Genomic DNA, 1,121,489 nt, shown 5'->3' on the forward strand with positions numbered 1-1,121,489 from the left:
CTTTGAGGAACAGAGAGTCAGTGGATGTTGTTTATTTGGATTTTCATAAAGGCCTTTGACAAAGTGCAAGATGAGGCTGCATCACAAGATAAGAGCCCATGGTATCACAGGAAAGACAGAAGATTGGCTGACTGGCATGAGGCAAAGAGTAATAACCAAGGTTCAAACCCTGGGCCTCTGTCAGGACTATTCTGTAAACAGGGAGACAATTCAAAAATCAGAAGTGCATGGGGACTTGGGAGTTCTCATGCAAATTAACTTGAAGGTTGAGTCAGTGGTAAGGGAGGCAAATGCAATGATAGAATTCTTTTCAAGAGGACTAGAATACAAGAGCAAGGATGTGAATCTGAGGCTTTATAAGACATTGATCAGACCACACTTGGAGTGTTTTGAGTAGTTTTCAACCCCTTAACTAAGAAAAGATATGCTGGATTTCCAATCATTCTGATGACCAGCAGGGTGAGCAGCCTCAATGTCTACCACCAAGTACTCTTACATCTATCATAATAAAGTGCTTTGAGAGGACGGTTATTAGTAAAATTAACTCCTGCCTGAGCAAGGACCTGAATATGCTGTTATTCACTTAGCACCACAACAGGTCTACAGCATGTGCAACTTCACTGGCCTTCCACTCTGCTTGAAACACCCAGGCAATCACAAGGCACGTGTCAGGCTACTGCTTATCAACTACAGCTCGGTGTTCAGCAGCTTCATTCCCTCAGTAGTAACAACCAAATTTCAAATACTTGGTCTCTGTGTCAGCTAATGTAGAGGAGGTGTGACCCAAAAGCAGGGCAGCAGAGACAGTTCGGCAGTGAACAATTCTTTAATAATAGACAGAGTCACGAGGGGCCACTAAACAAGAGAAAGCAGAAACTGAACACAACAGTCATCAGGTAAACTTTAGGCAGGGAGAGTGAGAGCTGGAAGCAACTGGCTCAGTCAAGCTGGTTTGCTGAGCGAACAAGAACTGTGGATGAGAACTGGGGTTAAATAGGCTGCAGGTGATGAGTCTGGGACAAGCAGTGGGGGTGAATCCTATTAGTTGGGTGGAGACTGGGAGCTGCCTGCAAGTGCAGGCCTGACACCCTGTACCTCCTTCTGCATTCTTGACTTATTCATTGGGAGATCACAATCAGTGCAGATAGGTAATAACATCACCTCCTTGTGGACTAACAACACAGGCACACCTCTCTTCACCCCTTTAACCCCCTGCTATACTCTCTTCACACTTACGACCTTATGGGGAAGCATGGCTCTAACGCCAATCAATTTGCTAATGATACCACTGCTGTTGATAGAATCTTAGATGGCGAGGAGGATGCATACTGGAGCCAGGTAGATTGACTGGATAAGTAGTTTCACATCAGCAACCATACACTGAACATCAGCAAGACCGAAGAATTGATTGTGGACTTCAGGAAGAGGAAGCTGGGAGAATGCCTACTGTTTCCCATTGAGGGAAAGTAGGAACTTGAAGTTGCTCATGAGCGTCAACATCCCAGAATTTATCTTCAGCCCAACGCATTGATGCAATGACAAAGAAGGCAGGCTAGCAGCTCTACTTCATTAGGAGTTTGAAGAGATTTGGCGAGTCACCAAAGACTACTGCAAATTTCTACCAATTCGAACGGGGAGCATTCCGACTGGTTGCAGTTGTCCTCCAATGCACAGGATTGCAAGAGACTACAGAGGATTACAGACTGAGCCAGCTCCATCACAAGCATGCCCCTTCCTACCATTGAGGATATCTTCAAGATGTAGCGACTGAAGAAGGTGGCATTTATCATTAAAGATCTCAACTCAGATGTCCTCTTCTCATTACTGCCATCAGGGAGAAGGTTCAAAAACCTTCTAAAATGCTTCCAGCACATTGATATCCTTGATTAAAGATTCAAAGCACATTTATTATCAAAGAATGTATAAATTATTCATCTTGAGATTTGTCTGCTTTCAGGCAGCCCAAATAACCCTATTTTTTTTTTTAAAAAAAGAAAGGCCAAAAACCACAGCACAGAAAAGAGAGCGAGAGAGAAAAAAAATCATGCAAACAATAGAAGCAAGTCAACAGCATTCCGAACTGGACTGAGTTCCCAGATTTGCTCCCGGAGCAGCTGGAGTAGGCCCAAGCCTCGGTCCCGGTTCATTACACCAGTGGGGGAGAAAATGCACAGCAGCCGGATCAGTTCACAGCCTCTGTGCGGCAGAGAAGGAATGAACATTTGTGGGAGAGCAGGTGAAATCAGCCTTATCTCCGTTCGGGCTCTCAGGCTTCCAGTCTACCTGAGCCGACGTTTAAATTGTCCAAGCAGTGGATAATGCCTCGCTCTAGGACCCAGACCCCAGTGCCATAGCATGCTTGGGGCGCCCATCTTGAAACCATTCTCAATCTCATCAAATGGGCTCGGTGCTTGGAGCGATCCATCCATGCCCCCGGGTTAGGTAGATGGGCATCAAAACTATTCCACATTGACTCCTCTGCCTCCAGCAGTGATACTGACCCCAGCTTGAACATGTTGCGCCTCACAACGCCCCAGCATGGCTCATCCCCTGAACCAGCCTTGCCTCCGCCTGCCTCTTCACTGTCTGCAGCAACAGTTCACCACAATCTGCTTCAGAAATGACATTACAAGTAATTTTTTAGTCAAAGTTCCTGCCTTCTGACCTACCAGTAACCTGTCATACATCTTCAGTAGTGCCATTTTAAACTGCAAGTTTAAGATGACTGGTACTATTCCAGATGAAATTTCTTCAGCACATTATATACTTACTTACCTAAGCCTCGTGACCCATGGTGAGGCATCAACAGTAGTTTGCCAGAGTCCTCTATCCTGGGCCAGTCTTTTACATTGTCTCCAGTTGTGACCCGTCATCTTGGTGTATCTGTCCTTTCACAGGGATGAGCTCTTCCGCTGGCATTTCTGTAGCACTGGGTTTTTAACGGGATAGGTCTGCTAGCCCCATGCCCAACCCTTCTCCTTTTGCAGGCGGTCCATGGTGGAGTTATCACTCTGTAGCTGAAGCAACTCTCCCTGTGTATGTCATCAATTCTTCAAGCTATAAACAATAAGTTAATATTCCTAGCATTAGATCCTGCCTTTTGTAAATCATGTACTGTACCAACATCCAGAACTTTGTGTCTCAGAGCTCTCATCAATTAGATGACTTTTCTTTTAAAAATTGGCAACTTCACATTTTCCCAAAATTTGGCAAACAAAAAAAATGTTTGTCAAATTTTTGCCCTCTTAAACTGTATACATTGCTTTGTAGCAGCATGTCCTTTACAGAGTAAGTCGTCAGTTGCCATACCCTTGGTGCCATCATCCAGGTCATTGACCGGATGGTGAACTTTTGTAAAAGTTAATAATTGTCTCAGGTTATAGTGCAAATAAAGACACGACATTTCCCCCTTCAAACTGGAGGCAAATGAGAAATAAAATTTAAAAACAAGTCTTTATGCAGCAGCTTGTCATGAACTGGTCTATCTGAAATGAAAAACCTACGCAATAAATCAAGTAGCACTTGTCTCAGGGATTCCGGATTTTTCGATATACATTTTATTAATGACTGCGTTATAGTATTTTACTTTTAATGAGAACAGTCACTTTTCTCGGACTATCATATATATATGCGTTTATATTTTAAATTTCTAAACAATTCACTGTACAAGTACATCATTCTTGCTATTACCCCGAAGTGAGTGGGAGTTTGTGATGACGGATTGTTCCCATGCTGATGAGCTGGTATCTGGAGCATTTGCCGATCGGGATAAAGATTAGTACTGAGAAGCAAATTTCTCATACGTCACACTGATAAAGTAGCAATTCCAACCCAAAGGCTGTCCTCTAGTTGTGGAAACTGCGCGCTGACTTCAGAAGTGCTCCGCACGACGAACGGCGATGCAGGAGCGGGCAACCTCTTTCTTCTTGTTTTGCTTTTTCAGATTCGGCGTGGCGATCGACTCTGTATCGGTAAGAAGAGAAAACAATTCCCAATGTTGTTTGCGGGCGCAAAAGAGAGATATTATTGATTGTAAACCTAGAATGCAGCTACATCGCTTCATGCAACATTTTACTCGATTACAATGTTATTGATTTTTTTTCGATGATTTCTAAAAATCAGGCAAACAAAGGATAAAATCTTAAACTAATCGCTATCAACTCTTGCACCATACGGTAGGTGTGTTTGTAAAACGTGCCCTAGAGGTTCTCAATCAGTTGTCCTGTGGCAATTTCTCACCGGACGGCAGCGCTGAACTGCGTGGTTGACGGTGAAATTCTTAGAAACAGACGCTGTCAATTCGTACTGCCTCCTCCGATACTGGACTAGTTAATTAAGTGATTGAGACTAATAATCTGGAAAATACATTTTCAAGACCCATTGTTGTGGGTTATAATAACTCCTTGGTTATTATATATTAAAAGATCCAGCCGTTTTACTTAACCGCAGCTGTTTTACTCACGTCCATTATTAATATTCTTTGCTGGACTGGCTTCTAACTGCATTTCAGGGGATACCTTATCTGAAGCACAACAACATCCCAGTGAAGCTGCATGGTAAAAGTAATTCTGTAAAGAAAGACTTTTCAAGGCTGTGCAACATCAGATGATAACAGCTTTAAGGACAGGTTCAACATTTTCGTTTTTGAAGACACGATGCCTAGAAGAAATAACTGGTCCTGTCACAGGACTGGACTCAAGTGCAGAGGAGGAACAGTGGACTCTCTCCGTCACAGCAATCACCGCCAACGACTCGACCCCAAGGGCAGAGGGCGACAAATTCCCCATGAAGAGCTGGAAACAAGAAGTTAGATTGTAGCAGACATCCCACCCTGCAAAATCTCATTTCAGGGAGGTAGCACCACCACCCCCGACCCCCCGCAACCCCATATCCACCGCCCCCGTCGACCTCCAAGGGTGTATGTATGTGTGCGTAGGCCTCCGTTAGTCTTGATAGACCATGGATTTGCACCTTCGAAAGTTTGCAGGGCGCAAACTTGGGCAAGTGTTTTTTTTTAATGGGAGACCGGCAGTTGCCCAAGCTGCAAGTCTCCCCTCTCCACGCCACCGATGTTGTCCAAGGGAAGGGCATTAGGACCCATACAGTCTTTACAAAATTTTCCCAAAAATGTGAGATTTGGAACAAAATTCACTCACAGAATTACTATTAAAAAAATAAAATGAATATATAGAAAATTAATATTTTTCAACTCGTATTTCTTGATACTTGCAAATGAGGTGGCTTTGTGTTATGGAAAATCATGATATATTTCAAAAACTCAATTCTCCCTCTTCCCCCAATAACATGTATTAGTTGAAAGCAGTACGACTACTTCCAGACAAAGTCAGTTCTCCAAAAGGAATGCCATAAGAAGCATATACACTTAGCTTTATCTTATATCATAAGGAGGCCATTCAGGTCCATTGTTGCTCCCGGGAATATAAACCCCTGAATCTCCCTCCCCGTCTTTATCCTGAACTTCTGCAGTTTATCCTCTCTCATACTTTCCCTTCTAATCCCCTTGCATTTCTTTTGTTATGAACCTTTCTGAAGGATTTTTTTACAGTTGGCATTCAATTTAGCAACACATTTCTGGGATGTGGGAGAAATATGGAGCAGCTGGAGGAAGCCTGGAAAGAAGATGAAGTGAGAAGCAGCACCATGCAGCAGTTGCTGGATAGGCAACAGGTGACTCCAGAGGAGCCGGTGTTATCCTCTTGAAACAGACTACCTTCCATGTGCAAGTGTAATTGGGACCGCTAAACCATGTGCTGCAAATGTGCAAAAACACTACATTGAAATCTGAAATATAAACAGAGAATGCTGAACAAACTCTGCAGGCAAGGCATCATCTGTGAAAAGATCAGCAAAGTTATTGTTTCATGTTGAAAACACTTCATCAGACCTTGCTTAGAGATGATCTCTAAAGGCTGTTAACCCACAGCACCAATAGAGTTGTGCAATTCATTATATTTGAATAGAAAGGACTCACACGTATTACAATGCAGTAGAACAAATGAGATTGATAAAGCAACATGATGAAAAGATTATGAAGATTGATTTACAGTAAACAATCACCTCAGCCTGTGATTGATATTTGAATATCCAGAAGTTTGTTAAGGAACAGGGAAAATAGATCTGCAAAAAGTGTCAGAAGGCAGGCAAATGTCAACAATACGAGTGTTGAAGATCTACTACTATTTTAAATTAAAGAGATATTGAAGCCTGATATTGTGTCAGGGAACAGCCATACCCCAGATCATGTTGAAGAAGGCATCCAGTATGAGAGGCCAGAAAGACCACTGCAAAGAGCTTGCTTCACAGAAACAAAGACGCACCAGCAATCTCACAAAATTGGAACAGCAGAAATCAACTTTAGTTAAAGGAGAACTACAGCGATCTAGAGGGTGCACAAATAAAGGAGGGACGCAACATCTCCGACAAATGTAGAAGTGATTTGTTTAAGGAAGAGTCTACTAATAGAGAAAGGCAGAAACAAGAATGTTGTGAATTGCTGACTATTTCCAGTATCTTAAGAGAAAGAGATACTGAGAAAATATTCATATCAAATATCTCTTATTCTCTTTTAAGAGCTACTGTTCATTTTTTTCTATACTTACTATTTTGTGAAGTAAAATTTAAACCTAAATGCATGAATCATTTATTTTTCTTTGCGAAGGGACCTGAATTCAAAAGTAGTGAGGTTATCATTCAGTTTTGTTGGTCACTGGAGTACTCTGTACAGGAGTGGTCTTTTTATTTAACATATTAATGCATTTGAAGTATTTCAGAGGAGATTCACTGAACTATTACTGGAATCGGCAGGTAGCCTTGATATTGGGTTGGTTAGGCTTATATCTACTGGAATTTAGAATAGTGAAAAGGGAAATTGTCACATTCCGTGGGGTCTTGACAGGTTGCATATGGAGATGATATTTCCTCTTGTACCAGTCTAGAACCAGAATCACTTTTTAAAAATAAAGCATCACATATTTAAGATAGATGAGACAATAAGACTTTATAAAGATCTTTCTCTCATAATTATGAAAGCAGAATCTTTGTGTAATTTTCAAAGCTCATGAATATAAATCCTTAATGTGAAGAGTAGGGTAGAATGCAGAGTTGTGGACATACCCAATTCAGCCAAGATTTTTGTTTAAATAATGGAGATGATTTAAGAGTTAAGTAGCTTATTCCTGCTCCAACACCACAAATTGATGTGTTATGCATTAACAATAATACTATCTAAAATAGAGATTTCTTTTTTGCCAACAGGTGACATGTCAACAAGTCCGAGGTAAGTGTATATTTTTGTTATTGATAAGGAAAGTTGTAAATGCGCTCTGAGTAAAACTCAGCAATCGCAGATTTAAGCCTTAAAATTCATTTTTACACATAGAAGGACCAATCTTTAAAACTCACCATACTAAGGGATAGTCTTGTCTTTTAGCTGCACATTCCACTCATTGATATGTAACTCCTTACAGAATGAAGTGACAGCTGTTCTTAAACAATTGCATCATTCTGCACAAACAATTCTGGTTTTAATCTGCTCCCCTCCTTCCCTTCATTTTCTGTATTGTATATACTGGGCCACATTTTCTTCTTTTTATTCCTCCTGTTGCACCAAGAAAAAACACTGAAAAAACAAAGATTTTGCTTCCTGAATACTTTTGGGTGTATCTTATGGAGCTTGGGCTGTCGATGATGAAAGTCATGATGAAATTTCCCTATCACGCACCGTTGTTTTGGAATCGCCTACGTTTGTTATTTCAATTCATAATTCAAGTCAGCTAAAATGTTGCCCACAGTGTAAATTGAGAAGCTTTCTATCTTGTCCAGGCGTGCCTGGGCATGCTTCGCATTGCCAGCATCACCCACAGCAATGGTGTCTTTTCATTGATTCTTCAGTGTTAGGCCTGAAAACTGTGTTGCTATACTGAACACCAATGTCCACCCTTCAATACCAATCAGCTTTGCAGTACACTTGAAAGAAAACCACTGAAATTTGGAAGTCTTGTTGATATACATAAAGTACAGCAACTACAACTGGAACATCCGTGGTGATCTGAAAGTAGTAACGCTGCTACTAGGATTGCAGCTTGGTTACACTGAGTACTGTTGTTTCATTTGCGAATGGGACAGCTGTGCTAACGAATTGCATTACATTAATAGGGAATGGCCACTCTGTAAGCAGTTAGTTCCAGGGCAGAAAGTGTGGCACATAAGCCTCATAGACCCAACAAAGATACTTTTGCTACCTCTTCATATAAACCTGAGGCTTATTAAAAATTTTGTTGAAGAAAAAATCAAGGAAGGTGAAGGATTTTGATATTTCAGATACAGTAACTGTTGCTAAGATTTAGGAAGGCATTTTTGTTGGTCCACAAATCAATGATAGGTGATTCAAGGTTTTTGACACTTGTGTCATCTGTACCGACTTTAATAATAGTTACCGAAACCCTTGTACAGTTTTTCACTTGTTTTTATGTTCTCAAGAACTCCAGGATCAAATTTCAGATATAGACATAAATTTTTCCTTACATTAAAAAGAATACATCAAATAACATCTTCTGTTCAAAATTAATTGTAGTTCTAGACTCTACTTTCAATGATCAATCTTGTAAATCCATTTATTTTTAATGTTATTGTGAGCCATATATTTAGTTACGTATGATTATATGTGAAAAATCTGAAATGGAATTCTTTGTGTTTAGCTTCTGTACCTCCAAATGAGTGGTACCATCGCCATAACAGCACCCCTTCAGATATTTATGATCTCAAGGCTCAGCTATACATATCTGAAGAAACCCAACTTCCAGCACTTAATATCACCTGGATTCTTAATGCAGATGGTGAGATTTTGTCTTGAAGCATGCTTCATCTTATATAAAATGTATATCACATTTGTACTTGTAGGCTTTTAAGAATTAATTAAATTTCCTACGGCATTCAACTTACTAAGTAGGAAAACATGGCCTCTATTACTAGCCATGACATTGTATTGCTGTTTCTCTTCCCACTCCTATCTTTTATTTTTGTTTCTTTTTTTTTCCCTATTCTGCTTTTATTGCAGACTTCTTTGTCCACTTCAGTCAAAATTACAGAGAAAATAACAAAACCTATATTCTTAATTACCCAAATATAAAAGTTAAGAGGCAATGATATAATGTCCAAGGCTTTGCCAAAGCAATGGGTAGCTAAATCAGGAAGACTCATTCCCTTAAAGGGTTGGTGATTTCTAGTTTTTGATTAATGTACTGCAATTGATTATAACATCCTTGAGTAGTGAAGGAAAAATCAGCAAGGGTCCCAGTATTGATTTCTATTTAAAAAAAAAAGTTAGCTATGCTGCTTCTAGGGAGTCTGAGTCATTCACCTTCCTCCAGTGAATGATGACTTTCTATTGACTAATATTGTCCTCGCTGCTGATATCTTCAGCTCTCTCTGACCTCAATGATCTGTGTGCCAATATTTCCACAGTGATGTCGGCTCTTTATGGGCAACATTAGAAATAAAAACACGGATAAAAGTAAATAAACACATCACTATGTAACATTTAGTTTTAAAGTGAATTCAAATTTTTAGCACGATTAAAAAAATAACACCAGATAATCCAGAAAATTTGCACTGCTAAAGTCCTAATCATGCTGGATTAAGATAGTTTTGTTTATATACTCCATACATAATGGAATTAAAACTGTATGCAATACTCAATTATGTCTTACCATTGCCCTAAAGGGTATTTAGCAAAACTTTCCCTTTATCCTTCTTGTAAATTATTTGCTGCATCTATGTGCTGCCTTTGTATTTCTTTTACAGGAACTCTTGAGAACTTGCATTCAAAGATTCAAAGTGTGTTTGTTATCAAAGAATGTATAAATTATACAACCTTGAGATTTGTTTGCCTACAGGCAGCCGCAAGGTGAGGAACCCGAAAGAACCCAATTAAAAGAAGTAAGACCAACTCCCAGTGCCCATAGAGAAAGAGAAAAACAAAACAAATCATGCGAACAATAGAAATGTGCAACAGCAATAGCATTCTGAACCAAAGTGAGTCCTTAGATCCAAATCCCTGGAGCAGCCTGGAGTAGGCCCCAAAAAGGCTCGGTATTCAGTTTATCACATTAGCGGGGCAAATGACCACAAATTTCACAGGCATGAAGCACGGCAACTGGGGGCGATCTCACAGCCTTAATGTTATGGAGAGAGGAGCCCCCAGACTATCTGGACTGGTGTTTAAATTGTCTGAACCTCGCACCTGCCATGACGAATCGTTAAGGGCCTAGATTTCACTGCCTGGAGAAACAGTTCTCAACCTCTCCAAATTGTCTCAGCACAATCCAACCTCTCCTGACTCTTGATGCTTCTGCCTTTCCAGTCTGTCTGGACTGGTATTAATCTCACACTATTTAAATGATAGTCAACTTTTCCATTGCTGCCAAATGGATAATTTCACATTTTTCATTTACTATCTTCATTTTTCATCTACTGCACTTTGACTACTTAACCTGTTTATATACTGACTTATTTAGACTTGTTTGTTCACCACACTAACTTCCTTTTCCATGTATCATCAGGAAATTTGGTTGTAATACACTCATCCTCTCCATCTGGGATGTTAATAAAGGCTCTAAATAGATAAGGCCTTCACCATGATCTCTGATGCACTCCCTTTAGTTACATCTTGCCCAAAGGGAAAGTGACCAATTTATCCCGATTCCCTATTTTCTGGTAATTCTATCTTATCTATTATATCTTCTATCATAAATAAAAACCTTGTAGAGAGGACACATGAGCCTCTCAGACCAAACCAAGAACTGCCATCTGCCAAAGACTGATCTTCCCTAATATAGATAACTGGCTATAATACATAGCACAATTTTAATATTTTATTTATCAAAAACTTTGTGTAACAGTTAAATACACAATGTTAATTACGTAAAAAGATGAACTATTGTGCCTTTCTTCTATTCGTTCTTTGTTTTACTAACACCAGGACAAATATGCAAATTACATCAAAAAAAGGAAGTAGATAATATACTTTATAGTCAAATAACATGTTGGAAAATTTCTGTTCATTCATTGTTTACATTCATACAGTATGGAAAACATTGGTGATTATTCTTGACTCCTTTTTGTATTGCAACATTAAGGATATATAGTTGTTATGTTTCTCAATGATTTTAAACACTTTTTTCCCCTAGGAAGCATTCAAGCACTTAAAGCAACAAGGATATGTGTTGCAAGTACAACAACGATCTGTTACCGGTGTAATTACAATGCAACTTTCAAAAGTCCTTGGAATCCCCAAAAGCAACGGGTTAGTTCTACACATTTTCTTATGCGTTTATTAGCAGGATAAAAAAATCATCTTGTACTTAAACAGGAGCTAATTAATTATAGGTTTTTATTACAGTAATTCTATTGCTTCTAATCTAATTATGTAAATATGCAACATTAATCACAAGAAAACTGCACAACCTAAAAATTCTATTCCTGCAATGATTAAGATATCATTTAAGGACCATAAAATGAAGAACAAAACTTCAAAACAGTTTTTCCATATTTTCTTATGGCTACAATCCGTCAAGTCTACGGGGGAACTTGAAGCAATCTTATTAGTTCTTTTCCCCCTTTTGTTTCCCTGCAACCTATTCTTTCATAGACATAGATATAGAATAGTACAGCACATTACAGGCCCTTTGGCCCACAGTGTTATGCCTACCCTCAAACCCTGCCTCCCATATAACCCCCCACCTTAAATTCCTTCATATACCTGTCTAGTAGTCTCTTAAAATTCACTAGTGTATCTGCTTCCATCACTGACTCAGGCAGTGCATTCCATGCACCAACCACTCTCTGAGTTAAAAACCTTCCTCTAGTATCCCCCTTGAACTTCGCACCCCTTACCTTAAAGCCATGACCTCTTGTACTGAGCAGTGATGCCCTGGGGAAGAGGCGCTGGCTATCCACTCTACCTATTCCTCTTAATATCTTGTACACATCTATCATGTCTCCTCTCATTCTCCTTCTCTCCAAAGAGTAAAGCCCTAGCTCCCTTAATCTCTGATCAAAATCCATACTCTCTAAACCAGGCAGCATCCTGGTAAATCTCCTCTGTACCCTTTCCAATGCTTCCACATCCTTCCTATAGTGAGGCCACCAGAACTGGACACAGTACTCCAAGTGTGGCCTAACCAGAGTTTTATAGAGCTGCATCATTACATCATGACTCTTAAACTCTATCCCTTGACTTATGAAAGCTAACACCCCATAAGCTTTCTTAAATACCCTATCTACCTGTGAAGCATGCTATTCTTGCGTGCTATTGATGTCTCCCTGATTATTTTATCATCCAGTGGCACCAGGGCTGATTTACAGAGGCCAATTAACCTACTAAGCAGGACGACATTGAGATTTGGGAGAAAACCAGAGCACGTCTTGGGAGTGCAGCCGCAGGGAGTATTTGTAAAATACTCACAAAAGGCAGTGATGGTCAGAATTGACTGGAATTGATGGTGCTTTGTGACAGCATCTGCAGAGCCTATGAGACTCCATCTGTTTTGGTGGGACAAGTGTTGTGGGTTGTCCATCAGTTTTCAAAATGCCAATGCTTGCTTGGTACCTGATTAAACAAGCCCCTGATCACCAGCACCGGGGTGATGGTGTTGGTTGTGGTGGTGAGGGGAGGTTAATGCTGTTTTACATGATTACTGTCCGACATGTAATCTTATATTCCTTGCTGTGAATTAAGTGCAAGTATTTGATGCAGCAATAACTGAGAACTATGTGTGTTAAGGCCATTTATTGCTGGGATGTACTTGCGGAATGTGGTAAGAATTTGTAATCCTCTTCTGCAATACTCAGTTAATGATGGTTAATTGGCAATTTCAAATCTGAAATGGATAGGTTTTTTTTCACTCCGAGATTTTAGAATCGAGTCAGACCTGACCTCTTCTCTGCGGATCATTCTAGTGTTAAGGAACTAAATGGGTAATCCTGACCCATTTGTTTCTAGGGACATGTCTGAGAAGTCATATCTTTGTTACTTTTCTAGTGGCATTTTCATTATATGGACTATCCCGTTAATCCAGCAACATCCTACACGGTGAGAGCTTTCAATATCCCAACATCAAACATTAATGAATACGCACCTGAGAAATCTGCAAGCGTTATAACGCCAGGTAAATATATTTATTCTACACCTCATGCGTAAGGTACTTTGCTTATGTTGTGGTGTCCTGCTATCTACCCTATCTAAGCCCATTATAATTTTGTATTCCTGTATCATGTTCCACTATCACCTCTGCACTTTCCATGCTCAGCTCAGCTTCCTCTTTTCCAAGGAAAGTACACCCAGCGCAATCAGTCTCTCCTCCCAGGAAATGCTCCAGGTGACGTCCGACGAATTTCTGTTGCACTTTCTCAAGTGCGATCCTATAATGAGGCGGTCGCAACTACCTCTTCCCATCCTGTCACTTGTAAAAATTCCGTCTCCTTCCTTCAGTTGCTCCGTCTCCACCGTGCCTTCTTTCCAGATGAGGCTTTTCATTCCCGAACAACTGAGGTGTCCTCCTTCTTCAAAGAAAGGGGCCTTCCTTCCTCCACCATCAGTGCTGCCTTCACCCGCATTTCTTTCATCTCGCGCATATCTGCCCTCACCCCGTTCTTCTGCCACTGCACCAGGGATAGGGTTCCTTTTGTTTTCACCTACCAAACTAGCCTCCGTGCCCAGCACATAGTTTTCCGTAACTTCTGCCATCTCCAATGGGATCCCGCCACTGAGCACATCTTTCCCAACCCTCACCCCCATATCCCGCAGGAGTTGCTCCCCTCATGACTCCCTTGTCCACTCATCCCTCCCAACTGACCTAGTGTAGATAATGGGCTGCCTTCATACAATCCTTTTACGAGTTCATCCTCCAAATCTTCATTTTCATTGTAACATTCAAGATGAATGTTGACACCCTTCAAATTGTTGAAGTAGTGAAATCATGCCGTTTTCACTCCTGGCTGTTTCTCTAAGCCTGAATGTTTGAAACTGCAGTGAGCAAAACAGTTCAGAATTGTGAATTGTCTTGTTACTTATTTCTCGGCAACTATTATAGAGAGAGAAATCACTGCTTTTTGAACAAAAACACATGCAACTGACGCTATTTAAAAACTGTTTGCTGTAAGCATGGTGTAGCGTCAAACAGCCACACAAATTCACGTAACTGACACTAGTTAGAATTTGTTCGGCAACAGTCTCTTGCCCCAATTAAGTGGCATAGTGTCCTAAATAAACTTTTGTTCTTTCAGGGTTGGCCCAAATATGCAGCTGCCCCAATTAACCAGAATCCACTGTATCCCATATGCCTTCTTCACTGTCTTAGTTACCAATGCTGCCAGCTTGGGTTAGTAAGTTGTCAGCCTGCTGTGTTGGTGCTAGAAGCATGGTGACACTTGTGGGCTGCCGCCAGCACATCCCAGACTGTGTTGGTCATTAATGCCAATTGCACATTTCACTCTATGTTTCAATGTACATGTGAGCGATAAAGCTAAACTTTACTCTCAAAATATTTTAAGAAGTATTTGGAAGAGCACTTGATATAGCCTGGCATAGAAGGCTAGAGGTTGAGTCCAGGAAAATGGGATTGATATTGATAAGTATTTGATGGTCAGCATAGGTATGGTAAGGTAGAAGGGCTTGCTTCAGTCACGTATCTATGTACATGAAATCCATTTATCAATGTGACTCCATAACTCTAATGAATAATTGCGCATATTAAAAATGGTTGTATGAAAATTTTCGGAATTAAAAGAAATGTTTACATTCTATATCTGAACTTGACAATTACTTTTTCTGTTAGGTTGTGATCATGTGACAATGATGAGTCATATAAAATGCAAAGGTAAGCAACTTTTGAAAAAGTTGATAAAAATTATATTAATTACATATTCTTGAGACAAAACATTACAATGTTCAATATATTGTACATAAATATATGCTCAGCAGTAGGTCCAACAAGTAGTTAAGATGGCAAATGGCATGCTGGCCTTCAATGACTTTAATCTGCAATTAAAAATAGAGAAGCACTCTTGTGGTTGTACAGGATGTTTGAGAGGCCGCACTTGGAATACAGCGCACATTTTGGACTCCCTATTTAAAAGGAAAGATATAGAAAGCTTATGAGTCAATCCTCATCACTGGGATGACAGGATTGTCCTGTCAGAGAGGCTAGACAATTTGGGTCTGTATTCCTCAGAATTTAGTCAGTTCCATCATGGGTACCATCAATTTGCTGCTGATATTAAATCTGATTCTGTCCTGAATTTAGAAGAATGGTGAACTTGTTCGGACATATGTGTAATGTCTTCAGGAGACTTGACAGGTTAAATGTTAAGATATTTTCACTGGTGGGAGAGACAAGAATGAAAGGAAATACTTACAAAATAAGGTGATGGTCAGATAGAAATGAGGTGCATAGAAACGTCTTTCTTTAGAGAGCAAGGAATGTCTGGAATTCTCTGCCCTAAAAGGTAGTGGAGGCCAGATCATTTTATATACCGGTAGTTATGGGGAACCGACAGAAGAAGAGTTGAGACAGCAGACCGGATCAGTCATGATCACATTGATGGGGGGTGGGGTGTGGCATGCTTGACAGACCTGGAGTAACCTACTCCTGGTCCTGTTTTCTTGTGTTCTTGTTATACTTTTATTGATTATACCTGAGAATGCCTTGGAACAATGGAAATGAAAGAATGATACCATATTTGTATTGGTTTTCATGATGATTTGTTCATCAATAGATAAGCAGAAATTTACTCTCCATGTAATTACAGTAGTTGATTTCAGCTCATGAAAACATAGTGAAATCACATGACCAGTTATGATCCACAGAAGATTTTGAATTATGACGCTAACCGCAGCATGGAAAAGGGAAAGATGGTCTATTATCTTCATGCTCTAGCTGGCTGGAGATGTAGTGGCATCAGCACTGGACTTCGAGGCGAGTGCTCCCGAGTTCAAATCCAGCTGGCTACTTTCACGCTTTCCATTGGTGCTGGGCTGAGCGTCGAGCCAGCAATTTGGCCTGAAAAATAAAAACAAATGGCTAGGGAAATAGCACAAATGCCGCCCGATGCGCCACAAGGCTTGAAAAGGAACAATGATATTCATGCTTTCTCCATGCAGGAGCAATCGAGCTCACCCCACTCATACACCCCCTTTCCCATTGCAGAGCAGACTAATTCTGCTCCTATGTCTTAATACCTTGCATTCAAAGAACAATCAACATGTTTTAAGTTCACCTGGTGGCTGGTCAAATCAGGTGATTACAGAGTAACAATCGTTTTGATCTTTCTGTTTTGAAATAGCATTCTTCTGAATATTTAGTCAGAATGTCTAGATGGAATAAGTTTGCACAGTATTACTTTGTTTATCCCTTTTGTTTTCATAGCTGCCCACTGGAAGCCCAACATAACTGCGTGTCTGGTCAATAATGGTGTGGTGATCAGTTTTACCACCAGTGCCAATGCATATGACTATGATGTTAAGCTGTCCATGTGCAATAAATCTTCTTCACCAAGCCTTAATCGAACCATTATCCCTCAGGTATGAAAACTAACCTGTATTAGTAAAACCTATTCACCAAATAATTACCAAAAGAATTTATGCTGATTCCTCCCATGTGAGCTCTAATCTTTGCTTCCTCACATCTTTTGCTTTTACTTTTTTTTATGGCATTCAGTTCCTTTAATTTAAAATGACATTCCCTTTTACTAACAAGCTGTGAGAATTTCAAATCCAACTTGCTTCACATTCTCATTCGTTTAGACTGCTTCCAATGGCAAAATCAAGTTTTGTACAAATTTTCTACCATTTCGAAGAGGGGCTATGTCGCAGTCTATTCAAAACCATCACTTTGATCATCATTTGCTGCCTTTGTTCGAGTGTAATTTCAATAGCACCCTGTGCAGCAATGAACTTCTACATCCATAAGTAAATAATCAATTTGATTATACACATGATCCACATGAAAATAATCAAATAACGGTCATGAATACTGGCTGGCAAGAAACATTAACACTGTTTACGAGGGATAGCTTACACTTCTTGGAAATCTGAAACAAGTATGGGTTACGCAGCATCTGTGGAGACGTTAATGTTTCAGGCAGATGATCTTCCAATGTTGTCATGACAGATACGTCTGAACAGGTTAATTAGCGAGGCTAATTAATTAATTCAGGCTCAGTCTGGCATCAAAGAGTTCCTGGCTGGCCCTGTCAGCATGGTGTTCCTGAGCCAGTTTTGGTGTTGTCCATCGAAGCCCACTTTAGGGTACGTTCTTTGCTTCTGCTGCTTTCACTGTTATTTCCCAGTGTCATTCAACATGGAGATGCACTGATTCATCAGCTAAATTAAGACAATTGGTAATAATCAGGAAGAAGTTTCTTCACCCACTTTTCATCCAATGCCATGAGAACGCATGAACTTGGGAGGCAATTTTGAGGGGTGTCACAGGTGTTCCTCCACCATTGGTGCATTTGTTGGGCTAGTGGTTCAAGTTGTGCTTAGGGATTGTGAGAGTTGCATAATTTTTTCTCTGGATGGCTATTTCAACATGTTCTTTTCCCAGGGTTGTGTGGACTGGAGCAGTTTTGTCTTGTCTAAATGTGGTGCCTTGGTCAAGACCAAGATCAGCCTTCTCCTTTTCCCTGTTTGCATGTATCAGTTGTGATGCAACTGAATGGCTTCCTAGGCCAGTTAGGCCCTCTGGCATCCTGTGCAGATTTTCTCTGCCCAATGAAGCAGTAGACGCTACCTCAGTAAATATATTTAGGACAAGGTTGGATAGATTTTTGCGTAGCAGTGGAATTAAGGGTTATGGGGAAGAGACAGGTGGGTGGAGATGAGTCCATGGCCAGATCAGCCATGATCTCATTGAATGGCAGAGCAGGCTTGATGGGTCAGATGGCCTGCTCCTGCTCCTATTTCTTATGTTCTTTGCATGGCCAGTCTTTCCAAAGCAGGCAAAAATATTTGGCCACAGAGTAAAACAGGATGAGTGTGAAGGCTGTTAATGATTGGATTTTTAAGCTTACAGTTGTTATTGTTTCAGACATTGACTCTGCATCTTGTCTCCACGTGGCTCTGGTAATAGAGGGTCCTGTCCTGGTAGACCTAGGTGAGGTGGGTGCTGTTCCAGTGGATGTTTAGATTTTTACTTGCAACAGGCTTGTACAGGCAGAAGAAGTTGACCCATTATTAGATTTGGTTTAAGTTAACTGGGAGCACCATCAGTTTGATTAGAGCAGCTCAGTGATGGCCTCTGCTCGTGCAACAATTATCCAGTCTTCAGCAACGATAAACCCAAATGCGATTGAATGGATCATTTGGTTATTTCTGTCAGCGTTGCCAATGAACTTCCTTGGAGAAGGCCATCAGTCAGTTCTCTGACTTGGATTTTCCAATTTCGATGTCCTCTGTAACGAGTCTGTACATCCTCCTCGTGAAACGTGTGGGTTTTCTCCAGGACTCCGGTTTCCTCCCACAGTCCAAAGATGTACCATTTAGTATGTTAACTGTTTATTGTAAATTGTCCTGTGATTAGGCTAGGGTTAAGTAGGGGGTTGCTGGCTGGAGCAGCTTGAAGTGCCAGAAGGGCCTATTCCACATCATTTCTCAAGATAAAATAAAACTTTGATCCCCTCCCTAATGTTGTCAGCCTAAAATGTTGACTTGATTTTATTGATGCTGCTGATAGGATGAGAATTTCATTTCAGATTACCACCATCCAAAAGGGGTGAGGCTTCTCTTAAATTCATATGTACTGGTCTTGTCCTAGTTTACAGAAATTTTGGAAAGATGTTTTTATAACTTTATCATGTATTCTGAATCACCACTTAGAACCTAACCCTTTAATTGCTCTGTTTGGTTTTTTGGGTGAGACAGATATATGTTTGAGTTCGACTAAGTGTCGAATATTATCTTTTGCTTCTCTCCTGGCTAGACGTCTAATCCTCCTTAGATGGAGAGATGTTGCCCCGCCCACACATGCTCAATGGCTTAATGATATTATGTCCTGTTTAGACCTTGAAAAAATTAATTATTCAATTCTTAATTCGGATATAAAGTTTCATAAGGTCTGGGGACCTTTTATTGAGTACTTTCATAACTTTCCTCTTAAGGTTTTTTTTCAGTCCCTTACTTTCAGCTCTTCTTTTTTTTTGGTAGTAGGCATTATTATCTTCTGTTTTCAAGTGTATTTACAGTTTTGGGGGTTTGAATGTCCTGGTTTATATTCTCTATATTGTGTTGTGGTTGGTCTGGAATTTTTTGTTGTTGTGGAGCTTGGGGAGGATACTAACTTTACATGACTTCAATTTGGGTGCTTTCTCAAGTATCTTTTTTTTGTGTTATATGATTATTGAATGTTTATTTTGCACTATATTAATTTTTTATTTTGGTTTGGTTTTTTTAAATTTGTAGTGTTGTAGAAAATGCATTAAAAATCAATAAAAAAATCTTTCCTTCCATTCAGAAAAATGGCTCAAGAATTTCTATTACATTTGTGAGGAATGATGTATTGGATCTTGCGGAAAATATCTGTGTAAAAGTAAGTAAAATTCATTAGACTATAAAACCATAAGAATAGATGCAGAATTAGGCCATTCAATCACGGCTGATTTATTATTCCTCTCAACCCTATTCTCCATCCTGCTCCCTGTAACCTTTTATGCCTTTTTTAATTAAGAACTTGTAAACCTCTGCTTTAAATATACTTGGCTTCCATAGCTGTCTGTGGCAGTCGGTTCCACAGATTCGCCACCTTCTGGCTAAATAAAAGTGTCCTAATCTATTTTAAAAGGGCATCCCTCTACTCTGAGGCTGTGCCTTGTGGTCCGATTCCCCCCCACTCTAGGAAACATCCTCTCCATTTTATCTAAGCCTGTCAATATTTGATAGATTTCATTGAGATCTCCTAAACTCCAGCAAGTATAGGGCTGGAGCCATCAAACACTCCTCATTTGTTAACCCCTTCATTCTCAAAATTATTCTTGTGAACTTCCCCTGGAGCCTCTCAAATGTCAGCACATCTTTTCTTAGATAAGGGATTCAAACCTGCTCATAATAATCCAAGTGCGGACCAACCAATGCCTTATAAAGCCTCAGCATTACATCCTTACTTTTATATTCTCGTCCTCTCAAAATGAATGCTAACATTTCATTTGCCTTCTCTACCACCAATTCAACCTAAAAGTTAACCTTTAAGGAATCCTGTACAAGGACTCCCAAGTTCATTTACACCTATGATTTCTGAATTTTCTCCCCTTTAGAAAATAGTCTATGCCTTTATTTGTGTTGGTGCGTGGCCAAGTGGTTAAGGCGTTCGTTTAGTTATCTTAAGGTCGCAAGTTCGAGCCTTGGCTGAGGCTTGCGTGTGTGTCCTTGAGCAAGGCACTTAACCACACATTGCTCTGCGACGACACCAGTGCCAAGCTGTATGGGTCCTAATGCCCTTCCCTTGGACAGCATCGGTGACATGGAGAGGGGAGACTTGCAGCTTGGGCGACTGCTGGTCTTACATTAAAAAAAAACCTTGCCCAGGCTTGCAACCTGGAAACCTTCCAAGGTTCCAAGGTGCAAATCCATGGTCTATCGAGGCTAACCTTTTTCTCCCCCATGCCTTTATTTCCTCTACCAAAGTGTATGACCACATCACTTTGCCCATTCTCCCAATCTAAATCGTTCTGCAGACTATTTGCTTCCGCAACACTACCTACCGCTCCACCTTTCTTCACATTACTTTCATACTTGGCCACAAAGCCATCAGTTCTGTCATCCAAAACTCATCGATATATAACATGAAAAATAGTAGTTACAACATACACCTCTGAGGAACATCACCAGCCACTGGCAGCCAACCAGAAAAAGCACCCTTTATTCCCACTCTTTTCCTCCTGCCAGTCAGTCAATCATCTGTCCATGCCTTCCTGCATTACCATGAGCTCTTATTAAGCAGACTCTTGTGCGGTACCTTGTCAAAGGCCTTCTGAAAACCCAAGTAAACAGCACCCACTGACTTTACTTTGTCTATCTTGCCTGTTATTTCCTCAAAGAATTCCAACAGATTTGCCAGGCGAAGTTTCCTCTTAAGGAAACCATGCTGACTTTGGCCTATTTTATCATCTGCCCCCAAATACCTTGAAACCTCACACTTAACAATGGTCTTGAACATCTTCCCAACCACTGAAATCAGGCTAGTTTGTCCATAATTTCCTTTCTTTTGCCTCCCTCCCTTCTTAAAGCATGGAGTGACATTTGCAAGTTTCTTGTCATTTGTATGTTTTATTTTTGAACATTTCAATTTTGAAAGTTTCTAATATATTTGCATTTTGAAATTTATTTACGGCATTGCTGAATGTGTAAATAAGATACTTATTGCTGTTAATTTTAGATAAAACCATACTTCAAAGAATGTTACTATTCTTGTAAGAAACATGAAGTGGTGCTTCAACACTGCAAAACAAATGGTAAGCTTTTCCCATTATTTTTGTTATTCAGAATCACTCCACTGTGAACAGCTGTATTTAGTTCAACAGCCACATCTGCACCACTTTTGTACTGTATTAACAAACCTGTCGAAAAGCAAAGTTATGGTCAACTAAGAGAAAACTCTGGTCACTGCATATTCTAGGGAGGTTGCAGAAAAGATTTACCAGAATAGTTTTGAAAATGGGGGAATTTAGTTACCAAATTAGAATAAGATATTCTTCATCAAGCAAAAAATGTGATACAGCCTTCTGTTAGTTCACCCTAATAAATGTTCTGCCTTTGGAATTTCAAAATCAATAAATAGATTTGCTTTTCTTCATAGTTTTGTTAAGAAAAATAAATAATTATTGATGTCCTCTACACATATCTTCAATTCCTGTTTAGTGATTTTACTGTAACCTGGAATCAATTCCAACCATTCAGTATTCCCACCTACACATCATATTACATTTCCATCTCAACCCCTTGATGCTCCTGTGTAACCTGCCCTTTGACAAAAATCTATAAAGTCATTAAAACTTCACTTGAATGAATGTTCACAACCTCTGAGCAACTGTCCCACATTTATATTATTTTTGAGTGTCAATACATTCCCCAAACTTATGCTTGAAAGGGCCAGCTCTAAATACAGGTGTCCCCCCCCCCCCCACCTTTACAAAGGTAGAGCGTGCCTACGAAACCTTTCTTAAATGGCGTAAAGCGAAGAACCATTAAATTATGTGGGAAAAATTTTCTTAAAAGCTTAAGTCCTCTTTGTAATGCAAAAGCAGGTTACTAATGTAGGTCTTTTGTAAAAGTGAAGTGGTGTAAAGCAAACATTCGTCAGGCGGGGGACACCTGAATTTAATAGTGCCTTCTTGTTTTGATCACCCCTTTAGAGAACAAAGTTACTTTGTATTTTATCTATTAATTCTTTCAATATCTATATTAGATCAGGCCGCAATCTTTCAAAATAATGGGAATGCAAGCAGAATTTGTACCAGCTGTTGTAATAATTTAAAGCTTTAAGTCCTATCATTATTCTGGTTAATCTACATGCACCTCCATGACTACTGTAATATAAAAACCATAAGATACAGGAGCAGCATTAGGTCATTTGCTTCATAGAGTCTGCTCCGTCATTTCATCATGGCTGATCCATTTTCCCTCTCAGCCTCAATCTCCTGCCTTCTCCCCCAATCCGTTCATGCCCTAACTAATCAAGAATCTATCAACTTCTTAAAAGTACCCAACGACTTCGCCTTCACTGCCGCCTGTGGCAATGAATTCAGAATCAGGTTTATTATCACCGGCATGTGACGAGAAATTTATTAACTTAGCAATTTATTAATTTATTAACGCAGTTCAATGCATTACATAATCTAGCAGAGAGAAAAAGAAGTATAATACATAAACAAGATAATCAATTATGTATATTGAATAGATTAAAAATGTGCAAAAACAGAAATACTGTATATTTAAAAAAAGTGATGTAGTGTCCAAAGATTCAATGTCCATTTAGGAATCGGATGGCAGAGGGGAATTCCACATATTCACAACTCTCTAATAAAATTCTTTCTCATCTCTGTTCTAAAAGGACACCCCTGTATTCTGAGGCTGTGTCCTCTGGTCTTAAGACTCCCCCACCATAGGAAACAGCTTGTACACATCCACTCTACCAAGGCCTTTAAACATTTGATAGGTTACAATGAGATCCCCCGCTCATTCTTCTGAATTCCAGTGAGTAGAGGTGCAGAACCATCAAATGCTCTTCATATGACAAGCCTTTAAATCCTGGAATCATTTTGTGAACCTCCTTTGAACCCTCTCCAATGTCAGCACATCCTTTCTTAGATAAGGGGATCAAAACTGCTCACAATACTCCCTGAGTATTAGGGAATGCATAAACTCGAAGCACGTGGGCAAAATATGTATACATAGGTATTTTGTAATTATGAGCTCAATTATTAATCCCTTTTTTCGGGGAGATTGTTTGCTTGCAACATTTAAGCAGAGTAACTTAGGTACAAGTCTATAGCCAGTCTAGAGTAATCTCACTGAGACAATGATACTCCCTTTCATAAGAAATTAAATGGGTACTGAGGAAGATTATAATCAAGTGTTGTTACCTCCTATTCTTGAAAACTGCTCATTTAATGTGTTAGAAAACATACATTTGACATGATTTCATAGAGTTAATCAGACCTTATATACACAACTCCACCCAGGACAGTACATGCCCCACTAACAGTGATACAAAGAAAAAACATCTGACATGCATTTATATGTAAACCTACACTCACGCATTCTGCAGAATGCATAGAACAGCACAATGCCTGTCAATCATGATGCCAATTTAAACTGAACATCTGCCTGCACGCTGTCTATATTCCTGCCTGTTCATATCTCTGTCTGAATGGTTCTTAAACATTACAATCATGTTTCCACTGTTACGAAGCCTGTAACTGGGTCACTTACCAGCAAAGATAGAGAGGTCCATTGAAGTCTGATGATACGATTTTTAACAGTATTTATTAGTAAAAACACACAAAAATAATATCAATGCAAACATACAGATAATATACGTCGTCATTACTAAATCTAAAAGTGCGGGTATAATAATAATCAATAAGAAATAAGCTCTATCGTTGTCTAGGGGATAATGAATTGTCCAATGGAAATGTACAGTTCACTGCAGTTCCTTCCACAAGCTGCTGTCTTTTGGTTGTCGCTGTGTTGCACTTTGTTGGAGAGAGAGAGAAATAGGAATAGAATGGGAACAGTTACCCTGCGGGTTTTCCAACCTTTATGAGTTCGATCCGTCAGGAGTCTCGTTGTCGTGGGCTTTCACTTGTGGCCTCTCCTTTAGCTAAAGCCGTTCTTCCGTGGTGAGCCCGCCAATCCCAGGCAAGGGAAGGACGCACACAAGCCCCCACCGGCTGTCGCTATTAAACGCTACCACGGGATTTCTAGCGTTTCTCCTGGTGCGTCTAAAGGGGTTGTTCCCCAGACCCTCTTTTATCCTTACTCACGGGGTCTCAGATGTCAGTCAGGTTGGGATGATGCAATCCCTCAACCAGCCCACTCTTGTCGTCCCCTGAGGGGCTTCAATGAATAGTACAGTACTCAATACACAATTCCGTCTCCAAGAGACAATGGCCGTTATCAGTGGCTTTGTTTCGCTGAGGCCAGGACACATTCCAAACCTTGTGGATTCTGCGTGTCTCTCTCTCATTTCCTGGGTCCCAGACCCAAATTAATAGCGATTTTGCAATTCTCAAAAAGGAGGGGGCGACTTTGTACCCTTCGGCCCCTCAGAGTTGCTGTACATTCGTCACACCACTATTTTTGCCTCACAGTGCATTCCAGGTTGAGTGAAAAACAATTCAAGCTTGTGCAACCTCTCCCTCTAGCTCAATTCAGCAACAATCTGATAAACAGCTTCTGCACATTCTCCAAAGCCTTGACATCTTTACTCTAATGTCCTGCTCTGAACTGCAAATATTCTAAATGTGCCCTAATTATTTTATACAGCTGCAATGCGACTTCCTGACTTATATACTCAACTAATGCCAAACACCTTTAGCACTCTATCTACTTGCGCTGCCTCTTCAAGGGAGCTGTGAACTTACCCTTATGATCCTTCTGTATTTAAAGCTCCTATGGATCCTGCCATTTACAGTATGCTTTCCTCTTACATTTGACCCACCAAAATTTCAAGACCTCACACTTGTATGGATTAAATTCCATCTGCCATTTCTCTGCCCATATTTCTAACTGGTCTATATCCTGCTGCAGTCTGACAACATTCCTCATTAACCACAATGCCACAATTTGTGTGTCATCTGTTAATTAACTCACCTATATTTTTGTCCAAATCATTCATACACATCTCAAACAAAAGAGATCCCAGAAACAAAATACTTGAGTGCAGCTATAATGACCAGTTTCACAAGCAGCAGGCACTTACAAATAGAAATCTTACTTATCAAAGGTAACACACACAAAATGCTGGAGGAGCTCAGCAGGCCAGGCAGCATCCATGGAAAAGAGAACATTTGACTTTTTGGGCCAAGACCCTTCAGCAGGAAGGTCCAATCAGGAATTATAAAATTTTAATTAAAAAATGATTCCATCTTTTTTTTGTAAAATGATAAATTCTTGGATTCCCTTCTGAAGTATGCATGTCATTTTAATGGTTTTATTTCCAGAAAACATAATAGCAAGCCTACTTAATGGAGCAGTAAGCCTTGAAGAGAAATCTAACAATGGTAAGAGCAACACAATTAATGATCTAAACTTTTCTGACAAGAATTAGAAATTGTATTCTCTGACACTTAAAAGCCCAATAAAAGCCTGAAGAGATTGTTGTTCTGGTCGGGTGAACTCATGACTAGGACTTACTCAGATCTGCTTCTGGTCTGCCAGTGTCCTTCTGCTTCTGTGAATGAAGTTGGAACAGTGGAGAAGCAGCCCTGAAAATTTTGCAAACTCAGCCACAATTTATGATATTGATGTGGGGGAGAGGTGATGAACAAAGAATTATTTTACATTAGACTACTAATTGAAAACTGACACTTTTGCTGACTGTTCACAGCGAATACAAGCCCAGAACCTGGATCAATTTGTGTACATTTCTCAGTTATCAATGGCACATAAGTTAATTTTAACCATTGTGCATGCAACCATGCTAACCCGTAAGTCACCAAACAGGGCTAAATTTTGGCTTTCCTGACATAAATTGAACCTTTAAGTTCCATTTGTACAGAGGTTGTTCCACAACAATTACAACCAGGTCTTTGTTCTGCTAATTTAATGCTTGTCTCCCAATTTAAGGTCTCCCAACACCAAGAGACCTGATGGTGGGCTTCAATTGCACTACAGGTTGTTCATAACATTTTCCAAGTCCAGAGTCTTGCTAAACTGGCAATAAGTTATTTGGGTCCTGAGAAAACTACTTAATGGGTGTGTCAGTTGAGATACTACTTGACTAAGTGTAGCATTAAGACCCTTGAGAAATTTTATTTCAACGGACATCAAACAATCCAATCGTTCAAGTTGTCAACCTGAAATTATTAACCTGCTCAGTTGAGGAAAAACACCAGAGACACGAAATTACCTCTGAAACGGTTTTTATTCAGAGGAGTTTGCAGCCCCACGCACTTCGGGTAGCCAACTCCCAATTTATCGGTTTACAAAGGTCATATTTATACCCAAAAGCAGAGTACTACATTCTCAAATATGGTTACCGATTCAAATTCATCAATTGATTGGCTTTTGCATAGCTAAGCATGCAAAGTACTCGGAATAAGCATAGACGCAAGCGTAATAATTGGAATGGGTATGGACGCAAGCAAAACACTCGAAACAGGTATGTAGCTCAAAATACTTTGCCGAACACATTGTCTTGTGGTCGCAAGGTTCCTCTTTGTGGTTGCCACATGCTGTCTGGCATCTTATTTTAGCTACCTCCTCCACTTTACCAATTACATATTCTCTCCCTGGTCCTGTCTACATATTTTGCTACACTTACCCCTCGCCCACCCCTTCTACACATACCCGTTACCCTCTTCACATTCTCAAAGTCATATCTCAGTACAACGTACCCTGTTTTAAATCAGCTACTTTCCTCAACCCTTTGGACAATAGTTCAACATTATTGGTGGATGGAAAGCATTGCTAAAAAGGTGACATAAAATGTTCTGTATCTTCCATCACAGTACCCAGGCCCACAAAAGTAAACTCATTGAACTACATGGTTTTTGACCAAGACTAACCATTCCTAGTCTGCTGCTCAGAGCTAACTGAACATTGGGAGTGACTGGCTGTGAATCCCTATAGCACCCTAGTGATTTAGTGTCCTTATGAGGTAGGGCATTGATGACCTGAACCTTGCCGTACGCCCTACTATACTCTGACAAAGGCTCTGTGACCTGAAACTGTAACACTTTCTCCTTCTGCCTTTACAGCCTTACCTGCTGAGCATTTCCAGCATTTTCTGTTTATAATTCGGACTTTTCCTGTCAGATGTTTTGATTTTCATTTCCTGCATAGTTGGACTTCTGAGGATGATGATCAGTTCCCTCCAAAACACGCACAAACCTCCAAATGTAAAGGTCAACACACTGCTCCACCATTGTTCCAGATCCAGAGTTGGAGCAGTGAACTGATCACAGATCACGAGTTAGATCTCTGGTGTGTTCACTCTTCCTCTTTGAGAGGATATCTGTGCAACCAGAGCAGCGCTATACCTACAATGAAAAGGGCTGTGAGTTGGTGGGGGTGGGGGAGTGGGGTTAGGGCTGTTGTCAATGTATCTGCAAAAGAGAGCTCCATTCCTCATCTTCTGTAGGACTGAATTCTACTCAGAAATCAGTCAAATGAATAAATGATAAGGAAATGCTTTTGCCTACCAAATATAGCTGAGCCCAGCTTCTCGGCAGAAGAGAAGAAAATGCCATTCGCCATTTGATTTTCTAGTATCTGGTGACTTGTACTCAGATGAAAGTCATAGTTAACTGGGTGCCCATGGTGAATGAGCACCCAACTGACAGGTAGACAGGGCTGATGTTTCGTAACTGCCTGAAACTGTTATCAAGTTTCCAGATGTGATTGCATAAGCTAACGTACCAGCCCACGATTTAGGTACAATCACAAACGAGATGAAAACTTTGATTAAGCTCAATTGAGCTCACACTTTTTAAGCACTAGATGAAGTTTTAACTTTCCTCTTTGATGGTTGAGTACTTCAGTATGTGATATATTTAATGTCTGGGCTATTAGGGAAGGATAATTCCAGTTTTAGAAATGAGAACAGGCTACTCTTCAGTGGCTCAGTCAACACCAAGGCTAAAACAGAATGGGGGAAAAATAATAGATAATATGTAGGTCAAATATTCAGGCATGTACCCAAAAAATATTTTGTTCTATATTACTATCGTGTTTTGCTCTTCTTATCTTGCTCTGTCTTATCATATCATTAAACCAGTATCTGAAGATCTCACACACAGCCTGCTGATTCTCAGCAAGCTGTCAGGATTGCAATCTCTTGTATTTGCTTCACTTTATTAGTCATTCTGCACCTGAGGTGCAGTAAGAAACAGTAGAAGAATTTCTTACTCCCAAAACAAATATTTTCCTTTCATGTTGAAACAGGGCCTTGGGAAACAAAGTACAGTATTAAATTAACCAAAAGGGAATTCTACAAATGCTGGAAATCCAGAGTAACACACGTGAAATGCTGGAGGAACTCAGCAGGTCAGGCAGCATCTATGGAAATGAATAAACAAATCAATGTTTTTGGCCGAGACCCTTCTTCAGGACTGAAGGGGAAGGGTCTTCCCTTGCATTGATCTACACTGCATTGGCGAGACCTGACACAAGTTGGGGGTCCACTTTGTTGAGCACATCCACTCTGTTCACCAAAAGTGGAATTTCCCAGTGGGCACCCATTTTAATTCCTATCACCATTCCCATTCCAACATGTTGGTCTATGACCTCCTCTTTTGCTACGATGAAGCCATACTCTGGGTGGAGGGGCTAACCCCTCATATTCATATGGCACGAACATTGATTTCTCCTGCTGGTAATTTTTTTCCTCCTCATTTCCACTTCTTCTATTCCACACTCTGGCCTCTTACCTCTTTGCATCACCTCCCCCCAGTGCCCCTCCTTCTTCCCTTTCTTGCATGGTCCACCCTCCTCTCAAGATTCCTTCTTCTCCAGCCCTTTACCTTTTCCACAACCTGGCTTCACCTATCATGTTTTAAGATAATTCTCCTTCCCTCCCCCCCAACATTTTTTCCCAGTGTCTTCTCCCTTCCTTTCCAGTCCTGAAGAAAGATCTCAGCCCAAAACGATGACTGTTTATTCATTTCCATAGGTGGTGCCTAAACAGCTGAGTTCCTTCAGCATTTTGTGTGTGTTAAAGTATTTAGCAAATTTAGCCAAAGATCAATGCAAATATTTTATTTGCTTTTGGGAATACTCATCCCCTCTCTGAGAGACTGGGATATGTCTAACAATAATGTATACGTTTCAATTCCTATTACTGAAATAATTAATGTAAATGAATCCAAAAAAAGCAATATAATTTGCTACGTTTGGAGTGCAATATAGATGATTTAGTTTGGAACTCGTAGAATCTGACTTGATGCCAGATCACTTCACCTCTTTGCAGTTATTAATTGTTCCCAGAAGTTCTGCTCGCCATCATTTGTGCTGTCTCCCAGTTTACAACGATAGGGCTAACTTCAGAAAATCGCTTATGACATTTGCCTGAATTGGAGAATTGGTCAGGTTAGAGTTGTGACTGTTCTGCATTAAGTGCTACCATTTTTATAGCAGAAGTAGTCTCACAAAATTACCTGAAGAATTACTAGTGAAAGTAAACTAAAATAAATTATTTGTCAAGGTGCAAAGGCTTTCTGCGATGTAATGGAATTTGTAATTTTTCTTTACATACAGCCACAAGATATTTTATTTACATCACTGGAATATGTGTGGTCCTCATTATGTTGGGAGTTGGAGTGTTTCTAATTAAAAAGCTTGGTAAGTTATTTACATTATTTTAAATAGATCCAGTTTACGTTTTATAACATTTTATTTGTGTTAAGTAAAATAGTACATATTCAGATTTAAGACTGAATTTGAAATGAAACAAACTGAATAAGAGATGAAATGATGATAAGAAGGTATTACTGCCCATGGGGCATCATGCTACAGAAGCTGTCTGCCTACTGTCCTTACTATCAGGTTTAGTGTAAATTGGTCCTGATAATTAGGTTTTCATTTTGCCTCAGCTACATTTTACTTCATAAGGCATTGCCCAGTTTCTACCATCACTTCTATGACCAAAATTATGAATCTGAATACCTGGAAGCTCCTTTCTTAACTCTATTGCATTAATGTAAGGGTTGCTTGCTTCCTGGCTGATAGATAAGTACCAGACAGCAACTTTTTCTAAGACCCAGAAAGATTAACATCAAACCACATGAGTGTAGAGCAAAAAGAAGAGTTTGAACTATTCAGAAGCAGCATTTGTTCAGAGAGCTGCATCTAGCTTGCCCACATTAGTGATATAATTTTTAGATGATGTGTACTGAGCCCAAGTAGATTTGCTGACAAGCTATTGAGGTCAGTTAAGTATGTAGTTAGGGGCAACATGGTTGTTCAATAAAGTATTCTTTTAAAGATATAACCATATAACAAATACAGCACTGAAACAGGCCATCTCGGCCCTTCTAGTCTGTGCCGAATGCTTACTCTCACAAAGATCTTGAATAAAATAATTTGGGATGAAACTGTCTAAATCCATAATAAATTTGAAAGCTGCAGGGAAGTTCAATGTTCATTGTGATCTGAATTTGCATTTCTTTAACCAGTTTAAATTTAACTCTCATTTACAGGCAAAACCAATGAGAAATTCTTATTCACCAGCGTTACAGAGCCATTACAACCAGTTAAAGTCCTAATCATTTATGCAGCGGATAATGAAAAGTTTCAAAATGTTATCTTGGCTTTTGCTGATTTCCTGCACAGTTTCAATGGAATCAAGGTAATCATCGATATTTGGCAAAGAAGGAGCATTGCTGAAATGGGCCCTGCTCAGTGGCTTGCTGCTCAGAAGGAAAAAGCTGATAAAATCATTATTGTCATCTCAAAAAGTGCTAAAATGAAATGGGATGCCATTTGTTGTGAAACAACCACAGATCAAAGATTGAGCTATTCAGAGGACATGTATTCTATTGCCTTAAATATATTTTGTAGTGATCTGCAAAGTAACTCTAATCTACATAAGTACTGCATTGTCTATTTTGATGCAATATGCTCTGCCAAAGATATACCTGGTATATACAGTCCATGTGAGAAATACTGCCTTGGAAAGGACATAAATAAGCTTTTCAAAAATCTGCACAATTCTTCACATAAAGTACAAAGTAAATCTTCTTCTCTGAGGCCTTATTTCAATTACAACATTTTATTTAATCACAAGATGAAAGATGTGATTTTGAAATTAATAGACTGGCAGAAAGTCCAACCTACTTCAAATCTATTTGTGAATCCCGTGGAGGGTTTGAAATTGCAATGTGCAGAAAATCTTCAGATTGATATTGAAAACACCTGCCCTTAGTTATAAAGTGGATTATATACATACCAAAAAATCCTGGCTCTTTGCTTAAGTCACACTGTACCTCAGTATTTACTCTATTAAAACATCCACCAAATCTCTTCAATTCTGTTCTAAAGAAGACAATAGTGAAAGCTCAATCCCAGAACCATTTCAGTAAATATCCTTTTGATAAAACTCCAAGGTTGTGGCATCCATTTTATGCCCAGAAATGAATGTACCAAGCAAGACCAAACTATTCTTTTTTGAAGATTTACTGTAACTATTGTATTATATCTTTATACTGTTTCACTTGTTAATAAAGCCAAGGTTCCCCAATTCGCTTTTCTTTATAAAATGGGGTTCTCAACTTGAAGTGCTGAATTTAAAAGTTGTAGTTGTACACTGCTTTAAGCTAATTTTTCAGTTGTATAATTTAGTTTATATAAATAATATATAATACAGATGTTTATATATTGTAACCCCATTTCTACTACGAGTTTTGAGTTTTCTTTAAATGTTAACTTTCTCTTAAATTTTGAAGTAGACAGATCATGAATTTCTGAAAATTTTGCCAGGTGTTTTCTGTGTATTAGAGTGCCAATTTGGTGTAAATCTAGCTAACTTCAGTAAAGTAACACCATGGTTTTAAATGAGATTGTTGTGTACCTAGAATTACAAGTATCTCTTAACCACAAATCTTAATAAGTATTCACAAGAAAAAAATGATGTCCTTTCCTTGTTTTATACAGAGCTGCAAAACTCAAGACAGCTATTACTGTATATAAAAACTATTAGTATCCTATCATCCTTTCTCTTTCCATCTCTCTCTTTTAAAACACATTTGTTTTTTAAATTTTCTTTTCTAAAAGTCAGAAGTCTAATGAAAAGGAAGAAATAAGCAACATTATTACTAATAAAGAAATAGTGCTGGGGAAATTAATGGCATAGAATGCTGATAAATCCCTGGGATTTGAAAATCTGCATTCTTCAGTACCTAAAAGAGCAGCCTTAAAAATAATAGGTGTATTGATTCAAATCTTCCTAAATTTCATAGATTGTGGAGAATTTGCAACCCTGCAGATTGGAGAAGGGCAAATATTTGCCCACTACTTAAAAAAGGAAAGGAGAAAAATCAAATTTCACACTGAACAGCTTATTAATATGTTAGAACTTTTATGAACTTAGGCCATTTGAGCTTTGCCGTCCCAATCACAGGACAGTTTACAATGACTAATTAACCTACCGATTGGTACGTCTTTGGACTGTGGGAGGAAACCCACGTGGTCATTGGGGGGGGGCAGAGGGAGGGAGAGAGGGGGAGGGAGGGGGAGAGGGAGAGAGGGAGAGAGGGAGAGAGGGGGAGAGGGAGAGAGGGGGAGAGGGAGAGAGGGGGAGAGGGAGAGAGGGGGAGGGGGGGAAGAGAGAGAGAGAGAGGGAGAGAGGGAGAGAAGGAATATTGTACCGAGAGTTACTAGAACATAAAACAGTATGGCACAGGTACAGGCCATTCAGCCCACAGTGTTGTGCTGAACCAGCTAAAAAGCAAATCAAAAACACCCAAACACTAATCCCTCCTAGCTGCACCATGTCCATATCCCTCCATCTCCCTTACATCCATGTGCCTATCCAAATGTTTTAAAAGCCTCTAAAATATTTGCCTCTACCACTATACCCAGCAGCACATTCCAAGCGTCCAAGACTCTGAGTAAAAACTTATCCCTCATATCCCCCTTGGACCTATCCCCTCTCACCTTCAATGCATGCTCTCTGGTATCAGACACTTCTACCCTGGGAAAAAGAGACTCTCCGTCCACTCTTATCCTGTGCTTCTCATAATCTTATAACCCTTGGCCTCTGGCACTGCAGAGAAAACAACCCAAGTTTATCCAAACTCTCTTGATAGCACATGCCCTCTAAACCAGGCAGTATCATGGTAAAGCTCTTCTGCATCCTCTCCAACGTCTCAACATCCTTCCTATATTAGGACAACCAGAACTGAACACAATACTCCAGATATGGCCAAACCAGGGTTTTATAAAGTTGCAAGATAACCTCCTGACTTTTGAACTCAGTGCCTCAACTAATAAAAGCAAGCAACCTTTAAGTCTTCTTAACCATCTTATCGACCTGCATGGCCACTTTCAAGGAGCTAGGAACCTAGATCCCAAGATCCCTCTGCTCAGCAACACTGTTTAAGACTGTGCCCTTAACTGTCTCCTTGCATTTGCCCTACTGAGGCGCAACACCTCATGTTTATCTGGGTTAAACTCCATCTGCCATTTCTCTGCCTGTATCTGCAACTGATCTATATTGTACTGTATTCTTTGCCAGTCTCCCATGCTTTCCACAACTCCATTGATCTTGGTATCATTCACAAATTTTCTAACCCACCCATCTACATTTTCATTCAGGTCACTTATATACATCACAAACAGCAGAGGTCCCAGCAAAGATCCCTGCGGAACTCCAGTAACTACAGACCTCCAGCTTTAATAAGTTTCTTCAACTGCTACCCTGTCTTCTATGCGCAAGCCAGTTCTGAATCCAAACAACCAGCTCACTGTGGATCCCATGCATCTTAACATTCTGGATGAGCCTCCCATGAGGGACTTTGACAAACGCCTTACTGAACTCCATGTAGACAACATCCACTGCCCTACTCTCATTAATCCCTCTTGTCACCTTGTCAAAAAGCTCCATTAAGTTGGTAAGGCACGACGTGCCATGCATAAGGTCATGCTGGCTCTCCCTAATGCTTATATAGATAGATAGATAGATACTTTATTCATCCCCATGGGGAAATTCAACTTTTTTTTCCAATGTCCCATACACTTGTTGTAGCAAAACTAATTACATACAATACTTAACTCAGTAAAAAAAATATGATATGCATCTAAATTACCGTCTCAAAAAGCATTAATAATAGCTTTTAAAAAGTTCTTAAGTCCTGGCGGTAGAATTGTAAAGCCTAATGGCATTGGGGAGTATTGACCTCTTCATCCTGTCTGAGGAGCATTGCATCGATAGTAACCTGTCACTGAAACTGCTTCTCTGTCTCTGGATGGTGCTATGTAGAGGATGTTCAGAGTTATCCATAATTGACCGTAGCCTACTCAGCGCCCTTCGCTCAGCTACCGATGTTAAACTCTCCAGTACTTTGCCCACGACAGAGCCCGCCTTCCTTACCAGCTTATTAAGACGAGAGGCGTCCCTCTTCTTAATGCTTCCTCCCCAACACGCCACCACAAAGAAGAGGGCGCTCTCCACAACTGACCTATAGAACATCTTCAGCATCTCACTACAGACATTGAATGACGCCAACCTTCTTAGGAAGTACATTCGACTCTGTGCCTTCCTGCACAAGGCATCTGTGTTGGCAGTCCAGTCAAGCTTCTCGTCTAACTGTACTCCCAGATACTTGTAGGTCTTAACCTGCTCCACACCTTCTCCATTAATGATCACTGGCTCCATATGGGGCCTAGATCTCCTAAAGTCCACCACCATCTCCTTGATATATACTATCCATAAGAATTTTCTCCAGCAATTTCCACATAAATGACATGAGACTCTCTGGTCTATAGTTCCCAGGATTTTCCCTTGTTCTCTTCTTAAATAGAGGTGCAACATTAATCAGTCTGTGGTTAGAGAGGACACAAAGATACCGGTTAAGGGCCCAACAATCTCGTCTCTTGCCTCCTTCAATAACCTGGGGTAAATCTCATCAGGCCTTGGGGACTTATCCATCTTAATACTCATTAGGAACTCCAACACTTCCTCCTCTTTGACCTCCAAATGCGCCAACGTATTTATACACTCAGCACTGATCTCCAGGTCCTCCATATCCTTTTCCTTGGTAAATACTGAGACAAAGTACTCATTAAGTACCTCACTCACATTCTTTGTATCTAAGCAAATGTTCCCTCCTTTACCCTTGAGAGGTCTGACCCTCTCCATAGTTATCTTTTTACTCTTGATGTATGTACAGAATGCCTCAGGATTCACCTTAATCCAACTTGCCAAGGACTTTTCATGGCCCCTCCTGGCTTTCCTAGTTACCTTCTTTATTTCTTTTCTGGCTTCTTTATACTCCTCGTGTGCTTCGTTTGATGTTGACTTCCAAAGCTTTACATACTATTCCTGACTAAATTCATCACCTCTCTGGACAGCCAAAGTTCTTTTTTTTCTTTCCATCCCTGTCCTTCTTCTAACAGGAACATACCTTTCCTGTACTCTGTGCAATTGATGTTTAAACACCCTCCACATGTCTGATGTGGACTTGCTGGAGTAAAAAAAAACTGTTCCCAATTAATGCTTCTTAGTTCCTGCCTAATGCCCTGGTAATTTGCCCTGCTTCAATTTAAAACTCTCCTGCAAGGATGATATTTATTCTTAGCTATAGCTATCCTGAAGGATAAGGAGCTGTGGTCGCTGTTCCCTAAATGTTCACCCACTGAAAGGTCAGTCACCTGGCCAGGCTTATTACTCAACACCAGGTCCAATATGGCCCCTTCTCTCATTGGATTATCTATTTATTGATTTAAGAAACTTTCCTGGAAACACTTTAACAAATCCAGACCATCTAAACCCCTTACACCTAAGAAGCTCCCAGTTTATATCAGGTAAGTTGAAATCCCCCATTACATCAACACTGTTATTTTTACACATTTCCTTAACCTGATTACTTATTCCAGAGATTGTTAGGGGGTCTGCAGTACAATCCCATCAGTGACATTGCACCCTTACTATTCTTGAGTTCCACTCAAATGGACTCAAGTGTCTGACCCCTCTATTATGTCTCCTCTGAGTGCACCTGTGATATTGTCCCTGGTTAGTAGTGCAACTTCCCCCTCTCTTTTACCTCCTCCTCTATCTTTTCTAAAACTTTGTAACCTGCTGCATTAATCACCCATTCCTGCCCCTCTCTCAACCACGTTTCAGTAATGGCTACAACAGCGTAGTTCCATGTACTGATCCAAGTTCATCACCCTTATCCATAATACTCCTAGCATTAAAATATACGCACTTCCAAAATTTCTGACCCATCGTACCTGTTATTTCGATTTTGCCTTTCAGTACTTTCCTTGGCATCTAGTCCAATCCTTCCCTTACTGACCTGAGGCTCTGGTTTCCCTGCAGAACTAGTTTAAACTCTCCCAAGTAGTATCAGCAAACCCACTGGCTAGGATATTGGTTCCCCTCCAGTTCAGGTGCAAACTGTCCCTCTTGTACAGGTCACCCCCTTCCCCAGAAAAGACTCCAATGATCCAAGAACTTGAAATCCTGCCCCTGCACCATCTCCTGCTGTTGCTGAGGAGAATAGCCACAGGGGAACCCTGTACTGACCTCTTAATACCCTTACCTCTCCTGGTGGTCACCCATCTAGTGTCCGATGCCTGTACTCTGGGTGTAACCACCTCTTTAAACGTCTAGTCTATAATATCTTCCGCCTCCCGAATGATCCTGAGCACAAACGTTTGCACATCCAACTCCAGCTCCAACTTCTTGATGTGGATGGTCAGGCGCTGAAGTTGGGTGCACTCCCGCAGATGTAGTCATCAGGGAAACCGTCAGGTGTCCTGAGTTCCCACATCTGACAGGAGCATTCCATCCTGACTCTGCTATACAGAATAAGAAAAAGGCTTGCCTCTTCTTAACTGTGGCTTTGCTGGTTCTTGCCAAAGCCTGTTAAGCCAAGCCTTCCCATTCTATCACTGGCACACTCCAACAATGGCCACTCAACCATGGCTGTTCTGCTTGTGCCTACCCTTCTTTTATTTTGCAGTTGAAGCTAGGCCTCTAGTGCTGACACTTTCCGTGCCTGCACAGCCCAAAAGGACTGGCCTTGCCCGAATCAGCTCCTTTTATGCTCAGCCCAAAAGGACTGGCCTTGCCCGAATCAGCTCCTTTTATGCTCTCTCTCCGGACTTCCATAGGCCTCCGACAGCAACACACACTTCTCTCGCCTGAGCCGCCAAACATCCTCTACTAAGACAGGGGATCAGCCAAGATCCTATTAAAAGGTGGAACAGTCTCAAAGAGTCATATAACCAACTTCCATTCCTATTTTCTGAATTTCTAAAAAGTTATTCCTTGCTGAATTACCTTAAATCGTTTTTAAAATTCTACTATCCCTCAATGGGCTGTCATTATTAGCTAAGTATACCAGGACTCAGTCTCTCATTGTAAATAGTCAGTAAAATTTGAACTATTTGGCACAGTGATTGTATTATTTCTCATCTACATAGAGATTACTCAGACAAACTCACAAATAAATGATCAAACTATATTGATGACAAAGGGGAAGGGTGTTTGGGTTGAGTTGCTCTCTGAACTTTGCAATTTTCTTGCAAACATCACCATACGAAGAGACGTCATCAGTCGCTGTTAACTGTGGTGAGTCCTCCAAATGCCCAGGGTGCAAAATTACCAGATCTTAGTCAGTAATTTACTAACCTCACCCAAGAATGTTTTATATTTTCAATAAATTCTTAAATAATAAATGTATCCTTTCCTGTTCTGGGATGTCAGTTCCATTCTTGGAACATTACCTAAAAAAAAAGCCTTAAGGACATTTCTTAAAAAGGTGATCAAGTTGTGAAACCATGGGAATGACGTAAAACTAAAATCAAGTCTAAATATCTTACACACAGCACATTTATTTCTATTAACTATTTGATTTCATGTATTTGAATTAATTTGTAGATAACAAAAGAACACAAAAAATTGGAAAAAGAGTAAGCCACATGGCCCCGAAATCCTGCCACCTCAACTTCATTTCCTGCTTGAGCTCCAACTTACTGAAATGAAATCCTTAATTCAATCTTAAATATAGCCAATGAGTGAATATTCACAACCTTCTGGGTGGACAATTCAAAAGAGACACAACTGTCTTTTCTCAGAAATTTCTCATCAAAATGGCTGACGTTCAGCCAGACAAAGGCCCCTGGATCTAGACTCAACCAACACGAGAAAACAGCTTGTCAATCCACTTCAGATCACTTTTCATTCTTCTGAACTCAACTGAGAACAGGTTCATTCTACTTAATCTGCTCTTCACAGCACATTCCAAGAGTCAATCTACTGAGTGTAGACTACACCATTTCCAAAGGAAATTTAACTTCATTTCAGTAAAAAGACATAAGATATGGTCAAACAACACACACAAAATGCTGGTGGAACACAGCAGGCCAGGAAGCATCTATAAAGAGAAGCACTGTCGACGTTTTGGGCCGAGACCCTTCGTCAGGACTAACTGAAAGGAAAGATAGTAAGAGATTTGAAAGTAGTGGGGGGAGGGGGAAATGCAAAATGATAGGAGAAGACCGGAGGGGGTGGGATGAAGCTAAGAGCTGGAAAGGTGATCAGCGAAAGTGATACAGAGCTGGAGAAGGGAAAGGATCATGGGATGGGAGGCCTTGGGAGAAAGAGACGGGGAGGGGGGGAAGCAACAGAGGGAGATGGAGAACAGGCAGAGTGATGGGCAGAGAGAGAGAGAAAAAAACAAACAACTAAATATGTCAGGGATGGGGTAAGAAGGGGAGGAGGGGCATTTACGGAAGTTAGAGAAGTCAATGTTCATGCTATCAGGTTGGAGGCTACCCAGCCGGTATATAAGGTGTTGTTCCTCCAACCTGAGATTGGATTCATTTTGACAGTAGAGGAGGCCATGGATAGACATACCAGAATGGGAATAGGACGTGGAATTAAAATGTGTGGCCACTGGGAGATCCTGCGTTCTCTGGCGGACCGAGCGTAGGTGTTCAGGGTTCTGCATACAAATGCATCTGTTATTTTTAAAACATTTTTACATATTTTTCTACTGAAATCGATACAAGCGTGTAAGGCGGAGTCGCACAAAGGTGACTACACAGACGGCTTTTCTGCCCTTTGAATCCAGCTCTCTGCAAGAGCAATGTAACTTCTGCACTTTCCCTAAGGCCGCGACTATTTTCTATTAAGTTATGATCTAACTTCCTTTGGTCCATTTCCCTTGAAAGCCATTTTTGAATCTGCTTTCACCACCTTATCAGGTAATGCTAAATACGCACATCACAAAAATAATTCTCATGTTACGAAGGGTGATTGATAAGTTCGTGGCCTAAGATAGAAGGAGTCAATTGGAAGTTTGAAGTTAATAACTCATCTCCTTCTACATTAGGCAGCAAACTTATTAATCACCACTATGAGTTATTAACTTCAAACTTTCTGCATAATCACTCAGAGTTGAACTGCATGTACATGTAACGAAAGCTGTATAACTCATCTCCTTCTACCTTAGGCCACAAACTTATCAATCACCCCTGCCACGGACACTTTCTGGAGGTCCAAGATCCGTATGCTCCACGACCGCTGGACGAAGTGTGTAAATGTAGGAGGGGACTATGTTGAAAAATAAATGTGCTAGGTTTTCTAAAATTGACTCCTTCCACCTTAGGCCACAAACTTATCAATCACCTCTCGTACCTTTGGTTATTTTGCTCATAACCTTAAATCAGTGTCCTCTGCTATTGGCCCTTTGTTGATGGCTTCCATTAATTCTTTTTACTATTTATAAGAGTGTTCCCACAGGCTGAATTGACTAGCCTGTAAAACTTTGTTTTATCCTTGCTCTCTTTTTTTCAAATAAAGATACAACAAACTAACAATGGGTTATTTAAATTATGGAGGATGCTTTATTTTACTATCATGTTAACTAAATCTGTTAGTCAAATCTTGGAACCCTTATACAAATAGTCTTGCATCAAGCCATATATGCAAACTTCAACAACAGTTGCTATTGTGTTCAATTTGCTTTCTGTTTACATTTATTTAGCATATTACAGCTTTCCGGATTTATTCAGAAGTTCAATTATTCTGTTACAATTACTCTATATGAAATCAATAATTTCAAACTGACCAAAAAGTGTCTCTCTCCTGGAATTCACGGGTGAATTTTTAAAAATAGGCTATACTAGCTCCCTCTAGTGGTACAGAAGGTGAAATGATGACAGAAGAGCAAATTTTAGAAACCTTTACAACTCTGTAAGAAGTAAAAACAGCAAAATTATAGAAAGGCCAATTCAGACACATGTTAACTTCCCTGCAGAAGGCACAAAAGACATACCAGAAAATGAAGAATCAAGGGTCAAATGAGGATAAGGCAGCTGAAATAATTAATATTGCAAAGACTAAACACTGGAGAAGTTAAAAGAAATATAAGCTTGTGGCGACCCACTTTCTGCGCAGGCAAACCGGCTCAGATAGCCAGCGTGCGGGGAGAGACTTTGGTAATGCACCTCTGATGTCAGTTCTGCCCAGAGAGAGTGGGCGCTAGGGACTAAATGCCAGCACTGCGAAGTTTGAATAAACTAGTCTCGAAACGACTTACTGACTGCGTGTCATTATTTCAGCGCTGTGTGTAGTACATCACCACATTGGTAACCCCGACGGTCCAAACGGGATTTGGACCAAAGATGACCGACTCTTCATCTGTTCACGCAGTTTCGCTAAAACTGCCGACTTTCTGGACACTGCGACCACGCGTGTGGTTTAGCCAAGCAGAAGCCCAGTTCCAGTTTCGGCAGATATCCTCTGATTCCACGCGTTACTACCACGTGGTGAGCGCCCTTGACCAGGAGACGGCCGCCCAGGTTGCGGATTTCATACAGTCGCTCCCAGAAGGCGGCAAATATGAAGCATTCAAAGCGCTGCTCATTGGGACCTTTGGCCTCTCACGGCGTGAGCGGGGTGCCCGCCTGCTTCACCCGGACGGTTTGGGAGACAGACTGCCGTCAGCATTGATGAACGAGATGCTGTCCCTGGCTGACGGACACAAGCCCTGCCTCATGTTTGAGCATGTGTTCCTAGAGCAACTGCCCGAGGACATACATTTGCTGCTGACCGACGCAGATTTCAACGACCCCCGGAAGGTGGCGGCCCAGGCAGACGTGCTGTGGAAAGCCAAGAGGGAGCGTGGCGTCCGTCGGTCAGATTACCAGGCCACGCGCCCAACAGCAGACCAGACCAGGCCCGGCAGGGGGGTACACACAACACAGAGGCAGGAGTGAGGAGGACAGTGAACAGTGGTGTTTCTACCACCAGCGGTGGGGCACAGAAGCCTGCTGTTGTCGCCCACCCTGCAAGGGCCAGGGCCAGCTGCCGCTAATGACTATAGCCGCTGGCCACCAGGACAGCCTCTTGTACGTCTGGGACAGTCGGGACGCCGCTTCTTGGTCGACACCGGAGTGGAAATCAGCGTCTTGCCCCCGACGGGGTACGACACCCGTAACAGAAAGCCAGGACCCATCCTGAGGGCCGCAAACGGCAGCACGATACGGACCTACGGCACCTGCAGTTCGGCGCCAGCCAGTTCACGTGGGGCTTCACACTGGCCGCGGTGGCCCAACCACTCCTGGGGGCGGACTTCTTGTGAGCTCACAGCCTGCTGGTCGACTTGCCAGGGAAAAGACTGGTACATGCCGAGACTTTCCAGACGTTCTCCCTGGGTGAAGCCAAGTTGCCGGCCCCACACCTGGACTCCATCACACTGCTGGACAACGAAGTCACCAGAATCCTGGCAGACTTTCCATCGATTCTGGCACCACAGCTATGCCCAGACACGGGGTACAGCACCACATCCTGACCCAGGGACCACCCCTCCATGAAAGCAGCCGGGGATTGGAGACCATGTGGCGACTACCACAGACTGAACGAGGCTACAACTCCAGACCGCTACCCCGTGCCGCACATACAGGACTTTGCAGCAAACCTGCACGGGGCAAGAATCTTTTCCAAAGTAGACCTCGTCCGGGGGTACCATCAAATCCCGGTGCACCCTGAAGACATCCCCAAAACTGCTCTCATCACCCCGTTTGGCCTGTTTGAGTTCCTCCGAATGCTGTTCGGCCTGAAGAATGCCGCACAGACGTTCCAGCGGCTAATGGATGCGGTGGGACGTGACCTGGACTTTGTGTTCATCTATTTGGACGACATCCTTATAGCCAGCAGTAGTTGTCAGGAGCATCTGTCCCACCTCCGCCAGCTCTACTCCCGCCTGCGTGATTTCGGCTTCACGATCAACCCGGCCAAATGCCAGTTTGGTCTTGATACCATCGACTTCCTGGGCCACAGGATTACCAAAGACGGGGCAACACCTCTGCCCGCCAAGGTAAACGCGATCCGCCACTTTGCCCGGCCCAACACGGTCAAAGGCCTGCAGGAGTTCGTTGGTATGGTGAACTTCTACCACCGTTCCTCCCCTCAGCAGCCCGTATCATGCGCCCTTTGTACACCCTGATGTCGGCTAAAGGCAAGGACATTACTTGGGACGAGGAGGCTGCGGCCGCTTTTGTTAAAGCCAAGGAAGCCTTGGCAGATGCCGCGATGCTGGTGCACCCCAGAACTGACGTTCTGACCGCCCTCACAGTGGATGCGTCCGACACAGCAGTCGGTGGGGTGCTGGAGCAGCTCATCGGGGGGCGCTGGCAACCCCTGGCATTCTTCAGCAAGCACCTACGACCACCTGAACTCAAGTACAGTGCTTTCGACCGGGAGCTGTTGGCACTGTATCTGGCAATCTGGTATTCATCGCGTTCACGGACCACAAACTGTTGACCTTCGCATTCACGAAGGTGTCTGATCCCTGGTCGGCTCGCCAGCAGCGACATCTGTCCTACATCTCCGAGTACACAACGGACATCCGGCATGTCTTGGGAAAGGACAACATCGTGGTGGACGCACTCTCCAGACCAGATATCCTGGCCCTGTCTCTGGGGGTGGACTATGCGGCACTGGCGGAGGCGCAGCAGGCATATGACAAGATGCCGAACTACAGGACCGCAGTCTCGGGTTTGCAGCTGCAAGACTTTCTTGTAGGCCCAGGTGAGAGGACTTACCGATTGCGTGTCGTTATTTCAGCGCTGTGTGTAGCACATCGCTACAAGATGGTAATTCTCCAGAACCAGATAAGACTCCACAATGGGCTTCTACAAGAGGTGGCTTCAGAGAGGGAAGATGTACCTATGGTGATCTTCAAAAATCCCTTGGATTATGAAGCAGTCTAAACAGGTTGGAAGACTGAAACACCATTGTTTTAAAAGAAAGTAGGAAGATTGAAAATGACACATCAATTGGCTTGACATCTGCTTGTCAGCATTTTGCTGAAATTCCTCATTTAGTTTTAGGACAGGTAAATTTTGATGACACATTTAATGAAGAGTTTATTTTCAGAATGTAATTAAGAGTTGATATGATGGGACACACTGATGTATGCCTTGATTTTCAAAAGAATTGCTAGCTTGACACTCAACCCAGCACAGACATAAATGTGCAAGGAGCCAGCTGGATTCGACTCAGGACCACTCGCCTTTAAGTCCTGTGGAAGGCAGGCTGTCGCTAATAGGGTGCCACACAAATTAATACTGTCTTCAATTATTTATACAGTATATCAAAATCCTGGAGATAAAGAATGTAATGTATCCACATGTACCAGTGATAACACAGAAATTTGGGGAACTGAGCTGTAAAGAAGCTGAAACGTTAAGCAAGTGATCCAGAAGGCAACTTACAGAGAGTAATGTGAAAAAATGTGAGTGTATATATGCTTCAGGAAGAATCGTAATATATTTGTTTTTAAATGAGGAAAATTAGTTAAAATTATTGAACAAACTGTGTCACTGAACGCAAAAAAAGTTTTTTTGTTTGGCTGCAACCAGCTTAGATACAAGCACAAGATCATGTCTAAACTTGAGCAGCAGGTGGATGGATATTCAGTCTATGGACAAAATTGGCCAGGGTTAAGAGGGTAGAACAATACTGCATTAATTTACATTGAATGTGATCTACTAGATACTTACTCATTCCTGCAACTAAATGTAATCAAAACACTTGTTCTGTAACCAACACAAATCTTTCAATGAGCTCTTTCATTGAGATATAATTACATTAAACAAAACTGAGTAATGCAAGACTTCTGTTCAAGCAACTCACGTCTCTCAGCAAAGACACAAGTGGATCAGACGTGAAACTGTAAACAAGGCACAATTGTTATACTTTTATTCACAGGAAGGAGTTCTCTCGCTTACCAGAGCCAAAATAAATGGCTAAATGAAACAGGAAACAGTGATCAACATTTCTACACAGTAACAGTAGAATCTGTAAATTGTTTACCATAATTCTTACACATCGTAAAATGTAAGTTATTTGAGGTAGTAACATTTTATTTTTCATAAAGACAAAATCTTTGTACATTCACTACTCATTATTAACATAATCTGGGATTTGGAATACCTCTGGTATATGTCCATGCTTTCTGAAAGTTAACCATCGGTAATCATTTTAATGAATCTGTAAGGTTCATTGTAAGTAGGATAGTTCACCATACAAATGGTGCTCTCTCTCGTAGCATACGCACTCCAAACCGCTGCCACTCTCGCTGGTGTATCCAGAGCTCTTGGGTTGTATCTAGACAAGCCAGAACAGCCCCACCTTTCCATGCTATTAGGCGTGGATCCATGTCCTATTACAAAGTGAAGCAAGATGTCACCATTGATTAATTCCAGTAGATTAATTAAATATTATTAAAAAGCACAACACTTTGCTTCTTTTCTCAATTGTCAAGAAACACAGAACAGTTCAGCACAGCAACAGATCATTCACAGCATGATATTTGCGCTGACCATGATACCACCTCAAACCAATTCCATCTACTTACACATGGCCTATCTCCCTTCATCATCTGCCTGTTCACACGTCTGTACGAATGCTTCTTGTATGCTATTATCGTATCTGCTTTCGCCACTGTACCCGGCAGCATGTTCTGGACAGCTACTGTTCTCTATACAAAATGTTTCTCACAATTCTCCTTTAAATTTACCCTCTCACCTGAAATCTATACACTTTTCACGCCAGGAAAGGATTGGATTTAAGACATGAAAAGGTTAAGTATAAAGGAGATTTCTGAGGAAAAATTCTATACACTTCTAGAGACTAGGAGTCATTGTTACAAAATAAGGGGTTACTGTGGCACGCATTAACGACAAGATGAGGCAACCGTTTTTCTCTTTCAGAGGCCTGTGAGTTTTAGAATTTTGTTCCTCCACAGGGGAATGGAAACAATATATTTGAATATAAGTAAATCATAGACTGATATATTCTTGATAAGCAAGTGGATAAAGGTTCATTGGTAATTTGTTTATTTTGTCACATGTACAGAGGTACAGTGAAAAAAATTGTTTTGTATGCACATTTCCATAAAAATAATTTCAGAACATCAGTACAAAGGAAAAGCAACAACAGAATGCAGTATGTACCGTTACAGTTATAGAGAAAAATGACACCATTTTGGTGTCAACATGGTTAGTGTGGTAATATAGTGGTGGGTGGTGTTTGTCACTCTCATTTTCAGCTTCCACCATTGGCTAGCAGTCTTGCGAAAAGGAGAGCTGAATGTGTAAGTCTCTCCCTGCCAGATCATAGCCTCTCCAACAGCAAGCTTCATGTAGTGCCTCCTCGCTGATGACACACTGAAACTGAACTCCCTTCAGACAGGCCGAACTACAGAGGACGGAGAGGAGGTCTGGCCCCTGCACATGTAGCACGCAGGCCCACCAGTGTGTGGACACGTCCTGGAGCTCATGAACCAGAAACCCAGCTATGGGTAAATAGCCCTACTGCCTTCTGAGCAGCCTTGGGAGAGATGAAGGCTACGGGAGTAAATTCAGACAGTGAATCCAGAGTGGAGCCCCTAAGGCAGCCGGATGTCGTTGACCATCCTTCCAACAGCTCCTGTAGCCAAGCTGGTACCATATATATTGCTTCATAAACTTTCCTTTGGACTACATTGGTGAGGCCCAGAGGGGGGGGATCTTGATGACTGGGCATCTCAGGATCTCTGTACCTTCTGCCCAGGCTTATGATGATGATCATCACCCATTGTCCTTCGAGACACATGGAGGTTAAAATCAGATCAGACATCGTCTTGTTTAATGCTGGAGAAAGTTTAAGGGACTGAATGGCCTACACTAGTTCCTTTGGTGTCCAAAAATAAAATAAAAATTTTTTTTGAATGAAAATGATACCTAAAGTGACCTTTTAACATAATTACAATAAAAAGACCCCAAAAAATGGCACCCTTGGGGCTTTGCTGATGCCAGACAAGCAGACTTTCCAAATGAGTGGATGTTACTATATTACTCTAGAACATATTTCATATTCTTTAACACAGTAATGTAATAAATGCTCTAGTGAAACTAGCCAATTTAAAAGCAGCAGGAAACAGAGCCCTGATAAATTAAAAGGGAGAGCAGGAAAAAGAAGCTGGTGAAAGTTCACCTGACTCAAACTTAAAAACACCTCAGAAATGAGTTTGCACTGTGACCCTGGCTCACAATCCAGCCCATGGCTCCTGGACTCACACTCACAGTAAGATATAGCTAACCTCACGATTATATAGATCCAAAGGTGGCAGTGTGCGGATTGTAAGATGCTGAACCTTTGGATTTCTGAACAATCAGATATCGGATTATTTTTGTTTGGTAATTCTTCAGTCCACAGGAAAGGATTATATTTTTCTCACCTTAGGTCTCGTGATGACTTCAACATTCTCTACAATTCTTCGAAATGATGGTGGCATCTTATTCAAAATTCTGTGCTGCAAAAACTCCTGAGCCCCGTGAAACATTAGACCACCGCCGACCACCAAAATAGAACTGTACATTTTCTTTTTTGTTTCATCAGAACCTGAAAAGTGTACATATTTTCTTGTTTCACACTCTATTAGATGAATTATTAAAATAATCTCAGACCTGAAATATACAAAATGCTGGAGGAACTCAGTAGGTCTAAAGAATTCCATTTTGCCTGACTTTAAAAATTAATTGATCAAAAGCTATATGACAAATTTAATCCAGAATTTAGATCACTGTGTTGCTCAAGAGGAATTTCAATTCTGTTATTAAACATTCATGAGAATAACAGCACTCCATGTATCTACCAGGCTTCTGCTCAATGTTACAGTCTGGTTTAAGACAAATGCAATATATCACTACTACTCACCAAGTGTCCCTTTAAATCTAAGGCCTCACTTTTAAACAAGTTAACAAATCTTTTATGAATTACTTAAATTATTGCCTCAAAGGGTGGCGCTTTTTCCCAGTGATCTGGCGCTGGCTCTTTTAGGGAAAATTCTACCATACACTCTCACAAAATTAAGTATATAATTTTAACTTAAGTGTCCTTTTTATATACGGAGCACCCAGAACTGTAGTTACTATTCATGCTTTATTTCTATATTCTGTGGTCCTCCTCATAAGACTTAAAATGTTATTTATCCTTTACTTCAACAATCTTCAATCTTCTGCAAAGGAAATATCTGTCAAATCCATTTATAAATTAACCTCTATTACTTATTTTTAGGAAATGATACAACATTTCATGATTATTCTTACCGCAGCAATCAATGCTATGTAATATGGATTTATCAAGTCCCAATGCCTTTCCTTCAAATTGTGACATGCTAGTTTTCCTTGCCATTAGAGCCGACGGCAGATCCTCTGAATCATTTGCTGCCAATAAGCAATCGTGTTGAGAAGTTCCAAGTTCCAGTTCATGAGGATGACTTTTTTCTGCACTGTCAGAATTTGGTGCACCTGGTTCTGCTTCAAACCCAGCATACTTGGCCAGTGCTTTCCTCTCAGCTATAGCTTTAGCAGCCTAGACAATCCCAAAAAGAACAAGTTAACTGGCAATAACTATAAAACATGCAATTATTTCAAATAAATTACAAGCACAGGATCATGATAGCCAGACGAATATATTCTTCCGTCAGCTCATTTACATTAACAATTAGCTTCTGTTCTATTTTGCTGGATTGAGACACTGTGAATAGATATTCTTGTTATCTGTTGCTAAGTCCATAATCCTCACCTGTTCCTGTTTGCTCTGGGTTACTACTAAATAATGTTCATCATGCGGATCTTCTGAATCACCTTGAGATCTGTGTTGCAAGGCAGTTATCTTCTGTCCCACGATTCCAAACGTCGCAGGATAAAACAAGGCCATTGGTGCCTACCATGTACATGTATACAAACAGTAAATTTATCGAGATTCACTGCTCAAAATATTTCACCTTATTTAGTTCTGAATATACATAGAAAACTTACAGGCCGACAACAACAAATGACAATAAAATTGCATGGGATAGGAAATCATCCTCAGTTGTATTTAAATGTAGTATGTACTTGGTTTCAAAATTTGGTTCCATTGACTTCAATGGATTCTAACACCAGAAGGGAACTTCAAATTATGACACATCTAATGCATGGACTTAGAAATTTTACACTGTTATGTACTTATTCAGGCCAAAATAAAACAATTTCAAAGCATTTCCATTTTAAATTAAGAAATAGATAATTGAGGAAATAATAGTCGCTCAGTAAAAAATACTTGCAGTCAAAACACACTAATGGTTGGAAAACAAGGTATGCCTTACATTCTTTTTTACAAAAAGACTAGATTTCTTCAGCATTTATAAATGCTCAAGCTACTAAAATTCTGGTTACCTGTAGCTTTTCATCTCCTAATTTCAGCTGGTATAATAAAGCTGGAGAATCTGGATGACGGACCTTGAATTCATGATCTTGAATTCCAGAGATATCCTGTTCAGTGAAATAGAGTAGAACAAAGGAAAATGCTGCTCCTTCATCAGTAATATTTAGATCTTTGAACCCATGAACACTACCTCACTACTTTTTTTAAATTTAACTATTTAATATGCATATATATGCTCGCTGGAATTCAGTTTTTTTATATTTATCATGTATTGCATTGTACTGCTAGCCGCAAAGTTAAAAAAAAATCACGACATATGCCAGTGATATTGAATCTGATTTTGATTAGGCAGCAGCACAGCAGTAACACTGCTGCCTTCCAGCTCCAGTCTATCGAATTATGACCTCTGGTGCTGACACTGTGGAGTTTTCAGATTCTCTATGTGACTAGACTTCCTCTGGTTTTGTCCCACTCACCCATTCCCCAAGATGTGCTGATAATTTAACTGGCTATTAATGTATTATTCCTACTGTAGCTAAGTGGTACAGAAAGTATCAAAGGTCAGTGGATAAACATATGAGAAAAAAAAAGGGAAAATAAGATCAGCAAAAGGGAACTAATGGGGTTGCACTGCTGGGAACTGACATGAATACAAGGGGCTGAATGGCTTCCTCATGTATTGTAATAAGTTTCCTGACAGGATCATATTATTTAAAAGCCTATCTTAAAACAACGATCTTGGACACTGGGTGTGGTGAAACTGAAAGTGTATCAGAAAACTTGTAACTTAACTAGGGTACTTGACAAAGGCAAATTTTTAAATATACTTATAAAGTTAAATATTAGCATTTTAAGTATTTTTCCATGTATAGCTCAAACCAATATCCTTAAAAATTCAGGATATTAGAACAAAATTTTCTATGACAAATCTGTGAACCTTGTTTTTTCCAGCAGCTATTTTTAGAACAGTCTTCCACTCAAGGGGATAATTTCCTAAATTTCTGTGCAAGAGACATTGGATGATATGGAATAAGTAAATAATGAGCAAACTGAGTGGGTCAGAACCTAGTTAAAGCCTTTCTGATACTTTTTTCCTCCACTTTAATTAGTGGTGGAAACATATAGAGCTCCTGAACCTTTCATTGACTCATTCCGCAAACCTGATTTTCCAATGTGCTCATATCCTATACAAGCTTAAGAAAAATCTTCACACACCCAGCACTCTAATCCTAGAAAACTTACAATACAGGAGGCCATTTGGCAAATTAAAAAAAGAGCTATTCAGTCCAATCGCATCTTTTATTTAGAGGGGAGAAAGTGGGCACCTCAAAACAAAACATAATTGAGCAGTAGAGAAGAGATAGATAGTTGTATATTTTCCTCATGGCAGATAGTACAGGTCTAAGATAAGGAGTAAGTAAGGTGTACAAGGTTTGCAGAGCATACAAGGAAGAAGAGATTAGTTGGAGATGGGATGCACATTTTGAAAGAGTAGTGGAAGCAGACTTATTAAGTGTTATAATACTAAATAAGTATCTGGATGAGAACCTGAACTGCTAAGGCTTAGAAAATTGCTGATCAATGGGATTAGTTACTTGGGAGTCGGAATGGATACGGTGGTTTGAAGAGCCTGTTTCCATACTGTGTATAAAGTCCAACGATCTGCATTTCCTTCATACCCCTCAACATTCTCCTGGTTATATTTTATTCCTTCTCCTTGTTGCATTTCCCCAAATCTAAAATTTCAAAATTTTATTGATTCTTTTGGAAGAAGACAGCGAGGCTTTGAGAGGAAGTGCGGCGGCGGCCATTTTCAAATTGCTTCTCAGATCGGAGTTCTGAGAGGCGGGACTGCGCAGGCGCGTGAAGGAGGCCTGGGAAGGAGGGAAGATATAAAAAGAATGCAGCCTTAAGCAGCGGGCAGCTTTGTTTGCGGGCAGCGGAGTGAGCTGGGAGCAGAGTGTAGGGCTTGGGCTCAGAGGGCTTAGGCGGAAGAGGGCACAGTAGGCTTATCTTTTATTTCTCCTTGTTATTTTCAGTTATTTGGGAAGTATGAGTGTGAGGGCAGCTTGTTGTTCTCAGTGTCGGATGTGGGAGATCCTGGAATCTCCGAGCATCCCGGACGTCCACATCTGCGCCAGGTGCGCCGAACTGCAGCTCCTGAGGGACCGAGTTAGGGAACTGGAGCTGCAGCTCGATGACCTTCGCCTGGTCAGGGAGAGTGAGGAGGTGATAGAGAGGAGTTACAGGCAGGTGGTCACTCCGGGGCCACGGGAGGCAGATAGGTGGGTCATGGACAGGAAGGGGAAGAGACAGGTACTAGAGAGTACCCCAGTGGCTGTACCCCTTGACAATAAGTACTCATGTTTGAGTACTGTTGGGGGGGACAGCCTACCTGGAGGAAGTGACAGTGGCCGGGCCTCCGGCACAGAGGACGGCCCTATAGCTCAGAAGGGTAGGGATAGAAGAAAGAGGACCATAGTAATAGGGGACGCGATAGTCAGGGGTTCAGACAGGCGGTTCTGTGGAGGTGATCGGGAGTCCCGGATGGTAGTTTGCCTCCCTGGTGCCAGGGTCCGGGACGTTTCTGATCGCGTCCAAGATATCCTGAAGTGGGAGGGTGAGGAGCCAGAGGTCGTGGTACATGTAGGTACCAATGACATAGGTAGGAAAGGGGAAGAGGTCCTGAAACAAGAGTATAGGGAGTTAGGAAGGCAGTTAAGAAGAAGGACCGCAAAGGTAGTAATCTCGGGATTACTGCCTGTGCCACGCGACAGTGAGAGTAGGAATGGAATTAGGTGGAGGATGAATGCGTGGCTGAGGGATTGGAGCAGGGGGCAGGGATTCAAGTTTCTGGATCATTGGGACTTCTTCTGGGGCAGGCGTGACCTGTTCAGGAAGGACGGGTTACACTTGAATCCTGGGGGGACCAATATCCTAGCGGGGAGGTTTGCTAGGGCTACAGGGCAGACTTTAAACTAGTAAGATTGGGGGGCGGGAATCAATTTGAGGAAACTATGGGAGAGGAGGTTAGTTCACCAGTAGAGCAAGTAAGTAGACAGTGTGTGAGGGAGGAAAGACAGGTGATGGAGAAGGGATGCGCTCAGCCCGAAGATGTAGGGGAGAAGAAAGAAAAGGATAATAAATTTGAATGCATTGTTAGGGATGAAAAGAGAGGAGGAGGTGGAGAGTATCTTAAATGTATCTATTTTAACGCTAGGAGCATTGTAAGAAAGGTGGATGAGCTTAAAGCGTGGATTGATACCTGGAATTATGATGTTGTAGCTATTAGTGAAACATGGTTGCAGGAAGGGTGTGATTGGCAACTAAATATTCCTGGATTTATTTGCTTCAGGTGTGATAGAGTAGGAGGGGCCAGAGGCGGAGGTGTTGCATTGCTTGTCCGAGAAAATCTTATGGCGGTGCTTTGGAAGGATAGATTAGAGAGCTCCTCTAGGGAGACTATTTGGGTGGAATTGAGGAATGGGAAAGGTGTAGTAACACTGATAGGAGTGTATTAATGGCCACCTAATGGGGAGCGTGAGTTGGAAGAGCAAATGTGTAAGGAGATAGCAGATATATGTAGTAAACACAAGGTGGCGATTGTGGGAGATTTTAATTTTCCACACATAGATTGGGAAGTTCATTCTGTAAAAGGGCTGGATGGTTTAGAGTTTGTGAAATGTGTGCAGGATAGTTATTTGCAACAATACATAGAAGTACCGACTAGAGATGGGGCAGTGTTGGATCTCCTGTTAGGGAATGCGATAGGTCAGCTGACAGCTGTATGTGTTGGGGAGCACTTCGGGTCCAGTGATCACAATAGCATTAGCTTCAATATAATTATGGAGAAGGACAGGACTGGACCTAGAGTTGAGATTTTTGATTGGAGAAAGGCTAACTTTGAGAAGATGCGAAGGGATTTAGAGAGAGTGGATTGGGTCAAGTTGTTTTATAGGAAGGATGTAATAGAGAAATGGAGGTCATTTAAGGGTGAAATTATGAGGGTACAGAATCTTTATGTTCCTGTTAGGTTGAAAGGAAAGGTTAAAGGTTTGAAAGCGCCATGGTTTTCAAGGGATATTAGAAACTTGGTTCGGAAAAAGAGGGATGTCTACAATAGATATAGGCAGCATGGAGTAAAGGAATTGCTCGAGGAATATAAAGAATGTAAAAGGAATCTTAAGAAAGAGATTAGAAAAGCTAAAAGAAGATACGAGTTTGGTTTGGCAAATAAGGTGGAAGTAAATCCGAAAGGTTTCTACAGTTATATTAAAAGCAAGAGGATAGTGAGGGATAAAATTGGTCCCTTAGGGAATCAGGGTGGTCAGCTATGTGTGGAGCCGAGGGAGATGGGAGAGATTTTGAACGATTTCTTCTCTTCGGTATTCACTAAGGAGAAGGATATTGAATTGTGTAAGGTGTGGGAAACAAGTAAGGAAGTTATGGAACCTATGACAATTAAAGAGGTGGAAGTACTGGCGCTTTTAAGAAATTTAAAAGTGGATAAATCTCCGGGTCCTGACAGGATATTCCCCAGGACCTTGAGGGAAGTTTGTGTAGAGATAGCAGGAGCTCTGACGGAGATCTTTCAGATGTCATTAGAAACGGGGATTGTGCCGGAGGATTGGCGTATTGCTCATGTGGTTCCATTGTTTAAAAAGGGTTCTAGAAGTAAGCCTAGCAATTATAGACCTGTCAGTTTGAAAAAAAAAACAAAAAAAAAACAGCAAGGCCTTTGACAAAGTTCCACATGGAAGGTTAGTTAAGAAGGTTCAGTCGTTAGGTATTAATGCTGGAGTAATAAAATGGATTCAACAGTGGCTAGATGGGAGATGCCAGAGAGTAGTGGTGGATAATTGTTTATCGGGATGGAGGCCGGTGACTAGCGGGGTGCCTCAGGGATCTGTTTTGGGCCCAATGTTGTTTGTAATATACATAAATGATCTGGATGATGAGGTGGTAAATTGAATTAGTAAGTATGCTGATGATACTAAGGTAGGAGGTGTTGTGGATAATGAGGTGGGTTTTCAAAGCTTGCAGGGAGATTTATGCTGGTTAGAAGAATGGGCTGAACGTTGGCAGATGGAGTTTAATGCTGAGAAGTGTGAGGTTCTACATTTTGGCAGGAATAATCCAAATAGAACATACAGGGTAAATGGTAGGGCATTGAGGAATGCAGTGGAACAGAGAGATCTAGGAATAACAGTGCATAGTTCCCTGAAGGTGGAGTCTCATGCAGATAGGGTGGTGAAGAAGGCTTTTGGAACACTGGCCTTTATAAATCAGAGCACTGAGTACAGAAGTTGGGATGTAATGTTAAAATTGTACAAGGCATTGGTAAGGCCAAATTTGGAATATTGTGTACAGTTCTGGTCACCGAATTATAGGAAAGATATCAATAAATTAGAGAGAGTGCAGAGACAATTTACTAGGATGTTACCTGGGTTTCAGCACTTAAGTTACAGAGAAAGGTTGAATAAGTTAGGTCTCTATTCATTGGAGTGTAGAAGGTTGAGGGGGGATTTGATCCAGGTATTTAAAATTTTGAGAGGGATAGATAGAGTTGACGTGAATAGGCTGTTTCCATTGAGAGTAGGGGAGATTCAAACGAGAGGACATGATTTGAGAGTTAGAGGGCAAAAGTTTAAGGGAAACACGAGGGGGTATTTCTTTACTCAGAGAGTGATAGCTGTGTGGAATGAGCTTCCTGTAGAAGTAGTAGAGGCCAGTTCAGTTGTGTCATTTAAGGTAAAATTGGATAGGTATATGGACAGGAAAGGAGTGGAGGGTTATGGGCTGAGTGCGGGTAGGTGGGACTAGGTGAGATTAAGAGTTCGGCACGGACTAGGAGGGCCGAGATGGCCTGTTTCCGTGCTGTGATTGTTATATGGTCGTATATAAATTCCACTTCCTATGTTTTGACCAATTGATCTGACCTTCCCTGTCTTGCCCTCCATGAGGACTCAGGACTTGCTTGGATGACAGTAGTGAAAACCAAGAGGACGCTACTAGCATGATGAAAGAGAGGGAGAGGGAAGGATATGGATATGGGTGATGCAGAGAAAGAAATTTGACTTCCTATTACTACAGTATTCTGAAATGCCTGCCCATGGCCTCCTTTATTGCCGTGATAAAGTTGGAGAGCAATGCATCATATTCACTCTCATCACCCCTTCTCTTCTGCTCATCTGTCCATCATCATCCTCTAGTTCCCCTCCTCATTCTCTTTCTGCATGGTCTACTGCCTTCTTCTTTAGCCCTGCGCCTCTTCCACCTACACTACACAACCTGCACCCCCCTCTCATCCACCTTTGCCTTCAACTGGTCTCACGTATCATCTGCTAGCTTGTTCTCTTTCTCCTTTCTCCAAATCAGCACAATAAAGAAATGATTGCACCTTTCACAATCCATGGAATTGCAATGAGAAAATTAAAAGCTGGCTAATTTCAAAAAATAAAACTGATCTTACTACTATTCTCAAAATATAAAAAATATCAACTTTGAGCCTTTTCCCAATTTGTAATATATATTCTTTAAACTTTCAAGAATTATTTTCATCAAAGTTATAAAACCTTAAATTAAAATTTTCCACCTGTTCTCCCAGAGTTTCTTTTCTATTAAAATGAAAGCAAGTTTTACCTGGTCAAGATGGCAAAACGTCTCTTTAAGCTGCTGAAGAAGAACAGCGTCTATTCGATTGAAAACTTGACATTCTCGGTATGGAAAACCGGATCGCTGCATAAGCCAGAAGAAACATCTGGTCACATCAGATCCTCCATATGTTAAACGGAGTCTGTTGGCCACAGAAAAATCTGCCTAGTCAACATGTACGTTAGCTTTTATCCACATTTGCTGTAATATGGCATTAAATTTAAGAATCTAAGCATAACTACTAAAATCTCTTACTCAAAATATCAACACATCCTCCAAAACAAATTTCATCCCTGTCATTCAAGCTAACATTATCAGCTGCATCTTCAGTTATATTAGTAATGTGCTCTGGAATTCCCTTCCTAAAATATTCCACATCCTTCTCTATAAGCTTCTTGTCCTCTGCCATCTGATTTCTAAATGGACATTGAATCCATGAACACTACCTCACTACTTCTTTATTTCAGTTCTTTTTGCACTCCTTACTTTAACTTAACTATTATACATATACATATATACACATTTTTTAACTGTAATTCAGCTTTTTTATCCCTCTCTTTATTTATTGTGTATTTCACTGTATTGCTACTGTAAAGTTAATAAATTTCACGATATATGCTGGTGATATTAAACATGATTCTGATCCTCTTTAAAATCCAACTCCATAACCAGAATTTTGTTTTTTCTTTTGTCTCCATGCTTTATACCTGCGTGTCCAAGGGTTTTCTATATATTCGTCAGACATATGGATATAAAGCACCCTGGAGGATATGCTGAAGCTGTCATTTAATGCAAACTATATAAACTCACCTAATGAAAATAAGTTGATGGACTGCCTTGAACATATCTCTACAGACCAATCAAGTAAATGCATAAGACCATTGTGTGCTTTCACATTGGTCTTGTTCACTTTTGCCTATTATCTAGATTATCACTCTTCAAGGCCCAACACTACAATGGTCTTTCAGGTTTTCTTTTAGGATTTTATTTTGCAAAATGGGACCCTTTATATTGTATCCATTGATAAAATTGACTCCTAAAATTCTTCATGCAAGGTTCAGCTGTGCTTTTGCAAGAGGTTTCAGGAGCACAAGTCATGATCAAAAACTGTAATACCATTTAACTGTATCGAGTAATTGTAAAAGTGGCACACATGAGGTGGTATATACTGTGGATTAAAGGGGGTTGGATTGAGTTGAACCCCAAATTAGGGATACCTAATAGATGTGGGCTACAGAAATTTCCTTTCTATAGTTAATTCTTAATTCAAACTTTCATGTTGAAATGTTTATGAGTGTCTTATTCTTCAGTTTTGCAGATAGAATCTCAGCTTAAAATGAAACTCAAGAATTGGCACATCCTGACCTGGTATTTCGATGTGAAACTCCATCTTCTACACAACACACACTGGTCTTCTGTTCCCCTACATCCACCACACAGGCACTACTTAACCCGCTTCCAAAAGTAGCACAGATAGATTCCTGATGGACAATAACACCTGAAAATATTATAAAAAGCAGAGAATAACATGAATTGTATTAAAATCAAAAAATTATTTCATAAAAGAATTCTGCTGATTTACATTTACTGAACATCAATTATCTCACTTAAAATTAAACAGGGATTGACCTTTCAAATGAAAGAGTTAATTTTAAAATGAAGAACACCAATATACAATAAAACAGAAAAAAAACACCAACAGAAATGAAAGAGAAAAAGCATGAATGTTAACCTTTTCTTTCCTTCAAAAAGAATATAGTTTGTTAAATATTACAATACAGATACTCATTAAACTTAAATAGCTAAATTAACTGGAATAATGTGTCACATGTCCTACCTGAGAATCCTATATTGTTCAGAAGTAGGTTGACCATTTCTTTAACATGCTGTCTGTTGTAGATATCTGGGATTAGTAGGATACATCTGTAATACTTGTACAATCAGTACAAAAGAATTAAATATTAAGGTTCAATAAAGAAGGAAAAAAAAGTTTGTCCAAATGTTTCTATTATGTTTAAGAACTGTTGAATGAATCAGCACATTGACCATCGCACAATTGTAGGTGAGTTCTTATATTAGGTACTGTCTATGGCAATTTAAAGTTAGAAATCATAAGACAATACACAGACTCTAAATTCATGGATGATGATACATTTAGATTGACAGTTCAGTAGGTAAACTGCAATGCAAACACAAATGTTGTTTTCTCTTTTGCCTTCTCACTTAGCTTTCAAGTTATATATACTGATGTTAAAGCTCTGTCCAATCTGGATTAATGACTGTTATCGAATCTTTGATCAGCGCAGAGTAAATGTAATGTACTTTAGACATATTTAATTTTCTTGCATAGCTGTGTTGAGAATTACAAATAATCAACTACATCTTTTTCCAAGAGTAGACATGTCAAGTACTACAGAACAGTACATAAGGTATGGGGGGAGGGGGTAGTTTAAAGGAGATTAGCAGGACAAGTTTTTGTTGCAAACAGTGATTGCTACCTGGAATAGGCTGCTGGGGAGAGTAGCGGACACAGCACAATACTGACATTTAAGAGGCTGTTAGGTCAACACATAAATTTACAGGGAATGGAGGGATTTGGATCATGTACAGGCAGAAGAAAGTTAGTTTAATATGGCATTGCATTCACCACAGACATCGTGGGCCAAATGGCTTGTTCCTATGCTGTACTGTTCTATGTTCTAACAGTTAAGGTAATCAAATATGGTATCTATGACTTTCATAAAAACAAGTATGAGGGCAAATATCTCATGCAATTTGACATATACGTTATATATATATTTGTATAATATATGAAGCTTGATAAATTTTGTGTAATTTCTCCTACTTTTTTTAACCCCTCGAACACAAGCAAAACCCACATTGAGGGAAGGATGCTTGTTCCTAGTGTTATGATACCAGCCCCCTCCTTTGTGAGAATTGCAAGAGCCCTAGTGAAAGGGGGGTCAATGACCCGAGAGAGAGCAAGAGAGAGAGAGAGACATGCCGAATGGACACAGGAAATGGAAAGACAGCGACGTGCTGGATACCGCATTCCACTGGGACAAAAGCTGGCGACTGTGGCATTGTTCTCAGGAGACACCTGGGAACTGCAGACGTGCCAACTCGCAGGGACATTGTAAAGCCCTCGGGCAAAGTGGGCTAGTTGAGAGAGAGATTGCATCACCTGCAACCTGATTGACACCTGAGATCCCGTGAGGCAGTATAAAGAAGGGTCTGAAAGAGGACGACCCTCAGACGCACCAAGGAGACACCGAGAAGCACGATACCGCTTCCCGTGGGAACGGGAAGCCATTTTGAAGGAAGCCACGTGCGTTAAATTCCGAATGTGGAGTTTGTGGCTAGAACCAACGGAAAACCGCTTTTATTTAACACCAGGGAAGCCAAATCCTCTGAGGCTGAGGATTTGATTCATAAAGACAACGGCAAGTGTTCTCTTTTCCTAACTATCTCTCTCTCTCTCTCCAACACGTGAAACCAAAAGGGAAAAGCCTGCAGACTTCAGAGTGACTCTTTAAATTTCCAATTGGACTCAGTATTATACCCTAGACAACGAAAGAGCTTATTTCTGAGTGATTATTAATGTACCTGCGTTTTAGATTGAGTATTGACGCATGTTATCTGAATGTTTGTATTAACCTTAATTTTTGTGCCCCTTTATTAATAAAACTTTTGAAAATAGTACCATTGGACTTCAACTGACATATCTATCTTTGCTGGTAAGTGAAACCAGTTACTGGTTTCATAACACTAGAAACAGCCTACCGGTATTTTACAATTTACCGTAACACAAAGTTGTGTTATCTGCGCATGTATAAAGACAAGTGGGTAGAAAAGAAATACATTTTGTGTTGATTTCTTTCAATTCCATGCCAGTGAATTTTATTCGTTATCTCTAATTTTTGTATGCTGACTCATCAATTTCGCAGGGGCAAATTCTGCAAGGGCAAATTTCTGTAATGTGAACACCAGTAATAAAGGAGTCATCTGCACAGGAATGGGTTTATTGATTTATCTGTAATTGCATACCCCAAATTACATTAAATATTAATCTTGAAACCCCAGCTAGAATGTTAGCATTCACTGAGTAACATTAAATGAGTTGAAACAAAATATCAACCATTCAGTGGCGCCTGGAAAATTCATATTTGGAATATTATATGATAGTTAAGATACATCATAAAGGACATTTAACACTGAGGGATAGTCAGCAAAAATATCAATTATGCATTCATGACCTCTTAAAACAAAGCAAAAGAAAATTTGGAATGGGATGGAGAATTACTAAAGACAAACATGCACTTTCAGAATGTTTTGAAATGCTTAATATTTTAGAAGTAATTTTGGAGCGCAGCCATTAAAGTTTTGTATGTAATGGCATTCACACAGCAAGGTCTTGCTATAGAGTAGCCTTAACAGATGAAGTAATTTTTAAAGTTCTATGCATTATCTTCCTGCACATTCAAATTAACATGCTCTAACTTGCATTGGTACTGAAATTGGATAAAGGTGCTGATTTCCAGTTCCTGTAGATGGAGTCCTGAGTACTTCCCTAACCTTCAGCCATTGGTTCAACATCAGAGCTACCCATTCTAAAAAGGAACAAGTGACCGAAGGTAAAATGCCAAGATCCTTATTCTGAATCTTGTGAATTAAATGGAAGGTTTCCTGTAAGAGATGTTTTTGCCTTTTTTACATGTCTTACTAAACACTGGAATAGCAGGGTGAATGATTAAAAATAATGTCTTAATAAAATGGCAGCAAATTAACCATTTTATTGTGGAGGCATATACTTACTCCAATAGGTATGATCATATGCTAAAGAAAGGTGAAATGGGCACAATCAAATACAGGCAACTCCTGCATTAATACAGGTTTGCAATCCTAGAAAATGGTCCTTGTTTCTCATAAAGCAAAACTGTGTCAACTGCACATTGGTCAAGGCAGGCTAGTTGGAAAAGAAAATTAATGTCATCTATTTACATTATAATCACTAAATTCTGTGAGAGCATATTTTATTCTGTATCTTAAATTTTGGGTAGTGATTTGCGAATTCTGCAGGAGGAGACTTTCTATTACCCAAATGATCATAAACAGGTAACACATACAAATTGCTGGAGGAACACAGCAGGCTAGGTAGCATCTATGGAAAAGAGTAAATAGAAGCTGCCTGGCCTGCTGAGTTCCTCCAGCAATTTTTGTGTGTTGCCTAGATTTCCAGCGCCTTCAAATTTTATCGTAATTATAAACAGGTGGTCAACTATACTAATAAACTGGCTTTGCTGCCACTTTTCATTATGCAAAAACTCTGGTTTTTTGTAAATTGCTATTAGGTTCAAAATGATAGAACCGAAGACAAAAAGAACTCAATAAATATAGATCAGTGTAGGTTAAAAGGAAGATGTGAAACAAATTTAAAGGAGGAATAGGCAAAGTTCAGTTTTTCGCAGTTTATCTTATAAATTGTCAATTTTACTGCTGAAAGTTATGCTAATCTCTGCCCCAAGATCACAACTAGTACGTTCTTGAACTTACTGTGCATCTAATGACTGAAAGTTGTATAATAATTAACAGAATAGTTTAATACAAAAAGTATGGAATAAGTTTTGTAATGATTAAAGTCCTACTGATATTCCACTGAAGTTTTTTTATTTGAGATTACAAATCTCTGGTGAAGGTTTGTCAGGAATTAGTTGAACAACAATAACAGTCAAAAGGGAAAGTGTGATGGAAGTGAATAGTCTACTTTTTAAAAATCAAAGTCAGAAATAAGTTTTGTAATATGCTCATTGTCGATCATGTGGTCAATAAATGAAATGTTTTACGATGGAATACATACTAGCCCTTGAACTTTATTATTCGAATCACAGAAGTTAAGTAACTCACCTTTAAATCTTTACGAGGAATTTCTAGAAATTTCTGAATAGCGTATGTCCATATAGTTTCCAGATCAGCCAGTACTGCAGTGAGAGAACCTCCAGGTCCTGCATGAAGGTTAAACTGACCTCTGCGAATTGGCCAATGTATATTGTAGTAGTCTGTTGGATTTACATACAATGCCTGTGAGAAGAAAATTGAACATCAATATTTTCCATCATGTTTAACCTTTTACTATGAAATAAATCTGCTACCATATTAACTGAACATCTAAGTGCATCAAATTTAAGTAAAATTGACAGAGAACCACTGATTCTGTGCAGTCATTCCTGTCCAAAGAGAAAAATAAAAAGAATAAGAATGAAACAGAGGTTATCATGATGGATTAAAAACAGCAAATTAGTTACTAGTATGTAATTTGGAATGGTCTTCTCACCTTTGAGAAACTGTTATTGGTATTGCCCAATGATTATTTATCTACCCTTGTGAAGCAAAGCTATAATCAAAATTAAAAATAGTAATTACCAGTTTCACCATTTACAAAAATATAAGAATTAATGGCAAGATTAGCACAGGTTTACGAAGTTTGTAGATCTGGTGTTATAGCTGCTAGGAAATGACTAACTTAAGTTCAAGTTTATATTCAACTGAATACATGTATACTGCCAAATGAAACAGTCCAAGGTGGACCACACAGTATATACTGTATAACTTACCAAAAACACAAAGCTAATATTACCACAACCCAGTAATGAAAATATAAGTATGAATACTTCAGTTAATAAACATCAACAAAATAGCATTTGTGACGGTAATTGCCCAAATATTTTACAATACACATGGCAGGTTAGAAAATGAATAGATAATCTGCAGCAGTGGTATTGCTTGATGCTGTTAAATAGCCCCTGGTATTACAGAAAAGATACTGGCATAGACAGATTGGCTGACTGGCAGGAGACAGAGCAGGAATAAATTGGGACTTTTCTGGTTGGCTGCTGGTGACTACTAGAGCTCCACAGGGGTTGAAGTTGGGACCATTTTTAAAATGTTATACAGGTTTCCACCGCTATCGGAAGGTAGAGCGTTCCTATGAAACCGTTTGTAAGCTGAAATGCCGTAAAGCGAAGAAGCAACTACCATTAATTTATATGGGAAAAATTCCTGAGCGCTCCCAGGCCCAAAAAATAACCTACCAAATCATACCAAGTAACACATAAAACCTAAAATAACACGAACATATAGTAAAGCAGGAATGATATGATAAATATACAGCCTATATAAAGTAGAAATATTGTACGTATGGTGTAGTTTCACTTATCAGGATGGGGAAGACAGCGAGCTGAAATCGACTTGGAGAAAAAAAAAATCGGCACACACACGCATTCACACATACATGCATTCACACATACACGCGTGCGCACATACACGCATTCACACATACACGCATTCACACATACATGCATTCACACACACACGCATTCACACATACACGCATTCACACATACACGCATTCACACATACATGCATTCACACATACACGCGTGCGCACAACTGCCCACACAAGGCTTCACGGTCATGGTAGTCTTTCTTGGGTACACGCATGTATAAAGTGGGTGTCTTTTTCTTGTAAAAGTGAAAATCCTTTTTGGTTAGCGAAAACAGGTACTAATGTAGGTGTTTCATAACAGCGAGCTGTCGTAAAGCGAACGTTTCAAAAACGGGGGCCACCTGTATGTCAATGATTTGGATGATGGAATTGATGGCTTTGTAATCAAGTTTGTAGACGATACAATCTGCGGAAGGATTTAGACATATTAGGAGAATGGGTAAAGAAATCTCAGATGGAATATAGTGTGGGAAAGTGCATGGTCATGTACTTCGGTAGAAGAAATAAAAGCATTTACTATTTTCTAAACAGGGAGAAAATTCATAAGTCAGAGATGCAATGAAACTTGGGCGTGCTTGTGTAGAATTCCTTAAAGGCTAAATTGTGATTGAGTTGGTGGTAAGTAAGACAAGTGCAATGTTAGTATTCATTTTGAGAGATTGAGAATATAACAGCAAGGATGTAATACTGAGGCTCTATAAAACACGGGTCATACCGTGCTTGGAGTATCATGAACAGTTATGGACACCTTATCTAAGAAATGATGTGCTGGCATTGAAAGTTAACATATGAGGAGTGTTTGATGGTTCAGGGCCTGTACTCGTTGCAGTTTAGAAGAATGAGGGGGAATCTCATGGAAACCTGTTGAATATTGAAAAGCCTAAATAAAGTGGATATGGAGAGGTTGCTTCTGAGAGTGGGGGAGTCTAGAGCCAGAGCTAGAACCTCAGAATGTAGCTGAGGAGAAATTTTCAGCCAGACGACGGTGAATTTGTGGAAGTTATTGCTACCAGAGAGCTATGTAAGACAAGACATTGGGTATATTTAAAGCTGAGGTTGATAGGTTCATGATTAGTAAGGGGGTCAAATGTTACAGGGAGAAGGAAAGAGGATGGGGTTGAGAGGGATAATAAATCAGCTATGATGGAATGGCGGGGCAGAATGGTCTAATTCTGCTCCTATGTCTTATGCTTGACGGATAAATGCAGACCAGAGCACCAGGCTTGTGCTCTCCTCTAAAGGTTTACATATCAACAAAAAATTTATTTACCAAATAAGGGAAAGTATTACCTCTTCTCCTACAAGAAATTCAGGCTGATGTGATGTGTTTGTCCATTTGACCCCAGAATTAGCATCCAAGACAGCTGGTCTCATCTGTTTGTTATATGCCCTGACCTGAAAAAAGAACATTAAATGATAAGTATGTGTTACCTACTGTTCAGAAAGTTCTCCATTTTATCTGTACTAAAGACATATTGGCTCTCCAATGTGCTGTACTTTCCTGAAACCTTTTTAAAAAATCAAACAAATGCCCAATTCCCCAATTCTGTGCACACTACTTAAAAATCCACACACTACAGAAAATGTCAAAACTATCAAAAAAAAGTTCATTTGATATGCCAGCCATTCTTTATCATTCCAAAGTAATACCATTAAGGAATCTAGGTATTAATGTCATTTCTTAACAACACATGGCTCTCTTTCCTCAAGATCAAAAATGATTATGAAAGCATAATCTGGTGCAGAAGTGTAAAGCTGTACCTGATCTGGTGGAGCTGGTATCCGTCTTGCACCATTTGACATCTTTTTCGACCATATCGCCTGATCCACCATTTTAAGGCCATTCAGTCTTTGCTCATTACTCTCAGGTTTCTTAAAAAAAAAAAATTTTTTTATTTTGATCAGTATTTCATGGTTATTGTGAATGTCTAATTTTTAGATTATCTTTGCATGTTAAGTATAAATTAAAACAACTAATTTTTTAATTGAAAATTGGTGTTCTCATGTAAGGATTGGCATTATGCTAAATCTGGAGTCTTTATCATTCATATTTAATCCTTCAACTCCAAAAAATAAGGAATTACCAAAAATAATAATACAACTGGGCAGAGTCAACTAAAGGCCTCACACAGGTTGATCAATAAGGTTAGAGCACAATAATTAGGGGAAATATACTGTAATTAATTGTCTATTGGTTAACAGAAGATAAAGAACAAAAATAAAATGATCATCTTGGGTCAGCAAGCTTGAGCAATGGGGAAAACAAAGGGATGATTATCTCAATTTTTTGACTGATCAGACCAAAAATAACATTTGCAAGTTAATAAGGAGCTTTGACCAGCGGCCAATCCGGATATCAGAAGTTTGAAGAGAAAGGGACTTCATTCAGGTCCACTGCCCAAGGATAAAAGTCAGCTGCGGATCGTGGCGGCGTAAGAGAGCTTTGACCAGCGGCTAATCCAGATGTCAGAAGTTTAGAGAGAGAGACTTCAATCAGGTCCACTGCCCGAGGATAAAAAGCAGCAGCGGGTCGTGGCAGAGAAAAAGAGCTTTGACCAGCGACCAATCGTCATTTGGGATTCATTAGCAAGTGCAAATTAAAGGAAGGTAGGGGTAAGCTATTGTCGCAGCTGCTGTCATCTGAGTGGACACAGCCAGAGTGGTGTTCTTGAGACTTTTGCCCTTTGATGCTTTAGTGAATAGAGGCACTAAGCAAAGGACAGCTCAAGTTGTCCTTCTCTTCTTTACATCTGCTCAGCTAGGGCAGTAGAGGCAGGATAGTGAAATGCTCCTCTTGCGGGATGTGGGAAGGCAGCGAGACTGCCAGTGTCCTCGATGACTATAACAGTGAGAAGTGCATCTGGCTGCAGCTTCTAACAAATTGCATTAAGGTGTTGGAGCTGGAACTGGATGAACTCCAGATCATTCAGGAGGCTGAGGGGGTGATAGATGGGATATATAGAGAGGTAGTTGCACCCAAGGTACTGGACACAGGAAACTGGGTGACAGTCAGGAAGGGGAAAGGGGTGAAGGAGCCTGTGCTGAGTAGCCCTGTGACCATTCCCTGCAACATCAGGTATATCACTTTGGATAATTTTGGGGGTGCGGGGGTGTGTGGAATGACCTAACAGAGGAAAGTCACAGTGGTCGGGTCTCTGGCACTGAGCCTCCCTCTGTGACTCAGAAGGGAAAGGGGGAGAAAAGGCATGCTGTGGTGATTCGGGATTCGTTAGTTAAGGGAATGGACAGGAGGGTCTGTGGGTGAGAACGAGACTCCCAGATGGTATATTGCCTCCTGGGTGTCAGGGTCTCCATAACTTAGATCAAGTCCTCAGCAGTCCCAAGTGGGAGGGTGAACTGTCATGTAGGCTGAACTGTCAATGATATGGGTAGGCTGAGTGACGAGGTTCTGCATAGGGAGGTGAGGGAGTTAGGTGCTAAGTTAAAGGGCAGGAACTCCAGGGTTGTGATCTCAGGAATGCCACCCATGCCAGAACTAGGAAGATCATACAGTTTAATATGTGGCTAAGGAGTTGGTGTAGGAGGGACGACATATTATTTTTGGTTCATTGGGCGCTCTTGCAGGGAAGGTGGGACCTGTACAGAAGGGACGGTTTGTACCTGAACTGGAGGGGGAGTAATATCCTAGCGGTAAGGTTTGTTAATGGAGTTTAAACTAGAGTTTCAGGCAGATGGGAACCAGAATGCCAGAACAGTCAGTGGAGAGGTTCTGAAGGCAGACATTGGTAAGATCTCACAGTTAGGAATCAAAATGTTGAGCAGGGTGCGACTAGTGCCTCGAGCTGCCCGTATTTCAATGAAAGAAGTATCATAGGAAAGATGGATAATAGTGCTGAAGATGAGGTAGCTGATTTACAAACAGAGACAATGTGTAGTGAGGCGAGGCTGTTGATAGGGCAAAATTGCATCAACAGGATGAATTGCAATGTAAAAGGTACACTAGATTAACCCTTGCCTCAGTGGTATGTCCTTTTTCAAGAATCGTATACTGTGATCTCATCAATTATGTGTCCTACATAATTGTAGTAAGACACCTTTATTCTTATACTCAAATTCTCATACAGTAGGGCTAACAAACCATTTGGCTTTCTAATTACCTGCGGAAGGACATCCAGCTCTTTGGAATATCATAATTTTCCAACTCTTACCATGTAAAAGTACTCAGTATTTGGATGACCTTATACTTTTCCACATTTTACTCCATCTGCACATCATTGTCCACTCAGTTTGTTGACATTCTCTTTGAGATCCTTTACATGCACACCATAATTCTTATTCCCTCAATGTTTTGTGATATAAGGCTATAAGATATAGAGCAGAATTAGACCATTGGGCCCACAGACTCTGCTCATCATGGCTGATCCAATTTTCCTCTCAGCCCCAATCTTCTGCCTTCTCCCCATAACCCTTCATGCCCTGATCAATCAAGAATCCATCAACCTCTGCCTTAAATATACATCAAGACGTGGCCTCTACAGCTGCCTGTGGCAACAAATTCCACTGATTCACCACTCTTTGGCTAAATAAATTCCTCCTCATCTCCATTCTAAAAGGACACCCCTCTATTCTGAGGTTGTGTCTTCTGTCTTAGAGTCTCTCACCATAAGAAATATCACCTCCACATCCATTTTATCAAGGCCTTTTACCATTCAATAGGTTTCAATGAGACCGCCCCTCATTCTTCTGAATTCTAGTGCATACAGGCCCAGAGCCATCAAACGCTCTTCATGTGACAAGCAATTCAATCCTGGTATATTTTTTGTGAACCTCGTTTGAACTTTCTCCAGTTTCAGCACATTCTTTCTAAGATAATGAGTCCAAACCTGTCCACAATACTCCAAGTGAGGCCTCACCAGTGCTTTATAAAGTCTCAACATTACATCCTTGCTTTTATATTCTCATCCTCGTGAAATGAATATTGACATTGCATTTGCCTTCCTCACTACACCCTAAGCCTGCAAATTAACCTTTAGAAAATCCTGCGCAAGGACTCCTAAGTCCCTTTGCACCTCAGTTTTTTGTATTTTCTCTCCATTTAGAAAATAGTCAACCCCCTTCTTCTACCAAAGTGCATGACCATACACTTCCCAACACTGTACTCCATCTGCCTTCTTGTTGACAGAGGTGATTTTAATGGACCAGGTGAGGTCTTGCGTGATGTGAACTCGCAGGAACTTGGTACACTTAATTCTCTATGGAAGAACCATGTGTTCGCAGAGGGGGATGCTTTGTCTGTACCTTTCTGAAGTCCACTGTTGTTATGAGTGATGAACAGACCCGATGGACAATGGGGTGCAGAGTTAACCATTCCCACCCCCCTCCTGAGAACTACGAACTATTGCTGTTGTTATGCTGCTCATGAGAGAGAGATAAAGCCCAGGCAAGAACATTTGCTACAGATAAGAGGGGGAGAGAGACTGTTGATTTACTGTATTATGACTCTTCCTGGATTATTTACCTTCCACTACAAGGATTTTACTTGGCTCATTAACATTCCTCAGGAGATAGCAGGAGTGGCCTGATTTGATGGACACAGTCATTCAGAGTTGATGGATAGCTGAGACCCCATGAGTGGGGATAAAAAGACAGGTCTGGAGAGACACCCTTCAGACACACCAGTGGACACTGACTGAGTGTTGGGAACCCACAGAAAGGTGGGGGCTTCGAAGACCGAACCAGGAGATCGGTCAGTAAAGCTCACAGTGTTACAGCAGGGCCGGTGGGGACTTGTGTGTGTGTCCACTCATGCCAGAGTGACGAGTTCACCACAGAAGAACGGTCTAGCTGAAGACCAAAGGGGTCATAACTGAATGACCACAACGATATGACAGATTAAAAAAGCCACAAAAAGGTTTGCCTGCCACCACTGTTACTGGTACATCTCGCTCGCTCGCTCTCTCTCTCTCTCCAACGATTTCAATACAACCATAACTATATCAGCATTAATGAACTGAACTCTATACTTTCCTATGACAATTCCTTTACCCCTAGACATCGATAGAGCTTGTTTATTATTGATTATTATTATTCCTACACTTTTAGGTTTATTACTGCTAACTTGTTTTATATGTATATTGGCATTTTTGATATTGTATTGTGTAGTTTACTAATAAACACCTTTAGTTTGGTACCACCAGACTCCAACGGATTCTTCTTACTCTGCTAGTCAGACACCCAGTTACGGGGTACGTAACACCACAATGATTTCCTCCTTCTTCTCCATGTTCAGGCTTAGGTAGTTCTTCTCACACCAATCCACCAGTCTTTTCTATATTCCATCGTCATCGTTCTTGAAGAGGACAACTGCTTTTGTGTCATCCGCAAACTTGATGACACAGTTTGAGCTTTGTCATGCGACACAGTCATGTGTCAGTAGTGTGAACAGCAACAGGATAAGCACACAGCCTTGGGCAGCACCAGTGCTCAATTCTGCCTCTCTTCCTTCTTGAAGAGTGGAGTGACATTTGCAATTTTCTAGTCTTCCAGAACCATTCCAGAATCTAGTGATTCATGAAAGATCATTAATAATGCCTCCGCAATCTCTTTAGCCAACTCTTTCAGAACCCTGTAGCGTGCACCATCTAGTCCAGTTGACTTATCTACCTTCAGACCTTTCAGTTTTCCAAGAACCTTCTCTTTAGTTATGGTAACTTCACACACTTCATGCCCCGACACCTGGAACTGCCAGTGTCTTCCATAGTGAAGACTGATGCAAAATACTTATTCAGTTCATCTGCTCTTTTGTTGTCCCCCATTACTACCTCTCCAGCATCGTTTCTCAGTAGTCCGAAATCCAAACTCACTTCTCTTTTACACTTCATGTATCTGAAGATACTTTTGGTATCCTCTTTAATATTATTGGCTAGCTTCCTTTCGTATTCCATCTTTACCTTCTGAATGACTTTTTTAGTTTCCTTCTCTTGGTTTTTAAAAGCTTTCTAATCCTCTAACTTCCCACTAATTTTTGCTCTATTATATGCCCGCTCTTTGACTTTTATATTGGCTTTAACTACTCTTGTTAGTGTCGTGGTTTCTCGTGCCCCACAAATGACCAGGAGACGCAGAAGATTCTTCAAGAAGGGTTAAACTTTAATTTGCAAATCAAAGCTGAGACAGTCATTGAACTAGTCGCTGATTGCCCACTGATCCTTTGGACATAGCATTTTTTATAGCAATCTCCTGGTCCAGTTGCATTAGCATATCTATAGTCTATAGTTGCGTATCACACGTACATCCTGCCACTATTGTTTCTACCCATTGACTTAATCATGTTCTAATCTACATCTCTTAGCTACCTCTCATTAACACACCATTGTCTTCTACATTCTTAGGATTTCATTCTCCTACTAAATTGGGTACATGCATAGCAAATAGCAAGTTTCAAAACTGACTACATAGTTTTGGTTACACAGCAAAATGTATACTTTTATACTCCAATATTAGCCACGGTTGTGTCATCTTTCCTTTAGAGTACTTCTTGCTCTTTGGAATATATATATCCTGGGCCTTCCGAATTGCTTCCAGAAATTCCAGCCATTGCTGATCTGCTGTCATCCCTGCCAATGCTCTGTTCCAATCAATTCTGATTCATTGCACAGCATCCAATCCAGAATAGCTGATCCTCTAGAGGGCTCAACCACGAGCTGCTCTAACAAGCCATCTTGTAGGCTCTCTAGAAGATCCCACTCCTGTAATCCAGCACCAACCTCACTTTCCAAATCTACCTGCATATTGAAGTCCCCATGACTATTGTAATAATGCCCTTTTGGCATGCATTTTCTATCTCCCATTGTTATTTGAAGGCTACATCCTTACTGCTCTTTGGGGGGTCTGTATACAACTCCCATCAGGGTATTTTTACACTTGCAGTTCCTTAGCTCTATCCTCAATGATTCAAGACCTTTCGACCCTATGTCACCTCTTTCCTAATGATTTGATTTCACTTTTTACCAACAGAGCAACGCCACCCCCACCCTCTGCCTTCCTGCCTATCCTTTCGATACAATGTGCATCCTTGAACATTAAGCTCCAAGCTATAATCTTTCAGTCATGATTCAGTGATGCCTACAACATACCTGCCAATCTGCGAATGTGCCAGAAGTTCATCTACCTTATTCCATATACTGCGCACATTCAAATACAACACCTTCAGTCCTGTATTCATCCTTTTTGATGCATTAGACTGGATCCCCCTTATGGTAGGTGACATGGTGGGCATGTGAATAGGACAGTCTCCTATTCTCTCGAATTTAGAAATACTGAGAGGTGATCTCACTGACAAAAGTAAAATTCTTCGTGGCCTGAAAATAGTAGATAGGTAGATAATACAGTCTCAAAACAAAACGATTGAAATAAGGAGAAATTTCTTCACTTGGAAGGTGTTAAATCTTTGGAATTCACTACTGCAGTGGCTGTAAAAGGTAACTTACCAACTGCAAGCAAATAGCTATCAATAAATTCCTTGATATTCATGGAATTGAGGGTTATGAGAATAGTGCAGGATGATAGTGTTGACGGAGAATTCAGCCACAATAATGTTGAACTGCAGAACAAGTTTGAGGAACCAAGTGATTTACTTTTTCCCCTATTTCTTATCCACTATCCTTTAATTTTTATCTGCGTTTCTAAACATGTTTCTCATTCAATATTTAGCTTATCCTTCTTTAAACTTCTTCCGTAACCAAACAATTTTGTTTGATACGCTTTTGTGAAGTGCCTTGGTATATCTCGCTTTGTTGAAGACACTGTATAAATGCAGTAGTTATTCTTATTCTTAAGCCTTACCCTAAATACTACAATCCAAATAGCAAAAATGACCGAATCCCCATCATTATAAAAGGATAAAACAAAAAAGCTTACATTGAGACCATCCCTTTGAAGCCACGGGTCCTCGTATCGAGGCTGTCCTTGTTGTTTATGTCTTCGGGCAATGATGTGAGGTACACCAATAGGGAGCGTATCAGCAGCTCGGCCAATCCTCAGAGTGGATGATCCAGGGTGAATAACCACAATGAAGTTGCTCTGGATTGGCTTCAAAGCATAAAATTTCAGTTTACAATCCATAATAAGATAATGTACAAGAAAATTCATAAATGAAAAATAAACATAGGGGGGTCAACTTTCCAGTCCCCTAAACTTAGCAGGATAATTATTTTAAACATTTATTAATCCAAAGATAAAGTGTTTTACCACAGAATTTTTGCTCCCATTTTGCAAATTTATTTTCTGCTTCTACTTTCCTGACTCGGATAAGTCAAACAGAAAGAGATTAAACATATCTCCATTAAGAAGGATTTCAGCCCGAAACATTGACTGTTTACTATTTTCCATTGATTCTGCCTGACCTGCTGAGTTCCTCGAGCATTCTGTGTGTGTTGCTTTGGATTTTTCAGCATCTGCAGACTGTTGTGTGTTTGTATCATCATTAATTATCTTTCTTTAACTCACTTTTCAGGACAATACTCATCTCATATTACTTGGGAATTTTCTTCTTGACCAACAGACCACAAACAGTAAGGAGAGCCAGTATTAGGGTAGGGTCTTTTAGTTCCTAGGGATGAACATTATCAGTAGCCTGCCCTGATCCAACTGCATAGATACCACAGCCAAGGAAGCTCATCAACATGTCAGGAGGCTAAAGAAATTTTGCATGTCCTCATTGACCTTTACTAATTGTTATTGATTCACCACAGAAGGCATCCTACCTGGATGCATTACAGATTGGTATGGGAACTGGTCTCCCTGTGACTGCAACAAACTTCAGAGTTATTTTTGAACTGCATTTACATCACACAAACCAGCTTTCCATCTATAAGACTCTGTATATACCTCAGTACAGCAGCCAGCATAATTAAAGACCCCACCTACCCCCAGAGAGTTTCTCTTCTCCTCTTTATTGTTAGGCAGAAGATAAAAAAGCCTGAAAGCATGGACCACTAGCCTCAAAGACAGCTTCTGTTAAAAGACTATTGAACAGTTCTCAAGTAAGATAAATGAACAGTCGACCTCACAATCTACCTTGTTATAATTTTGCACCTTGTAGTTTACCTGCATTGCACTTTCTCTTAACTGTTGCATTTTATTCTACATTCTGTTGTTGTTTTGCCTCGTACTACCTCAATGGTCTGTGTAATTAATTGATCTGTGTGATCAGTATGCAAGACAAGCTTCTCACTATACCTTGGTACATGTGACAATAATAAACCAATTCTTATTTTATTTCCGGGATGCAGGTGTCTTTGCCAAGATTGGAAATTAATGACCATTCCTAACTTCTTTTCAACCACCGCAGTTCTTGTGCTCTCACACTGCTGTTTCTTGTAATAACAAAGACTTTTGTCTAACTATTAAAAGCAGTAATGCATTTTCAAGTTAGGATAAGTATGCTACTGAGAAGGAATCTATAATTGGAGCCATGCCCAGACGCTTGCTTCTCCTTGGGTCTCGGCCTGAACCATCGACACTTTATTCCTTTCCATGAATATTGCCTGACATGCTGAGTTCCTCCTGCTTTTTGTAGGTGTTACTCTGGACTTCCAGCATTTGCAGAATCTCTTGTGTTTGTGAGATGACTGTACTAGTGGGTTTTGGAGATGCTGTTAAATTAGCCTGAATATTTACAGATTCAGCATGATATGATGGCGCATGATACTAGTGGTACATAAAATAAATGCTCAGAGCTTCAATCAAGTGCAAAATTTCCTCTTAGGTAATGTGGAACTTGCTGAGTGCTGTTAGAGCTACACACAATTAAGTGCAGAAGGGCATTCTCACACATCAGGACAAGAGTCTACAGTCTAAGCAACAGTCTACAAGTTGAGTTCTGGCCAGTGGTGACCCTTGGGATGCTGCTGTGGAAGACTTGGTGATGGCAATGCAGCAAGACTCATCCATCTTTATACTCCACCCTCCATGTAAAGAGCATCATCCCATCTGTATTTTTCATTCTTTGCTCTACCGATACACAAGCATAGTCTATTTCATACAGGGATGTCATCTCACTTTACCTAAATAAATCTTCTTTTCTTTTTACCAGGATGGATATCATCAAACTTTCCCACTCTACGTGTCCCTTTTTACTGCTCAGTTAACCCATTTATATCCTTTTTAAGACTGTATGCCCTTCATATATCCTACTTCACTGTCTTTACCTTATTAGCACTGCTGAATATACTGCACTTGATTCCTTTTAAGTTCATATAGTCAGAGTACAGAAACTGGCTGTTCAGCCCATCTCGTCTGTGCTGACCTGTATTTCTGAATAGTTCCATCTACCAGTACCTAGACCAAAGCCCTCCATACCCTTCTCATCCAGATACTTATCCAAACTTCTCTTAAATGTTGTAATTGAACCTGCATCAACCATCTCCACTGGCAGATCATTCCATGTTCTCACCACCCTCTGAGTGAGGAAGTTCCCCCTTAGGTTCTTCATAAATATTTCACCTGCCTCAATGACTATCATTCAGTAGCACTTATATCAACAGTGATGAAGTGATCTAAGAGGTTGGTAATGAAATATATCAACTCCTGCCTGAGAAGCAACTTGGATCTACTCCAATTTGCCTACTGGCACAACAGGTCCACAGCAGATGCCATCTCATTGGCTCTTCACTCAACCCTGGAACATCTGGACAGCAAAGGTGCATACATCAGGATGCTCTTTATCAATTACAGCTTGGCATTCAATATTATCAATAAGCTTTAAGACTTTGGCTTCAACACTTCCTTGTGCAATTGGATTTTCAATTTCTTCACTTGTAGACCCCAGTCAGTTTGGATTGACAACAACACCTCCTCCACAATCTCAGTTGGCGTAGGTGCACCACAAGGCTGTGTGCTTAGTCCTCTGCTCTACTTGCTTTCCATTTATGAATGAGTGGCTAAGCACAGCTCCACTGCCATATTCAAGTTTGCTGATGACACCACTATTCTTGGCCGAATCAAAGATGGTGACAAAGCAGCATATTGGAAGGAGTTTGAAAATCTGGCTCAGTGGTGCCATAACAACAACCTCACTCAAGATCTGCAAGACCAAGAACTTCAGGAGGAGGAAACCAGAGGTCCATGAGTCAGTCCTCATCAGGGGATCAGAGGTGAAGAGGATCAGCAAATTTAAATACCTCGGTGTTATAATTTCAAAGGACTTATCTTGGCCCAGCACGCAAGTGTAATTATGAAGAAAGCATGGTAGTGTCTCTACTTCCTTAGGAGTTTGCGAAGATTCAGCACGACACCTAAAACTTCGACAAGTTTCTATAGATTTGTAGTGCTGTGTATATTAACTGGCTGCATCACAGCCTGGTATGGAAACACCAATGCCCTTCAATGGAAAATCCTACACAAAGTGTTGGATTTGGCCTAGTCTATCTTGGTAAAGACCTCCCCACCATTGAGCACATCTACATGGAATGTTGGTGCAGGAAAGCAACTTCCATCATCAGGGAACCTCACCATTCAGGTTATGTTCTCTTCTTGCTGCTGTACAGGAGCCTCACGACTCACACCACCAGGATCAGGAAAAGTTATTACCCCTCAAGTATTGGGCTCCTGAACCAAAGGGGATAACTTGCTCCATCACTGAAATGTTCCCACAACCTATGGACTCACTTTCAAGGCCTCTTCATCTTATGTTCTGGATATTTATTGCTAATATATTTATTATTATTATTTCTTCCTTTTTGTATTTGCCATTTATTGTCTATTGCACACTGGTTGTACGCCCAGTTGGTGAGATCTTTCATTATTATGGTTATTGGATTTATTGAGTATGCCCACAAGAAAACGAATCTCAGGTTAGTATATGGTGACATGTGTACTTTGAACCTTTCAACCTAAACCTGTGACTCTAGTTGTAGTCTCACTCAACCACAGAGAAAAGGTGAAATACAACATTAGAGTATATAAACCCATCATTGGTTTGTATACCACTATAAGATCTTCCCCCATTTCCTGTGCTCCAGGAAATAAAGTCTTAATCCATTCAAACTTTCCTGATGACTCAGGTCCTCAAATCCTAGCAACATCCTCGTAAATCTTCTCCACACTCTTTCAAAATTTGCTTTTATTTCTGTGAACCAGAATTGCCAGTAAGAGAAGCAGAATAAAAGATTGAAAATGGCTGAAGCCCCAGCAATAATCCGAGCCACCCAAGTAAGTCACACTTAATGAAACTGATAATGAATATTTTATTCGTACTTTTTGCCGTGTATTTGTTAATTTAATCTTACATCCATGCAAATTATTATCAGTAATCAATTTATATGTGGCATCTTATTAAACACCCTTTGGAAATCCAAAACTGCTGTTTGCCACTTATCAGTTTACATCAGTTGCTGCAGAAAAGCCTGAACTTATTATTTGAAGAGCACCAACTGGGAAAAATTATCCAGTGTTATACAGATATTCCTCTTTCTCAGCTTGTAATTATGTGGATCTCAGCTGAAAATGTGTGAAATTAGGATACTGCTCGAAGAACCTACTTCAGCAGTGTTCCAAGGCTGAGATTAACCTCCAATAATCACAGTCATCTTCCTTATGATGGACAGTGCTGCTTCTGAATATTCTGTCTCAATCATGTGCAAATTCTTCTAAAGTTTCTTTTAATAAGTGCTCAGAAGTAGCACGGTCTGTTTGCAATTGTGCTACTCACTCTGAAGTTGGCAATCAAACCCACAGAAGGCAAGCATCTGATATTGGCACAGAGAAGATCACCAATTAAAGAACTCAAACTGGCTCTTCATAATTTGTTACCATAACCCAATCAAAGCTCTTGCCAATGTTATCTTGAAGAGAGCAAAGAATTACTAATGACAGGGCTGAAAACTAATAGGTATGAAGTCACTTTAGAAGCGAGGGAAAAAAAGGAGACTAAGGCTGGAGAGGGTAGCGGGGGAAGGGAGAGGATAAGATGCAGTGAGTCAGGTTGGTTAAGGGGACTAGAAGGCTCAGGTTCTGAGTGTCTTGGGGTCAGTTAGAGACAAGAGTGAGGATGGGTAAGGCTCAGAGTGACTGGGGACCAGGTTTGCCCGACTTGCACTCACCTCGAGTACGGACTCTGGGATGGCGGCGGGGACGATCGGCCGCTTCACCCCGCGTTGCTCCTTTTCCTTTTCCTTCTCTTTCTCTTTGCCGTTGTCCGGTTCCACTTGCGTCATCTTTTCCTTCACGACCAGGTCTCTCCGAAAACGTCGGGACCGTGTTTTTCGGTGAGTGCGCCTTCCCCGCCGAGCGTTTCCTGTCTCCGTGTGTCCTACAGCCTCTGTGTCCGTGTAGCTTCCTGTCAGCGTGTGTCTCAGGCAGAGCTTCTGCAGGTTGTTCTCCGCCCGTACGTATTTTGTGCTGCTAATTCCCCTCATAGCGTATGCTGCTGCTTGTCAGTGTGTGCGTGTACCTTAGCAGAAGATCACCAAGGCAGCATTGCCTCAATGGATCAAACTACCTGCTTTAACTTCAGTTGTATGAAATTACATTTAATAAGCTGAAGGGATAAAAAGTAAAATATCAATAGGATTTGCCAGTTACCTGTGAGACAAGGCAGAGAAAACTGTTGCTTGCTCTGTGTGTGCATGTGTAAAATTCTGGGCAAACTGCGAAAAGCGTCTCTGGCTGCAGAAAATTCTCTTGGGGGAGCGTGAGCAGCCAGAGGTCGTGGTACATGTCGGTACAAACGACATATGTAGAACAAGGATGAAGCCTTGCATAATGAGTATAGGGATATAGGTTGGACGTTACCATACAGGACTTTGACGGCAGTGATCGTCCGGATTATTCCCGGTGCCACGCGCCAGCAAGGTCAGAAATAGAATATACCAGATAAATGGCTGAGGAGCTGATGCAGGGGCAGGGAATCAAGTGCTTGGGTCATTGGGATCTCTTCTTGGGTAGGTGACCTATACAAGAGATACGGATTGTATTTGAAACAGAGAGGTACCAATGTCTTTCTTTTTGTTGGTGTCACACTGGATAGATTAAACTATATAAGCAGAGCAGTAGGAATAAAGCAGGAGTCAGTGAGAGCAAGACTAGTAATCAGGACAGCTAGGGACACAGTCAAAGCAGGGAAAGAGATACTTAAACTGCATTTATTTCAATGCTTGAGGTTTAACAGGTAAGGCAGACAAACTCTGTGTGTGCATTGGCACTGAGGACTGGGAATGTTATAGCCATAACACAAACACGGCTGAGAGAAAGGCTACACTGGCAGCTCAGAATTCCAGGACACTGGTGCTACAGGCATGACAGAGGTACAGGTTAGCAAGGAGAAGGTGTGGTCTTTTTTTGATAAGGAAGGATGTAACAGCAGTCAGAGGTGACATCCTCAGGGGATTGTCCAGTAAGGCCACATGGATAGGATTTAGAAACAAGAGGGGAGGGTCACTGTAGTCAGAGGCAACTTGGGGAGCGGGTAGTGGGAGATGTTAATTTCCCGAGGTGTGAAGGGTCTGGATGGGGTGGAATTTGTGAAATGTCTCCAGCAAAGTTTCCTGAGTCAGTATATAGAGGGTGAGGGTGCAATAATTGATATTGATTTAGGGAATGAGGCAGGGCAAATAAATGAAATGACAGTCAGGGATCTCTTTGGTTCTAGTGACCATAATTCTATTAGTTTTAAGATAGTGATGGAAAAAGATAGGACAGGTCCTTGGGTCTCCTGATGACTAAATCGTTTAGGAATACTCTTAAAAGGGAAATTTGAGGGCAAAGAGAGTGTATGAGATGATTTAGTGGGTAAGGTTAGGTAAAATCCCAAGAGGTTCTATAGTTATGTAAAAGGATGGCTAGATAGAGTAGATACCCTTTGAGATAAACAGGGCTATCTATGACTTGGGCTACAGGAGATGGGTGGTATTTTTAATGAATATTTCTCCTCTGTTTACTGAGGAGAAAGTCATGGTTGCTCAATAGACAAATGGAGAGGTTTTATAGAACATTCATATTACCAGGGAGGAGATATCTGCAGCCTTGCAGTGTGTTGAGGTGGCCAAATTCACGACACCTAACTAAGTGCGTCCTCAGAAATTGTGGAAAGTGAGAGGAAATTGTGGAGATATTTGCTTCAGCTTTCGCCACTAGTGACGTTCCTGAAGACCGGATGGTGGCTAAGGATATTCCATTGCTTAAAAAGGGTAGTAAAGTGGGGAACTATAGGCCAGTCACCCTGACATCAGTAGTGGGCAAGTTACTGGAGGGAACCCTGAGAGACAGGATCTATCAGCATTTAGACAGATAGAGTCTGATTAGGAGTTCACATGGCTTTGTATGTAGGAAGTCACACTTAAATAACCTTTTAGGGTATTATGAAGAAGTAACCAAAAAGGCAGATGAGAGTAGGACAATGGATGTTTGGACCTTAGCAAGGCTTTTGACAAAGTCCCACATGGTAAGGTGGTTCAGAAGGTCAAATCCCATGGAATCTAGGGCAAGCTAGTTAGATGGATTAAAAATTGACTTGGAGGTAGGAGTGTGATGAGTTGAAGGTTGTTTCTCAGAACAAAGTCAGCTGGAAGAAGGTTCTGTGGTCTGATGAAACCAAAATTGAGCTTTTTGGCCATCAGACTAAATGCTTGGTTTGGCATAAGTCAAATGCTGCACATCGTCCAAAACACCCCATCCCTACTGTGAAGCATGGCAGTGGCTGCATCATGCTGTGGGGATGCTTCACTGCAGCTGGCCTTAGCAGGCTTGTTAAGGTAGAGGATAAAATGAATGCAGCAAAATACAGGGAAATCCTAGAGGAAAACCTGATGCAGTCTGCAAGAGAACTGAGACTTGGGAGAAGATATGTTTTCCAGCAAGCCAATGCTACACAAGAATGGCTTAAAAACAACAAAGTTAATATCCTGAAGTGGCCAAGTCAGGGTCCAGATCTCAATCCAATTGAGAATTTGTTGCTGGACTTGAAAAGTGCTATTCATTCACAATCCCCATGCAATCTGACACAGCTTGAGCAGTTTTGTAAAGAAGAATGGGGAAAAATTGCAGTGTTCAGATGTGCAAAGCTGGTAGAGACTATCCACGCAGACTCAAGGCTGTAATTGCTGCCAAAGGTGCATCTGCTGAATACTGACCTGAAGGGGGTGAGTAATTATGCAATCAATTGTGTGTAATAATTGTAATAAACTTTTTTATTGATCTTTTATGCATTTTCTACAACACTACAAAAAAAAACCCCAAGAACGAAATAGGAAATTAATACAGTGCAAGATAAACATACAATGGTAATATAATACAGAATATAATAATTGAAAAAGCACCCAAATTGAACTCGTGTAAAGTTAGTATCCACCCTCACCCCCGCAAGAAAAAAAAACTCCAGACCATCCAGAGCAAAATGTAGGAAATATAAATCAGAACATTCAAACCCCCAAAACTGTAAATACAATTAAAAACAGAAGATACTAATGCCTACTACCAAAAAAAAGCTGAAAGCAAGGGACTGAAAAAGAAACTTAGTCAAAAGGAAAGTTATGAAAATACTCAGTAAAAGGTCCCCAGACCTTATGAAACTTTATGTCCGAATTAAGAATTGAGTAATGAATTTTTTCAAGATCTAAACAGGACATAATATCGTTAAGCCATTGAGCGTGCGTGGGTGAGGCAACATCTCTCCATCTAAGAAGAATTAGACGTCTAGCCAGGAGAGAAGCAAAAGATAATATTCGACGTTTAGTCAAACTCAAACGTATATCTGTCTCAGCCAAGAAACCAAAAAGAGCAATTAAAGGGTTAGGTTCTAAGTGGCGATTCAGAATACAGGATAAAGTTAAGAAAACATCCCTCCAAAATTTCTCTAGACTAGGACAGGTCCAGTACATATGAATGAGAGAAGCCTCACCACTTTTGCATTTATCACAAAGAGGACTAATGTTAAGATAAAATCGAGATAATTTAGATTTGGACATATGAGCCCTATGAACAATCTTAAACTGTAAAAGACAGTGGCGAGCACAAAGAGAAGTTGAGTTAACCGACTTGAGAATCGAGTCCCAAACCTCATCAGATAAAGGGATATTTAAGTCATGCTTCCAAGCCATTTTGATTTTATCCAAAGGATACTAATTTATCACGAATAAAATATATTAAGCCTTTACACAATGGATTAATAGAAAGAAACAAGTCCATAGCATATTTCTTGGGCATCTCAGGGAAGTTGGGTAATAAAGGATTAATGAAGTGTCTAATTTGGAGATATCTAAAGAAATGGGCATTAGGTAGATTAAACTTAGCAGAAAACTGTTGAAAAGATGCGAAGCGATTATCAATGAAAAGATCTTCAAAATACCTAATGTCCTTTCTATATCAATCATAAAATGTTGAATCATGCATAGAAGGTAGAAAAAGATGATTATGTAAAATAGGACTAGAAAGGGAAAAACCATAGAAACCATAAAATTTCCTAAACTCGCCCCATATTCGCAGAGTATGTCTAACAAGAGGATTAACAATTAGTCTAGGCAAACTACTAGGGAGTGCAGATCCAAGAAGTGCAGAGATAGATAGATCCTTAGTGGAATTCAGCTCCATTGCTACCCATTTAGGGCGGTCAGACTGGCTATGGAAAAAAGACCAGAAGATAAGACAACGAATGTTAGCTGCCCAGTGGTATAGATGAAAATTAGGTAAGGCCATGCCGCCCTCTTTTTTAGATTTTTGAAGGTAAGTTTTGTTAATTCTGGAATGCTTACCCTTCCACAGATAGGACAAAATAACAGAGTCTAAGGAATCAAAGAAGGTTTTAGAAATAAAAATTGGAATAGATTGAAATAAATATAAGAATTTAGGGAGAACATACATTTTAGTAACATTAACACGACCTACCAAGGACATAGATAAAGGTGACCATTGTGACAAACTCTGTTTTGTAGAGTACAAAAGATTGGCAAAATTTTCACGAAAAAGATTCTTAAAATTCCTTGTAATACCAAGATAGGTAAATTGATTATCAACTACTTTAAAGGGGAGGTCGCGAAATACTAATGCTTGTGCTTCTTTATTAATTGGAAAAAGTTTACTGTTATGTAAATTAAGTTTATAGCCAGAGAACTGGCTAAATTGATCAAGAAGTGAAAACATTGGAGGTAAGGATGTGGACGGATTTGAAAGAAAAAGTAATAGATCATCAGCATAAAGAGAAACTTTATGCTCAACACCCCCCCTCCAGATCCCCGTCAATTCAGGACAACTTCGAAATGCAATCGCCAGAGGCTCTACAGCCAAATCAAAAAGAAAGGGACATAAGGGGCATCCTTGATGGGTGCCACGTTTAAGGTTAAACAACTGGGATTGTTGAGAATTAGTCAAAACAGAGGCGGTAGGACATAGATATAGTAATTTGATCCAAGAGATAAAACTTTGACCGAGGTCAAATTTTTCTAAAACCGCAAAGAGGTAGTTCCACTCTATATGATCAAACACTTTCTCCGCATCGAGAGAAATAACGCATTCAGGAGTCCCAGTTGAAGGTGAGTATAAAATATTAAATAAATGCCGTATGTTAAAAAAGGGAAGACAATTTTTAATAAAACCAGTTTGATCAACAGAAATGATAGAGGGTAAAAGTTTCTGATCTATGAGCCAAAACTTTGGCCAAAATTTTAACATCAACATTAAGCAAAGAAATCTGCCTGTAAGAGGAGCACTCTGTTGGATCTTTGCCCTTTTTGAGTAAAAGGATAATACATGCCTCATTAAATGAGGGTGGCAATTTACCATAATTAAACAAATCAGATAGTACTGAGAGTAACTGAGGTAAAAGAAGTGAAGAGAATGATTTATAAAATTCTATGGGGAACCCATCAGGACCAGGAGATTTGCCTGATGACAGTGCAGAGATTGCAAAAGATACTTCTTCTAATGATATAGGCTCATTAAGTTTTGCTTTAGAATCAGATGAAATCGAAGGGATATTCAAGCTATTTAAAAAAAGGTCAACAGAAATATTCTCATTCAGGGATTCAGAGGAATAAAGCCGAGAATAAAAATTCTTAAATAAGTCATTAATTTCTGAGTGATTTGATGTAATATCCCCGTTCTCCTTCCAGATCTTTGTAATATGTTGTTTAACTTTAGAACGTCTCAACTGATTAACTAGAAACTTGCCAGATTTGTCACCATGAATATAAAAGCGACTCTTACTTTCAAGAAGTTGACGTTCAATTGGTTGAGTAGAGAGAAGGTCAAATTTAGTTTGGAGTTCTACACACTTCTTATATAATTCGGGGTTTTTAGTCTGAGCATATAATTGATCTAATTCTTTAATCTGATTAATCAGGTCTAATCACTCTGAACGGGACTTTCTATTAAGATTCGCTGTATATGAAATTGTTTGACCCCTCAAATATGCTTTCATAGCATCCCAGACAATCTGGGATGAAATTTCAGATGATGTATTAGTGTTTAGGAAAAAAGTTATCTGGTCCTTAATAAATTTTACAAAATCATCATCTGATAATAAAGTTGGGTTAAAGCGCCAATGTTTATTCCTTTGACGGAGACCTGGAAAATTTAGAGACAAAGTGACTGGGGCATGATCAGAGATCAGTATACTCTGATAGTCACAAGAATGAACAAATGAAATAAGTTGATTATCAATTAAGAAATAGTCAATTCTAGTAAAGGTATGATGAACATGTGAAAAAAAGGAATAATCTCTCTCAGTAGGATGAAGGAAACGCCATATATCAGAGATACCATAGTTAGAAAGAAAAGAGAGAATAGCTAAAGCAGATTTAGTAGGTAATCTAGTAACAGGGGACGATCGATCCAATGTTGGGTCTAACCAGCAGTTAAAGTCACCACCCAATATAAGAGAATATAGGTTCAGATCTGGTAATGAGGAAAAAAAGCGTTCAAAAAAATTAACATTGTCAGAATTGGGAGCATACAGGTTAGCTAGTACTACCTTAGTATTATATAATTTGCCAGAAACAATAATAAAACAGCCATTTGTGTCAGATATCTTACTATGGAGTTCAAAAAGAACATTTGAGTTGATAAGAATGGAAACTCCCCCCCCAGCTTTGGCCGGGAAGGATGAATGAAAATGTTGACCCACCCACTTTGACATAAGCCGAGAATTATCGAAACTACGAATATGAGTTTCTTGGAGGAAAGCAATGTCAGCTTTAAGTTGCTTAATATGGGAGAAGACCTTTCTTCTTTTAACAGGATGATTCAATTCCTTTAATTCCAGCTCACAAATTTCAATGGTCTAACCACTATCAATTGTTAAAACGTAAAAGGCAGTAGGCATATATAAGATCAGACATTGCAATAACAGTTTGGAAGCAAAAGTATAAACATAAATCAATAAAATCAGGACATAAACATGTCCTTGATAACAAGGAAAAACAAAAAAAGCAATGGATAGTGTTAGTACTGGAGAATCCACCCCACCCTCACAACCCAAAACTAGATGGCTACCCAGAAAAGTAGCTAGCTCGACAAAAAATAGGACACCCCAAAAACCAACTTCCAGTTCCATAACATTAACATAAGCTCCATGTAAATAATATAGCAGATACTAACTAATTTATGCACTACAAATCAAAATTACAAATGGGAACAACTTCATCAGAAATAATATAAAACTTAATATAAAATAATAATCAAGAACTAATCTACCCGCGAGAAACTATGAAAAATTGAGGGGAAAAAAGGGGGAAATTCTATATTTAAAGAGAGTACATATCAGCCGTTTTAAAAAAAGGCAGGTTTTGTATAGTAAATTGACAGGGAGACCTTCAATAAAAAACTCTAAGCCTCCCAAATAAATTAAGACCAGTTGTAGTTCTCTATAGTTAGTTATTCAAAAGTAAACTAAATTACACAAATGAAATCTAAGTCCACAGGAAAACATTAATTTAAATCATCTATTTAAGAAAATCACACCAAGTCCAAGGAGAGACCAACTAAAACCCTATAATTGTAATAAACTTATACCAATTTGTAGAAATTTGCTTTCACTTTAACGTGGAAGAGTCCTTTCTGTTGATCAGTTCCAAAAAAGCCAAATGAAATCCACTGTGATTCAATATTGTAAAACAATAAAACATGAAAACTTCCGGGCAGGGGGTGAATACTTCTTATAGGCACTGTATATGGATGATAGAGTGTGTGAAAGCTTATTTCATTGTAATAGTAAGGTGGGAGGGCTCCAAAATGGGACGCTTAATAAATCTAGTGGAAATGAGAGCACAATGACAAGTGGGGAACTGACAAAGTGTGGTACACTGGGCAGAAAATGTAAACAAAGCATGCAGCACAAAGCAAATCCAGTTGGTTTAAAGTCAGCTTAATGGTTTTTATTTGAATACAAGCAGATTTGCAGTAAGATAGCTGACAGTATGATCTAAAAGCTTTTGCAGAGACTTGGTTGCAGTCACAAGAAAAGGATACTCAATATTCCAGGCTATACAGTGTTCTAAAATAACAGACTAAAGGAAAAGGTGACACAATATTGTTGTTAATTAAGGAAGGTATCAAAACTAAATTGAATTATGACATTGCATACAAGCGAAAATTTGCTGATGCTGGAAATCCAAGCAACCTACTAAAAGGTCTTGGCCTGAAATATCAACTATACTTTTTTCCATAGATGCTGTCTGGCCTGTTGAATTCCTCCAGTATTTTGTGTGTGTTGAGTTGTGATATAGAGGCAGTGGATAATAATGTAAAATTGGTTTGGGTTGAACCCATGAATAGCAGAGGAAAGAACAATCAGCTGGGAATACTCTGAGCCCTCAAAATGTAACCTCTTGATAGAGCATAAATGGGGGGAAAAAGAATTGCAATTGTCATGGGAAATTTTATTATTTGGATGAACCATACTGGCAAGAGCATCATGGAAGAAGATTTTGTATACAGTGTCAGGGATTCCTTCTTGAACAGTGTGTTATGAAATCTTCCCAGGAATAAGCTACTTTATATTTGATCGTGTGCAGTGAATAAGGATTAGTAAGAGATCTAATAGATTAACCACTGCTAGGAAGTAATGACCACAACAGTAATAATAGTTAAATGCAACCTGAGGGAGGACACCAAGAACCAAAACTTTAATTTTTAATTTAGATAAGGGAAATTAGAATGGTATGAAGGTGGATTTGTCTAAGGTGGACTGGGAAAATAATGACAAGTCAGTCAATGAACAGTTGATATTCAAATAGCTTGTTCAAACAATACCAGAACTAGTGTGGTAGTATAGTGGTTGGCACAACACTTTACAGTACCAGTGACCCGGGTTCAATTCCCGCTGCTGCTTGTAAGGAATTTGTATGTTCTCCCCTTGACTGCGTGGGTTTCCTCTCATAGTCCAAAGATGTACTGGTTGGTAAGTTAATTGGTCATTGTAAATTGTCCCTTGTAAGGCTCGGGTTAAATTGGGGGTCGCTGGGTGGTGTGGCTCAAGGGTCGGAACAGCCTATTCTGGGCTAATTTAAAGTATGCGGTCCTTTTCTGGTTGGGCGTTGGTGACTGGTGGTGTGCTGCTGGGGTTTGTGTTGGGAGCACTTCTTTTCACGCTGTATGCCAATGATTTTGATGAAGGAAATTGATGACTTTATGGCCAAGTTTGCAGACGATACGACGCTAAGAGGAGAGGCAGGCAGTTCTGAGAAAGCAGTGCGTCTGCAGGATTTAGACAGATTGGGGGAATGGGCAAAGAAGTGGCAGATGGAATATAATGTAGCGAAGTGCATGGTCATGCGCTTTGACATAAGGAATAAAGGCCCATACTATTTTCTAAATGGAGAAATTCAAAACTCAGAGGTGCAGCGAGACTTGGGAGTCCTCATGCAGGATTCCCTAAAGGCTAACTTGCAGGTTGATGTGGTGGTAAGGAAGGCAAATGCAATGTTAGCATTTATTTTGAGAGGACTAGAATACAAAAGCAGGGATAATACTGAACCTTTATAAGGCATTGGTCAGACTGAACTAAGAGTATTGTGTGCAGTTTTGGGCCCATTATCTAAAAAAGTATGTGCTGGCATTGGAGAGAGTCCAGAGGAGGTTCATGAGCATGATCCCAGGAATGAAAGGGTTAATGTATGAGGAATATTTGATGGCTCTGGGCATGTACTTGGAGTTTAGAACATTGCTGGGGGGTGGGAAGGAAAATCTCATTTAAACCTATCAAATATTTAAGGGTCCGGATAGAGTATACGTGGAGAGGATTTTTCCTATAGTGGATGAGACTAGGACCAGAGGACACAGCCTCAGAATTGAGAGATATCCATTTAGAACAGATGACAAAAAATTATTTAGCCATAGGGTGGTGAATCTGTAGAATTCTTTGCCACAGATGCTGTTCAGGTCAAGTCATTGGGCCGAATGGCCTACTCCTGCACCCACTGTCTATACTTAAGACTTGAGGTTGATCGGTTTTTGAATAATCAGGGCATCAGAGATTACAGGGACAAGGCAGGAAAATGGGATTGAGAGGCATAATACATCAACCATGATGGAATGGCCTAATTCTGCTCCCAGGTCTTATGGACATGTTGTGATGAGGACACTGACTGAGCAATAGGTTACAGAAATAACTGGCAAATGCTGTTTAATGTGGGAATTGGGAGGTCAAGGACTTTGGTAATAGAAATCAAAAAGCAGGTCATTATTGAAAAGGCAGAGTGCAAAAGTGTAATGTTCAGAAATATATCTGTTCTAGTGTACATGAATCTAAATTTTTGCAAGTAGGCCTAATCAGTATATAAGTTAAATAGCAGAGTTGGGCTTTAAGTTGTACAAGACGTAGATGAAGCCACTCCTGGAATATTGTACAGTTATTTTGAGAAAGGATATAGTAATACTGGAAGAAATCTGAAGGAGATTCATTAGGCTAATTCCTGGGATATTCAGTCCAGAGACATTGGACAGTTTAGGTCTGTATTCTTTGAGATTTGAGGCGCCATCTTATTCAAAGATGAGAGAATTTCATTGGGGAGCTGTTGAGATGTTTCCATTAGTGGGGGAGCGGCAAACAAGGAGCTGGTCATTTAAAATTGAGGTAGATAGAAATTTCTTTCCTCAGGATAGTGAATCTTCGGAATTATCGGCTAGAGGATGGTGGAAGCAGTTCATTAAACATATTTTACACAGATAAATAACATTAGGGAACTGTCACAATAGGGGAGTTGAAGGTAGCATAGAAAAGCCATTAATATAATGACTAACAGGGCAGGCTTGAGGTACCTGGTGGCCTATTCCTGTTCATAATTTCTTCTGTTCTTATGGGACAAACGGCTTGCATTACTGCCTGTGAAATACCAACAGACATGTGTATGGTGCCAGTGCATTATAAGAATTGGTGGTCCTAGAAGTGATGTATAGTAAGTGCATGTGTGTTTCAATTGTATCTCCTATATACACGTACGTACACGCGTGCGCACTCACACACACACGTATAGTCTGGTGTTTATTTTTTGTTAAACTACATCAATTGTTAGGTAGTTCTACTTTACTTATGGGAATTTCCTCTGCCTTTTCTTTAGGGAGGCTATTGAGCATAACAGTAAGGTTTCACAAGTGTAGCTAATAAAAATATTAATGTATTATTAACTTTTAGCACACTATTGTAGGCCAACACTTTAAATACTTTATTAATGGAAAGACGAAGAACAGCAGTTCAGTTCAATATAAGATAATTCAAATAGAAGTCTGAAAATACGTGAAAAGAAATCCTTTTTCTGAGATACCATGCAGTTGCATTTCCATTGTACCAGAACCTTTGAATTCAGGTGTTCCTGGTAAAACATCATTATCCGCTGCGTTTTAACAGAGGGCAAAACTTCTGCATGGACAAGTGCATTCACCCCTTCATATTAGTAAAACTTGACCATTCCAGTTTTTTCCAATCTTCTCACATCACGATGAATGCATGAGCTGGTGCCTGCTTTGGAAAGCAGGCATTTACCTGTAAAGAGGTTTTACAAAAATGTCACTTTTTACCCCTAAATTCTTTCAAAGACCTATTCCATTGTATAATTATTGAACACCAAGATTCTCATACTGCTACTGAACAGTGGTTTAGGCCTTGAATTTCCACAGTTCAGTCACATTAATAAGCAGAACAAAGTGTAAAGATAAATCTTAAATACAACTATTTAACTGACTATACTACAAACCAACACCTACAAGTTGATGGTTGAGTACAAGTTAATAAGCAAATGAGCACCTCTTAAAAGATTGCAAAATAAATACCATAAGCACTCACATGGAATAAGGACAATGACCATTTGTGATACTGGCTCTGATGATTTAATTATCTTTTTGCTTGTGTGTAACAAAACATTGATTTACAGTCTGCTTAAGCCTGCCATAATGCATGACTATCAAATATTGCACAAGACAGAAAACAGAGTAAAGAAGAGCAAGTTAAAAACAAAGTTTGTAATCTTAATACTTTTAATTTGTTTGTTATATGTGAGTGATACTGGTAGAGCTAAAATCTGTCCATCCCTAAATGCCATTGTGGTGCTGGCAGTAAAGCAGCCAATATCTGCAATATCTTCAATATCTGCAGTAATTCAACAATTCTCCTGTGCTAGTAAGTTCCAGATAATGACCCATATTGTTGAAGGGATATTTACAAATCATGACAAAATGTTTCCTTAAAACTTGTTTCCTTAAACCCACCCAGGAGGACAAAGATAACTGATTCAGAAGTTGCTAATGAAGTAATCATTATTTTCAGTAATGGTACACCTTGCAGCCATGGAATAACCCAATACCAACAAATTCTTGTTTGCAAACACCACTTGCGTACCTTCCTCATCCTCCAGACATTGGAGGTGGTGCTGGACCTCCTCCATGATTTATTCGACCCATTCTTCTCCGTGGAGCTCCAGGTGGCCTTTAAAAAAATTAATTGTTTTACAAAATGAAGATAGAAATAATAGGATACAGTATCAATACATAATCTGAAATCATACTGCACAACTTCTAACAACCTAAAATATTAAAATTTATTTATGTCAGTGTATTTAAGGTTCCTTTTACTTAAACACAAATGTTTATTCCAACTTCCATCCTCAACTTTAATCTATTTCAAGCAGTATACTGACAGAAGAAAGTAAATTATGAGTGACATTTACTGCATCATTTTAATACTTGCTTGAAAGCTTTCGGACAGGAAGAAATGTTATTAAGGGTTCCTGAAACCAGTATTTAACAAATGCAAATTTTGTACTGGAAATAAAGGAGAGAACTATTTGGTCCCTCATTTTGCTTCACCATTTAACAAGATTATATCTGATCTTTACTTTTCTATACTAACCACATTTCCATAATATCCACAATTATCTTAAATAGATTCAGTATCTCAGTCTTTTCAAACCTCTTGAAGAAATCTTTCATCTCAGTTTGGAATAACACACCTCCTTAGTTTGAGTTTATGATCTCTGACTCAGGATACCCGTAAAATTATTTTTCTATCTATCTGCAAGCCCCATGAGAATTTTGAATGTTTCAATACAAACAACTCTTGTTCTTAACGAAAGAACATGAAGGCCCAGTGTGTTTCATTCCCCCCTCTCAGGAAGACCCAGCCACCACCTCCTTCCTATCTCCAGAGAGTAACTGCTGAACTTTCAGTGCACTGCTTTATTGCAGTTATAGCCAGCCTTCAGGATCAGACATCACTAATATATCAAATATTAAGGATATCAGACACAGCATTCTAGATGCAGGTAGATCAAAATTCTATTATCATGGTAAGCATTTTTTGTACTGGTACAGTTGGCCCTCCTTATCCACAGGGGATTGGTACCAAAACACTGCGGATGCTCAAGTCCCTTATATAAGTGGCATAGCATTTGCATATAACCTATGCACATCCTCCCATACACTTTAAATCATCTCTAGATTACTTATAATACCTAATACAATGTAAATGCTATGTAAATAGTAGTTATACTGTATTGTTTAGGGAATAATGACAAGAAAAAAGTCTGTACACAAGATGCGAAGCGAACAATACTCAAACAAGTGCTGGATAGAGAACTTCCGAGTTTTCCCAATCCGCGGTTGGTTGAATCCATGCATGCGGAACCTGTAGATACGGAGGGCCAACTGTAGTGAAGTCCAAAGCAGATGCAACAATTCCTGTACAAGGATATGCAGGTTCCTCTGAACCCTTAAAAAAAACCTTTCCTATCAAAGTGGACAATTTTATGTCTTCCTGCAATGTATTCTGCCTGCCACACCCATGCTCACTTACTTTAGATACCTCAAAGCTCTTCCTTACAACCTGTACTGCCAATCTAGTTTTGTATCATTGCCCACCCTGGATATATTGAACAGCCAGGGCACTGGAGCTCACTTTCCCAGCACCCGAATGGAAATATTGCAGTTAGTTTTCCTGTTCTCCAAAATAAAATCCATCAATCCACTGATTGCTCTCAATACCATTGCTCTGATAACTTCTGAGTTTCTTTTGCCTTGCAATAAAAAGCTTCGCTGATATATCAGAGGCCACACAGAGCCATGGAATAAACTCCTTATCAACTTCCATTTTCAGTAAAGTACATGTAAGGACAGATTTAAGAGATCGATGAAATTTAAAAAAATGAACATTCTCTATTTTAACTTAGAATTACCCTCTTCCATCGTCTGGTCTACGCCAGGACGTCTGACTTCCAGATGTTTTGTAGACAGTTCCAGATGGATTGAACAATGTTCGAAAGCTAAATGTAATACAAAAATATTTTTCAGCAGAGATTTTGCATTTTTAAGAAAGAAAAAGTAGTACACATCAACACACACAAAATACTGGAGGAATTCAGCAGGCCAGGCAGCATCTACAGAAAAAAGTACAGTCGACGATTTGGGCCGAAGCCCTTTGGCAGGACTGGAGAAAAAGAGCTGAGGAGTAGATTTAAAACATGGAGGGAGGGGGGGGAGAGAGAAACACTAGGTGATTGGTGAAACCTGGAGAGGGAGGTATGATATAAAGAGTGGCAAGTTGGTGAAAGAGCAAGGCCATGGAAAAAAGAAAGAGGGGGGAGGAGCACCAGAGGGAGGTAAGGGAGACAATCAACTTCTCAGCTCTTTACTTCATCCCTCCCTCTCCAGGTTTCACCTCTCTCCCCCTGCCTCCACCTTTTAAATCTACTCCTCAGCTTTTTTTCTCCAGTTCTGCCAAAGGGTTTCAGCCTGAAATGTCAACTGCACTTTTTTCCATAGATGCTGCCTGGCTTGCTGAGCTCCTCCAGCATTTTATGTGTTACTCGGATTTCCAGCATCTGCAGATTTTCCCTTCTTAGTAGTACACATTGATACTTACAAAAATGCAATAAATTCCACTATTCCCCAGAAAAACTGAGTAATTGATGATAAGCTCCATGGTGCTTGACTCCTGTTATCCACAACTTGTCCTGTAAAAGAATGCAATACAGTGTTTATACACTGCTGTCAGTATACGATAATGCAATGAAGAAACATTCCAGTGAACATTTACACACACAAAATGCTGGTAAACACCGCAGGCCAGGCAGCATCTATAGGGAGAAGCGCTGTCGACGTTTCGGGCCGAGACCCTTTGTCAGGACTAACCGAAAGGAAAGATAGTAAGAGATTTGAAAGTAGTGGGGGGAAGGGGAAATGCGAAATGATAGAAGACCGGAGGGGGTGGGATGAAGCTAAGAGCTGGAAAGGTGATCGGCAAAAGTGATACAGAGTTGGAGAAGGGAAAGGATCATGGGACGGGAGGCCTCGGGAGAAAGAAAGGGGGAGGGGGGGAAGCAACAGAGGGAGATGGAGAACAGGCAGAGTGATGGGCAGAGAGAGAAAAAAAAACAAACAACTAAATATGTCAGGGATGGGGTAAGAAGGGGAGGAGGGGCATTTACGGAAGTTAGAGAAGTCAATGTTCATGTCATCAGGTTGGAGGCTACACAGCTGGTATATAAGGTGTTGTTCCTCCAACCTGAGTTTGGATTCATTTTGACAGTAGAGGAGGCCATGGATAGACATATCAGAATGGGAATGGGATGTGGAATTAAAATGTGTGGCCACTGGGAGGTCCTGCTTTCTCTGGCGGACCGAGCGTGGGTGTTCAGGGTTCTGCATACAAATACATCTGTTATTTTTAAAACATTTTAACATATTTTTCTACTGAAATCGATACAAGCATGTAAGGCGGAGTCGCACAAAGGTGACTACACAGACGGCTTTTCTGCCCTTTGAATCCAGCTCTCTGCAATTAAAATGGCTTTCAAGGGAAATGGACCAAAGGAAGTTAGATCATAACTTAATAGAAGATAGTCATGGCCTTAGGAAAAGTGCAGAAGTTACATTGGTGGGGAGAAAGGAAAGTCTGACATAGCAGTATTTCAGTGGAGTAAAGGAAATTACAGAGGTATGAGAGAGGAGTTGGCCAAAGTAACTTGGAAGGAGATGCTGGCAGGGATGACAGCAGAGCAGCAATAGTGTGAGTTTCTGGGGAAATGAGAAAGTGCAGGATAGAAGTATTTCAAAAACAAAGAAATACTCAAATGGCAAAATAGTACAATCATGGCTGACAAGAGAATTAAAAGCTAGTGTAAAAGCAAAAGAGAGGACTACAACAAAGCAAAAATTAGTGGGAAGATAGAGGACTGGGAAGCTTTTAAAAAAACTTCAGAGAGCAACTAAAAGAATCATTAAGAGGGAAAAGATGAAATATGAAAGCAAGCTAGCAAACAATGTCAAAGTGGACGTAAAAGCTTTATCAAGTATGAAACAAATACGTGAGATGAGAGTTGATATAGGACCACTAGAAAATGAGGCCGGAGAAGTAATAACTGAGGACAAGGAGATGGCAGATGAACTAAATAAGAATTTTGCAACAGTCTTCACGGTGTCCCAGGTATGAAGGGTGTGAGGGAAGAGAAGTGAGTGCAGTTACTATTACAAGGGAGAAGATGCTCAAAAAGCTGAAAGACCTAAGGGTACACAAGTCACCCAAAGCGGAGGAACTGCACCCCAGGCTTCTGAAAGATATAGCGGTAGAGATTGTCGAGGCATTAGTAACAATCTTTCAAAAATCATTGGACTCTGGCATAGTGCCAGAGGACTGGAAAATTGCAAGTCACTCCACTCTAAAAATGAGGAAAGCAGCAGAAAGGAAATGACAGACCAGTTAGCCTGACCTCAGTGGTTGGGAAGATGTTGGAGTCAATCGTTAAGGATGAGGTTATGGAGTACTTGGTGACACAAGACAAGATAGTACAAAGTCAGCATGATTTCCTTAAGGGAAAATCTCACCTGATGAACCTGTTGGAATTCTGAGGAGATTACAAGTAGGATAAATAAAGGGAATGCAATGAATGTTGTATATTTGGACTTTCAGAAGGCCTTTGACAAAGTGCCACATATGAGGCTACTTACCAAGAGCCCGTGGTATTATAGGAAACTTACTAACATGGTTGGAGCATTAGCTGATTGGTAGGAAGCAGCGAGTGGGAATAAAAGGATCCTTTTCTAGTTGGCTGCCAGTGACTAGTGGTGTTCTGCAGGGGTCGGTGTTGGGACTGCTTCTACAAAGTTTTAATGTGCTAAATTGCTATTTTTAAATCATAATAAAATACTTAAGGATTATACATTATTTGGTATAGTTAACTTACCCATTTCTTTAATAAGAATTGGTTTATTTTAGAACAATCACAGATATGAAAATAAAATTTTCATCATTAATATAGAAAATGACCCCAAATAACATTAATTTGGCTGTCAGTGGCAGAAATTTAACTATGTCGCTGCAGGTTCTGTTGTGATCAAGCACCAGTGAGCCAGCAGCTGCAGGTATTTAAAGTACCATTTTAAAAAATGGGGTTCTCGCCTATAACTTGAACTTTGTACCTAGATCCCATTAGACTCTACAGTCATCTTCCTGGCATCAATATTCTTGTTTCAACCTGCCCATCAGGCAGTGATTCTTTAGTGTCCTGATTAGAACCGAGGCCTTTGCTAACTGACTATGCATCTGTCAAGCACTGAACACACTCAGTTTTGATTGTTTTTTTCTTCTTTAGGATCAAATGTTGAACTGAGCTTTGTAATGTTTGGTCCAATTAATAGATCCCTTGATCAACTTGTAACTTGTAATCGAATTGGTTTGTTATTGTTACATCAACCGGAGATGTAGTGAAAAAACTTGTGTTGTATACTGTTCATACAGAGTAATTCATTACATAGTGCATCGAGGCAGTGCACGGTGAAATAATAACAAAATGCCGAATAAAGTGCAGTTAAGTATTTTTGGTCAACTTACCCTAGTAATTGACATTACGCTGTATAGTTTTATCTTAAATTCTTACTATTTAGGCATTACCTAAATGTTGTTGTACATTTTAAATTAGCCCCCATTACCCCGCCTACCACATAAAAGATTTTAGCTCGAATCCCAGTGGATGTTGCAGGAGTGCGCAGGGACGAGGGAAGAGGCTGTACCGTGACTATGACTACTGACAGCGCCTGGTTGTGTTTTGCTTCAAGCAGGAAACATCCACACGGTGTCTCTGAGGCAAAAACTGAGCAACCGACTGACATCCACAACACTCCATTAACCCCCGACCATTACCGCGAGCCGGTATCCGAAACACACACACACACACAACCCCATCCCCATCTATCCCTCCACCACTCCAAAGATATTTCCTTCTCACCGTTGGACACGTACACCATTTTCCGTCCTTCTGTCGTCGCATCCGGTTTCTCTTCGTTTCCTTCCGCTCACGAAGAGGGCGATAGAGCGCTTTCACCGTAGCCATGTTTGAAAATACTACTTCCGGTGTAACTCCGTCTCTGCTGCAGTGAAGATCAAGGCGTGGATTAAAGCAAGATTCTTGTCAACTGTCACAAACCAGTCCTTTTCCCGATTAACTCAGAAATCGTGGGGTAAAAACCAACATTTTCTCTTGTGTTAAAAGTAAAATATTCCAAATGTTGAAAAATTGACAGATAGTAATTGCTGGAAAATCACAGAGGGTCAGGTGCCGACTGTGGACAGGCTTTCAGAGTTAACGTTTCAATTCGGTTATCTGTCATCAGGAAAATTAACTCAGTTTGTCCTGCACAAATACTGTCTTATCTACTGAGCACATACGGCATTTTTCATTTATCTTTCGGTTAGATATGTCTTAAGTATCTGTAATCAGCAGCCAGTATAATCAACCTACTCCTCCCGAAGCTCTCACGTGATATCTCAACATTTATCCTGTCATTGCTGCTTCGGACCTTCTTCCCTCTTTCATCGCGCAGTAGATACAAAACCTGGAAGCATGTAACATCATGCTAAAGGAGAGCTTCCACCTTACTGTTAAGACTTAATTATTTCTCTAGTGTGATAGGATGAACTCTTGACCTCGTGATCTAACTCGTTATGATCTTGCCTCAGTGCACGGGACAATAATTTGATCTATATGAACTGTATGAGGACAAGCTTTTCACTTCATCACGGTATATCTGATGATAATAATAAACCAATTCCAGTTTCCAATTCTGTATCCTTCCACATTGGCGCTTATTTGAATCTAGTTACAAAGCATCGTTCAGCACTGAAATTATCATATTGACCAACCAGTCAATTTTTTTCACACAATGCCTCTGCCATCCTGGGATTATGATGGATTTTCAATCTATGTTCTGGTCCAATCCACCATCAACCTTGACTTTGACAGTGCCCCAAAATCAAGTTCCACTATGATTATAATTGGCATCAAGACATCCATATTCATGAAATTAATGTTTTCCAAAAAGTCAAAAGGAAAGTCTGAGGAAAGATTTTTGTCTTATTCCAGATCCTTTATATGAAATTATTCCCTCTGCTCTAGTTTCTCCAGTCAGAGGAAATAGCCTTATAGTATTTACTCTGACAATTTCTCTTAGTCCCACCCAGCCTGTTCCACATTTAATTAGATTATGGCCAATTTGATTGTAACTTTAACTCCTCATTCCACTCTACTTGAGTACTTTACATTCCCTTGTGAACAGTCTATTTAGCTCTGATTCAAAATATTCAAATACCCTTTGATGGAGAGAGCTCCAAAGAACACAAGAAAGTAGAAGCAGGAGTGAGTTACGCGGCTCTTCAAGTTAGCCTCACCATTAACTATGATCATGGTGAATCCATTATGGTCTCAACTCCAGTTACTCCTATTACACAATAAAGTTCAAAGTAAGTTTATTATCCAAGTACATGTATGTCACCACATGCAACCCTGAGATTAATTTTCTTGCGGGCATGCTCAATAAATCCAATATCCATAATAGAATCAATGAAAAAGTGGACGATTAGTGTGCAAAAGACAATAAACTGTGCAAATACAAACAGAAAGATTTAAAAATAAATAAATAAATATTGAGAACATAAGATGAAGAGTCCTTGAAAGTGAGTTCATAGGTTGTGGGAACAATTCAGTGATAGAGCAAGTGAAGTTGGATCAGAGATCAGGAGCCTGATGATGGAGGCGTAATAACAGTTCCTGAACTTGGTCGCGTGAGCCCTGAGGCTCCTGTATCTTTTCCTGATGGCAGCAATGAGAAGAAAGCATGACCAGGGTGGCGGGATCCCTGATGGTGCATGCTTCTCTCCTGTGACAATGCTCCATGTAGATGTGTTTAATAGTGGGAAGCAATTTACTTCTGATGCACTGGACACATCCAGTACATTTTGCAGGATTTTCTGTTCAGGGACATTGGTGTTTCCATACTGGGCCTGTCAATATAGTATCCATGACTCATTTATAGAAGTTAGTTATACTATAGATGTAATGCTGAATTTTCTCAAACTTCTAAGGATGTAGATGTGCTGTAGTGCTTTCTTCATAATTGCCCTTACATGAGGCGAGGGGCAGATACCATGTAAGTTCAAGAATCAAGTCCTCTGAAATGGTAACACCGAGGAATTTAAAGTTGTTGACCCTCTCCACCTCTGATCCCACAATGAGGACTGGCTCATGGACCTCTAGTTTCCTCTTCCTGAAGTCAGTAATCAGCTCCTTGGTCTTCCTGACATTGAGTCCAATTTGTTGTGGTGACACCACTCACTGAATTTCCAATCTCAACCCTATATACTGATTCATCACCATCTTTGATTCGGCCTAATTTGAAGTCATAACAAACTTAAATATGGAATTGGAGCTGTGCTTAGCAACACAGTCATAAGTGTAACGTGAGTAGAGTAGGGGACTAAGCACGAGCCTTGTAGTGCACCTGTGCTCCAGATGTTCCAGGGTTGAGTGAAGAGCTGATGAAATGGCACCCACTGTGGATTTGTTGTGTCAGTAGACAAATTGGAGAGGATCTACATTTCTTCTCAGGCAATACATCTATATAGTCAATTTTTAAATATCTTTTTCTATCTTCAGGTTAAATATCTATAACGATCTAGAACTCTACTGTACTTGGTGCTCAGAGAATTCCAGAGGTTGGCTACCATCTAAGAAATGTCTTTGCATCTCAATTGTAAAGGACTGGTACTTTATTTTGTAACTTTGTACTCTTGTTTGTGACTCTCAACACAAGTGACATCTCAACACCTGCTATTCCACACGGTAGGCTTATTCAGAAAGTCAGAAGACATGGGATCCAGGGAAGTTTGGCCAGGTGGATTCAGAATTGGCTTGCCTGCCGAAAGCAGAGGATCGTGGTGGAGGGAGTACATTTGGATTGGAGGGTTGTGACTAATGGTGTCCCACAAGGATTGGTTCTGGGACTTCTATTTTTCGTGATTTTTATTAACGACCTGGATGTAGGGGTAGAAGGGTGGGTTGGCAAGTTTGTAGACAACACAAAGGTTGGTGGTGTTGTGGATAGTGTTGAGGATTGTCGAAGATTGCAGAGAGACATTGATATGATGTAGAAGTGGGCTGAGAAGTGGCAGATGGAGTTCAACCTGGTGAAGTGTGAGGTGGTACACTTTGGAAGGACAAACTCCAAGGCAGAGTACAAAGTAAATGGCAGGATACTTGGTAGTGTGGAGGAGCAGAGGGATCTGGGAGTACATGTCCCTGCCTCACAGGTATATAGGATAGTTAAGAAAGCTTATGGAGTGTTAGCTTTCGTAAGTCAAGGGATAGAGTTTAAGAGTTGCGAGGTAATGATGCAGCTCTATAAAACTCTGGTTAGGCCACACTTGGAGTACTGTGTCTAATTCTGGTCACCTCACTATAGGAAGGATGTGGAAGCATTGGAAAGGGTACAGAGGAGATTTACCAGGATGCTGCCTGGTTTAGAGAGCATGCATTATGATCAGAGATTAAGGGAGCTAGGGCTTTACTCTCTGGAGAGAAGGAAGATGAGAGGAGACATGATAGAGGTATACAAGATATTAAGAGGAGTAGATAGAGTGGACAGCCAGTGCCTCTTTCCCAGGGCACCACTGCTCAATACAAGAGGACATGGCTTTAAGGTAAGGGGTGCGAAGTTGAAGGGGGATATTAGAGGAAGGTTTTTTACTCAGAGAGTGGTTGGTGCGTGGAATGCACTGCCTGAGTCTGTGGTGGAGGCAGATACAATAGTGAAATTTAAGAGACTACTAGACAGGTAAATGGAGGAATTTAAGGTGAGGGGTTATATGGGAGGCAGGGTTTAAGGGTCGGCACAACATTATAGGCCAAAGGGCCTGTACTGTGCTGTATTATTCTATGTTCTATGTTCTATGTCATGCTGACTTAGGATCATATACATTTAAATAAGGGCATCCCTCATTCTTCTAAACTCTGAGAAATACATATCCAACCTGCCTAGCCTCTCTTCATGGACCTTCCTCTCTTCCAGCAATTAGTTTGTTGAATTCTTTTTGAATGCCTTCAATACTATGATATCCTTCTTTAAGGTAAGGGGTCCAAAACTGTACACAGAACCCAGGAATACTACCTCACTACTTTTTTTTTTGCATTACTTATTTAATCAAACTATTTTATATATAATTATGTATTGCATTGTACTCCTGTTGCAATAACAACAGATTTCATGACATATGCTGGTGATATTAAACCTGTTTCTGACCCTGATTCGTTATTTTGGTGCAGCCTCACTAACACCCTGTACAATCATAACAAAGGCTTTCTATCCTTCAACGCCACTGCAGTAAAGGTCAAAATGTCTTTTGCCTCCCTAACTACTTGTTAGACTTGCCTTTAAGTATTTTGTTAATAATGCACAAGAACATTTAGATACAAAGACCATCACATTTTTGGTGATCTTTCCATTTAGATAGCAATCTGCCTTTTGATTCCTCTTACCAAAGTGCGTGACTTCATACTTCCCACATTGAACTCAAATTGCCATATTTTCACACGGTCACTCAATCTGTATCCCACTACAGAATCTCAATGTCCTCACACAACACATCCTTCCACCTAATTTCATATCTTCAGCAAATTTGGAAACCTTATATTTGTTCCTTCCTCCCGATCTTTAATGTAAATCATAAACAATTGAGGGCCAAGAACCAATCCTTTGGATACACCACTACTTATCTCCTTCCTGCCTTATTTCATCTCCACTTTCTATGCTTTAGTCAGTTTTCAGTCAATTTAATCATCTCCAATACGTTGGGCTCTTAATTTATACAACATCCTCTAATATGGCACCTTGTCAATTGTTTTTTTGAAAATCTAAATGTACTACACCTACAGTTCCCACTCCTCCCCCATCAATATCCTTAAAGGGCTTGCACGAATTTGTCAAACATGATTTTCCTTCCATAAAACTATGTTGACAAGGTTTGATTATATTTAGTTTTATCTACCTTTGGCCCAATGTGTTCCCCTAATATTTTATCCCTTGTGATTGGGATTATTTTTTGCAAGTTTCTCTTTTTTCCATGTTCTATTTAGATTGATTCTAGAGTACTGTAGTTAAAGGGTTGGCACAGCATTATGCGCTAAAGGGCGTGTGCTATGCTGTGCTGTAAGGTTCTATGTTCTTCCTGTCATTGGAAATGAGCCCATCTATTATTTGCAGGGTCATTTACAGGTACCTTTGCCGAGAAGACTGATACAAAAAAAAAGATTCAACATATCTGCCATTTCTTTGTTTCCTTCACCAGCTTCATTCTCTAGGGGTCGCAGATCTACCTTTGCCACCTCTTGTCACTAATATATCCACAGAAATTCTTTCTGTTTGTTTTGTTACATACAAGTTTTCTCTGAGATGAATATTCTCCCTTCATTTGAGCTTTTCAGTCTTTCACTGCTAAATCCTTAAAAACTTCCCAGTCCTCTGATCGAGCCCTGGCACTTGCCACTTTCTATATTCCTATTTTTTGATTTAACACCATCCTTGACCCCCATTGTTAACCACTGATCTGTCATTTTTTTCATGGAATCCCTCTTTCTCTTTAGGATAAATTCCTGCTGGGTGTTAAGGACTAAATTATTGAATGTCTGCCACTGTTCATCTGTGAACCGGACTCTTAGCTTATTTTTCCAGTCCGCCTTGGACAACTCCACCTTCATACCATTGTGTTGTTCCTTTTTGCACCTTGTGGTGCATCGGGCAGCATTTTTGCCCTTTCTGTAACATTTGACTGTGTTTACGAGGTCGAGTTGCTAGCTGAATGCTCAACTCAGCACAGATGGAAAGTGTGCAAGGTGCCGGCTTGATTTGAACTCAGGACTATTTGCTCCTATACAACCAGCCAGCTTCATACCATTGTAATTGCCCCTATTTAAGTTGACATTTGGTTTTGGTGCTATGCTGTTCAGTCTGAGATGGCATCTGGAATAAGACCATAAGATAGAACAGCAGAATTAGGCCATTCAGCCCATCAAGGCTGTTCCACTTTCTATCATGACTGATTTATTATCCCTCTCAACCCTGTTCTCCTGCCTTCTTCACATAAACTTTGATACCCTGACTAATCAAGAACCTATCAATGTCCACTTTAAATACAGTATACTCAAAGATAATGAATTCCACAGATTCATCACCCTCTGGCGAAAGAAGTTCTTCCTCATCTCTGTTCTAAATGGATTTTCCTCTATTCTGTGGCTGTTCCCTCTGGTCCACTACTCACCCACCATAGGAAACATCCACTCTATCTGTGCCTTTCAATATTCAATAGGTTTCAATGAGATACCCTCTCATTCTCCAATGACAACAAGCCCAGAACCATCAAACGCTCCTCATACATTAACCCTTTCATTCTTGAAAACATTGCCATGAGCCCCCTCTGGATGCTCCCCAATGCCAGCACAATTTTTCTTGGATAAAGGCCTAAAACAACTCACAATGCTCTAAATGTGGTCTGATCAATGCCTTGTAGAGCTTCAGCATTATATTCTAGTTCTTTCTAAATAAAGGCTGACATTGCATTTGCTTTCCTTACCACTGATTCAACCTGCAAGTTAACCTTTAGTGAATCCTGCTCGAGGACTCCCAAGTCCCCTTGCACCTCTGATTTTTGAATTTTCTCCCTGTTTAGAAAATAGACTGCACCTTTATTCCTTTTATCAAAGTGCGTTTCATACACTTCCCTATATTATATTGCATATGGCACTTCTTTGCCCATTCTCCTAATCTGTGTCAGTCCTTCTGCACACTCATTCTTCTACAACACTACCTGCTCCTCCACCTATCATTGTAACATCTGCAAACTTGGCCACAAAGCCATCAATTCCATCATACAAATCATTGACATATATCAGGAAGAGGAGCGGCCTCAATACCGACCCCTGCGGAACACCACTAGTGGCAGCCAACTAGTAGGTCTCTTTGTCTCCTACCAATGATGCTAGTATCTTTCGTGTAATACTATGGACTCTTGTTAAGCAGCATCATGTGCAGCACATTGTGAAAGGCCTTCTGAAAATCCGAGTAGACAACATCCAATGACTCTCCTTTATCTATCCTGTCTGTTATTTCCTCAAAGAATTCCAAAGGATTTGTGAGGAAAATTTTCTCCTTAAAGAAACCATGTTTACTTTGGCTTACTTTATCATATATCTCTAAATACCCCAAAACCACATCTTTAATGATAGACTCCAACATCTCCCCAACCACTGAAGTTAGACTAACTGGCCTGTAATTTCCTTTCTTCTGCCTCCGTCCCTTCTTAAAGAGTGGTGTGGCAATGGTTGAGAACTTCAGGTTCCTAGGAGTAGGCATTACTAATAGCTTGTCCTGGTCTAACCATGTAGATGCCATGGCCAAAAAAAGCACACCAGTCCCTCTACTTCCTTCAAAAATCTGGCATGACTCAGTAAAACTTCAACTTTTATAGATGCACCATGTAAAGCATGCTGTCAGGATGTATCACAGTTTGGTATAATAACTGCTGTGTCTGACACTGCAAGAAACTGCAGAGAATAGGGGGCAAAGACCAGCACATGAGGAAAACCAACCCCAATCCCTTGGTCTCTGTCTGCATTTCTTGTTGCCTCATTAAAACAGCCAACATAATCAAAGACCCACCCACCCTGAGCATTCTCACTTCTCCCTCCTTCTATAGGGCAGAAGGTTTAAAAAACCCTGAAAGCACTTAACACCAGCTTCGAGGACAGCTTCTATTGCACTGTTATAAGACTATTGAAAGGACCTTTTGGATGATAAAATAGACTCGTGACCACGAGCAATCTACCTTATTGTGACCTTGCATCTTATTGTCTCCCAGCACTGCACTTTCACTGCGACTGTAACACTATATGCTGCATTCTGTTATTGTTTTTCCCTTTTTATTTTTAAAGTAGTGGTTCCTTAAGGTTGGCATAACCAGGGGTTGTAGTGGAGATAAGCTCCCACTAGCTATTAAATGTTCCCAATGGTGTGCTTCTCAAATAGCATCTGATAACACAGCTCCTGGCCTTCATGTGTGGCTTAGCTACTAAGCCTGGCAGAACCGTTTCTATGGATAGAAGAAGTGGCAAAGGTGGATTACTGGCACCTTAAAGCCAGTCGTTTCAGGCAGATGGAGCCCATCAGTCATGGTTGGCAGTTCATCTAGCTTCAGCTTCCTCGGAAGGAGAACTCTGATCTCAAACCCCCGCTGCCTTGTGGCTATACCCACTCATGGGGAAGGTTTTGGGAGTAACCCCTGAGGAAAAATCCAGAGCTGGAGTGCCCAAGGCAATCCTAAGTTGACTTCAACACTGACTGGCATTTCCTGTGATACTGCTGGGGCCAAACTGTATCAGTCTCTGCTGTTCCTTTGGATTTATGGAGAGGGGAAGCCTGCTGCATAGGCTTGCTCTCTATAACTACTGCCCCATCTTGTGTACTTGTTTGCGTATCACATAGATAGCTAGGACGCAATATCCATGGTCAGTTGTGGCCATTGAAGGGCCTCAAATGACACTGAATTCTAGATTCTCCAGCAAAAGGAAACTTCTTTTCCTCTACCCTATCATAAACTCCCAGGATCTAATTTATTGAGTATAGGAGTTGGGATGTAATGTTAAAATTGTACAAGGCATTGGTAAGGCCAAATTTGGAGTATTGTGTACAGTTCTGGTCACCGAATTATAGGAAAGATGTCAACAAAATAGAGAGAGTACAGAGGAGATTTACTAGAATGATACCTGGGTTTCAGCACCTAAGTTACAGAGAAAGGTTGAAAAAGTTAGGTCTTTATTCTTTGGAGCGTAGAAGGTTGAGGGGGGACTTGATAGAGGTATTTAAAATTATGAGAGGGATAGATAGAGTTGACATTGATAGGCTTTTTCCATTGAGAGTAGGGGAGATTCAAACTGGAGGACATGAGTTGAGAGTTCGGGGGCAAAAGTTTAGGGATAACATGGGGAGGAATTTCTTTACTCAGAGTGTGGTAACTGTGTGGAATGAGCTTCCAGTAGAAGTGGTAGAGTCAGGTTTGATATTGTCATTTAAAGTAAAATTGGATAGGTATATGGACAGGAAAGGAATGGAGGGTTATGGGCTGAGAGCAGATCGGTGGGACTAGGTGAGAGTAAGCATTCGGCAAAGATTAGAAGGGCCGAGATGGCCTGTTTCCGTGCTGTAATTGTTATATGGTCATATGGTTAATATATTTCATTGAATTCTCCTGTTGCTCTTCTGAACCAGCACCCACACTTCTTGAGCTGAGTGTTAATACAACAACAATAGAAGAACAAAGATTGTAGTAGGAATGTTATTGGTCTCCTGTAAATCATATTGTGGTGTCGTCATGATCTGGGGTTGTATTATTATTCAGACTTGTCCTACATGGTGTATAACATCTCTAACGAAAGGCGACAGATGGTGTTAGGTGCATTCAGGAGACCCAGAGCTGAAGGGTCAGAAAACACTAGCAGACCAGCAGGAGGAGATGTTCAGGAGGTTGACGAAAACTCCAAGGAGGCTGTTTCTGCACAACATCACGAGCTTTGCTACCCTGCTGGGCAAAGGAGCCAGTGTCAGGCAGGCAATTTTTGTGAAACGCAGTCTCTATCATTACAAAAGAAAAGGCTCTCTCCTTGCTGTACTCATTACCACCACCAACACATTGCATCAGTACACAGATGAGAAGCTGCAGATTATGTGTAATATCCCCTTACATGTCACGATGCCAGGCCACCTGCACTGCTTAAAACACTGGTATTAATTCATCCCACCTCTCTTTGCTGAAACTTTAAAGGGTCCTGTACCTTATCTGTATACCACTGCAGTAGACACACAGTAAATCAATCACTTAAGCAAACCGGCTTGGATGGTGTTTAAACACATCATTCCAGGGGCCTCCTTTCATTTCATTTTTTTAGCTTATATTCTGATTAGGGTTTTTTTTTGGGAGAACCTCAAAGTGACATTGAGTACATACAGTGTCTTGAGGATTTACAGTAGATCTGATAACATTTTGTTTTGGAGTTTATCACCCCAGAACAGGTCTGATGCCAAAATAGTCAGCAACAACTCTGTATTCTACATCAAAACTGTCTGCTTCCGTACTTATCTCCTGAAATTGATTTGCAGGTCAATATGATTTAACTGAACATCATAGGATTTAAAAGCGTACTTAGAAATAAAAATGAACTATTAAATCAAAATACAGTAACAAATACAAAGAACACTTCTGTTTATTCAATAATTGCAGAGTTTTCATTAGCCATTGCAGCCATTCAATAGAAACGGTTGTAACTGTGGTGATGACAATTAGAGATAGAATGAAGAGAAACGGTAGCATAAATATTTCTCATTGATGGTTAAGACAAACTAAAGAAATTACAAACTTCATTGCTGCTTTCTTAATTAATAATCAGTTAATTGACATGACATTTGACTGCTGAGAATAAAAAGACATGGATTTTGATGAATCAGATGTTATCATTTACTTATATGACATGGGATGTCCTGTTTTATGGAAGCAGTACAGTGCAAAGACATAGAATTACAATAGTAAATAAATAGTCCAAAACAGTTCAGAAATCCGATGGCGGAGGGAAAGAAGCTGTTCCTCAGTTGCTTAGAGGGAGTTTTCAGGCTCCTGCACCTCCTCTCTGATGGTAGTACAAGTTGACCACCCCTTATCCAAAAACCCAGAATCTGAAAACCTCTGAAGTATTGTATTTTTTAGTGCTCTTGTAATCAGTTGTTTTTGTGCCTTTAATAAGCTATTTGTTGAATTAATGCAAGACTAAAATCATAGTTTTTTTCTGACACACTATTTGTATTTTTGAAAAATTTGTCTATTTTCACAATATGTGTTGTCTCCACCTACTGGTGGAAACACGGTATATCAGTTACATAACAGCTTGTCAATTTTTCATTTCTCATTGGCTAAGTATTAGCACACGACTCGTGTACTCTGACTATGTGTCTTAATTGGTCATTCCTTATCTCAGGAATGTGGTCTCAACTGAAGTATAAAGGTGGCAGGTTTTGCAAAAGCACCGTCTTTTTTCTTTGCCTCTGTCTTTGCCTCTTTAGTTTCATATGCTCTGTATCTCTGCCTTGGTTTAAACTTTAAAATAAATGGATGTGAAGAAACAAGTTTCCACTCATTCTTGGACTTCTAAAAGAGCCTGGGGATCAAGAACAATCACCAGATCCTACAGTGCTAATATGATGTCACAAACAGAAAATTCTGCAAAGCACTGGGAAGGTTCCTAGCCAATGCACAGGTCTCTGCGAAGTGACCTCACATACTGTATGTAATGAACAGAAGTTAATGAAAGACCGAAAAGCACAAGTGAAAAATTAAGATCTGGATCGTGTATTGAAAAAGTGGATTTTTCAGTTTCAGAGTGAACATAGGCTGCTTATCGTATGCTGATCATGAAACCAGAAAAGATCTAAATCAACCTACCAAATCTTACCAAATAACACATAAAAGCTAAAATAACACTAACATATAGTAAAAGCAGGAATGATATGGTAAGTACACGGCCTATATAAAGTAGAAATAATGTATGTACAGTGTAGTTCCACTTAGCAGAAACAGGAAGACAGCGAGCACAGTGGAAGGTTCACGCATTTTTCTATCATACAGTTCTTTGTAAGCACTCAAAACATCCTTCAAACCTGCCCTAAACCTACGTGCCCTTTCAAAATTAAAGTCATACTTTTCTGCAATCATTGCAACACTGTCAATCATAGAAAAAATCTCACACAGTTCAAAGCTATGGCGGCTTGATGCTGAGATGCTAGGTGTTTGTTTTGCTTAGAGTAAAGCAAACGCTGAATGCTATTTTCGCTTTTCGCCACTCTTGCTGCTTGGGATGCACGCTGCCTCTATAACGACTCGCTGCGAGACAAACGCTAAACGCTATTTTTGGTTTTCATCTTTTTTCATAAAAACGAAAATCCTCTTCGGGCTTCTTTCGGTTAGCGAAAACAGGTACTAATGTAGGTCTTCCGTAAAAGCGAAGTGGCGTAAAGCGAACTTTCACAAAGTGGGGGATACCTGTAGTACCTTACATAAAACCTAAAAAAAGCAAAATACAAATGCTGTAAAGTACTGTAACTTTTTAATCAAAACATGGCATCGTAGGTGGAGACTGAAAGACTGTCATTTTTTGACTTTGTTCAACAGTTGATTCAGAAACGTATTCTCCCGATGCTGCTGTGCTGCTTCTGTCACCCTACACACATTATCTTTTCACTATATTAATGGTATATAATAATTTTTACTGTTAAGTACATGTGATACAGAGACTGCCTACCGATGGCACATGAGTTCAGAGTTGGAGATGATGGTGATCCCAAGCTATCCTAATATATATTTCAAAATCCACAAAAATCTGAAACCTAAAACACTTCCGGCACCAAAAATTGTGGATAAGGAGCACTCAACCTGTAATGAGAAGAAGGCATGATCCTGATGTTGAGGGTGTTTTGTGATGGATTCATGTCTTGAGCCACTGCCTCTTGAAGATGTCTTTGACGTTAGTGGAGTTACCTGAGTCTGTAACTCTCTGCAGCCATTTGTGATTCTGTACATTTGAGGGTTCATGTCAGGCTGTGATGCAACCTGTCAGAATGCTCTCCATTGTACATCTATAGACATTTTAAGAATCTTTGATGACATACTGGATCTCCGCAAATTTCTAATGAAGTAAGGCCATTTGCCTTTTTGCATCATTCTGTTGGACCCAGGATAGATCCTCCAAGAGGCTGATGCCCAGAAGTTTGAAGGGCTGCCCACCCTTTCCGCCACTGAATCCTCAATGAAGACTTGTATGTGTTCTCCCAACTTCCCTTCCTGGTCCACAGTCAATTTCTTGTGTTGCTGATGTTGAATGCAAGTTTGCCGTTCTGACCCTATTCAGCCACCCAATCTATCAACAAGACAGCTTAGCCACAGAATCATGCATGCAGAGCAAGTAGAGCAGTGGGCTAAGCGCACATGCTTGAAGAGCCCCCCGTGTTGATTGTCAGTGAGGAGAAAATGTTTGTACCCATTCACATTGACTGTGGTCTCTTAATAAGAAAGCCAAAGATCCAGCTGCAGAGGGAGGTAGAGGCCCAGGATTTTTTAAGCGTTGGTGATTATACTGAGGGAAAGATGGTGTTCAAGGCTGAACTGTAATTAATAAACAGCTCAGCCTGACATATATGTTTACAGTTGTCCAGGTGCTCCAAATCATTTTGGAGAGCCAGGGAAGTTGTGTCTGCTGTAGACTTGGTGTGGTGATAGGCAAATTGCAGTGGGTCCTAATCCTTGCTCAAGCAGAAGTTAATTCTACTCACTCTAATCTCTTTAATCTCTTAAAGGACTGCTTTGCAGTAGATGGGAGTGTAACAATGTGATAGTTATTGAGACAGCTCTTCCTGCTCTTGGTCACTAGTCTGATTGCTTCACTTTTGAAGCAGATGTGAACCTCACACTGCACCGCTGAGAGGTTGAAGACATCCTTGAGTACTCCAGCTTATTGGTTGGCACAGGTTTTCTGTACTTGGCTAGGTACAAGTCAGGGCCTGATGCCTTGCAAGGGAATTCACCCTCTTGAAGGATATTCTGATATTTGCCTCTGAGAGAAAGATCACAAGGTCACCAGATGTTCTGGGGATTCACACAGGTGTATCTCCCTTTTAACATGTGCAAATGTTTCAGTAAGCCATTTATTAAAACTTAAGTGTAACTTCGTTTCTGAAAACATCAAATCAGAAGTTTAAAAAAATCAAATGTTCACAAAAAACTCTAGGCCCAAGTATTACCTGTGTATTTAGTTTACTCCAGACGTGAGAAAAATGCATTTATTATTAATCACTAAATTTAAAAATTTGTTTTATTAAAATTACAAAAAGCCATTTGATTTTACAGTTGTACAGTGCCTTTATCAAGCACATCTTTCCCTCCCCACTTCTTTCTGCTTTCCGCAGGGATCGCTCCCTACGCAACTCCCTTGTCCATTCATCCCCCCCCCCCATCCCTTCCCACCGATCTCCCTCCTGGCACTTATCCTTGTAAGCGGAACAAGTGCTACACCTGCCCTTACACTTCCTCCCTCACCACCATTCAGGGCCCCAGACAGTCCTTCCAGGTGAGGCGACACTTCACCTGTGAGTCGGCTGGTGTGGTATACTGCGTCCGGTGCTCCCGGTGTGGTCTTTTATATATTGGTGAGACCCGACGCAGACTGGGAGACCGTTTTGCTGAACACCTACGCTCGGTCCACCAGAGAAAGCAGGATCTCCCAGTGGCCACACATTTTAATTCCACGTCCCATTCCCATTCTGATATGTCTATCCATGGCCTCCTCTACTGTCAAAATGAATCCAAACTCAGGTTGGAGGAACAACACCTTATATACCGGCTGGGTAGCCTCCAACCTGATGGCATGAACATTGACTTCTCTAACTTCCGTTAATGCCCTTCCTCCCCTTCTTACCCCATCCCTGACATATTTAGTTGTTTGCCTGTTCTCCATCTCCCTCTGGTGCTTCCCCCCCCCCCCCCCACTTTCTTTCTCCCGAGGCCTCTCCTCCCATGAACCTTTCCCTTCTCCAGCTCTGTATCACTTCCGCCAATCATCTTTCCAGCTCTTAGCTTCATCCCACCCACTCCGGTCTTCTCCTATCATTTTGCATTCCCCCCTCCCCCCACTACTTTCAAATCTCTTTTTTTTGTAATTTATTTTTTTATTGAAATTCATCATCAAACATACATTTCCATAAGATGTATTTCGGACATTGTACATATATATCATATAATCATATATATCACAAATCTCTCCACAAAGTATTTATCTGAGGTATACACTTATAGAAAAGAGTGGAAAGAAAAAACAAGCAAAAGGAAAGAACTATGTACAAGTAGGGAGTGATCTTTTTTTTTTACAACAGATTCATTGATTTGTGAGAATAAAATCAGGCCTATGAGGCATTATGTAGTTAAACCATTTTTCCCAGTATGAATCAAATTGTTCCAGCTTATGGTTAACAGATGCTGTTATCTTCTCCATTTTGTAAATGTCCATTGTAATTTCCATCCATGTATTTAAAGTTGGGCTCTCCTGTGATAACCATTTCCTAGTAAGAGTCTTTTTACCAGCCACCAACAGTATATTCATTAAATATTTATCTTTTTTCAACCATCCTTGAGGTATATATCCAAAATATATGGTCTTACTCTATAAGGGTATTTCACACTTAAAGATGTCTTGTAGGGCATTGTGTATCCCCATCCTTACTATCTTTCCTTTCAGTTAGTTTTGATGAAGGGCCTCGGCCCAACAGTGCTTCTCCTTATAAATGCTGTGTTCCACCAGCATTTTGTGTGTGTTGCCTTTATCTGCTGCTGAGTTTGTGCCATAGCCACTCAAGAGTTTTGCAATTTTTTCTGTAATTGCTTTTAAAACTATGTATGAGTTGTTTTGATATGGAGATAATGCATTCTATATTCCTGATGATTAATTTAACTAAACTAATTTGGTTAAAATAGATTAGTTTCTTCAATACATTGTAGAATTTTTGGAGAACAGAATTATCTGATGAACGCTGGTTAGAATATTATTGCTGTATACCACCAGGTGGCAATGTTCATTTTCAAACTGTGAGATTAAACTGTGAGTATTAATTTGTTGAGGAAGCCTCAGCAATTCAAATGTCTCATATGGCAATATATTAATCAGTATTCTGAAATTAATAGTGAAAATCATTTGTGCATTCGAGTGAAAAACTATATTAATCAGTATTGCTTATAATTTATTTTATGTCCAGATCATTTAGGAAGTACAATGTACAAAAGCCTTTATCCAGCATGTTAACTGCAGATATGCAAAACGTTGCTAATTTTTTAAAAACTTCTTTCTTAACTTCTATATTCAATAATATCTGCTACCCACATTTTAGTAATGGTGTGTTGAGCTGCTGTTCTGCTAGTAAGTAGCACATTCACTTATGCTTGAAAATTTTCTGTAGGAGTCTATCCACTATTGGAGAACCGTTCAAAATAAAATTTATGTAAAATGGAGTAATTGGAGCTGTCAGATAGTCAGTGCTGGCTACAGATTGAAGGGTATTAGATTGCTTGGCTATGTACTTCACAAATCTATTTCAGTTTTGAATAGCTGATAGCCAAGTTATCACAGGCAGCATTGTCTCATAAGACTGCAATACATAATCTCTGCATTCCCCTTCTGAGCGTCACATCAGTGGAACTTGCAAGTGAATACTAGATTGACCAGGACAGTCCCAGGTAATTTGCATTTATATAGAACCATAAATGTGCATCATGTACATCAAAGGCAGGAGTACAATTAAACACATAAGCAGATTTTAGGATAGAACTTTAGTCAAAGATTTAGATTTTAAAGAGGAGTTTGAAGTCAAGTGAGAAGTAGATTGAGAGAGAAGCTTGGGGTAAATTACAGAACTCGGCCTAAGGAAAGCCACGGTAGTGTAGTGGTTAGCATGATGCTGCTATAGCTTGGGCCACTGAGGTTCAATGCCGACGTCATCTGTGAGGAATCTGTTCGCCCTCCCCATGGAATCCATGGGTTTTCTCCGGGTCCTCCGTCTTCCTCCCACCAAAGACATATCGGTCAGTAGATTAAATACCATTGTAAACTGGGCATTGCTGGGTGGTGCAGCTCAAAGGGTCGGAAGGGCCTATACCACACTGTATCTTTAAATAAATCAATAAAGAACTGAAGGTATTGTTGCCGATATTGGCATAATTAAAACAGAATTGGAGGGCCACAATTATCTCAAACCATTGTAGATTTTGAGGTTACAGGACAAAAAAGAGGGATTTGAAGAGAAAGGTATGAATTTTAAAGTTTCAACATTGCTAGACCAAGACCAATGCCTGTAAATGCAAAGAAATAAACAGGTGAATGGAACATAATGTAAATTAGAATATAATTTTGAATGGATCGTGAAAGATGGGAAGACAGCCACAAAGATAATGAATGGGTAAAAGCAAAAAAATGCCATGGAAGATGGTTCCAACAGCAGATTGGCTGAACTGAAGGTTGTTCAGGGGTGAATGGCCCTGCTGACAGTACTTTCATGTAATCCAAAAATAATCAGAATAAAATACAACATCAAGGGCCTCAATAGGCCGGTTGAGTCACAAACAGTTGGCAAGGAAACTGATGAAGTACCTAGGGAAAATATTAGATTGGAAGTTACTCCCTTTTAAGAGAAAGCTGGCATCCTTAATTATGTAATACATATCCAAGTGTAAGATTTGCTGATGTGTTTTTACTTTGTTGTCAAAGCAAATTCTCTGAGAACTAACACTGTTAAAGTAATACAAGCCACTTACAGTGATTAAGACTTCTAGTATTTACTCATTTATAGACTATAATTGTTTTTGTCTGTACAATAGTTTTTAATAGAAGTCCATAACATGGTGAAATGGAATTCAGTTATACAACAATTGCTGGTGGCTTTAGGATATAAATAAGGTTGTTTCTTTACTGCTCCAGCAAGCATTTTTCTTTGTGATCCAATAACTCAGAAAGACAGATTATAGAGGGCACTGAACTATAAAAAAGGAAAATTGGCAAGCCTATACTTTGAAAGGCGCCAAATTTGTCTTGGTGAAAATTTTCCTTCAAATGAAAGTAAATGAAGTGGATAGTCTGTCTGTAAGCATAACTATTCTTCAGAAAATAAGTAGGAGTATGGGATGAACTCCTAGTATCAATGATGAAAGTTAGTCATTTGATTTTTCGTCTGAATTCGAAGATAGGACTGGAAGTGTGTTGATGTAACAGATGTGTCTTGTGTCCTCAAGGCAAATAAGCTTCCATGATATAACATCAATGGAGAATCGTGACTTCCAAGCTGTTATGTCTATTGAAGTGTGTCAGTTTTGTTTTGTTGATAATACTTCAAGAGAAGGTATTTGCAGTTTTGTCTTTAGGGAGGCCATAAGTAATTGTGGCAAATATAGTTTTAGAAGTAGGCTAATTGTTCCATTGTTACTTTGTTCGTATGTAGCTGAGTTGTTTGCCATGTCTCTGCATATATGAGTCATGTAAGGATCATTAGTACTTTCCATTACGATATCATGCTATGTCACTTTTGAAGCTTATAGTACAATTAACGAATGCTGGCTGGTACACTGAGAAAAGCATAGTTGCGCATTTTTGTAGAAGAACTGGATCATTAAAATGCATATATTTGAAAAAAAAAGAAAGAGAATTGCATTTAGAAAAGAGAATATCATTAAAAACTGACAAGTGCCTGGGAACCTGATTACTTCCACTTTGGGATTATAAAGGAAACAGATGGGAAACTGCAGAGGCATAATTTTTAAAGCTCCCTTGATTCAGGAATTGTCACTTTAGGGTTGAAAATTACAAATATAAGTCCACTACTGAAGAAAAGTGAGGGAGAGAAACCAGCGGGTTAGTAATCTGCTGCTTTAATATCTATTTTGGGGAAGTTATAAGAATCTATAATTAAGGAAAGAATGAGTACTTAGTGAAATACGGCTGATTAGGATCGTAGAAATCATGCCTCACAAGAAGCTAAACATGTTCTTAATGCCCAATGTAAAAGAAGTGAAAGGAATGTAAGGTAGCATCATGTTTGCAATTGGGAATGCAGGCAGAGGGAGATTAAAGGTAATCATAAACGAACAAGACAAAGATTGATATCCTCTATATATCATGACTTCAGTAGTGTGGATGGAGGTGCAGAGTGCTACATGTGAGTATTCTATGATGCACTGCACTTTGGAGATTCTCTGCAGGTTCCAGACATCAATACAGTTGTTTTGGATGTCCCTGAGGAAGGTGACTTTGTTTTTGGAAAGGATAATTGGTTGGGTTCATTGGTAGCTGATCTATAATATCCTATATCATGCCTGACTATGAAGTCAATTCCTTTTCAAGCTATCAACAGCTGATTTATGGGTTATATGGACTGCAGATTGGCTGATATGTAAGAGCTGAGTCATGGTGCTTCTAGTTCTTTGATGCATAGGTAGGGTTTGGCTTATCTTGGAAACCTCTTGTCACCTTGAGATCTAGTGCAGCTTCTCTGACAAAGTGTAGTCTTACACATACTCAGTGCAGGGAGTTTTTCATTACTCTGATGGGAGACTAAGTAGGCACCATTCTTCCACATCCTTCTCATTCAACAAAGCTACTAATTTGTTCCCTTCTTACTCCACCCTCTAACAATGACATTTAAAAGTATAGGCAACAATAAGTCTTGCAAAATCCCTCATGGAAATCATCTTCACACTCCAAGAACCCCAAACTTTGGACAGGGCTGTAGGTGGATAGGATGACAAAACTCAGATAGAACATCACCTTCCTAGAGCTATGAGCAATGATTTATTTTCTGACATTTTTTGCTGTGAGAGGAACGCATATGAACTGCTTGTTATATCTTGTATGTTCAAGGTATACTTTGGACAACAACAGAACAGGAGAGATAGGCATTTTCTGGTGCTCCTTTTTGGCATTTGCAAGGCACAAAAGTATCGCATGTAAAGATTGATCTTATTCATCATATGATTGAGGCTTTTGTTCATTTGAAATTAATGAAAAGAATAAATGTTGTTCTTTTTCAGAATGATACTTCCTGAGGAGATTGGGGCGAGTGAGGCCTCCCCCCACCCCCACCACCAATTTGACCACAAGTCCCTACAAAGGATTGCGAGGACTGTTGAAAGGATTATCGGAGTATCTCTTTTACCTATTGGAGATATTTATCAGGTGCACTGCATATACAGGGCCCTTAGCATTGTCAGTGATCCCTCCCATCCATCCAACAATCTCTTTGATCCCTTGCCATCAGGCCGGAGGTATTATAGCATTAGGACAAGAGCTGTTGGGATGCGAAAAAGGCTACTGAATGCCCTTATGGTAGCGTTATACTGTTTACTTTTTAACTTGTGTTGTAAAGGCACCATATTATTTGTTAATTTATTTGTGGTAATATACGTGTGAGTTCTATATACTGTGTTGTACACTTTGGTCCGGAGGAACATTGTATTCATGAGTATGTATGCATCTGTATGGTTGAATGACAATAAACTGAACTTGAACTTGATTTGACAAGATACAGTTTTGTTGATGCTGTGAACTAGTTGTTTACTGGCATGGCAGTATGTGTAAAAACTGTGCCTCACAGGCTGCATTGATAACAGTTTGTCTGGAGAGATATGAATTAATGGTTAGGACATTGGTAGAAGGGATTTCTTTATTTCTTTTATATGTGCCTGGAGTCAGAGTAGGTAGGGGAGATCCTAGATGAATACTGTGCTTCACAAGGGACCTTGACGTTTGTTAGAACAGTGTAGAACAGGCTGATATGCTAGAACATGTTGATGTTAAAAAAAGAGGATGTGCTGGAACTTTTAAAAAACATTTGGTAGATCAGTCCCCAGGGCTGGATGGTATATACCCCAGGTTACATCAGTAAGTGAGGGAAGGGAATGCTGTGCCTTTGGCTATGATCCTTACAGAGTGAGTAGAGGGTGAATGGAATGCCCTGCCAGGGGTGGTGATAGAGACAGATTCGTTAGGGACATTAAAGAAACTCATTGGTGGGCATATGGTTGACAGATAAAAATGGAGGGTTATGTAGGAGGGAAGAAATAAATAAATTGAATTTGGAGTAGATTAGAAGGTTGAAGTAGAATAAAAGGTTGGGGCATAGCCTCAAGATTCGGGGGAGTAGATTTAGGATGGAGATGAGGAGGAACTGCTTTTCTCAGAGAGTGGTGCATCCGTGGAATTCTCTGCCCATGAAGCAGAGGAGGCAAGGTTGAATATATATATATATAAGACAAGGTTGGATAGATTTTTGCATAGTATGGGGGATTAAGGGTTATGGGGAAAAAGCAAGTAGGCGGAGATGAGTCCATGACCAAATCAGCCATGAACTTATTGAATGGCGGAGCAGGCTCAGCAGGCCAGATGGCCGACTCCTGCTCCTATTTCTTATGTTCTTACAACATTATGAACTGAAGGACCTGTACTATACAAATTGATAGGGCAGTTAAAAATGGCGTATGGAGTGTTGACCTTCATTAGTTGGGGGATTGAGTTCAAGGGCCGAGAGGTAATGTTACAGCTCTATAAATCTGGTTAGACCACACTTAGAGTATTGTGCTTAGTTTTGGTCACATCATTATAAGAAGGATGTGAAGTCTTAGATAGGGTGCAGAGCAGATTTACCAGGATGTTGTCTGAATTAGAGAGCATTTTTATGAGGATAAGTTGAGCAAGCTAGGGCTTTTCCCTTTGGTGTGAAGGTGATCAAGGCAGAACTTGAAAGAAATGTACAAGGTAATAAGAAGTGACTAATTTGAGGGGGCATAGTTTTAAGGTGATTGGAAGAGAGTATAGGGCAAGGGTTCATAATCTTTGTTATGCCGCGTACCAATACTATTGAGCGAGGGCTCTGTGGATCCCAGGTTGGGAACCTCTGGTTTAAGGGGATGTTGGAGGTAAGTTTTTTTTACAGAATGATGGGTTCACGGAATGGCCTGGCAGAGGCAGAAACGTTAGGGGCATTTAAAAAACTCTTCAATCGGCACATGGATGATATAAAAGTGGAAGGCTGTGTAGGAGAGAAGGGTTGGATTAATCCTAGACTAGGTTTAAAGGCCAGCACAACATTTTGGGCCAAAGGGCCTGTAGTGTGCTGTATTGTTCTATGTTCTATATTTTAGAGTATTTGTCTACTGTTATTTTGAATAAAATATATCTTCTGTGAGAGTTTTGTTCACAACAACATTTATCTTAGCTGAATTAATGCCATAATTATTTACCAATACTAAGTTTATAGAAGACAGCCTAGAAATTCTAAACTTTTGCTACCAAGTTATAGAAAGAACCAAAATTAAAAGGAACAGCACGGGAAAAAGTGCAACCCGGAAAAGCAAGCACAGAAACATCATTTGCTTCTCGGTATGTCTGCTGCTTAATGATATTTGCTGTATCTGGAGTTGGTTGCTTATAAATAAAGGAGGGCATTGCAAGTCATTTTCTGGTGATAGAGTTCAAACTGTGCTGTACATTGGAACAGGATGGTGTGGCACTGAGATTTCCCAGGCAGTTCGGGGCAGATGCTGCTAATGTGCCATCACAGGAGTGGGTGACAGGATAGCATTTTGTTTGTGTTACAAGACTAATAATCCAAAGACCTGTAATTTAGAGAATGTGAAGTACAAAGCCCGCCATGATATTCAGGGAATTTGAATTTGAATAAAAAGCTGGTACCAGTAAAACGACCGTAAGACTGTTAGATTGTTCAAAGGAACCAGCTGTTTCTTCAGAAAGCTACTCTTCTTACTAGTTCTGACCTACATGTGACTTCAGTGCCTTTATCAATGAGATTGACTTTCACAGGTTCTTGAGGCAGCTGAGTAAGACATTCAATTGTAAATATGAATGAGCAATGAGTGAACCTTGCCAGTGACATCCACAACTTGAGAGAATTTTGAAAGGCTTATTACAGTCATGGAAATATTTATGTGCTCAGCATTTAGATCAGGGACTCCAGTCTAATAATCATCAAATCCCTTTATGTAAGGAACATTGAGAAATCGTAAATTATATCCAGTAGCTGGAATTCGGTTCCTCAAATGAGTGTCATTTAGAAGTGCAAGACATTATATACCATGGGTAGTTTGAGACCAGGCCGAAAACCAGGAGAAGAAAGGTTGCATAGTTGTGCTGGCACCTAGTGATGTAATTTTAATTGCATTAAAATTTATAGAAGAAGCTTATTCTTGTTTTAGTCTGTGGCTCTCCCTGTTGTCAAAACCACAGACAGAAAATCAAGCAAGGTGCAAGATGGGCAGAAATCAAGCAGAACTGATTTCTGCCCTATTTCACAGTCTATTACACCCATCTGCCCTTGAGATTGGTTCAATCATGTAAAGGTATCAGACTGAGACAGCTGTCATGCTGGTCTTAGCAGTTTCAGTGCTGCCCAGTAACCTGTCTCCACAGAGATGCATTGCCATGGTGAGGAAACATCTAGTATAATGGAATTGCAGAAGCTAGTACAGATGATGTAGGTGGCTCTCAGGGAGGCATTGTATCTGTAGTAACCAAATTACCCTTTCAAAAATATTAAAGAGTATAGACCCAGGTAGCTATTGCAAAAATGCTGGTCATTGTAAGCTAATGCACAAACTCACCACAAGACTGTACTAAATTGCTTTGATTCTTAGAGCAAGAAATGGACTGCCAGCTGTCACCTGACTGATATCTTCCATTCACTGCACATTTAGGATGAAGAGCAGTAGCAATGTGGGCCTATAAATTGCCTGAAGGTGCTTTTCAAGTTTGTCGTAAAGCACTTTGCAATTAATAAATAGAATGTAGTGAACCAATAGTGATGAAGCTTCTTCCTTGATGATTTGGCAATAATTTGTGAATTCACCCACTCAACTTGATGGTAAATTAATCAATGACTGGCAAATTAATAATAATTTAAATTTGTCTAAATGTAACTCCATTTGTTAAGGTAGGTTGGACACCATTTGATAAGAAAGTTTCTCTTCTCTCCTTCTCAGTTTTGAAGAAGGATCTTCTGCTTGAAACATTAACAGATGATCCAGACCTTCTGAGTACTGTCAGTATTTCTGGTCTTATTTTATATGCCCAAAATTGGTTGATGAGCTGGGTGCCATTGAAGATAGTGCTTCAGAATTGAGAAAATAATTTCCAAATTATGCCAACAAAGAACATTCCCCTTGAGAAAGGCAAAACCATTGTGAATGATTTAATTGGTACTGCGTCTCTGCAGGTATGTTAATGTACTAAGAATATAATGTGGGTTATTTGACATAAACTGGGATACAATTATAGTGTTACGAGCTCTTTTGTGTTGCTGGTTACTAAGGCACTTAACAACATCAACTAACAGTTCAACTGGGTAACATAAGTTGTATTACATGGTATACACAATTGTTAAATGAGCATGTGTCTTCTTTAAACTGAATTCTCTTCAAACAAAAACTTATGAGAAACAGTTACTATATGTATTAAATTATCCATTAATTATTTAAATACATATCTACAATCGATAACTAGAAGTTAGCTAACAAAAATGCATTCATATTCTAGTCCTTTAAATTACAGACTATAATGAAAATAAATTAAATATAACATTTCAGAAGTGTCTGTTCCAGATAATGATAACCTAAATGAATCATCTCTCCTGTAGAATTCAAATATAATTATCAAATGTACTCTACTAAACTTGTTACTTCAACTATACAGTATATAATTATAATATGTGATGTTACTTATATATTTCTAAATATCAGATTAATCCTAAACTCGAATAGGCCAATAAGCTACTACAACAATATTATTTGCAATATACTTTCAATTGCTGTTTTCAAACTTGAATCCTTAAAGCTTCTCATCTTTATGTTTCTGCATGTCCTCTGTCTCTAGCCATTGTGTTTCCTGTGGACACTGGGCTTCTTCTCTTTTCTGCTGACCCTTTTAATGTTATAAGGTTGACATGTCTGACTTAACGCTTTCCTTTCTAAGCCCCTCAGTTTTAACCACACTGTGTTAACTCACATCAGTAATTGCAGACTTAAGGAACGTAATTCATGGGTTCTTCTGTAGTCTTGAATCTTCTCCATGCTTCAACAGAAGCCTTGCTCAAGACAGAAGTCTAACACCATACTCTTTTCCAAGAATTAAGTCTTATTTATTGTAGTGGAATCATCTGACTTGAATGAAGTGGCCTTGCTACAACGTCGCAAGCCTAACGTCCCAATTTCTGTTTTACCAGATTCAGGCAATGGTACAGCCATCATTCTAACACTGCAGAAATAAGGAGGGAAGCAGATATATAATAACCGATTTATGGATGATACAAGAAGAGGTAGGAAGACAAGTTGCATGGCGAGCACAAGTAATTAAAGGAGAACTATTGATAGTTCAGGTGAGTGGGCAAAATGTTGGCAAATTAAATATGGAACATGAGCAGAAAATTATGAATAATTTTGGCTGTTCTATTTGAGGAAAGACATTATTTCACTGCAGTTGGTACAGAAAAGATTTATGAGCATGATTCCAGATATGAAGAAACAAGCTGGATGAACTCAGCAGGTCCGGCAGCATCCGTTGAAATGAGCAGTCAACATTTCGGGCCGAGACCTTTCGTCAGGACTGCAGAAGGAGGGGTCAGGGGTCCTATAAAGAAGGTGGGGGGAGGGTGGAAGGTGCCAGGTGAAAAACCAATCAGAGGAAAGATCAAGGGGTGGGGGAGGGGAAGCAGGGAGGGGATAGGCAGGAGAGGTGAAGAAGGAATGTAAGGGTATGGGTAGTAGAAGGCAGAATCATGAGAAAGGTGATAGGCAGCTAGAAGAGGAGGCAGAGTGAAAGTGTGATGGGGGAAGGGAGAGGGAGGGAGTTACCGGAAGTTGGAGAATTCGATGTTCATACCAAGGGTTAAGTTCACACTTAATAACTTCTCTTTTGGCTCTTCCCACTTTCTTCAGACCAAGGGTGTAGCTATGGGCACTCGCATGGGCCCCAGCTATGCCTGCCTCTTCGTGGGTTATGTGGAACAGTCTATGGTCCAAATCTATACTGGTACTGCTCCCCAACTTTTCCTTTGCTACATTGACGACTACATCGGTGCTGCTTCCTGCACCCATGCTGAGGCTGTCAATTTCATCAACTTTGCCTCTAACTTTCACCCAGCCTTCAAATTCACTTGGTCCATCTCGGACACTTCTCTCCCCTTTCTCGATCTCTCAGTCTCCATCTCTGGGGATAGACTGTCCACTGACATCTTCTATAAACCCACTGACTCCCATAACTACCTTGATTATACCTCTTCCCACCCTGCCAAATGTAAGAATGCTATTCCCTATTCCCAGTTCCTCCTTCTCCACCGCATCTGCTCCCAGGATGAGGCTTTCTGTTCCAGGACATCTCAAATGTCCTCTTCCTTTAAGAATCATGGTTTCCCTTCTGCCGTCATCAATGATGCCCTCACCCGCATCTCCTCCATTTCCCGCACTTCGGCCCTCATCCCATCCTCCCGTCACCACAACAGGGACCGTGTTTCCCTTGTCCTCACCTACCACCCCACCGGCCTCCGGATCCAGCATATTGTCCTCCACAACTTCCGCCACCTTCAACAGGACCCCACCACTAAGCACAGCTTTCCCTCTCTACCCCTCTGTGCTTTTTGCAGGGATCATTCCCTCCACGACTGCCTGGTCCACACGTCCCTCCCCATAGATCTCCCACCTGGTACTTATCCCTGCAAGTGTGTTACACCTGTCCCTACACCTCCTCTCTTACCACCATTCAGGGCCCCAAACAGTCCTTCCAGGTGAGGCAACACTTCACTTGTGAGTCTGTTGGGGTAATCTATTGCAAGCGGTGCTCCCAGTGCAGCCTACTATACATAGGCGAGACCCGACGCAGATTGGAGGACCGCTTCATCGAGCACCTCCGCTCTGTCTGCCACAACAGACAGGATCTCCTAGTTGCCACCCACTTCAACTCTCCTTCGCATTCCCATTCAGATATGTCCATACATGGCCTCCTCTACTGCCATGATGAGGCCAAACTCAGGTTGGAGGAGCAACACCTCATATACCGTCTGGGTAGTCTCCAGCCCCTTGGTATGAACATCAAATTCTCCAACTTTCGGTAATTCCCCCACTCTCTCCTCCCCCATCACACTTTCACTCTGCCTCCTCTTCTAGCTGCCTATCACTTCTCTCATGATTCTGCCTTCTTCTACTACCCATAGTGCTTTCCCCTTACATTCCTTCTTCACCTCTCTGGCCTATCCCCTTCCTGATTCCCCTCCCCCACCCCTTGATCTTTCCTCTGATTGGTTTTTCACCTGCAACTTCCCCTCTGCACCTTCTTTATAGGGCCCCTGCCCCCTCCTTCTTCAGTCCTGACAAAGGGTCTCAGCCCGAAACGTTGACTGCTCATTTCAACAGATGCTGCCCGACCTACTGAGTTCATCCAGCTTGTTTGTACATGTTGATTTGACCACAACATCTGAAGTGTACTTTGTATTTCCAGATATGAAGGACTTCTACTATTAGGAAACGTTTAACAAGTTGACAGTTTGCTCAGTCTTGGGGTCTAGAGATGCTGAGAGGATCTTTCCTACAGTGGATAAATTTAGGACTAGAGGCACTTCCTTTGAATAGAAGGATGTCTTTTTAGAACAGGGATGAAGAGATGAGGAGGAATTTCTTTAGCCAGAGGATGGTAAATCTGTGGAATTCATTGCCACAGGTGACCATGGAGACCAAGTCATTGGGTGTACCTAAGGTGGAGTTTGATAGGTTTGTGATTAGTCAGGGTGTCAAAGATTGTGGAGAGAAGGCAAGAAAATGAGGTAGAAATGGAAAATAAATCAGATGTGATCGAATGGAAAAGACTCAATGGGCCAGTGGGCCCAGTCCTGCTCCTATGTCTTATGGTCTTAAATTTCTTCCTTACAACTTTCTGTTACAGAGATGCATGGGGGCAAAGTCCTCAGGTCCATTAAAGGCTGAGATAGATAGATTTCTGTGCTGTATGATGTGTCCAGGGAGGGGTATCAACCCTGGTGAAAGGACTTGTTGTGTCCATTCCGAGGTAGCTCACTCACTGTTGATCACCACCAGGCACTCAGCTCTCTATGTGGCTCAAAGTAACTGTTTGCATGCGAAAGCAGCCACAACCTGGTGCACCGCATCGACAAGTGGGCTAAACCAAGTGAGGGTAGCCCACAGGTCTTTTGCCCCTGTGTGATAGGGACATGCCTGTCCAAGTATATGAAGTCAGCTCTGATGGACTGGGGGTGGGGATAAGATCAACAATGAGATCCAACGGTCACAAAAGCAGTTTTGCAACACTTCATGGAGAGAAAAGGGCATGACAGGGCACAGAAGAAGCCATGGTCATCCACCGTAACCAAGGTCGACCCCAGTTGTGATGACTACTCACACCACTAGATTTGGACTTCCATGGTCAAGAGTAGAATGCCCCCAGTGCAATAGCTTTTTCACTTTATAAGCTCTCTTGCCAGGTTTCATGTGTCAGCATTGGCTAAACAGACAACCAATCAATCAATCAATCAATCAATCAATCAGATAGATTTCTAATCAGTAAGGAAATCCAGGTAATGGAGAAAGTTCAGGAAGGCAGATATGTGGAATATTTATGATTGTTTAATGTTATTACCGGTACCTAAGTGTAAAGGAGAGTGAAACAATTGTTACTCCGGATCTGATGCAGCACAAAAAACTCAAGAAGATATAAAACAGAGTAAAAAAATACAATTAAAATACATAAGATCGTTTATATACATAAATTGATTGTATGCCCATAAAGTGATGCTAGTCATTGGGGAGTCTGTATGTTAGATGACTGTCAGGAAATGATGGTGAGGTGGGTTAGTGGGTGAAGGTGTTGATCAGCCTTATGAAAGTAACTGTTTTCCAGTCTTGTGTCTTGGTGTGGATGCTACATAGACTCCTTGCTGATGTGAATGGGACAAATGGTCCATGAGCAGGGTGGGTGGGACCCTACATGACATTGCTGGCCTTTGTCTGTACAGATATCCTTGATGGTAGGTAGGCTGAGCTGGTGGTGCTTTGGGCAGTTTTGACCGCATGTTGTAGAGCCTACCTTTCTGCTACAGTGCAGTTTCCATACCATGTGGTGTGTTAGGATGCTCTCTAATGTCCATCTGTAGAAGGATGTGAGTATTGATGTGCATGGTCCAACTATCATGGTTTGATCACCCATGATGTTATTGAATAGTGAAGCAAACCCAAGGAAAGGAATGGCCTACTCCTGTTCATACTTAGGACTGCAGCCCAGCTGGAAAGAGACCCACACTGCAGGAGAATGTCATTTTTAAAGGTTTTGGCATGGGAGTTGCTTGCAATAATTCTGACTGGAGATCCAGGAGCACCAAAGCGAGTCAGTGTTCTGTGACATAGCACCAAGCAGGGTCCCAGTGTTTGCCGATCGCTTGATTGGTTCAAGCTGAAAATACATCATTGCATTTCCAATTCAGGATCAGTTCATTATCCCTCTCCTATCTAATGTGAGATGTGCTGGTTTGTGGCAGCTGTATAGTGCCACAAAGTAAAATTACTATAAATTACAAAATAAATTAATAGTACAAAGAAATTTCAGCACAGCATTAAATGTGACAGAAAACAGTTCAGCTACCATTTTGTCACATCACTCTATATTGAATCCCATTGGACTGAACTGAAATGGGGTGACGAGATCCAATATTTGAGCAATAATTAATCCTGAATGTTTCCACTAAATGTCAATTCCTATGGCTTATGAAGCAGAATGGTTGCCTTATGATATGCAGAGAGCAGATTGTACCCCCACAGATTTATATTTTCTGCAATTTCTGGTTGAAATAAATAATTATATTATATCCCAGCACTAAAGTTTTTAAATCTGCAAGCAGCCTTTGCTTCTGAACATCTTCATGAAAGATTACGCTAATACTTTGATGATTCAAGTTGACTGAATACAGGAGTCAAGATTCAAGATTGTTTAATGTAATTTCCAGCATCAGCATTTAAAGGAGAATGAAATAATTGTTACTCCAGATCCAATGTAGCACAAAAGAAGGACACAATAAGATAATGAGCACAATAAGTTTTACTCTTTTATTGTGTTTTTAAACACAATAAATATAAGTAATAAATCAGCTTATATGCATAGACTGATTGTATGTACATAAAGTGACACTAGGCACAGGAGTGTTTGTACATAAAGTACATACTGTGGGTGAAGGTGAGCTATTCTATGAATAAGCACACAAATCTCGATGACCTTATAACAATATAGTTCTGTTTAGAGCAAGAGATCAAGTCAAGTCAAGTCACTTTTTATTGTCATTTTGACCATAACTGCTGGCACAGTACACAGTAAAAATGAGACAATGTTTTTCAGGACCATGGTGTTACATGACACAGTACAAAAACTAGACGGAACTACGTAAAAAACAACACAGAAAAAAACTATACTAGACTACAGACCTACCCAGGACTCCATAAAGTGCACAAAACATTGCAGGCATTACAATAAATAATAAACAAGACAATAGCCACAGTAGAGGGCAGTAAGTTGGTGTCAGTCCCGGCTCTGGGTATTGAGGAGTCTGATGGCTTGGGGGAAGAAACTGTTACATAGTCTGGTCGTGTGAGCCCAGATGCTTCGGTGCCTTTTCCCAGATGGCAGGAGGGAGAAAAGTTTGTATGAGGGGTGTGTGAGATGCTGGAGAGGTCAAACACACAAAGTTGCATCAGCCAAGACGAGCTCTATTTTTATGATAAAAAGATGTTCATGGCTCAGGTGATAATAAATGCTTCCTTTTTAACCATTATGCATAATTGGAACTTAGAACATATAATATAGAACAATACAGCACATTATCGCCCACAATGTTGTATCAAACCAATAAATTAGTAATCAAATGGCCAATTAAACAAATCCCTTATGCCTGCACATGTCCATATCCTTCCATTTTCCTCACATTCATGAGCCTACCTAAGTGTCTCTTAAAGTCCCTAATGTTTTTGCCTGTACTCACCTCAGGCAGCGCATTGCAGGCACCCGCCAAGCTCTGAGTGAAAAAGCTTGACTCTAACATCCCTTTTTAAAAAAAATTTTAAATTAGTTTTTCAAAACATTTTACAAAATTAAAAACCCCAAATCCCAATGAGGAGCATTAATACAGTGCAAGATTAAGCATACAATAACAATATGCTACAAAGCAAGAGAATTCAACAAAAAAGCACCTAAATTAAAGACAAGTGAGCTTAGTGTCCTCCCCAAGCCCCACAACACAAGAAAAAAACAACAACTCCAGACCAACCACAACACAATATAAAGGGTATAAGTCAGGACAGTCAAACTCCCAGACTGTGAATACACTTAGCAACAGAGGACAATAATGCCTACTACCAGAAAAAAAAGGGAGCTGAAAGCAAGGGACTGAAAAGAAGAGAGAGAAAAAAAAGAAAAAAAACCCTAGTCAAGAGGAAGGTTATGAAAGTACTCGATAAAAGGTCCCCAGACCTTATGGAACTTTAGATCCGAATTAAGAACTGAATAATGAATTTTTTCGAGGTCCAAGCAGGCCATAATGTCGTTAAGCCATTGCGCATGAGTGGGCGGGGCAACATCTCTCCATCTAAGGAGGATCAAGCGTCTCGCCAGGAGAGAGGCAAAGGATAGTATTCGGCATTTGGTCGGACCCAGACATAAATCTGTCTCGCCCCAAAAACCGAACAGAGCAATTAAGGGGTTAGGTTCTAGGTGCTAATTCAGAATACCCGATAATGTAGTGAAGACATCTTTCCAGAATTTCTCCAAGCTAGGACAGAACCAGTACATATGGATGAGAGAGGCCACGCCCCTCTTGCATTTATCACAGAGCGGACTAATGCCAGGGTAGAATCGAGATAGTTTAGATTTAGACATATGGGCTCTATGAACAATCTTAAACTGTAAAAGGCAATGGCGAGCACAAAGGGAGGTTGAGTTAACCGATTTGAGAACTGAGTCCCAGCTCTCCTCGGATAAGGAGATATTTAAATCCTGCTCCCAGGCCATTTTAATTTTATCCACAGGGGCCCGTCGTAAGGCTGCTAGTTTATCTCGGATAATTGATATTAAACCTTTACCTAGTGGATTAATGGAAAGAAATAGGTCCATAGCATTTTTCGCAGGCATTTCAGGAAAATTAGGAATTAAAGGAGCAGTAAAGTGTCGGATTTGGAGATATCTGAAAAAGTGAGCGTTAGGCAGGTTGAACTTAACAGAGAGCTGCTGAAAAGAAGCGAAGCGATTATCAATGAAGAGATCTTCAAAATGTCTAATGCCCTTCCTGTACCAAACATGGAATGCTGAATCGTACGTAGTAGGTAAAAAAAGGTGATTATGTGCGACAGAGCTAGAAACGGAAAACCCCTGGAAACCGTAGCATTTCCTGAACTGAGCCCATATACGCAAAGTGTGTCTAACCAGAGGATTAGCTATTGATCTGGGCAGACTGCTAGGGAGTGCAGAGCCAAGAAGTGCAGATATAGATAATTCTTTAGTGGAGCTCAACTCCATTGCCACCCAGTTAGGGCACTCGGGTTGACCGTGGAAGACAGACCAGAAGGCAGCACAACGTATATTAGCTGCCCAGTAATATAAGCGAAAGTTAGGTAAAGCCATGCCACCCTCCTTTTTTAGATTTTTGGAGGTGGATTTTATTAATTCTAGAGCGCTTATTCTGCCACAGATATGACAAAATAATAGAGTCTAAGGAATCAAAAAAAGATTTAGGAATAAAAATTGGGATAGATTGAAATAAGTATAAAAATTTGGGGAGAACATACATTTTAACAACATTAATACGACCTACCAAGGACATAGATAGAGGTGACCATTGTACCAGACTCTGTTTTATAGCATATGAAAGATTGACAAAGTTTTCACGAAAGAGATCTTTAAACTTCCTGTAATTCCAAGATAAGTAAATTGATTATGGACTACTTTAAAAGGGAGATCACGAAATATTAGTTCTTGTGCTTCTTTATTAATTGGGAAAAGTTCACTCTTATGTAAGTTGAGTTTATAGCCAGAGATCTGGCTAAACTGGTCAAGAAGTGAAAACATTAGAGGTAAGGATGTAGACGGATTTGAGAGAAAGAGTAATAAGTCATCAGCATAGAGAGAAACTTTATGAACATCCCCTTTAAAATTACCCCCTCTCACCTCAAATGCGTGGTCTCTGGTATTAGATATTTCAACCCTGGAAAAAAGATACTGTTTGTCTACTCTACCTATACCTCTCATAATCTTATAAACCTCTATCAGATCTCCACTCAGCCTCTGCCACTCCAGAGAAAACAACATAAGGTTTGTTCACCCTCTCATTGTAGCACATGTCCACTAACCTGTCCACTAATGTCCACTAACTATGTCTACTAATCATCCTGGTAAACCTCTTCTGCAGCCTCTCTAAAGCCCTGACATCCAGCTGGTACATGGCTAGTATGCTGAGAATGGGCCCAGAGTTAGTGGCATGTACCTTGTGTAGTTGCCAATCTCCCTGATAACTACATCTGCAGGAAGTGCACCGGGCTGCAGCCCCTTAGAGACTGTGTTAAGGAACTGCAGTTGCAGTTGGACCACCTTCGGCTCATACAGGAGATCGAGGAAGTGATATTGGCTGGAGCTACAGGGAGGTAGTCACCTGAAATTCCAGGAGGCGACTCTGTTTGGCAAAGGAAAGTGAATAGGCGGCCAGTACAGAGTACCCCTGTAGCTGTTCCCCTCAATAATAAATACAGTATACTACTTTGGATACTATTGGGGGTGGGTGGGTGGTGACCTACTGGGGGAACACTCACTGACCTGATCTCTGGCACTGATTTTGTCTGTGTGGCTCAGAAGGGAAGTGGGGAGAAGAGGAGTGCAGTGGTGATATGGGATCCCATAACCAGAGGAGCAGACAGCAGATCTGTGGGCGTGGAAGAGACAACCAGATGGTATATTGCCTCCCAGGTGCCAAGGTCAGGGATGTCTTAGACTGGGTCCACAGCACTCTAAATGGGGAGGGTGAACAGCTAGAAGTCATGGTATATATTGGTACCAAAGGCATAGTGTAGGTAGCAGAAGGGAGTCGGTCCTGAAAAGAGAATATAAGCAGTTAAGTAGAAAGCTGAAAAGCAGGGCCACCAGGGCAATTATCTCTGGATTGCTGACTGTGCCATGAACCAGTGAGGATAAGAACATTATGATTTAGCAGATGAGTATGTGGCTGAAGGGTGCAGGGGGCAGGGTTTCAGATTTCTGGATCATTGGGATCTCTTCTAGGGAAAGTATGACCTCTTTAAAAATAAAACAACAGGTTGCACTTGAACCTGAGGGAGACCAATATCCTTGCGGGCAGGTTTGCTAGAGTTGTTGGGGAGAGCTTAATCTAATTTGGCGAGGGATGGGAACCAGAGTGTTGGGGCTGAGGATGGGCAGTTGGTGTACAACTAGATGCAGTGTGTAGTGAGATTGTGAGGAAGGACAGGCAGATGATTGGGCAAAATTGCAGTCAGTGTGATGAGTTTAAGTGTGATGGGCCAAAATTGAAAAAGACTGATGAATATAGGACCAAAGGTCTTAAATTTGAATGTGCGCAGTATATGGTTTAAGGTAGATGATTTTGTAGCACAGTTAGAGTTTGGCAGGTATGTTGATGTGGTCATCACTGAGATGTGGCTGAAAGAAGATCATAGTTGGCAGATTAACATCCAAGGATAGGCATTGTAATGATAGGATAGGTAGGTAGAAGGGTTTGGGTGGCTCTGTTGGTAAAATAAGATGACATAGAATTGGAAGATGGAGAATCCTTGTGGGTAGAGTTAAGAAACTGCAAGGGTGAAAAGAACCTGATAGGAAATATTTACAGGCCTCTGAACAGTAGCTAGGATGTTAGCTACAAGTTACAATGGGAGATAAAAGGTATGTAAAAAGGGCCATGGGGGATTTCAATATGCAGGTAGATTGTTGCTGGGTGCCAAGAGAGGGAATTTGAAGAATGTCCACGAGATGGCTTTTTAGAGCAGCTTGTAGCTGAGCCCACTTGGGGAAAGGCAATTCTGGATTTGATTGGAGAGCTTAGGAGTGAGTGATCATAATATGATGGAATTCACCCTGCAGTTCGACAAAGAGAAGACAAAGTAAGGGTTATCAGTATTACAGTGGAGTAAAAGGAATTGTAGAGGCTTGAGAGAAGTGCTGGCCAAAGTTGACTGGAAAAGGGTACACTAGCAGGAATGACAGCAGAACCGGAATGTGTGGAGATTCTGGGAGCAATTTAGAAAGCACAGGAAAGATGCATCCCAAAGATGAAGGAGGATGAAGCAACCTTGGCTGACAAGGGTAGTCAAAAAGAGTATAAAAACAGAAGAGAGTGCACACAGTACAGCAAAAATTTGTGGGAAATTAGAGGAATAGGAAGCTTTTAAAAACCAACAGAAAGCAATTAAAAAGCCATAAAGAGAGAAAGGATGAAATATGAAAGTAAGCTAGCCAATAATATAAAAGAGGATAAAAAAGTTTTTTTTTCATAAAGAGTAAAAGAGAGATGAGAGTAGATATCGGACCACCGGAGAGGTAGTAATAGGGGACAAAGAAGAGGTGTATGAACTTACTAAGTATTTTCCATCACTTTACACGCTGGCAGAGTACCAGACATGCCAAGTCATTGCCCATTGCCCTCTGACTTCTATATTCAAGCCAGTTCTGAATCCAAACAGCCAAATCACCATGGATCCCATGCATCTTAATCTTCTGGATGAGCCTCCCACAAGAGACCTTGTCAAACACCTTACTAAAATCCATGTAGAAAACATCCACAGCTCTCCCTTCAACAATCACCCTTGTTACCTCATCAAAGATCTCAATCAATTTAGTGAGACACAACTTGCCCCACACATAACCATGCTGGCTCTCCCTAACTAGGCCATGGATTTCCAAATGCTTATAAATCCTATCCCTAATAATGCTTTTCAAGAACTTCCCTACCACTGACATGAGACTCACCGGTCTATAGTTTCCAGGATTATCCCTAGTTCCCTTCTTGCACAATGGAACAACATTACCTGCTCGCCAGTCCTCCGGAACCTTGTCTGTGGCAAGAGAGGACCCAAAGATATTGGTCAAGGCCCCAGCAATCTCTTCACTTGGCTTTCTTAATAATCTGAGGTGTCTGCCTTCAGGTCCTCGTGGCACAATCCACATAATGCTTTTTAAGAGATCCAACTCTACCTCCTTCTTTACTTCGAAATATTAATACTCTTGGCACTGATCTCCCTATCCTCCATGTCCTTCACCTTGGTAAATGCTGATGTGAAATACTCATAAAGGACCTCACCCAGATTCTTCACATCCAAGTAAACTGGAGAGTTATTATGGTTGAAAATGAAGGCTGCACTTGGTTTCAATGTTTCTCATTCCATCTAATGGTGCGCCTCATCATTTATGGGCATCAGACAATTGTCATGTGTTGTATCATTAGCTAGCTAATAGCTGAATTGATTTATTGAATAGGTTATATATTGGTTCTCTTATTATTTCTCTGTGAAAAAAGAGTAAATAGGAAGGCAGTATTTTAATTTAGCTGCCAACTTGTCTAAATTGCTACAAGCTTTTCCAGATTTCTCTTCTATAATCGAAAGAATTGAATTGAGACTAAGAACATCATCACAGATGTGTTAACATCATAGTCAGGATCCATTTGTGAATGATTGCAAAACTTGGAGATTGAACAGACATCACTGAGCTTTTAAAATGCATAATATGAGAACAGATTGTCAGTAAAAGCAATTGATTCTCTGCCAATTAATTCCAATAAAAATAAACCACATGAATATTTGGTTGGAAAAGCTGTTTTATTGCTTTTTCTTTTCTCCAGATGAAAGTATTATTATTTTTTCTCCATTATGCGTACTCTTCCAACAGAGCCGCAGATATTTTGTGTTGGAAATTTCAATTTTATTGAAAAACTGTAACAACAATCATAGAGAACTTCAATGTAATAACAATCACAAGTGTCTCGCAATTTATTAGAATTGTTGTTGTTCCTTTCCACACCTTGTGGCACATCGGGCGGAAACCTTGCCGTTTCTTTAGCATTTGTTGGTCTTTTGGGAGACCGAGATGCTAGCTCAATGTTCAACCCTGCATGGATGGAAAGCGTGCAAGGAGCTGCTGGATTTGAACCCAAGACCACTCACCTCGAAGTCTGGTGCAGATGCCATTACACCACCGGCTGGCATAATTTAGTAGAATGGTGCAATAAAAGAAAGGTATTACTAGGAATTTGCAGGTTAGGTAGCATCTGTGGAAAGAGAAAAACAGCCTGACAGGTTTCAGATTGATGATCTTTCACAAGACCTGGGAAAAATTATGAATTAAACATATTTCAAGTGGCAAAGACCAGCTGAAGTAGGCACAGGATTGTCAGTGATAGGGTGGAGATTTAGAGAAGGAATGACACATAGGTAGAGCTGGGGCTTCTGAGAGATGGTGGTGAAGGTTTGCTAATCAAAGCTGAATTTTGTGCAGGAGAAATAAAGAGGAGATGAATGACCACAAGAGAGATTGGGGGAATCAAGATTATAGAGCCATAGAACACTATAGCACAGAAACAAGCCCTTCAGCCCATTTAGTCCATGCTGTACTACTAATCTACCTAGTCCTATCAACCAGCACCCGGATCATAGCCCTCCTGATCCCTCCCCTCCATGTATCTATCCAAATTTCCCATGTTGAAATCAAACCCACAGCCACCACTTTAACTGGCAGCTCACTCCACATTTTCACCACCCTTTGAGTGAAGAAGTTCCCCCTCGTGTTCTTAAACATTTCAACTTCCACCCTTAACCCATGACCACTAGTTCTAGTCTCACCCAACCTCAGTGGAAAAAAAGCCTGCTTGCCTTTACCCTGTTTATACTTAATAATTTTGTATACCTCTGTCAAATCTACCGTCATTCTCCTACACTCCAGGGAATAAAGTCCTAACCTGCTCAACCTTTCTCTATAACTTGGGTCCCTATATCCTGGCAACATCCTTGTAAATTTTCTCTGCATTCTTTCAATCTTATTGATATCCTTCCTGTTAGTAGGTGACTAGAACTGCACACAATATTCCAAATTAGGCCTCATCAACGTCTTCTACAATTTCAACATAACATCCTAACTCCTGTACTCAGTACTTTGATTCAGGAAGGCCAATGTGCCAAAAGCTCTCAACTTATAGTGCCACTCTCAAGGAATTATGAATCTGTCTTCCCAGATCCCTCGGTTTTACCGCATTCCTTGGTGCTGTACCCCTCCCCTTGTAGCTCCTACACTTCGGTCCTCCCAAAGTGCAACATCTCACACTTGTCTGCATTAAATTCCTTCTGTCATTTTTCAGCCCAGTTTTCCAGAGGGTCCAGATCCCGCTGGATGCTTTGATAGTCTTCCTCACTGTTCATTACACTCCCTAATGCATCCAGATTGTTGATATAAATTCCAGAACTGAGTGATACAAACTACTAGACTTGACAGAAATATCAAATTAAAAATGCTGGAAAAATGAAGCAGATCAAGCAGCACATGTGGAGAGAGAAATACAGATTAACATGACAGGTTGGTTGTCTTTTATTCAAAAATGCCCATCTCTGCCACAGTGTACAAGCTGATTATATGAAACTTTTGAATTCAAAAGGCAGATATTCCCAACCTGGGGTCCATGGACCTGTTGCTTAATGATAGTGGTCAATGGCATAAAAAGGGTTGGAAACCCCTGTTCTAACATACCTAATCAGAAGATGAGATATTATTCCATTGGACTTCATTGGCACAACTTAAGACTGAGAGTTCAGAATGGGAGGGGAATGGAAAATAACAGGTTGAGGGGCTGTCCTTATTCAAGAATCTGATTGGGAATTCATCATGAAGATGATCAAGGGATCCTTTCAAACACTGGAAGGCTCTGATGTTGCTTGGCATCTAGTTTCTTTGGGAAGGTTTTAAGGAATGGGTGTTGGCACATGTATGGAGAAATGCAAGCAGGGCTGGAGTAGTGTGATGATGAGGTGTTGGGTGGCTGGATATAGGGTGTTCATGTGCTTGCCCCTTGTGCCCACTATCTGATACTGTGATGCCTTGTTGGGGTGTCTACCAGTTCCTAAGTTGTCATTTATCTTTTGATATTCCAGTTAAGTCTCACTATTTGTTATAGCAGTTATTACTGAGAATGACAGTCTTGGCAGGAGATTACACCTGTAAGTTTATGTTTCCAGTGCGACCCTTTGAAAATGCACAAGGGCAATATACATAACTTCAGACCAAAGGGACTTCAACCAGAAACGTTAAGCCAGTTCTCTTCCCACAGATGCAGCCTGACCTGCTGAACATTTCCAGCATTTTTTTTGTTTTTAATTTGCAGCTAGGATGCTCATTTAAAATAATTTAAGATTGAAGTATCAAAATTTACAGCTAGCCATTTTTTGGGTAAAAAGATTGTAAAAGAAAAGTTTACATTCTATATAGAATCTCAGAAATGAGGTCAGAATGCATAAAAAGATGCCATTTTCAATATTTATTTGGAAAATGTCCTATTTTCCATCAGTCCTTGTGTAACTTTTGTTTGGGTGATTTTACAGAACCAGATATGGTTGCATGTATGTAGTTTGAAACATTACCTGACAAGGTATTAACATATTGAAGTAAACTTCCTGCTACTTTTATGACAATTCTTGAAACTGAAGTTAAAACTGATGAAGAAATATGCATGTGGCACAACACGATAGAGACATTTGCAAATTGAGCTCTCCTTGATATTCTTGACATTTCTAACACTACTGTTGCTCTGGTAGCACCAAGAACAATGATGAGAAATATTCAACACTTGTTTCTGAGATTCTTTGAGCTCTACCAGATCCTGCAGGCTATGTTGTAGTCTTTGCTGTATCAGGCACTTCTAATAATCAGAATCAGAGTCAGGTATTTATTATCACGAACATATGTAGTAAATTTTGTTGTTTTATAGCAACAGTGCAGTGCAAGGCATAAAAATTGCTGTCATAATAAACAAATAAACAAACAAACAAATAAATAAATAAACATAAATAAAGAGATGGCATGTGAAAGAGGAATAGAAAAGTAGTGTTCATGGATTTATGGACCATTCAGAAATGTGGTAGGGGAGGGAAGAAGCTGTTCCTAAAACATTGAGTGTGGTTCTTTAGGTTCCTGTACCTTCTCTCCGATGATAGTAACAAGAAAAGGGCATGTGATGGATGGCGAGAATCTTTAGTGATGGATGCCAGCTTTTCGAGGCACCGCTTTTTGAAGATTTCTGTGATGGTGGGGAAGGTTGTGACCGTGATGCCGCTGGTTGATTCTACAACCCTCTGCATCTTTCTTTAACCCTGCATATTGGAGCCTCTGAACCAGGCTGTGATGCATCCAATCAGAATGCTCTCCACCATACATCAGTAGAAATTTGCTGGGTCAATCCAGTCATATATTTATTTGTTCTTTTTCCCCACTTTCAATAGGTGCTCATCACATCTACTTCTTCCATGATGGACTGTATCCATGACTCTGAAAAATTGAACTTTTAGGCAGTTTTCTTTTTCTCCATCCTAGTCCTGTAAAAGATTAGATTGCTCTTTCGAGTTGCTAATAGGTGCTGACCTTATTATTAACCTTGCCATTCTGTTGAATAGTTTGCTGTTTAGGTGATATAGCACAATTTTATTGCTTCTCTGGACATCAGTGAATTGCTCAGTTATTGTGTGCTTGTTAACGTTCAAAAATATTAGTATTTGGTATTCAATTGACCCTTAATGATTTCCAGGCAATATTTAGAGAATTGCACAATGACACATTCTTATGTGCTAATGGGAAAATAATTTGTGAAGAATCCTCTCAGAGATAGTTTTCAGTATTTCTGGATTTAAAAAAAGCATCAAAACTAACATAGGGAACCTTTGTCTTAGACACTTCCCAATAACCTAATTCCATTTGTAACCTTTATGTTTATGGATTCTGTTGTTCATGACTTTTCATTTTGCCCTTGTCAGTTGTACTTTCAATGCAGTTGGTAAATCTCAGCCTGTAGTTCATGACATACGTTTAAATTGCTTCCAGGTAAATGTTGAACAGCAGATTGCAATACGTTCAATAATAGCTTCAGCAGCATAATGTAGAGAACAGACAGAGAACCTGCTAAATACAATTTGTGCTCAGATACCAAATACAAAAAGAACCAATCATGATTATCAGAGGTCAGGGGTCCAGTTTGTGTTCTGTGAAATCCTAATATGCCAATGTTATTGCTGTGGAATTTTCACAAGACTACGTTCTGCTTTTGCTTGCTTGTTACTGGCCCATTCAATGCACTCATACGTTAAGCAGAATGCCAAATGGGAAGCCTCTGTAAAGTAGGTGGTTTTGATCTGACAGAGATTCTGCATTGCTCAGGGTCTCTCAGCGATGTTTGATCCCTAATAAGACCTTTTGTCCATGTTACAATGAGGGTCAAAGCTCTCAGGTACTCACAACCAAGAACAATTAAAATCAGCAATCTGCTAGAGGAACACAGCAGTTGAGACACATCTGTAGGGGGAAAGGAATGATGATAATATATTGGGTTGAAACTCTGCATCAAGACTGATGATGGTATGAGGATGAAGGGGGGAGTGGTGAGACAGGGGCTAGTAGGTATTTGGCGGACTGAAGACAGATGAAGGATGAACACAACATTAATTTTTTTTAAATTATCAAAAAATTAAAATTCCTAAGTCACTAAAAAGAGAGTGAAAAGAGAAACTGTAGAATTTAGAAAGATGAAGGAGAAAGAGAGAAATCTAACTTGAAGAAAGTGGAGAGAGATGTCAGATCTATCAGTAAAACTTTGTATTGCAGACTTTGGAAAGAGAATTGGAGTTAGACTTTGCATCATAATGGACGTATTTCATTGTAAAAGCCTGTCACTCAGTCTTAGTAAGCAGATGGTGATGAAAATGTTTAGTTTAGATTTTGGCATCTAAAACACCAAGCTGCTTGGCATATTGCAACCTCTTCTCTATAGATTTTTTGATCATGCTGATTTTGAATCATTTCGAGATTACTAAAGACTTGGCTAGTTAGGAAATAGAGTGTGTGTTCCATATTTGACAGACACGAACACATCCTGCATGGATTTCTGAGGAGCTGATCGAGGCACTTAAGCAGTGTGATTGACTGCCAGTCACTGCAGCCAAAAATGAAATTCCACTCATCACATATTATGAAAGACTGCTTTCATGTTTAAAGTATAACTTATTCTAGGCACAAATCATATAGGGTAAATTTTGAGAAAAGTATGCCTGCACCATCTGATTTGTAATCATTAAGGTCATTGTGGTCTTGTATCTTTTGCTTCTGTTTTTTTTCTGGCAGAAGCTGCTAACATTGGTAATGTCTCCCATTTGTCAGCACATTACTGAAAAGGGCAACTGACAATGATTCCTTAGGTAGATAGTGGCAGGCAGCACAGGCACAAGGCTCTTCAGACAAGGAAGGTTTGTTGTCAACATTCACACAGCTTTAAAGGTCCCATGTAACGGTCCAGACATTTACTAGAACTGAAAGGGGTTTTCATTAATTGGTGCATGACCTAAGAAAACTCTCCTGGTAAATGCAAGACCCAACCTGGAAGTTCACATTTTACATTAGTTAATTTTGCCATCATTTTTGCTTCTACCAGTCTGGGCCAACAAGCAACTGCTGGTGGCAAGGCTTATTCTATGTACATCTGACTCTTGACTCTGTATAGGGCTTCAAGAGCAGAGTGCTCTTACAAGTACTGTTACGTACCCCGTAACTGGGTCACTTACCAGCAAAGATAGAGAGGTCCGTTGAAGTCTGATGGTACTATTTTTAACAGTATTTATTGATAAAAATACACAAAATAATATCAAGGCAAACTTACAGATAATATACGTCGTCAATACTAAATCTAAAAGCGCGGGTCTAATAGTAATCAATAAGAAATAGCTCTATCGTTGTCCAGGAGATAATGGATTGTCCGATGGAAATATAAAAGTCACTTAGTTCATTCAAGCTGCAGCTTTTGGGTTGGAGAGGAAGACGGGTTAAAACTTGCCCATTCCTTTTATGATGTCAATCCTTCGAGAGTCGTTGGGAGTTGATTTCCCCGTTGTTAGCTAAAAACCGTCCTGCCGTGGTACAGGGCCCACTGATTCCGGGGCAAACGGAAAAGGATGCACGTGGCCTTCCACTGGTTTTTGCTATTACGGGATCGTTAGCGTTTCTTCTGGTGCATCTGAGGGGCTGTTCCCACAGACCCTTTTTTATCCTGACTCACAGGGTCTCAGGTGTCAATCAGGTTGGGATGATGCAATCCCTCCACCAACCTCCCCCTCGGTTCATTGCCTGGGGCTTCGATGCATAGTACAGGATGCAATACACAAGTCCGTCTCCAAGAGACAATAGCCGGTATGAATGGGTCCGCCTTTCGGAGGCCAGGATACATTCCAACCCTTTTGTGGATTCTGCATGTCTTTCTCTCATTTCCTGTGTCCCCTGAACTGACTTAATAGTGATCTTGCGATTCTCACAAAGGAGGGGGCTACCCCGCACCCTTCGGCCCCTCAGAGCTGTGGCACATTCGTAACAGTACATACAAAAAAAAAATAAAGTGGATGTTATTGGAATGCTGAATCAATGACTTATAAATGTGGAGTGGTCTGGGACCACAGTGAAGTAAGCTCTTGAAAGGGTAGTTCACCTGGTTAAGGCTTGCCTTGTTCTTTACAACCTGGCAGTTTAATAGACATGATCATTTCTTCTGGCTGCACTGCTTCAACAGGAAGAGCAGATAGAAGGTAACAATCAAAGCCCTTCACCTTTCCACCTCGACCTTCCCCTCTCTGAGGTGGAATGTTCTGTCCTCAGCACGGGCCTTACCTTTGCCCGGTCTTAAGTGAGTTTTGTGGCCACCACAACACCAAGTTCTTCATCTGTCGCTATCATCTCTGAGCCCACTTCTTTGGCAAGAATCTCCTAACCCGCGCCGATGACTCTTTCTCCCATCTCCAACCCTCCCTCTCTTATTGGTCATCTACTCTGGTTCGCGGTCTGCTCTGGATCTTTAATTGCTGACAATACAGCAACTGGCTTGACTTAAGCATTCTCCACTCCTCCTTGAACCTTACCCCCCTGAATGCATGTGCTCTTCTCTCTCTGTAGCAATCCCAACATTACCATGAAACTTGAAGACAAAAGGGTTGCTGTTTTAGAGTGGTGGACTGACCTCTACCTAGCTGAAGCCAAGCAGCAACTCTCAGACACCTTCTCTTACTTACCACTTGAAAAGCATCCCACTCTGGACTGTCAGGCTACTGTCTCCTGCACCATCACTAACCTCATCAACTCTGGAGATCTTTCATCCATTGTCGTCATAGTTCCCTCATCCCACACTGCCCATGTCTACCTCCAACCCAAGATCTGTGATAGATATTCACTCCTTTTTTGCCTAACCTTGCTTTCTAAACATAGCACCTTGTAAGATGAAGCAGTTGTAAGTAAACTTCCAATAATAGTTTGTTTAACTTCTGGTTGTAAATGAAAGTCAGGCATCAGTTCTTAAAATGTGAATGAAACACTCTCTCTATGGAACAGCTTTGTGAATAAGCTCTGTATTTTGAAGATGTTCTGACTGTAAAGATTCACTGCTACTTTATTATTGCTCAGAAGTAGAGTATAAGACAATGGGTTGTTTCAAACAGACAAGCTGACTCTTAAGTTGCTTAGTTCAAGGATGCTTGTAGAACAAATGGATAATAGCACTTAGCATATCAATCATTGATACAGTATTTTTGCAAGGTTTATGTACACAGAAATTAGATTTACAGCATTAATGGGAGGATGCTTAGATCTACATCTCCAAAAGATGCTTTTAAACCAAGCAACACACACAAAATGCTGGAGGAACTCATCAGGCCAGACAGCATCTATGGAAGAGAGTACAATCGATGTTTCGGGCAGAGACCCACTGCCTGGTCTGCTGAGTTCCTCCAGCATTTTGTGTGTGTTGCTTGGATTTCCAGCATCTACAGATTTTCTCTTGTTTATGCTTTTAAACCATTTGCATTAAAAGGATATCTGAGGAAGTATTACATTGCCTGTGAAGTCACTCATGAGGCTGAAAGGGGTATAAATGTAGAGAGCAGTTCAGGCTTATTAGGAATGGGGTAAGGAACATCAAGAAACATGGAAGAATTTGAATCCATTTCTCCAGCTTTGGTTTTTGTGACAACGACTTGTTTTTTTCTGCATCTGTGTTAAGTCTTTTTAGTTCATAGGAAATGTACCTGTGCTTTGGAAAACCTTTGTCCTTTTTGCTTTATGCTTTCTCCCTTGTGTTTAAGAAATGCTTAATGCTTTAGGTTTTGAAAATGGTTTGTGTTATAGAAATGGTTTGCAATTTGGAAATGTTTCATAATGTTTCAAGATTTAAGATAATGACTCAATGATTCAAGATAAGATAGAAGTCCTCCTTGAGTTTTAAGTGTGTTTTAAGAAAGCTGTTTGGATTTAAACATGCATTACTGGAAATAAATGAACTGAGTTTTAAGTTACTTTGTTAGCTGGAAGTACCTACCAGGTACAAGAGGACCCACCACTTGAATAGTGGGTATTAGCAGCTGAACTCGCCATGGAGAATAAACAGGGCAGTAAACTAGTCTTTGAAGATTGGGTAGTTACAGGATAATCTCTCTTCAGGGAGAGTACTCATGGCTATTTATATCTGATGGTGTTAAAAGTCTTCATTAAGTTTAGGACTTTGTGGTCAGAAAACCCAATACCATCACACACCCACAAACCTGACTGTCCGGATAGGCCCATTGTCTCTGCCTACTCTTGCCCCACTGAACTTGTGTTCACGTACCCCAACTCCATTCTAACACCCTTGGTTCAACCACCTACATCTGTGACACTACACATGCCCTCGATCTCCTCAGTAACTTTCAATTCCTTGACCCTGACCACCTCATTTTTACCGTGCACATCCAGTCCCTACACACTGCTATTTCCCATCAAGAAGGCCTTAAAACTCTCAGCTTCTTTCTGGCCAACCAGTACCCTCCACCCCCACCACCCTCCTCTGTCTGGCAGAACTGGTCCTTACCTTCAACAAATTCTGCTTGGCTCCTCCAACTTTCTCCATACTCAAGGGTAGCCATGTGCACCCATATGAACCCCAACTTTGACCGTCTTTTCATTGTCTATGTGGAACAGTCCATGTTCCAAGCTTTCTTTGGTAATTCTCCTTAACTCTTTCTGCAATACATTGACAACAGTATTCATTGGTGATGCTTCATGCTAAGCCCGTCAATTTAATCAACTTCTCCTCCACCTTTCACCCTGCCCTTAAATTCACTTGGTTCATTTCTGACACTTCTCTCCCCTTTCTCAATCTCTCTGTCTCCATCCTTTGAAATAAACTCTCTACCAACATTTTTTATGAATCTACCAATTCCCATGGCTATCTTGACTCTACCTCTTCCCACCCTATCTCCTGTAAAAATGCTGTTCCCATTTCTCAGTTTCTTCATCTCTGCTGCATCTGTTCCCAGGATGAGGCTTTCCATTCCAGGACATCAGTGGTGTCCTCCTTCTTAAAAGAACAGGGTTTCCCTTCCTCCACTAGTGATGCTGCCCTCACCTGCATCTCTTCCATTTTCTGGACATCTACACTCACCCTATCTTCTCTCTGCTTTAACAGGAATACAGCTCCTCTTTTCCTCACCTACCATACCATGAGCCTCTGCATCCAACACATCATTCTCCGCAGTTTCTGGCATCTTTAATGGGCTCCTATCACCAAACACACTTTTAACTCCCCCCAACTCTCTGTTTTCTGCAGAGATCACTCCTTTCATGATTCCCTTGTCTATTCATCTATCTGCACTAATCTCCCTCCTGGCACATATCCCTGCAAGGGACAGAAGTGCTACACCTGTCCATTCACCTCCTCCTTCACTTCTATTCAGGGCCTTCGTCTTTCCAAGTGAGGCAACACTTCACCTGCAAATCTGTTGGGGTTATCTGTATCCAGTGCTCCCTATGCAGCCTTCTCTGCATTGGTGAGACCTGATGTAAATTGGTGTACCCTTTGTCGAGCACCTTTACTCCATCTGCAAAAAGTGGAATTTCTCGGTGGCTATCCACTTTAATTTCTAAGCCCATTCTCATTCCAACTTGTCTGCCCGTGGTTTCCTCTTCTTCCATAATGAGGCCACTCTCAGGGTGGAGGAGCAACACCTCATATTCTGTCCAGGTAGCCTCCAACCTGAAGGAATGAAGATCGATTTCTCCCTCTAGTAATTTTCCCCCCCTCCCTTCCCTCTTTTTCCATTCTCCACTCTGGCCTCTTCCTTCTTCTGCTTACCTGTCCATCACCTTCCCCTAGTACACCTCCTTCCATTTCTCCTATGATTCACTCTCCTCTCCTATTAGGTTCCTTCTTCTCCAGCCATTTACCTTTCCCACCCACCTGGCTTCACCTATAACTTTCTAGCCCATCCTTTCCCTCTCCCACCTCTTTCCCCATCCTTTCCAGTCCTGAGGAAAGGTCTTGGCGTGAAATGTCAACATTTTATTCATATCCATCGATGCTGCCTCACATGCTGAGTTTCTTTAGCATTTTGTGTGTGTTGCTCTGGATTTCCAGCATTTGCAGGATCCTTTTCTGACTATCATGTCAAGGACGCAAATAATCACATTTCAGTTTTTATGCCTTGAACAACATCAATAAATTTTATATTGCCTGAATGAAACAAGACTGGGAAATTATTCAGGTCTGTGTTGATAAATGGCAAGCAATCACCATCTCCAACAAAATATTATCTAACACTTCATATTGACACCCAATGGCATTTTTATAGCTGAATCTTCCACTACTGACTTCCTGAGTGTTATCATTGAACAGAAACTTGCTTAGTGATATCTTCGCAAACCACGAGGTCACTAACTAGACATTAGCTGGCATTAGCTAGAACAATTCAGTCATAAAGGTAGACCATGTGGATATGCAATACAATAACAAAGAGTATATAGAACAGTACAGTAAAGTACGGGCTCTTCAGCCCATGGTATTGTGATGACCTACATAAACCAACTCTATCATCTGTATAGCCCTTCCCTCCTGCACAGCCCATATCCCTCCATTTTTATTTCATCTGTGTGCCTATCTAACAGTCTCTTAAGTGCCCTAATTTATCAGCCTCTACCATCATCCTCGGCAGTGCCGCCTTGGCATTTATCACTCTATGTAAAAAATTACATACCTCTAACATCTCTCATAAACTTTCCTCCGTTCACCTTAAAAAGCCGTCCTCTGTTATTAGCCATTGCTGCCCTGGGATAAAGATGCTGGCTGTCCATTCTATCTATGAAAAGATAAATAAGGGGTTGAAACTGTCTGAATCCTAGGGCCTCAGTAATGAAGTGGAGACACAAATTTTGCGTACCCCCAGTGGTTCACACAACTTACTAATTATCCATCATAATTTGATAAAACTTGCAGTAAATTTCTTCCCTTTGATATACTGAACAACAGTCCTCAGAATATACTTGAAGTTCTGAATATCTGCTAATGTCAATAAATGACAGGCCCACAATCCCTTATCCGAAATCCTTGGGGCCATTTGCACTTCGGAATTCAGAATTTTCGGATTTCAGAATCCCTCCTTGTTGGTTCCAGGACCTCCCGCGGATACAAAAAAACATGTATGCTCAAGTCCCTTATTTAACCTGTCTCAGTGTGGTGGACTTCAGGACCCGACGGAGCTCCAGACCTACGTACATCCTCCCATACACTTTAATTCATCTCTGGATTACTTATATAATACCTAATACAATGTAAATGCTATGTAAATAGTTGTTATACTATTGTTTAGGGAATAATGACAAGAAAAATAATTTATTTCAAATAAAAACTTTCAATAAAACATAAAAATATACAGCTTCAAACGAACCAAATCAAGCACATGGTAAATGACTTATTGGAATAAATGTAGAACGTCACTGTCAGTATAAAACTTCAGTAACTTGTCTTTCTGCTTCTTTAAATCATATACAGTGGTAGTTCTGACACCATATTCTTCAGTGAGATGCCGCACAGACACACCACGATCAACCTTCTGCAATAACTCCACTTTCTGCATTATTGATAACGATAGATGCTTCCTTCTCTTTTTCTCATTGTTACCCATAGGGGTATCTGTAGCTCTTCTTGACATTTTCAAAGTGAAATTAAACACAAAGTCAACAGTGAACACAAAATATCAGCGAACAGCAAATGCACGTGTAACCAGTACGAGCGCTGAGCCAAACTGACGTCTGGCGGCCTCTGCTAGTGCTGTCATGTCACACCTGAGTGATGTCAGCTGTTGGCGAAAGAAACTTTGGTTTTCGGAGCTTTTTTGGATTTCAGAATTTCGGATAAGGGATTGTGGACCTGTACTACCACTTTGCTAAAAGAATTGGCTGGAAGTATTGGAATTTATTAGTCACTGACTTCTTGGGCTTGTTCCATTTGGTTGTTGACATTATCATGTGGATTTGGATGTGGATTTTATTACTCTTCCTGGATTTGCATATCATGGGGCTCCTGCTTGCTCTTCCCCAGCAAGACCAACAAACCTCAGCACTCCAATTCCTATTCTGTACTGAAAGCAGGATTCATATTTATATTCATTTTCACTTCATTTTTATTGTCTGAAGATAATGTGGAAGATAGCAATAGTAATTTAAAGTGACTGACTGTAGTTTCTCCCTTTCATAACAGATTTTAATTTAAAAAACTGCACAGAAAACAGAAATTCTATATCCTGACGGTGTTATCAGATGATCTTAATGCATTTGCAGGATACTTCACAATTTGCTATTTCAATACAGAGAATAATCTGTTATTTTCAGGGTAGAGAACTGTGCTATAGATGATTTTCAAACAAATATGTTAAGCATTGGTTTGTTAAAATACGCTCAAATGAATTTCAAGGCAAAGATCCCTTGTCACATTTGATGTGTATGATTTAATAAAATACATCAGTGGATAAAAATAAACTCTGATCTTTCTCAGGGAAGGAAATATTTTATGATATTTACAGTTTAGGTCTGTAAAGATAGCTATAATTGATCTTTGTTCTGACTCAGTTCTTCAGCCCAAAGTATCAGCTGCTCCAGTTCCAGCATGACCCATGCAGTGTTTGCCCTCCCTTTTGAAAATGCCAGAAGGTTTACAACAGCCTGGAATAAATTAAAATATGAATATTCTGCTCTCCATAAGTCAGAGCTTACGACTATACTGTAAATGTATTCTGCACTCTTTAGATCCAGTCAGCATTTTCCTTTACTTGCAAACAATTTTGAGTAAAATGGATCAATCATGGTGGTAGAGGGGAAAAAAAGCACAAATGAAAAGCTCTTCTTTCTTGCTGGGCAAAGCTGTAATTTCTCAACTGCACTATAATTATTTCTAGTTAATTATCTCTGTAGTGCACTTTACTGCTCTTAACAATGAGCCTCTGGATTCCTGTTTAGGGAAAAATGAAAGTAAATTCTTTTGAAGTTGCAGTGAGATGTTGACAAACCCAAACACATGCTCTCATAGATTATAAAGGCAGTAATCGGTGTATTGAGCACCAATTACTTTACAGCAGGTTAAAGGACTCTGGCAAAGCTATAAATACCTCATAGCAGCAAAAATCTGTAGTTAAAATATTTACTTGTGAAGCTGTACAAAAAAAGAGAGCGGTTGAATATTAGGTAGAAACCAACAGCAAGTTAACTGCAACTTCTTATCCCCGTCGTTTGTAGTTGCAAAACTGGGATAAGAAGATAAGGCAGAATTTATATTAAAAAAATTGCATAATTTCGAAGAATTATCTTATGGAAGTATAGTATTTTATATAAGTGCTTAGAAGTGCTATACACTATTGCAAAGAATTGTGAGTCTTAGATAAGTAATAGAATCAGAAAGTGATAGAATCAAAGTTGTTTACTTCTCAGAAGGAGGGAACTAAGTTTACCATGCCCATGTCGGTCAAAAAGGAGCTATTTACACTAATTCCACTTTCTACATTTTGTTACTTAGCCCTGTAGGCTACAGCACATCAGCAGCTCATCCAGTATTTTTACCCTGTGATGAGGCTTTCTTCCTCTCTCATTCTTTTCACTCCTGACAGTCTGTGGATGAAATTTTTTCTCAATTCTTCTGTAATCCCTTTACTAGTTATCTTTCAATCAATCTCCCTAGTTAGCGACATCATGATCCTCCTGCTACATTTAGCATGGGCTGCCTTTAACAACTCTTCAATTACCATTTTAAGAGGGCAGGACCTAGAGAAAAATATTGTATCTGAGATGCCTTCTGCAATTAATTATAACATGAACATTGAGGCTGATCATGGCCTTAACAGCCACTGGTGGTACAAGGCAGATGGTTGTCTGTCCCTCCAGGTCTTTATAGAGCAGATGGCATGATTCTGTCATAACCTCCTACTGAGCAACATCAGGCTCTGATCCTTTGCCATACCCAAATAGTTGAGAGAACTGAATACACCAAACTGCCTGAAATGTGTCTCCTGTGCCCTCGTCATTCCAGACAGTCCTGCTCCTCTTCCGCTGCAATCTGTCTGAAGTAATCCCACATGTATGCCCTTGTGCAAATTAAGTGATGATTCTGAGAAATGTGAAGCAATCATTTAGGGAGGTCAGACTAGGGAATAAATAAGCATAATGGAATTCAAAATAAAATCTGCAGATGCTGGACAGCTGAAATAAAAGCTGAAAATGCTGGAAATACTCAGCAGGCCCGGCAGCATCTAAGGGAAAAGAAACAGGATTAGCATTTCTCCACAAGACTCTTTATCAGAGTAAATGGTAGGATACTTGTGAAGCACAAAATAACAGAAAGGTCTGGATGTGTGTTCATACTTTATAGCTTGTAAGACAGGGAGAAGAGATGAATAGGAAGACTAATGGGTGAGACATTGAATTGAAGAGCAATATGGATGTGCTGGAACTGTATAAATCATGTATTACAAATAGTGGAGGGTTGTTAATGTTTTGACTTTATTGAAGAAAGGCAGTGGGGATAACTGGGAAACTACAGGCTGGTGAGCCTACAACAGTGGTGGGAATGTTATTGGAAGAGAATCTGAGAGATAAGATTTATGTGCATTTGAACAAGTGAGGACTGATCAGGGTTAGTCAACCTGCCTTTCTATGTGAGAAATCATACCTTAATGAATTTAAGTTTTTGAAGAGGTGACCAAAAAAATTGATGTGGGCACGTTGTCTACATAGACTTTAACAAGGCCTTTGACAAAATTCCATATGGTAGCTGATCCGGAAGGCTCAAACGCATGAGATGTAGGCTGAGCTGGCTAAATGAATACTAAATTGGCTTGGTGGTGGGAGGCAGAGGTTTGTTTCTCAGATAGGAGCCCTACAACCAATGGTGCTCTGTGGGGTTTCAGTTCAATTTGAATTCAATTGGAATTGTCATTTTAATTGTCTTTTAACCATGTAGGAATACTCATGAGTACAGCCAAATGAGTCAGCATTACTACGGGGTCAAGGTGCAAAGACACATTCCCCACACAAGATAACAATCACGTAGTAAGAGTCCTTAGGCCCAACTCTCGCCCCACCCCACTGTGACACCACAGCTTGATGCATACAAATCAACAAACCCATATAGAATATCAGTAAAAATAAAATGATATAGAATATGCATATATATGCTCCTCTTAGGGGAGGAGCTTGGGAGAATTAACTGCGGCTCCTTTGCTTGCGTCTTTGGAAACTGTTTTATTTCCATCTTTAATATCCTTATTTTTCCCTTTCAGGGTCCTTTTGAAGACCCTGACCTGGAGTTACACGCTGACCACGGTTCTTTGCAGGAATGGGACCTGGTCTCAGGGTTTCACAAATGGCCATTGTCTGGCACGCAAAGGGCTTGGCCTAAGAGTTTCACTTGCCTTTGGAAGACTGAGATTTTGTGTCTCTGGAGACGGTGGGTGGGGGGGGGGGGGGGGAGGTGGTATTGGAGGTCAGTGCCTCTGCAGGAGATTGGTGTGTCATTGGAGACGGAAGATCTCTGGCTGTGTGCCCAAAAACCTGAGATCTTTGGGCACAGAGCTTGGAAAAAAGCGATGCAATTGACTTTTAACTTCATAAACCGGCGAGTTGTTTGTTATGTCTCCCCTCTCATTGTAAAACGGTGACATCTCTTTCTCCCTTATTAGGGAGAGGGAGAGCCTGTGGTATGTCGAATACCGGGTGAACAGATAGTCTTTGGGGTACAGCAGGTCTGTGTCTTTGCTGTTACTTTGCTCACAGTTGAGTGCTTGGTGGCGGGTGCTGATGCTGTTTTTTGCTGGTGGGGAGAGGAGGGATCGTTGCTTGCTGCCACTTACGCATGGGAGGGAGGCGAGCTGGGGAAGGGGACTTTAGGGTTCTAATATTTAACTGTCATTCTTTCTTTGGGGGCATTCCTCTGTTTCATGGATGTTTGCGAAGAAAAAGCATTTCAGGATGTATATTGTATACATTTCTCTGACAGTAAATGTACCTTTGAAACCGTTGTATATACAGCATACAGTCCAAAGCCCCCAGCCCACTGATATCATCTATCGACTGGCCCGATGCCCACTAGGTGACACTGTTGTTTGTCATAAACAGTGGATTCTGGGTAAATGGGTCAATACATTACAGCCACTTAAGTGGCTGTCCCAATTTCCAGAACTTTTATGGAAATAGTTAAAGAAGTATAAAAAAGATAAGCTACTGTTTAATTGAGTAAAAATGTATTTAAGTGATATACAGAATAAATTAGAATACTAGCAATACCATTATAGCACTATAAAATTGTGTATTAGTTCCTAATAGTAAAGGAGGAATTCATCCATATTTTTTGATTGACTGTAACTAAACAAGGGGTACCTGGGGTAGCACCTCTGGTCAAGGGGGGAGTTGTGTATAATCTGGGGCAGCATGCTTACCTTTGGTCCCCAGCAGACACTCGACTCTTGCCTATGGCTCTAAGAAGCTGTTTGTGTGCGTCTGTGGCCACAGATAGGTTAAACCAGGTGAGAGTAGCTGGCAGGCCTCATACCCTGGTGAAATAGAGACATACCTGTCTTAGTGAGCTCCAGCGAGATCCAACAGGCCAGCAATTCGGTTCTGCAATGAAGAGGGAAAGGTATGATGAGGCACAGATGAAGTCACAGTCATCCACTGCAACCAAGGAAGACCTCAGTGTGATGGTTACTTGTATCACTGGACCTGGACTTTTGAGATCGAGAGAGTGGAATTGTCCCAGTGCAGCAGCTGTTCAACTTTAAAAACTCTCCCACACAGGTTTATTGTCATTGTTGAATTCAATGGACAACCATCAGAGGAGCAAAATCAGTGCAGGTGATGGACTGTCTTCAATGATTGATTCCTCTGGATCTTTATTTTCATTGTAACATTCAAGTTGATTGTCAATACATTCAAATTCTTCATAGTCCCTAACCTATTGAAGTAGCAAAATCATTTCATTTTCACTTCCGGTTGTTACTGGCATCTCCAAGCCTGAATGCTTGAAAGTGCAGTGAACAAAATGGTTCTGAATTGTCTTCATGCTTATTTCTTGCCAACTGTCAGTGACAAAAATCACTGCTTTTTAAACACAAGCCCACAGAACTGATGCTATTTAAGAAGTGTTTGACCACAGTGTAATATCTAACAGTCACACAATAGTTAGAAACTTCGGCAATAATCTTTCACAATTAAGTGACGTAGTGTCCTAAATAAATGAAGTGTATCCCAAATATTTCCTCAATTAGCTTTTGTTCTTTAAGAGCTGTCCCAAATTAGCGGCTGCCCCGATTAACTGATGGCCCAATCAGCAGGAATCTGCTGTATATTAAAGGTTTGGATGAGAATGTAGATGATAATTAGTAATTTTGCAGATGGCACTAAAATTAATAATGGTGAAGAAAGTTACAAGATGTAGATCAACTGGAACTACGGCAAGGAAATGACCGGTGGAATTTAACTTGGACATAGGCAGTCATGCATTTTGGGAAGTTAAATCAGGACAGGGCATATACAGTGAATGAAAGTGACTTGAGGAGTGTTGTTGAACAGAGAGACCCAGGGATACAAATACACATTTCCCTGGAGTGGCAATACATTGTGTTGAAGAAGGCAGTAAGGTATGCTTACATTCATCAGCTGAGGCATTGAGTATACAAGTTGGAATATCATGTTACATTTGTTCAAACGATGGTTAGGCTACAGTACGAGTATTGTGTGTAGTTCTGGTCTCCATACTACAGGATAGATGTAATTAAGCTTGAGAGGATGCAGAAAAAAATCACAAGGATGTTGCCTGGACTGGAAGGCTGGTGATAAAAGGGAACATTAAATAAGCTGAGTATGTTTTTCTTGGAGCAAAGGAGGCTAAGAGATGACATGATAGAGCTACATAAAACTACATGAGATATAGATAGAATAGATAGACAGAATCATCATCATTATGTGCTGTGTCGTATGATGTGGGCGATCATTGTCTTGGCCACAAATGTTCATGGCAAAGTCCTCCACAGAAGTGGTTGGCCATTGCCTTCTTCTGGGCAGCAGGCTGAGGGTAGCAGACACCAACAGAATCAACAAACTCCGAGGCCAGTGATATTGTGGGGGTGGAACTGGACTCTCTGACGGTGGTGTCTGAAAAGGGGATGCTGTCCAAGTTGCATGCCATCTTGGACAATGTCTCCCATCCACTCCATAATATACTGGTTAGGCACAGGAGTACATTCAGCCAGAGACTCATTCCACCGAGATGCAACACTGTCATAGGAAGTCATTCCTACCTGTGGCCATCAAACTTTACAACTCCTCCCTCAGAGTGTCAGACATCCTGAGCCAATAGGCTGGTCCTGGACTTATTCCCACTTGGAATAATTTACTTATTATTATTTAATTACTTATGGTTTTATATTGCTATATTTCTACACTATTCTTGGTTGGTGCGACTGTAACGAAACCCAATTTCCCTCGGGATCAATAAAGTATGTCTGTCTGTCTGTCTGTCTGTCTTTACAAGATGGGTGACCCCAGTCGTTATCAATACTCTTCAGATATTGTCTGCCTGGCATCAGTGGTTGGATAACCAGGACTTGTGATCTGCATCAGCTGCTCAGATGACCATCCACCACCTGCTCTCATGGGTTCACGTGACCCAGATCCGGGGGGGGGGGCAGTGAGGGCGATAAGCAGATGTTAAACCTGTTCCAAGAGTGGCCTGAAGGCTAATGGAGGGAAGGAGCACTTTATACCTCCTTTGGTAGAGACGTATCTCCACCCCACCACCAGGGATGTGTGATACAAGAGGGCGTAGGTCTAAGGAGAGGAGAGGTTTAAACAGATCAGTTTAGGGGTGATCTGCAAGGTAATTTTTTCGCACCAAGTAGTTAGTGTCTGGATTGAGCTACCAGAGGAAGGCGGTGGACGCATGAACAGTAACAATATATAAGAAGCAGCTGTTCAGTATTTGAAAGAGTGAAGCAAGTGTGATTAGTTTATTATTGTTTATATGGATGCAATGGGCTAAAGGACCTGTTTCTAAGCTGTACAATGCTATGATTCTATAGTTCTTGTCACCATATTACCAGGAGGATTGGTTCACAAATCGGAGGCTGTGGAGAAGATTTACAAGGATGTTGGCAAGATGTGGAGAACTTGAATTATGAGAAGGGCTTGGTTAAGTTTGTTTTCTGTGGGAAAGAGGAGACCAAAGGGAAATTTAATTGGTTTGTCCAAAACTGTGGATAAAAATAGTGAGCAGTCAGACAAGTGAAACAAGGTCACATTGGCAAACTTCTTCAGTGAACAAAGCAATTAGAGACTATTGATTTTTTTGGACATGCTTGCAATCGAAGAACCATCATTTGCTACATATTATTTTTGCTACATCTAGCATATACTTTGTTTTAACAATTATTTTCTGTATGATTACAGAATTATTAAAAGCATGGTTAGAAGGTATGATAACTCTCAGTTCACTTGATCAAAATATGCCAGTAAAAGATGTATCTAGTATATTGGGACAGGTCATGGAGATGGCTAGCTAGAATTCCATAGAAAACAGAAGGCAAAAGAGAAGACAGATGCTAGAATCGAGAGGCAAATGCAGTGGCAGAGTCTCTACCTGAAGTATTGGCATACACCTGTTGCTGCAACATATGCTGTTTGACCCACTGAGTTCTTCCAGAATTCTCTATTTCATAAAGAACTACTGGGTGGCTACAGTACATATCTACAGTACATGTCGCAGCTCTGGAATACGGGATATGTTGGAGGTCAAGTGAAGTGCATCAAACCTCTTGATGCTCCTCTAGATTTAACACTGTGTCCAGGGATAGTTCTGTATAAACCATAGTTGGCACATCTAATGCATTCTCTCATTAGAACTGAACCATCAACTTCCATTAAAGAGATAAATGAAAATAAATGTAAACACAAGAGACTCTGTAGATGCTGGAAACCAAGAGTAATATAAACAAAATGCTGGAGGAATTCAGTGAGTCAAGCGATGAAAATAAATGTTTTTTTAAAAAAAAATCAATAAATATCAATGTTTTAAAGAAAAACTTTAAACTGATTGAAGTAAACATTTTTTAAGTTTTCATTGGCATTTAAAAAAAATTTGCATGTTTTTTAACTATGCCTTAGCATCTCAGATCATCAAAGATATTTAGAACCAGTGGAAAATGACTTCCTGTGATACCAGCAGTGAAATAGGGATGATCCATGCTAGGAGATCAGATCTGCTCAGACTGTCCTCCTACTTGTAGTGAGACAGGCAGGAGACTGGAGCCATACATTGCAACCATGAGGATCCTGAGAGACCAATGTGAGATTTGGACTAAGCCCTCTGCAGGGCACAAACTTTGCTCGAGAATCAGAAGATAAATTGGTTTATTATTGTCATGTGTGCTGAGGTACAGTAAAAAAAAACTTGTCTTGCATACTGTTAATACAAATCAATACATTACAACAGAGTATTGACAATAACAGAGAGCAGAATGAAGTGTGACAGCTACAGAGAAAGTGCAGTGCAGGTAGATGATCAGGTGCAAGGTCACAACGAGCTGGATTTTGGAGTGAAGAGTCCATCTAAGGAACCATTCAATAGTCTTATCTGGGGTGGATGGAGTCTTTGATTATGCTAGCTGCTTTTCCGAGCCATTAAGTGTACACAGGTTTCTGTGATGTATCCACAACTCTGCAGTTTCTTGTGGTCACTTGCAGAGTAGTTGCCATACCAAGCTGTGATGCATTCAGATAGTATGCTTTCAGTAGTACACCAATAAAAATTGGTGATGATCAAAGAGGAAACATCAAATTTCCCTAGCTTACTGAGGAAGTAGAGATGAGATGCAGAAAATACTGAATGGATCAACCAGCATCTTTGGGGGAAAACACAAGGTTAACTGTTCAGGAGATGAAATTTCATCAGAGATTAACAACCTTAAACAATAACACTTTTCTCTTTCTAGCCTGGACTGAAAAGTATTTCCAATGATTTTATAATGTTAGTTTTACAGAATATATTGCTTTTGAATGCTTTTGAAAATGCATTGTTCTACTTGTTTGGGCACTACAAAAATGGAAATCAATACACTATAGTGTTAATTTTTATTAAAAAGCTGTAATGTATCCTGGAACCCTAAACTTTATGGTTGCATTTCTTCCTCTGGAACAGATCAGTAACCTTTTTATAAAATATATATTTTCAATTGGTTGTTAACAACCGAATGTTTGGAAATGGTTCTTTTATTTCTTGGACAATGACTTACTATTATAGTTAGATAGCTTAATTTTAATAACAACGCCAGTCTTTGTGAGGAATGACTGATGGGTCAGACTGCCTGAAGTACAGTCTTTATCTTGACAATCTAAAAATGGGAGTAGTTTCTCTCCGAGCCATCATGATGGCTATTCAGTGATTTTCTTCAGCAAATGCAATATCCACAGCTGGATGAATGAACTTTCTGACATTTACACCAGCTGAATAGCTCATTAGCTCTGAAGTGTTAAAAGATTATAATTGCTTGTGCATTGTGATTGACTGCTTTTCTTTTGTTACTGCTAATGAAATTGCTTACTAAAGAATCATAGTATTTGAAGCGTGCATTCTTGTGATCCCGTTAATGCCTCATTTATTTTGTCAAATAGCATCTCCTTTTCTCATTTAAAAAAAAAGGAATGCCTGTCCTGTAGAATATTTTAGGATCTAATCTTATAAACCTGAGTTTTAAATTAAATAAAATAAGCACAATTAAACAATAGAAATTCCGATCAATGAAGTTTGTAATAATTTGATTTTAATGCATTTGATTCTTTTTTTTTGTATGTTGCATCTTTTTTTTTGAAACTTGAAATAGTGTAGTTGGGGTGGTAATTTAAAAACACAATGCATGTGAAGGTAAACTCATAAAACACAAACAAGAGAAAATCTGCAGATACTGGAAATAAGAGCAACACACACAAAACGCTGGAGAAACTCAGCAGGCCAGGCAGCACCTATGGAAAAGAGTACAGTCGACGTTTCGGGACTGGAGAAAAAAAGCTGAGGAGTAGGTTTGAAAGGTGGGGGGGGGGGGGGAGCAGAGAGATAAATGCCAGGCGATAGGTGAAACTTGGAGGCAGAGGGATGAAGCAAAGAGCTGGGAGGTTGACTGGTGAAAGAGACAGAACGCCACTGGGAGACTGCTTCACCGAACATCTACGTTCCATCCTCCAGAACGAGCAGGATCTCCCTGTGGCCACCCATTTTAATTTCACTTCCCATTCCCATTCCAATATGTCCATCCATGACCTCCTCCACTGTCGGGATAAGGCCTCACTTAGGTTGGAGGAACAACATCTTATATTCCTTTTGGATAGTCTCCAACCTGATGGCATGAACATCGATTTCTCAAACTTCCAGTAATGTCTCCCCCCCCACCCCCCCGCCCTACCACCTTCACCATTTCACCATTTCCCATCTCCTTCTCCCTCTCTCATGTTATTTCCTTGCTTGCCCATCGCCTTCCTCTGGTGCTGCTACCCCCCCCCCCCCTTTTTCTTTCTTACATGGCCTTCTGTCTCGTTCACCAATCAACTTCCGAGCTCTTTGCTTCATCTCTCTCCCCTCCAAGTTTTACCTATCACCTGGTGTTTATCTCTCCTCCCCCCACCTTTCAAACCTACTCCTCAGCTTTTTTTCTCCAGTCATGCTGAAGGGTTTTAGCCCGAAACGTTGACTGTACTTTTTTCCATAGATACTGCCTGACCTGCTGAGTTCCTCCAGCATTTTGTGAGTGTAGTTCATCAATCACAATTTCCACTCGTAAAAATTTTGTTTTGTCCTGGTGTATCCTGTGTTAAAGATATAAACAGACAGAAAAGAAAGTTTTCATTCATCCAAAAGCAATTTTCTCCACTATCAGTAGTCTTCCTGGGAAAGGCAAACTAATAGTAAAGTGAAAGGAATTCTCAGACACAGTTAAAAAATTATTCATGTTTGTTATGCAGCTTTGTATCATGTGCTATGTAATTTTAATGGGGAATCTGACCAGGAAACTAAATTTAAAGGGGCATGTACATTTAAAGCATGAGTCTGCATATGGGTACAAATAATATTTTTGTCTTAATTAATCATCAAAATTAATTTTTGATATTGATCTGTTTTTTTTTAGTATTTTTGAAAATACTACGGCACAGTAGCGTAGTGGTTAGAACACGCTTTACAGTGCAGTACAGACAACCTGGGTTCAATTCCCACCTGTGAGGAGTTTGTACGTTCTCCCCGTGACTGCATAGGTTTCCCCGGGTGCTCTGCTTTTCTCTCACAGTTCAAAGACCTACCAGTTGGTAGGTTAATTTGTCATTGTAAATTGCCCTGTGATTAAACTGGGATCAAATCAGGGGATTGCTGGGCAGTACAGCTTGAAGAGGCGGAGGGGCCTATTCCACACTGTATCACAATAAAAAATTAAAACTTGCAAGACTTGCTCATTGGTTTAGGGTCATCCATCCACCCAGCATCCTCTTTGACTTTCTAACATCAGGCAGGAGACTCTGATGCATAAAAACAAGAACGGTCAGGATAGGAAACAGTTTCTCACCTCAGGCCATTAGGGTTCTGAATTCCCTGCCACATTGCATCCAAAGTCACTGGTTAATCTGTTCCGTACCTTACAATATTTAATAATAATGCACTGCCAATGCAGTATGTTATGTGTGTTATGTGCATTAGTGTGCTTTACACCCTGGTTCGGAGAAACACCATCTAATTTCTATATATATATTATGGTTATATATGTTATATGCATGTATATAGTTAAGTGACAATAAACATGGCTTGACTTGAATATATAGCTAGATATTGCTGGATAATATTAAGAGAAGATATCCAATTCAGTTGTTCAGATTTTGGTTTTGGTGTTTCTGGGTCAGGACAGGAAAGATATGTTCGTTTCTGGATGGTATACTGCATTGGCTGTGCAGATTCTGCATAGAAGCTGGTTGAGGATTGATCAAGTTCACCTATGACTTTTTGCATGTGTAAATATGTGGACAAAGAACCAAAATTCTGTCATTGCTAATAGAACCATATTCAAGCATAACATAGAATATTTATGAGAGAGAAGGAGGATACTTGGATGAAAAGGATATTGCATAAGCTCCCATTTCTAGCAGCATTTTGTCATTGTTGATAAATTGATCTCTGAGTACTTACACTTTTTTGTCAATCTCATATTATTTATTAGTGCATAAGGAGTATAATTTGGCCCTGTCACCAAATGTTTTGAAGCTTGAACTAAGAATTGTAATTTTTATACCAAAATTGATGAGTTGGATACATATATTGATCCGATAGAAACTTCGTGCTCTTCTGAGTCCCATTATTTGCTTACTTAAGTACGCATCATAATACATACTTCATGTGTCAATAACCAATTAAATCTACATTTTAAAGGCCAATAATACTTGAGAACTAGTCAGAGAACTGGTAAGATAACTGTCCAATAGTAAGTTTTGCTCTAGAATCTTTCTTTTATATTTATATCTTGCCATGGGTTGTTTAGTCACCTTTGTTCCCAGGCTTGGACAGAATAAATGAATGAATGAATAAATAAACAAATCAATCAATCAATCAATAAAAAATACATACACACGCACGCACGCACGCACGCACGCACACACGCACGCACACACACACGCACACACACACGCACGCACACACGCACACACACACACACACACACACACACACACACACACACACACACACACACACACACACACACACACACACACACACACACACACACTACAACTACTATAAAGACATCCACGGCATAGTAAATTTTAAATTGTCCCATTCAAGCCTGAGGATTTAATTGCTGTGGAGGATCTCTTACCCTTGTGGCATAACATCTTTCCTGACGAGGGGTCACTCTGCATGGCAGATGAGACTTGTGGCATGACGCAATCTCAGGTTTTGGGACTTCATCCGTGGTGTTCGTAGGGGTTGACTCTGGGACTGCAGGAAGTGGTTCTGACAGCTTTGGACTCCTTTTTTCCCCAACAATTGGATTTGTTCTCCTCAACTGAGAATGTGTCTTCTCCAGATAACATCAGAAGAAACATCGAACCTCCTTGTTTGACGAGCCCTGAAATTTGTCTCAGCTGTTTGTCCTGCACACTCCTGAGAGTGGGTTTAAGGAGATCCAAGCGTGAGTGTGAGGGACAACCAGGAAAAGCATAGCTGGTGAGTTGTAGGTTGTGGAGTGTGTTGCAAGGAGGAAATCGGCAAGTTTCTGATTCAGTGTTAGTTTATTGTATTCTGAGAACATTGCTCGCAGTGCTTTCTGTAAACTCTGGACAAATCTTTCAGCCAAGCCGTCTGTAGTTGGGTGATATGGTAGAGATGTAATATGACTTATTCCATTCATTTTCAGAAATGACTGAAAGTGTTCCACAACAAGCTGTGGTCCATTGTCACTGACTAAGTATTCTGGAACACCAATCTTAAGAAGAGGCTATTTGCCACATCACCAGTGTGTGAGGCTGTAGTGGAGGCTATTGGGAACACATTTGGTCACTTTTGCAGCTGAATCCATTACTACCAAGAAATTTGTGCCCATAAATGGTCCGACAAAATCCACAGGAATCCTCTGCCAGGGAAATGCAGGCCATTTCCAGGGATGGAGAGGTGCTGCTCTTGGCATCTTCTGGATGTGTTGGCATCTCAAACAGTGCATGGAAAGCTGCTCGATCTGCTGATCCATCCCAGGCCACCAGACAAAGGCAAAGTCAATGTTTTCATTTTGGCCATGCTTAGATGGCCAACATGTAGCTCCTTCAACATTTAGCTCCAAGCTTGGATTGTACAACAATTCTCAATTCCCAATTAAGGCAAACTCCGTCAAGGGCAAGTTCATCCTGACGCGGGGAGAAATGGCGGAAATGGAATTTCTGCTACACATTTCAGCCATTTTGGGTGGGCACGTAGACTTGAGACAGTGTGGCTTCTGGTTTCCCTTTGGATCAACTTTGCCATAATAGGAAGACTTATGATTTGCATTAGGGAGAATATTCAAGAGGAGCGTCCCCTTTTGTAAATTTTTCAGGTATTTCCTCTTTCAAGGGGTAAATGGGACAATACATCAGCATTTCCATGATTAAATATCCTCTTGAATTTGATGCTCCAAGAAAATGAGCCTATCTCTGCACTTGTGCTGCTGCTGTTAGTGGAACACTCTTCCGTGGATTGAAGATGGACATTAGCAGTTGATGAACAGTAATGAGGGCAAACACTTACCCATACAGGTACTGGTTCAAACATTTGACCACAAACCAGACTCAAGGCCTCTTTGGCAATCTGCATGTAATTTTTCTCTGCAGTGTTAATGGAACATGATGCACATGTTATGGGACATTCATTTCCAGCACTCTTGTGACATGACTGGACCTATGCTAGAAGGCAAGGCATCATAGGCTAGCTTCACAGGACAATGTGGATCATAATGTGCGAGTACAGTGTCTGATGTCACCATTTCTTTTGCCTTTAGGAAAGCCACCTCACACCGCTCTGTCCATTGCTATTTCTTCCCAATCTTGAGTTCAAGGGATGGAGACAAGTAGCTAGGCTTAGCAGGAACCTGTAATAGTAATTGACATCCTAAAAAGGACCGCAACTGTGACATGTCCTTGGACCTTGGGGCATCCACCACTGTGTGAATTTTCTCAGCACACTTTGGTAATCCTTGTGTGCCATTAGGTTGACCACAGTAGGCGAGGCTTTGTTAAAAGAATTTACACTTGTTCCATTGTGCTCTGAGCTCACAATCTTCTCATCTTTTTAACACTATCATGAGATTTTGGAGATGTTCCGTGTCATCCTTCAGCAACGTTGATATCATCCAGGCCTTGCAGCACCTGTTCCGTAGCTTTCTACAAGAATGCAGGTGCAGAGGCTATTCGTAAAATAAGCCTATTATAGTGATAAAGCCCTTTGTGAGCACTTATGGTGAGAAACACTTTGGACTCTTCTTTTATCTCCATCTGTAGGTAGGCCTCTGCTAAGTTCACTTTGCTGAAGTGTTTTCCTCCTGAAAGGTTTGCAAACATATCCTCTATTCTGGGCAAAAGTATTGATCTGCTTTCAGTACTGGGTTGATGGTGACCTTGAAATCACCATATATCCTTACAGACTAAATCGTCTTGGCTACACGAACCACTAACATTGCTCATGAGTTCCACTTAACCTTGGAAAGAATTCATTCAGTCTCTATGTGATGTAGCTCACTGGCTACTTTATCACAGATAGTATAAGGAATTGGATGGGCTTTGTAAAGCTTGGGTGTGGCATTTTCATTTAACACTATTTTAATCTTGATATGTTTGGGTTTCCAATGCCATCCTTGAACATTTCTGTGGCATCATCCTATATCTTCCTTAATTTCACTTTCAGTGGACTTTATTGAAGGGGATGTGGCAGGTAAGTAGTGGATGAATCTCCAGTCAAGTTGTTTTGGCCAATTATGGCCCCACAATGCTGGCCCTCCTGTTTTGACTGCATACAAGTCCAATGTGGCTTATTGGGTGTTGTATTTCATTGTTACGAATGTCGTTTCTATAGTAATTAACTTCTTCCAATAAAAGTTCTTAATTGAGTATTTGCAGACAAGTTCATTATCTTTGAAATGATGTTCAAACTCATTTTGTGGAATGACTGAAGCCGTCGAACCAGTATCCAATTCCATTTAATTAATTTGCCATTCACTTCTGGTGTGAGCTATATCGCTTGTGTCTTGTTAGTTTTCACATTGTAAATTTCAAGTCCACTCATTCCTGTGTCACTGTCATCATTGTCACATTTTTCATCAAAAGCATGCAGATCAGTGCTCTTTTTGAAACTGCAACTTGACTTTTTGTCTTATTCTCTTCTCTGTGCGGTCCATTTATTTTTGTCTGCCCAACATGCTCTTTGCATGTGTCCTACTTTGTGGCATTTTCTGCAAGCTTTGCCTTGAAACCTACATTGGTCTGGAGTGTGTGAGCCCTTGCCACAGCAGTAATATAGGTTCTGTTTAGATGTTGCAATTTTATTCAAATTCACTTTCATTCCTGACTGCAACTCAATTGCGTCCCTGACTGCTGTTTTGCACTGATGCAATGATTTCAACTGTTCTTCTAAGTGTGAGTTAAGCTTCAGTTAAGATCTGCATTTGAATGCTTTCTTGTAAGGTTCAACAATCTCTCAGTCCATCGTTACGTCCAATACTGAACTGACAATGCTGGGACAATCTCAACTGAGCCACGTAAGCTGAAATGGACTCTCCTTCCTTTTGATTCCACTTGAGAAACCTAAAACGTTCTGCAATCAACAAAGGTTTTGGTTCTAAATGTTCCTGAATTATGTTCATGATATCAGCAAAGCTTATTCTGGCTGGTTTGGTTGGAGCAGTTAAACTTCAAAGCAAACTGTATGCTTTTACTCCTATTGCATTCAGTAACACTGGCACTTTCTTTTCATTGGCTATTTCCTTTGCTTCAAAATACTGCTCAATTCATTCAGTATGGATCATCCAGTTATCTGTTATGCAATCAGACACATCTATATTTCCAATCTAGCCAGCTACTTTGTTTATTTATTTATTTATTTATTATTATTATTATTATTATTATTATTATTATTATTATTATCACAAGGTAATGTTTATTAAACCATGAATTTCATCCATTTTCTACCATTTTTCTAAACTCGACTGTTGCTCTCCCCTTTCAAAGAAACATGTGTTGTGCATTTTTAAAATCTCTGATATCTCTCCCCCTTGTGAAGAAATACATGCTGCACTTTTTTTTCAACTCAAACATCTCTCTCCCCTTCTAAAGAGAAAAAGATGTGCTGCACTTCGACAAGTAGGTAGTCGTCTTGACTTCATTTTAAAACTTCCTCATCACCACCGTTATATTTTGTAACTTTATAAATTAATCAAAAGAAAAACATGGGAGCTGGGATGTGTGTGCTTAGTTTTGTTTTCTTTAATGAGGCACTCATCTATGACATCATGGTGTAATGACATATGCCATTCATGAACTTCTTACAGTTCATTTAAACTGTAATGAATTATATAAACAAAGAATGCTTATCAAACAGTATATTTACAATATTATTGAAATATTCTGAAGTATTAAGTACACTACAATGACTCTTGCTTTACTGAATTTCCACACTCAGTAAAGGCTGTACAAAACTCTCAAAAGTTTTTTGCAGCTTGAGATTGTACAGTGCCAGCACACCATTTTAACCATAAGACCACAAGACATGGAGCAGAATTAGGCAATTCATCCCATCACGTCTGCTCTTCATTTTGGCTGACTTATCATTTTTCTCAACACCATTCTGCTGCCTTCTCCCTGTAATCTTTGCTGCCCTGACTAATCAAGAACCAATCAACCTCCACTTTAAATATACCCAATGATTTGGTCTCTACAGCCACCTGTGGCAAGGAATTCCACATATTCACCACCCTCAGGCTAAAGAAGTTCCTCCTCATCTCTGTTTTAAACAGAAGTCCTTATATTCTGAGGCTGTGCCCTCTGTTCCTGGATTTCCCAACTATAGGAAACAACCTCTCCATGTCCACTGTATCTGGGCCTTTCAATACTCAATAATATTCAATGAGATCCTCCTCATTCTTCTATATTAGGCAAGTTCAGACCTTGAGCATCATACACCTTTAACCCTTTCATTTCCAGGATCATTCTCATAAACCTCCTCTGCCAGCACACCCTTGCCTTGCTGCAACTACCACAATTTGTCATAACCCACTTCCTTCCACTGTATTTTCTTCTGTCAGGTCATTTTCTAGATTATTTTTAAATTGAAATTGTTTTTACGCGAGCAGTTTACTGACCTGACCAAGACATCTCTGCTCCCTTTGGATGCAAGTACCTCTTGGATACCAACCCAGTAGTTAGCGACTGAATTGCAGGTTCTTTGGTGGGAACAGCTGGTCCTCATTACATTTCTCACCACAGTAATCAGCCATGATCTAATGGGCTAACAGCTCCAAAAAGCTAGTTATTCTCTGCTTTGTGTTAGGCTCCACTGTCTGTGAATCCACAAGTTTGCTGGAGGCTGTAGAAGACAGCCTGTCCTGGGGTTAGAGTACTGTGTGTGTGCACGATAGGAAGGGAGGAACAGGGCTTGCTTTGCTGTCATTGCTTGTTATGTTCTGTTTTGTTGAGTTCTGTGTTGTCTCTGCATGCACTATAGTGTTCCTCTGTTGTCCATTGTGGACATTTAATGCCGGAATGTGTGGTGCACTTGCAGGCTGCCTCCTGCACACCCTCAGGTGTGTTGGTTGTTAATGCAAATGCAAATGATATGTTTCACTGAATGCTTCGATGAAGATGTGATTTAATAAAACTAAATCTGAATCATCTTATGGGAGGCACTATCGCAATAGCTGAAAGTCTTGTGCACAATTGTGCTGAGGTCAAAGCCTTCATATCTATGGAGTGGAAGGGTTTTATTTATTAAACCCTTCTGGGAAACCTGCAGTGGTTTGATTGCAACATATTTCTGTCAATGCCAGGAGCCTAATCACCCACTCATTCTGGTGTCTCTAATCACAGATAAAGTTGATATTATTGGCTGCCCTGGCAAATCACCTGGTCTATCCAGTATTGATGACTGCAAGGTCATGCAAATAATTTCAGTTGAACCAAGGAAGGAGTCCATGGCTAATTTTCACAGGAGCTGATGAAGTGTAGACATCAGGTCCACTGTATTGCAGGCTCTCATTCTGACAGGCTGCATCTGTGTCTGGTAGGGAGGGGCTACTGCACAGGACCAAAAGAAGCTGCAGAAGGTTGTAAATCTAGTCAGCTCTATCTTGGGCACTAGCCTACAAAGTACCCAGGACATCTTTAGGGAGTGGTGTCTCAGAAAAGCAGCGTCCATTATTAAGGACCTCCAGCATGCAGGGCATGCCCTTTTCTCACTGTTACCATCAGGTAGGAGGTACAGAAGCCTGAAGGCACACACTCAGTGACTCAGGAACAGCTTCTTCCCCTCTGCCATCCGATTCCTAAATGGACATTGAAGCTTTGGACACAACCGCACTTTTTTAATATACAGTATTTCTGTTTTTGCATATTTTTTACAACCTATTTAATATACGCAATTCAATTGATTTAGTTGTTCATTTATTATTATTTTTTAAAATTTATTTTTCTCTGCTAGATTATGCATTGCATTGAACTGCTGCTGCTAAGTTAACAAATTTCACACCATATGCCGGTGATAATAAACCTGATTCTGATTCTGATCCTGTACCCAGCTGGAGGCCAATTAACTCAATAGGTCCATATAGCTCTCTTAGTGTAGTCTAGTCTCTCCCATTTTCTCATTCCATTTCCATGCCCTGCAAGTTAATTTGCTTTGAAATTTCCTTTAGAAAATTATGATTGGATTTACTTCCATTATTTAGTCAGCAGCAATTTTCCTGGTCATCAGCACTCTCTGCAAATGAAATGTTCTTCCTCACGTTCCTTGGAATCTTTGCCTAAACCCTTAAATCTGTGCTCCCTTATCTTTGAGCTAATGGGTGTGATAACATAAGGTCAATGAAGTTCTCCTGAACACATCTCAGAAATTCCTCCTCCCCACCATCCACTCCACCCCAACTTTCTGTCAGGAAGTGTAGAGGAGGCTCACCCAAAAGCGGAGCATGGAGATGACTTAGCAGTAAATTATATTTTTCTAATAAACTGCAAAATAAAAAGCCACGAGGGGCCACAAAACAAGACAGCATATACGTAACGTGACAAGGCAACAAGGTAACTGAAGGCTAGGAGCAACTGTTTAAGGCTGCCTGGTTCAATGGGTGAACAAAGGACTGTGGATGAGAGGTGGGTTTAAATAGGCTGCAGGTGATGAGTTGGAAACAAGTGGCAGGTGACTCCTACTATCTAGGTGAAGGCTGGGAGTGTCTGTTGACAGGTCTCACCCCTCATACGGCCAGCACCGATGCCCCAGGATGATCCAGCTGGGGAACTTCTCGATGTGTGGTGAACCCAAGGTGAAATTGAATGGTACCCGAGACCTCTCCTCTGGCCAAACCCTGCCCAGTCAATCAGGTACTGCACACCCTGCTCATGATGACATGATTCCACCAGCTGGCAAACCATGCACACTGCACCACCTTCTACCATCCTTGGTTCCAAGGGTGATCAGTTGGAAGCGAGTGGCAGGTGACTCCTGTTAGCTGGGTGGTGACTGGAAGGTGCCTATCCTTGCAGACCTGACACTTTTCCTCTTCCATAACTTTACCCTAATCAATATTTAGGTAATTAAAGTCACCAATGTCAACACTTTGCACTTTTCTGTAATTTTTTGGTGATTGGCTCCTCCACTGGCATCTCGCTATTTACTGCAAACTTCCAGTAGGGTGATTGTACTCCATTTCCTTCTTAACCCCTATCAAATAGAATCTGACCTAAAGGACAAACTCTTTTCCAGAAACCACTATATCTTCCCTATTCAGTTCCATTTTTTAAAATCTCTTCTTTCCTTTTTGCATAATCTGTTTAATGATAACTGAGCACCCAGTCCTCACCATTTTTAAGGCATATTTCTATTGACTCCCTATCTTGTTCTGTTTATGTCAATCAAGCATCATGCTTTCTCATCACTTTTCTTTGTTATACGTACGTCAATACTAAATCTTTGTTGTATTTCTCACACACCTTCTTAGCCTGCTCCTAACAAGGTGCTGTTTCTTCCTCTAGTGATATCTGACATTCACACTCTCTTATGCATCTTTTTCCTCTTTTATACATTTATTTGCTGGTGCCTGCTCATCTTGTGTAAGACTCAGAGACTCTGAAGACAGTAAGGAAGTTTATATCTGTTGGTACACCCTGTGAGGTGGAGATGGCCTCCAGTAACCTGCATCTCCCTGCTGAACACTTAATACCAGTGCTTTCTCCATTCCTTCCTAGCTGAGCTTCAAGATGCCTGGGAAACTATTGACTCATAGCTACACTTACAAACCTATGGTAAAATCGCTGTAACTATGTGATCAACATATTGAAATTGGCATTACGACTCTCTTGAGGGCTGCTCTTAGACAGCCTGAAATCAGAATGCAGAAGTGAGTGGGCTGATTGAGGCCTCCTGCTCTGTTAACACTTTCTGCACATTTAACCAATCCCTGCCAAGCTACTTACATGAGTTAAAATTCAGCCTGTTGTGTCAGAAGAAGGGAGAAACATGCCAGACTGAATATATCCCCACATTATTTGCCAGATTGTGATCACATGTCTATTTTACCAAGGAACTTCCTCTATGTCAACAGATTAATTATTTATCCATAGGCTTGAGTCATTGATTTACTTAAGCTGTAATTTCTTTCATTCACAAGGCTTTTCATTCTTGCTAGAAGATCAGTGCAATAGTTTAAGTCAATAGCTCTGTAAATACAAGTAAGGAATGGGACCTGAACAAATTATGTTCTCCTGATACAGTTCTTTTCATGCAAAACTTCAACTGTGTTGAAGATGTACTTGATTTGTATTCCTAACTGAACCACATTAGTCCTTGTCAGCAGATATTTTATCTGTATGGATCAATATACTTAATAAGTTGCTCAATTATAATGCTGGGATGGCACAGTAGTGTGAGTGGTTAACCTAATGTTATTACCAGCACCAGCGAACCAGGATCATTTCCCACCACCGTCTGTAAGGAGTTTGTACATTCTGTCTGGGTGCTCCCACATTCAAAAGACTTATGAGTTAGTAGGTTAATTGGTCATATGGATGTAGTTAGACAATAGACAATAGGTACAGGAGTAGGCCATTTGGCCCTTCTAGCCAGCACCGCCATTCACTGTGATCATGGCTGATCATACACAATCAGTACCCCGTTCCTGCCCTCTCCCTATATCCCTTGACCCCACTATCTATAAGAGCTCTATCTAACTCTCTCTTGAATGCATCCAGAAACTTGGCCTCCACTGCTTTCTGGGGCAGAGCATTCCACATATCCACCACTCTCTGGGTGAAAAAGTTTTTCCGCATCTCTGTTCTAAATGGCCTACACCTTATTCTTAAACTGTGGCCTCTGGTTCTGGACTCCCCCAACATCGGGAACATGCTTCCTGCCTCCAGCGTGTCCAATCCCTTAATAATTTTATATGTTTCAATCAGATCCCCTCTCATCCTTCTAAATTCCAGTGTATACAAGCCCAGTCGCTCCAATCTTTCAACATATGACAGTCCTGCCATTCCGGGAATTAACCTTGTGAACCTACGCTGCACTCCCTCAATAGCAAGAATGTCCTTCCTCAAATTTGGAGACCAAAACTGCACACAATACTCCAGGTGTGGTGGCTTGGGCTCCTGGAAGTGCCAGATACTGTGCCATATCTTTAAATGAAATAAAGGTATACTCTCTGGTCATCACTGAAACACATACCATGGCTAAAATGTCATATCTCTAAATGAAATAAAGGTATACTCTCTGGTCATCACTGTAACACATACCATGGCTAAAATGCCATATCTCTAAATGAAATAAAGGTATACTCTCTGGTCATCACTGAAACACATACCATGGCTAAAATGTCAAACACTAGCATTCTAAATGTACTGAACAGTTTACATTGGAAGCAATGAATGTTGGAAACAGTTAAATCTTAATCGAAGTCAACTAATGTTGATATACTGTATTTTGTAATATTCCCTAAGGCTAAAGCTGTGAGTTCAATGCAGAAAGCCAACTTTGTGAGCTTCACAAACCAATTTTAGGGGAGGCTGTGGAGCTAGAGGTAGGAATGAAGGATATTGAACGTAAATACAAATAAAATATGCTGATGTGGTGTAGTGTAGTATTGGACAAAGCCAGAATTTTTTTAAAAAGCTCAATTTTATGGAAAATCGCAAAATGGGAGGGCAATAAGATGAACACAAACTGGGACAGACGATAACTACACAAAAAAAATTCAGCAATAGAAGAGTTGAAAAAAAAATCAAGTTATCAGAGTTACAGAGGTGAAAGTATATGTTAACCAGGGTGTGGAATTACGAGCTCACTGATTGTGATGGTGATTCTGAAAGTAGTGATTGAATAGTGTAAGTTTGAGAGGAAACTGCAACATATTTAAGATTTATATGTTGCACAAAGGGAGAAATAGGAGTAATGGAGACAAGTAGTTAAAGTTCATAGTAACTTTATTATCAAAGTACATACATGTCTCCAAATACAGCTCTGAGTTTCATTTTCTTGTGCGCAATCGCAGTAGATAGCCGGCAAGTAGTGTAGTAGAATGAGCACTGGACTTTGAGGCGAATAGTCCTGAGTTCGAATCAGGCCGCCTCCTTGTGTGCTTTCCATCCGTGCTGGGTTGAGTGTCGAGCTAGTAACTCGGCCGCATAAAAAACAGTCAAGTGCTACGGAAACAGCAAAAATGCCACCTGATGCACCACAGAGTGCAAAAAGGAACAACAAATCGCAGTAGATACAAGAAACATAGTAGAATAACAATACGATATAATCAATGAAGTGGAATGTTGTTAATGCATGTTATTATTGAATGGAGCTACCACACGGCCTTGAACAGTGTTCCCAAAGGGTAGCATTTAAATGAGGAAAAAGAGTTTAGGTAATGAATGCAAAGTTGCATTGGCTCATAGTTTTGCCATTACTAGTGATGGAATGAAAATGTAACACAGTATGAAGATGAAAGGAATGCATTCAGAAGATTATTGCATGTGAATTGAGATCAGAGTGTTAATAGCGAGACAAAGCCTTGGAGGTCAAAGTTCAAATTATCAATGTTTGAAGAATTGGTGTAGATAAGCGATAAGTTGATGTGATCTTCAGATGGAATAAACTGCATTTTCTGTTTTAAATTTGGATTTCCAGCATCTGCAGCTTTTGCTTTTCGTTTCCTCAGTTTGTATCAAATGGTGAAGGTGGGTTAATCAAAGATATCACATGAGACAAGCTGAAACACTGAAGGAATCTCACAGGCAAGGCAAGAAGGGGTGACGTAGGAAATGCAATAAATATTTTGGGATAAGTAGCAGAGGACACTATGCCATTGCTACGGAGATGAACCCGTGAGGGAGTGCTGAGAGAGAAGCAGAGAACTGAAAAACACAAAGTCAAGGAGATCTCCATACACATTTATTAACGGGAATGGTCTCAGCAATGCTTATAATGATGTAGTGATCAGTCAATAATGAAGTGAGGAAGGGGCTAGCTGATGCAGACATGCAGGAGAACTTTAGAAAAGGAAAGAAGATTTGAATAAACTGTGTTTTGGGAGTGGAATGCTTAAAATGTAATAACAGTAGTTTTGATTGAGGGAATAGTCCACAACCAGTGTTTTATTAAGGAGTACAGGCTCTTGTGATCCACACATCACACAGGCAAAGATAAACAGTACAAATCACAAGAACTTGCATTTCCTTGCAAGCTGCTTTGTAACAAGGTAATTTAAAATCACGTCTAATGATGCCTTGCTTTTAGTTCAAATCCATTTCAGGCTCACCATCCAAAGGGGATTTGTTTACTCAAATGTGGCAATGCCTTGTCCAAAGGATTAACAAAAAAGGGCAAATCCTGGTCAGATCCAATCTGACCGACTGATGTGCCGCCTTCATGCCATATCATGTAGAATTACTAATACTAATTCTAATTTGGACTTGCTTTCTCCACGGATGCTGCTTGACGCAGATTTTCCGCCTCTATTTGAGATTTACAGAATCTGCAGATTTTCTTTGCTTTTCAAACTGTAGCTGCTTGAGTCGATTGCCGGGGTAACTTTGGCTTTTAAGAGGCCACTTTGCATGGTATATGTATAGATAGACCCCGTGTAACGGGAACGAGCATAAGTGATAGGTGTCCCAGGTGAAGCGGTATTACGTTATGCCTAAGCTTGTGATCTTACACAAACTTCACCAAGGGGATTCCTCCACATGAAGAAATTAATTATTCATTCACAAGGCTGAGTCACTTACTCTGCATTGATTTACTTATGTTGCATTTCCTTTCATTCATAGGCCTTTTAAGTCTTTTTAAACATGCCAGTGCGGTAATTCTGGACTGTAAGATTTAATGGAATTTGTTGCAGACCAGATGGATACAGTCAGTTCACTTTAAAACTTTTTGATTTTTGATCTTGGATTGTATCGACAATATGACTCCTGTTTATTTTTAGGTGATAATTTGCCTGCGAGCGTTATTTCTGAGAGTTGCTCGATTCAGTTTGAAGTCAACTCCACCCCATAAGCTGAATAGGAGAAGCTGTCGACAGCGGCGCTCTAAATGAATTGGGACGTCTCCTGTGGGTGTTCACCATCTCAAGTGTAAGGTCCGCGAGTCACTTTGAGCTGAACCCCCCCCCCCGCCCCCTCCCCCCCAATCAGGCTACAGCAAAGTGCTCCTCAGTCAGCCGGCGATCAGTCCTGGAGGAAGCATTGTGTCACAGTTTTCACTCAGTGCTCTTACCGGCTTTCATCAGCACTTTTCGTTAATGCCTGCTCCGGTGAACCAGCGCTGCGTGACTAGATGTGGGATGAATGCTCGAGGTTACCGGGAAGATAAAGGGAGCCTGCAGGCAGCTTTACATCTATACAGTGAGCATTAATTGTGAGCAGATAGCTTACTCTGTTGAAATCAATAGATTCTTGTGGCCTGTAGCAGAGGGCATACTGGACCGGCAGTAGGTTACCGAAAGATGATATTATACAGGGGACTGCATACTGCAGAGTTGTTAAGAAGTAAATACAATATCCTGCAGTAAAGGTAGAAACGGTCTCCCTACCAAGGATATAATAGCAGCGGCAATATTTTGAACTCACTGCTCTTTTCAGTTGCTTCCCCGGTTTTTTTTTGGTCTTAACTGGGATGTCCCACAGATGAAGATGAGCCCGCTATCCATTTGGGTCTGAGAAACTCCATTATTAATCAGATGAACTCCAATTCGGCAAGTCGTTCTGATCTGGGAAAGTACAATAATGAAGCGAGATATGCATATTTTACAGGCTTTCTGTAGCTTCTCTGTAATCGTGTGGGCATTTTTCAGCATTACACGGGCGCACGCGAAAGATTCACAACAGATCCCCCTTAATGTGTAAGTCTTGAATTCTCTTCCTTTGCATGCATGCCTGTCAGCTTTTGTGACGAAAGTTAAAGAACTGCCTAGAGGATCATATGTAAAGTTGGTTAATACTAGTGTTTTGCAATGCTGCAAAATCTCTATGCATCATGAAACATAACATTATGTTCTGCGAAAAATTATAGTTTAGAGGGCTTGTTATGTTGAAAATGCACAGTAATATTCACACCTCAAACATCATCGACGTGAAAACGATATACTTTGCTTAGCAAACGACAAAAATAATCGAATATTGTTTGATAAGAAAAGAGAATTACTTTCTGTGGGTTTCAACCGGAAGTTAAATTGGTTTTGCTCTTTCTCCATTGTAATATATGTTACCGTATTTTAATGTTATTTCAGGGTAAAACTCTGGGCTTCCGCCTTTGGAGGTGAAATCAAGTCTATTTCAGCTAAATATTCGGGTTCGCAATTCCTGCAGAAGGTAACAGCATTTTTTTTTTCAGTTTAAATTTTAGAACCTTTGTTTTTGAACTTAATTGACACAAGACAACTGACATGCATTTTAAGTAGCTGGTCCCTTGGAAAAGCCATGGTATTTGTCATTCCGTTTTAACGGATGTGATTATAATTGAACACGTTTGGCACTGCTTTACATTGCAGAAGCAAAGATTTATGTCATTCTATCATGACTGATGCTTATTTAAATAACCATTTTGGCTTAGTTAGCAGACTACAAGATTAACTTTAGTGGTTTGGCTTGCGGCTATTTAACTTCGCACGACTTCTTGAATACACAGAGTGAAAATAGAGTACTGTACAGTTGTGTGTGATTTCTGCACCGCACACCCTTACTTCATTCCGTTGTCATTTCGGTCCAATGTGGGATGTATTACACCATTATAGATAAGGGAAATGAGTATCTTATCTGTCTGTTCAGGTGCATTGCTGGATAATATTCTGGTGCATTGCTGCAAGACTCTGAAAGATGCTGCTCAGTTCATTAAATTACTATTGTCATGACGAATACGATTTGAACCTGTATCAAAAGAGTAACTTGAACAAAATGAGTATAAGGCCATAATGATTGTAAACGGAAAACACATGATATGCTGCTCTTCAGCCTGTTGTTTAAAGGGAATGGGTCACTTTGAAAAAGAAAACTGTTAATGCCGCAATATGATTTTTAGAGATAAAGTATTAAGCCAATGCAAAATCTAACAAATAGATGTAGTAATGTTGCATTGTGGGTGTTTTCACAAGCGAGAAGATTCCAAACACACGCATTAAGACACAAGTGGCATAAGATCGTGTTTCTCATAAGTGAAAGAACATTTTAATGCAGTGTGATTTTGTCTCAAGTAATTGTATTATGAGATTCTATGCTTTTCTATTTAATACTTAGGCATCGTTACAACTCTTGTGATGAAAGGATTAAGAAATACCGCTGCTGTTCTTTATTTGAATTTCACTATTGCTAGTTTACTAACGATTGGTACAAAATATACTCCTAAAGTCTCTATATAGTTAAGCATCTAAAATGAGTTCGGGTTTTCTCCACGGTTTCATCCTGACATTATCATTAGTCCCTTAATAGTTTTTGTTGTTCTGTGTCATATTCAGGATCTGGAATTGTGCAACTAGAAAGATACATTACTGCTCTCTTACTGTGATAGCTCAGCAGGAAGATATTTTGCACAATTTGAAATGTAAGTGAAACCTTATCAAATAATGTGAAGATAAAAAGAACCAATTAATATTTCACTCCACTGCAACCCCCTACCCTTGAACCCCCCATTGAGCACAAAATCAGGGCTGGCATCCTGTGTAGTGCTGAGGAGATATTGCACTGTCAGAAGAAATGTCCTTTGGATGAAACAATAAACCAAGGCTTCTTTTCCTCTGACGTATTTAAAAGGTTCAATAATACCTGTAAATATTTACCCCTGGCTCAGTGAAGCCATAACAAGTTTTCTGTAGCCATTACCATCAGCGCATCTTGCTCTACATGAATTTGCCATTTTCATTTTTGTACTAGAACAATGATGACTATTGGAAAAAGCAATGGCTGGAAAGCGATTTGAGGTGTTCAGAAAGGGATGTGAGAGGAGGAATAAGATAGAAGTTAATTTATCTGGAGCATGTTATATTTAGAATTAATTTGCCATGTCTTATGATGTAATATTCCAACATTGTCCATTTTTATTAATTTTTCGAGGAAATACATAATACTAAGATCTTTATCAGAAGCATTTAAATCAACAAAATATTTAACCAGGTGATGTTGATATTAACCACAAAAAAGTGAAACGTGTTTTTAAACGCAACCTTGTAATTAGTATTAGTGTAAAGCAAAGATAATTCTTAGAGTATTACCATTATTTGTAAAAGGTTCCATTTATGCTTCACCTGATTCCTTTTGCTGTTATGTTTTCTTTGCTCTGCACTGAGAAATGAATGTTTTACGTGGTATCATCATTAATTTGCCAATGCGGTCTTGAGTATTTCCAGTAATATAGTAGGCAATACAGTCGTTATTGATGCAGATTCAATCATTTTAACAAATGTTTTCCTGATTTGCAAACAGTGCCATTAATGTGATGAATCTGAGAAATTTATCAAATTAGAGATCTATTTTTTGTATTAGACATTTTCTCTATGTTTTTATATACATAAAAATTGCTACCTAACAAACAAAGCTGGTTTACTATATTCTTACAGTTGTCACGTAGATTTCACAGTATAATAGTGATCATCAGCCTGCCACCTTAGGCCTATGCTCACATGGTGAGAGGTTTAACAGGACCGTCTCTGCTAACTATTATGACTGTGTTAGTATTTAAATAAAATTTAGTCTGTACTTTCTTAAACCTTCCATTTAAAGAGAATTTGCATCTTGGATAAAAATGCTTCATAATGAATCTGTGGTATTTTTTATAGTTTTGAAAGTTAGATCTGCCATTTGTGCAAAAAAACCCATAATGGAATTATTGAATTTTTGAGTTGAGCACAGGATGAATTCGGCAAAATCCACGGACACTTATTTCCTATTCAAAAACAGCTAGCTGTTCTTCCTTCATTGTTTAAAGTTCTTCATTCATCTTCTGCTTCAAGTATTCGTCAGCTTTAAAATCTTCTCATTAACAGCACTGTTTCAAGTCCACATGGCTGTGGTTGAAAAAGATAATCTTAAAAAAACTTTGAAAAGGAGAAACTATTGTCATCATAGTTTGATATCGAACAAAAGCTATAAGTATATTTGAATTGTAAAGTACAATTAATATTTTAGTTAAACATTTGAGTTGTATGTAGAAATGTGCATACTACACTCACAGGTGAATAATATCATTATTAAAATATTATAAAAAGAAACAAACACAATTTACTGGTCACCATATCAAAGGCATCATTTATAATTTCCTTATTCTTACACATCAGTAGAATTTATGGAAATTTGGAAATGATTTTGTTCTTAGTAGCAAAGGAATGGCTATCACTATTCACTTTATTAAAAACTACCAAAGGAATCATCATGGATTTATCAGTAGAAGTTTCTACTAATTGGGGGAATGGTAGGTGGGAGTGTCTCGTTTCCAGCACAGTGCCCTCTACAGGAGATCAAAGCATTCCCATTAAAACGCATTAAACTAAAAACTGTAAGAGGAAATATAAATCAGAATTAAATGACAAAGAAAACAATATATTGTGATTCATGGACATGATTCAAGAAAAGAGGTAAAAGAGTTTGACAGAAATAAAATCCTTTCAGGGAATAAAACTCCACATTTGCAAAATTTATTTTTTCAGATCAGTAGTTATTATTGCTTTTACAGTGTTAAAACTGTTAAATGAACCAGACCCAGTTATTTTAGCCACTTTTAATTTGGCACTGGTGAGCAAGTGTCCTAAGAGGGTCTAATATTGATTTCAGTGTCAGACCTTTTGGAATTGTGTAAGCTTCTGATGAAAGAAACCTCTGTCAGCAGCTTTGGGATGTTTGTGTAAAACTGCGTATGTTTTACATGCAAATAATTATGAACACTGTTACCCTCATAACTGTCATCACAGCAGAAACCATAATGTGTGCATTTCTATCCGAGGTACTATTAAAATTAAGATATTGTCTAAGAAAATAACAAGCTGTAATGAATATCTTGACTCTACCATTGCCTTATAATTTAGTTTTATTTAATAATTATCCTATGGAGTCTTAGATTGGGAAAGTCTTGTTTGGAGATACCAGTTTTTGATAACTGACATTGATTATCTCTACTCAGAGTCTATTAATATATTTTGACAAGAAGAGTGTTTATATTTCCCAGAACTGTATCTATTCTGTAGATATGGATTCTATTTCAGCAGTTCAGTGAGAAATACATCACATTTAAGCGATTGTTCTATCTAGATTAATAATAAAATGATCTAGTTAGGTTAGCATTTATAACTAGAAAAATAAAAACTGATGAGAGGATGATTCTCAAATCCTTAATGTGATTTCGGAATCCCTGTGATGTTAGACAAATTTATTCCATCATTGTATGGATGAATAGTGTAATACTGTAATAAATTATACTGTTTCTTAAAATAAATCATTAATAAAACCATCCTATTGATAAATTAATTTAAAAATATTTTATAAAGAGAATGCTCCCTTCACAACCACTGAGTACAAAATAAGGGATGGAAAAAGATGCTGCTAAAAGTTCTCCAACTTCCCACTAGAAATGGCAGATTTTTAAAAATCTGTTAACTGTACATAAATTTATCAGGAAAGGAAAACTCATTATTTTTCAACACTTTCTTCCATTTTCACTCATGATATAGTTTAAAGGGATGATATTTTCTTATGTCACAATTTATGTATGCAGTCTTTTCTCCAAACAATTGTTTTGTAACAAAGAAGAAGTGAGGGAGAGTGAGTCTATATGTTGGTTACCGTACACCTAATTTCTAAAAGGTAGTAGGTGCTTTATGTTAAATGCTACACTTAGCTATAGATAATGCTGTGTGAATATTTCCCTTTTGAGTAAATGATTTAGATGGAGAAATCTAAGTGCATTCCAGCATATTCTGAGAATAATCAAATAGATGAAAGCTGAGGATGCACAACAGTGTCTACATTACCATGCAGATGAATTTAAGCAAGAAAATATAAATCCTTTGTCTCTGTTTTTGCTTCCTTTATAAATGTCAGTACCTAAATTATTAAGTTATTTTTAAAGGTTAATTCTTTATTTTTTTTTGTCTCAAGTATGAAGTAATGCTTTTACCAGAAAAAAATTGACATTTCCTTCCATAGAATATATTTGTTCCTTGCTCTAAAAGAGGGTAAGAGTAAAAAAAAGAAGCTGTGCAGAACAAAAATAATTAGGCAACATGGCATTTCAAAATTATTTATAGGAAGGTGTGCTTTTAGAAGATTCTAATATTATCCTGCTATTGCTTTGCACTGTGAATGGAAATTTCTACAACATGATCAAACATAAAAATAAATCTGGTGGTAGGTATTCCTTTGTGTTCCAGGTGCAATGAAGTGGTAAGTGAATTAGGAAAGAATGTGTTTACAATTTTATTATGACTAATGTACAGTGGAATTTCTCTGCATGGGTTCTTTAAATAATTTCTGTGTCGCTATGCAACAGAAGAAGTTCCCTCCCCAGAAGTAAGTCTGCGTGATAAGCTTTCCTTCCAGTCACCAATATGATTCATCACCAGGCTCAGGAGAGATGGGACTGACCCCTAGCCTCTCAGAGAGGGAGAGGGGAAGAGATTTAGGGTGGGGTCCTAAAACAAGAAGGGACAGTCCAATCACTGATCTGGATATATTGTATGTCTGTGTGTGAGATGATTCAAAGGCGGGGGGGGGGGGGGCGGTTAAGGATAAAGGAACATTTTGGTGGTGGGGAGCGGAAGGAATGGAGTTTGGGTTTAGATATGAAGCAACTTTTAATGCTTGGAAACACTCTCATTGTCTCTGAAAATGGCTTCACCTTGTTTTAACCTCCAGTCTTCCAAGCTGTACAAATCTTATCAAAGTAAGCACAATCAGATGCTTCTGGCCTCATTAATGTAATTAAAATACCATCTCACTCCTGGGAGTCTTGCCTAAACAGTGAAGCTTCTTTTGAGATATGCTTGGAACGTTTACCAATTTAACCTAAGCCCCGAACTCATTCAGTTATCTATCTTCAAAGTTGTTCTATATGCTGGATTGAAAGATGTGATATATTTCCTCAATACCAACCTATAGGGTCAGAATAAGGTATCTGACTGTCACCTACCTTTTGTCTATTCTCATGGTGCTTTGATTTCCTGGCTTGAACAATCAAATATTTTTTTTTCAGTCAAGGCACTTCTTACATAAATAGTATTAATATCTAACAGCTGAGGTCAAATGGTTAATAATAAATCAGGAAGTTTTTCTGTCTCACTGAAAAATAGCAACTGTTACACAGTCATTATTTCACATGACAATGTCAAAAGTTTTAAATAAATATTAAGGATATAGAAAGGCATGTGATGGACAATACTCATAATTCACTTCATAATTTAAACAAAAATATTACTTAACTCTTCAATCACAAATTCTCCTTTGTGATATAGTAGTACACTGTGTAATGGCTGATTCCTTTAATGTATGAACTTTTAAAATTTTTATTTTAGAAGGATCAAAATGGATTACATTAATTTAAAAGTACACACAAGTAAATTTTGCTGAAAAATTGTCTTTTGATATTCCCACTGATAGTTAAGGGATCAACCGCTTGGGTGACCTTGTGATGAACTGATTTATTTTTACATAGCTTCATGGCATTGCAGAAAGTAGATGTGTGTACAGTAAATACACTTGCACTTTTCGAGAGAATATTTTCCAGGACATAGCAAGGAAGATGGTAGGAGAACAACTTGATTGTGCAAATAATATTGTTTGAGCCATAGCGGGAAAGAAAATACTTTGCAAGTATAAATTCTGTGAGTCAAATCACTTTGACTCCATCTCTATTGCTTATATGTCATGGCAAGAGTTACACAAAACAGGGTGTTATAACATATGTGTTGAATTTGACTGATTAGTGCACAGATTTTTAAATGATGTGCACATAATATCCATTTTAAACATATCAGATTGGGTGAGTGAACATCTCTGTTGGCAGTGACAGAGAAATTGGTTGGGACACTAGAGTCATAGAGAAGTACAGCACAGAAACAGACCCTTTGGCCCATCTAGTCTATGCCAAAACCATTTAGACTGCCTATTCCTATTGACCTGCACTGTGACCATAGCCCTCCATACCCCTATTAGCCATGTACCTATCCAAAATTCTCTTAAACGTTGGAATCGAGCTTGCATGCACCACTTCTGGTGGCAGCACACTCCACACTCTTGCGACCCTCTGAATGAAGGTTCTGGGTAAGGTTCAGTCACCTTAACTCAACTGAAGTTTAACCAGTGTCAGCTATGTTATAGGGTGCATAGTGCACACTTTGTCCACTCCTTTCAGTATTTAAAACATTATGGGGCAAGTCAGGATATCTATAATCACAAAAAAAAGTGTGCACATGATATACTCTGAGAAGGGGGCAGAAACTAAAGGATCTTCATGTTCACTACAATATCTTGTGTACACATCTCCTGTATTCGCCGGTGATTGGCATTATGTCAGGTAATTACTTTCACAGATCACATCCTTCTTTAACAGAAATCACTATAAATCCATGTGCAATGATCACTGGCCCTTGGAATCACTCTCAGCATGTGGGTCTATTGGACTAGTTCATTACATGGAGGGTGTGCCGGTGTATAATAATGCACTATGTTTCCTCCCCCCCCCCACACACACACACATGCACACACATACACACACAACTTCAACACTTAATCTCACCTCCCCAACAACCTTTTATGCTGCTCTTTTGTGGTTGCCATGGAGAGCATACTTTGGGTCTGACTCCCCTGCAAGTGGTTAGTGCAGCAATATAATGGCATCTGTGGACTCTGCAGACAGCTGCTGTTGGGAACTGCACAGGTAAAAATTTGGTACATAATTCAGTGAGAGTCACCCCAATGACTTTTTTGACCAGGTTTTCTTTCTTTTCTTTTTACTGATGTTCTGTTTTTATGTGGGTCATCGGCATTGCACAAATCCATAGGGCATGAAAAATTACTAGGCTTCATTCAGTATGGAGAAAGAATTGGAAGACTCTGAAAGAGAAGCTTGTGTAGTTTTGGAATTGTTAAGATTTGTTGAGTATGCACTGTGATATGCCACATTAGCATGTCCATAAACACCAATTATCCATATTTAATTTAGTGAATGTAATTATAATACATAACAAATTGAAGCATCAAATTTTAGAGCTTTTGATTGTAGTTCAGATAGTTGAGGAAATGTCTTCCAGCAGTATCATGCATGGAGAACAGTAGAAGCAGGTCATTTATGCTGATATCAGCACATGTTCAGTGTCATCACTTTGTCTGTACAAGTGAAAGTTGATGCTGCCTCTGAAACCAATGGGCTCACAGCAGCTTCAGCAACATGCCCCAGATTTAATCACTCCTGTGACCCCTGCAGCACCACATCTGGCAAAACATTTAGCCTTAGGTCCCGGATTATAGAGTTCACGGCACACAACAGATAACGAGATCAGTCAACTCATCAGATGTATACACAGAAGAGTTTGAAAAAATTCAATAATACAAAATCACTTTTAATAACTCTTGTCATGTGCTGCTTTTGATATGTGACAAACGATGGCAGTGAACGTCAGATAGTTAACTCTCCCTGCAGTCCTTTGTGAGCTTGAAACTTGTCACTCCCTCAACCTCAGCTGCAGATTACCAGCAGTTGGCGATAACAGCCAGTGCAATCCATGTCTACCTCCACTCCTTGTGCTCTTAATCCACCTTGACAACTCTCGCTGCTCCAGAAAAGCAAAGTTCAAAGTAAATGTATTATCAAAGTATGTATACTGTATGTCACCATATACTACCTTGAGATTTATTACAGTAGAACAAAGAAATTCAATAGGGTCTATGAAACTACACAAAAGACTGAGAAACAACAAATGTGCAAAAGAAGACAAACTGTATGTTTACAATAAATAAATAATACTGCATCGAGTCCTTGAAAGTGAGCCCAGAGGTTGTGGAATCGTTTCATATTTCAGGTTATTCATGGTTTAACATCCTGATGGCTGAAGGGTAAGACACTTCCTGAGTCTGGTGGTGAGGGACCTAAGGCTCCTGTACCTCCTTCCTGATGGTAGCAGCAAAAAGTCTGGATGGTGAGGGTCGTTGATGATGGATGTCTCTTTCTTCTGGTACCATTCTTTGTAGATGTTCTCAATGGCTTGTTTGTAATGGACTGAGCTGTATCCATTCACATTTTGGAGGTTTTTCTGTTCTTGGGCATCAGTGTTTCCATACCAGGCCATTAGACAACCAGTTAGGATACTCTACTGTGCATTTATAGAAGATAGTCAAAGTTTTGGATGACATGCCGAACCTCCACAAACTTCTAAGAAAGTAAAGGCACTACCAATCTTTCTTTGTAATGGTACTTACAGTATGTTGGTCCAAGGACATATCTTCTAATATGATGACACCAAGAAATTTAAGGTTACTGGCCCTCTTCACCTGTGATCCCCTAATGAGGACTGGCTCATCCATCTCTAGTTTCTTCCTCCTATAATCAATAATCAGCTCTGTGATGTTGCTGACATTAAAGGAGAAGTTGTTATGGAACAATTCAACCAGCTTTTTAATCTCCCTCCTATATGCTGACTAATAAGTCTATATCTCACAACAGAACAGTACTTTGCAACCTTTACCAAAGATGTACATGGTTTGTTCTGGAAACCAATGCATGATAAAATTGCAGGTGACATTGTTAGTCAGTGATCAAATATTTAAAAGTTACATGAACAATCCTTTCCTCATTGATGTTTGAACATTAAATGCTTGTACTTAGTGTACTTATATAAATGGTATCAATATCTTGTTCTGGTGCAACAAAATTATGGATTTTTAAAAAAAGTTTTTTTGGCTTTAGCCTTCAATTTATTTTATACAAAATTTCCTTCATACTTAGTGGTGAACAAAATACAGAAAAGGTGTTACACCTGACATAAACTGTTGATGCAGTTGTGTAATTGTCCACTTGGAGGTGCAGAAGAGCCATTTAAACTGACCAATTCCTTCTCAACAGATGCATTTCACTTCTGCGCTGCCCTTTGCGAGGTGGTTCTAAAAAGAGATAGAAATATCTTTATTTCCTTCATTCCTTCATTACCATTTTATGATAAGTAAAAGTTAAGCAGCATAATTAATAAAAGCACAGGATAAAGCAGCCTGATTGATTGGGACCATCTACTACCCTAAAACATTCATTCTCTACATCACTGGTGCGCAGTGGCCTCAGTGTATACCATCGACAAAATGGATTACAGTCTTTTTCCTAGGCTGCTCTGACAGTGTCCCACAAATGTGTGATCCCCACAACCTGGAAGGACAAAGACAATAAATGCTAGGGAACCCTACCACTTGCATTCATCTCTCCAAACTGCAGATTATCCTGATGTGGAAGCATTTCACTTGTCATTCATTATCCCTGGGTCTAAATTCTCAAACTCCCTATCAAACAGAACCATAAGACCACAGTGAATGTGGCTCAGCATAACTTACTCAAAGGTATTTGGTGATAAGGAGTAAATGTTGGCCATGTCAGCAACACTCTGTCCTGAAAAGCTAATAAACTAATAGATGTACAACGAGGTCATATTACATTTAAATTTAGTTCAGGTATATAAAGTAATTCTCTTAATGTTGAGTGTTTGTTTCTATACTTGATTTCAATTATATATCCTGAGAAAACTGAAGGAATAATGAAAGAAATGAGTTCAACGCATATATAAAGTTGTAGTTTTTCCAATGAACTTATTAATGATGTGGTTTCCACCACGTTGGTTCCATATTTTTACTTTTTTATTTCTGTTCTTTTTCAAGCGTTGTTACCTCTGAGAAATTAGCAGAGGGATGGAATGTATAGCCTTTTGTTTTTGAGAGTTTTATTCAATAGATTTTCAGATAATGTAAGTTATAAACTAGGGAAACTTCAATAAGTATTTACAGTTGAAGGCATTTCAAGGTAGAAGCAATTTGACTGGAGGCAGAATATAAATATATATTTTTTCAGCTAGATATTTTAAAGCTACAGCTCCAAGCCTGCATATTAAAGGTGAAATTAAAAGCAAGTGCTGCAGATGTAAAACAAAGTGTAAAGTTTGGAGAAATACAGTTTGCATTTCAGCATCTTATGGAGGAAAGGCAGCTCACCATTTTCAATTGATCATGAAGAGTTATCCCTCCTCTGAGCCCAGACTCTCAGCTCTAAATTTTGTCCTTTGGATAATCTTCACAAATCTGATTGGGGTGTTCTGAGGGGGTGGTGAGGAAAATTGAGAAAACAGTGCAGTGGACATGGTTTACAAGAGAGATTGCAGGTGCTAGAAATCTGGAGCAACACGTACAAGATGCTGAAGGATGGAGTTTGGTAAGGCTTTACCAAACTTGGCAGGCTTGTCTAGAAGGTTAAAGCACAAGAGATCCAATGTGTGTTGGCAAACTGTATCCAAAATTTGCTGAATGATAGGAGGGAGAGGATAGATGCATTTCTGATCAGATATCTGTAATAAGAGCAGTGTACGTGTAAGTTATTTGAATGAGAATTGAGGGACTACGATTATTCAATTCACAGACAAAATTGGTGGAGACACAGAGAAGGAAGAAGGTTGTGTAAGAATACAGTAGGACATAGATCAGCTGGCAAGTTGAGTGGAGAGGTAGTAGATGGAATTTTATTCAGATAACTGAGAGGTCAAATTCTATTTGGTATTTAGAGTAAATGGCTGGGATCTCAGGAGCTTTGATGTACAGTGGGACCTTGGGGTGTGAGTTCATAGCTCCCTGAAAGTGGTGACATAGATGAATAGGTTGGCAATAAAGGCATTTGGTATGTTTGGCTTTATGGGCTGAGGCATTGAATATAAAAGATGGGATGGCACGTTGTAGATGTAGAAAACATTGGTTAGACTGTCGTTGAGTATTATGAACAGTAATGGCCACCACACGTGAGGAAGAATGTGGTAGCAGTAGAGAACAGAAGAGATTCACCAGGATGTTTTCTGGAATTGAGAGCTATAGCTATAAGGAGAGATAGGATAGACTGGGTTTATTCACACTAAGTAGGGGACTGAGGAGTGATATTATAGAGTTTCTAAAATTATAAGGGGCATTAATAGATAGGTAGCCAGAATCTTTTTCCTGGGACGGAGTCGAGAAGAAGGGGGCAGAGGTTTAAGGTGAGTGGGGAGAAATTTGAAATTTGGGGAGAATATGTTTTCACAGAGAGGATGAAATATCTGAAACAAATTGCCAAAGACGCAAATATAATTACAACATTTAAAAGGCGTTCAGACAGATATTTGGATTGGAAAAGTGCAAAGGAATATGGTACTAATGTAGGCAAATAGTATAAATAGGCATCACGGTTGGCATGGACGAGATCGGCTAAAAGACATACTGTGCATTTCTATGCTTGTCTTCCATAAGGTGGTTTCATCTGTGCCCCTAGTTTACTACACACATTTAAATCAAGATCAGAAATAATTAAATACACTTATACTGAGAGCTATGAACACAGATTATCAAAAATGTAACATTCCACCTATGATGTTCAGAACACACATTGGGGTTATGTAAGCCTCACGGTTATGAACAAGAGAAAATCTGCAGATGCTTGAAATCCGAGCAACACACACAAAATGCCGGAGGAACTCAGCAGGCCAGGCAGCATCGATGGGAAAAAAAATACAGTCGAAGTTTTGGGCCAAGATCCTGGCTGGCCTGCTGAGTTCCTCCAGCATTTTGTGTGTGTTGCTCAGGTTATGAGATTGCTTGGGAAACCTATGCCAGTAAAGCTTGTCGTGCTGTAATGAAATATAGGTAGAACCGTCATTACTATAGCATGGCAATTTTGCACATAGCTGGTTTGGGAATAAGCAAGTCAAGTAAGAAATGTGTTTTACTTTACTGAAAAACCAATTCTGATTGTCCAATAAGTAATGTATTTTCTAATGACCAATTATATTGTGATACATTAGTAGTTCAAATACAGTGGCAGCATTGACAAGTGGAAAATGCCAGTCTTGCAGCATGCCGTGCTTATTGAGCACAAGGCTATTGATTAATTTAAGAGGTTCAAGGTGAATCAGGTTCAGTGAAGTACATTTTTGTACACCAGCATTGATGGAGTGATGTATGGCTTCAGAGAAATAGTTTACAATCACAAAACTGGGACTCCTATTCTTGCTTGAAAAAGGTCTCCTAAAACAAACAAAAAAAAATGAGATCAGAAATGGTTCTGCTGCTCAAAAGATGCGTGAAGGCAGTTTCAGGTTTCTGCAGAGTCCTCTACACCATTATTTTATTGCACATACTGTAAGAACAGGGTGCTTTGGGGATATGGATGGATAAATGAATTTTGTGCAGGCGTTATCTGTACTTGCACAGCAAGTCACTACAAATTTCAGGTGACCCCAAGTCGTGAACCAAGTCATGACCTCTCAAGTCATGAACACATAAAAAATTAGCAAACTGTAATTTGCCCTTGATAGATGCATGCATTCTTTGAGAACTGACTGTTTATGCCATATTATGTACACTTTTGGTTTCCTTTGTTTAAAAAAAACATATTATAGCTTTGGAGACAGTCCCAAAGAGATTCATTAGACAAATTCCTGATATGAGAGGTCAGTCATAACTAAAGAAAGTTAGATCTGTATTTTTTGGAGTTTAGAGGAATGAGGGGTGTTTGTTATTAAGATTCTAAAGGGGCATGGCAGAGTAGATCTTGAGATGTTTCCAATACTGGAGGACTTTTGAGTGAGAGGACATAGCTATGAGTTAAGATGGCAGTTATTAAAAACTGAAGTGTGTAGAATTTCTTCTCACAGAAACTGCTGAATCAATGGAATACTCATCCCCGGAGCTTTTGTAGGTTAGATCATTGGAGGTATTTAAAGAAGAATGAGTAAGCTTTGAATGGTGGGTCAGGCTTGAGTGGGCAGCTGGCCGAATCCTCCTCCTTTTCTCTGGAGTTCTTCTGTTTTGGAGGGTTACTAGTGTCTACCAATAGTGATGTTAAAAATTCTCTCAGCAATCAATCAAATTTTGAGACTACAAATCAGGAAGCAGAAGTGTTTTTCTGTTAAATAAATAAGCATTTAAGAGCAAAAGTACACAAGTTAGAAGGCAAAATATCATAAGCAAACTTTTAAAAAACATAAATTATTGTATTTTATTTTTAAATCTATTATATTTTGCAATGTTTGAATGAAGGAATTACAATCCACACATAAAAGATAGTTTTTGGGTCCAGAGATTTTGCTGAGTATTAATTATGGCCCAGTTTGCTGTTGAAAATTTACCAAAATCACATATGACAGTTTTATGGAATAATAGTAATGAAAGTTGATAGCTTTGTTATGATTATACAGTGCCTATAAAATGTATTCACCCCCTCCCACCCCTTAGAAGTTTTCGTGTTTGATTGCTTTACAGCATTGAATCACAGTAGATTTAACTTGCCTTTTTTTTTGACACTTATCAACAGAAAAAGACTCTTTTGTGTCAAAGTGAAAATTGATCTCTACAAGGTGATCTAAATTAATTACAAATATAAAACAAAATAATTGATTGCTTAATATTCACCCCCTTTAAGTCAATATGTAGTAGATGCACTTTTGGCAGTAATTATAGCCTCATGTCTGTGTGGATAGGTCTCTATCAGCTTTTCACATCTGAAGGTGGCAATTTTTCCCCATTCTTCTTTACAAAACTGCTCAAGGTCTGTCAGATTGCATGGGGATTGTGACTGAATAGCCCTTTTCAAGTACAGCCACAAATTCTTAATTTGATTGCAGTCTGGACTCTGACTTGGCTATTCCAGGGCATTAACTTTGTTGTTTTTAAGCCATTCCTGTGTGGTGTTGGCTCTATGGTTTGGGTCATTGTCTTGCTGGAAGACAAGTCTTCTCCCATGTTGCAGTTCTCTTGCAGACTGCATCATGTTTTCCTCCAGGATTTCCCTGTATTTTACTGCATTCATTTTACCCTTTATCTTCACAAGCTTTCCAAGGCTTGCTGCAGTGAAGTATTCCCACAGATGATGCAGCCACCACCATGCTTCATGGTAGGGTTGGTGTGTTTTGACGATGTGCAATGTTTGGCTTATGCCAAATATAGCGTTTAGTCTGTTAGTCATAAAGCTCAAATTTGGTTTCATCAGACCATAGAACATTATTCCAGCTGACTTCAGAGTCTTCCACATGCCTTCTGGCAAACTCTAGCTGAGATTTCATGTGAGATTTTTTTTCAACAGTAGCTTTCTCTTTACTCTCCCTTAAAGCTGCAACTGGTGAAACACCCGGTCAACAGTTGTTGTATGCGCTGTCTCTCCCATTCAGCCACTGAAGCTTGTAACTTCTCTAGAGTTGTCATAGTCTCTTGGTAGCCTCCCTTGCTAGTCCCCTTCTTACACAGTCACTCAGTTTTTGAGGACAGCCTGCTCTAGGCAGATTTACAGCTGTGCCATTTTCTTTCCATTTTTTGATGATTGACTTAACTGTCCTCCAAGGGCGATTCAGTGACTTGGAAATTTTCTTGTATCCATCTCCCAACTTGTGGTTTTCAATAACCTTTCCGTGGAGTTGCTTCAAGTGTTCTTTTGTCTTCATGGTGTAGTTTTTGCCAGGACACTGACTCATCAGCAGTTAGACATTCCACATCCAAGTTTATTTTTACTACAATCAATTGAAATACATTGACTGCATACAGGTGATCTCCATTTAACTAATTATGTGGCTTCTAAAACCAATTGGCTGCATCAGTGATTATTTGCTGTGTCATATTAAAGGAGGTGAATGCTTATGCAATCAATTATCTTGTGTTTAATATTTGTAATTAATTTAGATCACCTTGTGGAGATCTGTTTTCACTTTTGACACAGAAGTCTTTGTTGATCAGTGTAAAAAAAAGCCAAATTAAATCGACTGTGATTCAGTGTTGTAAAACAATAAAACATGAAAACTTCCAAGAGTGGGGGGGGGGGGGAGGGTGTGTGTGAATACTTTTTATAGGCACTGTAACTGCAAAATCCAGGCAAGGGAATTAGTGTAGATTAAATTATGAATAGTGTTGCATCAAATCATGTAATAACAGTAGAATTAGGATGTAAGTGGGTCGTTGGGCATATTGTCCCCTTAACCATCTACACTGTTGGTTATTTATTCTCAATTTTATTTATTATGATTTTTCTATAAGTAGTAATAGTATTTAATTTCTTATAACGGATAATTTCTTGAACAGATGTGAGTAGTTATTGTTTAAAAAAATTCTAGTTTCTACCTTTATGCTTTAAAATAATCATGAGCTGCAATTAATGTCTCAAATCCTTTCATAATTTTGGAATATTCCTAATAGATTTTCACTTACCCTAATCCAAACGTTACTATATGTTTTAAGTTTCTCCACATAGTTCTAGGTTTCTGTTGAGGAAATCTCTTCTTTGACAAAAAAAAAGATAAATACCTGGTACAGTATCTGAAATAAAAGTAGATAATCTCTAGTGCAATTCAACCTGCCTGTGGCTTCCATTCTTCATCTTCCTTCTCTTCTTCCAAGCATGACACGCAAGGGTTTTTTTTATTAGTATCCCAAGCCCCACTCCCTAGAATGCTGACTGCCCTCCCCACCATTTGGCCAGACACACATCCACTCCATTCCCACCTCTAAAATACCCGAGTCAGTGGTAGAAGCATGAAATAAGACAATTTGGAAAAAAGCAAATATGAGCTAAAGTGCCAGCAGAAAAGAAAAGATGCAAAGAAGAAAATGGCTTTAGAATTGTTCAATTTACTTACTATCCATTAAAGGAACAAATTCTCACAACTGATCTTTAGAAACCCAGCATCTATTATTCAATTGTGCAAATATTACTGAACATTTTACATACATATTAGCAAATGACATTCAAGGCTTCTTTTTAATATTTCATTAACTCTTCCAGCTCATTTAGCCTGAGATCTCCTGATTTTCCCTTCCCTGGACATTATAATAATGCAGGGGTTCTCAATTGGGGTCCATGGACTCTTTGGTTAATGGTAACGATCCATGGTTTAAAAAAGGCTGGGAACCCCTGTACTAATGGGTAAACTGAAGGATAATTAAGTCCCCTATTTTTACACTTGAGTGCCACAATTTATATGGAGCAATCATAATTGTATAATCTTGTATTGCATATCTGAACTCATTTGTAATTAGAATATCAGATACATTTAAGATTAATAAATGATTACTTTTCTCTAAAACCTTTTAAAATGTACTGATTGAACTTTAATCTAAACTCTATTGAAAATATTTATAGCTTTAATGGTTTTGATGAGACATTAAATTGAAAGACTAGTCAATGATTATCAACAAGACTCCATGAGTAAATAACTTAACCATAATATGTTTATATGTTTAATAGTAGACAATCTAGTCCTTCCGTCAGTATATATAACAAGTTTTAAGTTGGATGCTGCCCAAGTGACTTGACATAAGTAACTAGCTGATAATTCGCTTTTTATGTCACATGTACATTAAAACATCAAAAGATACAGTGAAATATATTGGTATGTGTCAATGACCAAGACAGTTTGAGCATTGTGCTTTGGGCAGCCCACCAGTGTCATCATGCTTCCGGGAGCTACGTAGCAAATATGGCAAGTCAAATGAATTTGTTTTCTTATAGAATGAATAAATTAAATATACTATATATGTGAAAATCATTTCTGGGGACCAAGGTGCAAAACACATGACATATATGACATACAACTCATAAAATAATATTAACACAACAATATTAACAGATAAAAAAGTACTCTGTAGATATGCAATTTGACGTATGTGACATATCGTTAAAATACTACCATACACTGCTTCTGGTGCTGTCATAAGTAATGTGTACTGGGTGTAGCAGGGTTTTCAAGGGAAGAAGCACTTACCCAGTCTAACAGTCCTTGTTTTGATATTGCGATCCCTCCTCTCTTACAGTAGGAGGTCAAAGAGATTGTGGGATGGGTGGGAGGGGTCCTTGACAATGCTGGATGGGTTGGGGGCAGTGGACACACCAATGATTCTCTCAGCAGTCCTCACAATCCACTGCAGGGTCTTGCAGTCCGAAGTCTCACAATTTCTGTACCAGACAGTGGTACAGTTGGTTAGGACATTCTTGATGGTGCTCCAGTAGAATGGTTAGAATGGAGGAGGGGAATCTCATTCACCTCAATCTCCTCAGGAAGTGGTGGCGCTGTTGTGCTTTCTTGACTGAAGAGGTGGTGTTGAGGGAGATCATCCGTGAGATGCACTCGTAGAAACTTGGTGGTCCTCGCTCTCTCCATGCAGGAGTCGTTGATGTACAGTAGGGAGTGTTTAGCCTGCACCTTCCTGAAGTCGAGAATCATCTTTCATCTAGTCCACGTTGAGACTCATATTATTGTGTTTGCACCAATCCACAAGCCGTTCCATCACCTCTCTGTATGTCGACTCATTGATGCCGATGAGCCCAACTAGTGTTGCATCATCAGTGATCTTAATGATGTGGTTAGAGCTGGATTTAGCAATGCTCAGTATGATGGAGCTAGAGATGTTGCTGCAAATACCAACTGTCTGAAGTTTCACTGTCAAAAAGTCCAAGATCCAGTTACAAAGGGAGGTGTTGAGACCCAACAAGTACAGCTTACCCATCAGCTTCTGAGGAATGATCTTATTGAATGCCAAACTGAAGTTGATGAGCAACTTTCTGACATTGGAGACACCATTCTCCAGGTGGGACAGGACTGATTAGAGGGCAGAGTTTATTGAATCATGAGTGGACCAATTCGAGCACTTCTAAAATAAGAATTTATATTTTTTTCACAAGTATTTGTACAGTTTCCTATAAAGTAATATAAACATCAAAGTACGTAGAAGTTTTGAAGTGTCTGTACCAATGACATACTTGTAAATGGTAGGTGCAATTTGACAATTGTTGACAATAATAAAAGGAAAATCTCAATGATTCCATCCAGCTTTCTGATAATGTATGCCTGTAATGTGGAATTTGGAAGATTTCATCCATCTCAGATTCTGAAAAATGTTGAAATACCCCTCAAGCATGGCGATCTTGGGATTGTCACCCGTGCCATGTGGTAGTGAGGCCAGAACTAGGAAGATTATACTGTTTAATACGTGGCTAAGGAGTTGGTGTAGGAGGAAGGGCATAAGACTTTTGGATCACTGGGCTCTCTTCCAGGGAAGGTGGGACCTGTACAGGAGGGACAGCTTGCACCTGAATTGATGGAGGACTGATATCCTAGTGGGAAGGTTTGTTAATGCTGCATGGCGGGGTTTAAACTAGAGTTTCAGGGGAATGGGAGCCAGAGTGTAGATGTCAGTAAGACCTCAGACAAAGTTAGGAATCAAAATGTTCAGGATGATGTAACTAGTGTCCTGAGCTGCCTATATTTCAACGCAAGAAGAATCGTAGGAAAAGCAGATAACAGTGCTGAAGATGAGGTGGCTGGTTTACAAACAGAGGCAATGTGTAGTGAGGAGAGGCTGTTGATAGGGCAAAATTGCAGCTAGTAGGATGAGCTCCAACTTAAAAGGAAGACAAAATTGAAAAGGGCGAATACAGTGAAGGTGTTATACTTGAATGTATGCAGTATACAGAATAAGGTAGATCAACGTAGCACAGTTGTAGATTGGCATGTATGATATTGTAGGCATCACTTAATCGTGGCTGAAAGGTTATAGTTTGGAGCTTAATGTCCAAGGATACACATTGTATCGAAAGAACAGGCAGGAAGGCAGAGGTGGTGGTGTAGATCTGTTGGTAAAAAATTAAATCAAATCATTAGCAACCAGTGACATAGGGTCAAAAGGTGTTAAATCATTGTGGATAGTGCTAAGGAACTGCAAGGGTAAAATGACCCTGATGGGAGTTGTATACAGACCCCAAACAATAGTAACGATGTGTCTACAAATTACAAATTATAACATGTCAAAAGGGCAATGTTACAATAGTCATTGGGTATTTCAATGTGCAGGTAGATTGGGTAAAACAGGTTGGTGCTGGATTCCAAGGGTGGGATTGCGAGAGTGCCTATGAGATGGCTTTTTAGAACAGCTCCCGGTTGAGCTTGCTAGTGGATCAGCTATTCTGACTTGGGTCTTGTGGAATGACCCAGAATTGATTAGAGAACTTAAGATAAAAGAAACGTTAGGGGCAAGTGGTCGTAATATGATTGAATTTGCCCTGAAATTTGAGAAGGAGAAGCTAAAGTCAGATGTATCAGTATTACAGTGGAGTAAAGGGAATAACAGTGGCATGAGAGAGCAGTTGACCAGAATTAATTGGCAAAGAACACTGGCAGGGAAAACAGCAGAGCAGCAGTGACTTGAATCTCTGGAAGCAATTTGGAAGGCACAGGATATATACATCCTAAAGAGGAAGAATTATCTAAAAGCAAGATGACAGAACTGTGGCTAACAAGAAAAGTCAAAACAAGCATAAAAGCCAAAGAGAGGGCATATAATAGAGCAAAAATTAGTGGGAAGTTAGAGAATTAGAAAGCTTTTAAAAGCCAACAGAAAGTCATTAACAGGGTAAAGATGGAATATGGAAGTAAGCTAGCCAATAATATTAAAGAGGATACAAAAAAGTTTCTTAAGATAAATAAAGTGTAAAAGAGAGGCAAGAGTGGATATCAAGCCACTGGATAACACTGCTGGAGAGGTAGGTAAGGGGAACAAGGAAATGGCGGAAGAGCTGAATAAGTATTTTGCACCTGTCTTCATGGTGGAAGACACCAGTAGTATGGTGGAAGTTCCAGGTGTCAGGGGTCATGAAGTGTGTGAAGTTGCCATTACTAGGGAGAAAGTTTTGGGAAACTTAAAGGTCTGATGTTAGATAAGCCACCTGGACCAGATGTTGTACATCACAGAGTTCTGAAAGAGGTGGCTGAAGAGATTGTGGAAACATTAGTAATGATCTTTCAAGAATCACTAGTTTCTGGAATGGTTCTTGAAGAACCAAATGTCACTCCATTCTTCAAGAAGGGAGAGAGGCAGAAGAAAGGAAACTATAGGCCAGAGAGTCTGTCCTCAGTGGTTGGGAAGATGTTGGAGCCAATTATAGAGGATATGGTTTCTGAGTACTCAGAGGCACATGATAAATAGGCCATAGTCGGCATGGTTTCCTCAAGGGAATATTTTGCCTGACAAATCTGTTGGGATTCCTTGAAGAATTAATAAGCAGGGTAGATAAAGAGGAATTGGTTGATGTTGTGTGCTTGGATTTTCAGAAGGCCTTTGACAAGGTGCTGCACATGAGGCTGCTCATGAGCCCACAAGCTTTGAGCCTGTGGTATTACAGGAAAGATTCTAGCATAGATAAAGCAGTGGCTGATTGTCAGGAGGCAAAGAAAAGGAAAAAAAGGGAGCCTTTTCTGGCTGGCTGCCGGTGACTAGTGGTGTTCCACAGGGATCTGTGTTGGGACTGATTCTTTTTACATTATATGTCAATGACTTGGATGATGGAATTGATGGCTTTTTTTGCAAAGTTTGCAGATGATATGAAGATAGGTGGAGGGGCAGGTAGTTTTGAAGTAGTAAAGAGGGCCTTGGATATATTGGGAGAATGGGCAAAGAAATTACAGTTCAAATACAGTGTTGGGAAGTGCATGGTCATGCACTTTGGTAGAAGAAAAGAAAGGGTTGACTACTTTCTAAATGGAGAGAAAATCTAAAAAACTGAGGCACAAAGGGTCTTGGCACTGGTGAGGCCTCACTTGGAGTATTGTGAGCAGGGGTGTGCTGAAACTGGATTGGATTCAGAGGAGGTTCATGAAAATGTTTCTAGGATTGAATGGCTTGTCATATGAAGAGCATTTGATGGCTCTGGGCCTATATTCACTAGAAATCAGAAGAATGAGAGGTGACCTCATTGAAACCTATCAAATGATGAAAGGCCTTGATAGAGTAAAGAGGCTGTGGTGGGGGAATCTAAGACCAGTGGACTCAACCTCAGAATAGAGGGGTGTCCTTTTAGAATGGCGATGAGGAGGAATTTCTTTAGCTAGAGAGTGGTAAATCTGCAGAATTCCTTTCCACAAGCAGCTGTGGAGGCTGTTTTTATGTATATTTAAGGCAGAGGTTGATAAATTCTTGATTGGTTAGGGCATGAAGGGATATGGGGAGAAGGCAGTAGATTGGGCTGAGATGAAAATTGGATCAGCGATGATGAAATGGTGGAGCAGACTCAATGGGCCAAATGGCCTAATTCTGCTCCTAAATCTTATGGTCTAAATACAGTAGTTTCTCAATATACATTTCTGATCGCCTTTGTAGCTCTAGTGTCATTATTCTTGAAGCTATTGTTTTGTAATTGTGATCAATATTTGCAATAATTTTAGGTTGCAATCACCTGTACTTTAACTTCACACTAACTTAGTTATAATTGTCATAATCATATCATCATATGGAACCAAAATTGACGTATTCTGTATGCAAGCAATGTAGTATATTGCCTCTACTAATTAAATGGTGAAGATCACTTTTTTAAGAAACATTGATTACGAGATGTTCTTGTTTTTATGATAGGATGTTAAAACATTGTCTCCGAAGTTCTTCAAGATAATAATCTCAGTCATTTTTAGCTGCTCTAACAGCAACCTTTACCTCATCATAAAGTCAGAAATGAGACTAGTAGCTGATGATTATAGTGTTCAGTTCCATTTGCAGCTCCTTAACTTATGAATGTCCTGAATGTCATTGGGGCCTGGCTCAATAAAAAGCATGTTAAAGGTTGAATTTCATAGAGTGAGTGAGTCATGCTGTAATGCATCAAAGTTTCCTACAAGCAACACCAAAGAAGGTCAAAGCTATCCAGGGTTACGTGGCCCATATGACTGTTACTCCATCGATATTGACCCCCTTTGTTAGTGAGGTGTTGAGGGCCAGCTGGTGGTGTAGTGGCATCAGCACTGGACTTCAAGGCAGATGGTCCTGAGTTCAAACCCAGTTGGGTCCCAACCTGGGCAGCTGCAGTATCTGGCTGGAAGAAAGGTCTGGCAATCTACTTCTGTGTCATGGACCCAATGGTCCATGAGGTCACAAAGAGTCAGACTTGACTTAACAACAAATGGCACTGCATCAGCACCATTATGCAATTAAATGCTGATTTACTTTCTTGTTAATAACAGGTAATATCTCGTTTCTTCAAATTCCTACGGGATACAAGTTGTCTGAAATTATATCTGTATCAAGCAAATTTGTATCAAATTTATATTTGTATCAAGCAAATTTGTTTCAAGCAGTCTATCATGAACTAAAAAAAATTCTGAAGAAGCAACACTTTTGAAAAAATTTGTTGTCTAGTGTAATGGGTTAAACAATAGGAACAATTTGTTGAGAGATTCAGAGCATGTCGAGTCAGAGTTAGAATCAGAGAGAGACAGAGAGAAGAGGTTGTGTGGAGGTCCATGTTCCGTAAATCAGCTCCTTTAGAGGATGATAAGTATTATTTTGATTTCTCTAGTACTTACGGCTATAGAGACTTTATTTTGCTTTTGTATTGCATTTGTGCTAATTCTAATAAAATGTTTTCCTGTGGCCTTGAACACGTCGTCTCCTTTGTGAATACATATGTGAATACCCTGAGCTGAACCAGGAAAGAACACAAAACGAATTTTAAAATAATTTTTGTTTACATCTACTGGCCCCTGTCTCACCCATCCCTCTTGATTCCAGGTCCTGACATAAAACATCAGCAATTCCTTTCCCACCGCAAAAAGCTTGGCTTGGTACCTCAGCTTGCCCCATCATGAGCCGTCATCATTTTTTAAATTCTCCGAACCTGTTTATTCAAAGTATTAAATTTCTTCTCAGAAAACACTGCAAGGAACCATTGCCAGTAGAATTTTGTGTGTTTTATTATCTAGCAATCATTAATTTCTTTCACTTGCTCACTTAATTTATACAATACTGAGATTCCGCTTCTGTCCTTCAGGACTTTGAATTTTTAGAGGTGTGATTGACAGTTTAATTATATGCTTTTCATTCTCATTTTTTGGACTTATCTATATTAATAATCTCTACTTGAATTATTACTTGTTGCCAGCATCACAGGTGAATTTTAGATCAACTGTCACCCCATTTATTGTCTTCCAATGTTGATGCTGGTTCCTTAGCCGCAACTTGAGTTTAGCAATGGGGAATGCTCTTGGCAAAAGGCGATACTGAGCTTTTAGTTGGAATATGTGTTCATGCAGATGAGGCGTAAAAGGCAGGTTTAATTTAAGCTCTACCCATGCAAGATTTCTCAAAGATAAAGTGTTTATTTCCAGGCTTTGTCTGGGGAGAAATTGCTTTGCTACCTCTGCTTCATGAACTAGCTTGTCAAAAATGATGCCATCTTGTTAAGCTTAATTTCCAAGCACTACTTATCATAGAGACAACCTTGTCCATAACTACAATATCCAAATTTTGACAAGATGATGATAGCTCCCAAATCAATCTAGCTTCACTGCAATATTACAGATAATCAGTGACAGTTATGTTGCCATGGTAGAGGAAGCATATTCAGTGAAATGAAACAAGAGCATAACAGTATGCTGCTATTTTATCAGACATCTCTGGAACAGATTCTTATTAATGCATCTTCTGTAATAAGGTAGATGTGTCGAACTACAAAAACCATACAATGCACGTAAAAGAAAGGTGCTGAAAGCAGTCACTGTAGCCTTTTTTGCTGGTTAAGTTTCAGTTCTGAGTGGATAAAACTGTTAAAGAGAGACTTCAACGTAGCAAAGTGGGAATTTGTTATAGGAGAGTCAGAATATTTTCAGTACAGTGAGGCAAAAATGCTATGGTGGAGCAAAGGAATTTGCGCAAATCCCCAAAAACTAATGCATGAGTACAAAATGCAATCAAGAGTTCTGCTATGTTCAATCATAGCATTGCTTTTCAACTATTATTCCAGAGAGGATCACAGTACCTGAGATGGGACTTCAGTGAAGGAGAAAGGGAAGTGTCAGTTAAGGAATCTTTAAGATCTCATGGCCTAATTTGAGGTTCAAGATTATTGCCTAAAGATAGTCCACCTAGCCTAGCCTTGGACAAAATTCTCTCCTGCACTACACCAAGAAGGCTGTCTAAATTGGTGAACATCTCCAGCACTTAGGCTTTTTATTTCAGATTCCTAACGTTTGTAATGTACCTCGTTTTTTTTAAGCCTACAGGCTAATCCTTGGATCCTTTGGGTTTAGTTTAATGCATCTGGGTGCTTCTCAGAATTAGTGTAAAAAGTAGATTTTAATTTACTTTTCCTAACTAGGAAGACCTAGCTCCTTAAATACAGGATTTGAATAATAAGTATGCTTTTTGCTTTGTTTTCTTGGAATATATAGAAGCCTTAACTAGTGCACTTATTGGATCCTGACAAATCCAAATATATTTGAGTTAAAACAGAGATGCTAATGAGACTTTTCAGATTTCATGTAGTTTGCTTTTTAAGTTTAATTACCCTATCAATATATTAAACTTTTAATATTCATATATGGAATATTGTTGAACTAGTGCCCATCTCCAAATACCCCTGAGAAGGTAGTGAAGAACTCTGAAGTGCCTGTGGTGAAGGTACTGTCACAGAGTTGGCATGCAGGGAGTTTCTGTTTTAGACTCGGTGACGATGAAGGAGTTGCTTCATATTTCCAAGATAATACAATGTGTAATTTGGGGGGGAGGATGTGACAGCCTTTTTATGTACTTTCTTGTTCTTGTCCTTAGAAGTGGTAGAAGTTGCTGTTTTGAATGTGCTCTCAATAGTGCCTTAGTGAGTCGTTGCAATGGATATTGTACATCAGAATCAGGTTTAATAGCACTGGCAAATGTTGTGAAATTTGTTGACTTTGCAGCAGCAGTACAATGCAATAATAATAGAGAAAAAAGCTGTCAATTACAGTAAGTATATATATTAAATAGTTAAATTAAATAAGCAGTGCAAAATATAGAAATAAAAAAAAGTGAGGCAGTGTTCAAGGGCTCAATGTCCATTCAGAAATTCGATGGCAGAGTGGAAGAAGCTGTTCCTGAATCGTTGAGTGTGTGCCTTTACACTTCTGTACCTCCTTCCTGATGGTGGCAATGAGAACAAGGCATGACTTGGGAGATCGGGCTCCTCGATGATGGACATCACCTTTTAGAGGCATAGCTCCTTGAAGGTATCCTGGCTACTATTGAGGCTCATGCTCATGATGTAGCTGATTAGGTTTACAATTCTCTGCAGCTTATTTTGATCCTGTGCAGTGGCCCCACCCCCACCCCACCACACGGTGATGCAGACAGTTAGAATAATGTTCATGGTATATCTTTAGAAATTTGTGAGTGGTGTTTTGGAGACTACTAAATCTTCTCAAACTCCTAATGAACTGTACCTGTTGTCATGCCTTCTTTGTAGCTGCATTGATAAGTTGGGTCTAGGCTAGATCCTCAGAGATATTCATACCCGGGAACTTGAAATTACTCACTCTTTTCACTTCTGATCCCTCTAAGAAGACTGGCATGCATTCCTTCATCTTATTTTTTCTGAAGTCCACAGTCAGTTCTTTGGTCTTACTGACGTTGAGTGCAAGCTTATTGCTAGGACACCACTCAACTAGCTGATATGTCTCACTCCTGTTCGCCCTCTCGTCACCATCTGAAATTCTGCCAACAGTAGTTGTACCATCAGCAAGTTCATTGATGGTGTTTGCTACACATTCATGGGTGCAGAGAGAGTGTGGAGCAGTGGGCTAAGCACACATCCCTGAGGTGTGCCAGTGTTGATTGTCAGCGAGGTGAAGACGTTATTTCCAATCCTTACAGATTGTGGTCTTCCGGTTAGGATGTTGGGGATCCAGTTGCAGAAGGAGGTACAGAGCTATGTTCCCTCTAAGCTGTGTGCATGTGTGTGCGCACACACGTTTTTCAACCAGCGCAGAAAGGAAATAAATGTGCGCACTAAAGGTTAGTTACCTAAAATAATGTAGTAAATAGTAATTATACTTATTGAAAATAATCTTTTAGGTAAATGTTTCTGTTAACTAGTTAGTCAGGTTTTCAAATACCACAATGCACGTCACTTCACCTTTCCTGTTCTGGTTTGTACAGCTGCATCACGGTAGCAGCCATCTTTGGCGGACAGTGTTCATAACTAAGTGACTTAAATATGTATGTTATTTTGTTGTTATTCTGTGCAGTTTTATGTCAAATATTTTGTAAACCTACATAAACTCTGCCATGTGTGCATTCAGTGCGCACATACTTTTGTCACAGGAAAAACAATTTCACAACGTAAGATTTTTGCGCACACTGACCACTAAAAATTAGAGGGAACATTGGTACGGAAGCCCAGGTTCTGGAGCTTTTTGATCAGAATTGTAGGAATGATGATGTTAAATGCTGAGCTGTAGTCAATAAACAGCATCGTGACATAGGTATTTGTATTGTTCAGGTGATCCAGTGGTATACCATGTAGCCACAGTACACCATTGGGGAACTGACTAAGTGTTTAGCACGGTGGATGTGTTTTAATCAAGCAGACTATTAATTCTGTTGACTTTCTTAGACGTTGCTGAATCTGCAATCATTCAGGCAAACAGAGGAATTCTAGCTTTTGACCCATTCCTATAGTCAAATGTGGCTTGCCGACTTAATATTCTCAATGTGATCTCAGGTTTTCTCTCACATCTCAAAGACTTGCGAGTTGGTAGGTTAATTACAAATGTAAGTTTTCCATACTGCAGGTGGTGATGGGAGTATCTGGGAGTGAGGGGTGGGAAGGGGAATTGATTGGCATGAGAATAAGTTGGGGAATGGGATTGATGGGAGTCTTTGGGGATATGTAAGGAAAAGTAGGATTAGTGTAAATGAATGCTTGGTGGTTGGCTGGGATAAGTGGGTCAAAGGGTTTGCTTCAATGCTGTATGACACTATGGCTTTTAATACATTCCTGATAAATCAGAGTTGATACCTGGCATGATGTTACATTTAGCTGCCTGGTGGTGTAGTGACATCTGCACTGGACTACAAAGCGAGTGGTCCTGGGTTCGAATCCATCCAGCTCCTTGAACTTTTTCCATTTGTGGTGGGTTGAGGTTGAGCTAGCAACTCGGTCTCATAAAAAAACAGCCAAAAGTTGCAAAAAAATGGAAAGGTTGCCGCCCGATGTGTCACGAAGCGTGGAAAGGAACAATAATGATGGTACATTTAGACCCACTTAGCACCATTAGCAAATGAAGATTGAGGGCATCTACAGAGTGAGAAGCATTCTAAAGAGAATAATCAAGAATTCAAGGCAGACATGTTCAAGGGTAAGAGCAACGAGTGTGCATTAGCCATAACTTCCAATTTTGCCATGAAACTTGCAGCTGTAATGGATAGATAGTACAAAGGTTCAAAGGTAGATGGAAGCAGCAAGGGTCAAATACCATAGGACATTCCTTCATGTTAATGCACTTACCACCTCCCTCACCCCTGTTTGGCATGTATGTCCTTAAAGAGACAGCTCAATTACTGGTGGTGCTTCTGGGCCAGACTTAGTGATGACCGTTGAAATCCCCCACCCAGTACACATTCTGTTCCCCTTTCTGCTCCGCTGAAATGAAAGAGTGGATGTAAATGAGTAGAGATCACAATGAACAGCCAGGGTCCAAATGGAAGTGCCAAATATTCATGTATTCCTTTTCTCTGTATGCAAATAGAAGTTTCCAGCCATCTAACCACCAGTCATGCACATTTGTCACAGAGTGTTTAACAACATGTAATGATGGAAGCTCTTTTTAATTTTTAATGTGATTTAAACTGATGTCATAAAATTTCATTCAAGGGCGCAGAATATTGGAAAAGGAGCAGATCAGTTGATCTTTCAAACCTCTTCTACCAGATGAAAATATAATGGAGGCTTTAGTGAGATAAATTTACAGTGTAAAAAACACATTAGGACATCAGGAAATGACTTTTCTGTCATACCACAACACATTGTAAGCAAATTGCTTTGCAAGCCTGATTATCTCACAATAGCAGTTCAAAACAGTCAGTCAAACATTTTTTTTACAAAAGCAAAATACTGTGAACATTGGAAACTTGAAATAAAAAGTGAAGGTGCTGGAATATCTCAGCAGTCTGGATGGTCTGTATGAAGAGAGATAAATGGAAATATTTTGGATTACCAACTTATTAATGAACACACAAATTGTAAGATGTAGTGGAAGAGAGAGAGGTGGTAGACTTTGTGATTCAGTAATAATAATAACTTATTTAAAGAGCACTTTTCATATAAACGATGTAGTTCAAAGTGCTTTCAATGGGATTTAGTGGAAATCAGAAAGATTTGATAATGAAAACAGTTGATAGTGCCAAATGAAAAATGGTAATGAATGAATTGCTGAAGATAAAAAGGTTGGTCTGCAAGAGATTTTCAGAAGCAGAATAATTATCTGAAATTACCAGGAAAAAATATGAATACTGTTGCAAATTATGTAAGTAATCTTTAGTGTGCATTTTACATGAAATTGGTTCCTGTCTCTTCAATTGCAGTCAGGTTTAGCAACAGAGATCTACCACACATCTGTGAAGCAATATTTCCAAACCATCACACCAATAAATTCTCTAGAATGTAGAAATTTCTGAGGAGATTTGATACAGGTATTCAAAATTATGAGGGGTAAAGATCTGGAAAATGCAAGCAGACTTTTTCCACTGAGGTTGGCTGAGACAACAGCTAGAGGTCATGGGTTAAGGGTGAAAGGTGAAATGTTTAAGGGGAAAATGAGGGGAAACCTTCACTCGGAGGATGGTGAAAAGTATGGAATGAGTTGCAAGTGCAAGTGGTCAATGGAGGGTTGATTTCAACATTTAAGAGAAATTTGGATAGGTACCTAGATGGGAGGGGTGTGGAGGGTTATGGTAAGGGACTTGGCAGTTTAAATGGTTCAGCACAGACTAGATAGGATGAAGGGCCTATGTAACTGCAGTATGACTCTATGTCTCTAAATAATCTATGTCTCTTCTATAAATGCTTGCATACATTTTACACTGCTACTGCACTCAGTTTAGCTATATAGCTCCTGATGAAGGGTTTCGGCCTGAAATGTTGTCACTACCTCCTCCCATAGATGCTGTCCGGCCTGCTGAGTTCTGCCAGCATTTTGTGTTTTTATTTATTTCCAGCATCTGCAGATTCACTCGTGTTAGCTTTTATATGCTGTTTTGTTATATTCATTAAACTGCATAAGGAAGCTAATGGCCCCAATAAAGATAAAAGACTTAAAACTAAAAATACAAAATATACTATTTTTAGCAGAAGGTTTCCTAATCTTTCTTCTTTATTAGTGGTGATGGGTACAAAATCACCTTGATGCTTTGCTTTGCAACTGACATTTACAATACTTAGGCTGTGCTTATTGTGTGAAAGGGTTAGAATGTATGCACATTAATCTTGCTGTCAGTAAAGACATGCCAGGCCTATATTTATTATGTGAGGCAGGACATTATGAATAAATTGAATTTACTGCTAAAAATTGTTAGCCGCCTATTTATAAAGTTGCAATTAATCATATTGGTTGAGTTTTATTAAACTGAAGTCATGGAACAGTAACACTACAGAAACAAATTTTTTTGCAAGCAAGGTATAGAAAATTCCACATTTGAAATCCTACACCTACCAAGAATGAACCTGTAACTTTTCCAAAATCTGCTCCTTAAAAATTTTTGTTTGATTTGTTTTTCATTACTGACTGAGCTTTCTATTTTCCAACAGTGGAATTGTTGATATTTAGGATCTGGTGTTTGCTGTAGATGAAAGGTTTGGTGATTAGTGTAACCCTTGTAGGTGTTAAGATAGTTTATAAGCAGCAAGTAAGGTACGTGCTGTGGGAAATTAAGGTTGTAATTGTTGTGAGGTACAGAATGGGTCAGATCCTGCTAGATTTTCCATGATTTGCATTTGCCCCATACTAGTCCTATGACTGTACCCTTTGCTTTATGCAGCTGCTAATGACCTTAAAGGTCTTGCTCTGCACAGAGTGGAGTGGATGATGTCACATTTAGATCTTAGCCTGTCCCTTGTCCACCAACCATCTGATGGCTTTTTGAAACGATGCTGTGAGGAAGCCTTTTTAACTGTTCCTAAATAATTCAGAAACACTCAGTACAATCCATGTGAACCAACAGGCTTATAGTATTTTCTTGAAGTAAGACCTGACAGGGGAGAGGGCTTCAAGGGGTGAGGCTATGGGGAGGGGGCATAGTTGTAGGGGGAAGGGAGGCAGGAATTCAGAGCTATTCAATTGACAGATATCTCACACTCCTGATAAAGGGCCAAGGTCCAGAATGTCAATTGTCCATTCCTTTCCATAGGTGCTGCCTGACCTGCTGAGCTCCCTCAGCATTTCTCACATTTCATATACTTTTACCTGACACTGCATGCAGACTGTGCTTGTATCTTACATGTGAAAATGCCATACAATGCAAGCAGGACATAATCAAGACTTCTTAACATGTATCAGTCAGCTACAAAATTAATTATTGGTGAATTAAGCTTTTTCAAGAAAGCAATCCTGTGATCATAACTTACCAGTTTGAGGGAAGGACGCACAGAAAACAGTAGAAGTAATAACATGCACCTGTTGTTTTCTTCATTAACACTAGATTTTTTGTGGCTTGGTATTTCATATGAAAAACATATTGTGCAACAATAAATATACATTTTTATTGATTTTTTTGCAGCAGTTCTGAGATTGGATTAGTATGGATGGAAGGGAAACATAAAAATTAATTATTGTAAGTCATTGCTGTGATGATATAGTACATTAGAACAAATACACCTGGAAATTAATCTCTACAATATTACAACGGAGAAGCTTAATTTCCAGTGATATCACACTGTTGTCAGGTTGGGTGATAACCCAGTTATCGGATTCCTTCCTTATATATCCAGATGTAGCCAGAGGATCGCCAGCAAGTGCTTGCTTATCTTGCAGCTCCACCATTATTTCTAATGTTCTCTGAAGATCTTTGACAACCTCTCCATCTCCCTCATTTCCTAATAAAATGCTATTGAACAGCAGCATCATGCCAAGACACCACATCAAAGTCAAAGTCAAAATTTCTTGTCATATGCACAAGTAAATGTAGGCACAGGTGCAATAAAAATACCTGCTTGCAGCAGCATCTCAGAGACATAGGATTACTTAGGCAGCATTCACAAGGAAAAAACCATACTGTAAATTAAACAATTTTTGCAGGAAAACACAATTAAACGGAAAGGTCCATTTTAAAGCAACGTGGTCAGTGTGGCTGTGGTATTACTGAATTGTAGTGATTAGGGATTTTCTTGATAGTTGGCTCAAGAACCAGATTGAAGGGAAGTAGTTGTTCTTGAACATGGTGGTGTGGGACTTCAGGATATTGTACATCCTTTCTGATGCTGGCAGCAAAAAGATAGCACGGCCCGGATGTTTTCCACGTACATATTAATCCCAGCTATTTTCATCGCTCCAACACCTCACTTGACCTCTAAATTTTCAGACTGCTCATCCAAGATCAATGCTGGATTCTAATAAGTTGATTTTATTTACTCCAAAAGTGACAGCTGTGCATCCAGTTGTTAGCGTCACAAGGTCCAGAACTCTCATGCTAAACCCCTCCCTATTGCTTCTTCTCTTATCTCCTTTCATTTGAAGCTTAGAACTCCTAATATCTCCTGCTGCGGCTCATTGTTAAATCTTGCTTTAGAATGCAGCTGTGAAGTGGCTGTGCAGATGAAAGGCTAATGGAAGCAGAGAGATAATGCTGGTGGTCGGATTATGACTGCAGACTCTTATAGATTCTGCTGAGCAGATAATAAAGAAGAATTTTCTCTTCCCATTGGAAAGATTCTGCAAGACTCAGAAGCCAGAGGGAGGCATTCCATGTGGAGTGAGAATTCTGAAGCTGGGAGAGATGGCTCCCTGTTTAGAGGGGAGACTCCTGGCCTATGAAGTGACTGCAGAGATAAAGGAGACATAAGATGCTGGTAGCTTCCAACCTGATGGCATGAACATCGATTTCTCAAACTTCCTTCTCTTCACCATTCCCCATTCTTGTTTCCCTCTCTAACCTTCACTTTTTACCTGCCCATCACCTCCTTCTGGTGCTCCTCCCCTTTCTTTCTCTTCCATGCTCTCTGTCCCCTCCTATCAGATTCCCCCTTCTCTAGCCCTTTATCTCCTTCACCAGTCAACCTTCTCCACTTCAGCCCTCCCCCTCTTCCGGCCTCACCCATCACCTGCTACCTTGTACTTCTTCTCTCCCCCCTCCACCCACCCTCTTACTCTGTCTTCTCCCGTTCCTTCCAGTCCTGATGAAGGGTCTCAGGCCCAAAACGTCGACTGCTTACTCTTTTCCGTTGATGCTGCATGGCCTGCTGAACTCCTCCAGCATTTTGTGTGTGGTGCTTTGGATTTCCTGCATCTGCGGAGATACTTGTTATTATAATTCATTGAGCTGAGATCCTTGCGAGGTGAAAAAAAGGGTCCTTCAGTGATGACAGATTATTTGCTGTCGGGTAAATAAAAAGAAATAATAAAATAAATTAGTGAAATTAGGAGAAGGACTATGAGAAAGAAAGTGAAGGGGAAGAAGAGATCTATAAAGGCATTAGCATCCAAGGCTTGCAGAAGCTGGTTCTCATTGTGGGTGGCACGGTGGTGCAGATATAGGGATATATATAGCTTCACAGCTCCAGTCACCCAGGATCAATCCTGATCTCGGCTGCTATTTGTCTGGCGTTTGCACACTCTCCCTGTGGCCACGTGGATTTCCTTTGGGTGCTTCAGTTGCTCCTTCATTTCAAAGCCAGAGGTCAATAGGTTAATTGGCCACCGTAAGTTGCCTGCAGTTTGGAGGGGGTCAGAATTGGGAATATGTGGGAATAACTGAAACTTGTGCAACTGGATATTTGATGATCAGCTGGACTATGTTCACTGTAGCATCTGTTTCAATTCATAGTGACTTAAGGTACAAAGCAATGAGAAAGGGATGAGGAAAGGGATTAACCAATACAGTTGTGTGATAGAATGGGGCAGTGTTACTGAAGGAAGAGTTTGGGAGCATGCACATGCTACTCTTACCATTGACCATGGGATTTTTGGAAATTGGAAGAAAATTCTAAAAGTTTTTGAACATGACCATAAGACCATGAGATACAGGAGCATAATTAGGCCATTTGGCCCATTGAGTCCGCTCCACCATTTCATCATGGTTGATCTATTTTCCTTCTCAGCCCCAATTTCCTGCCTTCTCCCCCCCCCCCCCCCCATATCTATTCATGCCATGACTAATGTAGAATCTGTCAACCTCTGCCAATGTTTTGGCCTCCACAGCTGCCTGTGGCAACGGATTCCACAGAGTAGCGTGCTGAATGTTTTGGAGATATCTAAAAATCTGTGCAGATCTGGTTGTTGATTTGAAACTAATTCTGTTTATCTCGAGATTCTCTCTGAATTGCTGAGCTATTCCAGCATCTTCTGTTTTTTTTACAAAAGAGCATGGCTGATAAAGGCTTGATATCAATTCACTTCTGACCGGAACGTAGACTAGAAGGCTATCACCATATTTAAAAAGCAAATAAATCTCAAAAATAAACTGCAAGGTTTATTACAATTCTTATTTTTCACAGATTTAATTACAAAAGTGATGAAAAGATTTTCTCTTGATCGTATCAGGAAGACTGTCTCCTACCAAAGAAAATAAATTAAAAAAGAAACATGATGAGAATATGATGTAGCAGTTACTTAGAAACAAACTAGAACTGCTCACAGACTGAGTATGTATGCCATGCTTCTAAAATAGAAGATGTTTGATCCTCTATGACGAAACCAGTAAAGTCAAACAAACTTATAGTGATAATAAACCAACAAAACTAAAACTAGCATTGTAACGAAATAAAAGTAATTAGCAGTACTAAGTGGTAGCGATATAACAGTCTAATTAGCGATTGAATCGTGTAATAATGATTTTAGTGGTCAATAGAAATATATCACCCCTGGCTCTAACTAAACCAAACTGAATCTAAAGACAAAGTGTGAATATGTAACTAGAGTCATTTGCTTCTACTATGCCCAACCCAAGTCACAAATTATCCATAATAAACACATCAAAACAAAATACAGTACAGACAAACAGAAATGGCTCCTACATAAGAAAGATTGCGGCTGCTGGAAATCTGGACTCTATCTTGATGAAGGGTTTTGGCCCAAAACATTTTCTTCCATAGATACTGCGTGACCTGATGAATTTCTCCAGCATTTTGTGTGTGGCTCATGATGAGAATAAGGATTCTTACTTCTTAATAGTTTATTTTAATGGTACAGGAATTACATGAAGTATATCAGATATATTGATGCCTACATATTGGTGTGAGGCAGTTTTTGATAAGGCAGAAAAAATTGCTGGAAAGCAGGTAGTAAGAGTTCTTGAACGTGAGGAAATCTCCCATTGCCTGACTGCCCAGGCCTGAGAGAATTTCGTTTGAAGCTTCATTTGTCCTCTAAGTTGACTTGGTTATGGAGCTGCTGGATTTCCCATCTACAGATCAAGAAGTGTCCATCAACATTCATTGGTAAATCATCAGCTCAGTGTAAATGAAGCCTAGTATATGAAGTGTTTCTGGTCTACAGCAATTGCCATGGGCAGCTACTGCGATTACTCTGTTCATCTTCTGCTAGCACAGACCAATACTGAAAGGCATCACTTAGCCATCCCTATCCTGGCACTTTTGTGCCAGAATTGATGAAGGCACTGCGAGATAATTGTGTTTTAAATGGAAGATTATGAAAATATATAATTTAACAAATGCTTTCACAATTTACTGAGACTGTTAACTATATGTGCTGTAGTTTCAACAGTGGAATTTAATCATTTATTTTTAAATATTGTTGCTGGAAGAAAAGCATATTCACTTAGTTTCAGGATTTTTAAATATTTAAGTTCCAAGATAATTACTTAATTGAATATTTTGTGCTTAATTACATTTTAAAGACTTTGGAAATATTCACAGGCCATCGTAACAAAGTCACTTTCTTATCCCAACTAAATACAACATTAAGTACTTACAACACACACAAAATGCTGGAGGAACTCAGCAGGCCAGGCAGCCTCTATGGAAATGTCAACTGTACTTCTTTCCATAGAGGCTGCCTGGCGTGCTGAGTTCTTCCGGCATTTTGTGTGTGCTACTCAGATTTCTAGTATCTGCAGAATTTCTCTTTTTACAAGTACTTACATTTTAGATACTAAAATATTTTCCAACAGCAGAGTAACAACAAGCCTCATAGAGCGATTCCTGGCCAAAATTTATTAGGGTCACATATATCTTGTGTCACTTGACAAGTGGATTGTGAAAGTCATCAAATCAACAGCAATTAAATTGGGTATTTAATTGTTCCAATTTGCACATATTTGATGGAATCACTGTTATGTTAGCTTTAGACACAGAAAAGATATAGAGATTCAGAGATGATGAAGAATGCATTTCAATTGCACTGCCATCATTCATTTGAGTTGTTGATGGTGCTTTATTCACTTTATACCTATGTCTGCGTGGCTAAGTGCAGCTCCAATGCAGTATTTAAGTTTGCTGATGTCACCTCCGTAGTTGGCTGAGTCAAAAGTGGTGATGAATTGGCATAAAGGAGGGAGATTGAAGATCTGCTTGAATGGTGCCCAAACAGCAACCCCATGATCAACGTCCGCTGAACTAAAGAGCTGATTATTGACTACATAAGAAAGAAATTGGAGGTTCATTAGCCAGTTCTCATCAGGGGACTGGAGGTGAAGACTTTTTGATGTTGAAAACAGTGGGGGAGTTGGGACAATCTGATTGCCACCTATTTCAGATACCAAGATATTTTGTCCTGAGAACAATAAGGCATATTTTTGACCAGATGATACTGGGTAAGTCATAATCAATCATCAAACAATTTGCCAGCAATATGATGCATACTCTTACTTTACAAAAATAGAACTTTTCAAGCATATGTTTTTATTTTCCAGAACAACATAAATCACCATTCAATGGAAGATAGTGGTTTTACTTGCCTGGTATTTGTTCGTGTGAAGCAAAAGGCTATGGTTTTAAGTTCCTGTGGAAAAATTGAGGCAATAATTTTAACAGACACTTCATGTTGGGGTAGCACACTTTACTCAGAGGTGCTAGGAGGGAGATTGGGATTGATTTTAAACCCCAGAGTGATTTGGGTGGAGGTTCTCAAGTTAAAAATTTGAAACAGGAAACTAGTATGTAATAGATAGCATAGAGGAGTTGCAGCTCCAGACCTCTGATGCTATGTCGGGGGTGGGGGGGGGGTGGTGAATATAGTGGTTCCTCTCTGATGCTCTGCTTCCTCCTATTTAGTTTACTCTTAAATTGGGTGGGTATGTGTGAGAGAGTTGGTTGCAGGCAAATCAGTGGGGAATACAATGGAAATGTTCTGAGAGTCAAAATTGACTTGGTAGGCCAATTGGCCTCCTTCTATGTGATACAGAAATATGGGAAATGAGGGTCACTTCTGTTTTAATGGAGGTGGGAGAAACGATAAGGAAGAAAGGGCTTGGAAGGCAATTTAGTCATTTAATGAGGCTTCATGGCATCACTTTGACCATTATTGATCTAGCCTTAAGAAGCCCTGCTGGTGATCGGAGGCAAGAGGTACTGAGTTCTTCAGGTCGCGTGTCGGGAGGAGCAGGATTATTTCTTCCAGAACAATCACCTACCTGTTAATGTACCCTTCTCCCCAACACCATCTGCCCTTTGATCTCCTTGCCCATGGTCTCTAAAAGCTGGGTTGATCTATTCTCAATACAGCGGTGGCCTTGTGCTGTGGGGTTTCATGCCCAGTTGACAAGGCTGCCTGTTGTTGGGAAACCTGCAGAAGCAGAAACTGTGGAACCGGAGGGTAAATACTCTGAAGCGGAGATTCAAAAAGGAATCAAATACAGATTACACAGGGTTCAGGATTACACAGAGCAATTCAACGTCAAGGAGCAGGACCAAATGTAGATTCGATTTTCTCAAGGTAAGTGGGCCCAGCTCTACTTGTATTCAGGGCAACAGGGTTTTGTGTCAAACAAGATTAAGCCATTTTTGTAGATAAAAAGGACCTTTCTTGGTTTTGGATATTAATCACCTATTTTTTGGGATACTGCTGTGTTGCAGGCATGGTTATGAATTCTTGCCGGACATATTGGAGACTAGCAGCCATAGTGCAAAAGTAATTGTTAGCTGTCTAATAGACCACACTGACCAAATTAGCAGTTGGTCTATATCTTCTATTGGAGTGTTAATCATTTCCACATGAATTTTGACTGTGAATGTATGGGCAATCCATGGTTACTTCATGAAAGCTAAAGGACTTTCATTTAGAGTACAGAAAGCAAACTGAAAACAATATTCTAGTTATGAAACAATACCTGGAAACTCTAACATGCACAATGAAGCTTATAACATAACACAATATAGTAAAACCCAATATACTGGATTTCCTTATTTTGTTTTCAAAGCTTGCAGTAATACAGGTGATTACATAATACTACTTAAACCATCCACAGTTCTTAGCAAGTAGGTTGGTGTATACAACTAATCTGTATTCAGTCGTAAAGTACTAATCTGTATTCAAGCGCAGTGGCTCAGGAGGCAGTTGTTACTGGCTCACTTCTCTGTCAATCCAGCCTAAATCCTGACCCCTAGTGCTGTCACGTTCTCCCTGTGAACGTGTTTCTTCCTTTGGGTACTCTGGTTTCCTTCAATACCCCGAAGGCATGTGAGTAGGTTGATTAAATGGTAACTGTAAACAATGTAGAATTAAGGATATTAGGGAGAGGTTACTAGGGAGAATAGGTTATAGGGGAATAGATGGGGACTGCATTGGTGGGATTGCTCTGAATGGCAACCTAGACTTGAGTTCAATGGCTTCCTTCTAAGTTGTATGGACCATATGAGGAAAGAAGGAAAAAACCTGAAAGAAAATATAGTTTGGTTTGGAGATGGGCCAGATGACCATTACTACTGTTTGGGGGTCTGTATACAACTCCATTCAGGGTCTTTTTACCCTTAGCTCTATCAGCAGTGATTCAACACCTTCTGACCCAATGCCCCATCTTTCTAATGATTTAATTTCATTTTTTACCCACAGAGCTATGCCACCCCGTCTTCCTGCCAGTCCTTTCGATACAATGTGTATCCTTGGACATTAAGCTCCCAGCCTTAATCTTCTTAGAGCTGTGATTCAGTGATGCCTAGACCATCATACTTGCCGATCTATAACTGTGCTACAAGTTTATCTACCTTATTCTGTATATTTGATGGATTGAAATATAACACCTTCAGTCCTGTATTCACTCTGTTCGATTTTGTCTGCCTTTTACATTGCAACTCATCTTGTTGACTGCAATTTTGACCTGTCATCAGTTCTCCTTGCTAGGAGACTCACTACACGTTTCCCCTGTTGTAAGCCAACTACCTCATCTTCACTCCGCTTCCCATCCCCCTGCCAAATTAGTTTAAGCGCACCCGATCTACTCTTGCCAACCTGCCCGCAAGGATATTGGACCCCCTCGGGTTCAGGTGTAACCTACCCTTTTGTACAGGTCATACCTTTCCCAGAAGAGATCCCAATGATCAATAAATCTGAACCCCTGCCCCCTGCACCAGTTCCTTAGCCTCACATTCACCTACCAAATTATCCTATTCTACCCTCACTGGCACGTGGCACAGGCAGCAATCCATAAGTTACTACCTGTTTCTTAACTTTCTACCTAGCTCCCTAAAATCCTTCTTTAGGACCTCTTCACTTTGTCTACCTATGTTTTTGGTGCCAATATACCAGGAATTCTTGCTGCTCACCCTCGCCCTTGAGAATGCCATGGACACGATCTGAGACATCCCTGATGCTGGCACCAGGGAGGCAACACACCATTCAGGTGTCTCTATTGTGCCCACAGAACCTCATCTCTGTTCCTCTGACTAAGGAATCCCCTATCAATACTCTGCTCATCGTCAGTTCACCTCTCTGCTCTTCTGAGCCACAGTGCCTGAGACCTGGTCACTGTGGCTCCCTTCACCCCCCAGGGAACCTGTGTGCAGGAGACTGGCCAAGGATGGACAAGCAGACTGCTGTATGTGCATGAGGAACATTGTGGTTGAAGGGTAAGTTTGTGCTCAGATGATGGATTTTTGCTTGTCACTATTCGCTGTCAAAGGGTGGGGTTATAAAGTCGGTCAGGAAAGATCAGAACAGATGACCAATTCACTTTCAGGGATAGGGTGACTGAGTGAGTAATCCATACTTGGAATTGATTTTTTTTTCATAAAGGAAGCCACATGCCTCCATTTTCACATGATCTTCATTTTAACCAATTACCCAGATGTTTGGCACATTAGAGAAGTGAGGAAAAAAAAGGCTGTATCTATGTATGATTACTTATGGCGATATTGGTGGGAGGGGAAGTGAAAAGATGTTTACTGCAGGACCAACAATTAACTTCTTTACAGTGTTACTGATCAGCTAACTCGAAGTTGCTTTTCAGCATCTCTCAAGCTTTCTCTGTCTCCTTCCTTTCCTCAACCAGTTGGCTTCTCAGTTGTGGGCCTTGTTGATGTCGTCTGCTCTTTGACATTATATAAAACTATTCTTAAGCTTTGCCGCAAACAATTGCATAATGGTACAAGTTAATTGAAAATAATTGAAATATTAAAAAAAAGGAAGTGCTAGAAGTTCTCAACAACTCAATCAGTATTTCACAGAAGGTTCGAGGATTTTCAGGTTCCGAGTCATGCTGTTGCTTTGAGTTTGATCTGTTTCTTTATACTCGAAAGTGGCCTGAGGAGAAAATATCTAATTATAGTGCATTAACATTCACTTGCAAACTACAAACATTTTAATTTAATGTATCCCCACAAAAATAACTCTACAATGTTATAAAACAAACCCTTTGCACTAATTTTAAATTGTAATTAGAACTTATAAACATTAGTGGGTTAAGTTGTCAAATGAGTAAGATGCATGCTGAATGTACATGCTGTAGAAGTAATGAACAAAGAAGTATTATATATTCTTTTCAAGTATTCAAAGGTTTCATGATATCTCCTGCTGACTAGCCTCTTAAATCAATATCCCCATCACAGCTAAATTTCCTATATTGCTCTGCTCTGTTGGATATTGGCACATCTGTCAATGCTTTAGGTTAACAGTCATAAAAGCAACAACTGTTTGCATTTATAAAATACCTTCAACCTGGAGAAAAGGCTCAAAGGCATAAATAGAAACACCCTTGGAGGTTCTAGTAATATAGAAGATGAAGCAAGGAGCAGAGGGATCTGGACCATGTGCAGGCAGCTGGATTAGTTTACCCTGGCATTGTAGACCAGATATTTTTGGCTGTTCAGTGCTGTACTGTTCTATGTTCAAAGCTCTGCTAACTTTTAAAATGAATGTTGCATCACTATCATCATCGGGATTTTGAATCCATAGCAACTGAGTAGAGAGTGATTGCTTCATGACAGTATTAAGAGCTAGTGTCTTTAACATTGCAATATTTTGAAACTGTAGCTGTTTTCAGAGAATGATTTTTAAGACTGTCCATGAACTTGGGGCTGGGCTCAGGATGGGTCTGAGGTACCCAGTATTTCAGCTAGGGATATCTTTAGTTTTCTGCAAGTTCTTTTAGGTACTGTGTATTGGTCTGTGTAAGTTGTAAGATGCTGGAAATACACAGTCTTGAATATTTGAAAAGAGGATAGTCAAAATCTGTTTCAGATAGACGAGAAAGTCTGCAGATGCAGGAAATCCAAAGCAACACGCACAAAGTGCTGGAGGAACTCAGCAGGTCAGGCAAAGAGTAAACAGTCGACATTTCGGGCCAAGACCCTTCTTCAGTTTTGTTTCAGATAGACGTTTATTTAAAAAGAAAATGCATGCACAGTGATACTTCAGAATACATTCCCAGCAACAAATCCAAATTACGTTAACTCTAGAAGAGGTCATTATGTATTGTGATTTATGGAATGTGTTCCCATTGGCAGAGGAAATGGGAACAATATAGCCAGCTACTTAGCATACTTGGAAGACAAACCAAATTTTCTCTTGGGCCAGTAGTTCAATAAGAGATCACATTTCTGTGGGTATCACTAAGCAGTGCATTTATTTGGCAAATGCTGAAATACACACCATTCCAGACAGCTTCTCTGGAGGGAGCAAGAGCATTAACATTTCAGTGCCATAATTAACAAGCAAAAATTACTTCTGTTTCTCTTTCCACACCTTCTGAATATTTCCAGCAAATTGGCACAGTGGTCTCTCACAAACAATGTGCTAATGGCCAGATGAACTCTCTTATTCAGTTTAGGGTTGGAAGTAAGAGAATAAGGCAGAAGAAAATGAGATTTTTGTCATCTTCAGATGATCAAGATTGACAAGGGGACTTTTCACATTTTGGTTACAGGCTGATTATTTGTCGAGTTCACTGAACATAATCTCCAAGTCACTCAAAGAGGCTTTCACTGATTTCTTCAGTGGGGTGAGTTGCGCCAAATCAGGTAACCCTTAAGTCCCCTAGAAGGTCTTTGCTCCCTTCTGTGCTGCTCTTTGTCAATTCTGTGGAAGAACATCAGACGCTCGTTACAGAAATCAGAGAACAGTACATAAGCTGGTGAGGGATTCTGTGGATTACTCTAGAAATTCTTTGGAGTACACAGTGCACAGTTGGCCAAAAAAAAAACATGGAGGCCTTTAGTAATTATGTCATTACAAATCTCAACAACCGATGTGATTAGCAGTATTTAAAAAAAAATTATTAATGCATTTGTTAGGATCTGGTCATTGCCGGCAAAGTCACAGCATCTATTGGCCTTGAACTGAGTGGCTTCTTAGGGCATTTCAAAGGTCATTTAACATTCCATGACATTAGTGGATCATATACAAGCCCGACCAAGTTAAGAGCTGCAGAAAAAGATTTTTTTCCTGAGCAACATTAATGAACCAGATTAGCTTTTACAACAATCCAGTAGTTTTTTGGTCACCATTAGCAACAATTAGATTTTTAAATTTTTTTTTAAATTGTTCTGAATTTTAATTCCACAGGTATGGTAGGATTTGACCTTGAGACCTCCAAATTACTAGTCTAGTAACGTGATCTGAGTTCACAGAATACAGAGGGTTACTGTACAAGGGTAAAAAGGTCTAGGGGTAATATCAGCATGGATAAGGGAAATGATAACCATCAGAGTTGGAATAATGTCAAAGTCAATATCAAGGTTAAGTTCATTGACATATGCACATGTATATGTATGCACAGATTCTATGAAAAGCCTTCAGTAGCATCACAGGTACATAGCATCATATAAGCAGCATTCACAAGAAAAACATGAATACATAAATTATACACTTTTTTACAAAACAACATAATTAGATCAATAAAAAGCAAAGTCCATTTTAGTGCAAAGTGGTCAAAGTTATTATTCTGTTGCTCTACTGTAATGATTAGGGTGTTGCTGGTTAGTTCAAGAACTGAATGGTTGAATGGAATTAGTTGTTCTTGAACCTGGTGGTGTGGGATGCCAGGCTTCTGTACCTCCTCCCTGATGTTAGCAGTGAGAAGGAGGCAAATCCAGGGTGATGGGAATCCTTAGTGATGGATGCTGCCTTTTTGAGGCATCACTCCTTGAAGATGTCCTGGATACTATGGAGGTTAGTGCTCTTAAGTTTACAACTCTCTGCAGCTCACTTTGATCCTGTGCAGTAGCAGCCCCATATCAGAAGGTGATGCAGCCAGTTAGAACGATCTCCACAGTACATCTGTAGAAATTTTTTTAAAAAAAAGTTTTTTAATACATTTTCTACATAACTACAGATAAAAAAAAACCCAGATCAAAATGAAGGACATTGAGACAGTGCAAAAATAAGCAAATAATAACAATCTGATACAGAGAAAGATAATTGAAAAAGCACCCAAATTGAAGACAAGTAAAATTAGTGCCCTCCCCAAGCCCCACAACACAAAACAAAAAAAGGAAACTCCAGACCACCCACAACACAATATAGAAAATATAAATCAGGACAATCAAACCCCCAAACTGTGAATACACTTAGCAACAGAAGATATTAATGCCTGCTACCAAAAGAAAAAGGAGCTGAAAGCAAGGGACTGAAAAAAAAAAACCTTAGTTAGGAGGAAGGTTATGAAAGTACTCAATAAAAGGTCCCCAGACCTTATGTAACTTTAAGTCCGAATTAAGAATTGAGTAATGAATTTTTTCAAGGTCCAAGCAGGCCATAATATCATTAAGCCATTTAGCATGCGTGGGCGGGGCAACATCTCTCCATCTAAGAAGGATTACCGGTAAATGTCTAGCCAGGAGAGAGGCAAATGATAATATTCGACACTTAGACGAACTCAGACGTAAATCTGTCTCACCCCAGAACCCGAACAGAGCAATTAAAGGGTTTGGTTCTAGGTGGTGATTCAGAATATACGATAACGTTATAAAGACATCTTTCCAAAATTTCTCCAAGCTAGGACAAAACCAGTACATATGATTGAGAGAGGCCTCGCCCCTTTTGCATTTATCACAAAGCGGACTGATGTTAGGGTAAAATCGAGATAGTTTAGATTTAGACATATGGGCTCTATGAACAATCTTATACTGTAAGAGGCAATGGCGAGCACAAAGAGAGGTTGTATTAACCGATTTGAGAATCGAGTCCCAAGTCTCATCAGATAAGGAGGTATTTAAATCCTGCTCCCATGCTGTTTTAATTTTATCCACAGGGGCACGTCATAAGGCTGCTAATTTATCTTGAATACTTGATATTAAACCTTTACCTAGCGGATTAATGGAAAGGAAAAAGTCCATAACATTTTTCTCAGGCATTTCAGGGAAGTTAGGAATTAAAGGAACAATAAGGTGTCTAATTTGGAGATATCTAAAAAAATGAGCATTGGGCAGATTGAACTTAGCAGAGAGCTGTTGGAAAGAAGCGAAGCAATTATCAATAAAAAGATCTTCAAAATGTCTAATGCCCTTCCTATACCAATCATGGAATGCTGAGTCATACGTAGTGGGTAGAAAAAGGTGATTATGTACGACAGGACTGGAAACGGAAAAACCATGGAAACCATAGAATTTCCTAAACTGAGCCCAAATACGCAAAGTGTGTCTAACAAGAGGATTAACTATTAATCTGGACAAACTACTAGGGAGTACAGAGCCAAGAAGTGCAGAGTTAGATAGTTCTTTAGTGGAGCTCAACTCCATTGCCACCCAATTAGGGCACTCGGGTTGGCCATGGAAAAAAGACCAAAAGGTAGCACAACGTATATTGACTGCCCAGTAATATAAACGAAAGTTAGGTAAAGCCATGCCACCCTCTTTTTTAGGTTTTTGGAGATAGACTTTATTAATTCTAGAGTGCTTATTCTTCCACAGATATGACAAAATAATAGAGTCTAAGGAATCAAAAAAAGATTTAGGAATAAAAATTGGGATTGATTGAAATAAGTATAAAAGTTTAGGGAGAACATACATTTTAACAACATTAATACGACCTACCAACGACATAGATAGAGGTGACCATTGTACCAGACTCTGTTTTATAGTATATGCAAGGTTGGCAAAATTTTCACGAAAGAGATCTTTAAACTTCCTTGTGACTGTAATCCCAAGACAGGTAAATTGATTATGGACTACTTTAAAAGGGAGATCACGAAATGTTAATTCTTGTGCTTCTTTATTAATTGGAAAAAGTTCGCTCTTATGGAAATTAAGTTTATAGCCAGAGAACTGGCTAAACTGGTCAAGAAGTGAAAACATTGGAGGTAAGGATGTAGACGGATTTGAAAGAAAAAGTAATAAGTCATCAGCATAAAGAGAAACTTTATGCTCAACACCCCCTCTCCAGATCCCGGTCAATTCAGGACAATTTCGAAATGCTATCGCCAAAGGATCCATAGCCAGATCAAAGAGAAAGGGACTTAAAGGGCATCCCTGACGGGTGCCACGTTTGAGGTTAAATAACTGGGATTTCTGAAAATTAGTTAAAACAGAACATCTGTAGAAATTTGTGGGTGTTTTAGGTGACATACCAAAACACTTCAAATTCCTAATGAAAAACAGCTGCGTCGTGCCTTCTTTGAAGCTGCATTGATATGTTGGGCAAACACGAGGAAATCTGCAGATGCTGGAAATTCAAGCAACACACACAAATGCTGGTGGAATGCAGCAGGCCAGGCAGCATCTATAGGAAGAAGTGTAGCTGACATTTTGGGCAGAGACCCTTCGTCAGGACTAACTGAAAGAAGAGATCGTAAGATCTGTTGATATGTTGGGTCCAGGTTAGATCCTGAGAGATGTTGACACCCAAGAACTTGAATCAGGGCATTATCACTCTATTTATTATTTATATAGAATGAATCTACACAATATTGAAACATAGAGGGATCTAGAGGTCAGAGGGCATGAAGCAAAGAGTTAGCATGGCAGTAGGGCAGATAATTAGCAAAGGCTAATGTAAAGTTGACTTGAAAGGACCTGTGTCCTACTGGTGGCGTCTTTTTACATGATGATTTTGGGTTCTGTTTTTATCATTGAGACTCAGCTGCAATTTTAACATATGCTTGCAGAATGAGAAGCTGTAGTAGTTTGCTACTAGGACAACCCAGCACTTAAAACAGCTGGAGCTATAGCAACCTCAAAAAGTTGAACCTAAAATAACCATTCCCCTTTGGAACGGTGTGAATTTGATTGATGGAATTTAAATGAGGAAAAATATCCATAATCTTAGTTCTGCAGTTTCTAATTCTTTTACTCCTTTATAAGTGGTCCTAAGTTATATTCTAAACAAAGATTAATTATGCCATATTTCAAACTATCAATTTAAAAATATTCTATTCACAATTACAGGTGTCCTTATCTATATTTATAATGAAAGAAAATGTAATGGAAGCTTGATAGGAGTAAAAATGCATCATGGTAATTTTAGTCTTGCCTTCATGGGGCTTCTTCCTGGAAACACCCCACAAATATTTAATTGAATATCCGTGATGCCTCCACTACAGAAGTAGACTCTAAATACTTGTGCAAAATTTCTGTAGATGTATGGTGGAGAGCATTCTGTCTGGTTACCTCACAGCCTGGTATGGAGCTTCCAATGCACAGGATTGCAAGAAGCTATAGAGCAGGGGTTCCCAACCTTTTTTTATGATCTGGAGCCTTACCATTAACTGAGGGATCTTTGGACCGAGGTTGGGAACCTCTTCTGTAGAGTAATGTAGACTTGGCCAGCTCCAGCAGAGGAACAGTTCTCGCCAGACAGCCTCAAGAGGTAGTGCCTCAAAAAGGCTGTATTCGTCACCCTAACTCTCACTGTTCTGGACATACCCTGTTCTTGTTACCATCAACAGGAAACAGGTGAAGACCCATTCCACTTAGGAACAGCTTATTCCCCTCCTCCACCAGATATCTGAACAGTCCAAGAATCTATGTGTTTTTTCCTTTTCTTTGTACTGTTTATTTACATTTGTAAGTTATAGTCACTTCATGTATTTGCACTGTATTGCTACCACAAAATACTAATTTTCACATCATGCAAGTCAGTGATAATAAACTTGATCTGATTCCTTAATTTGCATTAATTTGTAATTAATAGAGCTGCTGCCTTTGACTTGGATCATCTGTGTGGTCCTCCATGTAAATGGAAAACTGTGAAGTCAGAAGAGAAAAAGAAATTGGTTTCCAGTGAGAAGTGGGGGTGATGGAAGGTGAATAGGAAAGAGGAGAAAGAAGCAGTGACATAAAGAGAATTGAGGCAGGAGGGGAGGCAAGACAGACAAAAAAGAAATGGCATTCTCCAATTCACCAAGTGTAACACCACTGTCAAAAGGCTTTAATATTGTTTCCTGTATTACAAGTATCAAAGTTCAGTTATCATTCTACAAAGTATTAAGGAAAAACAATTTTTTTTTGGTGAAATCATTTGCTCTTAGTTTGGAATTTGCTCGATACTTGAAATTTCTGGTTGCAATCAGCAAAATTCCCTTGTTAACAGCAATTAACCCATGTGTGTGCTGAATTTATTTAGATTAGTTGTTTTCTCACACCTGTGATTTTAAAAAGACAAGTGCGGTTAATAGCTAAGTATTGATAGGGGTGCATTCATGGTGCTGTGGTTCTATGAGTATCTGTCATACTATATTATCACTTTCTTTTGATAATCATTTCTAAAAATAAGTATAAATGCAAGAAGTACAGCTGGCATGAACAAAATACATAACAAAGTGTAAAAATCCATGCCAAGCTGTTGCTGCTCTAAAGTTGTGTCCGTTTCCCACCAGATATATCAGTATTTTTACAAGTGAAACATAGAACACCTACAGCACAATATAGGCCCTTCGGCCCACAAAGTTGTGCCGAACATGTCCCTACCTTAGAAATTACTAGGCTTACCCATAGCCCTCTATTTTTCTAAGCTCCATGTACCTATCCAAAAGTCCCTTAAAAGACCCTATTGTATCCACCTCCACCACCGTTGCCAGCAGCCCGTTCCATGCACTTACCACTCTCTCCGTAAAAAGCTTACCCCTGACATCTCTGTACCTACTCCCCAGCACATTGAACCTATGTCCTCTTGTGGCAACCATTTCAGCCCTGGGAAAAAGCCTCTGACTACCACTGAAGTTAGACCAGTGGTAATATACATCATATGTACAAAATTTTAATTCAGGAAATTTCATTTTTACTTTATTTTAATGATCTAGACAAAGCATCACATTACTCCTAAGTGTTTGACCCGTATTTTTCTTCCACACTGATTATATATCAATGACAGAATTAAAAAGTGGGGCCTACTAGTATGGACAAATCGTTCCATAAATCACCATGTGTCTTGAAGTTCAAAATCCAACTAAGTTATCTAAAATGATGAAGATTTTGATCTCTGATGGAGGAATCTGTCAGCACAATATCAAAACATGAATGTCAAAATTTGAGCTAGACTGTTCTTAAGGTTTATTCGCGTGGCATTCAAGATGAGATATAGTATGCAATCTCTGCAGTGGAAATTAAGTAAATAACTTGGTTATGACAAACTGATGTCAGGCATTTGCGGGGTAGGATGCTGGGAAAGTGTTGTGTGGACTAGATTCTTCGTCCTTTCTATCTCCCAGGTCTCAATAACGTGGTGGTGTTCATATTAATTGAGTGGTAAAGAACAGTGAAGCATTGGCTCTGAGCAGAGGTTTAAATGGATGGAATTCTCTGGCTTAGAGGGAGGGAATTTTTACTCATAAACAGATTTTATGAGGATCTAGGGAGAAGAATCAGGTTTATTAGTACTGACATAAGTCTTGAAATTTATGAGCTGTGAAGAAGAATCCAGGCAACTGTGTTTTTCCCAGTCACGTAGAGGGTAGTTTTCCACTGACCTTAGATGTCTTCTTCTTTCGGCAATTTCCGGTCAAGATGGCAGCAAGCTGCAATGTCGAAATCATGTCTCAGACTTCATTGTTTTTTAGGTTTGTAGGGATGGTTTTGGGGACAGTTCGGGGAGTTACTGATTAGGTTAAGGTTTAGGGATGAGGGAGGAATTAGAGGTCAGCCTGGAATCTAAGTTGGAGCACTTTGCAGTCGAAGACCAGTGATCCCCTTGGGCAGGTGTTGGGTTGGCAAGCACTGCGGATGAAGACCGGTGTTTCCCAGAGTTTATGACCACTGGAGACTGGATGTTTGGAGGCCGCCTGTCCTGAATTTGAAGGTGTGTGTGGTGGGGGGAGGGAGTAAATCAGTTTGCTTTGCTGTTGTTTTGTTTAGTTGTGGCAGTTGTGTTGTTGTTGTTGTTGTTTGTTGTTGTTGTTTGTTCTGTTGGAACACTTTGGGCATGCTTTGTTGGCACCAGAATGTGTGGCAGCACTTGGCGCGCTGCCCCCAGCAATCCTCAGGTTGTATGGTTGTTAGCGTAAAAGCCGCATTTCACTGCAAATTACTCTGAGTCTGAATACTAGCATAGGCTACCGGAGTCTTGGGGAGAAAGCTAGAGTAGTTTCACTGCTCCTGCCAGTTAAAGTATGGGTCTTTATGACTGATTTCAAAAGCCCTCTTCCTGCTTTATCCCACCTGCCTGCAGAATCCTTCTGATTAAAAAAAGGCAAAATTTGGGAAGAGCAATGTAATTAATCTCCCTTTACTTGTACTTAGTACACTTCAGTCAATGACCACGTTAAGCCTAAATGGAGTTGAGATGGTCACATTGTAGAGTGCCTCCATTCAGATGGCAATTGTGATTTGAGCTTCTGGTTGTCAGATGGAGATGCAGCACAGTAAAGCATCCTCTGGTCCAACAGGTCTGCATTGACCATCAAGCACCTATATTTACACTAATCCTACTTAAACCATTTTATAATCCTGCCATCTTCACTCAATTCCCCTCAGATTCTACTATTCAGCTACATTCATAGGGACAATTTAACCTCCAACTCACAAACTTTTCAGCACGTGGGTGGAAACTGGCCCACCGATAGAAAACTCACGGTCACAGGGATTCATGCAAACTGCACACAGACTAAACTGGAAGTCATGATTACGTTCTGGTCATGAGAGCTACGAGGCAACAACTCTACAGCTGCACTACTTACTGCTTCTTTAATGCACTTTCCCTTCTCCATTTGACCTCTGCCTCCTGAAGCAGCTCGGTGCAAGCTCGAGAAACTACCTTGTCTTCTAAATGGGCATTTTTCTGAACTGAAAGGTTATGATGACTTAGCATTTCTGATTTCAGTTTCCTGCATTATAATCATTCTTTGTTTACCCTATCTCCAAACTGTCCTTTTGCTCCTGTTCTATACCCCACCCTCTATTAGCAAAGCTCTCCCCTTTGTCACTCGGTCTCTTCACTCTCACCTTGTCACAGATCTCCTCCTTTGTTTACGTCTGACAATTCCCAATGCTGATGGAAGGTCATTGAAGTTTAGGATAAACTTGAAGCTGCAGGATAAACTTCAAGCAAATGTGGCTGGGATACAAAAAGGGTGACAAAGTTACAAAGAAAGTTATAGTTGTGGTCATTTCCAAAGGTCAGGAGTCAAATCCAATTCTGGAGAAAAACACAGAACTATTTGTGACAGTAAATCATTTCTGTGGAATCTCTCTTTGGAGGATGTGTCTATGTTCAGCGCTTTGGTGCAGGGTGGTGAGAGGGGCTTGGCTGCAGTGAGTCAGCTGTCCTGGGAGCAAGTGGCCAGACAATGAGCCAGGGGAAGGCGGCAGTTCACAAGCAGCTGGAGAGGGAGATAGAGGTCTGATATCTTGAACCTGCCAAGGGGGAGCATATATCTCTAAGGTGGCACTTTCGCTCACTGCTGGAGGAGGCCTCATGAAGTGGAAATTCTTCAATATCGCACTTCATTTAGGCTTTGGCTCCCTGAACCATTTCTATCCCCATAGACACTACTCAACTTGCTGAGTATTTCCAGCACTTTCTGTTTTAAAATATCAGACTCTAAAAGTGAGTAGTTGTGTTAAACTTAAGCCTCTTTTTTAAAAATGAAAACTGCTTCGGATCAGCTGGAATTTTTGGTGCCTGAACCAGTGCTTATTCAGTAGGCCTGGGAAAGGTAAATTGTTCACTTACTCTGGTATAAGAAAAGACACACTGTATTCAAAATGAAGATGTTTAAAAATTAAGTGATTTTCTCCAGCTTCCATATCCAGAGTTGCTTAAGTAGAGCTCTTAGCCTCTTTACTTTGGTATTGCACAAATCTGACAGATCCACCAGCAAGCCTGTCCAAGGCATTATTTCACCTTGTGTCGCTCTGAGCAATGCGACGTGATTATCTGCTGCCTGTCTCCTCAAGTCATACACAAACGTCATGCACTTTCCATTTTATGAATCTGAGAGGTTATTGGTGTCCCGTAAAAGATCTTCTGTTGTTATTTGTTGTGGTCACATGCAGTGTTGGGTAGCATGAGTATTCTTGAAAATGATTGGCCCATTTAAAATGCCAAGGATGCATCACAATGGTTTATTTCCAATTGGCTGATAATCTGGTTTAAGATGGCATGGATGAAGCACAGCGACAGCTTGCTGGTAGCAACCAAAACAAAAAAAAAATCACTGTATGTATCACAGTCCTTCTCGGATGCGATTACCGCAATCAAAAGCCTGTAATGTCACATTTGGAACTGAGCTGTTGAACAGGCTGTATGGCCTGGCATTTTTGCAGTGTGGATTGAAGTCTCGAAGGTTGCGGCATGGTGTGTACGGCCGAATCAAGGCTGCGAGGCCCAGGAACGAGAGCGAGGAATGAGCTGATGTTTGGCCACTGCTGGAGTGGATTTGGAAGCGATTTGATGCGGCAGAACTGAGGTGAGACGAGCAGAGGTGATGCAGAGACGAGATTTGATCAATTTAAGCACTGGGCTGAATCAAGGCAGTGAGACCTGGGCCCGAGAGTAAGCTATGACTCTAGGTTTGGACAACTTAAGCACTAGACCAGATTGAAAAGGTCAGGGTGTGGGACTGGAGACAACGGACTGGCTGGTTCAGCACGCTGCTTTGCGGAGTTTACTCATCTTTGCGCTGAACTGAAGCTGCGGCCTGCAACAATTGGGCTCCTGAATCAGCTACAGTGAAGACTGGCTTTGTGGCTGTGGACTCAGTTCTCAATGTTATTTGCTTACTTTTATTGCACGATTTGTTATTTTTTTCTGCTCATTGAGTGTTTGACAGTCTTTTTTTAATGGATTCTATTGGGTTTTTGTTTCTTGGCTGCCTGTAAGGAGACAAATTTCAAGGCTGTATAGAATACATACTTAGATAATAAATAACATGCGAGATTCTGCAAATGCTGGAAATATTGAGCACGCACACAATATGCTGGAGGAACATCTACAGAGGCGAATAAACAGTTGATGCTTTGGTCTGAAACCCTTCCTCACTTAGGGTCTCATTAACTTGGTAAGCATTAATTCTTTAATAATGGTCGGAAATGCTTTGTTGGTCTCTTCCTTGGATTTTGATGCAAGTAAATAACTATTGTTAGATTTCACTCAAATTTATATTATAAACACTTGATATCCATTCAGATTGTTAAGTGCTTGTTTGAAAAATTTGTCTTTTCAGTGAACAGTGGCTTCCTGATGCTAACCAAACAAGACTTCAGTACTTGACCCTTGTCCAGCCTGAATTCAGTGAATAAGAACATTTATCAGTGGGGAATCTCAACTGGCCCAGACAACTGACAGCTTAAAATTCATTCCCTGCACATGATAGCATTCCTTTACATTATATTTCTAATGTGAATATTTTGCCAGGCAGTTGGCTGTGTGGGCAAGAGGTTGCAAAGCATTTATTGAAATCTTTATATATTAGAAGTATATGATAATGTGATTTGAGGTAACAGACAAACTCATTTGCAACCACTTTGAATTTTCTGCTCATTAGGGAAAGGTGTTGGACAAATGGGGGTAGGGTGGGTGGTATTGCAGATTGTCTGGAAAATAACAGGTATATTTTCCTTTGTTGGCATTATCTTCAGTCTGAAAATTAAGGTGCGTATGAGAAGAGCAATGTATTCTTCTTTAGTTTGCTTTCCATATTTTCATCCCAGGACGTGGGTTAAGAATGTAGTCTGGTTATTACTTTCAAGTTGTAAAGTAATGAGATGAAAACATTCTCGTGGACGTCTTGCTGTTAGAGCGATTTGCAATTTTCCTGTATCATCAATTGAACACCAGCACTGGAGCTGGCTTCCACTGTGAGCATCCATGTAAATAAAATAAATGAGAAAAGCTGATGGGTGAAGATATCATTTCTGTTTCAAATTTTAGAATGATGTTTTCCCATTTTAATACATGGATATGTATGGCAAAGCACCTGTGCGACATATTAAGCATGAAACATTAATATTCAGATTATGGGGATTTTTAAATTGCAGAATAGAAATCTCTGCTTCCTGTGGTTTTCTCCATTTCAGGTTGTGGAAAATGCAATCTGAAATTGCGCTTATTTAAAAAAAAATATCCTGAAGTACCATCTTAAATAGCTTCATTAAGTTAAAATGCTGGATGGGATCATGCAGACCTGTAGCAAGTGGTTGCATGAGGACCACTGATTGTTTGTCAATCGTCATTCGCTCCTCAGGATGTCTTCATTTTTTATGCATGCACAGCCAGAGATGTCCTGAAGGTAAGATGCTGGTGCTTGATACTCTCAGCTCTTTCACTGGAATCACCACTGAGGCCAGCTATGGAACAGTGATGGGCTGAAGACAAGGCCTGTATGTTTTATACTTAGGCTTCAGCTGTATTCCAGGGAAGGAAAAGGCAGCCCTTTTCACATAAAAGGGGACATCAACCCTTTCGGGAAAACATAGTAGGTGCTTGACTTGAGTTACTTTATTTTTATGTTTTCATTATTTATTACTGTTTTATTATTTTTATAGTTAAATGTTTTACTTTTAATAATTTTAAATTTTGTTAAAGATATTTGAATATTTTCTGAATGTCTCTAAGAGAGACAACTAAAAACTGAAGTAACTTACTCTGAAATAGTTTTGGCAGCGAGCAAGCTGTCCAAGGGCCTCGGGTTCCTCCACCTGAAGACTACTTGCTGCTTGAAGTCCCTCTGTTTCTTCCAGCATCCCAATGGTGTAGAGGGATCATCTTGTCTGGCCAGGTGTCACTTAATGTCAGCAGGACCAAGCAACTGATCGTAGACTTTACGAGAGGGAAACCAGAGGTCCATGTGCCAGTCATCATCGGAGGATTAAAGGTGGAGAACATTAGTGATGTTAAATTCCTGGGTGTTACTATTTCCAAGGACCTGTCATGGACCCAGCATGTAAATGCAATTGCAAAGAAAGCATCTACTTCCTTAGGAGTTGGTAGAGATTTGGCATTAGATCAAAAACTTTGACAAACTTCTGTAGATGTGTAGTGGAGAATGTAATGACTGGCTGCATCACGGCCTGGTATGGAACCACCAATGCCTTTGAATAGAAAATCCTACAAAAGGTAGTGGATTTGGCCTGGTACACCATGGTTAAAATCCTCCCAACGATTGTGCACATCTATATTAAACGCTGTCCGAGGAAAGCAGCATCCATCATCAGAGATCCTCACCACCCAGGCCATGCTCTTTACTTGCTGCTGCCATCAGGTAGAAGATACACAAGCCTCAGGACTTGCACCACCAGGTTCAAGAAAAGTTACTACCCTACACTCACCAGGCTATAACCATATAACAATCACAGCACGGAAACAGGCCATTCCGGCCCTCCTAGTCCGTGCCGAACTCTTAATCTCACCTAGTCCCACCTACCCGCACTCAGCCCATAACCCTCCACTCCTTTCCTGTCCATATACCTATCAAACAAACAGGCTCTTGAACAAAAAGGGATATATCCACTTACTTACCCATCCATTGAGATGTTCCCACAACCAATGATCTGACCTTAAGAACTCTTAACCTTGCTATTTCATTTCCTTGTTATTTATTTATACTTGCATTTGTACAGTTTGTTGTCTTCTGCACTGTAGGTGATCCTCTTACAGTGACTATTCAATAGACTTCCTGAGTATCACCGCAGCAAAATGAATCTCAGGGTTGTATTGGTGACATAGATGTACTCTGATAATAAAATTTACTTTACTATGATCAGAAATAGTGATCACAGACCAGCAGGGGCTAAGGGAGGTAGGACTGGGCTGAGGCCAAGTCCAGGATGGTCTAGCCCATGTGATTGACATGTCAGTTTCACAACAATGTTCACAAAGTAAGTATGCTGGATTTTGTTCAGAATGTGGATTCATTAGTCCTGTGTTTGGACAACACCACAGATGCTGATTATTAAGTTAGAAGTCCTTCACAAACAAAAGAGATTTTGCAGGTGCTGGAGATACAGAGCAACACACACAAAATGCTGGAGGAATTCAGCGGGTCAGGCTGCATCAGTAGAAATGAGTAAACAGTCGATGTTTTGGGCTGAGACCCTTCTTCAGGTTTGGAAAGGAAGGTGGAGGATGCAAGAATGAAAAGATGGGGATGGGGAAGGGAGGTGAAGGAGGATTAGCTAGAAGGTGCTAGGTGAAGCCAGGTGAGTGGGAAAAGTAAAGGGCTGGAGAAGAAGGAAACTGGTAGGAGAGGAGAGTGAACCATGGGAGAAAGGGAAGGAGGAGGGCCAGCAGGGAACGGTGATAGGCATGTGAAGAGAAGAGTTAAGAGACCAGAATGGGGGATAGAAAAAGAGGGAAGGGGTAGGGCAAATAATTTTTACTGGAAGAACATATCAACATTCATGCTATCAGGTTGGTGGCTGCCTAGATGGAATATGCTCCTGCTCCCTGAGAGTGGCCTTGTAGTGGCAAAAGAGGAAGCCAAGAACCAACATGTCAGAACAAGAATGGGTATAGGAATTAAAATGGTTAGCTACTGTGAAATTCTGCATTTGGTGGATGGAGCGGAGGAACTCGACAAAGCACTCCTCCAGTTTACGTCTACCCTCATATTCTGTCTCGATAGCTTCCACCCTGATGGCCTGAACATTGACTTCTCCTTCTGGTAAGTATTTTCCCCACCCTCTTCCCTCTTATTCTATTCCCTACTCTAGCCTCTTACCAGTTCTCCTCACCTGCCTATCACCTCCCCCTGGTGTCCCTCCTTCTTCCCTATCTCCCACGGTCCACTCTACTCTCCTATGTTTCCTTTTTCTCCAGCCCTTAATCTTTCCTACCCACCTGGCCTCACATATCACCTTCCAGCTATCCTCCTTCTCTTTTCCCCCACCTTTTCATTCTGGCGTCTTCTCCCTTTCTCTCCAGCCCTAAAGAAGAGTCCTGAAAGGTCAACTGTTTATATAATTTCCACAGTTCGGTGCTTGACCTGCCTGAGCTCCTCCAGAGTTTTGTACGTGTTATGAATTTTGCAGATTAAAATTGTGAACAATGAAAGATGATAGGTAATGTATAAAAGCAAACCTCAAGGTTGTAAATTTATACATTCTTTGATAATAAATGTATTTTGAATCTTGAAAACTAAAGTACTTTGTTATTAGCCATCATATAACATTCTGAGACTGCGTTAATGTTAAATACTAGCTTTACAGACTAATCGAGTTTGGCAGTTTTCCTGCTATTTTCCTGGTGTTAACTTCCTCATCACCTCCTCTTGATGGTAATACTGTATTTGGAAAGCATTAATCTACTTGCATTAGCAGTAGAGCATATACAGCCTCTGGTGATTCAGTTAGTTAACACATCAAATTTAACTGCGAATGTCATTATCTGGGGCTGGGAATCCTGTGGCCATTTCTCTCCTCCACAGGGGACTTAGATTAATAGAATGAAGCTCCTCAGCAAAAGACAAGTTGTCGGCATGTTCTATACTTCTAGAAAGTAGTTTGCATTGAAATCTGTTTATTGGCACTAGTCCTTCCATGAAAAAAACAATTTTGAAGATTAACACAATTCACATAGAAAATATCAGTATTTATAGCCACAAATGATTTGGCATCTGATATAAGAAATAAAGCATCTTTGAGGCAGTAAGGAGCTGTATTCTCTGATTGATATGCACTGAATGATTAGCTAACCTGCTTTGCAGTGATAAGAAAATGCTGCATTCTGCTGGTGGCAGAGTTTCCTATTGCTGCTCTTTGGTGGATTTACCGTAATTGCATAGGTGCAATGCATCTGGGGACAGATCAGATCAGATCAGATCAGTAGGGAGAGTCATATGCTTTCAGAAGATTTCTTCTAATCTGTCCATTGTTGCTCACTAGTGCACAGTGATCTTCTTGGACTCTCCATTTATACTATCTCACCTTGTGATTTACTGTTCTGTTAAGTCAATGCACCTTTGACATGGTTTCTTGCATTAGGTCCTTGCATGTGTAATTTGGACTATTGAAATATTTTTTACATTGATGTAACTGTACTATCCACTACTTCAAATAATAGCTTGTATGCTTGTGCGAGGGGAAAATTGGCTAAAGTAGACTGTGAAATTGCATTACAAATTGCAAATACTAAGAAATATTTCACTAAAAAATAATGGTTTGATGATCATTTCATGGCACAAGTAAGTTTATGGATACCAAAATAGTTTAAAAGTCTTACAGCCAGCAGAGTAGTAAGTCTATATTTTTGGAAATAATGATTGATAAAGAAGGAGAAGGTAACGTAAGAGGAAATAGAAAAATATTTAAAAAATAGTACAAGATCCTACAACTTTGTAAAAAGAGGGGGAAATATAATCGTGATCTGCTCAGACAAATGGGATGAGATACTACTATGGGAAATAAAGAAATGGCTGAGGTATTAAACTAACATTTTGTATTTGTATTTCCTCTGGATATGAGCCATAAATTTAACAGAAACAGAGAAGTTGAGTGTGCAGTAATAGTATGAAACTAAAGTGCCCAGTGATGATAAGAATCATGAAGTAGATCAAGACAACTAAGGGAAAAAAAAACCTGAAGAAATTAAAGGGACAAAAAGCTGGCCAAACCCCTGCACTTGATAACCTATATTGTAAAAGGCGAACAAAATCAAAAAGTGTGAATGCAGGACTGAAGGTGTTATATTCAGATGTGTGCAGAATATGGAATAAGGTAGATGAACTTGTAGTGCTGTTGCAGATATGCAAGAATGATGATGGAGGCGTCACTGAATCATGGGTGGAAGATGATAACTGCTGGGAGCTTAATGTTGAAGGATACACATTGTATTGAAAGGACCAGCAGGAAGGCAGAGGGTTTGGTGTTGCTCTGTTGGTGTAACGTTCTCGCTCGGGTGTGAAGTAACGCCGAGGTAAACGTCGAGATAAACCAGAATCAATGCAAACGAGACCGCAGTAAGATTAACCATTTACTGTTCACTCTTCACATTAACGCATGGTGAAAACTGTTGAAAAACAATACAAGATTGGTACAGTGTTTGTTCCCTTCTAAATATCACATTTACATTGTGAATACTTGCAAAGGTAAAACTACAATAACTACATTACATTAAAGTGCAGCATACAGTCAGAATCTAGCTGCTCCATTGGCTGCTTTAGATACACTTCAATACAAACTATCCCGACTCTTTAACTGACGAAAAGGTAAACCTTACCGACCGTCGTTACTTTTAACAGAATCGGCGTTAACATTTTAACTCCAAATACCGATTATCTAATGACTTACAGCGTTGCTTTCACTGTGTCTTTGGTGCATAGAGAGACCCTAGTCAGCGTTATGGTCGCACATGTGAGTGACCCCCGCCCTTGCGTGAATCTCAAACCGGTAATTCCCCACAAGACGCGGCGAACCCGGATGTGACGTCATCGCAGCCGCGATGTATTACAGACAAATCAATTGATTTAAACAATCCTAACTTTAACTAAAAAATGCTAACAAATTACTACGCGAAAATATTATAAACTAAATAACTGCCATAAAGGCAGCACACTCCCCGCTTGGCCTTCGTAAGGTCACAATGAACATAATACGAACTTCAGTCTCTAAATCAGTCGTTAGGTAGAAGTAGAATGACTTCTGTAACAGGCCTTTGGTAAATTTTCCCATCGCCTTGGTCAGTAGTTTTCAACTCGACTTCCCTGACATGTCCATCCCTACTAGGGAATGTGGCAGTGATTCTGGCCATTGGCCAGCAGTTGCCGGCGATTTGCTTGTCCTTGAGCAGGACTAAATCTCCAACTTGAAGGTCCCTTCTCCATTGCTTTGTGTACAGGTCCTTATCGGAGAAGTCCCCTGGTGGAGGGGCAGCTCCTGCCTTCTGCGTAAGGAGCATTGATGGCGACAGTATGAAGGGGTTTTCCGGGTCAGAAGACACGGGTAGGAGTGGTCGTGCATTCATAATGGCTGTGACCTCTGCCATTGGTGTGCCCAGTACCTCGTGGGTCGATCGGATGCTTTGCTGCATCTCAGGTCTCCTTTTCGTGGTTTTTTGCAAGGGCGTGAACCGCTTGACTGCCTGCTCTTTGTTGTTTGGCAAGCACTGGCGTGGTTCTCTGAAAGGTAGTGGGGCGACCCCACTATTTGCTTTGTCTCTGAAGACCTTGGTGTCCTCCGTTTTTAAGATGGTGGCATCTTGAGCCGATGGAGCGAGTTTATTATCATGCTCCTTTTGAGCAAAGACAGACTGACCGAGCGTCTCGTCAGTTACTTTGCGCTTGTTAAAGCCTTGTGGTGCTTCCTGGACGCACATGGAACTTGTGCGGGGTTGAAGAATCGTATGGCGGCTACTCTCTAGCACATTGGTCTTGAGTGTGTTAGCCGTTGATTTGTGTTCGTTGCCAGGGCACACCTCTCCTATCACCACCCAGCCCAGATCCAGGCGTTGGGCAAAGGGGGCGTCGTGTGGTCCATTGACCTGCTGCCTAACCTTGTGTACCCGGAGAACATCCCTCCCTAATAGCAGGAGTATTTCTGCTTCTGGATCCAGCTCTGGGATGTATTTGGCGATGTGGTGGAGATGTGGTTGGTGTAGCACCGCACTTGGTGTCGGGATCTCAGTGCGGTTATTCAAGATTTTCTCGCACTCTACGAGTGGGGGGAGACAGATGAGGACTTTACCATCCAGGGACTCGATCTGGAAGCCTTCGGCCCTCCTTCCGTAAGTTTTCATGTTGCCTGAGCAAGTTCTAAGGTAGTATGGGAACTGCTCACTCTCAATGTTGAACAAGTTAAAGAACTTTGGACTGACTAGCGAGCGGTTGCTCTGATCGTCCAGAATTACGTAGGCTTTGATGGCCTTGTCTTTGGCTCCCTTAGGGTACACCTTAGTGAGACAGATCTTTGAACAAGAACGGCTTGCCTGAGCTTGACCGCAAACTTCCGTACAGCTCGAGCTGACAACAGTTGTCCTGGAGTGAGCTTCTCCCTCCCCGCCGTCCTGTTGTGGGGGTGAAGGAGCGTTGTCGGTTTGCGGTGACGGGCCAGGATGCATGGCCCAGTCGTGATTAGTGCTATCACATTCCAGGCACTTCACGGCGATCGTACACTCTCTCGCACAGTGAGAGGTCGAGGAACAGCATCTAAAGCATATTCCTTTCTCCTCGAGGAGGGCCTTCTTCTCTTCGAGGGGTTTTTCCCTAAACGTTCTGCATCTTTTGAGGGGGTGGGGTTTGTTATGCAATGGACAATTCTTGCTAGGGTCGTTGTTAGTTGTAAGGACTTCAGTCTTAAGCGCTGAGACTGGTTTAGTAATGTTGGAATTATTCGAAGTGGATTTATCTGGCTTGGTGTAAATTGTACTGCTTCCTGGACCTATGAGGCTAGGATCGTTTCGCTTCTTCGCCTCCTTGCACACGAACCTGGTGAAATACTCGAAGGGAGGGAATTGACCTTCGTGTTCTTCCTTGTAATCTGAGGCAACGGACAACCACCTGTCCTGCAGCCCAAATGGAAGTTTGTCCACGAGTTGTCTAATCCCGGTTGGAGTGTCTAGGTATACTAGACCAGCTGAGTGGCCATCTTCTTTGGCGCCTTGAATCTCCAAGAGTAAATCTCCAAATTCTCTTAGCTTGGTGTGGTCCTTGGCTGACACCTTAGGAAAATTTCCCAAACGTTGGCATAGCGCCGCCTCAATAATTTCGGGGGCTCCGTAGCCCTCCTGAAGTCTCTCCCATGCTTTCTTCAATGCTAGCTCGGGTTTGTTGATGTACACTGAACGCATGCGTCTCACCTGTTCGCATGATTCTTTTCCCAGCCATTTTGCCATAAGATCCAACTCCTGGGTTGCTCTGAGCTGGAATCCGTCGATAGCGTTGGTGAAAGTGGAGTACCATGCACGGTAATTTTCGGGTTTATCGTCAAACCGGTATAGTCCTGAAGTGACGAGATCCCGTCGTGCGAAATACCGTGCTGCGGATTCATCTGCAGGTGGCGTGCGGGCTGAGGGAACATGTCCACAGGTACATGACTGAGGGCGTACATCTGTTATGGGATTTGCTGGTCTGGACTCAGTCTTTGCCTCTCTTCTCCCCAAATCCGGTAAGTTCGGTGTCGAGAAGTACTTGTCATGAGCCCTTGCATTCCTGGGTTCATCGCGGAGTTGCGAGGGTAAATTATCTTCCTCGGATGGACGTGATGCCGTCGGGCCTCTCCAAGACTCCTCGTGAAGTGGGACGTTATCGAATAAGTAAGGAGAGGAAGAAAGAGTCTTCCATTCCATTTGAGATTGGACATAGTCCCTTGTACGTTCCAATCCGATCTTTTCTGAGGTAGATTTTCCGTCCTTCGGATCATGCATTTCTTCGGCGTCTTCTATTAACTCTGCTTCCACCTCGGCAGCTGCTGCTTCTCGTTCTAGCTTCAGCGCTTCTAACCGTGCCTCTACCCTTTTCCTTTCCAATTCGTTTTCGGCTTCTCTGGCAGCCGCTTCGGCTTCTCTGGCGGCCTTTTCCTTCTGGTTTTCGGCTTCTCTGGCAGCCGCTTCGGCTTCTCTGGCAGCCTTTTCCTTCTGGTTTTCGGCTTCTCTGGCAGCCGCTTTCATCTTTACTTCTAATTCTTCTTTGGCAAAGCGCGCTCGCACCTTGGCGGCTTCTGCTTTCGCTCTTGCTTGGGTGGCCTTACTTGATGCCCTACTGCCCCTGTCGCAGGATGACGATGACTTTGACAACGACTTGATGCTGGATCGGGTTGACATGGCTGCACTTTAAACACCTGATAATGCCGCTTTTTCACTGTAACGTTCTCGCTCGGGTGTGAAGTAACGCCGAGGTAAACGTCGAGATAAACCAGAATCAATGCAAACGAGACCGCAGTAAGATTAACCATTTACTGTTCACTCTTCACATTAACGCATGGTGAAAACTGTTGAAAAACAATACAAGATTGGTACAGTGTTTGTTCCCTTCTAAATATCACATTTACATTGTGAATACTTGCAAAGGTAAAACTACAATAACTACATTACATTAAAGTGCAGCATACAGTCAGAATCTAGCTGCTCCACTGGCTGCTTTAGATACACTTCAATACAAACTATCCCGACTCTTTAACTGACGAAAAGGTAAACCTTACCGACCGTCGTTACTTTTAACAGAATCGGCGTTAACATTTTAACTCCAAATACCGATTATCTAATGACTTACAGCGTTGCTTTCACTGTGTCTTTGGTGCATAGAGAGACCCTAGTCAGCGTTATGGTCGCACATGTGAGTGACCCCCGCCCTTGCGTGAATCTCAAACCGGTAATTCCCCACAAGACGCGGCGAACCCGGATGTGACGTCATCGCAGCCGCGATGTATTACAGACAAATCAATTGATTTAAACAATCCTAACTTTAACTAAAAAATGCTAACAAATTACTACGCGAAAATATTATAAACTAAATAACTGCCATAAAGGCAGCACAGTTGGTAAAAAATTAAATAAAATCACTAAAAGAGGTGACATAGGGTTGGAAGGTGTTGAATCACTGTGGATAGAGTTAAGGAACTGCAAGGGTAAAAAGATCCTGATGGGAGATGTATTCAGACCCCCCCCCCCCCCAAACATTAGTAAGGATGTGGCCTACAAGTTACAACAAGAGATAGAAAATGCATGCAATGTTACAATAGTCATGGGGAACTTCAATATGCAGGTAAATTAGGAAAATCAATTGGTGCTGGATTCAGGAGGGGGAATTTCTAGAGTGTCAATGAGATGGCTTTTTAGAACAGCTCACGGTTGAGCCCACTAGGGGACTAGTTATTCTGGATTGGGTGTTGTGCAATGAATTAGAATTGATTAGAGACTTTAAGGTAAAAGAAACCATTGGGGCAAGTGATCACAATATGATCAAATTCACCCTGAAATTTGAGAAGGAGAAGCTAAAATTAGATGTATCAGCATTGCAGTGGTGTAAAGTGAATTTCAGAGGCATGAGTGAGGAGTTGGCCAGAATTGATCGGAAAAGAACACTAGCAGGGATGACAGCAGAGCAGCGATGGCTGGAATTTCTGGAAGCATTTCAGAAAGCACTGGATATATATATCCCAAAGAGGAAGAAGGATCCTAAAGGATAGATGACACAACTGTGGTTAACAAGAGAAGTCAAAGCCAACATAAAAGCCTTAGAGAGGGCAAACAGTAGAGCAAAAATTAGTGGGAAGTTAAAGGATTGGAAAGCTTTTAAAAACCAACAGGAGGGAACAAGAAAGACATTAAGAAAGTAAAGATGGAATATGAAAGTAAGCTAGCCAATAATATTAAAGAGGATATCAGAAGTTTCTTCAGATAAATAAAGTGTAAAGGGGAGGTGAGAATGGATATCGGACTGTTGGAAAATGATACTCCAGAGTTAGTAATGGGGGACAAGGAAATGGTGGATGAACTGAGTAATTATTTTGCTTCAGTCTTCATGGTACAAGACGCTAGCAGGGTCAGGGTCATGAAGTGTGTGAAGTTACCATAACTAGAGAGAAGGTTCTTGGGAAACTGAAAGGTCTGGAGGTTGATAAGACACCTGGACCGGATGGTGTACACCCCAGGGTTCTGAAAAAGATGGCTGAAGAGATTAGTAATTAAATTAGTAATTAAAGAATCACTAGATTCTGGAATGGTTCCGGAATACTGGAAAATTGCAAATGTCACTCCATTCTTCAAGAAGGGAGAGAGGCAGAAGAAAGGAAACTATAGGCAAGTTAGTCTGACCTTAGTGCTTGGGAAGATACTGGAATCGATTAAGGATTAGGTCTCGGTACTTGGAAGCACATTGTAAAATAGGCCGTAGTCAGCATGGTTTCTTCAAGTGAAAATCTTGCCTGACAAATTTGTTAGAATTCTTTGAAGAAATAACAAGCAGGATAGACAAAGGAGAATCAGTTGATGATGTGTACTTGGATTTTCAGAAGGTCTTGGATAAGGTGTCACAAATGAGGCTGCTTAACAAGCTACAAGCCCATGGCATTACAGGAAAGATTCTAGCATGGCTAAAGCCCAGTATCTGATTGGCAGGAGGCAAAGAGTAGAAATGAAGGGAACTTTTTCTGGGAGGCTGCTGGTGACTAGTGGTGTTCCACAGGGGACTGTGTTGGGACCAATTCTCCTTACTGATTTGGATGATGAAATTGATGGCTTTGTTGCAAAGTTTGCAGACAATATGAAGATAGATGTAGGGTCAGGTAGTTTTGAGGAAGTAGAGAGGCTGCAGAAGGATGTAGAAAGATTAGGAGAATGGGCAAAAAAAATGGCAGATGAAGTTCAGTGTTGGGAAGTGCATGGTCATGCGCTTTGGTAGAAGAATTGAAGGGGTTGACTATTTTCTAAATAGAGAGAAAATACAAAATACTGAGGAGCAAATAGACTTGGGGGTCCTTGTGCAGGATACCCTTAAGGTTAATTTTCTGGTTGAGTCTGTGGTGAGGAAGGCAAATGTGATGTTAGCATTCATTTCAAGAGGACTAGAATAAGTTCAAATAGAATAAAGAAGTTCAAAGTAAGTTTATTATCAATGTACATATGTCACCACATGCAACCCGGAGACTCATTTTTTTGCAGGCATACTAAATAAACCAAATAATCATAATAGAATCAATGAAAGACCGTACCAACAGGGTAGAGAACCAAAAGAATGCACTCACACAATTGAAGACAAGCAAACACCTGAAATTACAATGGATATGTTAAAAGCAGTTATAAAAAATACGCACAACTGCAAAAGTACTGGTTGTGATAATATTCATAATTATTGGTATAAAAAGTTTACTTGCCTTCATCTGTACCTATTAATGCACATCAATAATTTTCTAAAAATCCTGAAAATGTGCCCAAATTTTTGACAGAAGGTAAAACATATCTCTTAACTAAAGGAGAAATCATAAGTGACCAATTAAGATATCATTCTGTTACTTGTTTACAAACTATATGTAAAATTGTAATGTCACACATCTCTCACTAATCACCACTCAATTGGATAACCTCAATACACTTACTGAAGAGCAGAAAGGGTGCCATAAAGGTATGAAAGAATGGAAGGAAAAATTGATAATAGATTCTGTAATTCTTTTTTTTTGTAATTTTTTTTATTGAAGTTCATCAAACAAACATTTCCATAAGATATATTTCAGACATTGTACATATATATCACAAAATCTCCACAAAGTATTTATCTGAGGTATACACTTACAGAAAAGAGTGGAAAGAAAACACAAGCAAAAGGAAAGAACTATGTACAAGTAGGGAGTTATCTTTTTTTTACAACAGATTCATTGATTTGTGAGAATAAAATCAGGCTTATGAGGCATTATGTAGTTAAACCATTTTTCCCAGTATGAATCAAATTGTTCCAGCTTATGATTAACAGATGCTGTTATCTTCTCCATTTTGTAAATGTCCATTGTAATCTCCATCCATGTATTTAAAGTTAGGCTCTCCTGTGATAACCATTTCCTAGTAAGAGTCTCTTTTCAACCATTCTTGAGGTATATATCCAAAATATATGGTCTTACTCTCCAAGGGTATTTCACATTTAAAGATGTCTTGTAGGGCATTGTGTATCCCCCTCCAATAGTTTTTGATAATAGGGAAGTCCCAAAAAATATGATAATGATTTGCATTTTGATTTCCACAATTTCTCCAGCAAACAGGGAGGTTACTATCATAATGGGATTTCTGAGAGGGTGTAATAAAATATCTTATCAAGTTTTTCCATCCAAACTATCTCCATTTCTGTGAATTGGTACACTTCCATTGATATCTCCATATTGTTGTCCACTCTTCCTCAGATATAATTATCCCTCCTTCCTTCTCCCATTTTGTTTTAATGTATGAAGTCGAATGTGTTTTAAGATTTGACAACCCCTTAGACATGCTTGAAATGATTCTACTACCATTATCTGAATTATGTGCTGTTCTAAAGAGCTCTATCAAGCATGTATTTGCCTTGGTTACATTTTTAAGCATCTTATTAACATATTGTCACATCTGTAAATACGATAAAAATCTTGTTTTTCTAATAAGTGTTTCTCTTTAAGCATTTCAAAACTGAACAGTGTTCCTTCTTTCATTATGTTGCAAAGAACTGTTGTTCCTTTAGCTGTCCAGTCCTTAAATCTAGCATCCAATTTATCTGGTGTAAAATCAGAGTCATATGCACACCATTTAAGAATTGCAATATCTCTCTCTAGATTATATTCTTTTATAGTAGTTTTCCATATTTTAAGAGTCAATTTCACCCATGGGTTATCAATAGTATTTATGTACCTTTGCAGGTTGTTAGCAGCCAAAATTGTTTGTATGGGGATGGGAAGTACCCGCTCCTCAATGTTTTTCCATTGAGCGTCATATGATGGGTTGCACCAACATATCACAGCTCTCAACTGTGCTGCAAAATAATAATCTCTAAGAGAAGGCAAGCCCCATTCTCCCTTTTCCTTTGCTAATTGCAAAGTTTTGAGACGAACTCTAGGCCTTTTACCCTGCCAAATATACCTTGATAGCATCTTGTTCCATTCATTGAATTGATTTTGATTAATCTCTTATTGGTAAAGTCTGAAAGAGATATAACAGTCTGGGCAGTATATTCATTTTAATAGACTCAATCCTTGAACTGAGACTGAAAAAAGGAATCAGGCTCCATCTTGCCACATCTTCCTTAATTTTTTTATATAAAGGCTGATAATTACATTCTGATAATTTTTCCAAATCTTTTGGCATAATGATGCCCAAATATTTGAAAGATTCTGTGTGCCATGCCCAGGGATATCGACTTTCAATTGCTCATGGTGGGCTGTAGTAATATGAAAGTAATTGGGTTTTATCTATGTTGATCTTGTATCCTGATAATTGATCATATTGTTCAAAGGATTGCATCAATTTAGGTAAAGAGTATGTTGGTTGCCCTAGATAGATCAAAATGTCAATGGCATAACAAGCCAATTTATGCTCTGTCCCTTTAATAGTAATTCCCCTGATATCTTCATTTTGTCTAATGTATTGAGCTAATGGTTCCAGATATAACGTGAAGAGTAGCGGTGACCATGCACAACCCTGTCTCGTGCCCCTTTCTAGGGTAAGACTATATGATAAATATCCATTGATTTTAATTCTAGCAGTAGGATTGTCATATAGTGTCTGTATAGTTTTAATAATTGTATCTTGGAAACCAAATCTATGTAAAACTCTGTAAAGAAAATTCCAATTAACCGAATCAAATGCTTTTTCAGCGTCCACGCTTATCACTATTGCTTCGATTTTTTTTATATGATCCATAATGTGAAGTGTCCTTCGTATATTGTCTTGAGTCTGGCATTGTCGTATAAAACCTGTCTGATCATTATGTATCAGTATGGGTAGAAACTCCTCTAATCGTTTGGCCATGATGGAGGTAAATAACCTATAATCTACATTAAGAACGGATATTGGTCTAAATGACCTGCATTCCATTTTATCCTTGCCTTCTTTCGGTATAGCTGAAATTATCGCTTCCTTCCAACTGGGTGGCATTTGTGCCTTTTTTAGAGCCCAGTTCAGTGTGGGGAGTAAAACAGGAATTAACTCATTTTTAAATTCTTTGTACCACTCTGCCGTATACCCATCTGATCCTGGTGACTTGCTTAATTTAAGCCTACTAATTGCAGCTTTTAATTCAACTTCAGTTATGTCAGCTGTCATCCTTCTATTTTGTTCTTCGCTTTAAGTGGGTAACTCTAGAGAATTCAAGAAGGTGTCAATTTGGGTTATGCTTCCCCCTGGAACTTTGGAATATAGCATTTTGTAAAACACTTTAAAAGCTTCTTGAATTTCACTTAGCTTATTTTTTATCATTTTCATTCTTGGGTCCCTAATTCTATGAATTGTATTTTCTGCTATCTTTTTTTCAGTTTCCACGCCAGTATTTTCATAGATTTCGATCCACTTTCATAATGTCTCTGTTTCAGAAACATTAAGTTTTTCCTGATTTCTTGCGTAGCCAAATTATTTATTTCATTCCTAATTCTTTTAATTTCCCCTAGTGTATCCTGTGCCAAATTCAATTTGTGTTTTTTCTCTAGTTCCTTCAGCCTATTTTGTAATTCCTCTAATGTTTTATTCCTTATTTTTTTCTTATATGAAGATATCGCTATAATTTTCCCTCTTAAGACTGCCTTCAGAGTATCCCATAAAATGGGAGGTGAAACCTCTCTATTATCATTAAATTCTAAGTAGAGACCAATTTCTTTTTTAATTTGTTCCTTAAAGTACGGATCATTGAATAGACTTGAATTTAGTTTCCAAATAGCATTCTTTGGTTGTAGGTCAAAATCAACAGATAAATATATAGGTGCATGGTCACTTACATCTATTGTTCCAATTCCACAGGTGTTTATTTTGTTTTTGTCTTTTCCAAATGTTATGAAATAGTCTATTCTTGTATATACAGACTGTGGAGCAGAATAATGAGTGTAATCCCTTCTGTCAGGGAAAAGGTCCCTCCATATATCAATTAAACCAACATCCTCAAAAAGTGTATTAACTTTCTTATGTAAAGATTTTGTTTCATAGGTTTTTCTATTGGAAGAGTCTAAGTTTGGTTGTAATTGTAAATTTAAGTCTCCCCCACATATCAGGAGACCTTCTGTTTCCGTTACCCTAATATCAGTAATTTTCTGAAAGAAACCAATATCACTTCCCGGGGGTGCGTATATATTCAATAGAGTAACTGAATTGCCATCTATATTCCCCCCTTACCAGAATATATCAGCCTTCTTTATTTCCCATTTCTAATATTTTTTCAAAATTTAGCTTACTTCAGATAAGAATAGCAACTCCTCTCCTATGTCCTGATATATATGAGGAGAAAAACAGATTAGTGAAGCCCATTCTCTTTAGTTTTTTATGCTCATTATCACTTAAATGAGTTTCCTGTAAATATACTACATGGGCTTGTTCTTCTTTCATTTTGGATAAAATTCTCCTACGTTTGATTGGATTTAATAGCCCATTTACATTAAAAGAAATGAATTTTACCTTGTCCTTAGCCATCTGTATTTATCTGTCAATGTATCATTGAAATTAGAATAAAACTTAATCGATCTACTTCCTGAACAAATAAGAACCAAGAAACTCAAATAATAACAAAAATGGCAACAAATGTGTGATTCCAAGGCTGAGGTCTCTAGTAAATGACCCTGCGTTGAGCTAGAGGAAATGTCTAGCTGTGGGGGATAACCCCTCCTACTTGTGAATTGAGGGCCCCCATTGCAGTATTCATAAAAGTCAGTGAACAAATCCATTACACAGAAAAGATTTCCCTGTGTACTCCTCCTATATATAAATACACACACACACACACACACACACACACACACACACACACACACATATATATATATATACACATACATACACACATACATATATATATACACACACAATACACGCATACACATATATGCACACACATATATATATACTCATTTTGGTGGGGAAAAAGGAGTAAGTGAGTGAATAAAGAATAACCACTAAGTAATATAAAATCCACATTATAATAAGTATTTCTCGAGATAGGTATATCACCGTGTACTTTTGCTTCTGTTTAGCTTCTCAACATTTTTAAAGTTAGCCAAACCTTATGGCTCTTCTGAAGGGGGTGAGGACTGTCTTTGGGAAACTCCCAGTCTCTTCCTGATATGTTTCTCTCGGCCTCCTCCTGTCTCCTGCCTTCTCGTATCTTGCACTATTTCCCAAGCCAAGCGGGACAATTCCTCAGCCAGGCTTTCATTTGTTTTGGTCAGGCTGACGGGCAACCCTCTGGCCTTCATGTCTGTAGTCGCCTCTTCCACTGTCTGGTACAACCACGTCTTGTTGTCATAAAACACTCGAAGTTTAGCAGGGTACGGAGTTTGAAATCGAATCTTATTTTGCTTTAATACCTGCTTTACTTCGGAGTATTCTTTGCATTTCTGGAGGACCGCGGGGGGGGGGGGATATTGTGGTCGAAATATATTAATTTATCCTCTAAAAACACTCTCTTCTTACCCCAGGCCCTTCGTAGAATCTCCGACTTGGTGCTGTACCGAAGGAATTTAATTATTATTGAGCGTGGCTTTCTATCCTGGGTAGGTTTTGGGACTAACGCGCAGTGGGCTCTTTCGACTTCCAGCTTCATAGCCGGGGAAAGCTCCAACGCGTCCCGCAGTAACTTTCCGACAAACTCTGTCATTGACGAGCCCTCCGCTCCTTCGGGAATGTTGTAGATTCTGATATTTTTCCGCCATGATATTCCCTCCAGGTCAAGCAGTTTACCTTCTTGGTGATGTATTATTTTTATTGTCTTGCTCAGTATCCGTTCCGCGTTTTGAACGCAATCTTCCACCTTCTCAATGCGAGTCTCTGCCACCGCTATTTTTTGATTAACGCTGGCGAGCTCTGCCTTAATATCACAGAGCTGCTGCTTCATATCTTTCTGGACCTCCATTATCTCTTTCAGGATTTTGAAGATATTCGCCGCTTCGTCTGAACGAGGGCCAGCAGCCGCCTCGCTAGCACGCGGTCGGGTAGGAGCACCGCTCACTGCACTCCTCTCGGACGCAGGCTCCACAGTGTCGCTTTTTTTATTTCCATTTCTTCTCCCCAGTCTTGCTCCTCTTTTCAGTTCAAATATTTTTTGAAAAATATTATATTTGATGGGTTAATGGGGCTTAATACGCATTTTTCTGGAGGAGCTAGTGACTTAAGCTGCCATTCTCGACGATGATGTCACCGGAAAAAAACAGATTCTGTAATTCTAAATCAAGTCTGGTGAAAAGCATAAATCTTTCATTTTGTTATATTGATTAGCAAAAAGCTTTTGATTCTGTCCCACACTCATGGTAAGTAGAAATTCTAAATATATATAAAGTACACCCAATACTTGAGGAATTCCTACAATATCTGATGAAGCATTAATGTACTATAATCATCCTTTCTATTAACAACCAAGAAAAAACAACCACCATGATCAAAGTAAATTGAGACTTTTTCCAGGGTAACTCTCTAAGCCCATTGTGTTTTTGTCTAGCGTTAAACTTGCTCTCTAATTTACTGATTGGACAAAATTAGGGTATCAAATCAGAAACAACCAAATGAATTATACCTTAACACACTTTCTGTACATAGACAATTTGAAATTATGTGCTCCTTCATCAGTAAAACCAAAGCAATTTATTCAAATTGTAGAGCTATTTTCTCAAGATATAAACATGAACTTTGGACTAGATAAGTGCAAAACATTAAACACTATGCAAGGTGCAATAGAGCTAGTAGAAGATAAAGTAGAGCAGCAAGATACAATACAGCCGATGGATAAATATGAAACATTTTAGTATCTGTGATCTCAAGCAAAGAAAATAGATCATAATGTGATAAAGGTAAATTCTGTTGAAAGTTTTACTTCAAAGATTAAGAGAATCTGCCAAACTCAGCTCAGTAGTAAAAAATATAACAAAGGCAATAAACACTTTCACTATACCCATATTAACATTCTTTTGGCATTGTATCTTGGTCCAAACAGATCTGGAAAATTTACAAAGAAAAATAAGAATTGATATGACAAATTTTAGAAAACACTGTGTACACTCAAAAACACTTAGATTAACACTACCAAGGACAGAAGGAGGAAGATGAATAACAGACATAAAAAATTTACACAGCAGTCAGATAAAACATCCAAGGATATATTTCCATCGACAAAAACAGGATTCAGCACTCCTTGCAAGCATATGCAGTTCTGATAAAAAGTACACACCACTGAACTTAAATGGAAGCACAACCCAGAAAAATGAAGAAATTATCACTACAGAAGAAAAGGTTAACCAACGGAAGAACATGGCATCCTCCATCGAAGACATCTCCACAATCTGAGCAAGCTAGATGTTGACAAGGAAGCGCCCAATGCCTGCCTCAGAGTTGGAGACCTCTCCCCAGAAAAAGAGGGGTTCCTTGTGTCAGTGCAGGACCAGATGGTTGACACAATAATGATCAAAAATACATAATAAAAGACCAACAAATTCAGGCTGATAAATTCAAAAAATAGCAAGAGAAACCAGAGACAATTCAACACATTACAGGATCCTGCAGCAGTTTAACTCAACCTGTTTACTTACACTGGTACAATCAAGTGGCAAACATCATTCAGCAAAATTTTGCTTTAAAATACAGACTCGTAAAATATACCATACCTTACTATAAATACAAGCCTGATCTGGTTTTAGAGTCAGAGTCCCACAAATTATATTACGACTGATCCCTTGTTACAGATAGGATGATCCATAATAACCGGCCGGATGCAGTATTACAGATTAAACCAGCAGGAATAACTTATTTAATAGATATAGCCATTCCAAGCACACACAATATACAGAAAAACACCCAGAAATTTGCTGAATCAAAAGAGGAAATTGAAAGTCTATGGAGCATGAACTGGGTATACACCGTCTCGATTGAAATATCTACAACTGGTATCATTCCAAAGTCACTACACAATAGCATTAAACAATTAGGCCTATATATTTATGTAATTCTCCAGAAAGCCACAACATTAAACACCAGTAGAACAGTCTGAAAGTCCCTAAGATTTGAGAAATGAGTGTGCTTGGCTATACCTGTGCCTCAGAGTTTGTCACTGAGCTGAGAAAAATAGTAAATAAATAAATAAGCAATAAATATTGAGAGCACGAGATGAAGAGTCATTGAAAGTGGTTTCTGCAAGTTGTGGGGCGAGTGAAGTTATCGCCGATTGTTGAGGGGTAATAACTGTTTCTGAACTTGGTGGTGTGAGTCCTGAGTCTCCTATACTGTCTTCCTGATGGCAACAGCAAGAAGAAAGCATGACCTGGACAATGCAGGATCTCTGATGGTGGATGCTGCTTTCCTGTGACAATCTTTCATCTAGATGTGTTCAATGGTGGGGAGGTCTTTACCCATGTTGGACTGCACTGTATCTACTACTTTCTGTTGGATTTTCCATTCAAGGGCATTGGTGTTTCCATACCTGGCTGTGATGCAGCTAGTGAATATTGTTACGAATGTGCCACAACTCTGAGGGGCCAAAGGGTACAAAGTTGCCTCCTCCTTTTCGAGAATCGCAAGATCGCTATTAATTCAGGTCAGGGGACCCAGGAAATGAGAGAGAATCCACAAGGTTTTGGAATGTGTCCTGGCCTCAGCGAGACAAAGCCACTGATAACGGGCATTGTCTCTTGGAGACGGAATTGTGTATTGAGTACTGTACTATTCATTGAAGCCCTCGGGACGACCAGAGTGGGCTGGTTGAGGGATTGCATCATCCCAACCTGATTGACATCTGAGACCCCGTGAGTGAGGATAAAAGAGGGTCTGGGGAACAACCCCTTTAGACGCACCAGGAGAAACGCTAGAAAGCCCGTGACAGCATTTAATAGCGACAGCCGGTGGGGGGCTCATGTGCGTCCTTTCCCTTTGCCTGGGATTGGCGGCCTCACCACGGAAGAACGGCTTTAGCTAAAGGAGAGGCCACAAGTGAACGGCCACCCCAACGGGACTCCCGAAGGATCGAAATCATAAAAGGAAAAGCCGGCAAGTTTCTCAAAAATCTCTCTCTCTCCACCAAAAGGCTGCAGCCTGAATGAACTGAGTGACTTTTATATTTCCATCGGACAATACATTATCCCCTAGACAACGATAGAGCTTATTTCTTATTGATTATTATTATACCCACACTTTTAGATTTAGTATTGACGACGTATGTTATCTGTATGTTTGCATTGATATTATTTTTGTGTATTTTTACTAATAAATACTGTTAAAAATAGTACCATCGGACTTCAACGGACCTCTCTATCTTTGCTGGTAAGTGACCCAGTTACGGGGTTCGTAACAATATACTTTCCACCACACATCTACAGAAGTTGGTAAAAGTTATTGATGTCATGCGGAATCTTCATAAGCTCCTAAGGAAGCAGAGGCACCACCGTGCTTTCTTTGTAATTGCACTTGCATGCTGGGCCCAGGACAGGTCCTCTGAAATGATAACACCGAGGAATTTAAGGTTGCTGGCCCTCTCCACCTCCGATTCCCCGATGAGGACTGGCTCATGGTCCTCTGGTTTCCTTCTCCTGAAGTCAATAATCAGTTCGTTGATGATTGACATTGAGTAAGTGGTTGTTGTTGTGGCACTACTCAGCCAGATTTTCAATCTCCCTCCTATCTGTAGATTCATCACCACCTTTGATTCAGCCTATGAAAATGGTATCATCAGCAAACTTAAATAAGGCATTGCAAGTGTGCTTAACCAGACATAGTCATAAGAATAAAGTGAGTAGACTGGGGGCTAAGCAAATGTGCCGATGGAGGTTGTGGAGGAAATTTTACAGAAGGGATTGGCAAGTAGAAGACTGACACCAATACTGAGCTATTTCACAACACTGCTAATTTCTGAGAGTCTTAGAAAAATCATCCCTCTAATTTGCTACCTAAATCTATCTAAATTTAATTTGACAAGACTCATTTCAGTGCTGTTACAACACAGAAATCTACCCAATAATGTAGAAAACTACTTATAAAAACAGAACAAACCTAATCTAGCTATTAATGGCCCAATCAAAGTGATTGTAAACTATTATTGATGTTGCTATCAAGTGGCACTTGCTCATCAATAATGTTCTAAACAATGCTCAACCTTCATTTTGCCAGGGCTAGTCTATTCTAGGCCTTCATCACAACCTTGGTCCAAATCTGCATCAAGGAAGAGTGATTCCTTTGATAACAAGGCAGTATTTGAATGGGTGTGACATAAAGGCATATGGTAAAACTGAAATCAGATCTCACCCAAAGGAAGATGATCATGTTGGATGGAATCATCATTCCTATCCTAGGACATCATTACAGGACTGACTTATAATGGATGATAATCAATTAAGAAGCAGCAAGACTAGAAGTTGGAATAAGTGCAAACATGAGGAAATCTGCAGATGCTGGAAATTCAAACAACACACACAAAATGCTGGTGGAACACAGCAGGCCAGGCAGCATCTATAGGAAGAAGCGCTGTCGATGTTTCGGGCCGAGAGCCTTCGTCAGGACTAAGTTGGAATAAGTATTCATCAGTCAACAATATTTAGTTCCATTCACAACTCCTCCATAAATAAAGCAGCCCATCTGTACAGTAAAGCCTGGCAGCTTTCAGGGAAGGGCTTATAGTGGACAATAAATATTACACAATACAAATCGCAGACAATGACCACCTCTAGAAGAGAGATCTAGCCACCTAGTCTAAATTTTCAACAGTGGTTCAATGTCAGCAATATCCTGGGGTCACCACTGATCAGAAATGCAACTGGGAAAGCCATGTAAATACGATAGCTACAAGGCCATATCAGAGGCTGAGAATTGTCTAGCAAGTGACCTACCTCTTGAAACTTCCAAGGTCCTTCTGCCATCCTTAAGGAACTGATCATAAATTTATTGCAGCATTCTTTACTTGAGTGGATGAATACAGTGTCAATAGCTCCCAAGAAACTTGGTACCATCCAGTAGTCCACTTGGTTGGTACCTGAATCAATTGCCTACTACAAAGTGTGCTGAATGCTCAGGATACTCCAGGATACTCAGCCAGCAACTTTCCAACCTGCAATCTCTGTCATTTAGAAGGACAACAGCAGCAGGCACATAAATTCCAGATTGCACACCATTCTAACTTGGAAATACATCACAGATATTTCATCATTGCTGGGTCTAAATCTTGGAAAATCTCACGCAATAGCACGAAGGAGGGTACCTTCATCAGAAGGACTGCAGTGAATGCAGCTTACGTCCACTTCCTCAATTAGGGATGGCAATAAATGCTGATCATACCAGTGATCCTCATGAGGAACTTAAAATACGAACTCCATATCTACAGTAGTATTGCAGCATCCTGGGAAATTCACGCATTACATGGTGGGACTGCGTGATACAAGTTTATCTCCATCACAACCAATCCTTGGGATTTGAGGGAGACCAATGGGACTCTGAAACAAGACAAGTACATAGCAGAAAGTGGGAGTAGATAATAAGAGGATGCATTGGATAGAAAGGGATGGATGGGAGTAAAACTTTGATTTGTGGTAAAAATATTAGTGAAGCTGCAAAGGCCAGGGAAGGAAGATGAAAGAAAGGGAAGTCAAATACTGAAGAGTTCTCAGTATTGGCAAATAAATGGCCAGCTATATGACTGCATTTTATAAACACTTGGGCCAAATAGCAGTGGTGTATGAACATGATTGCTGTAGAAAGACATTCAGGTTGTGGATTGTTCGCTGAAAGAGTTCAAATTCCATATATTTGAAATGTTTGAAAGATTGAGGAATTGACTGTTAGGGGGAACGATACAGAAGGTTTGAGGTTGGCATAGATCCATCATGATCATACTGAATAATTGTATCCAGAGAGCTGTGCCTATCACATGACAACACTGCCCTCACCTGGTCGGAGGGCACACCACATGCCAGTCAACATTTCACCCCTCCCAACTAATCAATGCACACTTAACCATTGGCCACCTTTATTGGATTAACCCGTCTAGCACCAAGCCGTTGGCCCCCCGGTGAATCACCTGGACTGGACCCTCCAGCCCCCTGAGCTATAAAGGGTGCTACATGTGCTTGGCTCGCTCTCTTTTTGCCATCCTCGAGAGACCACCCTGCTTCACTCCAGCCTGAAGACTGCAATACAGCGCTGGAGACACGTGGTGAGCTGTGCATTGAATAGAGTTGTGGGAGCGTTTATTGTTGCCCCTGTAGCAGAAAGCCGTGCCTGCCCGTAGTCAAGGGGTGGCGGGTATCGTAGTTACTTTTCCCTTGCTTGTATTGTACCTGTACTCTGTCCCCACACAGTTTTCCTATGTATTGTACTGCCGACCCGACTTTTCCCACGCTCGTCTATTCTAAGCGCGTTTGTGCGAATATTGTAGCCGCTTGTGTTGTTCCCAAGCTCTTCTCCCCTTGTAAGTAAACTCCTTATTATTAAAACTGTGTGTCCAGAGCCCTTGCCTTTGAGACCCAAAGAAACTGTCTCATTTCCATCACAACAATGATGAAGCGGGTTGAAGGATCCTGGCCTTTGAGCACTCCTGCTCCTATTATCTTGCGCTCTTATGTAGTCTAGTGACAAAGCTACAAGAGGGCAACATGAATTCAAGGACCTACAGCATCCAGGTCATGCTCTCTTCTCTCTGCTGCCATCAAGAAGGAGTTACAGGAGCCTTAGGTCCTACGCTACAGGTTCAGAAACAGTTATTACTCTTCAACCATCGGGATCGCGAGCCAGTGTGAATAGCTTCACTCACATCAACACTGAACTTCCACAAGCTATGGATTCACTTTCAACAACTTTACAACTCAGGTTGTCAATATTATCTATCTATTTATTTATGTGATTGAACAGTTTGTCTTCTTATGTGTATCAGTTGTTCGTCCATCTTTGTGCATAGTTTTTCATTGAATCTATTCTGCTTCTTTGAATCTACTGTGAATGCCCACAAGGAAATAATTCTCAGTGTATTATATGGTGACATATATTTACTTGATAATAAATTTTCTTTGAACTTGAATTGTTACAGCTCTCAGATGAGATCAAACTACTTAATTTCAGTTAATTAATATTCAAACGGTGTTATCTCACAGCACCATCTACAGGGACAACTGCTAGAATATATGATTGTAGTTGGATCAGTAGATATAGATGAAAATAAAAAGTAAAAAAGTGAAGACATAATAGAATGGTTTTTCATCTTTCCACTTATTATGAAACATTTGCCCAGATGGAACAGAAGGAAGAAATACTCTCAGGAGGTTTCCATGCCACTCAGAAAACTTGCTGATTCCAGTTTATTCAGCTGAAGAAGGAAAACAGGGTGCGCTTGTGACTACATGTTTCCTTGCCCGATACGCTTTCTGATATCTTGCAAAGTGTGGGTTTGGTTTGTACCTTTTTACTGGGCGCCTCTGGAAATGCTGCTTGTTAGCCCCGCGCTAACAGTCACTGGACTCTGTGGTGAGAGACCCACCTTTCTCAGACTTCGGACATCTAGGGTGTATACGACCATGGTCCCGCCAAATCCATGAGGTTGGAATGTCTTGCCCACCCAAACCCTGGTTTGTGTGGATGCTTTGTGATTTACTGACCCCCTGCCATTGCCCACCGGCAAGAAATAACAGATCATACACAGCATACAATTATAAAGAAAGTATGTTTATGAATGTTAACTTAACCAAAGAGTTATTAAAGAGTTATGTGCCAAACCAAATTAATTAGTAACCAAATGGCTAACTAATCTTTTCTGCCTACGCAATGTCCACATCCTTCCATTTTCCTCACATTCATGTGCCTATCTAAACATCTCTTAAAAATCTCTAATGCATCTGCCTCTGTTACCATTCCAGGCTACACATTCCAGGCACCCACCACTTCCCTTGTAAAAACCTCAAATCACCTTTGAAATTATCTTCTCTCACTATAAATGCATGCCCTCCTGTTTTCGAGATTTCAACCCTGGGGAAAAGATACTGTGTCTACTCTCATAACCTTGTACATATCTGTCAGGTTTCCCCTTAGCCTCTGCCATTCTAGTTCATTATTTTTAATATATTGCATAATTTTACCACCCCAGAAAACCTTTACGTGAAGATTAGTGAAAAATATGTTTTTTTTTTCATCAGTGAAGAGAGATTTGCTCAGCAAGTTGGGCACCTTCTGTGGAGAGAAGCAGAGTCAATATTCCAGGTCAACGATTTTTCCTCAGAACATTTAATACTTAATATCTTGAACATAGCTCTAACGTATTGCAGTATAAATTGCTGTTTGGTTTTGAATTTAGTTGTGTTTTTCTCTGAGAAGATCTAGGAAAATTCAAATAGCACAGATCTAAATAACCATATAACCATATAACAATCACAGCACAGAAACAGGCCATTCCGGCCCTCCTAGTCCGTGCCGAACTCTTAATCTCACCTAGTCCCACCTACCCGCACTCAGCCCATAACCCTCCACTCCTTTCCTGTCCATATACCTATCCAATTTTACCTTAAATGACACAACTGAACTGGCCTCTACTACTTCTACAGGAAGCTCATTCCACACAGCTATCACTCTCTGAGTAAAGAAATACCCATAATATAAGACCCATTCTAATTTGCAACTTAACAACATTCTAAAATGAAAACAATACGGTGGTATTTTTAAGTGTCGACCCTGGGGCAGCATGGTAGTGTAGCGGTCAGTGTAGCACTTTACAGTGCTAGCAATCACCAGTTCCCACCATTGCCTGCAAGGAGTTTGTACGTTCTCCCCTTATACCTATAGGTTTCCACCAGATACCCCTGTTTCCTTCCACATTCCAAAAACGTATGGTTCAAAGTACAAAGTAAATTTATTATCGAAGTACATATATGTATGTCACCATTTTCTGCCCTGAGACTCATTTTCTTGAGGGCATTCACAGTAAATAGAAAGAAACACAATAGAATCAATGAAAAATCACACACTACAGAAATGAGCAAACAACCAACGTGCAAAAGACTGCAAACTGGCTAATACCAAATAAAATAATAATAATAAACAAATAAACGATAAATATAGAGAACATGAGTTGTAGTGTCCTTAAAAATGAATCCATAGGTTATAGAATCAGTTCAGTGTTGGGGCGAGTGATGTTGAGTGAAGTTATTGAGTTGTCCAATGTCATCAAGGACAGTGAGTGTCCTTGATGGATGCTGCTTTCTTACAACAACGCTCCTTGTAAGTGTGCTCAATGGTGGATGGCTTTGCCTTTGATGGCCTGCGCTGTATCCACTACTTTATGTAGTTTTTCCATTGAAGGGCATTGGTCTTTCCGTACCAGGCCGTGATGCAATAAGTCATTATACTCTGCACCGTGCACCTATAGTTGGTCAAAATTTTAGATGGCATGCTGAATCTCCACCAATTTCTAAGAAAGTAGAGGCCATGCTGTGCTTTCTTAGTAATGGCACTTGTGTGCAGGTCTCAGGACAGATTTTCTGATATGATAATGCAAGGAATTTGAAGTTACTGACGCTCTCCACCTCTGATCCCCTAACAAAGATTGGCTCATGGATCTCTGGTTTCTTCCTCCTATTGTTGAGTGAGAGGTTGTTGTTGTGGTGCCATTCAATTAGATTTTCAATCTTTTTTCACCATGCCGACTAATAGCTCTACATCTCACCACAATATGTCATGCAGTTACATGCTGGACCCAAGGTAGATCCTCTGAAATGCTAACACCAAGGAGTTTGAAGTTGCTGACCCTTTCTACCTCTGATCCCCCAATGAGGACTGGCTCATGGACCTATGGTTTGCTAATCTTGCAGCCAATAATCAGCTGTTTGGTCTTGCTCACAAAGGCTGTTGTGGCACCATTCAACCAGATTCTTAATTTCTCTCCTGTATGTTGACTGGTCACCACCTTGGTTTTGGCCCACATCAGTGATGTCTTCAGCAAACTTAAACATGGCATAGGGTTGGGTATGGTTAGGGTTAGTGAGTTGTAGGCACTGGAAGCATGGTGACATTTTTGGGCTGCCCAGTACGTTCCTCACTGATTTGATTTGACACATATGACATATTTCATTGTATGTTTCAATATTTTGATGTACATGTGACAAATAAGGCTGATCTTTTATATTTATTCTGCTATTTAAATTTGAATCACTATATATTTCCCTAAGAACTACTTTTAAGCAAAAATTAAGTTCAAATATTTGGTTTTGTTCGGACGAAGCTCAGTACACAGGTATTGACCTCAAATACAACACATTCTAATAATTAATGGACATAAGGATCACTTGTATTTAAATAATTAATTTTGTAAGGCTCTGTAAGATAATCAAACATTATGTAGCACTAAAATCTATGGACACCACTTCACATTTTAATATATTTCGATTTCTTTTCAGCTTTGTCCATGACTTGATTGTTGAAGGTGTTTACTATCTAAATGATATTAGTGTTAATAATCAGCCAGCCAAAGAGCATCTTTTATTATAGAAATCAATGCATATTGGTGTCAGAATGGGGATTGATTCTATTGCAGCTGAGGTGTTCTCCAATCTACATAAAACAGCAAATTGCTCTCTCAAAAGAACACAGTCTTACATGGCAGAACAATTAATTTCACGCTTGTCATCTCCTTTTCAATAGTACGTTGATTTGAATCTGGTATTTGCAGCACATTAACATATTCAGTGGACAATCGTGATACTTTGAGTGCTGACATTACTATAATTATTTCTATTATAAAACACTCCATCAAAGTGATTAATTACACTATTGACTAACAATGGATGGATGTTCTGGATTAATATCTATTCACAGAATCCACTGATAGATCTAAGGAGCTATTCTTTCTTCTTCTACCAGTGTAGAATTGACAATTCCATCAACAACTGTAGGCCTACAACTTAGGATTTCACTCAATAATTGCTCTTGATTCCAAATTTCCACCCCATTTGATCAGAAGCACAGTAGATTTACTAAAGGTTGAATGGCTTTGGTAACATTTGCACAATGATATCTCGTCTTTTTAAAAAAGTCTCCTCAGTCTGCATTTTTAAAAAATTAATCATTGGGAAAAGACCCCTTCGCTCTCAGTTCTGAAGAAGGGTCTCGGCCCGAAATGTCGACATTTCAGCAAGACCTGCTGAGATCCTCCAGCAATTTTGTGCATGTTACCTAGAGATTTGTTTTTTAACTAAAGCTTGAAGAGTGATGAGTAGGCAGATAATTGTTGTGAAACAAAGCAAAGCGTTAAATTGGGACATCTGGAAAAGGTAATGTGTCATTGGCTAAAGCAGTTAAAATATCCATCTGATCTGAATACCGTTTCTAACAAATACACATTAATCATTACACAGATTCAAGTACATCTGCACTGTGCATTTATTTTGCAGTGGGTATTTTTACTAAATACATCCATTCAAGGTAATTATGGCATCTAATTATATTTCTTAAGAACACCGAATATTCTAGATTAAGCGCTATTCACATACAAGTAGCTGACAGATCGGATATGGGCATCTAACAGGCCTGATATAGTTTAAAACCAGATTTTAAAATATCCTGCTTGTTCAATTTTGCTTTTTATTATAAAAACATTTGCAAATCAGCACCATTTTTGACATGCATTTAAAAATGTCTAAGCAAATGCCATCAGCAGAACATTCATCAATTACTGTAATCTAAATTGAAGAAAATTGTGTGTTGTCCTGTCATAGATTTTCTCCCATGTCAATGGAGGCTAACTTGCATGCAAAATAACTTCATACAGAACAAAAGAATTTCCAACTTATTTTTTACACAGAAGCAAATATTCACAAGTATATATTAGGAAGTGGAAGCAGTATTTTAAAATGCATCATGGATGTTTTGATAAAGCTCACTCCTTGGTTTTTCGATTTGTTAGCAGTCATGGATTGAATACTCTGGAATATATTAAAAATACTACGCAATTTCCATTTCAATTGTTCAAGACAAATTTGTTTAGAAGTCCGTTGTGTGAATGTGCCTTAAAAATCCAATGCAGTGAAGAACTGGAGCAAGTTCCTGACCTTGATCCATTTCATTCCTTGAAAAAGAAAGCAATTCAATGGAGTTAATATCCCAGATATTCTAATGAATAATAATAAAAAAGGTCACATTCTGACTTGCAAAAACCCACAATGAAATATTTGTAAGATCTAATACAAATAGTGTTGTTATATAATGTTACAGGATACGCAGTTTCACACTGCTAATGTATCATACAATCTTTTGCTTTACATGTGGCTGCTGAGCCTTTTTGAAAGGTGGACCAAAGGCACAATCTGATGAACATCATAAATAGAAACAAAAAACGCAAAGACACTAACGCCGGTATTTACCTGGAATGTTGTCATCACCACTTGTAGCCCTTTTTCAAGTTCAAAGGCACACTAACCCCTTTTGAAATGAACAGAGAAAGTACTATCTAATTAACCCTGTGAATGAACAAAAATGCCTTTCATGTAATAACATGAGAGGCAACAAATTCACAATTTGTGATTAAATGCTAAAGGAAATGTAATTGTCAGGAGAATAGAAAATGGCTGCTTATCTATTGGTCTATTACTTCTGCCTAAGAGTTCAAATCCAAACCAAGTTAGTGAGTCAGAGAAAGAGTTGCATTTATTGTGGTACCTCATATAACTGCAGGATATGTCAGACACTGAATTAAATACAAGTGAAGTGTAGCCAGATCTGCATACAAGGCTGCAAAGAACAATGCAATAATCTCTTCTAGTGATACTCACTGGGGGATAAATATTGTAAAGGCAGCAAAAAAACTTCTTTGCTCTTCATAAAATGGCGACATGGATTTATTTATCTCCACTTGGGAAGCAGACATCGCTTCATTTCATATTTTAAAGGTGGCCATTTTGACAGTGCAACAGATCCTCAGCCTGGATTTCCTCCTCAAGTTTCTGAAACCGATCTTTGAGCTTATTAACACAGAAGTAAATGTCCTATTAACTGAGCATTAGAAACACAGAAAAACATAGAAAACCTACAACACAATACAGGCCCTTTGGCCCACAAAGTTGTGCCGAACATGTCCTTACCTTAGAAATTACCTGGGGTTACCCATAGCCCTCTATTTTTCTGAGCTCCATGTACCTGTCCAGGCATCCCTTAAAAGACCCTATCGTATCTGGCTCCACCACCTCCGCCGGCAGCTCATTCCATGCACTCACCACTCTCTGCGTCAAAAACTTACCCCTGACATCTCCTCTGTACCTACTTCCAAGCACCTTAAAACTGTGCCCTCTAGTGCTAGCCATTTCAGCCCTGGGGAAAAGCCTCTGACTATCCACACGATTAATGCCTCTCATCATCTTGTACACCTCTATCAGGTCACCTCTCATCCTCCGTTGCACCAAGGAGAAAAGTCCGAGTTCACTCAACCTGTTCTTATAAGGCATGCTCCCCAATCCAGGAAACATCCTTGAATATCTCCTCTGCAACCTTTTTATGGTTTCTACATCCTTCCTGTACTGAGGTGAACAGAACTGAGCACAGTACTCCAAGTGGGGTCTGACCGGGGTCCTATTTAGCTGCAACATAACATCTCTGGCTCCTAAACTCAATTCCATGATTGATGAAGACCAGTACACAGTATGCTTCCTTAACCACAAAGTCAACCTGCGCAGCAGCTTTGAGTGTCCTATGGACTCGGACCCCAAGATCCCTCTGATCCTCCACACTGCCAAGAGTCTTACCATTAATACTATATTCTGTCATCATACTTGACCTACCAAAATGAACCACCTCACACTTATCTGGGTTGAACTCCATCTGCCACTTCTCAGCCCAGTTTTGCATCCTATCAATGTCCCGCTGTAACCTCTGACAGCCCTCCACACTATCCACAATACCAGCAACCTTTGTGTCATCAGCAAATTTACTAACCCATCCCTCCACTTCCTCATCAAGGTCATTTATAAAAATCATGAAGAGTAGGGGTCCCAGAACAGATCCCTGAGGTACACCACTGGTCACCAACCTCCAAGTAGAATATGACCCATCTACAACCATTCTTTAAGACGTACAAAAAAGCTGGATGAACTCAGCAGGTCAGGCAGCATCCGTTGAAAGAAGCAGTCAACTTTTCGGGTCGAGACCCTTCATCAGGACTCGAGTTCATTCAGCTTTTTTGTACGTCTTGATTTGACCACATCATCTGCAGTGTACTTTGTGTTTACAGCCACCCTTTGCCTTCTGTGGGCAAGCCAGTTCTGGATCCACAAAGCAATTTCCCTTTGGATCCCATGCCTCTGTACCTTCTCAATAAGCCTTGCATGGGGTACCTTATCAAATGCCTTGCTAAAATCCATATACTCTACCTTCATCAATGTGTTTAGTCACATCCTCAAAAAATTAAATCAGGCTTGTAAGGCACGACCTGCCTTTCACAAAGCCATGCTAACCATTCCTAATCATATTATACCTCTCCAAATGTTTGTAAATCCTGCCTCTCAGGATCTTCTCCATCAACTTACCAACCACTGAAGTAAGACTCACTGGTCTATAATTTCCTGGGCTATTTCTACTCCCTTTTTTGAATAATGAAACAACATCTGCAACCCTCCAATCCTCTGGAATCTCTCCCATCCCCATTGATGATGCAAAGACCATTGCCAGAGGCTCAGCAATCTCCTCTCGCCTCCCACAGTAGTCTGTGGTTCATCTCATCTGGTCCTGGTGACTTATCCAACTTGATGCTTTCCAAACCCTCCAGCACGTTCTCTTTCTTAATATCTGCATGCTCAAGCTTTTAAGTCTGCTGCAGGTCATCACTACAATCACCAAGATCCTTTTCCGTAGTGAATACTGCAGCAAAGTACTCATTAAGTACCTCTGCTATCTCCTCGGGTTCCATACACATTTTTCAACTGTTACATTTGAATGGTCCTATTCTCTCATATCTTATCCTCTTGCTCTTCACATTCTTGTAGAATGCCTTGTGGTTTTCCTTAATCCTGTCCACCATGGCCTTCTCATGGCCCCTTCTGGCTCTCCTAATTTCTTTCTTAAGCTCCTTCCTGCTAGCCTTATAATCTTCTAGACCTCTATCATTACCTAGTTTTTGAACCTTTCGTGAGCTCTTCTTTTCTTGATTAGATTTACAACAGCCTTTGTACACCATGGTTTCTGTACCCTACCATCCTTTCCCTGTCTCATTGGAATGTACCTATGCAGAACTCCACGCAAGTACCCCTGAACATTTGCCACATTTCTTCCGTGCATTTCCCTGAGAACATCTGTTCCCAATTTATGCTTCCAAGTTCCTGCCTGATAGAACGGAATACAGTAATAATTTCCCTTCTGCTGGCTGAAAGGATCTCATGCAAACCTACTGGTACTGGATTGCAGAGCATGCCTTATGGGAATAGGTTGAGTGAAAGCTTGGCCTTTTCTCCTTGGAGCGACAGAGGATGAGAGGTGACCTTTTAGAGGTGTATAAGATGATGAGAGGCATTGATTGGGTGGATAGTCAGAGGCTTTTTCCCAGGGCTGAAATGGCTAACACGTTTTAACGTGTTTGGAAGTAGGTACAGAGGAGATGTCAGGGGTAAGTTTTTTATGCAGAGAGTGGTGAGTGCATGGAATGGGCTGCTGGCCATGGTGGTGGAGGTGGATACAATAGTGTCTTTTAAGAGGGTCCTTGAGCTTAGAAAAATAGAGGGCTATGGGTAATCAGAGGTAATTGCCGAAGTAAGTACATGTTAGTCACAACAATGTGGGCCGAAGGGTCTGTATTGTGCTGTAGGTTTTCTATGTTTCTAAAATGTTACTGGCAAATGATAAACAGCACTGAACAGAATTTAGTGATAAAATGAAGCATATGGGGAGGTTACCCAGTAATAAGAATAATGTATACAAAGCTTTCATGCAACTATGCAGCCCAGCCAGTACATACTGTATATTGGATTAAATTGCATCACAGTCTGAGCTTGTTGAGAGTCTGTTCAATGGTAACTGCTTAGTTGTTGGTGCTGAAGAATTTGGTGATGTAAAGCAGGGTAGGTGGTTCGATTCTTCCTTATTGGAGGGATAAATGCCTAGAATATTGTTGAGCAACTGTTCTCACCATTAATCATCTCCAGGCCTGAATGGTGTTTGCATCTGCTGAATGTAGGACTTGCTTCATTTGCTGACAAGTTGTGAATGGAAAACTGAACATTGTGCAATCATACACATCTCCACTTGTGTGCTTACAATGATGAAAGCTGCTGAAGATGGTTGGGCCCGGCACATCGTCTAAGGAACTCTTGCAGTGAGATCTGAATTCTGGGATGAATGACCTTTGATGGCCACAGTGATTTTCCTTTGTCATATGATGCTAAAACTTACAAAATAATTGAGATCATAGGCTTCCTGTTACAGCAGAATAAGAATTTGTGTTGAAGATGTAATTTTTCAAAAATTGTTAACTTTTGTTGATACACCCAAACAAGTTAAACCCAGTTCCACACAGGTAGTATGTTAACCACTGCTTCAATGAAAATCTGCTTATTTTCAAAACTGGATTCTTAATACTTCTCTGGAGAGTTTTAAGTTACAATAACATTACAATTAGAATAAATGTAGTAAAGATCCTTATAGAAATCTCAGTGTACAAAACAAGACTAAAATATTAGGGAATACACATTTCACAAATGATGTGACTAAGATGTATTTGTATATTGTCTTTGATGAGATTATTAGAACCTTAGAGGTCACAGCTTGTCTGAAGTGCTTGAATTTATGGAAATGTAATAGCATGTTTTTAATCACAGCAATATAGTAAGAGTATGTACAGCTCGGAGAACTTTCCCGAGCACTTCTGTGTAACAGAAATTAAAGAGAAGTGCTACAAACACGAGAGAATCTTCAGATGCTGGAAATCCAAAGCAACACACACACACAATGCTGGAGGAACTCAGCAGGCCTGGCAGCATTCATGGAAAAGAGTAAACAGTCGATGTTTTGGGCTGAGACTTTTCATCAGACTCTCTATCATAGATTCTGCCTGGCCTGCTGGGTTCCTCTAGCATTTTGTGTGTGTTGCTTAAAGAGAAGTGTGTTCTGGAAGGTTCTTTTGCTTTGTGCAAAAGACTGGAAGAACTGTTGATGCTTTTATTTCAAGCAAATGTCGAATTGATATAAATATATTACAATTGTGTTTTACTATTATGAACTTCTCAGAAAAAGCCAAAGGAGGTACATGTAAAGAGAAAGACCTGTTATTAAGTGAAATTAAGCAGCGGGATAATAAGCAATACTTTATTTTTCCAGTTTTAAAAAAAGATTGTTTATAGGAAATCAATTGTTTAACTCTATCACCAGTTTTAATAATATGTATTTAGTTTAAAAACTCAACTGGATTTCTTTTAAAGTTTAAGGATTCCCTTTCAATAAAGAATTTTACATTAATGGTAGATTTGCAGGGATTGAATTTGTAAGCATTGTGCTCATTTTCAGGTGTAAAATAGTTGCAAAGCACACAGAAAAGCAATTTAACAGTGTAATGGTTTGTGCCTAATCCTTACAAATGGAGTGAAAATCTCTAAATTCATGAGTCTCCTTTTTGTGATGTATCCTCAGCAACTGATCATAATTAATGTTCAGTCCTTTGGAGACTCTTGCATAAAACCTGTAACTGATGAGGGAGGCACTCACTAGAACCCTCACATTCTGGATCTTTTGATAGTCTCTGTGACCTTCAGCTGTAGGTTATGTAGCTGTTTTGGAGTAGGAGCAGCAATCCCTCAGTGCCATAGCAACCCCCTCCACCTCCCACCTTTGGTGTTCCCTTATTGTGTGTTTATTGAATCACTGAAGGGCAGGCGTAAACGCCATCACATCTTTCAGAGTGAAACCAGGTGACATAGGTGACAGCAGGGCTTCACTCCCAGATCAGCTCATCGTCTCTTAGGCTACGTCCATACTATGCCGGATAAATCCGTAACCAAAGCTTTTTTTCTTTGCTTTTACCCTCCGTCCACACTAAAACAGCGTTTTCGTCCCCCAAAACCGGAGCTTTTCAGAAACGCTTTCCAGGGTGAGTATTTTTGAAAATGCTGCTCGGGGAGATCAGTGTGGACGGGGTAACTGGAGACTTCTGAAAACGCTATCAGACAGCAGTGCGCTATTTCGTTGTTTTCTTGAATGCAACCTAACAATTTCAAAACAGACGGCAATGAGACTGAAACCAGAAGAGTTAGAAATGTACTCACCAAATACTTTGACCCACAACTTACTGAATAAATAAGTATACTGTACTCACTTTGCCCTGTTTTCTGTCCTTGCTTGTATGAAGGTGGTTTACCTATTTATGCAAGTACTTCTCTGACAATAGATGTGTAACAGCCTAATGTAACATTGTATGGAAATACAAGATAACACTGATGCAGACATGTTTTACACATTTAACAAGGTGCTTTATTAATGCAACAGAGTTAATCAGTTTTTCAATGTTCATCATCAGCTGGGTCATACTGTCTGTGAACTCCCTGTCGGTTGCCTCTATACGCTCCAGTATTTGTTTTTTAAAAACTTTTAAATCTTCCTGCGCGAGAGCCAACAGCTGCTTGTCGTTTAAGTTTTTCTAGTCTGTAACTGAACAAACACGCACCGTCTTTCACAGCGAGATTCAACACCAAACATGCCACTTGTTTTCGGTAGATTTGTCCTGCGCATGCGCAGTAGGAGGAGATTCAATGAGATCACTGTTTCAATGTGGACGGAGATATTTTAAAAAATGCATAGTGTGGATGCCTATCGTTTTCAAAATTATCCGGTCTAGTGTGGATGTAGCCAATGTCCACACTAGACCGGATAATTCTGAGAACGCTGGTCTTGCGTAAAAACGATTGGCGTCCACACCAGGCGGTTTTGAAAATACCTCCGTCCACAGTAAAACGGGTATTTGGGCGAATCTCCTCCTACTGGGCATGCGCAGGATACATCTGCAGAAAGCAAGCAACATGTTTGGTGTCGAATCTCGCCGTGAAAGTGCGCGTTTGTGCAGTTACAGACTAGAAAACCTTAAAAGGAAATTGCCAAACGATGGACAGCTGTTGGCTCTCGCGCAGGAGGACTTAAAACTAAAAAAACAAATACTGGAGCGTATGGAGGCAACCGACAGGGAGTTCACAGACAGTATGACCCGGCTGATGACGAACATTGAAAAACTGACTAACTCTGTTGCAGAAGGGTTTGCAATGATGAGGAATATGATGGCTCCCCCCAGTACTTTTCACTGCCACAATACCAGTCTCACAGCCACTACAATAGCTACACATACGGACACACAGACCCCCGGGTGGCCCCACCAACATCTTCCCCACTCCCACAGAGAGGTCACCCTGGAAACATTTCCTACAGCCATAGTCTCTTCACCGATGAAAGGGACGACAGCTACAAATAAATGCAATGAGGCTTGTTACTGGGCAAAAGTGAAATTGGCTGTTACCTCATTTGTTTGCCTTTTGCCATGTCTTTCTGTATTATTCTGCTGTATTTAACATGCAATAAAACGAGTTACTGGGCAAAAGTTATTTTATTTTTACCTGAGTAAAAATGAAACTTAACAATTTTCCTTTTTTGGCCTTAGCATTTTCACGTCTATGCAAAACATAAGATACTACTTAAAAATGACATTTTGGAAGTAGTGACAATTGCATCTATTGAATGTTTGCACAAGCAATACATTAATAAAGCACCTTGTTAAATGTATAAAACATGTCTGCATCAGTGTTATCTTGTATTTCCATACAATGTTACATTAGTAAACACAAAGTACACTGCAGATGCTGTGGTCAAATCAACACGTACAAAAAAGCTGGATGAACTCAGCAGGTCGGACAGCATCCGTTGAAAGAAGCAGTCAACGTTTCGGGTCGAGACCCTTCATCATAAAAGTCACAACCCGAAATGTTGACTGCTTCTTTCAACGGATGCTGCCCGACCTGCTGAGTTCATCCAATGTTACATTAGGCTGTTACACATCTATTGTCAGAAGTACTTGCATAAATCGGTAAACCACCTTCATACAAGCAAAGACAGAAAACAGGGCAAAGTGAGTACAGTATACTTATTTATTCATTAAGTTATGGGTCAAGGTATTTGGTGAGTACATTTCTAACTCTTCTGGCTTCAATCTCATTGCCGTCTGTTCTGAAATTGTTAGGTTCTGTGGGGGGTTCAAATTCTCTGTCATACTGCAAAGCTGCAGTAACATTCTGCTCAGGGACAGTTTCCTGAAGCCGTCCGCCATTGTTGTTGTGATGTTGGAGGTTGCCTTCAAGAAAACAATGAAATGCTATGCTGCCGCTGTGGTAACTTCTACTTTACAAAAAGACCACTCGACAACTTGATGGCCGAAAGAGCATCTTTATCTGGGACGGCAAATGATATTTACAATACAGAGGCTTCCAGGTACCTCGTGCGGCATGGGTGGAGGAACTATATACAATGCATACTGGGAGTAAAAAGATGAAGTAAAGACCCCACCAACCCCGAATCCCGCCTGTTGCTACCAACAGCTTCCCGATTAGTATTAACTTACTTTTAATAATACTCACATTACAATAGCTGCTACCATCTGTTCCGGCATGTCATGACAGCATTGTTAAAAAGCTTCCGTTACCCCGTACACACTAAACTGCTCAATCGGTGTTTTCAAATTTACACACTCTGGAGAGTGTTTTAGAAAAGCTCCGTTTTCGGGGAAGGAAAACGCTGTTTCATTGTGGATGGAGGGTCAAAACAAAGAGAAAAGGCTTCGGTTACGGATTTATCCGGTCTAGTGTGGACGTGGTGTTATGCTCTCTTTGACTGTCAAAACATGGAGGCACCTTCACAAACTCCCACGGGCCCTGATGACCCTGTGATTTCAGTCCCAGAGGCAGATGTGAGAGCGTTCCTCAGGATGGTGAACCCATGGAAAGCACGCAGCCTAGAAGGGGTACCTGGCTGAGTACTCAAGGCCGATAAACTCTTTTCAGGCTTTCATCCCGTTTATAACCGACGTTTCAACGACAAGCTCTGCTATCTTCATCAGGGATGATGACAGAGCATGTCTAGGCCAGTGATATTTATACCCTGGTCATCTGTCCCTCCTGATGGGTTAGTCCTCATCCAATTACATTTCTGCTGTCCCAGCTTGTTTACAATTCAATTCCTTACTTAGAGCAAGACATTCGTCTTTGTTAAAATTCTTTTCCTGTAGTTTTATTTCAATGGCTTCCTTCATCAGGCAGTCCCAAAAGCCATTGGCGTGGCATAGTAGTTTTATGTGTTACGTACCCCGTAACTGGGTCACTTACCAGCAAAGATAGAGAGGTCCGTTGAAGTCTGATGGTACTATTTTAAAAAATCTTTATTTATAAAGGGGCACAAAAATAAGGTTAATACAAACATTCAGATAATATACGTCGTCAATACTCAATCTAAAGCGCGGGTATAGTAATAATCATCAATAAGAAATGGCTCTATCGTTTGTCTAGGGTATAATATATTGTCCGATGGAAATATAAAAGTCTCTCAGTTCATGCAGGCTTTAGCCTTTGGGGACCGCTGGGTTTTCACTTGTTGGAGAGAGAGAGATTTGCGAGAAGAGAAACTTGCCCGGGTCTTTTGATGAGGCCGATCCGATGTGTCGGGGGAGTTGGTTCCCCGTTGTTAGTTCAAGAAAATCGTCTCTGTGGTATCAGCCACCGGCTCCCAGGCGAGGGAACCGAACGCACGTGGCTTTCTTCAAATGGCTTCCCGCTATTACGGGATCACTAGCGTTTCTTCTGGTGCGTCTAAAGGGGTTGTTCCCCAGACCTTCTTTTATCCTTACTCACGGGGTCTCAGATGTCAATCAGGTTGGGATGATGCAATCTCTCCCCGTCACGCAGCCCACGTTGCCCTGAGGGCTTGCACGTAGCCCAGCCCCCAATCCACAAAGGTGTCTCCAAGAGACAATGGCCGTTATCCGTGGCTTTGTCTTGCTGAGGGGCCAGGACACATTCCAAAACCTTGAGGATTCTCTCTCATTTCCTGGGTCCAAGACCCGAATTAATAGCGATCTTGCGATTCTCAAGAAGGAGGGGGCTGCGATCATAACATATACTATCAAAGTCAATCCCACAGCTATTGTGAATGCAGTGTTATGCTACTGCCAACTTCTGCAAGTAACCCAAAAGGATTCATTTCCTGTGCTCCTTGATGCGGGTTTCCACATCTGACCAATATACGCTGCTCCGTACTCACAGGGAATCCTGTAAGCACTAGCCATCCTGAGTCCCAGGTCATCTTTGACCTGCATAAGCTGTAATTTGAGCTTCCTTATGGGTTTGTGGATGGTGTTAGTCTCGTCTTTCTTCGGGATCCTGGTGGTCTTTCCATAAACTGGAAATATAGGGAAGACGGGGTAGTGACAGGTTCTTCCTTGTTGTTAGGTTTCCTGGTTTTTCCATTGACCCTTTTAAAGGTCCAATTGGTTTCCTTCACCTTGTAAGCTCAAGGTGAAACCACACAGTGAGGCTCAAATCACAGTTTATGTGAATCAAAGATGACCAGGGACTCTGGATGGCCAGTGTTTACAGGATTCCCTGTGAACGCAGAGCAGTGTATATCGGCCAGATGGGACGAATGATGGAAACCCGCATCAAGGAGCACAGGAGGTAAATCCATTTGAGTTACCTGGAGAAGTCAGCCGTAGCAGAACATTTCATTCACAATGGCCATAGGATTGATTTTGATGGCACAAAACTACTGTGCTGCACCAATGGCTTCTGGGATCACCTGGTGAAGGAAGCCATTGAAATAAAACTTGAGGAAAAGAATTTTAACAAAGACAAAGGTCTCGCTCGAAGTAAGAACTGGAATTTGATTGTAAACAAGGTGGGACCTGATTGGATGAGTACTGACAACAGGAGTATAAATACCACCAGCCTGGACAAGCCCAGGCATCATTACTGATGAAAATGGCAGAGCTTCTCATCGAAACATCTGTTAAAAGCCCGAGAAGAGTTTATTCATCATATATGTTGGGAAAGCACTAGATCCTTTTCCTTTTTACTAAAAACCAATATTTTTATCATCCTGCTTTGGCATTCTGAGCTACCTAACTGCTTCAAGCAGGCTTCAATTATATTCATGCCCAAGAAGAACATGGTTACCAGCTTCAATGACTATCGTCTAGTAGCACTTACAAAGTTCAAAGTATATTTGATATCAAGGTTGTGTACCTTCTACAACCTTGCAATTTGTCTCACTACAGGCAGCCAAAAGACAAAGAAACCCATTAAAAAGAAAGAGGACAGTCAAACACCCAATGTGCAGAGAGGAAAAAACAAATTGTGCTAACATTAAAAGTAAGTAGATAGCATTCAGAACCGAAGTTCACAAAAGTGAGTCCACAGACGCAAAGCCAGGCATCACCGCAGCTGACTCAGGAGCGCATTGGTTGCAGGCCGCAGTCTCGGTTGAGTGCAGAGACGAGTAAACCTCACGGAATAGCAAGCGGAACACCAGCCTACCCCTCTCCTCCAGCCCTGACACCCTGACCTTTTCAATTTGGCTTGGCGCTTAACTCGTACAACCTCGGGTCTGCCTTGCTCTCAGACCCAGGCCCTGCTGCTTCAACGCGCTCACAGGTTTGGGTGCTGCCACCTCGATTCAGCCTGTAGCTGACCTTTCCGATTCGGCCCGATGCTTAAGTTGATCAAACCTCAGGTATTCCCTTGTTCTTGGGCCCGGGCTCCACCTTGACTCTGCCTTGCCTCCTCTCACCTCGCCTTGGTTCTGCCTCATCGAACTGCCTCCAAATCCACTCCAGCAATGGCCAGACATTGGCTCATTCCGTGCTCTCCGGCCTGGACCACGCCGCCTCGATTTGGCCTGTACACACCACGCCTCAACTGCCTCAGCCTTTGAGACTCAGTTAACGCCGCAAAAATGCCAGGTCATGCAGGCAGTTCAAAAGGGAGGTTACAGGCCGAAGTTCGCAGTGATCATTTACCAGAAGAAGTGTGATTAATAAAGTACTTAGTTGTTTTCTTTTGTTTTGCTTGCCACAGGAAAGCAGTCGCTGAGCTGCACTAGGACCATCTTAAACAGAAACAGCATAGTACATCCACTGTGATGATGTGCTTTGAGAGGCTGGTGATGAAATATATCAACTCCTACCTGGGAAGCGACTTGGATGCTGTTCATTGACTATAACTCGGCACTCAGTATTATCATCCCCTCAGAACTCATGAATAAGCTCCAAGATTGAGCCTCAATACCTCTTTGTGCAGCTAGATCCCCTATTTTCTCACTTGCAGACCCCAATCAATTTTGGATTGGCAACAACATCTCCTCCACACTCCCCATCAGCACAGGTGCACCACAAGGCTGTGGGCTGAGCCTCCTGCTCTACTCGCTTTATACTTATGACTGTGAGGCCAAGCGCAGCTCCAATGCCATACATAAGTTTGCAGACGACATCACCATCATTGGACGAATCAAAAGTGGGGATGAATCAGCGCATAGGAGGAAGATCGGGATAGTGCACTGTGACAGCACAGTCTGTAAGATCGGGGTTCGATTCCCACCACTTCTTGTGAGGTGTTTGTATGTGCTCCGCATGAACGCTTGTGTTTCCTCTGGGTTTTCCAGATTCCTTCCACATTAGTTAGTGCAATGCTATTAAGAGCTTAGGATATTCCGGAGTTCAGAGTTCAATTCCGGCACCGTTGTACATTCTGCCCATGACTACGTAGGGTTCCTCTGGGTGCTCCGGTTTCCACCCACTGTCAAAGACCTACTGATTGGTAGGCTAATTGGACATTGTAAATTGTCCTGTGGTTAGGCTAGGGTTCAATAGGTAGGTTGCTGGGTGTGGCTTATCGGGTCAGTAGGGCCTGTTCCATGCTGTATCTCTAAAAATAATCAATTTGAAATCAAATAAATAAAAATAAAATGAAAATCTGGTTGAGTGATGCCACAACAACAACCTCTTACTCAACGTCAGCAAGACCAAGGAGTTGATTATTGACTTCATGAGGAAGAAACTGGAGCTCCTCGGGGGAACCAGGGGTGGAGAGGGTCAGCAATTTCAAATCACTTGGTGTTATCATTACAAAATCAAAAAGTCAAGTTAAAGTCAAAGTACATTTATTACCTGAATATGTATAGAGAATACAACTCTGAAGTCCGTCCTCCCGCAGGCAGCCATGAAATGACTCACCACAGAACATCAAACACCCAACGTGCAAAAAAGAACAAATCGTGCAAACAGCGAAAGTGTACAAAAAGAGGATCCAGCACACGTACAATTATGAAGAAAACGTAGCAGCAAACTTTCTCTGAAGTTTGTGGCGATTCAGCATGTCATCTAAAACTTCGACAACTTCTATAGATGTGTGGTGGAGAGTACGGTATATTGACTGGCTGCATCATGGCCTGGTGATGGAAATATCAGTGCCTTTGTATGGAAAAACCTGTCAGAAGTAGTGGCATGGCCCAGTCCTTCACTGGCAAAGTTATCCCTATCTTGAACACATCGGCTCAGAGTGCTGTCACAGGAAAGCAGCATCAATCATCAAGGCCATGTTCTCTTCTCACTGCTGCCATCAGGAAGAAAGTACAGGAGCCTCAGGACCCACACCCTCGTTTTCTGGAACAGTTATTAACCCTCATCCATTAGGTTCTTGAACCAGACGCATAACTTCTCTCAATTTCACTTGCCCCATCACTGAAGTGCTACCATAGCTGATGGACTCGTTTTCGAGGACTCTTCATCTCATGTTCTCAATACTTACTATTTACAAATACAAAAACTTTATTGTCACCAAACAATTGATACTAGAGCATATAATCATCAAAGTGATATTTGTTTTTGTGCTTCGTGCTCCCTGAAGTACAAATCAAAGTAAATATAATAAAAACTTGAATTATAAATCATAATTAGAAAATAGAAAAGGGAAAGGACAGTGGTGCAAGTCAGGTCCAGATATTTGGAAGGTACGGCCCAGATCCGGGTCAGGAACTGTTCAGCAGCCTTATCGCAGTTGGAAAGAAGCTGTTCCCAAATCTGGCCGTACGTATCTTCATGCTCCTGAACCTTCTCCCAGAGAAGGTTATTTATTTATTACTATTGTTTTTCTCTTTCTGTTTGTATTTGCTCTGTTTGTTGTTGTGTTGCACGTTGGTCCTGCTTGTTGGATGCTGTCTTTCATTGATTCTATTGTGTTTCTTGTATTTACTGTGATTGCCCTCAAGAAAATGAATCTCAGGGTTGGATCTGGTGACATACATATACCTTATTAGTCAAAAGAATAATTTTAGTTGTTATGTTTCACATTTGTAATGCAATCACATTTTTGTTATTTTTGCAATTAATATGGCAGTTCTGTAAATTACAATGGAACAAGTGGACTAATCCTGTTGTTTGCAAATGTTCTACTTCGTTGTAATCTATTACTTGTTTGCTGATTACAGCTTAGGTACGCCATTATTGGTGATCTAACTACCCTTGAGGTTAGAGGGAAAAAGTCAAGATAAGACTCCCCTCCTAACCAGCATGCATTTAATACTGTAAAAAAGTGTGTTGGTATGGTTGTAGTAGCCCCTATTGATAAATATCAATAACTTGATTTTGAACCTGTTGCTACCCAGAATGAAAATCTACCATAATATATCTTGAGAGCTACTAGTAATTACACGTGTCTTTTATTCTTTTATTTGTTTAGGATTAACTTTGCTCGTTGAATAATAGATGCCTTCTCTTAAGACCATAGGTTTCAATGTTCCCTCATACATGGCATTCAGTAACCCCTGCTGTGGGGGTACTTGTTCATGAAGCTGCAGTCAGAATGCAATTCTACTTCTTTCTGAGGTTTCTTGTTCTTAAATAGACCACCGGAACCACCACTCGCACTGGCTATTTGCCACAAGCTATGCTGTTTTATAACTGAGTTGTTTCATCTATCCTAAATTTAGTAAGGTCCATCTTAATGTCATTCTTTTGTTCATATTGAGAAACGTACTCAGAGCTATAGTAGATTAACATATAGAGGTTAGCACAACGATTTACGGTACCAGTGGCCCGAGTTCAATTCCTGCTACTGCCTGTACAAAGTTTTATGTTCTCCCTTTGGCTGCGTGGGTTTCTTTCCAGAGTCCTAAACTGTACCATTTGGTAGGTTATTTGGTCATTGTAAATTGTCCTGTGATTAGGCTAGGATTAAATTGGGGGATTGCTGGGGGGCGGTGTGGTGTGGCTCGAAGGGCTGGTAGGGCCTGTTCTGCCCTGTATCACAAAAAATAAATTAATTCATTCAGTAATCATCACTACATTGTCTTAAACTCTTTTTGAATCATTATGAGATTTCTTTAGGATTGCCTGGAGAATCAAAAAATCGAGTGTGCGGTAAATGAGGATGGACATCCAGCAAAATGCCATTATGTCACCTTGTTTGCTGTTTTTTGTTGTTGAGTCATTAAGTCAAGTCCAACTCTTCATGACCTCATGGACCATAGGGTTTTCATGGCAAGATATGGAAGTAGATTGCCAGGCCTTTCTTCCGCGCAGACACCGCTCCTGCCCAGGTTGCGGCCCGGCTGGGTTTCAACTCAGGACCATCTGCCTTGAAGTCCAGTGCTGAGGCCACTACACCACCAGCTGGCTAAGTTCTAATACAGTGGTAGATAATAGAGAGTATTCATCTTTTAACTTTATGGTCTGGAACCACTAATGTTCAGTAATCAAATATCAAGTAAGTTTGGATTTTATAGTAAAATATTATTAGTAATAATGTATATGTCTTTTAAGTGTGTAAAGGATTGATCAATTGAGATAATCTGCTCTGGATATACTTGAATCTTTTTCACCTCTCCTGTCATCCCAAGCGATTCAATATGTCCCAAAATAAAATGCAAAGTGAAGCGCAGGTGACTGGAGCACAGCCATATCTGAATAACTTTGAGAGTTCAGACCTTGAGCAGTGTCTGACATCATTTTAATATGAAATGACTCTTCTTTATGGATAGGTGTCTCAAACAGGAAAGGTAACTTGGCCAAGTTGCAGAAGGACACGTTCATTCGCTCCTCTTTTTTGGCTTATTGCAATTTTCTGCCTACATTAGCAAGGATAAAAGTTACCAGTTTCTAAAGGAGTTGAGCATAATTTCTAAGATTTACTTGAGACTATTTTTATATGTAACCAAGTGACATGGGAGGCATCTCAAATCACAAAGTAGTGCATGGCTCATTTCGGTGTCTCTCACCACAATATTTTCTGTCTATAGAGTTTGAAAATCCAGAGGCAGGTGTACCAAGGAGACTAAAGAGAGACTGTCTTTCATCTTTTCTGCTTAAATCTGACATTTAGTATAAAGCAAACTGAGCTGATACAGTGATCTGTTTAACTGTATAAAATTGATCCTGATATTCTGGAAGTGTTTTTCGATGTGATTTTGTAAATGCTCGTCCTGCTTTGATCACAAACATTAATCTTACATAAAGTTTCTAAGAATATGTCCAGTAATCCATAATTATCCATTGGAAATTGGGCCTTGTTTAAAACATCTTGTAATGTACATTGTTAAAGTGGACATCAGCCAGTTAGAACAGTGAGGAGAGTCTGAAAGGAGACGGTTATTTCTTAAGCGATTTGATCGGGGCACGACTGCACAAGCGCGTGGATGTCAACCAGTTAGAACAGCGAGAAGAGTTTAAAAGGAGACAGCTTTATAGAGTGGGCACTGGAGGAGTGTGCGACGGAATAGAGGGAGACAGAGTAGGAAGGCTTTGGCTCAACAGCTTAGGCATTAAGGAGTCGAGGCCAGGTAGGTTGCCTGTGTAAAATACAGACAGGAAGAACGTGTGTGAGGCCGGTGTTCTGTGCTTGGAGTCAGGTGTGGGAAGTCTGGGAAACTCCCAGCCTCCAGGTCGGCCATGTCTGCACCAGGTGCATTGAGCTGCAGCTCCCTAGGGACTGTGTTAGGGAACTGGAGATGCAGCTCAATAACCTTCATCTGGTCAGGGAGAATGAGGAGGTGATAGAGAGGAGCTATAGGCAATCAGGAGAGGGAAGGGCAAGAGTCAGATACTAGAGAGTACCCCTGTGGCTGTCCCCCTTAACAGTAAGTACTCCTGTTTGAGTACTGTTGGGGCGACAGCCTACCTGTGGGAAGCGATAGTGGCCATACCTCTGGCACAGAGTCCGGCCCTGTGGCTCAGAAGGGTAGGGAAAGGAAGAGGAAGGCAGTAGTGATAGGGGACTCTATAGTTAGGGGGTTGACAGGCAAATCTGTGGATGCAGGAAGGAAACACGGGTGGTAGTTTGCCTCCCAGGTGCCAGGGTCTGGGATGTTTCTGATCGTCTCCACAATACCCTGAAGTGGAAAAGAGAACAGCCAGAGGTCGTGGTACAAATTGGTACCAACGACATAGGTAGGAAAAGGGAAGAGGTCCTGAAAACAGACTACAGGGAGTTAGGAAGGAAGTTGAGAAGCAGGACCTCAAAGGTAGTCATCTCAGGATTACTGCCTGTGCCACGTGACGGTGAGTATAGGAATAGAATGAGATGGAGGATGAACGCGTGGCTGAGAGATTGGAGCAGGGGGCAGGGATTCAGATTTCTGGATCATTGGGACCTCTTTTGGGGAAGGTGTGACTGTACAAAAAGGACGGGTTGCACTTGAATACCGGGGGACCAATACCCTGGCGGGGAGGTTTGCTAAGGCTATTGAGGGAGTTTAAACTAGAATTGCTGGGGGGTGGGAAGCAAAATGAAGAGATGGAGAAAGAGGTGGTTGGCTCACAAATAGAGAAAGCTCAGAGATAGTATGAGAGGGAGGATAGGCAGGTGATAAAGAAGGGATGCACTCAGACTGATGGTTTGAGATGTGTCCATTTTAATGCAAGGAGTATTATGAACAAAACGGATAAGCTTAGAGTGTGAATCAGTACTTGGAGCTATGATGTTGTGGCCATTACAGAGACTTGGATGGCTCAGGGACAGGAATGGTTACTTTGAATGCCAGGCTTTAGGTGTTGCAGAAAGGACAGGGAGGGGGCAAAAGAGGTGGGGGCATGGCACTGTTGATCAGAGATAGTGTCAGATAGTGTCACGGCTGCAGAAAAGGAGGTAGACATGGAGGGATTGCCTACGGAGTCTTTGTGGGTAGAAGTTAGGAACAGGAAGGGGTCAATAATTCTACTGGGTGATTTTTATAGACCACCCAATAGTAACAGGGACATAGAGGAGTGAATAGGGAGACAGATTCTGGAAAGGTGTAATAATAACAGGGTTGTTGTGCTGGGAGATTTTAATTTCCCAGATATTGATTGGCATCTCCCTAAAGGGTTGGAGTTTGTTTGCTGTGTTCAGGAAGGTTTCTTGACACACCTACAAGAGGAGAGGCTGTACTTGATCTGGTATTGGGAAATGAATCTGGTCAGGTGACAGATCTCTCAGTGGAAGAGCATTTTGGAGATAGTGATCATAATTCTATCTCCTTTATCATAGCATTGGAGAGGGATAGGAACAGACACGTTAGGAAAGTGTTTAATTGGAGTAAGGGGAAATATGAGGCTATCAGGCAGGAACTTGGAAGCATAAATTGGAAACAGATGTTCTCAGGGAAACGTAAGGAAGAAATGTGGCAAATGTTCAAGGGATATTTGCGTGGCGTTCTGCATAGGTACGTTCCAATGAGACAGGGAAAGGATGGTAAAGTACAGGAACCATGGTGTACAAAGGCTGTGGTAAATCTAGTCAGGAAGAAAAGAAGACCTTACAAAAGGTTCAAAAAACAAGGTAATGATAGAGATCCAGAAGATTATAAGGCTAGCCGGAAGGAGCTTAGGAATGAAATTAGGAGAGCCAGAAGGGGCCATGAGAAGGCCTTGGTGGACAGGATTAAGGAAAACCCCAAGGCGTTCTCCAAGTGTGTGAAGAGCAAGAGGATAAGACGTGAGAAAATAGGACCAATCAAGTGTGACAGTGGAAAAGTGTGTATGGAACTGGCAGAGATAGTAGAGGTACTTAATGAATGCTTTGCTTCAGTATTCATTATAGAAGAGGACCTTGGCGATTGTAGGGACGACTTACAGCGGACTGGAAAGCTTGAGCATGTAGATATTAAGGAAGAGGATGTTCTGGAGCTTTTGGAAAGCATCAAGTTGGATAGGTCACTGGGACCGGATGAGATGTACCCCAGGCTACTGTGGGAGTGAGGGAGGAAATTGCTGAGTCCCTGGCAAGGATCTTTGCATCATCAATAGGGATGGGAGAGGTTCTGGAGGATTGGAAGGTTGGATATGTTGTTCCCTTATTCAAGAAAGGGAATAAAGATAGCCCAGGAAATTATAGAACAGTGAGTTTTACTTCAGTGGTTGGTAAGTTGATGGAGAAGGTACTGAGAGGCAGGATTTATGAACATTTGGAGAGGCATAATATGATTAGGAATAGTCAGAATGGCTTAGTGAAAGGCAGGTCATGCCTTACGAGCCTGATTGAATTTTTTGAGGATGTGACTAAATACATTGATGAAGGTAAAGCAGTAGATATAGTATACATGGATTTCAGCAAGGCATTTGATAAGGTAGCCCATGCAGGGCTTATTGAGAAAGTAAGGAGGCATGGGAACATTGCTTTGTGGATCCAGAACAAGAGTGGTTGAAGATGGGTCATATTTTGCATAGAAGTTGGTCACCAGTGGTGTGCCTCAGGGATCTGTTCTGTGACCCCCTACTCTTCGTGATTTTTATAAATGACCTGGATGAGGAAGTGAAAGGTTGGGTTAATAAATTTGCTGATGACACAAAGGTTGGGGGTGCTGTGGATAGTATGGAGGGCTGATAGAGGTTACAGCGGAACATTGATAGGATGCAAAACTGGGCTGAGAAGTGGCAGATGGAGTTCAACCCAGATAAGTGTGAGGTGGTTCATTTTGGTAGGTCAAATATGATGGCAGAATATATTATTAATGGTAAGACTCTTGGCAGTGTGGAGGATCAGAGGGATCTTGGGGTCTGAGTCCATAGGACACTCAAAGCTGCTGCGCAGGATGACACTGTTGTTAAGAAGGCATATGGTGCATTGGCCTTCATCAATCGTGGCATTGAGTTTAGGAGCTGAGGGGTAATGTTGCAGCTATATAGGATGCTGGTTAGACCCCACCTGGAGTACTGTGCTTTTTCTGTTCACCTCACTATAGGAAGGATGTTGAAACCATAGAAGAGGTGCGGAGGAGATTTACAAGGAAGTTGGCTGGATTGGGGAGCATGTCTTATGAGAATAGGTTGAGTGAACTCGGCCTTTTCTCCTTGGAATGATGGAGAACGAGAGGTGACCTGATAGAGGTGTACAGGATGATGAGAGGCATTGATTGTGTGGATAGTCAGAGGCTTTCTCCCAGGGCTGAAATGGTTAGCACAAGAGGGCACAGTTTTAAGGTGCTTGGAAGTAGGTACAGAGGAGATGTCAGGGGTAAGTTTTTTACCCAGAGTGGTGAGTGTGTGGAATGGGCAGCTGGTGGTGGTGGACGCAGATACAATAGGGTCTTTTAAGAGACTCCTGGATAGGTACATGGAGCTTAGAAAAATAGAGGGCTATGAGTAACCCTAAGTAATTTCTAAGGTAAGGACATGTTTGGCACAGCTTTGTGGGCTGAAGGGCCTGTATTGTGCTGGAGGTTTTTCTATGTTTCTATGAGTTAAGTAACATTTTAATACCTGTTATGAAATTCTCTGCAGAAAAGTATATGTAAAATGGGAAGAAAGATTTGTATATATATACCCCATTTGCTTTCTAAAGACATGCAAAATGTCATTTATAAATTTTGTTGGTTGGGCAACAGTATGCACATTTACATTTGGATTCTCCCACTTTGTGTATGAGTCAATGTTGAGTTAAGTAAATAAACCCAGAACTTAAAATCAATGAATTTGATCACAAATGATGGACTTCTTTCTAAATTCCTTGCTGGATTTGATTTTTAAAACCAAGCTGAATGTAATTAGCTCTTTTAATTTTTGATTTTAGAAAATAAATGGCTCCATGATGAAATGGCAGAGCAGACTTGATGAGCCAAATGGCCTAATTCTGCTCCTGTATCTTATGGTCTTATCAACAAGTTCAGGCATATCAGTCCGTTTAATGTTGTCCTCACAAACGTCAAGGAACTTTTGAATATTGAATATTGAAGCAAAGTATTCATTAAGGACTTCCCCTACCTCCTCCGACTCTAGGCATATTTCAGTCCTACCCTCACTCTAGTCGTCCTCTGGTTCTTTATTTGCATGTAGAACACATTGGGGTTTTCTTTAGACCAACTCACCAAGGTCTTCTCATGTCCCCATCTAGCACTCCTAAGTCCATTCTTAAGCATCTTCCTGGTTAACTTGTAACTCTCAAGAGCCCTGTCTGATCCTTGCTTTCTAAACCATAAGACCATAAAACATAGGAGCAGAATTAGGCCATCTGGCCCATTGATTCTACTCGGCCATTCAACCACGGCTGATCCTTTTTTTTCTCCTCCTCAACCCCAGTTCCTGATCTTCTCCCCGTAATCTTTGATGCCATGTCCAATCAAGAACCTATCAATCTCTGCCTTATATACACCCAATGACCTGGCCTCCACAGCTGCATGTGGCAACAAATTCCTCAAATTCACTACCCTTTGGCTAAAGAAATTTCTTTGCATCTCTGTTTTGAAAGGCCGCTCCTCTATCCTGAGGCTGTGCCCTCTTGTCCTAGACTCTCCCACTGTGGGAAACATCCTTTCCACCTTTACTCTGTCTTTGCCTTTCACCTTTCGACAGGTTTCAATGAGATGCCCCCTCATCCTTCTGAATTCCAGCAAGTACAGACCTAGAACCATCAAATGTTCCTTGTACGATAACCCTTTCATTCCTGGAATCATCCTTGTGAACCTCCTCTGGACCCTCTCCAAGTTGAGGGGTCCAAAACTGTTCACAATACTCAAGGTTGTGCCTCACCAGTGCTTTATAAAGCTTCAGCATCATATCCTTGCTCTTGTATTCTAGACCTCTTGAAATGAATGCTAACATGGCATTTGCCTTCTTCACCACCGACTCAACCTGCAAGTTAACCTTCAGGGTGTTCTGCACAAGAACTCCCAGGTCCCTCTGCATCTCAGCTTCCTGGATTTTCTCCCCATTTAGAAAATAGTCTGCACATTTATTTCCACCACCAAAGTGCATGACCATGTATTTTCCAATATTGTATTTCATTTGCCACTTTCTTGCCCATTCTCCTAATCTAAGTCCTTCTGCATCCTACCTGTTTCCTCAACACTACCTGCCTCTCCACCAATCTTCGTATCATCTGCAAACTTGGCAACAAAGCCATCTATTCCATCATCTAAATCATTTATATATAGCATAGAAAGAAATGGTCCCAACACTGACCCCTGCAGAAAACCACTATTGACTGGCAACCAACCAGAAAGGGATCCTTTTATTTCCAATCACTGCCTCCTACCAATCAGCCAATGCTCCAACCATGTTAGTAAATTTCCTGTAATACCATGGGCTCTTAACTTGGTAAGCAGCCTCATGTGTGGCACCTTGTCAAAGGCCTTCTGAAAGTCCAAATATACAACATCCACTACAATTCCTTTATCTATCCTACTTGTAATCTCCTCAAAGAATTTCAACAGGTTCGTCAGGCAGGATTTTCCCTGAAGGAAACCATGCGGACTTTATACTATCTTGTCCTGTGTCCCCAAGTACTCTTTCACCTCATCCTTAACAATTGACTCTAACACCTTCCCAAACACTGAGGTCAGGCTAACAGGTCTATAATTTCCTTTCTGTTGCCTTCCTCCTTTCTTAAAGAGTGGAGCAACATTTGCAATTTTCCAGTCCTCTGGCACCATGCCAGAGTCCAATGATTTCTGAAAGATCATTTCTAATGTCACCACAATCTCTAACACTACCTCTTTCAGAACCATAGGATGCAGTTCATCTGGTCCGGGTGACTTATGTACCTTTAGGCCTTTCAGCTTTTTGAGCACCTTCTCTCTTGTAATAGTAACTGCACCCACATCTCTTCCTTCACACACTACAACATCAGGCATACTGCTAGTGTCTTCCACAGTGAAGGCTGATGCAAAATACTCATTTAGATCATCAGCCATCCTTGTCCCCCGTTATTATTTCTCCTGCCTCATTTTCTAGTGGTCCTATATCCACTCTCTTTTCTCTTTCATTTTTAACATACTTGAAAAAACTTTTACTATCCACTTTGATATTATTTGCTAGCTTGCTTTTATATTTCATTTTTTACCTCTAATGATTTCTTTAATTGCTCTCTGTAGGTTTTTAAAAACTTCCCAATTGTCTATCTTCCCACTAATTTTTGCTTTGTTGTATGCCCTTTTACAATGGCGTTGACTTCCCTTGTCAGCCATGCTTGTACTATTTTACCATTTGAGTATTTCTTCATTTTTGGAATACTTGTGTCCTGAACCTTCCTCATTTTTATAATACCATGTACTTCCTTATTTTTCCCAGAAATGCACACCATTGCTGCTCTGCTGACATCCCTGCCAGCAGCTCCTTCCAATTTACAGTGGCCAACTCCTCTCTCATACCACTGTAATTTCCCTTACACCACTGAAATACTACTGCATCAGACTTTACTTTCTCCCTATCAAATTTCAAATTGAACTCAATCATATTGTGATCACTGGTTCCTCAAGGTCCTTTTACCTTAAGCTCTCTTATTGCTTCCAGTTCATTACATAACACCCAATCCAGTATATCTGATCCCCTAGTAGACTCAATGACAAACTGCTCTAAAAAGTTATCTCTTAGGCACTCAACAAACTCACTCTTTTGAGATCCATTACCAACCTGATTTTCCCAGTCGAGCTGCATGTTAAAATCTCCCATGACTACCATAACATTGCCCTTTTGTCTCTTCTTTTCTTTTTCCTATCGTAACCTGTGGTCCACCTCCCAGCCATTGTTGGGAGGCCTGTATATAACTGCCATCAATGTCCTTTTACCCTTGCGGTTTCTTAACTCAACCCACAAGGATTCAACATCTTCTGATCCTAAGTTACATCTTTCTACTGATTTGATGCCATTCTTTACCAGTAGAGCCACAGCACACCCTCTGCCTACTTTTCTATCCCTCCAACATAATGTGTAAGCTTGGATATTCAGCTCCCAACTACAACCATCCTTCAGCCACGATTCAGTGATGGCCACATCATACCTGGCAATCTGTAATATTGTAACAAGATCATCCACCTTATTCTTATGTACCTTAAACCTTAAATATGCTCTTTCTTTCTCTTGACTAGATGTTCCATAACTCTCGTCAACAATGGTTCCTTTCCCTGCGTCAATGGGACAAACCTATCCAGGACTCCATGCAAGTGCTTCCTAAACAACCTTCACATTTCCATTGTGCATTTCTCTCAGTGAATCCATTCGCAATTTATTCTCCCAAGTTCCTGTCTAATAGGGTCATGATTTCCCTCCTCCAGTTCACTTCTCCAGTGCTATGGTGAAGGTCAAGGAGTTGTGGTCACTGTCTCAGAAATGCTCACCGTCTGTGTGATCTGCCACCTGACCAGGTTCACTGCCAAGCACCAGATCCAGTATGGCCTTTCCTCTAGTCATCCAGTCTACATATTATGTCAGTAATCCTTCCTGTATGTGCCTTGCAAATTCTATCCCATCTAAACCTTTTGCATTAAGGAGGTACCAATCAATATTAGAGAAGTTGGAGTCACCCGTAAGAACAACCTTGTTATTTTTTTAACCTTTCCAAAATATGCCTTCTGATCTTCTCCTCAGTGTCTCTGTTGCTATTGGGGAGGGAGAGGGTTCTACATAAGATTGCCAATGGAGTGATTGCTCCCTTCCTGTTTCTTACTTCTATCCGTGCTAACTTAATAGATGATCCCTCCTGGACATTCTCCTTTTCTGCTGCTGTGATACTATCCCTGATTAGCAATGTCACTCCCCCACCTCTTTTACCTGCCTTCCTATCCCTTTTGAAACATCTAAACCCTGGAACATCCTGCAGCCAATCCTGATATTGTGACAGCCAATTCTCTGTAACGGCCATAGTGTACATATGAGCCAAACATACAGGCTACTGATGTAAACACGAGGAAATCTGCAGATGCTGGAAATTCAAACAACAACACACACAAAATGCTGGTAGAACACAGCAGGCCAGGCAGCATCTATAGGGAGAGGCGCTGTCGACGTTTCGGGCCGAGACCCTTCGTCAGGACTAACCGAAAGGAAAGATAGTAAGAGATTTGAAAGTGGGGGGGGGGGAGGGGGAAATGCGAAATGATAGGAGAAGACCGGAGGGGATGGGATGAAGCTAAAAGCTGGAAAGGTGATTTGCGAAAGTGATACAGAGCTGGAGAAAGGAAAGGATCATGGGACGGGAGGCCTCGGGAGAAAGAAAGGGGGGGGAAGCACCAGAGGGAGATGGAGAACAGGCAAACAACTAAATATGTCAGGGATGGGGTAAGAAGGGGAGGAGGGGCATTAACGGAAGTTAGAGAAGTCAATGTTCATGCCATCAGGTTGGAGGCTACCCAGCCGGTATATAAGGTGTTGTTCCTCCAACCTGAGTTTGGATTCATTTTGACAGTAGAGGAGGCCATGGATAGTCATATCAGAATGGGAATGGGATGTGGAATTAAAATGTGTGGCCACTGGGAGATCCTGCTTTCTCTGGTGGACCGAGCGTAGGTGTTCAGCGAAACGGTCTCCCAGTCTGCGTCGGGTCTCACCAATATATAAAAGGCCACACCGGGAGCACCGGACGCAGTATACCACACCAGCCGACTCACAGGTGAAGTGTCGCCTCACCTGGAAGGACTGTCTGGGGCCCTGAATGGTGGTGAAGGAGGAAGTGTTAGGGCAGGTGTAGCATTTGTTCCGTTTACAAGGATAAGTGCCAGGAGGGAGATCAGTGGGAAGGGATGGTGGGGACGACTGGACAAGGGAGTCACGTAGGGAGCGATCCCTGCGAAAAGCAGAAAGGGGGGGGAGGGAAAAATGTGCTTGGTAGTGGGATCCCGTTGGAGGTGAGGGAAGTTACGGAGAATTATACGTTGAACCTGGAGGCTGGTGGGGTGGTAGGTAAGGACAAGGGGAACCCTATCCCGAGATAGGCAGGCGCTTCTCTCCCATTTCCCGCACATCTGCCCTCACCCCATCCACCCGCCACCCCAGTCGGGATAGGGTTCCCCTTGTCCTTATCTACTAATGCACTGGATATATTCACATAGTTAGCAAACCTCCCATTTTAAATCAATGGATTTGAATCTATATACTTGATGCATGGTCCTACAACATTGAAGTATCATAAAGTCCCAGTTTTTTCAGGGATTATCCTGATATACTGGTGGTCAGCATTAAATTGCAAAAACCCAGAGAATGCACAATGATCTTCCAAAGTTACAGCGACCAGTTCAAAAGAACCAAAAAGGAGATTCTTGCAGACAGAAATCTATAACAATAAGACCATCTAGTAAGAATATTAGTTTCTGAATGCTAAATTCTGAAAGAGTATCAATTCAATATTTTATAGCCATTTCAAGAACATAATTCAGTCATTAACTCAGTTCTTAAATAAAGTCAATTAAACAGTTTTAAGAGGTGTTGTGCTTAAGTAGATTAAAATTAGATTAATATGTTTGTCAGTAAATAATGTTAATTTTCAATAAATGTATTTTGTGGAGAAGTAAGCTATCTGGAGAAAGTAATCCATCCATTGGCAACATTAAACATAACAAACGGACTAAGAATGTTATAGGGGAAAAACAATAAATCTGAAGTTTGGATAAGCTTCAGGAACTACTGAAGAGAAGTAACAAAATGTAGACAGAATTCAAGAATGAATTAGCAAGAAATATGTATTAAAAAAAGAAAAAAATATCAAGAATAAATGAGACTCTTAAGATTACAGCTGATTGGAGGTGTGGGTCTGTAGGTGGCCATGAGCACAATTGATTGGTTCACAGGTTAGCACATTGATGACATTGCTCCAAGTCTGGTAGGCAGTGGTGACTGTGCAGCACAGAGGTTGGGAATGGGGATGGTTTATGGGCTCTGCGTAGAGGATGGGAGAGGATTAGTAGGTCAGTGGTGATGGTGGGGAGCTTTGATCTTCCCTTTGTTTAACTAGAGAAAATTGTGACATCCAAGTCCAGATTTCAAGAAGATGGTGGGGTAGTCAAGAGGTGTTATAGTGGCAGACCTGGGTATTTATGCTGTTCATGTAGAAGGTACATCTTATCCTTAGATTATAAAGAACAACAAATGATCTGAAAATAGTTTGTCAGTACACAGTTAAAAGTAGTAATATCGACTTGCAAGGTCTTGCATTGTTTAGCCTTGGATGTCATCTACCTGTCATCTTTACCTCTCACACCTCTATCCACCAATCACCTCTAGCCCCTGTCTCACTCATCTCTTGCTTCTGTCTCACTACTCCTCCTCCTCTTCCTCATTCTGGCAATGTCCTTTCTTTGTGCTGTTGCATGGTTTTGGAACCCAAAACATCAATAATTCCTCCTCCCCCCCACCAAATAGATGCCGCTGGACCTGCTGAGTTCCTCCAGCTTGTTGCTGCAGATTCCAGCACCTGTAGTCTCTTGTGTCTTCCTCTTACATCATCGATCCTAGTTTTGTGGACATAAAAAATGATACAATAATCGTTCATTTTTTTACCAACTCACCAAAAGCAGTTGAGCAGCTGAATAAAATGTATTCTGGAAAGTAGAAGGTTAGGCATAGTGAATGGAAATTTTCATTAAGCCTACTGTATTTGTCTGAACCATCTAGTGTTTTCCTAATATTGTCTTACAACACTTATATTGAGAATTGTAGAGCAATTTTGTTCCAGTATTTGCACTTAGCAATGACCATGAAAATTATACTGCAGCTAAATATAATTCCCACATTGTGATTGATCAGTTGAGGTCAACCTCGCATTGATGGATTGCTTACGCACCATTCCTAATTCTATGCGCAGTACGTTACCATTAGAATATATATGTTAGAGACAGCAATAATATCTTTTTACTTTTTGGGTGTGCAAAAGTTGAATAAACAGCACCATTTATTGTAATTTTTCTTAAAGCTGTTGGTTGAATGTCAAAATCATTTCGATGCCCATCATAGTTTTAAAGTTTCCAGAACTTATCTGCTGCGTACACTCACTGGCCACTTTATTAGGTACACCTGCTTGTTAATGCACATTATCTAATCAACCAATCACGTGGCAGCAATGCATAAAAGTACTTTGACTGTGTGTGATTGTTGGTGCCAGATGGGATGGTTTCAGTATCTCAGAAACTGTTGATCTCCTGGGATTTTCACACACAACAGTTCCAAGAGTTTACAGATAATGGTCAGAAAAACAAAAAAAACATGCAGTGAATAACAATTCTGTGGGCAAAAATGTCTTATAAATGAGAGAGGTCAGAGGAGAGTGGGCAAATTGGTTCAAGCTGACAGGACGGTAACAGTAACTCAAATAGTCACACATTACAACAGTGGTGTGCAAAAGAGCATCTCTGAACACACATGTCGAACCTTGAAGTGGATGGGCTACAGCAGCAGAAGACCACGAACATATACTTAATGCCCACTTTATTAGGTACAAGAGGTATCTAATAAAGTGGCTACTAAGTGTATAAGTAGTTATTTCATCCCACTGCCATTTGGATGCTCTGATTTGAGAATTGGGGTGTGGATTAACTTGACCAAGCCTCGAAAATACAGCATTGTTCATTGAAATGACCCATTCCGTCTGAATGGCAATTGGAACTCGATTTTGGTCATCATCTCAGATTCAAAGATGGACAACTTCCCTTTAGTATAGAATTAAACATGCCTCATTGCATAGTACGCGAACAAACACAATAATGTGGTTGAGTTGGGGAGAAGTGAAATAAATCCTGAGATCTGAGAGAAAAGAATCTCTGGAGATAGGCAGACCAGAAAATACTGCTAAGTGATTCTGGGTCATTAACTAATGTTTAAGGAGATGGGTTTTGCAGAAGTTGGGAGTTCTTGGAAGTGATTCTGCAGTATGGAACTGTTGATAAAGAGTTTTTAGAGATTAGGAATGGGGAATAGGTTGCAGTGAAAGAAGTGTAGGGATCTGCAAGTTTCCAGATTTTAGGATCTTGGTGTTAAAGGGGTTTGGAAGCATCCATCACAAGATGGATAGAGCAAACTTAACCCTCCGTTGTCTTTCTATGAAGCCAAGTTTTCCACTTGGCCCTGTACTTTTTCTTGCCCTTATTAGAGAGGCTAGGTGTTATTTCGAGGCAAATTACTGATGATTGTTCAGCTATTTATTAAGTAGTAAGGTCTTTTCCATTAAAGTAGATTGTGAGGTATTTGGAGGCAAAACATGGACGATGTAAGAAATATATTGGTAAGCCTGACATAGGCAATGTGCACATCTTTTGCAAATCTGAAAACATTAATACAGAACTATGTGTAAATAAGAGAGGAAGTACTATATTAAAAATTGTGTCAATTCTGTTTAACTTTGAAGAGATGCATGATTAGTGGAAGATTGGCAGAACTCCTGTTTATGTGAATAGGTGAGATTTCCTCTGCACTTTCACCGAGTAATGAGAACTTGTTGAAAATACCCTAATAAACTTCTGTTCTACTGTAATGTCACCTTTACACATTCTTATTCCCTTGTTATTTTGTTGAGAACTATAACAAGTGCATTCTTTCAGCGATGTTTTGAACTATTACAGTAGTTTGCTTTCTCCCAATTGAACAGAATACCACAAAGAGATGTTTGGTTGCCATGGTTACAGGTTGGCTTTTTAAGTAAAGATGTATTACTTTTGCATTATGCCACCTATAAAGAACAAGCAAGGTTTTTCTTCTTGGTACTGTACCATAAATGCACAATAGTAACTACTAGATGCAAATTGCTGTGGTTATATTTGGCATTTGTTATTCTGAGGAAGAGTATGCTGCTGTTTAACATTTCTTTATCAACTGCTGGTTGCCTCTACGTAAATGAATCCAGCTGCATTGGTATTGATAAGGATTCATATCCTTCGTGCAGGATGTTGTAATGTATTGTTATTGGATGCATACTGTGCATAGCCTGATTAATCTCTTTATAAAGCACTGGAATCAAATGTCAAAAAAAATACCTAACCTAAGATTTTGTGATAAGGTTTTTTTAAATGAGCTGCTGTTTTAGAATGTAACAGAAAAAGGGATAGAGAAACAAGTTTTAGAACATAATGGGAGAAGACTACTTGGTTCCTCCTGTCCACTCTACTGTTCAATAAAATAATCTCTGATCTTTTACCCTGGTGCCACGTAAATCCCTTAATTCCCTTAATCTCTCAAGATGTTTCTCTTGTTCTTGAATATACTCTGTGATTGAGCTTCCACAGCATTGGGTAGAGAATTCTAAAGTGTCTGTAAGTTTTGCTGGACAAAATTTCTTTCCTGCTTAGCCCTGAGTGACCAGCTCCTTACTTTGTGACTGTGATTCTGGTTCTGGACCTCATAGCCAGGGGAAGCATCAGCCCTCTATCAACCCTGTCAGGTCCCAAGGGGATTTTACATGTTTCAAAAAGGCCATTAGTGGTTCAGTCTGTTTGATCTCTCCGCAAACAACAAAGCTGGCGGATCTCCACTGCATTCCCTCTTTTGTAAACAAAATATTATAGATATGATCTCACTAACGACTTGAGCAAGATGCCTGTACTCATGCAGTAAGGGCAAATCTATGCTTTGCCTTCCTAGCTTGTTGCCTTACCTGTTTGTTAACTTTCTGTAATTCAAGAACAAGATTATCCAGGTTTCTCTGAACATCAATATCTTTTATTATCTTGCCATTAAAGAAAATACTCTGCCTTTGTTTATTCTTCTACTCAAGTGGATGACCTTGTATTTTCCACAACATATACTGTACTATCTTTCTTATCCTTGATTATTCCCTTGCATTGTCTCCTCCCTGCAACTTGCACTGCTACCCAGCCTATTATCTTCAGGAATCTTCAATATGTCGCACTTGATTTCCTCCTCCAAATGATTAATGTTGCTCTTGAGCAGCAGTGTCCCCTATATTGATGATCCCTGCATCTGACCAGAATCATAGACTTCCAAACCCATTTATTTTTAAAGCAACACCTGGAGGAACTCAGCAGGTCACCAAATGAAAGGAGTACACAAGTGGACATTTTGGGCCAAGACCCTTCGTCACAACTGGAATAGAAAGGGGAAGAAGCCAGAATAAGGATATGGGATGAGGGGAAGGAGTACAAGCTAGAAGCTGATTGGTGAAGCCAGGTGGGTTGGGAGGAATGAAATTAGAAGCTGGGAGGTGATAGGTGGAAAAGGTAAAGGGCTGAAAAAGGAGGAATCTAAAGGAGAGGAGAGTGTAGTATAGGCTTCCGTTAGTCTTGATAGACCATGGATTTGCGCCTGGGAAAGTTTCCAGTGCTCAAACCTGGGGAAGGTTTTTTTTATAGAAGACCGGCAGTTGCCCAAGCTGCAAGTCTCCCCTCTCCACGCCACTGATGTTGTCCAAGAGAAGGGCATTAGGACCCATACAGCTTGGCACCACCCATACAGGGGACAAAGATGGTTTAAAAGGGGCTGGGGAGAGTATGGGGGGGAACTAAAATGGGATGACCAGAGGATCTGAATGGGGAGGAGGAGGTAAAGAAGGAAAAATGAAAAAAGGTGAGGGACATTATCTGAAATTGAAAGCTCAGTAATCGTGCCATTGGGTTGTAGACTACCCAAGTGGAATATAAAGTGTTGTCAAATTTGATCTCCTTTACAGAGGTCCACACCAATTCTGTCTCATCTTATTATTAACATGCTTTGCCACTGCTTTCTTTATAATAGATTCTGCATTTCCTTACCACTAGTATCAGGAATGTGGAGTGACATTCACAGGATTTCTGCAAATATATGATGCTATTTAATTAAGGTAGCCAATTATATCTATTTGGCATTCTCAGTTCACAAATATGCATCAAGTTCATTCGATCCGATTTTAATGGAGGAGTTAATTCTCGCATGTTTCCATTTCAGTTGCAATCTTCACTGTTGCTTCTATCTCCCGAAGCAGTTGCAGTCAGGAAGACGGCAATTGATGACCTTATTTTAACTTAGAATGTGATGGTACAGATGTAGCCAGATAAGGTTAACATTTTATCTTCAAACTGCCACTGTGCTAGCTGTGGTTTAGATTTGGCTGTTTATTAGGAGGCCAGAGTCTGCAAATTCACTCATACTTGGCAACTTGATAATGAGGTGATACTTTATTCTCTGAACTAGTGAACTGGAACTGCACAAACAGATGTGAACCCACGGCGTAATTCTGTGAGCAGCAAACATTAGAAAACTTTTATTTCATACAGCAGATAAAAATTCTCCGTAATAAATTAGTTTCCATTAAGAATTGGTTATCGTCTAGTTCTAATCATAATTAGGAACTTATGATGACAAATTACTGCTGTTCACAGAATTAATACGGCTGTTTATCCACCAAGATAGGAAAGGCTGTTGCGTAACAGTGAGTTGTATGTTTATTCACGTTGTGTATGTATAGCTGTGATGAGCTACAGGCATTCAATTGACCCTGGGAAGTCCTCTTTGTAAACATATGGGCAGATGCTGGAATTAGAACTATCCAATTAATTGATCGATACTGCTAGAATCCTACCCTTGAGCTAGTTACACCCTCCATTATAATGGCTGGGTAAGTTCTATTCCACTGACATCTCCCTGCCCATTCTTGATCTCTGAAGACTGGCATCTTTTGTAAAACTCCTGATTCCAATGGCTATCTTGACTATATACCTCTTCCCAGCCTGTCTCCTGTAAAAATAATAAAACCTTTTCTCATTTCCTTCATCTCCACCTGATCTATTCCCGGGATGTGGCTTTCCTTTCCAGGATATCAGAGATATCTCCTTCTTCGAAGAACGGGGTTTCCCTTCCTCATCATTGATGCTGTCTTCATCTGCATCTCCTCCATTTCCGAAACATCCGCACTCACCCTTTCTTCCTGCCACCTTAACAGTGATAGAGTCCTCTTGTCCTTACCTACTTTCCCATGAGTCTCCACATGCAGAGATCATTCCCTCCATGTTTCTCTTGTCCATTCATCCCTCTTCACTAATCTCCCTCCTGGCACTAATCCCTGCAAGTGGCCAAAGTGCTACACTTGTCCACTCACCTCTTCCCTCACCTCCACTTAGGGCCCCAAACAGTCCTTCTAGGTGGGGTAACACTTCACCTGCAAACCTGCTGGGGTTATTATGTCCAGTGCTCCTGATGTGGCCTCCTCTACATTGGTGAGATTCGTTGTAAATTGGAGGTCTGCATCGTCGAGTACCTATGCTCCATCCACCAAAAGCGGAACTTCCCGGTTGCCAAACATTTTAATTCTAATACCCATTCCTTCTGACATGTCAGGCCATGGCCTCCTCTTGTGCCATGATGAGGCCTCCCTCAGGGTGGAAGAGCAACATCTTATATTCCATTTGAGTACCCTCCAACCTGATGGCATGAATATTGATTTCTCCTTCCGGTTAAAAAAAATGTCCCTCTCTCTTCCCTCTTCTTCTATTCCGCACTCTGGCCTTTTACTTCTTTACACCTGCCTATCACCTCTCCCAGCTCCCCTCCTCCTTCCCTTTCTCCTCAGGTTCACTCTCCTCCCCTATCAAATTCCTTCCTGTCCAGCCCTTTTTCTTCTACCCATTGGGCTTCATCTATCCTTCTAGCTATCCTCCTTCCTGTCCCCCAAGGTTTTTATTCTGCATCTTCCCCTTTCCATTCCAGTCCTGAAGATGGGTCTTTGCCTAAAACGGCGACTTTCATACCTTTCTTTCTCTTTTATTTCCCATAATTCTCCACCTTCCCCCTAGTCCATTTCCCTCCAGCCTATCACTTCCTAGCTCTCTACTTTATCCCTCCCCCCACTTCTTATCCCCCCTCGACCATCCCATGTTACTTCACTCCTGATGAAGGGTTTCGGCCCGAAACGTTGTCACTACCTCCTCCCATAGATGCTGTCTGGCCTGCTGAGTTCTGCCAGCATTTTGTGTTTTTATTGACTGTTCCATAGATACAGCCTGACCTACTGAGTTCCTGCAGCATTTTGTTAGACACATCCATCAGACTACGCAGTCTGGAAGGAGTGCCACTTAACGCTGTTAGAGTTCAAATTAGCCTTGTAGCATCAAGTCAAATGTGGGCAGGGAAATCTCCTGCAGGTAACTACAACCGCTTCTCTCACCTGGTGAATCTGTTCTCCTTGATGTTGTATATCAGTTCGAAAAAGTATTGAGAATGCAGAATGTGCACTCAGTGAGGGACTTCAGTGCCCATTCCCAAGATTGACTAGTGGCAGAGTCACTAGCAGAGCTCTGAAAGTCTTGCCTGCAAAACCAGCTTTGGCGCAGGTGATGGGAGAACCAGCACAAAGAAAAAAATCTCCTTGACCTCACTGTCAGAGATTCATCTGACTCGGGCACATCTGTCCGCAATAGCACAGGTAAGAGTTATAACTGAATATTACGCTTGTCTTCATAGTGAAAGCATCCTTATTAAGTCCTTAATAACTTAATAATATGTTATATTGATTAAATATACAATGAAATGGTATACAATTATTATTCAGAAATACTTAGCAAATCAAGCAGCATTTATGGAAGGTGAGACTGTTAACATCTAGAGAAGAGTCCTGGACCTGAAGTATAAGATGATAGGATCATAAGATATAGGAGCAGAATTAGGCCATTTGGCCCATCCATTCTGCTCTGCCATTTCATCATGGCTGATCCATTTTCCCTCTCAGCCCCAGTCTCCTGCCATATCCCTTCGTGCCCTGACTAATCAAGAATCTACCAACCGCTGTCTTAAGTATACCTGAAGACTTGGGCTCCACACCCACCTGTGACAACAAATTCCACTGATTCATGACTCTGACATAAGAAATTCCTCCTCATCTCCATTCTAAAAGGATGCCCCTCTATTCTGAGGCTGTGTTCTCTGGTCTTAGACTCTCCCACCATAGGAAACATCTTCTCCACATCCAACATTCATCATTTGATAGGTTTCAATGAGGTCACCCCTCTTTCTTCTGCATTACAGTGAGTAGAAGCACAGAGCTATCAAACACACCTCATATGGCAAGCCTTTCAATCCCAGAATCATTTTAAAGCCTTCTTTGAACTCTCTCCAATGTCAGCAAATTGTTTCTTGGATAAGGGGCCCCAAACTGCTCACAATACACCAAGTGAGGCCTCATGTGTGCTTTATAAAGCCTCAACATTACATATTAACTTTTTCTCCTTCCACAGATGCTGACTGGCTTGCAGAGTATTTCCAACATATTAATTTTTTTTCTGATTTCCAGCATCTTCAGTGTTTTAGTCTTCTATATTTATTTCTCCATCTCTTGTGCGCACCACCATGATTTAGTGTCAGTGGTACAGGCGCCTGGATCCTGTGTAAACTCAGTCAGTTGAACTTTGCTTGAGCTGACCTGCTCTCTAAACTCAGTAGCCGGGATCCCAGCTCAGCAGACTGAAATTTTACGGCTACAGAAGGCTGAATGATTGAACTTTCTTCACCTAAGATGCTTTCAGTGAGGGAGAGCCCCTGCTGTGTATCTTGAAGCATCCTGCTTGGAATGCATTGATAATCTTTGGCTCACCGCTGCCAAAGGCTTTGAGCCATTTTTAAATGTCTTTAAAATTCAGAGATATTTAAGAAATATGCAAATATATTTAACTAGTCATAGAGTTATAGAACATTACAACAGAGAAATGGGCCTTTCTGCCCATCTAGTCCATGCCAAACTATTATTCTGCCTAACCCATTGACCTCCACAACAATTAAAATAATATTTTAAATTAATTTAATAAAATAGTAAGAAATAATCGAAAACATCAAAATCAAGTCAGACAATTCAAACACTGTCTGCACTTGTTCTAAGGGAAGCTAGCCCCATTCAAATAATCAAGCCCCTGTTTTTCGGCTAGTTCTTTGCTGGTGTAAAGCTGAGCTTGAGATTCAGTCTAGTAGTGGAGCAGGAGCTTGGTTAGCCCTGTAGCTGATCTCCAAATCAAGTTAGATTTCCATGATTGCTGAAAATGCATGGGATATGAGGCAAACTGAGTTGGCTAAATATCTAATGCAATTGAGACCTTTTAAAACAAATCTCTTGGCTACCACAATTAAAATGTATATGCGACATGTAGTGACAAAATACTTTACAGAGTTTTGATATCAAAACAGTATTCTGATGAAAACAGTTATCAAATTGAAACATTATGAAGGACCCTGGTTCAAAATGTCAATTCAGTTTAGCCAATTGTACACCAGTGGAATCCTACAGATCACATTTTTTAAACAGTCTCTGTTAAGGAGGGGTCAAAGTGAGCTCAGTAAATCTAAATTTGGTTAAGCTTTAATTAGTGTTTTTCTTCAACAATGTATTATTTGGCTGTTCATGTCACAGCAGAGTCCTTTGGGGCAGTTTTCTGCTTTTCAAACTTCCATGGAAATTCATGTCCATTTTCCTTTCTTTTCCCAAGAATCACATAAAACTGTAGGAAACGTTAATAAAAACAGAATTTACTGGAAATGCTTAACAGGTTGGACAGTAGCTGTGGAGGGAGGAACAGAGTTAACTTTTCAACACACACAAAATACTGGAGGAACTCAGCAAGCCAGGCAGCATCTATGCAGGAAAATAAACAGTTGATGTTTTGGCCCAGGATCCTTCATAATGTTTCAATTTGATAACTGTTTTCATTAGAATACTGTTTTGATATCAAAACTCTGCAAAGTATTTTGTCAACATTACATGGCGCTAATATGTTTTAATCGTCGTAACTCAGAGATCTGTTTTAAAACATTTTGATTGCATGAGATTTTTAGTTCAGCAATATGTTGTTTGCTGGTGTTAGTCCTTTCCTGCCTTCCTTCATTCATACTTCACTTCACTCTTTCAAAACGTTTCTCTATTTTCTTCTCCCTTTTCACAATCTGTATTCCTTGTCCCCTCCCTCATGCATTGATTTAGATGCGTTGGTTCATTTGTGTAAACTACTCTGTGGCAATGAATTTTACATTCTCACCATTCTTCTAAGTTTTTATCCAAGTAATTAGTGACTAGTTATTTATTTATTGAATTGCTGCATGGAGTAGGCCCTTCCAGAATGCTGAGCCATGCTGCCCAGTAATACCCCGATTTAATCCTGGCCTAGTCACGGGGCGATTTAAAATGACCAATTACCGGTAACCTACCAACTGGTACGTCTTTGGACTGTGGCAGGAAAGCAGAGCACCAGGAGGAAACCCATGGATCATAGGGAGAGCGTACAGGCAGTGGTGCGAATTGAATCCAGGTCACCTGTACTTGTAAAGTGCTGTGCTAACTACTATGCTACTGTGGCACACCTTATATTAACCATCTTGGTTTTGGGCAACCCAACACTGCCCCATTCATGGAATTGTCCTCTCTGTACAGACTTTATCATAATTATAATATACTGTCAGATTACTCCCATTTAAAAATATACCTTTTGTAGAAAAGTAACCTTTTTATAGTAATATTTTAAAAGATGTTAAGGTTTAAAACTGATCATAAGAGTGTCTGTTCAACTTACAAACGAGAAAATCTGTAGATGCTGGAAATCCAAGCAACACACACAAAACGCTGGAGGGACTGAGCAGGCCAGGTGGCATCTATGGAACAGAGTACAGTCAACATTTTGGGCTGGAGGGTCTCGGCCTGAAATGTCAACTGTACGCTTTTCCATAGATGCTGCCTGTCCTATTGAGTTCCTCCAGCATTTAGTGTGTGTGGATACGAGTGTATGTGGTGTTCAAGGAGGGGTAGCGCCTCTGGTGAGGGTGCTTGTCTTGTCCATTCTTGGGCAGCTCACTACTTGGACACTTAGCTCTTGCCTGGAGCTGTTGGCATGTGACAGCGGTACACCGCTTCGACGGGCAGGCAAAACCAGCCAGAGGACCTCATATCCCGGTGAGGAAGGAAGGGATATGCCTGTCCTAGCAGGTGAAGTCATCTCCGGCGGACTGGGCAATGAGATCAACAGTGAGGTCTAATGGCCAGGAAGGTAGTTCTGCAACGCTTTGTGGAGAGCGAAGGGCACTGCAAGGCACAGAAGTCACGGTCAGCCACTGCAACCAAAGACGACACCCCTACTTGTACCACTAGACCTCGACTTCCACGTTAAAAACTCTCCTGCGCAGATTTCACTGTCATCGTCAGATATGACGGACAACCGCCACAAGTGTACTGGGAGAGTTTATGCGCAAATTACCACCTGCTCAATACTATTACACATACACAATTACATACTAGTTTTAGCAAGATAATAACTTTTGATTTACTAAATCAACAGAAAGTTCTGTACAAAACAAATCATCCCAGATGAGTCACTACTTTGTGTTTTGGTTCAAGGCTGCCGTTGTTCAGTCGTTAAGTCAAGTCCGACTCTTTGTGACCTCATGGACCATTGGGTTTCATGGCAAGATATGGAAGTAGATTGCCAGGCCTTTCTTCCGCGCAGACACCGCTCCTGCCCAGGTTGGGGCCCGGCTGGGTTTCAACTCAGGACCATCTGCCTTGAAGTCCAGTGCTGAGGCCACTACACCACCAGCCGTACTCAGACCCAAAGGCAGGAATGTCATTAGCAGATTCACTGTGAAAAACAGGAATATCAGAGAAGTTTGTGATAACAAAGTAGCAAGTTACGTTCACTTTAATAGCCAATGCAAAGACAAAGTACTGGGATGAAATGAGCCAAACAAATGAATCCGAGGCAGGCCTGCTCATTTATTTAATTAGATCATAGCTGATTTGACTGTAACCTCCTATTCATGTGTCCTATGGTTATCTTTCATTCTTTTGTTTATCACAAATCCTTCTAACTCTACTTTCAAAATATTAGAAGGCTCTGTTTCCTCTGGCCTTTGAGAAAGAGAGTGACAAAGATTCATGACCCTGTAAGAGAAAAATAAAGGCACATGTCTCAAGTGGTCAAGCCCTTATTTTAAGCAGTGATCCAGTTCTCCCACAAGACGAAATATCATCTCCACATCCACATGACACAATCCCTCAGGACTTTTACTCGATTAATCAGATTTCCTCTGACTGTTTTAAACACCAGTGAATACAAATCAAGTCTGTCCAGTCTCTTTGTATGAGACAATCTGCCTTTTCCAGCTATTTGTCTAGCGAATCTTTGAACTGTTTCCAATGCATTACGTCCTTCCTTCAGTAAAGAGACTACGACTAAGCACAGTGCTCTGGATTTGGTCTCAGCAGTGCCCTGTAGAACTGAAGCATAACATAGTATTCAATTCCCTTAACAATAAGCAATACGCATTCTGTTAGCTATTCTAATTACTTCTTTTTATTGTGCAGTAGGACCCCCTCTCATTTAGATACTCTATAATACCTTGCCATTTTAAAATACATTTTTTCCTGTCAAAGTTAATAATTCCATATTTTTTTCACACATTGCTTCATTGGGGGGGTTTTTATTTTTATAGAGATACAGCGTGGAATAGGCTTACAGCCATGCCGCCAGGCAATCCCTGATTTAATCCTGGTAGGTCTTCGGATTGTCAGAGGGAACCAGATCACCTGGAGGAAGCCTACATGATCATGGGGAGAACATACAAGCTCCTTGCAGGCAGTGACGGGAATTGAACCCTGGTCGCCTGTACTGTAAAGTGTTGTGCTAACCACCAAGCTACTGTACTGCCCTGATCTTTGCCTACTCTCATAGACTATCTAGGTTCTTTGAAAGTTCCGAATATGTGTCCCTACCTGTCTTTATTGCATCCCCCAATAGAGAATAAATGGTACAAAGATACAGATTAAATTTTATATTACCCTTTTTATAATTTTATAATACCCTTCTATTTTAATATTTTAATGACTGGCAAATATGAACAGGAATAAAGGAGAAACATAAAGCTGCAGTATGAAAGGTGAGTTATAATCCTGTGGGTTAAGCCAACTGAATTCCAATATCAACATTATAGCATTTTGTCAACCTTACTGGTTTTGAGAAATAGATAGAATTTTTAATTATAAATCTGAACGATCCTCTAGGACAAATGCTAAGTGATTCTCGCTGTTCTAGAATAATCTATTATTCAATGAATTTATTTCAGGGAAACTGTTATTCAGCCAGTTATGGCAGGGTTTGTACTTCAACTAAGGACTTGTAAAAGCTCTAAAATTAGTAACTTTTATTAAAACATGCAGATACATCAGATAGGCCACAGACTGCACCCAATGCCAATTAGTTATGAAATAGGGATTGTGTTATATTCATTATATTATTGCTCTTGATGGTATCAATTTCTCCCATCTTAAAAACTTGCTTAAATACGTAAACAATGTGAAGTATACTAGGAAGTCTGGCAAGTTGGATATTATACTTAAACAAGATAGTGGCTTTGCAAAAAACTGGTGTGAAATATAAGCTAATTTGTAATGTTTTAATTGTTTTTTCTTTATTATTTTAATTGCAGAAGTGGCACTTGTCTGATAAATCATAAAATGCTTCCAGTGAATTCTGAAATATTTCGGCAAAGATATATATCATCCTCTTAGAAACACCGTGTCACTTTTAATTGAAATAACTGGATGGAGGCACACAGCGGCCTTTGCCTACATTGCACACCCATTGTTACACTAATCCTGCCTAAGTCCATTTTCCCACCATGACACCCGTATACTCTTCCAATTTACTACTAATGAAGTGTAAACATTAGAGTTGTAGGAATAATTCTTCAAATGAGCCATTTAAGAGGTTTTCTGCATGATTCATGTCTAAATTAGAATTACACATTTTAAACCATTTTACTTAAATGTGATTGTTGGATTGTCAAATGTTTTAAGCTGTAATTTGAGCCTGTGCAATTTGTAGACGTACCTATCTATAAAGTAAATCTGTAATTTATTAAAATCCTTCTACCATAATTGGAACCTGTTTTATTCTTGGCAAGGATCAATATAATACCTGCAGAAATGACAGCACACTGTTTTTCCCATCGTCAAACTTCACATCACAGTGTATTTTTAAAATAGTGATGCAAAATCAAGCTCCATTATGCAGATCATATCCAGATTAAAAATAATAAAGAGATGAAATAATTTATCAGGTAATAATTAGAATTCATGCTCTTTGAACATGCCTGTCAGTTTTGAAAACTGATTTCCAACCATTAAAAATAACATAGGAATTGTGGGTTCCTACCTATAATAGTTGGCCAATATTTTCCAGGTTTTGAAACATTTCTGAAGCATGATGAAGTTGGACAATAATTGTGTTCACTGATATTGTTGTGTTGTTCTAGTATTCCAAAAAAATTGATCTGAATGAAATTCTTGCAGTGTTTTTAGAGTTCTATTTATTTATAAAACAAAAACAATTTGGCAATTTTAATAGCATCTCACTTCTTATTTAATCTCCATCTTTACATTAACTTTTAGTAATTAACTGGTATATGATAAAACAGAAAATCCAGGAAAAGTTCAGCAGGTCAGGCAACATCTGTGGAGAGAGAACTGGTTCACTCTACAGGTCTAGAACCCTTCATCAGATCTGAGATAGCGAGAGAAACAATTTGTATGTTGTTTCTATTACAATTCGTCTATATGTAATATTTTAGAGTATTGTCAAATACTTTCTCATATTCAGTATTGAAGATGAATCCCAGAAGCAAACCCCTGTGCTCTGCAAATTACTAAATAACTTTGTATATTTAATATATGCCAGGAAGGATTTCCTAGAGATAGAACTTACCGGTAATTCTTTCCTTTTGCATGCCGGAATGAAATTTCCTGTGTTCTTTATTTCTCTTGAAATAACTGGGAACATTTGCCCCTGTCAGGGCGGATGAGAATATTCTGGCTCAAAGTATAATTGCTTCTTAAGGTACGATGAATCAAATTTGTGTTTACTTCTCATCCGTTTTGTATGGTTGCTTTGATATAATGAATTAGCTTGCACTTCAGACAGTGGAAGAGCACATTCCTTCAGACCCTGCTGCAAGTCTAAATAATAATCAGGTGTGAAAGCCTTCATGATAATGTAAATTATTTTGTTGCTGATATTTGTGACAGTTGTCTGGGTTGGGCTAGGAAGGGAAAGGTTCACTTTTCCTGAACTTTCATAATTCAAATTGGCTTAGAAGTTTGAGTTCAAAGCATTTAGCTGCAATTTTAATTCTGTTCAAATACACTGTGGAGCCAATTTGTTTGATAGAAATTGTCTTTAATTGACTCAGAGATGACAGTATAAATGCTGTTATGCTTTGCAATTTATTTTGCCTTCATATTTTCAGATAAAAATTTTTATTGGTTAGGCTGCTGTTATACCATAAAGCCTGGTCCTAGTATAATTTATGATATATTTAGGAAGTGTCAGCAATGATTGATTTGCTGTCTAACTTAGGGTAATCAGACTTGTCTTAACCAACATTTGGTAAAGCCCACTGACATTCATTTTTATTTATAAACTTACAAATAATATTGGCAAGAACGGTTAATGTGCTCGAGTGGTGTATTCTGTTCATAAAAACTGTAACCTGTTTAGAGGTTCTGTTTGTAATAATTTGTTATAGATGTATGATGGATGATGCTAATTTATTTCTGACATTTTTAAAATATGATCCTTTACCTTATTCATTTTTCTATGCTCTTCATGGTTTTAATTGGCTCCAAAAAAACTCTCTTTAATGCTTAGTTGATTTGAGGATAATAACACCAGGTTCATCAGCCTTTCCATCAATCCTTCAGCCCTGGAATCATTTTGGTAAATAGCTTCACTTTCTAATGTGTGGTATTTAGGATGTCAAATTTTTAATATTCCTAACAATTTCCTGACAACAGATGTCAGGCCAACTGGTCTATAATTCCTTCCTTTCATTTTCCCTATGTATATCATACAATTGGGAGACACAACTCAGAAGGAAAATTGAATTGTTGAAACAGGAAAATCTGAAACACTTAATTATCTTCCAGGTTCAGTACAGCCAATTCCACGCTACAGTCTGATACTCATCTTTGCATTAAAATTGAATCTACATTGTTTACTTGGGAGAACTCAGAGACTTTTATGTAATATAACTTGCCTACCAAACGTCAGTACATATATAAAGAGAATTTGCATTCCCTGGATATAACACTTTGATTTTTCTCCACCAAACAGGTTTACTGCAGTTGGTAAGGTTGCTCATGCAAGAAATATTATTCAAAAGGCCTACTTCAATTACACATCTTGAATCGACTAGAGACTTGCCATCTGTATCTAAAGATTATTAGGTATTTTGGTTCGTTCAGATCTATATTATTTTCCCAATCCAAATTATATCAAAAGTGACACAAACCAACCATCCAGAGGATGCAGTACACCACTGAGTGAACTAACCAACCCCTTCTTCCTAAATTCATTCAACACATAGGAAGAAACCTGTGAGCCAGCATCATTTATTAATGCTGTGGATAACCGAAATTGGAAATAAAAGTACAAAGTGGAGTTCCAGCTGCTACTAGCAGGATGGACTACAGTCAATCTTTCAGGTTAATTAATTTACATCAGAAATTGGAAAAGCTTAGAGATGTAATAGAAACAGATTGTAAACAATCAGGGGAGGTGGGAAAGAAGGCTGCGGAATAAAAGAGAGAACAAATAGGGCAACACTATAAAAAGGCAAGGAGTTTGTAATAAGAATGCGTCAAGAGAAGGGGTAGATCTTGGGAAGATGAAAAAATCATAATGCAATCATAATACAATCATACAATCTTTTGCATTCATATGTTGACTTCCTGTGCCATCCTTGGTGGTCCCCCGTTTCCATGATATATTTTCTATTGCTTGCATCAATTTATTCTACTCTTTATTACCTTCTCTCTATTATTTTAAAACCTTCTCTTCTTGACTAACATTTTGATTGCTCCTTCCAATATCTCCAATTTGAGTTGGGACTCATTGATTTCTTATTTGACTGTGATGGCAGATGCATTAACTCTTCTCGGGCTTCTAGCTGGGTCCAGGTATGATTTTTTAGCCAACATTTTGGTGACAAACTCCATAACTTCATCAGGGATGATGCCTAGGCACGTCTAGTCCAGTGGAACATAGGTATTCTCAATTCCCGTCGTTCGTCCCTCCTGATTGATTAGTCCTCAACCAATCAGGTTTCCACTGTCCCACCTTGCTTAAAGTCATATTCTGGTTCTTCCTTAGAGTGAGATCTTTGTCTTTGTTGAAATTCTTATTCTCTATTCTTATTTCAATGGCTTCCTTCACTGGGTGGTCCCAAAAGCCATTGTGATTGCAAATGTTTAGAATTTGATAAATACTGTTTTTATATATAAAAAAGCTTGTTTGCAATGGTCAAACAAATATTCTACCTCTGAAACCACTTTTGACAAAATAAGATCTTGAACTGTTTTGCATTATTGATCTTATCTTACACACTTAGACCTCCATTTCATGCTCTGCTAATGCACCCAGATGACTACAAATGATCGATTCTGGGATGAGAGTATTGGAGAAAGATTAAAGCCAAAAATCCTGGAAACACTCAGCAGTTAGGCACTGTCTTTGGAAGGTGTAGCAGAGTTCAACAGCACCTGGAATGAGGAAAGAAAAGTTGTTTTAAATGAAAGGGCGAGCTGTTGAGAGATGGATGGGATGAAAAGAATATCTGTTGTAGGATAAGGTCAGGAATGCCATGGTTGTTTCCTTTTGATGAAGCCTTCTTGTCAATAGGTTGATGAAGGCAGCTAAAGAGTGAGAGAGAAACTGTTCAGGAGATCGGGTAGTTTCAGTCGAGTATAGAGAGAAAAACTGAGTTAATGTTACAGATGGGTAACTGACAGAAGAATTGATATAAACAGCAAAGATGAGTTACCTGAAATTGGTGAACTTGATATTGAGTAGAGAAAGACTGCAACATACCCTGATGGTGGATGAAGTTCTGCTACTCAGACTTACGTTGGACTTCATTGGAACAGTGCAGAAGGCCATATTCGGAGAGTCAGAATGGGAGTGGGAAAGAGACTGTAAGAAACAGGAGCAGAATTAAGGCATTTGGCTGATTGACTGCAATGAGAAGAAAGTACATTACTACAAGACTTGGAAAGGAGCAGAGTATAAATCATTTGTCCTGTGATGCCTTGCCATTTTAAACTCATATGGCACTTTACAGACCTCAGCAAAGTCACAAATACAATCTTTTGTTACCTTGACTGTGGTAAACATCAGGAGACTCTGTCCATCCCATGGCACTTTACAGTCCTCTTCACAGTCACAAATATAATCCTTTGTCACCTTGGCTGCGGTAAGCCATTTCCCATGATCTGTAGGTTCCAGCAGAATCTGCCACTCTGTCCAGCTCAGTTGTCCCTCTGTTGTCCAGCTGAGCGGAACTGCTCTTCTTTGGTCTCCTTCACATTTACTTAATGCAGACAGAGCTCAATGTATTCTCTTACTACTCTTATGCTGCTGGATGGTCCCAGGGTTTAACCCAGGGCTACTTACCATATTTCATGTAGGTTCCAGATCTTAGTAACATCATCTCAAGACACATTGCATTCTACATATATGCTGATGATACTCTCATCTATCTCATCACATTTTTCTGGACCAATGGATTGTCTCCTTCTTTATCTGATCTCCAATACTCAATGAACAAAAAGCTCCTGCAACTAATTATGGGGAAGATGGGCCGAGACAGTGCAGACATTTAAAGAATATCTGTTACACTAGCATTGCTGGATGTGCTGTTGTTGGTACAGGTACATATTGTAAGTGTGGTGAAACAATCCTAGACTGGGGAAAATGGGGTAGAAAAATCAGAAGCAACTTTTGACACCCTCTCTAAGTACAACAAATTTGTTCTTCTGTAAGTTTGGATTGAGAGTGAAAGAGGAATGTCTTGTTTTTTTTCAGCCAGAGGAAGACCATGAAAAACAGGAAAGAGTACAGCTTATATTTATGAAATGCTCACAGATTAATGATCTATGAAAAGTTTCATTCCTGAGATAGAGTGTTGCATTCTGTTGTTTTCTTTATTACGAGAATTGATGAGAGGTTTGTCAGATTTTACGGAAAACTTTAAAAAATAATTCATAACACTTGCCTGGTGTCTCAGAGCTGGGTGTGGCTGCACTCACACCACCCCCTGCCCCTGGCACTCCTTCTCTGCCACCTGTCCCACCCCTCTCCCACAATGCTCCACCCCTTGCCATTCCCAGCATCCTTTGCTCCCACCAAATTTATAAACTCTCTCTCTCTTTCTGCTCCACATGGACAAATACAGTACAGCATAAAAGTCTTGGATGCCCTCGTTATATATATGTGCCTGAGACTTTTGCACTGTACTGGTTCTACCCAGATTATATTTCACACCAGCCAAGTGCTGCAAGTATTCTTACAAGATGGCGACAGGGCATCCTTGACCAGCTGTTCATCCTTGTGGAATTTAGAGATGGTTTGTGGGGTATCTGCATGTCAGTGGTGACTGCAGGTGATGAACTGCAATTGTCAAGTTGTCAGCTGCACATTTTTTGATGAAATGCTCCCAATGATCTACTGAGTCTCTCCTTGTGACAATACCTGTAGGTAGCATTGTTATTGGATAACTTTAGAAGGAGTTAAGAAGATAGAATAGAAGAAATTCTTTGGATTTTTACCTTGCCATTTTCACACCCAGACAAAGTACAATGGGCAAATCTCTCATTTAAGAGATAAATATCTTGAAAAGTAAAGCCTATTCCACGACTAATTTTTAAATTACATTTATAACCATGAATATTTTTAACATGCAAGCCAACACCTGCAACACTTTTAAACAATGTTAGGGGGTCATCAGTTCCCTTTTTCAAACGTTAATCCTTGTAAGATTTCCTCCATCTTTGTAGTATGAATAAGGCTGGTTGGTCTGATTTGTTTTTTTTCTCTCTCTCTTTCACCATAGTTCTGTTCTCTGTATAACCAACTCCTGACCAACCTGCCTTTCATTTGTACTGTTTTTTCTTAACATCAATTTGTTTGGATTTGCCAAAATCATTCAAACTTGAACTCCCCCTGGCTTACTTTTGGCAGGTTATTACTAGATGCTCAGTTATCGTGAAAAAATTGTGACTCGAAAGCATGAAAAGCATTAAATGTGCTGACAGTGAAGTAGTGGTTTTCCTTTCTGAGTGTTTGTGTGAAATGATCTGGTAAAGTGGATGCTGTTGAAGCAATGCTTTACTGCATCCCTGTCAAAAAATGACAAATGCTCTTGTCTTTGAGCCTAAATCCCTTCCAAGCAGAAGTATTTCCCACTGAAAAACAATGACTCTCCAGCTGTGCTTCTAATGTACCAAAGAAAAACTTGATTAAGGATTATTGACTTCCCATTTGTAGAAGCTGTTGTTCATTTATCTTTTGTTAAAAAATAGTTATTAATGTATTAATATACCAACATATGAATTTAACTGTGCCACTAAAAAAGTTTTGCACTGATATTTACACAAATGTAGCCTACTATGCCCTAAGCAGAAGTGAAGCTGACCACTGCAGCAAATTCCAGAGATTATGTGTTCTGGTATTTGGGACATATTAGATATGTAATGCACTGATTTAGTCTGGAAAAGGGGACACTAATTATTGTTTTGCTGATGTGTACAGCCAGGCTCGGAGTAATGATATTGTTTCACCGTCAACAGTAAAACTGATTAATAAACTAGGAAAGTGGACTTAGAGTGGATGTTGGTCTCTAGCCCATTCCCAGAAAAAGGAGTCGGAAAAGCTGAGGAAGGATAGAGATAAGTCAATACGAGTCCATGGTATTACAAGAGAGATATTAGCATGGATAGAAGATTGGCTGACTGACAGGAAGCAGAAAGTGTGAACAAAAGAGGCCTTTTCTGGTTGGGTGCCAATGATGAATGATATTCTGAAGGTTTCGGTATTGGAACCACTTCTTTTCAGCTTATATGTCAATGATATGGATGATGGAATTGATGGCTTTGTGGCCAAGTTTGCACATGATACAAAGATAGGTGGAAGAGAAGGAAGAGTTGAGGAAGCAAGGAGTCTGCAGAAGGGCTTAGACAGATTGGGAGAGTGGGCAAAGAAATGGCAGATGGAATATAGTGTAGGGAACTGTATGTCTTGCACATTGGTAGAAGGAGTAAAAGTGTAGACTATTTTCTAAATGGGGAGAATTCAAAAAAATCAGAAAACTTGGGAATCCTAAAGGTTATCCTGCAGGTTGAGTCAGTAGTAAGGAAGGCAAATACAATGTTAGCATTCATTTTGAGAAGACAAGACTATAAGAGCAAGGATGTAATGCTGAAGCTTTTTAAGGCATTGGTCAGACTGCTCTTGGAATATTGTGAGCAGTTTTGAGCCCCTTATCTAAGAAAAGATGTTCTGGCATTGGAGAAGGTCCAGAAGAGATTCATGAGAATGATCCCAGGAATTAAACAGTTAACATATAAGGAGCGTTTGATGGTTCTGTGTCTGTACCTCTGGAATTTAGAAGAATGGAGGGGGGGGGGGGAATCTTGTTGAAACCTACTAAACCTACTAGAGGCCTAGATAGAGTGGATGTGGAGAGGATGTTTCTGATAGTGGGGGAGTCTAGGACCAGACGGCACAGGCCTCAGAATAGAGGGACGTCCATTTAGAACAGAGGTAAGGAGGAATTTCTTTAGCTAGCGGGTATAAATCTGTGGAATGGTCAAGACAGATGGAAAAAATGAAGAAGTACACTCAAAATGTTACATGCATTGATATTATGTACTGTATGAATGGAAATTAACAGATTGCTGGACTGAGTAACAAGGTAGTGAAGTCAACAGGAGTATAAAGTCCTCGTTCCGAAGCAGCGCATACTTTGGTCATGCTGTGCCTGCTGCACTACATTCAATTCTGGTCACTGAGGTACAAGATAAAGTACTTGTTCTGGGAGGAATGTACAAAAGGGATGCCAAGTCGGTAATCTGCTGTCAGCAGACTATTTTTCTAGTCCTATGAGAATGTATGTGTAGTTAATCTCTTCAGTCTACCGTGGACATGAATAATATTGTATTTGTATCTAATAAATCTATAGAGAATTAGGTCACAGAGCATGGAAGTAGGATTGATTGGTATGTCTACTTGGGGTAGATTGTTCTTGCCATCTCTTCCAGATGCTATTCCACCTACTTTACCGTGGCTGATATTTTCCTGGTGTCAGTCGTACAGATAATGTTGTCACAGGTCCTCTACTGCCGACGTGACTTGAAGTTCTTGTACATGATCTACAAACTTCATTGTTCAATTGAATCCAATAATGTTCACACAATACCTACTAACCTCAGTTTACAATGCCCTGTAAGGAATCTTGTATAGCCAGTGGTCCCATCACATTTGTGCAAATCCGATCTTACATGAGCACCGGCCCCTTCATCAGCTGACACCACAAAGCTGCTGGGTGTCACTCAGGGCATGGGGCTTACCTAGGCAGACCGTAATGCAGGGCTGTTCACACACTTAGGAGATTTGTTCCTCTCTCCCTATCTCCAACCACCCACCCCTTGCCTGCAGATAATCCTTTCAGGTAGTTAATCTGCGGTTGCCAGGGGAACTCCAGTTGACTTCTCAGTGGCCATTGTGGAAGGCATAAGACAGCTCTTTGTGGAGCTGCTGATGGAAACAGCATTAGTCCTGTTTTAGTGCAATATTCCTATTCAAAATGCACTGGAAATGGGTGAAATCTAATTTCTAAGCATAGATATTGGGACCTTAAGTTAAATGTCAAGTGTGAAGTATAAGAAAATGGTTTTGAAAGTATTATACAATGGAAGAAAACTGATAAAAGCCTTTCTGGGTGGAGTAATGGAAGCAGAAGTGCTGGAGTTATTGAAACAATTATATGCTTTGATTTGTATGTTTGTGTGGATGAATAAGTATGAGGATTATATAACTTCTCTAGGCTGTACTTTGTGAAATCTGGGCTGAGGACAGCCAAGTTGAACTGAGCATGCTAAAATAGCAGCTGAACAATTAAGCTTTATATTGGAGTTCAAAGTCTGTTGTGGAGAGAGAAAAGAAATATTGGCAAGATTTCTAATTGTTAGAGTAAATAGCTGCTAAAAAGAAATTAGATGTCTAATTATTTGTTTTATGCCTTTGCATTCTACTGTTTATGGTACCGTAATAATGCATGAAGAGGGCTTATCTCTTTGGAACAAAGGAGGATGAGAGCTAACTTGATAGAGGTGTATGAGATAGAGGGGACTTGATATAGGCATAGGTAGAGTGGACAGCCAGCGCCTTTTTCCCATAGAGCCAATGAGAGGGTTTAATTTTAAGAAGATTGGGCGGAAATATAGGGGTGATGTCAGAGGTTGGGTTTTGTATGGGCATAGAACACACTGCTAATGGTGGTGGCAAAGGCAGATAAATCAGGGCTATTTAAGAGACTCCTATATAGGTAGTTTGATGAAAAAAATAGAGGGCTAGGTATGAGGGAAGGGGTAGATTAATCTTGAAGTGAGATAAAGGGTCAGCACTGCAGTGTGGGCCAAAGAGGTTGTACTGTGCTATGTTCAATGAAGAGATGTACAGAAAGGACAGGGCAAGGGATTACAATTAAAGGAACAAGCAACATATCTTTGAGCTGTAATTTCTAAAACAGTATGAAGAACTAAAGTGACCTATCAAAGATGGGGGATATTGAAGCAAATTAACAGACTTTAAGCAATTCATATCAAAAAAGTTAAAGCATTTTCTTCGTTTATGCCATCCCGTGGTAGAGACTGCACATCAGCAGGTGGGATATGTTGCAGTGCCGGGACTTGCCACACAGCAGAGTAAAATGGGGTAAACTGGTTACGACAGGACCGAAGGCAATTCAGTTATGCTAGGTCAAGATTGGGGGATTGGGGGATTGGGGTTAGACACATGTACATAAAGCCTGGTCGGTGAACATAACAGTGGAATTCCCGAACAGTGGAAAAGCTTAGTCTCGGAATAGAGGAGGACAGTGGCATGAAGTTGAAGCACAACTAGAAACAAGAAGGAATCCTGAAGCAATTGTGTGATGGAGGGGGAGACTCTTGTAAACCAAAAATAGAAAGTCAAAAATTAAACAGTATCAAAGCCATTCTCTAGGAGAAAATTGAAAAGAATAAATACTGTAGTTTTTTTTTAGTGGCAAGCTTATAAACAGCATTTTTAACATCAGAAAAAATTACTATAATTTATAGGCAATAATTGTTTAATAAAATAATAGCAACCATCAAACTTTAGAGACATTACCAATATCAAAATGATACTTTACAGAGTATCATTATAAATAGAATGTATTCATTTTTAGTTCAGATAAATCTATCATGTGTTAAATTATGCTGCAATTTAATGCTTTGGTCAATTAAAGGAATCATTAAACAAATGATGCTCACTGCTCAGGCTGTGTGCAGTGCTACTACTAATCTCTTTTATTAGTATATAAGGATTGGGTGAATATGTATTGTAATATCCTTGACAATTTTTGAAGCAGGACACCGAAAGCTGTTATTGTAACTTCCTGCAATGACTCAAGTGCTGCAGGTTCTGCATACTTTGGGAAGCAATGTCCCTGACTCTTGATTAAGGAATTTGAGGGGATGGAGGAGAGAATGAGACTTTCATACAATTCTGAGATTTCTGGGAAATGGTGTTTGCCCAGTGCTGCAGTAATGCTGGCTGAGAGAAACCACTTAAAAGAGGTTCGACATGGTCTTCCACCCGTGCAACTGTTCTTTTCTAAAGTAGGCCTTGCTAATGGATGAACCTAAGCCTGGAATGCCTTTATCTACTTACCTGACACAGAAGTTTAAAAAATGGTGCTTTTGTTCCTGAATAGAAAGGACCAGAGCACTCAGTGTGACCTGTCCACCACAGGAGTAGAGGAGACAGGAAAGCATGCTGTAAATCCCCAAGGTTACTTGAATTAATACTAGTATGAATTGCTCATTTATAATTACAACTGGTACTTTTTTTCATTTGCTAATTAGGCAAAAGTGGACTAGAATGGAATTCCTTTTTAGAAAAGAATCCACACTTTAAAATGTTGGATGGAATAACAGAAGCTAACTTGTTCATTGAAAATAGTCTACAACACTTCCAAAGTCTAGCAAATGTGTATTTTTGAACCATACTGCCTCAGATAGACATTATCGGCCACCTTCACCATGCTGGTTATTTACTATTATGCTTTTATTTTATTTATTATTATTATTTTTTCTCTCTCTGCTAGATTATGTATTGCATTGAACTGCTGCTGCTAAGTTAACAAATTTCACGTCGCATGTCGGTGATAATAAACCTGATTCTGATGCTGGTTGCTTTGATTGTCTGAATGAGGAGGAGTTACCAATATCATTTTCACAGACCACTCAAAATGGATTCCTCAAATTGCTCTTCCAACTTTGAAAGCCACCAGCCAGGAATTTGCAAGTGCCACTGGGTGATTACAATGCGATTACCCAAACAATATTGTGTTTCCAATTTCTTTGATGAACAGTGTAGTTTTCTCATTAGGATAACCACATACAGATCTGATAAGAATTGGATTTTTAATACAAGAAACACATACACAAAGCTTTAAATAATTACTGAGGAAATAAACAAATATTTTGCATCCATCTTCAAAGTAGAAGATTCAATAAACATAATGAAATTGGTGATGAAACAAGAGTCTGAAGGGGGTGAAGAACATGAAGTAATTGATATCATCAAAGAGAAAGTGTTGGAGCTAAAAGCTGACAAACCTAGCCAGATGGACTATAATCCTGGTTTCTAAAGGAGGTGGCGCTGATAGTGATCTTCCTAAATTCTTAGAATTTGAAATACATCTTGTGAATTGAAAGTAATTAATCCAATTAAAATATTTAAGAAAGGAGGGTGAGAGAACAATGGAAGGTATAGAAGAAGGAATTAGTCTTGCAATTTTCAGGGAAATGTGAAACATTTATTATGGTCAAGGTAATTAATTAGCACAATGTCAAACACATTTTGGGGCAATTTTCTTATTGCACCGAAAGTGGAAAATTTACTCTTGCTCTGCTCAAGGCATTTATGCACAATGTTACCAATTGCATTGTCTAACTAACTTCCAGCTATTTTTGTGTTATTACTTGCAAGATTGTCTTTTCATTTGCACTGTCACTTCATTCTTGTTATTTTCTTATTGCTTATGATTCATTTCTCACTGCTGCATCTATAGGACACATGCTGTGGAGTTCCACAGGGGTCCGTGTTGGGATACGTCAGTGATTAGGATTAAGGAACTGATGGCCGTGTGGCCATGTTTGCAGACACTATTAAGATAGGTTGAGGAACAGGTGGTGTGGTGGAGGCAGGGAGACTGCAGGAGGACTTGGACAGGTTGGAAGAATGGGCAAAGTGGTGACAGATGGAATACAGCATTGGGAAGGTGTAGACTATATTCTAAATGGGCAGAGAATTCAGAAGTTACAAGGAGGCTTGGAAGTCCTATTTCAGGATTCCTTTAAAGTGAATCTGTAGATCGGTTTGGTAGTAAAGAAGGAAAATGCAATGTTAGCATTGACTTTGAGAGGATTAGAACATAAAAGCAAGAATGTACCACTGAGGCTTTATAAGGTCCTTGTCAAACTGCATTTGGGACGTTATGAGCAATTCTGGACTCAGAGTCTAAGGAATGATGTACTGTCACCAGAGGTCCAGAGTAGGTTCACAAGTAAGATTCCAGGAATTAAAAGGTTAGCCTATGAGAGAGATCTCACTGAAACCTACTGGATACTGAAAGGACTGGATAGAGTGGTGATGAGGAGTCTAAGATCTCAGGGCACAGCCTCAGAATAAGTGGACAACCCTTTAAAACTGAGATGAGGAAGACTTTTTCAGCCAGAGGGTGGTGTATCTGTGGAATTCATTGCCACAGAGGGCTGTGGAGGCCAAATCATTGGGTGTATTTAAAGGAGAGATTGATAGGTTCTTGATTGATAAGGGAGTTAAGGGAAGGAGGTGGGAAAAAATATCAGCCATGACTCAATGGTGGAGCAGACTCAGTGGGCTGAATGGCATAATTCTGCTCCTATATCTTATTATCTTATGGTATTTTACAACCTGCAATTATATGTTCCTGGGAATCTCGCATACCTTGTTTAATTTTTGAAAATATCTGAAAAAAAATCAGCTATATCAGGTGTTAATTTGCTTAAAAATTGGGCCAATTTGTTATCCTTTTTTTCCCTCAGATATGATTGTGTTTCCTCAAGAAGTTAATTTAATTTTGCGTTAGAAATGATTTAGAATTTGAGATCAGTATGATCTAAAATATGATGGGATGTTGCACAATTTAGCACACATAATTCACTCCATTCAGCTAAAGAAACATGTTAGTGGATATACTTGATGAGATTTGATGGCACAGTTCATATTTATCACATTTTTATGCTACAGAATTCACATTAAAGAAAGAAGCAGATTTCATCGCCAATGATTTTTTTTTAGGGTGGTCCTTATTGATTTCAGGTTTAGTTTTAAAACTTAGGTGATGATATGGTGCTACTACTAGCTAATTAGAATGACATTATGTGTATTAATTGTCTTTCTTTTTTGTCCCACAGAAATATAAAGAGCATGAAAAGACTGTCACTGTTAAGGAAATAGATGGACTCCAGCTTGTCAAGAAACTGGCAAAGGATATGGAACAAATGTTTCATAATAAAGCTGAAGCCGTACGAGTAAGTACACCTATAAAACTGCTGGAACAATTCTTTTTGACAATGTGCATCGCAATCGAAGACTGTCTGCCTTTCATTTTGCATCGCATAAACTGCTAAACCTTCAAATGTAATAAAAAATAATGACAAAACTATTTCCTAGGCGCAAATGCATGCAAAAATGCTTCGCTATAGCATAGTCTCTCGCTGTGATTAGTGAAAATTGAATCTGCATCTTACTGATAAGGAAGTAATCCATCTGTACAAGCGTTACTCGTAAGCTGCAAGGAAACACAAGAGGTACTAATTCTGTAAGACAGTTATTGCACACACTGATCTAAACCATTATTTTTATTGCATTTAAGTTACCACAGCTGGTAACAAAGCAGTAAAGCCTCACATTCTCCGCTGAGGTAAATGAGTGAAAATCGAAGTGCAAAAATCCTGCAACTGTTTAATCTTCACTTTGCTCTAGTGTAGCTCTTTGTTGCACATGCTTGCAGTTGGATTTGATTACTGAGTAATTAAAATTAGAGATGGGCAATCTTTGGTGAAAACTCCTTGTAAGAGGTAAAAGAACTACTCTCATTTCTGCGACACCTTCCAGAGCTAACAGCTGTTGCAAAATGCTTTTCAGCAAATGAGTTCCTTAGAAGTAAAGTAATTTTGAGCCATTGTTAGGAAATATGAAGAACGATGACTTATATTTTCAACTTATAGCTGTACATCTGTTCCAGAGTTCACATTTGTGCAAAATCTGCATTGATACACACTTCAGCTTTTATTTGTATGACTAACTTAATTTGTTATTTTATTTGTATGACTAACTGTGACTGAAAAATGCTTTTAGATTTTGTGTTTTATATTCTGTGTTTTCACTCATTTTTTTGTTTGCACAACTCTTTTTGCGTGTGGGGGAGGAGGGCTTGATGTTTTTCTTCCAACAGGTTGGTTCCGTGATTCTTTGTTTCGTGGCTGTCTGTGGGGAAATCTAATTTCAGGGCTGTATGCTGCATGCATACAGATAATAATAATAATGCAGATAATAATAAATCCACTTTGAAACTGTTATTTGTAATCATACTTTTAAAATAAAGTGAATTAAAATGTATTGGGTTATGAATTCATCTAATTGTCCAGAATCTCCGTCTGTCAAAGACTCAGGCCTTCCAGACCAATGGATTTGACAAGAATTAGAACAAAAGCATATGACAACTTCACTGTCAATGGCCCATCCATTCATAGTGTTCTGTCTTAACTCTAATTTGAAAAATGTATTTTTGAGACACTTATTTGAAAAGAGTGGTTCAGGTGGTTTCCTGTTGATGTCCTCATTCCTTCTCTCTTATGAGTACTTTATTCCATATAATTCTTTATTCTTAGGCAGTAGAGACAAACATCTTTCCTGTGTTGGTAACTTATTTCTTTTGTATTAGCCCAGCAAGCTACAGTGCTACCAGCAGAACATATAAGATTAACCAGCATCTTTGTTATATCCTGGAGATTAGAGCCCTGCCTGTAGATATAAGAATAGAACACATTACTGATAAGTCACTAAATATTGATTTCGATTATACATTTGTATTAATATTTAGGGCCGTAGTAGTGTTGCCAGCTCAAGGTTGCTGATGTATCATTCATAGTCTGGCGATGTGTAGTTAGAGGAAAGAGCTAAGCTGTATTTAATGTAGCAACTCAGAATAGTGCTGAACCCGAACATCTTGTTCCTCAGCGCTATAAATTAATTTGGCATCTTGAAATGCAAATTGAACTGAAAACTTTTAAACAAATTAAGCAAATAACCGCACTTTGTTGAGATAAGATTGCATCGCCTGTAGTAATCAACAGTAAGCATTGTAAATAATTCCAGGTGTTCACCATAAAGTCAGAAATTAAAAAAAAATATGAGATGCATATCAAATCAGTGTTTTATTGTCAGTTCGTTTGCAAAAGGATAATTATAATTTAGAACGGTCTTCAAACCTCATCTAGACAATGTCTCAACTAAGCTTTAAATTTTTCAGAGGATTTTCACACTGCTCTCTTAATTCACATCAGCTCTGTAGTTGAAGGGATAAATGTAATACAGTTTAAAGAGGACAAAAGCAGTGGTTAACATTGCCAAGGCATTACCTTAATGCACTATCTCTGATTGAAATAAATTCTAGCATTTGAAAGTAATTTTTAAGCAATTTTTAAAACTTTTTTTTATCAAAGTCAGTAAATTTGATGAAGGCCCGTTGAACTAAAACACTGACTCTTGAGTCATTGAGTTGTACAACAGAGAAACAGCCCAAATTGTCCACGTTGACAAATATTTCTAGTTACACTAATCCTATTTTCTTGCTTTTAGCCCATGTGACTCTATTTCTTTCCTATCCATGTGCCTGTGAAATGCTTTTTAAATGCTGTGATTGTGACTGCCTCCGCTATGTGCAGAAAAAACTGCACTTCAGATATCTTTTCAATCTATCTCCTCTCACCTTAAATCCATGTCCTTTAATATCAGACAACTCTACTTCTGGAAAATGACTATTTACTCTGTCTGTACTCTTACCAATTTTATAAACCTTTATAATACCATTCCTTGGTGTTCCAGTGAAAACAATCACAACCTATCCAGTTTCTGCTTGTAACTGAAGCCCTCTATTTCAGACAACATCCTGCCAAATCTCTTCTATACTTGTTTCCTTCTAATCAGTCCCTGCCTTGCCAAGTGCCATCATCCCCCTTCCTAATAAACTTTGTTCAAGCAGTTTCCCTCTGATGCACCATCAATAACTCTTGGAGACATGAGTCGAGACAGGCTTTTATTAGCTGGAAGAAAGCACCGTCAGCAGCAAGAGACCATCACACAACATCCTGGAGACTGAGGGAGGAGCAGTGCCTCCAATCGTCTTTATACAGGGGTCTGTGGGAGGAGCCACAGGAGCAGTCAGTAGGGGGGGGGGGGGCGAGTCCAGACAGGTATATGTAGTTCACCACACCCTCCTAGTAATGAAAGACTCACCAGCCAGTAGTTTCCTGGTTTATCCTTTCCACTTTTGGGAACAATGTTAGCTACCTTTCACATTCCTGGTGCCTCATTTGTGGCTAAAGGTGATGCAAAAATCCATGAAAATGGAGGATGTTATGCTCAAGTTGAGATAGTGGCTTGGAAAGGAACGAGGGAGACTGTGTTCCCCCACTTCTACTTATCCCTCTCCTATTAGATGGTGGAGATAATGTTCTTGACACGTTCTGTCAAACAAGTTTTGGCGGAGACAGAGGACTGCTGCCATGGTGTGCAGGTGGCTGTTCGCTGTACGTCATTTGATGGAGAAATGGCTAAACCATTTAGGACATTTCACTCGAATGAAAGCGTAACAGTACAAAACCGAAGGCAGCAATGTGCCATCTAAAATTTGATAAAATTATTAATGAGAAAATCATAATGAAAATTGCTGATCTTGAATGGCCTTCTGATGAATTACTAATGAGAGAAAGGGAAAAGCATATCAATCAAATTACTCAGTGTTTCCATATGGCTTAATTGATCACTTTAAACGTCTCAGTGTATCTCGCACGTCTGGAGTTCAACCAGGTATATTTTCCCAGTGTCCTGGGAAAGTTACAAAGATGAAACCTCAGCACACCCAGATTATTACCTATATTTTGAAGTAGAAATTTAAATATTTGTACTCATGCCAATACAGAATTCAATTTTCACTTCAAGGCTGCTATAGAGTGCAAGCAATGACTTCACTTGAGTTGGGATAAAGAACAAGGTCTCTAAGGCAAATGGAGCAGTAGGTTCTTACAACTTCACGGACTTATACGAGACCCCACAGTCTTTGTCTGAGACCAGTTTTGAAATATATTTCTCTTCCACTATCAAAAGCTTAACATCTAATCTGAATCCAGAAAAACTGCAGAGGATGTGCTATTTCATTTTTTTAATTTAGACTCCAAACCTACTTGGGTTGCTTCTGAATTTGAGGAAATGAAAACTTCAAAGGAAGGGTGTTTGCCTTGTTTCCTTTGTGAAAGTGATTCTCTTCAGACAGGGCAGCTACAGAATCATTCCACATTAGACTGAGATCTGACATTCTGAATAAACTTGTGTCCATTCTTCCGTAATTTGAAGTTTACACATCACACCTTCAGTTGTTTAAATGAGAAGCTGCAAGTCAGACCATTGAAAGACAGACAAAGGAAAATAAGTAAAGAGAGACAGGGACATTAAAAACTCAGTGGTAGAAATAAAGCAATGAAGATTGATTTATATATTTATTGAGATACAGCGTGGAATGGGCCTTTCTGGCCCTTTGAGCCATGCTGCGCAACAATCCCCGATTTAACTCTCACCTTTTTTAAGTAAAGGCATTTTTTGAGGTAAAATTGCATCACCCATATTCATCTTTCATAAGCATTGTAATTAATTACATCTGTTCACCATAAAATCAGAAAACTTGAGTGGGATTTGGAATATATAAGATGCAATTTACTGTCAGTTTCCTGAAAGGTAATTATAACTTAGAATGATAGTAAAATCTCATCTAGACCACATCTCAATAAAGCTTAAAAATTTCAGGTAATTTTTTCACAGGTATCGCTTAAATTTACATTGGTTCCATAGATTACCCTTGATAACCCTACAGGGCAGCTTGTTAAAAATTGTCAAGTTGTCTACTTGGTGATTTCTGGTTTGTGAGCTGAAGGGCATGGTAATCTGCTGTAGATTTCTATGGTTTAAGCAGGTAGATGTGGAAGTCCCAGTGTTGCTGCCAATTTAATGGAGAACGCTTGTGGTTTTGTTGTCATTATTATTGCAAAATCTGGTTCATCTTACTTTTATACCATTTTATCTTCTTCTGAGAAAGAAAATTAGGTGACTACTCTTAATGGGATACCTATTCAGACCACTTCCATTCCCTATTTGACCGTCTGTTTGGTACTGATAACCAGCAGTTACCAATCTCAACACATTGGTTGCACAATGCCTGCTGAGAAACTCACAGCGTTAAGCAGGTAGAACCCGTGAACATTTAGCACACTGCAGAGTTATCATTTTAAATATTGCCATTTCATATCAGTGATTGCCAAGCAGGGGTGTGTGACTCCCTCAGTTGAGGGGAGATGGGAAAGGGTAGCAAAAATTGAAAGGAGTTTGACCTTTTAATAATAAAGGCAATTAGGAAGTTCCTATTACGGTTAATAAAAATACAGCTGCACTCAGTATGCTGGCTGCCATGACTGCAGGGCTGACATCAGTCTGAAGCATCCCTGGGGAATTCTCAGCTCCTTAAAAGGAGCGTCCCAAGGCACCTGGGAAGCAGGTGGAGGGTATGGAATTGGTGTGTATTTTATTGAATGTGAAAATGCAGATCTTTCAAGGAAAAATAGAGAAGCACTAATCTGTACTTTCTCATTTTATCGCGTTGAATGTGAATAATCATTCTTTTCTTCCTTATGATTTTTTTCTCATTATTTCCCTTACCCTTTACTTAAACTCTATTCGGCTATTGTGCTTTGAAATGCCTCTGATATTTTTAATTTTGTGGCACATTATCATCTTCTCTGCCATTTCTGTTTTTGTCATGGGCATCCATTTTGCTTGCCTTGTGCATTTCTTTATCTCTCATCAACTGGTCTATACTGAAAGACTTTTAGCAGGCAAACTGAATGAGCCTCGAGTGTTAAGATTTGGTTGAACAAGCACAAATTGACTTCTGAGATTCTCAGCACCAACCCATATCTCTAAATCCTATCTGCGTACTAAAATGCCAGTGGTACCCAATGTATACATTTCGTTTGGATACAGATTGTAAAAATAAATTGCATAGTAGCAGAAATTAAGGATAAAACTGGAAGAGGTGCCAGATTTGTGCCAGAAACAATTGTTCTTTAGTGCATAAGGAGAAAATTATATCTTGGTATCTAATTCAATTTAAATATATTACTCTCTACCCTTCTCTCTTTCTCTCTCTCTCACAGATTTATATAGTTTCTTCTGGATACAATTTGAATTTTGTTTTGTTTAGTTCGAGCAGGTTATAGAAAATTATGCCACAGCATTGTGCCAAAGTGAATTAAAATAAGCGGGCTATAAAGAAGGCAAAAATTGTTGGGTAATGTAGTTTAGTGGCAATAATAAATTGAATATTCTGTAGATACCTAGACAAAGGTGCTTGGTTGTGTCTACAATATTTCCAAACAATGTGTATTTTTTTACATGCACCTGCAGAATATCTTGTGTTTATGCATTTTTATTGAATTGAAATACAGTATTTTCTGATAACAGTGAAAGGACTCAGAGAAACCCAATTAATGTAAATTAATACAGACAGAATTTAACATTTATAAGCACACATTTGTAATAACCTGAACAGAAAACATGAAAGCTGTGTAGAACTTGGTGGAACCAAATGTCAAAAAGTTAAACAATTTAGTTGTGATTCAATGAGTTAAAATAATTAAATGATATACAATTGCATTTTCTCAACATTCATAGCCTATATTTCATAGTTATTCATTGTTAAAAAGCAAACCTAATCATGTGGTAACTATATCAGAAGAATCAAGTGTAAATGTTTTGGACGCTGTTCTACTTGTTTAGAAGTATATTGAAAAGACATTATATTTGCTGTCCATTAATAAGATCAAGAATAGATAATACAATGCATGAGCCCTAAGAATTCTGGTTATTACATCTTTGCATATATATAAATTGATGTAAAGATGTTTTGTACAGAGAGCCATTTATTCAGAGAAGCTTCTGCCTACTTGTCTTATGACATGAATGCTCATTATGGTTTTTGAATGAAAAGTAATTGCTACTGTACAGTAATTCAATTCCAGCATGTAACAGTTCAGTTCACTGATGTGCTACGGTTGTATTGGTTGAAAAATTTTGTCATGAAACCTCAGTGTGAGATAATTACATCCTATTATCTTTTACAGTGCATGGCTATTTACATTATTGTAATGTTTTCTCCATTAAAGTAATGCTTTCTTGGTATTATGAAAGGATTTTACTGGTTAACTTTTTTGATCCACGGCTATAGTTTATAGAAACCTAATATTCAAGCAGAAGAAGAGCATTGAAAAATTTGCAGTTCTTTCCAGTATACTGTAATAGTATTATCTGGCTAGATCTTCTCAGTTAGCAATAGACATATACCATCCTGCTGAACATGATTTGTATGAAAACTTCCTACTCAGAGTTAAAGAGGAACCCAGATCTGAAATAGGCCCTTTGGCCATCAGAAGCCATGCTGACCAAAGAGTATCTATTTACATTCATTAAGCACTGATTCCAATGTATTCTCCCCAAATGTTCACCAGATTTTGCCTCCTAAACTGCATACTAGGGGCAACTTAGAACATCAATTAACCTACCAACTGCATAGAAGTAGCCCAGTCAAACAAAGAAAGTGGAGATCTGGATGAAACCCTCAGGGAGATTGTGTAAACTCCACACAGAGAGCAGCAGAGATCAGAACTGAATCTGATCTAATGTGATACAGTTCCACCCAAGTATTTTCTTATTGATTTTGATCAAATGCCATCGTTTAAAGAACTTTTGCTCGTGATTTAATTCAAACAGCTGCTTTAAACATAAATGGTTAAATCTTATTGACTCAACTTGCAGCATAGCGCATAAGGAATACAAAATCTATTCAATGTTCCGTCCTCATAATTTTTGATGAAAATTATGAAAGACACAAGGGTAAGGGTTTCATTGGTGGTGAAGGAGAAGGTAGTTGGAGATGTTAATTAAGCAATGAATGTTTGCATTATTTGCAACTTCTGAATCAGAAAAGCTTTATTGATTCATTGATTAAGAGCAAATGGAATGTGAGAAGGTGCTTTGGGTATGATGATAATAACATTTCTGTAAATGCTATACTGATAAAGGAAATTCAATTGGAATTCATTGATTTGGGGGTGCCCAGGAAGTAAGCCAGTGATCATTTTCTGCCTGTGCTATGACTGTGTAATGAGGCAGTTTGTATATCAGGCAAAGGCAAATCTAATGAAGGAAATGAAACTCGTGCAAATGAACAGTTTGTCAAGTTTTCTTCTGAGAATCAACACCATTTTGCTTTAATAAAATGATATAGGCTTGGCTTTATAAGCTGAATAGTTAAATTATATGTTTCAAGTTTCTTAGGGAAATTGAGCCAAACCTTTTTAAGGTTGTATGTTGTTACATGTTGCTTTAAAGGAAACATGTTCTCAACATTTTTGCCCTGGAGAAACCCTTGAAATAATTTTCATATTTCAGGGAACCCCTGCGTAATAATTACCAGATCTACTGCTCTTAGTATGTTAGTGTGATCAGTAAGTTGTAATAGGTCTTTTGAGTAGAGAATGAATTTTTAGTCAACCTTTCTTGAAAAAAAACAGTTAAGCTTAGCTTGCCTTTCTTGAAATTAAGCTTTCTTTCCCTTTCATAAATTTTTAAAACATAAGGAAAACATAATAAATTTGTGTTAAATAACTGGTTTAAGCCAAAATGGGATTTAATTTTTCAAAGGTAGGCTCGGCAGATTTAATTTAAATAAAGATTGTTAATTGATTTTAATTCATGCTATTTACAACATGAAAATGTTGAATAGTAAAGTTACTAAAAACCATATGCTAAAGCAATATGAATAAAAATATAGCCTAAGACACAATTTTATATAGGGCTTTGAAAAAGCACTTTCTTACTAAGTGACATGATCAGGCCCAAATATAGGCTTAGCATGTGAAACCTCTGCTTGTTTTTTGATGCACAAATACATTTGTACTCTACATAAATAGTCCAAATATGAGATTAGCGCACAGTGATTTCATTTTCAACTGAAATAAGACAATCTCTATCCTTGCTTTTGATGCTGGTTAAGAACTAGAAAAAGCTTGCTCACACATGTAAGAAGTTGAAAACTGCAGCAAAATGTCCATTACTTTCCTAAGAATAGCAGGATACTCTTCTTTCACAGAAATCCAGAACTTCCAGGAGCAGGTCAGTAAATCTTATCTTGAGTGCATGATCAGACTGCATCTCACAAAGTTTTTCCTCTTCTCTCAAAGTCAAGCTCTCAGGCTGAACAGAATGGGTCCCTCACCCAGTCATACATGTGTTCAAAGGGAAGAATAATACTGTTCCATTTTGTTCTGCGGTTTTTCCAGGTGGTTTTCAATAAGACTTAAGACTTTCAGATATCCTTCCTCACTCTCAAGCCCAAGCAGCAGTGGAAGCATTTTGAGATTTACTTTTGCAAAATTATTTTTCCAAATATTGAGTTTCTTTTTAATTTTGTCACTTGAAGTCAAAACATTTTCTTCAGGGCATTGCAGAGACTTGTTCAACTAGTTCATATGATGAAAAATGTCTGCTAAGTAGGCTAGCTTGTGCAGCCATTGTTCATCTTCAAAGTACTCAACAAAACCTGGCCTAATATTTTCTTGAAAGGACTCTCGCAATTTATCTTACAGCTCAAATAACCTTTTCAGAACTCTTCCTCTGCTAAGTCAGATTGTTTCTGTATGGAGCAGGAGACTGGTGTGCTCTTTGTCCAGGTTTTCACATAGTTTATTAACCATTCTCGAGTGAACTGGTCTTTGTTTAATAAAGTTACCATTTTTGTAGCATCATCTAGAACTTCTTTCATTTTATCTCCAAGAGATTTTGACATCAGCACCTCTCTGTGAAGAAAGCAGTGTGTTGTGACAATATCAAGATTTTTTACAAGAGAAACAAAACCCCTCATGGAGCTAACTACTGATGGAGCTCTGTCAGTACAGATGCCAAAGCAGTTCCTCCAAGAAAGACCTTTTCTTTTCAGATATGAAGTCAAAGCATTGAACATAACATGAAGACAACCTTTGCTTGTTTTGGGCAGCTCTTTGCAACTGAAAAAGTTGTTTTGAATTTCACTATCATTTACAAGTCTTACAAATGCTACAACATGACGTTTATTGGTGAAATCTGTTGACTCATTAACCTGGATAGAGAAGCTGCTGTTTTTCAGTTTACCACGTGAAACTTCTTCAGTATCCTGTGACACGTCATCAATATGTTGGCTTGTCATGCTGTTTGTGAGTGTTGACTTCTTGCCTGAACAAAAACCATATAAGAGCCCATTCTTGAGCTACTATACGCAGACAACTGTGCTCTTCTCAGGCACCCTGAAGATGCTCTACAGACTGCAGTCACAGTTCACCAAGGCTGCAGGGACTTTCGGTTTAATGGTCAGTCTGAAGAAAACAATGATCCTCCATCAGGAGCCCCATCATGGCATTTACAACCCACCTCGGATCACCATTGACATCCGCCCTCTCACTATGGTTGAGCTCACCTACCTGGGCAGTGTCATCTCCAATGACACTATGGTAGTAAGGACATTGACAATCGACTCCCCAGAGCCAGCAGTGCCTTTGGGTGCCTCCATCAACATGTGTGGAAGAACCACCAGCTGCATCTGTCCACAAAAATTCAGGTGTGCAGAGCTGCCATTGTCACAACACTGCTATGTAGCCCTGAAGCCTGGGTCAAATTCGGTTGCTCGAGCACTTCCATCAGTGCTGTCACTGCTTCATCATGGGTATCAGTTGGTAGGATCGTGTCTCCAACAACGAGGTCCTGGAGAAGGCTTGAACTTCCAACCATTGAAGCCACTTTGCTGTGCAGGCAACTTCGCTGGCCAGGCCACATGTCTCACATGGGCAACTCCAGGTTACCAAATACAGTACTCTACAGAGAACTCTCTCAGGTTAAGGGAGGTTGTGGTGCTCCACGCAAAAGGTACAAAGACCAACTTAAGCAGCAGCTCTCTCAGGTAAATATTGAGGTCAATGAGTGGCAGCAGCTGGCTTGTGTCAGAGACTGCTGGAGAATGCTGATCCATGGTGCAGCCAAGAATTTTGAGGAATCTGGAAGAGCGACTGTTGAAGAGAACCAAGCGCCCGCATCCGAGCGGTCCCTGTGTCCCTACTGTTTCAGAGTCTGCAGATCCAGAATTGGCTTCTATGGTCACCAACGATCATGTGGTTGCTCCCGAGGACTCTTCTTCCCTCCTGATCTTTGCAAGCGAAGAACCAGTCATCATTGTCATTAAGTGTGAAACATTTTCAATTTCTCATATTGCATCTCGTACTAGCACGTTACCCACTATAATTTTGCATGCTGGCGTTATTAGGTTCTCACCAAATGTGTGACTTTTCCTTTTCTGGGTGATACATTCTGCTTCTAAATAGCTTGCTTCCTGGATCATTTTACTGACCGTGACTATATTAACAAAAGTTTTACTCTTGTTTATTTTGGGATTCCAATAGCCATTTAAAATAATTGGCGCTTTTAAGTGTCATATGGCTGGGATTTGTAGTTAAGTGTCTTCTCAATTTTGCGGGAGCTATTGCTACATGTGTAAGTTGTCTGCCACAGACTAGGCACAATCAAATAGGACAACTTGGACCATCAGTCTATGTAAAACCTATTGATAAATAGCTCTCATTGTAATGACAGACTTTTTTTTGTGTGTCTGTTGTTGCACTAATGCAGTGAAATGACTCAGAAGATTGTAATTCAAAAATCCCCATATTGGACCATCAGACATGTTTGTAAAACACAGGGGTTAATAAAATATAGAAATGGGTGAGTCCATTCAATGCTTGGAAAACGCACTTCACGCTTGCCATCAACCTACCGTTCTCCCCTCCGTACAACATTGTGCTCACCAATTATCAACAGCTTCCCCTATCTTACATTGAAAACTGAGAATGGACTCAACCAGAGCTGTACTGGGCTGAGAGGCCTCCAACAAGATTGCAAACAGGGCTGCTTGGTCACTGCCCACCACTTGCGAGCATTAGCATTGCGCATTGCACGTTCAAAAACAGCATTTTTTAAATAAAATCCCAATCTCTTGCGGAGCCCTGGTTGAGAAACCCTGCTTTAACCTATGTTTGTTCAACTCTGTGTATCTATTTGTTATTTCCTGGTATTGAAGAGCTTCTGATTGTCCATCACAACAAACTTCACTGATGAAAAAAAACCATCTTTTGCCATCAGAGAGCTTGAGGGTAGCATATGTTCAGACAATAACTGTAGAAAGAGAAAAACTGTTAACATTTTAGGTTTGATCAGAGAAGGGCATTGACCTGGAACCTCACTTATTTTCCATCTCTGTGGCTTCCACTCAGACTGAATATTTACGACATTTTCTATCTTATTGCCAATTTCCACCTTGCAAGTTTTTTTTGGATTTAGCTTTCACAGATTGGAAATCTGTAGAAAAGAACATAGATATGTTTCGCTCACAGTGATCCCACTCGATCTGCTGTAATGAAGGCAGCTAACAAGGCTGCAAAATCTCTGGCATTTCATGCTCTCTGGTTAGTTTGGCAACCTCTTGCCGATGACAGGTAAAGATTGAACCTTTCTTCCTGAACAGACGTATTTTTTCTTGAAGCCATTTCTAGGCTGGCATGTTTAAAGGGAAACAAATATACCCAAGATAATTGTTTGAATAAACATTCAGAATCAGTGTTGGCATAAATTTATAATGATACCTGGCTGTAGATATAACTAACTTACTGCCTGTTAGCCGCTGCCATTTAGGGTAGCAATGAATGTCCTCCATCTCTGTCTGTCCATACAGTTGTACACAGATTAAAAAAAAGGATTCTTCATTACTGTTTCTGTAACAATTTGCTTTTGACTAGTCAAGGTTGTTAGTCCTGAGCTGAATCCCTGAACCTGGAGCACTGGTGGACCACCCTTAGTCTAACCTCTACCCTTTGACCTGTTTGGCATGGATGACACTACCAACAGAGAAAGCACAAGTCCTTGACTCCAGCAAACATAGCTCTCTGAGTTATTGAGGCACGCAAGCCTCCAAACTACAACAAAGTTGTGGTCTTCTTGGAGGAGATATAACTAAGAATGCAGGCATTGCTAGATGAAACAACTTATCCTTCTCCGACTTCCAGCAATGTCTGCTTCCTGATCTTACTTCAGTTGGCGGGCCACTGACACACACCTGAGTCAGGCTTTGCAGGCAATCATTGGATCCTTAAATTTGATCCCAACTCAGTGGCTCCATTGTGATTGAATATCGACTGTTCTAGCATCTGTTGAGATGTTGCAACACAGTGTTGTTGGGACGTCATCAACCCGTACCCAGCAATCCATAAGGATCTCTCTAATGCCACCAACCCGTGTGGTTTCAAGGAACTCTTTCTGGTTCCACTGTCCTTGGCTAATCAACTTCAACAATGAAATAATGGTTTCATTACATTATCTGCTCCAGTAGAATATTATTATCAGTTTAGTCTTCCCTCCAACCACCCACCCCCAGATATTTTGATTACATACAAAACTGTTCACTACATTGCAAACAACATTGCCAGTGTGGAAACTGATGGTGCAAATCATATAATATCTTGACTCCAACTCAATGAATGATCAGGCATTCAGATTAAAACTGGATCACCAGATGGCACAGAATAATTCAACTCAGCTATCCTCGGTGTGTTGTATTCCTGGTGAAGTTCCCGTTGTCTTTGAGGAACTTTTAGCATTGACAACTAATGGAATGAAGCCACAGCCAAAAACACTATCCAAGACACAGACCTTATTCTATACCTGATAGCCAGGCTCCTGAAAGTATATGGGATGTTTAAGCAAAATCCAAATGGGCCATGGGTAACATGGTCGCTTAAATCATAAATAGCAAAATCTCTGCCTGTTAGTGTGCTAACCCCAGTATAAACAATGGATGCTCTCATCACATCTTCTCCTGGAAATCTTTGAGATAAAGTCTAACTCTAAAAAGACAACAGAGGGCTTTATGAATTTCAGACTATATATAATATTGCTTCAACCATAAGCAAGAACAGGACCCTTCAACTTCCCTGTTGACCATCATCTCTGAGGTAGTGCTTGTGCAAGGTCATATGATAGATGTAGTGAGGGTGGTGTATCTAGTGCAAGGAAAGAAAATTGACTTACTTACTGCCCGTTAGCCTCTGGCATTTTTTAAGGCAGCAAAGAAGGTCCTTCATCTCTGTCTGTCCATATCCATACCCACACTGTTGCAGACAGATATAGAAGGATTCTTCATTGCTGTTTCCTTAACAATTTTTTTTGACCAGTTACTGTTATTAGCTATGAGCTGAACTCCTGAACCTGGAGGACTGGTGGACCATTCTTAGTCTGGCCTCTACCCTTTGACTTGGTTGACATGGGTGGCCCTACCAAGAGCTGAAGCATAAGGCCCTGACTCCAGCCAACATGCTCTCTGGGTCCTTGAGGCATGCAAGCTTCTAAACCCTATGACAAAATTGTGGTCCTCTAGGAGGAAATAAGGAAAAAGCAGACTTAAAATGGTTCCCTTGACAGTGATTGAAGGAGCCATGAGCATTTTTCATAATGGGGCAATGAAGAGGACTGTGGACCTCCTGCACTGATTGTCCAGTCTTGGCAGACTTTCCTGCTGATTTCTTCGGGAGGCAAAGACAGAGAGAAATTCCTGATCGAAAACTGGTGTGCTGTGGAGGAAACAGCAACGTATTAAAGCAACTGTATATGTTGTGGACAATGGCAAAAACTCAAACTTGTTTTAAACAATGCTGGGCTCTTTAAATACTTTACAAGTTCTCGTGTATGTCTTCAAGCCCTTGTTTTCTACAAATGATCATTTTTTAAGATCTGATTTAAAATGAGAATAACCAGTATTCCTGCTTTGATCTTCTGGTGTTTTGAAATAATGGAAAATAGAAAAAAGAATTAAGAAAAAGAGAAGATGATTCAACACCAAACAAATCCAGTCACTTCTCAACTAGATTCATCCAATTTGTAGCTGGAAATAGTAGTCTATGAACTGAAGAGCTAACAATGATTTCCCAAATCCATTAACCTAGACTATTAAATCTTATCGACTATTTTAGAAAAGTTTTGCTCTCATTCACAACTTAAACCAACTAAATTTTTAATTATGGATCAGGCACAGATATAATTAAAGGAACCAGTATCACATTTTAATTATTCTGTGGTGTCTGTCTCACAGCAAACAGTGCAGCACCATACTTATGTGGCTCCCATTTTTAGTTAAATTGGAAACTATTTGATCACAGATTTTTCTGAGCTCAGTTGTGCCCATCAACATTTTAATTTAAGTCTGATTTTTTTTTCAATATGTGTAATTAAATAACCCAACTTTAAAAAAATATTTCAAATGAACATAACTTTCACCTCGGCATTACTGACACTGGTGCTGGCCCTCTGCAAACTCCGTTTGAGTCTTTCTAATTTAATTTCTGGTCTGATATCACCAATATGTTATTAGTATTAAAGCTTACAGGAAATGCCTAGAATTTGTGTGCTTAGACCATTAGAACATAGAACAATGAAACACAGCAATAGTCCTTTGACCCGCAATGTTGTACTGAGCTAATTAAATTAGTAATCAGATATCCAACTAAATTAATCCCTTCTGCCCACACAATGTATATTACCTTCCATCTCCTGCACATTCAGATTCCTATCTAAAGGTCTCTTGAATGCTTCTATCGGTTTTACTTCCACTACAGACCAGATAGCACATTCCAGCCACTTATCATGCCACTCTGTGTATTTTGTCCTGTGCTTCTTGTTTGAACTTTCCCCCTCTCATCTTAAATGTATGCCCTCTGGTATTAAACATTTCAACACTAGGAAAAAGGATACTGGCTGCCTACTCTGTCTATGCCTTACATAATCTTATAAACGTCTATCAGATCTTTTCCTCAGCTTCCACTGGTCCAGAGAAAAGAACCCAACTTTGTGCAGCCTCTCCTTACAGAACAAAGCAACAGAATAAGTTAATGGTTTTTTAGCTTATGTTCACAACAGGGTCACTTTGGAGAGTTACTAGCATTAAAAACATTTTATAATTGTAAACCCTATATCTGACTACTTTGTAGTTTTTGAAAATGGAATTGTGTAAGACAAAGGCTACTGATGTCATACTTTGGAAAAAGTACAGCTAATTTTCTATGCCAATATTTAATGAATGTTCCAAGAATATTACTGCCATAATGCTCATTGGAGTATAAACAAAGAAATGATGTGGAAAAGTGAGTTTATTGCAAATCATGCTGAGACAGGTTTATTGATCCAGGATTGGCTTAGCAACTAAACTTTTGTCAGTACTCTGATCTGTAAATGATTGTAGTCTTGGTTTTAGTGACAACATTCGTGTACTGTTGCCAGGAGAACAAAATAAGTGTGCACCCTAATCTGTAGTTTGTTGTGCTGGCATAGCTGGCTCCAGGCTCATCGCCAAGCCTTGGTGCATTCACAGAGCCTTCTTCATCGTCTGATTTCCAGAAAACAATACATTTCCACAGCAAACTAAGTCATTGTGCAAGTGATCCATTTGAACTCGCTGTATGTGTAAGAATATGTCAAGGCCTGAGAACTTCTGACATTTAGACACATTAAAAATATTTAAAATTAATCGCACTATTAAAATTTGTTTTAAAAACATTTTATCACTGAAGTACACTTAAAAACAATTACAAGCGTGAAACTAAGCTCTTGGAAATAAATCAACAATTCTTTACATAAATCTCTTACATATGTCCCTCTCCGTAGAAGTCCATGGAGTTGCTGCTCTTACACCAAAGATTCTATGGGGAGCTTTCACATGAGCCAAGGGCTAAATGCTGGGGCCAAGCACCTGCTTCACTCTTGCAGCATCCAACAACATATCATTGGGATAATATTGCTTGATGTCTGCAGTAGGTTTAGGACTTTTTGGTATTCTTGGAGTCTTGTGATTTCCAGCACTTCAGTGAGCAGGTGCTAGCATTTCAATGCAGAAATGCTGCTGTTTATCACCAAAATCTGTGCCAGTATGAATAGTGATATCTATTGTTAATTGAACATCCCCTTAAAAGGGAGCAAGGAGATTGTTCTAATTGTTCTCTTTGATGGAATATTCTAAAGTCAGAGATTAAGGGAAACATGTAATTTATATATATTAGTTCAAGTGTTAATGTGTGCAAAAAAATTCAATAACCATTTCCACAACATTGTCACATTGGACCCTCTTAATGCTCGTTCAAGTGTTTAATCGGTTCTTACAAGTTGTTTATTCTTCAGTGATGTTATTTCACAGAGATAAAACCCAAGATGTTAGCTCATACTTCTTAATTGTGTTAACATAAAAGGATGTAAAGTTGGTCATCCAAAAGTGGGACCATTAGAGTTTTGGATGGATGGGAAATGAATGGGCACAAACTCTTGGGTTGTTTAATGTGGGTTATGGTCCCAGTGTACCCCTTTCTGTCACTCCTCCATGGTTTTTCCCTTTGCCTCTGGTTGATCTGGGCTTTCAGGAAAAGATCAAGATGAGAAGTAATTGCTTATCAGTGGCACAGGTCATTCAGCAATGTATGCAAGGCAGATATTATGGATTCTTGCATATCTACCTAGATGGTTCAGAAGATCCAAGGACAGGTTGTTTAAGTGTTTCTGTTTATGTTCCAAAGTTTCAGGTGACTATTAAGAAAAGATTATCAGACAAAGAATCAGTATTAAGGTCTGAGATGAGTGTTATCATTTTAGCCTTGGAATGGGTAGAAGAAATATGTCCAGATTATGTACTTCTTGGCCTTGACATCAGGTATTTCAAATTCTTCTTGAGATTGGACAACATCTATTGAGGCTGGAGGGTCTAGGCCTGTGTATACGTTTCATATGTGTTGCTGCCCATGCTGGAGTTGGCAGAAATCCTTGCCAAGCAGTCACTTTAAATTAAGGATATAAATGTAGTGGTACCTTTGCATAAAGGGGAGGTGAAACCCATAATTAACAAGTCTCTTCAGTCACCATGGCAAGAAAGTTGGACTAAGGAAGAGAAAGGATGGTATTTATAAAAAATTCAGAGGATGTTAGAGCTCAAGTGAGAGATGGATGTAAAACGAGGGAAGAAATTATACTTACAGATTTATGTATTGGGCATACAGTGCTAGGTTGAATAATTCCTTGCTCAGAATTAACATGCATAATACTGGCATTTGTAGGGAGTGCACTTGTCAAGAACAGTGCAGCATATCTTGTTTGAATGCAGTTCCTATGAGGTTCAAAGGAAACATCTGATTGCTAAATTGAGATATTTGGGACAGATGCAGTTTAACTTTGAAAGTTTGTTAGGATATCACTGCCATCGTAAAGTATATAATTGCATATTTGACTTTCTGAGAAGCATTAGACTTTTTGATATTATTTGAGATTTTTTTGGGAGGGGGTGTGAATTTACTGGGCGTATTTCCTGTCTCTTTGCTCCACAATCTAACTCAGTAGGTGGCGCTAATGCACCTTATGTTGGATTAATTCACTGGATATATATTCAAAGAAGCACTGGGAACATCTGGAATCATTTCCTCTATCTCCCTGGTATTTTTTTGCCATGAAGTAGTTTGCAATTCTGATATGATGGTCTGGGAGACTTTGGTCGGCCCTGGGGATGCCTGAGTACGACATTGGATTGGGATTGGAGCAAAAGATTGAGCCCGCTGTTGGGAGTTTTCTCTCATGCAGTAAGTGGGGGTAGCGATGGCAGGAAGTGATAGTGAAGACAGAGTTAGTGAACAGGAGGTGGTTTTGGGTGATAGGAGGTGTATGGAGAAAGGTAAATAGCAGGTTTCTGGGAAACAGAAATTTAAGCGGCTGATTGAGGATTGTAGTGTCTTATCATCCAGTGATGAAGGCAGTAGACAAAATTTTGTAATAAAATAAGGAAGGAAGAAAGAGTTCAAGGATTTTTTGGGTTTTAAATATGGACTTTTTTCTGAATTAAATCCAATTAGACTAGCTAAGGATTTGAAAAAAACATTAGGCGATATTGCAGTGCAAAACCTTTTGATGGGCACGCTTTGTTCTTTGTAAAGGTAGTAAGCAATATGAGAAAGTTTTGGGGTTAGAAGTTGTGTGAGGAAGGAAAGTAATACCAAAAAATTATGTTGAACAATAGTGGCTTTGGGGAGTAAACTCTGGAGTGCCTCTAGGTATATCCATAAGCTAAGTTAAAATAATTCAGTCAGAGGAGAAAAGTTGTGGGTGCTAAATGTTTAAAAAGATTTTGTGGTGGAGTTAGAACAGATTGCTTATTGGTGTTGATTAAATCAGGTGGAAAATAGTTGCCAGATATGGTTAATGTAAGTTAGATGAGCTATATGGTTCAAGTCTATGAGGTGTTTTCAATGACGGAAGTTTGGTCACGTAATAGGGTAAAAAGTGGTGTAGTAGATGTGATAGAGAACATGATTATGGCAATTGTAGAGAAGATGTTAGGCTAAATTGTAGCAACCGTGGAGGAGAACATAACTCTGCTTGTGCAGGGTGTCCTGTATATAAGAAAGCTGTGGAAGTGCAGTGTGTTCAGGTGGAAATGAGCATGAGACAGTGTAAATGGGATGTATTAACATCCAGAATATAGATAGTTTAAAGGTGGTATGTAAAATGCGTGTATACAAAAGATTATCTAATTGTTGATAAACTAGTTTCTCACTTTTGTGGCAGATGTGGTAAATTGTACAGCACAAACTAAAAGTAGGACATAAAAATTAAACTGTTAAAAGCCGCAGAAGAAAATATTTAGAGATAAAAGACTTAACCCTTGAGGTTATTAATGATGCCTTACAAGGAGGAGTAAATAATTTTCTTCTTTTGTCTGTTATGCTGCTGGCATTTAGGGCAGCAATGAAGGTCTTCCATCTCTGCCAATGTTCATAGCTTCCTTCATCATGTCAATAGCTTCCTCTGGGATTGCTGACAGTCATGCAATTCCTGGGTGGAGACTCAGGAATACTGATGCACTGAGATGTAGAAGGATTCTTTATTGCTGTTTCTGTAACAGTTTTGTTTGACCAGTCAGGGTTGTTAGTCCTGATCTGAACCTCTGAACCTGGAGGATTGGTGGACCACTCTTAGTCTGACCTCTACCCTTTGACCTGTTTGGCATGGGTGGCCCTATCATGAGCCAAAGCATAAATCCCTGATTCCAGTCAACATAGCTCTCTGGGTCATTGAGGCATGCAAGCTTCTAAACCAGGACAAGGTTGTGGTCATTTTGGAGGAGTAAATAATGTTCAGACTTCTAAGGAGGGTTGTTAATGGTTTTTCCAATCTTAAAATGGAATGTTAGAAGCCGGTTAGCTAATGGTCAGGAGTTTAATAAATTAATTGAACATTTACCAAATAATCCTGATATTATACATGTACAGGAAACCTGGTTAATATCTTTTCTATGTTTTAAGATAGAATGTTATGTTGATCTAAGACATGATTGGAAAATGGGTAATGGAGGAGAAGTTTTACCTTTGTCAAAATGGCAAATCACAGCAGTTTGGAGATTGAGGTTGTTTCTGAGCCAACTGTAGTTGAAATTTAGGGAAAGAATAGTTAAATACAGATAATTTGTTTAACCCTTGTGAAAGGTTAATAGCTGATATATTGGAAAGTGTGGCGGAAATGGGAAAAATAATGTTATATGGTGTGGGGATTTTAATGCTCATTGAACTATGTGGGATTATAGTGACACAAATGTGAATGGGATGGTGGTGGAAGACTTTCTGGAAGAAAAGTGTTTGGTGTGTTTGAGTGATGGTAGGAGCACAAGGATAAATCTATCTAACAACACTATTTCTACTGTACACCTTATGCTGACATCTGAGGATATAGCAAGAGTATGTAACTACCCATTACCTGTACAATGGTAATAGCTGTGTATTAGAAGAAAGGTTCTCATATCCCCAGACTGAATTTTAAAAAGGCAAATTGGGATGTATTTAATGATTTATGTGAAAGTAGATTATCTGATCGTTTAGTTTTGGAGGTTATCGAGTTAAGTAATAGTACCTTGTGCTCTATACTCAACTCAATAGCTAAGGAATCAATACTGAAATACCGAGATCATTGGGAGATCCTTGGGAGTTTCTTCCCCTCTGTCATCTAATTTCTAAATGGACATTGAACCCATGAACACAACTTCACTACTTTTTATTTCTGCTTTTTTATGCACTACTTATTTTAACTTAATTCCTCTGCACCTCCGATTATTGAATTTGTTCTCATTTAGAAAATAGTCTATGCCTTTATTCCTTCTACCAAAGTAAATGACCATACACTTCCCTACACTGCATTACATCTGGTGCCACCTTACCCATTCTGAGGCAGGTAAGATCATCTGGATTGGCAGTGATACCTTCTGACTTCTTCTCAAGATCTGTATGCCAAGCTAGCATTTAGCTAAAGTCTTCCCTAAGTTAGACTGGACTCATGCTCATGTACAATTTGCTAGGACCCTGGTCCCAGCATGGTTCTGGTGGAGCCTGTCCCATCCAAACAGATCTTTTCCTCCCCAATACTGGTGCCAATTTCCCACGATTTCAAACCACCTTCTCCCACACCAATCTTCGAGCCACGCATTTAGCTCTCTGTCCTTATTATTCCTGTGCCAATTTGCATGTGGCCCAGATAACAATCCAGCAAATATTACCTTTTTGGTTCGTGTGTTTTTTAAATTTAGTCCCTAGCTGCTCAAATTCCCTCATAAGAACCTCTTTCCTTGCTCTTCCTACACCATATGGACAACGACAAATAGATCTTTCCCCTCCTACTCCAAATTCTTCTGTTCCGCACCCAGTCACCAGGCAGACAACAAGTACAGCCTCCGGGACACTTGATCCTTGTGACAGAGTTTTGTCCATTTCACTGACTATAATGTCCCCAATTACAACTATTCTTAATGGAGTTAAAGTCTATAGAGATTAACAAGAGGCCATGTACAGTAGTAGGCACTGCTTCTTGTATTTCTCGTGGAGTGTCATGTAGTGAAAAATCGTGTCCATTGTCTCTCTAGATGGAAGGACTCTACACTGGTTTGGAAAGCAGCTTTTCAGCCACTAGCAGGAGGTGGTTGAGGAGAACTCTTGTAAAAACTTTCCTTGTGGCAGACCACAAGGAGAACCTGTTGAGCTGTTACAATCATACTTGTATCTTTATCACCGACTTGTGAGCACTTGCCCTTTCCAGAGGTGATAAGCGGGTTTATGATTTTGTAACCAAAGCTCCTCTCCACCGAGTTTTAGGACAGTCTGTTCCCGATGCTTGTTGTTTCTCAATAGCATTATGTTGTACTGCCATTTTGTTGGTAGGGTGTGGTAGGGACTGGCTAATTTGCTGTGGAATGGAATTAAAGACTCTTATGTGAAGGACAGAGTCATCAGTGACGAGTTCTTTGTATGGGCTCTGTTCATGAGGGACTAAATGACTCTCACTTCTGATTAATTACTCTGCTATGCCATTATGTGTCTGGGCCAAAGATAGTTTTGACATCCCACAGAATCCTTGCATGCTTCTGAATTTCTGGATTTGCCGCACCCTTACCAACCATTGTCTTATTTAGTTCAGATATTTTCAATTGGAACTGAGCTTCGGATGCCTGCAGAGTTGTACCTATCTTCATACAACCACGATAAAGCTTTGAATTCAAGAATGTCTTATATTCATGGTTAATTGCCTCCTGGATCTCACAGTCATTGTCGCTTGTAATTCTCTGTTAGAAAGGCCTTGAATCTCTTCAGGGATACAGGTTTTCCCCCGCTATCCGAAGGTAGAGTATTCCTATGAAACTGTTTGTAAGCCAAAGCGAAGAAGCAATTACCATTAATTTATATGGGAAAAATTTTTGAGCGCCCCCAGACCCAAAAAATAACCTACCAAATCAAACCAAATAACACATAAAACCTAAAATAGCATGAACATATGGTAAAAGCAGGAATGATATAAATACACAGCCTATATGAAGTAGAAATATTGTATGTACAGTGTAGTTTCACTTATCAGAATCGGGAAGACAGCGAGCTGAAATCGATTTGTAGGGAAAAAATCGGCACGTACACGCATGTGTACACAACTGCCCGCACAAGGCTTCACGGTCATGGTAGTCTTTTTCGGAGTAAACACACATATAAAGCGGACGTCTTTTTTTCGTAAAAGTGAAAATTCTCTGGTTAGCGAAAATAGGTACTGATGTAGGTCTTTCGTAACAGTGAGCTGTTGTAAAGCGAACATTCGAAAAACGGGGGCCACCTGTACTAATTGTGGTGAACTGCGGGATAGTCCAGATAATTTGGACACTCTGTGATTCCAGTTGTTTGGAGATCATCACATTACCTGTAAGCTACAGTCTGAGAACAGCTGTCTTTGTAACTTCTTTGAGACCTTCAGCATTGATTTCCTTGTGGCTGTACGTATGACTGTCATTGTTGTGAAGTTAGGCTGAGGAAGAAGTCAGAGCAGACTAAGTCAGGCCAACAGTTATCAGGGTCTGTCACAGTGCAGACAATATGGACATTCTTGTGTTTCCACACACCAAAACCAGGTTGGCTTTAATCCACAATTAATCTCACAAGAGCAGCAACTTCTACATTTGATGCCTTAAAGAATAACACATTTTTGCTAAAAATACCTTCAAGACCATATCAGATTCATGCCAACAAAATTTTTAGTTGCATTTAAAAGCCAGTTCCTCTTAAAACAATCAATCAATTTGAAATAAATGTTTAAAACATAAACATGGAAAAGTGCACAGGAATAGATCTTTAGAAACTCATACTGTCAAACTTCTCTGCAGACTTGCACATGGTGCATCTGGGACTTGTCAGGATTAGTTCTAGAGGAGGAATTCCCATCCTTCCTTATGTCATGGACCAATGCCGTTAAGCAAGGGAACCCCTGATCTAGAGGATTAGAGGATTTCTGGGCAACTGTATGTGCCCAATGTGTCCACGAGCAATTAATTTTGTGAAGGCTAGTCTCCCTCTCTGGGGCGCAGTTGACATGGAATTAGAAAAACAAATGCAAGGTGGACCGAAGTGTTGGGCCTGGCCAGGAGGTAATCTGGGAGATGTAGTTCTTCTCTCACTCAGCGTGTTTTCTGTTTCCAAAGCCACATCAGCACCTAGTGGACACCAGCAGAGGGCAAGTTTTAACAGGACACTAAAGCTACAGATTGATTTTTGTATATCATTGTTGCATGTCCCAAGGTAGTGAAAATCATTTATTTATCATGCCACATATCATTACATAAAGGTGAAAATAATTATGAATATGGTGTTGGAGTGAATGAAAATGTGCAGTGCAGGAGGACAAATAAAATGTAAGGGTCACGGCAAGGTTGTTTGGGAGACCAAGAGTTTATCATTCAGTGTGTGAGAGACTCTGTCCTATCTGATAGTAGGATAGAATCTGTACTTGCGTCTCTGAATGCCTGGTAGAGGAGAATGAAAGTTATCAAAGTTATCAGGATGTATATTGTATACACTTCTCTGACATTAAATGTACCTATTGAAACCTATTATTATCCACCTAAGCTTGCAAACATTCATCTAGTGTGGTGCTTGCGCTGTAACGTCAGATCCCAGGCTTAGCTAAATGTGAAAGTTCTGTCTGTCCATAGCACACTCTGTCCTCCTGCCTTGTATCAATAGCAGGTGGATAAATTCAGTAACTTATCTGGATTGCTATCAGAAGATTGCATTATGATGGGATAATTATTCTAATGACAGTAATCATAGAAATGAAAGCCATCTGGTGCAGCCACATTCAATAAAAACAGTTCCAGTTATTTTTTCATTTGTTTCATTTTCTCAGTAGATTTGATTGCATGTTATGAGTATATAGTTTGATTCTAATGTTTTAGTTTTCAAGTGTAACTGGTTGTCAGTTTTTGCTCTGAATATCAAGCACCAAGGTTCCTATACTTGTATAGTGAGAGGTGAACTTTGACCTGAGAAATAGTGTAAAACAAGTGTTCGTTGATCTCCAGACCAGACTGATATTGTTTTCCAAAATCTACTATGGCGACTGGAGTCTTAAAATGAGGGAATACAATTATGTCATGTGACCAAAACACCCTTCTGCTGTAAGTCCTGATGTACAGTCTCAACCTGGAACGTGTCCTCTTTATTTCTCCCCATAGGTGCTGAATGATGTGCTAAGTTCCTCCAGCATTTTGTGTGTTTTACACCTGTTGGAGTTCTTTTTGGTACATGTCGGAACAGGAATGGGAATTGAAATTAAAATGTCAACTCATTAGTCTACTGGGGAGCATTGACCCTGTTCTTTATCTTTTTGAGACCTGGACTGCCTGGAAAAATGTCATCATCTTGTCTCTTCAAAACCCTTCAGATTCACTGGAAGGGGAAGAGAACCAATGTCCTCTCCCGGGCCAGCATCTGAAGTCCAGAGCCCTTAGTTGTGCTCAGTCTGCTGTACTGGGCATGCCCCCAAAAAACTTTTGAAACTGGCAGTATTCTGAGATTTTAAAAAAAACAGTATTTCAAGCTGAAACATTTATTCTGTTCCTCCACAGGTACTTCCTGAACCTGCTGAGTGTTTCCAGTGTTTTCTGTTATATCACCCATTTCCAGTATTTGCAATGTTTTAATTTTCACTGTTATGAGTCATGGGATTCAATTACAAATGTGCATGAAGCTTCCTTGCAGTAATACAACTCCATTGACTCCTGTGAGTTTCTGGTCAAGACTCTCTATCAGGAGCACACAAAAAGTCCTGCATAAGCAGTGGAAGGAATAGTTCAACTAACAAATTAATCACTATTGTCCTATTGGACACATCAGTGTTAGTGTAAATTTTAGCCTCATTGCTTACAACTTACTAAAATTGAACACTTCATACTTGACTAATTTAAGCTCCACCTGCCATTACACAGCTCGCTTTATTTTGCTAAGTTTCACCGCACAGGACTGACATGGTAAATGGTAGGGCCCCTGCTAGTCACAAGAGATTTTGTGAAAGCAGGACATCTTGAGCAGCACAAACAAAATGATGGATGAACTCAGCAGATCGGGGAAAGAAAAAATTAACATTTCAGGCCAAGATCCTTCTTCAGGATTGGATAGGAAGGGTGTAGGAGCCAGAATAAAAAGGTAGGGGACAAAGGAGCACAAGCTGTTTGGAAATAGGTGAGAGGGGAAAGGTAGGTGGGAGGCAATGAAAGGGAATGATTTAAGAAGATAGGAGGTGATAGGTGGAAGTGGCAAAGTGCTGAAGATGAAGGAATTTGATAGGGCAGGACAGTAAACCCTGGAAAAAAGGGAAGGAGCTGGGGAACGAGAGGGAGGTGATGGGCAGGCCATGTTGGTGCAACTACTCATTTTCCTCCATACATGCTGCCCTACCTGCTGAGTTCCTCCAGCATTTTGTGAAAGGGACCCTGCAGAGAGTTGCAATTATAGTAGGCAATAGTTATTATAGCTATTGAGTCTGTGGTAAAGAATGTAAATGCAATGTTGACATTTATTTCAAAGGGAATAGAATATAAAAGCAAAGAGATAATATTGAGGTTTTATGAGCCACTAATCAGGCCGCATTTGGAGTATTGCCAACAGTTTTAATATAGAAACATAGAAAACCTACAGCACAATACAGGCCCTTCGGCCCACAGTTCTGTGCCGAATACATACTTACCTTAGAAAATACCTCGGGTTACCCATAGCTCTCTATTTTTCTAAGCTCCATGTACCTATTCAGGAATCTCTTAAAAGACCCTATCGTATTCGCCTCCACCAACGTCACCGGCAGCCCATTCCACACACTCACCACTCCCTGCGTAAAAAAACTTACCCCTAACATCTCCTCTGCACCTACTTCCAAGCACCTTAAAATTGTGCCCTCTCGTGTAGCCATTTCAGCCCCAGGAAAAAGCCTCTGACTATCCACACGATCAATGCCTCTCATTATCTTGCACACCTCTATCAGGTCACCTCTCATCCTCCGTCACTCCAAGGAAAAAAGGCCAAGTTCACTCAACCTATTCTCATAAGGCATGCTCCCCAATCCAGGCAACATCCTTGAAAATCTCCTCTGCACCCTTTCTATAGTTTCCACATCCTTCCTGTAGGGAGGTGACCAGAACTGAACACAGTACTCCAAGTGGGGTCTGGCCAGGGTCTTATATAGCTGTAACATTACCTCTCGGCTCCTAAACTCAATCCCACAGTTGACGAAGGCCAATACACCGTATGCCTTCATAACCACAGAGTCAACCTGTGCAGCAGCTTTGAGTGCTGGATTCAGACCCCAAGATCCCTCTGATCCTCCACATTGCCAAGAGTCTTACCATTAATACTATAATCTGCCATCATATTTGACCTACCAAAATGAACCACCTCACACTTATCTGGGTTGAACCCCATCTGCAACTTCTCACACCAGTTTTGCATCGTACTGATGTCCTGCTGTAACCTCTTGACAGCTCTCCACACTATCCACAACACCCCCAACCTTTGTGTCATCAGCAAATTTACTAACCCATCCCTCAACTTCCTCATCCAGGTCATTTATAAAAAAGGGGTTGCAGAGCAGATCCCTGAGGCACACCACTGGTCACTGACCTCCATGCAGAATATGATGTCATCATAGCTCAGGCAAAACCTGAGTCACTGCCTGAAGGCACATAAAGTGGGGCAGCAATACCTCAGTTGACCAGAGAAATGTGGTCAAGACTATTTGAAAGGGCAGATTCTGAACTCTGCCACATTGAGCGCTATACCCTAATTCATCATTGAATTACATCATAGCAAATGGTACTAGCTAACACTGTTCTACAATCATGAATGGCAATAATGCATGGGCTGAGCATGGGAATAACACAATTTTTTCAGTCCAGATTTGTTATGATATGTTAATTACAGAAATGTCACATTGCTTTTCAATAACTATAATACGCTATAATACTATAATACAAGTAACTCACATAAAATGCTGGTGGAACGCAGCAGGCCAGGCAGCATCTGTAGGAAGAAGTAGAGTCGACGTTTTGGGCCGAGACACTTCTCGTGTTTAGGAGCAGAATTAGGCCATTTGGCCCACCACATTTGCTCCGCCATTTCATCATGGCTGATCCAATTTTCCTCTCAGCCCCAATCTCCTGCCTTCTCCCTGTACTCCTTCATGTCCTGATCAATCAAGACTCAATCAACCTTTGCCTTCAATATACATAAAGACTTGGCCTCCACAGTTGCCTGTGGAAAAGAATTCCACAGATTGCTGTGTAAAGAAATTCCTCATCACTGTTCTAAAAGGACATCCCTCTATTCTGAGGCAATGCCCTCTGGTCTTACCGTAGACTCTCCCACCATAGGAAACATCCTCTCCACATCCACTCTATCAAAGCTTTTCACTCTTCAATAAGTTTCATTCTTCTGAATTCTAGTGAATACAGGCCCAGAGCCATCAAACACTTTTCATATGGCAAGCCATTCAATCCTGGTATTATTTTCATGAACCTCCTTTGAATCCTCTCCAGTTTCAGTACATCCTTTCTAAGATAAGGGACCCAAACCTGCTCACAATACTCCAAGAGGGACCTCACCAGTGCTTTATTGAGCTTCCCTATTACATCACAGACAAGAGAAAATCTGCAGATGTTGGAAATCCAAGCAACACACACACAAAATGCTGGAGGAACTCAGCAGGTCAGGAAGCATCTATGGAAAAAAGTACAGTCAACATCGACTGCACTTTTTTCCATAGATGCTTCCTGGCCTGCTGAGTTCCTCCAGCATTTTGTGTGTGCTGCTCCACATTACATCCTTGCTTTTATATTCTAGTCCTCTTGAAATGAATGCCAACATTGCATTTGCCTTCCTCACCACAAACTCAATGTGCAAATTAACCTTTAGGGAATCCTGCACAAGGACTCCCAAGTCCCTTTACACTCCAGTTTTTTGTATTTTCTCTCCATTTAAAAGGCAAAATGAAGCATTCTGAGTCAAATGTTTATAATAAGTATTTCACTTCTTAAGTTAAGTCTGTAATCCCTCAGCTGTCTCTTTGTTACCGAGCACCCCACCCCCACCACCACCCTCTTTATCTTTAGTGCCCCCTTAGAAACTCTCACGGCCCCAGGGGTGAAATATTGCTCACTTTGGGAACCACAGTTCTAAACTTCTCCTATCCATGTACCTATCTAAATGTGTTTTAGAACAATGTAATTGGACCCACCTCAACCACTTCCTCTAGTAGTTTATTCCATATACCCACCACTTACTGTGTCAATTAAGTCTTTCCCCTTTCATTTTAAACCTGTTCCCTCTAGATTTAGACCCAGCTACTCTGGGAAAAAGGCTGAAACACCCATGTTATTTATGCCCCTCATGATTTTTGAAACCTCTGGGGAAACAGCCCCAGCCTAACATTATAATTAAAGCCTCCTAGCTCCATCAATATCTTCGTGAATCTTTACTGTACCTTTTCCATCTTAATGACATCCTTCCTATTGCTAGAATATGTACACAACGCTGGAAGAACTCAGCAGGTCAGGCAGCATCCGTGAGAAAAGAGTAGTCAACGTTTCGGGCCGAGACCCTTCATCAGAAATGGGGCCTATTGCTAGGTGACTAGAACTACATAGGCTGTTCTCAGTGACACCAAACCAATGTATTGAAGAGCTGTAACCTCACATCCCACCTCTTGTATTCAGTGCCCTGACTGATGAATGCAAACATGCAAAATGTCTTCCTCATCATTCTATCTATCCTTCAGGGAACTATATACTTTACCTCAAAGTCACTCTGTTCTAAACACTCTCTAGAACCCCGCTACTTAATGTACAAATCCCACCTGGTTTAACTTCCCAAAATACCACACATCACATTAAATACCTCTGAATTAAATTCTATCTGAAATTCCTCAGCCCACATTCCCAGATTTTTCAATCTTCTGTTGTAATCTTAGATAACTTTCTTCAGTGTCCACTAGAACACCAATTTTGATGTCATCTGCAAACTTACTGAGCCTGGCAACTATTGTTGACCAGCCAACCATGTAGGGCATTTAAAAAACCAACTTCCTATAAGTTTGTAGTGCTTTTGTTAGAGCTTTTTGAAATTGTGGTGAACTACATATACCTGACTGGACACGCCCCTCTGCTGACTGCTCCTGTGGCTCCTCCCACAGAACCCTGTATAAAGGCGGTTGGAGGCACTGCTCCCCCCCTCAGTCTCCAGGATGATGTGTGGTCGTTTCTTGCAGCTAATAAAAGCCTATCTTTTGCCTCCCGTCTCCGAGAGTTATTGATGGTGCATCAGAAACAGCATTGGGAAGAATGGAAACTCCAATTTACCACCGGAAAAATGGTGCAGATGAATTTCTTGTCCGTCGAGAAGGGGTTCAACCTGAAGCATTAACTAATTTCTCTTTGCACAAATACTGTTTGATTGGATCAGTTCTTCTAGCATTTATGTTCTTGTTTCAGATTCCAGCATCTACAGTTTCATTTGTTTCATTAAAGTATTGGCAACTCATGCATTTGAAAGCAAATTATTGCCTCAATTGAGAGATTGTTTCCTACTGCCTAACAAATGAATAGCAATAACAAATATTTACTCAATTTGGGGCATCTATGCTGGATCTCAATTTTTCATTATCTTTATTAATAACTTAGATAACATAGCAGAGAACAAGACTTCCTTATGACTTCACCACGGTAACAAAGTAAGTGATTTTGAACAAATTACAAAGGCACTGAGAGATTAAATGTGGGGCAAATGGATTTCAAAACAGATAAGGGCTAGTTAATGCAGTTTGGATTACACAGGAGGATAATTCCAAGCAATATTCAAAGGTGCACAGTTAAGACTAAGAAGAGGTTTAGATATGTGTAACAAAACAGCTAATGGATTATTAACCTTTAGAACTAGAGGGATGGAATAAAAAAAATAAAAAAGAACAAGCAGTTTTACTGCACCTGGCAAAGCCTTGACTAGCCCTCATTTTTGGGATGATGCATGGAGCTAATTATACTTACCCACATTAAAGAGAAAATCTTGCTCTCCAGTGACTCAGGCTTCAAAACAACATTAACTAGACATATTTTTTGGAAGATGGAAGGTTAAAGGGCAACTGAAATTAATTATACGGTGGATAAGAGAATACTTATTCCTTGGTGACAATGTTTGACAAGCAGAATACCACTTGAACACATCTATCATTTTTTTTTAACTCTGCTGGATCTTGAGTATCTGTTGCATTACCACACTGTAGTCTGCCACATTTTAGCAAAAAGGTGACAGATTATGGGTATGGTACCCTTACCTCACTCCTCAATGGCCTTAAAGTTATGTCTCCTTTTTGGACCTCATCGCTAAGGAATTTGCATTCTCTTCAATCACCCTACAAATTAATTCAAGTTTTGAGTGACCATCTTTTCAGTGAGTCATCCAAGCACTGATTTACTTGTGTGTTAAACCACCCCACCACAGGAAGAAAAGAAACAAGGAAGACTTTACTTTCACTATGGCACATTAGAATTGGATTCAGCAGAGTTAGCTGAATAATAGATCGGTTCAAATGGCATTCAATGTGATAACAGAAGACTTTATTTTACTCTTTGTTTGTCTCAATATATCTAATCATCTTCATTTGAGCCTCTCTCTTCCATCATCCAGCTGGTCGAAATAGCTCAATCCCAAGATGACCATTATTTCTAACGACTTCTCTTCTCATTCACGCATCATTGCAGCTAGCGTTATCCAAGTACATATCCTTGTACTGCTCCTGTTTCTCATCTCGATACCAACTGCTGACAATATCTTCCATGATTATCACATTAGATTCCACTAATGGTCTTCAACTCTCATCACCACTTCACTCCCTCCACTATCTTTGATTTCTCATCTTGTTTGCCCAGTAATAGATAATAAGGAAATTTCTTGCAGCCAGATTTTTGGAAGACTAGACATTGTTGCCATTGCCACAAAATCTGTGGCATCGCCATTACTCTATTCTTGTCAAGATGCTGCTGCTGAAATGAACTTTCTGCAAACTCACTGTTGTATTTGATCCTAAGTTGAGTTTCCAACACATATTGATCACCAAAACTGCCTAAAAGTAATTTCCAGAAATACCAGCAATGCAGACTTTTGCTTGTCAATTAAGATTGTCCATTTTAACGTTTTTTACATTACCCATCTCTTCCTCACCTCGCTACCACTGAATCATACTTCTGTGCTTTTGTTATCCTTGTCTTGACTATTCTAAGATCCTTATACTTTGCATAACCTAAATCTGTATTCAAGCAATTCCCCTGCCACCGACCAGGATCAAATCTCATTCTCCCTCCACATCAGTGGCAATTGGCCTACAATGGTTCTGGTCATGCAATATCTCAACTTTAAAATCCCCATTACTGTGGAGGGAGTAATTACATTCCTTCAATTCTGACTATTTTACACAAGCTTGTTTTTAATTTTCTGGCATCAGTGATTTCAGCTGCATAGATCCTAAGCTCTGGAATTCTAGCTACATCTCTATCTATCTTTAAGATTTTCTATGAAGCTTGCCTTTTTGAAAAGCTTTTGGACATTTTTCCTAGTATTGCCTTCAGTAGCTTGGTGCCAAAAATACTTCTACTGATATCTATACTTGGTGCCTTGGGACACTTTGCTATGTTAAAGGCTCATTTGAAATTCAGTTATTTGTTATTATCCGATTTACCACACATCTGGAAAGCAACCTGTGGTGCTTAATTCAAATTTTATTTTATTCAACTGTAACTTTCAAAAGGGAATTGGATTTATACTTGAAAAGAAGTGCATTGCAGGGATTTGAGGAATGAGCAATGGACTGGGATATTTGGATGGCTTTCAGTCAGGCAAAATCTGATTCTGGCTGCTGAACTGCTAATGGTCCTTCCTCCAGCTCTTCTCTTGCTTCTCCTGCTTCCCTTTGAATGCATCATTCTGATTTGCTTCAGCTACTCAATGTGGTAATGTGTTCCACATTTCTCTCGTTCCAAAGCCGAGTCCCAACAGCTTATATTAATGACCGCTTTAAATGTACATCCTCCAGTTTAAGACAGTTATATTTTAATTATCACCTCAAGTACATTTTATAAATTCATTAACTCTTTAATTTGAAATGCATAATAATGCTAAATAGGTGTCAACTTGTATTTTTCTCATATATCCCACAGTCAAATATAAAAATTATCTTCATAATAAATAATCCTATGTTATAAAAATGAGCTTTAATTTTATTGCGATAGTGTCATAAGTATCTTCTAGAACAGAAACGATGAAATCAATAAAGCTGTTTAGAACACCAGGCCACATTCCTACTGACTGCCTTGAAGCCTGCCAAATGAATTTGTTATTTAATTTTCTGTTGATAAAGGTTCTAAATTGAATAATCAATTGTAAATTGATCAGTCAGTGCAGTCTGTATCAATGCGATGCAATAAATGCTTCTAAAACACAAAGTTAGCTTTTGTGTCTGTTTTATTATTTTTCTATTTTGTCACTAACTCCTGTCAGGTCACAAAATGCCTCTGGTTAGTAAATCAATTGCAGATTCCATCAAATATTTAACACTGCGTATGCATGGACTGACTTTTTCAAGTTGTTCAGTAAACTGACCTGCTATTCCAGAGTGAAGACATTTATAAACTAGGCTGAGATATTAAAGGTGACAAATATGTTGTAAAAGCTACTCTTCTTAAATTTATGAAAAAGGTAAGTCCCGATTTTCCAATTAGTGGGAGTATTTAATTAAAATCTAATTATTTTAATTAAAATCTAAAGACTTTAATTAAAATTGAAAATCTTACAAATTCAGCATGGGAAAACAATTCTAAGAATGGAATATTTATTTTGTGTTAATTATGCAACATAACATAATAAATGGAGTGTTATGGAAATCTACATACTGTTGAAATTGATGGAGATTGAGCGTATAGTATTCCTGAAACTAGTAATAAACAATGCTAAGATCATATTGTTTAAAGGTGGGTGTTCTAACTTATAATTCATTCCACAAAATAATAAGGTAATGTGAAGGCAGGAATTTCCAGAGCTATTCAGTTTATTATAAGACCATAAGACATAGGAGTGGAATTAGGCCATTCAGCCCATCTAGTCTCTGCCATTCCATCATGCTGATTCTGGATCTCACTCAACCCCATACACCTGCCTTCTCACAATATCCTTTGATGCCCTGAGCGATCAGGAAACAATTAATTTCTGCCTTAAATATCCCACGGACTTAGCTTCCACCGGAGTCTGTGACACAGCATTCCACAGATTAACTACTTTCTGGTTTAAAAAAATCCTCCTTACCTCTGTTCTAAAGGGTCGCCCCTCAATTTTACCCCCACCACAGGAAACATCCTCTCCACATTTACCCTATCCAGTCCTTTCAACATTCGGTAGGTTTCAGTGAGATCCCCTGCATTCTTCTAAATTTCAGTGAGCACAGGCCCAAAGCTGCCAAACACTCCTAATATGTTAACCCCTTCATTCCCAGAATGATCTTCGTGAACCTCTTCTGGACTCTCTTCAATGATGACACATCCTTTCTGAAATATGGGGCCTGTTGAAAATCTAGTCAAGAAGAAAAGGTTACAAAAGGTTCAAAAACTAGGTAATGATAGCGATCTAGAAAATTATAAGGTTAGCAGGGAGGAGCTTAAGAATAAAATTAGGAGTGACAGAAGGGGCCATGAGAAGGCCTTGGTGAGCAGGATTAAGGAAAACCCCAAGGCATTCTACATGTATGTGAAGAGCAAGAGGAGGATGTGAGAAAATAGGACCAATCAAGTGTGACAGTGGAAAAGTGTGTATAGAACCGAAGGAGGTAGTGGCAGTACTTAATGAATACTTTGCTTCAGTATTCACTATGGAAAAGGACCTTGGTAATTGTAGGGACCCCTTACAGTGGACTGAAAAACTTGACCATATAGACTTTCAGAAAGAGGATGTGCTAGAGCTTATGGAAATCATAAAGTTGGATAAGTCACCGGGACCGGATGAGATATACCCCAGGCTACTGTGGGAGGTGAGGGAGGAGACTGCTGAGCCTCTGGCAATTTTCTTTGCATCATCAATGGGGATGGGAGAGGTTCTGGAGGATTGGAGGTTGCAGATATTGTTCCCTTATTCAAGAAAAGGGGTAGTGATAGCCCAGAAAATTATAGACCAGTGAATCTTACTTCAGTAATTGGTAAGTTGATGGAAAAGATCCTGAGAGGCAGGATTTATGAAAATTTGGAGAAGCATAATATGATTAGGATTAGTCAACATGGCCTTGTCAAAGGCAGGTCGTGCCTTACGAGCCTGATTGAATTTTCTGAAGATGTGACTAAACATTTTGATGAAGGTAGAACAGTAGATGTAGTGTATATGGATTTCAGCAAGGCATTTGATAAGCTACCGCATGCAAGGCTTATTGAGAAAGTAAGGAGGCATGGATCCAAGGGTACCTTGCTTTGTGAATCAAGAATTGGCTTGTCCATTGAAGGCAAAGAGTGGTTGTAGATGGGTCATATTCTGCATGGAGGTTGGTCACCAGTGGTGTGCCTCAGAATTCTGCTCTGACAGATATTGAAAGGATATCTCAGCAGGATATTGATGGGATGCAAAACTGGGCTGAGAAGTGGCAGATGGAGTTCAACCCAAATAAGTGTGAGGTGGTTCATTTTGGTAGGTCAAGTATGATAGCAGAATATAGCATTAGTGGTAAGACTCTTGGCAGTGTGGAGGATCAGAGGATCTGAGTCCATAAGACACTCAAAGCTGCTGTGCAGGTTGACTATGTGGTTAAGAAGGCAAATGGTGTATTGGCCTTCCCATGGTGTATTGAACTCATGGGATTGAGTTCAAGAGCTGAGAGGTAATGTTACAGCTATATAGGACCCTTGTCAGACCCCACTGAACTGTGTTCAGTTCTGGTCACCTCACTAAAGGAATGATGTGGAAACCATAGAAAGGGTGCAAAGGAGATTTATAAGGATGTTGCCTGGATTGGGGAGTGAACTTAGCCTTTTCTCCTTGGACTGACAGAAGAGTGAAAAGTGACCTGATAAAGGAGTATAAGATGATGAGAGGCATTGATTGTGTGGGTAGTCAGAGGCTTTTTCCCAGGGCTGAAATGGCTAACATGGGAAGGTACAGTTTTAAGGTGCTTGGAAATAGGTACAGAGGAGGTGTCAGGGGTAAGTGTTTTACGCAGAGAGTGGTGAGTGCATGGAATGGGCTGCCGGCGATGGTGGTGGAGGCGGACACAATAGGGTTTTTTAAGAAACTCTTGGATAGGTACATGGAGCTTAGAAAAATAGAGGGCTATGGGTAACTCTAGGTAATTTCTAAAATAAGTACATGTTTGGCACAGCATCGCGGGCTGAAGGGCCTGTATTGTGCTGTAGGTTTTCTATGTTTCAATGACAGGATGCCATCCTGGGGTTATTACTTTCTTAAAAAAAGCTGTACCTAACGTATTTGCCTTTCACGGTGTAATTCAGATACAACATCTTGTTGCAAAAAAATTAAGTGATCGGCTGCACAAGTTATTATAAACTGTTATCACAGAGGTAAATAAAATCAAGTCCCTTACTCTTAATTTTGGACAATTTCAAGTGCTTTATATTGAGAATGATGAATGGTTTGAATGTTTGCTGTTGCACACAGAAGTCAGGTCGCTCTCAAAAGGAAACTGCCTGAGATGCTTTTATGCACTTCTTAGAACAATGGTAAAATTCTCTGAAGACTTGAATGCTTCACTCAAGAGTATTAGACATAACATTGCTTATTTATCAGAATTATTCACTAAGTTTAATGAAATCAATCTTCAATTGGAAGGAAACGATGTGAATCTTAACCAGGTTAAATCAGTCATCTCCAGATTTCTGTCCAGGTTAATGCTAGTTAAGTGCAACCTTGGCCATCGCGACCTTTTCCCATTTCCGAGTCTCTCTGAGTTGGAAGAGAAAGAAAGAATACCAGATGATGATCCTCAAGTATACTGTGCCCCCTTGGGTGAGCTTCATAAAGACATGTCAGAGAGATTTCAGGATCTCCTCTCCATCCAAATTCCAGACTGGGTAATAAATCCATTCCTGAACTTTTGTAATGAGGAATTAACATGAAGGATGGATGAAGAATTGATCTTACTACAAAATAACTTTGAGCTGAAGCCAAGGTTTAAAAAATCATATCAAGTCTTTCGGTTGCAGAAAGAAATCTCTGAATGTTACCCTGCACGGTAGAAAAAGTCAAGATGTTTTTTATAGCTTTTTCAACATCATATTAAGTGGAGTGTGGCTCCTTGCAGTTGGCCAACTTCTTTCAAGGCAATGAAACAGAGTGAAAATTACTGAACATTGCGATCTAACACTCCTTCTGAGTAGCATTCAGCCTGATGCTGGGAAGCTGATTTCAACATACCAAGCCCATCCATCTCATTGAAATGTAAAAAAGCAATGGTGTAGTGAATAGTTGGAGTACTAATGAATGCTCTGAAATAGTTGCGAAAAATTGTTCTTACTATAATTAAATAAAGAAATACATTTATTTGTAGCTTTAAGTAGATTCGAGTAATTTTTGCAATTAATTATCACTGCTTTGAATTTGCATTTCCTGTTTTCTTTCACTGTGCATTGTAAATCAGAATTCTTCATGATTTTCAGTGTAATGGCCAGAAGGGGAGAGGGGGCACTGGGGATGTGGTCTAGGAGCCAAAGTTTTGGAACCAATAGTTTCGAATGAAGGCAAGTGGAAGTAGCTCAGGTAGGCAACTTGGTTGGCATGGGTGAGCTGTGCTGCATTGTTTCTGTGCTTGAACTCATTAGCACTAGTTCCGAAGCAGCTCTGCTAGCCCCTTGTGTGGCACTGGCCTTCTTTTGGGAGTACAGGCACCAGAGGTTGAATTTCCTGCATTACCAACAACGTAATCCAACCAGCACCCTTTCAGTATTTGGGAATATGGTCAGGCAATGAGTACATGGGGTGATTCATGGACTGACGGGGTGATTCAGTCCTTTATAAAGGTTTCTGTAAAGCAGTCCATTCATTGGGAACTTATAGAACACTGTTGCCAGGAGGATGCCCGGAGTATTAATGCTTTCCATGAGCTCCTGCATCTTTAGAAAGCCTATACTGCAGCCAAATGAGACTTCCAAATATGAATATTTATTTACACTTGGAAAGATTATTAAAAAAACAATAGGAAATGGAAGTTTCCCCATATTGGTAATCATAAGAACATCATAAGAAATAGGAGCAGGAGTAGGCCATCCGGCCCATCGAGCCTGCCTCGCCATTCAATAAGATCATGGCTGATTTGTCCATAAACTCAGCTCCATCTACCTGCCTTTTCCCCATAACCCTTAATTCCCTTACTATGTAAAAACCTATCTAACTGTTTCTTAAATATATTTAGTGAGGAAGCCTCAAATCCTTCCCTGGGCAGAGAATTCCACAGATTCACCACTCTCTGGGAAAAACAGTTTCACCTCATCTCCATCCTAAATCTTCTCCCCTGAATCTTGAGGCAATGTCCCCTAGTTCTAGTCTCACCTACCAATGGAAACAACTTTCCTACTTCTATCTTATCTATCCCTTTCAAAATTTTGTATGTTTCTCTAAGATCCCCTCTCATTCTTCCGAACTCCAGAAAGTATAGTCCCAGGTGACTCAATCTCTCCTTATAGTTTAACCCCTTCATCCCTGGAATCAACCTGGTGAACCTCCTCTGCACTGCCTCCAAAGCCAGTATATCCTTCCTCAAGTATGGAGACCAGAACTGCACGCAGTACTTCAGGTGTGGCCTCACTAGTACCTTGTATAGTTGCAGCATAACCTCCCTGCACTTGAATTCAATCCCTCCAGCAATGAAGGCCAATATTCCATTTCCCTTCTTAATAACCTGTTGTATCTGCAAGCCAATTTTTTGCGATTCATGAACAAGCACTCCCAAGTCCCTCTGCACACCAGTACACTGCAATCTTTCACCATTTAAATAATAATCTGCTCTTCTATTATTCCTTCCAAAGTGGTTGGTCTCGCATTTACCAACATTTTATTCCATCTGCCAGACCTTGGCCCACTCACTTAACCTATCTATATCCCTCTGCAAACTCTCCACATCCTCTGTATAATTTGCTTTTCCACTCAGTTTAGTGTCATCAGCAAATTTTGCTGCGCTACACTCAGTCCCCACGTCCAAGTCATCAATGTAAATGGTAAACAACTGCAGGCCCAGCACCGACCCCTGTGGCACCCCTCTCACCACTGATTGCCAGCTGGAGAAACACTCATTTATACAATCTCTCTGCCTTCTGTCAGTTTAACAATTTACTATCCATGTTAATACACTTTCTCCAACTCCATGCTTCCGTATCTTATTTATAAGTCTTTTGTGTGGCACCTTATTGAACGCCTTCTGGAATTCCAAATATACGACATTCACCTATTCCCCTCTATCCACTGCACTCAGTATGTCCTCAAAGAACTCCAGTAAGTTTGTTAAGCAGGATCTGCCCTTTCTGAATCCATGCTGCGTCTGTCTACTGGAACCACTCCTTTCTAAATGTTTCGCTATTTCTTCCTTAATGACAGCTTCAAGCATTTTCCCGACTACAGATGTTAAGCTAACTGGCCTATAGTTGCCCATTTTTTGCCTACATCCTTTTTTAAAAAGTGGCATGACATTTGCTGTCTTTCAGTCTGCTGGAACCTGCCCAGAGTCTAGAGAGTTTTGATAAATGATTACCAATGCATCTACTATAACCTCCGCCAATTCCTTCAGCACCCTGGGATGCATCCCATCAGGACCAGGGGACTTATCTACCTTCAGGTCCTCTAGTTTGCTAATCACTATCTCTTTAGTGACAGTGATTTTATCTAGGTCCTCACCTCCCATTTTGTCCATAACATCCTACTTTGGCATATTAGATGTGTCATCCACCATAAGGACCATCACAAAATAGTCGTTCAATGCCTCAACCATTTCCTTATCATCCAATATCAATTTCCCCTTCTCGTCTTCCAGGGACCTACGTTGACTTAACCACCCTCTTCTGCTTTATGTATTTATAAAAACTTTTTCTATCTATTTTTATATTTTGTACTAATTTACTTTCATACTCTATCTTCCCTTTCCTTATTTCTTGTTTAGTTGTTCTCTGTGGCTTTTTAAAGTTTTCCCAATCCTCCAGTCTCCCACTACTCCTTGTGACTTTGTACACGAGTTTTTAATTTGATACTATCTTTTATTTCCTTAGTTATCCAAGGCCGGCTCTCCCCACACTTACTGTCCTTACTTTTGACTGGATGTACTTTTGTTGAGCACTGTGAAAAATCTCTTTGAAAGTATTCCGCTGTTCCTCAACTGTCCTACCAAATATCCTGTGCTCCCAATCCACATTAGCCATCTCCTCCCTCATCCCATTGTAGTCTCCCTTGTTCAAGCATAATACAGTAGTTTTAAATCTAACTATTTCATCCTCCATCTGAATGCGAAATTCACTCTTTCCAAGAGGATCCCTGACTACAAGATTGTTAATCTTACCTGTCTCAATGCACAGGACTAGATCTATGATAGTATTTTCCCTTGTAGGTTCACTAACATGCTGCTCAAGAAAGCCATCACGGATGCATTCTATAAAGCCCTCCTCAAGACTTTCTTGACCAACCTGATTCACCCAATCTACGTGGAAGTTAAAATCCCCCGATGACAACTGTCGTTCCGTTCTTACAAGCCTCAGTTATTTCTTGGTTAATCACCTCTGCCACTGCAGTATTTTTATTAGGTGGCCTATAGACAACACCCACCAGTGATTTTTACTGTTCTTCATCTCTACCCTGATGGACTCAACATTCTGCTTCTGTATATCGTCTCTCACAATCGCCCTGATCTCATAGATAGTCGAGTTATCTTTATATCCAAATTGCAATAGTGAGCAGCACGAGAGAGAGGGTGACCTTGGCATTGATTTTGAGAGCAGTATAGGGAATCTTCGGGGAGCAAAGAAGCACAGGTGTCTAAATTGTCCTCCAAGTTAAAGTCAGGGCACACTCATTCTCAGGAACCTGCAGGCTGCTTCTGCTAATTTAAGCCACATTTCATGCCCCACTGCTCACTGCTGCATTGCAGAAATCAAGAATAGCTCTATCAGCAAAATTGGAACCTTCTATTTCTGATTCATGGCACTTTCATGTTCACTTGTGGAAGGAATATTTGTCTGCAGTGCACAACTCCCTAAACTTCAGGCAATCACAGAGGGGTCTCCCCAGAAACTTACTGCTATTAGTGCTATCTCTTTTATAGGATGTCTTTCTGTAGATTTGATTATCATGGAACCTATGCATAGGGTTTCTTCCGGCGCTTTTGGCATTTAATTTTGAGAGGATCACCTTGGGATTTGGTGACAGAGAGATGGGTACCAAATATTGCTTTGGTTTAGTCAACTAAGTGTGCTTGGCAGAGTATGTGCAATAATAGTTGAATCTAACCTTTTAAATTTATTTACATAATGAGATACAGTGCAGAATAGGCCCTTCGATCTGCGCCACACTGCAATCCCCTGATTTAACCCCAGCCTAATCACGGGACAATTTACAATGACCAATTAACCTACCAATCGATACATGTTTGGACTGTGGGAGGAAACTGGAGCACTTGGAGGAAACTCATTCGGTCACGGGGAGAACATACAAACTGCTTACAGGCAGCGGTGGGAATTGAACCCAGGTCACTGGTACTGTAAAGCGTTATGCTAACCACTACACTGTGCTCAGTTTCAGTCTTTAAAGTTTTAAAAGCCACTTTCATTCATGCAAGAGCAGCAGCAGTCACGCCTTATCAGGGGTTCCCAACCTGGAGTCCACAGACCCCTTGATTAATAGTAAAGGTCCATGGCATATAAAATGTTGGCAACCCCTGCTTTAGATCAATGTTGACGAAAATCCTATCTAAGTCAAACATTGGGCATCTCTCTGCTGATGGTGTTATTGGGGAAAGCAGGTAGCCAGAGAAACAGCTCCAGGTATTTAAGTTTCTCGCACAGAAATAGCTGACCTTGATTAATGAATGCCCTTACTCAGCTGTGGGCACAAAATAGGTTAAAGCCATATTAATGTTATACTCGGCTATGTGGTTTTTATTTTGTATATTGAGCGTTTTTAATCTGTACAAGCTGCACACAAATGCATTGCCCTCTATTATTTTAGTTGTTTATCAGAAGAAAATAAAGCATTAGATGTGTTAGATTTGATCTACCCATTAAATCCATATTGGCTTTCTCCAGTCAGCTCATATTTTTCAACTTGACACTTAGTCATTTGAAATTTATAGATTTAAATGATTTCTTTAGCAAAAGTCGAACTATAATTTCCTGTTTTTTTTCTTGGTTGCCTTTTTTTAATGAAAATATATTTGCAATTTAGGGATATTTCCTGAACTGAGACAGCTCTTGAAGATTATATCTGACGCACCTGCAACTCCTTCACATTATCCTTTACACCCAGGAGCGGAATGCATCAAGAAGCAGTGACTTGTTAGTTTTCAGTGCCATTACTTTTGCACTTATACTAACTTCAGTAGGCTTCAGTTCTTGATCCATTTATTAACTTCTATATAATGCCAGGTCTTCTTTCCACTTCCTCCACACGGAAAATCAATGGTGCACAGCTATTTTCGTGTGGAGGGCCAGATTTATAACCTAACTACTTCTGAAGTCACTCATGAGAAACACATATTTAACTGTGCTTAACAATAAACTGATGTCTTTAGATAAGTTTTAAAACACACATGCTATAGGTATTACTGCTCCTTTCCTGTCTTTGCATGTCCCCAATATTCCCTGCTCTGGTTACTAGGCTACACTGAACCACTTACCACATCTCCAGTCTACCTCTCCACTTTTATAGATCTGTGTCCTACCATACCATGTTGTAGTGTTCTACAATGGCACACTTGTACCCCATTCCTGCCAATACTGTTTGTACAGGAACAGACCTGCACTTATCACTGCTGTCGTAAAGAGACAGACTTGGGTGAAGGCAGTATTATACCTTGATCTAGAGGCACAGTCAATACAGTCCTGATCTTGGATGTCAACCAAAAAGATCAGCCCAGGCCGCAGGTTTATTTACTAGGTAGGTCATGGGGATCCTGGCCCATGGAGTGTTCCTTGCGCACTCAGGCCCTGCAGCCGGTTGGTCATAAGGAGAGTGAGAGAGTGCCTTACATAGCTCAAAAGCCACGTGGTTTTTTCCGTGGGTGAAGGCAGACACATACTCTTCCACAAGACTTTTCTTCATATTTTTGCACCATTTTTAAAGCTTTGATATTAGTCCTGACTCTATAATTTTCCTGCCAAAGGGTTTCAGTCGGAAACATCGACTGTACTCTTTTTCGAGATGCTGCTTGACCTGCTGAGTTCCTCCAGCTCTTTGTGTGTGTTGCTCGGATTTCCAGCATCTGAAGCCTTCCACTTGACTATAATTTTGAATATTTTCTTGCATTAAAGTTGGTAACACTTGTAATTTTCTCCCCCAATCCCTTTTAACACTTGCTATATTTTTGTCCTTTTTTTCTGTTCTTTGTATCTCTAAAGGTTCACAGGGGGTTTTCACTTTTATTTGCTGTTCAGTTTTATGTTATCTTGCTTCGCTTTTAATCATAAAAATGTACGTAACCCATTTGATGCATGCACAGCAGGGTATCAGATGAATTGGCAGAAAGAATAATTCAAGCATTGAATGGTGACCTTCAATTATAATCTATTTATAAGATGAAATAACACTTGCAGCAACTGGGACAGAGCTTACCGAGCAATACTGCAGAAGAAAAGAATATTGCTGACAAAGGAAAGTGCGTTCTGAAAACCCCGCTGAAGGAGTCAGACAGGTATGGAAAGATGAAAGAAAGGACAGAGAATTGATTCCTCTTGTGCTCATCTGCTCAATCAAAACCTCACCTTCGATGCTTTTATCTGGCGAATATTTTCAGTCCAATAGCACAATTAAAAACAGAATGGAATCAGATCTATTACCACTGACGTATGGCATGAAGTTTGCTCTTTCAAGGCAGCAGTGCGGTGCAAAGACATAACAATCTACAAATTTCTAAATTAAATACATGCTGGCAAAAAAAAAAGGAATAATGAAGTAGTATTTGTGAGTTCATCAATTGTTCATAAATCTGATGGTGGAGTGAAAGAAGCTGTTTCTGAATCATTGAGTGTGAGTCTTCAGACTCCTATACCTTCTTTCCAATGGTGGTAATGAAAAGAAGGCATTTCCCAGATGGTGAGGGTCCTTATTGATAGATGCTGCCTTCCTGAGGCACTGCCTCTTCAAAATGTGCTCATTGGTGAGGAGGGTTGTGCCCGTGATGGAGCTGGCTGAGTCCACAGCTCTCTGCAGTCCCTTATTGTCCTGAGCTTTGGAGGCTCCATACCAGGCTGTGACGCTACCGCTCAGAATGCTCTCCGATGCACATCCTGTAAAAATTTGTAAGCATCCTCAGTGACATAACATATCAGCTGAAACTCCTAATGAAGTAGAGCTACTAGCATTGCCCCTTTGTGATTGCATCTATATGTTGAGTCCAGGATAGATCCTCTGAGATGTTAATACCCAGGAACTTGAAGCTGCTCACCCCATTTCTCTGTGATCCCTCAATGAGGACTGGTATCAGTTCTCCCAACTTCCCTCCTTGGAATGCATGATTAGTTCCTTAGTCTTACTGACAATAAGTGAAAGCTTGTTGTTGTGACACCACAATCTGTCTCACACCTGTGTGTCTCTTCATTGTCATCTGAGATTTTACCAACAGTAATGGTGCCATCAATGAATTTATAGGTGGATCTGAGCTGGGCATAGCCACGCATGGGTGCAGAGATGGTAGAACAGTGGGTTCAGCATGCATGCATGAGATGCACCTGTGTTGATAGCCAGCGAGGATGTTCTTACCAATCCACACTGACTCTGCTCCCACAATAGGGAAGTTGAGGGTCACATTGCAGGACCAGGTTTTGGAATTTGGTTAAGAATTCTGAGGGAATGGTGGTGTTGAATGCCAAGCGTTAATCAATAAACAGTGGCCAGAAATACTTCTTGCAGTTATCTAAATGCTCCAAAGTAGAGTGAAAGCCAATAAGGTTGCACCTGCCATTTTGATCGTAAGTGAATTATAGCAGGTGCAGATTCTTGCTCAAGGAGGAGTTAACAGAGTTAATTCTAGCTATAACCAACCTCTCAAAGCACTTCATTATGCTAGATATGAGCAGCTCACCCTGCTCTTCTTGGGCACTGGAAAGATTGCTGCCTATTTGAAGCAGCAAGAGAATCTCAGACCATAACAGTGAGATGTTGAAGATATCCTTGGATACTCAAGCTAATTGGTCAGCACAGGATTCAGTATATGGCCAGCTACACTATCAAGGCTTGATGTCACCTCTTTGAAGAGTGTGTGGACATCGGCCTCTAAGACAGGGTTGCCAGATGCTGTAGGGATTCGCACAGGTGTGGTTTTTGTCATTTCAAGAACTGGTTAAAAGGTGTTAGGCACATTGGGGACTGAAGTAATAATGCCATTTTTCTGTTAGGATTTGACTTACAGGAAGCAATAGCATATCAACCCTGCCACAACTCTCATTACCTGATTGTGTCTCTAGCTACATTTGTAATTGATTTTTCATTGTAAGGATGGTCTTCCATGGGTTGTAACTGGATTTCTTGTAGGACTGTGGATCGCCTCTCTTGAATCCCACAGCAGACTATGAATCTCCTGATTCATCCTGGGCTTCTACTTTGGGAAGACTTGGTATCCTCTCAAAGGCACACATGTGTCCACACAGTTCCTGATGAAATCAGTTGTAGCTGTGGTGTATTCTTTTAGATCTGAGGAAGAATGTCATAAACTTGTCAATTTAGATTGCATGTAAAACTAAATTTCCTCCAACAATCCTCCCTCATTCACAAATTCACATTTTTGTTTAGATCAGTGTTTCCCAACCTTCTTTTAGCCCAAGCCCCCCTAAAGCACCTTCGTACTTGCCAATGTGGCTCTTCGGCACAATGTGATTTCTGGCACCTCCCATAGTGTAAAGACGTGGCTACCGTATGCTAACATGAGAATAATGATTCTGCTTTAAATTTTTATTTGTCTTTAAACCTAGCTGTCACAATACCTATTTCAACAAGGTAGGATCATGGAAGTGCATTGAAGAGAGTTTGGCTCTTCTCCGAAGCTTCGTATGACAGTGTAGCCACATACCACAAAAGCTGACATTTTTGCTTCTTCACCATTCTGAATTTCAATAGTTTCTTCTTGCAAGCTGCAATGTATGTTAGAGCAATAACCCCCTCCCCCATTAGCACTACGTATTGATCTATTGTCTGTACACATGCTGTTTTCTACACGTGTACATTGCGCTCTCTCATTGCAAAGTGAAACACCAGTTAAAGCCATTCCCCAGGTGTGTGCTTTTATTTAGTTGATATAGTTGTGCAGAGACAAAACAAATTGGCGACAAGTACAAACCTGAATGTCAGAGAATATCACAATCTGCACCGACAGTTACGGGATGAAACAGCAAGAGAAGGCTGTCACAGATGCTAACAAACACGAGTAACAGCCTACATTGCACACAGTGAAAGACACGCTGAATTAAAAGTGAAAATATCGTGGCGATGGCTTTAGTTGGGGAAAGTTGATGAATTTGATTGTGCTAATGAAGGCAGTGAGTCATATATTGAGAGGGTTGAACGGTTTTGTAATGTGATCAACACGGACGAGCAAAAGAAAGCCCTACACTTCTTAGATTAATGGGTGCAAGGGTGTAGAGTCTCTTACACAACCTAGTAACCCCTGCCAAGCCAACAAGCAAGACTTTCGATGAAATTATTACAGTTTTACAAAATCTTTTGTGACCTAAAGCGCTGCCAATGGCTGAGAGAATTAGATTTTACAAAAGGAGCCAATCAAAAGATGAAAGCCTTTCTGAATATGTTGCAGAACAGCACAAACTTTGCCAGTACTGTGACTTTAGAGTTGGATTTTCTGATGTATTAAGGGACAGGAATGTATGTGGCATGCGTTGTCAAAGACTGAAACAAGGCTACTGGCAGAAAGAGACCTAACCTTAGAATGGGCATTCACCGTTGCAATATTGTTGGAGACTGCAGCAAAGGATGCAGCAGAACCACAGAAAAGGAGGTTAGAATGTGAAATGCACCTAATGTCCCTGAATGGTGCAAAAAGCCAAAGATGTTATCAATGTGGCAAATCCTCCCATGATGTAAATGACTGTTGGTTCAAAGAAAATGTCTGCAGGAAGTGTCACAGGCAAGGGAGACAAAAAGCACAGAAAGACAAAAAGAAGTGAAAAGTTCCAAACATGAAGCTAAGCAAATGCATAAAGTTACTGAATGTAAAACAGAATCAGACAACAAAGAGTCATGCCCAAAACTGCATAGTACAATTGAAGCAGATCACAAAATCATCTGGATCACAATAGTCCAGTGTGAAACTGAAAATGGAGTTGGGGGTTACAGGGTCAGTTTTGTCCATCATTCCAGAGGCTGACTACGACAGACTGTTTTCTAAGACAATGTTAGAGAAGATCTCCGTGATGCTGAAGACCTACGCAGGTGAAGAAGTGTCTTCCAAAGGCAACTGAAGGTAAATGTGACATATGGAGGCCAAACACAGCAGTTAGAGCTTCATGTATTGAACAGTGGAAGGCCAACACTTTTCAAACGTGAATTGCTGAGAAAAATCCAACTAGACTGGTCCTCAATCAAAGCTCTCAATGTGGCATCAACAGGCAATTACAGCCAAAATAATAGCACTAACCAGAGGCTGTCACTGCTCCTTAATGCCAATGAAAAGGAGTTCGAGAAGGGAATAGATGAACAGATTGAAGACTTGGCCAAAAGCTGTTCAGGATGCCAAACAGTTCCTATGCACCCTGAAAAGCACTGTTACACCCATGGGAGTGGCCACCATAATCATGGCAAAGGGTATATATTGACTTTGATGGGCCATTCCTGAACTCCATGTTTCTGATTGCTGTGGATGCTCATTTGAAGTGGCCGGGGGTTATACCAATGAAGTCAACCACCTCAGCAAAACTGTTTCTGCCCTGAGGACTATCTTCACCAGAAGTGGCTTATCAGAACAAATTGTGAGTGACAACTGACCACAATACACGTCAGAAGAATTCTGACTGTTTTTGAAGAAATATGGTATCAGACATTTCAAGTCAGCTTCTCACCACCCAGCAATAAATGGGTTAGCTGAAAAGTTTATCCAAACTTTCAAGAAGTCATTAAAGTGATGGAGAGTAGGATATTTATCTACAGCACAAGGTGGACAACTTCCTTTTTGTGTATCAGAACTCCATTTATGTGACGACAAATCAAACACTTGCCATGCTGTTCATGAGCGGGAATCTGAGATCTCGCATAGACCTCCCAAAACTAGACCTCCAGAGGGAAGTTCAGAATAAGCCAGTTGCCAAGTGAAGCAGCAAGAAGCTTCGAGATTGGACAGGAGGTCCTGGCACATGATTATTGAGAAGACAAATGGACATCTGGTAGGACGATGTACACAGTGGATGTTAGAGATCAGACATGGAGATGTCATGTGGACCAGATATTGGATGTTCAGCTGAAGAGCACACCTGAGTTGACTGCATCCAACAAGATGGACGCATTATAGTCACTGGACTTACCTCTCAGTGATGATGTCACTGACAGCAATGTGACACTGGAAACAAGACACCTACCAAACCTGATGCCAGTCCACAAGCCCAGATGCGTGACAAGAACATTATCGTTGACAAGACAGCTGCCAAACTTGATGTCACTCCACATGTCCACTGGTGCTACCCTGAAAGAAACAGAGTGCCACCTAAAAGACTGAACCTTTAGAACAGTGAAGTTAGTTATGGACTTTTGTTGTGAAGCATGTTTATTTGGAATATGGATTTATGAAAGGAAAATTGAATGTATTGTATATACAGCTTATGTTACATTAATCTAAGGGGGGAGGAAATGTAATGTATGAATCTATTTCTTTACAGCAATGTTCCCTCCCTTTAGCACTACGTATTAATCTGTTGTCTGCACATGCACTGTTATCTATGCGTGTGCATTGTTCTTTCTCTTTCATTGCAATGTGTATACAGCAGATACATATTGTGTGCGTGCCATTTTTTAATTCATGTGTGTGGTTGTGCACAGACACAGTATAAGCTGTCTTCCTATTCTTTCACTTTGCAAAGAATTGGGTTACTTACCCATTACAGAATTTCCAGATCATTCAAATCCTTGAATCGATTCTGAAAATCCTTTTTCAGTGACTGCAGGTGTAAGCAGTATTCTTGTAAATCACCCTTTGTGAAAAATAGTGCCATACTTTATATGCAGGGAAACTGGGAGAACATTCTTCTCCCATTGTTCGGCTTAAATATTTCCAATTTTCTGATAAAAGTGGACGCTGCACTTCTTGCCTGCATTAAATTGAAATTCTCATCCTGCAGTTTCATATTTAGAATGTTCATTTTGTCACACAGATCAGCTAGGTATGCCACATCTCCATGTAGAAGTTCAATCTTGTTTTCCGAGCTCTTGTCGACTTTGAGCAAAAATTCAACCACAGTGTCAAAAAGATCAAAGAAACATTTTAAACAGCAGCCTTTTGACAGCCAGTGGTCTTCAATGTGAAGAAACAAGCATTCAAACGTTTCATCGTTATCTTGGCATATTCTGCTATTTAATGGATGAGCTTTAATTTTGTTGATAACAGATAATACAAGACTTATACTTGAAAAAAGTTACTGGCTAAGTTCCTGGCTGCGAGATGTTGATAATGAATTACACAATGGATTGCAAACAGACTTGGAAGTTCCTTTTTCATAAATGCCACTAAACCAGCATTTTTAGCTTTCTTGGCAAATAATTTGAGTCTGTCACACTTTTCAAATGTTTCTTTCATCTTCTGGAACTGAGAAATACCCATAAGTAACCTTTTCAGGGTTTCTTTTATGAAAGTGTTCCTGCAATCTTGATGGTTTCATAGCTTCATTAGACAGCACAGTATTACAAATAAGACACATAGGGTGTCGCTGATCTGACGAGAATGGAATAAAACTATACTCCAGGTATCTAAAATTGTATTGACACACTTTCTGTAGTTTCTATTTCTCAGCAGATTAGAATTCAAGGCTTCACTGCCTTCAAACTCATAGAGATCACACTGTCCATATTTTTCCATCATTAATGAGGCTAAATAAAATAAAAAATTAAAGCAAACTGGGAATTCCTTTTGGATGTTGACACGGGCAGTTAGGTCTTGTGCCTCAATAGAAGTCATCAGAATGCCTTCTGATGACTTCTATTTCCCCAGCACCCCCTTAGGACATGTAACTGCCCTCTTGGGGGAATGCTACCGCCCCTGTTGGGAATCACTGGTTTAGATTTTTGTATGTTCTTTGAGTTGCACTTGTCCCTGCCTCAGCCATACGTATTCTTCAGTTGGCAATTGTAGCCCGATTTCCCAAGATAGGAAGTCAAGATATCCTTGGATTCTCCGGCTAATTGGACAGCACAATGTTCAGTACATGACTCATTTTAATGAAGGTTACCTGTTAAATTGTCAGAATCTTTCTTAAGTGTTCATGGTAGGCTTCTGGTTCCACTTAGAGTGTAAAGATGATTATTGCATGTCGGCTCAATAATGAAAATCCTTTAATTTATATAAGGCATGCATTTGGAGCTCAAATATCAACATTGATGTGATTAAACCTAGATATCTATAATCCAATAGATTTACAGACTAGAATTTTCTTATTGTATTACTGCTCTCAAACAGTGTCAAGGATAATGGCATTGTCAGGCTATGTATGTCCATCAATAGCAAAATGCCAACCATGTGCTGTCCATGGCACTTTCTTAGACAGAACTGACATAAAAATTGAGGGTTGTTAATCCCTCAGTTGTTATTAATGCTGTACAAATGTCAGATACTGTACTCGTCCACCTAAAGCAAATAATATACTTCTATTTCAACATCTGGCATCGTTGCTGCAGCATTAGATACATCCCTGCTATGAATGTTAACCTAACTCTATTTGGTTCAGTAACTGCTGTTAGATCTCTGTTTAATTCTGATCCTTAGTGTTCTTCCAGGAGCCAAGAATGGTGAGCAGTCTTAATTCCAAGATTTCAGGTGATTTTAGAAAACAAACAAACAAAGCAAACTAAATAATGATGCTCAGAGGGGAATTACTGCTAAGGGGTGTAAGACAAGGGAATAAAAGATGGCACTTCTGAAAAATCCATCACTTTTGAATTGAATTGAATTTATTTAAATCTTATATCCGTCCCTCAACATGAGGAGTTGTTCATAATCTTTGCATTATGGTTCCGTCGCAATGTATAGACATGTGAATTTGTAAGTCTAATTGCTTGTAGAAAGAAGCTGTCCTGTAGCCTGTTGGTCCTGACCTTAATGCTGCGGTACTGTTTGCCAGATGGAAGTAGCTGAAACAGTTTATGGTTGGGGTGACTGGTGTCCCCGATGATCTTCCAGGCATTCTTTACACACCTGCTGCTGGGGGACATCACGTGATGACGTAGGATCGAGACGTTGGAACCCAGCTCTCCCGTAAAAAGTTAATAAATTAATGTTTAAGTGAAGAAAAGTTAGTCAATACTTTCTAAAAGTTACTTATAAACTACTCTGGATTGTTTCAAGCTATGCCTCAAAAACAGAAGATGAAGAAAACTAATACCGGGAAGACAACGCAAGTTGGAGCAGGAGCAAGGCCCACGTCTACCAAAGAACCGCGGTCTCAGGTACATTATACCACCGGCGATACGGAACAGGAAACTGCGGCAACATCAGCCATTTCTAAAGGAAAAGACCAACGTGAACTGCGCAAACGTGAAGGAAGGAGCATGTGCAAATGGGAGCAACCAGAACTACAAAGCCCAGTTACGACTCAACTGAAAGTGATAGTGAATCTGAGGGAGAGTCAGATTCTCTGGAAAGATCAGACAAAGAGGGAGATAAAAGTTCTTCTGGAAATATAGAAAAGACTTTGAGGCAAATAATGCGTAAATTAGACGCATTAAAAGTAATCAAAAAGTACTCCAAAAAATGATAAATATGGAGATTATGCTTGATAAAATGACAAAGAGACAGGAAAAAATGGAAAAGAGAATTACGGACTTGGAAACTAAAACGGAAGTCATGGTTGAAAGAATGGACAAAATGGAAAATGAAAATACTGCTTGGACATCAGAAAGAAAACAATTTATGGAAAAAATTGATAAGCTTGAAAATTTTAGTAGATGAAATAATATTAAAATCGTTGGACTTAAAGAAGATATAGAAGGAGAAGATCCAATAAATTTTTTTCAAAAATGGATCCCTGAAAAATTGGAAATGGAAAGAGAAACTCCAATTGAGATTGAAAGGGCTCATAGATCCTTAAGGTCAAGACCGCAAGCTGATCAAAATCCACGATCAATTTTGATAAAATGCTTAAGATACCAAGATAAAGAAAAGATCCTGAAGGCGGCTGTCCAAAGTGCCAAAAACAGAAATGGGCCATTGATGATAGAAGGGAAACCAGTTCTTTTTTATCCTGATATAAGTTACAACCTTTTGAAGAGAAAGAAGGAATTTAACCCAGCGATAAAAGCCTTATGGGAAAAGGGTTATAAATTTACAATGCGTCACCCAGCAACACTGATAATTTTTTTGGAGGAGGGAAAAAGATTTTTTTCCGATTATCGAAAAGCGGAGGAGTTCGCACAAAAACTTTCATCTATTGACTAATTACACAAAGAGGCTTCCAAACGTAATGGATTAAAGATGAAGATAGAGTCAGTGAACAGAAGTGATGGACATTTATGGATATTATAGAGGAGAAAAGCAAAATTTTAGAAATACTAATTGAGAATAGTATTTTTTTCTTCTTATATATATACTTTTTTATGTTGCGGGGGGGCTGGGGAGCTTTGGATCGGTTACTACGGGATTCACGTGTGTAATCATGGCGATTGCCATGACCCGTACAGCAGAGGGGGGTAATGTTGTGTTTTTTTTTTCACAACATTAGTAGGGGGTTATTTTGTTTTTTTCTTTATATTCTATTTTTCTTCGATCTTTTTGCCTGGATGATTGGTGGGGACACACATAGCAACATGGAGATTTTTATAAAGATTTCCCAGGATACCACGAAAGTTGAAAGATTAGGTATTATTATAGATCGGAGTAATATAATTTTTTTTAAAAATGACTAATCTACTGAATTTTTAAAGTTTTAATGTTAATGGGCTTAATGGGCCGGTAAAAAGAAAAAGAATTTTAACATACATTAAAAAAAATGAAAACACACCTGCTGCTGCAACCGTCCTTAGTGGATGGAGGTTCACATCCACCGATGTCCATATCACTCTCTGCAGTGCCCAGCAATCATGGTTGTTGCTGTTCCTGTACCAGGTGGTGATATAGTCAGTCAGGATGCTCTCAATGGTGCCCCTGTAGAGGTCTGGATGATTAGGGGTCTCATGCTGAACTTCATCAGTCACCTGAGCTGGAAGGGACGCTGTTGTGTTTTTTTTGTCACAAAGCCGGTGTGTACAGTTCAGATTAAATTTTCAGTGATATGTGTACCGAGGTACTTAAAACTACTCACCCTCTCAACTACAGTCCCATTGGCATTGATTGTGGTGAGCCTGTCTCTAATTCTAATCAGCGCTTTTGTTTTTTTGGACATCGAGGGAGAGGTTGTTATCTTGGCACCAATAAGGCCGATCAATGTCATGTCATCTGCATATTTGATCAGGAGATTGGAGCTGTGTGTGGCAGCACGGTCATGGGTTTAATGGGAGTAGAGGAAGGGACTCAGGACACAACTGTGGGGAGCACCTGTGTTGAGGGTCAGAGGAGCAGAGATGATGGAACCTATCCTTACCACCTGTCAGCGATCCAGTAGGAAGTCTAGGATCCAGCTGCACAAGGTGAGGTTGGTGCAGGCTGAGGTCTCTGAGCTTCCTGTCAAGTCTAGAGGGAATTATGGTATTGAATGCTGAACTGTAGTGCAGGCATCTGTTAGTCTCGAGAGACCATGGATTTGTGCCTTGGACATTTTCCAGGGCGCAGGCTTGGGCAGGGTTGTATGGGAGACTGGCAGTTGCCCATGCAAATCTCCCCTCTCCACGCCACCGATGTTATCCAAGGGAAGGGCAAGAGCCGATACAGCTTGGCACTGGTGTTGTCGCAGAGCAACGTGTGGTTAAGTGCCTTGCTCAAGGACACAACACGCTGCCTTAGCTGAGGCTTGAACTAGCAACCTTCACATCACTAGACCAATGCCTTAACCACTTGGCCACGTGCAGGAACAGCATTCTAATGTATGCTTCCTTCTTCTCCAGGTGAGTGAGGACGGTGTGTAGTGCTGTGGCTATGGTGTCATCCGTAGACGGGTTCTGTCAGTAGGCAAATTATATTGTGGGTGGTGGCATGCTTCAGATGTAGTCTTTAAGCACCCTCTCAAAGCATTTGCTTATAATTGAGGTAAGTGTGACAGGGCGCCAATTGTTCAGGCATGCTAACTTGGTTTTCTTAAGTACAGGGACAATGATAGACTATTTGAAACAGGAGGGCACTACACACTGGGAGAGGGAGAGTTAAAAAATGTTCATAAACACACCAGTCAGCAGTTCCACACACAATTTGAGGACCCGCCCTGGGATCCCATCTGGCCCTGCTGTGATATGTTGGAATGTTCTATGTAGCTCAGCCTTGAAGATGACCAAGGAGCAGATATCCTTTATAGCTAAGATGAAGAAAGTTCCTTAGATAGGTGATAAGTTAGTTAATAGGCTACATAATTAAGACAATGGCATCATGTAGGTAATGCACTTAGACAATGAAAAAATAGAAAGGTGATAAAATTAGTTTAGCTGCTATACCGCTCTCTGCCATTGAGTGTGAAAATACTCTTAAAAAGTAAAAATCTTATAAAAAGTATTATTTAAAAAACAGAGGTTTCCAACACTGCTGTCATCTTGTCTAAGGCCTGAAGTTGCAGATAGTCTTCTTCTGCCCTTGTTAGAACTCTTCCTAGTGTGTTTAAAGATACTGTAGGTTTCAAATTCAGGTCATGGTATAGATCATTTTTGCTTGACTTATGGAAAAGAAGCAGTGGCAAAATTAGTGAAGAGTTATCAAGCAGAACTCTGTTACCATTCAGTGGCATTGCAGTGGTTTATTGTGTCTCATGGAGCAGTTTTAGGTACTTTGCTGTCACTGAACATATCCATGAACTCATATGCATTACTCAGTTGAACTAACAACATCATTTCTTCTACAGTGGATAAAGATTAAATAGACCATTGTCTAATCAGCTATTTAGTTTTATTGTGATACACAAACAGTGCTCTGTAGGTAAATTTTATTTGCATTAGGATATGGTTAACTTCCTCCATAAGTATCTGCTATGTCAGGATGAGATTATTTCATCTGAAAGACAGCTTTATTGCTGTAATTTTAGCAATGGGTATCAACTATGTGCCCACATGAGATTCTCTGGAGTTTATATAATTTACTTCATCTTTACATGAATGATTGTACTGTACTGACATGAATCTTTTATTTCCTGCACCATCCTTCTAATTAAGATGTGTAAGGTTGCACACAATCAATTAAGAATGGAACTCAAGCTACACAAAATACTCCACAAATATGCCTTGCATGAAAGTTATAATTTTTCACTCTGTTGGCTTGTTTATATTTAGATCTTGAGTTCTTTCAGATATCTGAGCAGCTTCAGATATTCCCCAAAATGCTTTTTCCCTGCCTACGTCTCAGCCTCTAGAGGCCCTGCCCTGTGGTTGTGAATCAAAACTCTGCTTCCCATGCCTCAGACTCCATTCCAGATTCAGCTCACCACCTCACTGAGCAATTTAAAACACATTCTGTGAGCACAGTTCTTGGCAGCGTGAAAAGCAATTGCTAACCCCAAGTGCTTACTCCTACAGACATTAAATTGAGTTTACATTTGTACTCTTCTCTTGGACTCAGATCAATTCCCTAAGTACAGCAAAATCTCTAACTGATGTCATCTTAAAAAAGCATTACCAAGGTAAAATAAAATAACTTGCTTTGAAAGTGAAAATTATGAGAAGTTTTAAATATGTTCTTCTTAATTGATGCATATTATGATAAGATTAGGTTTTATCTACGGCAGCGTTTCCCAATTGCTTTTGGATTCCTGCCCCTTGGCTCCGAGACCCTATCCCCAGCAACTTCTCTCTATTTCTGCACATTATATAAAAACTCTGAAGAATTTTGATTTATGATGCACAGTGAAAGAGAATAAGAACTGCAAATTCAAAGCAATGACAAATATTTGCAGAAAGTATTCAAATCTATTTGAAGCTAAAGATAAAATTATTTCTTTATTTAATTACAGTAAAAAATTATGTCAAAAATTTTAGAGTGTACATTAGTAGTCCAAATATTCACTACTTCATTGCTTTATCACCTTTCAATGAGATGGATGGGCTTGATGCAGTGATAATCAGCTTCTCCACATCAGGCTGAATGTCACTCAGGAGTCTAAGTAATTTGCAGTCTATTCATTGCTTTGAAAGAAGTTAGGGAACTGCACTGAAGCTGCACTCCACTAAATGTGATGTTGGAAAGGTATTTCATTTATTCATCTTTGAACAGAGTTGTCACGAAGCAGAATTGCTTTAATTGGTCTGGCAACTTATGTGAAACTGTATTCAGAACTGCTGGCAGAATCAGTTCTTCTCCAATTGTATCATTTTGATGTCATCATAGCTCAGGGAAAACCTGACTGTCTGCCAGAAGGTACATAAAGTGGGGCCAATGATATCTCAGTTGGGCTGTGGTCTAGAAAAATGCAGTCAAGACCATTTGAAAGGGTAGGTTTTGCTTTACCCTATTGAATGCCATGCCCTAGTTGACAGGAATTGCATCACTATGTTTAGAGTATGCAAATTGTACTAACTAACATTGTACTACAATTGTGAATGGCAAAGATGTGGGGTTGGGCACGGGAATAACATAATTTCCTGGAAAAGAGCACCTGGAAAAGATTCACACCAACTTGAAAAGGTAGGAACATATGATCATTCCATCCGACATCCCACCAATTCAGCCCCCCACCTACCACCTGGATTTTGACCCTCCAAGATGAAGAGAAGTGGAGAAGGCAGTCCATCAGGCAAGAGTGGCATCTGTTCCTGGGCCTAATGGAGTATCATACAGGCTTTATAAGAACACACTGGATGTCTTGTGGTTCCTCTGGGGGCTCAAAAGGGTAATGTGACAGAGGCGAATAATACCCAAAAACATGGCAAAGGGCTGGCTGTGTCCTGATTCTGAAGGAAAAGGATGCAGAAAACATCATTTAGTTTTGACCAGTCTGCCTTCTGAATGTCAAGGGGAACATCTTCTTCAATGTAATAGCACAGAGGCTGGCCAGCTACCTGGAGGGAAACAAGTACATTGATGCATCTGGACAGAAAGCAGGAATTCTGGGGTTCTCCAGGTGTTTGCAATATTCACGCATGGTGTGCCACCAGATCCAAGCAGCTGGGAAGGACAAAAGAAATCTCTATGTGATCTTTCTACGCCTTGCCAATGCATTCGGCGCAATTCCCCTCGCACTCCTCTGGGAAGCATTTGACTTCTTCCAGATACTGAGCCTATCAGAATGCTGATGAGGTTGTACTTTTGAGACCTGCAATTGTGCTTCACAACAGCAGATTTTACCACAACATGGCAGAGACTGGAAGTAGGCATTATGGCAGGTTGCACTATATCACCCCTGGCCTTCACAGTGGCCATGGAGGTCATTATCAGGGCTTCAAGATGGGTGATAGGTGGTGTAAGGACAAGTGCTGGACTTTGTCTTCCCTATATTAGGACGATATAACAACAATGGCTGCTCCTGAAGCCTGCACTAAGTGACTACGTGGAAAGCTGCAGGGAAACCTCAAATGGTCCAGAATGAAAATCAAACCCAGCAAATCACAGAGCATCTCCATAGTCAAAGGAATGCTGAGGACATAAAGTTCTTCATCAGTGACAACCCAGTTCCAACAGTGTCTGAACAGTGACAGAAGCCTGGGTAGATGGTACAACGCCAGTCTCACAGACAAACAGCAGGTGCATCAACCAAAGCAACACCTTGCCAACAGCCTGGATAATATCGGCAAGAGCATGCTGCCTGGAGAACTGAAGCTCTGTGGCTTACAGTTTGGACTCCCACTCCAGGTGATTTGGCCACTCACTGGCTATGAGGTCCCACTAAGAACCATGAAGAAGTTGAATGAACCATCACGTCGTTTGTAAGGAAATGGCTCTGTGTCCCTGGGTGTATCGGCAACATCAGTCTCTATGGTAAAGGAGCCCTTGAACTACCTTTCACTGGCCTTACAGAGGAATTCAAGTGTTCTAAGGTGCGTCTACAGATGACACTCAAAGATTCTCATGACAAGACCATCAGTAATGCAGCAAGGACCTTATAAACTGGGTGGAAATTCACCGCAGCTGATGCGGTGCAGCAAGTGACAGCCACCCTTAGGCATAGAGGCACTGTGAGGTGAGTCCAACAGGGCAGGGGTGGCGTTGATCTGGCAGCAAGTGGACCCAGCTGGTACAAGGCCACAACTCCAGAGCGAAGGAAGATGGTTGTTGAGGAATTGCATCGACAAAAAGAGTCAGACAGAAGTGCAAATGCTGTTTCCATGGCTACACAGGGGCAATGGATGTGGTGGGAGAGCACTGAGAGGAGGAAAATCAGCTGGAAGGACATACGGGAGATGGAAGCAAACAGACTTAGCTTTCTCAAGAGAGCTACATGTGATGTGATTCCCTCACAAAATTAACCTCCACCAGTGGTGTGGTGAGGACCCAATTTGTTCCCTGTGTCTGATTTTGGCAACCCTAGAGCATATCCTGGCAAGCTGCAAAACCACCCTCACACAAGGCAGATACGCGTGGCGTCACAACCAGATCTTGAAGGGTCTGCCAGTGGCAATCGAGACCAAGTGGATGGCAACCAACTCATTGCCCCTTAGAACAACCTATGCTCTGACACCAGCAGCATTTGTCTTGGAGGGAGAGAAATGACCAACTAATCTCCCTCCCAAAGCAGAAACAGGACAGCTGAACATGGCCCGTGACTGGAAAATGCCAGTGGATGTCAATAAACAACTTATTTTTCCACAGGAAATTGCTGCAGACTTGGTTCTCTGGTCCAGTTCATTTCAGATCATCTACATCATGGAACTCACAGCCCTGAGGGAGGATTCAGTGGCTGAAGCATATGAGCACAAGCGGCTACGCTATGCAGACCTGCCAGCTGAAGCTCAATTGATGGGGAAGGAAAACCAAAGTTTCTCCTGTGGAAGTGGGTTGTAAGGGATTTATTGCCACATCCACCATCAAATTGGTGAAGGGACTAGGGATCCATGGTCAGACCCTATGGCAAACCATCAGCGCCACATCAGAGATGGCAGAAAGAAGCAGTCACCAGCTTTAGATCAAGTGAAAAGACCTCTCTTGGGCTCCAAGGTAGCATCAGGAGAGTGGGAAGACTCAACGGGGTGGAGGGTGGGGTGACTCTGGGATGCCAGAAGTCATCGTTGAGTCCTCCAGAGATGTAGTGGGCTAATTGATGAAACATCGAGGAAAGAGGGTGCCCAATTGAAAACCCCTGAGTGTCAACCCTATGCCACTCCCAACATTAATTCAGTCTCAAGCAAGTCTTGGCATGAGGGATATTAACATCTTATCCTGTATTTTTTTCAGTCCAGATTTCTCATGATATGCCAAATACAGAAGTGCCACATTGACTTTCAATAACAATAACGCACTTCGAGTAGTCTCACAGAACCGTTAGCAAATGATGAGGTGATCATGTGATCATTGTAATCAATTATGAGGTACTGAGGACCAAATTCTTATAATAAGTAATTCATATCTTAAAATAAGTCGGTAATCTCTCAGCTGCCCCCTTGCTACTGAGTATCCCACCACCGCCCTGTTTATTTTTATCGTCCCCTTAAAGGTCCTACCACCCCCATAGGGACACTTTGGAAAAGCACCTTAGATTCAAAGGTTCCTTATTATTTAAAAGTATCAGTTTGATAAAACTTAAAATATATTTTAATACATATTTTGATTATGTTATAACTATTCCAGGATTTACTGAAAAAATGTTAAAGCAATTCATGTTCAGAAGAAATCACTCTTAATTAACTACATGACGAAGGTTGACAAGGTTCCCAAAACAAAACAAAAAAAAATTGTAGGTGCTAACAATCTGAACTAAAACCAGAAATACTGGAAATACATTGCAGGATTGTGGAGGAGAAGACTTTTACCATTTCTAGTTGGCAACGTTTTGTCAGATCTATTAAAGGTTAGAAAATAAACCTGCTTTAATTTGCAGCAAAGGATGAGGGATAGAACAGACAAAAGGAATCTCTGTGGCAGGGTGGAGACCAGTAGAGCCACTGGCACCCAATGGTAGTGGTCTCTGATGGGATAATATGGTTATGGCCTGTTAACTGCAGAAGATCTTGCTGGAGGAGATGTCAAACAGTGAAAGAAGAGGGCACAGTAGAGGGAGTCAGAAAAATTAACAATGCTGGAGTTATGGGATGTGGAGCACAGCAATTGCTGAAATCTGAAATAGAAGCAATTGCTGAAAATATTCAGCATGTTAGGCAGCTTTTTTGAAGATAGAAAACTAAGTTAACATTATATGTTATAAGCTTTTATCAGAACCAGCCAGATGTGAAATTGTTGAGTTTGGAGCCTGTATCATGCCGAACTGGAAGATCATCTTGACCTATGTTGCACTCTTTACTAAACTGCTCCTATTCTATATGATTGGATTAGGGCAAGTTCCATGTATTAATCATCTTAGTTTGGGCTGTGGCCAATATACTTTTATGGAGAATTGTTGGGGCTGATGTAAAAGCTTCAGGGCTAAGAACTTGATAGCAGTTTCAGAAAGGAGGAAGGCAAAATTGGGCATACAAAGTAGAGTTGTGTCACTGATTATGGAAGTCTAGGCAACAGTCAAAAGAAAATAATTTGACAGTACTTAATTATTGTAAGCCAAGGAAACAGATGAAGAACCCAGAGCACAGAAACTCACGTAGAAGTATGTGATTTTTGATAATACTGAAGCATAACGTGAAGATGGACAGGAGCGATGCCTCAACTTTTCTGGTTACAGGGATTTCAGACAAGACAGAGAGAGGGAAGCACAAAAGGATGTGTTGCCATAACTGTTACAGAAATAATTTTAGTTGTCAAGAAGAATGTTAAACTGGAAAAATAGATTTGTAAGGCAATTTGTATTGAATGGAGGAACAAAAAGAAAGTTACAGTCACATTGCTGTAAGTGTTAGGTAGATTCAGATGAGCAAATATTGAGTTGCTCAAAATGCTAACACTGCAATGAACTGAAATTCAGCTACCTGACCGTTGACTGGAAAACAATAAAGGGTTAGAAATAGAAGAACTCGAGATGTGTATTCAAGAGAACTTTTGTGATAAGTATTTAGAAATCTATTTAAGGAGATGATCAGTCTTGGAGTTAGTTTTGGTGGAATGAAGCCTGAGAACTGGAAGGAGTGGTGATGGAGAAGCATTTCAGAGGCAGAGATCATAAGTCAGTAAAATTTACATTATAGTTATGAATAGGACAAAGAAGTCTAACTGGAATCCAAGGGGAAGTAAGAAAGCGGATTAAAAGTGTTATGGTGAACAGGACTGGATTGGAGACCATGTGTGGTGAGGTTCTGCAGGCTCAGTACTAGATCTATTATATAATTTGATTTAAATGATGCCAAAAATTGCAGGCTGCAAGTGAGTACTAGTGAATCTGCCATATGGGTACAAAAGTAACAGGCTCAATTCAGTCTGTGGAAGAGTGATGTAATCTTTATGATAAGCTTACAAAAAATGGGATACATGATAAATGATAGTAAAATAGAAACAATGCGGAGGTGCAGAGGGATCATCATTTGGTTGTCTGCAGATCCAGCTAAGATGGTGAAGCAGATGTAGAAGAAGCCTTGATCAACTGAAGTGCACGAAATGAGTTAAGGTGATCAAGCTGCAAGTGTACAAACCAATTGCTGGGAAAGAGGTGGAGTACCACATACATTCCTGATCATTGCAGTACAAGAAGGACTTTTATCACCAAAGACGAAATTTGAGAATACTGCAGGAAATATAAAATTATAGCTGGGAGCAAATCCAGTCCGGTCTGTTTTTATTTCATTGTAATAAAGGGTACTGAATGGAGATTTAATTGAGATGTGTAAAATTATGGGAGGCCAATACAGTGTCAACAGGACAGATCATTCCCCTAGGCAGAGAAATAATTGGTTACACAGTTAAAGAGGAGATGAGGGGCAATATTTTCACCCAGAGTAATGGAGTGATGGAATTCACTGCCTGAAAGGGCCGTGGAGGCAGAAACTCTCAACACATTGAAAAAGATCCCTGCATTAGCACTTGAGGAAAAATGACAGAAAAGTGACAATAAAGGAGAGGGATGGAATATTTGAAGTGACAGATGTGTGGAACAGCGACATACAAAACTGAGGATCCTTTTATTTTTTCCATAGTTTATGTCAGTTAATACTGAAATGTATACTTCTGTGACAACTAGAGTCTTTGCTAGGAAAATGAAGAATTTAGTTATTCCACTCTAGTTTGCCTGCCATCTACATCCAGAATGTCTTGACACATGGAATTCATGGGAACTTGGCTGCATGGAGTCAAAATTGACTTGCCCACAGAAGACAGAGGGTGGTATTAGCTGAGCATATTCCATCTGGAGGTCATTGACCAGTGGTGTTTCACAGAGATCTGTTCTAAGACTCCTCTTTTTGATTTTTATAAATGACTTGGATGAAGACTGGAAGGGTGTCTTAGTAAGTCTTCAGGTGACACAAAGATTAATGGCGTTGTTAATAAACCAGAGGCTTGTTGTAGGTTACAATGGGATACCAACAGACTGCAGAGGTGGTCAGAGATGTGACAGATGGAATTTTAATCTGGAAAAGTGTGAGATGACTCACTTTGGAAGATTGAACTTTAAAATGGAATACAAGGTTAATGCTAGGATTTTTAGCTGAGTGGAGGGACCGAAGGACCTTGGAGTCCAAGTTCATGGATCCCTCAAAGTTTCTGCACAAGTAGGTAAGGTTTTAAAGAAGGCATATGATATGGTGGCCTTCGTTACTCAGGGGATTGAGTTCAAGAGTTACGAGGTAATGTTGCAGCTCTATAAAACTTTGTTTAGACCACACATGAAGTACTCTGTTCCGTTCTGGTCACCTCATTACAGGAAGGATGAGGAAGCTTTAGAGAGGGACCAGAGGAGGTTTACCAGGATGCCACCCAGATTAGAGAATATGTCTTATGAGGAAAGATTGAGCGAGCTAAAGTTTTCTTTTTGGAGTGAAGGAGAATGAGGGGAACTTGATAGATGTGTATAAGATTATAAGAGGCATAGATGAAGTGCACAGCACCCTTTTCCCAGGGTGACAACGTTAAATCCTAGAGGACATCCATTTGAGGTGAGTGGAGGAAGGTTCAGGGAAATGTCAAAAGTAGGTTTTTTACACAGAGAGTGGTAAGTGGCTGATAAAATATGGGTATTTAAGACAGTCTTACACAGGCACATGGATGTAAGAAAAATAGAAGATTATGGGCTGTGTAGGAAGGAAGGGTTAGATTGGCCATGGAGTTGGTTTATATAAGTCAGTACATCATCATGGGGTGAAGGGCCTGTACTGCATTGCTCTGTTCTATGCTTTACATGCAGAATTCATAGATATCAGTGAATTTCATTGCATAGCCAAATATGATTAGTATCTTTTGTTCTTTATAGAACCAAAGACCTTTGCAAGTTTGTTGAAAGCTGTTGTACAGGCCCTGATGTGCCTGACAGGCTTCTTGGGTCTCCTGGGCATGGAAGATCACATCAGCTGTTCTAGGTGGTGGCCTGAATTCACACTGAAATTCTGGCGTGACTTGTTCAGCATAGTGTGAAGGCTTAAGATTTGGAATGTGTTCTCAGTGTGGTTGAATTTCTCTGTGTTCAGAGCCCAGCGGCAAAAGTAGTGTGGAAAAGCAGCAACAAAGGAAGGGAACAGAATTTTCTGAATGAACACTGTGTCATCAGGATTCCATAACTGTTAGGGGTGGTGGGGGGGGGGGGACCTTCTATGAAATATATATACTGGCTGGTAGTTCCTGAAGGAAAATCTGTGAGCAAATTGAAACATGCCTGCATCTTTAGGACAGCTGTATAGAAACTTCTCTCTCTTTGCCTGGAGTGACTTTTATATTATTATTATTATTATTATTATTATTATTATTATTATTATTATTATTATTATTATTATTATTATTATTATTATTATTATTATTATTATTATTATTATTATTATTTTATTTTTAAATATTATTTCATTATAAAAGGAACATTTCACAGTTGAAACTTGCTGTATCTCTCTGAAAAGATGTTGAATACTTTGGTGTAAGATACTGATAGCAGTTGAATTTTTCCTTCTGTTATTGTTCTCTTTGTGACACAATCATTATTGAACCTTATGTTCAATGATTTTTCAAGAGAACTCCACAGCCAAAGATGCCAAAAGCACTTTCTCCCAAAAGGTAGGAGTCCAAAAATTCTTCTACTTCAGTTTTGGAGGAATAAACTAGCTTACATAGGCACGGTTACTGTTTGTTTTTCTGGAATACATTATCATTGCAGTGCAGCTATCACTAAACACCACATTTGGGTTTCCCTAGTTTAATAAGTGCTTCTAAAATCTGTAGCAACGTTGTCCAGGAGCCAGCTCTTAACTGCAGCTTTAGTAATGAACTCTTAAAGGCTCTAGCACCATGCAACCTTCTGTTGCTGAGATTTGGAAAACTCAAGTGCTGAATGGTGAAGGATAATAGAGGAAAGCTAGCAGTGTCTGAGCACACAGGTTCATGGACAAAGACCTAGAGGTTTTATTAAACGAGAAGGATTATCTGAGACCATGGATGTTGTCCAGGGCAGTGGCTAAGAATTTCTGGTAGAACATTACTTTGGACAACTGCAATGAAAGTGAAACTCCTATCTCCGCAATGCCCAGTAGTGGCTGTTTGGCAATCGTTATGTCCTGTCTGCCCATTCTCTGGGCTGAAGGAGTAGCAGTACACATCTACTCTCCTGAAGTTTGAGCTTTGATGTCCTCCCTAATAATCAGTATCAGTCAAAATCCATCGCTCTATGATTAAGCAAATACAGCCATGTTCCTGGACCGGAAAATCATGCTGGTGTAATTCCAAGCATGATGTAGAGGGGTACCTGAAGGTGGAGTTACTCCTATCTGCCTGTGTGCTTATTGCTCTGTGATTTGCAGGCTGTGTGCTAGAGAGGTGCTGTTGAAGTAGCTTGGGTGATTGACTGCAATGCATTTTGCTGATGTTACACACCACCACCACCACCACTGATAGTGGAAGGAATGAATGTTTAGGGATATTGACTCCCTCCAAATAGTCTCGTGGGTTGTGAATATTGTTTGTATAAGTGAAATTTCTCCAGAGTTACGTATTGTAGTTGTATTCACCAAGACAAGTGAAGTGTATTCCTGACTCCATTCTTGCAAATGGTGCAATGTTTTAGAGTGTCAAGAGTTAAGTCTTAGTGTAGGATACAAGCTGCTCTTATAGCCATAGTAAGACTATAAAACCATAAGACATTCAGCCCAATGAATCCGCTCCAACATTCCATCCTGGATTCCAATCAACCCCATACACCTGCCTTCTCACCATATCCTTTGATGTTCTGTCCGATCAGGAAATGATCAACTTCTGCCTTAAATATACCCACGGACTTGGCCTCCACCACAATCTGCGGCAGAGCATTTTACAGATTCTCTACTCTTTGGCTAAAAAAAAAACATTCCTCCTTACCTCTGTTCTAAAAGGTTGTCCCTCAATTCTGAGGCTGTGCCCTCGAGTTCTGGATACCCCCACCAGAGGAAACATCCTCTCCACATCCACCCTATCTAATCCTTTCAACATTTGGTAGGTTTCAATGAGATCCCCATGCATTCTTCTAAATTCCAGTGAGTACAGGCCCAAGACTGTCAAACGCTCCTCATAGGTTAACCCCTTCATTCCCAGAATAATTCTTGTGACCCTCCCCTGGACTCTCTCCTATGACAACAGATCCTTTTTGAGATATGGGACCCAAAACTGTTGACAATACTCTAAGTGCGTCTACTCTAAGGCTCTGCATTATCTCTTTGCTTTATATTATATTCCCCTTGAAATAAATGCCAACATTGCATTTGCCTTCTTTTCCACAGACTCAACCTGTAAATTAACCTACTGGGAGTCTTGAATGAGGACTGCAAAGTCCTTCTGCACCTCTGATGTTTGAACCTTCTCCCCATTTAGATAATAGTCTACACTGTTGTTCCTCTTACCAAAATGCATTATCATATATTTCTCAACACTGTATTCCATCTGCCACTTTTTTGCCTATTCTTCCAATTTAGAACGTAGAACATAGAATAGTACAGCACATTATTATATAAGTCCTGCTGCAATTCCATTGCTTCCTCAACACTACCTACCCCTCAAGCTAACTTCATATCATCTGCAAACTTTGCCACAAATCCATCTGTTCCATTATCCAAAGCATTGACAAACAATACTGACCCCTGAGGAACACCACTAGTCACCGGTAGCCTACCAGAAAAGGCCTTTTTATTCCCACTTGCTGCCTCCTGCCTGCCAGCCATTCCTCAATGTGAGAGTTGAAGTAAATTAAGATGTGCGTGGGTTTGGAAGAGGTTAAAAGTCAGTGCAGAAAACAAATGTGATTTAATTATGTCTGGGTTAAAGTCAGTAAACAAATGTGATTTAATTATGTCTGATAAGCAGGAATGCAGAAGCGCCTGACAAGATTAACTGCTTGTGGAAAACAGAGCAGATATGCGAAGATTGTAATCATTGAAGTCCTGAGATATGGACTATTGTTTTACAGAAATGTGTAAAAAACAACTCCAAATATGGAATGGGAAAACACTGAATCTAAGACTGTGTACCTCCCGAGTCAGGGAGGGGAGGGGTAAGGAAGAAGGATAAAACCTGCTGCCCTGTAAGGTTCGGGGTTCCCTTCTCTGAAGGCACCCAGCTCTGCAGAACTGTTAATAAACTTTGTTTCCTTGAATTTGTCTTGAAGCCATTATTCGGGAGCGTGGCTCGTTTCTGACACTCAATCCATGCCAGTATCTTTCCTGTAAATGCTATAGGATTTTATCTTGTTAAGCAGCCTCATTTGTGGCACCTTCTTGAATGACTTCTGAAAATTCAAGTAAGTGACATTCACTGCCTTTGCCTTGTCCACCCTGCTTGTTACTTCATCAAAGAACTGTAACAGATTTGTAAGGCAAGATTTCCCCTTACAGAAGCCATGCTGACTTTGGCTTATTTTATCATTAGTCTTCAAATACCCTGAAACCTCATTAATACTAGACTCCAACACGTTCCTAATCATTGAGGTTAGGCTAACTGGCCTATAATTTCCTTTTTTTTTTGCCTTCCACCTTCTTAAAGAGTGGAGTGACACTGCAATCTTCAAGTCCTCTGGGACCCTGCCTGAATCAAGTGATTCTTGAAAGATCATGACCAATGCATCCATTATCTCTTCAGCAATCTCTCTTAGGATGTTGGGATGTAGTCCATCTGGTCCAGGTGATTTATCCACCTTAAGACCTTTCAGTTTGTCTAGCATCTTTTCTTTTGTGATAGCAATCACACTCACTCCTGCTGCCTGACACTTACGGACCTCTGGCACACTGCTAGTGTTTTCCATAGTGAAGGCAGGTGCAAAGTACCTGTTAAGTTCACCTGCCATTTCTGACCCTATATTTCTGACATTTTCTGACCCTATATCACGTCTTTCTGAAGATCCAATTCAATTACTTATCAACAGAGCCACACCACTGCCTATACCTTCCTACCTGTCCTTTTGATACAAAGTATATCTTTTGATGTTAAGCTCCCAACTATGGCTTTCTTTCAGCCACGCCTCAGTGATGTCCACACATCATACTGACCAATCTGTAACTGCACCATGAGTTCGTCCACCTTATTCTGAATGCTACGCACATTTAAATACTGCACCTTCAGTCCTGCACTCTTCACTCTCTTGAATTTTGTCTCGGTGATACAATTGAACTCTTTGCTCTGTCAGCATTTGTATCCAATCATTGGCTTGTCCTTCCTTAACTAGATGTTACATCCATCATCTTGTTAGTATTTAAGTGGCAGGTTCAGCTCAGCTTTTGGTCTGTGGTGAGAAGGACATAGATGGTGTGGCTGTCATGATAGTAATAGCACTGTCTATGCGACAGCCATAGTCTCTCTTATTAGAAATGCTCATTGATTAGCACATCTGTCGTGTAGTGTAAGTTTTGCATATCATTTCCCAGGCCATACTGTCTAAGTCTTGCTGCATAAACTTGCAGATGAATTGAAAAAGAAGCTGAAAATTACATAGTCCTGGTGGATTACTGATGAAGCTGCTGAAGATGGTATGGTCTATAATACTGCCTTGATGAACTGCTGCACTGATTCACTGGGGCTGAGATGTTTGACGTCCAACAAGCACAACTTCTGTCTTTTGTTGGAGGTATAACTCCAAGCTAAATGTTTTCCCCTTGATGCTCATTGACTTAAATGTTACCAGTGCTTCTCGATGCCACAATCAGTCAAGTGGTGGAAGTTGCGGTAAGGCAAGGTTTAAAAACAATGTCCAGGAAAGAATAGCCTGAGGTAGTTGTAGTCAAGCAAGGCCTTTGAAGTGAGACCACCAGAGACACCTCTATTTACTACAGATGAGATAGGCTGGGGTGACTGTGGGTTGTACTCAGGCCAGTTGAGTGAGGCCTCTCTAGTGAGACTTTTCCAGAAAGATCTTCCGAGAACATAATGTGGCTTTGTGCAATAGGGGTGCTGGTGACAGTCGAGATAAGACTAACAGAAGGATGTGAAACATACTCAACACCTAAGGCACAATTGTCTTTATTATCTTCAAAATATCATCGGCTGTCTGCTTGAAGTTTCAATTGACTTTAACACCTCTATTGTGAATGGAAATTGATCCTGCAAGCAAGGAATTCAAACATATACAATTTCCAATACTAAATATCTGTAACTTAAAATAAGACAATTCTGGATAAAAATAGCAGTTTTCTGTTCAGACCGGACCAGTGCTTGCTTTGAGCACAAGTAAAATAAAAGAATGCTTAATTTGTAAGAGTGTGTGTATTCTGGGCCTAGTTATTTTATATTATTTTATTTTGTTATTGGTGACAATTGGCAGAGGTTCCACTGAGATAGCTAACCCTTGGCTTTGTCATACAGCAGGAAGGAATTCAGCCCTGGTAGCTGATCAGTCCTAAAATGTAAACTGCTCATATTTGAGCAAGAGACTGAGTTTACTGCTGAACACATTTGTTCTCCTGTGTGGGGTAGTCAAGGTATGCCACCTTATTTGCATACATAGGAAAGCTACAGTGTTGAAAAAAAGATGAGGATGCCGTGGTCTGGGTTGGCATCCTGCACAAGGTTGCCATGGTCCGGCTAATGTCCTGCATGAGGTGCTGCTGTGGCCCAGCTTGGGTCCCACATAAAGCACAGGAAATTTCAGTAAGTATGTTAGTAAAAAAGAGGAATTCCAAAATGGGGGGGGTGAGGTGGAGGGAGGTGTGTGTGTGTGTGTGTGTGTGTGTGTGTGTGTGTGTGTGTGTGTGTGTGTGTGTGTGTGTGTGTGTGTGTGTGTGTGTGTGTGTGTGTGTGTGTGTGTGTGTGTGTGTGTGTGTGTGTGGTGCTTCAGGTCTCTAAAGGACTCAGTAGCGTGCATGTTTGTGCATTAAGTATGTTCAGAAAGCATTAAGTGTGTTCAGAAATACAGATATATGGTGCATGGGCTAAGTGAGTCCCTGCAGATGTGTTGTTAGAGAAAGGAAAATGTGAGAAGACTGTAAGGTAATCTGTGATTGTTCAATGTAGGTGTGAAATGTAAAAATGGTTAGATGAATCTTGTAAAAAAGCAGAGAAAGCAGGCAAAAGTTAGGATGAAAAAGACATGGAAAGAATAGGCAAAGTATAATAGTGTCTACCTCAGTGTTTGAAAAGAAACAATTAGCACAGAGTCTGAGTATGAACTAGATACTGTACTCCTGCTTTCCACAGACACAATTTCAACAAACTGCACTCCAAGTGATGCCTCTCGAGTACTTGGTGAGGCTGGCATCAGCTGATGCCCTACCACAGGCAGCTGCTCCCAATAGCACTATGGGAGATTGAGGAGAACAGAGGAGATAAGAGAAATGTTGATTTAAATGTACCTTGAACTGATCTATTTGGAGCCCAAAGAAAATGTTTTCATTGCGTTGTAGATTGGCATAAAACCAGTGTTGGACAGGAGGTAATAGTGTTAATGGCTATTTAGAACGTGTGTGTAAATGTTTCAAAGGGATACTGACTAACTCTAGACATGGAGACGCCCGCCTTAATAAATGTTATTGTAAATAAGTTGCAACCTGGGTTAAAGTAAAAACGTACAGTGTACTGTTACTTGTGTGAGATGTCAGAGGTAAATAAAGTAGTGAGTGTTTTACGTTATTACCAAAAGCAAATACAAGATCAAAGGATTAAGGGGGATGAGAACAATACTTGTGTGAGACTCTCCGGATGTTCCACTATAACCTCGGGGCAATGTTGTACATTGTTTTAAAGACCTTGCCATAGCTGTCCTATACAATTTGAATGTTAAGATTCAAAATTCAAAGTAAATTTATTGTCAAAGAATATAAATTATATACCTTGAGATTTGTTTGCTGACAGACGGCCGCAAAGCAGAAGACCTGAAGAGCCCAATTAAAAAATAGAAAGACCATAGCCACTGCACTGAGGAAGAGGGGAATAATACACACATCATGTAAACAATAGGAGTAACCGATAGCATTCCAAACCAGACTGAGTCATTCGGTCCATTCCCCGGAGCAGCCGCAGTAGACCCAAGCCTCAATCTCAGATCATTATATTAGTGGGGCAAAAAATGCCGCAAAACTCACAGAGACAACAGCTGCCAGAGCAGTTTACAGGCTCGGTTCTGTCAACTTATAGCTTTATTTTATATTTAACTAAATTTACAGTTACCAAATTTTGGCAAATCGCTATCAGGTTAACTTAGGCTTAAAATTTCATTGTAAACTTGGGCTTTAACATTACCTGCTCTATACGCATATGTCTCATATGATCTGGCCCTTTTGTAGATGGTAATTTTTGCTTTGAACAGCTATTCTAAATGTGTGGGTTTTATAATTTGTTGATCCAGCAAACATGGAAATGGGACGGTGGACATGGTAGGGATAAACATGGGATTGGCTGCAAGGAGTATGTTTTTATTTGTGGACAGCCTGGCTACTTGCCTTGAAGATGCCCTCAGGCCAAAGCATCTTTGATAACAATTTCCATCTCCACTAACATTAGTGTGCAGTTTAATTAATGTTCCCAAACTGTACTTAAGAACTTGGACGATTTTAATTCTGCCTGTTGTAAAATACTGCTTAAGACTGCATACAACTTTTTCTTTGATGGCTTTTCCTCCTGATCTGATACTGGGAAAAAAAAATTAGTGGAAAATTTTCATGGATGTGCAATGTGTGCATGTCATACAAGAACTGAGGTGGCACAGCTACTGTCCGTCCTACTCCGCTCAAGTAGCTGAACCATTTTGCTTTAACGAAAGCCTCCATCCTTATACTGTTACACTGGTGTTGCTGGAGTGACTCTAAATCTCATTCTGCCTTAGGAACAGCACATGACAATGGACATTTCAGAAAACTACATTGGCCTCAGCTCTTCGGAACTCCGATAAAACGCAGTGAACCCACTATGAACTTTTTCCTGCTTTTATTACCTACTGCAATTGCTGTTATAAACTGTGTGGCTCATACTAACAGAAGGGATGAAATAACTGGAGGGAACAAACCCCTTCGCTGAGGAAGTAACAACAGATCATTATGGCTATGTAGCACTCCAACGTGATCTGGCCGTGATATTTTCCGAATTCCTTGATGAACTAGTACAGTTACAGCGTGATGCAGCAGAGGCTGAAAGGCTTTATGGCTACAGCACACTGTGTGTGAGACTGTAAAAGATGATGGGTGTAATCAAAAATGATTGATTCTTGACCATAACAAAAAAAGCAACAGCAACTGTATGATTAGCCAGAGACATAATCCTAAATAACACCGCTGGTATTTGCTGCAGCTGGGCCCTCCTCCATGTCTAAATGTATGGGTTGTGATTATGCACCTGTTATTGTGTTGTTATCTCCATGGGTAGAAGCTTACCAAACTCAGAGAAATTATGCTGTAACTGTTGCTAACTTTTATTATGAGAATTTATTCCTAGGTTTGGGATTCCTGAGAAATGCATGATAACGGCTCTCACTTTTACTAACAGTTAGCTAAGTTGTGCAATGAGCTCTAAAGTGGCCAGAGGTGCTTCCGCTGGCTCTCATCAGAATGCGCTGTGCTCCAAACTGTGTAACAGGTCTTTCTCTGCATGATGTCCCAGGCCTCCCCCTTCTTAATTAAACAGATGGACATCCATATTACATTACAGTATTTTGTACCCCTAACACAGCCTCTTAAAGGTTCCCATCAACAGGTACTTGAAGCCCAGAAGATGGTGCTGGCTGCAGAGTATTAGGCCTACCAGTCGGTAGACTGGGTACTGGTGAGAGCCTACCACTGAAAGAGCCTGGAGCCCCACTGGGAAGGTCAAATACCGCTCTGAGGGTCAAAGGAAAGCCAATGTCGATACACGTCTCACACATTAAGCCAGCGGTGTCACCAGATCAGGGAACATGTGGCCAGGAGAACCTTGATGATAAGGATTGACGGACTGAACACCTGATCTTTGCTATTCGCCACCTTAAGTAACTAATATGCATTGTACATTTTGGGTAATCTGGACATCTATTTTCTTCCTAAGTGCGGAAGATACTCCTGATACTTCTAACGCTTTTCTTCACCCTATTTGTGAATATGCATATAGACAAGTTATTCGGCATGCTCTAGCGAGGGCATATACATTCAGAAAGTGGCTTGCCAATAAGTTCACACCCCTGGATTTTAGTGTTTTTGATTTTGTGTTTTACTTTGATAACGAAATTCGATCTGTAAAGGGAGCATGGGACGGCACTGCCCATAGGAATGAGTCTTGCTAATGCAGCTGATTGGAGGGATGTTATCAACCTGCTTACAACGATTGCATAACCCATAACTGCCCCCCCGCCCCGGTACAAAGCCTCTTCATGGAGATAGGGATGAAGTATGTGACTGTAAGCATCAAAGGACGGGTCAAGACTTTGGTAACAGTACACACAGTGTCTATATTGCTGGTAACCCTCTGAATCTCATTAATGGTACTTACTGGCTGCCATGGGTACCCCTTCTAAAGTGGGGTCTTTGGCCTGAACCAAGACCATGGAAGGGTTGTTGCTATCTGGCCTACTTAGTACCATAGATGGACTATCTGCCCACTCTCTTTCTACGTCCTAGTATGTGGTGCTGCCATTGAAGGATTATGGAGACTGAGCATTTCTGGATTGACGCGTTCCTGTTCTGGGAACCTGCCAGACTGGCTTCAACATGACCTCAGTGCTGCTGGAGAAACTGGCTACTAACAAAGCCTTAGTGCTATGTGATATGAACCAGCTCAGCAATGAGATTACTGCTAAAATGCTGGCAATCCGCACCACACACAACCCCTCCCACCCGCCAAATCAACTATCGCTAGACTTTCTGTTATCCGAGAGAGGTGGTACTTGTGCCATTATTAGCCAGGAGTTCCATGCTCATCACTGATATCAACAGCCAACTGTCCCTGATGGAACTGTCATGGAGTTTCAAAGACTCTGCGTTATTGAAATTCAGTAAGATTTATATTGTCCTGTACAGGACAAAGAAGAGGGAGTATGGAAATTGTGGTAAGGCAAGGGTTAAAGACAACATCCAGGCAAGGATAACAATTGAGACCTTTGAAGTGAGACCGCTGGAGACACCTCTGTCAATATCTGTAATTGATAAGCCAATTCTGTATAAAAATAGCAGGTTTTCTGCCCTGGCATCGGAACACTGTGGCTGACAACAATCCATGCTGTTCTCCTTGTGCACAAATAAAATAAAAAAATGCTTGAGTCGTAAGACTATGTGTGTTCTGGGCACAGTTATATTAGTTGTTTTATTTTATTTTTATATATATATCAGCACTGACAAAGTGTTGCTTTGCTTTAAAAGAGAGATTTTAAAGAGAGTCTCTCTCACCTTTCATGGAATTTTGCTTTTTGGTTCGTGTTTGGACTAAGGTTGTCATGATAACTGTATCTGAATAGCCCCGAGGAAACCCAAAATTGGCTTGGTGAGTAGGTTATTCATATACTCTGATGATAACCTTAATGTTACATCTTCTGATATTTGGCTAATGACTGAAAGTAGAGTGATTGGGTGGTAATTAGCCAGATTAGATTCGTATTGCTTTTGTGTGAACAATACACACCTGGGCAATATTGTACATTTTAAGATATGAGCCACTTAGCATTGAAGCAGGCTGATTATATTGTGTGCTCTTGGAGTATTAAAAAAGTAAATATTCTTGCCACCTGGCCAGAGGAGAAGATTCACAAATTCGGTAGCCCTTCTTCATAATTGTAATCTTTTATTCCAGGTATCATTTTAATAAGCGACCTCTGCATTTTGATGCAGGCCATGTCTTGATAATTAGAATCAATATTCCTGAGGAGGCATGTAGGATCAAAATATGCTTTGTGTATGTACTTGATATTCCTATGGACCACACTTATTTTCCATTATACATTTTTAACAGTATTATTAATAGGTCCTGCATCTTCAAAAAGTCCTGTATATTGACTTTTGATTCCTAAATACTGTTTAGCTTCTAGTGCTTGGCCTCATCCTTCATCCTGGAATTTACCTTGGAAGTCCATAGCGGGGGTACTCCCTTCTGCCGCCGGCGTGGGATGGCGAGTCTGTCGGGACCCTGGGGACTTCTGTAAACTGTGGTGATTTCTTTTGAACTTACAGTCCTTTAACATCTTGCACTATTTTTACTGTGCCCATCGTCTGTTTTTTTTTATCAATTATGCTATTGTTTGCACTGTTGTAACTATATGCTTTAATTATGTGGCTTTGTGCAGGTCTTGTAGCTTTAGTTTTTGGTCTTGTTTTTGTCTGGTGGATTTGGAGCTCCATTCCGGGGAAGGCGCTAGACGGTAGCGCGATATTAATACGCAGCAGCCTCTCCGGACTCTGGATTGGGGATTGCCAAACGTTATGTGGATTTTCTGGTGTAGTCTGTTTTGTCAAATGCTTTTGTGATATCATTCTGGGGGAACGTTGTCTCATTTTTTAACTGCATTGCATTTGTGGTTTCTAAATGACAATAAACTGAATCCGAATCAAAGCTAAGGGTTTCATGTACTATGAATCCCACAATGTGGTCACAACTAAAATTTGCTACTTGGTCACAAATGTATATAAAGTGTATAATTGCAATTTTAATATTCAAACTGTGCTGGAGTGAAAAAAAATCTGTGCTTTCTATTAGAGTGGAAGTGTGGAAAATCTAATGGAATAATTTGACGCTATAATTTCCTTCACTGCTTTATTGAGCTTATGTATTCTCTGCAGATGAATTGAACTATTTAGAAATATTGATGCAGACATTTCTATTGATGTGCTGTTCTTGCCTTAACCTTGGAATACTGAATGTCTTTGGAAGAATTCTCTCCTGCCTGTTGCATCACAACCTTGCTGTGTAAGCTAAAAAGTAAATCATGTGCTCTATCGACTGACAATGAGCTGATCAATGGAGCATCAAAAACATCAAACAGTGAAATATGAAAGCTACTGTAGTTGCCCAGGGGAAAACAGCTCAAGGATTGCTGCAGCAAAACTCCTGCTGAATTGTACTAAAAGAGCGAAATAGCATTGTGTGGTGACACAGTTGTTAGTGCTGCTGCATCCCAATTTTAGCTGCCTGGATTTGATCCTGATCTCGGGTGAAGATACTGTGGATATTATATATTCTTGCCAAACTGTGTGGATTTCTTCCAGTTGCTTTTGTTTCCTTCCACATCCCAAAGACATGCTGGTAGGTGAATTGCCTACTGCAAGTTAGCTCTTAGTATAGGTAGGTGGCAAAATAATTACACAAAGATATGTTAAGAGAATCAGGTACAATGAACTAAGAGAGGGTGTGGAGATAGCACCACTGTTGGAAGCTGCATGGTTGCTTTCTGTCATTGAAATAAATAAGAAACATCAGATAAATCGTCGTCGTGGCTATCCCTTGAGGTCGAGGATGATGGTCTTCGTTCCGCTTCCACAGAGCGAAGACGCATGTGCGTGTATTTGTTTAACGTGTACTTGATGTTGCACTCCAAGAAGCACACGAAACTTCACAAATCAACCAACTGATTCCAGTGGCATGGTTGAGTTCGAAGTAACTTCATCCGCCTGTTCCACCGTTGAGGCCTTGGTTGGATTGTTCTTTGTCAGGGACCTCACCCTCAACCTTACCGCCATGGGTGACCCTACCAGGAGCATAGCTCCAGACGGCATCGTTCTCGGGATCTCAGGGCCACACAAGCTTCTCCACCACGACAAGGTGACAATCCACGGAGAAGATCAGATAAATACAGAAAATCATAACATCCAATTCCAGTTTAAAGCCACTCTGACAAAATTTTTAATTTATTTCTGATATTTCAACCTATGGCTCAATTGGGTGAATGTTCCAATCCTTATTTCTCGCTCCGTAGAATATTTACAAGTTAATTGAAGGTTTCCCATTTCGTCTCTTGGCTAGTGTCTACGGTTCATTTTGTTGTGATTAGCTGCTCAATGGCCTCACTCCTGCTAACATTAAGGTAGTGCAAGAGCTGTTGCCTGAACACCAACTGAAATTGGGAAGGCCGAAAACCACACCACAGACCTCCAGGACTTTATAGGCAGGTATATCTGAGGTCTGTGATGAGCATCATTCTTTTGCCATGGACCCCACAATCTAGGTTATTGCGCCAACAAGTAAGCATTGTTTAGAAGTGAGATTTAGTGGAATCCTCATATACTCCAAGGAGTACTTCTAGCTACCTCTTGCGCTGAAGTATTACAGATTCTGCATGACCTTATTTATAACATGAAACTTATTGATTGAGCAGGAGAATGCACTGGTCAGTTCAGTTTAGCCCTACTAGATGAGGAGATGCCTTATCTGTTTGAATCTTCTCTCTATTCTTTTCTTATGGTAACCAAGTGCCAACTGAGAGAGTGCCCAGAAGCAGAGACAAGGGCAGGGGGGCACTGACCCTACTATCCACAAGGGCACTAATTGTATTTTTTTTTTGCTTAATAATATCCCTACAGAAATCATGCAGATGTGCCAGGAAAATGGCAAGGCCAGCTGAATGAGGGGAGAATTATTGCATACATTATTTCATTCTCTTTATATTTGTGAAAAGGAAATGACATTAAACAATCTCGAATCTTGAATCTTTCAAGTGGGTTCAGTGGGTACACCAGCAAAGATATTTATTCCAAATCCAAGATTCAAGATTCGAGATTGTTTAATGTCATTTCCTTTTCACAAATATAAAGAGAATGAAATAATTGTCACTCTGGATCTGATGCAGCACAAGAAAACTCACAAAAGATAAAGAACACCATAATAATAATTTAAAAAGCAGAAATGATAAATATAAATATGCATGCTGAAGGGAGTTGTTTCAAGGGCATGAAAGGTTGGGAGCTAAATCCAGCCTACAGGGAACCCCCCCCCCCCCCCACAAATATGAAACACTAACGGAAAATTTATGGTATCGCCACACAAAACAAGAAACAAATACTGCAACCCCTTTGCCATCTGATTTCTAAATGGACATTGAAAACATGATCACTACCTCACTATTGACAGAGATCCTGGAGACCTGCAGCCACGATGTGAGAAGCAGTCCTTCCCCAGCGGGACAGCAGCTCATCCCATTTGTTAAGACTGGTAAGAGCACTGAGTGCTCCCGCCCACAGAAATCACCTCCACGTCTCTCAGTCCAGACTTAGTACTGTGGCCTTTGGCTGCCAAGACAGTCCTCTTCATTGAGTTAACCATCCCATGGGAAACATAGAAACATAGAAAATAGGTGCAGGAGTAGGCCATTCAGCCCTTCGAGCCTGCACCACCATTCAGTATGATCATGGCTGATCATCCAACACAAAACCCTGTACCTGCTTTCTCTCCATACCCCCTGATCCCTTTAGCCACAAGGGCCATATCTAACTTCCTCTTAAATATAGCCAATGAACCGGCCTCAACTGTTTCCTGTGGCAGAGAATTCCACAGATTCACCACTCTGTGTGTGAAGAAGTTTTTCCTCATCTTGGTCCTAAAAGGCTTCCCCTTTATCCTTAAACTGTGACCCCTCGTTCTGGACTTCCCCAACATCGGAAACAATCTTCCTGCATCTAGCCTGTCCAATCCCTTTAGAATTTTATACGTTTCAATAAGATCCCCCCTCAATCTTCTAAATTCCAGTGAGTATAAGCCTAGTCGATCCAGTCTTTCTTCATATGAAAATCCTGCCATACCAGGAATCAATCTGGTGAACCTTCTCTGTACTCCCTCTATGGCAAGAATGTCTTTCCTCAGATTAGGGGACCAAAACTGCACACAATACTCTAGGTGCGGTCTCACCAAGGCCTTGTACAACTGCAGTAGAACCTCCCTGCTCCTGTACTCAAATCCTTTTGCTATGAATGCCAACATACCATTTGCCTTTTTCACTGCCTGCTGTACCTGCGTGCCCACCTTCAATGACTGGTGTACAATGACACCCAGGTCTCGTTGCACCTCCCCTTTTCCTAATCGGCCACGATTCAGATAATAATTTGTGTTCCTGTTCTTGCAACCAAAGTGGATAACCTCTCATTTATCCACATTAAATTGCATAATTTGGAGGAAGGAGTGGAGGCTGCCCACGAGCGGAAGAGGCTGAAGTACTGAAGTACTCAGACCTGGCAGCTGAGTGTGAGGATGCTGGCTGGGGGACCATCGTCTACCCTGTGGAGGTAGGATGCCAAGGCTTCGTCGGCTGATTGACAGCAAGGTTACTCTATGATAGGCCTGTGACTGGAGCGAGGCTCGGGCGGGGGGGGGGGGGGGGGTACCACTAGAGAGTTGGCTGAAGAGTTAGTAAAGAGCAGCATTTGGCTGTGGCTGAGGAGGAAAGACAGAAATTTGAGGGGGGGGGGGACAACTAAGCCCATTGAAAGCTGCACGGGGTGGTATGGAAGAGTCCACTACCAGGAGATGTACCAGGGCTAAGGGAGCAACACATCAATGAATGGTGGTCCCTGGTTGATGACCCTGTAGCTGACTTAAGGGCACTATTGAAGGTGTGGCAGGCAGCAACGCCAAGCAGGAAACACCTTACTGTAAATTGCATTGTTTCTGTTTTTGTTTGCACTACTTATTTTTAACTTAACTATTTTATTGTGATAACCCATCTGGATCACCAGTGTCCTTCAGAGAAGGAGATCTGTTATTTTGACTCAGTCATGGTCTGTGTGTGATTCCAGCCTCACTAATTTTTAGTTCAGGGGCAATTAGGGCTGGACAGTAAGTGCCAGAATGACATACTGTGAATAAATAAGTTCAAAAATTCTGGACTGGAAATCCAGTGTTGGAACTGCGGATCAGAAGTTGAACCAATGACTTTTCTGCCCTTTTCACTGATTCCCCGGAATGTTAAAAATAAGAGCACTTGAAAAGCACAGCAGGGTTCTGATCAAAACTTCTTCCTTCAACTGGTTCTACAAAAAATAATGTCTCGCAGTTGCTGTGTGGAAAGTAACCATTGTGTTCACTTATAGATCAAAGGTGATTGCATTTTATTGTGTCAGAAGTATTCTGGGACTTGTCTGAAAAATGCCATTGCTATATAATTCTAAGTCTTCATACAATCAATCTATGGTGTGGAGTTCCTTTATAACAGAAACATACTTATTTTTGGCTAAATCTACAGTTAAACCATTGATTGTCCTGTGGAAGCATAATTAGACAGCCAAAATAAAGATCACTAAAGTGGATATCCATTCTGAGAACACTGCCAATACAGTACGCTATCAAAACTCGCACTAAGCACCAATAAAAATGTCTTCAATACCATGCCCTTAGCAAAGATTCAGATGAGAATAAAGTGATTTTTGCTAAAATAGACAAAGTTGTAATCTTCTGATCAAACATGGATGTTCATTAATTTATTTTATTTATTCTAATTATATGTATATCTAAATATTAGACAATTAACTAATATAATGTGAAGCTCTAAGTTACAACATGTATGTTGACCAGTTCAATACACGTTTGCATTTTTGAAGTGGTGATTAGTGAACTATCTGAGGCAGTCCTAATTTCAAACATCAATGACTAAACATGAGCATATTTACATTGCAGGAGTGCTTTTGAAGAAAACAATCCAATTTTAACAACACTATTTGTTTATATTCTAAATTATTCATGTAAATAAAATCGAGCACGTAGTTCAAGTTGTCTCGAAGTACAATGACCCTACCTCAAACAATGGAGCTTAACTGTTTGCAGGGTGATATCAAATGGTATTTTGACTTTGAATTTCCTGATCCTACATCCAAGGGCAATGCCAATTTGATTTGTCTTTTTTATGTTTGGAAATGCTTATCCAGTCTTGTGGGTAGAGTTCATCGGATAGAGGTTATCAATACCAGGTTACATTTATTCTTGACTTGTGATTATTTTTTCCATGGGATGATAAATAATTCAAATTTCATTCTCCCAGATTGAGCAACCTATTTGAAATAGCAGATACCAGCTTTCTTGGTCAATCTCATCAGTTTGACTTAATCTTTTTCAAAATACACTGGATGAACAGAAATTTACTCCAACTAAAGATCAGGAAGACTGAACTATTGCTTTTAGTGTTGATCATGGACTTAGTTCCCTAAATACTGGCTTCATCCTTCTTCTTGGCTCCTGTCTGAAAACAAATTTGATTATATACAATCTTGGTATTTTATTTGATCCTAAGTAGAGCATGGAGCCACATATCTGTGCCATCACTAAGACCAGCTGTTTCTACCTCTGTAACACAATTTCACTTCACTTTTGCCTTGACTCTTCTGTTTTGAAAATCCTCATCTACCCCCTGAAGGTATACCCCGCTCATCTCTACCTTCCATAGACATGTTGTCAACCAAATTCCTTATTACTTCCGGTTTAAGCACACTGGTAGTTCAAAAGGCAAGAAATTCGATGATAAACATTACTAAAGTCACCTTTTCTGAAGTAAATTGTGGTAAACTATCACTGTAAACAATGAAGAAGCAAGCAGAAACAGGAAGGCTGTGCGGACTGAGCGCATTGCTGCACCAGGAGCGAGGTCCTGGAGCGAAGCACTACTTGGTGCTTGAACAATTTAAACACCGGTCCAGATAGACTGGAAAGCCCGAGTGTTTACACCGGAGGCAAGGGTCAGGCTGACTTTGTTCACTCTTCTGCAATGTTCATTCCTCTCTCTGCAGCACCAAGGCTGCAAACTGCTCCAGCAGCTGTCGTCTCTGTGAGATTCGCTGTGTTTTTGCCCTGCTAATTTGATAAACTGAGATTGAGGCTTGGGCCTATTCTGGCTGCTCTGAGGAGCAGATCTAAGGACTCATTCTGGTTCGGAATGTTGGTGTGTGTGTGTGTGTGTGTGTGTGTGTGTGTGTGTGTGTGTGTGTGTGTGTGTGTGTGTGTGTGTGTGTGTGTGTGTGTGTGTGTGTGTGTGTGTGTGTGTGTGTGTGTGTGTGTGTGTGTGTGTGTGTGTGTGTGTGAGAGAGAGAGAGAGAGAGAGATCAGGTTTTTCAGGTTTCTTGCTTTGTGCCCGTCTGTAAGCAAACAAATCTCAAGGTGCGTAATTTATACATTCTTTGATATAAATATACTTTGAATCTATGCTCTTGTGTAATTGAATATTATCCTTATGTTCTGTTGCACTGGCTCATGATCCAACATGGCTTTCACTTTAAAATTATCTTTCTTTTTAACTCCTTTCCTCGCCTTACCCCTATGTCTGCCAATATCAACAGTCATAAAACTCTTCGTAATATCTGTGCATCTCTAATTTTACCCTCTTGATCAATCCCAAATTTAGCAGCTTCAGGTTCAGTTGTAATGTCATCAGTTGCCAAGGCCCAAAGCTCCTAAATCATTCTGTGTTCTGCCTCTCTGACTTTTTTTAATTACATTTGGTATTCCAGAGTCCAATCTCCATAAGGTCTTTTGTCTTACACATTTCTTCCCCTCCTAAGCTTTGCTTTCAAATTTGATATCCCTCAATTCTTCCTCTACTTCTGAGGAAGCATCCCTAACCCAAAATTGTAATGTGCACTATGCATTGATCTATTGTCTGCGCATGTGTGCTTTTATTTAATATATATGTAGTTGTGCACAGACACAACAAATTAGCGCTGAGTTAATCAGAGAATACCACCAACTGCACCAACAGTTACAGGATGAAACAGCAAGAGTTGAACAGCACGAAAAGGCCATCACAGATGCTAACAAATGTGTGACTAACAGTGGAAGATGTGCTGAATTTAAAGTGAAAATAACATGGTGAAGCCTTCATTTGGGAAAGTTGACAGCACTAATGAAGGCTGGGAGTTGTATATTGAGAGGGTTAAACTATGTTGTAACGTGAACAATGTTGTGGAGCAAAAGAACGCCCTTACACTTCTTAGCTTAATGGGTGCAAGGACGTACAGTCTCTTGCGCAACTTCGTAACCCCTGCAAAACCAGCAAGTAAGACGTTTGATGGAATTGTTAGCATTTTACAAAATCACTTGAGCCCTAAACTGCTGGCAATAGCTGAGAGATATAGATTTTACAAAAGGAACCAGTCAAAAGATAAAAGCCTTTCTGAATACATTGCCTAACTGCACAAATTTACCAGCACAGTGACTTTAGGGATGGGCTTCCTGATGTATTAAGGGACAGACTTGTATGTGGCATGCATAGTCTACTGGCAGAAAGAGACTTAACCTTAGAACGGGAATTGACCATTGCAATATTGTTGGAGACTGCAATGAAGGATGCAGCAGAACTACAGAAAAGGAAGTCAGAATGTGAAATGCACAAAATGTCCCTGAATGGTGCAAAAAGCCAAAGATATTCTCGCTGTGGCAGTTCCTCCCACGAAGCAAATGGCTGTTGTTTCAAAGTAAATGTCTGCTGAAAGTGTCACATAGAGAGAGTGTGCAAACCAGACAAAAAGCACAACTAAGTCAAAAGTATCAAACACAAAACTCAGCAAATGCACGAAGTTACTGAATGTAAAACAGAATTAGACAACATTGATTCTGACAAAGGTGAGCTGTCATGCCCAGAACTACATTGTATAATTGAAGCAGATCACAAAATCATCTGGATCACAATAATTGTGTCCAGTGTAAAACTGAAGATGGACCTGGATCCAGGGTCAGCTTTGTCTATAATTCCAGAGGCTCACTACAACAGATTGTTTTCTAAGATATCATTAGAAAAGACCGCAGTGATGTTAAAGACCTACATAGATGAAAAAGTGTCCTCCAAAGACAAATTGAAAGTGAAGTTGACAAATGGAGGGCCAGCACTTTTCAGACATGAATGGTTGAGAAAAATCCACCTACACTGGCACTCAATCAAAGCGCTCAGTGTGACATCAACAGACAATGGCAGTCCAAATGGTAGCACTAACCAGAGACTGGCACAGCTGCTTAATGCTAATGAGAAGGTGCTTGATAAACTCAAAGGCATGAAGGCCAGAATTGAGCTGGATGAAACAGCAACACCAAGATTCCATAAAGAGCATCCAGTGCCTTGCGTACTACATCCTAAAGTGGATGCCTGAAATGCAGAGCTTGGAGGCATCTGGAATCCTCTCCGAAGTTGATTGGAGTGATTGTGCCATGCCCATTATCCTGGTGATCAAAAAAGGGAAGGCTGGAGCCATTCACATACGTGGGGATTTCAAAGTGAGCATCAACTGTGCTATGAATAGAAGACATTTTTGCAACTTCTGCAGATGGGGGTAGGTTTTCAAAGATTGACTTGTCACAAGGCTATCTGAAAATGGGAATCAGGCAGTAAGTTCCTCACAATCAACACTCACAAGGGACTGTTCCAGTATAACTGTCTTGTCTTTGGTGTCGCATCAGCTCCAGCAACTTGGCGAAGAGCAATGGACTAGGTGCTCAAAGATATCCTGGGACACAAAGACTGACATCATCATGACGGGCAAGACTGATGAAGAGCACCTCCAGATTCATGGTAATGTGCTTACCAGGCTGAGTGAGTATGGTCTGCGCGCAAAGAGGAAGAAATGTGAGTTTTTCAAGAATGAAATCTCATATTGTGGACATGGCATTGACAAGCATGGCTTACATAAGTCACGAGAGAAGGCTGTAGTCATGCTAGAGGCATCCAAACCAGAAAATGTGTCACAACTCAGGTCATACTTGGACATGGTAAACTACTACCACCAATTTCTCTCAAACATTACTACAGTGCTGCATCCACTGAACGCACTGGTACAGACAGGAGCAAAGTGGGAATGGTCAGAAAGATGTGAAAAAGCATTCAAGGAAACAAAGAGACATAAAGTCTGATGAACAGCTCATCCATTATGACCCATCCCTGCCCATTAGACTGGCGAGCGATGCACCCCCTTATGGCATTGGTGCCGTTTTGTCACACATTATCAAAGATGGATGTGAGTGCCCGATTGTGTTTACTTAAAGATCACTGAGGAGTGCAGAATGCAACGACGCACAGATCGACCGAGAGGCCCTTAGTCTAGTATAGGGAATGAAGAAATTCCACCACTACCTCTACGGACAAAAGTTTACTCTAATGGCAGATCACCTGCCCCTTGTGTCCAGTTTCAATCCCAGGAAGGAAGTTCCAGTGATGACTGCCACCCGGTTACAACATTGAGCACTATACCTAGGAGCCCACGCTATTGGATTAGAGTTCAAGGGTACCAAATAACACAGCAATGCTGGTGGCTTGTCACATCTTCCTCTACTGGTAACAGAAGAAGACCCAGCAGAAGTTTTCCACACCTTATTGGTGGCTCAGTTGCCGACAGCAAATTCTGAGATACAAAAGAGAACAAGGAATGACCTGACATTGTCAAATGTCTATGACATCACCATACAAGGATGGCCACCTCATGGTAACTCTATGTTTCCAGAGTTCTCAGTGAGTCTAGACCAAAGAATGCTGATGTGTGGATCTCGTGTTGTCGTTCCCTCTAAACTGTGCACCAGAGTGTTGGAAAATCTGCGTGAAGGACACCTGTGTGGTGGTTTCTGTCGAACTTATAGTCTTTTAACATCTTTGGACTATTTTTACTGTGCCCATGGTCTGTTTTTTTTTATCAAATATGGTATTGTCTGCACTGCTGTAACTACATGTTAACTATAACTATATGTAACTATGTGGTTTTGTGTAGGTGTTGTAGCTTTAGTTTTTGGTTTGTTGGGTGGTAGAGTTGGTCTCCTGACTTGGTGTGTCTGGGTAATCTTGTTTTGTCTGGTGGATTTGGAGCTCCTTTCCGGGGAACGTGCTAAGATGGTAGCACGATATTAATATGCAGCAGCCTCTCCGAACTCTGGATTTGAGGGTTACCAAACGTTATGTTGATTTTCTGGTGTACTCTGTTTTGTTGTGTGCTTTTGTGATATCATTCTGGAGGAACGTTGTTTCATCTTTTAACTGCATTGCAGTTGTGGTTTCTAAATGACAATAAACTAAAACTGAACTGAACTGAACCTGGGTACAGTTGAGATGAAGAGCGGACACCTAGTAGGATAGTTACAAGAAATGGACCACTGACGTACACGTGGACACATTACAGCCATTGGACTCAGCTCTCAGTGGTGATCTTGTCACTGACAGCAACGTGACGCCGGAAACCGAGAACATTATTGTGGATAAGACACATGCCAAACCTGATGCCACTCAACAGGTTCAAAGGTACTATTCATAAAGGAACAGAGTGCCACCCTAAAGACTGAATCTTTAGAACTGTGAAGTTAGTTCTGGACTGTTATTGTGAAAACGTGTTTATTTGGAATATATGTTTGTGAAAGGGAAATTGAATGTTTTGTACATATACAATTTTATGTTGCATTAGTCTAAAAAGGGAGGAAGCATAATGTATGGATCTATTTCTTTTAGAGCTGTGACCCCCTCCCCCACCTTAGTACTATGTATTGATCTGTCTGCGCATGCGCTGTTGTCTATGTGCATTTTTCCGTCTCTCACTCTTGCTGCTATGTGAATACACCAGTTAAAGCCATGTAACTGGTACTATGGTCTCGCTGCTATGTGAATACACCAGTTAAAGCCATGTAACTGGTACTATGGTCTCGCTGCTATGTGAATACACCAGTTAAAGCCATGTAACTGGTACTATGGTCTCGCTGCTATGTGAATACACCAGTTAAAGCCATGTAACTGGTACTATGGTCTCGCTGCTATGTGAATACACCAGTTAAAGCCATGTAACTGGTACTATGTTCTCGCTGCTATGTGAATACACCAGTTAAAGCCATGTAACTGGTACTATGGTCTCGCTGCTATGTGAATACACCAGTTAAAGCCATGTAACTGGTACTATGGTCTCGCTGCTATGTGAATACACCAGTTAAAGCCATGTAACTGGTACTATGGTCTCGCTGCTATGTGAATACACCAGTTAAAGCCATGTAACTGGTACTATGGTCTCGCTGCTATGTGAATACACCAGTTAAAGCCATGTAACTGGTACTATGGTCTCGCTGCTATGTGAATACACCAGTTAAAGCCATGTAACTGGTACTATGGTCTCGCTGCTATGTGAATACACCAGTTAAAGCCATGTAACTGGTACTATGGTCTCGCTGCTATGTGAATACACCAGTTAAAGCCATCTCCTGCGAGTGTGCTTTTACTTTATATATGTGCAGATGTGCACAGACACAACAAAATGTTTGCTTCTTTCTTTTTCCACAGATGTTGCTTGCCTGGCTGAGTTCTTTCAGTGCTCTGCTCTTCCAATTTTATGTTTTTCTTTCACTTTCAAGCATCTGCAGTTTTATTTGTTTTCTTATGTTGTTTATAATTCTCCTGTGCAAAGTTTGGGATATTTTGCTTCATTAAAGGGCTGAAGTTATTGGCTCCCGGTGTTAAGTTGCTTTCCATAAGGCAGATTCCTTTTAAATTTGTCCATCTGGTCAGATTTATATCCTCCAGCCTGGCAGGTATGGGCTGAAATTGTGTGCAAAGTTTATGTCCTGACTCCACAAGATTATAGAGTCACTTCAGGTGATTCAGCAAGAAGGCAGGAATTTTCTGTGCTTATTTGGAAGGAAACACAAAAAATTAGTGTTGGTTCTTTGCTTCCGAATGCAATGAGACTGCTAAAATAAGCATAACACCAAATTTCACTTACCCCAGAATTATTCAGTACTGACTTCAATTCTATGCGAGGCAAAAAAAAAATCCATCGGGAAAAATCTATTTTCACAAATGTCGGAATTAAGCAATAATAGGAGATAGTGAAAATAGTATCTTTTCAAGAGAGATGGGGGTCTGAAAAGAAAGAGACATCAGCTGCAAGGCCACAATTTCGGAGGAATCTGACAGCAATGGGAAAATACATGCTAATTTAATTAAACAAGCAAAATAAATCAATAGGTACTGGAATTCATTCCATCTTCTCACCTCTCCTTAAATAGTTTTTCTTTATCCCTCCAGCTCATACTCCACCTTACCCTTGCCCCCCTCCTTCCTTTTCATTCTCCCTCTCTTCTCACACCCACCTTCTCCCTCTCAAGTTCAGTATGAAATATGGTCTAATTTTTAACCTCATTAACTCCCCCGCTAAGTGCATTGGAATGTTTCAGCACATGATATATAACGCTAGCAACTGTTTAAAAGCAGACTCAGAACGGAGCTTGGTATTAGAGCTGGAGGTTGCCTCAGAGGCAACAAAATATGGTGACGGCAGCACTTGTAATAGAGGACAAGTGCTTCAAAACCAATTCGTTGGCAAGTGAGGACCCAATGGAAACTGAAAAGGATGGATATGATGAATGAGTGTAATGGGTTTAATGAAGGTTCTGTAGCTCTGAAAGAATTAAGGCATGTAATGTTCAGCAAAGTAAGGAAGACCTTTGTTAAGCCCATTTCAAGGTTACTGGCGAAAGGATACATGTTAAAATGCAGTTGCAGAAGACAACCAGACATTGTTTCAGGGATGGCAACAGAAGATTATGATGGATTAGATAGGAAGTTGATTGAAAAGGATGTCAAGTTCAAATAAAATATGATGCTGACTTGGGTTTAGGGAATTATTTTACCAAACTATGGTGTGTGGGTTTATACAGCATGTGTGAGAAATGGGATAGGTGGAGTTGGAATCAGGAAAGGCTGCTTCATAATAAAGAAGTAGTCCTGGGGAATGGAATAACTGAGACAAAAGGATATACAGTAGTGGAGGATAATGCTCTGCATTTAGGGATAATCATTGAATATTGAAACAAAAAGAATAAACAGTAAATAAAAACAAAATTAAAACAATGAAATAAACAAAATAAAAACAAGAGCTGCTGGAAATGCTCAGCAGATCAGGCAGCATTTATGGAGAGAGATACAGGTTGATGATTATAGGGCAAACAAGAGAAAATCTGCAGATGCTGGAAATCCAAGCAACACATGCAAAATGCTGGAGGAACACAGCAGGCCAGGCAGTATCTATGGAAACGAGTACAGTCGACATTTTGGGCCAAATCCCTTCTTCAGGACTGGAGAAAAAAGGGTGAGGGGTCTGAGTAAGAAGGTGGAGGGAGGGGAGGAAGAAGTACAAGGTGGTAGGTGATAGGTGAAAACAGGAGGGTGGGAGGGGTGAAGTTAAGGCATAGGGCAATTTGGATTTAGTGGTTTTAGTGCGACAGGAACAAGACTGAAGGAATTCCATTGGAGAGTTATGAATTTGGATGGCCAAAGACAGTGGTTTATTTAAACTACCTGGAGAAGGGCATTAGAAATTAGACAATAGTTCAAAATTTATTCATGAGTCAATTTCTATTGGTTCATGGACATTTTTGACAGTAATTGAACATAGAGATTATTTAACTAGTAGAGATTGTTTTATTCAAGAGGCCCTTCAATGGCACTTCAATCTGTACTGCAATGGATCGAAAAGATCTTGCACTCCTAGAATGTAACAAAAACAATACTTGCAAATTTCGAATAACATGATAGGAACTACTTATTCTTTGTATTTTAAATTTAAAAGCAATATACTATAAGATTTTCATCATATAAACTTATTTTGATGGATGTATCAACATTGTAGATTATTGTCTCTGCTCTTGCTTCTTTATAAAGTGCCTTGAAAAAGTATTCATACCCCTTTGCTCAGTACTTAGTTGAACCAGCTCTCACAGCTATTATAGCCAGTATTTTTTTTGTATAAGTTTCTATTAGCTTTGCACCATGTGATGGAGCAAGATTTGCTCATTCAGCATCTGAAGGGAAGAAAACAGGTAGTGTCAAGTTGATGACCTTTCAGATGAATGAAAACTCTGAACAGGAATGTGTTCATGGCTAACTTGCTGATAATATCCTGCTAACTGCAGTGAGCACAGCAGCATGTATCTGACCCCTGCACCAGTGAACTGCAGCTTAGAAATCAAGGATGTCAGATATGGCATCTCGCTCTCACCCTGGACTCGCCATTCTTCTTTCTATTTCTATATCTACAGATGTTGCCTGCTCTGCTGAAGATGTACAACATTTTCTGTTCCATTGTAGGTAATTTGTTGTTTATCCCTAATGGTGAATTCACGTGGTCAGATACATTTTCTTTAAGGTCTGACTTTCAAATTAATCTGCGAAGCCATTTTAGCATTATGAGCTGAATGCAACACAAAGATTAATCATTCATATCTGGCATAATCAGGCAGGAGGCTCAGACATTTGTTGACTTAGCTTCACAGCTGAAGGCTGCAACAGCAATAAGTGTAATATTATTATTCACTAAACACCAGGCAAGGTCCTTAATAGCATGTTAAGGATTACTGTGGGTGACTGTCAGGGGAGGGAAGGGAAATCGACAGTCAGTACATAGTACTCCTATGGCTGTCCCCTCAATAGTACTGTTCAGAGGGGCAACCTGCCGGTGAGGAGCTGCAACAGAGCCTCTGGCACTGAGTCAGGGGGTGTGGCTCAGCAGCAAAGGGAGGGAGAAGAGGACTAGAGTAGTGATAGGGGAATCCATAGTTAGAGGACTAGACACGAGATTTTGTGGACTTTATAGAGTCAATCAGATGGTCCCACTGTCAGGGACATTTTGTATCGGGACATTCTAAAGGGAGAGGGTGAGTAGCCAGAAGTCTTGGTATATACTGACATAGGGAGCAAAAGCAAGAAGATCCTGAAGAGAGAATTTAGGGAGTCGGGTAGAAAGCTGAAAAGCAGGACCTCCAGGGTAGCAATCTCTGGATTGTTGCCTGTTCCATGTGCCGGAGGGATAAGAATGGGATGATTTGGCAGAAACTGGTGCAGAGGGCAGGGTTTCAGACTTGAGGATCATTGATATCTCTTCTGGGGAACGTATGACCTGTACAAAATGGATGGGTCACACCTGAACCCGAGGGGAATGAATAACTTGCAGGCAGTTTTGATAGAGCTTTTGGGAGGGTTTAAACTAATCTGGCAGGGAGATGGGAACCAGAGTGACAGGGCTGTTGGTTTACAAGTAGAAGCAGTGTATAGTGAGACTGTCAGGAAGGACAGGTGGATGATAGGGCCAAATTGCAGGAGCTGGGATGAGTTGCAGTGTAAAAGGAAGGAAAAATCAAAATGGGTGACAAATACAGCACAAAGGTGTTATATTGGAGGCCAAGTCCATGGGTATATTTAAGATGGAAGTTGATAGTTTCCTGATCGGTTAGGGCATCGAAGGATATGGTGAGAAGACAGGTGTATGGTTTTGAGTGGGATCCAGGATCAGCCAGGATGGAATGACAGAACAGGGCATTCAATGGGCTGAAAGGCCCATGTCTTATGGCCTTGATTATGAATGCATGTAGTCCATGGAATAAAGTAGATGATCTTGTAGCACATTTAGAGATTGGCAGGTATGACTTTGAGGACGTCACTGAGTTGTGTCTCAAAGAAATTGTGACCTTAATGTTTAAGGATATGCATTGCATCAAAAGGACAGGCAAATGGGCAGAGGGGGTGGCCTGCCTCTGTTGGCAAAAACAATCAAGTCAAATCTTTAGAAAGAGGTGACACAGGATCGGAAGATGTGGAATCCTTATGGGTTGAGTTAAGAAATCGCAAGGGTAAAAGTACCTGATGGGAGGTAGATCCAGGTCTCTGAACAGTAACCATGATCTGGGCTACAAATTACAAAGGGAGATAGAAAAGGCATGTCAAATGGTGGAGGATTTCTATATGCAGGTAGATTGAGAAAGTCAGGTTGGTGCTGGATCTGAAGAGTGAGAATTTGTAGAATAACTACAAGATGTTTTTTAGAGCAGCTTGTGGTTAGCCAATTAGGGGATCAGCTATTCTGGATTGGTGTTATGTGATGAACTGGATTTGATTAGGGAGCTTAAGGTAAAGGAACCCTTAAGAGACAGTGATCACAATATGATAGAATTTACCTCGCAATTTCAGAGGGAGAACCCAAAGTCAACTGTATCAGTATTACAGTTTTGACAGGGAATTACAGAAGCATGAGAGAGAAGCTGGCCAAAATTGATCGGAAGGGGGCACTAGCAGGGATGGCAGCAGAGAAGCAATAACAGGAGTTGGTGGGCACAATACAGAGTGCACAGGGTAGATATATCCCAAAGAAGTAGTATTCCAATAGTAGGATGATGCATTTGTGGCTAACAAGAGAAGCAAAAGCCAATGTAAAAGCAAACAAGAGGGCATATAACATATCAAAAATTAGTGGGAAGTTATAAGATTGGGAAACTTTTAAAAACAACAGGAGAGCTAGCCAGCAATATCAAAGAGGATACCAAGCGTGTTTTCAGATTTATAAAGAGTAAAAGAGAGGTGACAATAGATATTAGATCATTGGAAAATGATGCTGCAGAGGTAGTAATGAGAGACAAGGAAATGGTAGACAAACTGAATATGTATTTTGCAACAGTCTTCACTGTGGAAGGTACCAGCAGAATGCTGGAAATTCAAGAGTGTCAGAGGGGCAGAAATAAGTTGCTATTAATTGGGTACAGGTGCTTGTTAAACTGAAAGGTATGAAGATAGATAAGTCACTACAGCCCAGGGTTCTAAAAGAGGGAGCTGAAGAGATTGTGGAGGCATTAGTAATGATGTTCAAAGAATGAGAACTGGAAAATTGCAAATGTCAAACCACTCCTCAAGAAGGGAGGGAAGCAAAAGGGTGTAATTATAGACAGATTGCCTGACCTCAGTAGTTAGGAAGATGTTGGAGATGATTGTGGTTTAGGGGTACTTGGATGCACGTGATGAAACAGGCCAAAGTCAGCATGGGAAATTCTTGCCAGACAAATCTGTCGGAATTCCTTGAGGAAATTACAAGTAGGATAAACAAAGGAGAGTTGGTGGATGTTGTTTACTTATATTTTCAGAAGGTCTTTGCATGAAGCCACAAATGGGGGTGCTTAACAAGAAAAGAGCCCGTGGTATTTTAGGAAAGATACTGGCATGGATATAGCATTAGCTTATTGGTAGTAGGCAAAGAGTGGGAATAAAGGGAGCCTTTTCTGATTGGCTGCCAGTGACTAGTGGTGTTCTGCAGCAGTTGGCATTGGGACCGTTTCTTTTTACATTATTCTTCAACAATTTAGATGATGGAATTAATAGCTTTGTGACTAAGATTGCAGATTATACGAAGATAGGGGGATTAGCAGGCCGTGTATGGTGAAGTCGGTTGTCTGCAGATTAGACAACCTTCAAAGAGGTGGCAGATAGATTGGTGTTGGGAAGTGTATAGACATGCACTTTGGTAGAAGGAATAAAAGCATAGACTATTTTTTAAATGAGGAGAAAATTGAAACATCCAAGGAAAAACAAAACGACTTTTGTAAAGATCAAAGTGGAAAAGACAAATGCCAAAAATAAAAGAAAAGGTGCTTTGTTTTCCCTTTATTTTAATTAATTTAATTTGCAACACATGATTGTTTTATTAAAATTATTTTAATTTATTTCAAATATTATGTTAAGTATCTCAAATCAACAATGAGTTTTAGAAACAATTGGAAAGGTCGTTGACAAATAGTATGAAGAAAAGGCTATTAAGATATCTTGGGCATAAAGCTTCAGGGTGCATCACAAGATCTAGTCAGTGTTCATGGATGACTCTCCACAGAACAGTAGTGGCAGAAATGCATTGAGGTCAATTGGAGTTGTGTAGGGAGCAAAGGGCATATTAAGCACGATCTGTTAAGCATGATTGTTTTATATTTCAAAGTTTTCAGACATAACAACGGACATTAAAATATTAATGAATATTTGCTTTTAAAAGTATACTTTTAGTAGCCATTTGTTGCTTAAAATTGCAACACAATGACTTAATCTTGACGTTCAAGAATGGATGATTGCTTTTTCTCTGTCTCGTTAAGGGCTGGAATTGCAAGGATGTTTAGCTTTGATGATTTTTCACTGCGTGATTTTAGTGATATAATTGCTGATTATCTCATTACTGATCCTACAAATTATCTTATTATATCCTAAGTTTCTTGGTGACCAATGAATGCAGTAAAATTTGATTTTTGTGCCTATTTCGAGCAATCTAACAATTAGAAATTAACTCATTCTCCAAGGTTCTGTAATGGCTTGACTAGGATCTATTGTGTTTTCTATTAACTGCCTTTATAACCACTTGCTGCATTTGTTCCAATTGTCATTTGTTTTCTTTTTTCCTTAAATTAAGTTATTATGCAGTCTCTTAGCATGAACAAATAGTCATTATTAACCTTAATGAGATCATAATATTAAGAATGTTAACTTTGCAGTAGCAGTACAATGCATTTACATGATAAATATAGAAAAAAGAATACCAGTAAATATATCTATTTATATTAAATAGTTAAATTAAAAATAGTAGGCAAAACCAGAAATTTAAAAAAGTAGGAGGTAGTGTTCGTGGGTTCAATGTCCATTTAGAAATCATATAGCAGAGGGGACGAAGCTATTCCTGAATTGCCGAGTGTGTGCCTTCAGGCTTCTATACCTTCTTCCTCATAGTAAGAGGGCATGTCCTAGGTCAAGGGTCGGCAACCTTTTTGCCTCTGTGGGCCGGATCACATATTAATGAGCAGACGGGGGGCCAGATAAATGCCGTAAAAACCTTGAAATATGGGAATTATCCATTTAAATACATCTAGTTATGTTTTGCCTCAAATTAATGAATATCGCTTGCTAGAAAATCAATTGTTCTTAAGGTTGCCTACCCCTGTCCTGGGTGATGGGGGTCCTTAAAGATGGATGCCACTTTCTGAGGCACCGTTCCTTGAAGATGTCTTGGATACTATGGAGGCTGGTAACTAGATGGTGGCTTTCCCCTGTGCTGCTACCCTTGTCATTCTAGCTGGTGGAAGTTGCAGGTTCTGAGGTGATGTTGAAAATTGTTGGCACATTGCTTTGGTATATTTTGTAGGTGGAGCAGGACAGTCACAATAAACTCTTGTTGGAGAGAGTGGGTCACCAGTGAATGAACGCCAATCAAGTTTATTAATTTCCCTTGCATGGCATTGAGCTCTTTAAGTGACACCACCTTTCAGACAAGTAGAGAATATTATTATTCTCCTGACTTATCCTTTGTAAAGGAAGAGGGGATGTTTGGAATTAGGTTCTCCTTGAGAACATACCTACTTGAACTGCAAGTGAACTTTGTTAATGAAGTGGGCCAGGAACTAATTAGGCGCAGTATGTCGCAGGCAACAGCAGAATTAAGTGCAAAGGTCAGATTGATGATGTTTCAAACAAACAATGAAGGCACAGAGGGTAACTTCAAACAGAGAGTCACAAATAACAGCTAATAGGGAGGGAAGAACATTGCCAATTACCTTAAGGCTATGAGGGTGAGGGCCTCTGTCGGTCAGAATTGACCATGGTAATTGTATCCTAGCTGTCTAGATACGCAAACATGGACAGTACAACATGGAGAGCAAGCTGTTGCCCACATAGCAAGCTCCCCCTTTCCGTGCATCTGATGAACCCAAAGGAACGGCAGGGACTGATACAGTTTGGCACCAGCAGCATCGCAGGAGTTGCCAGTCAGCATTGAACTCAATGTAGGGACTCCAGCTCTGGATTTTTTCCTCAGGGTTTACTCCCGAAGCCTTCCCCATGAGTGGGTATAGCCGCAAGGCAGCAGAGGTTTGAGATCAGAGTTTTCCTTCTCCTGGATGAGCAGCCAACCATGGCTGATAAGCCCTGTCTCCCCGAAGCTACTGGTTTTAAGGTGCTAGTAACCCTCATTTGCCCCTTCTTCTGTCAGTAGAATGGTTCTGCCAGGCTTAGTAGCTAAGCCACATGTGAAGGGCTGGAGCTAGACTTGGTTGTCAGAGACTATTTGAGGTGAACACTGTTGGGAGCATTTAATACGTAGCGGGAGCTTGTCCCCATTATCACCCCCTGGCTATAACAACCTTAAGGAAACCTTAAGGCTATACAAAATCATAAAATGTTAGGCAGGCAGATTGGTATGAGCAAAAGTCGAAGTGTTGTTTAATAGGGCTTAAAAAAACATGATATGAAGGATGTGAATTAGGAGAGATGTAAAAGTCTCGAAATGTATGGAAGCGTACACTTTGATAAGAGTTCTACCAATTGCTGCTGATCTTGTTTGTTATGGCCCGGTAAAGTCAATACCTCTGTGGAGTGACACATCACCTTGAGGCATTGGTAGAGTTTTATTGCACATTGCAGATAAACAAACAATTGGTTTTACATCAAAGGACCCTTTCCTAAGCAGAGAAATGATGCTCATAATTAGTAAAAAGAAAGTTTAGCTATTGTCATTGGAGTGATGAAATTAACTAAGTGTTTACAGGTCAAATTCCAATTATTTTCCCTGGCCAAAATTTCCTGCAGGGTATCTTGTGTAAGGAGACAGCTTATATAATCCCTGCCTTGTGCAGTGATGGATGCTGTTATTGACCACACTGACTATGTTCTGGAGTGCAGGGATGTACATTTAAATCAGAATGCAGGTATGCCAAATCATTTCTCAGTTAGTGAATCTCTGCGTGAGAGGCCCATTCTGGGTCAGATTATGTTACAGCAAGAATACATGAAGAACACACTGTCACGGCTAATGACCTTGCCACCATTACACATTGTGACCTTATCCCCTCATGGATGAGGAGAATGTAATGACAAAATGTTACTACTTGTGATGTTCCACTTCGGACTGATCAAGGTTATTTTCATTAATCGAGGAAGCCACCAGACAAATTGTACAAGCAAATACGCAATTATTGTTCCTGATGAAGGGTCTCACCTGGAAAACCAACTCTTTATTCCTCTCCATAGATGCTGCCTGACCTGCTGAATTTATTTATTTATGGTTAATTCCTCTTGCATTTTGTGTGTGTTACTTTGAATTTCCAGCATCTGTAGAATCTCTTGTGTTTAGGTATGGTTCCTGCCATTTTGTTGTACATTTTACCTTCTTGGACGTGTTTTACACATGCGAGCTTTCATCCATGTGATGGGAATGTGGTAACTCCTTCGCAGCAAACAAGGTTTCTTAAGAGTTTTTTCTATTTGGTTATTAACCCCCTCTAGTGGTCAGATGACAACAAAAATAAAATGATAGAAGCACTTTTTAGCCTGCTGGACTTTTTGAAGAGGTTTTATTTGATGTTTGCAGAAACAGAACAGTACTGTTATGATAGAATGCAAATTTATATATTAAGGAGCTACGTACATGCAACACTATTGTCCTAAAAGTTATAATGAATATATTAAACTATGTTAGGACTAAGAAGCTGCGGAGGATGAGAAACAATAATTTGATGTGTAAAAATCTTGCTATTGGTTGGTAGAAATGCTATAAGTTGTATAATTTTAATTTCAAATCATTTATAGACATTTAATATAGATGTATAATTCTGGACTTGAGTTCTGGCAGAATCAACTTTCCCTCTGTAAATATGTTGCCCCACCGTTCATCCCTTGTCACCCAGGGTTAGCCCAATTATTTATACCCTCTCCACACATATTTTCACACAATAGTAGGAAAATTATTGGAAAAATTCTAAGGGATAGGACTTATGTTCACTTGCAAAGGTAGGGACTGCTTTTGGAGGAGTCAGCATAGTTTTGTTGGGGAAAATCATGTCACAAATCTGAGTTTTTGTTGAGGAGGAAACTAAGGAAATTGATGAATGTAGAACAGGAGATGTGGTCAAGGGGCATTTTTCTGATTAAAAGTCTGTAATTTTGTAACCAGAAGTGTACCACAAGGATGATGGGACCAAGGTTGTTTGTCATATATGTGTATATACATATGTATATTTGTGAATGAATGTATATATGTGTATATATACGTGGAATGTAATCCAGACAAATGTGAGGAAGGACATTTTGGGGTACGTATATATTGGGAGGACATATACAACAATCAGTGTGTTGATGTGGAGAAGTGATCTTGAAGTACAAGTTCAAAGCTCCTTGAAAATAGTGATGTAGGTGGATAGGGCAGTGAAGAAGGCCTTTAGCTTGCATGTCTTCATAGGCCGAAGCATAGAGAATATGAGTAAACACGAGGAAATTTGCAGATGCTGGAAATTCAAACAACACACAAAATGCTGGTGGAACACAGCAGGCCAGGCAGCATCTATAAGGAGAAGCACTGTCGACGTTTCGGGCTGAGACCCTTCGTCAGGACTAACTGAAAGGAAAGATAGTAAGAGATTTCAAAGTAGTGGGGGGAGGGGGAAATGCGAAATGATAGGAGAAGACCGGAGGGGGTGGGATGAAGCTGAGAGCTGGAAAGGTGATTGGCGAAAGCGATACAGAGCTGGAGAAGGGAAAGGATCATGGGACGGGAGGCCTCGGGAGAAAGGGGGGGGGGGAGCACCAGAGGGAGATGGAGAACAAGCAGAGTGATGGACAGAGGGAGAGAGAGAAAAAAAAAACAAAGAACTAAATATGTCAGGGATGGGGTAAGAAGGGGAGGAGGGGCATTAACGGAAGTTAGAGAAGTCAATGTTCATGCCATCAGGTTGGAGGCTACCCAGCCGGTATATAAGGTGTTGTTCCTCCAACCTGAGTTTGGATTCATCTTGACAGTAGAGGAGGCCATGGATAGACATATCAGAATGGGAATGGGACGTGGAATTAAAATGTGTGTCCACTGGGAGATTCTGCTTTCTCTGTCGGACAGGGCGTAGGTGTTCAGCGGAACGGTCTTCCCACCGATCTCCCTCCTGGCACTCTGTATCACTTTCGCCAATCACCTTTCGAGCTCTTAGCTTCATCCCACCCCCTCTGGTCTTCTCCTATCACTTTGCATTTCCCCCTCCCCCCACTACTTTCAAATCTCTTACAGTTAGTAAGAGATTTCCTTTCAGTTAGTCCTGACGAAGGGTCTTGGCCCGAAACGTCGACAGTGCTTCTCCTTGTAGATGCTGCCTGGCCTGCTGTGTTCCACCAGCATTTTGTGTGTGTCATAGAGAATATGAAATGGGATGGCATGTTACAGCTGTATAAAGCATTGATCAGTCTGCATTTGGAGTATTGTCTATGGTTTTGGTTGCTGCACGACAGGAAGGATGTGGAGCATTAGAAAGAGTGCAGAAGAGATTCACCTAGAATGAAGGAGAATTTGGATAGGCTGGATTTATCCTCACTTGGACGTAGAAGGCTGAGGAGGGGTGAACTTGAACAGGGTAGGAGGGGGATATGGGCCTAATGTAGACAAATGGGGTTGTTGTAGATAGGCATCACTGATAGTATGGATGAAATGGGCAGACTGGCTGGTCTCTGTCCTTTGCAAGACCATAAGACATATAGCAGAATTAACCCATTCAATCCCTTGAGTGTGCTCTGCCATTTGACCGTGGCTGGTTTATTTTCCCCATTCTCCCACCTTCTCCCCATAACCTTTGATGCCCTTAGTAACTAAGAATCTATTAACCTCTGCTTTAATATAGCCAGTGATGAGGCTTCCACAGCCATCTGTGGCAGTGAATTCCACAGCTTCAAACTCAGTCAGCTCAGTCATGGGCACTAGCCTCCCCAGCATCGAGAACATCTTCACAGGTGATGCCTCAGAAAGGCAGCATATATGCCATTAAGGATAGCCATCACACAGGGCATGCCTGCTTCTCATTACTACCATCAAGGAAGAAGTACAGGAGCCGGAAGACACATACTCAACATTTTAGGAACAGCTTCCTCCCCATTGTCATCAGATTTCTGAATGGACAATGAACCCATGTACAGGACCTCAATATTTTTTTTCTGCTTTCTTTTTGTACTAATCTATATATATAACATATGCCAGTGATATTGAACCTAATTCTGATTCTCTGGTTAAAGTCGCTGACTCTATAACAAGTGCTTGCTGTTTACTGTACACATATGCTAGATGATAAAAACACATAATTTAATGGGCAAGAAAATGCTGCATAAAGACTTTCAATCTGTAGATATTGTGACCACTTAGTTATGACTTCTGACTTTGATGGAACTAATGTGTTTAAGGCTAGAAGAACATCATCGGTTTTTAAAGATTGTGTTAATTCCTGAGTCAAAATGGGTGCTTCCCAGATGATTTCCTGCTGTAGCTGAAGGTGGTAAAAAAATAAAACATCTTTAGACTTTGGGAAACCAGGCTGTAATCCAGAGCTAGAGCTCCAGAGAGCTTGCTATTTGCTATTTGGCATCTTGGTATCATTTCTCTTAATTAGTGTACCAGGTCACTGATGTGCTGGCAAACTTGGAATAGAAGTTGCACCCAATAAACCTTCTGTTTTATAACCTCTCTCCAATTTAGAGTTCTTTCTTTCAATGTTGGCTGAAGCCACAAGAGGCGGGTAGTGCTTGGATGTTGGACATTTCTAGTGCCCTTTTCATTTTAATTCATCCCTGCGTCTTTTTTTCTGTAAATAGACTGCATCACAGCAAAAACAGAGAAATAGGTCTGACGTTACTGCTTCTTAGATCTTAGAATTTCTCACTCAGGATCAGTAAAGTACTTACTATTATTATCATTATTATTATATAGGGGTACAGTAGAATAAGAAGCTAGCATGATTACAGTGTGATGTTACTGGTTTTACTCATTAGATGAGAAGGATCTAATCAGATCAGCAGAGTCAAAATCTGAAGCAATGTAGGTTGTCACTTAATTTGTATCTTTGACAGATCTCTCAAAATATATCAGTTTTCTTTTATTCATCTTTTGAAATGCTCTTGCTTTTCTCTATTTTTCTAAGAAAAAGTAGCAAACCTTTAATGTGGAACCTATTCTATCACTTGATTAGTTTATAAAATTAGACAAATAATTATATATGAACACAAATGCATGACCCATATTCAAGCAAAGCCTGAGGAAAGCAGCAGTTCATATGGATGTGGCTCTTTACACTCAGGTGCAAGACGGCAAAGTCGAAATAAAGTCAAGTTTAATCACCATCTGTACACTGGGGTTGGAATGGGAATATTGGCCTTTGCATTCAGTGGAATTACTGCTTCAATCCTTTTTTTACCTCATGAGGTTTTCTTCCAAGGCACTTCAGCACAAGCATGAAGATCAGGTCTAATATCTGGTTAATCTATAATGTAGAAGCACCCAGCACAGTTATGGTCCAGGGAAGCCCTTGTGGTTCTCCAAACCTGCTTGGGCAGAACATCAGCAGTTGATTCAAAATTATTAGCTCTAAATGGAAACTGTAATAATTGCACTGGAAAAGGAAGGCAAAGAAAAGATTAAGTTGCATCAGTGTTTGATGTGAACATTAAGTAATAGCAAAAAATCATTCCATTTGTAAACCTTTACAAAAAAATAAGTAAGTAAGTAAGTGTAAGTAACAAACACTTAGATAAGTCCTTCCTCTGAAGGTAACACTCTGACCTGTTTGATATACCATTATCAAAGTACATGCATTAAATTTTGTAATTCCACTTCACTTGTAATTTAAGCTATTATTTCATGCATATTTCAATACAATTGAGAGTTATGAAATTTGTCAGCTAGAGTATCACCTGAGGGATATTGGAAGCTCTGGATAACTTCTTTGTGGTCCTCATTTCTCTCCTACTGTTAATTTCTAATATTCTTTTATTAGGGTTATACAAGGTGCATATTGAATCATGTGTGTATCAGAAAGAAGGAATGTGAATATGTTGTAATTAGTTATGCTGGCCCTTCACCTCAAATCATCACGAATTAATTATACTGGTTTTTACATTCACCTTCAAATCTTCACTATTTAATTATACAAAATTAACAGTCATGATCATCATAATCTGTGACTGGATCATACATTTAAGAACTCTAATTTTGTTGTCATATTTATTGAAGGATTATCAAAAAATAATGAGAACAAAATTGTGATAGTGAAAGAATAAACTATTCTCAAAGCCTTTGCTGGACTGGCATTGTTCAGTCATTGGTGTAGATGTTACCACATTAATATGCAGCATGTTGTACATGATGTTCAATATATAAGCAAAAGATTCTAACATACAGGGAGACTATAATTGCTGTGCAGTATCTGCAAAACCATTCTGCCATGTTACAACTGTTTGGTATTTTGAATACGCATTTGCTTTTACTAGCAAAATGCCCCCTGGAAGCAAGCAACAGGGGCTTCTGAAATGCTTTTAAATCAATGTTCCATGACACATCAGACACCAATGAAATTGAAACCGAACAGGATGACTGGCCCTATCTCCAAACCACCAGATCAACCTGAAAAATTTTGTGTGTTACTCCACTCTTTAAAGGGAAAAAGGCAAAAGAAAGAATATTTTAGGCCAGTTAGTCTGACTTTACTGGTTGGTAAGATGTTAGAATCCACTATTAAGGTTGAGGATTTGGGGTATTTGGAGCCACGTGATAAAATAGGCCAACATCAGCATGGATTCCTTAAGGGGAAATCTTGACTGACAAATTTGTTGGAATTCTTTGAAGAAATAACCCTTCAAAGTTCAAACTAAATTTATTATCAAAGTACATATGTGTCACCATATACAACACTGAAACTCATTTTGCGCAGGCATACCCAATGAATCAAATAACCATAATAGAATCAATGAAAGACCACACATATAGGGTGGACTACCAGTGTGCAAAAGGCAACAAACTTTGCAAATACAAAAGGAAAGAGAAAAATAAGAAATAAGAATAATAATATATAAGCAGTGAATATCGAGAACATGAGATGAAGAGTCCTTGAAGGTATGATGACAGTTCAGAGATTGGACAAGTGACGCTGAGTGAAGTTAACCTCTCTGGTTCAGGAGCCTGATGTTTGAAGGGTTTCTGAACCTGGTGCAGTGAGTCCTGAAACTCCTGTAATGGCAGCAGTGAGAAGAAAGAATAACCTGGGTGGTGGGGGTCCCTGATGATGAATGCTGTCTTCCTGTGATAACACTCTCTGTAGATGTGTTCAATGGTGGGAAGTGATTTATCTGCTTTATCTTTACCTGTACCTGGGCCTTATCCACTACTTTTTCCCAGGGTTTTCCAGTCAAGGGCATTGTTGTTACGATACAGCCTGTGATGACGAAGAAAGCCCTTAACTCTGGGTGGAGTCATCAGGACGGCATTTTTTTTTAGCAGGCTTTCTTGTTTTTACGAGGCTGAGTTGCTAGCTTGACGCTCAACCCAGCACGGATGGAAAGCATGCAAGCGAGCCGGCTGGATTCAAACTCAGGAGCCTTCGCTCTGAAGTCCGGCACTGTTGTCACTACGCCACCAGCCGGCTATAGGCTGTGATAGAGCCAGTGAATAAATGCTCCATGGCACAGAAGTTAGTCGAAGTTTCAGATGTTGTGTTGAATCTTCACAAACTCTTAAGAAAGTAGAGGTGCTGCTGTGCTTTCTTTCTAATTGCACTGGAATGGTAATTGTAATGTGCAGGACCCAGGAAGGATCCTCTGAAATGATAACACCAAGGAATTTAAAGTTGCTAACCATTCTTCACCTCTGATCCCCCGATGAGAACTGGCTCATGCACCTCTGGTTTCCAGCTCCTGAAGTTAATAATCAGCTCCTTGGTCTTGCTGACGTTGAGTATGAAGCTGTTGTTGAGGCACCACTCAGCCAGATTTCCAATTTCCCTCTTATATGCTGATTCATCACCACCTTTGATTCAGCCTATACCAATGGTGTTGTCAGCAAACTTAACTATAACATTGGAGCTGTGCTTAGTCACACCGTCATAAGTGTAAAGAGAGTAGAGCTGGGGTCTAAGCAGAAAACCTTGTGGTGCACCTGTGCTGATGGAGATTGTGGAGGAGATGTTACTGCCAATTCAAACTGACTGGGGTCCGCAAGGGAGGAAATCGAGGATCCAATTTCACAAGGAGGTATTGAGGGCAAGGTCTTGAAGCTTATTGGTTAGTTTTGAGGGGATAATGGTATTGTATGCCGAGCTGTAGTCAATAAAGAGCATCCTGATCTATATATCTTTGCTGTCTAGATGTTACACAGTTGAATGAAATGCCAATGAAATGGCATCTGCTGTGGAGTTGCTGTGCGGGATGCAAATTGGAGTGATCCAAGTTGCTTCTCAGGTAGGAGTTGATATATTTCATCACCAACCTCTCCACACACTTCATCACAGTAGATGCAAGTGCTACAGGATGATAGTCATTGAGGCAGGTGACCACGTTCTTCTTAGGCACTGGTATAATTAAAGCCTGTTTAAAGCAGGTTGTTACCTCAGATTGCCTAAACAAGAGGTTAAAGATCTCAGTGAATACCCCAACTAGTTGACCAGCCCAGGTCTTTTGTACTCGACCAAGTGCCCCATTTGGGCTGGATGCTTTCCATGGGTTCAGCCTCCTGAAGGCTGCTCACATGTCAGCCTCAGAGACTAAAATCACAGGATCATCTGGGGCTCTGAGAATTTGTGATAGTTCCTCCATGTTTTGTTTGGCAAAGCGAGCAGAGATGGCATTGAGCTCATCTGGAAGTGAAGCCCTTTTGTTATCTACGGTATGTTGCTTGATTTCACTTTGTAAGAGATTATAGCATTCAAGCCCTGCCACAGTTGTCGAGCATCCTTCATTGATTCAACTTTAGTTTGGAATTGCCATTTCACCCATGAAATGGCTTTCCAGGAATCATACAGAGATCTCTTATAACTTTCTTGGCCACCAAACTTGGATGCTTCAGCAAATTGTGGATGTCATAGTTTATCCAGGGCTTCTGGTAGGGGAGGGCTCTGAATGATTTTGTGGTGCGCGCTCATCTACAATTGATTTTATAAAGTTCGTGACAACTGTGGTGTATTTAGTCAGATCCAAAGATTAATCCTTGAACACAACCCTGTCCGCCAACTCAAAGCAATCCCGTAGCAGCACCTCTGCCTCCTGCAACCATCTCTTTGTTGTCCTTATCTCTGGACCTTTGGTCCTTAGCCCTTTGGTGGGGGGGGGGGGTACTATTTCTTGCTCGGTGTTGTTTGGTGACGGCATCATGCAGTATCACAAGTGTCTGATTACAGCTGGCTGATGGTATGTAAACTGTGGTGAAGATTATTCTCTCTTGGTAGACAGAATGGTTGACATTTGATGATTAGGTCTTTAAGGTTGGGGGAAGAAGAGTATGTCAAAACCACCACATCCGAACACCACAGTGAGTTCATCATGAAACACACACCTCCATCTATTGCCTTTTCCGAATCAGCAGTTCAGTCCATCCTGTGTATCAAGAAGCCCTTGAGTCTGATGGCCATATCTTGTGTACTTTGAGCAAACCATGTCTATGTAAAACTTAGAACACAACAATTTCTCATTTCTCTTCTATCCAGCAATTTTGCCCTTTGGTCCTCAATTTTCTTCTCCAGGCACTGCCAACAAGATATTGGGTAGAGGTGGCCTCCACCAAAACAAGGTAGACAAAGGACAGTTAATTCAATTGGGACGGCATGGTAGCATAGCAGTTAGCACAACTTGTACTTTACAGTACAAGTGACCCAGGTTCACTTCCCACCACTGCCAGTAAGGACTGTGTGAGATTCCTCTGGGTGCTCCAGTTTCCTCCCACAATCCATCGATATATCGGCTAATATGTTAATCGGTTATTGTAAATTGTCCCTTGATTAGGCTCGGATTAAATCAAGGGATGCTGGGCAGTGTGGCTGGAAGGGCAAGTAAGTAAATAAACTTCCTCCCTTGGCTGCTACACATGATAAGAGTCTATGGTATTAGAGGAAAAATAGTAGCATGGACAGATTCTCTGTCCTCTGCCAGAAAAATAGTAGGAATAAAGGTGGCTTTCTCTGGTTGAATTCTGGTGACTAATGGTGTTCAGCAAAGTTTGGTGTTGGGTTCCACTACTTTTCACATTGTATGTGAATGAACTGGACGGAGGAATTGATGGCTTTGTAGAGAAGTTTGTGGATGCTACAAAGATAGGTGGAGGGGCGGGTAGTGTTGAGGAGGCGAGGAGTCAGACAGATTTGGAGAATGGGCAAAGAAGTAGAAGATGGAATACAGTGTAAGGAAGTGCATGGTCATGCACTTTTGTAAAAGGAATAAGGGCGTAGACTATTCTCTAAATGAGGAGCAAATTCAGAAACAGGAGGTGCAAAGGGACTTTGGGTTCAAGTTCAAGTTCTGTTTATTGTCATTTAACAATACACAAGTATATCATCAAGCAAAACACCATTCCTCCAGACCAAATTTCACAACACAGTATATGTAACTCTCATACATAACATATAAAGTAATATTACCACCAATAAATTAACAAATAATAAGGTACATATATGATACAAGTTAAAATGTCAACAGTATAACACTACTAGCACTTCATATGTGATGAGGCTTGGGTGGTGGCAGGGAGTATGGTCCTAGTGCAGGTTTCCCTGAAGGTTGATTCAGTTGTAAAGAAGGTAAATGAAGTATCAGCATTCATTTCAAGAGAACTAGAATATAAATACGGGATGTAATACTGAGGCTTTCTAGTGTACAGGTCAGACAACATTTGGAATGTTGTGAGCAGTTTTAGGCCCATATCTTATTTAGGATTCAGAGGAGGTCTATGAGAAAGATCCCAGGAATGAAAAGGTTAATGTATGAGGAGCATTGGATGGCTCTGGACCTGTAGTTACTGGAGTTTAGAAGAATAGGGGTGGGGGAGGAGAAATACCTAGATAGACTTTAAAAAAAAAATCATTTATGGGATGTGGGTGTCACTACCTACAACAGCGTTTATTGCCCATCTCTAGTTACCCTTGAGGAAGTGGTGATGATCTGCCTTCTTGAACCGCTGCAGTCCCTGAGGCGTAGGTACACCCACAGTGCTGTTAGGGAGGGAATTCCAGGATTTTACCCAGTGACAGTGAAGGAACGGCGATGTGTTTCCAAGTCAGGATGGTGAGTGACTGGGAGGGGGATTTCCAAGTGGTGATGTTCCCAGGTATCTGCTGTTCTCGTCCTTCTAGATGGTGGTGGTTGTGGGTCTGGAAAGTCCTGCCTCAGGAACTTCGGTGTATTGTTGCAACTGTTTGTCGATGGTGGGGGGGGGATTGGATGCTTGCGGAAGGGGTACCAATCAAGTGGGCTGCCTTGTGCTGGATGGTGTCGAGCTTCTTGAGTGTTGATGGAGGTGCACTCATCCAGGTGAGTGGCAAGTATTCCATTACACTCCTGACCTGAGCCTTGTAGATGGTGGACAAGCTTTGGGGAGTCAGGAGATGAGCTATACACCGCAGGGTTCCTATCCTTTGTCCTGCTCTGATAGCCACCATGTTTATGTGGTGAGACCAGTTCAGTTGCCTGTCAATGGTAACCCACCAAGATGTTGGTAATAGGGGATTCAGTGATGGTGATGCCACTGAATGTCAAGGGACATGGAGTTTCTGATAATGAGCATGTCTAGGATTATAGAGAGCAAAATAGACAGAGATGAGGAGAAATTTCCTTAGCTAAAGGCTGAGTCATTGGCTATATGTAAAGTGGAAATTGATAGATTCTTGATTATGTGAGCATCAAAAGTTACAGGGAGAAGGCAGGAGAATGGGGCTGAGAATGATAATAAATCAGCCATGACTGGATGGCAGAGCAGGCTAATGGGCCAAATGGCCTCATTCTGCTCCAGTGTCTTATGATTTTATGAACGATTACAGTCGCTGAAGTGATGTTGAAAGCAGCACCTGTAGTGTACCAAGATGTTCTTTGGACTACCTGATATTTACACTTTAGCACTCATCTTTCAGATTTTTCCTAATTTTCTCTGAAGCTCTTGTTTGCCTGTCATGGCTGTAGCTTGAATGTGGGAGTTTGTGCCACTGAGCACTGTCAGATCTGTGTGTGATGGGGTCTTTGTGTGTTTATATCTGGTGTGTCTACACCTGAACTGGTTGTCTAGTGTGCCCGCTGGGTTTATGTCTGCTGTTTTCTCATGACTGTGGGTAAAAATGTCTTTAGTTGATCTGGTAGATTTCTTTGATCCTGATATGTCTATGTGGCTCAGTTTAATGTGCTTATCTGCTGTGTCTGGCATCTCTGTATCCAGTATGTCTTCTCCGTGGATTGTCACCTTGTCGTGGTGGAGAAGCTTGTGTGGTCCTGAGATCCTGAGAACGATGCCGTCTGGAGCTATGCTCCTGGTAGGGTCACCCATGGCGGTGAGGTCGAGGGTGAGGTCCCTGACAAAGAACAATCCAACCAAGACCTCAATGGTGGAACAGGCGGATGAAGTTACTTCGAACTCAACGGCTGTGAAGACGGATGAAGGCTGTAACAAATCCATCAGCTTCAATCACTGTGGTTTCCATGCCACTGGAATTGGTTGATTTGTGAACTATCATGTGCTTCTTGGAGTGCAACATCAAGTACACATTAAACAAATGCATGCACAGGCGTCTTCGCTCTGTGATAGATCAACAGAACAAAGACCATCATCCTCGACCTCGAAGGACAGCCACGACGACGATCCAGTATGTCCTTGCATGATATATCTGATACGTTTGTCCATTGATTCTGGTGCTCCTGTGCCTCGTGCGTCTGTGCCCGATTTGCTGGTGTGAATATTTAATATGTTTTATATTGAAACCACTCCTTTGGTCCCACTTGTCTTTGTTGACTGTTTTGGTTTGGTATAACTAGCAAGTGTGTGTCTTGTGTGTCTGCATCCTGCTTCTTTTGTGTCTGGTGTTTACTTGCGTATGCGTGCGTGTATTTGGTCTAGAGTGGCTTCTGCCCCACTGTCAGAGAGTCTGATGTGTTTGCTGTGCCCAATGTGTCTGTGAATGGTTTTACTGCGTCTGTGTCTGTTGTGATTGCCCATGCGAGTGCTACGCCAGTTGTCAATAAGTGTGAGGAGGATGAAAGGACTCACCTCGACAAAACAAATAATATTATGGAATTTCTTCCTGTCAGATCCTTGCTCCTGGATGTTTTATCAGTTGTCACCACCTGCCAGTTACACTTCATTTCAGTGCTGCTTTGGTACTTCCCTCCCTGCCATCTAATGCCGCTTTGTATCTGTGAAGCGGGCGGCATAGTTAGTCTTCAGCTGTGCTTCCCTGGCAACTATCTCTGCAGAGCAGTGGTTTCCTGAAAGATACACTTTAAGGCTTGAAGCGTACTTCAAACATATGCATGCATTTGAACAAGGAACACAATTAAATACCATGTCCCAGCAGTACTGGCCTGATCAGATGTGGGCTAATGGAGCAGCACTGGTTTAGTGTGTCATGTAGGTGGGAATGAATCTATAAGCCATTAATTACATTGATTGGCTTTTATGGAAGTAAAATTAGTTGGCATTTAATGACAAAAACACTAAATGAGGAATGTGGAAAATCTACTTAAACTTCAATAGTGAGAATATGGAATTTGCTAGCTCAGCAGTGAATTGGGTGAATTAAATTTATTTAAGGGAAGGTCAGGTAAGTACATGAGTGAGAAGGGCAAAGGGTTACGCTGATGGAGTGAGATGTCAACAACTGGCAGGTTATTTAGAGTGGACATAAGCAACTTGAGCCAAAGGTCTTCAAAAGGAGTTTGAAGGCATTTAAAGGGAATAATTTGCTAGGATTTTGGAAAGAGGAAGGGAATAGGACTGATGAGTTGCCTGACAAGGAGTCAGCACATACTTAGTGGGAAGACTAGCCTTCAGCTTAGTTATAACGATTCTTTAAATGGCCTGTTCTTGTGCGATGTATGTATTACATAATTCTGTGTAATTCAGACAATTATTTTATACCGTCAGAATTTGCAGTTAAGCCACATTGCCGATAAAAGCACTAAACGTAACTAAAGCAACACACACAAAATGCTGGAGAAACTCAGCAGGTCGATGTTTTGGGCCAAGACACTCTTTCAGGACTAAGAAGGGGAAAGTTGCCAGAATAAAAAAAGTGGGGAGAGGGGAAGGAGGCTAGTTGGAAGGTGATAGGTGGAGTCAGATGGGTGGGAAAGGTCAAGGGCTGGAGACAAAGGAATCTGATAGGAGAGGAGAGTGGACCATAGGAGAAAGGGAAGGAGAATGGCACTCAGGGGAGATGATAGGTAGGTGAGAAGAGGTAAGAGAAAAGGGGAGAGAGAAATTTCTTTACCAGAGGGTACTAAAATTACAAATCAAACTCTCGTAACATTTGTTACCTAAAATTCATTTCTAACACAGGTGTTAAGCCAATAATGGATTTCTAATATGGTTTATGTGTAGTCATTGGATTGAATTGTGATAATATGACCTCTGTACGAGTTATACATAAAATGATTGAACTACGATCAGTTGGACTGGGATGTGTATCTGTTATTAGCAGTGGCCATTGGCCTCACTTTGTGTCCAAAGGCTTTCTACTTTGTAAATGCGCAGGTGGTTAAGCATCACCAGAAGATGCTCATGATGAATGTTATGTTTTGGGTGTAGACGAGTTACCTTCTCTATCATTGTGAGGTGAATCCTGCAGTATAGACTGGTCAGGTGTAGAGACTTTATTGTTGTGTACTGCCTGCTGCCAGTCAGTCTGCCAGGACCGACAGGAGAAGGGGCTAAGATGGGTTATGGGCATCTTAAAACCAGTTGCTTGAGGGAGATCGGGCTCATTAACCGTGGTTGGCAGCTCATCCAGAAAAAGGAAAACTCTAATCTCAGACCTCTGCTGCCTTGTGGCTACACCCACTCATGGGGAAGGCTTCAGGAATAAACCTCGAAGGAAAAATCTGGAGCTAAGGCAGTGCTACATTGAGTTCAATGGTGACTGGAAACTCCTGCAATGCTGCTGGTACCAAATTGTATTGGTCTCTGCTGTTCCTTTGAGCTCATCAGATGGATGGAGAGGGAGAGCTTGCTAGAAGGGCAACAGCTTGCTCTGCATATCGTACTGCCCTGGCTTGCGTATCTAGACAGCTAGGATGCAACATCCATGGTCGGCCCTGACCGATGGAGGCCTCGCTCACTCACTGCCTGCACTGTGTGCAGCAGATGGTGACAAACAAGGATGAAACTAGTGTCAGACAAAGACTAAGAATGTTTGGGAAATGAGGTCCAGACTGGAGAATGGCAGATTTAGAGGAGCATGAAGAAGATTATCGGGAGGAAGTTTTAGTGAAGGACCTCCATCATCGTTCTTCAGTAAAGCAGATCCCAATCTTTCAATCCCTTGCATAAGATGTGAGTTGTTTTAAAGGGGAACCATTCAGCAGATCCTGTACGTCTCTTTACCTTGCAATCTCACGTATGTTTCATAAAGACATCTCTCCCTCAAGGGTGGCCATAAAAACTATTGCAAAAATGCAAGTAAGGATAACAATCATGTGACAGTGATCATGCTTTGTGGATCAGGCATAATTAATACCAACAATATAATAACTACTGCATGAGTTTAATTGTTTTAAGATCACCTGGGTCTTTCTACAATGATTCTATGACTTTGAAGGTGAAAGCAGCAATTAATGTGTGGACAGCCAAGGTTTTGCCTGCAAACGTGACCTTAGTGATATTTCTAGATGAGGCAGGGACCATTTCATTGTGATTTATTGCTGCATGACCAAACGTGTTATTGGCATTCTGTTAGAACATATTTCAAAACTGCAATTGGAAATTTCTATACATTAAAGGGATTCAGGAAAGCAAGACATCCTTGTAAGGCTACTTTCATGTTCCAGCCTTGAAGCTGAGTGTCAATTTCCGAACACCATTGCTGCAGTACACCCTGTGTGGTTCTGGAGGGCAACTCCCTTTTTCTTTGAGGATGTTTTGGCATTCTTGATGACCATGAGAACCTCTGACCTTAGAATAGTCAGGCTGCTGTCCAGGGCCAACTAAAGGGACAAGACTAGGGTAGCTGTCAATGGGACATTGCTGGGAGGTGAACTAGTACCCATTGGGAGCGTGTCAATGTGTTGAACCCAGAAAGCCAGGCAACTTACCAGGGGATTGGGTAAAGAGTGAAAAGCCACCTGCTGGCATTCTGGCTGCTGCATCATTGTTTCCGGCTCCAGAACTGGGGCTGACTTGGCTGACAGACCCTACTGCCCCAGCTGAGTTCACTCCTCAGACTCAGGTCACAACCATTTACCAGCAAGGCTCTTGCTGATAGTGAGAAATGGTGTGAGGAGTGGTGAGGCATTTTTGCCGCTGCAGGAGAGAGATGAGTCCTCACACGCTACGTCTCTGCTCCTATAGGCATGTAGAACCTCTGCCACGAGGGGCAGCATTCTGCTGATGTGCGGCATCTCCTTGTCCATGGGGAGATGTGAACTATTTATGGGTAGCAGGCCCATCTCCAATGATGAGTGGTCGTTCGCTGAGGATGTACAACGGCTCTCTCGTGGCTGATCATTGTTCTTTCTGAGTAAGAAGCTGCTCCCATATACTGTAGCTGAGTTTGTCAAGCCAGATTAGATGAGAATGCACAGACAGTGAGAATTTGGTTGATTTCTGTCTGTGCTTCCATCACAACTACCATTGGAACAAGCAGGCAATCTGGAGTGGGTTGTTAAAAGCCTTTGTAAAGCAGAGTGTTTGGCTCCACATAACCTTCTTGGAGAGTATGGATGTGGGCTCTTCAGATTATATCCATTTTAAAGAGGGCATGAAACTCTTCCATCAAGGTTCTCATCTGATTTCTCTGAGGCTGGGCAGATTGTGTACCTATCTCAATTTCTCCTGCCTCATAAGCCACCCTACATTCATTACGCCAGATGCCAGACCGTGAGCTAAGAGGATCTGCTTTCTCACCTGGTGACGTTGGTCACTTTGGCTTGATATGCTCACTGAGGTGATACAGTGGGGCACCAAGCATGGTGATGCACTGAGTTCCCCCTCCTCTTCCTCATCATCATCACCTACACCATAATTATCATCATCATCACCACCATCATCATTACCATCACCATCATCATCAACATTATCATCATCACCATCATCATGACCACCATCATCTTTTTCCTCCTCCCAACTCTATGGTTACTCTGTTCCATGTTCTCCTTTTCTAAAACAATGTTCACAAACTTGCCTGAAAGATTGTGGAAGGCATGTGGATAGAAGGTTGTTTGGAGCTTGATGGGGCTTTTGACCACAATATTGAGGTTATGCCGGGGGGATGGGTTTGGCTGTGTGGTGTTGATGAAATTCAGAGAGTGGGGAGATCTTGAAAACTTGAAATACTTTATCCCACTTTGTGGGATTTTCATTCCTAGTCCAAACCACTGTTGTCACCTCCTCCCATGTTTTTCCTATTGTTGCTCTGGAATGCCTTTCCCTTTGCATTCAAGTCATCTCCCCAGAACTCAGTTTCACAAGTAAGGACTGCTACATTATGCTGGGTGAATTGTGGCTAATGTATTATTAAGGGTGAGGACCTTTTGTGTTTGATGCATAGGAAAGTGCAGACAACTGCACAATATCACATGAAGTTCTGGACCAAAACATTCTTGTTTCATTTCCTGTTTCTGGCTGTATTCTTGTTTTCTGGTTTATTTTTGTGGGCTGATTGGGCATTATTGTGGTTTAGCTACAGCAAAACATGGATGCAATCCAATTTCCAGATACTTGAGTTTTCTAGTTCTAGGAGAAGTGCCGCAATGACGCCCAAACTTAACCAAGAAATTTAGTTTCCAGGCATCCTCTGGCAAAGTTGAAGTAATTAACAACAGGGCTTTGTGTGTATTAGCAAAGCTGCTGCTGATTGTGCAAGTAGGAGGATATAATGTTGTAAGTTTTGCATGATGTGATTGAAAACATGAAATCATTAAAATGGGAATGTCTAGTGTGCATACAGAATGCTTCACAGAAGCACAATCACTCTGTAAGAAGTAAATGTAACTGTGTTCACTCCACAAAGAATAGGTATAATGCGACCAATTTACCGACCCCCAACTTGTACCTTCACTCAGTCCCTTCACAGTTGTGCTGTCCTTTACCTGCTGTCGATCTTGCTGCCATAACATTCAGAATTCCACTGACACTGCTTGGATGGCAGCATTGCATCCAGTAGTCCTTTGAGGAGTGCTCCCCAGTTAGTCCTGAAAGTTTTGTTGCCTTTTCAAACCTGAAAATAATTTAAAAACATTCAAAATATGTAAAATTCTAAAAATTAATAAAAATTCTGAAATAAAAATTTTAAAACGTACATGAATCAATAGGAAACCATTATTCACAATTAGTGACATAAAACCATAGCAAAATAATTAAAACAAAGTAACTTCCCTTAACCTTTATCTCGTGATCCATTCCTCATAATCTTGGATCTCATCATATTGTGATATTGGGCAATTTCACTAACATTGGGCCCCATTGCTTATCGCTTGGGACCCAGTGGAACAGTAAGTTAACAAATTACATTTCAGAAATTCAAGATTTCTGGGTGCATGCACAAAGATTATGATTAGTAATAAATAAATGATATACAGAATGTGAATAGCCAATAGTATTGCAATTAACTTACTTAACTTCATTGGATTTTGTCTTTTTTTACAGCGCCTTGTTGAAGCTGCTGAAAATGCTCATTTGCAGCATGAATATAATTCAGATTTGGAGGTAAGCAAATAGTTGTTTAGCAATGTGTAAGTCCTAGAACATATAATGAAGAATTAGACATGTAATACAGTGATTGTAAGAGTTGGAAAACTGCTCATGTTCTGCTACTTCCCTGTGAGTGACTGGGAACACTAATATTAATTAATTATTCTGAAGAATAATTAGAAAAATATCATGTGAAATCACTCTCCTCAAATACTCATCGAATTATATAGCATAGAGACAGGCCCTTCAGTCCAACTCATCCATGTTGACCAACATACCTGTCTGAGTTAGTCCCAATTGCCTGGGTTTAGCTAAATCTCTAAATCTTTTCTGTCCATGTACCAGTCCAAATTTATTTCTAGCAAAGTAATTGCAACATCATAATCTCAACATAACTTAATTTTTGAAATGAATCAAATATTTGTCATTATCATTAAAAGATCGCTCCCTACTTGTACATAGTTCTTTCCTTTTGCTTGTTTTTTCTTTCCACTCTTTTCTATAAGTGTATACCTCAGATAAATACTTTGTGGAGATTTGTGATATATATGATTATATGATATATATGTACAATGTCTGAAATACATCTTATGGAAATGTTTGTTTGATGATGAACTTCAATAAAAAATAAATTACAAAAAAAAGTAAATTTTTTGAAAACCTTAGCTATTGTTAGATTAAATAGCATTTTGATATATCACACAATTCTTTTTAAATTAGTGGAGTTCTATAAAATGTTGAACTTGCTATAAACTAAAAGTTTTAATAAGAAAATCCACTATCAGGAAAAAAATAATTGTCCAATACTAACACAGAAAATGTTGGAAAGGCTCAGCAAGTCAGGGAACATCAGTAAGGAGAGAAACTATCAACTTTTGGGTTCACCATCTTTCTTCAAAACTGGAAAAGTTTTACATTGTAGCAAGGGGAAGAAGTTCAAAGAAGAGAATGCCCTTGAAATGGTGGGCACAAAAGTAAAGGTAATAATTACTTTAAAAATGGCAATTATGGATAGAAGAGACAAGTTAAAACAAGAAGGTTCATTCACATCTGTGGAGGGAGATCCTGTTGAGTGTTTAATATTTCAGTAATATTAAGTAATATTATAAATATATTTTGGGTTAAACATTCTTGTTCATTTAAATATTTCATTATGGGTTATATGTAAAAGTATGTGAATGGCAACATCATCACACCACCAAATCATGCGTGCATGTCTTGCTAAAAGTAAAAACAAAACTAAGATGTGCATTCCCAGCTCCATGTATCCTTTCATGTTTTGGAGGTATAAAACAGAACAATGGTGTCGAGGTACTTTTAAAACAAACTCGAGATGCCTACAGTATTCAAGTTCAATGAGACGTTCAAGTGAGACTACCTGTTCAAGTTCTGTGAGACGTTTGAGACTTTAAAAAGCGCGGCTAGACATTTGAGTTAAAAATAAGCAGTGAGGCATGTGCTTTTTCGGAAAGGGATGGAAACGGTCAAGTTAAAATTAAGGCAGAAAGCTGACAAATTTACAGTATGAATACTAGGTGATAATAATCATAAATAAAAAATGCAGAAATGGCTGGTTACATCAGAAAGATAGATTGATTGGCTTGCACAAGAGATAATTGGGTATTGTGTACTGAGCGAATTGAACAGTATTATGAAGCAAATTAAATAGCCAATGAGAAGTGAGTGCCAGTTTTGCTGAGTGCATTGGATTTAAAAGCATACAGTTTGCTTAGAAGTTTAACTGCTCCAACCAAACCAGTAGAAATGAGTTTTGCTATTATCGTGGAAGTAATGCAGGAACATTTAGAACCAAAACCATTGTTGATTACAGGACACTTTAGGTGTCATAAGTGGAATCAAAAGAAAGGGGAATCTATTTCAGCATATGTGACTGAACTGAAGAAGTTGTCTGAGTATTGTCAGTTCAGTAATGAGCTTAATGATGCACTGATTTATTTTGGGGAATCTTACAAGAAAGCATTAAAAATGGCTCTTAACTGAAGCACATCTTACATTTAAAAGAGCAATTGAAATAGCTGTATCAATAGTAACAGCAGACAGGGATGCATTGAGTTGCAGTCAGGAATGAAAGTGAGCATGGACAAATTTGCAGTGTCTAAAGAGAAACCAGCCTGGCTGAACAAATCATGTTACTGTTGTGGGAGGAGCTCACGCACACCAGGCCAAAGCTGGTTTAAAGGAGAAACTTGCAGAAAATGCAACAAAGTTGGGCACATACAAAGGGCATGTTCAGCAGACAAAAATAAATGGATTACCCAGGGAAGAGAAAAAGCTGAAATGTCAAGTTGCAGTTTCAAAAAGGACACTAATCGACTGTACTTCCTTAGAAGGTTGGCGTCATTCAATGTTTGTAGTGAGATGTTGAAGATGTTCTATAGGTCAGTTGTGGAGAGCGCCCTCTTCTTTGAGGTGGCATGTTGGGGAGGCAGCATTAAGAAGAGGGACGCCTCACGTCTTAATAAGCTGGTAAGGAAGGCGGGCTCTGTCGTGGGCAAAGTACTGGAGAGTATAACATCGGTAGCAGAGCGAAGGGCGCTGAGTAGGCTACGGTCAATTATGGAAAACCCTGAACATCCTCTACATAGCACCATCCAGAGATAGAGAAGCAGTTTCAGCGACAGGTTGCTATCGATGCAATGCTCCTCAGACAGGATGAAGAGATCAATACTCCCCAATGCCATTCAGCTTTACAATTCAACCGCCAGGAGTAAGATATGTTAAAGTGCTGGGGTTAGGACTCAATGTATTTAAGTAAACTACTTAAGAACTTTTTAAAAGCTATTATTAATGCTTTTTGAGAGGGTGATTTTAGATGCATATCATATTTTTACTGAGTTAAGTATTGTATGTAATTAGTTTTGCTACAATAAGTGTATGGGACATTGGAAAAAATGTTGAATTTCCCCATGGGGATGAAAAAAGTATCTATCTATCTAATCTGCATGCTGTTGATGAAAAATCTGATAATGAAGAGAGTGACACAGGACTGGATAGCTTTGAGATTTATGATGTGAAAAAACTAACAATTGAAAAGCAATATAGCTTACACCAGATAGAAACCAATGGGAAATTAATTAAAGTGGAATTGGACACTGGCTCAGCTGTTTCACTCATTCCACAAAATGTATTTGAATGGCATTTCAAAGATCCTGAACTGAAGCCTACAGATATCCAACTAAGAATTTATACTAGAGAAAAGATAACTCCTGTAAGAATGACATTCATAACAGTGAAATACAGCCAACAATCACATTGGGCTTGTATGTGGTAAAAGCAAGAGGACTGGCATTGCGGGGATATCATTGGCTGAGACAACTATAACTTGATTGGAGGTTCATCTGCTATTTGCATGCCACAATCCTCGCAATAGAATTAACTAAAACCAAATTAAGTGTCACACCCTGGTTAAGACCTTAATGCTAATGTGTAGGCTAGTTCACTTAATGGCTTTCTGTAGAAGCAGTGTGTTCTGCTGGTAGTGTTTGGGTTACCGTTAAAGATAAGGGGTTGTGATGTTCAGCTTAGGAATGTCAAGTCAGCCAAACAGGATGGTGGAATTGGGAGAAGGTTCTAGAGATAGCTGGGCAGAGAAGTTTTGAGATGGACACTGGGGTAGTTGAGGTCATTTCGGAGGGAGATAGAGAGAAGAAGATTGAGAGAACCAGCCGTAGGATTCGATCCAACTGGAATGCGCGATTCAAAAGTCCAAGATGGGAAATTCTACCGGTGACTGGTGAATAGGAGTTGGTGCCATAACACATCCAGCTTTTTGCAAGACCTGAGCTCCAACCTTGAGCAATTAGATTGTTTTAATTATAAAGTGCTCTTTTTGTCTTTCATCTTCTTTCTTCTTTAATAATTTGGTTAAGTAGACATTTCAGAAATATTCTTTATTTATAATTACATGCAACAATACTTACTCAGTATTCTCACAGATTGAGGTACAGGTGGTCGAGACATCCCTACTTCCTGGTTTAGGTGGGACCTGCTCGAGACGTACAGAGTTTGCAAAAGGTGGATTTCTCACCACTGAGCCCAGTGGCTGTTAGTGAGGAGCTAATGAGCTGCATCTCTAGAGACACCAAGTAAAAAGGAGTTTTATAAGAAAGGGACTGGAAGATGCATCAGCAGTGTTCAAGGATAGAATTGGAAAACTCAGTTATATCAAGGGTAAAATAGTGTTAAATGAAAATTTCACACTGAAGTTTTACAAGGCCTGTCCAGTTTTTTTATGTCATCTGTGATTAAGTAGTGAGCTAGATTGCATGGAGGTTGAAAGAATTCTTTTCAAGTTTGAATGGAGCCCGTGGGCAATACCAGTAGTTCCAATAGTCAAGAAGCATTCGTCTGTCAGGATGCATGGTGATTTTAAGGTCACTATCAACCCAATATTGAAAGTAGAGCAATATTCTCTGTCCAGGATAGAGAATATCTCTGCAAACCTTTCTGGTCAAACACACTTCAGCAAAGTGGACTTAGCTGAGGCCTATCTACAGATGGAGCTGGAAGAAGAGTCCAAAGTACTTCTCATCATAACCACTCACAAAGTGCTTTAATGTTCTTTGGAATCGCATCTGCACCTACACTCTGGCAGAAAGCCTGGCTCTGTGTTTCCTTTCAATTAGTTTTATGTTTTGGAGTTACAAAATGCAACATCCTTTTACAAGATTTAAATGTAATTATGTAAATACTTTATTCTTCTGTAAATCGTAAATATACCTTTATGTATACATGTAAATTTTAATTGGTTTTTAAAGAAATTATTACTTTAACAATTGTTGCCTGCATTAATATTGAATATAACATTTTCAGGTTACCATCCATCTTCCTCCCTCTCTCCTCAAAGATGTGACTTATCATTCTGTTCATTATGTTTCTTTTAGCTCTCTGTATTTAACTGCTAGTTTTGACAGCTTTCCTCTCCGATCTATCTTGGATATCCCCTCTGTTTATTGAACACTCTTACCCCTCTCTGTAACCTAAGCCACACTCATTGTCTTACTTATCCAGTTCAGACAAAAAGTTCTTTACCTAAAAAATCAAGCCCCTATTTGTCTTTACAAGGATGCTGAGTGCTTCTGGCAATTTCTATTTTTTCTTGGATTTCCTGCATCACAGCTCCTTAGTTCCAATTACTAAGTGTTTAGTTATTGGCTACCAAAAAAAGAGATATATTTAAAATGTACCATTTTTTACCAGTTAAATCCAAGTTTTCTTGGAGGAAGGAGTCTGTTCTAATAATAGTTCTAAGATTTGTATTTTTATATGAGTATAAACTTCTTGGATAGTCAAATGGCAGCGATCTATATTTAAAGGTAAGATTCATAGTCATTATGAAATAGTCATGGATAAGAAACATTTTTGTACAAAATAACTAACAAAAACATTCCGCTGTAATTTTTCAGTACAGAATTTGGAAAAAAAAACCTGTTTATTTTCAGGCTAATTGTGAATTAAGGCAAACAAAAAAAATTACTTTACAGAAGATACAATTTAAGTTGTAATTTTTCCTCTGAGAATGTTTCCTGAATAACTCTTGTTGCACGTAAAATTGCTTGGCATATTATCTACTCACAGAGCAGGTATCTTGCTTAAGATTATTTAGAAGAAGGCACTGTATATGAGAAAAAAGTACTTTTTACATAGAATTACCGTACTACCATTTGGAATAAAAATATAAGTAGACTCCATGGAAATGTAATGGTTAGCGCGATGCTATTATAGCTCAGGGCTTCAGAGTTTGGAGTTCAATTCTGGCATCCTCTGTTTAAAAGTTTGAACTTTTCTTCCCGTGTGTGCATGGGATTTCTGTGGGTGCTCTGGTTTCCTCCCACCATCCAAAAATGTACTGGTTAGAAGGTCATTGTAAATTGTCCTGTGATTAGGCTAAGGTTGAATCAGGGGATTGCTGGGTGGTACAGCTCAAAGGGCCAGAGGGGCTACATCTCCAAATAAAAATAAAAAGTGTAGTGGAAAAGAATTGTATGAAAACCTAAAAAAGTGAAGCAATGTGGAAAGAAGTGGACAATGAATTATTTGTCTTTTTAAAAAGTTGGCACATACTTAGTGGGTCAAATGAATTCCTTCTGTGTTCCTATAATTTTACAATTTAATAGGTTTATGTTTAGTTTACCCATGTGTATTGAAGTAATTGCATGCCTATAAAAAGTTATGTAGAAAGCCACAAACAGGAAAGAAATGGGAGTCTTGAGGCATTAATGAACATATGGCATTAACAGGAAGAGCAAAGGGATCAGTTGAGGATAATATTGTACAAATGCAATATTAGAAGTGGAGAATGATGATGGTCCTGGGTACCATCTAAAAAAGGCCAAGAAAATTAATCCAGAAGAAGGAAAAACTTTTTATTGGTTATTAAATTAACAAAAACATTAGTAAATAAAAATGGTGCACTATTTAAAAACAGTATCTTAGTTTAGATGACATGTTTATTTGAGATTAAACTAGATTATATTACAATTTATTTGAAGCCACTTAAGTGGCTTAAATCACTTGTCTGGCCTTGTTAACTTTGTACAGTTTTATTACTCAATTGGGCCATCTTCTGATGAAGTGCCTCAGATTTGAAATACTAATTGTTTATCTTTCCAAGATACTGCCTGACCTGCTAAGTGTTCCTGGCATTGTCAACCTCCCTCCCCCCACCCTGTTTACATCAATTTACATCCACCATGAGACAGTGACTGGGACAAGTGATATGATGAAGGGTCTCAGCCGAAAACATCGACGGCTTGCTCTTTTCCGGAGTTGCTGCCTGACCTGCTGAGTTCCTACAGCGTTGTGATATGATTTGTATGGAGCTTGTGGTAGACACCAAAACCTATGATTTTGACCTCACAAATGTTTAACTGAAGGAACTGGTAACTTGTCTATGTCTGTCTGTGAAGAAATAATCTGAGAAACAGGAGGGATTGAGTGCAGTGTGGGCCAGTGGAACAAAATGTCACTGTGTACAGTGTCTGGATTATGTCACCACAGGCATTTTCTTCCAGAAGAACAGGATGGGGATTAGATTGTTCTAAATGTATTTATTGATTTAGGAGTCAGAAAAGAACCCATTGTGAATTTGTTTCTGTTGTGGTTGTGATTGGTAAGAGTTGATCCAAGCAGAGGCATTTTCATGGAGAATGGATAGTAGCGAGGGATGGTGTTTTTAATTGTGTCAGAAAGACTAAGAAAGGTTAGCCAGACTAGTAGATCACCACCCAGAAGATGCTACTTTTAACATTTGTTGATGCTATGCGGCTGCAATCACAAGAGCTTAGCAAATTGTTCACTCAATTCTAAATTTGTAGTCTGCTCTGTTGACTATTAGGTTAACCTAGACTACAGCATTTTGCAAACATTTCTGGAAGGCTTAGCAGCAGTTGGAAAATATGTCTCCTAATTTTTCAGTGGTACTTTTGTTTTTTCAGCTCAGTTTTATTCTGACATGTATTTCCCCCTACAGTGCTACATCCAGAACTCACCAATGCCAGTTTCAAGTGGCATTATATAGAGAAATCTAACCACACTGTAAAATTTTGCACTTAGGTATCTCACTCTTTGCGTAGCTTCCGTGATCAATGTTGGGGTGATGCATAATTCTGTTTTAACATCAAAAATAAAGTGCATGGAAGAATTTCAAGGCCACGTCAAAAGTCTGCATTTTTTTAAGGACAAGGGGCATTGATTGTCTTATTGAAAGGGGAGGGAGACTATATAAAGAAAACAAAATCTTTTAGAGGATCAAGCAACATGGGACATAAGGAAGAAAGGTTGGATAAAGAGCAATGTGTGGTCAAGTTGGAATTATGAATTCCCAACAATGTAACATAAGATTAAGTATTGAAAACTCCAAAACTGAGGAAGGGCAATACAAACCTACTCTTTCATAATTATTCCATAATAACCAAACTAATTGAAGAATAATAACTCTTCTTGGACTTCTGGCCAGGTACAGGTATCGAATATAACCAACATTTTGGTGAGAAACTCTGCCATCTTCATTAGGGATGATTTAGAATTTACCTGTTCAATTATAATGTTCATGTGCAGCCACATGATACCATGTGCACTCATATGCAGCATTTTAAATGGCGCAACCAGGCTTTTGAATACACTGTTCATTTTGTTTGAAGTTCTTCTGCAATTAAAATGTGCAGAAATGTTGTCACTAGGAGCCATTTGACTTTTCAACTGTGACAACCCAGCAGAGGGAATGCAGTTTGCTTTACATAACAGGTGCTTTTATTTTTATGGCAAAGAACTCTCATACTTGGAAAGTGCCGGCATTGACAGCGCACTTTATTTGTTTTGCTAACCTTTCAGCTTAACGTTGGGCTTCAGATTGCTCACACCGTGGTTCTTTTCATTTCCTTGCCTGCAGTTTTAGCTAACATTACCTTGCTTCAAATTTTACCCTTTAACTTCTCTGAATATACATCTAATACCCATGCATCTACTTGTACTTTTTCTTTCTATTTTCATCATCATAGCAGTATTCTTTGTTTCCATAAACTATTCAAATTATTTTTAACTTTTCCTGCTACACAATGCCCAGAATTTACTGATACCATTACTTGCTGCACTTTTCCTTCAGCCTCTTTAGCCCAATCACTGTCCTCCCTGGACACGCATTCAGATTCATTAATTTGTCACACGTACATCGAAACATATTATGAAATATGTTGTTTGTGTTAACAATCAACGTCCACTAACGATGTAAGAGTGGGGCAGCCCACAAGTGCCGCCTCACATTCAGATGCCAGCATAACACACCCACAATACTTGGTAATGTAACACAACCAGAACATTACCGGCAACACAACAACAGCAGTGGAACAAGCCGCATTCCCCCTACCACCCACATACACTTTCCTCCAATCCCAGGAGAAGCCATCTTCAGTTTTCCAGCAGAACTGTGGATTTGCAGACTTTGGACTCTGACTTCCTCAATGAACTCCAGAGACTCGCAGTCTTAGGCTTCTGCAGACTTCTAGACCTCCGATCAACTTTCGGCCTCTGATCTTCGGTATCGACCCAATACTTGCCAGTGATGACTCTAGGTGAGGACAGTGAACACTAGGTCACCAACTTCAGATTCCCTGTTGATGGTACCCCAAACACTAGGCCTCAAACTCTGGTCTCGCCAATTCATGTACCCTGGGGGTCATTGGCCCTCATATCTCCTGCCTGCATGGAACTCTGATCCCAGAACCTGCCAACGACTTCAGCCTGACCTCTAATTCCCCACATTCTGTCCCTAAACCCTAACCTGACCCCTAACCCCCTCTTTGTCTGCAAAGCCATCCCTACCAACCAAAAAAAAATTATGCTTGAGTAGTTCTTTTCTTCTTTCAGCTGGTCCTAACAATCTTCTATCTTCCTTACTAAGTTTACCAACAGTTTCATATCTTTTAAACCTTTCATATCAGTTTTAAATACATGAGCCATAAGCTATAAATATGTTGTTAAAATCTTTTGGGTAAATGTTCAGTGAGTAGTATTTTGGAACTTTTCAGCTTTAACAATTCTAAATGTATCTTGTATACAACTTTTCCTATTTTTTTTCACAGCTGCGCGGACCAACCATTGCTCTGAGCAGGAAATTTTTGCATGGCCTGAAAACTACGGGGCACTCTATAAGCAATGAACCACGGGCTAGCAGTTTGCTAACAATGAGCTACCAGTTTCCATTCTGTGTTTATTGTTACAACTTGTTTTTTTTTAATGCATTTTCTACAACACTACAAAAAAAAACCCAAGAACGAAATAGGAAATTAATACAGTGCAAGGTTAAACATACAATGGTAATATAATACAGAATATAATAATTGAAAAAGCACCTAAATTAAAGTCGTGTAAAGTTAGTATCCACCCCCACCCCCGCAAGAAAAAAACTCCAGACCAACCACAGCAAAATGTAGGAAATATAAATCAGAACATTCAAACCCCCAAAACTGTAAAAACAATTAAAAACAGAAGATAATAATGCCTACTACCAAAAAATATTGTTACAACTTGTAACAGGGTTGTAACTTGAAACACTGACAATGTAAATATGTTGAAGCTCTGAAATGTTTCAACGTTAAGCTTGTGGTACATTTATTATTTAGAAAATTTATAGATTATATTCACAATACATAATTACAGGGTATTTCATAATTATATTAACATATTTTCAGAATTATATTAGTATAATTTCAAAATTATATGAACATTATATAAAAGAAAATTCCAGCTGCACAGCAAAAAAGGCTACGTACAGGAGAGTATTTCAGTTACTTTGTGGACACAAATCTATGCAAATTAGAGGGAATAGTGCTTGTCTATGTACATATGCCACTCCCTTACTCATTGAAGCCTCAACCAAACATATATTTTGATTTCTCACAATATTGAGAATTCTGGCTATTACTTTTGCTACTTCCTATAGACTGGTAAATAAATTAATTGTAGAAAAATAACTGCAATGAGACATTCATCTTTTTTTACTTCTGCTGAGGCTCATTCAGAGACAAAATGGAACATCCATTATATTCATTGTAAACACAATAAGTTCCGTATCAAAAAGTGTCATGATGATACTTGGTAATAAACGTAAGAGTTTAATTCCATGTATATCAGTACTTTGACATGAAAATATTTATGCATCATGCTGTGTTATTAACAGAATTAGGTCCAATGTAAAGAAAGGCTATTTCCAAATAATATTCAGAAAAAAATGTCTTAACATAATAAAAACCTTTGTAAATGGTAAATTTAATTGAAATACAAATTTTTGTTATTATTACCTTCCTGTGTCAATAACTTTATTTTGAATGCAGTATAATTCCATGCAAAGCAAACACAAAGTACTACAATCAGAAGTAAATGCTGGATTACTCTACACAATGATGAAGGAACAATGTTCTGAATCTATGGCATGGTGCCAAACTAATAAGCTGTAGCATTATTTCTATCCACAGATGCAGCCTGACCTGAAGAGGATTTTTTTTAAAGTGTTAAAACTATTTATGATGCATGTTAATAATTAGAGAAAGTAGAATAAATTATGGAAGTAGTGAATTGATTGAGAGGAAGCTCTGGATTTTAAGGCTTATAAATTGTAGATAGAAAATGGGGATTGAAAAAGATTGAGAAGTCCTATAGTTTTAGATTCTGGGAAAGAATGAATGAAAGTGGACAAGAGTTAATAGTCACTTTGTCTAGATGATTGATGGAAAATTTAATCAGTAATGGAAAAGAGCTGGGAGCGAGGAAGCCTGAAAACCAGATAAACATCTGGCTGAATGCAAACAGACTGTGCCATGGTCTACAACGAAGAGTGAGCAGATTGAGAGTGAAGTAGAAATTGAGAACACATACACTATGTGCACAGTGCTAAATCCTGTCAGATGTATTGGAGATGTTCAAAGCAGTGACCAATTAATTTCCAGTTTGTCATGAATAATGTTCTAGTTATATATATATCTGTTCACCAAGAAATCTTCAACAGAAAATCATGCTAAAACAAGATGTATATGCTGAACAACCTGAGGACTGGGAGAAATTCAGAGACCAGCAGAGGAGGACAAAGGGCTTAATTAGGAAAGGGAAAAAAGTTTATGAGAGAAAGCTGGCAGGGAACATAAAAACTGACTGTAAAAGCTTTTATAGATACATGAAAAGAAAAAGATTGGTCAAGACAAATGTAGGTCCTTTACAGTCAAAAACAGGTGAATTGATCATAGGGAACAAAGACATGGCAGACCAATTGAATAACTACTTTGGTTCTGTCTTCACTAAGGAGGACATAAATAATCTTCCGGAAATAGTAAGGGATTGAGGGTCTAGTGAGATGGAGGAACTGAGGGAAATACATGTTAGTAGGGAAGTGGTGTTAGGTAAATTGAAGGGATTAAAGGCAGATAAATCCCCAGGGCCAGATGGTCTGAATCCCAGAGTGCTTAAGGAAGTAGTCCAAGAAATAGTGGATGCATTAGTGATAATTTTTCAAAACTCCTTAGATTCTGGATTAGTTCCTGAGGATTGGAGGGTGGCTAATGTAACCCCACTTTTTAAAAAAGGAGGGAGAGAGAAACCGGGGAATTATAGACCAGTTAGACTGACATCGGTGGTGGGGAAAATGCTAGAGTCAGTTATCAAAGATGTGATAACAGCACATTTGGAAAGAGGTGAAATCATCGGACAAAGTCAGCATGGATTTGTGAAAGGAAAATCATGTTTGACGAATCTTATAGAATTTTTTGAAGATGTAACTAGTAGAGTGGATAGGGGCGAGCCAGTGGATGTGGTATATTTAGATTTTCAAAAGACTTTTGAAAGGTCCCACACAGGAGATTAGTGTGCAAACTTAAAGCACACGGTATTAGGGGTATGGTTTTGATGTGGATAGAGAATTGGTTGGCAGACAGGAAGAAAAGAGTGGGTGTAAACGGGACCTTTTCAGAATGGCAGGCAATGACTAGTGGGGTACCGCAAGGCTCAGTGCTGGAACCCCAGTTGTTTACAATATATATTAATGATTTAGATGAGGGAATTAAATGCAGCATCTCCAAGTTTGCGGATGACACGAAGCTGGGCGGCGGTGTTAGCTGTGAGGAGGATGCTAAGAGGATGCAGGGTGTCTTGGATAGGTTAGGTGAGTGGGCAAATTCATGGCAGATGCAATTTAATGTGGATAAATGTGAAGTTATCCACTTTGGTTGCAAGAACAGGAAAACAGATTATTATCTGAACGGTGGCCGATTAGGAAAAGGGGAGATGCAACAAGACCTGGGTGTCATTGTACACCAGTCATTGAAGGTGGGCATGCAGGTACAGCAGGCGGTGAAAAAGGCAAATGGTATGTTGGCATTCATAGCAAAAGGATTTGAGTACAGGAGCAGGGAGGTTCTACTGCAGTTGTACAAGGCATTGGTGAGACCGCACCTAGAATATTGTGTGCAGTTTTGGTCCCCTAATCTGAGAAAAGACATTCTTGCCATAGAGGGAGTACAGAGAAGGTTCACCGGATTGATTCCTGGGATGGCAGGACTTTCATATGAAGAAAGACTGGATCGACTAGGCTTATACTCACTGGAATTTAGAAGATTGAGGGGGGATCTTATTGAAACATATAAAATTCTAAAGAGATTGGACAGGCTAGATGCAGGAAGATTGTTTTCGATGTTGGGGAAGTCCAGAACGAGGGGTCACAGTTTAAGGATAAAGGGGAAGCCTTTTAGGACCGAGATGAGGAAAAACTTCTTCACACAGAGAGTGGTGAATCTGTGGAATTCTCTGCCACAGGAAACAGTTGAGGCCAGTTCATTGGCTATATTTAAGAGGAAGTTAGATATGGCCCTTGTGGCTAAAGGGATCAGGGGTATGGAGAGAAAGCAGGTACAGGGTTCTGAGTTGAATGATCAGCCATGATCATACTGAATGGCGGTGCAGGCTTGAAGGGCCGAATGGCCTACTCCTGCACCTATTTTCTATGTTTCTATAATGGGTTGGAAATAGTAAGATCATGAACATTTCAAGAATCTGTAATTTTTTTGTATCTTTGGTGTACAGGGAGAGAAATTGGGCTTGATTAAAAAGAAGCATAACTTCTGTCAGCATATGGTTTAGTTATCTAATTATATGCTCTTAGTACATGATCAGCTCAAAGTCCTCAGCAAGCTAGATGAATAGTTCTACTGTAGTTATACTTTACTTAAAAATTAGAGTTCTGTTCCGGTGCCCAATTTTAACTATTTCACTTTCTCTAGTCCTAGCAAACCCTAAACAATAACTTCAGGAGATGAATTTTCATTCATCCTCTAAGACCTCGATGAAGAGATACCAGAAAATAAGAATATGTTTAGATTGTTGTGCCAGTATAGGTCACCATGATCTCATTTAAAAGTGAGGGAATATGATGCAGGACTAAATTCATCTTTGTTTTTAATACAGTAGATTTTGGTTAATTGGGCCGACGGTTAATTGGGATAGCAGCTTATTTTGGACACTAGTCCACTTAATTGGGGCAAGAGACTGTTGCCGAATAGGTTCTGACTAGCGTCAGTTACCTGTGCTTGTCTGGCCATTAGACACTACACCAAGCAAACAGTTTTTAAATAGCGTCAGTTGCAGGTGTTTGTGTTGGAACATGTAGTGATTTTTGTCACTGATAGTTGGCAATAAGTAAGCAGTAAGACAACTTAGAATTGTTTTGCTCACTGTGGTTTCAAGCATTCAGGCTTGGAGATGCCAAAAACAGCCGGGAGTGAAAATGAAATTATTTTACTACCTCAACAAGTAAGGAACTACAAAGAAATTGAAGGTATCAATAAATCCTTTTGACTGTGGCAATGAAATGAAGATTTGGAGATGCAATCATCAATAGTATTGTATGAAGGCAGTTTATTATCTGTACCAGGTGTCTGTGCTGATTTTGTTCATTGTGTACACTGGATGAATTTCTCTTTTAATAACTTTAACGATCTAATACACAGTTTTATAGTATATAGTACCATCAGTAGTATTCTAATTTGTTCTGTATTTTATTTAAATACATAATTTGTTGTTCAGTTTTTTTTAATACCTTTTTGTCTATTTCCATGAAAGTTCAGCTAATTGGAGCAGCCACTTAATTGGGCCAAAATGCACTGATCCCAATGTGCCCCAATTAATCAGAATCCACTGTATTTGTGTTTAATCAATGGAATTTAGTTAAATCTATTTTCATCTGCGGCAGGTTTAATTTATAGCTAAGTTTCAGATAAAGTCAGTTAAATTTTCATATTGCATTTGAATCGTTTTGTAATGGGGCTTTTTATCACAGAACTATCTGGCTGCCTTCTGTCTCAATTTATTTGTAACACTCATCTAACTAAAATGTAATTTTTCACTCACTGCATAGAGATGAACAGAATAATATTTAATTTTAAACTTGATATTTATTACATTTCCTGTAAATGTATATTTTACATTTAGAGAATTGATGTAAATCTAGTTATGTTGAAAACCTACAGCAAGTCAATAATCCTTGGAAGATAATGTAATTGTAGAGAGTTACAGTAAGGGAGGAAGCTTTTCAGAAGCCATCTCATTGTAAAAACAGGCTGATTTAGTTCTCCACACCAGTAATTCCCCCATTTCCCAAGAAATTAGTCCTGTTCACACACATGATGAATTGCATTTGAACATTCTTATGAAGATCAGGCTCTTCCTCAAAGTTCAAATTAAATTTATTATCAAATACATATATGGTCACCATATACTACACTGAGGTTCATTTTCTTGCAGGAATACTCAGTAAATCCAATAACCTGTCAGTGCCTCCATTTGAACTCTGTCTCTTTGTGTGTTTCCCCCAAGCTGTCAGTCTGTGGTTTTGTATTGCCATGTGCTCTCGTCCTCGATCCGGCCCCTGTATCACTGAGTACTCTGTCTCTCACCTGTTTCTCATTATTACCTGTATTGCTGCCACCTGTGTCTCATTGTGCTCCACCTATGATCTGCCCCTCTGTTTATTGCTCAGTGTATTTCAGTCCTGTGTTTTCACCTGTTTGTCACCAGATTGTGTAAGTGAATGTTCCTGAGCCTTTCCAGTGTTTGTATCTGTACTCTGTCTGTCTGAATATTGACTCTGCCTGTTTCTGGTTTTTGGATTTCTCTGGATGTTTTGATCTCTGCCTGAACTTTGATGCTGACTTTGTTTGTACCTCAGGATTTGTTACTCAATTAATATCACTGTATGCCTGCACTGTTTTTGTGCACTTTATGCAGTCCAGTGTAGGTCTGTAGTCTAGTGTAGCTTTCTCTGTTGTTTTTTTTATTATGTAGTTTGGTCTATTTTGTTGTACTGTGTCATGTAACACCATGGTCCTGAAAAATATTGTCTCATTTTTACTAGGCACTGTACCAGCAGTTATGATTGAAATGACAATAAAAGTTGACTTGACTGTATGCACAGTACTCTACCTTCCTGATGGCAGCAGTGAGAAGAGAGTATGACCTGGGTGGTGGGGGTGTTTGATGATGGATGCTGCTTTCCTGTGAGAAAGCTCAATGTAGATGTGCTCAATGCTGGGGAGGGCTTTATGTGTTATATCTATTACTTTTTATGGGATTTTCTGTTCAAGAGCATTAGTGTTTCCATACCAAATTGTGACACAGCTAATCAATATACTCTGCACTACACAGCTACAAAAATGTGTCAAAGTTTTAGATATCATACCAAATCTTTGTAAACTCCTAAGGAAGCAGAAGCATTTAAACTAGATTTACAATGGGGTGGGAATCAAAGTGAAGAGGCTGAGGATGGGGCAGTTGATGCACAAGTAGAGACACCTTGATGGGAGTTTGTGAGGAAGGACAGGCAGCTGATAGAGCAAAGATGCGCTCAGTCAGATAGTTTGAAATGTGTCTATTTTAATGCAAGGAATATCATAAAGAAGGTGGTTGAATTTACAGTGTGGACCAATATGTGGAACTATTATGTTGTGGCCATTACAGAGACTTGGAAGTCTCAGGAGCACGAATGGCTGCTGAGTGGGTCAGGCTTTAGATTTTCCAATAAGGACGGGGAGGGAGGCAAAAGAGGTGGGGGTATGGCATTGCCAATCAGGGCTGTGGGAAAGGAGGAAGTCATGGAGGGATTGTCTACTGAGTCAGTGTGGGTGAAAGTCAGAAACAGGGTGGGGTCAATAACTCTACTGGGTGTTTTTTCTAGACCCCCCAATAGTAACAGGGACTTTGAGGAGCAGATAGAGAGGCAGATTCTGGAACAGTACAATAACAATAGGGTTGTTGTGATGGGTGATTTTAACTTTATTAATATTGACTGCCATCTTCTTGGAGCAAAGGGTTTAAATGGGGTAGAGTTTGTTCAGTGTATTTAGGAAGGTTTCCTGATGCAATATGTAGATAAACCACCAACTAGAGGAGAAGCTGTACTTGATCTGGTATTGGGACATGAACCTGGTTGGGTGTCAGATCTCTCAGTGGGAGAGCATTTTGTAGGCAGTGATCATAATTCTATCTCTACCATAGTGATGGAGAAGAATAGGAGCAGACAATTTGGGAAAACATTTAATTGGAGTAGGGGAAAGTATGATGCTATGAGGCAGAAACTTGGGAGCATAAATTGGGAGCAGTTGTCCTCAGGGAAATGCGCAGCAGAAATGTAGCACATGTTCAGGGAACATTTAGAATAGGACTAATCAGGTGCGATAGTGGAGACATGCATGGAGTAAAAGGAGGTAGGAGAGGTACTTTATGAATACTTTGCTTCAGTATTCACCAGTGGAAAAGGACGTTGGCAATTGTGGAGATGACTTACGGTGGACTGAAACACATGAATGTGTAGACATTAAGAAAGAGGATGTGCTGGAGCTTTTGAAAAGCATTAAATTGGATGAGTCGCCAGGTCCAGATGAGGTATACCCTAGGCTACTCTGTGAAGTGAGGGAGGAGATTGCTGAGCCTCTGGCGATGATCTTTGCATCATCAATAGGGACAGGAGAATTACCAGAGGATTGGAGGGTTGCAGATGTTGTTCCCGTTCAAGAAAGGGAGTAGAGATAGCCCAGGAAATTATAGACCGGCGAGTCTCACTTCAATAGTGGGCAAGTTGTTGAAGATCCTGAGAGGCAGGATTTATGAGCATTTGGAGAGACATAATCTGATTGGGGATCATCAGCATAGCTTTGTCAAGGGAAATTTGTGCTTTACGAGCATGATTGAATTCTTTGAGGATGTAACAAAGCACATAGATGAAGATAGAGTGGTGGATGTAGTGTATATGGATTTCAGTGAGGAATTTGATAAGGTTCCCCATGAAAGGCTCCTCCAGAAAGTAAGGAGGCATGGGATCCAGGGAGACCTTGCTTTGTGGATCCAGGATTGGCCTGCCCATAGAGGCCAAACGGTAGTTGTAGATGGATCATATTCTGCATGGACATCAGTGACCAGTGATGTTCTGCAGGGATCTGTTCTGGAACCCATCCTGTTTGTGATTTTCATAAATGACCTGGAATGGGAAGTAGAAGGGAGGGTTAGTAAGTCTGCTGATGACCCAAAAGTTGGGGGTGTTGTGTATGGTCTGGAGGGTTGTCAGAGGTTACAGCGGGATATCGAAAGGATGCAGAACTGGGCTGAGAAGTGGCAGATGGAGTTCAACCCAGACAAGTGTGAAGTGGTTCATTTTGGTAGGTCAAATTTGAAGATAGAATATAATATTAATAGTAAGACCCTTGGCAGTGTGGAGGATCAGAGCGATCTTGGTGTCCATGTTCATAGGACACTCAGAGCTGCTGTGCAGGTTGACAGTGTGGTTAAGGTATATGATGTGTTGGCCTTCCTCAACCATGGGATTGAGTTCAAGAGCTGTAAGGTAATGTTACAGCTATATAACACCACTTGGACTACTGTGTTCAGTTCTGGTCACCTCACTACAGGACCACAGGAAAGATGTGGATCCTATAGAGAGTGCAGAGGAGATTTACACAGATGTTGCCTGGATTGGAGAGCATGCCCAATGAAAATAGTTTGAGGGAACTTGGCCTATTCTCCTTGGAATGATGGAGGATGAGGGTGACTTGATAGAGGTGTATAAGATGATGAGCGGCATTGATTGAGTGGATAGCTAGAGGCTTTTTCCCAGGGCTGAAATGGCTAACGTAAGCGGGCATAGTTTTAAGGTGCTTGAAAGCAGGTTCTGGGGGATGTCAGAGGTAAGTTTTTCAGAGTGGTGGGTGTGCAGAATGCACTGCCAGCGACGGTGGTGGAGGCGGATACAATAGGGTCTTTTAAGGACTCTTGGATACATGGAGGGTGGACTGTTTCTTGTACGTTGACAGCATCATAGAGTGTTTCAATTGCTTGATTATATTTGGCCGCAGGTGGTATGTAAACTGCAGATGGGGTTGTGGAGGATTCCTCCCGGTAAATAGAACAATTGGCATTTGACCATCAGGTGTTCAGTCAGTTTATTTAATATTACGTATCAGTGTCAGTTTACCATCTGAATGCCAGCACTATACACCCCCCCCCCCCCACCCCACGGCCCCTACCTAGAGCACTTTCCACAGCCTTAGCTATTTGATTGCTCATTACTGGTCCAAATGAGATTCAAATGAAGCCTGTCCCAGCATACAACTCCCTTTTCCCTCATCTTTGCTGCCAGTACCTCTTAAATTGATACCCATGTCATTCTTTGAGATTTATTTTTTATGCTTTATCTGAAACAAAAAAAACAAACTGTTGGAGAAACTCAGTGGATCGAGCAACAATGTGTGGAAGAAAGGAATTGTTATGGTTTCAGGTCGAGACCCTGCATCAGACTGACTTTCAACTTTTTTGCTCTTATTTACCCTATGCCAGGGGTTCCCAACTTTTTTTTATGCCATGGACCCCTATCATTAACCAAAGGGTACATAGACCCCAGTTTGAGAAACCTTGCCCTAATTTTAGATGAAATTGATACTGCTTTCACATCCTCTTGAAATGAAGGTAATTTCTTTTGACATTTACATGCAATTTAAAATGTTGATTTAGAATAACATCAACACACTCAAAATACTGGAAGAACTCAGCCGGACAAGCAACTTCTATGGAGGACATTAGAACATATTATTGTCACATGTACTGAGATAAAGTGAAAAGCTTGTCTTGCATATTTTCATACAGATGAAATGATTACTCAATGCATTGCGGGAAAGGAATAGTTGACATTTTGGGCTAAGAATCTTCTTCTGGACTGTGTCTCCATTTTAGAATAACATATTGTTTTAATTTTGTGATGAATATAGTGTTGATACTTCTCCTTTGGTCCTGAAAGAATAGGACAAAGGGTTTTGATTAATCGTCATTCAGGAGTTGTGCTTTGTCCATGCAATCATGAGTTAAGCTGAAGAACAATAAGCACTTTCATTCTAATGGATGGTATGCTATAATTTTGTTTATATGCAATATCGCTTGAAAAGAAAACCAAGCCTTTTAATTTATCCAGCTCAGCTCCTCTGTTCCTTGACATGTAAATTGAAGCTTGAGAAAGAAAAACAATATACATTTCTCTTTGAACCTATCTCATCCTCTGGTTAACATGATGCAGATTTCAGCAAGTGTTTTTGAAAAGTATTGGAAATGCAGAAGCCAATTTGTGCACAGACAAGGGCTATAGCCAGCAATATTGTTCTGAGCAGATGCTCTACTTGGGTCATATTGATCAAAGGATAAATATTAATCATTCTACTACTGATGATTTCCTGGAACCTTTCGAGTTGATCATTGGATCTTCAATGTTCACCGAAAGGGCAGAGAAGATCTAAGTTTTAGACTAACTGTAGAAAGTTAAATGTATGTTGATGGTTGTTACATGAAACTGAACCTCATCCCTTCATTTTTACCAAAAAAAATGACAATAAGTTGTGCCATCTAATTTTGCTAGCTCTTCGGAGAGTGTTGGGTGTGTGGAATGTACTGCTAGTGATGGTGGTGGAGGCAGATACAATAAGATATTTTAATAGACTCTTAAATAGGTACATGGAGCTTAGAAAACTGGAGGGCTATGCGGTAAGGAAACTATAGGCAGTTCCTAGAGCAGGTTACATGATCAGCACAACTTTGTGGTCTAAAGGGCCTGTGATGTGCTTTAGATTTCTATGTTCTATGACTGGGTGTTTTTATTGCCCCCCCAATAGTAACAGAGACACTGAGGAGCAGATAGGGAGGCAGATTCTGGAACAGTGCAATAATAGGGTTGTGTGTTGGGTGATTTTAGCTTTCCTAATATTGACTGGCATCTCCTTAGAGCAAGGGGTTTGGATGGGATGGAGTTTGTTAGGTGTGTTCAGAAAGGCGTCCTGACGTAATATATAGATAATTCTCTAACTTTCCACTAATTTTTGCTCTATTCTATGGCCTCTCTTTGGCTTTGACTTCTCGTTAGTCAAGGTTGTGTCATCTTGCCTTTTAGAATACTCCATCTTTGGGATGTATATATCCTGTGCCTTCCTAATTGCTTCCAGAAATTCCAGTCATTGCTGCTCTACCATCATTCCTGCCAGCATCCTTTTCCCATTAATTTTGGCCAACTCCTCCCTCATGCCTCTGTAATTCCCTTTACTCCACTGTAATACTGATATGTCTGACTTTAGCTTCTCCTTCTCAAATTTCAGAGTGAATTCAATCATTTTATGATGACCTTCTCCTTAAGCTCTATAATCAATTCTGGTCTATTACACAACACCCAATCCAGAATAGCTGATCCCATAATAGGCTCAACCATGAACTGCTCTAAAATGTCATCTTGTAGGCATTCTAGAAATTTCCCCTCTTGGAGTCCTGCACGAACCTGATTTTCCCAATCTACCTGCGTATTGAAATCCACCATAACTATCGTAACATTGCCCTGCTGGCATGTGTTTTCTATCTCCCATTGTAGATCATATCCTTACTACTGTTTGTGGTGAACTACATATACCTGTCTGGACTGCTCCTGTGGCTCCTCCCACAGACCCCTGCTGACTGCTCCTGTGGCTCCTCCCACAGACCCCTGTATAAAGGCGATTGAGGCCTGATGCCCGGCCTCATTCTCCAGGATGTAGTGTTGTTCATTCTTCCAGTCAATAAAAGCCAATACCTTGCTTCTTATGTCTCAGAGTGAGTTATTGATGGTGCATCACTGTTTGGGGGTTTTTGTACAACTCCCATCAGGGTCTTTATACTCTTGCAGTTCCTTAGATCGATCCACAATGATTCAACAGCTTCTGACCCTATGTTATGTCTTTCTAATGATTTGATTTCATTTTTTACCAACAGAGCAATGCTGCCCTCCCTGTCTTCCTGCCTGTCCTTTCAATATAATGTGTATCCTTGGACATTAAGGTCCCAGCTATAAGATTCTTTCAGTCATGATTCAGTGATGCCTACAATATCACACATGCTAATCTGGAACTGTGCTACAAGTTTATCAACCTTGTTCTGTATGCTGTGCACATTCAAATATAATCCCTTCAGTCCTGTATTCACCCTATTTGATTTTGTCCACATTGCAGCTCATCCTGTTGCCTGCAATTTTGCCCTATCAACTGCCTCCCTTCACTACACATTGCCTCTGTTTGGAAACCAACCATCTCATGAATAAACCTCTTGGGCTTCCAGCCAGGTTCGGGTATCAACTTTAACCGATGTTTCAGTGGCAAACGCTGCCATCTTCATCGGGGATTATGTCTGGGCGTGTCTAGTCTGGTGGTATTTATACCCTTGTCATCTGAACCTCCTGACTGGCTTGTCCTCATCCAACCAGGTTTCCACTGTCCCACCTTGTTTACAATCAAATCGTGGCTGAAATCAATTCAATTGTAAACAAGGTGGGACACCAGAAACCTGATTGGATGAGGACTAACCAATCAGGAGGGATGGGTGACCGGACTAGATATGCCTGGGCATCATCCCGGATGAAGATGGTAGAATTTGTCATAGAAACATTGGTTAAAATTGTCACCTGTACCTGGCTGGAAGCCAGAGAAGAGTTTATTCATCATATAAATCATGATGAAAGCTCTAGGTTCTTCATTGGCTACTTCATCTTCAGCAATATCTCTTCCCTACGATACTTTGTGCATTGAAAGAACTAAAGGCAACTCAGGACACTGTTTGCACCATGCTCAACCTTTTGATTCCTAATTTTGAGGTCTTTCCATTATCTGCTTCCACAACCTCTCCACTAACTGTTTTGACACTCTAGTTCCCATCCCCCTGCAGCTATTTTAAACCCCACCATGCAGCATTAACAAGCCTTCCTGCCTTCCCACTAGGATATTAGTTCCCCTCCAGTTCAGGTGAAAACCTCCCTTCTGTATAGGTTCCACCTTTCCTGGAAGAAAGCCCAATGATCTTGTGCCCTCTCTCCTACACCAACTCTTTAGCAACATGTTAAACTGTTTGATCTTCCCATTTCTGGTCTCACTAGCAAGTGGTGCAGGGAGAAATCCTGAGATCACAACTCTAGAGGTCCTGTGCTTTAACTTAGCACCGAACTCTCGGAACTCCCTATGCAGAACCTCATCTCTCATCCTACCCATGTCACTGTTACCTATATGGTCTACGGCCTCTGGCTGTTCACCCTCCCACTTAAGGATGCTGAGGACTCACTCCAAGATGTCCCAAACCCTGGCACCCAGGAGGCAACATACCATCCAGGAATCTCATTCTCACCCACAGAACCTCCTGTATGTTTCTCTCACTGATGAATCCCCTATCACCACAGTGTGCCTCTTTTCGCCCCTTCCCTTCTGAGTCACAGAGGCAGACTCGGTGCCAGAGACCCAACCACTGATTTTCCTCTGTTCCTCCAAAGTGATATCCCTGTTGAGGGAGATGGCCACAGGGGTACTCGGCACTGGCTCCTTTTAATCCCTTTCCCCTTCCTGACTGTCACCCAGTTTCCTGTGTTCTGCACCTTGGGTGTAGCTACCTCTACATGTCTGGTGTATTGCCCCTTCAGCCCCCCAAATAATCCAGAATTCATCAATTTCCAGCTCTAACTCCTTAACACGGTTTGTTAGAAGCTGCAGCTGGATGCACTCCTCATAGATGTAGTCGTCAGGTACACTGAGGTTCTCCCTGCCTTCCCACATCCCACAAGAGGAGCATTTCACCATCCTGCCTGGCATCTCGACTGTCCTAGCAGAGCAGAAAAAAAGAGGGGAAGGAGTTTAAAAAAAAAACTTAACCTTGTCCTTTTTTTGTTGTTTTTGACTGAAGTCTCTCTTCACTGAAGCCTTGAAGAGCTAAAGCTTCAAGATAATCATTCTGACTCTGTCCACTCAGATGATGGCCGCTGTGCTTGCCTCTGCCTTCCTTTGACTTGCTCTTGCTAATCTATCCCAAAAGCGGATTGGTTGCTGGTCAAAGCTCTGTTAAGCTGTAGCAACCCACTGCTCCCTTTACTACTCAGGTCGTGGACCTGAGTGTAATCCACTCCTATCAAAACTTCCGATGTCCAGATCGGTCATGGTCAAAGCTCTGTTTCCTTTCTCTCACTCTGTTCCTCTCTCACTGAGTCTATTTCATCCAATGTTCTGCATTCTCTTTTCTGAGTTAGAATTTGCATTTCATTCACTTCCTTCGTGCAAACAGATGCTAAACATTAAGAATCACACTCCTGTCTTTCACATCCGCACATACAAGTTATACTGTTGTACACAGTTCAGGAGGAATGGACAATGGGGTAGTGTATGTTGCTTAGGGTTGATTTGATTGGCTCCTATTTGCAAGTGGAGTATCCAACTGTTGTAGGGAGGAGGGAATAGAGGTTAGTTTAGCTGTGGACCTCACATTGGGAATAGGGAAGGGTTAACAGGCAACCTCATTGGTTTTGAGATAGGAATTCTACTCTTCCTCGTCCATAGTGCTTTACAGCATTAACTTAATTGTATGGATTTAGTCCCTTTGACCTCCATCTGAAATGGTTCCCAATGATCCAACTGCTAAGAATAAATGCATCATTGATTGAAGTTCAATAAAATACAGAGTTACTTCGGAAGAACGGGTATTTCTATCAGGAAATCATTAGACGTTGCCTTATTGTACTGGTACAAGCTCTGGTTCTAATCTCAATCTCTTTACACTTTCAACTTGAAGTATATGTCTTTTAATCTGTTAGTGGACTCAAGTTGATTCAATTACCACTCATGGCATTCCTGGGTAGAACTTTATACCTGGCTGCATGTGCTTAATGTGCAATCTGGTAACAGTTTTGTGTTATATTGAGCTTTTGAACATCTGTGAACAGTTGTAGCCTTCATGCTGACCAGGTGACAGAACTGTGGTGAAGTCAGCGAGTATACAGAGAAAAGACTAGCTATGGCAGTTAAGGGCACTCAGAAGAGAGGTTTATACCTGAAACATAATTGCTATACAGGCCATGGGCATTGTACAGTTATCACATCCAATACAGAAGAGGCTTTGAGTTCTGCTGGAGTGACGTTGCCCATTTTCCTTTAGATGGCACTGAGCGTGCCTTGGGGATGCATCGTCTGGGACTGAGGTAGGCCTGGGAGCACAGGACATATAGGGCCAGTTATCGCAGGGGTCATGATTCCAACCAACCGTCAGAAAATGTTCTTTACCCTCTCAAGTACCCCAGGGGAAATGTTGAATTTGGCTATTTGGCATTGTGCGATTAAAATATATGGTTTGTCCCAGGAATGCTAAAAGGTGGTTGCTTCCAGGATATAAAGGACTAATATCTCCAGTGTTGCTCCAAAAGAGCATTGCACATGGAATAATGTTATTCAATGTATGGCTGACATGAAACCTGCACAAGCACAATTCAAACCAGAAAAAAAATGCTTGATTGAATTTCGAGCAACCTGGAGGTCTGGCATGGTTGTCATCTGACTCCCCTCAGCCCAGTGTGCAATTTCAGTCTCTGGAACTGAAATAAATAGTGCCACATGATCAAATGTCTTTGCCTGTCTATTCTGTTTATATTGCTACATAACTTACTGAGCATTGCAGTACTTGCAATGTTCCCTTCATATAGGATTGTATTTCAATGGTCAATATCATTATATGCAAAGAAGACCATTTACAGAACCAGGCAAGGGTAAACAAAATAAATATTACCTCATGGTAATGTTATAAAAGAGCTGAGTTCCGGAGGTGAGGTGAGGATGGCTGCCCTTGACTTCAAGACAGCATTTGATTTGGCATTGCATCAAGAAACCTTTTGTAAAATAGTATTCAGAGACATCCAAAGAGTTATACAACTTGCAAACAGGCCTTCAGCCCATCTTGTCCATTCTGACCAAGCTGCCTATGTAAACTAATCCCATTGGTCTGTATTTGGCCCTTATTCCTTTGAATCTCTCCTATCCATTTACTTCCCAAATGTTTTTAATGTTGTAATTACACCTACCTCTACCACCAGTTACTCACCACCCTCTGTGTGGAAAAACTTGCATTTCAATTCCACTTTAAAGCTTTCCCCTTTCACTTTAATCCTGTGCTGTCTAGTTTTAGCCTTCCATACTATGGGAAGAAAAACTATGATTGCTTATCCTTTCAATATGCCTCAAAACATTATAAACCTCAACAGGGTCAGTTCACTCCCAGGAAAACAGTGCCAGCCTACCCAATCTCTTAAAACTCAATTCCAGTGCAGGCAATCTTCTTGTGACTCTTTCCTTCACCCTCTCTAGCTTAATTATGTCCTTCTACAATGAGGCAACCAGAATTGTGTATGATACTCTAGAGCAGTCTTACCACTGTAACATGACATCTCAGCTTCTGTGTTCAGAGCCATGACCAATGAAGCTATGGCCGTATTCCAAATACCTTCTTCACCATTTTCTCCAGCTGTGTTGCCAGTTTTAGGGAACCATGTACCTGTATCCCTAAGCATCGTTGTTTTAAAACACTTCCCAGAGTCCTGTATGTGTTTGGGCTTGGCTTAACTTCCTGTAACTCATCATTTTCACTTGCCTGAGTTAACTTTCACCTGTCATTCCTTTGCTCACTTTCTCTTTGGACAAAGATTGTTAGGATGGAAAGCAGCTGTGAGATTACCGAACTCGCTGTCACCACCCGGGTCTCATCGTGCATGAAGTGCCAGTAGCATTATACTGTTTGTTTTTTAACTTGTGTTGTAAATACACCTTATTATTTTTAATTTATTTGTGGTAATATTTTATGTGTTTGTGAGTTGTACGTACTGCATTGTGCACCTTACTCCCGAGGAGTATTGTTTTGTTTCACGGTTTACATGAATACGGTTGATGACAATAAACTTGGACTATTGTAACCTTAGACAACCTTCTTCACTGACCATTATACAATCAGTTTTGGTGTCATCTTCAAATCCAAGGGCATCAAAAGAAACACAGTCCACTAGTTGGAATCGTACTGGGGAGGACTCTGGGCATGGGGTGTTGGTAAATCAGTTATTCGTGGGAATGTGTGACAGGTTCTTGGGGATGGGAGTGGAGTATGGGTTTTTGGAGCTAGAATGGATTTGATGGGCCCAATGGCTTGCCCCCTTGACTTAAGAAAACTTGTTTCTCTGTAGCAAGACAGAGACAATGTCCTGCCATGGAATGAGAAGTAGCAAATGACTTTTATGCCACAAAAGTGCACGGCTAATCCAACAAGCCAAAGTCAAATCACCCATCCTTGAAATTCAAAGGCATTTCCATTAGTAAGCCTCCCATTATCAATATCCTGTGAGGCTGGTATTGATTGAAAAAAAAACTCACCTCAGTCAGTCAAAGGTACAAAATTACAGTCACATCCTGGGAATCATTTGTCAAGTGACTTATTTAAAGATACCCCAAAGCTTATCTATAAATTCTAAAGCACATCGATAGTGTTGTGAAATACTCTTCCCCAACCTTGACAAATGCTGGATCAGCAGCTACCAATAAGCCCAATGTCAAGCTAAAGAAAGCAGCCACCTGAACAGACATTTCCTCCACCTCCAGCGCACAGTGGTAGAGTGAGCACTGTCTGAAACAGGAATTCCCAACCTGGGATAACTAACTCGGTGGTTAATAATACGGGTCCATAGCATAAAGAATGTTGGGAACTCCTCATCTAAAAGAAAAATACACTGCAGTTAGTCATCCAGACTCCCTTGGCAGCAGCCACCAAACCTGTGACTGCTGCCCCCTAGAAGAACTGGAGCAGAGTGTGCTGCATACACCATCTTGCATATTCCCTTCTGAAGTTGTACACCATCCTGACTTGGAAATGTATCACTTGTCCTTCATTGTTACTGGCTCGAAATCCTGGAATACCGTACCCTACAGCACTATGGAAATAACTTGGCCAGAATCACAGCAGCAATGAAAAAAGGCAGCTAAGCATTACATCTCAAAGGATGGTGAACATATGCTGGCTTTACTGTCGATTCTCAGATCCAGCATGTTGAATGTGACCTGCATCCACTGACAAGCAAAGTAACTGTTGCTCTTTAGGATGAGTGCCTTAAAGCATTGACAATATCAGCCCCTTTTTGAAATGATTGACATTTCAAGTTCCAGGGGAACGGGTAGAAATGTGTTGGGACCATCCCACACCATGCTTGGACTTTTCACCCATGGTGCCCACAGTTATCAACTAACAAACATTTATAAACTATTGAAATGGATTTAAATAATTAAAACCATTTTAAAGGAACAAAAATAATTAAAAGATTAAATACTAAATGATGCACATGAGGCAAAATAAGCTCAAACAGGTTGCATTCAGTTAATTCAATAGTTAATTCTTCACGACCGCCCTTGGAACGTTCTGTCTATGTTGACGCAGACCAGGGAGTAGTTAGATATCTGACAATGCTTGAAGCAACAATTATTATACAGAACCAATGTTTCACTCACTAAAATGACCCTTGGTATTGTGTTCCTGCCGCTGTCACTGTTGTGCTGAATAAGATACTTGACAAGGGCAAGCTGTTCTTCAAAAGCTTGCAAAAAGAGTCAATGCACAATTGTAAGCAAAATAACTGGCATATTCCAAAGCTGACCACAAAATGCACTCTCAAATTCTTTGTCATTGCATTGAGCAAAATCAGCTCGTAAGCTATATGCTGGATCTCAGCGCATTCCTGTGACTTCCAATTGAAAATGTTGGCACAGGAGAGGTTTCTTTAATTTGGTGTTTTGAAGGACCTGCTACACACCCCGTGCTGGTGCTGCTGGATCTCCACAAGCCCCAACTGTGACCTCGAAGCCACTCACCCCAAAGGTTTCTTCATCGTTCCTGGTGACTTAATTCAGGCCAGCTTAGAAACAGTCCTACCAAAGTTCTGCCAGCATGTCAACTTTGTGACCAGAAGAGAGAATATTTTAGACCCGGTTTATACCAACAGCCATGAAGTCTATAAAGCTGCCTCCTGTTCTCACCTCGGATACTTAGACCACATGTCAATTTACCAACATGCAATGTTAATCCCTGCATACAGACCACTGGTTAAATGAGTCAAACCAGTTTACAGGGAGATTAGGACCTGGCCTGAAGGTGCTACCTCAGTGCTGCCGGACTGTTTAGAAAGCATGGACTGGAGCATATTCAGGGAGGCAGCTACCTACGATCATCACATCAGCATTGATGAATATCGGGTCAGGTGACTGGCTACATAGGAAAATGCATTGATGATGTTACCGTGATTAAATAGTACACTGCCGGGGCAAACCAGAAACATGGCTAACTCCAGATGTTCATTCTTTGCTTGGGAATCAGGACGCTGTCTTCAGATCGGGGATAGGATGGCTCTAAAGTCAGCAAGAGCCATGCTCTCCCATGCCATCAGGAAGGCAAAGTGAGAGAACTCATAGACACCAGGGTCTCAGAGTGCATGCGGCAGGGTATACAAACTATAATGTAAGTCCACCCTGCACATAAACGACGGCGACACCCCTCTTCCTGATAGGCTGAATGTCTTCTATGCACATTTGACACAGAGAATGATGTGACATCAAGGAAAGTGCCCCCCCCCCCCCTCCTGAGGAGTAGGCATGTTGCCTGGCAGCAGCTGAATGAAGAAGGTTCTAGCCAGGGTAAACTCATGAAAAGCTGCTGGGCTGGACAACATATCTGGTCAGATGCTGAGGCCCGACTAACAGAGGCCATAATGGATATTTTTAAAATCCTTTTGAAACAGTTCACTGTCCCTGCAGTCTTCAAGGTAGTCCAAGAAAACAGTGGTAACCGGCCTAAATGATTATCACCCAGTGGCACTGACTTCAGCAATCATGAAGCGCTTTGAGCAGCTAGTAATGTATTGTATAAAATCTCACCTTCCACCTACATTGGACCCTTTCCATTTCACCCATCACTCAAACTGGTCCACTGATAATGCATAGCCTCTGTCCTCCACTGCGTTCTGTCCTACTTAGTAAACGATGCCTCATTTGCCAGGATATTCTTCATCGGCTTCAGTTTGGGGTTTAACATGATCATCCCTCGGAGGCTGGTGGGTAAAATGTCCTCGTTGGGACTCAACACCCCTCTCCCTAACTGGATCTTGGACTTCTTGACAGAAAGACCTCAGTCAGTCCGAGTTGGCAGCAGCATCTCAAGCTCCATCACGCTGAGCGCCGGTGCCACCTAGGGCCGTGTGCTTAACCCGCTGCTGTTCACGCCGCTGACTCAACACTTCACTGCCAGATTCAGCTCAAACTGCATCATCAAGTTTGCTGATGACTCTACCCTGGTTGGCCTTGTCAGCAATGAGGATGAGTCGACATACAGAGAGGAGCTGGAGGTGCTTGTCAAATGGTGTGAGAGCAACAAGCTTAGTCTCAATGTAGACAAGACAAAGAGATGATTGTGGACTTCAGGAGGCACAGCTTGACCACCCTCCATTGCACATCAATGGCTCTGCCGTGGAGAAAGTGAAGAGCACCAAGTTCCTTGCTGTGCACATAACCGATGATCTACCCAGGGCCTACAATATCTCTTTGTTAGTTAAGAAGGCACAGCAGGTCTCACTTTCTGAGGAGATTGAGATGTACAAGAGTCTCTGCTCCCATTCTATCAACTTTCAACAGGAACAACTTTGAAATTGCCCTATCTGGCTACATCATCGTGTGGTAAGGAAATTGCAAGGTTTGGAACACAAGACCCTATAGAGGATAGTAAAAACTGCTGAGAAGATCACCAGGGTCTCCATCTCCCCATTTGCTGACATTTACTGGGAACATTGTATACCAAAGGCCTGAAGCATTGTTGAGGATTCCTACCACCCATCTCACAATCGCTTTGACCCACCACCATCAGGAAGGAGGGACTGAAGCATCAGGACTAGGACTGCCAGATTGTGTAACAGCTTCTTCCCTCAGGCTGTGAGAGTAATGAATACCCTGCCAACACTGAGGTCTGCCACTAGGACAGTGAGCTGCTTACCTGTGCTGTGGACTGTAGATTTATTAACTTGTGGTAATATTTGGTTTTATGTACTGTGTGTGATGTATGGTTTGTGGGTGTACTATGGTCCAGAGGGCCATTGGTTGCATATATGTACAGTCAGATAACAATAAACTTGAACTTGATTGTTACCAGTTTGTCCTGGTCTCTTTCTTCCATGATTTCCATTTTGGACAAGGAATCACCTAAAGCAATCCTGTGGGAAGGATTGTTCCACCCTTGTTCCTACTGGCTCCAACAATCCTGCAATTAAATCGATGATGCTTTTAAATTGAAAGTCAGTTGGAAAGCAAAACTGCGCAGTATCTGGAAATCCGAAATAAAAACAGGAAACATGGAAGTATCAATTACATCAGATAGGGTCCAAGGAAAGAGAGAAATCATAGAATTAGCATTTAACGACAATGATTAGGTTATGCCTTAGCCATCTGTATTTCCAGCCTTTTCATTTTACATCTTTCTAAGCAACGCAAGGGAAGGGGTTGTCATTGCTGTTTTACAGTGTTTGGATACGTAGAGTGCTAAAAGCACATACATGAATCATTTTCAAATGGTGGTGCCCATTGGGAACTTCATCCTGGTAGTCTGCCAGGTGTGTATCATTCAATCCAAAGTCATATTATGTGTAAAGTGTGATACAATATATATTTTACAATTGCCTATCAGTTTGTGGACCACAGTTTAATTGCGTGAGATATAAAAAATGGGCTATACAATAGAATTTCTTGGTAGTGTTTTTTACTTGATTTGAACAGATTCTACTTTGTTGGACAAAAAGGAAGGGAACTTTTGAAGCTGTCTTCTGTCTTTATCAATAACTATAATTATTAAGAAATTGTGGCATTAAACAATTTATAAATTCTTTAAAAATATCTGTTGTGAAAAATTCCTTCTTGTTTGTTTTGGGATAATGTAAGTAGCAATTTTGCAATGTTCCATTATAAATTACTAATAATGCGTCTTCAGCTTTCTCATTTAAATGATTCTGGGAATTTGTTGTGGTTGATTGACTTTGGTAAGAGTCAAATTCTTTCTTTGGAAGTTAATTAAAGTTGCTAATTATTATGGATTAAATTAATAGATAATGAGTTTGGTTGTTCCACATGAATAAGCATTTGCACAGTCATTCTCCTGACCCTTCTATAAGATAGTCCTTTAGTTTAAATTGCATTTATCATTCTTTTTTATAATACCCTACCCTCAAACAAATTAAATGCATTTATCAAAATGGAAATTTATCAAAGCTTTTTGTTGTAATAAGAAAAAGTACACCAAGAAAACCAATGAAATTTGTTTGGTGTTTTCTTTTTAACCATTTGTAGAATAACTGGTGTAACAATATGATTACAAGATAATAATTGGGCTGCTAGTGGGCTTAAATGGAAATGGTTTATTTGCTTGCAAGCTTAGAAGAGGTCATTCTGAATACAATGTAGGGAAAGTGCAGTTGTCTGGTTGTCATTAACGATCTATTAGACTTGGTTATCTTTGCCTTACATTTTACAGATGCTCTTGAATATTGATTTTACTTAATGTTTACTTTTGTGATTCCAAGACAATAATATGAGATTGTCATTATAAATGAAGTTTTGACATAATTTTGAAAAGATTATTTTGTGAACATAAGGCTATTTTTTAAAAAGTGTGTGTTTTCTACAATGCCAGATAGTTGGTCAGTCAATTCAACCATGGAGTAGAAATAACCTGAGCGTTCTTTCTTTTAACAATGGGTAGTTGTTGCACACTGGCTATAAGTGATGCCCTGATCCGGTGAGTAACCAAGATGAATGGAGATGGGACTCTTTTGTAGGGACAAATAATGCTCAGATATTGGTGGACATCTGCAGCACCTATAGGAAACTGTTCAACCTTTAGAGCTACACTCCTGGACCAAGGTCACATCCAAATTCAGTAGCTGAGTGCTATGTGCAGATGTAATTTGCATATCCTTGTGTTAGGAGACCAAATTCTTAGCCATTGCTGACTTGTTCATTGAGTACCAGAGAAATGGCCTTAAGTGCAAGATCAGCAAGATAAAGGTCCTTTACTAACCTACTTATACCAATACCTGTGTCCAACAAAAATGGTTGACTGCTTCCCATAACTTTGGAGCCACATTTCAGAGCAAATAGACAACTGTATTATAATTGGCTATCATCTTTCGTACATCAGCCAACTGCAAAAGATGTCATCTCAAACCTGTCACAAGACTCATGATCAAATAGGATCAATTGGACAGACCATGTTGTTCACGTGTTCAATAACATACTCTACAAAACAGACACCTTAGTCTGATCTCTGTCACAGGTCGAGAATCAAGGATCCTCTCAAAGCCTTCGCTTGGAAATACAATAATCCCACCGTCAACTGGATCATGACAGTTCAAAGTGGAGATTCGGCATTCAGCACGGCATTAATAACCTCAAGCCCCTGTATTAGGAGCACATAGAAACCCAACTATACAGCATTTCATTAACACCCACCCGCCAGTCCCATCAGTCATCTTTTGCCCATCTGCGGAACAAGATGTAGTTCCCACATTGGCCTCATCAATCACCATAGAACCCCACAGAACGAGGATGGAAGAAAATGATCTTTGATCTTGGGGAATGGCTTAAGTAGACGTAAGAAGATATTTTGCATGCCATTGGCATTTTACATTGATCTCTAACTCACATATCTGCATGATATGATCTTATTTGCAACTTTACAAAGCATTGGTTATACCAGACTATTACGTGGAGGTCTGGTCACCACACCATCAGATGAATGTGGTCACTGAAGAGAGTGCAGAAGAGACTTACTAAGATGTTGCCTGGATTGGAGGACTTTGGTTATGGGATAGATCTGATAGACAGGGCTTGTTTTCCCTGGAGTAAAGGAAGCTAAGGGCTGACCTGAAAGTGGTATATAAAATTATGTCCCTGCTAATTATTCCGCTATAGTTATTTATACCTAGATCTGTCTTTTGTCTTTTTGCTTGTTCCTGAAATGTTGGAGACTTGCTAAGTCCAGAATTCTGACTTGGAGATGAAAAGAGCACATAGCTGTCAGGATGTCAGAATCAGAATCAGGTTTAATATCACCAGCATATGTTGTGAAATTTGTTAACTTTGTGACAGCAATACATGATAAATTTAGAAAAGAACTGAATTACAATGTTATATATATATATGTATATTTAATAGTTAAATTAAGATCAGATTATTGTGTGCCATATGGGACCAATGATGTTTCTGTGACCCTGCTGCCTTTGTTATGGTTGGCAATAATTTTTTGAAGGAAACAAATGTAATTCTAAGGAATAACAATCCTTGTCATATGTTAGAAAGTTCATTAATTACACTGAAAAATTAAATTTCATTTGTTCATTAAAGGGGAAACATTGAACTTTATATTTCATTATTGACACCTCCTGCACTGCTGAATTCACCACCATTTTGCATTAAGCTCTTCTCAAAGCAGTCAGTGCAAGGGATAATTCGAGCAGAACAAATGAGATAATATAATTTTTTATGGGTCCAGCTGGAAACTCTTCTTGTGACCCAGGTGAGAGATAATGAAACTCGCTCAACTGTGGGGACTTAGATACTGATTGCCAATGAGAAATATGGTGCTTATGTGCCACATCAGAATTTTCATATTTATAACAAAATATCGAATAGCAGCATAAAGTGTAATGAGTTTTTGAGACATGGTGAAGAAGTATTCACTATAAATGTATTTTTACTTATTGATGTAACTGTTTGTTGATTGAATTCCTTAGACCTTTTATCAGTGTGTTTTTGATCGCCACATTGGAAATGCTTTTTCAGTAAACTTAATTGAAATGGGAATTAGCAATCAGATTATGTCCAGGCACTAATTACTGTTAAATTTAAACACTCTGAAAAATGGGGATGTTAATTCTTATATTTGCAGAGAATGCTTTATCATTCTGCTTTCAGTATCATTTGCAAATTGGACCAATGGTCCTGTTGACATTTTATTTACCTTAAGTGCCTTCTCTAGCAATAAGTGAACATATTTAACAAATTATACGCTGGAATAATCAAAACATTAAAAACATACTTATTAATTATCAAAATGGTCAATTTGAATTAAAGCTACAACAGTCAAATTAATGTTCTTGCCTCATTCAGTCAAAGCTCACAGTGAACTGTCCCAACTTATAGTTCAATGGATATATTGCATCAAAAATACTCTGTAAATGTACCTTATTTATTGATAATGAACTGTTGCATTAGTGATATCCGGGGCCAGATCACACTAACTCTCTGTGATCTGTGTTTCACTTTCACCATCACCACCAACACAAATGGTCCCTGCAGTCACACTAATCTTTTTATGGAATAATATTGAACTGAAGGCACCACGTCCATGACTGCCCTTTGAGGCAAAAGTCCACCAACAAAAACAGCAACAAGATCTTAGATGACAAATGTAAATGGCTGATATAGATTTAACTAAAACACACACATACACTTAACTTAATATTAAAAAATGAGTTTGCATACAGGAGTGTCATAGCTTAGCTAGCTAAGTGGTGTCACTACAGTCACTACAGCTACCTCACACTCAACGTCAGCATGACCAAGGAATTGAATTGGACTTCAGGACGGGGAAGGCAGGAGAACACACACTAGTTCTCACTGATGAGTTGTCATTGAGCTTCATGTTCACTGACATCAACTCTCCTTGGGTTCAAGGCACTGATGAATTCATAAAAAGGACGCAGCTGTGGCTCTTCTTCATTAAGGGATTGAGGCCTTCACCATTGCGACGTGCCCTCTTTGTGTTGCTGCCATTTGTGAAGAGGTACAGGAAGCCCCATACTCAACATTTTAGGACCTGCTTCTTCCCCTCAGCCATTAGACCTATGAATGATCCGTGAACACCTCATAATTCATCTTTTTACACTATTTATTTATATTTACCACTTACTGTAATTTCTATATCGTGCACTGTGCTGCTGTCACAAAACAACAAATTTCATGACGTATGTCGGCGATAATAAACCTGGTTCTGATTCAGACATAAAAGAAAAAAAAGAGTACTTTCACTCGTTTCTTTTGTCCAGGTCAGTGACTGTTTTCAGCTGAAAGTAGATTTAGCAGAAGATCTGCTAGATCTACTTCCCATGACTGGTGTAAATCTCAGGGCTTGGATATGAAGCATACCTAGTACATCATCTCAGTGCAACTGGCTCCAGTGACACAGCAGGTTAGATGAGAAGTCAGGAACGTACTGATCCATACAATGTTGTTAGCTAGTGGTTTTCTTGCAGAACCATTGGCAGAAATGCATGATTCCTAGCTGCGAGAAAAATTCCACAATTAAATACAGAAATAAATTTATATAGTAAAAACTATGTACAAAAACTGAATTACATGTCTGTGTTATGTTTGCAATAAGGGAAGGGGCATTATAAAACCAGTGAAGAATTTTATGAAATATCAAAAAGCTTGTAGCATTTGAGCTGATAAAGTAGAGCAGCACAACATTGATTGCTAACATATTGAAGAAGCCAAATGAACTGTAATGAAGTGGAGAAAAGTAATTATAAAATGCTGTTAGATTTTTGTCTACAAATGCACCTCGTGAATTATACTGACCTATTTCTTGTTTGGTGTGCAGTGTCATTGTTATTACTCAGTGTAAAAAATCCTCTTATAGTCTATTAAGAAAAAATTTTCTCAGCTTGCGGAAAGGGTGTTAAGCTTAGATTTTGTTTTTACCAGATTCACATCAAGTTAGCTTTCCTCCCAAGATTAAATTGAAGTCGTTCTACTTCAGCGTTCAGCTATTTTCACAGTCAGCGAATAAAGTCTGTGATCATTCTTTTGATAAATTTTTGGGTGTTTTCTGAAACTGGTATGGACCACTGAAATGACAAAAATGGCATAAAATAGCATCTCAGTCAATTGGATGTTTCTTGGTCTACAAATTACTCTTAAGTGGTGTTGTCTGAGTTGTATTCCTGCAATGGGGTGTTGATTGCATTCATGCATGTGCAGATATACATCAATCAACTGGGTGATTTCTGATCTACTATTTACTCTTCCGGCCTGCACTTCAGTTCAATCCGCAATTCATATTCAGGTCTGAAGGTTGGTTGCTGTCAAATTCGAATTAATATTTGCTATATTGCATCTCCAAAATATGCCCAACAATTGCACTGGATTCATGGCATCCAACTAGGCTTGGTTCCCCTTTATTCATTGTACCATCTTCATTCCTCGTGCTGGATTCAATGTGCTGACTGGGCTCAGCAACAAATTTGTTAAACTGAGTTGGGCTCATCACCAGATCCACTCGTTGCCACGGATGTAATGGCACAGAGAGGGTTAGCATCAGATTCACATATTGAACCAGACTGATGTTACCATGCTAGGCTTGTCACCTGATTCTTCACCCAAAACAGAAACTGCACCAGTTTCATTCATTGTGCCAAATCAGGCTTGGCTCCAGATCCAGCATTTTCCTTGGATCAAGTTCTCTAAGTTAGATTCAGCATCAAATTCACCCATTTTTTTTCAAATTCATTTCCCAGAGCAGGACTGGTCACAAGATTAATTTGTTTGATTCATTTCATTGCCTCATTCTCAATGGATTAAGCACGTCTTAGCACTGGATTTATTTCATCAAACCCGGTCCGCAGAAAATTCATCCTTTGCACTGGATTCATTCATCACATCGAGCGGCACATGTATTCATTGTGTTGGTTTATTGCAGCAAACTGGGTGAGGCATTGGCTTGATTGCAGTGAACAGGCTGGGCACTTGATTCATTGTACTCAGCTGATCAGCATTTCTTATTTTTTGTACCTGGAGCTAATGTTTGCCCCCTGGAGGAGTGGGTGAGGGAAAGGTTGCTGCACTGGCTTACAAGTTTACTTATTCAACAGTTATCAGTTGCACTTGCTGCAGTTATTGCTCCAGAGGTGTCACTGGCAGGTGGTCTCCTTGGCTGACTGTGAATGGGTTCTCATGAAGAATGCTTGGCCAATTTAGAAGTCTCACTTCTTTTTTCATTCTCCTAGCTTTCCAGTCAATGGAGCCTCCTGCCCTGGACATGGCATGCATGTTGCCACCCAACAATCTATATACACTGATGTGTCAGGTCCAGATTCTGGGATGCCCCTTGTGAACCTATGACACAAAATATGTAAGGTTAGTGCCTGCTGTTGGCCCTAGTTACTGCCATGGCTTCAAACACTCTCTCATCACCCAGGAAGCTCCGACAGTTCACCCTACATTGACTTATTCTGTGATTGGCATTAGCTTGGCCTTGCAGCATCATTCTTTGAGCTTTTGGGCCAATAAGACAAAGGAGGAGGTTGAGGAGCAGTTCTTGAAACTGTTGGTTTCCTTCTCAGTCCAGAGAGTGAGCTGTCCACTGTGAGTTTTACTTTTTTGCACTTTCTATAAAAAGAAAAGTATAATCAGCATTTTTGGAATGATTTTGCAACATTTAGTGCATTTATTTATAAATGGCCAGTGTAGCCTAATTTATCTCGAGCCGTGACTCAGGTTAGATTGTTGGACCCTGTCAATCTCAGGTCAGGCATCCAGGGTTTAACGAACAATAATGCCATTAACTATGATGTAAATTTCTTATGAAATGTTAGGATTACCTAAAGCTGGTAATTCCACAAACCCTGCATTTTCAGCCTTCAGCATGCAGCTTCTGTGTAACCCCAAGCACTGAATCACACATATCAAAAAGATGTTGCCAGGCTGGTCGCTAGGGAGCCTACGGCACCCTTTGTAAACACTGTAAATGGACCATTAGGGAGGATTCTAACAGAGACAGATCAGCAAAGCACTTAAAGCCATTAGAATGATGAATAAATGGATAAGCAAGTAAAATGAGAGAGGAAAAAAGAGCAAACTAAAAATATTAACTATGTCAGACAACTGCACTTCTAAACAGTAACTGCTAAGAGTCCAAGCACTTCCTAAAATAATTAGCTGCCACTAACGGGTGGCCTACCTCATTAAGAAAGTTTGTTAGTGTAACAGAAGGCAGCATTTTAAGTAGCTTTTGAAAGTGCCGAAAGGAACTTTGTGGCAAAATGGATATGCTTCATGAATATTTAAAACTTTAAAGGACACTGAAATGCACCATGCATACTTTTGATTTTCTACAGAAGGCAATTTGTGATGCCTTGATTTACAAAACCAAGGCTTTTTGATCTTCAAATGCTCATTCTTTAGATACCACATTTCTCCAGGCATCAAGCACTAAAAATAGCTAACTGCCTCCTACAGTGTACTTGCGCCAAATGACATCATCTCCTGTATTTCCCCAGGATGCTGGCTGCCATAAATTTCCTCCTGCTAAAGTCAGCAGCAACCAGCCATTCACCCATCAAAAACATTAGCCCAATCACTACTGGGATTAAAAAAAACAGAAAATGCTGTAAATATTCTGCTGGTTGGACAGCATCTGTGGAAAGTGTCATATTTTCTAACTCTAAAACATTAAACTAATTAAAAGGAAAAGGCAGGAGACTGAAATGTGAGTCTAGCTTAGTTTTACTTTGTGAGGTGTGCATGTATCACGTGGTAGTGTCATATTGTATGCAATTCACTTATTTTTACATATAACCTGAAATGAAATTTTAACTGAACTAGAATGCTTAATCAAACAATGTATTTACTGTGCTCAAATTTTACTGAACTATTAAATGCGCTTCTCCCTTAGCGATAAACTCCAATTCAATATAGAATGCATCTCAGCGACATACACAGAATACTATACAATGCAACTGCTATACAGACATTCACAGCATAATACATTTTAAATTGTCCCATTCAGGCCTGAAGACTTAATCACTGTAAAGGATTTCCTACGTTTATATTTCCTACGTTTTCCTGACAAAGGAGGTCACTCTACTTGGCAGAGAGACTTGTGCCTGTGAAACAATCTCAGGTACTGGGACCTCCTCCGTGGTGGTTGTAGGTCTTAACTCAAAGACTGTAGGAGTTGGCTCTGACAGCTCTGGCTATCTTTCTTCTCCTCTTCTCTTGGGATCTGCTTTGATCCCTTTCTTTTTCTTTCTCACATTCCTGCTCTGTTTCATGCCTTCTCTTTCTCACTCTCATTCTTTCTCTCTAATTCTTCTCTCCTTTTCAACTGCCTGTCTTCCTTTTTCTCATCTTCCTTTTTCTTGTTTCTAGGATGTGCATCTTAATCTTGGAAAGGTACATTTTAGTTCACTGGAATATTGTCTTATTAATCGTCCTATTGTTCCTTTTACAATTTGATCTGTCCGCTTGGTTTCCTCATCTAGAATATCAGCTGACGAAGCCTCTGTTTTTCTTTCTGATGCACCATCAATAACTCACGCCGAGACTTAGGAAGTGAGATATCGGCTTTTATTGACTGAAGAACAACACTACATCCTGGGGAAAATGAGGGAGAGCAGCAGGCCACAGTCGCCTTTATACAGGGGTCTGTGGGAGGAGCCACAGGGGTAGTCAGCAGGGTCTTGGGAGGAGCCACAGGAGCAGTCAGACAGGTATATCTAGTTCACCACACTTTCTCCATTGACACATTTCTTTTTGGCCTTCCACTTTTCCAGCTGGACTTTGGTCTTTGCATCTACTTTTAAAAGCAGCATTTTGTCTCTTACTTGAAGTTCATGGAATAACTTTGATGAATGCAGAGTAGAATTTAGTTCTTCATACTCTCAAAAGCCAAATGCTTGCAACTTTCTGGAAGCTTCTTGAAATCTCTTCCAGCTTAAAACCAAGCCACATTCACAAAGAACTGCCTACAGAAACTGTTGTAGTCGGACCACTGCTTTCATCACTTTCATGATTCCTCTGAGCAGCATGGTCCTTCCTTGGTCCAATATGCTTTCCAACCAGAGGCACAGAGGTTGGCACCAACATCTGTTTGCCCTCTGTGTGGCAACTCTTTATGGCAATAGCTCATGCAGTACAGCATAGTTGTGGCATCATCTATTACCTTTCTTAATTTGCTTTCAGTTGACTCTATTTCAGGGGATGTGGCATGCAAATGGTGGATGGATCTCCAATCAAGCTGTAGTTGTCTCAGTCAATCGTTCCCCCATAAGGCTAGCCCTCCTATTTTCACCACATACAAACCCAATGTGGCTTGTTAGTTGTTGTATATCACTGTTACGAATGTCATTCCCACAGGAGTTACCCTTTCTCCAACATAAATTTTTAGTTGGATATCTACAGGCTTCAGTTCAGTATCTTTGAAATGCCATTCAAACTCATTTTGTGGATTGACTGAAAAAAACGAGCTAGCATCCAATTCTATTTTAATTAATTTGTGATACACTTTTGGTGTAAGCCATGTTGCTTGTCCATTGTTAGTTTTCATGTTGTAAATCTTAAGACTACTCAGTTCTGCATTGTTCTCATCATTATCAGATTTTTCATCAACAGCATGCAGATCAGGGCTCATTTTGAAACTGCAACTTGACTTTTTAGCTTTTTCTCTTCCCTATGCAGTCCATTTATTTTTGTCTGCCCAACTTGCTCTTTGTATGTGTTACATTGTTACACTTTCTGCAAGTTTCCCTTTAAACCTGCATTGGTCTGGTGTATGTGAACCCCTGCACAACAGTAGCACAATTTTTTAAGCCAGGCTGGTTTCTGTTTAGACATTGCAATTTTGTTCCTGCTGACTTTCATTCATGACTGCAATTCAATTGCATCTTTGTCTGCTGTTTCCATTTATACAGCTATTTCAACTGCTCTTTTAAATGCCAGCTGTGCTTCAGTTAGGAGCTGTTTTTGAACACTTTCTTGTAAGATTCCACAAACTAAATGATCTCTCAGTACTTCATTAAGACCATTACAGAACTGACAATGCTCAATCACTTCAGTTCAACCACGTACACTGAAATGGTCTCCCCTTCCTTTTGATTCTGCTTATGAAACCTAAAGTGTTCTGCAGTCAACAATGGTTTTGGTTCTAAATGTTCCTGCATGATTTTCGTGATATCAACAAAGCTAATTTTAGCTGATTTGGTTGGAGCAGTCAAACTTCAAAGCAAACGGCATGCCTTTAGACCCAATGTACTCAGCAAAATTGGTACTCCTTTCACATTGGCTCGTTCATTCGCTTCAAAGTACTGTTCAATTAGCTCAGTCTACATGAGTCAGTTATCCACTGAGCAATCAAATGGGTCAATCTTTCTGATGTAGCCAGCCATCTCTGCTCTCTTTTTTATGTGAGTAATATCACCCAGTACTTACTGTTTATGAACTTATGAATTCTTCCATTTTGCCTTTTTTATAAACTCAACTTCCCTTCCTAAGAACGTGCTGTGCTGCTTTTTTTAAAGTCAAACATCTCATTCACTGCACTTCCATGGGTAGGTAGTCATCCTGTGTTCATTTTAAAAATACCTCATTGTCACAGTTATGTTTTGTAACTCCAAAACATTAAAATAATTAAAAGGAAAAGACAGGAATCCAAAATGTGAGTCTAACTTAGTTTTACCTTCAGTGAGGTGTGCCCGTATCACATATGTATGGAATTTACTTAACTTTACATACAACTCACAATGAGCTATTTAACTGAATAAGAATGCTTAATCAAACAATATATTACTCAAATATAACTGAAATACTATATACACAACAAGAAGGTTCAGTTTAAACACTCTTTGTCAGAACTGGGAAAGAGGGAAAACAAGTTAGTTCTCAGTAGCAGAGAGTTAGGGTGGCATGGATAAAACAAAGAGAATATCAATGATAGGCTCAGGTTGCTGTGGGAAGTAAATTAAGGAAAAATGAGGCATCATCATGTCCTCTCTGCCTGGGCAGAGGGACCCTGGAACTCATCCTCAGCAGATACCTTAAGCCCTTGGAGAAGGCCACTCTAGCTGGCACCATGACCAGGTGCTAAGAGCAGTGGCAGAAATAACAACAATAAGTACCTCCGTCAACCCAGAAAGCCTGTAATATTCGTCAAACCACAGTCCAACCACAGCCATAGCTCAGATCACCAGCAATGTTCTCACCATGGTACCTGACTAGCAACTGAAAGTCAAACTCGGCAAGCTATTAAAGTTCCCTGACTTCATCGCATCATCATCACTGGCGTGGTCATGCTGCCAGAAATCTCAAAACAGGTGGTCGTGGTAGAGCTGATAGTGCCTTGTGAAGACCGGATTAAGGAGACGTTTGAGCGCAATAAGGCCAAATACCAGGAGCTGATGGTGCAGTACCAGAGATGGGAGTGGAAGGCACATTGCAAGCCTATAGTGGTGAGGTGTAGAGGTTTTTCTGGATCCTCGCTTTGCAGAACCTCCTGTCTCCATGACATTATGGGGGCTGCAAAGGGAAGAGCCATCAGGGCTGTTAGAGAAGCGGCTGAGCAAACCATCAGATGGCTGTGGGTCAAGAGGTATGACCCGTGGACCAGTGCTGCTGGAACTCAAGCTGAGGCCTGATCAACCCTGGCTGGGACACCTGGGCGAGGGTGTCTGATGTTGAAACACCAGAAAGTCCCAATGACCCTAAGTTACATCACTGATGATGGCTTTGTATATTTGCACTGAGACTACAGGCCTGCCTCTTGAAACTTCACTGCATATTTTGTCAATCAGCATATATTATTATTCTACACTAATACAAACCTGTACTTGGGTATCAGCCATAATTCAGGATGTTCTTTGGAAGTACATGGATCCAAAACAGACTTAAAGGTATTATCTATGTACGAAGTACAAAGTAAATGTTATTATCAAAGTACATATATGTCACCAGTCATTCTTGAGATTCATTTTCTTGTGGGCATACTCAATAAATCTATAGAATAATAGCCACAACAGAAACAACAAAAGACCACCCAATTAGGGCTTTCAACCAGAGTGCAGAAGACAGCAAGCTGTGCCAGTATGAAAGGAAGAAATAATAATAAAAAATAAATAATCAATTAATATCTAGAACACGCGATGAAGAGTCCTTGAATGCGAGTCCATTGTTTGTGGGAACACGTCAATGATGGGACAAGTGAAGCTGAGTGAAGCTCTCCCCTCTGGCTCAAGAAGCTTATGGTTGAGGGTTAACAACTGTTCCTGACCGTGGTGGTGTGCAGTATTCTAGTGCAATGCTAAATGATTGTTGCACTGTTGAAGGTGTTGTGTTTCAGATAAATGTTACACCAAGGCTCCATTTGCCTTCTCAAGTGAAAGTATCTGATCCCACTGCTCAATCTACTCAATCTAACAAACTGTGCTTCTGGCATCCTCTCAAAGAAAATTTCAAAAAGTTATAGCAGCATACACAAAATGCTGGTGGAACGCAGCAGGCCAGGCAGCTTCTATAGGAAGAAGTGCAGTTGATGTTTCGGGCCGAGACCCTTCATCAGGACTAACTGAAATAAGAGATAGTAAGAGATTTGAAAGTGGGAGGTGGAGATCTGTTTGTTTACTTGACGGCTTTTAGTGAGATCTGGTTGTATGCAGATTTGATGCTACACCTACAGGATTAGACTGTGCTGGATTTCAGTAATATTTACTTACTGTGCATCCCTTAAAAGTGTTCTGGTTTTATAAAGACTGCGATATCAACATAGGTTTGTTTTACTCTTCTTTATTATAAGCTTGTGTCGGAAGGTGAACAGAAACATAACATATATTTTGCTTAAGTAATTCAACCTTAATTACTGCAGCAATGACTATTATTGATGGTAGAACTGTTAGTACTATAATGATAACAATAGGAAAGTTTGGAGATACTCCTATTAATATGAAATGTCAAATAAGTGAAACAATGACTAAAATTCGATCCTTTACCCCTTTATTTATTTGGTCCCCAGAGTATGTTAGTGACATTTAATCACCCAGATTGCCCTTTTAAAAAAGCTGGTGGCCAGATCCCATGTGAAATCAGACAAAAATTTAGTGGGATTGGCACTGAATAAGCTTCAACTAGTTCTTTTGGGTTTAGCACAGCTTAATCATGGCTGGAGCTGTTCATTACAAGTAAACGGGTGGCTTATTTTGAGGTCAGGATCCTGTGCTCCACATTATTGATGGAGTTCTTTAAAGCAACAAAGGGATCTGCAGACACACACGAAATGTTGGAGGAATTCAGCAGGCCAGGCAGCATCTATGGAAAAGAATATAGTTGATGTTTCAGGCTGAGACCCTTCCTGATGAAACATTCCTCCATTATTTTGTGTGTGTGTTGCTTGGATTTCCAGCATCTGCAGATTATCTTTTGCTTATGAAAGGACCAATAGAGGCTGCTGAAAATAACCTAAGTCGTGGGGCAGCATGGTAGTGCGGTGGTTAGCACAATGCTTTACGATACAGGCAGCCCAGGTTCAACTCTTGCTGCTGCCTGTAAGGAGTTTGTACGTTCTCCCTGTGACCCTGTGGGTTTCCTCCGGGTGATCTGGTTTCCTCCAACATTCAAAACACATACAGGTTGGTAGCTTAATTGGTCATTGTAAATTGTCCCGTGATTAGGCTAGGATTAAATCAAGGGTTGCTGGGAGGCAAGGTTCGAAAGGCCTATTCTGTGCTGTATCTCAATAAATAAAAAGATAAATAAAGTAATTGTTTAATGGTCTTAAAGGATCTCTTGTCCTTTGGTAGTAGGCTGAAGCTAGATTATAACAGCCCTGAAGTTTTGATAATGTTGGCATTTGTAGTTGACATCAATATTGACAACTCGGTTTATTGTTTGTAATGATGTTTTTGCCCTTTTTAAGAAATACAGTGAGTCTCTTGTGAAGCTTTTTTTCAACAGTATCAAAGCATGTGCTCCTGACAGAAGTTGTAAACCAGCTAAACCAACTCTAATCTGCAGCAGAAAACAAACTAACTGTAGCTTACAAAACTGTGGGTGGTATTTGGAGGCTGCACAATAAAATGAGCTCAATGGATGAAGTAAAAATAAAAGATAAAAGTTGTGGTTAGATACTGTGCTGTGAATATTCACAATATTTCAGCCTATTTATAATAGACATTTATTTAAACTTCAAGATAGTAAGTTGTATGAATTTGTATGTTACAATTAATTATGAACCAATAGTCCAGCTTTCATTGCTATGTTAATGCCAAGAGTATCAGCGTTTGCTACTATTGCACCAGGAAACTGGCTGGAACATCTAACGTTTACACATGTGTTGAGAAATGCAGAAATATGGATTAAATTTCTGTCAATGGTTATCTGCTGCTTCGTGGGAGGACTAATTTGAACCCTTCTTAGCAGAATGTTAGAAATGAGTGAATGCATTAGAATATTTTACAAAATCTTCCTGTTGCGTAAGAACCTTAAAAATGTTACGGTTTGTTCCTTGAGGTACAAGTAAACCGATAAAGATTTTCTAAGCCATGGTTGCTCTTGGGATCATTATGGAGTGATGAAATTATAAATAGTATAATTATGGATCAACTAAAAATGAGAAACAGTCTTCAGGAAGCATTTGAACTTCTAACTGATGCTTTGTGGTTGGTGAAACCATTCAGTGGGTGTGGGACATTTTCTGTTCCATTGAAACTACATAGGGAAACACAGTAGGTGAATTTCTCTGTTATTAGTGCATGGTTAAAGGTGTATGCCTGCCACCTAAGGCACAGTTCAGGACAGATCAATTTTGTCATTTAACCTTCTAGGCAATTGTATATTCATGGATCCATCCTTCAACACGATAACAAAAGATATTTATTTTAGTTATCCCCAGTTTTGTATTCTGATGCTTTTGGAATAACACTCAGTGTTGAATATTCAGAGAGGTTCTGCTAGATGGGATATTCTGCCATTGTAAATATGTAATTCTGACTATATTCCAAATGTTGAAGTTAAGTAGGTGATCCTAGCAATTGCAAATGTAGTTAATTGTGTATTGTAATCTTTGTGTTGAAGAAGTATAAAACGTCATGTCAGGAGAGTGAGATTCTCCTGTTCACTTTCTTCTGGAGGTTTGCAGTGTGAATAAAGAATTTTATATTTCCCAGCTACAGCTTCCCCATGGCTCAGTTTTAGTCAGGCGCAATAACTGCTTCTAATTCTGAATAACTAATTTTATACCTGTGGCTATTCTTGAATCCCCTTAGAGAAATGTGCTTAAAACGCTTTGCTTCCAAAGTACATTGTACTATTTCAGCTGCTAGCTTAATTCATATGCTTTAAGCTTCGTTTCAAGTCTGTATATTTAAAATTGTGTTTTTGCTTACTGGTTTGTTGTCTCTGAGAATCCTTCCTTGTGGCTGGCTGCTCAGCCAGCTTGATTTTATCATTGTTCTTAGGTAGTAACGTTTCCCTTGAACAGTTGCCTGATTGCAACTGATGTCCTTGTGGGCACCTTGCTTCGAGGTCAGCAGGGAACTTAGCTCTTCGCTGTAATATCCAGACCATTAATAATTGCTGAAGAGATAAATTATAACAGACCTCATTTATCACTCATGGTTGTGCATCTTTCCATTTTCAGATAAAAATATCCATGATTTTATATCAGCTTAGAGAAGGTACAGAGCAGATTCACAAGAAAGAGGAAAGGGTTAACTTTTGTGCAAAAATAGCGGATGTACTCCAACATGCGTAGAGTATTAATAAGTGATATAACTGAGATTCTGTATTAACAATTTTTATGGAGTAGGCAAATTATTGAGATATGACTGTAAGTTATGGCTGGGTTGATCAGGGAGTCAGGAAACATTCACAATATCTGAAACTTCTGACCCAAAAATTGTTGCGTTCAAGTCAATTCAAAATGTAAAGACTGAGATTAATACGTTTGTTGGTAATGGTGAAAAGAGTTGTGGGACCAAAGTAGGTAAATGGAGCTAAGTATAGGTCAACAATGGTTGAAGTGAATGATAGAAAAGACTTGATTGGCTGAATGACCTACATGTAGTTTTTATTAAACACCAAGTATACTGCAGATGCTGTGGTCAAATCAACACGTACAAACAAACCCTTCGTCTGACGAAGGGTCTCAGCCCGAAACATTGACTGCTCGTTTCAACGGATGCTGCCCGATGCTTGTTTGTACGTGTTGATGTACTTTTTATTGTCTGTACTTTGCAGAAGAGGGTTGATGGTAATTGTTTTTCTATTTATGACCCCTAAAGATGCAATTAAGTCCATGGGAGATAGCACCAATGATTTCAGGATTTGCACTCTGGAAGCAGAGATGGTTTGATAAGAGAACTAAATAAATGCATGATCTGCAGTGCATCAGATTTCAATGGTGATAAACAGCAGACAAAAGATGCCTGTGCAAATGCCTGCTGAGGCCCTCACTGCATTACGTTTGATGTTTTTCCCTCAGCCTCCAAAAACACGTGAATTCTGTGGGTCCGTGTTCAAAGTTTAAAGTCAATTTTAAAGTTCATAGTAAATGTACTATCAATGTATGTATATGTTACATTCAATTTCTTCCAGGCATTTACATGTCAAAGAAATACAATAGAATTTGACGACAAGTACATATAAACAAAGACTGACAAATAACTGATATGCAAGAGAAGAAAAAACTGCAAATAAAAATAATCCCGAGGTTGTGAATTGTAAAGAGTTCTTGAAGGTTGTAGAATCAGTTCAGAATAGTGATGAGTGCACCGATTCAGGAGCATGATAGTTACAGGATAATAACTGTTCTGAGCCAGGTGGGGTGGGACCTAAGGCTTCTGTACCTCCTACCTGATGGTACTAGTGAGAAGAGGCCATGGCGTGGATGGTGGGGGTCTTTGATGTTGGATGCTGCTTTCCAGTGACAGCACTCCATGTAAGTGTACTCAATGATGGCGAGGGCTCCTCCCGTATATACCTTAGCGGTATTAAATTATTAGTTGACTCATCCATTGACATGACATGTTGAAGCCAGTCATTTTTTTTTGCTGAAAAGTTGGTTCTTTTATGACATTTTACATTTATTTGAAATTTGCTCTTTGCACTGATGAAGAATTCAGTTCAACATGACAATTCAAAACATTTATGCCATGTTGACAATTGAAATTCTCCAAGTGAAGGTACACCATTCCCCACATAGTTGAAATTCCTTTGGGGAAAGCCTTTATAGCCCAAGATTGCAATAAGAGACATCAGTTACAAAAGGTACTGTTTTCAGTGCCTCAACTTTATTGGGAAAATTGTCACAAAAGCAGCAGCTCCTGGCTAAACCAAAGGCAAGTTCTACTATAGAAAAGACTTTCTATAGTCATGAAGTTTTATTTTTCTGTACACTAATAGATCTTTCTGTCTGTGTCGGATACAAGGTCAATATGTAGTTCATAGATGTTTCATTCAAGTGACATTAAACAACAATATTTTCATTGCTGATCACTTGGGAAAGAATACAGCCAGCCAGGCCACATAATTTTCACTTGATTTCAAAAATGTCAAAAAAATTATAGTTTGTGTCCTTACCATTATCCTGTCTCTTCAGTACCATTCCCTGACATAAATGAACAGGCTGAATTTTTATTCAATGAATACTCAGGTGGCAGCTCATCACATAATATGACTTGCCTAGAAAGTTATGTGCAACATTTGTTATGTTGCAGTCTGTTCTGTCTTTATTTGAAAGCTTAAAGGGAGCTGATGTGGAATCTGCATCAGAGTCCATGATTTCAAAACCTTGAAGCAACAGCAGACGTAATTACAGTGGGTTATTTGGCCAGAACTGTTGAGGGGCTCCCCAGTGGAATGGAAACACTTTAGCCTTCTCAGCAGGCTGCTACTTTGCAAAGAGTGAGAATACAGCAGGGTTAATGAGAGGTCGGTAACAGAGCGGCACCAAAAGGCTGAGAAACGGGACTGAAGAAAGGAGAGATGTTTTATGACCTATGGTACACTGATCATTGAGTGTAATAATTTACAGATATTCAACTTCAGAATCGGAAAATAAACCATTATCAGGTTTTTGCAATTGCAATAATAATAATAATAAAATATTTGGACTAGAGCATAGAACATAGAAATCTACAGCACATTACAGGCCCTTCGGCCCACAATGTTGTGCCGACCATGTAACCTACTCTAGAAACTGCCTAGAATTTCCCTACCTCATAGCCCTCTAATTTCCTAAGCTCCACTATCTGTCTAAAAGTCTCTTTAAAAACCTTATTGTATCTGCCTCTACCACCATTGCTGGCAGTGCGTTCCACGTTCCCACCACTCTGTGTGAAAAACTTACCTCTGACATCCCCTGTATCTACTTCCAAGCACCTTAAAATCGTGCCCCCTTGTGTTAACCATTTCAGCCCTGGGAAAAATGCCTTTGGCTATCCACCACATCAACTTCTCTCATTATCTTGTACACCTCTATCATGTTACCTCTCATCCTCCGATGCTCCCAGGAGAAAAGACCAAGTTCACTTGCTCTTCAATCTAGGCAACATCCTTGTAAATCTCCTGTGCACTGTCTCTATAGTATCCACATCCTTCTTGTATTGAGGTGACCAGAACTGAACACAGTACTGAAAGTGGGGTCTGACTAAGGTCTTACATAGCTGCAACATTACCTCACAGCTCTTGAACTCAATCCCACGGTTGATGAAGGCCAGTGCTCCATACGCCTTCTTAACCACACTGTTAACCCGCAAAGCAGCTTTGAGTGTCCTATGGACACCGGCCCTAAGATCTCGCTGATCCTCCACACTGCCAGGAGTCTTACCATCAATATTATATTCTGTCTTCAAATTTGACCTACCAAAATGAACCACTTCACACTTATCTGGGTTGAACTCAATTTGCCACTTCTCAGCCCAGTTCTGCATCCTTTCAATGTCCCGTTGTAACCTCTGACAACCCTCCAGACTATCCACAACTCCCCCAACTTTTGTGTCATCAGAAAACTTACCAACCCACCCTTCTACTTCCTCATCCAGTTCATTTATAAAAATCACAAAGAGGAGGGGTCCCTGAAGATATTATTTCTTGTCCCTCCTAAAAAGTAAAGGGAGCTGGACAGGTTAAGTACTGGGATGATCATAAGAACTATATATGTATCATTTGGATTGGCTCTCATTCTTCTAAACACCAATTAGTACAGACACAGTCTGGTCAGTATTTCCTCAGAAGACAATCCCTCAAAACCCAGGGTCAGCCAAGTAAACCTACCCTAAGCTGCCTCAATAATAATATTGTTCTTTAACTAGAGGGAGGGGGCCAAAACTGCATGGTATTCCAGATGCGATTTCAATTTCAATTGCCTTGGGAATTTGCAGTAGGACTTCGCTGTTTTGATATACCATCTCCTTGAAACAAGAACCAACACCATCATCCTTCCTAATCAACTGTTGTACCATGTGAGCTTTCTATGTTTTAAGTGTGTGGCCCCAAATCCCTCTGTGCTGTCTTCAACAGACTTTATGTATTTAAATAACGATTAACAATAACAATTCATCCTTCCAAAGTGAACAATTTCACATTTTCACACATTACCTCTCCGCTTGCCAACAGTTTTGCTCACTCACTCAACCTATCGACATCTCTCTGCAAACAGCGTCCTGTTCACAACTTGCTTCCCCTGCTACTTTTCTATCATTAACATATTTGGCTTTAGTATATTTGCTTGCTTCCTCCAAATAATTAACATATATTGTAAACAGCTGTAGTTCCAGCACTGATTCCTGTGGTTGCCAGCTTGAAAATGACTCCCTTATCTTTCGTTGCTGCTTCCAGTCTGTTAGCTAATCCTCAAAACCTGCCAGTGTATTGCCTTCAAAACCATCAGCTCTTATCTTGCAGCATAACTTTTTGTGGGGCATCTTGTCAAATGCCTTATGAGAATCCAAATGTTTTACATCCACCAATTCCTCTTTATCCACTCTGGATAACATATTCTCTTATGAAATTTGTGATGATTTTCCCTTCATGAAGCCGCTTGATCATGTTATGGCTTTTCAAATGTTCTATTATTATCTCCTTAATAAATGGTTCTAACATTTTCCCAATGATAGCTATTAGGATAACTGGTCTTTAGTTAATTGCTTTTTGCCTCCCACTCATTTAGAATTAGTATATCATATTGACAGTTTTCTAATCTTTCAGTATCTCTACAGCATCCAAAGGTTATTGGAAACTTTAAATGAATACATCCATTATCTCTGTAGTCATTTCTTTCAGATACAAACTCTTAGATCCAGAAGATTTTTAAGCCTTTTGCCCCATTAGTTTGACAAGATCTATTCTCTTGTGATTCTAACAGTATTTCAGTCCTCCCCTGTGGCATTTTTCACCTTATTTCCTTTGCATTTAAAGTTACACAAGTTTCTCATTCTCAGACTGAATGCCAAATGCCAGCATACTGAGATCACTATTTCTGAGGGTTTTTTAAGTTCTAAAATCATTTATTAAACTTGTTTATTACATACCACAACATTCAAAATAGCCTATCCCTGGTCAAGTTCATGATGTATTGCTCCAAGAATCTATCAGTTACACACTGTCTGAATTAATTTCTCATGGCTTCTCTTTCCAGTCTCCATGAAGATTAAAGTTACAATGGACAGAAAAATGAGACAATAAATGAAGAAGAGTTGCCCTTTCACCTATTTTTCTAAACACCCAATCATTCTAAACTCCTTGCCCTCCACAAACCCTACAAAGAATTTTTAAGACCAACATATCTTTGAAGGCATCAGCAAACACCCGACATGAGAAGAGCATATTTCATCAAAAATTGTTTCTGTAGCTGTGCCACCTAATATGGAAAGGGTTGTGGACCTCATTTATTCATCTTGACTGTATCATCTTAACTGTGAAATGGTGACTAGCATAGTTTTATTAAATTCAAGTTTACTCAGGGTTATACGGATAAACTCTCATCGGGTAATGAATACATTATTTTGCAGAGCTTGGATAGGGAGAAGGTGCTTGGGAAGCTGAAAGGTCTGAAGGTAGTTAACTCTCCTGGACTGTATGAACTCCACCCCATGGTTCTGAAAGAGGTAGCTAAATGATTGTGAAGGCATTCATGGTAATCTGTCAAGCAGGAATTGTTCTAGAGGAATGGAAAATTTTAAGTGTCTCTCCACTCTTTAAGGAGGCAAAATTTTAGGTTGGTTGCCCTGAGTTCAATGGTGGGTAAGATTTTAGAGTCCATTTTTAAGGATGAACTTTGGAGTACTTGGAATTACTTGATAAAGTAGGCCACATCAACATGGTTTCCTTAAGAAGAGATCTTGCCTGACAAATCTGTTGGAATTCTTTGAGGAAATAACAAGCTGAATAGAAACAGGAGAGTCAGTGGGTGCTATTTACTTGAATTTTCAGAAGTCCTTTGATCAAATGTATGCATGAGGCTGCTAAACACAGTGGAGCCCATGGCATTACAGGAAAGGAACTAGCATATATAGAAGACTGGCTGACTAGCAGAAGACGAAGAGTGTGAATAAAGGAGGCTTGTTTTGGTTGGCTGCTGGTGACTAGTGGTGTTCTGCAGGGGTAAGTGCTGGGACCACTAATTTTTATGTTGCATGTTAATGATATGGATGATGGAATTGATGGCGTTGTGGCTAAGTTTACAGATGATACAAAGATAGGTGGAGGGACAGGTAGTGTTGAGCAGAAGGACTTGGGCAGGTTTGGAGAATGGGAAAATAAGTGGCAGATGGTATGCAGTGCAGGTAAGTGTATGGTCATGAACTTTGGTAGAAGGAACAAAGGCATAGGTTATTTTGTAACTAGGGAGATAATTCAGAAATCAGAGCTGCAAATGGACTTAGGAGTCCGAGAGCAGGATTCTCTAAATTTTAAGTTGCAGGTTGAGTCAGCAGTAAGGATGGCAAGTAAGATGTTAGTATTCATTTCACAACGACTAGAATATAGTAGTGGTGTTTTAAGGCATTGGCCAGACCATACTTGGAGTATTATGAGTAGTTCTGGGCCCTATGTCTAAGGAAGGATGTACTGACATTGGAGCGGGTCCAGAGGAGGTTTACAAGAATGATCCCAAGAATGCAATGGTTAACATATGAGGAACATTGATGGCTCTGGGCCTATACTTATTGGAGTTTAAAAGGATGATGGGAGGGGGATCTCATTGAAGCCTACAAAAATTTGAAAGGACCGAATAGAATGGACATGAAGATAATGTTTCCAGTAATGAGTGAGTCTTTGACCAGAGGGCACAGCCTCAGAGTAAAAGGAGATCCCTTCAGGATAGAGATGAGAAAGAATTTATTTAGCCAGAGGTGAATCTGTGGAATTCATTGCCCCAGATGGCTATAGAGGCCAAATCGCTGGATATATTTAAAGAAGAGATTGATAGGTTCTTTATTAGTAAGATTGTGAAAGTTTGTGAGAAGAAGGCAGAAGAATGGAGTTGAGAAGGAAAATAAATCAGCCACGATTGAATGGACCTAATGTGTAATTCTACTCCTGTGTTTTATTGACGTACATTAATATAAAATAGTACCACAGATTTTTGCTTGTGAGACTGATTCTTATAAGTGCAGAGTGCAAAAGGTATTGAACGCATAGAATAATGCATGGGCATATGTGGTGTTGAATTTAAAAAATGGGGAATTATCTCATCAATTCTGACAACTGTGGAATTGATATTTTATATGTAGATCTTTTACTAGCTTCATGCTTGGAGGTTGCTCCAGCTTGCTCTGATTAAGCATTGTTGTCATATCACGGATGCAGCAGGAACCCAGAATTCCTTGTAGAAATCTTTCGAAGGTTAAAACAGAGCATGTGTGACCATCTGAGCATAAAATAATTACCAAGAAATGTCTCTGGTGAAGTGTAGATTGCTGACACAGAGCTGCAAGCACCATAGCTAGATGAAATACTCCCAGTGATCGGAGGATGTGTGTGACCCCCCCCCCCCCCCCACCCGAAACCAAACAAGATAGAGAGGAAGAAGTACGATAATCAATAATTATGCAAGATCCACCCTATGTCAAACCTCGCCCACCTTTTACTTGATTACAGAATAACACATGATAATTGTACATCTGAATGTTATAATCTGCCACACTACCCACAGGGGCAGCCAAGTTCCTCCCACAATCATTAATAATGCTTTGCTTTCGAATGAGAAATTACAGGATAACTCGACCTGTTCCTTTTCTTTTTCTCCCTTTCCAAAGCCCCACTTTAAAGATGGTGTACAGCTTGTTCAGTATCTGCCTCAGGGGTAGACCTGGGAAACTGATAAAAGACCAGGAGAAATAAATTGGACTTGAATTTATCCAGACGTCACTGTCAATTCTGTAGTTGTCCATTGCCCGAAGGTGTTATTAATCAATATATTGGAAAGGTTTTGGCCAGTCTGTCAGGATTGCACCAAATATTGTCTCTCAGGGCAGTACTGACACAGTTATTGAGGTGAGTGGGAGTGAACTGGATTGTCTTTTGGTGGTTGTTTTGACTGGGACTACCAAAGTTAAAGTACAGCACAGAAATAGCTCCTTTGGCTCAATGTGACCTGTGCTTTTGTACCCAGGCATTGTGATGCAAAAACTTTAATAGCTGATGAAGTGTCTTCTTCTCTTCCTTCCCCCCCCCCCCCCCCAACTTCTCAAGTTTGCTGGCTGACAAAGGTTTTTAAAATCCTTTCTGGGTAGGCCTGAGGCCTTGTCACTGGAGTTCAGGAGCAAGGGACCAGCTAGGTAGCCACTCACATTTGTTCCCAAGTTAGTGTCTGTGTGTGAACAAATCAAAGAACAAGCAGATGAAATGATTATGCATAATCCAGCACAGTATTTAGTTGTAAATTAAGCTCAGTATCATAATTGATGCACCATCAATAACTCACGCTGAGACTTAGGAAGTGAGATATCGGCTTTTATTGACTGGAAGAATAAACAGCACTACATCCTGGGGAAAATGAGGGAAAGCAGCAGCCCACAGTCGCCTTTATACAGGGGTCTGTGGGAGGAGCCACAGGAGCAGTCAGCAGGGTCTGTGGGAGGAGCCACAGGAGCAGTCAGACAGGTATATCTAGTTCACCACAATAATTCAAGGAAGGTTGAAAAGGAATATAAATTAGACAGAGCAAAAAAATGATATAAGTATCCAGTGGTCTGTCCTCATTTTTACTTTAATGGCTTAATGGCGTCCAAGTTATTGTCCTGATACTGCCAATATTCTCATGGTAGATCAATGTGAAATGAGCAAAAATAAATATAATATTCTTGAACAACACACATCAAAATGCTGGAGGAACTCAGCAGGTCAAGCATATGAAAATGAATGAACAGGCAACCTTTCAGCCTGAGACCTTTCTTCAGGACTGGAAAGGAAGAGGGTGATGCTGGAATAGGAAGGTGAGGGGAGGGAAGTTGATAGGTGAAGCCAGGTGAGTGGAGGAGGGGGGAATGAAGTAAAAATCTGTGAGGGTTAAGTAGGAAAGGCAAAGGGCTGGAGAAGAAGGACTCTGATGGAACAGGAGAGAGGATCATTGGGGAAAAGGGAAGACGGAGGGGTACCAGGTGAATGGCAGCTGAGGAGAGGAGGTAATAGAGTCCTGAGTAGGAAAATGAAGAAGAGGAGGGCTGAAGGGGGTGAGGAAAAATTACCAAAGTTAGAGACATTGATGTTCATGCCAGCAGATCATCAATGTCTGGAATATGAGGTGGTACCCCTCCAGACTGAGAGTGGCTTCATCGAGAGGAGGCCATTGACTGACTTGTCGGAACGGGAATGGGGATAGGAGTTGGCCACCAGGAAATTCCGCTTTTTGTAGGTGGAGCCGAGGTGCTCGACAAAGCGGCCCCTCAGCTTACATCGGGTCTCAGCGATGCAGAGTAGGCCGCCTCGGGAGCACTGGATACAGAAGACGTCCTTGACTGATTCACAGGTGAAGTGTTGCCTCACCTGAAAGAACTGTTTTGGGGTCCTGAATGGGGGAGAGGGAGGAGGTGAATGGGCTGGTGTAGCACTTATGCCACTTGTAGGGCAATGTGGCAGAAGGGAGATTTGTGGGGAGGGAGTCATGGAAGGAGCGATCCCTGCAGAAAGCGAAGAGTGGGGGGGGGCGGAGTTAAAGATGTGTTTGGCAGTAGGGGTGCTGTTGAAGCTGGCAGTGGTTATGGAAAATAATGTGTTGGATTTGGTGGCTTATGGTGTGGTAGGTGAGGACAAGAGGAACTATCCCTGTTAAGGCAATATTCCTGAACATTGTTTAACATGGCATAATTTTATTGCTACTCATTAAATTCTTTTAAAGAAATAACCAATGCCTCAATGCCTCTCTTTTTAGCATTACGTTCAATGTATCCCCTAATATTTCTACCTAGCTTGTGATTGCTACCCTGGTGCTATATTTCAATACAATGGTAAAGGCATGTGTCTAACAATTTCAGTCAGTAACATCATTTAGTTGATTGATGGATGGTACGTAAGAATGCTGTGTGTCATTTATTCTCTAATTGTCTCCTTGCAGACATAACCATGAATTTATGGATATTACCCTACTTCATGGTTTATTGGTCAATCATAATTGTGGTTAATTATTGTGCTATCATCATGGTGTTATGGTGTATTGCCAAATAAAGGAAATAATCCTGGGTACCTAGAACAAAGAATTGTAGTTGTTGATTGTAAACTTCATTAAATTTTGCAGCTATTTCAATTTTAGTACCATGTATTTCTTGAGCCTTAGAGGTATACAGAACTGTTTAGTTTGGTAAATAGTTGGAAATTAAAATGGGAGAGCAAAACTTTTTCACCTTAAATGTCCATGTTTATCATGAATCATACTTAAAGTAGTCAGGGCTTTTAATCATTACTGATTAATTGAAGTGATAGATGGATTGTCGTCTTGGTAATTGATGACTCTATGGCTGAGATACATGGGCTGCGACGAATGTGGCAGCGCACGAATAAGGTAATGTGGCCACAACTGATGAAGGTTACTTCAGCTCTAGTCAGCCTGAAAATCTCTTCACACAGTGCAAGAATGGAAATGACCTGCTACTGATTGCGCCTTTGGTATGAAGTACTTCGATAAATGAGAGGCTGAATCTCTGTTCTCTTGTTATCATGTATGCATTCCAGCAGGGAATAGATTTTTCATGTGCATTCTTTTATGCATGATATTTACAACTAAATCTTTCTGAGTAGGTGTTTGGAAACATAATGATGTATGAAATTCAGGATAAAAGTGTTTTTGAAAACACCGTGAGCAGCAGCTTTCTTCGTCGTGTTATAGACAATCAATAATAACGTCACTGCTGTTTCCACTCATCCCGTACCATCCTCTTATAATAAAAATGAGATGAGATGCAGCAGTCCTTGAACTTGAAAAGGACATTTGCATTATAGAAGCCATTTGATCTGCAATTAACTGAAGGATCTCCTTGACTGATTCATTATTTTTAGCCATAGCCAACACTTTAAATACATTGGTGTCAATTCCCCCCTCCCCTACCAATGCCCCTTGCTGTCCAGTCCAGCCATTCCCAGAATGCAAGCTGTTCTCACCCTTCCTGTCATAACTCTTACCTTCAAATTATGGTGAATTAGGCCAGTGGAATATGGGTTTCCTAATCATTTTGGGAGGGGCCCTGTCAATCTGAGGGCTGGTGTAAGATGAAATAATTGAAAAAATGAGTGTTTTTCATTTAATATCACATGCAGCCAAATTTTCTAAATTAAAATCTGTTTACCATTAGTTTCATTGCACAAATTCTGGTTGCATGCCAGAGGTTAAAAGTCTGAGACGAAAAATATTCATCAAAAGGTGTGTTTCAAATAGTGAAGAGTCTTTCTATTAACATTTATTAATTAAATTAGGGTGATAGGGTGATAATGTTCCAGATTAAATACACAGGATACAAGATCCAAGGGCCTTAAGAGGTCAAGCTATACATCCTCTCGTGTAGGATTCCCAACCTGGGGTTTGCAGACCTCTGGTTAATGGTAGGAGTCCATGGCATAAAAAGGTTTGGATCCCGTGCTCTAGTATCAGGCGTCTCTCTCTAGAATTAGGGTGCCACGGTAACATTGCAGTTAGTGCAACGCTATTACAGTTCCAGAGTTCAGAGTTCAATTCCAGTGCCCTCTGTAAGGAGTTTGTGCGATGTCCCCATGGATCGTGTGGGTTTCCTCTCGGTGCTCCAGTTTTCTCCCACGGTCCAAAGACGCACTGATTGGTAAGCTGACTGGTCATTGTAAATTGTCCTGTGATTAGGCTAGGGTTAAATAAGTGAGTTTTGGGCTGGTGTGGCTCATTGGGTTGGAATGGCCTGTTCCACACTCTCTAAGTAAATAAATAAAATAAATAAGAATTTGCCCATTTAAGACAGATGAGGTAATTTTTTTTTTTCTCAACTTCTCAACCTTTGTTAAAGCTCAATACTGGATCTCGTATTTTACTCTATGATAACTGATCCTCTGACTACAGTAACACAAATATAAACAGGGCTTTAAGAAGGTATTGGAAATTTAGATAGCTCTCCTTTTTGTCTGTTAAAGCTCCTTAGAGCAGAAACAGGTTTAATATCAGTGGCATATATGATGAAATTTGTTGTATTTGCAGCAGTAGTGCAGTGCAATACGGAATAATAGTGAAAAATTGTGAATCACAGTAGGTATATGCAGTATATTAAATTGTGAATCACAGTAGGTATATGCAGTATATTAAATTGTGAATTTCAGTAGATATATACAGTATATTAAATTGTGAATTACAGTAGGTATATGCAGTATATTAAATAGTTAAGTATATAGTGCAAAAATAAATATTTTTAAAAATAGTGAGGTAGTGTTCATGGGTTCAGTGTCTATTCAGAAATCAGATGGCACAGGGGAAAGAGCGCTTCCTGAATTGTTGAGTGTGTGTCTTCAGGCTTCTGTACCTCCTTCCTGAGAGTAACAATGAGAAGAGGGGTTGTCCTGGTGATAGAGGTCCTTAATGATGGACGGATGTCGCCTTTTAGAGGCTTCAATCCTTGAAGGTATGGAAACTAGTGCCAATGATGGAGCTGATAAAGTTTACACCTCTCTGCAGCTTATTTCAATCATGTGCAGTAGCTCGCCCCCATACCAGGTGTTGATCTAGCTAATTAGAATGCATTTTGTGAAATTTGCCAATGTCTTCAGTGACATACCAAACCTCCTCAAACTTCTAATAAAATATCGCCACTGTCGTGCCTTTATTGTAGCTGCATCAATATGTTGGGTCAAAGATAGATCCTCAGAGATATTGACACCCAGGGACTTGAACTTGCTCACTCTTTCCACTTCCAGTCCCTCAGTGAAGATTGGTGTGTGTTCCCTCATCTTCCCCTTTCTGAAGTCCACATTTAGTTCTTTGGTCCTCCTGACGTTGAGTGCAAGGTTGTTGCTGCGACAACACTCAACCAGGTAAGTTATCTCGCTCCTGTACATCCTCTTGTCACCATCTGAGACTCTGCCAACAATAGATATGTCGTCAGCAAATTTATAGATGGCATTTGAGCTCTGCCTCGCCGTATGGTCATGGGAGTCATGGGTGTAGAGAGAGTAGAACATGCTTCAAATATATTATTTTGCGGCAGCAGTATATTGCAGTACATAATTTTAAAACAAAATTACTATATATATAAATTAAAGTATTGCAAAAAGAGAACAAAAAAGAACAACAGTATAGTAAGGTAGTATGCATGGGTTCATTGTCCATTCAGAAATCTGAGGTGGGGATGGGGGGAAGAAGCTGTTCCTAAAACGTTGGGTACATGTCTTCGGGTTCCTGTACATCCTCTTTAATCCTGCCGTTAAAAGAGGGCATGTCCTGGGTGATGGAGGTCTTTAATGATGGGTCGTGACTTTTTGAGGCATCACCTATTGAAAATGTCCTGGATGCTCAGAAGTCGTGTGTCCATGATAGAGCTGGCTGAGTTTGTAACTTTCTGCAGCTTTTTTGATCCCTCCATACCAGATGATGCTGCAACCAGTTAGAATGCTCTCCACGGTACGTCTGTAGAAATTTGCGAGAGTCTTTGGGACATACCAAGTCTCCTCTAATTCCTAATGAAATACAGCTGCTGTGGTGCCTTCTTTGTAATTGCATCAATATATTGGGCCCAGGTCTTCAGAGACGTTGACGCCCAGGAACTTAAAACTGCTCACCTTTTCCACTACTGACCCTTTGATGTGAATCGGTGTGTGTTCCCTCAACTTTTCCTTGCTGAAGTCCATAATCATTTCCTTGGTTGTACTGATGTTAAGTGGATGGTTGTTGTTTTGGTACCACTCAACCAGCTGATCTATCTCACTCATATACACCTCCTCAGCACCATCTGAAATTCTGCCCACAATAGTTGTGTCATTGGTAAATTTATAGATATTGTTTGAGCTGTGCTTAGCCATACAGTCATGGGTGTAGAGAGAATAACCCTTCCAAATTTTTTATAGGCCATTGAACAACAAAATGGCAGGTTTCATTATGACTTACAAATGGTACACCTTTATTGCAGCAATAATGTTGTGTTAGGGGATACTATTGCGACTGAATGTCGCCAAACATGTCACATTTCCTAATGGATGTCCGGGGGCATTAGCCATAATTGAGCAAAGCTCTGTTTTCAGATTATTTCTCATACAATCTTTCAGTGAAGACTGGACAGAAGCAGTGTAATATGATCTTATCAGATCAGGATGGTCACCCATTCTTTTTTGTTAGATCATCGCACCACCAGATGATTGGCCTTTGAATATCCCCGTTGAGCTTTCAGTTTCTCTGGATTAAAAAAAGTTTAGGTTTGCAGTCACCCTTGGCTTTGCTCCTAAAGAGAAGAGTGAGGTGACTTTTTGACTGCTTTGAAGTACGGTGCCATTTTCTCATTCCTTCAACATGCACCAGGGCTGCTTCTTCCAACAGAGTCTCATCCTATCCATGTTAAATATTGTTCAGGAGTCTAGCCAAATTTCTTGATCATTTGTTTGAACCTCTTGGTAAATATTCTTTTGTTGTGTTATCTGTGCTTGCTGCCTTCCTCAGAAGATAAATACTGCATGGATTTTGTTGGCCTTGATCTGATCAGTATTTTCAGAGCATTCATCTCCTTCCTCACATTGTTTCAAGTCTTGCCATAATTATCTTAATTTTTCCTGGATCAGCATCAAATACAGCAATGCATGTTTTTTAATTAATTCTACGTGTTCCAGCAGGGCCTACCTTGAAGAAATTATCCTCTATTCTATGGTGGAATGTCGGTTTGCCTCTTTTGTCTAGTTCACCCTAAATGGTTTCTGTTTATTTCATTGTCTTTGTTGACTACCATTTTCTTCCAGAACCACATCTCTTCCTTTAACAAATATCTCTGAACATAACTGATTATGTGGATTCCAACTGAAATTCAGTGCTTTATATTGTGGATCCACCCAAGTTCAATCTCAGAGTTATCATGTCCACGCTTTCAATTTGTTCTTCACTGCACTCAGTGCTGCATTATACAACAATTTCCCTTCCCTCCCTGATGTTAAAAGGTAGCAAATTCCAACACTGCATGAATTCCAGTTACATTCCTGACCTTTCTCTCTTTCTTCCTCAGGCTTCATCTCTCACCTGGTTCCACCCCACCATGTTTTCACCATCTCTTCTGATCTTCCTCTCTTTGATCCTGGATGATCCATTTTCATCAGAGCCCACTCATTATGAATTCCAAGTCCATAATGATGCGGAACTCCTTTCCCACTGCCTGTGCTTCTATGCCCATTTCTTTGGGCAAGAGTCTTTATCATAGACTACAGACCATTTATTTTGTCCCCAGCCACCTGTACCTCCACTGATCCCTTCCCCTCTGCCATTCTATTCATTACTATCTGGTGACTCAACATCAATTACCTTGAATTTTCCAACCTTCACCCATTCCTTTCTATCCCTTCTGAGCTCTAAGAACCATCTCTCTAATATCATGATCAATGTTGCCAATAAGGATGCTGTTATTTTAATTTGGCAAACTGACCTTTTCTCGGATAGGCCAAACGTTTGCTCTCACTCACATCTTCACACTTCCCTCAGGACCATAAACCTGTTACTAATGATTAGTCCACTAGCTCCCTCAGAAACACTTAATTCTTCAGACCTGCCCTCACAACTTCCAGTATTGTAGTGTCCTAGCCCCTCAAAGTCTAATTCTATCTCCTGACTAAGATCCACCAACTGGATTTCCAAACAGACCCATTGTTTTTACCCACCCTTATCAAATTCATCACCTTGGATAGACTTCCATCTGTGGTGGAGACAGCCGAGATCATCTTGCAGCAAGTCTTCAGGATCCATGGTTTTCTAGTGGACATTGTGTTGGATCATGGTCCACAATTCGCATCACGTTTCTGGAGGGCATTTTGCAAACTGTTTGGGGTAATAGCGAGTCTTTCCTCTGGGTTTCACCTGCAGTCCAATGGCCAGACGGAGCAGGTGAACCAAAATATGGAATGTACTCTAAGATACCTGGACTCTGAAAGGCCAAATGAGTGGAGCAACCATTTGATGTGTGCAGAAGTCACTCAAAACTCTTTTAAGCTTTTGGCACACGGATGTCTCCTTTAGAATGCCACTCTTCCCTGAGCAGGAGGCAGAGGTTGAGGTTCCTGCGGCTGAAGATCTGGTCTGACACTGCAAGGAGAGTTGGACTAGGGCAAGGAAGACTTTGTTAGCTTCTACCTGGAAGGCTGAAGTTAAAGGCTAACTGCAAGAGAAGATAAGGACCAGTTTTGCAGCCTGGCCAATGGGTCTGGCTGTCGACTCAGGATCTGCCTCTCGGAGTGGAGAACACAAACTGGTGCCTAGGTTCATTGGGCCATTCAGGATTCGCAGGAAAGTGGCCTACTCCTTGCAGCTCCACAAGACCTTCAAGATCAATCCCACTTTCCACATTTCCAAGTTAAAGTCTGTGAACACCAGCCCATTAGCCCCACCACCGTCAGGCCTAACGCCACCCAGATTTGTTGATGGGGAACAGGTTTTCACCATGAAAAGAATTTTGGACTTGCTTTCTACTTGAGGTGTTCGGCAGTATCTCGTGGACTGGGAAGGATTCGGACCAGAGGAGAGGAGTGGGGTGCCTGAAAGAGACGTCTGGGATCCGACTCTCAACCATGACTACGATCAATGTCTCTTCAAGCAGCCAAGGCTGTCAGGAGTCGATTATAGGGGAGGAGTTTCTGTTACGACACACACCCATCCGTGCCAGCTTCCAAAATTTAGTTGCTCTAACTCCCTTAAGTATGGATAGCTGGTGCGGCCCCTTTAAAGTTTCAGGACAGGCCTGCTAATTGGCATTCATGTTTTGGGCACCAAGGACCGAGCACTTAAGGATCTCCTGAACAGAGGTTCAGTGCTCAATCGAAAGCCTACTGGTGATTTTGTCTAGTTTTGTGCTCAGATTCTCGAACTCGTTTGAAACCGTGTCTTGATCCTTGCCGCAGGCGCTCCAGCACTTGGGTCCAAACCATTCTCATCAAGGACTCTCGTCACAACATCCATTTCCACTGTGCTCTTTTCTTCACATGTTTCACCTCTGACTATTTTCTGGCTCTCTCCCACTCCATGCCAGGAGGTGGAACAGCAATAAACTTCTGTTACAAGCCGACAGATTCACTGAGCAATCTCAAATATGTTGGCACAGCCACCTTGTAATCATGGACTCAGCCCCATGCACTGACTTAATGGCTGCTTTAAACTAACTACAGTAAAATGATTATCTAATGAGCAGCGATCTTGCAATTTCAATTTGCACTAATCACTTAGAATATCACAAATTAGAGACTTGCACAATTTCAGTATAGGATACAATAGGTTGTACACCAGTGCTTGTTTATAATTAATAATTATTCCTATGAATTAGTATAGCCAATTGTATTTCTTTCCTCTGCCCTCTCACGATAAGGATTGTTTGATATACTGTAGAATCAAAATCAAGTTTAGTATTACTGGCATAGGTCATGAAATTTGTTGTTTTATGGCAGGAGTTAAGTGCAATACTTATGAATAAAATCTATAAATTACTGTAGGGCACACTCAGAGTAAGAAACATATAAATATATATATATATATATATCTTAAAACAGCTAAATATGTAGTGCAAAAAGAGAGGAAAAAATAGTGAGGTAGTGTTCATGGGTTCAAACTGATGACAGCTTGTTCCTGATTTCCTGAAACATTAAGTGTCTGTCTTCAGGCTCCTGTACCTGATGGCAGTAATGAGAAAAAGGCATGTCGACGTGATGGATACTGTCTTTTTGAGGCATCGCTCCTTGAAGATGTCCTGGGGTCTGGGGAGCTGGTGCCCGTGATAGAGCTGGCTGAACCTACAACTTTCAGCAGCTTATTTCAATCCTGTGCAGTGCTCTCCAACCCCCCATACCGGATGGTCTTGCAGCCAGTTAGAATGCTCATCACTGTACATCTGTAGAAATTAGCAAAAGAAGTTTAACAAATTGGGGACCCATACCTACGTAGAATCAATTCTGCATTACAGCTGAAGTTTGTGAATTGAGGATTGATGATGATGATGATGAAGGTGGCATCCATTTGTCTCGAAGGTCAATGGATAGCGGCACTGGAGTGACCTCTCCAGGGCACAAGCCTGGGCAGAAGGTATTGGGACCCTGGGATGCCCAGTCATCAAGGTCCTCCTCTTGACCTCACCAGTGTAGTTCAAAGGAAAGCAAAGTAGTACGTTTGACAACAGCTTGGCTGCAGGAGTTGCTGGAGGGATGGTCAATGATGTCCAGCCTCCTTAGGGACACCACTCCAGATTTTCTGTCTGGGTTTGCTCTCGTAGACTCTGTCTCTCCCAGGGCACAAAGGCATGTCCACACATCAGTGGGCCTGTGTGCTATGTGTTCAGGGGCCGGACCTCCTCTCCGTCCTCTGTAGTTCAGCCTGAGTCTGAAAGAAGTTCGGTTTCCGTGTGTCACCAGTGAAGAGGCACTACATGAGGTTTGCTGTTGGCGAGACTTACACATTCAGCTCTCATTTTCATAAGACTGCTAGCCGGCAGTGGAAGCTGAAAGTGAGAATGACAAGTGCTACCCATTACACTAACACACTAGATGTGTCACAACAACCATTTGACACACAACTTGAAGATTAACTGTGATATTATTGTTCTATGTTGAGGAGCAGAATTGTGAAGCTACGATTAACTTATATTGTTTTTATTTGAGTAATATTTTGTGAAAACTCGAGTACGCTTGTGTTAAGTAAAACTGAGACTAATATGGGACATGCTTGATAGCAATTACAGCAATGGAGCAGCATGATAATATGCTGAAATTTCTTCTGCAGCATATTTGAATAATTATTCAAAGCTGCTAATCAGCTTTTTTAAATTTCATTCCTCACTCTTGATACCACCTTAGCAAAATCTCTCCTATTCAGCATTGTTCCATCATATATCACTGAAAATTCCCCCCCCCCCCCCCATCCTTTCTAGCTGTTATAAAACAGTCCTTACCCCGGTAGAAGGTAGGCACACAAAATCCTGGATTCCGGTGGACACCCTTCATCTCTCGAATTATCTTCGTACTGCAGGCTTCCAACAGTTTTAGTGAAGGCACATGGGTAGGGTGTGTATCTCTTAGAGTTAAGAAGCCTCATTATAAGAATGTTGCCTTGGGTTACTTTTTGAGTGAGAAGTAATTTCAAGGCAATTATGGTGTTGTGAAATTAATCCATTCCCTTTTGTATATTTTACACTTTATTCTTTGATGTAGTTCAACAGCAGATTATTGCTCTGTGTGCACAGTTACTTCTTAGTATAGAAGTTGGCTGTAAGTTTTTGTTTTCCATAATATATGGGGACTTCTGTGTATGCTTTCAAGGCAGCAGAAGATGGAGGTTTTTGGAATTACCGAGGAATTGTCTCTGACTTCGCCCCCAATCAATCTATGTATTCTTCCTGTGGAAATATAAATATTTTATTGTCTGTATTCCGATTTCCAAACCTCTCCAGCAATACCAATATCCCAGAAATTTCCTCCACTTTGTATTTACAGAATCCTCAAATCAGGCTTCTGGGTTCCAGTAATCTAGCCACAACTTTCTCACTGCAAGTTAAATGTTATATTGTATGTGTCCAGTTAAGTTAATTTGGACATGATTTACTTCAATTTTAACCTCACTTCATTTCTTCAGTTTATTCCATACTGACAGTAATTTATAATACTTTGTAAAAATATCTCTCCACTCCTTATGTTTATTTATTCTTGAGCCTGTAAAGTTATACAAAATATAGAATTAATGACATTTTTCATGGTTAATTATTTCTCAAGGTGATGAAGTTGAGATACATCTCTACAATACGAGGACTAAGCTGCTCCTTCCCTCTGCTAATGTGCAGACCACCCTTGGGCAAGGTGTAGCACCTGCTTAGCCCCCCAATCAGGTTCATGTAAAGCCACTGGAGCTGGTGGTGGATGGTCTTATGAGCAGCTGGTGCATATCACAGTTCCTGGTTATGTGACCACTGATGCTGGGCAGACAATCTCTGAAGAGTATTTATAATGGCAGAATATTGATTTAACTGTCTTGTAAACACACTGTCCAGAAGAAGGCAATGCCAAGCCACTTCTGTAGAAAAAATTGCCAAGAACAATCACAGTCATGGGACCATAATCGCCCACGTCATACAATACTGCACATAATGATGATGAATTATTTCTAGAGACATTGTATATCAGTTATTTGCAAAATTTTCATAGATTGTCATGTTAACACAGTTTAAAATGTTCCATATTTTATATTCAACATTTTTATGCTGTAAAGTCAAATAACTGTGCAAATGTAATATTTTTCTAATAATAGTGTACTTCTTCTGTCTTTTACTTGGATTGCATTGAATTAGTTATCCATAATGAGCTTATTTTGTTTTCAGTATGAATACTTCAATGCTGTTTTAATAAACGAAAAAGATGAAAATGGCAACTACGTGGAACTTGGGAAGGAATTTATTTTGGAGCCTAATGAACATTTTAATAACTTGCCTGTCAATATCAGCTTAAGTGATGTCCAAATACCAACCAACAAGTACAACAAAGGTATGCCAAACTTTGATATTATTTGTTTTTCTTCTGATAGAATTGGCCATTTATACTGAATATGTAATAAATAGCTTTAATTGAAACCATGGTTTTAGTATAAATACTTCAAAAAGTGTGTAAATGAATGTAAGAGTGTTAAGTTTATAATATGTTCTGTAATGTTATGCATGATTCAGACAATTGTACAACTATTTTGGGTGTGATTAAATAAATTGTTTTCATTTAGTGGATCTTCAGTTTCCAAGAGATCTGTTTCGGATTGTTGTTTGACAAAGTACTCCTAGCAAACTATAGTAGTTAATCCTTCTGAATGTATATCATCATGTGCCATTATTGTACATGCAGTTATTGTATATAGCATTTGCTGCTGACCCAAAGTAACATGATCCCTGTTCGCTTGCATACACAACAAAATAAATAATATAATAGATGTAACTGAATGATTACATGAATGTAGTCTGCTCCCTAGGTTTATGTTTCTTGTGTTTAGATGATTGTTCTTAATTGCTTACACTGTCTTGCATGATTTTTGATTTTATGTAAATTAAATTACACCCTTGTAATGACATTCTAGTATTCATTAGTCTATATCTGATTGAGAAACAAAAGATGATATGGATATATTATATGTGATTACAGATAAACTCTAATTTTATTTTTACCTGTCAAACAACACATTTGTTGACAAGTATTTAGTTTCTCAAAACTCTTGTCTCTTTGTATTGAATATTTATATCCTAGTGGCAAATGATAATATCCTTGCCCAGCAATGTGATAGTTCCCTGTAGTGGATTGTCATTTAATGTTCTGATTTTCAAGGAAGGTTATGAAACATAAAAGAAATCACCCATGAAATGAACAGGATATTGCACCATTGATGGCATGCCACAGATATTCACTCAAGTGAAATACCATTTAACTCTCATATAGTTTGGCACTTGTGCCTTCCAGGTCTTTTATAACTTGCCAGATACTGCTATGAATATGTTCCTCACCCTGACCATGATGGTAATAGAATCCAATTGGAAAAATGCCATCAAAGAGATTCTATTCTTCATAATCTAATCTTACTTTTGATTTTGATTGTATTACAAACTTATGAGAATCACAATGATCCACCATTTAAAAACTCAGGGAACATATTTAGCTTGTGGGGGCATGATAACATTATTTAGTAGTGGGTCTTTTTTTCTCCCCAAGCACATGTGTAGTCAAAAATTGACACTTTGTCATGTCAAATTTTACAATTATGCTACCTTGTTGGTTTCAGAATTGTAAATCTTCTTCAACTCACCTTCAACAGCCACATTCACAATTGTCCCATTCACTCATTCCAATATTAATAAGTTTAGGAGACTGGTCCTGATAGACAGGTGTCTCTCACCAGTGTTTCTGCTACATTGACATACAAGGTAATACAACTGATTTTAACTTTCTATTGAAAGGTATTAAGCAGGTAGGTCTCAGGCAAAAAATAAAAACTAACCATAATTCTAAAACAAATGAAGAAAAAATAATTGTCAGAAATGTTGCATTAAGCACAAGAAGTAAAAAATATAAAGTAATTAAACTCATGAGGAGTTTAAAATGTGTGAATAAAACATGTGAACAAATAGTAAGGATGTGCTTCCCAAATAGTCATTTTCTTTTGTTCAGGCATGAACTGAATGAATGGTAGGCAGAGATTTAACTGGGAGATAATGACATGGAAACTTCTGTTGCGATATGGCTGTGACCAAACTAATTATACTTGACTAGAAGATCGAGTAATGGAAAAACATAAGAAATGGTAGAGAAAACAGGTCCATGGTACTTCAAAAGCAAAATCTTAGCATCGATGAAAGATATAATGAGAGGTTAGAAGACAATGCAAATTTTATGCATAGAAATACAAAATATAAAAAGGTTTAATTAGCTTGACAGAACATCGTGAGCTGATGATCTGGTTTCTGAGCTGCAATGTTCTGTCTATCTATCTTGCGGAGTACGTCCTCCTGACCCTTCAGGCTATGCCACCCAGCAACCCCTGATTTAACCCTAGTGTAATCACGAGACAATTTGCAATGACAAATTAACCTACCAACTGGTACATCTTTGGACTAAACCAGACCATGCAGAGGAAGCCCATATGGTCATAAGGAAAAAGTACAAACTTTTTATAGACGGCAGGGGAAACTGAACCCAGGTCGCTGGTACTGTAAAGCATTGTGCCAACCACTATGCTACCGCGCTGCCCTAGTCGGAGGCAAACTTGGTATATCACTTGAGCATATAAGATCAGAATCACAATTATCTATTTATTACAGATATCATCAATGTATTCCAAAACTGGATGCATCATGTTGTCCAATGACACTGTAGAAGCCATCTAACGCATGGTGGAAAATTCACTGAAACAACAGTTCAGTGTTCTGTGATAACTGATAACAGTGTTCAGTGTTATCTCATTCAGTGATGATGAGAATTCTTTTCCATTGATTACAATGGTAGAAAATATTGTAAACCTTTAAAGTGTTGGTATGTTTAGGTTTTTATAATTAGCTTACTTTATTTTTATGTAAATTAAGTCTTTAAAAAGAACTTTATTTTTAATGTATCTTTTAAAGGATTCGAGTAGTTTATATTAGGTTTAAATATTTATGAATGACTAAAACATTCAGAACCATTCATTGCTTTTGAATTTTAACGATGGCTAATTCAGAGGACATGGACTATAGAAATATAGTTTTATCATGGAAATATCTGGAGCAACTGGAGGCTATTCAGTGAAATTTGGAACTGCGTGGATTGCCTCCAAGAGCCAGCTCTTGGTCTGGATATTCATGGGTTAAATGCAGATCCACATACTTCTCAGACGAATGAGTTTTTCTGCCTCTGCCACCAATGCAGGCAATGGGTCCTGGACCCTGCCAAACTGTGTGAAATCTTTTCTCAAATGCCTTTTAACCCTTCTACTAATTAAAATGCCTGAGTACCCTTGCCATTGTCTCCACTATTGAGCAAAGTAGGTGCTTCCTGCTAACTTGCCTGGGCCTCAGATAATTTCATACACCTAAATTAAATCTTTTCTCAACCTCCATTTTTCCTTGAACCAGTCAGTCTATCTTCAAAATTGTGAGTTTTCTGTTCTAGCAACAAACTTCTAAATGACCCAAGATCCCACCTAATGTTAGCAGATTCTCATAATTGTTTCCTAATGTTTTGTGTTCTTTTAACCTCAATTTTCAGGCAATGTACATAGTTGGCAGTGCCAGCATGCCAGCATTCAATGCCCATTTCTAATTGTCCTTGAGAATGGGTTCATGAAGCATTTCAAGTATTGTGTGTTCCTTCTGCTTAAGGCACTCTCACATGTTGTTGGGCAGAGTACGCAAGAATTTAGACCCAAGCAAGAGAATTGGTGAGGGAGAGTTTGCTGTCAATTCTCTAGTTGGGGGACTTGAAATAAAAGTGGCGCTGCGGACTGTAACATCGAAACAGCGAGTTGTTGGTCTCCCCTCTCACTGTGGCAGGAGTGACACCTCTCTCGCCGTCATTAGTGAGAGAGAGAGACCAGTGGCGTTTTGAACTGTTGGGTGACCATTGGTTTTTGATGGTCTCTAGATCGTGGTCTTATTGTGGGACTTTCTAGTGCTTGCATGCTGGGTGGTGGGGGCAGGTCTGATGCTTTTGCTGAGGCAGGAGGGGGGTGAGGGAGGGTTGATGCTTTGGGTGGGTGAAGGGGTTTTCGGGGGTTCTAACATCTTCCTGTCATCGATTCTTTGGGGTTTTTCTTCTATTTCGTGAAGGTCTGTGGAGAGTAAGAATTTCAGGTTGTATGTTGTCTACACTCTCTGATATTAAATGGAACCATTGAACCATTGACGTGATGTCCAGCCTAGAGGAAAACTTGCAAGTGGTGATATTCCCATGTACCTGATGCCCTTGTCCTCCTTAGTAAAAATTATGGGTTTGGGAGCTGTTGTCACAGCAGTCTATATGGATAACTGCAGTGGACTTTTGTAGATACAGCAGCCACTGAGAACTAGTGATGGAAGGAATATATATTTAGAGGCTTGATGCGGTGCCTTTAAGCTGGTGGCATTGTCCTGGATGTTCAAAATTCAAAGTAAATTTATTATCAAAGTATATATATGTCACCATATGCAATCCTGAGATTCATTTTCTTGCAGGCATACTCAGTAACTCCAAGAAACATAATAGAATCAGGGAAAGACCATACTCGATTGAATGGACAAACAACCAACGTGCAAAAGACAACAAACTGTGTAAATACAAAACTCAGAGGAACTCAGCAGGTCAGGCAGCACCTATAGAAATGAATAAACAGTATACGTTTCCGGGCAAGACCCTTTTTCAGAATAATACAGTAATAAGATGAAATAAATAGGCAACAAATATCAAGAACTTGAGATGAAGAACCCTGAGGCACTTAAGAGTTGTCGTTGGTGCTCCACTCATCCTGGAAAGTGGAGATTATTCTATCATGCTGATTTGTGCCTTGTAAATGGCAGAGAGGTCTTGTGGTGTCTGGAGGAAAGCGAGTAGAGCAGGATACCCAGCTTCTGAGCTGCCATTGTAGCTATTGCATATGATTGTTATTCCAGTTGAGTTTTTGGTCAATTGTAACTCTCGGACTTCAATGTTGATGGCATGTGCTTAGATCTTCTCCTGGAGATGATTATTGCTTGGCACTTAAGTGGTGCCTGACCACTGTCTGGGTTTTCTGTAAGAAGCCATAGACTGATTTATTTGCTGAAGAGCTGGAGATGGAATTGAACATATACAATCATGAGCAAACATCTGCACTTCTGACCTTATAATAGATTGAAGGTCACTGGAGAAGGAGAAGATGGTGGGTCCAAGGGCACTGCTCTGAGAAAGCTATGAAGTAATGTCCTTGAGTGAAGATCATTTTACTCTGACAGTCACAATAACTTTCCTTTATGCAAGCTATAGCTACTGTGTTTTTGATTTGATGCCTATTGATTTCAATTTTACTAGGGCAGCTTGGTTGCACATACAGTCAAATGCTATCCTGATGAGAAGGGTAATGTTTCTCATCTCATCTCCTAGATCTTCACTCTATAATGAGGTCAGAAACGCAGATGTTTGCTCCATTCCAGCTCCTCAGCAAATTAATCAGTCAATGGCTGCTTACAGAAAATCAAGAGAACAGTCAGGCACTACCTAAGTGCCAAGCAACGATGATCTCCAATATGAACTCTATTCGTTGGTCTGTGCTTTGAGGTATGAAGTTGGGTGGCCTGGTAAATACCAAATTGGGTATCGGTGAGAAGGTTATTGGCAAATAAGTTCCACTTGATAACATTGTGAATAACAGCTTCCGTCATTTTGCTGATGACTGCAAACAAATTGAGTAGTAATTCATTGGATTGGATCCTTTCTACTTTTTGTAAATGTAATGGCTTCTCTGTAATGTTCACTGCTGAGGTAACGGTTTCTCTGTAGCAGCAATGTTTGGGTTATGGATGGAGATAACAGGACTGTAGAATGCATGTTAGCCAATCGGAGATTGTTGTTTTGTCTTGTGTATCTGGAAGGATGTTGTTTTTGCGGTCTTTTTGTCGAGGAGAGGTGAAGAGAACTGGTAGACCACTGGACGGAGTGGGCTGGGATCTGAGGGTGTGAAGGTCGGCGACATTCAGAGGAGACTGATGGTGGAAGAATGACAACTGAGTAAGCTCCAACATGACTTTGACTTGACTTGGGCCCCTTTTTTTGTTTATTTTCATTACTAACCCTCTATTAAGATTAAGATTCATAAAGTTCAATCATCTAATTGCATTTGGTGTACTGTCTGATATTTTGCAGTTGTGGGTTTGTAACTGGGGTTACATTACACAGCATCCACACAAACGTGACTACCCAGGATGGACGAGTCTGAGGGTTACATAAATATAAGAAATGTGGGAAATTGTTGATGAATACAGATATACTGGAACAATGTGACAAGTGCTGTGCCTGTTTCTAGAGTGCAAGTCTTCACTACTACAGGTGTGGTATTGCTTTGGGAATGGGGGGAGCGTTAGAATGTTAGAAAGTTTTTCCACAAGAACAGGCAGTTTCTGAAGGAAATGTATATGGAGTCTATATGGACTTGACAGGATTCCACAGGGGAGGCTGGTCAAGGAAGCTCATTTGCTTGCTGTTCATGATGATTGGATTAGACATTGGCTTCACAGGAGAAACCAGAGAGTAGCTGTAGATTGTTGCCCCTCTGACTGGAGGCCTGGGACAAGTGGTGCACCGCAGGGATCAGCTGAGACTGCTATTGTTTGTTATCTATATCAACAGCCTGGATGATAATTTAGTAAACTGGATCAGCAAATTTGCAGATGATTCCATGATTAGGGGCATCGTGAGCAGTGAGGAAGGCTATCAAAACTTGGAGCAGGATCCTTGCCGGTTAGAAAAATGAGCTGAAAAATAACAGATAGAACTTAATGCAGACAAGTGTGAGGTGTTGTACTTTGGAGGGCAAACGAGGGTGGGGCTTACATGGTGAGAGGTAGGACCCTCTGATCATCTGTGGCAGACAGAAGGATCTGGGAACACAGATCTGTAACTTTTTGAAAGTGGCATCACGTGGATAGGGTTGTAAAGAGTTTTTGTCACATTAGCCTTCATAAACCAAAGTATTGCGTACACTAGTTGGGATGTTATGTTAAAGTTGTATAATATGTTGGTGAGGCCTAAATTGGAGTATTGTGTGCAGTTCTGCTCACATACCTACACGAAAGATATTAATAAAATTGATAGAATGCAGAGAACATTTACAAGGATGTTGCCAGGACTTGAGGACCTGAGTTACAGGGATAGGTTGAATAGGTTAGGATTTTATCCCCCAAGGCATATGAGAATGAAGGGAGATTTGATAGAGATATACAAAATTATGAAGGGCAGTCTTTTTCCACCGAGGTTTGGTGAGGCTTGAACTAGAGGTCATGGGTTAAGATTGAAAGGTGAAATGTTGAAGAGGACCATGAGGGTGGAGCCTTTTCTCTCAGAGGGTGGCCAGAGTGTAGAATGAGCTGTCAGCGGAAATGATGGATTCAGGTTCAATTTCAGCATTTAAGTGAAGTTTGGTTAAGTACATGGATGAGAGGGGTATCCATTGCTATAGCACATCAATGGGACTAGCCAGATGAATAGTCTTGCACCAACTGGATGGGCTGAAGGACCTGTTCCTGTGCTATTGTGTTCTATGACTCTATGACCATCCGGCCAGTGTGTTTGTGGTGGGCCAGTCTATAGTTCTACTAGCACGATACCACAAAGATGTAGATGCCCACCTATGTGTCACATCAGGGTGTTCTAAACACCTTCTGCTTCTTCCCTGTATGGAAGCTCCACTCTTTTAGATCCATCAGTGTTCACTCAGCTGGACTTGTCTTCACACTGAACAACTTTTCCTCGAAACAGATTTTTTTCCTTCAGCTGAATGGTATATCTAAGGAAACTTGTGTGGTCCTACCTCTGGATGGGGTACATGGAGCAGAATTGTTTCAGTCCTTAATTCGGTTTCCAGTCCATGATGACTGCATTACTGCTGCTTCCTGCACTCATGCAGAATTCAACATTTTCATCACCTTTCCTGTCAATCTCTGCCCTGTTCTTATCTTCACATAGTACCTTTCTAACATTTCTCTTTATGGATTTCTTCACTGCCATCTCAGGGATAGGCTAGCATCAAGAATCCATTACAAGCCTATGGACTCCTGACTATTGTTCCTCTCATCCTGCTTAGGAACATAGAACACCTATAGCACAATACAGGCCCTTCAGCCCCCAAGGTTGTGCCAAGCACGTCCCTACCCTAGAAATTACTAGGCTTACCCGTAGCCCTCTATTTTTCTAAGCTCCATGTACCTATCCAAAAGCCTTTTAAAAGACCCTATCATTTCCGCCTCCACCACCGTTGCTGGCAGTCTATTCCATGCACTCACCACTCTCTGAGTAAAAAACTTACCCGTGACATCTCCTCTGTACCTACTCCCCAGCACCTTAAACCTATGTCCTCTTGTGGCAACTATTTCAGCCCTGGGAGAAAGCCTCTGACTATCCACACGATCAATGCCTCTCATCATCTTATACATCTCTATCAGGTCACCTCTCATCCTCCTTCCCTCTGAGGAGAAAAGGTCGAGTTCACTCAACCTGTTTTCATAAGGCATGCTCCCCAATCCAGGCAACATCCTTGTAAATCTCCTTTGCACCCTTTCTATGGTTTCCACATCCTTTCTGTAGTGAGGCGACCAGAACTGAGCACAGTACTCCAAGTGGGGTCTGACCAGGGTCCTATATAGCTGCAACATTACCTTTCTGCTCCTAAATTCAATTCCATGATTGATGAAAGCCAATACACCAAATGCCTTCTTAACAACAGAGTCAACCTGCACAACTGCTTTGAGCGTCCTATGGACTTGGACCCCAAGATCCCTCTGATCCTCCACACTGTCAAGAGGATTACCATTAATATTAAATTCTGCCATCATATTCAACCTACCAAAATTAACTACTTCACACTTATAAAGTATTTATTAAGTACCTCTGCTATTTCCTCTGGTTCCATACACACTTTCCCACTGTCACACTTGCTTCTTGCAAATACTGCATTCCTCACTCCCACTTCCTCCCTGTCACATTTTCTCTCATGGGACTTTGCACACAGTGGTATCTGAGGTGTCTTCCTTCTTCCTGAATGGTGGCTCCCCTTCTAACATTGTTGGCAGAACCTTTAAAATCCCCAGATCTTTACCTTCCACTCTTCTAAGCTGTCCATTCAACAGACCATCCTTAGCAAGTTCTGTCAGCTTCAACAGGGTTGTGTCAGTAGACACATTCTGCCCTCGTGCATCGGGCCCAAGAGGATAAATTGCTTCCTTCTGTTCCTATGTTCCCAGGGTATGTTAAATTGTTGGCATGGTTAGACTTCTGATAGCTCGCTTCTGAATTACTATAAATTAGTGATTGCCAGATTTTAGTGGGTGTTGCAGTCATCATCTGTAAGAACTGACAGAATAATGGCGAAGTCTGGGCCAGGGATGTATCAATTGATCATCACAAACCCAGTGTCTCAGATATCTTTGTCAAAAAACAACACGGCCAGTATGTAAATATGGTACTTAATTTCAGGTGGGGGTTCATGTGCAATTACATATAAAAACACCAGGATTGTCAACTACTTGCTTTTTCTGCATGGGATGAATACAAAGGAAATAAATGCACTAATTTTAACATTCTAATTGGAGTGCTAACAAAACCAAACATAAAAATATTAATAATCACTCTGGGTTCGGTATAGCAGTTTGTCCAACTGAAATGATTCTTGGCAATAACTATGGACTCCCTGTTGCCCTATGGAACTGAGCGTTTGAGCAGTTGTATTAACAAAGTATTCTGTAGGGCCCTAAAGAGAACCATGTTAAATATATCTTTTTTTCTGTCAGGACTAATGAAAATTAATCAGATATTCTCCGACTATACAAAAGTATATGAAATGCAAAGTAATTGCATTCAAGATTTTTCAAACAACTTATTAAAATTAAATCTGAAGTATACAAAGCTTTGAATTTTATGAGCAATTAATTTGTGTAAATTACAGGTTGTTTGAAGAATATTTTTATTCAGATGTAGATTCCTAACACAGTCTTTTAAAATGAATACTTGATTTTCCCAGTTCTGTTAGGTGGGGGGAAGTGAGGAGAAACGGCCCCTTGACACAGTAGTGCTGACAGCCAAAGTTGCTTGCAATTCCATCTTGTGAGGATGATGTTATCAAGGCTCTAAACTGAGTGTCAACAAGCATTTGATAAAAGGCCACTCAGTTGGCAATGATGGGTGTGTCGTGGTTTTTCGTGCCTCACAAATGACCAGGAGACGCAGAAGATTCTTCAAGAAGGGTTAAACTTTAATTTGCAAATCAAAGCTGAGACAGTCAGTGAGCTAGTCGCTGATTGCCCACCGATCCTCGGACACAGCATTTTTTATAGCAATCTCCTGGTCCAGTTGCATTAGCATATGTAATCGATCTATAGTTGTGTATTACACATACCTCACGTACATCATTGTCCCTATTGTTTCTATCAATTGGCTTAATCATGTTCTAGTCTACATCTAATTATGTCGGGGCTGACTACATAGTTTTGGTTACACAGCAAACAAGTTCAAAGCAAAACATCTCTTAGCTACCTCTCATTACCACCCCATTGTCTTCTACATTCAATTGGATACATGCATAGCAAATAGCAAACTTCAAAGCTGACTCCAAAGCTGACTACATCTCTTAGCTACCTCTCATTAACATATATTAACACACCATTGTCTTCTACATTCCTAGCATTTCACATAGTTTTGGTTACACAGCAAATAATACAAGTTTTATGCTTCATAATATTTTATACTCCAATAGGTGCATGAAATCAGGGATGTGCAAAGTTCAAAGTAAATTTTATTATCAAAGTACATGCATGTATGTCAGCATATACAAGCCTGAGATTCATTGTTCTGTGGGCATACTTCGCAAATTTATAGAATAGTAACTATAACAAGATCCATGAAATATCAACCACGGTGCAGAAAACAACAAACTGTGCAAATGCAAATATAAATAACTAGCAATAAGTAACACGAACTTAAGATAATGGGATAAAGAGTCCTTAAAGTGAAGTTGGAGGCTAGAATTAAAAGAATATAGAGATCTAGGAGCAATAGTCCCTAGGAAATTGCTGAGTTTGAATTGAATTTATTACTTACATCCATCATATACATGAGGAGTAGAAATCTTTACATTACGTCTCCATCTAAATGTGAAATGAGCAATTTATAGTAATTTGTAATAAATAGTATGTACAACAGGACAATCAATATAACATAGAAATACAATTGTATCAGTGTGAATTTATCAGTCTGGCCTGGTGGAAGAAGCTGTCCCGGAGCCTGTTGGTCCTGCCTTTTATGCTGTGGTACCGTTTCCCGGATGGTAGCAGCGGGAACAGTTTGCGGTTGGGGTCCCCAGTGATCCTTCGGGCCCTTTTTACACACCTGTCTTTGTAAATGTCCAGAATAGTGGTTAAGTACACATCTACAGATGTGCTGGGCTGTCCGCACCACTCTCTGCAGAGTCCTGCGATTGAGGGAAGTACAGTTCCCATACCAGGCAGTGATACACCCAGTCAAGATGCTCTCAATTGTGCTCCTGTAGAAAGTTGTGCTTTTTTTCACCACACAGCCGGTATGTACAGACCACATGGGATCCTTGGTGATGTGTATGCCAAGGAATTTAAAGCTGTTCACCCTCTCAAACCCTGATCCATTGATGTCAATAGGGGTTAGTCTGTTTCCATTCCTCCTGTAGTCCACAACAAGCTCCTTTGTTTTTGCGACATTGAGGGAGAGGTTGTTTTCCTGACACCACAGTGTCAGGGTGATGACTTCTTCTCTGTAGGATGCCTCGTAATTATTTAAGATTAGGCCAATCAATGTAGTATCGTCTGGAAATGTAATTAGCAGATTGGATCTATGGGGGTTGACACAGTCATGGATATACAGAGAGTACAGGAGGGGGGCTTAGGATACAACCCTGAAGGGCTCCTGTGTTGAGAGTCAAGAGGGGCAGAGATGAGGGAGCCCACTCTTACCACTGCCAGCAATCTGACAGGAAGTCCAAGATCCAGCTACACAAGACAGGGTGAAGGTCAAGGTCTCTGAGCTTCCTGTCAAACCTCGAGGGAATTATGGTGCTGAATGCTGAACTGTAGTCCAAGAGCAGCATTCTCACATAAGCATCCTTCTTCTCCAGATGTGTAAGGATGGTGTGTAGAGCTGTGGCCATTGCGTCATCTGTCAATTGGTTGTGTCGGTAGGCGAATTGTAGGGGTCCAATGTGGGTGGTAGCATGCTGCAGGATGTAGTCCTTGACCAGCCTCTCAAAGCATTTGCTTATTATTGAGGTGAGTGTGACAGGACGCCAGTTGTTCAGACATGTTACCTTAGTCCTTTTAGATACAGGGACAATGGTGGATGTTTTGAAGCAGGAGGACACTCTACACTGGGAGAGGGAGAGATTAAAAAGGAAACAAACTGTGGAGCTTTTGAAAAGAATGACAAAAACTTTAATCTGCATTATTACAGACAGACAGACAGACATACTTTATTGATCCCGAGGGAAATTGGGTTTTGTTACAGTCGCACCAACCAAGAATAGTGTAGAAATATAGCAATATAAAACCATAAATAATTAAATAATAACAAGTAAATTATTCCAAGTGGAAATAAGTCCAGGACAAGCCTTTTGGCTCAGGGTGTCTGACACTCCGAGGGAGGAATTGTAAAGTTTAATGGCCACAGGCAGGAATGACTTCCTATGACGCTCAGTGTTACATCTCAGTGGAATGAGTCTCTGGCTGAATGTACTCCTGTGCCTAACCAGTACATTATGGAGTGGATGGGAGACATTGTCCAAGATGGCATACAACTTGGACAGCATCCTCTTTTCAGACACCACCGTCAGAGAGTCCAGTTCAACCCCCACAACATCACTAGCCTTACGAATGAGTTTGTTGATTCTGTTGGTGTCTGCTACCCTCAGCCTGCTGCCCCAGCACACAACAGCAAACATGATAGCACTGGCCACCACAGCCTCGTAGAACATCCTCAGCATCGTCCGGCAGATGTTAAAGGATCTCAGTCTCTTCAGGACGTAGAGGCGGCTCTGACCCTTCTTGTAGACAGCCTCAGTGTTCTTTGACCAGTCCAGTTTATTGTCAATTCGTATCCCCAGGTATTTGTAATCCTCCACCATGTCCACACTGACCCCTTGGATGGAAACAGGGGTCACCAATGCCTTAGCCCTCCTCAGGTCCACCACCAGCTCCTTAGTCTTAGAGTTATTCCAAATGTTTTCCATTAGAACATTCATAACTATTGATATTATATCAGAGTTTTTAAAATTGAAGTAAACTCAAAATTATTATTTTTTAATCGCGGTCAATTTTTTTTTGTACTTAATCAAAAGCCAAACACAACTTGCTCACAATTCTGTTATCAGCTTCACTAAAATGGCAGCTTGCTGTGGGCTCTCCACTGAAATGCAGTGAGTGTTGTAAAGTGATTATATTAGGTATGTACTAAATTCAAAAGACCAAGTTCTTGCCCATGAGAGTTTAGACACACTTTTAACAATGTGACAAGTAGGAGTTGTGGTTAACTAAAAATTAACTATTGCTAGAGTGATTCTCCTAAAGGTTGTAAGTCTTGTAATTTTTAAAAATAATTTTTCTCATTCAGTCTTCCTTTCTTAAAACCACTCTCTTTATCTGCCTTAATGTTTCTTTCAGTATCTGATTTGGCATCAATTCATTTTAATTTATTTTTCTTTCTCTGCCTGTTGGCTGTTAATCTCACAGTGCTTCAATGTGGTTAAAGAGATAACACAATTGCCTGCCCTGTTCAATCAGACCTCTCATTGTGATGTTATCACCTCACATTTTCAACTTCCTGCCATGTGAAAATTAAAAAGCTTGACTGATAGATGATGACAATTTTGAAGTGAATGAACTAGGGGTTGTGGAGTTCTGTTTAAAAATGAGGCTGGTGTAAAAATGGAGAAATAGAGACATATGGTGGAGTAATGGTGAAACTGAGCTCTGTTAAATGATATAAGGGGAGCATGAGATGGAAGGTGATATCAGAATCATTTCTAGTGGGAAAATATCTTCATCTCTCTAAAAAAAAGAATGGATTTTCCAAGTTCTTACAATTCATGGAATAAAAAAAGCCCAAGCCATATTTTGCACAAACACCTATCTTTCTTGCATTCATATATGCCCATATAATAATAATCTTCATTCAATATTCATCTCTATTTTATGGCTGAAGGAGACTACATGGTAGGTGACACTTTTGGTTATGTTTTCTGAGTGAAGCTAGCCTCTGTAGCCTGTGCGTAAGATCCCTAATCAATAGAAACAAAAATCCCGCTTGTTTACTTCCATGGAGTTTTTAAATATGAGAATGTTTGATCCACTGGTTTTAATTCTGTCATGCTTGGCTCATATTTGGCTGGTGTTCCTGGGCATTAGCTGACCTTTGACAGGCCTGAGTCGACGTAATAGTTGTTTTCAGAAATTTGCCAGAAATCCGTGAGATTGCATCCATAAATTTCAGCTTTGACATGCCTTACAATGAATCTTGCTTGCCTTTCTGACATTCTTACCTTGTAGTCTGCTACTTATGAATCCTTTGAAGTATCCAGCAGCATGGAGCTTCTTTACATTTTCAATATCTTCTCCTTGTGAATAGAAGGTGACCTGCTCTCACTCTGATACAGTGAAGCCAATGTGGGAACTGTAGAATTTTATACAGAAGGGGCAGAGATTACCGATGGGTGTGCTAACTTTAGTGGGGTTTCTACGTGTCTAGAGTACATGGACTCAATATCTGAAAAGTCTTCTTTCTATATGCTGTGGATGATTACAGCATTTCTGAGGCCATGGGTAAACAGTTTTCTTCCTAAATGTGGACAATGCCTTCGGTATGTGTGATGGAAACTCTTTGTCATTGGGTTTTAGGAATTCAGAAGAGGTACTGCCTGTAATTTTGGTTTTCTTGCGTGTACCCTAACTGTTGGACAGTCATGGCTGCAAGGTGGTCCAAATAAGTTGCTGTGCATGGAGTTGGGGATGCTCAGGCAAGGATACAGTTGCTTCAGTGTAGATATGAAGGCCAGAGATCTTTTGAATTATTCATGCCAGCAGATTTTGACTCTCTGTGACTGATGAGTTCATCTCAATTCTTTTTTGGTCTTAATGCCTTGAGTCCTGATGCAGAGCTTTGACTTAGAACATTAAGAATTCCTACCCTCTGCCACACCTGTGCACCCCTCCCACCCCCATCCCCGCCTATATTGCTCAACCTACATAGTTCCTCCAACAGATTTCAGCATCTGCAGTCTCTTGTGTATCCCTCGTAGACAAGCAGGCAGGTGAGGCTCCCTGCTGACAGCACACATTTACTGCACTAATCAAGGTAACTTCAACTTATATTTACAAAATAAAAAAAAGAATCTTAGCAGGAATGACTTCTTTTGACCCTATTCTCGGTTGATTTAACCAAGTGGTAAATCCACAGCAGCTTCTCCAAACGCACTGAAGTTAAGGTGGCTCTCTGGAGAAGAAGAATTTCAGAGTTGTGTACTTTGATAATAAAAGAACCTCTGAACTTCTTTTTTGAACCTTTTAAAGATATGGTCAGATCCATGTGATGGCACCATATTGCAATCTCCACGTAAAATGAAGAATAAGTTTAGTTTTGACCAAATGGTCTCAGATCTTGATTTATTTCCAGCAGCTGGTGGGCATATCAACAGCAGCATCCAGTCAGAACTAATGCACTTCATCCAGAACATACTCTACTGCACCCAATAAAGCAACTGTCAAAGTTCCAGAGGCACAATCAATATCGACCAGGCACTAACACAGTATATGAACAAGCAGTGCCCACTCACTCTATCTTCACTCACTGTGAAGTAATAAAGCCCACCGATCATTGATATAGTTCAATTGTTAGCTAAAAATGAACAAGTAATAAAATGCAAATAAGAAAAATAAAATATAAATCATGAAAGAATTAGATTAATAAATTCCATTTGGATAGAATAAATCCCTTGTTTATTTTAACAGCCACATTCTCTTAAAAAGGAAACGTATAATGGTTATTTTGAGGCACTGAGCACTAAACAAGAACAGCTTTGTCCCATATTCATCAAATAAACATTTCAATGCCTCTATATAAATAGAGAGTGGGATGTGATATAAACCTGTTAAGCATTTGCAGTATGATATCAATCACAGAAGTCAATTGCACTACATTTTTAACATTATTGTTCATTTGACATTAACAAGGTAATGAGAGGTGAATGTGTAATATTGCTTGTGAACAGTAATTGACATTTTAAGGGTGTCACCCCATTAAGGATTGTGTCATGTGACCAAGAGCTCCTGGGCTGTGTACATTTCTATAAAAAGTTCTGGAGCCTGGTTGAGTAGAGTCATTAAATAAATGGCATTCAATTTGAACACCTGTCATCCTCCATGTATTAATCTGTATACTCTGTGATGTGCTTTGGTAGAGCTTGCGAATTTAGAGAGCACAAGTGCTTTACAGTGATGACCTAGGCAAAGGCATTGGGGACCTTACTGCTTTGTGAACACTGATGCTGTGGCTGGAGGCATTTTTAAAGATTTCAGCTGCTGTCCAAAATGGTTGTCCTTTTCAGCTGACTTGCCCCAGTTCTGAGGATGGTGGAAAGCCAGAGATCCATGCAGATTTTCTTCGCAGTCCTCAAAGAAACCTTAACACACACCAACAAAAATCATTTCAAAAGTCCTGACGAAAGGTCTCGGCCCAAAACAATGGCTGCTTATTCCTCTCCATAGATGCTGCCTGGCCTGCTGAGTTCCTCCAGCATTTTGTGTTTGTTGCTTTGGATTTCCAACATCTGCAGAATCTCTTTTGCTTACAAAAATGATCTAGATTTCACCTTCCTTGGAACCCAGTGATCTGCCTTCCAAACAGCAGGTTTTGTAATTTTCTTGTGTCTAGGTTGATAACTTGCACCAAAGTGCCTGTTTGTGTGTCTGTATTTGTATATGATGCTGGATCCTCAAAATCAGCAGTATTTTTTCATCAGTGCTCTTTGTCAGCTGCCAAAATGTATAAATTTCATAACTTTTCAGGCTTTGATAACAAAATGTACACAAAACATGTATATGTGAAAATAATTAAGTTTTATTTTTACTGCTTTGCTTGGAATTCCTCTGTTCAAACTGACAAGAAGCTCATGTTAGTTTTAGTGTTTGGATAGGCTGTGTTCAATCTTAGTCACACTTTCTCATTGTTTCCCTGCAGTTGCACAAACATTCCCATTATCCTGGGGCATTGCTGCTGTTCTGTTGGTAAAACTGGTCCACGAGCAGTGAGTAGACCTTCAACATTGGGTTGAGAGACCACGTCCCCAGACCAGCCTTAATATCTTGTGGCAGCTCTCAAAGTGTCTCCAATAATCAAAGAATTCTAGATACGACTGAAAAACATCTAAATGATGAAGGGAAATGCAAATAATATATACTTATTTAATAAAGTTAATTGATACAAATTTTTAAAAATTGAAGATCAGTTTTGATGACCTTTTCTAATGAACGTTGTCAACGCCGTTCAACTGCAAAAGATGAGGCACCTGTTGGAAGTGTAAAACTGAAAATCGGACACAATGTGTGACCCAGCTCAGTATGATCCCTCCTCACTCCATCAGGGCAGAATAGATGCATCTTTATCCTTTGATGTGGTATATTTTCAGAACATACAGTATATGTACAATGGAGCCAGCTGGTTGTCCTTGTGGAACAGAAAGCAAGAAGCTGGCCATTGTGTCTAAAGTTGAATGATAAGAATACATTTGTTTTGCCTGTGCCAAAATGTATCCTTGACTGTCATTTCAAAAAGTGCTGCAATTTTGGTCTGTCGTTTCCTCCAGAAGAACATTAATACTGCTAAAGAATTCTTAATGTTTCAGTAGAAATTCTACAAATGAATAACAAGTTGGGAGCATATTATATTTTCTCAAACAATGGTACTTTTTTTTTATCCTGTAACAGGCTCTGGAAAATTCTGCAAGTAGTATTTAATTCATTGAGTTGAGTTTATCTGTGAAGGTATTATGTGTGTGGACCTTGGGAAAGCACAGCAACATCTCTCCTGGAACCATTTCTGATTTAAAATTAGCAGACAGGGCAAAGCAACTCATAGCTGTCAAAGCAAAGACCAGCTTAGTTGTGGAACTAGTAAAGCTGACGTCTCCGGCTGCTGTAACCCAGATTACTCCTACTGGCTGCTTGGAGTTTGCATGTCCTCTCTGTCACCATATGGGATTCCTCCTACACTGCAAGGACATGCAGGCTAATAGGTTAATTGGCTGATTACCCTGTGTGTGTGGATGAGTGAGGGAATTTGGGGACTGTGAAATGATAAGAATGAAAAAGGAGAGGAATATGAAGAAAATTAGTGGGGCAATGCGATTGCCTGCAATGCCAGCAACACAGAGCACTTCATGGGCCAAAGTGAGCTGCTTTGTGTTATAAGGAAATTTTAAAAAATGCAATCACCAAATCTCTTTCTTAGTTATTACCCCAGATCCTAAGGGGTTTCTACAGGGGCACAATTGAGAGCATTCTGACTGGGTGTATCACTGCCTGGTATGGGAACTGTACTTCCCTCAATCGCAGGACTCTGCAGAGAGTGGTGCGGACAGCCCAGCACATCTGTAGATGTGTACTTAACCACTATTCAGGACATTTACAAAGACAGGTGTGTAAAAAGGGCCCGAAGGATCACTGGGGACCCGAGTCACCCCAACCACAAATTGTTCTAGGTGCTACCATCTGGGATATGATACTGCAGCATAAAAGCCAGGACAAAAACGCTCCAGGACAGCTTCTTCCACCAGGCCATCAGACTGATTAACTCATGCTGACACAACTGTATTTCTAAGCTATATTGGCTGTTTTGTATATCTTACTGTACATACTATTTATTACAAATGACTATAATTTGCACATTCAGACAGAGATGTAACATAAAGATTTTTAATCCACATGTATGCGAAGGATATGAGAAATAAAGTCAATTCAGTATTTTAGAAATCTATATGGGCTAAGATGAGATATTGTCTCATAAAATGGTTGGTGCTTTGGATTTACGTAGTGCAAGAGAACAGTCTGATAGCCAACCTAATTATTTCTTTTGACATCAGTGAATTAAGTCTGCCAAGTCCAGACTCAGTGATGCAGCTCTTCTGCACACCTCACATTTCACCTGACTTGGATATCAAGCTGGCTTCCGAGTATGCCCAGAAGAAGGTATATAGCATGCAAGTCCAAGCTGGTAGCAGTATTAATGTGGCAGCGGGAGATGGATTTCACGTCATTTTTTTGTCACTTAAAGAAGCTCGTCTTCCAGTTCCAGCTGCTACTAGACTTGAGATATCATTGTTCAGATTCAAGATTATTTTTAAGTGAGGAATTCACAATAAATGTAAGATTAATGAATCCTGTTAGAAATTACAAAGACATTTCTAAACTGAGAATGGCTGAAATCTGTAACTTATGTTACAGGAAGGACTGAATCATTTAAAAGCTTTCAAAAGGCATCAAGACAAGAACATGATAAAGATGGGATAGGAAGACATGTTGACATGCTGAAGGGATGGGAGGGGACATCTGTAGATCAGAATGCCAGCTTAAATCAATTTGGGCCAAATACCATGTGTCTATACTGAAATTCATTATAATTCTTGTTTCATCAAGTAAGTTCAACTGAGAAATACCAAGCGTGATTTCTTCCCATTAATGTAATACAGTTGCTACAGTAGTAATCAGAAACTGAACACAGACATAGCACATTGACAGGATTCATAATATTGTATAGTAAATAATTCAATTTTGACACTTCGTATACATTTAGATGCTTTGATTTAATATAGAGTCTTAATGAACTTTATTTGTAGTATTTCTTGGCACCAAATAACAATTGGGTCCTATGTGTCAATTAGTTTAATCAATCTGGAAAGAATTTTAGCTCTTGAGCAGGAAATTATGTGGTGTTGATAATCTTCCAAACCAGGAAACTGTTTGAGAGATCTTGGATGATTTTATTGGCTGCATCTCAGTTCCATCCTGTGAGCTGCTGGCTCATTCAAAATGAATCAAATTTCTTTGGGGGATATGTGGGGGGATAACAATTTGGAATTGACAATTATTTTGTAGATGCAAGAAGGCAATGGTAGGGTTATAGTTTCTGGGTGGACTCAGCAATACCAGTGGTCACTGTTTCCTTGACGCTCATGACTACATCGTCATTGAACCCCCTTCCCCCCCAGACCACCGCTCCTCTTGTTGAACCTGTCCCCATACAACAATTTTTCGGTACTGCCACTTCCTTCCCATCTTGACTGACGCATTCATTAGTTGCTTCTCCGCTTGGAAATGAGGCCCAATTTCCTACATTGAGGTGGTCAGCAGCACAGGGGCGCCGCAGGGAACCTTACTCTCTCCGGTCCTGTTCACCCTGTACACATCAGACTTCCAATATAACTCAGAGTCCTGCCATGTGCAGAAGTTCGCTGATGACACGGCCATAGTGGGGTGTGTCAGGAATGGACAGGAGGAGGAGTATAGGAAACTGATACAGGACTTTGTGATATGGTGCAACTCAAACTACCTGCGTCTCAATATCACCAAGACCAAGGAGATGGTGGTGGACTTTAGGAGATCTAGGCCTCATATGGAGCCAGTGATCATTAATGGAGAATGTGTGGAGCAGGTTAAGACCTACAAGTATCTGGGAGTACAGTTAGACGAGAAGCTAGACTGGACTGCCAACACAGATGCCTTGTGCAGGAAGGCACAGAGTCGAATGTACTTCCTAAGAAGGTTGGCGTCATTCAATGTCTGTAGTGAGATGCTGAAGATGTTCTATAGGTCAGTTGTGGAGAGCGCCCTCTTCTTTGTGGTGGCGTGTTGGGGAGGAAGCATTAAGAAGAGGGACGCCTCACGTCTTAATAAGCTGGTAAGGAAGGCGGGCTCTGTCGTGGGCAAAGTACTGGAGAGTTTAACATCGGTAGCTGAGCGAAGGGCGCTGAGTAGGCTACGGTCAATTATGGATAACTCTGAACATCCTCTACATAGCACCATCCAGAGACAGAGAAGCAGTTTCAGCGACAGGTTACTATCGATGCAATGCTCCTCAGACAGGATGAAGAGGTCAATACTCCCCAATGCCATTAGGCTTTACAATTCTACCGCCAGGACTTAAGAGCTTTTTAAAGCTATTATTAATGCTTTTTGAGATGGTGATTTAGATGCATATCATATTTTTTTTTTACTGAGTTAAGTATTGTATGTAATTAGTTTTGCTACAACAAGTGTATGGGACATTGGAAAAAAGTTGAATTTCCCCATGGGGATGAATAAAGTATCTATCTATCTATCTATCTAGGTTCCTACTCAGATATCTTAAAACAGGTCAAACTAAACTCCTTCTTCTCATGATGGCCAATTGATTCTCAGATTAGGACAAGTTCCTAGAAGATGCAGTTACAGTAACAGAACATGACTCTGTGTCTTTTCAGAATCTGAGTACTATGTGGAAAGAATACAGTACAATGCAGACTGGAAGAGCAACTTTTAATAACTTTTACAGTCCTTTAGGGTCTGTTTCGTTACAAGAATAAACACACTAAACTCAAAAATGATGAAACAAATTTGGATGTTTTTCTCTTTATCATTAAATACAGTACCTCCAAACCTCCTTATACAACAGTGAGGGTCAGCAAATTTAAATTCCTTGGCATTATAGAACATAGAACATAGAAAACTTACAGCACAATACAGGCTCTTCGGCCCCCAAAGTTGTGCCAAACACGTCCCTACCTTAGAAATTACTAGGCTTACCTATAGTCCTCTTACTAAGCTCCAAGTACCTATCTAAAAGCCTCTTAAAAGACCCTATTGTATCCGCCTCCACTACTGTTGCTGGCAGCCCATTCCACGCATTCACCACTCTCTGAGTAAAATCTTACCCCTGACATCTCCTCTGTACTTACTCCCCAGCACCTTAAACATGTGTCCTTTTCTGGCAACCATTTTGGGAAACCTTTTCTGGGAAAAAGCCTCTGACTATCCACATGATCAATGCCTCTCATCATTATCATTTCAGAAGATCTGTCCTTCATCCACCACGTAAGTGCCAATGCAAAGAAGGCAGGGCAGTTACTCTACTTTCTTAGAAGATTGTGAAGATTCAGCATGCCATCTAAAACTTTGACAAGTTCTATAAATGCGCAGTGGAGAGTGTACGGACTGTGCATAATGGCCTGGTATGAAACATCAATGCCCTTAAATGGAAAAAGATTACAAATAGTAATGGATATTGTCTGGTCCATCATAAGTAAAGTCTTTCCCATCATAGAGCTTATCTATAAGAAGTGCTGTCACAGGAAAGCAGTATCCATCATCAAGGACTCCCACCATTTGGGCCATACTCTCTCCAAGCTGCTGCCATTAGGTAGAGGAGCTTCAGGTCGCACAGCACCACCTTCAGGAACAATTATTTCCCCTCAATCATCCGGTTGTTGAACCAGAGGTGGCAGGCCCTGATGGAGTACCTGGTAAGGCTCTGAAGACTTGTGCCATCCAACTGGTGGGAGTGCTCAAAGACATTTTCAATCTCTCACTGCTACGGTCAGAAGTTCCCAATTGCTTCGAAAGGGCAACAGTTATACCAGTGCCTCAGAAGTGTACTGTGAGCTGCCTTAATTGCTATCGTACAGCAGCTCTCACATATATGGTAATAAAGTGCTTTAAGAGGGTGGACATGGCTAGAACCCACTTCTGCCTCATCAAGGACCTGGACCCATTGCAATTTGCCTGTTGCCATTATAGGTCTACGGCGCACGTGATCTCATTGGCTCTCCACGCAGCCTTGGATCACCTGAACAATACAAGTACCTTTGTCAGGACGCTGTTTATTGACTTATAGCTCAGTGTTTAACACTCTCATTCCTACAGTCCTGATCAAAAAGCTACAGAAGTCACGGCACCTCCTTCTGCAAATGGATTGTCAAGTTCCTAACCAGAGGTCCATAATCTTTGCAGATTGAAAATAACTTCTCCACCTCGCTGACAATCCACACTGGTTCACTTCAAGGATGTGTGCTTAGCCTCCACTGCTCTAGTCTCTCTACACCCATGACTGACTGGCCAGGCACAGCCCAAATGCCATCTATAAATTTGCTGATGATACAACCATTGTTGGCAGAATCTCAGATAGAGATGAGAGGGCGTACAGGAGCGAGATCTACCAGCTGGTTGAGTGGTGTTGCAGCAACAACCTTGCACTCAGCGTCAGTAAGACCAAAGTAATGATTCGGAAAGGTTAAGACGAGGGAGCACACACCAATTCTTTTAGTGGGAGTAGAGGTTGAGAGAATGAGCAATTTTAAGTTCTTGGATGTTAATATCTCTGAGGACCTAAGCTGGTCCCAACATATTGATGCAGCTATAAAGAAGGCAAGACAGCGGCTATATTTCATTAGGAGTTTCAGGAGATTTGGAATGTCATCTGAAACACTCAAAAATTTCTACAGATGTTCTGCGGAGAGCATTCTGACTGGCTGCTTCACCGTCTGGTTTGGGAGGGAGGGGTTACCGCACAGGATTGAAGTCAGCTGCAGAGAGTCAGCTCCATCATGGGTACTAGCCTCTGCTGTATCCAGGACATCTTCAAGGAGTGGTGCCTCAAAAAAAGGCTATTTTTAAGGACATCTATCACCCAGGAAATGCCCTCATCTCATTCTTACCATCAGGAAGGAGGTACAGAAGCTTGAAGACACACACTTAGCGATTCGGGAACAGCTTCTTTTCCTCTGCTATCCGATTTCTGAACAGACATTGAAACCATGAACACTACTTTTTTTAATTTCTTTAACTTATTTAATTAAACTATTTGATATACACATATATACTTATGGTAATTCACAGTTTATTTTCTATATTATCAAGTATTACATCGTACTGCTTCTGCAAAGTTGACAAATTTCATGACATATGCCAGTGATATTAAACCTGATTCTAATTCTGCTTCTGATTCTGATGACTTTACTCAACTTCACTCATCCCAACACTGAACTGATTCCATAACCTGCAGACTCACTTTCAAGGACTCTACAATTCGTGTTCTTAATATTTAGTGCTTATTTATTTACTATCATTGTTTTGTTCTTTTTTTCTCTTTTTGTATTTGCACAGTTAATTGTCTTTCGCACATTGATTGTTTGCCCATCATCGATGTGTGTGTGCTTTTGCTGATTCTCTTATGTTTCTTTGTAGTTAGTGTGATTGCCTGGAAGAAAATGAATCTCAGGACACATATGTACTTTGATAATAAATTGACTCTGCATTTTTGAACTTTACACTGTGCTTTCAGTTAATTAAGTGAACATATACTTTCAAACCTAGGATCCATTCAGACTGTTTCTTTCTGAAGTTGTTATCAATTAGAAAGCAATTTGAGTTGCAAAGTGAAAGCTAAAAGGAAAGCATTAGTGTAATCACTTAAAACGTATTCTCACACATTCAAAACTTCTATTTCCCTAGATGTGCAGGTTGTGGCGATTTAAAAGCAGAAAATTCTGGTGTATTGTTTGAATTGCCAGTTTTATGTTAATCATGAGAAGAAATCTGTGAGCTGTAGATATGAAAGCATTAAAGGTGCTACAGGCTGTGCTACATGGTATGTTCAGCTAGAAATTGAAGAGACTGCAGATAGGAAAAATAGTATAAACTCCACGCTGAGTTTTCCCATATAATTAGTATAAGGCATATATTCCAAAAGATTTTGAAGACAAAGGATGCTTGAATTTAATTGTGAAATGTTTAAATATTTCTCACGCTAATGACATATGCAAGGGTTAGGAATTCAGTTTAATAGACAATCACAAATCTAAAAGTTCTTCAAGAAATATTTTGATTACTTTCCATGATACATTGTGTTTGTGTCACTCATAGGTTACTTCCCATTTTGAACTGCAGGGGCAAATTTTCTTTTAAGTTGTGTTCACTTCTGAAGGTAAGTGGGAGCAGGATTTTCATCACCAGCAACCTCAAGCCAGCAGGCTCCACATATTTCCCTCGGCAAGTTTCATCAGCTGTTTGCAAAATTTGTTTCCCCAGTTAATATTTTTGAGGCTTTAAATACCAATTTTATTCCACGATGGGAAACAACACAGCCATGCACATCTCTTGCACACATCCCTGTGGATTCTGCATCAATAAGGCTGTTTGAACATGAAGTTAAAGTCCGTTGGCACTCTACAGGTTAGACATGATGATGTTATCGGTGTGCAGTATAGAGTAGTTGTAGGTACTGTCACATCAGAACTGAATAAGATAGTAAAGCAGCTAATCTTGCACATGTGAAAACATACTCAGCTGTAGGAAGAAGCTGGCAGCAGCTCCATTAAAAGAAATGATCAATTTTTCCAAATGGGTTTCAGTTTTTTCCCATAACCCTTAAAAGGTGGAATTTCAGAGAACTCTTTAAAGTGGCAAAAATCTACTGAGGGGCCAGTTGCTCCTAGCCACAGAGACGTCTGTAGACATTCACCTCTGTAAATCTCACGTCTAGGAGAATGAGCAGGGGAGCACCCAAAGCAGGAGAGGTGCTCCCCTGCAATTGGCAATTGAGGAGAACTGAAGGAAGTGTTGCCAACAGGATTAATTATTCTTCCAGTATTTTTAATGAGTAATTTTCTTTTGTGAGAGAAACTATGTGAATTTAAGGCTTAATAACGATCTCCTTACAGAAATATAGCATCTGTATCTTCAATTATATCTCCAAAGTAGGAAAGGATTGCATCAACACTGGCCCATCAAAGTGTCCTCAATCTTTATATAGGAAAATACTGCTGAAGAAAATTTTTAATGCAAGCAGAAAATACTGGAAATTTTTAGTAGGTCAGAAAGCTATGGAAACAAGAACTAAGTAGATGCTTCACATCAATGATTTTTCATTAGATGAAAGAGTTTCAGTGTCTGGCCTGCTCTGGAAGAGCCATGCAATATTTGGCAGAGAAGGTATGATTATTTGTGGTGGTTTCCTGTGGGCTAAGGTACAACCTTACCTCCTACCAAATATAAGTAGCTAAGGAAAAGGAGGTGGTGGGACAGGAGATGTTTGTGATGTTTGATCACAACACTGCAGTACCAGTAGAAACATATTCCCTTCACTAGTAGTCCTCTCAGTACCTTACTTCATTGCATATCATAACTTTCAAAGAGGAGCCAACAGATGGCCTTGGAGATCACCTTGAACATTTTTGTTGCTAGAAGGGTCTAGTTTGATTAGCAATGTCTTAGTAAGAGTGGCAACTGTGTGGGCTGCAGGCTCACAGGTAAGACCATCTGACTCAACAGTTGAATTATATCACACCTATTTCTGCAGGGCCTTCTGTACAGCACTGAATTTTATTTTTTAAATTCCACATCTGTATGAAGTATAATGCTGATTTCCACTTTTGGATGCAGTAACATCACACTTCTCTTCCTAGGTGGCCTCTAGTGCAGGTTTGCTTTAAATGGTCCAAACCCCTCAGGATATTGGTCCCAGCTGAGGCATGCATCCAATCAATAGCACAGTTAGCTCTGGCTGCACACTGCAATCATTGTAATTAGCAGGCAGTATAAAGCTGACTTTCTGCCTGTGGCCCTGTGTCAGAAACAACAGGCATGGGAAAATTACCTACCATAATCATTGCACCCATTTTCAAGGGCTACTGAACTCCTGTGTATTTGAGAGGTGTGTGTGTGTGTGTGTGTGTGTGTGTGTGTGTGTGTGTGTGTGTGTGTGTGTGTGTGTGTGTGTGTGTGTGTGTGTGTGTGTGTGTGTGTGTGTGTGTGTGTGTGTGTGTGTGTGTGTGTGTGTGTGACACACACACGAACCACTAGTACAGTGCCAGAAAGAGAAAACCCCTCATTAAATATCACAGTGGATAGTCTGTGCTTTGGCAGGACTGGGGGGAAATGTAGATACTGGTAGGGCAAAGTTGAAAGACAGTTTGCCTTACATGTTCCAGTGATATGGATGTAGCTTTTCAAAGATAATTAAAACTAATTGACAAACAGCAGTTCTCCTATGGTTTTTTTTGGATTTTCTTAGTATAAAAAATGGTTTTGGTTGAAGCAAGACACTCTTATCACATCAGGGATTAAAAGTTAACTTTTGCAGAAACATTTACAATTCTATTTCCAAATAATGCACTGGTTCTAGGACTTTATTTTGCATAATTATTTATTAATTTATACTTTAATCTTTACTTTTCAATTTACAATACAGAATTCAATCTGCTATCAATGAAAAATCCACTCCATATATATTTGGTCAATTCGACAGAATTCTAAAAGAGTTTTTCACATTTTAAGGACCACTGATTGACTGGACAAACGTTACATCTGCTGTCTCTTTCTATTATCCAGTGTTAGTAACTGCGTTGTGGCAGAATACGTTGCAAGTAATGTACTGAAAAATGCTCCCTGAAGAGAAGCTCATAAGATTAAGAAGTGCTATTACTCTTTGAAACAAAATGGAACTGTCAATATTTACTGACTTGCCAGAAAGTGACTTTTTGGCTAAAAGATAGAAACTTTAAAAAAAATCTCTTTATTTTCATCTCCTGCAAAAGGAGCTCATTTAATGGCAATTACAGCAAATTACATATTTAGGAAATTCTGTGTCTTGATTTATATTAGAAATACCGTTTATTGATGTGGAACGATTGTGATTTATTTTTCATAATATGTGCAGATGATACCTGGATTGAAATAAAAGTCTGAAAATTCTCATTTTTCAACACAGTCTCCTTCCCAGTAGATTTGACCCCTGTAAATTGTAGGGATTTAGCAATGCTTGTGTTTGTTTTTTTTTTGTTATTTGAGAAGATTTCTTGAAGTTAATTTGTGACAGTACACACTGGAGTAAAATTTATCGGGCTTTAGTGCAAAATGACAATAGAAAAGGGCAAAACTTTTTAACCACCTGTCAGAATTCCACCAAATCTGCTACATTGTCAAGAGTGACATTTGGAACTCCCAATTGCCCATGAAGTCTCATAAAGCCTCCTTTTCTAATTGTGAGGGCAGTGTCATTGACATAATGGTTGCTGTTAATGTAAAGATACCTCAACAGATCTAATGCTTTGTCCTCAATGGAGACCTGGGAAGTTAAACTATTGCCACACTGATGTGGTGTAGCATGAAAAGAACACTACATAGATATCTTGCAGTGGTAGAACAGTCTACTGTTCTCTGGTATTTTAAAGCTCTTAGTAGACACATGCCAACCTTCAATGCCAGGATTGGTCCGGATTTGAACCTTTGGAAGAATACCATAGGAAAGGAAGGCTTTGGCAACTCACGTGGAGTACTACTTCTCAACATATGTGCTGAGCACAAGCTTACCATCAAAACACTCTCTTCTGCCAGAGAAACAAATTCAAAACAACTTGGCAGCACCTCTGAATTAGACTGTGGCATCTCATTGATTACGTTATTGTCCGAGCTAGGGATCGCCGTGATGTGAATATCACAAGAGCCATGATTGGCACAGATGACTGCTGGACAAATCGTCGTTTAATCTGCTCTGGCATGTCCATCAGACTCATGAAAAAGAGGAGGGTTCATAAGAAGCAGACCAGGCCAAGACTAAAACTTGAGACTACTTGACATTGCCATCCAGCAGAACATTGAGGCCTCTTTTGGGGTAATCCTCCGACAGGAATATCCGGAGGATATTGAAGAACACTGAAATCTGCTTAAATCCACCATCCTCAATAATTGCAAAAGGATCCCTGTGTACAAGTCCAGAAAACATCAAGATTAGTTTGTTGCTAATGCCATGGAGATAGAACAGCTTATCTCCAAGAAAATGAAAGCCTTTTGTGCATATTAGAATGACATTGGCAGCAAGGCCAAAAGAGAAGTTTACTCCAAGGTCAGGGCAAAGGTCCAGCCCAGGGTGAAGGAGCAAAAGAATTCTTGGTGGACTGAGAAAGCCTTGGAAATCCAGAGACTGGCAGACTCTGGTGACACAAGAGGTTTCTTCAATGCCACCAAAGCAATCTATGGTCCAAGTTACTTCGAGTTAAACCCCCTGCGCTCAAAGCATGGGAGGAACTTGCTGAAAGATCAAGGATATCAGCAGTCAGTGGAGGGAGCACTTTCAAGAACTTCTTAACTGCGACAGCATTTCTGAATCAGAAGTTACTAACCAAAGAGAAGACATGGGGGAGGGGGACCATCCTTTATGAAAGAGGTCCATGATCCCATCGGGAGCCTGAAAAGCAACGAAGCCGCTGGTCCTGATGGGATCCCAGCAGAGACCTTTAAGGAAAATGGACCAGCACTCCTGTACCATGCCCTGCTCCTGAAAGTCTGGGAAGAGGAACAACTGTTCTCAGAGCTCTGGGCTGTTGTAATAGTGACCATATTGAAGAAGGAGGACTAGGCAGATTGTGGCAATTACAGAGGCATCTCCCTTCTGTCAACAACAAGAAAAGTTCTTTCATGTATCCATGCCAATTGACTCCTTTTGCTGTATGAAGAAGTACTCGCCGAATCACAGTGTGGTTTCTGCCCAACTAGTGGGCAAAGAAAACACTTCAAAGGTAACATCAAAATCAGCCTGAAGAAATTCAACTTTACATCGGAAATCTGGGAAGATGTTGCACTCAACGGATACACTTGGAGGAAATCTGTTCAAGAGGGAGCTGCGGAAATGAGTATGGCCTCCACTGTGCTGTGGAGAACAAGTGGCTGCTGTGAAAGGAGAGACTGAACAACCAGAGGATCCAACCACTAGCCACAGCCACCACTTACTCAGGTCCACACTGCACCAGAATATGTGGACCTACAGCCACCTGAGGACCCACCAAAAGACAACCCCTTAGGAGCACAAACATGAGAAAATCTGAAGGTGCTGGAAAGCCAAAGCAGCACACACAGAATACTGGGTGCACTCAGCAGGTCCGGCAGCATCCGTGGAAAAGAGTAACCCAGTCAACATTTCTGGCCAAGACCCTACTTCAGGACTGGAAAGGAAGGAGAGAAGTGTGGGAGGAGGGGAGAAAGAAGTACAAGGCGGCAGGTGATAGATGAGATCAGAAGACGGGGAGCAAATGAAGTAAAGAGATAAAAAGTTGACTGGTGAAAGGGATAAAGGGCTGGAGGAGGGTGGATCAGACTGGAGAGGATAGAGGACCATGGGAGAAAGGGAAGGGAGAGGAGCACCAAAGGGAGGTGATGGCCAGGTAGGGAGATAAGGTGAGAGAGTGAAACAGGAATGGGGAATAATGAAGAGGGGGCAGCAATTACCAGAAGTTCAAGAAATTGATGTTCAAGTCATCAGACTGTAGACTACCCAAACAGAATATAAGGTGTTGCTCCTCCAACCTGAGTGTGGCCTCATCATGGCAGTAGAGGAGGTCATAAACCAACATGTCGGAATGGGAAGTGGAATTGAATTCCTGCTTTTTCTGGCAGATGAAGTGTAGGTTCTCATTGAAGCCATCTCCCAATCTATGTCAGGTCTCATCGACTACAGGAGGCCACACTGGGTGCACAGGATACAGTCAATGACCTCAACAGACCCTTTAGCAGAACATCTTACTCAACTTGAATGATTGCAAGAAGATATAACCTTGAAAATAATAAGTGGGGCAAATTCTTTTTCAAGGTTAAATAACAATATTAAGCAAAACAGAATGGAAGTTCAATTTTATGAAGTGTCAGAAAATTGCTTTAGAATGCCAGTTCTTTGAATTCTGTAATAACGAAATTATTAGATAAAAATGTTTCCAAGCTGGACATTCCTGCCTTGACAGCTCTTGTTTGTTTATTTTTGATATTCATAGCTTTCTTACCTGTTAAATTGGAATAAGTTCCTTTTGCCTAATCTAAAATTAGTTTTGACTCGTATTTCAGTGTAGTCAAATGTAGATTGAGCGAGATGAGCTCAGGAGCAACAGAATATTGTTAATTGCTGTGAAAATTTCAAAGCTTTCAGCATCACAAATTATTTTGATTATGATTCTGCAGAATCATAAATTATGCAGAATAAATTAAAACAACAACATGATTTAATTTTACATATTAAGTGATTACATTTGGCCATACAAATAATGAATGCAAGAATTAATTCCTTGAGCAACCACCTATTTTTTTCCCACTTCATATTTTATGAAAATAATTGTTTGGAAGAATGAAGCCATTCATTCTGAAAAGAACTTCTGCTGTTACTTCAAAGCAGTTTAGAAACAAAAAGATTTAATAAAAGATGCAGGAGATTCATATGTTAAACCATTGACCAATATTTCGACTTACTAAATTTAACTGCAATAAAATCTAGTTGAAGACATGAAATGCCTGAATCTGGCTAGGCAATGCCCTTGTTTGTGCACAAAATGGCTAGAGATGCTTGCTGAAGTGAGCGATTGCCAGTATGTTTGTTGCATTGTTAAGATTCGGATTCTGTTTTCAAACAAATGTTATGTTCAGTAATTTGTGGCCTGTTCCTTTGCTTTGAGCAAAGTTGGGCGACAGCACTGAAACTGTGCTTCACTAAATATGATGTTGGAAAGGCGATAATGAACTTCTTGACCTTTTTCCACAGTGCAGGATAGCATTCAGAAATTTCTTTCTGCAACCGAAAGTCTTGGTATGAACCTAAGCTTCAGTTCAAAGTCATTTTGTATCGAGATCAGTTCTTCTTCCACCCTTCCAGTTAATTCTTCACTACAAGTGTTCAGGAATGGATTTATTACCCATTTTGGAACTTGGATCGAGAGACAAGCCTGAAATCTCTCTGACATGTTTATGCAGCTCGTCCAAAGGGCACAGTTACACTTGAAGTTCATTATCTGATACTCTTTCTTTCTCTTCCAACTCAGGGAGACTCGGAAATTGGAAAAGGTCACAACGGGCAGTGTTGCATTTCAGTAGGATTAACTTGGACAGAGATGTGGAGATGACTGATTTAACTTCGATAAATTTCACATCATTTCCTTGCAATTGAAGGCTGATTTCATTAAACTTTGCAAATTATTCTGACAAATAAGCAATGTCATGCCTAACTTGAATTGATTACTGAATGAACATTTGAGTCTTCAAAGAATTTCATCACAATTTCAAAAAGCACATAAAAGCATCTCGGGCAGTTTTCTTTTGAAAGCCATTTGACTTCTGTGTGCAAGAATGAGCATTCAAACTTTCCATCATTCTCAATACAAAATCTCAAAATAGTCGCGAATTAGGAGCATGGGACTTGATTTTATTTACCACTGTGATGACAGTATTTCATGTTTGTGCAGCCAATGTGTGCAGACTATATGGTTAGTAAAGAAATATAAAAAGGGCCCAGTCTTATTAAACAGTCTATAGTGCAAAGTTGAAGCTCACTGATAAGTCAATCATTCACCTCCTCCGATCGTCACTGCCCTTTGGACCCTTGCTCCGAGTCCACCCCGTCCGGTGGTCTACCAAATCTTTCATTTGCGTCTTCTTTCCTCATCTCTCCCCAGCAAAAGCCCTCAAAAAATCTTCTTTGAGATTCACACGACAGAGCAACAAAATCCTGATTGGCTAACCTGCATTCTACAGTCCTGTTATCTCCATCCATAACCCAAACATTGCTGCTACAGCCAAACTGTTACCTCAGCAGTGAACATTACAGAGAAGCCACTTCATTAGCCTTAGCAGTGAAACATTACGGAGAAACCATTACAGCGCATTACACCTATGTTGTCTGGATGTAGATGGCCATCTGGGCCCAAAAGGCAAAGCAGGCTCTAAGCAGTGACTAGACATCAGACTTCCTCTTGCATCATGATGAGGCCACCCACACGGTGAAGGAGCAACACCTTATATTCCGCCTGGGTCACCTCCAACCTAATGGCATGAATATTGATTTTGCCTTTTGGTAAATTAAAATTCCCGGCCCTTCCTCTCTTCATCTATTCCCCACTGGCCTCTTACCTCTTCTCACCTGCCTATCATCTCCCCTTCCTCCTACAGTCCACTGTCCTCTCCCATCAGATTCCTTCATCTCCAGCCCTTTACCTTTCCCATCCACTTGGCTTCACCTATTGCTTTCCAGATATCCTTATTCCCTTCCCCCTCCTTTTTATTCAGGCATCTCCCCCCTTTCTTTCCAGTCCTGAAGAGAAGGGTCTCAGCCCAAACGTCCCGTTTGTTCAGTTCCATAGAAGCTGCCTGACCTGCTGAGTTCCTCCAGCATTTTGTGAATGTTGATCAGGTTTTGTATCACGAGCTTCTGCCTCCAAAATGACCCAGTCTTCTAATGGCTGTTAATGGCTCACTGCCGTCAAAGACGTGGACTGTTTTTGAAGTAAATGTTGCTGATAGACATTAACATGTATTCAGAAAGATTGAAGTTAATTCAGAATTCAATATTAAAGGACCGAACTGGATACTCAATTGACAGTTTTAAAGCTACAGTCTCCAATTTTCTGGTGTTATGGCCAACATTTTTTTAAATCTTAGCTGCAAGGCAGTGCCTTGATTGTAGAATGTTATAGGAGATCAAAAGAACGTCTGAGGATGAAACAATGATAATTCATGATGAAAGCAGCATGTTCTAAGACGCCAGTCAACATATTGAAATAGTGTACGTTTAAAACAATAGTGCTTTTATCAATGTTGTGCTCTTCAGTTCTTTTGACATTTTTTATTCAATAAAGCAGGACTTTTACAATATCTATTCAGCACATTTAATCAAAGGCTTTTGTTAACACTGCAGACATAAATTTGAGGCAGATGGAATGATTTGTACATTTCACACAAGAAATATGTACTGACGGTAAACATGGTGTATTGGCTTTGCGTGGTGTTGCAGTTCAGACATAGAACAGTGCCATGGTGTGCGGGCTCTTCAGTGTACAATGGTGTACTGACCTATATAAACCAACTCCATGATCAATATAACCCTTCCTTCCTACACAGCTTGTAACCCTCCATTTTCTCACATCCAGGTGCCTATCTTAAATGTTCCTATTGTATCAGTAATCTACCACTCTCTGTGTAAAACACCTACCTCTGATAGTTCCCTGAACTTTCCTCCGCTCACCTCAAATGGATGCCCTTTTGCATTAGTCATTGCCACCCTGGGAAAAAGGTGCTGTTCATTTTATCTATGCCTCTCATAATCTTACCCATCTCTACCATGTTCCCCTCACTCTCCTTTGCCCCAAAGAGAACACCCTAGTTCATTCAACCTTTCCTCATGAGACATATTCTCTAATCCAGGTAGTATCCTGGTAAGCCTCCTCTGAACCCTCTCTAAAGTTTCCACATACTTCCAATAGTGAGGCAACCAGAACTGAACACAATACTCCAAGTTGGTCTAAATAGAGCTGCAACATTACCTCAAGGCTCTTGAACTTAATCCTGAGTAGTGATGGCCAACACACCATACACCTTCATTTCAACCTCATCAACTTGCGTGGGAACTTTGAAGGATCTATGCACTTGTACCTCAAGATCCCTCTGTTCCTCCTTACTGCTAAGAATCCTGCCATTAACCTTGTACTCCACTTTCAAGTTTGATCTTCTAAAGTGTGTCATGTCACACTTTTCCAGATTAAACTTCATCTGCCACTTCTCTTTCCAGCTCTGTATTGTATTCTGTCTGTATCCCGTTGCAACCTACAACAACCTCCTACACAATTAACCAATGTTTGTGTCTTCTGCAGACTTACTAATCCAAGTCATTTATATAAATTACAAAGAACAGGAGTCCCAGAACAGATCCCTGTGGAACACCTCTGGTCATTGACTTCTAGACAGATTATGCTCAAGCCCATTCTGAATTCATGTAGCCAAGTTCCCATGAATCACATGCCTCATGACATTTTGGATATAACTGGCAGTCAAGCAAGAATGGAATAACTGAGTTCTTCAATTTTGTAGCAATGACTCTAGTTGATACAAACATATACTTCCCAGTATTAATTGACATGAACTATAGAATGGATAGAGTGATCCTCAGTATTAGAAATCTCTATTCCACACATCTGTCACTTAAACAATTCTATCCCTTTACTTTGTTATTACTTTTCTGTCATTTTTGCCCCAGGTCTTCAAGTGCTAATGCAGGGATCTTTTTCAATGTGATGAGAGTTTCTGCCTCCACGGCCCTTTCAGGCAGTGAATTCCATCACTCCATTACTCTGGGTGAAAACATTGCTTCTCAGCTCCTCTCTAACTGGGTAATCAATTATTTCTCTCTCCAGGGTAAAGGTCCCTTCGGTTCACACCATATTGACCTCCCATCATTTTACACATTCAATCTCTGTTCAGTCCCCTTTATTACAATGAAATAACAACAGACTGGATTGGATTTACTGAAGCTCTGGTAATGGTTCTATTGTCTCTGGGCCCCGCCATGAATGGAATTGTGTCCTCTACATTATGATAGGAAGTAAACCACAATTCAAAAATAACTGATTGACTGTAAACCTTTTTGGTTATCCTGAGGTTGTGGATCATTATAACTACTTTTGTTGCCAATATCGGAACTTCCTGGAATTTGCAGTCAGTGTCCTGGGGAGGACTGTGTCCATGGGTGGGGGAGAGGAAAGGGAATGTTTTTTACTGTTTTTATTTTGTTGCTTGCTGTCCTACTGAACATTCTGCGTATGCTACATTGACGCCAGAAGATGTATCATTCTTAGTTGGTTGTTAATACATTTCACTGTATGCTTTAAGGTACATGTGATAAATAAATGAAACTGAGTGTAAATCTGAACTTGTCAAGTATCATAATCTCTTTACATTTGATTTGACCTTTTATGTTTGCTTTTTCCTTCAACAGTTGAATTACATGCTCTTCTCCCTTAAATTTATTGTTATTTTACTAGTTTGTTTTCAGGTTGCATTGTTCTTTTTAAAATTACCACATGATTGAAATCCTTATTTGCACTCTAATGGTGCAGTGCAATTCAGTCCATATCTTTATGACCTAATATTGCTTAAACAAAGCTGTTCAAGAGAAAAATATCAACAAAATGGGCAAGAGGCAAATCGATTCAGCCCTAATTTCAGTGTTTTATTGGTGCCTAATTTTGTCAAAAGAAATCCAGAAGCAAATTCTTCCTTTCCCACAAACCGAACGCTGGCTAAGTATTAGGATGTAGTGCATCCCGAACAAACAATTCCAATTTAATGCTTCACTGCATGTTTCAGATGTTAGTCACATTATAACTATGGACAGAAAATGATTTGTTCAAAAATGAAAGTTAAAATACAAATTTAATAGTTTTTTTTGGTTTATTAGGTGATGATGATGATCGTTCTAATGATCATTAAAATTCTGTGGAAAGTTACTTACTTACTCATTACTTGCCTTTATTTTTACTCCCCATTTTGACAACATTACATAAGAAGGAGTGCAGTTACATTTAAGACTGAGAATGTGACAGATAACTTCAATTCAATTGTTATGGTAGGGTAGCGGTTAGTGCAATGCTATCACAGTCTGGGTCGTCAGAGTTCGGGGTTCAATTCCGGCGCCATCTGTAAGGAATCTCTTTATGCCCTGCCTGTGGAATGCATGGGTTCACCAGTTTCTTCCCACAGTTCAAAGACATACCTGGTAGGCTAATTGCTCATTGTAAACTGTCGCATGATTAGGTAAGGGGGAATCGGGGTTGTTGGGGGTTTGTTGGGGCGGCATGGCTCAAAGGGCCGGGAGAGCCTACTCTGCACCATATCACAAGAAAATGTCAGCTCTATTTCTACAAAGAATGAGGATAATATACTGAATTAGGAAATGTGCAAAGAACGCTGCTTTTCTTTGGCACAGTGCCCAAATTGCATATTTTGCTGCAAGCTCCTGATAATGAGAAGCAATTCTCTTTATTGGCCTGATGCACAAATTCATGTTTATGATTTTGACACTGCAGTATTTTCTCCCCAGATATAAGAACAAAAGAATTGAAAAAAATAGAAGCAGGTGTAGATCACTAGGCTTATCATGTCCGCTTCTTGTCAACCACATCATGGACTGTACTTCAACACTGCTTTCCTGAAGCAACTTTAATATCCAAAATCTATTCAAGTCAAGTCAAGTCGCTTTTATTGTCATTTCAACCATAACTGCTGGTACAGTACACAGTAAAAATGAAACAACGTTCCTCCAGGACCCTGGTGCTACATGAAACAACACAAAACTACATTAGACTTCAGACCTACATGGGACTACATAAAGTGCACAAAAACAGTGCAAGACAGTACAATAATTAATAAACAAGACAATAGGCACAGTAAAGGGCAAATTACAATATAATAATAAATGGTGTAAATGTAAACAATGTTTTAGCAGGAATTGAGAAAAAAATGAGCAAAAAATGCAAAGGGAGTGGAATGGAGTGGTGTGTGTGTTTGTGTGTGTTAGTGTCAGACTAGACTCTGGGAATTGAAGAGTCTAACGGCTTGGGGGAAAATACTGAATTCAGTCTTGAATATATTTGTGGATTTGTGGAATTAGCCTCTGTGGCCCGCTTGGATAGACAATTTCAAAGACTTGCTGCCCTCAGGGTGAAATCATTTCTTCTAATACAATCCTTCCATTCCAGTAATCAATTTGGTCAACCTTTGTGGAATTCCTTCCATTTTAAGTATATCGCTCCTTAGATAGAGAACCCAGCATATATAGTAGCATCCAATTTATTTTCTCACCTGTACGCTAGTGACTATTGTAAGATGATGGAGTGTATTGCATCAATGCTGTAAGGTTTCTCAATGCTTTACCACAGGGATTTTTCAGTTAACAGGGATTTGATCAAAGAATGGTTGAATGACAAACCTAGTGACACAATTTGTTGAATGTAAAAGCTCATGTGAAATCAGTGGTCGATTGTACAGTTTGAATTGATCCATTTATCTTCTATAGCTACAGTTAATTTTACACCTTCTCTCAACTCAATAGTCCTTTCTCTTCCATCTGTTGCCACCAGTTTTCGATGCTGTAATCTATCATGGAAGAAAAATAGACTCCAAACACCCTGCAGGACCACAGTTGAGTGAGCCCTATTTATGAATTTGATTAAAAATGAAAGACAGGGAAGACTGGCTTTTAAAATCTCAAATTTCTGATATGCCTTATAGTCAATGAAAAGTCTTTTTGATATGTAGTTGCCTTTGTGATGTTCCTATTACTCATCTGCAGTCCAGTTCTGGCATAGCTCAATATTCAGACTTGATTTCAGTCGGTGAGCAGGAGATTGGAACTATTTTGCCTTATCTTAACTGGGGGAAAGCAAGTTAGTTACTGTATTAACCAACTAAGTTCAGGTAGTCTCAGCATTGATCTAACATTCAACTTGGACCTATAATGTCTACAAAGCCCTTCATTGCCCGTTATTTGTCAAACTTCCTCAGCTCTAATATCTTTGGAAATAGTACTTTTATTTTTGAATTTTTAGTTCCTTTATTTAATATTTTCAAATTGTGTACTATTACTCACTGAGATATGCTTTTGAACATCTGAGACAGCTTGATGGGGATCCTACACACTGTTCTTATCAGGATTCTAGTAATTCATCTTTAGATTTCTACTTTAATGTTAAGTAATTTCATTCATGTTGCCCTCCAGATTCATATCTGAAATTGGAAACCTCTGTGTAGATGTGAACATTGTTGGCAATTACTATTTTTGTATATAAAAGTTACTGTTCTTATTTTACAGATCCCGCTATAGTAAATGGAGTTTCTTGGTCTGAAGCATTAAACAAAGTTTTTGTTGACAATTTTGAACGAGATCCTTCACTAATATGGCAATATTTTGGAAGTGCCAATGGATTTTTCAGACAATATCCAGGTATGAAAATAAATTACAAATCACTCTGTCTGCAAAACAGCCGATAATAAACAAAAAGTTAACTTCACTGTTTGAATTTAAAACAGGAGACCAGTTGAATTTACAATTTCCAGAAAAGTTGCTGTAAAATCCATAGACATGTGTTGCAGTAAGGTTTGTTACCCAGTCTATTCTTCACTACCAAAATCTCTCTCATGCAAAACTATTCTAAAGGGGCTTTAGTTTTAGAAAACACCTGGCTTAAATCCTTTGCATCTTTTCACAAGCTGTTTCCAAATTACCTGACTGGGAGCTACAGTACTTACTTTGTCGTATGAGAAAGCTTTTTGCCCAGATCACAAAGTGTTAAAAGGTTGCAAACTAAAACTTCTAAATTCCCATTTAATTGTAGCACATAGATGTCGACAGAACAGAATGATTACTCGAGGACTTCATTATCAGGGCAGTGGAGTAAAGATGCAGTCTAACAGCTTTCACTTATTTTAGTGACAGTAATATTAAGTTCAGTTCTAGACATGCAGCAGCACATCATAAGAAGGTCTTCTTCCATTACGAATTCAAACATTTGCCAAATTAAAAGATTTTACTACAAGATGAGTAAATGGCATGGGGAAGATCTGTTGGTAAAAATTGAAATCAAATCCTTATAGGTGACGTAGGATTGAAAGATGTAGAATCCATGTGGATGGGGTTAACCCAAACTGCAAGGGTAAAAAGACCCTGATGGGAGTTGCAAACAGTATATACTGGCCTCCAAACAGTAGCCAGAATGTGGGAGATAGAAAAGACATGTAATAAGGGCAACATGACAATAGTCATGGGGGATTTCAATATGCAGGTATATCAGGAAAGTCAGGTTGTTGCTAGCTCCCAAGAGAGGGGATTTGTAGAATGCCTACGAGATAGCTTTTTAGAGCAGCTTGTGGTTGAACCCACAAAGGCAATTATGGATTGAGAAAGGCAATTCTGGAGTTGGTGTTGTGTAATGTATCAGATTTGATTAGGGAACTTAAGGTAAAGGAACTCTTAGGAGGCAGTGATCATAATGTGATAGAATTCACCCTGCATTTTGAGAGGGAAAAGATGAAGTCAGATGTATCACTATTACAGCGGAGTAAAGGGAATTACAGAGGCATGAGAAAGGAGTTGGCCAAAGTTGATTTGAAGGAGACATCCTCAGGAATGATAGTAGAACAGCAATGGCTGGAGATTCAGGTGGGAAATGGCAGACAAATGTAATAAATATTTTGCAGCAGTCTTCACTGATGCAGTGTGCCAGAAATTCAAGAGACAGAATTGAGAACAGTTGCTATTACTAAGGAGAAGTTGCTTGGGAAGCTGAAAAGTCTGAAGGTAGATAAGTCACCTGATCGAGATGGAGCATGCCCCAAGGCTCTGAAAAAGGTCACTGAAGAGATTGTGGAGGTATTAGTAATGACCTCCCAAGAATCACTCGATTCTAGAATGGTTCTGGATGACTGGAAAATTGCAAATGTCACTCCATTCTTTAAGAAAAGAAGGTGGCAGAAGAAAGGAAATCAGAAGCTAGTTAGCCCGACTTCAGTGGTGGGAAGATATTGGAATCTAATATTAATGTTAAGAGTGAGGTTTTGGGGTATTTGGAGGTACATGATAAAGTAGTTCAAAGTCAGCATGGTTTCCTTAAGGGGAAATCTTGCCTGACAGATCTGTTGGAATTCTTTGAGGAAATAACAGGCAGGATAGACAAAGGAGAGTCAGTGGATGTTGTTGATGGATTTTGAAAAAGTGCTGTACATGAGTCTGCTTTACAAGATAAGTGTCTGTGGTATTATAGTCAGATGCTAGCATGGATAGAAGATTAGCAGGCTGTAATGAGGCAAAGAGTGGGAATAAAGGGGGCTTATTCTGGTTTACTGCTAGTGACTAATGGTGTTCTGCAGGGGTTGGTATTGGGACCTCTTCATATTATACAGTATGTCTGATGCACCATCAATAACTCTCTGAGACGTGAGGCGAGATATCGGCTTTTATTGACTGGAAGAAAGAACAAGCAGCAATTGACCACCATGCTACATCCTGGAGACTGAGGGCAGGGCTCAGGCCTCAATCGCCTTTATACCGGGGTCTGTGGGAGGAGCCACGGTCAGTGGGAGGAGCCACATGAGCAGTCAGCGGGGGGGCGTGTCCAGACAGGTATATGTAGTTCACCACATTCACCCCCCCCCTTTGTTTTAAAAGAGAGTCCCCATGGGGCGAAGTTTCTTACAAGTATATTTACAGGTTAAGTCTATCAGGTGGTCGATCTACGTAGCACCGGCTGTGATTGCACAGGTGCCGGTGGTGATTGCACCGGAGACGGTGGTTGTGCTGGTTCCGGCCTAACTGGGCGTCAGTGATCCCTCATGCGTGTGCCTAGTATATGCGCATGCAAGACACCCGGTATAGGAGTGTCGTGAGGAGTCTGTGTAGGGCTCGGTGTGTGCGGTGTCACCTCGGGTACAGGGTTCATAGTTACCGTGGAGTGTTCAGGGTAGTGGTCTGCTGCTCCTGCGGGCGCCAGGTCACGGATGGAGACCGTGTCCTCCCGCCCATCAGGTAAGACCACGTAAGCATACTGGGGGTTCGCATGTAGAAGGTGAACCCTCTCAACCAGCGGGGAGTATTTATTGCTCCTCACATGTTTCCGGAGCAGCACTGGCCCTGGGGATGTCAGCCAAGCTGGTAGGGTGGTCCCAGTGGCAGACTTCCTGGGAAAAGAGAATAGGCGCTTGTGAGGGGTGGCATTGGTGGACCTACATAACAGGGAGCGGATAGAGTGGAGTGCCTCGGGGAGGACCTCCTGCCATCGAGAGACCGGCAACCCTTTTGACTTAAGGGCTAAAAGTATGGCCTTCCACACTGTGGCATTCTCCCTCTCCACCTGTCCATTTCCCCAGGGATTATAGCTTGTGGTCCGACTAGTAGCAATGCCCCTAGCCAGCAGGTACTGGCACAGCTCGTCACTCATAAAGGAGGACCCTCTATCACTGTGGACATAGCAGGGATATCCGAACAGAGTGAAGAGCTGGCGCAGAGCTTTTATGACGGACGTGGCAGTGGTGTTGGGGCAGGGGATGGCAAAGGGGAACCGCGAGTACTTGTCGATAATGTTGAGAAAGTAGACATTGCGGTCGGTGGAGGGAAGGGGGCCCTTAAAGTCAACACTCAGTCACTCAAAGGGGCGGGTGGCCTTGATAAGTTGCGCCTTTTCAGGACGGTAGAAGTGCAGTTTGCACTCAGCGCAGACTTGGCAGTCCCTGGTCATCGTCCTGATGTCCTCAAGGGAGTACAGCAGGTTCCGGGCTTTCACGAAATGGTAAAATCAGGTGACCCCCGGGTGGCAAAGATGTGCATGGTCGAGTATAGCGTATAGCTGGTCGAGCTGTGCGCTGGCACACGCTCCCCGGGATAGGGCATCAGGGGGCTCATTGAGCCTTCCAGGCCAGTACAGGATATCATAGTTGTAGGTGGAGAGTTCCATTCTCCACCGCAAAATTTTATCATTTTTGATTTTGCCCCGCTGTTGGTTGCTGAACATGAACGCAACTGAGCGCTGGTCAGTCAGCAAGGTGAACCTTTTGCCGGCGAGATAGTGCCTCCAGTGCCTAATAGCTTCCACTATGGCCGGGGGGGGGGGGGCGTGTCCCGACGGGTATATGTAGTTCACCACAATGTCAATGTTTTGGATGATGGAATTGATAGCTTTGTAGGCGAGTTTGCAGATGATACAAAGATGGGTGGAGGGGCAGGAAATGTTGAGGTACCAGAGAGTTTGCTGAAGGACTCAGATCGATTGGAGAATGGGCAAAGAAGCGTCACATGTAATATAGTGTAAGGAAAGTGCAAGGACATGTACTGTGGTTGAAGGAATAAAGGCATAGACTATTTTCTAAATGGGGAGAAAATTCCAAAATCAGAGGTGCATAGGGACTTGTAAGTCCTTCTGCAGAATTCCCTAAAGGTTAACTTACTGGTTGAGTTGGCAAATGCAATGTAAGCATTCAATTCCAGAAAACTAGGATATAGGAGCAAGGAGGTATTGCTGAGGCTTTATAAGGCATTGGTCAGATCACATTTGGGGTATTGTGAGCAGTTTTGGGTCCCTTATCTAAGAAAAGATGTGTTGGCATTGGAGAGAGTCCAGAGAAGGTTCCAAGAACGATTTTGGGAACAAAAGGGTTTTTGAATGAGGAGCGTTTGATGGCTCTGAGCTTGTGCTCACTGAAGTTTAGAAGAATGAGGGGGATCTCATTGAAACCTGTTGAATATTGTAAGGTCTGGATAGAATGGATGTGGAGAGGATGGTTCCTGTTGTGGGTGAGTCTAGAACCAAAGGGCACAGCCTCAGAATAGGATGTTGCTTTAGAACAGAGATGAGGAGGTATTTCTTTAGCTAAAGCGTGGTGAGTCTGTGTAATTCATTGCCACAGATGGCTGTGGAGGCCAAGTCATTCAGTATAATTAAAGCAGAGGTTGATAGGTTCTCAATTAGTCTGGGCATCAAAAGTTATGAGGAGAGGGCAGGAGAATGGAGTTGAGAGGAATTATAAATCAGCTGTGATGGAATGGTGGAGCAGACTCAATGGACTCAATGGCCTAATTCTGCTTCTATATCTTATTCATTATGGTCTTATGTTTAGACAAGATGCCTTGTGTTCGACTGCAAACTGTGGCAACTTTCATGAATACAGGGACCTGGACTATATTCTCTTTGTGTGAATGTATTTTACTGCTATCTTGTATGTGCTACGCGTGCCTTCTGCTGTGTGTGACTGCTGGTAGCATGGTTTGCACCTTGGCCCCGGAGTAATGCTGTTTCATTTGGCTGTACTCATGGGTATCCATGTAAAGTTGAATGACAATTAAACTTCAACTTGAACTTATATTTAAATTCTGTTATGTGTACAAAAGACCATATATGCTAGGGATGTATCTCATTCATTATTATTGATACCATACACAAGAGTATAATGACAGAGAAAGTAATGTCCACCCTGGATCAATCAGTAGTTCGACACTACCACAAGGGAAATATACACCACCATAATATGTGGTGGGGTTTCCTCAATCTTGTAGCACTGTTTCTTTGGGTCATAATAGACTTTAGTTAAGATGTAACCATTTTTGCTTCTCACCCATTGTGTGCAATTGAGATAAGACTCCTTTGTAGATACCCTATTGACCACCAGCTCTCTGTTACTGTGATGTGGAAGTTGACATTAGACTTTAGAAACGGGAATGAATAGCCACAAGTTTCCGTAATTGTTTGATAGTGTGTGTGAGCTTTGTTTCCTTCCTTTCTGTGGTAATATTGCACCATTTTGTGATTCATTAATGGCAGTCTCTCTCAATGGCTGGAACCTTGACAAAATCACGTTTACAAACTAGATCAACCTTGACCAATGTAACTGGGTCTGGATTCTCCCATTTTCAGAGCAGTGAACAGAAGACCCATTCTATGAGCATCTCCATTCACTGAATCATTACATCAGAAATCTGCCATTGCAATGTGTACAGGACATCTCCACAGCCCTTTCACTGAGTAGTGCGTTAGCGTATCATTAAGTTATTGAACTAGCAGCTAGAGTTTTGGACTATTGATCCAGGGATATCAGCTTGAAATGGAGCTGGGGAATTTTAATTCAATTAATTTATTAAAAGGAAAATTGGTCTCTATAATATCCATTGAACTATTGGATTCCATCTGGTTCATTAAAGCCTTTCAGTCTGCTCTCCTTATCTAAGCTGTCCATAATGTGACTCCAGATGCATGATTGTGTGTGATTATTTAGCCTCCTCAGTCCTGGGACAATTAGGAGTGGACAATATTGCTGATTTTGCCAGTGATGTCCACATCACATGGACAAGTAAAGCAAAATCTACATTTTACCTTTGCAAATTTTGAACCACAGCAATGTGCTCAATGTTTCTATCCTTTCAGGTTGTGGTTTCTTGCTATTTGACACAGTAATGTAGAATTTTATACATTCTGTATAGAAAATTACTTAAATTGTGTACCATCAGTGGGCAGCACGGTAGTATCGTGGTTAGTGCCAATAATCACTGATTTGAGTTCACTTACTATCACTGCCTGGAAGAAGGTTGTCCTCCTTCCCTGTGATGGCATGGGTTTCCTCTGGTGCTCCAGTTTCCTCCCATATTCCAAAGATGTTTGCCCAGAGTTAGTGAGCCATGGGCTTGCTATGTTGGTGCTGGAAGCATGGTGATGTTTGTGGGCTGCCACCACAGACCTCTCTGATTTGATTTGATAGAGACAATGCACTTCACTGTATGTTTCGACGTGCATGTGACAAATAAAGATGATCTCTCTTTCTTCTAGTATGTGAAGTTATGAGCCAACAGCCAGCTTGAAGGATTAGCCCTAACTTTGCTATGGTATACTGATCTGTTTTGTTATTTATGTCTCAAAACATATTAGTTGACTTGGAAATTTTGCAATCATTTGCAGAATTGGAATGGGTTTGTGATCATTTCCACTTTGATCAAGAAATGCACAATAGGCAGCATCTGTGAAAGGTGGAAGGTGGATTCATGGTTTACATTTCATCAGAATGTTAACCAAATCCCATTCCCTCCACCCAATGCCCAATGTTGTATGTTTCTAGCACTTTGTTTTGGTTCTACAACATGACATATTGCTTTTTGTCCCACTTAATGATTCAATTGAATTTCACTTGGATTACTCTTGGAGGCAAACTGCTTAGAAAAATAAACTCTGGGATATTCTACAGATGCTGGAAATTCAGAGCAACACACGCTAGTTCTGGAGGAACTCAGCTGGTCAGGCAAGATCTATGAAAATGAATGTTTGTGGATGACATGATTGTAGTTGGTCCCATCTCTTATAATGATGTAACCTGTGATCAAAAAGAGGTAGACTGTCTTGCAGCATGGGATGCTCGTAACAACTTGGAGTTTAACGCAATCAAAGCAGTGGAAATGAGGATTGAATTCTGCCAACAACCCCCTTGGAAATTAATGGTCAGGCTTTGTCTGTGATCGAGTCATTCAAATTCCTGGAGACTACCAATATCAATACATTGGAGTGCAACAAGCTCATTATGGTTATCATTAGCAAAGCACAGTAAAGATTGCTCTTCTTATGCTAACTTAAGGAACTTAACATCTTCAATAGGTTTCAACAGGTCCATTTAATATCAGAGAAATGTATACAATATACATCCTGAAATTCTTTTTCTTCACATACATCCACAAAAACAGATGAGTGGCCCAAAGAATGAATGACAGTTAAATGTTGGAACTGCAAAGCCCCTCCCAGCCCACCCTCCCACGCATAAGCAGCGAGGCATCAACCCCTCCACCAGCATAAAAAGCATTGGTGCCCCCCACCGAGCACTCAGACGTGCAGCAAGACATCAGTAGGGACACAGACGCAGTGCTCCAAAGTCTATTCGTTCACCTGGTATTCGACATACCACAGGATCTCTCTCTCTCTCCCTAATAAGGGAAAAAGAGGTGTCCCCGTTTCACAGCGAGAGGGAAGACAAAACAAAACAATTGGCTGATTTATGGTGTTAAAAGTCTGTTGCGTCGCATTTTCCAAGCTCTGTACCCAAAAAACTTAGGTCTCTGGGCACAGCCAGCAGTAAGCCCGCTGCTTATGATCTTCCACGTTCTCCCATGGCACATCAGGCGGCGGCACCAGCTTTGAATCAACCTGTCTCCAGCGCTGTGAAAATCCAGAACGCTGAAGGCCTGCCTGCCTTCCAGGTCACATCCTTGAGATATCGAAAAGCGGCCGGCCGTGAGGCCCTGAAAGCTGGTTCCATTCCCACAAAGAACTGAAGTCAGAGAGTAATTCCAGGTCAGGGTCTTCAAAGGAATCTTGAAAGGGAAAAAAAGAGAAATCAAAGATAGAAATAGAGTCGTTTCCGAAGATGCAAGCAAAGGCGTTGCTGATTAGCCCCCATCATAAATAAGCTCTGCCCTCTGAAATGGGTGAATCCTGATGAATCTCAGGGTGGATCCTGATGAATTTTTGCTCAGCTATCATTGAGAGTGTTATGACCACCTCTGTTGCCATTTAGTTCCCTGCTGCCTCCTCCCTCTCTAAGTCCACTCAACGAGTGGTCCACTCAGTGGCGAAGATCATTGGCTGTCAGCTACCGACATTAAAAAATCTGTTCATTGCCGGAGTGAAATAAAGGGCTGAAAAATACTGCTGATTCCACCCATGCTAGCAGTCACATATTTACCAAATTGCTATCAGAGAGATGCTACGAGTCCATCACCATCAGCACTACACACCATCTCCAAAGCTTCTTTCCCGTAGCAATCCAGCTTCTCAAGAAAATCCACTCGGGTGTAATATTCTGATTGCCCCTGCACAACATCTGTTAAATGGTCTTTCCTGTTCTCTTTGTTCTGTTGATAATTATTTAATCTGTTCATACGTTTACTTTATTTAAACTTGATTATTGACATTTGTGCATATGATCATTCTGCTAATTGTCGATAGCTCATGCCTGTTTGCACTATTGTCTTGTAAAGTATTTGTTGCTATTGTGTTGTCGGTTCTGGTATTGTCCTGTGTTTTATGCTTGACACCTATCCACAATCAATTCTGGTACGTTTCACATACTGGCGAATAACATGATTCTGATTCAGGTTCTGAAACAGGCAATGTTTTGTACTGAGACCCTTCATCAGGACTGAAAAGGAAGTGGGGAGATGCCAGAATAATAGGAGAGGGGAGGGGAAGAAAAACTGGCTAGGAGGTGATAGGTGAAGCCAGGTGGGCAGGAAAGGTAAAGGGATGGAGTAAATGGCATCTGACAGGGGAGGAGAGGACCATGGGAGAAAGAGAAGAAGGAGTGGCACCAGGGGGAGGTGTTAGGCAGGTGAGGAGAAAAGGTAAGAGGCTGGAGTGGGGAAATAGAAAAAGAGGGAAGAAGGTGGGGAAAACAAAAAAAAAGAAAAAAATTACTGGAAGGAGAAATCAATCTTCATGCCATTAGGTTGGAAGCTACCTAGATGGAACATGAAGTGTTGCTCCTCCACTCATCATTGCAGAAGAGGAGGACAAGGACTGACATGTCAGAATGGGAATGGGGAAAGGAAATAAAATGGTTGGCCACTGGGAAACTCTGGTTTAGGTGGACGGAGCAGGGGTGTTTAAATAAACAGTCCCCACAATTTAGTTTGGGTCTCATCAATTCAGAGGAGGTTGCATTGGGAGTACAGGATCATCCACAAGCAGCTTGACTCCCGTTAGTCCTACCTAATCTATTTTCTATGGGCTGTACTTTGGAATATTTACTGTCCTGATGGCTTTCAAAAGCATGTGTAGATGTCTCAATCATCCAAACAGGGTATTAAGCGTAATTAACCTCCTGTTTTGCTCATCAAAAACAGCCTATCTACAGCCTGACTTTGTCCCAAGGGCTCCTAGCATATCAGCAACCTTACGTGCATTATCTTCAGTTTTTGTCAAAGCACAGTATTCCCTTATGATGATTTTGATAAATCCTTGGGATGAAAGCGCTTGCAAATTTGCTTGAAGCTTGTTCCGCTGCTAACAGTATTAAATTTACTTTTCTTTCTCTATTACTGGATTTATTGAAATCTTTTTGCTAAGAGTCATTTCAGTTCCAAGATTCAAAACCTTCAATTTGATGCAAATTCTTCTACTTAAATAACACTTAATATTTTTGCTCATGTGGCCTCACTTTATGCATTATACATAATTGTAATATTCTAAATCAGGGTTCCCAACCTGGGGTCTATGGACCCCTTGGTTAATGGTAAGGGTTCATGGCATTAAAAAGTTTGGGAACCCCTGCTCTGGGTAATAGCTCAAACACTGGAGAAAGGAAGAAGAGAGGTAGTTGTGGGGAGTTTTGGCTTTTGATAGTCCACAAACAAGTGATTAGCTTGTACCAGTTTGATTGTATGCAGAAAGCTGGTCATTTTCATCTGTGTCCAGTGACTGAACTGAACCATCTGTATGGGCCATTAATGTAAGAAGCTACTGCCAGTTTCTGTTGGCCTACATTGCTTGAAGATGATATATCTCCCAAGATGGAGTTGGACCAGATGCTGGCAGTCATGCAGGAAGTGAATTGGACTTGTGACCAATGAGAAATGGCACAAAGTCAGCACTGATTTAGGGCATTGCAATGGAAAACTTGGAGAACAGGTGCCAGACTGCAGGAAAAAAACAATCTTGAATTTTCAGCTTCAGACTCCGAATGGAGTATTGAAATGGGTTGAGTGTCACAGAGTATAAACAACCTCAAAAAGTTAATGAAAGTATTCTCTAAATAATGCCTCAATACACCCCACTTCCATCACTCATCTATTCACCTTACAACAATTTCTGTCAATGATTACAGGGAGAAGGCAGGAGAATGGGCTTGAGAGGGAAAATAATCAGCCATGGTACAATGGGGGAGTAAATGATGGGCTAAATAGCCCAATTCTACTCCTATGTTTAATGATCTTATGGTCAAATGGCATCAACAGGATCTATCCAGAGGATCCCATTGCACAACTTAACCATCATTGTAGAAATGGTGCAGCAAAAAGAGCTTTAGAATGTCGATTGGAAAAAATGAAGATGATGGTATCATTAGGTCTAATCTACATCTCAAAAGCCACAATCTCAAGTGAAATACTCAACAAATGCAACCAGGACTGGCAGGCAGGCAGTCCCTACAAATGATGTAGGGACAATGATAAAAAATGGATCTACAAAGTCAAATGTCTATCATTCACAGAACGGAAAAGTAGGATCTGAAAGTAATGAAAGACTGGGCACAAGTGACGTGTTACAGGACAGGAGGCAAGGGAGACCTGTGGCCAATTTGCCAATGGCAATGGCTACACACAGGTTATCTGCAGAGAGTGAAAATGAAGATTTTGAAATGTTCATGGGTTTGCACAGTGAAATTATCATAACTGCTAGAGCTTCAAAGAGCACGAATTTGCCATAGATTTTTTCAAAGATAATCGATCTCATCCTTTGCCACTTAGAAGCGATAGGCCACTCCTTTAGCACAGGCTTAGAAGGGATTGTTGGCTATGGTCTCAGCTTCGATTGTAACATGGTGCTACAGAGGAAAGACCTGGACTTAATACTGCAAAGAAAGTTCTTAGAATTCAGCAAACTTTCCTCTGTTAGAACCTTAAACTTGCCGAGAAAGCACCATGGGAGAGTGACTCCATGGAGCATGTCTTTCTGTCTCAGGAAAACATTATTCACCCTCCCACACCCACAATGCTTTCCATGCCCTTGTCTTTTAGCCCAGATTTCTCACCTACACTAAGATGGTGTTATCTTTAGCCAGATCTTCTTGGCTGGGAGCTGGACTATGTTGTCATCCCAAGTTATCTGCAGTCTCCTTGATTATAGACACTACCAGAAACTCAATTGGAGCACTGAATACTCAAAGGCACATGGATGACAGACACCAGTGGAATGCATTAGGGTATAATCATTTTTGTATGCAATGGGGTGTAGTTTTGCTGTAGATTTGTAGATTTTTTGGTACTTCTTGCATTTTCATTATGTCTAAATAACTATTTTGATAGTAAGCTAGAAAGGATGATTGCATAAGCATGAAGACACTCAGGATTTCAAGTTGAGTTTTGACACCAAGGCCAAATTGCTTCTTTCCTGGATAGTTATACATGAAGAGGCTCGCAGGGTCCTGTGGCAGAATAGCAATCTTTTCTCCAACAGATTACCATTACTAACACCCCACCCCAGATACTTGGAATGCAGCATAAACCTAGGAGGGAAATTGAAAATCTGCTTCAGTGGTACCACAACAACAGTCTCTCACTCAACATCAGCTAAAACCAAAGAAATGATTATCCAATACAGAGGAAAAAGCCAGAGGTCCATGGGCCAGTCCTTATTAGAGGGCCAATGGCTTTAAATTCCTTGGCATTAACATATCAGAGGATCTGTCCTGGGATCAGCGTGTAAGTGTCATCACAAAGAAGGCATGACTGCTTCAACTTTCTTTGAAGTTTGCATACATTTGGCATGTCACCAGAAATTTTGACAAGTCTGAATAGATGCACTGAGGAGAAAGCCCTACTTGGTTGCATCATGGCCCGGTATGGAACACCAATGCCCAGGAACAGAAAAGGCAACAGGAAGTGGTGGATTCAAAGGCAACACGAGTGAATCTGCAGATGCTGGAAATAAATAAAAACACAAAATGCTGGCAGAACTCAGCAGGCCAGACAGCATCTATGGGAGGAGGTAGTGATGACGTTTTGGGCCGAAACCCTTCATCAGGAGCCCACAATGTTGTGCCACACCAATTAAATTAATAATCAAATGACCAACTAAACTAATCCCTTATGCTGACACAATGTCCATATCCTCTCATTTCCCTCACATTCATGTGCCTATTTAATTTCTCTCAGAATCCCTAATGTATCTGGCTCCACTACCACTTCTGGCAATGCATTCCAGGCACCTGGGTGTTCTCTCTGTAAAAACACCTGCGCCTCACATCTCCTTTGAATTTGGCCCCTCTCACCTTAAATGTATGTCCTCTGGTATTAAACATTTCAACTCTGTGTGAAAGATGCTGCCCGTCTACTCTATCTAATCATAATCTTATGAACCTCTGTCAGATTTCTCCTTAGCCTCTGCCACTCCAGAGAAAACAACCCACTTTCTCTGAAAACAGTAATTAACACTGCCAGGATGTTGCTTGGATTGGAAAGGATGCCTTATGAGAATAGGTTGAGTGAACTTGGCCTTCTCTCCTTGGAGTGACAGAGGATGAGAGGTGACCTGATAGAGGTGTATAAGATGATGAGAGGCATTGATCATGTGGGTAGCTAGAGGCTTTTTCCCAGGGCTGAAGTGACCAACATGACGGGGCATAGATTTAAGCTGCTTGGAAGTAGGTACAAGGGGGATGTTAGAGGTAAGTTTTTCACACAGAGAGTGGTGGGTGTGTGGAATGTACTGTCAGCGAAGGTGGTAGAGGTGGATACAATAGGGTCATTTAAGAGACTCCTGGATAGGTACATGGAGCTTAGAAAAATAGAGGGCTATGCAGTAGGGAAATTTGAGGCAGTTCCGAGAGTGGGTTACATGGTCAGCACAACAATGTGGGCCGAAGGGCCTGTAATGTGCTGTAGATTTCCTATGTTCTATGTTCTGTGTTCATTCCTGTTGCCAGTCATTGCTGTTGGCTCTCAGCTATTCTGCCCAGATAGTTGCTGTACATATTGAGAAGGTTCAATATAAAGGATTATCCTTCAAGTCATCTTTAGTCTCCTCCACAGTGGTGCTCCTGTCAGCGGTGGCAGATGGCAGGCAGAAAGACCCAGGCATCAGCAGACATTTCCCTCTCCCATTCTGAGGTGGGTGATCTTTAGGTTTGGCAATGTTTCTGCTCCAAGCAAAGGTCCCATGAGAAGCAACCCAGCTAAGGTTCAGTTCCTGTACTTCCTGACCTGATTCGCAGTCTTTGATTCCACTTGTGACAGATGTTGAGAGAATCCCGCATGATCCAACATTCTTAAGGGTTATTTCCTTTCAGACCCAATCTATGGTACCCATTTTTCCCGATTGTGGCATTTACCCTGTACAGCTGGGTGTTCTCCTTGCTATGTTGAAGTACTCAACATTTATTACAATGCTTCTTTCAGGTAATATTACATAAATTCCTGTCTGTGTTTATGATTGCATCTACAGCTGTCTCAGTTTATGGAGCACAGGATGGATCACCTGCTTTGAGCAGTGACAATATAATGATGGTGAAATGCCCATCAAATTTTCCCATCATTGTGTCACGCTTTTCACTTTCATCGTGCTGTCAGGATGAATGATGTGAGAATAATCTCTACTTTATCCCCCATGCAGCACGCTTATTCATCTCATTTCTGCTGTATCTGCTAGTCCTGACATGGTGTAATTGTGATCCAAGCACCTTTTCAATTTGGCTGTTCCTCACACATGGAGAAATTAAATGCTATTGCACAAGTTGACATTGACTTCTGAAATACTTGGTGTAGGTGGTGACTTAGCCAAGTACTGCAACTGACATCCACCAGGCTTTGACTTCCTTGTCTGCCTTTAGCACGAACCCTGTGGTTTGGGTGCTTCTGAAGAACACTTGGGTAGGTTTAATGAAGAACCCATTTTGGTTTTTGCTATGAGTCAAGTTTTCAGATTTGTCTTTGGTCGACACAGATGTAGATTGCATTTCATGCCAAAGCAAGATTCAAGTCTCATTTCAAAATAAAACTAATCAATGAAAAGGTAGATCAAATAAAGATAAATCTATTGCTGAGATAATAATGCAAGTAGAAATCATGAATAACATTTTGTACTCATGTAGTTTGTATGAAATTATAAGGGAGGTATTGTAATGTCATACAATCTACGGGACTTAGTTTATATTCTCCTTACTATGTAGGAGTACCAACAGTTATTACAATGCTTCTTTTGGGTAATAGTACATAATTACGACAGAGTAGCGAAGTGGTTAGCACAACACTTTACGATACCAGTGATCCAGGTTCAATTCCCGCTGCTGTCTGTAAGGAGTTTATATGTTCTGCCTGTGACCAAGTGGGTTTCTCCTAGGTGCCCTGGTTTCCTCCCACAGTCCAAAGACATACCATTTGGTAGGTTGATTGATCATTGTAAATTGTCCCATGATTAGGCTAGGGTTAAACTGAGGGTTGCTGGGTGGTGTGGCTTGAAGGGCTGGAAGGGCCTATTCCACACTATATCTCAATAAAAGAATAATAAGTATCTGTTTGTGTTTATGATTGCGTCTACAGCTACCTCAGTTTATGGAGCACAGGATGGATCACCTGCTTTGAGCAGGGACAAAGCAGATGATCTACCTGCTTTTGGTGTAGTCATTGGCTGGTTTTAACCCTACCCACCTGGCTGAGAAACAGAAGGGATGAGGTTGCGTGCTCAGTAAACAGTATTCTTCTTCTTGGACAGTCCCTTGAGATCAAGGATAACTTGCCTTGATTCCAGTTTTGTGGATTCCCAAGTGGCTTATGAACCTAGAGTGGGAGCCACAGATGGGGCAGGGCACGCCTGATGGTGGGTGGTATGCAGGGCTTCTGTGTAAGTCTTAAGGTTCTCTATGGAATCTCCTCTTAAAATTCCTGAGGTGACTGCAACAAAGCTACACTATTTCTTTTTTAAGCTATTTGTGTTCCTATGCATTTGGAGCGCTCTAGGATTGGGAACAAAATCTGTGTCCTTAAAGTCACCAGAGCATTCAATGTTTCACTTGGCCACCTCCTTTTAAAGAACCTTGGTCACATTTCCTAACCTTCAGTGTATACGTAAGTTCTCCAGGTTAATAGTGCATTCTAAACCAGACACAATGAAATAATTAGTTTGATCTTGGAAAGCAGCCAACAGCATGAAAGCACTTATAAGAAGAAATGTAAAGCAATGATCTTATTCCTTCATTGTCTTTATGCAAAATGAAATTGTAAAACATATGGGAAAATGTATAATTATTATTTTATATGATTTAGTCTGACAGATGCTCACTAATTTCTTTTCTCCCATTTCTTTTCATTCACATTAAACTGCACGATTCCTTGGAAATAGGCATAAAATGGGAGCCAGATGAAAATGGAGTCATTGCATTTGACTGCAGGAACCGCAAATGGTAGGTAATAGTTTACAGCCATTGCTCATTTTTCAGAATGTTTTTGGAGACCACATGTTGTAGCTTTTCCTGTTTTACCTTCAGGTATATCCAGGCAGCCACTTCACCCAAAGATGTTATCATTTTGGTTGATGTCAGTGGAAGTATGAAAGGGCTTCGCATGACAATAGCCAAACAAACCGTTTCTTCTATCCTCGACACACTCGGAGATGATGACTTTTTCAATATCATTGCAGTAAGTGCTTTGTCTTATTCATGATATATCAAATTGGATAGATAATCAAGTTAATTAATAGTGATGGTGAACTCAAGATTCAACTATTTAAATCCAAACAATTTATGGTTAGGTGAGGGTTCATCGTGTTATGGTTGGCTGAGGTTTTATCGTGAGTGTTGTCTAAAGTTCTCACACTAGGAAGTGTGTTTAAAGTACATGTATACTATGTAGTTTTTTTTCCCCCAGTGGTCAGTAGAGGCATGGTCATTTATTCCAAAAAGAATCAGTTTATGCACTCAACACTTTACCTTAAACACAGACAGATTAATGAGGGAGAAATCATCTAGAGATTTTGATCCCAGATTGTTTGCAATGTCTACCTCAGTTGTGCATAAAACACAGCCCATGGGCCAGATGTGTGAGATTTAGAAAGTTGATAACTTGCCTACCTCAAGGAATAAGGTGAAAGAGCTAAGAAACAGCAATCCTCCTTTACTTATACTTACTTGTGGTGAAAATTTGATCCCCAAACCTAATTTTTGACTTGAGTTCCTATGGAGCACAGGGCCTTTGCAATGTAAATGGCAACCCTTATCCAAAAATGCTGATCGCCACTTCTTTAAACCATTCTCCAAGGCTCAGCTTCTGTCAAAACCACAAGAGCATTTGGAATGTCTGTGGATGTCTTTGGTATTAATAAGCATTTATGGAATATCCAAAAATTATTAAAACATAAATCATACTGTTTAAAAGGTAAAAATGAATAAAACATTGTAAAGCCATTTAAAACAAGTAAATACATTTTAATAACTTAGCTGAGAATAAAATGCTTTTAGTTTAATTCATTTAAAATTGGAAATGTAAAAAATGTAAAGTACTTTATGCTTAATTCTCTCCATTGGAACTGTTCCTCTCCATTAAAATTGACCCACCTGCTTCAAGCAGGCTTCAATTATACCAGTGCCCAAGAAGAGTCTGGTGACCTGCCTCAATGATTTCCTCAATGCCCAGTAGCACCTGCATCCCCAGTGATAAAGGGCTTTGAAACGTTGGTGATGAAGCATACCAACTCCTGCCTGAGAGGTGATTTAGATCCGCTCCAATTTTCCCACCAGAGCAACAGGCTCATTGGCTCTTCACTCAACCTTGGAACATCTGGACAGCAAAGCTGCATACATCAGGATGCCCTTTATCGACTATAGCTCAGCATTCAATGCCATTCTTCCCTCAAAATGATTCAATAAGCTCCGGGACCTTGGCCTCAATACATCCTCGTGCAATTGGGTCCTGGATTTCCTGTTTGCAGACCCCAGTCAGTTTGGATTACCAACTCCGTCTTCTCCATGATCTCCATCATCATAGGTGCGCCACAAGGCTGTGTGCTTTGCCCCCTGCTCTACTCGCTTTACACTTCTGTCTGTTTGGCTAAGCACAGCTCAGATGCCATATTCAAGTTTGATGATGGCACCACTGTTGCAGGCCGAATCAAAGGTGGTGATGAATCAGCATATAGGAGGGAGATTGAAAATCTGGCTGAGTGGTGTCATAACAACAACCTCTTCCTCCCTGTCAGCAAGACCAAGGAGCTGATTGTAGACTTCGGGAGAAGGAAACCAGGGGTCCATGAGCCAGTTCTCATTGGAGGTTCAGAGGTGGAGAGGGTTAGCAGCTTTAAATTCCTAGGTGTTATTATTTCAGAGGACCTGTCCTAGGCCCAACACATAAGTGCAATTACGAAGAAAGCACAGGAGTGCCCTTACTTCCTTAGGAGATTGCGAAGATTCAGCACGACATCAAAAAGTTTGACAAACTTCTGTAGATGTGTGGCGGAGATTATATTGACTGGCTGCATCTTGGCCTGGTGTTTCCATCCATGCCCTTGAACGGAAAGTCCACAAGAAGTAGTGGATATGGCCCAGTGATTACGGGTGAAGCCCTCTCAACCATTGAGTACACCCTCATGAAACGCTGTTCGCAGGAAAGCAGTATCCGTCATTAGGGCCCTCCACCACCCAGAACATGCTCTCTTCTCACTGCTGTCATCAGGAAGAAGGTTTAAGAGTCTCAGGACTCACACCACCAGGTTCTGCAACAGTTATTGCCCCTCAACCATTAGGCTCTGCACTCTGGTTAAATTCCCTGGCTAGGGGGTCTTTAACTGATTCTGTTATGGTTATTATTCTCTAGATTGAGTATGCTCACAAGTAAAAGAATCTCTAGGTTGTATATTGTGACATATACTGTATGTACTTAGATAATGAAGTTTTACTGGAACTTTGAACTTTGAACAAGTGTCTAACTGACTCAATGCAGGTGCTTTGTCCATTTTACCCATACTGGAAACTGCAAGAAGCCAGCACTTTGCCACTGGATCCCAACAATGGAGTGATAGTGTCTCTCAGAAACTTCTGGCTTTGAGAAACTTCATGTCCATGTAAATGACCTTTAGAAGGGATTGTTGGTCTGGTCAGTTCTACAACTTTCACATACTGACTGAATATATGACAAATTCATTGAGAATTAAAACTGTCCACCAACAGAAACAAAGTTACAATTTAGGCCAATCAGTAAAGTCCCAAACACTTTTGCCATATTATAAATAGTAGAAACTTAGAAACATAGAAAACATACAGCACAGTACAGGCCCTTCAAGTGAGAAAGAGAGAAATGGTAAAAAAAACATTAAAATCCTTACCCAAAGACTTGAGATCAAAGGATGGACAGTTTTTTACAGAAGTAATCTTTCGACCATACATATGGCTAGAAAACATTTCTTACATTTTTATTGATAATAGTATTAAAATTTGAGAAAATCTACAGATGCTGCAAATCCAAAGTGCTGGAGGAACTTAGCAAGCCAGGCAGCATCTGTGGAAAGGAGTAAAAAGACAACATTTCAGGCCAAGACCCTTCATCACAACTGGAAAAGAAGATGAGAAGTTAGAGCAAGAAGGTGGGGGGGAGGGAGGAAGAAGTACGTGGTGGTAGGTGATAGGTGGAGAGGGGGAGGGGTGACATAAACTGACAAGTGAAAGAGATATAGAGCTGAAGAAGGGGGAATCTGATAGGACAGGGTAGAAGACCATTGAAGAAAGGGAAGAAGGAGGAGGACCAGAGGGAGGTGATGGGCAGTTAAGGAGATGAGGTGAGAGAGGGAAACGGGAATAGAAATGGTGAAGGGCTGGGCAATTACCAGAAGTTCGAGAAATCAATATTCATGTCATCAGGTTAGAGGCTACCCGGATGGAATTTAAGACATTGCTCCTCTAACCTGAGTGTGGCTTCATTGCAGCAGTAGAGGAGAGCATGGATTGACATGTCAGAATGGGAATGGAAATGGGAAGTAGAATTGAAGTGCTTGGCCACTGTGAGATCCTGCTTCTTCTGGTGAATGGAGCATAGGTGTTTGGTGAAGTGGTCTCCCAATTTACGTCGGGTCTCACTGATACACAGGAGGCCACACCAGAAGCACTGGGTACAGTAGATGACCCCAACAGACCTCAGCTGGAAGGACTGTTTGAGGCCCTGAACGGTAGTGAGAGAGTATGTGTAGGGGCAGGTGTGGTACTTGTTCTGCTTGCAAGGATAACTACCAGAAGGGAGATTAGTGGGGAGGGATGAATGGACAAGGGAATCACATAGAAAGTGATCCCTGCAGAAAGTGGAAAGTGAGAGGGAGGGAAAGATATGCTTGGTGGTGGGATCCAGTTGGCGATGGCAGAAGTTACAGAAAATTATGTGCTGTACGCAGAAGGAGTGGGATGGTAGATGAGAACAAGAGGAACCCTATCCCTGGTGGGGTGGTGGGAAGATGGGGTGAGGGAAGACATGCACAAAATGGAAGAGATGTGGGTGAGGACAGCATTGCTGGTGGAGGAAGGAAAGCCCCTTTCTTAGAGGAAGGAGGACATCTCATTAGTTCCAGAATAAAAAGTGTCATTGTGACAGCAGATGAGGAGAAGATGGAGGAATTGAGAGAAGGGATGGCATTTTTACAAGTGACAGTGTGGAAAGAGGTATAGTCCAGGTAGCTGTGAGAATCAGTGGGTTTGTAAAAGATATCAGTAAGTGAACTCTCTCCAGAGATAGAGACAGAGAAAGGGAAGGGAGATGTGGGAAATGGACCAGGTAAATTTGAGGGCAGGCTGGAAGATGGAGGCAAAGTTTATGAAGTCGATGTGCTCAGTATGGACACATGAAGCAGGTCCAATGCAGTCATCTGATAGTATTAAAATTATCCACGGAATAGCTAGTTAGCATGGCTATCACTTACTGATCTTATTTGCAGAGGTTAATAAATGAAGTAATAAGATCATTATAAAGTAGTGGAAGAATATTTGCCTGGAAATCCTTAAACTTTTAAAAGTGAACAAGGTGAGGATCTGTGGCAGATTCCTTGGTAGCAATATTTGTTCATGCATGTGGGTCAAGATGCCAGGTCTAGTTCAGAGTTCTTGCACGCATATAAAGAGCCTACCTGTGGAAGAAATTGGACTGATAGTCTGCTGATCGTGTTGCAAGCTTAGGTGGTAGGAAGGGGTTGATTGAGTGGGCACCTGGGAGTGGTTGAAAGGGGACAGGTCATAGATAGGTGTCGATGGGGGGGGGGGGGGGGGAAGAGTGTGCTGTGAGAATGAGAACTGAACTGGAGTGTGATATAGTGTGTTAGAGAGGTTAATCGGTTGGGGTTAAGTGGGGTCTTGGAGAAATGATCGGGTGATGGGATGGCAATGGCAGCAAAGGATTGAGCAAGCCTCTGATCGTCAGTGTACATGTGCTGCACTAACCACATATCTCTTGTACACAACAAATCTATACTGTATGTATTATCAAAGTAGGCACTGCTACCGTTTGATCATACTGAGCAGATCCAATGGCCTCCACACAGATATGCTTCCAATACACAGAGGACAAGAAACAAGTTTTGCAAATTGCAAACTTTGCAGAAAAGACCTGGAAAGACTTAATAACTCGATTTAGTTCAGGCCTCTCAAAACCAAAAACAAAATGGCACTGAAAGGAAAAAATACCTGAACATGAAAATTTTTGAATGAAGAATATTTATCTAAATTCTAATGTAACTACACTTCTCAGTCATAACAAGATTAAATTGAAAAAACCTATTCCATTTGAGCAAATGAAAATTACCAAAGATTGTAACAGGTGTGATGGCTGGTATAAAACATGAAAAATAGTTTCACAAATTTGTAATTATAAAACACTGATATTTTCATTATAAGCTGTTTATACGGACTATATTATTTACACTAGTCATGTAAGGTCATGAACAGAGGATCTTTTTTTTGAAAGATATTTTGTATTACATTTTCTTCCTCAGTACAATGAAGAGCTTCATTATGTGGAACCTTGCTTAAATAACACTTTAGTGCAAGCAGACAGGAACAACAAAGAGGTAAGCTGATCAGTCTGTTTCATTTTAGTCGTTATAAAATATGTCTGAAATTTAAATATTTGTTATTTTAAGGCTGGCCACACAATGGTAGTGTCCTGAGAATATTGACTGAGTTGGAAAATGTAACACAATCAACTCAACGCTGGTCTATTTGAATACTTTAGAGATCAGTAAAGAACTGTACTCTGTGTACCAATAATGGTGTGGCACTCTTTACTACATAATTTAACATAATCTTTGTTGAAGTAAAGTTTAATGCAACATTTAATAAAATGTTACAAATGGGTACTTGGTTACAAAGCTTTTTTTCTGATTTACTGTAATCTGTACAATAATACGTGACTTGTGTTGGTGCTCCATCCTTCAATAATGAACAGTCTTGTTTATCCTCTCCCTTTCCCTCCCCCTCACCCCCTGTCTTTCTCCCCCCTCCCTCACCCTCACACCCTCATCCTCTTCCCTCCCCACTCTCCTCCCCTTCCCCTTCCCCTCTCTTTCACTTTCTCTCTCTCTCTTTTTCACGAGCCCCCTTCCTGAAGTCAATGACCAGCTCTTACGTTTTGTTGTCGTTGAAGGAAAGGTTGTTGTCATGACATCATAAAACTAAGCTCCCTATCACCTTCCTGTACTCTGACTCAGTGTTACCTGAGATTCAGCCCGCTATGTATCTGCAGTCCTGTAGCTGGAGTTGCAGCATATAGCCACAGAGTTTTGAGTGTACAGGGAGTAGAGTAAGGGTTGAAGATGCAACCTCATGGGGTACCAATGTTAGGAATAATTCTGGTGGAGATGCTGCTGCCTATCCTTACAGATTGAGGCCCGTTGCAAAGAGATGTGTTGAGTCCCAGGTCTAGGAGTCTGGAGATGAGTTTCCTTGGTATTATAGCATTGAAAGTTGAGCTGTAGTCAGTAAACAATAGTCTGACTTATGTGACTTTAACTGTCCAGATACTCCTGAGATGAGTGTAAGGCCAGGGAGATGTTGTATGCCATTGACCGATTTTGGCTGTGGACAGATTGCAGTGAGTTGAGGTTGTCTGGGAGGCTGAAGGTAATTCAATATTGAAAAGCTACACATGCTGGAAATATGAAAATGCTGGAAGCACTCAGCAAGTCAAGATGGAGGCATCTGTGAAAAGAGAATCAGAGTTAGTGTTTCAAGTGGAAGAATCTTCATCAGAACTAGGAATAGAGGAAAACAAGTTACTTTTAATTTGCTAGAAAGGGAATAATGGGTGCATTAGGATACTTCCAAGGACAATTCCAGATAGCTGGAGGCCTGGCTTCTGAAGATAAAGAGTTGAAGTTATCTGATTGAAACGTTAATGCGAGAATTAATGAATACAGGAATGCAAAATCTGAGAAATATTCCATGATAGAAAATGTCCTGCAAGTTGGAGTTATACTAGTGGAGAGAGTAAAATTGAGTTAATATTACAAATGGATGACCATCAGCAGAACTGAATGGTTCTGATACAAGCAGAGAAAGCAAATCACCTGGAATTTCTGTATTGGGTATTGAACCTGAAAGGCAACAACATGCCCAGACAGAAGATGAGGTGCTGTTGCGCCAGCTTAAATTGGGTCTCGTGAGCACAGAGACAAACTCACAGACAGAGAAGTCAAAGTGGGAGTGGAATGAAGGATTAGAGTGATAGGCAACAGGAAGCCATGAGTTGCTCCTACGGACCAGAGCAATTACCCAGTGTACATATGGTTTCTCCCACGTTGCGGAGACTGCGTGATGTATGCCAGACACAGTGCACCAGATTGAAACAAGTGTATGTCAATTACTATTCCATCTAGAAGGACTATGAATGCCTCAATGGTGAGAAGAGAATTAGTAATAAAGTCATTATCTTGCATCTTCCATGGGAAAGTGCCATAAGAAGGGGAACAATTGTTTGAGGTGGAAGGGAAGACCAGGAACTCATGAGGGGAGATGTCCTTTAGGAATGCTGAAGGGAGAATTGAGGGAAAGGTGTCACTGTTTGTAAAGTCTTGTTGAAGGTGATGGAAGTTACAGAAATTTGTGGATCAGTTATCCATTAAACTGCTGGAATGTTAGTTCATTTTGTTAAAGTTGATACTTTCATTGGTTTGCTTTTTGGTCAGGAAATTCTGACACCAAGCAATTTTGCGCATATTTATTGGCAAGATCAAACAGAGACACATACCTAATGTAATAAATACAATTAAAATTATACTGCAATTTTCATAGATGTTTTAATCCTTTGTGGAGTTCTGTGATAAGGAAATTGGCAAAGGTAAAGAAGGCATGCGTCCAGACATTCGGGGAGGGGGTATTAAAGGATTTGGTAACATAATTATTACAGGACTGCAGCGATAATTAGTAGTTAATTGCAGGAGGATTTATATATTTCGTGTGTGGTATATTGGAACTAAATACATAAGACTGTCAGATGGCAGACTTGCCACGTAGTTTCAGGATGTTTATGGACAACTTAGAGAACATTTCTTGTAGTTGCACAGTATACTAGTTCAGCTTATAAAATTGCTAACTATTATCCAGATTTTGAAGACGACTAATTCGGCCAAGCTTTACTAACAATTTGCTCAATGCTTAAGCTGTGAAGTTTGATCCTGAGCAGTTCGCACTTCTAAATTAAAATGCAAAATGAACAGTGGCACGATAGTCTTGATCTTTCTTTATTCATTTTGCTTTGATGAGATTTAATACAGATGTAGCAGAATTAATCTTGCCAATTGAGATTCATCTTGCTGTGCCTCTTAAATACCTAAGATTTACACTTTAAAGCTCAAACATAACAAATATTTTGAAATTATGCTGATATTGGTCAATGCTTTACTTGTAGATATTGTGGATATTCAAACAATATTGATTTAAAAAATCAATATCAAACTAGATGCTGAAAATTTGAAATAAAAACAAAGTGCAGGAAATACTTAGTAAGTCTGACAGCATCTATAGGGGTGAAGAAGTTGATGTTTGTAGATCTATAATGTTAATTCTGTGATCCTCTCCACAGAAGCTCTGTGACCTCCTGAGGATTTACAGCACTTTCAATTTTTATTTGGTTTTGATGTTGAATTGAAGAATTAATATATGGTTTCAACACAGTGTATTAACTTCCCTGACACGTGACATGAAAAAATAATGGGCTTTTTTTTAATGCATTTTATGGTATTTCTATTTTTATTTTGTTTGAGTACTCACATCAGTTAACTACAAGAAAAGCACTGACAAATTTCAGTGTATTTATTATAAATTCTTGAAATTTGGTGGTGAGATGCCGTCTGAACAGCTCTGCAATGTTGCTCTGCTGATGCCTCTAGGGGTTTCTGTATTTAGCTCTTTTGACAGTAAAGGAACTTCAATAAATCTCTATCACTAGTCAGTAGTGGGTCAGAATATGCCCAGGTGTTTTTGTAGTAGACAGAGTGAATACCTAGAGGGACAGTTTGGTTATGGGTTAAATGGATGAGTTTGTCCTGGCTGGTATTACGCTTCCGAAGTAACATTTGGGAACCATGCTCATCCAGGCAAGTGCAGGTTATTCTGTCACGATCCTGCCATTGCTTGTCGATGGTAGAAGGTTTGGGGAATTCAGGAGCTGGGTCACTCATCCCAGAACCTTCTGCTCTTTTACAACCATTTTTCTGATCCATTTGAACCACTGATTAATGCTCACTCCCATAAAGCTTTTCTCTAATTGGGGGAGGTGGTTAGACAATCTCTTTTTTTTAAGATGATTATTGTCTGACACTCATGATGTGTGAATGTTAATTTCCACGTTTTAGCCCATGCCTCAGTGTTCATGTCTTAATACATACAAGCACGGGCTACCTCATTCTAAGGGGCTGCAAATGGAATCATACATTGCATAATATTCACTTCAGGCCTAATAAAGTAGGGAAAGCCATTGATGAAACATCTGAAGATGTATGGGCTAAGGACATAGCCCTGATAACTCCTGTAGGTATTGTCCTGTGAGTGAGTACATTGATCTCCAAGAGCTGAACAGGTGTTCCTTTCTGATAGATATATTTCCAATCAATGAGACATTTATCTCCTTGATGTTAACATTACTCGAGCAGCCCGAAGCAGAACTCAGTTAAATGCAGCCACACCATGCATCTGGAATATATGTTTGAACAAGTCATGTCCAAGTTTGTACTAAGGCTGTAATGCATGCTTCTGGGGAAACCCAATTTCAGCATCAGTGATCATGCAAATGGTGAATAAGAGCTGCCTGATGCAGTTTGCTGATGTGACTAGAATGATGAAGTGCTAGACTGCATTAGTTCATTTTTTTTTCTGAGCAGGAGATGTGTGGGCATTCTGCCACATTCTCGGATAGATACCGGTGTTCTTATTGCATTGGAACAGGTTAGCTAGTTGTGTAGCCGGACAGGACCTCAGTGGTTTTATGATAATCTTTTTGTTCTTCTATGGGCATTATTGCAAATATCAACTTTTGAATTAAGCAACTGAATTTAAATTCCCAGCCAGTATGAATTTGATCTTTTATTCAGGCATCTGGACTGCTAGCCCAGTAACCTGAGCATCGTGCTATTGTTGCCCTCCTGCAGCAATTGACATGATAGATCTAACGAGAGCAAAGGGAATTCATTGAGATAACCTCTTTCATAACTAAAATGTTTGTAAGGATGTTTGACCTTTGCCAGGATACCTGTCCGCTCCTCCATCGCCAGAAGTAGCTAAATAGTGAGTTAATTTCTGCTCTGTTCCCATCAGCCATATTTTTACTAGTATTTAAAATACCTGCATATGTACATAACCAGAAGCTATTTCAAACCCCAGGCTTTCAAAATAGACAAAAGTCTATTCATTACAAGGTATCGCTATCACTTATTACTTGAAGGTAGAAGAATATAAAAGGCAGGCTCTTGTGTCAAATAGACCTGACATTTGCATATAATGAATTCTTTTCTCTGAGCAGAAAATAAGTCACATTTGTAATTCTGGTGTGAAAGTAGAATAATTCCTGCTAGTTTTTATGTCAAGAGAACAAACAGTAGTCTATAGAATGTAACAAAAGAAAACATGGATTATGTTTTCATGGACAGTGGAAGAGACTTTGGTTTTTCATTTCCAAGTGATAAACAACGGTAATTAAAGCTATGGTGGAAATGCGATAATTACCTGGAATTCTTTTCTTTACCTTGGCAAAGAAGGCCTGTCACATTAATTACTTTGGGTACACCGTAATACATCAGAAGCTTTCTTCAAGTATGGAGCTTGGAAAATATCATTCACTGTGGGGCAGCAGGGTTAGCGTAATGCTATTACACCGCCTGTAAACTAGCTTTAATTCTGCTGCTCTCTGTAAGGAGTTTGTACATTCTTCCCACGACCATGTTGGTTTCCTCTGGGTGCTCCAGTTTCCTCCCGCATTCAAAGGACATACAGGTTGGCAGGTTAATTGGTCACATGGGTGTAACTGGGCGGCACAAGCTTGTTGGGCCAGAAGGGCCTGTTTACCTTGCTGTACTTCAAACAAAAATCCATGACCCTCGGAGAACAGTTTTATACATCTCTCACTATGAAAAAGTGAATTGAGCAACTTCTGGTTTGAAGGAATATTTAAAACAAGGGAAAATCTGCAGACGCTGGAAATCTGAACAACAAGCATGACCTGGGTTTTGGCCCTAAACGTCGACTGTACTCTTTTCCTGGATGGTGCCTGGTCTGCTGAGTTCCTCCAGCGTCTTGTGTGTGTTGTTCGAAGGAATATTTATCTTGCTTAACAGAAACATGTTTAACTACGTAGCTCTTTTGTCTTCCAAATAAGCTGATACATTTATATAATGCTATATATCAATTGAGTTTAGAGTGAAGTTTTTCAATGAAAGGACCACAGTAAAACTCCATTAGCATGGCATAATCATTAATACGCAGCCCTAAGCCACATTTATCAGCACTAAGAAGCCACATTATTCTTCTCAGACCACTCAACATCAGCCCCTACTCACTCAAGGCCAAGCTATGGGTGGTTCTTTGCTCTGTGAACAGTGGCCAAAGGCAGGCATTCACACCTTATTCCCAGCACATCAGTGCATTTTCCAAACTAATTTCTAATTTCAAAGTGCAGTGGGTTATGCACTGCAGGTTTATTATTCAGGTGAATAATCAGTCTATGGGCTAACATTAGAAAGAGTCGCAATATATGACATATGAACGAAACTTTGCACAGATACAAGATTGAAGAAGCCTATCTTCAACTTTTAGTACTCCAAGACCATGTTATTCTGACCATTCTTACATTGTAGTTCCCATGCCAGTTCTTATAGTTATACCAATATTCTATACTGTGTTACCCATTGTCACCGTTTTCTCCATAGTAAACTGCAGAGCAAGTGCATGGTGCAAGGCAGAGAAATACATGCCCAAATCCTTTACAACCGTTCATCCATCATGGTGGTCTGATCACTGTAATGGTATTCAGGAGCCTTTGGTTCACTAACAATCACCGTCCATGTCCTCAACTTGAGCCCTCTCTCTGCAGCTCTCCATGGGGCATCAGCAGTAGGGGGTGCTACATTATCCTTGCCTGTCGAGACTCTCCTGCCTGCATTAACTATTGATTTGAGATGCAGAGACCTCGACATCTGTGGTAGTTCCTTGTTTATTTGCAGTTGTTGTGTGGCAGTGCATGGTGGATCAAGTGCACTGAATCATAAACTTTTCTGATAGAGAAATCGTGTTAGGTGTTACGATCCCTTGAAGTATTTTTTTCTGAAGATCTTTTCCTGTGTAATAGCTCAGATTAGTGTGATTGTTTTGAGTGTGGTGTTAGCCATGTGGGCTATGAATTTCCTGAATTCAACCTTTCTTTAAAAAAAAGTACTCCTGTATTTGTATAATTGTTTTTAGGCCGGGGACATTTCACCATTTACAGGTCGTAACAGAAACCTCTCAGAACTTTACTCCTGAGGTGAGAACAAATTCTGTGGCCTGTTATTTTTGGAACTGCCTAACTCTACTGCTGAATTTTGCAGGAACTATCATATGTTGTATGACCTAGGACAGTCCTGTAATTGTACATTAAACTAATCACTGTGAATAGAAGCCTAGTATTGGCTGCGCACCCACTTTCCCACAGATTTTTCTTCAGAGAACTCGATGGAGTTCACCATGGTAGCATTATATACCACTAAAGAAATGATTATATCCTTTATGATGAAAGCAGCAATGAGGCAGAGAAAGTTCCATTCCACATATTTCCAACTTGCGGTATAATATTATGAAATCGTGTCAATATATATATATATATATATATATATATTAAAAAGTTGAATTAAATAGGTAGTGCATAAAGTAGTGAGTTAGTGTTCATTCAGAAATCTGTTGGCAGAGGGGAACAAGCTGTTCCTGAGTTGTTGTGTGTGTGCCTTCAGGTTTCTGTACCTCCCCCCTGATGGTAGCAATGAAAAGAGGGCATATTCTGGGTGATAGGGGGTCCTTAATGATGTATGCAGCCTTTCTGAGGTATTGCTCCTTGACGATATCCAGGATGCTGTGGAGGGATGGAGCTGACTGAGTTTACAACTTTCTGCAAATTATTTCAACCCTGTACCTCCCCCCCCCCCCCCACCGCCCGATACCAATGGTGATGCAGCCAGTTGGACTGCTCTTCACAGTAAAAATGTGTGAGAGTCTTTGCAAAACCTGCATCCAGATAAATCATAGAAAGACCTATATGTTTGCATTACCTCATGAATTAGGTGAACAATCAATGAAAAATTTTATGGTAAGCACATTTGAATATATTAAGTGCCAAATGATGATTATAGTGTATCTATTTAGGATATATCCCCATGCATAACAAGGTCCACAGCTGTCTAGAAGTGGTGTTACTATCACCATTAAATAACTAGAATTTCATTTTCTATGCATCAGAAATATTTCCATTTAATATTGCACCTTTCACAGACTCAGATTGTTGCAAGGTGCAATGTAATGTTTTCAAGCTGTTTCATGCAGGGAAAAGTTCATAACATTAACACCCTGCAGTAAGTGTGTTAATGGTTTTGCCTGTTTTGTGCAGTCATGGTAATCACTCACATCTTTTCTATAATGCTGGAGTAAATGGTGTCTCTCAGCTTACCTCCCTCTGGTGCTTCCCCCTCCTTCCCTTTCTTCTATGGTCTTCTGTCCTGTCCTTTAATTTTCCCCTTCTCTAGCCCTTTACCTCTGTCACCAATCAAATTCCCTGCTCTTTACTTCAACACCCTCCCTTTCTCCCAATTTCACCTATCACCTACTACCTTGTACAGTACTTCTTCCTCCCCTTCCCCCAGTTTCACCTATCACCTACCACCTTGTACTTCTTCCTTCCCTTCCCTCCACCCTATTACTCTGGCTTCTCCTCTTTCAACTGTTTACTCTTTTCCACAGACGCTGCCTGACCTGCTGAGTTCCTCCAGAATTTTATGTGTGTTGCTTTGGATTAAATGGTGCCACTTTTTTTTAAAGAGTAGATCTCGTTTCCTTCCGTATTTAATGAGAACTCTGCCTATTTTCTTTTAATTGAAGTTTGATCTGAGATATTGTTCCAGCTGTCAGTTTCCATATTTATTATCATTTATATCATTTGTGTTGTACAAATTGCTTATTGATGAGCAAACTGCGCAGATTAGTGTGAACTCTTTGAATTTCTAACTACCGTAGATGTTTTAAATTTCAGACAATGGCATCAATGAAATCAATACACACGCTGTAAAACATATGACATCTCAGAGGCAATTGTGCAGAGTTAAATGTCAAGTTCCAATCCTATGTAGTCACTTTTCCAATAGTATCAAAACTACAATATCAATACCTACCCAGCAAAGAACTTGGAAAAAGGAAAATGAAGTTAATTTAAATTCATTCACTGAATTAACTGCATAACCTGCTTAAGTCTGCTGCTCTTGAAGAAGCTAATCTTTTTAATAGCATATGGAAATTTTTAATTTACCATGGGGTGTAAAATCTATTGCAAAAATTTGGAAGCCTCTTATCTAATAGTTACAATTTATTCTAATTATTACACTGCACAGCATCTGAGGCAGGTCATCAGTCCATCATGAAAAAAATGCAGCTTGCATCTAGAGTTAATGGGCAAACAAGAACTTGCAAATGCTGGAAACCTAAAATAGAAAACATTGGAAAATTCAGCAGATCATGCAGCATCTCAAGAGCGAGATATAACTGAGGGAAATTAGAAATTAAGTATGTTGATGCGGCATAAAATGTGGAGGGGTGGAGGGAATGATAGCCATGTATATGATAGGAGGAGATTGGCGAGCAAATGGTGATGTCGGTGGAGAGAGGGCAGTGAAGGTTTGTTAAACACAGCTGCTCTCTCTGGTGGCAGAGTAACAAGGAGGGTTGGAATGAAAATAGAGAATAAGAGAGAAGGGAACAATGGGTGTGTGAGACTTAAAGCAGTATAGATGCTGGAAATCTGCAATAAAACAATACTGAATGTCCGAGTCAGTTAGGCATCTTCCCTAGAGAGAGGCACATTGTACATTGCCAACCTTCCATCAAACTACTCACTTCTCATTACGAGCAAGAATATCAATTTATATTAGTGTTTTCATTTGACTGCATGACATGAAGACAAAAGGAATAGAAAAATAAGTGGGTGACATGACCCCTTGAAACACAAAAATACAACTGCAGATGCTGTGGATCAAAGTAGCCAACGTTTCGACCCGAAACGTTGGCTACTCTTTTCTCACAGATGCTGCCTGACCTGCTGAGTTCTTCCAGCATTGTGTATGTGATGCACCGTCAATAACTCTCACTGAGACGTAAGAAGCGAGATATCGGCTTTTATTGACTGGAAGAATGAACAACACTACATCCTGGAGAATGAGGCCGGGCTCAGGCTTCAATCGCCTTTATACAGGGGTCTGTGGGAGGAGCCACAGGAGCAGTCAGTAGGGGTCTGTGGGAGGAGCCACAGGAGCAGTCCAGACAGGTATATGTAGTTCACCACAGTATGTATTCTATGACCCCTTGAGCCTGCTCCATTCTGCAATAGGTCATGACTGTACTTGTGCTCGGAAACGTTATGTTTTATTGTTCTGAACCCCAGTTAGCAGAGATTAATTTTACACAATATTAGCATGTAATCGATCATAATATTAGTTAATAACTAGCAGTGTTGCTTGTATATTCTTAACCACCAGGCACCTGAACTCTCAGATGAGACCGGAAGAGGCATCAAGTTCTTTAGGCACTGGTTGTAATCCAGCCCATGGAGATGCTCCAAAAATCCCTTGAAACAACTTTACCATTATACTGCTTAGCGTCTTCCTTATTTCCTCTACAACTGAATAACAATTCAATAAAGACCCCTGATGTGTACTTTATTGGAATATACCACTTGATTCCTAGTAATTTGCCTCAGATGGGCCTAACTGCATATCCAGGGTCTACAATTAAACTTGAATCAACCATCTTGTCAACATATTCAGCCATATTGTAGCTGTTGTAACGGGGGGATCACTAATTTGGTTTCATCTTACCACCCTTCCTCCCAGTGTTGGGGGGGGGAGGTGTTGCATGTAATTCATCACTAAGGAAGGGTCCAGCATATCAAGGTTCTTTTGTATATAAACACATTAAACCAAATTGTCTTTTTCTGTTCATCTTTCTAAAGTAATAACTATGCATTTTACTATACTTCCAGCAGCTAGCACCTTCCCCAGTCAAATACCCTGCAGATTCTTTGTCCTTTTTACAGCTCACTTAGCCACCTAGATGTGTATCATTGAAAAGCTAGATACTTTCCCTACAAGTTATTGTTATGCTTAATGTATAGTGAGGGCCCAGTACTGGTCCCAGTGGCACTCCAAAAGTAACAATCCGTCAACATGAAAATGTCCTTTTTTCTTCCAACCTTTTGTCCTGTGTTCTTCAACCAACATTCCTTCTATGTTACATTAGTTCAATTCCCATGAATCTTTATTTTATGTAATAATTTTTGTGTGATATTTTTAATGAATTATCTTTAAAAATATAGGTATACCACTTCATGTTTTTCCGATTCAAAGGTTTCAAAGGTGCATTGTCAGAGAACTGTATACAATGTCAGAGAAATGTATACAATATACAACCTGAAATTCTTTTTATCTATCCTGGTGTTTATTAGATATGTTAATCATGGTTTCACCTTCAACATACCATACTGACTGTCTAATTATATAATATCCTCTAAGTGCCCTATAACCCAAACCTATACTGATAATTTCTGCATTTTGATTGCAGCAGATGCCAGACTGTTTTAAATATGGACAGTGCATTTTCTACCCTTCCATCTGTTGTGGTTGTTTGATGATCTAGGAAGATCATCTTTAATTAATTTGCCATTCTGAGGTCATGTTCCATGAACCCATTGATGGAGGATATTTTAATTGACAAACTGGGATGGGACAAGGTGGAGAGTCTTACTTGTCCAGATTTACCCTCCTTAATGTATGTACTACTTTCTCAGTACAGTAATTAGGCTCTTGGTGGTCCTCCATTTCTGTTACATCTGTTGTGTCTTCTGCAGTGAAGACTAAAACAAAATAGTTGTTCTGTAATTCAGTAGTTTCTTTCTACGTGACAATAGTGTCGCCTTGTAGAAATGGCCCCAAATTTAGTTTACTGTTCTCTTGCTCATTTATGAAGTGCTTCTTGCAATCTTGGTCTAAATGTTTTCATAATTTACTCTCATTGTTTCCTTAATTTTTTTAATCATTCATAGTTGCTTGCTAAAAATCTCCCAGTCCGTAATTTTATTGCTGTAGTATTTCTGAATAAAGATTTGTTCTAAAATATATTTTATTATATATATTGTGGGCACAGGGACATCATACCTTTAATTTAAAAAATCACCTTTTTTTCTTGATGTTAATAGTATGTTAGAAACTATCCTGCAGTTCTTCCTGAATAAACATACGTTTACCGAGAAATAGTTCTGAAACTTCTGCCTTTTTAAGTTTAATCATGAAAAGTATTGATAAGTTGGAATACAAGTGCAAATTTGGGTATTATTTCATTACACCAAAATGAGGAAGATTTTATGTGGCCTGACAATTTCAAGCTGTGTTTCAAAGTTCAAAGTAAATTTTTTATCAAAGTATGTATATGTCAACACACACAACTTATAGGTTCACAGTAGAACAAAGAAATAAAATAGAATTACTGAAAAACTACACTTACGACAGGCAAGCAACCAAATGTGCAGAAGAAGCTAGATTGTCTAAATACAACAAAAACAAATAATAAGTAAATAAATAGATAAATAATGCTGAGAACATAAGTTGTAGAGTCTCTAAAAGTGAGTCCATGGGTTGTTTCCAGTGATCTGTTCAGTGCTGAGGTGAGTGAGTTATCTATGCCGGTTCATGAGCTGATTGCTGATATTTAATTACTGTTCCTGAACCCAAGGCTCCTGTACCTCCTTCCTGATGGCTGCAGCGGCAAGAGAGCATGGCCTAGATGGTGGGGGTCCTTGATTTGATGATGGACGCCGCTTTCTTGTGGCAGAGCTCCTTGTAGATGTGCTCAATGGTGGGGAGGGATTTTCCTGTGATGAGTTGGGCTGCAGCCACCACATTTTGTATGCTTGGTAAAACATTGCAAAGGAGGTCACAATTCGTACAGAAATGTTACATTAAATGATTAAATAAGAGCAGTCGCTTCCATGAAATGAAGCTAGAGAATTAGGTAGAAACAGATTAGTAAGTACTCATCATAACAAATTATAAACCTTTGATTCACTCATGCAGCACAATGACAGCGCGGCAGCTGCTCTGGAAATGACCCAGAGGGAGCTGATGTAGTTCATTAAAATTCAAAATGTGTGAATTTTATTTCAAAACAAATTTTGAATGACTGTGGATATCAAACTTTCTAAAATTTGTCATGAGTCAACATCATTGCAGTCTGTATATTTTCGAGAAATACTTGTTTTCCTATCTCCATTGCTTCTGGTCAATATTGAATAAACGCAGCTATCTGCAATCTCCTCTGCTGTTCGTTATTTAAGCTTGAAAGCCTTTATCAAAGAGCTTAGTTGCTTGAGAATATGGTGTGTGTGAAAGCTGATTAGAAAATTTATAGCAGTTGACTCTTTGAAAAATATACATTTTATTAACCAAATCAGGCTAGCCCCTCTCCCACAGCAGGTTTTGCTAAGATTCCTTGGTGAATTAAAATTTAATGTATGTAGATTCTGTGAGGATGCAATTAACCTTTCCAGTTGTTTATCACAAGCTTGCTTGAATAATATTGCAAAGCTCAGTAGTTAATTACCATTTGAAGGTCTGATACAATGAACACAATCTGATTTTATGCTTGGGTGCATTCGGTATTCCAAACATCTGCAGTGTCACGATGCATGTCACTAGATTTACAAGAATGTTATTTTCCATACAGCTGTGCTTCTTAAGCAACCTTTATAAAGACAGAGGAAAACTGAAAATCATTTTAAAAGTAGATCAAAGTCAGCAGACAGTTTATACAGGAAGATTGTTGTCCTACAAGGCTCAACATTCAAAATTACAAGTTTGATGTTAGGATAAAAGCAATTCAGAAATTACAATTCTGGATTTTAAAGTTTAATGTTGTCAGATAGAATGTTTGGTTCCCTTAATCTCCACGACCAAATAAACACTTTATAAAGTGCATTTGAACTCAACTTCTTCTGCTATTTATCTGTTTTTGCTTTCAAAACACAAAATATTTGGAAATTGACCCTTTTGGCAACTTTGTAATCATTTGACTAATGTTTGTCAGACTATTTGTCCGATAGTTCCCCAAACACCAATATCCTTGTTGATAACTCATACACAACACATTAAAGCATCAAACAACAATGTTTTGTGCTCTTCACTCAATCATTCCTAATATAATAGCCATGTAGAGATTATTTAGAATTCATAGAGGAACAATTCTTTCAAAAGTTGCTGGTCACCAGGAAAGCAATGAATTTGTGTGCAATTGCTGATGGAGGACTTGTCATCAACTCTAGGACAGGTATATTTCACCCAGAAGCATGATGATAAATAATTACTTTCACCTATTTCAACTAGTGCGCTTTGCAGTAACGTGGACATTGTTAACTGGTGATATGGACCATATTTCTTGCTTAAAGAAGGTGATTTATACATCATTCCAGAGATAGGTAGCTATCTTGTTATGGTTAAGGAAAAACAACATGCAAATCCTGAACATAAGGTATAAACGCCTAAGTAGACTATTTGTCTCCTTACACTCGTTTACACTTCCTTACAATTCATTAGGGTTATGGATCATTTAAGCATTCATTTGGTTTAAACAATATGCAAGTGAATTTGAAAAAAATCCCTCAGGGTAAGTGACATCTTAGTGATAGTCTTTTAAATCCATTCTTTCTCTTGGTCAAGATAATCTGGAAAAAATGGCAGGTCAGTTCAGATCTGTGGAATGTGCAAGTGGGGAATTCCAGGCCACTTCCCATGTCCCAGACACGTTCAGATGTAGGACACACAAGATACTGCAGATGTTGGAATCTGGAGCAAAGAAAAAGCTGGTATCGCTACAATCTGTTCATGAGGGTGAAAATATTCCCTAGATGGCACATTTCTTGAGGAAGTTATCCGACAGTTGGGTGTAAAGTGGCAAGAAAAAACAGCAAGCAATTATTCAAAGAATCTTCTGTTCACTTCTATCACTCTCACCTACATTTCAGAGTACTGATGGGGAAGAGTTATCGCCTGAGGAATGCAACCAATTCTAACATCATTAACTGTACAATGGTGAAGAGAGTAATAATTAAAGGGATTGTTGTAGTCGTGTAAGTGATTTTTGTTGTTGTGTAAGTGATTCTAAATTGATTTCTTCCATCCCAGGTGTCAGAATTAAGGATATCACTAAATGGCTGCAGAATATTAATCAGGGGCTGAGTTGCCAGAGGTCATGTTCCTAAGGAGCATCTTATGAAGTTGTGCAGACAGATATTAATGAGTTAAGAAAAATTAAGCAGGGCGTCAAAAGTGGCTATTTCTGCATTTCTTCCTGAAGTACCTACCAATAAGCGTTAAAAAAGATGGTTAGCTCAGCTAATGTGTGGTGAGGAGGTTCACACTATTATACTGTATGTATATAAGAAGTAAGTGCAAAAGTAGGCCATGAAACCTTTCAAGCCTGCTCCTCCAGTCATCAAGGTCATAGTTATTCTTCTGCCTGAACACTATTTTACAGTACTATCCTAAATTCCTTGATACCCTTAGTGTCAAAAATATTTACATTTTTGTTTTGAAGATAATGGCTGAGCTTCCACAGCCTACTGATTCACCATCTTCTAAATGAATAAACTTCTCCTAATTTCAGACTTTTATGAGCGACCCATTATGGTCAAATGTGCACCTGATCAGGGGAGATATTCGGAGTCATAGCATGTACAGAAGATTAGCTAAGTTACATGGAACAGCTTGTTTTAATTTAGGACCAGAGGGGGTTATTATGGAGATTCCTTAAGTTGTAGGACAACTATTTTTCTCAACATATATTTAGTGATGTAGCTTTGAGTGTGCACAACACAGTTTCAAAATAGTGGCTCAGTGAACTGTGAGGGCAGTAGTAGACTCTAAGATATAGGCTGACTAGTGGAATGATGGATAAACAGACAGATAAAATAATGTTGAAAAGTTAAAATGTCACATTTTGCGAGGAAGGAAGAACGAGAAGAGGCAATGTGTATTTAAAGATACAACTCCAAAGGAAGTTGTAAAAAGCGACGAAATGGACTTTTTAACATCGCAAACCAGCGGGTTGTTGTTATGTCTCCCACTGGCTGTGAAAATGGGGAACACCTCCCTCTCCCTTGCCAGGGGGAGAGAGGACATGCGAGTTGCCGAGTTCCGGATGAATTGGGACAGTCTTTGGGGAACTGCAAGGTCTGTGTCTTTGCTATTGCTTAGCTCATGCTTGTGCGTGGTAGCAGCTGCATTTTTTGTTTTGCCGGTGGGGGAAAGGGGGATTGTTGCTTGCCGCCGCTTACGCGCGGGAGTTGGGAGCTGGGGGGGATCTTTGGGGTTCTCACATTTAACTGTCATTCATTCTTTGGGGTACTTCTCGTGGATGTTTTGCGAAGAAAAAGCATTTCAGGATGTATATTGTATACATTTCTCTAACATTAAGTTGAACCTTTGAACCTTTGATTTGGGGTATAATAAAACCATAAGACCATAAAGTATGTGCAATGTATTTGTGCATTATTTATATAAAGTGACAGAACAGGTTAAAAGAGTGGTTAAAATTGTTTTTGTTTAATATTTATTATTGATTTGCTAAAATCTATTTTGTAGAATTTAGATAGTGATGATAGCTTTAATATTACCTTAAACCGATTTGTCAAAATACAGTTTCTGTTTAAATCAGTAACACCCCACAATATATCCTCCTTTTCAGGAGAATTAATAGGCTTGATACTGATGTACTGAAATTCATTTTGTAGAATTTTTAAAGTTGATGATAGCTTCAGCATTAGGTTACACTGATTTATCAACATATATTATCTATTTAAATCCTCACCACACAATATCTCCCCTAATTTAGGAAAATTAATAAGCTTAACATTAAAAGAAATGTCCAAAAGCTGGTATTGTTTTCTTTACCATGACCTATAATATAGAAATCTCCAAGTATTTACATGTTTCTTTGATTCTGAAGCTATACAATAACAGTTGCAGGTCACTGCTTCATGAAATTGCATCCAATCATAGGAATTCAGATTCAGTTTATTGTCATTTAGAAACCACAAATGCAATGCAGTTAAAAAATGAGACAACGTTCCTCCAGAATGATATCACAAAAGCATATGACAAAACAGACTACACCAGAAAATCCACATAACGTTTGACAGTCCCCAATCCAGAGTCCGGAGAAGCTGTTGCGTATTAATATCTTTTGATACTTTTCAGGTTATCTTTTTGCTTACTAGTGGCTTATATCAGTTGCTGCAACAGTACTGCAATGCTAGTAATTACATTTAACTAATCTAGACATCTCAAGGATAGAGCTTTATGAGACAATATTTGTGGTCAAGACAACAATAGTTTAAAGTTTGTTGCAAGGCGTAGATTTTAAGAGCAACATAAATGAAGAGAGAGGTGGAGGGAACACACACTAGTCCTCGTAGAGGTATCAGAAGTAGAAAGAGTGAGCAACTTCAAGTTCCTAGGTGTCAATATCTCTGAGGATCTATCCTGGACCCAATGTATCGATGCAGCTACAAAGAAGGCATAACAGCAACAATATTCCATTAGGAGTTTGAGGAGATTTGGTATGTCACCAAAGACACTCGCAAATTTCTACAGATGTACCATGGAGAGCATTCTAACTGGTTGCATCACCATCTGGTTTGGGGGTGGGGTGGGGCTACTGTATACAATTAACATAAACTGCAGAGAGTTGTTCCTTACAAAAGAAAATCTGCAGATGCTGGAAATCAAAGTAACACACACAAGATGCTGGGGGAACTCAGCAGGCCAAGCAGAACGTATGGAAGAGAGCAAATAGTTGACATTTCAGGCCGAGACCCTTCATCAGGACTAAGTTGTAAACTTAGTCTGCTCCATCATGAGCAGCAGCCTCCTTAGTATCCAGGATATTTTCAAGGAACGATTCCTCAAAAACGTAGCATCCATCATTAAGGACCCCATCACTCAGGTTCTCATTGCTACCTTCAAGGAGGAGGTACAGAAGCCTGAAAGCACACACGCAACAATTCAGGAACAGCTTCTTCCCCTCTGCCATCCAATTTCTGAATGGACGTTGAACCAATGAACTCTATCTCACTACTTTTTCAAATTTCTACTTTTGCACTACTTCTTTAATTTAGCTATTTATATATACTGTATCTATGCTTAATGTAATTTACGTTTTTTCTATGATTTTGTATTGCATTATACTGCTGTCAAAAAGACAACTAATTTCATGACATATGCCGGTGATATTAAACCTGATTCTGTTTCAGAGGATTTTGAAGGAAGTTTCAGAGCTGATCCAGGCAAAAGAAAATGTGGTTGTTATTAAAGGGGATGAAAGTTGGAGTGTAGATAGTAATAGAGAGGGGTTGAGGCTTAAGAGGTGTTTAAGCAAACATTCCACATTTGTGTTACTGGACTGAGAGTTGAAGCAGTTTATTACTTCACAGTTGGTGTGAATGGAATTTAGTCTGGGTTAGGATGTGACTAGTAGAATTTTGGATGAGCAATAGTTACAGAACATTTAGCACCCTATTCTACTTTACTGATTCCTTCAACCCTCCTGAACTTTAACCATGGCTGAGTCAGACACTTCACAACCCAGATTAAATTGATGCTTAATTTAATGCGGATTGTGATTAGAATCCCAAATCCTTTCTTTCTACAAGACCACACACTACTGTGTAATATCACTCACCTCTGACTCTGCCGATTTGTTTATATATTTGACTATTCAGTGTCCTGACCAGCAATATAGACATTAATATAAATACATTCACACATTGCTTATGACTCAACAGTCAACAATAGATTTCTCTTGAAGAAAGTATTTTCTCTTCTACAGCATTTCTGATTTTCATTTGTGTCTTAAGCTTGTTGCACTGCATGCTTTTACAATAAGAGTAGCTCTTTGTTCTTTGTGGGCCATTTCCTTTTAGAATATTTTCTCTAAAAATTGGCCTCTGAACATTTACAATATGTGACTTTAAGATATAAATTTGGCACAGTTCACTTGCATTATGCTATTACAGACTAATTATATTGTGGCCTATGGCAATAATTGCCATAGTAACAACATAAGTGCAAATTGACTGTCTTAAAGTCTATTGCCTAGAAATGGAATGGTTCCTAAAAAAAGAACAATAAAAATGTAGTGTTAACCTATGCCTCTTCATGTATGTGCATGGCCGATGTGGCATTCCATTAAGATATTTTTAGAAATGACCAAGCAAATATTATGCAGCAATAACATAAGCCTTGAAGTGCAAAAGTTTTGATCATTAGTGCCTCTTAAAACATAGGATATAAAGCAGGGCAGCATAGTACATTTCAAAGTTCAAAAGTTCAAAGCAAATTTATCAGAGTACATATTGTCACCATATACAGTCCTGAGACTTTTTTTTCCTACAGATCAATGAGAGATCAAGTACAAATAGAGTATGGAAGAAACTTTGCAAATGAAAATATAAATAAATAGCAATAAATAACGAGAACATGAATTAAGAAGATAAAAAGTCCTCAAAGTGAGATCATTGGTTGTGGGAACATCTCAATATACCGTACGATTGTGGTAATTCCCTTTTTGTTCAAAAGCCTCATGTTTGAGGGCTACTAACTGTTCTTAAACCTTGTGGTGCAAATCCTGAGGCTCTTGTACCTTCTATCTGATGGCAACGGCACGAAAAGAGTATGGCCTGGGTGGTGGAGATCTTTCTTTGATGCTGCTTTCCTATGACAGTGTTTCATGTAGATGTGCTCAAAGTTTGTGAGGGCCTTACCTGTGATGTACTGGGTCAAATCCACTACCTTGTGTAGGACTTTGCATTCAAAGGCATTGGTGTTCCCATACCAGTCATGATGTAGCCAGTCAATTGTCAAAATTTTTGATGCTCTGCTGAATCTCCGTAGACTCCTAAGAAAGTAGAGGCACTGTTGAGCTTTCTTTGCAATTATATTTATATGATGGGTCCAGGACAGGTCCTCTGAGATAGTGCTACCCAGGAATTTAAAGTTCTGACCCTCTCCACCTCTGATCCTCCAATGAGTACTGGCTCATGGCCCTCTAGTTTCCCTCTCCTGAAGCCTGCAATCAGTTCCTTGGTCTTGCTGACATTGAGTATGATGTTGTTGTATTGATACCACTTAGTCAAATTTTCATTCTCCCTCCTGTATGCTGATTCAACCCCACCTTTGATACAGCCCACAAATGTGGTATCATCAGCAAACTTGAACATGATGTTTGAACTTTACTTAGCCAAACAATCATAGGTGTAAGGCGAGTAGAGCATGGGGCTAAGCACACAACACTTGTCTGATGGAGATTGTGGAGGAGATGTTTTTGTCAATCCAAACTGACTAGGGTCTACAAGTGAGGAAATCCAGGATCCAATTGCACAAGGTGGTATTGAGGCCCAGCTCTTGGAGTTTACTGATTCAATCCACAATGTTGTGCCGATCCAAGATTAATCTAACCCCTCCCTCCAACATAGCCTTCCTTTTATCCATGTGTCTATCTGAGAATCTCTTAAATATCCATCTACCACCACCCAGGAAGCAAGTTCTATGCACTTGCCACTCTGTAAAAAAAAACAATCTTTGACATTCACTCTATACTTTCCCTCTTGTATTAGCTACTTCCACCCTGAGAAAGTGTCACTGGCTGTCCACACCATCATCTTATACAAGTGAATTCTCATCCTCCTTCACTCAAAAGAGAAACATCCTAGCTTGTTCATCCTATCCTCATACAACATGCTCTCTAATCCAGGCAGCATCCTAGTAAATCTCCTCTGCGCCTTGTATAAAGCTTCCACATCCCTTCTATAATGAGGCGATCAGAACTGAACACAATATTCCACATATGGTCTTAACAGATTTTAATAAAGCTGCAACATTACCTTGCAGCTCTTGAACTCAGTTCCCAGATTATTGAAGGCCAACACACTATACATTTCCTTAACCACCCTATCAACTTGTATGGCAACTTAGAGGGAACCCCTAGATCGCTCTGTTCCTCCACACTGTTGAGAATCCTGCTGTTAAGCCTGTATTCTTCTTTCAAATATTCAACCTAACAAAGTGTATCATTTCACACTTCCTAGGATTGAAGTCCAACTACTACTTCTCAGCACAGCTCTGCATCGTTCCAATGTCCCTTTGTAACCTACGACAACCATCATTTATGAAGACGACCACAAACCTTCATGTCATCTGCAAACTTGGAACTATTACTCCATTTCTCTTTCCACTGATGCTGCCTTACCTGAGTGTTTCCAGTGATTTTGTTCCTATTTAAGTTTTCCAGGATCTGTGGTTACTTTGATTTTCAATTACTCTTGGCATTCAATCTTGACAATGAAATATCAGGGGGGAATTACCTCTTACTTCCCCTATCTCTGTCTTCTTCTCAAGCTATAATGTGGAGTTGGGGATTGTGGAAAGACATCATTCAGATTAGCCTTGATAACACATCCTGACAACCCTCTGGTATTTCCTGGTTTTACAATGCACTGAGCAGGAACTCCACTCAATGGGAGAGGAAATAATCAATGAAACAGCATTGTACCTCAGTTAGAACTCACAGCAGCTTTCTGAATCAGCTTTTGGAACACAGTGGAGCAGTCATACTCCTCCTTAGAGGGCATTAGGCAAATGCAAAGGACAAGCCCTTTCGAGGCTGTGGAGGGGACAATGGCTTGAAGAGAGGAAATAACTAAACCTTTATGCAGCATGCTTCCAGAGCAGTGCATTTTCACCAGAATATTATCCTGAGAGGTTAATTATGTTCTCAATTAGATCTCTAATGGTTTGTGGCAAGTGTTATAATTGCACTCTGTTGTACTTGGAGGTGCATAGCTGAGTGTCAGAAGCCAAGGGAATGGGAGAATCTAGATTCCTCAAAACCTAGGACTCCATGAGCAGAAGTGGTTAAATATAGACAGCCTGATTCAGTAACAGACACAAGACAGCGGCTGTGAGAAATTTCTTTACTTGGTTGACCATGATTTTTACATTCAGAGAGTAACATTCCTTGCAATTCATGTAGAGCTCTATGTTCTGAAGGGGTAGCTAAGGTGCCTCACAGAGTCTACTCTTCCCCAATTCTTCAGGAAGCCCACACCTCCTATAAATACTTGTCCTATGTCATTATCTTTGTTGACATAGAGAACTCAGTGATTGTCGTAATGCTGTGACATCGGTGATTTTTGCACGGATTGGCCTCGGCACTGAAAGGTCCAGAGAGAAGGGAGTACAGAGGGACAATGAGCTTGACCTCCAGAAACAGAGCTATGGAGAATGTGTGGCAGAGTTCTGCCCAGATACGGGCATGGAAAACCTTCAGCACCACTTGGAAAACCTTAGTCTCCTGATACATTGCTCAACAGAAGGATAGAGATAGGAACATATGACTGCTTATTGCAAATGCAGTTTTCAAACTTGAGACTTTGATTGGATTACAACACATAACCACCTACTTCTGTCATCTATCATCTATTGTAGCACATGCTGTACAGCTAGTGGGGTCACCATAAGTGAAGGCCTGGCAGACAGGCAGTAACTAGAGTAATAGTGATATACTTCACCTATGGTATGACCTTGCAGAAGTCTCCTCACATGCATATTTTCATATTCCTCATAGCATAGAAGGAAACCATTCAGCCCATTAAGGCTGTGCTGAATATCAAAACATTATAATTAATTACATTTCCCCACACATTTCACTGTTATTCTCTCTAGCATGGCCATCAACTCCACCCTGATGCTCTAGACCAGGGGTAATTTACAGTATCCGATTAGTAACCAGCCATATGCCTTTGGGATGTGAGCAGTAGCTAGCACCATGGGGAACGCTCACGTGATCATACCTTCATGCAGTTCCCCACAGGGATCACCCAAGATCAGTCTCAAGCTTGAGTTGCTGGGACTGCGATGCAGCCGCGTAGCCCTGCTGTGTCACTGTGTCCTGACTCAGTCCACAGAGTGCAGTGTAAAATGGGTGAGTAGCCCTTCAACATGTGTAACTGCAGGGAATGGATTACAATGCTTTCTTGTGAATGGCCACTGTTCAATCCAAGATTGAGGAAAAAGTGGTGCAATTTCAGTTGAAGGAGCTCCAAATGAGAGCTACAGAATGGATGTTGTAACATCAAGCATGTCGAAGCACCTAATGTTTGACCAACACTAGTGCTTTCCATGATTAGAAGTGCTGGTTGAATCCTGCAAACTATGCAACTCTCATGAAATGCTCCCTATTTTATATGTTACGCTAAAAAAAGTAAAATTTCAATGCTTGTAGTTTAATTTCTAGGCACCTTTAGGTATATACCTTAATAATAGCTTATAGCCTTCCTTTCCTATTGTAAATCTACTGTATATAATAATATAGCAGATTATATCTTAACTCAATTTATTCTTAAAAAGAAAATTCATTCTGTAGTTCAGTATGCAATAAAAGCAACGAATAACTCAAAGCCCCCTTTATAACCCAAAACACCATGATGTCTTATTCATCAACTAAAAATGAAAGCAAAAATGTTAGATATACCCAGCCTCCAAGACATTCAAAGAGAGAAAAGCAGTTGAACCTTTCATCAGAACTGGTCAGCATTTTGCAGTATTATTTAGCATGTAATATGTCAGCTTGAAGACAAAATTTGCACTTGTATTGTGACTGTAGAAATGATTGATCTGTGGGGAAGTGAGTTTGCAGGTCAAGTATGATAAGACCTGCTGAAGGGTCTGGGCCCCAAATGTCAACTGTACTTTTCTCTATAGATACAGCATGGCCTGCTGAGTTCCTCCAGCATTTTGTGTGTGCATTGCTTAGATTTCCAGTATCTGCAGATTTTCTCTTGTTTGTGATAAGACTGCTGTCTTGGATTGAATTAGCCTCATTGAGCCAACTGCAGTGATGGTGAATCTCCTCCGGGGGGGGGGGGGGCGGTTAGATACACTGGGGTTAGCACCAGGTTAATGTTCTGTTGCTCCGTAAAAAAGGAAGACAGAAGTCATGCAGTGTGTCTGAATGAACTGGCTGTTGTGGTTGAATAGCAGGCTGTGTGTTTAGGTTATAGATGTGAGCTCTATAGCTGTGGCAAGCACGGAAGAGCATAAAAGAAGAACAGAAATACTGGATGCAAGTTCTCCTGGATAGAGATTGAATGGTGATGATAATGGTGTGGTGAATTAAGTAGTGTATAAGGCTAGTGATAGTATTGGTGGAATATAATAAGTATTATATTGCACCAATACTTCGTGACAGTGACTGTGTGTGAGCTTATTGAACTTCTTGTGGCACTGCATCCCGATTCTCAGGGTTTGACTCCTTTAGAATTGTCACCTCTTGTTTGCTTTTCAGCGTGAAGAGTGCCTTGCGTTGCTGCTGTTGGGCAAAATTTCCTTTCAATGCAGGGGTCCCAGTTCAGTATCTGAAAATAGAGGACCAGAATTTCCCATGGGAGTGTCTTTTGCCAAGTTGCTATCACCTCCAATGTAACTTCTGCCACTTACTGTAATCAAAATCTACCTTATTCTTTTATGGTGGAATTGAGCTTTAAGTTGCAGTGTTGCAGTCAAGCCTGGCTAAAAATTAACAATGTTGGTTTCTGTGGGAAGGAGCTGTTCCAACCCATCAAAGACCAATGCTGCAAGTGGATGGGGTGAGAACCAAGAATTTCAAGCAATTATTCTTCATGTTTATGGCCTTTTTTTATATCTAGTCTATTGTAACAGGTAGTTACAATACCGAGCTGTGCATTGATTTGTTCAAGTAATCAACAGCCCCAATGGATGGATGCTAAAATCTTTATAATTAGCAGGCAGAATTAACTTGATGCTCATCCTGAACCACGTTAGACTAAATTAATTGTGCGTTACAATGCCCGGACCCCATTTTAGGCAATATCCAATTGCTCCACTGCTTTAAACTTTCATCATCTAGCTTAATTCCATCTCATCCACAAAGCATTGAATTCACTCATTATATTGTTACTCAATCCAGTAATTGCAGTTATCTTCCAATAACTACACATGATATCGCAATCTGGAAATCTACAGCTTATCCATAATGGTACTGGCTTGACAAGCAAACTACTAATGAATGAATAGTAGTAATTTTAAGTTATTGCAAACTCTTGCACCGTTACTTATAATTACAGTATTCTACATGGAAAATTCACAGGTAACCCAACAGATCACTGCCTCAATAATCAGAAGCCTGGCGAAAAATTAATTATGTTGGTTTCTGTGGGAAGGATCTACTCCAACCAATCAAAGAGCAATGCTGCAAGTGGATGGGGCAAGAACCAAGAATTTCAAGCTATTATTCTTCATAATTTTGGCCTTTTTAATCTAGTTTATTGCTGGTGCAGATACTAAACATGCTGATTGTCTGAAAACAGTCTAGCATCGGACGAGAATTCCAAGTGGAGATGAGGGCCATAAACATTTTCTATATTGGCACTGGCATAGGCCTACAGTAAGGAAATTAAAAGTCATTAATTTCCCATAAGTTCTGATGAGCTCAGAGTTCTGCAACAGATATCTAGGAATTTAACACTGAGATATATGGTGCCAATACAATTAATCTGCAATAGCAAGTAGGGTATTTATACCACATTGTCTAATTTAAAATTGTAAGTGAAATTTAGCTGATGTATCAGATTTAGTAGCATTATTTTCCCCATTATTGTTATTTTGTGTGCATTGCTTCCAGTGAATCCTTACCTTTGATTCAATATTTATTTTTAGAGATAGCCAGTATGCTATTTTGTTTCTCGTACATAAATCCTAATGTGGGTAAATACCTTCGCAATTTCTTTATTTTTATTTACAGTATCATTTGAGATTTTCAAAGTGCTTCTAGCTTCCTTTGGTTTTGTAAATTTGTGTGGAAAGTATAATTGCCAAACATTTCTTGATACTTTTGGTTTTTTTTTAAATTATGCCCTAATTCGCCTCATTGTAACAGTTTCAGAACCATCTTGGATTTTGACCATGGTGTGTGACTTTTTTAGTTTTAAGTTCTTTCTTATATCTTTAGCTTCCTGCATTTTTTTCTAGCAAGGACAGATGTTCCCACATCAGCATACAGGCAGATTCTGTATTACATTAAATCTTATTTCTAATCACTACTACCTCCTTATCTTCTGTCATTTTACCATTTGTTGACAGATTATCTTGGTTTACCATGGGCAGCAGCTAATCTTACCCAGATTTAGGAGATTCAAGTACATTTATTATCAAAGAATGTATAAATTAAACGACCTTGAGATATGTTTGCTCACAGGTAGCCACAAAGCAAGAAACCCAAAATAACCCAATTTAAAAAAAGAATTAAAATAAAAGACCAATACTCAATGTGCAAGAGAAAGAAAAAAAATACGAGTCATGCAAGCAATTGAAGTGAACAACATCATTCTGAACTAAAAATTAGTCATCAGATCCAAACCCCAGAGCAGCCCGGAGTAGGGTCAAAACCTTGCTTATTAGTTCATCATATTAGTAGGCAGAGAGCACAGCAGTCTGGGCAGTCTTTATAGCCTCAGCGCCATGGAGATGACCCTCGTGCAGAACGAGTGAAATTGGCTCTCATCCTGGCTGACACCCTGTTTTTTCAATCTATCTGGGCTGGCATTTAAATTGACTCAACACCAGAACAGCGCCCTGGAAAGAGGAGTGAAGATCGCAGAGAGCGAGTTTAATCAGTTCTCGCCTCCAATCTGGGCCGGTGCTTAACTTGTCTAAACAGCGCATTGTACCTCGTACTAGGACCCAGGCACCACTGCTGCAAAAGGCCCTGGGTCTAGACCACTCATTCTGGGCCCAGATTTCGTCACCCAGCCTGAAGCTGCTCTCAAGCCCCTAAAATCAGCTCAGCACCTAGAGTGATCTAACCTTGCACCTGGGCCTGTTGTATGAGCATTGAAATCGAATCTCCTCTGCCCGGGCCCAGACTTCTCCTTACAGGGCAATCCAATCTCACTCCCGGGCCAGCTATACGGGCACCGGTACTCCATTTGCATTGGTTCATCCCCCAAAATTGCCTTGCCATTGCTTGCCCCTTCACTGTTCATGGTGATAATTTAACACAATTTACCTCAGAAAATGCATTGTTAGTGATGTTTCTAGTTGGATTTCTTAGCCTTTTAACTAACAGTAAGCTACATGTTCGGTAATGCCATCTGAACCAGAGCTGATGCCTTTTTATAAAATATATATATTTGTTGTTTATCCCTTTTAAATATTACATTGAATTTAAACATTATATTAAAGTGATGTTCATTACTAACAAATTTTTATGCACGACTAGTCTATTAATTTACAACTGCAAGTTCCTAAGATTAATATGGTATACTCTGTTGTTGGTTTTGTGGCATCTTGCTTCAGGAACTTATTCTAGACACAGTCAAGAAATTCATGATTTTTCTGGAAGAAGCTGAAATGTTTATGTGAAACTTTAATCCTTCCAATAATTACACTGTACACTTTTTTTATTCTCTGCATTTATGCATTTTACTATTTCACTGCCATCATCAGCAGATTAATATCACTTTAATCAATTTATATTTTTATTTCTTCCTTCTATGCATAAAACCTCCATCAATGCATCTTTATTATTACCATTCCTATCACTGAAGTGATTCTATCTTTAATTACTGATGTTCTCCTCATCTTTCACTAGTTTTTTTGTGTTTCATATGGATTTTATAACCCGGTATAGCTAGATTCAAATCCCAACCCACTTCTAGCCATATGTTAGTAATGTTGATTATATTACATCCCCAGATTCAATTTTCACCTGTAATGTATTCAATGTGTTCCTCATATTCCTGAAGTCTATATAAAGCATATTTATTTGTTAGCTTACTGTCTGTATTTGGGAGAATGCTTGAAGCTATCATTAAGGAAGAAATAGCAAGACATCTGGATAGAAATTGTTCTATCAGGCTGATGAATCATAGATTCAGGAAGGGTTTCAATAGGTACATTTAATGTCAGAGAATTGTATACAATATACATCCTGAATTTCTTTTTCTTCACTGGTCCTCTTTGACAAACTTACTGCAGTTATTTGAAGATATAATGAGTGCTGTGAGTAGAGGAGCACAGGCCAATATTGCATACTTGGGTTTCCAGGAGGTCTCATGAAAGACTTATCGATAAGGATGTATGGAGTTAGAGGTAATTATTGGCATGGATAGAGATTGGACAAACAATAGAAGGTAGAAATCGGCTTAAAAGTGTGTTGGCAGTCAGTGGTGAACAAGGTCAGCATCAGAATCAGAATCAGGTTTATTATCACCGGCATGTGACGCAAAATTTGTTAACTTAGCAGCAGCAGTTCAGGTGCTGCAGCAGACAGTGCCTGATCTGCATCTGCTCCCAATATACATTAATACACACCAATCCTCATAGAGAGATCAGAAGTGGAGAGAGTGAGCAGCTTCAAGTTCCTGGGTGTCAAGATCTCTGAGGATCTAACTTGGTCCCAACGTATCGATGCAGTTATAAAGAAGGCAAGACAGTGGCTATATTTTATTAGGAGTTTGAAGAGATTTGGCATGTCAACAAACACACTCAAAAACTTCTGTAGTTGTACCATGGAGAGCATTCTGACAGGCTACATCACTGTCTGGTATGGGGGTCTACTGCACAGGACCAAAAGAAGCTGCAGAGGGTTGTAAATTTAGTCAGCTCCATCTTGGGTGCTAGTCTACAAAGTACCCAGGACTTCAAGGAGTGGTGTCTCAGAAAGGCAGCGTCCATTATTAAGGACCTCCAGCACCCAGGGCATGTCCTTTTCTCACTGTTACCATCAGGTGGGAGGTACAGAAGCCTGAAGGCATTCACTCAACGATTCAGGAACAGCTTCTTCCCCTCTGCCATCCAATTACTAAATTGAAGTTTTGGACACTACCTCACTTTTTTAAAATATGTAGTATTTCTGTTTTTTGCTTGAATTTTAATCTATTCAATATACGTATACTGTATAAAGTATACCGAATAAGATTTACTTATTTATTTATTATAATTTTTTTCTTGTATATTATGTATTTTATTGAACTGCTAATGCTAAGTTAACAAATGTCATGTCATTTGTGGCATAATGTGACAAATGTTAAGGGGATATTTGTGTGGGGTTCTGCGTAGATACGTTCCAATGAGTCAGGGAAAGGGTACAGGAACCGTAGTGTATAAAGGCCTTTATAAATCTAGTCAAGCAGAAAAGAAGAGCTTACAAAAGGTTCAAAAAACTAGGTAATGATAGAGATCTAGAAGATTATAAGGCTAGCAGGAAGGAGTTCAAGAATGAAATTAGGAGGCCAGAAGGAGCCACGAGAAGGCCTTGGCAGAGAGGATTAAAGAAAACCCCAAGGCATTCTACAAGTATGTGAAGAGCAAGAGGATAAGACATGAGAGAGTAGGACCAATCAAGTGTGACAGTGGAAAAGTGTGTATGGAACCGGAGGAGGTGGCAGAGGTACTTAGTGAATACTTTGCTTCAGTATTCTCTACGGAAAAGGATCTTGGCGATCGTAGGGATGACTTGCAGCGGACTGAAAAGCTTGAGCATGTAGATATTAAGGAAGAGGATGTGCTGGAGCTTTTGGAAGGCATCTAGTCGGATAAGTCACTGGGACCGGATGGGATGTACCCCGGGCTCCTGTGGGAGGCAAAGGAGGAGATTGCTGAGCCTTTGGCAATGATCTTTGCATCATCAATGAGAATGGGAGAGGTTCTGGAGGATTGGAGGTATGTTGATGTTGTTCCCTTATTCAAGAAAGGGAGTAGAGATAGCCCAGAAAATTATAGACCAGTCAGTGGTCTACCATCTACCAACTTAAGTGGTTGGCAGTTGATGGAGATGATCCTGAGAGGCAGGATTTATGAACATTTGGAGAGGCATAATACGATTAGGAATAGCCAGCATGGCTTTGTGAAAGCAGGCTGTGCCTTAGGAGCCTGATTGAATTTTTGGAGGATGTGACTAAACCCATTGATGAGTGTAGAGCCGTAGATGTAGCGTATATGGATTTCAGCAAGGCATTTGATAAGGTACCCCATGCAAGGCTTATTGAGAAAGTAAGGAGGCATGGGATCCAAGGGGACATTGCTTTGTGGATCCAGTACTGGCTTGCCCACAGAAGGCAAAGAGTGGTTGTAGACCCCACTTGGAGTACTGTGCTCAGTTCTGGTCACCTCACTACAGGAAGGACGTGGAGCCCATAGAAAGGGTCCAGAGGAGGTTGACAAGGATGTTTCCTGCATTGGGGAGCATGCCTTATCAGAATAGGTTGAGTGAACTCGGCCTTTCCTCCTTGGAGTGACGGAGGATGAGAGGTGACCTGATAGAGGTGTACAAGATAATGAGAGGAATTGATCGTGTGGATAGTCAGAGGCTTTTCCCCAGGGCTGAATTGGCTAGTACAAGAAGGTGCTTGGAAGCAGGTACAGAGGAGATGTCAGGGGTAAGTTTTTTATGCAGGGAGTGGTGAGTGCATGGAATGGGCTGCCGGCAGCGGTGGTGGAGGTGGAAACGATGGTCTTTTAAGAGACTCCTGGATGAAGACATGGCGCTTAGAAAAATAGAGGGCTATGGATAAGCCTAGGTAGTTCTAAGGTAAGGACATGTTCGGCACAGTTTTGTGGGCCGAAGGCCCTATATTGTGCTGTAGGTTTTCTATGTTTCTATCTCACCTGCCGGTGATAATAAACCTGTTTCTGATTTGGAATAGAGGACTGAGTGTAGCATATCTAAGTTTGCAGTTGACACTAAATTGAGTGAAAAAGCAAACTGTACAGATGATAGAAATATGGAAACATAGAAAACCTATAGCGCAATACAGGCCCTTCGGCCCACAAAGCTGTGCCAAACATGTCCTTACCTTAGAAATTTCCTAGGGTTACCCATAGCCCTCTATTTTTCTGAGCTCCATGTACCTGTCAAGGAGTCTCTTAAAAGACCCTATTGTATCTGCCTCCACCACCATCGCCAGCAGCCCATTCCACGCACTAACCACCCTCTGCGTAAAAAACTTACCCCTGACATCTCCTCTGTACCTACTTCCAAGCACCTTAAAACTGTGCCCTCTTGTGCTAGCCATTTCAGCCCTGGGAAAAAGCCTCTGACTATCCACACGATCAATGCCTCTCATCATCTTGTATACCTCTATCAGGTCACCTCTCATCCTCTGTTGCTCTAAGGAGAAAAGGCCAAGTTCACGCAACCTATTCTCATAAGGCATGCTCCCCAATCCAGACAACATCCTTGTAAATCTCCTCTGCACCCTTTATATGGTTTCCACATCCTTCCTGTCGTGAGGCGACCAGAATTGAGCACAGTACTCCAAGCGGGGTCTGACCAGGGTCCTATATAGCTGCAACATTACCTCTTGGCTCCTAAACTTAATCCCACGATTGATGTAGGCCAATGCACCGTATGCTTTCTTAACCACAGAGTCAACCTGCTCAGCAGTTTTGAGCGTCCTATGGACATGGACCCCAAGATCCCTCTGATCCTCCATACTGCCAAGAGTCTTACCGTTAATACCATATTCTGCCATCATATTTGACCTACCAAAATGAACCACCTCACACCTATCTGGGTTAAACTCCATCTGCCATGTCTCCTATCAATGCATCCTATCAATGTCCCACTGTAACCTCTGACAGCCCTCCACACTATCCACAATACTGGCGACCTTTGTGTCATCAGCAAATTTACTAACTCATCCCTCCACTTCCTCATCCAGGTCATTTATAAAAATCATGAGGAGTAGGGGTCCCAGAACAGATCCCTGAGGCACCCCACTGATCACCGACCTCCATGCAGAATATGACCTGTCTACAATCACTCTTTACCTTCTGTGGGTAAGCTAGTTCTGGATGCACAAAGCAATGTCCCCTTGGATCCCATGCCTCCTTACTTTCTCAATAAGCCTTGCATAGGGTACCTTATCAAATGCCTTGCTGAAATCCATATACACTACACTTACTGCTCTACCTTTATCAATGTGTTTAGTCACACCCTCAAAATATGCAATCAGACTCGTAAGGCACGACCTGCCTTTCACAAAGCTATGCTGACTATTCCTAACCGTATTATGCCTCTCCAAATGTTCATAAATCCTGCCTCTCAGGATCTTCTCCATCAACTTACCAATCATTGAAGTAAGACACACAGGTCTATAATTTCCTGGGCTATCTCTACTCCCTTTCTTGAACAATGGAACAACATCCACAACCCTCCAATCCTCCAGAGCCTCTCCCGTCCCCATTGATAATGCAAAGATCATCTCCAGAAGCTTAGCAATCTCCTCCCTTGCCTCCCACAGGAGCCTGGGGTACATCTCGTCTGGTCCCGGTGACTTATCCAACTTGATGCTTTCCAAAAGCTCCACCACATCCTCTGCCTTAATATCTGCATCCTCAAGCTTTTCAGTCCGCTGTAATACGTTTTCCTTAATCCTGTCTACCAAGGCCTTCTCATGGCCCCTTCTGGCTCTCTTAATTTCTTTCTTAAGCTCCTTCCTGCTAGCCTTATAATCTTTCAAATCTGTGTCATTACCTAGTTTTTGAACCTTTCATAAGATCTTCTTTTCTTCTTGACTAGATTTACAACAGCCTTTGTACACCACGATTCCTGTACCTTACCATCCTTAACCTGTCTCATTGGAACCTATGCAGAACTCCACACAAGTATCCCCTGAACATTTGTCATATTTCTTCCATACATTTCCCTGAAAATATATGTTTCCAAGTTATGCTTCCAAGTGGGTGTTGAAAGAATTCAGAGAGATATTGATAGGCAAAGTAAGTGGGCAAGTGTCTAGCAGATGGTGAACAATGTTGGCAAATGTGAGGTAATACACTTTGGAAGGAAAAATAGAGGTTCAGATTATTATTGAAATGCTGAAAGATTGCAGCATGCTGCTGTGCAGAGGGGCATAGTGCATGAATTGCAAAAGATTGGTTTGCTGGTGCCATGAGTTATCAAGAAGGCAAATGGAATGTTGGCCTTCATTGCTAAAGGGATCAAATTTTAGAGCAGGGAGGTTATGCTGCAACTGTACAGAGTACCGAATGGCCACATTTGGAGTTCGGGTTTCTTTACTTGAGAAAAGATATACTAGCTTTAGAGATGGTGCAGAGGAGGTTCACAAGGTTGATTCCAGAGATGAGGTGTCTTAGCCAATGAGGAGAGGGTGAGTCTGCTGGGACTAGGCTCACTGGAATTCAGAAGAATGAGAGGAGATATTATAGAATATTAAATTCTGAAAGGAACAGAAAAGATAGAGGCAGGAACATTGCTTCTGCTGGTAGGTGATCAGCTCCAGAGCAAAATCTAAACTCCGCAAAGCATTTAGTAGAAACAGAAAATACTAAAAATTAAGCTGAGCAGGTTAGGCCAGTTCTTTGGAAAGAGAAACAGAATTAATGTTTCTTCTTCTGAGAATTAGGAAGGAGGCACTAAAAAAAAAGCTGGATAAACTGCGGAGATGGTGGGGAGGGATATGTCTATGATGGGGCCAAGCCAGGGAACCATGGAAATATGCTGAAAGAAAGGTTATCTGGTCAATGAATCAGAATCAGAACAAGGTTCATTATTGTTGACATATGTCATGAAACTTGTTGTTTTGTGGCAGCAGTACAGTGCAAGACATATTAAAACAATCACTATACATTACGATAGCAAATAATGCAAAAAGAGGAATAATGAGGTGATGTGCGTAGATTTCTGGACAATCAGAAATCTGATGTTAGAGGGGGGAAACTGTTTCTGAAACATTGAATGTGGGTCCTCAGGCTCCCGTGCCTCCTTCCTGAGAATAGTCATGAAAAGAAGTTATGTGTGGGATGGTGAGCACTCTTCTGCAAGTACCATCTTCTGAAGATGTTCTCGACGGTGGGGAGGCTTGGGACTGCCGTGAAGCTGTCTGAGTCTACAACTCTCTGTCACTTCTTTCAGTTTGTGCTTTGGAGCCTCCATACCAGATGGCAATGCAACCGATTTGAATGCTCTCCATGGTACAACTGTAGAAATTGTTTTGGTGCCATTCTGAATCCCCTCAAACTCCTAATGAAGTATAGACCCTGCCTTGCTTTCTTTATGATTAAAGAATTTTAAAAAATCAAAAAAATCAAAAAATCAAAAAAAAACTAAAGATGCTGGAAATCGAAAATAAATACAGAAAATATTGGAAATATGTACTCCCATTGTGTCCCCTTAGTACTAATGGTAAGCTTCAAAACCTGGGCCTCCGTACGTCCCTCTGCAAAAGCAGCCTTGACGTCACCGTCAGATGACCACAGTCAGTGCAGATCAGTAATAGCATCTCCTTCTCACTGACAATCAATACAGGTGAACCTCAAGGATGCTTGTCATCCCACTGCTCTGCTCTGTCTACATGAATGATGCCACAGTAGCGTAGCCGTTAGTGCAATGCTATTACAACTTTTATCATTGAGACATTTTCTTTTCTTTTCATATTCCATTTTCATTCTTCTTATTTTAAGTTATTTCTGAATTATGTAATCTATGCCATCTCATTCTACAATTTCAGCTTTAAATGTGCACATATGCAGTAACTATTATGCAATTCAAGAGATATCCATGCAATATCTGGTTCCCTCAAAAACAAAGCATCAGCCTTTTATACACATTTGAAACTCAAGGCATTATCTGACTCTGGTTGCTGGGTACCATGGGGAGATTTTTGTTTCTAGCAGATATCATTTTTGGGCAGTAATTTCCCTTGCCTGCCCAAATGAAGTCAGTGAAAGGCTTAGTCAGCTTTCATGGTCAGTCCTGATTAACAGTGAAACAATAATAAAGACAAGAAAGTCTGCAGATGCTGGAAATCCAAATCAACACACACAAAATGCCGGAGACACTCAGCAGGTCAGGCAGAATCTCTTGGAAATGAATAGATAATCAGCGTTTCAGGCCAAGACCCTTCTTCAGGTCTGAAAAGGGAGGGACTGGGAAGGAAGGGAGAGGATGCCAGAGTAAGAGAGTGAGTGGGTGTTGGGAAGGAGGCTAGCTGGAAGGTGATAGGTGAAGCCAGGCAGGTGGATGGGAAAGGTATTTGGAAGCCACATGACACAAGATGACAGCAAAGACAAGCTCCCAGGAAGGATACGTGGCTGTGGTAGCGCATCTGGATGAGCTTATAGTCGAAGGCCAGCAGAGATCACAGAGGGGGAGCAATGAGAGAGGGTTTCACTGGACTCCCGCTGAAGAGAAGATTTAAACTTCTCTAGGTGAAGTCATGCCTCAAAGAGGCTTTGCAGTGGAGCAGCAAATCATAAAATGAGAAGGTCAGCAGATGCTGGAAATCCAGAGCATCAAAATCAAAACACACAAAATGCTGGAGAAACTCAGCAGATCAGGCAGCATCTATGGAAATGACTAGATAGTTCAACCTTTCAGGCCGAAACCCTTCTTCAGGACTGAGAAGGAAGGGAGAAGATGCCAGAATAAAAAGATGTGGGTGGCGAAGGGGAAGGTGGCTAGCTGGACCTGCCAACATTGCATATCTTATAGGCAGCTTGTAGATTGGAATGGGTGCGCAAACAGGACAACCTGAAGCAGCAACTTAACACAGGCCAAATTAAATCATGGGGTATGAAGCTGTGCTTATACTGCAGTGAAAGTTTTTGCAGTACTTGCCGTACTAAGAAAGTAAACCATTGGAAAGCTTCAAGACTTAAGTCACAGCAGAGGCTATAGAAAAAGTGGGTTCCAGTCAAGTTTCCAACATTTCCTTGCTGCCATTGTTGACTCATTTCAATAAAACTGAAAATGCTTGCCTCTCACTCATAACTTGTGGGCATTAAAGTTATCCACAGTATTAATAATTCAGATATTAACTAGATAATTTAATCAAATTCTACACATATTAATTGAATTCTTTATTCTTACAATGAGAATTCTTGGGTCCTAAAACTAACCTCCTCCTGAAAAGAGATGCAAAGACAACCAGTCACAGTGAATGAATTTAAGTGGAGTGAAATCTTTGGATGAATTTATGATTAACATTTTCTTTTATGTTTCTCATTCATCCTCTCTCAATATGAGGTAAGTGCATGTTATCCACAAGGCAGGTTTCTCCAATGTGCAGGGTGCAAATAGCTTGCTTCTTGGCTCGGCCTCTATTTTGAGTCCTGTTGGCAATCATGCTGAAAAATACACATAGTGTATGCACTGAGTGTATGTTCGTGGTCTTCTGCTGCTGTAGTTCATCCACTTCAAGGTTCAGCCCGTTGCGGGTTCTGAGGTGATCTTCTGCACGCCACTGTTGTAATCTGTGCTTATGTGAGTTACTAACACCTTCTTGTCAGCTTGAACCGGTCTGCCCATTCTCCTCTGACTTCCCTCATTAAGAAGGCATTTTCACCCACAGAACTGCCGCTCACTGAATCTCTTTTGCTTTTCGCAGTTTTCTCTATAAACTCTAGAGTCTGCAGTGTGTGAAAATCCCAAGAGATCAGCAGTTTCTTTGATACTCATACCACCCCATCTGGCACCAACAAACATTCCATGGTCAAAGACACAAAGATCACACTTCTTCCCCATTTTGATACTTGATCTGAACAACAACTGAACCTCTTGACTGCATGCTTTTTTTTGTGTTAAGTTGCTGTCACATGATTGGCTGATTAGATATTGCATTAATGAGCAGGTGTACAGGTGTACCTAATAAAGTGGCCACCGAGTCTACAAAAGTGGGAATGCTTTGTCAAACTTGCACATGGGTCTAGTCAGGATGCTGCTGCTGTAGTTTGCGAGGTTAATTCCTACGTTGTCTTACAGCCTCCAAAAATGAACAGATTACAATTCTGCAAGGAGGGCTCTTTACCTATTTCCCAATTCTTTTGCAAAAATGTCCTTACAACCACACAGTCTCTGATTAACTTTTATGTGGACAATTGTTGCCTTTTCAGGCTACAAAAAAAATCTGCTGGGTAGACTTTAAAAAAATACTGACTTTATTAAGGAAACAGGAGGAGTTTCCTCCTGAAACCCACTCTGCGTAAATTACATTGTTAAAAGTGAGATCTCCTTGGCTCTTGACTGCCTGGACATCACCATTTGCTTTCTCCCCCCCACCCATTAAAATACATTGGCATCAAGATTTGGTCCTGTACATGTGAAGGGCATTCTCCCTGACTCATAAAGGGACATAAGATCATTGTCAGTGTTTGGCCCAAATATGAAAATAACTTGTTATCTGTTCCTTAGATTTTGCTTTAAGCTTATACGTTGTACAAGTATATTTGTATGCAGTGAGGTTTTGAGACAGTTTAAGAAATATATTACTACTTTCCAGTCTGAAAAGTGTAACTAAATAAAAAGCTGACTTAAGCAAGTGTCTAACTTGATACTGAAATAAACTTATTGTCAATTGTTTACCGTGCATTTTAGGTGTACTTTAGCAGCTCTTGATAACCTGGAGCAATGGCTTAACTGGAGAGACATCGCAATTAATCTGACTAGGTTTCTCCAGACCGTTCATAATTTGTACATTTCTCTAAGGGTTCTGGAGTAATTCCCCATTATTGCACTGTAGGCGATTGTGTTGTCAGCAATATGTGCAGTTCTCAGCTTGTGTAAACCCGGTAACCTTAGCAGCTCGATGTAATATACCTGGTTCCAGGAGGGATAGAAGTGCGGTGGCAGGATTCCCAGTGGAAACAATAATGATGAATTGTAGCCTGCTGAAAGTAAATGACATTGCTTTTGAAAAAAAATACAAACTTTCTGCATCTGCCTTCATTTTCACACATTAAGGTAATCCAGAGTATTTTTTTGCCTTTGGAGAGTGTCAGCAGAATGTGTTAGCATTTGAATTCATGGTGTTAACATGCATTCAGGATCTGTCCCATCTTCCCTTAAAAGTTCATTAGCTGTAACCTATTTGTATAGGTAATTGAAGTCCAACTTGCTGCTTGTTTTTTTAATTTTAATAATGGATGTTTTTGCCTCCATTTTAAGCCCCCTCACATCATATATCAGCCTCAGATGCCTGTCAGTACTGCTTTGTGACAGCATTTTTTTTCTGCTCGCAGTTTATTGAAATTCAGCATTCACAGGGAACAGGGGGTGGGTGATATTACATAATTATGCTGATTGCTTGAGAATTGCTTAAAGAATATTAATGTGGATCACATACATGTATTCCTTCCATAAACCTCAAATAAGTTGCTGAACCATATGTCATCTCACTGCCATCTAAACACCAATGTTTTACTCTACAGTTCTATGTTGCATTTTGATGGTAATATTTTGGTTCATGTGTGGTGTGTGATATATGGTTTGTGGGTACACTGTGGTCCAGAAGAACGTTGTTTCATTTGGTTTTACATATACAGTATGTACAGTCGGATGACAATAAACTTTAAGGTTATTTAAGGTTAGACAATAAAATGTGAAAAGCCACAGAAGTACATCAAATGAATGTATTCACTATGGTGCCAAATCTTCAATGGGGTTGTTGCTACTAATCAGCCTATAAGGGTACTGCCATTATATATAAATGTAAATAAGCTAAAAATGTCTTCTCACACTTACTTTGCACCACCCTGCATTTAAAATTCACCATTGGATTTCAAACCAAAGCATTCTTCTGCAGACCATTCATAGACCTTTATGCATAGTTGTACGTTACAATTTCAGCTAAAATCACTTAATCTGAATGTTAAAATGGTATTGAAAATCAAAACAAAGCCGTGGCTGCTGGTAAGCTAAAATAAAACCAGAAAATATTGAAAATACTCAATCCATCTTCGATCTGAAACATTAACTCTGTTTCTCTTCCCACAGATGCAGGCTGTTATGAGAACTTCCAGCTTTTTTTTCTGGTTTTATTATAGTCAGAAAGGCAGTACAGTTTATTTCATTTATTTCACTGCCATTTTGCAATGGAAGTCAAACCCTGAGGGGATTTATGCTTACTTGCCTTCTTGAAAGCATTCCTTAGCAATTGCTCACATGCCCTCCTTCCCCCATGCCTCCTTTCCCTCATGCCTTTCTTCTCTCATGCAAAAAGATGTGAAATAACTAATAAAACAGCACTAAAACTTGAGCAGAAAAACTCTTTCACTACACAACAAAATTTAAGACGTTTTCAAATCCTTTGGCGGCAATCTTCTTAGAAAATTTCCTTAGAAAATTTTGTCCGATGCATAAGAATTTTGGAGTTGTAAATACTGGATAAAGTAGAGTTTAATGTACTTCAGGTGGTGGAAATCTTGATTCAAATCAGAAACAATAATTAACTCTAAACTTTTTTGGTTTTGCCTTATTTTCCTGTTTGAATGCAAACAGGACTGGGGCTCTTACGCATTGCATTGCAAAATGCAGAGGTCACAAACTCACAGGCAGATTCAGGAAGGGAAGTCGAGCAAAGGAGCTTCATTTTACTGAGCTAAATCAGCATTGCCCAGATTAGAACTGACATGTGATCAAAACCCCACAAATTTCAGTGTGGATTGCTGGGCTGCGGGGAAAGAGGCAAAAGGAATGACAAGTTCCTTTTTCGCTAATTTAATTCCATTTACTTTAAGATTTCTAATATTTACGTCAGTTTTAGCTAATTTTATTTAAATGCATTATTTACCATATAGTCTCTTTTAAATAGTTTGGAGGTGTGCTTGCTGACAAAGGCATTAAAAAACACTCAAGGGGCTTTCAAAGCCTTTCTGGTATCTTAAGGGTAGTATATCCTCGAAGCACTTCTGGGGACGTTTGCTGCTATCCAGGTTACAAGGCTGGACTCCAGATAGTCAGGGCCAATCAGATAGGCCCTTTCAGTAGAGCAAGTAAGGACATGCATGGGGAGAATCTGCCAACAGTGATACTGAGTAGGAAGGCCCAGGAAAATAACACGCTGCACAACGTTATCAACTGAATAAGCTTCAATCAGAAAAGATAAACCAAGTTTGAGTAAAAATGTTTGAAGTTTTCAGAGAGTAGGAATAATTAAAGAGAAGACCTGCAGTAGGAGAGATTTCACACGACAGAGTGCACATTTCAACGGTTCTCCTCAGAACTATGTGATCTGCTGTGTATTGGTAGCACGTTCTGTTTCTAAAGGATTTGCAATCATGCATGATGTGACTTCTTAGCCCTGTAGACATTGTGGTCGGTAACTCTCTTTGTTATAGTGATTCTGCAATAAGCCATTTTACTGTACTGTTTCAGAATAAGTTCACTTGCTATGACATTTCTCAGTGCTGTATATATTTGATCGTCATTGTATAACCCAGTGAAAGTAACATTTGAAGCAATTGTATGAACATAAAAATTTACTGTGCTATTTTTTTGCTCTTCTGATTAGCATTTCAGAGAACACCTTGATAACCTGAATGCAAAAGGAATTGGAATGCTGGGCTTCGCTCTGACTGAGGCTTTCATCCTTCTGAATCAGGTAGTGGCATTAAATGACACCACTTTCCTCGCTTTTATACTCATCTTTAAACGTGATGAAAGAAGTATAATGACACAGGGTAAAATGAGATAAAAGATGTTTATTGTATAACTGAATATTTTTATGTAGAATGCACATAAGCAAAGATTATATAATCATAGAATTGTTACAATTAGGCCATTAGATGTTTTCATGATATGCAATTTTGCTTGATTATTTATCAGATAGTAAGTCATTTTGAGGTAAGTTTAAACTGATGTTTTGGTAGAATCAGACAAAGGCAAAACAGATTTGGTGTCATAAAACAAAAGATGGGATTTATGTATTTACTTGCAATAGTTAACAGAATTCATCATTTGGATTGATAAATGGTATAGATTGTGGTTATCTCTCGCATTAAAATTGTCTACGTATTTCAGTCTTTTGAACGCTAACTTTACCCAGCACCATCTCCATTCTACACTCTCATCACCTTCTTCTACGTTGCCAGCCAATTTAGCACAAAGCAATTCTATCAATGGTAGGAATTAAACACATTGCAGCAACTAATAACTATTTCAGCATTATCCTAGATTCTACCCTCTGTTTCAAAGAGCAGAGCTCACCATTGACCTTGAAGAAAGTAGCCAACAAAGTCATGTGGCTGGACTTCCAATCTGTTATTAGATGCAGTTGGCAATGCCATCATGCTTGCTTATAGGAGAATTCTTTCAGAAAGCAGATCAGGAAGGAACATAAGAATTTAAGAAGGAAGAGAAAGAGGAGGCCTCGTGTGTCTCAGAATCTGCTTGATAATGGCGGAGAAAGCAGCAAACTGCAGGGTACTGAGCCACTGACAGTAACTTCAGGATGCATTAGCAGAAGATAGTTTCACTGGCATTACAACAGTAAGTTCCTGCCCTGGTATTTCCACAGCACCTATTGTACTAGAGTGGGCTGATAATTAATCAGGAGCAGTTTTAAACAAACTCTAATTTCACCATTAGTTTATTTTTCACTATTGTCATTGACTTTGCATCATTAGTGTTCACCTGAACAAGAAATATTTTATTAGCACTGATCTGCTTAAAGACATGAATGCATTATCTGAACTGATCTGTCCTCACTTTGCAGCATACTCACACTTTACAACATTCTGAGAAAGGACTGAGCTCAGCCATATATTTATTTTCATTCATTACTGTGAAACTAAATATTAAGTGATTCATCTTAAGAACAGTCAGACTGAAAGTACCCATTTTTCATTGCCACTTGAGACAAATTTCCAATTCTTCCTCATTTTATATCCTGCCCAAGTTAATGTACTTTTATCACTGTTTATTACCCAGGGTTATTATCCTCTTATGTCATTTTTCATTTATCTTTAGCAGATGAGTGATTTGAGCTATAACACTCTCAAGGAGAGATTGGGTTGCTTGCCTTGAATCATTAGAAGGTTGAATAAAGATTTCATGGAGGTGTGTAGAATCATAATTGGTTTAAATAGGGTAAATAGAAGAAAGTTGTTCCCATTAGTGAACTTCTGAAGGACTAGAGGACGCTGATTTAAATTTTTGAGAAGCAAATGCAAGAGAGACATGAGGAAAATCTTTTACTGGACAGAGAATCATTCTGATCTGGAATTCACTGTCTGTAAGGGTGGTGGAAGCAGAATCAATCTGTGCCTTAAAGAAAGAATTGGATGGTCACTTGGAAGCAAGTAGTTTGTAATGCTATGGGAAAGGAGTTGGGTCATGAGACTAGTGGAGTTGTTCAACCGGGAGCAGGCATAGGCATAATGGACGGAATGTCCAATGATTATATAATATACATTCCATGTTATATACACCTTTAGCTGGAGAGGCATGAATAGTACACAAATGTTTAAATCTCAATTAGGACATAAACTGTCCATGATGAATCAGAGTGTTGACCAGGAAATTTCTGCTTTCCTTATAGGGTAGTGATATCATCTTAGGAAATGATATGCACCTCTCTTATGAAAAGCATACATACTAAAGTGTCCCACCAGCTAAAAAGTATGAAGGATAGGCATGGTTATCTCCAGGCTACTGTTTTAATCTCATCAACCCTTGCACCTTCAGAATCTCCACACCTTGGTGTAGTGCCTTTACCTTATGATTCTTTAAATTCACAAGTAATAACTTTTTGAGTAAGGGTATCTATGTTGGTTTCAGTTGCTGTACGAGGGGTGATTGATAAGTTTGTGGCCTAAGGTAGAAGGAGTCAATTTTAGAAAACACAGCACATTTATTTTTCAACATAGTCCCTTCCTACCTGTACACACTTAGTCCAGCGGTCATGGAGCATACGGATCCCTTCTTTGTAGGAGTGGTCCACAGCACGGGTGATTGATAAGTTTGTGGCCCAAGGTAGAAGGAGATGAGTTATTAACTTCAAACTTTCTGCATTAACACTCAAAGAGTTGAACTGCACATGCATGTAACAAGAGCATCTTGAACCTCTAGGTGGTCCACAGCAGGGGTGATTGATAAGTTTGTGGCCTAAGGTAGAAGGAGATAGGTTATACAGCTCTCGTTACATGCACGTGCAGTTCAACTATTTGAATTAAAATGCAGAAAGTTTGAAGTTAGTAACTCATCTCCTACCTTAGGCCATGAACTATCAATCACGCCATGCTGTGGACCACTTCTGGAGGTCCAAGACACTGACTTCTACAAAGAAGGGATCTGTATGCTCCACAACCGCTGCTTCTACCTTAGGCCATGAACTTATCAATCACCCCTCGTATTACCAGTAATATTTGATGTTGTTCATTTCACTTTTAGACCACTGCCACTAACAGAGCAATATTATTCCAGCTGGTTTAGATAACTATGTACCTTTTGTGTTTCAAGTGTACATTGTGATATTCTATAACAGGTAGAAGGGACTGACCGTGAATGGTGAATTTTAGCTTGTCAGAATCAGAATCAGGTTTAATATCATTGGCATATGTTGTGAAATTTATTAACTTAGCAGCAGCAGTACAATGCAATACATGATAATTTAGAACAAAGAATAAATAAGTAAATCAATTACATTTAGTATATATATTGCGGTGAGCATTTGATCTATGATGACAGACAAGAGCTGTCACCAGGTTCGGATGTGGCCCAAGTGCAGAGTGAGAGACACTGAAGAGTGTCGATGGTTTACAGACTTTAATGCGACCAGTGTTAAAGGGAAAACAAAACAAAGAACGCTAGGCCACACAGGGCCGTTAACTAAAACACTCAAATGGAAAACAAAATCTACACTGTGGATGAAAAGAACAACTCAGGGGGGACGTCACGTGATGACATAGGATCGAAACGTGGAAATCCAGCTCTCCCATAAAAAACTAATGTTTAAGTGAAGAAAAGTTAGTAAATATTTTCTAAAAACTACGTCTAAACTACTCAGGATTTTCCTTAGATATGCCTCCTAAACAGACAAAGAAGAAAACTACTACTTTGAAGACAGTACAAGCTGGGCCGGCCACCATGAAGAAGCCTCAGACTCAAGTGCATCTCACCTCCAGCGATACAGAACAGGAATCGGTGGCAACATCAACAGTCTCCAAGAAGGAACAACAGGAACTGCGTGTGCGCGCAGGAAAGGGCATGCGCAAACATGAGCAATTTGAACTACAAATCCCAGCTACGATTGGAAGTGGAAGTGAAAATGAACCCGAGGTGGATTCGGATTCTCTGGAACATACAGATGAAGATGAGGAAGTAAAAGAAGAACAACAGGAAGAGGTTGGAAGTGGAAGATATTCTGGAGACATAAGAGAAGCTTTGGCACAAATAATGCATGAATTAAAAGAATTAAAAACATTAAAAATAATAAAAGAAGATATTAAAAATATGAAGACTATGTTTGATAAAATGGTGAAAAAACAGGAGAAAATGGACACGAAAGTTAAAAAGCTGGAAGAAATAACGGGAGACACTATTGATAGAGTGAATAAAATGGAAGATAATATTCCTGCCTGGACATCAGAAAGAAAATGACTGTGGGGAAAAAATAGACGTGCTTGAAAATTTTAGTAGACGAAATAATATTAAAATTGTTGGTCTTAAAGAAGGGATAGAGGGAGAGGATCCAATAAAATTTTTTCAAAAATGGATCCCGGAAAATTTGGAAATGGAAGAGGTCCACAGAGCCTTAAGACCAAAACCTCAACCTGATCAAAACCCACGACCAATCTTGATAAGATGCTTAAGATATCACGATAAAGAAAAGATCCTGAAGGTGGCTGCCCAATGTGCCAGAAAGAGAAATGAGCCATTGATGATATAAGGGAAAGCAGTTCTTTTCTATCCTGATATAAGATATGACCTTTTGAAGAGAAAGAAGGAATTTAACCCAGCAAAAAAAGTTTTATGGGAAAAGGGTTATAAATTTATATTGCACCACCCGGCAACACTGATAATTTTTTTGGATGACGGAAAAAGAAAATTTTTTACTGATCATTGGGATGCAGAGGAGTTTGCACAAGAACTCCCAGATATTCGCTAGACACAGTAAAGATTTAAAAGTGAAACAGATTAAAGATGAAGACGGGGACACTGAAGTGAGTTGATGGACATTAAGGACAGAAGAATATTTAAATATACTTTTAATTATATGATACGGGGGAGAAAGGTAAAAATTTGAGAAATATTAATCGAGAGTAGTGATACTATCTTTTTCTTCTCTTATATATACTTTTTTCATGTTACGGGGGAGCTGGGGGAACTTTGGATCATTCGCTATGGGATTCACGTGTGTAATCATGGCGTTTGCCATGACCCGCACAACGGAGGGGGGTAATTTTGTGTTTTTTTTCATTCACAACATTAGCAGGGGTGTTTTTTGTTTTTTTTTCTTTATAATCTATTTTTCTTTTATCTTTCTTTCTTTGCCTGGAAGATCAGAGGGGAGACACATAGCAACATGGAGAATTTTAGAATAATTCCCCAAGGTACTATGAGAGTTGAAATATTTTATATTATTATAAACTGGAGTAACCCCGTTAAAAATAATGACTAATTTACTGAATTTTTAAAGTTTTAATGTTAATGGGCTTAATGGACCGGTGAAAAGAAAAAGAATTTTAACATACATTAAGAAAATGAAAATAGATATAGCTTTTATACAAGAAACACATTTAACAGAGATAGAACATCAGAAATTAAAGCGAGATTGGGTCGGAAATGTTATAGCAGCTTCATTCAATTCAAAAGCGAGGGGAGTTGCAATTTTGGTCAACAAAACTTTACCAATTAAAATACAAAATGTATTAATTGATTCTGCGGGTAGATATGTAATTATACATCGTCAAATCTTTTCAGAACTATGGACTCTTATGAATATTTATGCACCAAATGAAAACGATGTAAAATTTATACAAGAGGCTTTTTTGAATTTGGCTGACGCACACGATAAAATATTAATAGGTGGAGACTTTAACTTTTGTCTAGACCCAGTTTTAGATAGGTCAACAAAGGTTGTTAAAATCCAAAAGTAGCAAAATTAACTTTATCATTGATGAAAGATTTAAATTTGATTGATATATGGAGAAGAATTAAACCAAGAGAAAGAGATTATTCATTTTATTCAAATAGACATAAAACTTATTCAAGGATAGATTTTTTCCTACTGTCAGCGAATATTCAAGACAGAGTGAAAAATATGGAATATAAAGCAAGAATATTGTCAGATCATTCCCCCTTGATAATGACAATGATAATGATGGATAAGGAGGAATCGATTTACAGATGGAGATTTAATTCAATATTATTAAAATGTCAAGATTTTTGTGATTTTATGAAAAAACAGATTCAGTTTTTTTTAGATACAAATTCACATTCAGTTGATGATAAATTTATATTATGGGAAGCGATGAAGGCATATTTGAGAGGTCAGATAATAAGTTATACTTCTAAAATTAAGAAGGAATATATGGTAGAAATAGATCAATTGGAAAAAGAGATTACAAAATTAGAAAAAGAATCTCAAAGATATATGACAGAAGAAAAACAAAGACAACTTGTTACTAAGAAGCTACAATATAATACACTTCAGACATACCGAACAGAAAAAGCAATTATGAGAACTAAACAGAGATATTATGAACTAGGTGAAAGATCACACAAGATTCTTGCTTGGCAGTTAAAAACAGACCAGGCTTCCAAAATGATAAATGCAATTAGAACAAGTGTAAATAAAATTACTTATAAACTTTTAGAAATCAATGAAACTTTAAATTTTTTTTATTCTGAACTGTATCAATCAGAATCACAAAATGATATTGTTGAGATAGAAAGGTTTTTATCACAAATAACTCTCCCAAAATTGAATTCGGAAGAACAGAAGGGATTAGATGTGCCTTTTACATTAAAAGAGGTCGAAGAAGCTCTAGGATCGCTTCAGAGTAATAAATCTCCAGGAGAAGATGGTTTTCCGCCTGAATTTTACAAAAAGTTTAAAGATTTATTAATTCCTCCTTTTATGGAGCTAATACACCAAACGGAAAGAATGCATAAACTTCCAGAATCTTTTTCGACAGCTATTTTAATAGTATTGCCAAAAAAAAGACAGAGATCTTTTAAAGCCAACATCATATAGACCTATTTCTTTGTTGAACACGGACTATAAAATAATAGCAAAGATTTTATCTAATAGATTATCTAAATACTTACCAAAATTAATACACATGGAACAAACAGGATTTATCAAAAATAGACAATCGGCAGATAATGTAACTCGGTTACTTAGCATAATTCATTTAGCACAAAAGAGCGAAGAAATGAGTGTGGCAGTTGCTTTGGATGCAGAAAAAGCATTTGATAGACTGGAATGGGATTTTTTATTTAAGGTATTGGAAAAATATGGATTAGGAGTATCTTTTATAAAATGGATTAAAACCTTAAATACTAACCCCAAAGCTAAAGTGATGACAAATGGCCAAATTTCAACATCATTTCAGTTAACAAGGTCAACTAGACAAGGTTGTCCATTATCACCTGCTTTATTTGTGTTGGCGACAGTACCATTAACTGAATTAATTAGAACTGACTCAGATATTATGGGTTTCAGAGTTAATCAGGAGGAATATAAGATTAACTTATTTGCTGATGATGTTCTGATTTATCTAACTAACCCATTGCATTCGTTGCGTAAATTATCTTCTAGATTGGAAGAATATGGGAAAATATCAGGGTACAAAATAAATTGGGATAAAAGTTAAATTCTACCCCTTACTAAAGGAGATTATAGTCAATGTCGATTAATAACTCAATTTAGATGGCTGATAAATGGTATAAAGTATTTAGGTATAAGAGTTGATAATGATTTAAAGAATTTATATAAAATAAATTATTTGCCATTATTGAAAAAAATTCAAGAGCATCTTGATAAATGGATGATGTTACCAATAACATTAATAGGTAGAGCCAATGCTGTAAAAATGAATATATTCCCTAGATTACAATATTTATTCCAAACACTACCAATACAATTACCGCAGAAGTTTTTTCAAGAGTTAAATAAATGTGTGAGGAAATTCCTTTGGAAAGGTAAGATGTCAAGAATATCGTTGGAAAAATTGACATGGAAATTTGACCTAGGAGGGTTACAATTACCAAATTTTAAGAATTATTACAAAGCAAATCAACTTAGATTTATTGCATCTTTTTTTGATGAAGATAAACCGGCATGGATTAGAATAGAATTAGATAAAATAGGAGAAAATATACCAGAAGCTTTTATATATAAATGGGAATCTAAATGGATACGGGAAAAGAAAGAATCTCCTATACTAAAACATTTGATTGATTTATGGAATAAGATAAATGTTGATGATTACATAAAGAAATCTTTATTAGCAAAGAGACCTTTAATTCAAAATAAACTTATCCCTATTACAATGGATAATCAACTTTTATATAACTGGTTTCACAAAGGGATTAGATATATAGGAGACTGTTTTGAAGGAGGTATATTAATGTCATTTGACCAATTAAAGAATAAATATAAAATATCAAATAACACTCTTTTCTGTTATTTCCAATTAAAGGCTTATTTAAGAGATAAACTGGGTCAAAAAAAGTTATTGCCGAAACCTAATGAAATAGAAACTTTAATTCATAAAGGAAAAATTTAAAAATTTATTTCTGGTATGTATAATTTGATTCAAAAACAGGCAATTAAACAAGGAATTCATAAGTCAAGACAAAAATGGGAAACTGATTTGAATATTAAAATTGATGAAACAAGTTGGTCAAGATTATGTCTTGACAGTATGACAAATACAATAAATGTTCGACTAAGATTAGTACAATATAACTTTTTACATCAAATATATATTACACCACAAAAAATAAATAGATTAAACTCAAATTTATCTGATCAATGTTTTCGATGTAATCAAGAAATTGGTACTTTTTTACACTCTACTTGGTCTTGTTTTAAAATTCAACCTTTTTGGACAAATTTAAGAGTTTTACTGGAACAAATTATTGGAATACAACTTCCACATAATCCAACATTATTTTTACTAGGCAATATTGAAGGGATAAAATCAAAATCCAAGTTGAATTGTTACGAACCCCGTAACTGGGTGTCTTACCAGCAAAGATAGGAGTATCTGTTGAAGTCTGATGATACTATTTTTAACAGTATTTATTAGTAAAAATACACAAAAATAATATCAATGCAAATATACAGATAATATACGTCATCAATACTAAACCTAAAAGTGCGGGTATAATAATCATCAATAAGAAATAAGCTCTATCATTGTCTAGGGGATAATGAATTGTCCGATGGAAATATAAAGTTCAGTTCAGTTCATACAGGCTGCAGTCGTTGTTGATCACTGTGTGGCAATTGTTGGAGAGAGAGAGAGAGAGAGAGAGAGAGAGAGAGAGAGAGAAACTTGCCGACTTTCCTTTTACGATCTTGATCCGTATCCGTCCTTTAGCTAGACCGTTCCGTGGAGGACCCAGGCAAGGGTGGACACACACACAAGCCCCCACCGGTCTCGTAGCGTCTCTCCTGGTGCGTCTGAGGGGTGTTCCCCAGACCCTACTTTTATCCTCACTCACGGGGTCTCCGATGTCAATCAGGTTGGGATGATGCAATCCCTCAACCAGACCACTCTGGTTGCCCCCTGAGGGGTTTCAATGAATAGAACAGTACTCAATACACAATTCCTTCTCCAAGAGACAATAGCAGCAATCTCTCTCTTTGTCAATAGGAGACATTCCACCTTTGTGTATTCTGGCGTTGTCTCTCTCTCATTACTGACATGATGTGTATCTCTCTCATTTCCTAGGTATCAGACCCAAAATAATAGCGATCTTGCGATTCTCAAAAGGGGGGGGGGGCGGGCATTGGTGATTCTGTACCCTTCTGCCCATCAGAGTTGCTCCTCATTCGTAACAGAATAAATATCAGAAAGAATTCATAAAAATTGCATTGGCAGTAGCCAAAAAGGCTATTGCAGTTACTTGGAAATTGGATTCATACTTAAGTATAGATCGTTGGAAGAATGAAATTTTTAGCTGCATTCCACTTGAAAAAATTACTTATAATTTAAGAGATAAGTATGAAATATTTCTGAAAATTTGGCGCCCTTATTTACAAAAAATAGGATTAAATATATAGGTGCTCCGAAGATAAAATTGTTGGTTATCTGGGGAAAGAAATAAATATACATATTAAAGCTATTATGAACTCCATGGAGCATGTGGGGATCTTCCGATATCCAGGCATTCTTTCTTTCTTTCTTTTTTCTTCTCTTTTTTTTCTATAGGGATATGTTAGGGGGAAGGGGTTAAGGGGAGGGGGGCTGGGTTGATAATTTTTTTTCTTTCTGTAACCTATTTGAAAATTTAATTAAAAAAATTTAAAAAAAAGAAAAGAACAACTCAGTAAAATGAATACTGCTAGTCTTCACAGTCGGTTGACTTGACAGTCCAATTTCTCAGGCAAGGCGGAATGGAGATAACGAAGTGTGGCTATGTCTACGTCCAAGTCTTGACAAATACTATGATGGAATGAATAGAGTTAAATACTATCATAATTAAATAATGATTAGCTGATACGTGCATATTCACAAGTGCAGTTGCTGTATCTGTTGTGCTGTCGAATCTGTGGTTGTGACAAGAGCAGCTCATTTAGCTCAGCTGCCGGTTTTATTGTGACAGGAACAGAAACAGGCCAAGTGCCTGTTTCCAGGGAGAGAAACCACTCAGTCACGTACTGATCATCACGCATCCCGTTTACAGTCAGGGTGACCCACAAACACACAAGCGAATAACCGTATAACCCAAGCTAAAATGCAACAATAAGTGAACTTGGATACCCCACCATAATCCCACAAAGGCATTTTACCACAAGGACAATAAATAATGCTGGTCAATAGGAATGCTGGGGTGGGTCGTTGACCATGCCCCCCCCCCCCCCCCCGAGCTCCACACTATGTAAAAATAGTTAAAACTAGTGCAAAAACAGAAAAAAATATATTTAAAAAGTTTAGGAATTGGATGGCAAAGGGGAAGAAGCTGTTCTTGAATCACTGAGTGTGTGCCTTCAGGCTTCTGTACCCTAGGGCATGTCCTGGGTGATGGGGGTCCTTAATAATGGATGTTGCCTTTCTGAGGCACTGCACCTTGAAGATGTCTTGGATACTACAGAGCCTAGATGAAGCTGATTAATTTTACAACTTTCTGTAGCTTCTTTGAATCATGTGCAGTAGACACTCCCCTCCATTCCAGACAGTGATGCAGTCTGTCAGAATGCTCTCCACAGTACATCTGTAGAAGTTTTTGAGTCAAATCTTCCCAAACTCCTAATGAAATATAGCCACTGTCTTGCCTTTATAGCTGCATCAATATGTTGGGACCAGGTTAGGTCCTCAGAGATCTTAATTCGCAGGAACTTGAATTTGTTCACTCTCTCCACTTGTGATTCCTCAACGAGGATTGGTTCTTGTTCCTTTGTCTTACCAGTCCTGAAGTCCATAATCAACTCTTTCGTCTTACTGACTTTGAGTGCCAGGTTGTTGTAGCAACACCACTCAACTCTATATAATGTATAGGGTATATCTTACTCCTATGCATTTTCTCATCTCGACCTGAGATTCTACCAACAATGGTTGTACCACCAGCTAATTAATAGATGGCATTTGAGCTGCACCTAGCCACACAGTCATGGGTATAGAGAGAGTAGAGCAGTGGGCTAAGCACACATCCCTGAAGTGCGCTAGTGTTGATCGTCAGTAAGGAAGAGGTAGTGTCACCAATTTGCACAGATTGTGGTCTTCCCGTTAGGAAGTCAAGGATCCAGTTGCAGAGGGAGGTACAGAGGCCCAAGTCCTGTATCTTATGAATCAGGATGGTGGGAATGATGGAGTTAAATGCTGAGCTATAGTCAACAAACAGCATCCTGACATAGGTGTTTGTATTGTCCAGGTGGTCTAAGGCCATGTGAAGAACCATTGAGATTGCATCTGCTGTAGACCTTTTGTGGCAATAGGCAAATTGTAATGTGCACAGAAAGTGATTGCTCAAGTTGTCCCTGCCTTTCTTTTCTTTCTCTTCCACCGACTCCACTTGTCCTTCTTCTGAACCTATTCATACAGCTGTGACAAGGATTCATTCATCCCTCGTGATGATATAGATTTTGAGGTATGTCCAGAATGGACATTTGGCCCTTCATAATGATGTCTGTGCTCTCAATGGCACACCACACTTTTAGGAAGTGTTTGGACATTATAAGTAAGTTACTTCGGCTGGTTCAGCTTGTGCAAAAGAAAACTTGAACAGAGAGCATTAGTGCATTTCCTTAAGGAATGATGGATAGAGCAAATGCAGGAAGTTGCAAGTACTACCATATCACAGCTAGTGTAAATATTGGGAATATCACCAGCTCTATTCCGGACAAATCCCAACACAAGCATGACCCTGATCACCTTGCTAGCCATCAACATTGTGGTCCTCATCATACTTGTTGCACTAGACTAGATGGCTGAATTTGTTTCCCCCTGAAATACAGGCTTTTTCCCGTCTGTCTGTTAGTCATAGAGGTTCTGGTAGGAGAGTTGGTTCCACACCCATGAGCATAAATGGTCTCCCATTGTGTCCCCTTTCTCCCCATTCTCCTGCTCCCTCAGCGACTGGCGTACCCAGTTTGGAGTGCAGCTCTTGTTTGTTCTCCTACTAGAAAGGTAAAATCTTTGCATGCATTCCCCTCTAGTAGCAGCTGATCTTTATAGAAACCTTGAATTCGAACACAGTCTCCCTGCATCTGATGCATCACTTCTTGTGGATTTTGGAAACCACCAAATACTTGTAAAGTCAAAGCGATTTAGAGTAGAAATCAATCCTGATATATATTATCATCTTTTAAAACTGCATTCATATTGCAAGATCTGCTCCTGAATGTGTGTTCAGATCACCAAGGTAAAGAGAGGTGACCCAGCTGGTGCATTGTGCTGAAAAATAGCGTTGTTTATATCTACACTGTACTGTGATCAATGTCACGGTCTGTGTATTTCCAATAGCATTAGGCTCAGTCAGGACCAATTCCAAAACAGGAATAAAATCTGCATGCTAACATTGAAGTTCAAAGTTCAAGGTAAATTTATTATTAAGGCACATATATGTCAGTATATGCTAACGTGAGATTCATTTTCCTGCGGGCATCTGCAGTAGTTACAAAGAAATACAATAGAATCAATGAAAAACTACACACAAACCAAGATGGACTAACAACCAATGTTCGTAAGAAGTCAAACTGTGTAATTTCAAGATAGAAATAATAATATTTTAATAATAATAAAAAGACACACAAACTGTATGTAAAATTTTAACTTCATTTATCTTGCAACTGATCACCACTTACTTAGATAAACACAGTATACTTACAGAAGAGCAGAGAGGATGCTGCAATGGTCTGAAAGGATGTAAAGAACAACTGATAATAGATTCTGTAATTCTAAGTCAAGTCTAGCGGAAAAGCAGTAATCTTTCATGTTGCTCTGTTGGCTACAAAAAGCATTTGACTCTGTCCCACACTCTTGGTTAATAAAAGGTCTTAATATATATATAAGCTATACTCAATACTTGCGAAATTCCTTCAACATCTGATGAAGCATTAGTGTACTATCGCCCAATCTTATTAACAACCAAAAAAGAACAACCACTGTTATCAAAATAAACCAAGGCATTTTCCAGGGCAATTCTCTAAGTCCACTATGCTTCTGTCTAGCTTTAAACCCACTTTCTAATTTACTGAATCGGATGAAAATTGGGTATCAAATCAGAAACAATGAAAGGAATTATACCTTGACACACCTTCTATACATGGATGATTTGAAATTAAGTGCTCCATCAGTAAAACTAAAGCAGTTAATTCAAATAACAAAACTATTTTCGAAAGCTATGGACATGAACTTTGGACTGGATAAATTAACCATAAAGAAAGGTGCAAAGGAGCTAATGGAATACAAAACCGGGCAACAGGATGCGATATAACCGATGGATGAATATGAAACATATACAGTAAGTACCTGGGATATCAACAAGCAAAGAAGATAGATCACAGTACAATAAAGTGAAAACTTTTGACAGAATTTGCTTCAAGGTTTAAAAGTTCTGCCAAACAGAGCTGAACAGAGCGGTACCAATGTTAACACAGTCTTTTGGCATAAAATGTTGCTCCGAAACTGATCTGGAAAATTTACATAGGAAAATAAGAACTGAAATGACAAATTTCAGAAAACATTGTGTACACTCCAATGCTTAGGTTAGCACTACCTAGAACAGAAGGAGGATTAGGAATAACAGACTTTAAAAATCTACACAACAGTCAGATAAAACTTCTAAGGATATAATTTCATCAATGAAAACAGGATTCAGCACTCCTTGCAAGCATATGCAATTCTGATAAGAAGTACACACCACTAAACTTAAATGAGAGCACATCCCAGAAAAATGAAGAACTTCAAAGCAAATTTATTATCAACAAATGTATAAATTATATAGCTTGAGATATGTCTGCTTACAGGCAGCCACAAAGCAAGAAACCCAAATAACCTAATTTAAAAAAGAAGAAAGACCAAAAACCACTGGGCAGAGAAAGAGGGAGAAAAAAAGATACAAATCATGCAAACAATAGTAGCAAGTCTTCCAAACCAGATTGAGTCACAGATCCACTCCTGGAGCAGTCGGAGTAGGTCCAAACCTCAGTCTCAGTTCATCACTCCAGCAGGACAAAAGTACATGGCAGCTGGATCAGTCCACAGCCCTGTCGCTGCGGATAAAGGAAGGAACATTTGCGGGACAGCAAGCAAAATCAGCCCGACTGTCGCCTCTGTTCCTGAAACCTGGGCTTCCAGACTAACTGTGCCTGCGTTTAAATTGTCCAAGCACCATGTAGTGCTTTGCTTCAGGACCTGGACCCTGGCACTGTGATACACTTGGGCCTCCCAGTCCGAAGCCATTCTCGATCTCATCAAATAGATTCAGAGCTTGGAGCAATCCAACCTCGCACCCGGGTTAGACGGACAGGCATCGAAACACTTCCACATTGACTCTTTCTCCAAATTGCTCACTCCATCTCTGGCAGGGACACAAACTCCTGTCTGCAACCCTGTTTCAAACACGTTGCGCCTTGCAATTCCCCATCACAGCTCATCCCCCCAACTGGCCTCACCTCCGCCTGCCTCCTCGCTATCTATGGGGATAGTTCACCACAACTTGTTTCAGAAAATATGTTATAAGTAATGATCTTAGTGATGGAATTATCACTATTGAAGAACCAATGGAAGAGCATGACCCTCCATGGAAGACATCCCCCCGATCTGAGCAGATGAGATGTTGACAAGGAAGCATCAAACACCTGGCTGAGAGTTGGAGGCCTCTTCCCAGAAGCAGAAGGGCTCCTTGTGGCAATACAAGACTAAGTAGTTACCACAAGAATTTATCAAAAATACATAATGAAAAAACAACACATTTAGGATGAGTGTAGAAAATGTCAAGAGAAACCAGAAACAATCCAACACATTACAGGGTCAATAAGTAAAAAAACCCACCAGAAATATGCTGAATTGAAAGAGGAAATTGAAAGACTTTGGAACTTGAACATGGTATTCATTGTCCCAATAGTGATATCTACAACAGATGTCATCCCAAAGGCACTGCACAATAGCATTAAACAATAGGCCTACACAGCAATCTCTACATAAATCTTCAGGAAGGGACAACACTAAACACTGCTGGAATAGTCTGAAGGTTCCGAGCAATTGAGAAATGAGCGTACTTGGCTATGCCCATACCTCAGGTTTCACCAGCTTCAGCTGAGGAAAAATAAATTTCCATAAAATAATAATAAATAAGTAACAGTATTGAGGACATGAGTTGTAGAGACCTTGAAAGTGAGTCCATAGGTTGTTTAATAGATTGGAGTTGAGATGAGTGAAGTTTTCCATGCTGGTTCTGGAGCCATACTGATCTTGATGTAATAAGGAGTGGAATTTTGCAGTCACTGTCTGCTAAGAGAGCTTGTAAACTGAAAGTACTATACAGAGTTTGCAGATCCATGAGATCCAATGAATATGGACTGTGGTACACTTTCCATGCACGATATTTGAAAAAGGGACATCTAAAATATAACACACACTCTGTACAATGCGTAGTTTGCTTTTTTTCTGTAATGTGTGCTTATTATAATTATGATAGTGTCATCTGCAGTGTGATGCAGTCCAATCAATGGATTATATATTGGAGTCTTCTCAAGTTCCCCAAGTCCAACTTTTAATAATTCATACTCATGACAAGTGGCCATTAATTTGTGGAGCTGCAGCACTGATGAGTTTTCAGCTGCCCAAGCACCCTCTCCTTAGTAATAGTGACTACACTAATAACAGCTAGTCGCTTAGTCAACAATCGGGGATGTCCTTCGTATTAACTTCAGACAACTTCTTGCTGTGATAGGCATGCAGACTCGGACAAGGCATGCAGGCATTGATTGATGTGCCTTACTTACGTAGTGGCTGCAAAGCAGAGAGGGAAGAATACCCGACCATATTGCCCCAGCGAGAGCTGGCATCTCCTGTTCCAATTATGGAAAAGATAGCCACAACTGCTTATTAAAAATAATAGTTATTTTTGAAGCTGTTGAGGTTTTGCCTGGTGGAATAGCAACAGTGCCAAGTTATTTCTCTCAAGGCCATTCTAATGGCACCAAGGTGACTTCTAATTCCCTGCATGGCCTTAAATTATTTTGTTTCATTAGTATTTTGCTCGTGTCTTGTTCAGCATGCTCTCATGAGCTATCTGCTCTACATGTAAGAAATAATGTAAAATGTACCAACGTCCCTGCCCATTTACATATACATATTTGATTTTTATCTGTCTCTACACTTTCTTAATATTATCCGTTGAAAGCAGGGCATTCACGTATGCTCCATATGCCAGATTATTGGTTCTTCTTCAACTTTGGTTTTAGCTGCTAAATAGACTTGTTAGTGACGAATCAGCATATAGGAGGGAGATTGAAAATCTGGCTGAGTGATGCCACAACAACTTCTCACTCAATGTCAGCAAGAACAAGGAGCTGATTATTGGCTTCAGGAGGAGGAAATTGGAGGACCATGAACCAGTCCTCTTTCAGGAATCACAGGTGGAGAGGATCAACAGCTTTAAATTTCTCAGTGTTATCATTTCAGAGGATCTGTCCTGGGTCAACACTCAAGTGGCATTTTGAAGAAAGCACTGTAGCGCCTTTACTTAGAAGTTTGCATATATTCGGCATGTCATCTAAAACTTTGACAAACTTCTGTAGATGTGCAGTGGAGAGCACATTGGCTGGTTGATTCACACCATTGTATGGAAACAGAAAAGGCTAGGAAAGAGTGGATACAGCCCAGTCCATCACAGGTAAAGCCTTCCCTACCAGTGAGCACATCTACATGGAGTACTATTGCTGGAAAGCAGGATCCATCATCAGAGATGCCCACCATCCAGGCCATGCTCTCCTCTAGCTGCTGCCATCAGGAAGGACGTAAAGCAGCCTCAGGACCCACACAACCAAGTTCAAGAACAGTTCATTAGGCGTCAATCATTAGGCTCTTGAACCAGTGGTGGTGACTTCACACGGCTTCACTTACCCCAACACTCACTTTCAAGGACTCTTCTCATGTTCCTGATACTTACTGCTTATTTATTTATGAACTATTATTGTTTTTTAGTTGTTTCTTTGTACTTCTTGAGAATGCATGCAAGAAATTGAATCTCAGAGTTGTATATGGCGACATATTTGCACTTTGATAATAAGCTTACTTTGAATTTTGAACTTTGGTGAGTTTATCAAGTATACACTCAAAACTGCCATCACACTTTTCAACACATCCTTGCACATTCTGTCAGTTATTTTGCTACTTTCGCAAACGGCTGTTTTCCAGCTTTTTGTTACTGCCTCTGATTTCACTTTCAACTTGTGCCCATCTTCCTCCTATTCAGGAGGAATTTGAAGCCAATGACTGCCATATTTGAGTATTCCTCTCCCTTTAGAAGTTCCATTTAATTCATTTGGGGGAGGTATCTCCTCTCTCTAAACCAGCCTTTCTCAACTTTTTTTGCCCTTGAAGAACTTTTGAAATAATTTTCAGGTCTCAGGCAACCCCTGCATAAAAATTATTATATCTACAGATCACAGTACATTAGCACGATCAGTAAGTTGGAGATAGAATAATCCAAAAATAATTGTCAATGCTCTTTTGAGTAGAGAATGAATTTTTAGCCATCCTTTCTTGGAAACTAAAACAGGTAATCAAGCTTAGCTTACCTTTCTTGAAATTAAGCTCTTTCTTTCCCTTTCATAAATTTTAAAAACTCATAAGGCAAACATAATAAATTTCTGATAAATAACTGGCTTCAGCCAAAATGGGATTTAATTTTCCTGACGGTAAATTCAGTAGATTTAATTTAAATACAGATTGTAAATTGATTTTACTTAAATTTATTGACAACATTGAATAGTAAAATAACTAAAAACCATAAGCCAAAGCAATATGAATAAAAATATAGCTTAAGACACGATTTTATACAAAACTTGGAAAAAATATTTTCTTACTAAGTGACATGATCAGGCTCAAATATAGGCCTAGCATGTGAAACTGTTTTTTGCTGCACAAATACTCAATTCTGGGTCCAACTTAAGATAAGCACGCACAAATTCCACCTTCAACTGAAATGAGACAATTTCTATCCTTGCTCTTGATGCTTGTGAAACAAGAAAAAGCTTGCTCACACATGTAAGAAGTTGAAAACTGCAGCAAAATGTGTATTGTTTTCCTATGAACAGCAAGAGACTCTTACCTCACAGAAATCCAGAAATTATCCAGGGGCAGGAGCAAGCCAGTAAATCTCTGCTTGAGTGCACCATGAGACTTCCGCTCACAAAGCTACTTCTCTTCTCTCAAAGTTAAGTTCTCAAGCTGAGCAGAAGGTTCAGACAAAGTCATACACTTGTGTTGAAAGGGAGGAAAATACTGTTCAATTTTGCTCTGCCATTCTTCCAGGTGGTTTTCAAAAAGGCTCAAGACCTTCAGATATCCTTCCTCACTCTCAAGCCCAAGCAGCAGTGGAAAGATTTTAACATTTCCTTTTGCAAAATTAATTTTCTAAAGATTCACTTTGCTTTTAAATCCAAGTATCTTGTCACTTGAAGTCAAAACATTTTCTCCAGGGCTTTGCAGAGACTTGTTCAACTGGTTCCTATGATGAAAAATGTCTGCTAAGTAGGCTAGTTTCTGCAGCCATTGTTCACCTTCAAAGCACTCAGCAAAACCTGGCCTACTATTTTCTTGAAAGTATTCTTGCAAATTTATCTTACAGTTCAAATAACCTGTTGGGAACTCTCCCTCTGCTACGCCAGTAGATTTCTGTATTCTGCAGGAGATTGGTGTGCTCTTTGTCCAGGGGTTTTACACAGTTTTTTAAAACATTCTTGAGTGAACTGGCCTTTGTTTAATAAAGTTAACCATTTTTGTAGCATCATTCAAAACTTTCATTTCATCTCCAAGAGTTTTTGACATCAGTGCCTCTCTGTGAAGAAAGCAGTGTATTGTGATAACACTAGGATTTTCATTTTTTGAGGGAGGAACAAAGCCTCTCATGGAGCCAACCGTTGATGGAGCACCATCAGTATAGATGCCAACACAGTTCCTCTGACGCAGAAAAGTTCCTTATTTAGAAAGAAAATTTCCCTCCAATTTTCTACTACACCAGTAGAGTTTGTTCGCTCCCATAAGTCAGCCAGTGAAGTGTAAGGGGAAGTTAGGGGAAGTAATTCAGGAGGAGAGGCTGACGTCACAGCCCAAGTAAGGCGAATCCATTCAATGCTCGGAAAATGCACTTCACACTCCTCATCAGCTTACCGTCCTCCTCTCCGTGCCATACAGAACTCACCAATTATCAACGGCCTCCGTTATCTTGCATCTGTACCGTATAGCCCACAGTATAATAAGGGACTACTTTATGTTTTAGTAACACGTCGTTGAATGCGCTATTAGGTGCATATTGATCTGTACATGTATGCCGAGTTCATATTATACCAGTAAAAAACCATGAAACTTAGCACCATCACCAGCGTTGTTATTAATAGCATTGTTGTGTAACCAGGCCACATACACAACAAATTGGCGACAAGGTTAATGAACCTACATCGTATCGGAACACCATGTTTTAGTTGATAATGACACTCGGAAGAAGAGCGCAAGGAATGAGCCAAGAAGTGGGAGAAGGAGGCAGAGCGAGGCCGCGAGTCTGATAGGAAGCGGGAGCACAGCCGGGGTTGGGAACATCAGGAGACCAAGAGACACAGTCAGAGCCACAGCACGTCTGAGCGAGACTATAGCCGGCGTTGACCCCCAGGGACTGAGGGTCTGCCTGCCCCAGAACGGAGATAAAAAGGAGTGGCACACTCATCTAGACAGAGTGCGCTCGTGGCGCTAGCAAAAAGGACACATGAGTCAAAAAGAAAACAAGGGGGAAATGGGGTTAAATTAACATAACAAAGATGGCAATGATTGGAACAATTACAGCATTTGATAGTGGCATTGAAGACTGGGTAACTTACATTGAAAGAGTAGAGTTATATTGTGATGTTAACAGTGTTAATGATGAAAAGAAAGCCAGTGTCTTACTCAGTGTTATGGGAGAAAAAACAGACGAGCTGTTACAGAGCTTGTTAACCCCCGAAAAGCCAGCTGACAAAACGTTCAAGCAAATAGTAGACACTCTCCAACAGCATTTAAACCCCAGACCAGTGGTCATTGCTGAAAGATTTAAATTCCACAAACAGAATCAGAGCAAAAGTGAAAGCATTTCCAGATTAGTGTGTGGCATGCACTGTGAACCACACAGAGGAAGTTACTGGGTGAAAAAGACCTTACATTAGAGAAGGCGCTGATCATTGCAATATCAATGGAAACAGCAGCACGGGGTGCTTCAGAGATACAACAAAAATCTCTGGAATATGCTATGAATAAAATGTCACTGAACAGAAATGAAGGAAAGAAATGTTACCGTTGTGGGAACATGTCACATGACCCTGATGACTGTTGGTTTAAAGACAAAGAATGCAGAAACTGTGGCAAACAGGGCCACATTGGCAGAGTACGCAAAGCTAGTAAACAACAGAAAAAGGACAAAATACACCAAAACAAGAGTCTCCAGAAAGGAAAGCACAACAATGTACACAAAATGGAAGAAAGCAGTTCTGATGAAAATGACAGACGAAAGTGAATTGTCTCGTCTACAACTTCACAGCGCGAAAGAGACAGATGATCGAAGAGTAATAAGGATCACTCCACAAGTGGCAGGCGTGAGACTGAAAATGGAGTTGGACGCAGGCTCAGCTTTAACAGTGATCTCTGTACGCGACTACAAGCGACTGTTTTCTCACATACCTCTGAAACGAACTAAACTACTGCTAAAGACTTACACAGGACAGAAAGTGCATCCCAAAGGTAAAATTAATGTGACTGTGACATACCGAGACAAAACACAGCAGCTGAACCTCTACCTACTGAAAATTGGAGGACCAACGTTGCTGGGGCGTGAATGGCACTAGATGTGTCAACAAAGGAGGGCAGCTCGGTGGGGAAAATGTCTGCAGCTCACCTCTCACCCATTGTCGACTATTACAACGATGAGGAGGAACTAGACAGTGTCGACGATGAGGACGAACGCAGTATCCATGGCTGCGACTCAGATGAAAATACAGAGGATTCAAGGGAGACAGATATTGCCAATAAGCAATAAGTCTACCCTGGGTTCAACACGTTGAAGATTGCACACCAACAACTGTGCTTCATCAGGAGTTTGCGGGGATGATGAAGACTACCTGGAAGTAAAAGAGCAGATGTACCAGAAGAAATTGACATCTCTCAAAAGACAGCTACAGCAGTTAGAGGAAGGCATTTTGCAGGAGTATCAGAACAGGATGAAGAAACTAGATCAACAATCCAAGGAAGGAATACGAAATGCAGAGCTTTTTCTGCAACTGGAGACAGTACAAGTGGAAATGAGTTATATTAAAGAGAAGAAAGCAGCAGTGAGGGAATTTGAAGATAAAAAGATTGAGGTAGAAGAAAAGAAAAAGATGATTGAGAATGAGAAGCTAACAATGGAACTCACAGGAGATTCTATAGAGGTAAAGCCAATAATGATTAGGAAACTAAGGAGGAGACCTAATGACCCTGCTCCAATTACAGACAAAGGACAAAAACCTGCATCTGCACAGTTAAATTACTTGTTAACAGATGAACAGACAATGGAAGATCTGCGAACTCGCAATAAGCTTAAATCTCCAAAAAGACCAGCATCTCCATTCAAGCAGAACAGCTTTTGCACAAGGTAAATCTCGAACCAATCATTTCCTCCATTGAGAATCATACACTTAATCCTTTGCAGGAAAGTTTGTTTTGCAGGTACGTATTTTGAATCCTAAGCCAATCTGTCTTGTTTTTCACAAAGAAGTTGGGAAATAGAATCAAAATAGAGGTGAATTCTGGCAATAAACTGTAAGGTTTCTATTGTTGTATTTTCACACTTGTGCTGAATGTGCACCTGAAGGAATTCTCCCTCTCGAGCCAGACAGATAGCACTGCAGGTAATCCTTAAAATCAGCAAAACTGTACTTTAACAGCAGCTTAAGAACAATGGAACGAACAACAGGATTTCGATCAACTGCTTCATCAAATGGTGAAAGATTACTGGTAAAGTACTGATCTATCTGTGAGTCATTGGATTGCCTCGACTTTTGAATAACTAGCAGAGACAGCAGATCACCAACCACTTCTTTTGTTGGTGGCAAGTCATCTTTGAAGCAGACCATGGAAACCGAAGCTACGAAAAATACATCACACCTCTTGCGAAATATGACTAATTTTGCTACAGCTTCACTTATTTCTTCTGTTACCGCTGGTACATAATCATCATCTAGAAAAGTACAGCACAGTGGGCAGTCGTCCTGATTCAAGCCACTGCTTTATACATTTTAAACAATAAAGATGATCACATGGAAGCAGGATGGGATCATTTAGTTCTCGTAAGCAAATTGCACATTCTTTCAGATCATACCTGAAGAACAGACATCCTGCACTATTTTTACAGTCCCTGAGGACTTGAATCACAGCTCGAAAGAGCCCTCGGGATCTCACGTCAGAGTTACTGTTCAAACTCTTTGCAAGTTGACCAGCGTAGAATGCAACATTGTCCTCCAATTTATCATGTATTTCTTTAACTCCCAAAATGATGTGTTCCACAAAAAGTGACAGCATCTCCGTCTTCTCCTGAGCATCTTCCCAGCACTCCGGCTGAATCATCAGCACAAAGATATGAAGCACGAATAGAAGATGTAAAGTAATATTACAATGAGAGATGGTATCATAAAGGTCAGACTATCTATTTGGAATCTAAGGAGAATACGAAGATTGGCTGTGTAATTAGCTCAGTTGGATCAAATGAGATATGGGTAAGGAAGACAAGTGATAGCCTAAAGATGCGTATATATCTAGGACAGCTGCACAGAGGAGTCTGCATTATACAGAGACGCTCTGCTGCCTAGAACTCTTAGCAAGTTGGAGGCGCACATCGTCTTAACTCCCTATGCTCAGAGGTCAACTTTTCATGACTTCTGTATGGAAATCTGTATTGAAACAAACAAGTTATTGACAGATATTACCTGGGAGGCAGAGAAGACCCCCCCCCCCCAGAGACTTGAGTTATAAATGGGTCTTAGACAAATTAAAAAAAAGCTTGTTATAATTTGATATTATTACGTTACTTTGTTATAATTTGATATTATTAAGTTGCTAAGTAAACAAATGGTAGGTGTTTGTATGTTAAGGGTAAACATATTTGTTTAGCATAATGCCCCAGTTAAAAAAACAGTTGGTACACTACTAAAATAAAAGGGAAGGAGTGTAGTGTATAGCCTATAGTATAATAAGGGACTACTTTATTTTTAGTAACATGTTGTTGAATGGGCACATATTGAGCATGCGCTATTAGGCATGTATTGATCTGTACGTGTGTGCCGCGCGCAGCGTTGTTATTAATAGCATTGTTGTGTAACCAGGCCACGTACACAACAGCATCAAAAACTCAGAATAGACTCAACCAAATAAGCACAGTCCGATTGCACGCTGCCACACTGGGCTGAGAGACCTCTAACGGGCTGCTCGGTCACTGCCCACCACTGCGCGTGCTAGCATTGCGTGTTACGCGAAGTTCAAAAATTGGTGTTTATGTTATTTAATCACGATCTCTCGTGGAACCCCAGTTTGATAAACACTGCTCTAAACATTCACAGCAAAGCCCATACCTCTCCTCTCAGGAAGCTGTTTGTTACAAAGCTTATCTGAAACATTTGCTCTCTTTTGCCGGAGGAATAGACTTGTACCTGTTACCTAAGCACTCTCTTGCTTTCCAGAGTATCCAATGACTTAATCTCTTTTGACAATTCATCCCTCTGACAAGTTATGGTCCCAACACCAGGTTAAATTACTTGATCTTTCTTACCTATCTGAAGTATTACCCAGTTCACTCCCATTCAGCTCCATCCTGAAGAAGGCTCAGCAGTGGATGTATTTCCTGCGGCTCTTGAGGAAATACGGTCTGCCTCAGGAATTGCTGCTGCAGTTCTACACTGCAGTCATTGAGTCTGTCCTGTGTACCTCCATCATTGTGTGGTTTGGAGCCGCCACCAAGCAGGATAGAACCAGACTACAGCGCACAGTGAGGACTGCCGAGCGCATTATTGGAGCCTCCCTGCCCTCTATTGTGGACCTGTACTCTTCCAGGTTGAAGAAGAGGGCGGGGAACATCATAAAGGACTCCTCCCATCCTGCGCACGGACTGTTTGATCTGCTTCCGTCTGGTAGGCGCTTCAGATCCCTCCAGACTAAGACTAATAGGCACTGGAGAAGTTTTTCCCTACTGCGGTCACTTGGCTGAACAGTTAACTGCCGGTTAACTGTCAGCTAACTATTACTTGGATTACTACCTGTATGTATAATCTATATTTTCATTTATATTTATCATTATTATTGTTATGAGCAGAGAGACAACATCTGCCGGAAGTAAATTCCTTGTATGTGCATAGGTACTTGGCGATTAAAGTCTGATTCTGATTCTGATTTCTTTCACTCCGTTATTGCTGTAGAGAGATGTAGCAGAGCTTGATACACTAGTTCTATGAATCTCAGATGGAAACTATCCCTTTAAGTTAAAGACACTCTCAGATAAAAAAAAAATTCTGGCTCTTTCCCTTAGATGGCCCTCTTCCCCACCACAACTTAACTACAAACTCTATAAGTATGAACAAATTAATTTTTCTGACTATAATCCTGTTAGCCTGTAACCTAATTTCTCGTGCATTAATATGATAGTATCTAAAACATTGTGAGGTGAAGATCACAGCAGGAACTGTTCATAGCTTCTAGTTTCCCCTAGGTTATATGAAATTTGTCACCTAGAAAATTGCACAATTCTCAGTCGTATTGAGAAATGCATGAAATTATGATAGATTATACCAAATGGAGTGGAGCTGCAGACTTAAATTATTTACTTCAAAGAAAATAATTTTACTTCAAACAGAGCATAGTGCAACCCTTAGGAATGTGAACTTTGTATGTGAGGGTATAGCATATTCTACAATACGTACTTGCACAATGGAATTATTTACTTGTTTTTACTAAACGTTTACATCTTGTGGTTTAGGTTTCTTGGTCTCTGCTTATGTGAGACTTGCAGTTTTTCAGACAGACAGACAGACAGACATACTTTATTGATCCCGAGGGAAATTGGGTTTCGTTACAGCCGCACCAACCAAGAATAGTGAAGAAATATAGGAATATAAAACCATAAATAATTAAATAATGATGTTAATCATGCCCAGTGGAAATAAGTCCAGGACCAGCCTATTGGCTCAGGGCGTCTGACACTCCGAGGGAGGAGTTGTAAAGTTTGATGGCCACAGGCAGGAATGACTTCCTATGATGCTCAGTGTTACATCTCGGTGGAATGAGTCTCTGGCTGAATGTACTCCTGTGCCTAACCAGTACATTATGGAGTGGATGGGAGTCATTGTCCAAGATGGCATGCAACTTGGACAGCATCCTCTTTTCAGACACCACTGTCAGAGAGTTGTTTAAAGATTACATTCCTGAGTCAGCAGTAGTGCTGGGAAATAACCTTACCCTCCATAGGACTTGCTGTACGTTTGTAGTGGGCTCTTCACCGAGTATAGACTAGGCTATTAAACTCCGTGTCTGACCACATGGTTGTCTGTATAGCATTTAGGAGGATGAAGTTTGTTTTCATGATGGCTACTATGAGATAGAAGTGTCAAAAGTTCATTGTACCTGTCCTGCCAATTGCTGTCTGTATTGACAAGTGATTTTGGCATGGCCAGCCTGAAGAGAGTGTACGATAGTACTATACAAGGTCATCTTCATCTCATTTTTATTCATCCACAAGTTGTGAAAGTTGCTGGAAATGCTGGCATTTCTCGTCTATCCCTAGCCACCCCTGTGCAAAGGGGGCATTAAGAGCCATCTGCTTCAGTGGGTACAGACAAGAGTGGGATGGCAGATTTTCTTCTCTGAAGGACATTAGAGAACAAGATAGATTTTGACCCCATGTGATCAAGAGAAATATTTTCAGAGTATTGCAGAGCAAGCTTAGTTTGTAAGTAGCTTAAATTTGTAGCCGTTAAAGATATGTTCCATTTTTATATTCAGCCTTCATATTGTTTATTTTATTTAAGCAGCACTTATGAAAGATGTTAAAGAAATTTTCTTGCAAATATCTTGTAAGCAACCTATTACTTCATCATCAGCTGACGTACAACTCAGAGTTATGTATGGAATGGGAAATCCATAGAGCTTCTACCTGCGGTAACTTGGATAGGATAGCCAAAAAAGCCCTGGAAGAGAGTTTATGGAAATAGAGGTGTACAAAGGTCATTTTACAACAGAATCAGGTTTAATATTACTGGCATATATTGTGAAATTTGTTGTTATGCAGCAGCAATACATTGAAATAACTAATAATAAAAACTGTGAATTACATAAAGTATATATATATATAGATAGATAAATTAGTAGTACAAAAATAAGTAGTGAGGTAATGTTCATGGGTTCAATGTCCTTTCAGAAATCTGATGGCAGAGGGGAAGAATCTGTTCCCGAATTACTGAGTGTGTGCCTTCTTCCTGATGGTAGCAAGAGAAGAGGGCATGTCCTGGGTAGTAATGAGGGTCCTTAATGATGGGTGCTACCTTTTTGAGACATCACTCCTTGAAGATGTCCAGGATGCTACAGAGGCTTGTGCCCATGATGAGGCTGACTGAGTTCACAAATTTCTGCAGCTTCTTTCCATCCTGTGCAGTACCTCCCCCCCCCCCCACCCCCAAACCAGACAGTGATGCAGCCAGTTAGAATGATCTCCACAGTACATCTGTAGAAATTTTTGAGTTTATTGCACCTGTTCCATGAAAACTCTGTACATGACTAGTGATTTGGCATGGACAAACTAGAGACAGCAGGACGGTTATAAGTGTTTTTCCAGGAGTGATGTGGCTCTTTGCTGAAACTGTCAGATGATGAGAAAAACCATTGTGAAAAGTTACCACCAAGGATTTCTTTAACCTTGTTAATGCATTATGAATAACTAAAATAAGCAATGCATGTCAACTGCAATAGCAAATATAACATGGGTATTTTTATTGTTCTGGCACACTGCATCCTGTTATAGTAAATATTTAATGTAACATAAAATGTATTATATATGAAAGATACATCAAAACTCGAATGCCTGCAGTATTTTTTTTTGCTTTTCTTGTAGCTGCAATAAACTGAATATTGCACAAATCATCTCGTTGTGGTTTGTTTTACCGTTGCAGCTAGATACGGCAGGTTGATAGGTTTGCAACAATAGAGCTTAGTTAGGTAAACGATAGTCGTGTATCTTTCTATTTACTTTAGACACCAACCGAATCAAAAAACTTTCAAAGGTAAACTGGAGCTGTTTCTGTTGGAGCCATACAAATCCATTATTTATTCCAGAAGTGACAGGAGATTATGAAAGTTGTCATCTGACAGCACCCTGTAACAACTGCAATTATCTTTTTGCAAATGAATTCAGTCTCACCAATGATTAGGCTTTTTTTTTATTTTATGTAGTAAATTAAATCAAAGTCTTTGACACATCAATGACTAGTAACCATAATAAACACTGTAAGTGTCAGAATGCATTGAAATTTCCATGCCAAATGATAAATCATTAGAAGTTAATTGTAGTTCATCACAAAATGCTTGTCATTGACATTTATAATGTAAACAGGTTCCATAACCACCAAGCTAATTAATATAAGGAGCATTCTTAATAGATGTTCAGAGAGAATTTAGTAACTTAGTAACTCTCTGAGATGTTTTTTAAAAACACTTTCAATATGAGGTTAAATGAATTCTGCCATTAGTTGAAGAGCTCCCAGACCCCTGGAGAATGGATGACTGTTCTACGTTTTGCAGGAATCTCCACGAGTACATTTGTAATTTCAATTTCTTATGTGCGTTTTTTAAAATCCCAAATGAAACGTAGTTATACTCTATTACTGCCATCAAGAGGAACGCAGGACAAATTACAACGGTAAATCACCAGCAGCCCAGCCAATCCAGGTAGTGGCTATCAACTCTGAAGGAAGTTTGGGCAAATATGTTATAAGTTGTGCTATTACAAATGAACATTGAGGCCGGTAAAATTGTGCATTAGTTACTTCGAAACTTACTGTATGTTAACATTTTTTACAAAAGCCCATTTTGCTTTACAACTTCTGCAATATTACACCTGTCTGCCCAGAACAGGATTGTCCAGTATTTTAGTTTGGAGGAATAATCATGCCAAAAGGGAGTTTTTCCAGAGTTGATCAAGGAAGCAAATGCAGTCAGTGGCCACTTTTTTTGGTATACCTGTACACCTGCTCATTAATGCAAATATCTAATCAGCCAATCATGTGGCAGCAACTCAACGCACAAAAGCATGCAAACGTGGTCAAGAGGTTTAGTTGTTGTTCAGTCCAAACATCAGAATGGGGAAGAAATGTGCTCAAAGTGACTTTGACCATGGAATGCTTGTTGATGCCAAATGGGCTGGCTTGAGTATCTCAGAAGCTGCTGATGTCCTTGGATTTTTACATACACCAGTCTCCAGAGCGTTCGGAGAATGGTGCGAGAAGCAAACAAAAAAGAACCCAGTGATCACGCACGAGGAGATCTGCAGATGCTGGAAATTCAAACAACAACACACACAAAATGCTGGTGGAACACAACAGGCCAGGCAGCATCTATAGGGAGAAACCCTGTCGATGTTTCGGGCTGAGACCCTTGGTCAGGACTAACCGAAAGGAAAGATAGTAAGAGATTTGAAAGTAATGGGGGGAGGGGGAAATGCAAAATGATAGGAGAAGACCGGAGGGGGTGGGATGAAGCTAAGAACTGGAAAGGTGATTGGCGAAAGTGATACAGAGCTGGAGAAGGGAAAGGATCATGGGACGGGAGGCCTCAGGAGAAAGAAAGGAGGTGGGGGGGGGGGGGAACACCAGAGGGAGATGGAGAACAGGCAAGCAACTAAATATGTCAGGGATGGGGTAAAAAGGGGAGGAGGGGCATTAATGGAAGTTAGAAAAGTCAATGTTCATGCCATCAGGTTGGAAGCTACCCAGCCGGTATGTAAGGTGTTGTTCCTCCAACCTGAGTTTGGATTCATTTTGACAGTAGAAGAGGCCTCCTCTCCCATCTCTCCCATTTCCCGCACATCTGCCCTCACCCCATCCAGCCTCCAGGTCCAACGTATAATTCTCTATAACTTCCGCCACCTCCAATGGGATCCCACTACCAAGCACATTTTTCCCTCCCCCCCCTTTCTGCTTTTCACAGGGATCACTCCCTACGTGACTCCCTTGTCCACTCGTCCCCCCCCCCCCATCCCTTTCCACCGATCTCCCTCCTGGCACTTACCCTTGTAAATGGAACAAGTGCTACACCTGCCCTTACACTTCCTCCCTCACCACCATTCAGGGCCGCAGACAGTCCTTCCAGGTGAGGCGACACTTCACCTGTGAGTCGGCTGGTGTGGTATACTGCGTCCGGTGCTCCTGGTGTGGCCTTTTATATATTGGTGAGACCTGATGCAGACTGGGAGACCGTTTCGCTGAACACCTACGCTTGGTCTGCCAGAAAAAGCAGGATCTCCCAGTGGCCACACATTTTAATTCCACGTCCCATTCCCATTCTGATATGTTTATCCATGGCCTCCTCTACTGTCAAAATGAATCCAAACTCAGGTTGGAGGAACAACACCTTATATACTGGCTGGGTAGCCTCCAACCTGATGGCATGAACATTGACTTCTCTAACTTCCGTTAATGCCCCTCCTCCCCTCCTCCCCTTCTTACCCCATCCCTGACATATTTAGTTGTTTGCCTGTTCTCCATCTCCCTCTGGTGCTCCCCCCCCCCACCTCCTTTCTTTCTCCTGAGGCCTCCCGTCCCATGATCCTTTCCCTTCTCCAGCTCTGTATCATTTTCGCCAATCACCTTTCCAGCTCTTAGCTTCATCCCACCCCCTCCGGTCTTCTCCTATCATTTTGCATTTCCCCCTCCCCCCACTACTTTCAAATCTCTTACTATCTTTCCTTTCGGTTAGTCCTGACCAAGGGTCTCAGCCCAAAACTTCGACAGCGCTTCTCCCTATAGATGCTACCTGGCCTGCTGAGAACCCAGTGATCAGCAGTTCTGTGAGCGAAAATGTTAATGAGAGAGATCAGAGGAGAATGGCCAGACTGGTTCCTGTTACGCTGACAGGAAGATGACATAACTCAAATAACAATGGTAGCGTACTGGTTAGCTATCACAGCTGGGGGCATTGAATTTCAGAGTTCAATTCTGGTGTCCTTGGTAAGAAAGTGTGTACATTCCTCCCTGTGTGTGCATGATTTCCTCCTGGTATTCCAGTTTCTTCCCACACTCCAAAGATGTACCGGTTAGAAGGTTGTCCCGTGATTAGACTAATATTAAATCAGTGGGTTGCTGGGCGGTGCAATTCGAAGGACCAGAAGAGCCTGTTTGGCATTTTATCTCCCAGTAAATAAATAAACATCACTTCAACAGTGGTATGTAGAAGAGCGTTTCTGAGTGCACAAAGCGTCGAACCTTGAAGTGGATGGAACCTAGTAAAGTGGCCTCTGAGTGTGTTTCAGACTGAACCTGCAGCAATCACAACTTTTTTCTTGGAATCTAGAATGAAGAGAAGGACACTTACTTAGTAGTGTGAGGTAAATTCCATACCTACCTCACATAGCATAGACTGAAATTCAATGCTCCAAGCTGTGGCCGTTGCAGAACATTGTCTACCTTTTCCCTGCGTCTTCCATCTCCTCCGTGAGTAAATGTCCTTCAGTGTCAATGTTGGTGTAAGTACACTGTTGAACTTGTAAGTTACACAAGTAACCTGTGATTATTTGCTCAGTGAGGTCTCTGGATATCACCAGAATGTCCCTTTAGATGGCAAAGATAGCCACAGAAGGGTACGATATTCTCCCATTTCCACTGAGACGCTTCCACAATGGTCATTATGTGATGCTTTATGCTCCAGCGCATGTCAGTGAGAGCAGAAATAACCACTGGTATGATTCATTCTGAGTTACATCTGAATCAGAATCAAAATCAGGTTTAATATCATCAGCATATGTCGTGAAATTTGCTAGCCTTGCATCAGCAGTACAATGCAATACATGATAGTTTTAAGTACAATGCACAGTTTTAAGGTGCTTGGAAGTAGGTACAGAAGAGATGTCAGGGTAAGTTTTTTACACAGAGAGTGGTGAGTGTGTGGAATGGGCTGCCGGCAGCAGTGGAGGCAGTTACGATAGGGTCTTTTAAGAGACTCCTGGACAGGTACATGGAGCTCAGAAAAATAGAGGGCTATGGGTAATCCTAGATAATTTCTATAGTAAGGACATGTTCGGCACAGTTTTGTGGGCCGAAGGACCTGTATTGTGCTGTAGGTTTTCTATGTTTCTATAATATAGCAAAAAAAAACACTGTAAATTACCGTGAGTGTAAGTTTATATTAAATGGTTAAATAAGTAGTGCAAAAAGTTAGAAATAAAAAGAGGTGAGTAAGTGGTCACGGGTTCAATGTCCATTTAGGAATCAGATGACAAAGGGAAGATGCTGTTCCTGAATCGCTGAGTGTGTGCCTTTGGGCTTCTGTGCCTCCTTCCTGATGGTAACAATGAGAAGAGGGCATGTTATATGGGGTTTTATGTAGTTAACACTGACAACTCTAGTGCAACATCATCGCATTTTTAAGCTCATAGCCCAATACCATAAGCTCTTCAATGTCCAAAACTAAACCCTGACCGGCAAGTGTTGTGCTGATTGCTCAGCCTGAGTGGCCTTTAGATTATCCTTCATTAATTACCCCACAGCTATGCAGACCTCAACTTCTGATAGCTGTAACAGATCAATAGTTATACTGCTCACAGGGAATTAGTGTCTTCAAAAGATAAGACATACTTGCGACGGAAAATCAATTTAAAAAAGTTTGCTTCACCCCTTTAAAAATAAATGGCGACAACTGAAACCAAATAATAGAGGCTGTAAGACAATTCATTGCTTATCTCACCTCTCACAGTCACTAGGGACGAAGTGCCCATTCATTGGGATGCTCTCCTTTTCCATTTCATTAGTATCGGATGAATTATATGCTATTAATATCAATGTATAATATTAATGTTAATATTGGCTAACTGAAATAAGCAGAAAAAAATAAGAGATGCACAGATAAAATATGGTTATCCCACAAAGTAAGAAGGTGATTCATTACAAATTTTTTTCATGTAAGAAATAGCTCGCTCATCCTGTTTCCACTATTTTCTTCTAGTTTAACAGCACAGGTCATGGAAGCAGTTGCAGCCAAGCTATTATGCTTGTTACTGATGGAGCTGTGGATACATATGATTCTGTTTTTGCAAAATACAACTGGCCTGATCGAAAGGTAAGCATCAAACATTTTACATTAAATTTTAAGATGTATTTAGTCATCATATAGTTGTGTATTGTGCTTTTGGGCTAGTTGGCCAGGAGTTGTAAATTCTGGATTCACACTTCAGTGCGATGTCAAGGGAATGCTATACTGCTGGAGGTACTGACTTTCATAAATTACATAAACTAACACCTCACCTGCTCTGAGATAAATGTAAAGATTTTAAGGTATTATGCCATAGAACCTCATGGGAATTATCTGGTCTAATATTTTCCTATTGCTATAATTTCAAATGCCATTTGTTTATCTGTCAGCACAGATGTGAGAGCTTACTGTGTGCAAATTAGTGTCTGTGTTTCTGACAACAGGAAGTGCTTCACTAGCTGTAAGAACTTAAAGACGTTCTGACAGGAATTCAAACATTGCAATATAAGTGATAGTCTTGTTTTCTTCTTTCTTTTCTAATGGCAAATAAACATCTCTTTTAACTGTGCCTTCTTAATGATCTTAATAACTTGAGTATCTACAGTTGTCATGAGCATCAAACTCTGCATGAAGATTAACAACCCAAAGTGACAATAAGGACAAAGTGAAAATAAAGATTAACCTTTTCTCAGACCTAAATGACCAACCTTTATGCTGAGATTATGTCTCCGATTTACGGCTTTCCACAAAAAGGGTAGGAGCAACGGAGGCCACTTTACCCCTCAAGCCTGCTCCACTACTTAATCTGATCCTATCGGATGTGCCCCAGCCACCAACATCTCTCTGTACCAGTTCCATTTATCCCTCGATTCCCAAGTTCTCCTGCTCAAAACTTATCCTGTCAAGTCAATAAGCGGTGCTCCTTTGATACAAGTTTTTAAATAATTTTTTAACCATTTGAAATGCAGCACTTGTATCAAAGTATTTACTCAGCTGAATGCTAAAAAAATAATCTATTGATAAGAGTTCTTTTTAAATTACAGTTAAACAAACCCTCTGCACAAGAGGCCCTTTCTGTTAAAATTGTCAGTTTGCCTTTGTGTTGCTATGTGTAATTGAACTGTTTATTATAATAATATCATAAATGGAATACTTTCTGCTGCAGTACAGGGAATCAAATTATCTTTTGTAGTCTGCTAATTGAAACATGTACAGGGAATCAAATAGTATTTTGAAGTCTGCATGATTGAAATAATGTGAACACTTGAATGTAGAGTTGCTTATAGAATTTTGTGAAAGTGTATCTAATTTTTTGCGTTTTCTGGTACAATCTCAACTCATTGTTCCTCTGGTAGTATAATAATGGGATGTGCGCATCATTTAATGGGTAGTTCTAACATTTATTTAAAGTGAAAGCTACTTCTGAAGCAAATGCATTCACTGTTGCAGTCATTGTGTGCTTCAATATTCGCAATCAATAGGACCAGTGAAAAGGTGGCAACATCTTTAAATCCATTGTGGAGTTGATTTGTTCTCTAGTAAGTGTCAGAGACTTTATAAAAGGTAATTTGGTTAGGTTCAGTAAATAAAGCACTAGATTTTGAGATAAGAAAGAAATGGGCATCAATACTGGAGCGGGACTGTCAACTGTTGTTTAAAATGCCATTTAAAAGACTGATGTGTTGTAGAAATCCTGCCACAAACTGATAAAGCCGGCTTTAATGCTTTAAGTTCGATAGCCACTGTTTGTAGATTACAAAAAGAAGAATCACTTGTAACTTCAATCATGAATGCCTTGCTTTCTCTAACCAGACGTAATTACCAGCAGAAAATAACATGCTGGCAAGAATAAACTGAGATGCGTTACCACATTAACAGAATATTAAAATCAGAGACACCTGTAGAGACAAGCTAAGGACTGCTTCAGCCTGTAGGAGGTAATATCAGATGGACTATGGATAAACTTGGGCTTTTGTGCTCACTCTTTTTTTGCAACGGAGCTGGTTGCCAAAGGCATTCCTTTGATCTTCTAGGATTTTAACCCGGTTTTATTTGTCTTCAACTAATGCAGAGAACTTCGAATCCCAGTCAATAAATAAATAGGATTAGAAATTCAGACGCATTGCTGTGCTTTGTGTTTGGCTCTGCACATGTGAAAGTGGACCTTTTTCAGCATTTTGGGTGTGATTATATGAAACTTACCCGGTGCTCTGGTTCTGAATTGCACTTTCAATTTACATGTTAGATACACACATGATGGTATAATTCTCTGTGCAGTGTTCCTGGAGATGTTGTCTTTTTAGATGCATTCAGAACAGCTTGATTTAAGTACCTCAGTTAATACAGCTGCAGTTGAATTTAAAGGGCCACCAAAGAAATCCCACTGGGCTGCTGAGAACTCGACCTGGCTTAAATTCACTTTAATATATTTACTGAAATCTGTTATCTGTTCCTTTAGCTTGTCACTCCCTCCTTCCACACCCAGCACACAGACCTTGACATATCTTTCAATCCCTAATCCATCAGTTACAATCTGCTTTGGAACGATGGAGGCTGAGCAGTGACTTGATAGGGGTATATAAGACGATAAGAGGCATAAATAGAGTGGATAGTCAGCACCTTCTCAGGGGGCCAGTGTCTATTATCAGAAGACATCCTTTTAAGGTGAGTGGAGGAAAGTTTAGGGGAGATGTCAGAGGTAGGTTTTTTACATAGAGAGTGGAGGATGCCTAGTATGTATTGCCAGGAGTGTTTGTAGAGGCAGATACATCAGCGACATTTAAGAGACTCTTAAATAGGCAGATGGATGAAAGAAAAATAGAGGACTATGTGGGAGGGACGGGTTAGATTGATTCTGTTGTAGGTCAAAAGGTCAGTACAACATCATGGGTTGAAGGGGCTGCAATGTTCTACCTTCTATGCTCTGAACCGCTCAAACCACACATCAATCTCCTGGCCTTGAGTTTTCAATCTGATGACCAATTCCTGATGTGGGTGGGCCACTCATCCCCCAGCAGCAAAGTTCCCAAGATCCAAAAGTATTTGAAAATCAGGAGAACTGCAGATGATGGAAATTCAAAATAAAAAGGGGAATTCTGGAAATAGTCAGTCGATCAGGCAGTTTCTTTGGAAAGAGAAACAGGATTAGTGTTTCAAATTGAAAACTCTTCATCAGTCCTTGTTGCAAATAAATAATGGAGTATTGTGTTCGGAAGACTCAAGATTTTGGATTACTGCTGACTTGCCTCCATATTAGGGGAATATGCTATTTGAAGAAAAGAGTTCATTTTGTGTCCAAATATTTTCCCTCATTATTTTTCTTGTCATTATTTGATGGAGATGACAAGTCAAATTTGATATCTTTGCACCTACATTTTATTAATTAGATAAGATATGTGGACTAAGCCAGTATTTAATTTTTAATTACTAGTTGTCTTTGAGAAGATTGGTGTGCTGCTTTCTTGAATTGTTGCAGTCCTGGAGGTGCAGGTATGTCCACAGTACTGATAGGGATGGAGTTCCAGGATACTGAGCCAGCAACAGTGAAGAAACTGCGATATACTTCCGAGTAAGTATGGTGTATGGCTTGGCAGGCGGCCTCCAGGTGGTGGTGTTCCTATGCTTTTGCTGCCCTTGTGCTGCTAGCTGTTGAAGGTTATGTATCTAGAAGGTGTTGTCTAAGGAGCCTTGGCGAGTTGCTTCAGTGCATCCTGTAGACTGTACAATACATACATGACTCAGTGGTAGAGTAACTGAATGGTTGTGGAAGGCGTTCCTAACACACAGGCTGCCTCCGTCTCTGTGGCTACTTCTTTGGCAAGGAGTCTCCACCATACACCAATGACCTCTTCTCCCATCTTCAACCCTCCTCCTCTTCCTCGACACCCCTTCTAGTCTTCTGCCATCTCTGGATATTTTCATTGCCATTTGCTGATGGGACATTAACTGCCTCTACTTCACCACTTCTCTCTCCAATTCCAGTCTCACTTCTTCCAAAAGTTCCGCTCTCCACTCTCTCCACACTAATCCTAACCTTACCATCAAACCTTCAGATAAGGGGAGTGTTGTAGTAATCTAGTGGACTGACCTCTACCTCGCTGAGGCTCAGTGACAATTCCCAGACACCTACTTTTACTTACCCATCAAACAGGATCCCACTAAGGAGCACCAGGCAATTGTCTCCCACACCATCACTGACCTTATTAACTGCCACCAACCTTATAGTTCCCTCACCCCACATTTCTACTCTTGGCACTTATCCTTGCAAGCAGAACAAGTGCTACATCTGCCCCTACACCTCCTCCCTCACTACCATTCAGGGCCCCAAATAATCCTTCCAGGTGAGGCGACACTTCACCTATGAGTCTTTTGGGGTCATCTACTGTATCTGATGCTCCTGGTGTGGCCTCCTGTATATCAGTGAGACCTGACATAGATTGGGAGACTGCTTTGCCGAGCACCTATGCTTGTCTGCCAGAAAAAGTGGGATCTCCCAGTGGCCACCCATCTTAATTCCACTTCCCATTACCATTCTGATATGTCTATCCATGGCCTCTTCTACTGTCAAGATGAAGCCACACTCAGGTTGGAGGAGCAACATCTTATATTCAGTCTGGGTAGCCTTCAACCTGATGACATGAACATTGATTTCTCTAACTTATGGTTAAGCCCACCCACACTCCTTCACCGTTCCCCATTCCCTTTTCCCTCTCTCACCTTATCCTCACCTGTGCACCACCTCTCTCTGGTGCTCCTCCCACTTTTCTTTCTTCCATGGCCTTCTGACTCACCCTTCTGACTCACCCTTCTCTAGCCTTGTATCGCCTTCACCAATCAACTTCCCAGCTCTTTACTTCACCCCTTCCCCTCCCTGTTGTACCCTTCACCTTGTGTTTCTTCCTTCCCTCCCCCCACCTTCTAATTTTGACTCCACATCTTTTTTCTCCAGTCCTGATGAAGGGTCTCAGCACAAAACGTCAACTATATTCTTTTCCATAGATGCTGCCTGGCCTCTGGAGTTCGTCCAGCATTTTGTGTGTGCTGCTATGTCCTGTATGGTGTTGAACAAGTGCATTTCCTGACCATTTGTGAAACCATTCCTTTCTTACTGAAGCATTCGCAGAATTAGCGCAGCAAACTCTACCTTATACCCATGGACGGTGCAAATAGCAGCAATGGCAAAAGGTCAAGCATGGCCAATGAAAATTCAGCATGGAACTTCCAAATAGTCTTTTATAAATAGAATGAGCACTACAACACTACAGAAACTGGCCTTTCAGCCCATCTAGTCCATGCCGGCCTGGTTTTCAGCTTAGTCCTTTCACCTGGAGTATTGTCTTTCACACCTTTAACATCCATGTACCTATCCAGTTTTCTCTTAAGTGTTTCAATTGAACCCGAGTCTATCACCACCACTGGCCGCCCATTATATACACCACCCCACTGTCTGAGTGAAGTAGTTCCCCCTTAGATTCTTCTTAAATATTTCACCTCCTAAACCTATGACCTCTCGTTCTAGTCTCACCCAACTTGAGGGGAAAAAGACCTGCAAGCATTCACCCTATCTATAGTCCTCATAATTTTGTATACCTCATAGGTTCGTCCCTCATTCTCTTGCACTCCAGGAAATAAAGTCCTAATTTATTCAATCTATCCCTGTAACTTGAGTCCTCAAGTCCCGGCGACACCCATGTAAATTTTCTCTGCACACTTTCAAGCTTATTGATATATTTCCTGTAGATAGGTGAGCCAATCTGCACACAATTTCTGATCCATTCATTATTTTTACTGTAGCAAACCATATCCTCTAGTGTGAGATAGTACTAACTACTAAAAATTTTTAATTTTTTTATCTGGGAATTGACATCAAACAGAAAGTATGTAATGACTGCACAGTCCAATGCAAATTGATGGCCATTGTTGTCAAATTCAATAAAAGTCATTTCCTGCCATAACCCCGATGGAATTGATGAATTTCCCATGTTGTTATGAATTATTCCTACTACTGTCACTTAGAACTGCCAATTGAAGTCTTTTTGTTCAATTAATTTTAATTTACAATTATGCCTTCGATATACAAAACTTAAAAGGCTCTTAGAAGGATCCAAGGTAGTGACGTCTCTTTACAGCAAACAGTGAATAATTTTTTAACAGTGAAGTATTTGAAAAATTATTTATTGCCCAGTCTTCCATCCTCATTTATGTTAGTTAGCTATTCCCAGATTCCTGTTGAAAGAGCACATTGATATATCCATGACGTGCTGTAGCTTTACTGAGCACGAAGAGTAGCTAACACAGATCCGACATATCACTGGCCGAGGTACTTGCACATTCTGCATACCCCTTGTCTCCCATTTCTAAATTCTTAACCATCCAACAATACCAAGTACAGTTCTGTTATAATGTTTCTTTACTGTGCTCATTTTAAAAATCCCTTTCTGTCTATCTCCCTTTCTCTCGCTTTGAAGCCATCTCACTTTTAATACTGTTTTCATATTTCCTCTGGATCAAAATTCACCTTTTAGACTTCTGTTATCCTTTTCTCTTTTTGGCTAAGGACAGCTGCTCCACGTGATATTTGTAAGGTCCCTGATTAAGCATTTACATCCCTGCTTTAGTTTAACAACAGCTCAAAGTTACATTGTTTTTATACCATAATTTAGTGTGATTTCATAAAAGTTCAATTAATGCTGTTCACCATCTAACTCATTATTGCAGTAATTTCTGACCCTATGATTCCGTTGATTGTCAAACCTTTGCATGTTAAGGAAAAAAATCTCCTTGATGTGTCCTTAACAAACAAAGCACCATGAATGCAGAGGAAGCACATTAACATGCTCCATTAACACTAACATCCAAATTAATGCATAAATTAATTGTAACGCTGAGTGTAAACAAAATCATCATGACTTTGATGCTGGGATAGATGAGTGAGAAACAACCTTTCTTTCCCCCTGAAGAGTAACAATTATTTCAGAAGCAGAGCTACTAATTAACCTATATTTAAATCAACATTATTAATCACTTGTCCCACACTTTGTGCCATTCATGTCTGTGTAAAACCTTGAATCGCTTTGGGCTGAATATTTTTGTTTCCATGAAGCGAAAAGAATGCTGGAGAAATATAAACGATGGTCTAAAGGATAAGACAGGAAATGTAGATATAATGGAAAACTAAAAAAATACCTATTAGGTCACCATGTGGGATACACTCTGCAAGCTGTAGATGATTAGTAAAATTACACTGGAGTGCTGTCTTGTGGAATAAAAAACCCTTAGGTCATGCAATGTGTGCAAAGTCAAATATTTTCAAATCATGTTAGAAATATGTAATATTTTCTGGGCAGAGTTGCAAGCCTACAGATTTGGCCATGCTGTGACTTTTGGTTAGATTCTCTCTGAACTGCAGCCCCAAATAGGTGTCAGGAAGTGTGTGCATAATCCTGCTCTAAATATGTCGACAAGATATTTGTTAGTAATAGCAAATATGTTGGCCTTTGTCTAAATCTGAAATAATTCTGAGGACAGGAAGAAAGCCTAATGGGTTTTTTGAGGTTTGCTCTCCAAGAACTGTTTTCCCAGTGTACTTTCCAACATCACATTAAATAAACCAGTGGGCATTGATAAACACAAGAGATTCTGCAGGTGCTGGAGATCTTGAGCAACACACAGAAAACGCTGGAGAAACTCACCAAGTCAGGTTGCATCTATGGAGGGGAATAAATAGTTGAAAGTTTGGGCCAAGGTTCTTCATCAGGAGGCCAACTGTTTGTTCCCCTTCAGAGATGCTGTGTGACTTGCTGAATTCCTCCAGCATTTTGTGTGTGTGTGTGTGTATATATATAGGGGGCGGGGGATATGGTGAAACACAAGGTATGTTTCTTTCCCTGCTGTATTGAGGTTGTTGGACTTATTTGTCAGTAGTTTGGGAGGGAGGATACAGGTGCTGGATTCTAGTACCTCCTTCTTCAAGACTGGGCATAATCTAGAATTACTTCCTTAATACAATTCCATCCAGAAGAGCTTGGCTTGACTCAGAAAGAAACTTTTAATTTTTTGTGCCCAGTAGTCATGGTCTGCTTCCAATAGTCTTGTAGACTTTTTCGAGATACTTAGTATATTAGCTGGAATTTGAGCGGCATGGTAGCATAGTGGTTAGCACAATACTTTATAGTACCTATGATCCGGGCATTTCTCAGTGTTGTTTATTATTATGTTTTATTTTATTTATTATTATTAATTTTTTCTCTCTCTCTGCTAGATTATGTATTGCATTGAACTGATGTTGCTAAGTTAACAAATTTCACGTCACATGTTGGTAATAATAAGCCTGATTCTGATTCTGTCTGTAAGGAGTTTGTATGTTTTCCCCGTGTGTCAGGGTTTTTTCTGGGTGCTCTGGTTTCCTCCCACAGTCCAAAGATGTACTGGTTGGAAGGTTAATTGCTGAATGTAAATTTTTCCTTGATTAGGCTAGGGTTAAAATCAGGGCTTGTTGGGCAGTGATGCTTGAAGGGCCAGAAAGGCCCATTTTGCACTGTATCTCAATGAATAAATTAATTAATTAATTGAGTAATTTAAATGCTACCTGTCCTGGTTATTTTCATATCAGCCCCTGGAGTTAGTATACTGCAGTCATCTTTTTAGGACTCCATTAAGACTCCATGTTCTTAATATGGCATCATATTTCATTCATTTTGCATAAATTTGTGTCAATTGTTTCTGTAATGAGTATAATCTACTTGTGGAGGTATTTATATTAAGTACTAGTGTTGGCGCGTGGCCAATTGGTTAAGGCGTTCGTCTAGTGATCTGAAGGTCACTAGTTCGAGCCTTGGCTGAAGCTGCGTGTGTGTCCTTGAGTAAGGCACTTAACCACACGTTGCTCTGCGATGACACTGGTGCCAAGCTGTATGTCCTAATGCCCTTCCCTTGGACAACAATGGCGACGTGGAAAGGGTCTTCCATAAAAAACTGCCGGTCTTCCACAAAAAAAAACCTTGCCCAGGCTTGCGCCCTGGAAGCTTTCCAAGGTGCAAATCCATGGTCTATCAAGACTAACAGAGGCCTACACTACACAACACATGCTAACTACTGGTGGATGCAGACCATATTCCAACATAATTCTATAATTTACTTTTCTTCATATTTTAAATAATATGGTGGCATGGTAGTGTAGTGGTTAGTATATCACTTTACAATGCCAACTGTAAGATCAGGGTTCAAATCCAACCACTGTCTGTAGAGTTTATACATTCTTCCTGTGACTGTGTGGGTTTCCTCCCACATTCCAAAGACATATGAGTTAGGCTTAGTAATTTTTGGACATCCTCGGTAGGTGCCCAAAGCATGCCGACACAACCCCAAAACACATTCTTGACGCATTTCATTGTACGTTTCCAAGTTACATGTGACAAATGTACGTGTATCAAATAAAGCTAATCTTCCATCTTTCCCTGCCATTAGTAATTTCAGTCTACAAGTAGTTGTACAAAAGCTTATCATTCAGCTTGAATTTTGTTAATAACATGGATGAATATGTTCCCTGCAACAGTTTCAGCAGAAATTTCATGAATGAGCGCCTGGTGGCAAAATAAGTCACAACAAAATCAACAAGTAACTCATCAAAAACTGCTCATGCATTCCATCCAATGAGACAGCAAAGACTATAATGTGAGACGTATCCAAGAAGATCAGCTATTCAGGAAAAAAGCCTGAAATTTGAACACTTATAATAAGAAGCAAAATGCTCTACAAGCAATTAATAATTTGTACTAGACAATGAAAGTTTAGTTATTAATTTGGAATTGGTGAATAGTCCTGTGAAATATAATTGTTTGGATCTTGCTGGTAAATTGGAATAGCTCAAATATGGAAATATTGCACTTACAAACAGAATCTTACTTGTTTGACAGATTTGGAACAGTCTGTCTGAGAGTTCTCTCCATCCCCAAGCTCCCCATGGAGTTGAACATTAGAGTTCCATCTTGCCAGGTCTTTCCAACATTTTTGCCTGGAAAATCTGGTCTTGCATCCTGTCCTGTGTTGGACTGGGCACAGGATCCAACACCATGTACTCTTGTAGAGATTGTAAAGCGATAAGGAGCTAACAAGAAGAAATATAACTTAATTTAAAATTACTTTAATTTTGTTTTATGTTTTAAATTGATAAAAAGTAATTCCATAACATAGTACTAGAGTTCAGAACTCTTCTACCCAACGGGTTAGCCTCGCTCCACCTGAATCTAATAAGTACAGGCGTGAGGAGACTGTGTGTGGAGATTATAGATGGTAAATCTGGAAAACAAAATATGAACCATTATTTACTGAACAATCACAGAATGTACTTGCCTCCCAAATTGTACAATAAATGTTTGAACATACAGGTTATGCGGAACTGTGCTCGGGATTTGGATTACTGTATCGTGCTGTAGATGTGAAATCTTTGACTATATGGTGATGACTGGTATTAGTAAATTAAACGAGTTTCTGTTTCATTTCAATTCCCTTGAGCCATCTGCTAGATCTGATAGTAGAGTGAGTTTGAATCCCACTTCCAAATGATATTTGAACCTGTCTTCCCTCATTGATCAAATTTAATCAGTGCTTGGTCAGGCTGCAGCATGAAATGCTCTCTGACAGCAGAATGCCCACGTTAGACAAAAGGCAGAGACAAAGCTACCAAGGTCAGTACAATTATGGAGAGCACAATTTGCTGGCCAATCAGGGAGTAGTATTGACACCTGCCATATACAGCAACATGACTCACTGAGCAGCTGCACTCTCAGCTAAATTTAAGGAGAAAAATATAAATAATAAAGCAAAAGATGGTCCACGCTAAGCAGGCACAGAGAACTGCTGTGACATTTACAATTATTAATTAGCAAAAGATCGTCAAAACTAGCCAGGAGATGATAGATTCAAGAATTAAAATATGTTCTTTTTAAAATCATAAAATATGTTGGGATTTACATTGTGATTGAAAATAAAGCAAAATAATTTTAATGACTCCCCTATGTACTTGTGAAGCCCTACTTCTTGCACTCTTGAATTCTGAATTCTAGTTTTGTGCATTTAAGAGTCAAATATTAAAGTTTATTGGTTTAGATTATTTATGCTATCACATTCATTGAATATAGGTTTTTCACATCTGTCATAATCAACCTGTTAAGATGAAAGGGTGATATCTTCCATTCCTAATGCTTATTTCATCATGCAGTTCATAGACCTTACAGAGTGCTTAGGTCTCATAATAGTCTCTACAGCAGTTTATGCCCTAATAAATCATACAGGCTTTGCAGAGTTGTTCCCAATAGTAATGAATCCTTCTGTTGCAATTTCCAGTTCAGAGACACAAATAATGAAGCAAAGCTGCCCCATCTGGCTATTCAGTAAGAGTGCCATTCTTCAGTTAGCTCAGTCAGTGCACTGCAGGGGAGCAGTTTGTTCAGGCATGACAAAGGTCACCGTGCTAGCAGGAGTGAATCATAGCTCTTGGAGACATGACTGACAGTAACAAATGAAGGTGTTTATGAACTTTTATCATTGAAATTGCTTTTATTAGTTGTGCTGTCAGTTATTTTTATTTCTGAAAATGTCGGTTGGCTCCTATTCTTTTTCATATTTTCTCAATAAAAACAAGATACATTCTCTATCTTTTGCCTGTTGTTCAATGTTTGTCGCAGATTTATTCTCCACACGACAAGCATAACACATACGTACATAATACTTGAACAAGTCTTTAATTTCATTTGTACTTTGCTTTTTAAAGAAACAGATCATTCATATAATCTTTGATTCAAGGTTTGTGGAAGATGTCTTAACTAATATTAGCTTGATTTCAAAAGTATTTCTCAAATAAGTTATTTGTATTATTCAGACAAGTGTATAATGTATTAATCAACCAAATTGTATAATTCTTTTCTTGTCACAAACAAAATAATCATTGTAATCCACAAATAGTACCTCATCTACCACAGTAATTGCTATTGTGTTGCTGTTGAAGCCTTTTTGTCTTTTACTGTTCAGTATGTTCTGCAGTAACCTCACTTTAATCAGGGTCCCAGTGACACGTGAACTGTGCAGTCACATATCTATACAGATAAAAGAATTTGAAGGATGATATAACAGTTTTGTTGTTCATGTGAGACAAAAGATTCAGAATCAGAATCAGTTTTAATATCGCTGGCATATGTTCAGAGGTCTATTGTTTTGTGGCAGCAGTACAATGCAAGACATAATTTTAAAACTATGCATTTGCATTACAATATATATCTTATAATTTATAGATTTATATATATATAGCTTATAATTTATAGTTTTATATATATATAGCTTATAATTTATAGTTTTATATATCTATGTCTATATATATATGTATGTGTGTGTGTGAACAAAGAAATCTACAGCACATTACAGGCCCTTCAGCCCACAATGTTGCGCCGACTATGTAACCGACTCTAGAAATTGCCTAGAATTTCTCTAGCCTCTATTTTTCTAGGCTCCATGTACCTATCTAAGAGCCTCGTAAAATACCCTATTGTGTCCACCTGTACCACCATTGCTGGCAGTGCATTCTATTCACCCACTGTCTGTGTGAAAAACTTACCTCTGACATCTCCTCTGTAACTACTTCCAAGCACCTTAACACTATGCCCCCTTGTGTTAACCAGTTCAGACCTTGGAAAAATCCTCTGACTATCCACACGATCAAAGCCTCTCATCATCTATCAGGTTGCCTCTCATCTTCTGTCGCTCCAAGGAGAAAAGGCAAAATTCACTCAACCTTTTCTCATAAGGCATGGTCTCCAATCCAGGCAACATCCTTGTAAACATCCTCTGCACTTTCTCTGTAGTATTCACATCCTTACTGTAGTGAGGTGACCAGAACTGAACACAGTACTCCAAGTGGTGTCTACCTAAGGTCTTATGTAGCTGTAACATAACCTCACAGCTCTTGAACTCAATCCCACGGTTGATGAAGGGCAACACACCATACGCTTTCTTAACAACACTGTCAACCTGCACAGCAGCTTTGAGTGTCTTATGGACACGGACCCCAAGTCACTCCGTATATAGTGCAAAAAGAAAGAAAAAATGAAAAAAATAGTGAGGTGATGTGCATGGCTTCATTGTACATACAGAAATCTGATGGTGGTGGGGAAGATGCTGATTGTGTATCTTCAGGCTCCTGTATCTCCTCCTTCATGGTAGCAATGAGAAGAGGGCATAGTTGCAATTGGTTTTGTGAAGTATTGTGTAGAACTGCACTCTAAACTACCTAATTTCAGAAGGTTATTTCTTTAAATCCTCGTCACATTCTTGACAAATCCATGATTTTAGTCTTCTTCCAAATGCTGGGAGAAGCGGGAACTTGAGGAGCAGGTGTGTAGAGAAATTGCTCATAGCTGCAAGAATAATAAGGCTGTATTAGTGGGACATTTTATTTTCCATGGTATTGACTGAACTACCCAGTATGTTAGGGCTCTGAATGGCGTGTAATTTGTGAAGTGTGTCCAGGAAAATTTCCTGAGTCAATATATAGAGGGGCTACTTAGGATGATGCAATACTGGACCTCCTTTTATGGAACAAGGCAGGACCAGTAACTGAAGTGGCAGTCAGAACACTTTGGATCTTGTGACCATAACTGTCTCAGTGATGATAATCGATGGTGCAGGTTAGGGTCCTGAACTGCAGCAGGCTATTTTTGAGGCAATTAGACTGAATATAGCAGAGGTAGATTGAGAGAGCATGTTTGAAGAGAAAGGAACTACTGACAAAAGGAAGGCTTTTATGAGTGTGATAATCTAAAGATTTTTACTCCTCATGTATGTGAAGGATGTAATTAATAAAGTCAATTCAATTCATTTGTTCCAGAACAGTGCTAATACACGGGGTAAACCTAGCAAGCTTAGGGAACCCTGGCTGATGAGAGCTCTGGTTAAGAAAAAGAAGTGATCATGCATTGGGTTTAGGAGGTCAAGATCGAGCGAATACAAAGATTAAAAATGCTTTCAACAGAAAAATCAGGAGGACAAAAAGAGAGGATAAGATGGATCTGACACATAAGGTGAAGGAAAATCCCAAGAGCTTCTGAACCTACATTATATCAAGAATAGTGGGATGGCTAGGGAGAGAATCAGAATCAGGTTTATTATCACTGGCATGTGTTGTGAAATTTGTTAACTTAGCAGCAGCAGTTTAATGCGATACATAATATAGAAGAAAGAAAACACAAAATAAAGTAATAATAATAATAATAATAATAATAATAAATACATATATCAATTACAGTATACATATATTGAATAGATGAAAAATCATGCAAAAAGCAGAAATAATATATATTTAAAAAGTGAGGTAGTGTCCAAGGGTTCAAAATGCATTTAGGAATTGGATGGCAGAGGGGAAGAATCTGTTCCTGAATCGCTGAGTGTGTGCCTTCAGGCTTTTGTACCTCCTACTGATGGTAACAGTGAGAAAAGGGCATGCCCTGGGTGCTGGAGGTCCTTAATAATGGACGATGCCTTTCTGAGACACCGCTCCTTGAAGATGTCCTGGGTACTTTGTAGGCTAGTACCCAAGATGGATCCAACTAAATTTACGACCCTTTGCAGCTTCTTTCAGTCCTGTGCAGTGCCCCCCCCCCCATACCAGACAGTGATGCAGCCTGTCAGAATGTTCTAATGTTCTCCATGGTACATTTATAGAAGTTTCTGAGTGTATTTGTGACATACCAAATCTCTTCAGACTCCTAATGAAATATAGCTGCTGTCTTGCCTTCTTTATAACTGCATCGATATCTTGACAGCCAGGAACAAGAAAATGCTCACTCTCTCCACTTCTGATCCCTCTATGATTGATATGTGTTCCTTCATCTTACCCTTCATGAAGTCCACAATCAGCTCTTTTGTCTCGCTGACGTTGAGTGTCATGTTGTTGCTGCGACACCACACCACTAGTTGTCATATCTCTCTTTTGTACATCCTCTTGTCACCATCTGAGATTCTACCAACGATGGTTGTATCATCAGCAAATTTATAGATGTTATTTGAGCTATGCCTAACCACACAGTCATGGGTATATAGAGAGTAGAGCAGGTCCTGTTAGGAATCAGCAGGACAGCCTAAGTCTTGAGCTGCCGGAGATGGGTGGAGTTTTTAACCGTTATTTCTCCTTAGTGTTTACTGATCTCAGGAGATAAGAGAACCATGTGGAGATGTTTTGGAGGTCATTCATATTGACAGGGAGGAGGTATAACACCATAAAACACAGGAGCAGAATTAGGCCACTCATCCCATTGAATCTGCTCCCATGTTCCATCATAGTTGATGTTTTAATCTCTCTCAGCACTATTCCCCTGCCTTCTCTGCATAACCTTGGACACCCTGACTAACCAAGAACCCGTCACCCTCTGCTTTAAATATGCTCAATGACTTGGCCTCCACAGCCGTAGATTCCATAGACTCCCCATGCTCTGACTAAAGAAATTCCTTCTCTTCTCTTTTCTAAATGGAATCCCTCTATTGTGAGGCTGTGCTGTCTGATCCCAGACTCACCCACTACTGGACACATCCTCTCCACATCCACTCTATCTAAGCTTTACAGTATTCAATAGGTTTCAATGAGATCCCCCCTCATTCTTCTAAACTCCAACAGGTACAGTCCCAGAGGCATCAAATGCTCCTCACACATTAACCCTTTCATTCCCAGAATAATTCTCATGAACTTCCTTTGGACCCTCTCCAATTCCAGCATATCTTTTCTTAGATAGGGAGACCAAAAGTGTTCATAATACTCTAAGTGTGGTCTGACCAATGCCTTATAAAGGCTCAAGATCACATCCTTGCTCTTATATTCTTGTTTTCTTGAAATGAAAGCTTATGTTGTATTTACCTTCCTCATCACCAACTCAAGCTGCAAGATAACTTTTAGGGAATCCTGCACAAGAACTTCCAAGTCCTTTTGCACCTCTGATTTTTTAATTTTCCCCCCATTTAGAAAATAGTCTACACCTTTATTCCTTCTGCCAAAGTGCATGACATACACTTCTCTACACTATATTCCATCTACCACTTCTTTGCCCATTCTCCCACATGGTCCAAGTCCTTCTGCAGACTTCCTGCTTCCTCAACACTACCTGCCCCTCCACCTATCTTCATAACATCTGCACACTTGGCCACAAAAGCTATTAATTCCATCATCCAAATTGTTGACGTACAATGTGAAAAGAAGAGGACCAAATACCATTCCCGTGGAACATCACTTGTCACCAGCAGCCAACCAGAAAAGGCCCCCTTTATTTGGATTCTTTGCTTTCTGCCAATCAGCCAATGTTCTATCCATGCTAATATCTTTCCTGTAATACTGTGGGTGCTTAGTTTATTAAGCAGCTTCATGTACATTACCTTGTCAAAGACCTTCTGTAAATATAAGTAAACAACATCCACTGACTCTCTGTCTATCTTGATTATTATTTCCTCAAAGAATTCCAACAAATTTGTTGGGCAAGATTTCCCCGTACAGAAGCCACGCTAACTTTGGCCTACTTCCTAGTACCTTGAAAGCTCATCTTTAATAATGAATTCCAATATCTTCCCAGCCACTGAAGTTAGGCTAACTGGCCTATAATTTCCTTTTTTCTGCTTCCCTCTCTCATTAAAGAGTGAAATGACATTTGCAATTTTCCAGTCCTCTGGAACAAACCCAGAATCTAATGATTCTTGAAAGATCATTACTAATGCCTCCACAATCTCTTCTGTTACCTCTTTCAGAACCCTGGGGTGTAGTCCATCTGGTCCTGGTGACTTAATCCACCTTCAGACCTTTCATCTTCCCAAGTACCTTCTCCCTAGTAATAGCAACTACACTCACTTCTACCGCCGACACTCTCGAATTTCTGTGGTACTTCTAGTGTCTTCCACAGTGAAGACTGACACAAAATACTTATTAAGTTCATCTGCCATTTCTTTGTCCTCCATTGCTTCCTTTCCAGCAGTCTAATATCCACTTTCACCTCTCTTTTACTCTTTATATATCTAAAAATACTTTTGGTATTCCCTTTAATAATTTTGGATAGGTAACCTGCATATTTCATCTTTTCTTTCCTTCTGGTTATTTTTTAGTTGCCTCATGTTGATTTTTAAAAGCTTCCCAGTCCTCTAACTTCCCACTAATTGTTGCTATATAATAAGACCTCTCTTTTGCTTTTATGCTGTCTTTGACTTCCCTTGTCAGAATCAGAAACAGAATAAGAAAACACAAGCCGATCCTCGTAGAGGAATCAGAAGTGGAGAAAGTGAGCAGTTTCAAGTTTCCGGGTGTTTATATCTCTGAGGACCCAACCCGGTCCCAACGTATTGATATAGCTATACAAAAGGCAAGACAGCAGCTATGTTTCATTTGAAGTTTGAGGAGATTTAGTTTGTCACCCATATCACTCAAAAACCTCTACAGATGTACTGTGGAGAGCATTCTGATTGGCTGCATCACCGTCTGGAATTGGGGTGGGGGGAGGGCTTCTGCAAAAGACCGAAATAAGTTGCAGAATGTTGTAAAATTAGTCAGCTCCTTCATAGGCACTAGCCACCATAGTATCCAAGACACCTTCAAGGAACGGTGCCTCAGGAAGTCGGCGTCCATCATTAAGGGCTCCTGCCACCCAAGACCCATCACCCAGGACATCCCCGCTTTTCACTGTTACCATCAGGTAGGAGGTGCAGAAGCCTGAAGGCACACACTCAGTGATTCAGGAACTGCTTCTTCCCCTCTGCCAACCGATTCCTAAATGGACATTGAACCCATGAGTACTACATCACGACTTCCAATTTTTTTTTCTGTTTTTTCACACTACTTACTTTAACTTAACCATTTAATATACATATATATAATTACTGTAATTCAGGGTTTTTTTCTTTATCATGTATTGCTTTGTACTGCTGCTGTGAAGTTAACAAATTTCACAACATATGCCAGTGATATTAAATCTGATTCTGATTCCTTCCTCATGCCTCTGTAATTCCCTTTACTCCACTGTAATACTAATATATCTGACTTTAGCTTCTCTTTTTCACTCAATCTGCAGAGTAAATTCTATCATATTAATGCTTCCTAAAGGTTCCTCTACTTTAAGCTCCCTAATCAAATCCGGTTCAATACACAACACCCAATCTAAAATTGCCTTTCCCCTAGTGGGCTCAACCACAAGCTGCTCTAAAAAGCCATCTTCTAACCATTCTACAAATTCCCTCTCTTGGGATCCAGCAGCAACCTGATTTTCCCAATCTACCTGCATATTGAAGTCATGCTTGACTATTGCAACATTGCTCTTATTACATTGTCCTCATTTTCTATTTATTTCCCATAGAAATTTATACCCACATTCTGGCTACTGTCCAGGGGCCTGTGTATAACTCCCATCGGGGTCTCTTTCTACCCACAAGGGTTCTACATCTTCTGATCCTATGTCACCTCATTCTAAAGATTTGATTTCATTTTTTATCTACAGAGCCACTCCACCCCCTCTGTCTGCCTGCCTGTCCTTTCAATACAAGCTGTATCCTTGGATGTTAAGCTCCCAACTATGATCTTCTTTCAGCTACAACTCAGAATGCCCAGAACCTCATCCATGCCAATCTCTAACTGTGCTACAAGATCATCTACCTTATTCTGTATACTGCAAACATTCAGATATAACACCTTCACTCCTGTATTCATTGACTTTTACAATTTTGCCCCCAAGTTACACTTCAACTCATCCCATTGACTGCAATTTTGCCCAATGAGGACTGCCGTTCCTCATAGTCTCACTACACACTGCATTGACTTGTACACCAAATGCCCCATCCTCAGTCCTATAACTCCAGTTCCCATTCCCCAGCCTACTTAGTTTGAACTTTCCCAAAAGCTCTAGCAAACCGTGCCTGCCAGGATATTGGTCCCCCCCCCCCCCCCCCCCCGTGTTCAGATGCAACCCATCTTTTTTGTACAGGTCATTTCTTCCCTGAAAGAAATTTCAATGAACCAGAAATCTGAATGCCTGCTCCAGCACCACTTCCCTTAGCTATTCATTCATCTGTACCATGATCCTATTCCTGTCCTGACTAGCACACGGTACTGGGAGTAATCCAGAGATTATGAATGGTATGGGACTCAGAAGGACCTAGTAGTACAAGTGTATAGTTAGTTGAAAGTGCTGTCACAGGTAGATAAGGTGGTGAAAAAGTTGCTGACCTTTATCAGTCAAGGCATTGAGTATATGAGCTGGGACATTATGTTGCAGTTGTATAAGTGCTTGGTAATGCTACACTTGGAGTGTTGTGTACATTTTTTATCATCCTGTTACAGGAAAGATGTGGCAAAACTGGACAGAGTGCAGAAAAGATTATGAAAGTGTTGCCAGGACTAGAGGGCTTGAGTGATTGGACAGGTTCGGTCTTTATACCTTGGAACGTGGAAAAATAAAGGACAGTCTTAGAGAAATGTTTAAAACCGAGAAGCTGAGATAAGGTGAATGATAGTAGTCTTTTCCCCTTTGTAGGAAAGCTAGAGGGCATTGATTCAGCAGCTATATTTCATTAGGAGTTTAAAGAGATTTGGTATGTCACCAAAGACTCTAGCAAATTTCTACAGATGTACCATGGAGGACGATCTATTTGGTTGCATTACCATTTGTTATGGAATGGTACTGCACAGGATCATAAAAGCTGCAGAGGGTTGCAAACTCAGCCAACTCCATCAAGGGGACTAGCCTCCCCAGCATCGAAGACATCTTCAAAAGGCGGTAACTCAAAAAGGCAGCATCCATCATTAAAGACCCATCACACAAAATATGATCTCTTATCACTACTATCAGAGAGGTGGTACAGAAGCCTGAAAACACTAGGACACACATTCAGTGTTTTAGGGACAGCTTCTTCCCCTCTGCCTCATTAGTTTTGTTCTCTTTTGCACTACTTATTTAATTTAATTTTTATATCTATTTCTTATTGTAATTTATAGTATTTTTATGCATGCACTGTACTGCTCTCACAAAACTACAAATTTCACAACATATATCAGTGATATTCAACCTAATTCTGATCCTGAGTAAGAGGAGAAAGATTTATAAGGAACCTGAGGACAAATTTCTTTCAAACAGAGGGTGGTGAGAACGTGGAGTGATTTTCCCGAAGAAGTGGTTGAGATAAGTGCAATAGTGTTAGTTGAGAAGCACTTGGAGAGGTATGTGGAAGAGTGGAGCTTAGAGAGATATGGGCCAAATGCAGGAAGTTGGGTGGGCAACGTTGGACTGAAAGGCCTGTATTCACGCTGTATTCACGCTGTATAGCTGTATCACTCTTGACAAAGTCATACGAGTGATACATGTCTTTAACTTGAAAACAGCAGATGTTAATACCAGAACATAGTAGTTGAGTTTTGCCCTTGTTCCTTATGCCTTCAGTCTCTGGTTGGTTCCATGTAGTTTAATCTGCATGTGTTGCTCTTCATTTCCTAACTTCAGGCAATTCTGATGGTCCTGATTGCTTAAAACAGTTACTCATAGAGAACATGGATCATATTAAGAAGCAAAAATAATGGAGATGGTGTACAGTTACTTTACTTTATATGATGTAATAATTGATCATCAATGTATGAGTATTGAAAATTTTTAGATTTGTTTAATTTTTATTGTTCTGAATATGTCATGGTGCAATGACTGAATCTGGGTGCTGAGGAATGGCGGGATCTGTCAGGGTGAGCGCTGGCAATGACTGAACCCAGGTGTGGAGGAACAGCGGACTCCCATGTAGAGGCAGAACCAAGAGACTATACATAGGAATACCAACAGAGCAGCGATGGCATGACCGAGTGACACCGCGAGACAAATCATTCTCAACACAAGGACTCCGCCAACTGCGCTAACCGAGAGTCCAAACTAAATAATTGTAGAAAGAGGAAGACCCATGCCAGTCACAATTAACTTGACAAGGTTAAACAGAAAGCACAGGGGATTACTGACTCTAATTCAGACAACGATTAGTAAATGCAGGTGGTCAAGAAACCTAGAACGACAACACTCTATGGCACGCTGCAGATGCCCATAAGACTCATGACAGCACCACCCTCCCTGAGGCCAGCACCTGACGGCCCAGGGAGCCCTGGGGAACTCAGGACAGGGGTGGTAAAGCCCAAGTTCTGATGTTCTTGAGACAGGACTGGAAATTTTAAAACAGAACATATGGCTTGAGAACATTGTGCATATAACTCGGCAGCATTGTGCATCTAACCCTGGCGCATTGCAGATGTAGCTCAGAAACGCTGCTCACAGCTTAGAAACACTGCATATAGCTTGGAAACATTGGATACCACAGAAGATTTAACAAACCTTGTCGACCTACAGAACCTCAGAAAAGAATTTGAATGTAGAATGGAGTAACAGGTGACAAGGGATTCTCTCACACAGACAATATTCATGAACACCCTCCACAATTGTTTTGAATAGGTGGCCTCCACGTTCCATTCATTGATTATACACCAATAAACGGCCAAGAGATCTGGGCCATCTATAGTCTCCCAATGCACGTCTTGGACAACTACTTTTACCACTTATAACAGTTCATCAGTGAATGAATCCCTGATTCTTTTAGTTGAAAGTGTTTCTAAAAAAAACTCAGTACTTCCTGATGCACCTTATTTAAAGCGCTCTATGCACTAGACAAAGAACACTTTGCTCAGAGGAGCTCTGCACTGTGGGAGTTAACAGTTGTTGAAAGCTTTCACGCTTGACCTGCTGATCAGCATTAATATGGATATTCATCATTGGAGCCATGGCAGCTAAGGGAAATGCATACAGTACATTAAACACATTACTAAGCAAGGGTAGGAAGATATATTGAAGGCTGAATTCCTCAAACCAATGAAACCCACACTCATTTAACAATGAGTATTCCCATGCAACCCTGCTCGAGGAATCACTTCTGACTTTAACCATCTCACTTGTTCATGTGACGTTAATCCCACGTGCAAATAAAAGCTAGCAGCATTTCATCATATAACACTATTCTTATGATTCAGCCTTTTGGAGGAGCCCCTCCTACCTAGTGAGGGGCAGACCAAATGAAGAAGGAAAATGCCATGATAGGAATTTACTTCATATCATAATCTATACTCACTCATACCTGCTTTCCATGACATCGATATGGTTAAGGGCCATCCAGGAGGTGCCCTCTGTGGTGAACTACATATACCTGTCTGGACACACCCCCTGCTGACTGCTCCTGTGGCTCCTCCCACTGACCACTGTATAAAGGCGATTGAGGCCTGAGCCCGGCCTCTCTGTCTCCAGGATGTAGTATGGTGGTCAACCACTGCTTGTTCCTTCTTCCAGTCAATAAAAGCCGATACCTCGCCTTTACGTCTCAGAGAGAGTTATTGATGGTGCATCACCCTCTTCTCATTGTTACCATTAGGCAGGCGCTACAGGAACCTGAAGATTGACACTTAATGCTTTAAGAAGTGTCCCTTCCCCTCTGTTGTCAGATTCCGGAATGGTCCATGAACTCAAGAGCACTACTTCCCTATTCCTCCTTTGCACTACTTTTTATTGTACCATAGTAACTTTTTATGTCTTGTACTGTACTGCTGCCACAGAAAAGCAAATTTCATGACATGTATCAGTATTAATAAACCTGCTTCTGATTCTTAGCTATGACATCATTTGTTCTCAGATCATAATCAGAGGGAATGTACTAATCACAATGAGACATTCTGAATGAACGTAACTGGCAGAATCTATCTGGTCTTTGCTTTTGAAGACGTTGGTGTCTCAGTGAAACCTTTGACTATATGGGGAAGCATTGTCATCTTGAGCTTGATGACATGTTGATCTTGATTGTCCTTTCCCTTTATGGTGACCTCCTTCCTACTCGTTTTTATAGCCTAAATGAAGAGCATCACTTAAGCAAACATTATCTTACATTTGAAAGCTAACCTCAGTGGTGAGGGGTCCTTGATGATGGACTTTGTTTTCCTGCGACAGCACTCCTTGCCAATGTGCTCAATAGCGGGGAGGGCTTTACCCGTGATGGACTGTGCATATTCATTATCTTCTGTAGGCTTTTCCTTTCTTTACCATTGGTGTTTCCGTAACAGGCTGTTATGCAACCAAGTCAGTCTATTTTCCATAGTGCATCTATAGAAGTTTGTCTAAAACTTGGATGACCTGCCAAATCTCATATACTTTTAGGAAAGTAGAGGCCCTGCTGTGCCTTCTTTGTTAAGGCACTTCTGAGCTAGAACCAGGACAGATCTTTGAAATAATAATGCCAAGGATTTTAAAGTTACTGATCCTCTGATGAGGGCTGGCTTGTGGACCTCCAGTTGGATCATCCTGTTACCAATAATCAGCCGTTGGTTTTGCTGATGTTGAGTGAGAGTTGTTGGGGCACCACTCAGCCAGATTTTCAGTCTCCCTCCCATACACTGATTTGTCACCACCTGCTGATATGATGGCAGAGCGCTTGTTTGTAGAGTCTCTCCGGGTCAAACAAACGGTGCAAATGTGCATCTTAAACCTCTTTCTCGTGATTGCAAGACCCTGTTGAACATTGGAATATAAGATACCGCCAATCAATTGACTGGTTCATTGGCGACGTGGACAGCAGGGGAGCTGTGTGGCCTGGGTTGTTACGCGGACTACGCCCTCATGCCGCTGCATCGCCTGTTACAACCACTGGGGGAGGAGGTGCCGGGGGCAGTGTGGAAGTGTGCTGGACTGTGGGGGAGCTGGTTGTTATGCAGACCAGGCCCTCAGGCCGCAGCACCACCTGTTACAGTCACCCAGGGGAGGAGGCATCGGAGACATTGTGGGAGGGAAGAGAGGTGCGGTGCAGATACCAGAATCAGTGCTGGATGGGGGACTGGCCCCTCCATCGATGCTGCTCTCCAGTGTCCGCTCCATGGAAGACAAGGTGGAATGCTTTGTCTGTGGTTGACCCAGGGTGAGATAAGGAACTGCTGCAAACTTGTTCTCGTTCAGGGCAACATCCCATGCACCATCAATCTTCATGCCATGTCACTCAGAGACGTACTAATATTATTTTGTTACTGTACATGCTTTTGTAGCTATATGTGTGCTGTGTATGACTGTATGTACTGCATTTTTCACCTTGGCCCCGGAGGAATACTGCTTTGTTTATCTGTATATATGCCTATGGTTGAATGACAATTAAGCTTGAACTTAAATATAAAGCTTTGATTCAGCCACCATTAGTGGAATCATCAGCAAATGCAAATATGGTATTGGAGCTGTCTTAGCTTCACACTCATAAGTGTCTGCTTTGTTTTTAGCTGCGTCAGAACAACCTCCGTTAAAGTTAAAGTGTTGTCCTTCTTGGCCTTCATATACTGAGATCAGCAACAATGGATCACGTCTCCGTACCTTCAGTTTGTGTTCCAGTAAAGGAGCTGAGAGCTTACGTCCTGTCTGGCCGACGTAGTTCTTGGTGCAATCTCCTCAAGTGATCCTGTACACCACATTGCTTTTGTTGGTTTTTTGTTGTACCTTGGTTCTTCAGACCAAGTCGCTATTGGTTTGTGATGCCACGAGGCTCGAGCAGTCGAGCTGTTATTTCTGATAGAGGACAAGTGTCTGCAAGAGAGGAAATCGAGTATCCAGTTACACAAGGAGATATTGAGGCCTAGGTCTTGGAGCTTATTGATTAGTTTTGTGGGGATGAGAGTATTGAATGTAGAGCTATAGCCAATGAAGAGCATCCTGATGTATGCATCTTCATTGTCCATATATTCCAGGGCTGAATGAGGAGCCAATCAAATGGCATCTGCTGTTGACCAGCTGTGATGGTAAGCAAATTAGTGCAGATCCAGGGAACTGATGGCTTTGTGGCAAGGTTTATGGATGATGTGAAGTTAGGTAGACGAATAGGTAGTGTTGAAGAAGTGATGCGATTGCAGCACGACTTAGACAAGTTGGGCAAGAAACTGGAAGATGGAATACAGTGTTAGGAAATGTACGATAATGCATTTTGGTAAAAGGAACAATAGTGTGGACTATTATTTCAATTGAGAGAAGGTTCAAACATCAGAGGTGCAGAAGGACTTAGGAGTCCTCGTACTAGACACACAGAAGGCTAATATACAGGCTGAGTCTGTGGTAAAGAAGGTAAATGCAATGTTGTCATTTATTTCAAGGGGGAATAGAATATAATAGCAAGGAGATAATGCTGAAGCTTTATAAGACACTAGTCAAGCCACACTTGGAGTATTGCCAACAGCTTTAGACCCCATGTTTCAGAAAAGACGTATTGTCATTGGAGAGAGTCCAGAGGAGGCTCATGAGGATGATTCCGGGAATGAAGGGGTTAACATCTGAGGAGCATTTGGCAGCTTTAGGCCTGTACTCACTGGAATTTAGAAGAATGCAGGGGGTCTCATTGAAGCCTACCGAATGTTGAAAAGACTAGATAGGGTGAATGTGGAGAGGATGTTTCCTATGGTGGGGGTATCCATAGCTAGAGGGCACAGCCTCAAAATTGAGGGGCAACCTTTTAGAACAGAGGTAAGGAGGATTTTTTTTAGCCAGAGAGTAGTGAATCTGTGGAATGCTCTGCCACAGATTGCAGTGAAGGCCAAGTCCATGGGTTTATTTAAGTTGGAAGCTGATAGTTTAGTGATCAATCAGAGCATCAAAGGATATGGCGACAAGGCAGGTGTATGGGGTTGAGTGGGATCCAGGATCAGCCATCTTGGAATAGTGGAGCAGATTCGATGGGCTGAATGTTCTAATTCTACTCGTGTGTCTTATGGTCTTATGGAATCCTGCACAAGAGCTCCCAAGTCCCTTAACACTTCAGAATTTTAAATTTTCTTTGTTTAGAAAATAGTTTGTGCTTTTATTCCATCAAAGTGCCTGACCAGACACTTCATGATACTGTATTCCATTTGCCACTTCTTTGCCCATTCTTCTAATCTGTCCATATCCTTCTGCATCCTTTTGATTCATCAACAATACCTGCACTTCCACCTATCTTTTTATCCCACGAACTTGGCAACAAAGCCATCAATTCCATCATCCAAATCATTGACATACAATATAAAGATAAGCGGTACCAGCACAACCCCTGCGTAATACCACAAGTCACTGGCATCAATTAGAAAAGGTTCTCTTTAGTCACACTCCTAGCCTCCAGCTAATCAACCAATGCTATATCTGTGTTTCTATCTTTCCTGTAAAACCATCAGCTCTTATCTTGGTAAGCAGCCTATTGTGCAGCACCTTGTCAAAGGCCTTCTGAAAATCCAAGTACACAACATCACGGACTCGCCTTTGTCCATCCTGCTTATTATTTCCTCAAAGAATTCTAAAAGATTTGTTAGGCAAGATTTCCCCTAAAGGAAACCATGCTGACATTGACACGTTTTACCATGTGCCTCCAAATACACAAAAACCACATCCTTAATAATCAACTCCAACATCTTCCCAACCTCTGAGGTCAAGCTAACTGACCTACAATGTCCTTTCTTCTGCCTTCTTCCCTTCTTGAAGAGTGGAGTGACATTTGCAATTTCCCAGTCCTCCAGAACCATGCGAGAATCTAGTGATTCTTGAAAGATCACTGCAAATGCCACCGCAATCTCCTCTGGAACTTTTTCAGTATCCTTGGGTGTAGTCCATCTGGTCCAGCTGACTTATCAACCTTCAGACCTTATAGTTTCCCAAGTACCTTCTACCTACCAATAGCTACTGTACTCACTTCTGCCCCCAACCCTCTTGAAATTCCGGTATTTTGCTAGTGCCTTCCACAGTGAAAACTGCTGCAAAATGCTTTTTATGTTCATCCGACATTTCCTTGATCCGCATTGCAACCTCTCCAGTGCCATTTTCCAGTGGTCCAATATTTACTTTTGCTTCTCTTTTATTCTTTATATAACTGAAAAACCTTTTGTTATACTCTTTGATATTGTTGGTTAGCTTACCTTCATGCTCCATCTTTTCCCCCTTATGGCTTTTTAGTTGCCTTCAGTTGGTTTTTAAAAGTTTCCTAATCCTCTAACTTCCCACTATTTTTGCTCTATTATACGCCCTCTCTTTTGCTTTTATGTTGGCTTTGACTTCCCTTGTTGCATGGTTGCATCATCGTATCTTCCTCTTTGCGATGTATCTATCCTGCGCCTTCCGATTGCTCCCAGAAACTCCAGCCATTGCCAATTTGCCATCATCCCTGCTAGTGGCCCCTTCCAATCAACTTTGCCTGCTCCTCTCTCGGGCCTCTGCGATTCTCTTTTCTCCACTGTAATATTGATACATCTGACTTTAGCTTCTCCCTCTCAAATTGCAGGGCGAATTATGTCATACTATGATCGCTGCCTCCTAAGTGTTCCTTTACCTTAAAATCTACTTCATTACACAAAACTCAATCCAGAATAGACTTTCTACTAGTGGGCTCAAACACAGGCTGCTCTAAAAAGCCATCTTGTAGGCATTCTAGAAACTCTCTCTCTTGGGATCCTTCACCAACCTGATTTTCCCAATCTATTTGCATATTGAAATCCCCCATGACATTCATAACATTGCCCTTTTGACAAGCCCTTTTTTATTGCCATTGTAATTTGTAGCCCACATCCTGGCTACTGTTCAGAGTCCTGTATATAACTCCTGTCAGGGTCTTTTTATCCTTGCAGCTTCTTAACTCTACCCACAAGGATTCTACATTCCTAAGAATTCATTATTTACCAACAGACCTACCCCATCCCCTCTGCCTACCCACCTGTCCTTTTTATTCAACGTATATCCTTGGATGTTAAGTTCCCAGCTATAATCTTCTTTTAGTGATGCCCACAATGTCATACTTGCAAATCTCCAACTGTGGTATAAGATCATTTACTTTATTCAGTATATTATGTGCATTCAACTATAAAACCTTTTATTCTGTACCCAATACCCTTTTCAATTTTGACCCTCTTTTACACTCATCCCACTGACTGCAGTTTTACCCTAACATCTGTCTGATCTTGCTGACTGCTTCACTACACTGCCTCTGTTTGTAAACCAACAAGCCTATCTTCAGTCCTATAACCGCAGTTCCTATCCCCCTGCCAAATTAGTATAAACCCTCCCCAACAGTTGTAGCAAACCTGCCCACAAAGATGTTGGTCCTCATCAGGTTCAGGTGTAACCTGTCCCTTTTTTACAGGCGATACCTTCCCCAGAAAACATCCCAATGATCCAAAAGTTTCTCAGCCACGCGTTCACCTGCCAAATCATCCTATTCTTACCCTCACTGGCACATGGCACAGGCAGCAGTCCAGAGATTGCTACCCCGGAGTTTCTGCTTTTCAGCTTTCTACCCAGCTCCCTAAATCCTCTCTTCAGGACTTCCTCACTTTTCCTACTTATGTCATTAGTGTTAATATGTACCAAGACTGCTCACCCGCCTCCTGTAGAGTACCATGGACTCGATCTGAGGCATCCCTGACCCTTCCGCCTGGGAGACAACAAACTGTCTGGTGTCTCTATCACGTCCACAAAATCTCATCTGCTCCTTTAACTATGGAATCCCTTATCACTACTGCAATCCTCTTCTGCCCCCCTTCCTTTCTCAGTCACAGTGCAAAAACTCAGTGCCAGTGTCTCAGTCCGTGCTGCTCCCTCCGCCCATTCAGTAGATCATCCCCCTCAACAGTATATAATCTTTATTCAGAGGAATGGCCACAGGGGGACTCTGCATTTCCCTTTTCTCTCCTGACACTTACTAATTTTCCTGCCTCCTCGTATCACTTCCTCGGTTTCCCGTATGAACCAAAGGTCATTGAGCTGTAGCTCCAGTTCCTTAACGCGTTCTCTGAGGAGCTGCAGCTCGGCGCACCTGGTGCAGATGCGATTATCCGGGAGGCTGGAGGTCTCCCCGGATTTCTTCATCACATCTCACATAAAGTACACAGTACAGGCCCTGCAGCCATTCTGACTGCTCCAACTATGAAGAATGAAGACAGAAGAAGAAACTTACCAGCTAGTTACCTCAACCAGGCTGAAGGAGCCAAAGCCTTCCCACTCACACAATGTCTGCTCCTCATGTCCCTGCCGTATTTCATCTGCCTTTGCTAATGCGTGAGGCCTCCAGCGCTGATTTGACTGGAACAGCACCGCCAATGTCCAGCAATTAGGCAAATGAAGGCACATTTGCCTTCACTTGACAAATATCCCTCTAAACCTTTTCTATCAATAGACCTGCCCTAATATCTTTTAAACATTATAATTATAAACATCTCCTCTGGCAGCTTGCTCCATATACCCACTATCCTCTATGTGAAAGGCTTGCCCCTCATATTCCTTTTAAATCCCTTCTCACCCTAAAACTATGCCCTCTAGTTTTAGACTCTCCTACCCCAGGGGAGAAAGGACTCATCAACGTCCTTTAAGATGTTGTAAATCTCTATAAGGTGACTCATCATGCCTCCTCTGCTCCAGGGAAAACAGTCCAGCCTATCTAATCTCCCCTTATAACTCAAACCGTCCAGTCCCAGCAACATCCTTATGAATCATTCTACACCCTCTCTTGTTTAATCATATTATTCCTACAGTATGCCCACAATTTTCCAGATGTGGTCTCAGCATTGTTCTAAAACAACTGTAATATGACATCCTGACTCTTGTACTCAGTGTCTTGTCCTGGCATGATATAAACCTTCTACACCACATTGTCTACCTATTTAGTCACATTTGTCAACTATGACCTGTACCTCTAGGTCTCTCAGTTCTATTCAAAGCCCTGTAATTTATTGTGTTAGTTCTGCCCTTGTTTAACTTCCCAAAATACATAACTTCACACTGATTGGAGTTAAATTTTATCTGCCATTCCTTTTCCCACTTTCCTAGTTGATCTAAATCCTGTGGTAATCTTAGGCAACCTTCTTCACTGTCCATTATAACACCAGTTTTGGTCTCGGCCACAAGCTTATTAATCGTGCCACTTACATTCTCGTTCAAGTCATGAAAAATTGTGACAAACAACAAGGGACCCAGCACTGATCCCTGAGGAACACCACCAGTCACGGACCTCAAATCTGGAACGCAATCGTCCTCTCCATCCTCTGACTTCTGCTGCCAAGAATGATTTAGCTTACAATTGGCCAGCTCTCCGTGGATCCCATGTGATCTAATCTTCTGGATCAGACTGTCATGAAGTCCATATCTTGAACCACCTCATGCCAGGGTCTTTTTATAGTTGTCCAATTCAATGACCTGCTCCTCTGATGCTTAGGACCTCCTTCCTGTCATGTATTTCAAGGTCCTTCAACACTTCAATGTCCCTTTCTAGTGGTTTTCTACCCCCTATTACTGTCTCTTTCACCTCTGTGATACTCATGGAGTGTGTGGCTGTTGTCTCCTGCCACACGTAGCATTTAGGGTAGTTCTTTTGGGAATGACATAGATTGCAGTTCGGTACTTCTAGGGTGAAAAACAGGTTAATGTTTGTTTCCCACCGTTTTGAGGATTTGAAAGGGAGTTGAATTGGTGTGCAAGTGATACACCCAATAATATATGAAAGCATCAGAAATAGGTGAAATCTGAAACTGGTCATATCTGATTATACACAAACAAGAAAAACCCTACAGATGCTGGAAATCTGAGCAACACATACAAAATACTAGAGTAACTCAGCAGGCCAGGCAGCATTTAGAAAAAGAATACAGTCGACATTTCGGGCTGAAACCCTTCAGCAGGACAAGGCAGGGCAGGGTTTCGGCCTGAAACATCGCCTGTACTCTTTTCCTTGATGCTATCTGGCCTGCTGAGTTCCTCCAGCATTTTGTGTGTGTACATCTGATTATACAATTTTTTTAATGAATCTTTTAATCCATGTTCATGCTATTTCTGATACTTTGAAATGCTCATTTTTAACGCAGGAATCCAAAAAAAATGGTGGCAATTTTACTTTTAAAAATTACAGATTCAATTATCATCAGCAATTTTAAAACATACAGATGTATTGTGTTCTATTAAAATTGCTTGTAAGTATGGATTATTTTACTTAGAGCGCTTGGGTAAGAACTTTTTGTGACAGCAACGTATATACAGTAGGTTTATCATTATTCGGTGAACGGAGCCAGCCATGCGCTGCATCATGAGCTGGAACATTTGTACTAAGATCCCAATATCAGATTCTGTTATGTGAGGCTTTCTATTTGTAGCACAGAATTGTAAAAATTACCTTATGCTTTTAATATCCAAGATTGCTGCCATATTCTTTTATGTAATAAATGGACATTAAGTTTGAAGTCACAACTACAGTAAATAAAATATTTTATTTAATTGTTTGAACTAACATGCAACTTACACTAGTTCAAACTGAAAAATTGTTTCAGACTCCATTCCAATTGTATTTTTCAGGTAAATAAGGAAGCAATTACCCTATTGTCATTTTCCAGCGCTATTACGTGCTTATGTATTCAAAGAAATCTAAACAGAACCCTGAACAGCTGTGTTCCCTGAAACCATTTTAAACAGAACAGCTGCAAATCCATTTCTGGATGCAGTACTTGTTCTTTCTGCCAATTCAAAGCCAATGCAGCTGGAATATTTCAAGCATTTATTAATTTAAGGAAAATGTGATGAGAGACAGAGCAGACCTCTTCTGAATTCTATTCCGCATGACTGATCTGAATAGGGCACAACAATTGGTCCCATCCCAAGGGTGCCATAATATGTTAATACCCTAAAGCATGTAAATTCCATTTATTGGCAATTTGGTATAGGTTAATTAAAGCATTTATATTTTTTCACTTGTACCAAATTGATGATGAAGGTTAATATTGGGCCTCTGGAGATTTTTCTTTGCTCATTTTCAGGTGTAACACAGATAATCGTTCATAATTAATTAGAACTACACTATTTAGGAAACAGCCATTCCCTTGGCTAAATGATTGCATTGGTTGACAAAGACTGGACTTCAACTCAGTGCTGTCCATGTAGAATGTCCATTTTGCAACACTATTAATGAAAGGCATCAGAAATTCTGAGTGCTAATGGCAGCACTGGAAATCCTGCAGGATATGATTCTTAGCAAAACACAGAAAATGCTGGAGGAACTCAGCAGGCCAGGCAGCATCTATGAAAAAGAGTAAACAGTTGACATTTCAGGCCGAGACCCTCCACTAAGACACGTTATTATCTACCTTCAGTTGACAATAACAATCGAAGAGAAGGCATGGAAACGTTTTATTACATGTTTATCTTGCACGTGTAATGGATCTTAATGGTTGCAGGAGAGTCATATTGACAGCACAATTGAGAATTATTGGTAAGTATTGATCTGAAAGTATTTTAGTAGTATTGGGCCAAATTCCTTACCCACCTGCTCTTAGCTTGGGCTAGCTGAGGAGGTTATTTGACTCCTCTGCTCCCAGTAGCTGGTCCCTGTTACCTAGTAAAGCTTCAGCAACTAATAGGCCTCATTTGAATGAGCAAAAGTTCAGGCCCACAATTTCCTGACAGGCAGCATTAGGAAATTCTCACCTCCTACCAAAATAGGGAGGATCTTTTTCTATCTGATATCGAGGCTTTTAAAAAATTATGAAACATTTAAAATATAATTAATTAAAACACATTATGACAATACAAAATTATTTTTAAAAATTAAAATAAGTGAAAAAGCACTTTCTTCTTAATTCCGAAGCTACAAATGCTGATTCAAATAGATGGAGAATTCTGCTCCTCCACGAGGTCTGACTGCTGCTGGTCTCTGACTGCATGCGAATTACAGTTGCATCAGTCAGCACAATTTGGCTCATTATTTCATGCTCTAAATGTGATATAGTTTAGAAAGAAGCCCTACAGGGAAATGTGCATAAACCAGAGTCTAAATGCCTGTCTGTCCCATTACGTTAACCATTAGAAAGCAGGTGTTGGCACTTCTACCTAACATTGCCTGTGAATAACCTTCTTCATATTCTCAGAGTCTGGACCAAGGTAGCTTTTTAAAAAACTTATTTGCTCCTCAAGATCTGGTCGTTATTGGCAAGGTTGCTATTTACTTTCCTTTCCTAATTGCAAAACATCTGTTGAAAACTTGAAGCTTAGAGATCGCATGACTAGCCACCATCACCATTTCTGCTTTTGCTCTCTTGCAGACTAAAATAGGGATAATTTAAAAACCAGACAATGCGCTGGCCGCATATGTGTCCAAGAGGTGACTAATGCTTTGATCAACGTAGCCAGTGTTTTTGTTTATTTTCCTATTTGACAGAGACTGAGGGCATGGAAGCAAAGTCATTAAGTCATTGGACCAGTATTCAGAGGCCTGGATTATTGACTTGGAAATATGGGTTCCAGTCCTCCCAAAGCAGTGAAGGAATTTCAATTCAGCTAATTAAGTAAATCTGCTGTAGCTGTCACAAAGAAACCACCAAGCTGGTACAAAATGCTGCTGAACATAGAACATAGAAATTTACAGCACACGTCAGGCTCTCCGATCCACAATGTTGCGCCATGTAACCTACTCTAGAAACTGCCTAGAATCACCCCATTGCATAGGACTCTATTTTTCTAAGTTAAACGTACCTATCTAAGAATCTCTTAAAAGACCCTATTCACCTCTACCATCATTGCTGGCAGTGCATTTCACGCACCTGTTCTCTGTGTGAAAAACTTACCCCTGACATTCCCTCTGTACCTACTTCCAAGCACCTTAAAACTGTGCCCCCTCGTGTTAGCCATTACGGCCCTGGGAAAAAAGCCTCTGACTATCCACACGATCAATGCCTCTCATCATCTTATACACCTCTGTCAGGTCACCTTTCATCTTCCGTTGCTCCAAGGAGAAAAGGGCAAGTTCACTCAACCTGTTCTCATAAAGCACACTCTCTAATCCAGGCAATATCCTTGTAAGTCACCTCTCCACTCTCTCTACAGTTTCCACATCCCTCCTGTGGTGAAGTGACCAGAACTATTCATAAATATTCTACAAGAAAGGGTATCTAACATCCTTACCTGATCTGGACAACTGATCAGTCTAATTTTATTTAATTTTATGTGTCTTATTCTTAATTTAGTTGAAATCAATAAGCAATGGACAATATATGTGATGTCCACACCCCGAAAATGCCTATGATTCACCATTTTTCTCCTTCTCCTCTGCTAACCACCTCCTCACTCTGGACTGTGATTCAAATAGTGTTACATGCAAAAGCAGCTCAATAACCTGTCTGTAGATGAACGCAATGGGGGAGCAGGGCTCCTGTAAATTGTTGGCTGTTCCTGGGCCCTCGACCATATCGCTGTATCTTTCCATTTGCTTCCAAGAGGCATTTTCCAACAAAGCTAGTATATACAAAATGCCTGTTGTGTTTGATTCATCTGTAGGCATTGGGAGAACAATATATAAAACTGTATGGTACTAGTCTGAAGTAACGAGGAGTCTGCTGTAGGAACTCAGCCAGTTAAGTAATATCTGCGGGGAGGAAATAAAATTGTTTCTTGCATGCCATTGCATTTTAAACTAGAAATAGCAACAGGGACAATAATGGTTATTTTCCCAAGGACCACCTGTTGTTACTTGGTAAAATAAAGGGACTATTACAGATATTGGCACCTGACCCCTGTTAGCTAAGTGCTAACATCACATACTTCTTTTTAGCTGAACTGCCTGGCTTCTGACTTGAAGTAGCCAGATTACTATAGAAGCACGAATGGTTCATGAACAGAATTCAAATGAGACATGACTCTGAGAACAGGTTGTGCATCCAGCCACTTCCATCAGCATTTGGCTCAATCTAGTTGCTGTCACTTCGCAGTTAGCCCCTTTTTTTTTAAAAGCCCTGCTCTCGTTTCAGCTTGCTCAAGTTCAAGTTCAGTTTATTGTCATCCAACGGTACACATTTATACCACCAAACAAAACAACGTTCCTCTGGAACAAGGTGCACAGCACAATACATATAACTTATACAGTCAACACGTCAAGTAATATGCCAGAAATAAATATTAAAAAAAAGGTGTGTTTATGAGACAAGGTAAAAAGTAAACGGTATAATGCTACTGGCACTTCATACACTATGAGGCCTGGGTGGTGGCAAAGAGTCTTATATCCAGGGGGCAGAAGGTGCTTCCATCCTAACAGTTCTTGTCTAGTGATATGGTACCTCCTACCTCAGAGTAGGGATTAAAAAGATTGTTGGACAGATGGAAAGGATTATTGACAATGCTAAGGGCCCTGTATATTGTAGTGAACTACATATACCTGTCTGGACACGCCCCCTGCTGACTGCTCCTGTGGCTCCTCCCACAGACCCCTGTATAAAGGCGATTGGAAGCACTGCTCCTCCCCTCAGTCTCCAGGATGTTGTGTGATGGTCTCTTGCTGCTGACAGTGCTTTCTTCCAGCTAATAAAAGCCTTTCTCTCGCCTCACGTCTCCGAGAGTTATTGATGGTGCATCATATACATAGCACTCCTGTTAAGTATTTATTTACTTATTTATTTATACTTAGTGATACAGTGCGGAGTATGCCTAACTGACCCTTCAAGCATGCCACCACAGCAACCCCCAACAAGCCAGATTAACTCTAACCTAATCATGGGACAATGACCTTCTTGGTACGTCTTTGGACTGTGGGAGGAAACCGGAGCACCCCGGGAAAACTCACGCATTCCATGAGGAGGTTGTTGAGGCTCCTTACAGACAGCGCCAGAATTGAACTCCGAACTCTGGAACGTCCCGAGCTGTAGTGGCATTATGCCACCTGCCACACAGCTGTGGCACCCCATATCTCTGATGGGTGGAAGAGAGACCCTGATGATCCTCTCAGCAGTCCTTGCGATCCTTTGTAAGGACTTGCGGTCAGAAGACTTTCAATGCCCATTCCAGACAGTCATGCAATTGGTTAGGACACTCTTGATGGTGCTCGTGTAAAAATTGGTTAGAATAATGGGGGGTGGGGGAGACTCACACTCATCTCAATTGCCTCAGGAATTGGAGATGCGGCTATGCTTTCTTGACCAAAGAAGGGGTGTTGAGGAACCAGATGAGATCATCCATTATATACACTCCTAGAAACTTAGTGCTCCTAACTCAACCCATGCAGTGAGGTGTGTTCTACTTTCACCTTCCTAAACCCCACAATGGTCTCTTTGGTCTTGTCCATGTTGAGACTCAAGTCCATGCTTGCACCATTCTACCAACTGCTCTACCTCCTCTTTATACGCCATCTTGTTATCATTGTCAATGAAGCCAAACACTTTTGTGTCATCACTGAACCCGATGTTTCAGTTTGAAAGGGATCCATCAGAGCATTTCCTGTGAATTGTGGTCATGACTGATCGTTTCATGTTTTGTTTAAAGAGGCATTTGAGGGTTGCTAACTTGCCATTTACGGCTCCTTGTCACATTCCAAACACTTAGTCCAATATAAGTCAGGAGCTCATTGAATTATATCGACTCAACTGTAAGGCTCTTCAGATGTTTCAATGGATGCAAATCCTATTGCATTCTCCAACTTTGTCTGCTACCATCACTGAAATTTTGCCCCAGTCAGTTTTGTCTTTATTGTACAACATATGCTACATCATTTTTACTTTTGATTATATTTGATCTACTGCTCTCGCTGTGTGCATGTGTACAGCTATTCAGCGAGTTAAATATCTTCTCAAAAATCACCTAAAATGGAAGCTTTGTTCAGATTTTTTAATGAGATCTCTTTCTTGTGAAAAGGTATTGCTGTTTCAATGGGAAATAAAAAGTGGATGGAGATGTGTGTCTTCTTTCTGTGCAATTCAATTCAATTCAAAACTAACCCTCCGCAGGAAATGATAGAAAGAGACAGTTTGCATATAGGAAGTGATGTTCCTACAAAATGTACTGTGCCACTAAAGGCCAGAACACTCCCTGCCTAACATCCACAGGATGTCAAACTTAACTTCTGAAACTAAAAGTTAAATGATCACTTCACTAAGTCTTTGGTAAAAGATGGATAGTCTCAGAGACTGGTCTTGAAAACAGTCTTTAGCCGTTTTCCTGTCAAATGTATTGGCTTTGATGACATACTTATGTAAGGTAATGAACTGCAAGAAATGTTAATTCACAAGAAGTTGGTCTGACATGATGACGTAATTACGTAATTTTTGGTGCCAGTTTTGGAGTTCAATAAAATGTGTTACAGGTTTCATTAACGTAAAAAGCCTCCCTTTGTTTTATTTGCGAAAACCTGCATTGGTGATCTCGTTGCTCTAGAACTATTCTAGAGTTATTCAGTGTGTCGGTCAATGCAGTTGCTGGAGTTTTGGGAGCAAAATGCAGTCGCTTGGTTTGTAAAAGCTGAGGCACAATTTGCTCTGCAAGAAATATCTACCAACAACACCAAATTCTACTACATGGTAACATCGCCCAGCAATTCTATAACTGCGAGAATAGTGGGTCTACCAGAACCCCTGCCTGAAAATGGTAGATACTGATTGCTGAAAAGTCACTTTTTAACAGACTTTTGGACTATTGGAGTCTGAGTGCGCCGAACAATTCCTCTCCCTGCCCAGCCTCAGCGATGCGAGGCCCTCGGAGCTAAAGGATGATGAGAAATCACCATCCTTGTTTTAATTTTAAAGAACTCTTCATGCAGCAAATACCTGATCAGGTTCACGTAGCCCTCGCTAATGCACCCATGATGGACTATAGGGAGCTTGCACCGTCGAAGCTGCAAGGTGGTAGGCACTTCCTAGCGTTCAAACCAAAGCGCACACGGTAAAACACACAGATCCAGTGTTGTCTGTTTCTCAACCGCAAGCATCCTTATGTTGGGGGTCTCGCTGACCGGACTTATTGAGGTAGAGGAAGGAGGAGGAATGATACACTGCTGCCCATCTGTGTGTAGACTATCAGCCATTTTAGCAGGTGGCCAGAGGTCATCTCTCTAGCATAGGGGATGACCACAGATGTGACTTGGGTGTTCATCAGCAGCTGGGTTGCTCGGTCTGGTATTTCCTCTGACTGCGGTTCCCAAATCGTTTTCTTTCTTTCTCCCTAGGCCTCCCGTCCCATGATCCTTTCCCTTTTCCAGCTCTGTACCCCTTTTGCCAATCACCTTTCTGGCTCTCAGCTTCACCCCACCCCCTCCGGTCTTCTCCTATCATTTCGCATTTCCCCCTCACCCTCCTACTTTCAAATCTCTTACTATCTTTCCTTTCAGTTAGTTCTGACGAAGGGTCTCGGTCCAAAACGTCGACAGCGCTTCTCCCTATAGATGCTGCCTGGCCTGCTGTGTTCCACCAGCATCTTGTGTGTGTTGATAGCAGAATTGTGTGAGTTTTTAGAATTTTCAAGCCTATAAGATCTTGAAGGGAAGTCCACCTCTGCTGTCACTGTTCATGTTTCTGCTTAGGGAGTGGGGCATCCTACCCGCAAGTATCTGAGGTCAATTTCCCTAATGTGAGGCATCTCTATATACTGACTGGAGTAGCAAATCCATGAGGGTCACACATAGGCAGTCATGACGCATAAAAGGATTTTTGGTATCAGTGACGTGGAAAGTAAGGGTTTTGATAACGAGGTCCAATCCAAGGCCCAGATGGCACTTCATAGGAGGGAGGTCCTGCCCAAGATCAAGATTCTGTGGAACTGTGGCCAGATCTTCAGCAGGGAAATGTTGCATAACCTCAGCACTGTTGGATGTGATTTTATGCCATCTGAGACTAGACTGTGCCAACATGTCTTGCACTGCTTTCAGCACAGACTGCTTCTTCTGCACTAGAGAATAATTGAAAACCATCATCAACACAGAAACGCCTTTCTATGCACCTCTATCTTCAATCCCAAATTCCTTCTCTCCCTCAATAGCTGTCCCTTTAAGGCTATAGACTGCCACAGCTAATGAAGAACAGTTACCAAATACGTGAACTCTCATGCTGTACTCCAGAATCTCATTGTCCAGTTGATGGTCAAAAAACCACAAGAATCTGAGGTAGTCATGGCGATCCTCTCTGTCTAAGAAGCTGTAGAACATTTGCTTGATGTCTGCCATCACTGTGACAGTCTCAGTTCTGAAGTGCATGTGGACCCTGAGCAAAGTGACTCCACAGAGCACATAGTTTAGGGCCGTGCCTTTGAACTGTGCTCTTGAATCAAAGACAATTTGTATTTGTGCAGGCTTCTGGGTGTGGTAAACACCAGTTTTCTTTGTTGGGATCTGATGGAGGAGCTACCTCAGCATGATTGTTCCTGATGAATGTCTTCGTGAACTCCAATTTCATTTCTGGTTTCCTTCTCAATGCACGGAAGTGGGACGTGAGTCGACTCAGGGCCTCCTCTCTGTTGTTTGGTAGGAGTTGTCATGGCAAGCAAAAAGGAAGGGGAGATTCCCAGCTGTTTAACTCGTCTTTGCTAAACTCTTGTTCATGATTTGAAGGAAAACCTCATCTTTGATTGAAGGTACCAACTTAGCATCATCTTCCAAGTAATAGAAGACCAGCTTGCCTAAGTCTGGTTGAGCAGAGGTGAGTATATCAGGGCACTTGGTTTGCTTACCAATAGTCTTCTCTTTCATACAGATTCTACTCTCACGGGATCTGAAATGACTTGAGTGGCTGTTCTCTAGGAAATAAGTCTTAAATGTCACCTGATGAGCACCACTGAGGCAGACTTCACCCACTATGGCCCAACCCAGGTCCAGTCATTGGGCATAAGGTGCATTGTGCTGAACGCTGTGCTCTTCACTTACCTTATGTGCACAGATGTTGTCTCTGTCAAGCAACAGGACAATCTCAGCAGACGAGTCAAGTGAGGGAATCTTGACTCGTCAGCTACGGCCTTAATATGTGAATGACCACGTGCAGCTTCAAGAGCTGGGATTTCAGCCTTGTTGTTGCGAATATGGTCACACTCCATGAGGGTTGGCAGGGTAAGCAGACCGCCCTCATCACCCCCCCCATTAACTCCACGACAATTCCATTGCCTCTTCTTCCAGCAACATCTGATGCTCCAGAACCTGTCTTTAAAGTGTATGGGGAAACAGAACTTTGAATACTGAAGGTGTCAAAGAATGTCAATTTTGCCAGTAAGACATTGCTCTGATCATCCAATATCACACATGCCTTTATTTTTTGTTCTGGATGTCCTTTTGGGTAGGTGTTGGCTGCATGTATTTTGAAGCAGGAATGCCTTGGGAGCCTTTCCTGCATACCTCTGTGCATCAGGCAGCAGCCACGTCTGACGGATACACAGCCGACTCCCCGCCATGCCCTGCTGTGGGTGTGCTGGAAACAGTAATAGCCCAAGGTGCTGGCCCCGAATGAAGTGCTAGTCACTGTTGCACTCGGTGCAGTGTAGGATAGCTTTATAGTCTTTTACTTGATGTGCTCTTGAAGCATAACACTTGAAACACATTGAGTGCTCTTTCAGAAAGCGTGTTCGCTCTGTGAGCAGAATCCTCTGCATTTTAAGGAGTGAGGTTTCTTATGAATGGGGCATTGCCTATCAGGGTTCATGATAGAGTTTTCTACTTCAGTTTTGTTGACTATGATAGGGGTTCTGGTTTTTCATGCTTTTGCTGGAGACCTCTCTTTAAATGAGGTATTATCGAAGCTGAGAGCATAGAACTCGGGTTATTTCATGTTTTTGTGTGGCAGCAGATGAATTCCACAAAGAATGAAAATGGCAGATCGGCGGCATACTGCTTTGGTTTATATTTGAAACCTTTGGTCAGCCATTATTCTTGCATATTGTCTGGTAGTTTCTCCACCACAGGGTTTATTTCCCCAAGAAACTCAGCCCTAGTGAGCAACCCTTGCTTTTGCAGCTTGCAGTTCCAGCAAGGAAACTGCAAACTCCTGTGGCTTCTGCAGTTCTTTGTGTGAGAGCTTTGTTAAATTATCGAGTCTCCAGAAGAGAGATTCTTCGATTCTTGGATTCTGGAGAGTCATAGCATTTGTTCAGCCTCCGCCATAGCATTTGTGAACCCTGGATTATTAATGTGAGCCCTAACCCTTCTTGCATGTTGCAGTGACTTCTCACCAAGCCACTTACAGAGGCGGTCTAGCTCTGCGCTGGGTTTGAGACTTAGTCCTTCCACAGTGTTGTAAAACCTTGACTTCCAGAGCAGATACCCGGCAGACTAGTTGTCAAACGCTTTTCGTCCTGCCGTGACTGGGTCTCAACATGCTAGATATCAAGCTAAATCCAATGCACCCATGGCTTCTGAATGAGCACTGTGGAGACTGGTTTGCTACGTGTGTTTCCTGGAATGGATGAAGCTTCGGTCTGCCCATATCTGTGCAGATGGGATTGGCGTTAGTAGAACTCTTAACTGATGTCTTTGCTGTGCTGGAACCGCAGAAGAGGGTTTTGTGGGTCTTTGCTGTTGTGGACCTTGACTGTAAATATGTGGACTATGTGAAAAACACATTGGCTGTATGGTGTGGACAGCTCCTTGTTGTAGAGCTGTCATTTTCATAGTCAAAATGCATTTGGACATAATCTTTAGAAAGATGAACTGGCTGTTGTGATGGCAAAGCATGACTGTTTCCAGTTATAGTCTCACAGTTGTCTAAGTCATCTGCTGTCTTATACATCTTTGCCTCTGCTGAGGCAGCCTCAGCTTCACGCTCTTCCTTGAGTGCACTTAATGTAGCCTTTATACCTGCTGTCTCCATGTCTGTTCATGGTTTCTCCATGTCTATACGACTTTCTCCATTAGCATCTCAACTTTGTGCTTAACATATGCTGTTTTCACTCTCCTTCACAATCTCCATCAGCACAGGTGCTCCACCAGATTGTATGCTTAGTCTCCTACTCTACTCGCTTTACGCTTATGACTGTATGGCTAAACACAGACCCAATGCCACCCTGCTCTGGAAACACCAATGCCCTTGAACAGAAAATCCTACAAAGAGTAGTGGATACAGCCCAGTCCCTCACAGTTAAAGCCCTCTCCCCACCACTGTGCACATCTACAAGGAGTGTTGTTGCGGGAAAGCAGTATCATCCTCAGGGTCTCCTCCACCCAGGCCATGCTCTCTTCTCCCTGCTGCCATCAAGCAGAAGGTACAGGAGCCTCATGACTCAGTCCACCAGGTTCAGGAACAGTTATTACCTCTCAACCGTCACATTCTTGAACCAAACAGAATAATTTAACTTAACTTCACTTGTCCCATCATTGAAATGTTCCCACAATTCATCAACTTACTTTCAAGGACTCTTCATCTCATGTTCTCAATATTTAGTGATTATTTATTTATTATTATTAATTCTATTTTGTATTCGCACAGTTGGTTGTCTCTTGCACACTGGTTGAACACCCAAGTTGGTGCGGTCTTTCATTGATTCTACTATGGTTGTTACTCTGTTATGGATTTATTGAGTATGCCTGCAAGAAAATGAATCTCAGGGTTGTGTACAGTGACATATATACTTTGATAAAAAAAATTCTTTGAACTTTGATTTTGCTGTTTCAAGGGCAAATAAAGACTGGATGGAGATGTATTTTTTTTTTAACCACGTGCTTCAATTCAAATCAAAAATAACCTGTGCGGGTAATGATACAAAAAACTGCTCATGTATAGGAAGTGATGTTTATACAAAATGAACTGTGCCTCTGGAGGCCAGAACATTAGGTATGTATGTAACTAATTAACTGATCTTTCCTCCATCCTTCTGTAATGTGCTCGTAACATTTCATACCTGTAAAGTGCAAAGAACGAGTAAATAGTTGTTGACTAGGATATTGTTTTACTACTGTTTGTACTCTGAAGATGAATATTAACCCTATCCATTGAAACATTGACAACAGATATGCATTTTATAGAACTGGTAAATGTGACAATCTGTACTTTGAAGCAGCAGCATTTTAAGTTTTGACTGGATACTGTCCAATTTAATTTGATTATATCTTTCCCTCTTGTTGCACAATATATCTGAATAATAAAGTGAGTGGCAAGAAATTTCAGGAAGTCTCACACTGTTAGGTAGTTCCTCAGTGGAAATCTTGCACAGTACAAAATAGGGCAAGCAGCAGGGGGTCCTTGCTAAATTTACCAATTAATTTTTTGATGTTCCACCTATTGAAAATGAAATCAGTGGGCAGGAAGCTTTTGAGCAACATGCATTGACTATACCCATCAAGGAAGCAAAACTAGAAAATTAAAGGTATTTTAAATTTAGGTAGTCATGTATGCACATAACTATGGTGAATCAGGCAATATCATATTTATTGCATCTTTTTAAATTGGTTGCACATTTACTGAATAGGATATATAAATCACCTTTTTAAATCTGAAATAAAAATAAATTAGACTGAAAGGTTGCAGCTCAGTTAATATTACAGAAAATTGAAAATGTTACGAGGCATTCCAGCAAGAAAAGTCTATTGTGTCACTGAATACCCTACAAGCTGCTTGGATGAAATGACTGTCACGTCTGTCGAACTGCCATTGTGAAGCGGCTGCAGAAGTGAAAAATATTGGAGGACAAGTGGAAAACATTTAAACTGAAGGGTACGGTTTAGATTGATAGAGATCATTGATGGGTGTATGATAGAATGCTGCGAATAACATTAGTCATGCATTGATAGAATATGTATTTGAACATTTGGCTCACTCACCTTGACAGGCAGTGTCAAGTTCATTAAACTTCTTTCCTGGAACTCCACGCTCCTGGAGTTTATCTCTGCTGCTGGTCTCTTCATGTTGCCACAGAGCAAATCCGATACAGTTTTCCTACACCAGCTGTCCACTCAATGTCTTTCCTCATTTTCACACCCTTCTCCAAGTTCCCCAGTGGATTATCAGCAAATTGAGGAGTGATCAATCAGCAAGAGGCATTGTGTAAAAGGAGCTATCTTTCAGTAAGCTCCAGGGGTGTGTGAAAAGAGTTACTTTTTAATCAGGCCGTCGATCAAGATTTTGAAGGCAGAGATGAGGAGTGGCCAGTCAGCAAGAAGGATTCATTAACGAGAGCCAATAAAAATAGCACAGGTGTAAGCAGAGTGGCCATTCCTGGATTGTGCCAGTCTTTAGAGTTGTAACAGGAGATAGAAAATGCATGCCAAAAGGGCAATGTTACAATAGTCATGGGGGATTTCAGTATGGAGGTAGATTGGAAATATTAGGTTGGTGCAGGATTCCAAGAAGGGGAATTTCTAGAGTCTACAAGATGGCTTTTTAGAGCAACTCATGGTTCAGCCCACTAGAAGGTCAGCTATTCTGGATTGGGTGTTGTGCAATGAACCAGAATTGATTAGTCTTCACTGTGGAAGACACTAGCAGTATGGGGGAAGTTCCAGGTGTCAGGGGTCATGAAGTGTGTGAAGTTACCATTACTAGAGAGAAGATTCTTGGGAAACTGGAAGGTCTGAAGGTAGATATGTCACCTGGATCAGATGGTGTAAACCTAGGGTTCTGAAGAGACGTGGATGCATCTAGATTCTAGAATGGTTCTGGAAGACTGGAAAATTTAAAACATTGAGAGGCTGTAGAAAGGAAACTATAGATCAGTTAGCCTGATCTCAGTGGTTGGGAAGATGTGGGAGTCAATTGTTAAGAATGTGGTTTTGCGGTACTTCGGGGCATATGATAAAATAAGCTGTAGTCAGCATGGTTTCCCCAAGGGAAAATCTTGCCTGACAAATCTGAAATTCTTTGAAGAAATAACAAGCAGGATAGAGAAAGGATTATTGGTTGATGTTGTGTACTTGGATTTTCAGAAGGCCTTTGACAAGGTGCCACATATAAGGCTGCTTAACAAGCTACAAGCCTATGGTATTACAGGAAAGATTCTAGCATGAATAAAGCAATGGCTGATTGGCAGGAGGCAAAGAATGGCAAAGGGAGCCTTTTCTGGTTTTCTGCCAGTGACTAGTGGTGTTCCACAGGGATCTGTGTTAGGACCGCTTCTTTTTACATTATGTGTCAATGATTTGGATGATGGAATTAATGGCTTTGTTGCAAAGTTTGCAGACGATACCAAGATAGGTGGAGAGACAGGGAGTTTTGAGGAAATAGAGGCTACAGAAGGATTTAGACAGATTAGGAGAATGAGTAAAGAAGTGGCAGATGGAATACAGTGTCAGGAAGTGCATGGTCATGCACTTTGGTAGAAGAAATCAAAGGTATGATTGTTTTCTAAGTGGAGAGAAAATATAAAAATCTGACGCACAAAGGGATTTGGGAATCCTTGTGCAGGATTCCCTAAAGGTTAATTTGCAGTTTGAGTCTGTGGTAGGAAGGCAAATGTGTTGTTGGCATTCATTTCAAGAGGACTAGAATATAAAAGCAAGGATGTAATGTTGAAAATTAATAACGTACTGGTGAGACCTCATTTGGAATATTGTGAGCAATTTTGGGCCCCTTATCTTGTCAAGTATACTGGGAGGGTTCCAAGGAGGATTAAATGGTTTGTCATATGAACAGCATTTGATAGCTCTGGGCCTATATTCTCCGGAATTCAGAAGAATGAAGCGTGACCTAATTGACATCTATCAAATGGTGAAAGGATTTGATCAAGTGGATGTGGAGAGGATGTTTCCTATGGCGGGAGTGCTTGAGCAGAGGACACAGCCTCAGAACAGAGGAGTGTCCTTTTAGAATGGCAATGAGGAGGAATTTCTTTAGCCAGAGAGTGGTGAATCTGTGGAAATCTTTGCCACAGGCAGCTGTGGAGGCCAAGTCTTTATATATATTTAAGGCAGAGGTTGATAGGTTCTTGATTAGTCAGGGCATGAAGGGATACGGGGAGAATATAGGAGATTGGGGCTGAGAGGAAAAATGGATTAGCCATGATGAAATGTTGTAGCAAACTCGATGGGCCAAATGGCCTAATTCTGCTCCTATATCTTACGGTCTTATGGTCCATATTGAGCCACCATTATCCTCAAGATCATTATACTTGCTGACAGTACTTACAGTGATCCCAGGTTAAGTTTGAGATGCATGCTACCATTAAATAGCATAAACTGTGATCATAGCACTTCTGATTTTTGTTTATTTCTGTTACTTATGAAGAGTACATTACCTGAACATAGCCACAGAAATCCAACCTCACTTGCAGATAACACTCAAATTGATGGAGTTGTGTCAAATGATATAGCAAGATACAGATCAGCTGGAACTTGAGACAGAGAAATGGCAGATGACATTTAATTGGGTCAAGTGTGAATTCATGTATTTTGGGAGGTCAAAGCAAGAGGGAATCAAATGCGGGGTCCCTTTAGGAGCTCTGAGAAAAGATATTGAGGGCTCAGGTTCACACCTCCCACAGCTTCAACACATGTAGAAAGAGTGGTATTGAGGATGTACACCATACTTGCCTTTATCAGTTAGGGAATTGAGTATAAACATTTGGATGTCATTTGCAGTTGTATAAAACTTTGGTCAGCCATTTGTGAAATATCGTGTACAACTTTGGTTGCCACAGTCGATGAAGAATGGGGAGGCTTTGGAGAGGTTGCATCTGGACATTGCCTAGAGCTGAGGTTGTAAAGACAGACTGGGACTGTTTTCCCTAGACTGAAGAAGACTGAGGTACACAGATAAGGTTATTGGGCACAGCCTTTTTCTCAGTACAGGAGAGTCTAAAGCTAGATGGCATTGGCTTAAAGTGGGAGGGGTCAGAGTTAAAAGGGATCTGAGGGACGTGTTTTTTCACACGACCCGTGCCGAGTTTATGAAGCAAACTGTTGGAGGAAGTGCTGGAGGCAGGTACAGTTACAGGACTTAAAAGACGTTTACATGGATAATAAAGATTTGGAGGGTTATGGGCTAAACGTAGGCAAATGAAACTTTATTAGGTAAGCACGTTGGCTGACGTGAATGGCATAAGGGTTTGTTTCCATGTGTATAATGTTATAAATCTATGATTCTATAAATGAAATCTATTTATCTACTTATCTCGGTTTGTTGTTGTTCCATGGATGTAATTTAAAATTATAAAACAAAGATAGATATCTTTAAATATTTATCTAATTTTGATCACAGTTTGTTATCTACTATACTGTATGCACTGTTCTGTAAAATGTAGGGCTGGATTGTCCTGAACTGGTTCTCCTCAGAATCACCGTTAATTCTCCTCATACTACTGCATTTACCTAGATTAGATCTCAATGCTCCTGCATGTCTTCATTTTGGGAAATCTGATCACTTGGATGTCCTCCCACCTGCCTACAGGCAGAGGCTAAAGACCAAGGCTCCAAGGATAAAGCCAGTAAAGAGGCGGTCACAAGTGGCAGAGGAGTGGCTACATGGGATTGCTTCAAGTCCTGGGACTGGACCATGCTTAAGGATTCCTCAGTGGATCTGAATGAATATGCCATGATTGTCACAGTCACTTTAAAAACGATTGTAGATCAGTATATCCCCACAAAATCATTCAGAGTCTTCTCCCAACCAGAAGCCTTGGATAAACCAGGAGATAAGCATTCTGCTGAGGGCCAGATCAGAGACATTCAGGTCCGGAGACCAAGTAAGACACAAGAGATCCAGGTATGATCTCCGGAAAGCCATCTCATGGGCAAAGTGGCAGGTTGAATCAATGAAGGATGCTCGACGCCTGTGGCAGGGCCTAAATGTGATCCTCTCTTACAAAATGTGCTCAGGTAACATAAGTGACTACAGGGCTTCGCTTACAGATAAGTACAGTTCCTGCTGTGCTCACTTTGACCATCAAAGCATGGAGGAACCTTCACAAACTCTCACAGTACACAATGACTTGTGATCTCAGTTTCTGCGGTCGACATGAGGGCATCCTACAGGAGGGTGAACCCATGGGAAATATCCAGCCCAGATGGGGTACCTGGCCAGGTACTAAAGGCTTGTGCTAACTAACTGGCTGGAGTGTTCACCAATGTCTTTAACCTCTCACCTCAGCAGTCCATGATGCCCACCTGCTTCAAGCAGGCCTCAATTTTACAGGTGCCTAAGAAGTATGTGGTAACCTTCCTCAAAGACTACCATCCAATTATACTTACATCCACTCTGATAAAGTACTTCTAGAGGTTGGTGATGAAACACATCAATTCCTGCTGAAAAACGACTTGGATCCACTCCAATTTGCCTGTCGGCACAATAGGTCCACAGCAGATGGCATTTCATTGGCTCTTCACTCAACCATGGAACATCTGGACAGTAAAGATGCATATAGCATGATGCTCTTTTTTGGTTACAGCTCAGCATTAAATCCTGTTATCCCCTCAAAACAAATCAATAAGCTTCAAGACCTTGGCCTCAATACCTCCTTGTATAATTGAATCCTGTATTTCCTCATTTGCAGACTCCAGTCAGTTCGGATTGGCAACAACATCTCCTCCACAATCTCCATCAGCACAGCTACACCACAAGGCTGTGTGCTTAACCCCCTGCTCCATTCACGTTTCACTTATGACTGCGTGGCTAAGCGCAGCTCCAATGCCATATTTACGTTTGCTGATGTTAGCTGTTTCATAGGTGGTGACGAATCAGCATATAGGACGGACATCGAAAATCTGGCTGAGTGGAGCAACAACAACTTCTCACTCGTCAGCCAGACCAAGGAGCTGACTATTGACTTCAGGAGGAGGAAACCAGAGGTCTATGAGCCAGTCCTCATTGGAAGTTCAAAGCTGGAGAGGGTCAGCAACTTAAAATTCCTTGCTGTTATCATTTTGGAGGACCTATCCTAGACCCAGCACATACGTGCAATTACATAGAAAGCATGGCAGCATCACTACTTCCATAGAAGTTTGCAAAGATTTGGCATGACATCTGATACTTTGACAAACTTCCATACACGTGTGGTGGAGAGCATATTGACTGGTTGCAATCTATCTGGTATGGAAAAACAAATGCCCTTGAACGGAAAATCCTACAAAAAGTGGATATGGTGTAGTCCAGCATGAGTAAAGCCCTCCCTTCCATTGAGCACAACTACATGGAGCGCTGTCGCAGGAAGTTAGCATCGATCGTCAGGGACCCACACCACCCAGCTCATGCTCTCTTGATGCTGCCATCAGGAAGATTGTATAGAGCCTCACAACTCACACTACCAGGTTCAGAAACAGTTATTACCTGTCATCCATCAGGCTCTTGAATCAGAGCAGGTAACTTCATAACTTCACTCAACTTCACTTGCCCTTAACTGAACTGTTCCCACAATCTAATGAATGGACTCACTTTGTCTTCATCTCATGTTCTCGATATTTATTGCTTATTTTTTTAATCTCTTTTGTATTTGCACAGTTTGTTGTCTTTTGCACTTTGGTCGTTTGTCCACCCTGTTGGGTGTGGTCTCTCATTGATTCTGTTATTGTTCTTGGATTTATTGAGTATGCCCACAAAACAAAAAAGAATCTTGGGATTGCACATGGTGGCATACATGTAATTTGATAATAAATTTATTTAGCACTTTGAAGTCCAGCAAGACAAAACAATGCCTGGGTTGTGGTGATGCTGAGCAGAGGCTCTGCCCCAAAAGTTTGGAGTGTGTTCTTACTGTTTTAGTTAGAATTGAAGTTAACAAGAAGGCCTCTTACAATACTTCCTTCCAGATTTTGAAAAATACCTGTCCTATTGCTTCCGCTGTATTTGTTCCTTGAAATGTATGTTATTTCAGTTCTTGTGCCAGCTAAGGCTTAGCAGTATGCCAGGGAAACTCAGTGAGGCTGGGTCCCATCTGGAGTCCAGAAGCAGATCAGAATGAAAAAATTGAGCTCACAATCTGTCAGTAAATCTAGAATTTCCATTTCTTAATTTCAGTAACTGAGCACTATCAATTCTTTTGTGGGAAGGTTTGACACTTCTCACATGATTTGAGCCACTGTAAACAAGAGATATAGAATTATGGTTAGTCCCCATTGAATTACTGTGGCATTTCTTTTGTTCTTTTACAATCACACTGGTAATATACTAAAAATACACGTAACTGAAAGGTGTAATGAAGCTTCTTTCTATTTTTCAGGTGCGTATATTTGCTTATTTGATTGGACGTGAAGCTGTGTTTTCTGAAAATCTGAAATGGATGGCTTGTGCAAATAAAGGTATGTGTTTGATATTTACATAGAAATTGTAAACAAATTATTTTAATTTGCTAAAGGCAGGATAAGCAAAAGAGGATCCAGTTCATATAATAGTCTTGGTTTCTTTTTATCTCCTGGACCTCTGCATAATGGAATTTCTTTTTCTTCGTGAGCAATTAGAGATTAGTTGAAAGGTTAATATGCTTCTGTAAAATCGTGAACTTGTGTTTGTCCTTATTTTAATCCCAATATGTGAAGTACAGGCAATCCCCACTTTAAGGAAATTCAGGTAATAAAAAATTGCCCTTGTAGGAATTGTGAATTGCTACCCAAAAGTTGAGATTTGGTATAAAATTCAGTCTAATGGAGCTTATATGAAAGGAAAAAAATAAATAAGCATCCTTTTTTCAACTCATATTTCCTGATGCATAAGCAGATAATGCAGCTTCAAAAATTGGGTAAGGATCATTTTCTAGGAGCACATCCATCATAGAAATACAGTGGTTGCCTATAACATGCAACCAATGATCTGCTGGAAGGACAAAGAGTGTTAAACATTGCCTGCGGGAGGAAAGGAATTGTAGATGTTTTGGTTGAAACTGCATTAAGTGCTTCTCAAGCCATTGACTTACTTGTGTTTTGCCTGCACAAAATTGCACTAATTTTCATGAAAATCCATTATTAATCTTTATATTATACAAACACATATCTGCAAGGACTTGCTGAGGCATTAATCTGCAGTTTTAATAAAGTTGCCTGTAAAGCAATATATATATGTGTGTGTGTGTGTTTGTGTGTGTGTGGAAATAGTACTGCCAAGAAAGAAATATTCCAACATACTTTGTGTGTGAAGGATCGAGCAGGCCTTTCTGGGTTTATTAGTATAAGAAGAGAGGAAACGTGGAGGAGAAACTTCAGCAAATACTCATTGAGAGATTAAATAGCTTGCCTGAATTCCTTCTGAAGTAGATTGTGCATGGTCTCGTGAAATAATAGGCTCGTTGACAAAATGGTTTCTTTATTCTGTGCTTTCTTATGGTTCATTTAAACAACAGATTAGTGAATCATATGGAACAAAGCAAACACATCACAATCTAGCAAGTAGAATAACCAAGTAGCAAATTCATCACATAGTATCTGTCACCTTGAACAACACTGCTACAACATTTAAATCAACAAAGAAGTTAAATTGATGAATTATCCCAGTGCACAATTTTAATTTACTTTCAGCTAGCTGCAGAGATAAAACCGCAGAGATTTTCTTCACCCTGAAAATGCGGCATTGCTTTCCATGATAACAAATGCCATAACACAATCATTCACAAACCTCAGGTTTTGCACTACATTGAATAATTTGCTGCAGGTTCATTCTGTTTGGGCTAACCCAGTAAGTGGCAAAATAGTTTGCCTTGCAGCCATAAAGCCATCACACAGGGAAGAAAAAAAAACTACTGTGACACTCCAATATAATATAGACAGCTATTTCATGCAACACTAGCTGCGTCAAGGAGCAAGGCACAGTGACAGCTCCCATTCAAATAATATGCACCATTTTTCTTCATAACATCAAATAAAAAAATAAAGCTTTAAAAATATTAAGCAGATATTTCAGTCCAATATATTTTTATCACATGACTGTAAATCAGATGTACTGAAATTGAAAATTCTGATACCCAAAGCAATAGTTGCATTTTGGATGATGAATCACTGCTCTGATGAGAGGAGGAAGGAACAATACTCATTTCTCTGAATCTCAGAGCAGTAAAGCAAGAGGCCATTTTACCATTGAGTTCATAAAAGCTCACTGCAAGAGTAATCCAGCAGGAATCCTGTATCCCTGGCCCTGCTAATGCTTTCCTTACAGATTGTATCCATCTCACTTTTGAGTTGGTCTCCAATACTATGCACGGAAGTGCATTCCAAATCTTGGCCAGTTGTTGTGCTAAGAGATACTTGCTCAAGTTGATCTTAGTTCTGTTGTCAATTACCTTCGTTTCCTGATACTGGTTCTTGACTGTTTTGCTAAAGGGGACATTTTCTTTTGAACTTATCTCTCACAATGTGGTGAACCTCATTCATTTTAAAAGGTACAACCCAGATCTTCCACTCTATCCCTGTAATTAGAGTCCCTCATCCCTGGAATCGTTTAGTAAATCTCTTCTGTGCTCTCTCTGAAGCTGTTAGGTTATATCTTTATCAAAAATAAAGCTTCTTTTATGAATAATTCACAAAATTTAAACTATGATTAAACCAGTGTTTTTGCATGGTTCTGCTTGACTTGCTTGCTCTTGTACTCTGAACTGCTGCTTATAACACCCTTCCTCCCGTGGCAATTTGAATGAAGAGTGCACATATACCTCTAAAGGGGTCTCCTTTGGAATCATCCCCTCTATATTGTCTTTCTTCATTCTTACTACCAAAGTATAACACTTTGCATTTCTCAGAATGAAATTTTGTTTGCTGTCAGTCCACTCGATCTGCCAGCCTCTCTACTTCCTCGAAGTCTGTGGCTGTCATGCTCACATATCACACCCACCACCTTCTAGTTTTGTGCCATCTGTGGAATTGGAAATTGTTCCCTCTACTCCCAAGTTCAAGCCATTAACCTATAAAAGAAATGGCCTGATACCAACTTCAATTCCATGACACTGGGCCAGCTTTTTGTCCCTGCAGCTATAGTTCCATTTATTTCATGAGCTTTATTCTTAATGACAAGCCTTGATGTGTCACAATATCAAACACCTTGCACAAGTCCAAACATCAGCTTCTTTTCCTTCAACTGGCCACAGAAAATTTCACTATTTGTCTTTTAAAAATTAATGTTGGCTTTCCATATAATGCATGTTTATCCAGGCAATTGCTAATTCTGTTGCTTTTTTTTTGATCCTAGACCTTTCCTGACCAATGGCCCTTCTCCACTTGATTATTTTTACCTTGGAGGGGTCAATTTCTCTTCTGTATTCTGAATCTTATGATACTATGACTGTTGCTTCTTGGGTATTCCGCACTTTCCTCCACACATTTTCCTGAACCAAATCCAGCAATTTTATCTTCCATGTTCACAGAAAGTTCTCCTGGATACCCTTCAGAAACTCTGCTTCAGAAGTCATTAATGATCAGTAAGTGATGAAAGTAATATAGAGAGAACAATCCAAAAGGATGTACAAGGGCAGAGATATCCAGGGGTAGATGTGCATCCTAATTTTTAAACAAGCGATGTTCTCAAGTGCCTTCAATCCCGAAAAGCCAAGATGTGCAACAAAGGTTCCATTTCCTAAATTCGTGACTTTGATCAGTCGTGATACTCACTGGAGGTGCAAAAGATCGCACATGCATAGCGCCTGACACTCTATCCGTTGAGCTAAATAAATAGAAACGTGCAGTCTATAAGCCCAAACAGCCCTTTCACCCTGAATCCAGAGTGCATACAACCACGATCCATGACAGTAGTAAACGTAGCATAAATACCCCTTGACTCAACTTCATATTCAATTGCATCCTTTAAAATTATGTATACATTTGTTGAACATTAGTAATGATTAGTGTTGGGGAGTGTTAAATATTCAGATGCCTTGTGTTTTATTCATGCATTCATAATGTGGCAATCTGCATTCAGTTGTGTGTGCAACAATTGTACTCCCATAACGCTGTCAAGATTTGGCACAGTAAATTATAAATTAGAATGAAACTACAAAGAAGTTTTAGTTTAATGCTTACGCAGATTTCATTATAGCCAAAAGGGAAATAGTTATAATGTACCTTTTAAAAAGGTAAAAGGAAGTTCTTTCTCAATGTTAAAGAACTTGAAGCAATGGTATTTCATGAATATAGATCATGAAAATGTCATGGATATAGATGAATAGATACTCTATTGATCCCAAAGGAAATTACAGTGTCACAGTAGCATTACAAGTGCACAGATATAAATATTAGAAGAGAAGTAAGAAAGAATTTTTAAAAAGTTACCTAACAAGAGGAGGTTATCACTTCCTCGCTATAGGTTGACTCATTATAGAGTCTAATGGCTGAGCGTAAGAATGACCTCTTTGGAGCAGCGCAGTTGTCTCAGTCTATCACTAAAAGCGCTCCTCTGTTCAGCCAAGGTGGCATGCAGAAGGTGAGAAACATTGTCCAGAATTGCCAGGATTTTCCATAGGGTCTTTTGATCTACCACAGCCTCCAGTTGTCATGGTCCAGATCGGTTCCCCTTTAAATTTAGTTAGGTTGCGATCCGGACCATTGACGCCTTGTTCCCTTTTAATTTCATTTCACGCATCCCTTGAGCTTGGCAATCAAGGTAATCTATCCTCAACCCGAACCAGCAGCTTATAAGCCCCTGGCTTTAGCCGCTCGGGGTGAGAGTGTAAAGAAGCTTTCGCAAGTCGCCGCCACCGCTACGACAAGCCAGAGTGATCCAGCCCGCATCGGAGTACCAGCAATTCCCCTTCCATCGCCAGAGTGATCCAGCCCGCATCGGAGTACCAGCAATTCACCTTCCGTCACCAGAGTGATCCAGCCCGCATCGGAGTACCAGCAATTCACCTTCCGTCACCAGAGTGATCCAGCCCGCATCGGAGTACCAGCAATTCACCTTCCGTCACCAGAGTGATCCAGCCCGCATCGGAGTACCAGCAATTCACCTTCCGTCACCAGAGTGATCCAGCCCGCATCAGAGTACCAGCAATTCACCTTCCGTCACCAGAGTGATCCAGCCCGCATCGGAGTACCAGCAATTCACCTTCCGTCACCAGAGTGATCCAGCCCGCATCGGAGTACCAGCAATTCCCCTTCCGTCACCAGAGTGACCCAGCCCGCATCGGAGTACCAGCAATTCACCTTCCGTCACCAGAGTGATCCAGCCCGCATCGGAGTACAGGCAATTCCCCTTCCATCACCAGAGTGACCCAGCCCGCATCAGAGTACCAGCAATTCACCTTCCGTCGCCAGAGTGATCCAGCCCGCATCGGAGTACCAGCAATTCACCTTCCGTCACCAGAGTGATCCAGCCCGTGTCGGAGTACCAGCAATTCACCTTCCGTCACCAGAGTGACCCAGCCCGCGTCGGAGTACCAGCAATTCACCTTCCGTCACCAGAGTGATCCAGCCCGCATCGGAGTACCAGCAATTCACCTTCCGTCACCAGAGTGACCCAGCCCGCATCGGAGTACCAGCAATTCACCTTCCGTCACCAGAGTGACCCAGCCCGCAACGGAGTACCAGCAATTCACCTTCTGTCACCAGAGTGATCCAACCCGCATCGGAGTACCAGCAATTCACCTTCTGTCACCAGAGTGATCCAGCCCGCATCGGAGTACCAGCAATTCACCTTCCGTCACCAGAGTGATCCAGCCCGCATCGGAGTACCAGCAATTCACCTTCCGTCACCAGAGTGACCCAGCCCGCATCGGAGTACCAGCAATTCACCTTCCGTCGCCAGAGTGGGTCCGGGCAAGGTCAATCTACCAGGGGTGAGTTGAAGGTGGAGTCCTAACTTGATGTTCCTGCCCGTTGTCCAGGTCTACCCCTCGAAGAGTCCCGGCTCGGTGCCTGAGTGGAAGATGGAGTCCTGACTCGATGTTCCTGCCCGTTGTCCATGTCTACCCCTCGAAGAGTCCTGGCTCGGTGCCTCAGTGGAAGATGGAGTCCTGACTCGATGTTCCTGCCTGTTGTCCATATCTATCCTTCGAAGAAGTCCCGGCTCAGTGCCTGAGAGGAAGGCAGAGTCCTGACTCGATGTTCCTGCCCATTGTCCATGTTTACCCCTTGAAGAGTCCCGGCTCGATGCCTGATCTGAAGGAGGAGTCCTGGTTCAAGATTCCTTGTCCTGTGTTTTGGTGTCCACGTTTCTGGCTGCAGCGATCCATGGTATTCAAGTGTCTGGTGACGGTGAATCAAGGTCCCAGTCTCCAAGTCCAAGGTCCGCGGCTGTCCATGTTCCCCTTGTCCAAGTCCAAGGTCCGCGGCTGTCCATGTTCCCCTTGTCCAAGTCCAAGGTCCGCGGCTGTCCATGCTCTCCTTGTCCTAGTCCAAGGTCCGCGGCTGTCCATGTTCCCCCTGTCCTAGTCCAAGGTCCGCGGCTGTCCATGCTCCCCTTGTCCAAGTCCAAGGGCCGTGGCTGTCCCAGTCCCCAGTCTCCAAGTCCCAGGTCCGTGGCTGTCCATGTTCCCCTTGTCCTAGTCCAAGGTCCGCGGCTGTCCATGTTCCCCCTGTCCTAGTCCAAGGTCCGCGGCTGTCCATGCTCCCCCGTCCAAGTCCAAGGTCCGCGGCTGTCCCAGTTCCCTGTTTCCAAGTTCCAGGTCCGCGGTGATCCAAGTCCCTAGTCCCCTAGTCCGAGGTTCGTGTTTCTCTTTGTCCTCAATTTCTCGATCTTCTGTGTAGCGAGTAATAAACGCTATTTTATTGTACCTAAGAAAGACGTGTTTGTGTCCTGCATGTGGGTCCTCTCCCAGCACCCTTGTCCCCACCTCGTCACATCATTGTGTCTAGTTTGACTCCTATGAAAAGTCAGCCTTTCTAATCAGTTTATTGGGCCTGTTGGCAACACCTGTGTTGATGTTGTTGCCCCAACGCCACCGCAAAGAAGATAGTACTGGTGACAACAGACTGGTAGAACATCTGAAGGAGAGGCCTGCGTACTCCGAAGGACCTCAAAGGACTTGGGAATAGAGGTGACTCTGGCCCTTTTTGTACACAGCCTCTGTATATGTCACCACATACCACCTTGAGATACAATTTCTTGCAGGCATACTTAATGAATCCCTAATAGAATAGAATAGAACCAATGAAAGGCAACTCCAAATGGGCATTCAACTTGCGTGCAAATACAAAAATAAAGACACACTAATAAAAATAAGTAAGCAATAAATATCAGGAACATGAGATGAAGAATCCTTGAAAGTGAGTCCATATGTTGTGGGAACAGGTTTGTGATGGAGCAAGTGAAGTTGAGTGAAGTTATTCCCTTTGGTTCAGGCACCTGATGGTTGAGGGGTAATAACTGTTCCTGGACCTGGTGGTGCGAACCCTGAGACTCCTGTACCTGCTGCTATCAGAAAGAAGATATAGGAGCCTCAGGACTCACAGCACCAAGTTCAGGAACAGTAAGAATCATGTTTGAAAACCATAACTTTGCTGTAGCCAGCCATTATTTGATATCACATGGAGGGAATCAAATTAGCTGAAGCCTGATGTCTGAAATGACTACAGTATTAGGAGGAGCCAAGATGGGACATCCACAAAATATCTCCAGCTAGAAATGGTTCAGAGTGAAGTGATGTTGCTATTTGCATTTGTGGAGCATCTTCTGCTATTGTTGAGGGTAGACAATTCATGGAGTTTCTTCATTGTGTCTCATCCTCAACTGTGTATTGCTGGATGGTGATATCTGATCTGCTCTGCTAGTTGTGAGATGGTGGTGGAAAAGATGAAACAATGCAGGATCATGAGAATAATTCTGGTACATGGTAGGTCAAGAAGTATTAATGGAGAGGGAAACTGAGGTAATTTTTTTGGATCAATCAAGAGTTAGCAATAGAAGATGCTTTAAGTTGTAGATAAAGGGAAAGGAGAAGGGAAGGAGAGGATAGATCAAAGGGAATACCTGTAACAAAGTGAAGAGCAAAGGAGAGAGAATCGGGACAGGAGTGATGTGGTGTAAGCTAAGATAGAATAGTGAAGATTTTTTAATTACAGCTGATCTGTCTGGAGATGAATAAGGTCGAGAAAGAGAGATACAAATGCTAATATTGAAAGATAAAAAAAACATGCAATTGCAGAAAATCTGAAACAAAAGAATGTTGGAATTATCCAACAAGATATCTCTCAGGTCAGTTTATAGATACTATAGAATATACTACACAGCAACATTGGAGAAACTTAGAAAAAGTACAGGAGTAGTGGCAGAGACAGTTTTCAATGTGCTTAAATAATGGTTGTCATTATCAGTATAATTGTAGTTCATTATGCAAACAAATATTGATGCACTTGTTCAAAGTTTTTCTTAATGACCAAAACAATTTCCTGATGTTGCCACAATAAATGGAAAAAGCATGAACCAAAATTACAAACTGAAGTACCGAAATCAAAACTGATAAAAAGCCCGACTATTAATTCTATTAACAAATTTCTTTTTAATAAGAATTTTTAGTAGTTTCTAACGTGAATAATTGTGAATTACTGTTCCAACATACAACTTGATTTAGTTCCAATCTTTGTTGTGCTGTGATATAGAAAATTGATTTTCTCAGAAAAGCTCTTCACAGCTCTGATGACTCACCAGATGCAAGTTCTTTGTGCAAAGGTGAAGTACAATGATAGCACTATTTAAATTGTGCCACTTAAATTTATATCTACCGATCAACTTACTGGTCACAACAAATGCCAAAGTAAAGAGAAATTCTAAGTATAAACTTATACTAAAAGCTGATTTGAGTTCCGGTTGACTTGACTGCACTGTATGATCCAGAGCACACTGGTGTCACAAAGGTCAGCAGGGCAAACGTTAATTTTCTTACAATGATTTTCTTCATGAAAGCTTCCTACCGATGGTTCCACTTATTAGTCTATCTATAAAGTATGCTTTAGAACAGAGTGGGTTAAAAAGGAGGTGAAACAATTAGTGCTATTTCAAAGACAAATCCATGAAATATATTAAATACCTTCAAGTATGTAACAAGTTTTAATTAATGCATTACTGGCTCCAAAGGCCATGAATTTGCCAGAGTATATTTTATCCAGTGCTACAATTCAGTGCATGAATTTACTTGCAATTTTTTTGTGAATCTTTCTACATACACTGTTAATCCACTATTTTACAAGGCTCGTGGAGTCAAAAAATGACAGTTTAATTAACATAATTAGCTGTAATGTTCTGTCATAGGTAAGGTGCTCACGATTTGTAAGCCTGAGATTGAAACACTTGCAGGCGTAGGTCACCAACTACATTGGGTCATAATTCGTTCTGAATGGTATCACAAAATATATAATAACATTATGCACACTCACCTCTTTTTCCAGAATCTCTAACAGTAGAAATAATGAAGCAAGTTTTATACAATTGGCTAAGACATGTTTCATTGCCATTGTTTCTTATTTAACTTCCATCAGAGCTATTTACATCGTGTCATTTACACAATAAAATAGGCATGCCGACAATTTAGCATTTTTCCGGCTGTGCTGGTTGTGGGAATAAGGACAATGTTGGGGCTGGGAGATCACGGTAGCAGCAAAGTAGGAGGGTAGTTCAAACTCCAGTGGCCTGAAGGGGAGCCTGAAATTGTTAAGAGGAATGGAGGTGATCTGAGTCATTTCTCTGTGAGGATGTCGGTGTGGATTTATGTATCCTACAGCCCTACCAGCATCCTGTGATGTTGTGGGCGATGATGAAGATGGACACTTTCAGGACCTGTTTTCACTTGCACTGAAAGGAACATTGCTGTTCAGTTGAACTTCCAGGTCATTGCTTCATACTTCGACAGTTTGACAACAAAATAGATCCTCGAAATGTGATTCCGTTTTGATTTGCTTTACAGCTTTTAATGGCAATGGAAAATATCATTGCCAAGTTTAGTGAGGAAATAAAATTCACATTTGTCGCAATTATTTGAGAAAACAAGACTGGATTGAGATTGTGGAGCACTAATCCAAATAAAATTAGAAACTGAAACAAAGTAGAACGACTGAATGTTCTGAGCTGATCTGAGGTGTGTAGGCTCATTATGTCTCTGGCAGTGTCTATTTAGCATATTCAATCCCGTTTCCTGCCAATTAATTAGTAGAAATAGGTCATTGGAGCTGATTTATGTCGGTGTATTTGGGTAAGAGGTGCACCCTGAAAATCATGCCACAACATTAACTGTCCCAATCATACGGTTGTCCAGACTGCCACGATTTTATTTGAGTCCATCACAATTGAGGCAGACATCTCATGAGCTGGAGTAAACTGAGATCTAATGATGTTTAATCTAATCTAAACATCTAATGATGTTTGCAGGGTAAAGCTTTAGTTTCTGACTAAGCAACTATCTTACTGCATGATCTTTGTTTAGGGTATCTTAACTAATGATCCTTAAAGTGATTAACAGTGGCTATACAGACTTTCTTTAGTAACATCATCTGCCAGAAGAAGTAAGGTTAGACCACTGCACCCGGAAAAACCATCCTGCCTATTGCTGGTCCTCCTACTTCACAATTACATCTATCTACCACCACCAGTCTCCACATAATCCCACAGCATCCTTAGCTGTTGCCTGTTGTCCTCTCTTCTCTCCCCTCATGACTTAGTTAAAGGAAAAGTCAGTGGATCCCTAACCATCTAATCCGTAGAGAGCATTCTGACAGGCTGCATCACCGTCTGGTATGGGCGGAGCGGGGGCTGGGGGGGGGTGCTACTGCACAGGACTGAAAGAAGCTGCAGAGGGTTGTAAATTTAGTCAACTCCATCTTGGGTACTAGCCTACAAAGCACCTAGGACATCTTCAAGAAGCAGTGTCTCAGAAAGGCAGTATCCATTATTAAGGACTTCCAGCACCCAGGGCATGCCCTTTTCTCACTGTTACCATCAGGCAGGAGGTGCAGAAGCCTGAAGGCACACACTCAGCAATTCAGGAACAGCTTCTTCCCCTCTGCCATCTGATTCCTAAATGGTCATTGAACCCATGAACATTACCTCACTTTTAAAATATGTATTATTTCTGGTTTTGCACAATTTTTAATCTATTCAGTATACATATAGAACATATAGAAAACCTACAGCACAATACAGGCCCTTCGGCCCACAATGCTGTGTCAAACATGTATTTACTTTAGAAATTACTTAAGTTTACCCATAGCCCTCTATTTTCCTAAGCTCCATGTACTTATCTAGGAGTCTCTTAAAAGTCCCTATTGTATCAGCCTCCATCACCGTCACCAGCAGCCTATTCCACACACTCACCACTTTCTGCGTAAAAAGACTACCCCTGACATTTCCTATGTACCTACTTCCAAGCACCTTAAAACTGTGCCCCTCTCATGTTAGCCATTTCAACCCTGGGGAAGAGCCTCTGACTATCCACATGATCAATGTCTCTCATCATCTTATACACCTCTATCAGGTCACCTCTCATCCTCCGCCACTCCAAGGAAATAAGGCCAAGTTCACTCAACCTATTCTCGTAAGGCTTGCTCCCCAATCTAGGCAACATCCTTGTAAATCTCCTCTGCACTCATTCTACAGTTTCCACATCCTTCCTGTAGTGAGGTGACTAGAACTGAGCACAGTACTCCAAGTAGGGTCAACATGTGCAGCAGCTTTGAGTGTCCTATGGACTTGGACCCCAAGATCCCTCTGATCCTCCACACTGCCAGGAGTCTTACCATTAATACTATATTCTGTCATCATATTTGACCTACCAAATTGAACTACTTCACACTTACCTGGGTTGAACTCCATCTGCCACTTCTCAGCCCAGTTTTGCATCCTATCAATGTCCCACGGTAACCCCTGATAGCCCTCCACACTATCCACAACACCCCAACCTTTGTGTCATCAGCAAATTTACTAACCCATCCCTCCACTTCCTAATCCAGGTAATTTATAAAAATCACGAAGAGCAGTGGTCCCAGAACAGATCCCTGAGGCACACCACAGGTGACCGACTTCCATGCAGAATATGACCCGTCTACAACCACTCTTTGCCTTCTGTGGGCAAGCCAATTCTGGATCCACAAAGCAATGTCCCCTTGGATCCCATGCCATGATTGATTCTTATACTTAGTTATTTATTTTTACTGTTTATTTATCTTTTTTTAAACGTTTTTTCTTCTCTATTATGTATTGCATTGAATTGCTGTTAAGTTAATAAATTTCCCGACACATGCCAGTGATAATAAACCTGATTCTGATTCTGATCTACTCCACACTCCACCAGTCATGACATCTGATGGGCAGTGTTGTGTTCGTACCACTGTCAAACCTAACTTAAGTATATCTTAATTGCTCCTTATATTTTTCAATTGCTTCAATAATATATTTTATTTTATCTTTCATTTTATCCTTTTGCTGTTTACTGATTAATAACTAAATGCTGTTAAGAAAACAGAAAATTCTGGAAACATTCTGTAATGAGTGTTCCCAACATTTTCTGCAGTTACGAATTGATTTTTAACAATAATGCTGTAATAGTTTAAAGATTGTAATTCTGTATGAACTCTGTTCTAGGATATTTCACTCAGATTTCCACTCTGGCTGATGTGCAAGAAAATGTGATGGAATACCTTCATGTTCTAAGCAGGCCAAAGGTGATCGACCAGGAGCATGATATCGTGTGGACTGAAGCCTATATTGACAGCACTGTAAGTTTTCATTTTATTTCTAAAGAACTGAAAAAAAACTTCTTAAAGAAAGGTGAAGCAAGTATAATTATATGCAACTACTTTTAAAACCAATGATTGTAAAAGGAACATTCTGTCTTCTCCCAATATTCCAAATACCAAATTATGTTCCTGTGTTTTTGATTTTAACACTGAACTTGGATTTTAAATTGTTCCAGTTTATTTATGTTCCTGTTTACCTCAAGTGTAGAAAAGTATAACTAACAAGAGGAAAAGTCAAGTTAAAGGAAAGAAAAGCATTTTTATTTCACACAGTTTTCATAAAGACCAACTGGATCTCCACAAATATGATAATAATAGTTTCGGTGGATGAAATAGGAAACAGATGAAAGCAGTAAAAACTGAAGGAAAGCCTCACAGCTGAAGTTCATTCAGATTTACTGGTAAATTTGATGAGAAAGATATGATGGAATAAGAGAACAAGTGTTGCCATCTGTAGTTAGCAACACTACAAAACTGATTACATTTGGCTATCCATTCCAGTCCAGATGGTTTCATTAATTTTAGCAGTCTCCAGAGGGCTTAATAACAGCATTGGCTGTAAGAAAAGCATACTGTGACAATTCATATCCCGTTGTGCAGATACCAAAGCAGTTATCAGAAATGGCTGTGACACTTTGGTGTACCCTAAGATGCCGTGACAAACAACATCAATAACAGAGAAATTTTTAAGTGTTTTCCCCATCTAGGGATACTTTGATCTTAGGCAGTTTGCTTAACTTGGTTAAACCAATCATTCCTACTGTGGCATACTGCTAACAGCAGATCGCCAGAGTCCTTCATCCTGGGAAAGTCTTTTGAGGTGTTGCCCATCCCCTTAGATACTTCCTCTCCCCGGGATAAGTCCTCCAGAGCTTCTGTTGGTGTTTCTGTGGCACAGGGTTTTTTACAGGATGGAGTTCTAACCTCATGTCCATCCCTCTTTCTTTCACGGCCAGGCTTGGGATGATCCATGGCAGAGTTTTAGGCAGTAGTGTTTAAAAAATAATAGCAATCAGAAAATTGTTTCATAACTTCTGTAAAACACACAAAATGTTGGAGGAACTCAGCAGGCCAGGCAGCATCTATGAATAAAAAATACAGTCAATGTTTTGCGCCAAAGCCTAGGATGTCCTGCCGAAGGGTTTCGACCTGAAATGTCGACTGTTTACTCTTTTGCATAGATGCTGCCCGGCCTGCTGAGTTCCTCCAGCATTTTGTGTGTGTTGCTCAGGTTTCCAGCATCTGCAGGTTTTCTCTTGTTTGTGATTTGATACCTTTTGATCTGAAACAGGTTACAAATTAATTATCATGTTTAAATAAAGTGGTTAATGAAATCCTGAAGAAGCACTGTTTGACGTAATGCCATGATGTTAGATTGAATTTGCCCTTGGGATGTAGTCAGTGCTTACTCCCTTTTATAAACGTATACTGATCTGCATCAGTAGATTGTGCATGTTCTAAAGTGTATTTTCATCACAGGCATTCAAAAGTTCAAAGAAAATTTATTATCGAAATATGTATATATCACTATATACAACCTTGTAGATTCAATAACTTGTGGGCATACTCAATAAACCCATAATAGAAAAACAACTATGATAGAATCAATGAAAGACCACACCAGCTTGGGTGTTCAACCAGTGTGCAAAAGATGACAAACTGCTCAAGTACAAAAAATAAATTATTATTATTATTAATAATAATAAATAAATCTCAAGAATGTGAGTTAAAGAGTCCTTGAATGTTAGTCCATAGGTTGTGGGAACATTTCACAGAAGGGGCAAGTGAAGTTGAGTAAAGTTATCCGGTTTGGTTCAAGAGCCTGATGGTTGAGGGGTAATAACTGTTTCTGAAGCTGGTGGTGTGAGTCCTGAGACTTCTGTACCTTCTTCCCAGAGGCAGAGTGAGAAGAAAGCATTACCTGGGTGGTGGGGGTCCCTGATGATGGATGCTGCTTTCCTGCGGCAACGCTTCGTGTAAATGTGCTCAAAAAAAAATCACGGAATCAGAATCGGAATCAGGTTTATTATCACCGGCATGTGACGTGAAATTTGTTAACTTAGCAACAGCAGTTCAATACATTACATAATCTAGCAGAGAGAGAAAAAAAATTAATAAAAACATAATAATAAATAAACAAGTAAATCAATTACATATATTGAATAGATTTTTAAAATATGCAAAAACAGAAATAGTGTGTATTAATAAAAGTGAGGTAGTGTCCAATGCTTCAATGTCCATTTAGGAACCGGATGGCAGAGGGGAAGAAGCTGTTCCTGAATCGCTGAGTGTGTGTCTTCAGGCTTTTGTATCTCCTACCTGATGGTAACAGTGAGAAAAAGGCATGCCCTGGGTGCTGGAGGTCCTTAATAATGGACGCTGCCTTTCTGAGACACCGCACCCTAAAGATGTCCTGGGTACTTTGTAGGCTAGTGCCCAAGATGGAGCAGATTTACAACCCTCTGCAGCTTCTTTCAGTCCTGTGCAGTAGCCCCTCCCTACCAGACAGTGGTGCAGCCTGTCAGAATGCTCTCCACAGTATAACTATAGAAGTTTTTGAGTGTATTTGTTGACATGCCAAATCTCTTCAAACTCCTAATAAAGTATAGCGGCTGCCTTGCCTTCTTTATGACTACATCAATATGTTGGGCTAGGCAGCATCTATAGGGAGAAGCGCTTGTCGACATCGCTTCTCCCTATAGATGCTGCCTAGCCTGCTGTGTTCTACCAGCATTTTGTGTGTGTTGTTGTTTGAATTTCCAGCATCTGCAGATTTCCTCGTGTTTGCTCAATATATTGGGACCAGATTAGATCCTCAGAGATCATGACACCCAGAACTTGAAGCTGCTCACTCTCTCCACTTCTGATCCCTCTATGAGTATTTGTATATTGTTACGAAAACCCCGTAACCAGGTAACTTACCAGCAAAGATAGATGGATCAGCTGAGTCGGATGCTACTATTTTCAAACGTTTTATTCAATAAAGGGCACAAACGTATGGTTAATACAAACATTCAGATAACATGCGTCAATACTCAATCTAAAACGCAGGTACATTAATAATCACTCAGAAATAAGCTCTTTCGTTGTCTAGGGTATATAATACTGAGTCCAATTGGAAATATAAAGAGTCACTCTGAAGTCTGCAGGCTTTCGGTTTCACGTGTTGGAGAGAGAGAGAGATAAAACGGAAAAACTTGCCGTTTACATCCGTGTAATCAGGGGAGCGATCTTCCCCGTTGTTAGTTAAAAAGCGATCTTCCGTTGGTTCCAGCCACAAACCCCGCATTCGGAATTTAACGCACGTGGCTTATTTCAAAATGGCTTCCCGTTCCCACGGGAAGCGTTATCGTGCTTCTTGGTGTCTCCTTGGTGCGTCTGAGGGTCGTCCTCTTTCAGACCCTTCTTTATACTGCCTCACGGGACCTCAGGTGTCAATCAGGTTGCAGGTGATGCAACCTCTCTCTCTCAACCAGCCCACTTTGCCCGAGGGCTTTACAATGTCCCTGCGAGTTGGCACGTCTGCAGTTCCCAGGTGTCTCCTGAGAACAATGCCACAGTCACCAGCTTTTGTCCCAGTGGAATGTCTTTCCATTTCCTGTGTCCATTCAGCCTGTCTCTCTCTCTCTCTTTTGGGTCATTGACCCCCCCTTTTCTAGGGCTCTTGCAATTCTCACAAAGGAGGGGGCTGGTATCATAACACCTCCCCTCTTAAAAAGGTTTTTACCAGCGGTTAAAACCCAGAGTGGTACAGTCTTACAGAAATTTTGAATCTAATACAGAGTAATACAGTTATACATTCAAGTCAGCATCTAAACAGTTAACAAGTACAGTGCCCCTTTCCTTTAATACCTTAACCTCATGTGCCCTACTAACGCCTGGTAGCATCAAACTTCAGCTCAATAACCACCTTATTTATTTGCTTTCTTCGGCAACATAACTAAGGAGGTGTGATCTTAGCTTACATACATCTACAAAGGTTCATGCAAAAGACAAATTTTTATGCTACTTTCAAACTTAACAGTCAAGCTTCCATGGGTGTTGTCTTTATTATTCACATACTTTGTCAAAATCCCTTAAAACCGGCTTCTGCTATTTTAAAAATCGCGCCCCCATTAACCCTCGCCTCTTTTCTGGCGAGTCCCCCCGTTGGGACTTTGAGTAATTTGGCGTGGTAAACTCCCGCCCGCCTCGTTCATCGGGGCTATTTCTTCAACACCATGCCCCAAACTGTCAAGACCCTTCAGGCTATTTGTTTTTAATTCCAACTCCTCTTTCAGGTAGCATTTCGAATGCAACCTCTTCACACCCCACCCTGGCGTAACAATAGAGTGGGGGGCCCCGCTATTTCCCGACTCACTCTGTGAGCGATCTGCCAGGTTTAAAATTTCTTCCTTCGACTTGGGAACTACAGACTTTCCGTTTCCTTCAGTAACAATCCTCATTCCCCCCTTAAATTCGGCACTAACCTTGGCCCCACTCTCGAACACAAACACCGTGGAACTCACACTTCCCACGGTTACCAAGGTTAACCCTTTTCCTACTGAACCAACCCTATCTGATCCACAAAGACGGCCGCCCCGTCCCCCTGAATCAAACACCTCAGACTTCCCCTGAGCTCTGTTACCAGGTTCAGCACCACGTGCGCCCCCATCTTGGACACACTCAAACGGGACATTGGCCCCTTCCAGGCTTTCAATACCCGTACCTTTTTCAAATTCTAACGTCCCCCGATCCTTCCAGCTACTCTCTAGGCAGCCCCCCGTTGGGGAAGGCGCAACCCTGCAAGCTGAAACAACCTCCTCGGCCATTTCAGCTGACTTCTCTACAGCAAGGATACCCTTCCTCTCTAAGACTGCCCTCATTTCACTCTCGGGACAATCGAGAACACCTTTAGAACTCTGAACTTCTTCAAACAATTCTGCCATACCAGACAGATTAACCATGTCCAACTCTGGACATTTTAACAACTTTATCCGTTTCTCAACTTTAGTTCCTACCTCTAGGACCTTTCTCTTCACTAAGGGCAGGGCTATTTCCTCTCCCTTACCCCCTTTTACTTTACTGCTTTCTGTTTTACCACCCTCGGAACCCTCATGGTACAGGGTCGGTAAAAACATCTTGGCCAGATCACCGCTGGCTTCATTTAAACTGTCCTCTTTCTCAGCCGCTTTTTCCGACAGGCTGCGAGTGACCGCGCATGCGCGATAGCTTTGGGACTCTAGGGGCGGGGCCACCGTACTCGCCGGTCGGCGGGTCGGCATCATGGCTGCCCAAATCCTCCCTCCTGCTAACACACTTTGTAACAACGCGACCCACTGCTCTTGTGGCCACTTCTGGTTCACTGCCACCGTTTCAAAAAACAAGAAATAACTATCAACATCCGTCTCTTCGAACGGAGGTACTACTCTCAGCTCCCGACTAACATTAAACCGCTCTCTCCTTAGCTCCTCCCTCTCTCTTTCTCTCCCCGCTGCCGCTCTCTCGGCTGCTGCTAACTCTCTGATCCGAATTTCATGCTGTCTTTGCCTCTCAGCGTGATCCTGCTCGTTTTCCATCTCTAACCCCTTTGCCAAATTTAACAAGTCTGATTTGGTGCTCATAAATTCACACACGTCCATCTTTGCTGGTTTTTCTGTCTGGCTACCTGCGTACCAGATCCAAATTATTTTTTTTTTTTGACTTACAATCCCAATTGACTGACCTCCCCCTTTTTTTGGTGTCAAATCCCGAGACGAGAACCCCACTTGTTACGAAAACCCCGTAACCAGGTAACTTACCAGCAAAGATAGATGGATCAGCTGAGTCGGATGCTACTATTTTCAAACGTTTTATTCAATAAAGGGCACAAACGTATGGTTAATACAAACATTCAGATAACATGCGTCAATACTCAATCTAAAACGCAGGTACATTAATAATCACTCAGAAATAAGCTCTTTCGTTGTCTAGGGTATATAATACTGAGTCCAATTGGAAATATAAAGAGTCACTCTGAAGTCTGCAGGCTTTCGGTTTCACGTGTTGGAGAGAGAGAGAGATAAAACGGAAAAACTTGCCGTTTACATCCGTGTAATCAGGGGAGCGATCTTCCCCGTTGTTAGTTAAAAAGCGATCTTCCGTTGGTTCCAGCCACAAACCCCGCATTCGGAATTTAACGCACGTGGCTTATTTCAAAATGGCTTCCCGTTCCCACGGGAAGCGTTATCGTGCTTCTTGGTGTCTCCTTGGTGCGTCTGAGGGTCGTCCTCTTTCAGACCCTTCTTTATACTGCCTCACGGGACCTCAGGTGTCAATCAGGTTGCAGGTGATGCAACCTCTCTCTCTCAACCAGCCCACTTTGCCCGAGGGCTTTACAATGTCCCTGCGAGTTGGCACGTCTGCAGTTCCCAGGTGTCTCCTGAGAACAATGCCACAGTCACCAGCTTTTGTCCCAGTGGAATGTCTTTCCATTTCCTGTGTCCATTCAGCCTGTCTCTCTCTCTCTCTTTTGGGTCATTGACCCCCCCTTTTCTAGGGCTCTTGCAATTCTCACAAAGGAGGGGGCTGGTATCATAACAATATGTTCCTTCGTCACAGTGATTATTTACTAATAGTGGATGTGCTTCTAAACATTGCTGGTGCTTCATCAAAGAGGCACTAATGAACTACAAATTGGCTAATGAAAAATGGATTTCTGCATCTGTAAAAGGTCTGTAATAATGACAAAAATAATAATTATACGAGTCCAGCATTAAAGTTTTGTCCAAATTTCACTTAAATCCTTGTGGACTGGGAAGAGCAGAAATTGCTGTTTTTAACTACCAGAAGGAAGTTATACTCCAGCAACTATTCCTGTGTTTCAATATTGTCTGTTTCCAGCACTGCCATCTCATAGGACCATAATTCACCTATAATTGACATTGAACACTTCAGGTTTTACCAGCCAAGTTGGCAACTCCCAGTAACTTCCTTTGTCTTTCAGGCCAGGATTCCAACAAGTGACATGCTGATGTGGCCTGATGGTAAAATCATCTTATCTGTGACCATTTTCAGAGAAATATGCTATTTACTTTGCAGTGTCCCAAGCCCAGAGCTTTCAGAAGACACATACAATAAATAGTGAACAGAATCCAGACCTTAATCTAGTTTCAATTTTGGGAGGATTTAGCAAAAGTGGAGCCCTATACGAAAATCCAGGAATGATTATCAAATCCCATGCAGCTGTTTGAAAATGGACAGTCTTGCATCATGTAATTTCTCCAGCTTGTGCTATCAATGGATAAGATTCCCAACTGGCATCAAGAACCTTGAAAATTGGCTCCTTTACAAGCACATAATTGGAAAGATTAATATATTTATTCCAATCCCAAGGATAAAAAAAACAGTGTATTAGAAATATTCAGCTGATTAGAAGAAAAACATTTAAAGTTTCAGATGAATAACCTTCTATCAGAAGGAAGGTTAATAGCTTGAAGCATTACCTCTGTTTATTTCCACACACATATGACCTGACCTGCTGAAACTTCTTGACATTTTCTATGTTTGTTTCAAGTCCAAAGAAGTTGCACTTGCATTGAAAATGTGTGTGGTGGAATACAACTTTGATGCAAGGCAGCATTAAAATTAATTTTGTCGACCATGAGCTTTTAGTCTGTAAGAAAGTTGTGAAGCTCGAAGTGTAGCTTGAGACCCAAAAGAAATTTGACTATGGCCTCATTTAAGTGATATATAAAGGTGTAAGTGATGACCTATTACAGCCTGCTAGACAGGAAGAGAAAGTGGGACCTCTGCTGTGGCAGACAGAACCTTAGGGACAGAAGAATGCTCTACAGTTTATGTGTTCCGAAGCTCTGACGCGCAGCAGTGAAGTACAAATAATATGCATAGACTGTTCCAGTGTAGAAACCTGAGCTTCCAGTGTGTAGCACTCACTTCAGTGTAAGCCTGGATTTTCATGCAGATTCCTGGAATGGCACCAAAGTGAAAGCTGATACATCAAATAGACCATAGTTTATAAACGCAAGAGATTCTGCTGATGCTGGAGATCCAGAGCAACGCACGCACACATGCACACACGCACGCATGCACGCACGCACGCACACACACACGCACATGCACAAAATGCTGGAGGAACTTGGCAGGTGAGGTAGCATCTGTGGAAATGAATAAACATTCGATGTTCTGGGCCGAGATTCTTCATCAGGACTGGAAAAGAAGGGGGGAAGAAGCCAGTATGGGGAGTGGGGGAAGAATTAGGATAGCTAGCAGGTGATAGATGAAACCAGGTGGGTGGGGGAAGAGGTCAAAATAAGAAGCTGGGAGGTGATAGGTGGAAAAGGGCTGGAGATGAAGGAATCTGATAGGGGAGGAAAGTGGGCCAAGCAACCTTCACCTCCGCCTCCTCTGTCCCCAGGATTAGGCTTTCCTTTCCAGGACATTATAGATGTTCTCCTTCTTAAAAGAGTGGGGTTTCCCTTCCTTTACCACTGCTGCTGCCCTTACCCGCATCTCCTCCATTTCCTGGACATCTGCCTCAGCCCATCTTTCTGCCACCTTAACAGGGATAGAACTCCTCTTGTCCTCACCCACCTCCCCCATTAGCCTCCTTATCCCCCATATTATTCTCTGCAAGTTCTGCCATCTTCAACGTGGCTTTACCACTAAGCACATCTTTACCTCCACCACCCTCCCCCCCCCCCCCGCCCGCTTTCTGCAAGGATCGCTTCCTCCATGATCTCCTGTCCATTCATCGTTGCCCACTAATCTCCCTCCTGGCACTTATCCCTGCAAGTGGAGGAAGTGCCACACCTGCCCACTCACCTCCAGTCAGGGCCCTAGACAGTCATTCCTAGGTGAGGCAACACCTAAATGTCAATCTGTTAGGGTCATCTACTGTATCTAGTGCTCTCGATGTGGCCTCCTCCACATTGGTGAGGCACGACGTAGATTGGATGACAGCTTTGTTGAGCGCCTTTGCTTCACCCACGAAAAGCTAGATCTGCTGGCGACAACCAATTTAAGTCCAATCTCCATTTCTATTCCAACATGTCAGCCTGTGACCTCCTCTGCTGCCATGATGAGGCCACTCTCAGGTTGGGGGAGAAACACCTCATATTCCATCTGTGTAGCCTACATATTCCATCTATGATGCCATGTTCATCTATGGCATGAATATTGATTTCCACAACTTCTAGTAATTTTTCCCCTCCCTTTTCCCTCTTTCCTCTTTTTCAATTACCCACTCTACCCCCTTACTTCTCTTCTCCTCACCTGTCTATTACTTCCCCAGGTGCCCCTCCTCCTTCCCTTTCTCCCATTGTCCACTCTCCTGTCCTATCAGATTCCTTCTTTTCCAGTCCTTTATCTTTCCCACCTATCACCTCCCAGCTTCTTACTTCCTCTCCTCTCCTCCATCCTCTTGGTTTCACCTCTCACTTTCTTGCCTGTACTCTTTCCCCTCCTCCTCACGCTTTTTATTTTGGCTTCTTCCCCCTTCCTTTCCAGTCCTGATGAAGCCCAAAACGTTAACTATTGCCTGACCCGCTGAGTTTCTCCAGCATTTTGTGCGTGTTGTTCCAGATCATAGTTTTGTTTTCTTCTCCATGCAAAATAGCCCTGAAATTCGTGGCACAGATCAGATACTGGCCAGACGATCAGTTCCAGTGTTGTTGCTAAATGGTACCATGACACATGAAAAGGAACACTCTTTCTTTTCTTCAGCATTTCACAAAGTAGATACGATCTTATAAGCCCGTTGGAGAATATACTGCGCAGCATTTTGTTCAAAAGATAGAGCCTTCCATTGTGTGGCATTCCTTCAGTATGACAGGGCAGTGGCAGCCTGGATTTTAGAGTGAGCATCAGGTCAGAGCTGACGTCTTAAACAGACGGTAGTTTTCTTCTTTATGCATGCTATTGCCCAATAAAAATTAAAATAAAAGGTCTCCTTTAAGCTTTCACTAGGGAATGGATTTCCTTCATTGACTTATTGCCTGATGCAATAATTTTCATTTAGATTTTGTAATCAAGAGTCCTTTATCTTTTCTAGACTATTCTCAGAAAGAAAGCCTCGAAAAATGCATTGTGCTCTCATTGAGATTCCTTTTTGAAATGTAGGCATACATGCATTCTTTTGGTCCTTACCCTTCATTGTGGGCAACAGACCCCATCTGGTAAAACTCCCCACTCTCAGCCAACACAGCAGGTCTTTAGAATGGTTGGCAGCAATCCATGAAATAGATGCTGGGATAGACTGGGATAAAATGTAATTTTATACCACACATTCTAACAAATAAACATAAGATTGTAATAAAAGTGGCTAACAAAAATAGTCATGAATAAATTACATTTGTTTTTCAGTAGGAGAAAAGAATTTCAGTTACGAGGTTAGACGAGATACTTGGGTAGAAGAGGTTGAGAGAAGACGTGATAGGGATGTGCAGGATTATGGGAGCGAAACTGTTCGTACCAGCACATAGATTATAGTGTAAGCATATTATAGGGGAAAAGATCAGGAAATGTGAAGTAATAGGTTTTTGTGCAGAAACCGTTTAAGATCCAGAGCTCATATAGTACTGCAGCAAAGTCAATCAGGATTTTCAAAGAGGAACTGGATGAATATTTCAAAAATAATTTAAAGGGATACTGGGAAGTTAGTGGGGAGACTGGGTTGTGTATTGTTCTACAAACCTTCAGCACAGTGCCAGATGGCTTCTTCCAGAGGCCTGATGATTTTATAATTCATTTTTAAAATGCAATAATCCTTAAATCCTCAAGTGGAAATTGTTTCGTTCACTACAATATTTTAAAGATGTAATTATTTAAAGTAAAGCAGCTCCAGAGAAATATATTTCAGAAGGATATACTGAATATGTATTCTCTAATCATTTAGTCATCTAATTACAGCTTATGATTGCTCAATAAACAGTGAGGCAATAATTTTCTGTAGCAGCACTGCTGATCCATTAAAAGATTATGTCTAGTCATTAAGTGGACAAGACATTGCCATTAATTGTCTTCTTTCTTTTTCCCTATGCATCAGCTCCCACAGGCTAAGCAGGTAATGTGTTGATTCATTTCCTTTTAATCTCACAAGAGCCACAGCCAAATCAATACCATTTAATTGTATCGGGGTAACAAGTTAGTTTAGAAACATAGAAACATAGAAAATAGGTGCAGGAGTAGGCCATTCGGCCCTTCGAGCCTGCACCGCCATTCAGTATGATCATGGCTGATCATCCAACTCAGAACCCTGTACCTGCTTTCTCTCCATACCCCCTGATCCCTTTAGCCACAGGAGCCATATCTAACTTCCTCTTAAATATAGCCAATGAACCGGCCTCAACTGTTTCCTGTGGCAGAGAATTCCACAGATTCACCACCCTCTGTGTGAAGAAGTTTTTCCTCATCTTGGTCCTAAAAGGCTTCCCCTTTATCCTTAAACTGTGACCCCTCGTTCTGGACTTCCCCAACATCGGGAACAATCTTCCTGCATCTAGCCTGTCCAATCCCTTTAGAATTTTATACGTTTCAATAAGATCCCCCCTCAATCTTCTAAATTCCAAAAGTTTGTATTCTAAAAAAATTCTAAAAGTTTGTTCAATTATATTGTCCAAGCATGTGTTTATATGAATAGAAATGAAACTTAATGTATACATTAACAAGTTTGGGAAAACATTGTTAAGTTTACTTTAAGGTGCCAAAATTCATGTCTTAAATGGGTTGGTACAGACTAGATGAACCAAATGGCCTGTTTCTGTGCTGTAAGTTTCTCTGACTCTGTGACTCCAAAATAACCTGTGAAATTATCTTCAAAGCTTCACAGAATATCAAAGTGCAAAAAAATTAAAACAAGAGTCACTTAACCCTTACATACTGTTTGAGTCAAATTTGATCCAATTTGACATTTGACGGCAGTAAAAACACCATAAATGCCATTTTTTAAGCTGAAATTTGATGACTTTTCCTAAAGTGACCCAAAATGTGTAAATTTTTGTACATTGAGGCTATTCCGGGTCAAATTTGACCCGTATCTATTGAAATAGATTTTAGATCTCTGAAACATTAATTAAGGATTAATCACCCATTTATTAATGTCAGATAGGCTATTTATACATTCTAAATAGATTGGTGGTTCAAAATTTAGTATAGACACTTGTTATGAGGGGATTCTTGGGCTGGGTCAAAATTGACCTGGACCATACTGTGAAAGTATAGAATATGAACAGTATGTAAGGGTTAACAAACAAAAGCTTGATTGTGTATTTTCTAAAAGTGAATCCTGTAAATGATCAGGAACTATAAAGGTAATCTTTCTGTTAGCTGCCACTAAATTTTATATCAGGGTTAAAACTGAAGTAGCTAGGTATTGTATTAAGATGGGAAACCTTTTTCCATGATGCGGGTGTCCATTTTCTTCAATAACTTACGGTGCAGTCTCAGATGAATGATTTTTCTTGTGCACACTGTTAAAATATTAAGAATCATAAAAGTAGTTTTGAAGGAGGTTCAGGTATATTTGCTTTAAATACGACCATCAATTTTCCAGGCTGGTAAACCAGCTTTACATGGCAGGCTCATACTCATGGAGTTGCACATCCATCTTCATTTATGCGTCATAAACTTTTGTCTCCAGGGAGGATGGTTAAATTTCAAGAACATTGTTTATGTCTTGTTTTGAAGGTCACCAAGTCACCAGTATAATATAAACTTGCAGTATAATATTCAGATAGTAATTTGAATACAGTAAATCTATCTTGGATTTCAAGACAGGAATAATAGTCATTTAATTCAGAAATAAATAAATACTTTGGCCATTTATTCATCATGGTGTGCAATCTATTGATACTGTACTTCATACAATTATTGGCCAGGAATGTGGTCACATAGCACCTGGCTTTCATACGTTTACGGTCTACTGAGTTGGGCAAGAGACCTGCATACAATTCTACATACCACCATACTGAGTAATATAAAGATGCACAGATTAGGGATGTTTAAAGCCAAAGACAATTGAAGCTAAGAGGATTGTCAAAAAGTAAAAGTGATAAAATGTCTTTGACCTGTAATGTTGGCTTTATATCTTTCTCCAAAGGTACTGACTGACCTGCTGAGAATTTTCACCATTTTACCATTTTGATATAAAAATGCCTAAGATCCCTGCACATCCCACAATGGGCATGGATGGGTTTCTCGGCCAATACGACAGGGAGAGTATGAGGAATTTAACAACTTAAAAAAGATCCAAATGCTTATTTAGGATGAGCTACTTCAGATGATATCATTGCTGTTGATATTAGCCGAAGCTTTGGAAGTAATAAATGCTATTTTCTTTACAAGTCTTTGGAAGCCAAATTCAACATTGTCAAAACCAGGCCATGTAAAATTCTTGTTTCCTGCTCATTTATGCTTGTAGTTACAACCAAGAGTAATCATGCCATTTGCTCTGTGAAAGCAGCGGGGCTGTGCAATATTGTGAGAGGTAGGCACCAGTTTAACTGCTGTACATTGCTTAATGCCAGCCTCTGTATCTTAAAGGAGAAGAGCAGTTTTGTCTGCAACAGTGCACTGGCAGCACATTTTCTTGATGCTGCACGGGAGTCTTTGATGGAGAGGCTCGAACGGGGGCAAGAAAACACTTGGATTCATACTCAGAAAGTTGTGGTAGTCAGTGCTACAAGTCAGGGCCTATGGGTCTGGGGACATGACTGAAAGACTTCACTGCTAATGCGTGCTTAGGCAAATTCAGCGAATGCACTTTCAACTGCTTCTGCACCACCAAGCATACATGCTGCTGAATAACTAAACCCCAGCTCATTCTTACCAAGTATCTCAACAAATCAGACTCAAACCTAGCATTGGCTTGTTTGCCTATACCTTCAGACACTTCATACAATGGCAAGCTTTGCATGTCAGCTTGCCCCCACTGTCATTATTCAATTAGCAGAACCACGTCCCCCAAATGTACTTGCTCACGTACTCACCTCTTTCTTGGTTACAAGATGCAATTGAATCATATATAGTGGTAATTAACTAAGAGAATATACTGTAAGAGAGATGCGCTTTTGTATCTTGATCCTTAGAGGGAATGCATATTTCTGGAGGCTGAGACCATCAAAAATAAAAGTATTCTAATTTCTAATTGTCCTTTACATTTCACACCTCCTTCCACATGCTCCAGAGTAAGGCAGGCCAAAAAAGCAAGTAAACAACGATAAAGACATAGTGGATAATTTAGAGGATATCAGAGAGGTGAGGTCTTCTTAAAAGGAACAATTACAAAAATATCTCGCAGCAAGGAATTCTACATCAGCAAAAGGTTTCGGTGTGGATTTAAGGTCCTCTGGAAGATCTGTGTGAAGTGGATGTGTGTCCCAAACCACATCAGGAAACTGACCCCAGACCAGAATTAAAATACCATGCTATCTGTGAAGGCAGACAAGCTTAAATTCACCCCCATCGTGCGCTCACCCATCACCCCACTTAATATGAAATAAAAAGGGTTACCAGTAATTTGATCAACATATCAGTTGGGGAAAAAAGGAATAGAGAGAACAGATGATTAAGGAAATGGGGGAGGGATGTTGAACAAGTAAACTTTTAATTTATTGTACTTTTGTGTCGTTTAGCTGCAGTCTTGTATAAATGGTAATATGACTACTCCTGATTTTTATATGTTATTAGTGTTGTTCCAGCATCAAGCAAAATTGGCCAATGCAGGAAGACGGAAGTTTCCCTGAACCTACTAGCAGTGTAAGGGCTTAAGAAAAATAGTTGTATTAGATAAATTAGTTAATAGGTCATGATTTTATCTATATTTTCTCACAACCTTAAGTTACCATGGCTTTTTATCAACTAAACATCAGTTAATGTACAAGTTTCCCATTGCTCTAAATTAGGATGTGGTACCTCCGATTTCAATGTTCATGATATTTCTCTGTTTCTTGGGAAGATTAATTGCATATCTATGTTGAGAATAAATTTTTAACTGAAGTATAAGAATATTTAAAGGAAGTGCAGTGTTATTCTATTTTTATGCATTATGGGACTTCCTGCACAAAAATTTAGTCTCTTCTGAATTCATTCCTTGATGGTTTAAGTATAAAGGCAGCATAAAGGCAAAATAGTTTTTTGTTGTGATGTCAAGCTTTTGTGGAGATGGAAGATCCATGAGCAACTTGAGGAAAGGCTGTCCCATCATGCCTTTCTCCTGTCATCCACCTGTTGTTGAATAGCCTGTAATCTATGGTGGTATCTTTGATCTGAGGTAACAATTATTACCCAGATTATATTCAATTAAATTAAAATAATTAAATCAAATTAGCAACATTTGTGCCTTTTTTCAAGGGTTCGAAAGCCATTAATCCTAGCACTCATGATAGAAGAAAGTCTTCTGCTGATGACTCACTGCCTTGCAGTTTTCCTTTATATAGCAAAGACGGTACATTTTACCCAATCAGTAAATCCTTCTCCAGAGGACTGCACTGATACTAAAAATGTATTGTGGAATATTCTGAAAATGCGATACGGTGGCCTCAAGTGAGAGTAAAAAAAAGCCTCATGTATCAGCATTATTTGCCTCTGAAACCAGGCTCAATAAGATGTCTGCCCTTTGTATTCATGTTCAGTAAATGGTGTGGGATTGTAGTAGGGCCAAATCAACCTTTGGCTAAAAATGCAATTGCATATTGCTTTCATAATATGTGTAATGAAAAATAATTATTTTTCCTGTAAAAGATGATAATAGCTAATTCCATGTTACTTCATGTCATTGGATATTTGACCAGCCAATTCTTCTTGTGTCAATGTTGCTACTATGACACATTTACCATATCAATAGCATTTAGGTTGGTTTCATTTCTGACGCATCATCCTTTCTGGAGCTTTACGGGGAACTTCAAGGACATTTATATTGGAGGTGAATCTTGTTAGGCAGTCTGGGGACAATTTGATCTTCCCTGTGCTGATCAGCTGGCTAGAGCGTTCATTGAGATTTTTAACTTCTCACTTTGGCAATCTGAGATACCCACCTGCTTTAAGTCGGCTTCAATTATACCCAATAATGCCCAATAAGAACATGGGTGACATGCCTCAAAGACTATCATCCAGTAGCACTTACATCCACAGTGATGAAGTTCTTTGAGAAGTTGGTGATGAAACATCAACTCCTGCTTGAGAAGCAAATTAGGTCCACTCCATTTACCTATTGGAGCAACAGTTCCTCAGCCAATGCCATCTCATTGGCTCTTCACTCAGCCCTGGAACATCTGGACAGCAAAGGTGCAGACATTAGGATGCTCTTTATTGACTACAGGTCAGTATTCAACACCATCATCCCCGAAAAACGAATCCATAAGCTCCAAGATTTTGCCCTTGATAAGTCCTTATGCAATTGGATTCTCAATTTCCTCACTTGCAGACCCCAGTCAGTTTGGATTGACAACAACATCTCCTCCACAATCTTCATCAGCACAGGTGCACCACAAGACTCTGCTTAGCCCCCTGCTCTGTTCACTTTACACTTATGACTGTATGGCTAAACACAGCTCCAATGTCATATTCAAGTTTGCTGACAACGCCACAATTCATAGGCCAAATCAAAGATGGTGATGATTCAGCATATAGGAGGGAGATGAAAATCTGGCTGAGTGGTGCCATAACAATAACCTCTCACTCCATGTCAGCAAGACCATTGAGCTGATTTTTGACTTTAGGAAGAGGAAATCAGAGGTCCGTGAGCCAGTCATCATCGGAGGATAAGAGGTGGAAAGGGTCAGCAATTTTAAATTCCTCAGTGTTAATATTTCAGAGGAATTCTCCCTGGGCCCAGCACTTAAAGGCAATTACAGAGAAAACACAGCAGGGTCTCTAATCCTTAGGAGTTTGCGAAGATTCGGCATGACATCCAAAATTATGTCAATCTTCAATAGATGTGTGATGGAGAGTATATTGACCGGCTGCATCAGAGCCTTGTAGGGAAACACCAATGCTCTTGAACAGAAGGCCCTTCAAAAAGTGGTGGTTACAGCCCAGTCCATCTTAGATAAAGCCTTCCCCACTGTTGAGCACATCTACATGAAACAATCACAGGAAATCACAGTATCCATCATCAGGAACCCCCACCACCTAGGACATGCTCTCTTCTCACTGCTGCCATCAGAAAGAAGGTACAGGAGCCTCAGGACTCACCCCACAATGTTCAGGAACAGTTACTACCCATCAACCATCAGGCTCTTGAACGAAAGGTAATAACTTCACTTGTCCCATCATTGAAATGTTCACACAACCAATGGACTCACTTTCAGGGACTCTTCATCTCATCTTCTTGATATTTATTGCTTATTTATTTATTAGTATTATTTCTTTCTTTTTGTATTTGCACAGTTTGTTGTCTTTTGGTCTCTGGTTAAATGCCCAAGTTGTTGCAGTCTTCCATTGATTCTGTTATGGTAGTTATTTTATTATGGATTTATTGAGTATTCCCACAAGAAAATTAATCTCAGGGTTGTAGATGGTGACATATATGTACTTTAATAATAAAGTTATTTTGAACATTGAGCATTTAAGTCCCTTCCCCACCAAATCACTAACTGAACGTCACTCTGTTTATCAATTTTATTTGTGTTTGTTTAATTCTTAATATTGTCTTTTTGTAATTAAAAATCAGTTTATATTGTAGAATCCCATTAATGTTTTGTGGATTTATTATTATGCATAGCTTTTCTTTTGTATTGGCATGGCTAAAACAAATATGCCACGTCCAATTCAGCTTGTTCCCTTATACAGTTTTAAAAATTCATATGCATAGTCTTCACATCCAGCCCATTTTCTTTTTACAGTATGATAATGGTATCAACACTGTCAGAATATCCTGTTTCCCTAGGCAACAATCCCATTCTGAAGCTTTAACATTTATGGGGATGATTCCCTCAGTATGAGTGACATGATAGATTTATCAGGAAGATTTTCAAGTTGAATTGTAAATGTCTACTATAAGATCATATTTATGAACTGACGGCAAAAGGCAATTAGAGGAAATTGTCCTGCTACGAGTTTTGATGATCAAATTCAAAGTAAAATTTATTATCAGAGTACATACATGTCACCCCACAGAGCCCTGAGATTCTTTTTCCTGTAGGCATACTCAGCAAATCTGTAAAACAGAACCTGTAAACAGGATCAATGAACAATAAACTCTGCAAATGCAAATGTAAGTAAATAGCAATAAATAATGAGAACATGAAACATAAAGATAAGGTGTCCTTAAAATTAGATCATTGGTTGTGGGAACACCAGAAATAGAATGAGTGTAGTTATCCTCTTTTGCTCAATAGCCTGATGGATGAGGGGTAGTAACTGTTCCTGAACCTGAAGGTGTGAGTCCTCAGGTACCTGTATCTTCTACCTGATGGCAGCAGCGAGAAAAGAGCATGGCCTGAGTGGTGAGGAACTTTGATGATGGATGCTACTTTTCAATGACAATATTTTATGTAGATGTGCTCAATGGTTGGGAGGTATTACTCATGATGAGTTAGGCTGAATTCAATATCGTTTGTAGGATTTTCTGCTCAAAGGCACTGGTATTCCCATACCAGGTCAGAATGCAGCCAGTCTCATGGACCTCTGGTTTCCTTCTCCTTAAGTCTATAATCGGTTCCTTGGCTTTGCTGACATTGAATGAGAGGATGTTGTTGTGACACCACTCAGCCCAATTTTCAATCTCCTCCAGTGTGCTGATTGATCACCACCTTTGATGCAGCCCACAACGGTGTGGCATACAACAATGTTGCACAGCAGCCGAAGGAAACCTTACAGGACTTGGATACTTCTGTAATTCTATAACGTAATTTCTAGCAACAGGGAGTTCGGAGCACTAAGCCGGAACTCTCTGATAGTCATAACTGACCAAATAAATGGAATTTTACTGACAAGTGCTGCTGTTTTGCGGCTGTTGTAAAGTTGTGGTGCCAACAGCTACATTCCTGCTGACGAGGTGATGTAATGTACAGCATGGTGCCCACTTTCTTGACTTGTTATTCCTCTTTCAATGTTATGTTCAGAGATAGGTAAATGGTAGGGCATTGAGGAATGCAGTAGAACAGAGTGATTTAGGAATAATGGTGCATAGTTCCCTGAGGGTAGAATCTCATGTGGACAGGGTGGTGAAGAAAGCTTTTGGTATGCTGGCTTTATAAATCAGAGCATTGAGTATAGGAGTTGGGATGTAATGTTAAAATTGTACAAGGCATTGTTGAGGCCAAATTTGGAGTATTGTGTACAGCTCTGGTCACCGAATTATAGGAAAGATGTCAACAAAATAGAGAGAGTACAGAGGAGATTTACTAGAATGTTACCTGTGTTTCAGCACCTGAGTTACAGAGAAACATTGAACAAGTTAGGTCTTTATTCCTTGGAGCGTAGAAGTTTGAGTGGGGACTTGATAGAGGTATTTAAAATTATGAGGGGGATAGATAGAGTTGACGTGGATAGGCTTTTTCCATTGAGAGTAAGGGAGATTCAAACAAGAGGACATGAGTTGAGAGTTAAGGGGCAAAAGTTTAGGGGTAACATGAAGGGGAACTTCTTTACTCAGAGATTGGTAGCTATGTGGAACGAGCTTCCAGTAGAAGTGGTAGAGGCAGGTTCGGTATTGTCATTTAAAGTAAAATTGGATAGGTATATGGACAGGAAAGGAATGGATGGATATGGGCTGAGTACAGGTAGGTGGGACGAGGTGAGAGTAAGCGTTTGGCACGGACTAGAAGGGCCAAGATGGCCTGTTTCCGTGCTGTAATTGTTATATGGTTATATGAACTGACCTTGAGGAACTGAGATTTTGTCTGTAGACTGGGCTGTTCCTGCTTTTCACACTGACGCAAGCCAATTCAAACACTTCGAGGTGGTTTACACCCAGAAACATGCACTAAAATACAACCCACACGATCTCTAATAGGTCCACACTCATTCTAACACAGCCAGATATCTGCCACACCTGACCCAATTGCCTTGTACTGTATGTAGAAGAGAAGGGCAGTGTGCAGAGAGAGCCACCTCCATTATTTACAAAATATGGTGTAGGAATCTTGGTGCAGGCAATAAGTCCAGGAAGCTTACCCTGTCTGCCTTAGGATTGGGCAAGCTAACCTGAAAAATGGACTGTATCTCTCTACCCCTCTCTCCCTCTCTCCCTCTCTCCAGTGGTGCTGCCCATTCATCCACGTATTCTATTTTTAATTGTTGGATTTGCAGCACCTGCGGGATTTTGCTCTGCTTTTGGAAGAGCCTTGCAGGAGGTGGCTGCATCACTGTAGATTCGGAAAATCATTGAAATAGGGAGTAATGCTGGACGAAAATCAGGGTGGGCTCTGGAGCAACCAGGAGGCACAACTATTACTCCACACGTGCCATCTCCTTGTTCTCACTCCATCCAGTGGCCTACAGTCCTGCCCACGCCAGGCATTGGGAATCTGGTAGAGTGGAGGTGGGGTTCCATACTGTCTGTGCTGTTCCATACTGACTGAGGAGAACCCTACCATTGAGATTGACAAGGCTGATCTAGCTGCACTGCAAAGTAGTTTTCAGGCTGTCAAACACAACTGAGTGCAAGAGTTAACAAGCAGCTTGAAGGAGTCCACCTCCCTGCTCTCAAGGAACCAGGAAACTATGACCTCATCTCTGAGGCCTTGCCTTGCACTAAGTGAGGATCCTGTCAAAGATAATATGCTGGTTTAGGTGATGACTGCTGTGGTGATAGAGATTGAGGCCACACAAAGTCTTTCTGGCTGTAGTGGTGTCACACACCGCCCCAGTTAAAGGTCTGGTCCCTGCCATAGGAAAGCAGCTCGAATCTCCAAAAGAACAACATAATGTCACCAGGGAACAGCCTGGTTTCCTCATAGAAGAGAGAGGTGCCACTCCAGAGCAAAGCCTTGTGCTCATTGAGCACAGCAATGGTATGTGTGGATTGCTTCTCGCAGTAGACAGGTGAAAGCACTCCATCAACAGATAATGGGCTAGAAGGCGCAAAGGATGCTGTGCATGAGCAGATAGTGCTCCTGGGTGAGGCAGAGAGTAACCACATGTGAGCAGAATGCTGCTGTTGAGGAGCTGGACTCCAGCATGTGGCGTTTGGTCTCTTTGCTGCAGAAGCAGAACCATCCACTCCACTGCTACCTCACACACTCCTTCAGATCGGGCAGACAGTTGACTCAGGTGAATCAGGGCCTTTCTCTGTTCATTCACGTGAAGTGGATGTGATTGGCAATGCCATCATTTATTGTTCCTTATTCATTTGCCCCTGATCTGGCTGGCAGTTAGGAGTCCACCACATGAAAGACAATATGAGGTGAGGATAGCAATTTTTTTTTTTCAAAAGGCATTAGCGAGCTTGTTGGACTTTTACAGCAACCAGTGATTTCATGGTTACTATTGTTGAAACGTGCATTTTGTTTCCAAGCTCAAGATTGAAATTCAGAATTCAGCAGGTGCTCTGGTGGGAATCAAGCTCAGATCTTTGGACTAATGATCCAGAATCCATGGCAGTAGGACATTACAACACAGACATTTTATTTTTGTGAAGGATATTGAAATTAAGTTTATCTGGCATTGTTACCAGCATTCTCAAAACTGTTGAATTATAGTGCAAATAGTCTATTTAATATTGCAGAGATAGATCACATTGATGTGGCAACTGCTGTCTTCACTGCGTATATCTTTCTGGAAAGGTTGCTAATCACATGACTGTCATGTGATCATGCCCAAGCTGAGATTTGAGGCTGGAGCATTGAGTTATTGTTTTCTCCTTGCAAGTAGGAGCTTCATGGCAGCAGACCATGCAGTTATGACATATTTAGACTTAACACCATGACCAGTTGCATCTGACCCACAGTGGGAGAGGGGTGGTGATTATTGCCCAGCAGTTCTTATCCCTCAGTTTGTTTGTTTTTCTTCAGCCACCACTGTGAGAGGACGTCCTCCATGAGGAACAGAAATGTGAACTGTTTCACAGGATGGCATGAAGTATGTGTTCCTTGTTGCCCTTGGAGACCTGCTTTATGCAGGTGACTGAAAGTGACAGGGGTAAATAAGAATATGTTGGTGGGAAATGATGTAGAAAAATTAAGTCCAAATACTTTCCCTGCTGTTGCGTTAGTTCTTTTTCATTGTGCATCTTATAATGGTCAACTGTCATTGCATAATGGGAATTCCAACTGGTGTACAACTCAGGGTTCCTCACTTATAAACAAATGTAAACTGTATTGATGTATCTTTGATATTGAATGCAGCTTTGATTATTCCCCGCAACAGTGGCTACAATATTGATTAGCTGTGATTGATGATGAGCAACGGTCCAAAGGGTTCACGGTCTCAGCCAATGTTAGACCCACAGAGTGGAACTGAGCTGAGCTCAGCATTGTGGTTTAAGCAATGGGCCGCTCTTCAGAAAAGGCAGAGGATTAGTACCAAGCTTTTACTAATGAGAGGTTCAAGGAATCATCAACTGAAATGTTACATTCAGGGTGGGGGTGGGGGAAACAGCAGACTGAAGGGAATCTGTACATCATCTGGGCTTTCTTGGCTGTTTATTGGTAAACTTTGTTGATGTTGATGATTGTAGGGTCAGAGAATATTTATTTTATTGTTCTGTCATTTTTTTAATCTTTGGCATAATTTCTCTGGTCTCATTTTGTAAGAGACCCTCATTAATCTTTTCAGTTTAGAAGCTTTTGAAGTCCAGTTAATACAGTTTCTTGTTGTATTATCCCCAATTTCTACTTCCCCTTTTCTTATCAATACCTAAATCTGACTTTTCCGAATTCTGAAATGTTCCTATTTACTGCTCTTCATTCCAACATCTTAAGTATTTTCCTTTGAAAGTTTTCTTTATCTTATTAATCATTACTAATCACAACTTGTTCGGTTAAAGTTTTAAGCACTAAATGGATATGTATTTATTGTAACGAGTATTAATTCAGTATTAGTCATTACTGTTTAATTAGTTTCTCAATCTATTATAGCTAACTCAACCTCATATCTTTGAAATTTGTTTGGCCAGGATTTAAGTGCTTGGATTCAAATCAAACTAAATTATTTTAATCATTACATGCCATTCTTTGATATTATGATTACAATTCTCTAGAGGTATCTTCACCACCAGCTTTTTAATTAACCCTTTCTTAAGTCACAATGTTCATATACAATAGGCTGTACCCTTGCTGATTCCTTAACATAGTAATCTAGAAATTATCCTCCTTACTACTCCTACAAAGATGGTTCTTTAAACATTAAGCTGAACCTTTCCCCCTGCCTCCACAAGATTTCTTACTTACCAAAGGCTATGTGCACTAATGTACATTTGCTGGGCACCTCATAATGTTTTTGTGCTGCCAACCCATACAATTTTATCCCTCTGCTGAGGCATGCTACCATGCAGCACATTGGCTCGACACTTGCAATCTCACAAATTAACATTCTGCAAAAGTAGCATCCTGCACTGGACATCAGTTAATCTTGCCTGGCAACCAATGTATCATTTCATTCAAATTTAGCCCCCATGTTTCTTTAGTTATAAAAATTCCTGCTTCTTTTGACAAACCTATTCAATGTTAAAGATGTGCAATTATAACAGCACTAAAACCAGTAAGAGTTAAGAATTAGGATAATAGAGAAAAGTTAACTCCATGGTTGATTAAACCTGTGCATCGCAGCTGGAAATTAACTAGAAACTCGGAATGAATGGTCTCTCTTCAGTGGTGAAAAATCAAAAATAATGTTGAAAGCCTCTGCTTTGACAATTTGACTGGTTTATGTTACTGGTCATTATAATAGACAGAGTGGCTCAAATCATCAACAGTATAATCATATTTTTCTTTCTGCTGCTCAGCTGACGACGGATTCAGATCGCGTTCTAATGACGACGATTGCAATGCCAGTATTTAGCAAGAAAAATGAAACAGTGAGTATACATTCAATTCATCGCATGCAGGCATTGACCTTATTTGTAATCTACAGAAAGTGCAAAGAATTTGAGCTCAGTGGTAGAGTTTTTTTTTGAGGAAAAGAAGATATAATGTCTGAAGCACGGTTTTAATTCTGGGATGGTATTGATAAAAAGCTCAGCATAGTATCATGTGCATCATGAAATCAACCAGCAAAGACAATTCAGGAAGCTTAGAAGCATACCTCCTTGGGCTATCCAGTGCCTTGGGGAAGAGAGAGGGATAAATGGGAGTGAGGCAGTTATTAGAGAGTAAACTGAAAGCTGAAAAATAACACAAAAAGTGTAAGTTATTATTAATAGTCAACCAATGGAGTTCTTTTTATGGGAGATAATTATTTTGATATTTTTATTGCCTTGGCAGCGTACTCAAGGTATTCTTCTGGGTGTGGTGGGAACGGATGTTCCAGTAAAAGAGCTTTTGAAGGTTATTCCAAAGTATAAGGTAAGTCTATCTATGAAACCTTTGTGTTTATGGTCATTTGTAATACTCCCCTGGACTTTCTGAGATTCATCCATGAAAACTACAGTTGATAGTTAGTAGAAACCTCAGTGAAATTTGAGCCAATTTCATTTCGAAGTCTTCTGATCCTATTTTTTTGGATGCACCAATTTTATTGGTAGGAAGCAAAGTGTAAAGGTGGACAGGATTGTAAGTCACAGGAAGCCTGTTTGCAATGAGATTCTTCAAGGCAGTGGCAGGGTTCTGGTCTTCCATAGTTTATATAGGAGCCTTAACTAAAGAGTTTGGAGATACTGTAAGAACTGGTGGTATGGTTGATAGCCAGAAGGAAAACTGCATCCTGATGCAAAATGTCAACACAGGATGAAGGTGGCAGGAAAACAGTAAATAGTATTCAGTCCAAAGAACGATGAACAAATAGTCAATGAATGGCGAAGCCGAGAATACTTAAGGGATGGAAGGACATGTTTATAGATCACTCAAATTATTTGCAGTGATTAATAAACTGCATTAATAAGTGGTTAAATCACAAACAAGAGAAAATCTGCATGTGCTGGAAATCTGAGCAACACACACAGAATGCTGGCAGAACATTTTGGGCCTGAAACGTCGACTGTACTTTTTTCCGTAGACGCTGCCTGGCCTGCTGAGTTCCTCCAGCATTTTGTGTGTTAAAAGTGGTTAATAAGATTAATAAAGAGGATAATATACTGGACCAGAATACCTGGTCTCAGATCAGCCTCTACAGCCACTGAGAACCCACCAATAGACAACCCCTTTAGAGAACATCATACTTGGCTTGAGCGATGACACTACCAATAGGCCCCATGTTAGAATGCACTATGTACTTTAAATGTTTACATTTCTATTTCAATACATGTAATTTTAAAAAATCTATATACTATGCCAGGATTGTACTGGCAAAGCTATCAGAAGTCAAGCACATCAGTTGGAAATACCTGAGTTAATAACAATGCTTTAGGCTTAAAGTTGACATTAAGAGTTCTATGATATTTATATACAAATTTTAGATGTCTAAATTAGTACAATAATAGTAATATTTTTCTCTATGGTGGTTAAAATAAAACAGGAGAGAACATTTGTGGTTGTGGGTCTTCTGCAAGAAGTTTAAAAGTGTTTCTCTCTAGGAGTCCACTGGAGCTACTGCTTTTAAGTAACATGTCACTCCGCACTAATATCTCTTCACTGATTCCTCAGTTGTCTTTCTTCACCTGCAGCTCCAAGCAAACTTAGTTTCTTAACAACCAGTATGGGGTAAAGCATATCATAAATGGCAGTTTAGGGTTTTGTTATGTCTGAATGTATTTATGTATCTGAATCTTAGAATATTCTGCTTACAATGATAATTATTGCATACATATTCCGAATGTTAAAAAAGACAAAGCCTGGTAAATATTTAAAACTTCAAATTTCAAAAAGGTTATCAAAGTATGTATAGTCTTGAGATTCATCTTCTTGTAGGCCCCCACAAAGCAAAGAAACACAACCCAATCCATGAAAAAAACTCACACAACAAAGGCACACATCCAATGTGCAAAAGAGGACAAATTGTGCAAATAGTGGAAAAAAAAGTAAGCAGCTAATACATAGAACACGAGCAGCTGCGTCTCTGAAAGTGAGCCCACAGGCTGTGGAGTCATTTCAGCACCGAGGCAGTCCAGGAGCCCCAAACTTTCAAATTGATGAGATATTAATTAAGAAGTGTGAATGTAACTGGCCTAAAGCACACTTAGGATGCTATCTGATTCCGTATGTTTCAGCTCTCAGAAACCAAGCCTTTGGGTTATCCAATAATTGAACTAACTCTTTTTAACCCAAAAAAAATCTGAGAGTTCTTGCCTAGTGAAATGCAAAAAAAATGCACTATAAAAACAAGTGAACAATAGCCAACACCAAAACACAGCACACCTAATTTCAAAAACTGAAGTTAGTAACGTGAGTTAACAAACAAATTAATTGCTCACTTTTTTTCATATTGGAAACTGCAAAAACAAAGTTAGGCTGGATATATCAGTATTATTTCAGTGGAATTTTATTTGTAAGTGAAACTTGTATTACACTCATGTTAAAGCTACACTGGTGAAACCAGAGTAGGACTGAGGAATTTCTCAGCTATAATGGTTCTTCTCAATGATGTGAGAGAAGCACTATTTTGTACAAACTAGTAATTAATTAACCAGTTTGTAGTCATTTGAGTTTATTTTGAACGGCATTTTATAAGTCCTCATGGTTAATAATGGATAAGTCACTGTGCAAGGTAGTACATGGGTCTTATAGGAACCTGTTTGGTCTACTGTATTAACTCTCATAGCTTCATATTAAATGCACTAACCATGTTTTAGTATGTCAGAATTTTTATACAGTGAAGTCTGATTGCAGCTTGTTTAACATTATTTAATTGCAGCTGGGTGTTCATGGATATGCCTTTGCAATAACAAACAATGGCTACGTTTTAACACATCCAGATCTGAGGCCACCGGTAAGAAATCTTTCTGTAGAATTGGCTGGAACTGGCGTACGTTGATCAATATTTTGTGATCTTGCTGTCTTAATATATTCTCTTTATTTTTGTGATATTAAGTATTTTATTGCTGTATTGATTTGGAATTTATTAAGTTTCATTGGTTTGAGGTGCCTTTGTTTGAAGAAATTTGACTTGGGAATAATCTAGTTCATCCTGTGAGAGTTGCCAGGGAGATGAATGAAATTAATGGTGAGCTTGTGGTAGGACTTGTAAGGTCCTGTCAGGACTTGCGGTACGACCTCTCCGTGGAATGCGCGGGTTTCTCCAGGTCCTCCAGGTTCCTCCCACAGCCCAAAGATGTACCGGGTAGGTTAATTGGCCATTGTAAGTTGTCTCATGATTAGGTTAGAGTTAAATTGGGGATGTCAGGGATTGCTGGCGGTTCATCTCAAAGGGCCTGAAGGACCTATTCTGTGCAGTATCTCTAAATAAAATAGTTGCTAATGTCTTCTTAAACATTTGGGAGTATACCTATTTGCTGCAGGTTTATTTTATCCAGTAGTTCAGATTGTGCATTTACAACAAAGCAAAGACAACTGAAGGAAGTGGCCTCAAATGTTTCATGACCCTTGTTGTGTGGTTTTATTCCTAATGTTGGCTGCTGTTGGCTCCAGTATCTTGAAACCGTGATGTCATCAAGCAGGGAGAGCAATCAATTATACTGAGGAATTCTCATACATTGTACTAGGAAGTTAAAGGCTTTAATTTCAACTAATAAATACTGTGACAACGATGATACATTGTAAATTAACTTTAGAAAAAATATCTGGTTTTTATTATTTTAAAAAGAGTGGATTTTGATAAAATAATCAAAGAAAATTAAATTCAGCAGATGTAATGCTAGTTTTATATACTATTTCATTTTTTTTAATGGCTTAGCACACCTTAAGAACTCATTTGCAACATTTTTAAAAAGCTTGACACTTTCAGGACTTTTGAACAGCAAATACCTAAGGTTAATTCAATTTTAGTTACTTATTTATAGTCTGCAGCAACTACCTCCAGGATTTTGCAGTTAACTACACCTTTATGTAGTCCACATTTGCTGTTAGATAGCTGTCAGATATTACTGATAGCCTTGTAACTCTCATCACCAATTCCAGAACAGTGCTTCTATTGTTGAATGTGCATATTAAAGAACATCTTCAAAATTATGTTTAGAATCTTGATGTGCTAGTTTATAGTAGGACGCCATTCTATCACTGGAAGGGTTACTTACACACAATCAAATTATAACTCCTAATAAGGTAGTAATGTATCTGATATGATTTCTCTTTTGTGCTGTGCATCAATATTTGGATTCAGTTTGAATCCTTAAAGAACCTAAATTGATCTAAAATTATAAACACCATTTTTACTTGTTTGATTTTTTTTCCAGCTGTCAACACACAAAAAAACCATTTTAAACATTTTAGTTAAAACCATAATTATATAACCAACATTTGTTCTAAAGCTGCAGAACTTAATTAGTAGGAATCATGAAAAATAGTATACTGTAAATTTGCATTTTGTTATTAATATGTAGATGAAAAGTAGCTAAACTGATAATTAAAATTCAAGATAAATTTAATCTGTAATATAAACATTAGTAGATGATAGAAATGCATTTATATTGCACTTTGTGAATGAGCCAGGTAACAAAGAGGGAAAGGAACATATTCTTCAACTAAATTTTCAGTGCTGTTGCAATTGGCAACAATTAACCTTAAATTTTGCCAATGCCTACAATATTTAAGGTACATCTAGCTTCCAAGATGATATTGTCATTTCAGAATTAATGTGTAGATGTCATATCAAGTGTCTGGCGTCTCAAGATGATTTATTGCTCCAATTTCAGGGAACCCACTGTATAGTTGTCACAAATCATAAGCAATTGCCAATCAATCATGTTGTTCTGTTGAAAACACGGATATGTACTGTATGTTTTTTATTGATGCAGGTTGTGATTATAAATCAATCGTAGATTCAATTTCACAGTCAAATGACTACGTTCCATGAGTTAAAGAGAGAGGGATCTGGTGTCAAGTTTATGTACTTGTTTTATCCCTTCCTGTAGTGATGGCTCTGTAATAATCACTTGTAGTTTTTTTTTGTGCTGAGAGAATCTATAATCCACCCAAAAGTAGGAAAGAACATTAACTTACATGTGAACTCATCCATACTTTGAAAGCAATAATGAACTGAACATATGTGTGTTTTTAACAAAAATGTGATCCACATGAAGATATCTACTTTAAAATTCTTGTTTGCAGTTTTATAGTGGTTGAACTAACCTTTCAGCCCATTTTAATTCACGTCTTCCTGTAATGGCTTTCATTCATTTAGTTTTTTTTAAGCAAGCTGTTCTATTGTTATTGCCTTGATATTTTTCCAGACATTTATCATATGTATTAATCATTCTTTTCTGATTTTTTCATTTCAACACTGAAATTACCTCTCACAACATGATTCCCAATGTTTAGCTCCTTTCTCAATTACTTGTTTTATTGAACTGGTTCATGTCCATATGGAACAAGCTTGGACAATATTCATATTTGGCTGATTAGTGGTAAGAAGCATTCACAAAATCTGAAGTGCGGATAATGACCTCTTCCAACAAGAAAGTCAGCTGAAAGACTCCCATTCCTCAGCTTTATCTATGTACCTGTACAGCCTTCAAATTATTTTTCCTCGCGGGCACATGCAATTGAAAGTTCGAATTGATTTTAATTCCATCACCACTTACAAATTCTCACTGATAAAACATAATCCTGATGTGAACACTCATTACTGTCCCTTCAATTTTCCTTTCTCAAATCCTGAAAATTCTTGTCATTGATATTGTATAGCACTTTCAACACTCACCCATCGTAGTGCAACAAAGCAGCTCACTAATTCTCCAAGCAACTAGTGGTGGTAAATAAAGTTCCTTAATATGCACTTAGAGAATGTGGTATCGGCATCAGTTATCATCAAGTTGTTGAAGGTTGTGAGTATATAGTAAAATCAGAATAAGGTTTAATGCCACCTGAATATGTTGTGAAATTTGTATTCTTTGTGGCAACAGTACAATGCAATACGTGATAATATGGGGGGAAATGAATTACAGTAAGTATAATATATATTTATGTATATATGTACATATTAGTTAAATAGGCAGTGTAAAAATAGAAATAAAAAAAGTAGTGAGTTAGTGTTCATAGGTTCAATGTCCATTCAGAAATCGGAAGGCAAAAGGGAAGAAGCTGTTCCTAATTTCTGAGTGTGTGCCTTCAGGCTTCTGTACCACCTTTCTGATGGAACAATGAGAAGAGGGCATGTCCTGGGTGGCGGGGGTCCTTAATGATAGATCCTGTCTTTTTGAGGCACCGCTCCTTGAAGATGTCTTGGAAACACAGAGGCTAGTGCCCATGATGGAGCTGACTAATTTTACAACTCTCTGCAGCTTACCTTGATCCAGTACAATAGCCACCCCACTCGATACTAGACAGCGATGCAATCTTTCTAAAAGGAAATTTTCCTTGTATGGGACAGAAGATGGTTAAACTTTACAGTTCCTGTAATCAGCGATATATTAGGGGAAATGCACTTACTACATTCAACTTTAATTTATTTGACAGTCATCATTGTTCGCATGCGTTTATATACTGTGCAGGCAAATTATATTAACCTTGAAATAAAGATCGGATTTTTCCTCTACTTATCATCCATAATCAGTTTAATGATTTGTGAAAGGAAGCTCTGGCTTTAGTACTTCGATCTTATGCCACTATTAACTTTAATATTCTTTTTGCCAGAAGCAGAAAGATTCATTTTGTTCTGTATTGGTATATCCATTTGTTCCTCTTGAAACTTGAACCTGTCAGCTCACTAACCTGAAAACAAATCAGGTCAGGTTCTGTCGGGATTAGTTCAAAATTTCTTTCCTTACAAGTTGAAATCTATCTCTGTAACTTGTAATTAGAGTTTATGCGGAAATATAAATGTTGGGCATGTCGGTGTGGGTGGAAGTCAGAAATAGGAAGGGATCAATCACAGTGCTGGGAGTAGTCTATAGGCCCTCAGATAGCCCTCAGGACACCGAGGAGCAGATAAGCAGGCAGATTTTAGAATGGTGCAGGAAATACAGGGTTGTAGTTATGGATGATTTCAACTTCCCTCATATTGACTGGCACCTCCTGACTGCAAGGGGGATAGATGGGGCTAAATTTGTCAGGTGTGTTCAAGAAGGATTCCTGACACAGTATGTGGACTGGCCGATGAGAGGAGAGGCCATACTGGATCTAGTACTGAGTAATGAACCTGGTCAGGTGGCAGACCTCTTGGTGGGGGAGCATTTTGGTGAGAGTGACCACAACTCCCGTAGCTTCAGCATAGCTATGGAAAAGGATAAAAACAGACAAAATGGGAAAGTGCTTAACTGGGGAAGGGCTAACTATGAACGGATGAGGCAGGAACTAGCGAGAATAAATTGGAAACAGATGTTCAAGGGTGAAAGCACAGAAGTAATGTGGAGGAAGTTTAGGGACCACGTGCTGGGTTCAGGATAGGTTTGTCTCACTGAGACAAGGAAAAAATGGTAGGAAAAGGGAATTGTGGCTGATGAAACACGTGAGGTAACTCGTCAAGAGGAAAAAGGAAGCATATGTTAGATATAAGAAGCAGGAAGCAGGAGGGGCTCATGAGAAATATAGGGTAGCCAGGAAGGAGCTTAAGAAAGGACTTAGGAGAGCTCGAAGGGGGCATGAGAAGGCCTTGGCATGTAGGATTAAGGAGAACCCCAGGGCGTTCTATGCGTATGTAAAGAACAGAAGGATGAAAAGAATGAACATCAAGATTGATAAGTCCCCAGGGCCAGACGTGATATATCCCAGGTTGCTGTAGGAAATGAGAGAAGAGATCGCTGGAGCAGTAACTATGATCTTTGAATCCCTTTTGGCTGCAGGGGAGGTGCCAGAGAATTGGAGAATGGCAAATGTAGTTCCCTTGTTTAAAAAAGGTGATAAGGAGAATCCTGGGAACTATAGACCGGTGAGTCTTACGTCAGTGGTCTGCAAACAATTGGAAAGGATTCTTAAGGATAGGATCTATGAGCATTTGGAGAAGTACAGTCTACTCAAGGATAGTCAACATGGCTTTGTGAAGTCAAGGTTGTGCCTCACAAGCCTGATTGAGTTTTTTGAAGAGGTAACAAAAGAAATTAATTAGGGTGGGGCGGTAGATGTGGTCTACATGGATTTTAGCAAGGCATTTGACAAGGTCCCCCATGAGAGACTCATCCAGAAAGTCATGAGGCATGGGATCAAAAAAAATTGGCTTACAGGAAGAAAGCAGAGGGTAGTAGTGGAAGGAAAGTATTCTGTCTGGAGGTCGGTGACTAGCGGAGTGCCGCAAGGATCTGTCCTGGGACCCCTGCTCTTTGTGATTTTTATAAATGACCTGGATGAAGAGGCGGAAGGATGGGTGAGTAAATTTGTGAATGACACGAAGATTGGAGGAGTTATGAATGGAGCTGTAGGTTGTCGAAGGTTACAAGAGGATATAGACAGGATGCAGAGTTGGGCAGAAAAGTGGCAGATGGAGTTCAATCCAGATAAGTGTGAGGTGATGCATTTTGGAAGGACAAACCAGAAGGCTGAGTACAGGATTAATGGTCGGTTACTTAAGAGTGTGGATGAACAGAGGGACCTTGGGGTTCAAATCCATACATCCCTCAAGGCAGCTGCACTGGTTGATAGGATAGTAAAGAAGGCCTATGGGATTCTAGGCTTCATTAATAGGGGGGATTGAGTTCAACAGTAGAGAGGACATGTTGCAACTCTACAAGTCTCTGGTGAGATCACACTTAGAGTATTGTGTTCAGTTCTGGTCACCTCATTATAGGAAGGATGTGGAAGCTATGGAGAGGGTGCAGAGGAGATTTACCAGGATGTTGCCTGGATTGGAAAACAAGTCTTATGAGGCAAGGTTAGCAGAGCTGGGATTTTTCTCTTTGGAGCATAGAAGAATGAGAGGGGACTTGATAGAGGTCTACAAGATTATGAGAGGCATAGATAGGGTGGATAGTCAGTACCTGTTTCCCAGGGCACAAATAGCAAACACCAGAGGGCATATGTACAAAGTTAAGGGAGGGAAGTTTAGGGGAGACATCAGTGGTATGTTTTTTACACAGAGGGTTGTGGGTGCCTGGAATGACTTGCCAGGGATGGTGGTGGAGGCTAAAACATTAGGGGTATTTAAGAGCCTCTTAGTCAGGCACGGATGAAAGAAAAATAGAGGGTTACGGGGTAATGTGGGTTTAGTACTCTTTTTTTAAGAATATATGGGTCGGCACAACATCGAGGGCCAAAGGGCCTGTACTGTGCTGTAGTATTCCAGTGTCACTGAAGCAATCTGAATGTTGAACTAGTTGCAATCGGTGAAAATGAATATAACATTTTGGAGGTAGTGTCACATATTTTCCATGGATAGGAACTTCTATTTCAATATTTTTACAAATTTATTCTTAAATTTACACTAAGACATACGTGCCAGCACATGTCAACTGGAGAACTACTAGAATTCAGGCTCTGAAGCTGAACTGTGGCCCAGATTTCTGTGTACTGGCTGTGAAATGTAGAAGTCTGGAATGGTTTGATACTGGGAGGACTGAATTTGTCACTGTACACTGCTGCTTAATTCCACACGGGTTTTAATGGCTGGGCCCAATCTTGCCAAGGAGCCAGACTGCTGCAGAATCTGAGACCCCATGGGGATTATAGGATGAAGATTTAGGAAGGCTTAAAATTAACTTTTTTAAAAAAATTGTTTTCTTAATTGAATATTTTCAGTTAATTTTATATTTTTGTTGTTTTCCTTTATTACTTTATAAATGTCCCTGAGTGTTGGAAAAATTGATGAACAATTAAATTCAATAAGCTGACATTGCCTCTTGCCCATCTTTGCTGGTCGCCGGGGGGTTTCAGAAGCTCCATGTTCTGCTGATTGATACTCTAGATTCAATGGGCAGAGATTATTCTGCATTTAGCCCTGATAAGTGCAATGGATTCGGACAATAATTCGCAATGGGGGAACTGGATCAACATGATCCAGGCCCATTTTTGCTATTTAACCATCATACTATCATTCAGATATCATCCAGTCGGACATGATGCCTGTTTGCTTTTGAAGTAGAATAGAACTTACCTTAAACTGCAATAGTTTCAATCAAATGTTTGCTTTATTATTATTTGCCTTGCTTCTTTTTCAGAAGTTACTTCATCTCAGACAAAGAACAACCAATAATTTGGTTCTAATATTTCACTGAAATTTGCTATGGCATCCTATTCTCAGGCTCACTAATATGAGAGCCTGGATTTTCCTCTTTCCACACAGCTGGTTTTGCAAGAACTCGCCAATCATTACCATCTCACTGTAATCTGAGTCATGGATTGTAACTGCAGAGTGGAACCCTACTCCAAAATCAAAGCTTTCATGCTGAGGTACAAAATGAGAGAATTCCTAAATGCTATATAGAATTTATAGGATTTAGGAATAAGCTATAAATCTGTGTTTTTAACTTCACACAAGCTTCCCCCACTCCAATTATGCCCTTCCAGCTACCTTTACTTCATCTATTCCTTTCTCCTTCATGTATGCATCCTGCATTTAATCACACAGCTGTTATCTGCTGTGGAATATTTCTGAGGCACCAGAGGAGGAGTCTGTTCATTTAAACTACTTACAGATCTGGAAAACTATTCAGCACATCTAAAATAGTCATCCAGCAAATAACCCTACTCTTTTTCCTCCTATTGCTAGATCAACTCATGTTTTCAATGGTCCCATGGTTCAGACACGGCCAAGACTCTGAACCCTACTCTATATGTTAATCACACACTCTGACAAAATCCTCTTCTTTCAGTTCCACTGTCACTTGTCCTAGATTCAAGCCATGTCACTTTATCTCACTCTTGAATATTTAGTTTAAAATAATATTTCATATGCATCTCCCCTATAATATTTAGCAGGTGATTGAAGGGAATGTGAGTGCTGGTTGAATGCAAGTGGCAATATTATATGGACAATTAGAAATTTTAGATACATTTTAAGTCAAAGGCATTCAATGTACTTATGCACAGCATTTTAAGATTCTGAATGATGATATTGCTAAGGCATTAGAAATTATATTTCAGTATTCTATTAAAGTATGGGTAAGTGGCAGAAGGCTGGAGAGTAGCCAGTTTATTACAGGTTTTTAAAAAGGGAATACAAAACTAATCAGGGCAATTATAGGCCAGTTAAACTAACATCTGTGGTACAGAAAATTTTCGAGTCTCTAATTATGGATGAAATTACCATGAATCCAGATATTGAGAAAACTGTTAAACAAAGCCAGCAGAGGGGCAGCGAATGTAAAAGATATTTAAAGGACCACCAAACTCTTTTTTTAATTTTTGGAAGGTGACGGGAATGCTGTGGATACGGCATTTATAGACCAGGGAAGTTTTTAAATCCGTGATAGGAAAGTTTACAATAGGAGACAAAGGGTTTGGACTTAGGTGCAAAATAGCAAACTAAATTAACGTTTATTAGACAGAATAGAATAAAGAATAGAGGTAATGCAGTTTTAGGAGTAGATAAGCTGTAACTGGCTCTTTTGGTTGTGTACACCAATAACTGCATTTACATAATGAGGGAGTGCAGGTGGAATCTGTAGCTATCTGCTTTGTTTTTCTATGCATTTACCCCTGAGGTTACATGTGCAAACTGAAACATTTTGCAGTCCATAACATGCACAGGAAAATGCATGCCTTTAACCCTGAGTCTTAGTGCTAAACTACTTCCCCCAGCTCCCTTGTGTCTCTTATTTGCTTGAAAAGGATTGAATGATATCAGTGGCTAACAAGGTCTATTTGAGGTTACTTCATCTGTGACAGAAATTGCAAGGGAAGAAAATGTGTACTCTCATTAATATCGTTAGTACACTCCTTTTGTTCAAGTCATACGGCCAAGAATTAACTTACTATATATTACGGTAGCTTACTATTGTTTGCAAATTATATGGTAAAGCAGTTTGCATAAGATTCTGTCTCTTTAATTTAAACTGCACTTTGCTGTTACACTGTCCGAACACATTTGCTGAGGCATTTGAAAATAAGCATTAAATTATTTTTATGATCATGCATTTAAAGAACCAGTTATTATTCCTGTTAAGACTTATATTCCTTGGAATGTTCCGGTGTGGAGTTAATCATGCCAATGCAACCAATCTCATTCCTCTCCAGAAGCCCTGTCTGCGACGTGAGATAACCTGGATTTAACCTTGTATTATGCAAAAGTTTATGCAACTATTCCATTACTATTTAACTGTAAAACATTAAGATTATTTAAAATCAGAGATTGATGCTTCCATTTAAATTAAAAAATCAATATTCTTGAATATTAAGATAAACATATTTGAGCCCTGAAGAGGAAAAAGATTGCTATTCCTTTGAAACCTAACATTAGATATGTTTTGAAGGTGATTAATTTCAGATGATATAATGGAAAGTGGCTTAGCATTTAAATGAAGAAATTAGACTCTGTATAGTAGAATATTTGAATTTAAATATTATATTGTTCCAGTGTGGATACATCCATTTCAGAGTTACTTTAAAATAACAACACCAGTGGCAGGCAGTGAACACTTTCAAGAAGAGATATTCAAGCCACCAACCCTATGATAAACAGGAGATTACCACTAGCAGTCACCCAGCACCTACATGCTGGAAATGTCAGCGTTGATGACATCTTTTACTAGACAAATAATGTGAACACTATGGCAACAAAAGCAGTTCAGAGGCTAGATTTTGTGGGCATGACTTGACCACGGGCTTTCCAAGTCAGGAGTGTAATGGAATACTGTCAGTTTGCCTGGATGTGTGCAATTCCAACAACACAGAAGCCATTTCCCGCTACTTAAGACAAGCAACCCATTTGATTAGCAACCCCACTACATCTTTACACCTTGTTTCTGACCGTCACTGAACACTGCAGCTGTACCCAAGGAACATCTCAAGGCCCCTCTTTGGCATCTCCCATCCATGGTCAGCAACATCTGGAAAAATATTATTATGACTGGGTCAGATCCTAGAACTTCCCATCCAGCTGTAAAAAATTGCACCTTCAACAGCTGGCTACTGTGAATGAAAAGGAAGCTTCTTATCACATTCTCAAGGATGGGCAGTAACTGGTGACCTTGCCAGCTTTAATAATATTCCATGAAATATTTCTTAAAGAGCTATGAAGGTGGATATTTTAGTAATTGATTTCCAAGGCATAGGTAACAGGTATTTAGTAATATTTTGATGAGTAAATTATCATTATTCCAGCTCTACTATTATAAAATGCCATGCTTCTAAATTCTGGATAATTGATGCTTTCCAGGCATCTTGAATGTCTGGATTTTAAAAAATCTTCTTTCATCCATTCTTCTTCATAAAATTCAGGATTCTGTATCTCAAACATAGTAACACCTAATCACCATTTTCAGAGTTAGGTCTGCTTTATTTTTCAAAAATTTTCATAATGCCTTGCATGATGGCAAGGCTCTTGACCTTGTCCATAGAAATTAAATAATGACAGAATTCTTTTAAGCTAATTTTCATATTTTTATGAATAGTAAGTTGGTGCTTACAATATCCTTTGTTCTAACATTTTCACCAAATTAATACTAATTATGTATTCTTGGTTCTGAAACATTATTTTAATTTTTACACCAGATTACATTAATTGAAAGGTACATTTTATTCAAGAAAATTTAAAGAAAAATTGGAGAAAAAGAGATCAAAAGTGTAATTTTTTTTGGTAAATGGACATTACCCCCATTTAAATATATGGGTAAAGTACTGATATAATTAGATATTCAGAATCAGAATCAGGTTTATTATCACTGGCATGTGTTGTGAAATTTGTTAACTTACCAGAAATGAAATACATAATATAGAAAGAAAAAGTAAAGAATGATAATAATAAATAAATAAGTAAATCAGTTGCAGTATACATATATTGTATAGATTAAAAATCATACCAAAAAGCCAGAAATAATATATATTTAAAAAGTGAGGTAGTGTTCAAGGGTTCAATGTCGGATGGCAGAGGGGAAGAAGCTGTTCCTGAGTCGCTGAGTGTGTGCCTTCAGGCTTCTGTACCTCCTTCCTGATGGTAACAGTGAGAAAAGGGCTTTCCCTGGGTGCTGGAGTCCTTAATAATTGACGCTGCCTTTCTGAGACACTGCTCCTTGAAGATGTCCTGGGTACTTTGTAGGCTAGTACCCAAGATGGAGCTGACTAAATTTACAACCCTCTGCAGCTTCTTTCGGTCCTGTGCAGTAGCCCCCCACCCCACCCCCCCATACCAGACAGTGATACAGCCTGTCAGAATGCTCTCCACGGTACATCTATAGAAGTTTTTGAGTGTATTTGTTGGTATACCAAATCTCTTCAAACTCCTAATGAAGTATTGTCGCTGTCTTGTCTTCTTTATAACTGCATCGATATGGGACCAGGTTAGGTCCTCAGAGATTTTGACACCCAGGAAACTGCTCACGCTCTCCACTTCTGAACCCTCTATGAGGATTGGTATGTGTTCATTCGTCTTAGCCTTCCGAAAGTCCACAATCAGCTCTTTCACCTAACTGACGTTGAACGCCAAGTTGTTGCTGCGACACCACTCCACTAGTAGGCATATCTCGCTCCTGTTATTATCTAAGTAATGGGTAGACTCATTCTTTAAAGCAAAAGTATGAAGTAGTTAACTGTTCTTAATGAATCAGTTCATATAACAAACTAGAAATTGGATCATTGTAACTCATAGTAATTCATATCACACGAAAAATAATTTAGCACAGGATAGATTGCATTGGCAATAACCCCCTGGATGATGTTGGACCACATAAGGGCCAATCATATAAATGGTTTTGATCTGTTTCTGGCATCAGAATACAACTAATTGCTTTAGTATTTGCACTGTCCATTTCTGTCCTCCACAGTATGAAGTTAATCATCATGGGAAAGCTTCAGCACGTTGTTTCTTAAACACTATTAATATTGGATCACCTGAACAGGCGCCTTCACAGCTCATTGTAGGCACCTGCTAAAGACCATGGGGTATGCTGAAACTAGTAAGGGGTGCCTCCTGCAGCATTTTCAGTGGGTGTCACTGCTGACTGGCCCCTTTCTAGATGAAGCGTGGCTGAGCCTGTAGAAATGCCAGCAATCCTTCTTCCCCTGCACAATGAAGGATGTGGTTTCCCCAAATGAGGAGGCATGTGAACATTAACACGAGATATTCTGCAGATGTTGGAAATCTTGAGCAGCACACACAAAATGCTGGAAGAACTCAGCACTTCAGTCAACATCTTTGGAGGGAAATAAACAGTCGACGTCTCGGGATAAGGCTCTTTTTCAGTCCCGAGACATTGACTGTTTATTCCTCTCCATATATGCTACCTGACTTGCTGAGTTCTTCCAGAATTTTGTTTGTTTGTTTGTGTGTGTGTGAGAGAGAGAGACATTTGAACATTGCCTATCTGTGCAAGATTGATTAAAATAGTATCAAAACACTCCCATCTGTACACATTGTTATCTCCAGTATTTCAGTCAATATAATGGATTGTTTACAGGGCCAAAGTTTTTACAAAAGTGCTCTGTGAATTAAATATTTATTTCTTCTTATGAACATCAAGTAGAAAGGATTATTTTAAGACAACATTTGAAGAGAACGATGCTTACAATTGCCTTATTGTCTGATTGTCTTTGAACACTTAATATATTCCATGAAGAAGCTTGTTTTGAATTAATAGTTAAGATAATAGAATTTATAAGTAAATCGTTACAAAATAAACTGACAAACAGTTGTAATTAATTTCCATAGCACAATAATCATAATAATGGGAAAACAGCTGCTCACCATAAGGCTGATTCATTAACAGAGACATATGAATGGAAATAATCAGCTAGATGTTGAGAAATCTGTTGCTTTAATACAGTAATTTAAAATTATATTAGAGAAGCCATGCCAATAGATTGAGTGTGAAATTTTTTCTTTCATGCTATAACTGGCTAATAAGTAGGAACTTATCGGCAATATATTGTAGGAAGCCGTAGGTTTAGCAATCCTTGAGTGTTCTGGGTCTAAGTTATCCAGGTTTAGAAAGATAACATTGTTCTATAATAAACCATATGTTATGTATTTTGTTTATGTAACACCCAGAGGGACAGTTCAGTCTTTTATGTGACTTCTATGGTGATGGAACAGATTACAATAGTGTTCCTGCTGTATTCCATTTACTTACAGTGTTGTCAGAAGCTCAGTTTACCTGTACCAGTCCATTTAATACATTCCAGATAACATTGCCTTTTTGGAATATTTTAAATGCCGCAATGTTACCTCTATTTCTTTCATCTGAGATTTTTAAGACTAGGCTCTAAAAGAAGACCCATATAAAAATCAAGCATATTCAATTTAATGAAAATTACTATGATCAAATATATCAAAATTATATTAAATATTAAGCAACAAAAATAACTAATAAAATTAATATCACATAATTGACAGAAAAGCAGCCTTATTTATCATCTTATAATAGAGGAAGGTCTTTGATGAAACGCAATTGAATAGTTGGATCTAGATTGCTACCAGAAACAACTATGTAAACTCTTGGGATTATGATGATTGGTTTTGAACAGGGGTCTTCTCTCTGCTTCAGATTCAGCATTCCCAGCACCTACAAAAAGAAGGCAGGAAGCTACAGAAAGGATTGGACATGGTCCTCGCATTCTATTCTGCATACGTAGGAATCTACTTGCAGGGATTCCCAACGTGGGGTCCACTGACCCTTCGGTTAATGGTAGTGGTCCTTGGCATAAAAATTTATCAGAAACCTAAAATTCTGGGATATCTGCACATTAGTATGGACCATTTCTGGGTCTGGAAACTCTCGTTTCTCACTGTCCCATAGCCTCGGTTTCATTTACTGTCTGTTCCTTCTGATCGATTAACTGGAGATACTCCTTTATGTTCTTTCTATGGTTTGCAGTTCAGCGAATTACATTCAGTTTCTTTGTGTGTAAGAGCCAGATGGTTATTACTATCAGGTGCAAACTTGTTTATTTGACAGCTGTTGAACAATTCATAAGAAATCTCTGACTAATCCTTATTGAAAATCAATCTCTTTGCTGACCTTTAAAGGTTGTTGTATGCAGCTTGTAGGAATAGAATTATTTCGTTGTTGGAGAGTTGCTGTTTGATGCCAATGCTGTTTCTTTCTACTGAGGATGGGTTGCTTTATGATCACAATTCTTTCTCCTTTACCATAGCATTGGAGAGGGATAGTAACAGCCAAGTAAAGAAAGTGTTTAATTGGAGTAAAGGGAAATATGAGGCTATCAGGCAGGAACTTGGATGCATAAATTGGGAACTGGGATGTCCTCAGGGAAATGTACAGAAGGAATGTATGAGATATTTGCTTGGAGTTCTGCATAGGTACATTCCAATAAGACAGGGAAAGGATGGTAGGGTACAGGAACCATGGTGTACAAAGGCTGTTGTAAATCCAGTCAAGGAGAAAAGAAGAGCTAACAAAAGGTTCAAAAAATGAGGCAATGATAGAGATCTAGAAGATTATAAAGCTAGAGGAAGGAATTTAAGAATGAAATTAGGAGAGCTAGAAGGGGTCACGAGAAGGCCCTAGTGGACAGGATTAAGGAAAACCCCAGGCATCCTACAAGTATGTGAAAGGTAAGAGGATAAGACGTGAGAGAATAGGGCCAATCCAGTGTGATAGTGAAAAAGTGTGTATGGAACTGGAGGTACTTAATGAATACTTTGCTTCAGTATTCTCTACAGAAAAGGATCTTGCCGATTGTAGGGATGACTTAGAGTGGACTGAAAAGCTTGGGCATGTAGATATTAAGAAAACGGATGTGCTGGAGCTTTTGGAAAGCATCAAGTTGGATAAGTCTCTGGGACCGGACGAGATATACCACAGGCTACTGTGGGAGGTGAGGGAGGAGATTGCTGAGCCTCTGGCAATGATCTTTGCATCATCAATGGGGATGGGAGAGGTTCTGGAGGGCGGCAAATGTTGTTCCTGTATTCAAGAAAGGGAGTACAGATAGCCCAGGAAATTATAGACCAGTGAGTCTTACTTCAGTGGTTGGTAAGTTGATGGAGAAGATCCTGAGAGGCAGGATTAATGAACATTTGGAGAGGCTAATATGATTAGGAATAGTCAGCATGGCTTTGGAAAGGCAGATCGTGCCTTACGTACTTGAGTGAATTTTTTGAGGATTTGACTAAACATGTTGATGAAGGTCATATTCTGCATGGAGGCTGGTGACCAGTGGTGTGCCTCAGGGATCTGTCTGGGACCCGTACTCTTCGTGATTTTTATGAATGACCTGGTTGAAGAAATGGAGGGATGCATTAGTAAGTTTGCTGATGACACTAAGGTTGGAGGTGTTGTGGATAGTGTGGAGGGCTGTCAGAGGTTACAGCGGGACATTGATAGGATGCAAAACTGGGCTGAGAAGTGGCAGATGGAGTTCAACCCAGGTAATTGTGAGGTGGTTCATTTTGGTAGGTCAAATATGATGGCAGAATATAATATTAATGGTAAGACTCTTGGCAGTGTGGAGGATCAGAGGGATCTTGGGGTCCAAATCCATAGGACGCTCAAAGCTGCTATGTAGGTTGACTCTGTGGTTAAGGAAGCATATGGTGCATTGGCCTTCATCAATTGTGGGATTGAGTTTAGGAGCTGAGAGATAATGTTACAGCTATATAGAACCCTGGTCAGACCCCGCTTGGAGTATTGTGCTCAGTTCTGGTCGCCTCACTACAAGAAGGATGTGGAAACCATAGAAAGGGTGCAGAAGAGATTTACAAGGATATTACCTGGATTGGGGAGCATACCTTGTGAGAATAGATTGAGTGAACTTGTCCTTTTTTCCTTGGAGCGACAGAAGATGAGAGGTGACCTGATAGAGGTGTATAAGATGATAAGAAGCATTGATCATGTGGATAGTCAGAGGCTTTTTCCCAGGTCTGAAATGGCTAGCATGAGAGGGCATAGTTTTAAGGTACTTGGAAGTAGGTACAGAGGAGATGTCAGGGGTAAGTTTTTTATGCAGAGAGTGGTGAATGCATGGAATGGACTGCCAGCGACGGTGGTGGAAGCAGATACGATAGGGTCTTTTAAGAGCCTCCTTGGCAGGTACATGGACCTCAGAGAAATAGTGGGCCATGGGTAACCCTAGGTAATTTCTAAGGTAAGGACATGTTCGGCCCACCTTTCAAAGGGCCTGTAATGTGCTGTAGGTTTTCTATGTTTCTAAGTCAGATATTTGTCACTCTCATTGCCTATGTCATCCATTGAGAAACTGAGACTCCTGTATAGCCCTATTGAAGTTAGGGCTCTATTTGCTTGTACACAATGCCTGCTTTAAAGGAAAGTTTGCTACTAAATATACCCTAAAGAATATTTCTTCCTTATCATTCACAGAGTCACGGAAAATCACAGTGCGTTTATTCACCCCATTATGTTTAGTATGACCAAAGTGGATTTTAGAGTTAATTCCAATTCCAAGCTTTTGGAATCGGGTGATCACCCTGTTTCTGATTAATGTGGCTACAGATAGTACTCTCACCTCTTTTCCAGTGTTCAGTTCCAGACCATCACCATAAGCAAACCCCACTCTCTCAGTGAGGGAAAGAGAATTTCCTTAACTCACCTCTCAGCCTTAAACAATTTAATAACTCAGATCTATACACTATAAATTCCAATGTTCTTACTGACAGAATTCCATAATATCTGGTCACCCTGTCCAGATCTCTCACACTACAATACAGCTCAATAGCGTTTCCTTTCAGTTTTGGATTGATGAGAGAATGTTGTGTATGAGATTGAAAACTTTTTTGAAAGAAGCAAAAGTAAGCATAACCACACTCTTCCAGTATAACTGGTTGTAAGTTGCAATTGCACTGAAGTTCAAAGCTCACTTTGTACTAACATTGATTATTTTGTTCTAATTGTAGAATTTGTATATATAATTTTGTTTACTTTTTGTTTCTTTTTCTCATGAATGCTGCTTAATCTGACGTTATGTGCCTGTGATGGTGACACGACAAAGTTCCTTATTGCAGTGCATACATATACTCATGCATATGAAAATAAACTTGACCTTGACGTTACAAGGCTAACTGAAAACCGTCATGATCCCAAGAAATTTCCTTAAACATCTATCAACTTCAGCCAAGGGTTTGATAGCATCCAACTTTACCTGCTAATAACAAAACTAATCATATCTGTCCTCTGATAAACAGCATGACAAGACCCTATTAGCTTTGATGACAATCAAAGGTTGAAGGCCAAAAACACTAATAAAATACCAAACTGTAATTTTCATTATCCCAGATCATTCTATACGTTGCTCCTCCTCAGTCTTTGTCAATGATCTAATCTGATACTCAGCTGCCATGGCACCCTTGCAATAAGTAACAAAGCAAATTTAAGTCTTCAGCAACTGTTTGAAGCTGATGTTTTATTATATGAGACTAAAAAATACTTAATAAAATAATCAAAAACTATATTAAGGACCAAAATCGGTAGCAAGTAATATATTTAAGAATTATAATTAAAGTACTAGCAGAACACATTGTGTAGAATTCACGGAAAATCGCAGTTATTTATGCCACAGAAGAAGACCATTTGGCTAAAGGTATCCAAGGCAACCCCGTCTAAATACTAAATATGAAAATCTCATGTAGTCCTGGAACTGCATAGCAGAAGTCCACAAACACTTCTGTGTACACCCTTTGTAAGTGGTGATTAGAGTGCAGCTCTTCACGAGCACCTCCTCCAGCAGCCACTTACTGCCACGTCTGTGGAAAAGTCCACAGTTCCCTTAGTGTCCTTTTAAACCACCTGACAATTACTGAGCTGGAGTAGCTGCAAGTTATCTATGCATTGTAATGATATTTACTTTTAGTCATATGAGAAAAATCAATTACATTTATTATATATGACCAAAAGAACATAGTGTTTCCCATGTTCCAACACCACTATTGACAGCATGTTATCATTTCAAAAGAGAGTCACAACTTTCAGCCTTACATCACTGGCATGAATACGCAACTATTTTTTTAAAAAATGCTTCCTTTTACAAATGTTGTGGTATGATTTTTGTGTGGTGCCCGCTGGACTTCGGGTCCAAGCAGAATTCTGCAGAAGCAACTTGAAGGGCAGGCGTTGCAGTTGTAAACCCAAATCGGATTCGCATTTGTTTTTATCTTTTGATAGCTTTAGTTAGGATAAGATCAATACATGAAACAGCTTCCAATGATGACATGAAGGTATTAGCGTGAGACTCGGGTAAGCTGCCTTCCGTAGAAGGAGATCTTATGTCACTGCTGCTTACACGGCACATTGATATTACAATCTTATCTGTACTGGACCAGGGCCAACAGATCCCCAGATATGATATCAATCAGTGCATAGTGCTCGTTGAGGCATTGATGCTTCAAAAAATGGTCAGTTTGCCCAGGTAGCTGCAGAATGTATATCTTTCTCAGTGAGGCAATGATAATCCTGAGAGATCTGTAACACTGGCTGATTCTTGAAAGCTGCGGCAGTAGACTTTCAGACCAGACTGTAGTAAGTCCAAAGATTAGCTTTACTTCTCACATGCACGTCGAAATATTGAAACATAGTGTGAAATGCATTATTTGTGTTAAAGACCAACACAAGCTGTAGGTGTAATGGGGATGGCCCTGCAAGTAATTGCCACACTTCCAGCACTTACTTAGCATTCCCACAACTTAGTAACCATAACCTGTACATCTTTGGAATGTGGGAGGAAACCGGAGCACCCGGAGGAAACCTATGTGGTCATGACGAGAACGTACAAACTCCTTACAGACAGCAGCAGGAATTAAACCCTGTTCATACAGCTGGCACCGTAAAGCATTACGCCAACTGCAGTGCAACCATGCTGCCCATTACATCTAGGATTACAGTTCCATTTTTCGTCTTTCTCTGAAGCGTTGCCTCAGTGGTGATTGTACATCAGAGCAGATTCTTCTCTCTCTGAAACCTCCCTGCTCATTTGGCCGGGATGTTTTGAAGTCTGAGTGTGTGAAGCAGGGAAAGCTTAAGCAGATTCTTCAGTTTTGGGAGTTTTTTGTCGCCTTTGGGCTACGAGGCAGAATGCGACGGCTTTAACACTAACCTTTGTGGTTAGGGCTCTGAGGCCGCACGACCTCAGGAGAGAGGCTCAGAGGTTCATGTGAGAAATCCAGAGTTTTTCTGGTTTCTCTCCATTGTGATTGTCTTGTCTTCATCAAGGAAATCCGGATATGTTGATGCTGTATCCAGTTCCTGGCTGGGATTAGAAACTGCCAGCTGCCTTTAATTTACCTGGGACCAGTGCAGGATACATTCTCATCTAAAGATGTTGCACTCTGCGGTCTTACATTCCAATATGCAATTCCATAACTCCATAAGAGCAGAAGATATTACTCATTGAGTCTGCTCTGCCATTTCATCATGGCTGATCCATTTTCCTCTTAGCCTCAATCTCCTACCTTCTCCCTGTATCCCTTAATCAATAATCTGTCAACCTCTGCTTTAAACATACCCAATGATGTGGACTATACAGCCACCCATGGCAACAAATTCCATAGATTCACCCTTCTCTGGCTAAAGAAATTCCTCTTCACTTTCATTCTAAATAGACATCCTTCTATTCTGAGGCTGTGTCCTGTGGTCCTAGACTCTCCCACCATAGGGAACATCCTCTCCACATTCACTCTATCAAGTCCTTTCAAGATTCGAAATGTTTCAATGAGATTCCACCTCATTCATTGGAATTACAGTACATACATGCCCTGAGCAATCAAACGCTTTGCATATTACAAGCCCTACAATCCCAGAGTCATTTTCGTGAATTTCCTTTGAAAGCTCTCTAATGAAAGCACACCCTTTCTTAGATAAAGGGCCCAAAACTGCTCATAATACTCCAAATGAGACTTCACCAGTGCCTTACAAAGCCTTAACATTATATACTAGCTTTTATATTCTAATCCTCTTGAAATAAATACTAACATTGCATTTGCCTTCCTCACCACTGACTCAACCTGCAAATTAACCTTTAGGAATCTTCCAGTCAAGCTGGGACCTTGGAACAATGATTCCTCCGGTGACATCTTCCAGATAGCCAATCGTTTTTCTGTATTCAGTTGCTATCTGAAGAAGAGACACATTTCAGAGTTATACTCTGCATACATACTTTGATAATAAAATGAACCTTTGAACCTTTGACCTTTGACAAGGACTTCCAAGTCCCTTTGCACTTCAGATTTTGAATTTTTTCTCCATTTAGAAAATAGTCTATGCTTTTATTTCTTCCACCAAAATGCATGACCATACATTTTATTCCATCTTCCACTCCTTTGTCCATTCTCCTAAGCTGTCTAATTCTTTTCTTAGCCTCTCTGATTCATCAACATTACATGTCCCTCCAGATATTATGTTGGCTTTGCCTTCTCTTGTCAGCCACTGTTGTGTCACCCTGCCTTTAGAATACTTCTTCTTTGGGATGTATCTGTCTTCCAACTTCCGAACTACTCCCAAAATTTTCAGCCATTGCTATTCTGCCATCATCCCTGCTAGTGTTCTCTTCTAATCAGTTTTGGCCAGCTCCTCTCTCATGCCTCTGTAATTCCTTCTACTTCACAGTAGTACTGATACATCTGACTTTAGCTTCTCCTTCTCAAATTGCAAGGTGAATTCTATCATATTCAGATCACTGTCTCCTTAAGGTTCCTTTACCTTAAGTTCTCTAATCAATTCCGGTTTGTTGCACAACACCCAATCCAGGATAGCTGATCCTCTAGTGGGCTCTACCATGAGCTGCTCTAAAAACCCTCTCATAGGCATTCTACAAACTCCACCTCTTGGGATCCTGCACCAGCCCAATCTTTGTGCATATTGAAATCCCGCATGACTATCGTAACATTGCCCTTTTGACATGCATTTTCTGTCTCACGTTGTAATTTGTAAATCACGTCTTTGCTACTGTTTGGAGATCTTCTTACCTTTGCAATTTCTTAGTTCGACTCACAATGATTCTACACCTTCTGATCCTATGTCACTTCTTTCTGATTTCATTTTTTACCAGCAGAGCCACCCTGACCCCTCTGCCTACCTGCCTGTCCCTTTGATACAATGTGTATCCTTGGACGTTAAGCTCCCAACAATAATCTTCCTTCAGCCATGACTCAGTGATGCCCACAATATCATACGTCATACGTGCCAATTTGTAACTGTGCTACCATTTCATCTACCTTATTCGTATTAAAATATAACACCTTCAGTCCTGCATTCGTCCCCCTTTTACACTGGAGCTCTTCCTGTTGACTCCAGTTTTCTCCATCATCAGCCTGTCTTTGCTAGCAGACTCACTACACACTGTTTGTAAACCAACTGACCCATCCTCGTCCTATCACTCTAGTCCCCATCTCCCTGACAAATTAGTTTACACCCTCCTGAATAGGTCGAGCAAACCTGACCACAAGGATATTGGTCCCCTTTGGAGTCAGTTGTAACCTGTCCCTTTTGTACAGGTCGTACAAAATTCTATTTTGTTTTTAGAAAAATGCAAACTTAATTGTAAAATTTTGCAAAAAACAGTTATAGAAACATGGTTGCAAAGGAGGATATGATCATTTCAAGATAAATTACACCCTTGATAATTGGAGTGCATGTGCTGGTGTATAACATACCTTTAAACTGGGTGTGAAAATGGCAATTTATCTACCTAGGTCGAAATGACTGGAGTTAAATGTTTCAAAGTCAATGTTAAAGTAAATTTGATAGCAAAGTGTGCACGTGCTAGCTTGAGATTCATTTTCTTGTAGGCATTTTCAAGAAAATAAAGAAGTACAATATAATTTATGAAAAACTATACATTAACAGAATCTAACAAATAACCAATGTTTACCTGAGAAGACTTTAAGTTGGTGGGCACTGTGGTATGGAGAAGGAGATAGCAATTACAATTACAATAAAAGACTAACAAAACGATGATATTTTTATAGAAAAAAATTGATCTGCGCACAATTAGCCTTGTGTGGTCATTAATGGGGATAGACTGCCACCTTGTGGCTCTATATGATTTATTTATTTAGTTACCCAAATAAATTAATGCCTAGAAAGTGAATGGACCGATTCAATTGCATTCAAGTGTACATGCACAATGAAGCAACAAAGATTTTATTTAAGGGCTTACTGTTGCAAAATTCAGGGTTGTTAGAGTCCTGATCAAGGTCTCGGCCCAAAATGTTCTTGGTTTATTCCCCTCCATAGATGCTGCCTGACCTACTAAGTTCCTCTACTATTTTGTGTGTTTTGTTGGAGTCAGATGTTAGTAGGGATGTTGGCCCAGAGGATTGGTTAGGGATGCGCGAGAACAGGATCAGAGGGGAGATAAATGGGTTTGAATAGGAAGTATGTTGGGAGGGGAGGGGAATGATTGGACCACGATTAGCAGACTAGGAAGTTTGGTGAGGTTTCTGAGCTTAGGGGTTGGAGGTTGTGATTTGGTGGAAGAAAAATGGAGAAAAGCTGATTGTGTACATTACTAAAATGGGAGCTACTGGGGATGGGTTCCCACTGACAGGGTTCACAGCCAGGGATCTCCTTACATAAGTTTGTTGTCAGTTTGTCATAGTATATATTGGGAAAAGTCTATTGTCTTGTGGATGATAGATAAAAGGGCCATTCTCTTGTATATTTATATGGTTTGGTGCTCAGTCTTTGAATGTGTGTACAGACACATTATAAACTTTATCGGCAAACTGTTTGTCGGCTAAGGAGATTCAGGCTTTCAGCGCTTTGTTCTGGAGTGCAGTTGCACAAGTTGAAAGAGTTTCCCATTTGTTCTGAAGATTAATTCTATTACTGCTACAACTTTGATGGTAATAAGGTACTGTGTGGTAGTGAGAAAGATGGAAAAATGTTCTGTTTGACACCATTCTTGACTGAAATTGGATGTTGTAGACCCTCTGATACAGATCATGACCTCTCAGTCATTCTGAAACAAACAGGAGATTTTGATTGCCCTCCAAGTCTGAGGAGAGTTCTTCACAATCCCTCCTATTTGATGGAGTCAGATGTTTTAGTGAGGTTGGAAATCCTCTTCATCTGCCTCCTATCAAAGGCTGAAGAGCTGCTGCCAAATCACAGTGTGGATTTTGTCTGCCAGAGGCACAATGGCCATGATCTACACCAGGCAATAACGCAAAAAACCATGATGCAGGGAGCAGAACCAGTGGCTTTTTTCAACTTTAAAATGTCAAAGTGATCCTGTTCAACAAACAATAACTATGTTTAATATTGGCAAAGGAAGGTGATATATTTGCACGTTTTGTGTTGCCCTTTTGTGTATTTCAGATTTAATATCGACTCCCTCTAAAGAATTAATTTGATATTTGTACCATTTATTTATAACCAGCTGCAAAGATTACATATATTGATTGCTACCGTTGACCTCCTGAGCATACTTAATGCCACACTTAATCATACCTACCATTATTTACATGTGTGTAATTAAGAAAATATAATTCACATGATCGATTCTCAGAAATGATCCGCTACTAACATCCACTACTGCTTCCTTTATACCTGTACCAGAAAAAAAAACACCCAGTGCTGAGTAAAATTTTAAATTCATGTATCTTCTTCTGTTCTTTGTTCTACTGCCCTATTCCACAACTCAATAGTTCAACATCATGTATTTTTTAAGAGAAACATGGTAGTGTAACACCTTTCTTATATCGTTGGCGAGGCCTCTGCTAATAGTCTAGTGTATAGCCACTTTTCCTTTTTTTTTGTGGAGCTTGTGGAATGGCTCAAACATATAAGTAGTATTTCTAGGGTGAATGTATTCCAGAGAGGTAGTAATGGGGGACAACAAAATGGTGGATGAACTGAATAAGTATTTTACATCAGTCTTCACTGTGGAAGACACTAGCAGTATGGTGGAAGTTTCAGATGTTAGGGGTCATGAAATATGTGAAGTTACCATAACTAGAGAGAAGGTTCTTGGGAAATGGAAAAGTCTGTAGGTAGATAAGTCACCTGGACTAGATGGGGTACACCCCAGAGTCCTGAAGAAGGTGGCTGAAGAGATTGTGGAGGCATTAGTAATCTTTCAAGAATCACTAGAATCTGGAATGGTTCTGGAGTACTGTAAAATTGAAAATGTCATTCCACTCTTCAAGAAGAGAGAAAAGTAGAAGAAAGGAAACCATAGGCCAGTTAGTCTGACCTCAGTGGTTGGGAAGATCTTGGAATCACTTATTGAAGATGAGGTCTTGGTGTACTTCAGGCACATGATAAGATAGGGCATAGACAGTATGGTTTCCTCAAGGGAAAATCTTACCTAACATCTCTGCTGGAATTCTTTGAAGAAATAACAAATAGTATAGGCAAAAGAGAGTTGGTTGGTGGTGTGGTATTACAGGGAAGATTCCAGCATAGATAAAGCTGTGGCTGATTGACAGAAAACAAAGAGTGGGAATAAAAGGAGCCTTTTCTGGTTGGGTGCCAGTGACTAGTGGTGCTGCACAGGGGTCTGTGTTGGGACAGATTCTTTTTACGTTATATGTCAGTGATTTGGATGATGGAATTGATGGCCTTGTTGCAAAGTGTGCAGACGATATGAAGATAGATGGAGGGATAGGTAGTTTTGTGAAAGTAAAGAAACTATAGAAAGACTTTGACAGATTAGGTTAATTGGCAAAGAAATTGCAGATGGAATACAGTGTTGGGAAACGTATGGTCATGCACTTTGGTAGAAGAAATGATAGAGTTGACTATATTCTAAATGGAGACAAAATACAAAACACTGAGGTGCAAGGGGACACCGGAGTCCTTGTGTAGGATTTCCTAAAGGTTAATTTGCAGGTTGATTTTGTGGTGAGGAAAGCAAATGCAATGTTAGCATTAATTTCAAGAGGACTGGAATATAAAAGCAAGCATGGAATGTTGAGACTTTTTAAAGCAATGGTGAGCCCTCACTTGGAGTATTGTGAGCAGTTTAGGACCACTTATCTTAGAAAGGATGTGCTGAAACTAGAGTGGGTTCAAAGGAGGTTTCTGAAAATTGAATAGCTTGTCATATGAAGAGCGTTTGATGTCTCTGGGCTTGTATTCACTGGAATTCAGAAGAATGAGGGGTGAACTCATTGAAACCTAGCGAATGGTGAAAGGCCTTGATAGAGTGGATGTGGAGAGGATGTTTCCTATGGTGGAAGAGCCTGAGACCAGAGTACACAGCTTCAGAACAGAGGGGCGTCCTTTTAGAACGGAGATAAGGAGAAATTTCTTTAGCCAGAGAGTGGTGAATCTGTGGACTTCTTTGTCACAAGCATCTGTGGAGGACAAGCCTTTATGTAGATTTAACGCAGAGGCTGATATTTTCTTGATTAGTCAGGGCATGGAGGGACATAGGAAGAAGGCAGGAGACTAGGGCGGAGAGGAAAGTTGGATCAGCCATGATGAAATGGTGGAACAGACTTGATGGGCCAAATATCATAATTCTGCACTCATATCTTAGGGTCTTATGGTCTTTTCCCCCTATTTGGTGAGACTAGAACTAGAGCTTATAGGTTTAGGGTGAAAGGTAAACTATTAAAGGGAATCTGAGGGGAAGCCTCTTCACTCAGAGGGTGGTTCAAGTGTTTAGTGAGATGCCAGCAGAAATGGAGAAATGGCAAATGTGGGTCCAACTGTAACATGTAAGAAAAGTTAAATAAGTATGTGAATGGGAGGGGTATGAGTGTATGGCCCTGGTGCAAGTAGACGGGATGAGGCAGAAGATCAGTTTGGCATAGATCTGATAGGTTGTAAGGCCTCCTTTTGTGCTGTAGTACTCTGTGGCTCTATGGCGCCAAGTTGGAGCAACAGGCTGGTAAGGACATTGTGAAAATTGGAAATTGACTCAGATACTGAATTATGCTGTCAGGAGCCAGAGGCACTTGAGGAACAGGTGGATTAACAGTGGCATCCAAGATGGAAATGTAACAATGGAAAGAGTTGAATGTATTCCAGCTGAAATCAGACTGGAAAAAAAATTGAACTATTCAAAATTAAGGCACTAAGTTGAACAATGGAGGACAGTAAAAAGATCCTCACTTAGCCCTCTGCAGGAAAGTGCTACACAACCATTGTTGGATTTCATTTGTTTTAAATCAATATGCCAGAGGAAATTTTGCTCATTCAGTTCTTTGAGTTTATAATATGGTTGGCAGTAGTCATGTGGACAATTGAGGAAATGACAAAATGAGTGTCAGAGAGGCATTCAAGTGTCTCTGGAATACACCAAACTTTGCGGTATGGAAAGAAAAGGAGAAGAAAGAGACTGTGAAGTAAGTGAAGGGGTAGAGACAATTTTAGAATGTTAGGAGGTACAGATACATTTCTGGGTGCAACAAGATGAACCCATACCATTTGGATATACAATTTAGGAATAGTGTAGTGGGAGCTAGTCAGTGCAGAATATTTGTTACGAGGAATTTGCTCCCGATCCTTGAAAAGACTTTCAGCAGTAACAGAGAATCCCATAAACTGCAGGTGCAGAAAATCTGAAACAGAAAAAGAAAATGCTGAAACACTCAGGACACTTGATCAATGGAAAGAGAAAGAGACTTAACGTTTCAGGTCAGAAACTTTTCATCAATCATGAGAACTCTGTGGAAAGTACATGAACGTTTAAATCAAACAATTGGATGTTCATTGCATAAGAGCAAACTGGAGAGAGACTGTTGCGTATTCAACATGAGGTTGAGGATGAACAGAGAACCATTGGCAGTTTAAATTCTGCAACTAAATCCAAAAAGCTAGATGCAAGTGTTTACTATTGACTCATCACATGTAAGTGATAATGGGGGCTGGGTGAATGTGCACTGAACTCCTCAAGTATTTCACTCTTTCTGTCACTAAGTCTAGGATTCTCAAAAGATGGGTAGTGGTTATTTCCAAGTATGGAAGGGGGCTTATTCCTTCAAGATTATAATTCCAAGCAAACGGCACCAAACGCTGAGACCTGGGGATCAATGCCTCTTTCTGCAACTAGATCCTCAACTTCCTGATCAACAGACCACTCAGTAAAGCTAGGCAGCAACACCTCTGCCAGGATTGTTCTCAACACTGATGCTCCACGTGGTTGTATCCTCATGGTCACACTCACGACAGCATGGCCAGTTTCTGCTTTAAATCTGATTTTCCAGATAACACCAGCAATCTGCCGAGGTACAGGAAGGTGATGGAAAGCTTAGAAACATGGCATCATAACAACAAACTTACTCTCTATGTCAGAAAATATAAGAATTGGCCATTGACTTCAGGAAGTGAGGGGGGGGGGTGTTATGTAGACGCACCTGTCTTTATCAATGAGGTTGAGAGGGTTGAGAGTTTCAAGTTCCTAGGAGTGAACGTCACCAACAGCTTGTCCCCTTCCAACCATATGGAACACCACAACTTACCAAGAAAGCTCACCAATGCCTCTATTTCCTCAGGAACCTAAAGAAATTTGACACGTGCATGTCAACCCTCACCAATTTTTACTGATGCATCATAGGAAGCATCATGTTTGGATGCATCACGGCTTGGAGTGGGAACTGCTGTGCCTGTGACCGCATGGAACTGTAGAGATCTGGACACAACTTGGCACATTATAGAATCTAACCTCCCCTCCGTGGATTTTGTCGATACTGCTCACTGCTGCAGTGAGTAGCCTGCGTAATCAAAGGCCCCACCTTTCCCAAGTTTTCTGACTTCTTTCATCCACCCTGCCCCACTGGGCAGAAAACACAAAAGCCTGAAAGCACATACCTCAGGGCTCAAAGAAAGCTTCTACCCCACTGTTACAAGACCACTGAATGTTATCAGACTATTGGATGATTCCCTCCTGTGATAAGGTGGACTCTTGACCTCACAGTCTACCTCATATGATCTTGTACCTTATTGCCTACCTGCACTGCATTTCCTCTGTAGATGTTACATTTTATTCTGCTTTTTAAAATTATTTTACCTTGCACTGACTCCACACATTTGATAATAAATTCATCTGTATGCAGAGAACGCAAGACATGCGCCTAGGTATAGGTGACATTTTCAACTCCTATTGAAACCTTAATTGTTTTTTGACATTTCCAAGTCACCAGATGGGAGCACAATTGAACTCAATCGTGAGGTCAGTTTTCAGGTTTCCTTTATTCTTGTTACTTTATTCTTTTCAGCTGAAGTGCATTGTTTATCATTAGTTCTACCTACTTTTTCTCCTCATTGATGGTGAATGGTTGCCTCTTCATGAAGGCTGATGGAAACCTGAGTCTACCATCTCTAAAACAACTTTCCAAATGGCTCTCAAGTCTTTAAAACTCCAGTGAAGTTATCCTTGTGTTCCAATTTTTCTTGGTTAAGAAGTAACGAAACAGCTGAAACGAGCTTAAAACAGTTTAATAAAAATTTACAGATTTTTACACTGGGTGCTGCTGAACATTAACTTGTTGCAAACTGCAGAAAGTTGCATATTGAGTTTAGGGCTGCTCAAATGGTCAGGAGAAAAATATGAGCTCCCTAAGTTACAAAGAATTGTTAATTTTCATTTCTTTGTCACCTAGGTAATCATTATTTTGTATCCATCTATCACAATTTAAAGGTGGAAGAAATAATGAATGTACAAGAAATTTAGTGAATGGTAACCTTTTGTTTTATTTTAAGTATGAAGAAGGAAAGAGGAGGATAAAACCCAGCTATAAAAGTGTTGACCTTTCGGAACTGGAATGGGAAGACAAGGATAACATCGTAAGTCACTATTTTGTCAGGTTTTCTTTTGTAATCGCAAAAGCAGCATTTCAGAGATAGGTTTTTGACTTTGTGTTTACAATGCTCTATATCCATCAGATAGATGAACGTCAAATGCAAGTGTACTTTAAACTTTTAAATTAAATACATTCAAATTTCAGTTATCCAATGTCAGCATGTATTATTCCCTATGAGAAAATGTAATCAAAATACATTGTAATCATTGTTAAGTCTTTATACAGTGCTACATCTGTCATAGCTCCTTCCACAAAAGAACAAAATAAATTGCTGGAAGCACTTGTGGAGAAAATAGAAATAATCACATTTTGCATTGTGATTTTTTTCCAAAAATAATAAATAAATGAGATGTACAAGCAGAATTGGGAACTCAAAGGCACATTAAAAAAGTACAGTGGGAAGACTATAGAAAGCCTTCTCACTATCTTTAAACCACCAAAGCAGCCTAAAAAAAGCTCGATTTCATGAAAATGTCTTGAAGATGTCTTAGTTTCACTGGGATTTCCTCAACCAATAGAATGTAACACACTATGTAAGCCATTCAGTTCCACAATTTGCTGCATAAACTGACATTTCTTACCTTAAAAAACTTAAAAAGCAGCTCACTGTATGTAAAACACTTTGACGTGCATTAACAACCCTACTATTTTACTATTTTCTTTCCTACTGATTTCACTTTTCAGTAATTTGCACTATTTTAAGGTTTGCCCAGTTGTTCTAATTCAGCCAGGGGATGAAATTGTCTCTTTGCATTGTCCGTAACCTATTGATTCCCTTTTGCATTTTGAACTCTTTGCTTGGATATACTCCAGCTCTCTGAGCTGAAGGAATTGAAGCCAAATTTACAAATCCAATCAACGTACTTTAACTGTTTATCCCTTCATTATTCTGGTTAATCAGCACTGAAATCTTTTCAAAGCATTCCTAAAGCGCGGTGCCTGGAGTTGAAAGTCATACTCCAGCTTGAATTTAATCAAGGCTCTGTTTAAATGAAAGAGCGCTTTTGCATTTTATGCATTCCTCTCTTCTTCAGCTGAAGTCCAACGTTCTTTTAGATGGTTTGATTCTTTTTTAGTGTTTACCTGTTCATTAATTTTGATATTATTTAATTTTCATATTGTCTTTTAAAGAAAAATCTTAATGGAGCTTTTGAGGATGGAAGAAATTTACCATTTCATCTAAACAGATCTGTGGTTAATTGTCTTTTTGTTCCACACTTCCACCATTCCCTCATTTAAACAATGGAATTCTACAAATCCTGAATATACAAGACCATAAGACTGTGAGATATAAGAACAGAATTAGGCCATTTGGCCAATTGAGTCTGCTGCACCATTTCGTCATAACTGATCCTTTTTCCCTCTTTGCCCCAATCTCCTGCCTTCTCCCCATATCCCTTCATGCTCTGACCAGTCAAGAATCAATCAACCAGACTTTCACAGCTGCCTGTGGCAATGAGTTCCACAAATTCTCCACTTTCTGGCTGAAGAAATTCCTCCTCATCTCCATTTTAAAAGGATGCCCCTCTATTCTGAGGCTGTGTCCTCCGGTCCTAGATTCTTCCACCATAAGAAACATCCAGTCCACATCCACTCCTTCAAGGCCTTTCACCATTTGATGGGTTTCAATGAGATCATCCCTCATTCTTCTGAATAGCAGTGAATACAAATCCAGAGCCATTAAACATCCTTCGTATGACAAGCCTGGAATAATTTTCATGGAGCTCCTTTGAACTCGCTCCAGTTTCAGGATCTCCTTTCTAAGATAGTGGGCCCAAGCCTACTCACAACACTCCAGGAGAGGAGGCCTCACCAGTGCTTTATGAAGCCTCAATATTCCATTCTGGCTTTTATATTGCCATGTTCTATATCTGTCAAAATCTGTTAAATTTGAGATTTAAGACCCGTCATTTTTTCCATTAGCAGTTTTTAAAAATTTATCAACTTTGCATATTTACTATCCTGGTAATCCCAGTTAAATGCCTTACTCTATAAACGAGTGACTTTGCAGGGGTATGCAGAAACCCAGTCTATATGCACATCTACAGAAAAATAGAGTGCTATGTGGTAGGGAAATTCTAGAGTATGTTGCATGGACGGTAAAACATTGTGGGCCGAAGGGTCTGTAATGTGCTGCAGATTTTTTCTGTTTCTATGTTTCTAAAGCAAAAATCTCATATTAGGTTTAAATTAAAAATGCATGGAATTTAAACATAACATGGTTAAATGTTTTGGCAAAGACTAGATGGGTCTGTTTCTTTTCTAAAATTTTCTATGACTCTAAATGCTGATGTGACAGATGCACCTATTCCATATGAAGAAAAGGTATTATTAGAAAATTTATGGCCACCTCATCCTTTCATGCTGTGCTATATATAGATTAAACTTTTAGCTGTTCTCTTCTCCCAACCTCTTGTTAATATAAGCCCAGAAGAGTATTTTATCTAATGAACAGGCATCAGTTGCACAATAGATAACACGAGTTTTAAGATAAATATTTTTTAATTTAAGGTTCTAGCTGGGGACTGAGCGTATATCCTTAACTCAAGATACTACTTGTAATTTTCAAATTATTCCAAATATAGGTGACCCTTACAGGAGGGGAAGTTGTGACAGTCCATATCATGGTTTTGTTTCCACATAAATTCCGTGAGAGTGAATTTTAATCTGTATCTCAAATTTTCGGTTAGTGATTTGGGAATTCTGTAAGAGCAAATTTCATAATACATTGGTGACCCATGCTTACAGAAGTGTGAGGAGTAAATTGTAGTCAGGAATCTTGGCACATGGGCTTCCAGGCCCTCAGTAGCAAGTCAGAAAATTACTTGTGTGGAATGTTTCAGCTACCAACTATGATTTCCAGCATCTTCTGTATATTTAATGAGTACATTGTGGAAATTTCCACATTGTGTTTCTCCATGTTTAATCTTAAAAATGATAAGACTCCACTATATATTTAAATATAATTATTTTTTATAATCATTTTACTTATAGATTATTTGTAGTTGGCATTCACTGCTTTATTCATAGTTCAATTTCGGTGCCCATAATTAAGCTATTCTACCAATTCTACAGGGCTGGCTAAGAATATTTTCTAAGTGGTAAATATCAAGGTTCTGTGAGAATATTAATTACTTGCACTATTTCATAGCTTCGCAATGGTATGGTAAACCGGAAAACGGGGAAATTTTCTATGGAGGTGAAAAAGACTGTGGAGAAAGGGGTAAGACATTTCTTCCTCTCTGGTTAAACAGAAAAATCTCTGTACCAAACTGTTCTGTCTTGTATTGGAATTCACGTCTACAAGATTCAATATTGTTTGTTGTCACTCTTCAGTACACAAGTGTACAGGAAAAACCAAATAATTGTTGCTGCAGGTCCGATGTAGCATGAAAAACGAAAGAGGCATAAAGAATATGATAAAAACAGCAAAAAAAAAGAAATCACAATACAAATAAATATGAAAACAATTCTACAAAGTGCAAAGTACATGTAACTGTTTGAGTGTGGATTTATATACATTAGATGATACTTATATATATTGTGATTGTATGTACAGGGCAAGAAGTGATGCTAGGTGCGGGAGTGCCTGTACATAAGGACACTCTGACAGGAAATGATAAAGTGATGATGTGATTCTTGGCAAGAGGAACTACTCGAGTTAGCAGCTGGGCAAATAAAAACACATTAGGACAGTGACTGCGTCAATGTAGGTCTCCTGATAATTTTAGCGAAAAGGTAGTAATTCACTATGGAGAGCTTAGACTTAACCAACACTGTACTCATGAATCTTAGTTGTTATTGATAAGATAGGAGAAGATAAAATGATTTTTCTATCTTGTTCTATGGAAAGCACTTTGAACTGCCTTGTGTTTGAAAAGTGCTATTCAAATAAACGCTTCCTTCTTGATATAAAATAACTTTTGGAAGTTCATTTCTATAAATTTGGTCAAATACTTAAATATTGATAATACATAGTTCTACAGATTAGTTTAAATTAAGGGAGTAATATTTACATACTCCATCTGTAAAAAGCTGGTAAGATCCAATTTTATGTCACACCCAATTTGGCTATCCATTTTCTTTAATGGAGCTAAATAATTTTAAAGCATAGACAATGTTTAGCATAGTTTCACCAAGATGATACCAAGAATGGGAATTTACTATTAATGGATAGAAACTAAAGATTCTGTATTTCTACTAGTGAGAGACATCTAAAAGATGTCTCAGTTTTTTTAAAACTCTGAGAAGTGTAGAGAAGGTATTCAAGTTATTGAAAAGGAGACATGATTTAAAATTACTACTGAAAGAATAAAGTTATTCATACAAAGACTGTTGGAGCATCGAATGTTTTACCATGTGGAGTGGCTGACCTAGCAATCTTTGCACCCTTAAGAAAGAGTTAACAAGGTTTATAGTGGGCACTGATATGGTTTCTGAATTGCTTTGCATGTAACTTAGCAAAAGCTCAGTTGATTAATGCTTAATTTCAACATAATTGTATTAATTGTTTCAGGCCATATTTATAAAACTGTACTTTAATTGTTCTTTTGAGGGTATAATTTTAGATTTTACTTTGGTACATTTTCACATAACTGCTTACTCAGTTTTACAGTGTTGCATTCAAAATTGGCATTAGGTTATTTAACCTGTTGCACAAAGGATTGTAGGAGAAGTGTGTTATGAATACATAGGTGAAATTGTCCTTTAAGTATGGATTTAAGAATAGACAGAAGGACAGATATGGATGTGGCACAGTTGAAATTGTTGAGATAAGATATATGATTTAGAGCAGCATGCGTTAAGACAAAACAGAAAACACAGAAGCATTTGAATCATCTTGTACTTTTGAATTATTGGTTCAAATTTCAGACTTTGGTGTTCAGGATTTATTGCATGGTACCACCAATTACTTGGATAATTTTAAAGACAGTTTAGAACTGATAAGTCTGGTGAAGTTTCAAGGATGTTTGCAGCAAAGATATTAAGTAATATTCTACAGTGGTGACATGAGTTACAGACATTGAAGTAATCCAATCTCTAGTAATTTGTCTGCTTGTTACTACTCCTTTATTTTTCATGTTAGAAACGAGTCTTTGTGATGACAAATGATTACTATTACACAGACATCAAAGGCACTCCTTTCAGGTAAGTTTAATCGTTTTTCCACTTACTAAGTATCTTTTTCTTAATTGAGGTAAAAATGTTGATGCCAGCATATAATCACCTCCATTCTCCTGTATATAGTCTAGGTGTGGCTTTATCTCGAGGGCATGGGAAATACTACTTCCAGGGAAACGTTACAATAGAAGAAGGTATGATTTCAGCTGCAAAGTAATACTGAAAGTATGTGCAGAGAGTGGTAAGCAAACACAAACCAGCAGATCAGTAGATGCAAATTTTATAATGGTACAGAAGTTAAAGGGGTTGGTTTAATTTTATGAATGTGTGCAATTCTTTAAATAGCAGCCTTTAATAACAGTGTCATTTCCAACTCAAACACACGCTGAAGCTGTTTTTTAGTTTCCATTCTAGGGCAGGGAGCTCAGTCATCACCTCTTGAATTATGCATGAGGTCTGACTTGGTACAGCCTTCTGATAGGAAATTTACTTTTTTAAAAAAGTAGGTTTTTTTTATAAAATAAAAATGATTTGTTTTTCTGAACTGAGAGACAAGGCTTGTCAAGCTATCAAAGTCTGGCAGAGCATTTCAGAATTGGGGCCTTCGGCTGCTGTTTAAAGCATGATCCCAAATTGCTGGATGTGGAGGATCTTCAAAGTAGGCAGTTCATCTCTGGACAAGGTCTGTACCAGCAAGATGGTACGTTATTGCACAATTATCTGTTGAATTTCCTTTGCCAGTTATCCCGTTATTGGGGTCAGCTATAATTTGTTGCAACCTGAAATTTGTTGTCTGTTTCTCCCAATTCACCATTGTAAATTTAGAAATTTAGAAATTATATTTCAAATGCATGATAGTGAATAAGGACTCACTGAAGAATCACATAGCATCATGATCGGTCAGGCTTTCAGATATAAAGATAGGAACTGGCCATTCACTCCCAGGTCAGTTTACATGTCACACCTGATTTGCTTTGTAACTGCATTTGCTCTCTTGCTTTCCTTAATAATTTTGCCTTTCCGGAGTCTAACATTGTCTGTTTTGCATGTTCAATTGACCTAGCCTTAAATCCTTTGGGAATTGATTCCTCACTTCCTACCATATGAAGAATATTCACTCTTGAATTGTCTTGTTCTAATCTTGAGGCCATGTCCTTCCAGCTCTGTGATCTACCATCAGAGGAAATGGTTTCCCTATATTGACTATCACATCCTTTAATTATCTTAAACAGCACAGTTGTATCACCCCTTCAAGGGAATCCAGTTTCAGTCAACCCTCTCAGCCTTGGTGGAATAGTGGTGTGAATTGACATAACTCCACCAAGGCAAATGTATCTCTGTAGAGACGTAGAACTCTGTGGATGGGGTCTAATCAGAGTTGTACCATGAACTCCACAAATCTAACCTCTTTGAAATAAAGGCCAGCAAACCATTACCCTTTAATCTACTTGTGTCTGTAGATGAATTACTTATTCTTCAATCACTGAAGTACTGGCTGCCGTTCTTTTTCTGAAGAGAAGGCACTATTTCTGTCAGAAGCAGCTGACTTTGCCAAACTGTAAATGCAGAGGTGTGGGGTTCAATTGAGCAACTCAGATTATGTACCAAGCAATCAAATCAAACTGGAATCTTTGAGGTTCTGCTTTGGATTCCAAGCAACGGAGCCCAGAAGATTTTCATCAGAAATCTATACTGCAAAGAGAGGAATATGGAAGAAGAAAATGAATTAATAAAGAACTGAAGTGAGGGCCTAAATATTAGCAGAATATTTAAAATGTAAGAGACATGTAAATGATTAACTTCACTCACCTGAACCTTTATGAAAGGTCGATCCTGATAACTCCCCTCAGTGACACTCATTCCCTTCAAAGTGTTGAAGGTTTCGCATATGTGCTGTGGGGTTTTACAGTCATTCACAGAATTTAGTTGTAGGGATGGTGAACTTTTGGCACGCGTGCCCAAGGTGGCATGGGCAATGATTTGTTGGCATGCAGTGCCACCCTTTGATTTTTTAAATCCCACCCATAATAAAAAGATACATAATGATTATCTTTACTGCCAAATGAAGCAGAAAGTGATTTTTTACAACCCAAGGCAGTGAAATTTCTCACACTGGTGGTGCCAGCTAGGTTGTTGGTGAGTTTGTGACATTAGATGATGCATTTTGAAATCCTCGCAGACTTGGTGTGTGCCTGTATTTGGATAATAAATGGTTGGGCCAGTTGGTATTGGCTTCACTTGGCTTATGTTTTATCTAATGTCATTTGTGAGTGAACACTGGATATTCAGTGATAATATCAGTAAATACTCTATATAGTTTGGTGCCTCCATGAATATTTTTCGCAATGAACACACTGGATTTATATTAATTTTAATTAGGTTTATTAATGAGATATTTTTAAATTGCATTTACCCTTTTCAGCTTGTTCAGAATGTCAGAAACACCAGCAAAAAAAAAATTCAAGTAATGGGAGAAGCAGCAGAGATTTTCAAGATTGGTGGAGTGAAAGATTTGGCATGATATAATGGGTGATAAAGCATAATGCATTTTATGTTCCAAACAGTAGTGTGCAGGGCTTCCTCTGTAAAGCAGCATGATGAACTCATTCAATCACAAATGGCTTTGTGATAAGAAGTGAGGGAGAACAAAAAGAAGCCATTTCTCAACAAATCAGCAACAAATACAAATGCAGTCATATATTTTGATGTCACTTATTTCAGGTATCTTATTTGCTGCTAGTTTTGAGGTTTCAAAGATCATTGTTCAACAAGAAAACAACTCCGTGATAAGGAATATGTTGAAAAATGGTGTCTAAAGTGTGCTCCTTGCAGTTATGGCAATTTTCCAGAAAAAGAAATTCAGTCTGTATCGGTTATACTTTTATTAATAGTACAACAATACATGTAAATAATCAAAGTTCAAAGTAAAATTTATTATCAAAGTACATATATGTCACCATATACAACTCTGAGATTCATTTTCTTGCAGGGATACTCAATAAATCTATAGAATAATAAACTCGCATTAAGGCTGTCCAATTTGGGCATTTAATCAGAGTTAAGACAACAACAAACTGCAAATATAAAGAGAAGGAAATAATAATAATTATAAATAAATAATCAATAAAAATCATGAAATGAACAATCAACAAATGAATTGGTTGTGGGAACAGGTTAGTGAAAGGGCAAGTGAAGTTGAGTGAAGTTATCCCGTTTGGTTCAAGAGCCTGATGGTTGAGGGGTAATAACTGTTCCTGAACCTGGTGGTGTGAGTCCTGAGGCCCCTGTACCTTCTTCAACAGGGTTCATAGACTTTTCTTAAAAACGCTCACAATTATTGCTACAAATTTACTAATCACTGAGTGTTAATCTCTGCCCAAAATCACCATGGCACTGGAGAAAATTTTTTAGAAGATTATTGCCAATTTGGGCACATGCTCTCAAAAAGATTCACCACTCCTGGTTGATGATATAGTTCATATGTTTTTGATGAATGACAATAACTGTTTATCTATTTACTTTGTTTGACTTCAGGTTTGCATGACCTGGATCACCCAGATTTATCATTGATGGAGGACTGGTAAGAAATCCTGAGCTCTGAATTACTATGGCAGGGTACATAACAGCATCTGGTCACCTACCTGCAAGAAAGATATCAATCATATTGAAAGAGTGCAGAGAAAATTTACAAGGATGTTGCTGGGACTTGAGGACATGAGTAACAGAGAAAGGTTGATTAGCTTTAGACTTTATTCCCTAGAGCATAGGGGATGAAGGGAGATTTGATAGTACAAAATTATGAGGGGTATAGACAGGTTAAGTACATGCAGGCTTTCTCTGTTGAGGTTGGGTGAGACTAGAACTAGAGGTCATAGGTAAGAGTGAAATGTGAAAAATTTAATGGCTGCCTGAGGGGGAACTTCTTTACTCTTAGGTTGGTGCAAGTGCGGAACAAACTGCTAGCAGAAGTAATGGATGTGAGTTTGATTGCCTACGTTCAGGAGAGGTTTAGATGGGAGTCATTTGAAGAGATATAGTCCAGGTGCAGGTCAATGGTTCTAAGTTGTAAAACGGTTTGGCACAGACTAGATGGGCTGAAGGGCTTGTTTCTCTGTTGTTGCTTTCTATGCTAATAGTTAGGCTTGCACACAAATATTTAAGTCCCTGAAAGTTTGATGTGATGTGCTACTTACAGCACCAGCTTTTTATCTCTGTAATTAATTACAATAAATTACAGGTGAATTTAGTGTAGGTGAATTCAATGACAAATCAGAAATTGAGATAGAAATAAAGGGAAGAAAAATGAAAAGTCAAAAAAAATAAAGAAATTGAATCCAATGAGCACATTATGCATAACAACAATTTTACCAAGGTGAGGTCTTGTAACTACCACCTGCAATCATTTGCAGGTGAAATTGAGTCTTTGAGAAATTGTCCCAAGAAAATACGTACATGATTCACTTTAGGTGGTGTTTCTTTTTCTGTGCCAATCGTATACCTCACATCCAAAACCAAAACAGGCCATCCATTCTGCTCTGTGCATTCTACATCAGGACTGGTTATCACATTTTGCAAAGCTAGGCCTGCTCTCTGCAGCCACTGTCCTCCATGGCAACCATGCTATTTTTAACTGGTATCTGCTTGCCTTAGGCAGTGTGTTTTTAAGGGCTGAGACCATGATATTTTTGGTATTCAGCAAAATGTAAGCAGGAAATATACAGAAAACATTTGAACGCTCATTTTTTAATGAAAACCCATTGTGACACCATTTTAAACATCAGGATTTTTTGCCACGATTACAATTCTGCATAAGCATATAGTCTGGTAAATGTTTAGCACAGCAATGAAGAGTGAGATTAATTTTCTAGGTTTTTGTTTCTACATTACCAATAAACTAATTGGCAACCTTATGAATGAATTCAGTTGGATAACAGTGAAAAAGATTAACATTTATTACCAGTAAAATATGCATGGTCCTGATTATCAGCATGTGTGTCTAGTCTATTCAGTTGGTGGCAAAACAATAAGCAATCTATCTAATAGTGTTTCTTGCTTTTGGCTGGGTTGTAAAACAAAAACTGGGAAAACAGGATGTTGCAGTAGATGTCAAAACAAATTCTGGTTTTGATTTGGAACCAAAGTATGGGAATTACACTTTATGAAGTCTTCCAACATACCAACTGTTGAAAGAAAAAGTCAAGTTTATTGTCATTTGACTATATATATATATATATATGTGTGTGTGTGTGTGTGTGTGTGTGTATACCATCAAACGAGATGTTTCTCCGGACTAGGGAGTAAGGCACAGTAATACACATAACACACATAACTTAGGCAAGTAAGAATTAAATTTACAAATGAGCTTCTTTGAAAATATTACGAGAAAGGATTTCAATCATGCCTCATCTGTACCATATAGACCAACTGCCCATGGAAGGAAGTTTAAATAAAGGCTCCATAGTTTAGTCTGAGATATTTTTTATCCTGTGTTGCATATCTAAAACATACAATAATAATTAACATACTCATTGCACAACACACCAGTAAAAATGAACTAATTATTTTTTCCAGTGACCCATCATCTCAGTCACCAGTGCTGTGGAAGACTGATATCAGTTGATTATGATGCTTACATGTCCCCTGGACTTTCTTTGGGCTTTTACTCTGGAAAAATAAAAAATTGTTTCAACGTGGCACCTAATAAAAGGGACTTAATCTATATGAAGAGGCTAAGGATCCTTTACTCAATCAATTTGAAGAATCCCTGCTGCGGCTAGCAATGTTACAATGAGGAAGTGTCAGTTAGAAAACTGAATGGTAAATCTGCCATTGAAACCAAATTAAAGGAGAAGGAAAGATTAGTAAAGTGAGAAGGAAACATAAAGAAACAGAGTGTAAAACTTTGTAAATTTTTTACACACTTCAATAATATTTGAAAGAATGAAACATCACTGTTCTAATTTTCAGCACTGGAAAGTTGCTTGCAATTATTACAATTTATGCTGTTAACAATTCCAGGGCAATGAAATAAACATGATTTATATTTCCTCTGCAGTGTTATATTTTTATTCATTTATGAAATGTGAGTATAGTGGTAAGGTTTACAATTATTGCCCATCTTACTGCCCTGGAGAGGGTGATTCTTTGAACAATGTTTGTCAAGTATAGTAGTACCCAAGCCATAATTACTGCTTGCTCCATGTACTTAAACATGTTTCGAAGCCAAAACCCTTGAAAACTACAGGCACAATAAAATCTGTGTCTTTGTGCACGTTATTACAAATCAGTTGATGGGAAATATGAGTTTAATCAACAAAATCCCTTGGGCTTAAGTGCATAATAAAAAACAATTCTGGGTTGGAGTTGATACCATAGAATGATTTTTGCTCTGCTCTACACATGGGAATATTCCCTTCTTGAATGGAAAGCAGAAAAGGGAGGATGCTGATTAGCGATAGCTTGCTCTGGGACCCATTTATACCCTTAAGACTGGCCCACACTGATTTCCTTAAGCAAGATATTTTGTTGTGAGCAGTGAAAGAATGGCTTTAGTTCCTCATCTTGCAAACAGATGTCCACAGATATTTAGTGGGCGAGTTAATCAGATATCTAGTTTCCTGCTATCTGAATTCAGCAGCTACTCCAGAAGATCTTTGACATCTGTAAACTGAAAAACCCAGAATGAAGAAGCCTTTCATTATAGCAAAACAGAATGATGCAAAAACATGTTGGTTAGGAAGCCAAACAAGACTATGGATTATAAAAAGACAGAGAAACAAAACACACAAGCTTTACAATGTTTAAAAAAAAAATCAGCAACAATATTTCCTTGGGGGAGAAAAAATTTCCATGTATTATTCAGAGCCAGAGAGGTTACTCAGCAATAATTTTGATTTACTAGACTTAAAACTCACTGATTGCTAATTGAATAAGATAGTCATTGACCTTTTGTGTAATAACAGGAGATAATTACCTTATGTTCATGCCACAACGGAGTAATCTGCAATAATGCAGCCTGTGCTGAAACACATTTATTACTGACAATAGCTTTCAGATTTCTATTCTTATCTCCAGGTGTGTGCATACCAGATATTGCTGTAGGTTTTACCCAGCTAAAGAGCAAATGTCAGCAGTTACTAACTCAGGGAAGTTTTGATCATTATAACTGAGGTCAAATTGGAGAATGTTCAGAATGGAGGAGGACTGTTTATCTTTGTTCTGAACAAGACAAAGAAAATTTGGATATACTATTAATAGATTTATCAAGGCACTTGGAATTAATGTGACAGGTTTTCTTCTAATTTCAGGAACTATTGTAATATTGACATACATCCTCAGTATCGTAACCTCTTTCAGCTTGAAGCTGTCAAACTCTTCCTCACTGGGAAACAGCCACTTCTGCAGTGTAAGTAAAACTTAGTAATGCCACTTTTGCTCCATATGGAGCATGACTACTGTAGTCGCCATGCCCCCAGTTGACCCCCCCCCCCCCCCGTTCGCCTGGGGTGAACTGCCGTCGCCCCGCCAGTAGTGCAATACTTCAGTGTAAATACAGTGTAATGCCCCCCCCCCAGTACACGCTCACAATACAAATACCAGACAATACCCAAAAGTGAGTAAATAATTCCAACTTTATAGTGATTTCTTAGTGATGGGTTAGTAGAAACAGATGACCTAAAGGCACCAAAGTAATAATCAGTTTGTCAGTTTGTGCACATATTTTAATACGTTGGAGCTCACGCCTCCGGTACCTTCCACAAAGACCTTCTGAGCCTTCGGCCACCGTCCGAACCGCTGACATCCAGTATCCGTCGCTCTGGAACCACTGCCCGCTTCACACACATCCGTCCTCCTCGCTCTCCTCCCGAAACAGACCGCAAACTCCCGCTCAGCTTACACAGACAAGATAGCACAACAATTCTCCATTGATTATTTTCCCCCTTATCAGTAGCCATAACCCAAACATACCAGAGACAGAATCCCATTATAGCATTACAGAGAAGCCATTTCATTATAACAGTACAGAGAAGCCATTTTGTTAGCCTGAACAGTTAACACCACGGTTACCGGTACTGAGAACCCTACACTACAAAATGAGAAGGACAAAAAAAAGAATGGCTTTAATTTTGCATCCACAGGTGACAAAGAATTAATCCAGGAAGTACTTTTTGATGCCGTAGTCACTGCACCACTGGAAGCTTACTGGACCAGCTTGGCTCTGAACAGATCTGAGTAAGTGTTTAATTAATGGGATTTGTATAGATAGCAATTGAGGCTGGCATTGACATGATGGGCCAAGGGACATGCTTCTATGCTGTATGATTCTATGACTATCTTTTTTTGTGCAAAAAAGCAGTCAGAATAAGAAACTCACTTATTACAATAAGTTGTTCAATTATTGCATTAGCTATTATTTCAGGTTTGTCCCACCTTCAATTCTATTACAAAACCGTAAGACAAAGGACTAGAATTAGGCCATTTGGTCCATTGAGTCTGCACCACCATTCCATCATAGCTGATATATTATCCTTCTCAACCCCATTCTCCTGGCTCTTCTCTTTAACCTTTGATGCCCTTACTACCTCTGGTTTAAACGTTTCCAATTACTTGGCCTCCACAGCTGCCTATGGCAATGGATTCCACCGATTCATCACTTTCTGGCTAAAGAAAGTCCTCTTCATCTTGGCTCTAAAGGGATGCCCTTGTATTCTGAGGCTGTGACCTCTGGTCCTAGACTCCTCCACAATAGGAAACATCCTTTCCATGTCTACTCTTTCAATATTCAATAGGTTTCAATGAGATCTCCCCTCATTCTTCTAAACTCCAGTGGGTTCAGGCCCAGAGCCATGAAATGCTCCCAATGCATTAACCCTTTCTTTCTGGGGATCATTCTCATGAACCTCCTCTGGACCTTCTCCAATGACAGCATGTCCTTTCTTAGATAAGGGCCCACAACTGCTCACAATGCTCCAAGTGTGGTCTGACCAAATGTGTGCTAAAGTAAAGCTAAATGTCATCTGCAAAGAAAACCCCACATAATTAGGAAGTGTTTGTGTAATTTCCATGCTTTAAGAGATGTTACATCCCAGCCTGAGCATTTAGGCTGGCAGCAGTGATATTACTTATGCACTGATGGTAGTTGAATTACTTCACGAAAGGGATGCCTTCATGACAGACTCAAAGGCAAAGGGTTTGGTAGAGAGAAGGAAAGAGGGGATAAAAAGTGTTGGGAAATCAACAGGGGAGAATTGGGGTTGGCAAAAGTTTTACCAGTGCACGGAGACACGGGGGATAGGAGCTTTAGGATAAGCAGTCATAGTGTGCTGGGGATTGTGGAGTTGAGCATCAGGGGGTTTGTGGCAAATGCCCCAGATGAGTAGGGTGGGCTGAAGCTGCAGTTGAATCTGTGTGCCACAGGGGAAATATGTTTTTATTATAATAAAATTCAGAAGAAATAATGAGTCTCTTATTAACAATAAAATGGGTTTTCATTTAAAATACACAGGAACAACGATTAGTGGGAAAAAATAGTCCATTTTATAGTCAACTAACCTTTGTGTAAAAATGCTCTTACATAAAGTCCAGATTACCATTTAAGCACATGCTTTTTGCAAAGAATCCCATATTATATGATCTCCAGAGATATTTTAATTATTCCCATGTCAAAATATAATAAGCTCTCATTCAGGGGCTTAATATTTGTTCTTGGCCCCATGACACAGTAGCATAAGTATGCTGAACTTTGCTTCCCGAATTTCATCCAGGACTTTATACATTTTAGTTTGTGCAGTGTTATCTTCTTCCCTTTTTCTTAATGTCTTTTTTATATATTTCATCTTCTAATATTGCCAGCTATGTAATCAGTACCTAAAAAGTGACGAAGTTCCATACTTGCAGCTGAGGTATGGATTCCATTAGGGTGTGTTGATTGTTCTGTTCTGTGTCTGCACATCACATTGACTATTTCCTTCCAGAAATGCTGATAAAGGAGTTGAAGTTTCTTTCTTGGGAACTCGTACAGGCCTAAGCCGTGTCAATCTGTTTGTTGGACCAGAACAACGTACAGATAAGTAAGGTTCATTGTCAATTTTATATAACGTATTTAACAACAAAAAAAATTACCAGACACTTGTGCTATTCCTTATAAAAATTAACTATAAAGCTCCATAATTTTCATTAAGCAAAGTAGCTGATGATTTAATTATGAAAGATTTATTATTCAATGGAAGTGTTATAACATATTCATAATGGTAATAGTGGAATCTTTCAGTAATCTGTATCCAGTGAAGGAACTTGACTGTTAAAAACTCATAATTATAACCATGAATTAAATGAAAAATACTTACAGATGATGTCAGGATTAGTTTCCAGGGTTTCATAACAATAAAAACATGGAAACTAATTCTGAAATCATCTGAAAATATTTTTCATTGCAGTTTATTTGTGCTTATCTTTGTTGGCTTTTCTCCAAATGTTATCATGTAAATACGCCAGCTTTCATCATGAAGCTAAATGATTCAATCATTTGAAATCATAATGAAATAGCTTTGAAAATATTTCTAATTATCACATGTAAGAGTTATTAAATATTTTATGGAAGTCATGATAGGAGCCTGGTTTGTAATGGAGTAAAACAGCTTGCAATGAGTAGTCTGAGCTTTACCCTCTCCTTTTACCTCCAATTATTTTTGCACCACAAGCTATTGGAAATGTGAATTATTATCTCCCCTGCCCGTGGTTTGAGAAATAAATCAGATATACAAAGCAAACTTCACGCCGAGGCAATTGTTTCTTAACTATCAATCTGATATTACTTTAGTCCCAGCTTGCCAAGCCAGCACCCCTAAATAGTAAGCATGGTGGCTCCTTATTTAAAGTGATAGGATATGTAGCCTGAAACCTCAAATATAATGGAAGATTTGGGTGGGTAAAGGCAAGTGGAATTGCATTGTGGGAATGATGGTGTGAACCAGATTAAAGTGACCAATGTGCCTATTAATCTTGAATGCTGAGGTTAGCAAGCCAAACAGTGACAGGAGCCCCGCAGCCTACAAACTGACATCCTAAGCATCACAAAGGATATATCTAAAGCAAATTTGTAAAGAGTTTTGTCAAGTTTTTAAATGCACTTCTGAAGTGAGGGGTGAGGTTGACCCAAGGCATCGATGATCCCTTTCTTTCCACTTAGTCAGCCTGACCCCTGAGTTAACTCCAGCTGCCTACTTGTGCTCCAGAGCCCAACATATGCGGTCTTTTGTGTCTCCAAAGTTTAAAGGAGATTTGTGAGATAGAATGAGTGGCAGATGCCTAGAATGCAAAGCAGGGTAGGTAGTGGAGCAGATGTGATAGTAATGTTTAAGAAGCATTTAGAGAGACACATTGCTAATAGAGGTGTGTAGACAGATGGGACTAATTTACACTGGCATTATGGTTGGCTCATGATTGGCCTAAGGTCCTGTACCTTTGTTACACGGCTGTATGTTCTATATTCTAGATGCTAGAAAGTTGGACTCTATAGGTTTGTATCAAATTTCATGTAGATCAACAAATAAATAAATTTGATAGGCAATCCATTCCAGTATTTCTATTGATGAAGCTGTTGTGAACAATGCCATGTGGAGCCAGTGCCAAACACTCTGTATTCTCCAGTAAGTTCTTGTTCCACATTCAGAGCCTTCAGAGAGTAATTCGGCTATGATTTCAAGTGCAAGGTGGACGTGTAATTGATCCTACATTTTCCACACTGCTGTTGAGCTTGAACCTGAGCTTGAACTCCAGTATTTCATGGGAAATGGCAACCCTGCAGATTGCAAAGGATTTCCATCACCTACAATGGGAAGAATGGAGATATATCAATTTAATTCGAAACAAATCCTTCATAAACTACCTTAGACAAAACATCTAGCACTTCAGTATATAGCTTTGAAGAAATGCAGATACATCCCTACACCAAATCCCAGAACTTCACAAATACTTTTTATATTTAGTAATTGGCAATTTATGTTCGATCGTGACAGGATAAAATGGAAATGACTAGTTTAAATGATTTGTTGCAGGAAAATGCGGCAGGGTTAGATTGAATCACTATCATTAATATGTGCCGTTTGTATGACGTGGTCAATCACAGTCTTTGACTATGATTGTTCTTGGCAATTTTTTCTACAGAAGAGGTTTACCATTGCCTTTTTTAGGGCAGTGTCTTTACAAGACAGGTGACCCCAGCCATTATCAATACTCTTCAGAGACTGTCTGCATGGCGTCAGTGGTCGCATAATGTGTGATATGTGCAGGCTGCTCATATGACCATCCACCACCTGCTCCCATGGTTTCATGTGACCCTGATCAGGGGAACTAAGCAGGTGCTGCACCTTGCCCAGTGTGACCTGCAGGCTAGCAGAGGGAAGGAGCGCCTTACACCTCCTTTTGTGGAGACATATCTCCAACCCACCCCCCTAGGTCCTTAATGACAGTCCCAAAATAAAGTACAAGGCGACATTTATAATTTCCTAACTATTCTACAGAGTTAGGAAAGAGAATCTGACTGCTGTGGAATCAGCAATTCTGATTAATGCCAGTACAGTGCTGGGTAATCCCAGTACTTTTGGCCTCTAGCTACAATATGGTGCTGGTACTTGTCGCTCTGCTCAACCCAGGTTTACTTACCTGGAAACAGATTAGGTGCTGGTTGAGCCCATGGGAAGTCAAAAGGTAGGTTGATTCAGCCTGTTGGACCACACTAATAGTGTATCAACAAATTGTACAGCAGTGCTGGTGGCAAGCTTTCAAGAAATTACAGCCTTCATGAATTGTGCCTTGCAGCACTTTTCTAGAATGTTAGCTCTGATCCATATTGCCACTTAGCAAAAAATACTAATTATCATAACCCATTCTGTTTAAAATTAGTGGTGAGATTAACTTTGCCAAGTAATTGTCATTATGACCATAACAGAAACTAGACTGTGAAATATTGGTGGTGAAGTGTTTAGGATCAATGAAGTATCCTATTACTCAGTCTGCTAGAAGTTGAAACTAACAGCAAGACATGGCTCTGATTTTTCCTCCAATTGATCTTTCTTATTCAGTTTTAAGAGAATTTGTAACTGGTGACAAAATATGCACGCACAGTGCTGAGCTTTTGTCTGGGTATACTAATTATTTGTTCAGTAAGCTGTTCAAGAGAAGGAAAGAAGAAGAGAAACTCTGATCTCATATCCGCTGCCTTGCGGCTATACCCACATGAGGAAGGCTTTGGGAGTAAACCCTGAGGGAAAAATCTGGATCTGTAGTCCCTAAAACAGTCCTACATTGAGTACAACACTGACTGGCGACTCCTGAGATACTGCTGGTACCAAACTGTATCAGTCTCTACCATTCCTTTGGGTTCATCAGATGTGTGGAGAGAGGAGTTTGCTACATAGGCAACAACTTGCGCTTCATATCGCACTGCCCAGGCTTGCATGTCTAGCCAGCTAGGATACAACATCCATCGTCGAGCTGACTGACGGAAGCCTCTCTCAAGCTTGTTCAGTATGACAGCTAGAGTTTGGGAACTACAGTGGTCTAATAGCAGCATTTCTACAAATCCCAGCTCATTGCTGGAATCATTGCAGAGTGATTTTAAGCTCATTTGTATCAAAATAATTGCTTTATTTTTATTCATTTTCAATGCAAGGAATTATTTACCTCCTTTCAGTCAGTGTGAAAGTGTCCTGTATAATTCCCAGCCCATCACCTGAAGCCTCAATAATTGAATTTCCCCAATTACATTAATAAACTGCCTAATTAAAACGAATGGGAAGTTGTAGAAACTAGCTGTACTATATTTCAAAAACGAGGAAGTGATTGCCACCTGGAAATAGATTTTTTTTTTAGAATGGAAGATCAAGTACAAGGATCTTTTAAAACTTTTTATTAGGTGCTCCAAAGCCGCCTTTTCTTTTGAGTGCAGGCATAGTAGTACAATGTCTTTTGATCTCCCCTGACTCTACTCACTTTATTCAGTGACTGGACTGAGTTCCATTTCTACATTAACTTTGGTATATTAATCAGAGCACACACATCTCAGCACTTTGTAAGTGCAGCCAGTTTATTTGTATTTTAAAACTTAACATATGAATTGTATCTTTTAATCTAATTTTATAATGCATCTACATAGCTAACAACATCAAAGGGCATCAGAAGAATTCAGACCACAAATAGAATCATTAAAGTTAATGTGCAAAATACAGCTCTTAAAATTCAATGTGTTTAAACACTTGAGTAAAACAGCCCGTTTGAACTATCTTTTTATTCTTATGATTCTGATTCTGAACGAACTTAAACTGGTGACATTCAGCTTTCTGTATACATGGGATTAAATGAAGATAATTATTTCCTACAATGTGAAGGACCACTGCACAAAATTATCATCTACTCAGTGTGAAGCCTTGTTCAGAAAATCCACATCAAGGGTGAATGTAGTAAAGGGAAAGAGGCAAGAATCAACTTGACAAGAACTTGTCTTCCAATGGCAGCTTTAAAGCACATTACCTACCCAGTGTTACCTTGAATCCAGACATCAGACGGGCAGAAAATGTTGGAAACTCTCAGCAGGTCAGGTTATAGTCCAGGCATCACTCTCAATAATGAACATAAAACATAAAACTTGGTGGTCTTCTTTGGTGTGCATCTATAGAAATTTGTAAACTTACACGTTTCTATTGATGTATGGTGGCGGAGAGTATACTGGTTGCATCAAAACCTGTTATGGAGCCTCCAATGCACAAGTTTGCAAGGGATTGCAAAGAGTTGTGAACTCAAACAACTCCATCATGGGCATGGACATCTTCAAAAAGTGGTACCTCAAGAACATGGCATCATTAACAAAGGACCTTTGCTATCTAGGACATGCCTTCTTTTCTTTATCACTATCAGGGAGGAGGTACTGGAGCCTGAAGACCCACATGATTCAGTAACAGCTTCTTTCCCTCCACCAGCAGATTTCTGAATGGTCCATGAACATGACTTACTACTACTCTTTTCACTATTTATTTTGTGATTTATAGACAATTTTATGACTGCACTGTACTGCTGCTGCAAAACAACAAGCCTCACATCATATAAGTCAGTGGTGATAAATCGAATTCGGATATAGGAAACCACATAAGGAAACAATTGAAAAACTAAACTTCATGTTTTAATTAGCATTTAATCTGTGGGAAAACTCATACTACAATGAACCCTGTATCTGTTGAAATTCACAATAAATATTCAGGGCAAATTTTGTTTACATTCATGTGTTGAGTTAGGTGATTTCAAGAATTGTAACTGATTAAGTTAGGAAATGAATGAGAGACATATTATGGTTCAATTATTCCTTGTGCTTGAAAGGTTAAGCTTGAGGGTCATCAGATACCAGATTATTGTTGAAGAGATTTTGAATTACAAGGGCAATGTGCAAACTGTGATTCTGAAATAAGTAATTAAATGAAAATTAATCAGAAGGGGACATGGGATTTTGATAGCAACAGGAAGGGATGAGTGATAGCTCAAGGTGATGATGGGGGAGGTTGTTGCGCTTGTTGCAATCACATTTTTATGGTTGCCTCAAATGGTAATTGACTTCATATATGCACACAGAGAGGGATTAACATCCATTTCAAATGTTGACCCTGGATGCTTTTTTTTTAACTTTGATTTATATGGTGGGAAGTATAATTTCAATTCTGTTCGTGCACATTGTATGCTGCCACAATGAATGATTTCCTACATTAAGCAAATGTTGGTCCTTCCACCAGTGATGTGAACACTGCAAGCAGGGGTCTGGAACTCCGCGATGATATTTATGTTTATTAATGAGGAGCTAGGGTAACTGTTGAAGAACTGCCCTTTGCATATAATGATAAATGGAATCTAATTCACCTTTCACCTGAAAGTAAAGTATACCATTTCACAGGTGCAAGAGCATTGATGCTATCTAATGCTTTTCTCTCAGCCTGAATTCTTTTGCATGTTCGCCATGCAGAAATCTGACAGGAGGCGCACACAGTGTTGTTCCACAGGCAATGTCTGTACCTAATGCATCCTTCAGTCACCCAATATCAATGAAATCCCATACCCTCTTCAGTAACAATATGGAGATGAAACAGGTGATTCTCAATCTTACCCTTGATTATCTGTTTGGGTGTCAAGGTGGAGATGTGTCTCTATCAAAGGAGGTGCAAGGCACCCCTTCCCTCTGCTAGCCTGTAGGTCACCCTTGGGCAAGGTGTAGCACCTGCTTAGCCCCCCCCCCCCAACCCCTGATCAGGGTCACATGAAACCATGGGAGCAGGTGGCTGATGATCATATGAGCAGCTGGTGCATTTCACAAGTCCTGATTATGTGACCACTGACACCAGGCAAACAATCTCTGACGAGTATTGATAATGACTGAGGTCACCCGTCTTGTGAAGACACTGCCCAGAAGAAGGCAGTGGCAAACCACTTCTGTAGAAGAATTTGCCAAGAACAATCATGATCATGGAAACACCATGATCTCCCTTATAACAAACAAATGATAATCTGGTCAGCATGTGTAGAAATTGGCTCTCAAATTTCCCTACATAACAGTACTAACAACATTTTTAAAATCTGCAGATGCTGGAAATCTGAAACCAAGTTAAAAAAAATTGCTGGAAATATTCAGCAGATCAGTCAGCACCCATAGAAATGGAAACCATTAATATATCAGGTCCAGAACCCTTTAGAAATGGGAAAGAAGGGAAAAAAAGACATGTTAGTTGCCAGTAACAAAATAGAAGGGGGAAGGGATGAGAGGAACAGAGGAAATATCTCCGATAGGGTAGGGCTAAATGAGTAAATGAGTAGCAGTAACAGCTGTCATTAAGATTAGATTAAACTTCTTTATCTGTATGATGTGTTGATAATAGCAAAGCTGTAAGACATGCCAAGCAGGCATAGGAAAAGAAAAAAAACTGAACCAAAATGATGATACACAGAAGTAGACAGTTCAATATTGAATTCTTAAGGTTAGGATGCGTCCAGGCATAAACCGACTTGCTGTTCCTCAAGAAGGGGAGTGAGCTGATAAATGAAAGTTGCAGGCAATAGGAAGTTCATGGCCACTGCTGCCGATGGAACACAGGTGCCTCACAAAACGATCACACAATCTGCATTTGATTTCTCCAGTGTCGAAGAGACCACATTGTGAACATTGTCTGCAATAGACCAAACTGGTAGAAGTGCAGGTGAATCACTGTTTCAAGAGAAAGACTGTTTGGGTCTCTGAATGATGGGTAGGAAGAGATGAATAGGCTAGCACCATGAGTCTTTACTTCTTTTTGTTTCCCAGCATTCAAATTAAAGTGTCAACCAAACCTAAAATTAAGAAATAAACTGGCTCCAATTTCTAATTTTAAATTTATCTCTACTTATAGTGTTTGTAATACATTTTAATGAACATTATGTTTTGGTTGCTGTAAATACTATTGTACTCCGTATTTTCCATTCAGAAAGATTAAACTTCTTCAAAGCACATCTCTTCTCAATACTATGTAGTGATGTGAATAACAGCAGCGTATCATACTGTATATGCCTCCATTGATTAGTATTATTTTTCCCAGGTAAATATGATCCAAGAAATAGAAACGTTAGGATCACTTGACAGATAAGGCAATGTAAGAGTCGTAAACAAAAGAAAATCTGCAGATGCTGGAAATCCGAACAACACAGACAAGATGCTGGAGCAACTTAGCAGGCCAGGCAGCATCTATGGAAAAAAGTACAGTCGACGTTTTGGGCTGAAACCCTTCGGTAGTTCTGGAGTAAGGTTGACTGTACAGACCTGCTGAGTTCCTCCAGCATTTTGTGTGTGTTGCTTGAACATTAGGGTCATAGAGCTCAGGGTCAGGCATTTTGGCCCAACTGGTCCCTGCTGACTGCGATGTCCACCAAAGCTAGTCCCATTTGCCTACGCTTGGCCTATAACCTTCTAAACCTTTCCTAACCATGTACCTGTCTTTTAAAAGTTGACATTGTACTCACCTCAACCATTTTCTCTGACAGCTCATCCCTTTGTGTAAAAAAAAGTTACCACTCAAGTTCCAATCAAATCTCTCCCATCTCACCTTTAACTTACACGAGGAAATCTGCAGATGCTGGAAATTCGAGCAACACACACAAAATGCTGATGGAACGCAACAGGCCATTTCTCTTTCCACAGATGGAAGAAAATCTGTTGTCCTTACCCAGTGTGGCCTAGATAAGCATATAACAGAAGCAAACTATTTGACCACTTGTGACTGCTCCATCATTCAATAAGATTGTGAGGACTATGCACAGGGAATGCAGTCTTTTTCCAAGGATGGAGAATTCAAGAACTAAACAGCATAAGTTTAAGGTGAGCAACACACACAAAATGCTGGTGGAATGCAGCAGGCCAGGCAGCATCTATAGGAAGAAGCACCGTTGACGTTTTGGGCCAAGACCCTTCGTCAGGACTAAATGAAAGGAAAGATAGTAGTCCTGACGAAAGGTCTCAGCCGGAACCGACAATAGATTTCCTTCCATCTGTGGAAAGAGAAACGGAATTAGCATTTGAGGTTGAAGACCCTTCATCAGAACTGAGGACTCCTAGGTAACTGAGCAACAGATACAAAATGCTGAAGGAACTCAGCAGGCCAGGTAGCGTCTGTGGAAAAAAAGTATAGTCAACATTCTGGGCCGAAACCCTTTGGCAGGACTGGAAAAAAAGCTGAGGAGTAGATTGAACAAGTGGGGGGAGGGGAGAAAGAAACACCAGGTGATAGGTAAAACCTGGAGAGGGAGGGATGAAGTAAAGAGCTGGGAAGTTGATTGGTGAAAGAGACAGAAGGCCATGGAAGAAAAAAAAAGGAGGGAGGAGTACCAGATGAAGGTGACGAGTGGGCAAGAAGATAAGGTGGGAGAGGGAAAAGGGGATGGGGTATGGTGACGGGAAGGGGCATTACTGGAAGTTTGAGAAATAGATTATCATGCCATCAGGTTAATGGCTACCCAAATGGAATATAAGGAGTTGTTCCTCCAACCTAAGTGTGGCCTCATCATGACAGTGGAGGAGGCCATGGATGGACATATCAGAATGGGAATGGGAAGTGGAATTAAAATGGGTGGCCACTGGGAGATCCCACTTGATCTGAAGCGGTCTCCCAATCTACGTCGGGTCTCACCGATATACAGGAGGCCGCATTGGGAGCACCGAACACAGTAAATGACCCCGACAGACTCACAGGTGAAGTGTCGCCTCACCTGGAAGGACTGTTTAGGGCCCTGAATGGTAGTGAGGGAGGAGGTGTGGGGGCAGGTGTAGCACTTGTTCCATGTGCCAGGTGGGAGATCAGTGGGGAAGGACAAATGGACCAGGGGGTCACATAGAGAGTGATCCCTGCAGAAGAGGGTCTCCTGGGGGAGAGGGTGGTGCTTGGTGGTGGGATCTCGTTGGAGGTGGCGAATGTTTCGGAGAATTATGTGCTGGACGCGGAGGCTGGTGGGGTTATAGATGAGGACAAGAGGAACCCTATCCCTGGTAGGATGGCGGGAGGATAGGGTAAGAACAGATGTGCATGATTTGGAAGGGATGTGGTTGAGGGCAGCGTTGATGATGGAGGCAGGGAAGCCCCTTTCTTTGAAAAAGGAGGACATCTCCTTTGTTCTCGAATGAAAAGCCTCATCATGAGACAGAAGAATGAGAGAAGGGGATGGTGTTTTTACAAGTAGCAGGGTGGGATGAGGTATAGTGCAGGTAGCTGTGAGAGTCCATGGGTTTGTAATAGACATCGGTGGAGACAGAGACAGTAAGATCGAGAAAAGGAAGGGAGGAATCGGAAATGAACCAGGTGAATTTGAGGGCAGGGTGGAAGCTGGATGAAGTCGACAAGTTCAACACGGGAGCAGGAAGCAGCATCAATGCAGTCCATGTAGCATAGGAAAAGTGTGGGACCGTCACCAGTGTAACCTTGGACCATAGACTGTTCCATGTAGCTGACAAACAAGAGGCATGGCTGGGACCCATGCCAGTGCCCGTGGCTACAACTTTTGTTCGAAGGAAGTGGGAGGAGCCAAAGGAGAAATTATTTAGAGTTGAGGACAAGTTCCACTAGGCGGGAGAGTATGGTGGTGGAGGGGAGCTTGTTACTCCTAGGTCACCAATCTGAAATGTTAACTAATTCACTTTCCACAGATGCTGCCTGACCTATTGAGTACAGCAATTTCTGTACTTGAGATTTCCAGCATCATGTTTACTTTTAAAATGCAATAGGTGGATTTGCAAAATACACTCAAGAAAATCAACATTTTTTGATATTCCAAGCGGAAACTTGGAATCAATGAACAGTGTGCTAATTAAAAAAAATAAATGGTATCCACGGTTTAAACACACCAATTCAATAGCTACACCTTTAATCAAAATCAAGGTCACTGAAGCAGTTCAATGCAATTAAAATGGAGAATGCGGCTTCAGATCACATTATTTGTAGATTGCAGATTGACATGTTGTAAATGTAGAAGAAGCTGGTTAAAGATTCTGTTAAAAAAATTAGCAGTGCTCAGTATGACTCCCCTGAATATTCTTGTGTTTAGTCTCAAACTGATATGTTTAACACTATCAATAGAAATGAGTTGCCAAGTGATATAGGCTGATTGACAGTTATACAACCCATTGAGAGTTGACTATCATACCTCCTTGCATTGTTGATAGTGATGACACCATTGTCTGATAGTGACATGCATGAACCAACTATCAGCGATGCTCTGATTAACTGGTGTGAATAAAGTTATTGATACTTACTATTTTTATGTGGATTTAAAATTAGAATCACATGAGGAGAAATTTTGTCTTGTCATTGGAATTTACAAATTGAGAGAGATAAGTAGAGATACTTGTGCATTCTTGAATGACTTTCTTATCTGTTCTAAAATGAGCAGGTTTAGGGTATTAGAAATATAAGAAATAGGAACAGGAGTACGCCATCTGGCCCATCTGTCACGCCATTCAATAAGATCAGGGCTGATCTGGCCATGGACTGATCTCCACATAGAAGCATAGAAACATAGAAAACCTACAGTACAATACAGGCCCTTGTGAACTTGTCCTTACCTTAGAACTACCTAGGCTTACCCATAGCCCTCTATTTTTCTATGCTCCACGTATCCTTCCAGGAGTCTCTTGAAAGACCCTATCGTTTCCGCCTTCACCACTGCTGCCAGCAGCCCATTCCATGCACTCACCACTCTCTGCGTAAAAAACTTACCCGTGACATCTCCTCTGTACCTACTTCCAAGCACCTTAAAACTATGTCCTTTTGTGTTAGCCATTTCAGCCCTGGGAAAAAGCCCCTGGCTATCCCCACAATGAATGCCTCTGATCATCTTATACACCTCTATCAGGTCACCTCTCATCATAAGTTGCTCCAAGGAGAAAAGGCTGATTCTTATAAAAATCTATTCTTATAAGGGATGCTCGCCAATCCAGGCAACATCCTTGTAAATCTCCTCTGCACTCTTTCTATTATTTCCACATCCTTCCTGCAGTGAGGTGACCAGAATTGAGCACAGTACTCCAAGTGGGGTCTGACCAGGGTCCTATATAGCTGTAACATTACCTCTTGGCTCTTAAACTCAATCCCACAGTTGATGAAGGTCAATACACCATATGCCTTCTTAACCACAGAGACAACCTGCGCAGCAGCTTTGAGTGTCCTATGGACTCGGACTCCAAGATCCCTCTGATCCTCCACACTGCCAAGAGTCTTACCATTAATACTATATTCTGCCATCATATTTGACCTACCAAACTGAACCACTTCACACTTATCTGGGTTGAACTCCATCTGCCACTTCTCAGCCCGGTTTTGCATCCTATCAATGCCCGCTGTAATGTCTGACAGCCCTCCACACTATCCACAACACTTCCAACCTTTATGTCATCAGCAAATTTACTAACCCATCCCTCCACTTTCATCCAGGTCATTTATAAAACTCATAAAGAGTAGGGGTCCCAGGACAGATCCCTGAGGCACACCACTGGTCACCGGCCTCCACCCATCTGTAACCACTCTTTGCCTTCTGTGGGCAAGCCTGTTCTGGATCCACAAAGCAATGTCCCCTTGGATCCCATGCCTCCTTACTCAAAAAGCCTTGTATGGGGTACCTTGTCAAATGCCTTGCTGAAATCCATATACACTACATCTACTGCTCTACCTTCATCAATCTATTTAGTCACATGCTCAAAAAATTCATTCAGGCTCATAAGGCACAACCTGCCTTTGACAAAGACGTGCTGACTATTCCTAATCATATTATGCCTCTCCAAATGTTCATAAATCCTGCCTCTCAGGATCTTCTCCATCAACTTACCAACCACTGATGTAAGACTCACTGGTCTATAATTTCCTGGGCTATCTCTACTCGCTTTCTTGAATAATGGAACAACATCTGCAACTCTCCAATTCTCCGGAACCTGTGTCATCCTCATTGATGATGCAAAGATCATCGCCAGAGGCTCAGCAGTCTCCTCCCTCACCTCCCACAGTAGACTGGGGTATATCTCGTCTGGTCCCGGTGACTTATCCAACTTCATGCTTTCCCAAAGCTCCAGCACATCCTCTTTCTTAATATCTACATGCCCAAGCTTTTCAGTCCACTCTAAGTCATCCCTACAATAGCCAAGTTCCTTTTCCGTAGTGAATACTGAAGCGAAGTATTCATTAAGTACCTCTGCTATTGCCTCCAGTTCCATACACACTTTCCCACTGTCACACTTGATTGGTCCTATTCTCTCATGTCTTATCTTCTTGCTCTTCACATACTTGTAGAATGCCTTGGGGTTTTCCTTAATCCTGCTCGCCAAGTGTAAACAACTTTCCTCCCTCTATCTTACCTATCCCTTTCTACAAGATCTCCTCTCATTCTTCTGAAATGCAGCGAGTACAATCCCAGGCGACTCAATCTCTCCTCATGGTCTAACCCCCTCATCTCTGGAATCAAACTGGTGAACCTCCTCTGCACCGCCTCCAAAGCCAGTATATCTTTCCTCACGTAAGGAGACCAGAACTACACACAGTTCTCCAGGTGCGGCCTCACCAGTACAGCTGCAGCATAACCTCCCTGCTCTTAAATTCAATCCCTCTAGCAATGAAGGCCAACACTAGCTCTTAATTTAAAATTAGGTCCTTTATTCATAATTAGGTACTTTTCAATATCTTTAATAGTTATTTCAATTGATTACCTAACATCCCATTGATTATTTCCCTGAAACTTTAAATGCTTAAGCTAGTCACAATATCACAATTTACATTTGTCTATATAAAAAAGATGCATTTTGTACTGAATGCTCATTTGTAAGTGTTGCTGAGGAAGTAGAGTGTTCTGCAATCAAGTGTGTGCATTCCAGATGTGCCTTTAATGCAGAAATGTCCATTGATTTTAATAGTGGACATACTGTTTTTTGTGTTGTAGCATTACCTTGTATTGTGAGCTTGCTTCATCCGGAAGACTCTAAAACATAATAAATTCAGAGTTAACATAGCCCAGTATACTAAAATCAGGGTTGACATAATGGATTTGCAGACAAGGTTACATACTACAGGAATAATGTTAAAATAAGCCATGCACTGAAGAGGAGAATTTAGCCATTTATGTGTTGTTGTGGCATTAAGAAATCGTATCTTTTAGTACTTATCTGAACACAAGATTAAGAGCCACATGATTCCAGGTCACAAGTCTATGAAAAAACTGGATAGGTTTGCCTGATTCAGTTAAAGATAGGAGTCTGCTTCTTGGCCCATGATATGAAGAACAAGTTGGAGTTTGTTTGATTGCTCCATATTTGAATGAAGTTTCGTTTTCAGTTGAATGAATCGCCATTAGCTTTTATGTCAGGCATGAAATAGTTGGGTGCTCAAAACATCAATTAGCCTATTCCCTCAACCATCATATGATTCAGTCAGGTGATTTTTCAATGTAGATTTAAAATTCTACCTTCATTCTAAAAATGACCTCTGTCATTTTGTGTGACACTGTTGCCCTATTAAAATAGGTGGATTTGGAACAAATTAAATAGTTCTAAACAAGGAATCCATGAACCCCTGTGGAACTTCAGAAGCAAAGGAGCCATATTCCAGCAGCTGAGCGTTAAAGAAAAGCTTATCTCCCTAAACAGGAGTAAAGAGAGGATGTGGAGAGGAGGTGTTCTATGGTGGGAGAGTCTAAGATCAGAGGACAGAGCCTCAGTATTGAGGGGCGTGTCCTTTTAAAACAGAGATGAGGGATTTCTTTAGCCAGAAAGTGGTGAATCTGTGGAATTCATTGCCACAGGCAGCTGTAGAGATGAATTTTGTATGTATATTTAAGGCAGAGGTTGATAGATTTGTCATTGGTCAGAGCATGAAGGGATACAGGGAGAAGGTAGGAGATTGGGAGGAAGAATGGATCAGTCATGATGAAATAATGGAGCAGACTCAAGGGGCCAAATGGCCTAATTCTGCTAATTCTTATGGTCTAAAAGTATGGCATTAATCATCATTCGGAGTGGTTAGCACAAACAGCATATAAATATTTAAGGGGAAAGCTGAAGGAAATGGGGGGTTACACAGCGAAATGGAAATGTGGATGAGAAAAAAACATGAGGAGATTTGAGTGGAACAAAAGCCCAGTGTTGATGAAACCAAAGGCCTGTTCTGGGCTGTATATACTGTGTAATCTTATGTAATCTAACATTAGCGCCCAATATATCTTTTACTTTACCATGCCCATCAAACCAAGAGAGCAACATATATCACATGTATGCTAAGGACAAGATCAGTTGGCATTGGTAGACCTTCGTGATGGCACCCTGATGGATATCATCAAACGTCTGCAGAGTTGCTTTACCTAGACATGAGCAGTAGTGGACAATGAAATAGCTAACTGGAAGAGGACCTAGTTCTTGAGCGCCAAGGATGAGGCTGAACTTTTGTAATTGTGTTCAGCCAGCAATGCTTTCCCTGAGGCCCCTGGCATTATAGAAGCCTGTCTTGAACTAATTTCATTCATCCCACATGATATCAAGAGACAGCTGGGAGCAATGAGAGTACTGGACCAGATAACATCCAGCTTTAGACTAGTTCCAAAACCATGATCTCAAGCTGTAAGTGCTCCAGTAGGTCCCTAAACTCTAGTGCAGTGATGTGCAGTATGTGGAGAGAAAAATACACAAGAAACACTGATCCTGCAGCTAGAAATTGTACCTGGTATGCTTGTGCACAACAACACTCATATTATCAAATACTCATGGAGACTCAACGCATTTATTTATATACTTTATTTATTTAGACACATTCATTAGTATTTTATTGTTTATTTGTAACAAAACCATTTACCCGACAATGTAAAAAATTATTCAGGAATGCCCTGTCCACAGAAAGTGATACATTTTGGGAGGTCAATTAAGAGTAGGAAATACACAATGAATGTTTGGGACCAAAGGAGAAAGGAGGACCAGTGAAACCTTGGTGTACAAATCTAGAGATCCCCAAAAGTGGCAGCACAGACAGTACTGTCACCTAATGAAGGCTAGCATCTTGTATGCCTTCTTTATTTACCATAATTGTAAAGAAAGCATAAAAGATGCAAAGCTTCATTAGCCATACATTGAATATAAGAGCAGAGAGGTGATGGTGCAGCTTTTTAAAGTATTGGTAAGGACGAATCTGAAAAATAATGTGCTTTTTGATCCCCGTGGTATAGATACAATGTGATTTCTCTGGAGAAGGCACAGAGGTGACATATCAGGGTGTTGGTTAGTGTGGAATGTCGGTTGTGATTCTTGGGCTCTATGTATCCACTTAAGCTGTCAGCTTAAGCTTAAGCTGGGGTGTGTCAGGAATGGACAGGAGGAGGAGTATAGGAAACTGATATAGGACTTTGTGATATGGTGCAACTCAAAGTACCTGCGTCTCAATATCACCAAGACCAAGGAGATGGTGGTGGACTTTAGGAGATCTAGGCCTCATATGGAGCCAGTGATCATTAATGGAGAATGTGTGGAGCAGGTTAAGACCTACAAGTATCTGGGAGTACAGTTAGACGAGAAGCTAGACTGGACTGCCAACACAGATGCCTTGTGCAGGAAGGCACAGAGTCGACTGTACTTCCTAAGAAGGTTGGCGTCATTCAATGTCTGTAGTGAGATGCTGAAGATGTTCTATAGGTCAGTTGTGGAGAGCGCCCTCTTCTTTGTGGTGGCGTGTTGGGGAGGAAGCATTAAGAAGAGGGACGCCTCACGTCTTAATAAGCTGGTAAGGAAGGCGGGCTCTGTCGTGGGCAAAGTACTGGAGAGTTTAACATCGGTAGCTGAGTGAAGGGTGCTGAGTAGGCTACGGTCAATTATGGAAAACTCTGAACATCCTCTACATAGCACCATCCAGAGACAGAGAAGCAGTTTCAGCGACAGGTTACTATCGATGCAATGCTCCTCAGACAGGATGAAGAGGTCAATACTCCCCAATGCTATTAGGCTTTACAATTCAACTGCCAGGACTTAAGAACTTTTTAAAAGCTATTATTAATGCTTTTTGAGATAGTGATTTAGATGCATATCATATTTTTTACTGAGTTAAGTATTGTATGTAATTAGTTTTGCTACAACAAGTGTATGGGACATTGGAAAAAAAGTTGAATTTCCCCATGGGGATGAATAAAGTATCTATCTATCTATCTATCTATCTATCTATCTATCTATCTATCTATCTATCTATCTATCTATCTATCTATCTATCTATCTAGCTACTTCATTAATCTGAAGGCCATCATTACTAGAATACTAGAAGGTTTTGTTGACAGTGCCATCTAGTGGCACCTATCCTCAAATAAATTCACCAACACCCAGTTGTACTTCACCTCTCTGCTCCAGAACCACACTACAGCTTTAGTTCACATATGGACCAAGAGTTAAATTTCAGATGTAAGATAAGAATAATTATCTCTGACATGAACACAATGTTTGACTCAATGTAGGATCAAGGAGCCCTGGTAAAACTAGAGTCAAGGACTTCAGCCATGACTTGCCCAAAGTAAGAGATTGTGGTTGTTCATTCATCAACTTCAACATACTAATCACTGATTTTTCTTCCTGCATAACTGCTGTATGTAATGTGCTCATTATCCCCATATGGTTTATCTCCTTTGATTTCCTACATATCAAAGAAGCACAGTTTGGTAGGTTAATTGGCCACTGTAAATTGTTCCAAATGTGTAGGTGATAACCTGTGTGGAGTTTCTCGGGAAAGTGCGGAGAACAGGGAAAATTAGTGGGGGGATGCGATTGTGCAGTGAGCTGATTAGACCTGATGAGGTGAAATAGTTGTATTCAATAGAAATATGTAAGTATTTGGAAAAAGAACAAGGGAATCAGGTGCATGAGAATGCTCTACTTGTAGATTCCCCTCCAAGATGCACACTGTCTTAACTTGAAAATATATTGCCATTCCTACAATGTCACTGGGTCTAAATCCTGGAGCTCACTTCTCATCAACAATGTAGGATTATTCCGAGGAGCCATTGTGCTTCAGGGTGGTGACCAAACACCATCTACTCAGAGGCAGTAGGGGCTGGCCTTGACACTGACATCTTCAATCTATGAATGAATATAAACCTGCCAGTATCAGTAAACTCAAAATGCCTTCCACATACTCACAGGGGTGATTGTCATTTAATCTCTGGAGGAGATTTCATCTTTTTATGGCTAAAATTGGAGCTTCAGTGAGCAATGTCACACACCTAGAATGGAAAGGGAAACTGTTCAATAGGCCACAGAAGCTGAAAGACTAATTTTCAGAATAAGGGTGTAGTCAAATGAGTTCAGTTCATTGAGCAAAATCGCAGCTGTTTGAGATCTAAGTCTAAACTACATAATCTCATAGCAGGTTAAGAAGCAGCAGAAGTGGAAACAATGCGTTGGAACTGTGACTCATTAACTGTGAAAATAAAATACTAGCCCTTTTAGAAAAATAAGAAAATAACTATATGCAATTTTTATTTTTCCCTGCTTCAAGAGACTTCTTGAGTCCACAAGACAAGGAAAATATTTTTACAGCAGATCATTTCCCTCTGTGGTACAGAAAATCAGCAGAACAACTTCCAGGAACCTTTGTCTATTCAATTCCATTTAGTACAGGTTAGTGATTTTTGTCTCTATAAAAGTAATTAAGCATGGAATTGATTCTATATTTTTAAAAATATTTTATGTAGTTTACAATATGTGTTTACTTAAAATGTTTTCATCAAATTGCTCTAACCTTTCATTCAGTAAATTATTCCCTCTGTTATGTAACTCATTCTATTTCTCCTCAGTTGCTAGCAATATTTATCTACTACTTTCTGCATACCTTTGCTACATTTAGACACGTGCATTCCTACAGCAAGTTTATTTTGGTTTTAAAAGCTATTTATAAATAACACCGCTTCAGGCATGTGCTCATAGGCAATTCTGTACTGCAGTGTCTTAAGTGGTTAAATACTATTGTTATGCCACATACTTGACAACTTTCTATGATTGTATGTACAAGCAGAAACTTTTGGCTATCTTCTTTCTCAACGTTTTCTTTTACTGATTATATCTGTGAGCCTGCACTGATTGAAGTCAATGTCCCATTCCATTCTTGTTATGTGAAGGTTATATTCACATACAGCAAACTTGGAATGTATAACAGGTGGCATGGTTTGTTTATTCACAAGTAAAAGCAAGCAGCTATAAATTACCTATGTAGTTTGGTTCTTAACCTAAACCAGTAAGCAGTTGTTGAATGTCTATCACCACTGCAGATATTTTGATTGCAGAGTAAATCAAAGTTCAAAGTAAATGTTATTATCAAAGTACATTTATGTCACCACATACAACCCTGAGATTTATCTTCTTGTGAGCATACTCAGCAAATACAAGAAACAAAGTAGAATCCATGAATGACCATCCCCAATAGGACAGACAGCAAACTGTGCAAGACAAAAATTAAGCCAAAATAATAATAATATCAAGAAAATAAGTTGTAGGGTCCTTGAAAGTGAGTCCGTAGATAGTGGGAACAGTTCAGTCACAGGGCAAGTGAAATTGAGGGAGCAATATCCTTGCAGGTAGGTTTGCTAGCATGGTTCGGGAGGGTTTAAACTAATTTGCAAGGGGGATGGGACCCGGAACGATAGAGCAGTGAAAGAAGTGCATGGAGTAAAGCCAGATCTAACATATAGAGAGGCTTTGAGGAAAGAGCAGCAGAATAAAGGGTGTAAAGGTAGTAAGGTAGAAGGGCTAAAGAATGTGTACTTCAATGCAAGAAGCATCAGGAACAAAGGTGATGAACTGAGAGCTTGGATATATACATGGAATTATGATGTAGTGGCCATTACGAAGACTTGGCTGGCACCAGGGCAGGAATGGATTCTCAATATTTCTGGATTTCAGTGCTTTAAAAGGAATAGAGAGGGGGGGGGGAAGGGAGGAGGGGTGGTATTACTGGTCGGGGATACTATTACAGCTGCAGAAAGGATGGGTAATGTAGCAGGATCCTCTTTTGAGTCAGTATGGGTGAAAGTCAGGAACAGGAAGGGAGCAGTTACTCTACTGGGGGTGTTCTATAGGCCCCCTGATAGCAGCAGAGATACCAAGGAGCAGGTTGGGAGGCAGATTTTGGAAAGGTGCACAAATAACAGGGTTGTTATCATGGGTGACTTTAACTTCCCTAATATTGATTGGCACTTGATTAGTTCCAAGGGTTTAGATGGGGCAGAGTTTGTTAAGTGTGTCCAGGATGGATTCCTGTCACAGTATGTTGACAGGCCGACTAGGGAGAATGCCATACTAGATCTAGTATTAGGTAACGAACCGGGTCAGGTCACAGATCTGTCAGTGGGTGAGCATCTGGGGGACAGTGATCACCGCTCCCTGGCCTTTAGCATTATCATGGAAAAGGATAGAATCAGAGAGGACAGGAAAATTTTTAATTGGGGAAGGGCGAATTATGAGGCTATAAGGCTAGAACGTGCGTGTGTGAATTGGGATGATGTTTTTGCAGGGAAATGTACAATGGACATGTGGTCGATGTTTAAGCATCTCTTGCAGGATGTTAGGGATCAATTTGTCCTGTCAAGGAAGATAAAGAATGGTAGGGTGAAGGAACCATGGGTGACAAGTGAAGTGGAAGATCTAGTCAGGTGGAAGAAGGCAGCATACATGAGGTTTAGGAAGCAAGGATCAGATGGGTCTATTGAGGAAAATAGGGTATCAAGAAAGGAGCTTAAGAAGGGGCTGAGAAGAGCAAGAAGGGGGCATGAGAAGGCCTTGGCGAGTAGGGTAAAGGAAAACCCCAAGGCATTCTTCAATTATGTGAAGAACAAAAGGTTGACAGGAGTGAAGGTAGGACTGATTAGAGATAAAAGTGGGAAGATGTGCCTGGAGGCTGTGGAAGTGAGCGAGGTCCTCAATGAATACTTCTCTTTGGTATTCACCAATGAGAGGGAACTTGATCACGGTAAGGACAATATGAGTGAGGTTGATGTTCTGGAGCATGTTGATGTTAAGGGAGAGGAGGTGTTGGAGTTGTTAAAATACATTAGGACAGATAAATCCCTGGGGCCTGATGGAATATTCCCCAGGCTGCTCCACGAGGCGAGGGAAGATATTGGTGAACCTCTGGCTAGGATCTTTATGTCCTCGTTGTCCATGGGAATGGTACCGGAGGATTGGAGGGAGGCGAATGTTGTCCCCTTGTTCAAAAAAGGTAGTAGGGATAGTCCGGGTAATTATAGATCAGTGAGCCTTACATCTGTGGTGGGAAAGCTGTTGGAAAAGATTCTTAGAGATAGGATTTATGGGCATTTAGAGAATCATGGTCTGATCAGGGACAGTCAGCATGGCTTTGTGAAGGGCAAATCATGCCTAACAAGCCTGATAGAGTTCTTTGAGGAGGTAACCAGGCATATAGATGAGGGTAGTGCAGTGGATATGATCTACATGGATTTTAGTAAGGCATGTGACAAGGTTCCACACGGTAGGCTTATTCAGAAAGTCAGAAGGCATGGGATCCAGGGAAGTTTGGCCAGGTGGATTCAGAATTGGCTTGCCTGAAGAAGGCAGAGGGTCGTGGTGGAGGGAGTACATTCAGATTGGAGGGTTGTGACTAGTGGTGTCCCACAAGGATCTGTTCTGGGACCTCTACTTTTCGTGATTTTTATTAACAACCTAGATGTGGGGGTAGAAGGGTGGGTTGGCAAGTTTGCAGATGCACAAAGGTTGGTGATGCTGTAAATGGTGTAGAGGATTGTCAAAGATTGCAGAGAGACATTGATAGGATGCAAAAGTGGGCTGAGAAGTGGCAGATGGAGTTCAACCTGGAGAAGTGTAAGGTGGTACACTTTGGAAGGATAAACTCCAAGGCAGAGTACAAAGTAAATGGCAGGATACTTGGTAGTGTGGAGGAGCAGAAGGATCTGGGGGTACATGTCCACAGATCCCTGAAAGTTTCCTCACAGGTAGATAGGGTAGTTAAGAAAGCTTATGGGGTGTTAGCTTTCATAAGTAGAGGGATAGAGTTTAAGAGAAGTGATGTAATGATGCAGCTCTATAAAACTCTAGTTAGGCCACACTTGGAGTACTGTGTCCAGTTCTGGTCAGCTCACTATAGGAAGGATGTGAAAGCATTGGAAAGAGTACAGAGGAGATTTACCAGGATGCTGCCTGGTTTAGAGAGTATGAATTATGATCAGAGATTAAGGGAGCAAGGGCTTTACTCTTTGGAGAGAAGGAGGATGAGAGGAGACATGATAGAGGTGTACAAGATATTAAGAGGAATAGACAGAGTGGACAGCCAGCGCCTCTTCCCCAGGGCACCACTGCTCAGTACAAGAGGACATGGCTTTAAGATAAGGGGAGGGAAGTTCAAGGGGGATATTAGAGGAAGGTTTTTCACTCAGAGAGTGGTTGGTGCATGGAATGCACTGCCTGAGTCAGTGGTGGAGGCAGATACACTAGTGAAGTTTAAGAGACTACTAGACAGGTATATGGAGGAATTTAATGTGGGGGGTTATATGGGAGGCAGTGTTTGAGGGTTGGCACAACATTGTGGGCCGATGGGCCTGTAATGTGCTGTACTATTCTATATTATATATTATCTGTATTATCCCCTCTAGTTCAAGAACTTGATGGAGGTGGGGTAAGAGCTGTTCCTGAACCTGTTTGTGTAGGTCCTAAGGCTTCAGTGCCTCTTTCTCAATGGCAGCAATGAGAGGAGCAGTGGCCTGGATGGTGGAGGTCTCTGATGAAGGATGCTGCTTTCCTGTGACTGCACTCCATGTAGATATGCTCAGTGGGCTTTACCCCAATGGACTGGGCCACATCCACTACTTTCCTGGGCTTTTGCATTCAAGGACATTGGCGTATCTATACCAGGCTGTGATGCAACCAGTCAATATACCCTCCACCACACATCTATAGAATTTGCCAAAGTTTTCGGTGGCATGTTGATTCTTTGCAAGTTCATAAGGAAATAGAGGTGCTGCCATGCTTTTTCCAAACAAATAGAGCATTGGAACTGTACTTGGCTACGGTCATAAGTATAAAGCGCGTAGAACAGGGGTCTAAGCACACAGGCTTGGAGATTCTGGAGGAGATGTTGATGCCAATCTGAATTGACTGGGGTCTGCAAATGAGGAAATCGAGGATACAATTGCACAAGGAGGTTGAGGCCTAGGACTTGATGCTTATTTGTTAGTTTTGAGGAGATGATAGTATTGAAAGCCGATTTCTAGTCAATTAGGAACATCCTGATGTATGCATCTCCTCACTTCAGATGTTCCAGGGTTGAGTGAAGAGCCAATGAAATGGCATCTGCTGTGGGCCTACTGTGACAGTGGGCAAATTGGAGTAGATCCATGTTGCTTCTCAGACAGGAGCTGATATGTTTCATCACCAATCTCATCAAATTGCTGGCTTGTGTCAATGTACCACTATTATCCAGCAATTCTTTACAGGGAGAGAGCAAAACCTACATGCAGCCCTGCTATTTAGAGTTTTTTGAATGACTGGATCCTGTTGGACGTCGCCTGCTCCTTGAGCTTATTTCTCCCAGCAATGAAGAGCTCAATGAACTGACCCTCAGCACCTGAGAGTGATACCAAAATGGAGCACCTTCAGACAAAAAAAATTGCCACTTTTAGTATAGTAATAAGGCCCTGTCTCGTGAATATGTACACTATTTCCGACAGTGAAAAGCTGGCAAAACCTTTTGAACTGTATTTAAACCTCTTCAATAAAAACATGCGATATTTTTGAATAGAATTAAATAATTAAAGACCTTACAAATTTAAAAGATGAAGTTTGAATTGTAGTAAAATGTTACTGAATAATCAAAAGTATTAAAATAAGGCAAAATACCTCAAGTATTTACCTTCACGTGCCTTTTTCTACAATTGGTAATCCTATTCAAAAGAATCCAATCACCCTTCAGCCACTGGTTGGTCCTGGCACTCCCACAGCATCCAGCCTCATTCAATGCTCTCTCACAGGGCTGTTCGCACTGACATCTGATCTCCATGCACTGACTCCCTGATCTTCATTCTCTGATGTCTGACCTCCAGCTTGCCCCAGACTTGCTTGAACATAAGCAAAAAGGGTGCTCTATCCTGAAACCCAACTGGCTGTTAACCAGTGGAACTGCTGCCTGATGGTCAACTCAATTCTACCGAATTGATTTAGGTCAGACCCAATTTTCCCACTTCCCTGCATGCAAATTTCTGTGCCCCACACACACACACACACACACACACACACACACACACACACACACACACACACACACACACACACACACACACACACACACACACACACACACACACACACAGTTTAAATGAATTTAAAGACTTAATGGAGAATTTAGAATGTTACAGAACAGAATACACTTTGTCCTTTTCTTTTGTATGTAAAGGAGTTAAATAATGATGTCATTGAATAGTTTGCTAAGTACGTGGAACATGTCAATCATTCAAACAATGATGTCTTATTTCTGGGAAGAGGGTAAAATGATAAAGAAATTTTTGTGAACTATAAATGTCTTTCTTTCCATAAGTAATTATATGTTACACACACACACACACACACACACACACACACACACACACACACACACACACACACACACACACACACACACACACACACACACACACACACACACACACACACACACACACACTCACTCACTCCTTGCATTCTGGCACTTATTACACAGAGAAAAATGCTTCATAGGACAAAGAATATGGGATGGAACAGTAAAGACCATTTGGCCGTGGTGTTGTGCTGACCTATAGACGTCCCGTGGAGAGCATTCTGACAGGCTGCATCACTGTCTGGTATGGGGGGGGGGGGGGGGCACTACAGCACAAGACAGAAAGAAGCTACAGAAAGTCGTAAAATTAGTCAGGTCCGTCTTGAGTACTAGCCTCCACTGTACCCAAGACACCTTCAAGGAGCAGTGCTTCAGGAAGGTGACGTCTATTATTAAAGACCCCCATCACCCTCTTGTCATTGTTACCGTCAGGTAGGAGGTACAGAAGCCTGAAGGCACACACTCAGTGATTCGGGAACAGCTTCTTCCCTTCTGCCGTCCAATTTCTAAATGGACATTGAACCCATGAACACTACCTCCCTATATATCTAAAACTTCTGTTTTTGCACTATTTTTAATCTTTTCAATATACACACAGATACTTACTATAATTGATTTTTTTTACTTCCTTTCTGTATTATTATGTATTTTATTGAACTGCTGCTGCTAAGTCAACAAGTTTCACGACATGCCAGTGATAATAAACCTGATTCTGATTTTAATTCTAATTCTGATTCTGACCTTTTTAACTAACTCCAAGATCAATCTACACCCCCCACACATAGCCCTCCATCTTTCTCTCACCTGTGTGTCTATCTAAGTGTCCTTTAAATCTCTCTAATGTATCTGCCTCCAACACCACCCCTGCAGTGCATTACATGCCCATACCACACTCTGTGTAAAAAAATCTACCTCTGACATCCCCTTATACTTTCTGCAAGTCATCTTACAATGACGCCCCTTAATATTTTCCACTTCCACCCTGGAGAAAAGGTGCTGCCTGTCCATGTCTGTCCATGCCTCTTATCATCATTTACACCTTTTTTAAGTCATTTCTCATCTTCCTTCTCAAAAGAGAAATAGAGTGAAGGAAGATGAGAAATGAATTGATACAGGTGTATATGTATACCTGTAGTAGTGTCATGCTAACCACTACGCCATCGTGGGCGTCATGGTAGTGCAGCAACTAGCGTGGCGCTATTACATCTCAGGACTTTCCGGGGTTCGGAGTCCAATTCCGGTGCCATTCTGTAAGGAACCTCTCTACAGACTTCTTGTGGAATCTGTGGGTTTTCTCCAGCTCCTCCCGTTATCTCCCACAGTCCAAAGGTGTACTGGGTTGGTTAATTGGTCATTATAATGGTCCTGTGGTTAGGTTAGGGTTAATTGGGGATTGCTGGGGCATCATGGCTTGAAGGGCCAGAAGGGCTATCTCCGCGTTGTATCACTAACCAATGAAATCCTTTTGTTAAAAACCCCAGCTCGCTCAACCTGATAAGACATGCTCTCTAATCCAGGCATCATTTCGGTAAATTTCCACTGCACCCTCTCTGAAGCTTCCACATCCTTCCTATAATGAGGCAACCAGAACTGAATATAATACTCCAGATGTGGTCCGACCAGAGTTTTATAGAGCTGCAATGTTACCTCATGGCTCTTGACCTCAGTCCCCCAACTAATGAAGGACAACATGCCATACGCATTCTAAACAGCCCTACCAATGTGCACGGCAACCTTGAGGGTTCTGTGGATGTGGACCCAGAGCCTGATGTTCCTTCATACTGCTGAGGATCCTACCATTAACTCTGCTTTCAGGTTCAACTATCCAAATTGCATCACCTAAAGCTTCTGCTGATTGAACTCCATCTGCCACTTCTCAGCCCAGCTCAGCATCCTATCAATGTCCAGTTGTAACCTATGACAACCTTTTACACTACTCACAACACCACCAACCTTTGTTTCATCTGCAAACTTACTAACCCACACTTCCACTTCCTCATCCAAGTCATTTATAAAAATCATGAAGAGCAGGGTTCCCAGAACAAATCCCCATGGAACACCGCTGGTCACCGACCTCCAGACGGAATACTGTCTGCTCCAACTACTATCACTCTCTTCAATCTGTCGGCAAGCCAAGTCTGAATCCATGCAGCCAAGTTTTCCTGGATCCCCTGCTTCCTGACTTTCCAAACGAGCTCACCATGGAATACCTTGTTGAACACCTACTAAAATCCATATACACCACATCCACTGCTATACCTTCTTCAAATTGTTTTGTCATGATATTGATCACGTTCATGAGGCATGACCTGCCCCTGACAAACCATGTTAACCATTCTTTGTCAGACTATGCTTAAAATGCTCATAAATCCTGCCTCTAGCAGTCCTCTTCAATAGTTTGCCTACCACTGATGTCAGACTCACTAGCCCAGGATTATCCCTATTACCTTTCTTGAACAAAGGCATAACGTTTGCAACCCTCCACTCTTCTAGTACTATGCCTGTGTGCAGTGACGATGCAAAGGTGCAGCAATTTCTTTCCCAACTTCCAGTAGTTACCTGGGAAATATCTCGCCTGGCCTGGGGACTTACCTATCCAAATGTTTTCCAAATGTGCCAGCACATCTTCTTTCTTAATGTTGTAATGTTCCCAGCATATTGTCCCGTTCTAAGCAATCCTCACGTTTGTCGAAGTCCCTCTCACTGGTGAATACTGAGGCAAAATATTCAACAGAGATCTTCCCCTCTTCCTCTGACTTTAGCACATATAATGCTGATACATAGCTGCACCTATGGCTAAAACAATAGGCTATCTATAAATAAGAGTAGACTGACCAGTTATAACTATGTTTTACAACCGTGAAAGTCTAGAGGGCCAAAAGCTTAATAAAAATAACCAGGTGATTACATCAAGTTCAGTGTTTGATGATGATGGAAAAAACAGATCAAAGGCAGTGACTGGCCTTGCTCCAGAGTTGGATTTGCACCAGTGGATCTGCTGGTGGTACCTCAGTGTAATGTCAAGTCTAGAGGTTTGTTCCAGTGAATTACTAAAGCATTTATCTGTAGACTGTAATCTGAAACCTGGTTCAACACAACCCAAATTATGGCTGAGAAACTTGTTCAGAAATCAATGTTAAACAGATGAAAATCCCATTAACAAATTTTGTGCATTTTCTGAGGTAACGCCAGTCATTAGTAAGGTTTGAACTTAATGGTGTAAGTATTTTCTACTCCTTTGTACTTATTTCTGGCATCTGTCTCATCCAAATACCATCAGCACATGTACCATATCCAAAATTTGCTTCTGGCAATATTTTCAACTCCTTGGTTTGAATCATCACTTGCTGTTCACCCACAGGAAAATGCATTTTTATTAACGCTGAAGGTTCAAACTAGACATTATATTATGTGGCAGACATATCTCTCCTACAATCATAATCAGGGTGATGACTAACTCTCTGATAGCAAATCTCAACTCACTGATTGAAACTGAGATCCTAGTGACTACTTTACCTGCTGGGTTCAGCAGCTCTCTGCAAAATCAAGAGAAAACCAGTTTTCAAAAGAAATCCTGTAGAAGGGGAAATGTTTCAATGTCTACCTGAACAGAAATGGGTTAAAACTAGAAAAAGGACATCTAACAAGGTGTCAATGGGTGGGTACCCCTAGCGAGACAGTGTCCATAAAGGTGTGAGTGCCCTCGTGTTGTATTGTCAGGAATTCTAGACTCTGCCCAAATATCCTTTATTAGGAGTGAATGGAAAAGCTGCACTTATTGGAATTGAAATCTTCCATCTTACAGGAGGAGACGTTCTTCAGTTCTGAAACACAGCAACAGGCAGCAAAGCATTAAATGCAGTTTAGACTAATCGAATTAGCCTAGGATCCTGAAGCAAGGTTTCTGAGAGTTGGGATAACTCTGATACTAACACCAAGAGCACTGCATCATCAATGCTTCTTTCCTATGTGAGATATATCTAATGGGAAATCCATCTCCTAATACCCACCATTTCTGAACATAAACAGCCTGCAAGTGCCATTGTGGCACTGAGAAATCTTATAGTCTGTTAGATGTTTCTGAGGCAATGTTAGGGTGACCTCTGAAGACATTGTTACACCAGAAAAGCAGTGTGGACTTTATAGGCACATATGTTTAATACAGGTGCTACCTAAGTAAAACTATGAAAGTAACATATAAGATCATACAAAATTTAAAAAATTTCTATCACTCAAAGGACCCATTCTGTGCCATTTCAGTTTCACCCACCATTACAAGGCATAGGTGAGGCCAAATATGGTGTATTGTATACAGTTCTGGTCACCGAATTATAGGAAAGATGTCAACAAAATAGAGAGAGTACAGAGGAGATTTACTAGAATGTTACCTGGGTTTCAGCACCTAAGTTACAGAGAAAGGTTGAACAAGTTAGGTCTTTATTCTTTGGAGCGTAGAAGGTTGAGGGGGGACTTGATAGAGGTATTTAAAATTATGAGGGGGATAGATAGAGTTGATGTGGATAGGCTTTTTCCATTGAGAGTAGGGGAGATTCAAACAAGAGGACATGAGTTGAGAGTTAAGGGGCAAAAGTTTAGGGGTAACATGAAGGGGAACTTCTTTACTCAGAGATTGGTAGCTATGTGGAACGAGCTTCCAGTAGAAGTGGTCGAGGCAGGTTCAATTTTGTCATTTAAAAAAAAATTGGATAGGTCTATGGACAGGAAAGGAATGGAGGGTTATGGGCTGAGTGCAGGTTGGTGGGACTAGGCGAGAGTAAACGTTCGGCACTGACTAGAAGGGCCGAGATGTCCTGTTTCCGTGTTGTAATTGTTATATGGTTATATATTAAAATTCACAAAATAACTCCTCTTGAAATATTAGACAATGGAATTCTGACCTGAAACCAGTAATAGATTTCCAAACACTGTATAAAGGGATCAGATTGACTGTATCACTTGAACGGGGAAAATAGAATGGGAAACTCACCCTTAGTTAAAAGAGTCAAAATAGTGGCACAATCTTTTCCTCTTTCACTTCAAAGCATTCATTTTTGGTTTTTCCCTTCAGATAGTTCTTCTTGTTTTCTAAATGTTGTCATTGTTTCTTAATTTCTTCTGCCCTTTCACTCCACCTGAGATTTTATTACTTACCTTTACTTTGAATACATTCACCTCTCCTCAAAGCTTTTGGAATTATTTTCCTCTACCCCCATTATCTCTTGCCCAATGCTGTATTCTTTTTAAGGCTTGGCACTGGTCGCCTGCCTTAAGTTCTTAACCTGTTTACAGTTTCTAACAAGTAATAATGCCCACCTATCACACCCAATGTTCAGCTGCCTGCTGCAATAATCTTCTGAGACAAACCAGTAATATAATGTCAGAATCTGCAACTCTTGTCCTCTTTAGCATTTGATTAAATATTTCGCAGCAGGATTGGAAGCAGTTTACAGGAGAGATATGGGCAGGGAGATGACAATAGAAGTATAATTCCATGCTGCAAAAGCTGGAAGTGAAAGTGCTCCATAATTCATGTGTCATATTTTATGGAATTTAAAAGCTAGAATGACAGCAAAAATAAGGGGTGCAGTCAGAAATGGATGCAGAATTGTTCAGGTAGAAAATATAAAATCTATTTGGCAATTCTTTCAGGAGTTTTCTCATTTTCAAGTTCTATACATCAAAAACTGGGTAAAAACCATTCATCAAAGTTTTTTAACTTTGAGATAATAATGCTCCATGCTCTAGCTTCTGCTAGTTGTTTCACTTCTGTGTTTCCCACTAGTAATTTTAACTTGTTCAAAGTACCTGTGTTATCAAAGCATGCACATAGTAATCAACTTCGAGATTCACCTAGGTCTTGCTCTTTTCTTGCTGCTGCCATCAGGCCAAAGGTGCAAGAGCCTCAGGACTCACACCGCCAGGTTCAAGAACAGTTACTAAAACATCAAATCTAGAACAAAAGGTGATAACTGCAATTACTTGCCCATGGATTGCGATGTCCCCACAACCAACAATTTCATTCTAAGGACACTTTATCATGTTATTTCATGTTCTTGTTACTTATTGCTATTTATTTATATTTGCATTAGCGCAGTTTGTTGTCTTCTGCACTCTGGTTGATCTCTGGTTGATCCTGTTATAGCTACTATTCTATTGATTTGCCAAGCATGCTCGCTGGAGAATGGATATCAGTGTTGTATGTGGTGACATTTATGTACTCTGATGATAAATTGACTTTGAGGTTTGGCTTCTTGCAGGCAGCCACAAAACAACGAAACACCATAGAACCCACTTAAAGATAAAACCCCACACCATACCAAGATACATGCGAAAAAAGGAGCAAATGTGTTCAGAACAGAAAAATAGTCAGCACACATTCTGACATTCCAATGCATTTAAATAAATTTGAGAAATAGAAAGACACTAACTTGATCAGTTACCTGTTGTATATTGCAACAGATGCTGTATAATTGGCACTTGCCATCATCCCCTTATCCCCTGTATAAATAGCACTTATCCCCTTGAATAAAAAATAAAAAATACACTTGCTTGCCCATCACTGAAACGTTCCTGCAACCAATGATCTCACTTTTAGAACTCTTTACCTCATTATTTCATGTTCCCATTATTTATTGCTATTTATTTATATTTGCATTTGCACAGTTTGTTGTCTTCTGCACTTTCGTTGCTCTTTCACTGATCCTATTATGGTTCCTAATCTATAGATTTGCTAAGTATGCCCACAAGAAAATGAATCTTAGGGTTGTATATGGTGACATATATGTACTTTGATAATAAAATTAACTTTGAACTTTCTCTCCATTGAGACAGCCCACTGGAATTTCCAGAGCTTTTATTCTAGAGGATACGAGGATTTAATGCTGGTTCTTAAGACAAGCTCTGCAAATAGTTAGTAATGAATCCATTGTAGAGAAGCAACATTTGGCATTAAGCTGCTGCAGAATAGACCTTGCTTGTTCTGGATTATTTTATATTTCTATAATTGTCCCAACATGGCCATTAAGATCACTTCCACAAGTGCACATGTGCATTGTGAAATAAAGAAATGTTTATATGTATGTTGTATGGGCCTACATCATTATTTTCTGGCAATAATGCAGCTGTTTCAACAACTGAAACAATTCTCAGCATTTATCCAAATGAAAAGTGTTTACAGTAAGTATTTTATGTTTGCATCATTTTACTTTGATTCTAATAATTTATGATTCAATTTGATAGAGGCAGAAAATAAAAGTAATGTTGTGACAGCAAGTACAACTGTTCAGCTTTTGGACAACAGAAAATCACCAGTGGTTGCAGGTAAAATTCTTATTATTCAGCATTTTTTTTGTATCTGAATTAATTATGGTCATCAATGTTAAGGCATATCTCACTAACCTTGTCTGTGCAACAAGAAGTTGCATATAAATTTGATATTGGTGATGTTGGTACCTTATGTTCCATGTGCTTTTAGTTCAAACTTCCCACCAACCTGTAACAACTAATTTCTAATTTTTGGTTACACCTCTGAAAATATTTCATTTAACTGCCATCTAATTCTGGCTGAGAAAACTATGCTTTTATCTCTGCCTGCAGTAATCATTGTTCCAAAATCTATATGTCACCTCTGCTGATCTGAATACCAATATGGACTCTAGATACACTTACAATGCTTCTGTGATGAGCCCAATGCATAAAAATGGAGTCAACACTATGGTAAAGTCAGGAAGACATAGGGCACATTACTAAAAATCAGCAACAAACCGCATCATTTTTGGTTTCACTGCCTGTGATCATGGCCTCAAATTTCTCTACAGTTAGGTGCAGCTTACTCTCAGCCACTTATAGATCCAGATGAATTATTTCTTTCTATTCAAAGGTGTGTATGCCTTGTTTAAGCTTGGCATTATGTTAATAGAGTCTTCTGAAATGCTTTCTCAATTGTGCAAAACCTTTCCTTCTCCACGGTGATTGCGATAAAAATGGCATCCTGAGAGTACAGAAGTACTGTATCCATGGTAACATTTTATCCATTGTTGTCTGAAATGTTTCTGATGATTTTATCTCTTACAGTACCTTAGAATAAATGTGAAATCCCTTCTAGTTGCTAACTGTCAAGAGGCATTGCCATTCTTTGTCTATTTTGTTATGCACGAGCAGGAGTATAACTTAGGGAAGACTGTAGCTGCTGTTAGTTTGGCATACAGATCTTGAAACAAAGAGGCGGTATCACTGCCAGTCCAGATGGTCTTACCTTCCTCAGGTACAACCATTAGGAGAATGGGTAAAAAAGTGGCAGATGGAATTCAGCGTAGGAAAGCGTATGGTCATGCACTTTGATAGAAGGAATCAAGGTATAGACTATTTTCTAAATGGGAATAAATTCAGTAATCGGAGGTGCAAAGTGACTTTGGAATCCTAGTCCAGGGTTCCCTAAAATATATCATGAAGATTGAATCAGTAGTAAGTAAGGCAAATGCAATATTAGCATTCGTTTTGAGAGGATTAGAATATAAAAGCAACAATGTAATGCCGAGTCTTTATAAGGCATTTGTTAGACCACATTTGAGTGTTGTGAGCAGTTCTGAGTCCCATGATCTAAGAAAAGATGTGCTGGCATTGGAAAGGTTTCAGAGGAGTTTTGTGAGAATGATACTGTGAATGAAAGTGTTAACGTTTGAAGAGCGTTTGATGGCTCTGGGTCTGTATCACCTGAGTTTGGAATTATGATGGAAGATCTCATTGACACATATCAAATATTGAAAGGTCTGGATAGAGTGGGTGTAAAGAGGATGTTTCCAGTAGTGGAGAGTCTAGGACCAGAGGGCACGGCTTCAGAATAGAAGGACATTCCTTTAGAACAGAGATGAGGAGGGATTTCTATAGCCAGAAGATGATGATTCTGTGGAATCCATTGCCACATTGGGCATATTTAAAGCGGAGTTTGATTGGTTCTTGATAAGTAAAGGTGTCAGAGATTCTGGGAAGAAGGCAGGAGGTTGAGTGAAAAAGTAAATCAGCCATGATCAAATGGCAGAACAGATATCAATGGGCTGAATGCTGTAATTCTGTTCCTGTGTCTGATGGTCTTATGGAAAGCTTTCCCTCATTTGCTTTGTGACACCTTCACCGTGATATATATCATGTCTGTCCAGCTTATTCAGCCCGTCTTTCACTTGAGCTCTGAACATTATATACCAGTTAAAGTTTGCAATAAATCAGTTATATATTAGTTTAATTCTAAATGAGCTTGATGCCGTTAATGGCCATGTATGAATTCTTCAGTTCATCTTCATTGTGTTTCAAAATGTTCCTAGCATTTCTTCAGACCATGTACTCATCTTTAATATTCTTCTTATAAATATTCCCTTACCAAAACTGACTTTGAGATTTGCTTCCCATGACCAGTAACTATGTAAATATTCATATTGATTTCTTAATTTTGTAATCCCCGTTCATCGTCCAGATTAGATTAAGATTAGATTCAACTTTATTATCATTGTGCCAAGTACAGATACGAAGCCAATGAAATACAGTTAGCATCTAACCAGAAATGCAAAGAATTGTGTCATTTACAAACTAACTGCGAATAAAAGGTAAGTGCTACAGCATACAAATATAAAAGTACTGAGACAGTACAATATTGGTGCAATACTGCTTAGCGCTGTGACATGAGGTTCAGCATATATTCTATGCATTGCTCATCCACGTCAATGTTAAGTTAACCTTCCTTCTGTGGTTTTCTGCTGGAATTGTTTCCCTTCCTTTGTGGGGCTGCTCAACTACACTGGCTTGCCGTATTCTATTTTTGTAGAAAGTATGGGACTTGTTTTACACAACTAAAGCACCTTGCTGCTCTCACAAGCATATTGTGCCAAGTGATTTCCAGTCAATATTAAAAATTGGTTTTTATTGTCACGCTTCCTAAAGTAGAATAAAAAGCACCTCCGTTCAGATCAATTCGTTACAATGGTGCATTGAGCTAGGCGCTCAACGGCCACATTATTAGGTACACCTGTATATCTGCTCATTAATCCAAATATCTGATCAGCCAATCATGTGGCCGCAACCCAATGCATAAAACCATGCAGACCTGGTCAACGGGATCAGGCCAATCATCAGAAAGTGGGAGAACTATGATCTCAAGGGGCATGCCAAATTTCTTTAGCTTCCGAGGAATTAGAGGCGCTGGTAAGCTGTGACTTCAATGTAATTGGACCAGAACAGGCTATTGGTGATGTTCACTGCACACTAGATCTCAGTACTATTGATGTAGAGGCAAGTGCACCATCCCCTTTCCTGCAGTCAATCACCGGCTGTTTTGTTTTACTGACAGGTCAGTTGGGTCTCTATCTTCTTCCGATACTCCGACATCATTATTTGAGGTACACCCCACTACAGTGGTATCATTTGCAAACTTGTAGATGAAGACAGAGCAGAAGCTGACCACACTGTCATTAATGTACTGTAAGTTTAGTAATTTCAGTGCTCTGTAAAAAAGTTATTATTGAGCAGGGAACTGAGGACACAGCCTTGTGGGCTGCCAGTGTTCAGAATAATTTTGGTAGAGGTGTTGCTGCCTATCCTTACTGATTGTGGTCTGTTGGTCAGGAAGTCAGGGATTCAGATGCAATCTTTTTAGAGTTGGGGTGATGAGTTTGTTTGGAATTATAAAACGGAAGGCTAACCCGAAGTCAATAAACAGTAGTCTAACATAGATGTCTTAACTGTACATCTTCCAGAAATGAGTGTTGGGTCTTGGAGGTGGTGCCTGCCATAGACATGGTTCAGTGGTAGGTGAATTTCAGTGGGTTGAGTCTGGGAGGCTAGAACTGATGCATGGCATGACCAGCCTCTCGAAGCACTTCATAATGGTGGGTGTCAGCGCCACCAGGCAGTGCTCATTTATCACTGGGCAGTAATCAACCAAACCTGCTTTGTGCATCATTCATACTCATGTGGCTAGCTCCTGTCAGAATGTCCACATTGCTTCTGCTGTTGGTCTGCATTTAACATTAATATATATGTTATAACAACCTGTTCTGGCCAAAGTTCCTTTGCCATTTGGAGACAATATCCATAGACCTACAGTCCTGTATGCTCACTGGATCCAACAAGGTAGTAACTTGGACTGGATATGCTAATCAGCAGGTCTGCATAACCAGTTCATCCCACCACACATGATCCATGAATGCAGCGGATTGGCAATGCCACAACGGATCTTTTAAAATGACCATGTAATCACATATTAGTTCCCCTAACCTCTGATTGTGAGTTCCAAGCTCATAAAGTTACCCAGTCCCTGGCACTGTATTTGGAATGGCTTTTTTTAGGCTATTTATAAAGTTTTATTAAAAAGGAATTGATTGTCTTTATTTAATCCTGCCTGCCTTACTGTGTTCCTCCAGCATTTTGTGTGTGGCTGAAGATTTCCAGCATCTGCATAATCTCTTGTGTTTATGTCTTTATTTATCTTATGCTTACATCTCCTCATGGTGAATCAGCTGGAATTAACAAAACTTTGTCATCATCTCTCAGTCTGCAACCCTGCCAACTGCATTATTCTGTCTTTCCACCCTATTGCAGAAATTCACATTGTCCTCTCCGCTCCTTTCTTAGCAATGGAAAGCATGTTTCATTTCTCTCCATAAATTTGGTGCCTGACCTGCTGACTGTTTCTGGTATTCTCTGATTTTTAAATCAAATCAAAAAAATTGCAGAAGCTAGACATCCCAGAAAATGCTGGGAAAACTTGAAAGGTCAAGTAGCATTGGTGGAAAGAGAAACTGTTCACAATTCAGGTCTGGGATTTTACATTAGATTTATTTTCTATTTTTATTTACGAATGGCTTCAGTTCACTATTTTATTTGCAGTATTATTCCAAATCTTCACTGGATATCAATACAGGCAGAGTGAGCACACAGCCAGTTTTGACCTCAGTGCTAAGGAAAAAGAGGAAAGGAACAGACTATTGGATTGTGGAAAGTCCAGTGATGAAAGGCTGAGTCCAACCTTTGAAGATGAGGTATGGTGCCAGTCTTACAGACGGGGAATGAATCGGTGGGCCCCACACACAAAATGCTGAAGGAACTCAGCAGGTCAAGCAGCTTCTATGGAGAGGAATTAATATTCAATGTTTTGAGCTGAGATCCTTCAAGACTTGGCCCGAAACATCGACTGTTCATTCCTCTACACAGATGCTGCCTGAGTTCTTCCAGCATTTTGTGTGTGTTACTCTGGATTTCCAGCATCTGCAGAGTCCTTTGTGTTTATGAACAGGGGGTTGCAAATGATTCCCAGGTTATGGGTTGTGACACAATTCTACTGCTGAGGATTTCTGAAGCAAATGAAATAAATGACCAACTTTTAACAGAGTTAGTGCATTTGAAAATGTTCATTGAATAGTTAACAGCTTATAAATCCTGTTTTGTTATTTAAAATTATTAGTCTCATAGCATGCATCTTTAGAATAAAACATGAAAGAACAACAGATTTTTGAGCAGTTTATTCAATGATCTCTTCTAAATACAGGATATTTATATTCTTCCATGCAGCAGTACATAAAGTTAAAGTCCCTTAAATTATTAAACTGAAGAAGCATCAGTTTACAATAGAGAGCTTTCATTTTCATTCAGAAGGATTGCTTTGAATCTTTGGAATGATAAGAATTATTAATGGGATTTTTGATGGACTTCTGTTAGATCCCCTGTTGGAACTGAGCACTGTCTTTGTAATGTGTCCAGTCAATCAGTCAATGGCACTAGGCTGAGTGAGATTTCCTCTCTACCAGAACTCAAAGGAATTGTGAATGGGCATGAAGTTAACAGTTTTTTTTTCCTTTAGCAAGATTTTGCATATATTTTACTCCAAGACACAGTGAAGTCCCAAAAGAACTACCTCTTGATCTGTATACAAAACAAGTGCCTTAGCAGTTGAATAGGTGTTCCTTCATACTGTACAACACTTGGACGAAGTACTGATAGTAACCACAGCACAGAATGTTCCCTGGGAGGGGAGCTTTAAAGTCCATTATCAAGAGCAATTGAGCTGGTTGAATTCTGGAGAATATAATTACCTGACCGAGGCTACAGCAGCCAGTGAGCAAATCATCAGGAAGGGCAAACCTGCTTGTCCTCTTCAATAGTCTGCGGCACTGAACCATGACAGGATGGCAAGTAATGCCAGTCCTTGGAATATAAATTCCTGTCTTTGCACCAGGGACAATCTCCTTGTGATCTTGGATGTACTGTTGTGTTAAATGGGACAGACTCGAAACATGTCTGGCAGGCAGAGCATAGCATCCATGAAATATGTGTGTGTGGGGGGGGGGGAAGGAGGGGAGGGAGGTGATGGGGAATCATCAGTAGCTGCATAAATGCACCTCCATTCACCTCCAGAATCTGTGCCCTCGCGGTCCAGTATATTCTTCCCTTTGCCATTACTATCAAGCCAGAGGAGTGGAGGGTGAACTGCGAGCTCTGCCAAGCCTAATTAACAACTGCTAATTTGATGAAGCTGCGGCACAGGAGTGCATACAGGAACAATGTGCAGCCGGCAGAATACAATCAACTATCAGATCTAAACTTGGCAGTCACCTCCGCAGATGAATTGCGGTGGACATTTAAACCGCTAATGGGAGGACGGCATGCCAAGAACAACCTCTTTTACCAAGGCTCAGCAGATGAGTGCCAAAGCCAGGTTGAAGCATTGCAATCATGATTAGCCGAAGGTCAAATCGATTGTCCATCTTGGCTGCTTACTGACATTCCCTCTAAAAAAGAGCCTGGTTTTCTGCCAATCCGATTCTTTCCACATGATATCAAGAAATATCTGAGAGCACTAGAGACTGCAAAAGGCTGTGGGATCAGAAAATATCCTAGCTATAGTATTGAAGATTCATGCTCCAGAATTATCTGTATTCTAGCCAAGATAGAATTCAGTTAATAGAACAATACTAGTGATCGACTGCCAATGTGGACAAATGCCCAGGTATGTTCTATTCAAGAAATACTGGACAAATTTAATCAGGCTAATTATCCCTCAATCTGTCTACTCTTAATCACCAAAGCTTTCACTAAACACGGACCAAATGGCAGAATTCAAGAGGTGAGGTAGGAGTGATTCTCTTTGACATCAAGGCAGCATGGAACTGAATGTGGGGTCAAGGAGTCCTGGTAAAATTAAAGTCAAAGGGATAACACTTCAATAGTTGATTATAAGTTACACAAGTGAAAAGGGTGTGTCTGCCTCAGCCCTAGGAAATAAAAGCAGGATTTCCTTGAAGCATTGTCCTCAGTTCAACCTCCTTCAGCTTCTTTATCTTCCTGATCCTAAATGAGTGAAGAGGGTTGCAATACCTCGGCAAGTGAAACAGTCTATGCATGCACGTAGCAAGACCTAGACACTTGTCAAGACAAGGGCTGATAAAATAAGTGGTAAATAACTTCTGTGTCTCAAGAGTGCTGGGCAGTGAACATTTCCAACAGGATTCCAACTACACAATTAAGATAATGCTCCGAAGATAAAATAATTGGTTATTTGGGGAAAGAAATAAATATGTATACTAAAGTTATTATGAACTCCGTGGAGCATGTGGGGACCTTCTGATATCCAGGCATTCGTTCTTTCTTTCTTTCTTCTTCTCTTTCTTTTTCTTTCCTTCTATAGGGATATGTTAGGGGGGAGGGGTTAAGGGGAGGGGGGAAGGGTTGATAATTTTTTTTTCTTTCTTCTTTCTGTAATCATTTGAAAACTCAATAAAAAAAATTTTTTTTAAATGATTCCAACTACAAACCCTCAATATCCAATAGCATTAATAGCATGAAAGTCAGCATTGACCAGAAACTCTGCCGCACCAGTCATATACTTTATATACTGTGGCTACAAGGAAAGATTGAAGGTCAAGTATCCTAAAGCAAAGACTTAGCTCCTGACATCTTAGATCCTTTGCACCAGCTGTAAAGCTCAAATCAGGATTGTAATGGAATACTCTGAACTTGTCTTGATGAACGCAGTGCCAACAACATTCACGATGTTCCACATAATCAAAGCTTCCATCCACTATCTTAAACATTCATTTCCTCCACTACTAATGTACAGTGGTGTGTACCATCTACAAACTTCACTAACACTCTTGATCATCACTAGTATCATGCACATGAATAGTAAATATCACAGTAATTGAATACTTCATAATTATAACACCATAAGATAAAGAAGCTCATTGAGTCTGATCTGCCCTTCAGTCATGGGCTGATCCAATTCTTCCAGTCATCCCCACTCCCCTGCCTTCATCCCATACCCCTTGATACCCTGGCTAATCAAGAACCTATCTGTCTCACCCTTAAGTACACCCAATGACTTGTTCTCCACAGCCGATCATGGCAACAAATTCCACAGATTTACCACTTTCTGACCAAAGTAATTTCTCCGCAATCAGTTCTAAAGGGACATCCTTCAGTCTTGAAGTCGGGCCCTCTTGTCTCAGAATCCTCTACCGTTGGAAGTAACTTTGCCATATCTAATCTGTTCAGGCCTTTTAACATTCAGAATGTTTCTATGAGATCCCCCCTCATTCTCCTGAACTCCAGGGAATACAGCCCAAGAGCTGCCAGACGTTCCTCATATGGTAACCCTTTCATTCCTGGAATCATTCTCATGAATCTTCTCTGAACCCTCTCCAATGTCAGTATATCCTTTCTAAAATAAGGAGCCCAAAACTACACACAATGCTCCAAGTGTGGTCTCGTGAGTACGGTATAGTGCCTCAACATCACATCCCTAATTGATGCAATTGCTTTATTTTAACATGAGTCTTTATAATGAGTTCAGTGAGAATGGTACTCTGCATCTCTGTGCAAGAATGGATAGAGGTCCATTTAAAGAGCAGCAAGTTATTCATTCTGGAACAACACAAGTAGTGAATTCTACCTAAAGACTAAAATGGTTCAAAAGCAATTTTATAAAGTGTGTTGCGATGCTCTTGCATCGGTGCATTTGAGAGACAGACTGCTGGTGTGATCTCTTGAATTACATCAATGGTCATCTGAAACCACTCATAATGTCACTGGAACTAATTAATGACAAGGAAAAGTAACTCCATCACTTCAGCTAGTTATGAACTCCTGTTACATTCTCACTGTTCTGTGCTTCTCAGTACGAAACCAAGCACTAACTATGTGATAAGGGACCCTATAAAGGAACCAAAGAATGTTACATTTAATTAGGATCTTCAGCATAATCAGAACATTACTTCTCTTGTGTCTGTTGCTGATAGCAACACAGAACTGCCACAAAATTCACATTAAACTGTCTTCAGTCTGACTACACAGAATCTCGTCCTCCAAACACTATGCAGCTTCAGGTAAGGTGTTCCAGAATTTGATGTGCACAATCTGAATTGAAATCTCTCTTAGGTAAAGTCTTCCAAAATTTGATGTGCATAATTTGAATTTAAACTGCATATTTGATTTGTATGAGTCTGATTTACTTATGCACTAAGAGGGAAGCCAAATTATAGCATCCATGTTCACAAAGCAGTCATAGAGTAATGTAGCACAGAAACAGTCCCCATGGCCTATCCTGTCCATGCCAACCACAGCATCCTTCCTGCAGTGTGAAAATATATTTCATAAATCTGTTTTAGGTAATATGTGCTGCAGGTGCTAGAAATCCGAGATAAATTAAAACCCAACAATACTCAACAGGTGAGGGAAAGAAAGTTAACTTTTCAAATGAATGACCTTTCATCAGCATTAGTGTCTGGCAGCTTCTTGCTGATGGTGAAATGCCTGTGCTTTCAGCTGAAATGCCTTTTACAGGTCATCCAGTGTTAACTTGCTGGTAAATGCCTTACCAATTCGAAATGAGTGTGGGGTAGTGTTCTGCAGGCCCTCATGAGATATAAAGGCAATTGGTCTATGAATCAGCTGAAAAAGTTTGCATTGTTACAAAGTCACCTCTAGTGGCTTTGCTCGCTGTCAAATTTGTCAAGAAGTTGTGATGCCATTCAGAAGATTCAGATGCTATTATGTTAGTCAAACAAATATTCAGTTTTAAATAAAACACTAAAATGTAAAGTGTGTAAAATATTTTTCAATAATTAGAAATAGCAAACAAACTCATGAAATTTATAAGCATATAAATTGTCTTCTACTTGCCTTTTTGCAGCTATTCTTTCCATTGAAATTGATGAGCTCACCGTTCCTTTGCCAGGGCTAACCTTGTGTAAAATCAATGGACAGATTCCCGAGATGAACTGATGGGGAATTCAGAGCATAGCAAATCTGGGCCAGTAAATTCAGTGCTCTTCTTTTTGTAGCTGAATCCCAAACATCCAGACATTTCAAGGGAATAAATGCTGGAATTTGCTAACACATTATTACCCTTTCAATTTCAAAAGCCAATGCACGTAGTAGCTGAGCTTAAACCAAGTAATTAATTTTCCTGAATGTTGGTGGTCCTGACAGATATCTAAAATGTTATATTCACTTATACATAGAGCTTTTTGGTATAAGTTTTTAAAAAAAAACAATAAAACAATCTCTTTAGGGCTACTTGGAAAAATTTATTTTAATTTGTTTCATGTATAAAACTCCATGCCAGCAATAAATGTTATCCACGTAGAATTTACGTTTTGCTCTCAGAATGCAACATTTCACAATACGCAAATAGATAGCTGACCAATCCAATATGTTTGTGAGGTTTGCTAGTCAGTGGCCTGTCAGAAATGGAAGAACACAGAGAAGTAAAATGGCATTGAACATAGAACTAACATATCCATTTTCAACTTCTGAAGCAGTACAGAGGTCACTCACATGGATTATAGCACCAATAAGAATGGCGACTGAAGACAAGGTGGTCACCACTTATGAATTTGTCCCAGAAGTGGCACAATTTGGACAATGTTGAATAAAGCATGATAAACTTTGTGTTAACCTGTTTTGCAAATGAGCCCCTGCAGTGTAAAAAAAAACACACTGACATACTCATGATAATTTTGGAGCTAATATTTGTCAGAGATTCCTGAAAAAAAACTTAATGCATAAGACGTATGGTGGGTGATGTGTTTGAGTTTGGTGACAACAGGAGAACAAAATGGGAGAATAACTAATAACATTGGTTCAAGTGAAAGGTCTCAACCCAGAATGTAGACTGTCCATTTCCCTCCACAGATGCTACCAGCTTTCTGAGTTCCTCCAGCATTTTAGTTTCTTGTTGTCCAAAAATAGACAATCTGTTCTGAACTTGGCCAAGGGAAAAGATCACCAGGGAAACGAAGGAAATGTTTCAAGGGAATGTTCCTTGAGGAATTACAACATAGTCATGATTCCTGTGGATCCATGGTCCAAAACCATACAGATGAAAAAGCAGCATTCAGGATATTTCGAGAACCTCAAGGCAATATATTGGATGCATACAGAAGCCTTGCATAAGTCTTGAAAAGTGCCCCACTTCACAAGCTACCCACGCTTTTGCTCCACCAGCCACCTCATACACTGTCTGTGGAAAACTCTGTGGTTCCTGGACTGGCCTCAATAGTGAACTCAAAGTGGAAACAAGTCATCTTTGAACCCAAGGGACTGCCTTTGGAAAGTAAGCATAAAGGACAGATGGATAAGTATGTGATAGAGAATGAAATCAAAGCATATTTTGATGGGGTGACATGAAGGAGAGTGCGAGGAGACTCACACGGAGCATAAGCACATTACTAACACATTGGGCTAAAATACTTGCTTGTAAATCTCAGTGTTCTGATGTGCTTGAACTAAAATATAAAGATAGCTTTACATTGTGTAGAAAAATTTTCATTCAAAATTTTTTTAGAAAAGAATGACATTATGAATATAGTTCATAGATTAAAAGAGTTTGAAAATAGTCATATGTTCATCAAACATTATGACATCTGTGGCCCATACAAATGGCCATCTGGGGCCTCGTGGACATGCTTTGCAGATGTTCTTTTGGTTCAATTACTTTGGTTCATAACCATGCTTTCACTGAAAAACCACTTTTGGCACATAGCAAAATCTACTGAAAAACATTAGTACTGATAGCATTAATGTAAACTAAGAAAAATATAAAACATATAAAACATACCAAGCAATGAAGAGGTTTATGAAGTCTATTTTATATCTTGGAACACAGTGGTTTTATAAACATATTGAGGTAATTGGGGAAGAAAAGCGAAAACAGATGTGCATAACTTTGTCAACATTTTAATTTGAAATTTCAGATATGTTTGTTACTGATTACAGAGAATACTTTTCACAGAATATATCTTTTAAATGATAGTTTTACAGTATTATCTACCTTTTCTGTTATTAATTTAATGTTACTGACCTAGAATTCCTGCAGAAATTTTGTTTGTCATTCGTTTTCGTTTTATGGAGCTGTACAGTTATTGGTCATGGCAACACAGAAAGATTTTCAAAAGTTTATGCTGAAGTAACTTTAGGTTTCCAGTGACTAATACTTTGAAATTACATGTGATAAAATTACTTATGAGAACTTAATACTTCTAAATGATTTGTAGAATATATTTTATTAAGCAAATTTATACCTCTGTTGAAATAGGGAAAAGGAATTCATGTGACTGCAACACCACTACTTTACTGTATTATGTTGAGGCCATAGTGTTCACATCTTTCTAGAAATGAATAATTATAGCCCAAAAGCCTCATACAAATTACTAAAAGGAACTATTGTTTTCACTGCAGGCACTCCCTCCCAATTCAAAGGGCCAGGACCCTTCTTTGGTGAATCAAAGCAAGGTTTCTGGGTCAAAGTAGTCCAGAGTAACCAGGAAGAGATCAGATTCAGAGTCTGAAGAGGTCGATGCTATCCATGTGTGGGAACAAGTCAGCCTAGCAGATGTCTGGGCCTGCACCTGCCACAGAGACACACATAGGCTGAGTGCTTTAGACTCAGCTGACCTAAGTGCTTATTACATCTGGGAACACATTGGTATCTTTCACAGATCTTTAATAAAGGATACCAAAGTGTTCCCAGTTGTAGCATAGTGCTAGAGTAAACCATAGCACTGACTTATTTTTATAAAGAGTTGTTAACATAGCAAAACCATACTACAGTAAATACACAGAAGAAAACGACAAAAGATCCTTTTAGCAAAATAAGCTGGAATGGATGGCATTCCTTTGATGTGTTTAATAGTTATGTCTAACTCTCTTCTGTATTGTCTTTTTCATTATCTCTGGCACTGATTAAAGCCATTCTGAACATATGTATGGTACATAATACTTAATTTACATGCAAACTAGTCAAGGTCCAAAGTTTTTACCAATTAACACAGTCCAGGATGTTAGATGCCATCTTCCTTATAAAAGAAATGTTAATTTCTAGTAGTTTGTTTCCACCATTTTGTCTTGATATTTGAAAAGCGAGGCAGGAAATGGAAGCTCATACCAATGAACCGTCAAAAGGTTCCTTCTCTTCAGCATTTTCCTGTTCGACATCTGGGCCCAGATGATCCAGTTTCTTTAGCTCCCTTTGATACCTAGCCATAACAGCTGCATAAGAACAGCCATAAATTGCTGCCACCAGCATCATGAGGCAGACAATGCCACAAATAACGCCAGTCACCACAATTGTGGCAATAGCATGACGTAAACTGCCAGACCGTTGCTTGGCCTTTCGACTGCAATCTGGATTGTGGTCATGTTCAGTTTTGTGGTGCAGGTTTTGGATGGTGGGACTTCTGTGGTTGGAGTCATCATGGGATGACTTGTACTTAACAGAGGAACACTCCTGGAATAATTCATGGGGAATTTTCATGAGGTCCTTACTTCTTAAATCCTCTGGTTCTGTGCACAATATTGCATCAATCTGGCCTCCTGTATTAAAGCAAAATGAGTCATTGCATGCAACTTTTTTATGATTTGTGGTTTTTAGAAAACGTAGAGAGAAAATGCATTTTCATTTAAACTGATCAGTCATTACATCTGGAAAGATTCCTGGGGGAATTGAAAAGACAATTAAGACAAGTAGAGGAATTCAAAGTCCTTTCCCATTTTCCCTTATTCCTCGTAACTTTTTGACTTCTGAGTAATCTTTTAATAAATGGAACAACCAATAAGATTACTGATAAAAGAACATCTTTAATTACTTCATTACTAATAAACTGAGATGGTTTCCTGCCATTTATTTTACATTCTGATCCCTTGAGGAGGGCTTTAAATTAGCTTAATATGGGTATGGGATTCTGGCAAAAGTTTTAGAAAGAACAAATGCAAAATTGATTGTGGAAGGTAAGAGCTTAATAAACAAATCAGGAAAACTGGGGAAAGAAAGCCTGAAAACAGGAAACAAAGTATTTTGGCAGTGCTGGTAGTATATACTTCAATGCAAAAAAAATCTTAAAAATAGAAGCAATGAGTTTGGGGCACAGATAGACATCTGGGAGTACAGAATTGTTGCCATTACTGAAACATAGTTGGTCATGATAATTCCACATTCCTAGTCACAGTGTACCAAGTTACAAAGTAGAAAGTGGAAAGGTAAAAAGAAGAGGGAGTATGACAATACTTCAGGAAACAATTATAGCAGCGGGGAGGGATTGTATATTGGGAAGATAAGTTAACGAGTCCAGATGGGTGGCTCTGAGAAAAAAAAAGGTAGTTCAGTTGCCGGGGATGTATTAGAAGCCCCATTCAGACATAAATGGAAGGGCAAAAATACAGACCAGTTGCTCAAATCATTTCATTCGTTATGTGCCATGTCGGATGACATGGGCGATCATGATCTTTCCATAACTCTGATTGTTCTTGGCAATGTTTTCCACAGAAGTGGTTTGTGATTGCCTTCTTCTGGGGCGGTGTTGTTACAAGACGGGTGACCCCAGCCATTATCAATGCTCTTCAGAGATTGTTTGCCTGATGTCAGCGGTCACATAACCAAGACTTGTGATACGCACCAGCTGCTCAAACAGCCATCCACTACCTGCTCTCATGGTTCCATGAGCTAAGCAGGTGCTACACCTTGCCCAAGGGAGATCTGCAGGCTAGTGAAGGGAAGGAGCACCTTACCCCTCCTTTGGCAGAGACGCATCTCCACGCTGCCAATGATAATTGGACTGGTAATAGGATAAAGAACATGGGAGGAGTTGGATTCTTGAAAAACATTCAAGAGAACCTTTTTATTCCAGGGGAGATACAAGAGATTGCAGATGGTGGAACCTGGTAAAAAGTACAGGTTTAGTTCAGGGGATTGCATCTACATAAATGGACAAAGGCTGACAGAGAAGAATTTGGAGACAAAAGTCATAATTGAGGTAGATTTAGCGGTGTTACAGAAGAGCAGAATGTTAGACCATGAGTAAAAGAAATGACATAACAAAAGTCAACTGAAAGCAGCTACTTGATGTTAAATCAATATCAAGGTAGAGAAGACATACAGGGAACAGGATGTATACCAAAAATATTCACACAAGAAAGGAAAACAAGAATTCTCAAATCTAGATCCTAACAATGTTCAGGACATAAATGATAGAATGAGGGAAAAGATGGAAGCTTAAGTTCTGTAGATTCAAGGAGGTTCCATTAAATTTTAAATTAATGATACTCCTTTCCTGCTCTCTATCTTCCTCAGGTGCTCCCCTTCCCCTTTCTTTCTCCCTAGGCCTCCCATCCCATGATCCTCTCCCTCTCCAGCTGTGTATCCCTTTTGCCAATCAACTTTCCAGCTCTCAGCTTCATCCCTCCCCCTCCTGTCTTCTCCTATCATTTCAGATTTCCCCCTCCCCCTCCCACTTTCAAATCTCTTACTATCTCTTCTTTCAGTTAGTCCTGATGAAGGGTCTCAGCCAGAAACGTCGACTGTACTTCTTCCTATAGATGCTGCCTGACCTGCTGTGTTCCACCAGCATTTTGTGTGTGTTGCCTGAATTTCCAGCATCTGCAGATTTCCTCGTGTTTGCAAATGTAACTCCCTCCTTTATTTGGAAAGGGAGGAGCACAACAATGCTGGAATGTACATTTGTTGTGAGGAAAATGTTAGAAGCTATTATTTAAGATGTTATAGAAAGGCAATTAGAAATAATTCAATGTAATCAAACAGAGTTAGTATGGTTTTATGAAAGAGAAATCATATTTGACCAATTTATTGAAGTCCTTTGAAGAAGTCAAGTGCTGTGGATAAAGGGAAACCAGTGGGTGCACTAAAATTTCCTGAAGGTTTCTGATGAACTGCCACATCATAGGTTATTGCAGAAAATGAAAGCATACAGTGCAGAAATATATTGGCATGGATAGAAGATTGGCAGACTAACAGGAGACAGAGAATAGGCATAAAAAGCATGCTTTTACTGGTTGGGAAGAATTAATGGGAGCGTGCACATGGATCAGAATTGGGATCACAACCTTTTACATGGTATATTAATGACTCGGATAAGAGGAGAAAGTGATAGTTGCTAAACTTGTTGATGACATGAAGACATGTCGAAAGGAAAGTTGTGAAAAGGACATTAGGAGGTCACATAGGGATTAGCTTGACTATGGGAGTAGATAATGATCTGTCAAATGAATAATTTTGGGAAATGTGAAGTTGTCCATGTTAGCAGGAAAAGTACCATAGCATATTTTTTCCAAGTGGTGAGAGATTATAAAGTCTTGGAATGCAGAGGGATCTCAGTACCCTAGTGTATGATTTGCAGAAGGTTAGTATGCAGGTAAGGCAAATAATTAGTAAACCAACAGAATGTTATTGTTTTTTGCTTGAATATTGCTTAAGTCGAAAAGTAGGGACATTATACTTTGGTTACTTAGGGCACTGGTGAAACTACATCTGGAATACCACGTGCAGTATGTATAGTATTGGTCTTATTAATGAAGGGCGTTAGAATGTTGGAAGCTGTTCAGAGAAGGTTTACTAGACTTCCCTGATTATTTTACCTGGTTGATTTACAAGGAATAGTTGGACAGGCTAGGCTTGCATCTGCTAGAGTTTATAAGAGTGAAACTGAGCTGATTGAAACTTATATGATCTTGAGTGGTCTTGACAGGATATTTGTAGAGAGGATGTTTCTTCATGTGGTAAAATCCAGAGCTAACAGTCACTGTTTAAAAGCATGAAGTCACTCGTGTGAGACAGAAATGAAGGGAAATTATTTCTCTCTCGAGGAGACATGAGTCAATCTTTGGAACTCTGTAACTCAAAGGGCAACTTAAACAAAGTTGTTGAATACTTTTAAAGTAGGGATAGATAAATTATTGATAAGCAAAGAAGTGAAAGATCACTTAGGGTCAACTGGAATGTAGAGTTGAGGATAACGTTAGATCAGCCATGATTATATTAAATGAGGAAGCAAGCTCAAGATATAAAGATACCTACTCCTGCTCCTAATTCGTATGTTCATAAGTTAAATACTAAGAGCTTAGCACTGCAGAAAACCAACAGATGTCCAGAAGATACTATGGTGAAATTAATAGGGAATTTAGGAAGAAAAGGAAAGATCATGAAAAATTAATGCAAGGTAAAGTTAAAAAAATAGTTATTTTATAACTGTGTGAAATAAGAGAGTTACAAAGGAAGGAATGGAGTTTATTAGAGATAAAATTGTTACCTATATGTACAGATTCTTATCTACAATTTGTTACTTTACCAAATCATCAGAAAATCACATATCAGTTTCCAAATGAATACTGTTTGTCATCCAGCTTTTTACCTGCTTCTCTTCTTATCCTCTCCAGTGTCTCTGAAATGTCAGATCACCCAATTGAACACAGAAAGACCAAAACTGTAGTTTACTGTCCCTTCATTCCTTGACCACCAGTGACAGTGTCTGGAACTGAAGGGTGAGGAACCTAATTCTCTCTCTGACAACTGATTAAAACTGAACCAGGCTATTCACTGCCTTGACACCCAAACCCATATCTCTAAGTGTGCCTGTTTCTGTTTTCATGATATTGCTCAATTCTAGTCTTATTTTAACTCTTTTCCTGCTGAAACCTGGTCTGTGATTTATTACCTCCAGACCTGATTATTTCTGTGGCTTTCTTAGTTCATCTGATTCTCTATAATCCTGAAGTGATCCAAAACTGTACTGTCTTTGTCCTAGCTTGCATTGTCACATCCTGCTCGCTTTGTTGAAGTATATGGTTCTTGGCTAAGTGACACCTCAGCTTTATATATTTCATGAAGGTGAAGTAAAAAAACAAGTAAATACAGGACCTGAAACATTAACTCTGCCTTTCTTTTCACAGATGCTAGCTAGCCTGCTGAGTGCTTCCAGCACTTTCTGTTTTTATTTCAGATTTCCAGCAACTGCAGTTTTTTACTGTGTTTTTATTTTAATTTAGAGTTGTGGAAAAGTCATTGAATAAATTTAAAGAGATGGAGAAATTTCCAGACATAAACAACAACAGGAATATGGTAATGAAATGGACAATTGGCCATAATGATTCTGAATGGCAGACTAAAATTCTCATATTTGTTGTTATATCCTTCCATGTTTTTGCTCCTTGTCATCTGTGTAATCACTTCCAGTCCTTTCATCCTCTGAGATACCTATGCTTCTTCAATCTGGATACCTGTGCATGACTAGACTTAGTTGTCCATGTCTAAGCTTTTGGTTCACCTGCCTTAGTATGTTGTCTGATAACATTACCATGAAACGTTTAAGAAACGCTTACGAACGTTGAATTGATGGCATATATAGCAGTTGTTGTAAAACAAGAAGTGAATTCAAAATACTTAATATTTACTTTCATTTTTTTTGGATTAAGACAAGGAGTCATAGATTCCAACTTGTGCACTGAGGAGGTTTCTCTTGATAATATAATGAACATTTTGAGTCGGGTTTCACTTAGATTGCAAAATGCAAAACGTGAGCACAAACGCAAGGCAATTAGTTATTGCCATGATAAGAACTGGTATTGAGGGATGATGAACTAAGGACTCTTCTGTACAGATTAACTCATTGTTATGTTATACTTGTTCTAACAGCTAAGCAAGACTTCCTGATATCGAGAAAAAGATTCCACCACCCACAATCAGAAAACAATATTGACTATTTCACCTCAGTCACTTTTAAGCAATTGATTTTCCACTCCCTGTTGTAGATAGTTAGAGAAATGGAAGGTGTGCAGAACAGCAATCTGAGAGCAATTAGAACCTGAAAGTTCAAGGGCCTGAGAAAATATAAAAATGTTCATCTGTGAATTGTAGAACTCCTTGAGGGACAGAATTCATTGATGAGATCCTTTCCTGCTGCATGAGATACACCAGCCTCTTTCTAGGAAGACAATTCTAACAACATGCCCACATTCAAGCCAAAGCAAAACAACTGTGGGTGGAATCCTTGACATCTGAGTATGAACGTGTGGAAAGTATGGTGGATTGAATGAAGATGTGGTAATGACATAGCTGGCAGAGACAGGCATTTTGGAGTAATCACATAAATATTCAGCAGTAAGTGCAACCTGCTAGTAGATGTGCAACAGGGCTCTGTCCAAGTTACTTTATATTATTAAAAAATAATTAGTATCTAGAATCTTGCCTCTATTGTATCTTAAGGGGCATCCCTGCATGTGAATTTGCTCTACAATATTGTAATATTACATTTTTAGTCATGATTTTTTTAACAATTGCATTTCACCTCTCCTTCCCGCCTTTTGGTTGTAATGCCCTCAGCTATTCCTTCACTTTAATTTCTATTAAAAACAAAATAAGCTCCAGTTAAGTCATTCAATCACAAACAAGAGAAAATCTGCAGATGCTGGAAATCCGAGCAACACACACAAAATGCTGGAGGAACTCAGCAGGCCAGGCAGCATCTAGGAAAAGCATACAGTCAGTGTTTTGGGCCGAAACCCTTGGGTATTTTGGTGTGTGTTGTTCAAGTTATGTCATTCTCTATCATCACAATCTGTAGCATTCTTTTCACTGTCACACTCAGTAAATCTTACTTCTTGGAACTCAACCTGTCACTGGCAATAACATAATTTATGTGATTTTGCCCAATTATTTAGAGAAAAGGCTATTAATCCAATATTCAACCCATTGTTTTTATCCATTTTATTCTAAGTGAAGTAGGTGATAATGTAATGTTCATTTTTAAAACTAAGATAACTTTGTTTAATGGGTATTGGATTTACTTCTGTAATTTTCATTCTGACATTGTTGTGATTTTTAAATATCAGCTGGTGTCATTATTGGCCTGACAGAATACACATTGATTCTTTAACTTGCAGTAATTTTCTCCCTCCCCCTTCCTTCTTCCATTCCCCATTCTGGCTCCCTTCTTCACTTTTCTCATCTCCCCCAGAAGTCCTTCCTCCTTCTCTTTCTCCCATGTTCTACTCCCCTCTCCTATCAAGTTCCTTCTTCTCCAACCTTTTCCACCTATCACCTTTCAGCTTCTCACCATTCTCCCTGCACCACCCACTTGGCTTCACCTATCACCTCTAGCTTGAATTCCTTTCTCTCCGCTTACACTGGCTTCTTCCCCCTTCCTTTCCAGGCCAAGATGAATAGTCTCGTCCTGAAACATTGACTGTTTATTCCTCTCCATAGATGTTGCCTGACCTGCTGGGTTCCTCCAGCATTCTGTATATGTTACTCTGGATTTCCAGTATCTGCAGAATTTCTTGTGTTTACTGACACAATGGTAAAGCTTTTTGGTTTTCTTAAAAGGATGGCATTGCACATTTCAATCATTATTTCTCTAATGGCTCCAGAAGAGATAAAATTACATTTGCTGACTGACCTTTGTACAGGAAGCTCTCCAACCAAAGTTTTAATCCAGTCAGATGACAGTCACAATTCCACAGGTTTTTCTTGAACAAAAGTACTTGCAGATTTGACAGTGAATCCAGAAGCGCCCTGCTGATTTGATGAATTTGGTTTTGGTGCATAGCAAGCCAGGTCAAATTCTTTAGGTTCTTGAACAAATCCTCAGGCAGACTCGTAAGATTGTTAAATGATATATCCAGTTGTTTGAGGTTTCCATTTGAATGAAGGATTTTGTTGTCCATGCGGTTAATGGAGTTATTTGCAAGGTTTAGGTTGATAAGATTATGCAGTCCATCAAATATATTTGATGACAAATTTGAAATCATGTTGTTGGACAAGTCCAGAATTAGCAGCTGAGACAAACCAGTGAATGAAGTGTTTGATATTGTATGAATATGGTTGTTCTGCAAGTATAAAATTTTTGTGTTAAGTGGAACATCTTTTGGAACTTCTGTCAGTCCATTGCCTATGCAGTTCACTTCCTTCAGAGTAATGTTGCATTGACATCTTTCTGGACATCCAGTAACTGAATGTACAAATAACAAAATAATGATTCCCAAAATGGTTTCACCTGTATCCAATGACAACAGACATCTGTAAGCTCAGTTATAAGTTGGCAACACAAGAGAAGCACAACAATTACCATTGTTCACTATAATCATAATATTGGTGCCTTACAACATAACTTGGAGCATTATACTCCACAAAACATCAGATGTCAAGGCACTTTGATGCATTTGCACCAATTAGAATCATACCTTCCTGTTTTGGAATGTGAAATTGAGTGATGTTTTAAAGTGAGGGCCAATCAAAACAATATCTTCCCCATCGGGACTTGGGCTTCAAATGACCTGCACTGTCAGTTTTTGTTGCTTTATGCCAATGGAGCTGGACCTTCAAATAATGTAGGATGGAAGCTTACTCAATACAAAGGCTGAGTAAAGAAAGTGGTAAAGATACCTCAGTGAGGTAAGTTTTATTTCACTTGGGTGCCAGTTGACAATGAGAATTTTAATGAGAGACAGGAGGCTTGCAACAAATCAGATGCCCTATGGAGGATAAAAAGCCAGAAGAGTAGCTTGGTGATGCAGCCTATGCTAGCAACTGAAAGTCTGTGCATAAAAATGTCGAAGGTATATTCAGGTGTGGATGTGTGGATCCTGTAGAGACAATGGCGTTCGATGAACTTTCGGAAAATCTTTTGGCTTAGACCCAATGGATACATTGGGTAAGGAGTTCAGCGGAAGAGTGGAATAACTGCTAGATGGAAGCAACCTTGATGCTGCAAGTGACATAGAGGGAAATTCTAGGCTCAGAGAATCGAACTCAGAATGAAAACAGAAATAAATATTGGAAGGTCAAGGAGAGTTGAAGCATTGGGTTGGCGACCTGAGAGGACTGAGGAAGTGACATTTATAACACTCAAAAAAAACATACATCACAAATCTGTAATATGAAATGTATAATCCTGACTATTGGAAGGAATTGGATAACATTTGTTAGATACTGTTTTCACTGCTGTTTTACAGTATTGTCTCTGAAAGTGCTGTTCTTTTAACTAGACGTTCAGATTTTTGGAACAGATTTTTCATAAACAAGTAACAGTGACTTCAGTGTGCAAACAGTTCAATAACCTGTGGCAAGAAAAGGATAACCTTTAATTGGTAAATCATCAGAATGATTCAGTCTCATAAAGATGGGATCACGCTTAGGTTCCCCATGAGATTAAAGAAATTGCTCTATCTATCCACTAATTACCAATAAACCCGTCTGCTGAAAATAAGGCCTTGCACTTAATGACTTAAGAAATCTTTTAATGTTATGATTCCATTTCCTGCAAAGCCAAAAGTGCACTGAAATGGATAGGATGTAATTGAAGTTCTAGTGTATTGCTGTAACTTGAAATTTTTCCTTTTTGTTACTTTTCCTTTGTGTCATTCTCGGTAATATCTGTTTCTCTTTCTACAAGTGATATGACTCTTTTTCTGTATTTAATTTTCCACCATTTCGCTGTTTCTTTCTCAGCACTTACATCCTATTAAGAAACTGAACTATTTGTCCCAATCTTCACTCCAATGTCCCTTTATAGCTACTTTATGAACTTATACTTAGAATTTGTATTGCAATAAATATTTGAAATGATATGTATTAAACTCACAGAAGGTAGACTGCAAACTGGACCAACCCAACAAAACCTGGGCCAGTGCTTTAGGAGTGATATTGATTTCAAAAACCAAATCAAGAGACAAGCGTACAGTACAAGGGAGAAATTCTAAATGAGCATTTCTCATTGTTGACTGAGAAAATTATATTAGATTTGGCATTTAAAACACAGCTCTTACCTTTCATTGTTTGCATCTTGTCTGTCTTTCCTTTCAGAGTGAATTGACGAAGTCCAAGTAGTTATACAACACAAACTAAACACACAGTTAATAAACTAATGCTCCATTTGACTACAAACTATAGAGACATTTGCCACCTCATGAAATTATGCATCAGTTGTTAGCTGTGACCTGTGTAGGGTATGTAACTCTTGCTGCATTAGACTATCTATGTTTCCATAGTTTTTACACACAGTCAAGGCCAGGTTTCAAAATCTTAAAAACCCATGTGAGCATTCGCTGTCAGCTGATAGAGGACAGCTGTGCCTCACAAATCAAAATCTGACAGTTTAGGTTTTGCGTGTATTTTTTAATCTGCTTGAAGTTCAGGAGACAAAAATAAACCTGCCTTGTCAAATCCAGGGCAAATGTTAAATTCTCTGAATTGACTACTCCTGCAATGATAAACTGTCTGAGTTACATGAGTTCATACCCAGTTTTCAGTTTGCCAAGATCCTGTTTTGAAGCAATAACGAGCAACGCAGCTTTTCAATACTGGAAGTCACGACTGCTCCTGTTTCTCCTCTGGAGATGGCATTTCTTGTAGAAGTCTGTCATATTGGTTGCAACTCCCACTTTTCCAAGATGTCATAAATCAGACAGGAATACGGGTAAAATAACTGCACTCTCCAATGTAATTTTGTTCCCACTGTGTTTCTTCATTGAGTTACATGTTTGAGCAACGTAGCATTGGAAAGGTGCAGGGCGAAATGCCCGAGTAGGGCACGGATTCCAATTTTAAGTGTGCAGATCATGATCCTTATATGCAATATTCACCAGAGGTCTGCAGAAGCAGCTTCAGCAAAGTCAGCGGACCTGACAATCTCCTGCAGAGAGTGCAGGAGAGTTAGTTGAGGTCAGGATGAGGTCAACTGAAGTTTTTTTAGACATTTAAGTGAGGCAGTGGCTTCTCAGTCTGCCATTGCCAACTAGGAGCCTCCCATACTCCTAAGCACTTCCTTAACATTAACAATTGGTGATAATCCCAACCCGTCAGAACTTGGTAATGGTTTATCATTATTGCATATACAGTGCCAAGATTCAATGGAAAGCTTATCTTGCATACAGATCAAATCTTACAGTGCATTGAGCTAGAATAAGGTAAAATAGTAGCAATGCAGAATAAAGTGTAATGGCTACTGAAGAAGTGCAGTGTAGGTAAACTATAAAGTGCAAGATCATATCAAGGTAGATTGTGAGGTCAGGAGTCTATCTAATTGTACAAGAGGTCCAGTCAAGACAGTGGGATAGAACTGTCCTTGAGCTTGGTGGTATGTGCTTTCAGGCATTTGTATCTTCTGCCTGAAGGGGGAGAGTGGAAGTGAGAATGTCTGGAATGATGAACTTGTGATTTCCTGCCATTTACTTGAGTTCCTGCCCAAAAGTAAGTCTGTTAATTTGTGTAGCAATGAGTCAGGAGATGGCAACAGCTTCTCTTATTTAGAAGATCTTCCACATCGCAAGCATTGCAGGTTTTCTATGGAGTAGCTCCATAAAACAATAAGACCATAAGATCTAGGAGCAGAATTAACACAGTCGGCCCATCAAGTATGCTTCACCACTTCATCCTGGGTGATTCACTTTCCCTCTCAACCCCACTGCTATTGCAATATATTGCTACTGCATAGCAATAAGTTTCATGATATATACCAGTGATATGGAACCTGACTCTGATTCTGAGATAGATTTTTAGACCAGCTTGTGGCTGAGCCCAATAGGAGAAAGGCTATTCTGGATTGGGTGTTGAGTAATGAAACAGATTTGATTAGGGAGCTTAAGGTAAAGGAATCCTTAGGAAAGGGTGATCATAATGTGATAGAATTTTCCCTGCAATTTGAGAAGGAGATGCTAAAATCCAACGTATCAGTGTTACAGTGGTGTAGAGGGAATTACAGGCTTTTGTATCTTCTTCCAATGAGAGAAGGGAGAAGATACAATGTCTGGTGTGGGTGGAGTTGTTGATTATGCTGGCTGGTTTACTGAGGCAGTGGGATGTATAGTCAGAGTTGGAGATGCTCAAGTTAAATTTTTAAGAAATATTACCCCAATATTTCTTACCACTCCTATACATCCCATTTGTGTTTGACTGTAAGACTTAGAACATAGGAGCGGATTCAGACCATTTGGCCCTTCAAGTCTGCCTTGTTTGGTGTGTTCTGCACCCTAAAGCACGTGATTCAGTGGGTTCTGAATTAGGTCATTGCTCTAAAGCTGTGTGGAGGGCTGTAGTGCAGAAATTTGCAATTGCAAATCTTTCTTTTTTTTATAACTATAACTTTATTTTTAAAAAGGGAGATTGAACTTATTTTCAATTGGGGAAAAAAGAAAAAAAAGCATATTTAATTGGTCATTGCATTTCAACAGGGACATGAAGGAGTTGATTATTTATTCCTCTTGCAAAATACCGTGAGCTTTGCAAATTAGAAATAAAACTGAAAGTGCAAGACACACACAAAATGCTGGTGGAACACAGCAGGCCAGGCAGCATCGATAGGGAGAAGCACTGTCGACGTTTCGGGCCGAGACCCTTCGTCAGGACTAACTGAAAGGAAAGATAGTAAGAGATTTGAAAGTAATGGGGGGAGGGGGAAATGTGAAATGATAGGAGAAGACCGGAGGGGGTGGGATGAAGCTAAGAGCTGGAAAGGTGATTGGCGAAAGCAATACAGAGCTGGAGAAGGGAAAGGATCATGGGACGGCAGGCCTCGGGAGAAAGAAGGGGGGGGGGAAGCACCAGAGGGAGATGGAGCACAGGTAAACAACTAAATATGTCAGGGATGGGGTAAGAAGGGGAAGAGGGGCATTAATGGAAGTTAGAGAAGTCAATGTTCATGCCATTAGGTTGGAGGCTACCCGGCCAGTATATAAGGTGTTGTTCCTCCAACCTGAGTTTGGATTCATTTTGACAGTAGAGGAGGCCATGGATAGACATATCAGAATGGGAATGGGACGTGGAATTAAAATGTGTGGCCACTGGGAGATTCTGCTTTCTCTGTCAGACAGAGCGTAGGTGTTCAGCGGAACGGTCTTCCCACCGATCTCCCTCCTGGCACTTAACCTTGTAAGCGGAGCAAGTGCTACACCTGCCCTTACATTTCCTCCCTCACCACCATTCAGGGCCCCAGACAGTCCTTCCAGGTGAGGCGACACTTCACCTGTGAGTCGGCTGGTGTGGTATACTGCGTCCGGTGCTCCCGGTGTGGCCTTTTATATATTGGTGAGACCCGACGCAGACTGGAAGACCGTTTCACTGAACACATAGGCTCAGTCCGCCAGAGAAGGCAGGATCTCCCAGTGGCCACACATTTTAATTCCACGTCCCATTCCCATTCTGATATGTCTATCCATGGCCTCCTCTACTGTCAAAATGAATCCAAACTCAGGTTGGAGGAACAGCACCTTATATACTGGCTGGGTAGCCTCCAACCTGATGGCATGAACATTGACTTCTCTAACTTCTGTTAATGCCTCTCCTCCCCTTCTTACCCCATCCCTGACATATTTAGTTGTTTGCCTGTTCTCCATCTCCCTCTGGTGCTTCCCCCCCCCCCTTCTTTCTCCCGAGGCCTGCTGTCCCATGATCCTTTCCCTTCTCCAGCTCTGTATCGCTTTCGCCAATCACCTTTCCAGCTCTTAGCTTCATTCCACCCCCTCTGGTCTTCTCCTATCATTTTGCATTTCCCCCTCCCCTACTACTTTCAAATCTCTTACTATCTTTCCTTTCAGTTAGTCCTGATGAAGGGTCTCGGCCCGAAACGTCGACAGTGCTTCTCCTTATAGATGCTGCCTGGCCTGCTGTGTTCCACCAGCATTTTGTGTGTGTTGTTTGAATTTCCAGCATCTGCAGATTTCCTCATGTTTGCTCTTGAACTTTCAAGAGATGCTCAGCAAGGTTCAGCACTACCTGGGGAGTGAGGAGCACAATAAATGTTTTGGTATCACTGAAAGGGGATCAACCTGAAATATTAACTCTTGTTCTCTCTATATAGATGCTGCCTGACCTGCAGATTATTTCCTGCATTATCTATTTCATTTCTTTTGGTTCACACTGAGTATTTCTTACAAATTACTCCAATAAATCTATATGCCTGGTTCTGACTAGCCAACATTAGTGATGGTATAACTCCTTATTGAGGACAATCTACCAGAGTGGTCACTTGTAGCACTATCCCAGAAGCCGGATAGTCATTTCCCAAACATAAGATACCTTCCTTGTGAGAGTGATCTTCTGATTAGCCTCTCAGCCTAGGACAATGATTCCTTTTGTACATTTCTTTAACAGTATTATTACCTATGAAGCTGTGTGATATAACATAGGACATAGAACATTTCAGCACAGTACAGGTCCTTTGGCCCACAATATTGTACCGACTTTTTAACCTACTTTATGATCAATCTAACTCTTTCCTCCTACATAGCCTTCCATTTTCCCTTTATCCATGTACTTGTCTAAGAGTTTCTTAAATGGCCCTGATGTATCTGCCTCTACCACCAGCCCTGGCCTGTCATCTCATGTATAACTCTGTGTAACAAACTTACTTCTGACATCCTCCAATCATCTTAAAATTGTGCCCCCTTGTATTAGGCATTTCCCTCAGTTTTTTAGTTTCCTTAAGTGTACTTACAAGGACACTAGTATTTTATAATAGAGCTCAGCATTCGCTAAAAAAAATGCAATTAAATAATCACCATTTCAAAAATTACTAGTGACAGAATCTCGCCTGTGATATTATATAACGTGTATTTTCTGGACTGCAGAGTGCTTGCCAATGACTGCCAATCTATCCTTTCTGAAGGAACAAAGAGATTAATGGTGCTGGGTCCATTCCCAGTCGCATCAGCTCCTTCTGGTTACACGTCGCCTCATTCAGAAATAAGACACAGAACTGTTTGATTAAACCCTTCTTGTGTTTAGTTGTTTATGTTTTTGAATATCTAAGTATCATTACAGAATTAATATTGTAAAGTCACATTTCTAAGATTTTGTGAACTGCATAACATAAATTCAGACATCTCTTCAGTTATGTTTCCAATATATGTTTTTAATAAGCAAATTTTATGTTTGAGTTTCAGTGTCCTGCTTTCTGATGTCAGGGTATTTACTCAGCTCTTTGTTCTTCTTTTCCAACTGCCATGAAAGCTGCATCGCTGTTTACAGCAGGCACAGCTCCAGGTTTCTTGTGTATCACTTGCCTTGTCTGGCTTGCAGCTGCTCATCTCATGTTCTTGCTATAAGTAGAATCTTGCACATGGATAAACCATCCATGATTTCAATGCTAGAAATATTTGTCTGTCAGCAAACACTGCAGATTGTATAAGCATGAAAACAACTTGCACGTGACTGTATGAATTTTACAACAACGCCATTTATTCAGATTAATGTAAACATATTGCCAGTGAAATTGTGTGTTAGATTCTTTGTAATCCTTTGGGTGTATTTAGAGGCATATCAACATTTGAAATGGATTTTTAACACTAAATTGAATAGCACTCAGGACAAATCAGAGCTAATTACTCATTGTAATTAGAACACTTTAGGATGTAGTTAATGGGATTCCCTGGTGAAACCTCTTGGTGCATAATATTTTTGTCTAAGGCCTTTCACCTTCCTCACTTGGTTGGCAAGGTGGCTGGTTGTATAGTCCCTTTTTATACAGATCCCCCTGTATTCCCAATGAGATAGAAAGCAAGCATCTTCGATAATGAAAATGTTTGGAGGGCGTAGCTCAACATTATTTTCCTCTATTTTACTCCTTGATGACATGCGCCTCTAATCCAAGTCTTACAGATATTATTGATTGATGATGTTAGACCATCTATAAATATCACAATTTTAGTTCTGCAGTAACATTTTAATATACTGTTCTGTAATTGATTGGAACAAATTTTGAATTATGTGATTTTGATAATGAATAGGAAATTTATTTTTTTATTTAGAGTTTTCAAATGAATACAAATATAAAACAAAAAGCCAACAATAAAGCAAATTATGATGTAAGAACTCTGTTTATAAGTTCTCATAGAATGGAAGCTCCCAGTATGTTGTTACAAACTTCATTCCTCAGATATAATTGTTTACAGTGAATAAAGTTCAGATGGGCCGGTGCATGATTGTTATTTTCAGTCCATGCTGGAGTATGATAGTGAATTCTACTTCCAACCCAGGGCCACAGGATTGAGCTGCAATGCAATCGCTTGAGCATATAATCGAGGACAAACAGCACAGAAGAAATATTGGAGAATATTGATCACTGTGAGAGAACTCACCTCTTAAATGAGTTTCCACCTCAAATGTATGTGGAAGATTCCATGGGATTTTCTATTGGAGTATCGTGCAAGGCTTGAGGAGGCATCCTGTCCAATATTTATTGCTCAAGTAAAGTCATATTTGGCTATTACAAGGTTACTTTATATGGATTGGTGATAAACAATTTTATACAAATAATTCCACGATAGCGTAGTGGTTAGCGTGACCCTATTACAGCTCAGGGTGTTGCTGGAGTTCAGCTCCAGTGCCATTCTGTAAGGAGTCTCTGTCCATTCTCTCCATGGGATGCGTGGGTGTTCCCAACAGTTTCCTCCCACTGTCCAAAGATGTGCCAGGTAGGTTAATTGGCATCATAAATTGTCCCATGATTGGACTAGGGTTAATTGCGGTTGAGGAGTTGCAGGGGCAGCGTGGCCTGAAGGACTGGAAAGACCTACTATAAACTGTATAACTAAATAAATAAAAAATAATTGCAGCTGTAAAAATTACTTTACTGAAATTAATTTCAAATGCAGCCTGATGCAATTGAACTTTGTTTCATGTTATTCATTTTGACTATATTCTTTTTACAAACAACACCATACATCTTCCTTCTGTCACTCTAGATATGTAGCCTTACCTTTGTGTTACCTTTGTCCTGTCTAATTTTGGCCCAGGGGGATGGAAGCACAATGTGTCAAATGCCATGGTCAGCTAATACGTTCTTTCTGAACTCACCAGACTCCATTCCATAAGATGCACTGAGGAAATGAAAAGCTTGTAAAAGCACAAGCTTTGGAACTGTACTGGTGCTGATTGAATGGTGCTAATAGAAGCTGTTACCAGTATTTTGGAGAGTGGTGTTGGATCTTGTTACATGTCCATGTACCCAAGGAGTGGTTGACATTCCAATTCCACAGCATGGATATAATCAAAGGCATTCAAACAAAAAATCCTTTCATTGAAGGCCCTTATAACATTAATGTGGTTTTGGCATTTGTATTAAGCAGAGAACTATGACCTCTTAAAAACAAAAACTGCAAACATTGCCAATAGATTATATCTTATTTTAATTTGATATTAACCCACATAAATAAATACCACCACTTAAACATTGTACAAGGAAATCTCAAGTTAAATATCATACATTATCACTGCTGATAGTAATTTGTAAACTAAGAAGTTTTCTTAATTTACAGTAAGTTCACCTCTGTGAGAGGCATGAAATAAAATTTTGTTTTGTTTTTATCCTGGCTTCATCCTTGGGTGAAAAACCAAAAACAAAAGATCTGAATTTTTGAAATGTATTACACTAGAGGAAGTGCACACCAGGGTTGGAAACATCTTGGTGGGTTTGAAGTAATTGGAAGATCTAACATGTCATCCAAGGGTAATACATCTTTAGAACTTTTTTCTATCTATCAATCAATCACATGGGCATTCCAGTTAGGTAGAATTGAGGGTGGGTGCCAGATGGTCTAGTTTTGTCAAGGTGTTAGATTGATTCAGTTTATCCTTATTCTGCACTTGCATGTGAATTCATATTGTCACATTTATAATGAAATATAAATATGTATTGTCACATATATAATGGAACCAATATAGACTATGTATGTAAATCGATTTTAAAAATCTCTAGTTATCCTACTGACAGAAGCATGCAATCATGTTGTGACAAGCTTACAAAACAACTTTCATTTCGAATTGAGCATGAAGTTTATAAAAGATGAGGATTGACAGGAATTCTGTGACAGGTTTTGCCATCATATAGATTTTCTACTGTTACAAAATATATAAAATAATTCCCAAACTCTTGACCTTATACTTCAATGATTGTTGTACACTTCCATTATATAGATAGCAATGGGTGGGTGATTTTTTTTACAATGAATTTACATCAGGATTGGGCAGGGGTTGTTAGAGCAACTTTGCAATTAGTTCAACATTTCCATAAGGGAGATGACAAGAGGTTTGGAAGTTTATTTATAAGTATTTGCTCAAAACATCTTGGCAGCAGTACCTGGACAACCTGATAATGATATTGATATTGTATTGGCTCTTGCTAATTTGCATCCTCTCCTTGTGAGATTTGCAATTAATATAGATCATCTGACAATCTTTGATCATATACTTGGACATGATCTGAAAACTTCAGTATGAATTGATTTTATTAGGAGGAAAAGGAATATTTGAAAAGATGAAGAAGCCCCAATTCTTTTTCACATAACCTTCAAAATACTGTATTCCCAAAAATTATGTTAGATCTTTCCACTTTCTTCAAAATTTAGGAAGTCTTTGAGAAGCTTGTTTAAAGAATATGTCCTAAAATATTGCATGCTTCTAAAAACTCTATGGGGGGGATGATTGATAAGTTTGTGGCCTAAGGTAGAAGAAGTCGATTTTAGAAAACCTAGCAGATTTATTTTTCCTACATTTACACACTTAGTCCAGTGGCCGTGGAGCCTACGGATCCCTTCTTTGTAGAAGTCAGCGTCTTGGACCTCCAGAAGTGGTCCACAGCAAGGGTTTGTGGCCTAAGGTAGAAGAAGTCGATTTTAGAAAACCTAGCAGATTTATTTTTCCTACATTTACACACTTAGTCCAGTGGCCGTGGAGCCTACGGATCCCTTCTTTGTAGAAGTCAGCGTCTTGGACCTCCAGAAGTGGTCCACAGCAGGGGTGATCGATAAGTTTGTGGCCTAAAGTAGAAGGAGATGAGGAGAAACTTCAAACTTCCTGCATTTTCGCTCAAAGAGTTGAACTGCACGTGCATGTGACAAGAACTGTATAACTCATCTCCTCCTACCTTAGGCCACAAACTTATTAATCACCACTGCTGTGGACCACCTGGAGGTCTAAGACGCTCTCGTTACATGCACATGCAGTTCAACTCTTTGAGTGATAATGCAGAAAGTTTGAAGTTAATAACTCATCTTCCACCTTAGGGTTAAACTTATCAATCACCCCTGCTGTGGACCACTTCTACAAAGAAGGGATCTGTATGCTCCACGACCACTGGACTAAGTGTGTACATGTAGGAGGGGACTATGTTGAAAAATAAATGGGCTAGGTTTTCTAAAATTGACTCCTTCTACCATAGGCCACAAACTTATCAATCACCCCTCATATGTTCAGAAATATAGAGAACAGATAGGAGTCTATATTTATGACTGGAATATTGACCATCAGTTTAGCAGAACAAAGGCCTGAAGACTGATCAGTGTGGAGACTCACTGCAAAGACTGGAAATTAATCATTTTAACTTGCTCTGATGGCAAGGATGTGAATGGTAATCTTCATTTAGTTTTGAAAGAAGGCTCCTATACTTGTGTCTCAAAAAAAAATTGTTGGTAAATGTCTTCGTAGAAACTACAAAAAATATCTTTGGCTCTAAAGAGGATCCAGGATACCATTCAAATGAAAGCCCCCAAATCTCTGACATCTTGTTTATTGGGATTATCTTGTTAAGATACAATATAGGTCAGTACCCAATACAGAATTCATCAGGACACCCAACTGGAATCTAATTGTAAAAACCTAAGGACATACTTAGTAACAGCCTGATGAAGGGTCTTGGCTGGAAACGTCAACTGTTTATTCCTCTCCATAGATACTGTCTGACCTGCTGAGTTCCTCTAGCATTTTGTGTGTGTTGCTCTGGATTTCCAGCATCTGCAGAATCCCTTGTGTTTATTTATTGTTTATTGGAAAGTTGGAAGGAGTGTGAACATCTGTTGCAATCCATGGACAGGTCTTGCTTCCGGATAACATACCTGTAAATCCTGTTAAGATGCAGTACAGATTGCAATAGGGCACCAAATTGGAATCTAATTCTAAAATCCTATGAATATACTCAATATGGGCCTCAGTATCATGAAGCAGGCCATGGAAATGATCACATTTTTGCTGCAATGAAAAATAGTCAAGATATATCAGTAAAATACTTGATGCATTCACTCCCAACCAGTTTTGTCCCAAGCAATCTTTTCAAAGTTGAACATACTAGATTCCTAAACTATATTAATAGAAGTGATTGTTAAGGATATCTGAAAAATTTTGTTCTGTTCTTTGCCAGCTGTGGGTATTCAAATGAAGTTGGAGTTTTTCCAAAAGAAGTTCTGGACCGCAAGCCGTCAGGTGAGCTGTTTGCTTTAATATTCTAACTGTGTTAAAAATGACACTTTTATCCTTATAATGTTGTCAGATCACATCAGTTAAAATCATTTGTGACTGTAATATCAAAGACAACTTTGAATAAATTCTGGGTACTGAAATCCCCTAAAATCAATCTGTTCAACTTCAAGCTAATCTTCTGAAATACGTCACATGTTGCACAATAAAATAAGTTTGTGTCATTTTTTTGTAAAGAATGCATCAGTCCCCTTTTAAAGAAATAATCAATTTTTTTGAATCTCAGAACAGAAGAAGACCATAAAACCATAAGAATAATAGGAGCAGAATTTGGAACTGGTCCTCACCTTCAATAATTTCTCCTTTGGCTCCTCCCACTTCCTCCAAACAAAAGGTGTAGCCATGGGCACTCACATGGGTGTGCCTGCCATTTTGTCGGCTTTGTGGAACAGTCTATGTTCCTAGCCTACACTGGGTTCACTCCCCAACTTTTCCACCGACTGCATTGGTGCTGCTTCCTGCACCCATGTAGAATTTATCAACATCATCAAATTTGCCTCCAACTTCTGCCCTTCCCTCAAATTTACCTGGTCCATTTCTGACACCACCCTCCCCTTTCTCGATCTCTCTGTCTTTATATCTGGAAACAGCTTATTTACTGCTATCTTTTATAAACCCACTGGCTCTCACAGCTACCTGGACTATACCTTTTCCCATCCTGTTACTTGTAAAACTGCCATCACCTTCTCTCAATTCCTCTGCTGCATCTGCTCTCAGGATGAGGCTTTTCATTTCAGAACCAAGGAAATGTCCTCCTTCTTCAAAGAAAGGAGCTTTCCTTCCTCCACCAGCAATGCTATCCTCACCATCTCTTCCACTTCGCGCACATCTGCCCTTACCCCATCCTCCTGCCACCTCACCAAGGATAGGGATCCTCTTGTCCTCACCTACCACCCCACCAGCCTTCATATCCAGCACATAATTCTCCATAACATCCGACATCTCCAACAGAGTCCCACTACCAAGCACATCTTTCCCTTCTTCCCCCTCTCCCACTTTCTGCTTTCTGCAAGGATCGCTCCTTTGGCCATTTGTCCCTCCCCACTGGGCTCCTTACTGGCACTTCTCCTTGCAAGCGGAACAAGTGCTACACCTGCCCCTACACCTTCTCCCTCACTGCTATTCAGGGCCTCAAACAGTCCTTCCAGATGAGGCCGCACTTCACCTGTAAGTCTGTTGGGGTCATATACTGTGTCCAGTGCTCCTGGTGTGACTTCCTGTATATCTGTGAGACCCGACGTAGATTGAGAGACCTCTTTGCCAAGCATCTACACTCCATCCACCAGAAAAAAACGGAATCTCCCAGTGGACACCCATTTTAAACCGACTTCCCATTTCCATGTCGACATGTCAGTACATGGCCACCTCTACTGTTGCAATGGGGCCACACCTATATTCCGTCTGGGTAGCTTCCAATCTGATGGCATGAACATTGATTTCTCGAACTTCCAGTAATGGGCCCCCCTCTCCTTCACCAGTCCCCATTCCCAGTTCCCTCTCTCACCTTATCTCTTCACTTGCCCATCACCTCCCACTGTTGTTCCTCACTCTTCCCTTTCTTCCATGGCCTTCCATCCGCTTCTATCAGATTTCCCCTTCTTCAGCCAACCAATCGACTTTCCACCTCTACTTCACCCTTCCCCTTCTCATGGTTTCACCTATCCCCTACTTCCTCCCTCCCCCCCCCCCCCACCTTCTTACTCTTACTTCTCATCTTTTTTCTCCAGTGCTGATTAAAGGCTTGGCCTGAAACAGTGACCATTTACTCTTTTCCGTAGATGTTGCCCGGCCTGCTGGATTTCCAGAATTTGGAGTGTATTGTTAGGAGCAGAATTAGCCCATCTGGCCCATCAAGTTTTCTCTGCTATTCCACCATGGCTGATTTATTATCCTTCTCAATCCCATTCTCCTGCCTTCTCCCCATAACCTTTGACGCCATTACAAATCAAGAGCCTAACAACCTCTGTTTAAAATATACTCAATGACTAGGCTTCCACAGCCGTCTATGGCAATGAATTCCACCTCCTCTGGCTAAAGAAATTCCTCTTCATCTCTGTTCAAAAGGGACATTCTTCTATTTTGAGGCTGAGCCCTCTGGTCCTAGATTCCCCCACAATGTGAAACATCCTTCCATTTTCACTCTATCTCAACCTTTCAATGTTCGATAGATTTCAATGAGATAACTGCTCATTCTTCTAAACTCCAGTGAGTACAGGCCCACAGCTATCACACACTCCTCATATTAACTGTGTCACTCCTGGATCATTTGGGAGTTAAGAGCCGCATGATTTACTGAATAAGGTACAAACTAATTATTGTGAAGTACCTTATTGTGGTGCATTAGCAGAGGCAGCTATTTTATTATCAACTAAGGAAATATGCCGTTGTCAAGCCTTCTTTCCATATATAGAAACTTTAAAAACTTGTATTAAGTATCCAAATTATTGATCAGCTTCTCAAAAACTAGAAAGGCAATTTTCAGTTGCTCAAACTTCTGTTTTTGATGACTTATGTTTTTCTCTGTGTTGCCTGCAAGAATTAATCAGTTTGTACCAAAATCAATTGCATTTCATTTCAGGAAAGTCTACAATGATTGGCTGCTTCAGTAACAAGTAATTATGGATTACACTCCTACCATAACTCTACTGTAGCTTCGATAAGATCAATAGCTGCTTCAGCTAAAAAATAAATTTCCAGCAATTTTAAACTCAACTAGAGCAGCTTTTGATATTTTCAAGGACTCCTTTTTTTGCTGACATGTGTACAGTGAAGGTAATAAGAAGCTTTCAAATGATACACGCTATTTCCTTTAAAGGAAGGAAACACAAGTGTAAAAATCATAATTTTAAGTGTGAAATCCAAAGGTATTCAGGATTATGTCCACCAGAAGCAGAGCAAAGCCTAAAATAAACTGCCAAATTAAAGTAGAGCTCAGCACTTTATGATACAATAAGTGTAAGGCATACAAGATACGCCTAAACCAAAACTATTGTATAACATTATGTTCAGTTTAGAAACTGAAATCCGATAGGAATTTGACATGGAAATTTGTGGAAACTCAACATTAGAATTTTAAATAGTTATATTTGACAGTAGCATTCAGAGAATTGCAAATTTATCCAAACTTTGTATTGTTCAACAGGTCAGTGAGAAGTATACTTCCAGCTGGTTCCATCTACCTATCACCCAAACACTACACTTTATGGTCTCCTATCTAGTCCCCAGGTAGTTCCATCTGCCCATCACCCTTGCCTTATCTGGCTCGACGCATCACTTTCCTTAACAGATTCCAAAATCTGTTTCCACATCACCTTCCAATCTCTGTCTCTACCTCCACCCTCTTCTCATTCTCATGTTTTTCTCTCTCTTTATCTGTCTCTACCCACATCCACCGCCTTCTGACTTTATCCCTCCCTCTACCTCAGTTGGCTTCATCTACCCATCATCTCTTTCATCTTGTTCCATCCATTGCCTGGGTAAGACTATACCCATGCCACTTATAATTTTAAATACCTCAGGTCACCCCTAAGCCTCCTTTGCCTCAGGGAAATCAAGCCCAGTCTATTCAATATTTCCCCAGAACTAAAGTCTGATGATCCTGGAAACATCCTAGTGAATCTCCTCTGCACCTTCAACAAAAGCACGTTGTTCCTGTGCCATTTGACTTCCCAGATTGTATCGCCACATACATGTCAGGATTAAATTCCATCTGCCAACAGACCACCCAACTTTCTATCTGATCCAAGTGCTGCTGTAAACTTACTCAACCTTCCTTGCTGTCTACAATGCCATTAACTTTAATGTCATTTGCAAAATTACTAGTCATTTTTCCAACAGTTAAATACAAGTTGTTAATATATATCACAAACAACAGGAGTTCCAGCACAACAAAAACGGGGTAGTGTTCATGATCAGTGGAGAAATCTGATAGAGGGGAAGAAGCTGTTCCTGAAATTTGGGTGTGCTTTTTTTAGGCTTCTCTACCCTGCTGGTAATAATGAGAAGGTGTGTCCTGTGTGGTCAGGTTCCTTCATGATGGATGCTGTCTTCGCGAAGCATTGCATTTTGAAGATGTCCTTGATGTTGAGGAGGTTTAGTGTACATGATGAAGCTAGCTGAGTCTACAACCCTCCTCAGTGTTTTCCAGTCCTGTGCACTTGTGCCTTCCATGCAAGATGGTGGTGCAGCTGGTCAGATGCTCTACGATACATCTGTAGAAATTTGCTAGACTCCTAGGTGACATAACAAATCTCCTTAGACTCCCAATGAAATATAGCCACCGGCATGTCTTCTTCATACTTGGTTCGGTATGTTGTGTCCAAGATAGATCTTCTGAGATGTTGACACCCAGGAACTTGAAGCTGCTTACTCTTTCCAATGCTGACTCCTCAATGAAGATCGCTATATCCCCTTCTTAAAGTCCACGATCAATTCCTTGATCTGGCAGACATTGAGTGCAAAGTTGTTGCAACACCACTCAATCAGCCAATTTATTTCATTCCCGTGTGCCTTCTTGGTGTCTTCTGAGATTTTACCAACAATACTGGTGTCATCTGCAAATTTATCGATGGTGTTTAAGTTGTGCCTAGCCATGGAGTCATCAATGTAGAGAGAGTAAACCAGTGGGCTCAGCATTGCATCCTTGAGGTTCACCCATTTTGACTGTCAGTGAAAAGGAGATGTTATTTCTTATCCACAGTCAGTGTGGTCTTCCAATGAAGAAGTCAATGATCCAGCTGCAGAGGCATTTACAGAGGCCCAGGTTTTGAAGCTTGCTAATTGATACTGAGGGGATGACGGCAATGGACGCTGAGCTGTAATCAATAGACAGCAACCTGACATAGCTATTATGGTTGTCCAAATGATCCTCTGTTCATCCCTCTTTTTGTCTGTGAAGGCTAACAACACTAATGCAACCATGTCTGGGAAAGACTGCTTTCCACAGGAACCTGAAGTTGGTCCAACACTGACACACCCCTCCTTTTGAATCATACCCTTGTTCTTGTCTTCCCTTTGATTCTGGAAAGGCCCAAGTCTTTATAGGATTGTAATAGCAGAAGAAATAAAGCAGCATGTAACCTACAGCCTGTTTATGATCCCTTTAAACTGTAATGGGTGGGGATCTTGCCTGCTGCTTAGTATTTGCTCAGCTGTACAAGGTTACAAGAAGGCATAGGGTTGCACGTTGCTGGATAGCACTAGTGCCAGATCAACATTGCACACTGATTAGTATTATGACGTACCTCATCTGCACTCTGAAGGCAGGCATTAGCACTATAGGCAAACAGCCTAATTTATAGGTTGCCTAATGCAACTCAGTCTTGTGGCTTATTAAGTTTATCCAGCAGAAAATGCAGAAGAACTTGATTCAAAGTTCAAACTGATCTCAGGCAATGGCAGAATTTGTACATTTGGCCACAGCATCAATCCAACTTCCTAAATGTGTTTTTGCTGACCATCCATGTTCAAAGTAAACATCTGTGCATGTCAAGGCTAAATCAAACACTTATTTGAAGTATTCACAGACTTGATTGAAAGTTCTTTGGATACCCACTAGATGCTTTCTGGTTCATAGAAAGGAAAGGAAGTGGGAAACCAGCAGGAATGCATAAAATGAGTGTTTTATCATTGTATAAAAGTTATTTTTGTCATTTGAATTACTTTATTATTTGAATGAACAGAAACTTTTCAGCAATAAAATGCAATGTTTCCATGTTAACATGGCCAGCCATTTTCTTGGCCTTGAACCAGTCTATAGGTTCAATTTGGTACTATGCATAGTGATATGGATATCCCTGTTAATAAAGGCTTTGCATGCAAATTGTATCCTGTACCTTACTAGAATTATATAGGGATTTATGTTATCAGTGAATATTTTTTCATAGGATAAAATATGGAAAACAGATGCTTATTTATTCTGCAAACTTATTTTGTTTCTTTGTAAGACGGAGAAAGTTCATTTTGTGTTGTACTTTGTATCTCAGCGACAGCTCAAGTTTCTTCACAAGCAATTAATTAATTTGATGTGGGGAAAAAATGGTAAATATTGCTGTTTAGTATTGAAATAAAAATCTTGCAAAGTACCGGTGTAGGAGTCTCTTGCAAATAGTTGGGACCACTTATACCTGCTTAGTCTTATCAGCCTCTGGCAATTAATCCCAGCCCGTTTAGTGAAGAGAATGAAGCCAGTCTTGGCATTGGTGCCAGCACTCCTGGCAACATGAAGGTATCTTCTAAGTCCAGTTCTGCATTCAACCTGCTCTTTTAAAATGAGTAGTGACATGTTTGAACTGGAACTTGCCAACTTTCTGATGAGCAATTTTTAAACATACTTGAATGATAACTTATGGGGCATGCTGTTATTTATTCTGAGTGTTTACGGTGTTATCTTCTGTTACAGTGTGCTTCACTGGATGGAAAATGCAGTATTAGCTGTGATGATGAGGTAAGCACATTAGCTGGCCTCGCCAGCCTATACTTAAAGTATATGGGCCTAGAAATCAGATCATGTCGCACCCACTTAACAGACATATGGTTTGGGGAACTTTCCTAATGAAGCCAGCAGACCAGTTTGTTAGACTTGTGCAGCACACACTGCAACAGGATCTTTACAGGCACAGTCCCATTACTAGACTAAACGTTTTGGTGAATAAGTGTTTAATAACGTATAAAGTAATTCACTTTATTTTGATAATAATTTCATTATCAATTGTAGCTTTATCTCAGATTGTGAAATTATGATACCTTAATGCAAAATTGCTTCTTTTTGACAATATGTTACAAATATTTCAATATTTTATGTTTGCAGATAATAAATTGTTACCTCATAGATAATAATGGATTTATTTTGGTGTCGGAAAGTTATGCTGAGGTAAGCTTTTACAATAGAATACCACCTTTGGCAAGTAAAACTTTGAAAGTATGAAGTATGGAAGTAATTTGTATCCATCTATTTCGTGCCATTTAAAGTTCAAAGTTTAAAGTAGATTTATTATCAAAGTTCATATACCATACATCACTCTACACTACCCTGAGATTCATTTTCTGCTGGAGATTCACAGAAGATGCAAAGAAATACAATAGAATCAATGAAATAAAACTACACACAAAGTGTGACAAACAACTAATTTGTAAAAGAAGACGAGTTGTGCAATACAAAAAAAATTAATAAATAATATTAAGAACAGGAGTTGCAGACCAATTCCTGATTGTGGAATCAGTCCAGTGTTGAGGTGAGTGAAGTAATCTACCCTAGTTCTGGAGCCTGATAGTTCAAGAGTAATAATTGTTCCTGAACCTGTTGCCCCAGATCTTGTGCCAGGTAGGTGATTGGCTGGATACATGTTATCACTTTGAGTAGGACTATTTTAAAGATAGGTGGGACCTCCTTTTAGCTTGTTGGCCAAGTGGCTTTGCTCAGCTCAAAGCTGTGCAGTTAAATACAAGTGCCCTGCATTTTTAAACTTTTCACTGGGTCTGAATGATATCATAAGATCCAAATTTGCATCGACTAGCTTTAGTCAGGAAGGAATCTTGGCCACATAAAAATAAAGTACAAATCAAAATGGGTGCTGACTGAATTGAGCTATCTTAGGTGCATGTCTCCGATCAAGGAGATTAGATTAATTTCACCACCTCTTTTGTATTTATAAGCAAGAGCTCAAAAAACTTGAAGTTCTTGGATCTGCTTATAAACCTATACAGTACTGTGCAAAAGTCTTAGCCAGATATAGACCAAAGACTTTTGCACTGTACTGTATTTGGCAACATGGACCGAATAACGAGTTTGTAAATCTGGCGGGATTTACAAAGGATGTTGGAAATGACGAGGGTGGAGTGTTGTGTGAGGGGCGTGGGTCAGGTGGCAGAGAAGGGTGGTGTGGGTGCAGACACACCAAGCCCGAAGACACCAGGCACAGTCATTTGATTCAAAACAATTGGTTTATTGATCATTACAGATGGTCTCTCCAGTGCTCACCCTTCCCCTTTTCCCAACCATGATTCTCCTCCCTGTCCCCTTCCTACTGTTACTCCACAATAGAGACCCACATCAGTATCAGGTTTATCATCACTCACATATGTCATGAATATTTTTTTTGTGGCAGCAGGACACAGCAACACATAAAATCACTACAGTATTGTGCAAAAGTCTTAGGCACCCTGGGGGTGGTGAGTGTGAGAGTGTGTGTGAGAGAGAGAGAGAGAGAGAGAGAGAGAGAGAGAGAGAGAGAGAGAGAGAGAGAGAGAGAGAATAGGTACATTTTATGTCAGAGGGATGTATGCAATATACATCCTGAAATTTTTTTTTCTTTGCAAACATCCCCAAAGAATGAGTAACAGTTAAATGTTGGCACCCCAAAGCACCCCCAACTCCACCCCACGCATAAGTAGCAGCAAAGCAATGAGCCCTCTCCCCCACCAGCAAAAAAGCATTTGCACCCTCCACCGAGCACTCAAGCCTGCAGCAAAGCATCAATAAATACACAGAATTGCAGTACCCAAAGACTACTCGTTCACCCAGTAGTTCGACATACCTCAGGCTCTCTCTCCCCCTAAAAAGGGAAAATGAGGTGTCCCCGTTTCACAGCGAGAGGAGAGGCATAACAAAACAACTTGCTGATCTATCGAGTTAGAAGTCCATTGCGTCGCTTTTTCTGAGCTGTGTGCCCAAAGAACTTGGGTCTCTGGGCACACAGCCAGCTCGCTGCTTTTGATCTTCCGTGTACTCCCACGACACATCAGGCGGCGTCACCGATCTCAAATCCGCCTGCCTCCACAGCCACGAAAATCCGGCACCCTGAAAGAACGCTAGTCTTCCAGGCCGTATCCTTGGCGATTTGAAAAGCGGCCAGTCATGATGCTCTGACAGCGGGTCCCATTTCCGCAAGGAACCAAAGTCAGTGTGTAACTGCAGGCCAGTGTCTTCAAAAGACTGTGTGTGTGTGTGTGTGTGTGTGTGTGTGTGTGTGTGTGTGTGTGTGTGTGTGTGTGTGTGTGTGTGTGTGTGTGTGTGTGTGTGTGTGTGTGTGTGTGTGTGTGTGTGTGTGGTAGCAGCAAGTAAATCACCCAAATAAAAGTGAAAAAATTGATGGCCAGTTGGTAGCACTGTACAAAAGTGTCAGCCTCATTGATTCCATGAACACACTGCAATTGATTTAGCAGTCAAGATACAACATGCTGTTGCAGCTATCTGTTGTGTTTAGTTTTCCCAACTGGGGATGAATTTCTCATAAAATCATCAAAATTATAAAAAGCATTCTTAAGTATAATTCATTCCCTGATATTGCAGATGCTGCAGCAATTCAAATCAACTTTGCATTCAAAGTCAAGTTAGTTACAAATTCATGGCCAAAAATGCCCAAATGTTTATCTGCACTTGACAGAAATTGGTGACTCAGAATAAATTCACAATATGTTCCCATTTGCAAATCAAACAAATGTTGGCTATTTCCTTTTTGTGGTTAAAATTGTGGTATTAATGTGAATTTTTATATAATCATAATCTAATGTTGAACTTTCTGCGCACGGACATCTTTGTGAGCAAAGTAACAGACTCTGACAGTTGTTCAGATGTTTCCAATACAATATTATTAAATGGTGTATGCAGTTCACATTCCTAATTAAAATATTTCCAAATGTCTTGTCATTTCATATCTAAGTTGTCAAAGTAATGACATTGTTTTAGGCAAGATTCACGTGGTGCTATGTTAACCCTGTGCTACCATACACTAATTAATCTTTTTATCTCTATTGATGTGATCAGTATGTCTAAATGTAATGCTGATTGATTAAATAAACAGCAATGTTATATATTGTATCACATCCATTCATTTTTAGATTTTTTTTGCATATAGGTGGATTAAAAAGAATTATTCGGCAATATATTAAAAGCAATTGAATCTGTTTTTTCTGTCATTTCAGCTCCACCCTGCCACAAAAACTCAAGCGATTAAACTCTTTCTCTCCCTTAACCAATCCAATAACTCAAACTGAAGAACAGTACAGAGTGGCCATCTGGCCCATCCGATTGAATTGCATCTGCAGCCTAAGTTCATGAACATCTGTGATCCGCTTTGCATCTGCAGTCTATGATCATGGACATCTGTCATCTTTGACCTGAAATGCTAACTCTGTTATAGGGTCATGATCATGGACATTTGTGATCTTTGACCTGAAATGCTAACTCTGTTTTACTTCCCACAATTGCAGCCTGACCTGCTAAATAATTCTATTATTTCCTATTTTTCCCCCGTATCACCTGAAGCTGATTCCCAGTCCAAAAATCACCCATTTTCCTGACTCACCTTCTCTGTTCACTGCTGCTCTGTGTGTACTAATATATTACTTGCAATTACAAGCATTCTTCTGTAGTAATCTTTTATGTGGTATCTTACCAAACGCCGTCTGGAAATTCCAACATATTACATCTACTGGCTTCCGTATATCCATTCTATTCTTTATGTCCTCAAAGTACTCCAGCTCATTTATCAGGCACAAATTTCCCTTTCATAAAATCATGTTGCTTAGCTGTCTTGTGATATTCTCAATGTCCTGATATTGTCTCCTAATAATTGAAGCAGATATTCTAATAAGCCAGTACCACTGCCAGTGACCACACAGGGAGTTGTCTTGTCTGACCTGTCCTCCGATCAATCAAATTATAATTTCCCACAAAGTCGAAGAAATGTATTCAATCCTTAATTAGCAACTAGCAAAACAAACAACCTTGAAGCGATATGCAATTAAATGTAAATTAAACAAAATTAAGCAGTCAACAAAAGATATGACACCCGGCAGTCCCCAGAACCAAACAGCCCAGAACAAAGCGTGAATACATTACTTATTCCCTACGTTTTTATCACGCCCCACCCATGTGACTAACTACCATAATTAACATAATAAATGCGCAACACAGGATACGATGTAGGTAGAGAACAGCACAAAACTCCGACAATAATGAATTCCAGCACTTACACATTGACAGATATTCGGATAATTTGGTCTCTAGTCCGTGTTTTCTCTTTCGTCCTGTCTTTGAAAAGTGGAGTTACAATTATGGTCTTCTAGTCTTCTGAGACCTCTCCAGAATCCAAGAAATCCAAGTGCATTTGCTATCTCTGCAGCCTGATTAGATCCTAGCTTGCAAGCCAACTAATCCATGCGACTTCGTTTCCCTGGTTTTTTTTTTAATAATAGGGTTGACTTTTTTTTTGTTTCGTCCCTCCCTATAGGCCCTTGATTTTCCATTAATACTGGGATGTTTTCTTGTCTTCTATCAAGAAGACCAATCCGAAGTAATTATTTAGAACTTTTCAGAATTCCAAATTGTATTCAATATTTGTTTATTTTTTTGAGCAACACCATGGAAGATCAAGTAGTATTTTAAATAATCTGAGTGATTGTGGATTGTGTGTAGGCTTGCAATAAAATATAATGTGTTCATAACATCAGGCATGGAAAAGAATGGATTTAATTATACTTGGGATTAATTTCCCACAACTAAATGCAGACTCTTGAAACAACTGAGAGATGTTATATTTTTTTAATTCAATCCACCTGTTGGTTCCTTATGCAAGCATTCCTAAAAACTAGAAGATATTTTTTTTAAATAAACAGTTATATTAAATTTAGAAAGATCAAAATATTTGACATAGTCAAATAGCTAAATGTTTTTTGATCGCTCCTCTGAAACTTCAGCCCAAACTGGAATTGGAAACAGAAGGAGGATCTTGCCCGTCCATAAACCGATGCTCAAATAGACAGTCAAATAAAATAAAGACAAAATAAATTTTTTAATCATGTTTGAATAGGAGTAATTGGTCTTCATGCAAATAACCTTGTGATGGGAAATCCATGTGTTTCCTATTTCCAACACACATTGTGTGTTGATTTGGAGATTATATAATCAGATTTCCCACTGAAATACCATCCCATAAGCAGGTTTCATATTTAATGAAAAGAACACTTAAAATAAAAATTGGAGCAGTCTTTAATTTTACTTAATTTTTCATCAGATTCCTCAATTAATTCCTCACTATTGCATGTATCAGTTTTCTGATAATAATGCAGAAGCATTTGATATAAGTCGCCTCGATTAGAAGCCAGTTGTTGCATTTTGATCAAATCAATGTATTCATCTATCCTGAATAACCCATTTTCAAAGTCATGTAATTTACTGAACTGCATGGCTGAATTAAGTTTAATTGCTGGCAAAGTGTAGGTAATCCCAGTAATATTGCCAAGGAAACTGATCTATGTTTCATTTCACAAAGGATATGATTTCCACTTGATCATGTCATTCCATCCAAAGAGAATAGGAATTTATTTATTTAGCGATATAGTGTGGAGTCGATCCTTCCGATCCTTTGAGCTATATCACGCAACCCCAGACAAACCCAATTAACCCTAACCTAATCACGGGACAAGTTACAATGACCAATTAACCCACTGGGTTTCTCTTTGGACTGTGGGAGGAAACCGGGGAAAACTCATGCATTCCATGGAAAGGACATTCAAACTCCTTATAATGTGATGCCCGAATTGAACTCTGAACTCCAAAACACCCTGAGCTATAATAGTGTGAACCGCTGCACTACCATGGGTTAAGGGAAATACCCAAATTCCCTCAATTCACTTTGGCAATCCTTTACAGTGAGTAAAATTATAGCTTAAAACCATTTGTCTCCTGATATCCATAAAAATCTAATTCAACTCTCTTGCAGAATAATAACTTACAGAATTATTTTTATTTTTTGAGGACTAAAAGGAGCAGAAACATAATTATCAACAAAAAATAATATTGCAATGAACTTCAAAATGTTGATAGGCTTTGGCAAGAAGATTGATTTTCAAGTTCAAGTGGATGCTGAAAAGTTAGAGATGTTCATGGGAGGAATTCTAGAAAAGTGACCCCATATGACTTGAAGAATCTTTAGCATCAAGATGAGGGGTTGGGGTGTGGAAATGGTTTTCTTAAGTCAGACAGACAGAGAGTTCTTTGGCACCAGGGAGAGGGCAGAATCAGAGCTGGGGAAGGTTAAGCAGATCAAAATTGGGAAAGGCAAGAATCAATTTTAAACACAAAACTCTTTATTTTTGAGGTACCTTGGGAGCAGGTGTCTGGGGTCATTTGATAAGTAGAACCTGGGGCTAAATAAGAAATGATCAGCAGGTTCTTAATGAGATGAATTTTAAGAATGATGGCTGATTAGTGGCTGGCTAGAAGAATAATGGGGATTGTGGAATTTGAAGTATCACAGACACTTGACAGTAGTGAAGCATTCTATAGAATATTTTATATTCCACTCTATACTATCCTAGTATGAGTAACTCAGAGGTTCCCAACCTGGGGTTCATGGACCCATTGCTTAATGGTATTGGTCCATGCATATAAAAGGTTGGGAACCCCTGGAGTAATGTATCCTTGGTATCCAAGCTTCATCCTGATAAATAGAAGCTGCAACACTCATGAAGCTGTGCCGTTGAGATATGGCGGTCAGAACTGCTCACAGTGATTTAACCAAGCTGTTCTGTAGCTTCAGCATTCCTTCTGTCTCCATGTATTCCTGCTTCTGGATAAGGCCAGCATTCAATTTGCTTCTATCTGTTTCCTGTACCTGTTGACAAGTTAATATGTCTGAGAATTTGTCTGTTTTGAATTACACTGTTACTACTATTTGTCTGTTTTTATGTTCCAAATGGATTGACTCATATTTGCTGACACTGAATTTCATTGTCCAAGCATTTAATCCATCTGTACCTCTGTAACATTATGCTTCCATCTACACTGATACTTGTGCTATCAATTTCATAATCAGAATGCTTAGATATGTGGTTGCCCCCCACTCAGGTTCTTCCACCAGTGATAGACCACTGATCAGAAAACTCTTCCATTATTCCTGCTTTTGGTCTCTTTTACCAATCAATCAAATAAGCATTTTAAAAAAAAATTTCATGAGTATTAACTTTCTTCTTTAATCAAAAAATAAATAAAATCAACTAACTTTGTTCATCATCTCCTTGAGCCACCTTTTCAAAACTTTCTGTAAGATTCATCATGCATGCTCTGTCCTTCGCCGCAACACAATAGCTTTTACTGATCAACTGAAAATGTTCTATGTGGCTGTTCTTAATTATAGATTCTACTAATTGCCAACAAGAGATAACAGGGTAATTGGTCTATAATTCTTTGGATTCCCTTTCACATTTCTTAAATAGTATAGTGAGTGTATAACTTCTAAAGAAATTATTTTTGGAACAAGAAAATATGGAAGAATATTGTTGGTACATCTTTGGTGTTCTCACCCAATTGCTTTAAATGCCCGATCCTGCTGACATGCCACTTTTGGTGAGGTTCATTTGTTTCACTCTTAATTTCCTTAAGATGTAATTTTCCTTTTCAGTGAAGATTATTGCAAAGTAATTATTGAACTTCTCTGCATTTTCCTCATTTTCATTTACAATACTTCTCACGTTGTTCCTGACCACCTTATTCCTTACATAATGGTAATATTTTCATGTTGCTTTGATATTCTTTGCATGCTTCATTTCACTAGTGACACTACTGATTAGAAAACTGTTTCATTATTCCTATTTTTGGTCTCCCTTACCATTCAATCAAATATATATCTTTTTATCTCACAAGTGTTAACATTCTTCTTTAATCAAATCAAGATAAACAGAATAAACTAACTTTGTTCATCATCTCCTTGAGCCACCTTTTGAAAACTTCCTGTAAGATTCAACATGCATGATAGCTTTTTTCTGATCAACTGAAAATTTCTATGTGGCTGTTCTTAATTATGGTCTGTACTAATTGCTAACAAAAGATTGCAGGCTAACTGGTCTATAATTCTTTAGATTCCTTTTCAGATTTCTTAAATATTATAGTGACTGTATAACTTTTAAAGAAATTATTTTTGAAACAAGAAAACACAGAAGAATATTGTTGATACATCTTCGGTGTACTCACCCAATTGTTTTAAATGCCCAATCCAGCTGACATGCCACTTTTGGTGAGGTTCATTTGATTCACTCTTAATTTCCCAAGTATGTAATTTTCCTTTTCTATGAAGATTATTGCGAAGTAATTATTGAACTTCTCTGCATTTTCCTCACTTGCATTTACAATACCTTTCTCACATTGTTGCTCACTACCTTATTCATTACATAATGCTCATGTTGCTTTGATATTCATTGCATGCTTCATTTCACACTTATTTATATCTCTTTTATCACAGCATTTATTTCTCTTGGCAAGATTTCAACCAGGTTTCACATTTTAGCCTGTATTTCCTTTGGTTTTATATAATCTCTTACCACTTCATGACATTTGGCAAGTAGAGCTTTTTCCTCTGATATTTAAAATCTAATTCAGTTTCACGATGCCTCCTCTTTATACTTCTTCACCCTGAAAGATTGAGTTTACTGTGGACAAAATCAGTCTCTTCTTGATAGAGATAGTCTTACCCAAATCTACAATCTAAATGAAAGAAAAAGGTGAAACATTCATTCGGAGACAAGTGTTTTAATAATCTCAAAAGGGAAACCCATCTTCCACTAGCCAATCATGATTTCCATGTCAGCGGCAAGCCTTGCTGCAAGGAGATGCCGATTAAGTAAGGTTGAACCTTTTGGAGCTGAACCCAGTTCTCAAGGAAATCTTTAGCTTTCCTCTGATGATCACTTTTCCCTCACTTTATCGCTGACAGTAACGGCTTTGCCTCTTTTTACCAAATCTCAAATTCCGTGACAGTCCCCCAGGAGATCCGACCAAGCAGTTTATTGCCTCTGTCTTTTCCACCAAGCATCCGGCCAGCCTGTCAATGTGGGTAGCTGGCAGACAGAGGAAGTGCAGAGTATGTGTGGATCTCTGGTCCCTCTGCATCCAGAGAAGGACAGGAGGACTAAGCTTGTGGCACGCTCATCCCAGAGGACATCAGAGAGATGCAGTGATATGGTATAGGAAGCTACACATACTGCAGGCAACATTTTGTGTGCCCTAGCGTTCATGACGAGATAATGAACAATTCATGAGTGACTAGGGTAGATGGGTGGGAGGAAGGAAGGAGAGCAGTTCTGCTGCCTTGTCACTTGCTGTGTTCTGTGTTGTTCTGCCAAGCATTGTGGGTTTGCTATGCTGTTACTGGAATGTGTGGCAACACTTGCAGCTTCCCTCAGCACATCCTTGGATGTATTGTTTGTTAATGCAAACAACATATTTCATTGCATGTTTTGATGTACATCTCATAAATATATCTGAATCTGACTACAGCTTTATACATTGAAGTTTTATCTGAATGGGCAGGAAGAACATTTCCAGATATTAGTTCCTTGACTTTCATGCGGAGATGGAGTTGTTGAACATTTTTAAGGCTAAAATGGACTGATCTTTAGAATATGGGTTGAGGGTAGGGGGTGAGCTTGAGAGGCTTTTCGAGGGAGAGATTGGACAGGCTAGGACATTCTTGGACTGCAGGAGAACCTGAGATGATGCTATAGAGATCATGATGGGGCATAGATAGGGTAATTGCACTCCATGTTGCTCCCCCAGAGTCAGTGAAACAAGAACTACAGGGCACCAGTTTAAGGTGAGAGGAGAAAGCTTTAATAAGAGCTTGAGGAGCAAAGTTTTACGCAGAGACTGGTACTTGTGTGAAATGAGCTGCCGGAGGAAGTGGTTGAGGTACAATACAAACTTTTAAGAGAGAGTTGGACGGGTTCATGGATATGAAAGGTTTAGAAAGTTGTGGGGCAAATGCAGAGGAACTAGCATGAATGGACAACATGGTCAACGTGAACAATTTGAGTAAAGAGATTGTTTCCATTCAGTATGGCTCTATGGAACTTGCACAAAAGTCTTGTGCACATTCAAGGACAGTGGACACTATTTAGTAATCATGCTAAAATAACAGCATTAAATTGAAGGCAAAGGCTTGCTTTGGCTCAGTTAAAAGAAACCCAGCCTCACCTGGTCCACAACTGGTGAAATAATGATTTTGGAGAGATTGACAAATATTTTCGTTAAGTGGTTTTCTTTGTGTTCACTCTTTGTGTCCTTGGTTCCTGATCATTTGTCCAGCTGACTCAGCCATATCATCCCAGCAGCTTCTAATTTCCAATGTCCTTTCCTTAGACCTTGTCCCCATATCCAACTAGTCTATCACAACCTTTCCTTTTTCTCTTTTATCTAGTTATTACCAACCTGGATGCTCTCTGCAATTGTGGAACTAACAGAGGAAAAGCCTTTGTACAGAGTGTACAAATCTTGTTCAGTGATTTGCCACTGGAATAACATAGCTTTATGATGGTTCTATTTCAACTTCATAGCTCATCGAGAACTTTAAGGAGAATTGGGATTGTTGGTGCCCTGACCTGCCCCTCTAATACTGAACACAGCTTTGACTTCTAGTTCTGTGTGTTGCAGGATGGAGGTCTGGAATAGGCTGAAGGTCAGATGATGGTGCACAGGGCAGAGAGTGGTGGGGGTGAAAACAAGGCATGGATGAATTTAGCCATAGTCCAGTCTAATATGTGCATGCACATCTTCACATAGAATTATAAGCAAAGCAGGGATAAAATCATTGGACAACAAATTTTTTCGAAAATGTTGCTTCCTCAGAATATTTTTTGTTTATGATAGACCACTTGAAGCAGAATACAAAAATAATTTCAGGCTACTTTTATCATGCAGGAATTTGGAAAAACAAGGAATGAAAATTTATTGCGTATAATACGTTTAATTGCATAATGCAATAGTTCAACTAAGCTAAAAATGTTTTATTGATGATTTTTATTTGTACTCAGTGTCTGAGGCTTCTCACTTAAGTGCCCAACAATAATCAGCCAGTATTAATGGATTCCAGTTGCCCTGGTACCGTTTCTCCATGACCACACTGTCCTGGTGAAACCTTTCTCCATGCTCATCACTGACAGTGACATGACTTGCAGGGAAAAAGTCTACATGGGAATGCAGAACATGAATCTTCAGTGACATGTTGCACTTCACAGTTTTGTATGCTTGAAGCATGTTGTCAACCAGCTGCACATAGCTTGGTGCTCTGTAGTTACCAAACAAGAGTTTCAACAATAGCCTTAAATACCTTACATACAATTTTCTCCAGTCCCACTCGAGGTTCCTCGAACTGCCTGTCATTAATGACCTGTTTGATTTCTGGACCAACAAAAATGCTTTCCTTAATCTTGGCATCAGTTATTCTGACAGATTAAGAATAGAAGTAATAAATTTAAACAAAAATCATGCTGAATAGGGAAGTTTCATGGTGATTTTCATGATCAGCAGCTCAAAATCCATAAGATACACCCAAAAGTACTCTGGAAACAAAATCTCTGTCATCCCGTGTATCAGTATGAAATACACAGAATGGCGACGTACTTATGCATTATAGACAAATAAGATAATATTTATAACAATGTGCTCTTTTTTCACAACACCAATGTTAAATGAAATGGGTGATACCTTAATGAAAATTTTCAACCAACCTGATGAATTAGATCAGGGTTCCCAACCTGGGTCCACGGACCTCTTGCTTAATGGGTATTGATCCATGGCATAAAACGGGTAGGAAACCCCTGAATTAAATGATCTTGTATAATATCACAGGACAAGTTTTTATTCACATAATCATTTCTGACAGAAAAATAAACATTTATTTTTACATAAAAAACAAAGTACAGTATGATGTACAGAGCACAGTAATGCCAAAGGTTATAAAAAGCTAGGTCAAGATTCTCATTTACCTCAATTTATAAACTCTATCACTGTTTTAGCTTTGCAATGAATGTCAATTCTATAAGTTCTGAAAGGCTTAATCTTCACCCTTAGATATACAATCAGTGGCCAGTTTATTAGGTACACCTGCATACTTGCTTGCTGATGCAAATATCTAATCAGCCAGTCACGTGGTGGCAACTCCACACACAAAGTACACAAACTTGGTCAAGATGTTCAGTTATTATTCAGACTAAACATCAGAATAGGAGGAAATGTGATCTAAGTGACTGGGATTTACAGGAACCACAGTCTAGAGTTTACAGAGAAATAAACAAAAGAGTGGCAGTTCTGTGGGTGAAAATGCCTTGTTAATGAGAGAGATGAGTCTCATTCAAGCTGACAGGAAGGCAACAATGACTCAAGTAACTATGGGTTACAAGAGTGGTGCACAGAAAAGCACCTCTGAATGCACAACACGTCGAACGTCGAAATGGATGGGCCACAGCAACAGAAATCCATATCGAGTTCCATTTCTATACCTAATAAAGTGGCCACTGAATATATGTACTGAACACGTAAACCAGGTTAGGCTATTGGTTGTATTTCAATTCTAAACTTCAGTTCATCTCAGTAAAACTCAAGAAGTGTAATGTAATGTGCAGCAACTATCATATTGCACACAAAGGACTGTGTACTGAGGGCAACTTTCTGTAGTAAAAATTAACTTGGAGTTACCATAAGAGGAAACCTAATATGAAGATAATTGAAATCTAAATAAACTCTTTAATAAAAACTTCTATATATTTCTACATCAGCCTATGTTTGATTTAACATTTTACTGATGCAAATTTCTTCTAAAGGGGCTTCATTTATTTCAAAATAGATGTCTTTTAATAAAGAATACAAATTCTTCCAAATTCTGCTGTACCTGGTTAAAACATTTTTACTTTCCAAGTGGTGATCATTTCCAAAAGGCACTATTCAATTCCTATTTGAGATTGCATTTTAATTCCTTCTGTTACTATCAGAAAGCACATTTTATAAAGTGACAAACCCTTTGATGGAACAGATATTTATACGTCATGTGGAATATTTATTTCTTGATAAATAATTCCTTGCCACATGACATATAAGCTGTTATTATTTCCTCGCATTGTGTTACAAAATTTATAGATTTGTTTTAAAACCTGAGCGCTACATAATTCATGTGTAGTATTGGCTTCCTTGTCTGATCTTTCATGCAGTGCATTATTTTCATAAACCTTCTTGACTTTTGGGTTTTCTGTGATTTCTGAATGCTAATGAGCTCTCCAAAACCTATCTTTGTAACTGTCACATTAGGAAATGTCAAACACAAGTGTTAGTCTCTTTGAATTTTGTACTTTTCAATCCCCTTAAAATTGCTTGTTTCTTTTCTTCCTAGACTGGAACATTTTTTGGTGAAGTGGAAGGAGCTGTTATGAACAAACTATTAATGATGGGCTCATTTAAACGGTAAGAATAATCCATGATGGAACTAAACCATCTGCTTTAAATTTGAGTCACTTTCCAAATATTGTATTAAAAATTACAATGATTCTAAATATTTCTTTATTAGGGTAAAATATTCAACAAATAAAACTGAACAAGATAATCAGGATTATTTCTTTAATGATTCCAGTGTATGGGAATTTAATTCTCCATTGTAAATCCCTGATTGTATCTCAACCTGTCCAACATGAAAAAGGTCAGTGGATAATTCACACAATGTATTCAGAGCTTGATGCTCCTTTTAAGTCAGCAAGAAAGTTGTTCAGAACAGCTGTTGACACAGAGAAACAGGGGATAAGTAGCATTAAAATCTTATGACCCGATAATGTCTTCTATGTTATAATAGACCTTTAACTGAGAAGAATAGCGGGTATACATCTGTTAAGGCAGACGTTTTTAACATAGTTGACCAGCAGAAGAAACCTTGTGCCCTTGCATCTCTCCATCTCTAGCATTCGCTTTCCCTTCCAGTTGTAGCTAGGAAACCCTCAGAATGAATTCTTTGTGAGGGAACTTTCCCTTGGCTTCTTAATAGCTCCTACGTTAGTTAATATTGCCATCCACTTTACCCATATTCCAAGTAGCTTCGAGTTGGCAATAGTTTAAATAAACTCAAATAAGATTAGGGAAGTAAAGTCAGGGCTAGCTTCTTGGATGATTGGTAATATGGAGATTGTAAAGTATTGGTTTGGTCATGTTCCCTGCCACTGCCAACTTAGTTTCTTTGTTACTCATGTGCTATGGACAGCTTCCAAAGATTAGAAGAACAGGAATTTTGAAGAATTTCTGCTGGGCTAAGAGTAGCAGAAGCAGCTTTCTGAGGATTTTGTAACTGGTTGGACAGATTCAGACATAATATTTTGGGGATATGCTCATGGAGATGGCAAACCACAGTACATTCCCTCAATGAAGAATAGGACCTTTGGGGATGGGTAGAAGTTTGCAAGCTGAAAAGAACATGTCAACATTTTTCTCCTATGCTGAATTTTAAATCATATTTCACAAGCGTAAAATCTTGACGTTTTGTTGTTTGAATATTGTAATTCTCCGCTAGAGAAGAAACCATGCATAGAGGCCGCCAATGCAGGCCTGATGTTAACAAATAACTTCCTTTAAAAGGATTATTCTGCCAATAGAATAAAACATCACAGCACAGCAGCCTATACAGAACTGAATAACGCTTTGAAACTAATTCTGATTAAATTAGAAGTACATTTTATAAGTAATGTGTTCCTGCAGGTTCAGGACAATCAGCAACCTACTGTAGTTCTCGTTACTTGGATTGGATAAGGAAGCACTTGTCCAATGAAAGTCTAGTTACCCAGCTCGTTTCCATCAATGTCTGCCGCACGGAAATTATTATGTGTTTGTAACCTCTGGCTTTCCTGAACTCACTGGGTGGTGAGAATGTTCACCAATCCCTTGCGGAAGAACACTTTTATTGTGATAGTGTTTTATATTTGTTACTATGCCTTGATCGATTGTATTTTGTCTCTTTTCTTCAGTTCCATTATTTTATGTTATGGTAGTTCGTTGTTGAAGTATTGTTTCTCATTTTGGTTTTTAATATCTGCTTGTGTTTTTTTTCCCATTAAGTAGTTTTCTGCTTTTCTTTTTTAGAGTAACACTTTATGACTACCAAGCCATGTGTAGAACAACCGTAGACAATAGCGACAGTGCACATAGCTTACTGGATGTAAGTAGAGTGAGCGTGACAGAAATGCTCCATATACTGAGACTGAGCGAAGAAATCAAATTAGGGGTGTTATGTTTTTGTAGGGGTTTGACGATTTCAAAAAGTTCAATAGGTTCCCATTATTAGATTTTCAAATGAGTTTTAGCAATCTTAAAATTTAAAAAACCTTTCATTTAATTTTTGTGGCATAAGGATATTGACAATGTGAAAATGGAGTCTTACTGTTTGTAGTTAACGTATTGATATTGTTACTGCTTACACCAGCTATGTATAGGTAATTGCTTTGGGATATATTGTACCTTTTTAATCTTAATAAATAGGAACAATGTAAATGCAACAACATTTTCTGTCTTTTCTGACTGTAGCTCCATACAAATAATTTTTAAAAATAACTAGTTTTAGGATTACCATTTTGCAGTAGTTACTTTAGTTAACTACTAATCTAAAAACTCTAGATTAAATGTTTGTAGAGCATCCCACCAAACATTGGAGAATTTAGATTCAATTTTTTTATAAAAAGATCTGAAAACAACAAAACAAATTTCATTAAAACTATTACCATAAATGTAAGAACCCAAATGGTGCTGCCTGCATTGTGACACGCAGTTCTCCTGAACTCATCCATATTGGAAGATGTACCCATTGAGAATGGCCTACGCCCAACTGGAAGGCCATGCACAACATAATTGGGTAGATTAGAACTAGTGTCAACCACAAAACTGTCAAGAAACTGTCAAAATTGTTCAGTTCTTCTCAACATTCCCATATGACAGAGAAGGAGGCTATTCAGCATATTGAGCCCATACTAACCAACCCATTAGCTGACTAATTTTTCTTTATAATCTATCTCCCCCTTAGATACTGTCACTCCCTGGGTCCAATTTACAACAATCAATTAACCTACCAACCCTAACAGTATATCTTTGGGATGTGCAAGGAAAGCATAGCAATCCAAGCTCACTGGGAGAGCTTTGTACAAACTCTACAAACAGACAGTGCAAGAGGTCAGGATTAAACTCTCCCATGTGAGGCAGGCCCTAGTAACTTTATCACTATGCTGCCTATGTCATTCAGAGTCTTTCAAAAACCATTAAAAGATCTGTTAAGAACATTAAAAGGCATTGTTTTTAAAAATTAAATAATCTGAAAACTCTTTAAAAATTGGGTGTAACTGAAGTTTTAGTATGGTTTATTCTTACATTTCTATCTGGTAACTACTGAGATTACTGGACTGATTTATCCTACACCAGGTCTGCACCATGAGCAGTTTCCGGACTGCAAGTGTCAGCAGTCAGCCATTGGCAAATCCAGCCCATCAGTTCTTTATTGTAAAATGAATGATCCACTTAAGATCTTTAGGTATGAACACAGTTGTCCTTAACCCAATCTGGCCTATATATAACTTCAATACCATTCCAGGGTGGGAAATTCCTGATTGTCTGTAGATCTGGACTAGAATCTATTCAGTTGTATTTAATTGTCACAGAGCATAACAAGATGGATGCCCGTACCTTAGTAATTAATTAAAAAATGTTATTTTTAAAGGAATATTACTCTAGATCAGCAGAATCAGGGATCAATGAACTTGCTCTCTGATTACTTTTTTGGTATAACTCATTTTAAACCTTAACTTTTTATATCTAAGATCATGCACAATCCACATCTTGGTATGAGCTATTTCCATGATTTTCTGACTTGTTGGTGCTAATGGAGACGAGTATTCACAGCTGCTTAAACTAATTCAGTTACTTCTCTCCAGCCTTATTATGTCTTCTTTGCTGCAGTAAAGTGGATTATGACAGAACTTATCTTGTAAGTAAATTTTCTGTTGAGTCCTGAACTATGATTTGTTACTCATATTGAATTCAGTGGTTATAAATTCAAACAGGAAACCATATGTTAATTGACCCTTTTCATTGTATTTATAATAATATCTGATGTTGCTGATCATAGTTGTAAAGAATCTTGTTTAAATATTTGTATTGCTAACAGTTGTTGGCAGTCAAGCATTTTTAATAGTTATAGTTATCAATTCAATTAAATGCGGACTTATTAAAATAAATGTTTCATTCATTTTCTTCTGTGAGGATCTTGCAAAGAACTTGTATAGCTCTGCATTTTTATAAATGTTCAAACAAGTGCTTTAATTATCATTTATTAAACCTAGCACCAAGATTTACAGGCTTTAGTTTTAGATTGGTTTTGTCTTTTACTTTGAGTGATGTCTGCTTTTCCACATACTCCACCGCCATTAAACAACAGCATTCCAGGCCTGCATAATAAGTGCATTTCATTTCAAAAAGTCAACATTTAAGAACTCCTCAATACTGATGGATAAAATTTAGCTTTCAGCTACTGTCTATTAAAGATTCAAAGTGACATGTGTTTGGCATTTTAGTCTAGTTTATATCACAAAATGATTTCTAAATCCGTCAAATGAGCTAGATGCCTTTAATCTCTGCACCAAAAGACTTCAAGATGCTACAAATGGAAAGATTTATCTAATGCGCCTCTGGTGAAATTGAGGTTGCTGTCAAACAGCACTGCATTTAAAAAGGGAAAGAAAGCTCACTGTATGTATTTTTAAAACAAAGTATTGTTCCAACTTGGTAAATTTCAAAATAAGAAACAAAGAATGTATCCCCTACTGTGTAGAAATTTCCCTCCTATTTATTTGGTGTCTCCACACTTACATTGATCATTGTTCCATAACAGTGGTGATTTGGATACAGAGCAATGTTAAAGGAGGGAACAAACATTAGCTGCCCTATAGGAACGGCTGGTTAACTTTTCCCTTCTTATCGACAATTGACCCATTTTCCATTCCAAAGCATGTTTCTTCAAGGAAAGAAATGTAACCAGCTGCATTAAAATTCAATGACCTGATGCAAGGGACACGTTTCTTAGTTTTTGCCCATTTTGTAGAGTCTATTTCTGACCCATCAAATCAACATTAATGAAACTAACCATCTGGCAAAAAAAAGGAAGAGAGAATTATTGTTATTGAACAATCACTGTTCTCATCCTTTCCAATCACAAAGAATTCAATGGTAAATCCACACATGGAATATTCAAGTCCAGATTTTGACTTTGGTAAATCAGCAGGGCCAGAACTCATGTAATGAATAAATGAGAAGTGGATTGTTGTAATTGATAGGACATAGTTTGACATACTCTTTGCAACTAGAATTGCCTTTCTGCTGTGTAACATAGATAGATTCAGTTAAAATATAATCATAGAAGGTGACAGTGCAAATGACAGCTATTCAGAAGATCATGCATGTGCCAGACCTTAAAAAGAAATGTCTCACAAGTCCTTCTATTCTGCTTAGGTTGCCACATCCCTACAGATCTTTTCTATTCAGTATTTCTCCAATTTCTTTTTGGAAGTGATAATTAAATCTGCTTCTGAAGATCTTTCTATCAACAAATTCTAGATCATATCAATTTATTGAATAAAGGAAATTCTTTTTACAGTGCCTATAGAAGTATTCACCCCACTTGGCAGTTTTCATATTTTATTGTTTTACAACATTAAATCACAGTGGATTTAATTTGGACTTTTGACACGGATCAACAGAAAAGAATCTTTCATGTCAAAGTGAAGGCAAATTTCTATGAATTGGTCTGAATTTATTACAATTAATAAACACAAAATAATTGATTGCTTAATCACTCACCCCCTTCAAGTCAGTATTTACTAGGTGCACCTTTGGCAGCAATTACAGACTTGAGACTGTGTGGATAGGTCTCTATCAGCTTTGCCCATCTGGACACGGCAATTTTTCCCCATTCTTCTTTACAAAACTGCTCAAGCTCTGTCAGATTGCATGGTGTTCATGAGTGAATAGCCCTTATCAAGTCCAGCCACAAATTCTCAATTGGATTGAGGTCTAGACTCTGACTTGGCCACCAGGACATTAACTTTGTTGTTTTTAAGCCATTCCTGTGTAGTTTTGGCTTTGTCTTGCTGGAAAACAAATCTTCTTCCAAGTCACAGTTCTCTTGCAGACTCCATCAGGTTTTCCTCCAGGATTTCCTGTATTTTGCTGCATTCATTTTACCCTCTACCTTCACAAGCCTTCCAGGGCCTTCTGCAGTGAAGCATCCCCACAACATGATGCAGTGTTCAGTCTGATGGCCGAAAGCTCAATTTCGGTTTCATCAGACCATAGAACTTGCTTCCAGCTGGCTTCAGAGTCTCCCACATGTCTTCTGGCAAACTCGAGCTGAGATTTCATGTGAGTTATTTTCAACAGTGGCTTTCTCTTTGCCACTCTCCCTTAAAGTTGTGAAGCACCCAGGCAACAGTTGTATGCGTAGTCTCTCCCATCTCAGCCACTGAAGCTTGTAACTCCTTCAGAGTTGTCATAGGCCTCTTGGTGGCCTCCCTCACTAGTCCTCTTCTTGCATGGTCACTCAGTTTTTGAGGATGGCCTGCTCTAGCCAGACTTATAGCTGTGCCATATCCCTTCCACTTCTTGATGATTGACTTAACTGTACTCCAGGGGATACTCAATGACTTGGAAATTTTCTTGTAACCACCTCCTGACTTGTGTTTTTCAATAACCTTTTAGCAGAGTTGCTTGGTGTGTTCTTGTCTTCATGGTGTAGTTTTTGCCAGGATACAGACTCACCAGCATTTGGACCTTCCAGATACAGGTGTATTTTTACTACAAACAATTGAAACACCTTGACTGCACACAGGTTTACGTATAGCAAGAACATCTTAACTAATTATGTGACTTCTATTAAAGACGGTGAATACTTATGCAATCAATTATTTTGTGTTTTATATTTGTAATTAATTTGATCACTTTGTAGACACCTTTTTTTCTCTTTGACACAAAAGAGTCTTTTTCTGTTGATCAGTGTCAAACAAAGCCAAATTAAATTCTCTGTTATTCAATGTTGTAAAACAATAAAACATGAAAACTTCCGGGGGGGGGGGGGCAGTGAATACTTTTCATAGGCACTGTGTATTATCAAATACAATAATTATCTCCTCTAGTAACCACAGCTTTTGCTAGTGGAAATAACTGTTGCTTACCTTTCTGCTTAAAGTATCATGACTTTAAACATGCTGTGCTATCTTCATTTAAAACTTTCTCCTTAATGAGAATTGCATTTTCACCAGCCTCTCTATAAAACTCAAGCATGATACTTCTTAGCATTATCTCAGATGTATGTCAAAGACCTTACTGAAGAGGAACTGCAGGTGTATCCATACTTACAGATGTGATGAGAGGTAACAGGCAAGGGAATTCAAAATTTTATTTCCCTCCTCCCCACCCCACCCCACCCCGCCTCATTCCCCCCACCACCATCGTTCACCCACAGCCACAACAGAAAACTGAGGGTAGGGAAGGTAACTAAATCAGCAAACGTTTAGACACATCAACTGCCATTAAAGCTTCCTCTTCTCATCTAAACATCATAAGCACCCAAGTAGCCAATCGGGACACAATCTATAATAATGTTAATGAAGCTCCCTTTCTTGGATCCTGGAGGTCATGTAAATCTTGATTTAAACCCAGCGCACAAAGGAAGTCAGAAGTAACCTGCTCAAACAAGGAGGTGTTTTATTTTGAGCCACGTGGATCAGGAGTCCTCCCCTGACCAGCACAGTGCAAGCAAAATCTTTTGCTACAGAGCAACTGCTGTGTTGGCTTGACTATAACCCACAATGCATTATGTAAACAACAAAGAATGCTTAATCAAAGAAGACCTTTACAATATTATTCAAATATTACTGATATATTAAATACACAATACTTCTCACAGCTTAGCTATAAACTCCAACATAAAATAGATGCATCTTAACATATATACAGTACTGTGCAAAAGTCTTAGGCACATATATATAGCTAGGGTCCCTAAGACTTTTGCACAGTACTGTACACATACTGTATGAACAGAATATTATATAATGCAACTACAATATAGACATCCTCTGCCTAGTAAATTTTAAATTGTCCCATTTAGGCTAAAGATTTAATCATTGTGGAGGATGTATTACTTTTTTGGGATAATGTCTTTCCTGACAAGGGTGTAACACCTTAAGTGCCCAGCAGATGGCGCTGACACGTCCTGCAGCAACGATGTCATCTGTTTGGGTGGAGATCCTCATCCCTAATCACAAGGAGGAATTTCATTTGGATTATGAGGTGTACCTGAGACTGATTGAGAGGTGTTTAAGGCTGGTGGCTGAGTCTACCAGTTGCTTAGTCTTGATACTTACTCTGCTTGTAAGAATCAACTGTTAGAGTTAGTCATTCTTTGTGGAATTACTTACCTGGGATCTAGCCTGTGAAAACAACCCCTTTGTTTAGTGGACTGACTTGCCCAATTTTCTCCTGAAGCCTTGGATCTTGTGTGACAGCTTATCTGAAGCCCTTTTGTAATATTCTCTGCGAACTCTTAAATTGCCTGTGTATTTTAGTTGGAATCTGAACAAGTGAATGTGGCAAGATGGTTGTACTTGGTGCTTCTGACTGATGAAGTGAAGTTTGAAGTTATTTGATCAGCACTGTGTCACTGTCTCAGTCTGAAATTGTGCTCAGTCCCCTACCCACCACCCCCCCCCCCCGCATCCATTACCAAAGGGGATCGTTCTGGTTGGCAGGGAATGACTTGTGTCTGTGAAATAATCTCAGGTTCTGGGTGGGGCTTTCTCTGTAGTAGTTGAAGGTGTTGTCTCTGAGACTGCATGAAATGGTCTTGACTGCTCTTGACACCTATCTTCTCATTTTCTTGTTTTTATTTCCTCTGGGTCTACTTTGATCCTAGCTTCTTTCTCTCTCTTTCTCTTGATCCCTTTTTACTTTCTCACATTCCTTCACTCTTTCATGCCTTTCTTTTCCTTGCTCATGTTCTTTCTCTCTATCTTCTTTCCTTTTCAACTTGTCTTTCTTTATCTTGCCTTTTTTTTGTTTCTCATGAGTATCTCTGAATTTGCTAATTTCTCAAGAAATTAGTTCTTGTTTATCCTCTTCCATTTCCATGGCACTTGTGTCATCCACTCCCTTTTCCTTTTTCTTCTTTCTAGGGAGTGCATCTTGGTCTTGGGAAGGTGCATTTAGTTCACTGGAGTATTCTCTTATTAATCCTTCTATTGGTCCCTTTACGATCTGATCTCTCCTCTTGGTTTCCTCATCCACAACATCATCTGACAAATCTGCTTTTGTATCTCCATTGGTTCCTTTCTTTTTGGCCTTGCATTTAGCTGGGATTTTGTGTCAGCATTTTGCAACAATTCTAATAAGTTCATGCAATAATTTCAATGCACGCAGACTAGACTCTGGTTCTTTATACTCGCAATAGCTGAATGCTTGCAACTTTCCTGCAGCTTCTTGAGCTGTCTTCCAGCTTACAACCAATTTACTTTCACAAGAAACTGCTTAATCAGATAGGTTGCCTACAAAAACTGTTGTAGTCGGACCACTGCTTTTATCACTTTCACAATTCCTCTGAGCAGCATGGTCCTTCCTTGGTCCAATACGCTTTCCAACCAGAGGCACGGAGATGGACACAATGACCTGCTTGCCCTCTGTTGGGCAACGGTTCACGGTGCACAGCATGGAGGCAGTTGTGGCCTATCTTGATTTGCTTTCAGTTCACTCTCTTGCAGAGGATGTGGCATGCAACTCAGCCACTCACACCCCAGCAATGCTGGCCCTCCTGTTCGTTCCCACAGGAGTTACCTTTTTTTCCCGGTATAAGTTCTTTGCTGGACATTTACAGGCTTCAGTTCAATGTCTTTGAAATGCCATTCAAACTCATTTTGTGAAATGACTGAAACAGCTGAGTCGGTGTCCAATTCATCATACATTTCTGGCGTAAGCCATACTGCTGGTCTATTGTTAGTTTTCACATAATAAATCTCAAGGCTACTCAGTCTTGTGTCGCTCTCATTATCATATTTGTTTGGCCAGGCTGGATTTTATTTAGATATTGCAATTTTGTTCACACCTACTTTCATTCCTGACTGGAATTCAATTTTGAGCCGGCGTGCTGTTGCCATTGATACAGCTATTTTAACTGCTCTTTTAAATGTAAATTGTAGGAGCTGTTTGTGAATTTTGTCTTGTGAGATTCCACAAGCTAAACATTCTCTGTGCATCAGCCAATTACCAAACTGGAATGTTCAGGCATGTATGCTGAAATGGTCTCCCCTTCCTTTTGATTCTGCATATGAAGCCTAAAGTGTTCTAGCAAGTTCCTGCATTACTTTCACAATATCAGCAAAGCTCTCTTCAGCTGGTTTGGTTGGAGCAGTTAAACTTCAAAGTGAACTGTATACCTTTAACCCAATGCACTCAGCAAAATTGGTACTTGTTTCTCATTGGCTACTTCATTTGCTTTAATCTGTTGTGTAATCAAATGTGTTAATCTTTCTGATGTAGCCAGCCATTTATCTGTTCTGATTTATTATCACCCAGTATTCAGTTTGTGAATCCATGAATTATTCCATTTTCTGCCTCTTTCTTTAACTTGACACTTTCTGTTCCCAAAGGGACACTGCTATGATGTTTATTTCACTTGACCATTTCTTGCTGCACATTTTTAAAAAATTAACATCTCTCTGAGCTTCAGCAGGTAGGCAGTCATCTCAGATTTGTTTAAAACTTTCTTGTTAACATTGTTATGTTTTGTAATACCAAAACATGAAACTAATTAAAAGGAAATTAAGGGATCCAGGAATGCGAGTCTAACTTGGTTTTTTTCACATTAAGCGAAGTATGTACTAATCCCATGGTGGCATGATGATGCATGCAATTTGCGTAATTCTACTGAAATGCATTATGTAAATAACAACAAATGCTTAATCAAACAATATATTTACAATATTGCTCAAATATTACTGGAATACTAAGTGCACAATGTGCCATTTCTTGTAACAATCACTTCTGGCAGCCCACAGTCACCAACCTGTTGTGTTTGCTCCCTATAACTACTGATGAGACCTGAAATCTGGAGATAAGACAAAGCTGGAAGATGAACTAAAACTTCATTTAGTAACACCACACAAATCTGAAAACTTACCAGCACATCCCAAAGCATGATTATTTAAATGGTTTGCCCTAGAACATTTGAGACTCTAATAGGAACAATGTCTACTCAGTGTAAGTCAACCTGGGATTAATTGTTTCAACTTGTCATAACAGCAACTCACAATGACCCTCACAACCATTCTCTCCAATCCCATCCTACTCCGCCAACCGGCAATGGTTTCCATTTGCCGAGATCGCATTCAACAGTTTTGCCTTGGATTTCTACTACTGCTCGTACCTCCCACCATCCCAATCTTCCTGTAAGTATCAGACACAATTATTCTAGTTAGCCTTCCTGAACAGCTCCTTTCACAGAGTGTTGCATAACCTGCTAAATATTTCAGCTATTGCTTTGTTTTAATTTTGTGGCATTGCTCCATTTCCCAGAATCTTGGGTTTTGTTTAGTACAGCTACGTGGAAATATGTTCAGTCACAATCATCGCAGTGATTTGCGTAAATGTGGAGCAAATAGATGTCTCCCATGTTACATCATTCTATGATTCAAACATTATAGTTGGTCATCATTAGACCTGCCTGCAAAGTCCAAGGAACTCCCATATTTCCCATAACCATTACCATGCATTTGTCCTTAAAAGATTATCTCTTGGGCATTTTAATGGAATGAATCATTAGAAAGCTGGTTATTTAGGGAATTAAGCTATGTTCCACCGCACAACACAGAACAAAGAAACAGTACTTGTCCCAATTGCAGTGTCATTATATTTTAATTGAGAGTATGAACCAGCCAGAATTGTGAAATACTAATGGTATGCTCATAATCTTACTATTACGCAAGGGTTTTGCTTTGAACTTCAGAAGAATTGTGTGTACCAGTGAATGGACAGTATGGAATACCGACAGCTTGTTCCAATGGAAAATTAACCATTATTGTCACATTACCTCGGGAGTAATCTGATAGAGATCACATCAAATCAATGATATCTTAACTGAGTCCTTGGTCTGTTGTCAAAATAATCAGTTTCATATAGTGTACTCATTTACATACTTCCTTGTCTCCTGTGGTAAACTGGATGCAGCTGTATTTGGAAAAAATGGATCATAACACAGCACTGTTTTAAAGGACATTGAGAATGACATTTTATCATTTTTCTCTTAAAGCAACTTCACTCTGGGCAGGTTTCTCAACTAACATGATCCATGGTAGTTATTTTCTTACTCTATAGTACTCAGCTGGCAAAATACTTTTGCAATGAAGCACCTTGGATCATGTGTACAACTGAGTTGGGTTGAAAGCAGAAGGAAGTCAAAAATTTGTTAACTTGTGTAATGAAAATAATACATAGACATAAACTGGAACTCTCAAAATCTCTCAGTGTTCAGAAATTTCATATATTTGGAGTTCATTGGTGGGTACATTTGCTGAATTTGAAAGCAGCATTTTGTCTTTCTCAAGCATACTCGTTCTGAAGCATGCAGGCTTCAGTGACTTCTGTTCCTCTCTGGGGAAGAGATCTTCAGGGCACAATGATTTAATTCCAGTTTGAGACAAAATGGTTTCCTTTGCCAGAGCTCTAACGTAACTCAAAAGTTCGCTCCATCTGCTGAGAATATAGAAGTCAGGAGATGTGAACCAGCACCTGATACACAACATCATGTGCGATCTGGATTATTTGAAATACAATATAAGCCAAGAGCTTGCATTATTTTACATGACCAGACTGACTTTTTCTACCTTGATTTCTTCATGAAACTGGTTAGGAATCTTTGAGGTAAAAAGCAGTGTGCACTTGCTAAATGCTAGTAATTCTTTAGGGTAGTTCATCATATTTGCATTTTACATAAAGAACACACTATACCTTATGAACTTACAAGAGTTTCTGGGTCCTCTGTCCGTATCACATGCATACACCTTGGTAGCATTTGAACGCGTTCTGATGCTGATCTGCTTTAGTGTTCTTTAAAGTACTTATCCATTCTGCAGCTGGGGGTCCCAGGAGCACAAACATCTAGTGGGTAGGTCTTCTCAGTGTATTTTTAACCCGATAATGGATCTGATTTCTTCTCCTCCCATCCAACCTCCCACACCTGACTATGTGTAATCCTCTCATCTGGCCTTGTGCTTTACTTCCTTGATCTTGTCCAACTCCCTCTATCTAGTCACGTGTCCACTTCTAATGTCTTAACTTTGTTGCCATTTCCTTTGTCCATTCCTGTAATCTTCTTTCCCTTGATGTTCAAAGGTTCAAAGTTTCGAAGGTTCATTTAATGTCAGAGAAGTGTATACAATATGCATCCTGAAATGCTTTTTCTTTGCAACTATCTACGAAAACAAAGGAATGCCCCAAAGAATGAACAACAGTTAAAAATTAGAACCCCAAAGTTCCCTCAGCTCCTCGCTCCCGCGTGTAAGTGGCAGCAAGCAATAATCCCCCTTCCCCTACCGGCAAAAATAAAGCACACCCGCTACCAGCCACTCAAATGTGAGCAAAGCAATAGCAAAGACACACAGACTTGCTGTTAACCCAGAGACTACATTGTTCACCCCATAATTCGACATGCTGCAGGCTCTCTCTCTCCTAATAAGGGAGAAAGAGGTGACTCCATTCCATTTTCCAGCAAGCGGGGAGACATAACAAACAACTGGCTGGATTACGATGTTAAAAGTCTGTTACGTCGCTTTTTCCGAGCTCTGTGCCTGGAGATCACAAGGATCCCGTGTCCCCAGACACACAGCGGATGTTCCGACTCCCCCAACCACACACAGATCTCCTGTGGCAACACCAACCCTTGATTCGCCCATTTCCAATTACTCAAGATCCTAGGCTTCTGAAACCATGCTGAAATCTTAGGCCTAGACTTTGGCATGCCGAACAGCGGCCGATTGTGGAACCCTGAGAGCGGGTCCCATTCCCACAAAGAACCGTAGTCAGCGTGTAACTCCAGGACAGAGTCTTCAAAAGAACCCTGAAAGGGAAAAATAGATATATTAAAGATGGAAATAAGACTGTTTCTGAAGATGCAAGCAAAGGAGTCACCATTGGGCGCCATAACTGCCTAGCTCCGCCTCCTCAGTACCCCTTTCCCGAAATCTTCTGGTCTTCATTCCTTGTCTCCTACCCTACAGCCCCACAACTATTTCCCTCTATCAGCTCCAAGCCAAAATCTCTTGTGGAATTTAGTTTCTTTGGGGTTTGCATTCAATAGAATATTGCCTGAGCAAGGTTCACACAAGATCGACAGGGCCTCTCTGTGCCACTTTGATTTGTTAGATATTGAGGAACTTCCATAAAACATTCCATTACCACTTTGTAAATAAGCCATTCACGATGGGAGCCCTGAGGTTATATCCAAAAATGCAGAACGTGGATGCACCTCAGTGCAGTTCATCATGAGATGAAATTCCTTGTGCAGTTTAAGCCTGATGAGCAAACGTGGTGTAGTGGTTAGCGCAATGCTAGTACAGCTCAGGGTGTCGGAGTTCGGGGTTCAATTCTGGCGTCCTCTAGAAGCAGGCTTCGTAAGCGCATGCTGTGTGTGTATGGGTTTCCTCCGGGTACTCCGGTTTCCTTCCACAATCCAAAGACATACTGGTTAGTAGGTTAATTGGTCATTATAAATTGGCCAGGATTAGCCTCAAGATTTAGGGGAGGAAATTTCGGATGGAGGTGAGGAGGATCTGCTTTTCCCAAACAGTGATGAGTCTGTGGAATTCTCTGTCTAATGTAGCAGTGGACGCTACCTCAGTAAATATGTTTAACGCAAGGCTGGATAGATTTTTGCATAGTAGGGGAATTAAGGATTATGGGGGGAAAGCAGGTAGGTGAGTCCATGATCTTACTGAATAGCAGAGCAGGCTCAACAGGCCAGATGGCCTACTCCTGCTCCTAATTCTTATGTTCATATGTAGGCTAGGGTTAAATTGTGGATAGCTGGTGGTGTAGGTCGCAGGATAGGAAGAGCCTATTCCGCCCTGTATCACCAGAATAAATAAAACATTGCACTTCAGACATAACAACCCAGCCTACAGTACCTATAGAAAAAGGCACTGATCTCTTCCCTTTAGATGGACCTGCCTCGTGTTCCGCCTTGGTGAGCTGCCTCCAGCCAGGTGTAACAGAGTTTATCTCTACTGATAAACTGCCAGTCTAAATCTAACTATTGCCATGTTTACCTCTAGTCTGTCACATTTATGATTATCCTGCACCCTTGTTCTTGGCTGTAATATTTTATGTAGCCTGCTTTTTAATGTTTTGTTTGGCTCATTGATGTGATTGACTGTCTAAACTGAACCTAGACTTTAAAATCTTTCATCAGAAATTGTCGTTTTAAGGTGCTCATAATTCATATTTCAATAAATATTCTATAAACTTATGTGTTGCACATTAACGCTCAACTTTGTCTTATCTAAATTTAACCCTTCATTTATTGCTTGTAATGGGATGGTGAGCCTATGGCATCCATGCCCAAGATAGCGTGTGCAAAAATTTTGTTAGGATTCAGCATGCAGTGCCGCCCCTTGATTCTTTAAATCCCACCCATAATAAAATGATACATAATTATCTTTACTACCAAATGACGCGGTTAATTTTTAAAAATATAAACCCGAGTAGTGAGATGATTTCATAGATGTTTCACGCTGGCTTGGTGCCAGCTAGACTGTTGCGAGAATGAGTGATGTTAGATGTTTTAAAATCCTGGTGTGCACATCAGTATTTGGATAGTAGACAGATGGGCCAATTGGCATTGGCTTCACTCTGTTTATATTTTTCTTCTTCTGTCGTTTGTGAGTGAACACAAGATATTCAGTAATATTAACAGTGAACACATCATGTAGTTTAGCACATCTATGGATATTCATGGGAGTCATTGCTTCCAGTGATAAACTTCTTGGGCCCTTAGCTCCCAGTGGAGGATAGGCCATTGATGACCTACCACCTCCATTGTCCAAAGTCGATGGTTTGGTTGGAGCTCATCAATGCTTCTGTAATCCATTGTATCCGCTGTGAAGGGGATTGACTTATACAGCTTCACCAGAGCCCTGTTGGCTGTTACCACCTCTCATAACAGGGAGATAAAGTTGGACTTGGAGAGGCAGTGATGAACTTGGTCAAGTCAAAGTATAGTAGTAGACTTACTGTTGGAACTAGTGTTATGTGCATAGATCTCAAAGCAAGCAAATACAAGCTGGATATAAAAATATTTGTCATTGTTAATGCAGCAACAGAAATCTCAGAGAGTAAAGTGTGTTTATTTTCCCTTAAACCTCTGTAAATTTTCACCAAAGCCCTTAATTTCACTACTTTTCTTATAATAATATTATTTAGAAATGATGCTATTTTTCAGTTCTCTTTAAAAGATTAATAATTTTTGAGCAGGTTTTCTAAAATACTTCATTTATTTCAATCTGTCTCTGTCTTATTTTTATTAATAGTAAACAATATAAGCAACAGAACTCATTCTTTATTTCCTTAAAAAGGTTCATAATTATTGTTACTAATTAATTAACAATGATATCTGTTCAAAATTACCGTGTCACACGAGAAAATTTTTTAGAAGATTATTGGCAATGTGGACGCATGCTCTCAAAAAGGTTCACCACCCCTGCTTTAGGACAATAGCTGAAAATATTAAATAAAGTTAATTCCTTTTGCTAACCAAAGTGCACCTTTTTCCTTAACCACAAATACGTCACTAAAATTAGATTCATTCATTTTGTTTTCCAGCATACAACAAATCATGTTTTTTTTTGGAATTGAAGTATAAAACAGCCATCCATTTACAAAGAGCGCCATTTAATAATAATCAATTCTACCTGAGATTTATGTGTGGCAAGATCTCCTTTGCAGGAAGCTTTTAATTTTTCAGTTTCTCTCTGTCAGCTTAACAATATCTTCCTTGTAGCTGCTCAAAAAGTTCAGATGTAGATGTGTTCTTTATTATAATAATTAAAATAATAACAATGTTTTGTATTATTAATTTGGGAAAAGTACATAATCAAGTTTACTTCACTTGTTAAAGCAGAAATAACTTTTGAAAAAGCAATACAACAAAACTTTTTAACTTTTTTTTTCACTGCAGTACATTGTCAAATAAGGCTTGATACTCTTGGCCAGAGCAGATTTAATGATTTAGTGAGGTAATTTCTATAGAAGTCCTAACAATGTTCCTTTGTAATTTTTGCTAGATTCCTGGTGGAATTCAATCTTTGCAGTTGGTGGAATTCTGATTTCACAGTGAAGGGTAAGTTTGATACTTATTTCTCTAGATCAGCAAGCAGAGTTATTGTGTCAGCTTCAAGCGGTCCTTCCACAAACCAACACCAGTGCATCATTTCATCTGTAACGTGGGTTTGAGTCCAGCTGAGAAGTAGAAATCTCGAAACAGCTCCTGGTTCAGATCAACTGTCAGCACATATTTAGAGACAGTTGTAGTCTAAATGTCAGAGGAGAATTAGCTGGTGATGGTACGAAATGGTGGCTGATGATCTGTGAGTGTGGTTTTGTGTTTTAAATAGTCTGCTGGACAACTTCTCAGCCAAGGTTCTCATAGATATTCTGTTATTTGTCATGATGACTGGTCCAGGATTGATTTAGTCTAATGGTTACATAAGACCCAAGTTCTTGTTGAGTCTATCAGCTTAATAGATTCCTCATCTTTGCAGTGACTGTTTCTTTGTATATCTGGTAGGCTTGGTGGACTATTTAGAGAGCAAGATTAATCAATAACATCCTGTGAAACCAAAGTCAGAGGTGGGTCATCGTTTGAAAAAGTGATTTTCATTTTTTTCTTTTCAGTACAAAACACTAAGTGATCTTTTAATATTTGTAAGGCTAGGACACAGTTGATAGAACCGGATGACTTCCACTAGTTTGAGGATGAAGAGCATGGATATTAGATGAAATGAGGAAAATTAGTGCGGAGTGGTGGGAGAACAGGGCAGCACTTTAAGAATGTAGGATTTTCTTCCACAATCAGAGACGGAGTTAGAAACTGCATTAATGTATAACATGACCTTGGTTAGGAGAATGAAATAGACAATGAAACAAGATGGGTAAATATGATTAGTGTTATTTGCCTACATGGATGGTAAACAACAATCGACTGAGTAGGATAAATGGGTAGCTTCTGTGTTATGACTCCCATATGTTTCATTAAAGGAGTAGACAGTAAGACCGTAAGACAGAGGAGCAGAATTAGACCATCCAGTCTGCTCCACCATTTCATCATGGCTGATCCACTTTCCTCTCAACCCCATTCTCTTGCTTTCCCATAACTTTCCAAACTCAGACTGATCATGAACTATCAGCCTCCACTTTGCATACGCCCTTTGACCTGGCCTCCACAGCCACCTGTGGCAACAAATTCCATAGATCCACCACCGTCTGGCTAAAGAAATTCTTCCTCTTCTCCTCTCTACATGGACGTCCCTCTATTCTGAGGCTGGACCCTCTGGTCCTAGACTCTCCTGCCGTAGGAAACATCCTCTCCACATCCACTCTAACTAGGTCTTTCAACATTCAATAGATTTCAGTGAGATCCCCAATTATTCTTCTAAATTCCAGTGAGTAAAGGTCCAAAGCTCTTCATACAATAACCCTTTCTTTCCTGTAATCATTCTCGTGGACCTCCTTTGAATCTGCCTTTCTTAAATAAGAGGCCCAGAACTACTCACAATACTCTAAGTGAGACCTCACCAGTGCCTTATAAAGCCTCAGCATTACATCCTTAAAATACAAGGATACTATTCTTTTAATAGTGGTTCTACTAAAGTCAGGAAGCTTTTGTGATTATTTTACTGACACTAGCAGATATTTTATTTATTCATTTTTGTGATTTAGGGATAGCTGGCAAGCCAGGTACTTATTACCAATCTCCAGTTTCATCTTCATGAACTCATGGAGCACTACAGCACAGAAGAACGACCCATCTCTTTTCTGTTGACCTGTTTTTCTGCCTAGTACCATTTGCCTGCACCCAGACCATAGTCACCCAGACCCCTTTCATCCATGCACCTGTCCAAACTTCTCTTAAATGTTGCAATGGAGCACGCATCTACCACTTCTGCAGGCAGCTCATTCCACACTCGCACCTCTCTCTGAATGAAGAAGTCCACCTCAGGTTCCTCTTAAACATTTCACCTTTCACCCTAAAACTATGACCTCTACTTCTAGTCTCACTCAATGTCAAGGGATAAAGCCTGCACGTTTTTACCCTATCTATGCCCCTCATAATTTTGTATACTGCTATAAGATTTCCCTTTATTCTTCACTCCGCTGAAACCTATCGAATGTTGAAAGGCCTAAATAGAATGGATGTGGGAGGATGTTTCCCATGGTGGGGGAGTCTAGGACCAAAAGGCACAGAATAGAGGGACGTCCATTTAGAGAGAAGATGAGGAAGAATTTCTTTAGTCAACCTTTTTCCCTGAAGGTTAAACAGGTTAGGATATTTCCTATGTCAAATCTTGGAAACATACATACAATTTTTTTGTTCTTCTTTGTACCAGTTTGATGTAGTTAAGTGTTAGGCAACCCTAGAAGCAATTAGGTGTCAACTACAAAGGAGCAGGTTAGGGTCTAATATATTTGTTAAACTGGTTAGTTATTGCAGGTTTCTTTCTGGGAAAGGCATTTACTTCTACTGCTATACCTTTATTACTACAAGTTTTCTGTTTCAATTGAAACATAACCTTTTGAAGTGACTTCCTGCAGATTATTACTCCAAGGCTCTGTATCACTAGGACAGCAACTGAATCATTACCCCACCCTGTCTGGAATTTTATTGAATTAAATATCACAACTGTCATGGTGCAATTTAATCCCAAACTGCTGACTTATTAGTCTGATAATAAACCTTCAGGGATAACATAGACCAAGAAGAGAGAATTCTACCGTGAACTAGAAAACTGACTCGCTAATACGGTGGCCAAAAGTGCAACAAGCATTCACGAAGCTTTAAAGTACATAGGAGAGTAGCAAGCTAATTTAATACAGATGCAAAAGAATAAACTGGATGAAAATACATAAATATTTAAAATCTTTTATTTCATCTTGGAATGTGTTTTTGTATATGGCAAAGGTTATGTGAAGAACACTTTACAAGAAGAAAATTCATAGTTGAATTAATTTGATAGTTTATTATAATGGTGATACTTTTTCATCATTCCAACAATCTTAAAGTAAAGATAGTCCAAGAAAGACCTGAATTTCCTTGGACTGAACAGCACATTATGAGTTAATTTTCCTGCGCTTTTTGATAAGTATGTGAATAGCTTAATTGTTTGTACAGACATATGAATCATTCTTGGTTTATTTTAGTGGTACTTTGCAGCTCTATTCAGTGCCTTTGAAGTGCAGATTTAAATTAAATGGTCTGTTACATCTCTAAATTCCCTGTAGTTTCCCTAATGGTTATAGAGACATTGAAACTTTTAGCTTCATGACTTAGTGATAGCTTTGAAATGTAAACATTGCCCTTGTAAACCACTACAACACATCATAGTGCAACTCAAATGACAGCATTAAAATAAAATGTTTACGGTTCTGAGCCACATCATGAAGCTTTAATCGTTCAGTTATGAGCATGACAGCCAGATGTTAGGTCCAGACGTAATCATTTCATTTATATATCAAACCAAAGATAATATTTCATCAGTTAATAACTGAATCAGTGCAACTGTTGACAACAAACAAACTAATTCTGTTGTGTTATTCAAGATAGGAAAAGTTGATTGGCAATCATTATTTCAGTGTTCAATGTATTTAAAGTATAATTCAGAATCTATCTTCCTGCAAATGGATTAAACAGAGCAATTTAAAGTTAAACAGAGCAAAAGTTTAAGGGTAACACGAGGGGGAATTTCTTTACTCAGAGAGTGGTAGCTGTGTGGAATGAGCTTCTGGTAGAAGTGGTACAGGCAGGTTTGGTATTGTCTTTTAAGGTCAATTTGGATAGGTATATGGACAGGAAAGGAATGGAGGTTTATGGGCTGAGTGCGGGCCAGTGGGACTAGGTGACTGTAAGCATCGGCACGGACTAGAAGGGCTGAGATGGACTGTTTCCGTGCTGTAATTGTTTAGGAGATCTAGGCCCCATATGGAGCCAGTGATCATTAATGGAGAACGTGTGGAGCAGGTTAAGACCTACAAGTATCTGGGAGTACAGTTAGACGAGAAGCTTGACTGGACTGCCAACACAGATGCCTTGTGCAGGAAGGCACAGAGTCGAATGTACTTCCTAAGAAGGTTGGCGTCATTCAATGTCTGTAGTGAGATGCTGAAGATGTTCTATAGGTCAGTTGTGGAGAGCGCCCTCTTCTTTGTGGTGGCGTGTTGGGGAGGAAGCATTAAGAAGAGGGACGCCTCACGTCTTAATAAGCTGGTAAGGAAGGCGGGCTCTGTCGTGGGCAAAGTACTGGAGAGTTTAACATCGGTAGCTGAGCGAAGGGCGCTGAGTAGGCTACGGTCAATTATGGATAACTCTGAACATCCTCTACATAGCACCATCCAGAGACAGAGAAGCAGTTTCAGTGACAGGTTACTATCGATGCAATGCTCCTCAGACAGGATGAAGAGGTCAATACTCCCCAATGCCATTAGGCTTTACAATTCTACCGCCAGGACTTAAGAACTTTTTAAAAGCTATTATTAATGCTTTTTGAGACGGTGATTTAGATGCATATCATATTTTTTTACTGAGTTAAGTATTGTATGTAATTAGTTTTGCTACAACAAGTGTATGGGACATTGGAAAAAAAGTTGAATTTCCCCATGGGGATGAATAAAGTATCTATCTATCTATCTATCTAATTGTTAAATGTTATATAAAATGTAGGCTTACACTCATTGGCCACTTTATTAGGTACACCAGTAAACCTGCTTGTTAATGTAAATCAGCCAATCATTTGGCAGCATAAAAGTATGTAGGCATAGTCCAGAGGTTCATTTGCTGTTCGAACCAAACATCAGAAAGGGGAAGAAATGTGATCTAAGTGACTTAGAGCATGGAATGACTTGGTGCCAGACAAGGTGGTTTGAATATCTCAGAAACTGCTGATTTCCTGGGATTTTCATGCACAACAGGTCTCTGGAGTCCACAGGGAAGGGTGTGAAAAACAAAAGAAAATATCAGTTCTGTGGCTTTGTTAATGAGGGAGGTCAGAGGAGAATGGCCAGACTGGTTCAAGCTGACAGGAAGGCTCAATAGCCATGTGTTACAACAGTGGTGTGCAGAGAAGCATCTCTCAACGCACAGCACATTGAACCTTGTAGTGGATCGGCTACAGCAGCAGGAGACTACAAACGGGAGGTACCTAATAAAGTGTCTGAGGAAACAAAGGAAGAGGAACACAATTCCATCCAGCTAGGTTCATTCCCAGTTCATAATATAGACCTTGTTCATGAAGGAGTTCAAAAAAATTCAAAACAGATCTTGTTGTTTAAAGTGGAGCTTTTATCAGATGTCAGTTTGGAAGAGTTCTTGCTGTCATGCTACTCTAAACCGACAACTGATTGTGACTTTGATTTTAACAATATTACACAAATGACAGTGATGAATTATTTTCTATAGAATAAAAGATGTTCACTATCTGCTTTTAAGTAATTTCTCTTGTAAGCAAGAAAGGCTATAGCTCAGAATTGCTCTCAATATGAGCAAGACATCCATCTCTAATTTTACCTTTACTGTTAACTTTTTTTGATTAAACAAACCATTAGTATTGTAAATAAAGTCAATCAAAGGCCGTAAGAACCTTCCTTCTAGTTTTGGCAAGTCATTTGCAATTGCTAGCACCTGTTAATATCAATATCAAAGACTTTATGACCCTAAATAGGTTGTAAATTAAATCTGTTCATAGAAGCAAAGTCAGGATATGAGGCAAGCCTAATTGCCTTTGTTATCCTCTCCAGCAGTATGTGTTACTATCAGGTTTGAAAGCTGAAGTTTATGCATCAAACCTCTGTCCTCAACAATAAAGAATATGGGAACAAATTTTATACTTAAAAGTAAGAGAATGATTAAGAAAAATAAAGAATTGGTGAAAGAACTGCCTTGCAGTTTCAGAGACTCAGGTTGACTCCTGCTCTTCCCTATGCACAAGGGACCTTGACAATAGTGAAGAAAGACTAAAACAGGCTGATATATTAGAATTGATAAGTTCCCAGGGCCAGATGGGAAATACCCCAGGTTACTATGAGAAGCAAGGGAAGAGATTGCTGCACCCTTGGAAATAATCTTTTGTGTCCTCACTGGCCACAGAAGTTCCAAATGATTGGAGGGTGGCAAATGTTCCTTTGTTCAAGAGAGGGAATCGAAATAACTCTGGGAATTGTAGATCAGTGAGTCTTCCTTCAGTGGCGGGAAAATTATTGGAGTGGATTCTTAGCGATAGGATTTATGAGTATTGGAGAAAAAATCTAATAAGGGACAGTCAGGGCCAGGTTGTGCTTCATGAGATTGATGAATTCTGCGAGGATGTGACAAAGCACGTTGATGAAGGTAGAACAATGGATATGGTGTAACACTTTTGCCAAGATTCCATATGGTAGACTTGTTCAGAAAGTCAGGAGGCATGGGATCCAGAGAATCTTGGCTGTGTGGATTCAGAACTGGCTTTCCCGTAGAAGGCAGAGGATGGTAATAGTTGGAAATCATTCTGCCTAGAGGTCGGTGTTCTGCAGGGATCTGTTCTGCTCCCCTGCTCTTTGTGATGTTTATAAATGATTTGGATGAGAAACTGGAACGGTGGGTTAGTAAGTTTGCAGATGACGTGAAGGTCGGTGGAGATGTGCATAGTATGGAGGGCTGTTGTAGATTGCAATGGGACATTGACAGGATGCAAAGCTGGGCTGAGTAGTTGCAGAAGGTGTTCAAACCAAAAAAGTGTGAAGTGATTCATTTTCGGAAGGTCAAATTTGAAGGCAGAATACAGGGTTAAATATTTATCTGTAATGAAAATTTACACTGGTCAATTACCTACGCTCATCCCTGGAGCATCTGGACAGGAAATACACCTACATTATGCTATTCTTTTTTGAATTATTTTGTGAAGTCTTGCTGAATGAGAAATAGCGGTTGCATTGCCCAATAGTGAGACATTGACTAAATATGCACTGAAGGCATTTGAGCTTTCCTGTGGTCAGAAAAGATGCTATGTAAATATCAGAATTAGAATCCTGTGTAATGTCACCGGCATATGCCATGAAATTTGTTAACTTTGTGGCAGCAGTACAATGCAATACTTAATAATTGGGTAAAAAACTGAAATACAGTGAGTACTCACACATAATAGTTAAATTAAATAAGTAGTGCAAAAAATTAGAAATGAAAATTGGCAGTGAGTTGGCGTTCAGGGGTTCAATGTCCATTCAGAAATCGGATGTCAGAGGGGAAGAAACTGTTCCTGAATCGTTGAGTGTGTGCCTTAAGCCTTCTGCATCTCCTTCCTGATGTAGCAATGAGAAGAGGGCATGTCCTGGGAGATGGGTGTCCTTCATGATGGACACAGCCTTTCTGGTACATTTCATGTGAACCAGCTGATATTTTTTGTTACCATTTGCTTGTAATATATATTTAAAAGTAACTAAATCTGCACAATGAATGCAATATGGGTAGATTTATCCATTCTATTCTCCCAGAGGGAGCTAAATTGAGGAGAACTTGGATCAAGAAAATTGGCTTTACAATGTTGCTGCTCTGTCTCTAGCCTGGGTTCTGTCCAAAAATGCCTCTTTTCCAAAACTTAACTTTAAGTTCCCTATTTCACTGTAAGCCCTAGATAGCCCACCATTAATTTCTGTATCAAAACTCCTAGGACATAAATTCCAAAATGGCTCTCTGTTGATCGCTTGCCCTAACTCTGGGAGAAAGATCACAGAAACCTTGGGAAATTGTTTGCCTGACTTTCTATGGCTCTTTTCCTAAAATTACAGTGACTGATCAAGAGAACCTCTATTGAAGTGAACCTACTAAATATTACCAATATTAACTTCTTCCTAACTTCCTTAAGCCTCCTATGCATTTCTTAAACTTGATATTATTTTCACCATCTGAAAATTGTGGGTGGCTGAAACTGAGCCAGACTTCAAGCTCTGCCAGATTTCAAAGTTTCTATGATCGCAACTTCAATGATGTAACTGAGTGCTGAAAAACTAAGAATGAGTTAGTGAACTATCCCATATTTGTGCAGATTTTGTCTAGATTCAACCCATACCAGAAAGTGGAAAAACACAATATTCCAGGATTAGGAATGAGGCCAACTCAAATACACCCTCCCTTCATAATAAAACCTTCAAAAGAAGTTTCCCAAACAACAATTTTAGTGTAACTTAGAGGGGCTTATCGTACGACACTGGAACTGCTGGAACGGTATATAATCAATTTTTGAGCAATGCGTTAACTTCCGAGCAGTACTTTGAATGTGATGATTTCATTCGCACGATGTTTGAAGGCAATTATCAAGAGCCAGAATAATCTACAGGCAATCGTTTCACTGGAGACTCCACCGGTTTGTTCATGAAATTTCACAAAGAAACATATTCAACAGTTTTAAATTCGGCAACTTGGGGTACAAATAGTTGTAAACACCCCCTGCAGATTACTGAAAAATTACAATGAATTATCAATTACATCTATGACATCTTCTGTAGCTCTTTGGTTTTGGAAGACAAACTGTTTCATAAATCATTTTTAACGTATAAGATGGAGTCTGAAATTGATTCTTTGCCTCCATGCATTTACCTAGAATAGCACTCCTTGTTTGAAACCAAACATTGACTGATTGATTGATCCCAATGTGTAAACAATTTCTGATCAATTGGTTTGTCCTTATTAAAATAAAATTTGTTTTAAATTAAATTAATTCAGCAAAGCACAATGGTTTCATGGTTTATATGGTATATTATGATTTGGTGACTAGGTTATCATTAAAGACACGTTACTCATTTTCAGTCTACAATTCAGCTTAAATTAGATAAGGCACTAAGAGATAATAAATGAGATTATTATGATTCTTAACACTTAATTTGCTGTGAAGGAGTAACTTTGAATCATACAACATGAAAACAGGGCATTTTGTCCCACCATATCTACCATTTTACATTAGGCAGAAATCTATATGAAACCCAGTTACTAGTATGTAACCCTCCATACCTTGGTGTTTCAAGTGCTCATCCAACTACTTCTCAAATATTGTGAAACTACCCCCCTCCACTGACCCCTGATTCAGTACATTGAATAACGATGGTTGAAATTTGATTCTCACCCCTTAAACCTCTGCCTATTAATTGTGTACACCTCTGTGAAAGGGAAACATTTCTTACTATTTCCCCTTTTTATTCCTCATAATTTTGTAGAGCTCCATTAGGTCCGTCCTCATCCTTTTGCACACCAAGTTAAACAAAGTCAGTCTGGCCAGCCTTTCCTCAAAGGCCACACCTGGTCAATTTCCTCCGGATCCTTTCCAGCACAATTGTGAACTTCCCATAGTGTGGTGATGAGAACTGTGCTCAACACTCAGTTCTAGCCTAAATCAGGGATTTATGAAGTCTCACTGTGACTTCCTTGCTCTTATGATCTTTGCCCTGGATAATGAAGTCACAGACCCTGTATGTGTTCTTAATCACCTTATCTACCTGTACTGCTCCTTTCAGGTTCCTGAGGCATGTACACCACAGTCCCTCTGTCCTTTAGTACTTCCGAGGGTTTTGCCATTTATTTTGCATCTGTCCTCCCACAAGGAATCACCTCAGAAATCTAAAACATTAATTTCATCTGTCTTTGCTCTTCTTTATTCATCAGTACTGTTTTATAGTTGAAGAATACCACTATTGACAATACCACAAATTTTCGTAATTATTAACTATACTTGCTATATTCACATCCAGACAGTTTATAAACAATAGGGGCCCCGGCATTAAACTATGCAAACCATGACTGGTCACAGGCTCCCAGTAGCACAGACACAACCCTTGGCCATTCACCCTCTGTCTCCTATCACCAACAAATTACAGATCCAGTTTCCCAGATTGCTCTGGAATCTATGGGAATCAAATTTCAACCATCGTTATTCAATGTACTGAATCAGGGGACAGTGGAGGGAGGCAGTTTCACAATATTTGAGAAGTAGTTGGATGAGCACTTGAAACACCAAGGTATGGAGGGTTACATACTAGTAACTGGGTTTCATATAGATTTCGCCCTAATGTCTGGGGTAGATATGGTGGGACAAAGTCCTTTTGGATTCTCTTGTTTTCATTTCTCCTCGCCTGCCGAAGCTACCTTTTTTTTTGCTTTATCCAGCCCTCAATATCCTCTGACATCCAGGATTCCTTGGACTTGTTCACCTGACTTTTCAGCCTTTTAAGAACATGTTGGCCCTGAACTCTGTTTCATTTTGAATGATTCCCACTGGTCGCAAGCCTTTTAGTACTTAAGACAAAATATGAGCAGAATCAGGTTTATTATGACTGACATATATCACAAAATTTGTTGTTTGGTGGCAGCAGTACGGTGCAAGAAGTAAAAAATTACAATAAGTGACAATAAGTAAATAGATAGATGGCACAACAGAGGAATCGTGAGGTAGGGTTCACAGACCATTCAGAAATCTGATGATGGAGGGGAAGAAGCCATTCCTAAAATGCCCAATATGGGTCCTTGTACCTCCTACCTGATGGTAATAATTAGAAGAGGGCACATCCCTGATAGTGAGGCTCCTCCATGATGTCTTCTTGAGGCATTGCCCTTTGAAGATGTCAATGAGGGTAGCGCCGTGCCTGCCATGGAGCTGACTGAGTCTAAAACTTTCTGCAGCCTCTTTGAATACCAAATGTTGGAGCAATCCTGTGCAGCGAATCGACCAGTCAGAATATTCTCCACTGCACATACGTAGAAATTTGCTCATCATTTGTGTCATACCAAATCTCCTCAAATTCATAATGAAGTATAGTCACAGATGTGCTTTCTTTGAGATTGTACCATTGTGAGGATGAGCTTTCCACAGCAACAATCCATGCTTTCAACCTTACAAAGCAACAAACAGAACTCCATAGAGTCACTGAGAGTCTACAGCACACCTCAGATTTGCCCAAGAGACCAGAAGTATTATCTTTGACTCTCATTTTACTTCCATCTATGCATCAAAACAGTTTGGGCAAGAGGAGACTGGAATGCACTGGGGCTCCTAATACTTGATCTTAACTGCCATGAGGCAGGCGAAATTAATGAGGTGGAAGGAAGGTGACGTTGGTGGCTAAAATTCCTTCTGGATTTGTGCATGATGAGCTTCCACAAATAGCAATGTGATAATGACTAGGTTAGTGGTTTTGGTTGAGAGGTAAACACTGGCCGGACCTTAGAGACTTGCTCATCAGTTCCTCTTTGAAACTGTAGCATTTGATATTTTAACACTACAAGAGAAAGCAGATGGAGTTTCATAAACTTCTAATCCAAAAGGTACCACGACCAAAAGTATGGTGCCACCCAAGAATTTGGAATGAGACACGACTTGCCATCTTCCAACTCAGAGGTAGCAGCGTTATTAACTGAACCATAAATAACATTGTCATTGGCTAGTTCTGTATCATTGTAGTGAAATAAGAGATGAAACTAGAATGTGTGTGATAATTACTCAAGCTTCGCAGCTTCACAGTGTTTTCTGTTGGTCGCTGTTGCATTTGTACATTGGGTGATAGAAGACTACGGTACGGAAATAGGTCCTACAGCCCACCTAGTCCATGTTGGACTATTAATCCACCTGGTCCCATTGACCTGTACCCAGACCATTGTCCTCCATATCCCTCCCACCCATGTACTATCCAATTTTCTGTTAAATGTTCAAATTGAACCCGCATCCACCACTTTCACTGGCAGATTGTTCTGTGCTCTCACCACCCATTGAGTGAAGAAGTTCCTCCTCATGTTTTCCTTAAACATTTCACCTGTTACCCTTAACCCATGACCTCTAGTTCTAGTCTCACCCAACCTTAGTAGAAAAAGCCTGCTTTCATTTAACTTGCCTATAATCCTCATAACTTTATATGTCTATATCAAATCCCTCCTCATTCTTCTACATTCTAAGGAATAAAGTCCTAATCTTTTATTATTTATTTACTTATTGACCTTATTGAGATACAGCATGGAACAGACCCTTCCAGTTCTTTGAGCCGCACCACCAAACAACTGATTTAACCCTAGCCTAATTATAGGACAATTTACAATGACCAATTAACCTACCAACCAGTATGTCTTTGTACTGTGGAAGGAAATTGGAGCACCCGGAGGAAACACACATGGTCACAGGGCTAACATACAAACTCATTACAGACAGCAGTGGGAATATTCAACCTTTCCCTACAACCCAAGTCTTCAAGACCTGGCTACAACATTGTAAATTTTCACTGCGCTCTTTCAAACATCTTTCCTGTAGGTAGGTGACCAGAACTGCACACAATATTCCAAATTAGGACTTATACAACTTCAGCATAAGTTCACAATTCCTGTACTCAATACTTTGACTAACAAAGGCTAATGAGAAAAAAAAGCTTTCTTTATGACCCTCTCTACCTGTCACAAAACTTTCAAGGAATTGTGGATCTGTATTCCCAGATGCCTCTGTTCTATTGCACTCCTCAGTGCCCTGCCACTCATCCTGTAAGTCCTATCATGGTTTGTCCTCCGAAAGTGCAACGCCTCACACTTGTCTGCATTAAATTCCATCTGCCATTTTTCTAGCTGGTCCAGGTCCCGGTGCCAGCTTTGATCTCACTGTCCATTATGCCCCCAATCTTGGCATCATCCATAAACCAGTTTACTACATTATCATCCAGACTGTTGATATAGATGACAAATAATAATGGACCCAGCACAGATCCCTGTGGCACTCCTCTAGTCATAGATGCAACCATCTGCTACCACTCTCTGGCTTCTTCTGCAAAGCCAATGTCTAATCCAATTTACTACCTCATCTAGAATGCGAAGTGACTTTAATGCCAACTTCTTGACCAACCTCCCATGCGGGACCTTGTCAAAGGCCTCGTTAAAGTCCATGTAGATAGCATCCACTGCCTTGCCTTCATCAACTTTCCTGGCAAATTACTCGAAAAACTCTATTAGATTGGTTAGACATGACCTACCACACCCAAAGCCATGTTGACTATCCCTAACTAATCCCTGCCCTATCCAAATACTTACTGTGTATATCCAGTTCCTTGGAATACTTCCAATAAATTACCCACTACTGATGTCAAGCTCACCCGCCTATCATTTCCTGTATTATTTTTAGAGCCTTTATTAAACAACAGAACAACACTAGCTATCCTCCAATATTCCGGAACCTCACCCGTGGCTAAGGACTTTTCAAATATCTCTGCTCGGGCTCCTGCGATTTTTGCAATAGCTTCCCAGAGGGTCTAAAGGAACACATCAGGCCCCAAGGACCCTAATTTGCCTCAAGACAGCGAACAGCCCCACCTCTGCAATTTGTATGCGGTCCACGTTTTTACTATTGCTTTGCCTCACTTCTATAGTGTCCATCTACTGAGTAAATACAACTGCAAAAATGTCCATTTAAGATCTCCCTCATCTCCTTCAAAGCCATGCTTAGATGACCACTTTAAACTTCCAGAGGACAAGTATTGCCCCTTGCTATCTAGAAATCCTCATTTGTTCCATGGGAATGTCTCACGAGTTTAGACTGTATTAACGCTGATGAAACATAGTCTAGCAATTGGAAGGAAGGAAGCTATAATTATGACTCCGATATCACCAGATGGAATACAAGCTGTCAGTTATGAAAAGACATTACCAGTGGGATGGAAGCCAGTCATCAATGGGAAAAATAAGGAAAAATAGTCTTCTCTCATCACTGTCATCTTTGTAATTTTGTAGGGTAAATCTATAAATTTCAAAGTTATGATACGAGTGGATATGTTAAGAATGATAGAATAATAGCACAATCATTGTAATATGTCACAAAACTATTGAAATAGCTACATCTAATCTTTCCTCTACAAATACACAAGCTTCATAAAATTTAACAAATCAAGGAAAATAAATAAATTATCTTTTTCTTTACTGTGCTATTTATTCTGGACTTAAAAAAACACAAAAGATGTGTTGTTTAGTACTGGGGAGCATTCAAGCAGCACTTAAAACACAATCCTTGTATGTTCCTGGCATTGTGCCAAAGAAGGTGGTTAATATAATATTTATGCCATAAGCATAGTCCTTGCAGAATCACTGCCAAACTCATGCCTTTGTGCAAAAATATGATAAAATTGCTCTAGTAATTGCTGTTATTGTTAGGCCATGGGACATTTAATAGACAAGTTAATTTGTACTGAGCTCTCTGGTCCAAAGCAGCGATTTCACAAAATTATCCTACAAGCAAAAAATAAAAGATGTAAATAATACAATTCAGTTTGGTTTTTTGAGATATGGTATATAACTAAAAGCACAAAATCTTTCACATTGTTGAACAGAGATGTAAATAGACCATTTACAATTATTTATCCTATTCAGGCAACTTATTAATATAGAAATTTTTTGTAAGGGGCAATTCAATGAAGCTTGAAATGTCACGGTATTCTTGAATCTCTGAATGAAAAATGAAACTTCAATACTGTTTCCCCATTTAAGTTTTCAACAATTGTAATTTCTGGGAAAATATTTGACATAAGTAATTTTTCTAAGAAACTAATGACATAAAGATTAGAACTATCGAGTTTATTTTTAAACTAAATCTGGTACCAAAAAGAACCACCTGGCTTGAATTTGAGAGTGGCGGAAATCTGATATGCCATAGATCTTCAGTATGGAACATGTGAACATAATTAGTTGAAGATTCCTAGCAATTGTCCTAAATTACCACAAGGTGGCGAGAGAAATGCATTGTCTGTAAATTTTCCACATTTGTTTTAACTCTATCAACAAATCAAATTTTAATGTAAAAACTTACTGTAGCACATAGCCCAAAATCTACTATTATCACACAGTTTTTGATCTTTTTCATTTATTGATGGTAATTAAAGACCTGTCTCCAAGCATATGGAGTTTAAGCATTTGAGTCTTGCATTTCATGGTATGATTCATGACTTACATTGTTGTTTCTGATTTTTTTTCTTTCAGCACAGAGACCCAAACAAGTTCTCCAGCCATGTGACACTGAATATGCAGCTTTTGTGTCTGAGCGGACGATAAAGGAAACTACAGGGACAATCAGCTGTGATGGCTGCCACAAGTAGGGCAATTTTCATTTCTCTTCCAGCTTCGGTGCAAATAGGGCAGGTCTGTTTGACAAGTCTGTGACAAACTCACATAATGATATTCTTCTAAACTAAAACTGGGTGGATACTTAAATTCGCCGTCATAAAACTCAAGCGTTTGGTCAAATGTTGATTATATAATTGTCGGTGTTGCAGATTCTTATAAAACCTCTGTATGGGACATAGTGAACCATAGGTCACTTTATGTTCTGTTGAAAGTTCACACATGATCTGCAAATAGGAAAGGCAACTGAAGCTGCATTCTGTTTGCAATTTCTTCTTCTATTTGTGGTAGAATCCCTCCATCTCATCAACTAAAGGAAACAACTTTTTGGGAAGTGCAACCAGGGATTTAAGAGTAACACCATCGTTGGCACTAAGAAGCAACTCAAGTCATTTAAAATTGTGGAATTATTTTAGATTTTTTTTACAGTTATGTATTTTGATATATATTCAATGAACAGTTTGTCAGTAATGCTTCTGTTTATAAAGTGGAGGAAAGGTTTATATACTGTCACCAAAAATCTTGTTGGAGATCACCGTTCCTTGGTACCATCTTCGCTGTGAACGTGACCATACCTGAATGTTGACTTGGGCTGGCTGCATTAAATTTTCTGATTCAACACGCAGCATTCTAGATATTGTTTTGTAGTTTATATCAGCTTAGCAAACTTATGTACCTGTGCATATTGATAAAACATTCTTTGCACTATTTGAACCCACAGATAAACAATATCTTTGTGGTTGGATTGCTGCAACATGATTCTGGGGATTTATTAGCTTTCAGTCTCATTAATTTTTCCAGCAGTAGTTTTTCATTTTTTTCTTATGCCAGTTTCTTTGAGCTGTCTCGTGTCTATAAGGCTTAGGAAGGTACTTATCTGGAGAAATTGCACTGTGGGATGTGAGAACACTGTGAATAAGGGCTTAAAAGCAGGAATAACGTGGCTGTAATATCCTGTCCTTCATCATTTGGCTCTCTGGGTTTAATATTAAGTACCTTCTGCCTTTCCAATAAAATAAACTTTGTGGGATGGTTATACCATCTTCTGCCAAGTGATAAGCACAGCTCTAAGGGTAGATTAGCACTTCTACTAATTTTCAAAGCCTAGGCAAGCCTATCATTTTTTCTCAATTGTCTCTGAGAAGGAGATGGTGAGTCAGCCTTCATGGATATCTGTACTTCTGGTGAAGATACTTCTACAGCGCTGTTGGGCAGGAAGTTCCAGGGTTTAGAATCAGTGAGACCTGTGACATTTTTCCAAGTCAAGCTTGCAAGTGACTTGGAGGGTGCCCTGCACTTGCTGTTGCTCCCTCCCATGTACCTTGGTGAGAGTGATTGAAGGTTTGGGCTGTGTTCTCGGAGCGGCCTAGATGAGGAACTATTGGTGTATTTTGTAGACACTACAGCTCACCATTTATTCTATCCACCACTCTCGCTGCCTACGGGCTGCTTTGTTCAGGATGATGTTAAGCTTCTTGAATGTCAGTGCCACATTTATTCAGAGAAGTGGAGAATGCCTCAATGTGTTTCTGACGTGTGCCTTGTAGATAGTAGTGGGTCACAGTGTGTCAAGAGCTGAGTCATCGCCACAGGATGCTTATTATATACAGTTGCATTTACTGTGTATAGTTGGTCCAGCTGAGTTTCTGATCAATGGTGACTCACTGGATAGTCTTGGTGGGGCAGTCAGGATTGGTCATACTTTTGATTGTCAGGAGTAGTTGGTTAACCCCTTATTAGGGATGGTCATTGTCTGGTACTTCTGACTTGCTACGTATCAGACCATGCCTGATGATTGCCTTGGACTGTTGCATTAGGGTTAGGGTTTAAAAATGTGGGATTATTAAATTCAGGAGTTGACAATGGAATTGAATATTATACACACACACATTTGTAAGCTTGAGGACACAGCTGAAGATGGATGGTTATCGAACACTGCAGTGTAGCCTTGGGTCAGAGATGATTAGCCTTCAACAGCCAAAATTGTTTTCCTTTATGTGAGGTCTGATTCCAATCATCTGGGTGTTTTGCTTTTGATGGCCACTGTTGAATTTTACCAGTGCGCCTTAGCACCACATTTGGTCAAATGATTCCTTGATGACAAGGGCAGTCACTCCTACATCCCCTTCAAAATTCAGCTCTTCAGTCCATTTGGACAAGCGACGGTAAGGTCAGGAGCAGAATCATCAGGGTAAAGCCCAAAATGGACATTGATGTTTCATATCAACTGAAAGAGAGAGAGGAGGGGAGGAATCCAGTCCAGGCTAAAACATTGCAATATGAAGCTTCCTCTACACAGCATCTTGTCAGCGAATGTACAGTTATAGTATAACAAGAATAAGGACTTAAGGGCAAGTTTTCTGTATCAGACGGATAAGGAATTGCTGCATTCTCTGTTTCGTGGAGACATGGCACACTCCAGAAAAGCTAGATACATTGGTAAGATCCAATGGCTTCTCAATACTCAGGATGGACCGGACTGCTGATTCGGAGAAGGCAAAAGATGGGGGCTTTGTGTTTCATGATTTAACTCTTTGTGGTGCTCAGATGTAGTGGTCCTGATTCACTCTTGTTCCCCCAACCCGGAACATCTAATGATTAAGTACCTACTATTCTACTTACCAAGAGAAATTCCTCCGTGATCCTGACCACAGTTTACATACCACCAAAGGCCAATTTTAAGCAGGCACTCGAGGTACTAAGTGTTGGCATCAGCAAACATGAAACAGCCTACCCCATGTCTTTCAAAACACTATTGGGGATTCCAGTCAGGCCTGTTAGAAGAAATCTCTGCCCAATTATCATCGACATATCACCTGTAGCATCAGGGAGCTCAACAAACCTGATCATTGCTGTACTACGATTAGGAATGCCACCCGTCCCATACCTCAGGAAATCTGATCACTTGGCTGTACGCCTCCTACCTAGAGGCAGAGGCTAAAGAGCAAAGCTCTAGAGATGAGGACAATGAAGAGGTGATCGCAGGAGGCAGAGGAGCGGCTGTGGGATTGCTTCAAGTCGGTGAACTTGGCGGGTCATGTTCAAGGACTCATTAGAGGATCTGAACGAATACATCATGGGTGTCACAGACTTTATAAAAATAGATGGATACTTTCTTGATCCCAAAGGAAATTACAGTGCCACAGTAGCATTACAAGTGCAGAGATATACATATTAGAAGAGAAGTAGAAAGAGTAAAAAAATGAGTTACCACAAACAGTCTGACAGGAGGGAGTCATCACTTCCCTGGCTATAGGTTGACTCATTATAGAGCCTAATGGCTGAGGCTAAGAATGACCTTATATAGCGCTCTTTGGAGCAGTTTAGTTGTCTTAGTCTATTACTAAAAGTGCTCCTCTGTTCAGCCAACATGACATGCAGAGGGTGAGAAACATTGTCCAGAATTGCCAGGATTTTCTGTAGGGTCAGAAGGCATTTGATAAGGTCCCACATAGGAGATTGGTGGGTAAAATCAAAGCTCAGGGCATCGGGGGGAAGACATTGACATGGATAGAAAACTGGTTGGCAGATAGAAAGCAAAGGGTAGCGGTGAATGGGTGTTTCTCGGAATGGCAGGTGGTGACTAGTGGGGTGCCACAGGGTTCGGTATTGGGACCACAGCTGTTTACAATTTACGTCAACGATTTGGATGAAGGCATTGAGAATAACATCAGCAAATTTGCTGATGATACTAAGCTGGGTGGCAGTGTGACATGTGATGAGGATGTTAGGAGAATTCAGGGTGACTTGGATAGGCTGGGTGAGTGGGCAGATACTTGGCAGATGACGTTTAATGTGAATAAGTGTGAGGTTATCCACTTTGGGAGTAAGAACAGGAAGGCAGATTATTATCTGAACGGTGTAGAGTTAGGTAAGGGAGAAATACAAAGAGATCTAGGAGTCCTTGTTCATCAGTCACTGAAGGTGAATGAGCAAGTGCAGCAGGCAGTGAAGAAGGCTAATGGAATGTTGGCCTTTATTACAAAGGGAATTGAGTACAAGAGCAAGGAAATCCTCTTGCATTTGTACAGAGCCCTGGTGAGACCACACCTGGAGTATTGTGTACAGTTTTGGTCTCCAGGGTTAAGGAAGGACATTCTGGCTGTAGAGGAAGTGCAGCATAGATTCATGAGGTTAATTTCTGGGATGTCCGGACTGTCTTACGCAGAGAGGTTAGAGAGACGGGGCTTGTACATGCTGGAATTAAGGAGATTGAGAGGGGATCTGATTGAAACATATAAGATTATTAAGGGATTGGACAAGATAGAGGCAGGAAATATGTTCCAGATGCTGGGTGAGTCCAGTACCAGAGGGCATGGTTTGAGAATAAGGGGTAGGTCATTTAGGACAGAGTTAAGGAAAAACTTCTTCTCCCAGAGAGTTGTGGGGGTCTGGAATGCACTGCCTCGGAAGGTAGTGGAGGCCAGTTCTCTGGATGCTTTCAAGAAGGAGCTAAAAAGGTATCTTATGGATAGGGGAATCAAGGGATATGGGGACAAGGCAGGAACCGGGTATTGATAGCAGATGATCAGCCATGATCTCAAAATGGCGGTGCAGGCTCGAAGGGCCGAATGGTCTACTTCTGCACCTATTGTCTATTGTCTTTTGTTCTACCACAGCCCACAGTGTGTCCAGTTTGACTCCTTTAACAGAGCCAGCCTTTCTAGTCAGCTAATTGACCTGTGCTGTTGCCATTGTCCCAGCACATCCCCCCCAGAATAATGTAACAGTGATAACAGACTGCTAGAACATGTGAAGAAGAGTCCTGCCTACTCCAAAGGACCTCATTCTCCTCAGGAAGTAGAGACAACTCTTGCCCCTCTTATACACAGCCTCTATGTTGGAGCTCCACTCAAGTCTGTCATCCAGGTGCAGCCCTGGTACTTGTAAAACCAGTTGTAGGCAAGTGTGTCCCCACAAAATCATTGAGTTTTCCTCAATCAGGAGCCCTGGATGAACCACAAGATCTCCAGTCTGCAGAGGACCAGATTAGAGGCATTCAAGTCTGGGGACCCAGTAAAATACACGAGGTCCAGGCAATTCCAGGTTGTACTTGAATCACTGAAGGATGCTTGACAGCTGTGGCAGGGCTTGAGTGGTATCACCTCCTACAAAGTGAAACCAGGCAACATGGGTAACAACATGTCTTTGCTCCCAGCTGAGCTCAATTCCATTTATGCTCATTTTGACCATCAAAACATGAAGGAACCTTCAAAAACTCCCACAGTCCCTGATGACCCTGTCATGTCAGTCTCTGAGGATGACGTGAGAGCATCCTTCAGGAGGGTGAACCCACGGAAAGTATCTGGCTCAGACAGGGTCCCTGAGCAAGTACTAAAGACGTGTGCTAATCAACCAGCTGGTGTGTTAACCGTGCTGAATACTTAACCATCCCGAAGAAGGGTCTCAGCCCGAAGTATCGACTGTTTACTCTTTTCCATAGATACTGCCTGGCTAACTGAGTTCCTCAAGCATTTTGTGTGTGTGCTTCTTTAACCTCAAGTGAGCTTCAGTTATATTCATGCAGGCTTCAAGCAGGCATGTAATAAGGGTAATGTCACAATTGTAATGGAGGACTTCAATATGAAAAGAGATTGGGAAAATCAGGTTGATGTCAGATCACAAAAGAGGGAATTTGTTGAATGCTTGCAAGGTAGCTTTTTAGAGCAGCTTGTGTTTAAGCCTACTGGGGGAAAGGCTGTCTTAGATTGGGTGTTGTGTAATAACCCAAAACTTATTAGGGAGCTTAACGTACAGGCTTAACATAACGATAAGGTGTCCCAAATGAGGTTGCTTAACAAGGTAAAGTTCTATGGCGTTACAGGAAAGATACTAGCATGGATATAGAAATAGCTGACAGGCAGGAGGCAGTGAGTGGGAACAAGGGCAGGCATTTTCCGGTTGGCTGCCAGTGACTAGTGGTGTTCCTCAGGGGTCACTATTAAACTGCTACTTTTCACATTGTTTGTCAATGATTTGGATAATGGAATTGATGGCTTTGTGGCAATTTATGGATGAGTCAAAGATAGGTGGTGGCGGTGGGGGGAGGTAGTCCTGAGGAAGCAATGTGATTGCAGCAGGAATTAGACAAATTGGAAGAATGGGCAAAAAAGTGGCAGATGGAATACAGTGTTGGGAAATGTATGATAATGCATTTTGGATAAAGAAACAAGAGTGTGGACTATTATCAAAATGGAGAGGAAGTTCAAACATCAGAGGTGCAGAGGAACTTGGGAACCCTCGTGCAAGACTCCCTGAAGGTTAATTTTCAGGTTGAGTCTGTGGTAAAGAAGGCAAATGCAGTGTTGGCATTTATTTCAAGGGGAATAGAATGTAAAAACAAGGAGATGATTCTGAAGCTTTTTAAGATACCAGTCAGGGCACACTTGGAGTATTGTCAACAGTTTTGGACCCCATATCTCAGAAAGAATGTGTTGTTATTGGAAAGAGTCCAGAGGAAGTTCACAATGATGATTCTGAGAATGAAGGGGTTAACGCTTGAGGAGTATTTGGTTGCTTTGGGCCTGTACTCACTGGAATTTAGAAGAATGCAGGGGGGGAGGGTGAAATCTCATTGAAACATACCAAATTTTGAAAGGAGCAGATAGGGTGGATGTGGAGAGTATGTTTCCTCTGGTGGGGGTATCCAGAACTAAAGGGCACAGCCTCAGAATTGAGGGTTGACCTTTTGGAACCGAAGGCATCATTACCTAGTATGGAAGCACCATTTCCCTTAAATGGAGAATCATAGGAAAAGTAGGTTGATACAGCCCGGTCCAACATGGGTAAAGCCCTGCCCACCATTGAGCACATCTACACGGAGCAGTGCGGCAGAAAGGCTGCATCCATCACCATCCAGGCCATGCTCTCTTCTCACTGGTGCCTTCTGGAAGAAGGTACAGGATCCGCAGAACCCACCAGGTTCAGTAACAGTTATTTCCCCACAATCATCAGGCTCTTGAACGAGAGCGGATACAGTAACTTCACTCAATTTCACTTGCCCCATCACTGAACCATTCCCACAACCTGCGGACTTACTTTCAAGGACCTTGTTTTATACTCTCAATTTACATTGCTTATTTATTTGTTGTTACTATTTATTTTCTTTTTTATTTGCCTGGTCTGTTGCTTTTTGCACATTGGTTGTTTGCCTTTCTGGGTGAGGTCTTTCATTGATTCCATTGTGTCTCTTGTATTTATTGTGAATGCCTGCAAGAAAATGAATCTCAGGGTTGTATATGATGACATATATGTACTCTGATAATAAATGTACTTTGAACATGAACTTCGGTGAGTGGGCTGTTGACATGTGAGTGCTGCTCAGTAGCACTCTCAACTTTCCGACACTTCAATGACAATTGAGAACTGTCTGTTTGAGTGGCATTTTGCCTCGTTGGTCTTTTCATTCTGACCATGATGTCGCAAGGCAATTTTTCCCGTCGTTTGGCAGAGATTATTGTATTGGAGTGGCTTGGCTAGTGATGCAGCTAGTTCTGGAGCACAAGTCTTCTGAATTGCAGCTGAGATGCTTACTGATCTTATAGTGCCTGTATTCAGTGTTCAGTCCATTTCTTGCTATCGCATAGAGTGAACTGAGCTGGTTGAAGACTACTTTCTGCAAAGCTGGAGACCATAGACGGAAGCAGAATTAGTTTATCTGCTCTGTGCTTCTCACCAAACATTGTTGCAAATGCTTCAATCTTTTCTTTACCATGCACATGTTGATCCTTGCATCAATTTGAACGTGGTTGTTCTAGGAGCCTCCTTCCGTTGGCCTGCTATGAATGGACTGCAGTGCTCTGATGCAATCCATTAGTTTTAAGATAGCTTAGCTCTCTCCTTTGCATGCTGCATTTACTCTTTAGCATGAATAGAGTCTTGTATCAGCAAACTAAAACCTCATCATTTTTGGGTATACCTTTCTGCCCTCATTAAACCAGGGTTAATATTATCTCCTGGTAGAAAGATTACCACAGATCTTGAGGTTACAGATTGTAGCTGTATACATTCTTGCTGCTGCTGATGATGGTTCCTCTTGGATGCTAGTTTTAGCTGCCAGGGGGTCTGTCCAATTTCTTAGTCTATCCCATTTAGCATGTTCGTAGTGCGTCGTGCCATGATGCAAGTTGTCCTTCATGTGAAGACGGTCACTTTTAGCAATGCTGCCATTGAATGAAGGCATCTGCTGCTGGTAGTTAGGAGAGGTCAGCTGCACTCTATCTTGCGGGTCTTGGCCAACACGGATCCACGATCGTGTTATGAAACCACAACTCCTGGGGATGGACATTGAAGGCACCTACTTGGAGGAGTACACTCTGTGCTTCTTCTATTTGTTGTTATTCATCAGGATGGTAGGTTGTAATCAGGAGGAGGTTGCCTTACCCATGTTTTGGCTGTTCTGTGTGTTTGCTACTGTATATTGAAGGCTTTGCCCCTTCAGTATACAGTAGCATGGCTGTCCATGTAACACTGGAAATTAAAATCTGTTTTGCAATACTGGTAAATATTTGCTACCTGTAGGAGGAGCTTTAATGCTATTGTTTTACTATTATGGCACTTGAGCTATGAAATTGTTAATCTTACCGCACTAGTAGGAAATGATTACAAGCATGAGCATGTATCAATTGTGCATATATATACACAGTTCAAAGTGACATCAAATTGCCTTTAAACTACAAAAAAAAAACACTGGCGTCATCAACAGCCAGGACCATTTGTAGATGCCAAATAATTGCAGGGGTTGAAATATAATTTGTCCAGACCCATGACACTATGATTCAATGAAATACCATGAAGTCCAGAATACTGCCTCAGACCCTTGTTTCCATATGTGGTAAAGTGAAGATAACTCCTGAACTTTGAGAGAAGCTCTGAAATAGTAATGACCTAGAAATAGTAATCGCAGTATTATGTGAAAGGGAGCATTCTGTTGTAATTAATTTCCTGAATTTATGAAACTGACACCAGTTAATGATTCTTCACTCGGCTAGACTAATTAGGGAGCCTGATCATTCAGGATGACAAACTACTCAGATCGCTGCACTATCGAAAATGCTGTCTTACAAGAATCTTCTACAACACAAAATGTAAAAGACCTCATGACTTGAAATCAAAGAGCAGAGAGGTTATACAAGCAACCTGCCAACTATTCACTCTCAATTATTATCACCAAAAGTTAGATTATCTGGTCCTATCACACTGCTGTTTGTGGGAGCTTGCTGAGCCTAACTTGACAGCCATATTTCCTACATTACGACAGTGAACACAAAAGAAGCATTTCAGTAACGTTTTGAAGTAATAAGCACCATATGACCATATGACATCCTATTTCTAACCAAAAGTTAAAGTAGAAACATTTTCCAGTCCCCTACATAATGAATATCAGGTGATTAAATATTTTTTTCTATCTATATTATTAATTAATTTTGAAGACTAATGTATTTTGTGTAAAATCTCTGACCACAACATACCATCCACGCTTAAAATATGCAAACTGGTAAGCAAGGACTAATGCTTTCTTTAAGTTACATCTTTAAAGATAGGGAATATTTCCACGCACCTTTTTACTGACTGGTCATGTTGAATCAGATCAGTTTTCAACAAAGTTCAAGATGATATAGACATTAATTGTTTTGCCCTCCATTCCCAGCTATGATTGACTTAATGCATGTCTGAAACCCTTACACTATCCTCCAGCATTCTTGCCCTCCAATTTTGTCATTTCCACTTCTAGATCTTCATATACCTAACTAACAGCGGGTTCTAAAGTTGCACCCTTTCAGAATTGCTGAATTTACCTTGAGCCCATGATGTGCATGCTTTGATTTCCTTTCCTCTGTGTGTGTGTGTTTTCCACTTGATATTCCCCTAATGACAGCCAAGATATTGGAAAGTCATAAGGTTGGACCTAGATCCTAACACAAAAAAGAAACTGGAAAAAAATAAATGCCCTTCTGAAGTCTTTGCCTAATAAAACTATGAATTGTGAAGTTTGGGCCAGTTATCTCATGTCCTATATGACATAATAAGCAACATGCAAGGCATTCAGTGGCAACAGTTGGTTCAATAAAGTATCGTACATGTTAGTATTATACCAAGTGCAAAATAGCTTATAAAATGGATTAAATTTCCATCTTGTCCATTGCTGCACTTATGATTTCAGATCATTAGCCTTTTACCAGATTGATTCTGTCATTTAGTTACATTTCCCACTTGATGTATTTTAACAAGGATATCAGCAAGAATTTATTTTAGAAAATAGTTAAGTATCTTGTGCACTTTAAAGCCTCTAAAGCTTTGTACAATCAATAATCCTGCACAAAGCAAGCTTTACGATCATCTGGTTGTATGCATACACAAATCCATTTTATAAATTACAGCAGTTATAGATCATCAGAAAGAAAAAATATGACATTTTCAGAAACGAAATCACACAGAGGACACAAATAAATGCTTACTTTAATTCCGTATGTTGAAAAGTTTAGTCATGCCTTGATTGAAACTTTATCTTGCATTCTTACTTGAATTTACCTGATCTGGCATTTGGATGTATGAAGTACATCTAAAATAATGCTATTAATCCTGTGAATTAACTTTAAAGTCTTTGACAGATTCTAAATCCTTCACTTCTATTACTCTGTAGATGAAGAAAAAGAATGCGAATATGTTGAACTTAAAATAAGCTCCTACAACAGTGATTTATGTGAGTGTTTAACTAAGTTTATGAAAAATGACTCAAATGCCATGCACAGACTTCCAGGCATATTGGTCAAAGCTGAATCCTCCCTTTCCCAAACCCACACTGACAGGTGGGAGAGGTTATAGCTCCCGCGGTTAGTCATTATCCAAGATTCTATGCATCATAGATCATCAAGAAGAGACTGTTATGAGGATGGATTGATACCACAATATATTTATGAATTTGTATGGTGGGTTATTTGAATTAGAATGTCCTCTCTACAGATGACCTTGAGGGATTTTCAATAACTGAGCATTCCCAGTGGGTAATGGAATTACTTTGATGTAGCAATTTCTATACTAGCTGACCCAACATGAAGTAAAGCATTGGCTAAGCAGCTGAAATGATTCCAATAGCAGCATGAAGTTGTCAAGGTTTGACCCATAGATTAGATTTTCTTTTGCAATGAAGGCCATCGATTTTATTATTAATTGAATAAACAGAAAACTTATTCTTCCTAACTTCATGATAGCTGTATAATCTTTTCACTTCCACATGATATTTCTTGGCAGATTATTTATTGCGGGTGTGAGCCTATAGTTTTTAAAAGCTATGTCATTCATAACAACGATGACTTGTTCATTTTGGAGCTATTTGAGAAACAGCTGCAGAATGATTTTCCACAATTAAGTCAATAAATATGCTGCCAATAGTAAATATTATATACGAAAATGAACACGTCATCTTCCAAAAGTAATGTAGAAATCTCAGCATTTACATTATGTCATAATTGAAATAGAGTTCACACTCTGCATGATGTAATTGTATTGATACATACTATTTAAATTGAAACTGTAGATACACAGATAAATGGACTTATGAAAATGTTGCAACATAGAATAAAAACTTAGTGATCAACTAGCCTTTGCTATAGTGTCCGTGCATTTAACCAATATATTGTGCATGTTCACTGCCTGAATTGCCATTAGTTAGCAGAGTCTGTGATAAGTCATAGGACGTTTTATATGGCAAGAGTTCAGTTCATTTATAGGTCTTTATTGAATAATGTGCAAGTTCATATTCTATGTGATGCATTGTAGTTATCATATAGATTAAAAGAAATTCAATATTTTTTTAAGTCAATAAGATTGTCCTGCCGAAGGGTTTCAGCCTGAAATGTCGACTGTACTTTTTTCCATAGATGCTGCCTGGCCTGCGGAGTACCTCCACTATTTTGTGTGCGTTGCTCGGATTTCTAGCATCTGCAGATTTTCTCTTGCTTGCAATTAATTTGAGCCCTCTATCTAATTGTTCTAATTCTAAAATGGGGAAGGGAAGGCTGGGGAGGGTGTTTTAGCCAAGATGTTGTTGATGTTATAAATTATTACTTATTCGTGAACTGGAGAAACGTTGGAACATGAAGCTTCGATGAAAGATATGCCTCCTATCACTCAGGAGTGTATGGTAGCATTCTGATTAAGTGGTATCTCAAGAATACTTGACTATCGATCTGGATGCGTGAGCCGGAATTGCAGCATCATCACAGGGTTTCTAATTCTAACCAAAGCTAGAATACAATGTTGGTATTTGTGATATTCATCTTGGTTGTAATTGCAGTTAAAATTCATCTGGTTGACTAATTCATCCTGGAATATAAGCCTACAGTCTTAGCCAGTCTGACCTGCATGAGCCACCAATGTTTTTTGACTTTTCACTGCCCTTTGAAATGATCTATTATGTCTCTCGATTCAGGAAGCAATTATAGAAGAGTGATAAATGACAGTTACATCTGAATCTTGTGAACAGATAAAATAAAAGGGCAGTGTTTTGGGACATATCTACCTTCACTGCTCTGAAATGATCTCTGACTTGTGTGTTCCTGAATAGTGCCCCTATAAACAGTGAGTTGTGTGACCCTTGACCATTCAGGCGCAATATAAAAACTGGAATGAATTTTACACAATGTAATTATTGCTGGTAATGACTATAATTTGACATGGTAACCTCCTGCTTCCTACCACTCCTGCTAAATGTAGCTCTCCAGTGAAAGAGATAGACATCAGTAACTACAGACTAGCCTACCTACTTGATATGTAGCATACAAAAGAGGCCATTCTGTCCATCAGCTTCATGCTACTCCCTACTGAGTAATCCCATTGGTATTATTCCCCAATTTAGTTCCTTCAGGCCCTAAAGATGTGCATCCACCTTTAGCTTCTTATGTACTCTTGGGGTAAGTTACGTTAGCCAATGAAGCTATGGGTATGTCTGGGAATATGTGAGGAAAGTTGGACATGTGTGGGAAACCTACAGTCACAGGGAGAATGCAGGGACTCTACACAGATGGCACCTGAAGTCAGCAACTAAACCACACAGATGAAGCTGTGTGGGAGAAGAACATAATGATTCGCCACTTTGCCCCCCACCTTTGCATTCACATGGGTTCTGACACCGTTATCATATGTTGATACTCTGCTGCATGAGGGGATAGAGATTTATTCATCACACGGACATTGCAACATTAAGCACACTGCATTGTTTGCATTAACAAGGGTGTGCAGGGGGCAGCCCGCAAGTGTCGCCACACATTCCAGCACCAACATAACATGCCCCCAATGTTCAGCAGAACAACACAAGCAACAACAATGATGATGGAACAAAGCAACGTCAGCAAATAAGCCCCTTGCCCACCCTCCCACCTAGCCACCCACCTCTTCTTACACACATCAACCGTAAGATAGGCTGCCCCCAGGCCTCCAGTCCTTGGTTTTGTTCTCTCAGAGTTACAGACATTTGGGGCTTTGCCTCAGGACATGCTCATTACAGGTTTTGCCTTTGGGCCACGACTTCCAGACTAGCATAGACCTCCAACTCCAATGACCTGGGCCCTCATGACTCCTTCAGGCCTTAACCTTCAGGCCTCAACCTTCAGGCCTCAACCTTCAGGCTTCTACCACCTCTGGACTCACCATGCTTGGATTTCGGTCTTTGGCCTTCCCTTCCAGACTTCACTGACATCTTGTTATAAATCTCAGGACTCATCGATTATGGTCCTGACCTTTGGGCTTCTACTTCTGGAATCACACAGATCTCATTTGACCTCGGGGCTCGACTACAGGAATCTTACAGACCTTGTATGACTTTCAGGCCTTGCCTTTTAGACTTGAATGGGCTGCTCCCAAAACCATTCCTACAAACCTAAAAAGACTTAGCAACGGCATCGACAGACATCACAGCTCCATGCCATCTTGACGGAAAAACACATGAGGGACTGGATGAGTGTTAGATCAGACAGACAGACGTACTTTATTGATCCCGAGGGAAATTGGGTTTCGTTACTGCCACACCAACCAAGAATAGTGAAGAAATATAGCAATATAAAACCAAAAATAATTAAATAATAATAAGTTAATCATGCCAGGTGGAAATAAGGCCAGGACCAGCCTATTGGCTCAGGGTGTCTGATGCTGTGAGGGAGGAGTTGTAAAGTTTGATGGCCACAGGTAGGAATGACTTCTGGCTATTGGCTCAGTGTTACATCTCGGTGGAATGAGCCTCTGGCTGAATGTACTCCTGTGCCTAACCAGTACATTATGGAGTGGATGGGAGTCATTGTCCAAGATGGCATGCAACTTGGACAGCATCCTCTTTTCAGACACCACCATCAGAGAGTCCAGTTCCACCCCTACAACATCACTGGCCTTATGAATGAGTTTGTTGATTCTGTTGGTGTCTGCTACTCTCAGCCTGCTGCCCCAGTACACAACAGCAAACATAATAGCACAGGCCACCACAGCCTCGTAGAACATCCTCAGCATTATCCAGTAGGTGTTAAAGGACCTCAGTCTCCTCAGGAAATAGAGACAGCTCTGACCCTTCTTGTAGACAGCCTCAGTGTTCTTTGACCAGTCCAGTTTATTGTCAATTCGTATCCCCAGGTATTTGTAATCCTCCACCATGTCCACACTGACCCCTTGGATGGAAACAGGGGTCACCGGTGCCTTAGCCCTCCTCAGGTCCACCACCTTTATTAAGCAACTTTAATAAGGATTTGGATGTGAAGAGGATTAGACACTAGAAGTCATAATTGTGGAGAGCATTGTGGAGTGGGGATATGTTTCTAGAAAATTAGGCCTAATGATACAGCCATTAACAGTGAAGAAATTTTGAATAGACAAAAGGCCAGAAATGGAGTGGTATAGGGAATGGAAGGATTAAAAAACTCCTGAAGTCAGAAAGACAAAGCCATAGATAAATCAATGTGTTGCCAGAATCAAAGCTATTGTAAGCATGAGAACACAGGAAGGAGACATGAATGCAATGGTGTGAGTTAGGATATGGACATCAGAACTTCAGATTCACTCAAGTTTACAATGAGTGAAAGCTGACAGGAAAGCCCCAGAATTGTTGAATGTTAGCAGCAGATGAACTGTGCCCAGGTGGAATAGAGGCAATTATGATGCGTATTGATAGAGGGCATATAGGATTGAAAGATTTAAAAAAATTTAACAACATCAGTTTGAGCATTCATCAATACCAGAGGAGAAGTAAAAATGAATTCCTTCAGTATCAAGGCAGTGTTCAGAAGATCCATCAGTTTTGAGTAAGATTGAAAGCCATTAGAAATCGGGGAGAAAATCAAGCAAACAACGAAGGTTAGTGAAAGGGCATTCAGGTAGATGTTGTTGTGGCTAGCTGTTTAAGCTCTAGGAGGCTACAAGTGGAATTCCTTTCATTGCACCCAAATTCAGCTGCTTCATCAGTGACATCTGCTTAAAGGCTCGTGGTTGATCAGTTTAGCTAATGATCTTGCACTTCTCAGCAATATTCTAAAGTACTCAGATAATGTAGCATTGCTTACAAGCAGGAATAGTTTGGCTTTATGATTGACAGAGACATTGCAGGTTAAAGGGCCTGTTGCTGAGCTGTACTGTTCTATGTTCAAAGAAACTCTCAAACTAATGGAACTTCCTAGCTAACAACATTGCAGAGGATGTTTCCTTTCATAGACTGCAGGTATTTAAAGAAGATACTGCACCACCTACTCACACCAACTCAGGAGGGACAATAAATGTGTTATGCTCTTCCAAGGGATCAAATTTTTAAGATGCCAGATCTAATGTTGGATGCTGAATCCAATAACTGATTTAGCATTAAAAAAAAATTATGTTCTTGCCAACAAAGAAATTTACTCTGACAGCTCAGAAAGAAGATGTCAGTTACAACGATGATCATAAACCAGGTACAAAAAGCATTTGTTGTCAAATGCAGCTTGTTACTAGTTTGAGACTGAAGAAGGGCTGTTTTCTTGAGAATATTTCAGATTTTCTTTAACTTGGCTCCAGGACAAAATGTCTACTGGTGATGAGATACTTCATCTCCTTCACAGACAGCTTCAATCAGAGAATGGAGCTGGATTTGAATTATTGAGTAGACTTCACTGGCATAATAAGCAGTGCAAACTTAAGCTGTGCAATCCAGCTTGACGGCTCTTCGATTGGAGTTGGTTGACCTTTATCAACACCATTTGGAGAGACCAGCCAAGCTACTTGTTCGTTGGTGAGTCATCGTGAGGTCGATGGGCAAGGAAGAAGGGTACCCACAGCACCTTTCTAACAGTTCTTACCAAGTTCTGACTGTATCCTAAACAGTTTGGAAAAGTTGCAATGTTTTTAAAAATTATTCATTCAGAGCACATGGACATCACTCATGATGCCAGGATTTATTCGCCATCATTACTGCCTCTGAACAAAGGAAGCAATTAAAAATTAATGTGGGTGGAATAAGCTAACCTGAAAATAGATTTAATTTGCAGAATATTTAAAATTGTTCTGTTGAGTTTAGAGTTAGGGTTATGGTTTGGAACTCAGTGTACTGTAGTAATAAGGGTAGACTAGGCTGAATCCCGATATAGTGTTGTAGGTTGATCTTAGCTAAAGAACTACCAGAGGTCAACCATGCCTTGGAACATTGCTTGCAATCTCGGTCCTGATTGCTATCCAGTGACCCTGTTAAAATATGGTTGTTTTGTTTAAAAAATTGTCTTGTTTTTCAATGGCCTAATTCTTCTCCTATGTCTTATGGTTTGTGCCATTCTTCATTAACAAGGTACTGGTTGACAAAAGAAAGTAATGGAAAATCTTTAGGAGAGCTGACTTGTCATAGAGCAGGTGGAATAAGCTGAAAATACAAATAAAACTATAGATTTTGGAAATCTTAAATTTAAAACGGAAAATGCAGGAAGCACTCAATGGGTCAGGTACCAACTGTGGAAGGAGAAACAATTAACAGTTCAAGTCCAGGACCCGAATGAACCCACAATTTTACAAGAGTTGCAGGTTTCCCATGACTTGTGATGCCACTGGCTGTGTATCTGCTACTGTGCAATGATCCATTTCAACTTTGCCGCATGCAAGAATCTAAAATGTTCCAGACCATCAGCATTGAACTGGTCATCGATCATGGTTAGCAAAACATTCAGGATATAACCCTCTATTCTGACTGCAATAGTGAAGCCTTTTAACTGTCATGATATGGTCTGCCATTTGAATTGAGCCATCACGATAATCCACAGGGTCACTATGGGACGACAAGGATTGCCTGTTGTTATCAGGATTGATGACTCAAGCACAGCATGCAAACCACTAAAACCACGTTGCCCCACAAAATGCTTTGAAAGCTGCAGGTTTCCACTCAAAGACCAGCTGAAGCAGCCCTGCAATACCGTCAACATTCATGGTTTCCTGTCAAATGCTGCAAAACCACAACTACTTAATGATATGGGCTTTACCACCAAGTAGGAGGAGAAGCACCAGAATGGGGAGGAAATAAAGATCCAAATTTCTTCCAACACCAGCTGTTTGTAACTAATTCATTCGAGCAAGAAACCAAAACCCAATTCTCTATTAATCAATGTTGTCCTTCTTGACTTCCTTGTTACATGGAAATGTTAGCTAACCTCCTTTACTTGGATTCTGCTTCTTCCGTACCTGGCCCCGTACTTCTACATTTTGTCACTCCAGTAACTGTGGATTGGCTACATGACATGACCTTTGAGAATGCCTTCAATCAGCTCTAGACCTAAAAGGCCTCGCTTCAGCCCGCACCATCACTGAGTAAGCAGTGGGAGGTTGGGTCAGATGACTTCCAAGTACCAGCAAGCACTGTGGAGGAATGCCAGTAAAGAGGTTAAGTGTTGTAATACTGACTCAGCAGGTTTATGTTCCATGAAAGCACTAATGCTCATCTCAGCCATGATGTGAGCATTTAGGAACATAAGAAAAAGGAGCAGGAGTAGGCCATCCAGCCCATAGAGCCTGCTCTGCCATTCAATAAGATCATAGCTGATCTGACTATGGACTCATCTCCACCTACCTGCCTTTTCCAATTACCCTTAATTCCCCAACTATGCAACCCTTAGTTCCCCTATTTTGTAGCCACCCATTGCTGGATTGTCAAGATAACCTGTGAGCCTTTTGAATACAAATATTCCTACCCTTGCTAGTAGCAAGCTGAAGTTCTGGAAACAAACAGTGAGCATTCCTTAATTACTAACTACTTCTTGTCCTGAAGAGAAAACCTTTGATACCTCATGATCTGTTGGGGTGGCATGGTAGGATAGTGGTTAGCTCATATCTGTAAGGAGTTTGTACGTACTCCCCGTGACCACATAGGTTTCCTCTGGGTGCTCTGGTTTCCTCCCACAGACCAAAGACATACTGATTGGTAGGTCAATTGGTCATTGTAAATTGCCCCATCATTGGACTAGGATTGAATCAGGGGATGCTGGGCCGTGCAGCTCGAAGGGCCTATTCCACACTGGATCTCAATAAATAACTAAATAAGTAGTTTGCATGGCAGCATTTCTTTTGTTGTGTTCGAGATGCGTAGATAGCATGTAAAAATCTCTCATAACAGACAATTCTACAAATGTATTGATATGATCAGGTAGTGAGGTTTGAGAAGGAAATGCAGCATTAGATGCCATCACCTTCTCTCATGTCTCATGGTTGAATGATTTTAAGTGTGACTGTACATTACATAAGATTGGAGAGGCTGGTTCAAAGCTGGCAAGTGCTCAGGTCATCACACCTAGTTGCTAAGAGTGCAGGAAGGCATTGTGAATGTTAAGGTATGATTCCTGATGGATATGGATAGTTGGAGGACGAGTAACAGGATGCATTCAGAAATGCCTGATGCAGATAGTGTATTTGGGAGTATATAGTCTCTGATATTGACCACATTGTGAGGTGGTTGGAATTATTTTTTGACAGTGCATCCATGTGACTGAAGTGGATCTGTATCGCTATCTGTTCCCACTGCTTTAAGATGTTTATCACGAGAACCTCCAGTTTTCTAGAGATAGGGAATATCTCTTCACCATTGCCTGTAATATAGAGCCGAACGACTAGAAGTTTATTCGCACAACTTAAAAGAAAATTGATGTGTTTTTGAAAAATAATCTAAATTAGATTAATTCAAAAGAAGCGGATCAACCAAGTTACTTGATTTGCTTCTTTTAAATGTAAATAATGTCCTCAATCTTAATTTACTCCCTTAAACAATTTTGCTTATTTTCTACATAATAAAATGACTGAAATGCTAAGTTTAACTTGTATATGTTCGTGACAGAATATCCTTCACTTCCCTCCTTGCCAGAGTTGCTGGAATCCAAATCACAGAATTCCTGACAGTTAACACCTAGTTGTTATAAGTTTAAAGAGCCAGAAACATCATCACACAATTCCAAGAAAATTGATGCTTTTCAGTGGAAAATCTTGTTAACCTAGAGAAAACAATTTTGCACACATTTCTGGTGTCTAAACAGGATAGTCACCATTCTAGCAGGATTTTCATTTTTCCTCGTTCTTTTTCCTCGAGAGTAAATCTCTCCCGTATAGTAATAACGATAATGAAGCAGGCGAAGTTCATCTGCAATGAAAGCTTTAACCTCAGTCATCTGAAAAGCAATACTTACTCACCGGAAGAACCAACCTTAATTAACTCCCTGTCACCTGAGACCTGCTACTTCAAAGAGCCAACACTCAAAGTCTATTCTTTGTTCTCACTAAAATTGTGACCACCCGCAACCTCAAATATTATCTCTGTGCATCCCTTGATTGGTTTTCCGTAAGATAAAGGAGCAGAATTAGGCCATTCAGCCCTTTGAGTTTGCTCTGCCATTCCATCATGGCTGATCTATTATACCTCTCAAACCCATTCTCCTGCCTTCTCCCCATAACCTTTGATGCCCTGACTAATGAAGACCCTATCAGCCTCTGCTTTAAATATATCCAATGAATTGGTCTCCATAGCCATCTGTGGCAATTAATTTCACAGATTCACCACCCTCTAGCTAAAGGAATTCCTCTTCATCTCTGTTATAAATGGACGTATTCTGAGGCTGTGCCCTCTGGTCCAAGATTCCCTCAATATAGGAAACATCCTCCCCACATCCACGTTATCCAGGCTTTTCAAGATTTGATAGGTTTTAATGAGATCCTCCCTCCACCTCATTCTTCTAAACTCCAGTGGGTACAGGCTCAGAGCCATGGAGATCAAAGTCATTCTCAGCTTCTTAGTCTAGATCATTTCAGCTAGTGATGCTAATGATTCAAAATTGCTGCTCAGAGATGCAAGAGAGAGGTCACCCACACTCCTTCCTGGGGGACAGAATACTTCATCCCGTTTTCCTTTGTCCCACAGCAACAAACAGAGTAACACAGTCATTTGTCTCATAGATTACTTCATAGTACAGGCATCCATTGATTACTTTAAGGGAGGAGGTACAGAAGCATGAAGGCCCACACACCACATTTTAGGAACACCACCTTCTGCTTTGCCATCAGATTTCTAAATGGTTCATGAAAACTATCTCTTTATTCTTCCTTTGCATTACTTGTTTATTTTTTTTATTATAATTCGTGATGCCTGTACAAAACAACAAATTTTGTAACTTACATCAGTAACAATAAACCTGATTCTGTTTCATTCGTGTAGTGCCATTTTTTTGCAGAGAGCTCTAGAGGTGTCCTAGTTGAAGTCTTTGAGGGTCTGAGTGCTGACTTTATCCAAACCCCTGTCCTCCTATTTCACCGCTCTTCATCAACCTATTTAGATCACCCTGATCCAGTGGGAATGCTCTCTCACCTCCCTCCCATCACAGTGGCATCCATTCATTCAGAAGCAATATTCCCCATTGTTGGGAGAATCTTGCTTGTGAGCTCTTAAAGCCTCGTTAAGAGCTAATCGCAAAGGCTGTTGCTGCCTGTCTACACTGATTACTGCAGAAATGTTAATGCATCAATAGTTTAAACATGGTCTTGCACAGAGAAGTTAAAACAGTGCTCCGTACATCACTACGATATGCCATTCTGTGCTGAAGGGTGAAACAGGGGTGAGGGAACTGCTGGTGGTTGTGGGAGCAGGGTATGGACCGGGCAGAGGGCAGATGGTGCTGGAAAGGTGGCTATCAGGTGTTGCTGAGGCAACTGAGGGGAGGATGTAACATAGAAAACAAATACAACTGCAGATGCTGGAGTCTAAAACAAAACAGAAAATGCAGGAAGAACTCAGCCAGCCAAGCAGCATCCGTGGGAAAAGAAACAATTTAATGTTTTGTATTCGTTTGACTAGTTGAAATGTTCCTTGCATCTTCTGGCATTTTTTGGGGGTTTGATGAGGTGAAGGGTTATATTTGTCCTTGCTGATCTTCGTAGAGAGTGATATGTTTTTAACTTTGAAAACAGGGTTGGTACTGATTGCAGTTATTTGCTCTCTAATGCTGGCTATGTGACTGGTACTGAGGTCACTGGTCACCATTGCCTGCTTTGCCCTGACAGCAATTTGAGAGGAAGAGTCTGTTTGACTCATCTGTTGGCTAATATTCTTGGAAAAACGGGATAAACAAAATTGAAAACAAAGATTGTGATTTCAGTGGAAGAGTTGTCTGTTCATTTTAAGTAGGTTTGAAGGGTTATGTTAAAACTTGTGTAATTCATGTGGGTGGGCTGTTTGAACTGCAGAGTAGCCCTCAGCCAAATGCAAATGGGATCCAAGAGCTTGAATCATCCCAGTCTCTCACCAGTGACCATATGGGAACATTGCTTCTGCTCAATCAGCAGCGCTAGTTAATAACGGGTCCTTAACTGTTTTCCTAATAATTGCCCCTGAATTGCTTTGTGGAAGAGATCCACATCACAAAAAATTTACTGTGCCTCAAGGATGACCTTTGCATTTATCACATTTCAAATTTTATTTCCATACTTGAAACATTTTTTTTAAATTACACTCCCACACTAAGTACTTATTTCACCTGTGAATATTTACAAGACATTTACTAATCTTACATTGTTTTCTGGGCACCTTGCCCATTGGCAGCACTTATTGGACATTAAGTTGGTTTTCCAGAATTTAAACTGATGGTTAGGTAATCAGACTTAATGCATATCCAGGTCTAAAATGTACACTACCTGTTGACAACATGAAGTCAAAAATGATTCCTATGGCCTCCGTCAATTAAGAAAACCAAGTGGACGATGGGGTTTGTTTTGATCATGGAATAGGAAATACATGTCAAATATCTATCACTCTTTCAAATTCCCCTTCACAAATAAACACATTTATTAATTATTACAAGGCTCTCATCAGAGTTGTCAATAAAATTAATATCAACAATATTGGTGTGGACTATATCGGTCCCCTTCAGTTTCTCTGTGCTTTCTTTTGTGTTGCCGATTGGTGGGTGGGCGATATGTTATTTTCTTTGGGCAAAGGAGGGGTAGGGAATTTGAGACTTGTTGGTGTTTTTTCGTGTTAGGTTTTTGTGTGTGAGAGGGGTTGGGGTTTGATGTATTGTGGCTGTTTTCTTTTTGTGGGGGTTAGGGGTTTGATGTTTTAGCTGCTGTATCTGGGTGGGTGATCTGCTAGCTTTTGTGCGAGGCAGAGGTTAGGGTTTGCGAGTTCTGTTCCTTTTTCTTTTTTGGGTGGGAAGGGGGCTGATGTCTTTTCTTTCAACAGCTTTCATTGTTTTTCTGTATTTCATTGCTACCTGGAGAAGATGAATCTCAGTTGGATTCTGCATACAAACATTGATAATAAAATGAACCTTTGAATATCAATAACTAATTACATAAGTTTTGTAAATGATTGTGATGCACCATCAATAACTCTCTGAGATGTGAGGCGAGATATAGGCTTTTATTGGTTGGAAGAAAGAACAAGCAGCAATTGACCACCATACTGCATCCTGGAGACTGAGGCCGGGGCAGTGTCTCCAATCGCCTTTATACCGGGGTCCGTGGGAGGAGCCACAGGAGCAGTCAGTGGGGGGGCGTGTCCAGACAGGTATATGTAGTTCACCACAGATTGGTATATAAAAGTGCATACCATGGTCAGCAAGTTTGCTGATGATACTAAATTAAGAGGCCTAGTTGATAGTGAAGCAGGTTACAATGATTTGTAATAAGATCTTGATCAGTTAGGGAGATGTTAAATGTATCTCAACCTAGAAAAGTGTGAGGTGATGCAGTTTGGAAGGTCAAACCAAGGTAGGACCTATACAGTAAACGGCAAGGCACTGACGAGTGTTTTGGAATGGAAGAAACTGGGAGTACAAGTGCACAGTTCACTAAAAGCAACTGCACAAGTAGAGAGGGTGGTGAAGAAGGCTTGCTAGCTGTCATCAGTCAGGGCATCAAGTTTAGGAAGTAAGGACATTATGTTGGTAGTTATATAAGTCGTTGAAGAGGCTGCACTTCAAGCATTGTGTACAGTTTTGGTCACCCTACTATAGGAAAGACGTTGTCAGGATGGAGAGAGTGGCAAAGAGATTTATGAAGATGCTGCCTGGACTAGAGGTTCTGAGTTGCAGGGAGAGGTTGGCCATGCTGGCTCTCTAATCCCTGGAGTGCAGCAGAACAAGGGCTGACCTCTTAGAGGTTATGAAAATCATGAGGGGCATGGTAAGGCCTTTTCCCTAGGTTGAGGAGTCAACAACTAGAGGGCAGAGATACACGATAAGAGAGAAGATATTTAAAAGAGACCTGTGGTAACTTCTTTACACAGAGCATAGTGAGAGCCCGGAATGAGCTACCAGAGGATGTAATGGAGACAGGGACAATTTGAGAGTCATTTGGGCAGATACACAAAGGGGAGGAGCCTGGAGGGTCGTGAACCAAACAAAGGTACATGAACCCACCAGGTAGGATGCTGTGCTCAGCATGGACCAGTTGGACCTGTTTTGATGTTCTATGACACTATGAGCCTAATATCAAGTGTATATGCATTCAGTTAACAGCAACCCTGTAACTATTGGCTTGTGCGTAATAAGTCTGAAATAATAGTTTTCATTTCTGAATTAGACTGTTGCTATCAAAAGCAGAGCTCACTAAAACAAAAAAAAAGGTTCTATGTTTCTGCAGTGCTAATTATACCTTTTTAGCCAAGAAGACAGTGACCAATAGAGTGTGCATTTAATTGATACTGGTAGATCAAAGAGAACAAAATATTTCTTCAAGCGATGTGTATTTCATATAAGTGATCTTCTAATAGGAGATTAATTCTGTTGGTCTTTTATTTATTTTAAGAATATAAAAATTCCTCCCCTAATACTTCAGTTACCCTTAGGGTCCAGGGATTTTACTTATTAGCTTTCTACTTGATATTAAATATTCCTTCTAACTTGCCAAGACCACCATGCAGCTGCAGGTATGCCCTGCATCTGGTCTTATTCCAGTACTATGACAGGACATGGGCTGGAATGTAGCTGTCTGAACAGTAGAACTAATTCAGACCATGTGGCCAAACCTCAGATATGGCATTGGAAAATGGGATAAAGTCAGCATACCCCACACTGTGTCTGGCTAACCAGTTTGAAGAACAGTTTTTATTAAAATAACATATATACATATTGCTGATATTTCTGTGAAATTATTTGACATAAGCAAGGTGTGTAGGTGGTAAAAGAACAAATGGAATCCGGATTATAACTTTGGAAATTTGGGGAATTTAAAGTAAATCCAATACATATATATTTAAAGATCCTGACTGCGTAATCTATATATTTATATTGTATTTTGTGAAGCACCTCGGATCATCTACCCTTTGAAATAGATGAAGTGACTTCAATGTTATTACTTAAGAGTATTTAAATAATTTGTTAAAAATACTTACATTGGTGAATGTTTCATAATGCTGGTAATATATATTTCAAAATATATATGAAGTAATTATTTTGTGTTTTAATATTGTTTTAGATTTTACATTGCAATAAGTATTACAACTGGTTCACATTTTTTATAAAACTGGCAACACAATACACTGGAAGAACTTATAAACATTTAAAGTACTCTAATCTCAAATCCGACAATTACCAGCATAGAAATAAAATAGCTAGTTTTACAAGTATTTTGTTTGTTTAGTACTTGCCACAAATTCTATTCCATTTTAATGGATCTATCTACAACTATCAGATCAGTGAAGTCCTTTGTGATCTATGACCTTCATGAATTAATCTTAATTAATTTATTATTTTAATAAATTGAAAGAGACGATGTTGGCTGCCCTCGCCCAGTTTGAAATATCTCCAAGCAGTGGCCAGTCTCCTTTTTAAGTTGCCTTTCTTTCTCTGTAGTTAGTGAACATTAACATTTAGAATGAAGCAAATAGAGGTTGGCAAAATGGAAATGTAATATTTCAGTATTAATAATCTTTCTATAATTGTTGTGCATCCTCTGGTCCAGACAATCATAACCTTGATATTATTCTAATGAATTATGCATCTTTCTTTAAAGCACTTCTTATTGAGGCTCTCAATGCAAATGTATTCATATATGATTATAAGCCGGCTTACATTTGAGAGTCTGGAGTGGAATGCACTCTGATCAGTTAATAGAGAAATTTGTATATTACAAGCAGAATAAGATGGACCTTCTGACTGCTTTGTAGGCCTTGGCGTTTCTTTCTTTCGCAGACTTCTTCAAAGTACAGACTACACACTTGCCCTTGTACAATCCTCTAACATATAACAAATATGGAAAACTTATAATGCTTAACATAGCTCCTGTGGGCACTGTTCTATGCTGAACTATCCAGGTTCCTCTGAACCCCTCAGAGGATTCTCTCACCTACCTCACATCCATCCACATCCTACTGCACCCATTCATTCATTCACTGGCAACTGGAATTGTGTTCCTTGATTGGTGACATGTCCTGTTAAGAGTTGACTATAAACAGCCCACCTGATATTTCAGTCTCAGCATGGCATTACACAAGGAAACTTGTATCACTGTTCCATGAAGCACATTTTTAAAATCCTCCTTTATGACCCAAAGCACTATCTTAATGCCAAATAAATGGCAATTTTTGTTCCATTTATCAACTAAATCTAGTCAACTTTCTCTAAACAAATATTCTTTGTCAACACTTGGTTCTTGAAGTGAAGTATTTACAGTCATAAAGTGCCTGTCGTGAACTCGAGACCTCCCAGAATGCTCAATTGCCCATGAAATATTTCTGAAATGTGGTCACTATTGTAAAATAGGAAGTGTGACAGCTAATTTGCACTTGACAAGATCGTACAACAGCAATGAAATATATCTGTTTTACGTAATAGCCAGGGGATAAATTTGGCGAATAGAAGTTCTTTTTCAAGCGGTGTTGTAGAAACTTTTGTATCCACCTGAGAAGGCACATAGGGACCTTCCCTGAACTCTCACTTCCTCATAGAGCAATGAAGTGCCAGTTTGTTGTGCTCAGCTACTTAGAATTTGGCTTGTATCTGCAAACCTCTTAATCACAGGAAAGTGTGCTCTCTGAGCTGAACTTTCAGTATTGTACGGCAAAGTAATTTTTGGTTCAGCCTCATGAAATGAAAATAAATAGTGTGATTATTGTGTAACATTACTTGTTGATGGCGTGATTTTAACATTGACTCAGGCAGCATGCTTGGAGAAATAGTTTCTGTCACCAGTTCTGATAAAGGGCCGTTGATCTAAAATATTAACTGGATGTCTCTTTTCCCAGATACTGCCTGGCCTCCTGGGCATTTTCAGCACTTTCTGTTTGTGTTCTCTTGCTCATTCCAGTAAGTCAGAGTAGATGATCAGAGAAAGGCTTTAAATTCAATTGTAAATCTGCTGCAGGGTATATAAAATTCATAAGGGAATGGATATTTGAGGTAAGGAAGTTTGCTATTATAGAAGTATACTTTTATATAGCGAAATTGAATTTTTGCAGATCCTTGCACTTGTCTGAATATCCCAGAGCATTGACAAAAATGTTTCAAAATACAAAAAAATATCCTCACTTTGTAGAATGTGTTCAGCTGAAGTGAACGGCCAAGGAAGAGGATGAAATCAATGAGAAAGGAATATAATTGATGGTGAAGGCAGAAACAATGTGTTTGACCTTCCCAGTGTTAACCTGGAGTGTAGGACTGTAACAGGAACAAACTCCTTTGTCCACCATGGTTGTACTGACGGTTATGTTTTTGTAACTCCAAAAACCAATCAAAAGAAAAACGTGGGAGCCGGGGATGCTTGTATACTTGTTTTCTCTTTTAGCAAGGTGCGCACATATGACATGGTGGCCTAATGATGTGTGCCATTCACGTACTTCGTACATATAACCATAATGAATTATGTCAGCAGCAAAGAATGCTTAATCAAATACATTTACAATAGTACTCAAATATTACTGCAATATTAAATACACTACACTCCTCCCTACTAAGCTATAAACTCCAACTTAATATAGAATGCATCTCAACTCAAATATGTAATATATTGCACTCATCATCTTATATACACAGTATAATATATATTACAACTACTATAAAGACATCCATAGCATAGAAAATATCAAATTGGTTCATTTCGGGCCTAAAGTTTTAATGGCTGTAGAGAGGATTTCTTGCTTTTGTGGGATAACATCTTTCCTGACAAGGGGGTCACTCTGCTTGGGGGGTGAGCCTTGTGGCCACGAAACAGTCTCAGGTTCTGGTACCTCCTCCATGACATTTGTTGGAATTGACTCTGGGGCTTCAGGAGCAGGTTCTAGCAGCTCTGAATAACTTACTTCAGGACATTTTGGCATTCCGAACAGTGCATGGCAAGGAGCTCGATCTGCTGATCTATACCTGGCCACCAGACAAAGCTTCAAGCCAACATTTTCATTTTGACCACACCTAGATGACTGGCATGTAGCTCCTCCAACACTTCAGCTCTCTCCTTGGATAGAGCCCATATACAGCAACCTCTGTCAAGGGCAAGTTCATCCAAGTGCTGGTAAAAATGGGGATACTGGAACTTCTACTGCACATTCCCACCATTTCTGGTTGCCATGTAGACCTGAGACAGTATGGGATCTTTTCTACTTTCTCTTTGGATCATCCATTCCATAATAGGGAGACTTATGATTTGCACTAGGGTGAATACATCTCTCCTCTTCTGTAAGCTTTTCAAGAATTTCCTTTTCGAAGGGTAATCAGAATAATCCATCAGCATGTCCATGATTATCCGTCTTCTTGAACTCGATCTTGTAACTGTGTCCTCCAAGAAACAGAGGGCATCTCTGCATTCATGCTACTTCTGTTAGTGGAACACCCTTGTGTGGATTGAAAATGGACACCAGTAATGAGGGTAAACTCTCTTCCATGCATTTTACACCCCAGACCAGAGAGGCCTCTCTTTCAATCATTTTTGCATAATTTTTCTCTGCTGTGGCAAAGGCTTTGGGGCATTCACTTCCATCATTCATAGTGTGAGGCACGACTGCACCTACACCAATAGGTTCCACTGGACGATGTGAATCATACTGTACAAATACAGTGTCTGATGTCACCATTTCCTTTGCATCTTGGAAAGCCACCTCACTCTGCTTTGTCCATTGCCAGTTCTTCCCGATCTGTGGTAATGAGGTCAAGGGGTGGAGCACAGAAGAAAGGTTTGCCAGAAACCTGCTATAAGAATTGACAAATCATAAAAAGGATCACAGTTATGACACATCCTTTGGTACTGGGGCATCCACCGCTGCTTGAATTTTCCCAACACATTTGTGTAATTCTTGTGCATCAATAGTGTTACCACAGTAAGTGACGCTTGATTTAAAGAACTCACATTTATTGCGTCGTGCTCTGAGCCTATAATCCTCTAATCTTTTTAATGTTGTCTTGAGATTTTGGAGATGTTCCTTGTTGTCCTCACCAGTAACAAGATGTCATCCAGGTAACACTGAGTGCCTGAGCTGCCTTGTAGCACCTAGTCCACAGCTTTCTGCCAGAGTGCAGGTGCAGATGCTACTCCAAAAATAAGCCTATTACGGTGATAAAGACCTTTGAGTGTTTATGGTGAGAAACACTTTGGACTCTTCTTTCATGTCCCTCTGTAGGTAGACCTCAGCTAAGTCCACTTTGCTGAAGTGTTTCCTTCTAGAAGGGTTTGCAAAGATATTCTCTATCATAGACAGAGGGTATTGATCTAATTTCAATACTGGATTGCTGGTGACCATAAAATCATCAGTCCTTCTTGGCTACTGGGACTATTGGTGTTGTCCATGAGCTCCACTCAACCTTGGAAAAAAATTCCTTCAGCCTCCATGCGATCGGGCTCACTGGCTACTTTACCATCATGGTATAAGGAACCGGGTGGATTTTGTAAAATTTGGATATGGCAGTTTCATTTAACAATATTTTACCCTTGATGCCTCTGTTAGGTTTTGTAACTCCAAAAACTAAACAAAAGTAAAACATGTGAGCCGGGGATAATTTACCCGCTAAATTATTCAATGTGATGGCATAATGACATTTGCCGTTCACATGCTCCATACATATAATCATAATTAATTATGTAAACAACAAAGAATGCCTAATCAAACAATGTATTTACAATATTACTAAAATATTAAATATACTACATTGAACATTATCCACACCTCCACCAAAATTTGTGTCATCTGCAAACTTACAATTCAGATTGCCAATATTTTCATCCATATTATTTATATACATCACAAGAAGTTCCGACATTGATCCTTTCAGGACACCAAGGATCAAAGTCAATTAATAGACTTTGTGTCGAGAAACACCCCTCTCCTGTTATTCTCTGTCTTCAATGACCAAGCTAATTTTGTATCCAATTTACTAATTTACCATGGATCCATGTGATTTTTTTTTACTTCTGGATGAACCTACCATGAGGGACCTTGTCAAATGTTTTTACTAAAGTCCACATAAACAACATCCATTTCCCTACCCTTATCAAGTGTCCTTGTCACTTCCTTAAAAAACTCGTATCAGAGTTATGAGACAGGACATCCCAAAGTTCAAAGCCAAATTTATTATCATGGTACATGCATGTCACCACATAAAACCCTGAGATTATTTTTCCTGCAGGCGTTCTCAGTAAATCTAGAGAATAGTAGCTGTAAACAGGATCAATGGAAAAACATGAACATAGAAGACAACAATCTGTGCAAACACAAATATAAATAATTAGCGATAAGTAATGAGAGTGTGAAACAAGATAAAGAGTCCTTAAAGCAAGATCATTGGTTGAGCAAACAGCTCAATAGATGAGTGTAGTTATCCTCTTTTGTTCAAGAGGCTGTTGGTTAAGGAGTAGTAATTTTTGTCGAACCTGGTGTTTCTTGAGTCCTGAGGCACGTGTACCTTCTACCTGATGGCAGCAGCAAGTAAAGAGCATGGCCTGGGTGGTGAGGGTCTTTGATGATGGATGCACTTTTTTCTACAACAGCATTTCATGTCGATGTGCTCACTGGTTGGGAGGGTTTACCCATGATGGGCTCAGCCGATTCCATTATCTTCTATAGGATTTTTCACTCAAAGGAAAATCTTACAGACACCCCTTGTCCCCCACACAAAATTATGCTGACTTTCCCTAATAGACCCCTACTTTTCCAAATGCGAATAAATACTGGTGTAATGTGGACAGACTGTCTGGCAGCGCAAGGGTTACCATGGCTACAAGCAGAATAGAGTTGAGTAACATCACTGTGTGCGTGCAGATTGAGAAAGATATCACCTTGCAGATGAGCTATATTCACTTTCCACTCTTTATAATCCAGGCAGTGATTAATGTATTATGGGCTGATGATTTGTGACCTTCTTTCACAATGTGAAAGAAAACTAACAGCATAGTGGAAATGTGACTCTTCTGCTTTTGATACTTTTCATACAATAAATAATAGATTATCTGCTCAGTGTGAGAATATTACAATGAGAACAGGTGTGACTTTTATCTACCCTGCATGGCTTCAGTAATGAACATTCCAGGCAGAGGCTGTTAAGGATTCTGATGGGATGGGCCATGGGGTCTCAGTTGAAAAGGCCTTAAAGAGACCCAAGGCATCATGATTGATTGCAGAGTGTTTATTTCACAAGTCAAAAGCTATACTAATGACTGTTGGACTCCACTGTGCAATCTCTTTGGAACCTTCCTGGCAGGGTTTTACTGCCTTCCAATTTTCTTGATGCACAGAAATCATCCTTTTATTTAAATGCTGACTACTTCAAAAGAGCTGGGACGTGATCTGACTTTCCGAACAGCTCTACTCTGTGGAGGTGGATAATTCACCTCCTTACTCTTCTAATGCCTACTTCATAAATAAAGCGACTTACAATTGCCTTGCACCCTCTAACATCGGAAATGCTCTCAAAGGTTCTTTATCGGAACATGAACTAAAACATTGTTGCTGGGACACATATTAAAGGGCAGCACAGTAGCATAGTGATTGGCACAATGCTTTACGGTACAGGTAACCCAGGTTCAATTCCCCTTCCTGCCTTTAATGAGTTTGTACGTTCTCCCCTTGGCTACGTCTGTTTCTCTCGGGTACTCCGGTTTCTTCCCAGTCCAAAGATGTACCGGTTGTTAATTACTCATTGTAAATTGTCCTGTGATTAGGCTAGCATTAACTCTGGGGGTTGTTGGGCAGCATGGCTCAAAGGGCTGGAAGGGCTTAATCCATGATGTATCTCAATAAGTAATAGAAATATGGACAAATGGCAGGCGACCAAATGCTTGATCAAAGAATTGGTTTTCAGTGAGTGTCTTGGACAGAGCAAGCAAGGCAGAGAAGCACAGTGGTCTGGGTTTAAATTCCAGCGTTTAGGAGCTTGGCAGTTCAAGATGAACCTACCGGAGATAGCAATTTGGAGTATGTGGGCGAGGTGTAACACACCCTGGGATAAATGTGAAGCCAGAATTGGAGGGTATCCCAGAGGATAAGGGGCTTAGGGAGATATAAGGAAGATGAAGTATTGAACCAAGGATGTAAATGTCAAAGTGAAAATGTTGCTCAACAACGTGCCAGTGGAATTTAAGCAAAGACAGGATCAATGGACGAATTAGACATGGTGCAAATTAAGATGCACTTAGCAAAGCTTTGGTTAATATGAAATTTACAGGGAGTACAAGGTGGAAGTTTATTGTGTTTAGAGATGGCACCAACTAAAATTAAGACAACTACAAATGGAATAGCAAGGCCACAAAAGATGGCAAGGTCAAAGGGGGACTGAGAAGAGCTGAGAAATTTGCATAGGGAAATATTAAGAGAAAGTAATAGAACAGCAAATTCTGAGCCCAGAAGACATGATTAGTTCTGAAAGAGTTGAACTCATTCAGTTCAGAGACCTAGTAAAGAAATCTTAAGGAGAAAAGTTTTATTGTTGAGAGAACATCAATTTTAAATATGACACAAGGTGAAATTCTTGAACTTAAATAAAATGCCAGAGAAACAGAGACAAACCTACACTCTAGTAGCTAACATGTCTCCAACATGTGTGTGTGTTCCCCCCCCCCCCCCCCCGGCATGATAGCTTGGGCAGGGCAAGTTGGAATGTGTAAGCAGCTGGGGCAAGGTGTCATCTCCTACACCACAGAGGGTGACAAACCAAATGCAGCTACTTGGCATGATAAGAATGAGAGTGGAATCTAATAAGATTTTTATCTTCACTCTGACTGACACTAGTACTTGATCCAAAGGATTATAAGGGCATTTCTATGGCTCGTATATTTGTACCAGGTGACATTGAGAATTTGACTAAAAGGACTGAACACAGAGGTAGAGAAATGAATCCAAGTCCTAATAATGGCCTATGATATTTAACCTTCAGATAGCCTTGGGCCAATGGTGTAGTGGCATCAGCACTGGACTTCCAGGCAGATGGTCCCAAGTTCGAATCCAGCCGGATCCCAACCTGGGTAGCAGCAGTATCTACTTCCATATCTTGCCACGAAAACCCTATAGACAACTACACTCTCCATAGGGTTAGCAACAACACTCACGGTCTGTTTACTGTTCTCTATTTTGAAACAACTCATTATGCAGGAAGAGTTGAAAATACACACAGCTTACTGTGCAAGCAGTACCTCAGAAACCACTCACCATTCATCCCAACAGCCACCAGCTACCCATCTGTGGAAGAGACTGTAGTGCCCACATTGAGTTCACTTGGCACCTCAGAGTCCATGAAATTGAAGTGGGAGTAGATCATCCTCAACCTCAAGTGAGTGCCAGTGAAGAGAAAGAAGGAAAAGCCAGCAGCCTGAAAATGTTCCAATTTACCATGGGAGATGAGCATAGTATGATTGGTTGTATAAGTCTGAAGGTTAAATCCTACAGAAATAATCAATGGATGTATGGAACAGTCTTAACTTGCCACTCCTAATGAGGTCCTTTTGAAGTGCATCTGTATCTTTGAAAATGCCACTCATGTTCACAAATCACAGGCGTTTGACAACTCACCTTGGCACCTGCTGAGAGGAGAGACCCCTTCCACTCATGAATGGGACTTCATTGCCCACTGGACAGCTAAATCCAAAAACAGGATGCTGTTGTAATTTACCTTACACCCAGACATCTTCCTGCAACTTTACAATCTTTGCTTTGACACAACTAAAAGAAAATCACTCCCCTTGGTTGCTATGTAGACTCTTTAAGAGCCTGCTGTAACCAATGTTCCCTCTAAGGTGGGCGTGTACGTGCACACACTCACACATCTTTTGCGACTAGCATACAAAGGAATTTAAACTGCATACAAAAGGTCATCACCCTCCACCACGTTGGCATGTTGTCGTAAGTGGGCAAAGAATTGCACAGCACAAGATTTTTGCACACATTGTTCATTACAACTTAGAAGCAACATTGGCTGTAACACCTAATCTCTGATCTTTTTTCAAATATTTATCGAGATACTCTGCATAGTAAGGCCCTTCTTGCCCTTCTTGCCCTTCGAGCCATACCGCCCAGCAATTCCCGATTTAATCCTAGCCTAATCGCGGGACAATTTACAATGACCAATTAACCTGCAAACCAGTATGTCTTTGGACTGTAGGAGAAAACACACACAGTCACGGAGAGAATGTACAAATTCCTTACAGACAGTGTCGACGGCCAACCATCAATGAAGCCACCTTTTCATGCTATCTATTCACTTACTGCATGCTAATGAGGAGTGCCTTACAGCAGTTATGCATGCAAACTCTTGTTGGTGTAAATTCATAGTAGGTAGTGGTTGTGGTATTAGAAGTCTTTTTATCTTTTTTTTTAAAAAACTGAATCAGCATCTAACTTTATTTTGGCTGACTGACATCAAATGCATTATTTTCCCTAGATGAAAAGTTTTGGATTGAAGCCCCTAAAATTTGACATGCATTTTACCTTGACAGGTGATGGTTGATCAAAGTAAGCCATCTGTGCCTCCAAGGGCTTTCAAACTATGTACATAGGGCATGCCACCAGAGCTTCTAATGCAGCATGACTTTACAGACTTCTTGCATTGCTCCAACATTTCAAAGACATCTCAATGAAAGCATCTCAAGAGAAGCATATCATCCAGGAGGAAACTCCAGACCCCAACAAGGAAGCGATTTGATTGACACACATAAATTGCCTGCACAGAGCCGATGGCTTTCACACTGACACTGTAGCTATCTCACAGATTGATTCCACCTGATTCGGTTAGTTGAGTAAATTGCAATAAATAGTAGATTGTTGTTCCAAAAATATTAATTACTTCTGCATCTTATTTTGATTACATCAATAAATATATTGCTTCCCATTCAAGCACAGCGACTAACTGAAACTGCTAGCATTTTGACACCAATTTGATCTAACAACCGGAACTTGAACAAGATCTTGTCTTCAAGACTGTTTTGGATTCTACGTCAAGTATCATTTATATCTGGCAGCAGTCGGTAGTTGTGGAACATTTTTCATGAATGCATGGTGCCCATAAGGAGACGTGTCACTGCGTTATGTGGCTAGATCTGAGTATTATAGAACAAATGACAATCTTCAATGAATGAGTGCACTTCTGCAAATGGAGGACTTTTGAATCACTATCATATGTGGAGTCTAAACTAAGAATGGCAGAATAAATGGTCAAGCCAATACACGGAGACCAACAAGTTATCGGGGCCAGAACCAACAGACTTCATTTCTTTGGTGTCCATCAATAATATTCTGCTGTGGATCTAAGACTATTCTAGGATCTGGTTTCCTGTGCAAGCATTTCAGTGATTTAGGAAATGCAAATAAATAAACGGCCCAAGTTAAAGTGCAAAAACTCTGAAGAGAACATTTTATTATTTATGAGACTTATATTGCTGTGTTTTTTTGCCCTTTCTCATAATGTTTCAGATTGAGAAGTATGAAATGCACACAAAATGATAGAGATTTCTCTAACTTATTTCAAAATAGAATAACAAAACATCATATTTTAGCTTATAGTTAGTAGTATGTGTCCTACTGACCTTATGAATGATAATGTGGCAGTTTACTACAAAAAAGCATGGCCAATGTGCATTAGCCCCCTAAAAGACACTAGGACAGCAAAATGCATGAATGATTACATGGATGTTTTACAGCGTTGAATTGGGCTATTTGGCCCATTAGGCTGGCCCTGTTGTTTGAAATGCAAATTAAGCTATTCCTATTTAATCTCATTCCACCATGTTAATATGTTCCTCTACTCCTTTTAGCTTCATCTGCTTATCTGCCTTTTAAATACAATGCACAACTGTATATTGGATGTCTTCAATTTATGCATAAAATATAAAACTTTGGGTATCTTGTTCCAGGGGGTCAGGGCATGTGATCTCCACAGACCTCTAAGTGAAGCTTTCAGAGTTTCAGTTTAATTGGAAACAGCTCTATGGGGAAAAGGTTGATGCAGCTCTCAAGGATTATAAGGATCTCTAACAAAATCATTGCCCGCCGAATTTTAAGTGGAAATCCTTTCATGCTGTAATGATTCCAATACCCCCTGCTTCAAATGTAAGCGAGCAGTCAGGTTGGGACAGACTTGAAAGGCATGGAAACCTGGAGAATCTCATTGCTTGGTCTAGGAGTTCCATTTGCTCTTGTGTAATGTGCCCACAGGCCCAGCCCATCTAAGGAAGAAACCTCTGAATGATTGTCATACTGTCTGGTTACATTTCTTGGGAAGTGTTTCACAGACTCATCATCTAAACATTGACCAATCTTCGATCATTTGAAGATCATTTGAGTGGGATAGATTTGAAGCCTAAATTTCTTCTCAAAATCATGACTAATCTTTTACTTTTACTCAGGTAATTCAGTCACTTATTTTTGCCTGGGTGTGCCTAATTAACCATGTTCATCTGTGTGGTAGAAACCAAATGATTTTAGTTTCAGTTCCTCAGAAATATTTCAGTGTCCAGCAGTGGGCTTCCTTGTATTTGTGAGTGAAGATAGATGGGAATGGTGGAGAGGGGTGGAATGGACGCTGAATATCCTCAGTGCCTGTGACCTGAGTGGGAGTTTAACAACCTCTTTCCCCTCAGAGAAAACCTGATAGGAGTAGCCTCTAAGGGCAGCCAGGAATGACATACTGGCTGTGGAAATGGTGCAGAGGAGGTTCACTGGGTTGATTCCAGGGATGAGGGGGTTAGACTATGAGGAGGGATTGAGTCGCCTGGGATTATACTCGCTGGAATTCATAGAATGAGAATGAGAGGAGATCTTATAGAAACATATAAAAATATGAAAGGAATAGATAAGAAAGAGGCAGGAAAGTTGTTTCTACTAGTAGGTGAGACTAGAACTAGGGGACATAGCCTCAAGATTCAGGAGAGTAGATTTGGGATGGAGATGAGGAGGAACTGCTTTTCCCAGAGGGTGGTGAATCTGTGGAATTCTCTGCCCAGTGAAGCAATGGAAGCTACCTCAGTAAGTATTTAAGACAAGGTTGGATAGATTTTTGCATAGTCAGGGAATTAAGGGTTATGGGGAAGAGACAGGTGGGTGGAGATGAGTCCATGGCCAGATCAGCCATGATCTCATTGAATGGTGGAGCAGGCTCGATGGGCCAGATGGCCTACGCCTGCTCCTATTTCTTACGTTCTTATCACGAAATATATAAAAAATAATGTAGACTTCCTTGTGTGAAGGGGCAACCATTTTGTTTCGGAAATCAGCAGCAGGATAGTAATGATGCCCACTCATCTCTGCCAAATAGTTAAAATCAAGGACATCATTTCTGTAGTGCAAAGTTAAATAAAGTTTAGAAAGTAGAATTATCTTATAATACTTGGCCACAAGGCTAACAAAGTCATTCAGATTCCATGATATTCAGGACCTCTCTGAATCTGCCAAACGTAAGTGTTGGCTATATGGACATTGATTGTAACATTTATACTACGATGCAGAGATAGAACGTGTAACCAATAGCTATCATGAATCTAAGACAGAAAACAACATTATATCATTCCGTCTGTGGTCGTGTTCACTATCAGAAAGATGTAAACTGTTAAAGCTGTAACATTTGATCACAGGCATTCCAAAACCCAGCATCAAAGGTGTGTTCCTGAGCACTGGATGGAAATCTGTTTGCTGGGCCACATTTGCACTCTTATTTGCAGCTGAATGTCTGCTAAGGTAGAAATTCAGAATCAGAATCAGGCTTATTATCACTGACATATGTTGCGAAATTCATTATTTTGTGGCAGCAGTACAATGCAAGACATAAAGAAAATACTAAAAGTTGTGATAAAAAGTAAAATAAACAAATAATGTGAATTAGGAATTGTGGGGAATGTGGACAGGTTCATAGACTGTTCAGAAATCTGATAGCAAAGGGAAAAAAGCTGTTGCTAAAATGCTGAGTGAGGGCCTTTGGGCTTCTGTACCACCTCCCTAACGGTAGTAAGGAGAAGAGGACATATCTCTGATAGAGAAGGTCTTTAATTTTGCTACCCTTTTTACAATACCATGGATTTCCTTACCCAATGGATTCAGCACAGAAGGAAGTGCTGCATAACCCCTTTCTGATATCCATTTCCTAATTTAGTCACAATTTTGAGCACAGAATTTAATTTTCATTTACTTGACAAGTAGTAATAACACTGGCAATTTAATAATAACATATTTATAATTTTGTGTCTGCATATACTTACTATAAATCCTTTTGTTATATCGCCACATTTTATTGTAAATTATCAATGTAAACTTACTAACCTGTAGTTTCACTGTCCTACCAGTGGAAGTTCTGCAGCATCGCCACTGGCAGAATAATGTACTCGCAATTTCCTCAAGTATTTTTCATTTAGTTATTTGGTGATACAGTGCAAAGTGGGCACTTCTGCCCCTTCAAGGCATGCCACCCCAGCAATACCACAACCTGGATTAACCCTAACCTAATCACAGGATAATGTACAATAACCTGTTAACCTACCCGGTATGTCTTTGGACTGTGGGAGGAAACCAGTGCGCCCCAGGGAAATCCATTCATTCCATGGGGAGGATGTACAGAGACCCCTCATAAATATGGTCACTGCAGGCATAGAAGCTGAAAGTGTCACATTTTATTATTGATATAAAAGAATCCATAAGAAGTTTCTCAAATCATGGTAGGTTCCTCTGCCCTGGAGCCAAAAAATTATTACTAGTAACAATTGCTCTTTAATTGACCCTAGGACTAAAAGCAAGTACAATTACCTCAATTTCCATGTTTCTATTAATTTACCTGAGGAATATTTGGCAATGGACTTAAATTGCTGAATATTCCTTATTTTTTAGATGTTAAGCAGGGCATCTAAAAAAAACACTGGTATCATATAGATTCCAGAGTTAGCAACTCCACAGAAAGTCAATTTGTCCTGGTATGATTAGATTATTTCTCAGCACTGGAAGTTATCTTCCATATCTTAAACAGAACTAATGATACTTAATTTCATTTTCCACTGTTATCAATATATTAAGTACTTCTGCACAAAGGAATTGTACAGTTAACCTACAGAATACTTTAAGGCATTTAAAGTTCTTGCATGTGTGTATGATCCACATTTCTTCTTTAAAGAAAGTTTTTGCTATTATAATGTAAAATTATTATTATGCAGATATTAAGTTATTTGCACATAATTTCAGTGAATACTCAATAGCAAATACAGTGTACCTGAATCAGTACCAATGGATTCAAATGTATTTCGTAGTTCTGAATGTTAAAACTAACAATCCCTACCTTAAATCGATTAAATTCAGAAAAAGATACCATGATATCTATATATAACAAGGTTGACAAGCAAAATTAAGATAGCAGTTAATTCAATCAAGTTGCTCTGATGAAATAATTGGCTATAAAACTGTCAGTAGAACCAATAAACTGAATTAAGAACAGAAAGAGTTGGAAATACCCAGCAGGTCAGGCAGCTTTGTATGGAAAGAGAAACAAAGTTAATGTTTCTGGTCAATGACCTTTCATCAGAAGTGAAGAAGTCCGAAAACAATTGTGTTTTAAGTTGCAAAGAGAATAACAAAAAAGTCTGGGATGGAGGGGAGACCAAGCTTGTAGAAGAGATATAACAGCTCCGAGGTTGCCGAGTTAATAGACGAATGATTTCTGGAGTCAAAACATAGCAGATGCTAAAATCTGGAGCCAAAGCAAACGCTGAGGAAAAACTAGCTGAACAGGCTATATGTGTGGAAAGGGAAATCCTCTCCCTTAAGGTGGACAAACTTACTCCAAAACTGAAAAATTATCTATCTGAATGAAGAGTTCTTCCCTTTCAACATATGAAAAGGGACAAAAGGTCACCAGAAATCAAGAGCTGCAATGTGCCTCAACAGAAGATGTTATTCCTCAAGGTTTAAGTTGGGCTTTGTCAGAATGGTTCAGAATGGAAGTGAAAGAAGGAATTGATGTGTCAGGGAGTGGAAGCTCAGCCCTTGCAAAATGAACTAGTGAAAAGTAACTGCCCTGTCTATTTCTCCATGCCAAGAAGATTACACTGTTTGTTTTCTACAGTGTATCAGATCCACATTAAGGACATGAAAAGCAGTATCACCTGGAAGCAGCACAAAAAGTGGCAAGATCACAGAATGTGCTCTGGGTGACATGCCCATTACAAACGGTGGCTTGGTAATATCACCAAAGGCAGATCCATCAATTCGAACGGACCTAACATCCATACTGAGTCTGTGGCAGTTCATAAGTTGACGCACATAAAGAATAAACTAACTTTACTTGATCTCTAACTATGTACTTTTGGCAGATACATCTGTCCATGATACCACTGGTAGACATGACTACTACATAGTCCTTGTGAGTGCTGAGGAGGGACAATATGAAATGTAGAAGATGATGAGGAAGATTTTTTGCCTGCCTTTGACTTGATGCCAGGACATTTCCTGGAGTCGAGAGTTAATGTTGTGGATTCCAGGGACTGCTCTTTCCCACCTACATGCAATTCTGCCACATTTCTGAGTCTCTCTTGCCGATAGTTTTCCCAATTTATTCACCTTTCCACACACCCAATTTATTCAGCAGATGTTTCTGAAGAGAATTTAGGAAGTCCTCTTTGCTGGGAGTAGCTTTGCCTAAAGTTGATATCCAACTCGATGCTAAGTCCATCTATTTATACATTCTCTGTTTAGGCAGTACTGGTACAATTAAATAGCTTGCTAGGCCATTACCAAGAATATTCAAGAACCAGACCTGGGTAAGCACAGCCAATTTCATTCCCGAAAGAGCTTTAGTAGGCTAGATAAATATTTACAACAGCCTAGTAATTTTCATGGTCATTTTCATTACCTTTAATTCCACAGAATCTGAATCAGTTTTTATATCACTGGCATAAGTTGTGAAATTTGTTGTTTTGCAGCAGCAATACAGTGCATACATAATGATAAAAGATTATAAATTACAATAAGAAAATACATCTAAAAATAAATTAAATAAATAGTACAAAAAGCAAGCTAAAGAGGAAAAGGACAATGAAGTAGTGTACATGGTTTATTGTTGATTCAGAAACTTGATGGTAGAGGGGAAGAAGCTGTTCCTAAAACGTTGAGTGTGTCTTCAGGCTCCTGTATCTCCTCCTTGATGGTAACAATGAGAAGAAGGCATGTCCTGGAAGCTGAGGGTTCTTAATGAAGGATGCCATTACGTTGAGTCATCACCTTTCGAAGATGTCCTTGATGCTGGGGAGGCTAGTACTTATGATGGAGCTAATCTAGTTTGCAACCTTCTGCAGTCTCTCCATACCCGACAGTGATACAACCAGTTAAAATGCTCTGCACGGTTCATCTATAGAAATTTGCTAGAGTCATGGTGATGTACTGGTCTCCTCAAACTCCTAATGAAATGTAGCTGCTGTTGTGCCTTTTTAGTAACTACAGAGATTTTGACAACCAGGAACTTGAAACTGCTCACCCTCTCCACTCCTGATCCCTTGATGTGGACTGGTGTGTGTTCCCTTGATTTTTCTTTCCTGAAGCCCACAATCAATTGCTTGGTCTTACTGATATTGAGTGCAAGTTTGTTGTTGTGACACCACTCAACCAGCTGATCTATCTCACTCCAGTACACCAGATTGTCACCATTTGAAGCTCTGCCAACAATAGTTGTGTCATTGGCAATACTATAGATGGCCTTTGAGCTATGCCATGCCACACAGTCATGGGTGTAGAGAGAGTAGAGCTGAGGGCCAAGCACGTATGCTTGAGGTGGGCCGGGGTTGATCAGGAGGAGGAGATGGAATTTCCAATCCGTTCTGAGTGTGGTCTCCCGAAGATGGTGTTAAACGCTGAGCTGTAATCAATAAACACCAGCCTGACATTGGTATTACTATTGTCTAGGCAATCCAAAACCGAGTGGAAAATCAGTGAGAATGCACCCGGTGTAGACCTATTCTGGCAATAGGAAAATTGGATTGGGTCCAGGACCTTGATTAGGAAGGAGCTGATTCTAGCCATGACTAAATTCTCAAAGCACTTCCTCACAGTAGATGTGAGTACCATTGGGCGATAGTCGTTAAGTCAGCTCATTCTGCTCTTCTTGGCCACTGGTATGACTGTCATCCTTTTGGTGGAGGTGAGAACCTCTGACCACAGCAGGGAGAGATTGAAGATGTCCTCGAATGCTCCCACCTGTTGGTTGGCACAGATTTTCAGGGCCTGACACCTTGTAAGGTTCCACCCTCTTGAAAGCTGTTGTGATGCCGGCGTCCGAGACAGGGATAATTGGGTCACCAGGATGCTACAGGGATACGCATGGCTGTGGTTTTAGTCTCCCTTTCAAAAGACGTTAAGCTCATTTGGGAGTGAAGCATCACAGCCATTCAGGTTTCGATTTGTAGGAAATAATGGCCTGCAAACCCACCTGCATGAATAGCTTAATGATTTCCAAAATTATGTTTGGCTTTACCTCAACTAGACCCTCCAGTGGAAATTAATTGAACAAAATACAACAATGCTTTGGCAACAAGAGAAGATTAGGATGTAAGCATTACGGGAAATATAACTCACTTCCTGACTCCACAAGTACCTATTATTTAGGTTTGTGATGGAATACTCTAAACTTCCCAAATGAGTATCGCTCCAACACAATACACCAAGAACAGCAGATTAACCTTCCTATTTGGTTAGCTCCACATCTGTCATTTTAAATCTTCAAGTGACCCTTCCCCCTCCCCCTTCACCATTATGACTGGCTGTACTGTTTGCCAAATAAAAGGTGAATTTCAGCACCCTTTCACTCTACAACACCTCCCAATCTTCCAAGCTCCATCTTGTGAAGGGTGTGTGCTGAGGTCAAATGGGAAAACCAGTAAACCCCATCTCCTATTCCAGTCACGCATCACCCTGACTTAGAAATATAATATTTGTATGATATAGGAAAGACATCCTACAAATGCTAATGGATGGAGCAGTCAGAATGCCTTCACAACACTTTCTGCAAAGGTCAGTATTGTGCTGTTGGGAAATTGGGTTATTCAGGTGTAGAGCAATTTTGCACAAGCCAGTGATGCCTTTGAACCTATTCAGAAACTTCTCCCTTCTTGGCAGAATTTTCCCTAATCCCTTCTTTCCAGATCCTAAATTCCCCAAATAATGTCAATACTACATGCAAACTTCAGCTCATGTGAGTTGATTTAATCCCAGATGTCTGAGAAATTACAATTCTTATATGTTGTCAGAAAAATCTGCTTTTACTAGCCCCATTTTCCAACACATATCTTGCACTCTTTTATCCTTGCAGATCTGAAACTTTTCATGATTTCAATCTTAGCAATGCACAAAATGCTGGAGGAGCTCCGCAGGCCAGGCAGCCTCTATGGAAAAAAGTACATTCGATGTTTCGGGCCGAGACCCTTTCTTTGGCAGAACTGATTTCAGTCTTATTTGGTTTACCCAATAAGGTCAGAGTCACGGTTGCTTTCAGCTTCGTATCCTCAACACTACCCAGGCTGCTGTTCTGATCCTAGCCACATCTCTCTGCTGATTTCAGGAGATTGTACAATTGCTTTTCTGAAGCGGAAGACACTTCATTTACTTATCCTTCTGCGTGCAGAATGGGAATAAGTACAGTATCTGCTTTCATCACAGATTTCCCCAAAATTCAGCCTTGTCCTTACGGTAATCTCCCAGACATCTTCCTCTCAGGAACACCTAGTTGTGATCCTGAGCAATCTCCATGAACAAGAGACATATTTCCTGTGGGCATTGTCTCCACCAGCTTGTCCAGGACTCCCGACTTTTCCCATTCATCTCCCATTGTTATGGCATCAATTTATTCAAGTCAAGTCAAGTCACTTTTTATTGTAATTTCAACTATAACTGCTGGTATAGTACACAGTAAAAACAAGACGTTTTTCAGAACCATGGTGCTACATGAACAATACAAAAACTACACTGAACTACGTAAACCAACACAAAAACTACACTAGACTACAGACCTACCCAGGACTACATAAAGTGCACAGAACAGTGCAGGCATTACAATAAATAATAAACAAGGCAATAGGCACAGTAGAGGGCAGCAGGTTGGTAGTCCGATGGCTTGGGGGAAAATCTGTTACATAAATAAGCAGCTGAATGGCGGCGACCAGGACTCCGTCTGTTTCTGTACTTCAGCCGAGTATTTTGTTGCCACAGATGTTGTCCAATTTAATGTCCATTGGAGAGCAGAATGGACGGAAGAGCCGGCCGGCTAGGGCTTGCTTTTTTCCTGGCACGGATCCCTGCCCGCTCGCCTCGCTTCCGCTTCCTCGAATACCGCTTACGACATCCCCAACTCCGGCCACTGGCATCAGGCAGCTCCAAGGACTGCAGGCCCCATTCCCTCAGCAGCAATTGCCTCTACAGCTGGAGAAGGAGAGGCTATAAATCTTAAAAGAGCAATTGTATTGTTCATTGAAGATTGCAGTTTCATCACAGTGATCCAAAGGGGAATGCAACAATATCACTGTCCGATTTTGCAATTGAAATTCACACTCAACAGCGGTGATTGGGTGACCCACCGTGTAGTTGATACATCAAAGAAATGGTGTGAAGCAATTTCTAGGCTGATATGTGCAACTAGAGGAAATTATGGCTAGTTTATTTCAAGCAAAATCCAAAATTAATGATTATTTACTGAGTTTCACACTTAGCCCTGTAAAAGAATCTTTTTTTTTAACATCAACAAAGTTTAAGGACTTAAACTGAAATACCATGCAAGAAAAGGAATGTTGGTTAAACAGATGAGATATCTTTCTCAAGATGATGTGATAATGGCATCAAGAAGCTGAGAAACTCCTTATATTTCACTGCAGTTCAAATTGCAAGTTCAGCTTTGAAGTTTGCATATTTTGCCCCTCCCTCACCCCCCCCCCCCCCCAAACTCCAGGCTTGATCTTTCTTCCCGTAGCTGTGATTTAAATTCACAAAGTGACAGCTGAATCTTTGAAGCATAATTATTCCACACTCAAGATATGAAAATACAGCTGCTCATCAGCTGGATGGAGGCGATGAAAGAATTAAGCTAGAATTATGAAACTGTATAAATACTGTTGGATTCATGAATATAATTGATGACTGTTAATATATACCCAAGCCATTTCAGAGATGATGTCAGTTTCAGCTGTGTTGCTCTTCTCTCTTTGCCTTTGAGGATGTGACGGTGGCCTTTCCTTTAAGTGGTTGTAATCCTGCATCAACATTGTTGTTGTAGAGGTAACTTCCTGAAAATAGGTACAGGACACCTGGAAGCCGGCTGTAAGGAAGAGACAATGAAAGGAGGAGGTTAAAGTGCTCAGTGCCAGGACTGAACCATCAAGCAGATAAAAAAAAGGTTTTCTGACCTCAGATGTGGTCAAGGGCCATGCGAGCAGTTACAAAACCCATTTGTCAAAGAGTGCATGGACATAAACACAGGCACACATCTAAAACAAACTTCCTGAGATAGCTAGCAGATGCCACTTTGAGCAACAGATCAGTCACAGTACTTGCTATTCTCACAGATTTGGCCTCATTGAGGAGATGATTCTGGTAATAATTACAGGACTAGGGCAGACTTCAGGATTGGAGATTATTAAACATGATGGTATATTCATACATAGTTCTCTAGTGCCTTTAACACCATCCAGCCCAAGATCTTAAGGCACAAACTAACGGAGATGGGAGTAGACTCTCACATGGTGGATTGGATAGTGGACTACTTGACAGATAGACCTCAGTATGTGCGGTTGGGAGACTGTAGGTCTGACACGGTGGTCAGCAGCACAGGGGCGCCGCAGGGAACCGTACTCTCTCCGGTCCTGTTCACCCTGTACACATCAGACTTCCAATATAACTCGGAGTCCTGACACGGCCATAGTGGGGTGTGTCAGGAATGGACAGGAGGAGGAGTATAGGAAACTGATACAGGACTTTGTGATATGGTGCAACTCAAACTACCTGCGTCTCAATATCACCAAGACCAAGGAGATGGTGGTGGACTTTAGGAGATCTAGGCCTCATATGGAGCCAGTGATCATTAATGGAGAATGTGTGGAGCAGGTTAAGACCTACAAGTATCTGGGAGTACAGTTAGACGAGAAGCTAGACTGGACTGCCAACACAGATGCCTTGTGCAGGAAGGCACAGAGTCGACTGTACTTCCTAAGAAGGTTGGCGTCATTCAATGTCTGTAGTGAGATGCTGAAGATGTTCTATAGGTCAGTTGTGGAGAGCGCCCTCTTCTTTGTGGTGGCGTGTTGGGGAGGAAGCATTAAGAAGAGGGACGCCTCATGTCTTAATAAGCTGGTAAGGAAGGCGGGCTCTGTCGTGGGCAAAGTACTGGAGAGTTTAACATCGGTAGCTGAGCGAAGGGCGCTGAGTAGGCTACGGTCAATTATGGATAACTCTGAACATCCTCTACATAGCACCATCCAGAGACAGAGAAGCAGTTTCAGTGACAGGTTACTATCGATGCAATGCTCCTCAGACAGGATGAAGAGGTCAATACTCCCCAATGCCATTAGGCTTTACAATTCTACCGCCAGGACTTAAGAACTTTTTAAAAGCTATTATTAATGCTTTTTGAGATAGTGATTTAGATGCATATCATATTTTTTACTGAGTTAAGTATTGTATGTAATTAGTTTTGCTACAACAAGTGTATGGGACATTGGAAAAAAGTTGAATTTCCCCATGGGGATGAATAAAGTATCTATCTATCAATCTATCTTACATTGCACTTCACCCTCAACTGATACTTTCTACCATCTTACAAAACTTGGATATAAACTCCCTACTTTTCCTTGAACTTCGCTCTCACAAAGATCATACCACAGTTCTTTTCCTTTACTTAAGAATCAGTGACAGGCTAGGCTTGGCCAATGAGTCTCTAGACACTGAAAGACACACCACATATTCAATCTGACTGTTGGATTAATCAATTGGGATCAGAGCATTTGAACCAGAGATGAGAAAGGTTTATAGGCAAAGACCTCATGTGGTGCAGAGGAAGAAAGGAACTCCCGTGGCAGTCCAAATCCAGCCCAGATTCCTTGCAGCTAGCAGATGCTATCTTTGACTCACCAAGTCCATCCTGATCATAGCCACCCATTTACATTAATCGTATTTTTATTTTCATCAGCTCCCCCAGATTCCATCCACTAAGGGTAATTTACAGTGAACACTTAACCAACCAATCTGCATGCCTTTGGGACATTAGAGGAAGCCAGAACATCAAGAGGAAGCCCACATGGTCACAGGAAAAATGCGCAAACTTCATCCACCTACCTGAGATCAGGATTGAACCCAGGTCATTGGAACTGTGAGCCTCAGGTTCTATTGGCTCCACTAATGTGCCACTGCTTTCACAAGGATGCTTCGTCACCAACGTAGAGAATTTCATCTTGATTGGATGTTTAAAAATCTTGGCTACGTTGATTTGCTTAGTAATGGCTTTCAAGATTTGTGTATTTACAGACAATAAGATGATCAATAACAGAAGTATGGGAACATAAGAATCACCATGATAATTCAGGTTTCTTTAATTTGTTGTCAATCATGGAAGATCATTATTAATTGTCCATTCCGTATTGCTAATGGCAATAGATGGAGCAATATTTCTAACCCCCTTCAGCGATAAGAAACTTTGATATTGTGGGGGGCCGCTTCAAGCATATTCCAAATTAGTGTTCCTCTTGAGTATTGGAGTCATGAAGGAAGAGTTAGCCTTATCTTTCTGCATGGTACAGTTCAAAGCATTTGCTTGTGTTTGGGAGGGAAGTTAGACAATTTGCTGCCGTGTATTTTGTACAGTGCACGTTGCATGCTTTGCCTCAGGGTTGGAGTGCATCGATCAGGGTGATTAATTTAGCTGGTATTAATTTGGCTGCTTTTGTTGGAAAAGTGAGTATTGTTCTTTCCCTCTAGAATACACTCTCCATAGTTCAAAGAGAGTATCCTTTAGCGTTGCTGGAACTATACAGAAATGTACAGTTCTGTTCAGAAAGCTTAACTCGTGTAGGTGGTAGAACAGCTCTGCAAGCTGTCAAGTTAAGTCCTTCTGCCATTTTCTAGTCAACAGCGATTCCCTCTCCTCCCTCCATCTCCTTCATAGCGGACACAAGGACCCTGCACCTTCCCTCAGCTGTACATGTCTGAAGAAAATGGAAGAGTTGAGCTCCAAAGTGCACTGAAATCTTAGAAGTGTCAGCACTGTTGATTTTCTGTCGCTAATTCCGATGAACTCTGCTCCAAATGAATCACTAGCAGAATTGCAAGTTATGGGTAATCTTGTTAAATAACACAGCTGCAGGGCTAGATCCTGCTGTTCAGACTTGATTTCCTGTTCATGTTTCTCACACTATGTTTCTTGCAAATAAGTAAATTCTGTTTATTGAACAGACATGAAACTCGCAATACATGACGCTGTGTTACCTATACACGCTCTCACTCTCCCTTCTTTCGGTGATATACTCCTAAGGAACCAACAGCTAACGACAGACTTGTGTGCCTGTGCATAGGTCAGAGATGAGCTGCAGGTCACCTTCCGGTGCATCTTCGCACCACGACACTGTTGAACTGATCACTGAATCCAGCTGTGAAACACAAATGTCCTGAAATGAGGCACTGGACGCAGCTCTGTAAAGTATTTGAAAGGGGTCGCTGACTTTAAATAAAAAATGAATGTATGTAAGTGGTCTTTTTACTCCGTTTTAATTATTTCCAGTGGTTTAACATATGTTACACATTTTAAAATGATTTATATCTACTTGTGCTGTTTTAAAATGTCTCTGACTATCAGACATTTTTGACAGCAGCATTCTGGGACAGAGCTTCAGGATTCACCTCCTGAAGGTTTCTCAGTACCCAGAAAGGACCTTTCTGCTTTATGGCTAGTCATGGGATCTGAACCTTCATGTTTACACCCAGTCTCTTTGCTTTACCATCTTCACTACAAAGACTGTAGTTAATGAAGGAGGCAGTTCAACACCATCATATCAAGGATATTGATATATCAATATTCAAGGATATGTCAACGCCATCATATCAAGGTAAAATTAGTCAGCTCCATCATGGGTTCTACGCTCTGTAGTATCCAAGACATCTTCAATGAGCAGTGCCTCAGAAAGGCGGCGTCCATCATTGTGGACCCCCTCCACCCAGGACAAGCCTTTTCTCACTGTTACCATCAGGGAGGAGGTACAGAAGCCTGAAGGCACACACTCAGCGATTCAGGAACAGCTTCTTCCCCTCTGCCGTCTGATTTCTGAATGGACATTGAACCCACGAACACTATCTCACTACTTTTTTAAAATCTCTGTTATTGTACTATTTAATTTAATTTAACTATTTAACATAAATATATATACTTACTGTAACTCAGGTCTTTTTTCTATATTTGTCATGTATTGTTTTGTATTGTTGCTGCAAAGTTAACAAATTTCACAACATACGCCAATGATGTTAAACCCGATTGTGATTCTGATTCTGATATTCAGAGGATTTTGGGGACGATACAGCTATTGAATGATAAAAATAGCTGTTCGGACTCTCCATTCCTGAGATGGTTATTGCCTGATTCCTGCATGACTCAACATTATGCTACATATTATTGTAAACCTGAATATAGAATAGAATCATAAAAGAAAGCCATTCAGGCCATTGTGCCCACTATACTGCCCATCCATCCCAGACACTTCTCAATCTCTTTGCAAACTTGTGAGCTGAGTGGTAGTGTACAGGCTAGCACAACTCTTTACGGTACCAGGTTCAATTCCCAACGCTGTCTGTAAGGAGTTTGTACGTTCTCCCCATGACCGTGTGGGTTTCCTCTGGATTCTCCAGTTTCCTCCCACAGTCCAAAGATATAGCGGCTGGTAGGCTAATTGGTTATTGTAAATTGTCGCAACACACACAAACTGCTGGGTAGTTTGTCCCTTGAGTAGGCTTGGGTTAAATCAGGGGCTGCTGGTTGGTGCATCTCAAAGTGCTGGAAGAGCCTATTCCCCGCTGTAAACAAACAAACAAATAACATATAAGTAAATAAATAAATAGAATGAATGAATAAATAAATAGGTAGATAAATAAATGAATATACTTCTCTGCCCCATTTATTTATTCAACTCCCTCTTGAAAGTCACAATGGAAACTGCATCCACCACATCTGCATGCAGTACATTCCATACCCCAACCATATGTTTCTCCTCACGTCTCTCTTGATTCTCTTCCCTTTTATTGTATCTGCAGCTACCAAAGCTCCGTCATTCTTCCCTGCTGTGAATCTATCCAGTTGCAGACTTCTAATCTATTCTTGCAACTGTAATACCTCATCCCAGAAACCATTCTCATTAATCTTTTCCTGAACCTCTCTAATTCCTTTGTAGACTGGTGATCAGAACTGAAAGCAGTACTCCAGCTGAGTTTAATAAAAGTTGATTGTTTTATAAAAGTTCAGCATGCCTGCCCTGCCTCCAGATTAGCCACCTTCTCAGCCCACCCTGCCATTTTCAATGTGCAGTCCTATCGTACATCCTTCTGCTGCTGCAGTCCTTGAAGAACACATGCTTTAGTTTACATTCACTCGCATTCTTCCTGCCAATCTGCATCACTTTGCATTTTTTCTGCATTTAACTTCATCTTCCACATGTCTGCCATGACACCAGCTAATCAATATCCTACTGCTGTTGACCAATATCATCTTCACAGATCGTGGTGTGGCCAAGTTTTATATCAACTGCAAAGTAAAAATTGTGTCTTGCACTACCAAGCCAAGTCATTAATATGGATCAAAAATCATGAATCATCCTCGTTCAGATCAGTAACAAGCTTTCGCCACCATGCTTGTCGGCCATTACTGAGCCAGCTTCGTATCCATGCAATTAATCTCCTTTTATGTCACCTGCATGAACTTCACTGATAATCTGTTCTGCAGCATTATTGAAATACAGAGTGAAATAGGTCTTTCCGGACCTTCGAGCTGCACTGCACTGCAATTCCCCCCCAACTCCCCGACTTAATCCTATCCTAATCACGGAACAATTTACAATGACCAATTAACCTACCAATCTGTATGTCTCGATTGTGGGAGGAAACCCACATAGTCATGGGGATATTAAAAAGCCTTTTGGAATTCTGCGTACACCACACTAACTGTATTAAGCCTCATCTACCCTATTCATTGTCTTCCAAAAAAATTATTAAATTTGGTTTGCCCTTACCAAGTATGTATAGGTTTGTCTTAATTAATCCATTTATCTCAGGTTGACTATTAATCCTGTCCCAGATCAATATTTCTAAAAGCCCACTTATCATTAAACTTACCCAACACTATCAATATTGACATTTTTGAACAATGGAGTAGCATTTACCATTCTCCATTCATTAGCACCATTCCTGATCCGATGATAATATAAAGATTCCGATCAGTGCCCCATGAATTCCTCTTGTACTTCCCTCAGAATCCTAGGGTGCATCTCATCTGGGCCTAGTGGCTTACTGGCTTTGAATTCAAGCAACTTCTCTAGTGAATCCATACTATCATTTTTTAATGTATTCAATGTCTCAAGTCTCTCTTTCACTCTTATGTTGTTAGCGTCTTCTTCACTCATGAAGATAAATGCAAGTTATTCACTTAGCAACTCAACAAAGTCCTCTGCATCCAGGCACAAATACTCTCTTTTTTAATCCTCAGTAGGCTCTCACTCCTCCAAATACCACACTTTATGTGGCTATAGAACACTTCTTATCCCAAACTCACATACACCCTTTGTCTCTCTTACCAGTTTTCACTTATACTCCGATGATTTTGTAATCAGCCTGGTTCTCACTGGCATTCACAAACTGACAGTTGTCATGAGGAACTTTTATTTTCATTTATCTTTCTCTGTCTCCTGTGTCAGCCATAGATATCAGGACTTGTTAGTGCTTCCTCTGCTCCTTGCCTTGTTGTATACAGGCACACACTGCTTCATTATCTGAGTTGCAAATAGAACTAGTGCCTATTAATATAAATTAATATTTCCCTCTGATGGATTGTTGGTTAATGATTTACCATGTGAAGTTGATTAAGCTTGGGAATTATGCATTACAACTTTTTACTGCAATGTCCTTAGTTAAAATACGAGGCTATTACAACCACAATCAACTTCTTTTGTATTTGCTCGTTACTCTGGACTTTAATTAATCAGAATCAGGTTTAATACCATCGGCATAGGTCATGAACTTTGTAGCAGCAGTACAATGCAATACATGATAAATATAGAAAATAAAACTGAATTGCAGTAATTGTATATATGTACTATATCTTAAATAGTTAATTCAAAGTAAGTTGAGCAAAAACAGAATTTTTTAAAAAAGTATTAAGGTAGTGTTCATGGGTTCAATGGCCATTGAGAAACTGGATGGCAGAGAGGAAGAAGCTGTTCCTTAATCGCCGCGTGTGTACCTTTAGGCTTCTGTACCTCCTTCTTGATGGTCACAATGAAAAGAGTTCATGTCCTGGTTGGCGGGGATCCTTAATAATGGATGCCACCTTTCTGAGGCACCGCTCATTGAAGATGTCTTGGATACTATGGAGCTGGTACCCGTGATGGAGCTGACTAGTCTTACAACTTTCTGCAGCTTACTTCAATCGCGTGCTGTAGCCCTCCACCCCCTCACCAGACGATGATGCAGCCAGTGAGAATGCTCTCCGCAGTACATCCTTACAAGTTTTTGAGTGTTTTAGATGACAAACCAAATCTCCTCAAACTCCTAATGAAATATAGCCATTGTCCTGCCTTCTTTATAGCTGCATCGAGATGTTGCAACCAGGTAAGGTTCTCAGAGATATTGACACCCAGGAATTTGAAATTGCTTGCTCCCTCCACTTCTGATCCCTCTATGAGTATTGGTATGTGTTCCCTCATCTTACCCTTGATGAAGTCCATAATCGGCTCCTTGTCTTCCTGACGTTGAGTGCGAGGTTGTTGCTGTGTTACGAATGAGGAGCAACTCTGATGGGCAGAAGGGTACAGAATCGCCAATGCCCCCCCCCCCCCCCTTTTTGAGAATCACAAGATCGCTATTATTTCGGGTCTGATACCCAGGAAATGAGAGAGAGACAACGCCAGAATACACAAGGTAGAATGTCTCCTATTGACAAAGAGAGAGATTACTGCTATTGTCCCTTGAAGGAGGAATTGTGTATTGAGTACTGTACTATTCATTGAAACCCCTCAGGGGGCAGCCAGAGTGGTCTGGTTGAGGGATTGCATCATCCCAACCTGATTGACACCTGAGACCCCGTGAGTGAGGATAAAAGTAGGGTCTGGGGAACACCCCTCAGATGCACCAGGAGAGACGCTTCGAGACCGGTGGGGCCTTGTGTGTGTGTCCACCCTTGCCTGGGTCCTCCACGGAACGGTCTAGCTAAAGGACGGATACGGATCAAGATCGAAAAGGAAAGCCGGCAAGTTTCTCTCTCTCTCTCCCTCTCTCCAACAATTGCAACACAGTGATCAACAACGAATGCAGCCTGTATGAACTGAACTGAACTTTATATTTCCATCGGACAATACATTATCCCCTAGACAACAATAGAGCTTATTTCTTATTGATTATTATTATACCCGCACTTTTAGGTTTAGTATTGATGACGTATATTATCTGTATATTTGCATTGATATTATTTTTGTGTATTTTTACTAATAAATACTGTTAAAAATAGTATCATCAGACTTCAACAGCTACTCCTATCTTTGCTGGTAAGACACCCAGTTACGGGGTTCGTAACAGCTGTGACACCACTCCACTAGTTAGCATATCTCGATCCTGTACGCCCTCTCATCACCACCTGAGACTCTTCCAACAATGGCTGTTTCATCAGCAAACTTGTAGATGGCATTTGAGCTATGCCTAGCCACACAGTATTGGGTGTAGACAGAGTAGAGCAGTGGGCTAAGTACACATCCCTGTGATGCACCAGAGTTGATTGTCAGCAAGGTGGAGATGTTATTTCCACCTCAGTGACATCAAACTATTAATTTCCTCCTGATTCCCATTGATTTCAATTTTACTGGGCTTCATGATGCAGGATTCAATAGGCCGCTTCCTTGCTGTCAAGAGCAACTTGCTTCTGGAGAAGACTATACTGGAGCCATGGCTGTAATGAGGTCTGGAGATAATTGGTTACTGCAGAATCCAAACTGGGCATTGGTGAGAAAAACTGCTGCTGTGTTAATGTCGCCACTGGCATGGTACCACTAGAGGTGATATCATTCACTACTTTGATGATGTAGACTAATGGGATAGCATTGGCCGTATTGGATTTTTGAGTACATCTGGATGGTTTTCTACTTTGAGTACAGATGCCGCTAATGCTGATGTATCAAAATTGCTTAATTGGTTCCGGAGCGTAAGTCTTCAGCCCTGCAGCTGAGATGTTGCCAGTGTTTTAAGCCTTTTTTGTATCTATTCTATTCAGTTATATCAATGACATGCCGATATAAAGTTACAAATTGTGGAGGAATACTGTCATAGCTTATGAAATACAGTTTTGATCTCCTGGATTTGTTTCAAATCTATTCCACTGAGCGGTCAGGAGTCAATATGGAAGACTCCCATGCCAGTTCCTCCCGAATGAGTACGTCTCGCCTCTCGCGCTTCTGCCAGATTTATCCTGCGAAGTGGGCAAGGCACACTCGAGAAGGAAATAGCGCTCCTGGGATGTGGACTAAAAGGCATGGTTTTGTGATTATGACTACACAGGCTGTTTTGCTTGACTAGTTGTGCAACATTTCACAGAATTTAGGCACCTGGAAATAATTCTGGTGGACCTTGTAGAGTTAATGTATTTGGGTATATCTTTTTCATATCAGAATTCAATAAGTAACCAGAGGACCTTCCAAGAATATTCATATGATTTGTAACTGGTACAGCCGAATGCTAACTCCGCATTGGACGGTCCCAAGTCCAGCTGCAAAAGGAGGAGTGTGAACATGGGGCTGCCAACTCCATCCCATAAAAACCCAGTGCTACAGAAACGCCAGCAGGCGCTCCTAATACCTCATCCCTGGGAGAGGAGGTATCTTATAATGAGCTACACCCTGAAAGGCTGGAAGACTGGACCAGGACAGAGGACTGTGTGGAGCTGCTCTCAGTGACCCCATATCCCTGCAGGGGTGATGGGTTTAAGAAGAAGAAGACATCTGAGTGCTTGCTAGGACGTTTAAAAGGAATCACATTGCTTTGATTGGAAGTCATGTTAATATTCAGGCCAGCGAAGAATGGCAGATTTCCTGAACATTGCATAATATAGAGGATTACAAGTGTAATCCCCCATTCTGTTGCATTCATATCCTGGCTGAGCTCAATAATTAGTTTTCCAGTGGGGGAAGGGAAAATCTGTTCATGTTTCCACCTGGCAACCCCTTTTATACTTCCTGGCAACTAGTCAAGAACTACATTGGCAGAGACATGGGAGCAGAATTTCTACACAGCCTTGTTATTTCTGATACTGATGTTCTATTTGATTTCAGTGTGCTTTTTTTTTATTGAACTGGAGCATATTAAAGGAATCCCTTGACAGGATTACTACATTTGGGGAGAGGTTGTGAGAATATCTGGGTATATTATGCATGTGTCAGTCTTGGCTTAGTGTTTGTAATCTTCACTTTGAGTCAGTTGGGCATCGGTTCAAGCTCATTTCCAGATTCGAGCATAGAATTCAGACTGATGCTCCAATACTACGCTGAGCAAATTCTGCAATGGTGGAACTCACATTCTATGACATGATCACCCTTTTCTCCTCCCAGCTGACCCCACAGTATTTTTGAAGAAATAATACAAGAGTTTTCCCCGTTGTCAATAATTATCGACCAAACAACAACTGTAAGAAGAAGTTTATCAAAGTGTCAGTGTTCGTGCAATCTTGACAAGCGATAATTGATCTGACTTAGTTCCTAACAAAAGTTAATAGTCTTCACCACCACTTTAGGATCTCATTCAGTCTCATAAATGCAAGACTGTCTCCGTATTATTATCTGACAAAAGTCACAAAAGAATTTTAGCAGAAACTAATAAATTCTGCCCTTGGTAAAATTTTATATCCTTTAGAAACCTCCTGCCAAATTGACAGAAGTTCATGTGCAGTGAATATAATAATTTTGAACATAGATAGATAGATAGATACTTTATTCATCCCCATGGGGAAATTCAACTTTTTTTTCCAATGTCCCATACACTTGTTGTAGCAAAAACTAATAACATACAATACTTGACTCAGTAAAAAAAAATATGATATGCATCTAAATCACTATCTCAGACAGCATTAATAATAGCTTTTAAAAAGTTCTTAAGTCCTGGCGGTTAAATTGTAAAGCCTAATGGCATTGGGGAGTATTGACCTCTTCATCCTGTCAGAGGAGCATTGCATCGATAGTAACCTGTCGCTGAAACTGCTTCTCTGTCTCTGGATGGTGCTATGTAGAGGATGTTCAGAGTTTTCCATAATTGACCGTAGCCTACTCAGCGCCCTTCGCTCAGCTACCGATGTTAAACTCTCCAGTACTTTGCCCACGACAGAGCCCGCCTTCCTTACCAGCTTATTAAGACGTGAGGCGTCCCTCTTCTTAATGCTTCCTCCCCAACACGCCACCACAAAGAAGAGGGCGCTCTCCACAACTGACCTATAGAACATCTTCAGCATCTCACTGCAGACATTGAATGACGCCAACCTTCTAAGGAAGTACAGTCGACTCTGTGCCTTCCTGCACAAGGCATCTGTGTTGGCAGTCCAGTCTAGCTTCTCGTCTAACTGTACTCCCAGATACTTGTAGGTCTTAACCTGCTCCACACATTCTCCATTAATGATCACTGGCTCCATATGAGGCCTAGATCTCCTAAAGTCCACCACCATCTCCTTGGTCTTGGTGGTAGACGATAGAATAGTCCGATGTTGTTCTGAACTAATTAAATGTCCAACTAAATTCATCCTTTCTACCTACAAAATGTCCAAATTACCTACACAATGTATTCTGTGAATAAATTATTTAGTAAACTAAAACATTTTGCTAACTGGATCAAAACTTACTCTTTCAATGAATATTCGGTATATTGGATTCCATTAGAGGAGGGAAAAGGAAAAATGTACTGATTTATGATCTTTTGTGATCTCAGGACATCCCAAAGCCATTCAAATGATTTTTGAGTCTAGTCACTCTGTAATGTGTTGTTCCTCTTGACCAATGAAACAAGGGTATCTGCACTAGAGCAATTGTATACTTGGCCAGTTGGCTGCTAGTTCCTTTAAATACTCATTGCAATAATTCATTGAGATACAGTGTCATTATTATATTAAAACAAACATTTGGATCTTCTGCTTAATCCTGGCCGTTACATACATACTATATGTGCAGAAGTTCAAGGCTCCCAATCACAGGCAGAAATCCCAAGCATAAAATATTCTTAAGAAAACAGTGACCACTGTTGGACTTCATAGAGAGCATAAACTTTCCCAGGGTTTTAGGCTGGATGATCTGTCTGCTGAAAGTTCAGTCAATCCTTTTATTTTAATATGATGAAACGGATGCAAGGAGAAGCATATATGCAAAATAATTTCCTTCCATTCCCAATTTAGTTGAGTCGAATTGAATATATTTAAGTTCTTTGATTATTTGCCACTGTTTATTTATAACTCAAGACATTATGAAGATTATTTTTTACTTTTGATGTATTTTGAATATTTGTGAATATCAGAGACTGGTAAACCTAGGATATGGCTTAACCCAAAGGCAAAATATTACAATACAGGAAATCTGAAATGAAGAAGGATCTAGTGCTTTCCTGACATATATGACGACTGAACTCTTCTCAGGCTTCCAGCCAGATACAGGTATCAATTATAACCGGCATTTCGATGACCAACTCGGCTATCTTCTTTAGGGATGATGCCTGGGCATGTCTAATCCGGTGGTATTAAACAATGCTAGAAACAATGTAGAGAGCCAAGAATCAGGGATAATTTTTTTTTCCAGGCTGAGAACCTTTTATTAGGACTGGAAAAACTTAGCCTGCTGCCAGGCAAATACCGTAACCTGTCAATGTCAATAAGACAGAGGAGATTATTACTGACCATGCAGCAATCACATCCCTCTATACATTGGTGGCATAGCAGTGGAAACTATGAGCAATTTAAAATTTCTAGGAGTGCACATCTCACACAATCCCTCATGCCGCAGAACACTTCCTGCATGACCAAGAAAGCTTACCAATGCCTCTACTTTCTGAGGAGGCTGAAAGGAGGCCTTGGCGAGGTCCGGGTCCTAATGAGAGGTACAGGACGCTGTTTGGACAATCTCAATGACTGGATGGCAGGGGGTTGGGCAAGGTTGGATCACTTTGGGCGCCAAGCTGATTTGGAGATGCCGAGAACGGCCTCTCCAGCAGAGAAATCCAGACCTGAAGTGAAAATCACCGTGCAGGGCCAGGTCCTAGTGCAAGGTTTGGACAATTTAAACACCAGCCCAGATAGCCTGGGAGCTCCTCTCTCTGTGACACGGAGGCTGTGAGACTGGCCCTGGACTTTGCGGTGATTTGCCCTGCTAATATGAGCTAAATACCGAGGCTTTGGGCCTACTTTGGACTGCTCCACGGATTTGGATCTAAGGACTCAATTTGGTTCGGAATGCCGTTGGTGCTAATGGTCAAGATATATGTGAAAACATAACATATACCTTCCCCCTTATTTTAAAGATTTCTCCCACCTCCCAAACACAGACCGGCTGCTGAACTGGAGATACTACAGCACCCGTGTCCATCTGCATCCTCACTGTGGCTCCGGGCAGCCACGGGGTCATCCAAGAGCTGTGTTTGTGTCATGAAACAGATAAAGAATGCAAAGTTTTAACCACAGAGTGAGAGTCCTCACTATGCTCCATTTTCTTCACATGTTCCTTTTTGTTTCTCCATAAGCCATATTTCTTTATTACAGTGTTTTTGGTTGACAGTATCTTTTCACATTTATAGGTGTAGTCAGTGTGTCCCTTTTTGCCATAGCTTCAGCAATCTAAATCCTTACACCAGCATTCTTTTGCTGAATTCCTGTTTTGCCACAATGCCAACATTGATTGCCAATGGGTGTCTTATTCTTAAAGTCAGTGGAGACTTTATGAATTTGAGAAGATGCACTGAATAGTTGTGTTTCTTTAGCTTTTATCTCCATAGGTGTATGACTTTCAACAGCCTACTGCAATGTTAGTCTGTCATCTGTAAGGAAATGTTTCTGAATTGCTTTACTACGCAGATCACATACAAGTCTATCATGTAACGTGTCATTCAGTGACTACCTAAAATCACAATGTTTGGACAATTGCTTCAGCACTGCCACAAACTGTGCACTGTAGCATACAGGAAGGCTTTATAATGGGTTATCAAAACTTCTCAATGCATCACTGGCACCAGCCTACCCACCATCAAGGACATGTATACGGAAAGTTGCCGGAAAAAGGCCAGAAACATCATGAAGGACCCCACCCACCCTGTTCATGGGCTGTTTGTCTCACTCCCATCAGGAAGGAGGCTACATACAGTAGCATCCACGCCAGGACTACCAGACTCAAAAACAGTTTCTCTCCCCAACCAGTAAGGCTGATTAACCTTCCACTAACCTACCGCACCACACCCACCACCATCACTTCTGTATCATTTCCTGTCAGAGTCACCTTATGTACAGACTTGAGTGCATCATACACTGGGGTGCTCTCTTCAGTTACCTGATGAGGTAACCATAGCCTTTGGCCAGGGGCAGGTGTGTTCTGGTGGTTCCCAACCCGTTGGCAGGTCAGCAGTGGTGGCTAAGTCACAGCCTATCTGTTCCCGACTTCCACCTCAAATCCTCTCAGTTGCTCCATATCCAGCAAGAGGCTCCTGTGCCTGGCATCACTTTATGGACGTAATTAAGTATACATATAAGCTATCTTATGTATTTATATTTATTGTGTTTTTATCATTATGCTCTTTCTTTTGTTCTGTTTTTTGTGCTGCGTTGGATCCAGAGTAACAATTATTTCATTCTCCTTTTCACTTGTGTACTGAAAGTGACATTAAACATTCCTGAATCTTGAAAATAAGTTATAAGTTGCAAACATGAGAAAAACTGCACATGCGGAAAATCCGAGCAACAAAATGCTGGAGGAGCTCAGCAGGCCAGACAGCATCTGTGGAAAAGAGTAGACGGTCGACATTTTGGGTTGAGACCCTTCATCGGGACTGGGAAGAAAGGGGAGAAGTTGCAAAGATGTTTTGATTTTACTTCAGCCATAGGGCCACCTTATTCTTCTTTTCCGTTCCCAGGACGACTGTGCTCTCCAGGCCGAAATTCAACAGAGTCAAGTGAGGATGTAGATTTGATGCTAAGGCATGGTGGGGGCTGGAGAGTGAGAGGCTTAGAGGGAAGAGGAGGGGGATTTGCTTATAGGAATTGGAGTCAGATAATTTATAGAAGGCTTAGTTATGTAAGCAAAATTTCCATTACATCTACAATAACACTCTTTTCCCATGAAATCTTCCAGAATGAAACAAAAGTAAACTTAAATCAGGATGCAGTGATGTCAGTGGGGTAGAAATTTGTTCTCAGTCACATGCACTAAACATGACAAGGACAGCATCTGCCTGGTGCATTGGGTTGTGAGATCAGGTTACTCCAGTAGATTCTGCTTACATTTCTTATTTTCAATTTAAATGTGTGGGAAGGCAGAAACTGAAGAACAGGGGGGAGAATTCAGCATTGCCCTCAGATTAAGCCATGCAATCATAGCACAAAATAGGCCATTCAGCCCATTGAGTTTGCACTGGCTCTCTACCAGAGCCACCATGCACTGGCCCCTTTTCAATGACTTTGCAACATTTCCTTCGCCACTTGAAGGCAACAATGCAACCTGATTTCACCATTTTTGCAGGTAGTACATTCTAGAGTTAAACTACACCTACATAAAAATTATTTTTCGCATGCACTCTTAAATTTTTTTTCTGTGACTTCTTGCCCTTGACCTTTCCAGCAGCAGGAACAATTTCCCACTACCTACTCCATCCAGATTCTTTGACATTTTATACTTCTATTAGATCTCCCAATTTTCTTTTCAGTCCCAGTCTTTCCAATTTGTCCTTCTAACTGCAGTCCCACATGCCAGCATCCACTTTTATGAACTTCCTCCATATCATCTCCAATGCCGTCAAACCTTTTCCAAAACTTCATACGAGGAAGTGACCAGATAAATTCACAGTATGCATGCTGGCTGAAGCCAAGCCAATGTTTAGTATAGTTTTTGTATGACTGCTGCTTCTATATGCTATGTCCCCATTGATAAAGCTCAGAAAGATGTGATTCATGTAAAGGCATGCTACATACATTTAACAACTATCAAGAAAAATGTAAAATTTTGTTTTTTTAATTTTCCTACAAATAAGCAAGGACATAATATGTACTTATATGCAATTTTGATAAATGAAAATTGTCACATGAGATCCAGGTATTGGAAGGGTTGAAATCTGATATACTCATAAGCTTTTTATACTTGAAACAGAGCTATTTTATTGGAGTGAATGGGAATATTATACTGTAATTCTACACTTGAATTTGTTACATTTCACTGTAGGCTATTTCCATTTCCTAAGGTTAAATGCCAGAATGTATCTTCTTTCAATTTTCAATAGCTTTGATTCATGAATCTACAGTAGTAGAATTCAACAGGAAAAAATCTGAAGATTTATTGCTTGGGCTATTGAGATTGAAATTGTCTAATTTCTGGGTTTGACATTATTATACCTGTTCAACACTTAACCCTGTAGGGTGTCTATGCATGGTAAATATTGGTGTTAATATTAGTCCTTGCTGTAGCCCCATAAGATATGAAACATTGGCCACAATTTTGTGGGACAGTGCCAGCAATTCCATGTTCCATCAGGTTACTTATTTCTGCATACTCACATGTGAATACAGGAGTCCCAAACTTGTTAGCAGCTGTTTGCTAACCTTCCCAGTCTGTGCTCCAACGTTGAACTCTCCAAGTTGCTATTGATTCCCAGACTTACACTGGGGAATTTGTTTGAAAAGGCTGTCCCAGTTTGGATCTGGCCTAGGAACAGAGCCTCCAGTAAATGAATTGTAGACGAGTGGCTATGACAGACTAGAATCATAGACTCATAGAAAAATACAGCAGAGAAACAGGCCTTTTGGCCCATCTAATCCATGCCAAAATAGTAATCTGTCTAGTCCCTTTGACGTGCACCTGGGCTATAGCCTTCCGTTCATATACTATCCAAATTTATCTTAAATGTTGACACTGAAGCTGCATCCGCCAGTTCCACTGGCAGCTCGTTCCACACCCTCACCACCCTCTGAGTGAAGAAGTTCCCTAAGTAATGTTTACTATGGTAAACATAACCTAATTTACATTTTCTGGAATAAATCGTGTGTGCTTATATATTTTGGTGAATTTGAAGATGGAGAGGGCATTGGTAGAAAGGTATAATGGATGGTATTCCAGGACTACACTGTATATCTATGGTCTCAACTTAGAATGATTTACAAAATGACTTGGTTAAACTCTATGAAGATACGATTGCTGAATTTTCTCGTGGTGCAAAGTTACAGTGAAACTGTAATAATCTGACGCACTCTGGACTTCGATTGTGCCCAACCGGCAATTGTTTGGAATAAGTACTATTGTATACCAACATACATTCAGTCCATTATACTACACAGTAGTGTAATACATTTTTACAGTTATCTAGGTGAGTTGAAAGGGAAAGGGAACATGGAAAATAAAAGCCAATAAATTGAAAGTGAGGTATGAAAATGAGGCCCGGGGGAATTTTTAAAAGGATTTTGGGGAAAGTGCTCCACTGGGCTTCAAGGAAATACAGGGAATAGAGCCCCAGTGTGTTTCAAGTGAGCAGGGAATGGGATTGCCAGTGAACCTGATTTGGAATCATTGGGATTTTTAAATAATGGAATAGCAGCTCATTGAGATTTCATTGCAGTAAGATAGTAAGTTTTGAAAAGACATAGAAGTTATGAAAGGATATCAAAGGTTAAGTAAATGGATAAAGATCTAGCAAATGGAACATAATATGGGAGAATGTCAATTTTTCCTCTTAGGTAAGAAAAATAAAGTACATTATGGGAGAATCTTGAACTGAAGGTAACTGTTTAAAACTCCAGCATCAGCCACTTAAAACAGGAATGAGGTGATCATCTTGTTTATCTCTCAGGAGAGCTGCGAGTCTTTGATATCATCTTCCTCAAAGGGAGGTGATAACAGAATCAGAATATCTTTAAGGCAGAGATAAAGAACTACTTGATAAAGAAGGAGATGAAAAAGTTCTTCAGGTAGATGGGAATGAGAAATTGAGATTACTGTCAGATTAGCCATGATTTTACTAAAGGGTGGAGCAGTTCTGAGAAGCCGAATGGTCTACTCCTCCTTCAAAGCAATACACGCAAAATGCTGGAGGCACTCAGCAGGACAGGAAGCATCTATGGAAATGAGTAAACAGTTGGTTTTTCAGGCCGAAACACTTCATCAGGACTGGAAAGGAAGGGGAGAAATCAGAGTAAGAAGGTGGGGGTAGGGGAGGAAGAGGTGATAGGTGAAAATGGGAGGGGGAGAGAGGGTGAAGTAAAGAACTGGGACGTTGATTGGTGAAAGAGATAAAGGGTTGGAGAAGGGGGAATCAGACAGGAGAGGACAGAAGGTCGCGGAAGAAAGAGATGGGGGAGGAGCACCAGAGGGAGATGATGGGCAGGTAAGGAGATAAGCTAAGGGAGGGAAACAAGACTGGGGAATGGTAAAGAAGAGGTGGGAGGAGGGCAATTGCCAGAAATTAATAAATTGATGTTGATGCCCTCAGGTTGCAGGCTACCCAGACAAGTATAAAGTGTTGCTCTCCCGAGCTGAGTGTGGCCTCATCATGACAATAGAGGAGGCCGTGGACTGACATGGGCCGAATGGTTGAATTGGGAATGGGAAGTAGAATTGATATGGGTGGCCACCAGGGGATGCTGCTTTTTGTAGGATCCTCTTCCAAATTCATATAGATAATTGTTCTTAAACGATTCAGGTATTCATTTTCACTGTTCTTCATTTTAAAAAATGAAATAGTTAAGAAACGGTTTAATTGCTTGATAGGTGTTTAATATTTTTCAATGTCAGAGACCTGGGCCGAGCCTTTTCTGGCATTTACATGCAGAAGGCGCTGTGTGTGCGTGTAGTCCCTTGTCATTGACTTTGCAGGAAATTGACTCCAGAGGATCAGCTACTATGCATAAGGATTTACCACGTAGATTAACTGCAATTGCAGGAGCCTTGCCACTGGCAGGAATTTCTGAGCCATTGGATTAGTCCCTTGCAAATATGACATCTGCAATATTGTGGTTCATACAAATTATGTTACAAATTGTGAATCACTAGGGCAGTTAATTCTTCATAGCTGAGAGAGAACAAACAAAAAGCCATTAACTCAAGGTAATGAAATCCTGAAAGAATTGTCATTGTACAAGAAAAGAGGGGAAGTCTGTAAAGAAAGGCTTACACTTTGTTACAGTACATTAATGGAGTTCTTTATGTGGATAAGTCTTTCAGTAATGTTGAAAAGATGGAATGCTATCAGTTTTGTGTGTGTTGCGATCAGTTTAATAGTTTCTGGCGTTTCAATGTAATATTCATTCTCTTGTTCAAATTCTTTGTCTGATTCTTGTAGGTAAGTATAAGTAGATTACTTTGTTTCTGAAATGCCTTAGAATGTCTACTATCTTTATTCAGAATACTCTGCTTTTAAATGCTAAACCTGTAGGACAAGAAAGTAATTGTGAGACATTATTTAATACCTGTGGCTGATTTGCCAAGAAAATGCCTATTTTCTGATTGTTTTCGAACAATAAGTGAACTGTGGAGTACTCGGTGAAATGACATCAATGAGGAAACAGTTATTTTTAATAAAACCTGTGCGGAGCGTAGGGAAGAATGGTAACAAATGCTAAGAAAAAGCATATTTATAGATGGTTGGGTTTCATGGAATAATTATGGCCTATTGCATCCACGTCGAATCCTCGTGGAGCTGTCCAAGCAGACCTACTTCTCTGTTTTATCCCTGTACTCCTGGAAATTAATTTCTTTCAAAAGCATATCCCATTCCCTTTGGAAAATATTTTCACAAGCTTTACAACAACTGAAATTTAGACTCTAACCACTTTTGAGTAAAAAAATGTTTTCCCTCACAGTTCCCCAGTATCTTTTGCCTATCTCATTGAATTTGGGCCTTCGTCTCCTTGAACCATCAGCAAATGGGAACAATTTGTCTGTATTTCCTAAAAAGAGCAGATGATATAAATCTGAAATAAAAACAGAAAATGGTGGAAATATTCACCAGTTCAGATAGCATTTGTGAAGAGAAATGTTAATGTTTCAGATCAATGACCAACAACCTGGAAACATTTAGAAAATAGGCGTGTTTAAACTTGCAGAGAAAGATGATTGACGGGCACAAGAAAGAAAATAATTATGGTAGATGGCTGTTACTCTGTCTCAAGGAAGTGTAAATAGAGGAAAGACAAAAAAGGGGAAAACAAGCTCATTTCCCACCCACCTGCAAAACAAATCCCCCCCCCACTATTCACCACTCTGACCTTTTACCTCTTCTCACCTACCTATTACATCTCCCTGGGTCCCCTTCACTTTCTCTTTCTCCTATGGTCCACTCTCCTTTCCTATCACATTCCTTCTTCTCCAGCCCTTAACCTTTCCCACCTGGCTTCACCTATCACCTTCCAGCTAGCCTCCTTCCCCCTCCCCCCTCCACCTTTTTATCCCGGCATCTTCCCCCTTCCTTAGTCCTGAAGAAAACTTCAATTATCTATTCACATCCATAGACGTTGCCTGATCTGCTGAGTTTCTCCAGCATTTTGTGAGCGTTGCTTATGAAAAAAAGCTGCCAGAAATGGGTAACAGACCTCCGGCAGTTGCTGGTAGTCTGAAAAAAAGAGAATGCTGGGATAGCTCACGAGGTCAGTCAGCCTCTGCAGACAGAGGGAAAATCAGAACTGGCCAAAGACTGAATAGCTAAAAACTGCATTTGTTAGAAACCATAAATCATTTCCCTCAACTTACCCTCCATAAATCCAGCAAGATCTTGATTGCCTCAAGCAAGTACCCAGCCGCCCCCCCCCCCCAGTTTTAACTCAAAAGCTGACATCTCTCATTCATTATGGTGTGTTCTGCACCTTCAATGGAATGGTCAATCCTTCCTTAAGTCTGGTGAACTTGAAGCTCTGCTTCTCTCCTGCCAAAGGTTCAACATAAGCACTTTATTTCTTATTCTACAGCTTTATTTATAATACCCAGATCAAAATATGCATTACCAGCAAATGGGGATTGGAAAGTCTGTTGACCTTTTCCATCCTATGGCAGAGTTGAGATCTCCACATAAAAATTCTCTGCATGTATGACTAATCTTTATTTTAGCTTCCTATTGGAATTACGTATAACGATGAATGTTTAAGGAGATGATACACTTTTGATTATGAACTCATGCCTGATTAATGCATTTTTTTTTTTGCTTTTGATGTAGGTCGTTTGTGATCCAGCAGATTCCAAGCAGCAACCTCTTTATGGTAGTTGTAGATGCCAGTTGTGAATGCAGTATTGGGCCAATTACAATGGACCCCATAGAAATAATATATATCCTTTAACAGTCAAAGCATTTTGTGAGTTATTAAAAATTCTTGATATTGGGAATGCAAGTTTGTGGACAAGCCAAAAGTAATAAAGCAGATGTATGATAAAAACACCTCAGAATAATATATGTGTCTGTGGGCCTTGCATATGTAACTTGGCAGCAGACAGGTCTGTTACTTAGTTGTTTTGGAAGACACCCAAGCAGGTGTCCTCTACTTATTTCACGTCAGTTTATTCTCTTTCATTTATATTTATTTTGATTGAGTAATTATTTTCCCCTATTTGGACACTGTTCGTTTGTGTCCTTGTTTCAAGAATTTCAAAATTGCTCTGGAGCAGATTTCCATGTTTCTCTGCCCAGGGCTATTGGATCACCTGGCTGAATACAAAGAAATTGTGTAGAAAGAACTGGTAGCGGCCACCCAAGACTTTCCAGCATGAGCCTTGAAGTCCTGCTTCACTACATTTCTGGCAGCAGAGCTCAGGCCCCGAGATCTCCGACCAGCAGCACTGGAATCTAATAAACTGTACAAGTAATAAAGTGCAAATGCAGAGGCATCTCAGCCAGTGCTATAACTCAAATGATCAAGGGATTTTAATGTTGGCAAATCATCTGAATCTTGATAATGAAGCCAAAAAAGTTCATGACTGATGTATTTTTGAAGACTTAAACAATTGGGCCTGGATTTTGTGGTCATTGCGGGCAGGAAAGCAGATTTCTTGTGAGTACAGTTTTATCACAAATGCAGTTTCAGCCTCTTGCACTATTGATACACCATAGCAGGCACACTTTCACCTACCTGTCACATTGAAACATTTAAAAAAATTTTAGCATAGAAGGAGGTCATTTGCCCGTTATGTCCATGTCAACTAAAAGGAATTGTTCTCAGTCTATAGACTTGTAGGACGGTCCTCACAAAACTCCTCTTTTGAGATTTGCTACCTTCAGTTAATGAATTACAGGATCCAACTCAAATGTTTTCTTTCCTCAATATCCCGCTGCTCTTTTTGATAATGAACTTAATCTAAATCTACTCTTCTGTTCACTCTATCTCGGCCTCTCATAATCTTGTACCCTTTTACTGAGCCCCTTTTGCTCCAAACGAAAACAACTGAAGCCCAATCAGTTTTTCTTCTTAACCTATACTCCTTCAGCTCTGGCGCGGTCATTGTAAGTTTCCTTTGCACCCTCTCAGGTGCTTTCATGCCCCACTATTCCCACCCCCAGCAAAGAAAAGGTGTTGGCTAATAACCTTGAAGAATGTTGCTCACATAGATCTAATTATCTCATCATATGGACGTAGCCTTACTCAATGTTGTTTGCTATTGAGCATCATTTCATTAGGACTCCTGGCATCAAGCCACCACGTTACTATTAAGTTGAATGAAAAGCCAACCACATTCGTGAGTTCTCACAAATTTAAACCAGGAAACTGGAAGTACAAGTTACAGTGAAATAAGTTTTTGCTAAATAATAATTGGAACACAGATACATTTAAAAGATACTGAAACGTAAATAAATATTCCAAAATGTATAAATCTATTACTTTAAAATGATGCAACAATTAGTGTTCGGGACCAGGGCATTTGCTAAGCAGTAGCTTGGGAGGAGGTTGGATCACTGAAGCCAAGCTTGGGAATTTTGCATGAAACCATCCATTTGTGGAAATCCTGAAGCAGCCGGCAAACTCAGAGAGTAATGATGGTTTGCCTCGGTAATTTTCTCATCATTACAACCACAAGTAAGTGGATAATAATAGTAGAATCTATGCCGACCCTCCAATCGTAATACGTTCCTGTACACTGAGCTATCCTCAACATCTCCATATGCTTCAGGAGTGCATCAAGGGACATTTTTAGTCAGTTCAGTTCTGGACAATACTGGATATTGCCTTTGCCACAATTGTGAGGATTATTTTGCATTTTTCAATGTTTATAAGAAAAGGAACAAGAGAAGATTTTGACATGTTTGAATTTAGAAAATATTTTGAAGCAGCCTATTTATGAACAAATTCAGTAGCCATAAATAAAAAAGGTTGCTATATGAATGAAGTCCCAGGAGCAGGCCATGAAGGACAACTTGCTACTCCTCTGCCTCTACCACTCCATCCATATATTCTGAAATCCACAAATGACTATCTATGGTCCATTGAGATGCAGAATTCACATGTCAGTCTTAAATATTCACCCCTTCATCCCAATTATGAGAAAATCTGCAGATGCAACACACACAAAGTGCTGGAGGAACTCAGCAGGTCAGGCAGCATGTGTGGAAAAGAGTAAACGGTCCGCGTCTCAGGCCGAGTCCCGTATCAGGAGTCCTGTAGAAGGGTCTTGGCCCGAAACATCGACTGTTTACTCCTTCATTCCAATGTTGCACACCATTTGCAAGCAGGGCCAGAGCGATGAACATAAACTTTTATAAGGGACACTAATGCCAGAACACAGAAGTCCCCTCAGAAAACCATGATGCAGTCATTCTGACTGTGCTTGGACCTTTTGTGAAATGCAGTGGTGGGACACCATCCTGCTATGGTTTCCCAGTAGTTAGGCCGGGAAACTCACCTGCTGAATCTGTGCTAGGTTAGGCCTGATGTGTTTTTAACTATTTGATTAACTTCTATGATAGGAATGGCTCTGAGCAAGAGACATGAGTTTGAAATTCAAACTGAAAATGTTAGAAACAGGTCAGGCACCACACGGGGAAAGAGAAAAAAAAGAGAAAATGATAATGTTGAATCACTTCAAACAGTATGTTTATTTTTTGTCAGTTCCAATGCTTGTGCACATTTAATACATTCACAAATCTTTGAAGCTTTTTAATAATACTGAGAGCCATTAAGTACGGAGATGTGTCCTAGCTGGTCATCAAAGCATTGCAATGGGAAATAACTTGTTTTAAAAACAAATTAAGTGGCAGTAGAGTGATGAGTGTGACTGGGCAGTATGGCTTTATCTGTCAGCAACTCCCAACAAGCCCCACCCAGAATCAGCTATGTTGCACCAAAATAGACTCCCCCTCTCTAAACTCCAGTGAGCATAGGCCAATATTCCACTCCTCTCTACCCAGTTCTTCCTACACTCACCCTAGCTCCTATCACCCTGTTTCTTTCCCCTCCTCCACACCCTCCATCTGCCCACTCCTCCCATTGTTCCCATCCCCAGTTTCCTCACTCGATTCCACACTCCACCTTCCACTCCTATTAGGTTGCAGCCATTTTTTATCACCTCTACCTACCACCTCTCTGCTTCTATTGCCTCCTTCACCTCTCCCCTCTTCCGTCTACCTATCACCATCTGCGTCCACCTCACTTGCCAGCTCCTGTTCCATCCTTCCTCTTCACCATATTATACCAACCACCTCCCCTCTGCCTTCCAATCTAGATAAAATATCTCCACCCAAAGCTTCGCCTGTTCATTTCCCTCCATTGGTGCTGCCCGAGCTGCCAAGTTCCTGCAGCATCTCATGCTTTGATTCTATCCCAGTATCGGCAGTCTTGTGTGCTATTACAATCTGTGCTCATGTGTCAAATCCCTCATCCCCAATGTAAATCTAGTGAGCCAGCACAACTTTAACTCCCAGCCAAGTTTATCTTTCTTTCAGTGTAAAGAAGAAAACCATGCAGTTTTCACCAAATAAGGTTTTACCAGACAAACTAAACATGTATTCTAAGCCACTGTAACAAAAGGACAGGGGGGGGGGGGTTGGGCTATCATTTGTCTTTCTAATTCTTTGCTGGATCTACATGCTTATCCTTTTTGTGTCTCATGAACCATACACCAAGGTAAGTCTGAACATGAATATTTACTGCTTTCTCACCATTTAAAATACAGCCTCATGCTTTCAATTCTTCTTGTCAAAGTGAACTCACATTTCCCCCTCATTATTCCCTACCTGCCACCTTCTTCATCTTCCTGTCCACTCACTGCAGTCCATTGCAGGTTCTTGGTTTCCTCCTCAGAGTTCATGTTCTCACTCAGGTTTGTACTATCGTCAGCGTTGGATATGCTACACCCAATCTTCAACCAAGCTTTTAATATGTATTACAGATATATTATGGATGTATTATGGATAGGCAACAGCAGTACTGATCATTATGGCATCTCACCAACCAATATGTAAACTTTGTTCTTTCATCAAGTCTCTATCCACACGTAATATGTTACTGCCAGCACTATAAGACAGTATTTTATATACAAATTAATTGACTTCTGAAAATTCATTCATGCCACATCATCTAACATCTTTATATCTATCCAGCTGCTTACATTTTAGCACACCCTTTCAAATTTGGTGATCATAATTTTTGCTTAGAACTATATTGACTATACTTTAACCATTATTGGGATCAGTAACGCAGCAGCTATCTAGGAGGCATCTTCCTCCTAGATTTCAATACTCCCGGATAGAGATGATCTATTAGTTCTCAGGGTATGATAGTCAAGCACACAGTTCATTCTGAAAATTCCACTGAATTCAATCATCGGGCATTTGGACTCAGGCTGCAGTATACGAAAAGGGCTGGAGACTGACAGTGACCAGATTCAAGTTCTGCATTTATTCTCTGTCACTTTATGTGCCAAGAGTTAACAGGAAAACCACATGCCTTGCTGTGGGATCATTTCAGATTGTTAATGTTCATCTCTGGGAATAGAGCAAACAAGAAGGCTGGATCAAGGATGAACTGTTCCTTTCGGTTCCAGAAAGATATTCATGAGTCAGTGAATTTTTACAATAAATTATAAGCTTCATGTCTGCATTTGTATTGGTACTATGTATTTATCTCCAGACTTTTGATTAACTTAAAGAGTACGAGTTAAAGTAAGTCAGGATTTAAAATATTCATCCCGAAAGCTTTTAAGTACAACATCTTACTCTGGCCATTAGACACCATCTTAGGTCTTAGACAATGGCTTTGAAACCTCTGCCACTCTTTTACTGTGTGAAGGAATCCCAGACCTCCTCTTTGGCAATCACTTTAAATCTTTTCCCCTGGTTTCTGACCACTGTCAAGGAAAATAGGCCCATCCTATCAATTTATTTGGTTCCTCATAATCGTATACACATCAGTGACACCTCCACTCAATATCCCAGTTCTAAAGAAAAGACCGTTGGCTATCCATTTATTTCTCATAGGTAAAAATCCACAGCTCATATTTTATGTTTAGTTCTGGGATAACATGCCTGTTTTTATATTCCATTCTTGAGCAAATTTAATTTTGCTTTATGTTATATTATATTGTATTACATTATTGAAACACAGAAACAGCACAATACAGGCCCTTCAGCCCACAAAGCTGTGCCGAACATGTCCTTACCTTAGAAATTACCTAGGGTTACCCATGGCCCACTATTGTTCTAAGCTCCATGTACCTGTCCAGGAGTCTCTTAAAAGACCCTATTGCATCCGCCTCCACCACTGTCACCGGCAGCCCATTTCACACACTCACCACTCTCTGCGTTTCTTTAAAAAAAACTTACCCCTGACATCTCCTCTGTACCTACTTCCAAGCACCTTAAAACTGTGCCCTCTTGTGCTAACCATTTCAGCCCTGGGAGAAAGCCTCTGACTATCCACATGATCAATGCCTCTCATCATCTTATACACCTCTATCAGGTCACCTCTCATCCTCTGTCGCTCCAAGGAAAAACGCTGAGTTCACTCGACCTATTCTCATAAGGCATGCTCCCCAATCCAGACAACATCCTTGTTAATCTCCTCTGCACCCGTTCTATGATTTCCACATCCATCCTGTAGTGAGGTGACCAGAACTGAGCACAGTACTCCAAGTGGGATCTCACCAGGGTCCTATATAGCTGCAATATTACCTCTCAGCTCCTAAACTCAATCCGACGATTGATGAAGGCCAATGCACCATATGCTTTCTTAACCACAGAGTCAACCTGCGCAGCAGCTTTGAGTGTCTTATGGACTCGGACCCCAAGATCCCTCTGATCCTCCACACTGCCAAGAGTCTTACCATTAATACTATATTCTGTCATCATATTTGACCTACCAAAATGATTTATTACATTTATCTGGGTTGAACTCCATCTGCCATTTCTCAGCCCAGTTTTGCATCCTATCAATGTCCCGCTGTAAACTCTAACAGCACTCCACACTATCCACAACACCCCCAACCTTTGTGTCATCAGCAAATTTACTAACCCATCTTTCCACTTCCTCATCCAGGTCATTTATTAAAATCACAAAGAGTAAGGGTCCCAGAACAGATCCCTGAGGTACATCACTGGTGACCCACCTCCATGCAGAATATGACTCGTCTACAACTACTCTTTGCCTTCTGTGGGCAAGCTAGTTCTGAATCCACAAAGCAATGTTCCCTTGGATCCCATGCCTCCTTACTTTCTCAATAAGCCTTGCATGGGGTACCTTGTCAAATGCTTTGCTGAAATCCATATACACTACATCTACGGCTCTACCTTCATCAATGTGTTTAGTCACGTGCTCAAAAAATTCAATCAGGCTCGTAAGGCACGACCTACCCTTGACAAAGCCATGCTGACTATTCCTAATCTTATTATGCCTCTCCAAATGTTCATAATTCCTGCCTTTCAGGATCTTCTCCATCAACTTACCAACCACTGAAGTAAGACTCACTGGTCTATAATTTCCTGGGCTATCTCTTCTCCCTTTCTCGAATAATGGAACAACATCTGCAACCCTCCAATCCTCCATTACCTCTCCTGTCCCCATTGATGATGCAAAGATCATCGCCAGAGGCTCAGCAATCTCCTCCCTCACCTCCCACAGTAGACTGGGGTATATCTCGTCCGGTCCTGGTGACTTATCCAACTACATGCTTTCCAAAAGCTCCAGCACATCCTCTTTCTTAATATCTACATGCTCATGCTTTTCAGTCTGCTGTAAGTTATCCCTACAATTGCTGAGATCCTTTTCCGTAGTGTATACTGAAGCAAAGTACTCATTATGTACCTCTGCTATCTCCTCCAGTTCCATACACACTTTTCCATCATCACACTTGATTCTCTCACGTCTTATCCTGTTGCTCTTCACATACTTGTAGAATGCCTTGGGGATTTTCCTTAATCCTGTCTGCCAAGGCCTTTTCATGGCCCCTTCTGGCTTTCCTAATTTCTTTCTTAAACTCCTTCCTCTAGCCTTATAATATTCCAGATCTCTATCACCTAGTTTTTTGAACCTTTCGTAAGCTCTTCTTTTCTTATTGACTAGACTTACAACAGCCTTTGTAAACCACAGTTCCTGTACACTATCATCCTTTCCCTGTCTCATTGGAATGTACCTATGCAGAACTCCATGGAAATATCCCCTGAACATTTGCCACATTTCTTCCATACATTTCCCTGAGAACATCTGTTCCCAATTTACATTTCCAAGTTCTTGCCTGATAACCTGATATTTCCGCTTACTCCAGTTAAACACTTTCCTAATTTTTCTGTTCCTATCCCTCCCAAATACTATGGTAAAGGAGATAGAATTGTGATCACTATCTCCAAAATGCTGTCCCACTGAGAGATCTTACACCTGACCAGGTTCATTTCCCAATACCAGATAAAAATTATATAACAATAGGGAAGATTTCTCACATGCCTTTTTGGCCAGTCCTATGTGTTTTGGTACCTTCAAGGATTTAAGCCAAGATCCTTCCATTTTTCTATACTTTTTCATATCTTACTACTTATTAGATATTCCCGTGTCTTGTTTTGCCATCTCAATGACTTATCTCATATTTTTTGGACTGTAATACGCTCTACATCCCATCTCAGTCTATTGAGATTTTCCAGCCATCTGCAGATTTTACCTCTCCAACATTCCCAGTCATTTATTAAATCCCCTGTAAGCTCCTTGGACATGGTATCTGCACTTAAGTCTAAAACATTGATATATATCATGAGACACACGGGACCTGGCACTGAACCCTGAAGAACAACACAGCAAAAATCCTGGTGGACACTAAATCAAATGTTGACAATTATCTTCTGCTTTATGCCACCGACCCAAATTTGGTTTCTGTTTGGCATTGTCCCATAATTGTGTGGGTTTTCACCCTTTGTCAGGTTGGCCGGGAGGAATCGTATCTAAATCGTCTTGAACCTAAATTTGAGACCTAACATGATTTTCCAATCAGTTTAGTTGCCTCGCAGTCAGAAACAAGCACTAAAATACAGTAATTTAAAAATATATATATATATTCATAACTGACGTCTGTCTGTGTATGAAATCTTATCCCTTAACTGCAGTGAACATAATGAATCCATGAAATGTGAGAATCTCAGATCTCAGAAAATAAGAAGACGTCCGGACTCCTGTCATCCTTTCCATGCCGAAGTAAGCAAATATATTTGAAACAGATCACTGAAATGACATCACATAATTGTTAACCTGTTGTTCTATATAGGAATTGTGTTTTCTTCCAATGGAAGTTAAAAACATATAACTAACCACTTGCTTAACACATTCAAAATGATTAACCATACAGCTAATTACATTGGGACAGTGAATTGAGCTTATGTAATTAAATTGATACATTATTGTCACATGTACTGAGGTATAGTAAATAAAACTTCGCATGCCATCCATACAAATCACTTCATTACAATGGTACTGCGCAGTAGTACAAGGGGAAACAGGTACAAAGAAAATTGACAAGTGCAAGGTCAAAACGAGGTTGATTGTGAGATCAAAGATCTGTCTTTTTGCTCAATGGGACTATTCAATCGTCTTGCCACAGCGAGGTAGAAGCTGTCCTTAAACGTAATGTATGTAATTTCAGACTTTTGTATCTTCTGCCCGGTGGGAAGGGGGAGAAGAGAAGAGAGAATGTTAGATAGCAATGATAGCTTCCACTCGTTCCTATTCACCTATCAGAAAGGTGTTCTCTTCAAGTAGAGATCTGAATGGGCAGGAAGCAGCACACTTTTGAATGGAGTAAAAATTAAATATGCTTTGATTTGTGAACTCACAACAGAGTTGAATATGCTGAGAATTCAAAGTAGCTGATGAATGAATGTAGCAAAAATATTTTCTACAGTCTCTATTTCCAACTAAATCGTAATCGTTCAATTTTTAAAATGTTTCAGCAGAAACTATTCAACCATGTTTGCCAAGTACATAGCACAGAGTAACAAGAGGAAAGCCTCTGAATTACTGAAGAGGTTACTTCAGCACAACGTTTTACAGTACCAGTGACCCGGGTTCAATCCCGCCGCTGTTTGCAAGGAGTTTGTACGCCCTCCCCGTGATTAAGTGGGTTTCCTCTGGGTGTTCCAAAGGAAACCCAAAGTCCGAAGTCACACCAGTTAGTAGGTTAATAGGTCATTGTAAATTGTCCCATGATTAAGCTAGGGTTAAGTCGGGGGGCTGCTGGGCTGCATAGCTCAAAGGGCTGGATGGGCCAATTCTGTGCTGTACCTCAATAAATACATACATTAAGTGTGACCTTTGATGTCCTGTAAAGATTCTTACTGCCCTCTTTGAACTAAATGAAGAGACAGTAAAACTAAATGTAACTGTTTTTCTTCTGATTGAAATCATTAGATAGTAGTTCAATATCTGATTCTATCAAGATAAAGTTTATATCTAAAGGTTGTAATAATGCATTGAACTAGATTTGGGTCACCACAGGACAAACATCATCTTACATTATAGGGGACCTTTAATGTGGTTAAATATTCTGTAGCACTTTACAGGAACTGCAATTGGAAAGTTTTTAGAATAAGTAGCTAACAGATTGGGAAGTAGCAAACAGATTGACTAACACGAGAAGGCATAGTTTTTAAGGTCATTGGAAGTAAGGTCATTAGGGGGATGTCAGAGATAAGTTCTTCACACAAAGAGTGGTGGGTGCGTGGAATGTACTGCCAGCGATGGTGGTAGAGGTGGATACAATAGGGTATTTTAAGAGACTCTTAGATAGGTACATGGAGCTTAGAAAAATAGAGGGCTATGCGGTAGGGAAACTCTAGTCAGGTTCTCGAGTAGGTTACATGGTCGGCACAACATTGTGGGCTGAATGGCCTGTAATGTGCTGAAGATTTCTATGTTCTATGTTCTAAAAGGATTAATCTTGTGCAATGTCTTAAAGGTGGGGGAAATGAGATGAGGGGTGCTGGCCAATAACTCAAGCAGAGAGATATGTACAGTACAAGTAGGAAAATTCAGGCATCATATGTGGGAGGTTGAAGATACTGTAGTGAAGAGAGGGGCCGTTGCATCAATCTAAACTTAAAAAAAGAAAAAATCTGGAGTTGGGATTGTAGGGCAACAGAAACCTATTGAGAAAAAGGGCAAGTAATTTGGTATATTAGTGGAGACAATTAATGTCAGTGGGAACAGGTATGATTGGTGATATAAAATAAAGTTTATAGATAGTGGAAGATGTTAGAGCAACAAAGAGAGCCATGGAGAAATTGGGCATGGAGGTGGCAGAGCAGACAAGCTGAGCAGTTGGACATACGTGGTGCTTCTGACAGGAAATCAGGGGACCCAGCTCAAGTTCCAATAGGATCACTAGTCTTCACATTAGTAACATCATTAATATTCACAAACGAGTGAGAGTAGCCAATCCTTATCTGTCCCTTTATTATTATGTTTACTTATCCTGTTATAGACATAACAATTTTCATCATTTTTAGGAGAATGCCAGAGAATGTGGAGGTGTACTGGGTTTAGGATCTTGCCGTGCAATGCTGCTGCTGCCTCTCATCCTTACGTTATCTCAGAGGTGACAGAGACTCTTGTGTCAGTGTTGGCCTGATGAATCATAAACTGAATGACACAGTTTAAAGGAAATGTCAAGCAGTGGAGAACCTCTTCTACATTATACAAAACATTTGGAATGGAAAGTATTGGTGGAATCATACTGAAGATAAATGTCAGCACAGAAGTAGGCAAAAAGATGTGCATCTTATGCAGAACATATACAGGTATTGTCATTATGGTAACCATAATCTGTGAGCCTAAAAAAAATCACTTTGCAGGCATCATTGGTGATTGATTGTTTTGAGCCTTGCCTTATCCTTAAAGAAATTGGACATGTTTGTGTACATTTTTAAATAAATTATCTTTTGAAAACTGCAGGTTCAATGTAGCATGGAGTACCTTTTCTTGTGTCAGTTGTTAACTCTATATTTCATGGTTGTATTGATTTTTTTTCTGCATATCACTTGTATATGACTTTACTATAAAGGAAACGTTGTTTCTGTGCAAAAAAAAACTGTTTACAGTGCTAAAATATGTTCGATTAGTTGCTAGAGTCCTGATAGAAATAGATATGGAATGCAAAATCACCTCTTCAGCAGTCTGTTAAAAGCAAAAATGAATTAACTAATTATTGCATCAACCTATGTTTCAATAGAAATGTTTATTTGTCAAACTAGCAACTTGTTGCTTTATTGAAGGTCTACATTTCCATAATCCAAAACCTAGGAATATTGTAGCAAGGGTAATTCTTAGTTAATTTTAAAAAGTGTTCATCGCAGCTTTCCAAATATGCACGTTTTGTATGATATGCCCAGTAATGCTAAATATTATAAGAGAGGAATATTGGAGAAATGTATGAAAATGCATAGAATATTTGATCATTCACGTAATTCTGAATAAAGAGAAATATTGTAATGCTATTGTTTTTTTTTATTTTAGTGCAGAACACTTGGATTTTTATGAGGGATAATTAAAAGCATTTGCTAATGGAACCTTTAAATAGTATATACTCTGAATTTCTCTATTCACTTATCGCACCTTCTTTACACGGTGACTATTGTCCAATGGTCGATTAATGACAGACCTAAGTTTTCTTTCTTGTATATAAATTCTTACCAGTGCTGTACTGATTTGTTTAATTAATATAGTGATAGATGTAATTTTAAGGTCATGTATTCATTCCATAGAAATGCAATTTGCTGTGACATATAGCTTTAATGAATTAGTTGTTTGAGTGGAGCAGAACTGCTGTTAGTATTTTCTAAAAATATTTGAAAATACACAGTACATCTAAGTACCCAGTAATTATTAAACTGAAGAGGAATTTGAGTTAAAATACAATATGTAAAAAAAATGAAACCTATTGCAAACAAAAATGCACTTTAGAATTTGTTGCGAATACATTGGTTTTGATGTGTGTCAAAGTCTTCATGTGAATAAGTAAGGGATTGACTTTGCCTGGAACTAACATCCTAAAGGATGTGAAGAGGAATGGATTGATTGACAGACAGAGAGAGATGTACATAGAAAAGCAAGAGAATTTCCATGAAGTTTTCTGTGTAAATAGTTTAAAGGCACAGAAAGCACTGATGAAGGGTCTCAGCCCGAAACATCAATCCTTATTCCTTGCTAGATGTCGTCTGACTTGCTGAGTTTCTTCAGAACCTGAAGAAATGGAAACACTGCATAAATGTAAATTCTTACAACAAGGTATATAATAGGAAAAATAGTAAGAATTATACAGTGCTGGCTTCCTGCAACCAAAGTGGCTCTTACCCATGGGTCAGATTTCATCTTGCAATTACCTAAGCTTCCAGAGCAGGGATACTCCTGAGGGTACAAACATCTCCTCTCACTGCTGAGAGTATGACTTCCTGCTGTAGAAGGATAGACAGTTGGTACCATCATAAAAAACTGCCAGCACAAATTGGACAGAAGGAGCCTGTGTTATTTGCAGAAAGGAGGAAGTATGTGTGTGAGGCCAGTTTTCTGTGCTCGGTGTCAGATGTGGGAGGTCCTGGAGTCTCCCAGCCTCCCGGACGGCCATATCTGCACCCGGTGTGTCGAGCTGCAGCTCCTAAGGGACTGCGTTAGGGAACTGGAGATGCAGCTCAATGACCTTCATCTGGTCAGGGAGAGCGAGGAGGTGACAGAGAGGAGTTATAGGCAGGTGGTCACACCTTGGCCACGGGAGACAGACAAGTGGGTCACAGTCTGAAGGGGCAAGGGGAAGATTCAGGTACTAGAGAATGCCCCTGTTGCTGTACCCCTTGACAATAAGTACTCCTGTTTGCGTACTGTTGGGGGGGACAGCCTACATGGGGGAAGCGACAGTGGCCGTGCCTCTGGCACAGAGTCTGGCCCTGTGGCTCAGAAGGGTAGGGAAGGGAAGAGGAAGGCAGTAGTGATAGGGGACTCTATAGTCAGGGGGTCAGACAGGCGATTCTGTGGATGCAGGAAAGAAACTCGGATGGTAGTTTGCCTCCCAGGTGCCAGGGTCCAGGATGTTTCAGATCGTGTTCAAGATATCCTGCAGTGGGAGGGAGAACAGCCAGAGGTCATGGTACATATTGGTACCAATGACATAGGTAGGAAAAGGGAAGAGGTCCTGAAAAAAGACTACAGGGAGTTAGGAAGGAAGTTGAGATGCAGAACCGCAAAGGTAGTAATCTCAGGATTACTGCCTGTGCCACGCGACAGTGAGTATAGGAATAGAATGAGGTGGAGGATAAATGCGTGGTTGAGGGATTGGAGCAGGGGCAGGGATTCAGATTTCTGGATCATTGGGACCTCTTCTGGGGCAGGTGTGACCTGTACAAAAAGGATGGGTTGCACTTGAATCCCAGGGGGACCAATATCCTCGCAGGGAGGTTTGCTAAGGCTACTGGGGAGAGTTTAAACTAGAATTTTTGCGGGGTGGGAACCGATCTGAAGAGACTGGGGAAGAGGAGGTTGGCTCACAAATAGAGAAAGCTTGTAGACAGTGCGAGAGGGAGGATAGGCAGGTGATAGAGAAGGGATGCGCGCAGACTGAAGGTTTGAGATGTGTCTATTTTAACGTAAGGAGTGTTGTGAACAAAGCGGATGAGCTTAGAGCATGGATCAGTACTTGGAGATATGGTGTGGTGGCCATTACAGAGACTTGGATGGCTCAGGGACAGAATCGGTTACTTCAAGTGCTGGGTTTTAGATGTTTCAGAAAGGACAGGGAAGGAGGCAAAAAAGGTGGGAGCATGGCACTGTTGATCAGAGATAGTGTCACGGCTGCAGAAAAGGTGGACGCCATGGAGGGATTGTCTACGGAGTCTTTGTGGGTGGAGGTTTGGGAACAGGAAGGGGTCAATAACTTCACTGGGTGTTTTTTATATGCTGCCCAATAGTAATGGGGATATCGAGGAGCAGATAAAGATACAGATCCTGGAAAGGTGTAGTAATAATAAAGAGTTGTCATGATGGGAGATTTTAATTTCCCAAATATCAATTGGCATCTCCCTAGAGCAAAAGGTTTAGATGAGGCTGAGTTTGTTAGATGTGTGCAGGAAGGTTTCTTGACACAATATGTAGATAAGCCTACAAGAGGAGAGGCTGTACTTGATTTGGTATTGGGAAATGAACCTGGTCAGGTGTCAGATCTCTCAGTGAGAGAGCATTTTGGAGATAGTGATCATAATTCTATCTCCTTTACAATAGCATTGGAGAGAGATAGGAACAGACAAGTTAGAAAAGTGTTTAATTGGAGTAAGGGGAATTTTGAGGCTATGAGGCAGGAAATTGGAAGCTTAAATTGGAAACAGATGTTCTCAGGAAAAAGTATGGAAGAATTGTGGCAAATGTTCAGGGCATATTTGTGTGGAGTTCTGCATAGATACGTTCCAATGAGACAGGGAATTTATGGTAGGGTATAAGAACCGTGGTGTACAAAAGCTGTAATAATTCTTGTAAGAAGTAAAGAAAAGCTTACAAAAGGTTCAGAGAGCTAGGTAATGTTAGAGATTTAGAAGATTATAAGGCTAATAGAAAGGAGCTTAAGAAGGAAATTAGGAGAGCCAGAAGGGGCCATGAGAAGGCCTTGGTGGGCAGGATTAAGGAAAACCACAATGCATTCTACAAGCATGTGAAGAGCAAGAGGATAAGATGTGAAAGAATAGGACCTATCAAGTGTGACAGTGGGAAAGTGTGTATGGAACCGGAGGAAACAGCAGAGGTACTTAATGAATACTTTACTTCAGTATTCACTATGGAAAAGGGTCATGGTGATTGTAGTGATGACTTGACGCAGACTGAAAAGCTTGAGCTTGTAGATATTAAGAAAGAAGATGTGCTGGAGCTTTTGGAAAGCATCAAGTTGGATAAGTCACTGGGACCAGATGAGATGTACCCCAGGCTACTGTAGGAGGCAAGGGAGGAGATTGCTGAGCCTCTGGTGATGATCTTTGCATCATCAATGGGGATGGGAGAAGTTCCAGAGGATTCGAGGGTTGCGGATGTTGTTCCTTTATTCAAGAAAGGAAGTAGAGATAGCCCAGGAAAGTATAGACCGGTGAGTCTTACCTCAGTGGTTGGTAAGTTGATGGAGAAGATCCTGAGAGGCAGGGTTTATGAATATTTAGAGAGGTATAATATGATTCAGAATAGTCAGCATGGCTTTGTCAAGGGCAGGTTGTACCTTACGAGCCTGACTGAATTTTTTTGAGAGTGTGACTAAACACATTGATGAAGGAAGAGTAGTAGATGTATTGTATATGGATTTCAGCAAGGCATTTGATAAGGTACCCCATGCAAAGCTTATTGAGAAAGTAAGGAGGCATGGGATCCAAGGGGACATTGCTTTGTGGATGCAGAACTGGCTTGCCCACAGAAGGCAAAGAGTGGTTGTAAACGGGTCATATTCTGCATGGAGGTCAGTCACCAGTGGAGTGCCTCAGGGATTTGTTCTGGGACCCTTACACTTTGTGATTTTTATAAATGACCTGGATGAGGAAGTGGAGGGATGCATTAGTAAGTTTACTGATGACACACAGGTTGGAGGTGTTGTGGATAGTGTGGAGGGCTGTCAGAGTTTACAGCGGGACATTGATAGGATGCAAAACTGGGCTGAGAAGTGGCTGATGGAGTTTAACACAGATAAGTGTGAAGTGGTTCATTTTGGTAGGTCAAATATGATGGCAGAATATAGCAATAATGGTAAAACTCGGCAGTGTGGAGGATCAGAGGGATCTTGGGGATCCGAGTCCATAGGACACTCAAAGCTGCTGCGCAGGTTGACTCTGTGATTAAGAAGGCATATGGTGTATTGGCCTTCATCAATCTTGGAATTGAATTTAGGAGCTGAGAGGTAATGTTGCAGCTATATAGGACCCTGGTCAGACACCACTTGGAGTACTGTGCTCAGTTCTAATTGCCTCACTACAGGAAGGATGTGGAAGCCATAGAAAGGGTGCAGAGGAGAACTACAAGGATGTTGCCTGGATTGGGGAGCATGCCTTATGGGAATAGGTTGAGTGAACTTCACCTTTTCTCCTTGGAGCGACGGAGGATGAGAGGTGACCTGATAGAGGTGTTTAAGATGATGAGAGGCATTGATCATGTCGATAGTCAGAGGCTATCTCCCAGGGCTGAAATGGTTTCCACAAGAAGGCACTCTTGACTCAACAGTATCAATTATATTGAGATATATTAAAACCTGCAATTTTTGCTGCATTCATTTTTCTCAACAAACCTCACTTGTTTCTCCCAGAAGGGATACACCTTGTTGCATGAAGGTTTCTGCAGTGAATTTCTGAGTGTTTTGTTTGCTGACTAACTGACTATTTAATTGTTGACAGAAAGGCGGGGGCCCTGCGGTCCTGTAGATACAGTAAGGTGATTTCTGCAAAGATTCATGACAGGCATTGGGGATCTAATATTTGAAATCATGGTGCATCCAAAAACCAAGCATCTTGTCATCAAATCAAATCAAATCAAGTTTAATTATCATCCAGGCCATACATGGATACAGTCAAATGAGACACATTCCTCTGGGGCCCTGATGCATAGCTTATATTCAACATAGTGAGAGAGGAAAAAAACACACATAATTATGCAAAAAAAAACGCATGGATAGTCCAAGTCCCTGAGTGACACAAAAATTGATGGTACAGTTCCTGGCAACCAGCCTGTCCTTTGGTCTGTCAAACACTAGAGGGCAGCACTGATGGGAGCGGTCACCTCTCAACTGAGCACAGTCTTCATACCACAATGCCTCCAGCATCATCTCACCTGCACTGTAGTAGCAGGCAAGCCCGCTTGAGCCTTGTCCTCACTACAACTAAGGCCAACCAAAGTAATGTGGCACCAGAGGTACAATGACTATATGTAGGAAGGGATTACCAAGTTACATAGGAGTACTGGCCCTGAGAACAGTCGATCAACTGGGTTTACCATAACAATTTCCTCAAAAATCGTAATATGACATTTCTAGCTTTGCCCATCCTTGGAGTCTGATTTGCAAAGAGGAGCGTGAGGAAGGACACTGCTGGTGATTACACCAAGTGGACTATGACAAACGCTTGTTTGAATGCAGCTTAATGTGACAGTGGGAGCTAATCTAGTCAGCCAGAAAACTACTAGCAGTTTATTAAAAGGAAATGTGCACCAATGAGAGTTAGCTTGGACTTGGTAACATTTCGTCAGGATTTGAGGAAAGCATTCTCAATAGTTGTGCACATTTCATCAAAAGGCCACTGCAACTTGTGTGAGGGGACACAAGTGAACTACCTCAACTTACTGACAACCAACATTAAGGTTATGCTATTCAGTGAGGCGGCCATATTGTTAGGATGGTGCCATTAAGTGGCAAAATTCAGGGATTCATCTTCAAATCTAAATGGATACATTACAGTTGTCACCAAGACCTTCATCAAGATCTGTGTGGATCAGTGTGTGCCTTTGAGAACATATCAGGTGAGCCCAAACCAAAAGCTGAAAATAAACTAGGAGATCCATAGAATGCTGAGGACCAGATCTGTAGCATTTGAGACTGGTGATCCAGAACTACAGAAGAAGTTGAAGTACAGCCTTTAAAAGACTATTTTAAGGGTGCAAAAACAATTCTGATTGAGGTTGGAGATGGAATTGGATGCATGTCAGCTCTGGCAGGGTTGACAGGCAATTTCTATAGAGGTACCGTGCAAAGCATTCTCATTGGTTAGTTCACCATTTAGTATGGGGAGGCACTGCACAAGATCAGAAAAAGCTGCAGAAAGTTGTAAACGCAGCCATTTCCATCATGGGCACTTGCCTCTGCAACATCGATGTCACCTACCATATGCAATGCCTCAAACAGCTGGCATCCATCACTAAGGACCCCCAGTACCCAGGACATGCCCTCTTCTCATCGCTACCTTCAAGGAGGAGGTACAGGAGCCTGAAGACACACAGTGAACCTTTCAAGCACGGCTTCTTCACCTCCACCACTCCACCATCAGATTTCTGAATGGACAATGAACCTGTGAACACTACTTCAATATTTTTCCTCACTATTTTATAATGATGTTGGGAATAACAAGGGTAGAGTGGGTGAAGACACACCCAACACTGAGACATCAGGGAAGACCATTTGATTCCAAATGATTGGTTTATTGATCAATACAGAGGAGCTTCCCTCCCACTCCTCTCCTTTCCTCTTTTCCCAAACCATGAATCCCCTCTCTCTGTGCCCCCTTCCCACTCTCAGTCCACAATAGAGACCCAAAACAGAATCATCACCCACATATATCATGAATTTTTTATACAGTGCAATACATAAAACTACTACAGTGCTATGCAAAAGTTTTAAGCACCCTATATACATATATATATACGTGTGTGTGTGTGCCCCTAAGACTTTTGCACAGTACTGTGTGTGTATATATATATATATTTATTGTAATTAATAGTTTTTATTGTTATGTATTATGCTGCCACAAAACAACAAATTTCTTGGCATATTCCAGTGATATTAAACCTGATTCTGATTCTGATTAATAATTTATAACTGATGAAATGGAATATTATTAAAGCCTGATGGTCGTGGAATCAAGGCCACTCTTGCAAGAACGTGGTTTTCTGCGGTGTGCCAAGGAATGAAAGGCTTTGACCACAGTAAAATACCACAACAGAGTCAAGAAACAAAGTTTAAGAGGTTTAGTGACATCAGATAAATCAACAGGAGAATGGTAACTCCCTCTCCAGAAAACTTTCAGAAATACAATTTTGTGAAGATGAGCTTCTAGCAGGAAGACCTACTCCCTTCATTGTTGGTACCACTGCTTCCCACATGAAAATATGACTATTTCAAGCCCTGTGTGGCATATTGAAGATGGTGAAGACATTTTTCAAAAGTTTAGACCCAGGGAAAATTAGAACAAAAATAAATAATAACTCAGTTTGTAAAGTGTGATACTAAAATGATAGCTTTACAAATAATTCATTATTTTGATTATAGGTAATAAAACAAATTGCTTGGTAAGATCCATTATTGCTGAATTTATTTTCCAGTGAGTATTCAAGAAACATTTCAATGTTTTAGGTGTGGTCTATTATAAGCCTTTTTTTGCAAACACTCTCATTGGAAATAGTCCAAACTTTGGATTTCCATGTGTTTGGCACACACGAGCGTAAGCACATGAAAGCATGAAACATGTATTTGTACATCACTTGCACAAAATTCTATTGTGTGTCTGCAGCACATAATTCACAGTGGTTAATCTCATATTAGCAAATCTGAGTAACATGGCTGAGGTTTCTACATCTCTGCTACTGTCCTTGGTACATTCTCGCTTAGCTCTCTGACATTATTGAGACTCCCGTTCTTTCATCTGACAATGCATCCAGTCCCAGCCCCAAGCTGATCATTTCCCTAGTTACCCACTCCCTCTCCTGATTGCATCTCTGATCCTTGGTCCTGCTTGACTCCTAAATGGAACAATAATTGTCCTGGAAATGAAAGAGTTAATGTATGAGAAGCATTTGATATCTCTGGGCCTGTTGGACTCTCTGGACTTGAGAATAATGGGGGGGTGGGGGGAAGAATCTCATTGAAACCTATCAAATATTGAAAGGCTTAGACAGAGTGGGCATGAAGAAGATGCTTCCCGTAGTGGAGGAGCCTTAGGATACAAAGACATCTCTTTAAACAGCGATGAGGAGGAATTTCTCTGACAGAGGTTTGTGAATCTGTGGACTTCGTTGCCACTGTCAGGTGTGGAGGCCAAGTCACTGGGTATATTTAAAGCAGAGCTTGACAGATTTGAGATTACCAATAGCGACAAAGATTACGGGGATAAGGCTGATGTGGAATTGAGAGGGGTGATAGATTAGCCATGATGGAACGGCAGAGCATACTTGAAGGGGCAAATGGCCTAATTCCATCCCTGTGTCTTATGGAGTCACAAAAGAGAGCCGATGCTGGAATCTGGGGCCGGATGAAGAGTCTCGACACAAAACATCGACAGTCTTATTTCCCCCCACAGGTGCTACCTGACCTGGAGTCCCTCCAACGTTTTGTTTGTTGATCAGCTTTCAAGCTTTCTGGCTTGATGCTCAATTTCAACATATTCTCCCAAGTCTGAACCCTCCCGACTGCAACTCCTCGTCCCGCAGGGCCTCACCCAACCAATATCCATCTCTTTACCACAATCCACAACACACCAACTACTGGCATCTGCAAACCTCTTGAAGGTAAAACTAATGGAAGAAAGGTATTTATGTACATGTGTGTGTTCTACTCCTACACTTCTACATAAATGCCTGGCGCCTTGAGTGCCATTTGGCACTCAATCTTGAGTTGCAAGATTTTTCTAGAGCATGATCTTTGCCAGAACTATAATTACTTTCCTAATTACTTTCCTCTACTTCCTCGTGGTTCCGTTCTTTCACAAGAGTATCCTTCACCATTAATCATTCTTAGAGAACAAGAGCAGAAACTCTGCATATGGCAATATTCTCAATGTAACAATGGGATGCATGATGCATTAATTATAACTTGGTCTTGTTGATTCATGGAAAAAATGTTTGCAGATCTTTGGAACTAGATATTCAGCTGAATCATGAATAAACTTATTCAAGCGCATTTATATTGTGTGCAAAGTCAAGACAGAATATATAGCCAAAACCTAGAGCAGAAGTGAACCAGCAACCTTCTGATACAGAGGCATGTCAAGGTAATGAAATTCAGGTTTTTTTTGATAGTTCATGCCTCACAAATGTCTTCACTAAAACTTTTTTTTATATTTCAGAATCAGAATCAGAAGCAGGTTTATTATCACTGGCATGTGTGCTGGAATTTGTTAACTTAGCAGCAGCAGTTCAATAAAATACATAACATAGAAGGAAAAAAAAGTTTAAAAAGCACCCTACTTCAGAATTAAAGTATACATAATGATCATTTTCCTCTGCATCTACTGTGTTCTTCCACATTACTCCATTCCTCCATTGTGTGGAAATCAGTTCTCACTATCTCCTGCAATCACCCTTTCAGTGAAGCTCGAGAATCATTTGGAAGAATGTGTAGATAAACAGACTTGGCATAATTTGAATAAATGCATCAGAAATGTAAGTTTAGGCATTTGTCCAGCAGTACATTAAAAACAATTCTGCCCTATTTTACTGTCAGGAGATGCTTTGTATAGAACTTTCTATCGGTATTATGCACCTTTTGGTGACTCGTTTGCCTAAGAAGTCAAAGGTATCATTAACTCAACCTACAGGAATATTGTATTGCACAGTCATGTGAGAACACTTAACTTTTGCTGAAACTGGAGAAAGTGTATTACTATCTGAGGCTGACTTACAAGATAAAACCAGTTAACCTTTCCATGCCCCGAATATGCATTTTAAATTTTGCTTTGCAGGCTATTGATACTGCAAATAATTACATTTCAACTGATGTCCCCTACATACTAGTTCCAGGTTTGTCAGAATCAAAAGCATTCATTCTTCAGTGCAGGGAACAAGACTTCTGATTTTACTTAGACAGTTATGTCTTTGCAACTGAATCACCTATTCCTTTAACTATTTAGCTTCTGATTTGAGGAAATTACTTTTTTTTCTCAATTCTTGAGAATGTTTATTCATCCTTGTGATAAATAAATTCATGAAATCTGGAACTCAGGTTGTTCTCCTGATCAAAAAGTGTTTCAAAATGATGATTCGAAGAGCACATATAAAGACCACACATAGATGACATGTCTTTGTCTGCAATGTGGATGGGGTTCCAACATCTCTTTTGACTTTCTCATGTTATTATGAAGAATGTATTTCAAATTTTTCATGAAATTCAAAGAATTTAAAGAAAAGTGTGCCTCCGAAATGGTATTTCTTCCTCTGAATGTAGTAATTTGCTGCTTTATAGAAATGTTCAATCACACTATTTAGTAGCAGTCAAAAGTAGAGAAATGTTAGACATTCTTCAGGACAAAAAGAAGCACAAGTTCTAAGAACTTTGAATAATCCTTTTCTCCCATTCGACCTATACTTTGATGAAGCTGTGATTAAATGTATCAATAGTTTAATCATCTCAGAATCAGGTTTATTATCACCAGCATGCATCGTAAAATTTGTTAACTTAGCAGCAGCAGTTCAATGTAATACATAATATAGAAGAAAATCATAATAAATAAATAACTAAATCAATTACAGTATATGTATATTGAACAGATAAAAAATTGTGCAATAACAGAGATAATATATATTACAAAAGTGAGTAGTGTTCACGGGTTCAATATCCATTTAGAAATTGGACGGCAGAGGGGAAGAAGCTGTTCCTGAATCGCTGAGTGTGTACCTTCAGGCTCTGTTCCTCCTACCTGATGGTAACAGTGAGAAAAGAGCATGTCCCAGATGCTTGCAGGATCTGAATGCAAGCTTTACTTGCTCCGTTGTCCATATAGGAGCACTGAAAGCAAAACTTTCTGAGTGATCATTATTATCAATATCCTGTTTGGTGTTGTTGATACACACTGGTGTGTGATTGTTGGGTATGGGGGCTATCAGCATAGGTTGCCAGAGGAGCTTGTCACAGTCTGGTCCGTGAACTCCACATTCTGGTTCACAGTCTGGTCCGTGGACTCCACATTCTGGTTCACAGTCTGGTCCGTGGACTCCGGACTCCGGGTCTTCCGGCTGTCCCTTGTTTCAGTTGGGCTTAATCGTAGGCACCTGATGCTCGTCTTGGGGCTGGGAATGTCAGTGGCCCTGGGATCGAGTGTAGGTGCTGGTTTGTCTCGTCAGTATCTCGTCCTCACCTCCGTGGGGTAAGCCAGGCTGGCTTTGCCGTTACCTTGCGGTTGGATCTGTCCCTTCCTGTCCTTGCCTCCGTTGGGTAAGCCAGGCTGTCTTTGCCATTACCCTGAGGCAGGACTGTTCCCTTCCCTTACCCCTCTTTTTGTAGCCCTTGGCTGAAGACTCACCTGCTTCCTTTCGCCTGGAGCCCCGCCTGCTACCTTTAGCCTATTCTTGCCGTCAAGTTTTACCGCCAGAGCAAGACTGGAGCCTTGCCGTATCCAGATAAGGAACCGTCTTTCGTTGTTTGGAACTGTCTCTCTGTGTCCACGCTTTCGCTAGGTAGGTCCGGCCATTTGCCGCTACCTAATGTTGAGAACAGTCTCGTTGTGTTCAGCTTTCTGTGTATGAGTCCCGGCCCTACGTCCTGTTCCCGAGGAGGGGTCCCGGCTCTGTGCTCTGTGTATGAGTCCCGGCCCTACGTCCTGTTCCCGAGGAGGGGTCCCGGCTCTGTGCTCTGTGTATGAGTCCCGGCCCTACGTCCTGTTCCCGAGGAGGGGTCCCGGCTCTGTGTTCCGTGTTCCTGTCTCCCAAGACCAAAGCTCTGTGTTCCGCGTTCCAGTCTCCCAAGTCCAAGTCTGAGCTTCATGTCCTCATCCAGCCCAAGAGTCCCATGTCCTGCCCCCACGTCCAGTCCTGTTGCCTTGCCACGTCTTGACCTCACCTAGATCCGGAGTCCAAGCCCGAGTCAAGACCCAGGTCCCGCTTTCCTAGTCTAGTCCTAGCCCAGGCCCTGTATCCTAGTCTCGTCCAGGGCCTGGTCTTGTCCAGTGTCGTTTCTTCCCCACTTCCCTTGCTTTCTTGTCACACCGAGTCCTGTCTGTGTCTTGCATTTGGGTCCGCTCTCAATGCTCACCTTATGACAGAGCTTTGAAGTGGATTTTAAGCAAAAGGAATGCTCTTCCTTGCCCCATTAAAAAATATGTTGAAAGATATGTCATGTTTTTAAGCAACCTTTGGTGATCCTTTTAAGTGCTGTGTGTTGAACTTCTCTGTACTAGTACAAGCATCGTGAGCACACAAAGTCTGGCTCAAAGCTCTTAAGTGCACAATTCGGCTTTAATTTGTATATTTCTAATATAAAACTAGAAGGCAACACACACAAAATGGAGGAGGAACTCAGCAGAGCAGGCGGCATCTCTGGAAACTAATAAGCAGTCAACTTTTTCGGCCTTTCCTTCTGAGCCATGGAGCCAGACTCAATAGCAGAGAGCCAGCTGCTGTGGCCTCCCCCTTCCCAACAGTATCCAAAGTGGTCTATTTATAATTGAGGGGAAGGACCACAGGGGTACTCTGTACAAGCTGCCTACTCCCTCTCCCTCTCCTGTCAGTCAGTCAGCTACCTACAACTTAAGGGTGACTACTTCCTTGTAGCTCCTAATAATCGCTTCCCCATTCTCCCGTGTGAGCCAAAAGTCACCCAGCTGCAGCACCGATTCCTTAACATGGTCGCTAAGGAATGCAAGTCGATGCATTTCATGCAGACATAGCTATCTGGGAGCATGGAGGTCTCCAGGAATTGCCGCATCTCACACAAAGAACATACCACTAACCTTGGATCCATTGGCTATGTTCTAATAGACAAAGAAAAAAAAGTTTAACTTACCAGAAACTTACTTAGAGACTCTGCCCATTCTTGCCAAAGCCTGTTGAGCCAAAGCCTCCCACTCTAACCCTGGCCCACTCGCACAATGGCCTTTCCCATAAAGGCCACTTCGCTTACACCTCACCTGTTTTTATTGGTCCTTGCTAAGTAACTAATAACCCAAGCTATCTCCCAATCCTCAGACAAGTCCTGACAGGCCCCGGGCACGTAAACGCCACAAGGAACTGATTCCAACTCTTTCTGCAATCTCCTGCTCCGCAGATGCGCTCCCATTCCCAGAAGAAACGCTAACTCAGCTGCAGTGCCAGCTGACATGCATATGAGTTTATGTGCAAAGTAGTTTTAAATATGACCTCATTAACATATCATGTGGGTAACAGAACTAATAAAGACTACGGAACTCAAGCAGTGTTGATATGTGATCCATGCATGTCACAGATTAGCATCAGCCTGCTAAAAAGTGGCATATTCACCACATTACCATTATCAAAGCACTTTGAGAAGTACAGTCAGTTTTGTTCATCTTCTCAACATGTGTCTGCAAGTTTGATTTTATTGAAACCATGGGAACAACGACTCTTAATTACTTAGCGTGGGCACCTCGGTTGCACAGTGGTTAGTGCGGTAGTGTTACGGCTTGGCGCGTTCCAGCATTCAAAGTTCAATTTCAGTGTTGCTCTGGAAGGAGTCTCGGAATGTCCTCCCCGTGGAATGCGTGGATTTTGCCCAGGTGCTCCAGATTCCACCCACAGTCCAAAAACATACCAGGCAGGTTAATTGATCGCTGCAAATTGTCCCATGATTAGGTTAGAGAGTTGTGAAATTGCTAGAGTGATGTGGCTCAAAGGACCAGAAAGGACTACACAACGCTGTATCACTAAATAAATAAACAAACTTGCACCAACTCTATTTATCCACAAGATTATGTAACCACCAGTGAAACATTTCCAAGAAATGTAGTGTATACAGCATACAGATTGAACGCTGTTCAACATGCATTCCTATTTTTTCCAGCAGTAGCTTATGCATTGAACCTGATCCCATATGCACATTACTTAAGCTCTCTGCTGGATAATAAAGTGAAGGTCATACCTCACACTAGCATCAAGCCAGCTTGGAAACAAAAAGAGATGCTTGGCCAATTCATCAGCTCTGTACACTTAGCTGGAAACTACACTCAGAGATACATCACAATTCAATCTCCAAGTCTAGTTTTCAGCTAAATGTACAAAGCTGATTAATTTAACCCTGTATTTCTTGTTATTGCCAGGTTAAACCCTTCTCCTATCCAGGATACCAAGGTCCACTCCACTTAACCCCCACACACTCTGACAGTAACACAGGGCTGTTCAAAATGCTAGAGTACAAAGACTGCACCCTGCCATTTGGCTCAGAGAAACACACACACAAAATGCCGGAGGAACTCGTCAGGTCAGGCAACGTCTATGGAAATGACTGAACAGTTAACATTTCAGGCTGAGAACCTTCGTCAGGGCTGGAAGTGATGGGGTAAAGTGTCAGAAGAGGAAGTTGAGGGAGGGAAGGAAGACAAACTAGAAGGTGATAGGTGAGATCAGGTGGGTGGGGGGAGGGGTGGTGAAGGGCTGAAGTAAAAAGCTGGGAGTTGATAGGTGGAAAACATAAAGGTCTGGAGGAGAAGGAATCTGATAGGAAAGGACAGCGGACCATGAGAGAAAGAGAAGCAGGAGGGGCTCAAGGAGGAGTTGATAGGCAGGTGAGGAGAAGAGTTAAGAGACCAGAGTGGGAAATTGAAGAAGGGGAAAGGGAGAGAACATTACCAGAAGTTCATGCCATCAGGTGGAGTCTATGTACACAGAATACGAGGTGAGGCTCCTCCAACATGAGAGTGGCCTCTTCATGGCAGAAGAAGAGGCAATGGACTGACATGTCAGAATGTTAATGGGGAATGGAATTAAAATAGATGACCAGCAGGAAATCCCGCTTTTTGCAGATGGAGAGGAGGTGCTCCACAAAGCGGTCCCCAAATCTATGTTAGGTCTCATGGTAGAAGAGGCCACATTGGGCGTGCCGGATGCAGCAGATAACCCTGTTGCCTCACCCGGAAGGACAATTAGGGGCCATGAATGGAGGTGTGGGAGGAATTGGATGGGCAGATGTAGCATATCTGCCACTTGCAGGGATCAGTGAGGTTAGTGTGGAGGGACAAATGGACGAGGGATTGATCCCTGCTGAAGCAGAGAGTGGGAGGGAGACAAAGATATGTTCAGTGGTAGGGTCTCATTGAAGATGGCAGAAGTTGCAGAGAATGACATGTTGGATGCAGAGGCTCATGGGGTGTTAAATGAGGACAACAGGACTCTCCCCTTGTTAAGGCAGCAGGAAAATGGAGTGAGCACAGATGTCCGGAAAATGCGAGCAAGTGCAGCATCAATTATGGAGGAAGGGAAATCCTGGAAAAGAAAGCCTCATCCTGGGAATAGATACAGTGGAGATGAAGGAACTGAGCAAAGGGAATGCCATTTTTACAGGAGAAAGGTGGAAAGAGGGAAAGTTAAGATAGCTGTGGGAATCCATTGGTTCATAAAAGATATCGGTGGACAGTTTGTCCCCAGAGATGGAGACAGAGAGATTTTTAAAAAGGGAGAGAGGAGTCAGAAATGGACTAAATGAATTTAAAGGCAGGGTGTAAGTAGATGAAATTTATGAGTTCAGTATGCATGTATAAAGCAACAGTTGTCAATGTACAGTATTTCTCTTACCTCTCTCATTCTTTCTCCCCATCAGCACCCGCACTGAATCTGAAAGATGCAGTTTGTTCAATTCTGGGCCTGCTTGGTCTAGTTCCCAATCCTCATCCACGCAATTAAAAAGATTATTCCTATTGGGGAGCTTTGGAGTGTTGCTGTGGTCAGAAGCTGCTGTTCACTTTAAACTATTCAAAGTCAAGTTCCTGGAACTTAAATTATATTTTGATTTTCAACGTGCATTTGTCATTTTTCCCAAATAAATGTGATGATGGTTTTAAAAGCAAGCGCTGGCAAATGGGGTTTGCATAAATGGGTAGTTGATGGTCAGCATGGACAGGATGGGCCGAAGAGCCTGTTTCTGTGAGGTGTGACTCCAAAATGCTTTGAAGTGATTGGTGACAAACTAAACTGGTTAGCTGGCATCCTTCCAGTTAAGTGTGATGATTGCCTATCGTTCAACCATAGTCTATAAGTGTCTCTCTTAGGCTGTGGTGAGGCCATTTCACAAAATACATATTGCATTTCCACTGCTGTTTATTCTGGAATTAAAGCATCTGCCTCAAGTGCCACAAATGAAAGTATCTTTGGCTGTTCTTTATTTCTTTTCTGAAGATTTATTCGGTGATTACAGGATCACATTACTACAATACTAGAGTAGTACATAGGGCATAGAAGATTACAGCACAATAACAGGCCCTTCGGCCCACAATGTTGTGCATCACCAATTAATAGCAATCAAATTGCCAACTAAACTAATCCCCTCTGCCGATACTATGTACATGTCCTTCCATTTCCCGTTCATGTACCAATCCAAAAGTATCTTAGAAGTTCCTAATGATTCTGCCTCTACCACTAACCCAGGCAGCACATTCCAGACACTCAACACTCACTGTGTAAAAAACTTGACCATCACCTCTCCTTTGAAATTATCCCCTCTCACCTTAGATGCATGCCTCTGGTATTAGACATTTCAACCCAGGAGAAAGGTAGGATCTCTCAACTCTATCTATGCCTCTCATAATCTTATAAACCTCTGTCAGATCTCTCTTCAGCCTCCACTGCCCCACAGTGGAGCATTTTGTGGAGCACAGTGGAACAACTTGGGTTGTTTTACCCAAGTTTGTCCAACCTCTCACTATAGCACATGCCCTCTAATTCAGACATCATCCTGCTAAACCTTTCCTGTACCCTCATCAAAGCCTCGACATCCTTCCTATACTGGAGTGATCAGAACTGCATGCAATTCTCCAGATGCAGCCCAACTTCCTGCAGCTTATAAAGCTGCAACATATCTTCCTGACTTTTGAACTCAGTGCCTCAACCAATAAAAGCAGGCATGTCGTCTGCCTTCTTAGCCACCCTATCAACATGTGTAGCCACTTTCAGGGAGCTGTGAACTTGGACCTCGAGGTACCTCTGTTCACCAGCACTGTTTGGTGTATTGCCCTTAACAGTGTCTCTTTGCATTTGACCCAACAAGGTGTAACACTTCACATTTGGCCATGTTAAGCTCCACCTGCCATTTCTCCATCCATATCTGCAACTGGTCTACTGTATATCCCACAGTATTCTTTGCCAGTTTTCTATGCTATCCACAACACCACTGATCTTCATATTATCTTCAAACTTATGAACTTCAAACTTAAATTTTCATCCAGTTCATTTATATGCATTGCCAACAGTAGAGGCCCCAATACAGATCCCTGTGGAACACCACTAATTATGGACTTGCAGCTCAAATAAGTTCCTTCAACCACTAACCTCTGTCTTCTAACTATCGAGTCTCTTATCACTATCGCTCTGCCTGACTTTATGGATTTCTGCTCAGCATTAGAGCTGGCTCCTGCTGTGCTCAGATCGGTCATCCTCCCAACCGTATCCAAAGGGGTATACTTGTTGCTGAGGGGAACAGCCACATGGAAACTGTGACTGTTTACTCCCCTGACTTCACTTGGTGCTATCTGAAGCCTGCACTCTGGGTGTGACCATCTATAAAAGTGTCATCTATGAGATTTCTAGTTTCCTGGCTGGTTCTGAGGACCTGGTCAGTCAGGAGATGAAGTTGAGTACATTTCCTGCAGATGTAGTCATCGGGGGGCTGCTAGGTATGCTTAAATCCCTCATCTTACAAGGGGAGCATACTACTGACTTACAGTAACTACCATCTTGCCTACACTAGACTAGGGATCTACAGACAAAAAAACGGCCTTACTTGTACCTACCCTCTGAATCCTTTGTATTTCACACTCACCTAGATCACCTACTCAGCCTCTCCTCACTGACTTGGCTCTAATTTCTCAAGCCTAATTTCTACAATCAAACAAATAATTCCAAATGACTCAGTACCTTTTGCCTGAACTTCTTTTCATCTGTGAGTCAAAGCCTCCCACTCTAAACCTGGCCCACTCCACTTAAACCTACCTTCATTTAATTGGGCCTTGCTAAGTTAACAATAATCCAAGCAATCTCCTGCTCTGCAGAAGGTCCCAACAGGCCCCAACTACTTTTTAAAACTTGTGCGAAGTCCAGAAGGAACTGTCTCCAACTCTCTCCATGATCTCCTGCTCTGCAAAAAGTCGACACAGTCTCTACTTGCTTTTGCTTTTGAAAACTGGAGCATACAGTCCACAAGGAACTCTCCCCAACTCTCTCCATGGTCTACTTTTGGCTATTCATGTAAGCGACGAAAGCCTGTGGACTTACAGTCCCAACATTTACCATGGAAATGTTAAAGCCACGGGTGATCATGCTAGCTCAACCCTAACCATAACCATTGCTGTGCATTCAGCCACATACTCCCCCCTGTCAGAAACGATGCTAAAAGATTTCACATCCCTTTTACGAGCATCCTTTAAATGGAGGTTTGACTTCCGCTAGTTTCCGGGCTCAAGCCACCTTCTGTACCTTGTTAGGAATGCAGCCACCTTTCCTCCTGTGCGCAAGTCTGAGCCAGAGTGCAGTTTGCTTTGCTTGATGAATGCTGGAATGCTTGGTATCTTGGCTTCTGAGGGACCTGTTTCTTCCGCGAAATGTCAAGAATACACCGCAGACACTGAAGATGGAAACCACGGCTTCTTTCTTCACAGCAGAATGAAGTTCATGTTTTACTCTCATGAAAAAAAGGTGAAACCTTATAGTTAAGCATAGTAGAGTCAAAAATGAGATTGCTAATCTTTCCTGCCGTTTTACTAATTGGTAGGTGCCTTTCCTACGCTATTAGATGTCATACTTAGATTGTCAGATCTTATCAAGAGGTATTGCAGAAAATAAATTCTCGAGGTGTGGATAAAAATTTGGCTGGCTAACAGGGAACAAAGATTATGAAAAAGAGTTAGCAATAATTAAAACAGTGTTATGCTATATGATTCAATTTATAATTTTATTTGCAAATTATATAAATAATTTGATGAAGGATAAAAATATAGGTAGAGAAAATATGGTTGCTAACTTTATTGATGGCACAACGATTGGCAGTAAAATAAGTTCTGAAGAGGATTTAAGGCAACTACAAAGGGAAATGATAGTTGAAGTGAGTGGGCAAAGATCTGGTGAACAGTCTATAATGTGGGCAGGGGTGAGATTGTGCAAAAGCAAAAATTATCTATTTTGGCAGCAAAGATGAAAAGAACCAGCTTATCTGAATGGTGAGAGATCGCAGAGCCCTGAGATGCTGAGGGATCTGGGTATCCTCCTGCATAATTCAGAAAAAGCTAATATGCAGGCACTGTCAGCGATTAGGAAAGCTAACAGGATGTTAATGTTTATTGCTGGGGTAATTGAATACAAGTGAGACTTATGCTTCAGTCCCATAAGGTACTGGTGAGACTCCATGTGGAAGTGTGTACAATAGTGGCCTCCTTATTGAAGGAAGGATGTTTATATGTTTGAAAAAATTAGGATAAAGTTCACTATACCAGTACTTGACGTGAGCAAGTTGATTTATAAGGATTGGTTGAACAAGCTCGACTTGAATCCACTGGAGTTTGGATGAGTGAGAGAGGACATTCAAGATCCTGCAGAAAATTGACAGGGTAGATGTGGAAGGGTTATAAAGTCATAAGTCATCAAGATAAGTTTATAGTCATTTAACTATATCTGTGTATACCGGCAAACGAGATAATGTTTCTATAGGCCAGGGTGTAAAGCATTGTATTATACATAACACACAATAACTTATGAAAGTGAGGATAAAATATACTGATGAATTACACATAAACAAAGTAAAGTGCATAAGTTAACTATTGTCAAGTACAGAGACACTTTGAATACGATGCAGCAGGGAGTTCACAAGCCTGAGGAAAGAAAGAGTTTCTCGTCCTGACCATTCCTGTTTTTATGAATCAGAGTCTCCTGCCTGATGGTAGAAAGTCAAAGAGGATGCTGGATGGATGGGTGGGATCCTCGATAATACTAAGGGCCCTGTGTGTGCAGCACTCTTGATAAATGTCCCCGAAGGATGGTAGGGAGACCACTACGATCCCCTCAGCCGTTCTCCGGGTCTGTTGTGGGGACTTCCAGTCCAATGCTCAGCTGCTCCCATACCAGATGGAGATACAGCTTGTCAGGACACTTGCATAAGAGCTGTACTGCACAAAAACAGGCCCTTCACGCAGCATGACTATGCTGAGCAATATACCTACCTATACAAATCCCGCATGTCTGAATTAATTTCATATCTCTCTGTGCCTTACTCATTCAAGTCCCTCTCCAAATGTTGTTACTGTTCCTGCCTCCACCACCCCTTCTGCCAACTTGCTCCAAATGCCTTTATGAGGAAAATGTACCCCTTGGATCCCTTTAAACCTCCACTTTCCCACCTTAAACCTTCATCCTCTAATTTTAATATGCTATGGGAAATAGAGCCTGGCTCTCCATCCCCCTGTGCTTCTCATCGTTTCGTGTACCACTATCATATATCCGGTCAGCTCCTTCACTCAGACTGAGCTAACCCAATCCACCCTGTGGCTGGCACTTCCCTTCTCTGAAGACTGTACCACAGCCTTCCTCAGGAGCTTGTCTGCTGAAGTAGCATCTTGATGAAGATCAGTCCCCATAATTTTCTTATTTTCCTTGTCCATTATAATAGCCTTCATCAAATTTCTGCAATCACTGTGGCAGTGCAGACTGGGGAATATTTGCCTCTTATTTTGGGAAAAGCCTGCATTGCATTGGTATGTGTCTCTTTCTGTGGTTTATGATGAGGTCTGTATTGCTGGAGATGAGAGGAAGAAGAGCTTTCCACTAATTAAGCCCAGCAGGCATATAGTCGAGGTTGCAAGATTAAGAAGGCAATCATGGTCATTGTGGCTTCCAAGAACTTAATTAAGCAGGAAAAGTCAATTAAAGAGATAATTAGGATGCTCCTTCTGCTTTTTATTTATAGATTCACTTCAAACCTACAAATACATTAATGCAGATTGATTTTATACTTTGCTGAATTATTGTGTGTCTATTTTAACCGAACATTTGATAAAGGATAGAGTGAATGCAAGGGATTCTGCAAATGCTGGAAATACAGAGAAACACACAGAAAATGCTGGAGGAACTCACCAGGTCAGGCAGCATGAGTGGAGGGGAAAAAAACAGTCGACATTTCGGGCTGAGATCCTTCTTGGGTAAATATAATACCTCAAGACTAATGTTTGACAGTTTAAAAAAAAACTAGAAATATCAACAGTGAGAAACGATCTCACAAGCTCAATTATAATGTACACCCTTTCAAACACTCGGACATTTTCCTGACCTTCCAATCAGAAGGTACCTCAAGAAGGCTGTGTCCATTATCAAGGAACCTCACTATCCAGAGCATACCCTCTTCTCATTGAGGAGGAGGTACAGGAGCCTGACAAAGCACACTCAACCTTTTAGGAACAGCTTCTTTCCCTCCAGCAACAGGAGGGAGTTAAACAGTCCACGGACACATGAACACCACCTCACTAGTTTTGTTCTCGTTTTGCATTATTTATTTATTTCTTATATATTTCTTATTGAAAATGTAGGTTTTCATAAATGAAATGGCAGAGTTGTTTTACGCTTAAGGGAAACCATAACAACTCACTTTATTGTCAACCAAACGCAGAGTATAAAGCACGGTAAACATTCTTCATGTCGTCATGTCAGGACAGCCTCTTAAAGTGAACCCCAGCTCAATGTCAGTGGTTGTGAATTAGTCAAGTCAAGTCAAGTCACTTTTTATTGTCAATTTGACCATAACTGCTGGTACAGTACACAGTAAAATGAGACAACATGAAACAGTACAAAAACTACACTGAACTATGTAAAAACAACACAGAAAAAAACACTAGACTACAGACCTATCCAGGACTGCATAAAGTGCACAAAACAGTGCAGGCATTACACTAAACCAGACAATAGCCACAGTAAAGAGCAGTAAGTTGGTGTGTCCAGACTCTGGGTATTGAGGGGTCTGATGGCTTGGGGGAAGAAACTGTTAGGTAGTCTGGTCATGAGAGCCCAAATGCTTCGGTGCCTTTTCCCAGATGGCAGGAGGGAGAAGAGTTTGTATGAGGGGTGCATGGGGTCCTTCATAATGCTGTTTGCTTTGCGGATGCAGCATGTAGTGTAAATGTCTGTAATGGCGGGAAGAGAGACCCCCGATGATCTCAGCCGACCTCACTATCCGCTGCAAGGTCTTGCGATCTGAGATGGTGCAATTTCCAAACCAGGCAGTGATGCAGCTGCTCAGGATGCTCTCAATACAACCCCTGTAGAATGTGATGAGGATGGGGGGTTGGAGGTGGACTTTCCTCAGCCTTCACAGAAAGTAGAGATGCTGCTGGGCTTTCTTTGCTATGGAGCTGGTGTTGAGGGACCAGGTGAGATTCTCTGCCAGGTGAACACCAAAAAATTTGGTGCTGTTATCAATCTCTACCGAGGAGCTGTTGATGGTCAGCGGAGAGTGCTTCCATCCCTCGCGTTACCTTACACAGGCCCCCCACGGAATTCACCAAAACTGGCATTGTCAGCCTGTCCAGAGGTCAGATGAGCCAACCAGCTCACGTCCTATGTTCTGTGGGTGGAGGAGCAGGTGGTACCTCTGTCTCATCTGGAGGTGTGTTGACACGCTCGTGGTCATGTCATGATGCCAGGGGCATGGTACTGGAATCCTACAACCCTTGGTGGACCAGTTTAAGGTGATCAACCAAAATGCATTTAGGTTTATCCCTCCTATCTACGATAAAAGTCTTTTCCCTCTGTTCTGAAATGTGAACAGAGTGAAATGCGAAAAGTCAACTCTCATTCGGAGGTGCGTGCACTTGACAGAGTGATTGTGGGGAACTTAGTGGGGGAGCAGAGTAACTACCCAAAATCCTCGACATCCACAAGCTGGCATTTCCTAAGATCAACCAACAGCCTTTGGGCACACAGGATATCTGTGCCAAGCAGAGGTCTAGCCACTTTAGCCGGGACAAAGTCCCACGTGTAACGTCGCCCACTGAAGCAGTACGCCACCCATCATGTCCTGTAGGTCCCGATCCTGCTCCTGTTGGCAGCCTCCAGTCAGGGCTCAACGCTGGCAGCACACTCACTTGAGCACCCGGCTCATACAGGAAGCATCGCCCCGAAAGGGTGCCTGTAATGAACAGTAGATTATGCTGGCAGCAGGAGCCCACGGTGTTCACAGACCTCTGATGTCCCGATGTGCCGGCACTGTTGAAGCTGCAAGGCAGTCAGCACATCCTGATATTCATACCAAAGTGTGGTAAAGGCATAGACCCAGCATTGTCTGTTTCACAGCCGTGTGTGTGCACGTGTTGGTAGCCTCACTGACCGCGCTTATTGAGGCGGGGAGAGGAGGAGGAATTATGCACCTCTGCCTGGCTGAGTGTAGGCTGTCAGCCTCTTTAACAAGCTCCCTAGTCTTTTGTGGTTGTATTAGTGAGGGCTATGTGAACTTGCTCAGACATTCGCTGCATAAAGAGTTCTTCAAAATTAAAACAAGGATAGTGATTTCCCAGGAGAGACAGCATGTGGTCCATAAGCTTCGAAGGCCAAGCACCCCGCAGCCTGGGCAAGGAGAGTAACTGTTTGGCACGCTCGGACTTTGACAGTCCAAAAGTCTATAATAGGTGAATCTTCAGCTTGCCGTACTTATCACATTCAAGCGGGTGTTTTTCACTCACCACTCTCACTGCTGTGGAACTACTGAGCGACACTACTATGTAGTGATATCTGGTGTCGTCCACAGAGATTTCTCACAGCACGAATTGGGCCTCAGCTTGTACAAACCAAGTAATGCCGTTTTGTTCCCAAACTTCCAGCAGTTTCAAAGCAACTGCACTGGCCGACATGTTGAAAAGCTCTGGAATTGTTCTGGAGCATCGGAGCCACCAATGTAGGTTTTCATAAATAAAATAGCACCGTCGTTTTAAGTTTAAGGGAAACCGCAATAACTCACTTTATTGTCAACGAAATACAGAATATAAAGCACAGTAAAAAACTTCACGCCATTACATCATCACGTTAGTCCAGCCTCTTAAAGTGAACACCAACTCAATGTTTGTAGTTGTGAATTTTGCGTGTTTCTACCCCTTACGTTACCCTATAAAACTTATAGTAATTTTTTACTGTATTGCACTATATTGCTGCCATAAAACATCAAATTTCACAGCATATGTCAGAGTCAGTTATAACAAACCTGATTCCGATTGTGAAAATTTAACTTTTTTTAAGTGCTTCAGGTGAATTTCCATTCAAAAGCCAGGTGCAGTCTAGTTCATAAATGAATAATTCTTCAGAGTGAAGTTCTTACTCCTTAGGTTACATTTATGATTTCCTTAGCTTATAATCGGGTTCTAAAAAAATAAATCATTGAAGTATACTTGTAACCACAGAAAGCTTTCCATGTGGCAGCTGCTGTAATTGGCAGAAGATTTTATAATTTGTTTAATTTCTTTAAAAAAAATCTATTTAAACAAAGTTCTACTTTTTCAGTTCCCCCCATCCCACTCCTCCCCTTATCCCCCTCAGTTGTAGGTTGTTCTCATGATTCCTGGCCAAGCAAACATACAAAAATCTGCTCTTATATCTTTGCCAGTGTGACTTTTGAACCAGACGGGATGAGCAGGCTCATTCTTTGCGATTTCCCACATCCTCGTGGAAAACCATTTAAAGTTGTCTCCTGGTAGCAATGCAGAGATCCAAAAATTACAGATGCAGACATGCACCACATCATTCCATGGCACACATTAGTCTGTACAAGAAGATCTCAAATAATAACAGCACAAATTTTATAATTTAGCACTGGAACCGTGACAAACAAAACTTTGCAATTAAAAATTTGCGATACTTAGTTTATGGTATGGCTTGAGCATTTGCAAGCTTTCTAAATTCTTACTTGACTACAGTTAGAGTAAGTGAGAGAAGTTGGCTAAAACTATAGCACCCTAAGGAAAGGGGAAAAGATAGAAAGATCTACAATCAGACACAATATACAGGGCACCGCGAGGTTTTAAGTGCCACTTGGAAAATGCCTTGCTGGATAAGATGCGATGATTTACCACTTTGGCAAATTTAGAAATTTAAGTAACTGCATTTGTTGTAACTCAGTAGAATACGAGTTGTACTTTATCACTTTTTGTTTAGCCACATCCAATCTATCTCCATTTGTATTTAAGGCCCTAGAAGTATCTTTATACCTGGAAAGGCACACTAAACTGATATGCTAAACACCAGAGGGAAGGAAGGTGCTGCAGTCCACGGTGTTGTAGTGGAACAGCTTGAAGTGAGTAATATAACTGAGCAGAGTCTGTATGCTTTTATGAAAAGAAAACCAAGTTTGATTAATCAACTGGGATTCTTTGAGAACATGACTAGATAAATAGATAGGGAAAAACTAGAGGATATGGTCTGTTTGAAGGTTCTTCAGAAGGCTTTCAATGAAGTTTCACACAGAAGATTAGTCAATAAATTTAAAGTGAATAAAGTAGGGTGTAACATTCTGACATGGATTGAAATTTGGTTAATTTACAGAAAGCACAGTGAGAACAATCAGGTCTTTCTTAAACTGGCAGGCTGTTCAACCTTAGGTAGCACTATTCAAAATCTGTATCAATGTTTTGGCTGAGGGAAGAAATTCTGCTGATGAAACAAAAGTAAGGAGGGTTGTCTATAAGGTGAAGTTGTAAAGAGACTACATCTGGTATATTGTGTACAAGTCTGGCATCTCTTTATGGAAGGACACATGATAGAAGAAATGAAATGAAGATTCATCAGACAAGTTTCATTGATGACCATATCTGGAGAGACTGGAGAAGATGAGATGAGTAGAAGAATGAGAGAAGATCTCATTGAAACTTACAACATTCTTAAGGGGTTCAATAGACTAGATGCAAGGAGGATATTTCTCTTGGGTGAGGAGACTAGAACCAAGGGTCACACTCACAGGACTGTGATGGTGAGAAACTGCTTCTTGCAGAGATTTTCAATCTATTCATAACCTCAAGAATTACACTGAATTGTTATGTATATTCACATATAAACAGCTCTAAGCAACAGCATAAACTGAAGCAACTGTAGTCATAAGCTGTAGTCACGTAATGTTAAGGAGTTTAGTATTGGTCATGTTATATGATGGCATGTGTATGAAGTCTGAAACTCAATAAACCTGATTCCAAATGAATGATCTCATCTTGTCAGAAGACATTTTCACAGATGTTGTATAAGATGTGAGCTAAACCTGATTTCCAAAGATAGAGCCAGTCTCCTGTGTATCCCACTTGTTCACAAGCATCAGTCCCAGCACAGACAGCTTCGACTGACAACAAAGCAGATGCTGGAAATTTGAAACGTAAACAGAAAATGCTGGAGTTGCTCAGCAGGTCAAGCAGCATCTACAGAGAATTGGAAACAACAATTATTCTTTTAGGATCTAAACTAGAAAAAACGGTCACTTAGCTAACTCCAGCCACAGGAGGGGAAAATCAAAGGGAAAACAGCAAAGACTAAACAATAAAAGGGATGACGATGCAGTCTGTAATTGCCAAGTTCCACAACAACAATGTGGCCACATGAAAGATGTAGTGCTGTTTCTTCAGCTTGAATTGAGCTTCAGTGGAACAATGTGGGATGATGAGAACAGCAAATGCATAGATTCACAGATTCAGAGTTATACAGTGTGAAAACTGACCCTTCCTACCAACTCATCCAGGACGACCTAAATGCCCATCTGTGCTAATCATATTTACCTGCATTTGGCCCACATCCTCTGACTCTTTCCTATCCATGTACCTGTCCAAATGTCTTTTAACTTTTGTAATTTCACCTGGCTCTGACAGCTTGTTCCATATAGCCATCACCCTCCATGGAAAAGCCGGTCTCTCAAACCTTTCACATCTCACTTTAAATATCTCCCCTCTAGTTTCTAAACTGCCCTTGAAAAAAGATTGTGAATATCTATTCTTCTCACGAACCTCTATAGATTCGCTCCAGGGAAGAAAAAATCTCACCTTATCAATTCTCTCCTAATTCAAGCCTTTCAGTCCAGATAACTAAACTGTGAATCTTTTCTGCACCCTCCCTTGCTTAATCTGTCAGGCCTGCACAGGCAGGCTTTTCCCAGTCTCCACCCAGCTTTCAGGAGTCACCTCCAACATTTTTCCATCTGATCACCTGCAGCCTATTTAAACTCATCAAACCAGCCAGCCTCAACCAGTTGCACCCAGCCTTCAGTCACATTGTTGCCTTGTCGTGTTAATTATCTGTTCTCTCCTGTGTTATGGCCCTTCATGGCTTGCTATTTAGCAATTTATTATTAAAGTTATCAGTCACTGCTAACTTGTTTCCACTGCTCCGCTTGTGCGTCAAGCCTCCTCTACACTTCTGAACATAATTACGTCCCAAGGTGGCAAGAGACAGAGGTTGATGAGGAATTACGCTATCCAAGCAACTGCATTTTCATCTAGTCATTGAGGGATATTCCAAGAATTTTACAAGTCTAATGACCTCATTAGTAGTGTCCTTCCTTATGCACACAAAACTTTTGAGCATTTAGATCCACCATAAAGTGTAAGGCAATTCTTTGGGTGACAGTTTTTCTGATCAGTAATCAAAATTCACAAATAGGGGCTTATGGTTACAACCAAGAAAAGGTTGCATTTGTCCATTTTCAACATACTGATTGGATGAAGGGCTCTTTTCAAAGGTCATTGAACTGAAATGTTAAACCTGTTTCTCTGCAGCGTGACCAGCTGAAACAGAATCAGGTTTATTATCACTGACATATGTCATGAAAAGTTTGTTTTGCAGCAACAGTACAGTTCAATACATAGGAAATTACATTAAGAAATACAAAAATTAAATAAATGGTGCAAAAGAAAGCAACATAGTGTGGTAGCATTCATGGGTTCATGGACCATTAAGAAATCTGATGCCTCAGGGGAAGAAGGTGTTCCTGAAATGTAGAGTGTGCGTCTTCAGGCTCCTGTACCTCCTACCTTATGGTAATAATGAGAAGTTGGTTTGTCCAGGAGGATTAGGGTCCTTAATGGATGCTGCCTTTTTGAGGCATCTATTTTTGAAGATGTCCTTGATGGCGGGGAGGCTGGTGTCCATGATGGACCTGGATGAATCTACAACTCCCTGCATTGGAGCCTCCAGACCAGGTGGTGATGTAACCAGTCAGAACCCTCTCCACAGCACAGCTGCAGTATTGTGTAGAATTTTTATTTGTTTTGTTTATTTACAGATTCCCAGTATCTGCAGGGTTTTTGTCTTAATGGATGGAGTACTTTACACCCATCATTTTTTTTATGTTATGTTCCACAAAGAAGAGCATTGTACGTTCATAGAGATCAACGACCAGCAAGGGTAGTTCAGGAATTATTGCAGATTAGGCTGCTGTCTCTCATTTCTCGTTCTTTCCATCGACTGTGCCAAGATGATAGAAATACTGGCAGCAATAGGCAACCACTAAAGCAGTAGACACAGCAGGGTTATTTGTGTGGCTATTAGAGGGAAAAAACAGAAGAAAACAGGACACCCTAGAGGAAGCCATGAATTCAGTCATCTTGAGCAGCAATAGAGAAATAAATAGACTTTAATTGAAATGTTTTACCATGTTGAAGGCACTTTTATAATTTTGCCCATGTAATTTTTTGTCTCTACTGCAGATTAACATGTTGGCAAGTGCCTTCCTTCATGCTGAAAAGGCTACAGCATGAAATATACTGAACTATGACACTTTTAACACAATAATAATCTTAGTGGACTTTGAGATATAATAAATACTGGTATGTTTGGAGTCACTTTGCAAAATAATGTTTCTTTGAAAATCTCATCTGCAATCCATTTATTTTTCATATTAGAAACAGTGATCAGCACCAACACTAATCTGATGCAAATCTGAAATTTTAAATAGAATAAGCAAAATAATCTATTTTCTGTCTATACCCAAAAGGAACATTGTGTGGTACCTGTGCTCAACCAATGAAAGGTTATCACTGGCAAACAGCCTTCAACCACATTGATTCTTTCACTCGGTCACTCAAAGGAAATAATTCAACCAACCACCTGAATGTCATATATTAAAAGGAAAGTTTACATCAGGGACTGGGTGGAAGCAATCAGTACTTAATTTTTCTGTTCCCACACATTTGAATCATGCCGGCTGTACTGATATGGCCAGTTGGAAAAATCAGCGTATTCTTACAAGAATTTCTATCTCTTGTGACTTTCCAGATTCATAAATTGATTTATGTTTCTGGTATGTGAGGTTTTTTATTTACTCGGATTCTGTTCGGGGGTATTCTCCAAATGTCATACTTCAGTTAATTCTCAATATGCATGGTTTGCAGTTGGAATAAATACATTCCAGTTCCTGTCATATTTTAAGATAAATGTAGTGTTGTACAGGAAACCACGTGTCAGATACACTTTTTCCACAGCTCAATCAATTTCTGGAAGAGTTTCTTCAAACATTTTCTTTCTTGTTTGGAATTTCCTAGTTTAATAAAATTGAAATTTGTGCACATCACGTTTTAGACCTTTGGAATCTAATATTCCCATCTACCTCAGTGAGCATATGGATGGATTTTATAACATTAAAGGATATTTTTCAATGCATTATTGGTGGAAAATTATGAAGAATAGAGAGGACATTGCTGTGATCTGATTGTTTTACTTTATGCAATGCAATAAAGATGGATAAAATGCAGTCCCAGTCTGAATGCAGTTAGAAATGCAGCCAGAAGTTTATAAAATAGCAATTCATTATTTGCCAGGTGTGTGAATGTTATTATGTTTTGAATTCTTTTCAATGTTCAGACTGTGAGAACATTCAGAATCCAATGTGAGCCAAAAAGGAAGCCTTAGTACATTGATCTCATCACATGTAATGTTACTACATAAGCTACTGGTCAAATATCAAGCTAATGAACTCTACTACTGTACACTGTGCCAAGGTGATGCCATCACCACTTGGAGCTTGGAATATGATGGAATTCCTGCAGTTCAGTGGTTTAACAACAGCCTAGACAATCATCTCAGATTGAAATAGGCAGTCATTTAAAGAAGCTCAACGTAATCAAATCAAATCAACATGGCTTTATGAAAAGTAAATCATATTTGACAAATTCATTTGAGTACTTCAAGGATGTAATAAGCCAAGTCAATAGAACAAAACTTGAAGGTTTAGTGTATTTGGATTCTTCGAAGGCTTTTAACAAGTTGACACATAAAATTCTGATGCTCAAGGCAAGAGCTCACTGCCTTGGGACAAAGGTGTCAGCATGTATTGAATATTCTTTGCCACATAGAAGACAATTCAAAAAGTGTTATTTTCAGTAGTTGAGTGCCCCAGTGATTTGCTTTTGACGTTCATCAATTTACTATGTTTATTAGTGATCTGGGGGACTGCAAAGTATCTAAACTTATTGATGATATGGAAGCAGGTGCTAGGGCTTGTTGCCATGATGATCTTTGGATACTGCCTATGGTTATAGACAGTTGAATAAGTGGACAACATTTGGAAATGGAGGTTAATGTGCAATGGTGTGAGATCATGTAATAAGAAAAATCTAAAGACAAACTATTATCTGAGTCAGGAGTTCCCATCCTTTTTAATGCCATGGAGAACCCAGGTTGGAAACCTCTGATCTAAGTGCAGAAAAACCATGTAGTAAGAATTAAAAGTACTTAAGCAAAAATCATGGAGAGTTAAGAAGCAAATGGAATATTTGTCTTTGTCACAGGGATGGATTTGGAGTGCTGTTACAATTATACTGGCTGTTAATGAGGTCACATTTAGAAAATCCCGCACAGTTTTGGTCCACATATTTCAAAAAGAATATACTAGCATTGGAGGCAGTCCAACAAAGATTCACTAGGTTAATTCCTTGGATAAGAAGCTTAAGATATAATGAAAGGCTCAAGAATTTAGATCTGTATCCTTTGAAGTTTAGAAGAATATGGGGTGATCTCACTGAAACATATGAAATCCTGAGGGGCATGTCAAGGTGTAGTGTAGTGAAACTCTGGAATTTTCTGTTGTGAATTCTTCATTCAGGGTTGTGAAGGCTACAATATTGGGAACTCTTAAAAAAAATAGATAAACTGTTTCAAGATGATGGAACTGGCAACAAAAGGATTTGAGGCCTATGGCAGATTTGTTATTATCATATTAAATGAATAGCAGGACATATTTGAAGGAGCAAGTGGCCTATTCACTCTCCTATTTTCTTACATTCTTTTATTCTTATGTTCTCTTCTTCAAGTACATAGACCATATGACTATAAGATATTAGAGCAGAATTAGGCCATTTGGCCCATTGAGTCTGCTCTGCCATTTCATCATTGCTGGTCCGTTTTACCTCTCAGCCCCAATTTCCTGACCTTCACCCCATATCCCTTCAGGCCCTGACCAATCATGAATCTACCAACTTCTGCCTTAAATATAACCAATGGCCTGGCCTCCACAGCCACCTGTGGCAATGAATTCCACAGATTAACCACTCTCTGGCTAAAAAAATTCCTCCTCATCTCTGTTCTAGTAGGACACTACTCTCCTCTGAAGCTGTGACCTCAGGTCTTAGATCCCTCACCATAGGAACTACTACATATGAACTACTTCTGAACATCTCTGGGTTACTCACTGAAACAAAACTTGCTCCCAATATAACAATTCAAGAGTGATGCAGTCAAACTAGGTGTGTGCTATCGTCCAGTGTCAGTGTAATTGCCAGTACAGCTTGTTGTATTCTGCTACCTCATTTTATAACTGGATGGAGCCTGGTGACCTGTAAAATTCTGAATGTGCTTGTAGGAAAATGCTTTAAAATATCAGTTTTGAGACTTCAAAATAGATCATTAATAAGATCTAAACTTCAAAACGCTACTTCTGTCAATCCTACCCGCATATTAACTCACTAGGGATTTCAAACTTGTACGACCAAATCTTATACCACTTTGCTGTTGAAACTTAACATGTTTTTTTCCCTATTTTCCAATTCTGATGAAAGATATCGCACCTGAAGCATTAACCGCTTCACACTCCACAGATACTGTCTGACTTGCTGAATGTTTCCAGCAATTTCTCTGTTTCAGATTTGCAGAATTTAGAGTTTCTTAAAAATTTTCTTTCTTATCACTCTGCATTTGAATCACTCCAATCTGTGATCCATGTCTCCCATGGAAAGAGTGGGCGTTAATGTGAGTCACTAAGAAATTTGGGAGGAAAACTATTATCTTGAAAGTCAATGGAGCTAAATTTTACTAGCAGCTTAGATCATTCAGCCACTATTATTTTGGGAGGTTAGTGTTACCCAAAGGGAGTTGTCACAGGAGGATATGGAATGGACCCAAGTGCAGGACACAGGCACTGAAGTACTAGGGGAGATCATGGAGTGCAAGGGGGACGTGGCATGCAGGGGTAACACTGGGGTTCAGGCAGGCAAGGCGGGATCCTGGAGTTCATGGCAAGCCAGGATCTGAGGGACAAGGGGTGCTAGGAGGAGAGCCCCCTGGGCAGCTCACATACTCCTGGGCAGGGCCACCTCCCAGGCATGAACACAGAAGCCTGGGCAAGACTCAGGAAACCTGGGCAGGTGCAGGTACCACCCATCAGAAGCAGGGGATAGGAAAAGGGGCAGAGTCCCCCATCAGGCAACAGCAATCTGACCTGACCTGTCCAACAGGGCAAGGGAACAAAAGGGAACTAGGACCAGGGTGACAATGGGAACAGACTGGCCAAACTAGTAGGTGAGCAGTGGGGACTCCAAACCAGGAGGAACAGAACAAGACCAGGCAAACAGGCAGGATAAACATGACACACAGGTCACAGCACAGAAGCAGGGCAACCAGCACAAACTAGGCAAACCAGACAGAGCAGTGGGATCAGCACATACAAGACAAACCAGCAAGCAGGGTAACCCGTCCCGAGGAGGATGACAACAACAACCCCCCCTAACTAGGCTTAGTCCCAGGACCCCTTATAAACACCTGCCAGCTGAATAGGCAACAGGTGTGCCTCCTTAAGCCAAGAGGATCCTAATAGGCTTAAGGGTGACGGGAGGGATGGCTGCAAGACCTGGGGTCCGGAGTACTCTGGTTTATAGGGAATCTGTTGTGGCCTTGTGTACAAATCCTTCAAGGATTGAAGGACTTATTAATTGGACATTTTAAAGGAATTTGGGTTGCTAGGAAGGATTACAATACAAAGGTAGAGTTTAGACGAGAGCATTTTTGTTTATCAGAGAGTCCTGGATCCTATACATTACAAAAGATATAAAGACAAAAGATATAAATACATTAAAAAGGAATAGAAAATTGACATGTGATTGAGCAACTATACATTATTACTAAGACAACAGATTATTATTAAGACAATGATTGCTTTATTACTAAGCTAAAACAGAGGATGAGGAGAAAGCCTTCTCTGAAAAGGCCGTAGAAACTGATTCTTTAATAATTTTTAAATGCACTTGGATGGTTATCTTGAATTTACAGTGACTATGGTATTAGAAAGGACAATGGGTTCTTCATTTACAAGACTGGACAAAGATTGACGGGAAGCACAACCGTACTTTCAAAGAGTTTGCAGAGGCACATATGTCAAATGCTTCAAACTTACACGATTCCGGAGCTACAAAGGTATGCAACAAAGCCTGTTTTGCTTTTGTTTTGGGGATGCCAAATTCAATTTGTCAATTGTGAATCCACATTTTTGGTGTGACTTATATTAAATGGTGAATTGGGTGTGTGCTGTAGCACATGCAGAATCATTCAGAGAAGGCAATTAGTGGCATCAATCCTTGTGCAAACCTAATTCACTGTCACTACTGTCAAAATGAGCCACAGATGCTTAACTAATTTCATCTGTTAACATGTAGGAAACTTGTTTTGTAGTAGCAGAAAGAACCTCTTCAATTCTTCAATGATGTGTTATGTTTGGGAGATCCTCAGATCCTCTTCAATTCTTCAATGATGTGTTATGTTTGGGAGATCCTCAGATCCTCTTCAATTCTTCAATGATGTGTTATGTTTGGGAGATCCTCAGATCCTCTTCAATTCTTCAATGATGTGTTATGTTTGGGTGCCATCGGATTCAGAGCAAATGAGGAAGTTTAGGCCATCAGCTTCATGAGCTCCATTACAGGTGTGAAGGCAAATGATGGCAGCCCTATGTGGAAAATCCAGCCCGTTTCTAAAAGCTTCCCACCATCGGGATTCAACTGATTAAACTGACTGTCTTGAAAATTTAATCATAAACAAGAGAAAATCTGCAGATGCTGGAATTCCAAGCAACACACACAAAATGCTGGAAAAGAGTACAGTTGACGTTTCAGGCTGAGACTCTTCGTCAGATTTTTAGTTCTTATGAAGGGTCTCAGCCTGAAACATTGACTGTTTACTCTTTTCCATAGATGCTACCTGGCCTGCTGAGTTCCTCTAGCATTTTGTGTGTATTGTCTTGAAAGTTTCCCTTTTCCTGTGTTTACTTTAATCAAAAGTATGGCATTTGCAATATGTCAGTCACCTCCTGATGTCGCCTGTGTGTGTGTGTATATATATATATAATTAAGAATTTAAAATACACTTGGACTAAGATGTTAACTGTCCTGTGCTATCACCAGTGGATCATCAGTTGATCTGCCACCTGTCTTCAGGAGTTTCGGCCCGCTTATGATCAAGACTCCCTCGAGGTGGTGGGCCAGCAGTGCTAAAGCATCACCTCCCACTGGTGAGCTTAACAACTTGGCATCTGCCTCTATCAGAGTTGTTGGTCGCTTCCATCCAACAGATAGTCTACTCTTCAGGTGTCTATGCAACTACTGAAGGGTTTGTAAACGATGGATACACTGTCCGACTATCTGCCCCTCTGGGCGTACTTGGTCCACACCCATGATGATCCTGTCTCCCCTGCCTCAGCTACAGCCCTGCTGGTTGATTTGATCTCTTTTCTAGTGAAGCCAAGGTTACACAGCCACTTCTGGAAAGTGAACGCAATAAAGCCAGGGCAACCTACTTTCAAATGGATAGCATATGTATATCAACTATTGTGCTATATATATTCCCCACCTATTTATGTTCTAGCTGGCCTTTTCTATTCCCTATTTCTGATGCATTTGCTTTGCAATTACATGGAAATGCCAGTGATAGTATTCTGCTCTACTCGGAAATTTGACCGCTTCATACATCTGGTCTAGTGGTTGGGTGGCTTAATTTATCACCAACAATAAATTACCATGCAGTGTGTCTAAATAGTGGACATTAAGAGTTTGGCAGGAACTCAACGCAGTTAGCACCCAAGCACTGCCAATTTTTTTCTTTACACTAGTAATATGAACATGGTGTCTTAGAATTTTCACATGTGAATCATGTTTTATTAAAATCCAAACACTTGCTTGGTTTAGAAAGCAACACTGTAAATATTTGATGACTTTGTACACAAGATTTTTAGATCTTCATATTAAACTTCCATGAATTGATCTCACAATGAAGTGTTTATAAAAAGTCAGGGAAAAGCAAAGCAAATGATAGTTGTCCATCTTGTGCATGAATGATACACAATGATACTGTCTCCAGAAATAAAGTAATTTTATTCAAAATCATATAATCAAATAACTCAACCAAGTGAGGGAGAGGCTAATTCAGGAAGACGTCTTTATAAAGTAAAGCTGTAGGAAACCCATCAGGACCTGGGGCTGTTCCTGGATGTATATTTCTTACCATAAGTATAACTCAATTCACTTTATCTTGCATATCCTAGTTTATACCAGATATCTCCATCTTTGAAAACTTGTGGAAGACCATTGTCATAACAACGAGAGGTTATTTGAAGAATAAACTTCATATGTCAGCAGCCCTGGAAGGTCTATCTTCAGTCAGAATAAAATAGAAAATTATTGGACATAAGAAACGCAAGCAGGAATGGATCACAGAGCCCCTTGAAATTACTCTGAAATTAAATAAGATCATGGCTGATTTCTATGTCCCATTCCATTCCCCCTCTCCAAACTCCAAATCCCCCTGATTTCCTTTGTATCCAAATAACTGTCAGTATCAACCTTGAACACACTCAGTATCTGTGTATGCACGGCCCCCGGGGAAATGAATTCCCAAGATTTACAATCCCCTCCAGATGGAATTTCCTCCTCAAGTCGGTCCCGAATAACATTTCCTAACCTTCAGAAAATATCTCCTCTTTCCAAACTCTGCAACTAGAGAAAACAACTTTTTTTTTTGTATTTTGCTGTCTGTCCCTCTCAGAATCTTATTTATTTTGGGGAGATCACTTCTCATTCATCTAATCTCCAGTGGGCAAATGCAAGTTGTCAGTCTCTCCTCATAGGACAACAGCTTCATCCCAGAAATCAAACTGATAAATTTGTCCTGCCCTAGCTCTAAGGCAAGCATATTCTTTCAGTGTCCTGAACTCCAGATGTGACATCCATCAGAACGGACCCTCAGCATCTGAGACATACCTTCCAATTTCTACCATTAAGGAGGACGTACAGGAACCGGAATGCCATGTTTAAAAATTCAGAAACAGCTTCTTTATCTTTGTCATCAGATTTCTGAATAGTCCTATAATCCATGAACTCTGCTTCTTTATTTTTTCACTATATATTATTAGTAATTTTGTGTCTTTGCACTGTACTGCTGCCACAAAACAACAAATTTGACATCATTTAAGTCAGTGATAATATTATGATCCTAATTCTGAGTTTTGCTATCTGTTTCCCAGCTGTGTTCTGCAAAGAATGAATTCACCGGCATTTACACAGGGGAATCTTTCTACTCAACATATGCCAGGCCTAACAGGAACAAGCAATGTTTCAGCTGACTGAAGAGGAACAACTGAGGGGTAAGTTTCAAGCAAACCTGAATGCTTTGATTGGATTAAAGTTTCCTTTATGTTTATAATTGTCTAAACACACTTTTACTTTGCATTGGAAATAATCTTCAAAACATTTTTACTGTTCAGTTTTTAATAGTTTTGAATGCTTTTGACATCTTAAGCACCTTTTGATAATCAGCAAAGCCGGGTTTGTGGCATTCCTGCCTGTGAAATTTGACTGCTGGAAGAGGCTTGTTCAGTCCAGTCCATAGGCAGGAACGACATCACATAAAGCTCTGCTACTAGGCAAGAGCTCTCCATTTGGGATCTGGACCCTGCTTCCCAGTAAACTGATGCTGAAGTAAGAGAATATTATTTTTTTTACAATGATCAGCCTGGTTAGTTTGCTACTTCCAGCAAGTTTTGGTGTAAGATAATTTTCTAAATTAAAAAAATAAAGCTGCAGATGCTGGAAATCTGAAATAAAAACAGAAAAAGTTGTAAAGGCTCAGCCGATCTGCCAGCATCTGCAAAAAGAGAAACAGAGTTATTGTTTCAATATCCACAAAATGCTGGAAGGTCTCAGCAGGTCTGGGAGCCATAGATACTGCCCGGCCAGTTGAGCTCCTCCAGCATTTTGTTTGTGTTGCTCTGAACTTCCAGCATCTTGTGTTTATAACTTGTCAACATCATCAGAACTTCAAATTTTAATTTAAAACAAAATTACTTTTAAGTTGCAGGAAAGGTGGGGAAGGGATAAGGAGGATAAAAGGAATATCTCTGATAGAGCCAAGCCTGAGTTGTTTAATATTTTCAACTGTGACTCTTCACCACAACTCTAATCATATCATTATGATGTATGTTTACTATTCTCCAATGTTTCCTTACTAATTTATCACATCTTCTATTCCTTTCCACTATATCGTCCTTCCAACTACTCCTCAAAGGAATGCCAGGTAATGAACGTCCTGATTTAATTACTCATGAAGTCATGACTATTATGTTTTTAATTGTTCAAAAGTGCTTTAAATTAGTTCCTTCTTAAAAATATTCAAACATATTTTTTAAAAAGATACTACTGCTTGCTAATAGTATTTGAATGTTAGACAGTCAGAACTCTGATTGCTGGCAAATTGTCTAACTCTTCAACTATTCCATTTTGGTCAGGGATCTCACATTGTAACCACTCTCCAAGTAAATAAATTACTCTTGTATTCTTTATTATGGTTATTCTGAAGGAGATTTATGAGAAAACAGCAGAGAGATGTTTTCCAAGATCCCTCTGGAACATTCCATACACAGGTCTAAGCCACCACAGCAACAAGTCAAAAAATATAGGTTTGTGCTGCCTTTTGCCCTCATTGAGTTCCTAGCCTCCCTTGACTATGGGGGTTGATACATGCAGCTAGCGTTCGGATGTTTGTGAAAGGGCAGGATTGGAATATTTTGAGGGGTTGGGGCTGGTAGTGTTGGGGGGGGGGTGGATATAGGCAGGTCTATGGTTAGTATAGGAGAAGAGAGAGCCCCAGGACCAATAGCATTCTGGTGAGGTTAATAGCCAGCGTTCAGGACCATTGATCCGGAGATGTAATTTAAAATCCCACTTAGACAGCAGGGGGATTAAGTAATAAAGATGAAAAATCTGTAATAAAGCTAGTACAGGTAATTAATGAACTGCACTATTGTAATATAAATATATTGAAACCTCCAATATCATACAGGAAGCAAAGTCTCCCTTCTTAGCTGGTCTTTCCTGATTCACCAATGTGGTTGAACGTTAAATGCCCCTCATTTTAGGAGTAAAGAAGGATGTCATGACATCAAAGAAGCACACAGGAGAGAAGCGGGCCCCTTAGTCCATCTTATCTATACCATCTAACATGCCCATCTAAACCAGTCCCATTCTGGCCATACTGCTCAAAATCTGACCTCTCCATGTACCTGGCAATCTTTCTTTTAAATGTTATAAACCACTTCTGCTGGCAATTTGTACCACCCTCTGCATTAAGGAACTCCAACTTCTTAATTTCTTAATTCTATTTAAATACTAATTTTAATTTTTTTGAGTCCCTCAAATCCCTTTAAATCCATGCCCTTGAGTTTTTGGTTCTATTTCCCTGGCTAAGAACAACTGCACACATTCATGCTATCCATGCTGCTCAGGATTTTATCGATCTCTGTGAGATTATCCCCAGTCTTCTGTGCTCCAAGGAATAGTCCTCACCTGCCTAATCTCCCCCCTGTAATACAGACCTTCGAGTCCTGACAAGATTCCGATAAATCTTCTTAGCATTCTTTCCAGCTTCCCAGGGAAAAGTGTCATCAGTGCTGTCAAAATGCTATGTACGAACTGTCGTTGATAGATTGTACGTTGAAATAAGCACAGACAGAGAAATTAGATTGCAAGGAACATGTTTTTATGGAAAAAAACTCATCCCAATTGCAAATAAAAATGAATCATACTAGAAATTTGGGGACTTTTGCAAGTTGCTCCATCTGGGATTTCTGTACTGAATTAGAATAAATGATGTGATGATCTTCTCTGCTCTGTGTCTTACACACTGATGTACAGAGGTCCCTGGACACTTGTGGCTGTTTCCATGCTCACAACTCCTACAACATTCAACCAGATCTGTCTGCGAGTGACCCTTGCCAAGGCAGAGCTGTGGTTCTATTCTCCAACAGTTGCCTCTTGATCTAACCTCACCACCCATCAATTGTCCTAGACCTGACATTTTATTGCCATCCCTAGATCCAAGCTTGAGCCTCTGTATCCCGCCCTTCCTGCACTAGATCTACAGCTGCTTTCAATTTATCTGATTTCATTTGCACTCTGCCTAATGCCAAAGCATATAGAGCGCAAGGCTTGTTTCAGAAGCACATAGGTCTCACCTACCTCTGCACTTTCCAGCTGCAAGCCCATAAATTGTTGCTTGGGGTCTGCACAGGAACTATTGGACTGGAATCTTTAGCTATGCCTTCTGATGCCTAGGCAACCTCTATTCTCTGCAATCTGCTTTCATCCTCAGTTTACATTTATGATTTGGCAATACCCTTTCACTAATTAACATTACTGTAGAGTTGAGGATCGTCTCTATCCAGTTCCCAGTCCAAAGTAGAGAACTATCTTTCATCTGGCAGTCAGAAAGAGACCACAATGTTGGCTATTGGGGATAGGAGTCTGGCAGGTCTGTTTATGTATATTTATAGGACTCTGTAGCTATATTAGTTTCATAACAGCTTTAAATATTTTTTTATAATGCCTTTTGAGAACAGATTGATTTTGTCTCCGTGTCTGTTTGAGTCACGATAAAAACTATGACGGTCTGTTCAGACATGGGTATGATTTAGATTGGCTTTTATGTCTGAGCTGGTTGACTCAACAGAAAGACGACAAATGATGAGCAACCTTCTTGCCTGTTCACTGAAAGGAGGTCTGGACCTTTTTCAAAAGCCTTTCTTTAATGGAAAAGTCCTTGTTATTTTTTCTAAAAATGGAATTTCCAAAATCAACTTTCTTTTTCAAAAGCCACATAACTTTTCATATTGTTAGCGATATCAAGGTTGATGTTCATATTGGGTTTAGTAGAAACAGTATACTGGCTATTTCTGTTACTCTCTGACTGGTTTTCCTTTCCAGTTATTTCATTGGAATGGATAACTGACGTAAACACATTAACACACACCAAAGTCTTCAAATAAAACAAGTAACTTGAAAAAGCATGTTTGGTTAGAACAGAAAATTTTACATGCTCACTTCAGGCTGCCCTTGCAGAAGGTTGTAACATTGTTACAATGGAGATGTAACATTGTTACAGCAGGGCTGTAACATTGTTACAACAGGGCTGTATCATTACTCATTGCTTGAGTACTCTTCCTTTATCACATCCTCCAGATCCAGCAACAGTTCGACTAATACATGAGGCATTCACCAATACTGAGCCCTTGCACAAAAAATGCACAAATAAATCCCCTACTACAGATTTTGCAAATGTAGTAACAAACGTGATAGCACAGAATGGCAGACATGGAAAAAGTTCAAGTTTATTGTCATCTGACTGTAAATATATACAACCAAAGAAAACAGTGTTCCTCCAGACCACGGAGCATTTATCACACACAGCACCCAAAGCAAAATCTAGCCACAAGTAAGTTAATAAAATATCATTCAAAATACATATGAAATGTGAGGCACAGGTAACAGAAAACAATAACCAGCTCTCTGTCTTAGTGACGAGACGTCAGTGGTGGCAGGGTAGACATTGTTCTCACAGCCTGAGGGAAGGAGCTATTACCCGCCTGGCAGTCCCAATTATCCTGTACCTCCGTCACGAGGGTCACAGAGATTGTGGGATGGGTGGTGAGGATCCTCAAGAATGCTTCAGGTGCTTCAAATACTACACTCCCAGTTTAAAAATGACTGATTCAGCGTGCACAGAAGCATATGATAGGTTGATAATGTGTGATCTACCACTTCCATATTTCAACTTGTAAGTATGACAACTGACCCTTTTCAACTATTATATGAAGAACCTCATTGTAGTTATGCCAAAATCATAGCAGATGATGTACTTTCAGGAAAGATGAACATGATAGTTCATAATCTGATACTTATTTATAATAAGTTTTTCACTTATTATAAATAATATAGACGACCCTGTTAAGGAATCAGTCACATCTTTTTGGCCTTTGCTAAAGTATTTGGTTGCAAACTGAAGTCCATTCACAAGTGGTATAATTGCACATTCTGGTTTTTCACATAATGGGAGCCAAGCTAATGTCAAGCGGGCACTTTTGAAGAGTTTAACAGCTTAAACAATTGAGGTAATTCACACATAGCAGGATTCTGACATAAAAGTGCCTGAGGAAATTTCCTTCAGAACGTGTAGCTGGTCAGAAGGTTGTAACCCAAATAATGAGGAAATTCTGAGTCTTTGAACCAGGATAATAGTTCGACGAGCTTCTCTATATGTCTGTGGTGCTCTTTTATTTTTATGTTAATGGCATGCAGTGGAATGATAAAGATATTATTGATTTCACCATTTTTACTGGTACTAAGCATAGAAACTTCCACCTCTTGGTAATTAGCATAATTTGTGACTTCTTAATGAGGATAACATAATAAAAGTGCATTAGTCCCCTGTACTAGAAACGTGGTTTGGCTACAGAATGAATTCCCTATGCATTTTAATGAGAAACAGGCTCATGGCCTGCATTGCCCCCTGCTTGCCCAATCAGTGCCATTAGTACTGACGCACCCAACTGCATAATTGGCCCTGCAATGTAATGTCTTTTGAAATAAATTGATAGGGTTCTTTCCTTTGAGGTTGTTAAGGATGTCAAAAATCTGGAAGCTATTCTTCCTTCACCAACGGTCTAGATCGTCTGTCTTTGTCACTCAAGCTGCAAGTTTCTCAAAGCTCTTCTGTATGCAATCCCCTAGTTTTCCTTCGAATTTGTAGATAGAGAATTCCATTTGTTCAATAATGAACTCCTGCTTTAAATGAACAGAACTCTGGGCCAATAGCTTTCAGATCTTAGGAACTTGCCAAGCCGTGAGAATTTTTAAGTCAGGACACTTCAACTTAACACGTTGCCGCCTTAGAAGTCACAGCCTATAAAGCAGCGTTAGTGTTATTGATAACCACAAGTGTTTTTATTTTACCTTAAGAGCCTGGAGCATTTTCAGGAATAACTTCAGGAAGCAAATCAACACCTGGAGGTGGATTAATTCCAGGCAAATGATGAAATATTAAATAGGTGGTGATAAACTAACTAACCGAAGACTGTCATCGTATTCATGCAAGTCCTCTTATTTCATTTTATTGGAGGCATAGATTGGGAGAGATATTCTAATTCTTTATTGTATTTTGTCCAATATGTTTTAGGTTAGAACACCAGCATGACCATCAACAGAAACCATGTTAATATCAAAGACGTGGAAGTCCTGGTGTTAAAATATTTGCTAAAAAAGGAGTTGAAAAATGCGGAATTTCCTCAGCTTAAAATGTCATTAAGCAAAGGTAAGAAGTTTACATGCTCTACAACTTGTTACTGAAACGAACAGGGTGTGACTTGTATGGAAATGAGCAGTTATTAGAACTTCAGAAGTAATCACGCAGTCATTTGGAGGCAATCCATATTTTGTGAAAATAGTTATAACAAATATGACTGTACACGTTGCAAGCTGTCTTGTGGATAAATTAAAATATGACTGAATAATGACAGTGATATTTACCTCATCCAAGAGCCATTCAGCCTTAATTTTCTTTGAAAACAATTCATGTATAATTCCTGTCAGTTTGTTGAAATGTCATTTATATGTGTAATCAATTAAATATGGCAGTTTAGCATCAGGCAATCATTATACTATGTCATTCAAGTTCATATACAATTTATTCCTTATGCTGGCCTACAGGAGTTATTGAAATTTTAAAACTGGCAACATTCATGGATTCTTCAACACACATTTTCTCCTTGAGTTGAAGTGGTCTCATGGTGAATAAACAAAATTGCCGGCTTTGTTTTTGGGTTTAGTATCCCCACAAGTTATAGTCATATTGTTTATACAAAAAAAATGTACTGCTATGATAATATGACTAGTTCATTCAAAATATGTACACTTACATTTGTGTTACACTGAGCAAAGACATTCACAATAGTGCCCACATCCTACTTAAGAATTTGTTTTTGGGCCTATGGAAAGGAATGAATTTGTCTTATTCTGCATTGTTACCAGGTAAAGTGCCCCCGTCCCAGCCCAACAATAAAGATGCTGCAACCTAATACAAGAAAATATAAACATTTCACAAAACAATGCCTTCATGAAAAGTTAGCACACCTGATTTATGTCTGTGTCTCCTTGACATCCACCACAAACTCCACAGTTTCTTAGACCATTAAGCAGACAGGATGGGAATGAAAGATCAATTTAATGCAGGCAAATGCAAATTTTTTTTGCAAGATTTTCCACCACACACTGTAGCACAAATAACTTATCAGTAGTTTGGGAAAATATGATTCATGTGCTTGAACCTATTAAGTTAAAGTCAAAAACACATTAAAATGGCGCATTCAGAAAAAAATAAATGTTGCGGTACACATCCTGCAGTGCTCACTGGCACTGAATAATCCAAACCTTTAGCTAGCAATTCCCTTCTACCAATATCCTGCCACAACTTCAGTGGGAGTTCAGCAGAAGTGAAGAGAAACTGTGTACGTAGCCATTATCAGCTGCCGATCCCATTGATATGGAGGCTGTGCCATCTTTTGCCACATTTATTATAAATTGGGAGATACCCAGCTCAGTTTAATTTCCTTGTTTAAGTACCCAGTGGTCACACAGGTGCATGGATAAAGCAAGCCCTCACAGCAGTCCTCTCCTTATTCACTCGGACAACATGATAAAGCAAGTAATATTGTTGTTTATTGGGCTTTCATTCAAAGTTTCCGGACTATAGTCTGGGCTCTGCTGATTGGAGCCATCCAATCACTCTCACTGCTCCAGACATACTTGGTTCAGATCTGGAAACTTGAATTGGATTGCCAAGAGGATCAGGCAGTGATCTCCTGACCATCACTAGAACCTTGGGTCACATAATTGGGATAACAAGCAGGTCAGAAAAAGGACTGCCCATGAAACCTATGAGAAAACTCTGAGCTGTTTGGTAATGTCATGACCCAGGTTGGGAACTTGTCAGCCTATTGCATCACTTTAGACTGCCAATGATTTTCTGGAACTGAAAATTTAAGTGCACAATTTAATAGATAAAATTACTTAATATGGTTTCAAATAATTAAAGCACAAATGTACTTTAATTTTTCTTATCCTTATCCACTACTTATTAAGTGCTCCCAACGGTTGCAATTCTAATAGACTCTACAACCAAGTTCAGCTCCCGGCTTATCTACTAAACCTGGTGGAACGAGTTCTACTGACAGGAAAAGGGTCAGAGGCAGATTACTGGTGCCTTAACCCCAATCACTTCAGGCAGATGGGGCCCATCAGCCATGGTTGGCAGCTCATCCAGGAGAACTAAAACTCCAATCTCAAACTACCGCTACCTTATGGGTATTCCCACTCATGGGGAAGATTTCGGGAGTAAACCCCAAGGAAAAATACGGAGCTGGGCAACTAAGGCAGTCCTAAGTTGAGTTCAATGCTGACTGGCAACTCCTGAAATGTCACTGATGCCAACGGTGTTGGTCTCTGCCATTGCTTTGACTTATCAGCTGCGTGGAGAGGGGGAGCTCGCTACATGGGCAACGGCTTGCTCTCCATATCGTACTGCTCTGGCTCGACAGCCCCAACCCACAGCGGGGTCTCTGTCTTATCCTCCTTCCTCACAGTTCAAAAGTATCATCGGAACTGAATGAGCTTGTGCCAAGCTCAGGTACAAGATCTGTGGGCAGCTGGAATCACAGCACGCTAGAGCATAAAGACAGGTTCGATATCCACTACCTGTCATGTTCTGCACCTGCTAAGAAGAACATGCTCGGAACTTGAAGGTACTAAGGGATGAGTACTAACAGATAACCACACATTGCCTACAATCACCAAGAAGTCTTAGCTAAATTAATTTTTATGAGGTCTATTTGTCTATAGAATAAAACGAATTAATTTAACATTATGGTTAGTGTTTTGGAATATGAAAAACTATTTTTGACAGTCTACCTTTAAAAATATTTGTTTCAAGATAGAGCAACCTGAGAGTGTTAGAAAGCTATGCATAGAGATTCCAGGAGCTGAGCTTCTTTCCCTTGGAGGAACAGAGACTTGAGTCAGTCTTAACTTCCAAGCTGCCAGCCAGCGAAACATTCCAGTGGGGGGGGGGGGGAGACCAAAGCTGTTTTTGAGGCCTAAGCCTACAGGCACTTAGCGGTTGTCATGATGAAACTCGCCAAATTCGCGATGCCTAACACTGTACTTAATAGCCAGCAGCAAGGTAAGTCCGTGGGAGGGGGTGGGGGCGCTGGTGGAGGTGGGCGGTGAAGAATTGTAATAATGAAAAAGGTGGGGAGCCCAGGGCAATCGTGCCTGTATTTAATTTGGGAGGCCAGGAGTGAGTCTCAAAAGTAATTTTATACTTTTTTTTCAGGGCCTACTGCTTGAATCATGCAGCTGCTTCAGCAAGCTGCGGTGGGTCCCTTTAGCAGCAGGCATAAGTCTATCGAGTATGTAGCAATATCATTGCCAACTAGTTAATATTGATCTCAGTAAATTAAAATCACTTCGGTTAAACATGGACACATTGCTTCCTTGCCTGGCCCAAGATAAACGTAAGGAGTAAGCTAGGACATTAGACAATCAAATTAAAGCAGAAAACTATCCAGATTTTGAAATAATCGGATTTATGCTTTCAAGGCAATGACTGATTAATTAAATTGGAATGATTTGCTGTTATAAAGATAACATTGATGGAAGTTTCCTATCAAATGCAATTTTTAAATTTTGTTTGAATCTTGTCAGGAAGTTAGGTCATCTTGAAAACATCCAGAGGAGATTTTACCTGTAATAATATTGTGGGGCGCAACACATACAAAATGCTGGAGGAACTCAGCAGGCCAGGCAGCATCTATGGAAAAGAGTAAACAGCTGATGTTTTGGTCTGAATTGTCAACTGTTTACTCGTTTGCATAGATGCAAAAGGCCCCAGGGTCTTTTATGTTTCTCTTTGACAGAACCCAAGTGCTTGCCCGGTGCGGGTGGTTAGCCCACATTGGGTTTGGCCTGGATCTTAGCTCAGGGGACGTAAAGAATATGCCCCCATCCCCAGGGGTCGCCAACATGGAGGTGCCCAGGCCGTGTGAATGCAGAAATCAATCGATACCGCATCCAACTCCCCCTGCCTGGCCTGCTGAGTTCCTCCAGCATTTTGTGTGTGTTGCTTTGGATTTCCAGCATCGGCAGGTTTGCCCATGTTTATACTGTCGTTGGCATTCCCACACCTCAAAGATTTCAGCATTTAACAGGCCAGCTCATTACCACCTTCTCAAGGACAATGAGGTATGAGCAATTAAATACTGGCTCAACCTATGAAGCCCATGTCTCTTGAATGATTAAAATATATCACTATTTAGGTACCCATGTCTCCTCAGTTTCCTCCCTTCCCTCAGAGACCTGGGAGAAAATAACATGTGTATTAACAGGTGCCGTGTATTGCCTACATTTATTGCATCGTATTAAAGTCAGTGTCACTGGCTATGGCCATCCAAACATTCACTGGGCTTCTGAAATACAAGCGGTAAATGTTGGATTTCCACACCCGAAACATTGACTCTGCTGTTCGTTCCACAGACGCTACCTGACCTGTTGAGTGTTTCCAGCATTTTGTCTATAGTTCATATTTTCTACATCTGCATTTTTTTTAAAAAAATTTCAATTTATTGGGCTCCTTCTACTTGTTACAAAGCAAGTCCAGAACAAGCCTGTGTATCTGAGCATGAATCTCATAACTGAAAGGTATGCTTTGTTTTTACAGAGTTTAGCTGAAATCTAGAATGCACTGAGAGAAAAGGTGGTGGAATCCACTCAATTGTTACATTTAAGCAAGCAGTCAGAGAAATACTTAAATAGGCAAGGTATCAAAGGGCTCAGTCCGAATGCAGACAAATAGGATCTGCATAGATGGCCAAAAGGGACCATTTTGGTGCTATACCACCATATTTCTTTCTGAACCACATGCACACAAGTTATTGCTTTCATGTCAGCCTTAACATTAAAAAAAAGTTATGAGAGCATTCATACAGGAAACAAATTGAAAACAAAAATTAAGGAATTTAGAGTGGCAAGTAAAAGATGTAGTGAAGAAATTGCTGAGTCTAACCTCCTTTCAATTCTGTTTAAGTAATTTTAGAATTAATTCTGAAAATTCAGATACATATTGGAGAACATTAACAGAAAAGAGTGGGAAAATGATTACCCAGATTGAGTATGTTCTTGACAAATTCACATTTTGCTAGTGAAGCATTAGTGTTTCATAGGCCCTGCTGTGTGTGATGAGGATTTAATGCTTACTTCAGGTTAGCTTGACTACATCTATGTAAATGAATGAATAATTGAAAGTTGGATGCATTTCCGGGTATAAAGATGAAACCAAAAATTTATTGATGATCTTATTGGAAGACTGAAAAGTAGTTTTCAGATTTGGACCATTGATATTTCACCCTCCTGACAACCATCATGAGAACTGCAACTTTACATTCAAATGCAAATGCAAATGCAAATCCACAGATGTTATGTTGTTATCAAATTTTATTTTAATCATTGTTTAATTGCAGCAATGTAGCTGGTTTCCTGAGAAACTTTTTTTTGCGAAACATAATGGAACCAGTTCATTTGAAAAGAAGATTTCCTTGAAAATGTGACCAATGGAACAGTCAGGTTACTAAATAATACATATTAATTAACTTAACTCCACAAAGGAACTCTGCTGTCCAGGTCATTCACTAAGTCTGCTTACCTTTTAGCCTTCATTAGACAATGCCCTGTTTTTATAGTTTACATGGTTTTCAAATATCTCCTCAGAATTGCTCTTTTCTATCTCTGCTTTCTCCTCAAAGCCCAGTAGCCTTCCTGATTATCTTCATTCTTCCGATTCTGGCCTCCTGCACCTCTCCAATTTAACTACTCCAACAGCTTAATTTGCCAAAGCCCGGAATGTCACAGACAGAGAGTAGTATTTTCAAAACCAACTTCTCTGACTTGCTATCTTTCAAAGATCTTCTCATGTACAAGGCTTGTGAGGTCTGTCAGAATCATTAACACATGGCCCTTTTGCCATGTAGAGGCCTGCAAACTTTGTCTGGCAAATTCAGCCTTCCAGACACAAATCAGGTACAAATAAGATTTGAGTGGCATTTGTGAGCAGTATGTCACTTACTTCAAGTTTCATGCCAATATTTCACATTTGAGATCTTCAATCTGAATTCTTTTCATCAGTCTTGATTCTTTCTTCTTACAGAAACATCTGCATGATGCTAAGCTAGGTCACATCATAGAAACATAGAAAATAGGTGCAGGAGTAGGCCATTCGGCCCTTCAAGCCTGCACTGCCATTCAGTATGATCATGGCTATTCAACCAACACAAAACCCTGTACCTGCTTTTTCTCCATACCCCCTGATCCCTTTAGCCACAAGGGCCATATCTAACTTCCTCTTAAATATAGCCAATGAACCAGCCTCAACTGTTTCCTGTGGCAGAGAATTCCACAGATTCACCACTCTCTGTGTGAAGAAGTTTTTCCTCATCTCGGTCCTAAAAGGCTTCCCCTTTATCCTTAAACTGTGACCCCTCGTTCTGGACTTCCCCAACATCGGAAACAATCTTCCTGCATCTAGCCTGTCCAATCCCTTTAGAATTTTATATGTTTCAATAAGATACCCCCTCAAGCTTCTAAATTCCAGTGAGTATAATCCTAGACAATCCAATCTTTCTTCATATGAAAGTCCTGCCATCCCAGGAATCAATCTGGTGAACCTTCTTTGTACTCCCTCTATGGCAAGAATGTCTTTCCTCAGATTAGGGGACCAAAACTGCACACACTATTCTAGGTGCAGTCTCACCAAGGCCTTGCACAACTGCAGTAGAACCTCCCTGCTCCTGTACTCAAATCCTTTTGCTATGAATGCCAACATACCATTTGCCTTTTTCACCGCCTGCTGTACCTGCATGCCCACCTTCAATGACTGGTGTACAATGACACCCAGGTCTCGTTGCACCTCCCCTTTTCCTAATTGGCCACCATTCAGATAATAAGCTGTTTTCCTGTTCTTGCAACCAAAGTGGATAACCTCACATTTATCCACATTAAATTGCATCTGCCATGAATTTGCCCACTCATCTAACCTATCCAAGTCACCCTGCATCCTTCTTAGCATCCTCCTCACAGCTAACACCGCCGCCCAGCTTCGTGTCATCCGCAAACTTGGAGATGCTGCATTTAATTCCCTCGTCTAAATTATTAATATATATTGTAAACAACTGGGGTCCCAGCACTGAGCCTTGCGGTACCCCACTAGTCACTGCCTGCCATTCTGAAAAGGTCCCGTTTACTCCCACTCTTTGCTTCCTGACTGCCAACCAATTCTCTATCCACATCAATACCATACCCCCAATACCGTGTGCTTTAAGTTTGCACACTAATCTCCTGTGTGGGACCTTGTCAAAAGTCTTTTGAAAATCTAAATATATCACATCCACTGGCCCTCCCCTTTCCACTATACTAGTTACATCTTCAAAAAATTCTATAAGATTCGTCAGACATGAAGTTCCTTTCACAAATCCATTCTGACTTTGTCCAATGATTTCAGCTCTTTTCAAATGTGCTGTTATCACATCTTTGATAACCGACTCTAGCATTTTCCCCACCACCAATGTCAGACTAATCGGTCTATAATTCCCCGGTTTCTCTCTCCCTCCTTTTTTAAAAAGTGCGGTTACATTAGCCACCCTCCAATCCTCAGGAACTAATCCAGAATCTAAGGAGTTTTGAAAAATTATCACTAATGCATCCACAATTTCTTGGACTACTTCCTTAAGCTCTCTGGGATGCAGACCATCTGGCCCTGGGGATTTATCTGCCTTTAATCCCTTCAATTTACCTATCACCACATCCCTACTAACATGTATTTCCCTCAGTTCCTCCATCTCACTAGACCCTCGGTCCCTTACTATTTCTGGAAGATTATTTATGTCCTCCTTAGTGAAGACAGAACCAAAGTAGTTATTCAATTGGTCTGCCATGTCTTTGTTCCCTATGATCAATTCACCTGTTTCTGACTGTAAAGGACCTACATTTGTCTTCACCAATCTTTTTCTTTTCACGTATCTATAAAAGCTTTTACAGTCAGTTTTTATGTTCCCTGCCAGCTTTCTCTCTATCTTTTTTCCCTTTCCTAATTAAGCCCTTTGTCCTCCTCTGCTGGTTTCTGAATTTCTCCCAGTCCTCAGGTGTGCCGCTTTTTTTTGCTAATTTATATGTTTCTTCTTTGGACTTGATACTATCCCTAATTTCCCTCATCAGCCACGGGTGCACTACCTTCCCTGGTTTATTCTTTTGCCAAACTGGGATGAACAACTGTTGTAGTTCATCCATGCGATCTTTAAATGCTTGCCATTGCATATCCACCGTCAACCCTTTAAGTATCATTTGCCAGTCTATCTTAGCTAATTCATGTCTCATACCTTCAAAGTTACCCTTCTTTAAGTTCAGAACCTTTGTTTCTGAATTAACTATGTCACTCTCTATCTTAATGAAGAGTTCCACCATATTATGGTCACTCTTACCCAAAGGGCCTCGCATGACAAGATTGCTAACTAACCCTTCCTCATTGCTCAATATCCAATCTAGAATGGCCTGCTCTCTAGTTGGTTCCACGACATGTTGGTTCAGAAAACCATCCTGCATACATTCCAAGAAATCCTCTTCCTCAGCACTCTTACCAATTTGGTTCACCCAATCTATATGTAGATTGAAGTCACCCATTATAACTACTGTTCCTTTATTGCACGCATTTCTAATTTCCTGTTTAATGCCATCCCCAACCTCACTACTACTGTTAGGTGGCCTGTACACAACTCCCACCAGTGTTTTCTGCCCCTTAGTGTTATACAGCTCTATCCATATCGATTCCACATCCTCCAGGCTAATGTCCTTCCTTTCTATTGTGTTAATCTCCTCTCTAACCAGCAATGCTACCCCACCTCCTTTTCTTTCCTGTCTATCCCACCTGAATATTGAATATCCCTGGATGCTGAGCTCCCATCCTTGGTCACCCTGGAGCCATGTCTCTGTGATCCCAACTATATCATATTCATTAATAACTAGCTGCACATTCAATTCATCCACCTTGTTACGAATGCTTCTCGCATTGACACACAAAGCCTTCAGGCTTGTTTTTACAACACTCTTAGCCCTTATACAATTATGTTGAAAAGTGGCTCTTTTTGCTTTTTGCCCTGGATTTGCCTGCCTGCCACTTTTACTTTTCACCTTACTACTTTTTGCTTCTACCCTCATTTTACACCCCTCTGTCTCTCTGCACTTGTTCCCATCCCCCTGCCACATTAGTTTAAAGCCTCCTGAACAGCAGTAGCAAACGCTCCCCCTAGGACATTGGTTCCAGTCCAGCCCAGGTGCAGACCGTCCTGTTTATACCGGTCCCACCTCCCCCAGAACTGGTTCCAATGCCCCAGAAATTTGAATCCCTCCCCCTTGCACCATTTTTCAAGCCACATATTCATCTGAAATATCCTCCTATTTCTACTCTGACTAGCACATGGCACTGGTAGTAATCCAGAGATTATTACCTTTGTGGTCCTACTTTTTAGTTTATCTCCTAACTCCCTAAATTCACCTTGTAGGACCTCATCCCGTTTTTTACCTATATCGTTGGTACCTATGTGCACAACGACCACTGGCTGTTCACCTTCCCATTCCAGAATGTCCTGCAGCCGCTCAGAGACATCCTTGACCCTTGCACCAGGGAGGCAACATACCATCCTGGAGTCTCGTTTGCAGCCGCAGAAATGCCTATCTATTCCCCTTACAATCGAATCCCCTATCACTATAGCTCTCCCACTCCTTTTCCTTCCCTCCTGTGCCGCAGAGCCACCCATGGTGCAATGAACTCGGCTGCTGCTACCTTCCCCTGATGAGACATCTCCCCCAACAGTATCCAAAACAGTATATCTGTTTAGGAGGGAGATGATCTCAGGGGACTCCTACACTACCTGCCTACTGCTACGCTGTCTAGTGGCCAACCCTTCCCTTTCTGCCTGTGTAGCCTTTACCTGTGGTGTGGCCAACTCACTGAACATGCTATTCACGACTTTCTCAGCATCGCGGATGCTCCAGTATGAATCCAATCGCAGCTCCAGACGCTCAATGTGGTCTGCCAGAAGCTGCAGTTGGACACACTTCCTGCACACATAGTCGTCAGGGACACTGGAAGTATCCCTGATTTCCCACATGCTGCAGGATGAACAAACCACGGGGCCGATCTCAGCTGCCATGACCTACCCAATACTTGCGTCAACTTTTGAAACTTTCTCCTTTGAAAGGAACTTACCCGGCCTTACCTCACTCGGAGTGAAGGTTGTCCTCAGCCTCTTCTCATCAAAACCTCTCGAGTCAAAGCCTCAAATCTCCACTCACTCACTGGCCACTTTCCACAGGCTGCTCTGCTTGAGGTAACCCTCTATTTATTTGTTTGAGCTTTTCAAACTGCTTCGTCACCTGACCTCGATTGCCCAATCAGCTGCTTTCCGCTGAGTCTGAGCTATTCAAATCTTGATTGTCTAATCAACGGCTTTCTGCTGAGCTATTCAAATCTTGATTGACTTGATTGCACAGTCCAACTGCCAAAACTGCCAGAACCTCTCGAGTCAAAGCCTCAAATCTCCACTCCTTCACTGGCCCACTCACTCACTGGCCGCTTTCATCAGTGATGTTACCTGGGTCTTTCAACATCATACACCCTCGCCCAGGCGACCCTACCGGGGTTGATTAGACCCCAGCTGCTGCCCTAGCAGCAACCCACGGATCTGCCCTCTTTATCCAGAGTCATTTTGACGTTTTCTCTGCTGCATCTGTGGTGGTAGAAATGTCTCTCCTTCTTCTCTCCCCCATGATTCCAAGTGCAGTGTATACTTTGCAGAGCGACCGGCCTGCAAAGCCACGACACCCGACCTCCACGGGCCAACACTTTGCTCTCCAGCCTCTTCTTTGGCAGTTGTGCTTCAGATCCTCATACTTGGCTCTTTTCCATTCGTAGGCCTCCTCCATGCGTTCTTCCCATGGCATGGTAAACTGAAGCATAAGAAAGTGCTTCGATGAGTTCAACCACAACACAATGTTGGGCCGCAATGCCTTCTCTGTGATGTGGGGAGGGAACTGCAGCTGTTTCCCCAGGTCTGCTTTTAGCTTCCAGTCCTGGGCAGTGAAGAGCAACCCGGCTGCTTTCTGGTGTTCTGTTGGTCTTTCCCCCTCTTTGACAAAGCAGATGGTATTCTTGACCGGACTTGTTTTCCGGCAGATGTTAAGGGTGCCGCAGATTGTCTCAGCAATTGTCCGGAGGACCCGGTTATGCCGCCACAATAACGGCCATTAGCAAGAGCTCTGGGGCAGCAGCTCAGAGTATGCTCCAGCGTACCGGTCTTCTCACAGAGGGGGCAAGCTGGTCGTTCTGCAAGGCCCCAGCAGTGCAGGTTGGATGGGCTAGGGAGGGTAAGGAACTTGATACAGTGTGGATCCACCTTCCTGAGATCGTTCCATGTGATCTTTCGCTCAATCACCTCCTCCCATTTGGTCCAGGCTCCTTGCTGTTTCATTGCCACTGCTCTGCTGGTCCGCTCCTCCTCCACAGCTGCCCTTACCTCATTCTGGGCCAGTTCATCGCTCTTTCCCTTGTGCTTTGTCAAAGGGACTTCAAGGCTTCCAAGTCCAACTCTTCCCTTGGCGACTGCCCCCACCAGCACTTTGTGGCGCAGTCGCACCTCAGCTTCTTCCACTGCGGCCTCTGCTCTCCAGGTTCTTCCAGTTCTCACTGCCGCTCCTGCTCCGGCAACCTTCGGATCTGAAGATTCCCGGAACTGCTCGCAAAACCTGGAACTCCTCCTCGATGGGTTTCAGGGACGCCTCAGTTTGCAGTCATTCCCATACAGAGCGATGCTGCTGATGTTCCTTGGTAAACCCAGCCATCTTCGCAGGAATCGGCTGACTGCCCTCTCTACTTCAGCAACAGTGGGAATTGGAAACTCATAGAGAAGCAGTGGCCAGAGGATTCTAGGTAGTATACCGTGCTGGTAAATCCAGGCCTTAAACCGCCCTGGAAGGCCAGTCCTGTCAACCTCTTGCAACCATTGTTCAAACTCCCCACAGGTGTTTCTTATTGCAGCCTTATCTCTGAGTGTTGCATCAAACATCTTCCCAAGACTTTTGACAGGGTTCTCTGTGATGGTAGGAATTGGAATGTCCTCAATAGAGAAACAAAATTTTTCCTGTACTCTCCCCTTCTTCAGCACTACAGATCTTGATTTTGCAGGCTTAAAGGACATCCTTGCCCACCTCATCAACCTTTCCAGCCCCTTAAGAATCCACCGAGCACCAGGCACAGTCTCCGTGGTGATAGATCATCCATGAAGGCTCGTATTGGTGGTTGGCAGATCCCAGATCTTGATTTCGGGCCTCGACACTCTGGTTCTGCAGATCTTACCAGCGTGTTCGTTGCCGGGGCAAAAAGGATGACTGAGTTGGTGCAGCCTGTGATGATACCAATCATCAGCCTGCACCAGTCTGATGTTATCGGCCCTGTTTGAGACTCTCAGGTGGAACTCTTTTTGGTAGTCCATAAGGAGGCCTCTGATTCCTTCAGGAGCATGGTGCCTCTTCAGAGCATCTTCAACAACCTTGTGGGTGATTGATCCATAGATATTGGCCAAATCCAGCCACAAAACCACTAAGTCACCTGTATTCTCCCTGGCCTCTCTCAGGAGCTGTGTGATGACTTCAGTGTGCTCCAAGCAGCCTGGTACCCTTGGAACACCACCCTTCTGGATGGAGGTGTCGATGTAATTGTTCCTCAGGAAGTGCTCTGTCAGGTGCTTTGCCACCACGCTGAAGAAGATCTTCCCTTCAACACTCAGCAAGGATATTATCCTGAAGTGGTTGATGTTCTCGGACTTCTCTTCTTTTGGAATCCACACTCCGTCTGCATGCTTCCATTGCTTGGGCTCTTTGCCTCTCTTCCAGATGGTCTTGAGGATTCTCCACAGCCGCCGGAGAAGCCGAGGGCAGCGTTTGTAGATGTTGTAGCTGGTGCCACTCGGACCAGGCGCTAAGCCAGCTCTGGCTTTCCTGACTACTCGCTGAACCTCCTTGAAGAAGGGCTCTCGAAGGTGGAAAGCCCCTGTTGGTTCTGTAGGAGCGATGAGGGCCTCACAGTCCCCCAGTTCAACTTCTCTGTCCAGGTTACTGAAGGTGCTTCGAAGATGGTGGTCCGCCTGTTCCTTTGTGCAGGACAGCTTTCCGCTTCTCTTCTGTCACAGCAGCTGCTTGGTGAACTGAAATGGGTTACTGATAAACGCAGATCTTTTCTGTGCTCTTTCTCTCCTGCGCCTCTGATGTTGCTCCCCTCTTCTCAGAGTTATGAGCCTTTTCCTCAGCATCACATGCAGTTCTTCTAGTGGTGGCCCTTCCTCATGGTTTGCCAGTTTATGTTGTTGCTTGAGTGCCTTGAGTTCTTTCCTGATGTTGTGGATTTTGGTGGCTCTGTTGTTTGGCCCACTTCTCTTCCTCGGTACCAAATCTTTCTGCTGCCACAGTCATTATCTGCACTCTCCTCTCCACACTACCTTTGGCCACTATTTCCAACACTAGATCGACGTCCTCATCAAATCTTTGCCACTCTGCTGTCTGGCAGGCTTTGGGCCATCTGATCCGCACGGTCTGAGATGTGATGTTAGGATGAACAGCTTGTGCCACGCGGAGGCTCTTAGTACTGTGGGGTGCTTCCTGACCCTGCTCCTCCTCTGTCTCATGTACTAAATAAAAATTAATTTAACTCCACAAAGAAACTCTGCTGTCCAGGTCATTTACTGAAGGCTGATTTATACTTCTGCATAGGCTCTACGCCGTAGCCTATGCAAGTGGCCTATGCCGTTGTGAGCATTTATACTTGTGCGTTGATGTGTCTGTGTCATTCTGCAATTCACCGCCAAGACGCTAGTTGGCGGTGGGGTTTCTATGCCACTGTGTTGAGTTTCTTTGTGTACTTCAAACAATGGCCTCTGCTGAGTGCATCATATTGGAGTTGGAGCTAATAAACGTTGAACAAGAGTTCCTTTTATTGAAATTACTGCAACGCAGAAAAGAGAGAAGATGTCGGAGGAGATGGTATGTATGACCGTTGAACAGATTGAGGCAGAAGGGGGGGTGAATTTTCTGTGCTTGTCTGGCCACTGAGAGACATGGACGAGGAAATACATTTCAAATATTTTCAGATGTCGGCAGGTAGATTTGACAACTTGGTTCATCGTTCAGAAGCAACCGGAAATGCGTAGGAGGAAATGCGATGCTACCAAGCTGACCAATCACAGTCGATGCGGTCTGCATTGCCGTGACGTGTAGTTACATTTTTGGGGAGGTGCACATCAGGCTACAGCGAAGGGTACACGGCTACGCCCGTACCTCCAGCGTAGATTCGACGCAGAAGTATAAATTAGCCTTAAGTCTGCTTACCTTTTAGCCTTCATTAGACAATGCCCTGTTTTTATAGTTTACATGGTTTTCAAATATCTCCTCAGAATTGCTCTTTTCTATCACTGCTTTCTCCTCAAAGCCCGTCCGATTCTGGCAATTGAGAGCAGTATGTCACTTACTTCAAGTTTCATGCCAATATTTCACATCTGAGACCTTCAATCTGAATTCTTTTCATTAGTCTTGAGGAAAGATAATCATTGTTAAATGTACTCATTCCCACCGACCCCCCCCCCCCCCCCCCCCCCATCGATAGACACGGTCTGGAAATCTGAGTATTCCTATCATTTCTATACAGCCTTGTGGCTGCCTGTAAGGGGGGTGCATCTCCAGGTTGTATATAGTATACATATTTTGATAATAAATGTTCTTTAAGCTTTGAACTTTGCTTTTCTGTTTTTATTTCAGATTTCCATCATTCACCATATTTGGTTTGGTAAATTAATTTTAAGCATTTGCTTTTGGGAGCCAGTAATATTACTTTGACATATTTAATTTTAGGAGAACTCTTTCACTAAATATTCTGTTGAAATTTTAGATACATACACTTGAAATGTTTTGCAGGGTCAAACAATGAAACTGAATAGCCTTGTGTTTCCATTGTCCCCTAAATCTTTTTTTCTCTCTATTGTAGCACTTGTTTTTTTGAAAATATCTGACCGGTGCTCTTGGGAACACATCTGGAAATTTGCTTGGACATTTGACATCAGTTTGAGTAAGTAATAAAAATTGGTTAGATATTATGTGGTTTCTTTGATATTTTAATGTCATTTTTCAAAACAGCTAGCTGTGCAATTTTTGTAAACAAGCAATTATGTGGTATTTTCACCCCTCTTTTGTTTCTGAAACGATAACATTGTCTGGGCTTTGTGGTTGTTACGATGGTAAAACACATTACTGCAAAAAACTGATGAAAACTGACATCCAAATACATGCAAATCTAGACAGAAATCATGAAGTTACTGTTGGTTTTACAATAATTCCAAATGCAATCAACCTAAACTCAGTGATTTGTTGTCCACTTCAATTATTATACATCATTCTTTCTGTTAAACTTTTTGCAATGTTAAACCTTGCTTAGCAAGTTGTAATTGGATTTTTAAGTGCATACGAAGATGTAATTACTGGCAAACAGTTCTCCATCCCCTAATATCTTGAAAATCACTTTGGAAAGCCCAGGCCACATATCCCATTTAATCTTTGTGGTCGGATTTATACATGAACAATAGCGAGAGCTGTCTCTTTGTTGCAAACTGGAAATACATTTGCTTTAAAATGTTTTTTAAGGCATCAAGAGACCCACAATGTGCTTTGTGCATAATAAGGTAAAACAAGTAAATTATTCCCACATTCGTGGTGAGTGTATTAAGATGTCATATAGAGTAAATACGTTTGTTTCTCTCCTAGATGACAAAATAAAACTAACTTCAAACAACAGTACAAAAACAAGTTTAATAAAACTTACAATCAAAGGTGACTGAAAATTTAAACGTATATAGAACTGTGTTCAATTTTTAGTTATATATTTTATACTTTAAAAATAAAATCATGGTTTCAATATATCTGATTACTATATTTAGTTTTGTGATGTGTTATTTGGGTTTCAATGGTCCATCAATGAGCAATTACTTAGATTTATTTTGAATTTACCCAAATTGCCTGATACACTAAACTACTTTTGGAATATTAACAGGCCCCATCCATTCACCTCCCTCACCTCAGTATATCTACCCCACCCAAAATGTTTCAACTGTCAAGAAAATAAATTCTAGAGTTGGTAATAACGATAACGAAGACTACTTAAACCGGAATTCCCAAAGTTTTTTATGTCATGGACCCCTACCATTAACCGAAGGGACAGTGAACCCCACGTTGGGAACCCCTGATTTAAACAGTGCCTTTCATACCCTTTGACGCAGAAGTCTTTTGCAAGCAGTACTGTTGAAACGCAGTCAGTACTGTAACAAAGGAATTACAATAGCCAATTTGCAAACATGAAGAAATTATTTACACAGTAATATAATAATAACCATATTTTTATACAATTAATTGAGGAACAAGTAATGTCAAGTAGCCAGGAATAACCCCAAAGCTCTTCAACGAAATAGTACCATTGGGATCCATATCTACGTGAAGACCGACAGGACTTTGATTTAACATCTCAATGAAAGTAACATGTTTCATTAAAAGAAGCACAACTTCAGTGCCACACTGAATTACCAAATGAGATTGTTGTCTGCTACAGCACTTGAACCGAAATTCTGAAGCAAGACTGCCACAAAGTGAACCGCAGTAAACAATTATTTAACTTTTGACCTGAATTTAAATGATCTGCTAAGTATGAGTTATAGTATTAAATCTTCAGCAAGCCTCCCACTGATGAAGAAATATAAGTATTCCTCCCAGATCACATCTTACTTCCCAACTCCCACCTTGTTTTTCATTATCCCACGGTTCGTACAATGATGTGACAGGAGAAGTGGGCATGTGGGTTTCCAGTTCTCATCATTTTACACGCAGCTTTCCAAGGCCACATTATTGTCCATCTTGAAAATCCTTTCGCATAACAGCACCATCCCTAGTCAATGGAAGCTCAATAAATCCTATGCACTGAATACTGGGATAAGTACTGTATAACCATCAGCTGACATCCTAGTAAACTGAGCCTTCAGCTGCCGAAATCTATTCTTTGCAATTCCTCCCTGTCAATGTCTTCTACTCCTTCGATAGCTTAAAAAAAAATCTTTATTGTGCTGGTTCGGTTTTTAACATTAATTTCTTGTCCTACATGTAAGAAAGACTTTGTTCCCTCCTGTCAACAGATCCCTGGGAAATTTAGGTTATCACCTCCTCACTGGTCAGCTCACACACTATACAGCCAAGAGGTCCAATACACTTTGCACTGGCCCCTCAACTGCTTGCCAGTGTAGGAAAATTATCCCCTTAGCTTATCTTAATTTATAAATTAATTTCTTTGACCTTAAAGCGATATATTTTTATCAATAATGTTTTAAACCAGTACCAGGCCTTGTGGGCATTCTGCAATGGGGGGGGGGAGGGACCTGAGGGGCAGCAAACGTTCTGCTGAAGGAAGCCATCAGGTTGAGCAGTATGTGTGGGAGGAGTGGAGCTGTCGGCACTTTGAGTCAAAACCCTGCTTCAGGACTAAGAGTGGAAAGGAGAGATAGCTAGTACAGAGAGGAAAGGCGGAATGATAACTCAGGGGCCAGAGGGTGATTGGTGGAGCGAGGAGGGGTGATAATGATGGATAGATCATGCCAGATAAGGGAGGAGTAAAGTTGGGAGATGAGTGGATGATAGATGGAGGCAGACAGAGAAAACAGATGGAAATAGGTAAGGGGAGGGGAGAGTAAAGGTAGAGACAGCTAAGAACATGTGCAAATAAAAAAGACCATGAGCATGTGTAAGAGGACCCCTATACTGCCAGGATGTGAAGAGAACCTCTCCCCACCACTCAGAATCTATAGGTATTGGCTTATTTCTCAACCATCCACACCCAGCATTATGCAAGCCACTTTGATTTATTGGGTTGAGAACCTCAGTTCTCTTTCTGCATTTAAATGAAGAATAGTTCTCAAAATAGCTAAGCTGCACGATACGTACACTTGACAAGCTTCCTCACTCTATGGCTCATTCTGCCTGCTAGCTATCTATAGGCATCCAATAGCTGGTTGGACGTTAAGTACAGAATGCTCATCTGCAGATGCAGTGGAGCTCCATTTTTTGCAGTTAATTTCTGTAACTGAGTCCTACAAATATTATCACATTTAATGACATCAGTGTTGCTTACTATTATGCTTTGTAACTCCAAAACATAAACAAAATAAACCTGGAATAATGTCATGGTTTCATTTTTACTTAAATTATAACATGGCGGTGTGATGACATGCACCATTTATGTACTATTACATATAACCAGTAATTAATTATTTAAACAAAGAAAGCTTAATCAAACAATGTATTTACAATATTACTTAAATATTACTAAATATTAAATACACAACACTCCTCTCTGCTTAGCTATAAACTCCAACTCAATATAGAATGCATCTCAAATTGGTTGCTATCCATCTGTCTCGAAGGACAATGGGTAATGATTATCATCTTCACAAGCCTAGGCAGAAGAAATGGAGATCTGGAGGTGCCCAGATATCAAGATCCCCCTCTCAGCCTCACCAGTGTTGTCCAAAAGAATGCTTATGAAGCAATATGTTTGGCACCAGCTTGGCTACAGGAGCTGCCGGAGGGATGTTCAATGGCATCCAGCTGCCTTAGTGGGGCCAACTCCGGATTTGCAGTCTGGATTTACTCCCGTAGCCTTCGTCTCTCCCGAGGCTGCCCACAAGTTAGTGGGGCTATTTACCCATAGCTGGGGATCTAGTTCACGAACACCAGGACGTGTCCACACACCAGTGGACCTACGTGCTACACGTGCAGGGGCCAGACCTCCTCCCCGTCCTCTGTAGTTTAACCTGAGTCCAAAGGGAGTTCAGTTTCCGTGTGTCACCAGCAAGGAGGCTCTGCATGAAGCATGCTGTTGGAGAGGCTGTGTACTGGGAGGGAGAGAGTAACACATTCAGCTCTCCTTTTCGCAAGACTGCTATCCAGCGGTGGAAGCTGAAAGTGAGAGCGACAAGCACTACCCACTACACTACCACACTAGACATGTCACAACCATTTTGATGAAATATATATATATACAGACGTGTGTGTGTATATTATATATATATAAGTTGAGCAATAGCGTGACCACAGTAAGTGATCCTTGGTTTAAAGAATTCACACATTGTGCTCTGAGCCCATAATCTTCTAATCTTTTTAACACTGTCTTGAGGTTTTGGAGATGTTCCTTGTCAGCCTTACTGGTAGCAATGATGTCATCCAAGTAACACTGAGTACCTGGATAGCCTTACGACCCCTGGTCTATAGCTTGCTGCCAGAGTGCAGGTGTAGATGGTGCTCCAAAAATAGGCTAATTATAGTGATAAAGCCCTTTGTGAGTGTTCATGGTGAGTAACTCTTTGGACTCTTTTTCCCTCGCCATTTGTAGGTAGCACTCAGATGAGTCTACATTGTAGGGTTTCCCTTCAGAAAGGTTTACAAAAATATCTTTTATCCTGGGCTGAGGGTATTGATTTACATTCAGTACCGGATTGATGTTGACCTTAAAATCACCACAGATCCTGACAGACCCATTCTTCTTGGCTACTGGGACCACTGGCGTTGCAACCTTGGAAGGAATTCCTTCACCTCCACACAATGTAGCTTACTGCCTACCTTATCACAGGCCAAACAGGCTACGCAAAACCTGGATGTGGTATTTTTCCCTTGATATGTTTGAGTTTTCCAATGCCATCCTTGAACACTGCTGTGGTATCATGCAGCAGCTTTCTAAATTTCCTTTCGGTTGACACTTTTGCAGAGGATATGGCATGCAAATGGTGGATGGATTTCCAATCAAGTTGTAGTGTTTTCAACCAATCATGAGCACACAATGCTGGCCCTTCTGTTGTACCTCACTGTTACAAGTGAGATTCCCACAGGAGTTATCCAGTACAAGTTCTTAGTTAGATATCTAAAAACTTCAGTTCAGCATCTTTGAAATGTTGTTCAAACTCATTGTGTGGAATGACCGAAATAGCTGAGCCAGTGTCCAAATCCATTTTAATTAATTTGTCGTTCACTTCTGGTGTAAGCCATATTGTTTGTCTATTGTTAGTTTCTGCATTGTAAATCTCAGGGCTACCCAGTCCTATATCACTCTCATCATTATCAGATTTTTAGTCAGCAGTGTGCAGTTTAGTGCTCTTTCTGAAACTGCAACTTGACTTTTTATCTTTATCTCTTCCCTTATTCCATTTATTGTTGTCCGTGCAACATGCTCTTTGGATGTGTCCTTCTTTGCGACATTTCCTGCAAGTTGCTCCTCTAAGTCTAAATTGGTCTGGTGTGTGCAAACCACTCTCATAAGAGTTATACAATTTGTTCAGCCAGGCACGAGTTCTGTTTAGACAATGCAATCTTGTTCATGCTCACTTTCATTCCTGACTGTAACTCAATTGTGGCTCTGCCTGCTGTTTCCATTGATACAGCAATTTCAACTGCTCTTTTAAATGTAAGTTGTGCTTCAGTTAGGAGCCATTTTTTGAATGTGTTCTTGTAAGATTCCACAAACTAAACAAGCTTTCAGTGCATCATTAAGCCCATTCCTGAACTGACAATACTCAGACACCTTCTTCAATTCAGCTCCGTACGCTCAAATGGACTCCCTTTCCTTTTCACAATCCACATTGGTTTTGGTTTTAAATATTCCTGCATTACTTTTGTGATATCAGCAAAGTACATTTCTGCTAGGTTGATTGGAGCAGTTAAACTTCTAAGCTAATTGTATGCCTTTAACCCCAATGCACTCAGCAAAACTGGCACACGTTTCTCATTGGCTATTTAATTAGCTTCAAAATACTGCTCAATTTGCTCAGTATACATCAAAGTTATCCATTGTGCAACTGGATGTGTCTATCTTTCTGATGTAGCCAGTCATTTTCCCTTTATTTTTATTTATGATTATTATCACACAGTTCTCACTCTTTATGAACCCGTAAATTCATCCATTTCTTATCTTTTTTTTTAACTTGCTGCACTTCAACTGATAGGTAGCCTAGAGCTCGTTTTAAATTTACTCGTCTCCACTGTAATGTTTCATAACTTCAAAACAGAAATGTGATTGAAATAAGAACTCAGAGCCGGAAATAATGTCTTAGTTTCATTTTTACTTTAAGTGACGTGCACATGTATGACATGGTGGCATGATGTTGCATGCCATTCATGCACATATAACCTATAATGAATTACTTTTAAAAAATAAAGAAAGCTTAACCAAACAACATATTTACAATATTACTCAAATACTGCAGAAATATTTTTAATAAAAATAACACACTCTTTTTTAATAAATAATAATGATTCAAAGTCAGTAAAAAAAGGATTGGGTTTCTGATTACATTACAGTAATCAATAAATCATATTACTTAATTCTTTTCCGTATTACCAAAGAGTATAAGTTTACTTTAACCCTTGTACAATGCAGAGTCAACAAGATGGTTTTCATCATAATTTTAATTGCATTAAAGCAGTTAATTCACTAAATTAGTGTACACATTGATCACAGGTTTACTTTATTGTTCTACATTAAAAACATATTAATAAACAGTGGTCAAATTCCTTTACAAGATGTCTTTATATTTCTTCTTGTGCATCACATTTGCTGAAGACAACATGACAGTCGCCTCCTGAAGCAGATATGAAGTTGAGCCTTTTCAATTGTTACTTTAATCCCAGTTTTAACATTTTTATTTTGAACAATTTTGGCATATGTTGAGTCTTGGAAATACTTAGCATTACTTAGGGCAAGAATTCTTCAGTGCTGAAACCTGGCAATGATCACTAAAATGGAGAGAACAAAAGAAGTTCATCCTTCAGCCTCAGCACTGTTACTTTGGTGAAATGCAGCATTCTTAACCTTTGAAATGTATCTTTGAGGCCCAGTCTTATCATCCAAAGGAGCAGCCAGAATTTTGCTTCAAATGGAGAGCTAAGATGGATGATTTTTTTAAAACATAATATGTTTTACAGTAAGCTATAGACTTCTGAAATATTTCCAAATAGATTAAAAATGAGTAATAAATGTTTTCAATATTTATTACTTCTTTATTTAATATTATTTTGGGGTTTTTTGTATTTCCACAATTTGTTGTTTGAACATTGGTCGATTTTCCATCTTTGTATTCAGTTTTTCCTTGATTCCATTGTGTTTCTTTGTATTTACTGTGAATGCCCATACGGAAATGAATCTCAGGATGACATATATGTACTTCGATAATAAATTTACTTTGAACTTGGAAAATATGGGTTCTGCATCCATATTTTTAACTCAGTTTCAACAAATTTATTTGAAAATTGGGCTGTAGTTTACAGAATATACATAACTTGAAGAAACGAGGGACATGAGATTGCGTAAAAATAATTGTAATAACTGGGAGCATGGGATTATGTAGTTAAAACCAGAAGCCTTCTTGCTTGGATTGGCAATCTTTTATTGTCAGTGGAATGAACACCACATCCTGAGAATGTAATCCAAGCTCCAATGTATGTGCAGTATTTTAATTTCACCACAAACCAGTGGAGTTTAGAAGAAGTCTTTTTTTTATTTCTGCCAGCTTATCCCTTAAAATTCTTTTTTTGGGTAATTAGTTTTATAACATTTGTTTCTTTTAATACCGATTATCTTACCAACTACGTAAGATTTCTATTTATTATCATTTGCTTCTCTTGATTATAGCTCTCAATATTTGCTGAAGTAATAAAATTTTCAAACTGTCAAAAGTCATGAGAAAGTAAATTATAAATTAGGTAGGATGCATCATCATAAGGATTTAAAGTTGAAATAATAATGAGTTAACAATAGATTGAGGTACATTTATTTGTACAGGATCATTTGTATTGATAAACTAAAAAATTAATAAAATAAGATTCTCATCAAGCAACACCTGTATTAGTCCCATATATTTATACTCTTTCCTGTCATGCACCTGTCCAAAATCTTTTTAACTATTTGGACAGGAGTATGCCAATTGTACCTGTACCTGCCTCTACTACATCAACTGGTATCTTATTTCATAAACCCACTACTTTCTGGTTGGGTTGATTTTTTTTTCTCCAATCTTGGCAATTTACTCTATCACCATATGAGGAGACATCCTCAGTGCACTCTTTGTATGGTGATGAAATGTTTGCACGTAAGTTGCCAAGATTGGAGAACTCAACCCAACCATCAACCATCTAATCTACACATTTTCCAACCACTACTTTCTGTGTGAAAAACTTACCCCTCAGATCTAGTTTAACTATTTCCCATCGCTTTAAACTAATGCCCTTTATCAAAGACTATCCACCTCATAATTTTATATATCTCTATAAAGTTGCCACTCAGCCTCCTGCACTCCTCTGAGAACAACTGAGCTTATCCAATCCTTCCTTTTAGCTAATGCCAAGCAACATAATGGGGAATCTCTTCTGAAGTTGTCTTGCTAAAGGGCAAAGGATGTTGGGACAATCTAAGCTTAAATTGATCGATTTGTATTAATTAAGTGTATTAAGGGATATGGAGTGAGGTTGAGCTCCAGAACATTCATTAATGACAAAAATATTTTAAGTTTATTCCTATTTCTAAGTGGCTGGATTTCCCTTTTTAAGAAGATGTTTTGATGCAGTGTAAATGTTCCCCATATGGACAATGATTTATGCCAGGAGACATTCATTTTACAACCATTTCTTTGATGCAAGGAAACTGACTAAGAGCTTAGCAGATTTCAAAGATCTCTCTGGCATGAGGTATTAAAATCCTGGCCTCTCTCTCCTTTTCTGCAATTCCCTTTATGGTTCAGGTATGACGAGACTGGAATTGTCTAGTTCCCAATCTGCTAAGGTGCTAAAGTTAACTTTTTAAAAAAGCAATATTTAGACCTAATGGAGTAGTGCACAAAGGCAATGAAAATAACAAATCTTTTTTGCAACAGATGTTTACTAATGAATGTACAAATGAGATTGATTGCATGCAATCAGTTGGATGTACTGTATTAATCATCAGACGAAGAATCATCATAATTGACTAAAGCATATTTAAATTGCATTGATTTATTCTGTTTGAAATTCTATACAATAGCAAAGTGCACCCCTACTGTTCAAAACACACTGATAACATTTCAACTCATTTACGGGAATACAAACTGCTGGTACAGAGACATGATCCAGTGAAGCTGATCTCAGTTCATGAAGACCAAGAGGGACACCACTTTAACTGGGACACTGCAGACAAAACACAAGGTGCAGGCAAACACAAGGCAGGCACGCAAACTTTTAGAAGTGTGGTTCTCTTCTGGTAACTCCGTAATCAAACATATTGAAATAGACGTCATCTATAAACACCTAAGAATCAAAGAAACATGAGCCAATAGAATTCAAAGGTCAACTGCAGGGGTAGCCAATCAGGACTGAGCCAAGTGAACAGGAGGGCTATACAAGTGTAAGCTCAGAGGATCAGGACTTGTTGGTCATCACTCTGAAAGCGCATTTCAGTCTTTAGCTCAAAGGACTATACTACAACAAGCAATATATTCCAATGAGCACGTTTGTTAAAGCTAGTAATTCAGGAGCTTCTGGCCATACGGTTGATATCCTAGTCAACGGAATCAAAGGAACCAAGAGTTAGATCAATCTGGTTCTGCAGAAGTGCAAGTAGTAATTGACAGAATTTTTGAGAAATTCAGAGCCCCAGATGACGATAGCATAACTTCATGAAAAAGTCTGGCTTTCATCTGTGGATCCTCATTGCTGACGTTATGATCAATACCCAAGAACTTTGAACCACGCTTTGATCAAAACTACCACCAGCCCAAGAGAAGAGCTCACAATTTACAGTCCATTGCTTTCAGTGAACTATTGAATAATATTTCATTAACTAAAAGTACTAATTTAGCAATTCTAGCTTTTCTCCACTTTCAAAGTTCTTGGGTGTCATGCTAATACAAAGGTTCTTTGTCAGTCAAGGGAATGATTATCAGTGTAACAGACATGACAGAATTCAATAGTCCTTAAATCACCTCATTTAGACCACAAGACCATAAGACATTGGAGCAGAATTAGACCACTCAGCCCATCGAGTCTGTTCTGCTGATGGATCTCTCAACCCCATTCTCCTGCCTTCTCCCCAGACCCTTGATGCCCTGACTAACCAAGAACATATCAACCTCTTCTTTAAATATATACAATGACTTGACCTCCATGGCCATCCATGGAAATGAATTCCAAAGATTCACTACCCTCTGACTAATAAAATTCCTTCTCATCTCTGCTCTAAATGGGCATCCCTCTACACATTCTAAGGCTGTGCCCTCTGGACCTAGATTGACCCACTACAGAAAACATCTTCTCCACATCCACTCAATCGAGGTCTTTCAATATCTGATAAGTTTCAATGAGAGCTTCCCCGCCTCCACCCCTCATTCTTCTACACTCCTGTGAGTACAGGCCAGAGCCATCAAACACTCCTCATAAGTTAACCCTTTTGTTCCCATTCTCATGAACCTCCTTTGGACCCTCTCCAATGCCAGCACATCATTTCTTAGATAAGGGACCCAAAACTGCTCATAAATCTCCAAGTGTGGCCCTCTTGCAAGGATTGCTAGCACACATTAGCAAAGAGTCCACTGGCCTGCTATAATGGAGAAGACAATGGTGGATGCCAACCAGTGTTGGCAGGTAGAAAGCTCCAACACTGAAAGATGGTGAAGCTGGAAGTAATGCACACAAGGGGCTTGATGAGTTTTCTCCTTTCTCTTTACAGCTACTGGCAACCTATTGGACCATAGGTTAGCTGATTATCAGTTTCAAACCTCTAAGACACTGAGGGCTTATCCTCTTTCATTCCCAGAGGTCTGCCTCATCACTAGCAAGCACCACCTCAGGAACGACAACCTCTAACATTAAGGAAGCTTCTACTGGTTATTCTCAGGAGAGCAGGGGTATGCCTGTGAGAAAGCTGTGTAAGTGCACATCAGTCGATGAGAGCTAACAGTACGGCAATGCAGAATGTGGTGCAAATCTGCAGTTCCAGGTCAAAAATTGTTTGCTGCCTATTTCTAGCTCACTGAGGAGCCATTGCATGATGTTTGAACAGAGGAAGCGGTCCACTTCCAAACTGTGCAGGACTGTTGCAAGTGACGCCAAAGTAAAATAGTCACCAATAAACCAGGAATTCAGTTCTGTAAATTATGAATGTTATCTCAGCAATTGACCCTCTGATGGAAATGTGGACCATTCTTTGAACTCCATCAGCTCCAGTTGATAAGAACGTGTAGAACAAAGGTCCCATATAGCTACTGCCCTCTTGCAGTCTCCTGTCTCACAGGTAAGTATGATGATTGAAGCTCAGACCCACTCAAATACCTTTCGATGATACAGGAGAGATGATTCCATTCCTCCTCAGAATCACAGCCGCCTGTTCACCTACCAACCCTACAACCACTGCCCCAGTTCAGACCGGGAGACCCTCAGGGCCAAACTGCCCAGGTAGTAAGTCAGGTGCTGCAGTTTACTTCCTGTCAACCAGAGCACCTGGATATTTATCTTGCAGAAGTATGAAAAGTGAATATTCAATTTAGTTACTAGGGGATTACAAGGAGAATGTATTACAAAGAGAATTCTTCCATCCTTCTCATATACACATGCTCCTCAGTTAACAGTAAGTTGCGAAGAATAGGCCATTAGCTATTCATGGAACCTTACCAATTAAGTACAGAAATGAGGTAATACGTGGTCAATGTATTTCTTAGCAAATGCAAATTTCTTTCAGAAGGCACTTCCATCATTAATTGTAATGTTATCTGCAAATGGGAGGAAATATTGTTTTTCATTAAGTTAAGGAACATTACCACAAATTAACAGGTAATGAGTACACCAGATATATATATATAGGAAAATACTATTTTCTTGGAAAGGAAGAAAATCATTCCTTTGATCTTCAACTTTGATCAAACTAAACATAACAGTTTTGAACAAAATACTACCTAGTATAAACCTGTTCAGATGTTTGCAATTTTCCTTCAGTGCTGTACTACAACTGTGCAGAAAGGAAAGCATTAACTGCACATGCAACATAGAGACTTAAAGGTAATTTTTTTAAAGCTCCATAAAACCTGGAGAGAGGCAGAATGCTGCCAATACATATTTTGTCACTAAACGTCGTTGAATTTTGCCTTACTTGCTGGTATGGAATCTCAACGACCTCTGGCTATTCTGAAGTTCATCACAGGTTTTTGAAGCACCATTTCTATTGCTACATAATCCCCTCTCTAGCACTAACTTGTGCACAGCAAGATCTCAAAACAACAAAGAAGTAACCAGCATGTTAACATGATTTCTGACATTGAATGAAGAAACTCATAGAACCATAGAACATTACAGCACAGAAACAGGCCTTTTGGCCCTTCTTGGCTGTGCTGAACCATTTTTTCTGCCTAGTCCCACTGACCTGTACCTGGACCATACCCCTCCACACACCTCTCATCCATGTACCTGTCCAAGTTTTTCTTAAATGTTAAAAGTGAGCCTGCATTCACCACTTCATCTGGCAGCTCATTCCACACTCCCACCCTCTGTGTGTGAAGAAGCTGCCCATAATGTTCCCTTTAAACTTTTCCCCCTTCACCCTTAACCCATGTCCTCTCGGTTTTTTCTCCCCTAGCCTCAGTGGAAGAAGCTTGCTTGCATTCACTCTATCTATACCCATCATAATTTTATATATCTCTATCAAATCTCCCCTCATGCTTCTACGCTCCAGGGAATAAAGTCCTAACCTATTCAACCTTTCTCTGTAACTCAGTTTCTCAAGTCCCGGTAACATCCTTGTAAACCTTCTCTGCACTCTTTCAAACTTATTACTCTACACTGTTTCAACCTTATTATCCTTCCTGTAATTAGGTGACCAGAACTGCACAGAATATGCTCACCAAAGCAACAGAGAAATTTACTTAAAAATGTTACATGGAATATTTTAAGATACTGTTGGAGCCTAGATGGATTTCTCTAGCTTGGTGTTGTTATAGACTCAATGGACCTTTTGGCCTCCTTTAATGTTGTAAACTTTCTGTCATTTTGAAGTCTGGTCTTCGTCAGGCTCAGTCTCAAATGTCACATTCACAAAGTGAATTTTGGCAAGTCGTGAGATTATATGTTTATAAAAGATTAAGTATCATGCAAAAAATAAGTATAAATACGGTAGCTGATATTATGATATCATAAAGTATAACCCAAATCTGTATTTTACCCAAGGTAACAATGCAAAGATAGGAAATAAAGCTACTGTTGCAGAGATGTTTTGGCTGCATTGGGAAAGGAGGAGAAATCAAGAGGTCTATTAAGGTGGACAAATGGAAGAAAGATGGCTGGAGAACTTTACCATTTAAACAAAGCTAAAAGAAATTGAAGGAAGCAAGTGGGACGATACAAATTCTGTCATAGAGCATGCACTGGTGTCTTTCATCGAGACTGTCTCCTGTGCTGTTGGCAGACGGAGCCGAGCTGCACAGTATCAGGAAGGGAATGAGAAAAATGGGCGCAGAGCCATGCAAAAATAACATATGTAAGAAATGTACAGGAGGTATCTTCTATTCTAGTCATAGCCTTTCAGTGAAAGGGAGGCCCCTATGAAAGGGTTAAGCATTTTGCAAACTGAAATTCCAGAGTGAAGCTGGGATTAGATGATCATCCGAAACGTGATGGGTTTGACAGGTCTCAAGCTGCTATTTGTAAAGAAACTCTGTAATACAGTGAAGAAAGTCAATGGCTATGGAATGACAGGTCACAGTATTACAGATGATGCAAGTCATATGGCCATAAGTATCAAAATTATAGATTAAGTACACCAATTATCATAGCATGGATGGGAACAAAATTTTTGGTTACTTCACTGTTCTGTTTTTCTAAAATGTTACCACATGTCAAATCATATTGTCATATTATAAATACTATATTCAACTTTATCGCCAGTCTCACAAACAGGGAATGCCATTTAAAACGTCCATTTTGTCTTGCAAAAACTATAACTGAATTCAAAGTATAGAAAATGATAGCAGTTCTTTTATCAAACGCTTGAACATAAACAATTAAAATCATGCTAAAAATTTTGGTAGCCTTGACAGTTGAATTTTCATCCTATGACACATTTTAAAATATTAAAAATTAATTGATATCAATATAATTTATGAATATGGGTGCATCACTGACAACTAACATACCACAAACCAAAAAATCATTAAGATAAGGCTGGTTTGATGAGAAAATATCCAACATAGCATCTTTTTTAAGCAACAATTTACATTTACATTGTGTCGAGGAGCATTACAGAACAGTCAACAAAAATAATTTTATGGAGTGCACTTGAGAAAATTCTCCAAAAGGACCACAAGCTTGTCGTGGTTTGGAGGCTTGTGTGCCTCAATGACCCAGGGAGTTATATTGGCTGAAGTGCTTAATGCTTTGGCTCTTGGTAGGTCAAAGAGTAGAGGACAGACTAAGGGTGGCCCACCGGTCCTCCAGCTATGGGGTTTCAGCACAGGGCTAACAATCCTGAATGGTAAAACAAATTTGTTACTGAAGCAGTAATGAAGAATCATCAAAGTTCAACCTTATTCCTGAGTCTCCACTCCACTTGCATGACTAACCGAGAGGAAGCTACTGACACGATGAATGAAGCCCGGAGCACGGCCAGAGGTGGAAGATCTTCATTGCTGCCCTAAACGTCAGCGGTGTAACAGTCAGTAAGTAACTAGTATTTGAAGAAATGATAGATAACCAGCAGTATGGTCACAGAATTAAGTGTCAAGAAAGAACAAGAAGTAATGAAGCAGAGGTTTAAGGAAGTGAACTTCAACGCTGGTGCAAATACAGTTAAAGATGTTCCTGGGATCAGAATTCAAAGAGTTGAAAGATCTTGCAAGCTTGTAGGGTTGGAAGAAGGTTAAGCAAATAGGATCTCATCTGGGGGGTTTTTGGATGAGTTTAGGTTTATGTCGTTTGGTAGATTTTTAGCTGCTAGGAGGGCATTGGAATAAACAAGTCTTGAGAGAACTATTCATGATTGAAGATATTAAGAAAATGTGCTGAATCAAGCAGGGAGACAGACACAATCTTAAGTGATATAGCAGATGTTTGATGAGAAAACACTATGGTAAGTGGTCTGCTCTTGTCTCAAACATTTGTAAAGGAGAAGGATTGAGTTTGTGACTAGACAGTGGAGATCATGACAAGAACTGACCACATTTGCTTCAGGTTGCCCTCTTTATAATTGGAGAAACGGTCTTCTTCTCCCATTCCAGACTGGGCAAGAGTATTACAATCCGAAAGGAAGAGGAAGGTTATACAGAGTTGGGTATCAACAATGCACATGTGAAAACTGATGATAATATTATGAAGGTACAGGATTTAGGAAGAGACCAAGGTTAGATCCTTATGGAAACCGGAGATAATAGCAGCCAAAGAGAACCTTTCGGAGATGAATTTCTACGAAAGGACAGATGGGAATGGAAGCAATCAAAGACAAATCACTTGAATATCAAAAAAGAGAGCTGGAGGAGACTATTGTGTGGACAGCAGAAGTAAAGGCTAGACAAGCTGAGTAAGATAGGAATCATTAATTTACCAGTCCCACATGCCACTTCTTATTTCCGTATGCATCATTAAAATGTCATCAGAACTAAAGTTGTTTTTAAAACTTATAAAATCCTATTTGTTGTTTAAACCAATAAAATAATTGTCTGCTAATAAAAGGAAACATTTTTCAAATTTGTGGAAATCCTTTGTAGCTAAACTATGGATCTTTTCAGGAGATGCCATGAAAAGATGTTTTGGCTCCTTTCCATCACTAATACTTCTACTTCATAAAATAACCAATCATATTCAAAAAATGTCAAAATAAATAAAACATCAAACCTTTCCAAGGAAGAACATTTACATTAAGATGAGTTAGGTTTGGTTGCATCAGGATACTGAGAAACATACTTAACAAAATAAAATATACAAAAGATAAGTAGGAACACAAGCCGTGGGCAAAACAAGTTACAATGCACGATTCACCCGGTAGTAATTACAAATGCTTATATCTTCCAGTACTTCAAACACACTATTTTCATTAGCTTGTACCCTCTTGAAGTACAAAGAGTTTAAGGCATGAACCCTAGGCAGATGGTCCTCTTCTGCCAAGGTGACTCTGCAATCCAAGAACTCTTCTTGCTTTCAGTGAATGAACATGTTTCCTATTTATTATTTCTGAAATGGTAGTTTGGAGAAATCATGATGGCGAATTCGTAAAACCAAAATTAGAACCAAGTGCATAAGGCATAGCTTAGTTCACAATAAAATCAGAAACCACTTGGTATCTTTGAAGTGATGCAAAACTTATGCCCTTCAAATGTGCAATTCTGATTCATATGCTCAATTACTGGTACATTTTATTTACAGAATTTATCAATTTAATGTAACCTGTTCAAGAACAATCTTTTTAGGAGTTATTTGAAATTTGTTCCTCATTCTAGTCTGGTTGGAGGCATAATAAACAATGGCTAAACAATCATATCCTCTTAATAAAATATGACTGAAATGCAGTAAATTAATAAAGCAATTGACAATTACAAAGTTGAAGTTGAAGAAGTTACAGGGGTTAAATTTACAGAATCATAGTATTGCTCAACACTGTCTCATCAAGACAGTGCCTGCTCTTGAAAGGACTATCTCCATACTCATTTCCAAAGCATTATAAGTCATTAAGAACTAATGGATAACAGGCAAGAATAGATCATGCAGTTCCTTAAGCTGGCTGTGCTGTTCAATAGAATGTCCCTTGTCCATTTCCCTGCCTTAATGTGGTTTTCTTTAATTCTGTTGGAAATCAAGAACTGAGCAGCTGTAACACTCTGGAGTAAAGAATCCCAAGGATATACAACCAAAGATTTTTTTTATTATCGCAGTTCCAAATACCCAAGCCCTTAGCCCAAAGCTAGATATGCCAGTTCCGGAGAATAGTTCAGCCAGGGGAACCAGCTTCTAAGCATCTGTCATGTCAACATATATTTCAGGAGCTATGAAGCTATGTTATATCACTTCCAAGGCAAATATATGGACACCAATACTCTATGCAATACTCTAGATATGCTTTCACTGAAGCCCTGTAAGCTTCCAAGGTGTCCTTACTTTCAACTTCATCTCTGCTTGAAAAGAAAGCAACATGTAACTATTCTTAAGATGCCTCCTGCACTTTCATTTTTAGTTCCTAGGTTTTGTGAACCAACCAACTCAGCAATCTCCATCCATAAAACACATTCCATAATTTAAGAAACATTGACTTGAATTTTGATGAGTGGAACCATTATTCACACTTGTTGCTTGATTAAGCTAAAATTCTCTTTTACTTACCTGGTTTGGATCAAAACATACAACAAGTTAGCAGAGAACTTCCTGGAGCAAAGATGTGAGTCACTGTATCACTGCAATGTAATTGAGTTATGGAGGGAGCCAGAAAAGTACCGAAGTTCTCAGGAAATCCTTTGGAGAATACAAACTCATGGCCCAAGTCATTTGTTAAAGGTGTGAACTTTTGGAATGATTCTGAATGTCTAGGCTATTCAGAGATATTTAAAAAGCTATTAAATAATATTGAAAATTTAATCAATTATTAAAATTAATTAAAACAATGTAAATTGTTTATTCTTACCCATTTTCTTTCACTATTGAAATAAATGAGCCTCTGAATTTCCTGTCAGACCAAACTTATCCATAAATCCAGAGACAAATTTCTTAGAAGATGGGAAATCGCATCAAGAATAGATTCATTATTAAACTTTTGGAGGAGTCCATTGCTGAATCATGCCAATAGATTCACCAGACATATTTTTCTTAAATATACTATTTCAATGTTTGGATGTGTCAAAGTAGTTTTGCATTTACAGGGGTAAATTTCATACAGTTTTTCCACAGACTTGGCAGGTTTTGGCCCATTCTGTTTTCCTGTTCTTCCCTCAGAACTGAATACCTTCACATTTTCTTACATAATACTCCATCTGTTACCTTGCTTGCTTGTCTCTTTGCAGACTCATTGGTTCTTTCTCATGGTATACTTCTGATTTAATTTTGCATCATCCCATATACTCTTGTCTTTTAATCTGCCAGTATAGATTGGAAGTAACTGACATATAAACAAAGTTAGATCTTTGTGCAGTCCCATCAATAACGCTCTATTAAGTCAAAAGTGCAATATTTATCCTTTCACTCTTCTTTGATTTTTTTAGTCAGTTATCTATCCATGCTAATTTATTACCCTCTACATCATAAATCCTTATTTTATGCAGACAGCTTCTTCTGGCCATACGCTATTTTTTTTTGAAAATCCATACACTGATCCTCCCTTATTTACCCTGCTCGCTGCCCTCAAAAAAACTTTTGATCAGTTATTCCACTACTTTAAAGAAGATTCTCCTCATATTCCTCACTGTATATTTTTCACCAATGGATTTAAATCTGCATCCTGTGATTCAAAGCACACCTACAAAATTAAAACTGTTTAATGTGATGTTTTCATATTTCACGGATAAACAGTACAGTCTTTTGTGTCCTGGTCAATATTATCTGTTAAATGTGGTACTGCTGTCTATAGGAGCTTGCTCTGTTTAAAATGCCTGCCTCAATTCCTACATCTTAATAGTGATTGCTTTCATAATATACTTTATTGGTTGTAAAGTGTTTGGAACCACCTGAGGCTGTGAAAGGCCCCGTGTAATAACAAGCTCTTTCCTCTTCTTTACATACACAAACTGCAAGAGCAACATAGATTATTTCTGACCATTTATTTTTCTGAATTTGCAGGTCACTCCATCCATACTGAATCATCATGCTGAAAGTATCTTCCAGTTTGCCTTACCTTCAGGCACATACTGTTGTGTACAATGATTGATTCAGCCACAAAAAGGTTATGGTCAGAAAAGAAGAAGAACTTAAATCATATCCCAAGGGTATTCATATGTATTTGGTTCACATAATGCATTAGAAGTTAATCTGGTAAAAGAACTGAGTGAAGATTTTTTTTTTGAGAAAGATGGTTTTAATGGTGCAATTCTTTTATGGACTGGATCCAGTGCAGCTGGAGCCCGTATGAGTGCTAATTATTCTATTGTTGTGTGATGTGGTTTCAGGATGTTTATGCTTTGAACATTCTCTTCAAACAAAATTTCAAAGTTCCAGTAATTGTAATATGATGCATTGATACGTCCATGAAAAATGTAAAGAAGAATGAAAATAGCCCATATCTATAGATGTTTTTCCCCTAAGTGTAGAAGACAAGGAATAATTGTTGTCCAGTAACTCTCCTTTTTTAACATTTCAGATTTCCATTCATCCTCATTTTTCATTTCTTTTAGCTTTAGTACCTCTTTTCCCTTTGGTTTGACAATGGCTAGCCCTTTCCTTTCTCAGGTTTAAAACCACACTAAAAATTGCCAATTCATTTATTTACGCTGTTAGACGTGAGTCCTGAAGCTGGAGATCCAACCTACAGTCCTGCTTTACCAGGACCCACATTAACAATGGAAAGGTACTGAGGGGTTTGAATGTGCTGTAGAGCAGAGAGATGGAGTCGTACAGAGCATATGGGAACATTGGAACTAATAGCTACACATGGTATGTCAGGGGTGAACCTGTTATTGAGATGCTTGCAGGCCTGGTTGGTGCAGGGTCTCAAAAATTAAGTTCACTGATACTTACAGTTGCCAGTATGTTTGGCTAAAGGAAGGTTGGATGACACTTCACCTGATGCCCCTTTGGAGACATTGGTTCAGTCAATGAAGAAGACCAGGGATATCCTGAAGTCCTGCAGACAAATCCTCACTATTGTTGGAAGGAGATCACATTGCAGTAGCTTAGCCATCAGGATATTGCTACATTGCCAAAGGGTATTTAACAATCTCACCGGAGTTATAAAGTAAAAATCCTGCTTCAATTACTTTCTACTTGCATACACTGCCTTCCATCACGATTCACCCTGTCCTATCTCACCCCACTTCCTTTTAATGACATCATCATCTTCACTTCTATACTCAAAGCACCAATGCAACTTACCTTCCTTGAATGTCACATCCAGTACAGAAAATGAGGAGGAACTTGTGTTTGCATCAAAATAATAAGAAGGATTTTTTGATGTGATTGCAAATTTTTTAGTGAATGCAAAAGACTGCTGAAGGCTCAAATACTTAACAGACTGAAATGTGGTGGATCTTACAGTTTTGAACCTGTTACTTGCACAGGAAACATATTAAACAGGGTAGGATATTAAGAATTATGGAATGGCAGGTTTCATTGTTATGTATGATGCAAGTCATATGGTTACAAACATTAAAGTTACATAGTAAATACATCTACAGTACTGATGGGAAGACAATTCTCGCTTTGTACCCTACTGTGAATCTAAAATGTTACCATATGTTGAATCATAATTTCCTATTTTGAATATTATTCTCAATTCTCATCATCATTGTCCAATGCAGAAAATTCCAGGCGTGCACTGCTTGATGTTCAGAGTTTGGGCTACAAAATGCAAATCTGCAACTGAGCAAGCAGTGCCACGTGTGTGTAGAAGCTAATGTTGGATTGTGGGCCACCATGTTCCAGCGTCTCGGATGGTGAGGTCGCACACTACCACTGGTGCACAGGACGCTAATGTTGGTTTTTAGGTTAGAAGCCACGGTAAACACTGTTGGACAAGCCACAGGAAATCCGCGATACATATGAGAAATAGGTAGGCAGCTTTTGAAAATTGCCACTGCATTTCTCCAGAAAGGTCAGAACTAGTGTCTTCTTCAGCTAGTCCAAGAGAGAAAAGCTATCAATTACCATCAAGGTGATAACAGCTCTGAATATGCTTTGGCAAATGGTCCGTATGATAATGTAACACAGCAATAATTTCAGATAAATTACATTTGGCACATCCACTGCAACTGTTCACATCATTCCCTTGGCACATTTCTAATTAAGTTGAAATATATTTGTTGTCAAGAACTCATTAAGTTGCTTCCCGACATCCTTGAGTTTCTGCCACAAGGAACCTAAACGTGAACAGGTTTTTGGAAAGAAATAGGATTTAATGTTGATCACATTTTGTTTGTTTGTTTAGCAATACAGTGCAGATTAGGCCCTTATGGCCCTTCCAGCCACACCGCTCCCACAATCCCTGACAAACTTGATGAACCCTAACCTAATCACAGGCAATTTCCAATGATAAATTAACCTACCCGGACTGTGAGAAGAAACCAGAGGACCCAGAAAAAACCCAAATGTTCCATGGGGAGGACGTAGAAAGACTCCCAACAGAACAGCACTGGCAATGAACACTAAACTCCAGAACACCCCCGTTGTAACAGCGCTGCGCCAACTGCTACATTACCATGGCGTCCATTTTGAACAGGTATATTCACTCTGGGTGATTTTTTCCAAAATAAAACATTGCATAGAAAGAGTCTTGATGTAGGGTCTCAGTCCGAAATGTTGGCTGTTTATTCCTCTCCATAGCTGCTGCCTGACCTGCTGAGTTCCTCCAAAATTTTGTGGTTTTTACATGGAGTGTGCTTGCCTAAAGGGTAGTGGAAGTAACTGAAGAGTTGATAGGAGTAAGGCAACCCAGTAATTCTTTATAATTCTATTGTAACTAAAGATACTTTTAAAAAAATGGACTCACAGTTTCATCCTTTAGGAAGTTTGTTTATTTTTCTCAAGCCTGCTAAATGCACTTCTCTGCAATCACAGTCCCTGACAGTGATCAACTACGACAGCATTTGCTACAAATGGTCCGAACCCCCAATGTACTCTGACCCCTGCTGGCTTTGAGGAGAGCAACTATCAAATATACATATTCAGGTTCTGTTTCCCTGACCCTTGGTCACGTATCTTTCAATGTCAGAATTCATTTTAGGCCATGACATGTACCACTTAGTTAGCCCTGCCATCCAGATAATGTGTCCCATTCACTCTGTTCTGAATTCAGGGTACAGTTGTGCACTAACAGTTACATATTTCTTTGAGCTCTCCTCCCACGATATTCTCACAAGCTTGATGCAGTACGGAAAACTTATCTGACCAATGTCTGAGTTCTGCTGTATTAACATACTTAGTGTCCTGATGGCCCCTTATCTGTACTTAGCTCTGTACTCTTTCATCAGCAGTCATCTTTGGCACTAGAAGGCAGCTGGGAGCATTTGAACTTCCATGGTATTTCCTGGCTTTGTAAACAATAGTTGATTCACTTTCACTCCAAGTCTAAGCCCATCTTTGAATCTGTGGTGAAACCATTTGAGGCACTGCCTTCATTTCATGGAACAGGGAGACCAAGGAGTTTGTGTTCTGTGCAAATGGTAAAATGATGCCATAAATGTAATTATGGAAACATTATGCTCCACGGATGACTGAAAATGCTGTATTCTTTATCTAGATGAGAATGTAGTTTTTTCTGCTGCTTGCTGTCAGTGTTTGGGACATAAAGCTTACTGGCTTTATGCAAGTGTCCTCAGTTCAGTGGGTAACAGAAAACCAACACTACTGTGTAAAGCACCACAAGGTAAGACTAGTTCTCTGTCTCTGGAGTAGACATCTGGCACATCAGCAGCCTATAATAATTCCTTGGAATGCACAAAAGCCTTTTTCTTGATCTTAACTTCACCTCACTTCGTATACTCTCTAACAATTGATGCAATGAGGGCATTGAAACATTTGGCAAAAAAATCAATAATCCCAGATATATCTTCAACTTACATCAGCTGGCAAAAAACATTAGTAATAATACCTTTTCTTGAACCAAGTGCAGTCCATTAGCATCAACATGATGTCCAAATTACAGTACTTCCTTCACCAATAAAAATACTTCTGTCTTTTTACATGTAGCTCTGTATAATCTTGTCTGATCAACACATATTCTGGATTCCATAGGTGATGAACTCCTGAGGCTCTTTTAAACAATTAAGCAAGTATCCGTTGGCCACACCATAGTTCTCTTAAAGATAGCAGGTCCTGATAAAACACTGAAAGGTAGTTAGTTGTATTTTAACAATGTCTTCTGTGTGTTCAAAGTCATATTGCTGTTAGTTCTTCGACCGTGCCACTAAAGACTTACATGACACATATCCACCAGAGTAAACTGTTACCTCCAGATAAGTCTTCAAATAAGTTCTCTACTCTGGGAATAGGATACTGTTCTAGGGATCAATTATAGTCAGCTGGAATCTCCACAAATCTTGATAGATACAGTATATCAAATTCCAACACTGGCACTGTATAGTCCACTCAGAGTTCTAAAGAGATTCAATTTTTTTTCTCTCCGACAAGCCTGTCAATTCCTGCCTCCAGCTTTCATTTCATTGCATTAGAAATTGACCTTGGCTTGAAGAACTATAAAGAAGAACGGGAATTTTAGCTTGGTGCTTCGTCATGTCTTCATCGTTCCAGACTCATTCATCACAACATGATGAGTGCTCCTCTGATCCATAGGAACTTTGTTCAGCCAACAGGTTTGGCTCACATGACATTAGTACTTCACCGTCATTTCTGCAGCTCCAACCACTACAGTACTTCCATCTGCACCAGATTTACTGTATCCTTTCAAGTTCAGGTGTGGAGTTTTCTGAGCACCCTGATGCATATTCCTTCTGATTCATCAGTTCAACACTGCACCCAGGGTCAAGCTCAAATGTCATTTCTCTGTCATACACTTTCATTAAGGCAGTTAATGGCTCTTCTTTGATAAGTTGGCTCTTTTTTTCATTAAATACGTTGGCACTTCCTCTGTATTACAGACTTCACTTCTAACCTTTATTTAGTGAGAAGTGTAGGAGCAAGAAGTTTCGAGATAATTCCTTTAATTTCTTGTTTTCAATTTGCTTCCACACATATTCCTAAAACTTCTGGCAATATGACCTTTTAAACAACATATGTGATACTTCTCTTGACTAAACCAGATGGCATATGTTTCCTCTATGGCAGTAATAGCATTTGTTTATTTTTGAAAATTTATCTTTATTTACTTTAGAACAGTGTTTTGCCTTTTCTCCACAGTGCGTTTTATTGCATTGGAACAACCAGACTCATCTAAAACACAGAACAGGGAACAGTACAGCCCTTCTGCCCATGATGTTATGCCAATCCTTTAACCTTCTCCAAAATCAATCTAATCATTCTCTCCCACATAACCCACCATTTTTCTTTTATCTATGTGCCTATCTAAGAGTCTCTTAAATGTCCTTAATGTATCTGCCTCTACCACCACCCACATCAGTGCATTCTATGCACTTACCATTCTCTCTCTTAAAAAAACCTGTAGTGATTGATATACATCATTCCACCACCACATCATATGTGAGTGCCTCACTAAAGAAAAGGAAAGTAAAAACTTAGTAGACACATTTTCCAGCTTCCGTGTTTTTCTTTCAATTGGTTTCTGGAGTTACAAAAAATAACAGTGGCGATGATGAAATTTTAAAATGAACCAAGATGACTACCTACCTGCTGAAGTACAGAAAGATATTCGAGTAAAGAAAAAGTGCAGCACATTCTTTTTCAGAAGGGGATGGCGACGTTCAAGTTTAAAAACAAGGCACAGAAAGGTTGAAATTCATGGGTTCATAAACAGTGAGTACCAGATGATAATAATAATAAATGTAAAAAAGAAATGGCTGGCTACATTGCAAAGTAGAAGTGTTTGATTGCACAACAGATAACTGCATGATGTATACTGAAAGAATTAAGTTGTACTTTGAAGCAAATTATACAACCAATGAAAATTGAGTGCCAGAAGTTTAACTGCTGCAACTAAATCAGCCAAAATTAGCCTTGCTGATATTGTGAACATAACACAGGAATATTTAGAACTGAAACCATTGTTGATTGCAGAATGTTTTAGGTTTCATAGTGAAATCAAAAGGAAGTGTACTCCATTTCTGCTTACGTGACTGAATTGAAGAAATTACCTGAGCATTGACATTTCAATGGTGGGGTTAATGATGCATTGAGAGATCATCTTGTTTGTGGAATCTTACAAGAAAGCATTCAAAAACAGCTCCTAACTGAAGCATAACTCAGATTTAAAAGAGCAGTTGAAATTGCTGTATCAATGGAAACAGCAGCAAGGGGCCCAATTAAGTTCCAATCGAGAATGAAAGAAAGTGTGAACAAAATTGCAATGTCTAAACAGAAACCTGCCTCATAAAACATAAGACAATAAGAAATAGGATAAGAATTAGGCCATTTGGCCCATCGAGTCTGCTTTGGCATTTCATAGTGCCTTATAAAGCCTTAACATTACATCCTTGCTTTTATAGTCTAATCTTCACAAAATGAATGCTAACATTGCATTTGTCTTCCTCACCAACAACTCAACCTGCATGAGGACTCCCAATTGGACTTTTCAATTTTCTCTCCATTTAGAAAATAGTCAACACTTTTATTCCTTCTACCAAAAGGCATGACCGTACACTTCCCGACACTGTATTCCATCCGCCATTTCTTTGCCCATTCCCCTAATCTGTCTAAGTCTTTCTGCAGCCTCCCTGTTTCCTGAACACTACCTGCTCCTCAACCTATCTTTAATCATCCGCAAATTTGGCCACTAAGCCATCAATTCCGTCATCCAAATCATTGACATATAATGTAAAAACAAGCAGTCCCAACACAGAACCCTATGGAACACCACTAGTCACCAGTGGCCAACCAGAAATAGCTCCCTTTCTTCCCAATCTTTGCCTCCTGCCAGTCAGCCACTGCTTTATCCATGCTAGAAGCTTTCCTGTAATACCATGGGCTCTTAACTTGTTAAGCAGCCTCATGTGCAGCACCTTATCAAAGGCCTTCTGAAAATCCAAGTACCACGATATCCACTGATTCTCCTTTGTTTATCCTGCTTGTTATTTCTTCAAAGAATTGCAACAGATTTGTCAGGCAAGGTTTTCCCTTAAAAAAAATACATGCTGAATTCAGGCCAATTTATCATGTGCCTCCAACTACCCTGAAACCTCATCCTTAACAATCGACTCCAACATCTTCCCAACCACTGAGGTCGGACTAACTGGGCCATAATTTCCTTTCTCCTGCCTCTCTCCATTCTTGAAGTTGGGAGTGACATTTGCAATTTTCCATTCCTCCAGAACTGAATCTGTTGATATTTGAAAGATCATTGCTATTGCCTCCACAATCTCTTCAGCCACCTCTTTCAAGAATCCTGGATTCTAGACCATCTGATTCAGGTGACTTATCTACCTTCAGACCTTTCAGTTTCCCAAGCACCTTCTCCCTGATAATGGCAACTTCACTCACTTCTACCCCATGAACTCTTGAATTTCCAGCATCCTGCTGCTGTCTTCCACAGTGCAGACTGATGCAAAATACTTATTCAGTTTGTCTGCCATTTCCTTATCCCCCATTACTACCAGTCCAGCAGTCTGATATCTACTCTCACCTCTCATTTACTTTTTATCTATCTGAAGAACCTTTTGGCATTCATATTCCATCTTATCCCTCATTATGACTTTTTAGTTGCCTAAAAGCTTCCCAGTTCTTTACCTTCCCACTAAATGTTGACTTTGACTTCCCTTGTCAGTCACGGTTGCATCTTCCTGCCTTCAGAATACTTCTTCTTTAGGATGCATCTATCCTGTGCCTTCTGAATTGTTCCCAGAAATTCCAGCCATTACTGTTCTGCCATCATCCCTGCTAGTCTCCTCTTCCAATCAACTCTGGCCAGTTCCTCTCTCATGCCTCTGTAATTCCCTGTAATACTGATTCATCTGATTTTAGCTTCTCCCTCTCAAACTGCAGGGTGAATTCTATCATAATATGATCACTCTTACCTATTGGTTCCTTTACCTTAAGCTCCCTAATCAATTCCAGTACATTGCACAACACCCAATCCAGAATAGCTGATCTCTTAGTGGGCTCAACCACGAGCTGCTTTAAAAAGCCATCTTGTAGGCATTCTACAAACTCCCCCTCTTGGGTTCCAGCACCAACCTGATTTTCCCAATCTACCTGTATATTGAAATCCCCCTTGACTATTGTAACATTACTCTCTTGACATGCCTTCTCTATGACCTATTGTAAATTGTAGCCCACATATTTGCTTCAGAGTTCTGTATATAACTCCTATCAGGGTCTTTTTACCCTTGCAGTTTCTTAGCTCTACCCACAAGGATTCCACACCCTCTGATGTTATGCCAACTCTCTCTAAGGATTTGATAACAATTTTTAACAATAGGATCACCCCACCACCTCTGCCTACCTGTCTATCATTTCACTAGGTGTATCCTGAGACGTTAAGCTCCCAGCTATAATCTTTCAGCCACAACTCAGAGGAGCTTACAATGTCATACCTGCCAATCTCTAACTGTGCAGCTGGTTCATCTGCCTGATTCCATATACTGTGTGCATCCAAACATAATACCTTCTGTATGTTTGTTGTCACATGAACAAAGTCATCGGAGAGAAGTACTGGTAGATCTGAAGTAGTCTCTTTATTCAACAAAATGAGACACAGACACACCAGGCATCGTATTGAGACCCCTTTCAGAGGAAAAGCCTGCTTGACCCAAAACTACACGTCATTTTATATGCTAAAGATCAAAGGACAATTCCATACTTACAATTGCAAACATGAGGAAATCTGAGACTCTTTACACATTATTGATCTTTTCAATAACTTTAAGTTCCCTGGCTCCAATTGTCTCATTTTCACTATGGATGTCCAGTCCCTATATGCCTCCATCCCCCATCATGAAGGCCTTAAAGCTCTCCACTTTGTTCTGGACAACAGACCCTACCAGTTCCCCTCCACAATCATGTTCTTCCGTTGGGTGGAACTGGTCCTCACCCTCAATAATTTCTCCTTCAGCTCCTCCCACTTCCTTTATGCCATATGCACTTGCACAGGTCCCAGCTATGCCTGCCTTTTAGTCAGCTACGTGGAACAGTCCACGTTCCAAGCCTACATCAGCATCGCTCCCCATCTCTTCCTACTCTACATCGACGACTGCATTGGTGCTGCTGGTCAGCTTCATCAATTTTGCCTCCAACTTCCATCTTGCCCTCAAATTTACCTGGTCCATTTTCGACACCTCCCTCCCCTTTTTCAATTTCTCTGTCTGCATCTCTGCAGGCAGTTTATCTACTGATATCTTTTACAAACCGACTGACTCTCACAGCTATCTGGACTATACCTCTTCCCACTCTGTCACTTGTAAAAATGCCATTCCCTTTCTCAGTTTTTTGTTTCCGTCACATCTGCTCTCTGGAAGAGGTTTTTCATTCTGACCTACTGAGATATCCTCCTTTTTCAGAGAAAGGGGCTTCCCTTCCTCCACCATTAATGCTGCCCTCACCCACATCTCTTCCATTTCATGCATATCTGCCCTCACCTCAGGGATAGGGTTCCTCTTATACTCACCTACCACACCAGTAGCCTCTGCGTCTCGCACATAATTCTCTGTAACTTCCGCCATTTCCATAGGGATCCCATCACTAGGCACATCCTTCCCGCCCAACTTTCAACAGGAATCACTGCCTACGTGATTCCCTTCCACTCGTCGCTCCCCATTGATCTTGCCCCTGGTTCTTATCCTTGCAAGTGGAACAAGTACCATACCTGCCCTCACACCTCTCACTACAATTCAGGATCCCAGACGGTCCTTCCAGGTGAGGCAACACTTCACTTCCGAGCATGTTGGAGACATATGCTGTATCCAGTGCTCCTGGTATGGCCTCCATTATATTGGTGAGATCCAATGAAGATAGGGAGACTGCTTTGCCGAGCACCTTGACTCTGTACACCACAAAAAGTGGGATCTCTCGGTGGCCACTCAGTTCAATTCTACTTCCCATTCCTCTATGTCAGTACATGGCCTCCTCTACTGCAGTGATGAGGCCATGCTGAGGTTGAAGGAGCAACACCTTGTATTCCGTCTGGGTAGCCTCCAACCTGATGGCATGAACATCGATTTCTCAAACTTCCAGTAATTGCCCCCCCTTCACCATTCCCTGTTCTTGTTTCCCCTTCTCACCTTATCTCCTTATTTGCCCAGCAATCCCTCTGGTGATAGATAGATAGATAGATAGATAGATACTTTATTCATCCCCATGGGGAAATTCAACTTTTTTCCAATGTCCCATACACTTGTTGTAGCAAAACTAATTACATACAATACTTAACTCAGTAAAAAATATGATATGCATCTAAATCACTATCTCAAAAAGCATTAATAATAGTTTTTAAAAAGTTCTTAAGTCCTGGCGGTAGAATTGTAAAGCCTAATGGCATTGGGGAGTATTGACCTCTTCATCCTGTCAGAGGAGCATTGCATCGATAGTAACCTGTCGCTGAAACTGCTTCTCTGTCTCTGGATGGTGCTATGTAGAGGATGTTCAGAGTTTTCCATAATTGACCGTAGCCTACTCAGCGCCCTTCGCTCAGCTACCGATGTTAAACTCTCCAGTACTTTGCCCACGACAGAGCCCGCCTTCCTTACCAGCTTATTAAGACGTGAGGCGTCCCTCTACTTAATGCTTCCTCCCCAACACGCCACCACAAAGAAGAGGGCGCTCTCCACAACTGACCTATAGAACATCTTCAGCATCTCACTACAGACATTGAATGACGCCAATCTTCTTAGGAAGTACAGTCGACTCTGTGCCTTCCTGCTCCTCCTCCTTCCCTTCCTCCCATGGTCCTCTACCCTCTCCTATCAGATTCCCCCTTCTCCAACCCTTTATCTCTATCACAAATCAACTTCCCAGCTGTTTACTTCATCCCCTTCTCCTTCCCCTTTCCTTGTTTCACCTATCACCTACCACCTTGTACTACTTCCCCCTCTCCCAGTCTCAACTATCACCTACCACCTTGTACTACTTCCCCTTCTCCCAATCTCACCTATCACCTACCACCTTGTACTACTTCCCCCTCTCCCAGTCTCAACTATCACCTACCACCTTGTACTACTTCCACCTCTCTGAGTTCCTTCTTATCCTGACTTCTCACCTTTCTTTCCAGTCCTGATAAAGGGTCTTGACCTGAACCATCGACTGTCTACTCTTTTCCATAGATGCAGCCTGGCCTGCTGAGTTCCTCTAGCAGTTTGTGTGTATTGCTTTGGATTTCCAGCATCTGCAGATTTTCTCATGTTTGTGTTACACACATGGAATTAATGTACTTTGTGTTACCATGGATTGAGGTATGAAAATAAGGTCTGGGCCAATAATGACTCTGGAGTTGCAAATGATGAATTCAATTTCAAACAGTTGTCAAGAAGAGACCTAGTGACTAGGGAATGGGGTTTGGTAGGACAAATAAATCTGTGGCTCTAGTCTTAATAACTAATTGAAGGAATTTTGTTCAAGTTCTCAATGTTAAAAGGGCATAATGTGACCAGTGAGGTACAGTGGAAGGCTCAAATGCAATGGTGATAAGGTAAAGCTGAATGTTTGCAGTAATGTTGTCAGTGTAGATGAGAAATAGAAAAAGACTGAATAGACCCATGGGAATTTCAGATGTTGTAGCATGGGCTAAAGAGTGAAATGGTGCCATTCACTGGCTACAACTGTACATTAGCAGTCAAACACTTGAAGCTAATAAAAACTGCTAGAGGATTTTTGGAGTTAAAGAATATGTTTGCAAATAATCATTAATTCTTAAAAGGAAATCTTTCAATAATGGTGACACAAGATTCTGCAGATGCAGGATAATTTTGAGCAACCCATACAAATTGCTGGAGAAACTCTGTATATCAAGCCGTATTAAGGGAGGGAAATGAACAGTCGGCATTTCAGGCTGATTCCCTTCATCAGTCCTGCTGAGTTCCTCTGGTAATTTGTGTGTGTTGCTCAGTCTTTCAGTAATGCCTCTTTCCTGATCAAGTGTTCTAATTTTGTTAGCATGTTTAAAAGAAGTGGACTGGGAAGTTCTGCCTTAGCAAGAGCCCAGGCCCAACTCTCTGGGCAAAGAATACTGGAAAGCTTCAATGTCTGTGGAGATGAACTTCAGGTATGCGTTTCATAACATGGTCTTGAGTGCTGCATGTTTCTTTTTGTTCCATTTTGCATTGATTTTCAAACCATCTATTTACACACTGTGGTGAACTATATATACCTGTCTGGACTGCTCCTGTGGCTCCTCCCACAGACCCCTGCTGACTGCTCCTGTAGCTCCTCCCACAGACCCCTGTATAAAGGCGATTGAGGCCTGATGCCCGGCCTCATTCTCCAGGATGTAGTGTTGTTCATTCCTCCAGTCAATAAAAGCCGATATCTCGCTTCTTACGTCTCAGAGTGAGTTATTGATGGTGCATCACACACTTTGTGTCAAGGATGTCATTTATTTTTCTTTTCTCATTTTACTCACTCTTGTCTCATAATGTAAGTTTTCTCAACCTCCTTTTCTGCACACAGAGCAATCTCTCTAGATCTTTACTGTTTCTAAATTTCTTGTGTTTATATTTATTACTTTTCTTCCCCATAATTTTGTAGGGCACCATCCACAATTATTATGCTGAGGTAGACACTTAGCCCATTAGACCCAGCAGAGCAATCCCATCAGGCCTATTCCTGCTCTTCTTATTACCCTGTGGCCCTACAAGTTGTTCTGATTTACATATTTCCTTAAGGTTCCTTATTATGATATAATAGTGCAGCTACCCTGGTTCAGTTTTGACTGAGAGTGGTATCTGTATTGAGTGTGTACATCCTCTCATTCAGCTGCTCTGGATTTCTCCTAGATCCCAAAGTTGTGCCGGTTGGTAAGTTATTTGGCTGTAGTAAATCGCAGATGGATGGCAGGAAAATCAGGGGAGTTAATAGGCATGTGAGAGAGATTACTGTGAGGGCTCACTTTTAACATTTAAGAAAAACTTGGACAGGTATATGGATTAAAGGTGTATGGAGGGATATGGTCCAGGTGCAGGTCAGTGGGACTAGGCAGAAAAATGGTTCGGCACAGCCAAGATGGGCCAAAAGGCCTGTTTCTGTGCTGTAATGTTCTATGGAATGGAAATTCAAGCAACACACAGAAAATGCTGGTGGAATGCAGCAGGCCAGGCAGAACAAGCGGAACAAGTGCTACACCTGCCCTTACACTTCCTCCCTCACCACCATTCAAGGCCCCAGACAGTCCTTCCAGGTGAGGCGACACTTCACCTGTGAGTCGGCTGGTGCGGTATACTACGTCCGGTGCTCCCGGTGTGTCCTTCTATATATTGATGAGACCCGACGCAGACTGGGAGACCATTTTGCTGAACACCTACGCTCTGGCCGCCAGAGAAAGCAGGATCTCCCAGTGGCCACACATTTCAATTCCACATCCCATTCCCATTCTGATATGTCTATCCACAGCCTCCTCTACTGTCAAGATGAAGCCACACTCAGGTTGGAGGAACAACATCTTATATTCCATCTGGGTAGCCTCCAACCTGACAACATGAACATTGATCTCTCCAACTTCCATTAATGCCCCTCCTCCCCTTCTTACCCCATCCCTTATTTATTTATTATTATTTCCCTTTTTTTCTTTTTTTCTCTCTCTGTCCCTCTCACAATCACTCCTTGCATGCTCTCCATCTCCCTCTGGTGCTCCCCTCCCCCTTTCTTTCTCCCTAGGCCTCCCGTCCCATGATCCTTTCCCTTCTCCAGCTCTGTATCCCTTTTGCCAATCAACTTTCCAGCTCTTAGCTTCATCCCTCCCCGTACTGTCTTTCCTATCATTTCAGATCACCCACTCCCACTTTCAGATCTCTTACTATCTCTTCTTTCAGTTAGTCCTGACGAAGGGTCTCGGCCCGAAATATCCACTGTACTTCTTCCTATAGATGCTGCCTGACTTGCTGCATTCCACCAGCATTTTGTGTGTGTTGCCTCCATATTTACAATGCTTCCTTTGAACTACACACCACCCTCTCACCTCCCTCTTCACATCCAGACTACAGACACCCAAATAACCAATCTAAATCAGCATCATCTGGTCTTCCAGTTAACTGTGGTTCACAATTCTAGGAACCCATTGTTCAGAGCTGCTTTTTAGAATTGATCCACAGTTCATGTTTGAATCTGAATACTGGTGGCTGAAATCAGTTGCTAAAGTTATTATGTGCTAACCCCAAAAAAACACTCTAACACTATATTCAGCGCCCTTTTCGATTTTCTCCCCCTTTTAGTTTGTAATTCATCCCATTAACTGCAATTTCACCCTATTACCAGCCTGTCTTTGCTGGCAGTTTCACTACATACTGCCTCCGTTTGTAAACTAACTGCCCCATTCTCAGACTCATCACTCTGGTTCCCATCCCCCTGCCAAATTAGTTGAAATCCTCCTGAGCAGTTACCGTTACCGTTGGGCAGGGGATCACATCGACCAGTCCAACTTGATTGGAAATTCACCCATCATTTGCATACCACATTCCGTGCAATAGAGTCAACTGAAAGTGAATTAAGAAAGGCACTGGATGATGCCACAGCAGTGTTTAAAGATGGCATTGAAAAACTCAAACATGTCAAGGGTAACATAGTATTAAATGAAACTAGCACACCCAAGTTTAACAAAGCCCTACGGCCCACAATGTTGTGCCGACCCTCAAACCCTGCCTCCCATATAACCCAACACCTTAAATTCCTCCATATACCTGTCTAGTAGTCTCTTAAATTTCACTAGTGTATCTGCCTCCACCACTGACTCAGGCAGTGCATTCCATGCACCAACCACTCTCTGAGTAAAAAACCTTCCTCTAATATCCCCCTTGAACTTCCCTCCCCTTACCTTAAAATTATGTCCTCTTGTATTGAGCAGTGGTGCCCTGGGGAAGAGGCGCTGGCTGTCCGCACTATCTATTCCTCTTAATATCTTGTATACCTCTATCATGTCTCCTCTCATCCTCCTCCTCTCCAAAGAGTAAAGCCCTAGCTCCCTTAATCTCTGATCATAATCCATACTCTCTAAACCAGGCAGCATCCTGGTAAATCTCCTCTGTACCCTTTCCAATGCTGAGAAAATTCAAATTACCCATAGATTGACATAGAGGCCTTGAGTCTAGTTTGGGGTGTAAAGCATTTCAACCAGTACATGTATGGGGGAGAATTTACCCTCATTACTGATCATCAGCCCCTAGTGTCCATTTTCAGTCCACAGAAAGGTGCTTCACTAACAGCAGCAGCACAAATGCAGAGATGGGCTCTGTTTCCTGGGGTCCACACTTTTAAGATCAAATTCAAGAGGGCGAATAATCATGGAAATGCTGATGGATTGTCCCACTTACCATTGGGAAAGAAAATACCTGAAAAATTTATAAAAGAGGACACTCCTCCTGATTTATTTGCCCAAATGCAAATCGAAAATCTCCCTATTATGGCACAGATGATCCAAAGGGAAATTAGAAAAAGACCCCACACTGTCTCAGCCGTACACGGCTGCCCAAAATAGCTGGATTGTGCAGCAGGACCTCCAGTTCCCCCATTTTTACCAGCTGCAGGATGAACTTGCCCTTGATGAGGATTGAGAGTTGTTGTACCTTCCAAGCTGAGAGCTAAAGTGTTGGAGAAGCTGTATGCCAGTCATCTAGGTGTGGCCAAAATGACAATGTTGACTCGTAGCTTTGTCTGTAGGCCTCGGATAGATAAGCAAATTGAGCAATTTGCTAGACACTGCTGAGGGTGCCAACATGTCCAGAAGATGCCAAGCATAGCACTCCTCCATCAATGGGAATTGTGGATTTTTGCCAGATCTTTCATAGGCACAAATGTTTTGGCAGGAGTGGATGCAGCTACAAAGTGGCCTAAAATGTTCCCAACAGCCTCTGCTAGAGCCTTGCACACTATTGATCTGCTGAGAAGTGTCTTCTCCAAGGACTGGTGTTCCAGAACACTTAGTCAGTGATGTTGGACCACAGTTTGTTGCGGAACAGTTTCAGTCACTTCTGAAAATGAATGGAAAAAGACATAGTACATCTGCACTGTACCACCAGCTACTCATGGCTTGGCAGAACAGTTTGTCCGGAGTCTAAAGAACACACCGCAAACAATGTCAACAGAACATACTGCACTGACACTGAATCAGAAGCTCGCCAATTTCCTCCTTGCATATTCCAGCGCAGCACACTCCACAACTAACGACTCTTCTCAGATCGTCCCTTGTGCTCAAGATCAGATCTCCTCAAACCCAATCACAGAAAGGGTATGCAAGACAAACAACTGCGACAAATTGAGAGCTTCTCAAACAAGATTTGATGTTTCACTCCTGGGCAAGCCATCCTGGCAAGGAACTACAGAGGTGAATAAAAGTGAGTAGTTGACAAGATTAAAAACAGAACTGGACCACTCTGCTACAGAATAGAGATTGTGTCTGATGTCATCTGGAGATGATACATTGATCAGATGAGGAGAACAGAGTCAATTGTTAGAGAAGAAAGGAGTCCAGAGCTGTCAGAACCTATATAGTTAATTCCTTTAACCACCACAGAGAAGGTCCCAGACCTGAGATTATTTCACAAACACAAGTCTCACTTGCCAAACAGAGTGACCTCCCCAACCCCCACCCCTTGTCAGGACCTATCATCCTCTACTTTCAATATACCCAATGATTTTTCAGGAAAGATGTTATCCAACAAAAGTAAGAAATCTTCCACAGTGATGAAACCTTTAGGGCGAAATGGGACAGGTAAAATTTTACTATGCTGTGGATACCTATACAGTAGTTGTATTGTACAGTATACTGTGAGGTGAGGACCTTCGTTGGTCAGAACTGACCATGGATATTGCGTCCTATCTGTCTAGATACGCAAGCCTGGACAGTACAAATCAGTGAGCAAGCTTTTGCCCATGTAGCAAGCTCCCCTTCTCCACGCATCTGATGAACCCAAAGGAACGGCAGGGACCGGTGCAGTTCGGTACCAGCAGCGTTGCAGGATTTGCCAGTCAGCACTGAGCTCAATGTAGGACTCCAGCTCTAGACTTTTCCCTCAGGGTTTACTCCTGAAGCCTTCCCCATGAGTGGGTGTGGCCACAAGGCAGCAGAGGTTTGAGATCAGAGTTTTCCTTCTCCTAGATGAGCTGCCAGCCACTGTCGACAAGCCCTGTCTGCCCGAAGGCACTTAGTTTAAGGCAGGGGTGTCAAACTCATTTTAGGTCACGGGCCGAATTGAGCAAAATGCAGCTTCATGCGGCCGGATCAGTCGGACGCGTGCGAACGCAGCTTTCGTTGCCTCCGTTTTTTCAGCCTGCTCTCATGTGTCTCAGTCTCTGCTATAACTACAAAGTGTTTCACTTTACAAATTCCGTTTCTTATGAAGAAGACTGCCGAGCAAGACTGCCGAATAAACACTAAAAACCCTGAAAACCTGGTACCTGAATAAACTCAGCATTAGCCATATCATACGCCATAGGCGCTTCGATTACTGGGGCCAGCTTTAATAGTAATTAGATATTATCTCGCGGGCCAAAGGTAATTCCACTGCGGGCCGGATTTGGCCCGCGGGCCTTGAGTTTGACATATATGGTTTAAGGTGTCAGTAAACCAACATTTGGCCCTTCTCCTGTCAGTAGAAACGGTTCTGCTGGGCTTAGTAGATAAGTGACATGTGAAGGCCAGGAGCTGGATTTGGCTGTCAGAGGCTATTCGAGGCGCATGCCATTAGAAGCATTTTATAGATAGTGGGAGCTTGCCCCTATTACCACTCCCATCTATAATAACCTGGACTATATGTATGTATGTATGTATGAAAGAAGACTCTTTCATGTCCAAATGAAAATAGATCTCTACAAAGTGATCTAAAGTATTCACCCCTTCAAGTCAGTATTTAGTAGATGCACCTTTGGCAGCAATTACAGCCTTGAGTCTGTTTGGATAGGTCACTATCAGCTTTGCACATCTGGACTGCAATTTTTCCCTATTCTTCTTTACAAAATTGCTTAAGCTCTGTCATAGGGATCATAAGTGAACAGTCCTTTTCAAGTCCAGCCACAAATTCTCAATTGGATTGAGGTCTGAACTCTGACTTGGCCACTCCATGACATTAACTTTGTTGTTTTTAAACCATTCCTGTGTAGCTTTGGCTTTATGCTTGGGGGCATTGTCTTGCTGAAAAACAAATCTTCTCCCAAGTCGCAGTTCTCTTGCAGACTGCATCAGGTTTTCTTCTAGGATTTCCCTGTATTTTACTGCATTATTTTTACCCTTTACCTTCACGTCTTCTAGGGCCTGCTGCAGTGAAGCATCCCCACAGCATGATACAGCCACCGCCATGCTTCACAGTAGGGATGGTGTGTTTTTGATGTTTTACACCAAACATAGCATTTAGTCTGATGGCCAAGAAGCTCAATTTTGGTTTCATCAGACCATAGAAACTTCCTCCAGCTGGCTTCAGAGTCTCCCACATGCCTTCTGGCAAACTCAAGCTGAGATTTCATGTGAGTTTTTTTCAACAGTGGCTTTCTCTTTGACACTCTCTCGTAAAGCATCCAGGCAACAGTTTGTCGTAGGTGCAGTCTCTTCCACCTCAGTCACTGAAGCTTGTAACTCCTCCAGAGTTGTCATAGGTCTCTTGGTGGCCTCCCTTCTTGCACAGTCATTCTGTTTTTGAGGATAACCTGCTCTAGGCAGATTTACAGCTGTCCCATATTCTTTCCATTTCTTGATGACTGACTTATCTGTCCTCCGAGGGATATTCAGTGACTTGGATATTTTCTTGTATCCACCTTCTGACTTGTGCTTTGCTTTCTGCAGCGTTGCTTGGCGTGTTCTTTTGTCTTCATGGTGTCGTTTCTGGCAGGATACTGACTCATCAGCAGTTGCACATTTCAGATACAGGTGCATTTTTACTACAGTCAATTGAAACACCTTGGCTGCACACAGGTGATCTCTGTATAACTAATTATGTGACTTCTAAAACTAATTAGCTGCGTCACTGATGATTTGGTTGGTCATATTAAAGGGCGTGAATACTTATGCAATCAATTATTTTGCGTTTTATGTTTGTAATTAATTTAGGTCACTTTGTATTTTCTGTTTTCACTTTGACACAAAAGAGTCTTTTTCAGTTCATCAGAGTCAATAAAAGCCAAATTAAATTCACTGTGAATTACCGGGTGAATGAGTAGTCTTTGGGTCATGCAAGTCTCTGTCTTTATTGATGCTTTGCTGCCGGCTTGAGTGCTTGGGGGAGGGTGCAAATGTTTTTTTGCTGGTGGGGGGGGTCATTGCCCTGTTGCTCCTTGTGTGTGGGAGGGTGGAGCTGTGGGGGGGGGGGGTCTTTGGGGTTCTAACATTTAACTATCATTCATTCCTCCTCTGTTTGCGAAGAGAAAGAATTTCAAGATGTATATTGTGTACATTTCTCTGACATTAAATGTGCCTATTGAAATCTATTGAAGTTGGGAGAACACGCAACAGTATTCACTGAGGGGCCTGCAGTGGAAAAGGACAGCAGCTTCAAGTTCCTGGGCACCAACATTTCAGAGGGTTGGTCCTGACCCCAACAATTGATACAATCAGAAATAACTTATAAATATCATATAACTGCAAAGAAAACATGACAACGCCTCTGCTTCCTCAGGAGTCTGTGGAGATTTGGCATGTCATCAAAAACCTTGGTAAACCTTGGTGGAAAATGTGTTGACTGGCTGTGTTCTGGCCTGGTATATGAACACCAATGCCTTTGAGTGGAAAATCTGACAAAAGGTAATGGATTCAGTCCAGTACATCATGGGTAAAGCCCTCCCAACCGTTGAGCACATCTACATGAAATGCTGCTGTAGAAAAGCAGCATCCTTCATCAAAGATCCTCACCACCCAGGCCATGCTCTTTTTTCGCTGCTGCCATCAGGTAGACAGTAAAAATGTCTAAGGACTCAAACCCCCAGGTTCAAGAACAGTTGCCACGCCTCAACAATCAGGCTCCTGAACAAATGGGGATAACCACACCCATTCTATTTCTAGTATTCCCACAACCAACAGTCTCACTTTAAGGTCTCTTTATCTTGTCATTTCATGCTCTTCCATCTCGTGTTATTTCATACTCGATATTTATTGGTATTTATTTATATTTGCATTTGCCGCTATAGATTTGCAGAGTATGCCCATAGAAAAAAGAATCTCAGGGTTGTACGTGGTGACATGTATGCACTCTGAGAATAAATTTTACTTCAAACTTGAAAGGTATTCCAGTGGGTGTGCTTCATTTAGGAGTTTCAGGGAGAGCATTCATGACTGGTGGCGTCACAGCCTGGTATGGAACCTAAAACGTGCAGGATTGCAAGAGGTTGAAAAGGGCTGTAGACTCAGTCAGTTCCACCACAGGCACAAGCCTCCCTCCCCACTCTCAGGGGCATCTTCAAAAGGTGGTGTCCTTACCATCTGGGACATGCCTTCTTCTTATTCCTAACTTCAGGTAGGAGGTACTGGAGCCATTAACCCAAGGACCCTTTCTGCCACTTATTTAGTGTAATTTTAAGTACTTGCTGCCACAAAACCACAAATTTCATGTCATGTTGTGATAAACCTGAACCTGATCTGATTCTGATTTGCAGTAAAGAAATGTGTCATCCGGGTTCAGATGTGGCCCAAGTGTGGAGTGAGAGACACTGAAGTTCACAAAACTTTAATGCGAACAGTGTTAAAGGGAAAATAAAACAATAAATGCTAGGCCAAACAGGGCCATTAACTAGAACTCTCAAATGGGAAACAAAGCCTACATTGTGGCTGAAAAGAACATCTAAATATTAAACGAATACCGCTAGTCTTCAGAATCAGTTGACTTGACAGTCCAATTTCTCAGGCAAGGCCGATGCAAACAGGCAGGAAGCGTTGCTGTGCTCTGTCCAAGTCTCGACAAGCACTATGACAAAAGTATGGAGTTAAATACTAATTAGCTGTCACGTGCAAATTCACAAGCGCAAATGCCGTATCTACTGCGCTGCAGAATCCGTACTTGTGACAGGGCCCCTCTCTCTAGGCGCAGTCCCTGAGGCACCAAAGATCTGTGCCCGCTGGAAATCCCAGATCAGCGAGTTGTCCAAGATGTCCTTTGCCGGCCGTACCCTTCCCAGTCCACAGGGTACCGGACATTACCACGTACCCGGCAAAATGCCAGGAGGTGCTGCACAGTATAGACAAGGGAACCATCTACCAGGTGGGGAGGAGGGGGAGGAGAGGAGACAGGGGCCAGGGGAGAGGTAGTAACATGAGTTGGGAAACATGGAATACTGGGTGGATCTTCAGTGATGCTAGTAGACGCAATCTATAGGACACCTTGTTGACAGCCTTTTCCACAACAAACTGTCCCACGTAGCGTGGTGCCAATTTCCAGTTCTCGACTTTCAGGGGAAGATCCCTTGATGCCAACCAGGCCTCCTCTCCTGGTTTGAATGGCCTTACCCGATGACGGAGCCGATCAGCCTGCCGGGAACGCTGTTTCTGGGCACGCAGCAGAGAAGCCCTGGTTCGTCTCCAGGCGCGCTTGTAGAATGGATCATCTGTCCAGCAGCAGGAACTCCTCCGTCGATCTCCTGATCAGGGAAGAGCAGGGGCTGGAATCCCTTCCGGCATCCAAAGGGAGACATACTGGTGGAGGACAACTGGAGGTTATCGTGGGCGATCTCTGCCCAAACCCATTGAGAGCTCCAGGATGTGGGGTTGGAAGAGGCAAGGCAGCACAGGGTTGTCTCCCACTCCTGGTTCACTCCCTCAGTCTGGCCATTGGATTGGGGTGGAAGCCAGACGAGAGGCTGACTGTGGCTCCTACAAGGGAGCAGAAAGCCTTCCAAAAGCAGGAGGTGAACTGTGGCCCACGATCAGACACTCTGTCTTGAGGAAAGCCATGGAGCCTGAACACATATTGAACCATGAGTGTGACAGTCTCACAAGCTAATGGAGCTTGGGGAGGGCAATGAAGTGGGCAGCCTTGGAAAATCGACCACAGTGACCAAAATGGTGGTGTTTCCATTAGATGGGGGCAGACCAGTGATGAAATCTACTGAGAGGTGGGGCACAGACCCTCAGGACGCTGGCGTGCTGTCTTGCTCCGAGCGCAGGTGGGACAGGCAGATACAAAGTCGGGACGTCCTGGGACATGGATGGCCACCAAAATTGTTCTCTTTATGAACTCCTGAGTCTGTTGAATTCCTGGACATCCAGTCAGCTGGGAGTAGTGACCCCATTCCAAAACTTCGGAATGCTGTGCAGCAGGGATAAACAGGCAGTTGGGAGGTCCCCCATGCGGGCCTGGATCTGATTGTTGGGCAGCCCTCACCTCTGCCTCTATTCCCCAGATCACCAGAGCGGTGATACATGAGCGAGGAAGAATGGGCTCTGGATCAGCATTGCCCTCAGATCCGTCAAACTGCCAGGAGAGAGCATTGGCCTTTGTATTCTTGCTGCCGGGACAATAAGTGAGGAGGAAATTGAACCGGGTGAAGAAGAGAGACCATTGGGCTTGATGAGAATGAGTTTCTTGGCATCTGAATATCGGAGAGGTTCTTGTGATCTGTCCAGACCCAGAATGGATGCTCTGCCCCCTCCAGCCAGTGTCACCATTCCTCCAGGGCCTCCCTGACAGCCAGAAGCTCCCGGTTCTCAACGGCCAGAGTCAAGTGATGGGAAAGAAAGGCACAAGGGTGCAGCCGGCTATCCGCAGACGAGTGCTGAGAGAGGACAGCTCCAATGCCTACATCGGATGCATCCACCTCGACAATGAATGGCTGAGATGGGTCTGGGTGTGGCAGCACCAGCGAAGTGGTGAAATGTCGCTTTAGCTCTGAAAATGCTCGGTCAGCATCGTCCGTCCAGTGGAGTCCTGGTGATTGCATCAAATGGAGCCTCAATAGAGCTAAAATTCCACGTGAGGCCGCGATAAAAATTCGCAAACCCCATGAAGCGCTGTACCTGTTTGACTGTAGATGGTTTGGGCCAGTCTGCAACAGCCTGAACTTTACTAGGGTCCATTTGAATACCGGATGGGGTGAGTATACAGCCCAAAAACGACATCTGGTCTTTATGGAATTCACATTTTTCAGGCTTAGCATACAGGTTATTTTCAAGGCATCCGGGTGCTCTCCAGACATGCTGGACGTGCTCCTGATGAGAGTGGGAATACACAAGGATGTCATCTAAATACACAAACTGGGTTCAACAAGACCCTGAGCACATCGTTAACCAAGGCCTGGAATACAGCTGCCAGACCAAAAGGCATCACCAGGTATTCACAGTGACCATTAGAGGCACTGAAAGCCGTTTTCCACTCATCCCCTTCTCACACGCGAATCAGATTGTAAGCATTGCGCAGATCAATGTTGGAAAATATGGTTGCTCCCTGAAGATGTTCAAATGTAGACGCCAACAAGGGAAGAGGGTAGCGGTTCTTCACAGCGATGTTGTTCAGGGGCCGATAATCGATGCAGGGACGGAGCTTGCCATCTTTCTTGCTCACAAAAAAGCCCATTCATGCCAGCGAGGTTGACGGACAGATAAACCCCATGCACAATGCCTCCTTAATGTATTCCTCCATGGCCACCATTTCAGGACGAGAGAGGGAAAAGTGTTGGCCCCGGGGAGGACTAGTGCCAGGTAGGAGGTCTACGGCGCAGTTACATGGCCAGTGTGGGGTCACCCTTTCTTTTACTGAGAACCTCAAGGAGATCCACATATTGAGCCAGAATCCCAGTCAGGTCCACATCCTTAGCTGACACAGGAGGGGATTCATGGGATGGAGCCTGAGCTGGACCCAGACAGGTAGACAGGCATGCCGGTCCCCACTCCTGGACCTTCAGAGACTAATCAATCCGTGGGTTATGTTGGGATAACCAGGGGAGACCAAGTACCAGTGGCAGTTTAGGTGAATTAACCAGATAGGAAGATATTTCTTCATGATGGTTGCCTTCGAGCATCAGTTGGAAGGGTTGGGTGGAAAGGTGGATCTGGCCAGTTCCCAGGTCGACCATCCAGTGCCTTGACATTGATCTTTTCTCTTAATTCCTGAGTTGGAACTCCCCATCTTTGAGCAAGAGAGATTGTCCATAAGATTCCCCGCTGCACCAGAGTCAATAAACACCTTAAGTTCATGGGTCTGAGGTCTCCACGACAAGGAAGCTGCGAGCATTACAGAATTAGGGGAAGCTGACTGAAGAGAGAACCGACCCATCAGGATTCCCCTCCCTGCTGACAGGTATTCTCTTTTACCGGATGCTTCGGACATGCCACCCGGAAGTGTCCTGGATCACCACAGTAGAGGCAGGAACCTGTTCTCCTGCGCCACTCTCATTCCTCCTGAGACAGGCGCGTGTCCTCCACTTGCATGGGCTCCTCTGTGTCCGTGGGCTGGGTGCTGGATGGTGAGGGAGAGGGAGAGGAAAGACGGTGATCAGGCGGCATGTAGAAAGTTTGAGATATTCTTTCCTTGCGCCACTCAGTCACCCGGTCATCAACTCGATTAATCAGGTCATCCAGACTATGCTGCTCATCCCAGACAGTGATCTCATGCCGGACCCCTGTGTTCAGCCCATACTGGAAGGCAGTGTTGAGGGATCTCTCATTCCAACCTGTCTCTACTGCAAGGGTATGGAATTTCACTGCACAGGCTCTCACCGTTCCTCTGCCTTGGCGCAGGTCCAAGAGTCGGTGGGCAGCCACCTGACACTGGAAGATCAAAAACCCTCCTTAACTCCGCCACGGAATGTTGAAATGACTGGGCTGCAGGGTATCCTTTTTCCCGTAAAGCATTGAACAGGCTGAGTGGAGGTCCATCAAGAAGATTGACCATGTACACCGTTTTCGCGCATCACCACCAAAATTACCAGGCTGGGCTTCGAATGTCAGCTCGCATTGGGTAATAAAATTTCTGCAGCCATCGGGATCACCAGAATATCTGTCTGGAGGTGGAATACTCGGTTCCTGTCCGGGTGCGGGAGCTGGAGCATTAGTAGCAGAGATTGTCGGGGCAGCAGAAAAGGGCCCATGAGATGCTGGGAGTGGGACTGAGGCGGCCAGAGGCTGCTGAATTGTGTTGGCGAGAATGTAAGTGGGTGTCAGCTGATGCTGGCTGTTCACAGTAAATTCATTCGCGGACGGCGGCCGTGAGTGCGGAAATCACAGACACCTGAGTCTGACTGTCTGTGGTGAGCTGTTGAACAGTTGCGGCTAGGGATGATACCTATTCCTCCAAGTCAGACTGGACTTGTCGGTACAAGATTATCTGCCTCATTACCTCCGTAAGTTCACTGAGAACAGATTCCATTGCTCGTAGCTTGTCTCCTACCTGACCAATGAATCTCACGGCCAAGGTCAGCTGCTCTCTCTCTGCTGGGTCCATCTTTGTTGATCGAGACTTGCTGTCAACCGGGTTCGGATGTGGCCCAAGTGCGGAGTGAGAGACACTGAAGCGCTTTGATAGTTCACAAAACTTTCATGCGAACAGTGTTAAAGGGAAAATAAAACAATAAATGCTAGACCAAACAAGGCCATTAACTAGAACTCTCAAACAGGAAACAAAGCCTACATTGCGGCTGAAAAGAATATCTAAATATTAAACGAATACCGCTAGTCTTCAGAATCAGTTGACTTGACAGTCCAATTTCTCAGGCAAGGCCGATGCAAACAGGCAGGAAGCGTTGCTGTGCTCTGTCCAAGTCTCGACAAGCACAATGACAAAAGTATGGAGTTAAATACTATCATGATTAAATAATAATTAGCTGACACGTGCAAATTCACAAGCGCAGTTGCCATACCTGCTGTGCCGCCGAATTCATGGTTGTGACAAAATTAGAAAGTATCTTATGAAATTTCTTCCATAACTGGGTTTGAGAGTCAAATGCTGAGCTGAACATATTGTGGTGATTTTTGTTAAAGTATTTGTGTAGAGAAAGCAGTTATTAGACTTTCCATTCCTCTTTCTGTTTCAGGTTTGAAAAAGCATTTTCTTTTGGTCTTGCAATTGTCTTTAACTGCTCTCACAGTAATTTGAGGAAGAGAACACTGCATGCTTTCATGTCAGCCATCTCTCTAACTGCATTGACTTGCTCACGTTATTCCACAACACTGTAAAATGTTACCGACTGTCATTCTGCAAAAGAGTCAAGTACGAAGCAACATGTCCATTCGTGAAGCATATTGATACAGTCATACAAAATCACTTGTGTCCTAGAATTTATTAGGCCAAGATCTTCCTGTTTCCAGCATGTTGTTCCGTTCAAATTGCTTGAAGAATAACAAAAAGGCCTAAGCAGTGCATTGAAGGCTATGGAAACACGATGGATGGAGGTCAAGAGTGAAGACATACAAGGTCTTTACAAATCATAGCCAACTTATCGATTTTAGTTTCTGAACTTGTTTGTCATTTACAGTGTGATCTTAACATTGCTAAGTAACCAAAGCTGAATTTCTCTCAAAGATGTATATCTTTCAACTAAAGGGAAGTTTTTATTAGTATAAGTATTTAGAATATTACATCTATTCTGTTTAAAATACCATTTACAATTCTAATCATTATGAAAAGCAAACAATGCGTGCACATTATTGAAAACTTGCCAAACAAATCAGGAGACTCAAAAACAATTCAACTGATTTTTGCTAAGTAACTATCCCCTCTGGAATTAATTTTGTTTCAGGCAGTTGATTAAGAACGTAAGAAAGAATTTAATGAATGGCAAAAAAGCACATTTGGAACATGTGTCTGCTTTTCCAATTGGGCAAATACAATTTGCAATCCTTTGGGGTCTCTAATTAGTTGAATCTCCAGTGGGAGGTAAATTACTACAGGTAAGTGCTTGAAGAAAAAATTAATTTTTGTCTTGAGCCAAATAGCACTGGAATAAAATTTCCACAACAGCAATTGAATGTTACCAGATATATTAATGGCAATGTGTTTTCACCAAATTATACACAGGGAGGCTGCGTACTCCAAAGTGAATTTGTTCATCTCTGTCTACAACTTTCAAGCTTTTACATAATTAGATATCTAACCATATATATTGTAAATCCATTAATCATCATAGCATTTACTCTGGGGGGGGGGGGTTGATGAGGGAAGGGAAAGTTAGGGGTGTGGAGTGGAGGAGGAAATGCCCATTTCTACAAATATAAAACTCCACAAGGGAAGAAAGTATCTGATTCTCTTGGGCCTCTGCAGAGTTCTGTTAACTATATTTATTTCTTCTAACCTGTGACCAGTGTTTGTTAAATACCTTGCCTCCGTTAAGCTTATCCCTACCTTCTATTTTAAAGACCTAGATCATGTCTCCTCTCAATCGATTGTTGTAGGGAAAGTCAGCACAATTATTCTGGTAAACTGATGGAACTTAGATCCTAATTTAAGTGGTGGAGTGTTAGCATTTATACACTTATCTCAAGCTGTTTAAAATAAATAGGTCAACACTCCTGCTGGAAAAGCACGGAAAGTGATGTCAGATGAATACTTCAAGCACTCATGGGCTAGCATCTTGCAGCGTTACTTCAAGGCTGTGTTGCTTGTCCTGGAGAAGAATCTATTTGAGTTATGAGAGTGGCATGCAAGGACCAACGTCCTGCAAGGGCAACTGAAAGCCACCTGAACTGATCACGAATGGGATCATTTTCCAGGTGCCCCTGGCAGCAACACGAAGCAGGAACTTTATATACGAAGCTGAAGAATTGACTCTTTAAGTCTCATAGAGAAAGTGGGATCGAGGCAAGTGGCTTTCTTCCTTGCCTGACAATATAAAGTTAGGAGATTTTTTTAAAATCTAAGAATTCTTGAATTGTCATTGTTAATGTCTCGACCATTTCTTCAGCTACCTTTTAGAACTCTGCAGTGTAGTCCATTTGGTCCAGATGGCTTATCTACCTTCAGACCTTTCAGTTTCTCAAGCACTTTCTCCTCTCTTCTGCCTCCTGACACTCTCAAGTTTCTTGCACACTGCTAGTGTCTTCCACAGTGAAGACTGATGCAAAATTCTTATTAAGTTTGTTCACCATTTCTTTGTCCCCCATTACTACTTCTCCAGCATCATTTTCCAGCAGTCTTATATCACTCTTGCCTCTCTTTTACTTTTTATATATCTGGAAAATATCCTCTTTTACATTATTGCCTAGTTTACCTTCATATTTCATCTTTTCTCTCCATGTTGTTTTTTAAGTTGTTTTCTGTTGGTTTTAAAATCTTCCATCTTCCTACTATTTTTTTTCGCTATATTGTATGCTCTCTCTTTTGGTTTCATGCTGTCCTTGACTTTGTTTGTTCGCCATGGTTGCCTCATTCTCCCTTGTGAATGCTTCTTCTTCTTCCTAATGACCTACTCCCAGAAACTCCAGCCAGTACTGCTCTACATCATTCCGGCTAGGGTGCCCTTCCAATTAACTTTGGTCACTCCTCTCTCATGCTCTGTCATTCCCTTTACTCCACTGTCATACCAATACTTCCAATTTTAGTTTCTCCCTTTCAAACTGCAGGGTGAAATCTATCATATGGACATCACTGTCTCCTAAGGGTTCCTTTACCTTAAGCTCCCTAATCAAACATGGATCATAGCACAGCATCCAATTCAGAATTGGCTTTTCCCTAGTGGTCTCAACCACAAACTGCTCAAAAAATCTATGTCATAGCCATTCTACAAATTTGTGTGCATTAAAATATAACACCTTCAGTCATGTACTCACCACCTTTATCAATTTTGTCTCCATGTTACTTGAAATTACATACTTACCCCTTTCTATACATTTTCTCTTGATTTTTATTATTGAGACCTCTATAACCACTTCTGCATTCTCCTTCCATTTTACTTTATCCATCCTTTTCCAAACTGATGAACCTACCCCCCTGCTGTTTAGTTTAAAGTCCTATCCATGGTCCTAGTTATGTGATGGAACCCGTCCAAATGGAACAGCTCCCTCCTTCCCAAGTACTGGTGCCATATACCACAAATTCAAATTGCATTTCTCCCACACCAATTTTTGAGCCAAGTATTTAGCTCTCTGTTCTTATCAACCCCGTGCCAACTTGCCTATGGCTTAGGTAACGATCCAGATTCTGTGTTTTGATTTGGTCCCTAGCTGCTCAAGTTTCCTCAGTAGAAACTCTTTCCTTGTTCTTCCGATGTCACTGCAACCCATTTGTACCATGACAACTGGATCCTTCCCCTCCCATTCCAAGTTCCTCTGCAGGCCAGGTGAGATGTCCTAAACCCTGGCACCAGTCAGACAAACACAGCCTTTGGGACCCTCAAACCTTGCAACAGAAAATTGTGTCTACTTCCATGACCTTACTATCCCCAATTACAACTATATGCTTATTCACTCCCACTTAAATGCCTCCCTAACCACAGTCCATGGTTCGATTGTTCATCCTTTCTTCATAACCTGACAAGGAGCAACAAACTCAGACACGATGGGCAAGCTTTAGGGCTAAGTCTCCTCCAGCACTACCTCTTCGATCCCTCTGCCTGTCCTTCTCACCTTCACAGCCTCTTGTCCCTGGCCACAGACTGGATTTGAAGTAGTTAATCTAACTGGTGTGACTGCCTCCTGAAACACAATGTCCAGGTAACTCTCCCGTCTCCCTGATGCAGTACGGTGTTTGAAGATCATCAGCCTTGAGCCTGGGTTCCTCCAGCAGACAACGCCTGCGCAGATGTGGTCACCAGAACCACAATGTGGTCCACCAGTCCCCACATCATACAGCCACAACATATCACTTGATCGTCCACCCCTATTTTATCTATTTTATTTAATTTCTTGTAATTATGTACCTTTTTAGTTAACTATGATATTAATAATCCCTTACTGGTGTTTACCTGCTACTCATATGTGCCTCCTTGCCAAAGACTCAGATCTTAAGCTCCCCACCGGCCCACAGAATGGCTGATCCAAAATCACCTCCGTCTCTTCTTGCTGAAGCCTCTTGAGCCAAAGCCTCAGTTCCCCTTTCTAACTCTGTCCACTCCAACTATGGCCACTCCCACAACAGCTGGTCTGCTTAAACCTCACTTCCTTTTAATGGCCCAAATAAACTCACATGCAACTTGCCCCTTTCAATGGTTCACACTCTCATAAAGATCTCACTCTCACTACTGCAAAGTCATTCCTGTAAGCCTGCTGCTTGAGAGACAGTGAAGGCACTGGCAAATTGAAGTAGACAAAAGTCTAATTCTAGGCCAGTCTCAGGCCAGGCCTACCAATTAGACTAGTTATACACTCCAAAACAGGCAACACCCAAAGGTTAACTCATGATATTTTGAGTCTCAACTCACAGTTGCCTGCATTTGCCTCCAAACTTCTTTTGTGACCTAATCATTTCAAAGCTTATATAATCAAAACCAAAATAATATAACTATTATGATCATACCAATGCATAATAAAGAACAAGACATTTCTAGCTTGCATTCAAAAGATGAAATATGTTTTTCTTTTCTTCATTTAGCTGGCAACAACAGTTTGTAAATAGAAAATAATCAGACCCAGATCTTTGTTGCTTGCTACTTCTATCTGCAAGAGAAATCTAAACAGCTTTAGGGTCTCAAGATGGAAGCAACATGAAAAAAAAACTGGTGCAAGAGAAGGCAGACAATTCTTTATTCAGCCAGAGCCAAGACCCTGTACAGTTAATGAATTTCAAATATCGTGAAGAAAAGTCGCAGATTTCTCTATTCTGGGTTATGGATAATATTTGAAAATTAGTATGTTTTCATTCAAAAATACTCTCCTGTGCTTTCACATTATGTTTTCTTTACAGCTGCTGTGCAAATCATGACAGAATAGGGATCTTGCATTATTAATAACATGGTCTTATTTAAAATTGATTTGGTGAGCTATAAATGGGTGTTGTAAACCAACTGACACATTCATCCCAATTCATCTTATCCCTCTCAACTTTTCCTATCAAATTGTCTTTTAAACTTTGTTCTATGCTTGTCTTAGTTCTGCAAAATGGATTTCTTCCTGAAAATGTCTATACTTTCGGACACCCAATCGTGGATCGTATATGTTATCGCCAATAACCCAGCAGTCAAGAAAGGAGCATTGACCATTTTAATTTTGAGGCTGTTTTCATGACATAGGCACAAATTTCATTAGGTTAGAAATAGCTCTGATGATTGTTCAGCCATGAACTTGTTTGTGCTAAATAATGACAGGCACAACAATGGTAAAGACACCAGTAAGCAAAAGAAGACATTTGACCACTATGCTTTCAATGGCCAGTTCTTCTTTGCATTGAAGTAACATTCAACAATGGAAAATTGAATCCAAACAGTGTGTTGAAAATAGAATAATATGCATGTACATTCTTTCAACCAAGAAAAATGACTTGGCGAAGGACAGTCACAAAAAAAATGAACGTAATGCCGATTTTATGGGCAAACAAAAATCATGGTCTTTAACAAGGTCCTGAAGTTTTAAAAAAAGGAGATAAATGGGTAGTGAGAAATAGCTTGCAAATGAGAAAGAGGACAAATCCTTGAATAAATCAAACTCATCCTTATGGCTTGGGAAGCAAAGCTAAATGGAGATACTTACGGAAGAATAGTCAGATGGATTGGCGGGACCAATCAAAAGGCAGTTCATGAAGGTAGATAATAGAAAAGGTTTTAGAGGATGATGGTATTGTCAATCATGTCAAATGTTACAGAAATGACTTGAAACGTAACAGGTGTCCTAATACACCCAATTTTAGTTATTCCTGCCTTCTACCCTATTATAATCCTTCCCACCGCACTCACCCCTTTCTTTCCTACTTTCACTGCATCTTATAATCGTTTTATGTCTATCCTTGCACAGGTCAGATGCAGGACAATGGACCCAAAACTACCCCTCTGCTTTTCCCTTCACATTTGCTGTCTGAACTTTATTGCCAGTAATTTAATTTTATTTCAGATATTTGGCATCTGTAGCATTTTTGCTTTAACTTACTTATGCACAAAAATACTTTAATTATATAAATATAAATAACAGTCATGAGTAAGTTTACATGTGGCTACATAATTCCAGTGAAAAAGATTGGCTAATATTCACACAGTCTTCCAGCATGGGAAAAGGCTCCTCAGCTCAACTTGTCTCTGCCTACCTTCCCTAAGCTGATCCAATTTGCCTAGCTTTAGGCTGTATCCCTCTCAACTTTTCCCATCCACGTACTAATCAAAATGTCTTTTGAACTTTGTTACTTGTCTTTAACATTGAAAAAAATAAATATAGTTCACTTTAGAGAAATACATCTTAACTAACTCCATATTTCTTCCTTCCATGCATCACTAGTTACAGTATATTACTGTAATCCTTCTCAGTATTCATGATGTGAACCTGCATCCCAAAGGACAGTCCAACAACTAGCATTGCCTTTAACTTAAGCACCTTATCATTCATCATTGACAGCAGCAAAGGGAATCACAAAGTATATACAATGGAGATTTTTCATATCTCTGGAAGAGAAGATGGAGATGAATGTGTCTTACTCCAAGTTTAAAATGAACATGATTGCACTCATTTGATTAACAATGCATTGCATGTAAAAATACCAATTAAGCCCATGGAATATATATTTTCCCCTATTGCACTGTAATGGAGTAGAATAAATAATTTTGCCTTCCTTTCCCCTCTTGACTGTTTCCTCTATCTAACATATTCTGGTTCTATTCTGCTTGCTGGCATTAAGTTATGAAATCTACTGCAGCATGTAGTTTGGCACCTACAACACCACTAGAAGCATCAATGGCTAACTATAGAGCAAAGATCCATTATATTTATTAAGCACAAATAATTTTTTACACCAAATCAACAGCAGCCCCTATACTGATGTAAATGCCATCCATTTGAAACTTCCCTGTGGCCCATTTATGTATGCTGTTAAATAAGTACAGCATTATAAGAGTGTTATGCTCTGGATCTAGTAATTGTGCTGAGTGTCTGAATTAATTTCACATTATAAATTCAACTTTATCTACAAGTTCCGCTGTGGTTTCACCCTGACTGTGATCTTCCCACACTTGTCCATTCTGGCTCTTATTATATCTTTAGAGTTTCTCTAATACTGGCATGCTGCCCAATCTGCCCACTTTTTCCATTTGATTATCACTGCCAGATATACTTGTTTTGGCCCCACTTTCTGCAACTCACTCACTTATTACAGTATATCATTTCAGTTCAACTTCTCGTACTTTGATGTATTCAACATGAAGAACTTTCCAAAACCTCTGCTGGCCATGCCTTTAGTCACTTTTAGAAATTACTCAAAGCAATCTCAGGTTCCCTTTCCGACTCTCAATGAAGCTTCCTGGGATATGTCTCCATATTAAAGAATACTATCAAAATGCAGTGTTGTGGTCAATCTTGAACCACTGTTGATAGATATTACACTTGCCCTGCACTTACTTAATGTCATAGAGTAATATTTTTGCTTCTACAGGTTTTTCTCTTAACCAATAAATAAATCATACTCCAAGCATTAAACAGTGACCTCTGTGTTAAAATTAGATTTAATATAAATCCTAAACTTTCATGGGTGCATCCTAGATGAAAATTATAATCATTAAAACCTAAGAATAAAATTAATTATTTTTCTTTTAATTTATTCTAAACTTCTTCCTGCCCTGTCACTTGTAAAAATGCCATCCCCTGACGCAGATCGGGAGACCACTTCACTGAGCACCTACGTTCTGTCCGCCAGAAAAAGCAGGATCTCCTGGTGGCCATCCATTTTAATTCCACTCCCCATTCCCATTCTGACATGTCAGTCCATGGCCTCCTAAACTGCTACAATGAGGCCACATTCAGCTTGGACGATCAACACCTTATATTCCATCCAGGTAGCCTCCATACTGATGCATGAACACCTATTTCTTGAACTTCCGGTAACTGCCTCCCCTTCCCCTTTTCTCCTTCACCATTCCCAGTTCCTATTTCCCTCTCTCACCTTATCTCCTTACCTGCCCATCACCTCCCTTTGGTGCTCCTCCCACTTCCCTTTCTTCCATGGCATCCTGTCCTCTCCTATCAGAGGCCCCCTTCTCCAGCCCTTTATCTCTTTCACCAAACAACTTCCCAGCTCTTTACTTCACCTCCTCCCCTTCGCTCTGTTTCACCGAGCACCTGCCAGGTCTCGCCCTGAATCGTCGACTCTTTACTCTTTTCCACAGACGCTGCCTGGCCTGCTGAGTTCCTCCAGCATCTTGAGTGCGTTGCTTTGGATCTGCAACATCTGCAGATCTTCTCCCCTTTGCGTTATTATTTATTTATTGAGATTCTGTGTGGAATCGGTCCTTCTGGCCCTTCGAGCCACAACATCCAGCAACCACTGATTAAACCCTAGCCTAATCATGGGACAATTTACAATCAACAATTAACCTACCAACAAAGTGGGAGGAAACTGCAGCTCCCAGTCACAGGGAGAAAGCACAAGCTCCTCACAGGCAGCAACGAGAATTGAACCCAGGTCACTGGTACTGTAAGGCATTGTGCTAACCACTACGCTACCATGCCACCTTTCCGGGAGTTTGCTGGAGGAAGGGAAGATACATTTAGTGGCATGGTATGCTGCAGAGTGAAGTAAATCAGAAGATGGTCCGGAAGGGGTTGTCTAAAAAAAATCCCTCATTGGGGGTGGAGTGAGGAAGATGTGTCAATCAATAAAAGCCAAGGAATATTATATTTTGGGACAATAAAGGACCAAGTCAAATGCATATCTTAAAATATTACTTGGAGAGCAAAGAAAAACCTTTTGATGCAACCTGACATCATGCCAAACCTTAAATCATGGACAGGGCACTGAGGAATTTATTTGCGTGTCTCACTTTTCTCTTCTCTCTCCTTATCACCTAAAACTCAGTATTGCCTTACCTGCGTGATGATGTTGTTGGTGCCACATGATAAGTAAAAGACAAAGGGGTAAGAACACATGCAATAAATTAAACAAGCTGTTTAAATCACTAGAAACCATGCTGTGGGATATTGAAACTGCACCCTTGAATTCTCATTTTCCATTATTTTAATAGAGATACTAACTGGTTTATTTTCAACAGCTTTTTGAAAGTAAGGAATGAAGTAAACATGAGAAAATAAGTGACAAAATATTTTAAATTAACTCATTAAGGTAGGAGTTAATGATGATTATATATTTTAATAAATAAGATTGTCATGTGTTTATTTCTAATAATTAAAGAATTAGCTAAAGCATGAAAGAATGCCAGACAAAAAGGAAAAAACTAGGTGTGAACATTTACCTCATCTGGAGACTTGCCGACTAACCAGGCAGTGAGGGTTCAAAGCTGTACTCAAACCTCCCTGACAGGATATTATTTAAATAGTCAGCTAGTCAGGACCTTCTGCAAGGTGCCAGAAAACATCCATCAGGGCCTTGCAGTAAGCCTGTCAGCCAAGGTTGTAGGCAGAGAGCCAGGCTGTCAAGTTTTGGGCTGGCAGCCAGTCTGTCATACTCTCAGGCAAGAAGCCAAGCAGGCACTTTGAAGCTTACAGGGTTAGCCAGCTGGTATGTGAGGGTGACCTGTCAGCTCAGAAATAATATACTCTAAAGGTCACACGTTCTGAGACTAATTTAGCAGACACTGTCCTTATAATGATTTGGATAAGAGCATTTAGCATTCACTGCCGCAATTGCACCAGAGTTTCCTTTGATTATATTTTCAATTACATTCTCTTCTCATAGATGTTCAATTGTTCATGTTGTACATTTGAATTCATACAGGATTATTACCTTAGGTAAACAGTGCACAGTATCTTTATAAAGTATGAAAAGAGAACATGCATTTTAATTACACCTCAAGTGAATTACTGCGGTCTCTGCCTTACTTTGGCAGATAGCTGAGATAATAGCATGTCATGTCTCTTTTCTGAATCCCAGAATCAAAGCTCCTTTGGCTCATTATTAAAGTAGACTTATTCAAGTACTAGGCAAAAGAGATCATTTGTAAGTAGATATTATCCAGCGAAATCTTTGGCCTGTTCAAGTTAAATTGTTGGAATACTAACGTCTGAAAGAAACTCAACTCCTTAATTTAAAATAGGGTGTGATCAGAACATTTTCTTATAATGAAAATCAAGAACAGGTTATTAAGCAATCCTTAAAATCCAACTTTGAAAAAAAAATGACACAGACACTGATAGAAAAATAATAACAAGTTTACAGCGTCTGCTGTTATTGGTGTCACCAAAAGAATAGCAATTTGAGACAGGAAAGAGATATGCATAAATTTTTGAATGATTGCCTACACTTGGCTTTTGCTCTCACAGATAATGGTCCTCTCTATCAGCCTCCCAGTCAGTATGATTTGTGCTGCAAATATGAGTTCTCTCGTCCTAATTATTTAAAACTGATAATTCATGTCACAATTTAGGGGTGATTGATGATCATAACATGCTGGTCAACTCTAGAGCTTATAAAAGAAGCAATGAAAACAGGGAGCTTCATTCCTACATGTGATAAATTGCTCCTGGTGCCTTTTTTTAAAATAATCTTTATTCAAATTCATGCTTCATGTTGTTGTCCCTCTTAATTTCTTCCTCTTTATTTCTCTTTCTCCACCTCTGATAATTATTCATTCTCAATCTATAAAAGGCTTTGAAGAAGATCATTGGACCAGATGGCCATGGGCTTCCAGACACAGTAAAACTCTAATTATCAATTGTTCAAAAATCCTAGTGGTTTTGCATCTGACTCACCGGATGCTGATTCCCACGCTCCTTCGAGCACAATGGGGCCGTGGTTCCCACACTCCCTTTAAATTCACTGAAGTCTTGGTTCCTGGGCTTCTTTTAAATTCATTGGGGCCCTGTGTCCCATGTTCCCTTTGATTTTACAGGACCTCCAATTCCAGTGCTTGCTCCCTTCATGAAACACACCTGATTCTGTTCTCTGTGTTACCTGAAACCTACTGGGTCCACAGGAAAAACGATCATGCTACTATGCTTGCAATGTCAAAATAAAAAGCAAATATAAGGCGCATTGAGCTATTGATTGGAAAATATATATATAGCATTTCAGAAGTGGCAAGTGTGCCAGATTAACTGAGTTCCATCGTATCCCAATGGTACTGTGACATTGTAATTCACATTTCTAGCAACTTGCTATCTAAGTTTGTAAAATAACAAAGATGCAGTAAAAAAAATCTAATTCATGGCTCTGACTGTGAAATATGCAGCCCAGCATCTTTACCAAAAGCAGCATATAGAATAATTACACTGAGTAGTATAAATAGCACAGATGCTGATGACTGACAGTGATATATACAGTACTCCACTGCCCAAGATGAATGAAATTAAGCAAAGATACACAAACATTCAAAACTGACACAATACAACATTAACAACTGAAGATTCATTACTTCAGGACAAACATCTCAATATATGTCAATCCTGAACTAATTTTCAGAAAATTTATTGACTTCGCTGTTCTACTTCTGTTCAATCTGTAAACAATAGAACCAATGAAAGGGACTTGCTATACCATTAATCTTGATGGCAAAATCTCAGCTATGTGGTATGGAAGGCTACTATCCTGTCAATGATGAGATATTTTGAATGAGACGTTGAATCAAAGCTCCAATTATCTTCTCAGGACAATGTAAAGAATTCCATGGCATAATATCAAAGGAGGGCAGGAGAGCTTTCTGTCATTTCCTGCTGCCTCGATAACTGCAGGTGCTGGGGAGAAGGCATACCTACCTACTCTGCCAATGCTTAGCAACAGCAGTGCACAGCATTTGTCTCCGTTTCTTGCTGCCAAGACTGCCCTGGCAGAGAGAAGAGAAAAGAAGTGCCTTTGAAAAGGGACAGTGGGGAAGACAGACAATTAGAAAAGGAAAAACAGAAACCAGAAGTTAGGGGAAGCAAGACAGAACTGGGAAAGGGGAAGTGGAGGGTGAGTAACGGAAGAGTATGAAAGAAAAAGGCTAGGGCAGAGAGGAGGCTGAGAGGGCAAGAGAGGCGGAGGAAATGGAGAGCACAATGTAGAATGGATGCAAAGGGGTTTGGAAGGGAGGCAGGGAGAGTTGGTGGAGCTTTGAAAGGAAAACCAGGAATAGGGGTAAAGGGTGGGAATGAGATGAAGATACAGTATATGTGAAATATATAAACTATATATGAGAGAGAGTGTGAATGAGTGTGAGAGAGAGAGATGTGTTTGGAAGACAAAGAAAAGGTAAGGTGGGGAAAATGCAGTGGTACTATTCTTGCCAGAGTCAGAAAGCAGTAGATTATGGTCACTCTCCAGTGAGACTGAAACAGAAATGTTCAGCTTGAATCTAACTTTGGTGAAAGACAGCTGCACCATTGGAGGTGGCATCTTTGAACCCAGGTTCATACTTCTCTTTGGATTAGATATTAAAAAATGCGATTTGCTGTTCCAGGAAAAGCAGAAAGCTATTTTTTTTTAGTGTCCTGACTTATGTTTATTCATTAATCAATCTTCCTCTGAGAAATTATCTGGTCTTTGTCATATCACTACTTGTCGAATTATGCCATGCACCGGCTATTACATTGATCTACTATCATTCCAGTTTTACTGTGTTTGTCACATGGAATGCCCAGCATGAAAGTGGGTCAAATTGGAAAATAATCTAAGTTCTGGGATATTAAAAATGCAAAGTAACATTTCAAATGTTTTGTACATGGGAGACATGGCTTCCAAGATTTTCCCTAAGTCATCAAAGCATATCAACCATCCCTTAGGTTATGGTTCACTCCTACTCTTGGGTAATTATTTTAGCATTATTTATGTGTCTGTGGTATATCTGCAGGGAGCCAGTCAGACACGAGCAGTGACATCAAACAACAATCAATACAAATTGCAAGATTACCTGTCCAAAATTCTTCCACCACATTACAGGTCCACAAGTAGAACAGGGCCACTCAGAAGACGGACAGTACACAGCGCCAGTGTGTCACATGATTGAAGCACTCATGAATTTCTAGAATGCACTAGAACTGCAGCTCGACATCAAACATACAGTTTGGTTCCAAAGGGCTTTGCAACCTCCTGAAATAATGAAAGGCACTTTATAAAAGTAAGTTAAAAGAAACACAGACGTATATAGTATTCATCCATCTGCCAGACAACTAGCTGCTTTGCAAATACCAATTATTCTATAAATCCAATAGCATTTTGATAGCCTTTAGAATGACCCTGTTCTTCAGCTTCAGCTCATTAGAAGCTACTGATCAAACTGCCTGCTATATTTATACTGTTGAACTGAAGTACAAAAGTGGCAATCGAAATTGAATTTTGGTTTAGCAATCTGATGTTAAAGACCAATTTAGCCTTGAAAGTGCTTCTAGAGAAACCATCTCACTGCCGACATTTCTTAATGAGCATAATATATCTCTAATATGAAAGCCCATAATCATCCATTTACTACTCCAGTCCATAAATTGCTGGTCATGATAAGTGCCAGAAAAAATGAAAAGTCAACTAGTCTAATTTATACTTCAGACATAAATTTTTAGTTGAAGTATTTTTCTCTTAAATTTTATTTCTTGCACATTGCACTGGAATAAAAATATTAGCCTTGAAATACCCCTTTGAGCTGTTTAATCACCATGTATTTTTTAATTTCATAGTCGTTAGCTCATTTGTGATGGCATGGAGTTCTTTGCATTATCCTGGGAAGACAGTCAGGGCTTTGATCTAATGTCTCATTCAAAAGACAGCATCACTGATTGACAAGGTGTACCATGCTTTATACAGTAGATTTGCCAAGACTTGGTTTTCAACATTAATAATATGGCTAATTTGTTTTATTGATTCTTTACATAGTTTAACATAATTTAAATAGACATCAAGAACAGATTAACAAATATGCCAAAAATGCGCAGAGACTTGTTGTCAAAGTTTGGAATATTGGTGTACCAGTGAGATCCTCTTTTTCTTGGATTCAGACAAGAAAACAACTCGCACACATTGTCTGTGCAAAGTACGTTTTACAGGTGTCTGGTGAGGACAGAATTAGATGTGAGTGATATCCCCTATGGAGAATTATCCATGACCCTTACGAAGTGTCTGGGCATATTTTGTTAAAGTACAACAAGAGTGCAATAGTTTTGTTAAAGTGTTACGAGGAATGTTAGTATGATTTCTCACAAAATAACACTTATGAACAAGAGAAAATGATAAGTGTGAAGTATAGTGCTCATGTATCAATATGGCATTAAATGTACCATTTAAGTAACAGTGGCATTTTGCAATGAGTTTAATTAATTAAACATAATTGTCCTAAAAAGAAAACTTAAAACACCAATTTAACCACTTGATAGAATTTACTTATTATGTAGGTGATTTTTCAATTCTTTTAATACCTCATCCTAGGTTTTTGTTGGGACAGATATTCCAGACAGCAGCTAACCTCGGAACATTTGCCTGGTGTGGACCCCGGGAGTCTTTTGCTGCTGAGTGTCATGGCAAGTCTTCAGTAGTGGGGCCCATACAGTGCTTGTGCCTAGCACTGATAAATCTTCTTGTATTTTGGTGGAGGAATATACGTTTGTAGATGGGAATGGTTGGTGCAAAGCCATTCATGAAACAAATGGGAAAACAGAAAGAACACTGTCAAATTCATCAAGTTTTTTGATGTTTCTGAACTTCTTCAGCAATCAGAAAATTTCAGAAATTCAAGAATGAAGCAAAGAAAGTATATATTTTCTAAAATTATAAAATACAAAACTAAAACACTTAAGAACACTTAAAAATATTTAACACTAGACAACGGGGTGACCCACTGGGGCACCCTTTGAGAGAAGGGTAGTGCAGTCTGATGTGACCAGAATGAACATTAAATTTTCCTGAATGTTATTGGTATCGCTTTGCTTTGGAAATTGAAGAAGTAAACCTCCGTTTATTAAAGAAGAACGATGTGTAGCAAGGCAAATATAGCTCCTCCTCGTTTAACGAAGGACACTTTTGATAATATCATTTCTGGTTGATCTGCCACCCTTGTGCCTCTCGTTGTCATAATGGAGACGTGCAGTCCTTTCACCCGCCGTCTCTTCGTCTCTTCTGCTGTTTGTTGTTTGTCTCTGATCTTGGAGACGTGTATTTCTCAGCTCCTTTGTCTCTTCCTCTCTCCTCCTCCTGTGCCAGTTGTTGTCATTTTGGAGACGTGCATGCCTCTCCTCCTCTGTCTCTTCTTCTCTCATCTTTTTTGTCCTGACTCTTTGATCCTGGAGTCGTGCGGCCCTGGCCTCATCAGATTCTTGTTCTCTCACTCTCCTTGCCACTTCCCAACAACATTTGGCGTCACCCCTTGACAATGATGTCCCCTTCTCTTTCCACACAGCATACTTAGGCTGACCATATTTTTTACCCTAATGCTGGATAGAAGATACAAAGCAGTAACACCAAAGCCTCCAGGAAGCTGATTATTCTTGATGATATGGTTGGCGCTCTCCTAAATGGACGTGATATAGTCACCGCTGTCCTTTGACTGCAGCAAAGGGTTTGATGGGTGTCTCGAAGTACGTCATTACAATAAGATTTAATTAGCTCTTACTAGATCTGTCCCAATCCTGCACATGCTGATGGTGATTAGCAGAATGTGACCGCTCGAAATAGAGCTGCCCTGCCCTTTTGTTCCGGTTGGTGTCGCTGCTGTGAGCATCGTGAGTCGCTTCTGAGGCTGGCCGTGCGCGTGTGTCGTGGTGTTGTGTCGCGGTTTCCATCATGGCGGATATCGGCTCTCGGGTGAAAGCATGGCTGTTGATTTTGGCGAGTGAGCAATTTTATACAAATATATAACCCTGAACTTTGCCTACATTCTGTAAGTTAGCACATTTTAAGTCGATTTAGCCAAAAATAGTGCCGCTGTAATGCACCGTTTGCGCTAATTGGAGGTCACAAACAGAGCATGAGAGTTTTAGTAGTATATAGATATACACTGGAAATCATTTAAACTGGTTAGAACTTCTCTGGCTCTCTTGCAGGCATCCCACTTGAGTGAGATTGCTCATCCTGTTTCAGGTTTAAGCTGTGTAGTTTTAGCGTAACATCACACACAAAATGCTGGGGAATCTCAGCAGGCCAGGCGGCATCTATGGAGAAGAGCACAGTCGGCGTTTCGAGCCGAAACCCTTTGGCAGGACTCCCGCTGCTTGAGCGTAACCTGCTGGAGATTCGTTACATCCTCATTCTGGTACTCACGTTATGTTGGACAACAACCCAACGTACTGAGTCAACGTGAGGGAACACATCAACACATCCAGTCTCCCAATAAGCACACACCACTGCACTCACACAGTGCTCCATGTCATGTGCCTTTGTCAGTCACCAAACAACAATCTCCATCAAACGTGACCTACCCCACCCAACATTCAAAAGCCCTGTTACCCTTCACATAGATTACCATCATTCATCCCTTCACCGTCATCTTCACAGCTTATACATTGCACCAGGCTCAAAGCACAGACAGATTCTAACTAATGTATTTTCTATCCCTCAGAGGAAGGGATGGCTTACTGTTATGTTTTGTTACTTTAAAACATAAAAATAACTCAAACAAAACACTAGGAGTAACTTCAAGTTTACTTTTAATGAGGCATGCACATATCACATGATGACATATGCAATTCACATTTTTATTCAAATAACCCATAATGAATTACTTAAACAAAGAGGAAAGCTATTCAACATAGTCAACATTCAACACAAGAATACCCAAAGATTACTAAAATATTAAATGCACAGCACTCACAGTCACAAGTAGCAAAACAGATCAATAGCAATAACACCTTGTTCACGAGTTCAGCAGCCTAGTACCCAGAGCATTGCCCATTACTGTAATCTATGCCAACACAAAGATCAGAGATGGATGTGCTCCTATCTAATTCCCTTTATCACATTTCATTTAACCCTCATCTCTCAACCTGTCCTGATTTACAGAATGCAGATGGTGTAAACAGACCTTAATTTTGCACCGTGTCTCCACTCAGCATCACATTATCCTTGTTAGGATATTGAATGCATAGAAGTGAAAGGCATTAACGATTGCACTCATCCAGTAATTGGAGCATGTTCCTCAGTGATGTCCGAGGTGCACCCATCTCAACAACTGGAGAATATTTGCTTCTCCTGTCTTGTTGATTGCCAGAAGTCTTAATAGGGTCCGAACTTAATTACCATTCAATAACCAGCCTCCAATTTAACTTCATAGTCTCAGGAATTATGTTCCTTGCAATCTAGTAAGCAAAGCTTTGAAAGCAGCAACTGTGTCACGGCAACATCACATTTTGTGCAAGATCAGAGAAGGTGATATCTAGCCAGGCCACTGGCACTGAAGTTATCACTTTTTAGGCACTTGAAGCAAGTCTGAATGGGAACCCTTCTCAAAAAAATCAGAGGGGTTTCCACTAGCCTACAGGCACACAAGGGTCTTTACTCTTCTCTCTCCTGGGACACTTACCTCCTCTACAACACCTATAAACTAATGGAACAAGTACTCCTGGAACATCGAGGCAGGAATTGCTAAAGGACAAGTAGGTTTCCAAAGCAAACCCAGTGCTGCTATCCACTTCAGTAAAACCACAGGACCAGCTGCAACCTTGCACTGCACAATCCTTTGTATTGCAACACTTTAAATAATTGTAAAAAGAAAGAAATTTGCAGTTTGCAAAAAAAATGCAATTGAAAGTGAAATCAAATGTGAAAGAGGTCTGCACGTAAGGACTTGCATAAAGTAATGTCCTCGATAACCACTAAAAACTATCAAATAACTATGAAATCAAACTAAGATATTTGATCTTGAGTCTATTCCATACTTAGGTTATTAAAACCTGCAGATTTTTTAAAAATCAGTAACAGGTAGCATTCTCTGCATGGTGTTTACTGAATCAATGTGACCTCAACTGCATGCACTACACCACCCAAATTCAATTCCAACCCAAGTCCTACAGAAAGGCTTCCAGATTTCTCCAAATAAAAAGAGAATGGTAATGACTTTGGATGCCTGAAGACAAAAGAACAGGGTACTAAAGCTTGAACTGAATATGATGTGCAGCTGGGCTCCCTTACTGTTCCGCTCCACAAACTATTCTCAACTTAATTGTGCAACATCTGGAAGTGCATCCAATTCAGTGAACAATTGTTCAGCCACACTGCTACACTGACACAGATATTTCTGATAACCAGAAGTAACAAACGCATATCCTGGTCATTTAAGTTCCAGGAAAGTGGTGGGAAGGGTTAGAGTGGGTGAAAAATCAATTTTTTTTTCATACGTCTTAAACTGACCATATTATGTTGTTTCCCTGATCCTCAAAGAAATAAGGTTTTTGTAATGCTCTGCAATAAGGGTTTGTCAAGGATGCAGTGACAAAATGACTATAAGCAACAAATTCCACTTGGAGAAGATTGGGAAATTATATTTTTGGTTTCCAAAATGTATATCTTGTTCTTAAACTTGTACATTAACATGCTCCTAATCATAGTACAAGAGATACAAGTCCATTTGCTTACAAAATTGACATTATGTCAACATGACCTGTATTTTTCCACCACTTACATTCTATAAGTTCGTCCACAGATTCCAGTGCCTCAACATGCAGTAGTGAACCAAACTTCAGTGCATTTCTCAGCTCTAGAAATGAGAATGCGCCTGAAATGTAACATTCATGAACAGCTCTTTGCACTGGAAGATCAACACATTTCAGGAAGTGAGTCCAACTGACATTGGAGAGGGTTCAGAGAAGATTCACGAGAATGATTCCAAGAATGAAAGAGTTACCTTATAAGGAACATCTGGCAGCTCTTGGGCTGTATTCCCTGGAGTTCAGGAGAATGAGGGGCGATCTCATAGACACATTCCGAATGTTAAAAGGCCTGAACAGATTAGATATGGCATTTCTCATGGTAGGGGATTCTAGGACAAGAGGGCATAACTTCAGGATTGAAGGACATCCTTTTAGAACAGAGATGCGGAGAAATTACTTTAGTCAGAGGGTGGTAGATTTGTGGAATTTGTTGCCACGAGCAGCTGTGGAGGCTGAGTCATTGGGTGTACTGAAGGCAGAGATAGATAGGTTCTTGATTAGCCAGGGCATCAAAGGGTATAGGGGAGAAGGCAGCAGAGTGGGGATGACTGGAAGAATTGGATCAACCCATGATTGAATGGCAGAGCAGACTCAATGGGCCAAATGGCCTATTTCTGCTCCTATATCTTATGGTCTTATCACCAAGGAGGCGATCAGATGGTCACAAACATGAGAAAATCTGCAGAAACTGGAAATTCAGAGCAACACATAAAACGCTGGAGGAACTCAGCAGGTTGGGCAGCATCTATGGAAAAGAGTAAACAGTTGACTGCTTGTTCTTTTCCACAGATGCTGCTTGGCCTGCTGAGTTCCTACAGCATTTAGTGTGTGCTGATCAGAGGATGTTTATTTTGCTGTGGATTTTTTGGTACTGTTCATAGAGCGTAAGAGGCTCGTTTTATGTAGCTAAACTGCATAAACATCAACAAAGACCATTGGATCACTTTACAGACCACCTTGGCAAACGCACATTTCAAAAGGAGCTGGATAACATCTCATTCCCAGCGCATTCTGTATTCGATGGTAACTGGATTTCATTTGAGCATGAAGGATATTACAGTGGAAGTCCTTAACACCATGAAACGGTTCAGATAATAAGACTTTCTGCTAAGTGTTTTTGAAAGTCAGGAAATAGCCCATCGAAATCCACCATCTCATTTTACTGAAGGTTCACCACGCCATTTGGGACAAAGCTTTGCCTCATTGACTTGTGATCAAGAGTATTTGTCTGCAGAAACTTTTCTATGAAAGATAGTAAACAGCATGGTCCAACTGTATGGAACAATCTGTGTATTGCAACACTAGGGATAGGTAGTACCTCAGCACAAAATGGCATTCATTTTATGACATGTAGCTTGACACAAAGCTATCCATCAAAATGGAGGGCCATGTTGAGTACACCGCTCTCACCTTCCACTGGAGGTTTTTACATTGCTTCTCTATGGACTTGATCCCTTTTCAGTCTCCAGGTAAAGTGGAAAATTGCTTGGATGACTGCTGCCACACAGAAGCAGGATATGGGCCACATTAGTGCCACGTGGACGAGCACTCTAAGGATTTTCACCTGATGACAGAAGCTCACTCGTCAGCCGCTTACTGTCTCATTTGATCTGGCCTGGGATTTACAACATGACCAAACTGCAGAATAATCTTCTTTTCAATGCCTATGGAAGGCCGAGACCAAGGCAAAGAAACTTTTTATTTAAAGTTTCTGTTTATAAAACTCTAGAAGCATGGAAACTAAGGCCTTCATCAGTTCTATGAGTTTCCTCTATTACCCCATAATTACGACTGGCCTCACCCTGTAAAGTAATTTCCCAGCTCATTCTTAGTTAAGAAAGCAAGCAAACAATGCAATGTTGTTCTTCAACTCTACGTCCATTTCTGGTTTGGGTTCAAATGTTTCTGGTGCTATTTTAAATGTCATATTGACTTTTAATCATATAACCACATAATAGCTATGTTTCACCAGGCTAGCTCTTGGCTGTACACCCAGGTGCTGTTTGTGCCAATGAAAATGCGGGCAAAATAACAGATGACAAAACTTATTGCGTTCCCATCAAGAAAGGCAAAAAAAAGAGTCAGGACCAAACTCACCCGACTTAAAAGATGATTATAATTTCAAACTAAATTTGAAATGTACATAAATCCTTTCAAGTGCTCAAATACTTGGCAGTGCCTGAAATTTCATATTAAAATTTGTATGACACTAACAGAGTAATAGAGTTACTTTGATACAATTAATTATTAACCAGACATCAGGGATACTTCACAAGATGCTTAGTTACGGAACTTGTAAAAACATGACAGATTATATGAAACTATTAGCAAAAAAGACTTATTAACATGGACAACTAGGATACACCTTTTTAAAATAAACTTATCTCCACTTTAAAAGGAAAAACCTCTCTGATCTATAGTCTGATACTGCATATTAAAAAGATAACTAATCAAATTTTATTTTTAACTTGGGAAAAAATGGCAACTTGCAATTATAGAGCACTTTCTTCCTAAAAAAAGCAAGCAGATTTACAGAAGTGAACTTGCTTTCCATGCTGAAACCATTTTACCACTAGCCATGAAAGTGGTTAGACCTCTGGAGAGGAATGTTTAATGGGCTTGGTCAGGTCATAAAAAAGGCAGTGACAGTGGGCAAAACAATATATCCACTAAATGGAGGCATCCCAGTTCATGTCAATCCAGAATTCAGAGACTGCCCTTAGAAAAGTCTAATCTCCAAATAAAAATTATGTTTTTATGAGGTTCAATCTTCTGATTCAGGAGCAGAAATGTTCCCAATCAAGAAAAGGTACAATCCAGCATTGGGAGTAATTTTAACCTACTATGGCTGATTTTTAAAAAAATAAGAATTAGGCTAGCTTCCTTTTTTTGTCTAATTTTAGTTTCTGTATCAGTCTTTACTATAAAATGACCCTCAATGTCTCAAGTATTTTAAAACGGGAAAAATGAGCATCAAATAGAACAGATTAAATCAAAGGACAGGCTTTATAGAGGCTTTTGAGGGTGGGAAATCTTTCAACAAGGCTGAGTGATGTGGATAGGGAATGTCAGCCAACAACAAACACTGTGAATTGATCTGTGCAAGGATACTGATTAAGTTCATGTTTTTATTGATGCAGATAACGCACATGCAGGAGAAGTAACTCTCCAACATTTTTCAAGTGCCAACAATTGTGCTGCAAACTTGTAATGGGACTAAAACCTATTGCTTTCATCCTCCCCATGAAACTTGTCATTATCTCCTTTGGTTCCATTTAGGCTTATTGGAAGTTTAATTCCATACAATTATATATTTCAGACAAATCCCAGGAAATGCCATTGAAGAGTGTTGCTAGGTTTCTTGGTGGGGGAGTAGGGGGTTAGTATAATTCTTTCACAGCGCCACCCAGTGGAATTATTACCGGTAGGAATCAGGGCTGAATGCCATTCATCGGAACTTGTAGATGTATGCTATCACTAGAAGTCAATATTCAATACAAAAATTGAATATATTATTAGGTTGCTGGCACATTGTTCTTAAATAATGCCATAACCCTCTGATTAACCCCATTGGAAATGTACAGTAGGAGACGATTACTGGACATTAATTATCAAATATTGCAAGCAATATTTGATGTGGCTTGGTATAGCATCTGTTATTGGACTAGAATTGTCTGTAGATATTGAGACTTATTTATTAAAATATTAAATATGGGTTTGGATTTGCATATGAAAATGGATACTCTGCTTGTTCTTGACCCTGAAATAACATTGACAAGCTCACTGAGCAACTCGTGACTGTAGTACGTAAAGGCTTTATCTATTCCATCTGAAAGTGGTACATCAGAAAGTTTGTCTTTTAGGATTGCTTGTTAATTTCTTGGTGTGGTTTCTGAGCTGCTTTCTGACTTATACTTTTAGAAGTTATTTACTTACTGACAGCCTAATACGCCGCTGGTGTTTAGGGTCGTCCATCTCTGGAGGAGTTCACGGCTTCCTTCATCATTTCAGTACTTTCCTCTCTGTTTCCACTACTATCAGTCAGGCAAGACCTGGGTAGAGACTCAGGAATACCACCACACTCAGGTATAGAAGGATTCTTCATTGCTGTTTCCATAACAATTTTTGTTTTACCGATCAGGGTTGTTAGCTCTGAGCTGATTCCCCCAACCTGGAGGACCAGTGGACCCTTTCGGTCTGACCTCTACCCTTTGACCCCTTCGGCATAGGTGACCCTACCAAAAGCCAAAGCTTTAAGGCCTGACTCCAGCCAACATACCTCTCTGGGGTCACTGAGGCATGCAAGCTTCCAAACCACGACAAGACTGTGGGCCTCTTGGAGGTTGAAAAGTTAAGTGGCCTTCAAAATTTACTACGGTGGTTGTTGGTTTCTTTTAGGGGTTAGGGGAAAAGAAAACAGCCAAAGTGACAGGAGGTGGCAGGACCAGGATTTGTCATCATCTGCTGCAGTGGTAGTTTACATCATGAAATGGGATCAGTACATGTGCTCGTGTCCATAACCTCAAGTTATGGAAGCTTCTTGAATGATAGTTGTGGTAGAAGTAGGTACGATGTTCCTGTTTGCTCAGAGTCTCTTGCACATCTAATGTTTAAATTATACTTATATGATAGAATTAGTTTATTTTTAAATTACTCTGGTCATGAAATTACTTACATTATACTCTGTAACATTTCCTCTCTCCCTGTGGCTCTTCTGGTTGAGCGACCTATACATGCCATCACTTTTTCAGGTATTTTTTCCCCTGTGTTCCCTGCATCCTGATATGATTATATCTCAGATTGAGGTTTTAATACAAATTTATATATTTTTACAACAAAAGCAGGTTTCATAAATGATACAACATTCTGACATCCGTAAGTGGATCTGAATTATTGTGTTTTGTATCATGTGCACAGCAGGCAATGTGCAAAGAGAATGCAGGGGAAGCCTGAAGAAAAATGATGCTCTGTGTTTCTGCATGGCTGAAATCTATTATCATGGTACAAGGGCTTAAAGCCCTGGCCTACATATGTTAAGTGCCATCAACAACTTCAAATAAACCTGGCTCGAGATAATATTGGATAGAATCTAGAGATTTTTGCCTGTGAGGGCTTGTTGAAAAGCGAGTCTTTCAGCACTTTGAAAGGTTAGAGGAGTTGGAGCTAAGGTGGCTGGATAGAGGTAGAGCAGGTATCAGTTATGATTTCACTGACTGATGGAACGACTTCCAGAAGCAGAGTGGTGTGCAGTTTTTTTTTGTTCATTTTACTGCATATGCTTATTGATGGCAAAGTCAGCATTTATTTCTAACGGAGACACAGGAGACTGAAGCTGCAGAAATCAGCATTTAAAAAATTAACCTGTGGAGGAACTCAGCTATGGGGTGAAGATGCTGCACAGTGACTGGCAGTGTAGAGGGGAGCTAGCCAGTACGCAGGAGTGAGTGGGAGGGGTGGGACAGGGGCTAGTAGGAAGCAGGCTGAACAAATTGTGGTAGAGGATGAGGGGCAGATGAAGCCAGACTGGCAGAGGGAAGTGGAGTTTAGAGACAGATTGGTAACAGATGAAAACAGATAAGGGAAAAAATAGGTAAATGGAGCCAAGTAAGGGGAAGGGAACTAGGGAACATTGCCTCAAGATGGTGGGGGTCCTTGATGATGGATGCTGCTTGCTTGTGACAGCACATCTTATATATGTGCTCAATGGTGGGGAGAGCTTTTCCCATGATGGACTCGGTTGTATTCACTACTTTTTGTAGGCTCTTTTGTTCCCAGTGGGAAAGGAATTCCGGAGGAGGTGTTGTTCCTATTGGTAATCGATCCTGAGAAGGTGAGATTCACTGCTGCCATCCTTCAAGTGGAAACAGTTGGGACAGAAATCCGAGGATTTGGACTCAGTGATAATGAAGGAAAGGTGATTGGGCATGAGGATGTTGATAACGGGCAGCTCCGCAATGGTGATGCCATTGGATGGTTGAAATCCTTCATGTTACAAATGACCATTTCCTGGCTTTTTGTGGCACACAGTATCAGTTGCCATTTTTCCAAATCCTGCTGCATGCAGGTGTAAACCACTCCACTTTCTGCAGAGCTCTAAAACTGAATATTGTGCAATCCTTAGCTGGCATCCCCTGTTAGGAATTTTGTTGGAGGAAGGTCATTAATGAAGCAGGTTTAGAGGGTAAAGCCTAGGAACTCATTGCATCAGTATGATTGATATTGATTACATGAGACATTTTGTAAATTAACAGACTAATAATTCAGGGATTTGAGTTCAAATCCCACCCACCCATTCCATCAATGGAAGTTCAATTCACTTCAGCATCTTGAATAGTAGGGAATAAAGTTCCAAGAGGTCCTAGTAATGTTGAGTATGAAAACTAATTCACTGTCGCAGTCTGGTTGACTGAAGCCCTCTGGGGAGGAAATCTGCCAGGTTTGCCTCTGCCCAGACCCACCTATAGCGACCTACTTTTAAATGCCCCCTGAAGTGCCCCAGCAAGCCATCATTACCGAAAAGAGACTGGTAACCTGGCACTGACCTATTTTGGCAAAATCATTTCCAGCTCAGTCCACCTCACAAACATCTGAAAACTGGTGTCTAAATGGGACGGGTGTAAATCATACCTTAAAACATACCAGATTCCTCCATCACAATCTCTCCGTATATCCCAGTAACAGTGGCAGCACCATGTTTTCCTGGTAGAAGGTATTCCTCAAGTTCAACTCCAAAACCCACAGTCTCACGGCATCATGACAAACACGAACAACGAAACCTACCGTCCTCCACCAGCAGAAGTTATCCATGACGTTACCTATGCTGAACAAAACTTGGAAGCTGAACTGAAAATATCACAGGCATAGAATCCACAAGATGTGCTGCAGTTACTCACTAAAGCCACCCTAACAACACCTCCTAACTCTACTTAAAAGGTCAAGGGCAACAGCATCACCATCTGCAGCCTGTGATGCAAGCAACACACAAGCCCACCTTGGAAATACATCAAAGTTCCATTAAGTTTGTTATCAGAATACATATATGTCACCATACATTACCAGGAGATTCATTTTCTTATGGGCAATCACAGTAGATACAAAGACATATATAATAGAACCAATGAAAAATCACCCACAAACAAAGATGGACGAACAGCCAATGTGCAAAAGAAGACAAAATTTGAAAAAACAGATAATGGTGGTGTGGGACCTAAGGCTCTTCCCCAATAGCAGCAGCGAGAAAAGAGCACGGCCTGGATGGTGGGGGTCCTTGATGATGGATGCTGCTTGCTTGTGACAGCACATCTTATATATGTGCTCAATGGTGGGGAGAGCTTTTCCCATGATGGACTGGGTTGTATTCACTACTTTTTGTAGGCTCTTTTGTTCATTGGCATGGGTGTTCCCATACCAGAACAGGATGCAACCAGTCAGGGTACCCTCTGCTGAGCATCTATAGAAGTCTGTCAATGTTTTAGATGACATGCCAAATCTGCACAAACTTCTAAGAAAGTAAAGGCGCTGCTCTGCCTTCTTTGTAATGTCCCTTACATGGAGGTCCCAGGACAGATCCTCTGGAATGATAACACCAAAGAACTTGAAGTTACTGATCCTCTCCACCTCTAGTTCCCTGATGATGACTGACTCATGGACCTCTGGTTTCCTCTTCTTGAAGTCCATATCAACTCTTTGCTAACACTAAGAAAATTCAACCATATTTTCAATCTCCCTCCTATATGCCAATTTGTCACCAACTTTGATTCGGCCAGCAACAGTGGTGTCCTCAGCAAACTTAAATATGCCATTGGAAATATTCATAGCCTCATAGTCATAAGTTTAAAGTGAGTAGAGCAGGGGACTAAAACACACAATCTGGAGGTGCACCTGTGTTAATGGTGATCATAGAGGAGATATTGTTGCCAATCCAAACTGATCAGGATCTGCGAGTGAGGAAATTGAGGATCCCATTGCATAAGGGTGTATTAAGGTCTGGTTCTTAGAGCTTATGGATTAGTTTGATGGGGATGATGGTTTTGAATGCAGAGCTGTAGTCAATGAAGAGCATCTTGATATTTGCACCTTTGCTCTCCAGATCTTGAGGGAAGAGCTAATGAAATGGCGTCTGCTGTTAACCTGTTGTGACGGTAGGCAAACTGAAGTAGATCCAAATCACTCCTCAGTCAGGAGCTGACATGCTTTATGACCAACCTCACAAAGTATTTCATCACAGTGCATGCAAGTGCTACTGTGAAGAAATGTTTTGAAAGGTTATATCACCCTCACTGTCAGTAGGTTAACATCCTGGAATTCCCTGCCCTATGTCATTCTCGGAATACTTTCACTAGTTGGCTCACCAGCCCACCTTAAGGGCAGTTAGGATTGGGCAATAAATGCTGGCTGTGTCAGTAAGACCCAGCTCATGAACATGAATTTAAAGAGAAAACGTTCTCCACAACAGCATGTTCCTTAATGTGAGATATAACTCCAGCCTTTGTCAGGTTTTCCCTAATTACCTACTGACCCATTTTAAGGAGGCTCCTAGAGGCCACGCTTAACAAATTTTGCCTTGATGTCAAGGTCAATCACTGTCACCTCATCTCTGGAATTCAGCTCTTTGGTCCATGTTTGGATTAGGAGTCCAAAGAGGTCTGGAGCTTAGAGTTCCCAGTGAAACACAAGATGATCACCTGCAGAGTGTTACTGGTTAGTAAGTGCCGCCTGACGACACTATTGGCTACACTTCCCAATGCTTCAGAATAGATTTGATTAAGATAGAATGTGAATAAGACATACTCAGCAGATTTCCACATTGTGAAACAATTGCTGAAGGCTAAAGGCATCAATTTTTTTTTATACTTCAACTCTTCTGTACTACAGTTGGCAAGCTTTCTGATCCCACAGACCTTATGGTATCCAGAATTTTCAGCATTTCTTTATATTAGTTGGAGTTAAATGAGTGAGCTGAGCACTTGTTTCTGTCATAGTGAGAAATCTCAGGAAGAATCGTCCACCTGTCATCTCTCAGTGAATATATGGTTGCAAGGATTTCAATGTTGCCTTTAGATCTCATATGGTGGGCCCTGTCCTCATTGAGGTTGGGAACATTCTAGGAGCCTCCTCCTCCTGTTAGCTGATTAATTCTCCACTATGTAATAAGAGCATACTTGTTAAGTGATCATTTGGTTTTGAAGTCACTCAACTCTGGCTAAAATGTTCCATTTTGCTATTTAGCATGCCTATCGTAGTTTTGCCATGTTACTTCTTACATCTTTCACATACATGAGGAGTAAAAATCTTTACGTTACGTCTCCGCCTAAATGTGCAATGTGCAATTTATAGTAATTTGTAATAAATATCATGTACAACAGGACAGTCAATATAGCACAGAAACACAATTGTATCAGTGGAGATAAGCAGTCTGATGGCCTGGTGGAAGAAGCTCTCCCAGAGCCTGTTGGTTCTGGCTCTAATGCTGCGGTACCGTTTCCCGGATGGTAGCAGCTGACACGAGGAAATCTGCAGATGCTGGAAATTCAAACAACAACACACACAAAATGCTGGTGGAACACAGCAGGCCAGGCAGCATCTATAGGAGAAGTACTGTCGACGTTTTGGGCCGAGACCCTTCTGACAGTTTGTGGTTGGGATGACTCGGGTCCCCAATGATCTTTCGGGCCCTTCTTACACAACTGTCTCTGTAAATGTCCTTAACAGTGGGAAGTTCACATCTACAGATGTGCTGGGCTGTCTGCACCACTCTCTGCAGAGTCCTACGATTGAGGGAAGTACAGTTCCCATACAGGCAATGATGCAGCCAGTCAGAATGCTCTCAATTGTGCCCCTATAGAAAGTCTTTAAGATTTGGGGTTCCATACCAAAGTAGCTGAAGGGCCTGTAATGTGCCGTAGATTTCTAAGTTCTATGTTCTTCAACCATCTGAGGTGTAAGAGGCACTGCTGTGCTTTTTTCACCCCACAGCCGGTACATACAGACCACGTGAGATCCTCAGTGATGTGTATACCGAGGTACTTAAAGCTGTTCACCCTCTCAACCCCAGATCCATTGATGTCAATAGGAGTTAGTCTGTCTCCATTCCTCCTGTAGACCACAACTAGCTCCTTTGATTTTGCGACATTGAGGGAGGGGTTGTTTCTTGACATCACTGTGTTAGGCTGATGACTTCCTCTCTGTAGGCTGCCTCGTTATTATTTGAGATTAGGCCAATCAGTGTAGTGTCATCAGCAAATTTAATTAGCAGATTGGAGCTGTGGGTGGTATACAGAGAGTAAAGGAAGGGGGCTATGGACACAGCCCTGAGGGGCACCTGTGTTGAGAGGCAGAGGGGCAGAGGTGAGGGAGCCCACTCCTACCACCTGCCGGCGATCTGACAGGAAGTCCAGGATCCAGCTGCACAAGGCAGGGTGAAGGCCAAGGTCTCTGAGCTTCTTGTCAAGCCTGGAAGCAATTGTGGTGTTGAATGCTGAACTGTAGTCCAAGACCAGCATTCTCACATAAGTATCCTAAGGCACTGATATTGTGATGAAGAAATTTGGCAAATTCATTTTGAGGTACACCTCTATGGGCATTTGAGACTGACCTGTATATGGACTTCCCTCCTAATTTACAGTCCCAACTGCTTCCAAAGAGACCACTGCAAGGTGTACAGGGGCTGGACCAGCTTTGACGTATTCAAACTCACTGATGTCATGTGATCCATCTGACTTTATTTCAATTCTGATTAAACAGAGCATCCTTTGATACAAATAGCTTTTCAGAGATCAGTTACGAGTCAAACATTGCAGTGGATCTGGAGTGATTCACAGGACATGGCACAAGCAATGGATTCCATCTCCTGTTGGACATATGACCATTGGGTAACTTCAAGTTTACTGTCATTGAATTACTAAATCGAACTTAAATTTCCCAGCTACGAGGATCACTGAACTGTTAGCTCAGATCTCCAGATCACCAGTTTTTAAATGCTGCATCACCTTTCCATTGTTTCTCTCTCAAAAGATTTTCTGCTACCCCTCCCCCAACCTCCCTTAACCCAGCCCCACCAGCAATCTCTTCTTCCCTCCTTTTTTGCAATGCGTTCCAATAGGAACTTGTAGGATTCTGTCAAGCACTGACCTGAGGCCAAGTTGAATGACTTGTCTCCTGCCTTCCATCCATCACCCTTCCTTTTGCAGAGAAACTGTCCCAACATTCCAAAACCTTAATACATAAAGCCCCGATCAGGGTCACCACTGAAATTTAACAAGTATTTCTAACAGATATACTGAGTGGTCAAATTCACTGAAAGAGTGGTGTGTGAACTTCTTGCACAATAAGTAAGTCATGATTAATACTTTCATTACCTTTATATAACTAATAACAGTCTAACTGTACTTACATGAACTTCTATAAATAGGACTATAATGCATACGATTATTAATATAAAAAATGTTCACATTAGTGTGATAGCTTTCATAAAATCAAAACACGTCAACCTTCCATGACATAATGCTGTTATTTTAAAAGGTCGTGAGGTAAAATATTGCAAACCGTTTACAAGATGAACAGTTAAATAGACTAAGCTATAAATATTGCACTTTTCTATCATTAATACCCAGACTCTGGACTGACACCAACTTACTGCCCTCTACTGTGCCTATTGTCTTGTTTATTATTTATTGTAATGCCTGCACTGTTTTGTGCACTTTATGCAGTCCTGGATAGGTCTGTAGTCTAGTGTAGTTTTTTTCTGTGTTGTTTTTACATAGTTCAGTGTAGTTTTTGTATTGTTTCATGTAGCATCATGGTCCTGAAAAATGCTGTCTCGTTTTTACTGTGTATTGTACCAGCAGTTATGGTCAAAATGACAATAAAAAGTGACTTGACTTGACTTGACTTGACTTAATTCTGAACTAGGAAATATATCACTGAACATTATCCACCAGTGGAAATTAGGTTGATTGGTTATTAAATTTCAATGGTGACATTCAACCTTAAGCTGCTCTTTTGGAACAGGTATCAAAGGCATGGACCAGATGATGGGTTCATCTTTGTACAAGAGCTTGAAGTCTGACTGCAATTTTAACAATGACCTGAGCGACGAACTCTTTCCTGCTGGTTAGGGTGAAGTGAGAAGATGTTTAGAAGCAGTCAAGTCCATTTAGGATCATTGTTTCAATTTTATTCATGGAGCTATGTGTAGCAGAAGTTTCCTGGACCCACAAGGGAAGTTTGGGTCTCCAGTTGCCGGGACACCTGGAACATCTGTACCACGAGCACCATCAGCATCTCCCAAGCAAGACCAGGATCTTGCTGGCTGACGTCCAGCTGAGTTCCTGCCCTTTAGCAGTAATTTCTGTCGGATACGTATTAATGAGCTAAGAGCATTGTGGCCTACTTCTGACATGAGCATCCAAAAATACCAGTGAAGTACAGTATGAAAACAGCAGTTTTCTGTTGTAAACCCTACAGCAGGTAACATTCAACAGGTAGTGCAAGCATTTGCTGTACTGAAATCTTCTGTATGAATTGTATCCAAAGGTGAGCCTTTCGTACCTTGGGGCCCTAATCAGAAATATGGTCTTAAGTTCACCATTGATCATAACACTCCACAATACTCTGAGGTATCGAAGCACATATGATAGCTCCATTAATTATCCTAAGAACAGATGGAGGGCAACTTTCCTGGCAAGAGAAAATCTGCAGATGCAACACACACAAGATGCTGGAGGAACTCAGCAGGCCTGGGTTTCAGCCCAAAGCATCGACTGTGCTTTTTTCCATAGATGCTGCCTGACCCGCTGAGTTCCTCCAGCATTTTGTGAGTGTTGCTCAACTTCCCTGGGTTGTATCCTGATGAAGAAGCTTGCTCCCCGGTTTAGAACCTACCCAGATTCTCAATCCATTGAGTTCATAATCTTTTTGCCACTATCCAAGTAACTAAAGTAAAAAGAAAGCACCAAGAATGTGTCAGGCATAGTTGACACATTTTGTGTCAGAACAAAATGTTGAATTAAAGCTTGTAGGATGGTTTCTTCCAATAAAGAAAGCATTTAGTTTATCTAAATATTATTCTGTGTCTCATAATTACCTCTGTGCCATGCCTTCACTTGAAGTGTATTCAGGGTCATTGGAGAGGAGAATTGTTATCAGTGATATGAGGAATCATGGAGATGCAAGAAATGTACAGGAGTCCATTGACAACAAGCCTTCTGAATGCAATGACACAAAGAGGAATTGGGTTTGAAATTCATGTTTGTTGCAAATGTCTTACAAATATGAAAAAGGCAAAACAATAATACATTTATCATTGAGAAAATTTGCACCTGTTTTGTATTTGTGTATGGTTCACTGCTAAACCAAGGCCTTTATTAGACAGTGGTCAGCTGAAATGAGCAGAGCCCTTATTTTAATATTGAATTGAGCAGAACACTGATTTTAATATAGAAATGAGCAGGCCCCCAATTTTAATATTGAAATGAGCTGTTTGGTCAATTTCTATAGCCAGCTAAAGATGTTCACAGCTTGCATTGCACAAGTCCTGACATCATTTTCAGATTTTTCAGTGGTACATTTAAGTCCACTGCCCAAATATATTGAGCTTTGTCATATTACTGTGGAGGAACAGTGAAGAGCATTTTGAGCATTTTTATAATCACAGTCCTTCTCGCCCACTCCATCATTTATTTTCAACCAGTTGTAAGCAATTAGAAGGAACTGTGTACATTCACATTTTTATAACAGTGGTCGCCAAGATATAGATTCATCATAATTTCAGCTAAAGCTAGTTGATTCTGTGAAAATAATCAGCTATAGAGAGGTGTCAGCAGAATAGACGGAAATTGGGTCTCACTGTGTATCTGAAAAGGTGGGAGTTGCTGGTTGAAAATTGTTACAGTAAAGTGATTTGCACATTTTTTCCTAACAAGCATGATTTCTTGATGGGATTCCTGGACCACCCAAAGGTTTAAAACATTTGCCGCGGTGTTATCTGGAGAAAGTCTGGCATTTAAATTAATAGCATTTAGAAAAAAAAAGCTGCTATTTTCACAAATTGTATTGCTTAAGAAAAATATATGGATTCTTAACCCTTAAGCAATTGCTTCCGAAATATAATCTTGGCTTTGGAACGAATTGTAGAGTATACCACAGAATACCAAGTCAACATTCCACTTCAAACTATTCACAGCAGGACATATTTCATAAATTTACAACTACTGACTGTGAAAATTATTCCCCTATGTTCACCCTGGCAGTTCTTGCACAGATTATTTTACTGTCAGTACACTTAATGGTTTCCATCTAGTAATGCTAAGAGTACAATATTCATCATGGGCTGGACAGAACACAGAGTGCACATCTTTCCTTTCAAATATTCCTGTAATTCGAGCACCTTTTATGTTCAAACGTGATGTCTGTAAAAGAAAAAAAATAGTTCCCCAAGGTATTTTGTCTGTTGTTGAAAGTGAATCATGCATGTCTCCTCTGTCAACCCGGTAACTGGAAGGTCAATTAATACTCATACAGATCTGGCTTCTAGATAAGCAAATAAGTAAATTACGACGCATGTTTCCTAATGCAGCGGAACCTATATTCATATAAAATAAATTCACTACATCTTGAGCCGTAAACATGCACTTTGAATAGTATAAACTTCGATAAATTTTACTTGGAACAAAAGGATGCTGTTATCCTGAATAACATGACCGAAGAAGTTGATTCTGAATATTAATAGCCATTATTTCTCATATGTGCAATGCCTTTACTTTGAGATTTCTCGAGTCTTTTGTTATGTTCAGTAGAAATACCCATCATTTGTTAAGTAATCCTAAAAACATGAAGACTATTTAAAATCTTCACTCAAAAAAATTATTGAAATTTTATGTTTAACAGAAAGACCTTCTCAGCCTGACTTAGATTTGCAATGATTTGGCAGCCTTGCATTTACCATTGCTGCACCTCCTGGCTTGGCAGTCAAATGTAACCATGTTCAAACATGCTGCCTGGTCGCCAGGTGACAGAACGTACCACTAGTTAGTGTTTTGTTTAACTCAGTGACTGGCAAGTTTAAGGTGATTGGCAAAAGAACCAGAAGTACAAAATGGAAAATCTTTTATACACAATAATTGCTTAAAATTTAGGACATACTTCCATGCAGGGTAATTTCACTGGTAACCTTCAAAATGTAACTAGATGAATTCCTGAAAGTGAAAATATTGCAGGGAGATAGGGAAAGCAAAAAAGAATTGAATAAACAGACTCAGCATGCCCCTTTTATAAGATGTACCTCCATATTATTCGGTGACTTTAGAATGTGTGTGATCTCCAAAATATTTTGTATTATTGTTATCTTTGTCACTTACAGTTTTCCCAGCATAACAGTTGCTTCATAAATGTCTAAGAGAATAAAGAGAATAGCAAATACCGTTCAATAAAGTGCATTATATATTCTATCACGTTCCTGCTGATAAGTTTGTTTTTGTAGAGCTGAACAGTGTCAGTACTGCCTTAACAAGCAATACAAAAAGGCAAATCTCTCCCTCTCCCTCCCTCTCTCCCTTCACCCCTTTCTCTCCGCTTCTCTCGCTAGCCATCTCTCTTTCTACTTCCTAGAACTATGTCACTATTGATTGACAACAAGACCTGTCTCCCTCAATCTGTTCTTATATGCATCTCAAAAGCAAATTAGTTCCGTGGTCCATCCATTTAAAGCTAGTGTTTAAAAAACTGAAAGTTCTTGGCAGTAGTGAGCAAACCAAGTATTTCTAGAGAATGACAATATACTCCAGTAAAGTTTAGTACAGTTGTTACAGAAAATTTCTTTGGGCTTAATATTTTCTATAAAGAGTACAACATGAAACAGGTTGAATCAAGCTGTCGGAGGTCCATTTAAATTTAACCTCCAACACATGCGAAATTTTAATCTCTGAATCCTATTGTTTCTAATTTCTCTTTATTTCCTTTCCCTATGTATCTAATTTCTCAACATGCTCCTTGCTTCATTAACAAATTCTAATTGTTGCCTCAGGGAATTTCATATCTGTATCAAAAAAAACTTCTTCTGTTCCTGATTTAAATATTTCATCTTGGATCTATGTTCTCCATATTCCACTGTCAGGAGCTCAATCTGTGTGTTTCATTTGATGGAGAAGCATCGAAAAAATAAAGGTTTACTGGCCCAGGAATCAGATTTAATCACTGGAATATTGTATGTCATGAAATTTGTTGTCGTACATTGCAATACATAATAGTGCAAACTATAAATTACAATAAGGAATATATATATTCTTATTATAATATATAGATAGAGAGAATTAAATTAAATAAGTAATGCAAAAAGAGCGGTAAGAAAAACAGTGAGACAGTGTTCATGGATTCAAGGTAAATTGTTATTGTATCCATGTGATAAGAAAATCAAGTGTTAGTCTTAAAGGACAAAACAGAAAGGCAGATGGAGAAGAGAAGGGAGATAGGAAAGTGCTAATCTAATTCTTTGAAGTAGTAGCAATACTCCCTATTCTTCCGGCCATTTTCCCCGGTGACACAGGTGCACCAAAGGCATCACTCGGTATTTGAACCCAGGGGTCTATGAAGGACATCAGGTCACTCTTTCCTTCCGTGGGACCTGCATGACGGACCAGTATTCCGGAGCCTTTTCTGCTACTAATTCCCTCTGCTGCAGCCTCTTCGCTCCTGGAGCGAGGCACAAGCCTGCTCCCAACGAGCACCCTGCTCCCATCCACTGCGAGCCTAAGGTTCTCACCTGAGGGCAGAAGTATCAGCATAGGGGAAAGATGGAAACATGCACTGAACTCTAATGGCTTATAGATACCTCCAGTTTGACTGCGGTGTGTACAGTAGTGGCGGAGCCAATTTAAAGATTATGCAGCTATTCTCAGAATGCAGAGGAGCACTGACCTTGCTCTCATCATTTTCAAATCAGATAATATCTTGCTTTTTATTCAGTAAATAAAGAGATGAATCAAGAATCCCAAATTATTCAAGGGCAGGTCAGGTTGGATGTTTGCTTTGAGGAAAATGCTCATTGCAAAGTGGTTTCGGGAATGAATCCATGCATAAAAGTCTCTGTGAGAGGAGAATGGAGTGTTAGTCTTACCACACATAGTGCAAGAACACAGCAGTATGAATTATCATCAACTTGGGCCATCTCAGTTCTGTTTATACTGTACAAGCATTAAGGAATAGCCACAGGGGAATCAGAGCTTTGTGTATGCAAGAAGAGTGATAATCACATCTCTCAGTAAAGGGCTAATTCTGGGGCACTAGCCAAGAGCTACAGTCATATCAAGTGTAGGCCAGAGAATTGTGGCTTCAAGATTGCACCATTTTATCTGACCTCCAGTTCCTTCACAAGCTACTTCCTCTTTGGGTGCATGGGATCACAGAATTAGTTTGTGTAACTCCTGTCTTCTTGGCTATGCTTCACAAATGGCAGCTACCAGTCTTAAACTATCAGAACAGCACAGCTGCAACATGAGCCACCCGCACATATTCATATCCAGTTAATGAGTGAAATTTTCAGCAGCTGGAGGTGCTCCAGCCAGCAGAATGCCGAAAAACTATTTAGCTTATCGTGCTGACTACTAATTGAAGTGACCGAGACCAGCTTCAAGTTTTAATCCTCCGTGCAAACAAAACAATTTGATTTTTAAAGAGGTTATTCTTTTATTAATCGTGTGGTCAAAAATTAAGTTTTATTTTATTATAAGGCAGCAAAATCAAATATTCATTATCCAGCAATGTGAAAGTCGCAACACTTTTTGCATTTTCTGTACTGCCTTCTGACACTGAGCCTCTAGTAGCGTACATCCTTCCCACTCATTGGGGCCCTAATTCCCACCCTCTTCCCACTCCCTGGGGCCCTAATTCCCACATCCTTCCCACTCATTGGGACCCCAATTCCCACACTCCCTTCCCACTCACTGGGACCCCAATTCCCACCCTTCCCACTCACTGGGACCCCAATTCCCACCCTTCCCACTCACTGGGCCCTCAGTTTCCACACTCCCTTCCCACTCACTGGGACCCCAATTCCCACACTCCCTTCCACTCACTGGGACCTCAGTTCGCACACTCCCTTCACACTCACTGGGACCTCAGTTCCCATACTCAAGGGTCCCCAGTTCCCACACTCCCCATTCACTGGGCCCTCAGTTCCCACTCTCATGGGGCCCCAGTTTCCACACTAACTGGAGCTGCCCTTTCCACACTCCCCTCCCAGGTAGTAGAGACTCAGTTCCCACATCCCCTTTCCCACACACCAGTGTCGCAGTCCCCTGGTTCTCTTTCAACTCACCAATATCCCATTTCGGGTGCGTGCTTTAGACACACCGTCTTTTCCCTGCTTCCTCTAAGCTTACCAAGTTCACTGTAAAAGTTATTGTAATAGAACAAAATAGGTGAATGAAAATTGGGTGGTGATGTTAATAGGGGAGACATCTAGCAGTCTGGAAGTTCTGGTTAGTGGAGCAGTCTGCTTACCACAATTTGTAATGTCCGAACAAGTGGACTGTCTATGGAGCATGGACATTGGTAGGAAGGAAAATACAGCTTTATATTTAAAGGATTAAATATATTACTCGAACAAGTAATTATACGAAGCCAGGCACGGCAGGACAGGCAATGTGTGCAGCTGTAAAATGTGAGGGCTGATTAAAATCACTGTAACCCATGGTGAACACATCCGCTGTAAAAGAGTTTGCAGCTGCACGAACTTCAGCCCAGAGATGAAAGGATGAAGTCTGAGATTCGGATACAGCAGGGCGTAATCTGGGCACTTCATTTGAAAATGGCAGTAGCACACCTCAGACCAGGTACTCCAGAAATGGTCAGTCAAGCGGTGTGGGAGTACGCGAGGCATTAGGAGTGACACACTCTGAGAGAGGACTCCGAACGTGGCAGGAGAGGAGTAGCCCAACAGCAATGGCATTTTTGCAGTCAATGTGGAAAAGATCAGGAACTTCAGAGAAGATGAGCAAACTGACCATAGCACTGTGATATGGGGCTCTCTCCTTCTGAGCAGCAAAAACAAATATAGTAGTGATAGATGATGGTATAGCACTGTTCGGGTAGGTTTTTTATTGCTCTTTGGAACAGTAAGTATGAGCCCCTAAGACTGTGTTCCCTCTCTGGTGCTGGGAGGAAGGACATCCTGAGGGATAGAAAGGAAATTGGACTGTGAGGGATGAGATCAAGTTGCCATGGACAAAATATGAAAAAGGTTGATACTATTAGGCAACAATTTGTTAGCACAGAGGTAACAGTTTTTAATAAATGAAACACAGGCAAGTTGGCAACAGGTCAACAAAACTTGACCATGTACCTCAAAGATCAGTGTAAGAGAGATGGGGTTCAATTCTTGGGGAGCTGATGCCAGTAATGTGAAAAGGAGGGGTTTCATTGGGAAGGAAGCTCGAATCTCGACGAATGAAATAACTAGGACTGAAAATAAAGCTTCAAGCTAATTAGAAGTTACGGAGGAGAAATTTAGAAAGTTGACAAAAGGCAAGGCAATATGCAGGATAAAAAATGGTTGATATCCAGTATCTGTTCAGAAGGGACAAAATATACAAATATAAAGAGTATTTTTCTAATTAGGGTCAGAGTATGGGAAAAGGTAAAAATATAAAAGACTATAAATCTGAATATTAACAGTTATCAGAACAACTTGGATGAATTAGTGACATAAAAATAATTAGATGTGTACAATCTAATAGCTATTGTAGAGACTCTCTTGAAAAATGACCAAGAATGGGAAATAAATATTCAGGAAATGTAACTTCTAGAACGGTTGGGCAATAAAATAGAAGTGGCAAGCCTGATAATGAAGGTTGAGATAGATGTAATGGATAGAGAGGAAGTTCATATGGAAAGTCAAGTATAATTAGTTTGGGTGTTGCCAGAGAACAGCAAGGAGCAGTAGACTTTATTAAACCCAAGGATAATGGTATTAAGTATTTTGGGTACAGTATAAATCACATAAACAAGGGTTATGTAATGATCATGGGGCCTTAAATCTAGATATAGAATTGGCAAACCAAATTACCAGGAGTAATCTGGTAGTTTCCAGATCAGTACATTGAAAAGGCAGCTAATGAACCAGGCATTTTAGGTCCAATTTTGTACTTTGAGATAAAGCGAATTCATAATCCCGTAGTTAATGGAAAGTGGGATCATACAACTGAGCTACGTTGCAAAAGCCATATCATTCACAAGTCCAACAAGAGATTCCTGAAGCAAACAGTCAGTTCCAAACTCCACCAGGCAGACAGAGTAAAACAGTCAAGGATGTGCTCAGAGTCATGAAGAAGTAAGTGTACCATCTCCACTAACTCCTATGAATCTCTGGCCAAGACTGGGCAAATTGGAAATGGTGCATTCAGGGTGGTGGTGAGAATGTTGAGGCCATACAGTGGGAGCACACAGAGGCTCTGCATAAGCAGCAAAAGGAGAAGATCACTTTGCAAGCTCCCTGCCTGCTCAGCCTATGAGGCATCACCTGCCCCATCTGTGGAAAAGTCAATGGCTCTCACACTGGCATCATTAGCCACCTCTGAATTCACAAAAGCAGTGTGGAAACATGCCCTCCAAAGATCATATGATTGAGTTTTGGGAAAATGTTGAAAATTATTTTAATAAATTGGAAAGCAGGGCTTTAAATCTTTAAACACTATCATTGTGTGAGATGTGTATTGATGATGGTAGATTTGAGAACTGCATTACAAAGTATGTAAGTAAACAAACAGTGGCTAACATTGGAGGATTAAATCATCAGCTAATACATTTCCTTTGAGGTATAGAGACAACAGGAAAATACGGTTCACTTGTGGGAAATTGTAGTGAAGCTGGCATTAGAACAGGGATTACCAATTTTTTTTATGCCATGAACCAATACCATTAAGCAATGGGCCCTCGGACGCCAGGTTGGAAACCCCTGCATCAGATCAATGTTTAAGCCCAAGAATCGGGAAAATTTCAAAATTTAGCTTAAAGGAGGCCAAGAATCCAACGAAGAAAGGGGAAGTAGAATGTGATTCCATCTGGAAAGAAATATATAATTACATTTTTGATAGACAATTGAAAAGGAAAAGAAAAAGCAAAAATTAATGTGAGTCCCGAACAGACTGAGACCCAAGAAATCATACTGAGGACTAAGAAAAAGGCAGGAAAATTAAACAAATATTTTTGTCTCTCTTATGCTCTGGTAAGTTGTATCACAAGGTTTTTTTAAAAAATGATGGCAATAGAAGCACTCATACTCCAAAATTTTGTATATTCTAACATAGTTCTCACAAACTGTAACTTTGCAAATATGAGCCCACTCTTTAAGAAAGAAGAGGAAGAGAAAAAGCAACTATATACTAGATCATTTCATATCAGCAGTAGGAATAATCAATGAGTTAGGAAATGACAAAAGGCCACTAAGAAAATAACAACATGACTTAGCAGGAAATCCTCTTTGATAAATCAGTTAAGAGTTTTTTTAAGGTTAGGTTACAACTATCAGAATAGTTAAGGAGAACTGATGAGGGTGAACTACAGGATGTGTAGTATTTGCATTTTCAGGAAGTCTTTTATGAGATACTAAATTATACTGGAGCAAATGGGATGAAGGTAATATACTGGCTTGGACTGAGGATTGGTTAATGGCCATAAGCATGCAACAGGAATGAAATACTCCACGTGTCGGATGGCAGTGACCAACAGGAACCAGCTATTCTCAATTTTTATCAATGCTTTGGTAAGGGAGGTAAGTGTAATACATCCAAGTCTGTTGGACAGTGGTGTAAATTTTGAGGAAGATGTGGAGTGGCTTCAAGGGAATAAAGATAGGCTAAGTGATTGCATCAAGTTATCACAAATGGAATAATAATGCTGAAAAGTGTGAGTTTATCCATCTCAGTAGAACAAAATAGGAGAGCAGAGTATTTTATAAACTGTGACAGCCGAACGGTATTGGCATTCTGAGGAACATGGTGCCCTTGTACAGCAATCATTGAAATATGTGATTATAGTAAGCAATTAGGAAGGCAAATAGTACGTTGGCCTTTACTGCAAGAGGATTTGAGTACAAAAGTAAATGCAACTTATTACAGTGCCTGGTGAGACCACACCTGGAATATTGTGTACCCTTCTGATCTTCCTAAAAGGAGATGAATGTTCTTGAAACCAAAGGGAGTGCGACAATGGATCACCGACTTGATTCCTGAGATGGATGGATTGCCCTTTGAGGAGCGAATAAGCAGACTGGTCCAGTGATCGCTAGTGCTTAAAGAATGAGAAATGATCTCATTAAAACACACAAAATTCTCACAGGATTTGACAAGGCTGGCTGAAGTATACAGAACCAGAAGTTATGAGCCCAAACTAAAGGGATGACCATCAGACAAAAATGAGAAGAGATAGAAAACCATTGGAATTCTTCGCCCAAAAAAAAAGCTTGCTGCAACTCAGTTGTTCAGTTTATTCAAGACACAGATCTCAGATTTTTGCATATTAAGGGAATCGAGGGATATGAAAGAAATCAAGGGTTAAGGAACAGGAAGAAGGCATGCCAGCAACTATAATTCATCAGGATTTTGAAGAGATATGGCATGTCGCCAACGACTGGAGCAAATTTCTACAGATGTACTATGGAGAGCATTCTAACTGGTTGCATGACTGCCTGGTACGGAGGGGCCACTGCACAGGATCAGGAAAATCTCCCGACGCTTGTGGACTCAGCCGTCTCCATCATGGGCACATTCCTCTCCACCACTGAGGATATCTTCAAAGAGCGGTGCCTCAAGAAGGTAGCATCCATTGTTCAGTAACTGCACCATCCAGGGCAGGTCCTCTTCTCATTACAACCATCAGGGAGGAGGTTCAGGAGCCTGAGACCTAATGTTTTAGGAACAGCTTCTCCCCCTCCACCATCAGATTTCTGAACAGTACATGAACCCATAAACACAACCACACTGCTTAGCTTTCTTTTTGTATTATTTGTTTACTTTTTATTTCTTTCTTTTTGCAACTTGGTTATTTTTCATGTATTGCACTGTACTGCTGCTGCAAAGCAACAGATTTGACAATATACGTCAGTGCTAATAAACCTGACTCGGATTCAGATTCTGGTGAGGTTAGTACAGGTAAAAGATCAGCCCTGGTTTTGATGAATGCTGAAGCAATGCAAGAGTTCAAAGGGCTGATTCCTGCTTCTTATTATGTTTTTATCAAGAAGATACTAATAGACTTTGTGAAGGCAGGAGGAGAAATGTAGGGTTATTTACTTTGATAAGGGTGAATGAGAGGTAAAATAATCTAAACGATATAATTTTAAAGAGAGCGTTGGAAAAGGATCCAAGATGTATATTTGTAGGCTTTTAAGATAGGAGTACAAATTGAGAAGACTGTTCAAAAGGCATTCAAGGTCATTAACTTTATAAGTAGAAAAGACAGAGCATAAAAACAAGAAAGTTACCAGATCTTCAAAAATCACTGGTTAGGCTCAGAAGGAGTATTATGTATAATTCTGAACTCTAAATTTTCAAAAAGGATAGAGGCGACTCGCAGAGTGTAATCAGTGATGAAATATTTAAGACCATAGACATAGAGGCAGAATTAGGCTATTTGGCCCATCAATTCTGCTCCACCACTCAATCATCGCTGATCCTTTTGTCCCCTCCTCAGCTCCATAACTTTTGATGCCACGGCCAAGAACTTATCAATCTTCCACTTAAATACATCCAATGACCTGGCCTCCACAGCTGCCTGTGGTAGCAAATTCCACAAATTCACCACCCTCCAGTTAAAGAAATTTCTCCGCATCTGTGTTTTAAATGGATGCCCTTAACTTTCCTGAAATACCATGGGCTCTTAACTTGGTAAACAGCCCCACGTGTGTCACCTTGTCAAAGTCCTTCTGAAAGTCCAAATATACAACATCCAATACATCCCCTTTATCTATCCTACATGTAATCTCCTCAAAGAATTCCAACAGGTTCGTCAAGCAAGATTTCCCCTGAAGGAAACCGTACTGACTTTGTCCTATCTTCTCATATGTCACCAAGTACTTCATAAACTCATCTTTAACAAATGACTCCAACATCTTCCCAACCACCTAGGTTAGGTGAACTGGTTTAAAATTTCCTTTCTGCTGCCTTCCTCCTTTCTTAAAGAGTGGAGTGACATTTGCAATTTTCCAGTCCTCTGGCAGCATGCCAGGGTCCAATGATTTTTGAAATATCATTACTAATGCCTCCACAATCTATACCACTACCTTTTTCAGAACCCTAGGGTGCAGTTCATCTGGTCTGGGTGGCTTATGCACCTTTAGGCCTTTCAGCTACTAATGAAACTTCTCCTGCATGCAGAGAAGGGTAAAAGGAGATTTGGTAGCAGTGTCCAAAAACTAGGTAGTTGTGACAAAATAAATTGGTAAAAAAAAAAATTTTTCATGCATAGTGGCTAGTAACTAGGGGCATGGATTTGAGGCAAAAGGGACAGAAGAATTTGAGGTAACGTAAGATAAACAATAATATACAGTGAGTTGTTGTAATGTAGAATGCCTTAGCTGATAAGGGACTGGAAATGGATTTGGTAATAATTTTCCTGAGGGAATTAGATAAACAGATGAAAAAGAAGAATTTTCAAGACAATAGAAGTAAGGCATTGGATTAAATTGGAAGCCCATTCTCAGAGCTCACACCAACATGATCTCTTATTATATGAAATCAAATTACCAGCTTTATTAAATTACCTGATTCTTGCAGCATTTTGAAGAATTCTCTCTCCCTTGTTAATATGATTGAAAAAAAGTTCAGATTTCCAAGCTTTTCTCTCATTTAGCCACTTTTGTAATTCTCCAGCGTTCTCAATCAACAGCTGCGTAAGTTAAAATAGTGGATTTTCCTCAAGAGAACATGTCATGGTTCAAACATTTGGAACTACAGCCTTGAAGGTCTCCATTAAAGTGTGCTCATAGCAATCACCCCTGCACATTTGAACAAAAGACTTATTACACACATCTGCACTGTGATACAAAACGTCAGCACACCCATTTCTCATTCTGCTAACTGAACAAAGGCCTTGTGAAGTTACATTTTTACCTACCATTACAAGGCACAAACAACAAGATCCTCAGAGTCCAAAATTAAAGAACCAGAAATAAAGTTTTTGCTGACTTTTGAAGAACATGCTTGAATTTCTTCAACTTCAGCAATGCTGTTATAGTATATCTAAGGCAAAAAAAAGTTAACACTTAGGAAGAAATGGAGTTTCACACTAGCTTCCTGGAACTTTCATTGAATGTTTATTGGTTGAATTTGAGCGAAAAAACTTTGTAAAATGATAATTATCTCCAAAATCCTACCCTGTATTGGAAACTTCTATGCATTAGCTGTGTGACTCTTTAATGTAACTGAAAAATAGCAGGTCACTAGGTGTTAGGTTCTGTTGATTTCTACCAAATCACTTCAAGGCATCTTTTGCCCACAGCAATATTAGGACCATCATTCACAGTTAGGGACAGCTGTGATGATTTGACATTTGACCATGTCAGCATGAGGATGTATAACTGATGAAAGGGCCTTTCAAGCCTTTTCTGGGTTCTACAAGCCCCTTCCTCCTGTGTCTTTCACAGGGTCAGTCATAAAGACAGAAAATACTGTACTCACTAGCTCATGTTTCATTTGTGGAGCGATTACAGAGTTAGTTAGTTAGTTATTTAATCAAAACAGCAGCAGCCGTCTTTTACTTTTGCATCAACATCAGTCAGGCTGTGACCTAGCACCACCATTGATTCTGAGCTCCATTACACTCAGAATGAATCGAAGTATAAAGTACACTTACTATCAAAGTATGCATGAAGTATACAACCTTGAGATCCGTCTGCTTACAGGCAGCCACAGAGCAAGAAACCTGAAAGAACCCAATTTTTAAAAAGACCAACACCCAATGCGCAGAGAGAGGGAAAAAAAACCAAATGATGCTAACAATGCAGCAGGCATCAGCGTTCGGAATGAAACTGAGTCCATAAACCCAAAGCCCAGAACAGCTGGAGTAGGCCAATAGTCTCAGAGGGGCAAATCACCACGAAGCTCGCAAATGGGGAGCAGCCGTACGTAGCACGACACAGCCTCAGCAATGAGGAGAGCAGAGTAAACTGTCACAGAGCAGAACCAGCCCGACCCTTGCCTCCGCCCTGACACCCAGCCCTTGCAGTCCATCGGGCCCAGCGTTCCAATTGTTCAGGTACCAGATCGTCCCCTGGACTCGGACCCAGGCCCCGCCGCAGTAATACGCTCTGGGCTGCTTCCGGGCCTTTCCAAATTGGCGGATCAAACCTCGCTCCTACTTTAGGTGGGTGGGATCAGAAACAACTCCGCTTCAGCTTTTCTCCACTCTGCTCGCCTCTGCCTCCAACTTCTCCTGGGACATGCCTCAGCCTTGCTCTGACTCCGTGTTGCACCCACCTCGACCCTCGGATCGGCCTCGCCTTCACTCACCTCCTCATTGTCTGCAGTCATCGTTGATCACAATCTTCCATATAAAAAGTGTTATTAATAGAGTGTTTAGTCAAATCTCTTGCTTTGAAAACCACTTCAGAATGAGAAATGAAGAAAGAAGTGCATTACATCATGAAGCCAAGCAAACACAAGATTCTCCATATACTCACTGTCCATTTGGATATCATCACGTACATCAGTCTAACACAACACGTAACCCCCACATCAGGTCTTGATTGTAACTCACCCATCACGTACAAACAGCCCCACAAAACTCCTCCTCCATCCAACACTTCCCAAGCCACTATAGCTGTTTTCCCGTTCTCCTAACTGCATCGCCAAGTAGCTGGCTTGCCCCCGAGAGGAACACCGTCAAACTGCTGTTTAGGACCTTCACAAGCAGCTACATGGCTGCTTTTAGAACACCGGCTATGACAGGACCTGCTAACAGGTCGCAGATTACAGAATAGTAACTAGGTAGGCTCTTGTTCTGAGATTAAGAAAGAGGGGAGAGGAAAAAGCTTCATCATTGACCCTCTGAACCCACATACTGAATGCTGAATTCAGTACAGCAAAGCTTTACCGCCCGTTCCTGCTGAAGTCTAGTCATGAGCCATTCAGAGTGTAACCCTACATGAAGCAGTGGCAATGATTGCCTCTCCTTCAAAACACAACAAAACTAGGCAGATAGTAAATGGCAGGAAGAATGTGATTATCTCCCTGCAGCCCCTTAGCATTTAGTTCCCTTTTGGCCTGCAGTTTGTGTAATGGTTTTAGTATTGTTAAATAAAACCATGTGTTACAGTTGGAGGCATTAATAACAAAAACTGAAGAAATAATTAAAGAAAGTGATCATGCACGTTGTGAATACCTAGAATTCATAGCATTTTGTTTTTTGATAAGGCCTTATGTTCTAAATTTTTAGCTATTATCTATAAAGAAAGTTAAAATGGTCTTCTGTGATGAAGATTCCCTTATCCTAGATTTGTTGAGAGAAGTTGTTAGCGTATGGGTGTATGCTTCCAATCACTTACCTCACCTCCGTCTCAGATCAAAATCAGCACCAACGCAGTGTTAATGCCTCTGCATTCTTTGATCGTCAACATTATATAATTCTTACTGCATTTTTCTTTCATTATTCTCAAGTTTTCTTGATATCCAACTTTACCTGAAGAACTCCTAATCTCAGTTTAGGCCACAGGTAACCCTATGCAGTAACAGGTCTTAATGTTGACTCCTCTTTATTTAATTAATCAAATGCAGCCAGGGGACTAAATTGACCCAAAATCCATACAAAAGACTGTGGTTTAGAAACAGGTGGTCACACAGCAAAACACAGCAATTCGTCTATGCACAAAGTATAAGTAAACCATAGGTTCATTACTGCTACCAAAAAATTTCCTAGGACATCATGCGGGTTTCTTTCTGTTATTGGAACTTCCTTAAGATCCCTCTTTCTGAAGGAGTTGTCTATCATTTATGCTTCCAAGTGGTAGCTGAAATTTCACAAATGCCAGCCACTATTCTTTCAGAACAGTTCATTTTTGGAAGCAGAGATTACTTTCACACCAAAGGATTATTTAGTGCTATGGAATTTGACGAAGATGGATAATAGTTTTAGGCAATAATAGTTAAGCTGTATCTGCACATTAGGACAACTTTAAATAAAATTTGTTGAACTTATGCAGCAAAAACTTGAGGTTTAAATGCCAGTCTTAGATCCATAATGTGAGAGGCACGTTTGTATTCTGTTTCTGCTTGCGGATGACTGAAAGACTATTCATCTTGGTGTAAAAAGATTTGCTCTTGGCTATCAAATTCCTTTCTGCAAAATTGGATGCTACCTTATTATTGTGATAAAGCATTAAATCAAAATTATGTTATAAATAATTGAACTGTAGGTGGTCTCAAGAATGTTTTTGTGGATTAGTGTAATTTATCACCTGTGGTTCTGCTGTCTCCTGCTGTGTAAAGTTAACCACACATACATATGGGATGTGCACATTATGCACAATTTCCTGCTATTAATTTATTAAAAGAAAACTTCAATCCAAGTCATGTGAAATAATTGTGGTTTCTTTTCATTCATCACTGCTCAGCTCAATTACTTCCTCAATTGTAGCCGCATCAGCTGTGCCTCAATGGTAGCACTCTCACCTCGGAGCCAGAAGGTTACGGGTTCAAACGGTAATTCCAGATACTGAGGCAGATTATACAAGCCAACGTTGATATGATGGATTGTCAGAGGAGCAATCTGTCAGATAACACTTTAAACCAAAGCCTTTTCAGTTGAACCTAAAACATCCCATGGAAACACATAAAGAAGGGCAGGTGAGCCGATCCTTGCTTAATGCCTGAGAGAATATCCAATCATTTATTTAATTGCTTTTTGTCAGAATTTTGCTTTAATTGACTTCCACCTCACTGTGGCACAAGCTCAGGTCCTTCTTGTGGTTGTGAAAAGTACAAGCCATAGGTTAAAGTTGTACGCAACTGAAAAGGCCCTTCAGCTCAACAAGTCTACACAAACCTCCGAGTCCCAATATATACTAATACTGTTTTACTCTTCACATATTATCCTCAACACTCCCCCAATTACCAAGCACTTGCAAGCTAGGGGAAGTTCACACCAGCCATTTAACTCGCCACCCCACAGGTCTGCTCTGCGGGGGAAACCCACGAGGTGGCAGACAGAGTTTATAAGTTCCATCGAGTCGGTACTGGACTCTGAGTCAAAACTCAGATTGGGTTATTGGAGCTTTAAGACAGCAGCTGCACCATTGTGTTCCTTTCATCAAGAAAAAAAAAATCTGCCAAGATACTTTAAAGACAAACTTATTCCCGGTATAACCACAAAGGCAAAATAAGCTGGCCATTAAAACAACCATGGACTCTGCGATTGGGCTCTCCTCACATACAGATGAAACTATTCATTACAGGCTTTTAACACCTTCCTTTGAAGATATATCATTTATTTGGCTACTTAAATGATAGAAAAGAATATGAAAATAAACTTTCCTTCCTTAGATTATTTGGCCAAAAATTCTCAGATCAGTGAAACTGCATGACTTTCTTATCAGAATGAGGTTTAACATCACTGGCATATGTTGTGAAATGTGTTTTCTTTGCGGCAGCAAAACAATAATAGAAAAAAAATATATATAGATAGATAGATAGATATAGATGTAGTGCCAAAGTAGAAATTTTAAAAGTAGTGAATTAGTGTTCATGGGTTCAATGTCTATTCAGAAATCAGATGACAGAGGGGAAGAAACTGTTCCTGAATCATTGAGAGTGTGCCTTCATGTTCCTGTACCTCCTTCCTGATGGTAGCAATGAGAACAAGACATGACCTGGGTGATAGGGTCCTTAATAATGGATGCCAACTTTTTGAAACATCACTCCTTGAAGATGCCCTGGATACTACGGAGGCTATTGCCCATGATGGAGCAGACTGACTCTCTGCAGCTTATTTCAATCCTGTGCATTAGCCCCACCCCCCTCTACACCACTTCCAGACAGTGATGCAGCCAGTTAGAATGCTCTCCACAGTATATCTGTAGAAATTTGCGAGTGTCTTTGGTGACATACCAAATCTCCTCAAGCTCCTAATGTTGTACGATTGTTTAGTCAGTCAATAAGTATGATGTAATTTACATTCTGCACCTTACTGCTTTGGCTTTTGCCTGAGATTCATAGAAAATTGTGTAATCAGAATGTATTGTAATTATCAGACAAAGAAACGTAACTGTAAATGTGATACACATGTAATTATGCCATACCTGAATTTCCTCGCTTTTTAAGCATATCAATCAGTCTCTGTCCTGATTACAACTTAGTTCACATAATGGCTCCACCCTTAGGCTAAAAAGCTGTACACATGAATTTCCTGCACAAAGGTTCAAATCAGTTGTAAAATTAAGCCCAGAATGTTAGCTGCAGCAGGAAATAACAATTTTTCTGGTGTTTTATTGCTATTTTGAGATTTTTTTAATCCTCACTGAGACCAGCATTGTACTTTCCTTGAATAAATTTTCATGGCACCATTTAAAACTGAGAAGCGTCCACAATTACATATTATTAAACATGTTGACCTAATTTGCAGGAATGATAGCTGGACCACTTAAAATTTCAATTTTCACGCTGAAAAAATTGGTGTGCTTGGCTTTTTTTCTCAGGCCTCAATCTGCTTCCTCATATCCACTTACTTATGCACACTTCCATTTTCCATGATGTGTTGAAGAGATTGTCAGGAAATTTGAGTGGAGATAAATATTGACACGTACAAATGGGCACAACTTATATTTTATTAAGCCCACAGGTGTTTGGCCACTAATATTTTGTGTATTTTTTGAAAACAAGTTGAGCAAATATTTTGTTCTTAAGATGGATAACTATTGAATAAATGTTTTATAAAATCTAATCATAAAAATGGACAATAGTTAGTTATGTTATAATTATTCATACTCTGGATAAATATGTTTGTATCCATAAAGGCAAGATAGCTATATTATACACAACACTCTAAAATATGAGAATACAAAATAAATTACATGGTGTGAAATTATTTTCCTGAAGGTCAAAAATTATACAACAAACAGGCTTGTAAAATGAATGATCTACTCTTCATTCTATATCACAGAAGTAGCAGTATCTAAGTGTTCTGCATAGATTTGTGAATGTAAAACACAGGTAGATTTAAATACTGTATTATTAGCTCTCTATGCAATGCACACAAGATACTGGAGGAACTCAGCAGGCCAGGCAGCATCTACGGAAAAGAGTAAACAGTCGACGTTTCAGACCAGCCCTCTGTATTTATATTATCTCTATATTAACTCTATATTTAGTTTTAAAAGTTCAGGGAACTTTTCTGCTGTAAAGATTTCTTCATTAAAACATTCACCAATTACTTATTTTTTACAGATTTTTATGGTTCAACTATTATTAACCAAAAATAACTGCATACTTTAAAAATTAAAATACCACATTGAAAGAAATGAAAACATCCAATACATTTTTACACAAGAAAAATATCACTGGCTTCCAGCAGCTGCTTCTGAAGAAACAATAAGTCATTCCCTTGTGAAAACAGAAATGAAGCACCAATCAACCCAGCATAATAAAGTCTGGCATTTCAATTAAAAAGCACACAAGGTCACAGTTGGGAGCGGAAGCTGCCGTTTGTAACCCTATGCATACAATATCAGTCATTTACTGATCTTAAATTTCTTCCTGCAATAAAAACTCATCCAGTAATATCCCTCGTCTTAATCACCAGGGAGGGGCTTACTTTCTACTTTAAAACACCTCTGAGCCCTTTTCCTCCAAATCTCACTATAGTGAAATCCTGAAACAACATTTTCCAACTCTATCTATAATGTTTAAATGTAGAAAGCCAGAAAACTGTGCCACTGTTGTATATCTAAGCATAAGAAATTGCATTTTCTATTTAACCTAAAAGTTACACAGTACATGATCAACAAAGCATTTCTAGTCAGAGATTAACTATTCAAAGAACCACTGAAAATGGTTTAGCACCCAGTAATTTTGACATCGGCTTTCATGTCCTTTATGACCTGTATATGGCTTTCTCCCTTTTCTTATCTACATATTATCCTTCATGTGCTATTTCTATATGTACACCAATGACATTAAGTCTTCTTCAATGCAACCATGACCTCTCTTTAATCCTTCACTCTCTTAATTGTCAGTTGACTTGCCCGATATCCACAATGAATGAGCAAAATTTACTCCTAGTATTTGGAAGACAGAAGCCCGTTTCCTTGACTACAATCAAGAGCTCCGTTCCCTAGTCTTTATCCATTGTTGTGCCTCTAACTGAACCACATGGTTTACAACCATGGTAATACATCTGATTGCTAGATGGGCTTTAGTTTACCTTATAAATGCTATTGATAGGACCCCCACCCCCCACCATTCTTTCCTCCTGCCTTGGATCATCTGTTCCTGAGAATTATAACCATACTCTTGATCCCTCTAGGTTGCTCCAAATTACTTGGCTGAAGTCATTACAGGAAATGCAGTTCTGGAGTGGTTGTAATGAACCGGATTTGATTAGTGAGCTTAAGGTAAAAGAACCCTCAGGAGGCAGTATTCATCCTGCAGTTTGAGAGGGAGAAGATAAAGTCAGATGTATCACTATTACAATGGAGTAAAGGGAGTTACAGAGCTATGAGAGGGGAGCTTTCCAAAATTGATTGGAAGGAGCCACTAGCAGGGATGATGGCAGAATGGCAATAGCTGGAGTTTCTGGGGGCAATTCAGAAGATGCAGGATAGATATGTCCCAAAGATGAAGAAGTATCTAAAGGGAGGATAACACAACACTGGCTGACAAGGGCAGTCAAAGACAGCATAAAAGGAAAAGAGAGGGAATATAATATAGCAAAAATTAGTGGAAAGTTAGAGGATTGGGAAGCTTTAAAAAAAATAGAAGGCAACTAAAAAAGCCATAAAGAGAGAAAGTTGAAGTATGAAAAAAGCTAGCCAATAATATAAAAGAGGATACCAGAAGAATTTTCAGTTATATTAAGAGTAAAAGAGAGGCAAGAATGGATAACAGGCTGCTGAAAAATAATGCTGGAGAGGTAGTAATGGGAAAAAGAAATGACAGATGAACTTAATAAGTACTTTGTGTCAGTCTTCACTGTGGAAGACACTACTAGTATGTTAGAAATTCAAGAATGTTGGGGGCAGAATGAGTGTAGTTGCTATTACTGAGGTCCTATGTCTTACAGTCTTGATTTTTAAATTCTCACAATTGCACCATAAGACCATAAGACATGGGAGCAATTTATGCCATTCAGCCCATCGAGTCTGCTCTGCCATTCCATCATGTCTGATTTATTATCCCTTTCAACCCCATTCTCCTGACTTCTCTCCATAACTTTTGATGCACTGACTCATCAAGAACCATTCAACCCCTGCTTTAAATATAGCTCGTGGCATGGCCTCCACAACCACCTGTGGCAACAAATTCCACAGATTCACCACCCTCTGGCTAAAGAAATTCCTCATCTCTGCTCTGAATAGATGTCCCTCTATTCTGAGGCTGTGCCCTCTGGTCCTATACTCCCCCACTATAGGAAACAACCTCTCCACTTCTACTCTATCTAGGCCTTTCAATTCAATAGGTGCCAACAAGATCTTCCCTCATTCATGGCTGTGCACTTTCTTACTCTAGATTCCATCTGTACTTCTTTATCCACTCTCCCAATCTTTCGAAGTCCTTCTGTAGGCTCCCTGCTTCCTCAACACAAACTGCCCCTCCACCTATCTTTGTAGTGTCCACAAACTTGGCCACAAAGCCGTTAATTCCATCATCCAAATCATTAACATTAAATGTGAAAAGCAGCCCCAACACCCATTTCTGTGAAACACTACTAATCACCAACCACCAACCAAAAAAGGTCCCCTTTATTCCCTCTCTCTGTTTCCCATCAGTCTGCCAATATTCTGTCCATGCTAGTATCTTTCCTGTAATACCATGAGCTTTAATCTTGTTAAGCTGCCTCACGTGCAGCACTTTGTCAAAGCCTTTCTGAAAATCTAAGTAATCTGAATCCACTGACTCTGAACATCCTCTACATAGCACCATCCAGAGACAGAGAAGCAGTTTCAGTGACAGGTTACTATCGATGCAATGCTCCTCAGACAGGATGAAGAGGTCAATACTCCCCAATGCCATTAGGCTTTACAATTCTACCGCCAGGACTTAAGAACTTTTTAAAAGCTATTATTAATGCTTTTTGAGACGGTGATTTAGATGCATATCATATTTTTTTTACTGAGTTAAGTATTGTATGTAATTAGTTTTGCTACAACAAGTGTATGGGACATTGGAAAAAAAGTTGAATTTCCCCATGGGGATGAATAAAGTATCTATCTATCTATCTATCTATCTATCTATCTTCTTTATCTGTCCTGTTTGTTATTTTCTCAAAGAATTCCATCAGGCAAGATTTCCCCTTAAGGAAACCATGCTGACTTTGGCCTATTTTATTATGTTCCTCCAAGTATCCTGAAAACTAATCCTTAATAATGGACTTCACAACATCTTTCTGACCACAGAAGTCAGGCTAACTGGCCCATCATTTCCATTTTTCTACCCCTCTCCCTTCCTAAAGAGTGAAGCCACATTTGCAATTCTCCAGTCCTCCAGAACTATTCCAGAATCTTGTGATCTTGTAAGATCTTTACTAATGCCTCCACAATCTCTTCAGCCACCTCTGTCAGAACCCTGGGGTGGAGTCCATCTGGTCCAGGTGACTTATCTACCTTCAGATCCCCAAGCACCTTCCCCTTAGTAATAGAAACTACACTCACTTCTGTCCCAACACTCTCAAATTTCTGGCATACTGCTAGTGTGCTCCACAGTGAAGACTGAAGCAAAATACTTATTAAGTTCATCTGCATTTGTTTGCTCCCCATTACTGCCTCTCCAGTGTCACTTTTCATTGGCCAAGTATTCACTCTTGCCTCTCGTTTTCCTCTTTATGCATCTGAAAAAAAAAATTGATATCATCTTTTATATTATTGGCTAGCTTATCTTCATATTTCATCTTTTCTCTCCTTATAGTGTTTTTAGTTGCCTCCTGTTGGGATTTAAAAGCTTCCCAATTGTCTAGCATTCCATTAATTTTTGCTGTATTATATGTCCTTTGGTTTCCTTTTATGCTCTCTTTAACTTCCCTTGTTAGCCATGGTTGTGACATCCTCCCTTCAGAATACAGTGGATTCCATAATTGGGCTTTCTTAATTAATTGGGATTCTGTAATTAATTGGGACAGCTGCATTTGGGACAACTTTTAAAAAACAAAAACCAGTTGAGAAAATAGCTGGGATTTCTTTTGTTTATTTGGGACACTATGCCAGTTAATTGGGACAGGGGATTGTTGCTGAATAGTTTCTAATGAGTTTCAGTCGCGTGCATTTGTGTGGCCATTGGACGATACACCATGCTTTGAGCAATCAGTTATTAAATAGTGTCAGTTGTGTGTCCCTGTTTTCAAAAAGCAGTGATTTTTGTCACTGATAGTTGACAAGAAATAAGCAGTAAGACAATTCAGAATTGCTTTGCTCACTGCGGTTTCAAGCATTCAGGCTTGGAGATGCCAGGAACAGCCGGGAGTGAAAAAGAAATGATTTCACTACTTCCCCAAGTTAGGAGCTAGAAGAATTTCAATCTGGCGTGGTGCTTGCAGATGGATGACTGAAGAGCAATATGGGTGATGGAGTACAAGCAGAGATGCAGCCAGATGTTATCACGTTTTGTTGACTGCGTTGTGTTATTTCGTCTCCATTCAACGAAATGGAGAATGAAATAACACAAATTAACAACAGCTGCAATATATCTTTCCAAGTGCATAACAATCACAGTGGGCTAGCTGGAGTCTGGGAAGTCTGTCGTGTTTCATCTTTGCACACATTTCTTTCCTCCAATGGTCCACCAATTTTCTCATCTCTGTTTCTCTTTGTCACCAGATATCCTATGACACCAAGATTGATGATAATCTCAGTAGGGGGCATGTAAAGTGCTGGTAACTACACAGATGTGATACTTCACAGTACGTTCTGAGACATCATAAAATCCAATGGTGGATGTCTATTCTCTGACTCAACTAATTCCAGGCAACAGGAACAGACCCTTCACTTGTGAGGTAACCCACTACTTCAACTTCAATACAGGAAAGCTTTGAACAAGCTAAATATCCTGTATATTCTCACGCTGTGAAGGTAACAGCCATTTAATCCTTTATTTTAGAAAAATGTCTTCACAATTTTTTTTGTTCCACTATTAACACAGGTAATCTGTTTTCAGTTTAATCATCCTTTTATTTATTTTAATCATGTAACTTCCTCCAAATAAATGTTCTCCATTATAGCCTTTTCAGAGAGCCATAGTCAAAGAGTTACACTGCATGGAAATAATCCCCTCGCCCCAATTTGTCCATTCCAACCTAGGTTCATTCCTGAGCTAGTCCCTTCCTCCTCTAAACCTATCCTATCCATGTACTTGTCCAAATGTATTTTCAACATTATGATTGTACCAACTTCTACCAATTCCTCTGGCAGTTATTTCCATCTACTCACCATGCTCTCTGTGAAAACCTTCCCTCTCAGGACCCCTTAAATCTTTCCTTGTTCACCTCAGACTCATGCCCTTTAGTTTACAACTCACCCACCCTAAGAAAAAGGCTGTGACCATCCATCTTATCTCAGCCTCTCATGATCTTAGAAGCTTCTATAAGGTTAACCTCTCAACCTTCTTTGCTCCAGGGAAAACAATGTCAGACTGGTCAGTCCCTACTTAGAGTCAGTCTTGGCAATATCAGTAAGAATCTCTTCTGCACCCTCTCAAGCTTCATTACGTATTTCCAATAGAATTGCATCCAAAGATGCAGACAATCTTCCTCTACTGTCAAGATGAAGCCACACTCAGGTTGGAGGAACAACACCTTATATACCGGCTGGGTAGCCTCCAACCTGATGGCATGAACATTGACTTCTCTAACTTCCATTAATGCCCCTCCTCCCCTTCTTGCCCCATACCTGACATATTTAGTTGTTTGTTTTTTTCTCTCTCTCTGCCCATCACTCTGCCTGTTCTCCATCTCCCTCTGGTGCTCCCCTCCCCCTTTCTTTCTCCCTAGGCCTCCCATCCCATGATCCTTTCCCTTCTCCAGCTCTGTATCACTTTCGCCAATCACCTTTCCAGCTCTTAGCTTCATCCCACCCCCTCCAGTCTTCTCCTATCATTTCACATTTCCCCTTCCCCCTCCTACTTCCAAATCTCTTAGTATCTTTCCTTTCGGTTAGTCCTGACGAAGGGTCTTGGCCCGAAACGTCAACAGTGCTTCTCCCTATAGATGCTGCCTGGCCGGCTGTGTTCCACCAGCATTTTGTGTGTGTTGTGACAATCTTCAAGATGGGGTCTCATTAACATCTTGTACAGCTGTAATATGATGCTCCAAATCTTATACTGAATGCCCTGCCCAATGAAGGAAGATACAAAAATCTCTGACAGGGACCCTGCAATTTCTTCCTTTGCTTCTCATAGGATATTCTTGGTAAGGCTCTGGGGTTTATCCACCTTTATGTGGTTCAGTACCACAGCGTTGCTATATCTCAGAACGTTATTCTTCTCTGCCCATCACTCTAATGGAGAATACGTTAGCTCTGAGCTCTCCCTAATTCACTCTTAAAGACACGACTTAAAGATAGATTTAAAGATTAGCTTTATTTGTCACATGTACGTCAAACCACTGTGAACTGCGTTGCTGACATCAAATCAAGTCAACGAGCATTCTGCTGGGCAGCTCGGAAGTGACATTGTGCTCCCAGAGCCAACACAGCGTGCCACAACTCACTAAATCTAACCTGTATGTCTTTGGAATGTGGGAGGAAACCAGAGCCCTCAGAAGAAACTCACAGGGCTATGCCGAGAACAAACTCCTTACAGGCGGCGCTAGAATTGAACTCTAATCAGTGAAAGCCGGTCCTGTAAACCACTGTGGTAACCACTAGCCTTTCCTGATCACCTTTTCAAGTTCCTGCCTAATGTCATTAAAATCAACCTTCCCCCAATTTAGGACTTTAGCTTGTGGGACTGTCCTAGCTTTTATGAACGTTTCTAGACACTGGTTTCAAGGTGAGCCCTCACTGGCATTTCAGCCTCATTTCCAACAAGACCTCCAAGAGCACCACACACAAAATGCCGGAGGGACTCAGCAGGCCAGGCAGCCTCTATGGAAAGGAGTAAACAGTCAACGTTTTGGGCCCAGACCCTTCATCAGGACTGGAAAAAAAGATGAGAAGTTAGAGCAAGGAGGTGGGGGGAGGGGAAGTAGTAGTAAAAGGTGATAGGTGAAACTGGGAGAGTGGGAGAGGGTGAAGTAAAGAGCTGGGAAATTGATTGGTGAAAGGACTGGAGAAAGGGGAATCTGATAGGAGAGGACGGAAGACCATGCAAGAAAGGGAAGGGGGAGGAGAATCAGAGGGAGGCAATGGGCAGGTAGGAAGATAAGGTGAGAGAGGGAAACAGGAATGCGAATGGTGGGGGTGGGGGTGAATTACCAGAAATTCCAGAAATCAATGTTCATGCATCAGGTTGGAGGCTACTCAGACAGAATATAACATGTTGCTCCTCCAACCTGAGTATGGCCTCATCCTGGCAGGAGGGGAGGCCATGGACTGACGTCAGAATGGGAATGGGAACGGGAAGTAGAACCGAAATGGGTAGCCACCAGGAGATCCCACTTTTTGCTGTGGACAGAGCCAAGGTGCTCAGTGAAGCAGTCTCCTAATCTATGTCAGGTCTCACTGATATACAAGAGGCCACACCTCAGCTGGAAGGACTGTTTGTGAACCCTGAATGGCAGTGAGAGAGAGGAGGTGTAGGGGCAGGTGTGGCACTTGTTTCACTTACAAGGGTAGGTACCAGAGGGGAGATCAGTGGGGAGGGATGAGTGGACAAGGGAGTCACATAGGGAGCAACCCCTGTGGTAAGTGGGGCAAGGGAAAGACATGCTTGGTGGTGGGATCCCATTGGAGATAGTGGAAGTTACAAAGAATCCTGTGCTGGATGCGGAGGCTAGTAGCGTGGTAGGTGAGGACAAGAGGAACCATATCCTTGATGTGGCTGCAGAAGGATGGGGTGAGGACAGATGTGTGCGAAATGGAAGAGCTGTGGATTGAAGGTGGAGGAGGGGAAGCCATTTTCTTTAGAGTCCTCAGTTGTCCTGGAATGAAAAGCCTCATCCTGAGAGCAGATGCGGTGGAGACCGAGGAACTGAGAGGAGGGGATGGCATTTTTACAAGAGACAGCATGCAAAGAGGTATAATCCTGAAATGTGAGAGTCAGTGTGTTTATGAAAGGTGTCAGTAGATAGAGTGTCTCCAGAGATGGAGACAAAGCAATCGAGAAAGGTCCAAGAGGGTGAACGGTGCCCACTTTATGGAAGGGCCATCTGCACGTCATTTCAAAAAACTTTCTTGGACATATTTAACAACTTTTACCCCATTCAGGCCCCAATTGAGATAAGGAGATCAGCTCATTTTCAGTAAAAGCATCAAGACAGAGGGTTTCTTTCCCCTTCGATTCCTCATATTATGCCCTCACATCTTCACCACATATTACATTATCGGTCATCTGATATAAATGTGTCTCTGGTAGGTACAGCATCTAGAAAGGGATGTAATGATCCTTAGACTGTTACACGGAAAGTCTTTTTTAATATTTTTCCCTGGTTTTGAAGTACCTTTCTGAGGTCCTTCCTTATGTTTCAATCTGTTACTTCAGCTCTTATAGGAATTGTGGTTGTTTTTTTGTTTCTCCTTAATCATTATAGAATCACTTGCACATTTTCAATGAGGTCGCAGCACCATTCACATTGGAAAGAACACACTGATTGTGGAGATTTTATTGATCTCTCACACTGTGGAATTCTCTAAAACTATGTACTTCTGATATTATCTCTTTTTTTTAGATAATTTGTAGAAAGCCGGTATCTTTATCCCGGAGTCAAAATGTCTAACGCAACAGAAAAGTGAGAGGGAGTAATTTCAAAAGAAGTGCTCAAGGCAAGATTTTTACAGAGAGAGTGGTAGGTGCCACATTGCAGGAGAGGTGGTGGGGGCAAATACTGAAAAGGTGCTCGACAGGCTCTTAAAGTATATAGGCACATAAATGTGCAGAAAAAGGAAAGGTATGGACATTGTGTAGTTTAATTAAGTGTTTAATTAATTTGGCACTCTGCTATACTGTTCTATATTCTATGCACCTTTAACAGAAAATAAATAATTTGTTGCTAATATTCCCTATATTCTTCGTCCAAACCTAATGCTGAAATGGGGTGGATATTTCCACAGGCATTATTGGTTCCAGTCTAATTTTAACATATGGGTACAGTTAAAGTTCCTCTCTTCGGTCTCTCACTGTTGATGGCCTCATAGAATGTGTTCCCCGGTATGTTTTTTTGCTTTTAGAGAGAGTGAAGATGTACCTGGTTGTTCTTTGAACAACACGGTTTCATTTTTGTCAGAATCAATTAATCAGTTTCCTTTGCAAGAGTACTTCCTCGGATTAAATGAGCCAGTTTATGCGTACAATGATGCCGTTTAGGAGCTGGCAACTCAAGCATGCTCCATAAGACTGTGCTCTCCGCCCTCTATTCCCACTTATGTTTTTAAAAATTAAATGAAACTTCTTCTCTTACCCTTTGACAAGGACTCATGACTCTCTGATAAAGAAAAATTGATTTACCTACGTTAAAAACGAGTGACCCCTTATTTTATACAGTGACTTGTGACAGTGGGCAGTAAAGCAGTTAGTACAGCCACTGGCTCATAACACCAGAGACCCAAAGTTCAGTCCTGACATTGTGGGTGCTATCTCTGTGGAGTTTCCACATCTCCCCAGAGACCACAGGGATTCCTTCTGGATTGCCTAGATTCTTCCAGCTTTCCAAATACGTGCAGGTTGGTGGGTTACTTGGCACTGTAAACTGCCCTCAGTGTGTAGGTCAGTGATAGAACCTGATGAGAATCAGAATCGGGTTTAATATCATCAGTATGTGTCATGTAATCTGTTAACTTTGTGGCAGCAGTACAATGCAATACATAATATAGGGGGAAATCTCAGAATTACAGTAAGTATATATGTGTATATCAAATAGTTAAATTAAGTAAGTAGTGCAAAAACAGAAGTTAAAAAAGTAGTGAGGTAGTGTTCATGGTTTCAATGTCCTTGCAGATGGCAGAGGGGAAGAGGCTGTTCCTGAGTTGCTGAGTGTGTGCCTTCAGGCTTCTGTACCTCCTTCCTGATGGTAACAGTGAGAAGGGGGTATGTCCTGGGTGGAGGGGGTCCTTAATGAAGGACGTTGCCTTTTTGAAGCACCACTCCTTGAGAATATCTTGGATACTACAGAGACTAGTAACCATGATGGAGCTAATATTTCTACAACTACCTGCAACTTATCCTGTGCAGTAGACATCCCCCCCCCCCCCCCACCACCACCATATACAAGACGGTGATGCAGCCAAGCAGAATGCTCACCATGGTATATCTGTAGAAATGTTCAAGTTTTTTTTTGGTGAAATTCCAAATCTCCTCAAACTTCAAATGAAATATAGGAACTGCCTCGTCCTCTTTGTGGGGAGAAATGTGAGATTAGTATAACATTGATGGTTGTTACAGACTCATTATCTCCCCAATACTCTTGGTAACTTTATGACTCTAAGACCTCTGAAGAAATAACCTTTTCTTGATATGGAGAGTGAGCATATTTCTTCCAAATCTTCTCAAACTTTGATTGCTATAAACAATATTTCCATTGCTTTGTTAAGTTTCAAACTTTATCAAAAATGGCATGATAAAAAAAGTTTTTAAAAAATTTATAGGCAGTGACATATTCAGCTTTATAATTTATAACAAAATTAATTTGCTCAAATTATTTCAAATCTATCCAATCATTTTTAGTTATCATACATAAAAACAAATGAAATAGATCTAAAAAAATCTGAGATTTTAAAATTTAGCACAGCGTTTTCTACACTAATCCTACCAAATGCTTTTAAAACTGCAGTGACTAGCAATAGCACCTTAACATCATTCCAAACACCACACCACACTTTTGATCATGGTTGATAACTGCTTCACTATAATACTATGAGAAGTGAAATTAATCAAATCCCAATACAGATACAGCAGCATAGTGGTTAGCACAATGCTTTACAGTACCAACGACCCAACTTCATTTCCTACCACTGTCTGTAAGGAGCTTGTACGTTCTCTCTGTGACTGTGTGGGTTTCCTTCCCGTGCTACAGTTTACTCCCACAGTCCAAAGACATAGGTTAATTGGTCATTGTACATTGTTCTGTAATCGACCTAGGATTAAATATCGGGGTTGCTGTGCAAAGCAGCTCGAAGAGTTGGAAGGGCTTATCCTATGCTGTATCTTAATAAATAACTAAATTGTTTCAGGGCCTGGTATTCAGAAGTTCTTGCTTACAATGCTGTAAAATAAAAATGTCACCCACCACCAGATCTAATTTACATTTTGTTTCAATTAGTAGCATGACATTTTAACAGAATTCCATAAATTAGGGATGCAATCTCTCTTCCAAATTACATTTATATTAATAATGCAATTATAAAACTGATGATAGCTATTTTCCAGCCCTTGTCATTTGCTCCTGGTGCAGCTGGCTTTGTGGTTCTCAGCCTTCCAGAAAGTTCTGCATGTCAGTAGAAGCCCGTATGACGAAATTAACTGAAATTGATAACTACTCACTGACAGGAGGGAACTATGGCTGGACCAAACCCAGTTTTTTTTTAATATCTACACTGCATATTTACACTAAATCTAAGTAACAACTCAACTTTGCTGGTTTTCCAAATCAATTGTTTTCCTCTTAAATATGTAGCTCCCATATACTTACTTTTTAGAACATGCATTTCAATTTTATTGATTGTGCTCATCTGTCCTAAATTAATTTTAAGACAATTTTGTTTGTGTAAGTTATTAGCTATTCTGGAGAGATTGTCATCTTTAATCATCAGACTTGTTAAAATGCTCAAACTTGCACTAACCAACCCTGCAGCTGTTACTTTGCGTTTTTATCTAGGGATCTAAAATCACTCAAAATATTGGGATTAAGTTGCCAGCAATATTTTTGAAGAACATCTAACCATGAAATGCCAATAAGCTTTCATTCTTTTCACCCTCTGTGCCTAACAAGCTTAGAAGTAAATCTGAATTCATCACCATGCTGATGAGATATATTAACCCCTCAAAGGTATAATATGGAAATCCATAACCATCTATAAAAGAAGCTTCATTCATAGCCACTCCAAGGCAGGGAATCAGGAAACAGTCAAAACTCAAGTGATCATAGAACAGTACTAGAAGTGTTCTGACTTGACCAGAATAACTGGAGAATAGAACATGTCAGACTATACTCTAAGAAACCTAAGGGGGAGCAGTTAATTTGGAACTAAAATAAATGCAAATTCAATGTTAAAGATATGATTGAAGAAATATCAACTGAAGTTTTAGTCTTAAGATATATTATTGTCCATCAGGATACAGTAAAGGTATACAGCACAGAAACAGGCCATCTAGTTCATGCCAACCTGATCTTCTGACTGGTCCCATCTACTGAACCCTTCCCATCCATCCAAACTTCTTAAATGGTTACAGGGAGATGGCAGGAGAATTGGGTCTTGAGGGATAATAAATCAGCCATGATTTAATGGTGGAACAGACTCGATGGGCCAAATGGCCTAATTCTGCTCCTGTGTCTTATTTACTTATATTGAAAATATAGCCAATCCTTAGAATACAAGAACAAATTTCTATGAAATTATGAGTCCATAGCATGCTCCCTTAGCATCTTTTATAAATTCATAAAGGAAAATACATTAAAAAATATTCTGTTTTATTTTTGTTTCATTAAATTGATAACTTACAGTAATTTGCTGGATATTTAACAAGAAGAATTCATGCAATCAACGTTTCATTTAGTTCTTACTGCAATGGAATGGAATTAAATGGCTGGATGTAGAAAGTGTTTATATTGAAATACAGCATGTATAGACTTAACTGGAACTGACAATTTTCAGTAAATACAAAGCACATCTAAATGAGATTTGTAGCTGGGCGATGTTGATAGCTTATTTCTCAATCCTCTCCACAACAGTTTCTTAAAACAGAAAATTTTGATTGTTTTGTGAAGACTAGAACCCTATCAGCAGCCTGTAGAAACTGAAGTTTGGCAGACACTTAGCATATACATTACTATAATCACCATAGCCTGAAACTAAATTTATTTTCCAGAACAAGATAAATGTCCTTGACAATAGTGATTATATTTCATGGTGACAGATTGTCCTAGAGCAGAAATTGGAAAGGTCTCAGCTATATGCATTTTTATGGCTGTGTCTTTGCAGATATTGATTCTTTAAGTTTTGCAAATTTTCAATTTTGTAAACATTTGGTTTTTTAAAAATTAATGATCAATGTCGTGTTCTAACAAGCAGCTGCTTTTCTCATGAAAGATAAATCCAGTGACAAGAGAATTAAAACTGAAGATTTGGAATTAGGGAAACTAGCCTTACATTTCCAAAGATATGATTAAGGTCCATTAATGACATAATATTCTAAACAAATACAAAAGAAAATGTATCATTTAGTGATTAGTGTTAAATTAAGATTCAAGAAGAGTAACACATATATATCTTGGCATTCTTGAAATTGTAACAGAGAATGTTAAATATTCAATGGTAAATAAGCCTATTATTAATTTTGTCTCACTTGTCTTTATTAAATCAATTAGCTGTCAATGCAGTTTCATACTGAACACATTATACATCTCTTACAAAAGTCTGCATGCAGGTTGTGCTACTGTCAGATGACAGTAACTGAAGACTTTGAATGGAAACCTTGTCCATTCCTGGCTCCTTCCAGAGAGCACTGCCTTTGTGTCACATCTTTAAGACACTTCTGGAGGTAACAAACCTTATTTTCTGATTACTAAACACTGATACTTTAATTATACTGTAGTTAATTACAGATGCACCATTTATTGCTCACATTAATTTTATGCAAAAAAAACTAGTGGCAAACCAACAAGATCTATAAACACATTTAACAATAAACTCATTCGGGCTTCCAGCCAGGTGCAGGTGTTGATTATAACTGACGTTTCGATGACAAGCTCCACCATCTTCTTCAGGGATAATGCCTGGGCATGTCATTATCCCTGAAGAAGATGGCCGAGTCGGTCATTGAAACATCAGTTCTGATCGATACCTGTACCTCGCTGGAAGACCAAGATTTTATTCATCATATACGCCAAGAAAGCACTAGATCCATTTTTTTTAAAAACACATTTACTATTTTTTATCTAAGACATGTCAAACTGATTTCTAAATGGTCGGCAAATAATCCAGTCACCTTTGTAAGTGAACAAAGTGAATGTAAAATATAGAATACAGCATTTAAATGCCCCTAAATAAACAGGATTGCATTGCTCGTTCTACTATCTGAGAGAACCATCATCTTAATTTCATTCTCCAGGCAGTTGTGAATAATAAATGATTCCATTTGTTTTTAAAGCCACATTAATTCTGACTCTAATTCTGCAAATGACCAATGCCCATGTGTTAACAAATTATTCTTTTAGAGGTGGTCTTAAATTTCCATTAATTGACCAACCAACCAGTGGGAATAATTTCCCTTATTTACCATACATATTTTTGTAACCTGTGCCAATTTTCCTGTTAACTTATTCTGCCCTAATGAAAAGATCCCGTTTTCCACCCTTCATACATAGTTATTGCCTGATTCCTGTCGTCATCTAATTGAATCATTTCTATGCCTGTTCTGTAACTTTGATGTAATCTCTGAAGAACACACAAAACTAGATATATTAATCCAACTACAGGCCAAATATATCACCAGTTTAAGCATTGCATCTTTCTGTGAGCACCGTGGCCTGATTTACACAATCAATGATTGCTTTTCCCTTTGGTATCATTTTATTAACCATTACTACTTCATTTAAAAAAAGTTTGTTGATGAATCTCAAAATCTCCCTTCTTAGCTCATTTTAATAATTTTGTACTTAGTACATGTCTTCTCTTCCCAGACTTTGCTTAAAGTCTGTCATCTGATGTTTCACATTATTCATTGATCATATGTAATCCCTAACTTTGCCATTGCAAACGTGAACAATTTCCTTACATTCACCTCCAAATTATTAAATTATATTTTCTAATATGTTATTCAATACCACGTGTTCATTTTATCAACAAGCTTACTTGCAGTTTTTAACAAACACCTTTGTAATTCCATATTCACATCTCTTACTGCATTTCCTTTTCTGTATATTGTTAACTTCCTAAAGAATTCTTTTTGAGTATTAACAAGCACATGGAATGGCTGTAGACATTTATCCGCTACCAGTACCTATAGTTGGCTCCATAAGTTCTGGATTTAAAATAGAAGTGTTATATTGGCAATCCTCCAAAGCTCAAAGACAAGCTATTTTCAAGAGTATTTGAAAGATGATGGGTAAAGGCTTTGAATCCCCTAACACTTTATGATGCTTGTCAAATTAACAAAGCCTATTTCATCAAATCTGAAATGTTAAGCTTTGGAATAAACAGTTAGTCCTCATGGTTTTCTATTTATAAAACAGACTCAGTAACCATTATCCCTTCTTAATATAGCATCTTTTATTAAAATAAATACTTACATCTTCTTACTTTGGAAGCTGACCCACCTGCTTTGAAGTATCAAGTGCTAATAGCCAAAGAAAAGTGGTTGTTGTCCTCTTGCCATAGAAGTCTGTGGGGAAACCCTTTACACCACTTTTACTGGGAAATGAATCAGGTATTCAATCCCAGAATGGATGTACGAATTTACATTTCAACATTTTCTTTCTCAAGCTCAGGAACCACCCGTCACCACTTCTTTCAGCCCTAGCTTTAACTAATTTATATTCCTTTGTGATACCTTGGCGAATTCAGAGAACTTCCAAAGCAGAGTCCCCAGGTGTGCTACCAATGACTTGGTCATTTCAGAAATTGTTAACATTGAGTAAT

General features: G+C 40.2%; 6 protein-coding genes and 2 pseudogenes across 11 annotated transcripts; 3 read left to right on the top strand and 5 right to left on the bottom strand.

Annotated features, from left to right (window-relative positions):
* The first annotated feature begins 3,768 nt into the window (after positions 1-3,768).
* Positions 3,769-32,287, top strand: il17rb (interleukin 17 receptor B). The gene is made up of 12 exons (XM_073072207.1): positions 3,769-3,971; positions 7,276-7,297; positions 8,718-8,855; positions 11,208-11,323; positions 13,061-13,187; positions 14,856-14,897; positions 16,446-16,600; positions 19,530-19,604; positions 21,447-21,522; positions 25,735-25,794; positions 29,990-30,073; positions 30,931-32,287. Exons 1-12 carry the CDS (start codon positions 3,900-3,902, stop codon positions 31,653-31,655), a joined length of 1,692 nt encoding a protein of 563 aa, XP_072928308.1. The 5' UTR covers positions 3,769-3,899; the 3' UTR covers positions 31,656-32,287.
* A 12,357-nt stretch (positions 32,288-44,644) lies between these two features.
* On the bottom strand, positions 44,645-77,375 carry actr8 (actin related protein 8). The gene is made up of 13 exons (XM_073072208.1): positions 77,160-77,375; positions 71,977-72,147; positions 64,858-64,968; positions 64,387-64,491; positions 61,719-61,892; positions 57,652-57,745; positions 57,180-57,312; positions 55,803-55,956; positions 49,172-49,267; positions 48,537-48,677; positions 48,059-48,323; positions 47,188-47,351; positions 44,645-45,129 (listed from the first exon to the last, which is right to left on the bottom strand). The coding sequence occupies exons 1-13, from the start codon at positions 77,271-77,273 to the stop codon at positions 44,986-44,988; spliced, it is 1,866 nt and encodes a 621-aa protein (XP_072928309.1). The 5' UTR covers positions 77,274-77,375; the 3' UTR covers positions 44,645-44,985.
* Positions 77,376-80,225: 2,850 nt separating this feature from the next.
* Positions 80,226-95,846, bottom strand: selenok (selenoprotein K). The gene is made up of 5 exons (XM_073072209.1): positions 95,757-95,846; positions 92,396-92,486; positions 91,710-91,796; positions 89,879-89,965; positions 80,226-89,026 (listed from the first exon to the last, which is right to left on the bottom strand). Exons 1-5 carry the CDS (start codon positions 95,773-95,775, stop codon positions 89,023-89,025), a joined length of 288 nt encoding a protein of 95 aa, XP_072928310.1. The 5' UTR covers positions 95,776-95,846; the 3' UTR covers positions 80,226-89,022.
* Positions 95,847-170,582: 74,736 nt separating this feature from the next.
* Positions 170,583-952,950, top strand: cacna2d3a (calcium channel, voltage-dependent, alpha 2/delta subunit 3a). Of its 5 annotated transcripts, XM_073072211.1 has the most exons (39): positions 170,583-171,256; positions 171,644-171,725; positions 309,634-309,750; positions 423,988-424,047; positions 491,741-491,903; positions 530,298-530,429; positions 546,055-546,115; positions 546,200-546,350; positions 551,671-551,745; positions 591,828-591,917; positions 624,412-624,525; positions 674,334-674,412; positions 686,591-686,724; positions 697,769-697,786; positions 701,410-701,478; positions 710,609-710,680; positions 711,087-711,167; positions 713,611-713,685; positions 742,517-742,600; positions 745,769-745,840; positions 747,704-747,765; positions 747,865-747,932; positions 751,273-751,318; positions 755,046-755,143; positions 755,877-755,970; positions 757,713-757,808; positions 775,785-775,906; positions 789,123-789,203; positions 822,335-822,396; positions 828,851-828,895; positions 829,259-829,321; positions 842,607-842,677; positions 844,334-844,409; positions 846,169-846,221; positions 859,609-859,664; positions 874,548-874,659; positions 941,206-941,315; positions 949,563-949,645; positions 951,952-952,949. In XM_073072211.1, the coding sequence occupies exons 1-39, from the start codon at positions 171,141-171,143 to the stop codon at positions 952,042-952,044; spliced, it is 3,336 nt and encodes a 1,111-aa protein (XP_072928312.1). In that variant the 5' UTR covers positions 170,583-171,140; the 3' UTR covers positions 952,045-952,949. The 5 variants fall into 5 exon arrangements, with proteins under 5 accessions (XP_072928312.1, XP_072928313.1, XP_072928315.1 ...); XM_073072212.1 differs by lacking the exon at positions 701,410-701,478; XM_073072214.1 differs by lacking the exons at positions 844,334-844,409; positions 846,169-846,221 and having other exon boundaries at positions 951,952-952,950.
* Positions 230,246-234,804, bottom strand: LOC140741806 (uncharacterized). Its single transcript, XM_073072210.1, has 2 exons — positions 234,546-234,804; positions 230,246-234,264 (listed from the first exon to the last, which is right to left on the bottom strand). The coding sequence occupies exon 2, from the start codon at positions 234,095-234,097 to the stop codon at positions 230,954-230,956; it is 3,144 nt and encodes a 1,047-aa protein (XP_072928311.1). The 5' UTR covers positions 234,098-234,264; positions 234,546-234,804; the 3' UTR covers positions 230,246-230,953.
* LOC140742104 (sin3 histone deacetylase corepressor complex component SDS3-like) lies at positions 613,067-615,029 on the top strand (annotated as a pseudogene).
* lrtm1 (leucine rich repeats and transmembrane domains 1) lies at positions 802,095-812,225 on the bottom strand. Of its 2 annotated transcripts, none has more exons than XM_073072217.1 (3): positions 811,974-812,225; positions 809,606-810,157; positions 802,095-802,736 (listed from the first exon to the last, which is right to left on the bottom strand). In XM_073072217.1, exons 1-3 carry the CDS (start codon positions 811,987-811,989, stop codon positions 802,303-802,305), a joined length of 1,002 nt encoding a protein of 333 aa, XP_072928318.1. In that variant the 5' UTR covers positions 811,990-812,225; the 3' UTR covers positions 802,095-802,302. The 2 variants fall into 2 exon arrangements, with proteins under 2 accessions (XP_072928318.1, XP_072928317.1); XM_073072216.1 differs by having other exon boundaries at positions 809,606-810,202; positions 811,974-812,223.
* Positions 952,951-1,006,515: 53,565 nt separating the features above from the next.
* On the bottom strand, positions 1,006,516-1,054,634 carry LOC140742151 (uncharacterized; annotated as a pseudogene).
* Positions 1,054,635-1,121,489: the final 66,855 nt, after the last annotated feature.

Source organism: Hemitrygon akajei, chromosome 19 (genome assembly GCF_048418815.1).
Source record: "Hemitrygon akajei chromosome 19, sHemAka1.3, whole genome shotgun sequence".
Lineage (NCBI taxonomy): Eukaryota > Metazoa > Chordata > Chondrichthyes > Myliobatiformes > Dasyatidae > Hemitrygon > Hemitrygon akajei.

Excerpts from the sequence above, each read along its gene's own strand:
- il17rb (XM_073072207.1), top strand. The coding sequence starts at position 3,900 with ATGCAGGAGCGGGCAACCTCTTTCTTCTTGTTTTGCTTTTTCAGATTC. Across the intron at positions 19,605-21,446 it reads CGGAAAATATCTGTGTAAAA|ATAAAACCATACTTCAAAGA; the intron begins GTAAGTAAAATT and ends TGTTAATTTTAG. Across the intron at positions 25,795-29,989 it reads TGAAGAGAAATCTAACAATG|CCACAAGATATTTTATTTAC; the intron begins GTAAGAGCAACA and ends CTTTACATACAG.
- actr8 (XM_073072208.1), bottom strand. The coding sequence starts at position 77,273 with ATGACGCAAGTGGAACCGGACAACGGCAAAGAGAAAGAGAAGGAAAAG. Across the intron at positions 57,313-57,651 it reads GAACAATATAGGATTCTCAG|GTGTTATTGTCCATCAGGAA; the intron begins GTAGGACATGTG and ends TAATATTTTCAG. Across the intron at positions 55,957-57,179 it reads GTTTCACATCGAAATACCAG|ACTCCGTTTAACATATGGAG; the intron begins GTCAGGATGTGC and ends TGTGGCCAACAG.
- cacna2d3a (XM_073072211.1), top strand. The coding sequence starts at position 171,141 with ATGAAGCGAGATATGCATATTTTACAGGCTTTCTGTAGCTTCTCTGTA. Across the intron at positions 701,479-710,608 it reads TCCCTGAACCTACTAGCAGT|CTGACGACGGATTCAGATCG; the intron begins GTAAGGGCTTAA and ends TCTGCTGCTCAG. Across the intron at positions 789,204-822,334 it reads AAAATCACCAGTGGTTGCAG|CTGTGGGTATTCAAATGAAG; the intron begins GTAAAATTCTTA and ends GTTCTTTGCCAG.
- LOC140741806 (XM_073072210.1), bottom strand. The coding sequence starts at position 234,097 with ATGTCAACCCGATCCAGCATCAAGTCGTTGTCAAAGTCATCGTCATCC.
- lrtm1 (XM_073072216.1), bottom strand. Across the intron at positions 802,737-809,605 it reads GGAGAGCTTCCTGTACAAAG|GAGGCCAGATTGATGCAATA; the intron begins GTCAGTCAGCAA and ends GCTTTAATACAG.